Raw genomic sequence first — 918,556 nt, forward strand, 5'->3', positions numbered from 1 at the left:
CCTGCCACACTAAATTACCTAGGAAAGTTGGCAAATATTCTAAACAGCACAGAAAAGAAGAAAAATTAAGACAAGGAAACTATGGGCAGGCTGGCGTGTACTTTTGGGCTCTCATTTCTTACTGTAAGAATATTCTAGGTTCATATGTGATGTCAGTGTGATGAGAGAAGAAAGAAGTTAGGCAAGGGTTGTCAGCTGCTATGGGGTGTGCTTTATTAGAAAGTATAGGCTGCATTAGTACCTGTGCGGGTACACCAGTGTGTTCCCTGATCAGCGAAGCTATTTTAGCATACAATAGCTGCCTTGAGGCTACTTATTTTGCTTCAATTGATGGGCGGAAGGTATCTTGCTTTCTTGGTGCATAAGGTGCATATGATATCTAAGGCAACATGTAAAGCTTTATTTTAATAGTAAAGCCTCAGCCATCACTAACATCTGTGCTGTAAACTGATATGGCAGTACCACGCTTACACTTTGAGACGTTGTTTGCAGCTAAGCATGCCGGAATGCAGACAATTTTTTTTCTTTCTTTGAAAATCTTGGTCACAAACCTGTCTCATGTACTGATGAAGTTAAAATTGTCATTGTCCAACATCTTCATGCTACTTAATATGAAAACTAAGATTTCAGCTCCATGTGCCAGGTGGCATGTGTGGTACCTGAGCACTAAAGAAAGGAAACTCAGGGCTGCCTTAATAATCACCAAAAATCTCTTGCGTATTCTTCTAGTGAACTATTCAAACATTAGGTTACGTTCACATACTTCTTCATAGCTTTTGACTGACAACATTCCTTCTACTTTATTCAACATAATGGTTTCAGGAAAGACCTTTCGGCTATCACACAACTAGCCATGGAACTACACAGCTTTGAAGAGTTGTGAATAAATCAGGGTTATTATTTCTGATGTTTAATAGTACAAGGGCCTGGAATGACAAAAGAGTGCCATGAATGTTTCATGATACATACAATAATTAAATATGGATTGCTGTGAATAATAAATATTGGCTGTATACAGGCCTAAAATTACTAGCTGTATAGGAGCCTAAAAGATATATACTGACAAAATTACAATCCTATAAGTGATGTTTGTGTTTACTAAAATGCATGAGGAGATGGGAAAAAACATTTGAACTGGTGTGGTCTTTTACCAAGCACTCTGGGCCTTGCCATAGCCCTTACACACAAGGGTCTGGAAGCCAGTGCTCCATGTGTACTGCAGCATTGCAGCTTAAGCCTCCAACAGGACGCAATGCTATGATTTAAGACTTTGAAGAGACTATATATATCTGCATACCTACATCATTGAAAAAAGTACATGACACCTTTGTTATTGAAAAGCAGATTGTTGCCGAAGAAAAGGGCTATGTACACAGGTACACTTTATATCCCACTTCCTGTCACAGCCTATGCAAGGCTGACAGTATTTGTCAAATAAATAAATAAAAACAAAATTACAATGTCTGCAATAGAAAAAATACATTGTTGTTATGTTGTTTTATGGATAGACCTTCTGTGAACACATGGAGAACAGGTAGTCCCTCCACACTTGTTGCATATGTTAATGGCTCACTGCTCATCAGAAGGTAAGAATGTGTACATGCCACCTATTTTTAATCTACACATTCCAAATTCCAGCCACCTTGCTTGTCTTTCCAATGGGATGAGGCTGCACTAAGCGTAAAAGGTAAAACAAAAAAGCACAGTATGGTTGCCAAACAAAACACGCGTCCAAGTGTATATGCTGCTAACTAGACGTGGTATGCCTGATCGTGTTATCTTGCGGTGAGGTCTAACATGAGAGTGCAGGAGCACCACCGCTCCTTCTCTTCAGCTCAACCACCTTAACATTTGGCCAGTCACTGTCACTCAAGTGGCTGTAACCCCATGCTCAATCACACACTTATGCTTTCCCGTTGTTGGAGATTTATATGAAGAAGACTAATGCTCCTCGCGCATGCCTTTCTTCTTCTTCAGTCTTTTACTGTTCCAATAAACACCGAATCGTGGTGTAGACAGGTCTGTGACTTCTTTCATTCCTAAAACCGGTCATTGTAACAAATTAATGAGCGAAATAAACAAATGTATTAGTCAGGCTTATTCTGCAACCTTCGTGACCAAGGAATGTGATTATCTAGATGACGTGTGTACGAGAGTGAAGTTATTGGTTGTTACTTTTTTACTTTTGTCCCTTCTTTGGTTTTTACACGTCTATTCTACCATGTTCTGTCATTGTTTTGTTATCATGTGGCTTTGTGAATATACTTTTTAAATTTGTTTTTCTTCTTGTTTACTGTTGCCTCGGGACAAGGAAAAGGGAACTCCTATAGGAATTGTCTTATACATAAGACAATGTATATATATGTATGTATATGTATATATATATATATACACACACCGGATGTTCCACATTAAGTTTTAAGGAATTTTTAAAGATCACCTGTGGCAGGTAGCATCATTCTTATCATTGAGCTGGGTTATTCGAAGAGGCAGACATAATTAGTAGCACAAGAAATTGAAACACATATTCAACTAATTAACAAAAATTGACTAATGAAGTTCTTAGTTAAATACTTTATGACACATATTGCAATTTACGAATGGTAGCCGGTGAGTTTGCAAGACGCATCCACTTGAAATTAATATCCAGGATGACACAAGTTTCGAGATATTATTTCCCAAAGTGTGGGACGAAATACATGGGCATTCCAGTTACTTTAGTGCTTCAATGTATGAAACAGCATTTTGGTAAAAAAATAAGTGGAACAACAGTGATTTTTACGGTGAGTTTAAAATAATAATAACTTTATTTCCATCAACTTGGTGGAGGAGGCTGTAAGTAAAAGCTGCTGCAGTAGAGGCAGCTTGACGAGGCCCGCAGCCTCCTTACAGAATATTCGGCAACAACAAATCATACATGTATACACCTGTGCATTATACATATATATATATATACCCACATGTACTCACATACACGTATCATCATCATCAGCTTATTTTATGTCCACAGCAGGACGAAGGCCTCTCCCTGCGATCTCCAATTACCCCTGTCTTGCGCTAGCGTATTCCAACTTGCGCCTGCAAATTTCCTGACTTAGTCAACCCATCTGGTTTTCTGCCGACCTCGACTGCGCTTCCCTTCTCTTGGTATCCATTCTATAACCCTAATGGTCCACCGGTTATCCATCCTACGCATTACATGGCCTGCCCAGCTCCATTTCTTGCGCTTAATGTCAACTAGAATATCGGCTATCCCCGTTTATTCTCTGATATGGGGCAGAAACTTGGAGGTTAACAAAGAAGCTCGAGAACAAGTTAAGGACCGCACAAAGAGTGATGGAACGAAAAATCTTAGGACTAACGTTAAGAGACAGGAAGAGAGCGGTGTGGATCAGAGAACAAACGGGGATAGTCGATATTCTAGTTGACATTAAGCGCAAGAAATGGAGCTGGGCAGGCCATGCTGAAATTATGTTGGCTTCCAGAAATAAGTTTATAGTATGGGAGTTGTAGGGGACATTAAAAAGCAGCCAATTGAACAAATTTCTTTTGCAATACAAGTAATTTATGTAAATTAACAATTAAAAGTAGTTGTACCCCATACCAATAAGCAATAATAGAGGTATGAATAAAAAACAGAATTATAAATTAGAAGTTTAACTTTAAATGGCAACAGTGATTTACATTTCCACGTCATGCCAATGACTCCAGATAACTGGATTGTAAGGGCGTCAATATGCTCGTCCCAAAGCAATGTTACTCGAAAACGTTATGTCGAGAGTTTTCATACTAGTAATCATTTCTATTGTTTTGTCCCCATACATAATGTTAATATTTGAATTCACTGGCTTATTTTTAGACCTAAAGAGCACAGCTGTGTTTTTTTTTAACACGAAAGTGTTTTATGCCGGGGTCCACCAAGACTTCACTGACGTACTTCCGTCACGGAAATACGTCACACGAACATACACGAACATAATACAAAGAAAGAAACCAGAAGAAAAAGTTCCACAAACATGCAAAATTTGGAAATCGAACCCACGACCTCTCGGTCCGCGACGATAGATCGCCGAGCGTTTAACCCATTGCGCCACAAACGCATTTGCAGAGAGCTACACAGACGCGCCTTATATATCTAACACTCCTCCGTGTACCCGCGCTCTTGCTCGGGGCGGTGCCGCCGCCTACGAGCAGAAAAGAGAAGTACTGCATTATAACACTAACGCGCACCGACAGTGAACGCTTCGGTGGTCTCAGCACTACGACGCCTCGATGCCAGCATTCGAAGGGACGCTGGCATCAAGAAGCACTACCAACATCACCTAGGTGGCGTTCACCGTACTCAGCACAGCGGAGCGTGGCCTCCGCAATTAGCTCTGAAAATGTTTCTGAAGTTGATCGCGGAGGCTGCAATTACGACGCGCTGTACGCGCTGATTTGACTCGGTGACGATTCAGTTACGTGCTTTGTCTTGCGCGTTGTATTAGTGTGTCAGTTACGTGCTTCGTCTTTCGCGTTGTGCTAGCGTGTGCAGCGTAGTGCAGCTTCCATATGCACGACGGTTGCTCATGGTCATCGACGTTGGTAGTCGTGATGGAGGAGACGTGCCACCAGGCGTCAGCGTGGGTGCATCAACGCCTAAGGGCGCTTTAGCCACAAAACACCAATAGACATTATATATCAATGTGCAATAAACATTACACTACTTCTGTGAAGACACGTTTCACTTTCGTGTTCTATACCGATTCCTATATAAGAGGGATCAACCACATTTTTTTTGTATTTATTTCTAATTGGTTCATTATTGACCAGTCCCTCAGCTTAGAGAGCATATGAGGCTCGTTTCAGACTCTATATCTGTACAGTTTGTTCCTGAAACAAATATACTGGCATCATCAGCATACAGGATATATTTCGCGCGTAGGTAAATGTTCATTAAATCATTGATATAAGCATTAAAAAGAAGGGGCCCCAAAACACTTCCCTGCAGAACTCCTTTTGAAATAGGCTTCATACTTGAGCAATGCATATCTATCTGAACAAATTGCTGTCTGCTTGCCAGGTAAGATTTAATTAGTGCTAAACAATGACCTTGAATGCCATAGCTATAAAGTTTTTCAAGTAATGTGGAATATCCGGTGTGTATATGTATATATATATATATATATATATATATATATATATATATATACGAGCATTTTCCTTCAATACAAGAATTTCTTGTGAATACGGTCCATCTGTTTATTTTCTTCACCTTTCTTTGATCTGTGTTGCATCGTGCTGCCAAGGCATTGCTATAAATCTGCACCAACTTACCCACCTTTCAATCATCCTGCCCTAAGTGTAATTCATTACTGACTTTTCTATTTATTTATTTATTATTTATTTATTTATTTATTTATTTATTGTACCCTCAAGACCGAGGTATTACAGAGGGGAGTGGGTAAAAAAAATAAAAAAAACATACATAAGTAACTAACAAAGCAGCAAAAGTGGTTTAGTTAATACAGAAAAACTGATTAGTTAATAGTATCAAGGAGCGATGATGTCGGATATGGCCGAACGAAACTTTGAGTTGTCCTTGATTGCAACAACTGCGCCGGGAAGGTGGTTCCATTCTTGAGAGGTCCTGGGAATAAATGATTCTTGACAGGTTCTGGTGTGGCAATGAATTATTCCAACCTTATGGCTATGGTCAATGCGAGAGGAAGTGTAGGTAGGAGATGATATAAGATTATCGCGCAGGTAGGAATTATGGAAATATAGTTTATGAAATAAAGCAAGGCGAGAGCACTTACGTCGGGCGGAGAGTAGAGGAAGTAGCAAGGAATTTTTCATCGAAGTTACGCTTGAAGTGCGACTATAATTACTACAAATGAAACGGGCAGCATTGTTTTGGATTAGTTCAAGTGATTGAATAAGGGTTTGAAGGTGAGGGTCCCAGATGGATGAGGCGTACTCCATTTTACTCCTAACAAGCGTTTTGTATAAGATTAACTTTAATGACATAGGAGCAGAAGAAAAATTTCGGCAAATATAACCTAGCATGCGGTTAGTATTGTTGATTACCTTATCGATGTGTAATGACCAGGAAAGTGTCGAGGTTATATGGACGCCTAGGTATTTATAGGATGTTACGGCTTCTAGGGGAGTATTATTAAGATAATAGTTCTGCGGAGGAATATTGCTACGAGTTACACGCATACATTTACATTTACTTCCGTTAAGTTGCATTAACCATACATCACACCAGTTAGAGATAGCGTTAATATCGTCTTGTAGGAACTTGTTATCAGAACTGTCTGAGATTTCACGGAGGATAACACAGTCATCTGCGAAAAGGTAAATGCTAGAAGAAATATCATTAGGTAAATCGTTAATGTAAATTAAGAAAAGAAGAGGGCCTAGAACTGATCCTTAGGGCACACCAGAGTCTACGGGGCTAAATGGGGATATATGGTTATTTGACGCAACGTACTGTGACCGATTAAGAAGAAAATGTTCAAGCCATGAAAACAGGTTAGGATCAAGATTAAGTTTGGTAAGTTTAAATAAAAGCAATCTATGACACACTTTGTCGAAGGCCTTGGCGAAGTCAAAGAAAACACAGTCAGCGAATGAACCTTTGTCAAGAATAAGATGAAGGCTGTGAGTAAAAGAAAGAAGTTGAGTTTCGCAAGACAAGTTTTTTCGGAAACCATGTTGTACTTTGGTGAAAAATGAGTTATTGTCTAAGTGCTTTGCTAAATCCGAGTACAAAATATGCTCAAGAACCTTACAAGGAATGCTGGTGAGGGAAATGGGGCGGTAGTTGAGGGGCGAATTTTTGCTGCCGGACTTGTGAAGTGGGACCACCTTCCCGACCTTCCAATCTGCAGGGAGCTGATGGGTGTCTAGAGATTGCTGAAAAATTCTTGAAAGTAGAACAGATGAATAAACAACAGTATTTTTCAGAAATTTTGCGTTAATCAAATCAGCACCAGGACTTGATGACAACTTTAGACCTTTAATTACATTTTCGACCCCAAGAGGTTCAATGATTATAAAATTCATAGCTGGGTAATTGCAACACTCAAAAGTTGGAAGCACAGGATCAGTACATGCGACGAAGTTGTTACAAAATACAGAATTAAGTACATGGGGACATACATCATCGGGTACCGGTGAACCACTGGAATCGATCAGCGTGACCGCATTATCTTTTGAGGGGTTAATAACACGCCAAAACTTTTGGGGGTCATTCGCAAGCATTTTGGGCAATGTGTATACGTGGAATGCCTGTTTGGCAAGTTTTAAAGCCTCTATGTAGGTATCGTTTGCCTCCTTATAAGCATCCCATTTCGAAGCCAGCGCACTTTTATTTGCTATTTGATACAGTCATTTTTTCCGGTTCGAAAGCCTTTTTAACTGGGAGTTGAACCAGGGCTTCTTAACATTACATGACATTTCACTTGATTGAATAAACTTGTCGGTGAGCTCGTATATTTTATTTTTGAAAACAATCCAGTTCTCATCAACAGTGCGATCATCAAATTGGCTGAAAAAAGGATCAAGAAAGTTAGCTAGCTCAATATTAATATCGTCAAAATTTGCCCTGTCATAGTGATAAATTACTTTTTTTTCAATAACTGGTTTTAACACAGGAGACAATATGTTGAAAGAAAGACCCAGGTGATCGCTTAAGCCCGGTAAGCATGAAACATTGGTAACCATGTCAGGATGAGAGCATAAGATTAAGTCAAGGATGTTAGCAGCGCTGGTGGAGATCTTTGTTGGTTTCAGTACTAATTGCGATAGGGAAAATAAAGAGCAGAGATCAAGAAAGTAATTACTTTGCGAAGAAAATGAAGAACAGCGCGGAGGATCAGTAGTCCAGCATATGTTGGGGAAGTTGAAATCCCCCAGTAATATAATGGGGTTTGAAGGATGCCGCAAAGTAAGTGTGTTAAGCACATCGTGAAGCTCAGCGGTAAAAGTGGGTGGGTAGGAGGGAGAGCGGTAGCAAACAACGATCGTAATTTTACGATGACCGATATCAACGCAAGCACACACAACTTCAAGGTTACAGTGAATGTGGACTTGATGACACAGCAAGGACTTTGAAATAGCGAGTAGTACGCCTCCGCCTTGGCGAGCAGTGCGATCGCAATGGAAGATACGGAAACGAGACAGGTCAAATATTTCACAATCTTGCACTTGAGGTTGTAGCCACGTTTCTGTTAATGCAATAATACCAGCATCACAGCTATCGACGAGCGAGTCAAGTGCTTCGCGCTTGCTAATAACACTTCTGGCGTTAGCAACGAGCACTGAGGCTTGTGCTGTTAAAAATATACCGTTGCCCCTCGCACGTTCTTACGTAGCAGGCTGATGACGCAGATTGTCAGGTACGCGTGCGTGATCTGGAACAACACTTTTAACCTGCTTAACGCTGTCACTTGTTGGATCGTACATGAAACATTTCCTATCAATGAAAAGCTTGTTAAAACGTAGTTTAAATGAGGGGGAATCAGGCTGGTTTTTACCAAATTCGAGAAGCTTTTTCCTAGCGAGTCTTGTCGCAGGCGAGTAGTCCTCAGATGCTGAAATGTTGATACCTTTCAGCTTGCTGCGCGATGAAAGCAAGCTCTCCTTAATTTTAAAGTTCGATAGTTTCATTATAACAGGGCGACACTTCGTGTTCGACAAAGTCCCAATTCGATGCGCCCGTTCAACTGAGTTTGGTGGTAAGGCACTTCCCATCACAGACGATAGAGCATCTAGGGCTTTCTGTTCAGTTTGCAGCCATGATTCACGGGAATCGGGTATGCCGTGAAAGATGACGTTATTACGCCTTGATCTGTCCTCCAAGTCATCCAAGCGCGAGACTATTGTGTCCTGCTGCTTTTCCAACCGCTCGGCGCTCTCTTGAATTATGGCGAAATCATTGCAAACAATGTCTAGTGCATCAGATTTACTTTCAAGCGATTCAAGGCGGCGGAAAATATCGGTTAGCTTGCTTTCAATTGCGTTTTGGCTAGTTTTCACAACCTTCATATCCGATTTCAACTCGGACTGACCTTTAGCAAGCTCAGCTGTCGTCTTCTTTATGTCTTTAAGCATGGATAAGACGGTGCTCATCTGATTAGACTGGGGTTCGGAAACACTACACGAGGCAGGGGCATCCTCAGGTGACTTCTGCACCTTTGGAGGCCCCGGGTTTTCCTCGACATCACCGCATTGCAACAACAACAGCACCACATCGAGGCAATCACACACAGTAGCATGTAGGACAAGTGGGCATGGGAGCAGCAAAAGGGAGCGATTGTCACTCCGTTTAGCATACAGAGCCAAAATGTTACGCACCTGTGGAGCGAAGAAAAGTTGCGCATGAGGCATTGTGCACCCATTGCTGCTCACATGCCCACTGAAGGAGACGCTCATCAGCAAGCTGCTTTTGAAGGGGCTGGGAAAGGGCGGTAAATCAGCCGATGCTGTCGTTCTGGAAGCGATGAGGTGTCCGTCTAGCGGCACATCCAGGAAGGACGGAAAGTTATGCAGACCACACGTGGGGGTGACGAACTCTTGCCGATCTCGGGCAGCATCAACGCAGCCGCCTACGGTAGGGCAGATATGGATGGGCGCAGAAGGTGAAGCAAGGGCCAGCATCAGCAAAATCTGTGGAGCGAAGAAAAGTTGCGCATGAGGCACTGTGCACCGATTGCTGCTCACATGCCCACTCGCCCGCTCACATATTCCATGTATCTTGCCAATAGCTTCTGATCATACTACACAAGAATAGCTTTAGGTCCAGGAATGAAACAGGAGCTCCACTTTCATGGCCTCTATAAGTGATCGACAGTGGTGCACCGCCGGGGGGAGGGGGGGAGGGTGTTGTAACTCCCCCCCCCCCCGAGACCGAGTTAACCCCCCCCCCCCACGCGTCCAGCCCCACCAGTCCAACATGTACCTTCAGTGCTCTGTTCACATTGTCATTACAATTCAGGAGGTGGCTTAAGGTCGAATTTTCCTGATTAACAAAGACACTCTATCACTGTCTTGTATTTATTCATTCACTCTTAAATTAATTTGAGTAAAACGCTGAATAAATAGACCTCGTCATCATCCTTGGTGTCATTATATTATTATAATTATTAGGCATTTTATTTGTTGTTGGATTCCTCTTGCTAAAACAAGGAAATTGCATATTATGCAAAGTGCTTGCTCCCCCCCCCTCCCCCCACCACAAGAATTTAACCCCCCCTTGCAGAGATCCTGGGTGCGCTACTGGTGATGGATGCCGCTTCCTGATCCGCAGGCCAGAGGTGGAACCTGGGCAGCCTTCATGGGGAAGGGGGCCCTCATCAAAATATGTAGAAGAGAAGGGGAGACCTCACTGCATACTATGAGCGCTAAAATTCCTACATTCTAAGGGAATGCCTGGGCCCCCAGGGCTCAGAATCTGCCAGTGCCGCAAGCTCATTTCATTGTAAGCTTCGGCGAGCAGGCACCAAACACAATTAAGCCATGCACAGATACTTGTGCAACTAGCTTAGTACCATGTTTTTGTGGTTTTTGTATGTTTCCACTACTTTCACTGTGCTAAAGCAGTCAGTGTGTAGTAATAGAGCTTTATGAATGCTTGTGCCTATAATATATTTTATGGCGAAAGTAACTGATAGTGCTTTAGTTGTAAGAATGCTTGTTTGCAGATTAACAGACTCACATGAAATAAAAGAAAGTCCCAGTGCTGCAAACAACGCTCTTGCTTGTGAGTTTGAGGCGTCAGTGAAAAACTCTGAGCATGCATACTTATATTTCAGTTCTAGATAGTGCAGTCGTATAAATGCAAACCTAGCATATGCTTGGAAGTTTAAGAAATGAGGTGTCACACTCTTTGCACTGCCACTGTCAAGGTGGCAAATGTTTAGCAGGGGTCATTAAACTATTTTTAAGGATCGATATGTCTAAGATCTGTCAGCAATGGTCCTAACATGCATTGTGAATGGCAGTCTGCATGTCGGCCATGTAAATAGATCAGAGTATTCGACATATCCTCTACTACAGTGTGGCAGCGGTGTTCAGGATCTGAGTGAAGAAGAAGTAGTTTAATGATTTGAAAATGTAGAGAGGTTGGCCGGAAAATGGAACATCTGGCCTGCTACTCTACGTAAGGGAAGGGGAAGAGGGGAAGAAAGAGGGTCACAATGGGGGATGACAATGGGAGGAACGAGGTGAAAGGACACATTGCATAAATGTTGTCACAAGCGTGAGTCCAGGCCCATGTCGCCTAAGAAACGTGAAATAGCACGCATTGTCTCTATCGTCTGCCAACTCTGTGGCCATGCGCCCAGCAAGAGGTCCTCCGACAGTGGTCCATTGTATAAATGCCTCAAGGATCTGAGTGAACTATAACATTAGTCTACTAAGTGACGCACTTGACTGGGGACTGGGAGGTGGGGGAGGGGTGGAGTGGGGCTTTGCCAACCACAAACATACACAGACATTTCGGGGAGGGGACGCGTCCATTGTGACCCCCCCCCCCCTGGCTATATGCAACTGACTTTGCTACAGGAGCCGAGCATTTGGGGCACATTTCTTAGTCAACTTTAGGCGATCCCTAAGGCCAGTGGATGGATGGTGTAAGGGTCACTCCAGGCTAGAGATACTTCCTATGCCCATGTAAGATCACAGGGAACGAAGCAGACATACCGAGGAAGTAAGGCGCATATATATGTGTGCCGCCAGAGGTTAGATTTCAGTGCGTAGTGGAGAGCATGGCGATCAAATGGAAGGAATACAGCTAGGTGTCACATATGAGGCAGGTGATTGAGCCAATTGGTCTGCCCAAGCGGTTGAACCAATTCCATCTATGCCCTTGTACTTAGTGCACCTCAGTTGTAGGGTCTGTAGATTTATTGACAGATTTGTAGCATTTTTAATTGTAACTTATTTGAGGTGCTTCACTGCAGTGAGTAATTGGGCACGTTAAGTTAAGGCGCTCGAGCGCGCTCTAGCAAGCAGAGTGCACTCTTTTAAACTTAACAGCTAAAAAGCGACTTCCGGTGCCTAATTACGGAGTGCGCTCTACACGCTCCACCCTGGAAACGGTGCGCGAGAGAGCGTGCCTGCACGGCTTCCGGAAAAATGACATTAAGTTAAGCTTCGAAGGCGTTGCACTCGAGCGCACTCGAGCGTGCTCCTTTGGAGTTCGGAGCGTGCTAACTTAATGTGCCCATTGAGTCTTTTGTCGTAAGTGATCAAGGAATGATTTGCACTATTGTGATGTTGGGTGCTGTACTGATGGATTTGATGGCATCGTGTGAGGTTTGCAATTCAAATAGTAGTGAGTTGGGCGTTTCAGCCTTGTGCATGATGGAAAATATAATATCGGGGTGAGATGGGCTCACATAGTTTTGCTATGCTCGGCATGTCACAGATGCCCATTTCTGGTAATTCTCTCAAGATGCCACAGCGCAAAGTTGTGTCACGTACACGCTTTTTCCATATCTCGGAATGTAGATAGAGAGAATCTCATGGGCTCAGTGTATACCAATTGTGGTTGATCGTTAACTTGCCCTCCCTAAAGCCACATTCATTAAGGATTAAGTAGCTTAATTTATAGAAATGCATAGACAGCTATAGTAAGTACCACAGCCATGTAGCTAGCTGCCGAAGATGGATCCCTTGCTTCCTTGAGAAGAGGAATTACAATGGATTTTTTTTATGCAGTACGAAGATGCCCGCAATGACAGATTTTGTTATAATTTAAAGGATCATTATATAGTGTTTCAGGGTGCAAGTGTTTTAATGTCTCGTGTATTTATAATCGATCAAGTTCGATCCAGGGGCAGACTTATTACAGAAATTTAAGGAAGCTTTAAGCTCAGAATGATAATGGCATTGTGGAACATACTTGCAGTTGAGTTGTTTTTGTTGAGCCATTTCATATAAAAGAATCTTATAATGTGCATTACTAGGAAACATGTTCAAAATTTGCAGCTCCCACCCTCCCAGGTGAATTCTTTGCCTGGCCTCATAATGTGTTCCCTTAATTGATAATTTGCCAATGGCAAAGCGCGGCTTCGCTTTCGTTTTAGCCTTTCAAGAGCACCAAAGAAGACCCACGACTGAGTCACCTTTCAGTACAGTTTTGAATGCATTTTCAAGACCTCCGCGATCGGCCCAGTTTACTATTACTCTATCGAGAATCGGCTCATTTTACTGAACGATACGCACGAGGACGCGGCTAATCCCAGGGACGCGGGAAAATAAAGCTTCTGAGCTGTGGTGCAGTGCGTGCGCAATGGTGACTGCCGCATATCGGTTTCTCCGCGGTCCGAGTCAGTAATGTTTGCGCAGCTATGATGGCAATAAGACGCACAGCGCTGCAGCAAACGCGGTATCAAGAGGCCAGTGGATGATCATACTACACAAGAATAGCTTCACTGGTTGCTTCGATCTCGCAAACGACTCGCGGTGACAGCCTTTCCTAAGGTAGACAGCTAGCCAATATGGACCCGACCCTTTGAGGTAACATTCGAGTGACAGTGCAAGGGCTGCAGTTTCACGTATCCGTCACACTGTATGTAAGTCTATATTGCGGCATTCGGTGAGTGCTGTAAACACAACATGTGGCTGTGTAAACGTCGACATGTAGTGTACGCTTGCAGCGCTTGTTGTCGTCTGCTGCACACACGCTCGCCAAGTGACTTGCGCCTGAGAGGAAACGGGGGAGAAGCGTGCCTGTTCCCTAGGGCTCTCGGGTGCCGCGCGGGGAATACAGCGCGCAAGATGGTCAATAACATTGCTTTCTTTCTCTGCAGGCACCTAATAGCTAATATAATATTTTGCTGTCTTGTAATACTGAACGCTAACTATTATTATACAGGAACCCATGACTAGTATGGTTGAAAACATTTTGCGATGATGTCCTTAATCAAAATGTGTATATTAATTAACGCGTAAGACAACTTTCTTTCATATCGATGTAAGTTCAACGCATTGTCTAGTAAGATTTTATATATTTCGCTTGTTTTTAGTTTAATTTATTAAAGTGACGTCACTTCCGTGCGTTGCTGGAGCCGTGTCTGTGTGGACTCGTCTAGAGTGCACTGCGGCACAGGAGACGCTGCCGTTTTTTTTTTTTTTGTAGAAAAACAAAAACAAAAAACAAGCATTCGTGCTTACTAGTGCTCTGTTATTGTTCAAATTTTGCAGCAAGGTCGAATTTTATGGTTTAAATTGTTCTATATAACAATTCACACTGTAACTTGCCTGGTTTGCCAAAAAATCACTCACGATTGCGGTACTCCCTAATGCGAAATATGAGCGCAGCTCTACACGTGTTTTGATTTGGCGATATATTGGCTGGCGTGGACATTCTGTCTCGTGCGGGACGTTCCAAACGGAGAGAACTGTGACGCGAATGTTTCGCTAATCAGGAGGCAGCGCGTGGGTGACGCGCGGGCGCGATTCACAGCAGCCGCTGCCAGACAGACCTCCGCTCATGTAGCGATTTCTTTCCACACAGACGACGCGCGCTAATGTGGCGCCATCTCGTAGCCATCGTCGCCGCGTTTCCTTTCTTGTTTTTCTACATCTCCTGTGGCGTTTGACAAACGCCTGCCCTGCGTCAAAAGGGATCAGGACTACTTACTTACTTACTTACCTTACTTACCTTACTTACTTACTTACTTACACAAACAAAACCATTTAAGAGCAAATTAACGAATTTCAAAAAGATAGTTCCTTGTTAAGATAATGAAAGTAGTTCAGATACATTTAGGTGGAACTGATACATGATCTATGGAAGTTGCCATATAGGATGATTTTAGCATATTCAAATTGAGAAAAAGTGCCTATTTTATTGTGAAACAAAAGGGTGCGAAATGTATCAAATATTTGCTAACCAACCCACATTGTCAAGGCTGCATATTTGCATGCAGTTTTTCTTCTGCGGGAGCAAGCAGAATAGTAGTACAGGCGCACAAATATTTTTAGTTTAATTGAAGACTAGGTACCTGTCAAATTTCAGAAGGGGCCAGCCCCCTGTCAAGACACACAAATATTTATGTCTGTTCTTGTATGTGTGCCAACACATCTTTGACTAGTACAATATGTACAATTCATAAACAGCAACTTGTTTACCGATTTGGAGAAACTGTTTCATTGCATAATTTTGTGACATTTATATGGAAGCAGTGTACACATTGAGATCAGATGCTCCAGGCTCTCTATTTCATGTTTGAAAGAAAGAAAAAGCATGTGACGTGTTAGATGAACAGCACAAAATGTTTATTCATCTAACTACATTTATCCAAAGGCACATGAGCAGGGTTACATTATTGATGATGATGCTTGTTAGAGTTTATTGGCGCAAGGGCCAGATGTGGCCAAAGAGCGCCAAGGCGATGATAATGGCTTGTCAGTGGTATGAGTAGTGAATAATAAGGTGTGAATAAAACAGACGTGGCATGGCTGTAAAGGGGCCTAAAATAGTCACTGTAAAGTGTGTAAAATCTATAGGTAATAAGAATATGGCAATAAGTAATGAAGTGTGCTATCGACACGAGAGATGCATTGTGAAAGAATGATAGTATACTAAAATATGTCAGAGGCGAAAGTTCTCAAAAAGCACTTCTGCCTTAACAGAGCCCTTGAAGTGCAAGGGCCTGGAGGCATGTGCTATAGATGCTGAACTACTATCACAGCAGCATCCTCTAGAGAGAGGATGCGCTACGAAACGATTGGACTATTAACATGCAGGACCACATCGTTCAGGAAGCCTAGGACAGCTTTAGTGCTAAAAAGCGGCTCTTCACCAAGAAACATAGCAGGATGGAGAGGAACACAATGGTGGTATGCTAGGGGAAAATGTTTCTTTCTCTCTCTTTCGGCTTCCCGACACTCCAGCAGGACGTGGAGGACGGTCAGCCTCTCTCCACATCTACCACAGGTTGGTGGTTCATCACCAGTCAGCAAAAAACTGTGGGTGCCGTACGTGTGTCCTATTCTGAGACGACAGAATAGGACGTCAGTTCGCCGTGTTTTCGTTACGGGGGGCCAGAAACCTAACTGTGGTTTAATCAGGTGAAGCTTATTATCTGTTTCAGCGTCCCATACGCGTTGCCAGTGGCTTCGCAGTTTCTTTCGCAGGAAAGGCTTCAAATCTGTTGCGGGCACAGCAGCTGTAGGGAGATGTAACGCCTCAGATGTCACTGATGTGGCCATTTGGTCTGCTCGAACATTACCCTCAATGCCTCTGTGGCCCGGCACCCAGCATATAATCACATGCTGGTTAGAGATATAAGCTTTACACAGAATGGAATAGAGATCATTAAGTACAGGGTTTTTCTGTTTACAGAGTGACTTCAATGCTTTCACAACACTTTGGGAGTCTGTAATATGATAGCGTTTTGAAGTTTTGATCTCATTATATACTTTACAGCCGATAATAGTGCATAGGCCTCAGCCGTAAAGATACTTGTCTCCGGGTGCAGTACACCGGATTCCGAAAGGATGGACCGATGGCTGCATAAGATACCCCGGCATGTGACTTGGAAGCGTCTGTGTAAAACTCCGTACACGAGTACTTGTATTGAAGCTCTAAGAATGCATTTTAATGTGTGCCTCTGGCGCGTGTTTGTTGACCTTACAAACGATGTATCACAATCTATGAGTTGCCACTGCCACGGCGGTAACAGTTTCACTGGAGCCATAGGACGATGATCAAGCAGCGGAACACCCATTTCCTCACTGAGGTTCCTCACACGCAAGGAGAATGGCTTTCTCGCTGCAGGTCGATTATGGAAGAGTGTGGCAGCGGTAACGTCATTTATGGTTGAATAAGAAGGATGTTCATTGTTTGCTTGTACTTTCAGAAAATATGTGAAACTGCTATATGAACGCTGCAGATAGAGTGACCACTGGTTAGACTCTACATAGAGGCTTTGGATCGGACTTGTTCGGAAAGCACCGGTCGCGAGGCGGATACCCAGATTGTGAACGGGGTCTAATATTTTTAATGCACTTGGCGTTGCAGAATTATAAATTATAGACCCGTAATCAAGCCGTGAGAGGACAAGACTCTTATACAAGTAAAGCAAACACTTTCGATCACTGCCCCATGTTGTGCGCGACAGAAGTTTCAGAACGTTCATTGTCTTCAGGCATTTTGCCCTCAGATACTTAATATGAGGAATAAATGTAAGCTTGGAATCTAAAATGATTCCTAGAAACTTATTCTCGCTGCTCACAGAGAGCGCATCTCCTTTGATTTGTATACTTGGGACAGGCGTTACGCCTCTCTTGTTTGTAAAGAGCATGCAAGTGCTCTTCTGAGCGTTAACTTTAAAACCATTCTCCTCCGCCCATTTGGACAATCTGTTCATTCCCAGCTGTACCTGTCGTTCGCAGATGGCAATATTACATGACTTAAAGGCTATCTGCACATCGTCGACATAAACCGAATAAAACATTGTGCGTGGAATGACTGTGTGCAGGGAATTCATTTTACAATAAATAGTGTGCAGCTAGCACACCACCCTGCGACACACCAGTTTCTTGTGTGAATGACCTAGACAAAGCTCTGCCCACCCTTACGCGAAATGTGCGATTAGTGAGGTAACTTTCGATTGTGTTAAGCATATTGCCACGAACACCCATCGCCGAAAGATCTCGGAGAATTCCGAAGCGCCATGTGGTGTCGTAAGCTTTCTCTAGGTCTAGAAATACAGACAGACAGAACTGCTTATGTATGAAAGCATCTCTAATATATGCCTCAATGCGGACAAGGTGGTCTGTTGTAGACATACCTTCTCGAAAACCACATTGGAAGGTGTCCAGAATTTTGTTATTTTCTAGGAAGCATATTAGGCGCCGGTTTATCATTTTTCGTACAGCTTGCACAGGCAGCTTGTTAGAGCTATTGGCCTGTAGCTGCTGGCCAAGGACGGGTCTTTGCCTTGTTTAAGTATGGGGATGACTATGGCTTCTTTCCATGAAGACGGAATACAGCCAGCCGCCCACATGGCATTAAAAAGAGACAAGAGTGTTTTCAGTGTTTCAGGGTGTAAGTACCTAATCATTTCGTACATGATACGATCCCCACCTGGCGCTGAGTTGTTGCAACAAGCGAGAGATGCTTTAAGCTCAGCTAAAGTAAATGGGGAATTGTAGGCCTCACTCGATGAGCCTTTGCGATTTAGGGGTCGCCGCTCTTCGCGTTCTTTAATTCTCAGGAATGTTTCGGTATAGTGCCATGCACTTGACACATACTCAAAATGTTCGCCTAGACAATCCGCCTGATCTTCCAGGCTATCACCTTGTGTACTTACTAAGGGTAGGGGATGCGACTCCCGACCTGTTAGTTTATTTACCCGATTCCAGACTTTTCTTTCATCGGTGTACGAATTTATACTGGCGATGTACCTATCCCAACTTTCCCTCTTTGCACGTCGACGTGTTCTCCTACCTTGTGATTTGATCTGTTTGAAATTAATGAGGTTTTCAGCAGTTGGAGAATTGCGAAGCAATCTCCAAGCTTTGTTTTGATTTTTGCGCGCTTTCCGACATTCGTCGTTCCACCATGGGATGCGACGCTTATTAGCTAATCCACTACTTTGCTTAATACATTTAGCTGCAGTGCTAATAATGAAATCTGTTAGGTATGCAACAGCGTCTTCTATATTAAAAACAGCAATTTCATCTCCGCCTAAATACGTAAGCTCTCGGAACATTTCCCAGTTGGCCGAGTCCATGTTCCATCGAGGAAAATGTGGCAAGCATGTATCTTGTTTTGTTAAGTTTAGCATAACTGGGAAATGGTCGCTCCCAAAGGGGTTCCTGAGAACAGACCACTCCAGATATGGAATTAGAGTACTCGATACTATACTTAAATCAATGGCTGAGTATGTGTTATGTGTAACGCTGTAATAAGTTGGCTCTTTCTTGTTAAGTATAGATGCACCTGAAGAAAAGAGAAAATTTTCTATAAGGCGTCCTCGCGCATCTAAACGAGAGTCGCCCCATAAGGGGCTATGAGCGTTCACATCACCGACAACTATGTATGGCGGAGGAAGTTCATCAATGAAGCTTTGAAACTGTGTCTTGGAAAGTTGATAAAAAGGAGGACGTAAATAGAACTAATTGTGACTAGCTTACGAACAGTATTGCTCGGACAGCAACTGCCTCAAGGGAAGTTCGGAGGTTCAATTGCCGACAGGCAACACCTTATCTACTATTATAGCGACACCCCTACGAGAGCGGTAGCGTCGTCGCGTCCTTCCGAAAAATGGCATAGTGCCTTAAAAAGTTTGTGTCTCTGCTTTGAGATGCGTCTCCGGACAACAGCATCCTCGGACTATATTAAGAAGGAGCTCTTTGACATCAGCAAGGTTACAAAAGCGATACCCTAACGTTCCATTGTATATTGCGTGTTCATAAGAATAGGATGTTTGTGCTGTGTGTTCAGGGAATGCAAATCGTTCACAGACCTTTGTCGGGCCCTGTGTGCGGGATTTTTCTTTCTGGAGCGATCGCGAGAATCTCGACGCTCACTAGACGCTGATGGCGCCGTCTGGCTGGTTGTTGTGCCATCGCTCTTGCAGGGCGCTGGACACGCGTTGCAAGGCTGTGTTGGACGTGGGGGCCTCGTCTCAAGAGACGAACCCTTGAGGCCACCAGCCCGGAGGTCGATGGCCCCTTTTCTGGATGGCGGCGCAGCGCTAGCTGCAGCCGCCGAGGGGGCGGATGGCGGCACCGGGCCGGCTCATGTGTGCGGGCCGGTTACGGCCTGAGGCCGGGTGGCGCTGCCCTGACGCTCCACTTCGCCAAAGCTATTCTTCGGCAGGTAGGAAACCCGCCTTCGCGGGCTTCTCTGAATGATATGTTCTCTTGACTTTGATCGTTACGATTCCTTCTCCTTCTTCCAAGATGGACAGGACCGCGAGTACGCGGCGTGCTCCCCCACAGTTTACACAGTGTGGCGGTGTCACAAGACTCAGACGGATGTTCATCGCACCATTTGGCACAGGTTATTCGGCCTCGCGTTCTGAGAACTGTGGCGCAACCTCTGGCATTTGAAGCAGCGGAGGGGATTCGGATTAGGGCCTGACTCGGATCTTTACATAGCCTGTTTCGATAATCTCGGGAAGCACACTTGAGCCGAATGTTAGGTTTAGATGCTTGTTTGAATCTCTTACCATCACGTCTCATCTTAATTCTTTTCACTTGATGACATTCTGGTCACTCCATCCCTCCAAAGTTTCAGTCTCAGTAGCTCCTAGATCATCTCAGGATGATGACACCACGAAGGTGTTCATAGAACGGTGGGGGTGACACTCACAGGAATGGCCCCGAAAGACACAAGTTTAGGTAGCTTTTCATATTGCATTTTATCGCGGAGTTCAAGAAGTAGATCCCCGCTTGCCAACTTGGAGACTTTGTAACCTGGGCCAACAGTTTCATCAGTGATTTCGCAACCAGGAAAGGTGAGGAGATGATTCTTGCTGACTTTTCAGTTTTCTCTGAGTGTATCACGTGAAACGTGGGAAAGTTATGTACTTGGTGGCCCATGACGAGCTGTTAGGTCGCCGGACGGCTACCTTATCACTCCCGGGGTAATTGTAGCGAAGGGAGACGCTAGTGTGTCCAGCGCTTTTGCTCGCAACGGCTCTCATGCTTGAAAGTAGAGTGTACTAGACAATGGTTGAGTGGGCCGAACCATACTATAAACGTCGGGCCGAACAGCGCTCTCCCGCTGAGGCACCGCGTGTGGAAAAATTGTGCGAGGGCGCTGCGAGCGCACTGGATTGGGGCGGAGACGTGCTCCGCGGCATATTCAACGTACTTTCGCTGCGGGAGCCGAGGCCGATTGCAAATTGTACGCTCTTAAAATAGTGCTTTATTTCAACTGCAAAATTATTTTTACACCATTTTGCCAAACATATATATTTGAGGCTTGGATAATACAACGCGACGTCTTCAATTTTGCTGCCGTTGTCAAGCGCGTCGTCTGCTAGCGAGCGCGCGTTCGCTATGCGGACGCTGGCGGACGCCCAATTTTTCTCGCAGAACGTCTGTGCAGTACATTTTTTTATGTTTTAGTTGCTTTTGTGCGCCCATGACTCTTGACGGCCGGTACAAGATGTAGGTTTAGCCAGGTGAACGCTGTGTTTACCACTGTCTTCTAAAAGTAACTGGTATCTCTGCAACATTAAGCTACGTAAGAACATTTTATTATTGATGTCGTGTCATTTTGCGCGCGCTTCTTGTTGGTGGATATTTATCAGGGACAATTATCGAAGAAAACAATATTAGAGTGCAATAAATCAGGCTTATTAACTGCGTGGCGAGAAGAATGGCAAATATACTTCTAGACAATTAAATCAAAGGGTACATAGACTTATATATCCACGATATATGTGTAAGGAAAAAATAACAAATATTCTAATTGCACTAATTGAAAAAGTGAGAACTCCCGACCGGGGGGAATAAGCGCACATGTTTGCAGTAACAAACACACTTATTAGTCAATACTGCACAGAAAACTCTCATTCGCAGAAATAATATGCATAGCAGGAAAAACCATCGTGTATATATATATAAGCAAGTGTTACCGATATACCGTACGACAACGAATAGTCGTTTCCGTTCGAATACAACGCATAACAGCACCATTCAGGTCTCGATGGTGAGTGACCGATGCAAGTCAGGACTGTTATTCCGTATGATTGTGCTGCCAGGGAGTCGTGGCTGTTGCGCAGAGGCGCAGTTCCCGAGAGAATTAACGCACGGGTATTAATCAGTCCTGCTTAACAAGTTCCTAGCTGTCATTCAATATAAACGCCCCCGTTTGGGGGCAGCCTGTAAATCTGCTCACTTGATTCAGGCAATGAAAACTTTTTTTCACCGTCTCACCATGTTTGCAACCCATTAAAACTGGGTGCCCCATGTGGTACCACACTTATCTTCTTCAACGAACGCAACAGATCTGCACATATCTCTACGTGTAGGTATGCCGTTCTTTTAATTGTTTCATCCGTTTATATTATACAAGCTGCTGAGTTGAGCAGTCATACATTTGCGAACGGCATTACATTTATGTATGAAATATAGAATAAGCGTAACATGTTTTTCTCGGAAATCAGACTTGAGAATAATTTACAACTATTTTGTTTACACCCCTAGAAAAAAGCCGAAGAACGCAGCCACATGCCTTTCTCACTCTTTTTTAATTTAAATAAATTCTTGGGTCTACGTGGCAAAACAAAGATATGATTATGAGGTTTAGTTTTCACCACCTAGGCTTCTTTACCGCGCACCTAAATAGAAGTACACGAGTGTTTTTCGATTTCACTCCCGTCGAATTCCGCGACCTGGATTGAACCCGCGAGTTCCATGGAGTTTAGCAGCCCAACGCCGAATCCACTATATAGCCACTAATTAGGCTACTGTGCCAGCGTTCTTTCTTTCTTTCCTTTTTTTTTTTTTTTGAAGTATTGACAGGGGGAAAAAAATCCACGTACGGCTTTTACGGCCAAAGATGAGCATATAGAATGACTAACTAAAGCTGTTTTCGGCGCTCGAGGTCCTACCACAATAAATGACCCCGTACCAATTTTACTCCGCTTTCTGTTACGCGAGGAAACCGGAAACGTGAATGGAATGTTGCGCTGTAGTTTACTCTTTTTTTATCTACAACAATGCTTCCCGTAAATCTGAGTACAAGGCGCAGGATGGGGCAGATATGCTGTATACCTGTTTGAAGCTTCAAGCAGGAATGTTACATGTGTTTCTCCGTCTGCGTTTCGCAAGACCTACTGATGGAAAACTATATGCGCAACAATACACACGAGAGATACATGCTGCTTGAAGAACGAGAAAAATATTTGTTCTCCAAAGGGAACCGTACAATAACATAGTAGAATGAAAGCCGACACTGCGGCCGCACTGCACGCGCATCACCGAGTGGCATTAAAAAATAAAATAATGAAGAGAAAGCAAGGAATTTATTCTTAAGGCAAAAATACTTGTCATATGCAATTATGAACACTATTTGAGCGGTCTGAACGCAAATATCAGCGCGCGAAGTAGTACGAATGGCCCTGCCGAGCAGTGTCGCCAGCAGTTTTCAACGGCGATACCTTGATGCGACCCAATCCACTTAAAGTCCCTATATAAGAAAAGTACCGCCATCTACTCTTTCCTCCGCCGCCTCCTCTCCTAAAGGGCTTGCTTTTATTGCAATAGCAATTATATGGACACTTCAATCGGATTTCTGCCGTCGGCGTCGCCGTGAGGTTCCCTATAGATAAAATCTTCGCCGCGCGCCGTATGCCCGAGCGGAAGCGTGCGGTGACGCGCGCTATCACGGAGAGCGAACGCACTCAATCTCCCACGTGCAAGCAAGGACGCAGGAAGCCAGCGCCGGAGGGAGCGGGGGGGGGGGGGGGGGTGCGCACTTCTACTCTGCCAACAACCGCGCTCGTCCCGCACCGTCTCTTATCTCCACACGGCTCTGACCTTTATGCGCCGTGCATTCGCCGCTCAGTTTCCGTTGAAGCGATAGACCGCACGTACCTTCGCCTGCTGAGGCGTATGCTTGCTGCCAGCGTTTTGACAGTCGTTGTCTGCAGTCATTCAGTGTGATCTATTCGTGTTTGTTTGTGCGCGCTCACACCACGCTTGTTCATTCAGTTAGTAATAGTTGGGCCACATTTTCCAACGCACGCTACACATGCAATGCTGCCCGGATCGGCAGTGCAGCGCTACAGGTGTGTCCCTTCGCACGCGCTGCCCACGGGAAGCGCTTCTCATCAACACCACCGTTTCACACGCGCCTTCTCGTGGTCATCGAGTCTCTCTTCATGTCGGTCTACTTACGGCGCAGCACACCTGCTTACTTAATCAACTCATGTTTACTACAATTCATATTGCTACCAAAGCCGCTCACCTTACTTCGTATGACAGTGCTGTGTTGCTATCGCATTCATTGCTTCGCCCTTAGGGCGAAACCGTGACATTTTTTTTTCTTTACTTTTTGCTTGCGAAAGCCAAGTCGACGGTGGCGCACCTAGAAAGTCCACGTTGAAGCTTTCAGGCCGGGCGCGCGCCGCCGCGGCCGCCGGCGACTGCGGCTGCACAGAGGACTTTCAACATGGCTCTGAGGGAAAAAAAAAAGAAAATATAAAGAAGTGAAAAGCGCGCTATCATCGTCCAATCGGAGATACAGGAGAGAGAGAAGCGGTGTTTATCAAAGAATGGCGGTACTTTTCTTATATAGGGGTTTTAAATCCACTTCGATCGCAGCGCCGCCACAGTATTTTTCCACATCGGGCGCCTCACTGCAAACCATGCGCCGCCCCAGCCATAGAGTTCTATGGCCCCAGCCGCTCGACCCACTCGACCATATTACAGTGTACTAGAAGGGGGCAGTGGGCTTACTCTCCGGCGGAGGCTATGCGATGCGGCGGCTCCACGAATGTCGCAAATATGAGCTTCTCCGATAGCCCGAGCGGCGGCGCTGGCGTCAGTTTCAATGGAGCATGGGTGCGACGGCGCAGCTAGGGCAGCTGCCCAGTGCCCGATCATATTCGTTGGAGTTGCAGAGCTGCGTTGTTTTTTGGTGGACGTCGTCGCGTGTTTTTTTTTTTTTTTCATTCAGTGTTTTTTTTCGCACATAGCCTGCAAGAGTATGCCTGCAAGAGTAGTATGCCTTGCAGTAACTGAGCCATGCCGCGGCATCGACAAAATCACTGTTACGCGCCTGGGTGCCAAACAGGCTATGTTTATGTGAAGGATGGGCCGAAGTTGTCCTTGTTTGGCGTCCTGAAGGATAAAAATAGGCGGAAAGAGTGGGAAAAAAACCTCCACAGAGCTGACAAGCCCCTGGATAGAGTGACCTAGAATATGGGAGAGTGTCCAAAGCGCCGCGCGAATGCATGGGAGGAGCGAGGGCCTTTTTGTGTGAACTCCCGCGCCGCGGCGCTGCTGTACCGGACCCGTGGGCTTTCTACGCTGCGGAAGCCGCGTCAAGGCGGCGGGCGTCTGCTACAAGCCTGAAATTTTGGTTGCTATTAGCCAACATCGCGATAATTTGGGATATATTAAGTACCACGTCACCGCAAGGTGATACCGCAGTGACTCACCGCACAGAGAACGCGTTTGCCGGCTGTGAATACGGGTATTTTGTCTATTTCCTTCTAGCTCGCTTGGTCTGCGCTTACATGGCTGTTTAAGTAACGCATTCCGCGCGCTTACTTCATTTAGTTATGCGTGGAATGAGCAACGTGAACGTGCTGCAGAAGAAAATAAGCTGGAGACCGCGATAATAAATAAGAGAACGTAGCAAATATGGCTAGCTCATGCTAACGCTTTTACACCCTATCGTTTCCTTTCTTTTATTTTATGCATTCGATGTGCTTTAGAAGACTGCATCCCGCGCTATGTTGTTTCTTTATTAAGGCGAAATCCTTAACTTGCTCTTGGGAAGCGGAATGTGTCTGTTGGCCGATGCCGCGGTACCGAAAATAAATACAAACCGCGTAACTCTCGCGGCTCGTTCACTTGATATATATGCCAAAGTACAGTGTGGAAAGGCACAAATGTGTGACTAAGATGACTGATGGGTCATGGCATTAGTAACTTGACATACTTGCACTCATTCACGATCAACGATAACAATATGACGTGTGGTCATATGACGACGGCCAGAAATCCCTCTGATGCTGTGGGTGTGACGATAAAAACGTGTTCAATGCCAATCTCGATCTCAACGTGTCGAACTTACCCATATATCATGAAGAACTGAGAGCACAGGTAAAGGGTAGTAATAGTAATGATAATTTCTGGGATATTACACCCAAAAATCACAATATGGCTGAGAGACGCCGCAGTGGAGGGCTCCGTTAATTTCGAACACCTGGGGTTCTTTAACGTGCACCTAAATCTATGTACACGGTGTTTTATGCATTCCGCCTCCATCAAAATGTAAGCCGCCATGGCCGGGAATCGAACCCGTGTCCTCGAGTTTAGCAGTCCAACCTACCAAAGCCACTAAGCTATAGAACGGCGTGTATAGGTAAAGGGTACGCGAGAAATATACGTCGCAAAAAACAAGGCAAACCAAAATAAATGAAACGCTAACAGTGCCATTTCATAATTACGAGCGAACGTCAGAAAACGAACATGATGGATTACGTATGTGCAACTCGTCTTTCGCATTCTTGTGTTGCAAGAGCGCAAATACTAAGCGAATTTTAACATGAAAGTAATTTTAGGAATATTTATTGCGTATGCTCGCGGGTTCGTACACAGCAAATATACTTACTGATCAATAATTATGTACTTGTAGTTAGGTAATGAAAGAGGCAACTAATCACCGGAACATAAACTTTTCATGTTTTACTGTTATTGAAGGTAACTATTTTAGGGATATGTAGAATAAATTGCGATATCTGTAGTGCATCAAAGACAGTAAATTTCGAGACGATTTTCCACTCAATATAATGCAAGCAGAAACATCGTCACGCGCCATGAATGCTTGTTAGTTTCCGTAAAAAATCACACGTTAAGCAATAACTATGATATCACCGCATTACCTCATCGATTTACCTGTTGGTAATTTCAGAGATGATTCACGGTTTATTAAAACAAGCTAGGCTATTTCAGCAATAACCTTTACATAACAAACGAGTAAATGGCTAGGTCCCGCAGTAGCTATCTATTCATTTCAATGTAGAAAAAGATATTTGTGTATAAATGCAAAATTTCTAAGGAGGAGGGGCCGACAAACGCAGATGACGCAGATGTAAGATTCTATAAGCTTCTTGCTCGATGGCCGGGTGTCTTCGCACCATATCACCTCCAGTCCACGCCCCTTCCTCTTCTCGTTAACCTAAAGTACAGCGTCTGCAACCTTTTACTCGCCGCAGTGGTCTGGCGCAGTTATGACACTTGACTGCGGATCCGACAATCGCGGATTAGGACCTGGCCTTGGCGGCAGCGTTTCCACGGAGGCGAAATGCTAAAGGCCCGTACGTGTACTTAGATTTAAGTGCAGGTTAAAGAAGCCCAGGTGGTCAAAATTTTCCGGAGCCCTCCACTCTTTTATTCCCCTCCCCCTCTTCCATGCACGCTGATTCGTGCTCCCTATATGTGCTACAGAAAATAGAGTCTCTTCCTTGCGTCTCGCCGGGAGAGCGAAGTGCCGTCTCTGCATTACATCATCACCTCCAGTCAGCTTTCCTTTCTCGTAGTGAGCTAAAATACGCCGTAATATTGTAACCACCGTGCGATTGCATCATCGAGCTAAAGCATAGCTTGTTATGTCATTCCTACATTGCATCATCAAATACGCCGCAACGTCGTCCCTACATTGCATCATCACTCCCGATGTTCTATACCTTCCCTCTCCCGTGGTTACTTGCCTCCTCCGCATTGCGCATCGCCTCCAATCTCGCTCTCTGTTCCCTCTCCACCCTCTCTCACGAACTGGCCTTTTTTTTAGCTCGCTGCGCCGGTATAGCCTTTCAGTTTATTTTTTTCACTTTGAAGCAGCACTCGTGCTTGGTCGGAGCTCATGTAGTCTGTCACGGTTTTCTCGATGTTTGGCTCCGGCTGTTCCATATCATGAAGAAGAGCAAGACGGACACGTACTGCTACGCGCCGGGCTGCAAGACCGGCTACCCTGGCCATAGGGAGCAGGAAGGACGCACATTGTCGCTTTTTAGAGCCCCAAAGGACGCGGATCTCAGAAATCAATGGGAAAGGAACATGCACCGCAAGGACAAGCCTCTCTCACAGACGTCGGCGGTCTGCGAGAAGCACTTCGAGCCCAGTCTTATTTTACGTGATTATGTGCATGTAATTAATGGCCAAGAGGTACGCATTCCCCGAGACAGACTGGCGCTGGTCCCGGGCGCTGTTCCGACGTTGCTTCCCAGTTTGCCGTCTTACCTTTCGAAGGAAGCCGGCTCTAAGAGATCTGGAAGAAAGCGCGCCTCTTCAACCTCTACAGCCTCATCGAAAAAAACTCGCCTGTCTTGTCGGGACTCCAGCAAGTTGGCTTCGCCAGAGGAGGCCTGCTCGCAAGACGCGAGTGCGAACGAAAGCGAGACAAAGTCTATTGAACCTCTCAACCTCCAAACCATTGCTACGACATTAACTCTTCCGGAAAAATGGACGAGACTTAATGTTCAAGGTTTTGACGGCCTACTGTACGCGACGACAAGCATCATCGAAAGTCCCTTCGCCGTCTTTCACGAAAAGCTGCTCTTGCTTGTTTCGGAAGACAGCAACAGGATTTCCGCCTGTTCTTACTTCCGGGGTAAACAAGGCCAGAAGGTTCACGTCGAATCCATGAAAGACGTTGCTGAGTTCCTGCGCCAAGCAGATGTTTCCATCCTATGTGAGGGAGCGGTCGGCATGAAGGAGTACAGTAGCAGGTACAGCAAACATATGACGGACAACATGAGGGCTTCCACTCATATTACGCAAGAAATCGTCTTCAGCAAATCATGTGCGGGAGTTGTTACGGTAAACGGTAAGCGTTTCAACTTTTTAAGCACTTATTGGTTAATTAGGTGCATGCCGATTCTCACCTTTAGTTCGTTTCTCAACTGCTACACGATTACCATATAATAATTGGTTACCTGCATCAATTTTATCTAGTAATCAATCACACCGGGTTAATTTAGACCATGCACTAGGTGCACGTAAATCTAACGTGCGCGTAAATCGAAGTTCACGGATGTTCATGCATTTGGCCCCGATAGAAATGCGTCCACCATGGCAGATTGAAATCTAGCATGCGTAGTACGCATAAGCAGTATCCGTATAGGTTTTGTACTGTGCTAATTAAAAAAGATAGCTTCCTACATACAATTTTACAACTACCATTAAATTGTTTGTCAATACAGAGCCGCATTATTAGCAGAAGTATAAGAAGCACTTATTATATATTTTTTTTCCTTGCAGGTATCACTTGTACAGCATGCAAACATTTGAATAAGGTGCTTCAAAAAAGGAAGTCACGCGTGACAAATGTAGCAAGAAAGTGCGTTGCAAAACACCTAAGATTGTCAAGGCGAAGAACGAAACGGCTATTGTCGCATGTGAGCGCACTGAGGCAGCAGATCCGCAGGATGCAAATCGAAAACGCTCGAATTACTACGGAATCATTTCGAACAAGAATAGAAAGCCTGTCGCCAAAGCAGAAGGAAGCAGCGCTTCATATGTTCACAGCAGCGAAGCGCAAAAGCATGCGTGGAATGACATATTCGAGGAGTTGGATTTTAGAATGCATCATAATGAAGATGAAAGGACCGCGCCTTTACGAACATATGCGGAGGCACCAAATCCTTGCTTTGCCCACAAAAGAAGCGCTGCGAAGCTATATCAAGTCATACAGAACAGGATTTGGCTTCAACGATAAGGTACTGAGAGTCTTGAAGGAAAAAAACGCGGAAAATGGATATGTTCAAAAGGCACGGCGGGCTCCTCGTAGATGAAATGAAGCTCTCGGAAAATCTCTCCGTAACAGCGGGGGCTCACATTGAAGGATTTGTAGATCTCGGCTCCTTTACGCCAAAAAGCCAAATGCACGCGGTATGCGACCATGGGATGGTGATTGCTTTTGTTCCGCTCGTTGGCGATTGGACGCAAATTCTTGCGGCATTTGCCACACATGGAAATGTGAAAGGCGACCTGCTTGCTAAAATCATGATCGAGGCAGTCATTCTAGCGGAACAAGCAGGCTTATTTGTCGACTTTATCACCAGTGATGGCGCAGGATGGAACAGAAGAATGTGGTCTGTCATGGGCATACAAGCGACTTCACAATCCATCAACAGCAGCGTGCAGCACCCTGTCGATCCAATTCGTCCACTGTACTTTGTGTCCGACTTCCCACATCTTTTGAAATGTCTCAGAAACGGACTGCTAAGATCAAGTTACAACACTCCAGCTGGCCAGGTACAGTACCTCAAATTTGTGTGTAATTTGTAGCACGTGTGCGAGCAGAACACGAGAGGTAATGAAACTATACGCTCTCTTGAATTTCAGGTGTCACTGCGACCTGTACGAGAGGCTCTGAAACTTGATGGTTCCAATGTGACGTTGCAAGCCATGCCTGCGATTACAGCCTCCCACACAGACCCTAACAACTTTGAGAAGATGCGGGTAGGTTATGCTTTCAAGCTCTTTGGTGACACCGTGTTAAATGGACTTCGCCTCTATAAGCACGACATTGAAGCCCGCTGTGGAAGCATCGAGCCACTGCTAATATTTTTTGGGTAAGACGTCATGAATTTGGTCCTTGTCGTGTCATGAATTGTGATCATTTTAAACTTTTTTTTGTATACGTTAGAATATTTGAAATGCTGACTTTTTTTTCAGAATGATTCGAGATTTGATTGAAGTCATGACGTCCCGGTCACCTGACAAAGCTCTCCGGCCTGGGTCAGTCGCAGAAGACCAACTCGTGTCCTTTTTGGCCTATCTCTCAGAATGGGAGCTCCATGCAGGGAGACGAGGTGGCTTTCTCTCGGCATCTACGGCACTTGGTCTTAGAGTCACTATTTCAAGTGTACTGTCCATGTTAGGCTACCTGACTAAACATGTCAATTACAAGTATTTAATGACAGCAAGGCTCAGTCAGGATCCAGTGGAAAATTTGTTCGGTATAGTCACACAATCGAGTGGTTGCAACACGCATCCGACGCCGCAGCAGTTTCTAGTAACTATTTCTTGCTTAAGCTTTTATGGTCTCGCTAAGTCTGTAGTAAAGAGCAATTCAGAGCCAACTGTACTCACTGCACTGCTTGATAAAGAAGATGCAGGTGGCGGAAAGCCAGATAAACATTCCTTGATCGAAAGGCTGATAGAAGAAGGCAACCTGTCTGGTGCAGAACATCACGTCCAACAGTTGCGTGACGCAGCTCCGGATCACGCCGAATGCGTGTCTCAAAAAAGTGATGAAAGGCTCATATTCTACATTTGCGGCTATGTGGCCAGAAAGTTTGTACTGAAAGCAAAGTGTGAGCAGTGTCGGGAGATTCTACTAACTAAGAAAGAATGCATTGGTCAGCTCAGAGCAGCTGATTACACGCGTCTGAGGGACAAAGGAGGTTTGCTTTACCCGTCTGGCCACCTCTTTAGATTTATTAGAGATTTGGAAAACCTCTTTACAAGCTGTTTCAGTACTCGGGAGCTCCACCACGAAAGCGTGATGGACGTTATTGAACTCATAAGAAAAAAGCAGGAAATTGCGGTCGGCTGCCCTGTTCATGCGCATGCACTTGCTGCGGAAATAATTGCATTCTATGTAACTACTCGTCTACATTTTTTTGTAAAGTCTCTGAACCGCACTAACGCTAACCGCCGCGAAACTTCAAAGTATCTGAAGTTGAGCCGCTGCACGTGAGAATGAGTCGCTTCAATCTATTTTCACTTCGTACATATATGGTTAAGCAATTCACGCATCTCCAACAAACATATCATACTGGTGTACAGCGATCCAGTGTAGATATAGTACTTCTTGTTTCGGCAGTTACTTAGTTTGTACAGCAAGAACACTGGTATTTATATCTTTAATATAAATCTATCACGATATATGTAAGGCATTGTTTCATATTGTGCCTTTGGTGAAAAACTCGTGGAATAAAGTTTGTTCACCTATTGGCTGGAATGGTTTTTCTTTCGAGTGTCTGAATTTGAAACAAGCTTCGCTCGCGGTGACCCTTAAGGTACATCGTGCGCGATGTTTGTGTTGAAGATATAGCTTACAGCAACATTTGTTCGTGTACGCTATGTCTGAAGCGAAATAAGCCAACAATATATATTGCGGTGTTAGGGCCGTCTTTGCTCTTTCTCTTGCTACCCTTACTCCTTCTCACTCTGCTCTGTTCATAATAAAATATTGTCGTGGCTAAAAAATATTCGAATAAATACATATGCATATAGCTGTAAACCACTACTGACCGTGAGCGAAGAGCGCGTAATGGTGAGCGAAGCGGTCACTGCACGCGCTTAAGTATTTCACTTGACTCCGCGAGTAATTTACTTTTTTCGTTACTCTTATTCTTGCAAGCATGGTGCTATTGCCCACTTACCCATGCGAATAACGTTTCTTTTTTACGTTCTTTCCTTGCGCAGGCTCATTTAGCGCGTTTCTACGCACGCACAGTTACCGTAATACCGTTCCCGAACTCTAGCACCGGAGCTAGGCCGCGCTGATGAGTTTGATACGTTAGTTATTGCATTATCTTGCTGCCCAAGCACAAAGAAACGCTCAAAGATGGGTAAGCTCCATGCAGGACCACACCCTTGAAGTTAAATAGAGTTTAAGTGCTTTGCGTGGAAAATGAACGCAAAAAACTACAGCGCGTAGCAGACGACCCTCGCTTCCCGCGAGCTTCGCGAGCGCGAAAAGCCCACGGGTCCGGAGCAGCAGCGGCGCGGCGCGGCAGTTCACAGAAAAAGGCCCTCGCCGGAGCCGGCGCTTTGGACACTCTCCCATATTCTAGGTCACTCTACCCTGGACGACACGAGCGCAGTATGCGAGCTCCATTTCGAGCCACGTTTTGTGCTCATGTCCACCGCAGTCCCTGATCACTGTGAATTGTCTTTTTTTTATGGTCTAGTTAGGTCAGTTAGCGAAGGAAACTGCGAGGAAGGTACACTGGCCTCCTTACTGGAAGTTGACTATCTCGACGCATCATGTGACCGAAATGAGTGCAGTCAAACTGCTGCTAGCGCTACTGCCACAGAGGCCACACAAAACGTGGTACCCCAGCATTGCACGGGCGTGCGGGTTTCAAACGACCATAACCAGCACGTGGCCAGAAGCGACTCGAGGCTCACTTACCACATTGCGGGCTATGTTGCGCGGGAGTGTATTGTCAATTCCAGCACAAAATGCCAAGAATGCATAAAGCTGCTTACTATGACGCCACCAGGCGAAAGTTTTCAACTTGCCCGGCTAACAAAATTCTGTGACCGAGGAGGCCTCCTTTATCTCTCCAGTCAGCTGTACGGCTTCGTGAAAAAGCTAGAGGATCTTTTCACAGAATGCTTCTGTCAGAGTGAGCCACACTCTGACAGCGTTATGGACATGCTGGCAGTTGTCGAGTAAGCTTCCCCTCAAAGTTGGCTGCAATGTGCACGCTCTTAGCCTCACAGCTAAAATAATTAGTTTTTACATTGTCACACATCTGCATTTTTATGTTAAAGGAATTAACTGTGACAAGGCAGGAAAGCGGCAGAGGGCCAAGCAGCTGAAGTTGAACCATTGCTATGAGTTCAAGTGCATGAAACATTGGCTTCCTGTACTTACAAATAAAAGCTTTGTGTCAGCAACAGCCCTGTTATCTTCATTTTGCTTACCCTTATATAGCTGTACATAAGCATAGGCCTGAGCCTAATTGTCAAGTGAACTAGTTTTCACTTTTTGTTCAGGCCTCCCTTCATTTATTTATGGAAAAAATCAACCTGATTTGATTTAAGAAATGTGTGCCAGCGTAATGATGGTTAATAATAAACGCAGAAGGCCACTGTGAAGCATGGAACAACTAAAGTGGAACAATGAAATATTGAAGCCATATTACAAATTCATTGTGGCTAAGCAAAGCACAAACCTGGTTAGCATGCCTGATGTTTTTTTTTTTTTTTAGCCTAGCTGGGTAGTATGTGCACACTGTTTTCTGTCTGACAAAATTTTACATTAGGTCGACACGGCATGAAACCGTATATTTGGTCACATTCAAAATTTTCTTGCATACGATTGCCCGATAATTCGGAAAATTCGAAGGCCCCTTCCACATAAGCAAAATCCGTCAGCGACGACCTCTTTGCAAAAATAGGCAGCAAATTGCCCAAGAGTTGCCGTCTTCCTTTTCCATAAGGTACTATTATGGCAAATATCATGTGGCCTAAACAAATATAGCGCTTGCTAAAGATATGTAAAGACTCTCAAGTATGTCAAAATTAAAAACAAATAAGAGTGTTAACTGCTTCGAACTGAAACCGTCAGAAACGCAAGGAAAATCAAAGCTCCTGCAAGCAAAGCTTCCATTGAAGTTGCCAGTGGCGCCACCTCTTGGATGCGACGCTGACTGCGTCAGAGGAGCGGCTGAGTAAGCCCACTGCCCCCTTCTAGTACACTGTAACCATATTCTAGTACACTCTACTTGAAAGCTGTCTATCGTTTAACTGTCGAACGCCTTTACCGACAAGGACGTGTGGACAGCCCGTCCTGTACGTTTTTTTGGTTATATATATATATATATTGACACCTGTACACGTTTATCTTACATCGGCGACCGCTTTGATCGTCTCTCGCAGGTCATCGGCGCCTAGCACTTGAACTTCGGCGTAGTTGGTCAGGGCACGGCGGTTGTATTGCTTGCCGCGCATTTCATACGTCTTCTCGATTGTTGTGGCCTCCGAAACAAATTCTGCGAGAGTCTTGGGCTGGTTGCGCATCAATCCGGAGAATAGTTGCTCTTTGACACCCCGCACCAAGAACCGAACTTTCTTTTCTTCAGGCATGTCGGGGTCCGCATGGCGGAAGAGGCGAGTCATCTCCTCCGTGAAGATCGCGATGCTCTCGTTCGGCAATTGAACGTTCTTTAGTTTCTAGGAGTTCTAGGAGAACTTCAGCCCTTTCCCTTCGTACGACACTCGTGAAGGTCCTCACGACGTTCTCACGAAATAGGTCTCAAATCACCAGGGTGGTCTCTCTCAAACCAGGTCCGAGCAGCGTAATCCAACGAAAAATAGACATGGCGTGCCGAAGAAGGTCGACAGCTCACCCACCTGCACATTAAGAGCTAGCAGAGGACCGACAGCCGACACTACAATCTTCGACGACGCTACGTCGAGTACCTGCAGCCCGGCGACCGTGTTTGGGTCTGGCCTCCGATACGCCGACGAGGACTTAGCGAGAAACTGTTACATCGCTATTTCGGACACTATAAGATCATCCGACGTATTGGCGCACTGGACTATGAGGTCGTGCCAGACGGCATTTCGCAATGACAGCGGCGCCGCGCACGACCTGAAGTCATCCACGTGGTGCGTCTTAAGCCTTTCTACGCCTGCTGACGAACCTAGGTACTTTATTACTTTGTTATTGTTGTTTTGTTTTGGTCTCTAATACGCGTGGTTTTGTTTTTGCTTTTGTGGTTGTAGCATCGGGACGATGTTTTTTTTTTTAAGGGGATGGTATTGACATGTACGCGTAGATGTTTATCTTTCACCGGTGACCGCTTTTCACCGACTAACAAATGTTAAACGTTATCGCTAGGCACAGGACGCGCCTGCATGTTTCCGAAGTTTCTCGAACATTATCGATGCTTCTGTCCGTTGTCACCAACGCTTACGTAATCTGATAGTATGACCGACGCGAATGGTCTAGAACTTTCTGGAAGATACGCGGGCACCAGGGAATAATCTGGAACCTTCGATGGCTCATGTATGATGACCGACGTGTTTCGCCGCTGATGAGATTTTCGACGATCGCCGACTGTGTTCGCCGCTCTCGTTGTGCTTCGAGTGTAACTTGCTTTTGTGGGCACAGGTTCGCCCAATAAAGAATCAGTTTCGTTATTCACAGTTTTACGACTGTTTGATTCATCGTCACTACTACGTGACAATATATATATATATATATATATATATATATATATATATGTGTGTGTGTGTGTGTGTGTGTGTCTGTAATTTTTACCAAAAGTGACAACAGGACAGCTCGAACGCATAGTGCTGTCGGACAAAAGTAAATGCTCGTCGGCTAGCCCGGAAACCAGGATATTTTTCTTGTGTTTATTCAAATGCTTATGTACACACCCTGCTTGGACCTGTGCAAGGTCTGCAGTATTGTATAAATAAAATAAATAAAATAAATCAGAATCATTTGCACAGCCGAAATGGCTCCTTTTAAGATTTGAGTAATGAATTCAGTGTTGGAGGTAGCACAATAGACTAAAAAAAAAAAGCGAGATGACCTACATGGCATAAGCTTCGTGTTTGTTGTCTGGTTTTCTTCGTCCCTTGCGTTGCCGCTGACGCCAAATCAAAAGCAATGCGCATTTTCTGTTCTTCAAAAAAAAAAAAAAAATAAGATCAACTGCTTCAAGTCGAGCATCTGCAGGCATGCCCAAGCACATGTTAAGTACGGAATGTCGCGAATGCTTACATTTGTGGGGTGCTTGTGCTTCATGAAACGAGATATTCATTTTGATATATAATAGCGCACAAAAATGGCACCGCCACTACCCGTGTTGTGTTTCACGCGCGCACACACACACACACACACACAAACATTGTGCCCGCATGGTTGAACTTGTGTGACATGCAGGGCTATCTGTGGATTCGGAGCAACGGAGCAAGAATTTTTTTACTGCTGCACACAAATGAACTTGCTTTCATTGATTTTTCTAAGGATCATGACAAAACCCGCTTCACTGTTGTTTCTCACCCAAAAAAACCTACAGTGATTATTTGCATGCCTTCATTTCTTGCAGGTTGCAGTAAGCGCCAGGTAATTATAATTATATTCGCGTGCGTCGTGGCTGCCAGCGCCAAAGTCGCATATCTGCACTGGCGCGCAGTTTGTACGAGGACTAGTACAAACTGCGCGTCGCACATTTTGACTTTTCCTTTATGGCGAGCCCGGATTGGCCGGACAAACCTGTCCATGTACAAAGGCCGAAATTCGGGGCTTCTAACTTTTGCCATCGCACTGCACTGCAAACGAACGGCGAACATAGAGCGGCATACAAGCGAGGTATCCAGCAATGGCGAACGGTCAGTTCAGACGACGAATGTGACGTCACGTGAAAACTATGTATTCTTACACCGCGATCAAGGGCAAGAGTGGGTCGAGCCTAAAAGAACAAAGAAGACCGCGCGCTTCTTCCCTGCTCGAGAGTTGTTGCCACAACCACTCAGGTCAACAACAACAGCCAGCCCCAACGGACGCATACGTTTTCCAGGAGCCAGCTGCTCTACGGTTTATTAAAACCCAAGAGTACTTCTGAAGGCTCAAGACAATATAAACATTTCATTTAAATGAAAAATAGTCTGCACCTATATCCGAATGCACCTATGCAGCTGGAACAACGTTTTTGCATTCGCTGCTATCACCTTTTATCTTGCCCCTTTCCAAGTCTTTTTTATATTTCACGATGGTATGCAAGTAATAATGCTCGTGGTGAAACGATTTTTCAATAAACATCTGTTTCAAGTGAGTGTCTTACCTGTAAACTTCTCTATAGCCACCTTTTGGTGACGCTTTAGTGCTCCCCTTTGCAAAAATTTACTTATTACACTTCTGGCCCTACAAAACCAATATTGAAGAAGAGTATTAGCATAACTCCACATACATTCATCTTAGGTCGCAGCAAAAACATCTTTATTGCCAACTCCCTTGATGTATCAACCCACCAGGTGAGTCACCACAGATTTTAAAGATGCAACAGGCAGAAAATTGCATTGCACTGTGGAAGAGTACTTGGATTACAAAACGAAACAAAGAACAGTAACACATTTTGCAAAGCTTATGCAGGTGCTTTCATGACAACCATTGGGTGACAGCCACACAAGCTGCCAACCTCCACACCTCTTGACCCTACACAGGGCAGAAATGATATTATGCACATCAATAAAAAGAAAAAAAATCTTATTTTCTCAGGCATTTTCTGCCAGAAACACAGTTGCTCATGTGAAGAGCAAAGTGGGCATATGTGAGATTAAAATGTCACAACAGAAGGTGCACAAACATGTGCACCTTTCATGCCTATGAATGACTAACATTCAATCGAACTACGATTCATGATAGCACTGCTGAAAGTAAGGCTGCAGTCCCATTATTGTTTTCCTTCAGCAAAATTTTCTGGTGATGTGATTATCATCAGTGATATGGACTTGACTTTACAGGCAACAATACAGTAAGAATTGTTAAATGGTATACCCTCACTAGGTTACGAACCAATCACTAGCGGATCCACAGGGGGCTGGACCCTGCGGGCTCAACTCCACGCCCCCACCCTTCCTGAGGAAACATACCAGCTGACAGTATTGAGCATGCAGTGGTGCCCTCCTCCAGCCCCCCCCCCCCCCCTCCCAGTCTGTGTATGCTTTGATGAGCCCCGCGTCCTTGGAGGCTACCTTGGGTTTGCTCCTGTACCGGATGCATATGTTTTGACACTATGTTCGCAATGCATTGTGCAATGTATGTATTTCCTAATGACTAAAGCACACAAGGCCAAGAACTATTAAACACATCTCCAATTTTTAGTGCCCACAATGATGTGCCCACAAAATTTTGCCAAGCCCGTGGAAATGCAAGAAGCACAAGAAGCTTTGTACACCAACAGGACTACTTATTATATGGAAAGGGTCATCTATTCAGAGCCTATGGAAAACAGAAAAAAGAAAATGTGCACTGTTCAAGATGCTCACAATGACAAGATTCTCTGTAAGGTCTATAGTTTGGTCCCATTTACTACTTTGGGTCTGACATAAATGACAAGAACAACAACCAATCCTTATCTCACATATAGGGTAAATACAATACCAACAATAGATATGTGTTTACCTTTTAAATACAACAAATCTTTTATGCCCCACATCAAAGTGCACTAGAAGGAAATTAGGGAATTATCAATATAAAGAAAAGGCGATCAGCAACAATATTCCCCAAGTTTTCTAATGAACAGCTGTGACAAGCACCAGAAAATGTGCAACTGTTGCACCCAGCCTATTTTCTGTAAATGGTTTTTCTCTTGCCGGTCCATGGTCTGGAAGACATTAGTTTCAAGAAAGTGGATAGTGAAACAAATTGTGCCATTGTTTTATGGTTCCGGGACCATCTAAAAAGGTTCACATTGCATGAGTACAGAAGCTTATACACCAGTCAGAAAATGTGTTGCAGTTACTTGGGATTATGTCAAAAAACAGTAGAGATATCAATGTATACATACCATAGTTGTGTAAAGATTGAATGAAACTGCACACCATTGGACAAACCTTGTAAGGATCATGTTCATTAATTGCAGCATAGATTGCATACTTTCCTTGAGAACAAATCCAGAACTGCAGTATGTGCACACATGGCACTCAATGCATAGCTCAGCTCCATCGTTGTAACGGATGTATGCCATATCTTATAGCACTTGTGACATGTTGAGAAATGTAATATATCGCACAGCAACATTCATGTGGAAAACAATACCTTGATTCACAAAGCCAGCACCAAAGGCATATCTACAATGTAGTCTGCATTTTTCTTAACAAATACTCATACTTGCTCTTCATATCAGCTGCCTTTAAAGGGCTCCTTATCAGGTTTGGCCATTTTAAACAGACAAGTGCAGCGCACACTTCACACACCGACGATCGGGTCTGCAAAGTATTATAGCGCTGTGTGTCACAAGAACTGCAGACATTTAAAACAAAACGCTGCACGTCCTCCTTCTCGAGAAAGCTCCCAGCTAGAGAGTCGAGGTGACATGTACAAATGCCGTGATGTAAAATGCGGTGCTAGCAACATCTTTCACCATGACAGGTTACTTTGGTCAATCGTCCAATGTGGAAGAAACAATGCTGCCACCGTAAATGCACCATGCAGCAAAAAAAAGGAAGAGAAGAAAAAAAATAAGAGGCGGGGCTTGCCACGTGAAACTGACGCGGTCCCTCGGCTCCACCATCGGAGAAGGCGGGAACGGAGTGTTGCTTGCGGATTCTACTTGAGGCAGAGAGTGTCTCTGTTGACAGTGACGCTCACCTCCTAGAGGTATGGTAACAGGGCATTCAGTTTCCTCTATCTCCTCCAATAACAAACCGATATGAAATATTGTTTTGGTGGAGCGATCCGGACCCTAGACAGGGTTTTAGAACTTCCAGTGTATAACTAAAGTTTGAAATGGGGCCTTGGTGAGGGGCTCTTTAAAATGTTTTCACCCATTCACAGCCACTTTTAAAATATTAGTGCTGATCTGACGGTCACCATGATGTGAAATCACAGTGATAAAGCAGTAAATGAAACTTGCACCTGGCTGCTCAAAGGCTTGCATACTTTGAAAAAAGAATAGAAAAGATGTGCAGCTGGAGTAATTCCGAGCTTTCTCAGTTTCCATACTCCAACATTCGATAACCATTTTATATTGGAAAGAATGGGTGCACAAAAATTTTGACTAATGCAGGGGGAGATACATTCACCTATGCCAGTATCGAAACTTAAAACCAAAAAAATTGGGAATGCAATAGTCTTTATCGTGCAGTAGTAATAGCCATCAACATAAGCTTTAAAGATATGCAACAACAATACTTGCCAACATCAGCACAACAAAACAAACAGTCAAGTGCCACATTCATCATATAACAGCATTGAACATTTTATAAAACAACGATGAAATCCATACATGCGGGTGCGATAAATGAATCAAAGAGCTTCAAGCGTTATCCTGCCAGAACTACCACATGGAAACAAGAAATAATGTGGTGTGTGGGCTTGCTGATATGAAGTGTAATTATTAACACAGCCTCTAACATACTTTTCGCTGCTCTAAAAGCTTGAGATCCGAACGAAACACATACAATCAACGGTGGGTCTCAGGCTAGAGCCAACGTTTCAACACCCTTGTTGAAATATTGGCTTTAGCAACATCCCTTGTTGATCACACTAAAATATTGGCTGCTCAATCTCACCTTTTAAGATTGGTGTTGCTAAACAGTATTCTAGTTCCACCACAGCAAACATGCCAGAAACAAAATATTTAGGGTGGGAGAAATCCAATAATGTTGTGTATGCCTTATTTTTGCCTTTGAAAAGACATCACAGAAAAATAATAAGTCAAACTGTATTAGACAACTATGCTTGTGCAATATCATAGCAGCCACTTTATTGTGAGAGGGGGCTTGGTAAGCCAGAAACAATGCAAGAATGAAAGACCAGTGGAACACCAGCTTGTTCCTGCACAAGTTGCCACACCAGCTTGTTGCAACATCATTAATTTTGATAGGTTCTACTCGGGTGTAGTTGGCTGTTTACCAGTAAAATAAAGACTACGTTGCATTTATAAGGTAACTAGAGAGTCGACCCAGCCATTCCAAGTTTTTCTTGTGTCAAAGCAGCTACAATCTGTGATTTCATGCCGACATGCCAGCAGTGGGGTTCCCGTGCAAATTACAAAAAGGGGCCTCCACCAGATGAATGACAATAATATGTTGAAAGAATATCTTAGCTGATTTAGTGTTGCTCTTCAATTCAACAGCTGCTACCAGGATGTTGCTTTTCCTTGCTTTTAAAAATGAGACTGTCAAGTTCAGCTTCCAGAGCAGGTTTTCAGAAACCAACTCAACATGCAAGACCATAAATAGCATGATATATAAAAAAGTGAAAACAGCGCAAGAACAGCAGTACACAGAACAAGAAACACACGCTACAGGTGCTGACTAACAATTGCAGTGCATGCATTCTGGACTTTGAAAAGTGCCAGGCATTATAAAGGTGCATACGGCTGCCTGATAGCTCAGGCCTTTGCACTCAGTGAAAAAGAGATTAGCTACCTTGAAAGTGCATAACAAATCAGCGCACATGTTTCAGAGCATAAGACACTGTACTGGTGGGCTAGTGAGAACGGAATATGGCAGAGCACTTCAAGACAACAATGAAACACAGAATGTACAAACAAGACAGCGCTCTTGGTTGTTCATTCTGTGTTTTTTCATTGTTTCAAAGTGTGCTGCCATATTCCATCTTTCTGAGCATGCTCTTTAGTTTGATTGGTCTTTCACCCTGCCTGTTTACCATGCGCCAACAGCTTGCTGGTCACGTGTCGGTCGTTTCCCCCCCCCCCCCCCCCTTTTTCCTTTTATAGCAATGCGCCACAATAAACTTCGGTCGTTAGTCAGCGCCTGTGGTGTGTGTTTCTTCTTCTGTGTGTCGTCATTCTTGCGCTGTTTTAACCTTTTTATAGATCATGCCAAACCAACTAGCCCAGTGTTGCACACTTCTGCCATAAATAGCATATGATCTTCTGACTAATAAAGAAAAGTTTGCCATTAAATAAGTATGTGTTATCGAGCATACATGCTTAGCCTGAAAAACTGAAACTACATCCTCTTCCTAGGGTTCCATGAAAAATGAACATGAGCCAGCTTTTAGATTGCTAAATTCATTGCTGCAACTTCTTTCCTCCCTCTGAAACCAACCAAGACAACACAAACCATCCTGTGGATGTCCCGGAAAGATCCGAACGTCCTAGCTTTTTATGGGACGTACTGAGGACGTCCACAGTAACGCCCACGATGAATTTTAGACATATATCTACTGTTGGACTTATTGCGAACCTAACTTGACATATATCCGAGCAATACCCTCAGCAGGATATTCTCAGGACGTTGCTTCCAGATGTTTATTTGGGAGCTTCATGCTTGCCCAAACGAAATTTGGTATACAACCATGACAAAATACAAATGGAGACCTGCAAAAAAAAAAAAATGTTTATTTGTACTCTATTTCGTTTTAAACATTTTCCTTCTTCTTCTTCTTCTTCTTCTTATTATTATTATTACATTATTATGATTGGTCATGGTATCCAAAGCACAACTACCACAGACGGTTTTCTTGAAGTGGCAAAAGCAGATTTCAAAGGCTGTGATATAGGTGATGCTGCACCTGAGGTAGTTCAATTGATACCAAACTGCTTTTTAACGATGGCAAGAAAGAAAAGCGCAAGATTTCAGAGCTTTTAGAGCACATGAAAGCATATAAACATCAAAACGGAGCACTACAATATGGGTTCTCATATTCAAGCCACATCAAGCATTTATTAACCCAATTTAAATAATTAATTGTCCTCTAATTACAGTGTCAAACATTAGTGCATTGGAACGTGTTCCGACATCATCCTAAAATGGTCCTCAAATTATGTACCTGCTATGTCCTCAGTATCTACTAGGGACAGACAAATGGACTTGATCAGGAGCCTTTTAGGATTAGTACAGGACATCCTTAGGATATATGAATGTCCTGATGCCGACATCCCAGAGACTTACTGAGGATGCCTTTGCGTTGTTGTCTGGGAAGTTACAAAGGTAGTATTTAGCATTTGCCAAAAGCCATTTCCATATTATTTTTTCTTCCCTTCCCCGAGAAGAGTAAATAAATAAAAACTTTTTCAAGGAGCCTAAGAAGGTGCAGCATTATTTTGCCAGAGCACAAATTTAGCTGTGACTATTTGTTGCTTATTCACAGATACCAGAGTTTGGAGCCACATATCATACATTACAAGTGCTTTACGGGGTGGTAGCCTAATAATCCTTCATGCATATGCAATGAATGCAAACTGCTATATGTAGAACATGTGAGCATTGTAGAACCACAAGTCCTTTACCTGCTATATGCATCCAGTAGCTAGTATTCTAGACCCCTCTCCCACTTACAAGCAAGCAGGCCTGTCCACAAAAGCTCATGGACTGGTAGAAGTAACAAAAAAAGCTCGGATGTCTTGCCACCTAAGCCTGCAGCATGCCACTAAGCATTGTGCACTCATGCGTGAATTCTATGCAGTGCACTTCTTAAAAAGAAGCTTTATCTTACAAGTAACGTTGATTTCCTTCTTCCAATACATGTGAAAAGCATAAGTGCTCTCATCAGACAACCTCTGAATGAACTTGAATAAAATGTGGTGCATTTGAGAGTGAAATATAAGCTCTCCGAACTCCTCGAACAAGAATTTCAATTTGGGATCTCATGGATTTTACAAAAATTACAAATCAGTGCATTAAAATATGTGAGGCAGTTAAAGTTTACAACTTAGTGAAAACCAAATAAACTACTGTGAAAAGTAGTAGTTGAGCTTTGTCACATTTGAAACAAATTTGTGGGAATGAGTAGGTATCTAATGTAAACATAATAAGTTTAAGAAAGTGAGCAGCCAAAACACCACAAAATAGAACATGATTCATTCTGCAACATGCACCAAGAGAACAGGTAAAATTATGTTCATTTAAAATACTCATGGGAATTGCACTGCTTCTGCATGGAATGTTGTAGCTACAAGAAAAACACATCAAGACATTTTTTGTATCACACAGGACTGAAGCACTACTCACTCAAATTCAACTCAACAGGCAACTGGCTTCAGTAGCTCACATACTACCTCTTAGACAAAGAAATGGTGTGTTTTGTGGATTATAGTAGTTTTGACAGCATAGTTCCAGCTATGAGTAGCTGAAAATACATTTTTTGATAGATAACTGTACTTAGTAGAAAATTCAGTTCCACACAACTGTATATTTTACTGTTATGAACCTAAACGTCAAAAAAATTGAATGGAGATGAAGATAAACACTCTGCACCATCCGCATTTAACCTCAACTTTTTTGGATGCATACTAAAGCTGCAAAAACAGCACAAGAATAGCCATACTGGGTAATAACATGATTTGCCTGGTTTTCTTGTCATATGTGTGCTTTAATTTTTGTTCACATTGAAAATCTCTACTGAAAAAGATGCAGGACACCATCTCATAAAAAATTGTTGAAACAGTATGAAATCATCTACATTACGTTTCTTACATAATAAACAATACAGACAAAGCCTACCGGTTAAGCAAGTCATGAGTGACTCTGCAAATCACTATGACTTCCGTTTTTAAAATAAAAGCAGAGAAAGCACAGCCTATGCACAAGATTGATATCCCAGCACCTAAGTAATAAAAGATAACTTCAGGAAAGTGAAATCAACCTTTCCACATAACATATTCTTTAAAGAAATTTGAAATGCTCATTATGGCTATTCCTGATGTGTGGATGCAATGTTAGGAAGTGATATGAGAAACTTGGCACTGATGATAATTCTCAAGTTTTGCAAAAGACTGACAATGCTGTGAGTGATATGTCATGCTAGGCTGCCGACTTAAATAAAAAGAGCACTACAGAAAACCTCAGTTCCTGCACTGAGAAATGAATTTGCTAAATAACAATCCCACATTAATTTTTTGACAGCATAAAGCCAACACATTTGATCTGTTACAAACTTCCACCGTAAGTCAGCCACAAAGCCAATGTGGTCCCAAGTGTAGACACTGCCAGGAGCAGTAGTTTATTCCATTTCACTGAATTACTCTTGACTCCTCACACCGTCCTGACACAGCGAACACTTCTACATGTGGATAAATAAATCTCTTTAAGTACATGTTTTCAGAGGCTTCTTTTTTTCTTGTGTGTTCTAAAGGAGAGCTAGCTGTGCAGTCTCTTTACAGTAGCAACTGTGGTCACGAAAGATTCTATGTATGGTGCAAGAGTCTCTTTTTGAATATATATATACATTATGCTAACAAGTTGCAAGTGTGCAGATAGGCCTTGCTTTACATTATGCCTGCACATTTCATCTCCTGCACCTCGCGTATGGTGTACAAGGTGACTTCTCAAAAATATAAAGGGCATCGCCTTGCTGCCATAATTTATGGCTATTTTACACTGTACAAGACAAACCAAAGTGCCTGCCTTGTGGACAGGCACTGTCTGTGCTTCGTTTCTCCCATTTCGCTCCTCTCAAGTTATCACCATTACGCACAATCATCTGTGAAACCATAAGTTGCCTCATAAGTTTACCACTGATATGTTCTAGCTGCTCTTGCTAACATTGATACATATATATATATATATATATATATATATATATATATATATATATGTGTGTGTATAGTGTAAGTTGTTATGCTGAAACAGGTTGGTTAATGTAGAAAAGCAAGAAAGGTGTGATGTATGGTGTGTCTCTCATTACAATCAAGAACTATATACAAACAATGTGAATGTGTAGATGGATTACCTAGACTCCTTTTCATCATGTTACCTCATAGCCAACATGAAGGCAATCACCTGCAATTTGGAGAGCCTCAGCTTCATGCATATTTCTCGCCTTCAGACCACAACAGCCATTGCCATCTTATTTTCCTGCCATAACAATGAAACTGCCCCATATATCATCACTTTTGCTATATACAGTTCGGTCAGGCAAACATTTCTGCCATGGCTAAATACGTGTCAGGCACACATGATTATGAACAAGGCCAAGCAGCCCTTGCAGGTGCTAATCACAGCTAATGCCATCCCACGTTAATTATGTCATTGCCATGTATATAAATGAAGGACATATGGTCCGTTCATGACCACAGTAAACAGGAGCATTAGGTATACATGACTCTTCTAACTGCCTAATTTGCACTAAAATTTTGCAGAGAAGTTGCTTTTCACAGTACGTGTAGCTTCACGCTATGTTTAGGTGCACTGCTTGCTTTTTGTGCCAAAATAAAATTGGAATTAAGCAACTCAGCTGCATCAACTCACTCAAAAGGCCAAACAGAGCACATGTTGGGTGCAGCGTGCATACCTGATGCTTCGATTTACACATTTCATATACGCAATAAAATTCCATGCAACAAAAATCTGCAGCTGTAACCCTACTACCACCATACAAAAAATTCAAAACACATGCACCAATTTTGACAGTTCATCTGCCAGCAATAGCTCCTGTAAAAACAGCTCTCCGTATGCAGTTGCACTGACATTTGGCACAAACAACACTTGCTCATGGGTTTCAGCACTGCTTTCATGTTGCTTTGCTGGAACTTTGCGCTGCACGTTTCGAAGATGATGATGTAGTGGGTGGTACACTCGAGGATGCAGAACGCGTGCCTGCTTTCCTCAAATGCTCTTGATACCTACAACAATAAAAGGGAAGATAGTAGCACATTTGACGAAAGGCATTCTTCACAAGCTTCACAGATCATGTTCAATGCATAGCGCATGTTTGTGGCACAAATAGCCTATTTGATGCATTTAAGTGCACCTGTAATTTAGACAAATTATTACATGTAAATAATCTTACTTTTCAGCTAGGTACTAAAGGAACAAGTGAGTCAACATGACAACACAGGGAGGAGACTAGAAGACTATGCGGTTATTCAGTACCCACAGTGAAAGAAAATGTCCTGTCAGATGCTGTTACCACTACACCTCAATATAGGTTCTAGTGGTAACTTACTGGAACTCTATGGGTTTTATTTGGGTTCTATTGGTACCAGTAGGGTCCAATAGGTGACAGGATAGTATTATTTACCGTACAATTTACAACAATATAGTGACCATCTCGCCCTTCAGCAGGACCTTGAATGTACAGGTGAGTGGTGTAAGACCTGGTTAATGACATTAAATGTTTCCAAGTGCAAACTAATCATCTTTAGCTGTAAGCTTCATAACTCTAGCGGCCTATATGAAATTGGTAACAACATTGTTACTACGCAGTACAAGTACCGAAGCACTAACCTAACCCCGACTGTTTCTTGGTCCACACATATCACTTCCATCTGTGCTAATGAATCAAGGTCATTAGGTTATCTACGCTGTAACCTGTATAATTCTCCCTCCAGTGTACATAAACAGGCTTATCTTGCTTGAGGAGTTCCAAATTGAGGAGTTCGCCTCCTCAATTTGGTCCCCATATAAACAATATCTGATCAACATGTTAGAAGCGATTCAGAACAAAGCCAGTCAGTTCATCACGCATTATTACAGATACCCATCCAGCATACCACAAATTAAACAAGACCACTTGAGCCATTAATTGCTCGTCGTGGCACTGCTCTTTTATCATCCTCATCATCAACATCATCAGCCATTATTTATGTCCACTGCTGGACGAAGGCCTCCCCCAACGATCTCCATTTACCTCTGTTTTGTGCTAGCTGATTTCAATTTACGCCTGCAAATTTCCTAACTTCATGACTCCACCTAGTTTTCTGCCATCCTTGACTGCGTTTCCCTTCTCTTGGCAACCATTCTGTAACTCTGATGGTCCACCGGCTATCCATCCTACGCATTACATGGCCTGCCCAGCTTTATTTCTTTCTCTTAATGTCAACTAGAATATCCACTATGCCCATTTGCTCTCTGATCCACACCGCTTTCTTCCTGTCTCTTAACGTTAGGAACCGCAACTAGGCTGATTTCAAAAGCAGCAATTGAAGTGGGAGGTAAGTAAGTAGGTAAGCTCTCCCAAGTAACAAAAGATCTAATAAAGAAACAAAAAAGCATGAAAGTGTCCAACTCAAGAGATCAGATAGCTTTGGCTGAACTGTCAAAACTGACCAACAAGAAGAACGTAAGCGATATTCGAAATTATGATGTGGAAAAAATTGAGGAAGCAGTAAAATATGGACGCAGCACGAGATCAGTCAGAAGAAAATTTGGCATAGGACAAGGCAAGATGTACGCACTGAAAGATAAGCAGGGTAATATAATCAGCAATTTCGATGACACAGTAAAAGCAGCGGAAGAATTCTATATTGATCTGTACAGTGCCCAGAAAAGCCAAGCTACTTTCATTCGAAGTAGTGATGAACAGGATACAGAGGCTCCTTCTATAACTAGCGATGAAGTTAGAAGGGCCTTGAAAGACATGACCAGGGGAAAAGCTGCTGGAGAAGATGGAATAACAGTCATCATCATCATCATATATTTTATGTCCACTGCAGGACGAAGGCCTCTCCCTGCGATCTCCAATTACCCCTGTCTTGCGCTAGCGTATTCCAACTTGCGCCTGCAAATTTCCGAACTTCATCATCCCATCTGGTTTTCTGCCGACCTCGACTGCGCTTCCCTTCTCTTGGTATCCATTCTGTAACCCTAATGGTCCACCGGTTATCCATCCTACGCATTACATGGCCTGCCCAGCTTTATTTCTTTCTCTTAATGTCAACTAGAATATCCACTATGCCCATTTGCTCTCTGATCCACACCGCTTTCTTCCTGTCTCTTAACATTAGTCCTAAGATTTTTCGTTCTATCGCTCTTTGTGAGGTCCTTAACTTGTTCTCGAGCTTCTTTGTTAACCTCCAAGTTTCTGCCCCATATGTTAGCAGTAACAGTAGATTTAATCAAAGATAGAGGAGATATCATGCTTGAAAAGCTTGCAGCCCTTTATACGCAATGCCTCACAACTTCAAGTGTACCAGAGAGCTGGAAGAACGCCAACATTATACTTATCCTTAAGAAGGGAGACGTTAAAGAATTCAAGAATTACAGACCTATTAGCTTGCTTTTAGTATTGTATAAAATATTCACCAAGATAATTTCCAATAGAATCAGGGCAACACTTGACTTCAGCCAACCAAGAGAACAGGCTGGCTTCAGGAAGGGATAGTCTACGATGGATTATATCCATGTCATCAATAAGGTAATTGAGAAAGCTGTGGAGTACAATCAACCTCTCTATATGGCTTTCATAGATTATGAAAAGGCATTTGATTCAGTAGAGATATCAGCAGTCATGGAGGCATTACGCAACCAAGGAGTACATGGTGCGTACGTGAATATATTGGCCAATATCTACAAGGATTGCACAGCAGCCTTGGTTCTCCACAAGAACAGTAGAAAGTTACCTATTAAGAAAGGGGTCAGGCAGGAAGACAAGATCTCTCCAATGCTATTCACTGCAGGCTTAGAAGAAGTATTCAAGCTCTTGGACTGGGAAGGATTAGGAGTGAGGATCAACAGCGAATATCTCAGCAACCTTTGGTTTGCAGATGACATTGTCCTATTCAGCAACAATGGAGATGAATTACAGCAAATGATTGAGGACCTTAACCGACAAGGTGTAAGAGTAAGGTTGAAGATTAATATGCAGAAGACAATTAAACATAATGTTCAATAGCCTGGCAAGGGAACAAGAATTCAGGATCGCCAGTCAGCCTCTAGAGTCTGTAAAGGAGTATGTTTATATAGGTCGATTACTCACAGGGGACCCTGATCATGAGAAGAAAACTTACAGAAGAATAAAACTGGGTTGGAGTGCATATGGCAGGCATTGTCAAATCCTGACCGGGAGCTTACCACTGTCGTTGAAAAGAAAAGTGTACACTCACTGCATATTATCGGTGCTAACATATGGGCAGGAACTTGGAGGTTAACAAAGAAGATTGAGAACAAATTAAGGACTGCACAAAGAGCGATACATCGAAAAATGTTAGGCGTAGCGTTAAGCGACAGGAAGAGAGCGGTGCTCTTTTATCCCTATTCTGCAAATTCATTCACACCAGTGTGACATCCTCTGTGCACCTTAATCTCACTCATCAAACTTCATGCAGACTGCATAACAACTTTAGCTTAGCACGCGTGTATGGTGATACAGACGCATTTAACTTATTGGCTCTTCCACAAGCTATCTGTTTGTGGAATGACCTTCCGAATAACCTTGCATCACAGCGAGATCATGCAAATTTTCACGATAATCTTAAAAAATATCTATGCTCCAAAATCTGATGTTTTGAATATGCTACTTTCACCATTACCCTTGCCTATAGTACTGTTGCCAATAGGTCCACCTTTTTTCTTTTCTTTTTTTTTTATGTGAAAGCGATTTTGTCAGTTGTCTTTATTCTCCATAGCACTGTTGCCGCTGAGTTAGAATTGCTTTTTTGTTCTTTGTTGCGTTTTCATTTTTGTTTTTCCAAGTTTAAATGCCTTGCTGTCATAGTGCATCTTGTTAATTTCTTGGGTTCATTTGCATCTTTCTGCACTAATTTATGTTTTACTTTGTTAAGGTGCTATTGTAGTCTAATCTTTATGTGTTTACTATATACTGCCCCCTTTACACAATGCCCCACGAGTGCTCTGTAAGGTACTTATAAATAAATAAATAAATAAATCATCATCATCATCATCAGCCTATTTAGATACACTGCAGAATGAAAGCCTTTCCCTGTGATCTCCAATTACCCCTGTCTTGCGCTAGCTGATTCCAATTTGCGCCTGCAAATTTCATAACTTCATCACCCCACCTAGTTTTCTGCTGTCCTAAATAAATAAATAAATAAATCTATTTGCCATCCATCGGACCAAGGGGGATTGTACTGACACCAATAGGGTTCAATAGGTGACTGCGTTTGACCAATAGGTTTATATTGATACAAATAGCATTTGATAAGCAGGAAATATTTCTTGCTATGTTTTTCCTGTTGTACCAATAGGGACTGGAAAACTAAGTGATGCAGGTGGCAATGCACCATAACAGCTCAGTTTCCCAAATGAGTTCACTGTACAACATGAAAAAACATACGATAGAGCAGTATTGGTCATAGAACGTGCCTGCTGGGAATCTATAACAGTTTCGTATATGGTCGACTTGATTCACCAGTAGTCTCCTTCACTTTGTCATGCCAGTGGAGCCCATGTTCGCGCAGTAGCGTCGATGGCGTTTTAATAAGACGATTCTGCTACGCTAAATGCCCTAATCGTAAGTGAGACTAAGCAGATGGGACTACAGTACTGTGCCCGTCTGCGCTCCACCATGACAGGCAGCGAAGGCACAACAAGTGCTGGCAGTAGGCACTTTCCTCCTCAGTCTTTCAAAGTTTTTTCCCCCTGTACTCACTCTAATAATAATAATATTTATTATTATTATTATTATTATACCCAACTAATTAGCCCAATTATAGTCATAAATAGAAATTTCATACAACTTGAGGTACTGCAGAAAAAAAAAATATCAGAGCCCTCCCACTACTGCGAAGATGGAAGCCAGTGAAGCTGTGACTGTGGTGGGTCTGCTGTAGTGAATGTTGCCCCCCCCACGATGAGAATGGGCATATCGTCATTTGGCATCACCCAACCGAATTTGTCTATCATAAACGTTCTGGTTGAGAAACTCGCGTTGAAACCTGGCCGTCCCGCCGGGGAAGTTGGTGCTGGCGTTGCCAAGGCGTGCACCACCGTTGCCGTTGTTCCTGGAGGCAAGACGACGCTGACGTTTCGCCTGGGCTTCGACAGCCCTCATGCTAGACTCGGCACGTCGATGACGAGCCCTTTCCCGAGCGCGTTCCCAGCGACGTTGCTCAAATGCGTTAGGAAACGTTGTCAGTTATTCATGAATGGCTCATACCCCTATAAGCAATGGCTCATACCCCGTAAACGCGGCCTCCCCATTACGATGACAGAAGAGAAGTGAAATTCTACGCTGGAATGATTAGAGGCAACGCAGCCAGCTGTGGAAGCAGACGATGATAACGAAAGCGGGAGCAGTGGTACAAGCGCATGCCCAGCACGAGCGCAAACTTCACCCCTCTCCCAGTTCACGCTCTCCCAGCTTGGCGATGCTGCGCACGACAACGAGACCGACCTAGCGAGCCTTCAAAATCTCTGCTGTAAAAAGAGAATGAAATGCGATCAAGTCAAGGGTAAAAAGACAACAAATAGGTAATAGTAGCATGGTTAGGCAAGATCAACATTTTGTGTGGAAATAAAATAGTCCTGAACAGCGTAATAAATGATATTGTGTAAGCTAAGAATTTTTGCTGGGATTTGTGCCGTCGATTCGCGGTTGTTGTCTGCAGTCTACAATCACACAAGAGCACCGTTCTGGCACCCATACGATGAATACAATGAGAAGTATCGGCCACACCAAACCTGCCAGCATGACTTGGGCCTAATGACTACGATGATGTGACCTACGATATGGATCCTCACGACCGTGTGATCCGCCTTAAACGTGCTCACTTTTGTAGTAAGAGATGACTATTACTACAAAGGTTGCCTGGAGTCTTGATATATTGTGTGTTGTGATGGCCGATACGCTGATGTGACTTGACGCGGCATCATTTACGAAAGTAGACAGCGTACCCTGACACAGAAGTGACAGTTCACTTGAAAGTGTGCTACTGAGAGTTTCATTGATTCGTAGCAGATGTGTGCCTTTTATTTGCTTTTTTAATGTCTCTGCGGGCACACCCAAGCTGTTTCGAGCCTGCAACAGTAGTTTCCCAACTGAGCTTTGCCACAGTTTGGCAGTTCTGAACTTAGAATCACCTTTATGCCTGCCTATGTGATTTTTCTGTGGCTATTGTTTGCCATGTTTGAGACAAGTGCCATCCTGCAGAGTGCAAATAAAGTATTCTAAGCTTTATCTTTGTGTAAATGTTCCTATCACACTAGCATGTATGGGACAAATTGTCCCTGCCAATGGATTCTATTGGAACAATAGGCAAACTGAACCAATACACATACAGAACCAATACGCTTCAGAACTAATACCTCTATAGAACCGATAGACCTATTGGTGTCAATAACCCTGTAGGAAGGCGTGAGGCGATCTCTTTCCCACATCTTTATTTGGGTTGTCGCTCGAACGTAGGCAATCACGAGCCCGGTGCACTGATGTCTAGATGCCCCGGATGTTCTCCTCGCGTGCCACCTGGCTCGAGTGCGAGGAACGGGCTGTGGCGCAGCTTCGTCATCTTGGTGCTGGCTATTATGGCTCGCAATAATCCAATAGGCTTTCTATTTCGAGGATTTATAGTGGAACTTTTTGCTAGGGCAGTCATAAAAACAATGGTGTTTAAAGCATGTTGCATGCTTCTTAAGATACCTAAGGGCCAATTGCCACAAAATTTTGAACCACATAAATGGCCTACTAGTTTAACATAGTGTAGATATAGAGGAGCCTCCGCGCAAAATTTCACATTTCCATTACAAGCAGAAGCGGAATCAGAAGCTTGCAAAAATAGCTGCATTTTATACGAAACTGCAAAAAAAAAAAATGCTGCCATTACAGCTCGTTAAGAGACGCATAACCTAGAGCACTCGGCTCCGCGGTATGGCCTCCGAGATAAGGCGGCGTGTTGTCATAGCAACAACCACCAGTTGCACACATTGTCTGCTTAGATGCTGTTTAAAGGCTGTTAACAAGAAAACTATGCAATTATCAGCCGTGCGACATTGCCAAGATTGCTTTAAGGGTATATACTACTGATTTATAATAAATTTAGCCAGAGTGAAATTTAGTTGCACTTGGTCTTTAAAATCCTGGAATACCTAGGTCGGTCAGGTGCGGTAGGGCACCTTTTGTTTCTGGCCTTTTAGTTTTCTGGATGCAGGAAACAGAACTTTGAATAGGTAAAAACAGACTAACTGACTAACTTTTGGTTGGTGTTGCGCCATGAAACTGATTGCTATGCACAATGTGTGTTAGAGAAAGAAATTGGCAGTTTCACTCGACGGTGAAGCATTGAAAGCAATTGAAAGGTTCAGCGTTGCGCTCGAGATATGGCAGACGCAGCACGCACATCACCCTAGCAAATACAGGTGTACGAGGAATGCAGGCACTGAAAGAACTCTATAGATTCAGCTTCACATTTACAGTCCATTCCGATCAGACTTTGTTATGCTATGCACACGGCTCGTCAGCAGGAGTGCTAATGCGTGAGCATGCAACGCTTCAGAAGCAAAAGCCAGAATGCTGTTCTGGCTCTGGCAGAGCCGATTGAGCAAAGTATGATGGTGTGTCCACTTGGTTTCATCGCATTTGCAGCCAAATGCACTGCGAGTCTCTGAAGGTCTTCTGACCTCCACACACAGGCTGTGCAATATGTGGTGTCGATGCAGGACAGCACGGCAGTATTGGTGCCAGCGGTGCCTTGAGTGTCTACCACTATAGAACAGTTTGAAAATGAACTTGCAGGGGTTCGCTATTGAAAACAGAACTTGGTCATGAATCGAGTTCTCTTTCATGGCTTTTGACATACAGTGCAGTGATCTGCATTAGGGAAACTTCTTAAGTTCTCCTGCATTTTCCAAGAACATTACCCATGACATAGTTAATTTTGTACCAGCACCAAAGTGTCTAAGAGGAGCATGTGCAGAGTCCATATTTTGGGACAGAACAAAACTCATTGAACAATTCAAAAGTATCACTGTATCAATCTGTTCTGGTGCTGTACATCACTCTATTGTTTCTGAATGTAAAAAAAAATCAGAACTAAATTTAGAACTCCCAGAAATAAGTCGTACCTGAAGGGGTCACCAATTCACGAGGACACAAAGCAAACACTACAAAGTGCAACCTGCTTATGGAGAGGACCACACAGTAGCCCCAAAGATGACGATTTTTCAACATACCTACCTTCACTGCAATACAGCTTTCCCATGATATCTCAAGCTACAACATACAACACTGTTCTTGGTTTCCAGACCCTTATACAGGGTGTTTCAGCTAACTTGGGCCAAGCATTAAAAATACAAACATAGGCGTTACGCGTGTCGTATTGGCGCAGTATTGTTCTGAGCCGTATGGAGCACGTCATATTTTTTTCCAATCCGCCAAGCTGGGTAATTAACAAAGATGACTTAATTAACTTTTTAATTATTAGCTAGCGACGAATCCTGAATACAAAAGTTGAAGCGCTTGTTCAGAAACATCAAATTATTTCATCTGTGCTAAGATAACTGCCCTGTTTAATGTTTTTCCAGCCTTTCTTTAAAGTGCACGAAATTTTAAAAAATACCACGTGACTGCCGGCTAACGCACCGCACTTTTAGTTCCCTCAAATGTAAGTTGAACGAATTAGCAAAGGCTGCTCCGCGCACAGCGATTGATTGAACAGGCTGTCGGTGACCACGTTTGAATTGTGCATCGCTTAATTTAAAAGCTCACTGCAACGTAATTTCAATTCGGGAAAATTTGTTATAAATGATTAGTACTATACATAGGCGCCGACTACGGGGGGGTTCTGGGGCTTGAGCCCCCTCCGGAATTTTCCCGGGGGGGCTGAGCCCCCCCCCGGAGATCCGTAGCCTACACCCCCCCCCCCACCCGCCCCTAAAATGTCATTACCGGAGTTCTGTTATCCACATAATTTGAGGATTCTTTTGCGATGCCTCCCCATTTTCACTTTTGTTGTGGCTAAAAGCTTACGGCACCATTGTTGGTGCAGACGTGCACGGCTTTTAATTTATACTTTCACTTTATTTCAGCAAATCCTTGCAATAGGAGGACAAGCGCATTAGAAGCACCCAGCGGCGGCTTCCTCATCCGCGTTTCCTCACTTAAACATTTTTTTTAAATTTCCGCTGAGAACACCACGCACAGTCACAATATATTTATATATATATATATATACAAAGGACAGAGTTTATTATATATTTTAAAGAGAAGGAGGTAGCCAACTAAATAGATAGCCTATACCTAGAGAATGAATATGTTGACATATGTTCACCTCACTTCAAATTACTTTGCATGCTTTTTTGACCCTGAAAAAAACCTGCATACTTCAGTAACCCCTTCGGCAGAGTCTTCTATCAATGGCGTGTGAAAAGCACGTGAGTAATATGTGCCTCAATATTGATTCTCTTTCCAGTAGGCAATGCTAACGACTGGTCACAAAATAAAAGAAAAAAAGATCCTTCTAATTAGTTACAACATTTGCGCATTAGGAATGGAAGCATCGCCGCTCGCATGCAGAGGCCATAAATACGGGGTGTTTCAGCAAACTCTCAAAAAAATTTTAAAGGTTCCCTGTGGCAGATATCACGATTCTAGTTCATGAGCTGGTCTACTCGAAGAGGTGGACATTACTTGCACAAAAAATTGAAATGCCTAATCGACTAATTTAAAAAATCACCAATTAGGTTTTTAACATACTAACTTATGGCCCGTGTTGCAATTTACAAATTCTAGCCATGAAATTCGCAAGGCGGATGCACTAGGAACTAATTATCAGGATGGCACCAGTTTCGAGAGATTAATTCCCGAACATTGCAGAGAAATGCATTGGCGTTCCAGTTACTTTTGCGCTTACCCGCCGTGGTTGTTTAGTGGCTATGGTGTTGGACCGCTAAGCATGAGGTCGCAGGATCAAATCACGGCCACGGCGGCTGAATTTCGATGGGGCGAAATGCTAGAACGCCTGTATACTTAGATTTAGGTGCACGTTAAAGAACCCCAGGTGGTCTAAATTATTCCAGAGTCCTCCACTACGGCGTGCCTCATAATCATATCGTGGTTTTGGCACGTAAAATCCCATAATTTGTTCTTTTCATACTTTTGTGCTTTGATGCATAAAACGACGTTTTGTTGAGAAAGTGACTGGCACGCCAATGTATTTCTCCGCAAAGTTGGAGAATTAATATTTACTTCAAAGTGGATCCACACTCCACGGCTAGAATTTGTAAATTGCAACATGGGCCATTTATTTTATTTTATTTACAAATACTGCAGTCTCAGTGTGAGACATTGCAGGGGTGGGTACATAAGTAGCCTAAATAGGCAAAATCAAACATTATATAGCATACAATCAGTAGAGCATGTTACATATGTGCATGGTCAGTACAAACAATATTGCGTGTAAAGAAAGGCATGTATTCAAAGCTACAAAAAATAAAGAGTACACCAGCAGGTCTTAGAACTAATGAGAGATATGATAGATTTCTTTCGCGAATTGTGCGGGAGGTAACTGTCGAAGTGAGCCATCAAGACCATTCCAGAGTTCGACTGTTGACGGGAAAAATGAAAATTTAAAAGTGTTCAAGCGTGATTGACATGGAACAAGGTTAAGGGGGTTAGTGCTTCGAGTTGCACGCGCAGGACACTTCACAAATGAAACCGGTGTCACAATAACCGACGACCCGTGTATGATTTTATGCAAAGTGATAAGATGCTCACACGTGCGTCTGTGTGCAAGTGTGTCAAGCGATAGGTCATGGGCATGTGAAAAGGTGAAAAATGGTGGTCATATCTGTTATAAATATATCTTATCGCTTTGTTTTGCAGAGATTCCAATTTGTTAGCGTCACAAGAAGAATACGGAGACCAGACAACGGACGCATACTCCAAAACTGGCCTGATCAGTGTCTTCTATGCAGTTAGTTTGCAATCCTTAGTAGCATCTTTTAATGCATGTTTTAAATATGCTGATTTGCGAAGTGCCTTCGAGTGGATGCAGTCTATGTGTTTCTGCCATTTCATGTTATGAGCAAAAGTTACCCCGAGATATTTCAATTCATCTACATGTGCAATTTTAGTCCCGCTGAAACCATAATTAAAGTGCAAAGGTGTTTTCTTATTCGTGAAGGTCATCGAGACTGTCTTTGTTAGGTTAGATGCTAGTTGCCAAGTATCGCTCCAAGCACAGAACTTATAAAAAATTCATTTAATACTGACTGGTCATTTGCATTTGACACTTCGGAATACAATACACAATCGTCTGCGTATAACCGTAGCTTAACTGGCGAGTTTTCAGTGACCTTCACGGCGTCATTGATATAGATTATAAACAAAAGCGGGCCTAACACTGATCCTTGGGGCACACCAGATGTAACTTCGATAGTATTGGATGGATGGATGGATGGAAAACTTTAATGAACGTCCTGAGGTACGCGACTCAGCGCGCAGCGGGCCGCTCCCACGTTGGGACAGTCAGGCCATGCCCGACCGCCGCATCATGGGCCCTCTGGACAGCCCATAGTTGCGCCCCGGCATCGGGGCTCTTGATAGCGGAGAGCCACTTGTCCTCATTTATTTGTTCCGTGCCTCGTAACGAGGGGCAACGCCAGAGCATATGGTCTAAGCTAGCGAAGTCATTGCAGTGCCTGCAAGAACTACTGGCATAAGTGTCGGGATAAAGCTTGTGTAATAAAGCCGGGCTGGGATACGAGCCTGTTTGCAATAATCTGAGGGTCAATGCCTGCGCTCTATTTAACTTCTTGTGAGGAAGGGGAAAGTCTCTCCTGCCGAGATAAAAGTACTGCGTAATTTCATTGTATGTTGTCGGTTGATCTCTGTTCTCCACCACTCCTGGCTGGCCGGGGAGTTCTCCATGGTCGCGGAAAGCGAGACCTCGCGCCTTGGAGTGGGCCAGCTCGTTGAGGTTTGTGGGGCCTCCCATGATGGATCCCATGTGAGCGGGGAACCACGTGAGAGTGTGGGTGGCAATGCTTTTACCGTCGAGGATGCGACAGGCTTCTTTACACACGGCGCCAACGCTGAAGGCGCGGATGGCTGCCCTGGAGTCGCTGAAGATGTTGGCATGTTTCTCGTCCAGGAGGGCCAAGGCAATGGCCACTTGCTCGGCCGCACATGACGACGTGCCTCGTACCGAAGCTGCGTTAACGGTCGAACCCTTATGGTTGATGGACACTACTGCGAAATTTTTGCTGTTGCCATATTGGGCCGCGTCAACGAAGCAGCTGCCGCCAGGGAGTTCTGTCGCCCGGCGTAGGAGCGCCACGGCCCTGGCCTTCCTTCTTTCCACGTTGCGCTGGGGATGCATATTGCGTGGGGCGGGGGATATGATGATGTGGTCTTTCTGCTCTTTCGGAAGGCCCTGGTAGGAGTCTTTGACTTTAGCCGGGGGGACGCCCATCTCTGTTAGGAGTCGTCTGCCCGCCGTGGTGCCGGAGAGTCTGAGAATCTGTGCCCTTTCTTGTGCTTCTGCAATTTCTTCTAGTGTATTATGAATACCCAACTGCAGAAGTCGGTCGGTGCGTGTGTAGTTTGGTAGTCCGAGCGCGCTCTTGATCCCCCTCCTTATCATGGCATTTAGTTTGTCTCGCTCGGCCCTCTTCCAGACGTGCATGGCCGCTACGTACGTGAAATGGCATAACAAGAAAGCGTGGACTAGCCTTATCAGATTCTCTTCACTCAGGCCTCTCCTTCTGTTAGCTACCCGCTTGATTAGACCGATGACGCTATCCGTCTTCTTTGCTAGTTTGTGAATGGTGATGCTATTTGTGCCCGCCCCTTCGAGTGTCATTCCCAAGATTCTAATGGACGCGACTTTGGGAATCGGATCTCCGCACTTGATGTAGAGATTAATGTCAATTTCGGTGGGGGGTTTCCAGTTCTGTGGCTTGCGGCCCTTTCTAGTGGGGCTGTAGAGAAGGAGTTCCGATTTCTTTGAGGAGCACCGGAGTCCCGTGTCTGTTAGAAAGCGCTCTGTAGTGTCGACAGCTTCCTGGAGAGCGGCTTCGACTTGTCCGTCACTGCCTCCCGCGCACCAGACAGTGATGTCGTCCGCGTAGATCGTGTGACCGATGCCCTGGATCTTGCCTAAGTATCTCGAGAGGTCGACCATTGCGATGTTGAAGAGGAGCGGTGAGATGACTGACCCCTGGGGGGTGCCTCTTCCACTCAGCTCCATTTTCTCTGATTCCAAATCTCCAGCCTTGAGGATGGCGCATCGTTTGCTCAAGAAAGACTTGACGAAGGCATGGAAGGAAGAGCCCAGGTCGAGTTTGGAGATGGCGTCGAGAAGGAACTCGTGACGGATGTTATCAAAGGCCTTCTCCAGGTCCAAACCAAGGATGGCTCTCGTGTCCCGAGTGCAGCGTTCCAGGATTTGGACCTTGATAAGCTTCATGGCGTCCTGGGTGGAGAGGCCTGGCCTGAAACCTATCATGTTGTGAGGGAAAAGGTCGTTGGTCTCGATATACTCGGCAATTCTGTTATGGATGGCGTGTTCGGCCACCTTCCCTACACATGATGTCAGTGAGATGGGGCGGAGGTTGTCCAAGCTCGGCGGTTTACCGGGCTTTGGGATGAGTATGACCTTCGCCACTTTCCATTGTTCCGGTACAATTCCCTCCTCCCAAATGCGATTTATCTCATTTGTGAGAAACTCGACTGATTCGTCCTCTAGGTTTCTGAGAGCCTTGCTGTTAATGTGATCAGGGCCGGGTGCCGACCTACCATTGAGGTCATGTAGGGCGCGGCGGATTTCACTGACTTGGAAAGGCTCGTCCAGCACGGAGTTCGGCTTCCCTTTGTATACTGGGTATGGCGCCTCATCGGCCACAGTTTTGAGTGGCAGGTACTTCTTAGCTAGCGTCTCCAGCACTTCTGCTTCCGAAGACGACTTCTTGGCTTCGTGTAGCGCTTTAGCGAGGACACTTCTCTGGTTTGATTTGGTGCCCGAGTCGTCGAGCAAATGTTTCAGAAGATTCCACTTCCCTCCCGTGCGCATCTGCCCGTCGATTGAATTGCAAATTTTGTCCCATTGCTGCCTAGACAAGGCTTGGCAGTGCTCCTCTATCTGTTTGTTGATCTCGGCTATCTTTTTCCTGAGCTTGCGATTCAAGCGTTGGCTTTTCCACCTCTCGAGGATTGATTGCTTGGCCTCGAGTAGGTGTGCTAGCCTGCTATCCATTTTGTCTGTCTGCAGATCCGTTTCTATGATTTTGGTGGTGGAGCAGACGTCTTGCAGAATTAGTTCGGACCACTGGGCGAGGCTCTCGGGCTTTTCTCCACGGGCGGCGCGGGCCTTGCGCACCTCACGGAATTTGTCCCAGTCAGGGACCGAGAAGGCCTTTTTTCTCTTCTGCTCCACTTGTAGGCTGGTGGCCGTGATGTAATGATCGCTACCGAGGTCTATGAGCAGATTCGACCACACGGCTGAGCCAGCGTTTTTAACAAATGCGAGATCCGGGACAGAGTCCCTGGTCGAGGAGGTGCCGCGTCTGGTGGGAAATCGATAGTATTGGACTTACTTTTATTAAAGGAAACGTACTGGCTTCTCTGATGCAAGTAATCAGCAATCTAAGTAATTAGTTGGTCATTTTTAATAACCTCACGAAGCTTGATGAGAAGCAGCTTTCTATGACAGCAAGAGTCGAAAGCTTTAGCATAGTCTATCAATATAGCATCCAGCTGGCCTCGACTATTTAGCACCGTAGAAATATCATGCGAAAACTTAATAAGTTGTGTTATTGTCGAGAAACCGGGCCGAAAACCATGTTGACACGCTGAGATAACGTTGTTCTCTGTTAAGTAACTAACAATGTGTTTGTGAATAATGTGTTGAAGTAACTTACAAGTACAGTTAAACCTGGATATAACGAAATTGACAAATTCCCGAAAAACTTCGTTATAAAGAGGATTTCGTTATATGCAGGTCGGGCAAGAAAATTGGAAAAATAAACGCTTACCGTATGTACTATCGCTCAAGATTTACCCCCAATACACTAAAGTTGCGATGAACAAGAAAGTCCCAGTTTCGCCTGAAAGGCGAAGGTCTTTGCGATTGCGACAGCAAATTATCAGACAGCTATACGAAGTAAGGATAGTACAGTCAAACCTCGTTAATACACACCCGCTTAATGCATAATTGCAGTTTAAACGTAGTCGCAAAGATTCCCCCACCCAGCCCCCATTGAAACCCATGTATTGGCTGACCGCTTAAGCCGTAGTCACTCATTGCCCACCAAACGGTTAGTGCGTACTATTTTTCTTGTTCTACACGCACAGGCACAAAATCGGCAAAATCTCATGTGCGCAGACGTTCGATTCTCGAGTTGCGACGCCCGGACAGTCGCCAGCGATAGTGAACTTACAACATGGCCACCATGACATATTTTCTGCCGATTTGCTGCGCACAAAAGCATGGCCTTCAAGATAAGTTCTCGGTAACGCAGAGAAAGTCCAAACACGGCAACATCGTCGCCGCGCGCGAACGCAGTGTGTGCGAGTGAAAGAGCTTGCGGAGGTCAGCCGACTCAATCTCGCGCACGCGAGGGTGAAGGGGGGAGGGGGGCGGAAGCGCGCTTCTGCGATAGGCACGGCGGGGCAGGCGAGAAAGGGAGGCGTTTACTTCGGCGGCGGCCGCCGTATCTTGAAAGCGATCTGCGATGTGGAAAACGTGTGCGCCCGCGCGGGCTCATCTTCAAAGCGAACTGCAGACAAGGTCAATAGGGAATTTTAGTATAGCGGAAAACAGCAAACGCAAGGATTTAGCGTTAGCGTTGCGTGCTGCAAACTGCGCATGCGCAGAACGTAAACGTAGCCAGAGCTCTTACGTACGTACGCTATTTCCGGAATATAGCGTTCAACGCTAACGCACGCAAGGGATTCCGTACGTAGGGCAAGATGGCGGCGCCTGTTGAAGCGAGAGCCGTCGACTTCGGATCTATCGAGTCGTCGGCCTGCACTGTTCGGCCCATTCGTTCCCAACTAATGCTCGTGTTTGCTTTAGATTTGTGTGATGATGCTTCGACAGCAACGTACAGGTGACAAATGGACGTTGTTTTCGATATACGTTCTCGATTAGCGGCGGAGTAGGCTTAGCGAGAGGGTTTGCTCACGTTTGCTGTATCCTTCTCGAGATGGCGCCTAAGTGTATTTGCGTTAGCGTTAGCGTTTTGCTCCGTTCCTCTATTCTAAAACACTACCTTGTACCGCGCAATGCAGCCTTTCTTTGAGTTAGCGTGCGACGCAACGCTAACGTAAGAGTTTTCCGCTATTCGCGACTCCAGTAGGGTGCCTCGATGCCAGCGCCGCCGTTCAGGGTGGTGCCAACCTTTGACTGCCCCCGCGCCGCCGCTTTCTGGCTGCGACGCCATGTTGTGTCACAGCGAGCCGTTGCGATTGCTTGGTGCCGGTGCTGAGTTCGAGGCACAGTGCGCGCGGATGCTTCGCGGACGCTTCTACTTGCTAGACAGTGTTCAGCCGCATGACTGACAAGCTCTTAAGTGCATCGTGTCGACATGACGGGCTGTTGTGTTCCCAAGTGCGCCGGATCGACGCGTAAAGGACTGCGTTGTTTTCGCTTCCCCCGGGACCCAGAGCGACGGAAGAGATGGGAAGCCCAAGTAAAGCGCGATCACTGGAAGGCAACGGATAACTCCTGCATTTGCGAGGTAAGTGTCAAGAATGTTTAGACTACCGCACCGTGTTTTTCATTTAAATAAGAAAGTATTCTCTGATCCTCGCTCACGTACCTACGTTCGCTCACGAACTAAGTAAGCACTGCACCGATGCTGTCTGAGTAGCGTATGGTTTGCGAGCGCGCGTCGCATAGGCTTTTTTCGTTTTGATGGGCGCAGTCTGTACCCTTATTTGAAGGACTGACGAAGATGCTTAGCCGCGAAATAGTCTTACATTAGCTACGAATCGTCACGTAAGTCACCTATTTTCCTTTTTCACGGGAAGCACACATCGTGTGTGTCTCTTGTTTCTTTTTTTCTTTTCTTTTTTCGGTACTGGTTATTTGGGACTAAATAACGCAGTGCTTCGTCTGGGGAGAGCGGCTGTTTTGTACGTGGTAAGCGAAACATTGTGATTTTTTCTGATTTCTCAGGAGATATCTTGCGGACCTCAGGGTGTTACGTTACATAGCTGATTTTTTTAGACTTGTACATATTTGTAGCGTGGTGATCGTCAGCCGATGGTCGTTCGTGCTCATTCCCGATCGTAGTGGGTACTGTGACGGTCTTTAAATGCCTGTGCACGGTATGTCCAGGTGTAGTAGAGTTAATGGGCATCATGGGACCAAAATGTTTCGGCGCTTTCTGGCATGGTGTCTGTTGTAGCCTGTGCATTTCTTCGAAACGTGTGAAGCGAGGTAATACAGCATTGCTTCTGCTAAAATTTATTTTTAAGCACTGTAATGGGTTCTCTGTATTTACAAGGCAACTTTTCATATCAATAATCACGTTTGTTGTTTTACCTGTACTTAGAAACACTTTGAAGAGGACCAGTACGAGGGAAATCGACAGGATGGGCGCCGTCTGTTAAAGTCAACAGCCCTACATCATCATGGACTATATTTTCGAAGTGAAAAACATTGCTAATCTGTATTTGACTGTCTTAGTTTCATTTACGGTTTTTGTACGTGATATGTATGCAGTGTTGTCTATTTTTTCAATGTAGTTATCAGTGTTCTAATGGTTATTTATGAAATGTTCTGTACTCGCCATCGATGTGTTTGGCTGATGCGACGTATTCGATGGTAGCTGATGTATGTATTCTGGCTGGATATCTTGATTAATATTACCCGCGGTTGCGTTTTCTTGTTTGCATTCTTGTTTTCGATTTATATTGTGTGTAATAAGGTTGATGTACTCACTTGAACCCCCCCCCCCCCCCCATGTAATGAATAAATAAAAAAAAACCTCTCTCTATCCCGAATTGTGTGTCGAGCCTACCTTGCGAATTAAATTTTTTATCTCGTCTTTCAACATGACCTTCATGCGCCACACAGTGCATATAATTTTTCATGTTTGATTGTACTAGACATTATAAGTAAATGTATTTTGTGCATCGTTTGATTTCTTGTGTGTACTACGCAAGATTGACACAGACAAGTTACGTTACATTTTTCTCTACAGCACTAACTAAACCTTATTTTCACATCGCAGTTATTTTTACACCAGCTTAATCCTGTCAGCACACAGTTTGGTGGGCAAAAAAAAAGCAAAAATTGCGCGTAGATATCGTCAAATAATTGCAACGAACGCGAAGAGCATGCGCAACGCAAGGGAAACTAACCGCCGTGCGCGAGTGGCTGGCTACGGTAAAGGAGGCGTGACGTGTAAACCAAAATACAACAGCGAAAAAGAAAAACTTCCACACACAGGGGGTCGCAAACCTTATATACCAAGCATCGAAGCGCAAAAAAAAATTGTGCGTATTTTAAACATACACACGGCATATTAAATGTGATTGAATTAGGCAACTTGGGGCATGTTCCCGGTGCCATACATTTCCCGGTACCATACAAGAAAAATCCACTCTCGTGCACAAGTGCATTGCACAATCTTTGTTTTTGCTCTATTCTTGTTTGTTGTAGTCCTTTAGCGGTACTTTGAAATGCTATGGTACCGCTAAAAACATTCCCCACGGTGGAGCCCGGTGCATGTCTGACAAGAGAAGAACAGTCCTTTTCCTGCCTCCCTTTGTTTATCAATCACTGCAAACAACGCAGTTGGTTCCATCGTTGCGCTCGTAAATGAAGTCAGGCCTACCATCCAGCTTTTGTTCACAGTGCACACATGCGCAAGGACCTCTCATTTTGGTCGAGCCCTAACATCCCCGACGAATTGCTCAATTAGGTTCCTCTGATATGTCAAGTGTCACTGCTCCTTGAGTCCCTGTTTCTTCAGCTACATTTGCATAAGCAGAAAGCTGTTTGCCACAAAAGCTTCAACAAGCCAGAACAGAAGCTTTCGCCATCGTTTTACAGATTTTTGCGAAAACACGTAGCTTGCGCAATAGTGGTCAGCTCTGTCAACGGCACCCATATTCTCCATGTAGTCACAAATTATGACGCAGGTGAAATAAGCATAGTGCAAAAGACGGGGACAAGATAGAAAGACACATATGGTGGTGTGTGTGTATTCTGTGCCCGTCTTTTGCACTGTGTTTTGTTATGATGAATTACCAACACGCTCAACAAGCATCTACCCTTGTCAGCTTCTGCAGGGTATCACTGATGCCTTGCGCTTTCTTTCTGGTCACTTCTTTCAGAAGTATTCTGAGCAGAGCTCGGCATGATGACTTGGCGTGCCACTCAAGCACCATGTCGGAATTACCTTTCCAATAGGCAACCACTTCGTCTGCCTTCATTTTCTTTTTCAGTGCTTGGGGCATCTTCTTCCTGTTGGTCATTGCGGTTCGGGTCAGCAGTATGTTCTGTGAAAGCAATTTTTCTACAAGCAGTGAGGATGCGTAGAATCTGCCTGTATAAAGATGATAACCACTTCCTGGTGACACGAGCTGCAATTTCTCTAGCAGGTGCAAGTCTGTACAAGCTCTGAACGACAAAGGGTGATGGTGCTGCCATAGTATGGTTCAAGGGCCCAGATGTAACCTGTTTGGCAGTCATCAAGCAGAAAAATTCGGAAGCGCCATATAGTCAGCTTTTGTAGCTTATAGCACTTGAAAGAGACTGTTCCTTTGAAGCTGACAGTGCTCTCATCAACACAAATTTTTGGCCTCGCTTTGACACACTCAAAGACATAATTGCTGTAAATAAGACACACAAGAACGTAGACACACAGATGACAACATGGGTGCGTCTACCTTTTTGTGCATGTCTTACATGCGGCAATTATGTCTTTCAGCAAACACCAAACAGGCCAAGAAACAGTTCGTTTCAAATGCTCATGGTATTTAGTATCAATATATTGACCAATAGCCCTGATCTTGTTGCACTAGGTTGGGGTGGCTGAAGAAGTGTAATTGCAGCAATGTGGAACATCCAAACGATTTGGAGATATCTCATTCGCGTGAATACGTGTGGGAAGAATTGCATCTTCCTTAGCAGATCATGGCTCAAGTACCTCTGGCTGGGGAATAAGTGTTATGTCCAAATAACTCCGAGAAAAGGTCTGAATTCATCTCCAGTTATATCTTGCCAGTTCTTTCCTATGGAGTGCTCAGGAGGCACGCCAGAGTTGGAGATTCTCTCATGCACAAAGCGGTTCATCTGTGAAAAAGAGCTGTAAGTATAACTCCCAGTTCAGATTGGTGGATCTGAACTTAAACTTACAGCGCAAACGCCTAAGACGAACCACAAAAGGAAGATACGACAACTGGCACTGACTAACAACTTCTTTATTTCTTCGAAATAAAGAAGTTGTTAGTCAGTGCCAGTGTGTGTCGTATCTTCCTTTTGTGGTTCGTCTTAGGCGTTTGCGCTGTAAGTTTAAGTTCAGAACTATGTACCATCATCATCATCATCAGCCTATTTTATGTCCACTGCAGGACGAAGGCGATCCCTGCGATCTCCAGTTACCCCTGTCTTGCGCTAGCGTATTCCAACTTGTGCCTGAAAATTTCCTAACTTCATCATCCCACCTGGTTTTCTGCCGACCTCGACTGCATTTCCCTTCTCTTGGTATCCATTCGGTAACCCTAATGGTCCACCGGTTATCCATCCTACGCATTACATGGCCTGCCCAGCTCCATTTCTTCCACTTAATGTCAACTAGAATATCGGCTATCCCCGTTTGTTCTCAGATCCACACCGCTCTCTTCCTGTCTATTAACGTTAGTCCTAAGATTTTTCGTTCCATCGCTCTTTGTGCGGTCCTTAACTTGTTCTCGAGCTTCTTTGTTAACCTCCAAGTTTCTGCCCCATATGTTAGCACCGGTAGAATGCAATGATTGTACACTTTTCTTTTCAACGACAGTGGTAAGCTCCCAGTTAGGATTTGACAATGCCTGCCGTATGCACTCCAACTCAATCTTATTCTTCTGTAAATTTCTTTCTCGTGATCAGGGTCCCCTGAAAGTAATTGACCTAGATAAACGTACTCGTTTACAAACTCTAGAGGCTGACTGGCGATCCTGAATTTGAACATTATCCTTGTCTTCTGCATATATTCATCTTCAAGCCCACTCTTACACTTTTTCGGTTAAGGTCCTCAATCATTTGCTGTAATTCGTCTCCATTGTTGCTGAATAGGACAATGTCATCTGCAAACCGAAGGTTGCTGAGATATTTGCCGTTGATCCTCACTCCTAAGCCTTCCCAGTCTAAGAGCTTTAATACTTCTTCTAAGCATGCAGTGAATAGCATTGGAGAGATTGTGTCTCCTTGCCTGACCCCTTTCTTGATAGGTAACTTTCTACTTTTCTTGTGGAGAACCAAGGTAGCTGTGGAATCCTTGTAGATATTTGCTAAGATATTCACGTATGCCTCCTGTACCCCTTGATCATGCAATGCCTCTATGACTGCTGGTATCTCTACTGAATCAAATGCCTTTTCATAATCTATGAAAGCCATATAGAGAGGTTGATTGTACTCCACAGATTTCTCGATTACTTGATTGATGACATGGATATGATCCATCGTAGAATATCCCTTCCTGAAGCCAGCCTGTTCTCTTGGTTGGCTGAAGTCAAGTGTTGCCCTGATTCTATTGGAAAGTATCTTGGTGAATATTTTAAACAATACTGAAAGCAAGCTAATGGGTCTATAATTCTTCAATTCTTTAACGTCTCCCTTCTTATGGATTAGTATAATGTTGGCGTTCTTCCAGCTCTCTGGTACCATTTGTACTGGAATCAACTGGTTCCAGTTGGATTCCAACTGGAACTTTGACCAGTTGTATCAGTAGCAACTGGAACCAACTTAAACATTGGCCAGTTGTTCTGGTAGCAACTGTTTCCAGTTTGAATCCAAATGAAACGGTGACCAGAAGTTTAAATGAAAGCAAGTAACATCCAGTAACATGCAGCAGCTAGTCCTACTTATACTGAGCAATTAAGTTTGGCAGTTTTAGCAATCCTAGCCAACATTCTAATAGAAGTCTGTAATAATTAGTCTAATACGTCAGTTTTGTATTAGTTGTATAAGTTTTGTATTAGACCAATAGAAATTTCTATTAGTCGTACTGATTTACCTATAAGACCAAGAGGCCGTGTGTATTAGACTTATTAGTCTTTTACAAGCAGTGTAGTAGACACGCGCGTGTCTACTAGTTTCTCTATTAGACTAACAGGTCCTATTGGCCTTATGCAGATTGTTACTGGTCTGATACAACATGTACTGCTAGATTCCACAGCTCTTGTTTGCTGGTGAAAGTTAATTGACAAAAATTAGAATAGCGGACCGCTTGCTTGCATGGAGGGGTGTTTCTAATTAATCACTGAATAATTAAAAATTCTGCTGTACAATTGTGCAGCAGATTGCGTTCGCACGTTTGCATTAGTTTCAGCACACCACCTCTCAGCGACGTACGCCTACATGGTCTTGCCAATTTTGCTTCACTGAGCCTCGTCGCGATGAGTCGAGGAAACAGCTAGTGTTTACAGCACAGCGAATACTCCCCCGCGAAAAAAAAGAAAAACGCGAACAACCAGCCGTCAGATCGCGGTGCCCGGTCAGCTTACGAACAACCATATTTGTTTGGCACTGAAGTTTCGTCAGTGTCGTATTTTCTGTTGAAGTGCGCATAAAGTAAATGTTAAACTTTTAATCTAAATTGCTAACTTGATATCGCATATAAAAGGCCGTAATATTTATTGACATCAAAGAGCAGTATCGCAGAGAAGGGAACGCGGCGGGTGGGAAGGATATAAAACTGCGACCATAGTCAGCGGTAGTTGCGCACAGCACGTGTGCAATGGCGGCCGCCATGTCAAGGCGAGGCGTCACGCGAGGCGTGCGTGCGTGTTAGTGAATTAACGATGTGTTTTTAAGGAACCCGTGGTGTTAGCGCCTGCGCAGTCTCATTCGTGGAGTAGTATATTTGGATAGTTTTATCTATGGCTGCTGTTGTGACTTCCAAACAACCCAAGGCAACTGTTTTACCCCTGTCCTTCGCGGCTTTGTGGATCTATCAGCGTGCATCGATGTGCAGTGTTCTCCCCGGCGCCGATTTACCATTTCGAGGTAATTATACTTCTTGTTTATGCTTCTATAGTACAGTATGAGGTGTTTTCTTCTTTTTTTTATCCTGACGGTGGACGTAAGTACTTCTGAACAGTGCCGTCGGGCCGATTGCTGTGTGCGTTGCAGCAATGATCGACATGCCTGTTTCCGACAACGCTGTGCAAGATTTGTGTCTAGAGTTCTTTATATCTGCCTACTGTTTCGATGGAACACACATCTTATGTTGATTTTGTGTTCTTTATAGTGGTCCTATCGTGTCACGTGGCGTCATTTTTTATTATGATAAACATTTTGAGCTAGCATATATCACACTGTCCTAAAATTAGTTTGGTAATTGCGGAGCCACATTACTCTAATGTGGAAGCAAATATTGCCAGCTTAAACGTTTAGTGGTAGAACTAGCACCCCTGTTTCTAACTGCTTCTATATGTGTGTATTTTTGTGCCCAGGTTTTTTTAACCACTTCCTCAAAAGGACGCCCTTTGGTCGAAGTCAACGAAAAGCTCTCAATCAAGATTGCTGACCTGACGAAGATCTCGAAGGAGGAATCTGTAAAAATACATGCTGTGCTAATAAATGCTTTTAGCAATTTTACCTGTTTTTCGTTATGTATCTGGAACATTACAACATTTTATTTCACTCCAATAGACCTATTACACTAATACACTAAGAGACCTACTAGAATGTATTAGTACCTAAAAGTCGTGAGGCATTGCGTATAAAGGGCCGCAAGCTCTTGAAGCATGATATCTCCGCCGTCTTTGATTAAATCTACTGTTATTCCATCTTCTCCAGCAGCTTTTCCCCTGGACATGTCTTTCATGGCCCTTTTAACTTCATCGCTAGTTATAGAAGGAGCATCTGTATCCGGGTCATCACTATTTCGAATGAAAGTAGTTTGGCTGTTTTGGGCACTGTACAGGTCAGTATAGAATTCTTCCGCTGCTTTTTACTATGTCATCGAAATTTCTGATGATATTACCATGGTTATCTTTCAGTGCATACATCTTGCCTTTTTCTATGCCAAGTTTTCCTCTCACTGATTTCATGCTGCGTCCATATTTTAGTGCTACCTCAATCTCTCCTTTATAATTTCGAATATCCCTTACTTTCTTCTTGTTGATCAGGTTTGACAGTTCAGCAAATTCTATATGAGCTGTTGAGTTGGACACTTTCATGTTTTTGTCATTTCTTTATTAGGTCCTTTGTTTCTTGAGAGAGCTTACCTACTGGTTGCGTTGGTGCCTTACCTCCCACTTCAATTGCTGCTTCTCAGATCAACCTAGTTACGGTTTCATTTATTACCTCTATGTTGTCTTTATCTTCCTTTTCTAAAGCTACGTATTTGTTTGCGAGCACCAGCCTGAATTGGTCTGCTTTTACCCTCACTGCCTCTAGGTTGGGCTGTTTCCTCTTGACTAATTTCACTCTTTCTCTCTTCAAATTGAGAGAAATCCTAGACTTCACTAACCTATGGTCTCTGCACTTTACCTCACCTAACACTTCTATATCCTACACTATGCTTAGATCAGCAGAGAGTATGAAATCTATATCATTCCTTGTTTCTCCATTAGGGCTTTTCCAGGTCCACTTCCTGTTGCTGCGCTTCCTGAAGAAGGTATTCATTATTCGGAGCCTATTCCTTTCCGCGAATTCTACTAACATCTTTCCTCTTGCATTCCTAGAATCGATGCCGTAGTTGCCAATTGCTTGCTCACCAACCTGCTTTTTCCCCACTTTACCAACTGTACCAACTAGGCCCAAATGAAGTTTTACCGATTGGTGGAGTTCACTTGTGATCCCGGATATTTTTGCTGTTGTGAACGCAACAGCAAAAATATGTGGGAGATCATCTGCGCAACAATTCCAGCCTGTAGCAAGTGGACCTCTGACGCTGCTGCCCATTGTGTTGTTTTCTTCATTGCTGTCACTGGCACACTCATCCAATGAGGCTCCTCCTTTGTACGATGGAGGAACCTAACTTTCCTCTTCGCTAAAATCACCATAACTTTCAATAAATCAAGGCGAATTGTTCCCATAAAACCAGCTTGTGGAGCATGCCACCATGCTCCAACGGAGAAGAAAGAGCGCCAGCTGACCATGCCTTTTCACATTTTGTTTGCTTTGCATCTCTAGGGAACATGGTAGAATAAAGGTCGTATACGTATACACTTGTGTGACTGTCCAAAAGATGGCACGAGATATCTTGCAAGAAAAAGAATGCACACAGCCAATATGCCTTAGTGGGCACCTCCTGACAGCGGACCAGAACAACCGTTCCCTAATCGTGGGAGGCTCCCAACAAAAGACCGCAGAGGGTTAAGAGGAAGCTTTAGACGCCGCCTATTCAAATAGATGTAAAATGCAGAAACACTTTTCAACCATTCGGGTGATTTTAATGAGATTTGTTGCACTTCAGAGAGAAAGGTAAATTCTAGTGACTGTTGGATGCAGAATTTCGATTTGGGGCCTGAATTTTTAAAAATTTCCGAAAATTTGTAAGTTTGAAAAAAATAGAAGCACTAAGTTGACAAAATCGTACCTCTGCACCAAGAATAGATATCGCAGTTCTCTAAACTGCATCCATTAGAGCATCCAAAGCAAACAACTTTGATATGTCAATTTTTATCTTATGTGAATTTCTTACATAGCTTGCAAAGGTTGCAAATATTAGTAGTTTAATTTAGAGTCAGGTATAATATACCAATTTTGTCCGCTTTAGATGTAATATTAGGTGCAATTTACAGAATTGTGATATCGTTTTTCATTGCTGAGTTACAGAGTTGTAAACTTGATAGTTCCATTTCCTGAAAATTTGCTAATTTTGCCACTCTTTATTAAGAAACTGGCAACCTAAATTGAAAGTGCACCACCAACAGACACTAGAATTAAACTATTACCATTAAATGCAACAAACCTCATCAAATTTGGTGCGCTGGTTGCCAAGAAAAACGATTTCTCCTTTGCCATGTATTACAGTGAAGCTGTAATATGGCTAGCCGATTCGTCCCTCTGTCGCCTGTATGCAGAAAACTATCATCATCAGCAACGGCTCGAGCGTTGTCGTGTTCTTCCACAGCTGGCTCATTAGCACCCCTTGGCGGAACCGCGCGAACAAGCTCGTGCCACTGCTTCCGCATTCGTCGTCGTCTCCCACAGCTGGCTCCATTGCTGCTCATCATTCCAGCCTAGAATTTCACTTCCCTTCTGTCGTCGTAATGGGGAGGCCGCTATTATGGGGGTTATGAGCTACTGCTTAAGGGGGTATGAGCCATTCATTATCTTACGTACGTGATGGACAGATTTAATTTTGAAGCAATTTAATTTTTAAAAATCGCAAGTGGCAATGTAACAATGGCAGACTGCAGGTATACCGTCAGTGACAACGTTTTCTCTGTCGCAGCCGAACGTGTGTGTAACCTCATTAAGAAACAGAAAGACGTAACCAATAATTGAGAAAGACTTTAATGTACCGTCTGGATTAACCCAGTGATAAACACCGGGGCAGCACATGTCAGCTTCGCTGGTTAACCATCTGTACGGAGTGCTTGGGCGGTGATTTTTTAGATAGAAGCCCCCAGGCTAAGGTTTTCTTTTAAACTAGGCTTTTTACGTGGTCCAAAATTTCACTGCAGTTGGCCTTCAATGTACGTTGCACATGACGGCACTTGACCTCCTAGTATTTGCACTGTGTCCTCATGAATCTGTTCCTTGGATGAATCCTTCTAGTACAAATACCAAATGATGGCACATTATTCTTTCTTGTGCTGTCATGGTTATGCTGACTCACTTATTCCTTCAGAACCTGAAAAGGACAGCTCATCTCAAATTCATAATTTGTGCAAATTACTATGATGCTCTAAAACATAAAACTGGCTACTTGCAGGATATCAAACTGTACATGAATCATTATTCAAACCAAGATTTTGGCCAGACATGAACTGAGACCTATATACCTATATTTTGAAATTACGAGCCAAGCCTGTCTAAAAAAAAGCAGGCAAGTTTGCACTCGGTTGTGCAAAGCTTAGGCCCAGTGAAAGTGTCAATCGTCAAGTCTTACTGACTGCTACTGCTAGGTATTAACTTGGTTGCTGCTAGGCCTTAACTTGGTTTAACTTAACTACGCATGTAAGGAAGGTATTCTCGAGCGATCATTTTCGGAGGTACCTTCCCTCTTGCGACATTTCGCGTGACTAGCACTGGACGCGTCGGCTCCTACGAGCGACAGTGTTCCTGGCATGCCACAAACGCAGGCAGGCAGGCAGGCAGGCAGGCAGGCAGAAGCCGTGTCTGTGTCGGGCGAAGCGAGTGCGCACCTGCGCCGATGGTTACTAGGCAATGCGAGGTGACGTCATCGCTATGGCATCGGCAGCAGCTCTGTGCGTTGCCTCGTTGGTGCTGCTACAATTTCTTTCTCCCTCTATCTCGCTCTCATTTTCTGTTTCCCTCTCTCACGCATTGCGTGCGCTGCGCGCATGCTCTCCTTCCCTCTCCTTAACGTCCCATGTCTAGGCAACATGTGCACGGCACAGAGAGGAGGCGAGGCACACGCCGCTCCGCGAGGTGGTTGCTAGGTAACGCAGTGACGTCATAGCTCGGCGAGGTTTTGCGACAGCAGGCGTCACTTTTTACGGTTAGCTAGAACAGCTTCGCTGTTCAAATACTAACTGTTATTGGTTTGGAAGGAAATGGTTTAAGCTCACTGGGACAATTAAGAAGTGCATTGGCAGTTTTGCTTACACAGTCGCTCTCCTCTTTCCTGCTGATGTAAGCTGCAATCCTATAGAAGCAAAAATAATTATTTGTGTACTGGTAAAAACTCTGGACGTTAAAGAAATTAAAAAAAAATCTGCGCCATACATAAAGCATAAATTCACAGGGTCATTTGTACTTCTGGGCATGATGTAATATATTTTGCTTGACAAAAGTTGTCCTCCCAACACGCAGATGGTGATGACATTTTGCAGACACGTTGGCTTGGTTGTGCCGTTTTGCATACACCTTGTCAGTTCCCTCAGTAGTAGCAAGCCGTCACAGCGTATCACGTAGGAGAAAGCACAGTGCCCTCAGCAAACATCCACTCACTTGCGTATGCGATTGCGCACGATGGCCAAATGCTTGGCAACGTAGCTCTCGCCCGGTGCAAGCTTCAGGGCTCGCAGGAGGCAGGCCTCAGCCTGGTACAGTGCACCCCTCTCGACTTGCACCACGCACAGGTTGTGCAACGCCTGAACATGGTCGGGCTGCAGGGACAGGATGCGTTCGTAGCACTGCACAAAAGAAATTCAATCAAACAGGAGCCCCACAACAATGAGCCGCAAGAGTGACTCCAACCAAAAAGCCCATCACTGCAGAGACAACAATGTGGCTCTTTCCTCAGGCCACCATTCTTTGTCAAGCCCCGAGGCGGGAGCTGAATTGGTTCTCAAACATCAGGTCTAACAAATCCACATTTTGGTTGGAGTCACTCCTAAACTCCTAATGAATTGTCCCAGCCAGACAGGTAATTCTGTTAAAATGTTTAGGATCCACCACAATGAGTGCGATAAAAAATAACAAGTGGACTTATGTAACCTTTATTAAGCAAAAGCCAACGACAGTGGCAGCTTTTCACACGCTGAAGCATCAGGTACACCACCACCGTATTCTTTCAATGGCATTTTCTTAGTGTTTCTAACAACTTTTATCAATAACATTACATTTCTTCTAAGAAATAAAATTCTGTGCTTGGAAGAGTTGACTCTAACCTCTAACTCCCTGCAATGTCTTGGAATCTCTCAGTAACACAAATCTTCCTCAAAGCCATGACAAACAAATGCTCCACAAAAAGTGCACGCCCATAATTTTATGGGCACAGGATGAAATAATGAGTTTTGGCACCCCCATGCCATGGTTTTCAATGGCTCGCATGGTTCTCAATCATGCATTCTCCAATGTTCGTTCGTACTGACAACCTACAAAATAAAAAAAAAAAATACAATGGCGTGAAAGTCGTAAAAAGAATAAGTCTCTTTCATAGATCATAAACTCTCACAGATCACATTCTTAATTCTAACGTATACCATTAAGACATAGTAACACTAAGTTTAGACACCTGATTTATAAACCTGATTTATAAACTTAACACAATGATCCAAGCAAAATTGGCCGAGTGCCGACCATATGGCGGTGATTGGCAGGGAGGTGACCATATCGGCATGAAGAGCTTAGGCCACAAAAAGGCCGACCTATGTTGCCGATTCCTGTCGGCACTGGCTTGGCTACAGATGTCGGCGTGGATGCGTAGGGCAGCCATAGGTGAACAAGGTGCCACAAGAGGGGGTCACCAGAGCACCCCCCTCACATTTGTGTAATAATGTTATTCCCCTCCTGTGCGGCACCATTGCATTTTAACACCCACTGAAACCCAAGTGGACCAAAATGCCAAACTTGTTGCCTCAATAGTTATGTTAAAGCGTGAACACTAGCTCAGCCCCGCACACCCATGAAGTTTTAAAACATATTTTGGACGTACAGCCCTGCCATTCTGATGGCACCGCTTCCAACGTGCAGCGGAAGGCCTTAATGCGCAAATGAGAACCCACGCATATATTTCACAGAAGGAAGCTAGAACTGTACATCAGGCTCTCCCAGAGTGGATGCCGTGTATGGGAGTCATAAACTTCAGCTGTGCTCCGACACCAGGCTTGGCGCCAAATTGTGAAGCATCTTGCTCAGTCTCATCATTGACTTGTAAAGTGAAGCAAAATTAGCGCCTCGTATTTTGCAATGCTAACACAGTGTCTGTACACTGCAGTAGCTGGGTATGGAAGAAACCTGCGGTGAATCAAATGCGCAGGTGCTGAACATCTAGGCGTGTTAATGAAACAAGGCATTGCCTTTGCTGCAATCAAAATAATTTATTGCAATAACTGCGCTCGTGTGACCACCATGGCAAAGGAGCCACAACATTTTGTGCATTTTGGCACTGACACACGCACTCGAAATGCAGTAAAACTAAGTATTAAAGGGCAGTATATTCACACCCCAACATGCATAACCTGATGCACTTGAGTGTGCTCAGACAAATGTGAACCTGAGCCCATGTAGACCGTATCTTACAAGCAGCAGTGTTAAAAAGATGAGGACGAAGAAAAGAGGGCAGCAGGTCACCGCAACCGTCTGTGGCAATCGGGTCAGGCAGCACACATGGGGAAGGAACCGAAAGGAGAGGCGGGCGCATAGATGGTGATTCTTTCTTTTGTCTTTTGCTCACCTTCCTTTCTCCTCTCTGTTCACCGTTTTAGGCATGATGGGAAAGAGCAGTGAGGAGATAAGGAGGACCTTTTGGCATGAAAAAGCGCTCAGTGGCTGTTTGATCGGCGCAGCTTTGCACGGTTTCTTCGATGCTGTGCTTCTTGTTTGCGAGAGGTTCACTTTAAACGTGGATGTGAAATTTTCAGCCTGTGGATTTTTGCCCTCTGTGGAGCCCCCCATTTACATGTCGCACGTCTTATTTACACTATTCGAGCCTATACTGTTTAGAGTTAATTTGGAAAGAGTTTAGAGTTAATTCGGTAAGTACTGCCGGTCACCCAGGTAAGGCGCAAATGCGTACATGAGTCAAATAGTGAATAAAGCAGAGTGTTTTTTTCTTATTTCAAACAATATTTCTTGGAAATTCCTGCATTCCAGCATTCCCCGCTTCTTCAGCTCGGTTACATTTAACAGGCGGACATTACTTTCTAGTAATGTAGTGCAGTAGTGCAGAGGTTGCAGAGTCACAAACTCACGCTCATTATGTTTTACAGAGAAGCTGTTATAGGCTAGGTTCCAGGAGATCGTGTCCAGCAACGGAAGTAGATAGATAGATCGGAAGTAAATCAACAATTTTCGGCTCCATGCGCATGGTGGTTTGGCTCCATGTGAATGGCGGTTTCCCACCAGCTGTGCCTTAGCACAGGTGTCAAAATGTATGATGGATGGCCCATTGTTATACCCCTCGCCACCGCCAATGCCTCTTTCACCAGTGTCGCGATACTTGGCGGCAGCACGTCCTGCCAATCGTTGTGCCCCTTTTTCTCGTGATGTAAATATCGCACTAGCGCTGTTATCAGCAGTTGCCCTTTGGACTCGCTATGGGACGGACGCTTGTTTAACCACATCTTCCAGGATCCTGGCGATGCCGTGCAGTGTGCCACGGCTATGAACGCTGCGGCTCATATGCTAGTCTATGACGATGGGGCGGACTTGGCGCAGCAAACGCACTACTTGTCCATCGCACCGAGCAAAAACAAGATGCCGGTGTCCTTGCTCTTTGACGAACATGCCGAAGATGCTCAATATAGTCAATAATGTTAATATGTAAACTCACTATAGCAGACCCACCATAGCCACAGCTTCATTGGCTTCCATCTTCACAGTAGTGGAAGGGCTCTGAATTATTTAATTATTGGCTTTAGGGTACATGTTGTAATGGCAGAATTGGAGCCTGTCAACATGCAGGGCCTCTTCAGTTGGAAACAATTTTGGAACTAGTACCAGTTTTAAGATATACATTAAAGTGTGTGGCAAAAATGCATTGATGTTCTAGCTATTCTCCTACTGCACTGCAAATATATGCAGAGCTCGGGGGAAGAAATTGGGACATGAATTCATTTGGGTGATTTTGACTTTGTATATAGTACTTGTTATTTCTTATCTACAATAATGATTTACCTAATAACATTTCCCCCTCAATAAAGATATTTCAAGACTGTGTGATTACTGTGCACAGGAAGGTGGCCTCCTGTGCCCTCCAGTGACCTATGCCCTCACATTCCATAAAGAGAAAGAAAAAAAACAACAATCTCGGAAAACAAACTGACATCATGCAGTGTGCATAGCATACACTTTAGCCATAGCTTTGTGCTCGTGCATACACAGCTTCTACTTCATCAGTATGCATTATTTTCACTTGTGCTCCCAGCCGCATCCGATGTCCCCTTCCTCAGTTCATGCCTTTCTCCTTGCTGGTTGCCTGCTCTGAACCAAGATGTACCACATCACCTGTCAACATGCAGCAAATTGATAAGAGAATATAGCCAAGCGGCAAAGGAGAGTACCTGTTGTGCTTTGTCCAGATCCTTTATGTGGTTGATGTAGATGTCACCCAGCAAGATGAGTCCTTTAATGTGGTCTGGGTGGGACTGAGAAGAAGATAAGCCAGGATATCAGGATATATATGCCAGGCAAGATATACACATGGTGTGGTATATTAGCAAGCAGCACTCAAAAACAGTTAATAGAATTACTCTTATTAAAGACCACGTGTAAAGATACTTGTGGTCTTCTCCAGTCCAAAAATGGACTAGCTGCAAAGATAGGACAAGCAGCACTAGCTGTGAGCTCTTTGCAGCATGTGATGACAATGCCCTTTATTCAGTTCCACTTTCCTGTGGCAAAGGCAAAACCCATGTAGATCAAACGAGCAAAGGTGCCTCAACGATAAGAGCACAACTATAATGTCACAAATGCTTTCTCAGGTCATCTTGCACGGCATTTGCAGGGTAATGCAGATGCAATCCATGATTTCATGAAGCAAGAGTGGCACAGCAGATAATAGATGCCTGGGTGTTATGTGTGCATCCACTTCACTGTCAAAAAAAGGACTTGATTTTCTTTCTTGGGCATAAGCCATGTATGCTGCAAGGTTTGATGTGCTAAAGGTGTGCCCTTTTGAATGTCATTCTTTCCCTCTCTAATTATGGCATCAATGCAAAGTACGTAGTGACCATGCAGTTACCTTTTTTGCATTCAATTAAATATATATATATATATATCCAAACTACTCATATAATGTCACACCCAAGGAATCCTACCAAGACAGTCATTCAGAGGAGGATAGAGGCTTGAAGCGAAGAGCAGTAGTCGAACAAGCCAGAACAAGCCAACGTTTGGATGTTGGCTGCCCTACAATTAAGTGCCCTTATCGAAACATTGGCTTTTTCAGCGACTTTCCTTGTTCGACTACTGCTCATCACACCCAAGTAATATGATCTCAGCGCCCCTTTGTGTGTTTTGCGCAATATTGCTTGTGCATTTTAATTTCATTTCGCCCTCATAATGCACATTTTCTAGTACAGTTGCTTTTGTGCTTCTATTCAATGCTGCCCCCTAGGTCACTTTTTACGTACATACATGCTGTTTACGTACATTTTACATGTCTGTAGCTGCGAATGCTGGTGGCTGCAAATGGGACCACAGCGCCCAACAAACCAGCATCACTGCTGGTGCCTTGACTGCATTAAGTTGACAGTATCGATCTAGATATAAAATAAAGTTGATGAGAACTTTACTTTATGAAAAATGCTGCTTGCATCCACATTATTATTTTATAAGTCCCCAATTGATGAACCTATCACTAAAGGGGCCCTGGAACACTTCTTGAATATTTCAAATAAACCTGCTCAATTAAATAAAACAAAAATTTGGGATAGTTGGTTTACACTAAGTAAGATGGTAAGGATGCCCTGGAGCACAAGAACGAATTGAAGGGACAAAGAGTTGTGTGTGTGGGACCCTTCTTCCTTCTTGTGTACTGCTTAGTTTCCAGACAATGCTGTCATGAACATACGGGCTTAATAGTTATTCATTAATAGTTGCAGCAGGGAGCCTACAGTCTTGCCAAAAGATTGCCTGCATGCTTTTTCTTTGAGAGAAACATGACGATTTTCATGCTTATTTCATGCACTTATAAACATAATGGTGCCATCTTGTGCAGGAAATGGTACCACTATGCCGCTTGATCTTTAGGTCATGTGATATTAAAGCTCAGCGCAATAATGGTGAGTAAGGTGGGCATTACTTCTGCATAGGTTCGGTGGGGCAGCATCGAATACAGTACAGGAACAACAATAAGTAAGCAAAGGCAGTGAGAAGGTGGCTGCCAATTACTCATTTCATACAAGGATCATTCATAAAATGTTTCATAGAAACGATTTACAATGAGATGTCTTTTAATTCCGGACACATTCCACACCTTTTACAAGAGGTGTGCCAGGGTACTTTTACCCAGACAACACTAGACGTCCACAGGACGTCCTCAAATGATACAGACCTCTTCACAGTTTTTACAGCGTCCTTAGTACGTCCTCAGGATGACATTCACTGGTTGATCCTGAAAACATTTTTTGCAGGATGTCTGAAAGTCTAAAGAATGTCCACTACAAGACATTTTTAGGACATGTAGCTTTATGTTATAAGAGACCCTGAAATTGAAATTTTTAGGATTGTTTCGGTTGATGAACGAGAAATTACATGCTATACTTCATGTAACCTCGTTACTAGTCCATGAAGCTTGTTTTTGATTTTTTTTTTATACGCGCAGGTAAACTCTGATCAACTGGTCTTGATGTGTTTGTTTGAACCATTTTGTGCAACTTGTATTGTTTTGAGGCGATAAAAGTTGTGGTGGGCAATGAAAGAGTGAACCAGCAAGGTACCCCGTGGTGTCAATGGCCAAGCCACCCCTTTTTCTTTCCTTGCTGGCACATTTTGACTTTGAAAAGTTAAGCCAAGTCATCCGAAGCCAAGTGCAGCCCTGAAGAAAAACATGGCAGCAGACAGCGGGTAAGTCTATATCTTGTGATTTTCTCGGTGGAAGAAAGTGGAACGCAGATTTGTACGGGGAAGAAATAGATGCATTACCTTAGCGTGGACAGAACCTTCATCAATTACTTAGTGAATCGGACGGCTTCGCATGACTTTGCCACGAAGGTCTTTGTGTCGGATGAAATAGGTGCTGGAACTCACGGCATCGCTTCGGCAGTATCACCAACGCTGCTCTCCACAGGTCTGTGACATTTTGTGCCTGGTCACGAAAGTGAACAGTTTCAACGTGATTATCTGAGCGTTTCTGGCCATCGCTTCTCCATGGTTCAATGGCGTTGTAGCATCACTCACAACCTCTCCGCTACCGCAAGTGCCTTTCCACGCTGTTTAGAGCATTGCTGTAAATGCCCAAGCAATCCGACATTTTTAGCAATGGCAGGCAGCAAATATCGCACTATGTCAGCCCCAAAGCTAGATGCGGTTGTGTCTAGTTGTGCTTAATTTTTTTTCCAGAACAAGTCATGACTAAGAAAGTGAGAAGTATTATTAGTTACGAAAAATATATATATATTGAGTGGATTGGTTTTGCCATAAACAGCAACATTAATAACCAGAAGTTGCTTTGGCGCTTCATACATCAATTTTGTGCTGCAGAGCTTCCAAATACAATATAGACCACTTATAACGTAACCGCTTATAGTGCAGGACCAGATATAATACGGTCTTTTCAGACTCAAGTTAATTTTCCCATAGCACTCTACGTATACGCGTATCGCTTATAGTATAGTTGTGGGGCACGAAATACCGGTTACAGTGTGGCTGCTTGGAAATTCAGCAGTCAACCTAGACGGCAAATGCTCTCCTCAAGCCACAAGTACAGTATTTACTCGAATCTAACGCGCACTTTTTTTAAAAAAATAAAACAGGTCCCAAAATTGCGTGCGCGTTACAATCGAGTACGACCCTAAATCTGCATTACCATATAGCCGTCGGCATTTCAAAATGGCCGCCTCGCACGCACGTCGAGCCTAGCTACTCTCGAGCCTAGCTACCGTAGCTTCCTCCATGTGCTGCAGTACATGTGTCTGTCTTAACGTTGTCTGCATCTGCTCTATCAGCATGACGTACCGAGTTCATCGTGATGCCGCATTTAAAAGGAAAGTGATCATGTGTGCGGACACGGACAGAAATCGGGCTGCATCACGGGCGTTCGGAGAATCCGATACTTGCGTTCAGGACTGGCACAAACAGAAGGAGAGGATTTTCGCCAGCAATGCAATGCGGAACGGTTTCAGTGGACCGAAGCAGGATGTAATCTGCGACGATCCACTTCGGCGATACGATCGCCTTGGCCCGATCTTGCAAGGAATCTGCGACGGGTAAAGTCCGCCACGCGCCGTGTTTTCGTCGCTTATAGGTCGCGTTGAAGCGAGAGGCATGATAGGACAAGGGTCAATTCGCTCTCCACGCTTTGTCACTCGAGCATTTTGACAGTTCGTTTTCACGGTCAATGAGCAGGATGTGTTCATGTTTGCTTGTGCGCGCGTGACACTGTGCTTGTTAATTTATTTAGTAAGCGAATACAAAACCTAGAGCACAGTGACAGCGACTGCAGAAATGTGCCTGGAATGTCCATTATCGCAATAAAATAGTTGTTTTGGTTATAGTGCGGATATTCGCGACTCCAGTGACTTACGTTATAAGCGGTCTACACTGTATGTCTTTCGTTTGTCATTTGTAAAGTGGACTAGATCTGGAGAGTGGGTCCTACGCAGGCTCCCTGCTGAGGCTTGTTTTATTGAAAAGTTGCTGGCACCACCGTCGCTTTCTCCCGAATGAGCGGCTCCACGAGCTGGCCGGACGCTTGTCGCGTCGCAGACCCTACCGCAGCTGCATGGAGCTTTGACAGGCGGATACTCGGTGGCGGTAACACTGAGATTATTCCCCACCGATCTATTGTAAATAAAATGGAAAAAGAGCGGCGGAAAGAAAACAAACGACGCAACAACGACGGTGCGTTAAGCAGACAACAGCTACTTAGCCCATGAGCTCGCCTCAGCCAATGAGTGCTGCCGAAACAGCCAGAGCTAACGTTTATTGGCCGCAGATTCAGAATAAGACGACGGCAGCACCGCCAAATTTTCCGTGTTTTTTGCTTCACCCTTGGCGCTTGCCAAGGCGTCCGTTGGACCAACTCCCCCATTCTAGTACACTCTAGTCATTTGTGCTTCAATTTAAGTTGTTTTTTCGACGATGGCTGTCTATTATTTCTTTCAGTATCTCCTATGGGCTCTCGCTCTTCAATGTTTTTGAATGAAGACATTTGAAGCGGTGAAGTCTCCTGGCTTTACCACACACCTTTCAACCTTTCTTGTCAGTGTGGCATGTGCCGTTAAGTAAAAATAATAAAATGGCTTCATGTGCACACTATGCATCTGCGTTTTCATTTCGTGTGGCCATGTACCGAGCCCGTGCAACGGGGCTCAAAAGTAGGCTCTGTCACGCAGTAAGTGCCTGTTGTAGTTTTAAGCCTGAATTTCTCACTCTGTGGATGGAAAAGAGGTGACTTCAGTCAATAAAATAAAGGATTTACACTTGGTGCAGCGAATGCCTAGGTATGTAAAATGTCCTGAATGCGTATCCACAAGATCCTCGAACGCTCTTCGAAGGACGTCCTGAGAATGCGCTGAAGCCGGACAAATGGACTAGATAGGGATGTTTTGAGGCCAGAAATTTATTTCAAGGGGGGGGTTCTCCGCCGACAACTACTGCTCGTCCCCCTCTTTCTCCTCTCTCTCTCTCTCTCCATATATATATATATATATATATATACACAAACGGCGCCCCACGTTGGGCGCCAGTGCGATAGGAAACTTAGTTCCTTCTGCATCAGTGAGATAGAGGTAGAACTGATGCAATTATCCCCTTGCATGTTGATATGGTAAGCTTCGAGGATTTCACGCTCGAAGCTTACCATAGGATTTCACGCCGGGTCAATGGTGTCGACGACCTAGTAGCGTCCTTTTGCTGGCGTAGTCGCTAGTCTAGTTAATCAACCCTAGTCAATTTACGCATTCAATGGGTACAATTTCCCAAGCAGCCCCACTTCTGGTGTATGAAATTGTCCCTCAGAATAGGGCAAAATCAAAAAATGGTGTCAACTTTGCACTGACGAGTGCTGTGATGACGCGAGGAGTATGCAGGACAATGACACTTGCAAGGAAACCTGGAGTTATTCGCCTAGCAGAGCACAGTTGACCTCTGGTTCAAGTTGTCAGGGGATGTAGATTCGAGGGCACTGCAGCTTCAGTTCAAATACAGGTTAACCAGGTCACATGCAGACGTATCTCTGCGGGCAACGTGTTGCCATGTTTTTCTGATCACTTGTGAAAAAATATTTTTAATTTTTGGTGAATCCACTCTCGATTTTCCAAATTGCTTGGTGATCTTCGCCAAGTCTAAATAATTGGTTTATGTATTGTTACGGGGTGTGTAGTAGGCGTTTAATGCAGAGAGCTGTAGGGCAAGTGGGTGTCGATACTACACGTCGTCCTTCTCTTCCTCGCTGCTCTCCTAATGTTGTTGTTGCTGCTGATGCTGCCGCTCCACTACCTTTGACACACTGTAACAGTATGTATATATATACAATGCAAAAGACAAACTCCTAGTGCTCCTCGGACAAGAATGCTTTAACAACGAAAATGCATGTTCTTGCGTTACCGAAACAACCCTTTGCTTAACTTCTGACAACAGTTTTTCATTGCTAAGGTGCGTAGCAATTGTGCTATCATCATTATGCTATTTTTAAAAATTATGATATAAAAAAAAAACTGAAATTTAGTTTACGAATTGATGCATTTACATAATGTATGTTGATGCCCTATAGCTCGTACATGACTTGGAAAAACAAACAGCACTAAGGACGAAGCCAAACAAGAACAAGACAGCGCACTATCGTGCGTCTTCATGTTTGTAGGCTGCAGCCCAGACTTGTTGCAACCCAGGTAACAGTGGAAATAACCATTGTTTTCCAGCCAGATATTCTAGAGAGTGGTACGTCCACAGAGTGGTGGTACCACAGCAGAGGGTGGGCACTATTTTGCAAGTCGCCTATCACTCAATCACGCTTTTAACGTTGTGGGCATGCTGTCATCATCATCATCATCAGCCTATATTTATCTCCACTGCAGAACGAAGACCTCTCCCTGCGATCTCCAATTACCCCTGTCTTGCGCTAGCTGATTCCAACTTGCGCCTGCAAATTTCCTAACTTCATCACTCCACCTAGTTTTCTGCTGTCCTTGACTGTGCTTCCCTTCTCTTCGTATCCATTCTGTAACTCTAATGGTCCACCGGTTATCCATCCTACGCATTACATGGCCTGCCCAGCTCCACTTTTCCTGCTTAATGTCAACTAGAATATCGGCTATCCCCGTTTTTTCTCTAATCCACACCGCTCTCTTCCCGTCTCTTAACGTTAGACCTACCATTTTTCGTTCCATAGCTCTTTGTGTGGTCCTTAACTTGTTCTCGAGCTTCCTTGTTAACCTCTAAGTTTCTGCCCCATATGTTAGCACCGGTAGAATGCAATGATTGTACACTTTTCTTTTCAACGAGAGTGGTAAGCTCCCGGTCAGGATTTGGAAATGCCTGCCATATGCACTCCAACCCAATTTTTTTTCTTCTCCAAATTTCCTTCTCATGATCAGTGTACCCTGTGAGTAATTTACCTAGATAAACGTACTCCTTTGCAGACTCTAGAGACTGACTGGCGATCCTGAATTCTTGTTCCCTTGCCAGGCTATTGAACATTACCTTTGTCATCTGCATATTAATCTTCAACCCCACTCTTACACTTTCTCGGTTAAGGTCCTCAATCATTTGCTGTAATTCGTTTCCATTGTTGCTGAATAGGACAATGTCATCTGCAAACCGAAGGTTGCTGAGACATTCGCCGCTGATTCTCACTCCTAAGCCTTCCCAGTCAAAGAGTTTGAATACTTCTTCTAAGCCTGCAGTGAATAGCATTGGAGAGAACTTGTCTTCCTGCCTGACCCCTTTCTTAATAGGTAACTTTCTACTTTTCTTGTGGAGAACCAAGGCTGCTGTGCAATCCTTGTAGATATTTGCCAATATATTCACGTATGCACCATGTACTCCTTGGTTGCGTAATGCCTCCATGACTGCTGATATCTCTACTGAATCAAATGCCTTTTCATAATCTATGAAAGCCATATAGAGAGGTTGATTGTACTCCACAGATTTCTCGATTACCTGATTGATGACATGGATATGATCCATCGTAGAATATCCCTTCCTGAAGCCAGCCTATTCTCTTGGTTGGCTGAAGTCAAGTGTTGCCCTGATTCGATTTGAAATTACTTTGGTGAATATTTTATACAATACTGAGAGCAAGCTAATGGGTGTATAATTCTTCAATTCTTGCTGTATTATTCTAGATTTCAGAATACAGGAAAGAAGATTTGCACTAGAACTTTCATATTAACATATGATGCAAGTTTCACTCACTTTCGGTGACCTGCTGTCCAACTTGTTTCAAGAGATGTTGGGAAGTAACTTGCGATTATGGTATTGGCAGCCATCACACGACGAATATTGTTATTTGATGACCCTTGGGAATTGACGAGGTAGACAGTCCGAAGCACGGAAGCCTTCATGAAAATTACGGCATCTGCAGTTCGCAGTAAAATAAGGGCCAGTAGCTCCGAGAGATTTGAAAGTGTTGTGTCTCCTGACACCTGGCTATTCTGAAAATTGCCGAGAGGTTTAGTTGGGATGGGCTCGCTGCAGCAAGCAGCACGTGTTACGACGGGGTAGTTGAGACTGGCCACGGCCGTCTGGTGCTGAGCGATCGGGCAGTGACGAGACGCTCGACCTAAGTGCATACTTATCCGCCAACTTAATTCTTGACGCCTTTTATGCCCCCACCTCCTCTGTATCCATCACCCCACTCCCCTTCTTAAAATTCTTTTCTGTTAGTCACTGTCGCACTCTACAACATTCACCGGGTTGTTGAACGGCACAGCGGCCCCTAACATTCCTATATATTTCTGTTTCTGCGTGGACTTCGAGGCTATTCACCTACCTGCCCTCCCACCTGTTTGTAGTGGCCGTCTCCTAGCTTCCCTGGCCCAGCACCCATGTCCTTGATATATTTTGCCATGCGCAAATCAGCGTTCTGTAGGTCTTTCCTTCACGTAAGCTCTTCTCAAGTTTATTAACATAATGAAAGTCAGAGACAAGAGGAAACAAAAAGAAGAAAAAAAAAGGGGGGGCGAAGCGTTTATGCGTTTCCTAGACAAGCGTGTCGCAATATTTTCAGAATGCTTTTGTTGGGCGTAGCGTGGTCGACGATTCGGTCAAATACCAGAAATGAGAAGCTCTTCAACAACACGAAGGCCTGGTGGGAAGCAACAATGGCTCCAAGTTTTATGCACTCGCTCGTACCATCTTTATCCGTGTGTGGAATTTCTTAGCGTTGAAACCCCTCAGGAGGTATGGTTCACACGATCCGGAATGAGGCAGAGGTGTGCCATGAGTGGGTACGCAATGTTCTGTGCATGGAAAACGGGATCATCCCCACGACAACTCCCCTCCCCTTTCTTCGGTCCGCCACAAGCCCTCGTCTTGCTTTCTTACATTCAAGCTTTCCCTTTCATCCGTGTTGCTCTTTCCGAGCCCTCATCTTAAAACTTTCTGTTCCGTGGCAAATGGGGGGGTCAGAAAATTTCAGGGGGGGGGGGGGGTTGACCCCCCAAACCTCCACTGTTTGGAACAGTGGCTACACCACTGTTTCGAGGCTCATGTGGGGACGTCCTGAAAACGTACTCAGTTGTATGTCTCAAGGATGTCATTGTGTTGTCTAGGTAAAGCCCACATCAGAAAGCACTCATACAAGGACAGCATTGCACCTAGAAATATAGAACTTCATTTGTACTTTTGCATGTTTGCTGAAAAGTTAGTTTAACAAAAATGTTCCACGTGTACATTGAATTCACATTTAGCAAACTGCTGCATAATATCTGACATTTGACCTTATATGGAGAGCACACTGACCTGAAGAAGCTTTTGAAGGTGTGGAACAGCATCCAGTGGCCTGTTTGAATCAGTTAAAAGGAGGGCCAGGTTGAACAAGGCACTACGAAAGTCAGCTTTGACCTGTAAAAAGCATGACAAAGGGTTACAGCACTTGCAAAGTAGAACAAAAAAATATTTTCAGCCCTGACAATAATGAATAGAACAAACAGTGATGAGCAGTCAGTGTAATCTTTATGCTGAAAAAACAAAACAAACGAAAGCCCAATTAACTAGCCACTCTCATCTTGCCACATAAGCAACACCTAAATGACAGGACACTTTTACTGCTATGCAAGCAGCATTTCTTTCGTCTCACATAATCTCTAAGACACCTAATGTGCGAACAGTGATGCACATACCGGGTACGCGAGGTATTTGAGAACACAATTCCTTATCGCCATAGACATCAGCAGGCTCATCATATCTATCTAGGCATGTGGCTTCTTGTTGGTTGACCCTTTATCATTCATACTGCGCAGTTTGTTCAGAGATGGAAGCGTACAGGTTAAAGCAGAAAATGAAATGTCATGCAGTCCTCGTCACCCTGGCTGCACACCACAGCGACTTGGAAATTGCCACCTTTCTGAACATAGCGAAGTCTTTTGTTTACAATGTGCGGACAGAACTGATGTGTTCTGGTGGTGACTTGGCATCTGTGGCGAAAAGGAAAAAGCACAGTCAGTGGTCAGATGTCGTCGTAACCTCTAATTTTCTCCAGGCAGCTGCAAGTCATCGTGAGTGACGACCCAGGGAAGTCAATGTGGGCCATTGCAAAGGAGCTCCAAGTCGCAGAGTCGACTGTCAAGTTGGCTGTGCACGAGGACTTGAGGTTCCACTACTGTTTCATGAGGAGGAGGCAATTCATGTCCAATAAAACTCGGGAGAATCATCTGCTCCGGTCCAAGCACTTGCTAAGCAAGCTGAAGAGACCTGGGGAGCCTGGAATGCTCATTTTTTTTTTCAGATGAGAAGAACTTTGACCAAGATCAAAACGTTAACCACTGTAATGACAGATGGCTCTGTGCAAGCACTGATGAGGTGTCATAGTGATGCACACAAAATTTACATCGTCTGTGATGGTGTTAGCCGTCGTCAGCAACAAGGGTGATGCCACACTTTTTTGCTGAACTCCGCGTTAATGCTGCCACCGTTGTAAAGCCCTGGATAGAGACTGTTTCGAGAGGAAGAACTTATGTCTTTCAGCAAAATTCAGCTCTCACCCACACTGCCTGCGTCACCCAGGAGTGGCTGGCTGGCTGACAACTTCTACGATCACATCACTCCAAACTTGTGGCCTCCTAGTTCTCCAGATTCAAATCTGCTCAACTACTATATCTGGGGCGTCGTTTAGAGAGAGGCCAACAAACAGCCACATAATACAAAAGACTCGCTGAAGGCCACCATTGCTGACTCAGTGGCCAACATCTCTAACAACCACCTGATCCGTGCATGCAGCCGTTTTCGAAGCCGAATTCAATCGGTTATTGCTGTGGATGGCGGATTCATTCAGTAATTGTGAAAATAAACCGTAAAAGAAGTATTTCACAAAGTTTGGTGAAAATATGTCTATTTTTGGCTGGAGATGTTCTTCTCTGCCTGAAGCCAACATTGTGTGCTCAAATACCTCGCCCACCCGGTATAATGCCACAGATTTACTTGCTGCTTGGTACCACCACAAACTGCATAAAATTTTCATAGTGAAGTGCATGAGGGAGGACGTAGTCTAGCAGTGCTAAGTGACAAACCAGTTTATAGGAATGCTTCATGTTCAATCTTTATAAATGAGGATATTTTTTTTTTGCATGAAATATACTTGAACTTACAAATGCTCATCATTCATAAATGCTTTACAGACCAATGGGAAATGCATGGGTATTTAATAAAAAACGAGCAGCAGGCAACTCAACTGAAACAAAAAAATAAAGAAAAGCTTAACAATGTCACCCTATCTAATTGCATACTTATCACATTAGAAAGCATCACAGCTAATATCATGTGGCAGCTCCTTAAACAGCTCATATGCAGAGGTGAGCATCACAATCTGTGTACCAGTAGGGTGCAGTCACGTGGTCTTCCTAAGCCTTTTGCCTTTCCCACTGAAAACTTCATCCATAGGGCAACCAAATCATGTCCCAATGTGTGTGCACAGTTTTGGAAACATACACTGAATGTCCAGTTTTGGATGTCCTACCACGGATGTCCCAAGGACATTGCACATAGACCTTATTCAGCATAAACATGAAATCTTTCAAGAGGCTTTGTCTTTGAGTTTCCTTGTAGCACAATTATGTTTTCTTGTATGTTCAAATAACAATTTGAAGCTGTCATGTCTGCAGCCTGTACGTACGTCACAGTTGGCAAATTTTCTGCCACAGTTTACTTTGAAAAGTTCAATTAGTGCAATGAGCCACTTGTACATGGCAGAAGGCCTAGATGAATGAGAAGTTTACTGTAATGGGATGGCTAAGTGGGCTAGTTGGTACTGCATTACAGTATCGAAACTTAGAGAAGATCACTTAGTTAGAAAGCTGTCTACATCCCATTTAATTCCCTACATCCATTAATATGCTTTTATATAATTCAATGTGTTCTTGTTAAATGCAATACAGAATTCTCGTCAGGGGAATAACTTCAACGGAAAACAGGCATAAATTGGTAGTTTTGCAAAAGAGAGCAATATGTTAGTCTCCAAAGCATCATATCTCCCCCACACAGGTAATTTATTTTCAAACCTTAGGGTAATGAATATTGAATGTTTATTCACCTGCCGCTCACATAGAGTAGAAAAAAAAAAGAAAAACGATGACAGATTAACAAAACTGTCATCTTTACAGATGCATATCCCCATTTATGTACATAATGTATGTCAGTCAGAACCTTGGAATGTAAAGAGGAGCAGAACTAGAATCGGCCAAATGTTAAGGTTTTCTTTACCAACACTGTTGATCTAAATGCACAGAAAAAATAGTCTCGATATATCTGTCTTGCCTTTAAGACACGCTATGCGAAATATTTGTATGATGGGCTTTGTTGCCATGACAAGTTCATGTTCTCTTTTGTTTCACCTCTGTCATACCTGTTTCAACACGCTGTATGAAATATTTCCAGGATTATTTGTTTACGTAATTTGATTTGGTTTTTGTGTTTCAATCTGTCTTATTTTTATTTTGGTTAACACCGTTATGTAAAATGTGAACTTACAGTTAACCACTACGAAGCTGCACTGTGTATGAGGTGGCTAGGCTCAAGCTGCAACCTGCAGCTTTTTCGCCTGTTCATCCTGGCAACATTGTTACAGAATAAATTCAATTCAAAAAGGACACACCACACAAGTGTTTGTGTCCTTTCTTCATCCTTTGTCTTTTGCTCTGCTCTAAGGAGTATACTGTACTTCTACTCGTGTGTGTGCGTGCAGGACATATTCGATACATCCCTAAGATACACCCATGTCCTGGCAGTGGATATCCATAGGACGTCATTGTTGTCACTGGGTTACTGCTGCTGTGTGAAGCTCAAATTTGCAAACAACAGCTTGACAAGCTAAAATGCTGTAGCCTTTAAGACTACACAACTTGTGAGATCAGTTAGGCTTTTTCTCTGTCAAGCTTTCTGGCTCGATTTTGGGGCTCACAAATGGCATGTAACCTGCTAGAAGCAATTTAAGTTATCCCACTGCTTTTTCTTCAATTAATGACAGGGCCTTTCTTGGCTCAGCTTGTATGAACTCCTGAGAGGGAACACACTGCACTCTTACCTAAGCTAAAGACAGTGATCAGTGCCTGTGTAACTGCTACAGGACATGTCTGTCAGTAGTCATGTCTTGAATACACCCGACGAAAACGCCGATACCGAAGTCCACATCGACGCAAGCAGTTTAGGACTCGGTGCCGTGCTTGTGCAACATCCCATGGGCACAGCCCATAACCCTTTCATGGAATCCAGATAAACACACTTCTCACACATGTGTAGAGATAATTTGTTAAATACCATATTTTTCGTTGTACAAGTCGCACCCATAAGTAGCACCCCCCTAAAAATAGCCACTTTTGCAAAAATGTCGCAGTTTCACCCGAAAGGCAAAGCATCAATTGCGATAGCAACTTAGTAGAGAGCTATACGGAGTAAGGATAGTAGTTTTATCAGCTGCATAAACTTGGACATGCAGCAGCACCAGCAACGCGCAGAACTGTTGTCGACGCCGTCGCCGTTTTGCCTGCGTTCGCACCGAACGCGCGCGGAATTGGTGACTGTTGCCAGGGCCTCTGGGGGCGGCTCGGAGGTTTTCGACGAGATTAGAACGGGAAACTCGTCGAGCAGCGTCGGAAATCTTTGCCATCTTCTTGCCTCGCAACGTTTTTATATAAATACGCATTTGGTGCCGCAGCTAAACGTCGCCTCCTCTCCCTCCCTCCCGTCCCCCCACGGCCTTTCACGCGACGGAAGAAGTCGCGTTTGCTCTTATATATGGTGATTGGAAAGGAGGAAAGAGACGCTTAATTCTGCAGCCCTTCAGGCAGCACGGCGCAGAATGCGCATTTGTTCTCTGCCGTGCGTTTGCTCCTGGTGAAAGCACGCGTCCGTCGAGCCCTTTCACTCGCACATACAGAGTCCGGCGGGCGGCGACGATTTCATCGCCGTTGACGTCATACGGAACCTCACGGCGACGGCGACAGCAGAAATCTTCTTTGAGTGTCCGTATAATTAATGTCGCAATAAAAAGTTAGTATATCAGTCACACCTTTGTATAAGACGTATGCGTTTCATGCATTGCAGCTTCACAATGCAACGGCTCTCACAAGCTCTCACAGCTTCACAATCTTGAACGGCTCTGGGACTCCAAATTTGGACACTAAAAGGACATCAGCTCCTGTAACTGGGTAGTTCAGCAGCTTCAGTTACAATGTGCCTTTTGAAAGCCTGTGCAAGACCGTGCAAGACGGAAGAACCTTACACACTGCTGCGCATGGCAATTCACTACTGAAATTTAATTGGGGAGCATTAATCAGTACTTTGCCTAGGAAGCAATTAATTTCCATAACACCTGAGTTCACCGTGTGTTACATGTAGTTTTGACAAACTTGAGCCCTTACCACCCACGTACGAACACCTACAAGAACAGTTATTTCCCTCAAACAGTAGGCCGTGGGAACTCCATAGCCTGGAACATTAGCTCACTTCTTTTAAATCTCGATCTGTGTAATTTTCCTTCATATTTTTTAGGGTTCTTTGCCAATGCCTGATGTCAACGAATGTAATTTGCTTTTTTTTGTTTTACCTTTCTTTTTATCTTGTTCTGCCGTAGCCCTTCTTTTCCATAGGGCTGCAATGTGTACAAATAAACCACAGGCAGAAGAGAACACCTACTTGTATGGCCGAGTGAAACCATCGTTCTGCTTCTTCCACCTTCTTGTCATCCATGGAGAGCATGCCAAGGTTGAAGTAGACGCGCTCATTTGCCTTGCCCTTGCGAAGCAACAGCTCCAGTCTGTGGCATCACAACACAAGAGACTTCACTGGAGTGAACGGACAGCACGCTTCACTCAAAAGAAAGTTTTCAACAAGATCCAACAAGCTTCAAAAAGTGCATGCAGTTGTAGTAAAACACATGTTTGTACACAAAGCTAGATGACAAGCATTGAAAGAAAACATAAAACTTGTTTAACTGTTTACTTATCACAGGAAATATGCTCATTCTTCATTACTATTTTTATTTTATCCTTTTGAATAAGGAAAAAAGTGTTATTTTACGACTTAACACACAGAAAAACCCACTAATGCACATCAGACTTACAAGACGTTACTAACTACAAATACTTGGGACTAACCATTACTATCTATCATGGAACACTCATATTGACAACATAATGCATATCAGCCTTTCATGAACTCTGTCTACTCCAACACAAGTTAAGAAACACCCCAGCTAGTGCAAAAAAAAAATTCTCTGTCACACATCCTACACAGGTCCTATACTTGAGTATGCATGTATAGTCTCGGATCCCTATACCGAAGTTAACATTAAAAAGCTTGAAAGAATAGCGAGAAAAGCAGTACAATTTATTTTTTTTTCTAAATTTCTGCAGTATGATTCTCCCACGAAACTTACGGCAACGAATGGTATACAGTTACTAGCTTAACAGAGAAAAAACTACGCCCCGACTTTCTTTCGCCACTTATTAGTAATAAATTAATTATTGAGCCATCAATCCGCGAGTCCCTGGGCCGCTCCCGTCATTCTTGTGAAGAAGAAAGATGGTACGTGGAGATCCTGCGTTGACTATCGCCAACTGAATTCCGTAACCAAGAAAGACGTCTATCCGCTGCCCCGTATTGATGACGCCATCGACTGCCTGCATTCCGCTTCCTACTTTTCTTCCGTGGATCTGAGAGCCGGTTATTGGCAAATTCCGATGCACCCAGATGATAAGGAAAAAACGGCATTCGTTACGCCGGACGGGCTGTACGAATTCAACGTCATGCCGTTCGGATTGTGCAATGCACCGGCTACATTCGAAAGGTTCATGGACACTATTCTGCGTGGTTTAAAATGGCAGATTTGTATGTGCTACCTTGATGATGTCGTAATTTTTGGACGGACATTTCAGGAGCACAACATTCGTCTCAATATTGTACTCGACTGTATTGAAAAAGCTGGTCTTGAGCTGAATTCAAAGAAATGTCATTTTGGCGAGCGCCAAACGGTGGTGTTAGGACATCTCGTCGATAAAGATGGAATTCGACCCGACCCACAGAAGACGGCAGCCGTTGAATCATTCGAGCAACCTCAATCTGTCAAACAACTTCGTAGCTTCGTAGGCCTCTGCTCATATTTCCGTCGGTTCATACCCGGTTTCGCGGATGTCGCTCAACCCCTGACGAATCTTCTGCGTAAGAACTCTCCGTTTCAGTGGACTCCTGAGTGTGAAGCCGCTTTTCGCCAGCTGAAGTTTTTGTTAACTTCACAGCCAATACTCCGACACTTCGATCCTTCGTCTCCAACGGAGATTCACACAGACGCAAGTGGCGTCGGCATCGGTGCCATTCTCGTTCAGCGCTCTGGAAACAAAGAACATGTCGTCGCGTACGCAAGCCGTTCTTTAAGCAAGCCGGAACGAAACTACACTGTGACGGAACAAGAATGCCTAGCGGTAGTATTTGCCGTGCAGCGGTTTCGCTCGTACGTATATGGTCGCCCGTTCACCATCGTCACAGATCACCATTCTCTGTGCTGGCTGGTCAATCTTCGTGACCCATCCGGTCGCCTCGCGCGATGGGCCCTTCATCTACAGGAATATGTGTTCACTATTTCGTACAAGAGTGGTCGTCGACACGCTGACGCGGACTGCCTTTCTAGGATGCCACAACGTACGACGGACTGTGAAGCCGACAACTTTGACCACCTTATCGCTTCGCTGTCGCCTGACTTTCCCGATGCCTTGACATTCGCCGCAGAGCAGCGCAAAGACCCAAGCTTGAACGCTTTTTTCTCTGCCACCCAAGGGCCTATATCCGAAGGCCGATTTTGCGTCCGAGATGGTCTTCTTTACAAGAGGAACTTATCAACGACGGGCGCCCGTTTTCTACTTGTGGTTCCGCAGTCTCTTCAAACATCTGTTCTGCGCGTTACGCACGATGACCCAACCTCTGGTCACTTAGGGACCGCGCGAACACTTAGTCGCACAAAGGAACGATTCTACTGGCCTCAAATGCGCAAAACAATTGACACCTATGTGGCCAGTTGTACGCAGTGTCAGAGCCACAAGCGACCTAACTCAGCTCCAGTCGGTCACCTACAGCCAGTAAAGCCCCCCAGTTCCCCTTTTGAAAAAGTCGGCATAGACCTGATCGGGCCGTTTCCGCGTTCTTCGAAAGGAAACCGGTGGATAATTGTGTGTGCCGACTACCTGACGCGGTATTGTGAAACCGCAGCCCTTTCCTCCGCCACTGCTGCGCAGGTTTCTGATTTTATGCTTCATGCAATCATACTCCGACACGGGCCACCTCGCGTGATAATAAGTGACCGTGGTCGCCAATTTATTGCCGATGTTGTGGAGGAATTGCTGCGTTCGTGTGCCTCCAAGTTCCGACACTCAACAGCTTATCATCCACAAACTAATGGCCTCACCGAGCGCACAAACCGAACGTTGATCAACATGTTATCAATGTACGTTGCTTCGGACCACAAGAATTGGGATGAAGTACTACCGTTCGTGACGTACGCTTTCAACTCTGCGAAACACGAAACGACCGGTTTCAGCCCTTTCTTCCTTCTTTACGCGCGCCAACCTCGTCATACGCTGGACACTATCTTTCCTTTTGTGGTCCATGACGATTTGTCTATCGCAGAGACATTGTGTCGTGCAGAAGAGGCTCGTCGACTTGCGCGCTTACGTACATTGGCCGCGCAAGACCACTCTAAAATACGCTACGACAGTCAACACCAGCATGTTACCTACGTTCCCGGTGACCTCGTGTGGCTGTGGACTCCAATACGCCGACGTGGCTTGAGCCAAAAGCTACTTGCAGACTATGCCGGGCCGTACGTTATCCTCGATCGTCTAAGCGAAGTGAACTACACAATTGCACGTCTCACTTCAAATGGCCGTCGTTCATGCAAGACTGAGGTGACGCATGTCGCCCGCTTGAAGCCGTTCACACGAAGGAAGCAGGAGTGACTCGCCCGGGGGGCTTCGTCTGGGAGCGGAGGAATGTTACGCCGTGGTCACTGCCAGTGAAAAGTGAGGGAAGCGAGGGAAGGGAAAAGAAGACGACGTTGCTCCTACGATTGACTCCGGCCAGCATAGCCCAAGGAGCTACATCTTTGTGTCTCAATCAGTAAACACTCCCTTAACCCTCTCCCGAGGCCGTAACAATATATTAAATCCTTAACAATTAGGCACCACCAATCCCACACTTTAATCCCATATTTTGCATGTACTGAAGTAAGTGTTTAAGTATTCCTTTTTCCCACGAAGTATAATTAACGACTGGAACTCGATGCCATCCCCAGTTGTACCTACTACTGACTGACATGTGCAACTTTTTTTCTTTTGTACACACCCTGCTTGGACCTGTGCAAGGACCGCAGTACTGTATAAATAAATAAATAAATAAATAAATAAATAAATAAATAAATAAATAAATAAATAAATAGTCACGTAGTAGTGACACAATGTGCTTCGGTGGCAACAGAAAACGAATGGAACTATCGATAACATAGCTAAGTGATAACTTTAAGTTGTTAGTGGGTGAAATGCAGTCCCCAAGAAAAGGATAAATATCATAAGTACATGTATCAATATACTGTCCTCGAGACCACAGGTAATATTTAGTGTTTTATTGTCTTATTTCAAAAAGTATTAGAACAATGATGAATTAGGCGAGCTGGTATTCGTTCAATATTTCTACAGCACAAGGGATAAAAATTGGAGGAGACGCAGCAATCACAGGACCGTGTGCTGACTGACAGTTGATGTTTTATTGATCGGAACAAAGCCTTCTCTTAATAGCAAAACCCAAGTGAAAATTCCAATACACACTTATATTAACCTAATTTTTATATTTGATGTGTAAAATGTTTGTTAGTCTGACAGAAGTTAAACAGTCCAGTACATTTGTTTATTAGTTTCCTGTCAGTCCAATAGGAATGTACATTGGGTACACACTATAGTCTATACGTAATTTGTATTACTGCTTATATACATATCATAAGAAGCAAGACTAATAAGATATGACTAATAAAAATAGGACCCTTCAACTTTTTTCTTATCTACAACCATATGTTAGAACCAGTAGAATGTAATGATTGTACACTTTTCTTTTCAATGACAGTGGTGAGCTATATACAGTCTGACACATGGTACTTGCTTAGAGGCGAATAGAAATACGCATTAGACCCACTGTCAATAAGGACTGCTACAGATACAGCTTTCTGGCCTTGTATGTTGTAATAACGGACCACTATAAAGTCATGCATATTTGTGTTAAAACCTATATTGAAATTATAGAACTAAATCCCAGTTTGTCTTGATGGGGTTAATATGTCAGTTGGCCGTTGCAATTCGACCGTTGAGTGTTGATTGTTGTGTTGGCCTGTGAAGCAAAAAAGTAGTTAAAGAATAATGATAGAAAAATTATTGCTTGAGTCCTCAAATGAGAGATTTTTGTAATTCAGTGTGATGAGTGGAGTGTAGCATTTGAATTTTTAGTTATCATCATCATCATCAGCCTATATTTATGTCCACTGCAGGACGAAGGCCTCTCCCTGTGATCCCCAATTTCCCCTGTCTTGCGCTAGCTGATTCCAACTTGCACCTGCAAATTTCCTAACTTCATCACCCCACCTAGTTTTCTGCCGTCCTCGACTGTGCTTCCCTTCTCCTGGCACCCATTCTGTAACTCCAATGGTCCACCGGTTATCCATCCTACACATAACATGGCCTACCCAACTTCATTTTTTTTTCTCTTATTGTCAACTAGAAAATCGGCTATCTCCATTTGATCTCTGATCGACACCGCTCTCTTCCCATCTCTAAACATTATGCCGAACATTTATTGTTCCACCACACTTTGTGTGGTCCTTAACTTGCTCTTGAGCTTCTTTGTTAATTACCCTCCAAGTTTCTACAACCATATTGTCACGTAGTAGTGACGGTAGAGAAAACAGTCGCAAAACTGTGTATGACGAAACTGGTTGTTTATTGGGTGAACCTGTGCCCACAAAAGCAAGCTACACTCAAAGCACAACGATAGCGGCGAACACAGTCGGCGATCGTCGAAAATCTGATCAGCGGCGAAGCGCGTCGGCTTTTATACCTGAGTCATCGAAGGTTCCAGATTTATCCCTGATGCCCGCGTGTCTTCCAGAAAGCTCTAGACAATTCGCGTCGGTCATACAATCAGATAACATAAGCGTCGGTGAAAACAGGCAACGGAAAGAAGCATCGATAACGTTCTAGAAACTTCTGATACAGGCGCGTCCTGCGCCGAGCGATAACGTTTAACATTTGTTAGCCGGTGGAAAGTGGCCACCGGTGAAAGGTAAACATGTATACGTGTCAATATGTTAGAACCAGTAGAATGTAATGATTGTACACTTTTCTTTTCAATGACAGTGGTAAGCTCCCAGTCAGGATTTGGTAATGCCCACCGTATGCAGTGCACCCCATTTTATTCTTCTGTAAATTTCCGTCTCATGAACATGATCCCCTGTGAGTAACTGACCTAGATGAACAAACTCCTCCACAGACTCTAGAGGCTGACTGGCGATCATGAATCCTTGTTCCCTAGCTAGGCTATGCGTTATATGTTCTCGGTTAAAGTCCTCAATGATTTGTTACAATTCATTCCCAGTTAAGCAACAAAGGGGATGAATTGAAACAAATGATGGAGGACCTTAACCAAGAACGTGTAAGAGTAGAGATGAAGATTATTATGCAAAAGACAAAGGTAACAGTCAGTGCTTTGAGTAATCCAGTGTAAAATGCATGCGTTTTAGCCGAGGCTGGGAGAAATTTTGAATAAAGCGATAATTTGGGTTAAGCGGCTTCATTATAACGAGGGATTACTGTGTAACAATGCCCACAGTACTACTCATGCTGAGGATTTGACTGAACTTACAGGTCAAAGCAATAAAAATGAAATTATTACCTTTCAAATGCCAGCTGACGGAGCTTTGAGTTCCCACTTTCTTGAATGAGAATGGCAGAGTTCATCAGCGCTTGCTGGACAAAGAGCAACAAGAAATCACCAATTTAAATGTCTGTTGTACTTCAGGCCAATGAGTGCCAACATAAGTCACCAATTGCACTCCCCACCAACTTCTGACTTTCAAGAGCAGTGAAATGGCAGAAATCTTAACGGTCCTTACACCATTTCTGACATTTTGACCACACATGTTTAATAAAGATCCATATCGCGTACAGTGTTGTGACAATAATCTTTGGCGATTGCACGTTCTAAGGTGGGGGGGGCTTGCCCATGCACTGATCCTTGCGTGAAGTTTGCTTTCAGTTGGTCTCGCGTGGAGGGCAACCAGAGGTGGACAATGGAGAAACCTGTCTTCCGATTCTTTTGCCTGGTTGACTCACGTGACCTACAGCTTTCACTGCATTGCATGGAGCACAGTATGGAAAAGTATGCAGCGAGGTACAGCCCGTGCGGAGGGAATCCAAGGCGAATGAGAAACTGCGGTGGTTGTGCAGTCATTCATCAAAAGCCTGCAACTGTGATATTTTTCAATCATTTCAAAACAAATTCTTGCGGCTGCACGTGCATTCTATACTGGCACACGGCTGCCACTATATAACATATTTTCATCCTCAGAGGTGTTTAGAAGCCCTTAATGTAAATGCAGCAACAAAGTTAATCTAGACTGATACAGCACCGTTAAAAATAAAAGATGGCCAGTGACAGAGTTGTGGTAAGAAAGAAAATGATGCAAACACCACTTTCTGATAGTCTCAGTCTCCTTGCTTGCCCTTTGTATACTCTGGCATCGTTTGCTGCCATAAATAATTAAACCAATTTTCCCAACAATACATTTTGGCCACTCTCTATGGCAACACCTGAAGCTTGTTCCACCTACTGACTTTGTTACCACAGCGAAACAAGATTGCACTTTTTTTCTGCCTTCCTCCTTGAACTCCCTCAGCAAAGACTCAACCACAACGTGAAGGGCAACTGGGAAGCCTGCAATTCTTAGGTGGTCCAATTGCTTAACAAAACTAGCTTGCATAGGTAGTTTTGTTAGCATAGTGAGGGTTTCTTAACACATCTTTATTTGCAAGTTAGTGCTTGTGTTGTTTCATTTCTGTCCTTTGCATGCAGTTTTATCTTTACCAATGCTACAACCTGCGTTTCTACGCATTTGAAATAAAAGGTGCTTTGCTTACATCTCAGCAAACACAGTATAGGTGACTGCCACAAGTAGCTGAGAAATCTTTCTGTAGCCAGCAGTAGCGAACCCAGGATCTCTGCCAGGGGTGGGTTGAATTTTTGTGGTGGGGGGGGGGGGGGAGCAAGCACTTTGCATAATATGCAATTTAGACAGAGGAATCCAACAGCAAATAAAATGCCTAATAATTATAACAATAATGACACCAAGGATGATGACGACGGTGATTTCTTAAGCGTTTTACTCAAAGTAATTTAAGAGTGAATGAATAAATACAAGACAGTGATAGAGTGTTTGGGTTAATCAGCAAAATTCGACCTCAAGCCACCTCCTGAATTGTAATGACAATTTCAACAGAGCACTGAAGGTACATGTTGGACTGGTGGGGCTGGACGCAAGGGGGGGGGGGTGAACTTGGCGACAGGGGGGGGGGGGGTTACAACACCCAAAAACCCCCCTATCGGTGTGCCACTGGTAGCCAGTCTCAATCACCTCGTGATCAGGATCCAACTCCAAGGCCTTGTTGAAGTACATGAGGGCATCACCTGGCCTGCCTTGCTCCAAGAACACAACACCAAGCTGAAAATAGTGGTGGGTCACATGTGTACAAGACCTCTCAAAAGAGACAGGTGAGCAGACACAACTTGAAATGGGTGTGTGGTTTGGCTACACATATGCAACAATGTGCACACCAATTAACACACACGTGCTGATCTGTGTGCCCTTGTGTCTACTTTTTCTATCCTTGTCGCCAGATCTGTGCACATTCTAAGACACACACCTAAGGAGTTTAGGAAAAACGAAACATATTTTTTTCTAAGAATTGTTTTGGAAGTTTCAATTCTATGCTGACTGAAATTTCTTTCGATAATATATATAGTTCTTCTGGCCTTCCTACAGACGCAGTCAAATGCAGCATAAAGACCCAAAGCATGCTTCATGAATGTCATGCAACATTGTATTTCATTCATTTTGGCAGCTTTTGCAATGTTACAGGACAGTAACCCAGTCAAAAAAAGTCAATGGGTCTAATTGGAAAAGTACCAATTGCCACCACTTGGTTCTCAACCAATTGGTAAACCAGTTGGTTAACCTATTAAAGCTAACTGGTCAACCAGCTGAAGTAGACTGGTATCCAACTGCAGGGGTGGCACTGCCCAAAGTCATTTCGGAGCAAGTAAAATTGCAGTTTGCAGCCGACAAAATTGCATTTTGGAGCAGAGAAAATTTTATTTTGGAGCAGTTTGGAGCAGGCCAATCCGAATTTTGGTGGAATAATGGAATATGGCAGCACACTTCGAAACCACGATGAAACAGAGAATCAACCAACACAAAGTGCTTAGTAGAAGCACGCTTTGTAGCTATAGCGTACTAGAATATGGTAGAGCGGGTCGAGCGGCGGCACGGTGTTTGTTTTTCTGTAAAGTCGAAAACATCCGTGGAACTGCAATCAAACTATACATTCCCGCGCTGACGCTCATGATGATAGCGGAAAATGTTCTCAAATTATGCGGTCCAATCGACGCGCCAACATAATTTCTGCGTCACCATATGTCACTGAAGACCCAGAGAGCCGCAATCAAACCTGGGTTGGTATAACGTAAAACTATTCCAATTAGTCTTTATTGCGATATCAATTATATGGACACTCCAGGCGCATTTCTGCAGTCGTTGTCACCGTGATGTTACGTAAAAAGTCCAGGGGCGATAACATCGTCGCCGCGCGCCTTATGCTGTATATGCGAGTGAAAGCGTGCGAGGGTGAGTCGCCGATGGTGGCGTCGCGCGCACGCAAGGCACCGGGGGGGGGGGGGGGGGGGGCTCATACCCACATATCCACATATACCACACATCAGCGGCTCATACCCACATATCCAACATGGGTATGAGCCACACGTGATTCCTTTCTTTCCTTCTCTCTTCTTTTTTTATTTCCTTATTTCTTGTCCCTGGCTCATACACGCATACCCAAGCGGGTATGTGCCACATGTGATTTTATTATCGCTAATCGTGACGTAACTGATGAGCATGTGATGTTATTGAAGTCATGATATATCAGTCATGTTAGTCATACATTCGTACCCTTCCATGCCAATTTTGGTATATAATAAGTGAACGAGACGGCACAAAATGAGATGCCACAAAATTGTTGCCTACTTCCGGTGTACATGGAGGCGATCTCCTGGAACCTAGCCTATAACAGCTTATGTTTTTCCCACCCGCCATGTTCCCTTCTCTGCGATACTGCTCTCTGATGTCAATAAATATTACGGCCTTTTATTACGGTATCAAGTTAGCAATTTAGGTTACAAGTTTAACATTACTTTAGGCGCACGTCAACAGAAGATACGGGACTAATGAAACTTCAGTGGCAAACAAATATGGTTGCTATTGCACCACTGTTTACTGTCACAGTAAGTGGACTTCATCTGTTGTGCTTGTGTGTTAACAAAGCAGTACAAAAAGCCAGTTTACATTTTCAGTGTAAGTGCAACATTACAGCATTCATAATCATCATGACCATCAAAGGCCTAATAAAGGCACAGGTATTCTCTTTGTTAATGAGAAGACTGTGCTAGTTGACATGCTCATCACATATTCACGGCACAAAAATTTCAGCCCTCATCCTATCTACTCTCTGCTGTGTTTCTATGTTCTTAATACAGGTCCCCTAAGGCCCTCTTTAGTAGACAGCACTTGGCAAATGGTTGGCATATCTGTCTGAAGTTTGTTCAAATGAAAGCAGACTACATAGGATGGATACTTAGAATGTATGGGCTTATCTTGCAAACCTGATACATAACCACCATGCATAGGGTTGATGTTGCATTGTTTCTGGAACTGTCTACACCTTGTACAGCAACAGAGAGCAATAATTGAGTAGTTTGACCAACATACATTGTAGAAGATGTCGGGGTTTGTGGCATCCAGTGAAAGTGCTCGCTCATAGACCTCCTGTGCTTCTTTGGTCCTGATTAAAGAAATGCATAAATAAATGTAATTTGTTTCACAAAAGAAAATCAATGCACAGAATAGGCTCAGCAATAAACAAGAATTGATGTAGTATTCAATGTTGGAAGTTTAAAAAAAATTAAGGTCTAAATGATTTCAGAATCGAAACAGGCAAATGTAATCCACACAGCTAACCGGGATGCTCAGAATACCTCTAAGTGGTCCGAGTGTACCAAGCCTAAAGAGTGCAGCGATACAGATGTGCGACCTTTGTGATGGAACTTCCGCAGCAGATTTTGTTGGCAAGGCCTAGTAATATAAAATTTTCCCATGTTAAAGAAGATCTTGGTATATAATGCACCTACCCAACCCCAGACTATGTGATTAAATATTTCACAGCTATTATCATTTACTTTAGCATAAGCAATGCCACTCCTTTTCTTCAGAAGTGCACAGCAGAAGTTACCCAGTGAACCACCGATATCCTATCAACATCCAGGTATGATCCATCATCCATTCGTCCACGTCTCATTATAACATTCAAGGATGTTTTACTAGCATGTTTTCTCCAAATGTCAAGTGGCCGATGCCTTGTTGACATTCATTCTACTTTAGAATTAGACTCTTTATGGACATTACATACTCGCGTCGTAGAGATGTACCCGCTACGCAATATCGGTTGACTTTATGTTAAGTTTTCTTGAAGATTTATTTAGGATGCCGAATGGGTTGAGGGTGCAATGAAAGTTTTGTACTTAAATTTTTATGCCACTAGATCTTTGAAAATGCTCAATTCCCGGAGCTTTATTGCACATAAAATGCCATTCACATTGAATGTGGTACTTAAATTTTGCAGAAGCAAAAGTGGAACAATAGGCTCACGTTAGACAATGAAGGCTCGTCGAAAATTTTCGGACAATTTTCGTTCCGAAACGTGGTAGCCTGTGGCTATGGTGTTGCACTGCTGATCACATGACGTCTAATGTACGATTTTCGTAACAACATGAAAAAAAGACTTTTTTTGGACCACACATGAATAGTTACCTCCCACATAGGCCTTTTTTTCCAGTTTCCCTAGGCATAATTATGTTTTCTCATTTGTTCAAATTATAGTTTCAAACTATCATGCCTGCATCTCATATGTATACACCTACTCCGCCTATTTTCTGATACAATTTACTTTTAAATCTTTCGTTAATTTAATTTAATGAGCATACGCTGTGCTTTCTCGAAATGGGCATGTGCATTAATGTGCGCATGCGATGTATCCGACCTTGCTATGTAGGTGTTCTGCCGCACAGCTTCTGCTACAAAAATAATATTGAATTAGTCCTTGACAGTACATCTCCTGTGGCACCTGCAGGTATAGCTCCCTAGGGTGAACTGAAAAATATCCACTAGATGTTCTATAGACATCTGCATACCTACAGTGAGTATCTATTAGAGGTCACATATGTCCAGCTGCGATAACCTTACAACATTACAATGTGATTTGGATGGGACTTAGATTATCCATGGTATGTATTTGTAATGTTGTTTGGACAAATCCAGATATTGATGGGATGTGTGCAATGTGTAAAACATTATGTTCTATGGACATTTATTGAACATAAATGGTTATCTGGGTAGTGACCACAAGGTTCACTAAACAGAATGCCAAAGAAACCACTGCTGTGCATATGATGATATGCATAGCCAAGAGTTAAAAAGATTAAAGACGAAAAAAAAAAAGATATGCACAGTGCACCATGATTCAAGCATTGGTACTTTCACTAGCATAAAATTAAGGCGTGTTGAAGGCCTGAAAAAAAGTGCATGTATCATTCCTACCTGTTGAGTTTGATAAGGATATCTCCCCGGTTTATGTATGCTTGGATGTAATCTACACGCATGCTGATTGCCTGGCGGTACAACTGAAAGAGAAACATGAGGAAATTATTAAATGACACAGTAACCGCCAACTTAGATGAGATGATGCGCAGGGCTAAACAGAATGTTGCGAAGTAAATCGTAGCTAGAATTGCAATAATGCAGTAGGCGGCATATCAGATTGTGTGCCATATGGCTTCAAGGCTTTCTGAAATGATTTCTGCCATATCTAAGAGTACCATGTTGACAGAGGGTATTAGAATGCTTTCTCACTCAAATTTTGAAGGAGCCACAACTGGCTACACATTACCCTCCTCTCAACTTGTATTGCATGCTGTCATGCATGTCCCGCCTCCTTCGTGTACAACTTTGTGCAGTGACGCAAGTGTTGTCTACTTGCAGTAGACTTGAACAGTGTCTGTTCCCCCCGTCTCTTTCTGATGCAATTTTTACGTAGGTAGGGTTGAAGGAATTCAACTGGAGAGGTTGGCAGCAGTATGCCTGAGCCTACTCCATTTCACTTGAATGCAAAAAATAAACTTGCTTTAAAATAAATTAGAAAAAGTAATAGCAATCAAAATAAAAGGGAACACATACTTACAAGAGTGAAAAAAACAACACCAAAAAAAAAAAAAAAAAAAAAAAACACACCTAACAACGAAGCCGAGCTACTGCACAGAATCATCCCTAGTAAATTTTGCGCACATGTCCATAATGCACTGATAGGTGTTCTTGCTACTCTCATGATTGTGGCCTCGGAATGAAGATTACATGCAGTGCATGTGTCTTCTGTAACGTGCGGTCACTGCACTTTACTCACTGCACACACCTGCAGCACAGACAGACACTCGTGGTGCGATTCCAGCTACACCTATGTTCATGCACGTTCACCCCTCCACGGGCCGCCAATGCACTAATAATAATGACAGTACTTGCGTTGCTGGGCACAGTCACTTGTGGTATGCTACTGTTGTTGTTCACCGGCACTAGAACGCGACAATATTAATCTCTGTCACATTTCCTTTCAGTACTGGGGCAGTGTCAAAAGTCTACCAAGCCTTTTGAAAGAAACTCCTTGTTCCACTCATTTCCTTCGATGCATGCACAAAAACTGCAACAAACAATCTGCATTCTCATGTGAAGGTACACCACTGGTTTGAACAAATGCCTACATTTATTGCCATGGGGTTTTGATCTTTACAGGTACACAAATTATGTACAAATATATTATTAAAAAAAGGAAAAGCTTAGTGGAGAAACATGCTTGCCCTGGTGACATCACCCGGGAGATCGCTCACTCGAGTGTCATGTAAAATTGACAGCAGTGGGTGAGAACGTGGGCCCTGGGCAGTGGTACTGCTGTAACTTGTACTGATGTAGGTGTTTAAAGCTTCACAAGAATTAACATGGTTTATGCACAGTGCTTAAATTTAGACCTGGATGGTCTCAAGGAACAACCCTGACAACTCAGTGCCATCTGTACGCAACAGTCAAATTTGTTTCAGGGTCCCTTTATGTGTAAAATTAAAAGCCGGCAACAACATAAAGACCACAGATGCCACACTTAGGGCCAATTTTAACAATTGGTGAGTCCAACTACACAAATATTGCTCAATTCTCATTAGGAAAAAAAAATTGTTATACTGAACGTTTTATTATAAGAATTCCACCAAAAGCACAGCGCTGTAATGGGAAAGGTTACATTGCAGTATGACAAATGTTAGAGTAAAACACTGCTCACACCATCAGCTTCTTCAAGACGTGAACTATTCCTTGATATGAGGTTTGCTAAATTCAGGAAGACATTGAGATGATTCGGAGCTATTCGGGCCTTGTATGGCTCGCCTGGCTTTGGTCGAGGTAGCAAATCCTTGGCCTACAGAGAGGGAGAAAGATAAATGCAAGATATATAAGAAAAGTGAGATTAAAATATTGGTAAATGTCTTGGTTATCCCTTTGAAACTGAAATGCGCTGATGAGCCAAGCAGTATACATTTCCACTCAACCGTGGCCATCTTCACCAATTTATTCCCAGTACTTCCTTTGCTACTTATCCTTACTCATTTCATGCGACAGGCTCCCTTGCATTTAAACTGCCTATTGCCATGCACGTGAAGACATGGATTGAACTGACAAGATTGGACAAACCAAGTTTTCACAGGTTTATATACCCCTAAATTTTTTTCACCAGATAGAGCGTGTATAATAGCATGGCAAACAATACAGACGACCAGACAGGGAAGAAAGACAGGACAGAGGAAAACTGGGGGAAAATCGGTGGTTTTGTTGTCTGGCACAAAAACAGGGTTGAAATCGGGGGTTTTGCTGTCTGGCAGCAGAAACTTTCAGAGTTTTCTGGTAACCTTTACGAAGACATAACACAAGCAATGTTTGCCTTTTGGACAAAAACATTCTATGTAAACAAGCAAAGTCACTTATAGGAAGATGTATGTAAAACGAGAGCTGTTCAAAAAACATGTGACGAACTCATCTGTACAAATTACCATTATCAGGCATTATTATTACATTTAAAGGAACGCACATTTACAAAAATAAATAGATGCGTATTTGGCGAGTTCCCTTTTATTTTGTTCTCTGCACCTTTCAACGACAAAAAAGTACATAAAGTAGTGCACAAGGACATGCTTCGCCGGAGGTGTAATGCTTTTCCTCATCTTACAAGCTCTTCTTGATGTACAATCACCATCCTTCTCGGCTTGCCCTCGCACGCTTTCACCTGCACCCAAAGCATACAGCACGGGGCACGAAAGGATCTTATCGCATTTGGACTTTGTACAGAACATGACGCTGCTCCGCTTCGGTTCTAAGTCGCGCAGCGCATAATTTGAGAGGTGCGTTCGCAAGCAGCCACTTGTAATTCAACAATTTGACGGTCTGCGCCTGCAGAAGTTTCCATTTATTGTCTTGGTATTCGTTCACGAGGGCAGTGAAATTTCATTCTATTAAAATTGTGTAAAACCCAAATTGCTATATAGAGGTTCTAAATACATGATGTTCTATGAAAAAGAAGTTATAAAAAGTTTATTACGTCGTTAGATCAAGAATTTCGTTATATTGAAGTTCAGTATATTGAGGTTTAGCTGTATTATATTTTTGCATATGTGGGTTTTTGCTTACATGTCAAGAAAAAATGACGCATATACAATACTGCATTCATATATCAATAATAATAATAATATGATATATCTCGACCACTTGCTCAGAGAAAGTTGGCAGTGTACATTAGTTCTGTAACACCTGCATTTATTATTATCCTGAACGAAACGGCAAACTTGAGGAAGAAGTTGTGTTAAACCTGCTTTTCATAAATTTCATTCAAGATGCAAAAATCTGGAATTATTTTGGGTTTTACCGGAATACAAAGAACCTTAGTCATAACCTGTCTCGTTTTACCAAGATTTGACTGCATTTTGAAAAGCTGTAGAGTGCTCAGAAACACCTTATGAAAATGTTTCCATGATGTTATACTGCATACTTCTCTTTTCCAAGGCTCTTAAAAAAGCATGTGAAATTTGAAAACAAAAACAAAATAACAATAAATAATAATTTGTCTCCACACATTTGTGCATTGGGATTGCAGCACTCTCAATCATGTTTTCAAAGTAAGAAACATACGTGTCCGTAGCGGAAACAAATGAGCAATTGGCCATGGTGTCCAGTGTAAGCCAGCTGTGTCAGCACCGTCATCGCAAAGATAGAAATCCACCACCGGTACTAAATGATAAGCCCCGTACTTATGCTAAAAGCAGATCTGAACACTCTCATTGACTTTGTTTATAAAAGGCATATAAGCTTCTTTCTTTGGAAATGCTACTGATGGTGCTACAATCAAGAAGCTCAAGCACACAATGAATGAATTGTTTAAAAATATTTCATGTGCTCCCTTCGAGTCCTGGAAAAAGAACCACATTAAAGATAATGTCACAGAAACAATTTCTTTAATTGTCTCTGAGCATGTTCAACAAGCTTTTTATGCACGAGTTATGCTTCCAGACAATGACTAAACATGTTGCCCTTTGAACGCCACAAATTGTGCATCTTCAAACAGCTTTTCCAGTGCAAGAAATGACACGAACGACAAAGAAGCACACACGGACGCCGCTGTCTGTGTTCTTTGTCATCTGCATTGTTTCCTGCACTGGAAAAGCTGTTTGAAGATGAATCAAGACTAGCTAGCATGACTGTCAGTTGTTTTACCACTCAACTGAATCGATCAATCAAAATTTCATTCAAACAAGATAGTTGGGGGACACTCAGGTGAAAAACACACAAAGGTAGCTTGAGGGTGTCTGGGGGCCCCTCTAAATAATCACACTTGAAAAAATAGTCTGAGTAACTCAAGACGCTACAGATAATATACTCTTGGCCCCTGTCGCCCAAAACGCCAAAAATGTACAAGTTATTGGAGTTACATCAAACAGCAAGTATATTTTTTTGCTTGTGGAGTAAGCTTTGAGTGTTGTCTGTGTGTACTATCGCGCTCAGTATGAGCTACACCGCGGGAGCGCGTGGCCAAGCGCACTGTAAGGTTGTACAGTGGCGCCGATCGGGACATGTTTTCGAGTTATCAGGGGAGGGTTTGGCTGTTCCTGCAACTGCGTATCACCTCCACTTGCTTGCTTTCACCCTCGCCTTCTTTTATTTGGAGAGCCAGGCTAGATCTCACCGGTCTTGTGAAGCTCGACTTTGTCGAGCATGAAGTTTGGGCATCAAGCCACGGCGGCAGTTATCATTTTCGAAGCTGGTATCACCACAGGGCGAAGTGAGGGTGAAAGCAAACAAGTGGTGGCGATGTGCACTCGCAGGAACAGCCAAAACTTCCCCTGATAACTCGGAAACATGTACCGATCGGCGCCACTGTACAACCTTAAAGTACACTTGGCCACGCGCTCCCGCGGTGTAGCTCATACTGAGCGCGATAGAACTTGCCTTTTTGAGTCCATCTTTCACACTATGCAATTACCGAGCCTACATTTTCATACCAACTAGCTCAACTGCCAGTTCGTCAGTGGAAGAGAACATAGTTGGTGTGTTCAGTTGCCATTGCTCTCCTGCTGCAGAATGCAGACCTGCCAGAGCCAACAAAGCGGTGCTGTAGTCACCTTCCTAAAGGCGGTCTCCGCTTCTTCAAACATCAGCAGGTTGTTGTATGTGCGCCCGACATTCATGTGAGCACCAATGTCATCAGGCTGCACACTGCAGAGAGAGAGAGCTCAACATGAGTGCTTTGCATAGCAGACTTCAGCAATGCTGTGTTTATTCAAAACGTTCTGGTAAAAGATTGGAACAAAAATATCATTCACGGAGGCAAAGATGTCATTTATTATTCATTATTATTTATTTATCTTTTTATTTATTTCATAAATACAAATATTTTATTTTCAGCTAATTGTCCCTTGCCATCGTGCAAATGTCCCAAATATAAGGCTCCTGCTTCTCCTTACGATACACCGTATGCTCGGTGCCAGTGACATTACACCTCACTGCGACAGAAAATACTACATAATCCAAAATTTCAGTGTTAGATGGCACACAATTCTGAGACAACATTGCAGAAATAAAGTTCACTATTGTGACAGTTTGGGCTTGTGGTATGCCACTACTGAGAAAAAGTTGGCGTAGTGCAAGCAAGTGGGAAAGAAGGAATACACAAGACAGTTAAAGTGGAAGTTAGCGCTCCGTCTTAATTGTGTACTTCTTTTTTGTGCTAAATAAACTTTTTTAGTAATACTGCTGAGCTAGGTGCACAGTTTTCTCAGCCATCCTTTTTTACACTATGCTTTGCTGCAAATCCTTCAGATAATAGTAAAGAGAACTGCAACCTTGTAGATATCCTCCTTCTATGTGCAGCATATGTCCTTCATGCAGCTAAAATATTTGCTCTATTTCTTGCCATGGCTGAGTTAAATGACACAACCATCAATGCCTCAAACCTGCACTTAGTAATTCAGGCAACCACAACCTCTTCCCAAAATTCCATGCAAATACCTAAGTCTGCTGAGAATGCTGGCGCTGATGAACTCATTGATTGGTTGTTAGAGTGCTGACCCCGATACCAACAGGTTCAGAGTTTGATTCCTAGCTTCATTAGTGCTTATACATATTCTTTTTTAAAGCGAAGCTTTATGTGGCTAGGCGGAATCGCCTGTGTACAGAAAGCTATCATCATCAGCATTGGCTCGAGCATCGTCGTCTTCTTCCGCAGCTGGCTCGTTGGCGCCCCTCGGGTTGCGCTCGTGTTGGTGCTCGTGTTGGTGCTCGGTACGCGCTTGTGCCACTGCTCCCGCGTTCGTCGTTGTTGTCTATTTCCTCAACTAGCTGCGTTGCCACTCATTATTCCACCATAGAATTTCCCTTCTCTTATGTCGTCGTAATGGGGAGGCCGCGTTTATGAGGGTATGAGCCATTGCTTAAGGGGGTATGAACCATTCACTGTCTTACGTACCGGATAGATTTAATTTTGAAGCAATTTAATTTCAAAGATTCGCAAGCAGCAATTATACTACAGCAGCAATTCTCTACTCTTCTAACAACTGCGTACTTTGCGCCGTAGCGGGTTCTCGCGCTCACCGTATCTTGAAAGCGATCTCCAGACGGCTCTGACCGTTGTATGCACTATGCTTTCGCCGCTCAGTTTCCGTTGAAGCGATAGACCGCACAAACCTTAGCTCGCTGCGGCGGCCGCGCTCGTGCGCGCTGGCACCATGCTTGTTAATTCAGTGTTTTTTTTCTCTCTCTCTCTCTCTCTCTAAAGTTTCGGTTGCTATTTTGAACGTGGCGTGTACACTGAGCAGGTGTCACGGAGTGATCGGCGCTGCCTCCTGTGCCTTCGCGAGAGCTAAGCGGTGCGAAGCTCGTGTCTTCGATCTCCATGGCGAACTCCATTGGCAGAGGATCGCCAACGCGGTGACGTTCGTGTCGACTGTACACGAAGACGACGTCACTGCTGCGCAAATCCAAGCAAGTCGATCCCCTCCAAGCATAGTATGAGGCGGGGCATTATTAGAGATTTTTTGTTAAGCCGCACTAATAATTTTTTTTCGGCCGAACGAGTTTTTCGGACTATTTTTCAGTCCCCGCGAGCTTGGAAAATCGGTTGGCGACTGTACGGAGCGCCCTAACCTAACAGCCGCACGTTGCTACCAGCCAGAAACTTCAAATTATCCGAATAGAGCGGCGCGGGCCATTCAAATTATCCGGTAGAATTTGCATTGAAAATGACGGGACCGCTCAAATTCTTCGAATTAACCGAGTTTGAATTATTGAGGTTTTACTTTACTTCAGGTTAGTACGTTTCTCTAGCACTTTTTCCAAAACGCATGAACAAGGTTCTGCTGTACATTGTGGTTCCGACTGCAGCTATAAGGAGCGTACTGGTTTGGATGCCCACCACATCTGGTCCAGATCTGACAGCTATAATGTGGCCAATGAGTGTGGGAGCGTAATATTTTTCTTTTCCAGTCACACGACTTCCGGGATCACCATTTTTATCAAAGGCTGGCAAGTGGAAGCAGAGTGGCCTAAAAAAATCAGGTAAGTTTGCACTCGGTCGTGCAAAGCTTAGGTACAGCGAAGCTTACTGGCTGCTACTGCTATATAGGTATGAACTTGGTTGCTACTAGGTCTTAACTTGGTTTAACTTAACTACGCATGTAGGAAGGTATTCTCGAGCGATCATTTTCGGAGGTACCTTCCCTTTTGCGCCATTTCGCGTGACTAGCGCTGGACGCGTGGGCACCTAGACGGCATGCCTGGCATGCCACAAACGCAGGCAGGCTAACTAAGTTTGGTACAGCGCCAAGAACGCTGTTGCTTGCCGGCACCGAACGCGTTGGCGACATTTCGCGTGCCTAGCGCTGGACGCGTCGGCGCCTACGAGCGACAGCGTTCCTGGCATTCCACAAACGCAGGCAGGTTAACCAAGGTTGGCACAGTGCCAAGAAAGTTGCTCCTTGCCGACGCCGAATGCGTTGGAGGCTAGCCGCACGATATTAATCGGCCAGCTTTGCTGCGCCTTGAGCTTTGCGCGGCCTAGTGCAAGCTTTCGCCTTTTTTTTTTGTTCTCCTGGCTCAGAGCGCCGCGAAGAGAGGCAGGGGTCGGGAAGGCAGGGAGCTGGCGAGGAGGAGCCGCCGGGTTGCCATGGCTACCACGGCTATGCACCACAAATTACGGCTAGCTTAAACAGCTTCACTGTTAAAAGCAGTGGCGTGGCCTTTTGAGAGCAGCGACTCTGAGCTAGTGGGAGGATGCTGAATGGGCTGCTGCATTTTGTGAAGAAGGCAGTCCTTCCCTCCCATGTGAATATGTGCCTCACAGTAAGTCAGTTGAACTCAAAATATGCATCATCATCGATCAACATAGTGAAGGTCCCCATGTGACATGGCCACAACAAACAGCGCAAAGTACAAGGAGCTAAACAAATGGAGACCACACATGGTAGTAAACGTGTACCAATATAAAACATTTTCCAAGTTGTTTTGCCTCAATTTTATGCCTGCACAGACAACAATCATACTGACGCAAGGTAATGATGCAATCACTCGGACGTAACGCTGACAAATGGCACTAAATGTCAGCATTGCATAGCATCTCTGATCCCCACCTGGCGGCTTTGAGGAAGTACTCGAGTGCTTGGGCATAATCCCCCTGTCCCTCCAGGGCATGGCCCACGTTGTTGTACAGCTTGGCGTTCTGGCTGTTCACCTTGAGACCTGCCATGAAGATGCTGTACTCGGACTCCCTGCGTTGCCACCAGAGAAGAGTTGGTGCCAGTGCTCAAAGAGTCTAACGTAATGTAGCTGTAAATGATCCACATGATTTTTATTTGCTTATGTACAGTATTACCTCTCATGCTCCTTTACAGAAGTTTTACATGAAGGGTGGGTAAGTAATTAACAAGGAATTTCATGAACGAAATAAACAAATACAGTAAATATAATATTAACGAGCACAGGAACCTTTATAAGATGCAAACATGTAACATACAGAAATCTGCCAATACAAGGACAGAAAAATAGCCAACACAATTAAGGAAACAATGAACACAAAAGCTGAGGAATGCATAATAATGAGGTTTAGTTGTTAAAAAGGATTCTGAACACAAAAACGTAAAGGTTGTTGTGCACAAAGGCACGTAGGTACAATAGAAAAGAAAAAGCACAAAATGTGACAATGAAAGAAAAACAAAATTAGCAGTATTGCTCAAAGGCAAAGCATTGAGTGTTAGTGAGGTGCACTTGAGCTCCTCATATGCTGTTCCAATGATAAGTGGAAGCAAGACGGTGAACACAGCATGCAAGACAACTGCTGGTGCACAGCAGAACAACGCCCTGACCAATACCAGGCATGTCAAGCTGCTGCAATGGGGAACACCAGCAGGAGTGCTACTGGTGAAAATGTACCTTGAGTATTTGTATTGATTGCTATCGCAAAAAAAAAAAAAAAATTGTAAAGTCACAAAATTGGCAGTAAACATGAAAGCAAGTAACAAAATCAGTAGAAAAATGATTCAATGGTTCACTTGAAATAATACTATTGTTAACAATCTCAGTTGAGAATATTCATGCACAGAATTAAACTAAATGGTACGACGTAACATGACAGCACACTTTGATACAAGGGCGTGCCCTACTGCTGCTTGCCTACACTGGTTACGCGCACGACTTGCAGAATTCGGTAACAGCGCTATCTAGAAGTTCTTAGGTAAGCTAGGCGGCGTTTTATTGCGATAGCAATTATATGGACACTTCCACCGCATTTCTGCCGTCGGCGTCGGCGTCGCCGTCGTCGTCGCCGTCGCCGTGAGGTTCCGTATAGATAAAATCTTCGCCGCGCGCCGTATGCCCGAGCGGAAGCGGGGACGCACGCTGTCACGGAGAGCGAACGCACTCAATCTTCCACGCGCAAGCAAGGAAGCGGGAAGCGAGCGCCGGAGGGAGCGGGTGGGGGGGGGGGGGCGCATTTCCACTCTGCCAACAACCGCGCTCGTCGCTCGCTGGCACCGTCTCTTATCTCCACATGGCTCTGTCTGACCTTTATGCGCCGCTCAGTTTCCGTTGAAGCGATAGACCGCACGTACCTTCGCTCGCTGCGGCTTATATGCGCTTGCTGCCAGCGTTTTGACAGTCGTTGTCTGCAGCCATTCAGTGTGATCTATTCATGTTTGTTTGTGCGCGCTCACACCACAGTTAGTAATAGTCGGGCCACATTTTCCAACGCACGCTACACATGCAATGCTGCCCGGATCGGCAGTGCAGCGCTACAGGTGTGTCCCTTCGCACGCGCTGCCCACGGGCAGCGCTTCTCATAAACACCACCGTTTCACACGCGCCTTCTCGTGGTCATCGAGTCTCTCTTCATGTCGGTCTACTTACGCTGCAGCACACCTGCTTACTTAATCAGCTCATGTTTACTACAATTCATATTGCTACCAAAGCCGGTCACCTTACTTCGTATGACATTGCTGTGTTGCTATCGCATTCATTGCTTCGCCCTTAGGGCGAAACTGTGACATTTTTAACATAAAAATGCCGATAGATGGCCAATCATCGTCATGTCATCGATAGCCAATCAATAGCTAATCAATAATCGATCAATAATCAACAAATTCCGGAAAACTCTGGGAATGACTTGGTAGTGCTTAGCCTAGCCCAAATACGTAGCCAATACCTTGCGATAGCCAATCAATAGCTAATCGATAATCGATCAATAATCATTAAATTCCGGAAAATGCTGGGCATGACTTGGTAGTTCTTAGCCTAGCCCAAATACGTGGCCAATACCTTGCGATAGCCAATCGATAGCCAATCAATAGCTAATCAATAATCGATCAATAATCAATAAATTCCAGAAAATGCTGGGGATGACTTGATAGTTCTTAGCCTAGCCCAAATACGTGGCCAGTACCTTGCAATAGCCAATCGATAGCTAATAAATAGCTAATCGATCAATAATCAATAAATTTCGGGAAATGCTGGGGATGACTTGGCAGTGCTTAGCCTAGCCCAAATATGTGGCCAATACCATGCAATAGCCAATCGATAGCCAATCAATAGCTAATTGATAAATCTATAAGTTCTGGGAAATCTAAGTACATGGGTGTTTTTGCATTTAGCCCCCATCGTAATGCGGCCGCTATTTCTCCCCGTGTTTCTTCTCGTGCTGCGTATTACCAGTACCACCTATTAATCCGTTGGATCTACGTCTCTCAAAGTTTTCGTTCTTTAGAAAACACATAGAAACCGAAGGCTTTGTCCCTTGTGTGGTTGTTGTAGCACCCAGGAACGCAGCAGGTCAATCCACCCATCGCATGATGGCTCTACATGAACCATAAAAATTGCCAAAAATCGTTCGGAAACAGGGTACACAGGCATCCGGGCGGCTGGAGCGGCTGGATGACTACAAGTACCAACATGCACTGCGGCAGCGGTGGCGTCGTGAAACTGGTCAGTCAAATCGGTCTATTCACCATGTAATATAGTATGTATAATCTTCATAATGATAACAAAAGACAAAAGACATAAGGCAGATTCACTTATTGCACCAGACCAGTCTGCTGGCAGCAAGAGCCTGGAGGTAAGCTAGGCTCTCTACACTAATACGCATAACGTTTTGTTTGCCTTCTGCAGATACTGCTCCTTTCAAGCACTGTCGTAGGAAACCAAAATTATCATGTGTTCACTAATGTCCAATGTGACAATGCCACCAGAAGGTTCAGCATTCAAAGTATTAATGAAACAGACATAAATTCGGGTAAAAGTATCTACTGTACCCCATAGGTCACTCAATATTTTCAAAGCAACTACTGTACTAAGTGTCAAAGAGGTTATTAGTAAGACAATAGATTCATGTTTATATGAATAATGAGCACAGCATCCTGCTGATTCAAAGATAAATAACTGCAAAATTCTTCAGTAGCACTGATAAAGGCATGTATGCGTGTAGTGATCCAGATAGCGGGAGATGAAGCACTAAGACAACACTACGCTTAACTAAGAGACTTTGAAGTTATTTTGCAGAAGAACACTCTCTGAAGTTTCAACTTCAAAATCCCTGCAATTGTTGTTCTATGGCAGGCACAGCAATAAGGTTGGTCTTGTGGCATTCCTGGAACCCTGTTTAGCAAAATCTGAGGAACTAATATTTTGAAAATCTTTGCAGAACATCAATTGGAGGAAGCTAGCATAAAACTAGAACCAGTGGAGATAATTTTATTTAGGAATACTGTAGCCCTCACTTGAGGGCCATTACAGGAGAGGAATTGCCAAAGAAAACATAAATATAAATATAAATATCATCAACGACAATACAACAGCATTAAGCATTGTCAAACCCAAATTACAGGAAAAATGAACAAAGTATACACGTGTAAGGGCTGTTAGAAATGCAAGAAATAACAGGAAGCATGATCAATTCTTAAGTATCCCCTTGCCTGTAATATAATTCTAGTTGAGTACAAAACTCTTTACCATTTTGTGCTGCTACAGTGCAGTCCGGAAGGCCATTCCATATGTTAATACATGAGGGAAAGAACGAGTGTTGGAAACCATCAAGGCGTGTTTTATAAGGCTGCATACTGGCACTGTGGTTTAAACGCGCACTGTGTTTTAGAGTGGGAAGAATGTACGTTTCTTTGTTTATTTTTATTTGATTTATGGTTATCTGGAAAAACAATTTCATTCGTTGTTTTTCTCGTCGCGTTTCTAGCAGTTCCAGGTCGCAACATTTCAACATTTCTGTTACAGAATCAGTTCTCCGATAATGCAAACAAACAAAACGCACAGCAGTTCTCTGAATTTTTTCGAGTTTATCTGGCAAGTACAGTTGATGAGGGCTCCAAACGGAGGAGGCGTACTCCAAAACTGGGTGAACAAATTAACTTCAAGCTTTTTGGTGCATGCTGCAACTTTTTTCTCAAAAAGCACAGTTTTCAGTAATTTTCACGAATGATACAAAAGTGGACCTCATATTCGAAATAAGCACATGAAATTACATACATGTACAAGTTTACAGCACCATACTTTGAAGAATAAATTAAAAGATCACCAGCCCTTCCCCTGTCGAGGAAATGGGGGTAAGCGAAGCTTGTGGCAAGACGACGCTGTCGCAGGCGTTCCGCTTCATTTGCTCTAAACTCGGGGACGGCAGCTCTTCGCTGACGTTTGGCCTCAACATCGCGCTCCCGCAACTCGGGGTCCGCGGCTCTTCGCTGACATTTCGCCTGGGCTTTGGAAGCCCTCACGCTAGAATCGGCACATCGACGACAAGCCCTTTCCCGAGCAAGTTCGCGGCGCCGTTGCTCAAACGCAGCCTGCTCCTCGGCGAAATGCACCATGCGCGGCCTTCCCATCCGGACGCCGAGACTGATCTGAGGTGAGGGAAGCCTGGTGGAGCATGCGCCAACCCCCTTTTCTTCCCTTTCCCTCCCCATGACACACCAAACGACCATCACGTCACATGATCCTACGGCGGCAAGCTTTCCACGCACCTGCTCTACTCTGAGAGCCACCAGGTTATTTAGCATGGCACCACCACCACCACCAACACCACTGACACTTGTGAGGCAATACAAGCTTCGGTTGAAAATAAAAATTTTTGGTCTGAGAGCCAAGTCTATCTTTAAACGATCGGTACCAACAAGCCCTCCTGAGACCCGAACACAGCTCAGGAATAGGATCGCTTTACAAGTCAGTTCTTATTATTAACCCACTGGTATGCTAGGAAGGTGAAAAACACATTAAAAGTAAACATACCACGGTTCGATGCAACATACCTATCTACACGGACAAAGTAACTGTCTTTTCAACACAAAGGTGATGTATGTATTATCATGTTGTGCGTTGGCATGTGCATGCTGTATCCTGCATTTTCACATCATCTCACAGTATTCTAAAAACACTTCACGGGTGCTTTTTGGTGTCTTTAGCGTCAACGGTTTAGAACGCTAGATCAAACTAATTTTAATTTTCACGAAGGCTGACAGCAAGGACAGGCTAAAACCACTTCTATACAATTCCGCATGCATGAGACTTGATATCCAGAGTAATATATTTACCCAATCAAAGTGATACCTAATTTTACTTCCTTTTCTTACATCTTCATCTTTGTGTTTAGGCAAGGTAAAGCGGAGCACTGACCACTCATGGATAACACTTTGGAAAGCAGTGGATAACGCTTGCGGAATCCCCTGACATGCCTTACCATTCAAAGTTGCGCACGAATGTCTTCAAGGAGTGCGTCGTGAGGAGAAGGAGGAGCCCGAACCACAAGAAGTTCTTGGTCAGCCGACTGCACAGTGGAAAAGACAAGAGTTGGCAACTATTAGGTAGCATATCATCAAGTGGAGACAGTCGACCTACGTTAGCCATCATTCATCACGTCCCGTTTTACGTGAAAGCATCTGAAGCACAAATCAGCCAAGCAGTATTTCAATTTTTATTTTTATTTACAATACTGCAAGATCCTGCGGGCTGTTACAGGGATGGGAAACGAAGCAGTTACAAACGTTCCTGAAGAGTGTCAGTTGAATGACATTTCACAAGTACATCAGAATCGAGCTTATTCCATGCAGAAGAAACAAAGAAAGTTGAACGCATCAACTCTTGTAGTATAGGGTAAGATGGCATCAGGATGATTAATACACTATGACAGTCTTCCCGGAGTGTGCTAATACAAGCTAGGAACTATGTTTAGTGTTTTCTTATACAGCTGATACAGGAATGTCAGGCTTACAATCTGTCTACTCACAGACAGCTTTTGAAGATTAGCTCGGCGAAGTAAAGAGTTACTGACTGCATTCTCTGGAAGCATGAATAAATGAACCTGGCTGCTAATCATTGGGTCTGTTTCAGCTCATTAACTAGCCTTTGACTGTAGATACCAAAGTATGCTAGCCTACTCTAAGGTTGGTCGCACTATAGTTTTATGAGACATAGGCTTTGTTTCAGGCATGACATCTCTCCATTTTTGTCTTAAAGCACAAGCTTATGTTTAGCTGAACCATCGACATTTTCAATGTGCTTGTTAAAGTTTAAATTTGAGGCCAAGGTATTTTAACTGACCGGATTGAATAAATGCTTTATTGTTAATTTTATATGTAAACACAAATGGATCTTTCTTATTTGATGCAGACATACAGGCAGTCTTGCCAAGATTGATTTTCATGTCTTATTTTACCCACCACTCTTCAACAGCCTTCAAATATCATTGAGGAAGACCTGGTCATAGACACCTTTCATGCGAAAAAAGAACACACAGTGATCCGCAAACAGTTTCACAACAACAGAAGAGTGAACACCTTTTTCAATATTGACGATATATAACAAAAACAAAATAGGCCCCATAGAACTAACTTTGTGGTACTCTGGACATCACTTGCAATGTAAATGACTGTGCACCAGAAATCTTTACAAACTGCTGCCTGCTGTGCAAATAGGCTTTTCACCAGTGGCACACCGACAGGGGGGGGTTCGGGTGTTGTAACCCCCCCCCCCAGAGGCCGAGTTTACACCCCCCCCCCCCCCTCGTTCAGCCCTACCAGTCCAACATGTACCTTCAGGGCTCTGTTGAAATTGTCATTACAATTCAGGAGGTGGCATGAGGTCGAATTTTCCTGATTAACAAAAACACTCAATCACTGTCTTGTATTTATTCATTCACTCTTAAATTAGTTTGAGTAAAACGCTGAAGAAATAACCATCGTCATCATCCTTGGGTCATTATTATTATAATTATCAGGCATTTTATTTGCTGCTGGATTCCTCTGGATAAAGCAAGGAAATAGCATATTATGTAAAGTGCTTGCTCCCCCCACCACAAAAATTCAACCCACCCCTGGCAGAAATTCTGGGTGCGCTACTGCTTTTTACCCACCTGGTTATCTCAAAGTCAAGACCAAGCTCACGCATCTTTTCAGAAAGTTTTGTATGCCAAACTTGTGAAATGCTTTTGGCAAGTCTATTGAGATAACATCAATTTATTCTACAGAATTGCAGTGGCGAAGCTGTGGACTGTTTAAAAAAGCTGGGCAATACTGTAGTTGACAGGCATCTCCAGAAACCATGTTGTTTCAGATAAAGAAGATTGTTATCTTCAATATATTGTTCTAATTGTTTCAAAATTATGTGTTCTAATATTTTGCACTTGTTGGATGTGATTTAGATGAGGCATTAATTAGCGATATATTAAATTTGTTTCCAGGTTTGAGTACTGGCACAACTCTTGCTATGAACCATTCACTTGGCATTTTTCCTTCTTGTAATGACACATTAAAGATTGTGAACAAGAAATGTGAGATTCATTCACAATATCGTTTTAAACGCTCTCTTGGTAACATATCAGGACCTGCTGATATTCCGGAGTCTAATTGTAGAAACAAAGACAAAATGCCTTCTTTGGGAATAATATTGAGGTTGATATACTGTTTGTCACACACCATTAAAAGTGAAGGGTCAGGTAAACATTTTCACCTAAACATTTATCACACTGCTTAAACAAATTCATCTCATCTGAATATTTTCGAGCACCCTAGTACACTTTCTCACGCAGATTATTACGGGTTAATAGGCGTACTTGAAGAGCGAGATTTCCAAATCAAATCAAATATGAATATTTGAGAAATACTACTACTGAATATTGAATCACGTATAGAATAGTTTCTCATTTTTAAAACATGAAATATGAAGTTTCACGACATCCAGGCAACTGAGGAGCTCATAAAAGATAAACAACCAGGATCCGTACAGAACACTTGATTGAAAATTCAAGGACTTCAAGGATGCCAAAGGCCAAAATTCAAGGAGACGGAAACACATAACACATAACAGGGCAGCACAAAAAACACGGACAAAGAAAGGTACGTACACAAGACGGGTGCAAACTTCCAACTATATCTGAGAACAAGAAAGCAGGCCTATATGAATACACATCAGGTATTCACATCAGGGACCATACACATCATATACATCAGGTACCAAGGAGAGGGAAACAAACTTTATTCGTACAAATACAGTGAACACTAGTGAAACTGTATTTAGTATGACGTATCCTTAGTAAACTGTATCCTTAGTAATGACGTCAACCCCCTTCTGGAACGATGGTTAGCAGCGTCCGACTACAGCCAAAGATACTGATCACGTTAGCCCATAAGGCCCAAGGAAAAACTACCAGCCATATTTTATTCATTTTTTGCACCCAATGGTATTTTCACACAAACTCCATTGTGAAAGTTGTATGAATTGTGCTTTATTATTTCAAAAGCTACGACGTACTCTACCAGGTAAGCTGGGAATTTATTAGACCCAAACCCGATGTACGTTCTCAAAGGATTATGCTACACTTTGGAACTCTTTTTAAAGCAAAAATCATCAAATAATCAGATGAAACTTTCTACATGCGCCCTTAGCCTTCTGATGGCAGAATTAGCATTTTAGTGCCAAATATTCTTTGTTCGGGAGGTGTTCTTACTATTCAAGTGTGTAACATTTGTGACTTTGGTAATTAATAGGCAAGAGCGTTGGTGGTGCTTCGTCAGGATGCACGTGGTGCTAATACATTTATTGATACAGATGAATAGATGATATTTTATGGTTGATGCAGGCGCACAAGAGTAAAGCATTCAACATTTGGTTCAGTGGAGGTCTAAACATTTAACATAATGGTGGCCTCTCTTGTGATGACAATTGATTTCTTGCATTAGCCTATATACTAATCCTGTTGTATAATTTACTTGGTGACATTTTTATTAGAAGTTTCTGACCAATCATGACATGAGGTGTGGTTCTGGTTCCCGAATGCTGGTTGCCCTCTTATTTTATAGCTCATCTCCTTTGCAAGAGAAATATACACTGTCTTTGTCGTTTTCTGTTTTCTCCCACTTTGCAATGTTTATTAAAGTTGTGCATGAATGACTACTCTTAAAAAAATCTGAATAATGCATCTAAATAGCTTTTTTATTTATCTAAATTTACTGTAACACTGTTCACTCTTTATTGAAAGCGAAGGCACGAGAATTGGCAATTTTATCGATAGCAAGAAAGGAATCGACTGGGAAAAGTATTGCAATGTTGATATGACAGGTATTCTCTATTTATAGCTGTAAGCGTCTCTAAACTTTTAGTAGCCAGAAAAATATTGTGCTGAAATACAGGAAAAAAAAATAAAAAAAACAACATCATATGTGCTTTGAAAACAAGCAAACACTTCTAATGCACATTAGGCTCAATGTACTTTATAAAATACACCTGCATTTTTCCTGCAATGCTATAAAAATTCATGGTATATGCAATGTCATGCAGTGATCTTTTACAGTACACTGTAGACCACTTATAACGTAAGTCGCCGCAGTCGTGAATATCTGCACTATAAGCGGTAGCGCACTATAACCAAAACAACGATTTTCAAGCCCTGCACGTATGCAAAACATGTAGACCAAGCAGCCGCGCGTATTTGAGAATCGAAGCGTGCGACTGGGAGTTTTGTATCCACTTAAATTTACAAACATTGAAAGGTTACTGTCCAAGTACCCACAATCTTCGCATGAAGCAGACAAAGTAATAATAAAAAAAAATGCCTCAGTTTCGGCCAAAAGGCGAAGCATCAATTGCGATAGCAAATTAGTAGAGAACTATAAGGAATAGGGATAGTAGTTTTATCGGCTGCATAAACTTAACACATTCGCTTACAAACTGAATTAACAAGCGTGGCGTCAATGCGCACAAGCAAACATGAGTAGAGTCGATGACTGCAGACAACCACTGTCACAATGCGAGCGTGGGGAAACGCGGCCGCGGCAGCGAGCGAAAGTTTGTTCGGTCTATCGCTTCAACGGAAACTGAGCGGCATAAGCACAACGCATACAAAGCTCAGAGCTGTGTGGAGATCGCTTTCAAGATACGGTGCACGCGGCAATACTGACAACCGGACAGGCGCAAACGCATTTGTTGGCAAAGTAGAAGCACCCCTCCCTCCCTCCCGTGCTGCCTTCCCGCTTTGCTCCTTTCGCGTGGAAGATTGCGTCACCGGTTCCCCTTACCCCCGGTTGCAAGATACACATTTGGTGCCACAGCACAGCATCGCCCTCCCCCTCCCTCCCTCCCTCCCATACCTCCCTCCCATACCTCCCTCCCATACCTCCCTCCCATACCTCCCTCCCATACCTCCCTCCCATACCTCCCTCCCATACCTCCCTCCCATACCTCCCTCCCATACCTCCCCGGCCTTTCGCGCGATGGAAGTCGCGTTTGCTCTCTGCTGTGCGTTCGCTCTCCGTGAAGGCGCATGTCCCCCGCGCGCTTTCACTCGCACATACGGTGCACGGCGACGATTTTATCGCCCTTGACTCATGCTCCACGTTTCATGCTCCTCCTCCGTATCGCCCTCGTTGATCTCCTCTTCCATCGGTGGGCGCACCTCGTTGAGAAGCGTGCTCGCTACCGCCCTTGTAGGCGAGATTTTCCCGCAGAAGCCGCATTATAATCGGTATTTCGTTTCACGCGGCTGCACTGTAAGCGGTATGCGTATACATAGAGTGCTATGGGAAAATTAACGGGAGTCTGAAAAGACCGCACTATATCCGGTCCTGCATTATAAGCGGTTACGTTATAAGTGGTCTATACTGTATTTATTTCTCAAACTAATACACACAAATCAGTGTCCAGAAGCAAATAGTAACCACAATAAAAAATGAACAAATAGCGTGCACAGCAGTACTTGCTATGTTCAGCACTTCTCTAAATTTGGGGATGAATAGATAAAGGACATCATGCAGCTGGGAAAAACTACAATGTGGTCCTCTTGGCAGGACCCTTCTTAACAAAATGGCATACTAAGAAAAACAGTACGCATCTTCAATTATTTACAAATTAAAATGGTGCTGTACTTTAAAAAGTGCACGGGCCACTAATGGGTTAATGCCAAATGGCTGAAGCTTACTTTCCTCGAGGCATTTCTAGAGCCTAGGGCTCAAAAATGAAGCCACGATGGCTGCGGTGTGAACTATTGACACGACAAAATGGTGGCATAGATTGGTCGCTTGATCTGGCTTTGTCTAGCTCCACGGTGGCAATGGCGATTTAAACAAGCCTGTCATTGGTGGCTGTGCACGTGCCACATTGTAATCTTTCAGCGACACCTTCAATAGAAAACATCTGGTATTCTAGCCTCTATGCGGATTTTGTTACTTTGGATGTTCAGATGTTGCCCCCAACCCCAGTTTTTAAGAACTTCAAAGAGAACATTTATTTTCAAGGAATACCTTTTTCCTCATTCGAGGGTTGTCAAGGATTTCTAGGAGATTTATGAACCCTGAGCAGCGGCTTTCAATTATCTGGGGTGCCATGGCAACGACAGTAATGAAACAAGCGAACGGCCCATTACTAGAGGCATGTGTTCACTGAAGGAGAGAAGTGTCATGCTACGGCGCCGCACATTGTTTCAAATGGATGCAAACATGGTGAGACTGGGCAAATAATAAATCGGAATGAATTCGTCTATAGGCTGTCTAAAAGCAAGCCACACTAAATGAATGACTGACAACTATCGAGCAAAAGTTACCCGTCCTGTGCACTTGCTTAGAAACTGGTGCCTCTGCCCAATAACTGCAGCTGTGCCGCAACAGAAGCATTCTCCCCTCACATTCATCGTTCTCGCTCCTTATAAACTCCAAATGATTGTTTTTATCCCTTATTCGAAAGAAAAGAATATTGAATTGAAAACGAAATAGTGCATTCTCGAATCGCCTATATGGGACTATTCAATTTGTATAAGAAATGTTGAATATTCCCACACCCATACTGCTTAACCAAACGAGTTTTGCAGAGCGAATATTTGTGTAAGAAAGAGCTGCAATAATACTGAGGGCAATACAGTACAATCTCAGTGATCAGTGCCTTTTGATCATCCCCGTCTCCTTTTCTTGTCCGTCGTGTTCTCTGGCGCAGTTTGCCACGATGAGATCACGCCTGAAAAACAACAATGAGCGCAAAAAGGAGAAACTAGCATCGCTATTCGTTATTGCAGTCACGTGGCGAGCGGGGAGCACTCCTATTGGCTGACGTCAATTTGAATCACTGGCGCGATTGTTTGGCGCACATTTTGGCAGCAGCGAGCTGCACACTTGATGGGTTATGAGGCTGACATTTCAAGATCTGCCTGGTTTTGCTGCTGCATCCTAGCTGCTGCCTGATGGTGATAAGGACATGACTTGGTGCAGGATAAGGGAATTTGGTTACTTTTCTTTGCAGCGACGAAGCTACATCATTTCGCGCGGTCTCATGGGTGTTAAAGTAGAAACGTTGTACTAGATTTTCATAGGGCGCCGATCTTGGTGATGCGGCAAGACTGGGTCGCATGTGGGTGCCGGCTTCTGATGAAGTTTCAAGGCGTTTAAAACGGCTGACAAGTTGCATGACGCTGCACAAAGCAAAATCTTTCTTCTTTTTTTTGAGTGGGGCAGGGGGAGCGGGGGAGGAAAGGTGGTCAAGGCAAAGTGACGCAAGCAGCCCTAGCAACATGAACGCGATCGGCGCAGCCGCTCTGCCAGCCAGACAACAGCCAGTGTCTGGCGCTACCTAAAGGCCCTGAAACTTCGTAAAGTAGCGACACTCTCCTCCTCCACCTTCACTCCTCCTCGTTTCTTCGCTCTTTCGTGCTCCCTCCTCGACCGTGGTGCCACCTACATTGCTTGAGCATAGCAGACGACCTTTCGCAGAGTGAATGCACACACAGCAATGCGGTGTGCTCTAAGCATTCGCGTTGGCGTTCTAGCTCTGAGTAACTTCGTGTGCAGCATAGGATTTCTATACTAAGGTTATACATGAACGAGAAGAAAGGGAACCGAGAGGCCCGATTATTATTAATCATATCATGAGAAGCCAACAAACAATGACACCAAGGACAACATAGGGGAAATTACTTGTACTTACTAATTGAATTAAAGGAATGATAAATAATGGAAATGAAAATGGATGAAAAAACAACTGTCCGCAGGTGGGGAACGAACCCACGTCTTCGCATTACGCGTGCGATGCTCTCACCATTGAGAGCTCTCACCATCACGTGCTCGTGACGCCTGCGGCAGAAAGGATGGTCCACATCCGCCACAAGGTTTGTGAGTGGTGGCGCTGGCAAACACTCCCAGGGTTAGTTCTAGTTGTAAAACATAAATATCCCAGAAAGTGGATGGGATGACGGCTCCACGGTAGCTCAATGGTGAGAGCATCGCACAGGTAATGCGAAGACGTGGGTTCGTTCCCCACCTGCGGACAGTTGTTTTTTCATCCATTTTCATTTCCATTATTTATCATTCCTTTAATTCAATTAGTAAGTACAAGTAATTTCCCCTATGTTGTCCTTGGTGTCATTGTTTGTTGGCTTCTCATGATATGACTAAGGGTTATATATATATATATATATATATATATATATATATATATACAAATTCAGTGACAGCAGCTTCTTTTTTCTGTTCTGATAAATTTTTTACCCCTTTCACTGCCGGGTTTTTTTCTGACTGCTCCTCACCCCCTGCCGGGTATTCTTTTCATGTTGGTTCAGTGGAAATTTCATGCTAGTAATGCACCATGATACTCCACAGGACATGTAAAGATATTTCATCAGAATTCATCAGCAGTTCTTGAATTTCTTCGTTCGTCAAAGCACAGACGCACGTGGTGCGCTGACTAGCCATGGCTGTTGCGCTCTGCCAAGACGAAGCGACGCGGGTGTAAACACGTGCGCTCCATATGTTGTCTAAAATTTAATTTACAAGTTCTATGTGTTTAGGTGACCTCTCCATAGATGGCGGGACATGAACGCAATTTTTTTTTTGCGCAAGTTGTCTCGGTAGTGGCAGAGAGTGAGTTTAAAAAGCAACACGAGTATACTCGGGAGTAGCAGGAGGTGCGCGTGGGTGGCTTCACGAGTTATCTTGGTAGTGGCAGTTAAAGGGTTAAGTAGTTAAACAAACGCTAACGCCGTACCATGACTCTGAATGTATCGCGTGCGCTACATTTGGCAAGCGCGTGTTGCAAGATCTTGTTGCGAGTGGCTGTAAATAACACATGTACGATTGAATGCCAACATTCTGACCTCCAGCAAACCCTCAGTAACCTGAATAATTTGTGCCGTCCCTACCACTTGAATTCGTGGCGCGTATCAGCTATGATGCTCAAAGGCTGGCAGAGGGCACGGACGCACCAGCCTTAGTGCCCTACAGCAAGTGCGTCTCAGAGAAATAGTGGCCATACAAACTAATAGTTGAACGAACAAGCAAGCGAACGACTAAACGAGCGTGCAAATGACTAAACGAACGAGCAAACGACTAAACTAACGAGCAAACGACTAAACTAACGAGCAAACGAGTAAACTAACGAGCAAACGACTAAACTAACGAGCAAACGACTAAACGAACGACGACTAAACTGGCCAGTGAACGAGCGGGTGACCGCACGTTTTCTTTGCGAATGCTCCACTGCCGCTTTGTAACTTTCACACACTTTAAATGTCACGCGAATTAGCATGTACGTCTCAAAGACCTATGATGCTGTCGTTTGGCGACGAACGCACCCCGTAACTTGGTTTCAGGAGAGCACGCACGCTTTTCATCGGTGCCCTTGTTTTGCAAATCGACCGGGTGACCGCCAACAAAGAACATGAACAGAAGAGGCAAAGAAAGCTATTTGCTCTAAAGATGGTTAGTAAGTAACCACAAAAGGCAGAGTTGCTTTACTAAGATGAGTTTTCACGCTCGAGCCTCAAATTTTGTCAAAAGGATTGTGCTGAATCTTAAAAGTTTTGTAATCACGTTTTCACACGCAGCCTCGCAGCCTGCGAACTCACGCCTGTTGGCCTACAAAACAATTAAGCTTCTTCCTTTGCTGAAACTATTTTGGCATCCAAAGGTGCGGCAGGTCATGGTGATGGAAAATGCCGTGAAGCGACGTCGCACATGCCGCAAAACTTAGTTCAAGGCGTTCGCAAACCAAAACAACACGGAAGAGCAACGGCGCCAAGATGCGCTCCTTGCCAGTCAGTAGACGCTTCTCAAGCCAAAATGGCGATGCAGCGCGACTGTAAACAATCGAAGCCGGCACGAAGGCCCACGTGACACCATTAGGCCAATAGCAAGCGGCGTCGACCTCAGACAGGGCGCACGAGGAGGAGGCGGCATTCTTCAAAGCGTGTAGCTACTTTACGAAGTTTGAGGGGCTTTAGTGCTTCTGGTGCCTCCTCGCCAGCTCCGCCGGGGATTGCGCGGTGGCTCGATTGTTCGTATCATCCGCCATGGCGCAAGAAGCCACTCGCAGCATCCGAAAGAGATAGTGTAGATACAGAGAAGTCGCATCAAAATTTATTGATTTTTTATTTTGTACATGCAGCCCAGCTGAATATATTCAACTGGAATCCAACTGGTTTCAACTGGCATTGACTGGGACCAATTGGTTCTAGTAGTTGGAAACCGACTGGTCCTAATTAGAGGCAGGCCAACTGGTCCCAGTTAGGAACCAACTTAGATGCAACTGGTTCCAGTTACAAGCTAACTGGACAGCAGCTGGTTTTAGTTGGATTTAATTGGAACCATCACCAGTTGTACTGGAAGACACTAAACCCAAGTTGGAATCCAACTGGAACCTTAACCAGCTGTATTGGAAGCAAGTGGGGTCCCAACTGGAATTCTAACCAGTTGTATAGTTGACCAACTGTGTAGTAGCAACTGGTACAGCTGGGATCCAAGTGATACATTGGCCAGTACGGGCCTGTTTACATAAAAAAGGTGAATTAAGTGATGTAATGGTACAACGAGTACAACATTTGAACAAATGGGTTTTATCCGACACAAGATTTATTTCCATGAATAACTGGATCATGCAGTATGCTGTTGTGAAAATGCACAGCACACTGCGCTAGCACGTACGCATGCTTGAGTTTCGGCATGCTAAACTTGTGAAAGTTGGCTTTAATTTTTATATTCGCCCAATCAGGTACGGGTTGGTTTGCCTTGGGACATTACGCAGTGCGCCTGATAGACATTGCGGTGTTACGATGATGTTACACCAAATTTGTTCTGCTGCCGCCGTTGTCTAACTAAGCACTAGTGAGCTTAAAGGTGTTTGGTGGAAACAGCTAGTGTTTGTAGCACAGCGACTAGCACCTGACGGCAAAGTGCCCCACAATGCATAGAGCTGCCAAGATGTACGTGTACACCACCAACACAACCACCACATTGAAAGTCATTAGTTGCGTATATCATCATCTCAAACAGTAATATTGTAGCAAAAAACTAAAATTACGGTTGAATAAAAATCAAACAAAATTGTTACCTCACATCAATGCAATAATAATTATCGATGGCAAGAAACGACCTCACAGAGGTTAAACTGCGGTAACGTGACGGTGCGCTACAGTTCGGCAGCCATATTGACAGCTAGCCAGTCAAGCGAGGTGTGCGCAGTTGTGATGAGTTCAGAAACCTGTGGTGTCATTGTTGTATATTGTGAGCATTATATTACCCCTTCATCTTTTTCATCTGTATATATTCATCATCATGGCCAGTGTCATTCTCTTCAGCGCGCGGCCTGCATAATAAACCGTCGAGGTTGAACAGCTGTTTCGCAAGTGGTGGAGGTGTGCGGTATATTTTACTACTTTGTTTTGTTGTATGGCCCCAGGGGGCGCCCCACGAAATATATATAAACAGCCTCGCTGCAGCCAAGGGTAAGTTGGGTGTCGTGTGGAACCTCACACCACACCCACAACACTACGCCATTGCCTGTGTAATCTTATTAACGCAGTATATACTGTACACATATACAGTATATATATATATGTATATATATATATATATATATATATATATATATATATATATATATATATTGTAATGAAGAGAAGCAGACAGACAATCAGCCTTCTGCCGGAACGCCTCGTTTACTTCTGCTTCCTCTTCCTCGCTCGCGGTTCGAGTGCTCCAGCCCCAGTGCGCATCTTTGTCTTCACACTTGGCCACGCTGCGGACCTAAAAAAAAAAAGGATCGACAGTTCATTTTAAAATTGGCAGTTCAGTTCAAGCGCCGAAACCTTTTCTTGAGGTGTGACACGTGCACGGCGAAGTTATTTTTTTTACGCCTATCGAGGCTAGCGCCTGGAATTGCGGTGCTCATGCGCCAGGTGTTCTCTCCTTTGCGTTCAGTAATCTTGAAGGGCCCGTCAAACCTCGGTAGTAACTTCTGGCCTGGTGCACTGACTCCCCTTTGTACCCACACCTCGTCACCGACGTTATACACCGGAGCAGGTCGATGTCGGCGGTCATAGTGTGCGTCGTTTCATAGTGCGTCGTTTCTGGATTTCTTGTGCTTGTGAAGCTCTTCTGATCACTGCTGTTCTAATCTTTATAAAGGCGGACGCTCGGTCGGCGGAGCTGGCGATGGTAACTGGAGTGTCTAGGCTAAGGACCGCTTTCAGCTGGGGCACCTTCCCGTAGACGGTTTCATATGGCGTTGTCCCGGTAGACGTCTGTTGCGCCATGTTAACGGCGTAAGCCGCTGACTGAAGGTGAACGTCCCAGTCGGCGTCTCCTTTTTTCCCTATTTTCGTATACGGAGCGAGTCGTGCCTGGAAGCTTTGGTTAGTTCGCTCCGTATACGAGCCTGGGGATTAAATGCGGACGTGTAATGGTGCTGCACTCCTGCCGTACTAAGGTAATTTCTTAGTTCACGACTGCGGAATGTCATGGCACGGTCTGATATTATTTTTTTGGCAGGCCATGTCTCCATTCAAATCGTAGCTTCAGCAAATCAATTAGGTGGCCGGACGCGATAGATGGCACAGTGGCCACTTCGACGTACTTCGACAAATAGTCCACGGCCACAATGATGTAGCGGTTTCCTGCTGTACTGATCGGTAGAGGTCCGATGTAGTTGATGCCAACAGTATGAAAAATAGTTTCTGGCAGCGGAATAGGTGTCAGTAATCCAGGCTGGCATCCTGGCAGTCACTTATATTGCGACACACTTCACAACTGGCGACATAGGAGCGGACGTTGCTTTCCATCTTCGGCCACCAGAAGCGTTCTTGTATTTTCCAGAGCGTGGCTCGCTGGCCGATGTGCCCTCCTTCCGGAGTGTCATGAGTGGCTCGTAATATTTCCGATCTAAAACAACTGGGGATCACTAGGAGGTGCCGTTCTTCTGAGTGATCCTTGTGCCACTGCCGCCGATACAGCGTGTCATCGCGTAATACATATGTGAAATTCTTTCCCGTAGCAGCGATTGAGGCAATGATGGAAGCTAAGTCTTTATCTTCCTGTTGGGATTTGGAAAAGCCTTGTTGTGAGAAGAAAATGTGACTCTCCTCGTTTTGGGACACGTGGCCAAGGGGGTTCCGTGAGAGGGCATCGGCGATGTTGTTTAGCCCCCCAGCACGGTGGCGCACGTCAAAATCATATTCTTGCAGCGTGATAATCCATCGAGCAAACTTATGCCTCAGCTGCTGCTTTGAGAACATCCATGTTAATGCAGCATTATCGGTCACGACTGTGAACTTGCGGCCAAAAGGATAGTGCTGGAATTTATCATCCACACTCCATACCACCGCTACACGTTCAAGCTCATTGGAGTGGTAATGGCGCTCTGTATCTGAAAGTTTGCGGCTCGCATATCGACAATACATTTGATACCATCAGGGTCACGTTGTACTAGTACTGCTCCAAGGCCTATCTGGCTGGCATATGTGTGCACCTCCCCAGTCGTTATTGAAGTGATTTAGTACGGGGCAGTGAGTTAACTGCTGCTTCAAAGTTAGAAAAGCGATTTCTTGTGGGGCGCCCCATTCAAAGCAAGCTCCCTTTTTAAGTAAATCGGTCAGGGGAGCGGCAGTCGATACGAAGTGGGGAATAAATCTGCGCAAATATGAAGCCATACCCACAAACGACTGAACTTGTTTCAGGCAAGTTGGTGTAGGATATTTCGCCACAGCAGCAATGCACTCTGGGAGCGGCTGGATGCTGTTTGGAGAGATAGTATGGCCTAGGTATGAGATCTTGGAGAGACCAAACTGGCACTTGTCACGGTTCAACCGAAACCCCGCCTCATAGAGTCTGTGTAGTACTTCGTCCAATTTGCGCAGATGTTGTTGTTCCGTTGCGCCAACGACCAAGATGTCGTCCAGGTATACGACACAAGCTTGGTGCTTAAGAGGCCCTAGCACACAATTCATGGCCCGCTGAAAGGTACTCGGAGCCGTGCGCAGCCCAAACGGCATGCGGTTAAACTCGTACAAGCCTGAATGAGTCCGAAAGGCACTCTTGCACTTATCTTCTTCCGCGACGTTGATGTGCCCGTATCCCGCGCGTAAATCAAGTGATGAAAAGAACTTGGAATGACGGACCGTATCAATAGTGTCATCAATTCGAGGTAGTGGGTACGCGTCGGGCGTCGTACACTTGTTGAGCTGCCTGTAATCTACACAAAATCTTAAAGAGCCATTCTTTTTCCGAACAAGCGCTGACCATGGGCTTCAAGAGGGCCGAATGATGCCCGCGTCGAGCATTTCACGTGTTCCGCGATCACGGCGCGCTCCCGTTCCGCATACCTCCTCAGTGCACACATATCGGCGAGTGGTCCCCCGTAGGTATACGATGCACCAACAAATTAGTGCCTGGGAGGTCGGCCGTGCTTTTGGCGAACAATGAAGCGTGGCGAGCGAGTACCGAGGGCAAGGTAGGCAAATTTGCAGGCTCACCTGTCGGTGTCAGGACTGGCGTAGAAGTGGCCGTGGTGTCTTGGGCCAGGGTTGTAGAAGGGCAGAGCTCAACACGACCGTGGTCGATGGTGATGCGAATGTCGTCGGACAGCAAGAAGTCCGTCCCCAGAATCATGTCGGCAGGGAGGTCCTCGAAAACAGGAACTGCTGGGACAAATTTTGTCCCGGCCGACGTCCGGACATGAATGTCGAGCATGCCCACTGGCATAGCGCTGCCTCCGAGTCCGTAGAGCAGGGGTTGCGTCCATGGGCGGATGGTGTCACGAGCATGACGTTAGTGTAGCGCCGTCCTCGCAGCACCGGTATCCACAAGCGCCAGCAGGTCACCTATCCCTTCCACAAAGACCGGTAACATGGGAGATTGACAGGCCTGATAATGAATCCGTGTTTTAGTCGACTGAGGGCAATCCTTGGCATTGTGGCCAATACGACCGCAAGAGAAGCAGCCGCGCCGTGTAGTGGCGGTCGGTGAAGGTCCAGCCTCCGGCATATCCACAGCAATATGACGGCGAGTGCTCTGCTGCAGTTTGGCTGCCTTTCGAGCGAAAACATAGGGTGACGTTTCCGGAGGCTGAGCAGAGAGGATGGCTGCATGCGTAGAGTCGAGCAACCCATCGACCACATACTGGCGAGCAGCAGGAGAGAGCCAGGTGATGCCGCAGTCCTTGAGAAGCTTCACCTTTTCATAGACGTAGATAGCCACCGCTTCGGTTGGTGCTTGTCGGCGTGAGCGCATGCGCATGAAGCAATCGTCATAGGCAGAAGGGAGCTGGCTGAAAGCAGTCACTAAAGCCCCACTCCATTTGGCACAGGAAGTGTAGGCAGAGCCGTCATATCTGTGCCACGCCTTGGCGGCATCACGAAGCCGGCTTTCGGTGAGTGACATCGTCACGTCTTACGGCCAGGCGTGTCCACGGGCCAATGAATTAATTGCGTGTACCCACAACGTTGGATCATCCTCGAAGCCACGAAACTCTGGAACTTCCAGGGGCGATGGTGCAGGAAGTGCGCTACGGGCAAGGGCTGTAGTGACGGATACCGTGACGTCTTCGAGGTGCTTGGACAGCGCTGCTATGGCCTGTTTGAATGTAGCGATATTGCTGGAGGCCGCAGTCGAGGGGTTATGGACAGCGTCCACCGACGATGCAGTAGGCGCTGGAGTCATGGCAGCGGAATCCACGTCCAAGGGAGCGTGTACGGCGTCCCTTGGAGGCACAGTGGTTTGCATAGAGACGGGACGTGAATGACCTGAGTAGTCGGGACGAGAGGCACGGTACCGACGAGATGCGAGGCCGAGGAACCGTGGGCGTCGCGTCCGAGTGAGGCGGCCGGCGCTGGAGCAGGCGCCGCAAGATGCCGGAGGACGCGCCCGCTCCGTAGCACGGTGGATGAGGAAGGGTCGTCGCGCAGAGGTTCGTTGAGCGGCTGCACCATTGTAATGAAGAGAAGCAGACAGACAATCGGCCTTCGGCCAGAACGCCTCGTTTGCTTCTGCTTCCTCTTCCTCGCTCGCGGTCCGAGCGCTCCAGCCCCAGTGCGCATCTTTGTCTTCACAATATATATATATGTACATATATACATATAGATAGATACATATATATATATATATATATATATACACACACACACACATATACGGGGGATTCACGGTTACCCGAACGATCCCCCGGTGCTTCGCCCACTCATCATCATTCACTTCGTGGATATGCGGTGACTTTTTTTTATCCCTGACTACGCAGCCTTCTGGATACATGTGCGGACTGACGTGTGCAGTTTTCCCTAGTTTTGATTCTTCCCCTTAGAGGTAATTATTTAACTTATTTATGTTTCAAGTGCAAGTAGTCCTTTATCCCGATGATGTAAACAATGCAGCACAGTGTCATTGGCTCAACTGTTGTACTATGCAGTGTTTGCACATATATAATGCTTAAGAGTTTGTGCCTGTTTCTGAGCCCAAATATGAACCAATTCTGTGCAAGACTTGTGACTTGGGTAGCATATAGAACTATGAAGTGTATACTAGCACATACGAGGTGTGTTCAAAAAGAAACCGGACTTTTGCTCTAACACCTTTACTGCTTATGGTACAACATTATAAGTGCTGTCCCCTTCAAAGTAGTCCCCTCTACTGGCAATGAACTCTTCCCATCTTTTCTTCCATTTTCGGAAAGCCTCCTGGAACGCACTTTCTGGAATGGCACGCAGGTCTCTTCTCGCATTGTCCTGGATCTCCTCTACAGTTTGGAAACAACGTCCTTTCAAGGTGGTTTTCAGCTTGGGGAATAGAAAAAAGTCTGCTGGGGCTAGGTCCAGAGAATATGGTGGGTGGGGCACTACAGGAGTGTGGTGTTTCGCTAAGTAGCTGCGGACAAGGAGCAACGTGTGAGCCGGGGCATTGTGATGATGCAACATCCAAGCCTGATTTTCCCACAATTCAGGCCTCTTACTGGGCACAGAATCTCTCAAACGTGCTAGGATTCACTGGTAAACTTCTTTGTTTACCGTCTGACCATGCGGCACTAATTCCTGATGGACAATGCCTTTGCAGTCAACAAACACAACCAACATCACCTTCATTTTTGACCGACTCATGCATGCTTTTTTTGGACGAGGAGAACCTTTGGCCACCCACTGCGATGACTGCACTTCTGTTTCCCCATCATAGCCATAAACCCATGTCTCATCGCCTGTTACAATGTTATTAAGAAAGTTTCATCGTCATTGGCAGCGGCGAGCAGTTCCTAGCTGATTTCAACACGGGTCTGCTTCTGTTCGTCAGTCAACAAACGCGGCACGAATTTTGCACTGACACGACGCATCCCAAGTTTGTCACTCAAAATTTCATGACATGATTCTACGCTGATACCCACTTCGTCAGCGACTTCTCAAACAGTCAAACAACGATGTCCACGAATCCCAGTTCGAACTCTCTCGATATGGTCATCATCTGTGGATGTGGAAGGTAGTACAGGCTTGGGATCGTCACTGACCGACATTCTTGAACCAATCATACGCTTGAACCAATCATAGCAGTGTGTGCGACTCATACAGTCCTCCCCGTATGCTTGGCTAAGCAACTGAAATGTCTCTGTGAAAGTTTTCCCAAGTTTGTACCAGAACTTCACATACACGCGCTGTTGTCAATTCCTTCATTGTCACTTTGGAACCAATCCGAAGAACAGCTTGTTCATGTGCTAGGTTCAGCGGCTGTATCTCGCCAACTAATGGTGAGAGCAAAACATGGCAAATGGCAGTTTGTTGTCTAAACCTGCCTCTACATGTGCTCAGTAGCCACAGCGCGCTCCCTCTGCTGGTTAGCGCACTATTTCCAAAGTTCGGTTTCTTTATTAACACACCTCGTATGTGTAGCTCTTCCCGACATGTAACAGATGTGCATACAAGGCGTGCTTGCATTCTAAGTGCGTATTCCCAAACCTGTTCCATATGTAGGCATATAGATTAGTGCAAAAAATTGGCTGTGGTTTAGCTCTGGTAAAACATAGTCGAGTAGTCAGTGTGGCCACGGCTCAAAGTGCGGCAATGGCGAAGAGGCGAAAACCTGGCGTAATGTCGCTTCAAAAACGACAATAAAGAAGTCCTCGTATATTAGGGCCATATGTAGGCATTTAGATTAGATGGCGATATACAAGAGCTACGAAACATGAGACAGCTTATATGTTATACGTCAAAATTTTTTTTTATTAGAAAAAGTCAGAGCACAAGCTCTGTTGGTAGTGTTGGTGATGCAGAATTCAGATGTACAAGCTTCGGATGAAATCTGATCTGAATTAAAAAGTTTTTCACGCAAGATTATCGCTTCAGTTGTAAATATGACTATATTAATGAACACTTGTGTGTACATGCAGCTCTGTCCAATGTTAGAGGCACATTGAAGGTGTGCTCATAAGTAAACTTATTTCTTGTGTAGGCATTCAAATTTGCAGAAACAACCATCGCACACAAGGGCACATGAAACAGGATCTCACACTTCTGAATGCTTGATAAAAAGAAATGTATCTTGCGAGGTTTTTGATATTTAAGACAGCTATCTCAGTGTTCAATTGTGTCATGATCTACTCATACTAAATGCCACAGTTGTTGCTAAACAGGAATTAATTGTCATTGCATATTCGTTATATGGCAAATGACTTCTGCTCAAGGGCACCTTTAGCTTTACCTCAGGTCATGCTGCATTATGTGTATCAGAACTACTGATACACTAGTATGATCTGTATGATGAAGAAGTTTATTTTTTGGTAGAATTGCTTGTATGAAGTAGTGATTGCTTTTTCACTGACTGAACATGTAAATATTTCTTTCAGATGGTGATGTACAAGAACTACGAAATGCGTAAATGTGTGCCATGTCTCCAAGGGAGCATTCAAGGCGTTTCATGGCTAAGCACAAGCTGCAAGGCTTCTAATAAATGTTATGTTTCAGTACCAAACTGGTTCGATTGAGTTAAGTTCACTGGACTGGCTGGTCTTGTGGCTGTTCGTTGGTGACATGCAATCGCAACCACAAAGATGCATCTGAGAGATGGCAAGCTTGAATCCCATTTGTATGTAAACATTTACCTGTGGTTCAAGCTGCCATTGCTTACCATCTCTATATTACAGAATTGATGCTAGTTGCAACGGGGACCAACTGGAACCTGTTAGAATGGGAACCAAATGGAACCGGTTGCAATCGGGATTAATTGGGAATTGTTCCATAAACCAGTTGAACTAGGACATTCCCAGTTGAAGACTTTCACCTTTCCCAGTTGAAGACTTTCACCTAAGATATGTGGACCAATAAAGGCCCAAGCAGAAGAGGAAGTCCAAAATCAGTCAACATATACATGAATCGTATCAAAAATTAAGAAATGATGAATAAAGCAAAATACAGAAAAAATACAGAAGTGGGACACAACTTCAGTACAATACAATTCCCTCAAGAGGCATAAAAAAATCTGAACTTTTTGGTAATGCATTTCACTCGGCGATCATCTTTGCAACAATATTTATATACGAGTAAATTGGTGCATGCAAAAATGTTGGAAATACAATTGGATGCATTACAAAAAACTCGCAAACACAGACGCTTTTGACAATACCAAAACTGAAGAAAACGCCGCCATTACCGCTCGCCGGAAATGATATACCGACCAGAATGTTGAGAATCAGTGTGGCTTCTCGGCATGACCTCAGAAATTAGACAGTGCCTGTGGCATGCTGAAAATATTGATGGCGACGTGTTGAGATTTGCGTCGTACCTGCTAATGATCAGATTCAACTGTCGTCACCTTGGGTGCTATTTAAAGGCTGTTTATCAGAAAATAAGACAATTACCAGTCTTGCAGCATTGCCAAGACTGCTTCAGTGTCACTCAATTATAATCGATATAGCCGTAGCAAAATTTCGTAGCAGTTGGCCTTAAGCTTTAGATTCCCCTTTAGTGTTTGCCTTTATAGTTCTAGAGAGCCCCTTTAAAAAAACTTGAAATGAAACTCCTGCATGTCAGCAATACACATTTAGTGTGCACAGCAGTCAGGAGTGAGCATGTACCTGTCGGCATAGTTCTTGATCAGCGTGTGCCAGCCATGTGCGACGAGGAGGCAGAAGCCCATGCTGGGCATGTACAGGACGCGCTCAGCCACCACGAAGCCCACGGGAAAGAACAGGTTGGACGCCGGCAGGAAGGGAAACACCAGCAGGGATAGGCTCTGCAGCAAAGAATAGTACATCTCTCTTGATTAGGCTATGAAATCGTTCTATATCCAGCTATACATCCTGATACTCAAAACATAAAAATTTGTCTGTCACTAGGCTGCACATTACAAAACATGCTTTATTAGAAAGCACAACAGTAGCATTAGAAAACCAGTTTCATTCACAAACTCAGGGATCTTCAGAGCACATGCGGTCATGCATTATCCCATAAAGTTCATGAAGGTGACCCTTCTGGGCCAATTATTACCTGTGTATATCTTCTTGCCTGAACAAGAAATGGATGTCTTTTGCACCGACAGCAGAGCAAAAGAAAAAGTGCTTGTGGCAGATGGTGCGACTATTATATCAAGTTTGTTGCAATAAAACATTTTCAGATTTCATCCAATGAGGAGACACAAGTGCTAGATCTATAAATCCAATTGACTTCCATTTATTTGACTTCAGCTAATTAGATTTTTCAGATAATTCGATCCCAGTCGAAGGTCTCGGCCGGCACTTATGCATTTCCAAAGGCCTAAATAGATGTTCACCAGATAATTCAAACTTGACTTGTCAGCGTGCACTTGTGTGACCTAAATGGTGATCTTAATAGTGACCCCTTTAGTGGCAGCATGTCTCGGCGGAGCTTAGGGGACAGTGAATGTGTTGAACACACGTCATCGCCAGTCGGAAACGCCTATTTTCGACCTGTCCTGGGAAGATTTTTATTTTAATACGGGAAGCTTACAATGTCTAATTACAGTATTTAGCTAATTCTAACGTGTGCCTTTCTTCCAGCATGAAAAACGGTCCGAAAATCGCTTGCACGCTGCAATCGGATACGGAACCAAAACAGCATTCGGGGCGTTAGTACGCCTTATTGCACAACCCAGCTGTATTGCGGCGAAGCCAACTTTGAATGGCGTGCGGTGAAGCTGACTTTAGAAAACCACCTGTCATAGGATCTGTTCCCATTTTCCTTGTTAAAAAATCGAGTGTGCGTTAGATTTCTACTTTGCCTGGAGCTTTAATGTCAATGCTATGTTATTTTTGTACTTTAAACACACTGAATACGCGCGCGTTTGATTTGGGGGCGTGTTAGAATCGACCAAATATACTGCCATTCAGCGATGTGTTTTGGAATTTTTCATTGCGATATTCCAGGCTAGTTCCCGCCGTCGACGTCGCCATGAGGTTCCATATAAAGTCCATGTGCAATAAGATTGTGGCCACGCGCCGTATGCTGCAAGTGCGAGGGAAAGCGGTCGAGGGTGAAGGATGGTGGCTTGATGCGGCGGCGTTTTCTCACACGCGCCCTAAGTAGGGGAGCGGGGAGATTGAATGGAGGGTGAGGGGAAGGGGGCATGCATCTTTTCAACTCTGGCTGCGGCCTCGCTTGACGCGGCTGAGCGCGCCCGCCCTATTTAGGAGGTAATCTGCGGGGCTGCGTATGCCGTGTGTTCTCGCCCACCTACTTTGCGTTGAAGTGAGAGGCAGCACGAAGGCGAACTCGTTGACCCCTGCTGCTGCTACTCAACACGCCAGCGTTCTGGCAACGAGTGTTAGCGGTCATTGAGTGAGATGTGTTCATGCTTGCCTGTGCGAGTGTGACACCATGCTTGTTAATTTAGTTAGTAAGCTTATATGTTTGAGGCAGTTTGCACGGCCGATAAAACAACTAACCTTACTTTGTTTAGCTATTTCATAATTTGTTATTGCAATAAATGCTTCGCCACTTGGGAAAAACTGCGTACATTTTATGCATCGTGTTTAATTCGACCGAACGGAAAATTCAATCAGTTTCGTTGGTCCCGTGAAGGTCAAATTAACAGGAGTCAGCTGTAGTACTACCAACAATACGCACTGCCGAATGCCACTTCTAAACAAAATTTTGTGGCGATTATTTGTCATTTTTCTTGAATTATCTGGTTCTCTGAGCGACGTAGCATGCTTTAGTACATCATGCTCACTGTGGATCAAATGAAAGTTTTCAAACTGTTGCTTCAATCTCATGTTTTCTTGTGCGCAGTCAATGACATGAAGTATTAGAAAACTATTTGAAATATATTCAACTTTTTGAATAGTGATTGACCATTCAATTCAATGGCAGTATCGAATATGACGATATTATATTTGTTATTCGAAAGCTGCAAATATTTAAAAAATGCCTTAGTGCCTAAGGGTATGTCAAAAAAATTTACAGGGACTCTTATATGTTATCCCTAAGACGACTTGACGGCGAATGCCCAAGTGCCGATGCATTAAAGATGGACACATGACATACTTCAGTTTCACAATCTATTTCACATTCTCTCATTCTTCTTAATTTGCTTACTCATCCTCTTAATTCCAAAGGTAGAGGGTTCAACTCCCACTCAAGGTCGTGGGTTCGAGTGCCTTAATTAACTCCATCTTATTTAACTTTGCCTTCAACAATCCCCAGAGGTTGTGGGTTTGACTCCATCCAATGGTCGAGGGTTGGAGTGTCCTAATTAACTATCTTAACTACCTGTGCCTTACTTTGTCTTAATTACGACCAAAGGTGGTGGGTGGGTTAGAGGCGAGGGTTCGATTTCCCACCAAAGGTCTAAGGTTGGACATGCACCAAATGTCGTGGGTTCGACTTCCACCAAAGGTCTAGGGTTCGACTCCGACCAAAGGTTGAGGATTCGTAGCCTTTTTGTACCTTTCGTGCTGCTGACACATTTTTGCTCAAAGTCGACTGACTAATGAGACATATAAGGCTTTTGCCTTAATAAATGAATATATAAATTCGCACATCCGTATACATGTGAAAACAGCTCAGATAGCTAACGCGGTGCTCTAGAAACAATAGTGCATGCACTGTTCGGCATTTTTCAAGTTGTGCGAAACTTTGCCCCCATAGGGCCTCTTCTCAGGCTTTCTTGCTAAGCCTCTGAGCATCAGCTCAGGTGTATTGTTAATGGGAATAATAAGGGTGTGTGAATACATACCGAATAGTAGATGTCGAATCGAATAAAGAAAAAAAGTCGAAATCAAATAGTATCACAAACTTTATCACAATCTTTAAAGCTTACAAGTTTTGTGCAAGACAGAAAAAAAAGCACGAAACACGGTGCTGCACATTCTCCGGAGTCTAGTAGCATTGCATAACAATGCGGCAAGCTATCATTAACTTAAGTACCCAGGAATTGAGATGTAAAAGTACTCTTATTAAAGGCCACACTATATTAGTATATGCCAGCTCTGATTACAACTCACTTCTATATGAAGGTCTTAAATTTTCTTTTTGGACAGAACGTCTGTTGAATAAAATCAAGTGCTTTTTTTTTGCCCTCTGAAGTTGAAGATGTAGTGAAGTTAAGTGTACTGCATATCTTGGCGATTTTCAGTTTAACAGTTGAGCTGTGTTTTATTGCAATCTTTTATAATTATTGCAAAGAGAGTTTTCCTTTCCAATTTCCCTTCAAGATTTTCCCAACCTTATGGGCAAGTGGGCTTTGTCGGTTATGTCAGGTTAATCTGCGCGAGAGACGAAAGCACGGACCACGCATCACGTGACTCAATCACCACTTCATCCATGGCTGTCGTTGGCACTACGCGGGTCTATCTGCGATCATGCCGACGGTGAGAGCCGAGGTCTTATGACTGTCGGGTTCAGCATCATTCGTCACCTGCCAAACGTTCTGAAATCGGGCGAGGCACAGAAAATTCACTGTCGCTTCACCTCGGTACACGGAAATGAGTGCATGCGCTTACCCAGTCGAAAAAAAAAAAAACAATTGATTCCAATTAGCTTTTCCAATAGGAATCAACTGGGAACAATAGGAACCAATTGGAAAATGCTTACTTCCAACCGGTTACGATTGGATCAGAGGAGAAGCCAATGGGAGTTGCCAACTGAAATGAACTGGACCCAATTGGAACCGATTGGAAAATCCCTAGTTCGAACTGGTTACGATTGAGTCAAAGTGAAACCATTTCAGTCTGATTGGACTTGCCAATTGGGATCAACTGGGCTCATTAGGAAATCCTTACCTCCAATTGGTTACGATTGAGGCAAGAATGGAACCGATTGAGTCCAATTGGACTTGCCAGTTTAAACCAGCTAGGCCCACCTTACATTCCCAACTGAGTCTAATTGGACTACCAACAGGAATAAACTAGCTAGAACGTAACCAACTGGGAAATCATAATTTCAGTTTATGAACCCACTCAAGAAAACTGGAATGAGTTATAGCTATGTATGCATGCAGTACTAAGGCTATAGCAAACCTGTTTCTGACGGCTGGAAACCTATTTAGGTTTGCTTTTTGGGGTATATATGTGTATTGGTATTGCCCACTGGTGCAATTGGCCATTCCAACCAATTGGTTTGAAACCAATTGGCACCCATTGGGTACAGTTGGTCACTCCAACAAAAACCAATTGGTCACGTTCCAGTTCGTTCAATTGGTCCAGTTATGTACTAATTTACGATAGGAAATTTTCCAATTGGTACCGATTGGAAATTTCCCGATTGGAGGCAACGGCTTTTTTTGACTGGGTTATGCATCAGTGTTATCTCAAAGACGATCAGCTATTTGGTCGACCGGCAATGAATCGACGATTTAGCTCGACATCTGGCCAGACAGCTCATCCGCATTCCTGATGAAATGGGAGAGCCGTGATGAGACAGGAGAGAGGTCACTGAAGGAGATGGCCTCGCCTTGCGCATGCGTAATTGCGCCGCCTGGCAACCTGGTCGCATTTGCACATCCAAAGAGAGGTCGGGTACCCCAAAACAAATGGCGCAGAAAGCCTCTTTCAATGCCTATAATGCAGGCTGCGTTAAAAGGTGCATTAAATTGCAGTGCTTCTTGTTCGAGGCATCCTTGAGCCAGATGAGGAGGTGCGCGTGAACAGCTGCCTCATTAGCTTCACTGATATAGAATCCAAAAGTAGGATAGGCTGCAATTTTTTATTGAGTTATCTTTTTATTTGTGCACCGCCGTATACGACAACGTTCTGTTTCATGGTTTCATACAAAACCGGCTTTAGCTTGAGCCCATCTACAATAATGCTTATTCAAATACACGTAAAGCGCAGAGATGCTTTTATGAGAGAACTGATGGACTGATTTTAAAGCAATTTGTTGCTTATAAGAGACAAAGATTAATTATAATGACTACAGCAAGCAAGCTTTTCATTTGGGGCATGGCATGCCATTTTTAACAAGAATTGCTGAAAGTCAGTAAATTAAAAAAATAAAAAAGCACCAAATAAGTTTACAAATATGTAGCTCAGCATCAAAAATAGATATCGCATTGGTGTAAAATGCACCCGTTAGAGCATCTAAAGCGGAGAAATTCTAAAGCGGTGTATGAATTTACACCTTATGTGAATTTGTTACAATTTTTGCATGGGTATGGCGAAAGTAAAATTCACAAATAAGTGGTATGTTTGAGGGCGGCAAACATCATTTTTGTCCGCTTGAGATGTATTATTTATTAGGTGCAGTTTACACAATTGCGATATCCATTTTCATTGTTACGGTACAGAGTCATAAACTACAAGTCTCATTCTTGAAATTTTGTAATATCTATGAATTTTTGTAAATAGGTTGACAGCCTAATGCCGGCGTCCGGCTGCGTGCTTGCCCCGACGAGCTGGTCATACAACCATTTCGGGGATCCGACTCGGGCGGCATTTCGCTCTAAAAAAAAAAAACTTTCCTTGAGCGGAGTAGACTGTCTCATAAGCGGCGTTTAGCAGAGCCAAGGCTGCGAGTTATAGGAAGGCAGGTGCTTGCACAACGTGAATATAATTCGTATGTCTGCTACCATGCCATATGTGCATATTGTTGCGCAACGACGAACGCTGTGGACACTTTAAGGGGTCCTGAACCACCCCTCGGGTTTGGTGAGAAAACGTAGTCCGCGGACAGCATATGCTGTTGTGAAAATCTCAGCCAAGTTTTGCCGTCGTGCGCGACACGTGGTGCTTGCAAGCAGAGCGCGAAGTCACTTTTCTTTCAAACCCTCTCTTTTCAACAGAAGCCTGCCTCCTTACTCTCTCCTGGACGCTTTATTTCGTAACAAAGCGGATTCCCATACGCGACTGCTATTGGCCAATACGTCAATCGAGAAGGATGTTTCGATCAGTGCGCTTCTTCCTACTGTTACTGTGTATATTTATTGATGAAGCTCAATAAACAGCCTGAAATAAGTGAAAATCTGCTTTCGAATTTTGAAAATAATTACATACTTCCGGAACAAGCTGAATATCGTCTGCTCGCGCTTGGCCACGACCACCCCCGCAGGAATTATATTTTGGCCACCCTGCTTATTGGTGTTGTCGTAGCCATCGGGTCTCGCTAATTTTGACTAGTTTTCAACTAGCCTCGAACCATGCGAAACATAATTAAGGCCAGACCACACGCACGCTTGACAGCGGACGCTCACTCCTGGGTAAGCGCTTCTGATAGCGTTTCAAAATGAGCAAGTTGGATGTGGCAACTAACCGTCGGTCAAGCTGGTGAAGGCCAAAGCCGGTCCGCACGACATAGCACAGCCAGACGAGCATATTAGCGCGAGCACACACTAAAACAGTCGGAGCTTGATGTGGGCGAGTTGGTGTAACATATTTGAAAAAAAAAAAAACAGTGCAAAAGAGACAAGGATGAAAAGAAGACAGGTAGAACAGACGGGCGCTCAAGCCCTGATGTGAACAAAGCACACACTGTGCATACACACCGCAGTTGCATGTAACTGCGGTCAGGGGGTCCGGAACCGGGGGGGGGGGGGGGGGGGGGGCATGCCCCCACACTCAAAGCTGTTCCGCCCCCCCCCCCTCTTCCTCCCCCCCACCATCTGTGAGGCTAGCGACTCCTTTGACTAGTTAAAGGGTGCTTCTTTTCTTCAACAAACGCAACAAAATTTTCTGGAAGTTGGTGAATTCTGAGACTCTCTTTGTCAGTGCTTTTTATGAGTCGAGAGCGCTGCCTGTTTTGTCTGGTTCAATGTATCTTAAGGAGGGGAAGGGCTCGCACTATATTTTGCAGCCCTTGCAGGAGCACGTCTCAGCACCAGGACTTTAGGATGCCTCTCGTTCTCTGCCTTCTTCCTTGCCCCTATCCAAGCCCATGAAAAGCAATACGATAACAAAGGTCGGTGTAAGTCTATGCCTAGACAAGCATGATTTAAAACTTTAATCTATCGCTCACGAAGCTTGAAATGTGCGTTTTCTACAGGTTCAGCGCAAACCGCCCTGGTTCTGCCACACGGAATGACCGTAGTGAAAAGTGTAAAGGGAAAGCGTGACCCACGGTCATGTTGCTGAAGGGTTACAATCGAGAAGCTTGTTTCCAACTGGTCAGACATGTCGCCTTTCATGCATACGTAAATTAAACCACAATCCGCAGATTTTCCAAACAGTTCCGGACACCAGAATTAACCACACAATAAATAAATCAAGCTTTTTATGTTTTATTAATGAGGTCTTCTGTCATAAATATCAGTTAAATATAGTAACTATATATACATTGTACTGGAAAATAAGGAACAGTGGGGCTGTGGCTATAAGAGGGAGAACGACAACGAGGAGGATAAACCTGGTTTCGGTGCTTGATCGGCTGTGTTACCTCTCGCTGCTCTATCGTGCTAGTAGCGAACGCTTCGCGACATTTGGTGGAGGTGCTGGGCCTTTTGCAAAAGTGGAACTCCGCAGCCGGACGATCCCTGTCACATCTCCCATGCCTGAGGAGACTAGTCCTCCCCATCCACCCCAGGCACCACCTCCGGTCGTCTGTCCTGGCGCGCCACGCCAACGGGATCCTCCCATATTCAATGGCACTGACGATTATGATGTAGAGCTGTCACTGTACAACTGCGTGAGTGCCTACAACAAATGGACTGAAGCTGACAAGCTTGGTTATGTTCCATTCTACCTTTTCGGGGTCGCCCATCTTCGGTCTTCGGTTGCCTTGCTGTGCGCAAACTTCGGGCTGAACAACAGCTTTGCTGTCGTGCCCAACGAAAGGGCGAAACCTTTACCAGCTCCATTGAAGATGTAGTTGACATTTGCCGGTGCATCAACCCAGATATGACTGAAGATGACAAGATCAACATCTTGAAAGGCATAGAAGATGACGCCTTCCAAATGCTCTTGGCAAAGAATCCTCAGACGGTCAATGACCTCCTAACGCTTTGCCAGAGGTATGAAGAGCTACGCAAACAACGGCTTTCTACCCGCCGAGCTCTCGCTCTGGACGTCGCGCTTTCAGCTCTAAGTGACGGCGTCAGTGATCCTCCTTGCAGTACAGCCATCTTCGACCAAATCAAGCAATTTGTACGAGAAGAAGTGGCATGCCAACTCTCTCTTCTGCCAGCCAGTCAAGCGCCAGAGTCACCCTTGTCTCCCGATCTCCGTCAGGTGATACAGGAACAAGTTGCTAACGCTGTCCCACTTGCTCATCAACCGCCTCTTATGCCTGTTCCACTTACGTATGCTGCCGTTGTCGCGAATCCAAGGCCCCCGTCTGCAGCTATTCAATCGAGACCTACCAGTGCCTTTCCCTTACCTCCACACTTAGCTGCAACATATGCTCCTACAAGCAGCTACTGGCCGCCACAGCAGCCCGTGCGCCCACCTCTCCAATATCTCCATCAGACTCAGCCCGCTGCTCTCAATCCATGGCGCACCCATGACAACCGCCCTATCTGTTATTCGTGCGGCCTGCCTGGGCATGTAGCACGGCTTTGCCGCCGGCGCGGATGGTATCCTTCAGATTCTCCGAAGGCACAAAGCGGCAGTTTCGACTCTCCGTTCCATTCCGCTCCTGCCGCTCAGCACTTCGAAGCCTCACCTCCTGCTTCCCGAACCTTCAATACTCGTCGATCTCCGTCGCCCCGTTGGCGTTCTCTGTCACCGCTTGTCCGTCGCGCTGAAGCTATCCGAGAGAAAAACTAAAGAACGCAGTTCCGGAGGCAAGAACTGCGATCTCAACAAACTCATCAAAACCTCATTTATTTCCTGCGAACGTCTTTGAATTTTATGCAGAAGACATTGCCGTTCATGCGCTTGTAGACACGGGAGCAGCAATATGAGTGATTTTGGACCAGCTTAGTCTTCAACTTAGAAAAGTCGCGCCACCATATTCTGCCATTTCACTACGTACAGCAAGCGCTGCGCCGATTGAACCCGTAGGGAAGTGTACCGTGCATGTTGTTATAAGCGGTCAAGGAGATTGACGATCTGGGCGTGCTGACCGGGAATGAGGTCGCGATAAATACACCTGGAAAATGTAGGGTCACACAGCGGCATCAAAGGAGTTCGTTATTCTGCCTCGCTGCTCCCATGCCATGATTTTAGGATGGGACTTTCTGTCATCTCATCATGCCGTTATTGATTGTGCCCATGCGGAACTCACTCTGTCGCCATTCGGCAACCATGTTTTTGAAGATACTGACGACGCTTCCGGTCGTGTGTTTGCCACCACCGACACCGAGATTCCTGCATACTCTGCCGCACTTGTACCCGTTTCCTACGTCGGGTTTCCCGACTCCACGGTTCTTTTCACGCCGTCTAAGCTTGTTGCTCGCCATCATCCCTTTTTGCCATTCGACAAGGTTCCAGCGCACTTTATGTCTCAAACCTGTTTCCTTGCCCTGCTAGCCTGCTCCACGATGAGTGTCTTGGTTATGCTGACGAAATCGAACCAAGCTTCCTTTGTGATGTGCCTGACAACCCGGCTTCGCCTGCGGTTGACGCTATGGCCCTTCAAGTTTCTCCTTCGATGCCGCTGTGTGACCCTACATTTTCCAGGTGTATTGATCACAACCTCATTCCCGGTCAGCACGCGCAGATCTTCAATCTCCTTGACAACTTTCGCATGTCATTCGACCTATGGCCTATGGTGCTATGATGCTGGCAAAATTGCGGATGAAACGGCGGAATTATGACGCTAACCCAATGAAGCTGCGCAGTTCTTTCAAGGTCTGTGGTCGTGGAAACTGGGCAACAGCTTGTAGTTTCGCCAGATCAGGGAGTACACCTTCTTTCGACACGACATGGCCGAGGATGACCAGCTGCCGGGCGGCGAAGCGACACTTCTTCAAGTTAAGCTGGAGGCGAGCATCGGCGATGCATTTGAGGACGCGTTCAAGTCAAAGTAAGTGGAAAAGAAAGTCCGGTGAAAAGATAACGACGTCGTCCAGATAACACAAGCATATCTGCCATTTGAGGCCACGCAATATGTTGTCCACCATTCATTCAAATGTGGCAGGCACGTTACACAGGCCAAATGGCATCACGGTGAATTCAAATATACCGTCAGGTGTGATGAAGGCCGTTTTTGGACAGTCTGACTCAGCCACTGGCACTTGCCAGTACCCGGATCGTAAGTGTAAAGATGAGAAGAATTCGGCACCTTGGAGGCAGTCTAGCACGTCGTCAATACGGGGTAGTGGATAAACATCCTTGCGGCTGGTCGTATTGAGAGGCCGGTAGTCCTCGCAAAAGCGAGTTGTGCCATCTTTCTTTTTGACCAGCACTACAGGAGAAGCCCAGGGACTGTGCGAAGGTTGTATGACACCGTGTTGCAGCATGTCTCCAACGTGCTCAGCGATGACGCTGCGCTCAGTGGCGGATACACAATACGGCCTGTGGCGTAAGGGCGCATGGTAGCCGGTGTCGATGTGATGGAAACAGTGGAAGTACGGCCTAAGCGAGATTGTTGTAGGTCGAATATATATATAGAGCGAGAAAGACACAGGTAAACTACACGATGCGACATGAGGCCCCAGACGTCGCCCCCACACATCAGATATAATTCCGGAGCCCCTGGCGGTCTCCTACGTAGCGTAGATACCAGAGCTGCAGCGGGGTGCCACAATGTGTCCGCTGGCTGAGCGCACTGCAGCTCGCTGAAGACAACCGCGTTTGGCTTACGTTTGGCACATTGTAGGCGCCAAAATCGGAAGTGGCGTCGTCGTTAACATCCAAAACCATGCATGCGCACTAGTTTTGAACCTTCTGCAAAATACTAAATATCACCTCTAACCATTTAGAACATCACGTGCAAGCAATGCACCAATCATAGACTCGAATGAAGTAGAAAAGAGACAGTGCGGGAATGAGGAGGACATGCAACGAACAATGAGGGTTGCTACCTTGTACACTTGTTTTAACTCCGACAATTAACCCATGGCCCTCAGTACCCAGTGGCTGCGGAGCACCTGACCAAGGCGGCGGTCAGACCTGCGACGTGGCAGAGGGTGCTAAGAATCTCTGGGTCCGGACAGGCCGCCAATGGAAACTGAACCTGGCAACGTTCAACACGCGCACCCTCTCGAGTGAGGCTAGCTTAGCAGGACTATTTGAGGAATTATCAGGCATTGCCTGGGATATTATTGACCTTAGTGAGGTTAGAAGAACTGGTGAAGCTTACACAGTGCTGACTAACGGCCACGTCCTCTGCTACAGAGGTCTTCCAGATAAGAGAGAATCCGGGGTAGGATTTCTAGTCCATAACAACATAGCGGGCAACATTGATGAATTTTACAGCATTAGTGAGAGGGTAGCAGTCGTCATAATAAAGCTGAATAGGAGGTACAAAATGAAGGTAGTACAAGCCTACGCCCCAACTTCCAGTCACGATGATGAAGAGATAGAACAGTTTTATGAAGATGTGCAATTAGCAATGAGAAAGGTGCAAACTCAGTATACTGTAGTCATGGGCGACTTCAACGCAAAAGTGGGAAAAAAGCAGGTTGGCGAGCAAGCAATTGGAAACTACGGCATCGATTCTAGGAATGCAAGAGGAGAGATGTTGGTGGAATTCACGGAAAGGAATAGGCTCCGAATAATGAATACATTCTTCAGGAAGCACACCAACAGGAAGTGGACCTGGAAAAGCCCTAATGGAGAAACAAGGAATGAAATAGATTTCATACTCTCTGCCGATCCAAGCATAGTACAGAATGTAGAAGCGTTAGGTAAGGTAAAGTGCAGTGACCATAGGTTAGTGAGGTCTAGGATTTCTCTCAATTTGAAGAGAGAAAGAGTGAAATTAGTCAAGAGGAAACAGGCTAACCTAGACGCAGTAAGGGTGAAAGCAGACCAATTCAGGCTGGTGCTCGCAAACAAATATGCAGCTTTAGAACAGGAAGATGAAGATAACATAGAGCTAATGAATGAAACCGTAACTAGGCTGATCTCAGAAGCAGCAATTGAAGTGGGAGGTAAGGCACCAAAGCAACCTGTAGGGAAGCTCTCCCAAGAAACAAAGGACCTAATAAAGAAACGGCAAAACATGAAAGTGTCCAACTCACGAGATCAGATAGAATTCGCTGAACTGTCAAAACTGATCAACAAGAAGAAAGTAAGGGATATTCGAAATTATAAAGTGGGAAAAATTGAGGAAGCCGTAAAATATGGACGCAGCATGAAATCAGTAAGAAGAAAACTAGGCATAGGACAAGGCAAGATGTATGCACTGAAAGATAAGCATGGTAATATCATCAGCAATTTCAATGACATAATAAAAGCAGCAGAAGAATTCTATACTGACCTGTACAGTAGCCAAAACAGCCAAGCTACTTTCATTCGAAATAGTGATGAACCGGATACAGAAGCTCCTTCTATAACTAGCGATGAAGTTAGAAGGGCCTTGAAAGACATGACCAGGGGAAAAGCACCTGGAGACGATGGAATAACAGTAGATTTAATCAAAGATGGAGGAGATATCATGCTTGAATAGCTTGCGGCCCTTTATACGCAATGCCTCACAACTTCAAGTGTACCAGAGAGCTGGAAGAACGCCAACATTATATACCACTGAACACACATTGGTCTAGAAGCCGTCTTCAAGACGTCTTGACAAGATAAGTAAGACGTCTTGAAAACCCTTTTAAACGTTTACAAGACGTCTTGAAGACGTTTTGGCAAGATTTTAAATACTTCTTCAGGACATCTTACCAAGATTTTGTCGGACGTCTTAAAACGTCTTGTAGCCGTCTCTAAGACCGTCTAATGCACCGCCAAATTTGGGATATCAGACGTCTTACAAGACGTCTTGTAGACGTCTCAAAGACGGCTAGAAGACATCTTGCAAGACATCTTGGGAACGTTTTGAAAACGGCTACAAAACGTTCTGCTGGACGTTTTGAGGATGTCTTAAAAACGTTTTTAAATGCTTTAAACATCTACTGGTCGACTAAGGCATGGCATTTTCTAGTCGCTCGTATTTAGTTACTTAAGCCCTAAATATTGTTTTACAGTATTTATAGTATTTACAAAAGATAGTGACAGTGGAAATATACTTAGATCTAAAGTGGAGAGGATGTGAAATTTGAACACGACGTAGGTTATTTCAACACAATGTATTCCATAAAGTTACGCAATCTTCACTTTGAGGAAAAAAGTGAAGAAACAAATAAGCAATAACCATGCTATGAATGTATATATAATATATGAAGTACAACGGACTTGACCTCTCTAAACTTTAGTTCAACACCTGATCTATTGTCACCTAGGGGAAGCACTAGCACAAATGACATTTTAAGTAGTTTCCAGAAGCTGAAATTAGGTCATATTGCAATCCAGCTGGTCTGTCTCCTTCAGATGTCAACTATCCAACGAAATGTTGCCTAGCTTCAGTGATCTGGCTAGAAACAGCATACACTGCGCATTACGTCCAGGAAGACCCAATATCATTTTACTTACCTTGTCAACACTGATCTAGATTTGCAGATGGAATAATATAAAAGCCTCCTGCAACACTATTACAGAATTTTTCCTTGCATGGATGTTTGGCACGCACAAGAATTTAGATACACAAAACACCCTTCCATTATAGCATTAATTATAAAGGAATTGAGTGTCTCCCTGTTATCTGCTACATAGAGAAATCAATGAGGATGTTCGTATTCCTCGCAATATTGAAAAAAGGTTGGCTTTACCGATAGCACCAATCCCTATGGCCCATTTCTTACAACCCACCATAGCAACACTGAAATATTGGCAAAGCCACAAAAGTGATGAACACGTGTCAAAGCCACGTATGCTTAACATAAAGCATGATTGTTCACACAAATGAAGCGCTAAAGTGGTCAAAGGTTTCAAAGAATTTTTAATAAATCAATAACACGCCACTACATAAGCAAAATGTTTCTAATGCACCTCCTAGAGTTTTGCATTGTGGCTGGCTGTTATAACAAATTGGACACTTCACGATTCAGGGAACTAGCTTAGACATTTCCACAGGCTGATGCACCCGCAGAAAATTCAGCGTGTTCCAATGATGCTTGACCTCAGATTTCGCACCTGCAATTAGAAGGTAAGACAAAAGATGTTAGATATGTTACAGTGAAACTTCGTTATAACGAAACGGGGTATAACAAATTATTGTATACAACAAAATGACATTCCCGCTGAAATCTCCGAAGATATCCATGTTTTTATAACCTCGTTTCAACGAAGTAAACTTATCCTGCCAATAGATACACCAAACTTCAGTTTTTTCCGAAAAAAGAAATGCCCGACCCTTGCAGGCTCGCTTCTGCTCTCCGCAGGGTAGAACACACATTCGTTGCCGATGTTTAAAACGTTTACGTATTTGCGTTGAATCCACCGTCGAACACTGGTACTTTTCACCACTACGCGTAGTTGCGCGTAAGCAGACTCTAGATCGCCATCGCAATTCCTCTTACTGCGGCACCACGCAGGCTATATAGTTAGTGCAGCTATAGGCGTGGCCTCGGAGATTGCGCCGGTGCAATTTCAGAGGCCACGCCTCCCTGTGTCTACCACGTGCTGCTCGCACACGACGAACATAGTTGGTGTCGCAGCGTGCAACCTATTCAACCGCGTCGCCGTTTCGCCGGTTTCCCGATGCTAGAGACGACCTAACTAAAAGCGGTAACGAAAGATCATGACATTGAAACAGAAAGCAGCTATCGTAAAGGCAATCGTGTCAGATGCTAAGAAGTGGTGTGTTAAGGACGCCAAAGTTTCTTTTGCTGTTTTATTAGAAGTTCAGCGAGCACGTGGCCATGTAGTGGTTCTGCTGCTCGAAAAACCGTCTGCTTCTATACAAGTTGAAATTTGTGCGCGACATTGCGCATATATTGCAGTGAACGGCAGTAATGAACATAATGACGTAATTTTGGCTCCCCCTTCAACTTCGCTATAAAAAGATTTTATTGCATATGACTGAAGAGTTCCCACTCATTTATACCGCAGCCTTGTTTGCAAACAGTAACTGTTAGAAATCCGACCTAGGTATCTTCCGTATGCAGATGCAATAATGCCATCATTGCGATTCGGCCTTATCTGTAGCCTTGGTAGCAAGCCCTCGAGATATTACCGTGAAATCCGAATTCTTGGCAATAACGACAGCCTTGTCCAAGAAGGCCAGTGCCATTGTTGGAGGCTGCCATGTCCTCCGCAACTACGTCGCAAGCGACATTTTTCGTTTTCAAATCATACACATGCTGCAAGCCCTTTTTCGAAATTGCATCTTTTGTTGATTTAAACGTAGTAGCAGTTTGCGCCGAAAAATAATTCTACACCATGTCCGCACCAGTTCATGATGCAACGTGCAGGCAGGAACATATATGCGGCGCGCGTCATAGGTTTTCAGAACACGTGACAAGGCCTCCTTTTGGGGACATATTGAATGGCAGCGTCGACTCCAGGACGCGCGGCCAAGCGAGGTCACTGGTCAACTTGAACGATGTTCTACGCAACGAATGAAACACTTCCGGGGTAACCGCACTCAGAATGTTCGCGACGTAATTTGAGCCAGGCGCGTAGCCAGGATATTTCTTTCGGGGGTGGGGGTGGGGGAGCTAAAGCACCGCGATCGTCCTGACTGCGGTGCTTCGTTCTTTTAAGTTCCCAGGCGTCGGAGATGCGTTGAGACGCGAATGCCCATAACAGCCGCACGTTCGAAGGATACGCGCCTTTGTTAATAGGCGACGTGCCAGGCACAAAACGGAGCAGGGCGCAGGCCGTAAAAAAAAAAAAAAAGAAAAAAAGAAAAAAAAAGAGACGAGATTTGGAGAGAGAGGGGGGGGGGGGCGGAAGCCCGGTCACCCACCCCCACCTGATACGCCACTGCCATGAGCGTCCTGATTTAGAGCAAATTTGCCGGGATCGCTGTAAAATTTTTGCTTTAATCCTGGCGACCAGATTTCTGACAATGACTTGCACAGATTACGTCCGAGTGAGCATAACCGGAAATGTTCATTCGTTCGACGAAAAATCGTTGAGGCCTGCCACATTGCCGGTCACACGCGCCCTCGAGCTCGCACGACCCTCGCCTATGTCCCTTGAGTGAGCAAGGCCATCGCAATTGTTCTGAAACCCTATGAAGTCAATGTCCCACGTTTAGGCCCACTAGTTGCAGCATGAACAGGGAGATGTGAAGATGCAGAAGGTATGTTCCAAGCATTGTATACAGAACAGCCGGCGCGAATCGCGACTATCTTTACATCAGCGAAAGCAGTCATTCTGAAAGCGCTTGAAGCATGAAACCTATGTCAAAGATATCAATTAGAAATGAATCAGAAGTGAAGAAACAATGTTGCTTTCCATTGCACTTGCGGAGCACGTGGCAGGCTGAATATGCCACCGACGAGACAAGGCTTCTATCATTGCTAAGGAAACTGGATTTGAAGGGAGTTTCTGGAATCCCTTGCTATCCAGACTACAAAAAACTACAGAAAAAACGCTGTATCGCAACGATGGCAATATCCCGCCTGCATGCGCAGAATGCCGTCGTTTCGAGCAGTTCGTGTTGTGAACAAGGCTTGCGTGCGTCCAATTCTTATTACCACTTTTTGATCGGCGTCCTGTTTTTTTTTTCTTCTTGTAACATGAACCAAGAGAAAGCATAAGCCAGATGCAGCACTGAATTTGAATTTATTATTCTAGCTGTTGCAAAGTATGGAAGTCAATGTGAGCAGAAACACTGAAGACGGCAAAATTCTACGTATTAATCATTCTTGTGGTTTAAATTAGGACAGATAGATTTGTCAGTGAAGCAGCATAAAAAAATTAGGTCCAAACTATCAGTTAATGAGGACACAAAAATACATATGCCGCACATACAGGTCACACAATTTATTTATTTAAAGGCGCAAACGATAGGACATTACATCCGTGTGTTATTCTGAAGGCCAACATCTTGTTCTATCATTACTGAGGCCGCAATGACGTATTCACCTTCTTCTGTCATCCTCGCCTCAGTGGTAAGCTCAACCTACTCAGCGGTTGGTTCAGCTTACCGGTAACATCATACTCAATTAAAATGACAATTACATGACAAGCGCCATGGGCTAGTCATATCACTACTTCAAACCATTACGTTATTAAGCACCTGGAATAGCATGTCAGGCGAATAGCCAGGCTAAGATCTCCAGCATCTCATTAAAGAATGCTACTTTCTCTCTATGTAACACAGAAAGCAGCTTAATAACGTAATGGTTTGAAGCATGTGATATGACTGGACCATTGCGCTTGCCCAAGTGCTATCTGCCACATGCAATGTTTTTTTTTTTTTTAAATTTGGTTCAGTCAAAAAAAAAAATCTTGTAGAATGAGAACATACGGTATGTTCTCATTCTACATGGTCCTTTTTATTTTAGCTGAACTAAATTGTAAGAACATGTGGCAGACAGCACAATTGTGCTGTCCAAATTGTTCTAAATTAGTCGATGAGGTGGCCTATTGCTTCTACGAAAAATCTAAACGTTTAATTGAACAATTGACACTTACACTAATTAACTTTTTATTAATTACCTCACTGCAAATATTTTAATTGTAGCTAGTGATTATGCCAGGCATATCGACTTGGAACAAATTCTGAGGATGGCAGCGGTTTCGAGATATGCGGTATCAAACTTGCAGTAAAAATGCACAGTTTTCTAACTTAATTTTTAAGAAAACACTGTTTCATACATTGAAGCACACACTAACTGGAACGCCAATGCATTTCGGTGGACACATTCAAAATTATTATATCGAAACTAGCGTAGTCCTCAAATCTCGGTCCAAGTCGATATGCATTGCATACCCACTAGCTACAATTCGTAGATTAAAAATATGTGCTGCAAAGTAGTTCGTTTATTAGCGCAATTAAGTAAATTATTCGGAAAGCATATTGGTTTCTCGTAACGTAATGGCCGCCTTATCGAGTAATTTTGATCAAGGTTTGTAATTGTGCTATCTGCCACAGGCAATTTTTAAAAAATTGGTGCAGCTAAAAAAAGACACCACGTATATGGTCACATAATCCGCTCTGGAACAACAATGCGGCCTGACTTGTAGACTATATTTCCGCATGCCTATGGCACAAGAGGAATAAGAAATGACCTTTTCAGCGTTTCAAATAATTAGTCTTGCGATAACAAAGGCCTATCGTTAAGTGGATCACAGGAAACCACTCTCTCATGCATCGTCCTGTTTACCAGCGCTTCAGCTTGTTGATAGAACGCTGCAAGTGTCTGATTTTGCTCAACGCTTGACGCTACGCGCGAGTAGGTACACATACCTCAATTTATTTAATTATTCAGGTACCTCACGGGTTCCCACTGGAACATTAAATGAACAAGCATTTACCATATGCCGCTCTACTATTGCCGCTACCGTATCCAGCAGCTACCGGTTGGTTTGCTTGCATTGCCTAAAAAGCACGCCACGCGTACAACTGGCGCAGCTTAGCGAGCACGCGCCAACCAGACTTGTGCCTGAGAACGTCGCGGCAACGGTATAAAGCGATGTATAGCTGCTTTGCTAAACGTTCGTAACAACACTAAAATTTCAATTTCCCTTCCCTTTCAGAGAAGTGCGTTGGAGGACATCGCTACCAGCGATCCCATGAAGCTCTGATAAAATAACGGTTAAACAAGAAACAAAGCAACAATTCACAACAGCGTGACCCGCCGCGGTGGCTTAGTCGGCTAAGCCGTTTTGCGCTGCCGAGCGAGCACGAGATCATTTTGATGGAGGCGAAATGCAAAAACGCCCGTGTGCTTGCGTTGTATTGCACGTTAAAGAACCTGAGGTGGTCAAAATTAATCCGGAGCCCTCCACTACAGCGTGCCTCATAATCAGAAGTGGTTTTGGCTCGTAAAACCCCCGAAAGAACACAACAGCGTGGAAACGCGTAGATGGCCTGGCGATATTTCTTTAACCAGAGAAACAAACAAGGAAACAAAATATGGGGCGTGCTGAAGGTGCGCAAATCCCGCCTGCGGCGGCCGCATTAGAATGGGGGCGAAATGCAAAAATGTCCGTGTGCTGTGCATTGGTTGCACGCTAGAGAGCCACAGGTGGTAAAAACTCATCTGAAGTCCCCTACTAAGGCGTGCTTCATGATCATATCACGCTTCCGGCATGTAAAGCCCCAGATTTTCATGAATTTTAGTTACGAGTTCACCTAACGTTTCGTTTTCAGCCTGCGAGATTTAGCATATTCAGATTATGACTTGCGGTAGGAACGCCGATGCGACTTAATTTAAGCCATGCACAATTTATGGGTTAAATTGATAGCGCGAAAGAAAATTATGCGCAAAGCGGCGTGTTCCCGAGTCTGCATCCATGAGCAAGCACCCACAAAGATCGCAATATTTTAGAAATGCCTACCAGCAATCAATAGATTCGAAGCGTGGGTGAGAGTAGCTCGACCAAATGCGCAGTACACAGTTACATCACCGTCACTAAACGCAAATGAAAAGACTAAAACAAGTGAGTCACACGCAACCAGTACAATACGAGTTAAAACATAACACGTTACAAGCAAGCGCAGTAACACGCAACAGCAAGCGCGCGATTTTACGCGAGAACAGTGGGGATCAAGATTCGAGGCAAGGAATATTTTTTAATGGCGCTACCGCGCCAGCCAGGAATTGAATAACAATAAACATGCCAAACAAATTATGTCGGCTACGCAAGTTTGCCTCATCGCGTTCGTGATCGCCAACAATATTAATGCAGGAATGGTGGTCCACTGGAAGAGCAAGCAGCGTAGTTCTGTATCGCCAAACGAGCGACACTAGTTGAAGCCCTAAAGTTTCGGCATGCGTACAGCAGCAGCTGTGATAAGCCTGCCATGAGTAATTGACTCTCCTTAACGTTAAAAAATTATGAGGTTTATACGCGCCAGAACCACGATCTACATTATGAGGCACGCCAAAGTGAGGGATTCCGGAATAATTTGGACCACCTGGGATTCCTTAGCGTGTACCTAAATCTAAGTACACGGGTGTTTTAGCACTTCACCCCCACAGGGACACTAACTGTCCCGAACGCATTCCACGGACCATGGATGACTGCAATATAATTAGGAATTAAATTTGTCAGTGCAGCGCTATATCTCGCACGTTGTCAGGATCATCGAGAAAAAACACGAAAACGCGTCATGAAATAGTTATTCACAATGTGGAAAAAGCAAGCATTATTTTATCTGTGACAAACATGTATCAACGTTTAAGACGGCGGCAAGCTCACAGTATACTTTTCGAGCGCGTGGCGCGAACGTGACATGCCCATACAAAGCGCATTTGGGGGTAACAATTCTCAGAAATAAGGCACTTTCGTGCGGTACTCACTTTTTTTTTTTGTCCGTATCGACGAGGCAGAATCCACTTTCCGAGTCAAAGAAGCGACGCCGCGTACTCCGAGGGTCAGCAAGGGTCCTTGGTTAACGCATCGAAGACACAAAATGGAGAGCACGCTCGGCCAGTTTTCGAAGTCGGAAACAAACGCGCGAACCGACTTGCCCGAACAACCGGCGCCGCTTCCCGCCGTGAAAGATGTGAAACGGAAAAGATTGAAAGGGCACGTCGCGAGAGAGAACGGCAAAGGGAGGTTGAGCTCCCGCGACCAAACCAACGCCCTCGCTCATGGCTTTTGTCACGTGATAGTTGGAGGCGTCTAGAGAGAGTGGCTTGTGAAGAGGAAGAGGCGCTATGCAGCCAGGGCCGCCGAGCATGGGGGGAGGCAGAAAATTCCAATCTCATCCTCCTTCCATGTCTGCCAGTCGCGGCGCCGTTAGCCTTTCGTTTGCACGGAGAAAGGAAACTCCGGACGCGCCCGCACTGAAATGCGCAATGCTTGCAGCGTTAGCTCCGGATACTTAGGAATGGTGAAATCGACATTCTCGGCAATCGCTACACCGATTTCGATGACGTTTCTTGCATTTAAAATACAATGTAAAATCAAGTATGGGCTGGAAGCAGATGTTGATTTAATGTCGGCGCTGTCTTTCGAAAGAGTCTCGAAAATTGGAAATTATCATGTTTACAACTCTGCGACATAGCAATACTAAACGATATCGCAATTTTGTAATGTGCACCTAATAACACGTCCAAAGCAGACAAAATAGATGCAGTATACGCGGCTCTGAAAGATACCGCCAATTATCGAATGTGCTTTTTTTTTTTTTGCAACGCCCTTGTAAACGTTGTGATATAAGCACACGTGGACTGCAAACTTATTTCTAAAGCAAATTTGCCCGCTATACGCGCTCCGATCTTGGTAGACGCTTGCATAATACCCCCGATATGCATCGGCTGTATATGGCTGCACTGATCATGAGCTGCGGACCAACCGTGCTCGGTCCTGGTAACTGCAATATCGGTCTTGGTGTAGTTACCAATTGGTTAACTTAGCGCTTCTATGTATGTGACAAATATTCCAAGTAAATATACAAAGTAGGGTCATTCAAAACATTTCAAAGAGGTCGCAAATAAACTTTGCAGTATTAAAATTTCTGGAACGCTTACTATAATATGTGGTGCACTGCTAAAATCGCCGTGCTGTGGTTGCAAATAATTGGGCAAAACGAACACGTCTAGATGAAATGCCATATATGCTGCTCTCCCACCAAAGTACACATCCTTATTTATAGCGCCAATTTTAGCTGTAGGTTTTGAGCGTATATAGGTATTTAATTTGAAAGAGCGATGAAATGAACAATTCAGTCTCACAACTTCGGAGTACACGACGGTGAAACGCGTTTTAAGGAATTGAGGAACTTGCGATACTATAGTTTTTTACTACATGATTGAACAGCTGACAGCGGAATTGTGATGCAGCTCAATGTGCAGATTTCGGTAGGAGCGAAAAACTGTCAAATAACGCGCTGGCGTGGATGTTGAACTAGCATCGTGCGAAAAACGCCATTTGTGACAGCCTGCAGAAAACCGCACAGGTAAAAAACCCGAGCGATCTTCTGCCACAAAAATATATCATCGAACTCACCTATTCATCTATCTGAAACTAACACTCACACTAAATTTGCGCAGCTGCTCAGCGCAGGCACACGTTTTTCTGTTACCCGCCACGTTAGCTAAGTGGCTATAGCATCGCGCTGCTGAGCTCGAGATCGCGGGTACGATAGGATCGAAATACAACAACGATCGTGTACTTAGATTGATGTGTATCTTAAAGATCCCAGGTGGTCAGAATTAATCCAGAGTCTCCACCTACGGTCTGCTTCATAGTTTAGGCACGTACAACCCATGGATTTATTTTTCACTCTTTCTGTTTTCTCAATTAACGTGGTTAAAGGCCTTAGGTCTTGCATGTATGCTGCCTTCAATGTAGCACATTTTTTTTTACGTTTGCTTCATGTTTTTTTTTGTTCGTGAAATACGTATAGACGCTACGACTGGACGTACTGTGCAACGACACATGTGCAGCTAATGGAAATGTACATCTTACAGGATGGTAAAATGACAGACCAAAGGATAGGCAGTGCATGTACACGTTTTTAAGTACAGGCTGTGTGACCAGTATCCATGGGTGCTAGATATCTAACAACCGTATAAAGCAGCGGAAAAAACTGAAACGCATATTTTATACATATATCTGGATAAGGATCCGCACAGATATCTTCCAGACGTTTTTACAGAACGTTTTCTAGCCGTCTTAGCAAGATGATAGCTTAAAACAGCTTAACAAGACGCCTTCAAGCCATCCTTCGCAGGACGTCTTCAAGACGTACATATAAAGACGTCTTGTAACCGTCTTGAATAGTTGTAGACGTTCTAGTTGATTTTGGCTGGTCCAAGACGGCTACAAAACGTCTTGTGTTCAGTGGGATACTTATCCATAAGAAAAGAGACGTTAAAGAATTGAAGAATTACAGACCCATTAGCTTGCTTTCAGTATTGTATAATATATTCACCAAGATAATTTCCAATAGAATCAGGACAACACTTGACTTCAGCCAACCAAGAGAACAGGCTGGCTTCAGGAAGGGATATTCTACGATGGACCATATCCATGCCATCAATCAGGTAATCGAGAAATCTGCGGAATACAATCAACTTCTCTATATGGCTTTCATAGATTATGAAAAGGCATTCGATTCAGTAGAGATACCAGCAGTCATAGAGGCATTGCGTAATCAAGGAGTAGAGGAGGCATACGTGAATATCTTAGCAAATATCTACAAGGATTCCACAGCTACCTTGGTTCTCCACAAGAAAAGTAGAAAGATACCTATCAAGAAAGGGGTCAGGCAAGGAGACAATCTCTCCAATGCTATTCACTGCATGCTTAGAAGAAGTATTCAAGCTCTTAGACTGAGAAGGATTAGGAGTGAGGATCGACGGCGAATATCTCAGCAACCTTCGGTTTGCAGATGACATTGTCCTATTGAGCGACAATGGAGAGGAATTACAATAAATGATTGAGGACCTTAATCGAGTAAGTGCAAGAATTGGGTTGAACATGAATATGCAGAAGAGAAAGATAATGTTCAATAGCCTGGCAAGGGAACAAGAATTCAGGATCGCCAGTCAGCCTCTAGAGTCTGTAAAGGAATATGTTTATCTAGGTGAATTACTCACAGGGGACCCTGATCATTGGAAAGAAATTTACAGAAGAATAAAATTGGGTTGGAGTGCATACGGCAGGCATTGCGAAATCCTGACTGGGAGCTTACCACTGTCGTTGAAAAGAAAAGTGTACAATCATTGCATTCTACCGGTGCTAACATATGGGGTAGAAACTTGGAGGTTAACAAAGAAGCTCGAGAACAAGTTAAGGACCGCACAAAGAGCGATGGAACGAAAAATCTTAGGAGTAACATTAAGAGAAAGGAAGAGAGCGGTGTGGATCAGAGAACAAACGGGGATAGCCGATATTCTAGTTGACATTAGGCGGAAGAAATGGAGCTGAGCAGGCCATGTAATGCGTAGGATGGATAACTGGTGGACCATTAGGGTTACAGAATGGATACCAAGAAAAGGGAAGCGCAGTCGAGGACGGCAGAAAGTCAGGTGGGATGATGAGGTTAGGAAATTCGCAGGCGCAAGTTGGAATGCACTAGCGCAAGACAGAGGTAATTGGAGATCGCAGGGAGAGGCCTTCGTCCTGCAGTGGACATAAATATAGGCTGCTGCTGATGATGACACTTGTTTTATCTAGGGACCATAAGAGTGCCTCGATGTGCGCGCCCCCGCAAACGCAACTTAACGACGCGCGCTACTCTGGTGCCATTTCGTAGCCATCGTCGCTATATTCCGCCTTGCGTGGCACTACGCGTTTCTTCTCACGCTTTCGCCATACCCTCCTCCGCTTTCTGCCTCATGGTTCCGCTGCACCCACCTCCGCTTTCATCCTCGAGCTATCTTCGCTCTCGTCGTCTTTCATCGCGACGCTGTGCTCCGCGTTCACTCTCAGCTTTCGGTGTGCTCATTCGCTCTATTACGCTGAGGGACAACGCCGACGCTCACCGCAGAAACGGGCGACCTCTAAAAAAATAACCAGAAAGCTCGTCTTCTCGCATAGCGTTCGCCGCAAGCCTTTCCCAGTAAAGATTACGGTTGCATAAGCTGCAGTTGCCGGGAAGTGGCAACTCTGTGACCGGACTATATAGTATAACGCCGCGCGTTGCAGCTCAGCCAGTCAGTGCGGTGATCGGTGCGATGGCTCAAACTATCGCGAAAGGAAAACACGCATTGTTGAGTTGTGCTCCAATTTCGCATTAGGGAGTACCGTAATCGTCGGTGAACTTTTTCAAGCAACTTGAAAATATATCTATATGTACCTAAATGCCCTGTAATCGACACCTAGGACCTGGGCATCCATTTATTGCCCCCCCCCAAAGAAAAATATCATGTCAGTACTCTTTAATGAAACAATAATTTATTAATTTTCTTTATTCCACATAGCTTTAAAGGCCCCAAGGCGTTAAAGAAAGGAGTGAATGGGGTAAAATAAGAGAAAAAAATTCGCAGTTTCGCCCGACAGGCGAAGCATCGATTGCGCTAGCAAATTAATAGAGAGTTATACGAAGGAAGGATAGTAGTTTAATGGGCCGTATAAAGTTGTAAACGTTCGCTTACTAATTAACTAAATAGGCAAGCACGGTGTCACGCGCGCACAGGTAAACATGACCACGTCTCGCTCGATGAGTGCGGAAACTCGCTGTGAAAACGCCGGAGTGAAAAGCGCGCCAGCAGCAGCAGGCAAATTGACCTTCGTGCTGTCTCTCGTATCGCTTCAACGCGAACGTCGAAAGCACAGCGCATAGGAAGCTACCAGCACTCGGCGCATGCACTTTTTATCCATCGCAGATCGCTTTGAGAGGCCCGCGCGGGCGCGCACATCGCCCACATCGCAGATCGCTTTTAAGATACGGGCGCGGCCGAGCTGTGAGCAGCAGCCGACGGAGCAGAACGCACCTGTAAAACAAAGGAGTCTTCGCAGTAGAAGGGCGGGAAGGGGAAGTTTATTGCTCGAAGAACCGTAATAACGCGTCCATACTGGCCGTTCGAGTCAGTCCAGAAGCGCCAGATCACGAGCGAGCCGCTCGCGCCGAGCGCGCTAGTAGCCGCCGTCGTCCTCTTCCTCTAATATTTAACACACTCCGGGGCCTGAGGTGGCGAGTTCTAAAGGGTACAATTTCTGCACAGGTCGGATCATCTGTGAGCCACTGGGTATTTTAACTTTACACGCACGGACGTTGCCATCTTTACTTCGGATGCAGTCACTTACTACCCCAGTCTTCCAGAACATTCTGGGAGCCTTGTCTTCGTGAATAATCACAACATCACCTTTACTGATGCTATAAGCTTTTGATGCTTTCCTCAAGTGAACGTTTCGAAGTGTCAGTAGATATTCACGAAGCCATCGCTTCCACAGTTGTTCCATTATTAGCTGCCTGTGGACCCACAAACTGAGCAGCTCAGTCTTTCTTTCTCCCTGTTCATCAGACGTTTTAGGATTAGACAAGAGACGGCTGCCTAACAAAAAATGAGACGGGGTTAGAATGTCTGGCTCTTTAGGAGAAGAGTAAATGAAAGTTATGGGTCTGGAATTCACAACGGCTTCTGTTTCAGTCAGCAAAGTGCTCAGTTGTTGTAGGTCAACAGACGCCTTTCCCAATGACTTGCGAAGGCACATCTTCACAATCCTAACTAACCGCTCCCAAAACCCACCCCACCAAGGAGCTCTCTCTGAAATAAATTTCCAAGTTATGCCGTGGGTAGAGCAATACTGGCTGACTTCCTCTTTCCTCAACAACTGGTGCATGCTAGCTAGCTCACGTGCAGCTTTCTTGAATGTAGTAGCGTTGTCTGAGTAAACTATTCGCGGTGTTCCACGTCTTGCACAACATCTTTTGAAAGCCATGAGAAAAGCGCTAGGAGTAAGTCCAACCACATGCTCAAGGTGAATTGCTCTAACTGCTGCACACGTGAATAGCACTATGTACACTTTAACGCCATTGCAATCTTTCACAAAAACTGGCCCTGCAAAGTCAACTCCTGTAACCTCAAAGGGGCGCGAATTGCACACACGATCACTGGGAAGAGGGGCTGCCGGTGCACTCGCAGCCTTGAGTCGGAAACGAGCACAAATCACACATTTTCGTAGCACTCTCTTCACTGCTTGTCGCACTCTGGGCACCCAGAACCGGGCGCGAAGTTCATTTAATGTGTCACCGACACCGCCGTGGAGCACAGTTTTGTGAGCTTGCAAAATGACGAGTCGCGTGACCGGGTGGTTGGACGGTAGCAGCACAGGCGTCTTTTCGTTGTATGTGACCTCGGCGTTCTGAAGGCGAGTTCTAATCCTCATGACGCCCTTTTCGTCAATAAAGGGATGCAGGTCTCTTATGGACGACGTCTTGTCGAGGTCTTGTCCCACTTCAAGTTGGGCTCTCTCTTTGGCATAGGTATCTGTCTGCATTTGCTTGAACCAGATGTTCTCAGCTTCTTGAACTTCAGTAGCTGTAAGTGATCCTTCTGTATGCGACGTTGGCGATCTACAGTTGTCCACGAAGCGTTTGACCCATGCTGTCACTCTTGCCATTCGTAACCAAGAACTAAATCGTTCAGCACTGAAAAGTGGTTCTCTTATCACGCTCACCAGTACAGGAACCTTTGTTTGTAACTCGGAAGAAACTTGTTCGTCTTCCGGTCCAGAATCTGGAGCGTCAGATGTCGTTGGCCAACTATTTGCCGCACGTAGAAGCCAGTTAGGTCCTTTCGACCACAGCTGGCTATTTCGAAGGTTTGTGAGCGAAAGCCCACGCGTCAGCAGATCAGCTGGGTTTTGTGTTCCCGGACAGTGATGCCACTGGTCTGGATCTGTTACTTGACGTATCTCGTTAACTCTGTTATAAACAAATTGCTTCCACTTGGTTGCCGTGCTTTGTATCCAACAAAGCGCTACACTTGAGTCCGTCCACAGGTGCTCTTCTATTTTCCATTGCCTCGACTCTAGAGCCTCCCGTAAGAACTTTAGGACTCTAGAAGCCAGAACCGCTGCTATCAATTCCAAACGTGGTAACGTGATCCGTTTGATTGGAGCTACTCTACACTTCGAAAATAGAAGCTGAACATCAACGTTACCGCATTGATCTTCCATTCTGAGATAAGCTACGGCACCGTAAGCAACAGAACTGGCATCAGCAAATACGTGAAGCTGGGAGCTTGAAGGCTTGTCCAAGAATAACTTCAGCTCACACCTGGGAAGTGAAAACACCGGATAGCATTTTAGCTCATTGGACCAAGTTTCCCATTCGTGTCTAAGTTGCTCAGGCATAACTTCTTCCCACGCAGTGCCATGCTCCCACAATCTCTGAAAGAGGACTTTCATCCTAACGACAAACGGTGATAGCCACCCAAATGGATCGAAAATCCGTGCGGTTGTCTGAAGGACACATCTCTTGGTGTCGTTCTTCTTTTCGAGAATCTGCAACAGAGATTCCATGTTTAGAATAAGCTTGTCAGCAGCTGTGTCCCATAGCAAACCAAGAACTTTCGTAGGAGCCATTGCTGAGACAGAGTCCAATCTATCAGTGATGTACTTTCTTAACTCATCATCATTGGTGGACCATTTTTGCAGCTTCATGCCCGCTTTGCTGAGGATGAGATTTGCTTCGTTATAAAGACAGAAAGCTTCTTTTGAAGAAGGAACTCCTGTGACAAGATCGTCAACGTAGAAATTCTCGGCAAGTTGCATGGCAGATGATCTCAGCGTAGGATCGATGTGCTTGAAATGATACTGGAGCGTCGCTGATAAGAGGAATGGACTTGCTGTAGTTCCAAATGGCACTCGTGTCATCCTATACTCCACTATTTTCGGCACATGTTCACTTGACATTGGCGTGCTGTCAAACCATAAAAAACGCAAGGCGTCGCGATCAGGCTCTTGAATGCCTATTTGAAGAAACGCCTTTTGTACATCTGCAGTGATTCCAATCTTGTGTAGCCTGAAATTCACAAGCATTTTAACCATGTTGTTGTTGATCTTGGGTCCTTTTTCTAATAATTCGTTCAGAGACGCTGCTCCATGCGCGTGTGACGAGGCATCAAAGACCACCCTCAGCCGTGTCGTCGAGGATGATTCCCTGATAACAGCATGGTGCGGCATGTAGTAACATCTCTCTGCCGAGTCTTTTCCGTTGACTCTTTCCGCGTGATCATCCAGTTCATACTGCCTGACTGCCTTGTCGTACTGCTGAAGAAGCTCCTCGTTACTACCAAATCGCCGCAATAAACCGTGTAGGCGTCGAACCGCAACACTTCGGTTGTCTGCTAGGTATGTGTTGACGGATTTCCACGGTAGCGCTACTTCGTACCTCCCGTTCTTGAATGCTATGTTCTCCGTGAATTGCCGAACCACTTCATTTCCATGCTCGTCGTGGGTAGAAGGGTCAGAAATGCCTATGCTGTCTAGATCCCAGAAGTGCTGTAAGATTTCAGACACGTCAGTCTCTGTGCAACTCGTGCGAAGGACACAAACGTGCGCGCGGACTTCTTTAAAAATACGACCGTCGCATGGTACAGGCCCTTGAAATGTCCAGCCAAGCTTGGTGTTGATCGCAGCAAGTCCTGTCACTTCGTCGTGCGACCAAACATCGTTTAGCACGAGCTTCCACATTTGGTCGGCTCCAATGAGCAAGCTTATGCCGACTTCTGTTTTTAGGCCAGGAAGCGATACAAAGTCAGCAATAAACTTCTTTTCATTAGCCAGCTTCTGCACAAATGACTGTGACTGTGGAGGTTCAAGCAAGTGATCACAGATAAAGGGAACCTCCAAAGCCTCGATTTCGTGTTTGGAGCTGTCAAATTGGCTCATCAAAGTCACCTTAACCAAGTTGAGCTGCTCTTTTGGCGCACCGCTCGAACCACCGAACGCTTTCACTTCAACATCTACCTTCTTCAGTGTTGGCAGGCTTAGTTTTCTGGATATATCTTCTCTGATAAACGTTCTCTGGCTTCCGTTGTCCAGGACCCCTCTTATATAGCAAGAATTGCAGTCGCTTAGAGCCCATACTCGGAACGTCTGCAGTAATACGTCATTTTCAAATAAATTGCTTGTAGGTGCTTGTGCGGCAGCATGCAAGCTCGGGGTTTGTCGTTCACTCGGTTTCTTCTTGCTAGCGTAGTTGGGGTCACAAACAGCTGTTGCGTGCTTGCCTTTACAGGTAGCGCAACGGATATTGCATCGACAATCTTTCGAGTGGTGGCCTGATATCGTGCACTTAAAACATCTGCCCGACTTGGCCAAAAGGCTCTTCTTCTCCTGCAGGCTTATTGTAGAAGTGCACGTTTCCGTAACGTGGGTGGGTGAAAGGCAGAAAAAACAATTACCTTTCGTCTTGCTGGATTCGTTGTGTAACACGGAGGCGGTAGGCGTGGCACAGGTCTTCCTGTCACGCCTTCCATCGTGCGTGTCGCGAACGCAGGAATCCTGGTGACCACTTTTTTCACGAGCTTCGACCTCCAGTCGGAGAAAATCCAATAGCTGGCGCAGCTCCGTCTCTGACGACTGGATCTCATCGGGCTTTTGTAGTAAGCTCTGTCGCTTGTAGTGTTCCACCACGATGTCATTGGGGATCGCTTTCGTTAGAATCTCGACGAGCATCGCAGCGTATGAAAGCTCCGATCGTCCAAGAGCCTTGAGACCTCTCACGTTAATGTGTACGGTATCCAGGAGATTCCTCATAGCGGTCACGTCAGTAGAAAACCTCACTGGTCTCAGCATTCAAAGATTCTCCAAGTACTTCTGCTCGATGATCCTCACGTTGCCGAAGCGGTTGGTTAGAATTTCGATGGCATCTGCATATGATGCGTCCGTCACTTGAATTCCCTCGATCGCTTTGGCCGCTGGTCCAGCCAAAAGGGTTTTCAAGTAGTGAAAGCGGTCGATGTTCGTTAAACTGGCATTTTCGTGGACGGCATGCTTGAACAGGTCCCAGAAGGGCTGCCATTGTTGCACTGTTCCATTGAAGTGAACCAAGTCGAGCTTCGGAAGTCGAGAAGCACCGACAACTGGTGTTGAGGTATCACCGAGGGCACGATGTCCCGAGGTCGTACCTGAAGCTGAGGCGTCGTTAGGTGTCGGTAGGCCTCGATCCGCGGTTGTTTGAGACTGAAGTTGTTCGATGTGGTGACAGAGAAGGGACAAGGTTGCTGCCGCGTTGTCTTCATAATCCGCGACCGAGATGTAGTCTTCGGATGCTTGCTCGTCCATGAGGTAACCCTCCAACTGTTCGTTGAGCACCTGTAGTCCGTCGTTGCAGTTCTTCAGTCTGTCATGCAGCACTCGAAGCGCTGGAGCGCTAAAATGACTCGATTCCATGAGTTGGCTTGCCTCGTTTCGGAGACGCGTGTGCAAAGCTCGTTGGGTTGCTCGCTTGCCCTTGATCCGCTCCATCTTCGTTGCCGGCGAAGTCCTTTCGTTGTCGGGTCGCTTGGATCACAGAGTCCCGGGTTCCGGCACCAAAAAATGTAAAACAAAGGAGTCTTCGCAGTAGAAGGGCGGGAAGGGGAAGTTTATTGCTCGAAGAACCGTAATAACGCATCCATACTGGCCGTTCGAGTCAGTCCAGAAGCGCCAGATCACGAGCGAGCCGCTCGCGCCGAGCACGCTAGTAGCCGTCGTCGTCCTCTTCCTCTAATATTTAACAGCACCGCCTCGCTCCCGTGCCTAGCGCGCGAAAGAAGAACGCGTGCTTCCGGCCTGCCTTCCTCCCTTGCGTGCGCTACATATTGACTCGCGATTGCTGGCTCACCCTCGTATGCTTTCACTCGCTCACACACCGTACGGCGCGCGACGACGATGTTATCGCCGTTGGACTTTATACGAAATCTCACGGCGACGGCGAAGACGACGGCAGAAATGCACTTGGAGTGTCCATATAATTGCAATCGCAATAAAATAAATGCAGTAAAACGTTTACAAAAGGCATGCTGTAGAGTGATCTTGAAGTTGTCCGTGTCTTCGATGAGTGTGACTGATGCGGCAAGGCGATTCCAGTCCACGTTTGTCTTATCGATGAAGGAATGAGTCTTTAGGGAGTGCTAGACATTACTGGTTCTTCATTTTTTTTTTCATTAAATGGAGGTCTTGCAACTCGAAGCCCTAGGAGGAACACTCACAAGCCTTAAAGCACTCTACATAATTATAATAATTAGCTTTTCTACGTATTAGTTTCGGTTTCGTTTCCCATTTGGTGCATATCGCGACGTCATGACGCAAAAGACAGTCACGCGGGAGCAGGACATCGTGATGTCTCAAACGCAGAAACCCTACACGCGCAAACTGCGCATGTGCGTCAGTACCATGACAGCACAACGACGGCGCGCATGCGCCCCGAGTGTCCGTATAATTGGAAGGAATTAAACAGACACGCCTCAAAGCGCGCAGATGCGGTCAAGCCGCGGGCCCTCGAGCAAATAAACCGCCGAAAGCAATCCCAACCCACCAGGAAGATGACGTTCTGTTGGTCGTCCGCGGGGCGCGCGCGGCGGCCAGGGAAGAGCGCCACGTAGGCGAGCGCAGCCAGCGCCCCGTACAGCGACAGCGTGGCCGCGTTCCGCGGGTCAGCCACGGAGCGCACCAGGGCCACGCTGCCCATCGTCCAGTCACAGCAGAGCGCGTGAGGAAACAGCAGCAACCACGCGTTCACCGCCGGCAGGTAGTGGAACGTCAGCTGTCGCACGGGGCTGGGCGCCACGGCCGCTGGGTTGTCGAACCTGCAGCAAAAAAAATGTGCGCTTGGCAACGGGTTTCTACTCCCGACGTACGTACTATCGGGGTCAAATGAAACCCGAACAGCGGAGCGCGTGGCTGAAACTCAAGATACAGTGCCTACCGCCGGCCAGTTATCACCAGAGACAGGCGTACGTGCACATGTAGTTCGGCCGCCCGGTGCGAGGATTATCGCCCTACTGCTATGTATACATAGGTTGCACGGACGTCATCGCGGACGCCATATTGGGGTACCAACAGGTCGACAAGGGGCGTAAGCAAGGAACATGACAGCAACAAAAAGCGCGTCTTGCGTCGAACGTCGGAGCAATAACAATGATAATCCGGTGAAAAACAACCGCCGTGAAAAAGCTAAACAGTTTGTGCGTGTTAATACGTTGCACTGACGTCATCGTAGTCGCCATCTTAGGGTACCAGCGCGCTGAGATATAGCTGCGTGACGTCACATGAATACTATCTATTGTTTCTGTTTTCGTTGATTTCAAAGCGACAAAACGGAAATAAAATAAAACAGAAGCAACACAATCACAGTAGAGCGAGCTCCTACTGTCAGCCTTTGACGCTAGCTCCCAAATCTTTTATCCTAATTCAGCAAGCAATTCGTAAACGCGCAGTTGTACTTTCCATTCATGTCAGTCATTTCAAGGATCATACAAAGTACAAATGCGACCAGAAGTACAGTGCGACATAAAGTATAACTGCAATGTGCAGTTTTCAGCTCCGGATGTCGGCGACCTTTTCGGGGCGAAGCACCTTAGGGCCGAGTCTTGTCCCTCGTAGTCCGTTGTCCGTCCGTAGCTCTGGTTTGCATGGAGACCGCTAGGGGCGCTGCGGTGTACAAGGGCTATATAAGCGCTGTATATACTGTACACATGTAAAGTATATACAGGGTGTTTCAGCGAACACTTTCAAAAATTCTTAAAGGTTGCCTGTGGCAGATAGCACAATTCTAGTTCATGAGCTGGTCTACTCGAAGAGGCGGACATTACTTGCACAAGAAATTGAAATGCATAATCAAATAATTAACAGAAATTCAATAATTAAGTTTTAACTAATTACCTGATGGCCCATATCGCAATTTACAAATTGTAACAGTGCAGTTCGCAAGGTGGATCCACTTGGAAGGAATTCTCGGGATGACACCAGTTTCGAGATATTAATTCCCGAACATTGCGGAGAAATGCATTGGCGTTCCAGTTAGGTTCTTAAGAAAACGTCGCTTTATGCATTGAAGCACAAAATTAACTGGAATGCCAATGCATTTCTCCGCAAAGTTCGGGAATTAATATCTCGAAACTGGCCTCATCTTGAGAATTAATTCTAAGTGGATCCGCCTTACGAACTCCACGGCTACAATTTTTAAATTGCGATATGGGCCCTCAGGTAATTAGTTAAAACCTTAATTAGTAATTTTTTGTTAATTAGTCGATTATGCATTTCCATTTATTGTGCATTAAGTAATGTCCGCCTCTTCGAGTAGACCAGCTCATTAACTAGAATTGGGCTATCTGCCACAGGCAACCTTAAATAAATTTTGAAAGTGTTCGCTGAAACACCCTGTATATATGTATGTGTATGTATATATCTCCGGAAGCCGGCTTCCGACTTCCGGAGAACACTTCCGGCGTTTTGCCCGAATGATCCCCCAGTGCTTCGCCCACTCATCATCATTCACTTCGTGGATATACGGTGTTTTTTTTTTAAAGCCTGGACTGTTATCCGGGCACTTAAAACGAGAACATCCGCGCATCGTTGCGAGAACAAAACGAGAACATCCGCGCAACCAGCCAAGAGTTCGGAAAATGCGGCCTCCGGCCCCCCACCTTTTGTACAGGACAGCATTACATACGCTAGAAATTTCCCAAACAAGTTACAAAAAATATTGCTTCCGATTTCTTCCTAAAGTTTCTTCATAATATCACTCAAGCTGTAACTCCTAGTACGTTGAAGTTCTATTTGTGATTTCCAATAGCGACATTCAAAAGGCAGATAGAGAGGCTGCCTGCGCTCTTTTGAACGCGACCGGTCCCGGCGGTCCGTGAGTCGTGAGCGGTCCGCGACAAAAGTAGCGACATATACGCTGAGCGCGCTGCACTGTTGGAGGAAATGCGGTTGAAGGCGGCGGCACCACAGACAGCAAAAGACGCCATATGGTAGACATTTCATGTGTACATTTACTCTCGATTACGGGAGAGCCAGCATTTTTTTTCTCACACAGGCATGTCCTTGCTCTGGACCGCCGATGATATAAAGAAAAACCTATGTCCTACCTGAATTGTGCGGCATATAATGCCCTTTGCAGATCCTTAATTTATTTTACGTTTGTTAAATGTAATCACAGTAAATGTTTTTCAGATACCAACTTGTCTTGCGATTAGCGGTGACGTGTTCATTAAGTTGGGTGTACGTATCTGCGAAACTGGAAATAAATCTTTAGTTGAAAGTCAGCCCTGGTGCTTGCTTGTCTATGTTTTTCGTCCTTCGGTTTCTGTACTGTAGTCGCTTTCAGTGTGAACATAATTAGTATGATTAAGCAATTTTTCTGCGAGGCACACGTGTTTAGCCACCAAGACGATCAGAAAGTAATTAGGTTGCTCTCTTTCATTATACCGCTCGAGGGTGTTCAAAGAGAACTAACAATATACAGAGAGGAAGATAGTGGTGTAGATCAGAGAACGGGGTAGTGGTAGCCCAAATTAAGACTAAAAAGTTGTCGCAGTTTCACCTGAAAGGCGAAGCATCAATTGCGATAGCAAATTTGAAGAGAGCTATACGGAGTAATGATAGCAGCTTTATCAGCTGTATAAACTTGGACATGCAGCAGCACCGGCAACACGCAGAACTGTTGTCGACGCCGCCGGCGTTTTGCCCGCGTTCGCTCAAAATGCGTGCGGCGTTGGTGACTGTTACCGGAGCCTCTGATATAAATAGGCACTTTGCCGCAGCTAAACGTCGCCTCCCTTCCCTGCCCCTCCCCCGCCCTCCCCCACAACCTTTCGCGCGTCGGAAGAAGGTACGTTTACTCTACATTTATGGTGATTGAAGAGGAGGAAAGAGACGCCTACTTCTGCAGCCCTTAAGGGAGCACAGCGCAGAACGCGCGTTTGTTCTCCGCCGTGCGTTCACTCCCCGTGAAAGCGCGCGTCCCTCGCACTCTTTCACTCGCACATACAGCGTTCGGCGGCGCGCGGCGACGATTTCATCTCCATTGACGTCATACGGAACCTCACGGCGACGGCAACGGCGACGCCGACGGCATAAATCTGCTTTTGAGTGTCCATATAATTGCTATCGCAATAAAACTTGGTGCTCGAATGACAAATTGAGCGAAATGCAGCTCCACTAACGTGAAACCTGGGGAGGTGCGAAGCATGCAGTGATGTACCGCTAATGGGTTCATACTGCCTTAAGCAATGGCTCGATCATAACGCCGTAAACGCGGCCTCCCCATTACGACGACATAAGAGAAGTGAAATTCTACGCTGGAATGATGAGCGGCAACGCAGCCAGCTGTGGAAGACGACGACGACGAACGCGGGAGCAGTGGCACGAGCACGTGCCGAGCGCGAGCACGAGCCGCTTGCTTACCTATGACGACGACGACAGGACACGCCGAGAGCCCGGGCGCTAAGGTGCTTCGCACCTAAAAGGTGATAGAAGCTCTAGTTGAAGTCGTGAAAGACAATGCCTTCTTGAGCGAGTTGGGTGTGAGAGTGAGGTGTATGAACCGTATCATTTATTGCGAGAGCGGCACTGGAGCGACAACGCTTGATCGACATCGACTAGAGGTTGAATCGCCTTCCAAAAGTGCATTGCATGGCGGAACCCTCTGCAAGTGTTTATTGCGATAGCAATTATATGGACACTTCAACCGGATTTCTGCCGTCGCCGTCGCCGTGAGGTTCCCTATAGATAAAATCTTCGCCGCGCGCCGTATGCCCGAGCGGAAGCGTGCGGGGACGCGCGCTATCACGGAGAGCGAACGCACTCAATCACCCACACCCAAGCAAGGAAGCGGGAAGCCAGCGCCGGAGGGAGCGCGGGGGGGGGGAGGGGGAAGGGAGCGCACTTCTACTCTGCCAACAACTGCGCTCGTCGCTCGCCCGCACCGTCTCTTATCTCCACACGGCTCTGACCTTTATGCGCCGTGCATTCGCCGCTCAGTTTCCGTTGAAGCGATAGACCGCACGTACCTTCGCCCGTCGCCCGCTGCGGCGTATGCGCTCGCTGCCAGCGTTTTGACAGTCGTCTGCAGTCATTCAGTGTGATCTATTCATGTTTGTTTGTGCGCGCTCACACCACGCTTGTTCATTCAGTTAGTAATAGTCGGGCCACATTTTCCAACGGACGCTACACATGCAATGCTGCCCGGATCGGCAGTGCAGCACTACAGGTGTGTCCCTTCGCACGCGCTGCCCACGGGAAGCGCTTCTCATCAACACCACCGTTTCACACGCGCCTTCTCGCGGTCATCGAGTCTCTCTTCATGTCGGTCTACTTACGCCGCAGCACACCTGCTTACTTAATCAGCTCATGTTTACTACAATTCATATTGCTACCAAAGCCGCTCACCTTACTTCGTATGACATTGCTGTGTTGCTATCGCATTCATTGCTTCGCCCTTAGGGCGAAACTGTGACATTTTTTCTTCCAGTGTTCAAGGTCCACTTGGGTCAGCAATCTCTTCGGACGCGGCATGACAGTGCGAAGGCGAGTAACGAGCGAGCTGGCGTCGGTCTCATTCCATGCCGCTCGCACAGGAGGCACTCTGTCGCGTGAGGGGAGTGGAAGAGCGTCGGACTTAGACTGCAGTTGCCTTCAGGATCCCCCAACATTTTATTGCAGTAGCAATTATATGGACACTCCAGGCGCATTTCCGCCGTCGCCACCGCCGTGATGTTCTGTATAAAGTCTAAGTGCGATAACACCGTGGCCGCGCGCCGTATGCTGTTGGTGCGAGTGAAAGCGTGCGAGGGTAAGCCGAGAATGGTAGCTCGATCTCGCGCACGCGACGGAGATAGGCGGGTAGGAAGCACGCCGTCTTCCATGGGCAAGGCACCGGAAAGGGGGAGGGGGGGGGTGGGTACGACGACGCGGCTGAGCGCGGCCGCGCGAGCCCTATCTTGAAGTCGATCTGCCACGAGTACAGTCTAGGCGCGCCGAGGGTTCATAGCTTCGCGTGCGCCGTGTTCTCGCCGCTTAGTCCGCGTTGAAGCGAGAGACAGCAAGAAGGTGCTACTGTGACTCTTCCTCACGCCAGCGTTTTCACGAGTGTCCGCGGCCATCGAGCGAGGTGTGTTTCTGCCTGCCTGTATGGACGTGACACCATGCTTGTTAATTTAGTCAGTAAGCGAATGTTTACGAGCCGATAAAACTACTGCCCTTACTTCGTATAGCTCTCTACTAATTTGCTATCGCAATCGATGCTTCGCCTTTCAGGCGAAACTGCGACTTCATTTAGACAACACTATTTCCGGGATCGGCCCACGAGAGAGGGTACAAGTTAGAAAGTCATACCCCATTATATGAAAAAGTGGCGGCAATTCGCCAAGGAAGAAATTGTCTTCAAAACACGTAACACTGCGGTAGCCGTAGCCTTCCATTAAGCAAGTCGCATCAATCCACATTTGCTGAACCTAGCTTCTCTTTTCTTTTGTCAGTCCTTGGTGCCAGCTAGCACAAGGCAAACAAAGGAAGCACACAATCGGGATTGCGAAGCATACAAAACAGCTAGTGCCTGCGTGCATGGCGCAAGTAAAAATGAGAAAGAAGGAAATACCCTTATTTTCTACCTCCATGTCGAATGGAGTTAAATTCCATTGACTACTCACAATAACAATTATTACTGGCACTGTCTGGTACAGCGCACCACAATGAAAAAGAAAATTATGGTTGATCTCTCTTTCATAGGAATCGGTAGAACACGAAAGTGAAACGTGTCTTCACCGAAGCTGTTGCATGTTTGCTTCGTGAACTCACGGTCCGCTGCAGCGATAGGCCCACGATTTGCGGGCGGGCGACCGTGTTTCAGGTTTGCTTGGCACACGGCGTCCTGCTGGCGAGTGGCTTAGGCGAAGGTGGCAGCATTCTGGTCCGTAGTGGTTACAGCTGCCAGGCCAGCTGCAACGCGCACAGCTGCAGGAATGCTAGTGGCAGAGTTCGCACCGTGAGCCACGAACGCTCTGAGGCATTCTGCTTCACGCTGTAGTGTCTCTGGCCTGAGCAAAGCGAGATTCGCCCGGCGACGTCGTTGCCTTTCTGCGCCACTTAGCGCAGCAGTTGTCTTAGGTGGTGCCATCGCAAGCGAAGCAGTAGGCAATGCTCTGCTGATGCACGTTGAAGCCGCAAACCGTAGGGGACGAGGCGCCACAGGCTAATCCGACGCTAACTGCATACACGAGGCCACAGAAGTACATGGATTTGTCTGATCTTTGTGCTTGCGGATTTAAACGATCTTGTGGCTTTGTTTATTGCGCTCCATATGCCTTCATTGCCATAAATTTCAGAGCACTCTATACATACTTTTCGAAGTGCAGAAGACGCTGCGAACGCGCACAATCGCCACTAATTACAACGGTTCAGCTTGTCGAGGTGGCCAAATCGAAACGCGCCAAACATCTCAATGCACTGACATGCCCGCAATAAATTCATAAGGGCGTTTTATGTCGCTTGTCGACGCATGCGTCCATGGCGTAATGGCCTCAATACCGGGCTTCTATGCTAGAGGTCTGGTGCTCGAATTTTGCCATCGGACAATTTTGATAGTGTTTTTTATTGTATGATGGTTTATTGTACACTTATTGTATCAAACTCTATGCAGGAGCGGAGGCTACACTTGGTTCTTTATTCTATGGCTACACCGCGTTGGAGCCTCCGCTGCGCTGTGACTACCGAAGCGCTCCCTGCCGGCGCTCATTACTGTCAGGATGCAGTAAGCACTTCGCTTAACCGCTCCTAGATGGCGGAGCCGGAGCGGACGTTACATCCGTGGCCGGAAATCAGCCGTGAAACCTGCCATAAAACACTTTCGTGTTAAAAGACACAAAACAACAATTTCGACCTCACCAAAAATTTCTCAGGTTTAAGATTGCCGAAGAATAAATATTGCATAGGCTGCAATTAACCTACACACATTGAAGTTCGCCTACATATTACTCATAACATGCCTCTTATTTCTGCCAAATAAGCTGCCTTGATTAATTCACCGAGTACCGCCGGAGAATCTAACTACGAACCCTATTATGACGCATAAACAGAGAAAAAACGAGTGTTCAGTAATTATTTTCCGTGCTTGTAATTAAGCTAGGAACGTGAAAGTTTCGCTGTAGAATAAACTTCGTTTTCCTTATTTTCACCGAGTCTGAAGCTGGCGTCTTGTACAGTTGTTTTGAGACTCTGGGAAACGTTGCGATTAACAGACAGTTTTAGTTTAGCGTGTTTACCGCAATAGCGGGCTTACTGGAATAGCGGGATCGAAATGCGCATGCGCAGAACGCTAAACGGCCTATACCGTTTAGCGTACGCAGGCTATTTCTCAGATTTAACGTTACCGTCTTTGCGTGGTGTACGTAGTTTACGTAAAACATGGCGGCTGTCCCGGCCACCCGCTTCGAACTGAATTGGGCGTTGTTTTTGTAGAATTCACTTCGTTCGTTGGAAATGACTGTAAACGGATTTCGCTTAGTCTCAGGCCACTTCGGTGACAGAGTATTATGGATAAACTTCAGGAGTTTTCGAGATCGCTTCTGGTTTCGAACGCGCCTAAACCTAACGAGAGAAATCACGTAGGCTCCCTACGAGAAGATAGGGCACCGAAGGACCCGGTTTTTATTAATCATAATAAGCCAACTTGCCGCAGGTGGGTTCGTTTCCCACCTGCGGCGAGTTGTTTTTTCATCCACTTTCATTTCCATCAATTTATCGTTTTTTATTTCATTTAGTAAGTACACGTAATTTCCCCTATGTTGTCCTTGGTGTTCATGTTTGTTGGATTATTATGGTAGGCTCCCGAAGAAGATGATGAGGCATACGTCCTTAGAGAGGTTTAGCTTGTCCGGTAATCGGGCAAACGCGGGCGGAATCATGTTGGGGCGTTTTGCCGGAACCGTAAACGTGAGCAGCCTGTGTAGTGCTGCCACCTGGTGGCGCAGAAATCAAACAGACAAAAAACAGCTAATATTGCAGTAACCATGTGTATTCTACTTCTCTGCTGGTGTAAACTTTCGGCGGCAACATGATTACGCCACTGTCGAACATTTACACCAGCAGCGAAGTAGAATACACTTGGTAACTCTCTATTGGCATCCCCTTTGAAAAGGGGCGGCGACAAATAGCCACCTAGCCTGCTTCATTTAATCAGGTATACTATACACGTTATTTATCTATAGCATTTTTGTATACCTCTCATTATTCATTTTCTTTTTCAAAAATTTACCTTGTACCGCTACCTATGATTTTAAAAGATCAGGTCGTATCCATCTTTTCCCTGCTTTTTTTCCACCAGTACTGTAATCGTCTCTTGCTTATCTCTACGGCTGATCTGTTGATGTTTCCTTCCACTTTAAACCCAAGAGCTTCTGGGAGTTGCACGTTACCTACGTTTTTCGCTGGGTGGATCCCGTGGCATTCCATTAGGATGTGCTAAGTGGACTCTGGATCTTTACTGCAGCATACACATGTCTCATCTAGTTCCGAATATTTGTTCCGATATGTTTTCGTCCTTAAGCAACCGGCTCGAGCCTCAAATAGCAATGCACTGCCCTTTGTGTTATCGTACAGGTTTTCCCTTCTAATCCCTTCCACAGATTTTCCCTTCCTTTCCCTTCTTCTGGTGAGGGAGTGGCTTTGATGAAGCTTAGTGGGCCTGCCTAGTTTGGTTGCACCTGAACTAGTATAGCCCCACTAGCTCTCCGCAATATTTTTTTGCCGGTGTCAGGCACCACTCCATGCCTGAAAATGTAGTGGACTGGAGCAAGATTCGCACTTACGACCTTCAGATTTGAAGTCAGGTGTTCTACCTCTACTCCACGCCACCACCTAGATTATGAAAAGGCATTCGATTCAGTAGAGATACCAGCAGTCATAACGTCATTGCGTAATCAAGGAGTAGAGGAGGCATACGTGAATATCTTCGTAAATATCTACAAGGATTCCACAGCTACCTTGGTTCTCCACAAGAAAAGTAGAAAGATACCTATCAAGAAAGGGGTCAGGCAAGGAGACACAATCTCTCCCATGCTATTCACTGCATGCTTAGAAGAAGTATTCAAGCTCTTAGACTGGGAGGGATTAGGAGTGAGGATCGACGGCGAATATCTCAGCAACCTTCGGTTTGCAGATGACATTGTCCTATTGAGCAACAATGGAGATGAATTACAACAAATGATTGAGGACCTTAATCGAGAAAGTGTAAGAATTGGGTTGAAGATGAATATGCAGAAGATAAAGATAATGTTCAATAGCCTGGCAAGGGAACAAGAATTCAGGATCGCCAGTCAGCCTCTAGAGTCTCTAAAGGAGTATGTTTGTCTAGGTGAATTACTCACAGGGGATCCTGATCATGAGAAAGAAATTTACAGAAGAATAAAATTGGGTTGGAGTGCATACGGCAGGCATTGCGAAATCCTGACTGGGAGCTTACCACTGTCGTTGAAAAGAAAAGTGTACAATCATTGCATTCTACCGGTGCTAACATATGGGGTAGAAACTTGGAGGTTAACAAAGAAGCTAGAGAACAAGTTAAGGACGGCACAAAGAGCGATGGAACGAAAAATCTTAGGAGTAACGTTAAGAGACAGGAAGAGAGCGGTGTGGATCAGAGAAGAAACGAGGGTAGACGATATTCTAGGTGACATTAAGCGGAAGAAATGGAGCTGGGCAGGCCATGTAATGCGTAGGTTGGATAACCGGTGGACCATTAGGGTTACAGAATGGATACCAAGAGAAGGGAAGCGCAGTCGAGGACGGCAGAAAGTCAGGTGGGATGATGAAGTTAGGAAATTCGCAGGCGCAAGTTGGAATACGCTAGCGCAATACAGGAGTAATTGGAGATCGCAAGGAGAGGCCTTCGTCCTGCAGTGGACATAAATATAGGCTGATGATGATGATGATGACATATGCCTCATCTAGTTCCGAATATTTGCTCCGGGAATATCCCGGATGGATGGATGGATGGATGGATGGATGGATGAGGCTGAACCCTTTAAATCAGGCGGTGGCATACGCCACCTAGCCATGACTATTAACATATTTTGTACTTTGTCGTGTGTGAAATTTCACCCCTGCCTTGATTTTAGCCACCAATCAGATAACCTCCGTTTGGTTATTTCTACCCGCTTAAAGTCTATTTTGCCTTCGCTGTCCCTAAACCCCAATGCTTTGAAAAAATCAGCCCCGTTGCTTTGCACTGTAGGGTTAAGCCCTTTACAGAAAAGTAAGAGGTGTTCAGTCGTTTCCTCTTCTTCTCCACACGCACCTCACAACGTGTCTATACCTTGGTACTTGACTCGGTACATCTTAGTCCGCAATACTCGCGTCCTGGCTTCAAACAACAAAGAGCTTCCCCTGGAATTATCATCGATATTTTCTTTGGCAATTTCTTGCTTGAAAGTTATGTATGTTTCCAGGGCTGATTTCGTCTGCATCCCTGTTTTCCACAGACCCCTCTTTGTTTCTTTAGCCTTTTTCTTAACCGGTTTTTCCTGGTTTGCACCCCTCCTGCAGTCCTTATATTTGATTTACAATTTTCTGGTCAGCTTCCTCCATTTTGTGTCATCATTACTCATGTACAAATAACTGAAAACTCTCATAGCCCACCGCTTTTCTGCCATTTCTCTCAATCGCTCCTCGAATTCTATCTTGCTGCTGGCTTCCCTGCACTCAAATGACGTCCATCCCATGTCACCCTGTACCCCCTGATTTGGTGTATTTCCGTGTTCTCCCAGAGCAAGCCTACCTACCCCTCGCTGCTTGACTTCCAACCTTGCTCGAACCTCTGATCTCATGCACAGGACGGCATTGCCGAATGTCAAACTAGGGACCATCACCCCTTTCCAAATCCATCTCACCACTTCGTACCTATTGTAATTCCACAGTGCCCTATTTTTCATCACAGCTGCATTTCTGCTACCTTTAGCCGTTACATATTTTTCATGTTCCGTTAGGTATTCAGCCCCATTGCTTATCCACACTCCAAGATATTTGTACTTATCCACCACCTCCATCGTAACCACCTGTATCCTATGCTCGCTGCCCTGATTATCATTAAAAATCATGACTGCCAATTTTTCTTTACTAAACTTCAAACCTAAGCTACCTCCCTCTTTACCACAGATGTCCATTAATCTCTGCAAGTCTTCCTTGCTGTCAGCCATAAGTACAATGTCATTCGCGTACATCGATTGATGATGATGATGATTTATTGGCATCCCCTTTGAAACGGGGCGGCGACAAATAGTCACCTAACCTGCTTGATTTAATGAGGTATACCATACATGTTCTTTATCTAGAATTTTTGTATACCTCTCATTATTTTTCTTTTTCAAAAAATTATCTTATACCGCTGCCTATGGTTTTATGAGATCAGGTCGTATCCGTCTTCTCCCTGCTTTTTTCCCACCAGTACTCTAATCGTCTCTTGCTGATCTCTACGGCTGATCTGTTTGTTTACTTCCACTTTAAACCCAAGCGCTTCTGGAAGTTCCACGTTACCTACGGTTCTTGCTGGGTGGATCCCGTCGTATTCCATCAGGATGTGCTGAGTGGTTTCTGGATCTTTACTCCAGCATACACATGTCTCATCTAGTTCCGAATATTTGTTCCGATATGTTTTCGTCCTTAGGCAACCGGCTCGAGCCTCAAATAGCAAGGCACTGCCCTTTGTGTTATCGTACAGATTTTCCCTTCTAATTTCTTTCTTCTCATTCTTGTAAATCTCCATTGTCCTTTTTGTTTCCATTCTTTGCATCCAATTCACGGTCTCTATTTCTCTCACTTTCTTTCTGATGACTCCTGGTTGTCTATTTACCGTTTCGATTATCCTGTACTTGGTTCTTCCTCCATTCTGTGTCCACGCTTTTCATGTAGAGATACTTGTGCACTTTAGCCGCCCATTATTTTCATCCATGTTCCTGAGCCTTTCTTCAAAACTAATTTTGCTCTGTGCTTCTCTGACTTCAAAAGAGGCCCAACCCATGTCACCCTGCACTGCCTCATTTGTGGTATTACCGTGGGTTCCCAAAGCCAACCGGCCCACTGATCTTTGGTTAACTTCCAAACCCGCCAATATATCCGATTTTAAGCATATAATGGCATTTGCGAATATTAGCGCTGGCACCATTACTCCTTTCCAGATTCCCCGCACCACCTCATACTTATTGTGGCCCCACAGTGCTCTGTGTTTCATTATTGCTGCATTCCGCTTCCCCTTTATTTTCAGATTATCTTGGTGGTTGCTTGAGTAATTCTTTCCTTCGTTTATGTGTACACCGAGGTACTTATATTGCTTCATCATGGGAATTACTTGCTGTTGAATTGACACCACGAAGTTACTCGTGTTTTCATTAAAGATCATAATTCCCGATTTCTCTGTGCTAAACTTGAGGCCTAGATTTGTCGCTGCATTCCCACAGATATTCGCAAGTATCTGTAAATCTTTTTTATTGTTCGCTAGTAGCACAATGTCGTCTGCGTACATCAGTCCGGGGACCTTCTGTTGCACCATTTGTCCATTACGCATGTAGGATAAATCAAAACCTAATTCCCTGTTTTCCAGTCGTCTTTCTATACCCTTGACGTAAAGCGTGAACAACAATGGTGACAGAGGGCATGCTTGCTTCAATCCTTGGTGAATTCCCACCATTTCATTTCCTTTTCTACCTTCCCATACCACTTGTACTTGGTTGTCTCTATATATGTCCCTCAGCAGCTCCACGAAATCTTCACCTATGCCTTCGTATTGAAGAATATCCCACAACAATTCCCTGTCTATGTTGTCATAAGCTCCTTTAATATCTAGAAATGCTATCCATAAAGGTATTTTCTGAGCTACTGAAATCTCTATGCACTGGGTTAGTACAAACATATTGTCTCCTAAGCGTCTGCCTGGCCTGAACCCATTCTGTAGTTCCCCCCAATACATCGTTTTCCTCCACCCACTTCGACAGTTCTAATTTTATGGCTTGCATTGCCATTCTATATATCACGGACGTTACTATGACTGGCCTGTACGAGCTCGTCTTATCCTGATCTCCTTTGCCTTTGTAGATGAGATTCATCTTGCTTTCACGCCATCCAGCGGGATTTTCCTTTGTTCTAACCACTTGCTCTATGGCATTAGTCAGCAGTGCCTTGCTTTTTGGACCGAGGTTTTTGATTAGCTGTATTGGGATTTCTTCGGGTCCTGCTGCCATGTTGTTAGGGACATTTTCTGCTGCCTTTTTCCAATAAAAGCTTTCTATGCTAAATTTTGATCTCTCTGGCCTCTCTGCTGTTGCTGTATCTGTTGTCTGAACTACGCTTTTTCTCGTGCCGAAGTTATCCCTAATAACGTCTGTGATGTACCGCATCACATCATCTCCTTCGTAGATGTTACCGTCTTCATCCCTTATAACCATTTGCGAGTTTTTAGTTGGAGCTCCGAGCGCTTTTATATGGTTCCAGAATCTTTTTGGAGCGCCTTTGTCTCTTTTGTGAATGTTATGCACCCAACGTTCACTTGCGCATTTAATTTTCTCTTGCACGAGCTCACTCGCAAGGTATGTATTCCATCTAAGGAAAACCTCTTCTTGTAATCCCAACTTTTTGGCTTCTCGATGAGCCCTAGATGCCTCTTTACACTCTTCTATAGCTTGTTTTATTTCCTTGTTCCACCAATTACGTGGTTTCCTCTTGCCAATCCAACGATTGTTTTGCCGTGTCCGCCTTATTTCATGCTGCATTATGTCCACCAGTTCCTTATATTCCCAGAGAGCTGTAGGAAAATCCTCAATTTTCTTCTCTATGTTGTTTGCGATCTTTGTTATTTGCTCGTCATTCATTTTTAAAAACTCTGAGGCTATTGGTTCATGTTCTGCGCTAGTATCTCGCTCAAACTTTAATGCTAAACGTCTATGATCGCTTCCCAGGCTATTTTTTCCATTTTCGTCTATTATCATTTGGTCTAGTTGCTTGTAGACAATTTCTGAGACTAAGGCGTACTCGATACATGACTGCCTGTTTCCGCATTGCCACGTTACCTGTCCATGACACTTATTCTGTCACTATCTGCTTTCAAAAACGCAAAGCCAATTTGTCTTGTTTGTGGTAAGGTTGTGACTGTTATTTGACCGACTAGGGGGGTGGAACGGTTTTTTGGTGAGATAACAAAGTAGTAGCCCTGGCATTGTCCGATAAATGACCATACCCAGACAGTCCATGTCTCGGCCGCACGAGAGTGGAGCCACGTGTGCAACTTTCAACAAAAAACGACTACAGCGCAAAAGCTTGTAATACTCGCCTTCGCTGACTACCGTTAAATGTCGCACGTTTAATAAAAGGAAAAGAAAGATGAAGTAGCACTGTGCTTTTTGATCACCTCGGACGGGGACTACTTCCAAGAACGCCGAACGCAGATGACTCTACCTACTGCAAAAATGTTTAGGTGTTTCCGTTGAACGAGGCAGTGACGTTATGTTAATGTATTGAGACGCTGCCCAAAACAACCAGGAAGAAAACAACAAGAGGCGGCAAAGAGCGCACACTACCTAATACCACCATTTTTGGCCACTTGTACTTTGGATTCACTTTTAAAGCCACGGCTTGCGCGAGAGAATATATCCATTTTTCCAACAAGGAATCGACCCACGACCCGAAATTCTCTTTCCGCGTGCTGATCTGCGCCATCCAATAGAAAGCCGGATTTACAACATGTCTATGCTACCATATCCGCAGTGGCAGACACCAAGCTGCTTTTTGTAAACGACACGCTATGCCACATTTGCTCGAAAAAAATTATCGGCACTCAGTCGCAATAAGACAGAACTGCGCCTGTATTGGAAATTGTATCTGTATTGCGCCTGGCTTGAGCGTAATAAGTAATAGTAATATTTACTACAACAATATTAACAATAAGGTCAATTTCGCCCGACAGGCGAATCACTGATTGCGACAGAAATTTATTAGACAGCTGTGCAAACTAAGGTTAGTCATTTTATCAGCTGCATAAACTGCTGTAAACATTCGCTTACTAACTAAATTAACCTGCACGTTGTCACGTGCGCACTATCACACACGAACACATCTCTCTCGATAAGCGCGGTCACTCGCTGTCAAAACGATGGCGTGGGGGAGAGCGGCATCAACAGCGAGCGAATTGTCCATCGTGCTACTTCTAGCTTCAACGCGAACTGATTGCGCCGAGAATACACCGCACACGAAGGCATCAGGGACGCTTTAACGAAAAGCTATTCCAAACTGCTTCTATTCTATTTTTGCAATCAGGCCTCCATGATTGCCCAACTTCACTTGTCTTTCACGCAACGTAAAGGAAAAATATTAGCGTAGCTTGCACGGGAGGCGCAATGCTACAGAGAAAGCGGAACTGGTGGGCACCTAGCTTGGCCTGGCTTTTGGGCTAGGCTAAGTACTACCAAGTCATCCCCAGCATTTTCCGGAATTTATTAATCATTTATCGATTATCAATTAGCTACTGGTTGACTATCGATTGTCTATCGATGACAGATTAAGCTTAAGTAGTCCCAACCATGCTTAGCTAGACTTAACCAGGCTCAGCTTCGCCAGTTCACAGAGGTATGTGTCATTGCGCTTGAACCCTTTCTGCACTACCGCCAGGATCGGCCCACAATTTCTGTTCGCAGGTTACGGACTAACGCTCGGCTTAAGCAGCTCCGCTGTTAAAAAACTGCGGGAGCTACTCACTCTTATATGACGTGTGCACACTAATTATGCATGTGAGACCGATCAACAGAAAAATATTATTTTTGATTCTGTGCCTTTTTACCACCAGCCATCCGCAATTGGCCAAAAGTTTTCGGGCTGCGCCCACTTCGCCTGTCTGTCACCTGACGTCCAAAAACCGTGAAAAATCACTGCGTCAAAGTGGTGTGTACGCATTAAAGATGCATTATTACGCCAATCAAAACATAATTTTCTTTTTAATAGGCGGACACTGCCCCGTTCCGACATGAATAGAAGGTGGGTACCCGCCGATCGCTCTGGCACTGGCTAGTCGTAGCTGGCGTGGAGAATGGATTTATTTGCCTATATTAAGAATTTTTCGTGACATTATATGGTTGTCGAGCCCTTTCGGTACGTAAACGACATCGCTATGACAAATTTTCTTCACTGAAGATTCGTTTTAGCTGCATTGTTAGCTTTCCGTTGCACGCCGGCGTGATTTTCTAGCAGAGACCGAAAGCTAAGTAAGAAGAAGCAGGGCAAACGCAGACGCCAGCAACACCCTCCTCATCAGGTTATCTACTTTCACTGCGCTAGACCGGCCCCACCTTACCGCCTCAACTTCTGCGTGCTCCTCGCCCTTGGTCAGCCAATCAGGTAAGAAATATATGTCAAGTTCGGCAATGCTATTCCTTTTGAAAGCAAACAACAGTGACCTCCTATAAAATAGGAGAGCGTTTCAATAGCCTTCTCAAACAACGCTGCGAGTCACTGCCCGATGCTTGCGTTGGCGGTTACGTAAATTGGACATCAGGAGATGGGAAGGAAAACAGATTGGAATAGTTTTACGTTATAGGGTCCCAGCCATCGGCCCGCCTAGACTTTGTACTCAGTGCAGATCGCTTTCTAGATCGGCGCCGCGCAGCCACACTCAGCCGCGTCATACGTAGCCGCCACGGGAGTAAAACGTCCCCCACTTTTCCTGCGGCCTTGTGCGCGAAGGAAGACGGATAGCATTTTCCCCGCCTTCCACCCTTGCGCACGCGAGACTGAGCAACCATTCTCTGCTCACCCTCTCACGCTTTCACTTTCACCCACACCATACGGCGCGCGGCCACGATGGTATCGCACTTGGACATTATACGAAACATCACGTCGACGACGACGGCGGAAATGTGCCATGGAGTGTCCATGTATTTGCAATCGCAATAAAATTATGTGGATCTGACTCAGTGTGGGAATAAATGTAAGCGAAGCTTTCTCTGCTGTTTGCTTCGACTGACGATAGTACGTGGCGATATTAACAGTGAATGTTTAATTTCTTCGGCATTTAATGCAACGCGAGAGTCGTGAGTTGATGTTAAAGGTTACCCTGCGTGCACCTGTTTGTCCATGTAATACACAAAATACACAGCGAGACGTGCTTGCTTGAGGCATTGTTGTGCGCCGTTTTTCATAACCTTCGAGATTGAGCCACCAGGCTTCTCAGATAAATCTGGCGCTGCTTCCATTCGCACCGGCAACATACGGCATCCGGCCGCGATGTTATCGCACTCGGACTTCACACGGAACATCGCGGCGACAGCGAAGGCGACGCGGATGACGTCGGCGTAAATACATCTGGAGTTTACATATAATTGCTTTCACAATAATAAAAAAAGCTGTGTACGGGAAATACCGCTGCCATAAACGAGAAGCTTGTTTCCCCACAGTACGGCTGAGTTTGTGGAGAAAGAAACCCATTGTGTGTTTTCTTCGTATTTCCAAGCGATTTGGTGCGACAGCATTTAAAAGCCCGAAATAAGGTTAGTCATGTCCGAACGACTGTCCGACCAGTGTTTTGTTGCGCTACGAGGACATTGTAAGAGTCACCTTACGAGAGGAAATATTCCCGACAAGGCGGGGCTCCGAGAAGTATTGTCAAGCGATTACCTATTTGCACAGCTAAGCAATCGTGTGGCTCACAGCAGGCCCTACAACAATTGACCCGGTGTAGTTCAGCGGTTGCGGCTCCACTTTCTCAAACCTCCACAACCTCACCTTCGAGTATAACGTGCGAGATTTGCGTACACTTAACAGGCACGCATGATTTTAGTTATACTTCCGAACTGAAAAAGGAAATCACGCAGAATCTCCTCTGGGAGTTGCCTAAGTACGCACAAGCATTGTGCCGCTTGCTAATCGCCACGCAGCCCGGTGTCATTATCAATGTTATGAAATTTGATTCGACCAGTATAAACCCTTATTAACCCTTATCGATCGTTATCAACCTTATCGAACACGATCCGACCCTTATCAACTATTATCGGTCCTTATCAACCCGTATGTCCAGCTAAGCTGTTGCAAAACTACCACTATGATTGCTGAGGGGGGCATGCAATGTTTTATTCATGGTTCGGATGCTTGTTTAGAACTTGTTCTTTATTGAAACATGTGCTGTTCTGTGTATTGTATGGGTCACCTCAATGAATGTATGCGCTGTTCGCTTCACTTCGCTGAGCGCTTGTAGCCTCTGCCTTACGTGGTTATGAGGCATTGCATACGTCTTACGTGACGGCCGGACAAATTTCTCATTTGGTATGCATAGAAATGCTTATGCATTTAAAACTAAAATGGCATCGATTATTAAACGAGACGAAGTTGCCACATTTTCGCTGTAACACTCTTTTCCTCTTTATTTCGTTCCGTCACGCGTTCTATAGATCATAAGTTTTTCCTCTCAATTTTTTTTTTTACACTGATGATATTCAAGCCTTCGCATTGTCGGCACATTGCACTGTCAAGTAAACACAAGTAAACACAAGTAACAAGTGCTCTATTTGGCGATGTCCTTTCGTGTCAAAAATATGCCTAATAGTAAATCTTTCTAAATACCAAACGAAACACTTTACTATGCGCCGAAACTTGAGAAAAAGGGGCACGGGCCGCCGTTCTTAGTGCTTCGATGGCACTCCATAAAGCCAGTTGGCCCGCTCCTTGCAGAATCTGACACCATCATCTTTCCTCATACGCCAGGGCGCAAATATGCATCACAGCTGCACATTCGTGTTCATTTTTAGCATGGTCCACAAGCTCTTTCTCATCAATTCAACGGCGGACGAATCTTTTGCCCCTGTAGAGATGCTTTGCCGCATAGTAGCCAAACAAAAGCGCCCCAGGAAAAAAAACTCAGCCAGCGGAATAAAACCAAACTGGACCTACATATATAGAGACCTACAGTATGTGCCACTAGAGTGAAATTAGCGGATTAGTTTTTACTGCGCTGCAAATGACGTATTAAAAATCACCCTATGCATTTTAAATGGGTCTACAAAAGTGCCCCAGGAAAAAAATTCAGCCGGCGGAATTAAACTGCACTCGACATATAGCGTGATAACGTTGTCAGGATTGAGTGCCTAAAGTGCAAATCGCGAAAAACGAGCCATTGCTCAGCAATAGATAAAAAAAAAAAAAAAAAGAAAAGAAAAATGCTGCCCGTAGAGTTACGCCGAGCACATCGCCCCAGGGTCGGCTTCACCGCAGTAGGCGATGTCCCAGATTGCTGGACTTGTCGCTTCATCATACAGCTGCGTTTGAATTTCCAGCCATTTTTCCTGCTTGCGACCACCCTGCATGTTAATGTAGCAAACTTTACCTTCTCTATTCTTATCCTTTCTGTGTCTTTTCCCGACTCCTGGTCGTCTAATTCTGCCCTTTACTGGTGTTTCGCTACGTTCAATGCTTAATCCTGCTTCCTGATTGCCTGGGGCCCGCCTAAAAAAGCTACAGCTCGCGCTGCGAATCGACGTCCGACCGGTGTTGCTACCCTTTCGCTGAAATGTATCCCGTCACGCACAAAAGTGCCTTCGCGGCCAGCTCGGTGCACTTCTCGGTTGATGTCAATGACCGTAAAATTCATTGCTTTAGCTAGAGTCCAAATTTCCCTGTTTACTGCACGAGGAGTAAGGATTATAAACAGGGATAAGGTGCCTCAGAAAGGCTGGCCAACGTTTCGATAGGAGGACCTATTTTTGAAGATAGGTCCTCCTATCGAAACGTTGGCCAGCCTTTCTGAGGCACCTTATCCCTGTTTATAATCCTTATTCCTCGTGTGCTACTCCATTAGTCAGCCATCTTTTTTGATCCTGTTTACTGCAAGAATTGCCCTTTCAATTTCATAGCCCTGCCTTTCAACCTCTGGCACAGTGCACACCGCGATTTGCCCTTCCTTTGAAACATTCCGCAGGTCATCATACCGTATTGGTGGAGCAGCGCACTGAGTGGAGAGACAAAGTGGAGAGACACAAGAATACACGACACTCGCTGTTTGCTGTGTCTCTCCACTTTGTCCTTGTCAGTGCGCTGCTCCACCAATACGGTATGATGATTAATCACCAACTAGCCCAACGTTCCACATTACTGATTCCGCAGGTCAGTGACCCCTATGGCTATTTGCATCAGTCCTGGTAATGAGCGCCGCCTGTGGGTGATGTCGGGAGTTAGGCGCTACGACATATTGCCTCTGAGATCGGAAGATTTCGGAGGCTATGGTAGGCAGCTTGTACTGCTTTTCTGTTTCGCCGCAGATCGGCGGACATGGCAAGTAAAAATACAATGCGATCCTCGCTTTCATTGCGATACCTCTTGCACTTTCCGGACGCATACAGAGATAGAATTACTTAGGCGCCTATGTATGCGAAATTCAAAGCGTAATGGAATAGCGTCCCGCATGTGAACTAAGCTATCACGCTATACTAAAACTGTCTTTCTGCAAAGTTCGTTTGCGAAACGGTAACGCTACTTCCCTTAACCCCGCTATTACGATATAACGTTAAACTAAAACTGTCTAATGACAGTATGACACTCTGGAACGCTTGGATCATTACCTTTCTGCAAAGGCTGTAATTAACCTGCACTGAATAAACAGTTATCGCTTGTCACTCACAACATGCTTCCTACATCAACAGAATATAAGCACCGTGCTTCGCATATTTCACCAAGGAGAAAAGGCGAAAGCAACTACATTTCTCGTATAAAGCATAAAATTGGGAATACGAGTATTCAGCAATTATTTCCAAAGCACATAATAAACCTACACCCTTCAAACCTTACGTACTCGTCAAATATAAAGTGGCCCACATTTCCTCAAGATATAAAATCTTTGGCGTGTTTGGTAATTCCAGGGAAGCGGAGAAACATTTGAAGCGCTTCACAGCCAAAAACGAGGGGTTGGGATTTTCATTTAGCCCCTAATTTACACACACATAAAATAAGTTCCCTTCTTATTGTCCCTAATATTCTTCACATTTGCTTAAAATATAAGCTTTGACACGATAGTTATTTTTTTCGAGAAAACTAAAATAAAGTTTTTTTTTTCAGCCTTTACATGTCTATCGAGAGGACAACGTATCAAAACTACCAGACAAAAGCACAAGGCCTCAGGCACCAATTAGTAAAAGAACGGAATGTTAGCATTTCTACAAAAAATAATGCAACGAAAAAGAAAGACTTGAGAAATGTCTTTGGCTACAGGACCACAGCTCGCGCATGTCTGGAACCACCATGGTGTTCGTGCACGTGTGATGCCAACCGTGCTGCCGCCGTCACAAAAATAAAGCCCTACAGTGGGATTATGCGACGCAGTTGCTCACTTGGTGAACACGGGCAGCTGAGCACCCATGATGTGCAGTCTGACGGCCAGGAGCAGGAATGCGCCAAGGGAGAGTGCGCCGATGCGCTGCGCGCAATGCCGCAGCCAGCCGCAAGGCGGTGCTACGGATGAAGACTTGGTCGACGACGGGGAACCGCATACTGCGCTCCCGGACAGGGAACGAAGGCCCCGAATCACGTGGTGGGGACGAACCTGCGCAGGAAAGAAAGAGGCATCTATAATGCTGCGAAGAACGCAATCACGTGAGCAGGGCGTCAGGCAAGACGCGGACACCTGGTGAAAAAACGAAGCAAAGTTTTGGAGGACGCTTAAGCTTCGCTTTTAAGAGTGGAACGAGATAGCATTCAAAGATCCCTGGCTGTTTGTCAGGCTTCCCGGCAACTGCAGCTTTCTTTTTTTCTCCAACTTCGCCTCCGCATGCGGCCGTCGAGCGCCATGTGGATAATATTTTTTCAAGGTACACCGACCGGGGCTGCGCCGCTGTATTAGTGGTAGAAATGCTAGAAAAGGGGTTTGTCTTTGAGTTAACGCGTAACAGAATTATGTTTTCTCGTATATTGAAATTACAATCCGACGCTATCGTACCTGTAGGTGGTGGTTAAGTCGTACTTTACGATTTTTATGACGCATTTAATTTGAGAAATTAAATTATTTCACCAGCGCTGCGCCACGCGGAGGCCCTGTGTGGTCGGGGTGGTTCGGGATGATTTTCTTGGCCGCGGACGCCACACGCCGAGACCGACACCGCATTTTCTACGACGCGGGGCCCTTAACGCTATCGCGTTGAAATTTGGGCGTTACTGAAACCGGGATTGCAGGCATGTCTGCCAGCCAAGTAACGTGCAGAACATACAATTTTCATGATGTTTAGAGCAATTGCTGTTTTATAGAGATTAGCCAACGTCGGTCAGTTCAGAATCGAGCTCATCTAGCGCAGCTACTGTGGCTCGACAGTGAAGATCGCGAAGACATTCCTAGCTGAAAACCCACATCAGGGGTGCTATGCAGGATGCGCCGAGTTTCTCGTTCGCACGAGTTTTACCCAAGTTTGCTCGATGGCAGTCAGTGAAAGGAGATAGCAAGGAACGTGCAAAAACAGCAGGCGAAAAGAAATGTCGAGATAAAGCCGCGTATGACAACATGAGCGCACCCTGCGCAGCACAGTGCTTCCGCGCTTCAAGCACAGAGGACTGCGCAACAAAACGCGCCAGCGCCGCGTGTTGTTATCAACGTACTATCACAACTTAGCAATACCGTCACTGTCCCGCTGTCTATCTGCACACTTGCCGTGAGCTGTTTGCCACGCCTTTCTCGGGCGCGTCAAGGGCGTGCCTCCTCTTTCGGGCATTATCTGTCTATCCTCCTTCAAATGCGAATAGGCACATGCGGTGCATTCTTGCACCTACACTTTCCCTCAATCGAATACTTTAATATACAAGAAATAAAATAACGAACATTTTATTTCTTAAAGTATAAGTTTTTCGTTTTGAATGCTATAAATTTGTGATGACAAACGGAGATCGAGCAAATCATTAAATTTTGCACTTATTTGCCGCGAGTGGCGACAGTGAGGTGAAAGCTTACAAGCGGATACATTCTAGAGGGTCGCACGCACGAGGGAGTTAACACGGTGAGCAGTCGCCAGGGGCGCTGCAGCGCTATGTTCGATTAAGTCAGTCATGACAATGATCTGTCCATTCCCTGTTTATTAGGGGAATGGCAACGCAGCGCTGCGGCATGTCTGCTCACCGTAGGTGCTTCACTGAGGCGGCTATTAAGGCCGCCGCTTTACCAACTGACACGACACTCTAGCCACAGAGACAGGGGCAACAGCTGTAGCCTGTCGCTTCAAAACGGCTGTGCGGTATTCTAGGGTCCGTAGTGACGCAGCAAAGTGGAAATGCGCCAGTTTATCTGCGTGCGCGAAGCCTCCGCGATGCATTGCGATGAAGAGAGTGCTGCCCAGCGACACAATACATTGCTTGTTATCGCTTGCCCAGTGAAGGTGCCTCCGTGCGCATGTACGCAGAATTTCAGTGTTTTTAACACGAAAGTGTTTTATGCCGGGGTCCACCAAGACTTCACTGACGTATTTCCGTCACGGAAATACGTCACACGAACATACACGAACATAATACAAAGAAAGAAACCAGAAGAAAAAGTTCCACAAACATGCAAAATTTGGAAATCGAACCCACGACCTCTCGGTCCGCGACGATAGATCGCCGAGCGTTTAACCCATTGCGCCACAAACGCATTTGCAGAGAGCTACACAGACGCGCCTTATATATCTAACACTCCTCCGTGTACCCGCGCTCTTGCTCGGGGCGGTGCCGCCGCCTACGAGCAGAAAAGAGAAGTACTGCATTATGACACTAACGCGCACCGACAGTGAACGCTTCGGTGGTCTCAGCACTACGACGCCTCGATGCCAGCATTCGAAGGGACGCTGGCATCAAGAAGCACTACCAACGCCACCCTAGGTGGCGTTCACCGTACTCAGCACAGCGGAGCGTGGCCTCCTGCAATTAGCTCTGAAAATGTTTCTGAAGTTGATCGCGGAGGCTGCAATTACGACGCGCTGTACGCGCTGATTTGACTCGGTGACGATTCAGTTACGTGCTTTGTTTTGCGCGTTGTATTAGTGTGTCAGTTACGTGCTTCGTCTTTCGCGTTGTGCTAGCGTGAGCAGCGTAGTGCAGCTTCCATATGCACGACGGTTGCTCATGGTCATCGACGTTGGTAGTCGTGATGGCGAGGAGACGTGCCACCAGGCGTCAGCGTGGGTGCATCAACGCCTAAGGGCGCTTTAGCCACAAAACACCAATAGACATTATATATCAATGTGCAATAAACATTACACTACTTCTGTGAAGACACGTTTCACTTTCGTGTTCTATACCGATTCCTATATAAGAGGGATCAACCACATTTTTTTTCACTCCAATGTGCTTGCCGATTGCCTCTGCTGCTGAGCTAACAGCGATCGCCGATGGATATCGCAACTAAAGCCCCTATATTTATAAAAGTAGCGCCATCCACTTCCCTCCTCCTCCGTTCCACTATCGCGCTCGGCGCGACCAGCGCGATCGAGGCGCGATATCGACAGTGGCGCCGCCTGCGTCGGGCCTGCCGTGGCAGACGACAGCTAACGCGCTACCAGAGGAAATCAGAGGAAAACTTCGATCGCGCCCTGCGGAGACGTTTTTGAGGCGCGATTTTGCTTCGTCAGTCAGTAACTGGTCTTAATAATGCCGTTTTGGAAGTAGCAACGCGACGATGCGAGACGGCGCAAATGTCAAGTGTGCAGCAAGCGTTTGCGCACGCCGGATGGTAAACAAAAAAAGCCTTTTGCCCTCGCCTTGTCGGTTGCGGCAACTTAAGGCGCAGCAGCATGCCATCACAACGAAGTTCTTGTCCCTAACACGTTTGATCCGTTTGTGCGTACAGGACTTTCGTCGCACAGGCCCGAGAATAGCAGTCGGAGCGCGCTGGAAAGAAAAAAAAATATACAAAAGCGCGACGCGAACTTCCACGTGACACGGATTGGCCAATGGGGGAGCGGAGGAGGCTGGAGCGACAGGAGGCGGCTAAGAGAGGGCGAGGAGGACGCGCCGGGGTGAGCGCGGTGGTGGCAAGATCTAAGAATGGCGCTACTTTTATAAATATAGGGGCTTTAATCGCAACGACAGCGCAGCAGTCGCATTATGGCGGGTGAGGGCTCTTGTAGAGTTGTGTAGAGTTAGGAAATTAGACTTCGAACGCAGGAAGGTGTTGCAACTGTTTAGTGTGCCGTGCTTCTGATGAAGAAATGCCATCGCACAGGGTCTAGAAAAGCGACCGTTGTTGCGAATGTCGATGGTCCGAGCGGCCACGAAGGTTCCATGAATGGTGCCGTGCCAGGTGCGAAGAGGAGGAGATATCCAGGGAGATTAGAAAATTGTTTTATATACACTGTACATGGTATATTACAAGATGGGCTCCATGATATTGGAGCCGTCTACGTGCTAACATCTTTGCATGTGGTAGCGTTTACATCTCCGAGCGTTCTCCATGGTCGAGCGTGCTCTACATCGTCAAGCGTGCTCTACATGGTCAAGCCTGAAGCCCCTGTTTTATCCCTTTCGTTTCCCTCTTTCACTCGACGAGGGAACACACTGTAGTTCTTTTAGCCAATCAGCATCTTGGATCAGGTGGCCATATCCCGCACGTGATGTGTCGTCGTTTCCCGCCGGGCTCCGCCTCCAATCTTGTTAGGTCGCCCCCGAACACAGGCAGCGGTTGACACCTTGGGAACCGAACGTTGATGTCGTTCCCCCGGGATTGCCAGACACGGGCCCCTTTCAAGATTCGCCTCTCCATAGCGGTCAGTTCGCGGAACCAGGTAGGGCGGTGGCTGTCTCGAAAGGCAGCAGTCGGCGTAGCGTCGTCGTGGTTCGGGCGGCGCTGGTAATTCACGGGACCGCACCAAGGGGCGACGCTGCCGTTTAGCCACGCATGAGGTAGCCCGGGGACCAACTGCTAATCCCTCAGTCCCAGGTGACAATTCTCGGTCGCGAGAAAGGGCGCCAGGTTGGCGCGTCTGAGTCGGCGCCGGCCTCCTTTGTCCCGAGGGACCGCCAGACACAACAGCACCCCCGCCGCCAGATGATGCATCAGGAGGTCGAGTTGTTCCATGCAGCTCGGCCGGTTTGATGCCTGCTTCGCTCAAAGCCATGGGGCCGCTGCTTCCAGGAATGATGATCTTCCCGCCAAAGGCCTCTTCATAGGTGGGCTCAGACTGGGCTGCAGAAATGACAAGCTCCAAGCTCCAAGGAGCGACCTTTGTCAGCCACACACAATGCTGCAAGCGCCACTGCAAGCCACTCTCATCGCCAGACTTTACCAATTCCAAAAATCCGACTGCCCCCTATCTAAAGAAAACCCTGAAACACAAGGTGCGCGTTGATCCGGACAAGTACCAAGAAACTTGCGATGATGTGTCTTCGCAAGACACCAACTGGGTTTATGTAATCAAGCTAAGTAATTATGAATTAGAGCTTCCACAGATCAGGAAGGCGAAGGGAGAGCTGGCCTTCAGTAATTCATAGTCCGTAACACTTAGCACAAGAGAGCTACATAATCATTACATAATGCCAGTATACTAGATAACAAATGGGCAAACCATCTACGACTTACTACAAACTCGTGCAAAAGCTCCGGTCATCAACTTGCGCAACCTGCGCGTGACCTAAACTATTTGCAACCCTGACACTGTTTGCAATTCAATTCTTTATCTGTCGCCGCGTACACACTCCCCTTTAAATAGTTGGTCTAACCTGAGCCGAAGAGGTTAACAACATAACAAAACTGCGACACTCTTTACGCCTGTCAAACATTCAACACCCATCTCCCACAAATTGAATACAAAAGAAAAAAATTATCGGGCCCCAATCGCACCCCTTTCTTTCAAACGAACTCGAGGGGGTCGCGCATTCCGGAGATTTCGCAAGGCGCCGTCGCGAAGAAGGCAAAAGCCACTAATTCGCCTGACACATCCGGTAGCTGTGACTTTAGGACAACCGCTTCCAAGTACGGGGAGGGAGATACATTGGCAGACCCGTGCGCGCACTTTCCAATTATCTGCTCGGCAGACCCTTTTCTTTTCCCCCGGGAGTGATCGGCCATTGTAACAGCCTACAAGACGCTTCCCTTTGTCCCTCTGCTTACAATGCGCTGTACGCGTGGCGGTTAGGTGACAGTTACCATCCCTCTGTCTACAGTGCGCTTTACGCGTTGCGGTCAGGCGACGGGCACTACGCCTGAGTCTTCGGGAAACTCTCCGTTTCGCGACGTGTGTCACGCCGATCCCCGATCTTAGCAAACGCCTAAGCTTGGGGTTTACCCTCCGTCGCTTTTTCGCCGTCTCTGGCTGGATCGTGACCTTAGCGCATCTACTAATGTCGCCTTGGCGCTTCGCAAGTTTGACTCTAAGCGCCTCGACCGCGTTCGCCTTTCTCGTCCTGCGCTTACGCCTTTTCCGTTTGGCATGCTTCGCAGAGCCTGCGGCATCGGCACACGCACTTGAAATTTCGTTACCCTTTTGGGTTTCACAGTGCGACTGCCGTTCTAATAGAGCATAACCAGATTTGATCTTTGAGCGTGTTAGCTCGTCATCAAGTCTATCTTCAACTGGCCTAGCTCCATTACTGCCGTCGATAGCATGCAAAACTTCTCGCTGGCCTTCGAAGTCGGCCCTTGCTTCCAAAACAGCCTCGCTAAACGGCGAAACAAGTGTTTCTTCGCGCTTGTCACTATTTCCATTAACGACGGGCACCACAGCCCTCTCAGCGCTGTCTGAACAATCTTTGTCGCTGCCATCTTGGCCTTCACAGTCGGCCACGAATTCTAGGGCGGGAAAACCACAGCTCTCTTCGGTGACCGCATTCACCTCGCTTCCGGCTACTAACCCGTCTAACTCATCACTGCTTACAGCTGCCTCTGGAATCGTTCCATGGTCCTGTGACCGCTGCTCAATAGGGAATGCGCCTATCAGTCTCTGAGTCTCCTCACGTGCTTTCGCCCTGAAAGCTCCCTTGCTGGTGGTGGATTTTCCCGGTTCCCTCAGCATTTGCTCCGACCTATTCGAGAAGCAATGCGTGACCTTGTCTGGCAGGCTGGCCGAAATTGCCGCCGCCGTACACACGTGGCCTAAAGGGCCTTCCGTTTCTGGTGCGGGTGGTCCACCGCTCTCTTCGCATTGTGTGTGTGCCACTTGCATCACACCTTTTTCAAAGCTTTCTACACTCGTCATCTCAGCGCTAGCAGTACCTTCTACAGGATGGGCTTTTTCTTTCTCATTTGGGCCTTCGAAGTCGGCCTGCCATGCTACACCAAAGCGCCTGAACAAAGCCCTCTTAGCCCTGTCATAGTCGCGCGCTTTCTCCTCGGATAAGCAATGCAAGAAACACGCAGCGACACTAAACGGGAGAAGTGCTCCTAATTGCTCGGCCCACGAGTCTCGGCTGACACCCTCTTTCTCACACACTCGTTCAAAACCGGCGAGGAAATTAACAATACCCTCGTCTGTCTCGAAAGTGTGGAGCTGGCGTCGCGCTGTCCTCCATCTGAGCATCTGATTTTCCCGTTCGAGCTCTTTCATCCTAAGAGCGTGCCGTCGCGCTGCCTCTTGCTCGCGCCTCTCGCGAATTTCGGCATCGTGCCTGCGCCTTTCTGCTTCTTTACGCTCGCGCCTCTCGCGCTTCTCTACAGCTTCAAGCTCGCGCCTCCTGCAGTCCTCTGCCTTTTGCTTTCTTTCCTCTATTGTCTCCCAAGCCTCATCAGCTTCCTCGACCGTCACCTCTTCTACCTTCATGACGTCGAGAACCGCTTCTTTCGTTCTTGCGGAGTCGACCGAAATGCCTAACTCCTCGCAAATTAGAAGGAGGTCCTGCTCTCTGAATTTCTCCATAGCGATCTCGTTTGCCTTCAAAATTCACCCTTCTTAAAATTCGCTATTTAAAGAAGGTGAATTTCCCAAAATGGTGCCCGCCAGAAAACACACAGTTAATCTCCTAGCAACTACCTATTTGCACTAGAGAGTTCTGGCGACATGAAGCGCAAACTCAGGCACTAAGCCCGTCCTTATCGCTACCATCAGGAGATCGCAGAATTTCTCTCTTCGTTCCTTCTTATGAAACAATTTTCCTGGCCTCTCCGGCCTTCTCCCAACTCACTTCCTCATTCTGTAAAAGCTCCAATTGTTGACTTTTGCCTACCGCAGGGACAACCAAAATGCCCATCGGCTCACAACTTTTGAGGAGTTCCTGGATTTCAAACTTATCCGTATTTACAGTGCACCCTGTGTTTCTTCCCCTTAGTAACTTAGCCCACGAGACACTATATTCTTGGTCTGCGAGATGAAATCACTAACAACACCAAATCATCATTACCGACTTAGTAACCTGCGCTAATGAGTCTGGCGAAAAGAGAAGCAAACACGTAGCACTCACCACACCGATGTAGCCAACGCCGGCCGATCCCATAAGCTGCCAGCCACTGTTGCGAATGTCGATGGTCCGAGCGGCCACGAAGGTTCCATGTATGGTGCCGTGCCAGGTGCGAAGAGGAGGAGATATCCAGGGAGATTAGAAAATTGTTTTATATACACTGTACATGGTATATTACAAGATGGGCTCCATGATATTGGAGCCGTCTACGTGCTAACATCTTTGCATGTGGTAGCGTTTACATCTCCGAGCGTTCTCCATGGTCGAGCGTGCTCTACATCGTCAAGCGTGCTCTACATGGTCAAGCCTGAAGCCCCTGTTTTATCCCTTTCGTTTCCCTCTTTCACTCGACGAGGGAACACACTGTAGTTCTTTTAGCCAATCAGCATCTTGGATCAGGTGGCCATATCCCGCACGTGATGTGTCGTCGTTTCCCGCCGGGCTCCGCCTCCAATCTTGTTAGGTTGCCCCCGAACACAGGCAGCGGTTGACACCTTGGGAACCGAACGTTGATGTCGTTCCCCCGGGATTGCCAGACACGGGCCCCTTTCAAGATTCGCCTCTCCATAGCGGTCAGTTCGCGGAACCAGGTAGGGCGGTGGCTGTCTCGAAAGGCAGCAGTCGGCGTAGCGTCGTCGTGGTTCGGGCGGCGCTGGTAATTCACGGGACCGCACCAAGGGGCGACGCTGCCGTTTAGCCACGCATGAGGTAGCCCGGGGACCAACTGCTAATCCCTCAGTCCCAGGTGACAATTCTCGGCCGCGAGAAAGGGCGCCAGGTTGGCGCGTCTGAGTCGGCGCCGGCCTCCTTTGTCCCGAGGGACCGCCAGACACAACACCGTTTCTCGACGCTGACCGTGTTTGCGACACTGCGGCTCTGATACATCACCGATGACCGAGCAGCCATCTCAAACGACAGCTGCGATACGTTGTCGTTGGAAAACACTTCGCACTGCTCAGCATCGTCGTCCACCATGGCGCATCGACGCCTTGCAAGCAGTTACAGTGGCGTGCTGATAATTATTTCCTATGCGCTACATCGCCACAATGCAAGCGATGAAACAGTGTTGTGGGGCCATGACAGCGCAAGAAGATATATGCATAAGCCAGCGAAAGTCGACACTTTGTTTTTGATAGCGGTGCTCAGTACATCACCGATAACAGTGTGTTTTGCGTGTGTTGTTTCGGCGGTCAAAATTGTTGATGCCTCTCCGTTCCGCACCACGTCGCTGTTGCCGAAAAATATGTTGGGCGTGGCCCAAACGTGGTGGGCGCGCGCACAAGTTACATGCCTCGCGTGGGGCGTGATCTGTGGTTTTGATTGACAGGCGAACTCGTGCCAAACTCGTACATCGCGATACCCCCCTCGAGTTGAACTCGGGAACATGGCGGCGGCAGCAGCAGCCTGTGTCATCGCATCCAGCGGCAGCAAGCGTCAATATGGCCGTCTGGACCCGTTCACCTACATGACCGACGTAGAGTTGTAGCGTCATTTTTGCCTTTTCAAAACGTCAGTGTGCTGGCTATGTGACGAGTATTGCAAGGCCCTCGTCTTCGCCTATGCTTTCCGAGCACAGACTGGTGTGACTAGGCTGCGGAGGAAAAGTTCGTGCGATCGCTTCGGCTCACTGCAGCTTCAAGCGCTGTTCGTCCACCGCGCCACAGCCCCAGGCCAGGTCCGGCGGCGTCATCGGAGTACTGGGGCACCTGCGAGCGCCTGGGGTTCAACCCGGACCAACCAACCTGCAAAGGCGAAGTGGTCACATTATATAGGAAGACTCAGAATGGACGCCGGGCTGCCTTCCGGTGAAACAGGTGCCGAAAGCAGTTTTCGCAGTTACACGGTACCGCTGCATGGCATGGGCAGAGAGGTGAAGGAAGTTACTTTGCCAAAATGGACCGCCTCGGCCGTCCGAACGACCACCTCTCCAGGCGACAAACTATTTGGCTCACGTACTACGTACGTACTACACGAGCAAAAGCATGGACATATGGCTGTTGAAGGAGATGACCGGTGACTTCTTTCCTCTATCGGAACACGCCATCCGCCGACTGGAGAAACTACACCCGTGAGGTCGCGAGGGATGGGCTACTGGCGCGACCTCCGCTCATTGGCCCCGGGAAGATACCGCAAATTGACTAGTGCCTTCTTCGCGGCGAGCAAAAGTACAATGGAGGCCGCCTAATGACGGGCTACAACGTTCCGCCGAGCCGCCAAAATTACGACGGCGGTGGTAAAGATGGTGGCCCATGGGTCTTCGGCATGTTCTGCGCGACCAAAGGGGTGCTGCGACTTTTCAAGGTCGAACGACGAAAGGCGGCGACATTAGGCGCCATTATTGCAGCCAATGTTCAACCGGGGACCATTAGTATTGACGAATTGGACGCATACAACTGTATCCCAAATTTAGTGGATTCTAATGTGGCTATGCATCAATCTGCATTAGGAGACAGTCAACCACAGCGTGAACTTTGTGAACCCCATCACGGGCGTTCACACGCAAAGAATAGAAAGTTATTGTAAAAAAAAGTGAAGCGCCACCTCGTCAGCGGTGGGTACACGGCAACTGCACCGATGCTGGAGTCCCACCTCAGATGGATATGGTGGCACTCAACGGCCACGTGCACTGCAAAGACCCTTTCTTGCGTTTGTTAGAAGCCACGGATCGCTCGGGCTACCCAGTATAAAGATTATTTCTTTCCTGCCTTTGTTAGAAGCCATCACTCGGCGCTATTCAGTATGAACGTGCATCATAAAGTAAACGAAAATAAAGCGTATTTTTCTGACCCTTGTATGAGTTCTTTCCGGCATTCCTGAGTGCTTACACGGTAAGCGCGCGGCAAGCCACTTCTGCGCTAGCCGAAGCTCACTTCGTCTCGCAGCCTTACTTTGGCGTGAGCAACGAGCGATCTGTTTAAAGCCTAGTGGGAAAACCATGCGCACACCAATCTGTGCTCGGTAATGCCAGCGCAAGTACGTGGCGATCCGCGCCTATCCAATCCAGAGGGAATGATGATGATGATGATGATGATTTATTGGCATCCCCTTTGAAACGGGGCGGCGACAAATAGTCACCTAGCCTGCTTGATTTAATCAGGTATACTATGCATGTTCTTTATCTTGCATTTTTGTATACCTATCATTATTTTTCTTTTTCAAAAATTTACCTTGTACCGCTGCCTATGATTTTAAGAGATCAGGTCGCATCCATCTTTTCCCTACTTTTTTTCCACCAGTACTCTAATCGTCTCTTGCTGATCTCTACGGCTGATCTGTTTATGTTTCCTTCCACTTTAAACCCAAGCGCTTCTGGGAGTTGCACGTTACCTACGGTTCTCGCTGGGTGGATCCCGTCGCATTCCATTAGGATGTGCTGAGTGGTCTCTGGATCTTTACTGCAGCATACACATGTCTCATCTAATTCCGAATATTTGTTCCGATATGTTTTCGTCCTTAGGCAACCGGCTCGAGCCTCAAATAGCAAGGCACTGCCCTTTGTGTTATCGTACAGATTTTCCCTTCTAATTTCTTTCTTCTCATTCTTGTAAATCTCCATTGTCCTTTTCGTTTCCATTCTTTGCATCCAATTCACGGTCTCTATTTCTCTCACTTTCTTTCTGATGACCCCTGGTTGTCTATTTACAGTTTCGATTATCCTGTACTTGGTTGCCAACTTCCTTGACCTCTTCCTCCATTCTGTGTCCACGCTTTTCAAGTAGAGATACTTGTGCACTTTAGCTGCCCATTTATTTTCATCCATGTTCCTGAGCCTTTCTTCAAAACTAATTTTGCTTTGTGCTTCTCTGGCTTCAAAAGAGGCCCAACCCATGTCTCCATGCACTGCCTCATTTGTCGTATTACCGTGTGCTCCCAAAGCCAACCGGCCTACTGATCTTTGGAGGGAAAAAAAAGAGGGCGAGCGTCCCCTCGTGGTAGAACACGAAACGTATTAAACTACGAATTAGTCTAATACACATTCAGTGTACACCTTGTAATCTTTAACATGCTTATAACCCACGTTAATGTGACTAATAATATTGCACTGAATGTATTTATTTCATAACTTGCTTGTACCTGTAATGCACTCAGTGGAACGACAAACAAGAGAAAGAAGGCGCGACCATGCACCGACCGTATGATCACGTGAGCCCCAGTTTGTCGACCGCCCATATGGCAACGCCCAAGGGATGATAGCCACCCAGAGGGAATCTAGATAAACCAATGAAACTGGAGGCGTGCCAACGGACAAACTTTGTCTTGTTACCATTAGTTCTTTCATCTTGGGGCGTCGCCAGAGCTCGTGAAGATCCCGAGTTTCGCCAAACTCGGCGCATCCTGCATAGCACCCCAGCTCTCAAGTTTCCTACCCAGAAACCAGCACTAGCTGTTAACTTGGAAACCCAACACCACCTCTCACTCTTCCTGCCTGAAAACCAGCGATAGCTCTCAACCTTCCTACCCGGAAATCAACACCAGCTCTTAGCCTTCTTACCCGGTAACCGACGCCAGCTATTAACCTTCTTACCCGGAAACCAACACAAGGTCTCAGCCTTTCTACCCGGAAACCAACACCAGCTCTCAGCTTTCTGCCCGGAAACCAGCACCAGCTCTCAAGCTTCCTACCCGGAAACCAGCACTAGCTCCCAGCCTTCATACCCGGTAACCAGCACCAGCTCTTAACCTTCCTAATCGAAAACCAGCACAAGCTCTCAGATTTCTGCCCGGAAACCAGCACCAACTCTAAAGTTTCCTACCCGGAAACCAGCACTAGCTCAACATTCCTACCCGGAAACCAACACCGGCTCTCAACTTTCCTACCCGGAAACGAGCGACAGCTCTCTACTTTCCTACCCGGAAACCAGCACAAGCTCTCAGCTTTCTGCCCGGAAACCAGCACAAGCTCTCAGCTTTCTGCCCAGGAAACCAGCACAAGCTCTCAGCTTTCTGCCCGGAAACCAGCACCAGCTCTCAATCTTCCTATCATGAAACCCGCACCAGCTCTTAACATTCCTACCCGCAAACAAGCACCAGCTCTCAACCCTCCTACCCGGAAACGAGCACCAGCTCTCAATATACGCAGTAAGATGCAGAAGAGACGAAGCTGCAAGCTGAGACTTCAGTAACACAAAATCTAACAAAAATCGGACGTTTGCTGTCGGAAATGCATAGCATTACTTTGCCTCAAGAAGTCGGGGCACTTCTTCACTACAGTGCACAGAGAACGCAGACTAATTTCTTTCTTTTTTTTGTTTGTGCGTGCTTTGTACTAAACATTGCTGTGTGGCGATCATTAACGCGATAGCGCTTAGGGCCCCGCGTCGCAGAAAATTCGGCGTCGGCATTGGCTCCCGCAGCCGAGAAAATAATTTCCAACCACGTTTATCTATGCCACATCATTCTATCATTATTGTTGCTCATACCTTGTCTTGCATTCTTGGCAAAGCTATTCCTCGGAATTTTGAGAATGACAACCCACAAACAAATGTCATGAAAAAAATCACCCACAGCGCATGCCTTTTATGTTAAATTTTCTCAGACTGAAATATTAAAAGTGCGAAACAAATACGGAAACCTAAAAATTATGTAATTTTTTTGGTGCGGTTGTGCACTATCTCATGAATAGGCCCACGCAAGAGGCCGCGGTCACACCAGAAAACTCGGCTACGCGCATAGCGTTCGCCGCCAGTGTTTGCCAGTAACCATTACGGTTGCACAAGCTGCAGTCGTCGGGAACCATGCATAGCAGTCAGGGATCTTTGAATGCTATCGCGTTCCACTCTTAAAAGCGAAGCTTAAGCGTCCTCCCAATTTTAATAACTTTTAAGAAAATTGTTTATATGTGAAACGTATGGATTTCATTTGACATGTATTTTTTTTGTGAATATATTGGCACAAGCCGTCACATATGAGCCATCTGCAGTGGCACGTACACGCTTGGGGGATGAAAGAAGAAAATAACGTTTTTCCTTGGTCTGGTTTCGGTCAAGACCTGGAATTCTTGGCCGATACCCTACGGTGGGTATGTGCCATTTGTACAGAGGATCATCAACATAATCAACGTGGACTCCTGGCTGCCTCTGCTGTTTCAACCGTGACATTACTGGTGGAGGGTGATGGGTAAATGCCCCTTCGCTCCCAAATTTTCGCCGTCACTCCTAGCACTTTACAGACAGCCACAGATCTCACAGCAAGAAGCAGTCGCCGCCTGCAAGGACTACCACCCGAATTCGTTCCCTTGTCATCGAGACGGGAAATAACGATGTCAACGACTACTACAAACCAGGCAAGCCAAACCCACGATGCCCAGTCTGCTCTCCCACACGTTTTGCATGCACCCAAGACACCCAGACTATTCCACGGATACACTTTTGAGGATGTTGAAGACTGGCTGGACCAACTTGATCGTGTTGCCAGCATCAACGAATAGGATGATGTTCGGAAGCTGCGGAGAGTTTATTTCATGTTGGAAGACTCTGCGAAGACGTGGTACGAAAACCATGAGGGTTCCCTTGCAACTTGGCAAGAAATTAGCCGACAGCTCCGCGATGCGTATCGATACGCAGAAAGAAAGGGGGCGAGCTGAACAAGCCAACTCTTCTAGGAACCAGCGGCCCAACGAGCGAGTCTCGATGTTTGTCGTGCACATGCTTCATCTTTTCAGGCGCGCGGACCCTACAATGTTCGAGGAAAAGAAGGTGCGACATTTAATGCGTGCAGTCAAGGAACAGCTTTTCGACAGACTCATACGCAATCCACAACAACCGTGGCCGAGTTAGTCAGTGAGGAAACCACGATGGAGCGTACTCTCCAGCAGCTCTCGCCACAGTATAAGAAACGCCACTACATCACGGCTACTGCATGCTCTATTGGGTTCGACAGTGAGAAGCAGGCCTTCGCAGACTTCATACGAAGTGTTGTGCGTGACGAACGGCGGCAACTCCAAGCAGTGGTGCCAGTGGGACCCCAACCACCTGTGACAGCACTTGCGGACGTCATTCTGAGTGAAATCAGACAGGCGGTGCAACCACTCGCTCCACCAAGACTTGAGCTCCCCATCATAACATATGCGGCGGCACTTAGGGCTCCTGCGCCACCATCTACAGGTCCCATCATGCGGCCCGTGGACCAGGCTACACATTTGTTCCCGGACACCCCTCCGCATCCGCTACCCGGCTCAAGGTACCCCAACGTACCTACGTATCTATCACCTGGCTCAAGAGAGAGCGCAACTAAGGCAAGTGTATGGCGCGCGTCGGATAATCGTCCGCTCTGCTACCACTGCGGCGAAGCAGGTACCGCGACTGCCAGTACCGCCAACTCCGCAGCTTCCACCCTGACGCGCGGTGCCCACGCTACGGTGAGCGTCCCCGCGCAATGGAAGCGTATCTGACGGGCCAGCGAATTCCTTCGACTGTTCAGCGCCGCCACTCGCGATCACCATCCCTTCGCCGGTCCGTGTCACCTAGCTTGCCCTTGTCGTCTTTACCCTCCCCTCAGGAACCTATCCCCACAGGGGGAACTGAACCAGGACTTCTGGGGGTGCAGTCGCTTTCCAACGAGCATTCAAAGAACCTCCCCCGAAGCAACGACCCGACGACGACCGTTCCGGTTTTTCTTTATTTTTCGACACTTCTAAGATTGTTTCTGGCGACATCGCCGTATTAAGTGCGAAGCACTTTAGGGGCCCGGGCCGTCGTCAGCGTCCGTCGCGTGTGATCTGTCGTGATCACGCTCAAAAAGAAGTGCTCAAAACAGGGTGAAAACAAGTGCAGAATTGATCCAAACCGGTTCAAAATAAACTAACATGATTGAGAATAATGTAAAGGACAGCAATAATCAAGCATTAAGCGCATTATTTAACAGAAACTCGTTAAAATCCCTTCTATCATCAGCAAGGGCTTGGCTCTATGTGCGTGGTGGTTTCCCACCAGTGATGCCTTAGCACACGTGTCAAAACGGATGATGGATTGCTAAACACAAGATAAACACAAGATAAAGCAAGATAAACACAAGGAAAACACAAGAGAAACCCCGGCGCATCAATGCTTCGCACTTTCCCAGGTTTCGCGCCGGGGTTTCCCTTGTGTTTTCCTTGTGTTTATCTTTATAAATCGCCGGATGGTTGTTGCCACACGCACGTGGAGCGTACCGCGCCTTAGAAACGGGCCATACGCAATATAAATACCTGCTAGTTGCGCCAACCTCGCTTCGTGACGATATTTTATGTGCATGTCACGACGAATCATCGTCCGGACATCTAGGCTACAAACGCACGTTGGAACGAATTCGCCGCTCTTACTACTGGCCACGTCTCACAAAGACTGTGAAGCAGTACGTTCGCTCATGTCGCGACTGCCAACGACGTAAGGCTCCACCAATGCAGCCAGCAGGACTGCTACAACCAATGCAACACAATGCAACACAATGCCATTTCATCAGATTGGTATGGGCTTGCTGGGATCATTCACCACGTCTTCGTCCGGAAATCGGTGGATTGTGGTCGCTACCGATTACCTAACACGGTACTGCGAAACGCTGGCACTCCCAAAAGCTACCGCAGCAGACATCGCCCATTTTTTCGTGCACAGTATCGTCCTCCGTCACGGAGCGCCAGCGGTCATCATTACGGATCGTGGGAAAGCTTCCACCGCAGAGATGCTACAGGAAGTCTTCAGGCTAAGTGGCACTGCACATCGCAAAACGACGGCTTATCACCCCCAAACAAATGGACTGACTGAACGGCTGAATAAGACGATCGCGGATACGCTATCAATGTATGTAGCCATTGATCACAAGAACTGGGACGATATCCTTCCTTACGTCCCTTTTGCGTACAATACCGCAATTAAAGAAAGTACAGGATTCAGCCCTTTTCGCTTAGTCCACGGTCGAGAGGCCACCACGATGCTCGACGCAATGCTCCTTCCCGACAAGTTGGGAATGTTTCACACGGACGCTGCCATCTTCGCCCAGCGCGCCGAGGAAGCCCGTCAACTCACGCGATGCCGTATTCAGTGTCGCCAAACAGCAGACGCACGCAGCTACAACCTTCGCCACCGAGAGGTTACCTACAATCCTGGCGATGAAGTGTGGGTGTGGAACGCCATCCAACAGCCGCGGCCGGTCAGAAAAGTTGCTGCGTCGCTACTTCGGTCCCTACAAGGTTGTACACGGCGACTCAGCGACTTTACATACGAGGTTTTAGTAGAAGGCACCTCAAGAAATTCCCGTCAGCGTCCTCAAAGTGAGGTCGTTCATGTTTAAAGACTGAAACCATACTTTTCGCGCCTTGACTCGACCGTCGCGTGACTGACGACCGTCGCGTGAATTGACGACTTAGCGTCGTTCTTGTAACAGCGAAGTTGTTTCAGGCAGCCGTAATTTGTGGTTCGTCTCAAGAAACTGCCACGCCGTAGCCATGGCAACCAGGAGGGCGGCGACACCCAGGATGGTGGCGCGGCGCATGCGCACGCGGTCTCCTCCTCGCCAGCTCCCTCCCATCCCGACCGCTGACTCTCTTTTCTCCGCAGCGTGCTAAGCCAGGAGAAAAAAAAGACGAAAGCTTGCACTAGGCCGCGCAAAGTTCAATACACAGGGAAGCTGGCCGATTGATATCGAGCGGCTAGCCTCCAACGCGCTCGGCATCGTCAAGCAACAGCGTTCTTGGCACTGTGCCAACCTTGGTTAGCCTGCCTGAGTTTGTGGCATGCCAGGAATGCTGTCGCTCATAGGCGCCGACGCGTCCAGCGCTATATCACGCGAAATGTCGCCAACGCGTTCGGCGTCAGCAAGCAACAGCGTTCCTGGCATGCCACAAACGCAGGCAGGATAACCAAGGTTGGCACAGTGCCAAGAACGGTGTTGCTTGCCGACGCCGAACGCGTTGGAGGCTAGCCGCTCGATATCAATCGGCCAGCTTCGCTGTGTCTAGGGAGTCTACATGCAAAATAGCGCTTGAATGCAGGCTCCCTAGCTATGTCTTGAGCTTTGCGCGGCCTAGTGAAAGCTTCGCCTTCTGTTGTTTTTTCTTACGTTTTTTCTTGTGTCCTGTGTTTTCCTTTTCTTTCATTCTTTATTTCACAGCAGCAGATTGTGATTTCGCGTTACGACACATTTTTTTTCGTTTATATTAGGAGTGAAGCGCCTTAGAGCCGAGCCTTGTCCCTCCCTCGTCGTCCGTATCTCTGGTTTGCATGGAGACCGTTAGGGGCGCTGCGGTGCACAAGGGCGTTCGTCCCCGACGCTACATTCTAGTCACTGTACCGACGCACGCTCTCTTTCTCTCTCGTCCGTAGCTCTGGTTTGCATGGAGTCCGCTAGGGGCGCTGCGGTGCACAAGGGCACTCGTTCCCGACGCGCGCTCTCTTTCTCTCTTCAGCCATGGATGATAACGGTCGCTTCTGATAATGGCGCGCCCGCTATGGATGAAAAGGCGAGAGTGGCGGATCAACTGCAAGCGGAGTCGAGGGCTCGCAAAGCTGCTGCAGCACGGCGACGCAGACAACAAGCGGACCCGGAGTCCAGGGCGCAGGAAGCTGCAGCAAAACGGCAATGCTGGCAAGCGGACATGCAAAAGTGCGGGCCCCTCACAACTGTGTTCCCCGTTGTTCTGTGTGCGGTGGTGCCCATGCCACCAACTCTCGCGACTGTGCGGCAAAATTCCGCACACCCAAGATGGCCGCCAAAAAGGGCGGGAAAAAGAAAATGACGCCCAAGAACAAAAGCCGCCATCTTGGGCAACCCAGCGACCAGCAGCCACCACACGGCGGCCTGGAGAAACGAGCGGCGGAGACGCACGGCAAGACCAGGGCCTGGGTCAATGACGTCAAAAATGGACGCCAGGTGAGCAATTCGGGCGGGGCGACTTCTTCCCCCCCCCCCTCCCCTCTTACTCCCCTCCCAAGCGCGCGGAGCGCCGAGCAAGATCAAATAGTAGCACTCAGGGCCCAAAACGAGATGCTGCTAAAGAAAATTAACGAATTGGAATCCAAAATCAACCAGCCTCTTTCTCCTCCCTCCTTCCCCGCGACTGAGGTAATGGAAAGTGAGCTCACGGAGCCGAAGGCGACAACAAGCGCGGAGGCCGCATTCGACCCCTCTCACGATGACGACAGCTGCTCGCTCTCCGGTATGGAGAATTCCGCCCTCCTGGTGAGTGCTGGCTCCGGAGCAGCGTCACTACAATCCAACCTCAGCCTAACTGACCATGGCGAGCAGCCCTAAGATCAGGCGCTCCCCAAAAACCAATTCGGCCACTTCTGTTCACATTGTCTAGTGGAACTGTCGGGGCTTCCGCGAAGCGGGCGAATCTCTGACTTTTCCTTTCAACTCTCGACTCGCTTCCGGCGGTGGTTGCCCTCCAGGAGCCAGGGAGTGCGCCACCCTCACAAGCTACATCACCTTCCAAACAGGACCCCTCTTCCTGCGTCTGTGTGCATAAAAATTATACAGCTAATCTAGTCGACTTGGAACTTGAAACTGAATATTCGTATGTGATGGTGACACTTCTTCCGCTCAAGAAACACGATGCACCACTCCACATACTCAACATATACTGTTGCCCCAGACTCAAAAATGTAACGTTCGCAGCGCTCTTTAGCCGCGCTCTAAAGGCTGCGGGCAGGGACCCCCTGATGATTGTGGGCGATTTCAACGCCCAAAGTACTCTCTGGGGGGGACGTGCGTGAGGAGAAGCGTGGACGGAAGCTAGCGGAACTTGTGTCCACGCTGGGCCTGACTCTCCACACCGACCCTGCATATCCAACGCGGGTGGGTAACTCAGTGACCCGGGATACGTGTCCGGATCTTACCTTTACCAAAAACATTAGACACGCAGAATGGGCCAACACCGAGGAAACCCTCGGGAGTGACCACTGCCTTATCACTACCACCGTAATGACTAATTAAACCATTGGCAAGACCACACGCACAAGCTGGGCTCCCTGACTGGAATAAGTTCCAGCAAAGATACACCAACTTGGCCTCTATCCTTGAACAAGGATACAACGCGTGGGCACAAGAATTGGTTACACACCTTCGTTCGACGGAAACCCAAATTCAACTCTCGGAGGCAATGCCGGAGGTAGACAATCACCTTCTGCACCTCTGGGAGGCGCGGCACAGCCTCGTCCGCAGATGGCGCCGCCAAAAACATAATAGAAAGCTCAAAATTCGCATTGCCGAGCTCACCCAGCGAGCGGCAGAGTACGCGGCCTAGCTCGCTGACTCGAACTGGGTGGGCCGTTGTAACACGGCGGCGAGACAAATGTCTAGCCGGAGTACGTGGCGCCTCTTCCGCGCCCTAATTGACCCGACTCAAACACGCGCCGAGACACAAAAACATCTCCAACGAGCTATTCATAGCTTCGATGGAGATATCTCAGAATTAGCGTACAAACTACGCGACCAGTACCTTTGCACTCAACAGGACTCCCGAGTGCCCGCGTACTCGTATGCAGGTTCAGGGAACGCGGAGCTGGATCAGCCGTTCCAGCTGCATGACCTGAAGGCGGCCCTAGCTAAAATGAAACGAGGAACGCCACCGGGACGGGACAAGATAACCGTGAAACTGCCTTCCCGACCCTACCTACGATACCTTCCTCGCTTTCATCAACTCGATCTGGCTTGGTGAGGCACCCTTCCCAATCGAATGGAAGACCGCGCTCTGGTAACTTTCATTCCAAAAGCCGGCAAAACACAGACAACCTCCGCCCCATCTCCCTCACGTCTTGTGCGGGAAAGCTGATGGAGACCATGGTGCGGGACAAGCTGTCTGGGTTTCTGGAAACCCAAAATGCATTCGCAGACACCATGTTTGGTGTCCGCCCGCACCGGTCCGCGCAGGATGTTCTGCTTCAACTCGACCGAGAAATTCTCAACCCTGTCGAATACCCCCTCAACGATAAGGCTATACTCGTCCTAGACTTGAAGGGGGCTTTCGACAATGTCGCACACGAAATTATCCTACAACATCTCTCCCAGACCAACTGTGGACATAACACATTCCAGTATGTCAAGCAATTTCTCTCGGATCGACAATCTTTCATCCGAATACAAGATGAAGAACACGACCCCTATTAACTGGGAACGAGAGGTACCCCACAGGGAGCGGTCCTCTCGCCGTTACTTTTCAATTTGGCCATGATGAAGCTTCCGCCTCAGCTGGCGAAGGTCGAAGGCGTCCAGCACCCGCTGTACGCCGACGACATAACCATCTGGGCCAAACACGGATCGTTTGGAGACATTGAGGCCAACCTGCAGCAAGCGGTGGAGATCGCGGACGCCTACGCCCGCCGCTGCGGCCTTCAGTGCTCCCCATTCAAATCCGAATTTGTGCACATTCGCCTGTCGCCTAAGTGCACCACCAAAATGGAGCTATTTCTGACCAGCGGCCCGATACCCGAACACGATGAGATTCGAGTGCTTGGTCTCTTTATCCACAAACACAAACGAGTTGATACAACAACAGCCAAATTGCGTAAGGTGGGGGACCAGGTGGGCCGGATGGTCCGCCGGGTTTCCAACAAACGCGGGAGGTTACGGTGCAAAGACGCCTTGCGGCTGGCGCATGCATTCGTGACCAGTCGAGTCCTTACCTCCACCTGCGCAAGTATGACGAGAACGCCCTGGAGGTTATCCTCAGGAAGATGTACAAGCGTGCCCTCGATCTCCCGATAACCACGTCCAACCACCGCCTCATGGGCCTGAGGATGGTAAACACTTTCGCGGAGCTCCGGGAGGCACACTTGATCAATCAATATACAACACTTTCAAAGACGCCGTCGGGACGCCGCCTATTAGCCCGAATACACATCCAGCACCCAACAATGACGGAAGAGCGCGTACGCATCCCCGAAGTCTGGAGATACGCCCTGCACGTGCGGCCTCTTCCGGCCAACATGACACGTGACGACCACAGTGGCAGGCGCCTAGCGCGGGCGGAGGCACTCGCCCGCTACTATGGGAACAAACATGGAATCTTGTACGTGGACACCTCCGGCCCTCACCATGGGGGTTGGTACAGGGCCGCAGTCGTGCATGAAAACGTCGCGGTGAATGGCCTAACATTCAGAGCTCAAGACAACACATGCGGAGGAAGTCGCCATCGCGCTAGCTGCCGTAGACCAGGACTCGCGCGTCATCATTACCGACTCGAGAGGGGCCTGCAGAAATATTGAACAGGGGTACACTCCTCTCACTGCGTCTCGCATCCTTCAAAACAGTGACTACCTCGGGGCCCCCGCGGCTCGAACGATCGTATGGGCTCCTGCTCATATGGGCGTCGAAGGTAACGAAACGGCAGACGCCGCTGCCCGCGCGCTCACTCTCCGGGAAACGCCTTCAGACCCTTCCGAAATGGATCCCGAACCCAATCTGGCCCTAACGTTTCGAGAAATTACTCAACTATACCAATTCGGCCACGCAATTTATCCTAAGCCCTGTAAGGGCCTTACAATGGCAGAGGAACATACACTCCTCCGCCTTTACACCAAAACACTGCTGTGACCGGCAGTTTTAAAGCACTTTGATCCTGCCTGTACAGGAAAATGCCCGCACTGTGCGGAGAAGTCTTCGGACATCTTCCACATGGTGTGGGCGTGCCAATCAACCCCGAACCTCACCCCAAAAGCAAACCACACCCGGGAGGACTGGGAGGCAGCCCTGCTCGGCTGCTCCGACCTGGCGAGTCAGAAGGCCCTGGTCGACCGAGCACAAGCCGCGGCGGCCGCCAATGGCCTCCTGTAATGAGGAGCCCACCTAGTGAGTGTGAGAGGTGGCCCCCTCCGGGCCACCTCAAGCTTCCTCCGTGTACATTCAATAAAGTTTTTCAGACAGACAGACGGCGGCGGCGTTCTGCCCGCGTTCGCACCGAACGCGCGCGGCGTTGCTGACGTGTTTATGAAGAACGTGCCAACCTTTGCCGTAAACCCTATGGCGGTGTACCGTAGCGACGATAAGGCCTTGGTCCCTGTGGTCACTAAATAAATGAAAACCACCGGATCATATATATTTCTCATTCTCTAACAGCTCAAATAACCAATTACATCATCACATCTTAATAGTCATAATTGGAAATAAATAATCTACCATAGTAAAGCTTCGCTGGTCTTCCATCTCCGCCCCAGTGGAAGGGCTGACAGTATTTTTGACGCGATAGCGTTTAGGGCCCCGTGTCGCAGAAAATCCGGCGTCGGCAACCAACGTGTGATCGCGGGTGGCGGAGAAAATCATGCAACCACATTGACCGCGCAGACCCTCCACGTGGTGCAAGGTTTTGGTGAACAAAAATCGAATTTCTCACAGCGAGATCCACCAGAAAAATGGCAAAGTACGACTTTACCATTCGGCGTCGGATTCGTCTTCGGATTGTTTACCAATCGGCGCCGAATTGTAGTTTGAATGTACGAGAGAACCTAATTCTGCTACGAGGAAACTCAAACATTTCTACCAGACCTGCGCGCGTTGGGGCAATAGCAAACAGTTAATAAAATAACAAAAAAATGTCACAGTTTCGCCCTAAGGGCGAAGCAATGAATGCGATAGCAACACAGCAATGTCATACGAAGTAAGGTGAGCGGCTTTGGTAGCAATATGAATTGTAGTAAACATGAGCTGATTAAGTAAGCAGGTGTGCTGCGGCGTAAGTAGACCGACATGAAGAGAGACTCGATGACCACGAGAAGGCGCGTGTGAAACGGTGGTGTTGATGAGAAGCGCTTCCCGTGGGCAGCGCGCGTGCGAAGGGACACACCTGTAGCGCTGCACTGCCGATCCGGGCAGCATTACATGTGTAGCGTGCGTTGGAAAATGTGACCCGACTATTACTAACTGAATGAACAAGCGTGGTGTGAGCGCGCACAACAACATGAAGAGATCACACTGAATGACTGCAGACAACGACTGTCAAAACGCTGGCAGCAAGCATACGCCGCTGCGGGCGAAGGTACGTGCGGTCTATCGCTTCAACAGAAACTGAGCCGCGAATGCACGCGGCGCATAGAGGTCAGAGCCGTGTGGAGATAAGAGACCGTGCGGTCGAGCGACGAGCGCGGTTGTTGGCACAGTAGAAGTGCCCCCCCCCCCCCCCCCCCCCGCTCCCTCCTGCGCTGGCTTCCCGCTTAGTTGCTTGCGCGTGGGGGATTGAGTGCGTTCGCTCTCCGTGATAGCGCGCGTCCCAGCACGCTTGCGCTCGGGCATACGGCGCGCGGTGAAGATTTTATCTATACGGAACCTCACGGCGACGGCGACGGCGACGACGACGGCGACGCCGACGGCAGAAATCCGGTTGAAGTGTCCATATAATTGCTATCGCAATAAAAGGTGCTAGGGCCTTCACATTTTAATATAAGACCACTAATATTACCCCTGGAAAACGTCTTTCCAGCAATGCATTTCAGTTTAAAAGTGAAGCCGACTTTAAGGGGATCGGTGTAAGCTTGATCTTTGTAAACTGGCTTTCCCACCTTCAGTGTTGCAGTGAATCAAGCCTACTTGCCGTATGCGAACGATGCGTTGCGAACGGGTCCCGATAACGCTATCGCGTTCTACTCTTAAAGGCGAAGCTTAAGCGTCCTCGAAGTTTTTCCTTGGTTTGGTTTCGTTCAAGACGTGGACTCCTGGCTGTCTCTGTTGTTTCGCCCGTGGAAATATTGATTATTTATTGTTTATTCTTTCAGATGGCTTCAAAAATGTCACCTTCGCGAACTTATATTTACACATTAATTAAGTTTTCTTTCTTGAAACATGTATTTGGAAAGACAAGTTAGTTTTCAACAATTTAGAATGCTGCATTATGCGCCATAAAGCGTTGTGTGTGACAAATTATTTCTTTAAGATCATTGAAAAATGGTCCCTTTCTCTTGGTAACGGAACAGTCTAGACGCAAAAGAATGCGCACTCCGACACAGATGGAAACAGGACGCAAGTTCTGTTAGAATGAGGTACCCGATCGATTGTCGTGCAGACTTTGGACGACACATTTCAGCTCATGATTTATGTAGCAGCTATACATTTCGAGATAAGGAATTGATAGAATCGCATACTCACATTTCTGCTGCGTGAGCGTTTTTTTTTTTTTCGTATATGAAATAAACAGTTGGCAGTGGCATCTTATCGAGTGGTTTCTTTTGTTTGTGATTGTTATTATAAACTCGCAAGGTTAAACTCGCAATCCGTCCCAACACTAGCCGTCACAAAGCACGTTCGGCTGGTCTTATCGTTTACTTCGCCGCCCAGTACCCGTCATTGAAGGAAGAACACGACAGCAAAATGATGACTCAGCCACATAGCTAAAACTAGAGGACAACGTCTCGAAACTACGCAGTTACGCCGCGGTGGAGGACTTGAGATTAATTTTGACCACCTGGGGCTCTTCAACGTGCTAGGTGAGCTTTATACGAGCGCTTTTGCATTCCGCCTCCAACAGAACGCGGCCGGCGCGCTGCAGCACAAGTCCGTCACAGCGCTACGTGACTGAAAAATAGGTGCCGAACATCTGGAAACCCACACCGCACATTTGCATCGCTGAGGTTTTGCAAAATATAACTGGACTGCCTTTCTTCCATCACGCTGAGCATGACCGCGGTGGAAAGCGCGGCCGCCTCTTCGAGTGAATTCAACGTCAAATCTATGCTGAAGGACTGAATGGGAAAAATAAAGCAAAAAAAAAAAAAGGCGGGGGGGGGGGGGGGGCAGTTTGAGCTCTATATTCGTGCTGCACTAGTAAAAAATTTAAGTTCCGTTGCCAAAGCGACCTCCGAACGTGCACTTCTAGCGCGACAGAAAAGGGGGAAAAATGTATAGAAGCACCAAAAGTGATCACGGCGGATGTTTTTCTTTTTTTAAATCTTTTATAGGTGGCTGCTCAGAAAGCTCGTTACCAGCCTGAAGTATCATCAGCGCGGCGTAGAGATTTCGATGTTCGCCCAAAACGCTAACCGGCACTGCGACGCAAACCCACGAAATTGCGCATACAAATACGAAACTTTGCTCACCCGGGATTATGGTAATGCAACGATGTTTCAGATGGCTTGGCTGCCTTGTTGCACTTTATGTTTAAATGAGATAACGTTAGAAGCTTTGACACATAAGATCGCAAGAATTACCAACACTGCCAAGAACTTGGGCTCACAAACTGGAATAGGATCGTTTTACCTTTGAAGCGAGTGTGAAGTTACGAAATTCAGAAACAAAATAACTCCCAAAAAAGCAAAAAATGATGCTACTGGAAGCAGAATAGTATGAGTATTAAAGTGAAATACAAGAAGGAAAAAACAAGAACCCCGCGAGCACAATCGAAACCAGTGCCTTCAAAATTGAGAAAACTCGACGAAATTCTACAAGTCCAAAAAAAAAAAAAAAAAGCACGAGGGCGCAACATAACGCGTGACAGCGGTACACACACGGACGGTCGACGGGACCGCATATGAGGGACCAATAACATTATACAGATGGTTCGGAATTGACCGAAACGTGAAACTCACCGAAACGCCGCGCCCCACAGGCGGAAAATAGCGCAGCACTCAAACAAGGAGGAAATTGAACAGAAGCCGGCGCTGTGGGGGGCACCACGAGGCCAGGCGGGGGTCGTGGCACCATTAAAGCAGCGAGCTCGGAGCGGGGAGAGGTCGCCTCGCGACAGCCGTGCGCACCAATGAGCCCCCTCGCAGCGAAAATCCGGGGGCGGCTCGACTCAGCGCCAATACGGCAATGACGGAAGGGCGTCGCTTTCGGCGGATTCCCCCCGGAGAGCAAACAACTGCCGCTGCCGAAGAGCACACTCGGAACTTTTCGAGGCACAATTGTTTCGAGCGGGAACCTAATGTCTTCGCGTCGGGTATCTCGTCAAATCTGTCCGCATTTTGAGCACAATGGAAGCGAGTCGAGATGCGAACACGTCGACCGCTTTCCGACCGAGGCGCACAAGTGAAAAATTATTCGAGAGCTGCGAACGTCCCGTCGCCAGAGCTATATCTTCATTCCGCACAAATACCCTCAGAGTAAACTCCCCGCGCCGCAACGAAAAGCCTCTCAAAGCGCCGAGGACGCGGCACGCACGCGTCCTCGAGCTACTTTGTCTTCATCGCTTCAGACTCCGTTGAGCGTTGGCACACGGTCACTTAGAAACGAAGAAATTGGTACTGCCAGGCGACAAAATATAACTTCTTTTCATGCGGACGGCAAAAATGAAATAAAATTTAGGCCGCCGCCATTTTGCTGGTAGGCTACGCGGCTAGGCTGACATTATCAGCGCGAGAAGTTTTAGTGATAATTTCGCTAATGAATAAAAATAAGCTAATAACATCTTAATTGCTACCTTTAGGGCGCATATGTTTTTGCGGAATCGAAGCCGAGGAGTAGTAAGTCATATGTAATCTTAGCGGAAATCCTAAACTAGCACACCTCTCAATATACGCGACCGTAAACTGTGCTACGATTATAGCACGATATACATGAGCGTTCCAGCTAACCGTTTCCTAAAAGCGTGCCATCAACAGTTTCGGACAAGCTTAGCTGTAACGTCGAGGCATTTTTGGCAGATTTTGCGGACAGATACCTTGAAATTGGTGCCAGTTTTGTGCTACTAGATACCTTGAAATTGGTGCCTTTGTACTAAGCTGATATGACTTTACTTGTCGGCTTCAATTCCTCCTATACATATGCTTGTGCCCTAAAGTTAGTAACTAAAATTAACAAAATTCTCATTAAATTTTTATTGATGGTAACGTCCTGGGCCCAGCCACGCATAGCATGTCTACAAAAACCGGCAGGAGCTTTATTTTTAAAAAATATGTCGCACATAAAAAGAAGCATGCGGTATAAAACTAACACGGAAGCCACGGCAATCAAAGAACAAATTCGTCGCCTTACTTATCCATCTACTATGGTCGTGAACCCGCGCAGCAGCACCTTACGTATGTCGAGTCAACTCCTGTCCTGCGTCAACCGAACAGCTTCCCAATTTTATCTCGCCACGTATCCCCTCTGTCATGTCTCCCTTCCTCTGCTACCCATTCTGTTACCCTAAGATGTTCTACCTCTTACGCGTATTGCGAATCTGCTTCCTAACCTCAACTACAGTATACCTGCAATCGATAACTACACGAGGCCATATTTATGTCTTGACAACTTTCCGTTCCATCACTCGTTGTGCACTCTTCCTCGCAAGGTACTTTGTGATTACTTTAGTTTGGCCGTATAGAAGTACTCATCAGCAGAGTACGGTGAATATATGCTTTTATACTCAAGGACAAGGGTCAGCAGGCGCCAATGACTTCAAAAAGCCTGCTCAATGCGCTCCTGTACATTTTTAAAGCTAAGCTTTATATGTCTAGGCGAAATCGTATATGGCTACGCACGAAATCGCCTTTGTACAGAAAACTATCATCAGCAACATTGGCTCGAGCGTCATCGTCTTCTTCCGCAGCTGGCTCGTTGGCGCCCCTCGGTTTGCGCTCGTGCCACTGCTCCCGCGTTCGTCATCGTCTTCTTTCTCAACAAGCTGCGTTGTCACTCATCATTCCAGCGTAGAATTTCTGTCGTCGTAATGGGGAGGCCGCGTTTACGGGGGTATGAGCCATTGCTTAAGGAGGTATGAGCCATTCATTGCCTTACGTAACGGACAGATTTAATTTTGAAGCAATTTCGAAGAATCGCAAGCGGCAATGGCCTGCGAATGCTGCTAACCACGCCGCCGAGCAAACTCGAGAAAACGGCGGACTGCGGGCATACCGTCTGTTACGTCGTTCTCTCCGTCGCATTCGAACGTGTGCGTATAACCTCAAAATTGAGAAATACTTTAATGAACTCTCGGGATCAACCAAGTCATAAACACTGGGGCCGCGCGTTTCAGCTTCGCTGGTTAACCATCTTCACGGAGCGGAAGGGCCGACGAATGTTTTTAAAATTATTCTGCAGATTCGTGAGCATTTGGCCAGAATAAAATCGCCCTTTGCAATTGATAGGCTGATTGCAGAACGCAAACGCTTTCTCCCTCGTCAGATTGCTCCACATTACTTAACTAATGATCCAACCTCCTTAAATTCTGCCCTTTGAACACACATACTATCCTGCGCTGCCGAAACTATGTCCTTTGGAAACAGCAGGTCACATTCCCCTTTCATCTTTACATTATAGCTTCTCTAATCTCATATCTTAAATAGTGTAATAATTAATTAAATAGTAAATCGGTCATAAAAGTCCACAGCTGAAACTTTACTCTAGCATATCAATAACGCAGCTATGTGCTTTGCATTAAGGTTCTTTCAAACAGAATTTCGGAGGCATCAAAATCAGCGTAGCTTATATTATATACATCGGGCGTTACAGGTTTAAATATATTCAAGCTGAACTTCACCCTCACGTCATTACATGAATAAGAGAAAACTCTACTAATCACTCACAGCATGTACATGTTAATTAAGGCGGCTTCCAATCAAGTTCTTGTAACCTCAGGTGACCCACTAGGTTCTGTACTAGGTTCTATTGTTTTCTTAATATATCTTAATGACTTACTTCTGCATATTACCTGTAAAAATCGCATGTTTAATGTTTATCGTTGATTGTGTTGTTTACCGACTTTGCAGTTACTGACAGTAATCACCACATCTCATTACAGCATAACCCAAAGAGCTTTCAAAACAGCTGCTTAATGGTTCTGAACGCAAACTAATGCAAACTGATGTCGATTTAACGTCGCCGTGAGCATCTAATATTTTCCTATTAAAGCATAAAGGTATTGAATGCGCTCAATGCTTCAACGTGCGTGTGAGGCCCCGTGCGCTAGAATTATGCGAAACGTAGGAAGTAGTAAAAAAAGTCGCAGTTTTGCCCGAAAGGCGAAGCATCGATTGCGATAGCAAATTAGTAGAGAGCTAAATGAAGCAAGGATAGTAGTTTAATTGGCCGTATAAAGTTGTAAACATTCGCTTACTAACTAAATAGACAAGCACTGTGTCACGCGCGCACAGGTAAACATGAAGACGTCTCGCTCGATGACCGCGGAAAGTCGCTGTGAAAACGCCGGAGTGAGAAAGCGCCCCAGCAGCAGCGGGCAAATTGACCTTCGCTCTGTCTCTCACCTCGTTTCAACGCAAAATAAACGTCGAAAGCAGAGCGCATACGAAGCTACCGGCACTCGGCGCATGCACTTTGCCCCCATCGCAGATCGCTTTGAAGATACAGCCCGAGCGGCCGCGCTGTGAGCTGCAGCCGACGGAGCTGAACGCACCCCCCTCCCTCTGCGTCGCCTCGCCCCCGTGCCTCGAGCTCGCGAAAGAGGACCATAAATAAATAAATAAATAAACAAATCAGTCTTTTATTTTCTCTGAAATAGAGAAGGAGACAGGACTAAAAGCTCGCAAACTTGACAGAGGTCCTGCCCCCCCTTTCAATTTAGCAGTATAGCAGACCAACAACAAAAGGTACTTTTATTGAGATAGCAATTATATGGGCACACCAAAGCGGATTTCTGCCGTCGGAGTCGCCGTCAAGTTCCATATGATGTCAACGGCGATGAAATCGTCGCCGCGCTCCGGACGCTGTATGTGCGAGTGAAAAGGGGCGAGGGACGCGCGCTTTCACGGGGAGCGAACGCACGTCGGAGAGCAAACGCGCGTTCTGCGCCCTGCTCCTTGAAGGGCTGCCGAATTAAGCGTATCTTTCCTCCTTTACAATCACCATATACAGAGAGCAAACGCGACTTCTTCCGTCGCGAGAAAGGCCGTGGCGAGACGGGAGGGAGGGAGGGGAGGCGACGTTTAGCTGCGGCACCAAATGCGTATTTATATAAAAACGTTGCGAGGCGAGAAGGTGGGTAAGATTTCCGACGCTGCTCGACGAGTGTCCCATGCATTCTGATCTCGTCGAAAACCTCCGAGCCGCCCCCAGAGGGAGACGCGTCTGTCAAGACGCGGCGGTCGGACGCATGCCACGTCGGCTCCGTCTGAAATCGATGAGTGTTGTGAAAATTTGCCCTACATCCACCCGAAACTGGTCTCACCGTCTCCGTGAAGTTGCCAGGAACCTCTGGATACCATATTTGTCCAGGTGGGCCTTTTTTCAGCAATTTACGACTGGTTGAAACTCACGCCACGCACGAGCCTGGCTAAGCCAAACGCCGGCGGGGCGAACGCCGAGGCTCCCTAGCCATGGCGGTGGCCGCGAAGGCAGGCAATGACCCCAGCACGACGCAGAGGATGGAACTCGAGGCCGCGGAAGCACGGCAAGACCCTATACCCGGAGAAGATGAATATCTTCAGATCATGGTTCGCCAAATGCAAGAGAAGCTCGCCAAGACGAAGCCAACGGGCTCTGCGCCAGCCGCCCAGCAACAGGCTCCCAAAACAGGATTGGCTCCCGCAGCTGGCGCTGCCTCCGATTCTCCAAGACGAGGAGGGCAGCAAGTGCAATGGAAGCCGACACAAACACCTCGGATCCGGCCAGATGAGTTGGTGATTGTGCTCAAGCCAAGACTTAACGTGGATCTCCGTGCTGCGTTCGGTCCAGGCGGGATCGGCACCGCAGTGCAAGGCCTCACCGGTAGTACCGCGAACGCTGGCGTCTCCGTGTGGCCGGTATGGGATCAAAACATCGTTGTTGTGGGAGTGAAGACAGAAGCCCTGGCCTCGAAGCTTATCGGGGACGTCACGCTGACAATCGGGGACCGCCAAATACCGTTTCACGGACATTTAAAATCGGCTGGAGAAACCTGCAAAGGCGTCATCACCGTTGCAGACACCGAAACCTCGGAATCCCTTCGGCACAAGCTCGAATGGATCGACGGCGAAATCCTGTACGTGCGGAAATTAGGAACATCTAACGTCGCAGTGGTGACTTTCAAGGGACGTCGCGTTCCAAGATTCATTCACTACTGTTCCGAAAACGTGCCAGTGCGTTACTACAAGAAAACGGTTCCGGCATGCTACCGGTGTGGCACGCTGGGCCACAGAGCGGATGCGTGCCCCAACCCGGATGATCAGCGGTGTATTCACTGTGGTGCGAATGTGAACATCACCCCGTCAGGCCCAACGAAGCACAACTGCCAACCCAAGTGCCTCATTTGCGGCGGAATCCACTTCACTGGCTCTGCGGAATGTGTGGGAAAATTCAGGAAGGCATGGAAGCCCACTCCACCCCAGCTGAAACATGGACAACCGGGACACCACAAACAAGGGGGACCAGCACCTCCCGCGAATGGCGTAAACAAGCCACATAATTCCAAGCAAAGGAAGACTGGACAGCCCAAACCGAGCAATGTACAGGCCGGGCCGAGGTCGAAGCCGCCTACCTTCCAGGCTGGGGATTTCCCCCCACTGGTAAGCCCGCAGCAAAAGGTGAGCAGTTGGGCAGGGGTCGCCTCTCAGCCTCCCGCTACCACCTCCCCCTCCCCTTCCGAAATCGAAATCAGCAAACAGCTAGAAATTATGCAAAAACGAATTGCCACTCTAGAACGCGAAAATCAGGCGCTGAAAGCGATGCAGGCTCCACAACGAACGGAGCCGGAGTCTATGCAGGCCTCGGCCAGCTCGGACGAGGAACAGGAGTCTGGGTCGGACCTATCAGGTTATACAAGCGTCTCGAAAACCGAAACCGTCGTAACAAACTCGGAGGGCATAGAGACACGTCTTAGCAGGCTGGCAACAAAATTTGAGGAAGAGAACAAAATGATAATGGAACAAAACAAACTTATGGTGGAACACATTATTCCACAACAGGTAAACCTTGCAGTCCAGGCAGCGATCCAGGACCTGAAGCAGAGTCTCGTGCCGATACTCACGGCCAGCATACTTCAGACCATCCAAAATTGGCTCACTCCCCAATTGGAGGAAATCAAAGCTAGCACTAAGATGCCGGAACAACGTCGACGCAAAATTGTTCATCGTAACCCGGCAAACTCTGAATCCGAGGGCACTATGGAGCAACCCATTGCACATCAAATCGAGACTTCCATGCCTACTCAGGCTCCCACGCAGGCCCCAGTGGTGATGATGCCACCCCCTCAACAATAAATTCATGATGGCAGGCATTTCTAAAGTTAATCATAAAAATTCCAAACAAGCGAAATTAGAGATTATCCAATGGAATTGCAGGGGCTTTAGAGATGGGAAAAAGAGGGCCACTCTCCATCTCTACCTGCAGACCCTAAATTCAATGCCGGCGGTCATAGCCTTACAAGAAACCGGACTGCAGGCGAAACTGCCTGGATACAATTCATTTCAGGGGGGTACGTCCACCTGTATTCTCGTACATAAGGAGTGTACCGCTCGTCAGATAGACCTCGATCTCTCGGAGGGGCATGAATACACGATGGTCAACATCCTACCTAATAAAAGACGAGACCCTAGCGTATACGTCCTTAATGTTTACAGTTCCCCCAAATGCAAGCGAAGCGTCTTCAACGAAATATTTTATAAAGCAGTTAGGGAAGCGGATAAGCATCCACTAGTGATCGTGGGTGACTTTAATGCCCCCAGCTACCATTGGGGCTACACTCGCGAAATCGCCAAAGGTCGCAAATTGGCAGAACTCATTTCCACGCTCCGTCTATCGCTCCTTACAGACCCGATGCAACCCACTAGAGTTGGAAATTCTGCAAACCGGGATACATGCCCGGATCTAACTTTGGTTAAAAATATATCTCATGCAACATGGGAAAACTTGGACGATACACTCGGTAGCGATCACTGTCTCCTCAAAATCACTATTTCCGCTAAAGTGGCCCGCACAACGTGGAGCCAAGCCAAGCTTACAAATTGGACAGCTTTTCGCTCTCATGCAATCCCCTCTGTTTTCGGAGCGGGTGGGTACACAGAATGGGCGAAACAACTCACTGCCACAAACTCGAAGTGTGTCACAACCCTACAGACCACGGAAGACATTCCTGCAGTAGACAATCACCTCCTCCATCTTTGGGAGGCCCGCAGGAGTTTAACCAAACGCTGGCGGAAAAACAAACTCAACCGCAAGCTCAAACTTCGAATAGCTGAGCTGAGCATGCAAGCGGCGGAATACGCGGCCCAACTCAACGACTCAAACTGGACAGAACGATGCAATGCGGTAGCTAGGCAGATGAACTCGAAGGGCGCATGGCGCCTTTTCCGCAGTCTCATTGACCCCACGCAAACCAGAGGAGAAACACAAAAACAGCTCCGCCGGGCCTTGCAAGGCTTTCATGGAACCAATTCCCAGCTAGCCGATGCTCTTTGCGATAAATACCTATGCCGCATGCTGGACCCGGACAAGACTGCATACGAATACGCGGGCAGGGAAAACCATCAACTCGATGCTCCATTTGCCATGCATGATCTGAAAGCGGCGCTGGGCAAAATGCGCAGGGGCACCGCGCCAGGCCGAGATCATATCACTGTAACACTTCTAGTAAATCTGTCGGATGATACCTATTGGCATCTATTGGAATACATTAACGCGATCTGGGACGGCCAACCGCTTCCAATCGATTGGAAAACAGCATTAGTCACCTTCATTCCCAAACCCGGCAAGCAAATTAGTACAGACAACCTCAGGCCCATATCACTTACTTCGTGCGTAGGCAAACTCATGGAAGCCATGGTTAGAGACCGCCTCTCTCCGTACCTCGAAAGTAAGGGATACTTCGCGGATACCATGTTTGGTTTTAGGCCACATATGTCTGCACAAGACGTCCTCCTTCAACTAAATCGAGACATCATCCAACCCACCTATTCGACACACAATGACAGGGCAATTCTTGCTCTCGACCTTAAAGGTGCGTTCGATAATGTTAAACATGAGATCATTCTGACCAACTTAAGCCACACTCATTGCGGTAGGAAAACCTTTGCATATATCAGAGACTTCCTCTCAGATAGGCTGGCGATTCTCCGCATAGATGATGAGGAACATGGACCCTTTAAAATGGGTACGCGAGGGACCCCGCAAGGGGCGGTCATCTCCCCGTTACTATTTAATATAGCTATGATGAATCTCCCGCAGGTTTTGGCACAGGTAGAGGGGGTACATCACGCACTATACGCTGATGATGTCACAATTTGGGCAAATCAGGGCAGTATAGGCGAAATGGAAGACCGTCTCCAGCAGGCCGCCTCCATCGTGGACGCCTACGCGACTCAATGCGGATTGCAGTGCGCTACAGCTAAATCCGAACTCCTACATATCCGAGCAAACGTAAAAGACAGAACGACCCTGGACTTGACTCTATCAGGGAGTTCCATTCGGGTGGTCTCTGAGATCCGAATCTTAGGCCTTCTCATAAATAACAGAACAAAAAACGGAACTACGTTGGACAAGTTAAGCAAAGTAGGGGAACAGGTAGGACGTATGATCCGCCGAGTCTCAAACAAACGCGGGGGGTTACGAGGTAGGGACGCGCTTCGGCTCGCCCACGCCTTTGTAACCAGCAGGATTCTTTACTCAACTCCGTATTTAAGAATGACTAAACACGACGAGAACAGGGCTGATGTAATCCTCAGGAAAGTAACCAAACGCGCCTTAGACCTGCCCATCACCACTTCCAATCAGAAACTATCTGCCTTGGGGGTTCTTAACTCTATTCAGGAGCTCAGGGAGGCGCACCTCACAAATCAATACACACGGCTTATGCAGACCGCCCCGGGGCGTCGCCTGCTGGACCGCCTGTGCATTCAACACAACTGCGAACCTGAACACACGGAGCGCATCCCAGAGCTGTGGCGCACTAAACTCTGGGTGCCCCCACTCCCTCGTAATATGACGAAAGAAACACATGAAGGACGAAGACAGGCACGTGCCAAAGCGCAAGAAAGACAGCTTGGCTCCCGTACTGGGGTTTACTATGTGGATGTAGCCGGACCTTCGCCCAGGGGATATTACACGGCGGCGGTTGTACATCAGGGAACTCAGGTGGACGGACTCTCATTTAGAGCCGCGAATATAAACCAAGCAGAGGAAGTCGCTGTCGCCTTGGCGGCTGCACACCCTCAATCCAAATGCATACTCACAGACTCTCGAAGGGCTTGTGAAAACTACTTGGCAGGGGAAATCTCTCCGCTAGCCAACAAAATTCTGAGACTCTGCATCAGGGATCGGGATCCCGCACCAAAACGAATAATCTGGACTCCAGGCCATCAGGGCCTTCGAGGTAATGAAGCTGCAGACGCAGCAGCCCGCGCACTTATTCCCCGGGAACCTCCCTGTTGCCCTAAACAGCCTGAATGTCCTACTCCCCTACTACGGTTCAGTGCAATTCGACATTACTTCTGCGAGCAGCGCCGGGTGTACCCCCCTCCGGCAAAAGGCCTATCCAAAACTGAAGAACGCGTCCTACGGCGCCTCCAAACTAATACGTTGCTCTGCCCAGCTATAGTAAAGCATTTCGATCCCAAAATCAATGGGCAATGCCAGCACTGTGGTAATTTGGCAGATCTGTATCACATGGTCTGGGCCTGCCAACAGAATCCCAATCTATCCCCTATTCCCCACCCAACTCGAGAGGACTGGGAGGCGACCGTGCTCAACAGCTCCGGACTAGAGAAACAACGAGCTCTGGTCCAACGGGCTCGAGTGGCGGCTTCGACCAATGACGTCCCGGACTAAGGATGACACCTAGTTTCATGGAGCTCACGGGCTTCACCCTCTCTCTTTGTTCAATAAAAGTTTTCACCACCACCACCCCCAGAGGCACCGGCAACACTCACCAACGCCGCGCGCGTTCGGTGCGAACGGGGGCAAAACGCCGACGGCGTCGACAACAGTTCTGCGCGTTACTGGAGCTGCTGCATGTCCAAGTTTATACAGCTAATAAAACTACCATCCTTACTCCGTAAAGCTCTCTACTAATTTGCTATCGCAATTGATGCGTCGCCTTTCGGGTGAAACTGCGACAAATTTTTTTTTCACACAAACAAACAAAAAACACTACGGAAGAAACAGCGCTATTCATTACGCTACAAAAGAAAATAGCAACAACGATATGGGAAAGAAATATACATTTTATAAATGTATGCGGTGTCATCACATGAACTTGTTCAGAAAAAAAAATGTTTAATAGCCATATTCGAATGCTCTAAAGGGTCAAAGATTTCTTGATTTAACTTATTTAATAACACTGGCAGAGTATAAGAAATAGATTGCTCGGTGTAATATGCTCTAGGTGTCGGAACTAACCACATTTCTTTATGTCTGGTCTGCGGAATATGGGTGTTTTTTGCAAGTTCTGCCAGATGACCAATATAATTTTCGTCATTTCTTGAAGAGGATTTGAAGCCCATTAAAAGTATGTAATTGTATAAGACAGACTGGTAATATTTCATATTTAAAAAAAAAGGTCACGTGTTGGGAAACAGTAACGCAAACCAACAATGCCAAACCACAGCTCTTTATTGAAGAAGGTGCAACTTGGACAAATTAGTGATACCCGTAGTACCCCAAACGGTGCTTACCTCTGCCTGCTTTCCTCCCTCGCGTGCGCTACATTGCGCCGCGATTGCCGGCTCACCCTCGTACGCTTTCACTCGCACACAAAGCATACAGCGCGCGGCGACGATTTTATCGCCGTTGGACTTTATACAGAACCTGACGGCGACGGCAGAAATGCGCTTGGAGTGTGCAATTGCTATCGCAATAAAACGTGAGATTGACAAGCGTCTCATAAGAGTGAACAGAAAAGAAAATCAGAAAGGCAAAGGAGCGAAAATTAAGGTGCCGCGTTGAACGTGATTGAGCGGTGCAATGATAAATTCGGATTGCTTCGGCCAGGTTGGTATAGCACGCGTGGGCATCCATGCCGGCTGACGCACACGCATCCTCGTCAGCTTCGCCTCCCGCATGGGCATCTTTTATAACGTGCGCACGATGCTGTACCGAACACAAAGCATGCGCGAAGGCACGCACACGGACAGCAAAGCTGCTCGGGGACAGAAAAAAGAAACGGCGCACCATTCATCGCCATCGGTACTACGCCAAGCAAAATTTACTAAATTCTGGGGCTTTACGTGCCAAAGCCAACATCTCATTATGAGACACGTCGGAGTGGGAAACTTCGGATTAATTTTGACCACCTTTTCGCATTTCATCCCCATCGAAATTCGCATTTCGGTAATCAAACCCACAATCTCGTGCCCAGCAGCGTAACACCACAGCAACTGAGCCATCACGGCGGGTTACGCCAAGCATCTATCACATTTGTGTCCAAATCACGATGAGCTAGCAGGCTATGAGATGTCGACTTGGGTCAAGCGTCTTGACTGCACGTCGATCAGCTTCGAGGCAGGCGGAGGACACACGGACTCGAAACGTTGCAGAGGAGAGCCACACACAAGCCTTTCCAAGCATAGGGACTGATGAAACGTCCGCTTCAGCGTGAAGCAGCGAGGAAAGGACATGCACGCACTTTTTCAACAGTTCGCAAGATGATGATAAGGTATTCCCTTCTTATTTTGTCTTGCTCCCAAAACTGCTTCAACTCAGACGCCGAACCCGACGAGGAAAAAAGTTGTTACCCCGATATGTCAGCTCGGAGAAGTAGGAGAGAAAAATGATGCAGCCCGGATGAGGGCTGATAGCCGGAAACCCCTCTGGAAATATACCATTCAGCACTGAAGGCACAACGGTAGATAGGAATCGGCTCCATCGGTTCCTCCCCAGTGGATCGAACAAAATCCTTCTTTTCCCCCTTTTGTTTTTAATAAAGCGGAGTAGCCAATCGGGCTTTCATCGTTTTAAGGACTTGGGTTGCCGTAGACCGTCCGTTTACGTTACCGACGAAAGAACCATTTCGCTTAAGAAAAATGCCAGTGTGCCGAAAAATACAACGCCGTCTAATAGCCACCAGAGTAAACAGGTGAGTCTACTCTTGCAGTCCCGCTAGACTAGTAGCGCGAAAGTAGTCATCGAGCCCAGCGTGCATTACGTCGCGTCACGAAAACCAAATGATTCACATAGTCTTGCAGATGTAGGCGCAGAAAACATGGACACAAAAGTTATGAAAAGGTCAACACAAGTGCCAACTTTAAACTGAAATGTATGGCGGAAACGAAGGAAGATAAAAAGAAAACACAAATTACCAACAATGATTGTCAAATAGTCGAACGTTTCAAAAGACCTACTTGGCTTTACTATAGGAAATAGTGCGCTTGGCTGCGTGCATTTGTTTCGGTGAGGACAGCGTTTTTTATTTCATTGCGTAATTCCCCAAAGAACAGAGCCGTGAACCAGCACATCTGTGGCGGCAGTACAGTTCTCAAAAAGAGTTCGACAAGGAACGCGCCATGCAACAGCTGTGCTCTGACCTGACTTGCCGTCGCAAGTGAAGGAATCCGCCTACAAGAGAAAGGCTTGCACGATGGGAAATGGTCTCTAATGATAAGTGCGCAAAAAATTGCTGTGGTTTAGTTTTGGTTAACCCTGGTTGATAGCGAAAGCTTCACTGCCCTGGCTAGGCCCATTGTCGAGCTGTGGCCGAGGTGTGGTTTCGCAATGATACAGTGTTTATTCACCATTTTTTATGCCTATGAAGACACTGCGGTGATCAGTAAAGTAGTGAGACTTGGTTGCAACTCGCAGCCGGGCCCAACTCTACTCGGGCAACGGCGGCATTGTCTCCTTTCACAAATTTTAAAGAACCCCAGGTGGTCAAAATTTCCGGAGTCCCCCACTACGGCGTGTCTCATAATCAGAACTGGTTTTGGCACGTAAAACCCCATAATTTAATTTTTTAATTTTAGCTCCCTAAAGGCCTAAATATAATACGATGTAGCGTGAACGCGCGCACACGTTATGTCACGTTGGCGAGAACAACAGTGGCTATAGTTCGACCGATGGTTCGACGTACAGGCACCGCCAACGTAACCGGACGCGCGGCTAATGCGCTCCGACGCGCCCGGCGTCTGATGACGCTCGCCCGCGTTCCGATAACGTCGGACTATAAACGCGCCTTAATGCTCTCTTGTGGTTTGACCTCTAGCTCTCAAGGTGAAAACTGTTGAGTCGCCGACGGCTGCCCGAGGTAGCGTAATGAAGCTTTCGCTTCAAAAACATATTCAGACAGCCTTGTGGCGGCAGTCCGAGATACGACAATTCATTGGCTGATAACGATAATGAAGGTGAGCCTATACACATGCATGGACAAGACCTATGATAGCTTTCGCTTCAATGATTTCTCTTGTAAGACGATTATGACTACGACCTAGAATGACACATTCTTCTAAAAAAAGGTTTGCAATCACACGCTTTGCAGTGCTGCGCAAGAAAACCCCCAGCTGTAATGCAATTCTTAGCATTGTAGCTATGTTACACCGGCTATGTTACATAGCTACATCGGCCAGTTTGACCGACATAACGTTTTCCGCACTTGAGTGGAAAGCAATAAACAACACAATGTGTGCAATTAACGAACTTCTTTTTATGATTCTTTCACAGCTAAAAGGAGCCTCCTTATTCGGATTAGTGAGCTTGCAAATCCTCATAAGCTTGTTAGGGGCAGAAAACACTGCACGAATATTCTCTCGCTTGGCGATTTTCTTAAGATTGTGCGAGAAGATGTGGATATAAGAAATAATGCTTGTCCTACCCCGAGTAGTTGTAGGATTATCTTCGTGCTGGTTGTCTTTTCTAAACTCTCTCAGAATCCGTTCTCCTACTGACACTTGTAAGGACACGCGATAAAGCCGTTAGCACTGAGAAGCAAAGCCATAGACAAAATGGTATGGTGGCACGATTATTTCGAAGCATTATTAAGGCAAAGGTTAGCAATGCCACTCCGGCTGACCTTGAGGCCGAGGTTTCTATGCTGGTGCCAATAGTCAAAGGATGGCTTGCCCCCCTTGACGTTACCCACGAGCTCCCAGAGAATGACACGATCCGGTTTTTAGATTGGCGCTTAGCTTGTTCCGATATTCACACGTGTTGCTACTATGAACCTCGTGCCAACAAACCACTCCTTCCGTTTTATTCTGCTCATTCTAAGTCGGTCAAGAGTGGCATTGCTAACCTTTGCCTTAATAATGCTTCGAAATAATCGTGCCACCATACCATTTTGTCTATGGCTTTGCTTCTCAGTGCTAACGGCTTTATCGCGTGTCCTTACAAGTGTCAGTAGGAGAACGGATTCTGAGAGAGTTTAGAAAAGACAACCAGCACGAAGATAATCCTACAACTACTCGGGGTAGGACAAGCATTATTTCTTATATCCACATCTTCTCGCACAATCTTAAGAAAATCGCCAAGCGAGAGAATATTCGTGCAGTGTTTTCTGCCCCTAACAAGCTTATGAGGATTTGCAAGCTCACTAATCCGAATAAGGAGGCTCCTTTTAGCTGTGAAAAGAATCATAAAAAGAAGTTCGTTAATTGCACACATTGTGTTGTTTATTGCTTTCCACTCAAGTGCGGAAAACGTTATGTCGGTCAAACTGGCCGATGTAGCTATGTAACATAGCCGGTGTAACATAGCTACAATGCTAAGAATTGCATTACAGCTGGGGGTTTTCTTGCGCAGCACTGCAAAGCGTGTGATTGCAAACCTTTTTTTAGAAGAATGTGTCATTCTAGGTCGTAGTCATAATCGTCTTACAAGAGAAATCATTGAAGCGAAAGCTATCATAGGTCTTGGCCATGCATGTGTATAGGCTCACCTTCATTATCGTTATCAGCCAATGAATTGTCGTATCTCGGACTGCCGCCACAAGGCTGTCTGAATATGTTTTTGAAGCGAAAGCTTCATTACGCTACCTCGGGCAGCCGTCGGCGACTCAACAGTTTTCACCTTGAGAGCTAGAGGTCAAACCACAAGAGAGCATTAAGGCGCGTTTATAGTCCGACGTTATCGGAACGCGGGCGAGCGTCATCAGACGCCGGGCGCGTAGGAGCGCATTAGCCGCGCGTCCGGTTACGTTGGCGGTGCCTGCACGTCGAACCATCGGTCGAACTATAGCCACTAAACTAAAGCCTAAACTAAACTAAAGCCGGTTGGTCGTTCCGTACTCAAGCGAACACAGTGAAATAGTCAAGTCAGCAGTTAAAAAAACAAAAACAAAAGAAACAAGCTATTTATCGACTGACAACGATAAAAAGTTAACAAAAGAAAATAACAAAAGGACACAAGACAAACTACCCTACTGAAAAACCCCGTATTCCCCATAACTCCTATATCCAATAACATCATATGAAATATAGGAAAAACAGGTTTTTGTATGGGATCCTATATGTTACATATCGGATTATTGGATATGGGAGTTATGGGGCATATGAATTTTTCAATAGGGTAGTACACCTGAACTTAATATAACACAAGGATTACGACAAATAAATATGACGAGCTATTAACAGTAGATATAAAAATAAAACAGGGCGCGGTTCAAATATACAAGAATACACTTAACCATAGTTCACTAAAACAAAGTTCCAAAGAAAACGAAGTTCAAAAGAAATCCAACGATGTCATACACGTGGCCGGGCAGCAGCAGCAAGTCCATAAACCGTAAAGTCGGCGCGCAGAGCTTTTCCGAAGAATGCCGGCGAGCCGATCTTGTTGAGGTGGATGCGATTGCTGGGCTGGGTTTCCCGGGAGTCTAGATCTGACGACTTCTCTCAAGCAGGTTGAGCTAACTTGAGGCGAACTACCGTGAGCTTCGTTGCAGACGTTGGTTTGTCGTCTCGTACGTCAACTAGTTACTCAGAGTCCCGACGTGGCCTAGACGGCCCAGGCGATACTGGACGGCACTAGCACCTCGACTGCTTCTCAGCCGATTACAGGCTCAGCTTCAAGGCTCATTAGCAGTGCCTAAAACCTGCGCTTAAATAGCCTCTCCTTTCCCTAGTTCCTTAGGTCGGCGAAATGCAGGTATGCAGAGTTCACCTAATTATTTCATGACTCCTCCCAAAAGTCTCGACCGCGCCCCTTTTAATCAGGGGCGAGGGAACGGTTGATTGGTTGTTGAACAGCGAGGGAACGGTTGGACGAGGGGACAGCGGCCGCCGGCTATACGGCGCCCGTTAATCGGCGTGTCGCTGTCTCGAAACTATACCGCACCGTGAGACCACGACGTTTTTGACGCCCGTTAATCGGCGTGTTACTATCTCGAAACTATATGCCCCACCGTGAGACTACGACGTTTTTGACGCCCGTTAATCGGCGTGTCGCTGTCACGAAACTATGCCGTACCGTGAGACCACGGCGTTTTTGACGCCTGTAAATCGGCTTGCCGCTATCGAAAATATATGCCGCACTGTGAGACCACGATGTTTTTGACGCCCGTTAATCGGCGTGTCGCTATCTCGAAACTATATGCCGCACCGTGAGAGCACGGCGTTTTTGACGCCCATTAATCGGCGTGTCGCTATCTCGAAACTATATGCCCCACCGTGAGACTACATCGTTTTTGACGCCCGATAATCGGCGTGTCGATGACTCGAAACTATGCCGCTCCGCGACACCCTTCCACCTTCCTTTTTGCTCGTTCTGAGCTGCGCTACAAGCCTAAACGTCATGACATACCAACTCGCCCAAACTGCTACGCTTTTGACCTCGTCTAGAAAGGACAACACTGTCGCACTCTGTTCGCGCAGCTTATCAGACCACTAAGCACGACTGTGTTGGAACGTGAGCGATTGGGCACTTGCGCTACGGGCTGTAATTACCGATTCGCAAGGGCGCACAAGCGAGCAACACGACGTGAAAGAGCAGGGAGCGCGCGTACCTGCTAGCAGACTAACCGGAAGTCGTAGGTTCTTGCTCGACCAATCGACATCGTCGTCCCCGTTGACATCACCAGATGTCCCCTGATGACATCACGACGACCGCTGGGTATACCGGAAAGGCTCGGAGAGGAGCACGGCATTATGTTTTTATTTTGTGGCGCGTCCGCGGCGCATAGCGCTGCCGCGTTTCGCATCGTTGATCGTGACGGCATTCTGAACTCGATGCGTGCGCGTGTTTACTTGAAATATTTAAAAAATATCGGAGGTGGCCTAGGGGCCCTTTAAGGGGGTATGAGCCATTCACTGTCTTACGTGACGGACAGATTTAATTTTAAAGCAATTTCATTTCGAAGAATCGCAAGCGGCAATGGCGGGCGGATGCTGCTAACCACGCCGCCGAGCAAACTCGAGACATCGAACGCAAGTGTTTATGGTTCCACAATAACTTGTTCCTCATCAGTGTGATCCACAGCGACACAATGCCTTGGAAGTGTTGAATGACCATTACGCTACCAGTGGAGAAGACCTTGGTGAAATTACGAGTTTGCGGTACGCGTAAGGAACCTTTAATCAAGGGAAAATTGCCTGCGTTCAGCACTGCGAACGGGTATGTATAGGCCTACACCACGGCGCTACGTCACGAAAATGCGGTGGCGCTGTCGTCGGAATTTAGTTTCGCTTGGTAGGCACTCCGCCGCCGAGCCGCAGCCCATGTCGCGCCTACCACAGCAGCCGCTGGGTTTCGCGGGTGTTTGTGCGGTTCCATCTGTGAGGTCTTTATTCTATGATTTTACAATGAAAGAAACGCAGTATGTGGACGAGCTGAGTTGCGTCGAAATACGCAAGAGACTAAAGTTTTCATAGGTTTCCTGTTGATGAAAACCGTCGCAAGCAATGGGCCGCTGCGGTAAAAAGCGAAAGTTGGATTATGATCCAGATCATCCATTATGCGCAATACATTTCGTAACCGTTAAACTTCTCTTTTATTTTGATTGGCGTGCATTAGCCGATCTTAGGATCATATACGATAGGATCGTTATTAGCGTGCCATTATAATTGCTTGCCGCACTGTGGGAAAGCTAGATTGGGATTAGCCTTGAATGTAGGTCGAGCGAGCAGATGCCCCACAAAACACGTCACCTTCGAATTTGTTTTCATCTCAAAGAATTGAGCCCCCAGCAGTGTAAATATCCTATCACACGTTCACATACGCAGGCAGCAGGGTCACAGCTGCGTTTATTGCAGTGTGGAAGTCATAAACGCGCCTAATCGTGTCAATTAAATTTCGAGCGCGAAACAAAATGTACAGTGTTAGTACAGAGTTGGAGCGATCGGACGGCCGCGTACAACAGCTAGCTCACATAGCGCGGGCCTACACAGGCGGCGTCGCCGTAGAGCCAGTACCTCGCCGGTCCCATCACCGAGGCGATCGCTTCTATCACCGCTCACGGCGACGTAGAAATCGGCTACAGCTTGTTCTTAACATGAAATAGCGCTTAATAGAAAAAATTATCTCGAATTTGCACGTGTTTCGTAAACCAGCGTCCCGTACTAAACCACTGGCGCGAACGGCATTTCGCCTCGCAGACGGAAACCAAACATCGGCCGTCTCAACGAGACGGCTCGGCTGGCTTGCAAGTACTACGTTTCGTTTGCTATTCGCACCAACGACACCAACAAAACCAATTCATTTAAGCCCACGTTAATGGTGTTGTCAAAAATATGCGCACAATGATGAGCAGCAGGCCAGGTCGCAAGCGCTGTCGGCCGTCACTGCGGCGGTCAACGAGCTAGGCCTAGCGTCTCGTTCGGCCGTATCCCGATGGGGGCGAGATGCAAGAACGTGCACTGGGTGCACATTAAAGAATCTCATGTAGTCAAACTAAATACGGCGCCCCCACTACTGTGTGTTTCATAATGAAATCGTGGTTTTAGCTCCCCCACCCCATTAAAAAAAAGATGCGCCATCCGCGCGTGCAAGCGGTGCATGGCGGCGAACGTGGGCGGAGCCAAACGTTGGGCGGAGCCTACGCGACGTCGCTATAGGGCCTAAAATATATCGACGGTGCCTACCGCTGTTTACAAACATGGTGTAGGTCTATACCCTCCATTTGTTGTGATGGTCCATCTTCAAGGAGTGGAAGGGCCGACGATTTTTAGGTGCGAAGCACCTAATGCGCTCGGGCTGTCGGCGTCTCCTGTCGTAGTCACGGTAAGCAAGAGGCTCGTGCTCGCACTCGGCACGCGCTCGTGCTACTGCTCCCGCGTTCGTCGTCGTCGTCTTCCACAGCTGGCTGCGTTGCCGCTCATCATTCCAGCGTCGAATTTCACTTCTCTTCTGTCGTCGTATAATGAGGAGGCCGCGTTTACGGCGTTGTGAGCCATTGCTTAAGGCAGTATGAGCCCATTAGCGGTGCATCACTGCATGCTTCGCACCTCCCCAGGTTTCACGTTAGTGGAGCTGGATTTCGCTCCTTGGGTCATTTGACCCTTACGCATAAAATTAAATTCACCGCTCAAACCGAGCCTACGACTTAACTCGTGCTAACTGTAATAACTATTAAATGCCCACACCACCATGGCGGCCGTACTCGCGTTTTTTTTGCATAGATATTCTCTGAGCCATTGCGGCGCTCAAAGAACTGGAGAGGCAAGCTCGCTCAGAAGCAATATACTGTTTAGAAGAAGCGCAAAGTACAAAGGAAGGGCACTGACCTCCTGAACGACGAATATCTCGTAGATGAAGCAGACGGCGACCACGGTGATACCTTGCTCCTTGCAGAGCGTTGCCACCACCACCAGGACCACGCACGCCGCCAGAGGGCGCCACTCTACAGCGGAACAGAACAGGACACGGATTCCATTAAACTTGCGTACCCGGCGGATTTTTATTCCAGCTCAAAGGAAATTCAAACTACGCTTACTTTGTGAAGAAAGAAAAAATAATGCAGTAAAGACAAAGAGATAACCGCGCAAGCACAGGTCTTTCTGCACGATGTCCGCTATATAAATCTGTTTTCGTTCAAGCAAGACTCGGGTTATTCCTTATCCCTTTCGCGACGAATCAAATGTCTAACGACAAATCTCGCAGCATATGTTTTGGAACGTAGCTGACACTCCTAATACATTTACAGAAGCCGTCTGGGTAGTTTCTAGATAAAGTGCACTGATGTCGCCGAACACAAAATTAAAGCAAATCCCTCTTAAAATTCTGCGAAATTCCCATACAGGTTACGGCACTACAATTACATCTTTCCTTCGATGAACTACCTGCGCTCCATCTTGGTTTCTGTGTTTCGTCTTTAGTTTTTTTTATTTAAAGATTCAGCCACAACTGTAACCAAGGACTTTGGGCAGCCGGTTTAAAGCAGTCGAAAATGAAAGTAAACTTAGGGGTTCTATGTGCCAAAGTTGAGTAGTGGGAAACTTCGTATTCATTTTGACCCCCCTGGGGTTCTGTGACGTGCACGCGATGCACAGAGCACGGGCGTTTTCGCATTCCGCCCCCACCGGAATGCGATCTGAGCACTGCAACGTCATTGCCACTGAGCTATACTGAGGCGTGTCTCTTGACCTGATGGTTGAAACCGCTTCGCATTTGATGCGGGCAGTTGTTCTGCAACGCGTTTGAAAAGCACAGCAGATTTGTGCGACGTTGTGGAACCACAGTTCAATTTCCAGCGGCATTGCCTCTTTCGAGCAGTTGAATTAACCTCAGTTGAATGTAATGAAACTGCACACTTCAAAACGCGGCACGCAGAGTCACCCGGAAGAAGGCAACGGATTTAGTCCGGAAAAAGTAGATCGTGCCGAAGGTCTTCTCCACGCTGGCTCGGCCATTAAAGACACTATAAATACGCCCACCCTTCTTTCTTCCCGTAACAATATTAACGTATGTTTCTTCTTTAGTATTCGACAACCCAATGTCATTAAGATTGTAGGTATATCTATTGTTTTGAACGTCTTTGGGTAATCTATTAACACAATATAAAGAGGTTAGCTGTACTCCGGATATTTTTTAAATACCTAATTGATGACATGGATGGGATTCGTTGGATGCGCTGCTGCCGTCGCCGATTTTGTATCTGTGCCTTAGTGACGGATTCTGCGCGCTGCATGGTTGCTTCTTGAGCCACGTGATCGGGCTCGGCGAATGGAAGTGCGAGCGGCGTATGGAAAATAAACGCGCCAGTGTGCTCACTCTGGGTACATATAAACCTTTTCACAAACCGACGTTTGAGTAGCGCCATTGCCCGACACGGGCGACATCTAGCGTCAGAACATGCTATGCCGCCATTTTGGACTGTGGGCCTTGCGAGAGCAGGCTGGCCGCACTTCGGTTGTGTGATCTTCGCCGAGCATTATTTCGATTGTTTTCTTCCGCTTCGCTTGTCTTGTGCTGCTTGACTTGTTACATGTTTCACGCGCTCGCGTGAGCGCTCAGTCTGAAGTGCAATGCAAATAGAAAGCCCAGCCAGTGGATCATGGATGTGGCGTTTCGTCGTCGGTAGCGGCAGCAGCCACGTCTGCTTCGTCGAGACCTGGCGTGCTAATCAGCGGTATTTTAAGTGCGAAACACTTTAGGGGCCGGGCTGTCGGCGTCCGTTGCGCGTGTTTACGCCCGGGCTGTCGACGTCGGCATCCGTCGCGCGTTTAAGTGCAAAGCACTTTAAGACCCCGGGCTGTGGGCGTCCGTGGCGCGTGATCACGTCCGGGCTGTAGCGCTAGTACAGCACCGGCACATTATTGCTTCGCACTTTCCCCGGTTTTCACGTTAGTGGAGCTGCATTTGTTACCCCGCTCTTTGCTGCTCTCGAATGTAATATATATTTTAACACGAAAGTGTTTTATGCCGGGGTCCACCAAGACTTCACTGACGTCATAGAACATAATACAAAGAAAGAAACCAGAAGAAAAAGTTCCACAAACATGCAAAATTTGGAAATCGAACCCACGACCTCTCGGTCCGCGACGATAGATCGCCGAGCGTTTAACCCATTGCGCCACAAACGCATTTGCAGAGAGCTACACAGACGCGCCTTATATATCTAACACTCCTCCGTGTACCCGCGCTCTTGCTCGGGGCGGTGCCGCCGCCTACGAGCAGAAAAGAGAAGTACTGCATTATGACACTAACGCGCACCGACAGTGGACGCTTCGGTGGTCTCAGCACTACGACGCCTCGATGCCAGCATTCGAAGGGACGCTGGCATCAAGAAGCACTACCAACGCCACCTAGGTGGCGTTCACCGTACTCAGCACAGCGGAGCGTGGCCTCCGCAATTAGCTCTGAAAATGTTTCTGAAGTTGATCGCGGAGGCTGCAATTACGACGCGCTGTACGCGCTGATTTGACTCGGTGACGATTCAGTTACGTGCTTTGTCTTGCGCGTTGTATTAGTGTGTCAGTTACGTGCTTCGTCTTTCGCGTTGTGCTAGCGTGTGCAGCGTAGTGCAGCTTCCATATGCACGACGGTTGCTCATGGTCATCGACGTTGGTAGTCGTGATGGAGGAGACGTGCCACCAGGCGTCAGCGTGGGTGCATCAACGCCTAAGGGCGCTTTAGCCACAAAACACCAATAGACATTATATATCAATGTGCAATAAACATTACACTACTTCTGTGAAGACACGTTTCACTTTCGTGTTCTATACCGATTCCTATATAAGAGGGATCAACCACATTTTTTTTTCATTGTTATTGCTGAGCATATGTGACTGTGGTCGTCGATTGAATCTGATCACCATTTCGCTTCGCGGTTGAAGGTTACCTCATTTAGCGAAAGCAGGCGCGTACGTAGCTGTCCGGCAATGCTTAGAACCAGGCGCCGGCGGCCAGCCGACGCGTGTCAGCGGTTAGTAGATATGCGATGGTTATTCCATACGCTTCCGACGCAACTCAACAGCTCAGTCATGCAAAATTATTGAATCTGGTGCAGCGCAGGGTGCTTATCACCAAATGTCAAAGCAGAAGCGTAGCGATCGAGCTGCGCCGTACCTGCGGCGAACTGATATAGCCCAGGTGCTAGATTTCGAAATGACCCTTATGTGCAGGGCCGCGCAGGTGGCGTGTGAACGCAGAGACAATGTTTTCGCGGACACGGGGGCTGCATACATCTTCCATAGGGCACGCTTTTTCCAGATCGTTGCGAAGTGTATTTACCGACTAGTTCTCTCGCAGAGTGCTTCAATTCGTCTCATACCAGTGTCACCCGGCCACTTTTGATGGCGATCGAGCCCAGTCTGGATCGGAATGTTTGACCGCGATTGGCTCCCTTCCGCAGATTGAGCACAGAAGCCAATCGCGACCGAGAAATTTGATCCAGATCGGGCTCGATCACGATCAAAAGTGCGCCGTGTGTCCCCCGTATTAGGCACTGGAATGAAGTCGTGTTTGAAAGAATAATACATGTAGCCTCTGCCACTACATACGAGAAAATATTGCATCGAAGAGCTGACAATTCTCGCAACCTATTGGGAAATATGCCGAAAAGGGTTTACCAAAATGCGTTATTTAACCGATATGTGCATTGGTTTATATTAGATTGAAATGCCAAGTCCTCAGGTTATGCAGGTGGAGCATGAACATACCACACTCGCGGAGTGCTCTGTTGTGGACACATTTAGTCCCCAAAATCATTATTTTTAGCTGGTTGTTTGTGCACCCATAAACTGCACAGTGCTTTTGATGAATATATATGCCATTATTTACGAGCGTAAGTCATTCGTGACAAAAATAAACGGGCACATCGAAGGAAAGCTACCACTCCGCAAGGCAAGCTCACAGTCCAGGCCGAACAGGGAACACATACTCTCGACGCCAGACCGTCGGAAGCACCCTCGTGAAAACGTCTATACAGTAACTGATATACATAACTTGCAACTACGTCACACCGCGGAACTCTGGGATACGATCTCGCAAGGCGCCGCCATTACCGAGCACACTGCGGCAGACGACACAGCGCCAAGCTGTGCGGATTTCTCATTTCCCGTCGACGCCGTACGTCGCAATGGCGATTTGTGAAATATTTGGCTGCAGTACGAGAAGTAAGTGCAAATCGCATGAAAAGGGACCAGACTCGGGGATGTACTGTTTGCCTGAGGTAATAACAAATCAGTGCGACCACACAAAGGCGCTGGCCGAGAATCGGAGAGGTACTTGGCTTGCGCGCATCAACAGGAAGGACCTCAAGAATGGTTACCTGCAGAGAAACAGTCAAAACAAAATATCCGTCACAGCCTCCTTCATTTTCTGTCAGCAATCACATGAAATCGTTTTTTTTTCTTTTTTCTCTTTTTTTTTTTTGCTATTCCTCACAACAGTTGTTCATTCTTGTGTTCGGCTGCAAAGCAAAGAAAAAAAATGTGGTGACTGGGCACCACAATTGCTGTTTGCAGTGTTGTTGGCTGACACGAAGCTGGTAATGATCATGCACAAGTCTTGAAAGCAGCTGTCGTGCTCCCGTTGCAGGTAATCCCAAGTAATTTAAGGAAAAGAACAGGGACTCAGGGGCAGTAAAAAATACAGTTCGGCAGTAGACACACTAAAGCTGCTTTCCTGTAACGGATAGCAGGGAAACAGGAGTGTTTTTTTTTCTTTTGCTTTCACTCTGCGTTGGCTCATTTCTGATCCAGATTGTGAAATTCGGTGTACGTTATCCCCGCTCGGCGACATCGCCGCGAGGCCGACGCGAGTTGAAGCTTCAATTTCACTTAGGCTGATGTATGTCGATCCTTTATGTGGTTATTGCTGTTTTTTTTTATCACAGCTATGAAATGACGAGTGCATTCAGCTCACCTGGCTAAGCAAGACAACTCGCTTAGACGGCAACTTCTTCGCAATGAGGTTCCGGACCCATCCGCTCGTAAATACGTAGTTGTGCGAGTCGAGCGACTTGTAGCCTTCATCTGATCTAATGAAACATAACACTAGATAATTTATAATGTATTTTGTTGATAACACGAGATAATTTATAATGTCAACATGGGTAACCGGTGGTAGCAGGCTTGCATTAACAGCGGCTTGCGCTCCAACTGGTAGCCGATATGGATCCACGCCATCACATAGGGCGATTTTTTCTTTGTACCTGGCCCGCGTTGGTCCCACAAGTTCATCAAAGTATGCAGGACAAAGTCCTGCACAATTCTCCTTCACCATGCGCGCAAGGCAATTGATTAAAGCATACGCACAAAGCAAAACGATCCGCCGCACGGACGTAAACACAGCTCCGCTGCTCCGGCACCACGACGTAAGTGCTCGGTAATGGCGGACGCAAAACCGGAAGGCAGGAACTGACGTCACGTGCAACTTATGTATACCGGGTGTTCGAGAAAGCTTACGGAAATTTTAAAAGATCGCCCGTGACAGGTAGCCTAATTCTTAACGTTGAGCTGGGTTATTCGAAGAGGCGGACACTAGTAGCACGAGAAACGAAACACATATTCAACTAATTAACAAAAAATGAGTAATGAATTTCTTAGTTAATTACTTTACGACACATCATGCAATTTACGAAGTGCAGCCGGTGAGTTTGCAAGACGCATCCAATTGAAATGAATTTCAAGGATGGCACCAATTGCAAGATATTATTTCCCAAAGTGTGGGACGAAATACATTGGCGTTCCAGTTACTTTTGTGCTTCAATGTATAAAACAGGATTTTGGTAAAAAAGTAAGCGGAACAACAGTGCTGCATTTTTACGGCGACTTTGATGGCGCATATCTACAAACTGGTGTCATTCTGGAAATTCATTCCAAGTGGATATGCCTGACAACTCACTGGCCACAATTCGTAAATTGCAATATGTGTCGTAAAGTAATTAACTAAGAAGTTAATTAGTAAATTTTTGTTCATTAGTTGAACATGTGTTTCGATTTCTCGTGCTACTAATGTCCGCCTCATCGAATACCTAGCTTAGTGATAATAATTATATGCTACCTCTCACAGGCGATTTCCAAAAATACCGTAAAAATTTAAAATGTATGACACCCTGTATAAGGGTGGCCTCAGCAATCACTCCAACCAATTATGGCGCTTCTTCCTTTTGATCATATTTGACCCGCTCCTCATTCATTCTCTCAGCGCGACGTCCGCCGGAGAAACACATGGTTTTGGCTGCTCGCTGGAACCTTATCACGTGAGTTACAATGACACACGATTCGTTAGACAAATTCAGCATCAGATTTATAAGCCTATGTGATGGACCAGCCTGAAATAGCCGTTAAATCCTTTTTTTTTCTTGCATTCAAAGAGAAGAAGTAGTAAATTCGTCCTCTTTTACATGCATTCCGAAATCCCGGCTGAGATGGCTGAGTTAAGCATTGCTATTTTATATTGCGAGCGTTTAACGTTTGGTCGTCTTTCTGTTTGTCCACCGCACTTACTTGTTTCGTGGCAAGGTGAAAGCTTTCAAACTCGGCAGCCTTTCCACCTTTCTCGCTTAGACGCCGCGGGTCTTTGTATGTTACAGTGAAAATGCAGGAAGTCTGAAAGCTCATACCAGTGCGTTTGGAGCCGTCGATGGCTCTGTTGTAGGCCAGGAAGGCGAGCAGGAAGAAAACAGAGGAGAGGGACTCGGCTCGGCCAACCACCCCAGTCACCTGCACGGAAACAGTTTCGAGACATGACTCACAAAACTACGACAAGTGGTTGATTTGAACGAGCATGACATATTGAGAGGGTTTCTCGAAAAACGGACCCGTATTCATCTTCTGACGCTAAGAGCAAGGCATTCGTTAGTCTTATTTTCAATACTGCTTCTCCCAATTGAGAGCGCAGCAGGTGTACATCTAATCAAGATGTCCAGGAAAGAGTAAAGAAAAAAAAAGCCCTCTAAATCTGTTAACGTACAACTGAATGTGCCATCAACTAAACAAAAGTGGTTACATAATTAAAGGGGCCATGGGAACAATTGTTCGTGCTTGATTTATCTGTTGCATGTTAACTAAACCATACACGTCTCAGGGAAAGCTGCCAGAAATTTGAGCGCACTCGGTGCGGCAGAAAAGTTGTATTTGAATTGTTTTATATCGCAGGTGAACCGTACCGCAGCCTGGCAACACGTAGTGCTGACACAATGAAACAACCCCCGAACGGAAGCCGATCTCAAAGGACACGATTAGTGTACTCCAAGCACCAGAAGCACGAACTCGAAATACCTCATAGGCGCCATGTCGCTTTTGAATGCGCGGTTTGCTTGGTACCGCGCGGGCGAAGGAATTGCGGGCACGATACAACGGTGACGCCCTTTCTGCCCGTAACGCGCCAGAGCGTGCGGCGCAAAACGTACGATGTGGTCTCAAACTGTTTCGGAGTACACGACACAGTGGTGGTCGCACATTTGCTGACGTCACACAATTCATGCCAAAATGGCGGTCGTTGTCCATATAGGAGGGGCTTGGAGGCAGCGATTTCAAATTCATGTTTGTAGTTAGAACGTGCGCTGAGAGCACTTTTCTTTGTGCATAAGCATGCTTATATTGTTCTTTCAACTCTCAGTTACAACGATAAATTGAGAACAGTCGGACGACCGCGTCATGGCCCCTTCAACCCTTTCGGCCCTGGTGTCCTATAAAAAGGACACTAAGAGAAATTGTTCTAAATCGTGACTCAAACGGTTACCATACTCAGAAAAGAATTTGAGCTATTCTCCATACACCTCCGCCAGCATACGCGACAGTTTCTTTATCCTTGTCCTACTCAGAAAGCCTTAGTGGTGAAATCAAAATTGCGGAAGGTAAAAAACATGACTGCAGCAGTATCCACAATTTTTGATAATATTTTAGTCAATATCTATTGTCTCGGTAGCATCATAATTTTGTGCGTTGTTTCTGATATGGTTAGGCGTGTATTTATGTCGGGAAGTTTTGCCTGTTCTTTGCGCATAGCCCACAGCACGCCATGATCTGAGTGTCCTAAATATAGGACACCAGGGCTCAATGGTTGTCAAATGCACTACATGAGTTGAATATACAATGAAGACGCTGTTGCTTGTAACAGCTTCCGATTTCTTGTGTTGTTATTCCAGAGGCGCTAAGTCAGCCTGAACTGCTGTATTCAAGCGAAAGGGGACTTATATAGCGAAATGTCTGTGTATCAAGGACCCAAATAAGTTTTCTCCACTATAGGAAGTGTGCGTGCTTGAGTAAGAAGTTGAAAACGATGAAAAGCGGGATATAATTTGCTTTTGCAGGCTTGGGGAGCAGTAATTGCTGCACAATAGACGAAGATTTGGCCATCTATGAAGAAAATACATCGCATAAAGCGACTATCAAGTAGATGGAGGCCATTCAAGTGCAGTGATGAAGGAAGTCTGCCTGGTGGAGGTAGAAGACGATGACGATGAAAAGCGGGATATAGTTTGCTTTTGCAGGCTTACAAGAATTGGCCATCTTACAAGAATTGGCCATCTATGACGAAACTACATCCATCAAAGCGACTATGAGGAAGACAGAGGCCATTCCAGCGTAATGATGAGCCGTGTATAACGAGCACGAGGAATATTTTTGCGGCCTTTCACACACAAGAACCACTGTCAAATTGCCATCATGCAAGTTTTCTACATTTAAATCTTCGATACAGCTGAGAATAACATGCAACTTCGAAGTATACTTCGAATTGATTTCCACAACCATTAAGCCCTGGTGTCATATACATTGGACATGATGCCATATCTTATACTGATGTTGTACTCCGAATATAATAAATATTTTTGGGTTTCTTAGGCAGTACTAAATCAATACAAACCAATGAAAAAAATTCTGAACGTTAAAAAGAATTCAGGGCTGAAAAAGTTAAGAACACTATATGCGTTTTGCACACGCATCTGTTTGTGCACTTTTATGAAGTACTACAAACTACAAGACTATGAAAATAAGCACGACAACGATTTAAAAAAAATTACGTAGAATCTCCTCAGGGGCTTATTTGAATGATGCATCAGCATTTCGTAGTAACGACGTAGTGATTAGCGGCCGTTCGTTTGGTATAATTGCGAGAACGACTGTGAAATAATCGTGAAACGTACAAGCGCGGTTGCAACACGGAACTGTTAATAAAACTTGTTGTTGGGCTAGTTGGTACATTCTTCATACAACGATAGGACGCAACACATGTGTTAACACATCTTAACACTACTGTTAAGTTGCGCTGATGACGTTCCGATCCGAAGCCACGGCTGCTCCATACTTCTGGCTCACTAAAGGTGTGTCTAGTGCGTACCTGATTGCACACGTCACGTGGACACAGAGACGAGCTCGTGTCACTCTTCCACACACTATCGTGTGGAAGTCTTCTTCCACACACTATCGTGAAAGCGGTCGTCTTACGCGAAGGACGGACGTACGGAGACAGTTTTTTCGTTGGGCAACCATAGAAATGCTTACGCATATAAAACCTCATGCGAACTTTTTTTTCGTTCCGCCAGATAGCTTTCTTGGACCTGAAGCAGCTAGATATTGAGCAAGTCAGTATGACTACTTGTTCGTAAATCTTACGACCTTTCTTTTTCTTTTATTTGTTCTAGTGCTTGGTTATGTTGCGTTAATGTCAGAGAAATAAACCACATTTGGTTGCTCCAGGATCAGCCTTATCTATACTTCGTGATCTATCAATTTAAACTAGGCGTAGACGTAGCTTTAGAGCCCCCCCCCCCCCCCCCCCTTTTTTTTTTAATGCCCAGAAAAAACAACAATCACACACGCCCTAGGCACAACCTTTAGTCAGCCAGAAGCGTGGAGCCGCCGTGGCATCCCCGTTCGACCATTGCAGCGTTCGGACGTGTCATCATGCGCTCCCTTGTAGGGTAGGTTTCAGCGGCCCGTCCGGGCCACGGTATCAGGTGTACTGAAAAGCCGGCGGAATATTACCAGGTTGTTCTGCCTCCTCTGCCCACAGGTGCGTCAGCTTGAAACACGTTTTTTTTTTTTTTTTTGCATGGCGATGTAAAAGCCAGACCGTATCGAGTGCAGCATGTCCGAGGCAGCCTTACGCGTCTCTCGCTGCTGCCGGAAGTGGTTGCCCTCGGGGCATACGAAATTTGTACCTGTGGGCAGTGACGTTTAAGGATGAGGAAGGCAAGAAGAAGCTTTTAGCAGCAGATGCGTTCCACGTTAAAGATCACCACTGCGTGTTCATTGACCCACGCGATCAAGGTGTCCGACTGAAGCTATACTGGCTGCTTCATGGAGTACCGGACGATGACGTGCGATTGGAAATCAGCAGAGACAAGTGGAAGGTCAAGAGATGCATCGACAAAGGATCACCCACACGCTCGGTGGTGCTGAAATTAAAGGTGGGCGTTACATTGGATGGCCTTCCACACCAGCTGCGAGTTGCTGAGTGCTCAGTACAAGGCGCTCGTCTTCGTTCCTAGCAGAGCGCCACTCTGCCTCCGATGCCGTGGCACCGGACATATCCGACGAGAGTGCCGCGTTCCACGATGTGGGATCTGTCGTCGCTTCGGCCACGATGAGTCCCAGTGCGTGCGCTCTTATGCCAGCGTTGCAGGCCCACTCCGAAGCGACGTTGTGTCAGAACATCTGATGGGCGCCGCAGACGGAAGCCGAAGAAGCTAGCAGGGAATACGACGACGGTGTGAAGACTGCTGCAACGCCCCCTGACGATGCTTCAGGAGTTGTTCAGGAAGTGAATGGTGGTGCCGAGCCCTCGGCTGCAGCATCAGAAACGAAGCCAGAGACCACAACAGGTGACGCAGAAACGAAGGCCTAAAGCGCATCATTGTCAGTAGCGCAAGACGTCGACCAGGAGGCAACAGACGTCGAGATGCTCACGACCGGAAGCATCGCTGCAAAGCGGGCTTACGAAGACTCCGTCAACATAGGGAAAGCGAGCGCGTCAGGCACTGGCCAGCCTCCAACAAAGGCATCGACTGGGCGGCGGTCTTCGCTTCAACCGAGTTGCCGCCTGAACGTAGGGTGACCCCTACAACGCCTCCGCACTAGCGGAGGTGACGTTCCAGAGGCCTTCAACGAGGGCCACAAAAACGCCACTGTTGCGATGTGAGTAGGGCGCCTGGCCAAGCAACCTTCATGAAATGGCCACTAACTTTAAAGGGACACTAAAGAGAAACAGGAAGTTCTTCTGGAATAAAAGAGGGACCTTCAGGATGCAGTTTTTGTTGGGTGCAAAAATATGAGTTATTAGCGGAGAAATTCGTAAACAAAGACCAAATATCTCTTCCTCAATTTCTCTCACCCCAGATTTTGCGCTGAAGCAGTGTCGTCACGGATTTCATTGATCTCAGCGAATCAGAGGGCGCCATGATACGTCACCGCTTGCGTAAACGGCCGAGGCGCTGGCTGCATCATGACTGCATCGCCGCTGCGTTTGCATTCGCCGTGATGGATACCGTTGGTGCCGCTGAACCTTGCAACTAAGAGCTCGGCAGGGAAGCAGGACTGCATTTCAGCGATATTCAGTGAAACAGGAGCGCGAAATGATCCTCCGTGCATCGAGCGGTGTTTACGCATGCAATGGCGGTGAGCCGCCGGCCGCGCCGGCAGAAAGCAGAGCCGTTTTCGTCGACGGAAGGCGAGGCGAGGCGTCCGGTCCGCCAGGCGAGAGAGAGAGAATAAACTTTAATAAAAAGAGCACGCGAGCGTAGGTAGCTCCTCCGCTCTGCAGTGGGTGGTCCCCTCAGTCCAGGAGTCCAGCGGCCTTAGCGCTGCCCTTCTCGCTCGATTGACCAGGTTGAGCTGGTCCGTCGAGTCGGAGCTGGACAACGCTGCCTCCCATTGCCGTGTGGTGGGGTGTGTTATGGGTGTTAGCTGTGGTGTGTTTGCGCAAGCCCATACCATTTGGTAAAGTGTTGCACATTGATCACAGTGTGGACATTTATAGGAATACAGCGCAGGGTGTATGGCGTGGTACAGACTCAAATGTGGATATGTGTTTGTTTGGAGTTTTCGCCATATTACGGCTTCCTGTCGCGTCAGAGCATTATGAGGTGAGGGTAGTGTTTTTCGTGAAAGGAGATAGTGTTGTAGGATGTGAGTGTAGGTTAATGGTATGGGCTCTGGTTGGAACTGCTCGGCGCGGTCATCTCGCGGCTCCCGGTGTGCATGCGCTCGGGCGTAGGCGTGTGCCTGCTGATTGCCGCGTAAGGACTCATGCCCCGGAGTCCTCACGATTTGTATGTATGGTGGCAGCTGGTGCGCTCAATTCAGAATGCGATGTGCAGCCCTGGAAATTTTGGCCCTGAAGTAATTTCTGCATGCCGTCTGAGAGTCCGTCAGAACTATGACGCATTGCCACTGCGGTCTCGTCGTGATGGCTAACGCTATCGCTAGTTCCTCTGCCTCCGCAGCGCTCACTCTGGAAACGGACGATGCATTTATTTTGGTGCCGTGATTGTCGACTACGCTGGTGACGAATGCGGTGCTTCTTTCGGTGCTGGCCGCGTCTATATATACGTACAAGACATTGGGGTGGTTTCCATACTTTCTCGCGAGCGCCTGCGCTCGGGCTTGTCTCCGTGGGATGTGGAAGTTTGGGTGCATGTTCCTGGGAATCGGTGAGACGTGCTTAGTTTCTTGTATTCGTGTTGGGATTTTGGTCAGTGCGCTGGTCTTCCGTACGTTATATCCAAGACGTTCCAAGACGCAGCGTCCCGCTATTGTGCGTAGTAGTCTTTCCTTCTGGCTTACCAGGTGGGCCTCTATGATTTCCCGTGCGTTGTTGTACACCCCTGTCTCCTCGAGGCGAAAAGTAGCCGTTCCGGGTGGGAGTCCGAGCGCTTGCTTATACGCCTTGCGTATCAGCCGGTCGAGTACCTCCACTTCCGCGTTCCTTAAATTAAGTATGGTGCCGAGTACGCAATGCGGCTCACAATCAGAGCCTGCACTAATCGGATAAGGTCCTGTTCCTTGAGTCCCCTCTTCCTGCTGGTAATTCGTTGAATCATGCGCAAGGTCTGCGTGGTCGTGTGTTGTAGCTTCTGTATGGCATGTCCTCCGCCCCCGTCCTTTTGTAAGTGTAAGCCGAGGATCCGAAGTCTGTCTACCTTGGTAATCTCTCTAGGACCTATTCGCAGGTGGATGGTTGGTGCCGGGGCTGTTGATCGTCCTCGTGAGCGCTTCTCGATTATGAGGAGCTCCGACTTCTCCGGCGCGCATTGCAGTCTGCATGTCTCCGAATAGCTTGCTACGACGTCTACTGCCTCCTGTAATGCCTCTTGTTCTCCTATGGACCCTCCGACCGCCCATATCGTGATGTCGTCTGCATACAAGGCATGTCTGATCCTCGGTATTTTCTCGAGTTGGGCTGGGAGTTTCATCATGGCCACATTGAAAAGTGTCGGTGACAGCACTGCTCCTTGTGGCGTTCCTCTGTTAGGTGTGTCTATTCGCTGTGACCTCACATTTCCCAGCCCTATTGTGGCTGTGCGATCAGTGAGAAAAGCCCTCACGTAGCTGTACATTCGTCGGCCGCAATTCGTGTCACTGAGATTGGATAGTATGGCTTCGTGCCCCACGTTGTCAAAGGCTCCCTTTAGGTCTAGTGCGAGAATTGCTTTTGGGCAGCACGGCGTTGCTGCAGTCAGTACTTCCTCTTAGAGCTGCAGAAGCACGTCTTGCGTTGACAAGTTGGGCCGAAAACCAAACATCGTGTTCGGCATCAGTTGACGTTCTTCGAGATGCGTCTGTAGCCTGTCTAATATAACACGTTCCATCAATTTACCGAGGCAAGACATAAGCGAAATGGGTCTTAGGTTCTCCAGGCAGGGCGTTTTTCCTGGCTTTGGTATCAGTGTAATAATCTCCGCATGCTTGAATTCCGGGATAAGGTCCCTCTGCTCCAGTGCGCATTTAAGAGTTCCAGTATTGCCTGTACGGTTGAATCGTCCAGGTTACGTAGCAACTTGTTGGTGAATGCGTCCTTGCCAGGAGTGGTGTTTCGAGTGAGTCTTGCGATCGCTCGTGTCAGCTCGGAACGCGTTATGTCCCGGTCGAGCTCGCTGTTTTCCAGTCCGGCGTAGTCAGCCGCTGGCTGTGCACCAAGTATCGGCTGGCCAATATATCTACTTTGTAAGGCACACAATAGCTGATCGTCTGTGCCTCCGAAGTTGTGTAGTACTCGGCTCATCGTGTGCTTGCTTTCTCTCTTGCTCTGGGTCGGATCTAGGAGATGTCTGAGTATGGCCCACGTATTCGCAGTGCCCAGCGTTCCTTGGAGGGAGTTACAGAACTGGTCCCAGTTCTGTCGTGCAAGTTGCTCTGCGTAGCGCTCTGCCTCGTCCGTTAGTTTCGCGATGGGTATTTTTAGCTTACGGTTGTGCCGCTGCCTTCGCCATCTTCTAAGCAGACTGTGGCGCGCTTCCCACATGTGTAAGAGGCACGGATACACTGCCGGATTGTCCGTGGTGAGAGCAACCTCCTTGGAGTGTTTGGTTACCGATTCCTGCAGTCCTCTAATCCAGGCCTCTAGATCGGTTATCGCTTGGGCTTCTTGAGATTCTCTTTCGCTGCGGAAGTTTGCCCAGTCCGTGATTTTGGTGGAGCGTATCTTTCTCCTTGGGAAGTTTCCCAGGTGTACCGAGATGTCGAGCATGAAGTGGTCGCTCCCTAGCGTCTCGTTAGTGTTTTCCCACTCGACGTTCTGAAGTCTGGACGCGAGCGCAAGATCGCAAGATCTGCCAGGCGACGATGTTCCCGAGAGAACAAGCGTAGAAAGTTGCGCGCGTACTCGGTATGATTTTTTCGTGGCTTTATTTAATGACATTCAGCACTCACCGAGCCGCCAGTTTGCTACTGCAGGGGCACCGGTAGGGGGTTTGCTGAAGGCCGCATTGAGGGAACAGCTGCTCGAGAAAGGACTGGCCTCTGGGCCAGATACTTTCCAAGGGCAGGATTAAATACATAATCCGAGGCCGAGCCATGCAGAGAGCACACCATCGGTTTCTCTGGCTCTTTTGCCGTTTTATCATCGGCAGAGCACTGAGCCATTGCGAACGTCGGGGCTCATCGCGCGGCACCAGATGAAAGGACACAATCGGGTCAACACTGCCGCTGCCCCTGAGCAAGCGCTTTGGGCCATTTATACAGCCCTCTACATTACACACACGAGGCATTTTCTGGCTGTTTCCCGCGAAGCCAACGTTTCTCGAGCCACGCAACACGCAACGAAACACTGCAATACGGTAGAGCTGAACAGGCGCGCGCGATGCAGCATGCAGCAAAAAGGAAACTATACCGACCGGATGTAGCGCCATGTCATTTTTTCTGATTTATTGAATTTTGCGCTAAACTTGTGCTTCCTCGCTTGAAACGGTTTAAAAAGTTGGCAAATGCTGTTTATGTACATTTAAGGTGTATTTCATTTTGCGTTTTATTAACAGCGATAAATCGCTCCCGACCAATGGCGACCGGCCTGCGTTTGTGATTTCCGACGTCACGAACGTGTAGTGCGGGAAATTCGAAGGGGCGTCAGCGCCTATCCTTCAGTTTTTCGGTATTTTCTCGCTTATTAAACATCTGTTCGCCGTAAGAATGGTATGACTGTGATTGTGAAAGGATAATCTACCATTAAAGCTCAACTTGCGGTTTCTCTTTAGTGTCCCTTCAAATCTAGCCTTCGCGTTGCGACATTGAATGTGAGAGGAATGTGTTCGCGCAGGAGGCAATGCCAGATTAGTCGCATTCTTTAGGAAAATGAGGTTGACCTTCTGGCTGTACAAGAAACAAAAATTGAAAGGGAGAAGCAAACAGAACAAATGGTTCTTTCTGGGGTTTTACGTGCCAAAACCAGTTCTGATTATGAGGCACGCCGTAGTGGAGGGCTCCGGATTAATTTTGACCACCTGGGGTTCTTTAACGTGCACTACAACGCAAGCACACGGGCGTTTTTGCATTTCGCCTCCATCGAAATGCGGCCGCCGCGGCCGGGATTCGATCCCGCGATCTCGAGCTCAGCAGCGCAACGCCTTAGCTGACTGAGCTACCGCGGCGGGTAGAACAAATGGTTCTCGATACAATATATGTGTTTACCATGCTGTTGGACGGTCAGGAGGCTGCGTCATTTTTATTCGCAATGGCATCGCGGTTGTTGAAAAAGTGTCCGCCTGCGAGACTGGTTGCATGCGATTTAATTTTTTTCTGGATTACAGTGGCGCGCCGTGTGCACCAAACAAAATGCACGAACGTGAACTTTTTTTTTAGGTATGCTGAAGGGTTTTTGAAAACAGAACGAAATGTTGTGGTTCTAGCTTTAGTTTAGTTTCAGTTTGATTAATTAATTGCGTCTGTAGAGCTGAGGATGAAATAACGGGCCTCAATGTGCGCGATAGAAGCGCTGAGCTGTTGAGTGCAATTGTGATTGAGGGAGAGCTTGAGGACATTGGTTATGTCATGACGCGAGATGGCCAAGCACGGTATACACATTTTCAAGGTGACTCCCATGCGAGGCTAGATAGAATATACATACCGGCGCATTAAGTTTGTACCACTGTGCTCCTCTTATGAAACACAAGATCTATAGTTTTAGTGACCTTTGTTTGGTCACGGTTACCACTGGGGAAAAACAAAAGGTTGTCAAGTTTAGCTGGTTCCTATGGAAGCTAACGAGAAAGTGCTGCAAGATGAAATGTTTGTCACAAGAACAAAAGAATGTCTTTCAAATGCCCTGCATACCGAAGCTAACAGCTCCACGGCAGTGTGGGAACAGTTTAAATATGATATAAAAATCGCTGCAATTGATAGAGCGTGTGTATTACGTCACAAGGAAAGGCAACAAGAGTAACAGTTACGCAGTGAGCTGGAGTATATGTTAGGCGTTGAAAATGAAGCGCCTGGAGCATTTAGAAAAGAAATAAAAGAGGTGAAATCAAGGCTCGAGTTTATCGATGAAGATAAGTACCGCGGCGCAATGATAAGGACGCGTACTGAAACGTTGTGGTTGGGCGAAACGCCCACTAAGCGTGTGCTTCGTGGAGAAGCAAGCAGCAAATAAAGCGATAAATGAAATTCGATATCGCAACAAAATTACCCAAGAAAGCAAAGAGATAACACTTGCATTCGTCGAATTTTACACAGAACTTCTTGGCCAAAAAAATGATGACCCTAAACGCTTCCGAGCTGAACATCTGTCCCTTATGCCAAGATTAGAAGACACGGTTAGAGAGTCACTGGAATCTGGAATTACCGTGACAGAAATTGAAGCGGCAATAGATGAGTTAAGCAACGGCAAGTCACCGGGGCCCGATGGGGTGGGTGCATCCATATACAAGTTTTTTCAAGACAGATTTGGCAATGGCTTTATATGGAGTAATCGCTGAATGTTATGAAAAAAAAAAGCAAGCACCCCTCTCTTTTAGGACAGCGCACGTAGTACTCATCCCCAAAACGGATGACCCTGCAAAGTTACTTTCAGTCGAGTCTTACCGTCCCATTAGTTTGACCAATACAGACTACAAAATATACATGAAAGTGTTAGCTGGACGGCTCCAAAATGTTATTAAATCCCTTGTTGGCCCACATCAAACATGTGGTATTAAAGGTAGAAAAATTTTTACGTACACACACGTAGCTAGAAGTATTCTGGAATGTTGTGACGCAACAATGCATGATCGTGTAGCCATGATTCAGTTAGACTTACATAAAGCATTCGATAAGGTTCTACATCAAGTTTTGTTTTTACTGCTGGTGCATGTAAATGTTGGATCTGTGATTACTGAAGGTGCGAAAATGGTGTATCATGATTGTACAGCCAAATTAGCGATTAACAAAGAATTAAGTGATTCAATTCCTGTGCGGTCGCGCGTGAAACAAGGATGTCTTTGTCCCCTCTTCTTTTTGCGATTTACCTGGAATCTTTTGGTTTAGGTTTGCTTGCAACAACCACGTGTTCGAGGCTACACATTTTTGAGCAGTGAAATTAGGGTTCTAGCGTATGCGGACGACATAGCCGTGTTTTGTGCTGATGTAAAAAAGCGTGGAGGAAGTTGTCAAAATAGCTACAGCGTCCTGCACAGCAACAGGTAGCGCGATCAGTTGACCGAAATGCCTAGAATTTTGGCATGGCAACTGGCAGAGCACACCCGAAGTGCACTGCAATATGAATTGGACAGTTTCCCCAGGAAAGTACCTCGGGGTTCCACTAAATTATTACCGACATGCTGAGGAATACTGGTCTGAGGAAAACAAACGCGTTAAAAGTACTACCGATAAATGGGGTGGCCGATAAATGGGGTGGCCATAACATTTCAGTGTTTGCAAGAGCTTCCGTTTGCAATGTTTTTAATTGCCAAAATGTTCTACGTATTTATTTATTTATTTATTATTATTATTATTATTATTATTATTATTATTATTATTATTATTTATTTATTTATTTATTTATTTCATATACCTCACAGGCTCCAGAAGGAGTATTGCGTGAGGGGGGCGGTAGAGATAATAATTGTGGAGCAACAACATGCTATACAGTTGCATAAATATGAACAGAACGAGAATCAATAAACAAAGAACGCAAAATAAAAACAAAAAGAAAGGAAGGTAAACTAACAGTTGTTAGCTTTCCAGTATGCAGTAAAGCAAACAATCTTAGCACAAATGCTTACATAAATACACAACAATGAAGTTAAGAAGAACAAAACTAAAACAGACACGGATTTTTAACGAAGTACTTGCCAAATATTGCACAGATTTTTTTTTGTCTGAAGGTTACTGGGTCGTTAATGTCAGCGATGTCATCAGGAAGACCATTCCACAGCGCAATGACAGGTGGCACAGCTGAGCAGTTGAATGCATTGGTGTGACTGAAGATGCGTTTGAAACTGAGATGATTATGCAGACGTCTTAGATGTGCGAGAGGGACGAACGAGCGGTAAAGTAGACGGATGTACATTGTGCATGATTTTGTGCAGAAGACAAAGCAACGCTATATTCCTGCGTGGTTCCAAAGATGAAAGCGACAACGACAACTTCATGTTATTACGCTCGAAAATGGGCTATAATCTCTGGCAATGTGCAGCGTGGTTTCGAATCGAAGATGGATTAGATATGCCTGATGAGGTGACCATATAGAAGCTGTGAATTCGAGCTGGGGTTGCACTAATGTCTGGTAGGCTATCTTTCTGGTGAGGGAAGGAGCGCTGCGAAGGTTACGTTTTAGATAACCGAGAGTGCGCGATGCTGTAGCCGTTATTTTTTCAACGTGGGATGACCATGAAAGGCTCGGTGTTAGAAGGATGCCAAGGTACTTGTATGAAGATGTGCGAACGACGATACTATTGCCAAGTGAGTAATTGAAGATAGAGTAGGATTTTTTGCGAGTAGATGTCATTAGATTGCATTTGTTATATGTTCAGGGTCATTTGCCAATCCAAACACCCATTAGTGACACATTGAAGGCCATGTTGAGCGATATGATCAGCGGGGGAGCGAATTTGAGGGTAGATAACGCAGTCATCTGCGAATAGTCGAACACTGGATGTAATGTTAGATGGCACGTCATTGATATAAATCAGGAAGAGTAAGGGTTCAAGGACACTTCCCTGAGGTACGCCTGATGTTACGTTACTGAAAGGGGAAGAGTACTGGTCAATGACAGTGGACTGCTTTCGAAAAGACAAGAAGTTTCTTATCCAAGAAATTGTTAGTTCGTCAAGGTTTAAGCATGATAGTTTCGAAGTGAGGTGCCAGTGAGCAACGCGATCAAATGCTTTAGAAAATCTATGAATATTGAGTCAGTCTGAGCATTGTCGTCCATATTTTGAAAAAGATCCGTAGTGAATTCGATTAGTTATGTCTCACCTGAAAGGCCTTTTCTGAATCTATGTTGATGTTTAAAAAAGAAGTTATTACATTCTAAGTTGTGAACGACATTAGTAAATATGATGTGTTCGAGTAACTTGCAGGGAACGCTAGTTAGTGATATGGGACGGTAATTGCTTACATGGCTCTTGTCACCTGACTTGAAGATGGGTACGATTTTGCCGACTTTCCAATCATTCAAGTGATGACCATGGCCAGAAGTTCGGTTCAAAAAGTCCACCGAGTGTTTGCGATCTTTATATGGGGTTTGAATTTGTAAAGCCCATCAGGCGTTGCAAAGGCTGTCTTGTCCTTGTCCGCTTCGTCCATGGGTATTTGCCAGTACCCAGATCGGAGGTCTAGACTTGAGAAATATTCAGCGCCCTGGAGGGAGTCAAGGGCATCGTCGATTCTTGGCATCGGATATACGTCTTTGCGCGTGATCTTAATAAGTGCTCGATAATCGACGCAAAATCGTACAGAGCCGTCTTTCTCGCGAACAAACACAACAGGAGACGACCAAGAACTGGACGATGGCCGAATGATGTCTCTTTTAAGCATGTCGTCAACGTTGTCCGCAATGATTTTCCGTTCTGCGGAAGACACGCGATACGGGCGGCGGCGTACAATAGAACTGCCTTCGGTTTCAATGCGATGCACTGTGACAGAAGTGCGCCCCAGAAGTTTGGAGTTAACGTCAAATAAGGCGCTGTGTTTTTGCAGTAGGGCCAAAAGGTCTTCTTTCTGGGCAGCAGTCAAATCGGGATTTATCGCGTCCTTTAGAGCAGCGGCAGCAGCATGATCATCAGTTGTGGTAGACAACGGTGGTGATTCGGTGTGAAGAGGTACAAGCGAAAGAGGTTCGGTGCCAGTAAAGCAAGTCACAGTGGTGCAGTGGGAGAGCACAACTGGCGAAGAAGTAGGGTTATAAACAGCGAAGAACGTTCTACCGTACTGAAAACGCACCAGGCTAGGAGTAATGCTAAGCCCACCAGAGATGCAGTGACTGCTGGGTGCAAGGAACACATCACCATTAACAATAGTGTCGGAAGTCAGCGTTAAGATATTGTTAAGTAGGAAGACGCCGACGAAAAGCTATATAAAAGTATATTTACAAGGAAATGCACCGCACTTGGCCAAGAGGCAACAACCCGCACTAGCCTCTAATGTTCGTCGTCGTCTTCACACTGCTCGCCTCTTCGTCAAGGCAAATATTGTTCCGTAGCAATATGATCATTGCCCGCGGGTATTAAACAGTCGGTAGACGTGACGAAACGTAGTGTGTGAGCATCGAGAGCGGAAGAAGATTCAGTGTCCGTCATATGATAGTGCGCTGACGACAAGAGATGAAAGCGGAAGCGGAGGACAGGAAGTCCCATCCCAAGATCATCGCGTAGGTACACGAAGATAGCACCACAAACTGAATGTGGTGAAGGATGCCATCAACGAAAACACGCGCAGTGCAAACACCGGAGGGCTGAACAAGAACTGCATTAGCACAACGAAGGGGAAGGCCATTATACGGTGTCTTCACTTTTCGCAATCGAGAACACAAGTCAGTACTACTAACCGAAAGCGATGCACCCGTGTCAAACTAGGCTTCAGTCCGTACACCTTCAACAAACACCACAAGTACATTTGACGGGCGCTCCGGAGGCGTTTCAAGTTGTCCAAAGGATGCAGCTTTCCCTCCTGAAGCTGCACAATTTAGTTTTCCGGGCGGTGATCGGAGGACGAAGTAGCCGGTCGAAGAGGGGAAGAGGAGCGCCGCATCGGTGATGGAGAGCGACGGCGCGGGAAACGCAAGGAACCGGCAGCGTTGAATTCCTGCGGAGATGGGGAACGTCGAGGATAATAATTGTAGTACGAACGCCGACGTTGTGGTATCGGACCAGAAAACTCATCCCTCTCAAACCCGTCATAGCCACGCCTTTCATCTTGCTGACGGCGTCGGCAAAACCTTGAAGTGTGGCCACGGATGCCGCAATAGTAGCAAACAGGTCGAGGTGGGCTCCACGCGTAGTAAGACGGAGAAGATGGTGGTCTTGTAGTGATAGGATTCAGAGACCCGTGTGGTGCAGATGCCTGCTGTGATGGCTGCTGGGAGGGTGGCACTATATATAGAGGCAACCTGGGCGTAAGTGGGCGTAGGGATGGGTTGCGGGCTCTGGACTTGTGGACAGGTCACGGCAGCTATCTCTTCCCTCACGATATGGCGGAGGCCGCCCCCAGGAGGGGTCATATGAACTCAGGAGGGGTAGACGATGCGTGGGCGTGCAGTTCCTCACGGATGATGGAGCGAATTAGAGCACGTAGTTCGCTGTCGTTGGAGGCCTTGAAATCAGATGCGTCAGGGTGTAAGCGAAGCATATTAAGCTCATCGAGGCGCTGACACGTACTGATAATGTCAGCGATGGTATTGGGGTTCAGCACTACAAGAGCATTGAATGACAGAGTCCCAATACCCTTGAGCAAGTGGCGTACACGGTCACTCTCTGGCATCGAGGTGCTTACGCGGCGGCAGAGGGTGAGCACGTCCTCTATGTACGCAGTGTACCACTGCCCGAGCGCTGGACACGCTCAGCAAGCTTCTTCTTGGCGATATCTGAGCGGACAGAAGAGTTCGCGAAAATCTGGCGAAGGTGGTGTTTAAACGTGCTCCAGTTGACGAAATCGAGCTCATGGTTATAAAACCAAGTTCTTGCGACGCCGGTGAGGTAGAAGGCGACCGTGCCTAAGTTTTTCAGATTCGTTCCAGTGGTTAAAGTCACTCACGCGCTCGTATAGCTCCAACCAGTCTTCAACGTCTTCACCGGGAAGTCCAGCAAACACCGGTAGATCCTTCTCAGGGGTGGTGACCGTCCAAGCAGGGGTTCCCGCCGGAGCAGGCAAGGTGGATGTCGCGGTAGTGGCCTGCTGGTCTTGAGACATGGTCGAGTGCAGTTGGTAGAGGCGGCGACCCGAGCGGAGCTCCAGGGATGTAGCGTAGGTGAAGCTGGAGAGAGACCGACAGCGAGAGGACGAAGAAACCGGACAGCACATTCCACCACTTGTGAGACGAGGTTTGGGCAGTCAGACTCTCATTTATTCTCTCGAGCGAGAGTCCCACTACCAGGCCCCAAAACGGTGATGACGAGAATGTACAGATGAGAATATGGGCTCGGGACTTGTGGACAGGTCACGGCAGCTATCTCTTCCCTCACGATATGGCGGAGGCCGCCCCCAGGAGGGGTAGACGATGCGTGGGCGTGCAGTTCCTCACGGATGATGGAGCGAATTAGAGCACGTAGTTCGCTGTCGTTGGAGGCCTTGAAATCAGATGCGTCAGGGTGTAAGCGAAGCATATTAAGCTCATCGAGGCGCTGACACGTACTGATAATGTGAAGAATCTGTTTATCCTATGGTATGGTAGGCTCTCGTCCGACTGAAGAGGAGAAGGCAACGAACTGCAAGGAAGAAGGTGGTTCCTATCTCCGGAACAAACAGGCAGCGTGTTCGGCTCTGGGGGTTGCGGCCACGAATTGAGTAGTTACTGACTCTTTTTTGCTTGTTAACTGTTTTTGTAGCATATTTGTTATTTAATAAGTGCTTTTTGGGTAATCAGACCAGACAGATGCCATTTTCGTCACCAGGGCCCGGGGCTTTCCCCTGGTCCGCCTCTATTCCCTCGCAGGATTTACCTGTGGACTTGTTTCTGCGTAACGGCGTCAAATCAGTTCCCGTGGCTATCGTCCCAACCAATGATGGCATCATACGGATGAAGAACCCGAAAGCGATTCAGGCGGAACTGCGATCGGCGACAGCCCATTTCCTGAATATTACAGAGGTCCGCCAGTTCAGCAGAGGAGGTATTCTTTGCTTTTCTCCAGACCAGCCCTGTGTACAAGACCTTCTAAAGTGTTCCACATTTGCCTCCAATCCGGTAAGGGCATTCATCCCACCTCACTTGGCGTGTGTGAAAGGGCTTGTGCGTGGCGTTGATGTCAACATGTCACCAACAGAAATATTGGAGTTGTTTTCACCAGCAGGTGCTATTTCAATTTATCGGTGTGGACGTGTCGTAGACAAAAACAAAATTCCTACTGAATCGGTCATTGTAACATTTGCAGGGACAGATAGGCCAACAGAAATCAAGGCATGGCCCCTAATCTATCGAGTGGAACCTTTATCCCCTCGTCCTCTCCAATGTGTAAAGTGCTGGCGCTACGGACACACAATGAAAGGATGTAGGTCTGCTCCTAGATGCCGAGTTTGTGGTGAGGAACATAATTCCAGCGAATGCACCAACAAAGAAGAAAAGAGCTGCCTCTGCAGTGAAGGCCACTCTGCTGATTATTTGAATTGCTCAGCAAGGGCACGAGAACTACAGATTCTAGAAATCGTTGAGCGAAGACGTTGTTCTCGTCAAGAAGCCATAGCTGAAATGCAGGCTAGAACACAGGGGTACGCAGGTGTCACAGCCTGTCATACAATGTCCACGGAAGCGTCTCTTTCAATTTCAATTGCCGATGCTGTCGAAAGGGCAATGGAGAAGGCCATGGAGCGCCTAGCTGGAAACCTTTGTGAGTCCTTGTCACAAATCTTAGCTACCCAGATGGCGCAGATATTCGGCACAACAGCACCTATCAGTATAACTTCGCAAACTACTGAGTCTTCACGACCACCAAATGAAGAGGTAGCTCCTAAACTCATGTCCCAAGATGATAAAATTGCTGGTCCATCTGTTGATGCAAACAAAAATCACAGTGAAAGCATCAATGAGGAGGCACAAAGCTCAGAGGAAATGGACATGGACCCCCGATCGCTAAAACGTTCAAGATCCCCTTTGTCGAAAACAGCCACTACACTTATTCACTCAAAGACCAAAAAATACCTGAAAGAAAACCTTACAAAGAACGATTTCTTAAAAGACAACATTTTAAGCAAGGCAGTTACTGAGTCAATCCTTTCGCAACCATAGGATTCCTCAAGATTCTTCATTGGAATTGCCGATCCATTCACTCTTCCGTAACAGATTTATTGTATTTGGCATCGAAATTCTCCCCGGATATTATTGCACTACAAGAAACATGGCTTTCAACACATCAACCTTTTCATATAAATAACTTCCGATCTTTCCGATTGGACCGTCCTTCGAAAGGCGGCGGCTTAGCCTTCTTCATTAGTAATAGAGTTAGTCTTAAGGTGAAGATTTCATACAAACATATGTCCCCTGAAAGTGAAATTTTTGCCTTAGATGTAACCTTACCGGGCTGCCTACCATTCTATTTAGTAAATGCATACTTTCCTGCGGGTGTGCAAGACACTCGATCTTTAGATTCCGCGTTGACGTCATGGTGCAAGGATAAAATCCTTGTGGGAGATTTCAACTCCCATCACACGTGTTGGGGTTTTCGGACAGACCAATGTGGCAAACGCTTGTGGAATTGGTCAACAGATAATAATATGACTTGTCTCAACACTAGAACTCCTACATTTGTTTGTAATCGATCGCGCTCAGCCTTGGATTTAAGTTTCATAAGTTCATCTCTCACTAGTTCATCTTGGGCAGCCTTGGACTGTGCCACCAACAGTGATCACTGTCCAATAATATTTGAAATTGCTTGCCCGTTAATACCATCGTGCTCTCAGATCCGAGCATTCGTGAACTACAATAAATTTAAAAATGATTTAAAAGCACATTTGGCCCACCATTCTGAAGAGCGCGAAGAATACAAACCTATGAAAATTTGTGCTGTTATCAAACGATCATACAAAGAGGCTGAATTTATTATTGAGTCTGCCAAGAGAGCCTCTCATAGTCCTTGGTGGAATCCAGACTGTACACGAGACTACAGACGAAGAAAAGCAGCTTGGAAGCAACTACTCTATAACCAGTCCCCCCAAAATTGGGCTGATTACAAATTTTACGCCGCTATATTTAAACGCACAGTCGCTCAATCAAAAGAAGATTATGATAGGAAACACTTTGACTTCCTTTCAAATCCCAAAAACAAAAAAGCGCTGTTTAGATATATGCGAAATCGCAAAATTCTGCCACCACCAATTAATATTGATTATGTAACTCTATCATCTGATGAAATGACAAAATCCCTAGAACAGATTGCGAAAGGCCTTGAGCGTAGATTCACGTCATCTATGTCACAAAACTTGCAAAAACCAGCCCTAACGTCAGACTTTAATGAAGTTACTTTGCCTGAATTAGCTCAAGTAATTCGAAACTTACCCGTGTCAGCTCCAGGTCCTGATGGAATTACAGTGCACATGATACAAATTTTATTCGAACTATCTCCTTATGATCTCCTAAGCATTATAAACTATTCTCTAAACAACGCCTGGATACCATACGATTGGAAACTAGCTAAAGTAATCCCGATACCTAAAAAACAAGGATTAGGTTACTCCATAGAAAATATCAGACCTATCTCTCTTACTTCTAATATGGTTAAACTCATAGAGAGGGTTCTACATTACAGAATTACTGTCTGGATGTCGGATAATTTAATATTAAATCCAAATCAAATAGGCTTCAGAGCTGACTGCTCTATATGGTGTGCCCGTGCTGATTTAGAGAGCCGCATACAACTCGCTAGAAAAAGAAGACAATATGCCGCTTTAGTGACATTAGACATAGCTAAAGCATATGACTCCGTAGAACATACTGTTTTACTGAATGTACTACGGAATCATAATGTCCCAAATTATATAATTGCGTGGTTGGCAGAATTTGAGATCAAGAGAATTTTATTGCTTTAAAGATGGCTGCTTTTCGTCTAAGTTCAAACAGACTCGTGGTGTCCCCCAAGGAGCAGTCCTATCTCCAATATTATTTAACATATTAATGAGTTCTATTCCAGCCAGTCAGGACGTGCAAGTTTACGTTTATGCAGACGATATTGCATTCTTCGCCGCCGACAACGACATATATTCTTTATACCAAAAATTGCAGAGATACTTGAGTATGCTTGAGGTATGGCTTCAATCAATTGGCATGTCATTAAACGTAAGTAAAAGCGCAATATTGGTGTTCCCACTTATGCATCCGGTTTCTATATCCATATTTTACAATCAAGAAAACATTCCGCAGGTTGAGTCTCTTAAATATTTAGGTATCATTTATGACGGAAAACTCAACTGGAGTCCACATATAGAAAACGTGGTATCTAAGGCTCAGCGTGCTTTAGGTTTACTACGCAGACTTCGCAACCGAAAATATGGGCTACGTAGGCAAGCCCTCTTAATGATATACAAAATGTACATGCGTCCAATATTGGAATTCGGCTGTGTATTGTTCTCAGGAAGCCCTGCTTATAAAACTAAGCCTCTGGTTCTATTGGAGCGTGAAGCCCTGCGCCTGTGCCTGGGACTCCCTAGATTTGTAGCAAACAATGTTCTTTATCAGGAAGCGCGCCTACCAACATTGCCCTGCAGATTCCGCATCTTAACGATACAAACATTTCTCAAATTTTACACTTCTCCAATTAGACGATCTGAATATGTATTTATAAACGATCCAAACTCCTTCTTTCTTGCTCATTGGCCACGTTTTCACACCCCACAGGTTATTTTTGTACAAAAGCAATTAGACCGTTTGAATGTAAAAATTCGAGACGTTATTCCATCATATGATTCAAATCAGAATTTAAAGATTGAATTAGATGAAATTTTCCCACAGAACCCTAAGTTTCATTCAGTCCGGTTATTAAATAATATGTTGCAAGATTACCTTGCACACGTACACACAATTAACATAATAGCCACTGACGCTTCCGTGAATGACGAAAAGGCGGGCGTAGGCATTTTCTCGCTTTCGCTTGGCTGGTCATTCTCCTTCAGACTACCAGATTTCACTCCTGTATTTGAAGCTGAGCTCCTAGCAATGATTCTAGCTTTGCGGAAACTCCCTTTAAATGAATCCAGCGTGTTAATTCTAACAGATTCCCTTTCTGTCTGTACTGCGCTTACAGCTTCAACAAATTCACCGGCTCTAAAGACGTTTCTAACATTAGTTCCCCCCCAGATGAATCTTATAAAATTATTATGGGTACCAGGACACTGCGGATTACATTTAAATGAAATGGCTGATTCATTAGCGAGAGCATCCCTGAATGGACCGATACTATCGGTCCTTCCAGTGGTGGCACAAATAACAGCGATCAGATATCGGAAATATGCAATTCGTAGAGATATCATGGAAACAATAACATCATGGACTGAATTTCAGCACCTAAAATTTCCGTGCAAAATTCATTGGTGTCCATCAAGACAATCGGAAGTCATCCTTACAAAATTACGTTGCCGTGTCCCACCATTAAATTTATATTTACACAGGGCTGGTCTGGCGATATCGCCGCTGTGCCAATTCTGCCTAGAAATAGAAACCGTAGAACACTATTTTTTAATCTGTCGTCAGTATAAATTACAAAGAAAAAGACTTCTTGAAATACCGCTTGCTAAATTAGGGTTAAATTTAACATCAGAATCAGTACTCACTTTCGGTGCCTCGGTATTGGGCTTTAGCCACAGGGACGTATTTGATGCCGTTTGTGGTTTCATTCAATCAACAAAACGAATAAAATTTTAAATTCCCACTTTTACAATTCTCTGAGAGATATTTCAGTTTTAATTTATGGCATTAGTATTATAAATTATGCAGTTCAGAAAAATTTATCTGTCTGTTGTTCTGATTACTAAATGCACATTAACTGTAGTTTCAGAATGCATATGTAAAAGTTCAGATGCTCAATTCTTGGCCAATCCCCCGAAGTGGGTACGAGCCATGTGCTGAGGACATCATCATCATATGAAGCGTATGAATAATGCTCACTATATATATATATATATATATATATATATATATATATAATGTGTATATGTTGTAGTAAAACTCCTTGACACTTATTGAAGCCATCGTAGAGCAATGCAATACAGACAAAGAAGAGGGCAAGACACCATGGGGGCTAACTCACAACTGGTTTATTGGGTCGCCCCAAAGAAACAGGAAAAATAGACATACACAGTAAGGCGCATGCGCACGAGTTCTTCATGGCAAATAAGAAAATTCAAGAAATGAAAGCCCCTTTTTTTAAAGAAAGATGGTTGAACGCGAAGCTTTCTCTCATGCAAACTGAAAGTCAAAGTCCAAAGCCAACGACCACGCAACGAACCCAAGAAATGATGAGAGACCCGATGCGATGCATATGTGATTTGATTGCTTGTTTAAGATTGTACGATATTTTTTGAACGTGGTAGTTGAATGAAGACACATTTCGTTAAGTTGCATAGCCCTTATTTTAGATCATCTAGCCGTTCATTACACGCACACACTCGCACTTTCACGGACCACTCTACACTTGTGATCGCTGTGGTAGACGGTCGGAGGCTGTGCCGTTGCCGATACACGGGATCGGCCTTACGGGAACGATCGTGCTCTCGCTTATTACGTTCGCTAACGGCAGCCTCTTCTGCCGTGCGCTGCACCCGCGGCCTACCCATGGTGACGGCCGGGAATGCATTGCGTGAAGCGCGTAATGCAATGCAGATGTATACAGTTCGTCTTGCTAGCGTGGCGTTGCAGTTCCCATTGTTCTCATCAGTACAACTGCGAATGTAAACCGTAGTGTTATGGCGAGCGCCGTTCTTCTATTGTGTGCGCAGATAGTTCCATTGTGTAAGTTGGCTTACCTGCAGTGCGTTTTCGACGCTCGCGGACGAATCAGTGAGACATAAAAAGCTTCGCTTTAAAAGGCGTGTCTCTCTACCAAATAAGCAGATCGACGAGTTGCTAACGCAATCCGTGCCTCTTTCCAATACGAGCAGTTGTATCCTTACTTCTGCCCAGAATCTTAAGCTCACTTAAACCTGGTTCACACATGTTGTTAGTTGTTCCTGTCATTCCTTGTTTGTCATTCGATCCTGCATTTGTATTACTTTAGATAAAGTTTTATTAACAAGAATCTATCACAGCCCGAAATTATGTTTCTAAGTATGTACCACTCGCCTCTGTATTGCCACTAGCCCTGAGCCGGGTAAAACAAACAAATAAATGAAATAAACAATTCCATCAACATATTAGGGGTGAACCAGCCAAAGACACACCAGACAGCACGTGTGCACCCTTGCGTGGCATCTCATGACATCTACCGCTGACAAGATCTCGGAATTCAAACACAGAACGGCATGTCCGAACATTAGTGGAAACATTACTCGTTTCCAAATTCCTTGCACTACCCGCATTTACTGTAGCCACGAAATGCTTTATCTTTCATATAGCTGCGTTCCGCTTCCCCTTCAACCGCAGATTGCCTTGCTGGATGTTTGAGTATTTTCTTCGTTCATGTATACACCTACGCACTTATGTTGATTTACTATGGGTACGACTTGCGGTTGAATTGATGCCACGTCATTACTCCTTTCTTCGCATTTGAACATCGTCCAATATGAGCCTTCTGGCAGTAAGCAGATTAAGAATGCAAGGACGGCAAGACATTAATCACTGCCTCGACCCTGCGCTGTTAGATATCGATAGATCGCGGCATCAGAAGGTGCGATTTCGGTCACTGCGCATACATCATACGCCGCCTTGTGGCCTACAGTAGTTCTCAAACTGCCTTTGGTGACAAAGGTGTGCCATGTGCTCCGCGGACGATGTTCATCCGTGAGCTATTTTATGTAGAACCTCGAAAATATTGACGCGAAATAAGTTGGCACGTGGTGACACTGGCCCCTTGAGGCGAGAACGACGAAGTTCGTGGTTGCGCGCGCGCTCTCCGAGGTCCAGCCATTATTAAAGGCTGACGTGTTTTTTTTTTGCCTATCTGTTGCTGGTGAACTATTCTAGCTGTAATAGCTGGGTGACATTTCTGGTGGAAGTGCTGGGTACGGTCGATGTTAAGATCTCCGGAGCGTACCCCAGACCTAAGCCCGGCGAGTAGTTCGGACGAGCTTACCCCTGTGCACGTACGTACCAGCCGGCGTCTCCAGGGACTCCAGCCACAGCACGGTCTGCTACCCGAACGAAGTAGAATGACGAACCAACCACCACCTGCCGCTACTGCAGCATCGCACGTGGTCGTCAATCAGATCCGGACGCCGAATCATTTCCACGGGAGTGCTTCAGAGGACGCCGACGACTGGCTTGACCATTTTGACCGGGTCGCCAACGTCAACGACTGGACCCACGAGCGTAAGCTTCGCTACGTGTACTTCGCTCTTGAAGATTCCGCTAAAATATGGTTTGAGAACCACGAGGCGACACTGACGTCATGGGAAGAATTTCGTCGGCAGTTCCTCAATGCCTTCGCCAGGGCGGACCGGAAGGAGAGGGCGAAGTTAGCACTGGAGTCGAGAATTCAAGGCCCGAATGAGCGAGTGACGGCGTACGTAGAAGACATGAATCGGCTCTTCCGACGTGCGGACCTCTCTATGACTGAAGCAAAGAAGGTGTGCCACCTAATGCGCGGCGTCAAAGAGGAAATCTTTGCTGGCCTCATTCGAAATCCGCCGACGACAGTGGCAGAGTTCCACGACGAAGCCACCACCATGGAAAAGGCCCTTCAACAGCGGGCCAGGCAATACAACCGCGACGCCGTGATTTCAAGGGAGCTCTCTGCCGTTACCCTCGGCAACGACGTCGGCGCCTTGCGAGAACTCATCAGGGCTGTCATCAAGGAGGAACTGCAGAAGATGCAGACGACCGCTGCCTCTGTGGGACAACTTTCCATTGCGGAAATGGTGCGCGCCGAGGTCCGACAGGCCGTCCATGTTCCTGAACAGTACGAGGCACCACAGCAGAGACCGCGTCCTGAAATGAGTTACGCAGAAGCAGTACGTCGTCCACCACCCTCAAGCGCGTATAGCATGGTACACCCCGCTCAGCAATTGGACGTTAGCTTCAGGCCTCGCAGCACACCGCACATCGCAGAAGCAAGAACTAGGAAGAGCGACGTCTGGCGCACCGCAGACTACAAGCCCCTTTGTTACCATTGTGGCGAAGCCGGGCACATATACAGAATGTGTGCTTATCGTCATGTGGGGCTCCGAGGATTCGCACCAAATGCACCTTGTCCACGACCTGGTGAGCGGCCGCCGGAAATAGAGAGCTTCGTCGCGAATCGTCGCAATGGTGATCAACGATGGCACGAGCCCCGTTCGTCGTCTCCTGCTCGTTACAGGTCACCATCACCAAGCCAAGCCTTCTCTCGCGGCGCTCTCAGACGCCGCTCGCCAAGCCCGGCGGCTCGGGAAAACTGAGTTCAGCGACCTCCGGAGGTGAGGCCGCTGACGTCGACTGTGCGCAAGGTCCTCCACTACGACGACAACGACGAAAACAGAACGACGCAGACCTACAGACGCAGTCAAACACCGTACGAGAGGTAATAACGTCGAACATTCCCGTCACCGTAGACGACGAAGACATAACAGCATTAATCGACACTGGAGCGGACACCTCAGTTATGAGCATGGACCTTGCCTGCAAGCTGAAGAAAGTTTCTACCGAGTGGACTGGGTCGCAGATTCGCACTGCAGGCGGCCATCTGCTAACCCCGGTAGGAAGATGCACAGCGCGAGTGAGCATTCGTGGGTTTACGTACCTCGGAGATTTCGTTATCCTCCCAAGCTGTTCGAGGGACCTAATTCTGGGAATGGACTTTCTGCAGGCTAATGGAGCCGTGATAAACCTACAAAAGTCGCTGGTAACGTTTTCAACGGCGCAGGCCTTAGCAGGGAGCAGCACTGACGACACGTATGTCAACGCCTTGAGGATTGTCGACGAGAACATCACGGTGCCGCCAAGGAGCAGCGTATTGACCCTCGTAACCTGCGACGCATTCGACGACTATGAGGGTATTGCCGAGGCAAATATCCCGCTGTTGCTCGAAAGACACATCTGCATCGCCCGGGGCCTTGTTCGAATACAGAATAAGTGCTCGCAAGTTTTGCTGACAAATTTCAGCCATGAGTATCAGCACGTCCCTCAAGGTACAGCTGTGGCCTTTCTGAACGGCATTGCTGACTTCTCCGACGTCGGCACGTTACAAGTGACTTCACCGGATGTAACAACTCACGCCAGCCTGAGTACCCGCGTCCACATTAATGCTGACTTAGCAGATGTACAGAAGAATCAGCTACTGGGCCTAGTGACAGAATTCTCTGGCTGTTTTTCCACAGAATCTAGAGTCCAGCGCACCTCCATTACGCAACACCGGATAGTTACAGAGGAGTCGGCGCGGCCTGTTCGTCAGCACCCGTACCGCGTGTCACCTATGGAGCGGGAGGCGATTAAGCGTCAAGTTGAAGAAATGCTCAATGATGACGTCATCCAGCCGTCGACAAGTCCGTGGGCGTCCCCTGTCGTGCTAGTAAAAAAGAAAGACAACACGCTCCGCTTCTGCGTTGACTACAGACGGCTTAACCGAGTCACCAAACGCGACGTTTACCCCCTGCCACGGATCGATGACGCTTTGGACCGTCTGCGCCATGCTGAGTTCTTTACTTCGTTAGACCTAAAGTCAGGGTACTGGCAAATCGAAGTGGACGAGCGTGACCGTGAAAAAACCGCCTTCGTGACTCCCGACGGGCTATACGAATTTAAAGTCCTGCCTTTCGGTCTCTGTTCCGCTCCTGCTACGTTTCAACGAATGATGGACACTGTACTCGTCGGACTAAAGTGGCAGACGTGTCTAGTGTACCTTGACGACGTTGTGTTTTCCAGCACGTTCGATGAACATCTCACCCGACTACGAAGTGTCCTTACCGCAATACGCAAGGCAAACCTCACCATCAAGCCTGAAAAATGTTACTTTGGCTTCCGGGAACTCAAGTTTTTAGGCCACGTGGTCAGCTCCCAAGGAGTACGACCAGACCCAGAAAAGCTCGCTGCCGTTGCCGAGTTTCCTCACCCTAAAGACAAGAAGGCTGTTCAGCGGTTCCTGGGCCTCTGCGCTTACTACCGCCGTTTCGTTGAAGGCTTCTCGAGGATTGCTGAACCTCTCACGAGACTGACGCGACAAGATGTGCCCTTTGCGTGGACGGAAGACCAAGAGCTGGCCTTCACCGAATTGCGCAAACGCCTTCAATCCGCTCCAGTGTTGGCGCATTTTGATGACACCGCGCCAACTGAAATTCACACAGACGCAAGCAACGTAGGACTCGGGGCTATTCTGGTTCAATGGCAAGACGGCGCAGAACGTGTAATTGCGTACGCGAGCCGTAGTCTCACAAAAGCAGAAGCTAATTATTCGACCACCGAAAAAGAATGTTTAGCAGTCGTGTGGGCCATCAGCAAGTTCCGACCTTACTTATACGGCCGGCCATTTCGAGCGATCAGTGACCACCATTCGCTCTGCTGGCTTGCCAATCTACGAGACCCGTCAGGTCGCCTCGCTCGTTGGAGCCTCCGCCTCCAGGAATACGACATGACTGTTGTCTACAGATCGGGCCGTAAGCATAGCGACGCTGACTGCTTGTCACGTTCTCCTATTCCCTCGACATCCTCCGACTTGGAGCTAGATTTGCCGTTTCTTGGTGTCGTCGACGTGGTGCGCATGGCTGACTACCAACGTGCAGACTCTGAACTGCTTCCAGTCATCCGATATCTCGAGGGAGCTGACGTTGTTGTCCCACGCCCACTTTCACGAGGATTGACATCGTACTGCCTGCGGAACGATGTCCTGTACAAGAAAAATTTCGAGAACAGCCAAGAAACGTTCCTTCTCGTCGTTCCGACGGCGCTGCGCGAGGAAGTTTTACAGGCGTGTCACGACGATCCCTGTGCCGGCCACTTAGGCTTCGCGAGGACATTAGCGCGCATACGGCGGAAATACTATTGGCCACACCTATTTTCGTCGGTTCAGCGCTATGTGCGAACGTGCCGTGACTGTCAGAGGCGTAAAGTCCCACCCGTCAAGCCTGCCGGCCTCCTTCAGCCTTTGGATCCGCCTCCGGCGCCGTTCCAGCAAGTGGGAATGGACCTTCTTGGTCCGTTCCCCACGTCTTCCTTGCAAAACAAGTGGATAATCGTGGCAACCGATTATTTAACTCGCTATGCGGAGACAAAAGCTGTGCCGCGGGGAACTGCTGCTGAAGTAGCCAGCTTCTTCGTCCACAACATCGTGCTTCATCACGGTGCACCCGCTGTGCTCATTACTGATCGCGGTGCAGCGTTTACAGCGGAGTTGTTGCAACAAGTCGTCACGCTGACGCATACTGACCACCGAAGGACCACAGCCTATCATCCCCAGACTAACGGCTTAACAGAGCGCCTGAACAGAACATTGGCCGACATGCTATCCAGGTACATTGATGTGGAACACAAGACATGGGATGAAATTTTGCCATACGTGACGTTTGCTTACAATACCGCCGTGCAGGAAACCACCGAGTTTACACCATTCGAGCTCGTTTACGGACGTCGCGTTACAACCCCCTTAGACGCCATGCTCCCGGTAGACCACGGAGCCACAAGTAATGACACCACTGAGGAGTTCGTCGAGAAAGCGGAGGAAGCTCGCCAGCTTGCTCGGAATCGCATCCGCACCCAGCAGAATACCGACGCCTGCCGTTACAACCGGACCCGACGGAACGTCCAGTACTCACCAGGCGACCGCGTGTGGGTGTGGACACCTATCCGACACCGCGGGCTCTCGGAGAAATTGTTGCGCCGCTATTTCGGCCCCTACGAAGTTGTACGCCGCCTCAGTGATGTGAACTATGAGGTGGTGCCTCAAAGTTCTGATTCTAGTTCGAACCGACGCCGTCCCCGTGCTGAAGTCGTCCACGTAGTACGGATGAAGCCGTACTACGCACGCGAGGGATAAGCAACCCTCACAAACCGCTTCAGCACTGTGTACATTCCTGTATGTTTTTTTTTCTTTCCATATTGACACTCTTGCCCATATTGCTCGCCCCATGCCCTTGAAGCGACCGGGTCGGTCGCTTTTGAGAGGGGAGCAATGACGCGAAATAAGTTGGCACGTGGTGACACTGGCCCCTTGAGGCGAGAACGACGAAGTTCGTGGTTGCGCGCGCGCTCTCCGAGGTCCAGCCATTATTAAAGGCTGACGTGTTTTTTTTTGCCTATCTGTTGCTGGTGAACTATTCTAGCTGTAATAGCTGGGTGACAATATTTCAACAGTGCATATACTGTATGCTTTTCGACTACGAATAAACAACGCAACCGTCAATTTACCATATGCGGTCGACTATGCTTGTAAACACATATGGCATATTTTCCGATACCATTATTACGGTACGCCTATACATTCTTTGTCGTCGTCCCTCAAGTAGCCGCGGCGCTCCGAGATCGTACGCCGAAAACATGAGCTACACGGAGCACCAAAAACGCGAGGTCACGTGAATGGGATACATGTGACTGTAACGTCAACTTCGTCACCGCTATAATTTGCATTTGCCTCCTGAGCAACGTTTCGCACACTAACGCTTCTGCTACCGAGTCGATCAAGTGCCGGACTACCGTATGGCGGCATCGGCGACGTCCTTGTACATGGACGACATGGGCAATACTGTGCGATAAATGCCGCATCGTGACTCAGTCGCACGCAGTTCCTGGAGCGCAATGCACTTCATGGGCATTTCACGTCTGAAGTTGCGCCGGGTGTGCGCGCACTCCTGCTTGGAGGGGGAAAAAAAAATCTACCTCGCCGCGAGACGGAGTTGTACTTAAAACGTGAGATCGAAAGTATAAGCGGATCGGCGGAGAAGCGAGTGTTCAGGGCCGGACGTTCATTTCGATTCCAAGCTGCGCTTTTCGTGCCTTTTCACCGCAAAAAGCCACTGAGGCGCGAAAGCGTCACCCTACCGAGCAATGAGATCGCCGATGCTAATCCTCGTCCCGCGATGGGTTCCTTTCTGCCGCGTCTCTCGACCGACGAGGGAAAGACAAGCGCGCACAAACCGAGAATGTCTTCAGCGCCGTGGGGCTCAACGTGCGGCCCAGGGCGAAGAAAGCAGACCGCAGCTGCCGCGATGGGCCCGCACGGCGACTCTGGGAGGATTTGCGGACCACAGGAACGCCTTGTTCCGCGGAACTCCGAAGTTCACGCGGGCCCCGGATGCGAAATCCCCGCAGCATTCAACTCTCTCTCGTCGGGCGCGGAACCGGCGACTCCGCAATTACTCCGCCGCGGCGCCCCGCGAAAGCCTCCTTCCATTTCGGCGTCTCGCCGTCGATGACACCGCGTGTCCCTTTCGCGCAGTTGGTGCCCTGAACTCAGCCGTGCAGCACAAAGTCTTGCTAGCCGGGCTCAAAACTGCCCGTTACGAGATCGTCCAATCCACCCCACAATGCTCCTTGGGAACATAGCGGCCCAGAGTTACGAGGGTTTCGATGAGACTTCTCGGATAACGCACCGATGAGAATTAGGTTAGCGTCGGGTCTCGTCGATTCCCTCTTCTTCCCTCCCTAAACGAGGGAAAGAAGGGCGAATCAGCTACACCGGCCAAAGCCCTCAATTTATACGAGGCAGACATTGTTCGCGTTTCGTGTTATCATAAGTTCAGTGAATGCGGCTTACGCGGGGGAAAAAAAGTAAGCCAATTTACAACGTCACATGACATAAAAAGTGCAAAAGACAACGAGACATTTTTTTCTAAGGTCTCGCAGCCACGCCGCTTTGGTGAAAAAAAAAAAAAAATAGAAAAAAAAACCACCAACGTGAATTCACCATAACGTGACTCGTATCTTTCGCGCTCGCAACATGCACTCGATCGTCGCTTCTAAATGAGATAATCGAGGGTGGCAACTGGCGAATGCCAAATATTACCGGGTAATGCTTCAGGCGAATTCAATTATGCGTTTTTGTTTCAAATTCGGTCGAGCACGTACACCGTTTTTTGACATGAGGCCAAAATGTGCTTCGCGCTTTGGAATTCGAGCAAGTGTTCTTTGCATCTAGGAAAAAGTCTGATTACTGACGTGCTGCTACAGCACCTATACCGTATGTGCAGTCTGCCAACATATATTATGCCGTGTATAAAGTTTCTGTTTTTTGTTGTCGCGAATTCAAGGAAGTAACAAACCAAGAGCACATACATAATCGTGTCTTAAGGCAGCATACGCCAGCACACACTCGCCTCTGTTCGTCGTGCCTCGAAGTGATCGAAATGCTCATTGACGCACACAAATGCTCGAACAGATAAAAATACTTTATAGTGTTATATGCAATGCTGCGAAATAAAAGAAACCGAAAGACACATGTCCTTCGTTGTAAGCGCCTTTGCATATGTTATATTTATTTATTTATTTATTTATTTATTTATTCAAAATACCCCTAAAGGCCCTCGCGCAGGAGGGTATTACATAGGGGGTGTTCAATACAACAAAAAAATGTTATAAAGTGGGATTAGTCAAACGTGGAAAGAACGCATGAGCGAACACAAATATCACAAAATAATATTAGCTCCAAATAACACAAAGATAGACATGGAAGAAGCAACAACAAAGGGAGAACAATGTGTCGGAAGTTATACAATAAAAATAGCAATCGTTTTATTTTCACTTCACAAATTCCGTCATTATTAGTTCATGAAATTTAACAGAATCAATGACGGTGGCTATGTGTGATGGCAGTGCGTTCCAGTCAACGATTGTACGTGGAATGAATGATTGTGAATAGTTAAAGGTATGACACGCAAAACGCTTCACTTTGAACGGATGGTCACGTTTGGGAAGGATGGCAACTGGTGAAGAAAAGAAGTCGTCATGAAGCAATGGGTGATGATAAAGTTTGTGAAACAGTGATAACCGTGAAACTGTGCGTCGTTGAGACAAGTCTGGCAGTTCTGCACGAATTTTCAATGCTGAGACACTAGAATGACGGGAGTAGTCTGAAAAGATGAAGCGAACTGCGCGGTTTTGAAGTGATTCGATGTTGTTGATTAAGTAAGCTTGGTAAGGGTCCCAAATGGCACATGCATACTCGATTTTAGGCCGTATTAGGGTGATGTAAGCAAGTTTACGTAGGTGCAATGGAGCATGCTTCAAGTTATGTTTTAAGAGACCTAATGAGCGGTTAGCAGATGCGAGTATGACGTTGAAGTGATAATTCCAGGATAAGTCTGAACTAAGGTAAACACCAAGGTATTTGTAAGTAGTAGTAAGTTCAACTGCAGTATTATTTAAAGAGTACGAGGTGGCAATGCGATTAGGGCGTTTAGTGAAGGACATAAACTTAGTTTTAGAAGTATTAAGGCACATTAACCATTTAGAGCACCAAGAGGTGACGCAGTCCAGGTCAGCCTGGAGTGCCCGTTCATCATCTTTACATAAAATTTTGCGATAGATCACGCAATCGTCCGCGAAGAGCCTGATTTGGGATAAAACTGTGTTAGGCAAATCATTAATAAAAATTAAGAAAAGCAAGGGGCCCAGGACGCTGCCCTGAGGAACGCCTGAGTACACTTTCCCAAGGGATGAGGAACTGTTATTGACGGATGTGAATTGGACTCTTCTTGAAAGGAAATCTTTAATCCATGCGAGTACAAGCGGGTGAATATTAACCTGCGTTAATTTGATTAGCAACCTGTGATGAGGCACACGGTCAAAGGCTTTGGAAAAATCAAGAAAAATTGCGTCAGTTTGTACAGGGTGCATTTCCTTCTGTGGAACGCTTGAAAAAAATCTAAGAAATTTACACGAATTACGTCACGAAGTGCGTTACTGAAATTTATTTTTTTTAGTCTATACTTATGTCCACTGCCGGACGAAGGCCTCTCCCTGCGATCTCCAATTACCCCTGTCTTGCGCTAGCTGATTCCAACTTGCGCCTGAAAATTTCCTAACTTCATCACCCCACCTAGTTTTCTGCCATCCCCGACTGCGCTTCCCTTCTCTTGGCACCCATTCTGTAACTCTAATGGTCCACCGGTTATCTACCCTACGCATTACATGGCTTGCCCAGTTCCACTTCTTTCTCTAATGTCCATTAGAAAATAAACTATGGCCGTTTGCTCTCTGATCCACACCGCTACCTTCCTGTCTTTTAACCTTAGGCCTAACATTTTGCATTTCATCGCTCTTTGTGCGGTTCTTAACTTGTTCTCGAGCTTCTTTGCTAACCTCCAAGTTACTGGAATTGCGTCACTACAACTAAACTATCAGCTCACGCGGACATCGATTGCAAGAAACATTAAGTCAATCCATTTATTAAAAAAAAGTCGCAGTTTCGTCCGAAAGGCGAAGCATCAATTGCAATAGCAAATTAGTAGAGAGTTATATATACGCGCGTCCCTCGCACATACAGCATACGGCAATTTTATCGCCCTTGGACTTTACACGGAACCTCACGGCGACGGCAGAAATCCGTTTGGAGTGGCCATATAATGGCCATCACAATAAAAACTTCAGAGCCCTTCCACTACTCTGCAGATGGAATGCAGTGAAGCTGTGACTATGGTGGATCTGCTATAGTAAATTTAAACATTAACACACACACACACACACACACACACACACACACACACACACACACACACACACACACACACACACACACACACACACACACACACACACACACACATATATATATATATATATATATATATATATATATATATATATATATATATATATAGGAAAATCAGAAGCACAACTTCGCGGTTATCTTAGGTTTATTATTTTCCCAACAGTTTCGGTCGGTGGACCGACCTTTTTCAAGGGATCTATATATATATATATATATATATATGTGTGTGTGTGTGTGTGTGTGTATGCGTGTGTGTGTGTGTGTGTGTATGCGTGTGTGTGTGTGTGTGTGTGTGTGTGTGTGTGTATGCGTGCGTGCGTGCGTGCGCGTGTGCGTGTGTGTGTGTGTGTGTGTGTGGTCATATTTAAATTCACTATAGCAGATCCACCATAGTCACAGCTTCACTGGCCAGCGCCATTCACTTCAGCGCGCGGCCTGCTAAATAAACTGCGCAGGTTGAACAGCTGTCTCGCAAGTGGTGAAGGCTGCTCTCGATCCCTTGGTCCTCTACGACTTCGAGTTTCTTTGGAGCTTCGTTCAGGTCACCGCTTGCGCCGCCTTTCCGCGAGGCAGCTATTCAACCTCGACGGTTTATTTAGCAGGCGGCGCGCTGAAGCGAATGACGCTGGCCACGATGATGAATATATACAGATGAAAAAAATGAACAGGTAATATAGTGCTCACAATATACATATATATGCATGTATATATTGTACTGGAAGTTATCGGCGCCGGCACGGTGAAGTGTGGAAGAGGAAGTCGACGAACTAGTAGTGCGCGCTCGATCGGTTTCCAGCTCCGTCTTCCTGTATTTATTTATTTATTTATTTATTTATTTATTTATAAATACCACTCCCCCCCCCCCCCCCCCCCCCCCCCGGGCTGTCGTGTGTTTTGGTGCGGTACGTCAGCGCGACCCTGCGATCTTCAGCGGCACCGACGATCACGACGTGAAGGACTGGCTTGCCGAGTATGAACGCGTTAGCGCGCATAACAAGTGGGGTGACCGCACCAAGCTGACCAACGCCATCTTTTATCTGACTTATGTGGCAAATCTGTGGTTTAGAAACCACCAAGCCGAATTTACAACCTGGTCAGCTTTCACCGAGACCCTCACTTCGGTCTTCAGCCGTCCCGCTGTACGCAGACTCCGTGCTGAACACCGTTTGCGTGGTCGCCCTCAACAAAGCGGTGAAACCTTCACGAGCTACATTGAGGACGTCATCGACCTCAGTAAGCACGTGAATGCGTCCATGACCGAAGCCAATAAGATAAGGCATATTATGAAAGGCATAGACGACGATGCCTTCCATATGCTCGTGGCCAAGAACCCTACGACAGTTGCACAAGTAATTGAGCTCTGTCAAAGCTTCGACGAGCTGCGCAAGCAGCGCCTTTCCACCCGTCGCACGAGCTTGCAATCCGCGGACCTCTCGGCCTTGGAGCCTGGATGCCTTAGCGCTGATCACTCCGGCTTGCTGCCGCAGATTCACCAATACATTCGGGAAAAAGTGGCTCACCAGCTATCTCTTGTGGCGTGTGTTGCTGAGCCTGCTTTCACACTAGAACCATCGCTCCATCGTGTGATCCAGGTGCTAGTGTCTGAGACGCTCCCACCTCCCTCTCCACCGCCGCCTGTGACTGCGCCTCTGACTTACGCTGCCGCTCTCAACCGACCTCCTCCGCGACCGATGCCTACTACCTCCAGACCCGCCGCTAGTTATTACTCGTCGCCACTTCCGGTACGCCCGGTTCACGTGCCGTTATCGTCTTCCGGACCTTCTCTTTATCCTTGGCGTACTCCGGATAACCGCCCCATCTGTTTCGCATGCGGTATTCGGGGACATGTTGCGCGTTTCTGTCGCTGTCGTGGACTTTATTTTCGTCATGACGCGCCAAACCTCAGCTACCTTCCCCTACAACCTTCGAATCGTTCTATCCCAAATCCCTCGGACTCGTATTCTCGTCACTACGCCTTCAGCTCTCGTCGGTCTCCTCCTCGCCGCCGTTCCCTTTCAGCCATGGTTCGCCGTTCCAGTTCTGGTCAGGAGGAAAACTGACAGCCGCAGTTCCCGAGGCAGGAACTGCGCCGTCGTCGAAATTTTCAAGGCCTCATCTTTCTCCTCCTAACGAAATCGCCGTATTTGTCGAAAGCGTCGCGACAACAGCTCTTGTCGATACACGGGCTGCCGTTTCTGTCATAAGTGAAGCCCTCTGCCGCAAACTCAAGAAAGTGATGATTCCTGTACCCGATATTTACCTACGCACGGCAAGCTCGCAGCAAGTCAATTAAGCCTTCGGCCGCACGTACCACTCGTGTTATGATTCAGCATGAACTATATTTTGCAGAATTCGTCATTATATGCCATGCTTCACATAACGTTATTCTGGGTTGGGACTTTCCGCACATATTGCTGTTGTCGACTGCGCTCGCGCGCAACTGGCTTTGTCTCCGTTCCGTGACGCTACCGTCGATCTCTCGAACCGTTCTCCTAAAGTGGTCGTCGCCGCTGACGTCATTATCTCCTTTTTCTACCGCCTTGGTGCCCATCTCTTGTGACTCTGTCCCCGCCACGACTGTACTTTTTACACCATCTGAAGATTGTGCGCGCCGACGGAACCTTCTACTTCCGTTTGCAGTCGTCACACTAACCGATGGGAACGTTCGGCTGCCATTTATGTGTGCAATCCATGTCCCCGTCCTTCAACTCTCTTACACGGTGAATGTGTGGGGCGTCTCGACACTCTTGACGTCATTAGTCCATTTGACCTACCTTCCGATAGGTCGGCACTGCCTCTCGGCGCCGTCACTTCTGCTACCGCACCAGCCTCGCGTTACCCCGATGTTTTCTTGCATATCATCGACGACGCGCTTACGCCCGCTCAACGCAGCGACGTTGATGAACTTCTTGAACGTTTCCGTGCTTCTTTCGACCTCGGCCAACCTTCCTTGCGGCGCACGTCAGCGGTTGTTCACCGTATTGACACCGGTCACTATGCCCCGCAGCGCCAGCGTCCATACCGTGTTTCCGCAGCCGAACGCCGCGTCATTGACGAACACGTTGACGACATGCTGAAACGAGGTGTGATCCAGCCCTCCCACTTAGCCGTCTCCGGTCGTGCTGGTGCGGAAAAATGATGGCTCCAATCATGTTTTGCGTCGATTACCGCCGACTAAACAAGATTACCCGCAAGAATGTTTATCCCCTACCGCGCATCGACGACGCCCTGGATTGCCTACAGGGAGCTGAGTTCTTCTCTTCGCTGGATCTACGCTCCGGGTACTGGCCAGTGCCGATGGCCGATGCCGACCGTCCAAAAACGGCTTTTGTAACTCCTGATGAATTATGTGTATTCAATGTAATGCCTTTCGGCCTTTGCAACGCGTCTGCAACTTTCGAGAGAATGATGAACGCTATTCTCAGGGGTCTTAAGTGGCACACATGCATTTGCTACTTAGACGACATTGCGGTCTTTTCTACAGATTTCGATACTCATCTCGCCCACCCCGAGCAAGTTCTTGCCAGTCTCACGTTGGCTGGGTTGCAACTCAATTTGAAAAAATGTCATTTTGGTGCCCGTAAGCTTACGATCCTAGGCCACATCGTCTTGAAAGAGGGAATTCTGCCTGATCCTGCCAAACTTCGCGCCGTTGCTGAGTACCCCAAACCCACTACACTAAATGAACTACGGAGATTCATCGGTTTGTCTTCATATTTCCGGCGTTTCATCCGTAATTTTGCCTCGATCATCGCTCCCTTGACGCAGCTTCTTAATGGCACGTCAGACCTGTCGGCTTGGAACTCTGTGTGACGACTCATTTATGAGGCTCCGCCAGCTCCTCACGTCTCCTCCAGTACTGCGCCACTGCGATCCCAATGCGCCTTCTGAGATACATACGGATGTTAGCGGTGTCGGACTTGGCGCCATTCTCGCCCAACGCAAAGACGGCTTTGACGAGTACGTTGTCGCATATGCCAGCCACACCCTAAGGGCTCTGTTATACTCCGGCGTTCACAACGCGCGCGCGCGCCGGGGTTCGTTTCGTCGCGTCACGTCGGCGAAGACACGCCAGGCGCAAATCCGCCTGCCCTATAGTCCAACGCGACGCGGCCCGACGTAGCGGCCGGAGCGAAAGCAGCGCATGCTCAGTAGAGCAGAGCAGAGCGCGGAAAGTGAGCGCCGCGTGGAAAGAAACACGGACGCGGTGCAGTCTGGGTAACGTCGTCAGCGCGAAATGCAGCATGCTGCATTTCGCGCCGGCTGGCGCCGGGCCGCGCCGACGGACGCTGGTTGCGTCGGTCGCGCCACGCGTCAAACTATAGAGCGCTCGCGTTTTGCTAGCGTAGCGTCGCTGCGCCCAGCGTGCGCGCGCGTCGACGTTACGTCGGAGTATAAGCGCGCGTCGACGTTACGGAGTATAAAACAGAGCCCTAACGAAGGCAGAATGAAACTATTCTGTGACGGAAAAAGAATGTTTGGCGATTGTTTGGGATATCGGCAAAATTCGTACTTATCGACACGGCCGTCAGTTCGACGTTGTCACTGATCACCATGCCTTATGCTGGTTATCGTCCTTGAAAGATCCCAGTGGCCGCCTCGTTGGGCGTTACGGCTTCAAGAGTATGAAATACGTGTCATTTATCGCTTTGGACGCAAACATTCAGATGCCGACGCCCTATCTCGTTCTCCGCTACCTTGTGCCTCTGTTTGCTCCATAACTGCCACCTGCGATTTGTCAGCTCTGAGCTTCAACGACATGCCGGCCGAGCAGCGTAAAGATCCCTGGATCTCTTTACTGCTGGACTTCCTGTCTCACTGCTCACCTGCGTCAATCTCGCGCGCCGTGCGTCGTCAAGCACACCACTTTGCCATCCGCGACGACCTTTTGCATCGACGAAATTATCTCACCGACGGCCGTCGATGGCTGCTCGTTATTCCCCGTCATCTGCGCAGCTTTCCACGATGACCCCCAATGCAGCCACGCCGGCATCTTGAAAACGTATTCCCGTCTTCGATTCTACTGGCGAGGCATGTACAGATTCGTTCGCCAGTACGTCCGTTCATACGCTACGTGTCAACGCTGCAAGACAGGCAGGTCCCCTGCAACCTTTACCCTGCCCTGCCCGACCATTCGACCGTGTTGGCATTGATCTTTACGACCCCCTTCCGAGCACTCCTGACGGTAACCGGTGGATCATTGTTGCCGTAGACCACCTCACACGGTACGCCGAAAATTTTTGCGCTGCCGGCTTCCACCGCGAAAGACGTCGCTTGCTTCCTTCTTCGCAACCTCATTCTGCGACACGGTACACCACGTGAATTATTAACTGACCGTGGTCACGTCTTTCTCTCCAATGACATCGAGGCCCTGCTAGAGGAGCGCAACATAGTTCACCGCACCGCTTCCGCCTACCATCCACAAACTAACGGCATGACGGAACGTTTCAATCGTACGCTTGGCGGCATGCTTGCGATGTATGCATCTGGCGATCACTCCAATTGGGACCGGGTTCTTCCTTTTGTCACTTACGCCTATAACTCTGCCCCGCAAATTACCACCGGATTCTCTTCTTTCTTTCTTCTCTATGGCCGAGAACCTTCCTGCCTCTTGGACACCATTCTCACTATACCGTCCTGACGCTTCTGAAGTGACACCTTTTTCAGAAGCGGCCGCTTATGCTGAAGAATGTCACCAACTAACTCGCTCGTTCACCACCCAAGATCAATGGCGCCAAAAATCACGCCATGACGCATCCGTTCCTGGTGCCCGCTATACCCCCGGAATGCTTGTTAGGCTTCGGGTCCCGGACACTTCCCGCGGCCAATCCACTAAGTTTTTGTCAAACTACCGCGGTCCCTACCACGTACTGCAGCAAGCATCACCCGTGAACTATGTCATCGAGCCGCTCGCGCCGTTGCCGAGGGCACGAAATAGTTCATGTAGCACGGCGTAAACCATGTTACGACCCGCCGATGCTGTCTTTTCCCTAGGTCGCCAGGATGGCTTCTTTCTGTGCGGGGGGTGATCGTATACTGGAGATTATCGGCGTCGGCACGGTGAAGTGTGGAAGAGGAAGTCGGCGAACTAGTAGTGCGCGCTCGATCGGTGTCCAGCTGATGAGACTGCTCCGTCTAGCTGTACTTCAGTATATATATATAATCATGGAGGAAGGAAACCACAGGAGAGGCCCTGGCCAGCACGAACGTATTGGAGAAGGTGTGGCGGAAGTCACGTGCTGTTTTTCGCAAAGGAGCACTGGGACGAGTACCCCAAATGTCAACGTTGCCATGGCAACCGCGCTCCTGAAGCTTTCGCTGCTGCTCTCGGTCTCTGAAAAGTGAGATGAGATTTTTCCGTCGGTGTCTTTCCCGCAGCACCTTTTGTTCGCGAGAAAAGCGGACTTTGGGGTTTGGTGTGTAAGCTTGAAAGTTGTGTTTTGGGTCTGCGAGTCGGAGTGTCGGCCAGCAACAGATACACTCAAGCAATCACGGCGCGGGTCTTCGTCGACTTCTTCATCGTGCCACAGAAAAACACAGGAGCGCGTCTGCTTCACTCAAACTGCTACAGAAGTTTTGTAGGCTTTGTTCTGACGCGCGTCAGGAGCACACACTTCCGGCGGGTGGTAACAATGCAAGTTCAAAGTTCGCGCCCATCTGCTCCAGCGAGCTGCAGAACCCCTGATTGGAGGCGCAAAGAGAGGTGGCACACCAACATGGCTGCACTTCCGGCTTCAAAAAAGTGACGTCAGGGCCTCTCCTGTTTTGTTTCCTTCGTCCATGATATATATATATATTGTGTTGCGCTTCAATGGCCCAATTTTCATCGGTGGTATACGCGCCCGCCGGCGCCGGTAGCAACGACGCTTTTGCTCACGTCAGCGCTCCAGGCGAGCGAGATGCTCTTCTTCCGTGAGAGAGTGTCGCAGCTACTCGAAGCACCGGCAGCGGCTTCACGTCGTTTTTGCACCCATTCGCGCTTCTGTGCGCTCCTGCAGTTCCCGTTCTTCCTCCGAGCGAACCACGCGCGCCCGTCCCGTAGTGAGTCCAAGGGCAATTGCTGATAACAGCGCTAGCGCGATCTCTACGTCAAGAGACAAAGAGGCACCACGACTGGTGGGACGTGCCGCCGCCGAGTATCGCGACACTTGTGAAAGAGGCATCCGCGGTGGCGAGGGGCATAGCAATGGGTAATCTATCACCCGTTTTGACGCCTGTGCTAAGGCACTTTACACATAAACAGACATATATCCGCCGCCGAAAATTGTTGTTCTACGCGTCGTTTCGTCGCGGACGCGATCCGCCAGAACTTAGCCATATACAGCTTAGCTGTAGAAACTAATTACGTCAGTACTCTTCTTCATTCCCAACATTAGTGCACAGGTTTACAGTGGGAAGTTCAAGGGGACCGCCACAAAGGTCTAGTAGCGCGATTCTACATTTCAAGATGGTCATGTAGACCAAAAGACCCTGGCGTCAAAGTATTCATTCAATTTACCTGATTACACACGCAGCACCGCGAAGCACGGCTCGAAGTGCCCTGTCACGTGTACGGCGTGAAATGAAGCTTCGCCCTATAGCGCGCAATACAGCGCTGTCTCTCGCCCGTGCTGCTCATGTGTGGCGCGAGGGCAGCTTCACTTTACGCCACGATTATTAACTTCACACAAGGGTTGACAAGAGAGCCACGCTACGTGGTGCCACGTGCGTAATCAGCTAAGCTGAACGGATAATTTGACGTCAGTCGTTTCGGACTACATGGCCCCTTAGAAACGTGACGAGCTTTTTAACACCGCCCTTGAACTTTTTTTTTACAAACATGTGCCGTAAGGATTGTATTAAGAAAATTATTTAATGCAATTAGTTTATTATCAAATGAATTGCTTTAGTCTCCCGTGCAAATTATGTCTGTCTTGCAGGTAATTTATCTATACTGGCGTAATTCGAGTAAATTTTTAAACGCTTAAGAAAGAAACGTGTTTGACGTAAACACTGATATATACTAACATGACTGCGTACACCAACTAGTCAAAGACGCAGACAGTGAACGCATAAACGATTCTGACACCTCACGTACTGAGACGACTGAGCTGTGTTTCGTGAGCACGCGAACCTGTTCGAACACTTCCATACATCCTAGGCAGCCTTGGCAACCGGCCCTGATGGCGTGCATGGCCTGTTTTTGATTTCCAAGCCGCAAGGTGGCACATGGTTTAGCACCAGTGTTTTACGACAAGCCACGACACAACCATCGTAAGAAAACGCCGTACCAGCTGCAAACAGCTCAACGGGCCGAGTTGGGTTTAGCGGAGCACCTACGAAACGAGCGCTGTGCCACCGCGATATATTTGCGCACACCAACACCTCTATTGATTATTGATCGATTATCGATTAGCTATTGGTTGGCTATCAATTGGCTATCGAAAGGTATTGGCCCCGTATTTGGGCTAGGCTAAGCACTACCATGTCATCCGGAGCATTTTCCAGAATTTATTGATTATTGATTATCAATTAGCTATTGATTGGCTATCGATTGGTTATCGCAAGGTGAAGTGAGGCGCAGCAGCGGGGCTCACTAGGACTCGGACATGAAAATTCTACGTAGCCGGACTCACTAAGGCTTTTTGAAAATTATGCACAGCCGCACTCACTCGGTTTACGACTAACGGGTCCGCCTGTGCTTAGGTGAATCGACTCATGAGTGAGCTTGCCGACGTACCGTCGTAGCAATTGTTAGGTGAGGTTTAAGTGCAAGTTCGCCGCACCGTAATAAATTGCATATTTCAGCACCTTAAGAGTCAAAGCCCTACATGAAATTTTGTAACTGCATTTTAGAAAAGCCAGAACTTATCACGGAATCTAAGCTGGTGTGAGATCTGTGCCTTGTCCTAGAAGTTCTGGAGTGGCTTAAAGAAAAATATTAGATGAACAAATTCGCGTTAATAATAACAATAACAAATTCGGTAGCTGGGACTGCATCACTCGCTGACAAAGTCACTGAGCATGAAATCATTAGCGGTAAAAAAAAAAAAAAAAAAAAATCACCAGCCCTTCACTAGTCGAGAAAACGGGGGTAAGCGAAGCTTGTCGTGTGTGCATCTGACCTTCGTGGTTATTTTCTTTCTTTCTCTTTCTCTCTCTTTCTCTGTATTTATTTCTCTCTTTCTATAGCTTCCTTCATTTCTCTTTCAATGTTTGTCCGACCTTCGTGATTTTCTCTCTCTCTTTCTCTCGTTCTTCCTGTCTGTCTGTCTTTCTTTTTTTCGTCCCTGGTATGTGCCAATGAGCTTCGACCCCTTCTGCACTATCGCCAGGATCGGTCCACTTTGCAGCGTGACACCGCCACCACCAGTACCACCAACACCGCCGAAACTTGTGAGCCTATAAAGCTTCGCTTAAAAAAAAAATGCAAGAAAGCCCAACGTTGCTATGCCTAAAACTATAAAAATTGCGCAACGTGAGGCATGAGGAACGGTATATAAGCTTTCCGGTAAGAACAAAACCGATGAGATATAGCTTAATTAACCGCCGCGTTTGAATAGATTAAACAGGAAACTTGTTATGTGACAACAATCTCATACTCGCACTAAGCTTTTCTCCAAGACGTCGCGCCCGAATGAATATTCAGCACCTGACAACAGTTTACAAGCAGGCTGCGGAACAACCTGCAAGAATCGCATTCCTGTAATTTTGTCGCATACTGGTCCGCGCTGTCGTTGCACAGAAATGGATACCCGAGCGGAGAAAAAAGGGATGCACCCAGCCAAGACGCCCCCTGCAAGCCAGTCCGTTCCAGCGGCCGATTTCCCATTAGAAACAAAAGCCAGCGCTTCGCAAAAGAGACGCGCGGCGAAGACGGCTTTCCGCAGGTGACATAACAAACAACTCACACAAGCGACGGCGAAACGAGCAGCTCTTCTTTGCGCGGAATTCCTACACTCGGCACGATTTCGACGTCCAATTACAGAGCACTGCTAGAGAACACGAAGACAGAAGCGCTCGACGATAACAAGCTGGGGGTAGTTGCGTGCACCACAGCGTGAGCCGAGAGACGCTGCTACGACGAGTTCGATGCAGCTTTCCGGCGAAATACGTTGCTTTTGTGAACAATACACGCATGACGTGCATTAGCAACCTCTACGCACGAACGGTAATGATATCACCAAGAGAGCAACGCAAACTAGCAATACGCCAGTTTAATTTTTGTTATTTTTAAGAATGCAAAATGTAACTCTCATCCCAGCGCTGTTACTGAAGTGGCGTTCAAGAAAATGGTACATTAGAACGCGAGGCTGAAACCGAAAAGAAACATTGAACATATCGTAGCAGAAAAAAAAAATGCTAGCTCTCCCTTAATCGAGAGTAGATGTAAGCATCAAATCGCTACCACATGGCGTCTTTTGCTACCTGTGGTGCCACCGCCTTCAAACACTTTTCTTCTTCCAAGAGTGCCGCGCGCTACGCGTCTGTCACGACGTGTTCTTCTTGTTGCGGGCCGCTCACGACTCACGGACCGCTGGCGTTCAAATAGCACAGACAACCCTGTTTCAGCGTCAAAAGATGACAATCAAGTGTATAGTGCCCTCTATCTGCCTTTTGAACGTCGCTATTGGAAATCACAAATAAAACTTCAGCATACTAGAAGTTACAGATTGAGTGACATTGTGAATCAACATTAGAAAGAAATCAGAAGCAATATTTTTTTAACTTGTTTGGGAAGTTACTAGCGTATGTGATGCGAACCTGTAGAAAGGGTTTCTAAACCGCATTTTCTTAACTTTTGACTGATTGCCCGGATGATCTCGTTTTTTTCCCGCAACGATGCCCGGGTGTTATAGTTTGAGAGCCCGGATAACGGCTCTAGCTTTTGGCTCAATGTTACTTGAGGGTCGCCGACAACGGGAGCTAAAAGCATTTCATGCTTAAAGACATGACCAGTTTCGTTGAAGATGTGACAACGAAATATTAAACAATTCTATCATGACGCCAGAAATTTCGAAAGCAGGTCGTTCCCATACTTCAACGGAAAAAAAATGAACACTTTGTAAATTCCAAAGTGTGTTCGGCGAAAGGCTGTGGCCATTCGACTGACTATGCCATGTCTTTTTTTGTGGTCGGTGTGACCCACTGTAACGCTAGTGAACTTTGTAGACCACTGACAAATGCGTGTCTGTTCCTAGCGTCTTGGTTGAAATCCCCGACAATGACCATCGGCCGATGCCTGACGCTTGTTGGTAGGATGCGATTCAGAAAGGCAATGGCTGCTTCCGAGGTTTGGGGCCAAGCACACACAGACTACAAAGAGCTCAGTCGACAACCTGACTGCACACGCTTCTCCAGGCCACAGCTGGCACCGTTCCAGGGCACGGACGGACGGACGGTCGGTCGGACGCCGCGAGTATTAGCCATTAAAGGCTTTCGGCTTAAAATTTCACAGGGTCTCTTATGTTATCCCTAAGACGAGTTGCAGGCTAAAGCCCAAGTGCCGACGCATAAAAGACGGACAGATGACGTGCAAAACCCCCTTAATTCGCTTAGTCTACTTCGCTTAGGCATCCCTCTTAATTCGATTAGACTAATTTGCTTAGTCATCCTCTTAATTCGCTTCGTCATCCCCCTTCGTTCTCTTAGTCTACTTCACTTAGTCATTTTCTTAATTCGCTTAGTAATCCTCTTAATTAGCTGAAGCATCCTCTTAATATGCTTAGTCATCCCTTAATTCCCTTAGTCTTCATCGCTTAGTCATGCTTCTTAATCGCTGAGTCTTCCTCTTAAATCACTTAGTCATCCCCTTAATTCGCTTACTCATCCATCTTGCTTGCTTACGGGTGTATGAGCCATTGATGACGATAGTGTTTGAACCTTTCGTGTCTCCGATACGTTTTCGCTTAAGGACATTGAAGGTCGACTGAACGATCAGACATAAGGCTTTCGCTTTAATAAACGGATGAATAATACACACACAGATACACGCACACACGAATACACACGAACGCGCGCACGTACACACAAACACACATAAGCAGAAGAAGAACGATAACTTTATTGATAGTCCAGCGAGTTATTCGGGGATTTGGGCGAATACCCCTGCCTAGGTGTCGGCCACGAGCCCTTGAGCTCTGGCGGCTTCCTCGGCCCGCTGGACGGACCAGAGTTGGTCTTCGAGGGCGGAGCTGAGCACTTTAGTCTCCCAGCGCGTTCGGTTCGAGGCTGCGTCCCCGTCTGAACCCCCCCCCCCCCCCCCCTTGTTTGCACTCCCATAACATGTGTTCCAGGGTTGCCCTGGCCTCACAAAACTTGCATTGATTTGACGAATAAAGCTCTGGATAACAGAGCTTCAAGATCACCAGGTTTACAAACGTTCTTGTCTGCAGTTGTCGCCATGCGACCGCCTGTCTCTTGTTCAGTTTCTGGTGTGGCAGCGGAAATTTGCACCTCGCTAGTCTGTAGTGTTGCGTTATTTTATTGCGATAGCAATTATATGGACACTTCAACCGGATTTCTGCCGTCGTCGTCGCCGTCGTCGTCGCCGTCGCCGTCAGGTTCCCTATAGATAAAATCTTCACCGCACGCCGTATGCCCGAGCGGAAGCGTGCGGGGACGCGCGCTATCACGGAGAGCGAACGCACTCATCTCCCACGCGCAAGCAAGGAAGCAGGAAGCCGGCGCCGGAGGGAGCGGGGGGACTCTGCCAACAACTGCGCTCGTCGCTCGTCCGCACCGTCTCTTATCTCCACACGGCGCTGACCTTTATGCGCCGTGCATTCGCCGCTCAGTTTCCGTTGAAGCGATAGACCGCACGTACCTTCGCCCGCGGCGGCGTATGCTTGCTGCGAGCGTTTTGACAGTCGTTGTCTGCAGTCATTCAGTGTGATCTATTCGTCTTTGTTTGTGCGAGCTCACACCACGCTTGTTCATTCAGTTAGTAATAGTCGGGCCACATTTTCCAACGCACGCTACACACGCAATGTTGCCCTGCCCGGATCGGCAGTGCAGCGCTACAGGTGTGTCCCTTCGCACGCGCTGCCCACGGGAAGCGCTTCTCATCAACACCACCGTTTCACAAGCGCCTTCTCGTGGTCATCGAGTCTCTCTTCATGTCGGTCTACTTACGGCGCAGCACACCTGCTTGCTTAATCAGCTCATGTTTACTACAATTCACATTGCTACCAAAGCCGCTCACCTTACTTCGTATGACATTGCTGTGTTGCTATCGCATTCATTGCTTCGCCCTTAGGGCGAAACTGTGACATTTTTTTTTCTGTAACTCGTCAGGCGATTCTCCCACTGCCACCCCTCACCAGACGTCGCGGCCGAGGCGGCGGTAGTGTGGTTGGCGGCTCGGTCCGTAAGCCCTCGAGCCGCCCCGTGCGCCGCCTCGTTGCCGGCGAGCGAGGTGGTGTGGGCGGGCGCCCATGCGATGTAAACTTCTTTATTCTCGGATTTGCCCGAGAGTAGTATTCGTAACGCCTCGGGGGAGATGCGACCGTTGGCGTTGTTGCGAACTGCCGTCTGGGAGTTGCTGATGATCACTTCGGCCGCGGTGGTGGCCACCGCTAGCGCAATGGCCACCTTCTCCGCTGTCTCCGCGTGCACCGTGCGTACCGTGACGCTAGTCTTGCAAGTGTTCTAGTGATCGACTACCGCGGCCGCGAAGCCGCGCCTGCGCGCGTACCTGGCCACGTCCACGAACACCGCGTCTTCACAGTTGCCGTACTTCCTCTGTACGTCCAGAGCTCTCTTTTCCCTTCTACCCCTGTTGTATTCCGGATGCATGTTCTTCGGTAGCGGAGGGACGACCAACTTGTCCCTGAGGCTGCTCGGTACGTCGACTTTGACGCCGTGTTGAGCGTGATACCCAATGCCTAACTTCTCTAGTATGTATCTGCCCGTCCTGCTCTTGGAAAGGCGTTCGTATTGCGCTATTTTCTGTGCCTCTATCAATTCCCCCAGCGTATTGTGTAGACCGAGATCGAGTAACCTGCTCGTGCTTGTGTTGATCGGTAGCCCTATTGCCTGTTTGTAAGCCTTTCTGATTAAGCGTTCCATCTTTGTCTTCTTCGCAACCTGCCAATTGAGGTAGGGTGCCACGTACGTTATTCGGCTAATTACAAAGGCCTGGACTAGTCTGATCATGCTACCTTCTTTGTCTACCTTCCGCTCTGTCTGTTGGATATGCGTCTGAGTAACCTGACGGTCTGTGCGACCGCGCCTTCCAATCGCCTGATGGTCTCACCATTACGTCCGTTGGCCGCGATGTGTAAGCCCAGATCCCGCATGCTATCTACCCTGGGTACGGGGCGCCCGTCGGACGTCGTTAGGTGTATGTCCCTACCGGGATCCTCGTCGTTCATCTCGCCGTTCGGCTTGCGGCCTCTTCGCGTAGGTCTGTAAACTAACACTTCGGACTTTTCTGCGGAGCAGGTCAGTCTGGTGTTCTCCAAGTAGTAATAGTTCGACCGTCTCGATAGCACGTTGCAACATGTGTTCTATCTGGCCGTCGCAGCCCTCGGTAACCCACAACAAACACAAACAAAAATAATAACAAAACAACACGTCAGTTCGGATCTGAAAAACGCTCAAACGGCGTGGCTCAACCTCTTGCGCAGAGGCTAATCGCCGCACCTACAAAAAACGTGCTTGGCGCTATGAATACATTTGATGCTTCCGCACTGCCTACAATTTTTTCTCGACAACGGCCAAAATATTCAAAAACCATTAACCATTAAGTTCTCTACTGCTATAATGATAACGAAATCGCGAACGTTTTAGCCGGTGGTTTTTGTTAGGTGTTTGCACGAGCGCCTGATGATGACCTTGATACCACGCTCCTCGGTCATAACCTAATTTTCTTGAAAAATATAGAACGATGCCGTAAAGCCTTCTGTCACAGAATTATTCACGTGATAGATACATTATTACAAACACCGATATCTTATCAAGTCTGATTTTATCCCACCCAAGCTTCCAGTACCACTTTCATGAGGAGTGGTTAACCTCCATGCCTTCTGCCTTTCTCTTGCTTCCTCCATGAGGAGTGGACTAGAAGGTAGGAAAACTTTATTGTGATGAGTAAAAACGCACCCTACATTATCAATTGAAATCTGTCACAAACAAACATGAATAGGTCACACTGAATGACTGCAGACAACGACTGTCAAAACGCTGGCAGCAAGCGCATACGCTGCAGCGGGCGAAGGTACGTGCGGTCTATCGCTTCAACAGAAACTGAGCGGCGAATGCACAGTGCATAAAGGTCAGAGCCGTGTGGAGATAAGAGACGGTGCGGGCGAGCGACGAGCGCGGTTGTTGGCAGAGTAGAGATCCTCGTGGATCTGCTGTCATTTTTTATCTATACGGAACCTCACGGCGACGGCAGAAATCCTGTTGAAGTGTCCATATAGTTGCTATCGCAATAATAAAGCCAACAGACAATGAAGCCAAGGAAAGCATCAGAGAAATTAGCAGTGGTTAAAATTGAAATGTACAAAATAATAAAAAAAAGGGAAATGAAAGTGGACGAAAAGATCACTTGTCGCCGGCCATCAGTCCGTCCATTAACTTGGGTATATACATTTACTAGATCTAGCCCCAGGAGTGCTAGCCAGCGCCACACAACGCCATGGTGGGCTGATGCGAAACATCCTTTTTTGCCCGACGGCGTCACTTAACATGTGATCTTAGGAGAGCAGGCACGTGGCTAATGGGTTCGGCCTTTCAATTTCAACCACAGCTTATTTCCCCGATGCTTTCCTTGGCATCGTTGTCTGTTGGCTTTATGTAGTCATAATAAATAAAAATCGAGCCCCTCGGTATCCATTCTTCTCTCGTTTATTCATAGCGAGGGTCTCGAATCTGGCAGCCTTGGTGTCATTAAGTAGCATGCGAGGGTTTATCATTTACGTGCCAGCTCTCTTAAGATTACATGTTACGTGACGCGTCGGGGAAAAAAGGATGTTCCACATCTGCGCACCATGGCTCTGAGTGGCGCTGGCTAACCCTCGTAGGGCTAGATCTAGTAAACATAAATGCCCAAGTTAGTGGCCATCACTGTAGCACAATTGGTAGTGCAACGCACGCGTAATGCAGAGGTTGTTAGTTTGGCCCCCACCGCCGACAAGTTATCTTTTCGCCCACTTTAACTTCTCTTTTCTTTGTTATTACCTACATTTCAGTTTCAACCACAGCTAATTTCCCCGATGCTTTCCTTGGCTTCATTGTCTGTTCGCTTTATGTGCTCATGATCAATAAAATGTCGCAGTTTCGCCCGAAAGGCGAAGCATCAATTGCGATAGCAATTAATAGAGAGCTATACGGAGTAGGGATAGTAGTTTTATCGGCTGCATAAACTTGGACACATTCGCTTACCAACTGAATTAACAAGCGTGGTGTCAGCGCGCACAAGCAAAGATGAATAGGTCACACTCGATGACCGCAGACCACCACTGTCAAAACGCTGGCGTGAGCAAGCGCGGCCACCGCAGCGGGAGGGCGCCACCATAGCGGGGTGATCGGACGTGCGACACATCGGCTCCGCCGATTCTCGGCCAGGAGCTGCGAAATTTTCCATCCGACCCCGGCAACACCGCTTTCATTGGACGCCGCAAGTTACCTGGAGACTGTGGATACCACTTTTTCAAGGTGGGCCCCAGCAGTCTTCTCCTGGAGCAATTCGGCCGGCGACGCCGCCGCCGCTGCTAGGCCTAACGGCGGCGGCCGCGCCTGGCGAGTCGGGACACCCGACCCAAGCCACTGGCGACAAGATGGCAGGACAGCAAGCTGGAATGCGGGGCTACGACCCAGATGCTATGATTTGGACCACCGTATCGACCCCCGACAACGGCGAACCGGCACCGCCGTCAACCTTCAAGAGCGCCGCGCTCGCTGCCGCGGTTGCTCGCCGAACGCGGGACTGCGTCCTGACGGCAGCGGTCACAGACGCAGCCTCCCCGGGCGCTCCCACCACCGGCGTTTGCCATGACAAGCCGCCGCCACACGCTTCGCCCACAGCGGGGAACAAGGGGAAGCATTCCGTGGCCTGGAAACCGCTACCTCTGCCCAAACCGGCTCCAGAGGAGTTTGTTGTCGTCGTGAAACCGAAGACACGGGTCTCCCTCAGCGAAGCCTTTCAAGAGCATGGACTCGGCCGGGCTTTCATCGCCTATCTGGGTCCGGCCTCAGTGCAAGTCATCACCGTGCTTCCAGTAAGGGAGCAAAATATAATCATCGTTTATACTTCGAAACCGGAGATCGCCGACAAGATCATCGGGGATTTCGACCTTAACTCGGCGGACGGCCGCGTCCCCCTCACGGGGCACCTACGGCAGGACGGTGGCAACGTATGCTACGGCGTTGTCACCGTACGCAACACGGATACGGAGGAGACTCTCCGCTCCAGTCTCCAGTGGCGGCAAGGCGAGATACTGGAGATCCGCAAGTTCGGGACGTCTAACAAAGCCCGGCTCACCTTCTCCGGGAAAGAGAAGCCGAGGTACGTCCACTATGAGGCAATGCTTATCCAAGTGCGCCCATATCAACGCACCATCCCGGCATGCGGTCATTGCGGTGTTGTCGGACACCGCATCGACGCATGCCCCGGCCGTCATCCGGCAGCTGTCATCATGACGGCAGCTGTCATCCACCAAAACGAACCAGTACAGGGCCTCACTTTCCGTGCCCTTAACATAACACACGCGGAGGAAGTCGCCATCGCGCTAGCCGCCGCGGATCCAGCTTTCCGAGTCATCATCACCGACTCTAGGGAAGCCTGTCGCAACCTGCAGCAGGGACGCATTCCGTATCGTGCCTTTAAAATTCTTCACCGATGTGAGTACCAGGGTTACCCGACCCGGCGAACCGTCATCTGGGCCCCAGCACATGCGGGGATCGAGGGAAATGAGGTAGCAGACGCTACTGCCCGCGCGCTTAACTACCGGGCATCGCCTCATCCGTCGCATATAGAGGACCAGGATTTCAATTCGGCTATTAATTTCCGGCAAATTTCTATTTTCTACCAATCTTCTCACGGCCGGTATCCTCCCCCGTGTAAAGGCCTCACGAAGGCAGAGGAGCGCTGGCTCCTGCGCCTCTATACCAACACAGTACTGTGCCCGGCAGTACTGAAGCATTTTAATTCAGCTTTTTCAGGCGAGTGCCCGCACTGTGGCAATGTGTCCGCGGACACCTACCACATGGTATGGGCATGCCCCAACAACCCGGCCTACCTCCCCCACCCCCATCCTTCCCGAGAGAGCTGGGAGGCTGCCCTGCTCGGCTGCTCGATCATACAGGACCAACGTGCCCTGGTGGACCGAGCCCGGGCTGCCGCAAAAGCCACAGGGGTCCCGGAATAGGAACCCCTCCTAGACTTTGTACGGGGCGGGCCCTTCTGGCTCGTCCCAAACTCTCTCTTTGTATATAGTGACAATAAATGTTTTTCACTCACTCACTCACCGCAGCGAGCGAAAGCTCGTGCGGTCTTTCGCTTCAACGGAAACTGAGCGGCGAAAGCACAGCGTATACAAAGGTCAGAGCCGTGTGGAGATCGCTTTCAAGATACGGTGCGCGCGACAATCCACACGGGCGCAAAGTACAAGTACGCAGTTGTTAGCAGAGTAGAAGCCCCCCCACCCACCCTCCCACGCTGCCTTCCCGCTTTCCTCCTTTCACGTGGGAGATTGAGTCGCAAGTTCCCCTTGCGGCCGGTTTCAAGATACGCATTTGGCGCCGCCGCATAGCGTCGCCGTCCCTCCCTCTCTCTCTCTCTCCCATAACCCCCGGGCTTTCGCGCGACGGAAGAAGTCGCGCTTGCTTTCAGCCGTGCGTTCGCTCTCCGTGAAAGCGCGTGTCCCGCTTTCACTCGCACATACGGCGAGCGACGACAATTTTATCAACCTTTGACTTTATACGGAACCTTACGGCGACGACGACGGCGACGAAAACGGTAGAAATCCGCTTGAAGTGTGCATATAATTGTTATCGCATTAAAAAATCGAGCCCCTGGGTTCCCCTTCTCTCGTTTATACATAGTGCAACTGACGGTGGTTTATTGCGGACCACCGTCAGTTGCACTTCGCTCCTCGAGCAGGCAGGATGTACGTCGAGTGAACAACACTTCGCAATGTGGTGGACGCGGCTTTAATTCGTGCTTCAAAGAGGTGAGACGCATTTCTCTCACATTTAACGTTAACAGAAACACTCAATCAGCAAGCCACTCTCAACAAGAAGATAGTATACGCTCATCGTGAAACACTCCGCAGAGGTAGGCCCACCACTACCCTCTTGATAAAGCCCTAAGGCAAGCTACCCCTTTCGTATAACGCCCGACAAACAGCCGGCTGTGAGCCGCCTTCGGTTGCTGTCGCGTTCTTAAAACTGATGCGCTCAAATGAATATTTCCCGAGTCAGAACGTAGCCATAGTTTATCACCTATAGGTGTATGCAAAATCTAGGGCCAAAATCTTTATTACCATGCTTCGACAACTTCAACGTTTCATTCGACATACAAAAAAGCGTTATTGGATCGCCTCTGGCACTTGGTTAATTTCTTGCGACACCCTCTTGTTCAAGACTTTGAAACTGCCTAGGCATGTTGTTCGAGGCACAAGCGCTATTTCTGCAAGTTTTCAATCTTATTAGCCGAGTAACTATATAAGGGAGATGCATTTAACTCCACGAAACCTTTTCCACGCCTTCAATTTCCACGCCTTCAATTAGATTTCGTGGCCCTCCTATTCAGCCTGCAACATTGAAGTTTTGGCCAGTTGTTCTTCCCGATTCGCTTAATTGCTGCTAAGTAGCAACCCGATAGGCCAAGCAGTTTCTTTAAGCAACTTTTTAAAATCCTGCAGGTGGCTCTAACTGCCACGTAACGACACGGTAATAGTGTCCCAGAACTCAGCAATTTAACTAATATTTTTGAAGCTCTGCCCGCCCATCACCCTAGAAACTCATTCTTTCTGTCGCCAAAGAGACAGAAAAAAAAAAAAAAGCCGGCTGCGACTTTTGGTCTTGCAACAATCAATATGGATTCTTGGCGGCCACCTTTTTCTTGTCGCGGTATTTCGTGAGACACATTTTTCGGATACGGCATATGCTTCCACTGCACCTATTCGGCATTAACGGCTTCGCTGTAAAATTAGAAAGCGCGGGTCAAGCACAGGCGGTCCTTTTCTTCCAAGGCAACGCACGCCCAGCCGTGCACCCGCATACAGCTCTCATCTCGGCAGCCTGCCCGAAATTAGCGCGCGAATTGCAACGACCAGAGAGCGGCCGCAGGCAGTATATATACCTGCATGCATGCGCAATCACGCCGAGGATTACGAGAGAAAACCGCGCTAATTCAGCGACACGAACACCACGGGTGCATCACAGAGCTCACTCGCCGCAGTCCCTCACGACGTTTCGCGATCGCACGCCGTGCTTCTCTTCTACCGACGCCGCTGCGGTCGCTCGAGAGAACAGCGGAAGACATCGTTAGGAGTTTCAAACTCGCTCCCCGCGAGAAGAAAAATAATGACGACTACACCGGGTAACGGGAATGAACAGCGGATCTCCCGTTCCCTCCGCATTTCTCTTCCCCTTTTTCTCTCCGGATCTGCTTCACCGCCTGGCAGTGGTGGGACGCGAGCGGCTCCATCGCCCAATCGTCTCAATTACTTCGACGGCGTAAGCTCCTTTCTAACGAGGCCATGCTCTGTACGCAAGTGACGGACAAGGCCCGCACGAACTTGGCCATTTCGGTGTCGCCCTGGGAAGACTTTCTGCGGCTCTGTGTGAGCAACGCTGTGTCGGACGGCACAAAACTCAACTGAGCGCCAGAAAGGGCCCAGCCACGATGAGCTTCCGCGGCCCCGCTTTCGCACAGAGTTGGCGGGCGCAATTTTGTCGGGAAGCCGAGTTGCCGAACGACAGCAGCAAATATGTCAGATTAAAGAACCTTCCTTGCGAGCGTAGTAATCATTAAACTATGAGTTCTATAGATACGGCATCTGCAACCGTAAAATAGATATTTGGTCGAGTTTCATTAAACACCCAGACGTTGTGAAGATGGGCGACAACGAAAAAGTAGCACTTCGCTCCATTGAAGGTATTCCTTGTAGTGCTGCCAACTTCCGAAGGCAGTTTTTCCCCAACTCGGATAAAAAAATATTACATAGATTTCCCTGAATTTTCGCGAAATCTTGTTGCTCAGTTCGTAAATACGATTTCTGCAGTGATAGATTTTAACGCGATAAGGTTAAGGACCCAGTGTCGCACAAAATCCGGCGTCGGCGGAGCTTCCTTGAGCGAAACTTACCGTATATATTTAGGTATATGTATATGCCACACCTTGGTATATGACATGCGGTATATGCGGGTTATATTGCCAAACCATTCTATCCCTAAAGGTGCTCATACCTTGTCTTGCATTCTTGACAAACTTACTCAGAATTTTGAGAATGACAGCCCACAAAATAATATAACGAAACAAAAAAGCGACAGTACATGCGTTTTATGTTAAATAGTCTCGGACTGAAATATTAAAAGCGCGAAACAACAACAGAAACACGAAAATGATGCAACTTTTTGGCGCGGATGTGCACTACCTCCGGGATCAGCCCACGCAAGAGGCCGCGTTTCTGCCAGAAAGCTCGTCTTTGTGCACAGCGTTTGCCGCCAGCGTTTCCCGGTCAACATTACGGTTACATAAGCTGCAGTTGCCGGGAAGCGTGAGAAGCAGTCAGGGATCTGTGAATGCTATGACGTTCCACTCTTAAAGTCAAAGCTTAAGCATCCTCCATTTTTTTAAACGAAGCTAGATAGGCTCACAAGTGTCGGCGGCGGCGGCGTCACGCTGAAAAGTGGGCCGATCCTGGCGATAGTGCAGAAAAGGTCTACGAATGAGTCTACGCAGGTTTGGAAATGAAGCACGATCGCAGGGCTCGTGCGCAAAATCTCGCGTTGACAAAGCGGCATTGCAGTTGCCTGCGAATTTCACATTTCGCTCGTAATTCCCGTAACTTGGGGTTGCAAGTGTAAAACTTTTTCTGACAACAAAGGTGTCGTTATTTTACTGAGAGGCACCACGAGCTATCGTTACCAATTGCCAAGGATGGCTTGCATTATTTTTCTTGCAAATAAACCTCATTACCACTTTCTAATTAAGAAAGAAATTATGTTCCATCGCACAAAGAGCGATGGAACGAAACATCTTAGCAGTAACGTTAAGAGACAGGAAGAGAGCGGTGTGGATCAGAGAGCAAACAGGGATAACCGATATTCTAGTTGACATTAGGAGGACAAAATGGAGCTGGGCAGGTCATGTAATGCGTAGGGTGGATAACCGGTGGACCATTTGAGTTACAGAATGGATACCAAGAGAAGGGAAGCGCAGTCGAGGACGGCGGAAAACTAGGTGGAGTGATGAAGTTAGGAAATTTGCAGGCGCAATTTGGAATCTGCCAGCGCATGACAGGGTTAATTGGAGATCGCAGGGAGAGGCCTTCGTCCTGCAGTGGACATAAAATATAGGCTGATGATGATGATGATGAGGTTAGCATAATACTGTTGCTGTTCAACGCACTTCCCAACTACCGGAGACCACTCGGAAAGAAATGTTTTCTCAGAAGAAGAAGAAGTAGTTTAATGATTGGAAAATGTAGAGGAGTCGGCCGGAAAATGGAGCATCTGGCCTGCTACTCTACGTAAGGGAAGGGCAAGAGGGCAAGAAAGAGGGTCACAATGGAGGATGATAATGGGAAGAACTAGGTGAAAGGACACATTGCATAAATGTTATCACAAGCGTGAGTCCAGGCCCGTGTCGCCTAAGAAACGTGAAAATGCACGATTGCCTCTATCGTCTGCCAACTCTGTGGTCATGCGCCTAGCAAGAGGTCCTCCGACAGTGCTCTATTGAATAAAAGCCCCAAGGTAGCTGACAGTGTCAGTCTTTCGCGCGCATACCCAGGGCACACCACGCGTAATAACAAAAGTATTATGTAAAAAAAAGGCAGAAAATCTTGTAAGCATTTCGCCTTTATATGTCTGCCCCCGCCCCCTCCCTTTTCTTTGTGTGTTTAGCACTCCAGCAACTTATTCGGTATAGTTCCCAGCAAACCTAAAGTTATCAATGTTCTTGTTTTAGTTTTGAATATGCATGACCCGCTTGCAAAGCAAAATACAAAATGTTCATTTTTAAGTTTTACGGAATTTTTAGAAATCGCCTGTGGCAGGTCCTATAATTCTTATAATTGAGATGGGTTATTCGACGAGGCGGACATTAGTAGCACGTGAAATCAAAACACATATTCAACTAATTAACAAGAAATCACTCATTAACTTCTAAATGAATTACGTTCGACACATATTGCAATGTATGAATTGTAGCCGGTGAGCTTGTCAGGCGTATCCACTCTGAATGAATTTCCAGAATGACACCAGTATGGAGATTTGCGCCATCAAACTCGCCGTAAAAATGCACTGTTCCACTTACTTTTTTTACCAAAATGCTGTTTTATACATTGAAGCAAAAAAGTAACTGGAACGCCCATGTATTTCGTCCCACTTTGTGGGAAATAACATCTCGAAACTGGTGTCATGCTGGAAATTAATTTCAAGTGGATGCGTCTTGCAAACTTACCGGCTACAATTCATAAATTGCAATATGTGTCGTAAAATAATTAACTAAGAAGTTCATTAGTCAATTTTTGTGACTTAGTTGAATATGTGTTTCGATTTCTCGTGCTACTAATGTCCGCCTCTTCGAATAACCCAGCTCGACGATAAGAATTATGCTACCTGCCACAGGCAATTCTTAAAAATCGGTAAAGCTTAATTTTTGTAAAGCTTAATTCCGGAAAGCTTAATTTTGAACACCCGGTGTTCTAAAAAAAATGTCGCCTTCGTTACGCGATAGCATTAATTATCATCGCTGGACGAATCTAGCCCGGGGAACGTTACCACCCACGGTAGGAGCAAGGAAGCAAAGGGTTACGCTGAGCCAACTAACATGCAGGGGCGAACTGTGTCATGGTGGGAGTAATCCATTTTAATGAAAAATTATGCGAAGGTCAGTTCTGCAGCACAAGGCTACGTAATTGTGTTTTGCTCACTAATTTTGTGCGCCCTTGTTCTTCTTTCTGGGGTTTTAGGTGCCAAACCAGTTCTGATTATGAGGCACGCCGTAGTGGAGGACTCCGGAATAATTTTGACCACCAGGGGTTTTTTAACGTGCACTACAACTCAAGCACACGGGCGTTTTTGCATTTCGCCTCCATCGAAATGTGGCCGCCGCGGCGGGGATTCGATCCCGCTACCTCGTGCTGAGAAGCGCAACGCATTAGCTGACTGAGGCACCCCGGCGGGTCAATTGTGCGCCCTTGTATCAGACATTCCTGACTACATTATGCCGCAACGCCTCTAAAGCAATGCACTCATTAACGTACCGCAGTGACCACCTAGTTTCTTGAGAATGGCATCGAACGTCTTTCGTGATATGCTAAGAGCGTTGGGCATCAACAAAATCGGAATGTCTGTGGAGTGGGCGACCGAACACGCAGCACACGTTCAAACAATGAAACACACTATTAGAGCGCACGAAGTGGTGGCGTGGAGCAGAGGTAAAACACCCGGCCTCTAATCTGAAGGTCGTAAGTTCGAATCCTCCTCCAGTCCACTACATTTTTCAGGCATGGAGTGGTGCCTGACACCGGCAAAAAATCGCCGAGAGCTAGTGGGGCTATACAAGTCATGGTGCAACCAAATTAGGAAAGCCCACTAAGCTTCAACAAAGTCACTCCCTCACCAGAATAGGAATTAGCTTCCCTGGTGCAGTATGCGGCCGCTACCTCCCTCATGACTCCTGTAATTAACCCATGTCCCTCATTCCCCAGCGGTTGCGGAGCACCTGAACAAGGCGGCGGTCAGACCTGCGACGCGGCAGAGGGTGCTAAGAATCTCTGGGTCCGGACAGGCCGCCACCGGAAACTGAACCTGGCAACGTTCAACACGCGCACCCTATCGAGTGAGGCTAGCTTAGCATGGATATTTGAAGAATTATCAGGTATTACCTTAGTGAGGTTAGAAGAACTGGCCAGGCTTATACAGTGCTGACTACAGATGTCTATCAGATAAGAGAGAATTCGGAGTAGGACTTCTAGTATATAAGGACATAGCGGGCAACATTGATGAACTCTACAGCATTAATGAGAGGGTAGCAGTCGTCGTAATAAAGCTTAATAGGAGGTATAGAATGAAGGTAGTACAAGCCAACCTCCGGTCACGATGATGAAGAAATACAACAGTTTTATGAAGATGTTGAATTAGCAATGAGAAAGGTGCAAACTCAGTATACCGTAGTCATGGGCGACTTCAATGCAAAAGTGGGGAAAAGGCAGGTTGGTGAGCAAGCAATCGGCCACTACGGCATCGATTCTAGGAATGCAAGAGGAGAGATGTTGGTAGAATTCGCGGAAAGGAATAGGTTTCGAATAATGAATACCTTCTTCAGGAAGCGCAGCAACAGGAAGTGGACCTGGAAAAGCCCTAATGGAGAAACAGGGAATGAAATAGATTTCATACTCTCTGCCGATCCCAGCACAGTGCAGGATGTAGAAGTGTTAGGTAAGGTTAAGTGCAGTGACCATAGGTGAGTGAGGTCTAGGATTTCGCTCAATTTGAAGAGAGAGAGAGTGAAATTAGTCAAGAAGAAATAGGCCAACCTAGACGCAGTAAGGGTAAAAACAGACCAATTCAGGCTGGTGCTCGCAAACAAATATGCAACTTTAGAACAGGAAGATAAAGACAACATAGAGGTAATGAATGAAACCGTAACTAGGTTGATCTCAGAAGCAGCAATTGAAGTAGGAGGTAAAGGCACCAAGGCAACCTGTAGGTAAGCTCTCCCAAGAAACAAAGGACCTAATAAAGAAACGGCAAAACATGAAAGTGTCAAATTCAAGAGGTTAGATAAAGTTCGCTGAACTGTTCAAACTGATCAACACGAAGAAAGTAAGCGATATCCGAAATTATAACGTGGAAAAGATTGAGGAAGCAGTAAAATATGGACGCAGCATGAAATCAGTGACAAGAAAACTAGGCATAGTACAAGGCAAAATGTATGAACAAAAGCGGCAGGAATCGAAGCTACATTCATGCCTCCTTACGCCGCTCCTCGCCCTCTACGAGCGCTTCACCTCACTGCTTGCCACGTTATGTTTGCTTGCGCATGCGCGCTGTCGCACGCCTGCGGAGAAGCGCGAGCACGGTGTTGTCACCGCAGTTAAAAAACAAATGGCGTCGTGGGAGAAGTGTACCGGTATTCAGGTCACTTTGCGACGCGGTAAACCCCATGGAGCTGCACTGTGAAGAGGATTCCCGCGCTTCCACCTTTGCTTTGTGTTGTACCATAGCTTCTTCAGCTGTTTGGCGTCCCGGGGCCATGCAAGGGGCCTGCCGTTGTACTCTGCGTACAGTTTCTGCCACGCGTTGGCCTTCACGTTTATCGACATGACGTCCGTGCGCTTGTTCTCAATCACGTTCTTGGACTTCTAGACGTCCTCACGCAGAAGGTCCTTCTCTTCTTTTGTGAAGTACGACTTTCCAGGCATGTTCGTTTCAGAAGCATGGTCGGCATGAATGGCGTTGCACGACGCTGGCCAAAGCTGCACTGGCGTGCCAGTGTTGCTGGAACACATCATGCTTTGCGCTAGAATGTGGTACTTTTTCACGCTGAGTAAACAAAACGGGAAGAAAGAGTTCGCGCGTCTCTCACTTCAAGTTTGAAAATATGTGACCGTACAAGTTATTTTTATTGAATAAAGGCGTTCGCGTAAAGCTTATAAGACATCTCGAACCCAGGCGTGCGGCAACCGCTCCTCACTTGAGGACGAGTGAAGGGAGCTTCAACACTACGCTTGCTTCCTCCATAAATAGTGGTTGCGGAGGGCGATGACACGCAAACAGACAGTTAGAATGGTAGCAAACTTTTCCTCTACTGCCTCTTTTTCAACAGCGGGAGCGAACGAATGAAAATGCAAGTATTGGAGCTGGAGCGCAGCCGACGAAAGGAAGATGTTTCCAGAGGACGTACGTCGTTCGCAATGCCCATCCGTCGCGCTCGAGACCGGCAGTTTACCTAAGGCACAGGACACCACTGAGACTTCCAACTGAATAAATGCTTTCCTGAAGTATTATAAGTGTTTCATTTGCTGTATGCTGGCTATAGCCACCTGCATGAAATGTTCTAGAACATGTTAACGTAGTTTTACGCACGGGTAACACATTCAACATTCAATACCCGACGACAAACTAAAAAATGATGTCGAGGTTGAGGATGCGACCGCACACTCTGTGATAAGGTTGAGGTGACGTCGAGGCGGAAGTTTGTTCGCCTGAATGCACTTCGACCTGGGTGGATGAGGATCATCGAGGACGTCAGACTCTGATTTGACGACCCCGCCTTTCCCCACGCCACATGCAGCTTTGTAAAGCCAAGATGACAACAACCGGAGGCATTAAAGAATCGTTCTCGATAGTACGAAGTCTCAATTACTGTGAAAGGAACAGATGCTCAGTATGCTGGCGAAGAAGAGATCAGAAAACGCGAGTATAAGACTAATTCTGGCTTGCTTCGAGTGCAAATGATGAGCACACTGATGCGCGCGAAGGTGTCAACTAAGCACAATGGTAATTGTGTGCGTATAAAGCCCAGGCCCTCGCAACTCTGCCAAATAAATGAGAACCCCAACGTCGACTGGAAGTGAAATTCCGCGGCCAGCGCAGCAAGTTGTTAACAGGCCGCGGAAGGCACTAAAGAGGAGAAAGTTACCTTCCGACATTATTCCGAAAAGCTCGCAGCAGAGGCGCGAGGCAGCGATGCCGGGACACTGCCAGGCCTTTCGGGTGAAAAATGCCCACGCCTCGCCATAATGGTCGCTTAGGGCTCGACGATGGCCCCGTCGCATTGCGAAGGATTAAAAACGCGCAGCGTCTAGTAAGCGCCGCCTCGTAAAGCTCCTCCTAGCGGGAGAATTAAGAGCCTGCAGCGGCGTCTTAGCCGCATCGACAGAGGCTTCTCAACGCAGCAAACGACGTGGTCCGCGCAGGCGGCCACGAGATAGCAAAAGACTGCGCGAATAATTGCAATTAATAACCAAGCGGAGCCTGGCGCTGCATTATGTGACGCGCTGTGAAGCACGCGCCGATTGATGAGGTTTTCTTCACTTCAGGTCGAAGGGGATAAAACTTTTCTTTGAGCCAGTTGGTTCATATAGCTGATAACCTTGACGAGCAGCGCAAATACGAAGTGATGCTAAGTTGCTTGAAGAAAAAAAAAAAACAGCGCGAGAGAGACGAGGACGAAAAAAAGACAAGTGATGCTAAGTAATACGAAGTGTATAAGCATTTCCTCGAGGTCCGTGGCATCGGGGGACGCCTCGCGAAGCACTTACAGTCCGAGCACACGTAGGGGAAGTGGAGCGAAAGCTACGCACAATGTACGGGCGGCGCGCAGCAGACGAAACGTCGGGATGACGTCACTGCGCATGCGCAGTAGCGCGCAGCTGGTGGGAGCTCGGCCGAGCCGTCGCCGGAGGCGCCTGCTGCAGTTACGGACACGGTGGTTACGGACACCGCGAGCGTTTGGCGCTAATGCGGGGAAACGGAGAAGCGCGGTTGGCGTTAGCAGCACCTCTCGGTGTTGCCTCATTGATGCTACTACAATTTCTTTCTCCCCCCTCTCGCTCTCATTTTCTCTTTCTCTCTCCCAAGCGTAGCACGCAATGCGCGCAGTCTCATTCGCTCTTACTTTATTGCGATAGCAATTATATGGACAATCCAAAGCAGACTCCTGCCGTCGGCGTCGTCGTCGTCATCGCCGTGAGGTTCCGTATGACGTCAACGGCGATTAAATCGTCGCCGCGCTCCGGACGCTGTATGTGCGAGTGAAAGGGCGCGAGGGATGCGCGCTTTCACGGGGAGCGAACGCACGTCGGAGAGCAAACGCGCATTCTTCGCCGTGCTGCTACAGTGTACTAGAAGTACACTGTAGTGCTGCCTGAAGGGCTGCAGAATTGAGCGTCTCTTTCCTCCTTTCCATATATAGAGAGCAAACGCAACTTTTTCCGTCGCGCGAAAGGCTGTGGGGGGACGGGAGGGAGGGAGGGAGGGGAGGCGACGTTTAGCTGCGGCACCAAATACGTATTATTGTGACTCGGGGTCGAGGAACGAGAGACGGACTCTTGAAGCAGACGAAGAGGAGACGAAAGCTTTATACAATATGTACAAATATATACATTTATAGCAGGTAATAACTGGAAATAGCTGCCATTAGCTGGTGATAGCTGGTAAAAGCAGTAAGAGCGCACGGGACCGACGGGGCGGCCGGTGGCGACCTTCTGGCTTAACAATGGGCCGGTTCTTCCTTAAATCCCCTTGGCGGCGACTCCTCATCGACAGGAGCCAGACGGGACGGTTGCTGACGTCGCCCGCGTCGTATTGTGTCGTCCCGTCCCCTTGGCGACTCGTCGACAGGACCCAGACAGGGCCCGCGACCTTTACGACAAGCCCAGATGCGACTGTTAGGGCGCAGCCAATGGGCAGAGCAGTTTCGATTTTTCCTTTCCGGTCCCGGGGCTTCCTGCCTCCCCAGATTCCGCGTTTTCATCCGGTGGCCGCCATCCCAGCCATCCGACGTTGCACCGTTGTTCTTTGCGGGTCCGTGCGGTTTGCCGGTTTATTGTGCTGTGTGTGCCCGTGGCTGGTGATGATACTAGCTTCGGAAGCCTCTGCGTGACCGCCATCCCAGCCATTCGGCGTTTCAACGCTGTTCCTTGCTGCTGCCGACGCCTTCCGCGTTTTCCCGCGTTCGCGCCGAAGGCGCGCGGTGTCCCTGAGTGCAGTGCGGTTTTCCGGTCTCATTGTGTTGTGCACACTGCCCAGCCATCCGAAGTTGCAATGCTGTTCCTTGCGTATGTTCATTGCGTGTCAGTGCGGTTTGCTGGTCTCGTTGTGTTGTGCACACTGCCCGTGGCTAGTGATGATGCTAAGTGCGGAAGCTGCTTCGCTGTGCAGCGATCAATTACTAATTGAAGAAGTGCGACAGAGGCCGAAGACCAGCGCCTGAAAACGTACCGGGACAAGTAACTGCGAAACGACGCCTGGTTGGAGATAGCGAGCGCATTGAAACAAAGCGGTAAGTGTTTTTCATTTTTGCATGTGCGCGAATCTCGTAGCAATCAACTGCTTCCCTTTGCCATGAGAAGTGCAATTTGGGCGCTAGGCGAGCATTGACAATGTTGACGACGGTGCGCTGTCCGTTTCGTTCCAGTGCATTGTTGCAGCCGATGCGTTACGCCGCCGTAGTGTCAAGTGCCGCACCTCAAACGATAGTTTATGTTAAGGAGTCATCTAGACGTTCTCTCGGCGTTGTTTTGTCACGTCCCGCTCGGTGAAACGGCGGTTTCTTGGGCAAAAATGGTAGGGCCTGAAATTGTCGCACAAGTGTGGGATTGATTGCGTTCGGATCTGCGTCAGACCTAGCACGGAATTGCGAGTTGTAGGTTGCGCCATCCGTCGGTCGGGAGTCGAGCCATCAACCAACAGACGCAAAAGTGTCTGTGGAAGTGGGTCACACCGACTACGCTATCGCATTATGACGCATAATCAGCGATTAAGTGACCCCCTCTGTTTTTGTTGCTACCATCGCGCCGAACGCAAGCTGGCAGGCCATGAAACATTTTTCGAGCTCACTTCCACGGCTGTGAGCACAAATGTTCATATATAAACCTCATGTTGGGCTATAAAAATGAGATCAGCATAATATGACAGGAGTGAGGTTTCTTTAGACTAACGTGTTTTTCATTGTGTGCAACGTGCCCTTTATAATATGTGAACACCTTCTTTTCTTATGTGCAATGCAGTGGCAGAGTTGCCACATCGCTGGAATTGTCTTCTACTGCGAAAGACATACACCAAGTGTGGCAGTGGCGCAGCGGACATTGCTAAATCATGGCTGCTGATGCCCCATTTCATGTTCCTGGGAGACGCCATACAACGTCGAAAGTAAAAGCCAACTGTTAGCTTCTTTGCTACTTAATAGGCGTGGCGTTTTGTTGATAAGCATGGGTTATTTTGAGTAGCAGCTGAGGTGACCATATTTTGATGAAATAAATGCAAACACAATCGTTTACCTGCACTTTCGCGTACGCTAACTGGCCCCCAGTTGGACAAAAATAATCAGTAGTCCACAGAACGACATCCACTGCAGTCAAAATGTGGAATTGGGACTTCGTAGGCGATCTGTTAAAGGCGCGGTCGGTGGCACGCCAACGTTATACTAATCCATAAGAAGGGAGACGTTAAAGAATTGAAGAATTATAGACCTATTAGCTTGCTTTCAGTATTGCATAAAATATTCACCAAGATAATTTCCAATAAAATCAGGGCAACACTTGACTTCTGCCAACCGAGAGAAAAGGCTGGCTTCAGGAAGGGATATTCTACGATGGACCATATCCATGTCATCAATCGGGTAATCGAGAAATCTGCAGAGTACAATAAACCTCTCTATATTGTTTTCATAGATTATGAAACGGCATTTGATTCAGTAGAGATACCAGCAGTCATAGAGGCATTGCGTGATCAAGGAGTACAGGAAGCATACGTGAATTGGCAAATATCTACAAGGATTGCACAGCTACCTTGGTTCTCCACAAGAAAAGTAGAAAGTTACCTATCAAGACAGGAGTGAGGTAAGGAGACACAATCTCTCCAATGCTATTCACTACATGCTTAGAAGTACGCGTATTCAAGTTCTTAGACTGGGAAGGCTTAGGAGTGAGGATCAACGGCAAATATCTCAGCAACCTTCGGTTTGCAGATGACATTGTCCTGTTCAGCAACAACGGAGACAAATTACAGCAAATCATTGATGACCTTAATCGATAAAGTGTAAAAGTGGGGTTGAAGATGAATATGCAGAAAACAAAGATAATGTTCAATAGCCTGGCAAGCGAACAAGAATTCAGGATCGCCAGTCAGCCTCTAGAGTCTGTAAAGGAGTACGTTTATGTAGCTCAATTACCCTGATCACGAGAAAGAAACTTACAGAAAAATAAAATTGGGTTGGAGTGCATACGGCAGGCATTGCCAAATCCTGACTGGGAGCTTACCACGGTCGTTGAAAAGAAAAGTGTACAATCATTGCATTCTACCGGTGCTAACATATGAGGCAGAAACTTGGAGGTTAACAAAGAAGTTCGAGAACAAGTTAAGGACCACACAAAGAGCGATGGAACAAAAAATGTTACGCCTAACGTTAAGGTATAGGAAGAGAGCGGTGTGGATCAGAGAGCAAACGGGGATAGCCGATATTCTAGTTGACATTAAGAGGAAAAAATGGAGCTGGGTAGGCCACGTAATGCGTAGGATGGACAACCGGTGGACCATTAGAGTTACAGAATGGATACCAAGAGAAGGGAAGCGCAGTCGAGGACGGCAGAAAACTATGATGTGGTGATGTAGTAAAGAAATTTGCAGGTGCAAGTTGGAATCAGCTAGCGCAAGACGTTATTGGAGATCACAGGGCCCACTGCGTATTTATGTCCACGGCAGGACGCCTTCGTCCTGCAGTGGCCATAAATACAAGGTGATGATGATCGCGACGCGTCCATCGATCTCTTGGGACCATTTTTCTGTTCAATAAAATCGTGCTCTCACTTTTTTTTTACAGCGAAGCTGTTAAGGGCTAGTTCCCCCAGGATCGTGTCTGCATGTAGAAAAATATCACCGCCCCTTCCACTTCGTGAAGATGGTCGAACAGCGAAGCTGTGTTAGTTACACTGAGTGTTACATGTGCATGTGTTGCACATGATGCAATTGCGTAAACACACGTAAACACAGATCTACAACAAGAACTTATATTGAAACGTTGCGAGGCGAGAAGAGACAGCAGCTTCCGACGCTACTCGACCAGTGTCGAGTTCTCTGGTCGAAACCTGCCGAGCCGCCGCCAGAGGCATCGGCTGCAGCAGAGACACCGCGCGCGTTAGGCGCGAACGCGGGGAAACGCGGACGGCGCCGGCAGCAGCTCTGCGCGTTGCCTCGTTGGTGCTGCTACATATTTGCGGTTCTCTCAGTGTGTGTGTGTGTGTGTGTTTTCGCGTGAGGTTTCTGTCAGTACTTTGCCGTGCTTTTTCTTCGCGTGCAAGTTGCGCCACCGCTTTTTTGCGCGCCAGTAATGAGAGCAAGCGGCGAGCCTGTTCACGAACCTACTCTGGCTGATGTTCGCGGTAGGCAGCCGCTTTCTCAGGAGTACGCCCTTCTCGTTGTCTTCCCATAGTCGGATCGCAGCTGGGCTGCGATGCCCGTTCATTTTGCGAAAGGGCACACCGCGCAGAAGCACCTTCTCTTATACCCATCGCCTGTCCTCCTCGCGGCCAGCGCGGCCTCTCATTGGTCGCCTCCTCCCCCCAGCGAGCGCCCTCTTATTGGTCGCCCCTCCCCCAGCGCGCCTTTCCTCCTCTGCTGGTCACGTGACCTGCCCTCCCCCGGCGCGGCTCTAATCTTCTGGCCACGTGACCTGCGTGATACCGGCGGTCAGAGGGACGGGCGGACGGCGCAGTCTCGACCTACAAGAGCTCCGCTGTTAAAACATTTGTTCCGAAACCCTGGCCCCTCTGACCGCCCACCTTCCCCGGGCGGCCTCATGGCGCTTTCAACCCGACTCCATTCGCATCGTCTGGTCTCCTGGACACGCGGGTCTCCCCGGTAACTAAGCGGCGCATGCCGCTGCGTCTCTATATACCTCCCGGGCTGTTGCCCCCTCCGACTCTGCGTCTCCCCCATGCACCTCAGATCTTACGCAGCACCGTGCAATTCTAGATCATTATCGCACCTCACGCCGCCTTTACCCAGACCCTCCACGGGTCCTCTCTAAAGCGGACGAGCGACTTCTGAGACGCTTGCAGAATAACACCGTCTTGAGTCCTGTGGCCTCCCAGCACTTCATGCCGGGTATACACGGCTACTGTGCGCATTCTGGAGTCCTGGCCGAGACCTATCACATGATGGCAGTATGCCGCACCCTCCCTTTTTCATCTCCCTTCCCCTACCCACAAGAGATGCTTGGGAGGAGTTCCAGCTTGGCTGGTGTACCCTGGAAGCGCAACACTCCTTGGTGGCCCCCGCCCGAGCGGCGATCATCTCCAGTGGACTTCCAGAATAGGGAGAACACCCAAGTGCGTCTGTAGTGCACCTCTCTGTACTTTTCTGAATAAATGTTTTTCCACCGCCCCATACGGTATTCGAAAGCGCGAGAGGGAGAGAGTCCGATATAAACGGAAGATGTCAGCCCTGCTATCTACACAGGGCTCATATCTCTACTATAGTCAATCCGGCAGCTCGCGGGTTACACGGGAAAGCGCATTACATGTTTCTTGTATGGCCACGTCCCTATATACCTTGCGTCTGCCTAACTATAAAAGCACGGCACTGCGACACGACAATGATATAGAAAGATCGGGTGCTGCAAGCAGCGAATGAACTGTTTTATTGATCAATCATTTATTGCCGCATGAAAGTCGCGGCAATCTGGACTGCCGCCAGAAATGCGGTAGCAAGCGTTTCATGACAGGCTGTCTACCTAAAGTTTTACGGTCGTCTGTGTTACAAGCGTACCTCGACAATATTTACGACCTTTCATTCCTTGCATTAAACAAACCTTCGAACGCTGTAAATATTAGCAAGATACAACGGCAAACGTCAGCGCGCCTTACATAATGTACTATAAAACTTTTTTTTTAGGCCGCAGTTTAAGTTTCGGAACACAGGAGGCGGACGCGTCATGACGTCATAATACAGTGGCTAACTCCATTCCTGTTAAACGCGCGCAACCCTCCGACTTAATTTTTACCAGCAACACCACTATACTTAGCCTTATTGCTACACGACTTCGGGAAATGTTCTGCGTTTTGACGTCCCGATAATGCGCCAGGTCCGCCGTTACACACATAAAACGCATAAAGGTATCTTAATTTGGTACGGTATCACATTGTAATATATCCACGTGTTTCCCGCCCTTCTTCTAAGTGTGAGAAGGATTTTTGTAAAGTTCGAACAAGTCAAAACAGATGTGATTGAAGAGATTCCTTCAATGGCCCCGATATTCTTCAGAGAACTACGGAAGGATGGTAACGGAAAGAGGGAGAAATTTTCACACGATACACCACTGATACCGCTTCAACCACTGAGGGTCGGAGCGGGCAACGAGAAACTCTAGCGTGATGCAACCGTGTTCGTAGAAGGTATACTGCGGCCGGTGTAGCTAGCGTATGCCTTGCGCGTGTGCAAACTTACCGCTTCGGTGTGCACAGGGTGAACAGCGAAGAGTAGAGCAGCGGCGACACTGGCCTTGACAGGGACCACCATGGAGCAGACCCTGCACAGTGAGGACAAACGGCAGGTGTGAGAGAAGAGCAAGCTCGGCCGCTCCTACAGACGGGGCAGGAATAAATCGCTTTAAGCACTTTAGCGGCCTGGGCTGTCGGCGTCGAGTGTGATGTCACGTCTGACTGACTGAAAAACATTTATTTACGGAAGTTTTTTTACAGGGAGGGCGGGGAGCGCAACTTAAAGGGGCCGCCTCGTACGATGATGATGATTTAAAGGCATCCCCTTTGAAACGGGGCGGTGACAAACAGTAACCTGGCCTGCTTAATTTAATCAGGTATACTATACATGTTCTTTAACTAGCATGTTTGTATACCCCTCATTATTCTTTTTCTTTTTTTTCAAAATCTACCTTGTACCGCTACCTATGATTTTAAGAGATCAGGTCATATCAATCTCTTCCCTGCTTTTTTTTTCCACCAGTACTCTAATCGTCTCTTGCTTATCTCTACTATTGATCAGTTGATGTTTCCTTCCACTTTAAACCAAAGCGCTTCCGGAAGTTGTACGTTACCTACGGTTCTCGCTGGCCGAATCCTTTTGCATTCCATCAGGATGTGCTGAGTGGTTTCTGGATTTTTACTGCAGCATGCACATGTCTCATCTAGTTCCGAATATTTGCTCCGGTATGTTTTGGTCCTTAGGCAACCGGCTGGAGCCTAAAATAGCAAGGCACTACCCTTTGTGTTATCGTACAGATTTTCCCTTCTAATTCCTTTCTTATCATTCTTGTAAATCTCCATGGTCCTTTTTGTTTCCATTCTTTGCATCCAATTCACTGTCTCTATTTCTCTCACTTTCTGATGACTCCTGGTAGTCTATTTACAGTTTCAATTAACCTGTACTTGGTTGTCAACTTTCTTGACCTCTTCCTCCATTCTGTGTCCACGCTTTTCAGGTACAGATACTTGTGCGCTTTAGCCGCCCATTTATTTTCATCCATGTTCCTGAGTCTTTCTTCAAAACTAGTTTTGCTCTTCTCTTCTCTGACTTAAAAAGAGGCCCAACCCATGTCACCCTTTACTCCCTCATTAGTGGTTTTGCCGTGGGGTCCCAAAGCCAACCGGCCTACCGATCTTTGGTTAATTTCCAACCGCGACAAGATATCCGATTTTAAGCATAGAATGGCATTTGCGAACGATTGCGCTGACACCATTACTCCTTTCCAGATTCCACGCACTACCTCATACTTATTGTGGCCCCACAGAGCTCTGTGTTTCATTATTGCTGCATTCCGCTTCCCCTTTATTTTCAGATTATCTTGCTGGTTCCTTAAGTAATTCTTTTCTTCGTTTATGTGTACGCCGAGGTACTTATATTGCTTCACTATGGGTATTACTTGCTGTTGAATTGACACCACGAAGTTACTCGTCTCTTCATTAAAGGTCATAACTCCCGATTTCTCTGTGCTAAACTTAAGGCCTAGATTTGTCGCTGCATTCCAACAGATATTCGCAAGTATCTGTAAATCTTTTTTATTGTCCGCTAGTAGCACTATGTCGTCTGCGTACATCAGTCCAGGGACCTTCTGTTGCACCATTTGTCCCCAATACGCATGTAGGATAAATCAAATCAGACCCTAATTCACTGTTTTCCTGTCGTCTTTCTGTACCCTTAACGTAAAGCGTCAACAACAATGGAGACTAAGGACCTCCACTAGGTGGGCTACAAAACACTAGGAGGGCTCCCCCTTACGGAAGCCCATTGGCGTCGACCGCGGCCCGGGCCCGCTCTACCACGGCCCGTTGGGCCGTCAGGTCAGAGCAGCCGAGCAGGGCTGCCTGCCAGTCCTCCCGGGAAGGGTTGGGTAGAGGGGATAGGTTTGGGGTTTTTGGGCACGCCCACACCATGCGGAAAATGTCAGAGCAATTTTCCTCACAGTCCGGGCACTTCCCCGTGCAAGCGGGGTCGAAGTGTTTTAAGATTGCCGGGCACAAGAGAGTTTTGGTATAAAGGCGAAGGAGGATTCGCTCCTCCGCCTTCGTGAGGCCCTCACAGGGCTTGGGATAGACGGAGTGGACGGATTGATAGAATTGTGTGACCTCCTTAAAGGTGAAAGCGGGACTGGGTGCGAGGTCCGAATAGGTAGGGAACGAGGATGACGTCCAGAGAGCGAGTGCGCGGGTAGCGGCGTCGGCCGCTTCATTATCCTCGAGGCCCGTGTGAGCCCATATGATCGTTCGGTGGGGGCACCCAGGTAGTCACTGTTTTGCAGAATTTTGTCGGCAAGGTGAGGAATGTACGATATTGCGGCAGGCGCCCCTCGAGTCGGTGATGATGACCCGCGAGTGCCGGCGGCTAGCGCGATGGCGATCTCCTCCGCGTGTGTGATGTTGTGTGCACGAAAGGTGAGTCCGTTTACTGCGTTGTAACGTGGTGGACGAGCGTGTACCAACCCCCATGGCGCGGGCCGGAGGCGTCCACATAGAAGACTCCGTATTTGTCACCGTAGTGGCGAGCCAAGGCTTCCGACCGCGCGAGGCGTCGGCCACTGTGGTCGTCTCGTGTCATGTTAACCGGAAGAGGGCGCACGTGCAGTGCGTATATCCAGACTTCAGGAATGTGTACGCGCTCTTCCGTACGCATTGAGTGATGGATGTGCAGTCGTCGTGGTCACGCACAAAAAAAAAAAAAAAAAAAAAAATCTGCCGAAAATTCGCATCGCGTTCACTTGGTATATACCAAAATTGGCATAGAAGGGTGCGAATATATGACTAACATCACTGATAGGTCATGACATCAATGACATCACATATACTCGTCAGTTAAGTCACGATTAACGATAATAAAATCACGTGTGACGCATACCCGCATTGGATATGCGGGTATGCGTCACACGTGATTTTATTGTCGTTAATCGTTATTCTTGTGCTCACAAGAACATAAGGGAAACACCGGCGCATTACTGCTTCGCACTTCCCCAGGTTTCACGGTATAGTGGAGCTGCATTAGCGCTGGATTTGAACTAGACAAACGCAGAATTTGAGCAGGATTGGAGCTACATGATTCTTATTTCTGGGGTTTTACATGCCAAAACCAGTTCTGATTATGAGGCACGCCGTAGTGGAGGGCTCCGGGTTAATTTTGACCACCTGGGATTCTTTAACGTGCACTAAACGCAAGCACACGGGCGTTTTTGCATTTCGCCTCCATCGAAATGCGGCCGCCGCGGCCGGGATTCGTTCCCGCCATCTTGTGCTCAGCAGCGCAACGCCTTAGTTGACTGAGCCACCCCGGCGGGTATTGGAACTACATTAATCGCAGGATTTGAGCAGGGTTTGAACTACACAAGCGCAGCATTTTTTTTGTTGTTGTTGTTTAGAGCGATAACTATTACTCCAGGTACAAACCCAGAAAACGCCTGGTTCCGTAAATCTGCCCTTCAAGCTCAGCCAAGGTCAAACTGGGACTTAGCCTGTGGTGTGTACAAAGTGCGCCGAGTGCTGGTACCTTTGTATGCGCTGTGCTTTCGACGCTTAGCTTACGTTGAAGAGAGACGCAGCCTGAAGGTCAATTCGCTCGCTGCTGCTGCCGCGCCGAGCAGCGTCTGTGTGTTTGTTGTCTTCTGGTGCAATTGTAGACGCGATAGTTGCTGACGGCGCAAAACAGCGCCTGTGTTTCCCAAAGCAAGCAAAACCGTGCTATCACTCGACAAACTTGGTTTAACCGCAATCAACCAAGGTGAATTTTTCTCGGCAGCACATGGATTAATCTTGATCAGGTTTTTAGCCGTTAAAAGAGAAAGTTAAAATATAGCCACTCGAGGAAACAATGAATTCTCTCATTTAGGCTACAATTTCATTTAATTATTGAAATCTACGGTAGTTCATTAAACGAAAGTGTCAAGTTTACAACTGTGTAACTGCGCAATAAAAACGATACTACAATCGTGTAAACTGCACCTAATAATGCACTTCTTTCTGGTGTTTTACGTGCCAAAACCAGTTCTGATTATGAGGCACGCCGTAGTGGAGGGCTCCCGATTAATTTTGACGAACTGGGGTTCTTTAACGTGCACTACAACGCAAGCACACGGGCGTTTTTGCATTTCGCCTCCATCGAAATGTGGCCGCCGCGGCCGGGATTCGATCCCGCGATCTCGTGCTCAGCAGCGCAACGCCTTAGCTGACTGAGCTACCGCGGCGGGTACCTAATAATGCACCTTAAACAGAAAAACAGTGATGTATTATACACAAGGCTGACTTAGGCCCCTAATTTGTAAGCAGGACTTTCGCAAAACCCTCGTAAACCTTCTAACAATTTCAGTTAAACGTTAACTTCACACATTAAGTTTGTACTCTTCAGATGCTTCCGTTTGATTACTTTTATAATTAAACATGCTTTATTTTTGATATTCGCGATATCCGGAATTTGTTGAATTGCCCAGCATGGCTACGTGACACAGTCGCATAACGCACTACAACTACTACTACTGATAGAACACTATCCCCTCTCCCACCGCTGGTTACGAGTAAATAAAATGCGATATAAGCCTAAGCGTCCCCATATGAACACGTGATGCATGTTTTGCCTGCTTCGGCTTATCGTCTCAGCAAAGAAAAATCTTTTGACAGTAGTAGCATTTAATTATCGATGACACGCGCATGTTATTCTCAACAACCGGTGGTGCATCGTCTCTCTCTGTTTCTTCTCTCTCTCTCTCTCTCTAATATATATATATATATATATATTGAAAGACGGAAGACGACCAGGACAGGCAGCACTGGCAGACCCGTTTATTCCACCGGCACGGCCGAGGCTCAAACACGAAGAAGAAGAGAAACAGGGATGATGATGGCTATATACAAATGAGAACGATGAAGTACGTGAAATGTGCTTACAATATATATATATATATATATATATATATATATATATATATATATATATATAATGCAATAAGCAGCTTCAAAGTTACGCTCCCAATATTACGATGCATACCTCCGTTAAAGCTTTCCTAGGGCAGAACTAGCCTAGAGGTGTCTCCTCGGTGCGATATCTGCCATGAATTTGACTCAACATGAAATTTTATTCGTCCTGTCACCAGTCTTTCTAAGCAGAAAACGTTTCCACTTCATTTTGGATGACGCTGAATTGTCCGCTTGATGCTTTCTTTGGCTTTCGGACCTCGGCTCTACCTACAGAGAGGCGTGTGCTATGTTTAATTTTCTAAGCTAAGTGAAATTGTTTCTACGTTGACTTGTTCCCTTTTTCAATCAGTGCTCGTTCGATTCCTCATATTGCGGATTATTTAGTGCAGCTGCACTTTATAAACCATTCTAGTGCTGCTCTTTAACTGAGGTAGTGTGCCTTGTGAGCTTAGCATCAATGCCCCCACTTTTTTTCTCTCGTATGCTGCTCGCTGCTTCTACGGTTCCTCCTATTACCTGGTTCTTGATTTATCCTCCTAGTGCTTACAGATATCATAGCTGGGAACACTCGTAATTGTCTTTCGCGCTGTGCTGCTGTAGCCCGTTATTGTTGTTGCCTCAATCTTAATCTATTGAGCCTTTTTTTTTTCTTTGCTTTACCTCCGAATACCGAGACAAATAAAATGTTTAAGAAGTCACGTTTTGCTAGCTTCGGCGTCCATCAACTCCACTGTCTCCATTGGAGCACTTTAGCTCGGTTTGAGCCACAGAGACGTCTGCATTGCAATTGACAACATTTTTATGGAAGTCGTCTCTATATTCTACGTGCTTCCACTTATGTATCGTAATTAAACGTTTCGAAATGTATATATACCCTTAACAGATATCTAAAATCTGCCGAATTCTTGGCCGATCCCACTGAGTGAGTAGGTGCCAATGGCGTTACGGTCATCATCACCACCATTATTAGGGACACAACCACTACGCTGTGAAATGGAAACAAAAAATATATATTTTGCTAACTGCATTTTTTTATTCATTTTAAAAATTGTTTTCTTTCAAGTTGTTTTCATTTTAGCTTTCATCTCACTTGTGCAATTTTTATAGCTCTCACACGTGCTGCAATATTCTTGTTTTTAAGTTGGCTATGGCGCAGTATTCGATAAACAAGCCGACTTGTATGAAACCAGCTGTTTTTGGGACATTTCCCCCCGTGGGGCAAGCCAACGAGGGCTGGCTCACCTGAGGAAGAGCACGCAGACGATCGAGTGGAGAAGCACGTTTCCCAAGTGGTATCCCATGGGGCGCAGCTCATGCAGCCAGTAGTTGAGCCGGAAGGTGAGCACGCACAGCGGCCGGTAGGACTTGTGGCTCTGCTCCTGCAACCGTGTTTGGCCAAGGTTCGGACGAGGGACGCCAACACACACACACAAAAAAAAAAAAAAAGACTTCAGGCTACAGTTACCCGTGCATCAGTCGAAATAAAGTGGCTTATTAGGGGAGAAATAATTAGGCGCAGGAAGAAAAGAACTTAGCACCGCCAACCCTCTAAGTACGCGGTCGCGTACTTAGATTGCGATGATTGTGACGACTCGACCGCTGCGCGCGCGCGCTACACGGGCGACCTTGCACACTCCCATTTATCCGAGAGACGTTCCCGTACCTCGCATCTCGTACAACCTTGCGATAGCGTGCGCACAGCGACGCCCGCTCGGATACGCTCAACACACCTCGAGTAGATGCTGCGTCCAAAGCGGGTCAAGTCCGCTCTTATGATCGGATTGGAATTCGACCGCTCAACTGTGGGAAACATTCCCGCATGCTTTCCCATGTCGGCGTAATTCCATTCATTCCCTTTTAACATCGCCGTAGTTTTGGCCACCTGGTGGAACGTCGTCGCCCTTCATCAGGCGGCCTCGAGTGTATACTTTCGCTTGCCGCGGAGAAGGCACTCGTCAATTTGCCCCCGGGGCCCACGAGTGGAGGTCGCGCCAGCAGCTCGTCCATCACGACCTCACGGGCGTAGTTCTTCCAGTCGGCGATGGCATGCTTCGATAAAGGAAACAAGTCGCTGGTCATCTTCTTCAACAGCCACACGTCTTCGCTATTGCTCACGCAGTCATCATCATCATCATCAGCCTATATTTATGTCCACTGCAGGACGAAGGCCTCTCCCTGCGATCTCCAATTACCCCTGTCTTGCGCTAGCGTATTCCAACTTGCGCCCGCGAATTTCCTAACTTCATCATCCCACCTGGTTTTCTGCCGTCATCGACTGCGCTTCCCTTCTCTTGGTATTCATTCTGTAACGCTAATGGTCCACCGGTTAAACATCCCACGCATTACGTGGCCTGCCCAGCTCCATTTATTCCGCTTAATGTCAACTAGAATATCGGCTATCCCCGTTTGTTCTCGGATCCACACCGCTCTCTTCCTGTCTCTTAACGTTAGTCCTAACATTTTTCGATGTATCGCTCTTTGTGCAGTCCTTAACTTGTTCTCGAGCTTCTTTGTTAACCTCCAAGTTTCTGCCCCATATGTTAGCACCGGTAGAATGCAATGATTGTACACTTTTCTTTTCAACGACAGTGGTAAGCTCCCAGTCAGGATTTTAGCAATGCCTGCCGTATGCACTCCAACCCAATATTATTCTGTAAGTTTCTTTCTCGTGATCAGGGTCCCCTGTGAGTAATTGACCTAGATAAACGTACTCCTTTACAGACTCTAGAGGCTGACTGGCGATCCTGAATTCTTGTTCCCTTGCCAGGCTATTGAACATTATCTTTGCCTTCTGCATATTCATCTTCAACCCAATTCTTACACTTTCTCGATTAAGGTCCTGAATCATTTGTTGTAATTCATCTCCATTGTTGCTGAACAGGACAATGTTACTGCAAACCGAAGGTTGCTGAGATATTCGCCGTTGATCCTCACTCCTAAGCCTTCCCAGTCTAAGAGCTTGAATACTTCTTCTAAGCATGCAGTGAATAGCATTGGAGAGATTGTGTCTCCTTGCCTGACCCCTTTCTTGATAGGTAACTTTCTACTTTTCTTATGGAGAACCAAGGTAGCTGTGGAATCCTTGTAAATATTTGCTAAGATATTCACGCATGCCTCCTGTACTCATTCATTACGCAATGCCTCTATGACTGATGGTATCTCTACTGAATCAAATGCCTTTTCATGATCAATGAAAGCCATATAGAGAGGTTATTTGTACTCCGCAGATTTCTCGATTACCTGATTGATGACGTGGATATGATCCATCGTAGAATATCCCTTCCTGAAGCCAGCCTGTTCTCTTGGTTGGCTGAAGGCAAATGTTGCCCTGATTCTATTGGAAATTATCTTGGTGAATATTTTATACAATACTGAAAGCAAGCTAATGGGTCTATAATTCTTCAGTTCGTTAACGTCTCCCTTCTTATGGATTAGTATAACGTTGGCGTTCTTCCAGCTCTCTGGTACACTTGAAGTTGTGAGGCATTGCGTATAAAGGGCCGCAGACTTTTCAAGCATGATATCTCCTCCATATTTGATTAAATCTACTGTTATTCCATCTTCTCCAGCAGCTTTTTGCCTGGTCATGTCTTTCAAGGCCCTCCTAACTTCATCGCTAGTTATAGAAGGAGTCTCTGTATCCGGTTCATCACTATTCATTTGGCTCACGCAGTACGTGAGTCAAATCACTTGCCGCCTAAAGAAGTGGACGTTCGCGAAGTAACTTCCTTCGCCTCTCTGCCCGTGCCGTGCAGCGGTACCGTGTAACTGTGAAAACTGATTTCGGCAGCTGTTGCACCGGAAGGCAGCCCAGCGTCTATTCTGAGCCTTCCAATATAATGTGACCACTTCGCCTGCGCAGGTTGGTTGGCCCGCGTTGAACCGCACGTGCTCGCAGGTGCCCCAGTACTCCGACGGCGACGCCGGACCTGGCCTGGGGCTGGGGCGCGGTGGACGAGCAGCGCTTGAAACAGGAGAGAGCCGAAGCGATCGCACGAACTTTTCCTCCGCAGCCAACTCACACCACTCTGTGCACGGAAAGCATAATTTGCCCGCCACGCTATCTCTGCAGACGACGGCATTCACCTAACTCGTCACACAGCCAGCGCAATGACGTTTTGGAAAGGCAAAAATGACGCTGAAACTCTACGTCGGTCGTGTAGGTGAACGGGTCCAGACGGTCATATTGACGCTTACTGCCGCTGGATGCGATGACACAGGCTGCTGCTGCCGCCGCGATGTTCACGAGTTCAACTCGAGGGGGGTTTCGCGATGTACGAGTTTGGCACGAGTTCGCCTGTTAATCAAAACAATAGGTCACGCCCCGCGCGAGGCATATAACTCTTGTGCGCGCCCACCACGGTTGGGCCACGCCCAACTTATTTTTCGGCAACAGCGACGTGGTGCGGAACTGAGAGGTATTAATAATCTTGACCGGCGAAATAGAACACGCACAACGCACTGTCATCGCTGATGTACTGAGCACCACTATAAAAAAAAGCGTCGATTTTCGCTGGCTTAGTCATATATCTTCTTGGGCGGTGATGGCCCCAGAACACGGTTCATTGCTTGCATTGTGGCGACGTCATCATCATCATCATCATCATCATCAGCCTATATTTATGTCCACTGCAGGACGAAGGCCTCTCCCTGCGATCTCCAATTACCCCTGTCTTGCGCTAGCGTATTCCAACTTGCGCCTGCGAATTTCCTAACCTCATCATCCCACCTGACTTTCTGCCGTCCTCGACTGCGCTTCCCTTCTCTTGGTATCCATTCTGTAACCCTAATGGTCCACCGGTTATCCATCCTACGTATTACATGGCCTGCCCAGCTCCATTTCTTCCGCTTAATGTCAACTAGAATATCGTCTACCCCCGTTTGTTCTCTGATCCACACCGCTCTCTTCCTGTCTCTTAACGTTACTCCTAAGATTTTTCGTTCCATTGCTCTTTGTGCGGTCCTTAACTTGTTCTCGAGCTTCTTTGTTAACCTCCAAGTTTCTGCCCCGTATGTTAGCACCGGTAGAATGCAATGATTGTACACTTTTCTTTTCAACGACAGTGGTAAGCTCCCAGTCAGGATTTGGCAATGCCTGCCGTATGCACTCCAACCCAATTTTATTCTTCTGTAAATTTCTTTCTCATGATCAGGGTCCCCTGTGAGTAATTGACCTAGATAAACATATTCCTTTACAGATTCTAGAGGCTGACGGGCGATCCTGAATTCTTGTTCCCTTGCCAGGCTATTGAACATTATCTTTGTCTTCTGCATATTCATCTTCAACCCAATTCTTGCACTTTCTCGATGAAGGTCCTCAATCATTTGTTGTAATTCCTCTCCATTGTTGCTCAATAGGACAATGTCATCTGCAAACCGAAGGTTGCTGAGATATTCGCCATCGATCCTCACTCCTAATCCTTCCCAGTCTAAGAGCTTGAATACTTCTTCTAAGCATGCAGTGAATAGCATTGGAGAGATTGTGTCTCCTTGCCTGACCCCTTTCTTGATAGGTATCTTTCTACTTTTCTTGTGGAGAACCAAGGTAGCTGTGGAATCCTTGTAGATATTTGCCAAGATATTCACGTATGCCTCCTCCACTCCTTGATTACGCAATGCCTCTATGACTGCTGATATCTCTACTGAATCGAATGCCTTTTCATAATCTATGAAAGCCATATAGAGAGGTTGATTGTACTCCGCAGATTTCTCGATTACCTGATTGATGGCATGGATATGGTCCATCGTAGAATACCCCTTCCTGAAGCCAGCCTGTTCTCTTGGTTGACTGAAGTCAAGTGTTGTCCTGATTCTATTGGAAATTATCTTGGTGAATATTTTATACAATACTGAAAGCAAGCTAATGGGTCTGTAATTCTTCAATTCTTTAACGTCTCCCTTCTTATGGATAAGTATAATGTTGGCGTTCTTCCAGCTCTCTGGTACACTTGAAGTTGTGAGGCATTGCGTATAAAGGGCCGCAAGCTTTTCAAGCATGATATCTCCTCCATCTTTGATTAAATCTACTGTTATTCCATCTTCTCCAGGCGCTTTTCCCCTGGTCATATCTTTCAAGGCCCTTCTAACTTCATCGCTAGTTATAGAAGGAGCTTCTGTATCCGGTTCATCACTATTTCGAATGGAAGAAGCTTGGCTGTTTTGGCTACTGTACAGCTCAGTATAGAATTCTTCTGCTGCTTTTACTATGTCATCGAAATTGCTGATGATATTACCATGCTTATCTTTCAGTGCATACATCTTGCCTTGTCCTATGCCTAGTTTTCTTCTTACTGATTTCATGCTGCGTCCATATTTTACGGCTTCCTCAATTTTTCCCACGTTATAATTTCGAATATCCCTTACTTTCTTCTTGTTGATCAGTTTTGACAGTTCAGCGAATTCTATCTGATCTCTTGAGTTGGACACTTTCATTTTTTGCCGTTTCTTTATTAGGTCCTTTGTTTCTTGGGAGAGCTTCCCTACAGGTTGCTTTGGTGCCTTACCTCCCACTTCAATTGCTGCTTCTGAGATCAGCCTAGTTACGGTTTCATTCATTAGCTCTATGTTATCTTCATCTTCCTGTTCTAAAGCTGCATATTTGTTTGCGAGCACCAGCCTGAATTGGTCTGCTTTTACCCTGACTGCCTCTAGGTTGGCCTGTTTCCTCTTGACTAATTTCACTCTCTCTCTCTTCAAATTGAGAGAAATCCTAGACCTCACTAACCTATGGTCACTGCACTTAACCTTACCTAACACTTCTACATCCTGCACTATGCTTGGATCGGCAGAGAGTATGAAATCTATTTCATTCCTTGTTTCTCCATTAGGGCTTTTCCAGGTCCACTTCCTGTTGCTGCGCTTCCTGAAGAAGGTATTCATTATTCGGAGCCTATTCCTTTCCGCGAATTCTACTAACATCTCTCCTCTTGCATTCCTAGAATCGATGCCGTAGTTGCCAATGGCTTGCTCACCAACCTGCTTTTTCCCCACTTTTGCATTGAAGTCGCCCATGACTAAAGTATACTGAGTTTGCACCTTTCTCATTGCTAGTTCAACATCTTCATAAAACTGTTCTATTTCTTCATCATCGTGACTAGAGGTTGGGGCATAGGCTTGCACTACCTTCATTTTGTACCTCCTATTCAGCTTCATTACGACGACTGCTACCCTTTCATTAATGACGTAGCACACAGCAAATAATTATCGGCAGGTCACTGTAGCTGCTTGCAAGGCGTCGATGCGCCGCGGTCGACGACGATCCAGAGCAGTCCGTTGTGTTTTCCAACGGCAACGTATCGCAGCTGTCATTTGAGATGGCTGCTCTATCATTAGTGATGTGTCGGAGCCGCAGTGTCGCAAACACGGTCAGCGGTCAGCGCAAACATACCCAGTGCGATGGCATTTCTTCATCAAAAGCACGGCACACTAAACAATTGCACCACCTTCCTGCGTTCGAAGTCTCATTTCCAAACTGCACACAAGAGCGCTCACCCGCCAAAATGCGATTGCTGCGCTGTCGTTACGATATCCATCTGCGATCACTGTTAGCTCAGCAGCAGAGGCAATCGGCAAGCACATTGGAGTGAATAACACACTCAAATTCTCCGTACAACATGCGCACGGAGGCACCTTCACTGGGCAAGCGGTGACAAGCGATGAATTGTGTCGCTGGGCAGCATGCTCTTCTTCGCAGTGCATCGCGGAGACTTCGCGCACGCAGATAAACTGGTGCATTTTCACTGTGCTCCGTCACTACGGACCCTAGAATACCGCACAGCAATTTTGCAGCGACAGCCTTTGGCCCCCTGTCGTTTAAGTTGGTAAAGCGACGGCCTTAATAGCCGCCTCAGTGAAAGCACCTGCAGTGAACAGCCATGCCGCATCGCTGCGTTCCCATTCCCCTAATAGATCATTGTCATGTCATAGATCACTGTCATGACTTACTTTATGCGTCATTATCGCATCGATTTTATCGAGAATAGCACTGCAGCGCCCCTGGCGACTGCTCGCCGTATGAACTCCCTCGTGCGTGCGACCCTCTAGAATGTATCCGGTTGTAAGCTTTCGCTTCACTGTCGCCATTCGCGGCCAAAGTGCAAAATTTAATAATTCACTCGATGTCTGTTTGTCATCACAAATTTGTAGCATTCGAAACGAAAAACCGAAACTTTAAGAAATAAAATGTTTGTTATTTTATTTGTTGCATTTTAATGTAATCGACTGAGGGAAAGTGTAGGTGCAAGAATGCACCGAATGTGTCCTGTTCGTATTCGACGGAGGATAGAAAGATAATGCCCGAAAGAGGAGGCACGCCCTTGACGCGCCCCAGAAAGGCGTGGCAAGCGGCTGACGGCAAGTATGCAGATAGACAGCGGGACAGTGATGGTATTGCTAAATTGCGATAATGCGTTGATAACAATAGGCGGCGCTGGCGCGTTTTGTTGCGCTGTCCTCTGTGCTTGAAGCGCGGAAGCACTGTGCTGCGCAGGGTGCGCTCATGTTGTCTTCGGGGCTTTATCTCGACATTTCTTTTTGCCTGCTGTTATTGCACGTTCCTTGTTATCTCCGTTCACTGACTGCCATCGAGCAAACTCGTGTAAAAGTCGTGCGAACGAGAAACTCGGCGCATCCTGCATAGCACCCCAGTTCTGATTATGAGGCACGCCATAGTGGAGGGTTCCGGAATAATTTTGCCCACCTGGGGTACTTTAACGTGCACTACAACGCAAGCACACGGGCGTTTTTGCATTTCGCCTCAACTGAAATGCGGCCGCCGAGGCCGGGATTCGATCCCGCGACCACGTGCTCAGCAGCGCAACGCCTTGGCTAACTGAGCCACCGCGGCGGGCGGAGTGAGGCTTTAACAGCCATCACCGAAAAACACCCGTTATTTTGGATGCAATATGCACACCAGACCAGAGGCTTCCACACAACAAGTGGAAAGAGTAAGCAATGGAATGGAAGCGGCAGGTTCGAAAAGCCTCACAAAAGAGAGAGAACTCGGACGCGGCGAAGCGCATCGCACGACGGCAAGCTTGCGCTTCAATCACTGACAAAGGAAGTGAAGTTACGAATTCGTACGTGGGCACGAATTATCTGAACACTTTGAACAACCGCCTCACGCGCAGAGCTACGCAAAATCGTTCGTTCAAGTTTCCCCAATTGTCAACGAGCTTGAAAGGAAAGTCGAGCAAGGAAGATGAAAACGTACACAAATCACATAGCGAACAAATCGAGGCCTATAGGACTGAGAGAAACAACGACAACACACACACGCACGCACCAGCCATGCAACAGCAACCAGAAAATGGAGCTGTAACAGCAACACATATACGCAGCGCCGACCGCCAAGGGGAACGAAACATCCAGAAAACAACGCAGTGCAGGTGAAACTAAAAGAAACACGGAGAAAACCGCGTTCGCTCTTCATATGCCATTAAGAGCGGACGCGGCTGCGTGGTTCAAAGGAAACTGTTCGAAAGACTTGACCGTCAAACAGGCGGCACGCGTAAAAAGACGCACTGTGCAACCGAGCAGCAGTTGCGGGACCCGCGTTGCACACAGCCGCTGGGACGCGCGACCGAGCAGGCCACCGTGAAGGGCCCCCAAAACGGGTCGGCCCTATGCGCCGCCCCCGTTTACGACTCTGGGTCTCCGATAACTTCCTTCCACGCTGCCAAACAAGTCCACCGGCGACAATTCTGCAGTTGGGGCTTTTTCACCAGCTGCTCACGTTCGAGACTTAGGTTTGCTTCTTTGCTTTTGTGAGAGCAACATAATCATCACTGTGCAGTCCAATATGTGCGGAAACAAACGACATAAAATACATACGCGCTATGCCACGGGTCGTTCGCCGATGACGGCAGGCCCCGTGTGCTTTGCCTCGCTCGTTCTTTCTCGAGTCATCGGCGAAGCTGGCGCGCGGCGCAATAGACTCTCGCGGCTGACGAAAAGCGCCTGGCCCCGTGAGGGCAAGAAAGCTGCCTTATAATGATCGAGCAAGCGCAGCTCTTCTCCGGCCTCGTCAGTAAGGAAAGGGGCACTCTGTACGGTCACCGCTATTCACGAAAGGCACGGAGCTTGTAAAACAAAAAATAGAGAAAGAAAGAGAAGCGGACAGGGCAAGAAAAAGTGGCGCGTATGAGGAGCGCCGCTGATGGCAGCGTCGAGAGTTCGGCAAGCAACATTACGTACCGATTGCTCGAGTCGCTGAAACTGGCCATCAGCAAAAGAGGAGCACCGATACAGACACTCGTTTCCTTCAACTACCTTACCTGCCATCCCGCCTGCTCTCGTACCGTGCTGCTAAGTGCCGAAAGCTTTAGGCCTAACCGTTAATGCGGCTTAAGTACGTATGCTTTGACTTGCTCACGTTTTGCCCCCAGCTTTTTCGCCGGCTAAATAAGTACACCAGTCCGCGGTCACGTGTTGCAGCTAGCCCCAGCCCTACGGAAAGCTAACTCTACACGTCATGCTAATGACGATAATATTGCTACTGAATAGCTATTTCATTGACCAACACCACGCCTATTATGATTGAAGAGATGATGAGAAAGACGTTAAAACCTGGAACGGGCTGTTCATTCTGGGAAGGGCTACATGCATATGCGCTTGTAAATATACCTGCATATGATCATTGCCATGCATTTTTATAAGGAACATAATTGCTTGAGGTTTGCCGTCCCTGTCCTCGCCACGGAGCTCCGCAGCGGACGCTAACTCGAGGTTTTCACCATGGCCTCCGGTCAGTCAACCTCGACCACACCGGCCGTCCTACCCACTACAACGACTTTCGTCACGCTTTCCGCCCCCAAAGGACCTGGCGTCTTCTCAGGCCTGGACGGTACGGAGGTCGATGACTGGTTGAACCTCTACGAACGCATCAGCACTAACAACAGGTAGGACCGTAATATACGTTATCCTTCACATCGGCGGAACGCCTCGAGTATGTTTTCAAACTCATGAACACGAGCTCACAAGCTGGGACAGCTACAAGCAGAAGATTCGCGACTTATTTGGGAACCGCTTGGGTCGACCGCTCGCTGCCAAGAAGGAATAATCTATTCGCGTGCAGACGTCAACGGCACCTATATATGCAAGACGTCTTTGCACTCTGCCGCGAAGCCGACAAAAGCATGAGCGAGGCAGACAAAGAAGTTGCGCACGTTCTTAAAGGTAATGCCGACGATGTCTTTAACTGGATTGTGTTTACAAACGTTGCGGCTGTTGACGCCACCACTAGCGAATGCCGACGCATCGCACAAGCCAAAAGCCGACCCATCGCACATTAGTTATAGCCACCTGCCGAATACCGCAGCGACATACTGGTGTGATGATCTCTTTCGCTCGGCCAGCACCTGCGATAATGCTACGCGTATCGCTCGGCGTGAACTCGAGGCAGCCGCTCCAACTACCCTGGAACCTAAGTCCTTCGGCCCACCTTCGGTTCCTATATCCCTTATCCAACCAGTCATTCCACAGGAGATCACCAACATCGGTATCTACTTTGTCTACTCGGCTGCTCGTTCCGATGTCCAGCCACATTTTGCAACTCCACTTCGGCCCACATCAGACTTTCCTAAACGGTTGCAGAATCCGTCCACGTGGCAAACTCCCCACGACAAGCCTATATTTTTTCATTGTAACCACGTCGGCCACATCCCCCGCCACTGCCGGAGGCGCTGGAGTTCGACAGCACACACGAATTTGCCCGGCTACTTTATGCCCCTGGACGCTATTGCTCGCATATGCCCAGCTCTGACCAAGTTGCCCCTCCAGAACATGTGGCTGAGCACCGCTACTCCCGCTCGCCTTCTGCCCAACGCCACCAGTCTCGCTCCCCCCAGCCCCGCCGACCATCCTCCCCAACCTTTCTATGACGCCCCCAGACGGAAAGCTAAGCATTGCACTGCAAGATGTGGTGCTGCATTGCTTCAACCGGCCGAAAATCCTCTTTTGACGATCCCTACCAAACAGAACCTCCTCCATGTACAGATCGACGGTGTGCAAGTCACTGCACTAATCGACACTGGTCCACATCTTTCTATCATGAGTGCTCATTCTCGCCGAAAGCTGAATAAAATTCTGACGCCTGCGATGACTCAAGTCGTCCGTGTAGCCGATGGCGGAGCAGATGCCATGGTTGGAATGTGCACCGCTCGTATTTGCATCGCTGATCCCCACACAGATCTATTCGCCGTCCTTGCCAAATGCGCGCATGACGTGATCCTACGCCTCGACTTCCTTGACGCACTCAGCCCTTATCGAATGTTCGGGCAGCACACTCCGTATTGATCTTCCCCTACTAGAACCCGCTGACCCACCTCCGAGCCGCCTCTGTTCCACCTAGTACGCCCGCTTGCCACCGCAGACGTTGACTTCGTGTCGTCGCCGGCAGTTCCCGACGGTGACTATGTCTGGACGCCAATCTTCCTCACCCACGGTATCACAGTACCCCATACAGCTCTGTCTATAGTGCCGAACTGCACCTCCCTTCCTGTTATCAATTTCAGCTTGACACCGCAAGCGCTGCCACAAGGCATCTCACTCGCCTTGCTTTGCGCCTTCGATGAACACGACGTGGAAGATTTTACGGTGGCCATTTCTCCTGGTTCCGCGGCTCATCAGCAGTGCGATTCTTGCCCTGCAGCGTCATTAAGTCGATAATCGCTTCTGACTTAACACTTCAGCAGACTGAAGAACTCCACCGCGTTCTGCTTTCCTACCTTGACATTTTCGACAGTTCCGGGATGACTAGGGCTTACGTAGAATACCCGTTCCCCTTGTGGAATGACGCTGCATCTGCGTACACAACGCAATAGCGTTGAGGAATGGTCGTCAAGGTTGTACAAGATGACTAATTACGTCGGCAAAGATTGAATCACTTGCTTGTAGTAAGAGACGTGTAGAACCACGCAGGAAGATCATTCTGTGTTGTGGTCAGAGCGGACTCTCTAGTGAAGTGATTGTTAAGAACAATGGCCTCCGTCATGTGCTGTATTTTAAAGGGGCCCTGAACCACTTTTTATTGAAGTGGAGAAAGACATTTGAAGTGAAAATAGGCTATTTCAGAATCACTTTGCCGCAAAAAGTACTTCAATGCGTTCAGCAGAAGCGGAGTTATCGGCAATCAAACACAGCCTCCATTGTGCTCCCCTTCCTCCTCCATAGCCTTGCACTGCGAAGGCTACGGCGGAGACGTCACCGTGGCGTCCGAGACATCACCGTGGCGCGCAGTTCAAGTTTCCGATTTGGTGCCTACGCCGCGCTAAACGTAAGTCAAACGCGGCTGTCCTCAAGGAGCCGCAGTGCGCTTAGCCACTGGACTCGTGGCGGCACCTCGCGGCGGCCGCGGTGTAGCCGACCGCAGCGAGTAATAGCAGCCGCGTATTGGAGTGCACTTTATGACGAAATAAAGCGCACAGAAACGCGCGAGGATCATGGGGTTTTTGAAACCTCGAAAGTTTGAGAAAAAGGTGACTTCGCGCTCCGCTTGCGAGCTCCACGGACCGCGCACGACAGCAGAACTTGGCTGAGATGTTCACAACATCGTATGCTACCCGCGGACTATGTTATTTCACCAAGACCGAGGGGTGATTCAGGGCCCTTTTAAGAATTCTGGCCTCCTCTCTCTCAGTCACAAGCTCTGAGATAGTGTTGAGTTGAGCGTGCTCTTGTAGAATTGGAATGGGTGTAAGACGAGGAAGTGCGCTGACAGTTCTCATGGCGTTTCGGTTTATATCACTTCAAGGCTTGCCCACTGCCGAGCAGTAAGCATATCCAGCTTTTCTGGACACATGCCAACTAGCGCCCCAAGCGGCTGCGGCCACAAGCTAGCGCGTTTACAATAGAACGAGTGGGTTTTTCGCGAATAATAAAAATTACAAGTCGATTATTCAAAAAGGCAGGTGACAGACATATTCTAGAAGCAAGCCACACGAGACAAATGCCGTGTATATTGTTGCGTCTCAACCTGGAAAAGCGCATTCCTTGGACGTTGGGCACGAGTCAGTCCATTCATCAGCGCGAGCACCGAGAGCGACCGGGCATGTCATACGACTGCGACACGTTAACAAAGGAGCTCGCGCCGAGGCAACCACAACAACCGCCATCCGTGGCTACGGTAATTACCGTGAATATCACTATATCTAATCCTGATCCTGACAAGAGGGCCGTCACGCAGAGGCCGCTGATGATCAGCACCATGGGAACAGCTTCGAGCTCAGTTTCCCAGGTGGCCACGCATATTCAAGAATGCGGGGGCGGGGGTGCGACATTGGAGGCGGGCCCGGTGCGTCAATATGGGAGGGACGTTGCAACCGATTCAAAGATTGTGATTGGCCGAGCTACCGTCATCAGATTCCCCAGTCCAGTCTCCTAGGCAAGACGACGGTATTAAAGGCAGAGACCTGTGGTGCAGTGGTTCTGACGAGCCCTGATGTGAACTCGGACGTTTAATATGCTCCTAATTAATTAATTAATTAATTGTGGGGTTTTACGTGCCAAAACCACGATCTGATTATGAGGCACGCCGTAGTGGGGGACTCCGGAAATTTGGACCACCTGGGGTTCTTTAACGTGCACCGAAATCTAAGTACACGGGTGTTTTCGCATTTCGCCCACATCGAAATGCGGCCGCCGTGGCCGGGATTCGATCCCGCGACCTCGTGCTCAGCAGCCCAACACCATAGCCACTGAGCAACCACGGCGGGTGAATATGCTCCTGATGGAGTGGGCTTCCGTACCAGGGGGCCACTGTAAATAATGAACATTAATCCATTTTCCTTCATTCCTACTACCGGACGTACTCATCAATGGGCTCGGTGGATTCCTGGCCCAAACGACACCTCGAGCCGCAAGAATAAGCTGTAGAAAGCTAGAATTTTGTTCCCAGCGTGGTTAAATGGAAGCCTATGGTAACGACGAGTGAGTGAGTACGAACTTTACTTAGGTCCTGAGGAAACTCGTACTCGATTTTCGAGACAAAAACGGCCGCTGTAATAAAACTGCGGCTGCTATCGCAATAGCCGCTACAACGTCCGGAGACTCGGCTTTCGATCGATGCCTATATTCACTCTCTACACATGTCGTAACATAAAGTGATTTTTCATACAGAGTCGTGCAAATTCACGTGGCATCTTGATAAACCCAAGCGTAACGTTGCTGAATCGTCTGAAGCCGTGGCCGAGTGGTTTAATCGTACGCAGCAGTCGTCCCGCGTAGTGCTGGCAGTGACTCGATACCGTGCGCCGTGATATCCTTTTTAAGCCACGTAGGACTTCGTTTCCCAGTTTCCCACCAGATGGCAGAAAGGCAAAACTCAAGATTTGGTCTCGGTTTTTTCAGTGATGCTCTTCAAATATTATATTTTCTATTTTTCCTGCCTAAAGCGTAGCAACGTGTTGCTCCCTTGTTAAGTCATCGCTTTTATAATCAGCTTTTATTCCATGGACAACATTACTACAAGCAAGCGCACGTCTTTTTGTTACGTAAAAGAATCGAAGATCTTTTGTGCCTTGTAGCATGATATGCACATAAAACGCTCAGTTTTAAAAGGGCCCCCAAAACAATCAAAATAAAGTGATGTAATCCTGCTTTAGAGGGCTCTATAATTTTGGCAGACAAAGGAAATAAGAAACCTAGGTTTTTAATGAATAAGCATTCTTGGGCGAGAATCCCAGCAAAATCTGTCCGTCATGCGAATGGTCTAACCGCCCAAGCACTGCGTAGAGTTGGTTAACCAGCGAAGCTGAAACGTGCGGCCCCGGTGTTTATCCCGATGGTTCATTAAAGTATTTCTCAATTATTGGTTACGTCTTTGTGTTTCTTAATGAGGTTACACACACGTTCGGCTGTGACGGAGAGAACGAAGTCACTGGCGGTATGCCCGCAGTCCACCGTTGTCGCATTGCCGCTTGCGATTCTTCCAAATGAAACTGCTTCAAAATTAAATCCGTCCGTTACTTAAGACAATAAATGGCTGGTATACCTTCTTAAGCACCCGTAAACGCGGCCTCCCCATTACGACTATAGAAGAGAAATTCTACGCTGGAATGATGAACGGCAACGGAGCCAGCTGTGGAAAGGCGCGTACAAACTAGCGGAAAAAGTAAGGTCCCTGTAGGAAAAACGCAGGCGGCGCGCCGCGCAAGCAGCAGCCGCACGGCAGCTTTTTCTTGCCGCGGGAGGGATCGATCGTGGACCAATTTTTTGCGGTTTGCCGCGTGCCTCGGATGAAGGAGCACGCACGTTTTGCCGCTAGTGTGTATGCACCTGAAGAAGAGGACGACGAACGCGGGAGCATTGGCACAAGCGCGTTCACGCGGTTGGCCGAGGGGCCAGCTGTGGCTCGAGCCATTGCTGATGATGATAGTTTCTACGCACATCGGACGGACGGATCTTGGTTTCGCCTAGCCATACACAGCTTCACTGTAAAATCCATGGCTGCCTTTCGGGAAGCCCCCGAAAAGCCCGAAATCAATCATCGCTGGGTTTGCCTCATCGCGACTAAGCGCTCTTAGGATGACAAGTGATTTCCAGCCGACGAGCGGCTACTCTTTATCCAAAACACTGATAACGCCGGCTGAAAAAGATTTGTGGCGAAGTTCAGTGCACAGAGATAGCTTTTAATTCTTTTATTTTTGTTTTGTTGACGTCATCCCTACGTCACCACGCAGGAAGTTCGTGCTCTCGAAGAAGAGGCCGCGCTCCACGATAAATTCTGGAAAATGCTGGGGATGACTTGATAGTGCTTAGCCTAGCCCAAAAGCCAGAACTAGCAAGGTGCCTATCAGCTCCGCTGTCTTTTTAACATTGCACCGCCAGTGCAGGCTACGCTATGTTTTTATATCTGGCATCGCTAACGAATGTCACGCAGATGGTGAGAGGCCAACAAAAGCTCGACTAACGTTAACAATACAATTGCTTATTTGCCAGGTCACATGGTCAGGTGCTTTAATATTTGCAAAATCGTCTGCCAATGATGCCAGCTGTAGTGGAAAGATGTAACTGAATGTGCTTTCCAAACAGAAAGAGCACCCCAAAATGCCCCTTCAGATGCTAAAACCATAAATAGGCAGATATAGACACGCAATACAGAAATGGGTATTTATAGGCACAATAAAATCAGCGCTAAAACACTTCTTAATTCGTATTTCGTGCTCATACGCCAAATGAGTGCGGCCCTGACGCGTGCATGGGAAGAATGAGGCATTTGCCTTATTCCGGTCGCTAAGAAAAGCCGCTACGAACAGCCAGCAAGCAGAAGTAGTTCCGAAGGGTGTGATAACTTGCCTACATAGCTTTGCTGTCACAGATCGGTATACGTTTGCGAAGAATTTTTCGTGAATCACCACTGTAACTTAAATTTTGTTATTGCTGTGTTATTACTGCCAGCAGATGTCACGGAGCATATGCGTTGGTGGCATCCATAGGTAAAGAAGTTCTTACTTGTTTACGTTTCATTTCAAATCAGCAAGAAGCCTGCGTGTAGCAGGGCTGCCATCTTCAGCTTTCATTGGCTTCTCTCTCGAGCAATAAAACGTATGCTAGCACAAGAGGCGGCATAATTATGACTTTTTTTTTTTTTTTTTTGACCCGCCGTGGTTGCTCAGTGGCTATGGTGTTGGGCTGCTGAGCACGAGGTCGCGGGATCGAATCCCGGCCACGGCGGCCGCATTTCGATGGGGGCGAAATGCGAAAACACCCGGGTACTTAGATTTAGGTGCACGTTAAAGAACCCCAGGTGCTCCAAATTTCCGGAGTCCCCCACTACGGCGTGCCTCATAATCAGAACTGGTTTTGGCACGTACAACCCTATAATTTAATTTTTCTTAATTGTGACTTTTCAGTTTGCGCACGCGTCTTCCTTTGTAGCTATATGCACTCACATTTTGTAAATTTCCTTTTCCCTTGAACTAACTACTGCAATGACTGGGCGCGCGTAGTAGGCTATGAAAACACGCCGTATATGCAGCAGCCACACAGGTGACAAGGCGAAGGGGCGGCCAAGTGACAGCTGCAGGAATCTTGCGTTTCACGACGTGGCTGCAACTATATTGAGCCTGTAGTGTCAAAGAGACTGACAGCAATCAGGGCCGCTCCATGCTGAGTGCGCAAGCCACTTATTTACAGGAGTTCAGCGATTACTTCCTCGGCGAAATAGCTGCAAATTTCGCGGCTAGTAACAAACGAGGATGACAGAATACTTGGAAAGCTGATCCTGGTTTGTGGTTAATCACAAACAGCGCACTCAAACCAAAGGAAGGTGTACACAAAGCAGAACCGGTTATATTGTGCCTACGCTTTCGTTCGTTTTCATTTTAAATAGAAGATTTATATGGCTAGGCGAAACGAAAAAAAATATGCGTGGCTCTGCTATCGCAAACAATGGAAACCAGCGGAGCTGGGGGAAGCCTAGTAAAGTAGTGGCAAACCACACACTTAGTCTAACTTTCGCTGGGTTTCCCCCCTCTCCACTGGTATCTGATGTTTGTGATAGCAGAGCCACGCATAATTATTTGACATGGCAGTGCAGAATGAAAATGCTAAGATTTCTTCGCCTACACGAGCTCTCAGCTTCCCTCAATCTAAACTCAGGAACTTCTCTTCTGCGACGCTTGGTTTCAACTTCCCTAGCTCTCGCTTCAGGATCGGATCTCTGTCGACGCTTCCGTTCACGATCAGCTTCTCGACGGCGCTCAAGTCGAGCGGCTTCTTCCACGGGAGTCCTGACGGTAGTCTTCGCCATTGCTAAGCAAACCGCCACGTCACTTTTTTCTCTGCTAGAAAGAGGACCGCCGAAGCGAGCGCGCGGAGTTTTATCGGAGTAATGACGTCACATCAACTGTGCCCGGCGAGCCACTCCTTCTCCCCCGGTAGGCTCCACCAACCCTCGCCGCGCCGCTCCCTCTCTCCCGCTAAGCCCCGCCTTACTCCTCCTCTCATTATAGCGAGGCTATAACAGCTGCGCTGTAAAAGCGTCTGTCCGTCACCTGTCCACAGTAAACTATCATCATCAGCATTAGTTCGAGCGTCGTCGTCTTCTTCCGCAACTGGCTCGTTGGCTCGCGCTCGGCACGCGCTCGTGCCACTGCTCCCGCGTTCGTCGTCGCCGCCTGCTTCCACAGCTGGCTGCGTTGCCGCTGATCATTCCAGCGTACAATTTCACTTCTGTTGTAATGGGGAAGCCGCATTTACGGGGGTATGAGCCATTGCTTAAGGGGGTATGACCCATTCATTAGAGAGTTTTAGAATAGGGGCCCTAAACGTTTTGGAGCCCCAAAGAAATAGCATCGAAGCCACTGCGCATGCGCGAGACGCGAACTGCGTTTGGGGCTTGCGTCGGGAACGCTATTTCACCGATTTAGCGGGAGTCCCAAAAGCTGCCCCAAAAGCTTTGCGTCAACAAACATGGCGGCACCCATCGAAGCGACGGCTCTAACCGAGCATCCAACTGGGCTCGATTCGTGGTAACGCGTGAAGTTCGTAAGCTAGGAGAGACTGCGGTTATCGCTTTCTCTCAACTAACGTGTGTAATGAAGATTCATTAGACGCCGCTGATTCCGAATTCGATTGTCCATTTCATGGCTCGTAGGCCTAACATGAATTAGCTTGGCTGGTGAAGGCACGTAAAGTAGGCTACTCAAAATTAGGCGCAACAAATCGCTTGCTGCTAATAGAATAACCTCTAAATTGTAATGTAACGCAATAACACGAAATTCAAAATTACTCTTCTTATCATACAAGTATAGTTTATTTTAATATTCATAATACTTTTTCTTTGACACCGTAGTGGCGCTGCAAGCGCAAGACTATTCGCAAACGCAAAGCCCTATATTCTAAAGCTCTTCACTCCTGCATGCCCCAACGCTAGCACCCGCCAAGCTCATTGGGGCCCCAAAATTTTGGGGCTCGTATTCTAAAACTCTATTGTCTTACGCAACGGACAGATTTAATTTTGAAGCAATTTAACTTCAATGAATCGAAAGCGGCAATGGCTCGCGAATGCTGCTAATTACCAACCCACTGAGCTAACTCGAGACATCAAACGCAAGCGACAACGGCGGACTGCGGGCATGCCGTCAGTGACTTCGTTCTCTCCGTCGCAGCCGAACGTGTGTGTAACCTCATTAAGAAACACAAAGACGTAACCAATAATTGAGAAATACGTTAATGAACCGTCGCGATTAACCCAGTGACAAACGCATGGACCGCACGTTTCAGCTTCGCTGGTTAACCATCTGTACGGAGTGCTTGGGCGGTGATTTTTTAGTCAGCTGTTCATTTTAGCCATAAAGCAAGATGAGCATGAAGCAGTCAATCTAAGCAAAGGAAGTTCGCAATGGCCATTAAAGGTGCGCCGATCACTGCTCGTACCTTGTGAATGGGTGTTCCCCAGAAATCGTTTGCAAACAGGCTGCCAATGGGCGTCGACGGCCGTAGGTCCCGGTTGTCCCGCACAGCCGATGCGTCGTCGAAGACGAATCCGCAGCCGAGTGCGTTTGCGTAGCACAGCCAGGACAGTGCGCACACGGCCACGTACCAACGCCAGCCGACGCGACGGCCACCAGACAGCCGCCATGTTGGGTAGCGGTCTGCACTGGACGAGCAGGGCGCCTGCGAAGAAGACACACAACGGGTCGGCGCTAAAGCACACGGCCGTAGACATGGGAATTACCGCAGCGCGGCGCAGCTCGGACACCGTGCAGGCATAATGCAGCGAATCGCAGCTGCATAGACCGTACGGTTCAGGGGAGGAGAGCTTGCTGGGGCAACTCGCATTGCCCGGGATACAGGGACGGTGACAAGAAAATGGAATCAAATTTATAGAGCAGCACACGGATGCCTGCAGAAGAAGGTTACCTATCAAGAAAGGGATTGGGCAAGAAGGCGCAATCTCTCTAATGCTGTTCATTGCATGCTTAGAAGAAGTATTCAAGCTAATAAATGAATAGGCTTAGGAGTGAGGATCAACGGCGAATATCTCAAGCCTGTATATAGCACTCGGCACGATGGCTTCCTGGGATTTGGAGCTGGCACACTTGCCGACATGACGCTAATGCCGCTGTTGCAGGTATCTTTGGTCCACGTTTCGGCGGTTCGTCTCGAAGCAGCGGAACACGGGGCATGGCCTTTTTCGTCCGAGCCCTGGATAACGTCTGCAATATCTCGGCTATCATCCACCCGTGTGCATGAATCATCTGTCGTTGGCAGCATGCGTGGTGCGAACGGCGGAGGGATCAGCGAGGACCAACCAACTGACTTCGAACAACAAGACCCACGTGATGCCGATAAAGCCTATAAAGACTCGGCGCGATGACTTCGTGGGATTTGGAGCCGGCACACTTGCCGACATGACGCTAATGCCGCTGTTGCTGGTGCAGGTTAGTCATTACTATCCATTTGAATCGCAAAAGCTAGTGTGGATGAATGGGATCAGGTCTCGCATGAGGGGACTTCAAGGCCTTGCCTCGTAGCCACCTCCCGGGCCCGCTGGACTGCCCCCTCTTGTGGCTTGAGGTTGGAGCTGCGCAGCGCGGCGGCCCACTTCGACGCAAGAGCCTCCGGAGCTACTGCCATTTTCGCTGCTATAACAGGACACTCCCACAACATGTGTGAGAGTGTCGCTCTAGTTGCCTGACATAACTTGCAAAGAGCACTCGGGTATTGCGCAGGGAAAATGTGCCACAATCGCACCGGACTGGGGAAGGTGTGTGTCTGCAGTTGTCGCCAGACGACTGCCTGGCGACGCTTCAGTTTGGGGTGAGGTGGGGGCAATATCCCCCTGCCTAACTGGTAGTGCTTGGTGATGTAGTTAAATCCAACTAAGCGTTCTCGCGTGCTTCGTACCAGGAGGTCCGAACTCGAAGAAGGTGTGTCTGACTCTGCGCGGCGGGTCAGTTCTCGCGCAGAGCAGTGTGCCATCTCATTCAAGTTAGGGGGGGCCCTCGTCGGTGGGGGTGGCGACGTGCGCTGGGAACCACATGATCGCGGCGCTATCGAAGTGCTGTCGACCAGCTTTCCTTAGAATCTGAAGAGCTTCGGGGGAAATGCGCCCCCGCGCGTAGTTACGAACTGCGGATTGTGAGTCGCTAAGAACGACCTCACAGAGGGCGTCGGTAAGCGCAATCGCAACCTATGCCGCAGTTTCTGGGTATTCCGTGCTGAAGCAAGTAAAAAGCTAGTATTCCGTGCTGAAGCTCCTCCCGCGATGCCAAGTGTTTGTAACAAAAATCGCGGATGCAGCATGCACAGATTGCGGTTGAGGGGATTCTGTTTATTTTCCAACAGAGTGCTCTACTTTATTTTGCTGTTAATACTCGCGGGGGACGTTGAACTAAATCCCGGGCCTACTAGCACACCGGAGATGGAACTGTTGCAACGTTTGCACAGTGGGCAGGAAGCTTTCATTTCAATGTTAAACGGCACCGAAGCCAGCTTCGAAAGGAATGAGAACATACTGATGGAAGTGAAAAATAATCTTAGGCAAACTCAGAACCAGTTAAGGACATCAGTATGATTGTTACAGAACAGGCACCTATAATACGGCACCTCATGCAACAGGTTAAAGATTTGCAGAAGAAAACAAACGACCTAGAGAACAGAAGTCGCCGGAAAAATCTTGTTTTATATGGTGTTGACGATAAACCCTCAGAATCATGGGATGAATCCGAAGCTATTGTAAAGAATATTTGCAAAACGAGCCTTGGAATTGAACTCAGGCCTCTGGAAAGGACACACCGCTTAAGACGCTATAACGAAAATAGAAAAATACGACCGATTATTGTTAAACTTTCTTTGTACAAAAAGCGTCAGGCGGTGCTTCTTAATGCTAAAAAAATTAAGAATTCGCCATACAGCGTAGGCGAAGATTATTCACCTGAAACAAGAAGTACTAGGAAGAAGTTACGCGAATACGCTAAGGCAAAAAGAAAGGATAACAATAAAGTGAAACTGAATTTTGACAAACTGATTATCAACGGCAGGGCTTTCGGGTGGAATGAAGAAAAAAATGCGGTCGTCCCAGTACGTAGGCAGTGACAGACTATAAATAAGCAGATTGAGAGTATCGTGAACTCGTTGTTGTCATCGTGAACTGCCTAAGCATAGTTAAAAAAACAGCCGAGCTTTCTGGTTTGATTGAAAGTGTTGACGCTGACATAGTCCTTGGCACCGAAGCTTGGTTAAAGCCTTCCATTGCTGATAGTGAGGTGTTTCAAGAAAACTACGTCGTCTATCGCAAAGATAGGCCCACTGCAGGTGGGAGTGTCTTTTTGCTAGTTCATTCATTATTACAGTCTCCAGCAATTGATTACGAGTGCAATGCACTGGAGTCTGTATGGTGCAAGATAGTCCTGTCTGATAATTTCACGTTCACTGTTGGAGTGGTTTATCGCTCGCCAAGCTCAGATATAAGCACAGTGCAAACATTATATGAAATTCTCTCCGAGACGTCAGCTCAGACGATGCTTCCTGGGGGTGATTTTAATCTGCCTGGGTTATCTTGGTGCAATGATACGTGTATAAGTTCTAGCGGGCGCATGAACCTTGCGATGAAAAATATCTTGGACAGGTTTGGTCTGACGCAGTACGTTATCGATCCTACTCGCAATGACGCTGTGTTAGACTTACTGTTTTGTAACTCGCCAAATTTCGTAAGAAATGTGACTGTCATTCCGGGAATTAGCGACCACCTTGTTTCCGGTATCCGAAAAAAAAAAAGCGTGCGAACTGCGAAGTTATCAACGAGTAGAAGGGTCTACTTCTATGAGAAGGGTGACAACGATGCAATTTCTAAAAAAACTTCGTAATTTTTATTTTTCTCTGTTTTCGAGTGCTTATCTGAAGAGCGTAATGTGCATGATATGTGGGACAATTTTAAGAATATTGTTATGATGGGGTGCGTTTATTTAACAGATGAATTGATGAAAAGGGTTGCCGCGCCGACACCGAGCCGCTCCAAAGACAAGCGCACTTCGTTCTCCTCTTCTTCCGTCCTTCCGTAGCTTTTGCGTAACATTCCTCCCTTCACAGACGAAGCCCGCTGTGCGAGTAACTGTTACACCCACTCGGAGTCACGTGGATGACAGCGTTTCAGGCGAGCGACGTGAACAAGCTGCGTCTTCTTAGACCGGTAGCCATTGGACACGAGACGAGCAATAGAGTAGGTCACATCACTTAGACGATCGGTGATGACGAAAGGCCCGGTGTAACGAGCCAGAAACTTCTGTCACAGGCCGCGCTTGCGAAGTGGTGTCCAAAGCCATACAATGTCCCCGTTGCCGTATGACACATTCTTGTGTTGTGAATCGTAGCGGATCTTGGAGTGGTCCTGGGATGCCAACGTACGGAGCTGAGCTATGCGGCGTGCTTCCTCAGCGCGGCAGAGAGTCTGGGCAATAGAAGAGTCCGCATGAGGAGTAAAAGGTAGAATGGTGTCAAGGACGCTGCGGGGTGATCTAACATAAAGAAGATAGAAAGGGTTGTAGCCTGTAGTTTCATGCTTTGCGGTGTTGTAGGCGTGTGTCATAAAAGGGGCAAGATGTCATCCCAATTTTTGTGCCTGGAATCCACGTACATCGAAAGCATGTTCGTCAAAGTTCTGTTAGTGCGCTCGACGAGACCATTTGTCTGTGGGTGATACGGGGTCGCGTGGCGAAACTGGCAAGCACAGAGACGCAACAGCTCTTCGACTACGTCGGCCACGAACTGGCGACCGCGATTGCTCGCAATAACACGAGGGGCTCCATGACGGAGTATAACGGAGGACAGGAGGAAGCTCGAAACATCAAGAGCCGTGGCCGTTGGCATCGCTGCGGTTTCAGCATAACGCGTCAGGTGGTCGACGCAGACTATAATCCAACGGTTGTCGTTTGTTGAGCGCGGGAATGGGCCGAGAAGGTCCACTCCAACCATTTCGAAAGGAGATGATGGTGGCGCCACAGGGTGAAGGAGTCCGACCGGAGCAGTATTAGGGCGCTTGAATTGCTGGCACTTGTTACAGCTGGCCACATACTTTTCTACATCCCGTCACATACTGGTCCAGTAGAATCTGCCCTGAATGCGGTGGTATGTTCTGGTGAAACCCAGGTGCCCAGCGGTCGAGTCATCGTGCATAGCACGGAGCACGTGGGTTCTCAATTTATTACGCACCACTAAGAGGAGACGGGCACCATCAGCCGCATAATTCTTCTTGTAGAGCAGGCCATCTTGGATGACAAAGCCATTGTGACCTGTTGGCTGAGCAGCTGAGGCGAAGAGGGCATCCAGGCTGCGGTCGTCACGCTGCTCTTGCCGGAAGGTGGCCAGGTCGGGGAAAAGAATGTCGTCGATGGCGGCCAGAAACTCATCGAAATTGTCGGCGTCACATTCACTTGTTTGTAGAGGGAGCCTCTACACCATCCGTACACAGATTCATAAAAGAGTTGCTTGCACCACGGTCTAACTTACTGGCAGCACAGCACCGTGACGAAGTCGGAATATGGCATTCATGTGCGGCTATCACGGACGTTGTCGCACCAACAGTGGCTGCTGTTGCCATTGCTACGCGGCACTTTACACCGGACGTTGTCAGAATATACTCAAAAGGACATAAATGTGGTATTGAAAACACTGAGGAACACAAGTCGGGGTCACGCAACACGGAAGCACAGCCAGAAACCCGAGCCGACATCACGAGTCAACCGGCAGCTTCGTGGTCACAACTAAGCCTTTTTCCGCACTTGAAATCGTTGCTCTTGCATTCATCGTTGTCAGCAGAGTGATCACAGCTAACGCACATGAAGATGAGATACAGTGAGCTTCAGGCACGCCTATAACACTTTCTGGAAGGAAGTATAGGAAAGAAAATCGGCGAAACGCTGGCACGGAACGACACTTCACAGATGTAAACAAACCGTCAGCCATGAGCACCGCCGACTCCGCCGAACACGGCCGGTCGCTGGCGCGGCGCACAGCCTTATGGGAAGCACCACGTGACCAACCTGTTCCGGCGGGGGAGTTTTTTAAAACTCCCTGTGCGGAGTTCCCGGGGAGAACAAAATTTTGAAGGCGGAATAAAATCACGTCATGTCCGCCCTTATCCTCCCACAGGTTGTGAGCGGAGTGAAACGAGAGAATGCCGTTGTATTCCTCCCATACATCGGAATAAATATTCAAGGATGGGAGTATATAGGGCACATCACCTTGGTAAAATTCCCATGTGGGGGTATTTTCGTTTACAGTGTGCCGTGCTCCTCTCCGGGCCTTTCCGGTATCATCAGCGGTCGTCATGCCGTCACGGGGTGCATCTGGTGATGTCAACGGGGGCGACGATGTCGATTGGCGAACGTAGCTTCGCCAATGGTATGTTTGCCGCTAGCGTGGACGTGCCTTATCCGGAAGTGGACAGTGTTTTGAAAAGCGCGTTGGCGATGACGTATGTCCCGTGATAATTGGAAGAGCACTCGGCGAGGAGGAGAGAACAGCTGACGAACGGAGCGTAGCGAAGGAAAAAGCGAAACGAGCGAGGGCAGTATTTCGATCATCAAACTATACGCTCTTACGGCCCCATTTAGAAAAATTCTTGCAGCTACAGCGCGACCCACAAGGAGCGATTTTCTTGCCAAAAACTGGCGAACGGACGCGCGCGGCGTGCGCCCGGCGGCCGGCGGCTGTTTGCCGTCGGTCAAGGCGGGCTAGACATGTTCGCAGGCGGTCAACCGCTCGCCGGAAGCGGCGAATGAAGGTTGTCAGCGCGGAGCAATGAGGGCGCGGTTTTAAATTTAAAAAAATTAAATTATGTGGTTTTACGTGCCAAAACCACGATCTGATTATGAGGCACGCCGTAGTGGAGGACTCCGGAAATTTGGACCACCTGGGGTTCCTTAACGTGCACCTAAATCTAAGTACACGGGTGTTTTCGCATTTCGCCCCTATCGAAATGCGGCCGCCGTGGCCGGGATTCGATCCCGCGACCTCGTGCTCAGCAGCCCAACACCATAGCCACTGAGCAACCACGGCGGGTAATGAGGGCGCGGTCGCGTCCTACTTCCTACCGCCGCATTTGATTCGGCTAGCCAGCCAACCTAGAGCGAACATGGTGACAAAAGGTGCGCGCATCGCCTACAATGATCGACCGATCACAGCCGTCCAGGGGTGACCAATATGTTTCAGTTGCAGAATAATGGCTCAGTTGCAAATACAACTAGTTTTTGACTGCATTTTACTGAGAATGGAATGACGCTGTTTCTAGCAACACTGAAATCGTGGCGGCGGCAGCTGTTTTCCGCCGCATGTGGGTGCAGCACGGCGGCGGCACGCTGGCGTTCCGCCGCGCTGGTGCGGGCCGCACGCCGTTCGCCGTAAAAGTTCGCTCCGGCCGGGCTTGCGCGTTCGTTGTAGACTGGTACACAGCTGCAATACCACAACTAAATTTCGACCTTTGGGTGGTTTAGGCGCCCTTTAAGCGCCCTCTAAGCACCTGATTAGAGCAATGCGTGTCGCGATATGGGATGAAAGTTAAAGGGATGTAGAAGACAGAGGCATGACATCATGCGGAGAGATGGAGGCGTTGTCATGTCAGAATGGGTGCCAAGAGAAGGACGGCAGGAAATTAGGTAGGGTGAAGAAATTAAGAAATTAGCAGGGACAAGTTGGAATCGTCTAGAGCAAAACAGGGTTAATTGGAGATCACTCGGAGAGACCATGTTAGTGGACATAAAGATACGCTGATGATGATAGTGACGGTGACTGCAAAAAGCTCATTGGATGGCTCTATCTGTTTACCGACCTTGTGCGCAAGACGTACACCGACCATTGAGTGACGCCAACAGCGGCGACCACTGTAGGCGATCTTTGAATGAAATTACACTGCGCAAGCCCGGACGCTCTGCTGCTGCCACCTGTTGAGAAACGCATGCATCGTGCGCGACGAGCGTATGCTGTTCAATAAAAAATGCCACAGTTTCGCCCTAAGGGCGAAGCAATGAATGCGATAGCAACACAGCAATGTCATACGAAGTAAGTTGAGCGGCTTTGGTAGCAATATGAATTGTAGTAAACATGAGCTGATTAAGTAAGCAGGTGTGCTGCGGCGTAAGTAGACCGACATGAAGAGAGACTCGATGACCACGAGAAGGCGCGTGTGGAACGGTGGTGTTGATGAGAAGCGCTTCCCGTGGGCAGCGCGTGCGAATTAAGGGACACACCTGTAGCGCTGCACTGCCGATCCGGGCAGGATTGCATGTGTAGCGTGCGTTGGAAAATGTGGCCCGACTATTACTAACTGAATGAACAAGCGTGGTGTGAGCGCGCACAAACAAACATAAATAGATCACACTGAATCACTGCAGACAACGACTGTCAAAACGCTGGCAGCAAGCGCATACGCCGCAGCGGCGAAGGTACGTGCGGTCTATCGCTTCAACGGAAACTGAGCGGCGAATGCACAGCGCATACAAAGGTCAGAGCCGTGTGGAGATAAGAAACGGTGCGGGCGAGCGACGAGCGCGGTTGTTGGCAGAGTCGAAGTGCGCCCCCCCCCCCCCCCCCCCACCGCTCCCTCCAGCGCTGGCTTCCCGCTTCCTTGCTTGCGCGTGGGAGATTGAGTGCGTTCGCTCTCCGTGATAGCGCGCGTCCCCGCACGCTTCCGCTCGGGCATATGGCGCGCGGCGAAGATTTTATCGATACGGAACCTCACGGAGACGGCGACGGCGACGACGACGCCGACGGCAGAATTCCGGTTGAAGTAACCATATAATTGCTATCGCAATAATAATGGGCCAATCTGGACACGAACACTGGGTGCCCGACAACCCCTCCAAAGCAATCGAAACTCTCTGTGCTTTCGATGGTGAGGACAAGAAGCTCCCGGAACCACGTTAGCTCGAGTGTTAGCTACAATGCCACTGCGGCCGTCTTACGTGCCGCAGTGCTCATGTCGGCCCGCGAAACTCTTTGTAGCGCAGGCAAGCCTCCGCTTAAGTGTCCCTTCACATATCTCAGTTGCCGTCATAGATAACAAATAGCGATGCGGGGACAGGATGATTGCCCTGAAAAGAGTCAGGATTTCTGCCTCAGTTGGGATGCGAAGCTTTCCTGCTGGCTCGCCCATTCGATATCGCGTACACTGATTGTCTGCGCACAGAAGACGCAGTTCGTGATTAATAGTCAGCCTCTCGAAGCTCCAGGTTAGTAGTCTCGTACTAATTATTGCAGGGCTAGTTGGTGCATGTCAAATAGCAATGAATTTAGCGCCAAAAACGAGATCACAGACGCGTAAAAACAGCGCGAAGCGCTCCCTCCTGTCTTTACGTACTCCACTAGCTGTGACCGTGTTTCTGGCGATAAATTCATTATTATTTTAATTAGTTGGGGCACTTAGGCCAAGTACACACAAGGGACCCGGATCACCAGAAAAAAAAACTTTACAGACGAATAAAAACTATTTGAAGTTCATGTAACGTACACGCTGGAGATAGAAATGACAGCTTAGCGATAACACAGCTTAGGATCAGTGGATTCTGCCCATGCTAATACTCCCGTATGGGAAGAGCCAAAAACACCGCAAAACGAAAATAAATAGAAGTAACATTATTTTATTATTATTCATTATTATTATTATTATTATTATTATTATTATTATTATTATTATTATTATTATTATTATTATTATTTACATATTCTTCTCGGGCTCCCATTAGGAGTTATATGTGAGGGGGAGCGGTACACTGATATTGTAAATATATAGAGCACATGAAAACAGAACAAATAAACACGGATAATACAAAGGCTCTATCGAGCCGTATGCATCAAGCATGACATGTGCTCTGAAGGTCGTCGTCGGCTGCGCTTGTTATCACCTCCGTCGCTCACACCAAGGATTCCAACTGATTCAAGACTCATGTTGCACAGATCTTGAAGCGCACCAGAACACAGAGATAATTTTACAGAAAAGCAGACTGGACAGCGCATGACTTGAAAATGTTATTCAACATGAAGACATAGCTCGGTAAACGATTTTCATAGGCACACGCAACAGAGCGTATACACAGGTGAAATCAGCAGAACCGACGGTGAAAGAAAGTAACTTAGAATACAAGCAAAAAACTCAGTAAAATGCGAATGATCAAGGTAGGCTTACTCCTTATCGAGAAAAATGATTGCGCCTTGACTGACGAACTCTTCCCCCCTTTTTTGTATGTCGGAAAATAATCTCAATTTCTTTGGCAACCGTAAGGCAACCACATTGTTTACAATGGTCAGCACCATATGAAGATCCTGAAGCTTTTAACAATGCGTGATGTTGTCTGAGGCGATGGTTGACGCATCTTCTGCACTGTCCCACATACATTTTACCGCAAGAAACGAGAACCATGCGTGTGCACTACGCCTAATACGCAACTGGAAAATTTGGTGATGTATTTCACAGCGCAAAGCGATAACTCTTTTGTTCTTTTAACGCGCGGGCATACACGTGAAAGGTTTTTTTTTTCGCTAAACAATACATCAACCTCATACCTAGCGCGAACATGTTTACACGTACGTGTACAAAATGGCACATAACTTGAAAGATGTTGCCGCTAGGTATGAGATTTGTGTGTTCATCGGGCCAATTATGGAATTAGAATAAAAGACCTGGAGTTGCAAGTGGTCTGAAAAATATTTTATTGTTGTTTTCTTCTTGAGCACCTGAAAATTGGTGAAATCCTCCATCCCCAGGAAATAGCAACCCAGACTTTTACGAGGATATTTTCACATATAGATGATTCGGGCATAGTGTACATAGGGTATTAAATGCTCCAATTGCGATTACCCTACGCCGGGTGAGGTGACGAGTGAAAGTAGACAAGTGTCGGCACCGAAACCCTCGCGTCGGTGTTCCAACAGCAAGGCAGAGAACGACAGACTGAAGATCAGCGTTCCGACCGTGCGCGTCTCCTATGAATGCGCTCTGTACTTTCCAGCCAGAGCAGGTGGTAGGATCTCCATTTAAGACTGAAGTATTGAAATCCAAAGACGATAAGCCAGAACGAGAATGCACCGCCATGTGAGCGCCTCCACAGTGCTGCTAGTATATACACGAGTGATAATAAGCAAATGAACTCTGAACATATCCGAAACGCAAACGAGCTTCTTTGTCTCCGAAGCTGCACCTTCAACTGCATCCGAGTGATATCTAGACATTCTTATGGATAAACAGGCATGCCCATTAGGATAGCACGGTTTTTGTTCTCGGCAATTTTCTGTACATCACTGGTTTCTAGGCCCATGTAGGTAGGTTGCTAATCCGATTAATCGATTATAAGGTACTGATTAATCCAATTGAATTTTTAGCTATACCCCGCTTTAGCGGAAACCGATGCGCATGTTGTATATAAAATGTCAGAGCATACGTCCAGGGATAAATGTGAAAGTGCTCAGCCTACACGTTGCCTTGGATATTAAGCAGCAACGTGGACTGGCGTAAGGCGGAGACTATTGAGAAACGGCTGAAAGATTGGGGACGTAAAAGAAGAGAAAACATGCAATGAAGCGAACTGTATATATTGAAAAATATTGATTAAGCGCATTAAAATGTATGATTAAATCAAAATGTAAAAAAAGAAAACAAACTACAGGGCGGTTACGAATGTGTAACGCGAATGTGGTGCGGTCAAGGAGTTCTCGCTCCCCATTTCGCGCGATCTCTGAATTCCGAGATATTAAGAGCTCCGGAGCTCTGAAGTGATGATGATGGTGTTACGACGACAGCACGGCTATGGTGGCAAGATGACAATGGTAGACTGTACTAAACTCGCAGACAACTTTCTGTGGCAATGAAGGGAAAGCTGCGGGCGCGTGGGTGCTGCACATGTGTTACCGCGCCAAGTAGTCCGGCAGCGTTTGACAGTGCTTTTGGTTGCTCGGAACAGACGCTGAATTGACGCAGCTTGCACGTGCGACGGTTTCGCGTTTACCCAGACGCGGAAGGGAAACGCCGCAAAATAAGTAAACTTTAGCACTCACTGGTGTGATCTGTCTTATCATAGCCTCCTATAAAATGGCTATGGTATGGAGGCTATGGTCTCATTTAACTGTTTCTAATAAGCTGTTTATGTTTTCTCTTCCCCAGCCTAAACCAACGTGGATTAAAACGCGGGACTCTTTTCAGAAGCGCTCTCACTTGTACGCGCTTTGCCTCCGTAGCTTTCCCTTCATTGCCACAGAAAGTTGTCCGCGAGTATAGGTTGGTTCCAGCGGACGCCATGGCAAGCGCCGAGGGTGAAGCAAAAAACGCGGAAAATGTGGCGGCGCTGCCGTCGCCTAATTCTGAATCTCCGGCCAAGACACGTTGGCTCCGGCTGTTTCGCCAGCGTCCATTGGCTGAGGCGAGCTCACGGGCTGAGTAGCTGTCGTCTGCTCGACGTACCGTCGTTGTTGCGTCGTTTGCATTCTTTCTGCCACTCTTTTTCCATACTATTTACAATATATCGGTGGGGAATAATATCAGTGTTGCCGCCTACGAGTGTCCACGTGTTAAAGCTCTATGCAGATGCGGTAGGTGACGCCACCAACTTTTCAATTATAAAAAAAAAAATGCTTAACCTTGCACTCGGCTGCGCAACGCTTGAAACAGCGAAGCTGGGGGATCGTAACCCAGCATTTCCCGGAATTGCACGCGAACTTTTCATCTTATTAATCATGATGCTGTTAATTTCTTTTCGCGCGTCTCGGACTTACGGCCGTGACTGCGCGTTGCATAGCGCCGCTTGCAACACCGACACCGCGTTCCAATGCCGACATTGCGTTCCAGGAGACGCGGTCCGTGAATGCATCTCTCTCTCTCGCTCTCATAGCGCGCCAAACCTCTTCACCTCGCAGAGCACGAGTGTACGAACGCGCCAGCTGTGGATGAAGACGACGACGCTCGAACGCAATCATATGGTAGAGCGTACTAGATTGGGGGGAGTGGGTCCAACGAGGGCTCTGCGCTGAGGCATTTTTATAGCTCCTTATAGCGGCCCCGTTCATCCCCGTCGTCGTAGTAGTAGTGTGTAACCAGTCTGAGAAAAATGAGAAAAAAAAATTCCGAAGTTGTGTCCGTAGCGCGGAATCGAACCAGGGACCCCTCGCTTCCGAGCGCGCGGCGTTAGCCCACTACGCCACGAAGCGGACATGGACACACGCACCACGATAGCAATAAATACCCAACATTAACGAAAGGCCGCGTTTCTAACGCGTTTGTGCTAGCGCGTTACGGCCCGTGTAAGAAGCTGGTGTAAGACGCTGTGGCCTCTCCGCCTTACCTTCAACGCGTTTCGAACGCGCTGCCCAAAGCGGTGGCAAGTCAAGTTCAAGTCGAGGAGCGTTTATGAATACGGGGGTATACTCTCTCGGCAGTCATGTGATGGCGTCGGCAAACGCGGTGCACGTTCCGGCATGTGTAAATGGCTGCGTAAGACGCTGTGGCCGCTCCCCCTTACTAGAGAGTACTGCACGTTTCTAACGCGTTTGTGCTAGCGTCCCCTTAAGCGGGAGACCCGATGATTCCCTCCGGAGCTTCGCCCACTCATCATCATTCACCCCGTGGATATGCTGTGAATTTTTTTATTGAAAATCTAGGTGGCGCCACCGTCACTTTCTCCCGAATGAGCGGCCCCGCTCGCTATAATCGAACGCTTGTCGCGTCGGAGATCCTACCGCAGCTGCATGGAGCTTTGACAGGTGGATACTCGGTGGCGGTAACACTGAAATTATTCCCCACTGATCTATTGCAAATAAAATGGAAACAGAGCGGCGGAAAGAACGCAAAAGACGCAACAACGACGGTTCGTCGAGCAGACGACAGCTACTCAGCCCGCGAGCTCGCCTCAGCCAATGAGCGCTGCCGAAACAGCCGGAGCCAACGTTTATTGGCCGGAGATTCAGAATAAGGCGACGGCAGCGCCGCCACATTTTCCGCGTTTTTTGCCTCACCCTCGGCGCTTGCTAAGGCGTCCGCTGGACCCACTCCCACATTCTAGTACACTCTACATATGGTTCGCATAAATGCATGCTCTGTTGGCGTGGCTGTATAGCCTAGTGGTTACGACGCTGGCTTTGGGACCGGGGGTAAGCGGCTTCGAATCCCGCCTCGGCCCCAAGAAAGGTTATTTTCTTTTCTTTCTTGGTGGTTTCGTGCTACGCACCACAAATTACGGCTATCTTAAACAGCTTCGCTGTTCAAAGCCTCAGCGGGATTCTGCATTGAACGCACTCCCCCAATCTAGTACCCTCTAACAATGGGATGACGACAAGTGTACGACGATGACGTTACGACGGTACGATGATAATCGAATGACGAAGGTGGAATGCAACCTTGGAAGGACCACGGCAGTATGACAACAAATTTCTGATTAGCGACGGCCGAATGAGGATTCTGGAATCATACAGATGGTACAACGACGACTGCGTGACGATAACGGGGAGGGGACAATGGGATGACGACGAGTGTGTGAACGACGACTAGACGATGACGATGGTCTGATGTGTGCATTCGCTTGCCAACTCCGGCCCGTCGCTTCTGCCTCGGTGACTCAAACCGCTGGGTCGTGGCGTCTGAGGCAACGTGATTGTGCGGCTCGAACCATCTCCCTTTAGCCGACTTGCTGCGGGCACAGCCACGCTTCCAAAGGTTGCATTCATACGAACCATATGACTGCGTTCGAGCGCCCTCGGCGAAAGAAACCACCTAGAAACGCGGTACGCGCGAGCGGCACAGCGTGGCGCCAGCGGTCGAACGCTGTATCTACTAGCAGTTGGAGTGTTGCTCCCCGGTACGCAAGGCCAGACTGCTTTGGCGGCCTTATAGCCCCTCTCCGGTCCCGATCTCGAGCGCGCTTTCAATCGGTCTGAGGGTGCTCCTTACGCCACCACATTCCGCGATACAGCGGCCGCAATCGGTTGGTTTGCGCCGCTCGTGCTTCGAGGGAACCGAGCTCTGCGTCACCATGACCGAACTGTCCTCTCTCATTAGACAATTTTGGAACAGCGTTTGTCGCCTTACGGAAGTTAAAGTCGAGGACCGGATGTTACGGTGCACGTCTCTTCAAGACATTTAGTTTGGCGTAGAGAAACGCAAACGCACGGAAGACGTAGGAAAACAGGACGCCGGCCCTGCCTGTCAAAGGTATTCAAGCCAAGGCAATCCATTAGCAACTATCCTGTCACTTCTATGCGGACGCGTTTCATCAGGCCTACAGACGCCTGAATCACCGAATGACTTACAAAATTGGAGGCGCTATGCGCACGCAGCTTACGTTTCAGGTGAGTTTAAAGGAAGCGAAAGCTCATTTGAGCAGTTACTGGCGATAAACGATCGCCAGAGCGTAGCCATCACGAGAATTCACGCTGAAGAGGGAGCCATGGGTGCTACCATGTTGGACAGCGCTATTAGCGTATACGTGTACATTACGTACGTTACACTCGTGAAATAACGTACGTGACCATGGCGTACGTAAACTGCCCGACGGCAATAATGTACGGAGCATGAGGAGTGAGAACTACGCTATTTCTTTACGTACGTAATGCGTTCACGTTTGGTTGCAAATGCTATTCTAAAACTGTTTATTGGCGGCAGCGCACGCATTATCGCGTGCACTTCAACCAATGGAAGCACTTTCTGGCACGCAGCCAAGATCTGTGCCTGCTAATGGCGCGACACTCAGAAACGAGTTAAGAAAAGCGAACGGTTTAAAAGAACTGGCTTGGTGCAAATGTCGACCCACGTCTTTTCTTCACCACAAGGAACTTATTGTGGAAAGCAGTACTTGGCAGCTGGGCTTGCCGGTGCATATTCAGTAAATATAAAAGAGCGCTCGTCCCGTCCTCTTTCTTCGTCCGTGTCCCAGGTTCTGCTGCTTTATAGTTACTTATATTGTGGAAATATTCTCTAAACGTGATGCGGTTGCATGCGATTCCGCGTTTTGAGCACACACAAATTAAAGTGTATTATAAAGCAAACAAATAATTCTTGGGATTTGCGTGCCAAAAGCACGATTTGAGGCTCGCTTTATTGGGGAGTCCGGATTAACCCGAGGCTCCTTGAGATGCACCCAATGCACAATCCACGCGCCTCCTTGCATTTCGTCCCCATCGAAATGCGACCGCCGCTGCCGGGAATTGAACCCACGTCTTCGCGCTTAACAGCGCCACGCCATAGCCGCTAACCCACAGCGGTGGGTAGTATCATAAAAGAACGTTCGCAAAGAGAAACTAAGGAAATCTGCTAAAACCGAAGGTCAAGGGGCGTTCAAAACGATGGAGTTAGTAACGCGTCGCACGACGCTAAGTGAATTCTCAGTTCTCCGCAGCGAAGCCAGAAATAAAAACGAAGGGAGGCATGGCCATTAGACAAAGCCTGCATGTGTTCATCCCAACGGCCAACTTGCTCCCTTTAGGCGCGAGCTACACTGCACGTAAAATATGTGATGGCAGACGACGGCCCTCCACCCTCGCCATGTGGCGCACCCTAGCGGTGAGCGAAGAGCGCTAATTACAATTGATTACCCATTAAGCAATCCCGAACGCGGTGCCCGCGAAAAGCCAACGTGTGATCCAACTGGCCAAAAGGAAGCAAAGACCAGAAGAAGAAAGATGTTTCGACGTACAGGCATTTTTTACACACGGAGGGAGAACGTGAGGATAAAATGCACCGGCTCTGGTGAAACACCCACGAGGTAGTTTGCATTTTGCAGACACAGCGACCAGCACATGTTGTCATGTTCGTTTAAAATGATCTCGACAGAGACAAAAAAAAAAAAGACAAGAAAGTAAATCAATAAATTAAAAAAAAAGACAAGCAAGCAAACCAACTGGTTGTCAAAATTGCTTCGTTCACTACCCGCGCAAGAAACCTGACCTTTTGTGAGCCAAAAGTACTTATTCCAGAAGAAATCAGTGTCTTACTTGGAAAAGTGCCACCGTCTGTCGGACACATTAAGCGCGTGTGCAAGGTATTCAAGTCTGAATAGCGCTCGATGTTCCTTTTCTTCTGTCCAAGTCTTCATTGCTTTCAATTGTATGTACTTTATTTTTATGTACTGCGATTGTCATGACTTCGTAAATTGTCCTGTGATTATTTCCTAGAAAGCTGTTTTCTTGCGTTCTGCGTGTGTACGCATCGGCGCTTGTTTGTCCTCATCCTTGCCTTTGTGCACTGAGCTTATGTTGTATCCCGGCTCCCACTCAGGCCTCAAACGTATAGGCCGGCAGTATGTAAAAAAAAAAGAGAAAAAAGATTGTGCCACTAAAAATCATGCCTCGCGATTACAAAGCGGAGTGGTTACAGCCAAAGATCAAAAATGCATGAACAGAAATAAAGTGCCTTAGTAATTAGGTTACAAAGGTTTCTGATTGTACAAATTGAACTAGTACTTCACAATATACTAAATACGCGGTCATAAAAATGCCTTATATAAACACAAGAGCAGTTGGTTATATTGTAACAAAGAATATATCTGACTATACACAATCTTTACCAAATCGGCTCGAAATCACTGGTTATCATTTATATAGATACAACTTCTTCTGGAAGGTGCTTTCAATCAACGAATGAGCGAGGCAAAAAGTACTTAAAAATATATTTAGTGTCACATGATACAAGACCATGATACAACAGAATGGATACCAAGAGAAGGGAAGCGCAGTCGAGGACGGCGGAAAACTAGGTGGGGTGACGAATTAAGTTGGGAAATTTGCGGGCGCAAGTTGTAATCAGCTAGCGCAAGACAGGGGTAATTGGAGATCACAGAGAGAGGCCTTCATCCTGCAGTGGACATAAATATAGGCTGCTGATGATGATGATACAAGAGCAACCCTACAATGATAATAAATTCGAAGAGAGGTGTACTGTGGTTGAGAAATCAGCTCATTGAGTAGCAGCGAATGATGTCATTGCTTGTAAAAAACAGTTAAACGCGAGATGATGCGAAAAAAAAAATACTGGTGTGAGCGTCAGGTTAGTTTTCACAGCAGATTTACTCAGTTTCACTAGATTAAACGAAGTGAAATATTCTGAGCACCTTTTATTGAACTAATTAGTTTATCCTGAGGAGAATTCCACACAGCGCTTGCATATACTCCAATTTACGAAGAAGTAGCTTCAGCGACGCAGGGGAGGCTAAAAAGCTACGACGTAGGTAGCCTAGCATGCGGTTAGCATTGTTAATTACATAGTTGGTATACACCGGCCATGATAAGTTGGTGGTGATGTGGACACCTAGATATTTATATGAGTCGACAAATTCCACGGGAACATCATTTAACAGATATGCATGTCTGTCATTTGTTGCTCGGATACTGCGCAACACATCGCATTTGTTAACCTTAAGTTCCATTAACCGATCTTTGCACCAGTTAGCTATAGTATCGAGGTCTGACTGGAGGAGGTTAGCGTCAAATAGCAATAATTATTTCCGGAAAGATAACGCAAGCGTCGGCAAAAAGGTGAATGTTACAAAACAGCGAAGAAAGCAGATCGTTAATGTAATATATAAGGTACAATACAGGCCCCGGCGCCCGACCTTTGTGGCCCATCGGTAGTTACATTCCTTAGCTGCGAGTTATGAACGTTTCTAGCAAAAACGTGCCTGCTATTTAGTAAGGAAACATTAAATACACATCAAAAAGTAACTGACGAGATTCAAATTTTAGTTTATCAAGTAAAAGCTTATGACATAATTTATCAAATGTTTTTGCGAACTCTAAAAAAACGCAATTTGCTAGTGTCAAGAACAAATTCTCTCTGAACTACCGCTTCAACAGCACTTTTGTGAGGTACAGCAGTAACATTACGTTATGTACAATTCATTACCTGCAACATTAAACCAGCCTAAGATACTCAAACACCTCAGCATATCGCAACATCACTCGTCCTTTGTGTACACTTAAAATAAAAGCAATCACATTCCTTACAAGATAATTCGTTTTACTCAGTGGCATGTATCATTTCATGTCGTGATTGAAAGGCCCCCCATGTCTCTTTCACACCAACACAAAATATACGCTGGAAAATATTTTAGTTCTCAACAATTCCAGATATTCTACGAGTTTTGCAATTACAGAAGTGATAGTCTAAATAACAAATGTAGTCTCTAAGTTTTCCTGTTAAGCGCGTGACACGTCATCGAGATTAGCACGGTGGATGAAAAGAAAAGCGAAATTTTACTTCCGATGCACGTGTAGACATTCAGCTGCCGAGATAAAAGCGCCGACACGTCTATATTGCAGCTGCTGTGACGTAGTTACTAGCGCGAACAAGACTAATGGAAAAAAAAAAAAAAAACGTGGGGCAGGGCAGAACGCTATCTTGTTCGCGCTAGTAACTATGTCACAGCAAGTTCATCAACACCACCTCACCCAGCTTCCTTCGTTAATTACATCTTTATTGCTACCGCCGAACTGCAGGTGTTTTGTTCCGAAGCAGTGCAATATCTCTTGCACGTTATCGAACCCAGTAAGCCTCGCTTCTCGATGCCACTCGCAGCGTCGCCGCCGGCGAGGGGCGTCTCGTGGGAAGCGCGCTTTACAAGTGGCTGGCGCATCGATTGTCGTCAGCAGCTACGCACTCGTTACACTACGACTCCGAACACGTTCCTCACATGAAGACGCAAGCATTTTTAATGCGTAGTATTAGGAGTGTCAAAGTGGAAAAAGAAGTCGCAGTTTTCGCATCGATTGCGATAGCAAATTAGTGGACAGCTATAGAAAGCAAGGATAGTAGTTTTATCGGCCGTATAAACTTGTAAACATAGGCCCGCTAACTAAATTAACAAAAATGGTGTCACACGCGCACAAGCAAACTTGAACGCAGCTCACTCGATGACCGCGGAAACTGGCTGTCAAAACGCTGCAGTGAGTCAGCAGCAGCAGCGAGCGAATTCAGCTTCGTGCGGGCGCTCGCATCAACACGATCTTAGCCGCGAAAACACAGGGAGGTCTGCTCGCGCCGCAGATCGCTTTCAAGATTCATACGGAACCTCACGGTGACGGCGACGACGACGGCAGAAATTCGCCTTGAGTGTCCATATTATTCCTGTAGCAACAAAAAGTGTTTTTGTGTGAAGTGTGGGAAGCCGGTCACGTGATCGAGAGGGGATGGGTGAGCCGGAGGGCAAAGCCGGAGGAGCGGCTTTCGCCGGAGTCACCACTCCGACCAAGGCCGGTCCACCGGCCGGAACGTCAGCAAAAAAAGATGCCATACCGTTAGTATTTATTCTTTCTTGAATGTTATACCTTGGGGTCTGACGCGAAGCCCTTCGTCTTATATATATATATAGCGCAAGTGTGTCGAGCGCGCTCCTGAACTGCAATAGAGCACTGCACGGGCTCGGGCTTACCCGAAAGCCCGGGCCGGGCCGGGTAGAACAGTTTTTTCACGGGCTCGGGCCGGGCTCGGGCACGGCGTGTGCTTTTTGACCCGGGCCCGGGCCAGGCTCGGGTTTTTTGTCGCGGGCCCGGGCCGGGCTCGGGCTTTCTGGTGGTGTGCATGTAACGTGCAGCGAGTTATTTTCGGGCGTCTCAACTCTGAAAAACATTATTTTTCGGTCTCGGGCGGGGTTCGGGCCGGTTTCAGGTCGGGCTCGGGCCTAAGGTAAAGGGGTGGCGGGCCGGGCCGGGCCGGGCCGGGCGGGTAACGTAGATTATTTCCGGGCCCCGGGCCCGGGTCTCGCCATAAATGTTTTGATCGGGCTCGCGCGGGCAGCCCAACGTAAAAACGGGCCCGGGCCGGGCCAGGGCTGAAAAAATCGGCCCGTGCAGTGCTCTAAACTGCACTTCGCCATGGTGAACGCGGCCTAAATCATGGAACCTGGAAGGTGCGCCGTACTGCTAACGCATTTCTCTCGCATTTACCGTTAAATCGATACTGACTTCACGATAAAACCGCCAATTAACGCACTACCCGATTGAGCGCCGAATATTCAGCCGTAGTCGCCAATCGCTCATCCTATTCATGGTCCAGGATTATAGATATTCTCCTCGCCAAAGTCGACTACGAGTCTCTCGTTGTCTCGTTGAAAAAGAGCTACTTTCTGTGTGGCCACTTCGCCAACGCAACTGCTGTATGGGCCCCGATTAGCAGAGTAGTACGAATTCAAGGGCGAAAAATGTGTGTGCCAGTACTGTTTGTTTTGCGGGGGAGGACCACGAAGCACTGCTACACTGACAGCGCGTCCGCTACCTGTCGGGACGGCCAGCTGCGACGCTGAGAAAACCGTGCACATCATTGAGAACTCCTTTGTCTAAGGAAGGAGAAGGAGCACAAGGCACGGAAGCGCCTTCTTTTTTTTTTTTTTTTTTGTCTGCACATGAAAAGAAAAGGCGGATCAGATTATACAGTGCATATAATAAGCATGGAGACTGCACGATCGGTTACCGCAGCCGCGAGCAATGCAACATTCACAGACAGTACTGGCGCGTATTATTTCCACCTCCACCGCGTAACTGCGCTCTCGACATGAACTGTGAATACAGGAGCGGCGAGTGCTTTTCTGCGGACACAGAACTGCACATTTCAGGGCAAGAACCGTGGGGTTTTTCTGCCGATGGAACGCAGACGCAAAAGATAAACGCAACCCGTGAGTGCCGGCAAATCTTTGCTCGCGGCGCTGCCCCTCCGCCGTTTCCAGACACCGCCGATGGAGCGAGTGTCCGCTAATGGATCGGGCCCTCGGGTGACGAGACGCACATTGAGCCAATGCGCTCTTTTGAGCGGCCTTGCTTTCGGAAACAGGTCCGCTCTGTTAACACAAATCGAGTCACCAACAGGACCCCGGGCTGTTAGCGAGTCAGGCAGCGCCTCGAAATGCTCGCGAAGACGCCTACAGCACTGCGTGGGATATGATTACAAGTGCAGACAACTGTGAGCGGCGTGAGACCAGTAGGCTGACACACGCTGACAAACGCTAACATAAACTTTTTAAAGCACAAACGAGAGACAAGGCACAAAAGGAAGGAAGAAGCGCCTGTCCCGTGTCTGACCTTCCTTTTGTGCCTTGTCTCTTGTTTGTGCTTTAAGAAGTGTATTATGTATGCACCAACTAGGCCCTGAGAAAGTTCTTCCAAACGGTAATTAAAGTTACGGCGCAAATTTCTTTAGCTCCACCACGAACTTGGGCAAACGCCGCAGGACACTCTGTACCTTTTCCAGTACCACCAATCTAGATATGTGGATATATGACGACAGGTTCCAGCGAAGGTATCACGCACGCAAGGGCAACCTTGGTACGAATAAAAGACAAGGCCGGTTGTATGTAGTACATAACGGCGATCCGACCATACTGACTCGTGTACTTGTTTATCCTAAAGCCCCTATATTTATAAAGGTAGCGCCATTCTTAGATCTTGCCGCCACCGCGCTCACCCCGGCGCTTCCTCCTCGCCCTCTCTTTGCCGCCTCCTGTCACCCCAGCCTCCTCCGCATACCTCCAGCAGCGGGGCCCACTCCTGCAGGAGTTCCGCCGCCTGGGCCTCCCCTCTGGCAAGGAGGAAGATCTCCTCTTCCCCGGCCGACACCACCTTTCTGCACTTCGAGGCGTCGTGGAGTTCCTTGACTCGTCAGGGCTCTCCGCACGCCTCTAAGGACATTTCTACAAGCGGGAAGGCCTCACGGCCTCCCACCCCACCCCGGGCCTGACCGGCCTGGCACAACACCCCTGCAGACTCTGCAGCACACCAAGGCCTTCCATCTCGGCCTGATACGTGCCGCCTATGCCTGCCGGTTTTGCTTCGCCCAGCCATGGCGACTCCACTCTATCCCTTCTTTCGCTCCCACTTACCCCTCCCCGTTGGCGCTGAGCCGTGCTCCCTCAAGGGCTGCAGAAGATAGCGCCAACCTTTCCCTTTCCCTCAAGAACCACTTATCAGCCTCCTCCGCTCCCCCATTGGCCAATCCGTGTCACGTGGAAGTTCGCGTCGCGCTTTTGTATATTTTTTTCTTTCCAGCGCGCTCCGACTGCCATTCTCGGGCCTGTGCGACGAAAGTGCTGTACGCACAAACGGATCCAACGTGTTAGGGACAAGAACTTCGTTGTGATGGCATGCTGCTGCGCCTTAAGTTGCCGCAACCGACAAGGCGAGGGCAAAAGGCTTTTTTTGTTTACCATCCGGCGTGCGCAAACGCTTCTTGCACACTTGATATTTGCGCCGTCTCGCATCGTCGCGTTGCTACTTCCAAAACGGCATTATTAAGACCAGTTACTGACTGACGAAGCAAAATCGCGCCTCAAAAACGTCTCTGCAGGGCGCGATCGAAGTTTTCCTCGGATTTCCTCTGGTAGCGCGTTAGCTGTCGTCTGCCACGGCAGGCCCGACGCAGGCGGCGCCACCGTCGATATCGCGCCTCGATCGCGCTGGTCGCGCCGAGCGCGATAGTGGAACGGAGGAGGAGGGAAGTGGATGGCGCTACTTTTATAAATATAGGGGCTTTAGTTTATCCTTCTCCGGTGACCGCTTTTCACGGGCTAACAAATGTTAAACGTTATCGCTCGGCGCTGCATGCCTCGGAAGTTTCTCGAACGTTATCGATGGTTCTGTCCGTTGGTTGTTGTCACCGAACCTCGGGTAATATGATCATATATGCGCGACACGAATTCTGTAGTACTTTCTGGAAGGCACGCAGGCACCAGCGATTACGCTGGTGCCTTCGACGAGTCATATATAAAAGCCGACGCGCCTGACCCACTGATCAGATTTAGACGATCGCTGACTGTGATCGGCGCTACCGTTGTGATTTCAGTGTAGCCTGTTTTTATGGGGCGCCAGTTTCGCCCAATACAGGGCTATGTTCGAAATACACAGTTTTGCCACTGTGTTCTTCAGCACTACAACGTCACATCTCGCGGAAGGGTTTTGCGTTCATGTATTGACGCCCCCGTAAAGCCGTGATCCAAGCCCAAACCGCGAAGAAAACACCATGCCGTCAGGGACCAGCGAGCTAGCCGCAGGCTGCAAAGATTGCTACCGGAGTACGGACCTCCCTAAAAAAAGACCATTGAAAACAAGGCCAAGCCAACAACCATAATGGCAGCCCCAGCGTCCCCCATCGTGCTGCAACAACCGCGGGAGCCACCGACCTTCCGTGGATCATCATTTCAAAACCCGAAAAGCTGGCTCAAAACAAATGAAAGGTTTGCTACATTGAACATCTGAAATTCCGACGAATAGCTGCGACATATTCTAATTCCAAGGCGCCGCCAGGACGTGATTCGAGAAGAGTCGTGAGTCAACCATGACAACGTGGGACCTGCACCGCAGCGCCTTCTTGAACACCTTCGCGAGCGTCGTCCGCAAAAAGAGGGCGGAAGCGACACTGGAATCCCGTGCGCAGCTCCCAAACGAGAACATTGCGATCTACACGGAAAAGGTGATCCGCCTGTTCCGCCATGCCGACCGGGACATGTCCGAGGACAAGAAAGTTCACTTCCTCATGCATGGTGTGGAGCAACAGCTTTTCGGCCGATTGATTCGCAATCCGCCCAAGACTGTCGCAGAATTTTGAACGGAAGCCACGGGCATCTAGAAGACGCTGGAAATGCGCACTAGGCAATAAAATCAGCAAGTGCTTTCGCCGAAAAGTGAAATCCAAGCACTAGGCGCTGACGAGCTTCGAGAGACCATCAGAGCCGCTGTACACGTAGAAATTCGCAGGATCCCTTCGACGTAGCCTCAAGTAGCCTCGATTGCTGACACCGTCCGAGAGGAGATGCAGCAGTCACTAGAAGTCCCTCCTACGCCACTGTAGCCCGCCGTCACGTTCCCCCTTGTCACGGAGCGGCATATTTTCGAATGGTTTGGACGCTGATTAACGACACGCCGAATTACGAGCGTCAAAAACGTGGGCCCCTGACTGTGCAGCGTATAATTTACTCGACATCGCGTCAAAAGCGTCGTGACCGCTCGGGGTGCCATCTGGATTCCAGACGCGACACGCCGATTACGGACCCAGAAGTGTGCGTGTACGTCTGCGTGGTATGCCGGGTTCCACCTTGGCCCTTGACATTGGGACAGAGGAGAATCTGCGGTTCTTCGTCCATGGTGAAAGGGACGCGGCCAAGGCTGTTGGGAGCTAGGAGCCGTGAATTCGGAGAACTCTACATAGCGGCAGTTTCCCTACATAGGGAACTAGGGAAAGGAGAGGCTATTTAAGCGCAGGTTTTGGGCCCTGCTGATTAGTCTAGAAGCTGAACCTATGCGCTGCTGAGAAGCCGTTGGGGGGCTAGTGCCGTCCAGTATCGCCTGGGCCACCTGGCCACGTCGGAACTCCGAGGAACTTGTTGACGTACGAGACGTCAAACCAGCGTCTGCAACGAAGCTCACGGTAGTTCGCCTCAAGTTAGCTCAACCTGCTTGAGAGAAGACGTCAAATCTAGACTCCCGGGAAACCCAGCCCAGCAATTCGCATCCACCTCGACAAGATCGGAACCGCCAGCATTCTTCGGGAAAGCTTTGTGCACCGACTTCCACGGTTTATGGACTTGCTGCTGCTGCCCGGCCATGCGTATGACACCATTTGTTTTCTTTTGAACTTTGATTTCTTTTGAACTTTGCTTTAGTGAAATACTGTTAAGTGTATTCTTGTGTATTTGATCCTCGCACTGTTTCATTTGTATATCTACTGTTAATTGCTCGTATTTATTTGTCTTCATCATTTTGTGATATTAAGTTCAGGTGTGTTAGTCTGTCTTGTGTTTTTCTTATTATTTTATTTTATTAACTTGTGTATATTTATCAGTCGATAAGTATCTTGTTTTTTTTTTTTTTTTTTTTTTTGTACTCCCGACTCTGACTCTTGTCACTGCACTGTGCTCGCTTGAGTACGGAACGACCACCCCGCTTGTCTACCCCGTCGATCGACTTCGCGCCGACGACGAATCGGGGACAGCTGTGACATAAACTGGCGTCCGCGAACAGGACGTTCCGTACAAAAAGCAGCACGGTGAACGGAGAATGATAATCGTGGAGATTGATCGGTTAGCGCTACTGACACACTCTTGTGCAGTGTCGAACGCACGTGCATGCTAATTGTGAGTGCACGGTTTTTGGTGGTGTAGCCGCATTTTGGAGGGAATGGAGTCTAAAAAGTGGATAAAAAGAGGCAAACTGTTCGGCCTAGGGGGCGATGAGCTGAGGACATGGGTTGCGGAACAGCTGGAGCGGGCGTTGGCCCGAGAGAAAAGGGAGAAAGAGCGAGCGGCGGCGAAGGAAGCCGGAGAGCGTGAAATACTGTTGTTACAATTAAGTATTCAGCGTATTCAAAGTGGCAACAGGAGCAGGGCTAGCAACGAGCACCTTGAAGTAGAGGAGGAGCAGCTGAAATGCAAGACGCCCGTAGAAGTCGCGCACGGAAAGTGCGAAGAAGTCGCACGCAGGGTTCTACCGATGGTAGAAAAAGAGGCTAATCTTTGTGAGCCTAAATGTACGTCCACAGGTGATGCCAGATCCGTAGACGGTGGCGTAGTTGTTGAGGGACCCGTTGATGGGAACCGGATTGAGCGCGACGAGATACTGTGCCAATCGAATGAGAGAGAAGCAGCTAGGCCAGCGGTGGACGAGTTGGCATACGTCGCGAAGGTAGCGCCTGCAGTAGTTGTCCGAAGTGACACGAACGTGTTAGGCAAGAGCACCAGTGGAGAGTGCAGTCGATCAGAAAAGTGCGCAGAAGCACAATGCGGGCAGGACAGTGCAGTGGTGGACAGCTCCCAGATATGTGAGCTACGGTGCGCAAAAGAAAATAGCTGCATTGCCCCGAGTTGTTTGAAGATTTCCGCCAGTCCAAGTAGTAATGAGGGGAATGATTCACCCAGTAATCATTCAGACTGCGCGTTGGAGGCGGTAATCGTGACCGACGAGATGCGTGCTGGTCTTCACGAGATGCGAGCTGAAGGCTCGGAAATTGGCACCAGAAAGCGTGCTAGGAGAAAGAGAAAGAAGCGGTGTCGCAGAGTCCGTAAGACGGCAGAGAAGGCAACGCAGCCGAATAGAACAAAAGACGCTAAACCCCGTGGGGTGCGCAGTGAAGGATCTCGAGAGGCGCGTTGGCCGATTGCAATCTTTCGTGTACAAGGGCGTCCGAGCCGCGGGGGAGGAAGAGAGAAAAGGGCCGTTCGTCGCGGGGGCCGACAAAAGCAAGAGGGCAATCGTGTTCCCCCTCAGTCGGTCCTTTGAGAGGTGTGCATGCTGAGCATGGCACATGAGAGCGAGCCGGTACGGCACCGCGAATTAGGCATACGCGTCAGTAAAGTCGCAGTGCGATGCGTGAGAGGAATGTTGCCTGTCCGTAAAGTGTCGGGGGTGGGCAGCGAGGAGAATAGCCGCTGTACCTTTTGTATTCCCTCGTTGACCAGACGAGCTGTCAAACCGCGCCCGCCTCGAGTACGGCTTAAGAATTGATACAGGTTTTGTAGAAACAGTTTGTTTGTTTCTTTATTTTTCCATCGTCGGTTAATCTTTTAGAGATCGTTTGGGTGAGCAAGTTTGGAGCTTTGTGTAATTGTTTTGGAAGCTCTCCGATATTCTGAGAGCTGGTTTGCGCGCGCAGAAATTTCGGAAACTTTGTTTTCTTGATATGTCGTTCTTTCTGTAGCAGGTAGACTTGTTTGCGGGTGAAATACGCTTTATCAGTTCACTTTACAGAAGTGTTGGCGAATTTTTTTTTCTTTGAGATGGGTCGTTTTTGAAGGAGCCGTTGTATGGCCTTGCCTATTGGAAAGTGTTTGTGCCGTTTCGTTAAAGCGTGTCTTGCGCGGACACAAAGGAGCAAAGCGCTGGTGCGTCTCTCGCACGTGTATTTGCAAGACGACAGCAATTTTTGGTTTCATTCAGTGCGTGTAAGCGCTTTGCAAGATCCGCGAATGTCCTGGTCGTCTTGAGCGCGTGTTTGCCGCACGTTTTTGGTTGCCATTGCACTAGTACGTGTATTAAAACTGATGTGGAGTGCGAACAGACGGTTCATGGCGTTTATGCTGCATAAGATATTTCCAGTACCATTGATTTAGGGTCATTCGGCAGTGAAGTTGGAGAATTTTTGCGTTGTGTGCCTGGACGTGTAGTGCTCTGTTCATTTGTTTTTTCGTATAGTACACGATGTTATTTGATGTATAATGTTATGTATACATGGAACGGCCTTCTTTTTCTTGTTTTCGAAAATGCCACTCGTGTAAGTGAATATTATGTGATAATATTCTGAAAGTGGGGGGCTGTGTCACGGAGCGGCATATTTTCGAATGGTTTGCACGCTGATTAACGAGACGCCGAATTACGAGCGTCAAAAACGTGGGTTCCTGACTGTGCAGCGTATAATTTACTCGACATCGACACGCCGAATTACGGGCGTCAAAAGCGTCGTGACCGCTCGGGGTGCCATCTCGATTCCAGACGCGACACGCCGATTACGGGCCCAGAAGTGTGCGTGTACGTCTACGTGGTATGCCGGGTTCGACCTTGGCCCTTGACATTGGGAGAGAGGAGAATCTGCGGTTCTTCGTCCATGGTGAAAGGGACGCGTCCAAGACTGTTGGGAGCCGTGAATTCGGAGAACTCTACATAGCGGCAGTTTCCCTACATAGGGAACTAGGGAAAGGAAAGGCTATTTAAAGGGAAACTGAACAGGTTTTAGATTTCTAAAACGTGACGTTTTTCTGAAGCGCAGGCACTTGAAATCCCCGGTACGAAGTTTTGTTTTTCCATCATGCAAGTAGCGGCGGCGTAATTAAGAATTAAAATTGCAGCTTTGCTCCGCCCACCGCGGCTCGCGGAGTCAGCCCGCGGCGGCGGCGGAAGGGGAAAGCTAGCGGAAATGACGTCAACATAGGGGTCCCAGGCGCCCGCGCGGAAAGCGTGTGCAGGTTTTGCGCGTCAGTAGTGTTGTATCCGTGGCCTTTATCGCAAATGATCAAGATATCCACCCTGCGTTTCCGGCTAACGCTTCAAAGGACTGTTACCGCAAGGAGAATACCGTCTTAAGAAGCATACAGTGTCACCATTCCGTCCTTTTGCGCTGCTTACGGCTGTACGAGCACCGGCGGCCGAGACGACGTCATCTTTCACAATTTCCCACGGCAGAAAAAAACAAGCTGCTCAGTGGATCGCAGCGGTGAAACGAAGTAATTTCAAACCTTCAAGAACCACCCTTCTCCGTTCAAAACATTTTTGGGACAGTGATTACCATCAGAGTTTATCGCTGATGCGTGCAATGGGAATTCCCGTGAAATCTGCTGGACTAAGGCCAGGCGTGGTGCCATCGATCTTCTCTCATAAACGGAATGAATCGCCGCCACCGAGAGCAGCCTTCTGTGATACACTTTCTTTTTCCTGTCTTGCAAGAATTTCCTTTACTTCCTGGCAGCACAAACATTCTTCGTCTATTTCCATTGGACTGCAGTGCATGCAGGAACACCTGTCGCGACAGAAATATACGTCAGGTAGAAAAGACACCTAAAATAAAGTTTCAGTGTCACGCCAGGCATCCGGCCGCACTCGGATACCTAAGTGCCCATACGCCTGAGTGCTTACATCACTTGCTTTAAGGAAAGCGGCGGATTGTTCAAAAGCGTGAAATGACAGGAGTGGGCTTTTACCTCTGATCGTTTCAACACAACCGGGAATCGAGGGCCAAAAAGCATAAAATAGAACTACAGTAAACCGCATAGATATGCATAACAACGTGCAGTGGCACAGTTCTTTGTTTTTCGTCAAATTCCCCCACGACATTGCAAGCAGCCCAAGGCACGCCGTCGCGGCGTCGAACGCTGCTTCTAGCACCGTGGGTCACAAAACAGCACAGCTATGCTGCAAAAATAAGAAACATTCACTTCCGTGCGGCGTATATTTGTCTGGCACGTCTGCACCTTGTATTGTTATCTTAGTAACTTGGTAACTGCAAAATGCACTGTGCTGGCAGTGCGTCTCCGCATTCGCTGCAAGATCGAATAAGTCAATGATTGCACGCATTGTTTGTTGCGGTTAAAGCACAGCAGAATGCATCTTTGGAGCTAATATCTACACTGAATTAAATTATATTGCAAATACAATAATTTCCATGCGAATTGTACCTTCAGGGCAATTCGGCAGTCACACTTTATTACTTGCAAACCAGCAACAGTAGAATGCACTGTGTACAAAACGAGTCTCTCTTTCCGTCTTCTGTTATAAGGACACCCGGTATGAAATAATACAATCGCACTCTGACTGCTAAGGCTATATAACATGGTACAGCTTCAGAAAAACTTACGAATACATAACAGGCGATACTGCCAAAGCGGGTAAATGTCGCAATTAGGTCCTCGGATCCGGCGGGCTCCGGCCATTCCAACTTCCGCGCTGGCGATCGCGCTCGCGCTTGGCGTAGGTGTTTCTCTTTGTCGGGCCACTGGTTCAAACGCGTATGGTGGCACGCCAATCACCCCTAAGTGATCAAAATTATTCATAACAGCAACTGAACTGTGCGAAATCATCTGGAAGGTAGTCGCAGTATCCGGTGAGAAGCTGTCACGTTGCGGCGGGCTCTCGTGGACCCATGGATTGACGTCACGGTGCGCTGCACCAATCATCGATACAAGCCGGATTCGCCGCGCGCCACCCAGTCGCAGCTCGGAGTTTCTTTGCTAATAACGCCATTTTGGCTGGGCCATGTCAAATTTCTTGTCGATTTTCGTGTTCAGGGTGTTCGAAAGTATCAAATGGTGCTTATAATTCAATTTTTTTGGAAACCTGTTCAGTTTCCCTTTAAGCGCAGGTTTTGGGCCCTGCTGATTAGTCTAGAAGCTGAACCTATGCGCTGCTGAGAAGCCGTCGGGGGGCTAGTGCCGTCCAGTATCGCCTGGGCCGCCTGGCCACGTCGGAACTCCGAGGAACTTGTTGACGTACGAGACGTCAAACCAGCGTCTGCAACGAAGCTCACGGTAGTTCGCCTCAAGTTAGCTCAACCTGCTTGAGAGAAGACGTCAAATCTAGACTCCCGGGAAACCCAGCCCAGCAATTCGCGTCCACCTCGACAAGATCGGACCGCCAGCATTCTTCGGGAAAGCTTTGTGCACCGACTTCCACGGTTTATAGACTTGCTGCTGCTGCCCGGCCATGCGTATGACACCATTTGTTTTCTTTTGCACTTTGATTTCTTTTGAACTTTGCTTTAGTGAAATACTGTTAAGTGTATTCTTGTGTATTTGATCCTCGCACTGCTTCATTTGTATATCTACTGTTAATTGCTCGTATTTATTTGTCTTCATCATTGTGTGATATTAAGTTCAGGTGTGTTAGTCTGTCTTGTGTTTTTCTCATTATTTTATTTTATTAACTTGTGTATATTTATCAGTCGATAAATATCTTGTTTCTTTGTTTACTCCCGACTCTGACTCTTTTCACTGTGCTCGCTTGAGTACGGAACGACCAACCAGCTTGTCTACCCCGTCGATCGACTTCGCGCCGACGACGAATGGGGGACAGCTGTGACACCCCTGCATGCCCGCGCCAGGGCCGGGTAAAGCCCCAACCACAGGCACGCTTCGCGACACGTAGGCACGCGCCAATGCGTCAAAAGCGTCAGCAGCGAACGGGGTGACGCGGGCCGACGCGCGGATATTTTGCCGGCCGCCGATGCTAGAACATCAGCAGCGCGAGCCGACGCGACGCCGGCGTCCACCAATCCGAGGCCGCGAAGCCTCTGGCTGCTACGCCTGATGATGGCCGCCGATGCGAAGGTGCCGACACCAACAGTCGTCCGAATGCTTCGGACGCACGACGCGCGCAACAGTGTCAGTGTTGTGATACTAGGCCGACGACGACACGACCGACGACCGTGGGTGGTGGAAGTGCGACGAGAATTCGTGCCGTGTTCGAACGACGCCGCCGAACCCAACCTACCGCCCGCTGGGTTCCGCCGATCTCAATGCGATCGTCTGCTAAAACATCCAACGGAATAACGATTGTGGCAGCGCCTGTGCTTGTTGTATGTTTATTATCTTGTGCTCGAAACGAATGGAAACATGCTTTCGAAGTGCAAAGTCTGGATAATCAGCACTCGTCTACCGCCGATGTTGTTTACATTACGCGTAGGCCTAGCGCGTCCGTCGAGTTCGACCGGCGGTGAACGAGCCCAGCTGAGAAACTCTACCGAAGGAAATGAAATTTCAGTTACGTTTTGCGCTGCTGTGATTTGAAATATGGCACTGTGGTGTAAATGAACCGTGTGGAACTTCGGGTGGTGAACCGCGGCGTGTTTCGTGTGTGAATTATGTGGTCTCGGGACTCGGGTTTAACGAGCGAGCTCTGCGCTGTTTCCAGCGGCAAAGATAACTTCCGAAAGACACTAGTAGCCGAACAATGGGAAATACGCGTACATCTTCAGCCATGTCATCCGTTTAGTTGAAAGTGAACCCTTCGATTCGGCATGTGAAATCTAGTTCAGTACAAGTTCACAGTACTCCTTCACTCACTTCTTTCAAGTGCAGGTGTCTTATGGGCTAGTTGGGGATCAATCGCTCGTGCAGCGCTCACGAACGCTGACACACTGAAGGAAACGTGACACAGCACTGTCATGTTTGAGTCGTGTTGATGTACTTGAGCACTTAAAAAAAATGATCTGTTTGCAATTTGTGCACCGTGTGCAATGCATAAGAGGACCTGCATCAAACAAGACTTAAGCATGGTGCTGCATATACCAGGATTGCTTCGATGCCTGCTTGACAAGCAGCACGTACTGAGTCAGTGAAACTGTAATTCGCTTTCGATATTTTTTTTTTGTTTATGAAAAGAGCAGATGGTGTGAGTGCATTGCAGGGAAGGGTTAAAGGTGTCATCAGTGCTTTGCGCAATCGGTATGCTTAAGCTGCCCAAATCTCTTCAGCTTGCAGTAAAATGCATCTCCCTGTAATACTATAAACTGTAGTCAGGAAAAAGATTAACTCACAACCAAGGGCCTAATGCATCTTCGCAGAATGTGTTTAATTCACTAGTTAACACTTGCACTGCAACATTATGCCAATACGCAGCGCAGCATATGCGCTTGAAATAAATACATTTTGTAAAGGTGGACGACTGGGCCTACAATAACAAACTTTGTGTTAGCACTGAAATAAGTGCTGCCATGCATGTCAGCCACACCACAACCTCTGTGCACCCAACCTACTTCCTCGGTGGCACCCCCATGAAGACCGTTCGGGCCCTTCCCACCCTGGGTGTAATATTCAGCCCTTCTCTCGACTTTTCCGCACAAGTCACTAGGCTCGTCGCATTCTGGGATTTGTGACCTGTCTCTCCCTTCCCTGGGGACCTGAGGTTTTCAGAGCACTCTACACTTCTCTCGTACCACCACAGCTTGAGTACTGCTCATCAGTTTAGTCCCCTTACCAAACTAATCTCGCTGACAAACTTGAGCTTGTTCAGTGCCGGGCAACGCGCACCCTCTACTCCCATCTTTTGGATCGTCGCAAGCTCATGTCAGCCTACAAGGATCACCTCAAAGCCCTGAAGTGGCGCACCCTGCAATACCACCGGAACATTGCACTTGTCCGTCTATTCTGCAGGGTGCTGTGTGACTCTCTGGAAACACATACATTTCTTCTTCTGTCCGTCTGAACAAGTCATCAGGACAGCCTGAGCCCCATCACACCTGTACGGTCCAACACGGCAACTCCATGCTTATACAGAGCTCTCTCTTCACCCCCCTGGCCATTAGGACTCCCCTTCCTTGCGACCGCACTGAACCGGCACTCCTTTGCATTGTGCACCGTCGACTTCCCAGATGTTGCCCTGTATGTGCGTGTGACGTGCCCTGCAAGCGCGCGCGCGCGCCTGTGTGTGTGTGTGTGTGTGTGTGTGTGGTGTGTGTGTGAAAGAGAGAGAGAGCGAGCGCGTCATATTGAGCAAATTCCTGCTCTAGATGGCTGACTATCGGATGCTCTAGCGTACAGGCACGAGCCTTATTTTTTTTAGCGTTGCGAGCTGTCAAGAGTGCCATGTTACCGCTAAGATTATTATTATTATTATTATTATTATTATTATTATTATTATTATTATTATTATTATTATTATTATTATTATAATGATCCCTACAACCACATTGATGGTGTTGAAGCCCAGCATGACACATAATTACAAATATTTCTGGAGCTTCGTGCACTGTCATTCTTCTAAAGAGAGCGCCGAAGGTGTCTTCTTGATGAAAACGGTAATGATGTCTTGAACACTGCTGATGCCTTTGCAGAACATTCCTTCTCAGCCTGGCAGAGTGTTTATGCTATCAGTCAATGAAGACCTTGCTTTCAAGTGTATGAAGTGTCTCAAACCTTCCCTTTTTTTTTATTGATATGATATGAGGAGATGTTGACGCACAACTAAGGCGCCGGCTACTCCTCAACTCTTGAATACGTCTAACCTACAACATACAGGGTTTAAAATAGCCTTCTCATACAAGCAACGTTTGCACAGCAACACGGTGGGGAAAAAAAGTGGTACATACAATGTAGAAGTTCAATCACTCCACTGCACTGAAGAAAAAAGTCTCAAGAATATAAACAATAATGGCACCTTACAATACAGTCTCTAGTCAGCGGGTGGTGCACACATCGTGTACATGCATTTTTACATATAGTCACATATAATCACATTTTCACATATAGTCAGCACATAATATAAACATAAATCACAAATCCACAAATCATAATCTCAACACATGCAATCAATCATACATACAACACAATCATAATCCACAAACACATACACAGCTACATTGAAATAAAAGAAACATTACAAGCGTTAATAACGGCCAACAATGCCGCTCTCTTCAAGAAATGTTGTTAACGCTTTTAGAGCGCTCTTTTGCAAGGCCGTTGTTGACCAAGGGCCCAAAAGTTTCCTTAAACTGAAAGGTCTAATGCCAATAAAGTTGATTTAAGTCGGCGTCTTGGTGTGTCGTGATGTGGACAATCTAAAAGGTTTCTTGTGGTGTTGATGGTATTCCTCCCACACTGCTTAAGGTGTATGGAAGCATTCCTGTTGTCCCAAGCATCTTCCATAGTTCCCTAAAGTCTAGCAAATTTTCTAGCACTTGGAAGGTAGCGTGAGTATTGTACGTGCACAAATCGGGTGCTAGGAGTGCACTTACTAACTACCGGCCTATATCTATCTGCTGCATTGAGTCAAAAGTGTTTCAATCGGTATTGCATTCCCTGCTTTCTGTTAGAGCTAAGAACATTTTAATAGATGGGCAGCATGGCTTTGTATGCAGACAACTTAAAGATATTTAAGACTGTCAACAGTGTTCACGACTGCATTGACCTCCAAAAAGACATTTTGTCACTCTCAAGCTGGTGCAGAAACAATAATGGTATGTACTCTTAAATGCTTCCAAAACGTTGGTATTAAGTTACACGCGCAAAACACACCATGTACAATTTTCATACGCCCTTCGATCGAGATGCTCCACTGCCCAGGGTCGATGAAATCAAAAATCTTGGTGTGTACTTCGACAAAACACAAAGCTTCTGTTCACACATTAAATATGCACAACGTGCCCTTCACGCTCTTGGAATTGTATATCGTATATTGCATGATGACCACTCACCTGTTCTGTTTCTGAAATCGTATGCTGCTGTGTGCCTTCCACTACTAGAGTATGTCTCTGTAGATTGAGGTACAACGTGCAAATCTAATTCTGACCTCACTGAATGCATCCAGAATAAATTGATATCTGTCTTCAAGCACCACTTTTGCCATTCTGGCGACCATAGTCCAGCACTCTCAAATGTACCTCAACTCACACCTCTAGACTCCCTTTAACCTCACCCCTTTGATTAATAAAGTTGTTACTCACTCATTCAAGACTTATTAAATCAGACCTTTTCGTTCCTGTATAAGGTGGTCCGTGGCATTATACTTCCCAAAGCTGCGCAATTTTTCGTGCTGCAACAGTATACCAGGTAACATTGCGCATGCTCTGCCTGGCCTTGTTCTAATAAAGACTGTCCTATATATGGCTAGACTCCAAAAAAGATGATAAGAATTGTGCCTGCATTGACATATTTCAGAGTTCATTTCCTATGTATTGTATATATGTAGATAATCATGTTGTATGATTAACTGCAATTTACGCTTCCTTGTGTTCTTTTTCCTTATATGTTTCTCTATCTCGCATTGTTTTCTCTTCCACATTTGTGTTCTCTGTACATTTTGTCTCGCATATTCCTTTTTAAGTGCACCAGTCAGAGGCCCTCTAGTTGTTTCTGGGCCCTATAATAAACTTTTGATTGATTGGTTATTGTTACTGTAATATGAAATTGACCTTTAAATATGTACTAGTATATTAGTTTAGTTCAGTAGCTTTTGTGCAATATTATTATAGTGTGACAGTTTTTTAAAGCATCCGTTAAGTGTAATAAAACGCTGTTTGCTTGATCATATGCATTGTGCCATTAATTTCTTCTGGGGTTTAATAATGGTTTGCTGCCATGGTCCAGTGTTGTGCAATATAATAATATGGCACAGCCATTGTTACATGCCTCACAGAACAAATTGAATGTCTTTCTCAATCAAAACATGATTGTAGGCTGAAAACAATAAAAAGCTGGTATTCCTTTTTTTTGTGTGTGGTGACCTGAAGTGCATAAATTTAAAAAATTAAGTGTTTACATATATTTTTCATATTACGCAAATGAGCTGCCCCATACATTTGAATAAGTGCTTCAATAGTACGACTTGACAAAATGCAACTAAAGACACCTATTAGAATCCTGCGATTCTCTGTTTGCAGTATTTGACGGCATGTTATTTCATTAATGTCGAGAAGGCCAGACTTCACATGTTGAAACCAGTTACAATAGAACATGGCCTTAACACAGTGAAAACATTTCTAGCAAGAAATGTTTCACTGAAAAGCCTCCCGATGCGGTGTTGATGCTTCAAAATAACCTAGAAAAAAAATTAAATAAATGTTCCATGGGAAAGATTACACAGAAACAAGGATCAGGAGACAAGCTACGAAACTGCTAAACTTTGGCTGTTCTAAATGTCTCTTTGTGAGCGCCACAAGTGTTTCAATTTTTTTTGCTGATTTTCTCAGAGCCCACTTACACGTTTCATTCATGCACCAACAAGCATAATTATATTTATAATACAGATTTTTCAATGAGACTTTGCAAACCTCATTCTTATGTAGTTGGCTGTGCAACGAACTACAAAAAATCAGATCGAACGAGACCTATTGATGTGACATGCCATGCTCGTGCAGGTGTTTGCAAAGCGATCTTGCAGACGCGAACGCAATCGCTGATGTCGATAGCTTGTGCAGTTATGTTACTTCAAGGAAACCGTTGCGGCAAGCGTACATTCATTAATCAAACGTGTTTTTATATCTATAACAGCATACATATCACTAACTTATTGTTTCAAGCCCAGTTTACAGCAGGCTGTTTTAGGCCGCACTTGGACGGTTGAAGACAAAATGTTCAAGCAACAGTGCACCGCAGCAGAGGAGCGAGCGTCGGCACGCGTCAGAGCTTGTATCCTGTGGTTGCGCGCCCTTTTCCTCCAGCCGACGCGAAGCGACGCGTTCGCTTGTCGGCGCGCGCTGAAGCGTGCCGACGCATGCATGTGGTTGGGGCTCAGCGCCTCAGTTCCGTCGTCCACCGCCGCCGCAACCAGCACGCCCACCCATCGCTCCGCGCAGCATTCTATGGAAGACTAACGTTTCGTGCGCCCTCGACCACCGTCTGCTCAGCTATCACTGCGGAGAAGCGTGCAACGTGTACCGCCGGTGCACATACCGCGAAATGGGACTACGAGAGTTTGCCATCATCATGACACGCCGACCGCAAGGTGAATAGCTTGGTGATATCACCGATTACATTGCCGCCACGCAGTGGAGTCCCCGACGCCCTTCCCGCCCACCTTCACCCGGACGCTACCTGTCACCGAAGCGCAAACCATACACAGGACCAGCCCATGGCCGGTCCGTAAGCCCATATCCGGAAGACTAAAAGCAGCAAGCAATGGAGGTGCGGTTGCTGTTCGTGGAAGATCCTGCGCCGCCGACGAAGAAGCCGAAAGCTAGGACCCTCTCGACGACGTAACGATGATGCGACGCCACCCCAACGAAGCAACGAAGCCAGCAAAACACCACCTAAAGAAGACCTGACGACCCGACGTAACATCAAAGGGACAAAGCGACGCAGTAGTGACCCGACGCCGCGCCGTAACTGCAACGCGAGATAAAGTACCACCGACCTCGACGTGCTTCTCGACGGCCACGAAGTCACCGCTCTTGTAGACACTGGAGCCGACTACTCCGTCATCAGTGGAATATTCGCCGCCAAGTTGGAGGAAGTCAAGACTGCGTGGAACGAACCTCAAAATTGTACAGCTGGAGGACACCTGATAGCACCGACTGGAATCTGCACGGCAAGAATTACAGTTCTTGACCGGACCTGCCCTGCAACGTTCGTTGTCCTCCAACAGTGTTCGCGAGACGTGACTCTCAGCATGGAGAAATTGGAGGAAAAAGACGACGACGTGTTTCTCCTGTGGAACGCTGCTCTTTCTGTCTCCTGAGTTTGTGATTTTTTTTTTGTATTTCGGGGATCATCGCTCTCCTGCGGGCGGCGATGGATCCTGACCCCGTTGTACGTAGTCCCGACCTGGCATTGCCTTCGACGTCGGCCTCAAGGAAGCGGAACAGCCGAGATGATGACACCGCCAGTGACAGCACTGAACTGTATACGGCGAGTAGCGATGACAGCGACGACGGCTTCGTCCCTGTGGCGAAGCGCAAGGCGAAGAGGAGGATCCTCGGTGGGTCTTCGCCAGGAAGTACTTCAACACTGAAGACTTCCTGTGGTCCGCCACGCCAGACTATACTATTTGTTCCCGTTGATCCTTCGGACAACCTGAGGCGCATGAATCGGCAACTCATCTCGGCACGACTTGAATCCCTCGTGCCGAATGAGATTAAGGACATTCGCATTAACCCCCGCAAGAACGTCGTGGCCATAGACGTCGAGCACCCGGCAGCTTTACATACGTTGCGAGCCGTTACGGAGCTTGGCGGCATCAGAGTCCGCGCTTACATCCCGCAGGACCGAGGCACGATAACGGGCGTCATCTATGATGTCGACGTCTGTATACCGAATGCTGACCTTCCTATCCTCGTCAAGCCACCTACTGACCCCACGGACATATTGCAAGTTTGCGAATAGGGAACTCCCGTTGCCTCAAGGTGATATTCAAAGGCGACTGTCTTCCTACACATGTGAAGGTTGGTCTGTTTCATCATGTCGTTCGAGCCTATATTCCCAGGCCTCTTCAATGCCTAAAGTGTCTGAGAATGGGCCACGTGAGCGGCGTATGTAACAACAAGTTAGCTTGCCCGCGCTGCGCCGAACCCCATACAGCAGAGTCTTGCAAGGCGACTACTTTGAAATGCAGAAACTGCAATGGCGATCACGATGCATCTTCAAAAAACTGCCCACTAATCAAGAAGGAGAAGAGAATTTTAAGACAAATGGTGAAGGACGGCTCATCACGGAAGGAAGCGATAACGACTGTTAGAAGACGACGTTCTCGTCGACGGCGCGCATCCAAGAAAGAAAAAAGTGCTGTTTTACCTCCAGAGCGTTCCATTACGCCACCGCCACCGCCACCGCCGCCACCACCAAGTACCCTACACCTACACGGTCCGAAGAATACCGAGGCTAAGAGAAGAGAATCTGACGCTGCTTGGCCTGCACTACCACAGGTACACTTCAACGCGGAGCGACAGCATCGACTACCGCCAAGCACTACTTCGACAACAGATAAACAAGCTGCGCAAGATGTCCAGGTCGTTGCATTGCTGAGGTCGTTGGTGAGTGTTATCCGCACACTCCTGAATAATATGCAAACGCCATCCGCCAAATGCGCACTGCAAGTGCTGGATTCCCTTGAACCAGTACTTGCGGGTCTACAGTAAGAAGAGGGCTTGCCATCCACAACCACTGCGGCCATTCCGGGAGAAAGTCAAGTGTGCTTCCATACTTCAATGGAACGCCAGAGGTCTGCAGTCACGGATGTCACAATTTCGTCAATTTGTTTTTGAAAACAAGTTCCCCATTCTCATAATTTGTGAACCTCATTTTTCAAAGACAATTCGCCTGTCGGGCTACGAATCATTTGTTTCTTCGTCATGCGTTGAACGCAGTCAAGTTGCTGTGTATATCCGCAAGGAGCTCACGTATATTCACCAAATAGTGCAGCCTCACGACGACAATCAATACGTGTGTCTCCGTGTTAAAAAGAAGAAGGTTTCATTTACACTCATAGGCGCCTACATATGCCCATCACGTCGACTTGATCGACAGAGATTAAACGACATAATCACAAACACTCCAGGCCCTTGGATAATCATGCATGACTTTAACGCTCACCATCCACTCTGGGGAAGCTTCAGGACAAATCAACGAGGCTCGAGTCTAGTGGATCTCGCTGCCGAGATGAGAGTTTTGAACGACGGCCGCCCGACATATGTACGAGGAGTGACGTACAGCAGCTGTTTGGACTTGACATTAGTGTCGCATAGTTTAACTTCAAAGGTTCAATGGTTCACAGACATTGAAACTCACGGCAGCGACCATATACCTACGTACGTGACTATCAGAGGCCTTGACAACTATATTTCCCCTGTGCTCTCAACACAGATAGACTGGCAAGCGTACCGCCTTTCGATCGAGGACAAGTGCAGACATGAACATCCCGAGCCCCTTGAAGACATGATCATACAAACGCTACAGGCTTCTACGCGGACGTATACAAGATCTACAAGACGCACAGATTTCGACCAAGAATTGGAGAGACTTCGGGCGATCCGCCGGCGGGCCGAGAGACGATATAGGCGTACTAAGTCCATTTATGACTTGAGGGAAGCCCGACGCATTCAGAAGAAAGTTAATCGTCAGATGATCAAACTTCAGAACCAACGATGGAAGACCTTTTGCGAATCGCTGGACCCTGGCAAGCCGTTATCACCGGTGTGGAGAACACTCCAGGGCCTTCGCTCACTTCCACAACAACGTTGTCCCTTCACAGCGCTGGCACTTCATCAAGGTCGTCTAGAGCTTGAGGTCGCGGAAGGTTTTTGTGCGAATGTTGCTAGCGACTTCGTTCTGCTGGTTGACTCCTCGCTACATGACGTTCCCGTCGCGAGAGATCAAAGCATGGAAGTGCCTTTCTCTATGGAAGAACTGCAAGCGGCCTTGGCTGCGTGCAGGCGGTCGTCATCACCCGGTCCTGATGGGGTGACGTACGCTGCCTTAAGGCACCTAGGTTCAACAGCACAATGCTATCTTCTGGATATCTTTAATCAATCTTGGCATGACGGCATAGTCCCCGACGATTGGAAGTGTAGCCGACTGGTGCCTCTACTGAAGCCTGGGAAGTCTCCGCTGAACATTACATCGTACCGCCCGATTGCACTTGCGAGTTGCATCGGTAAGGTCATGGAGAGGATGTTACTAACACGCATGGAATGGTACCTCGAATACTATGACATATACCCTGAGGCTATGGCTGGCTTTCGACGTGGACGGTCTTCAATTGACAGCGTCATCGATCTTGTGACATCCGTGCAACAACAAAAAGCTCTGAAGCGCCTCTCTGTGGCACTCTTCTTAGATGTAAAAGGTGCCTACGACAATGTAACCCACGAATCCATCCTCCAAGCCCTTGAGGCTGCAGAACTTGGAGGCCACGTCTTTAGGTGGATTAGGAGTTACCTGTCACGGAGATCTGTGTTTGTCCTAACTGAAGATGGGCCGATAAATAGACATATCTCCAGTCGTGGTGTCCCACAAGGCGGAGTGTTGAGCCCTACTCTTTTCAATCTTGTTCTATAGTGGGGTTCGCCGAAACGCTACCACAGACGGCTAATGTCTCGCTCTACGCAGACGGTATTGTGGCCTTGTCCGGCGTGACAAGGCCAGAAGTGCGCGCCAGAGTACAGAAAGCGGCAACCCTGACAGCGGCATACCTTCGCCGACAAGGCCTGACGATATCCGCAGAAAAATGTGCACTAGTGGCATTTACTCGACGGCCGATGTAATTTTACCCGGTGTGTATCGAGGGCCAGTCAATTGAGTACAAGAAAACTCACAGGTTCTTAGGCGTTATTGTGGATCGTGACCTCACTTGGAGTCCCCATGTCTCCTACATGAAGAAAAAACTCATTTGTATTGAGAATATGCTTAAATTCGTAGCTGGAAAATCGTGGGGACCATCCGTGCAATCCATGTTACAGCTATACACGGCACTTTTTCTCGGATTCCTGCGATACAGTCTTCCTGTCTTGTCCAACACATGCAAGACTAATATCCTTGCACTACAGAGCGTACAAGCCCAAGCACTTAGGACATGTCTTGGCCTCCCGAGATGTTCATCGACAGCTGCAACAATTGTCATTGCACAGGATCACCCGATCACCACTCATATCGTCGGTGAGACGCTAAGAGCGCACATTCGACACATTTCACGGCTACCATCTCATCATTTAGCCGATTTGCCATTGCGAAGACCACAGGCTACATTCTGTAGTTTTGTGACAAGACATCATGCCTCCATACCATCTGGCTTCAAGCCTGCGAAACGCCCAACATCGGCATTGTGGTGCATTCGGCAAATTCACGTGTGCCTCTCAGTTCCTGGGATTAGCAAAAAGGCAGACTTCTCAACACTAGCCCTGAAGCAATTGTCTCTGCTTGTCATCAAGGAGTATTATTTTGACCGCATACACATTTACACGGACGGTTCCACCATTTCCAACAGCTCTACCGGAGCAGTAGTTATTCCATCGGACGCCGTCACTTAGCAATTTAAATACTCACACAACACCACGTCTACAACAGCAGAACTTGCGGCTCTTCAAGGTGCACTCAATTACGTGCTCCAGCAGCCTCCAAATCGTTGGGCCATTTTCAGTGATTCTAAAGCAGCTCTACAAACTCTGCAATTTTCCCTACGACAAGCGTTACACGAGCAGCTAGTGCACGAAATTAGGCACGCTCATCATCATGCTCTCGAAAAAGGACACGATATTGTATTTCAGTGGTTGCCGAGCCATTGCGGAATTGTCGGCAACGACAGCGCGGATGAAGCAGCACGCTCGGCTCATCACAAACATCAGCTGGTTCCTATACCACTCTCAAGAACGGATGCTGCGCGGCTACTTCAATCGATTGCTCGCCATATGACACTTCTGCGATGGAATTCACCGGGTTTCACCAACTCACGTTTGCTCTCTCTTGACCCTAACTTGCGATTTCGCCTACCACCTGGACTCTCCCGTCGTGAAACAACACTGTGTCGCATGTGGTTGGGTGTCGCATTTACCAACGCCTATTCGTTCCTAATAGGGATGGCCAACAGTGCGGCGTGCAATTTGTGCGGGTGCGACGAGACTCTCGAGCACCTTCTGTGTCACTGTCCATCTTTTGACACTCAACGACGTATTCTCCAAGCTAAACTAAACCTGTTAGATGACAGAACGCTCTCGGAAGAAAAGATTCTTGGGCCATGGCCTATGCATTCTTGCACGCAAAAGGCCACAAAAGCCCTTCTGCAGTTCGTGAAAAGTACTGGATTGTACGAACGCTTGTGACAGCGGAGATTCTTCTTTGACTGTCTCTGCGAATGACTGACTCCATTTTTTTCCTTTTCTCTCTTTATCTATTCTTCCCCTTTCCCCCTCCCCATGTGTAGGGTAGCCAACCGGGCACGTCCTTGGTTAACCTCCCTACCTTTCCCTCTTCGTTTATCTATCTCTCAGCATGGACTTCTTGGGCCAACACGGCGCAATCATCGACCTGAGGTCAAATTCGATACCGCTATCCGAAGACCGGGTGATATCGGCGGAGAGCTCTCTGAGTCACCATACATTAAGTGTGCTTGAAGATCAAGTCAGCGTCTCGCCTCGCTTTAGCATTATTTCCGTCGGCAACAAAATAAGGCCAAACGTCGAAGGCGCCGGCCAGCTAGACCAAAATCTACTGCTAGACCGCGAAATTTGCATTACAAGAGGGATCACGTGTACTCCTGGCTGAAGTTTGTCAGCATTACTTTAGCTTTTCCTCCATCAAGTCATGGAGGAAAAGCTAAAGTAATGCTCACAAACTTCAGCCAGGAGTACAAACTAGAGCACTGCACGGGCCGATTTTTTCAGCCCGGTCCCGGCCCGGGCCCGTTTTTACGTTGGGCGGCCCGCCCGAGCCCGATAAAAACTTTTATGGCGAGACCCGGGCCCGGCCCGGGCCCGGAAATAATCTACGTTACCCGCCCGGCCCGGCCCGCCACCCCTTTCCCTTAGGCCCGAGCCCGGCCCGAGCCCGACTCGAAACCGGCCCGAGCCCGACCCGAGACCGAAAAATAATGTTTTTCAGAGTTGAGACACCCGAGAATAACTCGCTGCACGTTACATGCACACCACCAGAAAGCCCGAGCCCGGCCCGGGCTCGCGTCAAAAAATCCGAGCCCGGCCCGGGCCCGAGTCAAAAAGCACACGCCGTGCCCGAGCCTGGCCCGAGCCCGTGAAAAAACTGTGCTACCCGGTCCCATCGATGTCATTCCTTCCTCCTCATTCCATCGCCACTGCGGTGGCATCTACAGTCGTCATCTTGCCTCCATGCTCATGGGTGACCTTGGCAAAGGAGTGCCATAGCAAAGTGGGACGATGTCGGAGTACGCGACATACAGTAACGAAAGTCTGAGAATTACCACTGCACGTGTTAAAGAAACGTGAATTCGGAAATATGGTCTGTCACTACATTGCTCGATTGCTATTCGCATTACCACCGATAGTCATCGTTCTGCCATATCTTTTTAAGAGTGGGACATTGACACATGCACTTATATTTATCCTTTTCCGAGGACTGTATTTCACCTGCGAAACAAATTAAAATTATCGCTAAGCGCAAGACGCGTCTGAATGATTTGGAACACTCAACTGTTATCGTTGATTCTGTCTGTTGTGTATGGTCTCGACAAACTTTGTGTGACGAGATTACATGAGCAACGCGAATAGTTTTGTACTTTCTAGTCGGTATGAGAGCATCAGCGATTACGCTGGAACCTTCGACGAGTCATGTATAAAAGCCGACGCGCTTGACCCGCAGTTTCCGCTATCGTTGCGCTTGAGTGTTGTTCTCTGGGCGCAAGTTCGCCCAATAAAGAGTTAGTTTCGTGACTCACAGCTGTGTCACTGTGTTGTTCTTCAACATCACTACAACGTGACAATATCACATACCAAAGAATATTCTGAACTGTCAGTCCTCCCTCAGTGACGTGCCGAATAAGGAATACGGTTTTTCAGATTGCCACAAATACCCTTGTCACACGGGCAGCCTTAACCGAGGTAGAGCTAAAGTAAGCCCCCTAACCATGGTTATCGCAAACCGAGCTTGGCAACCTCGTTTTACTCTCGCAAACCGAGGAACAGACAAGATGGCGAACGCCATGGCAATTGCGAGTGCACCAGCGTCGTCCGAAATCGCAATGAGGCAAAGGCGCAGTAACTGGCCCGACGCTACAACAAGGCCACTTATACGCGTTTGGGAGGCCCACCTTACCGCGCTGCGGTCGAACACAAGGAATGCCCGAATATATGCGAAAATTCTGGAAGAAGTCAACGCCGGGCTGCCGCATAGAGAAACGCCGTACAACATGAAACAGCTGCGACTGAAAATGGACAACCTCAGCAAGCGCTATCGGTAAGTACAGAATGTGCCGGTTAACATGTGCAACCATGAAATCGTGGCATTCATCGTAGTGCAATAAGATGCTAATTGTTGCGTCGAGTAGGCTTCGCCGTGGAGTAGGCTTCGCTCGAGCGACAAAGTGTTGCTTCACCAGCATGTATGTGCTTGCAGGGAAATGCCGCCGGAATCTTTTGAGTGTTCGTGTTGCGTTGCCGCTGTTATTTACCGCTGTATGTTTACTATAGCACTTCTTTACTGACGCCAGCGTTACGGTGCTGCTGCGTGCGCTGGGCCTCGTGCCGCATTTACAGTTCAATAAAACCCAAGGCTGCATTTCAGTCAGGCTACAGATGTCGGAACAATGAACGAATTGTGAAAAACAACCATGGCCGTCTACTTTGTATGCAATTACAATACTCGCCTGAGTCGCTGTACTGCCGCTCGCAGCATTGCAGTAACTTGCTCGATACTTTGCCGAACCTTGCATTCTGAAGCACAAGCTTTTCTTCTGAAAATAGTACATGGTACACGAGTTGAGCTTCGTTAACATTAAACGGAAATTGCTGATAAATTTGCTTAAATGTGGGGAGTATGTTATGCTTAAGCAATCATAATGCTCTTATAGTCGATACTTAATGTTTGCATAAGCCACGAGAACTAAAGTGGCAACAGCGTGGGGTTCCGTGGTTTCTGGTGTCTTTTTTTCTTCTTTTTTGCACGTCGCTATCTGCTAGGTAATTGAAAACATTTTAAAGACATTTACAAATCTCAGTAAATATGGAAATGCCCAAGCATGCAGGATTTGTTGCAGGAAAGCCTAAAATGCATAAAGTGGAATAGTATGTACCTCGCCACACTGTTCTGAAATGTGCACGCTAAAATTCTTTTTTTTCTTCTAGAAACGAGAGACTGCTTTGCACTACAACCGAATCCAGCAGCTCGAAATGGCCCTACTACTGGCTACTCCACAGTTTGCTTGGCTCCTTGCCGATGAACGATGACTTTCTGGTAGAAGAAAACATTGAAGTAATTTACGATAACTGCATAGTTTGGAGGGCTAGTTGATTGCTGTTTAGGAAAGTGCAAAGATAGAGATAAACAAAGGGGAACTCCCCTAGTACACAATTATGTAGCTCACTGTTCATCTCTAAAACTGAAATTAGCCATTTTTCAAAGTATAATGTCTCTACTAATTTCTTGCACAGTATTGTGTACCACTGAAACAGGCAGATAACTTTAAACAGAGTATTTGAGTTGTATGCCAAGGACATCTTTATTAACATAAAAGTGCCAGCACACATTTGTTGAGTTGCAAAAACAGTACAGAAAGTAATACTTATAGAGGTTGAATATGCTATGAAAGAATATAATAAACTCTGAAGTGGAATAGCACCATGTTAAAAGAATAATTGATTTCCAACATGCCAAAGCAGCACTGAAGACATAAGACGCTATAGTGAATGCATCAAGAAAAAATTCAACCCAACGTTCCTTAATTTGTACCTATATGTGCAAGTACACGAGTGTTCTTGTATTTCACGTCAATAAAAATGCAGCTGTTACAGCTGAACATGACCAACTATTACGATTGCTGCATGCACGTCACGGAGAGCAGTGCGAAAAATTGTACAAGCGTCAGAAAAGGTCGAACATGCAGCAAACATCTATTGTTTATTTCAAGCCGTAGTGCGTCATGGGACGTAGTGTATCAGTGCTTGTTTAAGTTCATGGTATGCTTGGCGGATTTACAGATGTTGCCCCTCCAATTTTTTTTTTGGTTTCTGGCATTCATTGCGCTCAACAACTCATCAATAGGCGCACTCGAAACACAGCCTTGCAAGTTATGCGACAACCTAATTTCAGTGTGTGACATATTGAAAGTCACAAAGCCGCATTTTTGTAAGACGGACTTAGAAATGTGGTCTTAGAAATGTGGTAAGACGGACTTAGAAACAGTGTAGCTTTGGAAGCTGATGGTGATGTGGCAGCCTCTGAGCCAGCAGAGACTCTTACTGCTAGCAGAGATGCCATCCATGATAAAGCATCCTCACCTCTCTGTAGCATGGATGGCCCAGCAGGGGACTTAAGCACTAGCAAAAGCAAGCTTGCAACTGGTCGCAAGCCGCCAGCCCCTGTTGTGCAGGCGATCCTGGCCAGCCATAAGGAAGGAATGGTGCATGCGAGAAAGTCTGACAATAAAGGGCAGCAGCTACTGCGAAAGCTTGTGCGTCTCCAAGAAGAAACGAATGATATGAATGCCAGCATGATGCGTATGATCGGAAAGTATTTTGAATCAAAGACAAACAAGGAATAAAACCGTTGATGCTCTGCTGTTTCACATACTGGCCTTGAAATTTAACATCTGCACACTGACTTCGGGTAAGCATTCTAAGCGTGGAAACGCTGAAAAGCATTCATTAGCACAGTGTTTAGTCGCTACCAGGTAGTGACTCTTCCCCAAATCGACGTGTGGTCAGTGTTCACAATTTTAGGCTCTAGTTGGTTAAGTATAACTGCTAAACTGACAAAATTACATAAATACTTAATGCATATGGCCGGACGTATTAATGCTGAACAGCTTCATTTGCACTGCAGCTGAGGAACAAAGTAATGCAACAAGGGCCATATGTGTGCACAAATTTAGCAGTACAGGCCTATGTGGTTTGTGCATGAACTGAATTTATGCAGTTGTGATTGCTGGCATGCAAGCTAGTGGATCAACCTTGCTCAACTAGCAGGAAGAACTCTAGACAGCAAATTATATGCAGTTGCGCGCCTTCTACTATGAAATGACCTGTATAAAGAAGGAATAATTCTGCCCCAGTTCAATTGTGAGCTGTGTGTGACCTATACAACAAAGTTACCTGTATAATCAATGATTTGAGAGGCCCCAAGCACTTCGTTATAAAAGTGTTCGACTGTATGTAGCTCGATTGAATCTGCAAGCACGAAGTAGGTGGCAAATGAGAATTAAAAAAAAATGTGAAAGTTAAAATTGCAGTAGACGACCTAATAACAAAAATGCAATGAATACCAGCACTAACTTGTGCCCAACTAAACACTGAAAAAACTCCGCTTCGAAGCTGTCATACATGCATACATCAAGCCTTCTTTCAGAATTTTTGTTATTGTCCCGAAGCAAAGATCACTAATACAGCGATATAATCAGATTGTTTTCAGTTACACGCTTCCACCAATGGGATAGTGACAGGAAACAGATGCACGTGACGCAGCAAACAAACGGAGAACATAAAGTGAATGACAAATAAATGCTGAAGTGGCATTCTTTGTAAACACTCTTCTCGTAATACGACACTATGAATGCTTTGTGCACTCGCGACTGAAGTAACTTGTATATGCAGAAAACCTACATCAGCTCGATGAAAAGTTATTGGTCAAGTTCAGCGTATTTCACATCAATACACTACCATGACAATGAATCGAGACCAAGGCATCTGAAGCAATCATGTTACCAAAAGCTACCAAAAAATTTAAATGCTTCTAATGAAACGGAAATTAATTTCCCAGCATGGCAGACCGCGCTCGCGCTAACCGCGCTTAACCCTGTGAACCATCGTTAAGCTTAACCGCAGTTATATCTGCTCGTGTGACAGCGTTCCCTCCCTACATGCACCATCACTTCTTTTCAACTTAATCATTTTCTCAGTTTCCTTTAGCTTTCGTATCTCTTCTTGTATGTATAACTCAAATGAGCTATCACATGGTGGAGAAAACGTTCATGTATGTATGTGCTTTCTTGACCTTGCAAGAGTGAGCGCCACCACTGTTTTTTTTTGTGTCTCTGCGGGTTAATAAATGAGGACAAGTGGCTCTCCGCTATCAAGAGCCCCGATGCCTGGGCGCAACTATGGGCTGTCCAGAGGGCCCACGATGCGGCGGTCGGGCATGGCCTGACTGTCCCAACGTGGGAGCGGCCCGCTGCGCGCTGAGTCGCGTACCTCAGGACGTTCATTAAAGTTTTCCATCCATCCATCCATTCTGCGGGTTGTTTTCCTGAGCAAGCAGTGATTATTGTGACGCAGTACGGCAGTGCAATCGAAGTAGCACCGGAAATACAGTCGTCGTGGTTCCCACTCAAAGGCTGCAGTGTTACGGGTCCTGTTTTCCGACGCATCTCCAGTCGTCGTCCTTCTCTGGGATCGGGATTTGGTGTAAATACAGCACGGCCGCCATAGGCGGCGAGCGACTAAGAAGGCGCTCTGTCTCATGTTATCCGCCAATCGGCATTGTAAACGCACTCTGCTAATAATAATAAAAAAATCAGGCAAGTTTGCACTCGGTCGCGCAAAGCTTGGGCGCAGCGAAGCTTTCTAGCTGCTACTGCTAAGTAAGAACTTGGTTGCTGCTAGGTGTTAACTTGGTTTAACTTAACTATGCATGTAGGAAGGTATTCTCGAGCGATCATTTTCGGAGATATCTGCCCTTTAGCGAGCATTTCGCGTGCCTAGCGCTGGACGCGTGGGCGCCTACGAGCGAGATGCCGCATGCATCGAAAACGCTGTGATCCGCAGCGGCGCCACACGTCGGGGGCTGTTGTCTGGCATCGGCATAGCAAATGCGTCAGGAACGTGCTTGGAACGCCGTCTCGCGTGCCAGCCGACGGCGCGTTCCATCGCCGATGACTAGCGCCGTTCGGCCCAGCCAAGCGGCCGACAATGCAACTACGGCTGTCACATTCGCTCCCATTGCGACGCGTCCGACGCGGCAGGCCGCACTTTTTTTTAGCCAGCGGCCGTGGCCATAGAGTCCCGTTAAATTTTGCGAATGCACTGGTCCATTCAGCGCAACCCAACAACACGCAAACTGGAGCAGAGTGCAAGGTTCGATCCTCATCACAGGTCGTACGATTCGAAGCCGATGGCGGGAACCGCTAGATGACGTGGCTCCGCTCACGATGAGGGCAACGAAGTAAATTGCCGGCGGAGAAAAGACCAACGTGGAAATTAGGCGATAAAATAAGTAAGCGCCTTCGCACGAAGGACTGCGGTAATGGAACGCCCTCGTCGATCGCACATGTTCCCCACACTACGATCGTTAGAACATCGCGATTCATACGTCTTTCAAATGCAGAGGGGAAACGCCTGAACGCCGGCAGGGGCTCACACAAAACTGCGGCTCGAACAAACGAGAAAAGCGAGTACCGAAAATAAATAGCACGGCACAGTTCACGAAGCCCATGCCAATTAATCACCAGAGAAGTCCGACCACGAGGAAGATTAATCGATCCCACCTTCTCGGCATTAACGCTACGAACCAACAAAGGGCGCGGGATAACCTCCCTGCCCCGCGCTCCCCCGTCATTTCGCGCCGAAATCCCTCGTTTCCCAGCCTACATGTGCTTGATTTGTTTTTGTGGACCAGGAAATTCACCTCCTTTCCCTGCTTGAGAAATTTTCATTGCCTCATTTTTGCCTCACCCTCCTGTATTTCGCATTATCGGCTTCTTGTAAGCACTGGTCGTTGAACAGTTTTTTTCCTCTTTTCTTTAGACGTCTTTTGGATCAAAGAGAGGTAGACGCCAGTGCTCATAGCATGGTTTCAAAAGTTGAACCTAGATCATTCTTTGATTTAATTTCTCATACTCAGGTCCTTATTCTTGCATCAAATTCTGTTAATGAATGTAGCGCAATTAGAAAGAATAGGCTGCACACTACCGATTAAGTTATGAAGCGAGAAACGCTGCCCCAACGCTTTCTCATTCAATTTGTTTTCATCGTTCGCTACGCTGCAAAGTTGCTGGTGGCGAGCTAAGAGGTGTTTGATCGCAGCCCAGTCATGGACGTAAAAGAAGGAGGAAAGTGAGAGAGAGAGAACGACGACAGAGGCTTTACTTCACATGGCGAACAGCAAAGAACACGAAAGTGGGAGAAGGCTGAAGAGACATCGGTGCATGAACACGGCCGAAAGAAGAACGGCTGCCCCTCTAAGGTACTAATGGCCGGAAAACGGGAACCGTGCCTGCCGAGGGAACATATATAGGCGCACCATTAATCGTTTCGGCCTTTTAGTAAAACGCAAAGAAAGAAGTAGTGCCACGAATAAGGCGAGAGGAATCAAACGAGGGCCGCGGTCACAGCTAACAAGACCTGCGCAGCGCCAGCCAACACACGGGAACGGGAGTCAGAAGTGCGAGCCAACAGTTGATGCCATTTATTCCTCCTCTATCCTATCACCCCCCACCTACGACACGAGAAGACGGGGAGGGAAGGTGCCGCCATGGCGGCTGTACGACGGGCGAGAGACGTTGATGCTGCGCTGGAACAAAACCGAGAGAGAAGAAGAAATATTTGCTGGAAACCGCAAGGCCATTTCTCAAAAGATGAGCGCTATTACGGGGCGGGCGAGCGGTGCGCTCTACCAGAGAAAATGATTTGCGCGTAGTAATGAATGTGCTCTGGTGAGCAGCCGACGCCGTATACCGATTTACGGGCGGAGGCGCCAAGAAGAATGGCGCTGCGGCAGAGAATCGATAAACAAAGTACTCTCGTCCGGGGAGCAGGTGCAAGCACGAGACAGGCAGACTGTGGGGCACGTATACGTAACCAACATGCTTTATGTCAAGCGTGCCCGACATGTCATCGCGGCTTTCTTCTAGGGCCTTTTTCGTCGCCTTGGTTACACCATGCCCTGTCTGCCGACGGCCAGTTCAACAAGCCTCGCGGCTAGGAGACAACCACAGTTTCGTGCAATAATTACTACAGAGGGAACTGTGGCTGCCTGCAAGCACAGCGGCTCTAATCAGGATGATGGCTTAGTACAATGGATTTAAATGGCTTTGTGACTTTGCAAAGTGCTCATTTCTAAGTACTGCGTTATCGATAATTAAATAAATGTTATTAAAATTACCCGACGGCAAGATTCGAGCACAAGACCTCTAGCATAGAAGCCCGATATTGAAACCATTACGCCACGGACGCGCGCACTCTAAAAACAGTTCCGGGAAATCTCTTGGAGGGAGTATCTGCGTGTCCCATATTAACAGCGAAGCTGTTTAAGCCAGCAGTAATTTGTGCTACGTAGCAAGAAACTAATAAGAAAGAAAATAAACTTTCTTGCCAAGGCGGGATTCGAGCCCGCGTACTCCAGATCCCAAAGCGAGCGTCGTAATCACTAGGCTATACAGCCACGCCTGTAGAGCATGTATTTATGCGAACCACATGATTGCGTTCGAGCGTCGTCGTCTTCGTGCACAGCTGGCGCGTTCGTACGCTCGTGCTCTGCAAGGTGAAGAGGTTTTACGCGCTATGAAAGCGAGAGAGAGACGCATTCACGGAGCGGGTCTCTTGGAACGCGGTGTCGGTGTTGCAAGCTGCGCTATGCAACGCGCAGTGACGGCCGTAAGTCCGAGACGCGCGAAAAGCAGTAATCATCATCATCATGAGTAATAAGATGAAAAGTTCGCGCGAACTTCCGGAAAATGCTGGGCTACGATCGCCCAGCTTCGCTGTTTCAAGCGTTGCGCGGCCGAGTGCAAGGTTCAGCGTTTTTTAACTCCCTTTTGCAGAGTAAAACACCTCCATCTCAGAGAGAGTATTAGTACTCCTCCACCACAAAGTGCTAGAACTATTTCACAGAGTAAGAATACTCCACCCCACAAGAGCATTAGTACTCCCCCAAATAGAGTGCTTGTAGTCCTAACAGAGTGATTGTACTCCCTCAGATCAGGGTGCTGGTACTCCTCCCAATAGTGTGAAAGCACTCGAGATGTAGTGCCATAGTCACGTTAGAGGCGATTCACAACACATGTCGGGGATATTTGATTCCTTCATAAGCAGCTCCTCCACTTATGCTTGGTGAATTGATTTTGATGTTTTGTGGCCGAGTCACTCGAATGAAAAATCTTTTTCTTAAAAGGTCAAAATTTTTATTGATGAAACAGTCACAGACAAAGTGAGTAAAATTTCGAGAAACATATTGACACATAAAATCCCATTACAAAGATTTTCATGAAGTTTACAGCACATCTAGCAATAATATATACACATATTCTCCAAAATTTCATTGCTAATGCCAGTGAGAAATATTATTTATTTTCAAATGGCAACATTTTAGAAATCAAAGTATACAATGGAAAATCAAACGAACAAACTTGCGCAAACTGCTCGCAAAGTATTGGCACTACGATTGAAGATTGACCTTCGCGTTATTAGCACGACGCTCTAACCGACTGAGCTAGATTGAAGAGAAAGATGCACCACATTACTGCCCAGAAAACGCATTTCAAGCACAAAACTCGTGTATTTATATGCCGGATGTTACCAGATGGGCTGCTAAACATGAGGCTAGCTGGTCAAGTAAATTGTGCAAGAAACATTTTTTTGATGCCACATTATAAGAAAGCAGCTCATTTGATAACGTCCTATGTAACGTATGGATGCTTCTGGCTGAGAGTACATTACATTTAGAAATTTGTCGAATATTTTCATGTAAAGCCGCACGTCTGGTTTTGGTTATAAATTTTTCACATAGTTATTCATGTGTGGGCTGCACCCCCTTTTTTTCTAAGCACGTATGTTGCCGTGGTTGTGGAGCAATATCTCCGCCCGGTGTCAACGCGGTACAGAGGCGTATCATATCTCCTATTCGGTTGGATCCAAAGGAGATAGTATTTTGGCAGAAAGCTTGACTTCACTGCTGGCGTCCTGACAAAAGTAATTTCCTGGAGCTGTCGGGGTCGTGCCGTCACGCTTTCTCACGCCCTGTGTTTCGTACACAGCTATTGCCGCATTGCACAACTATTGTGGTACACTTGTTGGCTGTTGTATAATTCTTTTTTCTCATAAGACATTACGTGATAGTTTGTTCATTTTGCGCAGATACATATTCTCACGATCTGATCTGGGAAGTGGGGATTCACAACACTTCACACATTCACTTCACTTCACACAGCAGCCTCATTTTGGTATCAATGAGGACAATGGAGGCTGCCTGATACATCTTCCTTTTTTTTCTGATGAATGCTTCCATAATTTCGTGTGCTACTAGGTCGCGATGCGGGTAAAGCGCTTGCACCATCCCCAGTTACTCAGTACACTCTCAAATGTGATTGCATTGCTGCCCTAATAACACATGGGTGTTCATTGCGGCACTTGTTAAAATACCTTCCGGTCTCCCTAATGTAGATACATCTGCCAGAGAGAAAGGAATCTCACTGACAAATTTGTATGTGCATGTAAAAAACATGGTGGTCTGCCTCGTTGAGCAATGTTTTCGTTCTCGCTAAGAATATCAAATTCATTCGGTACCTTGCCACGACTATCTTCAAATAATTAGAGAGGCCATGATTGTATGACCTCCTTGCGCACTTTTTACTCAGGGAAACCGTAGTATTGGGATCAGTACTGACACTTACCAGTTTCAACTGTTTAACAGAATCTCCAAACTTGTGCTTAACTCTTTGGATACCTGGATTTCTTAGGTTTCGTGATCCGCTCCACGGCGCTGAATTCCACCAGGTGGACATGAGATCTTGTCAAGGTTGCTGCTAATCATGGCTTGGCCATTTCACTTTTCACTAATTTAGTGTGTGCTGAGCAGTACTTCAGGAGTTCTTTCTAGGAGTTTCTTCTTCCGAGTCATACAGTTTATTGTCTGTGGTCATAGAGTAAGCGCAAGTCTTCTTATTTACAGGTGAAAGTTTGGAGGTGCTGCTAAAGTGGAAGTTGGAGTAGAAAAGTTGAAAGTGTGACATGTGAGTACTCAGTCCAACACTATGGTTACTACACGTAAAAGGAAGACAGAGGTGCATACGTTAATGGCTTATCCTATTTTTTGAAGAATGTCCTGCAAGGTAGAAAAAGGACTTGATGTTCTCAGCACTGAATGACTTGGGTCGCACTTTGCAGAAGTTGAGAGGGACATTCAGACTGATGGCACTTCACAAAGACATTTGTTACATGTACACGCTCCACCACCTATGAGATCCCTTTCTCCTGCAGGTGTATTTACATCAGGCAGACTGGGTGGCGTTTTAATAAGTGCCTTGGCAAACAACAGTACAATATCAAGGCAACAATGTGCTCGCAGTTGGTAGAGCACTGCTGGGCCTGTAAATGACAGCCACTAATCAAGAAGGTGAAGGTCCTGTACTGGCGTCGTGACCTGGTGGTACGAGAAATTATGGGAGCATTTTTCATCAACAAGAATGAAGTTGAAAGATACATCTGTACACTGCCCCAATCGATATAGAGATTGTTCTGCTGAAATCGAGACAGCTGTGTGAAGAAGTGGCTTCTTGCTTGTTTGAATGTATTTTTTCACATATCTTGTGAGTTGCTTCTTTTTGCTTGACAACAAACGTGCACCTTGAAGTAGCATGTCAACTATAAAAGTGGACAGCAACACAAATAAACTCGTCAGTTGACAGTCAGTACCATGTTCCTGTTGTTGTGTCTCTTCTCAGTCCCTATTTATCGTGCTTTTGTTAATTCTAAACCAGTACTAACTATCCGAGTTTACTATTCTTCTGAACCTATTTTTCGTATTCCGCTGTTGTCAGCAATAAAATTCTTTAGATTGTTGACCAACTCTCCTCTTTAATTTTATACCTTTACCATACAAATAACTATAATTAAATTTACAATATGACTTGTGTGTGGCAAAATGAGTATAAAATTGCAAGGAGTACTAGCATTAAAATCTTGCGCATCACATTTCTTGCCTTATTCAGTAGCTTTTCGCCCCGTATTATGTTATGAACATTGCACTTCTCAAGAGAAGCCAGTATAATTAGATGATCATTTATTGTGACAAGTTAAAAATGCATTATAACTGAAGTGTGCATGGCTTCAGAGGTGAAAAAAAATCTGATGTGATAAATTCGTTGCATCAAAGGCTACTGAAGCCTAACGTTTTCCCTAGAAGGGGAAAAATAGGTCTTTTTTTTGTATGTTACAGCAGATGTTTTTTTTTCTGAAGGAACTACTGCACTCAATATTTAACGTAATACATAAACAGAAAGCAGAATGGATGCACTTTTCACGTATATACGTTTTATTAAAGAGATGTATGTCATAAAAAAGATATACATTGTTAAAATCAAGATTGTGCGATAAAACTGAACAAAGTTTGTAAAGACAGCTTGTATTTACCAAGAAAAAAATGTTAAGAAAAGTATGAGATACACAAGATGTATTGCCCTCTATTAGGCACTATCTCCGAAAAAATCAAAATGTTTCATTGAACTGCAATGACTTCGCTAGCTTAGACCATATGCTCTGGCGTTGCCCCTCGTTACGAGGCATGGAACAAATAGATGAGGACAAGTGGCTCTCCGCTATCAAGAGCCCCGATGCCGGGGCGCAACTATGGGCTGTCCAGAGGGCCCACGATGCGGCGGTCGGGCATGGCCTGACTGTCCCAACGTGGGAGCGGCCCGCTGCGCGCTGAGTCGCGTACCTCAGGACGTTCATTAAAGTTTTCCATCCATCCATCCATCCATTGAACAGGTATTCCGCTACAAAAAATTGAACTGCAAATCCCTTCCATGCCCAAGGATTTTGCACGCGGCTATGCCTATACTTGCGAAATGAACCAACTACCTGAAACCACAGTTTTTTTTCCCCTACTGATGTGGTAAAAGTACATAAAGCAAAAAAAAAAAAAAAGGGAGAAGGCATGCACTAGGCCACGCAAAGCTCAAAACACAGCGAAGCTGGCCGAAATGCCGACACCGCGTTTCACGACGTTGAATTACCGACAACGCGTTCCAGCAGACCCGCTCTGTGAATGCATCTACCTCTCTCTCATTTGCTTTATCCCTCTCCAGAGCATAGGGCGCAAAACCTCTTCTTCACCTCGCAGAGCATTGGCACGAGCGCAAGCGAATGGGCCAGCTGTGGACGAAGAAGACGCTCGAACAATCATATGGTTCGCATAAATGCATACTCTGCAAGCGTGGCTGTATAACCTAAATTGCAAAAAGTGGACGGATACCGGCCTATTTCCTTATGCAATGTGGATTATAATATTTTTGCAAAAGTATTAGCTAACCGTTTACAAGTCGTGATAAGATCTGTGGTAGGTGACCATCAAACAGTGGCATCAGAGGTCGGTCCATTCAAAACCAACATTCATGTTGCGAGATCGGTGCTAGAGTGTGTAGCTGAGGGGATTGGACAGGTAGCAATGGTACAGCTAGATCTGGCTAAGACGTTCGACAGGGTAAATAACTCGTTCCTGTTTAGTGCACTAAAGCATATAAATATCGGATCCCGGCTCCTTAAAGGTATCAAAATATGTTATGCTAATGGCTCAACGAGGTTGATGTTGAATGGTTCTCTCTCCGATCCGATAAGGCTTTTATCATCAGTAAGACAAGGATGCCCTTTGTCACCGCTTCTCTTCTGCCTGTATTTGGAGTCACTTTGTATGAGCATCCTGTAAGACGAAAATTTCCAAGGGTTTAAACTGCCGTCGAGTGAGATTCGGGTTCTTGCATATGCAGACGACGTCGCCTTCTTTTGTACTGACAAAAGGAGTGTAAAGACTGCTCTCGCAATTACAGAAGACTTTTGTGCGGCTTCTGGTGCTAGCATTAACTTTGAAAAAGTTCAGGTTTTTGGTTTGGACTATGGGCCACAATGCCGTCACATTACGCAGGCATTCAATGGAAAAAAGATCTGCGCTATTTATGTGTACCTCTCCCACAGTATAGAAATAGCAACAGTCATTGGTCGGGAGAAGTAGAAAAAAATGTGGTTGATCCCTCTTATATAGGAATCGGTATAGAACACGAAAGTGAAACGTGTTTTCACAGAAGTAGTGTAATGTTTATTGCACATTGATATATAATGTCTATTGGTGTTTTGTGGCTAAAGCGCCCTTAGGCGTTGATGCACCCACGCTGACGCCTGGTGGCACGTCTCCTCCATCACGACTACCAACGTCGATGACCATGAGCAACCATCGTGCATATGGAAGCTGCACTACGCTGCACACGCTAGCACAACGCGAAAGACGAAGCACGTAACTGACACACTAATACAACGCGCAAGACAAAGCACGTAACTGAATCGTCACCGAGTCAAATCAGCGCGTACAGCGCGTCGTAATTGCAGCCTCCGCGATCAACTTCAGAAACATTTTCAGAGCTAATTGCGGAGGCCACGCTCCGCTGTGCTGAGTACGGTGAACGCCACCTACTTGGCGTTGGTAGTGCTTCTTGATGCCAGCGTCCCTTCGAATGCTGGCATCGAGGCGTCTTAGTGCTGAGACCACCGAAGCGTTCACTGTCGGTGCGCGTTAGTGTCATAATGCAGTACTTCTCTTTTCTGCTCGTAGGCGGCGGCACCGCCCCGAGCAAGAGCGCGGGTACACGGAGGAGTGTTAGATATATAAGGCGCGTCTGTGTAGCTCTCTGCAAATGCGTTTGTGGCGCAATGGGTTAAACGCTCGGCGATCTATCGTCGCGGACCGAGAGGTCGCGGGTTCGATTTCCAAATTTTGCATGTTTGTGGAACTTTTTCTTCTGGTTTCTTTCTTTGTATTATGTTCTATGACGTATTTCCGTGACGGAAATACGTCAGTGAAGTCTTGGTGGACACCGGCATAAAACACTTTCGTGTTAAAATACAAAGTAAAGTGAATTCATGGCGAGGACGGAATTTGTCAATGTTCAGTCGTGCTGAAGTGTGCAACGTGTTCTTAGTTTCCCGTCTCATGTATGTGCTGCAAGTTACTGCACTGCTCAAGACTTAGTATTCAGGCACTGCATCGCGCATTTGCAACATTTATTTGGAGCTCGAGTTGCGAATCGATGCGGCGCGATAATCTGTTCGTCCATCTTGCAAGAGGTGGTCTAGCATTAGTCCATCTCTTCGTCAGGCAAATTGTTTCTCGTCTGTTTTTCTTTCGAGACAGTGACCATACTTTTTTGCGTGAAATGTTACAGCTCCGATTAGTTTATCATCTTCCTGATATAGTAGTGTCATCAGATGCCAAAGATATCACACAGGCACCTTGGGGCTTTCTCAAGGAGGTCGTTGATTCATTCCTTTTCTTGAAAGTTAGGTTCAGCCTGGAGTACATTTTCACTGCGGGTCGAAAAGCAATTTCTGCTGCACTGGTGGATTCTATTTTCCCAATCCTTTGTATCATGCACCTTATTTAAATCAGCCATATCAGGATGTACTTAGGCGGGTCCATAAAATGTGTATACCTCCTGGAGCTAAAACATTTTTCTTTAAATTGCATACGGAAACACTTCCTGTTAAAACCTGGCTGAACGCGAGGGGCTGCTTCGTGCCATGGTCCACGAACTGTCGAGTGTGTCCACGTGCTGAAACCATACATCACTGTTTTATAGACTGTACGGATGCTATATTTTTCTGGGACATTCTCCAACGGACGCTTAAAAAGGACATTGACATCCCTCCATACGAAATTAGGTTCCTACCATTTAAGATTTCTGACGGTCCTCCCTATGACATGTTCATCGTACTGGGTTTGTATAGCCTATGGAGAGCTAGAATGTGTGATCGCTATGCCGAAAGCCCGCGATCTACAAGATCATTCTTTCAAGAAAGTGCAGCTTATATAAGAAGTGTCTACGCTGCGCAGGAACCTCCGCCGGACTGGATGCACCTTTTGGACGCATGTGTGTGTTTGCCCGAGTTTTAAGTGTGTAGCAATGTCTGCACTGTAATATACCTTCAGTTTTATTTTCCATGCATTAAAGAAAAAAAAAGTGGCTGTGTAGCCTAGTAGTTACGACGCTCGCCTTGGGACCGGGGGTACGCGGGTTCGAATGCCGCCTCGGCAAGAAAGCTTATTTTATTTATTTATTTATTGCTGATGATGATACTTACTTGATATGACCCACAAATTACCGCTGGCTTAATTAAACAGCTTCGCTATTAAAAAACGCCCACAGATCCCACGCCCTGTGGGAACCGATGTTATGCGAAGCAGTGTGCGGGGAGCCTACCAAGTTAACGAAACGACAATATGAACACCAAGACGTAGACGGCTGTTTCATGACCTACATGACACGCATGTCATGACATTCATGTCATGAGTCCTGAGGAGTCCCTTTAGCTATGCCGAAGAGACCTTGAAGCGAAAGGCTTAGTCATGCTCATGACTATGAGTTCGACCATCCATCTTTAGCCTTTTCCATCACTTAATTAGTACCACATCCGAACCAATTCCATTGGTTTTTGAGTGTGATTCTTTTTCGCTGAGTCATGGTCATGGCTATGACTTCTACCATTATCCTTCAGTGCTTCCTCGACTTAGTGCCCACGTCCGAAACCATTTTGAGTGGTTTTTGAGTGTTATGGCAGGTACACACTAGCGGCAAAACGCGCGCGGCACGCCGCCGGCGGCAAAACGAAGCTGCGGCAGGGCGGCCACACCAACCGGCGGCGCGCCGCTGCGGCTGTCACGTGACCGCATAGACTCCTTTCCCCTTCTCGAACTATCCGTCAGCTCCGTCCGCTGACGCGTGCAGATGATAGTGCGAAACAAGTTTCAAGCTAACACCGGACGCGAGTACGAAATGAGCGGTTGGGCGGGTCCGCATGACACCAGTTTCCCGCGCGCACGTCACGGAAGCGGGCCGCTCTCATTGGTCACCTTCATCCGCGGCACGCGGCAAACCGCAAAAAATCGGTCCAGGAGCGATCCTTGCCGCGGCAAGAAAAACCTGTATAGGCCGTTTCACATGGCGCGATTGGGGCGAAAAAAAATCGTTCTGTCGCGCACGTCGCAGAGCGATTTTCGCTGGCAGCTTTCACATGAGTCTTTGACCGCGCGATTTCCGTCGCAGCGACGCCCAAGGTTGCTCCCTGCTCACAAAGTATCCATGCCTGCATCGTTAAATAAAAACAAAATAGAAACTAGTCAAATATTACAATTTCATATTATTTCTTTTAAATAGAATATTACACAATTTTTCAGCCTTTAAACGCGTTGAGACTGCGATCGCTTAGTCCGCAGTAGCGGCTAGTGAACAAGCTGCACAAACCGCATAAGCGTGCGGCGTGGTGGGGTGGTTTTGTTTTGTACACTCTAGTTGTGTTGTTGCGGTACGATGGAAGCCACAACTATTCTCCTGGAGGAGTATTTGCCTCTCCAAAAGAAGTAGCTACTATTAAGTGTGCAAGTGCCTGGCACGGTTTGTAGCAAAGAAGACGTTGACGACGGCGACGATCGTGAGGGTACGTGCCGTATGCTGAAGGCGGCGTCAGCTCCCGACCTGGATAGCATGCAGCTTCTCCTTTTAAATGAATTGTGCGAGCTGGAGAAAACAAAAATTGTTAATGAAGCTCCTGAGCCACAGGCGCTGGTGGGTACGCTTTGTTAAAACATTATTGAAACTGGTGCGAGAGATTGCTCCCCTAAGCTTCCAACACGCGGTAAAACAGGAAAGTGCCTATTTCGACGGCGCTTGCTGTTACGTCACGTTGCTCCGCCCACATCGCGCCGATCGCTGCGACTCAGCGACGGAAATTCCAACATGTTGGAATCCCGTCGCGGAGAGCCTGCGACGTCGCGGCGGTCGCTGAGCGACGGGATTCGCTGTGTCGCTGTGTGAAAATCACGCCATGTGAACGGCCTTTTCGCGGCTGCTTTCGCGGCGCGCGTTTTGCCGCTAGTGTGTACGTGCCTGTATTCTTTTTTCGCTGAGTCACTGTCATTTTTGCTGAGTCATGCTCATGACTATGACTTCTACCAGCCTCCTTTAGTGTTTCCTTCACTTAGTTTCAGTGGTTTTTGAGTGGTAATCTTTTTCGTTGGGTCATTGTCATGGCCTACATGACACGCAGGTCATGACCTTTATGTCATGACCTATCACTTGTGTTCGTTATACACTCCTGTCACACTATGCCAATTTTGGTACCTAGAAAGTTAACGAAACGACCATGAGAGCACCAAGACGTAGGCGGCTGTTTTATGACCTACATGACACGCATTTAGGTCATGTAGGACATTCATGTCATGACGTATTATTTGTGTTCGTCATATATTCTTGTCATAGTATGCCAAATTGGGTAATTACCAAGTTAACGATACGACCATGAGAGTACCAAGACGTAGGCGTCTACGTAGATAGATAGATAGATAGATAGATAGATAGATCCTGTCAAAGTGGCAAATGTTCGCCAAGGAATGCTTCGCATTTAAAAAAAATTATGGCGACGGAATCATGCCCCCCCCCCTCCCCGCCCCCCTTAAAAGAGCTATATTTGTGACTGGGCAGACTTATACAGTGCCTGAAGCCACATTATAACTTTTGTCAAAACATGGGTGTGCATTGGCAAATCAGTGCTTAGGTTGTACATTGTGCCATTTGTTTACTTTGACGAGCAAAAAACCTGATCCCCCACTGACATTTATCACGGAACAAAGAATGGCTTCCTCACATTCTCTTTGTATTGTCGTAAATATTCAATGGAGTTTGTTTTGGTAGCATGGTCACTTCATCGTCTAAGTGTCCAGAGCATTGCGCTGACCGATTTGCGTATTTCTGCTGCATGGTGTTGGTTTATGACATTACTGTTGCATGATAATCATGTATGACAATGAATTTTGGCGATGCAAATGGGACCATGCGTCCCTTCGGAACCATGCTGCCCTTTGTGCGGATACTAACTAATTTTACCTTGTCAAACTAGGAAATTTTATTCAGGTACAGAGAAATCGTAGCTTCATTCCTTATCTACTGGGATTTTACATATGTTAATACCATTTATCTCTGTGCTATTTCAACTATAACTAAGGTCCCAATGAGGAAAATGTCACACCCAGCACTGACTTTCAACTTGTGTATTGGACACCTCTTCTTCTTCTTCTTTTTTGAACACGACTATAAAACTGGCATTCCAGTTTACTCCTTCAGCTCGTTTACTCTTCCTTCGTGAGCAACTAAGACCACAAGTTGGAAGCCTTGCACAGCTTCAAGGGAACACAGGGAGTGTTCAGTGGGCACAGCTATACTCAGCAATGGTAGAATCAGCTCTTCCAGTGGTCATTAAACATTTCTAGAATGCTGAAAAAGTGCTATTTTGGTTTGATAATGAAAATATAAGCTTAACAGGTCACGAAACTATGACTGATGTTGACAGCCATGCTAGTTGGAGTGCATAAGACTTGGCAAAGAATTGGATGAAAATATATAGGCCCGCTAACTTCATCACCCCACCTATAGTTTTCTGCTGTCCTCTACTGCGCTTCCGTTCTTCTGCCGTCCTCAACTGCGCTACCCTTCTCTTGGTATTCATTCTGTAACTCTAATGGTCCACCGATTATCCGTCCTACGCATTACATGGCCTGGCCAGCTCCATTTTTCCGCTTAATGTCAACTAGAATATCGGTTATCTCCGTTTGTCCTCCGATCCACACCGCTCTCTTCCTATCTCTTAACGTTAGGCCTAACATTTTTCGTTCCATCGCTCTTTGTGCGGTCCTTAACTTGTTCTCGAGCTTCTCTGTTAACCCACAAGTTTCCGTCCCATTTGTTAGCACCGGCAGAATGCAATAATTGTAAGCTTTTCTTTTCAACGACAGTGGTAAGCTCCCAGTCAGGATTTGGCAATGCCTGCCGTATGCACTCCAACCATATTTTATTCTTCTGTAAGTTTCTTTCTCATGATCAGGGTAATTGACCTAGATAAACGTACTCTTTTACAGACTCTAGAGGCTGACAGGCGATCCTGAATTCTTGTTCCCGTGCCAGGCTATTACCATTATCTTTGTCTTCTGCATATTGACGCGAAGTAAGCTGCCCACTACAGGCACCGATCGCGATAAGTCAGCTGCCCACTACAGGCACAAGATCGCCAGAGAGAAGACGACGAAGGGCGCAGGTGTGCGCGCGTTCTCTTGAGTGGCGGCCATCATAAAAGAAGGCTGTTCTCTTTCGGCAAGCTCGTTATAATTATCTTCGTGACATTTTACTGGTGGAGGTGCGGGGTATATGATACCATTGCCGGAGACGCAACGTACCCCTGACTCATCCCCAGTGAGTAGTCCGGGAGAGATTACTCCTGTGCACGTACGCACCAGCCGCCGTCTTCAAGGGCTCCAACCTGAGCACGGTCTGTTGCCCGATCGTATCCGGACGATGAACCTGAGCCCACAGCCTCCTGCTGCTGCGGCTGTTTCGCCGGCGCAGATCATCTTCAACCAGCCACAGACGCCGATTGCGTTCCACGGAGATGCTACTGAAGACGTGGAAGATTGGCTAGACCATTTCGAGCGGGTCGCCGAATGCAACGGATGGAACGAAGACCGCAAGTTGCGCAACGTGTACTTCGCGCTCCAAGACTCCGCGAGGACGTGGTTCCATAACCATGAAACGACATTGACTTCGTGGCACGAATTCCGACAGCAGCTGGTCGCCACATACTCCAACATGGACAGGAAGGAGCGAGCGGAGCTGGCAATACAGGCAAGATTCCAAGCCCCGAACGAGAGCGTCACCACGTATACTGAAGACATGGCTCGGCTGTTCAGACGTGCGGATGCCTCAATGGCCGAAGACAAGAAGGTGCGACATTTGATGCGAGGTGTGAAGCAAGAGATCTTTGCTGGACTTATTCGGAATCCGCCCACAACACTTGCAGACTTCCTTGCTGAAGCGACAGCAATGGAAAGGGCCCTTCGACAGCGTGCCAGACAATACAACCGCAACGTGATGGAACTTTCACACAGCCCCTCTAGCATGACCTCGGAAAACCACCTCGAGGACTTACGCGAATTGATCAGGGCTGTGGTAAGAGAAGAGCTCCACAAAATGCAGCTAACCGACGCGCCGACAGCCCGAATTTCTGTGGCGGAGATAGTGCGCGACGAGATTAGGCAAGCCGTCCAAGCTCCTGAACGCTACGAGGTACCACAACAGCGGGAGCCAGTCCGAATGACTTATGCGGACGCCGTACGACGACCGTCGCTGTACGGCCCCTCAAACGTCATGCGCCCCTCCGAACAGACTGAAGTAGTGTTCAGGCGTCGCAGTCCATCGTCCATCGAGGAGTCGAGGCCCCGAAAAAGCGACGTTTGGCGGGCTCCTGACCTCAGGCCCCTATGTTTTCATTGCGGAGAGGCTGGCCACGTCTACAGGATGTGCCCCTATCGACGAGTGGGCCTCCGCGGGTTCCCTCCAGGTGCACCTCGTCCACGACCTGGTCAGCGCCCGATGGAGATAGAGAACTTCATCGCGAGTCGCGACAGTTCATTCCAGCAGCGAAGGCACGAGCCCCGTTCTGCATCGCCTGCTCGATACCGATCGCCAAGTCCCTCATTTCATCGAGACGCTCGTAGGCGTCGTTCACCCAGCCCTGCAAACCCGGAAAACTGAGTCCAGCGACCTCCGGAGGTGAGGCCGCTGACGCCGAGCGCTTCGAATATCCTCCATCACGACGACAACGACGACAAAGCACCGACGTTCAGTCACACTCCAGTGCCCAAAGGCAAGTGGTAACGTCAGACATACTGGTTACCATAGACGACGAAGAAGTTACTGCTTTAATTGACACTGGTGCGGACAGCTCGATTATGAGCAGAGAGCTTGCGTCAAAGTTAAAGAAAGTTTTTACGCAGTGGACTGGGTCGCATGTCCGTACTGCTGGAGGGCATCTATTAATTCCTGTGGGCAGATGCACCGCTCGGGTAAATATTTGTGGATTTACGTACGTCGGGGTCTTCATTATTCTGCCCAGCTGCTCGAGGGACTTGATACTCGGCATGGACTTTCTACAGGCGAATGGAGCCATAATTAACCTGGAAAAATCGAGCGTGACGTTCTCTACGGCAAAAGCTATAGCAAGCGACGCTGGCGACGAGAATCCCACCGAAAACGCCTTGCGCATCGTCGAAGACAGCATAACGGTACCGCCAAGAAGCAGCCTACTGACCCTGGTAACGTGCGACGCATTCGACGGCTATGAGGGCATCGCCGAGGCAAACATTCCGTTAATGCTTTAGCGGAACATCTGCATTGCACGGGGCCTCGTTCAGCTTCAGCACAGACGCTCATTAGTCCTGCTGACAAACTTCAGCAACGAATACCAGCACTTACCGCAAGGCACAGCTGTCGCCTTCCTCCATCAAATTGCTGCCTTCACTGATGTCGCCTCGCTAGAAACTGCTTCCCCTAATTCATCAATAGAGGCCAACCTGAGCGATCGCATTCAGATTAACCCGGGCTTATCGGAACGACAGAAACAACACCTACTGGACCTTATCAACGACTTCTCTGGCTGTTTCTCTACCGAGTCTAAAGTACGGCGCACCTCCGTTACGAAGCATCGCATTCCTACTGACGAGTCAGCACGCCCCGTTCGTCAGCATCCTTACCGCGTTGCGCCTACGGAAAGGGAGGTGATAAAGCGCCAGGTTCAAGAAATGTTAGATGATGACGTGATTCAGCCGTCCATAAGTCCATGGGCGTCACCCGTCGTTTTAGTCAAAAAGAAGGACAACACACTACGCTTCTGCGTAGACTACAGACGGCTTAACAGTGTCACCAAACGCGACGTTCATCCTCTGCCACGGATCGATGACGCTCTGGACCGTCTACGCCACGCCCAATTTTTCACCTCGTTGGATCTTAAGTCTGGGTACTGGCAGATCGAAGTAGATGAGCGTGACCGCGAAAAAACGGCATTTGTGACTCCTGATGGATTATATGAATTTAAAGTCCTCCCATTCAGCCTGTGTTCCGCACCTGCCACATTTCAGCGGATAATGGACACTGTTCTCTCTGGACTGAAATGGCAGACGTGCTTAGTCTACTTAGACGACGTTGTGGTGTTTTCCAGAACGTTTGATGAACATCTCGAACGACTCAAGAATGTACTCCTCGCAATCAGCAAAGCAAATCTGACTATCAAGCCTGAGAAATGTCATTTTGGCTTTCAGGAGCTAAAGTTTCTCGGACACGTAGTCAGCCACCGCGGTGTTCGGCCAGACCCCGAGAAGCTAGCTGCCGTCGCTGAGTTCCCGCGTCCAACAGACAAGAAGGCAGTTCAGCGATTCTTAGGTCTCTGCGCCTACTACCGTCGTTTTGTCGAGGGGTTTTCAAGGATCGCCGAACCATTAACGAGACTCACACGCCAAGATGTACCCTTCGAGTGGACGGAAGAACAACAGGAAGCCTTTACAGAATTGCGGAAGCGACTGCAAACAGCCCCCGTACTCGCGCATTTCGACGACAAGGCTGACACAGAAATCCACACAGACGCCAGCAACGTGGGGCTCGGTGCTATACTCGTTCAGTGGCAAGACGGCGCCGAACGAGTACTAGCCTACGCGAGCCGCAGCCTCACAAAGGCAGAGGTCAACTATTCCACGACTGAAAAGGAGTGTCTAGCTGTCGTTTGGGCCATCGGCAAGTTCCGACCCTACCTTTACGGCCGCCCTTTTCGCGTAATAAGTGACCACCACTCACTGTGTTGGCTTGCGAGTCTTAGGGACCCTTCCGGCCGCCTCACTCGTTGGAGCCTCCGCCTTCAGGAGTACGGCGTCACAGTGGTATATCGATCCGGACAGAAGCACGGCGACGCTGACTGCCTCTCACGTGCACCTATACCTTGGAAGTCCTGTGACGTAGAGCAAGATTTTCCGTTTCTCGGTGTAGTGGACACTGTCGAGATGGCTGACCTCCAACGTGCAGACAGTACATTGCTTCCCCTCATCAAATACCTTCAGGGAGCCGACGTTGTTGTCCCACGACCGATGTCACGCGGTCTGACTTCTTACTGCCTCCGGAACGACGTGCTCTACAAAAAGAACTCCGAAAACAGCCAAGAAACGTTCCTTCTTGTCGTCCCGGTTTCGCTGCGCGAAGTACTGCAGGCGTGTCATGACGACCCGTGTGCCGGACACTTAGGCTTCGCCAGGACGTTAGCGCGCATACGTCAAAAGTATTACTGGCCACAACTATTCTCGTCCGTTCAGCGCTACGTGAGAAGCTGCCGTGATTGTCAACGGCGCAAGGTTCCACCTTTGAAACCTGCTGGTCTTCTGCAACCCCTGGACCCTCCTCCAGCACCGTTTCAACAGGTGGGAATGGACCTCCTCGGTCCGTTTCCTACGTCGTCCACAGGAAACAAATGGATAGTCGTCGCAACGGACTACCTAACGAGGTACGCAGAAACCAAAGCTGTGCCCCGTGGAACTGCTACAGAAGTCGCGATGTTTTTTGTCCATGAAATCGTACTACGTCATGGGGCCCCATAAATCTTAATAACCGATGGAGGAACTGCGTTTACTGCTGACTTAATGCAAGAGATCGTCACGCTGACCCACACCAATCATCGGAAAACCACGGCCTATCACCCACAAACTAATGGACTAACCGAGCGCCTCAACAGAACTATGGCCGATATGATCTCCATGTACGTTGACGTAGAGCACAAGTCTTGGGACCAAATTTTACCATACGTGACATTTGCATACAATACGGCCGTGCAGGAAACCACCCGATTCACACCATTTGAACTGGTTTATGGACGCTGCGTAACAACACCTTTAGACGCCATGCTCCCGGTAGACAACGGAACCACAAGAAGTGACAACGCTGACGACATCATCCAGAAAGCCGAAGAAGCTCGACAGCTTGCTCGCAACCGCATCCGCAACCAGCAGAGTACCGACGCCCGCCGTTACAACAGTGGCCGAAGGCACATCCAGTACGACCCCGGCGACTATGTTTGGGTGTGGACACCCGTCCGTCATCAGGGCTATCAGAAAAATTACTGCGCAGAGACTTTGGCCCGTACAAGATAGTCAGGCGACTCAGCGACGTGAACTACGAGGTCGTCCCTCAGAGTACCAATATGAGCTCGAGCCGACGGCGAGCACGAGCCGAGATTGTGCACGTAGTACGTATGAAGCCGTACTACGCCCGCGAAGAAGTGCCCCTCTGATCAACTCTCTCCCACGCTCTCTGTCGCCCTTTACCCTCTCCAACCGGCGACCGGGACGGTCGCTTTTCACGTGGGGAGTAATGACGCGAAGTAAGCTGCCCACTACAGGCACCGATCGTGATAAGTCAGCTGCCCACTACAGGCACAAGATCGCCAGAGAGAAGACGACGAAGGGCGCAGGTGTGCGCGCGTTCTCTTGAGTGTCGGCCATCATAAAAGAAGGCTGTTCTTTTTCGGCAAGCTCGTTATAATTATCTTCGTGACAATATTAATATTGAACCCAATTCTTACACTTTCTCGGTTACGGTCCTCAATCATTTGCTGTAATTCGTCCCCATTGTTGCTGAATAGGACAATGTCATCTGCAAACCGAAGGTTGCAGAGATATTCGCCGTTGATCCTCACTCCCAAGCCTTCCCAGTCTAAGAGCTTGAATACTCCTTTTAAGCATGCAGTGAATAGCATCACAGAGATTGTGTCTCCTTGCCTGACCTTTTTCTTGATAGGTATCTTTCTATTGTTCTTGTGGAGAACCAAGGTTGCTGTGGAATCTTTGTAGATATTTGCTTAGATATTCACGTATGTCTTCTATAATACTCGATTGCGCAGTTAGGAAATTTGCAGGCGCAAATTGGAATCAGATGGCGCAAGACAGGGGTAATTGGAGATCACAAGGAGAGGCTTTCGTCCTGCAGTGGACATAAATATAGGCTGATGGTGATGATGATCTAGGCACCACTGTTCTGTAACATACCGAGAATACCCCTAGCATTCTTTCTCACATCACTGTGTACTCTATCTTAAGCCCAGAAATTAGTCATGTACAAAAATGCTTTAATTTTATGTTAAGAGCATCAGAAGGCGTCTCGGGATCATCGAGAAGCCAAAAAGTTAGAATTACACGAAGAAGGGGTGCTCATTAGATGGAACAAATACCGAGAAAAAAAAAGGGTGGCAAGTGAGCTCGTGCAAGATGAAATGAAATGCGCAGGTGAATGATGGGTGTACAAAATTCACAAAAGAGACAAACGCGCGCAAAAAATATTCTGGAACCATATAAGGGCACCCGGATCTTCAACTAAATGTTCGCCAACGGCTATAAGGAATGAAGACTGTAACATTTTCGAAGGAGACGACGCGCTGCAGTACATCATAGACGTCATTAGGGATAACTTCAACACAGAAAAGAAAGCGTAGTTCAGACTCAAACCTATGTCAAACCAAGACTCAAACCGAAACAACAAAGAAGCCTGAGAGATAAAAAATTAGCATAGGAATATTTTACTAGAAAGAAGCAAAAGGAAAATGTCACTAAAGACACGGCCGCACGACCCAAAGAAATCACAGTACAGCTAACGAAACACCAAAGAGCAAATCACTCCTGACTAATGCCATGGATTAAAACGAAGATATTTCCGGTTGGATGGCGTGAAATCCAGATGAACCTCATCTACAAAGGCAAATGTGATAATGATCAGATGAGCTCGTTCAGGCCAGTTCCAGTTATGTCGGTGATATATTGACCCTTTTCCCGGCGCTCCCATGGGAGCTGCAAGTTGGATCACGTGGTGACGCGTCCATTGCTTGCCTCAGCTACCTCCGTTGACTCGGTGTTTACAATGCAAGCGCGTGACGCCGCTGCAGTGCAGCAAACCTCCGTTTCGACGCATATCGTAGACGGTGACTGTGTGGACGACACGAAGCTTTGGCCACAGCTTTAAAGGACATGTAAGTCCTTTCACAGCTCATTACGTCTTCTCCAAACGGCGCGAGTAGCGTATACGGTGTTTGTACTAAAAGCGGGGCTAGAAATGTATTACAACCTGTCCAAACTTTCCGCTTATGAGTCCGCTTTCCGCTTCCGCCCCCCCATGTAATACCCTCATAATGAGGGCCTTTGGGGGTATTTTGAATAAATAAATAAATAAATAAATAAATAAATAAATAAATAAATAAATAAATAAATAAATAAATAAATAAATAAATAAATAAATAAATAAATAAATAAATAATGAATTAAACCAGGATTACTGTGCTCGTTCTTTATTTGGCAAACATTTTGAAGCAGCGGCTTGTCATGTTTCTGACTCAGTAAAATTCCTCGGTGCGGCCATTATCTGATTGTTTATATTCAGCCTAATCGCTCGCGGGCGTGCTCTGCTGGGATAGATTTGTTTTTGCAGCGGAATGTAAATGCTCTGTACTTTGTGGTAGCTTGTAGCAAATACGTATTATCGCTAGTCCCTCGCTTACTCTGTGGACCGTCACGAAAAGTTCAGCTTCCAACATTCATGTCTTGTCGGTGTAGTCACCGTCCCTCATGCTTCGGCACACTGATTCAAGTGTGCGTCCATTCACTTATTGTTGATACGTTGGCGATAGGGTGGGTGTAAGTTTGCGTGCGAGTAGAGGTAGATGTGTGTAGATAACGTGCGAGAAACTCACTATGCCAGTAAGTGGCGTTACTTCCTTTTGTAACGAGCGGTATTCACTTTTGAGAAGAAGAAGTAGTTCAATGATTTGAAAATGTAGAGAGGTCGGCCGGAAAATGGAGCATCTGGCCTGCTACTCTACGTAAGGGAAGGGCAAGAGGGGAAGAAAGAGGGTCACAATGGAGGATGATAATGGGAAGAACGAGGTGAAAGGATACATTGCATACATGTTATCACAAGCGTGAGTCCAGGCCCGTGTCGCCTAAGAAAAGTGAAAAAGCACGAATTGCCTCTATCGTCTGCCAACTCTGTGGTCATGCGCCTAGCAAGAGGTCCTCCGACAGTGCTCTATTGAATAAAAGCCCCAAGGTAGCTGCCAGTGTCAGTCTTTCGCGCACATACTCAGGGCACACCACGAGCACATGGTCTATAGTCTCTACAACACCACACACTGAACAGTCCGGGGAATCTGTCCGTCCAGTGATGTGCAAGTATTTGCGCGTGAAAGCGACGCGTAATCGCAGTCTGTGTATCAGGCATGTATGAGGGCGTGGAATTCCACGCAGAACAGGAAATTGCATATCGGGATTATCAGGCATGTATGAGGGCGTGGAATTCCACGCAGAACAGGAAATTGCGTATCAGGATTATCAGGCATGTATGAGGGCGTGGAATTCCACGCAGAACAGGAAATTGCACATCGGGATTATCAGGCACGTATGAGGGCGCAAGTTGGAATACGCTAGCGCAAGACAGGGGTAATCGGAGATCGCAGGGAGAGGCCTTCGTCCTGCAGTTGACATAAATATAGGCTGATGATGATGACGATGATGATGATGAGGGCGTGGAATTCCACGCAGAACAGGAAATTGCATATCGGGATCCAGAATTTTAAGGCGGACGTGACGAGCGTCTGGCTGGGCTCAGTATGTTTTCGTCGCACTCCTCATTAATTTCGACGGGAGGCACGTGATGTCCGGTCTAGAGAACGGCACTACAGTTCGCAGGCCATTGCTGAGGGCGCGCTTTGCTTCAGCATCGGCCATCTCATTACCATTGAGCCCACAGTGTCCCGGGATCCAATGAAACACAATGCGGTGGTGTTTTTCTTGAGCGCATGAAAGTAGCTCGGTGATCTGCAGTGCCAGAACCTCATATGCGGTGTGGCGCAGAAAGCATCCCAAAATTTGCAGCGCGGGTTTTGAGTCCGTGAAAATGCACCACTCTTCAGGTCTTTCCCCGCAGATGTGGCGAATCGCTTCCCGAATAGCCACACGCTCTACAGCGGTTGATGTTGAATTATGATCTAGAGTGAAACCTCGAGTCATCTGCTGGGCTGGTATCACCACAGCTGCTGTCGATGCCTTTGGTGACGCGGATCCGTCTGTGTAAACATGAACATAGGTCTGGTGTTCTCACCAGGTATATGCCAGAGTCACTTTTAAGTTCCGACGTTCCAGTTAGCTATACAGCGGTTAGCTAACCTTTAGAGGTTAGCTATACAGCGCTGGCGGATGAATTATCTTTTCTTATCCTCGAGGAAAGCCGTGCATCGCAGACGGCCGGCAACACAGGCAGTCCTTATGTAGCAGCGGCGACACAGGTTGATTCCATTCCTTAATATGCGAATCACTATTTTTGCAGCCAACTACCGCACACGTCTTCCCTTTATCGTTACACATTTTACAGCATGAATTGGGCACGGTGCATTAGCGAACGCCCACTTGCATTTCCGACAGCTGATCGAACAGTAGCAGGGCAGAAGCAGTAGTGGTTTCGTATTCGTGCGCATTCGCTGAGGAAACGTATGGCGCCCCACCGAAGGCGCCATCTCGTTCCTCTAGAGCAAACTGCTTCGAGAAAAGGGTCAAATAATGGCAATGCAAGACCTAAATTTAGAAATGTCGAAGTGGGTGGATAAAAATGGTATACTGGGGGAACTACAAAATGGGTTCAGACCAGGCAGACGCTTAGACGGCAATACGATTGTACTAACTCAGTCCATAGAGAGTTCGATAACTCAGAATAGATTTTATGAATAGCATTCTCAGATATCACGGGAGCCTGCGACAACGTAGAGAGGGAGTTGTTATGAGATATTCTCAAACACGAAGGCATAGAAGACCATTTCGGGAAGCTGTTGAGGGAGATATATAGAGACAACCCAGTACCATTTGTATCGTAAAGTCGGAAATGCAATGAAGCGGTGCAAATTCACCAAAAACCGAAGCAAGGATGTTCTCTGTCTCAATTGTCGTTCACACTTTATAAGGGCATAGAAAGACGGCTGGAAAACAGTGAGTTAGGCTTTGATTTATTCTGCATGCGTAATGGGCAAATGGTGCAACAGAAGGTCCCATGGACGAGACAGTGCTACTAGCGGACAATGCAAGATATTTACAGATTTACAAATATGTGTGGCAACGCAGCGACAAATGTGTGCCCCAAGTTTAGGACAGAGAAATCGGGAATTATGATCTTTAATGAAGAGACGCGTAATTACGTGGTGTCAATTAACACCAAGTCATACCTATAGTGAAGCAATATAAATACCTCGGCGTACAGACAATCGAAGGAATGACGACAATCGAAGGAATGACTTACTCAAGCACCCACCCAGATAATCTTGGCCGCGTCTACTCTGTTGCACCGTTGACGTGCAATATTGCCATAACGAGCACCGCGCCAACCTCGCGCGGCGATTTTGAACTTGCCGATGGAATCGCCCTCTGCTTTGCTTAACCATGGCCTCCGACATCACCCGATCTCAGAGGCAACGCGCCAACAAACGCCAGAATGGCCATGTGGCGGCGCTTTTTAACAGCCGATGGTATGAAATAATCGGGAAGCGGAATGCAGCAATAATGAAACCAAGAGCACTTTCCGGCCACGATAAATATGGGGTGGTGCGTGGAATCTGGAAAGGAGTATAGGTGCCAGCACTAACGTTCGCAATTGCCATGATATGCTTAAAATCCAATATCTTGTCTGGGTTGGAAGTTAACCAAAGATGGGTAGGCCGATTGGCTTTGGGAACCCACGGTAATACCACAAATGAGGCAGTGCAGCGTGACATGGATTGGGCCTTCTTTAAAATCAGAGAAACGCAGAGCAAAATTAGTTTTGAAGAAAGGCTCCAGAAAATGGCTTAAAATAAATGGGCGGCAAAAGTGCACAAGTATCTGTACTTGAAGAGCGTAGACACACAATGGAGGAAGAGGAAGAAAGTTGGTAAGCAAGTACAGGATAATCGAAACTGTAAATAGACAACCAGGAGCCATCAAAAAGAATGTGAGAGAAACAGAGACAGTGAATTGGATGCAAAGAATGGAAACAAAAAGGACCATGGAGATTTACAAGAATGAGAAGAATTTAGAAGGGAAAATCTGTACGATAACACAAAGGGCAGTGCCTTGCTATTTGAGGCTCCAGCCGCTTGCCTAAGGACAAGAACATACCGGAGCAAATATTCGGAACTAGATGAGGCATGTGTATGCAGCAGCAAAAGTCTAGAGACCACTCAGCACATCCTTATGGAATGCGAAGGGATTAACCCAGTGAGACCCGTAGGTAACGTACACCTTCGAGAGGCGGTTGGATTTAAAGTGGACGAAAGCATCAACCGGTCAGATGTCGAGATAAGCAAGAGACTTTTAGAGTTCTGGTGGATAAAAAGGAGGGAAGAGATTGATACGAACGCATCCGTTACAAAAATAGGTAGCAGTACAAAGTAGACCGCGAAGTTTTGAGGAACAGGAAAACGATAAAGGCGATGTATACAAAAATGCTACAATAAAAAATATGTACAGCACACGTAATTAACCCAAGCAGGCTATGTGACTATTTGTCAACGCCCTTGTTTCAAAGGGTACCCCAAGAAATCATCATCATGTGGAAGCCACATTCCAGTTAGGGCTGAATGTAACAACGCTCGTGTATACTAAGCTTAACGTCAAAAAAAAAAAAAACACATCAAGTAACAAATAAGTTCCGGGGGTAGGGCACGCGATTTACGCGGACGACATCACCATTTGGTCCACGAGCGGCCCGCTAGGCACTCTGGAGCAGAACCTACAGCAAGCGCTGGACACCACGGAAGCTTTCCATACAAACACGGGACTGAAGCTCTCCCCCAGCAAATCAGAGCTCCTCCTGTAGAAACAAGGCCCCAGGCAGAGACAGCCCCTTAGCTTCCTCCCCGTTCACCTACACACCAGGGACGGAGGAAACATCCCCAGGTGTCACCCAATTAAGGTCCTGGGCATGGTCATTGGGGCTTACAGCAATGACAACGCGGAGGCACTAAAACGCATCACAAAGAGAACCCTCAACTTCACCAGGGTCATATCACGGGTCGCCAGCACAAAGGACGGACTGAAAGAGGACAACCTGATGAAAGCATTACACGCCTTCCTCATTAGCCACCTAACCTACGCCGCCCCCTTCCTCAACTGGAAGAAGACGGAGCTGAACAAAATCGACATACTCATCAGAACAGGATTGAAAAAGGTCCCAAGCCTCCCCAGAAACACTAGCACGGAACGACTCCGCCAACTGGGGCTACACAACACGGCAACAGAACTTTTTGAAGCACAGTGAAACGCCCACATTAGTCGTTTCTCACTCACAAGTGGGGTATCGAGATATTACTAGAAGCAGGCATATAGCCCGTCTTCATGCCACCAGAGAAGTCGCAACTATGCACTATTGCCAAGAGGTCAATAACCGTTGATCCAATCCCAAGAAAGATACACCCGACCCACAACAAAGGGCGGAGAAAAGCGAGAGACAACATCAAACGTAACAGACAACATTTGACAACATCAAACGTAACGAAACGCAAGTCCTCTTCGTTGACGCGGCCAGATATTGGAATCGAGGCGCCTACGCGGTCAATGTGGTGGACCGCCATGACTCACTCGTCAACGCAGCCACGGTGGTTACCAACTTCCCTCACGAAGCAGAAGAAATGGCCATCGCGGTGGCCCTTCGAAGCTGCAAAGGAGCCTCCGTCATTTACTCGGACTCAAGAACAGCCATTAGAACCTTCTCAGCGGCCCTCATCCCTAGGAAAGCAGCTACGCGGTTGTCAACAAAATCTTCTTCCAAGAAACGGGAGCAGACAACCTCACGTCCCCACACATCACATGGTTCCCGGCCCACATGGGCAACATTTCCGGACCTCCAGATTGTAATCCGAACGAGCGGGCACACCAACTGGCGCGAGAACTCACATTCCGTGTCTGCGGTCCGCCCCCTCGCTTCAACCCAGCCTGGAGGGATCTAGACAACAAAGACCCGCTCGTATCATACCACGAAATCACTCCAAATCATAGGTTAGCACGAAAATTTTTCCTCCTCCTCACCAAAACCTCAAAAAAGCGCAGGCCGTCACTTACAGACAGTTGCAGACTAGGACATACATGACACCAACAACACTAAGCAGGATCAATCCTGACCTTCCTACTGCATGCCCACACTGCGGCCACGAATACAACTTCGAACACATGCTTTGGCTGTGCCCTGCCAACGCGGGCACGGACTTCATTGACCAGTATCCTGGGACTCAGCGCTCAGAAGCACAAAGCTCATCGCACAGCTCAAGGCTGTCCAGAGGGCCCGGGCCATCACCGAAGGACTCTGTCTATCGACCCCAACCTGGGTGGAGCCACCGGATTGATTGGCGGGGCCTCCGGCCCCGCTTTGATTCTTTCTACTCAGGACCTCAATAAAGTTTGTACTCACTCACTCACTCTCGCCCATGCCTTTTGAAAATACACAGACAGACAGACAGACAGACAGACAGACAGACAGACAGACAGACAGACAGACAGACAGACAGACAGACAGACAGACAGACAGACAGACAGACAGACAGACAGACAGAGACAGACAGACAGACAGACAGACAGACAGACAGACAGACAGACAGACAGACAGACAGACAGACAGACAGACAGACAGACAGACAGACAGACAGACAGACAGACAGACAGACAGACAGACAGACAGACAGACAGACAGACAGACAGACAGACAGACAGACAGACAGACAGACAGACAGACAGACAGACAGACAGACAGACAGACGGACGGACGGACGGACGGACGGACGGACGGACGGACGGACGGACGGACGGACGAACTTTATTTGCGTCCTGGGAAGAGGGTCCCTAGGAACCTGCCGAGGGCATCGCCGGCGTAGGGGTCGGGAACCAAAGGTTCCCGATCGCTTCACAGGCTCCCTGGACCGCCCGGAGTTGGTGCGCAAGGTCTGAGCTTGCGATGCAGTGGAAGAAGTCCATCTCGTTGACGTGATGCTTCCTTGTGGAGACGCGTAAGCGGGGGCACGCACCGCCAAATCAAATGAGGAAAGGTTGCGAGTTGATTACATGCCAAGCAGTTAGGTGAAATGTCCGTGTACATGTCGATGGTGGCCGGCGACGGGAAGGATTCAGTCTGGAGGAGTCGGAGAGCCATCCCCTGCCTCCTAGTTAATTCTCTATGCGGATCCGTGAAGGATTTCCTGTCTAGTCTGTAATGCGAAGTTATCTCGTGAAAGGTAGTCAACGGGTCCCCGTCGGCGCCACCGCCACTTCCCTCCCCCGCAGTGGGCGGGGGGCTCGTTTGCCCGGGGCGGTGAATGAGTCCTCGAGCTCGAGCGTGAGCCAGCTCGTTGGGATTGGCGATGCCTTCGACGGAGGCGCCCATGTGGGCGGGAAACCACGTCAACTCGTGAGGAAATACTTTGTTGTGAGTGAGAATGCTGTGAGCAGCCAAAGAGATTTGATTGGCGTCGAACGACCTGACGGCCGTCAGGGAATCAGAAAAGATGAATGGATCTCTAGCCGTTAACGCCAGAGAGATGGCGACTTGTTCGGCTACCCCGACGGACTTGGTCCTTACAGAGGCGGCACTAACGGTGCGGCCGCTCATGTCTACCACGGCGGCCACGAAGCTATTGGGTCCCGAACGAGATGCGTCTACGAAAAGCGCGTTTTCTCTTCTGCTGTTTAGCTGAGAGAGGTAGGCCGCGCTCTCCTTCTACCCTGATTATGTGCCGGATTCATGTTTCGTGGAAGTGGATAAACCGTGATCGTCGACCTTACGCTGTCTGGCAACGGAACTGCTGTCTCCTTAGTGAGGGGAGAGGTGATGCCTGCTTAAATTACACGGCGCTAATACTTTATTTCCCGACAGGATTCTCTGAAAAAACTCGTGCGCACGAGTGGCGTCCACTGTTGTGGCCGACAGCAGCTGCTGTATTTTTCCCCTGCAGACAACCACGCTCGGAAGTGCCTATCATGTTATACAAGCACCTGAAATGACGTTGGCGTGCCAGTTGCGAGGATTGCAACAGATCCCTGTTTTAGCATAAGCACACTTGCTTCCCGACTTGTTTCTCAGCTCTGCGTTCGTCTTGCTTGCTTCGTTGTTGCCGAAGATGAGCTGCTCCGGACAAACCACGCTATCACATACGTTTCGCGTAGAGCACTTCCGCATCCTGCCAACTTTATTGCACATCCGCCTGAAAGTTGAACTAAAACAATCATGCGGAAGTCAGGAAATTAGTCCATGCATACTGAACCGTAATTAGCGGCCCTGTCGGTCGCCTATGTCAGGCGACAAAGAACAATACGGCGATGAATACATTACGAAGATGAAAGACGGCGGAATAGGAAGGCAAATCATAATAAGCGGTGTGGCCAAGCGCCCAGCCGAGAAAAAAGTCCATTTACATGTTTTCCCGCTGTGGTTCACGGGTTACAGACTTCTCCTACTGTGAGCGGCGAAAATTAGGAGAGAGAGAGAGAGAGAGAGAGACGGGATAGGCGATTCATGCAACTGACATCTTATTTAGAAGTACGTGAAAGATTGCGCTGCACAGGCAGAAATAGGAGTATAGCACAGACGCACACAGAAAACAAAGAAACGTAATACAGCAATACGTAATACGTAATGCGTAATACGATAAGGAAAACATGAATAGGTCTTGAAACGTAATATGCTCATAAGCCAATGTTACTGAGGGTCTGCTCACTGACAAAAATTCAATTGGTATAGAGAGCGCCGGTCGCCTCTCAGTCCGCATTCGCTGTTGTGCGCATTGCACTATAAGAGCCCTCGAATTTGGCCCTCGATTTGCCATGCCTTTGGCCTGCTCCTGTAGAGCACGACGACGGATGGAGAACGCCAGGTTACAGAAACAAAATCGCGTAGGCTGTATCGGGGACCCAGCCACAGTGCGGTGCCTGAAAAGTCTTGTGCGTGCTGGAGAGGATGTATGGGCACTTGAATGGCTGAAATCACGTAGTAAAGTACGAAAGTGAAATTTATTCACGCTTTATTTACAAAGCTTACATGCTTAAATTATGGTGAAATGGGGTCTTGCGAGCTAATCTTGCAATCGTACTCGTTCGCTATTCGTAGGGGGCCTACCGTGGTGAAAGTTGGTGGGCGCGAATTGGCGTCCGTCTGTCTTGCTGCCCGAGTGTCTTCCCGCGATTTCTGTACCCTGGGTGTCGAACGCGGGGGCGTTGTAGCCGAGCAACGGTCACAGTTCTATAACAAGATGCACACTTTGATGTCTTATAATTCCTGATAAGCAATGGTTGGAGCTTGATGGATCATACCTACTATGACAGAGTTAGCTCTCCCAAACGCGACCACTGCCGCTCGGGTCAAGAAACTTACTGCCGAGCTATGAACGCCTCCTTGAACGCCGAGCGAGGCGCTAAATTTAGCTACGATTGCAGTGCACGAGGATCCGAATTTTGACTCGTGAATTCATCTACGTACATGGCGGTCATATCGTGCCTCCACTCAGCTTACTATTAATTGACTCGTGTTGTCCTGGATAAGCGACGGACGTTACTTTCGGGAGACTGCCCAGATTAACTAATTCAAAAATCATTCTTCTACCAGGCACTCGTTATCAACCTCGCCACATTTTCGTGGCTAATACGACCCTCCGGGTGTCGCCAATCATCGCTCGCTTCACAATGTTGAAACCGTGAGCCCGCATGAGGTTTGAATAGTCTTGTGAACACCTTTCTTTGCTAAATGTCACCCAACACGGTGTGCGTTAATGAGGAACAGAGAGGGTAACGTTTTATTTCGATAGCAATTATATGGACACTCAAAAGCAGATTTCTGCCGTCGCCGTGAGGTTCCGTATGACGTCATTTGGAGAAGAAATCGTCGCCGCGCGCCGAACGCTGTATGTGCGAGTGAAAGGGCGCGAGGGGCGCGTCTTTCACGGGGAGTGAACGCACGGCGGAGAACAAACGCGCGTTCTGCGCCGTGCTCGCTTAAGGGCTGCAGAAGTAGGCGTCTCTGTTCTCCTTCACAATCACCATGTATGTAGAGCAAACGCGCCTTCTTCCGACGAGCGAGATGCCATGGGGGAGGGGGAGGGAAGGGAGGTGATGTTTAGCTGCGGCACGCAGTGCCTATTTATATCAGAGGCTCCGGCAACAGTCACCAACGCCGCACGCATTTTGAGCGAACGCGGGCAAAACGCCGATGGCGTCGACAACAGTTCTGCGTGTTGCCGATGCTGCCGCATGTCCAAGTTTATACCGCTGATAAAGCTAATATCATTACTCCGTATAGCTCTCTACAAGTTTGCTATCGCAATTGATGCTTCGCCTTTCAGGTGAAACTGCGACAACTTTTTTTACGATCAGTTGATTTTGCACGGCAGAGTGTAGCTGCGCTCTTCGAAACGGTACACATTCACACTTGAGACAGGATATACCGAGGGAAACGGAAATGAGCTGGACTGTTATTAAAGTGCCCTTTCGGTGTCGATTTCTTGTCAGCTATGACTGCGCTGTGCACGTTCTCTACTCGCCGCTCCACCGTTTGGGAAAGAAGTCAGCAAGCACCAATGCCGGCGATTGACGACTGTTCTGCCGTACCCATTAGAAGGAAACTATCATGATCCAATAAAGGAAGAAATAAAGAAGAAAAGCAGAAGTTAAGAAGAGAACAAGCAGACACGACGAGTCGGTGGCAGGAAAAAGAAGTTAGAAATAAGAGCGTCTGAATAAGAGCTATACGGAGTAATGATAGTAGCTTAATCAGCTGTGTAAACTTGGACATGCAGCAGCACCGGCAACACGCAGAACTGTTGTTGACGCCGTCGGCGTTTTGCCCGCGTTCGCACAAAATGTGTGCGGCGTTGGTGACTGCTGCCGGAGCCTCTGATATAAATAGGCACTTGGTGCCGCAGCTAAACGTCGCCTCCCCCCCGGCCTTTCGCGCGTCAGAAGAGGGCGCGTTTGCTCTACATATATGGTGATTGTAAAGGAGGAAAGAGACAGAGACGCCTACATCTGTAGCCCTTAAGGCTACGTTCACACTCGGGAAGCGGCAAGCGGGCGGAAAGCCCAAAGCGGCCGGAAAATCTTTTCCGCGCATGTCCAAGTTGTTCACATTTGTTTTGCTATCGCCGCGGCCACCGCTGCCGCTTTCGCCCACATCCATCTAGTTTGCGTACGTTTGTCGGCGTGGTGGCGCTCATTATCGCACCATTTCGAGCGGTATGTTCATTCATTGTCCCACCCGTCATCAAAAGTGTTCATTTCGCGCAACTTTGCGTGTCATCTGCGACCTTCGGTAAATTCCTCGTAGGCGTTCCGTAATTATCCTCATACGGGCATGGTAGCGCTGAGTCAAAGGTTGGTGCCTAGGCGTGATTATATTTCTTTAATAGTTTTTATTTACAGGTTGTAATAACATTTCATCATTTAGGATTATTGGCGGTGCCTCCAGTACACCAAAGCTAAAACCCGGGCTGGCCCTTGTGTTGGGGCTCGCCGAAGCGTGCGCGTCATACGTGAGACATATATGCTCCCAATCTATTGTCGCGACGAGAAAACCACCGCGCAACGAAAAAAGTGCCCTGCGACTTTTGCAACATACCGCGCCCGTGCGAGGAGAATTGCGGAGCGCCAACGAGGAATCTGCCCAACTTTTTTTCTGCCATGGAAGTGGGAGAAGAAATTGCTTTTTATACTTCTACATACTTGTTTCCTAGAAATGGACAATGAATAAACAGAAGGAGCGGACACCTCGGAAGCGGCTGTGGTGGGTTCGCGAAGCTTTGCAAAAGCGCGAGAAGTTGGGTCACCCCAAGGCTTCGTTGCTGCACCTCCGGTCGCGCGACGTTGAATACTATCGCGAGTATTGCTGACAGTACGTTTTAGTACCACTCTTGTCGTAGAGAAAGTGGTGGATCTAGATCGCGTCGAGCACCATCGCAGCCTACACTTTTGCTGCCATGTACAATTTTACGACCGGATGTTTACATGCTAGTGGAGCTTCCGGTCGAGCGGAACGACTTTCCGCCGCGAGCACGGCGCAGAACACGTGTTTGTTCTCCGCCGTGCGTTCACTCCCCGTGAAAGCGCGCGTCCCTCGCGCCCTTTCACTCTGACATACAGCGTTCGGCGGGGCGCGGCGACGATTTCATCTCCATTGACGTCATACGGAGCCTCACGGCGACGGCGACGCCGACGGCAGAAATCTGCTTTGGAGTGTCCATATAATTGCTATCGCAATAAAAGGAATATAATATGAAAGCAGAAGAAGAAGCGCAAAAGTGCACGCGCAGCTACGTGGCCAAGGCGGAGAAGGGGCACGTAGCAGAAGAGAAGGGCCCAGCTACGCTCTGGGACGACGAGGGGCAGAAGGAGGCCGGACAGGACGGGTGGATCACCGAGACGGCGGCAACCCAATGGAAGCTGTTCTTCAGCTGCCGCGGCCACGACCCGCGAGCTGAGTGGACGTCCCACCGGAAGCCGCAGCTACAGACTGACGGCGCCGCTTCCCGGATTCCCTGCGGCTACGATCCGCAGGCTAGCGGAGTTGACCGGGTGATCCAAGCGCCTCGGTCACCCCACCGTCCTGACCACCGATCCAGGCCAATCGTGGACCGAACGTCGGACACAGCGACGTCGAGTCTACGACGAATCGGCGGGCCCAACGACGTGTCGCCGGAAGCCGCGACGACGAGGTGACGTGGCGACGTCGATGGACGCAACGTAAATAATTTGGACTCATCAAATCAAGATAGCTGAGGACTTTGGAGAATTACTGGAATTAACTCGTTTTGTAAATTATTTGCTTTGTGTTGTTTACCGTTTTCTTTTGCAATTATAAATGTTTGTCTTAAACGAGCGACTTGTCCCTGTCTGTCTTTAGTCTACCGAAATTCGTGACAGAAGCTCTGGGCCAACTCCGATGCCGCCTATTGAAATACATGTTAAACGCAGAAATGTTTTTTACGAGCGACTGTGGGAACGGTATCTTGATTTAGAGGCTGAATTTTGTAATAAGAATTGCCGAAACTTGGAAAGCCTAAAAATAGATGCATGAAGTATACAAACTTGCAGCTCTGCACCAAAAACAGATATCGCAGTTCTGTAAACTGCATCTGTTAGAACATCTAAAGCGGACAAACTTGATATATAAATTTGTATGTTACGTGAATTTGTTACATTGTTTACAAAGGTTTTGCAAAAGTCCTATTAACAAAGTAGTAATATATTTCACAGGGGTGTGTAATATATAAATCTTGCCAGTTGCTGCTTTTTAGTGGTAGCCCTGTGCAATACGTTCCCTTTCCCTCTTTGCCCTGTATATTTTGCACTTCTTATAATATCCTTGTTCGTCCCCCTTACTAAATGGCCTCTGGGCACAGTAAGGTATTGTAAATAAATAATAATTAATTAATAAATTAGGTGCAGTTTATAGAATTGATATTTTTATTGCTGAATAACAAAGGTGTTCAAATGTTTTTATTTCTGAACAACATTTATTAAAAAATTGACGGCTTGAATAAAAAATCCCCTTTCAGCAGTCACAAGATGCAAAACTTTTTTTTAATGCAAAAAATCTTCAATTTCGGTGCAGTGGTCGCCGAGAAAATGGATTTCTTCGTTCCAATATAGATAAGAGACCCCGACCTGAAACCTGCTTTTAAATCAGTTGTGCAAAATACGTACAACAAATTCAGATTGCTTTAAATTTACAGTGATGTGTTCCGGAACATCTGCGCACACGTGGATGCGAAAGAATACGTCGGCAGTACAGAATTACAACTATCAGATATGGAATTGCTTCGAGGCTGCCATTGACATCTGTGTGGTGTACTGCTCTATAGCACCACCACAGTGCTGACACGGGTAGACGTCATTTAGAAAGAAGCGTGCAAGAGAATCGCGCATGTAGTGACGCGGCGAATTCTTGCGCAGGCTGTTTTAGTGTGGCGAGTCATGTCAAAATTGCTTGTTCTGCGCTCGAACAACTAAACTAACTTTAGAATATATATTCCCAATAAGCAGCGCAGCACGATGGACAACACAAGGCGCTACAGATTCAGTAGCGCGTTCTGTTGCCGTTTCTTTTTCTTGTCTCTGCGCTATTCAATGCAGAGATCACGTACCAGCAAGCCTAAATTCTTAGTATTTGGTGCTTTAGTTTCTGGGAGGACAGATATGCAATGCAAAAGATAATTAACGAGACAAACTTTCTGAGAGTACTACTCAAGAAAACGCCAAAACATTGCGCTCGCAGGAACTGTCGACGGTTATGGTCGACGAAAGCGAATAGCCTGAACATTTCTAGAAAGTTATTCGTTTTATTAAAGGGATGATTCGATCGAAGAACTATCTCTTTCCATTGAGGACACCTGGGTAACGTTTATTGTTTGATTGCGTTATTTCGCAGAGAAAGCAACTGTTTAACATGCACACCCGAAGCGGTACTATTGGTGGACAGCCGCTGCGTCGCGAACAGCAATAATAATTGGCGTTCAGCGACGAACGCGCCCATTGCAGGCAACGAAAACGTTCTAAACTTTGAAGGACACGTAAATGATAACGATTTCATGAGAGGCATCGGAACCGCCGGCACCGCAGATCGACGACGCGTCTCCATTCATAAGCGCCACTTGATCTCGCAAACGGAAGCGACTTCTCGCCCCCCTCCGACCACCCACGGGCGAACCAGCAGCCTATACACAGAGACATTACGTGCAGCTCTGCCCAAGCCGACGACTGCGCACTCTGCAGGGCACAAATTGAGATGGAAATTTGGCATTTCGAGAGGGCTTAAAGCGAACAGTTTTCTATGGAATCGAGACGATTTTTTTCGATGCCGTGACCGGCAGCCGAACTTTGTGAAGAAAGATTATACGGAGTAGGAGGCACATTGGCTACAGGGGGAGTGCGGTTTTGTGGAAAAGAGGGTGCACGCCGTATACGCAAAGTCGCGCGCGTCGATGCCATGCGTGTTCTAGTTTGCGAAGTGCAGACGTGCAACTGCCGCCGAGAATGACGATGCTTGGACAATACTTGTTAAGGCAAGAAAAGAACACGACCCATAATGCTTCAAAACAGCATAAGCTGCGCTTACGCCGACAGTCATGATTTGATGGTTTCTGTATAAAATATTCCATTTGCCCTTACTTTGGCGAGCACGATTCGTGGTAACGATGAGAGTGTTTTCGAAGGCGCTCAGCTGGTTCGCAAATATCAGACGCGGTGCACTCCGACAAAACCAGCAGAGGTGTCTGCGACAAAACCGAAAGTGTCTGCAAAGGAACGAGCGTTAGTTGTGGCAGCCGTGGTTGGCGGCTACACTCTGAGCTGCCTCTCTTTCTCCTGGCGGTATGAAGGGGAGAGTAAAGCAGCCAGCCGCGTTGCCCTCGTTCTCTAAATAAGGCCAACCATTTCCGAAACGGCTACGTCTTGCTGCTACTGAAACAAGGTCACGGGTTCGATTGGTGGTCGCATTAGTGTGTGCGCTGAATGTGAAAGCACTCGTGAATACGGACATTTGTGTGCGCGATGAATAACCTTATACAGGTGGTCAAAAATAAATCGGACATGTAGGACGACTGTTCGTTTTACGACGTTAAATCCCAAGTTGAATTTTTGAGAATTCCCGTGTTGGCATCGCCTCTCTCTTCTCTCCTCGAAAACAAGATGTGCTCACAATGATGCGATTGAACGTCCCAAAGCCATTCGCGGGATGCTCTAGCGGTCAACTCATTTGCACCACCTGTCACTCGCACCCAAGGCATGGTACAGACGCTCCCACAGCAGAACGCCACCGGGTCGGCTCTGCGCATCGAGGAGAAGTTCCGATGTCAGTGTAACCGTCCCGCAGCACAGGCCGAGCCAGCGGTGCACGCATCTGCGCGGCGGCCGAAAGGAGTGTCCCGCGTCAGCTGCAGGCACAGCGCCGCGTCGCCGCTAATTACCCGGTGCTATGCAAATGCAACCGGGCGTCCTCTGGAAGCTTCGGCCCGCGTGTGCCACCCTCGACCCCGGCGGAGATGGCGTCTGGCACGCCCAGCGCTTCCTTGGCAGCGCAGAAAAGTTCTGCCATTAGAGGCCACATCGCTCATATCGCGATCCTCGGTGTCTCAAGTTTCCCATCTGGTGCACTGCGTCCTGGCGACGCGTAATTGATGCAGAAACCGAAGTTCACTTGCAGCCATTTTTGCATTTCACTCGTCCGCCCAAATATCCCGTTGTTTCTCGTGTCGAACACTGTGGCCGCATCGCGATTCACTTCGAATGGCTACTGTCGATGCAAGACTGCGTTGTGGAGCTGCAGTGAATACGATCAGAAAATATAAAAAGAACAAACAGATTTTACCCAGCTAATGATGAATCCGTCCTCGCACTTCGTGCAGGTTATTTCGATGAATTAATATATCTTCCAACGAGCAATTCGACGTTGGTGTGTTATCCGCCAAATTTCATTCCCCTGAACAAGATATTCTTAAGAGCGAGGCGCGAAGACGACGACGGACAAAGTGGGGAAAAAACGGGCGCCACTTCCAACATGGTTTGAAGACGCTCTTCAGCATATGCTCAACCAGCATGCCCAATCTTACGTTCTTACTCCTGAACAAGAAAGACGCAGTTTCGCTCGAAAGGCGAAGAATCGATTGCGATAACAAATTAGTAGAAGTAAGAATAGTAGTTTTATCGGCCGTATAAAGTTGTAAACATTCGCTTACTAACTAAATTAACAAGCACGGTGTCATGCGCGTATAGATGAACACATCTCGCTCTATTAGCGCGGGAACTCGCTGTCAAAACGCTGGAGCGAGGAAGCGCAACGAGCGAATCGACCTTCGTGTTGCCTCTCGCTTCAACGCGAGGAGGAGGAGGAGGACAAAGCATTTATTTGAAACCACAGGCGCGTGCTTTCTTCAGATGCGGGAAGCGGCGGCGGTTAGTCGGCCTGGAGCCCCTGCTCTCTGGCGGCAGCCTGCCCGCCCCTTGACCTAGACGTGATCATTTGGGTCAGAGCTATGCAGTGTGGCCTCCCACTGCTGCGTCGTGTTAATTTGCAAGCCCTGTGTAATTTCCAAGCTTCAACGCGAACTAAACGTCGAAAGCACAGCGCATACGATACCGGCACTGGGCGCATGCACTTCGGTCATATTGCTGATCGCTTTGACGATGAGGCACGCGTGGGCGCACACTTTGTCTCAAGATACAGCGCCCGCGCGGCAGCGGCCGCCGCAGCAGAACGCCTCTCCCCTCTCCCTCGCCTCCCCCCTCCCGTGCCTCGCGCCCAAAAGTAGACGGCGCGCTTCCACCCCGCCTTACTCCACGCGCGCGACATTGAGCCGCGATCGTCGGCTGACCGTCGCAAGCTTTCACTCGCATGCACATATAGCGTACGGCGCGCGGCGACGATGTTATCGTATTTGGACTTTATACGGAACATCACGGCGACGGCAGAAATGTGCTTGGAGTGTCCATGTAATTGCTATGGCATGCAGTCAAATAAATTGACCCGTAAAGAGGTTTAGTTACCCAAAAAACGCACAGCCAGTAAGGCATAACGATAGACACATCAACTCAAGCTTGGGTCAGTCGATGTCGGCATGGGCTCCAGTTGAAATACGGAGAATTTTCTTTTTCTTCATTATATCGCAACGCTCTCCATACCGCATATTATGGTTAAATGCGTGTAGTCTTTCTTCGTGAAGAAGTAACCCAAGTGAAGAAAAATCAGACCTTTCTTATAAACACGCAGTGGCATCGTTCATTCTAGGTGCGCGGATTGCTGTGCAGGGCTGAGGAGTTTCTGAAGGATACTGCATGTCGAAACTCCCGTGTAAAACGCAACTTGAGAGGCCGGAAAAGTGGAAGCCGCCGCCAGTGTGAACACGAGTCCAGAGTTTCGCACGCCGGGGTCCGTGGTAATGAGCACGAGAGAGCTTTGGGTAACTAGGACAGTCAGGTATAGAGTTCGTGGAGGCAGCGCGCGCTGGAGGGGCCTTTGTCAGACGCGCACAAATTTAAAGGCAAGCACGGTACGAAGTTTTGGACATGATCTGGATTTGTACAGTGTTCTGCAGTCAACACAGAAGCGAATAAAGCCATCTTTCGTGACAAACAAAATCCCCAGAAGAAATTTACGAACACTTGAAGCAAAAAAGCAGTGCGAAAATTAAGCAGTGCATCGATCCTTCGTCACGGAAAATACTCGCAAAGCGCTATCGTGCGAAAGCCCGATATTTGGCGGCGAAGGTTTTGGGTGCAACGCATTACGCCTATCGAAAATGCCGTCCGGACAGGATATCCAAAGGCGCAAAAAACCAGCGAACGTGGCTTCGTCAATTCGTGGAGGCCCGGTGAAGTAATCGCAGGACGATGAAGGCGACTGCTGAATTTTAGAGTACTGAATAGCCACGCTGCGACCCTTGCCGGACTGTGTAACATACAGGCGCTTCGCAAGTACGCCTCAACCAAGATGACGGACGCGGCCAGTGCTGCCACATCACTATGCATTTGAATTACCAGTATTCCACCATAGGAAAACTGAAATTCATATACGAGGGTGAGAAGATGAAAATATTGACCTGTTTTAAGGCGACGGACGGACGGACGCTCGGCCGGTCAGTTTGGTCGGCTGCTTTATTGGTTAATTAGTTAGTTATGGTCTTATGGCGCTGCAGCCAGATTTCACTACGGTGCACCAGGACGTTAACAAGTACGATTACGCAGATGCTAAGTATTTTTTAAATATTTACAGAGCGTAAGACCATCACTGCGCCATCGCGGCGCAGTGATTCGGGCGTTGCTCAGTCCGAGGGCGTGGGTTCGAATCCTGGCCGCCCACGGCCGAGGGAGGCAAAATGCAAAAAAAAATGTGGTTGATCCCTCTTATATAGGAATCGGTATAGAACACGAAAGTGAAACGTGTCTTCACAGAAGTAGTGTAATGTTTATTGCACATTGATATATAATGTCTATTGGTGTTTTGTGGCTAAAGCGCCCTTAGGCGTTGATGCACCCACGCTGACGCCTGGTGGCACGTCTCCTCCATCACGACTACCAACGTCGATGACCATGAGCAACCGTCGTGCATATGGAAGCTGCACTACGCTGCACACGCTAGCACAACGCGAAAGACGAAGCACGTAACTGACACACTAATACAACGCGCAAGACAAAGCACGTAACTGAATCGTCACCGAGTCAAATCAGCGCGTACAGCGCGTCGTAATTGCAGCCTCCGCGATCAACTTCAGAAACATTTTCAGAGCTAATTGCGGAGGCCACGCTCCGCTGTGCTGAGTACGGTGAACGCCACCTAGGTGGCGTTGGTAGTGCTTCTTGATGCCAGCGTCCCTTCGAATGCTGGCATCGAGGCGTCGTAGTGCTGAGACCACCGAAGCGTTCACTGTCGGTGCGCGTTAAGGCCCGACCACATTCGGCGTTTTCCCGGCGTTTCCTGGCGTTTCGTCACCCGGCGCCGCTCAGCGTCGACGCTGAGGGAGGCGCCAAGCCGAAACGTCGTACTCAAGGCACACCAGAAGTCTCGGCGCCGGCGCCGCCGCCGGAAGCGGCTCGATGAACGCCGACGTGGCGCCGACCAATCAGCGCGTGGCCGCGGCCGCGCTGCTGGCAACTTTTGCAAGCGACTTCCGCAGCAACCATTTCGCTTGCGTGCCACCATGTGGCGCCAGTGTCTCGTCGGCGAGGCGGCGCCGTCTCAGAAAGCAGCCGCTCGTACCTTCGAGCGCGCTGCCGTGAATGTTTTTGTGTGTGTGTGCCGCATAACTATAAACAGGGCTTAAAAACCTTAATCGGGAACATTACTCATAGTTCATTTGAATGACATTGCACACTGCTTCTGGTTAAATCTGTCTGGTCACATTGTGCGACGCTGGACTGGCGCTGTTTGAGTGCGTCTCATGTGGCTGGGTGACCTCTCCGGCGCCGTTAATGCAACGACGCCGAGAGACGCAACGGCAGGAAACGCCGGTGAAAACGCTGAATGTGGGCCGGGCTTTAGTGTCATAATGCAGTACTTCTCTTTTCTGCTCGTAGGCGGCGGCACCGCCCCGAGCAAGAGCGCGGGTACACGGAGGAGTGTTAGATATATAAGGCGCGTCTGTGTAGCTCTCTGCAAATGCGTTTGTGGCGCAATGGGTTAAACGCTCGGCGATCTATCGTCGCGGACCGAGAGGTCGTGGGTTCGATTTCCAAATTTTGCATGTTTGTGGAACTTTTTCTTCTGGTTTCTTTCTGTGTATTATGTTCTATGACGTATTTCCGTCATATTTCCGTGACGGAAATACGTCAGTGAAGTCTTGGTGGACCCCGGCATAAAACACTTTCGTGTTAAAAAAAAAAAAAAAAGAACGCCCATGTGCCCTGCATTGGGTGCACGCTAAAGAACCCCAGGTGGTCGGAACTATTGCGGAGTCTCCCACTACGACGTGCCTCAATATCGTATCGTGGTTTTGGCCCGTAAAACCCTAGAATATAATTAATTTAATTGCAAGAGTCGAAAGTAACCTGACGTGTTTCACAGCACTATAACCTTCTTCAACGCTACCGTTGCCCTTGCGTCTGCATAAAGAATACAGTGAACTAAAACATACAGTAACGAAGCACGGGCATACAAAGCACAATCGGTTAGCGATAAAAACTAAAGAAAATTAAGAATACAAGCGGGCGTTATACGAGTGAAATTAAGTACATGCTAACAATATGAAATTTAATTAAAGAAACTCCGCTTTCCTATGACAAACAAGGTACATAATTGATGATAGGAAACAGAAACCGAATTACTCCGCTGTCATTAATAAGTAAGTGAACCGGTGCGCGACACCAAGAAGCGGCAGTATGTTCGCGAAGGAACTTGGGAGATGGCCGGCTGTATTTTCCACCATCAAACTTTCATGCTCGCCTTATCTGAGGTGCATCATCTAAGGTGCCCCGGCGCACAAACGCAGTTTCCTTTTTCCGGAAGAGTTCGAGAGACGCATATAGTCGAACTACAAGTCTTGAATTGTCTATGCCCCATAAATCTTCATTCAGGCGCGTTTCTTTCTTTCTTTTTTTTTTTGCGGACATGCGTGCACTTAATTTTTACACGCACTCTAGGCTTCTTTCACTGTGTGTCAAATTTTACAAGTTCTTTATACGCCAAAATTTATTTCCAGTGCTTAGGGACACATTCTCTTGTTACAAAGGGCACAATTACTGAACCTGAGAAACATCCACTACAATGTTTTTCTTCTCTACGTAGGTTTCGTTCTTCGTTCGCTTCTCCCATGATGTCGCTTGATCCCGCTCTACGCTCATTAAAAGAAAGTAGAGAAACGTGTTTTCTAAGGAAAAAAAAAGATCACCACCCGAAGCATTTATATTCCCACATGACAGTGCTGAAGTAGTTATAGGGACACAGTTTTAGGTCCTATCAGAAGCCACGTTGCACACAAGAAACCGTGGGAACGTCATCAAGGAAGGCCCTTACCATCACCTACACTGATCCTTATTCGGCTGATTTCTACAGCTTCCTATTCTACAGGCACTCCTCACAGCCCCTAGTGCGTTACCAAAGGAATAACTTCACAGATGAAGGACTTCAGTACTAAGGTACCGATGCTCATTTCGTTCTGTTAAACTTGGTCATTTTCAGCGTATTGTGTGTGTGTGTAACGGCATACTGACAAACAAAACAACCATACCAATACAGATGCATATGCACACTGAGGCATACACGTGCGCCTGCAGTCCAATTACGTACACTCTAGAAAGCACGCGAGCACCAGCCATTAGGCTAGAATCTACGACGGGTCGTGTATATAAAAAGCCGACGCGCCTGACACGTAGATTAGGTTTCGACTACCGACGACTGTGCCCGCTGCTATCGTTGTGCTTCGACTGTACGATGTTTTCCTGGACTCCAAGTTCACCCAACAAGGAGTGAACTTCTTACCTCCCTCCTTCGGCAGTGCCTTACACTTCACCGTCACGACAACGTGCCAATATGCGCGATGTTTGCTTACTGGGCCGGAGAGAAGACAGCGGCCCCATTAATTTAAGTTACTAATGCTTTTGTTCCGCACGCTGTACGCACGCAAGGTGGTGAGTGTGCCCTGTGCAACGCCCTTTCCGGCGAGCCGGGACGTCGCGAAAGACGGCTAGGCCAATTTCATGACACGGCTCCCTGAGCAACCGTTTGCCCGATAAAACCCAAGCGAGAAATCTACCGTCACTGCACAACACTCTCCGTTGTACACCTGCGAAAGTCGAGGCTGTCCTCAGTTTGTGTTGTTTTTTCGCTTCCTACACAGCATTCATACGAGAACTCCGTCCTCCAAGGAAAAACCATTTACCTGCAAGTCTTATCCAATACGGAAGAAGAATAAAAACAAAAGCAGCATGACAAACTTCTGCAAACGCGACGGCACGGCATCTGAGTGAAATTTTATCCACCGCCGGTCACTGCCGCTTTCCAAGGCACCGTCCTCGTATCAGCGCCATTCTTCTCGATCTCCAAGCGTTTTTCCAGCATGCAGCGCGAGACAAACTTGCGACACCGCGTCGCATATATCCCGCGCTCCTGACAGGCTGCGGTATACGCGGAGTAACACACGAAGTCTTCCTGCAGCGGCCGAGCACTGGCCACACGAGGATCGTTTCTCTGATATGCAAAGTTCTCTCGCAGGAAGCAGCACTGCTTCCCTGATCGATACCCCTCGTAGCGAACGCCTGAGTGACGGAGGCGCCGCAGAGGTGTCGACGGAGATACTGGCCGGATCAATGCACGGCGGGCAATATGCGCGCACCACGGAGTTATGAAGGCGCCGAGAGCCAATATCCCCGGGCCCACCCAGCGCCACTAGCTAAACACACGCGGTTCCAGCACTAGTATATACACTTGCAACGCCCTCCGGTACATTCCTTTTTTATTATTATTCTCATTTCTAGCTGAGCGCTGATTGAGAAACAATGAGGGCTTCGAGGGTACAGAAGCTGTTACAATGATTAAAACGAAAGTGTGAACATCCAAAGCAAGAAGCAATGTGTGTGTGTGTGTGTGTGTGTGTGTGTGTGTGTGTGTGTGTGTGTGTGTGTGTGTGTGTGTGTGTGTGCATTTTCTCAAGAAAGTATCGCCACTCCTCTGATGGTATATGTAGTGTGTGGAGGGGGGGGGGGGGAGGAATCGACGGGGAGCGGCGTCCTTCAAGTGAGAAAAGTCAAACGCGAGGTTGATCAGCTGAGCCCTCCACGCTGCTTTCCAAAAACGTTGCTTTGCCAAAGCATAAACTATGCACAAACAGCAACAGCGGCGAAAAAAATAAAATATACGAAACAATAAGGCCTCCACGTACAGAAACAGCAAGAGATAAACTAGCAGTATGGGTTTGGGATACTGCAAATTCGACCGTCTACTTTTAGCAACCACATGGCTCACATCCCGCGATTATCGTGCCCGAGCGGCACAAGACCTCACTGTTTTCAATCAGTTAGCGATATTTCTGACTGCCGATTGCTTTTCACAACTGACATGATTGCAGAGGGGAAGTCATTATAATAATTCATTTCCCCGACCATGTCAGGCAGCACACCACTGTCCACTACTACGAACATGGTAGCTCTGCAATGCGGCAGACGCACGTGTGAGCGATTCAGTGAAGAGATATATGGCTATAGTTAAAATGAGAGGGAAATGTGATGAATTCATCTCTTATACATGCAGAGAGAGGTGCGAGTGTTTTTTGTTCGAACATGGTCAGCCCCCAAGTCGTGCTCGCGTTACAAGCATTTGAAGCAAACAGACAATGACGCCAAGGAAAGCATAGACATAACTTGTTTTGAATCGAAACGTGCAATGGCACGAGAAAAATGGAAAATGACATGGGAAGGAAAGACAGATCGCAGCTTGTGGGAGCCAGATACGGACACCAGCGGTTGTTCCACCGCCACTGTCAAGAGTCGCGCAGGCGAACACCCGCAGGTCTATAGGCACAGTACACAAACACAGCCAAGTAAGTGGACGGGAGGAAAGCCGTTTGGTAGCCGCGCTCCTCGCCACCCGTGTTGGGAAGGGGTGCGGCGGTGTCGAACCGAACCCGAGTGGTTGGAACCGAACCCGGACCGAACCTGAAGGTAAAAAAAAAAAAAAAACACCGCATATCCACGGGGTGAATGGTGATGAGTGGGCAAAGCTCCGGAAGAAATCATCGGTAAACCGTGAATCTTCCGTGTAATTCGCCCAGTCTCGCCGCACTAAATCGAACGATTGACTTCCACCAATGACACGCGCCATATGTGACGTCATTCCTATTTTATAACAGCGCCCTTCATTATAATTGCACCATCTCCCGCTTAAGGGGACGCTAGCACAAACGCGTTAGAAACGTGCAGTACTCTCTAGTAAGGGGGAGAGGCCACAGCGTCTTACGCAGCCGTTTACACATGCCGGAACGTGCACCGCGTTTGCCGACGCCATCACATGACTGCTGAGAGAGTATAAGCGGAGAGGCCACAGCGTCTTACACCAGCTTCTTACACGGGCCGTAACGCGCTAGCACAAACGCGTTAGAAACGCGGTCTTTCGTTAATGTTGGGTATTTATTGTCATCGTGGTGCGTGTGTCCATGTGCGCTTCGTGGCGTAGTGGGCTAACGCCGCGCGCTCGGAAGCGAGGGGTCCCTGGTTCGATTCCGCGCTACGGAGACAACTTTCGGAATTTTTTTTTTCTCATAAAAGTAGACGTGGCTACCTACTACGACTACTACTACTACATACTACAGAGGAGGGACAGACCCACACCATAAGGAGCTTCGCCCCTAAAAATAATAATAAGTGAATCACGGCTGGCAAAATTTGCGTTCCGTGCGAGAAGGACGATATACGACGGGCATGTGCTGGCAACGGCCACGTTAGCAGAAGCGCTGCACTTCTGAACTCAGCTTGGGTTCCGCGGCCGAAACGTTCTTTAAGAGGGTGTCCAACTTCCCTTTGGGCGGCCCGTTATAAGTCAGACGACTAAAACGCGAAACGTAAAAAGAAACAAAAAAAAAAAAGCTCGTTGCGCTAACTAAATACACCGTATGTCAGGACATAGAGAGCAGAAAATACTCGAGGAGTGCAAATAGGAAACCTTAACTAATGGAGGCCACCAAGACATCCGGCAGAGCATCCAGGGACAGCTTTCACAGAACCGTCGAATGTGGGTCTCGCCAGCGGGAAAGCCAGCTGCTGTGCTTACGAGACACGCTCTTACTACCTGTCCGTGGAACAACGATGCTGCTTATGGCCTTATTGAACAATGCGGATCGAAGGAATGCAACATTGTTGCGATATTTAAAGTTGCGAGAGAGCAAGCTCATGGAAGCGCTGTCGTCTTGCGCTGTAACTCAAGTCATGCAAGTCACTGTATACATGCGATCTTCCTTCCAATTGATTCACAGAGGTTCTCCCAGTAGGCCGTCGATTTTCCAATACCAGTCTCCTGCAGTTACTTCAAAGCAATCTCTTCATAAGTTCACAATGTCGGTAATAAAACGTTGCAGCAACGCGCAAGAAATTCACCAGATTGTCACATCTGGAACGCGAACGTCTGCTTGCTAGACAAATGTGGTTTGGCTCGACTCGTCCGTCATTCAAGGTGTGCGTTACTGTTGTCAGTGTCAGAGTGTCAAAAAAAGTTGACTTGGCTGCTCCCACACACGCCACACTAGCGCATTTCGTGCCGCTACGTGCGACCCGCCGCTTTCAGTGCAACGCCGCCTGTAAGGAGGAACCCCCTTTCATTCCGCTAATGCAGCGCCGACAGCCGCGTGCGATCTTTGTGAACGGGAAAACGACGTTGGATCGGCCCTGCCTGATACTATAGGGACGTTTTTTGTTTCGAAACCTTGCAATACCTCTTGAGCACCACCGAGCCTTTCGCACTTTGTCGGCCAGCCCCTGCGTTTTTATTTCTGCAAGCGCCCTTCCCGAAAGCCTTTCGATTACGTCGATGGCGGCTCTATCACGCAGCAAGTGTGACGGCCCAGCAAGTTTGACGGTGGCGGTCCAACCGGCAACTTGACCGAGTCTGCGCAATGACAATGGGCTCCTTTACCGTTGGGTGCCGCCATACCTTTAAGCTATCACGGGGGCTCGAGATCACATATTTGTGCTGAGCTGTTGCTACATACGGGGAGATCACTTTCAGGTTTTACGGAATTTCTAAAAACTACCTGTTGCGGATAACATAATTGTAGTCATTGAGCTGGATTATTCGGCGAGGCGGAGACTAGTTGCAAGAGAAAATGAAATATATAGTCAATTATTCAACAAAATTCCTTATTTCACCTGTTCATTAATTACTTTACGGCACATATTGAAATTTATGAATTGTAGCCGGTAGTTGCAAGGCGTACCCACTTGGAATGAAACTACAGGATAACACCACTTCACACTTGCCGTAACAATGCACTGTTCCACTGACTTTTTTACCAAAAGGTTCGTTCATGCACTGGAGCACGAAAGTAACTGAAACGCCCACGTATTTCGTCCCACACTTTGGTAAGTAATACATCGAAACTGGTTTCCACCTGGAAATTCATTTTAACTGGATTCTTCTTGCAAGCTCACTGGCTATAATTCGTAAAATGCCGTAAAAGGGAGATATATAGTGATTTTAGGTTAATTACTTAAACGTGTGTTTCCATTTCTGGCGCCAGTAACGTCCGCCTCTTCGAATATTCCCGCTCAAGGGCAAAAATTATGCTATCCGCCTGCTACCAGCGAATGAGGCAAGAGATGGCGAGCGGAGTGGCCAGAGTCGTGCCGTAAGCGTGCACAGGCTGAGCCACAGCTTGAACAAAGTGGCGAACGGGTACGAAGTGCCTGTAGTGTTCTCGGCTCCCAACAGGCTGGCCCAACTGTGTCCCCACGTAAGCCATGCTGCCAAGTAAAACACGTCAAGCCTTACGTGCGGTGCCCCACCTGGGTGGTTTACGAAATCAGGGGGATCAATGGAAAATCCTATTTAGGACAAACTGGCCGCTGCGTTAATGATCGAATGAAGGAGCACGCTGATAACTCGAAGAAGGACTTGACTGCGCATCTTTCAGCGCACTGTAAAGCCTGCTCTTGTCATCCGAGATTTTATCATGTGAAGATCCTGGACGGAAGCAAAGACAAAATGACACGTGAGGTTTTGGAAGCGTTCTACATAAAAGAAAGAAGAAAAATCCGTCAGCCCTTCCACTGGGGTGGAGATGGAAGACCAGCGAAGCTGTACTATGGTGGGATTTATGTATTTCCAACTATGACTATTAAGATGTGATAGTGTAATTGGTTATTTGAACTATTATAGAATGACAAATACATATGATCCGGTGGTTTTCATTTATTCAGTGACCACAGGGACCAAGGCGTTATGGTTGCTACGGTGCATCACATAGGGTGTACGGAAAAGGTTGGCACGTTCTTAATAAACACGTCATCAACGCCGCGCGCGTTCCGTGCGAACGCGGGCAAAACGCCGCCGCCGTCAACAATTGTGCGCGTTGTTTGTGTGACCGCACACAACCGTTGTCAAAACGCTGGCTACGTGAAGGAACGGCTAAACGCCGTTGTCGACACTGTTAGGGGAGAGGCGGGCGAGAGACCAGAGAGAGTCCGCGACACGTGGTTGCTCAGTGGCTATGGTGTTAGGCTGCTGAGCACGAGGTCACGGGATCCCGGCCATCGCGGCCCCACTTCGATGGGGGCGAAATGCGAAAACACCCGTGTAGTTAGATTTAGGTGCACGTTAAAGAACCCCAGGTGGTCCAAATTTCCGGAGTCTCCCACTACGGCGTGCCTTATAATCAGATCGTGGTTTTGGCACGTAAAACGCCGTAATGTAATTTTTATTGCGATAGCAATTATATGGACACTCAAAAGCAGATTTCTGCCGTCGGCGTCGCCGTGAGGTTCCGTATGACGTCATTTGGAGATGAAATCGTCGCCGCGCGCCGAACGCTGTATGTGCGAGTGAAAGGGCGCGAGGGGCGCGTCTCTCACGGGGAGTGAACGCACGGCGGAGAAGAAACGCGCGTTCTGCGCCGTGCTCGCTTAAGGGCTGCTGAAGTAGGCGTCTCTTTCCTCCTTTAGAATCACCATATATGTAGAACAAACGCGCCTTCTTCCGACGCGCGAAAGACCATGGGGGGGGGGGGGGGGGGAGGGCAGGGAGGGGACGTTTAGCTGCGGCACCAAGTGCCTATTTATATCAGAGGCTCCGGAAACAGTCACCAACGCCGCACGCATTTTGTGCGAACGCGGGCAAAACGCCGACGGCGTCGACAACAGTTCTGCGTGTTGCCGGTGCTGCTGCGTGTCCAAGTTTATACAGCTGATAAAGCTACTATCATTACTCCGTATAGCTCTCTACAAATTTGCTATCGCAATTGATGCTTCGCCTTTCAAGTGACACTGCGACAACTTTTTTTTTTATTATATGGACACTCAAAGAGGATTTCTGCCATTGGCGTCGCCATCGTCGTCGCCATCGCCGTGAGGTTCCGTACGACGTCAACGGCGATGAAATCGTCGCCGCGCGCCGGACGCTGTATGTGCGAGTGAAAGGGTGGGAGGGACGCGCACTTTCACGGGGAGCGAACGCACGGCGGAGAACAAACGTGCGTTCTGCGCCGTGCTCCCTGAAGGGCTGCAGAATTAAGCGTCTCTTTCCTCCTTTACAATCACCATATTTATAGAGCAAACGCGACTTCTTTCGTAGCGGGAAAGGCCGTGGGGGGACGGGAGGTAGGAAGGGGAGGCGACGTTTAGCTGCGGCACCAAATGCTTATTTATATGAAAACGTTGCTAGGCGAGAAGGTGGTAAAGATTTCCGACGCTGCTCGAAGAGTGTCCCATGCATTCTAATCTCGCCGAAAACCCCCGAGCCACCCCCAGAGGCACCGGCCACAGTCACCAACGCCGCGTGCGTTCGGTGCACACGCGGGCAAAACGCCGACGGCGTCGACAACAGTTCTGCGCGTTGCTGGTGCTGCTGCATGTCCAAGTTTATACAGCTGATAAAACTATTATCCTTACTCCGTATAGCTCTCTACTAAGTTGATATCGCAATTGATGTTTCGCCTTTCGGGTGAAACAGCGACATGTTTTTTTTTTTTCTATTGGCGGACGCGACCATCGAAGACTGAGCCCTTAACAGCTTCGCTGTAAAAATTTGTAGCCCCTCCCTTGTCGTGGAAATGGGGGTAAGCGAAGCTTGTCGTGTGTTTCTTCGGTGTTCCTCCGAATGAAATGCACTGACGAGTACGACGTTGTACTCGAACCACAACCGGTCACACACACTGCAGCTGGCTCCGAAGTTCCGGTTGAGCAACTCGCGTTGAAACCTGGTCGTAGCACTGGGGAAGTTGGCGCTAGCGTTGTCGAGGCGTGCACCACCGTTGTCGGGTTCCTGCAGGCCAAGACGACGCTGACGTTTGGCCTCAACATCGCGCACCCGCAGGTCGGGGTCGGCGGCTCTTTGCTGACGTTTCGCCAGGGCTTCGGAAGCCCCCACGCTAGCATCGGCACGTCGACGACCATCCCTTTCCTGAGCGCGTTCATTCTGGATGGATTTCCAGGAAATTGCTTCACAATTGAATATGTCCATTACGTAAGACAATGAATGGCTCATACCCCCGTAAACGCGGCCTCCCCATTACGACGACAGAAGAGATGTGAAATTCAACGCTGGAATGATCAGCGGCAACGAAGCCAGCTGTGGAAGAAGGCGACGACGACGAACGCGCGAGCAGTGACACGAGCGCTACCCGAGGGGCGCCAACGAGTCAGCTGCGGAAGAAGACGATGACACTCGAGCCAATGCTGATGATGATAGTTTTTTCCGTACACGGACGCCACCGAAATCTGTGAGTTATAACAAGCTTCAATGCACAAGCACAAAGGAGTGCTTATGTAAGACTTCTGTTTTGTACAGCGCGGAGAGTACTTCATTAAAATCTTTCAAATGATTATGCAAGTTCTGATAATCGCCCTCTGTATTCTAATAGCGAAGCTGTTTAAGCCAGCTGTAATTTGTGGTTCGTGGTGCGTATCAAGAAACTACCAAGAAATAAAAAAATTGGCAGCCGATCCACGAAGTCAATGCTGATGATGGAGCGAAGCTCCTTGGAGGTACCCGCCGTGGTTGCTCAGTGGCTATGGTGTTGGGCTGCTGAGTACGAGGTCGAGGGATCGAATCCCGGCCACGGCGGCCGCATTTCGATGGGGGCGAAATGCGAAAACACCCGTGTACTTCGATTTAGGTGCACTTTAAAGAACCCCAGGTGGTCAAAATTTCCGGAGTCCTCCCCTTCGGCGTGCCTCATAATCAGATAGCGGTTTTGGCACCTAAAACCCCATAATCTAATTAATTAATTTAAGCTCCTTGGACGATTACGGCTGCTGCTCGAGCTTTCGCTTCGGGGTCTTGCTGCCGTTGCCGGCGTGCTGCTGCTTCTCGTGCTCGTAGCTCGGGGTTTGCTTCGCGGCGTTGCCGTTGGGCTGCCGCGTCTCGTTCTCGAAGTGTAGGATCGGAGTCACGACGTTTGCGCTTACGTTCGCGCTCCTCCATACTGCAGTCCTAAGCGTATAGACGAGGCAACCTAAAGTTTGCCCGCGCGGCACCAGCGCCAGCCACTCTCCTGGCGGAAGGATGGAAGTGTCGAAGGTCGCCGCCGGGCCAGCGCGCGCCAGTGTACTCTACGGCGCGGGCGAGCGTTGCTTTCGTGACGGCGATCTCGACCTCATCAACCAGGAAAGGTGGCACGCAATACTGCTGTGTTGTTGATTGCCACAAGAGCCTCGAAAAGTCGAAAGCCGCCCGTGAAGTTCTACAGAATTCCGGGGAGGTGGTACGAGAAGGACAGACAACAAGCGTGGATAACTAGTGCGCCGAGTCAAGTAAGTCACGTACTTTCGCATTCGCGTGCAATATGACGGCCGCTCGATAAAAACGGAATAGTGACTGCGGTAAGTCCGAGACGCGCGAAAAGAAATGTTCATAATGATGAGTAATAAGATGAAAAGTTCGCGCGCCCTTCCGGAAAATACTGGGCTACGATCACCTAGCTTCGCTGTTTCAAGCATTACGCGGCCGAGTGTAAAGTTAGCGTTTTTATATCCCCATAGCGCTCTGTGTTTCACTATGGTCGCATTTCTCTTCACTTTTTCTGTTTTTTTTTTTTTTTACAAACTAGGCAAACAACAACGGCATATGATTTGAGGAATAACCGAGATGTGGCAAGCGCAAAATCTTTCTTCTACGATTACGCGCGTTCTATAATGCCTGATCTAAGCTACACCGCAATATAGAAATGTATTGTTGTGAGATCATTTAGCACGAAATGGAATTTAAAATGTTGGAGGAAGGTTCGCCTTTAATAGTGGAACGCGAAGCGTTCAAAGACCCCCGACTGCTTCTCACGCTTCCCGGCAACTGCAGCTTATGTAACCGTGATGTCTACCGGGAAACGCTGCCGGCGAACGCTATACACGAAGGCGAGCTTTCTGGTAGAAACGCGGTCTCTTGTGTGGGCCGATCCCGGAGGTAGTACACAGCCGTGCAAAAAAAATTACATCGTTTTCACGTTTCTGATATTGTTTAACACTTTTGATATTTGAGTCTGAGAACATTTAAAAAAAAAGGCATGCCCTCTCGGTGTTTTGTTTCATGACATTTGTTTGTGGGCTGTCATTCTCAAAATTGATTCTGTTTCAGAAGCTTCCTTTATATGGAATTAGAGGTGTTGCTTTAAATCTCATTCATGATTATTTTTCAGGTAGATTCCAGTTTGTAAACCATAACCGTGTTCAGAGTTGAAGGAAATAAAGTACGGTGTCCCACAGGGGTCCATTTTAGGACCTCTATTTTTTATTATCTATATCAATGATATTGTAAACATACCGTTTACACTAAAAATGGTCCTCTATGCCGATGATACCAGTCTATTCTTTTTTGGATCGTAATTTAGCTGAATTAGAAACAGTGGCAAATAATTGGTTACACGAGTTGCTAATTTGGTTGTCTCTCAATCAACTTGAGTTAAATGTTTCTAAACTAAATGTATTGTTTTTAAGCCCAGGAACAAACTTGATTATCACTGATATTTCTTTTTGTTTTGATACCTGTGCGATTGAACGTGTATCTGTATTTAAATTTCTATGAGTAATTTTCGAAGAAAATTTGAATTGGACCCCTCATGTAAATAAATTGCAGTCAAGCATTTCCAGGTCTAACTTCACGCTCTCTAAAATCCGGCATCTGATTTCGACTTGGTTAAAACGTCAGTTGTATTATTCACTCATTCATTCTCATCTATACTATTGCTTATTGATCTAGGGCACGACAAGCAAAACAAACTTAGGCAGGCTAACCGTCCTTCAAAAACAAGCTGTCCGCCACATAGAAAACCTCGGATGGCTCGATCACACATCAGAGTTCTTCTTAAAAAAAGAAATACTTAAAGTCGATCAGCTATACAACCTCAAGCTAGCTACATACATATAAGGTGAAATACAGAAAAATGAATCTGCCTTTGTAGATACATATTTACCTAATAGCAAGCAATACAAACTAAGATATAGTCACTTTCAAGTTCAACTCTGTAGAACCAAATATGGAACTAAACTACTTAAGTACCTAATACCAAGTTTTTTAAATACAAATCCGCAAGTTCTAATTAATGCGAAGGAATGTATGTCAACGCCTCGTTTTAAAAATATTGTTAAATCCTATCTGTTGCCCTGTACACCTCCATAAAATATGTATGACCTCAAGCGCCAGGTTATAACGATGTATAATGAAAAAAAAAATTGTGTGTGTTTTACTAACTATCGCTATTTTTGTGCTGTACCAAGCTTATTTCCCGTAGAATGCTTTCGCTATCTACTGTTTAATTTCTGGTAGAATGTTCACGCCACTGTTGAACTGTGCATGGGTGGTAGGGCCATTGCCAGGCAGTCTCTTCTTCCTTTAGCCGTACCTTCCCCTGACCTGTGTTGTGTCGGAAACAATAAATGAAATGAAAATACCGAGGAATAACTCTGTCAAAAATGTACGACAAAGTATGAGCAACATGAGTGATCGAATGGCGTGCCAATACAAGCCGTATATGCCGCATGTCATATAGCAAGGCGTGGCATCTACCGAAATATAATTGTCACTCATGGACAACGACGCCGGGCTTTCTGCGACAAGGGGCCCTTAACGCTGTCGCGTTAATACCTGCCAATACCTGTCACAATTTCAGGGCACCTGAGATTGTGATAGAGAGGTTGGTGGAAGATCTCACGCGCAGTCTGCGGATTGGGGCCGCCAGAGCGTGCCGGGTTCTGTTCGCGCACAATATTCTCACTTTTCACAGCAATACAACGTGTACGCTTCACCGCATTGCCCAACAGTGATGCTGCGAAACTATATACACCTCTCGCCGTGCCTTCATTGTCAAGCTCTTGCTGTTGTTGCCTATCGAACATTTCGCTGGGTGCACAGCACCTTCCCTGTTCTTCTGCGCCATGCTCGAGGGCGTAAAATAACCGCAAAATGCTTTGCCAAAGGTTCCGCAGTGTGCACAGCTCGCAACCGAAAACCACGAAATATAAGTGAGAACTTGGAAAAGAAGGGAATATTTCGCTCGACGCCTTCGCATTGACGGCAGCTGCCCGGCGCACTTTCTCGTCGAAAGACACCACCAGGGGAAAGCGGGCCGCTGCATCTTTCTGAAAAGGTCCCTTGGTTACAACCTAGTCAGCCAAGCGCAGCAAACGACCTCACAGCCTCTGTCCTGCACTACATTCGTCAGCAACAACAACAACAAAAAATGCCCCGGTGTTCCATTTCGGAGACCTGTTATGACCTCCGAAATGGAAGCACAGACAGCACCACTCTCATTGTGTGGGACGCAAACCACCCATAAATTAGCAGGCATCGAAGCTTCTCGATCGACAACGCAGTTTCAACATGCCAAGCTGCTAACTGCACCATCGTCTCAGGGGACGAATCTCGGTGGGTTGTTTTGGCCACGCTAGGGCGAGGGGATTCAGACGATGAGAGAAGGTGAGGCGACCAATGTCACTTTGTCTACGTCTTAGGCGTAATGGGAAGGAAGGAGGCAGGGTGCTGAGTTTCAAGCTTTGACAGGTGTGGTATGGCCGTAAGATTTCGGAAGTAATCAGGGATGACGATCACAGAGGAACAACCTCACCACGAGATAAATGGCCAACGAAGTAAGTACATTCAGCACCTTTGCTTTTTGTTGCTTCGTGCGTGAAAATGCTCGACCAGAAGAAATAAAAGAGAGCACAGCACCGCCGCTTAGCAACACCAAGTTACCATATATCTGCTTCCTGTCAAAGGGAAAGATACAAACGTGCTATAAAATACACCGTAGTGGGGCGCTGAGTGACACCTCTATTTGTGTGGAGGAAGGGTCGTTGCCGGACAGAGCAGAAGACAGAAAGGGATGCGCTCAATGTGAGAGGCAGCGGATTAAAAGCGCTTCTGTCCTCGAGCTTATTTACATACGAACGTGCACGCTCGCCGTTACGTCTGGGTTAAGTGCAGTCAAGAAAGAAGAAAAAAAAAAAAAACAAGAAAACTTGGAAGCTGGGACAGCCATGAGGTCGAAAAGGACGCAGAGGGCGATACTCGGGAGCACACGAAAATAAGAACTGAACGAGGAGCGCCGGACGGCAAAGCAGACGCGACGTTTGTTTCCGTACGGTTCCGAAAGGACGCGAGGATTCATCCGTTGTTTTCCTATAGAAGGCGCACAGACGATGCGTGTTTGTCCCCCGGACTGCAATTTTCTCGCCGAGGAGAAAGCCGTGACTGCTCCGCTCACATCGCTGGTTCTGCGCAGACAGGCGGCGAAGAGGGTCGGCAAAGCAATGATTGAAGCCTCGCGGGGGCCTCGCCCGTGGCACCGCCGACGACGTTACCGCTGGCCATCTGCGCACTTCTGCAGAAGGGAACAAGAGTACGCAATTTCGCTTCTCCATAAGAAGGAGGCCGCCCAGATAGTGTGATTGGAAGAGCAGGCGACGGCATTAGGGGGGGGGGGGGGGGGGCGAAATCACCGTAGTCTCGTGATCCCGACGGGCGCGTATAACCAATTGGCGGGACACTCACGATCGCACCCCAAGAAGCAGTTTTTTTTTATCATTCACCATACCACGGCTTTCCCGAAGGCGTCGAAGAGCATTCAATTTGCTGTCGAGCCGGTAGAGGAGAGAGACGATGTGTTTCAACGATGCAAGATCATTGTGAAATGTCAGCCGTTTAATACAGCAGCCGCAGGAGAACGTTTCCGCTGCGAGAATTGCGCGTCTGATTGAACGCTCAAGTGTCCACTCAATCTCTAGCCAACAAGAGTAAAAGCGCAGTATACTACGCAACCGCGTTGTTTGCACGTTATTATGCTGTACCTCGTTGTCATTATAATGCCATCGTGAGCTTTAAAAAATGGGGAGAAACTAAGATATATTAATGGAAATGCAAGCGAAAGCCGAATGTGAACGTTCGCGGCCACGTTTAACGTCCGCATACCGGAGGCGTTAATTCTTGCTAGCCACAGCGCCTTCATCGCTCTTCTAACACTTTTTTTCGGCGAGGACGCATTTAAGGGTTTTTTTATGGCATCCTTCTCTCTCCGTGCTGCCCAAAATTGAAGCGACCTTCCTGACGATATCGTCGCCGCCATTATCTGCCCATTATAATTCGCTAAGAATTTTGTCTAAGCATCTTTCGAACTCACACCACGTGGCAATAAGTTTGCTTCGTCTCTGTGTTTCCACCTAGAACACTGCACGGGCCGATTTTTTCAGCCCAGGGCCGATTTTTTCAGCCCAGGGCCGATTTTCCGTCGGGCTGCCCGCCCGAGCCCGATGAAATCTTTTATGGCGAGACCCGGGCCCACGGCCGGGTCTCGCCAGCCATTACAAAGCATGCACCGGCCCAGCCGCACGTCCCACTGAACCGTATTCTAGCACACTATAGCCGAAGCTCAGCCACGACAGATCGTGAGCGCAGCGCATGGATGGAGTAGGAGGAGGAAAAAGAAGAAAGGAAAGGCAGGGAGGTCAACCAGACGCACGTCCGGTTTGCTACCCTACACGGGGGAAGGGGATTCTAGGGATGAAAAGAAAGGAGAGAAAGGGAAGAAAGTACTCGCAGTATGATCAACACGTGCGTTTGTCCAACACTTCACAGTCAGTCACTGTAAATGGAGAAAGAAAGCTCGCTCCTCCATGATGCAGCGTAATGCGCTGCTGCTAGGCGACAGGTCGAGAACATGCGTGCAATCATGGATGGACGCAGTGCCATATTTCAGCCGCGTGACGAAATATCTTATCTCACCAGTTATCGTTTTATCAATTCGCCTTTGAAGAATCAGCAAGTAGCGAACGCGCTTACACCGCGCTGAAAGCATTAATTAGATTGATTTAGTAGGAAATACAATGGCATCCTTTGGTTTGAAGCGACTTCGGTCTTCCTGGACTTTTACATTCTGTTCAAACAGTTCAATATACGACGGAAGAAGAAAAGGGAAGTACACAGGAGTAGCACTGCTAGCTTCCAGCTGCGCGGGGCAACAGGTTTTTCAGAGTCTAGACGCGCGAGGATCACTCGCTGCACGTTGCATGCACACCACCAGAAAGTCCGAGCCCAGTCCGGGCCCGGGTCAAAAAACCCATGCCGTGCCCGAGCACGTGAAAAAACTGCCCGACCCAGCCCACGGACTGTGCCCGGCCCGGGCTTTCGGGTAAGCCCGAGCCCGTGCAGTGCTCTATTTCCACCCCCTGATGGGGTGTTTAATAAAATGAAATAAAATCAGCAACTCGCTGAAAGTCCCGCCGTAACATGCTGGAAATAATCCTACGCGACGGTGTCACGACACAGTGCCAGGAAACACGCAAAGATGCACGGGTTCATCGACAGACGGTTTTCCGCTGTCGTTGGCAGCATGCGCGAAATTGCGCAGAAGCAGAGCAAGTCAGCGACGTCCTCGATGGCAACGGGGACTCCTCCGGGAACGCGCGTCTCTAAAGCCGGATGAGCGCAAGTTTAAATCTGAGTGCGCGCTTCTTATTGCGTCTGCCGCAAAAGCGCCACGCGCTTATCCTCCGCGCGAAATAAGCGTCCCGGTAACGCGATTTGCGCGCAGGTGTATGGGCTGACAAACGGCATCGAGGACGCGGCGTCAGCGGAACACGAGGCGAAAAAACACGGCGACGTTCGCGCGCCTGCTTTTTTTTTTTCATCAGCACAGAGGGAGCAAAAACGAACGGCGTAACCTCTTAATGCTCGACTTATTTGTGAAAGGAACGAAAATAAACAAAAACTGCCGCAAAAAAAGAACAAAAGAAACAAAAATACGCAAGAACATGAAAAAGAAAGCAACACACTCGAACATCCACCTCGGCGTTCCGCTACAATGCGCTGCTATTTCTGCTAAACGCACCTCGACTTCCACATAGGTCTGCCATTAGTGGCCAAAACCGCATTTGGGTGAGCTAGGGCATATAATTTTTCGTTTTTACCACAGGCTTGGCTGCGTGGAAACCGGCCTTTAGAACAGACTGACTGACAAGCAGCTATTTACACAGACCGGCTAAATACAATCGCAACTGGCGAATACATTTCGGAGAGATGCACTGGACGCAACCTGGAAGCTCTCCCACCTTACATTTTCAAACAAACAAGAATCCATGCCGCTTATCTCGGACCAACAATTTCACCGAGTGGAAGAGAACATTCGAAGAAAAAATGTCACAGTTTCGCCCTAAGGGCGAAGCAGTGAATGCGATAGCAACACAGCAATGTCATACGAAGTAAGGTGAGTGGCTTTGGTAGCAATATGAATTGTAGTAAACATGAGCTGATTAAGTAAGCAGGTGTGCTGCGGCGTAAGTAGACCGACATGAAGAGAGACTCGATGACCACGAGAAGGCGCGTGTGAAACGGTGGTGTTGATGAGAAGCGCTTCCCGTGGGCAGCGCGCGTGCGAAGGGACACACCTGTAGCGCTGCACTGCCGATCCGGGCAGCATTACATGTGTAGCGTGCGTTAGAAAATGTGGCCCGACTATTACTAACTGATTGAACAAGCGTGGTGTGAGCGCGCACAAACAAACATGAATAGATCACACTGGATGACTGCAGACAACGACTGTCAAAACGCTGGCAGCAAGCGCATATATACGCCGCAGCAGCGGGCGAAGTATACGTGCGGTCTATCGCTTCAACGGAAACTGAGCGGCGAATGCACGGCGCATAAAGGTCAGAGCCGTGTGGAGATAAGAGACGGTGCGGACGAGCGACGAGCGCGGTTGTTGGCAGCGTAGAAGTGCGCCCCCCCACCCCCCCTCCCCGCGCTCCCTCCGGCGCTGGCGCTTCCTTGCTTGCGCGTGGGTGATTGAGTGCGTTCGCTCTCCTGTTATAGCGCGCGTCCCCGCACGCTTCCGCTCGGGCATACGGCGCGCGGCGAAGATTTTATCTATAGGGAACCTCACGGCGACGGCAGAAATCCGGTAGAAGTGTCCATATAATTGCTATCGCAATAAAACGTCTGCTAGCTGAATAGAGATGTTAACCCGAGTGTAATAGGTCTATTGCCGGTAATCACGCATTTTTTAACAGCGGAGCTGTTTGAGGCCGAGGTTGAACCGTGCCGAGCTTTGACCAGTTTTGCGAAGCGCGCGCGAGCCACAGGTGGATGATAAGTGGTTCTTGAGGGAAAGGGAAAGGTTGGCGCTATCTTCTGCAGCCCTTGAGGGAGCACGGCTCAGCGCCAACGGGGAGGGGCCACTCTCCGACCACCTGTGGGGTTACCCCTACCCCACAGGTGGTCGGAGAGTGGCGAGGATGCGAGAGAGAGAGAGAGAGAGAGAGCACGCCGAGCGACAGGTGGGCGGAGCCAAGGAGACTGAGACGGCGGCGTTGCGGCGGCGCGACGCTTTCGGGGAAGAGATAGCGGGGGGGGGGGAGGGGGGGGGTCTACCGTGCACTTCCCAGATCCCTTTTTTTCCCCCTTGGTATACCTTAACGACAACATATTGTATTTTTCGTAAATGATTTTTAGATGCTCGGGGCAGTCTCCGTCTTGCGGCGTCCTCACCCATACTGCGCATGCGCAACTCTCCCTCATTCTACTCTCCTATGCATGTGCGCGCTCTCCTCCTCCCCCGCCGCCTCTCTGCCACAGGTGTGGCGCAGGAAATCATTGCATATAACTCTCACTCTCTGTCTAAGGGTACGCCGGTAGGCGGCGCAAGTGTCGCGGCGCAGTATAAAGCCCAAACCGCATTCACGCGATTTTGTGCGCGACGGCGACGAGCGACGGCTTCGAGCGACGAAACGGGCCATCGCGCGAACAGATCGCTTGGTCTTTTCGCTTGATCGCTCGGTTCTAGAAATCTAGAATTCGTCGCTCGTCGCCCGGAAGTGCTATGAGCGACTAGCCAATAGCGCGAAGCCGGAACTGGATATACATCAGTCAAGTACTACCGATTGTCGTACGGAACGAGCAAACGACTAGATTTTGATACGTGCAAGGATAATAACGTAGTGCAAGACCTTTAGAAATATTTATGCTGCTCTTTACGCTAAAACACATCAACTTAAATTAATAAAGCAAGCGTCACGCCAGTTTCGGCGAGTATTTGCTGCCCTCATACCGGCAACAACGGGTAGACGTCGCTCGAAGTCGTCGCTCGCATGCGGTACGACTTGTAGGCGACGAGCGACTGCGACAGCCATCTCCATCGCGTCGCTTGTCGCTGTCGCGCGCAAGATCGCGTGAATGCGGTGTATACTTAAAGCGCGCGTTCGCTGTGCTTCCGTCATTTTCTCTCTGTGCAACGATGTGCGAAACGCCATGAACAACGTCAACGTCGGCTATAGTTGCATCGGCAGCGCCACCGCCGCGGAGCAGAGGAAGGCTCGGGAAGCCGAACGTCAACGTCGGCAGGAAACTTCTACGTCCTCGCGCTGAACGCGGTCGAAGAACGGATCATCGCAACGCGACTCCCGTTCCACGGTGACAACAACATCGTCATCATGACGCTGTATCTAAAACCCAACATCTCAAGAGAAAGCGTCGAACTTTACCTCGCAAGGAGCACGGTACGTAGAGTACACCAAGACCTACAGACACGCGCCCTTCATACTCGCAGGGGACTTCAGAGTAGACATACTGATAACCGATTGGCTGGTGCAGCACATGAAGAACGTACACTCTTTGCGATGCATTTCCCAAGATCACAAGCAACCCACCACCATCAGGGGAACGTGCATAGACCTCGTCTTCGCAAATTTCAAACTCGACCCTCTGGAGCAAGACCCATTGACGCTACACTTCACCGACCACAAAGCCATCGTATTCAAGATACCGCGCGCACCGACGCTAGGAATCACGTACGATCTCTAAATAAAGACACAACAACCCCGTACAAACGTCTCCTCTCTTCTCAATACATTCTCTCACTCTAACTTTCATTGGGTTGTGTTGCCAAGTGAAACGAAACGGAAACTCGATGCGCACCCCCCGGGATGCTTTCGCATCTCCCCATGGTTTCCCGTAGGGTGAGATGATGTGATTTTTTATGTTTATTTTTAAAAATATTTTTGGTGTTCCGTCCATTCTGTCCATTATGTCCTAGCACGTGGAATGTTCTGATATTGTCGCGCAGAATCTTACCGCAGAATAGCACGTTATCTGCCATGTTTCTGTCATCTTCGTTAAATCTGGGAATTCTCTGACACGTTTTGTGCAGACGTCCATAATGTGGCCCAGTAGCATGTGCCACCTGTGCTTCTCGTACGACGCGCTGTTTCCGTTAACGCTGCCTCCGCCTGTTCTCGACAAGCGCTGCGCTATACTGGGCGGCCTGAGCCAAGCTGCCCCAATAAAGCAGCAAAGTAGACGCCATGAAACCTGAGAAGGAACATCATCATCGCAGCAGCTGCGAACACACCGCAGAGTAACTGCTGGGGCTTCTCTGTCTACAATGCTTCTTTCCTTAGCGTGCTTCTGAAATTAGCAACGAGCGCGAAACAAAAGCACGCCAATGTCGGTCACGCATTTCTGATCGCTAGGCGGCGGCCACAGTTTGCACGAAACTGTGCATATGAGTAATGCCAATGCCTCAGAGAGATTGAAAACTCCAACTGCGCGTTTGGAAGGAGGCAATGAAGGTGCCTTGCACGCAGGTGCTATAGCATAAAAGAAAGTGCTCGTTTTATTTTGGCCACGAAATTGATTGCCTCATTTTGTATTGGGGTGCATTACAAATGTCTCCTGTCCGCATTTCGATCAGCGCCTAAGCGAGGCACAAGGAGAATGGGTAGGAAGCGGACAGAAGGCTCGGAGCCTTGCGAGTGCAATCGTGCTCAAAAAAGATGAGACCGGCGGATCATACGCACTGCGAGAATCGGTTTAAGCGAGACCTTCATTTGTCTTTGCGAGGAACGCGCTCTTTGTTTAGCAACCGTTAGCACACGTCCAAGTTGGACACATTTTCATCGGGAAGGCCTCGCTCAACACAAGCTAAGCTCTAACATGCGGACCCCACGCATGCCAACGAACGAATGACGGCGTGACAGCGGTGGTCTGGGCTGCAGCTCATGTCGAGGCATCACCTGCCGCCCCAGGCTAGCTCGGTTTCCAATACGTTCGGTACCGGCCGATCATATAAGCCAGTACCCGCCGAATGGGGAGAGAAGCGAAGAAAGTTCCGCATTTAAAAAAAAAAACGTACAAAAGAGAAAGTAACGAGACAGAACTGGCGAAAGACACAACAGTCACTTGAAACGCGCACTATGTCGTGACGCTGAGAAGTTCTTGTAGTTTTGCCAGCGCCGAAATAAGATGAAACACACGCACGAAGACAGCGAAGAGTGGCCACACGTCACTTCCCTTTTCGCCGTCAGGCGGGCTGCCCCGAAGACCATTAAGGCTCAGAGAGGGGCGCCTATTGTTTATCGAACCGCTCGTCTTTCAAGAGCTCTTCTCGCCCCGGGGCGAACGTCGCACTACCTGCGCGCGGGCACATTTTTTTGGCAGTCGAAATTCTTTCAGAAAGGTTCCTCGACTGTGTTTCGAGATTTTTTTTTTTTTTGGCGGGGGGGTGGGGGCGGAAACACGCGCCCAAGAAGAAAGCACCCAGTAACATCAGACATCAGCGGCGCTTCGCACTTAATGTAGCGCGAAATCTGCGCCCACCATATGAATGACGTATCGACCACTTCGAACGGCGGCAGAACCTGAGAAATGCTTAAGCTCGCTCGTACGGAAAATTGTCCGCCAGAGGACGCTTCCTCCTCGCAGTGTGTCGCCATCGCAAGTAACGCAAAGAACGGGTCGAGAACTTGGAAGCGAAAGACTGCACACGTTGCTGTTCATTCCGGTCGGGTGTGCGTCGCCCGATATATCACAAGGCCACATTAGAAAACAGAAGCCATTTACGAGGAGCTAGAAACTACACTTTCTCGCAGTGTGGTATGCAGATACTGCCGTCAGACATATATCGCCACTACAGGGCCACAGCAGTGTTGCTGCTTTATTAGCAAAGCGCTGCTGCTGTGATCTTAGGTTTAGGCTCCTTCGTTCGTCCCAGATGCGCGTCAATTTTCCCATACCTCTCAGTGTGGGTCTCGCGGAGGGCTCTCAGATGAAACCTAACTTGACCTCATCTCCATCCACAACCTATGGCTCTATTCTCGACACGCATGGCGCCTGCACGGCCGCCATTATCCGTCATCTTGGCTGTCTCATTGGCTGTCGAGAGGTCACGTGTTTTGAAATTTGTGCCGGGAAACGGAAGTTTTGCAAAATGCAATTTTGGGTTTTCATCAGAATGACGAAACGTAACGTGGAGCTGCAAATTTTACCCACTAATACTTTTTTGTGGGCCTTGGCACCTACATTGCGACTTTAGTGCTCTAAAAAGAACGTGGCCATTAGCTTGCAAAAATCCGTGCAATGCATCTGCGATTTCGCGAATATGTGGTGGCGTTCCAAGATAGCCGGCATGTCAGCTTGTTAATTGGCTGAAGGAATATCCCGCGAGGAGCGTCACAGGAAGGGCCGTTTCGTAAACGTCAATTTGACGTTGCGTGACGTTGCGCTGGGCCGCCATTGCAGAGATTTTCCGCCATAATTTGTGGTGCGACGAGCCGCGCGAATTACAGTGATGAGCGGCCATATGCAATGACAGTCGAGAGGCATGCGTATCGCCGCATTTTCCCTGTCATTTGGGGCCGTGAAAACCTTTTGTTCACAACGCGTGCTCATACCATTTGCATTGCTCTCGGTAGGTGTTGGCATTTGTGTTTTGAACCATCACTTTTATTAAAAACACGTTTATTTGAAATAATATTGGTTGAAAGTAGCAAACTGTCTGCGACTTTTTGAACGTCTCACTACTGCGTTTGGATCGTAATCAATATTAATGACTTTTCACGTCATCAAACGCTATGGCAACGGCGACTTTTTAATTTATAAAAAGAAATGTACGCAGTCGCCGCCGCCGCCGCCGGCGGCGACTGCGGCTGCGCAGAGGACTTTCAACATGGCTCTGAGGCGGAAAAAAAGAAAATATAAAGAAGTGAAAAGCGCGCGCTATCATCGTCCAATCCGAGATACAGGAGAGAGAGAAGCAGCGTTTATCAAAGGATGGCGGTACTTTTCTTATATAGGGACTTTATCCTCTCGCGGTGCGAGTAAGCAGCGGAGTGAACAAGAGATGGCAGTGCCGGCGCTTGCGTCGCGCAAGCGCATGCCCATAGAGAAAGAAATTCAACAAGAGGGGACACTCGGCAAAAACTGGCAACAGGAAGCACGTCACCATACGTCACGCTATACTTTTGACACCGAACGTTAGCTGCCGCGAGCATCGAAAAAAAAAGAAAGAAAGTGAAGTTAAGTTAACATGCATTGATTGATTTTTTAAATTCTTTGCCGCGAAAACTAAAACGTTTTGCGTATAAATGAACTTAAGCTTTGCCACTTATTTTCCTTGCCTTACCTAGCCGCAGGTCAATGACGCGCCAGATACATGCGTCTTCCTCCAGACACTCCCGAAGCCAGCGAGGATGGCTGCGCGCGCGTTTGAGCGCTCGCGCGCGGAAACCCGTCTGTCTCCTTTTTTTTAACACGAAAGTGTTTTATGCCGGGGTCCACCAAGACTTCACTGACGTATTTCCGTCACGGAAATACGTCATAGAACATAATACGTACAAAGAAAGAAACCAGAAGAAAAAGTTCCACAAACATGCAAAATTTGGAAATCGAACCCACGACCTCTCGGTCCGCGACGATAGATCGCCGAGCGTTTAACCCATTGCGCCACAAACGCATTTGCAGAGAGCTACACAGACGCGCCTTATATATCTAACACTCCTCCGTGTACCCGCGCTCTTGCTCGGGGCGGTGCCGCCGCCTACGAGCAGAAAAGAGAAGTACTGCATTATGACACTAACGCGCACCGACAGTGAACGCTTCGGTGGTCTCAGCACTACGACGCCTCGATGCCAGCATTCGAAGGGACGCTGGCATCAAGAAGCACTACCAACGCCACCTAGGTGGCGTTCACCGTACTCAGCACAGCGGAGCGTGGCCTCCGCAATTAGCTCTGAAAATGTTTCTGAAGTTGATCGCGGAGGCTGCAATTACGACGCGCTGTACGCGCTGATTTGACTCGGTGACGATTCAGTTACGTGCTTTGTCTTGCGCATTGTATTAGTGTGTCAGTTACGTGCTTCGTCTTTCGCGTTGTGCTAGCGTGTGCAGCGTAGTGCAGCTTCCATATGCACGACGGTTGCTCATGGTCATCGACGTTGGTAGTCGTGATGGAGGAGACGTGCCACCAGGCGTCAGCGTGGGTGCATCAACGCCTAAGGGCGCTTTAGCCACAAAACACCAATAGACATTATATATCAATGTGCAATAAACATTACACTACTTCTGTGAAGACACGTTTCACTTTCGTGTTCTATACCGATTCCTATATAAGAGGGATCAACCACATTTTTTTCTTTTTTAAATGTAACCGGGTTCATTGGGCTCTCGGCGTATTCTTGCGTTCCTTCTGCACTGGGACAAGACACCACTGCACTATTGGACTACGGCAAGGTGAGAAATCTTGTGTCACAGTCTACGACGCAATTAGGCTTACGGCACGGGACCGAGACTTAAGACGCAGTTAGCGAAAAACAGCTCGGCCATCCTGGCGCAGTTAATTTGAGTTAATGAATCGTGCTGAGACATGTTTCCGACGCTTCCTATGGGACTATTGTAACTTATTTCGGTTTTTGAGCCACACTGGCCGCACAGGGCGCAACTCAGCCGTGGTGTGTAGCCTAGTGCATCTTGCTAGAAGTTTGTGCTGCTTTCTCTGACGCCAGACATTACTGAAAAGTAATTTCGTTACTTTCTGGGGTACTTTTGAGGCACGCTGGCCGCACAGCGCGCTGTGACGCAGTTAGCGATAAGCAGCTCGGCCGTGGTGATAAAGTTAGTTTGGCGTGTAATGAATCTTATGGTATCTTCGACTGGTCGCCTCGGAGCGCTCTAGATCGCTCTCGCGAGCGGCGTTGTCTTCGGCTGGTTGCAAGAGGGTGCGCGCCTTACGTTCGGCTGGTTCTTTTCGATCGCTCTCCTCCCGCGTCGAGCGCTCTGAGGCGCTCCGCGCCTGTCATCGGTGCAGTTGTCGAGATGAGAGCGTTTCCAGCAACGTCATCACAGCACAGCGTCGCCGTTCTTGGCGACCGTCCACCGTAGCCTAGGCAACCTAGGTCACAGCATGCTGGCGGCTCAACGAACGGTCGTCCCACCGGCGCATCCACCGGTTTAGCTTTGGATAGGCGAAACATCGGACGTTAGCAGTAGTCACGTGGTTTCGCATCTGCCATTTCCCCCTCCGAGAGCGAGTCACACGTTCTGCTTGCGCGCTTGTCCTCTACCGCTGAGTTCGGGCAACGGCGGATCTGCACGACTCTGCTTCGGGGGATGGATGCGACCAGTCGAAGATATCATTAGAGGGACAAGTCTGTGGCGTTTTTTGTGGCACCGCAACAATATATACCTTCTTTCGGTACTCACGTCTGTTGAAAACGCGATGGGCGATTGCCAAGAGTGATAACATGGGGTGTGCTGCTGGCGCCGGCAGAACGCGCGAACGACGAACATATCAGAAACTCGTAATTCGAAAATTACGTCTTCTAAAGAACTGAAAAAGGGCATTGCGCCCACGCATTTGTCTTGAGTGCCTGTTGCGTCCGTCTCTATGTATGTAGCGTACCGTCGCGTCGCCCGAGGCCAAGTTTTGGAAACGCGAAGTCGCTCGTGTATTTGTGCTGCCAAAGTGCAGGAAATAATGCCCGGAAATGGGGGAACGCTTGGAAATCAGATGTTTTCATATATGTTTGGGATGAGTCGGGTATTTTCTACGCCATGTATGTAAAAGCGAATTGCTTTTGTTTGTAATGCCGCCCATGCACCGCTTTCGCACGTTTCGCCTGTACACGCAGTATTCCTATGTCTAAATACCAAAATGACACATGCTTGTAACATGCTGCTACGTGCTTGCAAATGTAACATGCTTGTAATTTACTTTTTTTTTCAGCTGGTGCCATCCGGTGGAGCTTCATACAGGAACTACTGCCTTACCTGCTGGTGTCACAACGTTGGATGAACGCACAAAAAGCGCGGAACGAGCTTTTATACAGAGCAAAATAAATATTTTCCCATGGCACAAAAGGTCTTGCGTCTACTTTGTGAAATTGCACGTGGCACAGATTCGATGGGACTTTACGAGATCGTTCGCAATCATTTTTACTAAATAATAAACTGATTCTGCGCGAAGAGCAAAAAAAAAAAAAAACGAGGGGGGGGGGGGGGCGTAGCCGGCATGCTAGCTTGCGTTCAAAATAAGCGCGCCCAAAACCGAGACCGGAAGTGATGTAAGTGATTGACACCGACCGCTTGGCACGCTGCAGTCAATTCGGCCGCTGGGCCCTATGGGAGTGTCCCCTCTTGTTGAATTTCTTTCTCTATGGCATGCCTGTGGCGCGCGCAAGGCTATCAATGATATTCAGCCGCTTCTCAGCTAGACGAGTCGGGCTGAGTCACTTGTGTGTCACGAGATGGCGATAACGCGGCCTAGAGCGCGCGCTCATCATCACTGGTAGGTCGCTTATGTTGTATCAAGGTAGAAAGCAAGCGCGTGGGCACCAATATATGATGACTCATTCCGTTTCCCGAGGACACGCCTCCTAGCTAATAAAGCAGACGACAGGTTGTGCGCATGCAGACGACGGAAGCGAGAAACGATTTTGATGGAATAACCGTACGCTTTGAGCTAGCTGCTTTATTTGTGCTGGAAAGGAAAACTGTTTTGCTGAATCAAGAACGCTAGGTGCAATGCCTACATTACAGTCTCTTAGGTAAAACGTCAAATTTTCGTCACGTCACGAAAGCAAATCGGGTCCATCAGTGCCATTTTGTAAGCGTCGCGCTACGTCACGCCTTGAAGAAAATGGCGGAATGTCCAGAATAGCGGCTCTACACTACAACGTCGATTCTAACCTTCCAACCGATGTAGTTTTCTTCATCATGCTAAATCTTTACACAAGGCCTCACCAACGCCTGTTTCTACAGCAACGTCAACTTACACCCTGACATTCCAAACAAGCTAAGAGAACGGCTAACCAACCACTCGTAGTCTGTACTTGTAAAGGGCCACTCCTCTCGCACACTGCCAGTTACCTCAGGTGTTCCGCGCACACTTACTAAGTAACGTTATTCACTACAGCCCAATCCTAACCTAGCGCAGGATTAGCGCGATAAATGAATATTAACCCTGGTAAATGTAACTCGTTTACCAACCTTGTTTTCTCTTATCCACTTTCTAATAAAACTCTTGAACGTGTGCGTACTTTTCAGCACCTTGTTATCTCGCTATCCTCAGACCTGTTTTGGCAGAATGACGTTTACAACATCCTTTCATCAGCTAACTGATCACTTTAATTTTTCAAGCGGCATTTGCGCCATACATATCAGCATGTAAGTTACTTGCACTGGTCTGGGACCCACACCAGGTCGTGCACCTCGCCAATGCACTCGAATCCGCTGCAAATCACGCTGCCAGATTCTTTTATTCGTCATACTGGAGAGCGATCAGCGCATCGCCACCGAAATCACAACCAACACTATCCTTTCGTTGTTGCATTATGAACTTGCTATTTCAGAAACTTTCTTATTCTGCTGTCAACTGCGCACCCTACATCGCCCTCCTCTCACGCATCTCGCCATCCCCTCAATGTTTCCCGTCACTCACGCACCCATACAACTTTAACACTTCATGTTTTTCCGAACAGACACCAACAGCCTTCTGCGAAGCACTGCCGTACTCACCTGTTCTGATTAGTTAGCTATTTCTATATACGTTCGTCTAAGCTGCTAATACTTGTGCTTGATTCAGTACTGACGGAGTGAATAAATATACATGTGCAATCAAAACGTGTATATACACGGGTATAGTTATATTTCTTTGTTCTCTCATCGAATGGTGTCGTCAAGCTGCGTGACTGGCGCCAAATACCGGTGCTACAGAGCGCCGTTTCTCTGAATTCATTTCTCCACGGTTCAAACAGTACCTACAATTTCAGAACGTGTTTACTCCAGTCTCGAAAAAATGGTAAAGACCGTCTACTGCGGTTAGATTGCGGAGATGGCGCTATAATGGCTCCGGCGCCATACGAAGCCTTCCGAGTGCTGCTAGGTAGCACCCGCTTAGTGTATAGGCGAATCCCTGAATTAGCGCAAAAGGTAATAGGCTTGTGCTAAGCATATTTGCTGTATAGGATAACATATTGCGCATATTAGGCAAAGTGCTGCTTGGTAAACCTGAAATCCGACACTAATGGCATTTCTTCGGCTGGCTATTTCGGAGCGCTCTCGACCGCTCTCGCGAGCGGCTTTGTCTGCGGCTGGTTGAAAGAGGGTGCACGCTTTGCGTTCGGCTGGTTTTTTTCGATCACTCTCCTCGATCTTCGAGCGCTCTGAGGCGCTCCGCGCCCTGTCGCCGGAGCAGTCGTCGAGACGAGTGTTTCCAGCAACTTCATCAGAGCACAGCGTCGCCGTTCTTGGCGACGGTCCACCGTAGCATAGGCAACCTAGGCCACATCATGCTGGCGTCTCAACGAACGGTCGTCCCACCGGCGCATCCGCCGGTTTAGCTTTCGATAGGCGAAAAATCGGACGTTAGTCACGTGGTTTCGCATCTGCCATTTCCTCCTCCGAGAGCGCATCACACGTTCGGCTTGCGCGCTTCTCCTCTAGCTCTGAGTACAGTGAACGCCGGATATGCACGACTCTGCTTCGGGGGATAAATGCGACCAGTCAAAGATACCATAAGTAATTTCAGCGTAGTATGCAGTATACTGATAAGGCGAAACACGAGTTCACGTGTGGTGCGGACAGCTAGCGCCTTTTAGAAAATCCATACCTATCCGTCTAGATAAGTGACTATTTCTACAGATTAGCTACAATGCTCTGAAAAAACATGTTTCGCTCAAATGTGAATGCAACACGAATAGTCATGAGCGTGAGTGAACCGGTCATGCAGCGTCCTTTTGTGCACTTTTAATGTCGCCGCACTGTCGAGCTTCCTATCAAAGACGACGCGACTCCTACGTATGCGTAGTGGAATGCGCGTGCAGTCGCGATAAGAAAACGAGAACGCCTCCCGTGTAAACACATATTCTTGACTTGTTGTGGCAAGTATGGGAATACAAAGATGTTTGCTGCGAACTTTGTTCTGAGCACTTAGACCATAACAAAACACTGCTTAACTCTTTCCGTACCACGCCCATTGAGCATGGTTAGCCCTCTATCGATCATTTGAAACGCCAATTTCGAGACCTTCCGCGCCGTTTACGGACATACTGCGCTATCGGACGTGAAGGAGAAGAACTATATTTTAGTTTTCTAAGCAGTTCGCCTTTTTCCCGCCAAGCGGTGATTTTTAAACAAGCTCCCAAGTTTCGCGATCGTCAAAGCAGAAGGCAAAAATGACCAGCTTCGGATACGGCGCACGCGCTTCAGGAGATCGCAAATATCACCATTCCATTGCCACTGCGGCTGATCTTATCGATACATCGAATAGCAGCGAGTCAGAGGACACTGACTCTTTGTCGGACTTTGAGTCTGAAAGCGACGACGACGCAAACCAGCCTGGAACATCGGCGGCGCCAGCCCGGCACGCCCAACTGTAGTGCTTGCGGTTAAATTTTTGTAGCGAAATACCTGTTCAATGAAAAATTTTGATTTTTTTTTTCGGAGATAGTGCCTAATAGACGGAAATGCATTTTGTATATCTAGTAATTTTCGTAATATTTCTTTCTTAGTAGATACAAGCGTGTCTTTACAAACTTTGTTCAATTTTATCGCACAATCTTGATTTTAACAATTTATATCTTTTTTTATGAAATATATCTTGTGAACAAAACTGTTATTCGGGGAAAGTGCATTCATGTTGCTTTATGTTTATGTATTACATAAAGTATTCAAGCTCTTAGACTGGGAAGGCTTAGGAGTGAGGATCAACGGCGAATATCTCAGCAACCTTCGGTTTGCAGATGACATTGTCCTATTCAGCAACAATGAAGACGAATTACAACAAATGATTGAGGACCTTAATCGAGAAAGTGTAAGAATTGAGTTGAAGATGAATATGCAGAAGACAAAGATAATGTTCAATAGCCTAGCAGGGGAACAAGAATTCAGGATCGCCAGTCAGCCTCTAGAGTCTGTAAAGGAGTACGTTTATCTAGGTCAATTACTCACAGGGGACCCTGATCACGAGAAAGAAATTTACAGAAGAATAAAATTGGGTTGGAGTGCATACGGCAGGCATTACCAAATCCTGACTGGGAGTTTACCACTGTCGTTGAAAAGAAAAGTGTACAATCATTGCATTCTACCGGTGCTAACATATGGGGCAGAAACTTGGAGGTTAACAAAGAAGCTCGAGAACAAGTTAAGGATCGCACAAAGAGCGATGCAACGAAAAATCTGAGGAAGAGAGAGGAAAAGAGCGGTGTGGATCAAAGAACAAACGGGGATAGACGATATTCTAGTTGACATTAAGCGGAATAAATGGAGCTGGGCAGGCCATTTAATGCGTAGGATGGATAACCGGTGGACCATTAGGGTTACAGAATGGATACCAAGAGAAGGGAAGCGCAGTCGAGGTCGGCAGAAAACCAGATGGGATGATGAAGTTAGGAAATTTGCAGGCGCAAGTTGGAATACGCTAGCACAAGACAGGGCTAATTGGAGATCGCAGGGAGAGGCCTTCGTCCTGCAGTGGACATAAAACATAGGCTGATGATGATGATGATGATTACATTAAATATTGAATGCAGTAGTTCCTTCAGAAAAAGACATCTGCCGTAACATACAAAAAACACCTATTTTCCCCATGGTAGCGAGACAGTTAACCGACCACAGTTTGGTTAGAGCGCCTAATACCTCGGCACTATCAGGGTAAATGTTTAATACTTGTATCATTTTTGTCCTAGTGACTTTCCTTCACGCATATACATGTATAGCTCTGACTGTCCTAGCTGCTGATGCATCTGTGGGGACTATCTGTTTTTTCCAGGCTCCGAAGAACCGATCGTTTCGAGAAGCAGCGAAAACAACGTGGATACATTTTTAGTGGCATTGAAAACATCGTCAACCGATTGCTCGCACATAACCACCGTAACAACGGATTACACAGTACTAAGCTGCTATCCGCTGTTACAAGAAAATAGACGAGAAAGAAGTACACGCAATCAGGTATCATCATCATCATCACCATCATCATTATTATTATTGTAGAGAGGCACTCTAGTGTAATTGATTAGAGCGTAGAGCACTGCAACGAGAGGTTACACAGTGCAGGCAACACAGGCACACGGCTTCGACCAACTCGTCGTCGTCGTCTTTCTTGAAGCAGTGCATACTGCTCGTTCTTCTTCAGTACAATTATCTCCCCGGAGAAAAGGAGCCGTCCCGGCGACCTACGGGCAGGAGAGCACAGGGGGGTCGAAATAAGGCTTTAGCCGCTGAACGTGCACGATTTCGCGCCCTCGGCGGCGCTTATCCGAAGGTGGCTCAAGGGGTTCTATCATGTAGTTCACAGGAGACGTTTGACTGACCACACGGTAGGGACCCTGGTACTTGGAAACGAGTTTCGCTGAAAGTCCAGGGCTGGTGGCGGGAACCCAAAGCCAGACTAGTGAGTCAGGAGCATAGGGTGCAGGAGAGGCGGAAGTATCCCAACGGTGCTTCTGTCGCTGCTGGTCTTCCGTAGTAAATGTGCGTGCGAGCTGTCGGCACTCTTCCGCGTGTGCAGCAGCTTCGGACAGGGCAGTAGACTCCGTTGTGTCAGGGCGATACGGGAGGATGGTATCCATTGTGCAGGAAGGCTCGCGTCCGTAAAGAAGAAAGAACGGGGAAAATCCCGTAGTGGTCTGTGTGGCGGTGTTGTAAGCATAGGTCACGAAGGGTAGAACGCGGTCCCAATTGGTCTGGTCAGATGCGACGTACATGGATAACATGTCGCCAAGAGTGCGGTTAAAGCGCTCAGTCATCCCATTAGTCTGCGGGTGGTATGCAGTAGTGGTGCGGTGAATTACGTGGCATTCCTTGAGTAGGGCTTCTATAACCTAAGAGAGAAACACACGGCCTCTGTCGCTGAGCAATTCTCTGGGGGCTCCATGGCGAAGTATGATGTTACGCAGAAGGAACCATGCAACATCACGCGCAGATGCGCTGGGCAGAGGCGAAGTTTCCGCGTAACGCGTTAGATGGTCTATTGCCACAATCACCCAGCGGTTGCCGTCTGAAGTACTCGGCAGGGGCCCGTAAAGATCAACTCCGACGCGGTCAAAGGCGCGTCCTGGGCAAGGCAAGGGTTGCAATGGGGCAGCTGAGGAACAAGGGGTATTCTTGCGGCGTTGGCAAGCGAGGCAGGAGCGCACATATCGGCGGACGAATCGGTACATTCCGCGCCAGTAATAACGGAGTCGCAGGCGCGCGTACGTTTTTAGTACTCCTGCATGCGCGCATTGCGGGTCATCGTGAAACGCTGCACATATGTCCGAACGTAGATGCCGTGGGACCACGAGTAACCATTTGCGGCCGTCCGAGAGGTCGTTACGGCGGTAAAGGAGTCCGTCACGAACAGCGAAGTGGTGTGCTAGGCGACGCAGTGTACGGTCAGAAGAAGGCGCTGATGGGTTGGACAGAAAAGCCAGCATAGAGACAATCCATCGATCCTTCTGCTGCTCCGAAAGCATGTCCGTGGCGGTGAGGGAGGACTCGCATATCGGTACCTTCGAATAATTGGGCTGGCCTGGCATAGGGGAGCGGGACAGGGCATCCGCGTCCGTATGTTTACGGCCAGAGCGGTACAGCACTCGAATGTCGTACTCTTGGAGGCGGAGCGCCCATCGAGCGAGTCGACCTGAAGGGTCTTTTAAGAACGACAGCCAGCAGAGGGCATGATGGTCAGTTATTACGTCGAACGGGCGGCCGTAGAGGTAAGGGCGGAATTTAGTTATGGCCCAAATGATAGCCAAGCATTCTTTTTCTGTAACGGAATAGTTGGCTTCCGCTTTCGTCAGAGCGCGGCTGGCGTAAGCAACGACGTATTCATCGAAGCCAGTCTTTCGTTGCGCAAGAACAGCGCCAATGCCGACACCACTAGCATCCGTGTGAATTTCTGTCGGTGCGCTGGGGTCGAAATGACGGAGAATCGGGGGTGAGGTTAGAAGACGACGCAGCGTCGTGAATGCGGCATCGCAAAGTGGCGACCAGGCCGAGAGGTCGTGGTTACCCGCGAGAAGCTGCGTCAAAGGCGCTATTATGGTGGCGAAGTTGCGGATGAAACGGCGAAAGTATGAGCACAATCCGATGAAGCTGCGGAGTTCCTTGGTGGTCTTTGGTCGTGCGAATTCGGCGACTGCTTGGAGTTTGGTAGGATCTGGAAGCACACCATCTTTCGAAACAACGTGGCCAAGGATGACTAGCTGTCGGGCGGCGAAGCGGCACTTCTTGATGTTGAGCTGGAGTCCAGCATCGGCGAGGCAAGTGAGAACGCGTTCGAGTCGGAGCAGGTGAGAAGAAAAGTCCGGGGAAAAGATGACAATGTCATCGAGGTAACAAAGGCATGTCTGCCATTTGAGGCCGCGGAGGATGTTATCCATCATTCTTTCAAATGTGGCAGGCGCATTGCACAGGCCAAAGGGCATGACGGTAAATTCATATAAGCCGTCAGGCGTAACGAATGCCGTTTTCGGGCGATCTGACTCAGCCACCGGGACTTGCCAGTAACCAGATCGTAAGTCTAAGGACGAAAAGAATTCAGCGCCTTGGAGGCAGTCTAGTGCGTCGTCGATACGGGGGAGAGGATAGACATCTTTCCGGGTTATTTTGTTCAGGCGTCGATAGTCCACACAAAAACGAATTGTCCCATCTTTCTTTTCCACCAGCACCACTGGAGAGGCCCAAGGACTGTGGGAAGGCTGTATCACGCCGCGTTGAAGCATGTCGCCTACGTGCTCGTCGATGACACGGCGCTCCGTCGCGGACACACGGTATGGACGCTGTCGTAGTGGGACATGGCTACCGGTGTCGATGTGATGAACGACTGAAGCTGTACGCCCTAAACATTGTTGTTGGTGGTCAAAAGAAGTGCGAAATCGGGTAAGGAGGTCGACGATCTGCGCGCGCTGACTCGGAGTGAGCTGCGGATCAATACACCGAGCAAACGTGCTGTCACACGCTGGCTCAGACGTAGAGACAGGAAGAGCCATGGCGTCAACCTGAAGAGGAGTCGAGTCATCAGGCACATCGTAGAGAAAGTTCGGCTCGAATTCGTCAGCAGACCCGAGGCACTCGCCAAGTCGTAGGCTTGATGGACACGAAAACGGATTCGCAACGTAAAGTGCGCTGGAGCTCTGGCGAATGGGAAGGATGGCGAAGGGAAGCAAGAAGGGATGACGGCGTGCAGCAAGTTTCGAAGGCATCATCGTCGATGCCTTTCATGACATTCTTTATCTTGTCACTTTCTGGCATAGTGGGGTTGATGCGCCGACAAAGGTCAACGACATCTTCAATGTAGCTGGTGAAGTTTTCACCCGTTTGCTGAGCGCGACCACGCAAGCGTTGTTCCGCACGAAGCTTTCGCACAGCAGGGCGACCGAAGACCTCTTTGAAATAATGAGTAAAAGCAGTCCAGGTGGTAAGGTCGGATTCATGATTCCGGAACCAGAGATGAGCGACTCCAGAAAGATAGAAGTTGACGTTAGTCAGCTTATCCTTGTCGTCCCATTTGTTGTGCGCACTTACGCGGGCGTATGAGGAGAGCCAATCCTCGACGTCATGATCGTCGGCGCCACTGAAGACAGGAGGATCGCGGTGGCGTAGGGCACCGGAGCAGACAACAGGCGAAGCCTGGGGAGGATCGGGCTGTTCGGCGTCCTCAGGCATGGCAGAGACGGGAGGGAGCGTCCGGCTGCGGAGTTCCAGGTCGGTAAAGGGCCCAGCACCTCCACCAAATGTAGAGAGGCACTCTAGTGTAATTGATTAGAGCGTAGAGCACTGCAACGAGAGGTTACACAGTGCAGGCAACACAGGCACACGGCTTCGACCAACTCGTCGTCGTCGTCTTTCTTGAAGCAGTGCATACTGCTCGTTCTTCTTCAGTACATTATTATTATTATTATTATTATTATTATTATTATTATTATTATTATTATTATTATTATTTATTTGAAGATATATTTACACTCGGCAGGAGAGGGAAGGCGAGGAGCAATCGGGAATCGTTGCATCGAATGATAAATAAATAGTTGAACCAGAAAACGAAAACAGCGCTTTTCTGCATTTACTCAGCGAGTCGTCCTCTATCGGTAAGCGGAAGCCAGAAGGCGCTGTATAGACAAAAAAAAAAAAAAAAAAAAAACACCGCCCTAGCACTCCGTGTACAGACGGGTAACAAGCGAAACTGAAACGTGCGGCCCCGGTGTTTAGCAGTGGGTTAATCCCGACGCTGTATTGAAGCGTTTCTCAATTATTGGTTACATGTTTGTTTTTCTAGTGGAACGCAAGCGCCAATGGAGGGCGGATGCTGCTAACCACGATGCCAAGCTAACTCGAGATATAGAATGCATGCGACAACGGCGAGCCGATGAGGATGCGTTACGGGCAGAGCAGCGTTAACGTGACGATGGCCGGGGCCAACGCCTCGAGCGTGCCGCTCTACCACCTTCTGCCACAATCCTTTAGTGTTTCCTTCACTTAGTACCCACGTCCGAACCCATTTCAGTGGTTTTTGAGTGTTAATCTTTTGTCGCTGTGTTATTTTTTCTCAGTCATGGTCATGACTTCTACCACCATCCTTTAGTGTTTCTTTCATTTAGCACTGACGTCAGAATCCATTTCAGTGGCTTTTGAGTGATAATCTTTTTCGCTGGGCCATTGTCATGACCTACATGACACGCATGTCATGACCTATCGCTTATTTTAGTCATACACTCCTGTCATACTATGCCAATTTTGGTACCTACCAAGTTTCAGCGACCATGAGAGCACCAAGACGTAGGCGGCTGTTTCATGACCTACATGAGACTTCTTCTTTCTGGGGTTTTACGTGCCAAAACCAGTTCTGATTATGAGGCATGCCGTAGTGGAGGGCTCCGGATTAATTTTGACCACCAGGCGTTCTTTAACGTGCACTACAATGCAAGCACAAGGGTGTTCTTGCATTTCGCGTCCATCGAAATGCATCCGCCGCGGCCGGGATTCGATCTCGCGATCTCGTGCTCAGCAGCGCAGCGCTTTAGGTGACTGAGCCACCGCGGCGGGTACCTACATGAGACACATGTTATGACATATCATTTATGTTCCTCATATATTCTTGTCATAGTATGCCAATTTTGGTACATACCAAGTTAACGAAACGTCCATGAGAGCACAAAGACGTAGGCGGCTAGGTATATAGATAGATACTGTCAAAGTAGCAAATGTTCGCCAAGAAATGTTTCGCATTTAAAAAATGCCACAGTTTCGCCCGATTGCAATAGCAAATTAGTCGAGAGCTATACGGAGTAGGGATAGTAGCTTTATCGGCTGCATAAACTTGGACACATTCACTTACAAACTGAATTAACAAGCGTGCATGGTGTCAGCGCGCACAAGCAAACATGAATAGATCCCACTCGATGATCGCAGACAACCACTGTCAAAACGCTGACGTGAGCAAGCGCGGCCGCCGCAGCGAGCGAAGGTTCGTGCGGTCTATCGCTTCAACGGAAACTGAGCAGCGAAAGCACAGCGCATACAAAGGTCAGAGCCGTGTGGAGCTCGCTTTCAAGATACGGTGCGCGCGACAGCCCGCACCGGCGCAAAGTACAAGTACGCAGTTGTTGGCAGAGTAGGAGCCGCCTCCCCCCCCCTCCCTCCCGCGTTGCTTTCCCGCTTTCCTCCTTTTGCGTGGAAGATTGAGTCGCCAGTTGCCCTTGCACCCGGTTGCAAGATACGCATTTGGTGCTGCTGCACAGCGTCGCCCCCTCTCCCTCACACCCCCCCACGTTTCGCGCGACGGAAATGTCGCGTTTGATCTCCGCCGTGCGCTCGCTCTCCGTGAAAGCGCGCGGGGGACGCGCGCTTTCACTCGCTCATACGGCGCGCGCCGACGTTTTATTGCGATAGCAATTATATGGACACTTCAACCGGATTTCTGCCGTCGGCGTCGCCATCGCCGTCGCCGTCGTCGTCGCCGTGAGGTTCCGTATAGATAAAATCTTCGCCGCGCGCCGTATGCCCCAGCGGAAGCGTGCGGGGACGCGCGCTGTCACGGAGAGCGAACGCACTCAATCTCCCACGCGCAAGCAAGGAAGCGGAAAGCCAGCGCCGGAGGGAGCAGGGGGGGGGGGGGGGCACTTCCCTGCCAACAACCGCGCTCGTCGCTCGTCCGCACAGTCTCTTATCTCTCCCACGCGCACGCAAGGAAGCGGGAAGCCAGCGCCGGAGGGAGCGGGAGGGGGGGGGGGGGCGCACTTCTACGCTGCCAACAACCGCGCTCGTCGTTCGTTCGACCGCACCGTCTCTTATCTCCACACGGCTCTGACCTTTATACGCCGTGCATTCGCCGCTCAGTTTCCGTTGAAGCGATAGACCGCACATACCTTCGCCCGCTGCCAGCGTTTTGACAGTCGTTGGTTGCAGTCATTCAGTGTGATCTATTCATGTTTGTTTGTGCGCGCTCACACCACGCTTGTTCATTCAGTTAGTAATAGTCGGGCCACATTTTCCAACGCACGCTACACATGCAATGCTGCCCAGATCGGCAGTGCAGCACTACAGGTGTGTCCCTTCGCACGCACTGACCACGGTAAGCGCTTCTCATCAACACCACCGTTTCACAAGCGCCTTCTCGTGGTCATCGAGTCTCTCTCCATGTCGGTCTACTTACGCCGCAGCACACCTGCTTACTTAATCAGCTCATGTTAACTACCATTCATATTGCTACCAAGGCCGCTCACCTTACTTCGTATGACATTGCTGTATTGCTATCGCATTCATTGCTTCGCCCTTAGGGCGAAACTGTGACATTTTTTATCGCCCTTGGACTTTATACGGAACCTCACGGCGACGGCGACGACGACGGCATAAATCCGTTTGAAATGTCCATATAATTGCTATCGCAATAAATGTCACAGGCCTGCGCGGCACACACAACACAGTCACAGCGTAAGCTGGTGGAGCTGGTGTTGCCGTCGTTTTCCGCGCTAATTCCAAGTCTGCATCAGTGCTCACTAGCCCAGCTTTCCACCGAACTACGTCAAAAAGTTATACGTCGCTTCAATACCAGCTGAATTTAACGTGCGTCATGTGTTTGTGGCTATCCCTATTTGTTCTCTGATCCACGCCGCTCTCTTCCTGTCTCTTTACGTTAGGCCTAACCTTTTTCGTTCCATCGCTCTTTGTGCGGTTCTTAACTTGATCTCGAGCTTCTTTGTTAACCTCCAAGTTACTGCCTCATATGTTAGCACTGGTAGAATGCAATGATTGTACACTTTTCTTTTCAACGACCGTGGTAATCTCCCAGTCAGGATTTGGTAATGCCTGCCCTATGCACTCCAGCCCAATTTTATTCTATAAATTTCTTTCTCATGATCAAGGTCCCCTGTAGGTAATTGACCTAGATAAACGTACTCCTTTACAAGCCATGCAATGCGTAGGATGGGTAAGCGGTGGACCATTAGAGTTACAGAATGGATACCAAGAGAAGGGAAGCGCAGTCGCGGACGGCAGAAAACTAGATGGAGTGATGAAGTTAGGAAATTCGCAGGCGCAAGTTGGAATCAGCTAGCGCAAGACAGGGGTAATTGGAGATCGCAGGGAGAGGACTTCGTCCGGCAGTGGGCATAAGTATAGGCTAAAAAAATAAATTTCAGTAACGCACTTAGTGACGTAATTCGTGTAAATTTCTTAGATTTTTTTCAAGCGTTCCACAGAAGGAAATGCACCCTGTATAACATATGCAAAGGCGCGTACAACGAAGGACATGTGTCTTTCGGTTTCTTTTATTTCGCAGCATTGCATATAGCACTATAAAGTATTTTTATCTGTTCGAGCATTTGTGTACGTCAATGAGCATTTAGATCACTTCGAGGCACGAGTTACAACAAACAGAGGCGAGTGTGTGCTGCCGTATGCTGCCTTAACACACGATTATGTATGTGCTCTTGGTTTGTTACTTCCTGAAATATAGGTTGATGATGATGATTATGTTTGTGGTACTTCGAACAACAATGTCCGCTGATATACGCTGCGCATTCGTTAGCTGACTAACATGTACAGGGCACACGAATGAACGAGGTCCCTGTTTTAACAAACGAATATCCATCCATAATGACGCGGTTTCCGCAAAATACATAAGTTGCTCTCAGATATAGTGCTCTAGAAAACAACTATCTCAACGTGAACCGCTGTTTTTATAGTTATCTCCTTCGTGATCAACACGGGCAATTTTGATTATGACCAATTAGCTCAACACCATGTTGTTTTGGACACACGTGCGCTGCTGTTCGCAAGGACACCAGCGGCAGCATGCAATGACCGCTGGGATCCTAACATAACGCGCCCTCTCTTATGGGCAGTGTGTACTTTGCACAGCCAAGTTATTTTTGTGATAGTGTAATGAAGCAGAGGCGCCCCTGGGTATGTGCCGACTGAGGAGGAAGACGAAGGACCGTGCCGTGATCGCGAGAGAACCCCGTGCTACAAACAGTCCTTGCAGTGCCTACCAGTACCTAGCGTTCTTACAACGTTATCGACGACAATAAACCTCGTCGCATTTGGTGGAGGTTGCTGAGATCCTTCGCCTCGTCCTGGAGCTCCGCACTCGAACCCTGCCAACACCAACACGATCGCCCTGCACTATGCCTGATCCAGCCACTTCGTTGCCTGCACCACCGGCTGCCACTGTCGTCTGCGCCGGCGTCCCTCTTCATCGCGATCCACCCATTTTCAGTGGGACCGCCGAACACGACGTGGAAGCCTGGCTCTCATCGTACGAACGTGTAAGTGCCCATAACAAATGGGACGACCAGGCTAAGCTGTCCTATGTGTCCTTCTACCTCGCCGACGTAGCCAAACTGTGGTTCTTCAACCACGAATCAGACTTTTCAAGCTGGTCAGCATTTAAGACCCTTTTTGCCGAAGTGTTTGATCGCCCCGCTGTGCGTAAGCTACGCGCTGAACAGCGTCTGCGCCAGCGCGCACAGCAGCCTGGAGAGACATTCACCAGCTACATCGAGGATGTTCTCGATTTGTGCAAGCGGGTAAATCCCACCATGTCAGAGGATGACAAGATTAAGCATATCCTCAAGGGCATCGAGGACGGCGCATTCCAGATGCTGCTGGCAAAAAGCCCAACGAGCGTATCAGTCCTTACTAACCTATGTCAGAGCTTTGACGAGCTGCGCCGCCAACGTTCCATCGCTTGCCAAAACATTCAGCTCGCCGAATCCGTCTCGAGCATTGCGGTTTCTGCCGACCTTCTGCCCAACTCGACCCTATCGCAACATATAAAAGATTTTATTCGTGAAGAGGTGGCCAGGCAGCTATCGCTGCTGCCTCACAGCGACTCACCTTCGGCAGCTTTGACTCCGATGCGACGAGGTTTATTGTCGTCGATAACGTTGTAAGAACGCTAGGTACTGGTAGGCACTGCAAGGACTGTTTGTAGCACGGGGTTCTTTCGCGATCACGGCACGGTCCTTCGTCTTCCTCCTCAGTCGGCACATACCCAGGGGCGCCTCTGCTTCATTACAATAGCAATTATAAGGACACTCCGAGTGGATTTCTACCGTCGTAAGGTTCCTGATAAAGTCCAAGGGAGTTAAAATCGTCGCCGCGCTCCGTATGCTGTATGTGCGAGTTTCACGGAGAGCGAACGCACGGATGAGAGCAAACGCGACGTCTTCCGTCGTGCGATAGGCCGTGGGGGTATGGGGGGGGGGAGGGAGAGGGGGAGACGCTGTGCTGCGTCACCAAATGCGTATCTTGCGACCGGGCGCAAGGGGAACTGGCGACTCAATCTCCCACGCGAAAGGAGGAAAGCATGAAGGCAGCTCGGGAGGGAGGGGGGGCGGCTTCTACTCTGCCAACAAATGGGTACTTGCACTTTGCGCAGGTGCGGGCTGTCGCGCGCACCGTATCTTGAAAGCGATCTCCACACGGCTCTGACCTTTGTATGCGCTGTGCTTTCGCCGCTCAGTTTTCGCTGAGCGATAGACCGCACGAACCTTCGCTCGCTGCGGCGGCCGCGCTTGCTCACGCCAGCGTTTTGACAGTGGTTGTCTGCGGTCATCAAGTGTGATCTCTTTGTTTGCTTGTGCGCGCTGACACCACGCTTGTTAATTCAGTTAGTAAGCGACGGAAGATGTCGCGTTTGATCTCCGCCGTGTGCTCGCTCTCTGTGAAAGCGCGTGTCCCCCGCGCGCTTTCACTCGCACATACGGCGCGCGCCGACGTTTTTATCGCCCTTGGACTTTATACGGAACCTCACGGCGACAGCGAGTTTATGCAGCCAATAAAACTGCTATTGCTATTCCGTATAACTCTCTACTAATTTGCTATCGCAATTGATGCTTCGCCTTTCAGGCGAAACTGAGACTTTTTTTCCTTTTGACTTGAGCTCGATGATCATCAGCCTTGGCTTCTTACGACCTCGTAACATCGAGGCTAGTGTTCTCGTGTGTAATACAATAAATAATAGAACTGTGTTTTATTGCGATAGCAATTATATGGGCATTCCAGGTGCATTTCTGCAGTCGCCATGATGTTCCGTATAAAGTCGAAGGGCGATAACACCATCGCCACGCGCCGTTTGCTGTATGTGCGAGTGAAAGCGTGCAATATCGCGCGCGAGGGAGGAACGCAGCGAGGAAGCGTGGTGTTCCGTCGCGCGCAAGGCACCGAGGGAAGGGGAAGACGGGGGGAGGGGTTCTACTCCGGCGGCTGCTGCGGGGGCGCGCCCCCATCTTGAAAGCAATCTGCGATGGGGACAATGCGCCGAGTGCTGCTCGTAGCTTCTTGAGCGCTGTGTTTTCGCCGCTTAGTTCGCGTTGAAGCGAGAGGCAGCGCGAAGGTCGATAGACCGATCCCACCAGCCCGTTTCACGACGCCACCGCTGCCGCGGTGCATGCTGGTACTTGTAGTCATCCGGCCGCTCCAGCCGCCCGGAGTGCCTGTGCGCCGTTTCCGAACGCTTTTTGGTAATTTTTATGGTTCGTGTAGAGCCATCGTGCATTGGGCGGATTGACATGCTGCGTTCATGGATGCTACAACAACTACAAAGGCTTCGGATTCTATGTGTTTTCTAAAGAGCAAAAACTTCAAGAGACGTGGATCCAACGGATTATTAGGTGGTACTGGTAATACACAGCGCGTGAACACGGGGAGGAATAGCGGCCGCATTTCGATGGGGGCCAAATGCGAAAACACCCGTGTACTTAGATTTCCCGGAATTTATAGATTTGTCGATTATCGATTAGCTATTGATTGGCTATCGATTACCTATCGCTACCTATTGGCCACGTATTTGGGCTAGGCTAAGCAATACCAGAAGCTCGAGAACAAGTTAAGGACCGGACAAAGAGCGATGGAACGAAAAATCTAACGGTAAGAGACAGGAAGAGAGCGGTGTGGATCAGAGAACAAACGGGAATAGCCGGTATTCTAGTTGACATTAAGCGGAAGAAATGGAGCTGGGCAGGCCATGTAATGCGTAGGATGGATAACCGGTGGACCATTAGGGTTACAGTATGGATACCAAGAGAAGGTAAGCATAGTTGAGGTCGGCAGAAAACCAGATGGGATGATGAAGTTAGGAAATTTGCAGGCGCAAGTTGGAATACGCTAGCGCAAGACAGGGGCAATTGGAGATCGCAGGGAGAGGCCTTCGTCTTGCAGTGGACATAAAATATAGGCTGATGATGATGATGAAGCAATACCAAGTCATCCCCAGCACTTCCAGAAATTTATTGATTATTGATCGATTATCAATTACCTACTAATTGGCTGTCGCAAGGTATTGGCCACGTATTTGGGCTAGGCTAAGCACTCCCAAGTTATCCCCAGCATTTCCCGAAATTTATTGATGATTGATCGATTAGCTATTGATTGGCTATCGATGACTTGGCGGTGATTGGCGTACCTTACCCAAGAACTTCTAGATATCGATGTTACCGAAGTCTGCAAGTCGTGCGCGAAACGCCTGCCGGTAAGCATCATTAGGGCACGAAAGCTTCAGCGCCGTATTTCAAACCTGTCTCCAACAGGTATACAAATCCTGTTATGTCCGTCGCTAAGCAAACATAATGTTGCTGTTACCGAGATGCACGTGTGCAAAAATAGAAATGCAAAACGACCGCGGAAATCAGCATGTACTACATACAAAGCTCGAACTAATACGATACTCAACGCGTAATCAGCGGGTAACAACCGAAATGAAAGAGCAGCAGGCACTTTTCAACTTTCGCCTCGCATGCTACAATGAACAGCCGATGTAAATTTCTTAAAATACATGACGAATGGTTCTCGGTGGTGGAGTCGCCGAGATGTCTGGGAAGCTTGTGCGCAGTACTCAACGAGCGCGGATTGCGGTTATAGTGGCTGTACTGCGGTGGTGTGGTTGACCAGTTGACTACAACCAAGATGGTGGAAGTGCTACTTCCGGAAAACCGGCGCATGCGCAGATCGGTCGGTGGGATCGGTCTATTCTCTCGGTTCGGCTGCCGCGCTTCCTCACTCGAGTGTTTTGACGAGTGAGATGCGTTCATATTTGGGCGCGTGACACCATGCTTGTTAATTTATTTAGTAAGATAAGATTTAGTAAGTAAGACACGGCCAATAAAACAACTATCCTTGTTTCGTATAGCTGTCTGCCAATGTGCAATCGCAATTGATGCTTCGCCTTTCGGGCGAAACTGCGACTTTTTTTCGCAGCTCATATTCCACCATTATGCTGCCATGGAGACGGTAATGAACGAGAGTTGCGGCCACGCGCGTTTGGCAGCCGAATTAACGCGCGTGGCGCTGTGAAGGTGCACAGGGTGCCGCGACAGCGCAAGGTTGCAACAAACAGCAGCTGGAAAGGTGACACGACGGCTGCCTGCGGCACAGATCCGTGAGTGCGGCCAATGCAGCGAGCCGATGTTGGGGAAGCCTCGCTTCCGGTGCCGCCACAAATTAGCCCGCAGTGTCATATATGGCACGCGGGTGTGCAATGGCTTCGTCGCCGCGACGCTGCATATCTCTACGCACGGCGCCCCGATTCGACCAGCGCTTGCAGCGCGAGACCGAAGGAGGAGCGCTGTTATCGAGAGCAAGGGCGCGTGACGCGACCGCCCAGGGATCCGTGGCAGTGACGGTGCATAGTCGCAGAAATATTGCGCGAACAAGGAAAAGAACACCTCCCAGGGAAAGGAAGAGCCGGAAATTGCCGCTACCGACGACCGTGAAGTCGGGAAGAGAGGAAAAGGAAGAAGGCGCAGGCTGTGAACGTAGCGGTGCAGATAAGCATCGCAGCCAACGTGGAACCAGCGACACCTGACCTCGCTAGGGTCCCCTGGTGAATAAAAAAAAAAGAATGCTAAAAAAGGCGAGAGGAAAAAAGCCATCGAAAGAGTCACAGCCTCCGACACGCGCAACGGCAAAAGCATGAAAGGCTGCGTCAGAGCAGAACTCCGGAACACAAGCAAGCGAACGAAGAGAGCCGCAGGGTGCGGGCGTCTCGTCCGGAAGCCGCTTCCGCATAACAAGGATGTGAACGCGGCACATTGAGCTTCCGCTAACTGTACGGCATTCCTTCGTTCTTTCGCCTCTCCTCTGAGCGCGTTTTTCTTGTTCGTGTTCTCTTTTGCAAAGTCCGCGGTTTTCACGGGACACACATCATTGCTCTCCATCTTTAGAGGTGCTGGCTCTTCTCTACAGCATTGCACAACATCGAATTCTGGCAATTCAGTGAAAGCACACGCCAGAAGAAAAAAAGATGGAGAAGCTAAGCGGAGTAAAATGAAGAGAACAAAGCTTCAAATTTGCTTGCACAAGCGGACCTTCGGCATGCTATAGTGTTCCTTGGCGCGGCAGATTCCTTGAAGTCCACATTTCAAAAGTCGCTGACCCATGTTGCGCGTGGAAAGCAGTCAAGAATACACTTCCTCATTGTTACTTTTTCGTTTATTTTTCAATCAAAACAGCCATGTGCTTCGCGTTGCTTAGCACAGCGGGAATGCAAGAGACATTCGTTGAACGATTACGCAAGTACGGTGAATAACGGCCCTGCATGATATGAACGACACGCATGCAGCGCGCACTTTACTCACGCAGACTTTCCTGCCCCGTCAGTCGGGTAAAAAACAACGCGGAATGCGCTTCCGACTAGCGCAGATGATAACTGCATTTCGTGCAGGAGCCGATGACAATTACCTGCACCACACACAGTTTACAGTTTCGTCAGAGTGCATCAGTGCACGGTAGCAAATAACGCACACTGAACGCAGCTCAGCAGCCTGCGGTTTGCAGGAGACAGTTAAGCAGCAATGCTGGAAATTACGCGCAACCGATTACGCGCCGCGAGTTTCGCAGCTGTTGCGCCATTTCTAGATGCAGCGCTACGAGTCGGGGACGGCCGAGGATTATGTGTGCACGCCGCACGTATACATGATGCATTCTTGTAGCGCGGTGCATAGAGTGTTGCGTGTCGGTATTGACGATGTACTACGCATGCTTCCTATTACACTCACAAGTGCGAGATATACAAGCACTCGCACATGTGAATTTGGCAGCTATTCCGACATAGCGGGAAAGAAAAAGGCCGGATTTGACAATGCACTTTTTTCCTGTTCAAGATCATGCTTTTCGTTGCACATGTGTCGGTATTCGTGTTATAATCGCGCATATGATTCAATTTCACGGACATAATCAAATCATGTGATCAACGTCACGAAGTCCATGAATTAAAAAAGTGAAAGACGCTTAAGGAAGCGCCTTTAAGAGTAGAACGCGATAGCGTTATCGGGACCCGTTCGCATCGCATCGCTCGCATACTACAAGTAGGCTTCATTCACTGCAACACTGAACGTGGGAAAGCCAGCTTACAAAGACCAAGCTTACACCGATTCCCTTAAAGTTGGCTTCTCTTTTGAGCTGAATTGCATTGCTGGAAAGACATTTTTCCAGGGGCAATATAAGTCGTTTTATATTAAAATGTGAAGGCCCTAGCACGTTTTTTTTATTATTTTATTAATTGTTTGCTATTGCCCCAACGCGCGCAGGTCTGGTAGAAATGCTGGAAAAGGGGTTTGTGCTTGAATTTCCCCGTAGCAGAATTAGGTTTTCTCGTACATTCAAATTACAATCCGACGCCGATTGGTAAACAATCCGACGGCGAATCCGACGCCGAATGGTAAAGTGGTACTTTACCATTTTTCTGACGGATTGCACTGTGAGAAATTCAATTTTTGTTCATCAAAACCTTGGACCACGTGGAGGGCCTGCGCGGTGGATGTGGTTGGATGATTTTATCCGCCACTCGCGATCACACGCCGGTTGCCGACGCCCGATCTGCAACACGGGTCACTAAACGCTATCGCGTTAGGAGGAGGAGGAATAACTTTATTGAAAAGGGGTTGGGGTGAAAGGTTATGAGCTCGATGGGTGGGGCCCCAAGTCCAGGGCTCCACTGGCCTCTGCCGCCTGCCTTACGTGACCCAGAAGTGCTAGCTGCACCTCGGGGTCAGAGCTGGCGAGTTGTGCCTCCCATTGCTCCAAAGTGTTCAATAGTTCAAATTTACCTAAAAAGGTATTTAAATTTGGTGGTCTATTTTGGCAACCCCACGAAATGTGGTATAGCGATGGCGAGCCACCACACCACGGACAGGCGTGCCCATACAGCGTTGGAAAAATTTTGTTTAATCTTTGTAGGTTTGGAAAGACCCCCGTTTGAATCCTGCGGAGGTCTATGGCGTCCTCCCCTTCTAATGATTTGTGGGGGGTGCTGTATTTTCGTCGCGTGCCACGCTGGTGAGCAAGAACTTCGCGAGGGGTCATTCGGGATGGGTCATTGTCCTCCTCGGTTGACTCCTCCTGGAATGTTTGGGGGAATTGACAGTGCGGTCGAGGCTCTGCTCGGTTCGTGAGCCCTCGAGCAAAAGCGTCCGCACTCTCGTTTCCCTCCAGGCCTGTGTGTCCCGGACACCAGATCAACCTGTATCTGTTTGTCAATCTCCCGCCAAGGAAATCTTTAACTTTTATGGGGAGGCGGCCGTTCAAAAAGAAACGGCACGCATCCTGCGAGTCGGAGATAATAGTCGTGTGTGCTTCCTCCCTTCGTTCTTGCTCTTTGATCGCCAGGGCAATGGCAAAGCATTCCGCCCTTGCGATCGAGGACGTGTACAGGGAGGCACTCGTCATCATTCTCTTTTCGCTGCCAATTACTGTTGCAACGGCCCGTTTACAGTTGTACCTCGAAGCGTCCACATACAAAACATTTGTTTTGTTTTTTAGGTGTTTACGGAGCCATCTTACTCTCTCCTCTCTCCGCTTTTTGTTTTGGTTTGGGTCCATGTTCTTGGGCAGGGGAGCGACCGAGATCTTGCATCGGACGGGATCCGGGATTTCCACCAGTACCTCGTCCAGGTTCTGGGGGTACGGTGGGAAGCCCACCCTAGCGAGAATCTCTCTCCCCGCCCTCGTCTGGCTTAGACGACTTCTCTGTGCGTTCAGTACCGCTGTTTTTAGCTCGGCGTAGGTATTATGTACTCCGAGGTCTAACAATTTTTGGGTTGGTGTGCCTACCGGTAGCCCTAGGGCCACTTTGTAGGCGCTCCTAATTATAGACTCGATGTTCGCTTCTTCACTTTTGTTTAGTGTGTGGAAAGGTAGACTATACGTTATCTTACTCATTACAAGGGCTTGTACTAATCTAATTGTATCCACCTCCTTCATTCCTTTTTTGTGATATGTTATTCTTTGTATCATTCTGGCGACTTGTTTTGTCGCTGATTTTAACATGTTTATTGTGTGGTTTGCCCTTCCGTTACTCTGAACCCAGTAACCCAGAATTCGTGCAACGGTTACCTCTTTTATTTTGACTCCTTCAATTTGTACGTCTATGTCTCCATTACTTTTGTATCTTTTTTCATGTACCCTGATAATTTCGGATTTATCTGGGGCACAACTGAGTCCGCTGGCCCTGGCGAAATTTTCAACTGCTGTTGCAGCCTCTTGGAGTGTCTGCTCCTTGCTAGCCAGGCACCCGCGCGTTGCCCATAAAGTGATATCGTCTGCATATAAGGTGTATCTCAACTGCGGTACATCATCCAGGGCCCGTGCGAGTCCTCTCATTGCGATATTAAAGAGCAGAGGAGAGATGATGGCTCCTTGAGGGGTACCTTTGTTCGGCATCTGAAAACGTTCCGACGTGACTTGTGCTACACTAATTGTAGCTCTCCTCCCTGTTAGGAAAGCCTTTATGTAATTGAAGGTGTGTTCACCACATCCGATGTTGTTTAATTCGGATAGGATGGCCCTATGTGAGATATTGTCGAACGCTCCTTTTAAATCAAGTGCTAGTATTAAGTGTTCTCCTCCTTTGGGTACGGAGTTCAGGACTTCCTCTTGTAATATGAGGAATGCGTCCTGAGTGGAGAGGCCACTGCGGAAACCCAGCATAGTGGCTGGGAATAGGCCCTGGTCTTCTATGAAGTTTTGAAGCCGAGTGTGAATAACCCGTTCAAAAAGCTTTCCCATGCACGACGTCAGAGATATGGGCCTCAGTGCATGCAGGGATGGCTTCTTCCCGGGTTTCGGTATCATTATAATTTTGGCTTCTTTCCATTCATCGGGGATCATCCCTTTGAGCCAATAGTGTTCATTAAAATGGTTTGTCAATGCCTCTATGACTTTATCACTAAGGTTCCTAATCATTGCGTTTGTAATTTGGTCTGCACCAGGGGTAGTATTTTTTTTGGCCGCCTGAGTTGCCGCAAAGACCTCTTCCTTGGTTATTGGGGCGTCGAGTCTCTCATTTTTAACACCCGTGTAGTTAATTGGACTTCTGGTAGTACTGGTATCTTCTCCGATGTATCTGTTTTTAAGGAATTGTATTAATTCCTCATCCGTACCCGAAAAATCGTTCGTGATTCTCTGTAATGTTTTGCTCGTCACCGATTTTGAATTTTCTGGGTCGAGCATGTTCCTCAGGATGACCCAAGTTTTTGCAGTGCTCAGTGTGTCCTGTAGCGAGCTGCAGAACTGGATCCATCCCTCGGTCGCAAGTTTGCTAGCGTACTGATTCGCCTCCTCCGCTAGAGCAGCGATTCTGCGGAGTAGGTTCCTATTTAGTCTCTGGTTTTTCCACCTCTTCAGCAGACTTCGCCTGCTCTCCCACAGGTGGAGCAGGTGCCTGTCTACTGCAGGCGTCTCTGCTGTTCTTGTTATGCGTTTAGATGTTTGTTTGTGTGACGATCTTATGTATTCTGACCAGTCCCCCATCGATTCCGGTACGGAGTCGGGAGGGGGACTGTGTCGTCGGAACCTTTCCCAGTCAGTGATGACCACGTCCCCTATGACCCTGCGTAGTTTGGGGGTCGAGAGGGAAATGCCGATTATGTGGTGATCACTGCCTAGGTTCTCTTCGAGATTTGTCCAGTTGGTGTCCTTAATATTACGTGTGAAGGTGAGGTCTGGAAACGTGTCTCTACTTACGCTGTTACCCATCCTCGTAGGCGTGGTGGGGAGCGTAATTAGGCTCAACCCTAGTTTGGATACGGCGTGTTCGAGACGCGTTCCCTTGGGAGAATCCCTCGGATAGCCCCAAGTGGTGTTGGGTGCGTTAAAGTCACCCAACACCACGAGTCTGTCTCTGGCCCCTGCAATTCTGACTGCCTCCGTAAGGAGCTCTGCAAAGTCCTCATTTCTATCTTTAGGAGGACTGTATAGATTTACTATCACAGTCCTCGCCCTGCCTCTCTTCAGAGGAAGGAGGCTAATTATTTGATGATTTATCTCTAGGCTATCTATATGTTCCATCTTTGCTGCAATACTCTTGCTAACCAGTGTGGCTACGCGGGGATAATTGAGATCTTGGAGACAGTAATATCCCTGTAGTTTGACCATCTTTGGGCCAACTTCCTGCAGGCATATTACGTCTGGCTGAATCGGAGCCGAGATTATGTAATTTTGGAGTGCTGCTGCACGCTTGTGAAAAGTGCGACAGTTCCACTGCCAAATCTCTAATTGTTCTGCACTTTTCGTATTATTTTTGGCCATGCTGCATGGGCGTATCCGCGTCGTCGCGGCCCGCTTTTGATGGTTTGTCACTAACTGGGGTGGAAAGGGGGCGTTTATTTATTGCCCTCTGCAATCCTCCCACGGCTTCGTTAACGTACTGCCTCTGAATTCTCAGTTCTTCTCCGACGAAAGCTTTCATTTCCGTCATGAAATCGCCTAACAGTTTATTGAAATTTGCTATACCTTCCCTGTTTTCCTGAACCTGGGTCTGCACTTGCTGTATTAGTTCGCTGCTTTGCGACGGGGTACCGAATATGTCTTCGCCCATCCCTTCGCTCGTTTCTGTTTTTTCCTCGTGGGTAGAACGCTTTTGCACCTCTTTCTTACCCTCGTTAGGGTTGCCTACCGACCCTGAGGTTTGCAGTGTTTTAATGGCATTTTCGAATTTTTTCTCCATTGATGAGATTGCCAATTGATACTCTTTGCGTTCCGCGGTCATTTGATTTCTAAGCTGCTTAATTTGTTGTGTTAATCTTTTATTCTCTTCTATGATTTTCCTATACTGGTGGTTATCAGTTATTGGAGCACTGGGAGACACTACTCTCACCCAGCTCACCTGGTTGGTTGTCCGGCTGGCGGCTGCGGCTTCGTCCTCTGCTTTCCCAGGCTGGGGGGAGCTCTTCTCTCCGCTGCTACTAGATATTTTCTTCATGTTGCATTTTCCGGGGGTCTCCTCAGCTCTATTGGTTGTAGTTGGTTGTTGCTGACTCCGTGATCTTGATCTCGATCTTGACGGTGATCTGGATACCTGCCGGCTCTGTTGCGCCGCTTCCTCTCGCTCCGAGCTAAACCAGCGATGAGGTTTTTGCCGTTGTTGCTCGAGCTGAGGGAATTCGCTCTCCTTGTTGGTCCATTCTGTTTTTCTTCGGGGCTGCTCCACACGCGATATTCGGGGAGGCACGTTTTTCAGTTTCTTTCTGCACGATGTGTCTCCCGTCGCGTGCTCCTCACCGCATATGGCGCAGTTCGGGATACATTCGTGTCCTTGGCTCGGATTAGATGCCCCACATTTGGAGCACACGTTGGCGTTCGGAGTCGGGCACACGTCGGTTCGATGTCCTGTTGACCGACAGATCTTGCAAACTTGTATGGTGGGCTTATATGGGTAACAGATCGCCTCTGCACCCATGAAGTAGACGCACCTCGGTAGTACGTTGCCCGTAAAAGTTATTATTGCTGACTTCGAAGAGCCCAGCATCCTAGCTCTCTCTATGTTCACCCCTTGAGTCCGTATTCGTAGGTTGGCCATAAGTTCGGCCTGGGTGGTTCCGGGTGGAAGTCCGTGAACGATACCTCGCAAGACGTCCTCAGGGTCTGCCACGTACGCGTTAAAGGGGTGAATCTGTCCTCTGATTTTCAACTGACTGATCTCTCTCAGCCTGCCCGCCACTTGTTCGTGTGGCGTAGATAATATTACGATGTTCGATCCGGGATGGACCCGCAGTAAAAAGCTGTCCCCTCCGAAATTGTTTCGGCAGGCCTCTATCACTGCCACAGAGAGCTCTGATCCGAGCAGATTCTTGACTATGAGGCCTTTGTGTGGTCTCAAAATAACCTTTATATCCTCCTTTGGGAGGGGCGGCGGGCCGCGGCGTTTTCTACATCGGAAATCCCGCTTGGTTTGACTCTCTCCTCCTGTGGCGGCGGACGAGTAGCCCGGTGATTTTCCATTTTTCTTTTCGGTTTCCTTCTCGGGTTCTTTTTCACTTTTCCGATTTTTCTTTTTTTGTCGGCGTGAAAGAACGGTGTGCCAGCCGTCTTCCGTCCACGCACGAAGGAGACCCGCGTCGGCGTTATTCTCGTTGTCGAGACCTGCGGCAGCGTTCGTTTCGTTGTCGAGAGACGCGTCGCTCAACGCCCGCGTTTCCTCAGTTAATTCCACTCGTTGCGAGACGCTACTCGCTTGGTTTGCTTTGTCCTCCGACGCCCGAGAGGGGCCGGGAAGCTCCTCGTCGACATCCATATGGGCGAAAAATTGTTAGGCCTCTTCAGGCATGCTGTCGAGCGCCGCTTTCCGCCTTGCTAGGTCTACTGTTAGGCTGACTCGTTTCTTGCCAAATACGTGGGTTTTCGCGCACAAAAATCCAAATGGGAGGTAAATGTCGCTCACCTTTGGCTTCTTACTTGGCGAGAGAATGTCCGAAAAAGTCCGTTTTATGGTTGTTAGAAAGTCCACGCACACACACTCGTCGCCGCACCCCGCACATGCGAGCGTCCCCGCGCTGCGCCGCCGACTGAAGGCGTTGTTAGGGTTAGCTCCGTTTGTGCAACTCGTTTCTTCTTATGTTGATAGGTCCTCGTGAAGCGGGTCCAGGTCCCAGGTATTGGTGTCCTTCCAATCCTCTCAACTTCACGAAAAATAATATATACTTCTTAGGTGGGCTTCGGTGAAATTTCCGCATGAAATCGTTTCAAGAAGCGGAGCGCAATGCGATCCAGTCGTCACTGCTCTGCGCCACCTCCGCGTTAAAATCTTTCATATGATTTCCTTTCGCGCATAAGCCTAAGCTTCCTTACGAGTTTAAAAGTAGACTGTTCGTAATAAACTTCAGTTGTAAGTTCAGCGTGGTCCTGTGCCTTTCTTGTGCTCGCGTCTGTAATTGCTGCAACCCCCTATACTGTTAAAAGTAGACGTTCATTTTACCGCCAAGTTGTTAGCCACTAGTTGGTCGGGATTTTCCGTGTCAGCGCGCGCGGCTCTCGCTCATACAAAAACGTAGGCGGATCCCGGAGACAGTGCAAAGAAGCGGGAAGCGCACAGTGCGCTGCTTCTCCAACAGGTATCACATGACGTCATCAGGCGATATCGTCAGGTGACGATGCCGTTATCCTCGTGTACATGTATTCAAATGACAATCCCAATCTATTACGTCTGCACTTTGCGTGTAAGTCGTACTTTACGAATTCTCCGATGCAATTTACTTTGAAAAATTGAATTAGTTCAATAAGGCACTTGCGCTTGGCGGAGGGCCTAGAAGAATGAGCATGTATCCTGCACTTCCGCACACGTGCGTGCGCGCGTGACGTATGTCGCTTGTGATGGTGGTGCTTGTCTAATGTTGTCTAACATCGGCAACAGCTTAGCTGTACACTCACTTTCACAGGGTAGAATGGAGGCGGATAAGTGTTAGCGACTGTTATCTCGCTGTTTTGGAGGTGCCAAACGCGTTAGGCCAATATTAGAACTGACCCTGCCGAACAAACAAGATACGGCTGTTTATCAAGCTTGCGCTAGCATGACGGTCAGCATCGAAAACACAGAATGCTTGCAAAGAAACGACCGTTCGTGCAGTTGTGTTATAAAAGTATATTTTACAGTATACTTTTTACAGCCCCTTTTTACAGCGAAGCTGTATATGGCTAGGTTCTGGCGGATCGCGTCCGCCGAGAAAACGACGCGTAGAACAACAATTTTGGCGGCGAATATATATACATCGGTTTATGTATAAGGTGCCTTAGCACAGGTGTGGCAAAACGGATCTTAGGCTAAAGAATATGAGGTACTTTAAAGTGATTCACAACAACTTCATCAAAAAATTATCGTAGTTTCACCTGAAAGGCGAAGCATCGATTGCGATAGCAAACTTGTAGAGAGCTATCGGAGTAATGATATTAGCTTTATCAGCTGTATAAACTTGGACATGCAGCAGCATCGGCAACACGCAGAACTGGTGTCGACGCCATCGGCGTTTTGCCCGCGTTCGCTCAAAATGCGTGCGGCGTTGGTGACTGTTGCCGGAGCCTCTGATATAAATAGGCACTTGGTGCCGCAGCTAAACGGCGCCTCCCTTCCCTCCCCCTCCCCACGGCCTCTCGCGCGTCGGAAGAAGGCGCGTTTGCTCTACATATATGGTGATTGTAAAGGAGAAAAGAGACGCCTACTTCTGCAGCCTTTAAGCGAGCACGGCGCAGAACGCGCGTTTGTTCTCCGCCGTGCGTTCACTCCCCGTGAAAGACGCGCCCCTCGCGCCCTTTCACTCGCACATACAGCGTTCGGCGCGCGGCGACGATTTCATCTCCAAATGACGTCATACGGAACCTCACGGCGACGGCGACGGCAGAAATCTGCTTTTGAGTGTCCATATAATTGCTATCGCAATAAAATAATATTGCCCTAATTGTTTAATGGATATGCAGACTATACTGAAAAATTACCTTCAGCAAGGACTGAGGCTTTTCAAGGTAGCTTTTCTTAACCCCCACAGTTACACACTTGGCTCCATTAGCGAAGTGGCAGGCGAACGCGTGTTGAAGCTGTGTATATGGCGGGATTCTGACAAAACATGCGTGCGTTGACAAGGTGTGTAGAAAAAAAATCGCGTCGACAAAACTGAATTCACAGTAGCCCGCTGCGCCCCGGCGGTGCTGCGTGGCTCCTGAGCGGATGTGGGAATAATAAAACGTCATTGTGTACCCTCCAATGTCCTGTGCATTGCTCTCTTGTGACGCCGGCATCACTCTAGCGACGTTACCAGCAGTTGTGCTTTGGTTTTGCTATGGCCAGGACGCGCGTAGTGCGTACTGAAGAAGAAGAACCTGCATGTAAAGAGCGCCGGCGTGAGCAACAGCGTGAATGGGCGCTAAGGCGACGGGAAGCCGCTAAAGCCGCATGCGTGTCGTCCGAAAACGTCGGATAGCCGCTCTGTGACCGATGAAAAACGACAGCGTGCCCGTGAGGATCCGAACAGAAGCGGCAGTGGGCGAGAAAGTATCGGTAACCAATCGCAGTACATCACAGTGACCACAAAGGAATGGTTACCATAATGACAAAGTAAAGAGAAAAAAAAAACGATAATAACAACGAAGTTATGTGTCTTTATTCAATCAATGTAGCAATTAACCATATATAACTGAATATAGTTATCAACAAGTACAGCTTCGCTGGTCTTCCGTCTTCGCATAGTGGAAGGGCTATGAATTTTTCGTCGGCTTTCCGCAGTGATAATTTAGGCCAGAACATTACGAATCGCGCCTAACCTGGAGACAGTGTCATATAGCAAAGTGGACTGATCCCGGATAGCGCATCATGCGCGGTCCCGTGGTGAGGGTCTCTGCGTACGCGTAATGCCCGTGCAGAATGTGACCAGTTCTATAGCATTCATTTACGCTCGCTTCTTTGGATCTCTATACCCCCTTGCTCCAGTGCAGGGTAGCAAACCGGACGTGCGTCTGGTTAACCTCCCTGAGTTTCCTGTCTTCTATTTCTCTCTCATTTACCGTGACCGAAAAGCTTCGCTTCTCATAAGTTCCAAGATGTGCGTTGGACCCGCATAATTTCTTAAGCACCGCTTCGTTTGCGAACCCCTTTTGTCCAAGGTTTCTGGGTGCTGCTGCCTTGCCGAATAGCTCAACGCTAACAAAAAAAAATGTATTATGTTCCCGGTGGTGGGATCGAGCCCTTAGCTCGACGCTATAGCCATTCGGCCACAATCGCACGCATACTTCTGTCGTGCCAACTACAACTAGCTCTGTGAGATGACTCCGTGGTTTCCTGTACACCAATGACGCGAGAATGAAATGAGCAAATGTATGGCACTTGATTGACCGCTTCACATAGATTCCAAGATGTACGTTGCATCTGGATAATTCTATTTACGGTGAGGTCTTCAAACGAATACTCGCACAGTGTATCACGTAAATACCTTTACAGATATTTATTATCAATGCTGTTCTCGCAACCACTTTACGACGAAATTCGAGTACCTCGGCCCGGTAGGAATGGATCGTGTGAGTAAAGTGCCCGTATGAAAGTACAAAAACGTTCCTTCAAATTGCATTCTGAAACCTTGACTGTCAGAAGTTGGTTGCGTTCAAATGACATTCTCGTATCGTCAATTTATAGTCGCCTGCGTGATGTAGCGGGAAAAATTGAACATCGTTTTATAAGCTGCAGGGATGCCATTTTATTTTGGGATACATTTAAACGAACTTTTAAAAAACGACATTGCATAATAACCTTTTCTTGGGAGAGTTGGTTCTTGCTGAACGATATGATTTTGTAGCACAAAAAATACCGCAAATGAAAGACTTCTTTTCTTTCCGGTATTCTTGCGCTACAAGATCATGACGTTTTACAAAACGACTCTGACCGAAGTCCTCATTCTCTATAACACCTGCAGGGTGCAAACTAGTGACATTTACCTCAGTGTTGCTCTACTGAAATTAGTTTCCCTTATAGAAATGTAGTCTGTTGAGGACACGCATATTGCAACAAAAGGCCAAACCCCTAATTTCCGCCGCAACACATTTCAGGCAAATGATTGTCGAATAAGGGATCTAGATGAACAAATTGAATGTCGTCCAGAGCTTGTAGGTAAGGTCTTTATAAGTAATGTATTTATATTTACAGCTTTCTTTTACCATCAGCTTGATCTGAGCGGCAAGTGTTCAGGATGAGTAGGTACTTTGTGGAGCTCCTTGAATGGAGCTCTGCATCACCGTGAAAGTGGAAGAGATCCATTAACTCATTGTGTTTATGTTTCTCGTAATAGTCATTTATGTCCAGAAATACCCCCCATGAAAATACAAAATCCGGCAGCACCCATATCACGTTGAATGTCGACGATAATGCGGTTAGCGGTAATGTAGGGACACGCCATATTGACACCGCAGACACAAGGAGTGGTTATCTTGCCAAAAATGGCCTCTTTGTATGGTAATCACTGCACTCCTCTTGAAACTCCGTAGTGTCCTCGCTGCCACTTCGTTGCAATGGCTATCCACCAAGCCGGCGCGCTCGACGTGGAGGTGTGCGGCTCTATCGCTTTAATGTATTCACGGCTACGCATCCTTTGTGCCACCTTGCCTCGTCCATCGTGTGGGACTGGACGCGGATGGTGTGGTGTGTGGAGTGCGCGACACGGTGCGGTGGATGGAGACGACAAGGAGCAGACGACAAGTAGGGCGCACGCGGAGGCGAATTCCGTGTTGGATGGAAAACGACAACGTCCAAGAGCGTCCGGCACGTGAACACGCGGCGCAAGAAGAAAAGAAAAAGGCATCCAATCGCCACGCGACCACGAAGCTTCGAGCTGCCAATGAGCAAACGACGAATCGCGCAGAGCAGCAGAAAAGTGAGGCGCGCTGGCAGAAGGGAGGGAAAGTTCCAGGGAGTGACGCGAGGAGGAGGTCGGCCACCAGACCGGGAGTTGAAGACTCGGGTTCCAGGCCCGAGCCACCCGACCGGGGCCTCCTGCCAACCCGTTCATGGGCGTACCCGATCGTGAACTGCTGCCCGAGGCCGGTCGACTTCTGCGCCCATGGGCAGAACGTGAGCAGTCGGGCTACGGGCCCTAGTTCCACGCCCAGCTACCTAGCCAAAACGCCGCCGCCGCCTGCCCGTGTCGCCCAGCCTTCTCTCTCCAAGCCAGAGCTGCCGCGCTCTGGTAGCCTGCCCAACGGTCCAATACACCGACTTTTGGTGACACGAATGCACGTCTTTCGTTGTGTCGCCGCCTCCCATCCTCTGCGAACTAGCACGCGCCCTCACACACGACCTCAGCCCGGACTCGCGTGCTATTAATACTATGAGTGTGCCCTGAGTGTTTTCTTTTGCCGTGATATTCTTTAAGTGTTTATTTTATGGGTTACTTTTCGTTTTAGTTTTATTAAAAGTTTGTGTGTGTTCTCCAACAAATGGCTTTGTCCTCAATTGGTTCTCGGAGGCGCCCCCTCAGAGAACCGTCAGAACCATTAAACGAAAGAACCTGTCACCACAAATGGACATATGTCCTGCACGCAGTGCCCAAGTTGTCTGTTCTGGCTCGTGTTGTCTTCTCGGCAATACAGAGGCAATCCCATACGTAGTGGCAGAAGCTAGTACAAACAACTCGGATCACTGGGTGACAGACGTTTGATGCATACCGAGAAGTGGCTAAAGACACCAAAGAACGCTAATTGCGTTAAGAGAGTCATCGCCTCATCATTAGAGCATCGGACTCTTGTGCAGCAAGACCAAAGTTCGATATCACCTTGGACTTTGTTATTTCATATTCCTTGCGTAAGCTTTTTGCCAAGAAAGCAGAGGCACCTGCAGCACCAAAGTCCGGGAAGGTTCCTCTAGAAAGCTTCATTTTACAAAAAATTTGTTTATCTATAATAAGGAGCCCTACAGGAACCAGGTCATTATAAGCAACTGCGCCGAAATAAAAAGAAAAAAAAATGCAGTCTGCGCTGTCGTAAGGGATGAGGATTCTGTTTTTTAATTTTTTAGTCGAAGTTCCCCTTTTGCGTAGTGAAACCAGCAAACCCATACTGCTAAGGGTTTCCAAACTTATTTTTACAGCGAAGCTGTTATAGGCTAAGTTCCAGGAGATCGCGTCCGGCAACGGAAGTAGATAGATAGACCGGAAGTAGATGAAAAATTTTCGGCTCCATGTGCGTGGCGGTTTCCCGCCAGCTGTGCCTTAGCACAGGTGTCAAAGCGGACGATGGATGGCCCGTTGTAATACCCCTCGCCACCGCCGATGCCTCTTTCACAAGTGTCGCGATACTCGGCGGCGGCGCGTTCCACCGATCGTTGTGCCCCTTTGTCTCGTGACATAGAGATCACGCTAGCGCTGTTATCAGCAGTTGCTCTTTGGACTCGCATTGGTACGGACGCTCGTTTAACCACAGCTTCGAGGATCCTGACGATGCCGTGCAGTGTGCCGCGGCTATGAACGCTGTGGCTCATACGTAGCCTATGACGATGGGGGTACTTGACGCAGCAAACGCACTACTTGGCCATCGCGCCGGGCGAAAACAAGACGCCGGTGTCCTTGCTCTTTGACGAACGTGCCGAAGACGCTCGCTATAGTCAGTAATGATAATATATAAATTCACTATAGCAATGTTCACTGTAGCAGACCCACCATAGCCACAGCTTCGCTGACTTCCATCTTCACAGTAGTGGAAGGGCTCTGAATTTTCACTATACAACTTCGCTTGGCAAGTGACGGCAAAAACATTTTTAACAGCGAAGCTGTTTAAGCCAGCCGTAATTTGTGGTGCGTAGCCGTGGTAGCCATGGCAACCCGGAAGAGGACGAGGAGGAGACCGCGTGCATGCGCACGCGGTCAGCTCCCTGCCTTCCCGAACCCTGCTTCTCTTCCCTCCGCGGCGCGCTGAGCCAGGAGAAAAAAAAAAAAAAAGGCGAAAGCTTGCACTAGGCCGCGCAAAGCTCAAGGCACAGTGAAGCCGGCCGATTGATATCGAGCGGCTAGCCTCCAAAGCGTTCGGTGTCGGCAAGCGACAGCTATCTTCGCACTGTACCAAACTTGGATAGCCTGCCTGCGTTTGTGGCATGCCAGGCGCGCTGTCGCTCGTAGGCGCCCACGCGTCCAGCGCTAGTCAGACGAAATGTCGCGAAAGGGAAGGTACCTCCGAAAATGATTGCTCGAGAATACCTTCCTACATGCGTAGCTAAGTTAAACCAAGTTAAGACCTAGCAGCAACCAAGTTCATACCTAGCAGTAGCCGCCAGTAAGCTTCCCTGTGGCTAAGCTTTGCGCGATCGAATGCAAACTTGTCCGATTTTTTTAGCCTTATTCTCAGAAGCGACCACAGAGCACAGCGAAGAGTGAGAGAGCGAGAAACGTTTATTCTTGAAACAGTGTCCCCAGCGAGGCCCGGTATCACCCTGAGGTGGGAAGGTTCCCTAGTCCAGGAACCCTCTGGCTTCGGCAATTTTCGGCACAGCGAAAAATGTCCCGATTAAGGCAGTTGGTCACTCACACCCTGAAGCGCTACCAAGTAGCTCAAACAGCCCTGTTTTCCCCGCGGAACAGGTTTTGCCTAGGATTCCCGCCAGTGCACTACAGCTGTATCAATAAGGAATTTGCAAAACATAATGTTCCTTTTACGGGAGCAAGTTAGACAGAAGCATAACATGTACACCACGTTTCCGTAAGCATAACAATGATGAGTCTTGAGAAAAGTATGCTGAATGCTGGGTTTTTTTCTAACTGGCTGACTGCTGGTTTAGCGCTTTCTGTCTAACCCTTACGCAGTACCTATTTTATCAGGGTGAAAGCTATTCACAAGAGAGCAATTCTTTCCTTAGCAGTGAAGGTCAATCCCCTGATGCTCTGCTACTGACTGTGTGTCTGGCGCGAGGCAAGACCTTCCTTGCCTCGCGCCAGACACACAGCGGAAGTCTGGGCAGCAATGTCTGCACTTTCCCTCGAGAACGAAACGCACAGCTCGGGCTCATTCATCATTTCCTTCTTTTGAACACTGTCTCTTTTTCGAGACGTTCCGTCAAACCGGAATATGAGCTTCGAGGTCTCTTGGCAATGTTCACCATGCGCCGCGACTGGTGTGTTTCCATACTCTGATTCACAGATGACACGCTCACTAAGGCTTTGCACCTGCGTGGTTCGCGTTGCGTGCGGAGATTATCTGACGCGCTTCGATGCACTCACATCTGAACAGGAGCACCATGCACGGACTCGCGACTTGGCGACTAACTCCGACGAATTGTACACATGCTCGGCTACATCAGTCGAGGATCGTGCCTCGCTCTTTGCCCCGGGGTTCTCGGAAGGAAAACAAGGGAGCCGGGCTTTACAGGGATAAACGTGAGATTGTAAGATTGATAATAGAAACTGAACAAATTCTCTCGGCCGCTGACCAATGTATCAGCAAACAGTCATTTTCACTGTCGGCGAGAGAGGTAGATTATTTGCATATGCCATAAAAGCTGACCGCAGTTGCAGTGCATGATTCCGGTTCTTAGTGTTTTCTCGATGCAACAGCCTTAGATGGGTTTTTGCTGTCATGTACCTATCTTCAGTGTTGATATCGCTGTGCATGTGGTTTTTGTGTACGACCGGTCACGCAAATAAATTTTGTTGTTGAAAGTTAGCGCTTGTCTTCGTCTTCGTTTATTCTCGTGTCCGTGTTTTCATGCACTTCCAGATTACCATTCCATGATGACAGACCAACAAGCCCACATTGCCACCTTCGTCGGGCTTAAGCACCGTACTACTCAGCACCGACGACAGAACCCGGATTCACACTTTCCTAATGAGAAGCACCACTAATCTTAGCCTAAATAAGCACTGGGACAATGCTAAGGATAGGGGTCAGAGCTTTTTCAAGATTTTTATTGAGTAACCGAAAGCGTTAGGCACTTGGAAAGCAGGTAACACTGTTCTACGGTTCCTTGGTATTTTAACGCGACAGCATTTAGGGCCCCGTGTCGCAGAAAATCCGGCGTCGGCATTGGCGCCCGCGGTCGAGAAAATCATCCGCAACTATGTTTAGGTATGCCACACCATTCTATCATTAATGTTTCTCATACCTTGACTTCCACTCTTGGCAAAGCTATTCCTCGGAATTTTTAGAATGATAATTCACAAACAAATGTCATGAAACAAATCACCCACAGCGCATGCCTTTTTGTTAAATCTTCTCAGCCTGAAATATTAAAAGTGCGCAACAAATACGGAAACCTGAAAACGATGTAATTTCTTTGGCGAGGTTGTGCACTATCTCCGGGATCGGCCCACGCAAGAGGCAGCGTTTCCAACAGAAAGCTCACCTACGTGCATAGCGTTCGCCGCCAGTGTTTGCCAGTAACCATAACGGTTGCATAAGCTGCAGTCGTCGGGAACCATGAGTAGCAGTCGGGGATCTTTGAATGCTATCGCGTTCCACTCTTAAAAGCGAAGCTTAAGCGTCCTCCCAATTTTTGCCGAGTGTGAACTTAAACCTCGTTTTTTAAGCGTAGCTTTATAGGCTCACAAGTGTCGGCGGCGGCGGTGTCACGCTGAAAAGCGTGATCCTGGCGATACTGCAGAAAAGGTCCAAGCTCATGGCACATAGCAGGGACAAAAAAGAAAGAGAGAAAGAAAAAGGGAGAGAGAGGGACAGGAAGAAACAGAGAAAGAAAGGAAGAGAGAAAGAAATGTCGATCAAAATAAGGGGAGAGGGAAAGATAGACAGAAAGAGAGAAAGAAATAGAGAGAAAGTTAGAAAGAACGAGAGAGAAAGAAAGTCACCACGAAGATAGGAGAAAGAAAGAGAGAGAAAGATACAGGGAGAGAAAGAAAGAAATAAACAGCGAGAAGGAAAGATAGAGAAAGAAAGAGAGAGAAAAAAAAGAAAAAGTCACCACGAAGGTCAGAGAAAGAAAGAGAGAACGGAAGAAAGAAAAAAATCACAGCATATCCACGGGGTGAATGATGATGAGTGGGCGAAGCTCCGGATGGAATCATCGGATCTCCCGCTTAAGGGGACGCTAGCACAAATGCGTTAGAAACGTGCAGTACTCTCTAGTAAGGGGGAGCGGCCACAGCGTCTTACGCAGCCATTTACACATGCCGGAACGTGCACCGCGTTTGCCGACGCCATCACATGACTGCTGAGAGAGTATACCCCCCCGTATTCATAAACGCTCCTCGACTTGAACTTGACTTGCCACCGCCTTGGGCAGCGCGTTCGAAACGCGTTGAAGGTAAGGCGGGGAGGCCACAGCGTCCTACACCAGCTTCTTACACGGGCCGTAACGCGCTAGCACAAACGCGTTAGAAAATGTCACAGTTTCGCCCTAAGGGCGAAGCAATGAATGCGATAGCAACACAGCAATCTCATACGAAGTAAGGTGAGCGGCTTTGGTAGCAACAACACGCAGAACTGTTGTCGACGCCATCGGCGTTTTGCCCGCGTTAGCTCTAAATGCGTGCGGCGTTGGTGACTGTTGCTGGAGCCTCTCATATAAATAGGCACTTGGTGCCGCAGCTAAACGTCGCGTCCCTTCCTTCCCCCTCCCCCACGGCCTCTCGCGCGTCTGAAGAAGGCGCGTTTGCTCTACATATATGGTGATTGTAAAGGAGAAACGAGACGCCTAATTCTGCAGCCCTTAAGCGAGCACGGCGCAGAACGCGCGTTTGTTCTCCGCCGTGCGTTCACTCCCCGTGAAAGACGCGCCCCTCGCGCCCTTTCACTCGCACATACAGCGTTCGGCGCGCGGCGACGATTTCATCTCCAAATGACGTCATACGGAACCTCACGGCGACGGCGACGGCGACGGCGACGCCGACGGCGACGGCGACGCCGACGGCAGAAATCTGCTTTTGAGTGTCCATATAATTGCTATCGCAATAAAACGCGCTAGAAACGCGGCCTTTCGTTAATGTTGGGTATTTATTGCCATCGTGGTGCTTGTGTCTATGTGTGCTTCGTGGCGTAGTGGGCTAACGCCGCGCGCTCGGAAGCGAGGGGTCCCTGGTTCGATTCCGCGCTACGGACACAACTTCGGAATTTTTTTTCTCATTTTTCTCAGACTGGTTACACACTACTACTACTACGACGAGGGACGAACGGGTGCCGCTTTAAGGAGCTTCGCCCCTAATAAAGAATGAGAGCGAAACAGAGAAGGAGAGAAAGAAAGGGAGAGATAAAAAATAATGAGAGAGAAAGAAAGATAGACAGAGAAAGAGAGAGAGAGAAAGAAAATCACCACGAAGCTCAGGTACACACACGACAAGCTTCGCTTACCCCGCTTTTCTCGGCAGGGGAAGGACTCGTGATTTCATTTTTCTTCTTTCTTTCTGTCTGCTTCTTCATCAAATGACTACAGAGGGGCTCTGTAAACTAATAATGCACAATCAAAGTGCTTGCCAAGGCAAGGAAAATTTCATCCTTATTCACCGAGTGTGTAGTTCTGAGCGTTACGCTGAACGTCAGAATAAACGACGAAAAAGGAGCCTGGCGTCTCCTGAATACACGAATAAGTATTTCACTAAGCGTGCATGCTATAGGAACAAACTCAGCTGTCTAGTGCCGAGTAGCTTAGCGGAAGAAAATGCACTGAAAGAAACTCACATGGGTCGGGCTGACGTTGGATGAAGAAGAAGGCTCTCCGCAGCCGGAGCACCCGCCGTCACCCTGCAAGGAATGAGTATGGCAATTCAGGAGTTTTCATCCCAACACGCAATTCACCGTTTGTTGGACAGCCGCTTAAGAGATGTTAAAACGAAAACAGCAGCCACCTAAGGGCCAGCCTTGCATAAAACTACAAGAGCAGTTTTATGCGAAACTCCCCAGAAATGCTGACGGCGAATTTATTCAGCGTTTAGTCCAGTACGAGAGTGGTGAGTTGATGCTGAACGTTACCTTGCGTGCAACATTTCTGTTCGTCTGCGTAGTACACGGAACACACAGGGAGACGTGTTTGCTTGAGGGGTTGTTTTGCGCCGACGTTCGTAACTTCCAAGAGGGTTAGCACTGTGATCGCCTAAATGTTCATTGAATTATGGTGTTGTACGTGCCAAAACCACAATCGGTTTATGAGACATGCCGCAATGTCAAACTCCGGATTAATTTTGACCCCCGGGGGTTGTTTAACGTGCACCTAAATTCAAGTACACGAGCATTTCTTTTTTATTGCGATATCAATTATATGGACACTTCAACCGGATTTCTGCCGTCGACGTCACCGTCGTCGTCGCCGTGAGGTTCCGTATAAAGTATAAGGGCGATATTCCGTGTAAGGGCGATAAAATCGTCGCCGCGCGCCGTATGCGCGAGGGAAAGCACGCGGGGGACACGCGCTATCACGGAAAGTGAACACACGGCGGAAAGCAAACGCGACCGTCGCGCGAAAGACCGTGGGGGTATGAGACGGAGGGAGGCGGGGCGACACTGTGCTGCGGCACCAAATGCGTATCTTGCAACCGGGCGCACGGGGAACTGGCCACTCAATTTCCCACGCCAAAACAAGAAAGCGGGAAGGCAGCGCAGGAGGGAGGGGGGGCAGCTTCTATTCTGCCAACAACTGTGCTTGTACCTTGCCCGGCTGTGGCGGTCGCCCGCACCGTCTCCTAAAAGCGATCTCCACACGGCTTTGACCTTTGTATGCGCTGTGGATTCGCCGCTCAGTTTCCGTTGAAACGATTGACGACACTAACCTTCACTCGCTGTGGCGGCTGCGCTTGCTGCCAGCGTTTTGACAGTCGTTGTCTGCCGTCATTCAGTGTGATATATTCATGTTTGCTTGTGCGCGCTGACACCACGCTTGTCAATTCAGTTAGTAAGCGAATTTGTCCAAGTTTATGCAACCGATAAAACTACTATCCCTACTGCGAATAGCTCTCTACTAATTTGCTATCGCCATTGATGCTTTGCCTTTCGGGCGAAAGTGCGACATTTTTTTTCTATTTCACCCCCGTTGAAATGTGGCTGCCGCGTTCGGGATCCAACCCGCGACCTCGAGCAATGCCATACATAGCCGCAAAGCTACCGCGGTTGGCGCAGATGTGTTGATTTGACGTTCGACCGGTTTCATGGTGTCGACTAGAGGAGGAGAAGGAATAAACTTTTATTGTAGAACCAGCACTTTATGATGGCTGGGCCTAAGCCTCCCATGCGGGGACGCGAGGGCTTGCCTCGCCGCCGCCTTACGGGCGTGCTGGGTCGCCCAGGTTTGGTCGTCGAGGGCGGAGCTCCCCAGAGCCTCACGCAATTTCGAGGAGAGGGTCGTGGTGTTAACGTGTGTGTACTGTGCTGGGCACTCCCACAGCACCGGTAGTTGGGGGTAGTGTAAACGTGTGGGAATATAAGGTGGAGGCGGACGGGTGAAGGGTACGTATTTGTTTGTAGCAGACAGTGCGGTAGCCTGCGCGCGGCTGAACTTGGGGTGAGGTGGGGGGAAGGTTCGGCGACTGAGGTAAAATGCCTTAACGAGATCGTTATAAGTGGTCACTCCAGTGACTCCGGCGCGGTTGACTAGGCCTCGCGCAATGAAGTGGGTGACCTCGTTGAGGTTGGGGAGGTGTGGTTGGACAGGGCCCGCATGGGCCGGGATCCATGCCAGGGAGATCATGCTGTCTTTCTAGTGTGGTACCTGGCAGAGGATGCGAAGCGCTTGAGGAGAAATACGGCCTTTGCTGAAAATTACTGGCGGCTGAGCGAGAGTCACACACGATGGTGTGACAGGTAGGATCTAGCGTGGCCACGGCGATGGCCACTTCTTCAGCCGTCTCGGCAGTGGTGGTAGTGACGCTGGAGGCGTGGTGTAGGACTCCACCGCGTGTGGCGACGGCCACAAATGGAATATTGGGCTGCATCAACAAATGTGACGCCAGGTACATGAGCAAGGGCTTTTATGATAGATCCAGCCCGAGCTTGGCGCCGGGCCCTGTTGTATCCAGGGTGCATGTTTCTAGGGATAGGGTCTGTGTGGATCGGCTACGGATGTCAGTCGGGATCAATTGCTTGAGGGGCCCTGTTGCTGACGGTAAATTAAGCCTAGACGATACGGCCTTTTAATGCGGCTTTGCGTCTGCAAGCAAAGCCGCATTTTGCAGTTCTGCAAAATTTTCTCCACCGTTCCATTCGTTCTTCCGTTTCGTTTTCCAAACCCCCGTGCCGCCATCTAGGCTTGAATGGGTGAATATATGTGAATGCACAAACTTCGGTGTACGCTTATCGCCCCCTACTCGTGGGTGCACGAAACGCTGACGGGATATTGGCACGCATACTTCTTTATCCTTCTCGCGGGGGCCGCATTTCACCCGCTAATAACGTAATGTTGTCGCTAAGCGCAAGACGCGCCTGTATGATTTAGAATTTACGTTATCCTTGATTCTGTCTGTTGAGTATGTCCTCGCCGAACTGTTAATCAGATTGCACGCGCGACACGAATTGTGTAGTAGTTTCTGGAAACCACGCGGCCACCAGTCATAACACTAGAATATTCGACGAATGATGTATAACAGCCGCCGCGCTTTAACCGCTGATGAGATTTTCGACGATCGCCGACTGTGTTCGCCGCTATCGCAGTGCTTTGAGCGTAGCCTGTGCTGGGGGGGGGGGGGGGGGGGGGGGGGGGGGGCGCAGGTTTGCACATCTTTCATAGTTTTACTACTGTGTTTTTCAGCGTAACTACTACGTGACAATATTGTGTCAGAAAGGCGCCGACACACATCCGCCCGAAGCCCAAACAACGGAGTTTCGTACATTTAGAGCGAACTCGAGTGCTAGTGGGAAGCTGCAAGCGGGGTTGTGGTTAGCACCTGGATTTGCCTAAACGTCTTCCCTGTGGTTTTCAACGGATTCCTCAACCCCTCATTTTAAACTGTTTTACGAATACTTAAATACATTTGATTAAAACTGTCCGCAGGCCGGATTCGAACACAGGACGTCTAGTACAGAAACCCGATATTCAAACCATTACGCCACGGACGCATGCGCTCGTGAATTTCTCGCGGGCGCATTTCAATTGGGTCGAGGCGCCATTATCACGCAGGCGAGTGCTTTCTCGGCCAGTGTGTATACGTGGAAATAGCAAGCAACGAGAGAATTGCATCTGCGACAACAGCTTCGGAAGAATTGGAACGCAGGCGAGCGTCGGCGGGCAAATTATGCGAGGAAGAAAAGAACACACTCATTTCATTTACCAAACACGCGATTGGTGGTAAAAACGAGTTTACTGGAGAGATGGTCATAGTGTGCATGGCATTCTTTAGAGTTGCTCATCTCTTAAAGTTTTTCAAGGGTAGAGTATGAGCTTCACAAGAAATGATTCTACGCACTATATATGACAATGCCCCAGCGGGGAGTTGCTGCCCCAGTTTCTTTCCGCGAATATAGGCGTCAGGCGCGCCACGCACGCCGCGCTTCTCACCGAGAGCCTGACAATGGCGGCCGCCGTAGCGGACGACGCACTTGTCCTCACCCTAAGTACAGCGTACCCTAAGCGGAGAGCGCGTGCGTCAAACCAAATGATTCACGGCCCGGTACACATTCAGGCACGTGTTGTGAAAAATTACTGCGAAAAAACTGTCAACCCTTCCACTGGGGTGGAGATGGAAGACCAGCGAAGCTGTACTATGGTGGGAAATATGTATTTGCAATTATGACTATTAAGAATGAGAAATATATATGATCCGGTGGTTTTCATTTATTTAGTGACCACAGGGACCATGGTTTTATGGTCGCTACGGTACACAGCGATAGGGTGTACAGCAAAGGTTGGCCCGTTCTTAATAAACACATCACCAACACCGCACGCATTCGGTGCGAACGCGGGAAAAACACCGCCACCGTCGACAACAGTTCTGCGCGTTGCTGGCGCTGCTACATGTCCAAGTTTATACAGCTCCTCAGAATGTTGAGAACGACAGCCCATAAACAAATGTCATGAAACAGAACACCAGCTGCGCATGCCTTTTATGTTAAATCTTCTGACTGTGATTGAGTCGCCAGTTACCCTTGCGCCCGGTCGCAAGATACGCATTTGGTACTGCAGCTAAACGTCGCCTCCTCTCCCTCCCTCCCGTCCCTCCACGTTCTTTCGCGCGACGGAAGAAGTCCCGTTTGCTCTCCGCCGTGCGCTCGCTCCGCTGAACGCGCGCGTGCCTCGCGCGCTTTCACTCGCACATATAGCATACGGCCAATTAGAGTTTTAGGGGCGAAGCACCTTAGGGCCGAGCCTTGTCCGACCCTCGTCGTCGTCGTCCGTAGCTCTGGTTTGCATGGAGTCCGCTAGGGGCGCTGCTGTGCACAAGGGCGTTCGTTCCCGACGCGCGCTCTCTTTCTCTCTTTAGCCATATCATAAGAAGCCAACAAACATTCAAAACAAACAAGCAACAAGCCAACAAACATTCTTATGATATGATTAATAAAAATCGGGCCCCTCGGTTCCCTTTCTTCTCGTTCGCTTCAGCCATGGATGATAACGATCGCTTCTGATAACGGAGCGCCCGCTATGGATGACAACGCGAGAGTGGCAGCTCAACTGCAAGCGGAGTCGAGGGCTCGCAAAGTTGCTGCATCACGGCGACGCCAGCATGCGGACCCGGAGGCGTATATTGCTTTCCGCGGATGATTGCACACGCGAGAGAGAAAAAAAGGAGGGCGCGGAGGATGGCGCCGCCTTTTTTTCGACGACGACGACGACGCTCGAACGCAATCATTGGGTTTTTATGAATGCACGATTTGGAAGCGTGGCTGTATGGCGAGGTGGTTACGACGATCGCTTTGGGATCTGGGGTACGCGTGTTCGAATCCCGCCTCGACTTTTTTTTCTTGGTATCACCATTTTCTTTTTTTTCTCTGTTTGGAGGCGCCATCGTTTGTGCCCCGGTGTCGCGGCGGAAGCCGCGATGCCGGGCGCCGACGCGACGCGGCGGTCGTTGGGGTGTTGCGGAGCGCAGCGTACTACTGCTCCAGTCAGGTAGACTACTCCCTCCCAGATAGTGAGATTATATTTGGATCATCAAAACAGTGATGCGTTTATTTAGGAATACCATCGATCGCTTAACAGCAGCCGCAGTTGTGCCTAGTTACCAGCAAGCGTGTTCTCCGTTCCAACGCCGGCGGCGTTACAACGGAGACGTCCCGCCGGTACCATCCTCCTCGCCCTCTTTTTTTTCTCTCTCGCGTGGCAATCATCCGCGGAAAGCAAAATATGCGACCCGGAGCTGAGGGCTCGCGAAGCTCGCGCTTGAACCTAAAGTCCCTGAAAAAAACTTTACTTGAACCGAGCATCGGCGCCACCAAACTCAGGTAGAGAACGCTTCCTGCGTTTTGCCGCCGCTTCCCGCTCTCTCGCCGCCTCTGGGTCCGCTTGCCGGCGTCGGGGGATTCACGGTTACCCGAATGATCCCCCGGTGCTTCGCCCACTCATCATCATTCACTTCGTGGATATGCGGTGATTTTTTCTACACGCGGAGCCAACCATCGGAGACTGAGCCCTTAACAGCTTCACTGTAAAAAGCTGTACGCTACTCGGATCTCGCGATTTCTTCATCTCCGTCGACGGAACAGTCGACAGAAAACCATTCCACGGAATGAAGCGAAATCTCATTCGAATTACGCATGCACCGCAGTATTTACTTCAATAAAGAAAAGCGCGAAACACGCATCAAAACCACATGGTATGCGCGTGGGAAGAATTGCGAAGCACATAGCGTTCACCGCAAGGATTACACAAGCTGCAGTAGTCGGGACGCGGCCACTGTAGCATACGAAGCTACACTTTAATATGTAAAAGAAGAACCCGCCTAGCAACTTATTTCATTTGTGTTGTGTTGTGCGCCGCAAATGATGCGTGTGTGATTGAAGTTCGTACCCCAGTGGTTGTGCGTCTCGACGCGCTCAAGCTTATCGCACTCTCCTTACTTTTCTGGAACTAACTTATGTTCAAGTTTGTAACTGTTGCTGTATGTGACCTGTGCTGCGCGTTCTACTTTATTCTTTGAGATTTGTTATCTCGCTCTTTCTTTCCTCCCCTTCTTCCTATCTTGCATTTGTATGTTTCTATCTCCTCCTTTCTAAAGACTAGGCAGGCGTTGTGCCCCTTCCGGAGGCCGTTGCCAGCCTGCTCCTCGCTTTCCCTTTCCTGTCAAATGTATATGTTTTCAAATCAACAACAACAACATCAACAACAACAATAATAATAATAATAATAGCACTATGGCATACATAGCCCTATGAAATAACAATCGCGTTTTGTACTTTAAAAACGCTTTGAGGTTTAAACTTGTTTTAGAGTGCGCAACAGCGGTTCCTAAAGTTCAGTGCAAGGAGACATGGCGGACGAACAGTCGTTCAGCGCTGAGTGTTTTCACATGTGCATTGTATATCCATGTCTTTCTGCCTGCGCTAAAAGAAATTATAAGAGGACCTGTCAGCAAGCCCATATAGCTATCCTCATCGCATATGCAGTATTTGGAATTCGGTGGCAGCGAAGTCGTCGTGTCAGTGCAGTGAGGCCCTCGCGCTATGCGGTCAGCTTGTAAAGAAATTATGTCTGTAAATTGCTAGTATAATTGCGCATAAGCGGAGCCTGCTCCTAGACTCTTGAACGAAACGTAACACAGCAAGCGCCAATCCAAAAGCCCACGTCTGCCCCTGAATGAAGCAGCAAATGATGTGTGTGTGTGTGTGTGTGTGATTAATTAACATGGGATGAATTTGGGTTGTGAACTTGAATCTTAGCGCTAGCCTGGTTCGTCCACCGCGGTGCGCGTGCTGTAATTATGTATTGAAGTTATCTATGAATATTTATAAAGGCATCTGTGGCGTTATCGTATATCGCGAGTAGCTTTATGCAACAAACCGGAAAATTTGGACGACATCCGAAGGTCGTATCTTCTCCTGAAGGACACCTCGTAGTATTTACTTCTATCTGGGGTTTTACGTGCCAAAACCAGTTCTGATTATGAGGCACGCCGTAGTGGAGGGCTCTGGATTTATTTTGACCACCTGGGATTCTTTAACGTGCACTACAACGCAAGCACATGGACATTTTTGCATTTCGCCTCCATCGCAATGCGGCCGCCACGGCCGGGATTCGATCCCGCGATCTCGTGCTCAGCAGCCCAACGCCTTAGCTGACTGAGCCACCGCGGCGGGTGTAGTATTGTCACGTAGTAGTGACGCTGAAGAAAACAGTCGTAAAACTGTGTACGACGAAACTGGTTGTTTATTGGGCGAACCTGTGCCCACAAAAGCAAGGTACACTCAAAGCACAACGATAGCGGCGAACACAGTCGGCGATCGTCGAAAATCTGATCAGCGGCGAAACGCGTCGGCTTTTATACCTGAGTCATCGAAGGTTCCAGATTAATCCCTGATGCCCGCGTGTCTTCCAGAAAGTTCTAGACAATTCGCGTCGCTCATACAATCAGATTACATGGGCGTCGGTGACCACAGACGACGGATAGAAGCATCGATAACGTCCGAGAAGCTTCCAATGCAGGCGCGTCCTGCGCCGAGCGATAACGTTTAACATTTGTCAGCCAATGTTGAAAGCGGCCACCAGTGAAAGATAAACATGTGTACGTGTCAATACCCTCCCCTTAAAAAGCATCGCCCCGATGCTACAAACAAACACGAAAGCGAAAACAAAAACCATGCGTAATAAACAAAATAACAAAAAACAATAACAAAATAACAAAGTACCTAAGTTTGTCAGCGGGCGTAGAAAGGCTTAAGACGCACCACGTGGATGACTTCAGGTCGTGCCCGGCGCCGCTGTGATTGCGAAATGCCGTCTGGCACGACCTCATAGTCCAGTGCGCCAATACGTCGGGTGATCTTATATGGTCCGAAATAGCGACGTAACAGCTTCTCGCTAAGTCCTCGTCGGCGTATCGGAGTCCAGACCCAAACACGGTCACCGGGCTGGTACTCGACGTAGCGTCGTCGAAGGTTGTAGTGTCGGCTGTCGGTCCTCTGCTGGTTCTTGATGCGCAGTCGGGCGAGCTGTCGACCTTCTTCGGCACGCTGCAAATAAGTGGCAACGTCGAGATTTTCTTCGTCAGCGACGTCTGGTAGCATGGCGTCAAGCGTCGTTGCCGGGTTCCTTCCGTAGACCAGGTTGAACGGCGCCATGTGCGTCGTTTCTTGCACGGCCGTGTTGTATGCGAAGGTCACGTACGGAAGGATGGCATCCCACGTCTTGTGTTCGACTTCGACGTACATTGCCAGCATGTCGGCGATGGTCTTATTTAGGCGCTCGGTGAGGCCATTCGTCTGCGGGTGGTAGGCGGTGGTGCGGCGATGGCTTGTCTGGCTGTACCGCAGGATGGCTTGAGTTAGTTCTGCCGTAAAGGCCGTGCCTCTGTCGGTGATGAGGACTTCTGGGGCACCGTGACGCAGGAGGATGTTCTCAACGAAGAATCGGGCTACCTCGGCGGCACTGCCTTTGGGCAAGGCTTTTGTTTCGGCGTAGCGGGTGAGGTAGTCCGTAGCGACGACGATCCATTTATTTCCGGACGTCGACGTCGGAAAAGGCCCCAGTAAGTCCATCCCGATCTGCTGGAACGGTCGGCGAGGTGGCTCGATTGGCTGTAGAAGTCCGGCTGGCCTTGTCGGCGGTGTTTTGCGTCGCTGACAGTCTCGGCATGTCCTTACGTAATGGGCGACGTCGGCAGAGAGGCGAGGCCAGTAGTATTTTTCTTGTATCCTCGCGAGAGTGCGTGAAAAACCGAGATGTCCAGCCGTTGGGTCGTCATGGAGAGCTTGCAGAACCTCTGGACGCAATGCTGAGGGTACCACGAGGAGGTAGTTGGCTCGGAGAGGCGAGAAGTTCTTCTTTAGGAGAATGTCGTTTTGCAAGAAAAACGACGCCAATCCTCGCCTGAACACCTTCGGCACAATGACGGTCTTGCCTTCCAGGTAGTCTACAAGGCTCCTGAGTTCCGGGTCGGCTCGCTGTTGTTCGGCGAATTCGTCGGCACTGATTGGTCCCAAGAAAGTGTCGTCATCCTGGTCGTCCTGTGGCGGCGGTTCGACGGGGGCGCGAGACAAGCAGTCGGCGTCAGAGTGCTTTCGCCCGGACTTGTAAACGACGGTGATGTCGAATTCTTGAAGTCTCAGACTCCATCGTGCGAGGCGACCTGAAGGATCCTTCAAGTTAGCTAGCCAACACAAGGCGTGGTGGTCGCTCACAACTTTAAAGGGCCTGCCATAGAGGTAGGGACGAAACTTTGATGTAGCCCAGATGATGGCGAGGCACTCCTTTTCTGTTGTGGAATAATTTGCTTCCGCCTTCGATAGCGACCGGCTAGCGTAACTTACAACCCTTTCTAGTCCATCAGTCCTCTGCACAAGCACGGCGCCGAGTCCTACGCTGCTTGCGTCGGTGTGGACTTCGGTATCGGCGTTTTCGTCGAAATGCGCAAGTATTGGCGGCGATTGCAGGCGTCGCTTCAGTTCTTCAAATGCTTCGAGTTGCGGCGTCTCCCACTTGAACTCGACGTCGGCCTTCGTGAGATACGTCAGTGGCTCTGCGATCCGTGAAAAATCCTTGACGAAGCGCCTGTAATAGGCGCACAGTCCAAGAAATCTACGCACTGCCTTCTTGTCAGCGGGCAGAGGAAAGTTGGAGATGGCCGCAGTTTTCTGAGGGTCGGGGCGCACTCCAGACTTGTTGATGACGTGGCCCAAAAACAAGAGCTCCTCATACGCGAAGCGGCACTTTTCTGGCTTTAACGTGAGTCCGGAGGTTTTGATTGCTTGAAGAACTGTTTCAAGGCGCCGCAGGTGTTCTTCGAAGCTTGAGGCAAACACAACGACGTCGTCCAAATAGACGAGGCAAGTCTGCCACTTCAAGCCTGCCAGTACTGTATCCATGACGCGTTGGAAAGTCGCAGGTGCCGAGCAAAGACCAAACGGCATGACCTTGAACTCAAACAGTCCGTCTGGTGTTATAAAGGCCGTCTTCTCCCGATCCCTCTCGTCGACTTCAATTTGCCAGTAGCCGGTTTTGAGGTCCATCGACGAAAAATACTTTGCATTGTACAGTCGATCCAAGGCGTCGTCAATCCGTGGGAGGGGGTATACGTCCTTCTTCGTGACCTTGTTGAGGCGACGATAATCGACGCAGAAACGTAGGGTTCCATCCTTCTTCTTCACTAACACCACGGGGGACGCCCACGGACTCTTGGACGGCTGGATGATGTCGTCGCGTAGCATTTCGTCGACTTGTCGTCTTATGGCCTCGCGTTCGCGCGCCGAAACTCGGTACGGGCTCTGACGCAATGGGCGGGCATTTTCGTCGGTTATGATGCGGTGCTTGGCGACAGGGGTTTGTCGAACTTTTGACGACGACGAGAAGCAATCCTTGTATTGCAGGAGCAGAGCTTTTAGTCGTTCTTTCTTATGCCTGGGAAGGTTCTGATTGACGTCGAAAGTTGGTTCAGGTATTATAGTCGTCGTTGCGGGTGCACTGGAATCCGTGAAGGCGAAAGCACTGCTGGCTTGTACTATTTCGTCGATGTAGGCGACCGTGGTGCCTTTGTTAATGTGCTTGTATTCGGGGCTGAAGTTCGTGAGCATCACCGTTGCTTTCCCTGCACGTAGCTCAGCTATGCCTCTAGCGACGCAAATTTCTCGGTCGAGCAGTAAGTGATGATCGCCCTCAATGACGCCCTCCATGTCTGCAGGCACTTCGGTGCCGACGGAAATCATTACGCTGGAGCGAGGCGGAACGGTGACTTGTTCTTCAAGCACATTCAAGGCATGGTAACTTATGCTTGTATGCGGTGGTATCGCGTTGTGCGTTGAAAGCGTTATCGACTTGGACCTTAAGTCGATGACTGCACCGTGTTGATTTAGAAAGTCCATGCCTAGGATGACATCCCTGGAGCAGTGCTGCAGGATTACGAAGCTCGCCGGGTAAGTGCGGTTGTTTACCGTGACTCGCGCTGTGCAGATTCCAGTCGGCGTTATTAGGTGGCCTCCCGCTGTCCGGATATCGGGTCCTTGCCAGGCTGTTTTCACCTTCTTCAACTTGGCGGCGAACGGGCCACTGAAGACGGAATAGTCGGCTCCAGTGTCGACGAGAGCGGTGACGTTATGGCCATCGATGAGCACGTCTAGATCGGTAGACCGGCGTCTGGCGTTGCGGTTAATTCGTGGCGTCGGATCACGGCTGCGTCGGCTTGCTCTGCTGCTGCTACGTCGCGTCGGAAGGTCTTCTTCCGGCGGCGAAGTGTTGTCAAGGCTGTTGCTAGGCGGCGTGCTGATATCTCGTCGTGATGAATCGCGAATCGTCGTCGTCGGCGGCGTCGGAGGATCTTCGGCATTGCGTCGTACAGCAACCGCACCTCCATCGGTTGCTGCCTTTAGTTTCCCGGATAGGGGCTCACGGACCGGCCCCGGGCTGGGCCAGTGTATGGTCGGCGCTGCGGCGACAGGTAACGTCCTGGTGACGGCGACCGTGAGGGTCGTCGTGGTTGCCACTGGGCTCCGGCGAGGTAGTCGGCGATGTCACGTGGCCGCTCGCCAAGCTGTGGACGCGGCGCGTTGACGGCGAACCCTCGTAGGCCCATCTCGCGGTATGGGCATCGGCGGTAGACATGACCAGCTTCCCCGCAGTGATAGCAGAGCGGGCGGTGGTCGGGGGCGCGCCAAATGTCCGTCTTTCTCGGGTAGCTGCGCTGGGTGACGGGCGGGCGTGCTGGCTGCGGCGGCGGCGGTGGGCGACGGAACTGCGGCGTTACTTGGCCCTGGTGCGAGCGTGAAGGAGGGCCTTGACGACGGGCAACGGCGGCGTAAGTCAGCGCTTCCGGCTGGGGTTGCGGCGATTGCGGCTGCACATCAGGAACTCCAAGTGAGCGCTGAACTTCTTCTTTGACGACGGCGGCGATAGATGCCACTTGAGGCTGCGACCTGGGTAAGAGCTTCTGCAGCTCCTCGCGAACGACTGCTCTGATGGTCTCGCGCAGGTCGTCGGCGCCTAGAGCTTGAGCATCGGCGTAGTTGGTCAGGGCACGGCGGTTGTATTGCCTGGCGCGCATTTCAAGCGTCTTCTCGATCGTTGTGGCCTCGGAAAGAAATTCGGCGACAGTCTTGGGCGGGTTGCGCATCAATCCGGTGAATAGTTGCTCTTTGACACCCCGCATCAAGAACCGAACTTTCTTTTCTTCAGACATGTCGGGGTCGGCGTGGCGGAAGAGGCGAGACATCTCCTCCGTGAAGATCGCGATGTTCTCGTTCGGCAATTGCACCCTGGTTTCTAAGAGAACCTCTGCCCTCTCCTTTCGTACGACACTCGTGAAGGTCCTCACGAAGTTTTCACGAAAAAGGTCCCACGTAACAAGGGTGGTCTCTCTGTTCTCAAACCAGGTCCGAGCAGCGTCATCCAACGAAAAATAGACATGGCGTAGCTTGTCGTCGTCGCTCCATTTGTTGAACGTCGCGATCCGCTCGTATGTCTCCAGCCAGGTTTCAGGGTCTTCAGCCGATGATCCACGGAAGGTCGGGGGCTCCCGAGGTTGTTGCAGCAGGATGGGGGACGCTGGGGCTGCCATTGGGGTCGTTGACTTGGCCTTGATCGCTGTGGTCTTCTCGGGAAGAAGTCCGTACTCCGGCAGAAGTCCTTGCTGCCTACGGCTAGCTCGCTGGTCCTTGGTGACGTTGGCGTTGTCCTCCGGTTTCGGGCTTGGATCGCGGCTTTGCGGGGGCGTTCGCTGCATGAACGCACTAGCACCTCCACCAGATGTCACGTAGTAGTGACGCTGAAGAAAACAGTCGTAAAACTGTGTACGACGAAACTGGTTGTTTATTGGGCGAACCTGTGCCCACAAAAGCAAGGTACACTCAAAGCACAACGATAGCGGCGAACACAGTCGGCGATCGTCGAAAATCTGATCAGCGGCGAAACGCGTCGGCTTTTATACCTGAGTCATCGAAGGTTCCAGATTAATCCCTGATGCCCGCGTGTCTTCCAGAAAGTTCTAGACAATTCGCGTCGCTCATACAATCAGATTACATGGGCGTCGGTGACCACAGACGACGGATAGAAGCATCGATAACGTCCGAGAAGCTTCCAATGCAGGCGCGTCCTGCGCCGAGCGATAACGTTTAACATTTGTCAGCCAATGTTGAAAGCGGCCACCAGTGAAAGATAAACATGTGTACGTGTCAGTATTTACAACTAGCAATGCATGTAAATTAACGAAATACACGCAAAAGTACGTACTATCAGCACCAGAAGCCAAGGTGAAGAAAAAGTTGCTTGATTAGCAATGTAGCGTGTCAACAAAGGCATAGAAATCACAGAACCGAATCTGTACTACGAGCTTTTATCTACCTTGTTCCCGTGTCGGTGCTGATGTCATGCAGCGCTTGCGCAGTCCACGGGTTAACTCAATTGCAATTTTCTGGATTTCCCGAGCGACAGACGACATTTCCCACCAACCACCTTAACCAGAACAGCGAAATAAATACCTTCCGGCTCAATTTAGACGGATCTCTCCCATCCTTCTTTCTCTTTTTTTATTGTGACAGCAATTATATGGACACTTGAGACGCATTTCTGCCGTCGCCATTGTCGTCGCCATGAGGTTCCGTATAAAAAAATTAAATTATGGGGTTTTACGTGCCAAAACCACGATCTGATTATGAGGCAAGCCGTAGTGGGGGACTCCGAAACTTTGGACCACCTGGGGTTACTGCACCTAAGTCTAAATACACGGGTGTTTTCGCATTTCGCCCCCACAAAAATCCGACCGCCGGGTCCGGGATTTGATCCCGCGACCTCGTGCTCAGCAGCCCAACACCATAGCCACTGAGCAACCACGGCGGGTGTTCCGTATAAAGTCCAAGACAATAGTAAGTGCAGTGTGTTCTCGGCGCTCAGTTTGCTCTGAAGCGATAGAAAACCGCACGAAGGTCACTTCGCTCGCTGCTGCTGCCCCGTTTCCTCACACCAGCGTTTTAATAGCGAGTGTCCGCGGTCATCGAGTGAGATGTGTTTATGTTTGCTTGTGTGCGCGCGACACCGTTCTTATGAGTTTCGTTACTGCGCGAATGTTTACACATTGATACGGCCTATAAAAGTACTATTCTTACCTCGTATGGCTCTCTGCTAATTTGCTATCGCAATCGAGGCTTCGCCTTTCGGGCGAAACTGCGACTTCTCTTTTTTTTTTTCTGTTGGCGGCCAAACATAGCAGCGATCGGTGCGACCAACCGGTTGGTCGCAGTGGCCGAGGTTGGAAGGAGGAGGGGGGGGGGGATGAGACCAAATCACACCACGTGAAACGACCCTTTATCAGCACGCACCGGCGCGCCATGCATTTCGGAAGCCACGCGCAGGCTTCGCGGCGCCGCCGCTACATGGCGCCCAGTGTTGTTGGGGAAGCGCGAAAGAGTCCCGCTGCCGTACACGCCTCATACATAACTCGTTTAGACGGTGGCGCTACGTCGTGTCGCTATATCGATTCAATGCTAAACGCTTTACCATCGACGAAGAGCATGAGATGGGTTCCCCCATTTTTCTCCCTTTTTCCCAGATATTCCTTATGCTGAAAGAGACATCGTCTTTTGTCGAGATGGCTCCATGTGGATCTTCGTCGAACACAAAGTTGAGCCCTTATCAACACCGCACTAGAAACACTGTCAGGTACGTATTTGTAAAGTCCCCGCGAAGCACGCTGCAGCCTCTTTAGCGATGTTAAAACAAAGGACATGATTTACAGTGCGCATGCGTTTGTTGCGTGTGCGTGTATATGTACGCGTGTGTGAGTGTGTGTGCGTGGGGGCGGGCTGGCGGGCAGGCGCATATTATGCGGCTCCGAGTTCGCTCGTTCTTGCGCTAAGTAACTTCATTCTCAGCTAGCCGAGCATCAACTGACCCAAGCCAAGTTTTGCTGCACAAGCACCCTGTCCAAATGCTAGCCCACGAGGTCTACTTTTTCACGGCGAACGTCTGCTGACGGCTCACAGAATCAACAAACAAACAAACAGACAAGCAAACAAATAAAATATGAGTATGCAAGACGGAACGCTGGAAGTTAGCGCATAAGTTGTCGCCCTTGCGACAAGCGCCGCTGTCAGAGAAAGATAAAATTGAAATGTTGCTCGAACAGCGTGCTGCCAGACCGCTGCTGTTTGCCCTGCCCCGTGAGAAGCAGCAGAGGGAATCCAAACGAGGACCGCCAAGCACCGACCAAGACGGAAACGAGCTCAAGCGAGGTCCGGGCGTTGGCGACTCCGTATATCTGCTCGCAGGCGGGAGCGGGCGATCGTCAGCGGACGGACATTCGCGGCCCGATGATAACAGGTATCCCCCAACGTCGCTCCCGCTCGACGGGGGAAACTTGAGCCAACCGCACCAGAGGAGTGCAGGAAAAACAAAATATTGCCTGAAGAATAACGACTTAGAAGCTGGAACGACTCCAGCAAAGGCTCAAGCAACCCACAAGGCAATAGCGTAAAATGGTGGGAGGGAAAAAACAGACACGCAGAGGCGCTAAGGATGGCAGCCTGATCGAACGCGTCCCTAATGACGTCCCCAAAGGCCGTCCGATAACAATGGCAGAGTGATCAATCAGCCGAGTGGCCGGCTAGCGCCGATCACCGGTGCGCGCAGTCGATTGCACGCCGCCGAGCGCTCACTCGACTACGGCCCAGTAGCCGAAGAGCGCGTTTGGAAACCCCTCCGCGATGATGGCAGTGCTCAAGAGAGCGCGAGCCGTGGCCGCAGACTTGTGTCGGCTCCAGGGGGTTGGAGGCGCAGACGTGACACTCCTTGACGCTGTTTGATGAAAGGTGGGCGCTGCAACGACCACCGCCTCGGCCGACACTCGCCTTTCCAGGTGGCTTTCATCACGAGCGCACATCTCAGGCGAAAACAGCGAGCCGCCCTTAGTGCATGGCAGCAGCCACATCTCAACTGGCTACGTCAGTGGTCACGTATTTGAGGGTCAGGCAGCGAGTGAATACATAACGGCTGGGCAACCGAGGTCCTCAACCATTTGTCACTATTCATCTCCAGCAATGCTGAACAGGACAACGTCATCGAACCGACCTATTCTAAACATTAAACGCTCGGTCCTTTGCAGGTGGAATATGGAAGTCTTGCACCGGCTTCAGAAAATAAACTTGTTGGCACTTGGGCTGTTGTGGACTCTTATTTGTCGCCTCGTTCTGTGCCATTTCTAGAAGGCTAAGTGCAATTGGCAGGTGTAAGCGCGAGCAAGTATGCCTATCTGTGGGTGGGCGTGATTCCACCAGAGTGTGGTGAGCGCGAGTCCGTGCTGACAAGCATAAATGCGAATATGAGTGAGTGCCGTCCAGCATAAATAAACGTGGCTTGGAATATCAGTGAACGCCGGTGAGAGTTAGTGGACGTGATCATGAGCGTGCGAGTGTGTGTGTGAGAGAGATAGAGAGAGACGACAAGTGAGCAAGTAGGTGCATGTGAGTAGACGTGAGTGTGAACTGGACTTTGGAGCGATCTGTAATCTTGCTCTCAATCAGTGAGCTCTTTAGTGAGCTAGTGATTCAGATGAATGAGATAAACTTTTAAGTTCAAATCAAACGAATAAATGGACGATCAACGACTGTGTATGGAGTCACAGCTCAGGACTTTGTTGCTATACTGGTGTGTCTGTAATTCCGTGAATCTGAGTGGGCCCGAGCGAGTGCGGGTCGATGAGTCGATAGATCAATCAATCACTCAATCAATGAATAAATCAATTAATCAATCAATCTTTATTTGCATTCATTCATTTACAAAATGAATGCTGAGACAAGAACTAAAAGCTGCTTGTTTGCAGCTTGACGAGGTTCTTGCCCCTATCCATGACAACGAGGGCAAATACAAGGCATAACATGAAACAGTGTATATACAGTGATGCTATGAGTAGATCTAAGTGGGCCTGCCTTAGTCTGATATTGGTGAGTTTTGTACAAGTGATCCCGGTTGAGTCTGATCTTGGTGAGTCTGAGAAAGGTGAGCCCGGCTGAGTAGAATTTTAGTGAGTCTGAGTCCCGTGTCAGTCAACAGTCTGAGTGAATGCTGTTCATTTTGCCAACCTAACTCCAGCACCAATAATTAATCCAGCAGGTTATATGCATGCGTATTTATAAAGTGCGTATGAATAAGTTCACAGAAAGGACATTAACTTGCTACTAAGGTTTTCTGGTAAATAATTACACCACGACCATGAATACATACGTGCCGACAACGGGAAACCAAATGAGGGTATATTTTTTTAAGGAGGAAAGAAAGACAGGTGAAAAGTGATGTCCCAAAACATAGTCCAATATTTCTTTAATTGCTGACACCAACAGCAAAAACATCTTAGCTCCAGCAGACAAGGACGGCAAGAAGACGCGGGTGTCTTCCTCACGTCCGGTGGCGCTAAAAATGTTTTCAGAGTTAGAGCACCAACATGCCCGAAACACAGCAATATCAAGAGCAAAATGATCGACACGACCGAAAACAAAACAGTAGAGGGGGTCGTTACTACACCTGCGCTCTGTGTATTCCTTTGCTTTACTACAGTTCAGGCTAGGGTTCAGCAAGAGTATTTCGGCGTTGGGAAAATTCACACACTGTTGACAGCGAACTTCGCCATGTGAACGAGCCATAAGAGAAGTCATTATTCAGACGGGGTGTTAGCAAAGCCTTACCGTCGAGCAAAAGAGAGCTGTTGCAGACTAGCGTGTTTTATGCCAAAGGCCTGTGTGGCTGTGCAGCACGCTATCTTCCCGCATGTTTGTTGGCAGAAAGGCCAGTATATCTATATAGGACTCTATATAGCGCACTATTCGCTCAGACGCCTAGAGAACAATGGCGACCAAGCTCCGGTGGGACTTCCTACGAAGGCTACCCCGACGAAACGGTTTCGGCAGAAAAAGACATATTAACATGCTAAGAAGCGTTAGAATATGAAGGCACACAAATGCCAACGCGTCTGGTTTTGCGGTAACAATGTTATTTCATTTTCATGTTTACAGAAATCGTCATGCGAGAACTGCTTACAAATCACCCGTACGAAATTGAAGGCTGCCCTGTTTCTCTCACGCAAGATAAAGAAGAACGAAGTATTCCTTTCGGCTCGCTGAAACTTGGCAACATGAAAAATACGCCTTTCGCCGACAACGGTACGGGTCATTCTTTAAAAAAAAAAAATTACCGACGATTACGATACTCCCTAAAGCGAAATTTGAGCGCAGCTCTATACGTGTTTTCATTTCGCGATAGCAACTGGCGCGGACAATCTATCTCTAATAACGTAACTTTGGGCATGTTGGTGTTCCATTTCTGCATTTAGCGCACAACACAAGACACGGATAGAGTAGAATTGTGCCAAATTGTGCCGAATTGTGCCCATATTTAAAACGGGAGACCGCCTAACACTAGCAAAATTACCGTCCTATTTCACTAACTTCGTCATGTTGTAAAAGTATCGGAGATATCGTAGCAACTAGTATAAATAAATTCCTGGAAGTGCATTCCATATTGACTAAATTTCAACATGGGTTTCGGAAAGGACCGTAACTCAACTCGTCATATTGGTTCATTCCCTTGCATTATCCCTGGATAGACACGGCAAGATAGATATGCTTTTCTTAGATTTCCGTAAAACTTTTCACAAAGTTCCTCACAGCAAACTAATTTTCATACTCAGAACAATAGGCATTCCAGGAAATTTTTGTTTGTGGGATTTCAGCCTGCTTAACTAATCGGAAACAATACGTAGGAGGTCAACTCTCGGACGGCCTCCCAGTCACGCCTCCTCCTCTGTGGTCGCCCGCTGCCTCCGCTGCTGCGCTCGGTTACGCTCGCCGCAAGAACGGGCGCCCAAGAGGTGCAAAAAGTACGCGCTGCATCGTCGCTTACAAGGGCGCTCGTGGCGACGGGCGGCCCGGCGCGGCAACGCGCGCTGCATGGCTCACCCGCTTTTGTCATCGCCGTGTGCCTGGTTCGTCCGCCTCGAGGTTCGCTTTGAACGCGCCTGGCGATAACACATTTCTCAAACTCTGCTGAAAGGCGGTGGCCATTTTTGCAAGGTCACCTACAACCAACCACCTCCTTGTCCCGGTAAATTGAGAATTTAAGAAGGGGATTGGGCTTGTGGGTAAAACGTGCTTCAAAGTCAGTTTACCAGCGCAAGGCGATCAGAGGGGACAGAACCGAGCGCTCTTCTGTCCCCTCTGGTGGACTTGCGCTGTTAAACCGACCTTAATTTGAGAACATTTAAGCTATCATGACCAGCTGTCAAGTGATTAATATTCACGCACTTTCCGGCATCTCACTTGGTTTACTGCGGCTTAGGTTTGGGCTAACGGTACCAAAAACTTCATCAAAACTGAGTACTACTGAAAAAAAGAAGCGTTACGTTAGGTTCAGAACTTGTCTTAGAATACTCCCACTTCCCTTCCAAAATCACAATGATTCGCTTGGATTTTGTTGGTCGTAATAAAATTCAAAATACCCAAAAGGAAAACAATATCACATACAACAGCTAACTTGCATGTTGAAACATCATCTCGCACTACTTGTCATCATGAACACTGGTACATCATCATCATCATCATCATCAGCCTATATTTACGTCCGCTACAGGACGAAGGCCTTTCCCTGCGATCTCAAATTGCCCCTGTCTTGCGCTAGCTGATTCCAACTTGCACCTGCAAATTTCCTGACTTCATCACCCCACCTAGTTTTCTGCCGTCCTTGCACCTCGCACTAATACAGCTTTCAAATGTTGCAGCATAGTCTTGAAAATATTCCTAACAAAAGCCAACAAATGAATAGCTGCTATCGCCATAAACGAAGTTTTACAATTTGTTTCAAAACCGTTGACTACCGCGTAATGTATAGCATCCCACTGTCTTAAATTTGCTTTCACTGTACTGGCTATTATGTACCTCTGCTCTAGCTCAGTATAGCGAATGCACAGCGGTCATTACTTTGTACTGCTGTACTGTAGTGCTGGGTATTTATTTGTTTCCTCACTGCGTACTCGCTCCAGGATGTGTGTAGTGCTTGTGTGGATTGTACGCTCATCATGCGCGCTGCCTGCATTCTGTCTTTAAAGTGGCAGACAGTTCGGTCAAGTCTACCCCAGTTTCCTCACAACATCTCGCATAACTGCAGTACCTGCTGCAGGGAAAGAAAAAAAAATAAACAAAAGCATTCGGCATACACTCGTGAACCAGGGAGCACGCGAACAGGCTCAGGCGCCACGTCTTCAGACAGCAACACTCTCATGCGAGACGCAGGCAGAGCAAATGCTGAGGACTCAAAGGAAAAAAAAAAAAAAGAAACACAAAGCGAACAAAGTATAGCCTTACTTTGATACGAAAGTGTGCGTCAACATATTTATTCATGACAATGTCCCCAAGTTAGGCGAGGTGAGCCGGCTACGTTGTACAAGCAGTCACGAACTACAACTCGAACGTGGGACGACGTTCAGAACGGGAGCTCGCTTTTACGCCACATCGGCAGCGGTCAACGGCAGCGCTGTTCGGCAAAGCTGTTGTAACACAAAGGAACGCGCCCGACTCCAAGAGTTGCGCGATCTCTCGCTCCCTCGGCGTGCCTCTGATCGGAACGTGAGCCCCTAAAAGTCACAGCCATGTCTCCCAACCCGCGCCAGGGGAGACACATCACGTAGCGGCGGCGGCAGCGCCCAACGTGCCCGGCCAGCCTCGAGCTTTCTTCGAGTGTGCCCCGGCCGTTCGTCCTCACTTCTCGCATTGCTTTGCTTCGGGAGTACAGTGCACTACGACGATGACCCTTGCACCGCACTCACCTGCACTTGGAGGAATACAAGCACAAGGCCGAGCCTTCCGAACAGGTATTGCAAGTCTAGGTGCAGCCGCCTCTTTTAACACAGCCGTAGCTGGTGTGCGCTCTTGATTCGATCGAGCGTTCCCGAAGCCGTCGTCTCGTATAATACTCATAACACGATCAATGAAGCACCGCTGTGGAGTGTCTCTACTGCAGTTTAAATTCGCTTTACACGTAACTAACAAATGATCACAAAAGTTTCAACAAAGGGCTGGTTTCATTTTCACGACTTAACGCAGCGTTTCCACCAAATATTGGCTGCCATTTAGTTGGTCGACTAAAAGGCAACCACTAGGCCTCAAGGAACGACAGGTCGATACTGGCTAAACAAACCACGAAACAGCACCCGTCACTACAAGCCTGTCAGGGAAATGAGTGGGCCAAGCACCGAACACAATGCAGTTGCAGCACTGGCTGGGCCTATTCCGAATGACTAGCCGAAGAACCACTGGCACCTTTTGAATCAAGAACGGGCATATTCACAGGTCTCCGTAGTGGTGCCAGCCATCGCTGTCAGAGCTTCGAATCTCGGACGAAGCTCCGCATTTCACTGGGATCAAAGGCGAGTTCGCCCCCGTGCTGTCACAGCGCCTTCTTCGACCGCAGAGGGACGCGAGCGCTGGCGTTCGTAGGCGAGCACCACATCGCGGTGCATTCAGTGGTCGGAACGGACAGCAAACTTCCAGCCAGGGGCGGCCGTAAAGAAAATCCAGTGCCGACCCTATAGATCCCACCCCAATTTCGGCCGCCGCTGATTGGATGGCTCTGTACCAGCAAGGAGGGAGAGCGGCCGCGGGCGCCTGACTCCTTCTCACAAGTACCCCTGCCCAGCCAATCGGCATCTCAACAGCAGCCGAAATGGACAGACCACTCACTATAGGTGGTGGATTGTCTAGTTAGATCTCGTTGTGAAAATTGTTAAAACCCTAACGGTTTACCCATGGGACAGGCCAAGCCTCTTAAGCGTGTAACATTTTGTTAGGCTTTCTCAGAAAGCAGAACTGATGCCTTTTAATTAAAAGGCAGAGCTTTTAATTTACACTCGTTATCGTCGATAATGCTGTTCCTGTTATAACTGCTTGATTTGACACAGCGCACCTTGTACCCTGAAAAGGAATTGCGCTTTCCTTTCGTAGAACCATTCCTCCTTGACTATTCTATGTAAAGCCCCTCCCCTGCGCGCGTAGGGTAGCAAGCCAAATGCGAGTCTGGTCATACTTTTTTTTGTTTTTCCTCCTTCTGATTTATGATTTTTTTTATCTTCTCCAACTTCCAGCTCTACGCTGTTTCTACACCACTTAAAAGCAGGAATCTCTGATGAAAGCCACGACGACGGGATGATGTCGTCGCCGCCAGGCTTCCTCCTCACCCTCGCCGGAGAGTGAAAAGAAACACTTGGTTCAGCATCGCCACCGCAGCGCTGCGTACACGTTGGATAAACTCAAAGGCGCAGCAAACCAGATGATATCCCAAAATGCCGACTCCGGCTTATCGTCATCCCAGCTGATATAGCGCTGCGTCTTAACCCACAAAGGAGGGCCAATAAAGGCACCTCTCTTCTGCGTTGGCAAACAATCAATCACCACGAATTACCCGCATGTACATATACTCGATAGCTGTCTAACAGATATCTCCAATTACCCGCTGCGGTGGTTCAGCTAAGGTCAGCTAAGGTGTTGCGCTGGTGAGCACGAGATCGCGGGATCAAATCCCCGCCGCGGCGGCCGCATTACGATGAAGACGAAATGGAAAAACGCCCGTGTGCTCGCGTTGTAGTGCACGTTAAGCAACCCCAGGTGGTCAGAATTAATCCGGAGCCCTCCACTACGGCGTGCCTCATAATCAGAACTGGTTTTAGCACGTAAAACCCAAGAAAGAAAGAAAATGATATCTCCAAAGCACGAAAACTAATAGAACTGCGAATATTATTCGACGATATCGTTAGAGCGGCGTAACGCCGAAGACGTCGCAACACACAGCGTCGCTAAAATGCGTCGAGTGCAGCCGAATAAGCACTTAAAGCGAAATCGACCGCACTGTACCATCTCCCTGCGGCATTGTGCCCTTAAAAGCAGGAAGCGCAAGCCGCGGGCCCAGTCGCGCGACATCCGGGATTGGCTATCGTCCGAGTTTTGCACCCAACACAGAAGTGGCGGCGTATTTCGGAGGTCACCACATTCAACAGTGCAGCGGACGGGCTCTGCCTAACAATGAGCGCTGCATTGACGCTCAAATTCCGAGGCGGTAAGGTGTAACGTAATTGCGGCAAACGACGGGACAAGCAAGCGCAGCGCGTGGTGGCTTCGCGGTGCGACTGCTTGGGCCGCGGCTGACGCCATCAGACGGGGCAGCATCTCGTTCAGCGCGCCGTCGATCGCGAACGCCTCGGGCCACGTGACATCGTCATCCCGACAACGTGTCCCAAATACAAGCCGCAGAGTGACGCGAAGCGGTGTCAAAAAAGAAAGAAAAAAAAAAACGAAAATAAGCAGAGCGAAGCCCATCGTCGCCGTGTGCCATATCATCTCAATTGCAGCCTGTCGCTCAACACAGGCGCACACAGGACGAAACACGACGACTCCCCCCCCCCCCCCCCCCCCCGGTTCCTGCAGAGGGCGCCGTATCCAAAGCGTGGGGGGGAAGGCGCGATATCCGAGCCCGCGGCACGTTGCGGCACACGGCATGTCGGGGCGGCGTGCAAAAGAGCTGAGGCCGGGTATCCTTTGCAGATCACGTTTCCCACCAAGCGGCGACCTCGCGACGATGTCACTGCGCCTTATTAGCGCCCCCTCCGGCTACGGCGGCCACATCGCGATGGACGGCAGGCGGCAAGGGCGCCTCGCCCTCGGCCGGTGCCCTCTACTAGAAACCAAACAAGCTCCCTATCAAAGCAAATAACGCGAACGAGAAAAGAAACACCGCCAATCACGGCAACTCATGCCTCGAAGTTAGCCCCGTGCGTGTAGCCATAAATAATTTCTTTGCGTGGTCTCCTCCAAAGGTTTAGCAAGGATCAGCAACAATACTTAAGCAGCAAGACCACAAATGTATCTCAAACCGTCCCGGTACATACGGAATGCTTCAGCTACAAGGGCTAAATTACGACGAGCGACACAAGGACTTAGGTGACGAAAGTGGACGTGAAAGCTCAAAGTTGCCGGTTTTTATTATCGGAATTTGATCACCCCATGTTTAGCATCGTACACCCATTTTAGGGTAGACAAGGCGCTCGCCTGCTGGCGGCATATTTTATGGTTTCACGCTTGCACGGCTGGGCACAGCACGTTTGTGCGCCGATCACTCATTAAGAAAAGGTCGTCAACGAATGTGATTGCCATCGCTGTAGTGAGAAAACATCGTGCGTTGCTCTTTCAGACCAGCCCCAGTCGAGAAAGTGAACCAGACTTAATATGGGGGCGCATCTCAATCGACTGTAATTGCTTCGAAGCGGCGCCTAACATGAGCTCGCATGGCAGGCTTGACAAGCTCGAAAGGATAACTTACTTGAACGCCGATAAGGATCAAGTCACGGCAGGATTGGCAAGGTACACTATAAAAATGTTCACAGCCCTAAGGAAGTTTGCTTGTCATAACATCCCTACGGTTAGGGCCTTGCAAAAAATTATAGAGGACGACAACAGAGCTCCAACTCGACGTGCGATGACAAAAGACGTAGTTGAAAACTATGTAATCATTCTGACAGCCTTGGGAGCACACAAATATCCGACAGGAGAATTTCACAGCGATGGATATGAAACTTTATTTAATGCGCTTGGTCTCGCCTGTCACAGCTGTCATCGTTTTTACTTGCAAGGAAAATCGGCAAACATTCTTCTTCTTTCTGGGGTTTTAAGTGCCAAAACCAGTTCTCATTATGAGGCACGCCGTAGTGGAGGGCTCCGGATTAATTTTGACCCCCTGGAGTTCTGTAACGTGCACTACAACGCAAGCACACGGGCATTTTTCCATTTCGCCTCCATCGAAATGCGGCCGCCGCGGCCGGGATTCGATCCCGCTATCTCGTGCTCAGAGAAAATCGGCAAACAAGATGCCATCAATGGTTCCCACCAACAAATTGATCTTACCTCTTAAACGTGAGGATGTTAGCCATTCGACAACCGAACACCTTTTATACACCCATAAAGGCGTAAAAATGTTTAGAGTGTATCACTAATCATAAAATAAAGGATAACTGCGTATTTTGCGAAGACTACAACAAACCGCTCTAAGCTAAAAGTAAATGTTGTGCGAAGCAGTGTGGGGGGGGGGGGGGGGGGGGAGCCTACCAAGTTAACGAAACGACCAAGGTCGATCCAAATAGGTCACGAAGCTCCGGGCGAAATGTGGTTCAGAACGGATTGTCAGCGACATCAGCAAGGGTGGTTATGGGAGCAGCGATCGAACAAGGTCGATCCACATAGGTCGCGAAGCTTCGGGCGAAAAGCGGTTCAGAACCCATTGTCACCGACATCAGCAAGGGTGGTTATGGGAGCAGCGATTGAAGCGCGACTATGTTTGGGGGGAATAAACACTGGGAAAGAAAATAAGCGTTTTTAAATTAAAGCGAGAGGCAGTTAGATTCATTCAACGAAAATAAAATTCCTAATTCATTTTATATATGCATGGCGAGAAAAGATACAACTGTATTTTACTAGATCATTATCAATATATACCTTTTTTTCAGGGCCCACCGTGAGAGCGCCCATCGATAGCGGTGGGCGTTGACGCCGCTATCACTTGCAATGCCATGCAACTCTTGGAGTGCGTGGAAAGGCGCGCTCGTAAAGTTCACCTGTTACAATACGCCCCCCTCACATGTGTTGTGTTGCATGTCGACGTTTGTCTGAATTAGGTGACGAGGGTAGTTTTATTGTTTCTTAACCTGTGCAGTCAAAAGTAGTGAGTTGCGACCATCAGATGCTTGTTTACTTTAGTTGTTTTCGCGCAACAGCGCGGCCGACAGGCTTGGCGTCCGACGAAAGGACGAGCACTACACGCAATCTACGCTCAAAGTGTTCGTCGGCCTCCTAAGAAAGTATGTTCTGTGCAGCGATGCGATTTCGACACCCGTACGGCTGATCTTTTCCGGCATCGCTTTTCGCGCTGAAAACTCGGAACGCCCATGAAGTCGAATGGCGGGGCATTTGAATATACAGCTCTAATGGCAGGCCTCCGAAAACAAATTTCGCGCCTATGAAAACAAAATGACGTCACTTCTGTTTTTGACGGATATGACGTCAAATTATTTTTTCTTCCGCCGGAAGTGTTCCCTCCTCACACAGATGGCGCTAAGCCGCATGAACCGCCGGTAAGCAACCATGTTCTGAACGTATGGGCTTCTATGGAAGCTTCGCTACCAGGTATATCTACCTTGGATCGAAGCGCGACTACGTTTGGAGGGAATAAACACTGGGAAAGAAAAAAGCGTTTTTTTTTTAGTTCAATCGAGACTCAGTTAGATTCATTCAACGAAAATAAAATTCCTAATCAATTTTATGGCGAGAAAAGAAGGGTCAAGTCTATTTCACTTGATCCTTATCAATAAATACCTGTTTTCAGCGCCCACCGTAAGAGCGCCGTTGACGCCGCTGTCACTTGCAATGCGTGGAAAGGCGTGCTCGTAAAGCTTGCAATAGGCCCCCTTCAGATGTTGTGTTGTTTTGCGTGTCGATGTTTGTCTGAATTTGGTGACGCGGTTAGTTTTATTGCTTATTAACCTGTACAGTCAAAAGTAGAGATTTGCGACGGTCAGATACTTGTTTACTTTAGTTGTTTTCGTGCGACAGCGCTGGCCGACGGGCTTGGCGTCCGACGAAAGGACGAGCACTCTACGCAATCTACGCCCAAAGCGTTCGTCGGCCTCCGAGGAAAGTATGTTCTGTGGAGCGATGTGATTTCGACACCCGAACGGCTGACCTTTTCCTGCATCGCTTTCCGCGCTGAAAGCTGGGACCGCCCATCAAGTCGAGTGGCGGGGCATTTGAATATACAGCTCTAATGGCAGGCATTCGAAAACAAATTTCGCGCCTATGAGAACAAAATGACGTCACTTCTGTTTTTAACGGATATGACGTCACATTATTTTTTTCTTCCGCCGGAAGTGTTCCCTCCTCCCACACATGGCTCTAAGCCCCCTGAACCGCCGATGAGCCGCCATGTTTTGAACGTATGGGCTTCTATGGGAGCTTCGCTACCAGGTATATTTACCTTGAAACGACCACTAGAACACCATGACGTAGGCGGATGTTTCAAGAACTACATGACACGCATTTCAGGACATTCATGTCATGACCTATCACTTATGTTCGCCATACACTCTTGTCAAACTATGCCAATTTCGGTACATACCAAGTTAACGAAACGACCATGAGAGCACCAAGACGTAACGTACGTGGCTCGATAGATAGATACTGTCAAAGTGGCAAATGTTCGCCAAGAAATGCTTATTAGCGTATCGTGAATTAGCGTATCGTTGCAACTTCTTATAAACTGTCAAATGAATCCATTTTTCGTGTATCTCGAATACATTACTCTCCAGCCTTTTTAATTTCACATCCAATTTCACTTAGTACGACCATCTCTAACATTACCTCCTATATTTTACTTTTTATCGCGGTACTGCGTTCATTGCCTTTATCTACAGTTCTTTATCTGTTATTTCGAACACTTAAAGAAAAAGCAGCTAACAAAACGTAGTTAATTTACGCCACTACAAAGGAGTTACTCGGCCAGGTAACCAAAGCAGCCCACGAGGTAGGTCAATTAACCATTTACTGGACACCGTTCAAAAACTGGAACATAAAACTAAATAATTTTTAGCTTATTTATTTATTTTTCATACCCTCAGGGCCAGAGGCATTATAGAGGGGAGCGGTACAATATACGGTACGTAGTAAACAAACAATGCAGTCGCAAAAGAACAAAGAAAACAAAAACAATGTGAGATACAATATCGACATGACTGCACAGCGCGAAAGACGAGGACACACAGCGCCTTGCCTTTCTTCTGTCCTCGTGCTGTGCACTAACGTCGATACTGAATCACCAACTCGCCAAACCTTCCACTTGATCGTGAAATACAAGAGTTTATTACCATACAATATCAGAGGAGTCATGGAAAACAAACCGAAACAAAAATGGAAGGCGTTCCTAGTTACACAATGTGGGTAAAGTCTCACGACACAAAATGTTATCACTAATAGCGACATCAGCGGGAAAGTGGTTCCAATGTATAGATGTATGAAGCAAAAAAGACAGAGAAATATGCCTTGAGTGACATAGATCTGGTGTAACATTACGGCAGTGGGATGGGATACAAAATGTAGTCTCGTAAAGATCTGTACTTGCGGTGTAGGATGAAGGTAAAGCTTGTGAGATGTGTTAAACATGCAATCTTACGGCGAAACGACAGCAAAGGCTGGCCAAGATTAGATTTCGCTGATGTGATGTTCGCGGTTCCGTGATAATTAACAAAGATGAACAGCCCTATTTTGAACAAGTTGTAAGGAAGTTCTATTGTGATGTGTTTTAGATCAGATGGAGCTCTAGAAAAGTTATGACGCAGATACCCTAACATGCACTTAGCGTTGTTAATAACGTACTCAGTATGAATTGACCATGACAGGTTTGTGATTATATGGACACCCAGGCATTTGCAATAGTTTATTGTTTCGCGAAGGACGTTACTTAGGCCGTAAACGTTATGGTGGCGAGCCACCCGGGACACATTTATTATTTTACACTTGTTATATTCAGTGCCATTAACCAAAAATCACACCATTTAGCTATTGAGTTAAGATCAAGTTGTAGTTGGTTAGTGTCGGCATCATTGGTTATTTCGCGAAATATAACGCAACCGTCAGCGAAGAAATGCATGCTAGAGCACGCTGTAGCCGGAAGGTCGTTAATATAAACGAGAAATAGAAGAGGGCCAAGAACCGAACCTTGGGGTACGCCAGAATGAACATCACTGAAAGAAACGCTGTATCCATTAGCTACAACAAAATGAGTGTGATTTGTTAGGAAATGCTCAATCCAGGTGAGCAGGTTTGGAACCAGATTTAGCTTGAATAACAGAAGTTTGTGACAAAACTTGTCAAACGCCTTAGGTAAATGTAAAAAAAAAAAATACAGCCAGAACAAAAAGAACGATCCCAGATTCGAAGTAAATTCTTCGTGAAAGAAGCCACTTGCGTCTCACATAAAACGTTTTTCGAAAGCCATGCTGTGCTGGAGTGAAGAATGAATTAGACTCAAGTAAATCAGGAAGGCTAGAAAAAATTGTACGCTCCAGTAATTTACAACAGATACTAGTCATGGAAATGGGACGGCAATTATAAGCGAGTTTTTGTTAGCTGACTTACGTAGTGGAACCACCTTCCCGATTGCCCATTCCTTGGGCAGTGTGGATGCATCTAGAGATAGCTGAAAAAGCTTTGAAATTATAATTGAACTAATAACACCAGTACTTTTTAAAAGTTCAGTGTTAACAGGAGAGTCATACCAGGGAGAAGAATTAATATTCAGAGAATTAATTAACTTGAGAGCACCACACATTTCAACAATAACTGGATACATTATGACATGACATTATGACATTCACGTGCGATGGGCAAAACACTTCTACACGTGCTTGAAAAGGTTTTTCGGAAATGCTTAGTTTAATAAAACCAGTCGCACACTGGTCAAGAGGAGTACGGGTACCCGAGGGCTCATCCAAAACAATCTGATCACTAGATGATGGGTTGATGATTCTCCAAATTTTTTGAGCATTACTTGTTAGTATCGATGGAAGAATGCTAGATAAAAAAAAATCATTCTTAACAAGCTTGATGGCAGTTACATGAGCATCAAATGTTGTTTTGTAAGTCATCATCATTATCATCAGCCTATATTTATGTCCACTGCAGGACGAAGGCCTCTCCCTGCGATCTCCATCTACCCCTGTGTTGCGCTAGCTGATTCCAACTTGCATCTGCGAATTTCCTAACTTCATCAACCCACCTAGTTTTCTGCCGTCCTCGACTGCGCTTCCCTTCTCTTGGTATCCATTCTGTTACTCTAATGGTCTACCGGTTATGCATCCTACGCTTTGTAAGTTTTGTAAGTAGCCAATTTCAATTCAGTGGGCGAATTCCAAGTCAAAAGCGCGAGAAACGTTTCTTTCGGCTGGCAATTAAGGCGCCTGATGTGGGGACCATACCAAGGCGCTTGAGGCTTTAAGGTAATAACGGGAGCTGGTATATATTTTCTTGCTTAATCAATTTACTTTGCTAAGAACAAGTCCCAGTTACTCTGAACCGAATGACTGTCAAAACTTTGAATACATCATGAAATAAGGTTAATTATAGGTTAATCGCATCAACATTAGACCTTTTATAGTCGCGTATCGTCTTCCGTTGTTTAGTGGGTTTCGGATTAGGCGAGTTAAAAGTGAAATGAAGGAAAGTATGATCGCTTATGCCAGATGAATGCGATTCCAGATACCAGGTCGGGATGCGATTTTAAAATTAGGTTTAGGGTATTCGCTATATTACCGCACGATCGCGCAGGCTCAGTTACGTGAAAGGGAAAGAGAAGAGCGCGTATCTAATTATTCCTTAGCTTGTTGCGAAAAAGGTGATAACGTGGCCGGGTCAGTGTTCCACGCAATGTTAGGAAAGTTGAAATCGCCAAGAACCACTATGGGCGATGAAGGAAAGCGGTTGCGAACATAGCAACTACTGTCATGGAATTCATTAGTAAACGAACACGACGTAGAGGGAAGACGGTAGAACGTACCTAGCATTATGTTTTGATGACCAAGGGTAACGGTAGCCCAAACTGCTTTGGGGTCACTAACGACGCCAACTGCAGATGAAGGTAAGTTTATATTATGGCTGGGAGGAAACCTCCTCCACGCACAGCGCGATGTCGGCGGTGTGGAGTTTTGCGCTGTATCGAAGCTCCCTTTGAACTGTGCAGTGCCAGCCGCAAGTGTAATAAAACTGAGCAATGCGATTGCCAATTCAGTGTCCCTGCCATCTCTGTAGCGTATTTGCTGGTGACCCGGCCAGGCGCCCCAACCCGTATTTTTTTCGTATTCCTCTGTTTTGGAGAGAGGAATGATCCCTGTGGAACACCAGGAGCTGCTACTAAGGCGTTTCGGTGCAGCACCGCAACTACACTGAAAATCGCCGCACGGGCAACTTTCTCGGCGAAAAGAAGACGCGCATTTTGGGCAGCGAGTACTTTGGAAAAATTATAATCTGTACCAACACCAGTACTCGTTATATATAAATGAAGAAATGAAAAATGCTCATACGTAATGCAGCTGCTGCTTGAAGGAAGAGATTTGGGAATTCCATTTTCCTAGGCATTAACACTGCAGCTCCTCCTGCCGAGAGCGGTCAGGAAAAAGCAAAGCGACGTCTCCCACAGAATAAGACACAAGTGCTACCCCAAGTTTCGGATTTGGCTGTGGAAGTCCCTGAACATGCATGACGAATACTACAATGAGAGCGTATCTGCGATCTCTGCAGCCAAACACGTGATTCAACGCGAGTTACACTTGTCCAAAATGTAACATATGTTCACTCCAACAACAAATAATTTCGGTGACGAGTCGTGTTCAAGTACAACCGCCGCCTCCCCCAGTAAATTAAAGCAAAAGCAAGAAAGCATGTCCGCAAGGAAGGCGAACATTGAAAAGCAGTTTTTTTCTTGAGAGCCCCCGTAATCTCGCAGGAAGGGCAGGCTGCCGGAGGAGACGCATAATCGGTACGGTAATCTGTCGTCATGCTCCAATTCCGAACCCAATCAACTCGTCCTGCGATCGCAGTCGGTGCTGCCGTCTTGATCGAAATGGGCAGCGCAGGTCGTTACAGCGAAAAGAGGCACATAACGAACAAGTCTGGGGGCAAAAAAAGGAACGATATTTCGCGGCAGCCAATCTTGGCACGCGTAGAGCAATCTGCCGAGTTTAAAATAGAAGCTCAGCCTCGTTACGGAAGACAAAGTTGAGGCCACTTCGAGCCGCAGGTAAGTTCACCGTTCTGCGAGAGGCAACGGACTGGAGCGGGGAAAAAAAAAGAGATGCAAAAACGAAAGCAGCTGTGTTCGCAACAATGAAACAAACACCTTTATTTTGTGGCCTCCGAGCCAGCGAACTGCGGCGGAGCCAGGCACACTTCTCCGCAACCGTTCCTCATCACGTACAAGGTCGTTGCACGCACTACAACAAAGAAGCCAGTGGGCTACAAAAACCAACTATTATGTCCGAGCCGACGGCAGTTCCAGACGAAATATCGAGCGCCGTTTCCTACTCCTTTATCGTCGACATGCGCCGTTAGTAGCCGCCTCGCAACTTTGTACAATCAGTGCAGCGACAAAGGTGGGCCATGTGCACTATATAGCGAATGCTGCGACAGAGTTGTAAAAGAGAAATACGTTCAGGGAAAGCACTGGCGCACTGTGTGCAGAACGCGGCGAAAAAAGGACAGGACTCGAAAGGCATTGCTGACTCACAGTACGATGACAAGCCCCGTTGATTGCCACCAGACTGCATTTCCATTGGCGACGCCTCAGAACAAGTCGTGTCGCACAGCCGTATACTGGGATTACTGAGTCAACTATGTTATTACCATCAAACAAATATAATCGTTACTTAAAAAAAATTCACGCGGAAACTGCTCTGGCAGTTGTCTAAGTGTGCGTATGCCACTTGACCACCTCCCCGCAGCCCGGTGTCGTTATCGATGCTTTGAAACTCGATCCGACCAGTATAAACGATAACGCTGCGGCGACACGAACTGCTGCGCAAGGTGGATTGATGTCGCAAGCAAACTACTCCAGGTGGTGCGCGCCAGGTGCGTTCCGATCATTATAAGCACTTATTGCTACTTGACTGCCACTCGCGTCGAGTCAATGTTCACTGTGACCTACCGTACTCGGGCGGCGGATGCGTATGGCGCGGGCCCTATCTTGAAAACGATGGGGACAGAGTGCGCCGAGTGCTGATAGCTTCGTGCGCGCTGTGTTCTCGCCGCTTAGTTCGCGTTGAAGAGAGACGCGCTATCTTGAAAGCGATCTCTTCTTACGTGACGAACGGAGGGACAGGCTCCCTCGTTGGGTATAGCATAGAAATGCTTACGCATTTAAAGTTCTTACGGGTAAATGTATTTTGTTTTTCTGACGACGTTTCGTGCCGCCTGTGCCCAGAGGCATGCTTACCGCACACTAAACCAAATAAACAAGTGTTTGCAGGCGCTCCGTGAAGGAACCGCGTGCAAGAGGTGCGCTGGCAGTTATCGCTGCAATGGCAATAAACAGCTTCTGCCATTTGTCTTCGCTCACTACAAAATACTAAAAACACCGTCCGACACTGCTTATAAAGTAGCGCCCCTGGAAACCGTATTGCCTCAACTTGGACGGCCTACAGTGTTGGAAGACGTGTACGCGTTCAACGGTCGAGATGCCTAGCGCTCGCTACCGAATGTGACCGAGAAACGATGGCCCTACGCGCTTACGATTCGTCGCACTTCTCACTCTCTCATGATCCGTCGCGTCGCGAGGCCGGTCCCCGCGCCAGTTCCGGCGCATACGAGCCCATGACGAACAGTGAGAAAACTGGGAAACGATATCGGTCGCTACAAAATGCGACCCCGAACTATTTAGCACAATAACAACGCGTCCATAAGTAGTCAGTCCCATATTGCAGTTGCAGTGTAGACCAAAGCTACCGACAGAAGGACTTATAGCGAATGCTGCGACAGAGTTGTAAAAGAGAAATACGTTCAGGGAAAGCACTGGCGCACTATGTGCAGAACGCGGCGAAAAAGGACAGGACTCGAAAGGCATTGCTGACTCACAGTACGATGACAAGCCGCGTTGATTGCCACCAGACTTTCCATTGGCGACGCCTCAGAACAAGTCGCACAGCCCGCGACGCACATGTGCCGCCCGGTCTGCAGGGGACGACGCGGCGTCCGCAACGGTTACCACGACGTGCAAACGTTGAGCGCACATTCGTTTCCATCCATCGAATGCCGACGGAGGCGAGCCCAGCGGCGCCTACAAGGGTCGGCAAATACGACGCGGGATCGCGTGGCAAGTGAAATTGGTTGAAAGAATGCGCATGTACCGTACACACCATTTCAAATAAAGTAAGAGCTAGCTGATCTTCGTTTTTCGCAAGTGTCTTATATACTTTACACAATGGGCTTCTTCGATTATACGTTCCTGACAGTCCGCCCGAGACGGTGCTTTCAGCCATTGAGCGTTGCGCATGCAGTCTTTAGGACAGTCCGGGAGTGTCACAGACGGATAATCGAAGAGGCCCAATACTGCGGCGTTACTTTTTCGAGGGCTCAAGAAAGGAGACGCAGTTTCTACAGCAATTGTTCGATCAAATTTGGGCCAGTATATTGACATGTGTCGACGTTTGAGAGGGCGCAGTATACTCAACTGACAAACACCGCGTGACCAGCTGTCACCGTCACACGCTGTCAGTGCTGGGCAAAGATAGTTTGGAAATGTATCGTGATACGATAATAGATACTCGGGCAGCAAGTTTTGAGATGCAGATACAAGATACTACCGGAATTACTGTATCCGATATACTTTCCATTTGCATCCTAACATACTTCGATACATTCGCAAATTTCTTATTATAGATCTATATAATGTAGCAGCAAACGCGTGTGCTCAAAAATGTTAGCTTGAAAATTTTTTAACTCCGACCAATACTGTTTCACTTCAATGAAATGTCGTTAGTTTCTCAAAATTTTTGTCTTTCTTGCTCAAAGTATAATCTTTTCATTCCGAAACAATTTATTTGGGTTGCTTAAATTAACATGACAGCTTTTTATACGCTGCGTTGTCAGCGGTTCTTGCTTGTCACTTTCGTAATTGATGGGAGTCGCTGCTCTGCTCACCTATCTGGTAGCGGGTCGCCATGTAATCCGCCTTTTTCATTTTCCTGTGCTGCCATCTGCCCCGCGCCGCTGGAAACGTTTTGGTAGGGTGCTGGGGCTTTCGCCGGTTGATTTGTGAACCTGCGCCCGTGTTAAGTGCGCATCGGTTGTGCGTTTCGTGGATCGCGAATAATTATTAATGGCTTCTGGGGGGCAGCATGTCGTTCCTGGAAGCCATGTAGCACTCACCAGCTATATATACACGTAGGGTGAGCAGGCCTGAGTGTGCTGTTTTGTTTACAGTGCGGCCGATAAAGGCACGCTGAGTTCCCTCTGCCGTCGCAGTGCTTTAGAGTTTGTTGGCCCTGACTCCTGCACTTGCACCTCGCTTTTTTTTGTAATTCTTTTTACACATTCTTTAGACATTTCGCATAAATAAGATGTTTTCGAGTGCGCAGCCTTCCGCGTCGGATTTAGCAAAGCGATGCACTTGTTTACATCGGCATCTACAGCCACAGAGCGTTGTTAGCGTCAAAAAATGGGGGAAAGGTGCATATATGAAAAGGCGCTGATATGAAAGAATGTCCAAACGTAGAATAAAACACACATATCTGCTCATATGAGCCGCGTTGTTCCATGGTGAGACGAGTCAGTATGAGCGGCTGAGCCACTTAAACAATGGCGGCTGTGATCCAGTTACAAATATTGGGCTGTTAATTTATTACTGATTCTCGCTTTTCTTGACCTTCGCGATAGTTTGCGCGTGTCATAAAGCATTATTAGAGCAAACTGTGCTCGCATAAGCGCTCATTTAAAGGCCGTCTTGTTCTCCTGCAAAAACGCGGATGCCATCGCTGACACCGTTGGCATATAACTGAGCGAAGCGGCTGTTTATGCTGCTGTACCGAATGTACCGTCTCTTGTTTCGGGTTTGACGCAGAGATAAAGAGTACGTCTCAGGAATTAAGAAACGTGTCAGCATGCCGACACGTAAAAACCCACCCATCTACGTTGCGAATCCGGCAGCCTACGGTAACGGTGACGTACAGATGTTGGCACAGGCGTTGGGCACAGCGCTGTGCCCCGCTTGTAGCTTATTGTGTACGTGGCCATCGACGCGAAGGGTAGTTTATTTCAAATCGCTAAGGTTAGAATTGGACTATAAAAGCCGTTTCCTTCATTATAACTTGCTTACTTTTCAGTGCCGGTCCGCCGGTAGCTGGTACGCGAACTCGACGGTGCCAGGCCTAACTTTCGCTGAACAGGTCAACATTGGCTCAAACTAATGTGCACGGATTGAGAGGGTCGAATCTTGTGCATTTCAACTTCGTAGGCATGTCTTGACTCACTTTGAGCGCGATTATTTATATATACTAACGAAGCCGTTGCGGCTATCGCGTTATCGGTTTGACGGCCGATCGCGCGGGGTTCGATCGAATGATGGTCGGAACGCTGATTTTATCGGTGCCGTCGGCAAGAAAGCCCGTCCCAGTACGACAACTCGCGCTCGTCGGTTACGTCTTGTAGGCCTGGTATGATAAAATGGTCTCAGCGACACAGTGCTGATAGGTCGGCCAATCGTAGGCGTGCGCGTCTTGTCGGTCTTGTATCGACCCAGTGTTACCGCGCCTTGAACGAGTACGTGAAGTCGGGCACACGCTGCCACTACCAGCAAGCGAGGACCGACGCTGCAAGAAGTCTTCGTCAGCAACGTGTTTTTAAGTGTCGTCCTAGTGTAACGCAGGGCTTTATCGATAAATTTGCTATTACAGCCATCAATGCAAGGCGGCAACTACGCGGTTCCCTGTGCAGTCTAGACGGAGCCCTCACCGCTTCCTCTTAAAAGTGGAGTTGCAGTCTTACGCAACGCACGTTTTCGGTGCCGCACCGACGTCGAGCTACCAGTGAAGTTTCAACGAGGTACACAGCACGAGTTTGCACTTGCAGTAGCGCGCGTGCGAGCGCATTTTTTTTTTTCGGGGCCGCACAGCCGCGCGCGCGACCCTTCCAAAACGTTTCGCGACTAATCCGCCAGGGCAGGGCGCATGCGCCGTAGCGCCGTGAAAAAGGCGGATTGCAAGAACGTCAATAAGAAGCCTCTGCACGATGGCGCAAATGCCGCGGTGGAGTTTTACCTTGTCCGTAAAAATAAAAAAAATCAAGAAACAAAAGTTTGGCTGCGTGCACACTTCACGCGCTTGTTTTGTCAAGACAGCGCGAGCGCCACCACGTGACTCTGCTCCCCCAACAGGGACGCGGAGACCTCATCGCCTGCCCTCGCTGGAGTGCTCTGGCGGAAAGATAAAAGAACCTCACTGCCTCTAGTTTCAAGTGCGGAGCACTTTAGGGGCCCGGGCTGTCGGCGTGAATATGTGATCTCATATCGTCGTGGTCACGCGCAAGAACAGGGCCAAAACAAGTACAGAATTGATCAAAATCGGTTCAAAATAAACTAACGCGATTCAGAATAATGAAACAGAAATAATCAAGCATTAAGCGCATTAATGAGCAAAAACTCGTGAAAACCTTGTAATGTGATCTCAGGTCATCGTGGTCACGCGTAAAAACAAGTTATCAAGACAGGGTCAAAACAAGTGCAGAATTGATTAAAACCGGTTCAAAATAAACTAATATCCCAAACGCCAGTCTGGTACCAGCGCAGCGCAAGAGAGGGCGCCACCACCCCACAAGCGCTCAATTCCTACTCACTCCAGCGCTACTCCAACACCCGATCAGCGCGCGCCGTGTGGCAAGAGGAGAAGGGCAGTTGGCGCGCTCTCTTTGTGCCATGTCGCTGCAGGCGCGCATCGAGCGACAACGCTGGCGCATCACTGCTCCGCACTTCCCTAGCTTTCACGTTAGTGGAGCTGCATTAGCGGTGGATTTGAACTACACAAGCGCAGGATTTTTATTCAGGTGGCTTAGTGGCAGCAGTATAAGCTTAAGAAGCGCAGTCCAGCAAACGTTTATAGTAGTTTCGCACGGTGATGTGCAATAGCAGTGTCTTGTATCTTAAGATATATTACTTCATGTATCGGAAATAGAGATATTGATACACGTCTCGTCAGACGTATCATGATACCGATACAAGATACCCAAAGAGCACTTTTTTTTCTTTGTAAGTAAAGGAGGGAGAGAGAGAAATACGTTTATTAAATCATTAAAAAATAGAAAATTGTACATGTATGAAAAGGCAACTCCAGTGGTTTTTCCGGCCTTTTGGCTAAGATCAAATATAGTAAGTAAAGGAGGGCAAATGCGAAAATAAAGTTGAAAGTTGAAGCATCTAAGATACATGTATCTTCAAAACTGCCCAGCACTGCCACCGGTCGACATACACGACCTAGGTGAAGTACGCGTCACGTACACTGCGCCATGTACAATTCGGGTCCCTTTCCTCTGAGGCCGTCATGATCACGAACATTCGTCACCTGAGATTCAGGCGCACGTTAGTAAATCTCACGTGGTCAAAAGAACAAAATGTCAACACGACAGCCTAGGCACCAGCATTGCGCTCATGAATTTCCTTCATCTTAAGAGGAACCCATATAGCTCGGGAGCTCCCATCTAAAAATATGGAAAAGAAGAAATCCTTTTCCTCGGCAGCCACTGCACCAATCTTGATGAGGTAAGTTGCATTTAAAAGAAAGAAGGCAAAATCTAGTGACTGTGGCAACCAGATATTTTGTTTAGGCCATTCGTTTTATTTTTTATAAATGTTCTTGAATGTTGCAAAAATTCAGAGAAATCAATTATCAATTTATAACTCTGTAACCCAGCAATGCAAAACGATATCACAATTTTGGCAACTGCGCGCCTAATATTACATCTTTATAAAGCGGACAAAATTGTTGTGCTATACAACGATCTGAAATATGCCATATCTGTGAAAAGGACGTCTGGAAAGCCCTCATAAACATTAAAATTGTAACAATTTCGCGTAGACGGTAAATTTATATATTAAATTTGTTCGCTTTAGATGCTCTGAGAGATGTAGTTTGCAGAATTACGATATGTGTTTTTGGTGCAAACTTTCGGGCTTGTAAACTTTTTTTATTTTTTTTTATTTCAAGCATACATTGCATTCTACAGGTGCTGACATATGGGGCAGAAACTTGGAGATAACAAAGAAGCTCGAGAACAAGTTAAGGAACGCACAAAGAGCGATGGAACGAAAATTGTTAGGCCTAACGTTAAGAGACAGGAAGATTGCGGTGTGGATCAGAGAACAAACGGGGGAGTAAAGAATGGAGCTGGGCCGGCCATGTTATACGAAGGATGTATAACCGGTGAACCATTAGAGTTACAGAATGAATACCAACATAAGGGAAGCGCAGTCGAAGATGGCAGAAAACTAGGTGGGGTGATGAAGTTAGGAAATTTGCGGGCGCAAGTTAGCATTAGCTAGCGCAAGGCAGGGGTAATTGGAAATCGCAGGGAGAGGCCTTTGTCCTGCAGTGGACATAAATATAGGCTGATGATGATGATGTCACATTTTAGTAAAAATTCCAGACTCTAAATCAAGATTCTGCTTCATAGAATCACTATAAATTAACCTTGTCGGTCAAAAACAGCTAATTTTAGACAAGTCAGTCCAGCAGCGGTCTCATCAAAGCGTTTCTGATTTTTACATGTGTTTGAATACGAAGGTCGGAGTTGGTGCCGGGTTCCTCTTAGGTAAGCGTGCAAAATGACACGGAAGAAACGAAAGACGCAACAGGAGATGTGCTTCACAGTGATCCGGTTTTTTTTTTTTTCGTTCTTGTCCATGGAAATTTGTGCTGTCACTTCTGTTGACCTATTAGTTCTGCTAAACATGAAGAACTTGCACGAAGCAGACGATGTTATGCGTTGCAGTTCGTTAGTAGCTGGCTATACCCAGCATCGTTTGGGATTATACGTAAAGCGCTACCAGGTGGGCCAACGTGTCTGCGTAAGACGAGCAGCTTTGTGTCTGAAGCGAGCTTATGTGTGACAAGAGCAGCGAGACGACGATCATGTGACGGCGACGGTACGATCCGGCCATTCGACGCGAGCTTCAGAAATGCCGACTGCTGGCTTCTACATAGGTACTGGACGAGCGTAAGGGACAGAAACAGATTGTGACGTCATCAGCCACTAAGCGTTACACGATCGTACGTACTTGTGGCTCTGCCATGCGGTGCGCACGACGATGGCAGCGATGAAGCGGTAAACCACGAAGGCGGTGCAGCGTCGCAGTTTCCGCGTAGCGTTAGCTGCTACGAGACAGAGAAGGGAGGAAGGGAAGGCAGACCAGACTCGGTCCAGTTTGCTACCCTACACGTGAGGAGGCAATGGGTGCTACAAAGAAAGTAGCGGGGAATGTGGGCCGATCCCGGAGACGGTGTTGTCTGTAGTGCGAGCTGTCAGGGGGAAAAGAAAAACAGCAAGTCTCAGAGAGCTAGTCGGCTTTGGCGCGAGACGGGCATGCGTGCGATCGTGGCCTTGTGGTCAAAGCCTCCTTGGTCAGAGTGGTGACGTAGTGGCTTTGGCATTGCGCCGCTAAGCCCGAGGGCGCGCAATCGAGTCCCGGTCGCGGTGGCCGCATTTAGATGGAGGCGAAACGTAAAAACGTTCTTGTGTCGTGCATTGGGTACACGTTAAAACGTTAAAGAACCCAAGGTGGTCAGAATGAATTCAGAGTGCCCTACCACGGCGTGCCTCGTAATCATGATGTCGTTTTGACACGTATTACCCTAGAATATATATACTGTAATGAAGATGAAGAGATGCACTTGGGCTCGAGCGCTAGGACACCGGGAGCTAGGGGGCGAACGAGGAGAAGAGGAGGACGAGGGAGAGAATAGAACAGCCGCCGCCGTTTTATTCTTCTAGAATCAAGACTTACACAGCTTGGTTGAAGATTTTCTATTCTAAATATCCTTTCTTTGGGAGCCTCCTCTCTTGGAAAGTGCCACAGGGATATTTGCTCAGCCGTGGAGGAATTTATAAGTACTTCAAATAGACTTTCTTGAATTCTCTTAAAGATTTTACTTTTGTTCATTTCCTCCAGTTAGCTTTACCAATTTTGTTATTAACCAAGGTTGTAATACCATCCAAATCTTGGCCAATCCCCCGCAGTGGGTATGCGCCATCAGATAACGAATACCATACCATACCAAGAGCCGGCCCAGGAACGGGTGCTGTCTCTCTGTCTCTGTTTCGTTACAACGGCGCAGTCTACAATAAACCTGCCTTACGGTGTTCGCGCCTTAAATGTTTCTCGCACGGTTCTTCGGCGTGCCGTGTCCCTCCTTCCCAGGAACGCCGTCCACGCTTCCTTCGGTATGGAGCCCGCCACCCTACCACGGACGCAAGTACCCACTGCACCGTCCGGGGATGGCGTCGAAGCCTTCTCGGCGGCTCTCGGACAGGGATATACCGATGCCCTCGTCCACGCCATCGCCGAGCTGACACAACAGCTCCAGGGTATGACGACCGCTTTCGCGTCCGCCGGCGGTTGCATGCTGCCTGGGAACGCCGTCCACGCTTCCCTGCAGCCGGTTTTAGTGGAAATATTAGCGTTTCGCAGCTTTCAGGACGACGCCATCTTTTGGCTTCGCAACATCAATGCCTTGGGTGATCATCATGCCTGGCCCGACCACACAAGATAGCTGGTTGCAGCGAAACGACTCCGCGGTGCAGCCAAGGCATGGGGAAAATACGAAGGCATCAAGCAGCGGTCCTGGCGTAAATGGAGTACAGCTCTAATCGCTGCTTTCGGCCCGTTCACGTTTGCCTGCGACGAGCCCGGCCAGCACTGCTCCACGGCCGGAGCTCCTCAGAAGCACCACTTTGACGCACCAGTCGTGCCCAGTAACGCCTCGCCAGGGAGGCCCGCAGGCTGCCCCGCCGCAGAAGCCGGCTCCCCGAGTGTCGTCGCGGGCCCCATCGCAGACGGTGAGCAGCGCACGGCGACTACCGCTCCCGCTTCGAGTCACCACCGAGCGGCAGATACCAAACCGGCATCATTGGCTCCACCACAACCTCTGAACACGCAGCAAGTCGCCGCTGCTACTTTCACGCGGCAGTCTACGCCGGCTGAGCTGCTGCGACGAAAACCGTGCATAGCTCAGAATCCGCAGCCTCTTGCCGCTGTAGCTGCACCCGGGAAGGTTTTGGCAGATTGCTCCGCCACTTGCCCCGCTGTAGACCCAGAACGAGAGCCATTTGTACCACCACGGCTCCTCGACTCTGCAGCGGCTTCCGACACCGCACCATCGCTTTCAGAGACCAAGACCACGTTCGGTCCAAAGCATTCAGTGCAACGGCACTCAACCACATCAACGCAGGGGCGCATGGAGGCGCCGACGCTACCACTCCGAGAGCCCGACCAGTCCACGGATCATGGCAGGGACATGCTTCCTGACTCGTCGGTGCCACATCGCTGCATGTCTACGCAGCCGTTAGCCGAGTTGGGGGGGCATTATCGTCAAAGACCCGCCCACACGCGAAAGACGCACAACAAGCGCGGGACAGCGGACGAGAAGCACGGAAGACCTCATCAAAAACGCCTTATAAATAAAATATAACGCATACAAAAATTAGCAGTTAGGTTTGTATATTCGGATTACAAAAGGCAGTCTCAGGTCTCAGGTCTGATCGCAAGGCCAAACCTAAAATCCCTCTCGCAGAGAAGAGCAATTTCACGACTAAAATTCATCTATCAGTTATACCATGGTCATTTCCAGATAACACGTTCTCATTACTTGCAAGATCCTCCAAAACGCTCAACCAGACGAAATCATTCCAAAACAATCTATTCTCCCCCAAGTCCTGTAAATGTTCACAAACACTCCCTTTTTCCGTCGGCCATTTCCCAGTGGAACAAGTTAACTAACGATATTGTGTGTTGCAATAACATCGACTCTATTATTAACCGCATTCAGTGTATTGACTTCTCATCATGATTTTTTTTTATCATTACATTTCTGTATGACTTCTGTATGACATTCAGTGTATTGACTTGTCACCAAGATGTTTTAATCATTGCATTTCTGCACCACTCCTGCACGGGCCGTGAAGGGCCTGCGGTATATTCAAATAAAAAAAGACCAGTCGCGCATTTTCTTCGGTAACGGCGGATTCGAGCTCAACGGCGGCCGTCGATCAGTTTGCGGCAGCGTTGCGAGGGGGCACGCAGCGGCTGAGCAGAGCGGCTGCTCATCGTGCAGGATCTCCAGCCCAACCCCTGCGACAGGATGGTCGTCGACGAGACGTGCGACCAAGAGCGCAACAGTCAGTGCCGACTCCCCGAGGAGCTGGTTGCGCGCTGGACGGTCTTATAACGACGACTACTTCCGACGACGACCATGCAGTGTCAGCATCATCGAGGCCTCACAATCGCCAGGGCTATCTTCAGCAGCGTGGCAGACTGCAATGAAGATCAAGAGATACACTTGGGCTCGGGCGCTAGGACACCGGGCGCTAGGGGGGGAACGAGGAGAGGAGAACGAGGGAGGGAATAGAACAGTCGGCCCAGGAACGGGTGCTGTCTCTGTTTTGTTACAATACATATATTTCAGTCATCGCTTCCCCAGGCGCGTCCAAAATCTGCGAGCCTGTGCGTGTGGGCGCTGTAGCACTCGGCGCGTAATGGAGCGGCATCGATGAGCACGGATGGAGCCGCCGTCAGACGCGCGCGGTCCCACGTGCGCTTTCGCTTTTCTGCAGCGCGAGCCGCGGCGACGAGATATATTCGGCAAGTGCGGATGCTTCAACATGCTCGGAGCACCCGATGCAGGCCGTTACGACCGCGCAGGGCGAAAGCTTCCGAGAAATGGGAGGAAAGAGCAACAAAACGGACTGACATTGTCAACACAACCATGGCGTTTTCCTCGATCCGATAAAGCACGTCCTCCAAACACTTTTATCATCGCTTATCTGATGAGCTCGCTTAGCGATTGCCCCCTACACACATCGGTTAGACTTCTATCAGTTGCCTTAAAGCAATAAAAATAAAACGTGCCCTGCCCGCTACAGACAGTCGACTGAGCGTCTCTTTCGTCTTCGTCAGCGTCAGAGCCGATTTGTGTCGGAAAATATTTACACATCGCCCATTCATTGTCCGGTTTTCCTGCGAGCGATTTCAACGGTAAATATAGAGCAAATGCCATACCAAAAATTTAAAACACCGATGGTAGCCATAATTCATTACACATGAAAAAAAAAGAGAGAAAGCACGTAAAGCACAATGTACAACAGTCGGTTACATATTACTATGTTTACATAAAGCGCAAGAACAACAGTTTGAAGAGTTCAGAAAAAAAAAATCGAAGACAGATAAGTGCGCGGGCTTGCACTCATGGAACAGAGAAAGAAATAAAAACGAGCCCGCCGTAATAGGTGACTGAAGAGACCTCCGGTGGGGAAATTAAAGGCTTTCATGCAGCAGACAAGACACTCTGATCTGCAGGTAAAAACGAAGCCAATCGGGAAATTGCGCACTCTTCGTGCCAGGTCGAGAACGGAGTAACTTTTTCGCAATGTTGCAACAACCTTAATAAAGAAATGTAAGCAACTAACATATAACTGCATTAAAGTAAGCGTATACATAACGGATAAAAGGAACGACACCGAAAGAACGCCCAAAAATTATAAGAAACTGCAAAAACGTAATGTTACATGGAGTTATTAAGGAAAGACGTGGTTAGCAGAAAACTGAATTCCCGGCGGGCCCTCTCGTAGATAGCGCTATGGTGTCAGTGAAGTCGTTCCAAAGGCGAATAGCTCGTGGGATAGCCGAGGAGTTCAATGTCGTGCCACAGACAAGCTTCAAGCTAAACTGATCATACAATCTTCGCGACCAGTAATGAGAAACATCGAGATACAAATGTGATGGCGTTGTGTTGTGGACACATTTGTGAAGTAATGATAACAGAGCAATGTCGCGACAAGTATGCAATAGCTCAACTGAGACAGGGACTTTAATTTGTGTTGCATGTTTCACAGTCAAAACAACGCAAAACACATTACGCAGCCCTGGATCATAGTTGCTGGGTAAAGTTATTCTCATAGCCAAGTGAGCTACCGCGACGGGCCCTAATGATCTCGAAGCATTGGACGCAACATGTGACGCAAGGGTCGGTGTGAGGTTTCCAGTGTGCACCATACTACACTGCTATGTAAGTGATACAAAAACGGTATGCGCTTGCGGCTGATACTTGGAAATGCCGAGCTTCATTGTTCAAGCGTTACACCAAGTACAAACTAAATGTGAGATCGTTTAGGAGGGTTACACGGTCATCAGTGCTATTAACGGAACTGCGGAGAATGCAATCATCAATAGAAATGCGCATATCTGAGGATATATAATTCGGAAAGTAATTAAACCAACGATCCAAGAGGAGGAGTAGATTTTAATGAAGAGAAGGGAGGCCTGAAGATCGTGTCTCTAGCCTGCTACTCCTCACTGGGGTAAGGGGAAGTGGGAGATACAGGAAGAGGTAGGTGATTACGATCCAAGAACTACGGTATGCGCCTGAAGTGACATATGAGAGGCGAGGAGAAAAGAATTACGAGCAACTTGGATAACGTTTGCGGGCGGGCTAGTTAGTGATGCATTCTTCGTAGTAGTGTTGCAACACGTGCAAAGTGTCGGAATAAAATGAAAAACAAAAAAGACACGAAGGACAGAGTGCAGCACTGCCTCCTGTGCCATCTCGCTTTTTCGTACGTTCGCATGTGCTACGAAAAATGCCAACTGCGAATTGCCGGCGATTCGAGAAGAATCCGTGATAGTGCGAGCGAATATAATTTAGAGCAGGCAATTTAAAAACAAGCCGAAATAGAAATTCCAATTTGCATCAAATTCTCGTTCAAAAGTATATATATCCGCCCAAGCATTCCGTGAAGATGCTTAACCAGCGAAGCTGAAACGTGCGGCCCCGGTGTTATCAATGGGGTAATCCCGGGGGTTCATTAAAGTATTTCTCAAATATGAGGCTACACACGCGTTCGGTTGCGACGGAGAGAACGACGTCACTGACGGAATGCCCGCAGACCGCCGTGGTCGCTCGCGTTCGATGTCTCGAGTTTGCTCGGCGGCGTGGTTAACAGCTTTCGCCCGCCATTAGCGCTTGCGATTCTTCGATATTAAATTGCTTCAAAATTAAATCTGTACGTTACGGTAAGACAATGAATGCCTCATACACCCGTAATTGTGGCCTCCCGATTACGACGACAGAAGAGATGTGAAATTCTACGCTTGAATGATGAGCGGCAACGCAGCCAGCTGCGGAAGACGACCACGAACGCGGGAGCAGTGACACGAGCGCGTGACGAGCACGAGTGCAACCCGAGGGGCGCCAACGAGCCAGCTGCGGAAGACGACGTTACGACACTCGAGCCAATGCTGATGATGATAGTTTTCTGTTGACCGGCGACTAACAGATGCTTTTTCGTTTCTCCAAGCCATATAAAATCAGTATTAAAAATCTGTATTTTTTTACTATGCAAACTTGCAGCAGCAGAAAGCAAAATCTGCGTGCTTTAGGCTGTAAAATACGAAAATAAATGGATATCCGGCCAATGAAAGCACGTCCGGCTATCCAACAACATTCCGTTTCTGTCCAAACGTCGCTCAGGCGACGCGTAAGACAAAAATACGGACAAACATGCATGATTCCTTACTTGCAATGTTATTTCTAGATGTCCTCAACAGTGCCGTGGCTCTTGGGCCACGGCACTCCGCACGAAATGCCACGCCACTCACCGTTGATGCTGTTTCAGGTGCTGCTGCTGACTGGATTCTGCTATCAGCTACCAGTGTTTCCGACATGCCTGCCCGTCCCGCAGCTGACTCGTTCCGGGTCGACTGCGACCGTTTTTTCGACCATTTGTGCTCACCACTGCCGAATCTGGAGACGTCCGAGTTTCTGACCTGGCAACGCGCAACAATACCAGCTGACCAGGATACCTACATAAAACGCACGGATTCCACCACCCTCTTGGGCCACGGCACTGCGCACGAAATGCCACGCCACTCACCGTTGATGCTGTTTCAGGTGCTGCTGCTGACTGGATTCTGCTATCAGCTACCAGTGTTTCCGACATGCCTGCCCATCCCGCAGCTGACTCATTCCGGGTCGACTGCGACCGTTTTTTCGACCATTTGTGCTCACCACTGCCGAATCTGGAGAGTCCGAGTTTCTGACCTGGCAACGCGCAACAATACCAGCTGACCAGGATACCTACATAAAACGCGCGGATTCCACCACCCTCTTGGGCCACGGCACTGCGCATGAAATGCCACGCCCCTCACCGTTGATGCTGTTTCAGGTGCTGCTGCTCACTGGATTCTGCTATCAGCTACCAGTGTTTCCGACATGCCTGCCCGTCCCGCAAGCTGGCGCAGCTGACTCGTTCCGGGTCGACTGCGACCGTTTTTTCGACCATTTGTGCTCACCACTGCCGAATCTGGAGACGTCCGAGTTTCTGACCTGGCAACGCGCAACAATACCAGCTGACCAGGATACCTACATAAAACGCGCGGATTCCACCACCCTCTTGGGCCACGGCACTGCGCATGAAATGCCACGCCCCTCACCGTTGATGCTGTTTCAGGTGCTGCTGCTCACTGGATTCTGCTATCAGCTACCAGTGTTTCCGACATGCCTGCCCGTCCCGCAAGCTGGCGCAGCTGACTCGTTCCGGGTCGACTGCGACCGTTTTTTCGACCATTTGTGCTCACCACTGCCGAATCTGGAGACGTCCGAGTTTCTGACCTGGCAACGCGCAACAATACCAGCTGACCAGGATACCTACATAAAACGCGCGGATTCCACCACCCTCTTGGGCCACGGCACTGCGCATGAAATGCCACGCCCCTCACCGTTGATGCTGTTTCAGGTGCTGCTGCTCACTGGATTCTGCTATCAGCTACCAGTGTTTCCGACATGCCTGCCCGTCCCGCAAGCTGGCGCAGCTGACTCGTTCCGGGTCGACTACGACCGTTTTTTCGACCATTTGTGCTCACCACTGCCGAATCTGGAGACGTCCGAGTTTCTGACCTGGCAACGCGCAACAATACCAGCTGACCAGGATACCTACATAAAACGCGCGGATTCCACCACCCTCTTGGGCCACGGCACTGCGCATGAAATGCCACGCCCCTCACCGTTGATGCTGTTTCAGGTGCTGCTGCTCACTGGATTCTGCTATCAGCTACCAGTGTTTCCGACATGCCTGCCCGTCCCGCAAGCTGGCGCAGCTGACTCGTTCCGGGTCGACTGCGACCGTTTTTTCGACCATTTGTGCTCACCACTGCCGAATCTGGAGACGTCCGAGTTTCTGACCTGGCAACGCGCAACAATACCAGCTGACCAGGATACCTACATAAAACGCGCGGATTCCACCACCCTCTTGGGCCACGGCACTGCGCATGAAATGCCACGCCCCTCACCGTTGATGCTGTTTCAGGTGCTGCTGCTCACTGGATTCTGCTATCAGCTACCAGTGTTTCCGACATGCCTGCCCGTCCCGCAAGCTGGCGCAGCTGACTCGTTCCGGGTCGACTGCGACCGTTTTTTCGACCATTTGTGCTCACCACTGCCGAATCTGGAGACGTCCGAGTTTCTGACCTGGCAACGCGCAACAATACCAGCTGACCAGGATACCTACATAAAACGCGCGGATTCCACCACCCTCTTGGGCCACGGCACTGCGCATGAAATGCCACGCCCCTCACCGTTGATGCTGTTTCAGGTGCTGCTGCTCACTGGATTCTGCTATCAGCTACCAGTGTTTCCGACATGCCTGCCCGTCCCGCAAGCTGGCACAGCTGACTCGTTCCGGGTCGACTGCGACCGTTTTTTCGACCATTTGTGCTCACCACTGCCGAATCTGGAGACGCCCGAGTTTCTGACCTGGCAACGCACAACAATACCAGCTGACCAGGATACCTACATAAAACGCGCGGATTCCACCACCCTCTTGGGCCACGGCACTGCGCATGAAATGCCACGCCCCTCACCGTTGATGCTGTTTCAGGTGCTGCTGCTCACTGGATTCTGCTATCAGCTACCAGTGTTTCCGACATGCCTGCCCGTCCCGCAAGCTGGCGCAGCTGACTCGTTCCGGGTCGACTGCGACCGTTTTTTCGACCATTTGTGCTCACCACTGCCGAATCTGGAGACGTCCGAGTTTCTGACCTGGCAACGCGCAACAATACCAGCTGACCAGGATACCTACATAAAACGCGCGGATTCCACCACCCTCTTGGGCCACGGCACTGCGCATGAAATGCCACGCCCCTCACCGTTGATGCTGTTTCAGGTGCTGCTGCTCACTGGATTCTGCTATCAGCTACCAGTGTTTCCGACATGCCTGCCCGTCCCGCAAGCTGGCGCAGCTGACTCGTTCCGGGTCGACTGCGACCGTTTTTTCGACCATTTGTGCTCACCACTGCCGAATCTGGAGACGTCCGAGTTTCTGACCTGGCAACGCGCAACAATACCAGCTGACCAGGATACCTACATAAAACGCGCGGATTCCACCACCCTCTTGGGCCACGGCACTGCGCATGAAATGCCACGCCCCTCACCGTTGATGCTGTTTCAGGTGCTGCTGCTCACTGGATTCTGCTATCAGCTACCAGTGTTTCCGACATGCCTGCCCGTCCCGCAAGCTGGCGCAGCTGACTCGTTCCGGGTCGACTGCGACCGTTTTTTCGACCATTTGTGCTCACCACTGCCGAATCTGGAGACGTCCGAGTTTCTGACCTGGCAACGCGCAACAATACCAGCTGACCAGGATACCTACATAAAACGCGCGGATTCCACCACCCTCTTGGGCCACGGCACTGCGCATGAAATGCCACGCCCCTCACCGTTGATGCTGTTTCAGGTGCTGCTGCTCACTGGATTCTGCTATCAGCTACCAGTGTTTCCGACATGCCTGCCCGTCCCGCAAGCTGGCGCAGCTGACTCGTTCCGGGTCGACTGCGACCGTTTTTTCGACCATTTGTGCTCACCACTGCCGAATCTGGAGACGTCCGAGTTTCTGACCTGGCAACGCGCAACAATACCAGCTGACCAGGATACCTACATAAAACGCGCGGATTCCACCGCCCTCTTGGGCCACGGCACTGCGCATGAAATGCCACGCCCCTCACCGTTGATGCTGTTTCAGGTGCTGCTGCTCACTGGATTCTGCTATCAGCTACCAGTGTTTCCGACATGCCTGCCCGTCCCGCAAGCTGGCGCAGCTGACTCGTTCCGGGTCGACTGCGACCGTTTTTTCGACCATTTGTGCTCACCACTGCCGAATCTGGAGACGTCCGAGTTTCTGACCTGGCAACGCGCAACAATACCAGCTGACCAGGATACCTACATAAAACGCGCGGATTCCACCACCCTCTTGGGCCACGGCACTGCGCATGAAATGCCACGCCCCTCACCGTTGATGCTGTTTCAGGTGCTGCTGCTCACTGGATTCTGCTATCAGCTACCAGTGTTTCCGACATGCCTGCCCGTCCCGCAAGCTGGCGCAGCTGACTCGTTCCGGGTCGACTGCGACCGTTTTTTCGACCATTTGTGCTCACCACTGCCGAATCTGGAGACGTCCGAGTTTCTGACCTGGCAACGCGCAACAATACCAGCTGACCAGGATACCTACATAAAACGCGCGGATTCCACCACCCTCTTGGGCCACGGCACTGCGCACGAAATGCCACGCCACTCACCGTTGATGCTGTTTCAGGTTAGCTATTACGAATATTCCTGTTACCGAGATGACGATGTCTGTCTTTTAGCTGTGTCGTGCCCCCCCCCCCCCCCCCCCCCACATCTTGAAGCGTTTTCGTGCAACGGTTGTGTACCTTTGGCGTCTGTTAGTTTTAGGTGGGGACATTGAATCAAACCCCGGTCCTATGACCAAGGCTCAGGAGGAGAAACTAGAACTTGTATACGATGCTATTCAAAGGCTCGAGGCGAACCACACGAACATGCTAGAAAGTGTTAATAGGATCCTCACAATTCATATAAGCTTGCAAAATGAATTGCAGTCTGTGGCAAAGCGTGTAGAGGGACTTGAGCTCAAAAGCCAGACAAATGCAGGCTTGAAAAATGAAATGCTCGCTTTAGTTAAACGTGTGGAAGAACTGGAACTTAATAACCAGTCAACGCGCACATCGGAGGCCTCCACGAGTCATTCTCACGATGTATCAAACATTCAAGAAAAAATTGATGATCTGGAAAACCGCTCCCGCAGGTCCAACGTCCTCTTTTTTGGCATTCGTGATTCTGATAAGGCCGAAACTTGGGAGGTCTCAGAGCGTTTTGTTAGCGAGTTTTGTTCTAACAAACTTGGGCTTACTGTGTCTTCTCTAGCCCGGGCCCACCGCATAGGCCGTTTTTCTGAAAACAAAAACCGGCCTATTATTGCCAAGCTTTTCAACGAAAAAGAAGTCGAATCTGTGATGAGCAAGGGCTTTAAGCTAAAAAATACGGACTTCAGTATTTCACGTGATTATTCTCAAATTGTTCGCGAGAAACGACGTCAACTGCTCAGGTTTGCCAAATCGGAAAAAAAGGAAGGCGACAAAGTACGTTTGGTTTTTGATAAACTATTTATCAATAGCGTGCCTTATGTTTGGGACAATGCGGCCAGTTGCGCAGTACGGGTGTCTGACCAGTGACGCATTCCTTCCAGTCCTCCGAAATTAGCTGCCAAATCACCCTCGCGGTCACGCACTCAGCGCTGCGACGAGTTGGTTACTTGTTTTCTTTACACTAACATAAGAAGTGTTCTTCCCAAAAATGTGGCTCTTTCTTCACTAATCGATTCATGCGGTTCGTCTATCATCGCACTTACAGAGACTTGGTTAAACAACACGATCCCAGACAATGTCGTTTTGCTATGTGACTCCGTTTTTAACTTATTTCGTTGTGACCGCGGGGACCGTAGGGGTGGCGGTGTACTTCTTGCCATCAAGAAAGAGATAACTGCTGTGCTTATCGATGTCACGTCATGCATAGAGTCAGTGTGGGTTCGTTTGAAATGCGGCCCAACAGATGCCATTATTGGGGTGATTTACCGTCCTCCTAACATGACCACATCATTCTCAAGTGAACTCTGTCTTGTGTTAAGCGAACTTACAGTACGTTTTCCCAGTTCTAGCTTACTAATACTAGGTGACTTTAACTTTCCTGTAATTAATTGGTCCTCATTAACAGCCCCAGGTAGTGATCCAGAAGCTCAGGCTTTCCTTCAGTGCTGCCTTGATTTCTCATTGCAGCAACTTATCTCCGAACCCACGCGTCGTTCCGCCACTTCAGCCAATGTTCTCGATCTTATCCTAACCAACAATCCTTACATTTGCTCTAATATTGCGCACTTAGAAGGCCTTACAGATCATTCCATAATCACCGGAAATGTGAACTTTGTGCCTCACAGAAAATCAACGCGTACTAAACAAATCGGGTGCTACAACCGAGCAAACTTCGGTGAAATAAACGCCGAGTTGGCAGTCTTTGCTGAACACTTTCTTCACGATTTTCGAAAACGTTCAGTGGAGGCCAACTGGAACCTGTTCAGTAAAAAACTTGCTGCTCTTGTCGACAAGTACATACCTATCATTAGCATACCATGCACCAACACTGCGCCTTGGTTTAATAGCCATCTACGTCGCCTTAGCAATAAGAAGAAACGCCTGTACAGACAGGCCGACTTAAACAGGCAATCCGATTCCTGGCAACGCTACAAAGCCTGCGATAAGGAATATCAGTCGGCACTGATATCTACTCGTCGCCATTTCTTCTCACACGATCTACCATCAATGTTAACAAACAACCCTCGAAAGTTCTGGCAGACAATCAATCCTTCTAATAAACCCGATATAACCCTAACCGATGCAGCAGGAGACAGTATTCCTGCAGCTCAATGCGCTGAAGTATTCAATAAAGCATTCACATCAGTTTTTACCAGAGAAGAGGCTTTTTTAGCCCCCAACACAATGAATATTTCAAACACCTCAATGTCCGAAATAATTATTAGTGAGACCGGTATCTTATCTTTACTAACGAAACTTAAAACTTCATCAGCCTCTGATCACCTAGGTTTCAACAACAAAATACTCGTGAATTCATCAGAAGGTATTCATCGCATCTTGTCCGCTATTTTTTCACAGTCTCTTTCATCTGGTTTCGTTCCAAGCGACTGGCGGTTAGCTAAGGTCGTGCCGATTTTCAAGTCTGGGGATCGTTCTTTGCCTCTCAATTATCGTCCCATTTCATTAACTAGCACAGTTTGCAAACTCCTTGAGCATGTGATTCACTCCCAGGTTATTAACTATTTAGAAGAACATAACATCATCTTTAAGTACCAACATGGTTTCCGTAAAGGCTACTCGTGCGAAACGCAACTTGCTGGATTCATCCAAGACCTACATTCATCTGTCGATGCTGGTATTCAAGTCAATTCCATATTTTTAGATTTTTCAAAAGCTTTTGATAGGGTACCTCACAATCGGTTATTAACAAAGTTAGCACTGCTTAATATTCACCCTCTTGTTTTAGCATGGGTAAAACATTTTCTTTCTTCAAGGTTTCAGTTTACCACTGTCAATAACCATAATTCTTCTTTCAGCCAAGTACATTCTGGCGTCCCACAAGGAAGTGTACTTGGTCACTTACTTTTCCTGATATTCATTAACGATTTACCTAACTCTGTTTCGTCCCAAATCGGACTTTTCGCTGACGATTGTGTAATTTACCGTAACATTTATTCTAATGATGATTGCCTTGCCCTACAACATGACATTGACTCAGTAACAGCATGGTGCTCTACCTGGCTCATGCAACTTAACCCTTCCAAAACAAAATGCATGTCTTTCACTAACCGTAAGTCTCGAATTCCAACCGCATATACCTTAAACAATAATCCACTTGAGTTGGTAACCACTTATAAGTATCTCGGTGTTCACATTTATTCCGACTTAACATGGAACCATCATATTAACCTTACCGTTGCATCCGTTAATCGGTAATTAGGTCTTTTAAAACATAACCTAAAGCATGCTCCTTCCCACCTCCGATCACGTGCTTATACCACTCTAATCCGGCCTAAAATCGAATATGCTTCGGCAATTTGGAACCCACATCAAGCATATCTAATAAATAGCATTGAATCACTGCAGAACCGCGCAGTTCGTTTCATCTATTCTGATTATTCACGTCATACCAGCATCACAGCATTGAAGAAACGTGCCGGCTTTCAAGAACTATCCCTCCGCTGTAAAATTGCACGTTTATCACTTTTTCATAAATTGTATCATCACTCAACTCTTCATAACGACTTTTTTTGTTTGCCATCTGCTATTTTTGATAGACGCGACCATCCTTTCAAAGTCAAGCGCGTGTCATGTCGTTCATTTAACTATGCACATTCATTCATTCCACGCACTATAACTGACTGGAACGCTTTGCCTCCACGTGTTGCTACCACCACAGATCACGATAAATTTTTAAATCTACTGTCTGCCAGTGCTACAGCGTAATCATTGTGTATATTGTTATCTGGACGTGCATCGGTTTTTTTTTTTACTTCTATGATGATTCGCGTTTTCTTTTTGTTTTTTAAATAAATTTGTTTGCAGGTTGTATAGCTGTTATCAATCTGTATAGTGTTGCATAGTGTTATGACTGTATAACGAAAATTCTAACTTGTTAGTATAGTTTCACATGTGTTCTCTTTGTTGTTGTATTTGTGCCCCCCCCCCCCTCCTATGTAATACCCTCGGTTGCGAGGGCTTTTAGGGGTATTTTGTATAAATAAAATAAATAAATGTGCTCTGCAGGATATTACGTGCGGTGTATTGGCAATCTATTGTCTCCGTGAGTTGAATGCCATGTAGCGAACAGTACACTCGGCAAGAAAAGTTTACGAGACACGAATTCCATGACCAATGTGAATTTCTGACCTGTTATGGCGCCTCTCATCAGGCCGCATCGTTATACAAGGGGATTTGTAAAGTACCGTCTAGGGAGCGTTCTACGGCAATAATTGTTCAAATCAGTTGGTTATTAGAGAGCAGATGTGCAAAATTGAGACGTCCTGTCAACGTGGTGCAAGGAGGCGACCTTCACTGCAGACACTATATCCCTGTGCTTTGACGCAATGTTCTATGCCTTCTGCCACACCGAGGCACCGCGTCACGAGACGAACACCCTGTTTTTCCTTCCTTGCGTTTCTGATGAGCTTCCAGTGGCGGTTTTACGCGCACTGCATTTGATTATTTACGGAAGTCACGTGCCATAATCGGTGACGTTGCAGGGATTCTGACGCAGAGGCGCTTGCACGCGTGATCTTGATTCTGCGGATGGAAGCTTCGAAAAGACGGGCGCCCAGTCATTTGTTCGACATTTGAGCTTTGTTTGACATTTTTTAGCTTTTGCCGTGCCGCGAACGCTTTCATACGTTGTAGACACGATTGCTAGCGCATGATGTAGGCGCTTTGCTTTTCCGTTTGCAGTGCCCTAACTTGGTGAGGGACGTTTTAAGGCATGGCGTTTCTGATTTATTGAATCAGTGTGTAGGTTTGAAAGGGGCTGAAACCTTTCATTTCGAGGCTTTGTTCCTATACGTGGCGGGAATTGAGCATTTAAGCAAATCTCCTGCCTCGCAAACATTTGTGGCCGGCTGTTATTCCGTATCCGCGTCGCTGAAGCGGTCTAGTTCCGATGTCGGAACGATGTCTTCTCTCATGTCCGGCCTCCACCTGTGCCGTGCAACGAGAAATGTAAGGTGCTGCGTCAGTGGATACTCAACCAGCACCGCACATGTCCGCGAGAAGGTAAAGACGCAACAACGAAAGACGGATGGCAACGCACCGCTCTTAAATTCCTGCCATGACGTCATCGATTTCGTCATCGGGCTAGTTAACGTTCTATAACTATAGGGAATTCATTTTTCTAATAATCAATCTGTAACGGTGAAATAAACAAAAATAAAGTTATGAAAGAGGACCTTATCACTCTGATCAATGCCACTTACTATTTCTCTTTGGTGCCCATTTAAAAATTACACTGAGGATGTGGAACTAACACTTTTGTTGCAGGCGTTCATAATTCTGCAAGACGGCCTGGCAGAACAAAGTGCACAATTTCGCTCATTTACGCAATTAACACGTCTGCCCACGTTTCCTGTGGGTGTTCGAGAGAGGGAGAGAGAGAGAGAGAAAGCACTTTATTTGCACCCGTAAGAGAGTATGGGTGATCGGGGTGAGACGCAGCTCCCCCTTTCACCGTCTACCTCCTCCCCCCCCCTCCCCCCCCCCCCCCCCCTAGGCGTCGGCCGGAATCAGTTGGCTTCCGGCGGCGGCCTGGGCTTGACCGATGACTTGTTTTTGGGATTGTTCTTCCTGGCTATGGAGGGAGGATTCGCATGACTCTTTGTTCCCACGTAGACCATTTAGCGCTGGACAAGCCCAGAGCATGCGATTTAGGGTCCCTATGCCTTCACAGTTTTTACATTGGGAAGAGTGGACCTCAGGATGCCATTTGTGTAGGATATACGGGTTTGGGAAGGTACCCGTCTGCAGTTTTCGCCAGATTACTTCTGCCTTCTTTGTGAGAGATCTATGAAAGGGGGGGGGGGGGGTTCTCCTGCCCATTCTATAGTGTTCCAGAATTTCTCTGTATGTGGTGAAGTCTCGCTTTTTGGACAGGGAGTAGTCTGACTGCGTTTGGGCCCGGTGTGTGAGTCCTCGGGCGACCTCGTTGGCGATCTCGTTCGAGAAATAACCATCACAAGAAGCAGCACACGGGTTCTTCAAATAAAGTCCTGAGGAAAGACCATCCCGTAGTTGCCGCAGAACTCGCCCTTGATCAATCACTGAACTGAGCGCCGCTGTAGAAGCGGAACTCAAGCCACGCATGAATGAATTGAATTAAAAAAATATCAGAGCCCTTCCACTACTGTGAAGGTGTAAGCCAGCGAAGCATTGACTGCGGTAGTGAATATTATATACGCCGCAGATCGCTTTCAAGATACGGCACCCGCGCGGCCGCGCTGCGAGCAGCAGCCGACAGAGCATAATGCGCCCCGCCCCCTCCTTCACCGCCACCTCACCCCGGTGCCTCGCATGCGAAAGACCGCGCACTTCCGACCTGCCTTCCTCCCTCGCGTGCGCTACAATGAGCCGCGATTGCGGACTCACCCTCGTACGCTTTCACTCACACATACAGTGTACGGCGCGCGGCGACGATTTTATCACCGTTGGACTTTATACAGAACCTGACGGCGACGGCAGAAATGCGCTTGGAGTGTCCATACTATTTATATCGCAATCATCTTTTGGTGAAGCAAAGACTGACCTGCTTTGTGGCTTAACCAGCGGCAAGTACGCTACAGCACACTGCCAATTTATTAGAACGCACGTTGCACGGCAGCCGCGTGATTACGCCGGTAAGGCATGCATACTCGCAATACAGCACTGGGTTCCAGTCGTGGCCAAGACCGATTTTTCGTGCGATTATGAACTTTGCTTATACAGTAGATCTGCTGTATCGTATTGCTATCACTAGCACAATTTTGTATACTTGCGCGGCCTTACGCCGCAGTGCCCGATGCGGAAGTGATTACGGTGCAGCACTGATCAGCTCTCAGTTAAATTAAGTTTCAATGGGGGCCTTCAGTACAGAGGGAATTTACCGCAGTCCAAGGACGCAAGAATTTATCGATGACTGCTTTTTACGTGCATACTAGAACGTACGTCCCCCTGGATAGATGCGTGTTCATCTTGTGGCCTGAAAACTTAACCAACTTGCGAAGAACAAAAACTCGCAGCACAACAGAGAAAAGAACTAAGACGCAGTGCATAAGAGAGGCACCGAAACAAGTTGCGCCAATAGGCAGTTTTATTTTCGCGTACGTAGAAGCACTACGTAGGTGAAGATCTTGCGGGATCCAAATGCGCGTGCGCAGAACGTGGGCGCCCGGTCGCGTCTCACGTATCCGCACGTGAAATATGCGCACCACGTACGTGCCGGGCTCTGCGAGCTGCTCGCTAATGCTTCGGGATCTCGAGCTGCTCGCGCGAGATCTCGAAGCAGTAGCGAGCAGTTCCAAGATGGCATCCGACGGTGCGTGAGGTGCTGCACGTTCACGTTTTTCGAAGTCCGACGATCACAAAGAAGGCTGCGAGGCATTTTGGAGCTTTCAACCTGGCAGAGAACGCAGCACAAGATAGCGCGGACGCTCAGTTCGTGAGGCGCGCGAATGTCGCATTGGCTCCGATTGCGGCTCGTCTTGAACAAACTTGGCTAGAGTAGCGTTCACGTCCGCCGCCAGAGAGCACCAGGAGATATGCGCAAGGAACGATCTATACGTTTACGAGGCATCCACACACAGACTGTTGCGTACGCGGAACTATAAGTGTCCCAGGCAACGACCGAACCCCTGCCGTCCAGAGTGCCCGCAATCGGGCCGTCAAGTTCGGCTTGGCGGTCCCTCCGTGGGACTAGCCGGGTGACACGGGGTCTCCCCTGCGTCTTCTCTGGACCTCAATAAAGTTATTCCACTCACTCATGCGGCGCTCTGCGCACGTAGAACTCTCACGTTTGCGTGCGCAAAGGTTCTCCGCACGTGAAAGAAAAGGAAAACGAGAAATCCACTTTCATTACACCCTGCGAATGTGGATGTATAGCGAAGATGCTGTCGACGTTAGACAAGCACAACCGACGTTGGACAAATACACGTACCACGCCAACTGACGTTAGACAACGTTTAGACATGCACCGAGGAGGTTAAAAAATAACAACTAGGGTGGAAATGATATCCCGAAGGTTAAGACGCACCGCAGTCATCTTAGGAGGGGCAAGACAAAACACTAGCACATGGCGAAGAAGCGCTTTTCTCACACTTCCCACGAGTTAATCACTTACCAGACAGATGGAAGGCTTATTTTAGCAAACATATACTTATCTACATGTATCTCTGTATCACTGGTTTTAGTGTGAAATCTGAACATTCAGAAACATCTTATTGGGGACAACGTCATCAATACTCAGACGAAGTTACTATTTTGGTTGGAAACAACCAGATTTTATTTTCTAATTAGCCAATCATTACAATACTAATGCCAAATCACGTAACTTTTAAGCGGACATCACCCGACAAGGCTCTATTTCAGAGGTGAAGCAGGGGTCAAACATTGGCTTCCCCTTTCCTGGTAAGAAGCTACGGGAGTTTCGACTCGAGCAATTTTTTAAGCCTCACTGACAAGCACCGCCACCAGAAGCGACGCTATAGACAACCACAAGCTGCCAATGGCGTAGCCAGAAATTTTGTTCGGGGAAGGGGGGGGGGGGGGGGGCTGAGGTCGCAGCGCGGCCTCCTCCTTATAGAATTTGTCGAGGGATCAAATACATGAATAATAACTGCATTGCCAATGCCATTGTATATTAGATGCTGCAAACGAATTATTGAACGCTACGCACTGTCAAGTAAAATATGCATTTTTTCATAAAAGAATATATTCGTATGTCCTAAAAATTCTGGCAGAAATAACTGATGTCAATGCGGCCGCGTTTTTTTTTTTCGTCTATTTAATAAGAAAAGAAAATATCACACGGACATTAGAACTATATGAGTTCGAAACCAGCAAAGCAATGTATACAGCTGATATGAAGAACGTAAAGACCATCTAATGAATAAGTTGAGGACAAATATTTTGACGAATCTTCGTCATTCAAGAACCTTGTTTACATTTTTGCACATATGCAACGGCCAGGAAAAAACCTCAATGACGCTGTCCCTCGTTGCAATAGATTGCGCAGGAGCAGCTGTTACCGCTCGTGTATTGTAATTACACCGAGATTATACTCGCAACAGTGAGTACAAATAAAAAGTAGGAGAGAGAGAGAGAAGTCGTAAGGGAAATGCAGGGAGGTTAAACATGCTGAGCCCGGTAGGCTACCCTGCACTGGGGAAGGGGTAGAAGGGATTGAAAGAGAAGGAAGAGAGAATTTCACAGTTCACACGTTGCACATTTACAGTTAAGCGTTCATCGCTGAGTTTCATCACAAGCGGTCATACAGACTTGTGCACTTCAAAAAACACAGCAGCGCCTTTATAGCCCTGCACATAGCAGACGCACGAGGCCACTGCACATAGCAGACGCACGAGGCCACGCGACCAAGATAATTTCCTCCGTAAAAAACCTGTCGTCTAAGTGCCCCAAAGCCGTCCGAAGGGCAATCCTCTCATCTTCGTATCTGTGGCAGTCACATAAATGTAGGAGTTCTGCAAAATATACATTAGAAATGCGAAGATAGAATGGAATATACAAATACGAAGATACAACTCGCTAATGGCAAAAAATAGTCGCTAGGAACAAAGTTCACTGCTTGTATACACAACACCTCGCAACAAGATATTTAAATGTACGTCTAAGTCTCCAATAAATCTACGTACTTAAGCAAACGTCACTGTATATTATGCGTCAAACAAGACATATAAACACGTTGCGGAGTCAGAGATAGTAAACTTTGCGCACAGAAAGACAGATGATCAAGAGCAAAACTATGATCGCCGACACCATGATATGTACTCGGGCCATGCAGCGGTCGCGACAGCACCATACAGGTGGAATAATAGAGGAATAATGCAGAAATCAGTACGAAAATGTATAATTTAACTGCCTGCACAGCGGCAACAATTATTCTGCACCCAAAATTTAAGGAGGGTTTTGCTTCGTTTCAAAAAAGAAATAACAGCAGGTAGCTAAAAAGGAAAGAAAAGGACAAGCGAAAGACACAGATGATGCGGCAAGTTACTACCCAATATCCGAGTATATTTTTGGCAAATGCATCGTGGGCCGGGCTTTCAATGAGCAACGTCGGTCAAAATTGGTTATTGATGTCTTCGTAATTTTCGTATTCGCATGATAATTTTGATCATGATGCTAACTGCTAGAATAAACGGCTAAAATTTCTGCGGTTTTAAAAGCTAACGAACAGTCATACGTTTTCATAATTACGAGCTTATGGACCTGAAGGAATAGAGCTTTTTAGTTGCATTGATTTTTTGCTGCTTCTCTATCTAAAGGACAAACTTCTCTCGGCGGGGAAGTTGATCGAAGCGGTCAATGACTTCGGACACGTTCATGCCGACGTCTTTGTGGGTGTATAGAAGCACCAGTCTAACCATGCGTTCCAGATACATTGTGGAGCACAAGTAGTTTTTTAGTAAACTCTTGTAAAAAAATATTCTCTCTGCGCTGGCAGTGGTCACTGGAAGGGTGACTAGAATCTGGAACAGTTTGTACACATTTACATAGAACCTGTAGTCGCAATGAGAGATGGGCATCTATTCCGGTGCTAAAACCTAAAACACTCCCTCGATGTCGTTGGCATCCTTGTTTGGGTACTTTGCACAAACAGTTCCGGCGATGTCCGTCGTTCCGTCAGCAAGTACGGAGAAGCAGCCTGCTTATGCAACTAGGCTTTCTTTGATAATTTCGTCACAAATTTCTATAATTTGGTTTTGTGTATCTGGGCTTAAATACGAGGCATTACTGGGGCAACTTTCCAAATGGTTCTTCAGATATGTATCTCCACAATCAGCTCGCATGCGAAGCGCTCTGAAAATACCTGTATTTTCAGGGGGGCCTATGCTTGAATCCACAGGGCCACTGTCCCTGTGGCCAACGAGAGCCACCCTTATGAAAATTAACAATGAGTTTCTGATTAGGACCTGATGCATTCCTAATGTGTCATCAGACAGGCATCAGAAATGCATCGTCTAATGTTGTTTAGCATTACAAGTACATCAGAAACTCGAATGACAGTGCACCTTACGGTTTCTGATGAAAGAAGTAGACAGCTTTATTTTTTTTTATTTCTAATGTCAAAGCACATTACATAAAAATGTGTATGACGCGAACTCGCGCATTTTTTTTCTTTTACAGCAAAGCTGTCTATGGTTACAATGTAGAAAAAAATATAACCGAGATGTTGACAAAAAACAAGTGGGCCGATCCTGGTGATAGTGCAGAAAGGGTCCAAGCTCCATGGCACGAACATTGTACGATAATTATTTTTGATAGTTCATTGAACAACCAATATATAAGAAATGAGTATTCCACATTTCATTTAAAGTTTTTTTTTTTTGTAGTAAAAGAGCTATTCTTGTTGACATAGGACACATGGAAGCTGCAGAGACATTGCTTTTTCGAGGAATCTGCGTGCGTCGCACGATACATAAACATAGAAGGCACGGACGACAGGCGCGCATCCCATGCTCATTAAGCACACAAACCCGAAAGCAAGATTCGGACGACACGGGTGTAACCTGCGCCACACGAGCGAGGGAATATCGTAGCTTTGATGCTTTCCGACAGTTACAACGCGCACTGAAACGTCGCACACTGCACATGTGTACCTCAGAGATCGTTCCAACAATTTCTGGGGCTAAAGTTGACGTTAACGACATCAGGAAGTTATCTAGAAGGAAGGTGGTACACAAATCATTCAAATCACGCCCCAGCGATGGCTTTCAAAGGACAACATAACCCCAATCTCTAAGGCCATGCTTTTGCTGGCTGCAGACGGCAGAAGCAATTCATAATTTAAAATACATCATAAAATTTCTTTCTACGATAAACTATAGCGTAAAATATGGAGCGTTAGGTGGTTTGTTTTATCTCGCAACATAAATACGTAGCTGGGCGCAACACGACACAAAATACGAGTTTGGGTTAATGAAAATTACGGTCACTGACCAAGTCAAAAAAGTGTTTTGACGTTTCGGAGCCTGTACAGGTTCCTTGTTCACAATGCAGCGGACGTAGTAGCATCGTTGTCCAGTTAAATATGCAGTATATGACGTAATGAACGGGCATAAACTTGAGGCATGTTTCCATCTGTCCTGTTAACGGTATCTGGCGTCGTCTGTATCAGCAGAGATTCTAGCAGCAGTCTCGTTGTCGGATTTTTCTCTTTAGCCATGATTGCAGCATTTTCCCAAGCGATAGAGTGCTGACTCTTGTGCACATGCTCCGCCAGTGCGTTGTACACGTGGCGGTGATTTTGAACATCGCGCTTGTGCTCTTTCAGTCGTCGAATGAAGTTTCCTGTTTCGCCAATATAACAAAAGTTGCAGTCTTGGCACGGGATCTTATAGATTACCCCCGGGAACTTTTCGTCTTGTAAGCGGTCCTTCACGTTGACAACTTTGCTGCGGAGCTTGTGTTTCGTTGCAAACTCGCCGTATGCGTGGCGCGCCAGGCAAACATGGACCAACGATTTTTGTGCCGTGGCCTTTGTGTCGGGTTGTCGTGGAAAGTTGGGTGGACATCGCAAAGAAATAATTCCTATTGGTAGCGTGCCTCAGATCGTCCACTACGCAGCGGCATGTATGCTGGGAGTAACATCGTCGACGCAGCACCGGCAACTTGGAGAGCATCGTGCCATTGAAAAGGCAAGCAATCGTGCTTGCTAACTACACGTGTTGTGCGTACTCATCGTGTGTGCATAGGGTGCCTTGCGAACGTAGGAAACAACAGTGACGCCTGTGCTTATGCATGTTGCGTGCTGGTTGTCAGAATTTAGTTTTGCAAATGTAATGCCTCAATGCGCAATTGAATATCCTGATGAGCGTTTTCTTACGATGAGGGGGGGGGGGGGGGGAGACATTACGTTCTGAAATAATCGTGTTCATCATGTGCACCTGTGCGCGCGCTCCCGCTTTTCTGCTGAAATTGCATATAACGACCCATCAGTCTCTTCACCAATACTTACTGCAATTACGTTTCTTCGCTTATAAACCCTTCGACGTAGTAAATAACATCTGCTTACCAGGTTTTCGGTTTACGAGCAGTTTTAGGGGAAAGTAAGCAGTCACAGCTTGCCATACTAGTAGAGCTGTCTTTTCAAGACAAGGGATGTTGCCGTAACATTGACGTATCTAAACATGATAGGGGAAAGTTGCTTAAACCAAGTCATGAAAGCAAACCCTAGAATTGTTATGTAAACAAACATTTCTTGTAATGTGCTGCTGCTGCTGCTGCGTGCGTCTTCAAAATTTTACTTTGATGAAGGGGTCCCTATTATCATGACATTCATCAATGACTCGACCTTGTGCTCTGTTGCCACCTTGCATGTGTTCACAATATGACAGTTTTATTGTGCCAGTGCTATATACGTTAACACAGAATTCATTTTGTAGTGGTGAGGCCGTGACCCACAGCAGTGTCCACATGATGGCAGGGAACCTGTGGCCCTGGCTACAGCAGCACAGCGTGTAATCCGGATGTCACGTCAGGTATGTATGAAGTGTATGTGTACCTGAAAGTATGATCTCGGTATGATTTGTGTGTAAGCTAACAGACACATTACATAACGGAGCACTAAATAGGCTAAATATTTATGCAAGTATATTAAACTTACTGCTTGTTTGTGTTCGTAACATTATGCACAAATTATCGTGTTCTATATAAAACTAAACCTAACATGTCCTGATGTTGAGTATTTTTTTTCTCTCTTTGATCACTTGGCTGCAAAGTAAGTTTTATTTTTGCTTTGCATACAGTATATTTTACTTCTTATTTTGGTTTTATTGTTTTGAAACTGTTTCCGATGCTGTAGCTTTTATTTCTGTATTTTTTTCTGTTTTTATGCTACACGCATGTGCAGTTTTTGTGCATGTTAGTATTCGAAGTGTAGTGTGTCAAATGTGCCACAGGTCTAAGCATACAGCGTGCATACCTTTGTTTAACATTGCTATTTACAATTATTTCTGTCTTGTTCTCAGAATATTTGCCACTGGCAAATACACATTTGATGAGGTTGAATTTCTCTGAAACTGAAATGTGAAGGTGCAGCCGTGTGACAGCTGAAGTACTCCAGCAATGTCAAAGCTAGCTTGCATCCACTATTACTACAGTATGCCGACGGATACCCATTACTGTATTTGTTTGTACATTTTCTGAGAACCAGCCGTGTCCACTAGGTCAAATTTGTAGTGTCCTTTTGAGCATGCCGGTCAGTTCATTTAACTTTTCAGGACAAAATTTACACAGGCAGGCTGCAGAGGCCAGTGGGGCCCTGGACTGAGGGCTTTGAACACCGCTCCTTAACATATTTTCCAGTCAAATGAAGTTTCTATATGTATACACAGGGAGGGGAAGGGAAATATACAACTTGACCTCGGCTAACAACTGGCATTTTGATGGAAGGATTAAATAAAGTAAGACTGGATGTGTGCTTGCATTAAAACAGTATTTGCATAGAAAAAAGTAAGCAGACATAGACTAATTTCTATCCCTTTTTATCTACGAAGGATGGCCTTTTTCACGCATTAATAATGGGTCTGGCTCACACATGCGTTATTTATGCGGTATGCCTCACTGATTTCTCGTGTCAATTTTCCACTGTGGGTGACAATAGGTGAACGATCTTATCTGGCCTGAAGTCCTATGGCGGCAATGCACGACCGCATTGGGGAGGCTGAGGTTCAGGGCAAGAGCCTTTATGGAAAGGGCAGTAACAGGCACAAGGAGGACCCAGTGAAGGAGGGATTGGATCCAGTTCATCTGAATGCTGTAATTGGTATGTATTATTTTCATTGTGAAGACTGAATAATACTGGGCATGGGAAAGTTGTACTTTCAGGCAGTGTAGCGTACTTTCATAATTTCTGTAGATGAGGCTCACAAGCGGAAACCACCTTTGCACTCTCATGAAGGAAAGCCGCCATTTGTGTGGGTCATTCCACGCCAACCGTCCCAAAATCATCAGCCCTTGCTAAATTGTCGAGTTGCCACGGTCCATTGATCCTTGGCGAAGTCCTGAACGAGCACCCCTTCCCTAACTGGTTGTGTTTGTGAGAACTGTCGAAGGCAGAAATGGCTCACTGATAGCTATTTGTAATGATACATTTTTCTTTCTATCATGTGTGGGCAGCTGATGGTGAATAGAAAATGTTTATGGCGGAAATTTTGTCATCGCAGCATTTGTTGTAGTGTGGTGCGGCTGTAACTAGCTTTAATATTCGTGATGTATACGCACAATTTTACCTGAGCTGCCTCAGTGCACACAATGTGCAGGAATGAGGATTTTAATGTATTCCTTATGAACCATCCCACCTCTATTTGGAATGATATGCCTCTCTACACTCAGCAGTAATTTTAATTATTCGAAATAAACAGCCCCGGTGTTTCTTGCAGAAATCTGGAATAGTTGGATGCAATGACTTAAACAGTTTTGTGGGAAAATGTGTGTTGATGTTTGTTGTATACACCTCTTTGAGTGTTCATACAACAAAGCTTGCTGGCAAGACCAAGTGTAGCCAAACCGCAATATTGCATTCTATAACTGCATAGTTGTGCCCTCAATTTTGGTGGAGTGAAACTCTCCTGCATTTTAGCGCAGTGCACATCAATCCAGTTTCTTAACTTAAAGATTTCTTTTGCTTAAAACAAAAAGTACCTATGTTAAATTTCTTATTTAAATAGTCTTGTCATTCTCTGTGATGATTGCCATAAGCTCGAGGACAAAAATTACGGTGCGAAGCAGACGAGGACGAGATTAACAAAGAATGACATAATAGGGGCGCCAACATCCAGCTGTTTATTCGGCAGAAAACACGCTGTTTTATACATCACACTGTGCAAAGTAGTCATAGTAAAGATAAACGAAAAGGAGTGAAGGGATCCAACAAGGGCTCGTGAGGCAGTGATCATCACAGTAGAGAGGAATGCAAAGGTAACAGCAGGAACCTAAACTGAACTATCAGGCAAGCGCATAGGAACACGAGTCCATTACAGGCTCAAATCACACAACCAGAGCACCTGCAGTGCCCGCCCGTGTTACTGTTGACCACCAACCAGTGCTCCCTTGCACGATCGTTGAAGCATCGTCCTATTTGTCCAATACACATGCTGGTGGTCAACAGCAACACGGGCGGGCACTGCAGGTGCTGTGGTTGTGCGCCACAACTGGAGCAAATGCCCTTTCTAAGGAAAGCAAGAAACCGCACTGAAATGGAAATAATCGAGGCGTTCTTAATAAATAGAGCTGGCAGTCAGTGTGTTAACACGCAGTCAATAATATTAAGTGACAAAGAATTGTCGTTCTTAATGATAGCCTGTAATCACCTCCAAGATTAGAACATGCAGCTGTCGTGTTTGTATGCCACTTGATTTGAGCCTTTAATGGACGCGTGTTCCTATGTGCTTGCCTGATAGTTCAGTTTAGGTCCCTGCTGTAACCTTTGCATTCCTCTCTACTGTGATGATCACTGCCTCACGAGCACTTGTTGGATCCCTTCACTCCTGTTCGTTTGTTTTTACTATGATTACTTTGGACGGTGTCATGTATAAAACGGCGTGTTTTCCGCCGAATAAACAGTTGGAAGTTGGCGCCTGTAATGTCATTCCTTGTCTAACTTCGTCCTCGTCTGCTTAGCACAGTACTTTTTGTCCTGAAGTCATGAACCAAGTAGCTGCTACAGTGCTCTATTAGCACCTAAACTTTGGTAAAAATACTACTATATTTATATACAGGGTGTTTATTTTAGCTGCATCAAATTAAATACAATGCCTGTGACAGATAACACAGTTCTAATCCTTGATCTAAACTACTCGATGAGGTGGCCATTACGTAAGAAATCAAAATGCCTAATTGAATATTTAACCAAATTACAATAAATAACTTTAATTATTTACGGCACATATCTTAATCTACAAACTGTAGCTAATGAGTTTCCAAGGTGTATCCACTTCGAGGAAATTCTCTGGGCTGCGCTAGTTTCAAGATATTAACTTTCAATGTGTCTGACGAAATGCATTAGTGTTCCAGTTACTTTTGTGCTTCAATGCAGAAAACAGCGTTTTCTTTAAAAAGTTAACTGGAACGCCCATTCATTTCGTCGGACACTTTGAAAATTATCTCGAAACTGGTTCAGTCCCAAAAATTCATTCCAAGTGGATCGACTTGCGAACTTGCGGGCTATAATTCGTATGTAGAAATATGTGCTGTATTGGAATTAATTAAAATGTTAATTACCATAATTATTTTAATTTTTCAATTAGGCATTTTGATTTCTCATGGAAGTAATGGCTGTCTAATTGAGTAGTTTAGGTCAAAGATTGGAATTGTGCTATCTGCCACAGGCAATTTTGAAAATCTTGGTGCAGCTAAACTAAAACAAACTGTATAGCGCATTGTTTACTGAGGCCTATGCAAAATATGGTTCGTAAAGAAATGAAATTTTAGCTATACATTTTTCTGTAGATAGTGTCTAGAAAGGTGCTGCAATTTTATAATTATTTGCTAGTAAATGTTAGCATTGACCAAAATAAGTGCACAGTAAGTAGAAAAGTGTAAATGTAATTAGAACTGCATTACAATAGATTTTTTAAAAAAGGTGTAATTTACAACACACTTCATGTGTGCACATCCACTCAATTAGCTCGTATTGCACACTACTATCCATTGCTGTGCCTCTTGGTCCATTATCGCACACCCCTTGCTTTTTCAGGGCTGCGCAAGTGGACCCACACACACAGTGGCTATACACGCACCTGGTCATTCACAAACATATGCACACACTAGCAGGTCGTTCGGGAATTTTGCCATGCGCCATTCCTCTTCCCGTTAAGGCACTCCGCACGTATGACCACCAGGGGACACACTCTCGCTACCTTCGCGTGCACAGCCATAAATAATGGCAGCACCATGCATCTGACATTGGTTGAAGTTCAGCATCTGTTCGTTCACGTTCCACCGAATGATATAGAAAGTTAGTATTGTTCTGCTAGTGTGCTACAATGCTATGCTAAATTTTCATCTTGTTTCTTGCAGGTTACATCCTCCAGCAAGTTCAGGACGACAAATGTGCAGCTCAAAAGCAGCCGGTCCTCCATGCTAAGCAGGGAGATTAAGTAGCCTGGAAAGCAGGTGGTCCTGTAAATACAGGGTGTTATTTTTAGCTGCACCAAATTTTTAAAATGAGAAAAATATATACCTTGGTCACGTTAGCTTTACCATTCGAGTGTACGGATTGGCGGCCTCTAGATACAGAGCAATTTAGTCACTTAAGTGTGTAATTAGTGAAGTTAAGCTAATTAACTTTCTAATTATCAACTATAGGTGGCTACAGCAAATGAGTACTTTGGGGCCCGTCGTCGACACTACCTATCCCAACGATGAAATTTTGAATAGCGGAGTTCATGTGGGAGCTACACGAGCAATTAGTTCTCTTTGGCAAGCTTCTTGAAACCGAATTAGGCCGCAAAAAGAGCGTCTATGTCGTCGATGTCACCGCCCCCCTGCCTTTCGTAACATCTCCGAGGTAAGCGCCAGTCCGGCCCCGCGAGCAGCTTGCATTATTTCCTTGCTATCTGCGGCGTTCGCAGTCGACGCTACAGACTGATATGATGCCGTGCCTGCAGTATCTAAAAGCCCAATTTAAGGAGCAAGGTTGGCGCTACAGCGCAACATGATGCCCAACAGAATGACGAAGTAAATTTGGCGGCCCACCGTCATTGAAGCGCTAGGCCAACGCTGCAGACAGCCAGGAGATAATGCAAGCTGCTCGTTGGGCTGGACCGGCGGAGACGTGACAAAATGCGGGGGGGGGGGGGGGGGGGCGACGACACAGACGCTCTTTTTGCGGCCAGTTTCGGTTTCAAGGAGCCTGCCAAGGGGAACGAATTGTTCGCGTAGCTCCCACATGAACTCCGCTATTCAAAATGACTCAGTACTCATTTGCTGTAGCTACCTATTGTTGATAATTAGAAAATTAATTAGTGTAACTTCGGTAATTATGCATGTAAGTGCTGAAATTGCTATGTATCTAGAGGCTGCCAATCCGTACACTTGAATGGTAAAGATAACGTGACCAAGATTCACATCTTTCTAATTTCAAAAATTTGGTGCAACTAAAAAAAAAAAAACACCCCGTATGTGCTATCTAGTCACGTTTGCGATTTCTATGTCAGCACATTCTTAAATAAATATGAACCAACTCAACTATATATACATCTGCTCATTTATTACCCTGTTTAATTTATAGCTGGCTCAACGATGCAGCATTTGTATCCAAATGCCTGCATCGCTAGGCATCCAAGATTGATGGGCATGGGTAGACTCGCATATATAGAACGATGGATAGCCACTCATTGCCAGAAATGGTCTGCTGGAGTTTACATTACAACTCTTTGTAGTGACCATACTTTCATGTTGATGATTTGTGCCATGCCAATTGAGGAATGTTAATGTAGTGCATAGAAAGCCAAGTGTGCAGGCATTCAGAAGGGTTACTAATGCACTGTGTTAGAATAGCAATGAACCAAAAAAAAAATATCTATTGACCTGTGTACTGCAAACATTCGCTTGCATGACCAGCAATACAGATACAGCAATACAGATAGCACATCAGAAACTCATGCGTCAGGTGCACATCAGAAACTCATGCATCAGGTACTCTATAGAAATACGGTGGCCAATTTGTAATAGACTCACATTAGGAATACATCAGAAAGCGCATTAGACAGTCATTAGCCACTCAAATGATTCTGTTGCATAAAGACATCAGCCTCTCTATAGAAAGACATTAAATTTTTTCATAAGGGCAGACCTTGTAGCCCGCAAAAAGAATTTCCTCAATAATAGGCCATTTCCTTTCTCCTGTTTTCTCAAGTTTTACTTTGGCTGCCCTGGTCCAGCTGATCGATCACATTGGGCACGCGTCCTGAAAATGTTTGGAGAAAATTATCAGCTGCTAGCTCACAGTCACGGTAACATTTAGTATTTTCGTGTGTGTGGAAGATTGCGAGCGCGTGCTTTCATTTCTGGAACGGCTTGGACACGAGGGCTCCAGTGCACGCATGTTGGTCCAAGTTTATAACAGCATTAACCCCATAAAGTTCCAGAATTGAAAATCTTTTGAAGCACGCCTTTGTAAATGTCAGTGCACCTTTCGCGTCAAAAGTTTATGAGAACTTTACACCCATAAAATTTCGGAATTGAAATCCATGCGCTCCGTAGATTCCGCGGCCGCTGCGAGATGCCGCAACGCGCCCGCTCGCTATCGAAAAGCCCTTGAAAGTTTGTGCTCGGATAGGGCTCGAAATCCACCACAGGTGCCACGAAATCCAGCCCGAGTTCGCAATGTTCGTGCCGAAATGTCTTTCGAGCGTGAAAAAGACATTCTAGACAGAATGCAGAATGATTGAACATAGCTCGCCTACACGAACATGTCGCAGCCTATGAAACTAGCACACCTGAACAATGGAGAATTCTGCACTCAAGAACGAATTATGGTCAACAAATGCTTCGACATACACTTCCGACTTTACTCAGTAACCTCGCCTTACGAGAAATAGACCTTCTGTCCTTATGCAGCCTGCACAACTACTTTCAGTCAAACTAAACCTTGTTGTTTAATGAGTTTGTTCATATGCAATACGGTATGACTTTTCCCCCCTTTATTTGCTTTAGTTTATGCTGCACTGAATATAGTGCTATGTTATGTTTTTTTTTCTTTTTTTTCCTGTTTTCGCATAATAAGACTTTCGTTATGTAATCTATAATGCTCATGTATAAATTCAATATTTCCTTGTTAATGCAGACTACTTGTTTTTCTAATTGTTAAAGTGTATTACTACCTGTCTCGTATACACATTTTTTTTAATTGACACCTTCCCATCCGTTTACTCACATGTGAGCGCCCGACGCCCTCTCTTGCCTTTGATGGGTTTTTGGGCTGGTCAAGTTGCCTGCGCGCAACTTTTTATCCAGAACCCCACCATGTCATTCTTTTCATGGGAAGTAAATTATTATTATTATTATTATTATTATTATTATTATTATTATTATTATTCCCGGCGTCGGTGGTAGTTTTGGTCGGCGGTGCATGCCGGCACGAAAAAATTTCGGGGGAGGGGCTGAAGCCCCATCAGCCCCTCCCCCCTCCCCCCTGGCTACGCGCCTGTAAGCTGCTGATGTAATACTTTTAATCGGACAGTGTTTGTCATAATGTCGATTACGGTCACAGCACACGCTGTGCGACAGATACAACGGGCCCACGCACCAAGGACATTGTGTGCACACTTACGTCACGCACGTGTGCGGAAGTGCAGCATACACCCTCAGCCTCCGCCATCCGCCAAGCGAAAGTGCCTTATTGAACTAATTCAATTTGTCAAGGTCAACTGCGCCAGAAAATTCGTAAAGAACGACTCACACGCAAGCTGCAGACATGGTAGCTTCGGATTGTAATTTGAATATACGAGAAAACATATTTCTGTTAGGCGGGAACTCAAAAGACAAAGCCCTTTTCCCGTTGTCGTTTGAGGTCTGTCTGAGTGGGCGCGGCTGCTTGGTGGCGGTACTGTTTTCGGATGAGCACAAGCCGACGAAGAATCCCGAGCAACTAGAGGCTCACAGCTTGGCAGTATAAAGAAAGGAAACTGTCTAGCATATTAGCGTTTTGAAAATCACTAACAGGGTGTGGTACGGGGCTAACTGCTGTTCCATGGTATGGTGTGACTGCACCGTGCAAAACCAAGCACAGGCGAGAAGACAGCACTCGTTTCGCGACACATTCGACTGCTATGCCTTTCGGGGCCGCTCTCGGGGTGTGGTCGGCTCGTCGACATGGAGCGAACACATTCGCGTGGTGCAGCGCAGAGCACTCAGAGGGACCCCATGTTAAGCATACAGAAACTGTTAAACATATATACATGTTAAACATACATACACGTGGCTACTCCGGAAGCAGCTTGCACGTTCGGCTGGGGCAGGCTTTCATCATCATCGGCCTATATATATATATATATATATATATATATATATATATATATATATATATGACCACTGCAGGACGAGGGCCTCTCCCTGTGATCTCTATTTACCCCTGTCTTGTGCTAGCTGATTCCAACTTGCTCCTGCAAATTTCCAAACATCATCACCCCACCTAGTTTTCTGCCGTCCTCGACTGGTATTTCCTTCTCTTGGTATTCATTCTGTAACTCTAATGGTCCACCGGTTATCCATCCTACGCATTACATGGCCTACCCGGCTCCATTTTTTCTTCTTAATGTCAACTAGAATATCAATCAGGGCAGGCTTTACGTGGCTCTAATTTCCAGAAGGCTCCGCATCGCTGGAAACTGAGTAGGAGGAGCGCGGTAGGAACCAGTCGAAGATCTGCCATTGGTATCTTCGCCCCGGCCTGGTTGGGAGCGGTGACTAGTAATTCGAAATCGGCTCTGCACTGCAACGCGACCACACGCGTAGCAGCAGATCGGCTAAGCCGAGAACGCGGCGAAGCGCTACGAACAATCTGGAAGCAATAAATCATAACAAATCATTCAAGTGACATTCGTGCATTTCTCCTATTAGGACCCAGCTAGCATAATTGGAAAGTAGCTTAACACGCACACGCAAGAAAAATAAAAATAGAAGAAAAAAATGACCGCCATCCCGCCCTGCGAACGTGAATGTCCAGCGAAGCTGTATCAAACACGACACATGGCATTGCATTCACGCTGGTCTTCTGGGCCTGTAATTTGTAGCGATGCCTTTCCGATGTTAATGCCTTTTCGCGCTTTTCGCTCTTGGTCAGTGGTCAGAGCGACGGTCCGCTCACGTAAACAACGGGATGAACCGGCCGTGAGCGGTGGGTGATAAGAATAGTATCGCATCGCTACAAACTAACGCATCGCCACAAAATACCGGCCCTGCTGTCTTTAATTTCCGTGGTCTACCCATGGCAGTCTTAGAATGAACTGAATGAGTTGCTCGACAGGTCTCCCTTTTATATATGAAAGCGTGGTAACGCGTCACTAAGTATATATACGCAATTTTCCGACCAACTATAGGTATACAGCTTCGTTGTAAAAGAGTGGCGCTCTATAGACGTGGCCCAGCTCACAGACAGCGACGAGCAAGCGCGACAGAAGAACAGCACGAGTGGCGACCACGGGACGCGGCAAGAGTCGCTGGCCCCGGGGCGCTTTTAATTTCCGCCTCTTCGTCTCGCGCCTGCACATCGCTTGCCTTTCTTTCATTAATGCCGCCAGTGACAAACACGCCGCGAGATCGTATACAACAGCGGCAGAGAAAACGGCACGAAACATGGCAGAGATTCACGTCCGCGACAAAGCGACTAAAGCGGGGAAGAAATTAGAAAAAAAAAAAAGGGGGGGGGGGGGGGGCGAACCGGATGCACTGGGCAATTCGTGGAGAACCTGACAATATATATAAATTTTTATTCTATGGTCAGGTTCACGGGGACCCGCGAACTGTCACTTTGTCTGGCACACACAAAACCTCGTCGGCGTGCTTCCGCAAAGCCAAACACGGTCGTGTCCCGCAGGCCACGCGCCCAGCGGAGCGTGCTGCCGTGCGCGTCGCAGGGCTTCATCTCGCCCTGCTGGCCGCGCGGGATGGGCGGGGGACGAAGGCCAGGAATCACGCTGGCTGCGCGGGGGCGCTTCGTACCGCTTGGAAAAAAAAATTTGCAGCAGCTTCACACTAGTGGTGCGAAGACTGGGCAAACAGCGAAGCTGGCGACCCCACCTAGCTTTATCTCGGTACGGCCAAGCTTTTGCGGGGTTATACTTCGAGACTCTGCCACCTTTTGCACAAGATCACCCCGGAATCATAGACAGCCCAAGGAGCAACGACTAATCTGTCATTAAATATCGGTACGCCCAAACGCGTTTGCTCGGCTTCGCGGGCTCGTAACACCGGATCTTTTGCGAATCACCGACCCGCGTCCCGCAGTGGTCTGCACGCGCTCTCGAGTAGTGGCGCGGCGCCTTTCGCGCCGCGCGTCCTCTTTTTCTGGAGTAACGCTCTTCTTCGGCCGCCACATCTTCGCGGCGATGTGCTCGGCGGGGCTGTAGACGTTATCACGAGGGCGCTTCCGACGGTGTGGCGTCGAGAGTATGGGTCAGTGTTGCCTGTTTGGTCTGGACTCTGAGCTTACGCCTTGCGCTTGCGTTGCGCGCGGAGTGGTAGCTTTCTTTCGATGTATCCGTTTATATTTGTCACGAATGACTTACGCTCGTAAATAATGGCATATACTTATCAAAAGGCTGCAGCCCAGCACTGGGCAGTTTATGGGTGCACAAACAACCAGCGGAAAATAACGATCTTGGGGACTATAGTGTGTCCACAACACAGCACACCGCGAGATGCGGTATGTTCACGCTTCACCGGTTTCCTGCATCACCTGAGAACTTAGCATTTCAATCTAATATGAACCAGTGCACACATCGGTTAAATAACGCACTTTCGTAAACCCTTTTCGGCACATTTCATTATAGGTTGCGAGCATTGTCAGCTCTTCGATACAATGTTTTCTCGTATGTAGTGGTTTCTCGTATAAGCTACATTTGTTATTCTTTCAAACACGACTTAGTTCCAGTGCTTAATACGTGGGTCACACGGCGCACTTTTGATCATGATCGAGCCCGATCTGGATCGAATTTCTTGGTCGCGATTGGCTTCTTTGCTCAATCTGCGGAAGGGAGCCAATCGCGGTCGAACATTCCGATCCAGATCGGGCTCGATCGCTAACACAAGTGGCCGTGTGACACCGGTATGAGACAAATTGAAGCATTCTGCAAGATAACTAGTCGGTAAAAACACTTCGCAACGATCTGGAAAAATCGTGTCCTATAGAAGATGTATGCAGCCCCTGTGTCCGCCAATACATTGTCTCGGCGTTCACAGGCTCCTTGCGCGGCCCTGCACATTCAGGTAATTTCGAAATCTAGCACCTGGGCTATATCAGTTGCGCTGGCATCTGTGATCACTGTCGCGCATCGGTTCCCTGCGGGTACCGCGCTGCTCGAGCGCCACACTTTTGCTTTGACATTTGGTTATAAGCACCATGCGCTGCACTAGATCCAATAAATGTTACATGATTGAGCTGCTGAGTTGCGTCGGAAGCGTATGGAATAACCAAGGAAGGGGTGGTTTATCAAATTCCCCTCTCATGCCAAAAGGTTTACATTGGACAAACGGGGCGATGTTTGAATGAACGACTAAAAGAGCATGAACGCTCACTAGAGAAAGGGACTGGATCCAATATGGCCATCCATTGCAAAGAGTGCGGGTGCAAGCCTCGCCTAAGAGATAGCATTATCCTGGAGAGAAGTCGAGACAGCGTTGCCCGTGAGCTGAAGGAAGCCTTCCACATTAAAAGGAAGGGCCTGGAATGCGTCAGCGAACCGTCAAAAATATTGTATGGAAGTGAACTGTCATTTTTAGAAGCCCTTGGTTAGAACTAAGCACGTTGATGCGCCGCCTGCATGCATGCGCTTGAAAAAAAGTCTTAATCGTTAGCTTTCTTGTGGGGTTACAGGGCTGTTTTGTGTATCACTTAACCATTATATTTTATGGTCTTGTGGCTCTATACACCACGTGTTTTTGTCGCGAATGTCATCTTTTATTCGAGTTTCTTCATCGTTTACAATCCTTTTATCGCCTTTCTGCCTGGTTACCATGTGAATTTCGACAACGTGTGAGTTACGCCGCCAGATATGCCTATATATTGTGTGTTTCCTTCTATAAAACATCAGTTGTTAGTAAGCGCTCGTCCGTGTCTCTTCTTGTGTCGTCTGTTTGGCGCTTTCAATAATTCAGTCTATATATCCCATAGGTAGGAGCAGTGACATAACGCCTTAGCTCCACCTCTGCGCAGCCGCGGCAACCACTCCACCCGGAGCGGTGACGTCATGGCTCGGCAAAGCTCGATGCGGCGCGCTCAATGACGTCGCGGCTCACGCAGCTGTGGCGAGGCACGGCGCGGTCGGCGCAGCTGGGCAAAGCGTTGCTAGGCGACGCATGGGGACGTCATCGCCAGGCGGAGGTTTTGCAGCGTACAGTCGACGGACCATCCTCGACAGCTTCGATAGTTCACAGGGGTATGTGCCATTGCGCTTGGACCCTTTCTGCACGACCTCCAGGATCGGCCCGCATTTTTGGTCTATGTTAGACGGCGCAACGAAGAGCTTAAACAGCTCCGCTGTTCAAAAAGCTTAACCAGCATCGGAGCGCGCGCCGTGGCGTCGGCAACATAATGACAGCACGCAACGATTTCGGCCAGGGGCTACGGAAACGCGGATGGATGGATGGATGAGGAACTTTATTAGTGTCCTTTAGGGCGCGTGCTAGCGCGCAGCGGGCCGCTCCCACGTCGGGACAGAAAGGCCGAGCCTCTCCGCCGCGTCGCGGGCCCGTTGGACAGCCCATAACTGTTCTTCGAGGTTGGGGCTGCGTAGAACCGCATCCCAACGTGAAGAACTGTTGCTTTCATCGCCGCGTAACGCGGGACACCGCCAGAGCATGTGAGGTAAGCTCGCTAAGTCATTGCATAGTGCACATGTGTTTGTTGTCTGAATTTCGGGGTAAATTTTGTGAAGAAGTAGGGAGTTTGGGTATGCCCCCGTCTGTAGAAGCCTTAGTGTTAAAGCCTGAGGTCTATTGAGTTTACAATGCGGGAGGGGGTAGATCCTACGAGCCAAGTAAAAATGCTTAGTAATTTCGTTGTACGAGAGAAGAGAGTCCCGATAGTCAGTACCCCCAACGTCACGCTGCCCGGTGGTACTCGTAGCTACGCGGTTGATAATCCCTCGCGCAGCATTGTGTGCCGACTCATTGAGGTTGGGCGGGGCACCCTCGATCTGTCCCATGTGGGCTGGAAACCAGATCACTGTGTGTGGCTTGATCTGCTTGCTTCCTAGTATCCCTAGGGCCAGCTCGGATATGGTTCCTTTGGCAAATGCCCGAACGGCTGATCTCGAGTCACTGTAGATTAATGTCCTCTTGTCGTCCAATAAGGCCATCGCTATTGCAGCCTGCTCTGCGGTCTCAGAGGACGTCGTCCGAATCGAGATTGCGGTCGTTACTTTACTTTCATGGTCTACGCTAACCGCAGCGAAGGCCTGTCCGTCGGCGTAGCGAGCTGCGTCTACAAAACTGTTTTCCGAAGCCCGTTCACGAGCCTTTTCCAGGAGGGCCTTCGCGCGCACCCGACGTCTTCCAACGTTGTGTTCCGGATGGACGTTTCGTGGGATCGGGGCGACAGCGATGCGGTCCCGCTGCTCTCGAGGGATGCTGCAGAACTTTGTTTTGACTACTGTGGGGGAACGCCCAGCTCCTGCAGGATGTGTCTTCCAGCTTGTGTGGTAGATAGCCTGACGAACTGGGCCCTCTCCTGCGCTTCCGCCAATTCCTCGAGCGTGTTATGCATGCCGAGTTGAAGTAAGCTTTCCGTGTGTGTGTATATGGGGAGGCCGAGGGCTCTCTTGATTGCCTTCCTGATTAATGCGTTCAGCTTATCCCGCTCCGATCTTTGCCAGTTGTGCATAGCCGCGACGTAAGTGAAATGACACATTACGAACGCATGCACCAATCTCACGAGGTTGTCTTCTCCGAGGCCTTGCTGCCGGTTGGCCACTCTTCTTATTAATCTGATGGCATTGTCCGTCTTCTTAGTGAGACGCAGCACTGTCTGGTTGTAAGAGCCACTCGACTCGACCATCATGCCGAGAATCCGGATGGCATCCACCCTCGGAATATAGCCTCCGTCGTTTGTCCGTAGTTTGATGTCGCATTCGGCGAGTGGCTTCCATCCCGCTCCATCAACGAGTGGCTTCATCAGTCAACGAGTGGCTTCCATCAACGCGGAGGCATCCGCAAATATTTTCCGTAGATGTCGAAGATTATCGGTACCGGGCAGCGGACCGGCCGGCAAGAATAGGCCCAGCAGCGAGGAATCACATCGCTACGCTCTGCGTCACGGCATCTGCAAGCCGATGGAGTTGAAACTGCGGGCGGACTGGCAACGGCCGCCATTGCTGATCACGCTCGGTTCGCAAAGTTCGCTGCATTCGCAAAGACACCGAGGCCTTCGGCGGAGGCTCACCAGCCAAACCGCGAGCGTTATGACATCTCAACTGTCACCGCAACACGCGGGCACCGAGCATATACGACTTACCGCAGTACAAAGCACAGCTGCTCTTGGCATCTTCTTCTTTCTGGGGTTTTACGTGCCAAAATCAACTATGATTATGAGGCACGCCGTAGTGGAGGGCTCCGGATTAATTTTGACCACCTGGGGTTCTTTAACGCGCACTACAACGCAAGCACACGTGCGTTTTCGCATTTCGCCTCCATCGAAATGCAGCCGCCGCGGCCGGGATTCGATCCCGCCATCTCGTGCTCAGCAGCGCAACGCCTTAGCTGACTGAGCAACCACGGCGGTTTGCGCTTGGCAGCGTATCGCGTAGTGCAGAAGAAAGCGGATTTCGTCAGCGATGACGACATGCTAGTGACCATACGGATCGCCTTATACTGTATCCTTTTAGGAGGAATGACTATTCACGCAAGATACATGCGATCACTTCGAAAAAGGCGACGCAGTGGGCCCTCAATAAACTGAGGTGGCAACAAAAAGACGGCTCATACCCAGCCCACTGCACCCACGCAATGTTTTAAGCAATGCATTATAAACAAGTGCAATCTCTTCTAGGGCTGTTTTATTAAAGCTCCCTAGGCACTGCAGTGTTGTTCTCGCACACCGCGGTAGTTTCATTGTTTTACCTCAACAGCTTTCTAAACGACCCTGCCGCCTTGGCTCAGAAGATGTGTAGAGCCAGGGTTTCGTATTGGTACGGGACTGCATCAAGAGACTGCTCGAGCCTCCAGAGATTGAAGAAAAAGAGAAGAAAGAAAAGCAGCGCACGTGTGTGTATCATGTCAGGATGACAATCTCCTCAGCGGCTTCAAATCCTCTAATGCGAAAGCTGCCCCCAAACGATAACTCTAAACTTTAATGGAATATTATTCATACAAACTAACGATATATTTAGGAATTAGTTTTCGAATAATTGTTGTCTCTTGCTGTACAGAATAGCTTATCACCGCAAAGACGGTCTATGGCTTTCAAAACGCCATTAAGTATTACCAATATTAATTATTAATTAATGTCCGCCCGAATGTCTGCCATGTATACGTTCCGCAACACGAAAAAGGCTACTTGACCGAGAGCATTCCGTAGTTTTTATATACCCATCTAGCCGACGAACCGAGAGAGACAAATGGCCTCACGAAATCACCATTCACAATGACAGTTAAGTGCTGAATCAGTTTGGCAACACAGTGCATAAAAAAAAATCGAACAACTCGAAATCATAAGGAAAGAATTAGTAAGGCACAGTATACTGTTTTATAAATACAGCGCAAGCACGAGCGCCGCCTACTTTTAGAAGATGCGCGAAATCGTAAGAATGAAATGTTCACGCCACCTGAGCGTGGCAAAACGGCGCCATGCTTTCGAGCGCGATATTTGCACTTCCGCGAAAAATGCGAGCCCGCAAACGTATCAATTGTGCATAGGCAAGTCCTTATTAACCAGTAGCAAGGGCTCGTTTGTTGTGAGGGGCTCGACGGACGATGCGCTTGCTGTGATTCGCAGTGGCACGCAGGCGCAGAGAGGGAATGATCAAAGACAGAAAATGGAGCCGCCCTGCAATACGGCAGATACAAGGAAGCTCAACGATCCGCGTCGCTCTCTTTCACGCACGACGGCGGCATAATCGGCGGGAAGCAGGCGCGCGCCACGGCAGGTTGCCGTGTTGACACGGGAGCGCCGATTAACGCAGAAAGGGCAACACGACGACGAATTTGGCACGCGCATGTATGGGGCCGCCGCGGTGAACAGGCTCGTCGTGGCGGGCGGGAATAATCGATGCTGTGCAGCGGGAATTATCCGCAGCGAAGGCCTCAGCAGTACAGGCGACGCTGCCTCCGCACTGACGCCCAAACGAGAAAACGACAACACCAGCGACGGTGCGTGCTCGTAAAAAAGCGCCTTCCCGTTGCGTGATTTTACGAGTAACAGAGCGTTCGTTGCGGTGCCGTAGACAGACAGCTCACTAAAACCAGGCGCTGCATATTACGCACCAATGAAAGCCGCGGAAATGCGCAGCCCAGCAGCTACTTCCCGCCGCTTCTTTTTTCGCATCCAGTGTTTAGCGCTGCTTGCAACACATTATTTACCCACGTAGTGCAAGGCGTTACTCTAACAGGTACGCAGTCAACACTGAAAAAAAGTTGTCGCAGTTTCACCTGAAAGGTGAAGCATCAATTGCGATAGCAAATTTGTAGAGAGATATACGGAGTAATGATATTAGCTTTATCAGCTGTATAAACTTGGACATGCAGCAGCACCGGCAACGCGCCGAACTGTTGTCGACGCCGTCGGCATTTTGCCCGCGTTCGCTCAAAATGCGTGCGGCGTTGGTGACTGTTGCCGGAGCCTCTGATATAAATAGGCACTTGGTGCCGCAGCTAAACGTCGCCTCCCTTCCCTCCCCCTTCCCCCCCTCCCCCACGGCCTCTCGCGCATCGGAAGAAGGCGCGTTTGCTCTACATATATGGTGATTGTAAAGGAGGAAAGAGACGCCTACTTCTGCAGCCCTTAAGGAAGCACGGCGCAGAACGCGCGTTTGTTCTCCGCCGTGCGTTCACTCCCCGTGAAAGAGCGCGTCCCTCGCGCCCTTTCACTCGCACATACAGCGTTCGGCGGCGCGCGGCCACGATTTCATCTCCATTGACGTCATACGGAACCTCACGGCGACGGCGACGGCGACGGCGACGCCGACGCCGACGGCAGAAATCTGCTTTTGAGTGTCCATATAATTGCTATCGCAATAAAAAAAAAAAGCACGCCAAACACTTGAAATACGAGGATGCGAGAAATCCAAGAAATGCGGCGGAGTTGGATACAGATGCAGCACCATTAATTTTCTTCTTCAAAGGCTCTCGTGTGCCGCGGCGAAATTGAAACACGTGACACGAACGCCCAACAGAGCGCAATACCTCGCAGTGCCCAGTCCTTGATTTCACGCGGTGAGTTACGGTTAAGTGCTTACGCGGAATCCGGAGGAAGGAAAGGCTGTGATCGCGTGCTCGCTCGCCTCGGCACAGACAAACAAATTCCTCGCGCTCGCCGTTTCCCGCCAGTTCAGGCCCGGCAGTCAGATGGGCAGGCGGCGTTTGGTTCGTTCTGTCGAAGAGCAGGCTGCGTTGAAGGAACGACAGTGGGCCTGTGAGCGTCTCAAACGCTCAAAAAACTAACCAACACCTCCCCTAGGTTTCCACAATTAAGCTTCGCGTGCACCCTTGTTCCCGGCAGGGAAGGGGCTACTGAATTTTCACATGCAATGCATTTCTTGGCGAATATATGCCACTTTCACAGTATCTATCTATCTATCTATCTATCTATCTATCTATCTATCTATCTATCTATCTATCTATCTATCTATCTATCTATCTATCTATCTATATTTCTTGGCGAATATATGCCACTTTCACAGTATCTATCTATCTATCTATCTATCTATCTATCTATCTATCTATCTATCTATCTATCTAGCCGCCTAGGTCTTGGTGCTGCTCTCATGGTCGTTTCGTTAACTTGGTATGTACCAAAATTCGCATACTATGACAAGAGTATATGACGAACAAAAACGATACGTCATGAGATGAATGTCATGAAATGCGTGGCATTTAGGTCGTGAAACAGCTGCCTAAAATGACATCATCATCATCATCATCATCAGCCTATATTTATGTCCACTGCAGGACGAAGGCCTCTCCCTGCGATCTCCAATTACCCCTGTCTTGCGCTAGCGTATTCCAACTTGCGCCTGCGAATTTCCTAACCTCATCATCCCACCTGACTTTCTGCCGTCCTCGACTGCGCTTCCCTTCTCTTGGTATCCATTCTGTAACCCTAATGGTCCACCGGTTATCCATCCTACGCATTACATGGCCTGCCCAGCTCCATTTCTTCCGCTTAATGTCAACTAGAATATCGTCTACACCCGTTTGTTCTCTGATCCACACCGCTCTCTTCCTGTCTCTTAACGTTACTCCTAAGATTTTTCGTTCCATTGCTCTTTGTGCGGTCCTTAACTTGTTCTCGAGCTTCTTTGTTAACCTCCAAGTTTCTGCCCCGTATGTTAGCACCGGTAGAATACAATGATTGTACACTTTTCTTTTCAACGACAGTGGTAAGCTCCCAGTCAGGATTTGGCAATGCCTGCCGTATGCACTCCAAACTAGTTTTATTCTTCTGTAAATTTCTTTCTCATGATCAGGGTCCCCTGTGAGTAATTGACCTAGATAAACATATTCCTTTACAGATTCTAGAGGCTGACTGGCGAACCTGAATTCTTGTTCCCTTGCCAGGCTATTGAATATTATTTTTGTCTTCTGCATATTCATCTTCAACCCAATTCTTGCACTTTCTCGATGAAGGTCCTCAATCATTTGTTGTAATTCCTCTCCATTGTTGCTCAATAGGACAATGTCATCTGCAAACCGAAGATTGCTGAGATATTCGCCATCGATCCTCACTCCAAATCCTTCCCAGTCTAAGAGCTTGAATACTTCTTCTAAGCATGCAGTGAATAGCATTGGAGAAATTGTGTCTCCTTGCCTGACCCCTTTCTTGATAGGTATCTTTCTACTTTTCTTGTGGAGAACCAAGGTAGCTGTGGAATCATTGTAGATATTTGCCCAGATATTCACGTATGCCTGCTCCACTCCTTGATTACGCAATGCCTCTATGACTGCTGATATCTCTACTGAATCGAATGCCTTTTCATAATCTATGAAAGCCATATAGAGAGGTTGATTGTACTCCGCAGATTTCTCGATTACCTGATTGATGGCATGGATATGGTCCATCGTAGAATATCCCTTCATGAAGCCAGCCTGTTCTCTTGGTTGACTGAAGTCAAGTATTGTCCTGATTCTATTGGAAATTATCTTGGTGAATATTTTATACAATACTGAAAGCAAGCTAATGGGTCTGTAATTCTTCAGTTCTTTAACGTCTCCCTTCTTATGGATAAGTATAATGTTGGCGTTCTTCCAGCTCTCTGGTACACTTGAAGTTGTGAGGCATTGCGTATAAAGGGCCGCAAGCTTTTCAAGCATGATATCTCCTCCATCTTTGATTAAATCTACTGTTATTCCATCTTCTCCAGGCGCTTTTCCCCTGGTCATGTCTTTCAAGGCCCTTCTAACTTCATCGCTAGTTATAGAAGGAGCTTCTGTATCCGGTTCATCACTATTTCGAATGGAAGAAGCTTGGCTGTTTTGGCTACTGTACAGGTCAGTATAGTAAAATGACAATGACCCAGCAAAAAAAAATTACGCTCAAAGGCCACTGAAATGCATTCGGACGTGGGTACTAAGTGAAAGAAAAGGCTAAAAGCATGGTGGTAGAACTCGTAGTCATGAGCATGACTCAACAAAAATGACAATGACTCAGCGAAAAAGATCAACACTTAAAAACCACTGAAATGGGTTGGAACGTGGCACTATGTGAAGGAAACACCGAAAGGTGATGGTAGAAGTCATAGTCATGAGCATGACTAAGGCTTTCGCCTTAAGGTCTGTTAGGCGTAGCTAAAGGGACTCCTGAGAACATGACATAAATGTCATCACATGCGTGTCATGTAGGTCATGAAACAGCCGCCAACGTCCTGGTGCTCTAACGGTCGTTTCGTTAACTTGGTAGGCTCCCCCCCCGCACACTGCTTCGCATGACATCGATTCTCACAGGGCGTGAGATATGCCGGCTTTTTTTTTTCGCTCTCTCTCTCTCTCTCTGTCTTTGCACCCTTTCCAACTCCTATATCCCCTACCCCAAAGTAGGGTAGCAAACCGGACACTCGCTTCTGATTAACCTCTCTGCCTTTCCTCTCTCTCACGCTCTCTCTCTCTCTAAACAAGACTGTCTCTGGTGTCTGTGGACATGCCACATTGCAATTGTTTAGCGACACTCTCGAAAGAAAACATCAGGTATTGTTTCCCTATAGACAGTCTCCATCGCAAGACCAAGTTGCAGAGTTTCTTACTTTTAATCTAGAGAAGTTACCCTCAACCTTAGGTAGTAAGGAAATCAAGGATCGCATTTATCTTCAACAAGTGCTAAGGGCCCTTTAATATCTATTTCCGAATTCAAGGAGTTTCAAGCGGGTGCGGAACCCTGCGAAAGCGACTATATATTATTGTGCTGTGACTGCAACTGTAGCTGTTTTACCACCCTGTTTTGTAACAGAAACCAAGACTGGCTGAATAAATGATTGACAGAATGAGGGGGGATATAATACCACCCAAAACAGCACTGAGGCTCCGGATTTATTATGACCAGACGTGGTTCACTCAGAAACGAGCGTCATTTACTCCGCCGCCTGAGGGAAGTAGCCTCAGAATCAAACTCGAGTTCAGCAGCGGCTGGTGTCAAATCACCCGGGATTCATTCAAAACTCAAGCCTGTCCTTCCCCACTCTTTGCTTCCTTCCTTCAAGCGTGTCCAGTTACAGAATGGGTGCCAAGGAAAAGGAAGGCAGAAAAGTAGGTCGGCTGATCAAATTAGGAAATTTGCATAATGGAATCAGCTAGCGCCAGACAGGGAGATCACATCGTACTGCAGTGGACATAAAAATAGGCTGCTCATGATGATGCTGACGCGCGTGCTTCCCTTAGCCAGCATACGATATTTATCCAACGCAGGATCCAAAACAAGAGTAGCCGCAGGAGGTCAGCCTGCACGATCCATGCGTGAGAGGAAAAATGGCGCGAGAGGCCAGTGAGGGCAGCGCGTGGGATGCTCATGGAAAAAAGCACCTCGAAATTCTTAGTGGCTCAATCTCTAGGGCAACGCTCGCGCGCATGCATGCGTTCCGATTGCAAATCAACGGGGATATTCCAAGAGGGAATGTTTCTCGGTAACTTAGCAAGCTGTCGCAGTCACTCTGGGCACAACTTGGAATTTTAGGCAGGGCACAACAATTGCCGAGAGCAGACGCCGTTGAAAAAAAATTTTCGCTCACACGATAGCGGCGGCCATCTTGCGCTTTGCAGCGTCGCCACCGCTTAACTAATTGCCACGTCGCACGCAGCCGCACCCCGAAAACCAGCCGCGCAGGCGCACTGCGACGAACGCGCTGCGATCGCCGGGGAAAAAAAGAAGAAAGGAATAAGAAGACACTGGCGGGCGCAGTGGCAGCGCAGCCTGGGCGTAAGTGCCTGCGGTATACCAGCGAGGTTTTGGCAGCGCAGGGCACACATTCTACGTGCTAGGGAATCTCCCACGGAAAACCACGTCTTCGCCAGCACCGCTGTCATTTGTCTCTCGCGAGCGTCATTTCTCAACAACACCAGCTTCGGAACGCACCTGCACTTTTCAAGGCGTTCGGCGCACGTGGAGGCAGCTTGACGCGTTTCATGCAGAAACGGTGGAACTGAAATGCAGCCTGCATGAAGGCTGCATTTTCTCTTTTCTCGAAGCAGTTTGCTCTAGAGGAACAAGATGGCGCCTTCGGCGGGGCGCCATACGTTTCCTCAGTGAAATGCGCACGAATACGAAACCACTACTGCTTCTGCCATGCTACTGTTCGATCAGCTGACGGAAATGCAAGTGGGTGTGCGCTAATGCACTGTACCCAATTCATACAGCAAAATGTGCAACGATAAAGGGAAGACGTGCGCGGTAGTTAGCTGCAAAAATATTGATTCACATATTAAAGAATGGAATCAACCTGTGTCACCGCTGCTACATAAGGACTGCCTGTGTTGCCGGCCCTTCGCGATGCTGGCTTTCCTCGAGGATAAAAAAAGATAATTCATCCGCCAGCGCAGTATAGCTAACCTCCAAAGAGAGGACTCCGCAACGTCGGCACTTACGAGTGAGTACCGCTCGTTACAAAAGGGAGTAGTGCCACTTATTGGCACAGTAAGTTTCTCGCACGTTATTTACACATCTAACCCTACTCGCACGAAAACTTACACCAGCCCCTACCACCAACGTATCAATAATAAGTGAATGGACGCACACTTGAATCAGTGTGCCGAAGCATGAGGGACGGTGACTACACCGACAAGACATGAATGTCGGAAGCTGAACTTTTCGTGACGGTCCACAGAGTAAGCGAGGGACTAGCGATAATACGCCTTTGCTACAAGCTACCACTAAGTACAGAGCATTTACATTCCAAGCTTTGTGCGCAGAAAGAACAAATCTATTGCAGCAGAGCACACCAGCGAGCGAATAGGCTGAAAATAAACAATCATATAGTTGCCGCACCGAGGAACTTTACCGAGTCAGAAACATGACAAGCCGCCACTTCAAAATGTTTGCCAAATAAATAACGAAGAGTACACTGGTCCCGATTTAATTCATAAGCGGAAAATTTGGACAGGTTGGAATACATTTCTAGCCCCGCTTTTAGTACAAGCACCCTATACGCTGCTTGCGCCGTTTGGGCAAGGCGTAATGAGCTCTGAAAGCACTTACATGTCCTCTAAAGCTGGGGCCACAGCTTCGTGTCGTCCACATAGTCACCGCCTATATACGATATACGTCGAAACGGAGGTTTGCTCGCCGCACCGGCGTCACGCGCTTGCATTGTAAACGCGGAGGCAACGGAGGCAGCTGAGGCAAGCAATGGGCTCGTCACCACGTGATCAAACATGGCAGCGCCCATGCGAGCGTCCGGAAAAGGGTCAATACTCGCGGACAACTTTCTGTGGCCACGAAGGGATACGCAGGCAAAGCGCGCACAAGTGAGAGCGCTTCTGAAAAAAGCCCCGCGTTTTAATCCACGTTAGTGTAAGGTGGGGAAGAGACGTAAGCACTCTATTCATCATCATCATGTCCGCCGCAGGACGAAGGCCTCTCCCTGTGATCTCCAATCACCCCTGTCTTGCGCTAGCTGATTCCATCTCGCGCCTGCAAATTTTCCAACTTCGTCAACCCCCTTAGTTTTCTGCCGTCCTCGACTAGTTCAAATAAGCAATTACACCATCACATATTAATAGTCACAATTCGAAATACACAATTCCCATCATCGTACAGCTTCACCGGTCTTCCATCTCCACCCCAGTGGAAGGGCTGACAGTTTTTTTTTTTTTCGTTCCATCGTACTTCTTGCGGTCTACCACTTATTACTTAAGTACTTAGTGAATTCACGGCACATATTGCCATTTACGAATTCTAGCCGGAGAGCTCGCAAGGCGTATCCACTTAGAACGAATTTTCAGGATAACACCAGTTTCGAGATATTCATTGCCAACGTGTACGACTGAAAACATGGGTGTTCTAGTTACTTTTGTGCTCGACTGCATAACAAAAGGTTTTGTTAGAAAAGTTTGTGAAACAACAGTGCATTTTTACGGTTAGTTTAAAGGCGCATATCTCGGAACGCGTGCCATCCCCAAATTTTTTTTTCTAATTGGATAAGCTTTGCAAATTCACCGGCTACAATTCGTAAACAGCAATACGTGTCGTAAATTAATCAGGAAGGTTTTACTGAATTTTCGTCCAATAGTTGATAATGTATTTTGATTCCTTGTAAAAGTAATGTCCGCCTCTTGGAATTATCCAGCTCAAGGACTAGAATTATGCATCTGCCACAGGCAATTTTAAATATTCTGTAAGACTTAAAAATGATGACCCGCAACATTAATAAAGATTTAGTTGACAGTCTACGCTCGTGTGTGAAAAGCTACTTGAACTTCTTCGTACTCGTCCCTTTCAGCGCCCTTCGGCAAGTGTTCGTGCGGCTGTGATTTGGAAGATCGCAACTATACTGGACGTGCACAAGACGTATCAATTACGAGGCGCATAGGTATACAAGCGACATTATTTACTGGAATCACGCATGGAATCTTACATTATTTATAAGCAAAATGTATACGTGTAAAGAGACGTATTTAGAAGATAGACAGTGGCACGTAAACACCGGGAATGTTGCACAAATTGTGTTTTGAAAATTTATCGAGCTATGTTTCAGCCTCCGTTTTCGACATACGAGACACTTTCGCAAGACTTAATGCGTTGCGCAATGCGATGCACGTCACCACCGCTTATAGGTAAACAAGGATGGCATTGTTGCGCGCTCCATTAGGACTGGAAGTAGGATTAGAAAAAAGCCTTTTCTCCGCTTCAGACAGACAAGAAATGAAACCAGAAGCAAGCCCAACATTGCCGCAAAGAGCGACTGACATTGGGATCGTTTCTTGCGCACACGAAGGGCCTTCTCGTCGCATCTTACGGCGAACGCTAATTTGCTCAGGAGGAGCGTGGAGGGAGGGGGGGCTGCGACGCCTGAACGCTAAAGAAGCAGAATTTTCGGCAAGTATCGAGCGTCCACCCTTCGTAGTCAAAGAAACGCGGGTCCCGGTTGGGCTAACCGCCCGGAGACAGTGCTGACGCTTCAGGCGGGCTTAATGACTTCGGCAAAGCGCGTGGCAGAGCCGCCGCGACGGCCGAGGTACACATTTGAGATGAAAGGAACCCGCTGATGCAGGCTTGATTGAGTGGACACGACGGGTCCACCCCAAAGGTAAACTCGCAGCAAGTTACTGCAGCGGAGACGCAAGAAGCAGCGCCAAAGGCGGTGCTATACACCCGACATCACGCGAAATGTCAAAGCCGCTACGCTAGCGCGACACTGATGATTAGGGCGTCTATACTGATCGCCTTTCACGTCAAATAGCTGCTAAAGGGCCACGAGAAAGGCACGATCGTAGAAGATTGCTAATTATCTTTGACCACGTATACGCACCCTGCAGATGTACCTCGATTATGATGATGGCGATTTATTGGCATCCCCTTTGAAACGGGGCGGGGTCAAATCGTCACTTAGCCTGCTTGAGTTACTCAGGTATGCTTTTCCTTCTAGCATTCTTGTACACATCTCTTTCATCTTCTCTGTCGACCTTGCACTGCTGCCTATGCCTGTAATGGATAACCTCTTCCTCCATTCTGTGTCCACGCCTTTAAGGTACAGATACTTGAGCACTTTAGCCGCCAGTTTGTTCAAGCGAAGCTTGCATACGTTAGCCTGCGCCGGCGATGTAACGCTAAAAAAATACAGCTGCTCTCAGATCTGCACAGGTGGCTCGTGCTCGCCACGCGCTCATGCCACTCCCGCGTTCGTCGGCGTCTGCTCCCACAGTCGGCTGCGTTGCCGCTCACCATTGTGGTACGGTATGATGAACTTTACTCAGTTCCTGAAGATCAACCCTTAGGTTGACGCAGGCGGCTCCCACGTCGGGACAGTAAGGGCTCTGTTATACTCCGACGTAACGTCGACGCGCGCGCACGCTGGGCGCATCGACCCTACGCTAGCAAAACGCGAGCGCTCTATAGTCTGACGCGAGGCGTGACTGACGCGGCCAGCGTCCGTCGGCGCGGCCCGGCGGCAGCCGGCGCGAAATGCAACATGCTGCATTTCGCGCCGACGACGTTACCCAGACTGCACCGCGCCCGCGTTTCTTTCCACGCGGCGCTCACTTTCCGCGCGGCGCTCTGCTCTACTGAGCATGCGCTGCTTTGGCTCCGGCCGCTGCGTCGGGCCGCATCGCGTTGGACTATAGGGCAGGCGGATTTGCGCCTGGCGGGGCATCGCCGACGTGACGCGATGAAACGAACCCCGGCGCGCGCGCGCGTTGTGAACGCCGGAGTATAACAGAGCCTTAAAGGCCCGTTTATAGTCCGACGTTATGGGCGCGCGGGCTAGCGTCGTTCGCGGCCAGTCACGCTACGCCGGTTGCGCTGCTCCAGCCAAAACGCCACCTCCTTTATACTCCGACGCGCGCGCCGTCAGCTGTTATCTTCGGAGCATGCGCAGAACGATCCGAAGCTCGCGCGCCGCTTTGAACGGCTCTTTGCGAGCGTCGGCGAAGCAAGGGCGAAGCGGCGTGGGCGCCTTTATTTCTTCGCGCGAAATGCATTGTGGGTCGGCGCTTCCCCGGTGCGCCGACCAGGTTTCAACGCGATTTTCATCACCGGAACTTCAGAGCGAGCTGCAGTGCGTGTGACCGGCTGTGGTTACAGCACAACGTGGTACTCGTCAGTGCATTTCGTTCATAGGAACACCGAAAAAAAAAAAATACGACAAGCTTCGCTTACCCCCATCTCCTCGACAGAGGAGGGGCTACTGATTTTTTTTCCATCTATCTTCCTCAGTCTTACTTCAAAACTAATTTTGCTCTGCGCTACTATGACTTCAAACGAGGCCCAACCCATGTCTCCCTGCACTGCCGCATATGTGGTTTTACCGTGAGCTCCCAAAACCAACTGACCTACCGATCTTTGGTTAACTTCCAACCCCAACAAGATATCCGATTTTAAGCACAGAATAGCATTTGCGAACGTTAGCGCTGGCACCATTACTCCTTTCCAGATTCGACGCATTCATTCTGGCCCCAAAGTGCCCGATGTTTCATTATTGCCGCATTCCGTTTCCCTTTTGTTTTTAGATCAGGGTGCGTGCTTGAGTAAGTCTTTGCTTCGTTTATGTGTAGGCCGAGGTATTGCTTGGTTATGGGCATGACTTGTTGCTGAATCGACACCACGTAGTTATTCGTCTAAAGACCACCATTCCCGAGCTAAATTTGAGGCGTAGATTTGTCGCTGCGTTGCTACACTCCAGCCCCGACGAGGGCGCCTCTAGAGGCAGCGTCATTATACACACAGTCCGGAAGACGCCCCGAGCACGCTCTGCCCTTTGTTTTGTTCCGAATCATTTGCATTTGAACCGTAAACCGAGGCAACCGAGGTTCGCGACATCGACTGCACTAAGTCCGCGTCCAAACCGCAAAACCTGCTGTACTGTGGGGTGCAAGAATGTTTACAGCAATGTTCCAGGTACGAAGCCTTTCCCGGCACGGATATCGGAGAAGCAGCGGCCCAAATTTTCTACCCAGTTGGTTCGTTGAAGGAAGTCGGCTACATGCTCGGTATTTTCCTTCAACTTGTTCTGATGAGAAACGGGCACATCGCGGAGTACATTTGTTTTCCGCTAGGTTACGCTTGTTTTATGCTGGAAGCAAGGCGTTAATGTGCACGAGGTTGATGAAAGTAAATTCGGATGGCTAACGACTACATCGGACGTTCAAACCGTGATTTAGGCCAGAAGATATAGTTCCACTACAGTGCCAGAACTGCCATTAATTATTTAACAGGCGTTAATTATTTTGCATACGCTGACAGCGATACGGCGACGTCTTCCAGGCTGCCGCCACGTTCTACAAATTCCACTTTAAAAATCGCTTATGCGTTAAGGAGAGTAGAAAATTTCAAAATATGTGCCCTTGATAATCTGCCAAGCAGTTACTTGCACACATGACGAACCAAGTTTTTCAAAGCAACAGCCCATGTTTTGGGACGGCTGAGGCGGCACGTGTAAACGCGACGAATGTCCTTTATAGTATACTTCACCTCATAACAAATGTGTAATACGGCGCAGCATATAGATTAGACACAGGCGAACGTGGCACGTAAAGTCGAGGGCTCCGCTCGCCGTCGCCGCCTCGCGCGCCCTGTCAATCAGGCTAAGCTGATCGTCCAAGGCCTCGCTGGCCAGCAGCGGTTCCCACCGCTCCACGCTCGGGTGTTCGATGGCGGGTAAGGTATATTGATTGCACGACACGCCCATGTAATGTGGAATGGAGTGGCTTTCTCGGAACACCACGGGCAGCGTGAAGGGTATGCCGTGGGGTGAATTTTACTGAGGAGGTGGAGTAGGTACCTGCCTGGATAAGCCTCCAGCTGGTAGCCTCCTCTTTGGCGAGTGAGCGATTGGGGGGGGGGGGGGGGGGGAGTATTTGCTTCGGGTGCCCTTATACTAATTTAGAATGGACGCATAGTCCCACGGTACTGGAGCAGGTACCTCAGGGGCAGGGTGATCGGGTGCTCGGCTTGTATACCCTCGAGCGACCCTGTCCGCCGCCTGGTTTCCCTCCAGCCCCGCGTTGCCAGGTGTCCATATGATCTTATGCCTGATCGGAAGTGTTAAAATGGGCCGCTGTTCGCCAGCGTCATGTGCCCTTAGGAGGATATTGAGCGCAGGTTGAGAAACGCGTCCTTTCAGGTAATTGCGGCAGGCGGCCTGGCAGTCCGTGAGAACGTGAAACGACCGTCCTAGCTGGTTGCCCTGAGCGATGGCAAGTGCGATGGCAACTTCTTCAGCCTCCGTGATGTTCTGGCAGTGGAGGGAGGCACAGGCTAGCTCCCTGTGGTGGTGGTGGTCGAGGACGACCGCCACTGCTCGAGTGCGGGTGGTGTCATACAGTGCTGCGTCGGTGTAGCAAGTGGTGTTGTTCTCACCGTACGTGAGGGCTAAGGCCTCAACTCGCGCTTTCCATCGGCCCTAGAGCAGTAGGTGGTCAATGTTGCGGGGGATAGGCGCAAACATGATCTGGGACTAGGTGGAGTCGGGCTGCCTCCCGAAGGGTACCAGTGTGCCCAAGGAGTTGCAGAAGGGCGCGGCCTGTAGGTGTGAGCGTTAAGCGCTCGAGCTGAGTGGCCATTTGTGCTTCCCATAGCTCCGTGAAGGTGTTATGTGCTCCCATGGCAAGGAGTTTGCTCGTTGGGGCGCCAGGGGGGAGCTTTAAGGCCGCCCGATAGGCCCGACGCATCACGGCGTCAATTTGGTCGCGTTCTTGCTGATTTAGGTGATGCGTTGGATCGGCCGCAGCTGGCTCGCATTGAAAAAATAGAGGAGGCGCTGCCCAGACCAACCACTTCGATGGGAATTCGCGCTTGTAACTTCCTCGCCAGCCTGGCCGCAAGAAATAAATGCTCAAGTCAGCCATTGTCCAGTCTCATCTCACGCTGAGGGCAAACGATTTTACACGGCGACACCATTATGTGGCAGCGCAGCCAAAGCTACGGAGCCGAAGCACACATTTTTTTACTACGCATGCATGTAGTCCGCGAATGCAGTCAACTCGAAGCTACGTATACTCGCGGACAACTTTCTGTGGCAATGAAGGGAAAGCTACGGAGGCAAAGCGCGCACAAGTGAGAGCGCTTCTGAAAAGAGTCCCGCCTTTTAATCCACGTTGGTTTAGGCTGGGTAAGAGAAAACGTAAACAGCTAGCTTATTAGCAACAGTTAAATAAGACAGAACACACCACTGAGTGTAAAAGTTTACTTATTTTGCGGCTTGTCCCTTCCGCGTCTGGGCCACGGCCGCTGGATAAAAAGGTTTATCAAGCGGCCGTGTCTGGGCAAACGCGAAACCGTCGCACGTGGAACCTGCGTCGATTCAGCATCCGTTCCGAGCAACCAAAAGCACTGCCAAACGCTGCCGGACTACTTGGCGCGGTAACACATGTGCAGCAGCCACGCGCCCGTAGCTTTCCCTTCACTGCCACAGAAAGTTGTCCACGAGTATAGCGCAAAACAGATCGTACCAATTATTGTTAAATTTTTAACAGCGGAGCTGTTTAAGCCGACCGTCATTCCGTAACGCGTAAACAAAAAAACACCGCCCAAGCACTCCGTACAGATGGTTAACCAGCGAAGCTGAAACGTGCGGCCCCGGTGTTTAGCAGTGGGTTAATCCCGACGCTGTATTGAAGCGTTTCTCAATTATTGGTTACATGTGTGTATTTCTAGTGGGACGCAAGCGCCAATGGCGGGCGGATGCTGCTAGCCACGACGCCCAGCTAACTCGAGATATCGAACGCATGCGACGACGAGCCGAGGAGGCGGCGTTGCGGGCAGAGCAGGTAAGGAACGCAGAGAACGACGTCACTAACGGCGCTGCCAATGGCACGCGCGCTTGAGTGCGACGTAGAGAACCACGTAACTGACGGTGCAGCCAATGGAGACCTTTATCGAAACGAGTGGCGAACGGTTCTTCGTTTTGCCTAGCCATATATTGCTTTCGCTGTAAAAACGTCGCCGAACGATGACGTCACCTGCATTGCCTAGCAACCACATGCCACAGCTGCGCCTTGCTTATCCTAGCACTGGCAACGCTCCTCCGCCGCCGCGCCAGCGATGACGTCACTGCGCGTTGCATAGTGCAGCCTGCAACATTGATACCGCGTACCACCAGACCCGCTCCGTCAATGCGGTCGCCTAGCAATCACTTACCCAGGTTCGCCCAGCCATGTCATTGTTTCGCGCCGCAATTCTTCCTTTGCTTTGTCATGACAATACTTTGTGCAGCTTGGCCATGGCGTCACACCGATTATAAAGATCATGTCACCATGACGGCGACACACACAGCTCTCGTAGACTTCGCACTGAGTAAACATAACATGGGACGGCCGAAGAAGTACAAGACTCCCGAAGAAGAAGCCGCTCAGCTGAAGGCTCGTCATGCCACCAGCCGAGAACGAATGCGCCGATTGCGTGCTCATGCGGAGTATCATCCGAAGCCTAGCAAGACTTAGCCGAACGTAGCAAAACGTAGCCGAGCCTAGCGAAACTGGAAGAAGCTAGGCGATCACCAGCTACGCTGTTTCTCAAGTCTTGCAACACTTCGTGCAAGCTGCGCCAATTTTTTTTCAAGGTTTATTTCGTAACAAATAAAAAGCTTAGTTAGGAAAAGGATTTCCGTTACTTGCTGCCCTTAGTTATGGCTTTCCTGGTCCTGTAAACCGCCAGCAAAACCTCGGCACTACATAGCGTAGTAACACAAAAGTAGAAGCTCCGCACGTGCGCGTAGCTTTGGCTGTGCTGCCAGAGAAAGTTGTTGTCGGTTATAGGTATTTATTGGGATTTCCTGTTTGTTTCGAAGTTGATCGGCTTACAAAGGCGGCGCCGATCCGAAAAAGTGGTTTGATATCTACTTAGCAGATGGTGCCACAGCATTAGCGCTGGTGATGCGTTGACGATCCGGGACGCTTTAGAGGCGTAATTGTTCACCGCACGTAGTATAAATAATTTACTACTCCGGTATAGTACGGTATGTGATGACGATGGAGAGCAGACGCAAACTAAACGCCGAGCAGACGACGCGGCCCAGGTGAACATATTTAGAGGGGCGTTCGTCCCCCCCTGTTTGACTGAGGAAAAGCGTATAAGCCCCACCAATGCCTCCTAAAAAAAACTATGCCTGGGACGTGAGCCGGAGACGCCGCGCCCTACCCTTTCCGTTTTCCTCCTCTCCATACAGTACAACCCCTAGAGCCTCTCGCGGCGAACGCTTGCAACGCACCTGCGGCGGCGGCGGCGGCGCGTCGCCGTGCCATGGTAACTCGAGCAGACGACGCACGCCCGCCCTTGCCTACCGTGACCTTTTGCTTCACCAGACGACATTCATGCTACATATTGTCGCGTTGAAGTGACGGTTTTTGTCAGTTGGCAAAGAGAGGAGGTGACTTGGGATAACAGTAGCCTTTATTTGGACGGACTTGTGCCCATAAGCGAGCTTCTGGCGAAACTATTCGGCAGCGGCGAACACAGCATGCACGGTTGACCGTCGGCAGAAAGAATGCCAGCGTTCTTCAAACGCATCTCCAACGCGCTAGCGACGTGGCGCTGTACACGAGTTAAAGACGAGTTAAATTTTGAGCGTAGCTCTCTTCGCCATGCATTTTTTTTTACCACGATTTTACCAATCTTGACAAAATTTTAACTCTTCTTCGAAAATCCGCCAAGTGACTATAATGCTCAAAACTTCAAAACTCATTACACGGCATTGTCGAAAGACGGTCGAAAAAAGCTTATAAAAAAGCTAGGACTTGTACTCGGCTGGCATCTTCTGGCGGACGGCCCAGAGCTGGTCTTCCTTCGAAGAAAAATTTTGTCACGCAGCAGGCGCGCGCTCTACGCCGCACCTCAAATGCACGCCACGAGCGCGCAAGCAACCGCCTGCACAACGCGTAGTTACAGTGATTCTGGCCACTGTAGCGTACTTTCTGTACCGTAGTCAGCTGCGCCGACACAGCGTTGCCGACAGCGTCACTCCGGCAGTACAGTCGCTAGCGCCAACACGCGGCGTTCGCTCGCAACGCACGGCAGCGTACCTCCAATGGCAAAGCAAGCGACGTCCCAGGCATTGTTTATTTAGGAGGCATTGGCCCCACTTGCACGTTCACGTATACGTCGCTTATGGTTAAAGTGCCAAAGCGTTTGTTGCATCAACGCACTACACAGGGGGGCATGTATCGACAGGCCGGCGAGCAGACGACGAGGCGCGAAGAAACACACCTCGAGGGGCTGTCGTCCTTGCCATTGGCTTAGGAGTCCTGCACTTTCCACAGTGCTGCCAGGAACTACTGTGAAATAGTATGATTGTGCTTTGATAGCTAGCGTCATCGTATTTTGTTACAAACGTACCTTCAAATTGCACAGCATTTCCCTCAGGGTTTTCGAAACGCCACTTTTATATTATGATCCGGATTAAAGTATATAGAGTGTTGCTCAATATTCATGGCAAGGTACGACTTTAGTGCACCTCATTCCTCATGTAATACCACGCCCAAAGTTTTAGCTTTTAAAGAATTAAAGCTGTCTTGCCGAGGTGGAGGCGCTACTTCGTACGTATCTGGCCTCTGACACCAAACGCGTACAACGGGATGGTCGCGCCATCTAAGAACGGTGCTGTGAAAAAGTATACTTGATGATTTCACCGCTTCAAGAATAGGAGTTTCGTACAATAAAAACCAGCGGGAACTGTGGCGCCAGTGCCTATACAGGATATTCGAAACTGTAAATAGACAACCATGCAGGAGTCATCAGAAAGAAAGTGAGAGAAATAGAGACTGTGAATTGGATGCGAAGAATGGAAACAAAAAGGACAATGGAGATTTACATGAATGCGAAGAAAGAAATTTAGAAGGGAAAATCTGTACGATAACACAAAGGGCAGTGCCTTGCTATTTGAGGCTCGAGCCGGTTGCCTAAGGACGAAAACATACCGGAGAAAATATTCGGAACTAGATGAGGCATGTGTATGCTGCAGTAAAGATGCAGAGACCACTCAGCACATCCTAACGGTATGCCAAGGGATTCACCCAGTGAGAACCGTAGGTAACGTGCAACTTCCAGAAGCGCTTGGGTTTCAAGTGGAAGGAAAGATAAACAGATCAGCCATAGAGATAAGCAAGAGACGATTAGAGTACTGGTGGAAAAAAAAGCAGGGAAAAGATGAATAGGACCTGATGTCTTAAAATCATAGGTAGCGGTACAAGGTAGATTTTGGAAAAAAAAAAGAAAAAGATTAATGAGAGGTATGCAAAAATGCTAGACAAAGAACATGTATAGTATACCCGATTAAATAAAACAAGCTAGGTGACTATTTGTCGCCGCCCCGTTTCAAAGGGGATGCCATTAAATTATCATCATCTATGGGACATGCAAGCAGGACGATTCAGCGAGCACGGTTGGTTGGAGCATGGTTAGTACTTAGATTTGCCTACACTTTGTCCTCTTGGCTTGAGGTGGCTTTGGGACTTTCCGAACTCCTCAGTACGGCGGTATAAATAGTTAAAAAATACGCATTATTAAAACTGTTCGACGACAAGATCGGTACACATGACTTGTAGCGCACGAGCCTGATATTGAAACCATTACGCCACGTACGCATGCGTCTACAAGCGAACTCCCGTTCTCGCGTTGAGACGCTTGGCGCGTTTCGATGTCGTCACCTCGTCAGGCGGTACCGGTGCACTCCCGTCTGTTCGCAGAGTCTTATTGGCAACTGAATTTAGAAAAGTATAGATGGCTTTTAAATTTAGGCGCAATGAGGCAGACAAGGTGGAAACATGCTGCTCGTTAACATTAATATTTGTAGCTCGAAAACCCCACTCCATACACGCACACGTGGTTCATGAGCTAATCACACCAAGGATGCTTCGCTTTACGTAGACGTCAAGTGTCTGCATGTTTTCTAATAAATAAACGGGGCTGAAGTGAAAGGCGATCCCCTTGTGCTTTCACCGCAGCGAAAAGCCGAAGCGGCGACAGCAGTCGCGCACTAGTGTTCGACACAAAGGAACACATGCGCTGGCGCCGAGGCTCGCAGGTGCCGTCTCGCCTAATTAAAAGTGCGGCGACAGCGTCGTTCGGTCCGAGTCTCGTGCATTCAGACGCGGAGTCACGGCAGCGGCGGCGCCCAACTCGGACGCGCGTAATTAGAATGTGCGGCCACCAACGAGCTTTCGAGGAACACCACGCGTTCGTCTCTGCTTAAATGTCGAGTGCGGCTCCATGTCTCTGCGCCTTCTGACAGATTGATTCGATAACAAATACTTCTATGCTATTGCAACTATCAACGCTTTCCTTGTGAGTGCGACAAGGAGACGCTGATGTCCTCTTGCCGATGGCCACGGACGCACGTCCGTTCGGAAACAAAAGCGAGAGCCGCGAACATATCTGCGAGCACGTCCGCCATGTTCTACTTATTTTCCGTCGTACGTAACTCTACTCGGATCGCCTCTAGCGTTCGAGCAACAAGGCAAGACCGAAAGGCCCTGTGTGCAGTGTGCATGCGGATGCAACCTACGTCATATTATGGAATCGCAATAAAACGCGACCGTCACTCTCTAAGGATTTTGCTGGCTATCGAAGTCACTCAGTGTGACATTCAGCCTGTCTCGAAACAAATTTCTGTTTGTGCAACAAAGCTTAATTGAAATCAATTTATGCAAATCACGCACACGCTGTCATGGCACAGTTCGAATAAATAACCAAAGCAATGTATTTGTGTCGCGCAGTGTCACAACCAGCATCAAAAGCACTAAACACCAACCTCTGATATTGCATATTTCAGAGAAATTCGCAGGTTAGAAAAGCGCCGAGTTGTACGCAGAGTTGTTCTGGTTATTAGGACCAGTCAAGTTGCTTGTGTTGTATAGCAGCTTTTTTCCTAATGCCTTGGCACTTTGTCTAACTTGTTTTCATGAATAAAGGTATTATTATTATTATTATTATTATAGTCAAATCGCGCATTTTGATGCGTAGCAATCTTTATATATGTGCCCGAGGTAATTTTCTGCTCTGTTCCGTTTGTATTTCCGTTTCGTGTCCCCAAAACCCCTAGCACCACCTATACTCTACCTCAGTAGTACCTTGTAGCACTGTGGAAGCTACACGACTGTTTAACCAATAGGAAGGCCAAACGCTCCTCAAGATGTCTCAATTCGCACCGTGTCGTCTGCTCAGCGTCTCCTTGCCATCCTGCCATGGGTTTCGCTTCACCTACACGCCGTCTCAGTAGCCCCTTGCAGCCTCCTTAGCCATTAGTAAGGACGATCGCACTTATAACTGTTCACCCTCACCGCATCGGCTGCTAGGCGTCTATTTGGTCTCCACCGTCTTCGCGTGCCATACCAGGACGGAGTAGTGAATTAAAAATTGGCAGCCGATCCACGAAGTGAATGCTGACGATGGAGCGAAGCTCCTTGGACGATTACGGCTGCTGCTCCAGCTTTCGCTTCGGGGTCTTGCTGCCGTTGCCGGCGTGCTGCTGCGTCGCGTGCACGTAGCTCGGGGTTAGCTTCGCGGCGTTACCGTTGGGCTGCCGCGTCTCGTTCTCGAAGTGTAGAATCGGAGTCACGACGTTTGCGCTTACGTTCGCGCTCCTACATACTGCAGTGCTAAGTGCAGTGCTAAGTGCAGCGGCGCGGCGCCGGCGCAACACCTGCGCGCGGTTGGTATGCGCGCTGCGTGCGCTCTGCGAACGGTTCTGCGCATGACGTCGTGCGCTTGCTCGGAGAGTGGTTTCGGAGCGGCGCCGGCGCGGCGCAGCGCAACACCTGTGCGCGGTCTGTATGCGCGCTGCGTGCGCGACGGGGAGCTACGACGACGACGGCGACAACGGACATCGTGAGAGCCTAAGGAGCTTCGCTCCTAATAATGCAGTGAACAACTACACTCTTAAAAAAAAGGTCGTCATATTCACTAAGTAAATACTAACACGTTACTAGTCCCAAAAAGCACTACCTTCTTAGTAAGTGCAGGTAGTAAAATGATGGTTAGTACTTTTCACTACCTGCTGAAGCTAGTAAAAAGCACTAACTTAGTAGTAACTAAATACTACCTCGGTAGTGCCGTTACTAACACAACTGAAATATAATTACCAACAATACAATGGGACCTATTCGATTTAGAAGTGCCGCTTGCATTGTCCTATGAAGTCGATGGTATTGTTAAAGCATAAAAAAATAAAATAATAAATATACATGAAAGGAACCGCGTCCTATTGCTATATATTAAGGCATTAATTGGTGGCACATACATATACGTAATGTAAATTTGCCAAGGACATGAAGCCGCACCGACTCCGGGTAAGAATGTACTACATATGTCCAACAAGCAACGACAAGCAAGAAAACATATAGAGAACGACCGAGGTGCTACGCAACTTTTTTTTTCTTTATTGCCGGTCTTTGGCACACACAGAAATATATAAATTCACAGAGAATAACAAAACAGAATCACAATCACAATATTCGTTAAATACGACCGCTCAACTTGTGCGGACGCGTACACGCTAAAATTGTCTCATCGTCAGTAATAATTCCACCCGAGGCAACCATTCTGGGATACATTCTAGCAACTTTTGTTCTTCCACAAAGTCCCTTATGCTTTCTTTAAAATACTGGCGAGCCGCTCTTGCGTCGAGATCAGCGTGCCTTACTGCCATTCTGCATTTCCAAATGCTATGCAGGGCCATGAGCATTACCATATCGAATGGGGTGCCGTCATCACTTTCTATTGGCAAGTAGCGAATGCCATACGCATCGAGGGGGAATTCTTTTTGATTGTGCGCTGGAGCCCATCCCAAAGAAAAACAGCATCCCAACAATCCAGGAATACATGCTCAATTGTCTCCTCCTTTCTGCATATTATACAATGGGTGCCCCAGGGAACAAAAAAACCCCTTTCAGCCATCCATGGTTTGACAGTGAGCGTGCCTGTGTGTAACTCAAAAAAGAAAGTCTTAACACCTGACGGTATTAGCATTGCCTTAACACGCTTTAGAACATTGTGGCCATGGCCTGCACCATAAAGGGATCGATATAGAGGCACGGGTAGAACCACATCACAAAGGTCCTTGTACAATTTTTTCCGATTGACTTCACTCAAGTATTCTAGTGAAAACCGCGCTGACAAAAACCTACAAGAAACCACAACTTCACGAAGAAAACCATAAACACCACCGGGCAAACTGCCGGTTGAGACAACCATGTTGGGCAAGTGTCTCCCCAGGCGAAGTTGACATACAGTGTATAGGAACGGGTTTTTTACGTCCCTGAAGAAAGAAAATCGATTGACTACCTGTCTCAAAAACAAATGTGACAAACCAAGTCCTCCATTTCGAACTCGAAGAAATAAATTGGTTCGACTTGATCTTTCCCAAGACGATGCCCACACGAACACAGCGAACACACGGTGAATTTTCTGAATGTTTACCCTTGAGCAGTGCAACACTTGGAGGATATACCAAAGTTTGCTCACTAAAAAAATGTTACAAATTGTAGCTCTGGAAAACATAGACCAATTCCAGCCATTCCACTTGTTTACTTTGTCCCGCAGGTTATCGACTTCACTCCTCCAGTACGATTCGCTGTCTTTGTAGCACTGGAGGGGAGCTCCCAAGTATTTAACCGGAGTCGTTACGAAACTGATGTTGGCAAAGGTGTCCGGGGCCTCCGGCCAGTCTCCGTGCCAGAATCCCAGGCACTTGCCCCAGTTTACTGCGCTGCCACTCACAGCACAGAAACGTTTAACACATTTGACAGCCTGTGTTATACTGTCGGAATCTGTGCAAAACACGGCAATATCGTCCGCATAAGCCAACAGCCGTACTTCAACCTCATGCAATTTAAACCCGCGGACACAGTCATTCTCTATGACACTCAAACAAAACGACTCTATATATAAACAAAACAACAGTGGCGAGAGAGGGCAGCCCTGACGCACCGAACGCTTGACTTGGATGCGCTCCCCCACCGCCTTGTTGACAATTAGCCGCGTTGAGCAGTCCCGGTACGCCATGGCAACCCCCTCTCTAATTATTTTACCCAAATTCACATGATCGAGAATACACAAAAGAACTTCATGAGGCACCCTGTCGAACGCTTTCTCTAGATCAGTTTGGAGCATTGCCACTCGTGCACCCATTGCGTCGCAACATTCGAGAATACTCCGTGCTACGTGTATATTAGAGAAGATAGTCCGGCCTTTAATGCCACACGTTTGATGAGGCCCCACGAGCTCCGTAATGACTGTCTGCAACCTCTTGGCTAAAATTTTCATCATTATCTTATAATCACCATTAGTGAGGCATATTGGGCGGTAAGAAGTTACTCTGCGCAATGCAACGGGGTCTTCTGATTTCGGTATAAGAACAGTGTGTGAAGATGAAAAAGACAGGGGTAATACTTTGAGCTCGAATGCCTCGTTGTATACATCGGCTAATACGGGCGAGATCGCTCCTTTCAAAAATTTATAGAAGGCTGAGGTCAGACCATCAGGGCCCGGGGACTTCCCCGGATGCATACTTTCAATAGCACTTTTCACTTCCTCTTGTGAAATAGGATCCTCCAATATTTCTTTCGTGTTGTCGTCTAGTTTTGGCATCAACGTTAAAAATTCCTTCTTAAAACGGTCAATGTCAACTGAACAGTCTGCGAATAAAGCACTGTAGTGCTCAAAGAAAGCGCGCTCAATATCTTCTGCTGCGTCGCTGACTTCCCCACCGTGTTCAATTTCCACTATCTGATTGCGTCGCGCATGCCACTTTTCTGAGCCCAACGCTCTTTTTGACGGTGCTTCTCCCATTATCAGCCTTTCAGCCCTTGCCCTTACCAGAGCACCGCGGTATCTTTCGATATCGAACTGTTCTAGTTTATGCTTCAGTGCGCGAATATCATCTATGAACATGCCGGGCATCCTACATTCCTCACTGGTCAATTTATCCAGGCTCCTGCGCATCTGTTTTTCTTCAATTCTTTTTTCTCTGCATGTCGCACTCGCGCGCTCTTATTGCTTTCATTTTAACCGCCTGCTTGAAGTTCTCCCATTTTTCTCTGTGTGACGTGTTACTCACAGCTTTCATTTCTTCAACTCGCTTCATTACGTCCGCCAAGGTGCTACGCAACACTTACTTGAAGAGCAACTTCACCAGTATTTATAGGCCTAGTTTGAGGGTGCACTAGTGGCACCGGTGAGCACCTATGTATTTGGTTAAATAATCAAAGCTATGTGCTCAAATGTCTAAAGCCTACTATCTGTACATATGTGTGATATGACGTCGCATATAACTGTTAATCCAACATAATGAACAACACTACAGTTAATCTCAATTTCGCATAAGACTGTTACAATCACAGCAAAATAGGCCAAGGCCAGACAAGTTAGTAGTTGCTTAGTAAAAACTACTAAGAAGCATTTCTGGTTAGTAAAGGCAGCACTTACTAGCTTTACTAACCACTGGCTAGTACAGAACTAGTCAGAAGGTAGTAAAATACACAGTAACCTAGTAAAAACGTGCATTTACTAGCTATTTGCTAAGTTTATTTTTAAGAGTGTAGGCCTTTAATTATAGCATTCTGCATCGTGAACGCATCACCATCGGTAATGTTGAGGTGCCATCTGCTTACTGAAAATCAAACCAATTTTACGGCCCACCGCCGCCGCCACTGTAGTCATCGCTTCGTCAAAACAAACAGCTGATGTCAGTAAAAACCATAAAATACACCGAATGACACTTTGTTGGCAGATTTGAGGCAGAACTTTTAGGCAGATTTTAGAACCACTGCAAGTCACTCGTGAACTTCCATCGAATGGATCCATTAAGTTTTTAGATTTATGTATCCCATTTCATAATGACCTAACGTGCTGGGTTACCAGCGAAGATCAAGCAAGCCGATACTGCCATACTGATCGGCTAATTCTAAGCTCTTAAAAAGTAGCATTACTACCACGTGCTTTAAAAATGTACTCCAAATATCTTGCCCTCACATTGTGCAGCAGTGTTTTTCGGAGCAAGTAGGTCGCCTGAAGGCGTCTGGCTACCCTGATCATGCGCTCGTTTCAGTAGCTGAGGCGCAAGTTAAAAGAACCAGAAATTAATCTTTCTGTCAGCAGATAACCGATGAAACAATCAGGAAAGAAAAGGTAGCGGTAATTCCGTACACTCATCGTACAAAAATGGAAGGGAAGCGCAGTCAAGGACGGCAGAAAATTTGGGCCATGGGTAGGTGTCAATATATGTACATACGTACACAGACAGACCATACAATACACACGTCGCAGGAGGAGACACCGTTCACAGCAAAAGGCTTATATGATATTGTGTACTGAGTTTACCGGTGAACGCCAGAGTATCACACTATCATTAAAAAAAAAAAATCGTCGGCCTTTCCACTCCGTGAAGATGGTTAACCAGTGAATGTGAAACGTGCGGCCCCGGTGTTTTTCAATGGGTTAATCCACAGGGTTCATTAAAGTATTTCTCAATTATGAGGTTACGCACACGTTCGGATGCGGCGGAGAAAGACGTCACTGACGCAATGCCCGCAGACCACCGTGGTCACTCGCGTTCGAAGTGTCGAGTTTGCTCGGCGGCGTGGTTAGCAGCTAGCATTCGTCCGCCACCGCCGCATGCGATTCTTCGAAATTAAATTGCTACAAAATTAAATCTGTCCGTCACGTAAGACAATGAATCCCTCATACCCCCTTAACTCCTTCCCCACCATGGGGGAAAATAGGTGTTTTTTGTATGTTACGGCATATGTTTTTATTGCGATAGCAATTATATTGGCACTTCAACAGGATTTCTGCCGTCGGCGTCGCCGTCGCCGTGAGGTTCCGTATAGATTCCAAGGGCGATAAAATCGTCGCCGCGCGCCGTATGCGCGAGTAAAAGCGCGCGGGGGACGCGCGCTATCACGGAGAGCCAACGCACGGCGGAAAGCAAACGCGTTTGTCGACCAAAAGGCCGTGGGGGTATGGGGGGGAGGGCGCCAGGCGGGGCGACGCTGTGCTACGGCACCAAATGCTTATCTTGCAACCCAACGCAAGGAGAACTGGCAACGCAATCTCCCACGCGAAAGCAAAAAAAAAAAAAAAAAAAAAATAAAAGCGGGGGAGGCAGCGCGGGAGGGACGGGGGGAGCAGCTTCTACTCTGCCGACAAATACGCTTGCACTGGCTTTGGTGGCCGTCGCCCGCACCGTCTCTTTATCTCCACCACGGCCGGGCTCGACTGGCGCGCGCACTCCTTCTTAAGAAGCGAGCGAGCGCGCGCGCCAGTCGAGCCCGGCCGTGTCTCCACACGGCTCTGACCTTTATGCGCTGTCCATTCGCCGCTCAGTTTCCGTTGACGCGACAGACCGCACGATTCTTCTGCCGCTGCAGCGGCCGCGCCAAGGTTTTGACAGTCGTTGTCTGCGGTCATTCATTGTGATCTATTCATGTTTGCTTGTGCGCGATGACACCACGCTTGTCAATTCAGTTAGAAAGCGAATGTGTACAAGTTTATGCGGCCGATAAAACTACTCTACTATCCCTACTTCGAATAGCTCTCTACCAATTTGCTATCGCAATTGATGCTTCGCCTTTCGGGCGAAACTGCGACATTTTTTTTTCAGAATGAAGTACTGCACTCAATATTTAATGTACTGCATAACCAGAAAGCAAAATCAATGCACTTTTCACGCATACAAGTTTTATTAACGATATGTATGTCATGAAAAAGATATAAATTGTTAAAATCAAGATTGTGCGTAAAATTGAACAAAGTTTTCAAGACACGCTTGTATCTACTAAGAAAACATGTTACGAAAATTATGATATACAAAATGTTTACCGTCGATTAGGCACTATCTCCGAAAAAAAATCTAAATTTTTCATTAAACATGTATTTCGCTACAAAAATATAACTGCAAGAACCACTGTTGGGCGTGCCGGGCTGCGGCCGCCGATGTTCCGAGCTGGTTTGCGTCGTCGTCGCTTTCAGACTCAAAGTCCGACGAAAAGTCAGCGTCCTCTGACTCGCTGCTATTCGATGTATCGATAAGATCAGCCGCAGAGGCAGCGGAATCGCGATATTTGCGATCTCCCGAAGCGCGCGCGCCGTTTCCGGAGCTGGTCATTTTTGCGTTCTGCTTTGACGATCGCGAAACTTCGGAGCTCGTTTAAAAATCACCGCCTTGGCGGGAAAGAAAAGCGAACTGCTTAAAAAACAAAAATATAGTTCTCCGCCTTCACGCCCGACAGTGAAGTACAGTCGCAATCTTTTTGAGGCTGAACACGAAAGTCCCTATATAAGAACTATAGGCCTTCTGAGCTCACAGCGCGGTTCAGCGGCGGCAACGAGAAGCATTGCTCATGCGCAGTGTGTCCGGAGTGCGCAAGTTCTCCCGCCGCGCGCATTGCGTGACGCAAGCAAGTGCGTGTCGTCTGCTCCGCGCGTACCGCAATAAGGTAGCCGTCGGTTCGGGATTGGTGACGATGTTGAACTTCTCATTACGCTCCCCACGATGCACCAATAAACTTGAAAATATATGTAATGTTTTGTGGGCGTTCTCAAGATCATTGCTGATCTGTAGCCAGGCCACGCATGCTCATGACACTTGTGGGCGTACTTAAAAAGCGGCTTCCGTCTTTGAGGAGCGCATATATATTCTTGCACATTACCGCATCTGTCAGATCAGCAACTGAATTTCAGCATGGCCCGCGCTCCCGAAGAAGACAGGTGGAAAATCGTACAATATTCGCTCAAGGGATATTCACAGCGCTCCATCGGTGCTCTCGTGCACAGGCCGCTAACGATCGTCAACAGGATTATTCAGGCATTCAGCAAGGAAGGCCGACTCTGTGATGCCCCACACAGGCGTCGACCAAAGGCAACGACGGAGGATGAAGACGCGCTTATATAAGGTAGCTGCTGTCGTCGAGAACCCGTTCCAGTCCGCGAGGCAAGTGCGGGAGCAGCTAGATGTGGACTCTTCCATTGCTACGCTCCGGCGACGCCTCCGAAGTGCGAAATTGTGTAGCTGCACGAAAGCCAGTCGTCACTGCTTCGAACAAGAAGTCACGTCTCCAGTTTGCCGAAGCACACGCCTCATGGATTGCCAGATGACTGGGGCCGAGTGATCTTCTCGGATGAGTCGACTTTTACAACTCGCCAAGACCAACGGATGCGAGTTTGGCGAACCAGAGGCACACGGTAAGAAACTTTTCTTAATGCACGTTTGATTTTGCGAAGGATGGTCAAACATACGATTTCCATGCAGTTACGAGCCAGCCAACGTGCAGGGAGTCGCCGCGAGTGGCCGAAACTCTGTGAACGTGTGGGGCGCGGTGTCAAGGCATGGTCTGCGGCCTCTGCATCGCATAGAAGGTTCCCTTACATCGCAGTGATACTGCACATCAATTTTGGATAATGTGTTGCTGCCCTACGCTCACAGGGTCTTTCCCGATGCCGACTTTATGTTTCAACATGACCTGGCACCGGTTCACACGGCAAAAGTTGTCAAGGAACATATAGAAAATCGCAGAATCAGCATACTTTCCTGGCCGGCCAAAGGCGCTGACATGAACATCTGCGAAAATATATGGGGGTACATCAAAGCAGCCATGGTGCGAAAACCTGTCCGCCCGACGACTGGGGACGAGCTGTAGGAGGACCTTCGAGCGCATCATGACTTTGTGACAGCGCTTTACGCATCACTGCCCTCTAGGATGGCAGCAGTCGTTTCCGCAAAGGGTTGCATGACAAAATACTAACATCATTAAAGAGAAAATTATTCCTGCATACTAATACTACTTCTAAATGGATTAATCTTTTGTTGAACTTGCGCCAAATAAAAGTTCGTATGTTTGTGTTCCCTTGCCTGTTCGTTGTACGATAAGAACACAGCAGAAGGAAAACTAAACAAAGTGAACAGTTGAAGTATTTACAAATACGCCAAGCTTAAGGAGCACAACGTTCTGAATTAAAAGCATCAAAATCGTGGTTTGTCATAATTTGGTTTCTATTGAGGGGAAAAAACTGCTAGCAGACAACACACGCGCGCTACGATGACGTAATGCGCACGAAAGGAGCCTACGGCAAAAATTCTGCAAAAAATTCGTACAAACAATAAAAAAAATGTACAAAAAATTCTGCAACTCACTTTCTGCTCGGCTTAAAAAAGCGAAAACCTTATATTATGAAGAAAAAATACTTAAATGCGGTTCTGATGTAAAGAAAAAATGGCAAATAGTGAATTCATTTTTGAATAGGAGACAGGGAGCTGATAACAGCCAAAATATCCCACGATGGCAATATTTATTTAGAGCCACTTAAGATTGCCGATGCTTTCAGCGATTCTTTCTTTCCTAATATCTCTACTCAAGCTAAACAGTACTTATATTCACCAAAGCGCCTTGCACAATCATTTTATATGTTTCCAACCACTCCTGATGAGGTGGTATCAGTAATTAACAATTTAAAAATAACAAGCGCTGGGCTGGATAACATTCATCCTGGTCACGTTAAATTAATTTCCAAATCAATATCATTTGTTCTGTCTGAAATTATTAACCTCATGTTTAAAACAGGCACTTTTCCTCGCGAGCGCAAACGTGGTAGGGTTACTCCGGTTTTTAAGAAAGGTGATCGATCATTACCATCTAACTACAGACTTATCTGTGTTTTACCATTCTTCAGCAAGGTCATCGAGAAAATAATCGAAAAGCGATTGATAAAGTACTTAAACAAATTTAATATTCTTTCACCTGACCAGTTTGGATTTCGCTCCGGGTATTCTACTGAACTAGCGCTTGTATCCCTCACTGACCAACTAATGAAAGCCATTGATGACGGTAAATTTGCAGGATCTTTATTTGTAGACTTTTCAAAGGCATTTGATAGCATTGACCACGAGATTCTTAGTGTTAAACTAGATTCAATAGGTATAACAGGTCCTCCATTACTACTATTGCGCAACTACTTACGAGACAGATATCAGGTTGTTAGTGTTTCCGATGCTTATTCTAAACCAAAAATGACTAACTTAGGTGTACCACAAGGATCCATTTTGGGCCCGTTACTCTTTTTACTATATATTAATGATCTACCTAATTGCCTCACATCATCTAGGTGTATACTATATGCCGATGACACAACAATTATTAATTCTGATGAATGTATGTCAACGGTAGTAAGTTAGTAACCAGGCTTAATACTGATCTTCATAACTTGTTAGGATGGTGCAAAATGAATAGACTTACCATTAATCCCACTATAACAAAATTTCTTCTCTTCTCATCCCAAAATAAATCATCACTATGCACTCCGCCATTTCCATAGGTAACCATTTATTATCAGCAAGTGAAGAATGCACGTACTTAGGTGTTATTATTGACTGTAACCTAAAATTTCAGCGCCATATAACTCATATAAAAAAAAGTTATCATATGGAATAGGAATTCTCATCACGTCCGTTCTTTTCACGACCTGTGTTGCTCTCACTCTATTTCGCGTTTGTACACTCTCACATTAATTACTGCATAACCTCCTGGGGTAACACGTACACTACTCACCTAAAACCCTTACAAACTATCCAGAACCAGGCTATTAGAGTAATCACGTCGAGTCCACACACCGCCAATGCTAAACAGCTACTACAAGAAAATAACATTCTTGACGTTGCCGCCCTTGTCAATTCAACCTTGCCACTTTTCTTTTCAAACTAATAAATGACAAGGTCACATTGTCGCTATTTCCTATGTCATCTCTAACGAACACCAATCCAACACGTTTCGCGCTTCATAATAACTTCATTCTACCCAAAGTACGTACTAATTATGGCAAACAGACCGTTCACTTTGCAGCCATATCATCATGGAATTCATTACCATTTGTCATAAAACTACAGAAAGCCCATAGGTTTTGCCATGAATTGAAAAAATTTTTGTTATGTGATATGTATGTGACATAGTGTACTGTATAACCCGCTTTCGTTTTAGACCTGCCGTTCTTATGTACGTCAACATGTTGCTTAAGTTGTTCTTAATTTTTCTTTTTTCCCATTTCTTTTCCCTCCACTTATATGTTAGTTTTACCTAGTTTTATTATATTACTTACTGCCGATACACTGTTGACTATTAATATCGTTATTTACTTATGTCTGTATCATTATTTATCATTTTTGCAATTGTACTCATTCAGCTACCGTTCTTGCCATTGTAACTTTTATGTTAACCATGAACAGGAGGTCCCAATTCAGTTTTTACTATGGGACCTCCTTCTGTATACCTCTATCTGCAAAACCTTTTTTGTGAATTAATAAAAAATTTGATTGATTGATTGATTGATTGATTGATACCCTGCCCGAGCATGCGCGCAGTTATTGTGGCTGCCGGCTCTGGTGATATGGAAAGCCACGCGCTCCCGTGTTCACCCTCAAAAAGATTGCGACTGTACGTCCGTGATCGGCGCGGAAGGTCTGGAAAGCGGCGTTTAAAACCATCGACAGAGGGCTAACCAAGCCCAATGTGCGTGGTACGGAAAGAGTTAAGCAATGGCTCATCCCCCCCATAAACGCCGACAGAAGTGAAATTCTACGCTGTAATGATGAGCGGCAACGCAGCCAACTGTGGAAGAAAACGACGACGACAAATGCGGGAGTAATGGCGCGTGCCGAGCACGAGCCAGCTCCGAAAGAAGACGGCGCTCCAGCCAATGCTGATGATGATAGTTTTCAGTGCACAGGAGACTTCGCCGAGCCATATACGATTTCGCCTAGACATCTAAAGCTTCGCTTTAAAAAGTAGCAGAAAGGTCGAGTGTTAAAGTAGAATTTCCCACTCCTTTGAAGTGACACAGGCTGTGAAAGTTAACGGAACCATGTTCCAGAAAGCCGCCCGGTTGCACAGTAAACCACAAAGTAAAAATTGTTGTGTGTCAAGTAGTAGTAAGTGGTTCATGTGGAAAGGGAAATGTTGACGCTATCTTCTGCAGCCCTTTGAGTGTCAAACAGGCGTGGTTTATAAAATTCCGCTCTCCTCTGGAAGTGTATATATCGGGCAAAACGGTCGTTGCTTATATGACCGCTTAAGGGAACACAGCAAAAATGTCAAGAACGGGGACAACGGGCATCTCGCCGCGCACTGCAAGAAGTCTAAGCTTGATAGCTGCATCACTGTATTCCGGAATCGTCGGGCGAGGCTGATTATCGAGGCGAAGCCAATATGTGATGAAATAGGAAAATGTGTCAGTGTAGCGTCCCTGACGTTGTCACAAAAGCCACTTTGGTAGTCGGAAGTCTAATCAGTGCAGTGCGCATGACAAGTGTCACGTGTTTAGGCGTATATAAGCGAAGAAAGGATTTCTGAATAGTTGGAAAGTTGCGCTATGTGGGTCTCGTCTTCACCTACCGTCCACGTTTTTTTAAGCGAATTTACACCATCGCCTAGTCTGCCCCCGACAAACGAGCAACAGTGCCGCCACCACCCCTCCCCGCCGCGAGAGCTCACGCACGACGCCCCTCCGAAGTTCCGGTTGAAAAACTCGCGTTCAAACCTGGCCGTCGGACCGGGAAAGTTGGCGCTAGCGTCACCGAGGCATGCACCACTGTTGTCGGGTTCTGGAGGGCTAGACGACACTGACGTTTGGCCTCAACACAGCGCTCCCTCAACTCGGGGCTCGCGGCTCATCGCTGACGTTTCGCCTGGGTTTTGGAATCCCTCACGCTAGAATCGGCACGTTGAGAGAGAGAATAACATTTTATTGATTGGACAGGAAAGGGGTGTTGGGAGCGGGTGGGTGGGTCCCTATTCCGAGACTCCACTGGCCAGAGCTGCTCGCCGGGCCTGGTCGAGTAGACCCCTCTGGGTCTCCAGGTCCGCGCCGGCAAGGATGGTCTCCCACTGCTCCCTATTTGTGAATTTGGACCCCAACAGGGGGGAATTGAATTTTGGGGGCCTACTCGTGCATTCCCACGTGACGTGGGCGAGAGTTGGCTTCCCCCAGCACCATGGACAGTGGCCTGGATAGGCCGTAGGCCAAATGGCATGCCACAGCCCGAGGTGCGGGTAGGTATTCGTCTGAATTAGTCTCAAATCCCGGGCATCCGCTCCGCTCAGACTCGGATGGGGCCCCGAGTAAGTTCTGCGTTCCAGACGCTGATGCTCAAGGATGTCGCGTGGAGATGTCAAATGATCGAATCGGGGTTTCTCGGGCTGCACTCCCGCTCGGCAAGCCAATTCTCGAGCGAGAGCATCTGCCCTTTCATTGCCCGCAACCCCCACGTGGCCCGGACACCAGATGACACTGTGCGTTTCCCGGAGCGTGTGACCTAGTATGCGTAGGGCACATGCCGGTACTCTGCCTTGCATGAACAGGCGACAAGCCACCTGTGAGTCCGTGAGGATCACAGAGGGCTGGCCGGCTGCATCTTTGGCCTTAATTGCCATTGCAACGGCGGCTGTCTCCGCCGTGCCTATGGATTTGCTCCTAATTGTCGCGCTAATTTGGAATTTCGATCGATCCATCGAGCTTGTGGCCACTATTACATGGCCACCTGGCCCCGGAGCTGCATCTGTGTACAGCGCTTCAGAACAATTTCGAAATCTTTTTTGAAGTTGGTGTGCCCGAGCCTTGCGCCGGCCCTGGTGGTAAAAGGGGCTCATGTTTTTGGGAACTGGGGCCACTATGAGGTTTTCGCGTATCGCTCGAGGTAGAGCCACTAAGTCTTCCTCGCAGTAGTGCGGTCGTACGGGGTAGCCTAATGTTTCTAGCAGCTTTCTCCCGGTTGGGGATAAGTTTAGGCGCTCTCTTTGCGATATTAATACCGCTGCCTTAAGTTCTTCGAAGGTGTTGTGCAACCCCAGTGCACATAGTTTAGCCGTGGAGGTGCTCATAGGGAGTCCGATGGCAGCTTTGTAGGCCGTTCGTATAAGGGCGTCTGTCTGCTCCAGATCCGTTTTACACAACTCCTGGTAAGGGAGGCTGTATGTAATGCGGCTGATGACGAAGGCGTGAACAAGTCTCAAAGTTTCGGCCTCGCTAAAGCCGCTACGATGCTTCGTCACTCTTCGTATAATTCTAGAGATTTGTTTGACTGTCGTTCGGAGAGTTCTGATTGTTTTATCTGCGCGCCTGTTACTTTGAAGGCGAAGGCCGAGTACGTGCATTGTTTGTGCCTCTTTGAGCTCTTCGCCATCGAGCCGGAGCGAGAATTGTGGTTTGCGGTACCCTCTGCCGTGAATTCTGATGAATTCAGATTTCTCCGGCGCGCAAGCCATACCGCCCTTTACTGCAAAGTGGTGTACTGTCTGTATTGCTTCTTGTAGCACGCTTTCTTTGTGCCCCAGGGATCCTTCTGTTACCCAAAGCGTGATATCGTCTGCGTATAGCGCGAATTTTAGGTCTGGTATTTTTTCCAGTTCTTTAGCTAGCCTGTTCATGCCCATATTGAAGAGCAAAGGGGATAATATTGAACCCTGTGGGGTTCCACGATTGGGCATCTCGAGAGTTTCAGATCGGACTTCTCCTAGACCTATTGTGGCTTTTCGGCCCGTTAGGAAGGATCGAATGTAGTTATAGGTTTTTTCTCCGCACGCCGTACTGCTTAGTTTTTGCAGAATTAGGTCGTGTGCTATGGTGTCGAAGGCGCTTTTCAAATCTAATGCCACCACTACGTGTTCTGCTCCTGTTGGGATGTTGGTGATAACCTCGTCATGCAGTCTTAGGAATATGTCTTGCGTGGATAAATGCTGCCTAAAGCCGTACATGCTGTCAGATAGGTAGTCGTTTTCTTCTAGGTGGTTAGTTAATCTATTTAGTATGACTTTTTCAAATAGTTTTCCTAGACATGAAGTGAGAGATATGGGCCGAAGGTTATACAGGCTGCGGGCTTTCCCGGCCTTTGGTATAAGAACTATGGACGCTTCCTTCCATTGCGTCGGTAGTGTTCCCCTGTCCCAAACCTGCCGGTTAAAGTAGTCTGTGAGCTTTTCTAGATGCTCGTCGCTAAGGTTTCGTAGCATTGCGTAAGTTAGCTTGTCTGGACCGGGGGCGGTGTTCCGTCGTGCGGATTGCGCCGCTGCGAATAGTTCGGCCTTTGATATCGGAGCGTCTAGCGTCCCATTTGCGGGGCCATTGTACTTCCGTATGACTGGAGCCATGGTGTCCGTGCCGATGTACTTTTCCCGAAGTAAGCTTATGAGGGCTTCGTTCGAGCCCTTGAACTCCTCGGCGAGTGTTATTAGGGTCCTGTTGGTGACCGTTTTTGTATTCTCCGGCTCCAGCATGCTTCGCAGTATTGCCCATGTTTTGGCTGACGTTAGTGTGCCTCTCATGGAGTCGCAAAACCGGACCCAGTTTTCGGCTTCCAGTTTCCTAGCATAGTCGTTCGCGTTTTCAGTAATTTCAGCTATTTTGATTCTCAGTTTCCGATTTAATCTCTGCCTTTTCCACCGTCTGGTGAGGCCCCTCCTGCAATCCCATAGGTGCAGGAGATGGGTATCAATTACGGGGTTTTCCGTGGTAAGGGTGATTTGTTTAGAGGTGCGGGCGTGAGCCTCCCGAATGTGAGCAACCCACTCTTCCGCGTTATCTAGCCCGTTGTCGGGGAAGGGAATGTTTCGATAAACCGACCAATCCGTGATTGTTACTTTCCCGATGGTGCGTCTGATTTTTGCCGAGTCCATTGATAGGCTGATAATGTAGTGGTCGCTCCCTAAGGTTTCGTCGAGATTTTGCCAAATCACACTGTCCGAGTTGAGGGTAAATGTCAAATCGGGGAAAGTATCTCTGCTGACGCTATTTCCAATGCGTGTTGGAGCCATTGGAAGCGTTTCTAACTGCAAACCGTATCTCTCTGTCACCTGTAATAGTAGCGCTCCCTTGGTAGTGTCCCGTTTATAACCCCAGGTTGTGTGAGGGGCGTTGAAGTCACCTAAAAAGACTAGTCGGTCTTTCCGTTCTAGTGAGGAGATCGTTTCTGCGAGGATATTTTCAAAATCCCCTCCTTTCTCTTTTGGCGGGCTATATATGTTTACTATGATGGTTGTGGCCCTACCTCGTTTGTTGGCATGTATTTTTATAATTTGGTGCTGCATGGCACAGTTTTGTGCGTAGTGGGTACTCGTTGCGACGGCCCTGGCCACCAGTGTTGCCACACGTGGATAATCGGGGTTAAAAATCGTGTAGTATCCGCGTACCTTAACTGGTCTGGTACCGATTTCTTGTAAGCATATGATATCTGGTTTGATCAAAGCCGCGTTTATAAACTGTTGCATGGCCGCCGCTTTTTTGTTGAAAGTGCGGCAATTCCAGTGCCATAGTTCGAGTCGGTCTGATGTGCATGTTAGGCTACTCGCCATTGTTCTCGCTTTCTGTTGTATTCAGTTGACGCGGCCGTCTGCTCGATGGGGCGCCCGGGCTTCCACTCGTACGTTTACGCACTGTTTGTTTGAAGCTTGAGATTGATTCGTCTACATAGCTTTTAAGGTTTTGGAATTCTGCGTATAACTGCTGTTGGAAATTCTGCATACTTTGCATTTGTTGCGAGATTTGTGCCAGCACGTTTTCTATCGGAGTCTGAGCTTTTGATGCCGGTGCCGGGGATGTCGTTGCCGTGCCCGCTTTTGCGGTGCTTTGAGAAGTGGCAGAATGTTGTTGCTTTAGGGACGCCAACTCTCGTTTGATTTCCTGCAGGCTCTCTCTTAGGAGTTTGTTCTCGGCTATAATTTTTTGATATTCTGGGTTATCTGTTATGGGAACAGCAGGGGTTACCACTCTCGCCCAGCTTACCTTCGATTTGTCGAATTTCTGCGAGTCCTCCACCCTGTGTCCGGGAGTCTCGGGTTTCGGGGCCCTAGAGGATTGGAAGGTGGGAGGATCTGGGTTTTGTCTTCTTGTTGACCTAGATCTGGACCTGGAACTGGATCGTGATCGGGATCTGGACCTGAGTCGATGTCTTGTCTGGGAGTCTGGTTGTGTGTCGGTGAGGGTCGGCCATGAGTTTCGTTCGGCATCTTCGGAGCTGAACCACCTTGGTGGCGCGGGCAGTTTTTGCTTTGCTGCGTCTATTCTGGATTGTCGTTGCTTTCCGGTCTTGAGTGAGCGGTTGCTTGTCGGTTTTAGCCTTTTCTTGCATTCGCGGTCTCCCGTCAAATGTCCTTCTCTGCATGCTTTGCATATGGGGGCGCATTCGTGGTCAGGTGCTGGGTTCTGCGTTCCGCACGTGTGGCACACCACTATGTCCGGTTGAGGGCATACGTCCGAGCGATGACCTATGTCGTGACATATCTTACATACTTGTGTGGTATTCTTGTAAGGATAGCATGCGAGCTCCCCACCTTTGTAGTAGACGTATCTCGGAGTGATATCTCCGTAAAAGGTGATCACGGCTGTCTTCGTGTCGCCCAGCATGCGCGCGTTAAGTATTTCTACTCCTTGCGTTCGTATTCGGAGATTGGCCTTGAGGGTATCGGGGGGCGTACGTGGTTCGAGGCCATGTATGACCCCCTTATTCGTTCCTTCGCTGGTCGCCACGTATGTGTTTACTGCGTACGCGTGGTCATTCAAGTTCAGTTGAGCGATTCGGCGAATTTTGTCCGCCACTTCTTGGCTTGGCGTTGACACAATAAATATGTTCGATCCGGGTTTGATTCGGAGTAGGAACTGGTCTCCGCTTACTTGACCATTGCAGGCCGCAGTCACTGCATCCGCTAGTTGCGGGCTGGTGAAGTTTTTGACGGGCAGTCCTTGGTGTGGACGCACAACGATCTTGAAGTCATCTCTGGGAAGAGGGGGCAGTCGCCGATAGTTAGATTTCCGTTTCGGCTTTCCGGGGGCCGGTGTGCTCGACGTGTGGTGAGCCGTCGATGTTCCGGCGTTTTCCGAGTAGCGTTTCTGGTTTTTTGCTTGTGCTAGGGCTTTCTTCTGCCTGAGCGTGAGTACTGTTTGCCAGTCCCCATCCGTCTGCTTGGCGTTTTCCGTCCTGTGGGTTTGCGTCCGAGGCTCGTGCGAGCCGGGAGGGTCGTGCGCGTCAATTTCCTGGCAGTCCATGCTGTCCCGGCTGTTATCCGGAAGCTCAGAAAGCCTGGTGAGTATCGGTGTCGTTTCAGGAGCCGCCGAAGTCGACATGTGCACGCGCGAGCACCGCACACTCGCCGGCGCGTCGATGGCCGCGTTCCCGGCGGCGTTTGGGTTAGCGAGGCGCGCACGTTGGTGAACTGCGTTAGCGCTCGGAAAATAAAAAGTTTCAGTCACTCACAGGTCTGGTTGGTATCCTCTTATACTGGTGAACTTCACGGATCCATTGGGAATGGTGAAAATGGTCGTACTTGCAGAATTCCGCTTGAAAAGCTGAAAAGGTGAGGAGCTCATCTGAGCGCGTCCGCGCTCTCCCGCAAGCGACAGCGTTTCTCGGCACGTTGAACAGGAGCCCTTTCCCGAGCGCGTTCATTCTGGATGGATTTCCATGAAATTTCTTGAAAGTTAAATCTGTCCGTCACGTAAGGCAATGAATGGCTCATACCCCCTTAAGCAATAGCTCATACCCCGTAAACGCGGCCTCCCCATTACGACGACATAAGAGAAGTGAAATTCTACGCTGGAATGATTAGCGGCAATGCAGCCAGCTGTGAAATCAGACGACGACGAACGCGGGAGCAGTGACACGAGCACGTGCCGACCACCCGTGCAGCTCTGAGAGCAGCTGCTTTTTTTTTTTTTTAAGCGCTACATCGCCGGCGCAGGCTAGCGTATGCAAACTTCGTTTGAAACTAGCCCAGCAGCTCGTTTTATTCGCACTGACCTGCTGCTCACGCGTTCTTTTTAGGTGCACCTTATGCGCTCGGGCTCTCGGCGTCTCCTATCGTCGCCTTGACGGCAAGCAAGCGGCTCGTGCTCGTGCCACTGCTCGCGCGTTCATCGTCATCATCGTCTTCCACAGCTGGCTGCGTAGCCGCTCATCATTCTAGCGTAGAATTTAACTTCTGTCATCGTAATGGGGAGGCGGCGTTTACGGGGGTATGAGCCACTACTGCTCAATTTAATGAAGATAAATGCAAACAAAACAAAAGCAGTTATATTCAGACCGAAAAACAAGCAAATACCTCCCCATCAAGATATTGTATTATACTCAAGGAGTATCGAAATAGTCGAGACTTTCAAATGTCTAGGCGTCATCTTTTCAGCGAACATGTCATGGGACAATCACGTCAAATATGTTCTAAGCAAAATAAGTAGAATAACTGGTGTAGTAGGCCGTATGAGATACATTCTTCCTATACGTATTAAACTCTTGCTGTACAATTCGCTTTTCCAATCACATTTGAACTATTGCCAATTAGTATGGGGTAACACAACATCCACCAATCTAGAACATATTCACCTGTTACAGAAGTATCTCCGCCACGCATATAACGCTTCCTACACAGCATCGACAATAACCTTCTTTAATAACTCTGGTGTGATCCCAGCTCACAATCTCTACAGATATCGTCTGAGTCACGTATATAAACTGGAAATCTATCGAAATATCAGCAACCTGCGTACTCTAGCCCAACTCCAGAGAAAAGCTCCAAATTACATTACAAGACACTTTGAGGATTGGTTAGTACCAACACCACGTTCAAACTATGGGAAACAAAGCCTTAAATACGTAATACCAACACTGTTAAATTACTATAATTCGATCCGATTTGATCTTTTTACATCATCATCCAAGGAACTGAAACTGATGTATACGGTTTCGATGAAATATCCGGTAGCTTTATGTATCTGTGTTTTTTGCATTTGTTTCTTGAGAAACATGTCATTGAAGTTCTGTATACAGCTATAATATGTATGTATATGTATGTGCGCATATGTTACGCTGCCTCCCTGCAGAAACAGGGATTGTAGACTCGTCAAGCTGTTGATGTATAGCTTTTTTTCTACAGTCCCCCCATCTGTAAATCTACAGGATGGCAAATAAACAATTTCAAATACTTAAGGCAGTATGAGCCCATTAGCGATGCATCACTGCACACTTCGCACCACCCCAGGTTTCATGTTAGTGGGGCTGCATTTCGCTCAATGGGTCATTTGAAACTTACTCATAAAATTTAGATCACCACTCAAACCGGGCCTACGACTCAACTCGTGCTAATTGTAAGGACTAATAAAAATAAAGGAGTCCGTAAACTAGGAGTCCGTAATGACCAAATTCCTGAGGGAGCTGAGTTAAAGAAAACAATGATGGTTTCGCTAATACTTCATGGTAAAAGACATCATCAAGCCGGAATACAGATTTTCTCTTCGGTCCTCACCAACTATCAGTGTCGCTCTATCACAAGAACAGAATGGTGACTTACCAGATTATTAAGGAAAAAAAAAAAAGAAACACTGTCAGCCCTTCCACTGGGGTGGAGATGGAAGACCAGCGAAGCTGTACTATGGTGGGAATTCATCATCATCATCAGCCTATATTTATGTCCACTGCAGCTCTTAGACTGGGAAGGCTTAGGAGTGAGGATCAACGGCGAATATCTCAGCAACCTTCGGTTTGCAGATAACATTGCCCTATTCAGCAATAACGGGGACGAATTACAGCAAATGATTGAGGACCTTAACCGAGAAAGGGTAAGAGTGAGGTTGAAGATTATTATGCAGAAGACAAAGATAATGTTCAATAGCCTGGCAAGGGAACAAGAATTCAGGATCGCCAGTCAGCCTCTAACGTCTGGGTTTATCTAGGTCAATTACTCACAGGTGGAAATTATGTACTTCCAATTATGACTATTAAGATGTGATGGTGTAACTGGTTATTTGAACTATTAAAGAATGGAAAATATATGTGATCCGGTCGTTTTCATTTACTCAGTGACCACAGGGACCATGGCCTTATATGGTCGCTACGGTACACCGCCATACGGTGTACGGCAAAGGCGCCACTACTCGCCGCTAATAAGGAGCGGAATGCGAACACGCTCGCTCTGCAGGGAACGCACGTCTTCCCGCAGTTCACGGGCACGCGACCGTCGTCGACCGATCGCTGCATTGCCGCGCTTGTGCTGTAGAGCATACCTGCTCCAGAGCATGCACGTCCTTCCGTGCTCCGGTAAGCTTTGCTGAAAGATATTGTAGTTAGCTGATGAAAATTACGAGTTCGCCTGAGACACGTGCCAGTTTCACTCGACAAAAACATTCTCGCAAAGCCGGCAGCTTAGAAGATGAAAAAATAAAGAAAACCACTTACCGCTTTTGCAAACGATTGAGTAAGAGCCACGACAGCCGCAAGCGCAGTTTTCGGAACCAGCTTCCTTTTGCGGCGAGCAGGGCAAGCGGTGCGCGAGCGCCCCCAATGATTCTCAATCAGCCCGCGCAGCAGGCGAGGCACTCGAACGGCAACAATACGCGGGAGGAGGCGGGCAACAACGGCGATGAAAAAGGAGCGCGCTTCTACTGCATCGAGCGTGCGTCCGCGTAACAGAGTCGAGTATCGACGCACGATCGAGATTCCCGGAGGAGGCGGTGGCAAACCCACGTCGTTGCAACACATTGCTCGAGCACTGAAAGGTGGAGGAAACGAGCCACCGAGCTGCGTACCGCGCTTCCTCGCGCACAGCCCGCGCGCAGGTCGGCGGTGTGCTGGGCAGCAGCCAGTGGCTTCTCGTCTCGGGCTCAGTGCTTGCGTGCGGGAGCATTGCTGCGGTCACCATGCGTGATTATAAACGAGTACACCAGTTATTATTTCCTGTCTGTCTTATTATTTTTGCCAAATCATGCTCATCTGAAAGCAGACACCAATAAAGTCATGTTTATTTTGAAAAGTCATGCAGAGGTTCTAACATAACAAAAAAAAAAAGAACTTCACAAAAAACTCACAGGCGGACATCCTATGATTACGCAATTGGAATTTAGACATTAAATAAAGAAAGCAATCACTAATAAAAGCGCGAACACGGGAACACTATAAATAAAAAATAAGGTAACTTGACTATATATCTAAGAAAAAGAACTGGGTACATACGCTAATGTTAATACTAAATGGTAATCTATGCACAAGCACGTGAACAATATCAACAAACACTAATAAGCATTATAAGCTTCACTTAACAGATATAACTCAATTAATTGTGTAAAAAAATGCTGGCTCTCCCGTAATAGAGCTTGAAATGGCTACCGGCAACGCAGATTTGTTGGAGATGATCCTGGCCACAATCTTTAAATGGATGTAGTGCACGTTCGCAATGGCACAGCCCACCACACCGTACCATACCGCAGTACGCCATACTGTGCACTGGTCCATATGGACACTGCCCAGCTAGAAGAAAAGCGGCTGAAGGCGGCACGACAGCCTGCAAAAGACGCCAGGGAGACAGAGCGCAGGAAGAAGAAAAGCGCCTGAAGTGGCGCCATCTCTCACGACGACACGAAACCCGCGCCGCGCAACTCACGGACCGCTGGCTTTCAAAAGAGTACAGCCAACCCTGTTGCAGCGCCAAAAGATGACAATCAAGTGTGCGTCTGCATTTCGAGCGTCGCTATTGGAAATGGCAAATAAAACTTCAGCGTACTAGACGTTACAGCTTGAGTGATATTGTGACCAAACATTAGGAAGTACTCGCAAGCAGTATTTTTTGTAACTTGTTTGGGCAATAACTAGCGTATGTAATGCGGTCCTCTACAAAGGTTTGGGGGCCAGAGACCGCACTTTCTTAACTTTTGACTGGTTGCCCGGATGATCTGGTTTTGTTCTCGCAACGATTCCCGGATAACGGCTCTGGTTTTTCGCTCAAAGTCACTCGAACGTCGCCGACAACGGGAGCTAAAAGCATTTTATGCTCAATATTCCTGAGCTAAACAAGCTGATGAAAGACGCAAGCATGGCCAAAAAAATTAACTGCTCTATACGTTGCATGCCTATTCCGCTGCGGTCCTTAACAACTCCTCTCGAGGTTATCCACGGTTATCAGGGCTACGCGCGATATTCTGGTCCAGTAAGAAATGGCATGTTACGCGTAAATCCAGTATCACAGTGTTAAACGCATAACGCAGCGATTCTACGTGCTAGAAAAATAAAGGAAAGAAAGAAACGAAAATCACTGCGCGCTAGGTTACGTTCTTTCCCCGCAAATAATGACCCACACTCAAAGCACGCGATTAGGCAAGAAACCGCACTCTTCCAGTCAAGACATCAGATCGACCATCGCCGTCTCATTACATCACGCATGGCCTACCGCAGGGCTCAATGTTTTCCCCTGTTCCTTTTAACATAACCATGCACCTACTCCCGTATCATCTCGCAAAGATGGACAGGCTGCATCACTCAACATACGCAGACGACAGCACAGCATGATGGAGGCAAAAGGCGTAGTGCATCAGAAGCGGGACACAAGAACGCTGGCAACACACACGTGTGGCGCTAGTTTTCAACAACGAGTTTTTATTGCGGGATCACAGCATACATATATACCCTTATCTCGCCTGCATTAGAACACGTGCTCCTAGCAACCTGATAGCACCTCTCGCGACAGAATGGGAAGTTCGTGATAGAAAAGCATGCCATGTGCATAAATTCCACCTCTTTTCCTGATAATGGAGATGGACGGTTTGCTGATACACGACCAACCGAAGGTGGCGATGTGCATGATATGCTTCAATGATGAGCCTGGTCATCTCGTTTAGGCTTTTTCCTAAAATCATACGGTGCCATATGGTTTCTGGACCTACACATTGTTTTAACTGACCATCAAACATTATACTCCACGCGCCAACAAACCTTTGCTCTAATTTCGTTCTTAGCACTCTAAGCTTGTTAAGAGAGACATCGTAAAGATGTGCTGAACTAATGCTCTAAAGAAATCATGCTAACATCTAATCAATGCAAGCTTCACACAAGTGAAGCGCCGTCGCGACTCTGGGTACCCTAACCACATCATCCTATCGGTAGCTGAGGGATTGCTGAAGCAGATTCAATCGAAAGGATCCTCGCCAGGGTGCCCCAATACAGAGAATAGGGTAGCCGTGGTACCGTACATGCATGGATTGTCGCATCGCCTCAAGAAAATAGCGCAACGCATTTACAGTCCAGTTGCGTTTCAGCGTCTGACAGATTAAGCAGTCTATGTAGGAAAAAAATTAAATTATGGGGTTTTACGTGCCAAAACCAGTTCTGATTATGAGGCACGCCGTAGTGGGGGACTCCGGAAATTTGGACCACCTGGGGTTCTTTAACGTGCACCTAAATCTAAGTACACGGGTGTTTTCGCATTTCGCCCCCATCGAGTCTATGTAGGAAGACCACATCAGGAGGTACAAAGAAGGCGACTTGCGAAAAGAATTGCCGGAAAAAGCTTGTAGGGTGCATAACAGGTGTCGTCTACCAGATACCTACTACCCGTGGAGCCTTCTACATCGGCCAGACCGGCGATGCCTTAATGATAGGCTACGTGAGCATAATAGCAATATGAAAGAAGAGCAGGCCGATGGTTTTCTTGCACAACAGTACAAGAACTGCCCCAGCCGGCCCTAACTTGAAGATACGGTGATTTTAGGAAAAAGCCTAAACGAGATAACCAGGCTCATCATTGAAGCATATCACATCGCCACCTTCGGTGGGTCTTGTATCAGAGCATCTCATTATCAGGAAAAGAGGTGGACTTTATGCGCATGGAATGATTTTCTATCACTAACTTCCCATTCTGTCTCGAGAGGTGCTATCAGCTTGCTCGGAGCACGTGTTCTTTTGCAGGCGAGAGAGTGTATGCTGTGATCCCTCAATAGGACTCATTGTTGAAAACTAGCGCCAGACGTGTTCTTCTTGTGTCCTGTTTCTGATGCGCTACGCCTTCTGCCAACATCATGTTATACCAACAAGCCCAACGTGCAACGTTAGTAAGCACATTATGAATCACGGGAGGGTCACTTATTGGTGACCCTCCCCTGGTCAAGATGCCATCTGAGCAGTTCTAGATTCAATACAGTGCCATCTTTCATCACTCAGGCTCTCTCCTTCACCGTCAAAATCGCACTATATTGTTCTTGGTCCAAAGGAGATGAGGGAAGAAGCAGCAGCAATAATGATTGTGCCGGAAATCCAAGGAAGCCCGATCGAAAAAATACAGGACCTCACAATCCTACGACTCACTATATCGGACACAGGCAACCACACTGCGTGGCTTCAACGGACACTGAGCCGCTGCCGAGCAACTTGTGAGTCTCTGAGGCCCCCACTGGTGAGTCCGAAGACTCACAAGTGGGGCCTTAGAGAAGACACCCTCGTTATAATGACGAAAAATACCATCACATCGAGAACTCTGCACACCTTCCCATACATACGAACCACGGTAATGATGCATCATCGCCTCGAAGCAGCTCATCGTCAAAGTATACGCATAGCGTATGGTTTGCCGAAGCATACTCCAAACCACGTGCTTCACTTGGGGGCGCAAATTGACACGCTTGAATAACTGGGGGAAGACGGAGGACGCGCCCAGGTGCTGTGTCTAGCCGCTACGTCTTCAGAACCAAGAATGCTCGCCCAGGTCGGTCGGAATCCACAAGATCCACTTCTGCCAACTCCTTCGGTGCCATGGCCGCCCGTGATGGCGGCCATTGTTCACCGGCTTCCAACCAACGTGGGAGAAAATGAACAGAGTCGGAGGTGTTCGCAACACCTTAACGATAATACAGCTCAATGCAATTACACGGGTGCCGCTGTTTCAAAGAATCACGGCAGTACTGCCTGGACGTACACAGACGTTGCAACACGGCAGCAACTACTCATAGCACGCCATTAAGTACGACCGGGGCACAGCTACAGGCTATTCTAGAGGTTCTCCAAGCAGCCAGAAATGGTCGTTTCGAGCATCACAGCCCTCTACATACAAACACCGGTTCGCAAGACGCCGTACGCGAACTAAGCAAGATTGACGCACATCCGCCGGCAACGGCCATTCAAAAAGAAGCGACTGTTCTTCGGCACAAGGGAACTGAGCTACACATTCACTGGTGTGATGAGTAGTGCGCGACGCAATGCGGTGACTTTTGTGGTGCGCGACACGGTGCGGTGATGCGCGATGGTGATATTTGTGGTGTGCGACAAGGTGCGGTGCATTTCAAACAAGAAGCAGACGACAAGGAGAGCGCGCGCCAAGGCGAATTCCATGCTGATGGAAAACAACGACGCCGAAGACCGTCCGGCGCGTGAACAAGCGGCACAAGAAAAGAAATCAAAAGAAAAAGGCAATCCAATGACAAAAGAACACGGAGCCTCGAGCAGCCAATGAGAAATCGACGAATCGACCAGAGCGGCACAAAAGCGAGCCGCGATGGCAGAAGGGGAGAGGAGTTCCAGAAGCGGCACCAGGACAAGGTCGGCCACCGGATCGGGGGTTGAAGACGGCCGTCGGGTTCCGGACCCGAGCCACCAGGACTTCACCCGGCCGGGGCCTCCTGCCAACCCATTCCTGGGCGCCGCCACTCCATCCGTTCGAGAACTGCTGCCCGTGGCCGGCAAGCGTCTGTGCCCGTGGGCAGAACGAGAGCTGTCGGGCTACGGGCTCGAGCTCCACGACCAGCTGCCCGGCCAGAACGCCGCCGCCGTCAACGCCTGCTGCCAAGCCGCCTGCCTTCCCGGGCATCGTCACCCTGCCCGATAGTCAACTGCTGCTGCCCGAGGCCGGTGAGCGTCTGCGCCCGTGGGCAGAACGGGAGCTGTCGGGCTACGAGCCCGAGTGCCACGACCAGCTGCCCAGCCAGAACGCCGCCGCCGTCAACCCCTGCTGCCGAGCCGCCTGTCTTCTCTCACCGAGCCAGAGCTGCCACTCTCTGGTAGCCGGTCCGATACAGCGACCTTTTGGTGAGACCAACAACGCTTCTCTCGTCGTCTCCGCTTCGCCGCATCGAGACTGTAATGCATACGCACACCCGCAGCCTGCCCGAACTTGCCTCATATCATTAGCGTTCCAGCTACGTGTTTTCATGTTATCGTTGTGTGTTTGGTTTATGGTTTTCTTTTAGTTTTATTAAAAGTTTGTGTGTTTCCCAACCAACGGCTTTGTCCTCGATTTGGTTCTGGGAGGCTTCGCCTCAGAGAACCGCCAGAAAATATTAGACAAAAGAACCTGCTCATCACAACTGGACACCAAGTCATACGGGCGCAAGAGCGACTGAGCCAGCGCGGGGAGCCTATTGGCGACACGGGCCAGCCAGCCACATCACACCATATCTGCTATGCGAATGTCCTGGCCTATCCTCACTGCGAAGAATCTGCCTCGCTGGGCTACAGAGCTCAGTCGTTGCACTAAACGACTGGATCCTTCCAGGAGGCCCCCCTGCCCATCGCAAAGCTATATACGACAGCGTGCTGCTCTACCTTAATCAGGAGCGAAACAATTCACCGAATCTAGGCACCTCACTGGGGTTGCCTTTTAATATATGAACATATATATTTTTTTAATTAAGAAACGTGTTTCTGTCTCTCTCTTTCATGCCACTTCCGCCATTATCGTTATCATATACACAATCATCATTGTCGTCGTCATGAAGGAATGCGGCGACATGGTGCTTCTCGAAGTCTTGTCACAGTCGACGCGCAACCAGGACACCCGACGGGTAATAACAGGCGCTGCGCGTTCCTTCACCAGCGGCCATATACTAAATGGAAAGCTTTTGGCGATATATATTTCAGCGAATGTTCTCTAGGCGGCAGAATGCACATCGCTCTAGTATGGCGGCGAGCCGAACACCACGCCACGCTAAAATAAAGTACACCGGTGACTACAGAATACGGCCGCACAAAATGTCTCACGTTTGTGCTATAGAGCAACGCCTTGACGTTTAATTGCCTGCGTAACAGTAAACAGCACCCTAAGCGCGACCCATGTTAACTTCCCTGTGAAACGTGGGCTGTTCGCTCTTACCTGAAAGATCCGCTCCTTCAGGCGCTCGCGTCACTTCGCCGACAATGCGCCACTACTGACGCCACGCTTGTGGGACGCACTGTGCTCACCTGCCCTTTATTCGAGGCGCCTAACAGCCGAGCCAATACGGTACATGGGGGCATCTCTCCGGCCAGTTCGCGAAGAAGGGGATGGCGCTAACGGCCCGCAATTGCGGCCGCCACAAGCCGTTACTCTTCGCCATACACTGAGACCTGTCAATGGGCGCGGTTCATTGTAGGGCCAATGGAGAACGACGGCTTACTGTCGTTAAGGCGCCGCCAATCGCCGCGTGGTGCTGGCCAAAGTGGCTGCCGCTACACGGTCGCCGACAGCAGCCAATATTGCGCAGGGCAACTACACAGCGCACAACGTATCGTTCAACCAGAGTACGTCGTGCGCTTTCGGGCCCATTCCTAGGAGACTCCGACCTGTTCGCCTCGAACCCGATCGGCCCGCAATTATAGCTACGGCAGCGTTAAACCTCAAAGCGAAATCCCCCCCCCCCCCCCCCCCCCCCCAAAAAAAAAAAAGAAGAAAGGAAATGATATTTCGCGTTCGGAACATATTTTCAACGTCTGGAGGTTCTAATTCACCAATAATTCACCACTGCAAGAAAATTTCCCAGAGATGACCGCTTGTTAGTTCGCAGCGATGCACATTTCCTGGCTCGTTAGCCAGGTTATGACCTCCTTATGACATAAGGTGCTTTTAGCAGCACAACGTTCACGGATCTTATCTAATTTGCCCGTTTTCCCTAAATCGGCACGTTATGAGCTGCATGGCAAGCACTCCGTCAGGCGTTCATGCAAAGCGTACAACTAAATTGTCGCAAACTCCTAATTCCCTGAACTTTCCTTACTTCCTTAACGCATCATGCATATGGTTGTCATCATACTTCGACCTACTGCTGTGTTGTTTGCAGGATATGCCTTGCCAATAAATTTTTGGCCACAACAGCATGAAGATTTTAAAAGTACATCAAATGTTATACCGGGCGTCTTTTTTTTTTCTCGTTTTCTTAGGTACAATATATTTTTTAAAATTGCCTGTGGCAGATAGCACAATTCTAACCCTTGCGCTAAATTACACGATGAGGCGGCCATTAGCTTATGAGAAATCCAAATGCTTCATTATATAATTAACATAATTACGCTAATACACTTTTTAAATTAATTACTTTAGGGTACATGTTTTAATGTACGAATTATCGCCGATGAGTTAGCAAGGCGTATCGACTTGGAACGAATTCTCAGGACCGCACCAGTCTCGAAACATTAATTTTTAAAGTGTCTGACGAAATGCATTGGCGTTCCAGTTACTTCATTTAAGAAAACGCTGTTTTATGCATTAAAGCACATTTAGATCCATCGTGTGAGAACAACTCCCGATACAACTTTCTGTTGCTCAGTACGTGCTACATAAAAGTGCCTCGAGCGGCCAGTCACGCGACAAGGTTTAGAAATCATTAGATTATGCCTTCTTTGTATAGTATGCATGCTGTTGTACGTCGGTTTTCTACGGCATATTTGTAAACGCAACTGGCCTTTGGTCGCAATCTCCCCCGTTCGCCACTTTCCTACGTTTCACCTCTTCACGCAATTTTCCTATAACGCTTAAATACCAAAGTGACACATTCTTGTAATTTAAGTTTTTAAGCGAATGCCGTCAGATGGAGCTTCGTACGTAGAGCATAAAAAAATCGTGGAGATGTATACAAAAAATGTCGCACTTTCACCCGAAAGGCGAAGCATAAATTGCGATAGCAAATTAGTAGAGAGCTATACGGAATAACGATACCAGTTTCATCAGCTGTATAAACTTGGATATGTAGCAGCACCAGGAACGCGCAGAAATGTTGTCAACTCCATCGGCGTTGTGCCCGCGTTGGCACCGAACGCGCGCGCGGCGTTGGTAGAGTGTACTAGAATGGGGGGGAGAGAGAGATTATAGTTGGAAATGGTGAAAAATTGGGTTAAAGTGCAGCGCGATAACTGTCTCTCAATAGAGGACACCTCAACCGCGCTGCACAGGGGGATAGGGACTGAAAGATAAGAGAAGGGAAAGAGGTCGCAGGCGCAGGAGCGGAAGCAGCAGCAGCATCTAAGGCGCCACAGGCGCGTGGGGTCTACGTCGCACACTGTCGGAGAGAGAATACGCCACATGAAAAAACAAAAAACCACCACCACCACCACCAACAACAACAACAACAACAACAACAACAACAAGCGAACAAACAGAGGAAGGGCGTAGCCGCCGAGAGACACCCGCCGGACCCCAACGCCAACGCAGCATCCCGGACGGTGGGTGCAGTGAACGCCTTGGCAAGCGGCGAGGGTGAAGCAAAAACACGGAAAATGTTGCGGCGCTGCCGTCGCCTTCTTCTGAATCTCCGGCCAATAAACGTTGGCTCCGGCTGTTTCGGCAGCGCTCATTGGCTGAGGCGAACTAGCGGGCTGAGTAGCTGTCGTCTGCTCGACGCACCGTCGTTGTTGTGTCATTTGCGTTCTTTCCGCCGCTCTTTTTCCATTTTATTTATAATAAATCGGTGGGGAATAATGTCAGTGTTACCGCCATCGAGTATCCGCCTGTCAAAGCGCCATGCAGCTGCGGTAGTGTCTCCGACGCGACAAGCGTCCGGCCGGCGAGCGGGGCCGCTGATTCGGAAGAAAGTGACGGTGGCGCCACCTAGATTTTCCATAAAAAATGCCTCATCCTAGAGCCCTCGTTGGACCCACTCCCCCAATCTAGTACACTCTAGCGTTAGTGACTGTTGCCGCAGGTGCCTCTGGCGGCGGCGCGGAGGTTTTCGAGGAGATCAGAACGGGACACTCGTCGAGCAGCGAGTGTTTACCAGCTTCTCGCCTCGCAACGTTTTTGTATATGTATGTATGTATTTGTATAGTGACCATGGCATTTGGTGCCGCAGCAAAACGTCGCCTCCCCTCCCTCCCTCCCGTCCCCCCCAACGGCCTTTCGCACGACGGAAGAAGTCGCGTTTGCTCTCCGCCGTGCGTTCGCTCCCTGTGAAAGCGCGCGTCCCTCGCGCGCTTTCACTCGCGCATACAGCATACGGCGGTGGTGGTGAAAAACATTTATTTGCTGTATTTAAAAGTGAGAGATAGGGACGGCCTTAAGGGCCGACCCTTTACAAACTCTAGGAGGAGTCCCTAGTCCCCCTGTGGCTTCCGCAGCGGCGCGTGCCCTGGCCACGAGGGCTACGGCGACCGGCGACGATTTCATCGCCGTTGGACTTCATACAGAACCTCACGGCGAATGCGACGGCGACAACGACGGCAGAAATCCGCTTGGAGTGTCCATATAATTGCTGTCGCAATAAAATGCTAGAATAAAACACATGTACAGAATACCTGATGAAATCAAGCAGGCTAGGTGACCATTTGTCAGCGCCCTGTTTCAAAGGCGATGCCAGTAAATCATCATCGTCAATTGCTGGTGTGTATACCCCGGTGCCACAACAATTCTTCTTTCTGGGTTTTACGTGCCAAAACCAGTGCTGATTATAAGGCACGCCGTAGTGGAGGGCTCCGGATTCATTTTGACCACCTGGGGTTGTTTAACGTGCACTACAACGCAAGCACACGGGCGTTTTTGCATTTCACCTCCATCGAAATGCGTCCGCCGCGGCCGGGATTCGATCCCGCGATCTCGTGCTCAGCAGCGCAACGCCTTAACTGACTGAGCCACCCCGGCGGGTGGTGCCACAAAAATGAGAGAACGCACAAAAAGTCCGGAACGATCATAGAGGAAAATAAATCATGTCCCAGGGCGTCTTGCGTCTATCTTATAGACCCGCACAAGGGACCGCTTTGGTGACGGCTCCTAAAGCGCAGTATGTATTTATTTTATTGCGATAGCAATTATATGGACACTCAAAAGCAGATTTCTGCCGTCGGCGTCGCCATGAGGTTCCGTATGACGTCCATAGAGATGAAATCGTCGCCGCGCGCCGCCGAACGCTGTATGTGCGAGTGAAAGGGTGCGAGGGGCGCGCGCTTTCACGGGGAGTGAACGCACGGCGGAGAACAAACGCGCGTTCTGCGCCGTGCTCCCTTAAGGGCTGCAGAAGTAGGCGTCTCTTTCCTCCTTTACAATCACCATATATGTAGAGCAAACGCGCCTTCTTCCGACGCGCGAGAGGCCGTGGGGGAGGGAAGGGAGGCGACGTTTAGCTGCGGCACCAAGTGCCTATTTATATCAGAGGCTCCGGCAACAGTCACCAACGCCGCACGCATTTTGTACGAACGCGGGCAAAACGCCGACGGCGTCGACAACAGTGCTGTGTGTTGCCGGTGCTGCTGCATGTCCAAGTTTGTACAGCGGATAAAACTACTATCCTTACTCCGTATAGCTCTCTACTAAGTTGCTATCGCAATTGATGCTTCGCCTTTCGGGTGAAACTGCGACAACTTTTTTTCTACGACGTTCCCAGACAAGTCCTTTACCAAAGATCCGTACATACAACCAACGCTAACGCGAACTCCTCTCACACCCCACTCCTCCGTTGACTTACTTTTTGCCTACACCGCCATTGGTTGGCTCACTTCCAACGCGAGTATTTGACGGCGCGACTTACGTCATCCTCCCTCCCTGTTCTCCTTTTCATCTCCACCCTCTCACAGCCTAATGTCCCTTTACCCCTGTTGAGCTTTTTTCATCTCCTGTACCGCTAGGTCACGTAGCACCTTTTTAGCGACGCCCGACAACGACAGCACAGGGTACGCATAAACAGCTTCGCTGCAAAACAGGAATGCCGCGCCATGAGAGCGCCGAAGACAGCTGCCGGCGTAACACACAGCAGCTAGTCCTCAAACTGGGCGCGCCTTAGCCGAAACAACAAGTTGTCCGCTCTAGCCGCTTGGCACGCTAATGTCGATTGGAGCACTTTATTATTGCGATAGCAATTATATTGACACTCCAAAGCAGATTTCTGCCGTCGTCGTCGCCGTCGCCGTCAGGTTCCGTATGACGTCAATGGAGATGAAATCGTCGCCGCGCGCCGCTGAACGCTGTATGTGAGAGTGAAAGGGCGCGAGGGACGCGCGCTTTCACGGGGAGTGAACCCACGGCGGAGAACAAATGCGCATTCTGCGCCGTGTTTCTCTGTGGCTCCACCAACTACAGCCAACCAACTCCGGCTAACCTGCGCTCAAGCTATCCAGTTCAGCGTCGTCCCGCGAAGCTTTTAAGAGATTTGCCTGACGTTGGCTCCTCCAGCGGGGCGCGTCGTTGTGCCCAATTCACGAAATGCTTACACAAGGCATGTCAGCACAAGGATTGTACAGGGGGCCCGAATCTCTGTCAAGTGGAAAATTTTTTTGCGGTTAGTTCGGGCCTTCCTCCATTCTTTTGGAAATAAATTGAAATCGAAACACAGTCTCCGTCAAATTTAAGCAAAACACTAAGTATCACCTTTGATAAAGTGAATTGAGTGACTCCACACAATATTTATCATGATGATACACGCTTTACAACGATGCATCATTAAATAAAGCGGAGCCGCTGACTCTAAACAATATTCGTCGTGGTGAGTGAGTGAGTGAAACAACTTTATTCGGTCCACAATAGGCAGGAGTAAACTGAACGCCACCTGGCTAGGCTCCCTCGGGGACCATCAAGGTCAAACCTGACGGCCCCCTCGCGGGCCCTCTGGATTGCCAGGGTTTGAGAGGTGTGATCCTGGGCCTTAATAAATTTCATCATTTCCTCTTGGATGAAAGGAAGACCGCCAGAGGCGCAGCCCCACAGGGCATGTTCGAAGTCCGCATAACCACCACACAGGGGGCAGTCCGGGCTTGGGAACAGGTCGGGGTACATTGTGTGCAGTGCCGCAGGGCTCGGGTAAGTGCTTGTTTGTAGGACTGGCTGGGCCCTGCACAGAGAGGAGTGCGGCAGAGGCACGAATCTTGATGGATAATTCTGCTTGCAGATCTCGTACGAGCAGAGAGGCTCGGGTCACCCAGGAGAGGACGCGTTACCCGGCGCACGGTCAGTCAAACCTTGTGCCTCCTCATTTGGGTTGAGCGAAGCGCCCTCACTGGTTCCAAGGTGCACAGGGAACCAGGCCAATGAGTGATGTTTGAGGTCTTTGGCGTTTTCGATGATACGTAGGGCCTGGGGAGCCACCATTCCCATCTGAAAGGCCCTTATAGCGGTCTTGGAGTCTGAATAAATCGTGTCATGTACACCGTCCATCAATGTAAGAGCAATGGCAACTTGTTCTGCAACGCTGGAACTAGAAGTGCGGATGGTAGCGCAGCTAATGATTTTGGAATTACAGTCGACGACCACTAAGGACAAGGCTTCTTCTTGAGCGTACAAAGCAGCGTCTACGAAGCATGTTCGACCCTTGTCCAAGCGGGCACTGGCGTTTTACAGTTTACAGTCATAGCGCTTTGGGGAGGATAACGCATGATTCGGTGTACGAAGCAGGCGATAATAGCGAACAAAAGCAGAAAGGCGAACACGTAACGGTCTCCGTGTTTCCCCTTGCTTACCGCGAGGTGCACGCTGCGATCAACGCAGGAATAAAATTTTGTCACTTAAGTATCCTTACGTGATTTGAACGCGAAAACATTGTGATTTCTCTAATTAATTGCTTACGTCCATGGTACGTGACGTCAAATATTGCCACCCACAACTTCACCTTAAACAACCTTGCTCTAATTTGTACCAGCCATAACACACCTTAATGCACTTTAATCCACCTTCATCATCATCATCAGACTATATTTTATGTCAACTGCAGGACGAAGGCCTCTCCCTGCGTTCTCCAATTACCCCTGTCTTGCGCTAGCGTTTTCCAACTTGCGCCTGCAAATTTCCTAACGTCATCATCCCATCTGGTTTTCTGCCGACCTCGACTGCGCTTCCCTTCTCTTGGTATCCATTCTGTAACCCTAATGGTCCACCGGTTATCCATCCTACGCATCACATGGCCTGCCCAGCTCCATTTCTTGCGCTCAATGTGAACTAGAATATCGGCTATCCCCGTTTGTTCTCTGATTCCACACCACTCTCTTCCTGTCTCTTAACGTTAGGCCTAACATGTTTCGTTCCATCGCTCTTTGTGCGGTCCTTAACTTCTTCTCGAGCTTCTTTTTAACCTCCAAGTTTCTGCCCCATATGTTAGCACCGGTAGAATGCAATGATTGTACACTTTTCTCTTCAACGACAGTGGTAAGCTCCCAGTCAGGATTTGGCAATGTCTGCCGTATGCACTCCAACCCAATTTTATTCTTCTGTAAATTTCTTTCTCGTGATCAGGGTCCCCTGTGAGTAATTGACCTAGATAAACGTACTCCTTTACAGACTCTAGAGGCTGACTGGCGATCCTGAATTCTTGTTCCCTTGCCAGGCTATTGAACATTATCTTTGTCTTCTGCATATTCACCTTCAACCCAATTCTTACACTTTCTCGATTAAGGTCCTCAATCATTTCCTGTAATTCGTCTGCATTGTTGCTGAATAGGACAATGTCATCTGCAAACCGAAGGTTGCTGAGATATTCGCCGTTGATCCTCACTCCTAAGCCTTCCCAGTCTAAGAGCTTGAATACTTCTTCTAAGCATGCAGTGAATAGCATTGGAGAGATTGTGTATCCTTGCCTGACCCCTTTCTTCCACCTTACTCCCCTTTAATTCACCTTCATTCACTATACTCCACCTCACGTGACCTTCGTTGCAGCTGCGACGTGACATGTGCAATGACACAAGCACTAGGCACACCTAGACACACTAGAGTCGTGGAGCCGTCGTTGCCTCGGGGAAGCGTGCTCGTCTCGCACCCCGGAGTCCCGGGCTCGATTACCACCTAGGCTCAAATGCACCAAATTTCCTTTTCAAACCCATTCATTGAATTTGTTTGACGTCAATCGGAGTATTTTTCTGACGTCGTCGGGCATATTTTTCCAACCATTGCTCGCTCACGGCTGATTTTCTGCTTCATGAGGAACATAATACTTTCGGTTTAAAAAGCGCCGACCCGCCTCTGAACTGCTGCGCATGCACCGGCGACCTGTGTCGGCTGGCGACCCAGCAGGCTACTGAAAGAAGAAGAAAAAAAGAAATCAGAGAACGCCTTGTAGTTAAGTGCAATATCTTCAGACTATATGCGCATCGTTTGCAAACTGACTGAAGCTAAAAACTCCCTGTGGAGCTTAGAACGATCCGTATTGCAATAAACGCTGTCGTATCGCCTGTTGGTATCCTAGTTCCGTTATCGGCAGCAGTGCATTGCAACCTCGCGGACTGCGCATGTCTCCGATTTTGTTTCCTTTGAATACGCTCAGGGCACTGCTGCTTCTTTATTTTTTATTGGTATTTCTTAATCTTCGGTCGTGTGCGCGAGCGTGCTTCAGCGCCGAGTGCGCACGTGCGTGTCACACTCTGGCTCGTGTAATACGGCGGTAAACAGATTAGAGCGGCTGCAGCGCGCATCCGCAAATGGCCCGAACAAACACGGCGGCGCCTCCCGACGGCCACTTATCGCCCCGCTTGGGCCGCAGTCGACGCGCTCCTCGCGAGCTTCGGTGCAGCGCTCTCGAAACGGCTGCATACCCCACGCACGCCGGCTAGTTCGCGCTAACGAGACTGATGGTAGTGCCTGATACGAAGGGAGATGCTGCAGCAAAACGCTCGAAACGCTGCAAGCCGAACGCGCACCGTCGAGGCGCCGTAAAAAAATGCCGACACGAGGCGCCACTGCGGACCGGCCGCGGTGCACGCAAACTGCGCTACGGGAAGAGCGCGAGATGCGAGCCAAGACGGACGGCTGGATGTAAGCGCGACGCGCACACGCGTAATCCAAATATCAACTGCATCCAGGCGGGGAAGCGCGCATCCATTCGGTGCTCCACAGGATCGCCGCCGAAGCCCCCACACTTCGCCAGCTTGAGCCACCATTTCGCGTGGCGCGAGTGCTCGTGCCCGGCTCCGGAAACGCGATGCGCAGCGCGACGAATTGGCGCCAAGCAACGAATCGAGGCAAAACGCGCGACACGAACGCCAACGAGGGTCTCGGTTGGCTCTATGCTGAACACTCCTCCATTTGCCACGTGACGTGAAGTAGGCGTGACGCGTACGTGATGGCGCCGTGCGTAAGCGTGTGCTCACATTTCGCTTTCGTAAGGTAAGGCAATCTTTACTCATTTTAAAATGCACTGAGCGGCGCTAATCAGGGTAAATGACACAAAGAGACACACCTCACAGGACGAGAGAGCGCAGACTACCAACCGGTTTATTGTCCGTGAAACGTAGTCCTTACACAGGCACCCTGCAGATGAATGCTACGAGCGTCCCCTTTGAAACGGGGCGGTGGGTTGCGACACCAAGGTCATGTTCTTATTTTGCCTAATGCCCTACCTATATTTAGACACACAGAAAGAGAGAGAGGTTCTCAGCATTTCTGAACCACAATTGGGAACTTCGTTTTTGTACGCCTCCCTTGTCTGTGGTGTCCCTTTTTTCTGCCCCCAAACCTCCATGGCCTCCTACTGCTAATCACCATTGCGGACATGTTTACTTTCCCCCTGCTATCCCTGAACCCAAGGGCTTCAAGGAGGCCAGAGGAGCCTCAACCAACAGCTGGGCTTTACATTCTAATGAAACAAGTTCCGCTGTTTCCCTAGCATGCGTCTTCTTCCTTGGTGTACCTCGCCTTATAACTGCGCGTTCTAAAGCACCCTGATCTCGCTTCGAAACGTAAACAGCTTCCCTTCCAGTTAACATAAATGGTTTCGTTTCCCGATTCCGTTTTTTTCCTCATAGATTGTTGCTTATAGCAGCTTCCTTTTCCATTGCCACCACCCACGAGATTGTCTCAACCTCTATGACTTAGTATTTGACGTTCTTTGTTGCCACGTTCCTTACGATTGATGGATGGATGGATGGATGGATGGATGCCATGAGCGTCCCCTTAGAAGCGGGGTGTTGGGTCACGCCACCACGCTTTTGTTTTTATTTTCCCTAATAGCCTACCTATATTTTTGAGAAAACACACATTACAAAGAATTCCAAGCATCAAACTTTTTGAACCATTACAGGGAACTCTGTTTTTGTACGTGTCCGTTGTTTGTGGTCTCCCTACTTTTCTGCTTGTTTGTGGTCTCCCGATACTTACTAACCCCGACAAAGGCGCCTCTAGCGGCGGCGCGAGCATATCTTGAGATCTGCAGCAGCAGCAGCAGCAGCGACTGCGTCAGTAGAGTCAGTGATATGCCATGTAGCAAATTTGCCATTTTTCATGAATTTTTGGCCATAAATTTTGGACGAATGAAAAGAGCAAAATCTGCGATATTGAACGAAATTTTAAGATTGATGAAGCAAATATTAGAATTATGCGTTTGAGCAAGACATCGGTTTGACAAATCAGCACATCCATTTTAGTGCACCAGCCAAACTTGCAGTCGGTCAGCGAGTGTGCTGTTGGGTACAAAACGTAAACCACAGTTTGTTGCGCCATTAATTGATAAGGTTACCTACTCAGAATCGCTAAAAAACTGCGAGCCACCAGTGCTAGTCGATGCTAGAGCTCTGTCTACGCCGCAGATATGTCGGTAATCGACATTAGAAGTGCCACATTAGAAAGTTGGTTCTCAATATAATGATGTCCGACCAAGATGTTGAATAGAATGCGTAATGTTATGAACGTGACTTCACAGACAGTTACCAAGGCTACCATGACGTCCAGGTAATAAGCTCTACACATTGAGCATTAATAGTTGCACGCAGAAACGTTAAAAATTCGCGCTTTTATCGTTGAACATCGTCATTTCTACACCCTCTGTGGAAAGACATCATCACATGTCAGTGACTTCGCAGTTTTTCTTGAAGCGCGGTATTGTGAAAGTTACCCATTTGCATGACCTTAAGCTTGCTATATGGTAAATATTTTGCTCCGAAAAAAGAGGAGAAGAAGACGAAGTTAGAAGCGAGCGTGGACACGAGCGCGCGCACGCATTTTTTCGTTTTTTTTCTTTTTTTCGCAAGCGTCGAATAAACAAGACGTTCTCTACTTCGGATCCGCTTCCTGGTTTTTCAACGCTATATACATACGGCGTGAAATTCGAAAATGTTCTCTTATTTTTCATCGAAAGTACCTCCTAAGTACCACGTCATACAATTTCAGGCGTAATAATTGTAGAATTCCGTTTTGCAGCACAAGCTACGGTACGAAGCAACTAACGGTTATCAATTCCAACCTTCATAAACGCATAGCCAAACACGATTACCATTGCGCACAACTTCAAATCATTAGACAGTTTTAGTTTAGCGCGGTTACCGGAATAGCGGGCGTACCGGAATAGCGGGATCGAAATGCGCATGCGCAGAACGCTAAACGACCCATACCGTTTACCGTGCGCACGCTATTTCTCAGAGTTAACGTTACCGTGTTAGCGTGTTTGCGTAGTTCACGTAAAACATGGCGGCGGTCCCGGTCGCCCGCTTCGAACTGAATTAGGCGTTGTTTTTGTAGAATTCACTTTGTTCGTAGCAAATGACTGCGTAAACGGCTTTTGCTTAGTCTCATGCCGCTTCGACGAGAGAGTGTTATGGCTAATCTTGAGGAATTTTCGAGATCGCTTCTCGTTTCGAACGCGCCTAAGCCTAACGAGGGAAATTTTCTTCGAGATGCGAGCGCCACCTGTCGGTAAAGTCGGGAGATAGGCGTGGCGAAGGCATATGGCCTCTGAGATGGGAACATTTCGGAGGCTATGGTAGACAGCTTGTACTGCTTGTCTGTTTCGATGCAGATCGGCGGACATGAGAAGTAAAAATACAACGCGCTCCTGGCTTCCATTGCGCTGCCTCTCGCACTTTCCGGACGCACACACACATGGAATTAGGTGCCCTATGTATGCGAAATTCAAAGCGTAATGGAATAGCGTCCCGCACGTAAGCTACGCTATCACGCTATACTAAAACTCTCTTTCTGCAGAGTTCATTTGCGGAACGGTAACGCTATTTCCCTTAACCCCGCTATTACGCTAACGTTGAACTAAAACTGTCTATTGAATTGATTTAAAAGTGTTATGAAAACTGATTTGCTTCCTTTTTCTGATTCTGATTATTACGCCGAGTTTTGTTATTTCACATCTGTATCCATTTGTATGGAATTAGTATAACTATTGACTGTTAAATCAGATTCATTGATTGCTTGTTTCTCTTTGTCCATATTTATTACATAAGTTACAATGCATGACTTCCATTCTCTTGTTCTCGCTCAGAAAATGTAAAATGATGCACATATGTATTGCATGTATGTTTCTACTGTATGCTATTAACTTTTAGGCAATGTACGGGTTACAGGGCCTACATCAGGCAAATTACTCTGTCTTCAGCCTTGCCCTTCAAGACCTTCACTGCGTCTAAAACAATGCTACATAAATAAATAAAATTTTCAGCTATGCGTCCTTGCCACATTAGGCCCTTGCTGCTAAATCTTACTAACATTTATGCCGCGACTGTAGCTCACAGAGAAGTCCCAGTAGCATTACAGTACGTGAGATAAACAATCCTGTATTCTCTGAACTGTTGCTTGCAACCCCAATGGCGCTGCCAGTATTGCTCATGCCTTGTAATCTGCTAGCAGAAGCTGATGATGCCGACTTATAGGCATCCCCTTTGAAACGGGGCGGTGATAGAAAATCACCGCCCTTCCATTCCGTGAGATGGTCGAACAGCGAAGCTACGTAAGTTACACCGAGTGTTACATGTGCATGTGTTGCACGTGATGCAATGGCGTAAACGCAAGTAAACACGAACTTATATTGAAACATTGCAAGGCGAGAAGAGGCAGCGACTTCCGATGCTCCTCGACGAGTGTCCAGTTCTGTGGTCGAAACCTGCCGAGCTGCCGCCAGAGGCATGGGCTGCAGTCACTGACACCGCGCGCATTCGACGCAAACGCGGGGAAACGTGGATGGCGTCGGCACCAGCTCTGCGCGTTGCCTCGTTGGTGCTGCTACATATTTGTGGTTCTCTCAGTGTGTGTGTGTGTGTTTTACAGCGGAACTGTTAAAGGCTCGCCGGGTTGGTCTCGTTGTCATGCGCAGCATCGCCGAGCTGGACGAGCGTGAGCTTGGAGAGAGTGAAGTTTGCGCTCGTGCTCGGCACGCGCTCGTGCCTCTGCTCCCGCGTTCACCGTCTGCTTCCACAGCTGGTTGCGGTGCCGCTAATCATTCCAGCGTAGAATTTCACTTCTCTTCTGTCGTCGTAATGGGAGGCCGCGTTTGCGGGTGTATGAGCCATTGCTTAAGGGGGTATGAGCCATTCATGAATAACTGACGACGTGTCCTAACGCATTTGAGCAACGTCGCTGGGACCGCGCTGGGGAAAAGGCTCGCGGTCGACGTGCCGATTCTAGCGTGAGGGCTTCCGAAGCCCAGGCGGAACGTTAGAGAGGACCCGCGGAGCTCGAGTTGAGGGAGCGCGATGTTGAGGCCAAACGTCAGCGTCGTCATGCCCTCCAGAAACCCGACAACGGTTGTGCACGCCTCGGCCACGCGCAAGTTCCCCGGTGCGACGGCCAGATTTCAACGCAAGTTTCTCAACCGGAACGTTCATGATAGACATGTTCGGTTGGGTGATGTCCAACGACGATACGCCCATTCTCATCGAGGGGGGCGGTATTCACTACAGCATACCCACCATAGTCACAGTTTCGCGAGAATCCATCTTAACAGTAGTGGAAGGACTGTGATTTTTTTTTTTTTTTCGCGTGAGGTTTCTCTCTGCGTGTTGGCGTGCTTTTGTTTTTCGCATGCAAGTTGCGCCGCCCATTTTTGTGCGCCAGTAATGTGAGCAAGCGACGTGTCCGTTCACGAGCCAACTCTCACTGACGCTGGCGGTAGACAGCCGCTTTCTCAGGAGTACGCACTTCTCGTGGTCTTCCCATAGTCGCTGATGCGCGTTCGTTATCCTATAGGGCGCGCCGCACAGAAACACCTTTAATACCCATCGCCTGTCTTTCTCGCGCCCAGCGCGGCCTCTCATTGGTCGCCTCCTCCCGCCCCCCTCCCCCCCCCCCCCCGGCGCGCGCCCTCTAATTGGTCGCCGCCTTCCCCAGCTCGCCTCTCCTCCTCTGCTGGTCAGGTGACCTGCCCTTCCTCCCCGGCGCGGATCTCATCCAAAAGAACTTCTTCTTGGGCAAGTTGGTGCTGATATTTCCTAGGTGAACTTGTCTGTGGCGCGAAATGCATTTTGTGAAAAGGGGACAGAAGAGAAGAGACAGTGATGCTTGGCATGTCGCTGCCACGATGTTCCTTGTCACCTTGTTCGCATCGGGAAGACTTGAAGAAGAATGGCCGGGGAAAAGAGACCCGGAGCCCACTGTACGAGAAATATATTCCAAAAGAACTTCTTCTTGGGCAAGTTGGTGCTGATATTTCCTAGGTGAACTTGTCTGTGGCGCGAAATGCATTTTGTGAAAAGGGGACAGAAGAGAAGAGACAGTGACTCATCCTTTCCTGACAGGATCTCATCCTTTCCTGGTCACATAACCTGCGTGACACCGCCGAACGGACAGACGGCGAAGGCTCGACTTAACACAAGCGGCGTTTACATGAATACGACAGAAGCGTATCGTATCAGCTTTCAAGCGTATCGTATCTCATGTAAACGAGGTAATTCGCTAGGAAGACGTATCGCATCCAATGCGCCAAACAAGGGTAGTTTGAGATGGGGAATGCGCATTTCAGCGGCGCATGTAAACAGAAGCGTATCGCATTAGGAATTATGGGAAAGCATTCGCTGCGGGATTACAACTGGTCAACCAACCAGCGGCGCGGCCGCTGCCGCACTGCGAGACATCAAAACAAACATGGCGGCTGAAAAAGCAGGTGCGTCGCACGGTCCTGTTGCTCGCGAGTGTTGTGGCTGGCGGTCCTTCGGGATAAAGGAGGTCTCATCGACAGACGTGAACATGTCAAGTGCTCTTCACGCTTGTCGTTTGTCGCGCTCGGGAAGTGTCACCGTCAAGTCACCTGGGACTGATGGATGTGCAATTAGTCCCCAGACTGCAATGGGTCATCGGCCTCGTGCTTAGCTAAAACGACGACGTCGCTCTTGGTGTGTTTCGTGAAGCACCAGCGCCCGCCCGAGCTACGACGAGGCCCGGCGCCGACTGTGACGCGCCAACCTGGAGCCCCTTCTAAGACAACAGCCACCGCTCTCCCTGGAAATGGTGGCTTCCGCGAACTGACCGCCACGGAGAGGCGACTAATTCTTGCAAGGGGCCAGCGTCAAGCATTCCCGTGGGAACGACATCAACGTTTGGTTCCCAAGATGTCAGCCGTTGCCTGTGTGCGGGAGCGATCAGGCAAGATTGGAGGCGGAGCCCGGCGGGAAACGATGGCACATCATAGCGAATATGACGAACTAGTCGAAGATGGTCTTTGGCTAAGAAGAACCAAAGTGCATTCCCTCGTCGAGTGAAAGAGGGAAACGAAAGGGATAAAAAGCGCGACTTGAGTGTTTTGAGACGCTCGGAGATGTAAACGCTAGAGCTTGCAAAGATGTTAGCATGTAGACGGCTCCAATATCATGGAGCCTTACTTGTGAAATATGTACGTTTATAAAACCGTTTTTCTGATCTCTCTGGGTATCTCCTCCTCTCGGCACTTGGCGCGGCACCATCCATGGAACCTTCGCGACCGCTCGGACTTCGCAACACGAGTAATTGTCAACTCGCGTTTCCTTTACGCACTCGGAACACTACCGGAAACCTGTTACGCCGGAAGTGGGCTGCACTTACCTCATACGACACCATGTGGCGCTACGTTCTCGCGACAGTTAATGCGCTACATGTAAACGGCGTCGCATCGCCTTTCCCAAATGCGCTTGGAAATGCGATGCGCTACTGTCGCATTCATGTAAACGCGGCTACAGCTTCACTGTTAATAGTCACGTAGCCTCAGGTGTTACTCTGGTATGCTAAGGTGTACTAGACAATGGTCGAGTGGGCCGAACGGCGCTCTGCCGCTGAGGCGCCGGGTGTGGAAAAATGGTGCGAGGGCGCTGCGAGCGAACTGGATTGGGGCGGAGACGCGCTCCGCGGCATATTCAACGTACTTTCGCTGTGGGCGCCGAGGCCGATTGCGCATAGTTCGTTCTTAAAATAGCGCTTTATTTCAACTGCAAATTTATGTTTACGCCATTTTGCCAAACATATATATTTGAGGCATAGATTATACAACGCGACGTCTTCAATTTTGCTGTCGTTGTCAAGCGCGTCGTCTGATAGCGCGCGTGCGTTCGCTATACGCGGACGCTGGCGGACGCCCAGTTTTTCTCGCAGAACCTCTGCGCAGTACACTTTTTAGTGTTTTAGTTGCTTCGGTGCGCCCATGACTCTTGACGGCCGGTGCAAAATGTAGTTTTAGCCACGTGAACTGTTGTTTTCACCACTATCCTCTAAAAGTAACTGGTATATCCGCACCATGAAGGCTACGTAAGAAAATTTTATTATTGATATCTTGTCATTTTACACGCGCTTCTTGTTGGTGAATATTGATCAGGGACAATAATCGAAGAAAATAATATTAGAGCGAAATAAACCAGATTTATTAACTGTGTGGCGCGAAGAATGACTCAGAAGGGTTTGGGTGCAAGCTAGTTGGTACGGATCATTCATATTTAAAACAGCGCCAAAAAACACGGACCAGAGAGAACACAGGACGAGCGCTGACTGCCAACAACACCATGTGTCAAAAACACTAAAAAATACAAATCTTAACAATACACATGGTGGACACAGGCCAAACTGAATTAACTCCTGAGGATAAGTTCCTTATCGCAAAGAGCTTTATATGGGGCACTTACACAGGTGGCTCCTAACAGACACATTGAAAAGGCCTCGAAAATTTCCCTGGCCATCTGATTGCCAATGACCAATGTATTTGACCAATGGCCAACGACCAATGTATTTCTAAGTAATTAAATCAAAGGGTACATAGACATATATATTTACGACATATACATGTAATGGAAAAAATAACAAATATTCCAAATGCAATAATTGTGAAAGTGAGAACTCCCGACCGGAATAAGCGCACGTGTTTGCAGTAACAAACACACTTATTAGTGAACACTGGAAATAAAACTCTCATTCACAGAAATAATATTCATAGCAGGCAAAACCATCTTATATATGTGTGTGTGTTTGTGTGTGCGTGTGCGTGCGTGCGTGCGTGCGTGCGTGAGTGTGTGTGTGTGTGTGTGTGTGTGTGTGTGTGTGTGTGTGTGTGTGTGTGTGTGTGTGTGTGTGTGTGTGTGTGTGTGTGTGTGTGTGTGTGTGTGTGTGTGTGTGTGTGTGTGTGTGTGTGTGTGTGTGTGTGTGTGTGTTATTGATATACTGGACGACGCCGGAGAGTCACTTCCGTTCGAATGTGACGTATAACAGCACATTGAAATCTCAAAGGTGAGTGACTGCATGCAAGTGACGACTGTTATTCCGAATGATTTTGCTGCCGGCGAGTCTCGGCTGTTGCGCCGAGGCACAGTTCCTGAGAGAATTAACGCACGGCCGGGTGTTAAGTCCTACTTAACAAGTTCCTAGCTGGCATTCAATATAAACGCCCCGTTTTGGGGGAGCCTGTAAATCTGCTAACTTGATTCAGACAAGGAAAACTTCGTTTGACAGCCTCACCATGTTTGCAACCCATTAAAACTGGTTGCCCCATGTGGTACGTACACTTATCTTCTTCAACGAACGCAATAGATCTGCACATATCTCTGCGTGTATGTGAGACATGTCGTTCCTTTAATTGTTTCATTATGATCGTTATGATAGTGCACCGGATAACTGAACGCAGCCGTTTATAATATACAAGCTGCAGACTTGAGCGGTCATACATTTGAGAACGGCATTACATTTATGCATGAAATATAGGATAAGCCTAACATGTTTTTCTCGGAAATCAGACTCGGGAATAATTTATGTTGTTTACACCCCCAGAAATAAGCCGAAGAACGCAGCCACCTGCTTTTTTTCTTTTTTCAATATAAGCAAGTTCTTCGGTTTCACGTGGCAAAACCATGTTATGATTATGAGGCACCCGGTTTAGTTTTTGCCACCTGGGGTTCTTTAACGTGCACCTAAGTAGAAGTACACGAGTCTTTTTCCATTTCGTTCCCATGGAATTCCGCGACCTAGATAGAACCCGTGAGCTCCAGTTTAGCAGCGCAACGCCGTATCCAGGGTATAGGCACTAATTAGGCTACCGCGCAGGCTTTCTTTCTTTTTTGAAGTATCGACTGGGAAAAAAAATCCTCACGTACTGCTTACGGCCAAAGATTAGCATATACAATGGCAAACTAAAACCGTTTTCGGCGGTCGAGGTCCGACTACAATAAATGACCCCGTACCAATTACTCCGCATTTTGTTACGCGAGAAAGGCAGAAACTTGAATGGAATGTTGCACTGCAGTTTAGTCTTTTTTTTTTCTAAATCTATGCCAATGCTTCCCGTAAATATAAGTACAAGGCGCCATACGAGGCAGATATGCTTTACTTGTTTGAAGGGGCAAGCAGGAAGGTTACATATGCTGCTTCGTCTGCGTTTCACAAGACCTACTGATAGAAAACTATATGTGCGACAATACACACGAGAGATACATGCTTCTTGAAGAACGAAAACAATATTTTTTTCTCCAAAGGGAACCGTACAATAACATAGTAGAATGAAAGCCGACACTGCGACCGCAATACACGCGCAATCACCGAGCGGCATTAGAAAATAATAAAGAATAGATAAAGGAGAGAAAGAAAAGTAATTAATTCTTAAGGCATAAATACATGTCATATGCAATTATGAACCCCATTTGATCGCTCTGAACGCAAATACCAGCGCGCGAAGTAGTACGAATGGCTCTGCCGTGCAGTATCGCCAGCAGTTTCCAACGGCGCGACCTTGATGCGGCCCAATCTACTTCGACCGCAGCGCCGCCCCAGTATTTTTCCACGTCGGGCGCCTCACTGCAAAGCATGCGCCGCCCCAGCCGCTCGTCCCACTCGACCATATTCTAGTACACTCTATAGCCGAAGCGCAGCTACGGTGGCTAGATGGGTAGGTGTGCCGACCGAGCGTAGTTCACCACTTCTCCGCATCATGACGCAAAAAGCCCGCTGCGGCGCCAGCGCCGTCTAACCGCTCCGCGAGCCGCGCGGGAGGTTATAGGGGGGCGGATAGTTTTGCAACCGATCTTTGTTCGACAAACGTTGACTTTACGTTTCGAAAAGGCGTCGCAGAAGCCACTCATACTCTAGCGATGCTGTCCAGCCCAGCGTCATTCACTTCCTTGTGTTACTCCGCCTTGCATGAGCCGCGCGACGCACCACAGCACTGTGAGCAAAACCAACCATTACCGAGAGCAAGCTGCGTGAGCGCACACAACGGATCGGCTACGCCGCTTCGTTCAAGGTGGCGCTTTCGGCGCAGGACTCGAGTCGCTGGCGCCTTTCGAGCCGCCGCCATTCACAATTGTGCTGAGGGGCAGCCTGCCGCTTATCTACAGAGTGCACAAATTTCGACCCCGCGGATGTCGATATACATCCATTTCATATCCGACCAACTTCGACGAATGAAGTTTAAAATAACTGTGAGTCTCTTTGTGATGGGAAACTGTTCGACATGAGCAATAATTCGATTTATCGGTGGTGGATATAAAGAGGTTACACTGTATAAGCAACCGACCAGAGTAGAATACTGTGCGTTCTACAATAGCGTTGTCGTTATTTCGTGAAACAAAATTCACTCAACTACCCGAGATGTGGGTAAGTAACCACATCCACGCGTGCGACAGGCAGCAACTTCAACTCCGCGCGTTGCAGCTTGAAGGCGACACCGTAGGTCGGTTTTCCCCTCATATATGTATTAAACAGATGCCACTGCCGCAGGTTAAAACAATGTAAGAAGTCATTATGTTTAGCTAAATGAAAAAAAATGCAGTAATTAAATATATGAAAGCCGCAACAAAGTTGCACTGTTTAACCATACTTATTTCCAGTAAACGCTTATATTAAAAACAATAATTGCTGAAACACTATTCCGAACATCTTCCGAGAGCGAAGCCGCCGCTGAGCATGAATAGTAAACGCAAGAACTTCACGGCTCAAAACGGCAGCGAAAATTTCGTCGCAGCCACCACTGCACATGGACAATCATGAACATATACTGCGTGGCTCGTGGCATCCCATATTGTGGCGGCAAATCTCTGAATATGGCGATTCAGCACAACGTCAGGCAACGTCAAAATTTGCTGCATTACACTGTACAAAAGTTGAAGCATCCCGGCAGACATTTGCCGGGATGCCACTTCAGCAGGGAAATTACCTTTACAAAAACTTTTATTAAGAAGGCATTGAAATACCATTGGTTAATGTTGAATATCTTACTGAAAACTGATTGTGAGTTTGTTGAGATTTCATTGGGTGAAGTATTGAGGGCTCTTGAATATTGGCCACTGAAATTTCATTGAAACATCATTAGACAAGTAAATGTTCAATTATTGTTGAGTGACCGTTGGAAGTAGATTGTGATTTGACAATTTCTTGATTATTTTTTTGAATTACTGTTAGGTTACCATTGATGCCGCATTGTAATGGTATTGTGATAGTTCTGTTGACCAGTTAAGTCATTATTGACACAGCATTGCAAGTACATTGTGCCACAGTTAAGATAGCATTGACATTTGATAACTCGCCACTGAAATATGATTGACATTTCGTTGGGTTGGTGCATAAATGTTACTTTAATTTTGAAATTGCTTTGCTATTTGCACTTGCATGCTCCGTTGCCTGTTCACAATACAACACGAACAAAAGCAAAAGAGAGACTGACCTGTTTCAGGTACCTTTATTTGCACTAAAGAAACATGCCTAAGAAACATTATTACAGTATATAAGGCACAACTGCATGGAATCTGAAGATATAGGCTAGTAGCTACAGAACTCTTAACACTACATACATCTGAAATAACACTACATACATCTGAAATACTACAAATTTGAACTCAATCGGAACAATACTTGTTCGGAACAATAATCTCCTGTGACTTATGTTTATGACTAGAAGGCAAAGTGACCCAAAAGGCAGAGTTTAAGCAAGCCCTTGTAACATCTAACTTTGAACTCTTGAATCTGGCTTGCATGTGTGAACACACAAAATAAACACCACTGAATACCTTACAGGAAAGGGTTTCACACACGAATCTGGCTTGCATGTGTGAACACACAAAATAAACACCACTGAATACCTTACAGGAAAGGGTTTCACACACCAACACATCACAGAAGGATTTACCGCTGCCTGTGAGAAGGCAAAATAACAAGTAGACTGGAAACGAATGAATTGATGTACATATATTAGGGTAATCCATTCAGACAGAAAAATATATGTACAGTCTTCTATTCTAGTGCACCGAATAAAAATGGTAGTGGAGGTTTCAATAGAACAAGACGTGAAAGAATGTTGTAACCAAATCGACCAGCTTCATGAATAACAAGCAGTCTCCTAGCGTTACAGCACCAGTTGACCAAAGGTAAGAGAAAAGACCACGTCCGTGTAGACAAATGAGGCCAGTGCGTATAACAAAGTTGAGGGATTTACTACTGACTTCTTCAAAAGATTTACTTGAAATGACTAAAGGCGACTCGTCTTCCCGCGTGCAATTCCGAATGTCTGCGTCAGTCGCGTCTCCGTGCAAAAGCAAAGCAGGGCGAGAAAACAAGCCGCTGGACTACTGCACGCGCTGCGCGCAATCGCACGCTGAAACATACGGTCGGCTTTAGCACAAAAAGCAAGAGGTTAAAACAGAGAACGAAAATAAATTTAAGAAGCCCACGCAATCTGCTTGCGCGGCGTCGGCACAAAATGTTTTTTTTTTCTCTCTCTCTCTCTCTCACAGTTTCTCCTTCCGTTTCGGTAAAAAACTAAAGACGCCACACGGCTTCCGTGACAATTCGCTGGCGCGCCGCCCTTACTGGGCTCGAATAGTCAAGTATTGACATTCTTATATCTCGTCGTCCGCGTAACGCTTTATTTGCGCCAGTGCACAAGCACAGGCGCCATTTCTCCAGACGCTTGCATTCCTTTGGCGCTAGCACGACCGACGCAGTTTTAGAAACAATAAGACCAGCGAGGAAAGTACGAATCCGCGCGTCTCAATTCAGACGCCAGCGACAGATTCCGCCTTCTCTTGGGCGCGAACTGTCGGCACGGATCAGTTTGTTGCTGCCTCACATATTTGCGTTTTGTCTCGTTCGCGCACGTTATCCCCCCCCCCCCCCCCTCCCTGTCTCGTGCGTGTGGCCATCGTGTCTCCGACGCCGTTCAAACATGGCGAATGAGCCGGCGACGAATCACCAGCGCATTTTATGTCCACTGCGATATTCAACGACCCGCTTCTTGCGCTAGCCGACTCCATTATTAACGCGATAGCGTTTAGGGCCCCGTGTCGCAGAAAATCCGGCGTCGGCAACCGGCGTGTGATCGCAGGTGGCGGAGAAAGTCATCCAACCACATCGACCGCGCACGCCCTCCACGTGCTGCAAGGTTGAATTTCGCACAGTGAAATCCGTCAGAAAAATGGTTAAGTACGACTTTACCATTCGGCGTCGGATTCTTCACCTATCGGCGTCGGATTGTAATCTGAATGTACGAGAAAACCTAATTCTGCTACGACGAAACTCAAACACAAACCCCTTTTCAAGCATTTCTACCAGACCTGCGCTCGTCAGGCAATAGCAAACAATAAAATAATTTTAAAATGTGCTATGGCCTTCACATTTTATTATAAGACCACTTATATTGCCCCTGGAAAAACGTCTTTCCCGCAATGCATTTCAGTTTAAAAGTGAAGCCGACATTAAGGGGATTGCTGTAAGCTTGGTCTTTGTAAGCTGGCTTTCCCACGTTCAGAGTTGCAGTGAATGAAGCCTACTTGCCGTATGCGAACGATGCGATGTGAACGGGTCTCGCTAACGCTATCGCGTTCTACTCTTAAAGACGAAGCTTAAGCGTCCTCCAATTTTATTCTCTACAAACTTCTTAAAGTTAGCCTTTTATCAAAGACAAATACTCACATAAAACCTCAACACATAATGTCGACTCATAACTGTATCTTGGAGCACACCAGCCTCTTAATGGAACAGCCCATTGTATTCAACTACCTTAGTTATCAAGTTTATTTTTATTTTTAGCATTGGTACAGGCATACCACTCGGTACGGGTTAGCATTCGGTGTGTACCAGTTGTTGAACAATCCTCCAGAATGAATGTGTGTCAATGCGGGGCAACCGCTCCCACTGGAGCAAATATACTCCGTGCACACGCGTCACCTCGCCACTCTTCCCTTGACAAGCACCGCACACGTCACCCTCGACCTCGTGACGTCTCGCACTCTGCCTCCGCCCGATTTGGTGTTGCATCTCGACATGACTTTCGAACGGTGCAGTGCATAAATATAAAGCTTGCTTGCGGGAAATTAAAGGCGAGCGTGTACTCAGGCAATCATGACTGGGCGTTTTCTCGATTCAGGAACCACGTGCGAGCACCTTCCTCGAGACTGAAGCAGACGTTCCGGAGTGTTCGCCCTCTGGTTAAACGCAGTTACGCGTTCGAAATCAGCCAGCCACTCTCCACGTTTTCAATGATGTCGCCATGAATAGCCGTTCGCACACGCAGGTTCTGCATCGTCAATTAAAACGACGTCGCCTCTTCGATACCGCCCGCAGCGGTCGCAGTCGTTTTTTTTTTTTCTTTTTTAACAGCGGAGCTGTTTAAGCCGGTAGAGTCAACGAGTTTTGCCATCGTCGGGGCGGCTCCGAACTTTAGCTCCCCGGTGAGGTCTAGGCCAAGCTGCACCTCCACACTTGCTGGGGCGTGGCTGGTGGAAACCTGCCGAGCCGCCGCCAGAGGCGCCTGCTCAAGTCACGGACACCGCGCGCGTTCCGCGCGAACGCGGGGAAACGCGGACGGCGTCGGCAGCAGCTCTGCGTGTTGCCTCGTTGGTGCTGCTACAATTTCTCTCTATCTCGCTCTCATTTTCCCTTTCTCTGTCTCGAGCACTGCGCAGCCACGCGCATGCTCTCCTTCCCTCTACTTAACGTCCCATGTCAAGGCAACATGTGCACGGCACGGAGAGGAGGCGAAGCACACGCCGCTCCGCGAGGTGGTTGCTAGGCAACGCGCGGTGACGTCATTGCTCAGCGAGGTTTTGTTCGCGATACACGGACGTGGCGAGTACATGTAGCCTTGACACAGGACGACCAAAGAAGATCCGGACACCCGAAGAAGAAGCCGCTCATCTTGAAGCGCGTCGCGCGGCCAAGCGAAAATCTGCGCGTCGGCGGCGAGCCGATTCGGAATACCGTGCCTAGCAGCACTTAGGATTTCCTAGCAAAACTTAGCCAACTCTAGTAAAACCTGGAAAAAAAGCTAGGTCGATCACCACCTCCGTTGTTTACTCCAGCCTTACACCACTAGTGCAAGCTGCCCACGTTTTGTGTGTGTGTGCGTGTGTGTGTGTGTGTGTTTTTTTTTTTTTTCTGGAGGCTTTCCAGTTTTGGGGCGAGTCCTCGGTTTCGCCGGCTGGCACGGTTACCTGGAGTTAGTTCCGATTCGGGGCGGCATCCGTGCTGCTTGGTTCTTTTGCTTAATTATTCAGCGTCTCGCCAAAGTCATCTCGTGATGAAGCGTCGTTCCAACTTTAATCATATCCCGTTAGGCAGAACAAAAACGCTAAGCTTCTCGTAGGCCTCGCAGTCTTTCTGCTCGCCGGGCCACTACATCGGGTGGCAATATACGCAGCGCCGTTATATAGTGTGGCCAGGCTAACGTTAGCCAAGGCGTTACAAGAAAACAAAAACACGGGTTGAAAGACCTACGGTGTTCGGTAGTAAGACCTGAAGCGACCGAGCACCATAGATCTTATAATCCTATCTCGCACTGATTTTTGTTTATCATTCTTTTTCCTTTAAACAGCATGGCTAACTCAGTTGCGACACACGGTATAGAAGCAGCTCTTCGCAACTGTTGCAGTTGCTTCGTTAGAGTCGCAATTAATTTCCATCGACATGCAATTGCACTTCATCGATGTGTCGATGTGAGTCTCTCAAGAGCACGGTTTGTGTTCGGCACTTCCAATGTTGCAGTGCATTTCTATGTGCTGTCATCGTGCTACCATGATGTACTATCGCTCTCATTATAAGCTACAACGCGAAGGCTCTCAGCCAAAGAGGTCGCGCCTTGTAGCTCATACTGAGCGCGATAGTATGCACCGAAAGTTTAGGTTGCGTGGACATTTAGAACAGAGTTAATACATTAGTGCTTCGGTGTTGTTCTTTCCTACTTTTAGAAAACCTATGCCACCTATACAATCCTTAAAATATATGCAAAGAAAACGGTTTGCGCGTAGTTCCGGTTATGGCATTAAAACTTCGTATCATTGCGATGTATTTAGACAGCACAAAAATGGTTTGTCAAGTAGGCACATGTTTTACACGGAAACTACCTATTACACAGCCCAGAGAACGAAAAAAAAAGGTTCCGCTTTTATTTTATTATTATTTCTGCCTACGTTAATGCAGACGTTGATGAATCTCTGGCACATATTGATTCCTACTCATTAGAAACGCTATGGGCATCATGGGCAATTCATTCATGCTGCGATGGATTGTGTCGTAAATTACTGCAACAGCGAGCATTATCCGTGATATGTGCTGCCCGTTAAAAATAACCGCAACCAATTAAAATCATATGATTTTGAATCTCTTGCCTTAGGAAGCCGGGATAGTAAACTACTTCCACGCAATAGACTCAGTTGCAGGCGATTCAAGCCTCCGGGACCAGTGACCAGTGACCAAGCCTGCATTTTCTTCGCTACTCCGATTCAGCCATAGATTATTGCAGCAGTGCTGTATTAAATTTGCAGAATGTTTTAAATAAAATGCCTCTTATTAAACATTTTCTATTCAGTGTTCTGCGTCTTTATTGATTTTAGAAACAAGATGTAGTGCACGGAAGGCGGTACAACCTACATTAGTGATTGATATTGCCCAACTTTTCGTTACAGGCAATTTTCTCCCGTAATGGAAAGAGCGGTCCTTTCCGTGATTTCGATAAGAGAACAAATCTGGCAACCAAAACCCAACAATGAATGGTGATAAGTAAACCGCAAATGCCTGAGTTTGGAACGAGACGGCTATAAATCGCAAAATCAGGGTTGTGCCAACATTGCATGCTACAGTGCATCAGTACTTGTGTTATTTTGGTGACCACTGGCTGTATATCCTATAGTCAGACGATGGTGGCAGCAACAACGGGAGAGTGTTGGTTCTGCACTGGCTACGTCTACAGGCCCAACATTGAACTGGGCAGCACACAAACCAAATGCTACTATCGGGCCGACGTTGGTGCCCACATTTGTTCTTCTTTTCTTTTTTAAGGCTATTTTTAGACGTCCGGCCCAACGTTGGTGTACTACTTGGGAAAGCACGCGAAATGGCTGGAGCCGCAGAAAAGTGTCCTTCAAAGGTGCCCGAGGACGACAGCAGCGACAGTATAGCCGTGGCGCGAGTTCAGCGTGAGACCTACTTCACCGAGCCCCAAAGTAGGCGGTATGTATCGCCCTGCTTCAATAGCGTAAATAACTCATTCGCTCAGTCGTGAACGGCCAGCGGTGTTTTCACGAGAAAGCTATACGCTGTCTCAACGAGTGCTAGACCGTCCTCTAACAAGAATTCATCGAACGCGTAAGTGGTTTGTATGATGAAGTGGATCAAAAGCCAGACCCAAACAGCTAGTTATTGAAATGAGCAGTAAGAGCCCGACGTGCTTTAAAAAATAGGTCACCGAACCTAAGCAGCATTGTGCTTGATCAGTACCTGGGCAACCCCGAGTGCCACTCTTCTGCCGTGCAATGCTTAAAGTATCTTCCTGGTGCAGTGTGCGCGGCACACTCTCCAGCAGAACCCCCTCTAGTTTCGCAAACACCATTTTGAACCGCAAAATGAAAGCAAACCACCCGTACTGGCAGCCAGGTATATCCGATAAAATGATTCATCATGAAGCACGTAGAGGAAGTTCGCTTGTAACCGCAGGTGTTCCTACCCGAGTACTGTATGTACAAATGCGTCCAAGTAAACCTAAAAGCACAACTGGACGTCTCCGAAAGACTCCGTAATGGTCGCTTTGTTTTGCCCCGGGCCCAACATGTCTGTTGTCTCATACTTCTTTATTACCGCACCATGCTCAAGAAACGAAAGGCTAGCAGAAACAACAGCCAGCGCGCTATCGCCTCTCAAACAGACGTGTTCGTGAAAGGTGCCCTTGATTCTTTTTTAGAGGGATTACTGTTGAACTGACGCGGCCCCGGTGTTCTCTGTTGAGCGCAGACGTTTTTGAAGAAGGAAGGAACGCGCCACTGTGTTGTTTCTACGTGCCGGCTGTCAGTTTTTTTTTTTTTCGAGCGCAGATTAACGCTGCTCCCTATAAGCTTTGCGAGAGGTGGTTTGTCTCGAAGCAACGTGCGGTGCATCGCCGGCACCAGCGGCGGGTTCCCCGGGTGCGTCCAGGGTTTTTGGAAGCGAGAAACGCCGCCCGCTTATCGTCTGCACCGTTGAGATTGACGTGGAAGCCAGCCCAATGTACGCAGGTCACACAAAATGGACCGAACGCGTTTCAACGCAAGTGATCGATTGAGTTACTTGTACGAAATTGGAAGTGGCGCAACTATTATGTAGCCCGCCTTTCCATGACAATATATTGTCGAACGATTGAATCACGACGAGGGGTGATGTAGCACTGTGCGTGATTATTATTATATTCTTGCATTGGAAGTATAAACGCACGAATAAACTCGGTGATAGTCAATGTCAGTGAGACAGCACTAGAACGAAGACTCAATCATCGTCATTACGAGCATCGAAGCGGAGCGTCGTTATGGCATCGTTGTTCTCCCACACGCCATGTGTGCGCATGATGACGATGATTTCTATCGGCATCCCCTTCGAAACAGAGCGGTGACAAACAGCCTGCATCAACTAATGAGTTTTTACTGCGTCTTTCGCGGTTTGCCTGTCTCTTGTTCATGTTTTCTTTCGTCATTAAAACCTCTATCTCTAGACTGCACAGCTAACTATATCACCTCGGCTCTATCGGCCGTTTAACTGTCTTTTCTTTCTTTCGCCAAAACTCTAAGCATGGAACAAAGATTGCGCCCGTCGTTGTTCCATGCTGTCTCCGTTTGTTGGCCAGTTAAACAATGTTCGCTAATATGTACCAACTCGCCCAACAACAAGTTCTTCGAAACTCTAAACATCGTTGCCTATATCGACCGCTGGTCGAATATTGTAACCCACGTCATCAATTCTACTAGCAACAGTTTGATAACGGAGTACAAATTAGCCCGATCTCCGACATTGCTGCTAACAAAGTTCCAGGTTTTCTTCGCCGTAATCTGGCGCCGTTTAGTCGCTTCTGAGGCCTTCGTGCGCCCAACACTTGAGTGTGCATATGCTATATTTGACCCACACCAATCTTATCGCACTAACATCGATTCATAGCCGCGGTGCTAGATCCATTCTGTGGGACTACTCCTACCACACAATCTATACTATACACAGCTCTCTACTCTTGCCTCTCGTAGTCTAATTCCTCGCCTCTGTCTCTACCACAAGTTCTTTTCGTCCCATCATTCATGTTACAGCTAGTGCGTCGTGTTCATCGCTCAGGTCACCCGAACACCGCCACCCCGCACAAGCCCGCAACGCTACATACCTCCAGTAACTTTTTTCTCCGAACCGCGCGATACTGGAATGACCTTCTGCGGCGAAGTGCACCGATCGGCGATACAGCGCGCTTTAGATGTGCCATCGAGCGTTGTGACTCATCTTTGTAACGCCATCATCAATTCTGCCCATCATATGGCCACCCTTCATGCAATTTGGGGACATTTGTGTGATAAAAGAAAAACAAATAAACTTCTAATGCGTTACGGCTATCATCGGTTTCTAAGGCACATGACAGCCTGAGAAGATGAACGTTGCTAACAAAAGCTGTACAATATAATCTTGTTTTCTTTTAGCGCAGCTCAGTTTGAGCATGAAAGACAGACAGGTGACAGGATCTTTTCCTTCATGCTCAAACTGAGTTGCGCTCAAGCAAAACAAGAATATGATGCACCAACTCGGCCAGTCAGCAGTACTTTTGTACAATATAAGACGATTAACAGCAACACGCTAAACTATAGCCGACCGTCTGCACAAACACTTCCTGCCTCCTTGCGCCCACTGCGTTCAAAGACCGCATAATGTAGCTGCTCTTTTTACATCTGTCGCAAAAGGGTTAGAGAGCGAAAACTGGAACACGAGCCGATTGAAAGCAAGTTTACAGCGCGGAGAGGCCCAATGGCGGCACTTGCGAACAACGCCTATTAATTTCCGCCCGCAAGACAGGACCGCCCGCTTTCATTTTCTAAAGTCCGCGAAGAATGTCCGCTGTCACCTGCAGCACCATCAACGATTCTGCGGGAACACTGACGCACTCTCGGTCGAGCTGCCCGATAGCGAGTTCTTTCCCGATCCCCATCTTATTATTCAATCGCTCCGCAAATGCAAAACACGTCAGCCCCTGCAAAAGTCGGGGAGGCCACCACTGGGAAGGAACAAAAGAACAAACACAACCGAGATGCAAAGGAAGCAGAAAAGGAAAACCCAGAGGGTGCTCGAAGCGGAGAGAGTGCGGAACATCGGCATATGTGCCGCGTTGTCGAGCAAACAAACGTTGGTGCACGATAAAACTCTGAACCGAACCAAGCATGCCCGCAGAGCGCGGCCGCCCCCGCTCGCGACGGCCTGGTCGCGCGAGTCGAGAAGGAGCAAAGCCGCCGGAGGCACACGGTTAAGCAAACGCCGTGTGACGTACAAACTGTGCCCGAAACAAAGCCGAGATATTTTGTGAACTGGCCTCGTGGCGATCGTTTTCTTGAGAGGGGGGGCCGTGTTCCCCGATCGTGGCGGGCCCTTTCTGGGCGAGGGGGCGGCACCCGCTTCCTAATCACGCGGAATGAAAACACGGCGCGGCCCCATCAAAAATTGATTGTCCCGGCCTGCGAGAGCGCACGGTCCGAGTTCACATGCGAAGCAGCTTGCCCCGCTGCGGAAGCAAAAAGAGGGAACTCGGCAGGCGGCAAGTACACGCGCAGGACGGAGGAAATGTCTTTCATGAAAAATGGGCGAGACTCGATTCCTGCAGGCGGCCCCCCAGCGACGAGATCGTCAGCGAAGGCACGACGGGAGCCGCTGCGGCGCAGTAGTGTGCGCGAGCAGATTTCCACGGGCTCGACTGATGTCGAGATCTCAAGAGTGGCCAAGATGGCGATCAGCTCAGCTTTCGGCGAAGAGTGTCTGGGTGGTGATGAGCCAAGTGGGTGATCGAGTTTGTTCGAGCTGTGGCACGACGGCCAAGGAAACGAGACGCACGGACGATGCGCGCGGCTCTTCAAACACCTGGCTCGGGTGTGGAAAAAGCACACAGCGCGCACTTAAACGTGGGGAGAGCGGCGGAGACAACACGAATGCTGTAACCAACAACTAAGGTTCATAAAAGCGGCAATATGCAGACAAGCCAGCAACGATCGAAGACGTGCACACGACACAAGCTTCGCGAAACAAGAGGATCACAGAAAAAATTTAACATGAAACAGAAAATCAAACTGCTGCACAAAAGCCGACATAATCTCACCATGACTGCTGATGACAACAGGTACAAACTATGACCAATAAAATAAGTTCATGCAGTGAGTCATGAAAAAAAAAAGCCAGTGAGGGTGTTCTCTCCCCCTCTCCACTATAAATGACCCAATCAACCTCCAGTACGAGCCGGACGGCTGTATGATAAGCTGAACATTATGTGTGCAGTTTTTATGCAACCCATTTTCAGTCTTTATCGAAATGGAAATCGACGACCCAACGGAACAAAGACTCAATATTAAATTTGCGGTGAAATTGGCCAAGAATGCCGCAGAAATCAAATGTTTCAAAAGTCATATGAAAATGATGCCCTAAAAAAAAAAAAAAAAAAAAAAAAACGGCAGCAGGGAACGGCAGCAGCGTTGACATGCAGCATACTAATCAGTTCGTACACATCGTACAGATCGTCGCCACCCTGCTGCTGATACCAGTACAGTACGATGCTCTGGGTCATAATCTACGTCATGCAACCGATGACCGCCCTAGCGTCTGACACATTGACTGCGCAGCTGCGAATCGACAGCAAGGAAATATGGAATATGCCACCTACATGGTCGACAATCAGTGCGGTGGACGGCCGTAGTTACGTTGCATCACCGACGGCGTTGCAGGAATCCATCCTGTGGAGCTTAAAAAGCGGACGCAACTTTCCAGGGACCATAGGGCACGGCTGAAGTGCTGACATGCAGCATACTAATCCGTTCGTCTACATCGTACAGGTAAGCAAACGCATCGGTACATGTATCCGCTCGAATAACCCTTGCTTGATCTTGCTGCCGTGCCCATGGCTACTGTGTGAAATGATCGGCCAAGTGTTACCTCACCTCTATAAGTTGTTATTGCTTTGTGGGGATGTAGAAACTAACCCCGGGCCGGAATTATCCCTGATTTCTAAACAAATTCAGCAACTCGCGGACGACGTCAAAGAAATAAAAAAATACTCGACTCGCTTCCATCGAAACTAAACTGGACCAAATGACAGCCCTTGATGAAAAAAATTGCCTCCTGTATGAGTATTTTTGGCAAATTGCAAGAGTCCGCTACAGCTATGGAACGAAGGTTAGACGAGTTAGACAACCGCTCTAGACGTTCTAACCTAATCGTCTACGGATATCCAGAGGACGTCAGGGAAAAGCAAAAAGTACTTGACGTTGAAATTAACGAAAAAATAATACGTATTGTACTTAAGCTTGAGCCGGTAGCCATAGAGCGAATTCATAGGTTGGGTTTCTAAGGCAGCACTTCAGAGTCTGCATTTCGCCATTTATCACAGGACTCGTGAGCAGCTGGTATATGAGATAAGAGAAGACCACCATCAAGCTATCGCTAAAGGGCATGAAATTATATTTCAGTGGCTACCGGGACATACCAGCATTGCTGGTAATGACCTCGCCGACGAAGCCGCCCGGTCTGCTCATCTGGAAAGCCGACCAGTCCCAATCCCCTTATCCAGGACCGACGCTGCAGGAAAACTTCATATCGTGGCTAAAGCTATGACATACAAATATTGGTCTTCTCTTAACCTCCCGAAGTGTCATCTCCACAAAATTGACCCATCCTTGAAGCTACAAGTGCCATCAAACATTTCCCGCTCTCAGGCGACAGTCTTGTGCCGCCTCTGGCTCGGGTTGGCACTTACAAAGGCCTACTCATTCCGCATTGGAATTGGGGATACGCCCATGTGCGACTCTTGTGGAACTGCAGAAACCATTGAACACGTCTTATGTCTCTGTCCTTAGTTCGACGTCGAGCGTGAAGCTCTCCGGACAGCATTGAACCGGCTGGACTCTCGACCATTTTCGGAAATGAAGATCCTTGGACCATGGCCGTATGCGTCGATGGCACAGCAAGCCACGAAAGCCTTGTTGCACTACCTCAAGTCGACAGGTCTTGGCGACCGTCTGTAGACTTCTTGCGAAGTTTCGAATGTGAGCGAAACTGTGCTCTCTCTATTTCATTTCTATCTCTTTGCATCCCTATACCCCCTTTCCCCAGTGCAGGGTAGCAAACCGGACGTGCGTCAGGTTAACCTCCCTGCCTTTCCTCTCTTCTATTTGTCTCTCTCTCATAGGTTGGGTAAAGCGACCACAAACAAGGTGCGGCCTGTGATATTGAAACTGCTAGATTTCCGTGACAAAAATAAGATACTCAAAAATTGCTCCAAACTTAACGAATCACCCTTCGCAATCGGAGAAGACTTTTCGCCCCGGGTTCGCGAAATGAGAAGGAACCTGTGGAAAGCAGCTAAAGTAAAAAAAAAAAAAAAAAAAAAAAACATCCGGTGACATGGTTTCTCTGGTATACGGCAAACTAAAAATTAACAATGCTTTATTCAACTGGGATGAGGAATCAAATTGCATTCGACCGGATGTCTGTAGTCCCACAAAAAAAAAAAAAAAAAACGCCGAAGCAGAACCACGGACCTTGCGTCCACGCAATCGCTAACCTACAAAATACAATTTCCGAACATAAATGCTCGCAGCACTCATCAGAAACTAAAGTGGCTGGAATCTTTTATACTCAGCTTTGAACCAGACTTTATCGCCTTAACAGAAACGTGGCTATCAAGTGATGTTAAGGACTTCGAGATATCACAGCCAAACTACGCCATCTTACGTAAAGATAGGAAAACGCGAGGAGGAGGCGCACCTATCCTAATAAGTAAAGACATTTCGTTCACGCTCCTTCCCGACATTGACGGGGTTGAAGCAGTTATCTGCAAAATTCATTTTTCTTCCAGCCATGTCGTAGTCGGCTGCCTGTATCGAAGTCCTTCATCAAACATTGACGTTTTAACATCCTTGCACACATACCTGTGTCGCTACGACACTGGAAACAGACTAATACTTGTAGGAGATTTCAAACTCCAAGATATCAACTGGCATACGATGCTACATCACTCCGCCTCGTCTGATATAATCTTCGATATTATGTTAACCCTAAACCTTTACCAAATTGTAAAACAACCTACTCGTGTGCAAGGTAGTTCCGCGAACATATTTGTCTTAGTATTTTTGACCGATCATTTTCCTCCAGATAAAGTCGATGTCCAACTACTAAATGGTATCTCCGACCCTAAGGTCGGAGATACCATTTAGTAGTTGAACCATGCTATGTTCGATCCCATTTAGTAGTAGAACCATGCTATGTTCGATCCCAGTTCATGACCGTATAGCAACTTTCAAATTACTCGTTACTTATCTTGATTTTAAGAATGCCGATGATTCTAGCGTTGTCGCTCACCTTTCATGTGAATTTTTTACGTTTGAACAGCTTGCCAACAAACCTGGTTCAGACATCGAATTGCTCTGACAGAGATTTAAAAGCATCATATTCTTTTGTATACGAAGTTACATCCCTACTAAAATAAAACGAACAAAAAAGCACAACCCTTGGATAAACGGCAAAATTATACACGCCAAACGCAAAGTTAACCGACTCAGAAAATTGGTAAAAAAGAAACCTACTTCCAAACTCGCTTATCCCTTACTTCAGCGATCACTTCTATGAAATAAAAAATAAAGGCCCCAGAAACATTCTATCTGTCTAACACGCTAACTAATTTCTTAAAAAATTCACAAAAATTTTGGAACTATCTTAGCCCTAAAAGCCAAAATGGTAATACTATGTCTCGAGAAGAAAGTAATGAAAGCGCAAACGTAATGAATGAATATTTTAAAACAATTTTCACTAATGACGACACGATCCAATGAGTTTACTCACATAGTTCGGATAGAATAGATCCCATCTCCCTAAATGAGGCCGGAATCCTTAATGTATTGCTAAAGCTAGACTGCAAGAAGAAAACTGGACCTGACGACATACCTAATGAATTCTTAAAGCGGTATGCTGAATGGATGGCCAAATATTTATTCCTAATATTTAACAAATCTTTAACAACATGTTCTCTCCCAAGCGAATGGAAAATGGCTAAGGTAATCCCAATTCACAAAGGAGGTAACAAAACAGACGCTTCCAATTTCCATCCCATTTCACTAACCAGTACAACATGCAAATTGCTTGAGCACATCATCCTTAAACACATTACTACCTACGCCGAGAAAAAAAAATTCTATCACCATTCCAGCATGGTTTCCGCGCAAGTCTTTCTACAGTAACTCAATTAACCGAATTAATAGACGAAGTATCACAAGCAATTGACAACAAAAAACAAATAGATCTCATTTCAGTTGACTTTTCCAAAGCATTTGATCGAATATCCCATAAAAAACTAACTATAAAAACTGAATCAATATTAGGTAAAGCACCAATCAGTGACTGGATCAGTGCTTACCTAACAAACCGGACGCAGTTTGCGAAATTAATTACCAAAAATCTGAAATAACCCAAGTTACATCAGGTGTGCCTCAGGGTAGTGTCCTGGCCCCAATTTTATTTCTTATTTTTGTCAATGATCTACCCGCATCTAATAAGACTAACATTAGGCTTTTTGATGACGATTGCATAGTATAAAAAGAAATTAACTGTCCCAATGACCACCTAACCCTCGAAAACGCCTTAAAATTAGTATCACAATGGTGGGCGCCTCCATTCAGCACTGCACCCAACAAAGCTTCTTGCCTATAGCACATTTCTTAGACCAGTACTTGAGTACGCTAACGTCGTCTGGCTCCCATGTACAAATAACTTAATTAATAAACTAGAGAGCGCGCAAAGAAAAGCGGTAAAGTTTATTTTTACCGCACATCCCCCACCGAACTAATGGAAAAAGCCGGAATGCTAACCCTCCGTAGTCGCGCCAAACGCCAGAAAATGATATTTCAACTTTTTCACAATGCGCTTCCCGTATTGATAGCGCCAAATACCTATCTAACCCACAAACTAGACACGTCATAAACACCCCATTTTCTTCAGGAATACCGGTTCAAAACAAACTGGTTAAAGTTTTCCTTTTTTCCGCAGGCGATACGGGAGTGGAATAGTCTGCCTACATATACAGGCTGTCCCGGCTATCACGCAGCACGATTTAAAAAAAGGGGAACGGCGTTACGCGAAGCAAACCTAGTGCCTATTGTTTACAGTACAGTGGAGTAGCCGCCAGTTTTTTTTTCGTTGCTCAGCTTTAATTAGTTCATTGTAATTAATTATCTAACTCGAGAAGTACTGTCCTAATTATCGAAGTGTCAATGAGAAAGTTGTAGAGCAACATGAAAAACTCCCGATACAGCTTTCCGTTGCTCAATACGTGCTACATAAAAGTGTTTTTACGAGCGTGAAATAAGCCCGCGAATACACACAAAGCGCCTCGAGCGGCCAGTCGTGCGGCAATTCTGCGTGTATTCCCGGGCTTCTTTCATGCTCGGAAAAACACATTTATGTAGCACGTATTGAGCAACGGAAAGCTGTATCGGGAGTTTTTCATGTTGCTCTACAACTTGCTCATTGACACTTCGATAGTTAGGACAGTACTTCTCGAGTTAGATAGTTAATTACAATTAACTAATTAAATCTGAGTAACGAAAAAATTACTGGCGGCTACTCCACTGTACTGGAAACAATAGGCACTAGGTTGGCTTCGCGTAACGCCGTTCCTCTCTTTTTTAAATCGTGCTGCGTGATAGCAGGGTGTCCTGTATATCTACTTGTCATAATCAAAATAAATTCCTATCACTACTTGAAAACTGCCTACGTGTTTCTCAAAATATAAACTATTTGTAGCGTTCTAACCTTACCCTTTCTTTGTATAAAGGCGTTGATTAAATCCTGTATGACCTATTCATTCACTACGTGCGTTTTTATCTTGGCGGGCACTTTGTAACTCTCGTATTAATGCTTCATTCATTATGCATGTTATACCCTATGTGCTTGTTAAATTGTTGTACGCGCAACTACACCTTTTTGTAACTACTCCCAATTCTTATTTGTGCCATGTTCAACCTTTTTACACCTGTGTAATATACTTATTATATGTATGCCCTTCCTGGCTAAAATCCCCGCTGTGATTGGCAGTATGTCTGAAATAAATAAATAAATTTTAAAAATTGGCACAGTTTCACCCGAAAGGCGAAGCATCAATTGCGATAGCAAATCAGTAGAGAGCTATACGGAGTAAGGATAGTAGTTTTATCAGCTATATAAACTTGGGCATGCAGCAGCACCAGCAACGCGCAGAACTGTTGTCGACGCCGTCGGCGTTTTCCCGCGTTCGCACCGAACGCGCGCGGCGTTGGTGACTTGCCGGTGCCTCTGGGGGCGGCTCGGAGGTTTTCGACGAGATCAGAACGGGACACTCGTCGAGTAGCGTCGGAAGTCTTTACCACCTTCTCGCCTCACAACGTTTTTATATAAATAGGCGTTTGGTGCCGCAGCTAAACGTCGCCTCCCCTCCCTCCCGCCCCCCCCACGGCCTCTCGCGCGACAGAAGTCGCGTTTGCTCTTATATATGGTGATTGGAAAGGAGGAAAGATAGGCTTAATTCTGCAGCCATTCAGGGAGCACGGCGCAGAACGCGCGTTTGCTCTCCGACTTGCCTTCGCTCCCCGTGAAAGCGCGCGTCCCTCGCGCCCTTTCACTCACACATACAGCATACGGCGCGCGGCGACGATTTCATCGCCGTTGACGTCATACGGAACCTCACGGCGACGCCGACGGCAGAAATCCGCTTTGGAGTGTCCATATAATTGATCGCAATAAAAGAATAGCTGCGTTCAAGTGGGGTCCAGCGTCTTCGGGAAGTGATCCCGCGAACGATCCCAATCATAGCCTCCTCTATACTTTTTTTTTTTTTTAATTTATAGAGGAGGCTATGTCCCAATGCAAGATGAGGACACCCCTCCGCCTCGTGTGAAGATGAAAACATCGATTGTGCGCGTTTCCTTGTGAACAGTGACCGCCGAATGACTGTTAGAATGATATGAGAAGCACTTGGTTTGGGAAAGTCGTCCGGTCACGAGGTTTTTAACTGAAATTTTGGGAATTAAACAAAAATTATGCAGATCCAACACTTGCCTTGAAATCAACGTGGACCGAAGCTTTCGTGAAACGGTTAATCAAATGCTGCCAATCTGCTCATTTCAATCCCGCACCCTGCAGGACCTAAGTTGTTCCAGTCCACTCGAAAACTGGCGCGCACCTTAATCCTATTTCGCGCTTGTGCCACGCATTGTGACACGTGCGCCATCTCAGAGAGCTCGTTGGCGTTGACATGATAGATTGTGGCCTAATGGGTGGCTGTGCTGGGGAACCGACCCCCCTCCCCCCAATCGAGCACGTAATTCATTTTTTTAAGTATAGCCCGGGCGCGGGATGAGTTTGTACCGGTGGCGCCTTCATGCGGCGACGCCGCGAATGTAACGGCATGTGACGGCTGGGCCGGCAGCAACTATAGGGAGCCTACATGCAACGCCGCTTGAATGTAGGCTCCCTAGCCGCAACAGGCGCAGCCGCGTTTGTTGATTATGCTGCGTCCTTTCTTAAGTGTTGCATTGCCGAAATGCCGTGTGGAACCGGAATCCCAACAAATGCGCTGCTGCTTTCTTGGGTGCACGACGCAAGCATGACTGAAGCTGGTGACGCCAATCAGTTCCCTCGGTTTTCATCGCGGCCTCCAACATGGAACCGTGGAAAGCCTGGACATGCGCGGTTCGTAGGCAATAATGGGCGAATTTACAACGCTACATTGCCTTTGTCCAGTTGGTTTCACAGAAATAAAGGGGCAGTTCATTTGCAACAGCTTCGTGTCCCACGTAATTTGTGCCTTCACCTCCATAGGTGTGACGGCTCCGGAGCTTGGGCACCGAAGGCGAACACGCGGATTTGCCGTCCTCTCAGTGACTCATTCTTTTTACAGCGAATATGTGCACGGCTAGGTTCTGGCGGACAGCGTCCGCGGACAAAACGACGCGTAGAGCAACCACTTTCGGCGGTCCTCGCCACCGTCGATGCCTCTTTCACAAGTGTCGCGATACTCGGCGGCGGCACTTCGCACCAGTCGTGGTGCCTCTTTGTCTCGTGACGGAGACATCGCGCTGTTCTCAGCAGTTGCCCTTTCACTCGCTATGGGACGGACGCTCATCGTTCGCTCGGAGGAAGAGCGGGAAGTGCAGCAGCGCCCACGCGCACAGAACGACGTGAAGCTGCTTCGAGCAGCTGCGACTCCCTCACGGAAGAAGAGCAGTTCGCCCGCCTGGAGCGCCGACGGGAGCAAAAGCGCCGGTGTGACCGGCGGGCGAATACCACCGACGATGTCGTCACTTACAGTTTCACTACGGAGAACACGTTTCAGCAAAGAACGCTTCGCTTTTAAAAAGACCTTTCAGTGCGCGTTTGGCGGTGCCAGTCGCAGAGTGCGTGTTGGTCGCGCGCATGCAGCCCCGAAATATTTACACGCGCTTCCTCGCGCGCGCCATTGGAAGTGTAAAGTTTATTGTCGACGTGCTTTGAAACAGAACATATAAACTTAGATACCTTACGCGTCTGGTACTCGTGTTCCCACAACGATACGATATGCTGTCGCTTGCGTGAGTTAAATAGCTTGCGTAAGTGAGTTCTCGTTTTGCTTCAGGTTTTTACCACAAGACTGGTGGCGAGCGAAGTGTGGCATGTGATCGAGGTTGTCGTGTACAGCCAGAATTCACGTATTATTGCATAAATTACAACTTGACCTTCTAGTTTGTAACAAAAAGAGAAGCCAGCACTTGGCATTTAGCTCAGTTTTCTGCTTTATTTAGAAGCAGGTGAGCACATATATGCTTCTGAACGATGAACAAGGACGGCCTGTGCTGAGCCATATACGTCGACCTTCCTCGCGCATCTGCACGTGGCCAAGGGCGGACAGAAAAGTACGCACATGGCGCCACACAACTCAAACAGTGTTGCACTTTTAAGCAACAAACGTGCCTTGACAAACGCAGATTTCGCGTGCCGTTTACAACCACGGTTATATACCGCTCAGTGAGAAGACGACGACATTCAGATAGCGACCGCAGTGTTATGGTCACAATAAGTCATGCATGCAGCTGAACTCATTGATATCGCTTCGTGAGATATATCTTCTGATGATCTATCTTCCGCTCTCCGTGATTATCTATAGTTTATCTAGCTTTAGTAGCAACTTGATCTAACGGCCTAACTTCGTAGCGTCACTAGAACAAGTGATTCCGCCGAGCCTCTGAAATAACTTTTCGGCTGCGGTACACAACTGGCATGGCCGACTTCAAAAGTGCAAGCATCTCTGCCGATGTGGCGCCGTACATTTACCCGCACATACCTCCCGTCATCCCCACTCTCGCACACAACGTAACTACACATCTACTAGTAAGGTGCGCCGATTGAAGGAGTAGTTATGCGAACAATCGTACAAACTATTCAGCACTCGCTGTCACCTTATGTGCTTGAACCCGTAACCGTTATTATTTTTTTTTCTGATCAGGTTTGGTTCGGCATCAGGCGCGTTCCATAGCTATCGGTTCGGGTTGAGCTCTATTTCCGCCTAAAATTGCGGTTCGGGATCGGTTTTCGGTTCGGGTTCGGTCTGACACTATGGCTGTAACTACACATGCATGTGTGCGACTATGCGCAGACGCGTAATAAACGGGTGCGCCAAATTTCTGGCACTGTTAAAACCTTTAACACACCGAGTAGGGCCTTATAATTATGGTAGTTTAGCGCAAATTAATACACGGACGCAAAAGAACAGAGTGGACAAGAACCAGCTAGCCCAGCAGTCAGTCCTCATCATGTTGATGAACCTGCTGATTTGACATTTCATTATTGTATATTTGAGTTTGTTCAATGTGGTTTACCCTGTCCGAATTGCCATTGTAAGTAAAAAAAAAAAAAAACCAAACTAGCCTCGGGCGTAAGGCCCACTCAGTGAGTGCATATGCTATGTTACAAAAGAAAGAAATAAAAGTCAGTCCTGGAGCAGGGCCTGTAATGGCATCGCAGAGGCGCCTCTGCACTGCTCGTAAAGAGCGGAGCCGGTGAAATTAAGCCACCTTCATATTGCGAACACTAATACTGTTTTGCACTTTTTAAAGGTCTGAGAAGATTTATGATAAAAGGCACGCGCTGTGAATGAAATTTTTCATGACTTTTGTTTGCGTACTGCAATTCTAAAAAACTGTTGAGACTCCAAGAACTTAAGACCTATGTCGAGCCCCTTTGGCAGTTCACTGGTATAGCATGTAGTTCCTTGCATGTACGGTAGAGATAAACATATAACATACATATGCCATAAGTAAATACGGATCACGGCGACGGTGAAAGTTAGCCTGGAGCGCCCACATAATTGCCATCGCAATAATACGCAACGAAATGCGCAAACTGTTGGGTGCAGCGTCCCTAAACTGCGCCGTGAGTTATGAGTTACGCCGAGGGCTCCGGATTAATTTCGATCCCCTCGGGTTCTTGCACCCGAGGCGAGGCAGACGAGCCACCGCGGCCGGGAATCGGACGCTCGACCTTGTGCACGGCAAGACATTAGGAGAAATTGAGCTACTTGTTCGTTCATCTCGCAATGCGTTGAGTAGTGCTGACATCCACGCTCTATCGTCCTTGCGTCGTGTATACTTGCGTGATTGTGAGTAGTGCTCGGCGCATTATAAGATGTACACCAATGGTGGCAGACTCTCGAAGATGAAATGGCATGGGGCCCGTGCCAAGATATATAGCCACAGCTTTTAGTCTCGTGTTTTTCTGATGAAAGGAAATAGAGTAGGAGCGTACACACGCAAAACTCAAGGTTATGCCACGGTTATACTCACGTTACACCGACGCATGACACGGTCTCTCGTCACGGTCTTGCGTTCCGTCGGCGGCTCTCCACGAGGAATGACGACTTGTATTGCACGGGTTCGGACGCCAGCACGACCACGTCACTGAGCAATTGTTCAAGTCAGGAACGCGGTAGGTCAGACGGCTTCAGCGGCTAACCCGCCAGTGCTCTCCTCGAGCGGAATGTCACGTTGTTTCGTCGACGAGAACAAAAAACACCGGCACTGCCTTGTGGAGCTTCCACTGCCTCTTGACGATCCTTCCGCCGACTTACGCCCGCAAAGTGCTTAAAAAGTACAAGCGGACGAGCGAACTGCGTAGAGCTCACAAATCAAGGTGCACGGCGTAAATTTCGACGAACGCATCCTCACACATTTTGGCGCTCCACAGTTTCGCGGCAACAAAACCAACAAACCCAGATGATTATTTCTAAGCTGTCGTTCAAACGCCCAGCTAAATCCACCATGCAGCGCACTTCACGTAGGCAATGACGATGTCGAGAGACATTTTCCTTTCGGCAACCTGCCAACAAAATGTATGACGGATTACCAGGATGCCATTTCTAAGCGAACAGACGAGTTCATCCGGAGTAGACGATAAGAAATTGAGGCAAACAGCTGTTCCACAAGGAGTCTTCAAGACAGCCAAGCGTAGTTCCTTGGCATAGAAACTCTTTCACACGTAATGGCGACCCTTGTGAGAGCCATTGAGACGCCTTGAAAACTTTTGAAAGCGGCCTCGAAGAGCCCACTGGAGAGCTATGTCGACGTACGCATACACCAGTAAGCACAAAAGAACAATACAGTTCCACTTAGTTCAAACTCCACAATCTCACTCCCCCGCTAAGTGACGCAATGAACGCCACTAAACACCGCGATCACGGCTTTTGGGCTCTGGCAGCTCCAAATTAATATTAACAGTAAATAAAAAATAAACAACCAAATAAATAAACAGCTGTATTTGTGGTGCTCGGTGCAACTACCTTGTCCAAACGAGGAGATATGATACTGCACGTAGTGAGATTTCGAATGCTGCACCAGGCCTAATTTTAATATGCTGCATAATTCGCAGTGCACGCGTCGAGTCCCAGTGGGCCCGCAATACAGGTTCAGAAAGAAACGCGCTCGCGAAGCGAAAATGTTACGCTGCACCACGAAGGCAATCACCTAACAGTAATGACCAGCAGCTCCCATAAAGGTGGGCCACCATGCAATAACAATTCTAAAGTGCAAAGGAACTGGTACGTACGGCAGAGCAAAGCATATACAGTTGACCACGGCCGTAACGGGAAGAAGGCAGGTAAGAAACGTCGCTTGAAACACGTCACCCAATTCTACGCATCATCACAAGATCCTAAGATGTCCAAGAACACTGCAGCAAGCGGACGCATTGTTCAAGAAAACTGCGGGTAACAAATGTGGCAGGATATCGGATATCGGATATGTGGCAAAATGCAGGATATCGAAGTGAAGCACAACACTTCAGTTCTCTCGAGCAACAATGTCAGCGGTGAAGGACAGGTAACCCTGCAATGCTCCGTTCAGAGACACGGAGTATAAGACAACTTCCTGCAATGAAGGCGTCATAACGGATCTTGAAACAATACCTCGCTTACGGCAACACTAGCATGAAATTCAGGACCAAGCACTAAATACCTTGTAGCTTGAGGAGTGTTCAAGGGCAGCTAGTTACTGCATCCCCGATTCGACAGTTCTCAAAAGGGCACGAAGGGTGCACAAGTGCACCTCTGCGCACGTTCCTTTCTCGCAGACGATGCGCAGGAGGAAGTTGAGAACACACCACGGCAGGGCTTACGCAGCAGCGCTACTGAGACGAAAGCAACCTTTTCAATGGCTTGCGTTTGCCGTGTCTGGAAAGCGCCGAGACTCTGAAAAAGCAGTGTATCTCCGAGGAAAGCTCGTTGGTCTGTCATTGATGTGACTCAGAAGATGGCAAGACGGGTAGACAGAAAATGACATACTATATACCAAAAAAACCTATCTCATCATAGTTTAAGCAAACTGCCCTAGTCTCCCCTAAAAATGTCGAACCATAGACGACAGGGAGATAAATACTCTTCTCAATTATTCGTCGCACTGCATGCATTACATTTCGAACGCGAACGAAGTCACGAAATATCTCACGGGACCTGGAGGACGACCAGCACGAGTGCGTGATGAGGCTCGAACAATCAGGTTTAAGCTAACATTCTGCCGCAGAGCGCGAGTCTCTGGAAGTACCCAAGCTGACGAACATAGCCGCGCCCTTGGAGAAGAAGGCAAATCTCTGGCGAGGTCTGCACCGTACAATCACGTAGGCCGTCTTCGGGTGAGGCACCGATACACCTTTTTCGGCGACTTAACATCGCCAAGCGACCAACAGGTGGAGCCTCGCGAGCGTCCCTCTTATTTCGAGCACTTGGGCAATCATCAAGGTCAAGAGAAGAAAGCTTTGGCCGCTCAAAGTTTCAGAAAGAGCACTAATAATTAACCTGCCGAACTACGACAGTGACGACAACGCGTTCCTGGCAGACGAGGAACACAAGGTATACACAATCTGTCAACTTGGCACGAACACTTGAAGCCGTCCGCGGTTCACATCACAGCTGACAACGACGAATTCGACGCGACAGTGTTGCAAAAGCAAGTCTGTCAGCGACACACGGGGAAGCTGCAGAGCTTCGATGCAGCGAACACGTGACTGCCACCGGCCACGGCGACTGCAGGACGGGCTCCGGAGACGACCGCACACGCTGTGGCTCGCCGGGCCGAAGACGAGTAACGCGAGTGCGCGCCCGGTTTTGGACCGAAGCCGCCGGCACTTCCGACTCGGAAAGTGCTCCGACTGGAGCGCCCCTGGCGGCGCAGTCAGCGAGCTGCTTGGGGCTCTTCTCCCGGCGCGTGTTTCGTCCCCGCCGTCGACTCCCCCCCTCTCGCCCAGTCTTTCCCGCGCGCGCGAAGCAACGATCGCTAGCACGTTTGCGGTGTGCTCCGGAAAGGCGCCGCTGTTTCTGTTCTCTCCGCGCTGGGGAAGGCACCGAACGCCAGCGGAGCGCGCAAACGACCATCGGAGAGCACTTAACCTCAATCAATTAGGTTTGCCCGACTGTCAGTCGCCGCCATTAACGCACTTCACTCGAAGTGCCGCTGGAGGAATGCGAGCACAATTCCATTCGGCTCGAGGAGACACTGCTCCGCCGGGGGCGGCCGACACCGCACCAGGAACAAGTGGACATTTCCCTAGTGATGGCGAGGCTTGCAACAGCAATTTAACGTAGGCAGACCTGTCCGCGTCGCTATCATTTGGTCGCGTGGGTGGCACTTTCCTACTGCAGTTTCAATTGATAGGCGACGCTCATTATCGCGCTGGTGCGCTCACATAAAATATGTTCTTTATTTATCGTTTCGAAGGATATTCCGTAAGGCATATGTACCGAATAATTAGCAAAATGGCACAAAAAAAAAAAAAAACGTAGTCGGCCTTTCCACTCCGAGAAGAAGCCATCCACTTCAAGTAGCGCGCCCACGTGTTCGGACAACCACCTTCACTGCCTCCTTTTTCTTCCGAACCGCGACAGAGTGGAATGGCCTTGCCCCCAACTTCGCTACAACCGCCTGCCCATCTTCGTTTATAGAACTTGTCACATACCAGTTTGTACATAATCATCTAGATTATTTCCCACGATGTTTGCGCGATCTTATAAAAACCCACCCCTTATGCAATGCCCCTACGGGGGACTTTTTTTTTTTAATTTCATATACCTCACAGGCTCCAGAATGAGTATTGCGTGAGGGGGGCGGTAGAGATAACAATTGTGGAGCAACAACATGCTATAGAGTTGCATAAATATGAACAGAACGAGAATCAATAAACAAAGAACGCAAAATAAAAACAAAAAGAAAGGAAGGTAAACTAACAGTTGTTAGCTTTCCAGTATGCAGTAAAGCAAACAATCTTAGCACAAATGCTTACATAAATACACAACAATGAAGTTAAGAAGAACAAAACTAAAACAGACACGGATTTTTAACGAAGTACTAGCCAAATATTGCACAGATTTTTTGTCTGAAGGTTACTGGGTCGTTAATGTCAGCGATGTCATCAGGAAGACCATTCCACAGCGCAATGACAGGTGGCACAGCTGAGCAGTTGAATGCATTGGTGTGACTGAAGATGCGTTTGAAACTGAGATGATTATGCAGACGTCTTAGATGTGCGAGAGGGACGAACGAGCGGTAAAGTAGACGGATGTACATTGTGCATGATTTTGTGCAGAAGACAAAGCAACGCTATATTCCTGCGTGGTTCCAAAGATGAAAGCGACAACGACAACTTCATGTTATTACGCTCGAAAATGGGCTATAATCTCTGGCAATGTGCAGCGTGATTTCGAATCGAAGATGGATTAGATATGCCTGATGAGGTGACCATATAGAAGCTGCGAATTCGAGCTGGGGTTGCACTAATGTCTGGTAGGCTATCTTTCTGGTGAGGGAAGGAGCGCTGCGAAGGTTACGTTTTAGATAACCGAGAGTGCGCGATGCTGTAGCCGTTATTTTTTCAACGTGGGATGACCATGAAAGGCTCGGTGTTAGAAGGATGCCAAGGTACTTGTATGAAGATGTGCGAGCGACGATACTATTGCCAAGTGAGTAATTGAAGATAGAGTAGGATTTTTGCGAGTAAATGTCATTAGATTGCATTTGTTATATGTTCAGGGTCATTTGCCAATCCAAACACCCATTAGTGACACATTGAAGGTCATGTTGAGCGATATGAGCAGTATGATCAGCGGGGGAGGGGATTTGAGGGTAGATAACGTAGTCATCTGCGAATAGTCGAACACTGGATGTAATGTTAGATGGCACGTCATTGATATAAATCAGGAAGAGTAAGGGTTCAAGGACACTTCCCTGAGGTACGCCTGATGTTACGCTACTGAAAGGGGAAGAGTACTGGTCAATGACAGTGGACTGCTTTCGAAAAGACAAAAAGTTTCTTATCCAAGAAATTGTTAGTTCATCAAGGTTTAAGCAAGAGAGTTTAGAAATGAGGCGACAGTGAGCAACGCAATCAAATGCTTTAGAAAAGTCTATGAAGATTCAGTCAGTCTGAGCATTGTCATCCATATTTTGAAAAAGATCCGTAGTGAATTCGATTAGTTGTGTCTCACATGAAAGGCCTTTTCTGAATCCATGCTGATGTTTAAGTTATTACATTCTAAGTGGTGAACGACATTAGTAAATATGATGTGTTCGAGTAACTTGCAGGGAACGCTTGCTAGGGATATGGGACGGTAATTATTCACATCGCTCGTGTCAGCTGACTTGAAGATGGGTATGATTTTGCCGACTTTCCAATCATTCGGCAGCTCCCCTGTTGACAGTGACTGCTGAAATATATGACTAAGGATTTTACTGGAAGGGACTACTGTATGCTTTAGGATTTTCGTGTTAATGCCATCAAATCCGGAACTAGTCGATAATTTGAGATTGTTAATCAAACTGCGATTCCAGCGGCTGTTACGGTAATAGGAGTCGTATATTAGTAATCTAAATCTGCCATCTTTGGCATATTGGAATGGTCGTCCTTTGTGAACGTGGAAATGAAGTAGTTGTTACAACACAGATGCGCAGTGCTCTCGCTGTTTTTTTGAAGACCGGTGCCATCCACCAGTGCGGGAGTGTCAGTGCTGTTTGAAGGAGATATGGTTTTCCAGAACTTCTTAGGATTATTTTTTATGAGTGATTGGAGGTCATCGGAAAAGAATTTATGCTTTGCATGATGAAGGGAACTGCAGTAGGCTTTTTCGCAGGCTTTATGTTTATTCCACGAATCTAGCATGTTGACACTTTTGGCTGCCCTGTATAAACGTTTCTTTTTGTTTTTTAACGCATTCAAAGTTTTATTAAACCATGGTTTGGAGCAGTTGGTGCGAAATGAGATCTGAGGTATGTATTAATTTGCTAGACCTTGTAGTTGTTCTTTAAAAAGGCGCCAATTTTTATTTTTTGACTGACCCTTAAGAAAATGTTGCGAGAAATCTAGATGAGAAGCTTCGTAAATCACGGTTAATGGCATTACAGTCTGCTCTTTTATAGTCAAATATTCGTTTTGTTGTTAGATTACGCGTACATGAATGTGTGCGAACTGTAAATTCTAATAACGAGTGGTCACTGAACCCATCAGTGATTGAAATGGCGCTAACTCTTTCAGGTGCTGTTGCTGGAACAAGGTCTACGACGTTAGTAATGCGCGTTGGTTGGAGAACTAGTTGCTCAAAGGAAAAATCAAGTACGAGCTGTACAAAGTCATTACATGCACGCGAATTGCCTCTCAAGTTGAGCCAATCTATTTGCGGGAAATTAAAATCGCCAAGAGTGAATATATCAGCTTTAGGGAATTTAGAACGAACAGCAGTAAGGTTCTCACGCAAGTTAGAAACAAAGTTATCAGTGCTCTCAGGAGGCCTGTAACACACTCCGTAATGTGACTTTGATAGTGTCGATATTGTACAAACCCACACTATCTCAATAGCGGAGGGGATCGGTACTATAAACTAAGTGATGTGTTCCTTTATTGCCAACAAGACCCCACCTCCCCTTCGATTATGTCTGTCTCGGTGATAAATGACATAATCCTCCGTATCAGGAAAAACTTCGCTGTCATTCACGTCACCACAGAGCCAAGTTTCCGTTAGTGCCAAGATGTCACAGTTACTGTTTTCTAAGTACGATACGATTTCGGTGCGTTTAGAAATTATACTACGAATGTTAGTAAATGATAAAGCTAGGTACGATGGGTCGACGTGTGTATGTTGCGCAGCAGAGGGGTTGTCAGATGCGCACGTTATCGGGTTAAGTTCTAGCTATCGCGAAAGTGGTACCACGCAATCGGACGGGGAGTCATATCTGTAAGTAGTGTTATCTACTCGCAGTTTGTCGAGGGTTAACTTCAACGGCACGCCCCTGGTTTTTGCGAAGGCAATGAGCTTGCGTCGGGCGATGCGCGTTTGAAGAAAAGTCTTCGCGAACGGCGAAATCCGTGCCTCTGAATTTATAGCCATTTTCTATTATGCTTTGTTTATCTTTTTAAAAATGTAAATTTAGCAATTATTGGCCTGTTCTTCTCTCTGTTGAACTGGCCAATGCGGTGTGCGCGTTCTATTTGGGTGGGTTTGATGGCGATTCCACGGTGCTCACTGCACAAGTCGATAACTTTTGATTCAGGTGATGACCATGATTCGTTTCGATCATCAGAGATGCCAAAGAAGAGTAAATTACACCGCCTAAGTCTATTTTCGGCATCCTCACAACGCATCTGTATTGATTTAAGCTGCCTCGAGATAGCACGGGATTTTTCAGGAGACTCAGGTGAGGAGCTATTGCCAGAACTTTTAATCGATACGAGATCACCCTCAACAGTCTGAAGCCTAACGGACAACTGCTTCAGTACAGATGCCTGCCAACTTTTAAGGGCTTGCAGGTCACTTGGAATTTCATCCTGACCGGTTTCGATACGTCGCAGCGATTCCAAAATGGTATCTAGATCACCGGGACCAGGATTTGATTCAACATCGCCAGAAAGAAGTAAGCGTACCCGACATATGAACAAGCACAACAAGTTTTTACAGCGTTCGATAGCAGGTAATAAACTGAACTGAACCAGCGAAGCTGAAGCGTTCGGCCCCGGTGTTTATCATTGGGTTAATACCGAGGGTTTAGTAAAGTGTTTCTCAATCATTACACACACGTTCGGCTGCGACGGAGGCATACACGGCTGCATACACTGGCGGTATGCCCGCAGTCGCTTGTGTTCGATGTGTCGAGTCTGTTAGGCGGCGTGGTTAGCAGCATTCGCAGGCCTTTGCCGCTTGCGATTCTTCGAAATTGCTTCAAAATTAGATCTGTCCGTTACGTAAGACAATGAATGGCTCATACCCTCTCAGACGACGGCAACTCAAAAAGGAAGGCTCGTCTCGTGCACTTCTTTTTGAGTCCGCGCTCATAAAAATAATGCAAGCTGCGACGCACCTTGTGCAACCAATCACCAAACTGAGCCGTGTAAAAATGTTGGGCACCGGCATCGAACCAGCGTATTCGATCACTGTTTTGTCGAAGGCCCATAGCTCAACCAGACGCACTGTGAGACCAGCACGCTTAGACATACCCCCGGGCGTGTTGAGGCAGCGACCGAGCAGTACGAGAAGCGCGTCAACCACGGTGTCCGAAGCCGGTGTAAGAAAGGGCTCATGGCCCAGAAAAAGCAAACACCCGAAAGCAGCGACGAAACCTATGTGCTGTGCGCGTCGACGTCGGATGGATATTCGGTGTCTCTCACATGCGTGATTCGTTGACGTCCAGAGACGCGGAGGAAAACAAGTCGCCTCCCCAAATGAGGGCGCGAGTGCACGAGAAACTGAACAAGGGTGGCCTCAATGAAAGCACGCACTCTGCAAACTCCGGAGGGCTCAATGAGTACTACAAAGAAATGGGAACGGACAGCCTTCGTTTCTACCAATGGACCAAAGCAACGTTTTAGGACAGAGTTTGGAACTCTATTTGCCCCTATCCGCACTAATTTATTGCTGTCGTTAAGTGCCCTTCGAACGGCCAGCAAAAAGACGACGTGTTGGTCGTTCAAATATATACAACCGAGTGACTTGACGGTGCAGGGAGAAAGACAGTGAGCTACGCGTGAACGCGCGACACCCCGGACCACAACCGAACACACGGTTAACTTGCACCGGTTTCGTAATTCATTACGGGATTCGCACGAAGACATTAACGCTAGGTAATTTGCGACAAAGCCAGCCCGCTGCAGACCTCTGGCCTTTGCGGTTCTTTTACGAGGCTGTGCGCGATTACGTGCCAACTGCTGCAAAGTTTACACGCAGCGGTACTCGTAAAACGGCTTCCAGTTTGCCTAGAGAGAGCCGGCTTATTTCCTTATGCAACCACATTTGTGCGCTCGCACACCGTTCGAAACTTTGTCACCGACGGGAGAAAAATCGTGACAGGAGAGCGTACAAGCCGAATGTGCAGACGACGCTGGCAAAGTGTGAGGGTGTTCGCGTTTCACCAATGATCAGAGAAACTGACAGACGCGTACCACAGGACGTCGCACAAACTCGCCAGGTCCTTGCGAGAGGAACGCTATCACAATTCCAAAGCGCCAGCCTTACCCCTAACTGGAATCGATCAAAAGCACGCGTATTAATTACCGCGATAGGCTCTGTGTCGCAGAAAATCCGGCGTCGGCGTGCGAGGTCGGCGTCCGTGGCGGAAAAAAATCATCCGCAACCACCCCGGCCGCGCATGCCCTCCACGAGGTGCAGGGTTTTGGTGAACAAAAATTTAATTTCTCGCAGTGAAATCCGTCCGAAAAAAATGGTAAAGTACGACTTAACCACAACCTACAGACATGGTGGCGTCGGATTGTAATTTGAATGTACGAGAAAACATAATTCTGTTAATAGGGAAACTCAAAAACAAACCCATTTTCCAGCATTTCTACCATCCCAACCAGGTGGGCTCGATTATTTACTTGCGAAACTGCTATCCAGATGGCGCTCGCATCCTCGGCAGGTCAAATTGGGACTTCGCCTGCGTAATGTGTTTTGGACACGCGCGCGCGTCGGGGCAATAGCAAACAATTAATAAAACAATAAAAAAAGGTGCTAGGGCCTTCACATTTTAATATAAGACGACTTATATTGCCCCTGGAACAAAGTCTTCCAAGCAATGCATTTCTGTTTAACGGCGAAGCGAACTTTAAGGAGATCGGTGTAAGCTTGGTCTCTGTAAGCTGGCTTTCCCACGTTCTGTGTTGCGGTGAAGCTCAGTGAAACAAAAATGCGATGCGCACGGGGCCCGATAACGCTGTCGCGCTCCACTCTTTAAGGCGAAGCTTAAGCGTCCTCCCATTTTTCAACGCAACGTCGAAATGTAAACGACGCGAAGCTGGTTCGAAGGCAGCTGCGGTAGCGGACCGCGCGAGCACCGCTGTTGGCTGTCGCCAGCACGAAGTTTGTCTCGGTTAAGAATGACAGGTGCCGCAGATGTACGACTCGTATCTACGTAAAATACACACCTATTTAGGGCGTCACGTACACCGTTCTGTACCCGTGGCGCGCATATTCAGGCCGAGTTTGGGCAAAATACCCAGCAGCACATGTCCAGGGCAGGTGTAGCGATGCCTTATTTTATACTACAGGTTTTCCTGCTCAATTTAATCCAAGCGCCACCGAAAATAATCCATGCGCCAGCCAGTTTAATCTGAGCGCCAGCATTTTTAATCCAAGGGCCAGCAATTTAATCCAGGCGCCACCACATTTAATCCCAGCGCCATCCGAATTAATCCGCGTGCCAACTGATTTAATCCTTGCGCCAGCTATTTTAATCCAAGTGCCACTCATTTTAATCCCGGTGCCAGTAAGTTTACTCCTCTTGGCAATTCATTGAGGAAAGAATAATTCTTGCAAGAGAAATCGTACCAGGCGTCACGAATGCCGTCTATTTATTGACGTCATCACTGTATTGGTGTCAGCACTAAGCTAGCACAGATTCCACGCATCAGTTTCGTCATGGCTGCTTCAATCACTTCAGTGTACTTTGTATATCACTCATTTCCTTCCTTTTCGAGTCGCGTTTCCGAGTGACAAGAGTGACTCACATAAGTGAGTCACCATCGCGACACACATTGCGCTACTCGTGTTGTATCATGTCATGCAATTTCCTTCTCTATCGTCACGCATATTGATCGAAATGGATTGCAAGGGTAAAAAGTTGCTCACCATTACTCAGCCACTTATAATCACTAAGCGACACATGAGAACTCACTAAGCTTGTACTTTAGCACGCACTCCTATACTCCCGACATGCATATCAAACGAAATGGTTCTGAGACGATTAGCGCCTGTTGTTGAGTTACATGATTAAGTGACTAGTTACTCACTCGACGTCACCACCGTCGCTCCCAAACTTCGCTCTGCTAACCTGCCGACATCCATATCAAACGAAATAGCTTTCAAAGGGCAACATCCTGCTCACTATCACCCTGTCAAGTGTCATGATCACTAGTGACTCACGTAACGTCATCACTGTTTTTACGAAACCATGAACTCTCCTAACCTGCCGACATGCATATCAAACGAAATGGTTCTCAAAGGGTAACAACCTGCTCACTATCACCCAGTGAAATGTCGTGATCACTAGTGACTCAGGTGACGTCGCCACGGTTTTTACCCAACTATAAACTCTCCTAACCTGCCGATATGCATATCAAACGAAATGGTTTTCGAAGGGTAACAACCTGCACACTATCACCCTGTCAAGTGTCGTAATCACTAGTGACTCGCGTGACGTCATCACGGTTTTTACCCAACCATGAACTCTACTAACCTGCCGACATGCATATCAAACGAAATGGTTTTCAAAGGGTAACAAACTGATCACTATCACCCTGTCAAGTGTGGTGATCACTAGTGACTCACGTGACGCATCACGGTTTTTACCCAACCTTGAACTCTGCTAACCTGCCGACATGCATATCAAACGAAATGGTTTTCAAAGGATAACAACCTGCTCACTATCTCCCAGTGAAATGTCGTGATCACTAGTGACCCACGTGACGTCACCACGGTTTTTACCCAACCATGAACTCTACTAACCTGCCGACATGCATATCAAACGAAATGGTTTGCAAAGGGCAACAACCTGCTCACTGTCACCCTGTCAAATGTAGGGATCACTAGTGACTCACGTGACGTCATCACTGTTTTTACCCAACTCTACTAACCTGCCGACATGCATATCAAACGAATTGTTTTCAAAGGGTAACAACCTCATCACTATCACCCTGTCAAGTGTCATGATCACTAGTGACTCACGTGACGTCATCACTGTTTATAGCCAACCTTGAATTCTCCTAACCTGCCGACATGCATATCAAACGAAATGGTTTTCAAAGGGTAACAACCTGCTCACTATCACCCAATGAAATGTCGTGATCACTAGTGACTCACGTGACGTCATCACGGTTTTTACCCAACCATGAACTCTGCTAACCTGCTGACATGCATATCAAACGAAATGGTTTTCAAAGGATAACAACCTGCTCACTAGCTCCCAGTGAAATGTCGTGATCACTAGTGACTCACGTGACGTCACCACGGTTTTTACCCAACCATAAACTCTCCTAACCTACGGATATGCATATCAAGTGAAATGGTTTTCGAAGGATAACAACCTCCTCAATATCACCCAGTGAAATGTCGTGATCACAAGTGACTCACGTGGCGTCACCACGGTGTTTGCCTAGCTGTGAACTCTATAGCCTGCCGACATGCCTATCAAATGAAATGGTTTTTAAAGGTTAAGAAACTGCTCACTATCACTCAGTCAAATGACGTGATCACTAGTGAGTCACACGCGGTCACCGCATTTGCACCCGAGCATCAACTCGGGAGCAACTAGGGTGCGAGACGACACCCCGTCGTAAGCAAGCGGATTTAGCAGACAGCATTTCCGGCGCCTCCGTAATAGTGGCGGTCTGACCTTTTGTTTTGTGCTCCTAGTGTTACTGCTGTGCTCGTGGTTTACCTGAGCTGACCACCATGGAAGATGGGCCTCCTAAAGACGAACAGGCGAGCGCCGCGCGAAAGCCAGGTCCTCCGTTCAAGAATCGAAATGAGCCGCGAAAGAAAAAGAACCGGGTGTCTGACATCGACCGAGCAAGAATCGTTGACGCCTCTAGGCGCGGCGGAAATTTGAAACAACTCGCCGCGACGCTCGGCATAAACGTAAAAACTGCAAGGTCAATTGCCGCGACAGACCGTGAAGTTTCTCTGAAAACGGGGGGCTGCGTCAGAAAGGTTGGCGCCGATGTCGTCGCCTTCGTAACAAGAACTGTGGACGAGAATCCAACGTTCACGTTGAAACAGATAATGCGCACCGTTGAAGAAGAAATGCCTGGTCTCACAATCAGCACCACTTCTATTGACCGCCTCCTCGACGCACACACCTACTCTGTAAAGCTAGCGACCCAGAGACCAGTGGACCGCAACCGCTCCGACGTGAAGAGCAAACGAAAAGAGTATGCGCAATGGTTGCAGACGAATGGTCCTCGGGTTTGCCGCTTTTACATCGATGAAACAAATTACAATATATGGTGTTCAAGGAAATTCGGCCGCGCCAAAAAGGGCATGGCAGCGCTCCAGACGACGACTTCGACAAAAGGTGCAAACAACAACATCATCGCCTGCATGTCGGCTAACGGCGTGCTGCACTGGCGCATTGTCGAAAGGGTCCATTGGATCGTGTTCAATGAGTTTCTCGCCGACTTGTCTGCCCAGGTTGACTCAGAGGAGCCGGACACAGAGGCCGTCTTCATTTTCCACAACGCTCCCGCTCACAACCGCGCTGAACAGGCAAATCTGGTCAGCTCGAACCATTCCATCAAGCGGCTGCCTCCATACAGTCCTTTTTTAATCCAATTGAAGAAGTTTTCTCCAAATTCAAATGCCAAGTTAAAGAGTACCTCAGAGAGAGGCGCGACTCAGTGCTGGTGACTCCACAAGGAGTCACACAAAAGGAGCACAGGCGCTCGTAGCTTGTCAATGCTGCACAACACGCAATGCCACTTGTTCAGCGCGTGGATTGCGCGGCATTCGATAGGCACAATTTTTCTTTTGTTCAAGCTGCGCTCAGAGAGGAGGACATGTAGTTGTTCTCGGTTTGTGTGTATAAACCCACCATGAAAGTACCTTGGACGGTATTGCAATCAAATACCGCCTTGAATAAATGACATGTTTTCGTTCAGGATATCTCGCCAAATTTTTGTACTTCTGTTGTCGAGGGAGATGTCTTATTGGATACATCACGACGCTCTTTTGTAGGTGACCTTGTGGCACTCCATCCTTGAGTTTGGTAAAAAAATAATGCGTACTGAGCCACACACGTCTGAGATTCAGATAGTCTCTAGTTTCCCCCCTTATATTTGACTTACCCACGGCAATCAACAAAATATAATTGCATTGACTTACACTCTGACATGCAGGTCGATAGCATGAAGAAGTTGCTGGTCAGTTGCTGGTTGGTGATGTGGCGTGAGCCACTACTGATAACGTCATGCGACGCAGTAACAGTAAGCATCTATCTCAATAGGAAAACCATTTCGTTTCGTATGCCTGACACCTTTGCATAAACAGCCCACCTCACGGTATGTGACTTCCCGTGAATCACCACGTGACCTAATAATGTTACTAAATAATATCGAGAAACTAGTCACAGGGTGAAAATCATTTCTTTTGTAATGCGTATTGACAGGTTAGAAAAGTATATGCTTGAGTACATACGTGGTGACGTCGCGTGAGTCACTATAGTGATCACGTCATGTTAATGATTGATAGTGAGCCGCTACCTGCCCTTTGAAAACCATTTCTTTTGCTATACGTGTCGCCATATGTTAGGAGAATATATGCTTCAGCAAGACTATGGCAACTGCGCGAGTCAGTAGTGACTTAATACTGTTACTCAAGAACAACAACCAACCAGTTACAATTTGAAAACCTTTACATTTTATATGCATATCAGCAGGTGAGAAGAGTGGATGCTCGGGTATGACCGTTGTGACGTCGCACGAGTCACTACTGATGACGTCGTGTTACTGAGTGACCTGGCATTATAAAACAATTTTGTCTGACATGCATGCCAGATAAAGGGAGTTGATGCTCGGGTGCAAATGCGGTGACGTCGCGTGACTCACTAGTGATCACGTCATTTCACTGAGTGATAGTGAGCAGTTTCTTAACCTTTAAAAACCATTTCATTTGATAGGCATGTCGGCAGGCTATAAGAGCTCACGGCTAGGCAAACACCGTGGTGACGCCACGTGAGTCACTCGTGATCACGACATTTCACTGGGTGATATTGAGGAGGTTGTTATCCTTCGAAAACCATTTCACTTGATATGCATATCCGTAGGTTAGGAGAGTTTATGGTTGGGTAAAAACCGTGGTGACGTCACGTGAGTCACTAGTGATCACGACATTTCACTGGGAGATAGTGAGCAGGTTGTTATCCTTTGAAAACCATTCCGTTTGATATGCATGTTGGCAGGTTAGCAGAGTTCAAGGTTGGGTAAAAACAGTGATGACGTCACGTGAGTCACTAGTGATCACGACATTTCACTGGGTGATAGTGAGCAGGTTGTTACCCTTTGAAAACCATTTCGTTCGATATGCATGTCAGCAGGTTAGCAGAGTTCAAGGTTGGGTAAAAAGAGTGATGACTGTCACGTGAGTCACTAGTGATCACGACATTTTACTGGGTGATAGTGAGCAGGTTGTTACCCTTTGAAAACCATTTCGTTTGATATGCATGTCAGCAGGTTAGCAGAGTTCATGGTTGGGTAAAAACCGTGATGACGTCACGTGAGTCACTAGTGATCACGACATTTCACTGGATGATAGTGAGCAGGTTGTTACCCTTTGAAAACCATTTCGTTTGATATGCATGTCGGCAGGCTAGGAGAATTCAAGGTTGGGTAAAAACAGTGATGACGTCACGTGAGTCACTAGTGATCATGACACTTGACAGGGTGATAGTGATCAGGTTGTTACCCTTTGAAAACCATTTCGTTTGATATGCATGTCGGCAGGTTAGTAGAGTTGGGTAAAAACAGTGATGACGTCACATTAGTCACTAGTGATCCCTACATTTGACAGGGTGATAGTGATCAGTTTGTTACCCTTTGAAAACCATTTCGTTTGATATGCATGTCGGCAGGTTAGCAGAGTTCATGGTTGAGTAAAAACACTGATGACGTCACGTGAGTCACTAGTGATCACGACACTTGACAGGGTGATAGTGAGCAGGTTGTTACCCTTTGAAAACCATTTCGTTTGATATGCATGTCGGCAGGTTAGGAGAGTTCAAGGTTGGGTAAAAACAGTGATGACGTTACGTGAGTCACTAGTGATCATGACACTTGACAGGGTGATAATGAGCAGGATGTTGCCCTTTGAAAACCATTTCGTTTGATATGGATGTCGGCAGGTTAGCAGAGCGAAGCTTGGGAGCGACGGTGGTGACGTCGAGTGAGTCACTAGTCACTTAATCATGTAACTCAACAACAGGCGCTAATCGTCTCAGAACCATTTCGTTTGATATGCATGTCGGGAGTATAGGAGTGCGTGCTAAAGTACAAGCTTAGTGAGTTCTCATGTGTCGCTTAGTGATTATAAGTGGCTGAGTAATGGTGAGCAACTTTTTACCCTTGCAATCCATTTCGATCAATATGCGTGACGATAGAGAAGGAAATTGCATGACATGATACAACACGAGTAGCGCAATGTGTGTCGCGATGGTGACTCACTTATGTGAGTCACTCTTGTCACTCGGAAACGCGACTCGAAAAGGAAGGAAATGAGTGATATACAAAGTACACTTAAGTGATTGAAGCAGCCATGACGAAACTGATGCGTGGAATCTGTGCTAGCTTAGTGATGACACCAATACAGTGATGACGTCAATAAATCGACGGCATTCGTGACGCCTGGTACGATATCTCTTGCAAGAATTATTCGTTCCTCAATCAATTGCCAAGAGGAGTAAACTGACTGGCACCGGGATTAAAATGAGTGGCACTTGGATTAAAATAGCTGGCGCAAGGATTAAATCAGTTGGCACGCGGATTAATTCGGATGGCGCTGGGATTAAATGTAGTGGCGCCTGGATTAAATTGCTGGCCCTTGGATTAAAAATGCTGGCGCTCAGATTAAACTGGCTGGCGCCTGGATTATTTTCGGTGGCGCTTGGATTAAATTGAGCGGGAAAACCTGTAGTATTCTCATGCTCCGCTCACGACCGCCTGATCCCGTTGATAACGTGAGCGGACCGTCGCTCTAACCACTGACCAAGCGCGAAAAGGCATTAGTATCCGAAAGGCATCGCTACAAAATACCGGCCCAGTTGTACATACCGAATGCCGAAGTTGACTGCATGCATACTGAGTGCCCCAAGTTGTCTATAAATACATATATATATATATATAAAGTTGACAGTCGCTTTAGCATACGCCAAAAAGGATGAAGGCGAAAGCTTGCGCACTCACGAGACACTCAGTAAATTACTCAAGACATTAATTCGAATGTGTTGTTTCTTCGTGTTACTTGTTTTCTGTCACCAAAGATCGTGGGTTCGACTCCCACCAACGGTCGTGGTTTCAAGTGCCTTAATTAAGTGTATCTTGATTAAGGTAGAGCAAATTGAGGCACTCGAACCCACAATCTTTGTTGGTGCCACCAACACATGGTGGCTCCATGAATCATTCATTACTTTCTATTACTTGTTTTCTCCCGCAAAAGGTGGTTCGACTGCCACCAAAGGTCGTCGGTTCGGCCATCAATGGTGACACCGTAAATTTTGGTGCCACTGAATTTTCCGGGAGGTCAAATTTTCGACCCATCAGCCATCGCTTTCCCCTTAATATAACCGGCAATGAAACGACGACGAACGCCAAGCCCAGGGGAAGTGTTGCCCTTTAATATGCGAGAAAGCGACTTTTCGACGAAAGGTATTTCGTACCTCGTTTTCATTTTCTCATCTTTAAAGCCACAGTGTAACAAACCAACAAAATTCTCAAATATTAACGTCGTCTTCCAGTCGGTGATTCAGGCACAAGCCGTAATACAAGAGGGTGATTTAATAGAAGAATAAAACGTTACATGGCCACACAGGCAGACTATGCATCACAGACCAACACTACGCCACACAGGCGAGCTCGCACGAGCATTGACACGTCATCTTCTTTCACCGACCAGCCAACAACTGCCACGTGCATCCCAATCTTCAGTTAGCCCCACTGGCGCAATAGATTAAGAGGCCTTCCCGAGGGAGGGCGCTAGCGATATGTTAATTGTAAGGAAAGCAAGGTGCTTTCTTCCGGTGCCTTACTGCGGAGCTCCGTGGCCAAGGCCAGGTTCGCACGAAACGTCGATGCGGCGGACTGCAAGCGGCGAAAGTCGTTGTCGTGCCGAATGTTCAACAGCGTAAAATGCGCCGCTGAAACGTTCTAATCCTCAAACACAGCAAACTTTCAGCAAGCACAGTTAGAAAAGGAGATACCACAGAAGTCACTGAACAATGATGCAAGTTACGTCAAACACACCTCTGTAATTGCGTTCTCGCATCTGCATAGATCTGTGACTGCACGCTCACATACAGCTCGCCCACTGAAGCCGAGGGATTGACAGAATGCAGAACCGCAGATTGCAAAGCTGAGCTTCACGACAAATCTATGAGCTTCACTTCAGATTTATTAGTAGGGTGCATTTTCACTGGATTTCGTCAAGGTAAGCTATTTGGTTTTGAAACATAAAAACGACTGATCGAAAAAAAAAGTGGCCAGCTTGCACTATAGTGGTGCAAGGCTGGAGTAAACAGCGGAGCTGGTGATCGAACTAGCTTCTCCCAGGTTTTACTAGCCTTGGCGTGTATAACAGCAGCGGCTTCGACGCGATACTCCTGATTAGCACGCAATCACCGCATTCGGTCTCGGCTGGCGGCACGACGAGCTTCCAGCTGAGCGGCTTCTTCTTCGGAAGTCTTGTACTTCTTCGGCCGTCCCATGTTACATTTACTCAGTGCGAAGTCTACAAGAGTCGTGTGTGTCGCCGTAGCGGCGACATGATCTTTATAATCAGTGTGACGTCATGGCCAAGCTTTACAAAGTGTTGTGATGACTAAGCAAAGCAAGAATTCCAGCCCGAAGCAATGACATGGCTGGGCTAAGCTGGGTAAGTGATTGCTAGGCGACCGCATTCACGGAGCGGGTCTGCTGGAACGCGGTGTCGGCATTGGAACGCGGTGTCGGTGTTGCAAGCTGCGCTATGCAACGCCCAGTGACGCCATCGCTGGCGCGGCGGCGGAGGAGCGTTGCCGGACCTAGGAGAAGTGAGGCGCAGCTTCGACTCTGCGCCGTCGTTTGGTTAAGGCTTCCTCGGCTCTCTGTGCAGGATCAGCTCGACGCCGGCGACTGTATTTTTGTTTGGCCAAGCGGCGCGATTCCCGGAAAGCGGTCTCTTCCTAGGGAGTGCGGTTCTTTCTCGGTATCCCCATGGCTGTTACTACCGCCCGCACACTAGCAATCCCGCCTTCACACCTGCTACACGGAACGTTTATGGAAAGCCGAGCAGGCGCGCAGTTTCTAGGCGCGGAGTCTTGCGAAGCTATCACACAGCTGGTATGGGGCAACCCAGTGACCACATAGCTCGGCGAGGTTTTGCGGTTCGCGGCACAAATTACGGCCGGCTTAAAAACCGGCTTAAAAAAATTTATGTACTTTATTCATATAATTCCGAGAGAAGCAAAAGGGCAAATACAAGAAATATAAAAATAAAGAAATTGTTTAAAAAGGCACTGCAGGCTAATGCCCCCTGTACACAAGCGAGAATCACAAGCACTTGTAACTAGATGATACTAATAATAATAATAATAATAATAATAATAATAATATACTAAACCAATCAATCAATCAAAAAATGTATTATAGTGCCCCGGAACAGCTAAGAAGACTTTGTACTGGCGCACTTGAAAATTACTACACAAGACCCAATACAGAAATAACAAATGTGGTAGACGAAACAAATAGGCAAAACAAAACGAGGAGGCGTAAGGAGTAAATCATGCGGCATGATTGCCGACCACAATGCAGGACATGAAAGCTGAACCATGTCATTAATACAGGCAGAATACATATTACATGTCTTTTTTTTTAGTTGAGTCATAGGACAGTCTTTAGTGAAACAAAGCCGGGCAGAAAATGCGGAATTTTGCTTGGAATACATTCGTGGCACGGCAAACTGCACTGTGATTAATTAAGACACTTTGGACAATCTACAGTGCCATCGACCACCTTATAGACGAACAAAAGGTCTGATTTAATACATCTTGATTTTAGAGGTTCAAGTTGAGGTACATCTAAAAGCGCTCAACTATGGTCGCCAGAACAACAAAAGCGGTACTTGAAAATGCATATCAATTTATTCTGGACGCATTTAATTACCTTAGAATTTTATTTGCACGTTCCGCCACAAAATACCGAGGCATACACCAGTATTGGAAGGCACACAGTAGCATACTCATGCGATATACCACAAAGACGGCCAAGAGCGCAAAGTGTACGTACCTATCGTGGGGAAAAAAAGCGTAGCATTTCGTCGAAGTGCACACCAAGATCTTTCATTTCATGAATCCTTGGCAATAGAGCATTACGAAGAATGTACAAATATTACACACATTGCCTGTAGTCTGCGTCTAACTTAACACCACAGTTTTGGAAGCGAACGTGAGTAGCGTATTGTCTTTGGTCCAGTTTGATAGTGAAAAAAATGTCCGTTTGGAGGCCAATGCAGTCACGAACACTGCTGCCAGTCTTAAATAACTTGAAGTCCTCAAAGTTTAATGGGAATGAAGCGTGTTCAATTACAGACTAATTGTCAGTCACAAACAGTAAGAAAATGACCCAGACCCGATCCTTGAGGAACTCCGCTAGTCACCTCATAGCTAACAGAGCTCTGCCCATGAATGACAACGAATCACAATCTATTACCATCACTGCCCAGGTAATTAGATACATGGGCAGTGATGGAAGAAGGTATGCCCATTTGCGTGAGATTTGTAATGAGGAACTCATGGCAAACTACATCAAATGCTTCACTTGGACCAAAGTAAACAGCGTCTAATTGGCTCCTACTATGTACCACACTGGAAGCTTGGGTCTTAAATGTGACCAAGTTCTTTGTTGTGGAGCGCCCTAACACAAAGCCATGCTGTTCATCTATTAAAATGTTCTTAGCATTAGCAGTAAGAAGGGCATGCAACACAGATTGAAACCCCTTAGATGCAGCGCAGAGGATAAATATAGGCCAGTAGTTAGTAAGTGACGAAGAATAGCGCGAAAAAGACAAGCGACGAGAAAGAAACACGACACGGTTGCAGAAAGAAAGAAACACGACACGGTTGCTATAGTCTACACTCGTGTCGTGTTTCTTTCTCGTCCCTCGTTTAGCGCACTATCCTTCGTCAGCATGCAATTTGCTCAGCATTTAGTACGTCGAGTTAGTAATTGCACTTCTGGCACCCGACTTATGTACGGGCACTACCCGTGCTCCCTTCCAAGCACTAAGAAATGCACTGGGCTTTGGGTAACTGTACTTGTTCCAGTTCTCCGACGCATCCTGTGAGAACAGGGACAAGTATGCTTCCATATGTCGTGGGCAGTATGAGAGGGATACCACCGGCGCCGTAAGAAAGGGAGGCTTGCGTCACTTCAGACACTTGAAAACAATGGCATACTCCGAAGGAAGCTTACTTGAGGTAGAAGCATTTTTTACACTAAATACACAACATAAATGTTCGGCAAAGGCAAGTACGAAACAACATCACTATGTTTGCAAACAAGATCTTGATCTTTGGCGCTCTTTCGGAAGAGCGCTCGAATCACCAGAAATACCATATTGAATTACGTGTCACGCTTGGTTAAACCTGTTCAATGTGGTTATAGTAATCACTGTTGTAATAAAATGTGCAGAGAAAGAGAACAACAGCGCCTAAATTCAGGTTTCCATTTATCTAGGCCAGCTTAACCCCTTTTTCTGACTTCATGGTCTTTAAGCTTTATAGCAGTTCTTCATTCTTTAAATAACCACCGAGAAAATTATGGCTTTTGACTGCTTTTGAAGATATGAATATGCGCATACCATATGCGCATCTTCAATAATATTAATACTAATAGTAATAATAATAGTAATAATACTATTAGTAATAATAGTAATATAAACAGTGCGAAACTGTACATTTCTGTGCATGGCACATTAAAGGTACAAACTCAGACCATTAGACGGGTCAGACCATTTCGAGCACGAAGGGGAAGGCTAAATCAGTCTCTTTGTGGAATTTCGCTCCTGGACGTCTAGGCGGCGCACGGCAAGCTCTCCAGTTGGGCGCGGGCCATTTCAAATGTTGCACCTTGGCTTTTAACGCCTAAGGGCAGTTCTAGTAGCCATAAGAGTCCCGCTGTCCATGCGAGGCTGAAGCCTAGGCATATCCGGTATCGCACGTTGTCCGAAAAATGCGCACTCACCGCCTCCACCACGGGGGAAAAAGCTCCCAGCGTTATCCCATTCTACCGGTCTTCTCTGTAAATATGTGTGACACTCAACCTTGCAGACACGCGTATCTGCGTTGAGCTACTTTAAAGGGGCCCTGAAGCACCCCTCAAGTTTGGTGAAAAAACAGATACCGCCGATAGCATACGCTCCTGTCAACGTCTCAGCCAAATTTTGCACCCTTGAGCTGCGCGTGGAGCTCACAAGCGAAGCACGAGGTCAACTTCTCCTCAAGCGCTCTCATTTCAAGAGAGGCTCCTCACCCGTTTCAGCGCTGCCGACGGCCGCCATATGCGGTCATATGGCAGATTCACATAGAGCGCTGCCATTGGCGGATACAAGATGCGTGTTTGGATCAGTGCGCTTCTTCCTCCGTATAATAGTTGAAGTAATGAACGGGACAGGCGTGATGTTTGCGAAAGCGTGCGCTTCACATTTGGTTGAGAGTTGCGCACTTGCAAAACAAGCCAACCATCGTCTGCTCGCACTCCGCCGAGCCCACCCACGTAGGGAATGAAAACACTGCTTATCGGTGTCGTATAGCCGTCGGGTCTCGCTAATTTCAATTAGTCTGGAGAACCCAACTAGCCTCGAACTATGGGAATGTTAAGCTCAGGCCACGCGTGCGCTATATCAGCCGTGCCTCGCGAGAAAGGGCTGTTAGCATCTACACGGGACGTGCGTCAGTGTGGGCGCTCGCTGCCGGCAGCAAGACGGGCTTCATATTGAGTGCTACAACTCCCGATCTACCAAATATCCATGCAGGACAAAACCTGTCCACACCACCGGAACACGCGGGCGTGCACCCCAGCTCTTCCGTGCATTTACAGTTGCGCATAGCTGCTCCTGCTGAGCGTACTACATACCGTGGCCGCCGCGGGGTGCAGCGATGAGCCATCTCTCCGTAGTCGGGACACCGGCCCCGCTCTTTGGGAAAAAGGTAAAACATTGCGATCGTAGTATCTGCGCTCCTACTAGTTCTTCTTTTCGGCAGTATTTTTACTGGGAGGTACCATACTCGTTCCAAGGCGTTTTTGACGCTTCAAAGAAAGCAATGTGTGCTTTCGTGCTAGGGTTATGTATGTGTGTTTAGGACAATATTGTAGTACGTTCGAAGTCAGCGCTTGTCTCCGTCGCGTCTTTCCGTCCTTTCTCCCCTGCTCCACCGTGCACATCTTCGAGGAAAGGTGGTACGGGAGCCCTTCCATCCTTGTCACCCAGCAACCGGTCTCTGGCGGGCGTAGGGCATCGATTCCGCGCTCTGCCTCTTATCGAACTTCGCCCGGCTCTTTGACAAATTGACCTCGTTTATTAGCAGTTTTGGGAACAGCGACTACTCGTACTTGAGGCATGCGGAAGCGTGCCTTTTCTTTAAAATGTATGCCCGCTTCTCTAAAGTTCACAGTTGCCGTGTAACTGACCGACTGGAGACACTCGGTTGATCAACTAATTTCGCACCGACCGACCGATAAGGAGCATTGCATACAAAGCTGTAAGTAAACCTTTTACATCACGCCTTCCTTCCTATGAGCGGCCGATTCAGGCACCCCCTCGCACCCCTCAGGGAAAGACAGAAAAGGGAAGCCAAATTAGTGGAGGTTTTTATACGTACATGACCGTCAGCGCTGCGAGGCCAAACAACACCTCGTACGTTAGTCGGGCAGTGTCAGTGAAACGCAATAACCACAGTCCCCCGAAAAGAGCATGCACGAAAGGAAGGGAAAGAAGCAGAGCACAATACCCAAGCTGTGAGAGAAGAAGAGCCCAGCATTCCCGCAGACAGGCAGCAGGAGCAGCAGTCGTGCCACCGATCCCCGCCCAAGCAGTCAGTCGCCGCCAGGGGGTCACATGCGGCTACACCGGCGGAGCAGTCGTCCTCGCTCTCCCGAGGCTCGGGAGTCGAGCCCAGTCGACGAGCCAGGTCCGGACACTCCATGGCACCACTCAGAAGTGCACTCACCTGCAACGATACGCAGCGAGACAGAACCTTGTGCAGTGGTTTTGACAGATGCGCTAATGGGCTGCACGTCGACAAGTCTCCGGGGATGTTGACACACTGAGGCTCTCCGAGTAACGTTGAAACGCAAAGTCATTCCAGAGACCACGCCCTTCAGCACGTTGCCCTAAATGCGCGCATTTGTGCATTCAGTTGCCGTTGTAATTTAGTCGCTGATTCCTGCAGTCTTTTTTAAAATGCAGTAACGCACAGCAAAAAAGAAAAGAGTTTCTGAATGGTACTGAATAGAAGTAAAAAAAAATAGTGAAGGGTGCTGAATTATTTCACCGATGTAATAACTTTAGTAATATTATCACATGGGTAATGAATGGCGAACTGTCCACCGACGAGAGGACAGCGAAAAGTGTCACCCATTAGCAAGAATGCACGGTATAACCCCCTCATTGCCTGACTATACATCCCTAACTTATATTTTCTGCGAACTTTGAGCAGGGCATAAGTTCGGGCAATTTGGTATAGCATGATTCAGCGCTCCGTGTGACTAGTTCACTTGTCGTACCCATGTCGTTTGTTCCGCGGTACCGTGAAAACGTGTAATCTACAACCACATGAAACCAACAGACAATCAAGCTAAGCACACGAGAAAATGGCTGCTTCATACGATTAGCATTCTTGATGAAAATAAAACAGCTTTAGTAACGTCTGTTGTCAGGCTAGTTGGTACATGACTAGAAATGGTTTTTAGGAATCTGGAAAGGAGTATCGGTGCCAGCGCTGACGTTCGCAAATGCCATTCTCTGCTTAAATACGGACCTCTTGTCAGTGTTGGAAGTTAACCAAAGACCGGTAGGCCGGTTGGCTTTGGGTGCCCACGGTAAAACCACAAAGGAGACAGTGTAGGGTGAGATGGGTTGAGCCACTTTTGAAGTCAGAGAAGCGTATGGCAAAATTTGTTTTAAAGAAAGACTCAGTAACTTCGATCAAAGTAAATGGGATACTAAAGTGCACAAGTATCTGTATCTGAAAAGAGTGGACAAAGTATTGAGGAAGAGGTCAAGACAGTTGACAACCAAGTACAGGATAATCTAAACTGTAAATAGACAACCAGGAGTCGTCAGAAAGAAAGTGAGAGAAACAAAGACAGCGAATTGGATGCGGAGAATGGAAACAAAAGGGGCCATGGAGCAAGAACGGCACGGAATGAATTAGAATGGAAAATCTTGCTATTTGGGGCTCAAGCTGGTTGTCTAAGGACAAAAACACAGCGCAGCAAATACTCGCAACCAGATGAGGCACGTGTATGCTGCAGCAAAAGTCCACAGACCACTCAGCACATCCTAATGGAATGCGGCCCAGTGAGGTTCCAGAAGCGCTTGGATTTAAAGTGGATCACCAGTCGAGATAAGCAAGAGACGTATTTAGAGCTTTAGAAATGTGGCGGCTGAACGGCGAAAACTCTACAAAGGAGACGTCGCGGCACGGGGCTTCACTGAAACAACGCTGCGTAATGAGGTGATGCGCCTTTCTTTGATGGAGCTTTGAATTTTCTTGTCGCATGCTGCCAAGTACAATATCACTCAGGAGTGGTGCTACTTTAGATCCGAAGCAGACCCCCCCCCCCCCTTTTCTGGACGAACATGGTTCCATCATGCAAGCCGATTGTAGCCCCGAGATAGGCGCTCAACTGCTCCAAGAAAGCATCCACAGACATTCCTACCGAGTTTTGAAATGGAATAGCTCCTTGTTGCTCTATGGTCTCTGCCATCAAATCCGCGTGCGGTATTGCATAATACCTTTCTTCGATATCAACCGAGAAGCCGTACAAATCGATCATATCGTACTTATTTAACCGGAGGTTAGTTCTTCAGAGTCCCTAATTCTGAACGGATCTTCGGTTTTTACTTGGGAAAGATGCTTGAAAAGGAATTTCAATAAAGAAATCAGTGTTGAAAGTGAAGCCACGTCCACGTCTGTTCGTTCCTTTCTGTGTCTGCGTTCCACAATGTTATGCTGCTACAAACCTCGAAGAATGAATCAACTAACTCAGTTAAACACCCTTTTGCCTGTTAAGGTTACGCTGTAACATTTTTCGTTGCATAATGCTGGGTATGAGGTTCATCTTCTCAAGCTTTTTTTTTTTGTTGTTAATCTCCAATATTGCCGTGTATCTTAGCACTGGGAGATGGAAAAGCTTGCACGCTTTCTAACGGGAAAAGTCCTTAACGTCCGTCAGAGGTGGTCGGTTGCTAAAGCCGCACGTAACGAAAACGTGTTATAGCATTATCGCTTCTATCTTTGCAACTGTGCTCCACGCGCCTGGCTTTTGCATCCTTGCATAGAGGGAAAAATCGAACACACGATCATGTCTGTCTCGTGTGCGCAGATATTGTCACACCACGCATGCCGCAATCGGAGCTAAATTTAGCCTCGCGTTCAAAGAGCTCGCCAGTACGTTTGTCCATTTGCGCGGGAATGGCGGCGTTTGAGTGAGCTCACTGTGTAATCCATGAAACTCAAACTCGTAGGGAGTTACAAGGCTTACAAGTGCGCAATTTTTTGCAGAAATGGCGCGCTTTATCGGCTACAGCCCCCTGCGTTCGACACGTAGGGTCCAGATATGGCGTGAGGCGACTCGGGCAGCTACACCAACAGCTCTCCAAACACCACGGCGGAACGAGTCCATTCTCTTCTTTATCCATAGGGAGCGCAAACACTGCATGGTGAGGCAAGCCATTTAGTGTAACCAGCCCCAACCATCTAGCTAGTAAGACACTAACTAGCTGTAACATAAGTTAGGCACGTAACCTTTCTAATGATTGAATAAACTCAACTTGTGTATTTTGTTAAGTAATTTATTTACTCTAGTGCCCAAACACCGTCCGCAAAACAGTGTTATCAGTGTCCCTGATAAAGCTTACCCGATTTTTTTTCTTTTCAAGCTTAGCGTTAAGCTAACGGTCACGACTCTGTTAAGAACTAATTATTTCTCGGGCTCGCGTTTCTAGATTCTCGGCAGCTTTCCGAGGTGAAATTTACAACCCTGTGGATAACTTGAACGAGTTACGGTTCCAATGGCGCCAATCGATGAAGGACACACGTGGGACAAAACACACGCACAAAGAACAGATGTTTACTCGGTCGTTATGATGCAGCCTCCAACCTATAGACACACCGATCACTGGAAAACGCAGAGGCACAAGCGCCACAAAATGCTGTTAACAAGGAGAAGCGCAATTATTAAATGTGGCCAAAGGTAATTCAAATAGGCAATTGTTAGTAGGTTTTCGTTGATTAACAAAATGTATTTTGGGGTTTCAAGTGCAATCAACGTCTTCAGCTTTTGAATTGTGCGAGCGGAATCACGCACCACGGATTTCTAAGAAAATAAGTCTCCACATGTAGAAACGTCATACAGAAAGAGATGGTATATTAAAAATGGTGCACTCAGCTGTTCTTTTACGTGACGCCCATTTCAGAGTAGTAGTAGCAACCGGCCTCCAATGGCCCCCGTCACTCCCGATTCGCCGGAAACACCCACTCCGGCCTCTCGATTCAGTTCTCCCCCACAAGCGACAATACAGAGCCCGCCCGGAATAAGCAAAGGCTTTGCGAATGCTACCGTCGCGTGCCATATGCATTTCTCTTGAGCCGAGAGGTGAACACAAGGAAAAGGCAAGTCGGGGCTCGCCAGCGTAGCGCCGAGTGCAGCCGGTGGAGGACGAGCGGCGCAGACAAACGCCGGATGCCCAGCGCGAAGTTGAATGCTTCGCCCCAAAGAAGCGCCCACAGAGTGGCGGCAGACGCCTGCGCCGCAGCCGCGAGAGACAAAGGCCTCGCAGCGCCGACGAGGCGTTGGGGAGAAAATGAAGTCGTACACGACGCAATTATTGCGCCGCCGCGAACAAAGCGCGCCGCGTCGATCACGCACCGTTGATCCCGCGTGGCCATTTTTCGTTTCCTAATCTACCCGGCCGCTCGGGAACGTCACCTGCAGGCGCCGATAAAGCGCCGGCGAGAGAATTTCTCGCAGGGAAAAAATGTTTGCCGTGGCGCACGGCAGGCGCCGCTTCTGCAGCGCTGGCAAAATCTCGACAGTAATTGCCACCGATAATGGCTCCGCAATCAGCGCTCCGCAAGTGCGCCTCACGGAACGAAATATTGCGGAGGTAGACGGCGTCGAAGAAAGCGCTTAGCTACGTCGTAAAAAGATAGCGTCGTTTGCATTCCAATACCAACATTCTCTTTTCCATTTCTGTTACTGTTTCGTAAACAATAACTTCAATTTCGTCATTGTTGCGTACATTCATTTCGATTCCGAGCATCGACAACACCACAAACCAACGCCTTGCGACATAAGCTAAATAAATCAGCTGCTGAAAACCTCGGTTAAAGAAATAAACCAGAATAACTACTTCCTTCTGGAACCCGTACAAATCACACTTTCCAACAAAGGACGACAAAACAAGAAAAGGCAAATGACAACCGTGACAATCGTGTACAAGTTGTACAGGGCGCTGGCGAGAAGGCAAATAATGCCCGGCTGGCAAAGGGCCCATGGGCACAACACTGAGTGCGAATAACAAAGGAGAGAACAGTCATCACGAGATACAAAAGAAGAAAAATGGAAACAGTGTAAAAAGTTAAAAGTGGTTAAACCACATATGCATAGCTGCAAGGGTACACATTACATGCAAGATATGATCAGATCAAGAGTTGAATAGTATACAAACATTAAACGACATAACAAACCACAATGAAAACATGAGAAAAACAATTATCTACAACAAAAGTAGATAATTGCTTACTCTGTGCGGCAATAGTGAATTGTTATACGTAGGAATGCTCGCAAACGGCGATACGTAATCATGCTAACGGCAGGGTCTCCCGGGACACGCTGCGAATACTAAGGAACAACGAGGGCAAGATCCAAAACAAGCACGACACGTTCACCATATGAACGCCCGCCCGCCCTTCGACGGATGAATCGTCGAAGCAGGAAGGAGGCAACAGAGCGCGCTGTAGCTGCCGGGCTGTTTCGGCGTAGCTGCGTCAGGTGGTCGACGGCCACAATGGCCCAGCGATTTCCAGCCGACGTCAAGGGGCCCATACAAATCCATGCGTCCTAACGGCCGGGTAGGGCAAGGTAAAGGTTGCAGACCGGCCGGCGAGAGGCGGGGTGAAGATTTCCGGCGCTGGCAATCGGGACAAGAGCGAACAAACTTGTGAACGTAGCTGTACATCCCGCGCGAGTAATACCGCTGTTGAAGGCGCTAGTAAGTCTTGGAAACTCCGGAGTGTGCACACTGTGGATCAGCACGGAAAGCTGCGCATACTTCGGAACGCAGACTGCGGGGTACCACTAACAACCACTGGCGCCCGTCGGGGTTATAACTGCGTCGGTGCAGCAGGTTGTCGCGAATGGCCAAATGACGTGCTTGGCGACGCAACGTGCGAGTGCTTGGTTGTGCCGACGAACTAGAAAGCAAGCCTATAAGGGAGGCAATCCAATGGTCCTTGCGTTAATCAGAAGCGATGGTGTCAAGGTCCGAGCGAAGAAACAATAATCTCAGAAAGTGAGGAGCAGGCATTGTCAGGCAACGGAGAGCGCAGGAGGGCGTCGGCGTCAGAATGCTGGCGTCCGTTGCGGTACAGCACGCGGACATCGTCCTGCAGGCGAAGTACCCATCGAGCAAGACGACCCGAGGGGTCCTTCAAGGACGACAGCCAACATAGTGCATGGTGGTCCGTGACTACGTCAAATGGACGACCATATAAATAAGGCCGGAACTTAGTCAGAGCCCAGATGATGGCCAAGCATTCTTTTTCCGTCGCAGTGTAATTTGTCTCAGCTTTCGTAAGCGTACGACTTGCATAAGCGACGACATATTCAGGAAACCCTTGTTTGCGTTGGGCAAGAACAGCACCGAGGCCGACGCCGCTGGCATCTGTGTGCACCTCAGTAGGAGCTGTCGGGTCGAAGTGGCGCAAAATTGACGGAGACGTAAGTAGATGCCGGAGCTTCCTGAAAGCTTCATCGCACTGGGATGACCACGAAGTGAGGGGCCCGTTGCGTGACAGAACTTTCGTCAGGGGTGAGATGATGGCGGCGAAATTGCGAATAAAACGACTGAAGTACGAACACAGACCAATGAAACTGCGCAATTCTTTGACAGACGTTGGCTTAGGGAATTCGGCGACGGCCCGAAGTTTGGCTGGATCTGGGAGTATCCCATCCTTGGATACGACGTTACCGAGTATTGTCAGCTGCCGAGCAGCAAATCGGCACTTCTTTAGGTTTAATTGAAGGCCAGCGTGTGTTAAGCACGTCAAAACACATCGTAGGCGTTGAAGGTGTGTTGTGAAGACCGGCGCAAAAACAACAACAACGTCGTCAAGATAGCACAAGCATGTGTGCCACTTCAAGCCGCGCACAACTGTGTCCATCATGCGCTCAAAAGTTGCGGGCGCATTACAAAGTCCAAAAGGCATTACGTTAAATTCGTATAAGCCGTCGGGTGTTACAAAAGCTGTCTTTGGCCGATCGGCGTCTGCCATGGGTACTTGCCAGTACCCTGAGCGCAGATCTAAAGACGAAAATAATTCTGCGCCCTGTAGACTGTCAATGGCGTCATCTATGCGATGGAGAGGGTACACGTCCTTGTGTGTGATCTTGTTGAGGCGCCGTCGACACAGAACCGCACAGAACCATCTTTCTTCGTAACGAGGACGACAGGGGATGCCCATGGACTGTTGGAAGGTCGTATCACCTCGCGGTGAAGCATGTCGTCGACTTGTTCATTGATTACACGACGCTCTGCAGGAGATACACTATACGGTCGTTGCCGCAATGGCGGTTGCGAGCCAGTGTCGATGCGGTGCGTAACAGTGGATGTCCGGCCTAGGGAAGGTTGCCCGACATCGAAAGAAGAACGAAATTTTTCTAAGAGGCACAAAAGTTGAGATCGCTGGACCGGCGTAAGGTCATCGGCGATAGAAGAACCGAACACATCACTGGACGGTCCCTCAGATGTAGAAAGAGCAGTTAGCGCACTGGAACTAGCACAGCAATGGTCATCGGGGAGGTCTATAACTTGCACGTCTTCGATCGCTTGTACATGGCCGAGACATTGCCCTCGGAGCAGAATCACAGAGTATGGAAACGGGTTGCAAACGAAAATGGTGCTGTAGCCCTGTTTGATGGCCACTGTCGCAAAAGGTAGCAGCAGGCCTGTCCGGGTGAGAAAGCGGTCAGATGGAGACAGTAGCGCAACAGCGTCGGAGAGGCCACTGCAGTACATGGGCACGACCGTTGACGTGTTGGGAGGAACGTGAGTGTAGTCTTCAACAAGTAGCTTCCTCAACAGCGAAGTATTGTCGGTGAGCGGCAAATCTAATAACGGCGAGAGTTCCATTTCAGCCCGTGCGCAATGGATAACGGCATTGTGGCGCGAGAGGAAATCCCAGCCGAGGATAACGTCATGAAAACATGAGGTGAGGATTATGAATTCTATGGCGTACAGAAGGTCGCAAATAACACGAGCAGTGCAAGCCGCTAAGGGGTGGATATGCTGAGCACTGTCTGTGCGGAGGGACAGTCCAGAAAGGGGCGTCGTGACTGTCCGAAGTCGGCGGCAAAGCTTAGCGTCCATAACCATAACCTCCACCACTTGTAAAGGCGTTTATTAGACACCAGCCATTTGGGCTGTCCGTTGTTTGAAGGTCCGAGCTCTAAGCACGAGCGGCGTTTCTCGAGGAAAGCGCAGGAGGGATCGACCCACTAGAAATGGCTGGAGAGCGTGACCCGCTATGGCGTTCGTATTCTTCCTTACACCTGCAAGAAAATTTGCATCTTACTTTCTTTCGGAGAAAGCAGAAGACCAAGATTCCACTAAAGGTTTGCGCTCGAGTCGCTGAATAAGCTTCCCGAAAGGCGCTAAATATAGGCTCCTGCTCTTGCAAAAGCATATTTGTGAAGTCGGGGTTACTCGCCCCGAAGTTTTATTGTGGCTTTACGCGAAGCCTCGAAGAGGCATGTTAAATATATCCGCACATATGTGGCCACAACACGTCATGTTTCACTCACTCCCTGCGTTCGCAGCACCAGTCACGGAGTGCAGCAATGCATGATCACCGGCTAGCTTATGATAAGATAAGCGCGGACTTTATGACATATATGCAGTCTCCTATTTGTGTCAAAGCAAAAAAAAAAAAAAAAAGTAGCCCCTCTTCCTGTCGAGGAGCTGGGGGTGAGCGAAGCTTGTCGTGTGTTTCTTCGGTGTTCCTCGGAACGCATTGCACCGAGGAGTACCACGTTGTGCTCGAACCACAACTGGTCACAGGCACTGTAGCTGGCTCCGAAGTTCCGGTTGAGAAACTCGCGTTGAAACCTGGCCGTCGCACCGGCGACTTGGCGCTAGCGTTGCCGAGGCGTGCTGAAGTACGCAGACGACATTGTGCTACTAGCAGACAATAAAAAAGATTTACAGATACTTGCGAATATCTGTGGGAATGCAGCGACAAATCTAGGCCTTAAGTTTAGCACAGAGAAATCCGGAGTTATGATCTTTAATGAAGAGACGAGTAACTTCGTGGTGTCAATTCAACAGCAAGTAATACCCATAGTGAAACAATATAAGTACCTCGGCGTACACATAAACGAAGGAAAGAATTACTCAAGCAACCACCAAGATAATCTGAAAATAAAGGGGAAGCGGAATGCAGCAATAATGAAACACAGAGCACTGCGGGGCCACAATAAGTATGAGGTGGTGCGTGGAATCTGGAAAAGAGTAATGGTGCCAGCGCTAACATTCGCAAATGCCATTATATGCTTAAAATCGGATATATTGGCGGGTTTGGAAGTTAACCAAAGATCAGTAGGCCAGTTGGCTTTGGGAGCCCACGGTATTACCACAAATGAGGCAGTGCAGGGTGACATGGGTTGAGCCTCTTTTGAAGTCAGAGAAGCACAGAGCAAAATTAGTTTTGAAGAAAGGCTCAGGAAATGGATGAAAATAAATGGGCGGCTAAAGTGCACAAGTATCTCTACATGAAAAGCGTGGACACAGAATGGAGGAAGAGGTCAAGGAAGTTGGCAACCAAGTACAGGATAATCGAAACTGTAAATAGACAACCAGAAGTCATCAGAAAGAAAGTGAGAGAAATAGAGACCATGAATTGAATGCAAAGAATAGAAACAAAAAGGACAATGGAGATTTACAAGAACGAGAAGAAAGAAACTTAGAAGGGAAAATCTGTACGATAACACAAAGGGCAGTGCCTTGCTATTTCAGGCTCGAGCCGGTTGCCTAAGGACCAAAACATACTGGAACAAATATTCGGAACTAGATGAGACATGTGTATGCTGCAGTAAAGATCCAGAGGCCACTCAGCACATCCTAATAGAATGCGACGGGATCCACCCAGCGAGAACCGTAGGTAACGTGCAACTCCCAGAAGCGCTTGGGTTTAAAGTGGAAGGAAACATAAACAAATCAGCCGTAGAGATAAGCGAGAGATGACTAGAGTACTGGTGGAAAAAAAGTAGGGAAAAGCTGGATACGACCTGATCTCTTAAAATCACAGGTAGCGGTACAAGGTAAATTTTTGAAAAAGAAAAACAATAATGAGAGGTATACAAAAATGCCAGATAATGCACATGTATAGTATACCTGATTAAATCAAGCTGGCTAGGTGACTATTTGTCGCCGCCCCGTTTAAAAGGGGATGCCAATAAATCATAACCATCATCATCATCTGGAGTGTGTGTGTGTTTGTGTGTGTGTGTGTGGGGGGGGGGGGGGGGCAGATAGCTGGGACACCATGCTGGGAGCACGTTTTGCCGCCTGTGACTGTGTATAATTGTAGAGTGCCTGCTACTGTTTTTAGCGACAAAACTTAAGCCACTGTCTTTATGTTACTACATCTTGAAATGCGATATCTCATAAACCGATCCCACCGACCGATCTGCGCATGCGCCGGTTTTCCGGAAGTAGCAATGCCACCATCTTGGTTGTAGTCAACTGGTCAACCACACAACCGCAGTACAGCCACTGTAACCGCAGTCCGCGCTCGTTGAGTACTGCGCACGAGATTCCCAGACATCTCTACGACTCCACCACCGAGAAACATTCGTCATGTATTTTAAGAAATTACATCGGCTGTTCATTGCAGCATGTGAGGGGAATGTTGAAAAGAGCCTGCGGCTCCTTCATTTCGGTTGTTACCCGCTGATAACGCGTTGGGTATCGTATTTGTTCGAGCTTTGTATGTAGTACATGTTGATGTACGCGGTCGTTCTGTGTTACTATTTTTGCACACGTGCATCTCGGTGACTGCACCGTTATGTTTGCTTAGCGACGGACATAATAGGATTTGTATACCTGTTGGAGACAGGTTTGAAATGCGGCGCCAAAACTTTCGTTCCCTACTTACTACATCGGTTTCGCGCACGACTTGCAGACTTCGGTAACAGCGATATCTAGAAGTTTAGAAGTTCTTAAGTAAGCTAGGCGACGTTTTTATTATAAAAACGCCTATAGCCAATAATTGCCAAGTCATCGATAGCCAATCAATAGCTAATCAATAATTGATCAATAATCAATAAATTCCGGACAATTCTGGGGATGACTTGGTAGTGCTTAGCCTAGCCCAAATACGTGGCCAATACCTTGCGATAGCTAATCAATAGCTAATCGATAATCGATGAATAAACAATTACGGAAAATGCTGAGGATGACATGGTAGTTCTTAGCCTAGCCCAAAAACGTGGCCAATCCTTGCGATAGGCAATCAATAGCTAATCGATAATCGATGAATAATCAATTCCTGAAATGCTGGGGATGACTTGGTAGTTCTTTGCCTAGCCCAAATACGTAGCCAATACCTTGCGATAGGCAATCAATAGCTAATCGATAATCAATCAGTAATCAATAAATTCCGAAAAATGCTGGGCATAACTTGGTATTGCTTAGCCTAGCCAAAATACGTGGCCAATACCTTGCGATAGGCAACCAATACCTAATCGATAATCAATCAATAATCAATAAATTGCGGAAAATGCTGGGCCTGACTTGGTAGTGCTTAGCCCAAATACGTGGCCAATACCTTGCGACAGCCAATGAATAACTAATCAATAATCGATCAATAATCAATAAATTTCCGGAAATGCTGGGGATGACTTGGTAGTGCTTAGCCTAGCCCAAATACGTGGTCAATAGCTTGCAATAGGTAATCGATAGTCAATAGCTAATAGATAATCGATAAATCAATAAATTCCGGAAAATCTAAGTGCACGGGTGTTTTCGCATTTTGCCCCCATCGAAATGCGGCCGCTATTCGTCCCCGTATTTCTTCTCGCGCTGTGTAGCACCACTACCACCTATTAATCCGTTGAATCCACGTCTCTAGAAGCTTTCGCTCTTTAGAAAACACGTAGAACCCGAAGCCTTTGTCCCTTGTGTGGTTGTTCTAGCACCCAAGAACGCAGCAGGTCAATCCTCCCATGGCACGATGGCTCTGCACGAACCATAAAAATTGCCAAAAAGCGTTCGGAAACAGGACGCACAGGCACTCCGGACGGCTGGAAAGGCCGGATGACTACAAGTAGTTTCACGACGCACCGCGGCAGCGGTGGCATCGTGAAACTGGCCGGTGGGATCGGTCTATTGCTCAGGTGCTTTGCTGCATTTTCTAAACAAAAACGTATAGCATTTCTCTCACTGCCGTACTCGCAGTTATTAAACATTCACGACAGAAAAGCGACTAGAGATAAATGCAACTTAAAAGATGTCAAGCAACGTGAAGAAGGCACGTACGTACCATGTGGCCTATCTTATAGCATAGTTGTACACGAGCCTAGCCAGATTTCTCAATATGCTCTTCTGGACGTGCTGACAATAACACATTTATTGTGCACTGCTGTCCATGAACTTGTGACATACGCCGGGTCAAAGTTCTCGCACACGTACTCTCCTGGTCGCAGGACTTGGTCTCCTCGTTCGAGAGCATTTCACAAACCATGCAGTCGGCTCTTTTTACTCAGTATGGAAACTCTCTTTGCACATGCAAGACCCACTGTTGCAGTTTGGTACGGATCACTTCTAGCCTAGAATCTGTCTTCACCAGGCAACGTCGCAGCTCGAGATGCAGACCTCCCTTCCCTCTCATGAGATTCAGACTGTTTGGCTCAAATTTTAAGCGCTTACCAAGAACGACGATGACAGATTGCTCAATTTTGAAGTGAACATTGCTTAACAAAGAGCTTATCGTCTGCCCGCGCCGCTTGTCGGCGACCGCTTCCATGGATTCACACGCCGTCTGCTAGAGCACGCGGCGCGACCGCACTGTCGGAGGCATTATCGTCTGTTTCGGCGGCTGAAGAATTTGGATGAATATAGTGGAAGACAGAAACAGTCACACCAATATTAGTTTTAATTTTTTTTCAGCGCGCTTTGCGAACAGTTACAATTACACGTTCAAATTTCCCGCTTTTTCATGATGATGATGATGATGATGATGATGATGATCTATTGGCATCCCCTTTGAAACGGGGCGGCGACAAATAGTCACCTAGCCTGCTTGATTTAATCAGGTATACTATACATGTTCTTTATCTTGCATTTTTGTATACCTATCATTATTTTTCTTTTTCAAAAATTTACATTGTACCGCTGCCTATGATTTTAAGAGATCAGGTCGCATCCATCTTTTCCCTACTTTTTTTCCACCAGTACTCTAATCGTCTCTTGCTGATCTCTACGGCTGATCTGTTTATGTTTCCTTCCACTTTAAACCCAAGCGCTTCTGGGAGTTGCACGTTACCTACGGTTCTCGCTGGGTGGATCCCGTCGCATTCCATTAGGATGTGCTGAGTGGTCTCTGGATCTTTACTGCAGCATACACATGTCTCATCTAATTCCGAATATTTGTTCCGATATGTTTTCGTCCTTAGGCAACAGCCTCCTAACGTGTGCTGCCGTGCAGCGGTGCAGACGTGAAACACCGGACTCGTTTCTCACAGGCCACCGCGTTCTCGGAGCACCTGTTCTTCTTACACCGTGCCCGAGATCTTTAGTGGCGCCCTCTCGCGTCAGTCAGAGTACTCATATGTGACTCAGCTGCCACGCCGCGCGCGCGCTCGCTACGTGAGGGCAACCTCAAGCTGTCGGCCGACCTGCTCTGCTCGTGTTTTTGAAATGCGAGCCGGAAGGTTTTTTTCGACCAGTATGTACGGAATGTACCAGGATACTATTCCCTGCGATATCGAGCGGAGTAGTCGTGTCATCACGCTCAGTGTGGATTGCTCCTGGCGTCGTCTGCTTATCACCAGAGTGTACTCGTGCGTGTACGGCGTTGGCTTCTCGCCATTGCTGTTCCGTGTTCATGTTGCACTCATAATGGTTTGTCGGCCATCTCGTAACAATGAACTGCACAAGTTGGCCTTCAGCTACGGTGGCTGCGCTGTGTTAGTGTGTCTGTCCAGCGCATGCTGCGTGTTTGGTCGCCCACTCCGTTTGCCACAGAGATTCCGATTTTGTTGCTGCCCAACGCGTTAAGCATATCATGAAAGAAGTTCGATGCCATTCTCAAGAAACTAGGTGGTAACTGCGGTACGTTAATGCATGCACTGTGTAAGCGGCATTGCAGCAAAATGTGGTCTGGAACGTCTGATACACGGGCGGACAACATTAGTGAGCAAAAGAAAGTTACATAGTCTTGTGCTGCAGGACTGACCTTCGCATAATTGTTAATTAAAATGTATTATTTCCACCGTGACACAGCTCACCCCTGCATGTTAGTCGCCTCAGGGTAACCCTTCCTTTCCTTGCTCCTACCGTGGTTAGCGTGCAAATTTCGTAGGCTAGATTCGTCCAGCGATGATTAGTGCTACCGCGTAACAAGAGCAGACGCCAACCGGTTCCAATATATTTGGCTCTGTAAGAGGATCATACCTATTTAGAACTAAAGCACAAAAATTGATGAGTTTAGGTTTGCCGGAACTTGACCGAATTAGTTGCTGGAGCGCTAAATATACAAAGAAAAAGAGGGGGGGGGGGGGGGGACGGCTTAAGGCGAAATGTTCACAGGATTTCCTGCGTTTTTTTTTTTTAGCACAATATTTGTATTATTGCGCCAACAAAGCAATGTTTCCCGAGTCGTTTCCGATAGTCAGAAAGTGCGTTGCACGGAAATAGTATTATGCTAGCCTAACCATTTTTTTTTTATGCGTTAGAAAGTGGTATTGACATTTAATTGCAAGAAAATAGTGCGAAGCATGCTTGACAATTGGGAACGATAGAGCGTGGTCTCCCTCTAATGTTCAATGTAAATTGAACATTAGACGTGCATTTCGGATGTGCATCTGGTTAACCTCCCTGCCTTTCCTTTCTTTTTTTTCCTCCTCCTAAAACGCTTCTCAGTAAAATAACGATACTTTCGTTCACAGAAAACGTTTTATATTTGCAACAACAAGTACTGGAATTACGAGCGTACTGTGAAATTGGCATTCAACTACAATGTCGATTTTTCATCCTAAAATTTTGCGCATGAGCCCTGCGATTCTGCTTTATTTCCAAAGCTGCATACACTCTCATTTGTTCGCTCGGCGCGATGTTTTATGACTGCTTCACGAGATCCTGTCCCCGCCTGCGAGAGATGGTGTCATATTGTTACGGGGAGAATATATATACAGTGGATATACTTACAAGGTAAGGCGCACAACGCTACAGCAATCATTCAGGAGAGCGCGTGCACCAGAAAGCCACGCAGTCGTCGTCGTTGTCATCCAAGCACCGACCACATTATCGCCGCTCGTGACATTACCCGCCGGCGGCAGAAGCACCGTCCCGGTGCAATTAGGGCCCGTGCCGAGAGTGGTACGCGTTAAGGCGCGAGACATGGACTATGTCACTCGCGATTGTTCTTCTTTCTGGGGTTTTACGTGCCAAAACCAGTTCTGATTATGAGTCACGCCGTAGTGGAGGGCTCCGGATTAATTTTGACCACCTGGGGTTCTTTAACGTGCACTACAATGCAAGCACACGGGCGTTTTTGCATTTCGCCTCCATCGAAATGCGGCCGCCACGGCCGGGATTCGATCCCGCGATCTCGTGCTCAGCAGCGCAACGCCTTAGCTGACTAAGCCACCACGGCGGGTAAATGCACAGGCCGACTTAGGATTAAGCGGAGCGATTTCATAGGTCACATTAGTGACTTGGCGTACGACACGGTAAGGGCCAGCATAACGGGAGAGGAGTTTTTCGCATAGGCCAATGCGACGTGACGGGAACCACAGCAAGACGAGCTATCCTGGAGGGAAGTTCACCTCCCGGTGTCGGCGGTCGTAGAGAGATTTTTGATTGACCTGTGAAGCCGACAAGCGATCGCGGGCAACCTGACGGGCGATGTCAGCACGGGCAAGAGCATCACGAGCATAGGCAAAGGATGTGTCTGCGTGAGGATGAAGTATGGTGTCCATAGGCAATGGTGGGTCGTAGCCAAACAGTAGATAAAAAGGTTAGTAGCCAGCTGTGTCGTGACGAGAAGAGTTGTAGGCGAAGGTCACAAAAGGCAAGTTAATGTCCCAGTCTCGGTGGTCCTCAAACACGTACATAGCAAGCATATCTGTGAGAGTACGGTTGAGGCGTTAAGTAAGGCCGTTTGTCTGTGGATGGTACGCAGTGGTGAACTTGTGATTGGACGAGCAAGAACGAAGACTGTCGTCGACTATTTTAGACAGGAAGCAGCGGCCACGGTCCGTGATTAACTGACGAGGAGCACCGTGGCGCAGGATGACGTCGTGAAGAAGGAAATCGGCTGCATCAGTAGCACAGCACAGCGCGTTGCGTAGTCAGTAGCGACCGCAACCCATCTATTGCCAGTGGTTGGCATGGGGAAAGGCCCTAGAAGATCGCGTACCACCAGGAAAAATGGTTCATCAGGGATATCGAAAAACTGAAGGCTGCCAGCAGGCAATAGGGCAGGAGTCTTGCGTCGCTAGAAGAGGTCACAAGCCGCAACGTACTGTCGCACAGAACGGTAGAGACCAGGCCAAAATAAGCGCCTACGAATGCGATCATACGTGCGTGACACGCCTAGGTGTCCGGCCGTCGGTGCATCGTGAAGCTGGCGCAAAACAGTAGAGCGAAGATGCGCGGGATCAACAAGCAAGAGCTCAGCGCCGTCAGGCCGGGCGTTGTAGCGGTGTAAGGTGTCGTTGTGGAGCACAAAAATCCGTAGGGAAGGGTCGGGGTGCGGTGAGTTGAGACCGTCTATAATAGGCCGCAAAGATGAGTGGCGGCGCTGTTCGTCAGCTATATATATGTGGACGAAGTCTGTAATGGCCAGAACAAAGGTGTCAGGTTCATCTTCCAGTGTATCAGCAGGATCGACCGGGTATCGTGACAAGCAGTCAGCGTCTTGGTGAAGCTGTCCAGATTTGTAGAAAACAGAAAATGAGTACTCTTGCAAGCGGAGTGCCCAACGGCCAAGGCGACCAGTGGGGTCCTTGAGCGAGGAAAGCCAGCAAAGCGCATGGTGGTCTGTAATAACTGAAAAGTGCCTGCCATACAGGTACGGGTGGAATTTTGCGATGGCCCAGACGAGATCTAAGCACTCGCGTTCTGTGATCTAGTAATTTTGCTCCGACGACGACAGAAGGCGGCTTGCATAGGCGACCACGCGGTGGAGGCCGTGCTGCTGTTGTGCAAGGTCGGCGCCTATACCGTGGCCACTGGCGTGGGTACGAACGTCCGTGCTGGCTGGCGGGTCGAAATGTGCTAGAACAGGTGGGTTCGTCAGGATGGCAACGAGCGATGAAAATGCGTCCGCTTGGTCACGACCCCAAGTGAAAATGACGTCCTTCTTGAGTAGGGCAGTTAGTGGGCGGGCCACTTCCGTGAAGTTCTGGACAAAACGACGGAAGTACGAGCACAGGCCAAGAAAACTGCGGACGTCCTTGGCCGACCGTAGAGTAGGGAACTGACTAACCGCGCGGACTTTGTCAGGGTCTGGCTGCACGCCTGCAGCGTCAACAAGGTGGCCGAGTACGCAGATTTGACGGTGCCCAAAGCGACATTTCGACGAGTTAAGCTGAAGACGAGCACGGCGAAAAACATCAAGGACGGTGGACAGGCGAGTGAGATGGTTTTCAAACGTAGTCGAAAAAAACGATAACATCGTCCAGGTAGCAAAGGCATATGGACCACTTGATGCCTCGAAGAAGAGAGTCCATCATGCGCTCTAAAGTAGCAGGAGCGTTACATAGGCCAAAAGGCATCACTTTAAATTGGTAGAGGCCATCAGTAGTCACGAAGGCGGTCTTCTCGCGGTCTTGGTTGTCCACAGCGATTTGCCAGTATCCTGAGCGCAGGTCGATGGAAGAGAAATATCTGGCGCCGTGCAAGCAGTCCAGTGCGTCATCAATACGCGGGAGAGGATACACATCCTTCTTGGTAATCTGGTTGAGGTGGCGGTAGTCTACACAGAATCTCCAGCTATTGTCCTTCTTTTTCACAAATACGACGGGAGAGGCCCAAGGACTGCATGAGGGTTCAATAATGCCTTTGCCCAGCATTTTCTCCACTTCATGTTGGATGACAGCACGCTCCGGAGCTGACACACGGTAAGGCCGTCGGCGAATAGGACTCGCATCGCCGGTATGAATGCGATGGGTCACGACTGAAGTCTGGCCCAAAGGACGGTTGCCAAAGTCAAAGATATCCTGGTAGGAAACCAGCACGCGTCGAAGGGCAGCGGACTGTGCCGGAGCGAGGTCCGCTGATATCATGCGGGCGAAGTGGTCGCAGGACGAACCTGACTGCGATGACGGCGGCGAAAAATCCGGTGGAGGTTCTGTGGTCAGGGCAGAAACCGTGTGGCCGGCCAATGGGGTCAGATGAGCGAGTGATATGCCGCGAGGAAGAACTTGCGTCGAGTAGCCAAAATTGAGGGTGGGAAAGAAGTTGCCGTTGTTTGTAATTGTCACTACCGTATAGGGGAGCGCGACGTTGCGCGTCATGGCGACCTCAGGAATAGGGCAGGCAACGTAGTCGCCGTCGGGTAGGGGCGGAAAGGCTGAAAGCTTGACGTATATTGCGGCTTGCGGATGCAGTCGAAAAAACTCGACGGAGCGTAGGCGGGGTGGGCCGGCATCGACGTTGTCGGAGCACGAAGGAAGTTCTAGACGGAGAAGTCCCGCGGAGCAGTCGATAAGGGCAGCGTGTGTGGACAGAAAGTCGATGCCAAGGATCAGGTCATGGGGGCACTGTTCTAGAACAGCAAAAACAACAGATGTGTGACGACCAGAAATGGTGATGCGTGCAGTGCACATTCTAAGTACGGCAGGTGTACTCCCGTCGGCTACTCGGACGGTAGGTGAAGTCGCGGGCGCCAGGACTTTCTGGAGGCGGCGCCAGAGGCTCGAGCTCATTACAGAAATTTGTGCGCCGGTATCAACAAGAGCGGTAACTGCCACACCATCAACCAGAACTTCAAAAAGGTTGCATCTGGTATGAGGGACAATCAGAGGATTTTCAGGCCGGGTCGTAAATGCAGCGTCACCTCCGGGGGCTGCACTGGCTAGTTTTCCGAGAGGCGGTCAAAGGGAGACCGAGAGCGGCGAGGTTGGGGCGAGCGGGACTGACGGCGCTGGGGCGATGGTGAGCGGCTGATCCGGTTTTCCCTAGGAGGACGTTCAGCACTTGAGGCCTGAGGACGGAACGACGGGGCATATATGGTGCACGGTCCGGGCGATTGTAAGTGTTTGGTCGATAGGACGCGGGCCAGCGGCTGCGGCAATGGCGGGCGATGTGTCCAATCCTGGAGCATGTAAAGCAGATGGGCCGGTCATCAGGTGTGCGCCAATCGGCTGGATTTCGATAACGTGGCCTGAAGGCCGTGTTCGGTCTTGCAGCAGCGACGACAGGGGCGACCGGGTTGGTAGCAGCATGACCGTTATCAAAGGTGGGTAAAATGCCCATATTCGCGACCTCTTGGCGAACCACGGCCTGAATTAGCGAAATTGGAGTCAGGTTGTTGCTTTGCATACCGTCATGAGGGGTAACGGGTGGCGTGGCCTCGAGTTCTCGACGGACGATCCTGGTGACGTTTGCTGGAGCTTGCGCTTGCCGAAGCGTGGCTAAACCTTCGCAGGAGGACGTGGCAGCCGTATTGGGAAGTCGGTCGAAGCGGTGAGTGATACGTTGACTTTTGGCCAGCTCAAAACCACGACATTCAGCGATGACCGACTCCGCTGTAGAGCAGTTCTTACACAGTAGCAGATTGAATGTGTCATCGGCTATACCTTTCAGTACGTGGCCCACTTTGTCCGCTTCAGGCATGTCCTTGTCGACCTTGTGGCACAGAGACAACACGTCCTGAATATACGAGATGTACGGCTCTGAGGACGTCTGAGCACGAATTGCGAGCTCCTGCTTGGCCGCTAGTTGTCGTCCGATAGGTCTCCGAAATAGATCGCGTAATTTCTGTTTACAGACGTCCCAACTTGTCATATCTGCCTAATGCGTCTCGAACCAGAGTAGCGTAGTGCCCCGCAAATAGAAGATGAGATTCGCAAGCATTATCGTCGGGTCCCACTTGTTAGTGCGGCTGACGCGCTCATACAATGCCAGCCATTCATCGACGTCCACGCCGCTTGTGCCGTTGAATGTCCCGGGGTCACGAGGGTGCAAGAGAATGCCCGGTGACGGGCCTTGCTCACACTGGGTCGCTTGGTCGGTCATTGTGGTGGCAGCAACGCGGCGTCCGCTGCGAAGATCCAGTTCCCGGTGTTGTAGCGAGCGCACCCAGCACCTCCACCAAAGATGTTACGGGGAGAATATATATACAATGGATATATTTACAAGGTAAGGCGCACAACGCTACAGCAATCGTTCACGAGAGCGCGTGCACAGCAGAAAGCCACGCCGTTGTCGTTGTCATCGTCCAAGCACGGACCACAGGATCGCCGCTCGTGACAATATTAAAAACAAAAAAAATATATTCTGATATTTTACATGCCAAAACCACCATATCATTATCAGCCCTGTAGTGAAGAAATCCGGGTTAATTTGGCCACCTGGGGTTCTTTACCGTGCACCTAAATCTAAGTACACACGAGCACGGTTGCATTTCGCCCCCATTGAAATGCGGCCGCCGCGGAAGAGGTCGAATAAGCGACCTCGAGCCAATTAAGCAGCGCAACGCCAGAGCCACTGGATGATCACATCGGGCGGTTATACGGATGAAACATTTAATATAGAAGGCTCGTTGTCCTCATAACGCTTGGCAATAATAAAACTAACATTAAAAAATGTCATTTTCCGGAGAATACCAACTTCCTGCTGCATCTTTGGGCAATCCTTCGACGTTGCTTCGTGAGAGCCAGGACAGTTGGGACATTTCAATGAAGGTGCATCACAGTCAGCAGTATTATGTTGCCCATCGCAACGCTGGCAGGTCACTTGATTTCCGCACAGCGCTTACGTGACCAATCTTGAGACATTTCCGACACTGCAAGTCTTCCCATATAAACAGGCTTCTCAATCTGTTCGCCGAGACAGACAACGCTCGCGTAAGAAGCGCCATCCAATGACTTCAGAAGAACCGGATTGTGGGGCGCAGGGGCCTCGACAACCTCTGCCTGTGCCGGCATCGAGGACGGTAACCGCGCCTACTACAAATTCAGGATATCCAAGAGCACAGGGCGCACACTCGTCGCCCCTGGGTGGCACAGACACGGAGTGGCCTTCGCTACCCAGTAGATCCACGGGCACGATACCATGCCGTAGTAATCCTCTACGTAAAGAAGTGGATTCTAGGGCTGGTAAAGCCGATAACACTATAGGCAAGCAAGGAGCTGAAAAGAATGACAAAGAAAGCGTTGAAAAAACGCTGCAATGCCTGCTAGAATCAATGCGCGTGATTCTCTGTGGTCTCCAGACTCCGGCCGCTAAAAGCGCCGTGCATGTCCTTGCCGTACTGGAGCAGCTGATCGCTGCTCTTTACATAATTTAATTACCTTGCTTGGTACCTGTGCTGCTCATGCAGGAGAAGCCCATACACAAGCTTCTTCGCGGCAAGTTTTTGTGAACTTTCAATTGTATTCGTGACTCCGTCTATGCTCTAGAAGGTAGATGACACTTTTGAAGGACATTTTTGGACTTTGTTCATAGCCATGAGGATGCTGAACTTGCCTTTACCGTTGTACATCCTTCTTCTATGTCATCATTCCCCCTCATCCAGCCTTTATGTCGCCGTTCCCCCCTCCCCCTGTGAAGAGTAGCAGGCTAGAGCATGCTAGCTCAGGCCGACCTCTCTGCCTTCCTTCAAATAAATTATCTCTCTCTTAAAAAATGTCGCAGTTTCGCCCGAAAGGTGAAGCATCACTTGCGATAGCAAATTAGTACAGAGCTATTCGGAGTAGGGATAGTAGTTTTATCGGCTGCATAAACTTGGACGCATTTGGACTAACTTAATTAACAAGCGTTGTGTCAGCGCTCACAAGCAAACAAGAATAGATCACACCGAATGACCGCAGACGACTGTCAAAACGCTGGCAGCAAGCGCGGCCGCTGCTGCGGGCGAATTGTTGGCGCGGTCAATCGCTTCAACGGAAACTGAGCGGCGAATGCACAGCGCATACAAACGTCAGAGCCGTGTGGAGATAAGAGACGGTGCGGGCGACCGCCAGCGCCGGGCAAAGCGCAGAGGAGTTGTGCAGAGGATAAGTTGTTGGCAGAGGAAAAGCTGCCCCCCCTCCCTCCCGCGCTGCCTTCCCGCTTTCTTGCTTTCGCGTGGGAGATTGAGTGGCCAGTTCCCCTTACGACCGGTTGCAAGATAAGCATTTGGTTTGGTGGCGTGGAGCAGAGGTAGAATACCCGGCCTCAAATCTGAAGGTCGTAAGTTCGAATCCTCCTCCAGTCCAACACATTTTCAGGCATGGAGTGGTGCCTGACACCGCGAAGAAAATATATACATATATATATATATATATATATCGCCGATAGCTAGTGGGGCTATACTAGTTCAGGTGCAACCAAACTAGGAAGGCCCACTAAGCTTCATCAAAGTCACTCCTTCACCAGAACAGGAATTGGCCTCCCTGCAGAGTATAAGTATTCGGCCACAACCTCCCTCATGACTCCGACAATTAACCCATGGCCCTCAGTTGCCAGTGGCTGCGGAGCACCTGACCAAGACGGCGGTCAGACCTGCTACGCGGCAGAGGGTGCTAAGAATCTCTGGGTCAAGACAGGCCGCCAATGGAAACTGAACCTGGCAACGTTCAACACGCGCACCCTCTCGAGTGAGGCTAGCTTAGCAGGACTATTTAAAGAATTATCAGGCATTTCCTGGGATATTATTGGCCTTAGTGAGGTTAAAAGAACTGGTGAGGCTTACACAGTGCTGACTAACGGCCAAGTCCTCTGCTACAGAGGTCTTCCAGATAAGAAAGAATCCGGGGTAGGATTTCTAGTGCATAACAACATAGCGAGCAACATTGAAGAATTCTACAGCATTAATGAGAGGGTAGCAGTCGTCGTAAAAGTTGTCGCCGTTTCACCTGAAAGGCGAAGCATCAATTGCGATAGCAAACTTGTAGAGAGCTATACGGAGTAATGATATTAGCTTTATCAGCTGTATAAACTTGGACATGCAGCAGCATCGGCAACACGCAGAACTGTTGTCGACGCCATCGGCGTTTTGCCCGCGTTCGCTCAAAATGCGTGCGGCGTTGGTGACTGTTGCCGGAGCCTCTGATATAAATAGGCACTTGGTGCCGCAGCTAAACGGCGCCTCCCTTCCCTCCCCCTCCCCCACGGCCTCTCGCGCGTCGGAAGAAGGCGCGTTTGCTCTACATATATGGTGATTGTAAAGGAGAAAAGAGACGCCTACTTGTGCAGCCCTTAAGCGAGCACGGCGCAGAACGCGCGTTTGTTCTCCGCCGTGCGTTCACTCCCCGTGAAAGACGCGCCCCTCGCGCCCTTTCACTCGCACATACAGCGCTCGGCGACGATTTCATCTCCAAATGACGTCATACGGAACCTCACGGCGACGGCGACGGCGACGCCGACGGCAGAAATCTGCTTTTGAGTGTCCATATAATTGCTATCGCAATAATAAAGCTGAATAGGAGGCACAAAATGAAGGTAGTACAAGCCTATGCCCCAAACTCTAGTCACGAGGATGAAGAAATAGAACAGTTTTATGAAGATTTTGAACTAGCAATGAGAAAGGTGCCAACTCAGTATACTTTAGTCATGGGCGACTTCAATGCAAAAGTGGGGAAAAAGCAGATTGGTGAGCAAGCAATCGGCAACTACGGCATCGATTCTAGGAATGCAAGAGGAGATATGTTAGTAGAATTCGCGGAAAGGAATACGCTCCGCATAATGAATACATTCTTCAGGAAGCGCAGCAACAGGAAGTGGTCCTCGAAAAGCCCTAATGGAGAAACAAGCAATGAAATAGATTTCATACTCTCTACCGATCCAAGCATAGTGCAGGATGTAGAAGTGTTAGGTAAGGTTAAGTGCAGTGACCATAGGTTAGTGAGGTCTAGGATTTCTCTCAATTTGAAGAGAGAGAGAGTGAAATTAGTCAAGAGGAAACAGGCCAACCTAGAGGCAGTAAGGGTAAAAGCAGACCAATTCAGGCTGGTGCTTGCAAACAAATATGCAGCTTTAGAAAAGGAAGATATAAACAACATAGCGGTAATGAATGAAACCGTAACAGGTTGGTCTCAGAAGCAGCAATTGAAGTGGGAGGTAGGGCACCAAGGCAACCAGTAGGTAAGCTCTCCCAAGAAACAAAGGACCTAATAAAGAAACGACAGAAGATGAAAATGTCCAACTCAATTAGAAATCAGATAGAATTTGCTGAACTGTCAAAACTAATCAACAAGAAAAAAGTAAGGGATATTCGAAATTATAACGTGGGAAACATTGAAGCCGTAAATAATGGACGCAGCATTAAATCAGTAAGAAGAAAGCTTGGCCTAGGACAAGGCAAGATGTATGCACTGAAAGATAAGCATGGTAATATCATCAGCAATTTCGATGACATAGTAAAAGCAGCGGAAGAATTCTATACTGACCTGTACAGTGCCCAAAACAGCCAAGCTACTTTCATTAAACATAGTGATGAACCGGATCAGAGGCTCCTTCTATAACTAGTGCTGAAGTTAGAAGGGCCTTGAAAGACATGACCAGGGGAAAAGCTGCTGGAGAAGATGGAATAAGAGTAGATTTAATCAAAGATGGAGGAGATATCATGCTTGAAAAGCTTGCGGCCCTTTATACGCAATGCCTCACAACTTCATATGTACCAGAGGGCTGGAAGAACGCCAACATTATACTAATCCATAAGAAGGGAGACGTTAAAGAACTGAAGAATTATAGACCCATTAGCTTGCTTTCAGTATTGTATAAAATATTCACCAAGATAATTTCCAATAGAATCAGGGCAACACTTGACTTCAGCCAACCAAGAGAACAGGCTGGCTTCAGGAAGGGATATTCTACGATGGATCATATCCATGTCATAAATCAGGTAATCGAGAAATCTGCCGAGTACAATCAACCTCTCTACATGGCTTTCATAGATTATGAAAAGGCATTTGATTCAGTAGAGATACCAGCAGTCATAGAGGCATTGCGTAATCAAGGAGTACAGGAGGCATACGTGAATATCTTAGCAAACATCTACAAGGACTCCACAGCTACCTTGGTTCTCCACAAGAAAAGTAGAAAGTTACCTATCAAGAAAGGGGTCAGGCAAGAAGACACAATCTCTGCATGCTTAGAAGAAGTATTCAAGCTCTTAGACTGGGAAGGCTTAAGAGTGAGGATCAACGGCGAATATCTCAGCAACCTTCGGTTGGCAGATGACATTGTCCTATTCAGCAACAATGGAGACGAATTACAACAAATGATTGAGGACCTTAATCGAGAAAGTGTAAGAATTGGGTTGAAGATGAATATGCAGAAGACAAAGATAATGTTCAATAGCCTGGCAAGGGAACAATAATTCAGGATCGCCAGTCAGCCTCTAGAGTCTGTAAAGGAGTATGTTTATCTAGGTCAATTACTCACAGGGTACGCTGATCACGAGAAAGAAATTTACAGAAGAATAAAATTGGGTTGGAGTGCATACGGCAGGCATTACCAAATCCTGACTGGGAGCTTACCACTGTCGTTGAAAAGAAAAGTGTACAATCATTGCATTCTACCGGTGCTAACATATCGGGCAGAAACTTGGAGGTTAAGAAAGAAGCTCGAGAACAAGTTAAGGACCACACAAAGAGCGATGGAACGAAAAATCTTAGGACTAACGTTAAGAGACAGGAAGAGAGCGGTGTGGATCAGAGAACAAACGGGTATAGCCGATATTCTAGTTGACATTAAGCGGAAGAAATGGAGCTGCGCAGGCCATGTAATGCGTAGGATGGATAACCGGTGGACCATTAGGGTTACAGAATGAATACCAAGAGAAGGGAAGCGCAGTCGAGGTCGGCAGAAAACCAGATGGGATGATGAAGTTAGGAAATTTGCAGGCGCAAGTTGGAATACGCTAGCGCAAGACAGGGGTAATTGGAGATCGCAGGGAGAGGCCTTCATTTCATTTCATTTCATTTATTATACCCTCAAGGCCTGTGAAGGCTTTACAGAGGGGAGTGGGTTACACGTAAATTCAAACAGTAAGTATTACAAGAGAAACAAGTAAAACCTAAAAATACAATTTGACAAGTAATTCAGTAGGAATACAATGAACAATGAATAAAAAAAAAGCTATTACAATAAAAAAAGACAAGATATACAAGTACATGAAACCGCATTCTAGCAAGTAATGTTGGTTAAGGCATCACGAAACAAGGAATTATCACTGATGGATACAATGTTTGCGGGAAGGTGGTTCCACTCTAGTGACGTCCGAGGTACGAATGACTGGGAAAATGTATTTGTGCTGCAAGAAGGGACGTGAACCTTGTAAGAATGATCGATGCGACGAGATACGTAGTGTGGAATATGAATGAATACATCATGCAGTGTTGTATGGTGAAAAATTTTGTGAAATAATGATAAATGGGAAACTTTACGTCGAGCTGCAAGAGATGGAAGAGAAAGGTTAGTTTTCATGGCTGTTACGCTGGCAGTTCTGTTGTAATTCGAAAGAATAAAACGAGCAGCGTTATTCTGAACTAATTCTAATGCGTTAAGTTTAAGTTATTAGGGTCCCAGACTGATGTAGCGTACTCTAATTTCGGGCGTATTAAGGTTTTATAAAGCAATAATTTCAACGAGTGTGGAGCCTTAAAAAAGTTTCGCCTTAAGTAACCAAGAGCGCGGTTAGCATTGTTCACTATATTATTAATGTGGGTTGCCCAGGTAAGGTTGTATGTGATATGAATTCCCAAGTATTTGTACGAAGTTACCTGTTCTAAAGGAAGGTTATTTAAATAGTATACTTGGGAGACGTTTGATGTCCTAGATACATGCATAGCTTTACACTTGTTAACATTTAATTCCATTAGCCATAAACTGCACCAGTTAGATATTATATCAAGGTCGGACTGAAGACGGTTAGTATCACAATCTGCAGTTATTTCTCTAAAGATAACACAATCATCAGCGAAGAGATGAATGGTAGAAGTTACTTGCGAAGGAAGGTCGTTAATATATATTAAGAATAGCAAAGGACCGAGAACCGATCCTTGGGGCACTCCGGAAGCAACAGAAGCACTCCGGAAGCAACAGAACACATCGGTGAATTGCAGCCGTTAGCAGTGACGTATTGTGAGCGATGAACAAGAAAACATTCGATCCATTTTAAAAGATTACCATCAATATTCAAATGGGTTAGTTTGTGGATTAGAAGTTTGTGACAGACTTTATCGAAAGCTTTTGAGAAGGCTAAAAAAATGCAGTCAGCGCATGATGAACGATCAAGAATTCGATGCAACTGATGAGTGAAGGATACGAGTTGAGTCTCGCATGAGTATGATTTCCTAAAGCCATGTTGCGCAGGTGAAAAAAATGTGTTATCTTCAAGAAAGTCGACGAGGTTTTTGAATACAATGTGTTCAAGTAGTTTGCAGCAGGTGCTGGTAAGTGAGATGGGGCGATAGTTGGTTGCTATGTTTTTGTTACCAGATTTGTGAAGCGGCACCACCTTCCCAACCTTCCACTGATAAGGTAAAGTGCCTGTGTTGAGTGACTGTTGGAAAATTTTGGTTAGTATAATAGAACTGTACGCGGAAGTGTTTTTCAAGAACTTGGTGTTAATTGAGTCGAAGCCAGGTGAAGGATTGTAGTCGAGTTTGTCAATAAGTTTAGCAACACCAGATACATGAACTATTACTGGGAACATGACTGGGTAATCATAGTTACGCAACTTGGGAAGTTGCTTATTAAGAACTCCCGAAAAATTTTTGCTAAAGGCTTCGTTAAGGTGAGTTGCAGCACCATTTTTAGGAACAGGCTGCCCAGTACAGTCGTCCAATAGGATTAAGTTATCAGAAACAGGTCTAATTATTTTCCAAAATTTTTTAATGCTAGTTTTAAGAATAGATGGAAGAGTAACAGTAAGGAAAGTATGTTTAGCAAGTTTTAACGCTTGAATATATTCGTTAGAAGCCGCCTTGTATGCCGTCCAACGAGAAGCACTCGAGGACAACTTAGCTGAGCGGTAGATAGGCTTTTTACGGTTAGAAAGACGTTTAATGCGAGTGTTATACCAGGGGGCTTGTGGGTTGGAAGTTAAGGTACGGCTGGGAACATGTTTACTTATAAATTTAATGAACTAATGAACAAATATGTCCCAATTAGTTTGCACAGAACGGTCATCAAAGTTAGTCAGGAATGTGTCAAGAAACGTGCATAACTCGCTATTGATGGCCTCGAAGTTTGCTCTCCTATAGTCGAGAATTGTTTTCTTCTTCCTGGTATTTTTCGGGTGGTTGGCACTAATGGTAAAATGCATAGCAGAATGGTCACTTAAAGGCGGAAGGAAGGTAATGTTGGAAGTTAGTTTGGGTTCAGTAGTAAGTACTAGGTCGAGAGTGTTTGAGATACTAGCAGTATTCCGGGTAGGTTGAGTGACCACTTGCGAAAAGGTAAAAGTGGAACATAAATATAAAAATTCTTTGGCCTGAGACGAAAAAGGCAGTAATGAAGGAGGTTGAGTGTTCCATTTAATGTTCGGAAGGTTAAAGTCGCTTAATAAGTAAAGGGGCGACGATGGAAAGCGTGATGATACGTTATTAATTACATCGTGCAATTCGCTAACGAATGTGGGTGAGGAAGAAGGACGTCGGTAGCATACGCCTATAATTGCCTTCTGGTGATGAATGTTAAATGTAGCCCAGACGATTTCGAGGTCAGTAGCAACAAAAATTCGTGAAGAAGGAATGTCGTTAGAAATAGCAAGTAGAACGCCGCCTCCTCGACCCGCGGCACGATCCTCCCTATAAATAGCGAAGCGATGGGCATCCTCAAAGATTTCGGAATCATTAATGTTGCTCGAAAGCCACGTTTCTGTTAAGGCGACAATGTGTGGAGAACAAGTGTCAATCGCCGAGGACAATGAAAAATATTTGCTCAGCACACTTCTAACGTTAGTAAAAAAGATGGACACGTGGTGTTGTGAAGTCTGGCCACTTCCCCTCTCGCTCCGCTAAGTCAAATTACCTGCGGGAACTATGTTCCTTGCGCGTTGGCCCTGCGACGGTTTTTCTGTCACGCATTTCATTTCGGCATCAAAAACGTAGCACCTGTCGTTCATAAGTAGTTTGTCGTATCTTAGTTTAAACGCAGGTGCGCCGGGCTGACTTTTACCAAACTCGATAAGATTTGCCCGAGCGAGACGGGTTGCGGGGGAGTAATCTTCGCTGAGGGTGATACTGCTTGTTTTGAGGTGATTACGTAGTGAAAGAACATTTTCTTTTATTTTAAAACTCGAGAAATTTACAATTACGGGTCGGCATTTTCCTGGTGAAAACACGCCTAACCGATGAGCACGTTCAATTGAATTGGATGAAAAAGATGGAAGTACGGTTTTCAAAGCAGAAATAATATTGTTCTCGGTTTGTTCCCATGTTTCTTTAGCGTCTGGGATGTTGCGAATGATTAGATTGTTTCGCCGAGATCTGTCTTCAAGCTCATTGGCGCGAGCTCGCAGAATTGCGTTTTCTTCTTTTAGGGCCCCGACAGTGCTCTGCATAGTAGACAGTACTACGCCCTGTGCCTCGAAATTATTGCATTTTTCTTCCATACCGTTCATCCGTTTGCTCAATACTGTGAATTTCGCTTCCATATTTTTTGGCCATTCTTGATAGCTTTAATATCGGCAGCTTGTTCGGCTAAAGTTTTTGAGGACTGGAGTGAGCGGGTGTGTATATCTTTAATAAAGCGAAACATTATCTTCATTTGTTCTGCAGGGTCGTCAGGCAGTGTTTCAATATCAAAAAGTGCGTCCGCCCTAGTATTAGGTCCAGGGTTTGTCTCAACATCCCCTGAACAGATTAACAATAAGGCAAATGACGAATTCAAGCATTCACAAATGGTCTCACACAGCACCCGTGGGCACGGGAACAGCACTAATAAGCTGTCATCACTTTTTCTAGCGTATAAGGAAAGTTTAGTACACACCTGCACAGGACAGAAGCAAGAGTTACGGGCCATGCCGAAAGTGCTGCTCGAGTGCCCACTGAAGGTGAAGTTTCCAGGGAAGTCGTTTAAATGTTCCTTGATGGACGATGCAGTGGTCGATGTGGTTGGCGCACGGAAGACGAGCCTTGCTGATGACACCACGGCAGGAAAATGCGCGTCGACATCGATGCAAACACAGGTTGCGTCAGGAAGATGCGCGGAAACGCATTCCAAGTCGGTGAGTGTGTCCGTTGATAGCGCCAACAGGAGTGCGATAGCAGCCTGCACAGGACAGAAGCAAGAGTTACGGGCCATGCCGAAAGTGCTGCTCGAGTGCCCACTGAAGGTGAAGTTTCCAGGGAAGTCGTTTAAATGTTCCTTGATGGACGATGCAGTGGTCGATGTGGTTGGCGCACGGAAGACGAGCCTTGCTGATGACACCACGGCAGGAAAATGCGCGTCGACATCGATGCAAACACAGGTTGCGTCAGGAAGATGCGCGGAAACGCATTCCAAGTCGGTGAGTGTGTCCGTTGATAGCGCCAACAGGAGTGCGATAGCAGCCTGCACAGGACAGAAGCAAGAGTTACGGGCCATGCCGAAAGTGCTGCTCGAGTGCCCACTGAAGGTGAAGTTTCCAGGGAAGTCGTTTAAATGTTCCTTGATGGACGATGCAGTGGTCGATGTGGTTGGCGCACGGAAGACGAGCCTTGCTGATGACACCACGGCAGGAAAATGCGCGTCGACATCGATGCAAACACAGGTTGCGTCAGGAAGATGCGCGGAAACGCATTCCAAGTCGGTGAGTGTGTCCGTTGATAGCGCCAACAGGAGTGCGATAGCAGCCTGCACAGGACAGAAGCAAGAGTTACGGGCCATGCCGAAAGTGCTGCTCGAGTGCCCACTGAAGGTGAAGTTTCCAGGGAAGTCGTTTAAATGTTCCTTGATGGACGATGCAGTGGTCGATGTGGTTGGCGCACGGAAGACGAGCCTTGCTGATGACACCACGGCAGGAAAATGCGCGTCGACATCGATGCAAACACAGGTTGCGTCAGGAAGATGCGCGGAAACGCATTCCAAGTCGGTGAGTGTGTCCGTTGATAGCGCCAACAGGAGTGCGATAGCAGCCTGCACAGGACACAAGCAAGAGTTACGGGCCATGCCGAAAGTGCTGCTCGAGTGCCCACTGAAGGTGAAGTTTCCAGGGAAGTCGTTTAAATGTTCCTTGATGGACGATGCAGTGGTCGATGTGGTTGGCGCACGGAAGACGAGCCTTGCTGATGACACCACGGCAGGAAAATGCGCGTCGACATCGATGCAAACACAGGTTGCGTCAGGAAGATGCGCGGAAACGCATTCCAAGTCGGTGAGTGTGTCCGTTGATAGCGCCAACAGGAGTGCGATAGCAGCCTGCACAGGACAGAAGCAAGTTACGGGCCATGCCGAAAGTGCTGCTCGAGTGCCCACTGAAGGTGAAGTTTCCAGGGAAGTCGTTTAAATGTTCCTTGATGGACGATGCAGTGGTCGATGTGGTTGGCGCACGGAAGACGAGCCTTGCTGATGACACCGGCAGGAAAATGCGCGTCGACATCGATGCAACACAGGTTGCGTCAGGAAGATGCGCGGAAACGCATTCCAAGTCGGTGAGTGTGTCCGTTGATAGCGCCAACAGGAGTGCGATAGCAGCCTGCACAGGACAAGCAAGAGTTACGGGCCATGCCGAAAGTGCTGCTCGAGTGCCCACTGAAGGTGAAGTTTCCAGGGAAGTCGTTTAAATGTTCCTTGATGGACGATGCAGTGGTCGATGTGGTTGGCGCACGGAAGACGAGCCTTGCTGATGACACCACGGCAGGAAAATGCGCGTCGACATCGATGCAAACACAGGTTGCGTCAGGAAGATGCGCGGAAACGCATTCCAAGTCGGTGAGTGTGTCCGTTGATAGCGCCAACAGGAGTGCGATAGCAGCCTGCACAGGACAGAAGCAAGAGTTACGGGCCATGCCGAAAGTGCTGCTCGAGTGCCCACTGAAGGTGAAGTTTCCAGGGAAGTCGTTTAAATGTTCCTTGATGGACGATGCAGTGGTCGATGTGGTTGGCGCACGGAAGACGAGCCTTGCTGATGACACCACGGCAGGAAAATGCGCGTCGACATCGATGCAAACACAGGTTGCGTCAGGAAGATGCGCGGAAACGCATTCCAAGTCGGTGAGTGTGTCCGTTGATAGCGCCAACAGGAGTGCGATAGCAGCCTGCACAGGACACAAGCAAGAGTTACGGGCCATGCCGAAAGTGCTGCTCGAGTGCCCACTGAAGGTGAAGTTTCCAGGGAAGTCGTTTAAATGTTCCTTGATGGACGATGCAGTGGTCGATGTGGTTGGCGCACGGAAGACGAGCCTTGCTGATGACACCACGGCAGGAAAATGCGCGTCGACATCGATGCAAACACAGGTTGCGTCAGGAAGATGCGCGGAAACGCATTCCAAGTCGGTGAGTGTGTCCGTTGATAGCGCCAACAGGAGTGCGATAGCAGCCTGCACAGGACAGAAGCAAGAGTTACGGGCCATGCCGAAAGTGCTGCTCGAGTGCCCACTGAAGGTGAAGTTTCCAGGGAAGTCGTTTAAATGTTCCTTGATGGACGATGCAGTGGTCGATGTGGTTGGCGCACGGAAGACGAGCCTTGCTGATGACACCACAGCAGGAAAATGCGCGTCGACATCGATGCAAACACAGGTTGCGTCAGGAAGATGCGCGGAAACGCATTCCAAGTCGGTGAGTGTGTCCGTTGATAGCGCCAACAGGAGTGCGATAGCAGCCTGCACAGGACACAAGCAAGAAGTTACGGGCCATGCCGAAAGTGCTGCTCGAGTGCCCACTGAAGGTGAAGTTTCCAGGGAAGTCGTTTAAATGTTCCTTGATGGACGATGCAGTGGTCGATGTGGTGGCGCACGGAAGACGAGCCTTGCTGATGACACCACGGCAGGAAAATGCGCGTCGACATCGATGCAAACACAGGTTGCGTCAGGAAGATGCGCGGAAACGCATTCCAAGTCGGTGAGTGGTCCGTTGATAGCGCAACAGGAGTGCGATAGCAGCCTGCACAGGACACAAGCAAGAGTTACGGGCATGCCGAAAGTGCTGCTCGAGTGCCAATGAAGGTGACGTTTCCAGGGAAGTCGTTTAAATGTTCCTTGATGGACGATGCAGTGTAAACGCATTCCAAGTCGGTGAGTGTGTCCGTTGATAGCGCCAACAGGAGTGCGATAGCAGCCTGCACAGGACACAAGCAAGAGTTACGGGCCATGCCGAAAGTGCTGCTCGAGTGCCCACTGAAGGTGAAGTTTCCAGGGAAGTCGTTTAAATGTTCCTTGATGGACGATGCAGTGGTCGATGTGGTTGGCGCACGGAAGACGAGCCTTGCTGATGACACCACGGCAGGAAAATGCGCGTCGACATCGATGCAAACACAGGTTGCGTCAGGAAGATGCGCGGAAACGCATTCCAAGTCGGTGAGTGTGTCCGTTGATAGCGCCAACAGGAGTGCGATAGCAGCCTGCACAGGACACAAGCAAGAGTTACGGGCCATGCCGAAAGTGCTGCTCGAGTGCCCACTGAAGGTGAAGTTTCCAGGGAAGTCGTTTAAATGTTCCTTGATGGACGATGCAGTGGTCGATGTGGTTGGCGCACGGAAGACGAGCCTTGCTGATGACACCACGGCAGGAAAATGCGCGTCGACATCGATGCAAACACAGGTTGCGTCAGGAAGATGCGCGGAAACGCATTCCAAGTCGGTGAGTGTGTCCGTTGATAGCGCCAACAGGAGTGCGATAGCAGCCTGCACAGGACACAAGCAAGAGTTACGGGCCATGCCGAAAGTGCTGCTCGAGTGCGGGAGTGCGTCCTGCAGTGGACATAAAAATGTCACAGTTTCGCCCTAAGGGCGAAGCAATGAATGCGATAGCAACACAGCAATGTCATACGAAGTAAGGTGAGTGGCTTTGGTAGCAATATGAATTGTAGTAAACATGAGCTGATTAAGTAAGCAGGTGTGCTGCGGCGTAAGTAGACCGACATGAAGAGAGACTCGATGACCACGAGAAGGCGCGTGTGAAACGGTGGTGCTGATGAGAAGCGCTTCCCGTGGGCAGCTCGTGCGAAGGGACACACCTGTAGTGCTGACCTGCCGATCCGGGCAGCATTGCATGTGTAGCTTGCGTTGGAAAATGTGGCCCGACATTACAAACTGAACAAGCCTGTTGTGAGCGCGCACAAACCTGTTGTGAGCGCGCACAAACAAACGAATAGATCACTGAATGACTGCAGACGACTGTCAAAACGCTGGCAGCGAGCGCAAACGCCGCAGCGGGCGAAGGTACGTGCGGTCTATCGCTTCAACCGAAACTGAGCGGCGAATGCACGGCGCATAAAGGTCAGAGCCGTGTGGCGATAAGAGACGGTGCGTGCGAGCGACAAGCGCGGTTGTTGGCAGAGTAGAAGTGCGCCCCCCCCCCCGCGCTTCCTCCTGCGCTGGCTTCCCGCTTCCTTGCTGGTGATTGACTGCGTTCGCTCTCCGTGATAGCGCGCGTCCCCGCACGCTTCCGCTCGGGCATACGGCGCGCGGCGAAGATTTTATCTATAGGGAACCTCACGGCGACGGCGCCGACAACGGCAGAAATCCGGTTGAAGTGTCCATATAATTGCTATCGCAATAAAATATAGGCTGATGATGATGATGATGAAGCAGCACAGCGTCACGCCGCCTCCCTCCCATACCCCCACGGTCTTTCGCGCGACGGTCGCGTTTGCTTTCCGCCGTGCGTTCGCTCTCCACTCGCGCATACGGCGCGCGGCGACGGTTTTATCGCCCTTGGAATCTATACGGAACCTCACGGCGACGGCGACGGCAGAAATCCGGTTGAAGTGTCCATATAATTGCTATCGCAATAAAATACAGATGGTAATTGGAGAGCGCCGTGCTCGCGAGCAAGCAGTCAGGGCGCGAGCAAACGCATGGAAATGAAGCTATTCCAGCCGGAGCATAGCATACGACAAAGGCGTATCCTCCCTCTGACGTCACGGAAGTGCCGCTCGCGGCGCCGAGCCGCTAGCGCCGCTTATCCGCAAGCTCATTTTATTGACCCTTTTCCCGGATTTCCATGGGCGCTGTCATGTTTGATCACGTGGTGACGCGTCCGTTGCTTGCCTCAGCTGCCTCCGTGTTTCCAACGCACGAGTGCGTGACGGCGGTGCGGCACAGGAAACCTCCGCTTCGGCACATATCGTGGACTGCACGAAGCTTTGGCCACAGTTTTAGAGGACATGTAAGCGATTGCAAAGCTCATTACGCCTTTTAAACGGCGCGAGCAGCACATACGGTGCTTGAACTAAAAGCGGGGCTAGAAATGTATTCAAAGGTGTCCAAACTTCCCGCTTATAATTTAAATCAAGATTAGTGTGCTCGTTCTTTATTTGGCAAACATTTTGAAGCAGCGGCTTGTCATGTTTCCGACTGAGTAAAGTTCTTCGGTTCCCCGGTGCGGCCACAATCTGATTGTTTATATTTTCAGCCTAATCGCTCACGGGTGTGCTTTGCTGCGATAGATTCGTTCTTGCTGCGCACAAAGCTTGGAATGTTAATGTTGAGTACTCTGTGGTAGTTTGTAGCAAAGACATATGATCGCTTGTCCCTCGCTTACTCTGTGGAGCGTCACGAAACGTTCAGCTTCCAACATTCGTGCCTTGTCGGTGTAGTCGCCGCCACTCATGCTTCGGCACATTGAGTCAAGCGTGCGCCCATTCACTTATTATTGATAAGTTGGCGATAAGGTGGGCGTAAGCTTGCGTGCTAGTAGGGGTGGATGTGTGTAGATAACGTGCGAGAAACTTACTATTCCAGTAAGTGCCGGTACTTCCTTTTGTAACGAGCGGTACTCATTCTTAAGTGCCCAAGTTCCGGAGTCCTTTCTTTGGAGGTTAGCTATACAGCGCTGGCGGATGAACTATCATTTTTTTTATCCTCGAGGAAAGCCATGTATCGCGAAAGGCCGGCACCACAGGCAGTCCTTATGTAGCAGCGCCGACACAGTTTGATCCCATTCCTTAATATGCGAATCACTATTTTTGAAGCGAACTACTGCACGTACGTCTTCCCTTTATTGTTACACATTCTGCAAGACGAATTGGGCACAGTGCATTAGCGAACACCCAGTTCCATTTCCGACAGCTGATCGCACACTAGCAGGCCAGAAGCAGTAATGGTTTCGTATTCGTACGCCCTTGCTGGGGCAACGTATGGCGCGCCGCCGAAAGCGCCATCTCGTTCCTCTAGAGAAAACTTCTCCGCGAACAGGGTTAATACGAAACTAGGAGTTTCAGGATGATACGAAACTGCGAGCTCGCCGCACGCGCCGCCACCAGCATGACCATAGCGAACTAGATCCATCCTGGTGGATACATTGAACTTAATTTTTCCCTCATCCATGCTTATATTGATCTAGTTCACTATTGACCCTTTTCGCGGCGATCCCGTGGGCGCTGCCAGCCATGTTTGATCACGTGGTGACGCGTCCATTGCTTGCCTCAACTGCCTCCGTTGCCTCCTTGTTTACAATGGAAGTGTATGACGCCGGCGGGGCTTATAAAACCTCTGTTTTCGGAAATATCGTAGACGGTGACTAGGTGGACGACACGAATCTTTGATCACAGCTTAAGAGAACATGCAAAAACGCATTCGAAGCTGATTAAGCTATGTCCAAACGGTGAAAGCAGCGTATATGATGCTTATTCTAAAAGCGGGGCTTAATATGCATTCCAAGCTATCCAAACATTCCACTCATTAATTCAGTCAGGATTAATGTGTTTTGCTCTTTGTTCTTTATTCGGCAAATGTTTTGAAGCAGTGGCTTGTCAGTTTCTGACTCAGTGAAGTTCCTCGGTGCGACCACTATCTGAGTATTTTCTGCCTAATCGCTCGCGGGTGTGCTCAGTTCCGATATATTTGTTCTTGCTGCGCACAAGGCTTGAAACGTAGCTGTTTTGTACACTGTAATACCTTGTAGCAAATGTATATTACAGCTAGTAACTCGCTTACTCTTGTGGACCGTCACGAAACATTCAGCTTCGACCATTCCTGCGCCATCGGTGTAGTCTGTCATTTATTGTGCGTATATAGTGCGCATATATTCAAGTGTGCACCCATTCACTTATTCTTAACACGTTGGTGAAAGAGTGGGCGTAAGTTTCCGTGCCAGTTGGGGTAGATGTGTGCAGAAACTGTGCGCGAAACATACTATGAAAGGAAGCGGCGCTACTCCCTTCGTCATTGTTTAACGAGCGGTACTCATTCTTTCCGACGTTCTGGGGATGAAGCCCTTTCTTTTAAGGTTAGCGATACAAGGCTGACGGATGAGCAAATTTTTGTATGCTCGAGGAAAGCCGTACATCACGAAGTGCCGGTAACACATTCGGACAGTTTCAGCAGCGGTCCGCGAACTTGGCCACACATATTCATTACATTTCTTAATATGCCAGTCACTATTTTTGTAGCCAACTACTGCACACGTCTTCAATCCACATTATTAAATCTAGCATGATTGGAGCACAGTGTTTTAGCGAAAACTCAGTTGCATTTCCGACAGCTGATCTCACAGAAGCAAGGTAGAAGCGGTAATGGTTTCGTATTCGTGCGCGGCCACTGAGGATAGGTATGGCGCGCCGCCGTGAGCGCCATCTCGTTTCTCTAAAACAAACTGCTCCGCGAAAAGGGTCAATAAGCATGGAGGAAGGGAAAAAAAAAAACTAGGAGAGAGCGTCACGTGATTCCGCTAGCCTCGGCAAGCCAACCTCCTCTGAAGCTGCCCCTCCCTCTCTCCGGGGCCTTGTGCGCGGTGCCTTTTGGGTATGAATAGGCCCACATGGTTGCCTAACCATTCGAGATTGTTTGCTACGTGGTAGCGATTAGTGGCGCTTGCCGTCAAAGGCATGGAGGCACGTAGGAAGTATAATGCGCGGGTTTCTGCTACCGTGGGCGTCGTTCTTCGCTTGAAATGTGTTGCCTTGAAACGTGGAGAAAGACTGGGAAGCCAGACCCATGACGACATAATTTTCAAAGCATTACTTGCGCTTGCCATCGCAGTTAGCGCTCTCACATCGAAACCCGTTGAGAGTATGCCCGAGCGTGGTCTATTGTTTCGTCAAATCAGCTGTGTGTACATTAAACTGCGGTGCGTATTTTCTCGCTAATTTTTGTTCCACTGTCCCGCACCTATATAGGATGAGACGAGATGTCTCGTGGAATAGTTATTTGTCGCGTATTTGCATGGTAAAATGTTCTGCTGTGCGTCTTTTGTTGTGAAAGAAATAAATAGCATCAGCCTGCACTCTAGGCGCCGAAGTCGTCACCTTTTCTTGAGATTTACGTGCACTACTGTATAAGCTTGTGTGGCGCGATCTCGTCACGCTGTTGAGACACGCCTATTGAGTTCTCGCCGGTCTGTTGAGAGGCAGAAGGCACTGAGCAGAATGGCAGTCGACTGGGACCGCCTGCTGGGCCGGTACGGCCTTCAATATGGTCGGGTCTCGTCAGTCCATCGTTGGGCACAAGATGGGACAAATTTTTTTCACACGGGAAACTAGTCGCCGCGGACCCTGGACGCTCGCTTGATGGCCTGGACATGTTTGCGGGGGCGAAATACATCATTGTTTCCCAGAACGCTTCCTCAAACGCGAAGAATCGCCGTCGGAAGGGCGGCTTGGTTGCTCTCGCACGTTTGCAGGGCGAAAGGTTTCCTGGTTTCCCTGAAACCGCCCCGAAACGCGACTAGTCATCCTTGAGGTGGCCCTCGCGCGTTCGTGGACACAATGCCGGTGTACTACCCGACGCATTCGTTCACTACAGCCTTGGCGCCTGTCTGCTGATTAATTAAGCGGCGAGCCGCGTGGTTGTTCGATGCGTTTACCTGACTGACAGAACACTGACTCGACTACTTCACACACTTGAATCCCTTCACTCAACCTCGGCGTGCGTTTGCCACGCCTACTACGTGCGTATATTCCGAAACCCCCGCAGCAGACGCAACCGAAGCGAGCCGAGTGAAATCTACCGCTTGCCTTATCACATGAGGGCCTATTTCCCAGCATCCCATTCCGCAAATTTTTTTTTTTATGACTAGGCTTCAAGATGGCGCTCCCTCCTATTTTTTTCCTTCCTCCATGGCTACCAGCCCTGCTCCTGCTCGACGAGACGCGATGCATTCTGGGCGACGAGACCGGAGCGGAATATGCGCGGAATGTCGCATATCTCGCGCCGGCTGGCAGCCGGGGCACGCCGACGGACACGTCGGCGTATTAAAAGAACATCCCTGGTCGCATAACCACTAAGCGAGAGTCACGCAGTTATCGCAATTATCATAATGCAGTTATCTTAATAAAGTGCACGACGCGATATGATATGAGTGCGCGCTTTCGTCTCCTTTTTCTACTACTGAGTGATGCTCACACCGGCCCGTTCATGTATCGTGGTATATCCCATAGATTACGGAGTGATCAACACATCGAGACAAGTGACTAAAGCGTGGTATTCACTTCTCGTTGATATCACTTCATTTATTTACAACAAGGTAGAATGTTTTTTTTTGTGATTTCTCGAAACACGAAGCGATAATAAAATTGATATGATTGGGGCTAACGGAAGGTGCGACAATCACATCGCGTGCTTGACACGGGTATTGATTTATCTTACACAGGGCAAAGACGACAGCGCAATGTTAAATGTTTTTGTACACTGTCCAAAAATACAGACCATGCAGCATTTATGCATGTGCTACGGCCACGAAAGAAGCGGTCTTTAAGGATATTCACGCCACACACGCACATGCAAACACGTAGTGCTTAGCAGACGACGCGCGGCGCAATTCACACTACCCGTGCCAGTGGCCGCCAGGCCGCGACTCTGCTATATCTCGCGTAGGGCGCCTCGATGTCAGCGCCGCCGTTCAGTGTGGTGCCATCCTTTGACCGCACCCGCGCCGCCGCTTTCTCGCTGCGCCGCCATCTTGAGTCACAGCGAGCGGTTGCGAGTGCTTGGTACGGGTGCTTAGTTCGAGACACAGTGCGCGCGGATGCTTCGCTGACGCTTCTACTTGCTGGACAGTGTTCAGCCGCATGAATGACAAGCTTGTCAAGTGCATCGAGTCGACATGACGGGCTGTTGTGTTCCCAAGTGCACCGGATCGACGCGTAAAGGGCTTCGTTGTTTACGCTTCCCCCGGGACCCAGAGCGAAGGAAGAGATGGGAAGCCCAAGTAAAGCGGTATCACTGGAAGGCAACGGATAGCTCCTACATTTGCGAGGTAAATGTCAAGAAAGTTTAGACTATCGCACCGTGTTTTTCATTTAAATAAAGTATTCTCTGATCCTCGCTCACGTACCTACGTTCGCTCACGAACTAAGCACTGCACCGATGCTTCACTGCACCGATGCACTGCACCGATGCTGTCATGGTTTGCGAGCGCGCGTCGCATAGGCTTTTGCTGTTTTGATCGGCGCAGTCTATGCGAGTAGTACCCTTATTTTAAGAACTGACGAAAATGCTTCGCCGCGAAATAGCATTACATTAGCTACAAATCGTCATGGAAGATACCTATTTTACTTTTTCACGGGAAGCACACATCGTGTGTCTCTTGTTTCTTTTTTTCCCCTCAGTTTCTTTTTCCGCTACTCGTTATTTGGGACTAAAGAACGCAGTGCTTCTGCTGGGGAGAGCGGCTGTTGTGTACGTGGCAAGCGAAGCATTGTGATTTTCTCTGATTTTTCTCAGCAGATATCTTGCGGATCTCAGGTTGTAACGTTATATAGCTGATTTTTTAGACGAATATATTTGTAGCGTGGTGCTCGTAAGCCGATGGTCATTCGTGCTCATTCCCGATCGTAGTGGGTACTGTGACGGTCTTTAAATGCCGGTGCACGGTATGCCCAGGTGTATAGAGTTAAGGGGCATCATGGGACCAATATGTTTCGGCACTTTCTGGCATGGTGTCTGTTGTAGCCTGTGCATTTCTTCGAAACGTGTGAAGCGAGGTAATACAGCATTACTTCTGCGCAAATTTATTTTTAAGCACTGTAATGGGTTCTCTGTATTTACAAGGCAACTTTTCATATTAATAATCACTTTTGTTGTTTTACTTGTACTTAGAAACACCTTGAAGAGGATCAGTACGAGGGAAATCGACAGGATGGGCGCCGTCTGTTAAAGTCAACAGCCCTACATCATCATGGCCTATATTTTTCGAAGTGAAAAATATTGCTAATCTGTATTTGACTGTCTTAGTTTCATTTACGGTTTTGTACGCGATATGTATGCAGTGTTGTTTATTTTGTCAATGTAGTTATCAGTGTTCTAATGGTTATTTATAAAATGTTCTGTACTCGCCATCGATGTGTTTGGCTGATGCGACGTATTCGATGGGAGCTGATGTATTCTGGCTGGATATCTTGATTAAATATTACCTGCGGTTGCGTTTTCTTGTTTGCATTCTTGTTTTCGATTTATATTGTGTGTAATAAGGTTGACGTACTCACTTGAACCCCCCCCCCCCCATGTAATGAATAAATTTAAAAAAAAAAAACTCTCACTATCCCGAATTGTGTGTCGAGCCTACCTTGCGAATTTTTTTTTATCTCGTCTTTCAACATAACCTTCAGGCGCCACACAGTACATATAATTTTTCATGTACACTCGGCCACAAAATATTGCGGGGGGCGCGAGCGTGTGGCGAAGCGGTCCTCATCTCCTTCTAGCGGCGCACCCCGGGTGTCGAGACCGACGCTTGCGCGCATGCGCGTCCTTCCGTTACTGCAAGCGTGCATGTTTCCGCGCTTGTTCCTTGCGCGCCGGCATTGTCCAAGTGTAGCCGCGAGGTGCGCTGTGGCGACTTCGACAGCCCGCGCGGGTGCGGCCGCTTTTTGTCGAAACACGACAGGGATCACCTTTTTTTTTTTTTTCTTTGTCGCCTGTCATCTAAAGGCATGCATACAGAAGCCAGCGCAGTCTTTGCCAGCCCGTATACTAGATTCATCACTGTCACGCTGTTCTGCGGGAGAACGTCCCGTTCTTAAAAAAGAAAAAAAAAAACGAAGATTGACCACGTACGTAAAGGCGCATCGTAGAAAAAAAAATGACTTTTTGCGTTTGCGACCGGGCGAGATATATCTGTGCTCGTGTTCCGACAAAAAGCGGCCGCAGCGATGCGGGCTGTCGAAGTCACCACAGAGCCAATCGCAAAAGGTGCACCTCGCGGCTACACTCGGATATTGCCGGCGCGCAAGGAACAAGCGCGGAAACATGCACGCTTGCAGTCACGGAAGGACGCGCATGCGCGCAAGCATCGGTCTCGACACCAGGGGTGCGCCGCTAGAAGGAGAGGAGGAGCGCTTCGCCACGCGCTCGCGCCCCCCGCAATATTTTGTGGCCGAGTGTACATATCTCTCATGATTGATTGTACTAGACATTATCTCCGACATCCTCTCATCTCAGAGGCCATATGCCGTCGTCGCGCCTATCTTCCGACTTTAGCCACAGATGGCGCTCGCATCTCAGAAAAATTTCTCTCGTTAGGCTTAGGCGCGTTCGAAACGAGAAGCGATCTCGAAAATTCCTCAAGATTAGCCATAACACTCTCTCGGCGAAGCGGCATGAGACTAAGCAAAAGCCGTTTACGCAGTCATTTGCTACGAACGAAGTGAATTCTACAAAAACAACGGCAAATTCAGTTTGAAGCGGGCGACCGGGACCGCCGCCATGTTTTACGTACACTACGTACACCACGCTAACACGGTAACGTTAACTCTGAGAAATAGCGTGCGCACGGTAAACGGTATGGGTCGGTTAGCGTTCTGCGCATGCGCACTTCGATCCCGCTATTCCGGTACGCCCGCTATTCCGGTAACCACGCTAAACTAAAACTGTCTATTATAAGTAAATGTATTTTGTGTTCCCGGCCACGGCGGCCGCATTTCGATGGACGCGAAATGCGAAAACACCCGTGTACTTAGATTTAGGCGCACGTTAAAGAACCCCAGGTGGTCCAAATTTCCGGAGTCCCCCACTACGGCGTGCCTCATAATCAGAACTGGTTTTGGCACGTAAAAACCCCATAATTTAATTTTTTTAATGTATTTTGTGCATCGTTTGGTTTTTTGTGTGTACTACGCAAGATTGACAGAGACAAGTTACGTTACATGTTTCTCTACAGCACTAACTAAAGCTTATTTTCACATCGCAGTTATTTTTACACCAGTTAATCCTGTCAGCACACAGTTTTGTGGGCAAAAAAAAAGGAAAATTGCGAGTAGATATCGTCAAATAATTGCAACGAACGCGAAGAGCACGCGCAACGCAAGGGAAGCTAACCGCCGTGCGCGAGTGGCTGGCTACGGTAAAGGAGGCGTGACGTGTAAACCAAAATACAACAGCGAAAAAGAAAAACTTCCACACACAAGGGGTCGCAAACCTTACATATCAAGCATCGAAGCGCCAAAAAAAAAAATAGTGCGTATTTCAAACATACATACGGCATATTAAATGTAAATTGAATTAGGCAACTTGGGGCATGTTCCCGGCGCCATACATTTACGTCTTGGACCTTCGACGAGTTAACGGCTATTGGTTATAAAGATGTGCAGATGCGATACCCATAAAAAAATCCTCATCAAGGCGCACTCGCGGCGCACTTGGAAGTGCGCCGCGAGTAACACTATTTATGAACGCAAGCGTAGCTGAGTCTCAGCTCGTGTGACTCAATATGGCGGCGCCAGCGAGGTTGTCTCCACCCTGGACGGCGGCGCTGGGCATCGAGGCACCCTAATCTCGCGCGGCCACGAGAGCGCTTTCGCTGGCGTGGCGTCGCCGTGCCGAGCGCGCACGCGCGTCAGCACTACGTCGGGCCACGCTACGTCGGGTCCGACGTAGCCTAGCGTCGCTTAAAGGCCTAAGTGGCCTTTAAGCTCGCGTGGAACGGCCGGAGTATAAATCGCACCGTGGGGCGTCGCACGATCGTCGTCACCATCGTCTTGCTGCACACACAAGCTCGCTTCAGACACATAGCTGTTCGTCTTACACAAACACGTTGGTCCACTTGGTAACGCTTAGCGTAATCCCAAACGATGCTGGGTAGCCAGTTACTAGCAAAATGCTTCGCATACATCGATCCCCACATTCAGTGGGATCTGCTTGCTTTCATCTTCGCTACGAGGATTTTGACGTCCTCTTCGCATCTTCGCCTTCAAACTTGAAAGTGTGCACTGTGCTCGTCTAGCGTGTCACTAGAAACGTTGAGGCCTGAAGACTGCTGCTACGTCAGTCCCCTCACCGTAGAAAAAAAAAAGAAAAAAAAAAGGTCACAGTGACTTTTGCATACGATCAAGTTGAGAAAAGTGTCGGGTTGCCTCATTGGCTGCCCCAAAGTCGGTACCGTGTTTGCAATTATCGTTTGCCGCTGGTCCGTAAGTTCAATCATACTCGACGGGTGGAGTAGGAAACGTTCTGTTCGCACTTATGGCATCAAGTAGACAGCCGAGCAGCAGGAAACAACAGGTTACTTATTGCGCGAGGCAGGTTTATCTATACAGTGGCACAACAGGCTGTTACGGGGCTGGGGTTTGGTGAACCTTCAACAGGTGTCTGCTTGGAGCTCAAACCAGGTTGACCATCGGAGAGGCAGGGAAGGACGAGGTGACGTAAAAACAAATAACACAAGTTTAATACCTCGTTACGGGTGAGCGGTGTGCTCCAAAGAAAAAAAAAGTACAAAAAACGTTCAGCGTGCGTGCACCTGCACGCGAGGCCAGAGAAAAAAGTCTTCTCCACGCGGCTTGCTGGCTTTCCTATACCCTCCGCCATCCGGGCATTCTCCTTCTCTGGTGCCCCCACTGCAGAGGGCCTTGTTAGGACACGTCAGGGCAAACCAGACGAAGTAGCGAGGGTGGACGTCCCAAGCGGGGACGATCTGGTTGTGCACATTCCGCGCATACTCCCATTGCACACACGCGACGGACATGTCTGGTCATGTTGGCGAGCGTGACGGTTCGGCACGCCGTGTCCCATGCGTTTGGCATTCGTCCAGTTCCTGGCCACGCAAAGTGAATCGTAACAATGCGTAGCAACAGTGTTCTAGATAACGAGCCTGGCTACAGGATGACGGCCGAGAACCTGATGGAACCCGCCGGGGTGGCTCAGTCAGCTAAGGCGTTGCGCTGCTGAGCACGAGATCGCGGGATCGAATCCTGGCCGCGGCGGCCGCATTTCGATGGAGGCGAAATGCAAAAACGCCCGTGTGCTTGCGTTGTAGTGCACGTTAAAGAACCCCAAGTGGTCAAAATTAATCCTGAGCCCTCCACTACGGTGTGCATCATAATCAGAACTGGTTTTGGCACGTAAAACCCGAGAAAGAAGAGAACCTGACGGAATCAAACGAGTCGTCAGTGCATAGTTTTCTTATTCTCCAAAGGATATTGTCTTACGCATGTGCGAAAGCTGGGAAAAAAAATAGGTTGCGGAACTGCAAGCAGTCTTGTTTTAGAAAAAATAATGTGCATCGGAATTTTGTTGGCATGATGCAGGAGGTAAAAACGATGCCGTGGATGAACGACAAGTTTCTTCGAGTCCATGCACGCCACTCACGAGTACAGCTGACAGTCTCGCTCGCGCTGACCGCTTGATACTTTTTTTGCGAACGTTCATTTATGTTCTTATTCCGTCATGTTCTTCGGACACGGGCAAACTTATGTGTTTCACGTTGTTGTAGTGATTTATACAGTGAATAATTTCTCGTTGAATTATTGAATGTTTATCAAATTTGTTTCTGATGATATGTTATATTATTGCTCTGTTACCTACTGATAGGTTTGCTGTATTCTGTGTTACCTTTATGCTAGTATTTTTTTTTTTCATTTTACAACACGCTTACTCGATATCTGGTTTTGCCTTAGTACTGTAATACGCCATCTCTATTCTTTGTGTTATCACATTTTCTTAGCATTTTCGCACGATGTATTGCACTATTCTTATTTATGGCCATCTGTTAATTTTAATGCTGTTACCGACCTATCTGTTCATGGTTTGGCATAGACATCGAGGTCGGGCACCACGTATGCATGAAGTAAAAGACCTGCCTCGTTTGTGGGCCTCTGTCAAGCTGCAGACCGCAGCTCTTAACCCTCGAAACCGTTCGAAACATGTTTGGAAAAATGAAGAATTTGAATACCGGACGGAAATCGGGAGCTCGTGGACTTTCCTACAATTTCGCACCGATACATTGACAAAAGCACAACTGTCTTCAGTGGTCCTTGTGGTTATGTTTCATGCAGCTGAATCAATATGATATTTGGAAATAAAAACCGTAATTCCAAATTATTTCTGACACTCCTAATAATTCTTTTTTTTTTACTTACGAGGTTCTGAAAACCAGCAAATGGTAGAAATCGGTAATTTGCGAACTTTTGTAATAAAGTGTTTTGAATATTAAACGTGACCTTCAAAGCCGTTGATATGACACTCCGTAAGGTCATTCGAAGCCAGAAGTGCGAAATTTAGGCAAACCCACTTAAGAAAATGAAGTTCTGGGCTTCTGTGTGCTAAAACTACGATCTGATTAAGAAGCACACCTGGATTAATTTTGACCCTCCGGTGTTGTTTAACACGCACCTATCTCTAGGTACAAGAACTTTTTCTGCATTTCGCCCCCATCCAAACGCTGCAGCCGAGACACGGATCGAACCGGCGACCTCGAAGAGCGACGCCCTAGCACGTGCCACCCATCAGAATCTGCACGTAGGCTGAACGCACTGACGGTGCATGCACGTAAAGCCCCTCGAGGCGCACGCACATGTCATATAGCACCGCATTTCGCTCAACCGTGAAGCCCGCGGAGAGAGAAGACACTGCGGGAGCGGCGCCCCAGCCGAGAGGAGGCGCGTCTCGTGCCGCCCGACGAGCATTCCCCAAGATTGCAGGCTCTATGCATCGCGCGCGCGCAGCACGGTCGCTCCAGCATTCCCGGAACTTGAGCGGTGCATCTCGAGCCGCAAAGCGCTGAAGGAATTTCCCATCATTCGCGAAATGACGGTTGTAGCGAGACGCCTACTCCGTTTTTTTTTTTTTTTTTTTTTTTAGCTGCGCGCGAGACGCCGCTCAAATGCGCCGCGGAGAATAGCAGCGATTAAAACGGCGCGTAGCCGCAGTGAATCGATGCCTTACCACAACGTTTCTTCGAGGCAGACGTCGTTTTACTACTCTCAGTTCTTAAGACAAAAGAAATTACGGCAGAAATCATCTCACGATGACTATCGACGGTAATGCGAATTGAAATTGAGCAATGTCGCGTTTATTTAACACGTGTAGTGGTAATTGTGAGAAGAAGAAATAAACTTTATTTAAAGTGCCGGCACTTTGCTTTTAGTGGCCTCAGGTGTCCGCTCGAAGTCCTTGGACTCGGGCGGCATCTTCGGCTTGCCGGACGGCCCAGAGCTGCTCTTCCAGCTCCGAACTTTTCATGGCCGCCTCCCAGCGGCGGCGACGCCGACGGAGAAGATACTCCGATACACTTTGCTATGGCACTCGGTTGCCAAGGTCACCCACGAGCATGGAGGCGTGACGACGACTGTATGACGCAACGACGGAATGAGGAACGAAATCAATGGAACGCCGAAGGCGTATAACGACAATGTGATGGCAATTATTAAATTATGACGATGGTATAACGACGAAAACGAATCCGTCAGGAAAATCGTAAAGTGGGACTTAACATCAAGCTACAGACATACGGCAGGCAGTACCAAATCCTGACTGGGAGCTTGCCACTCTCGTTGAAAAGTGTACAATCACTGCATTCTACCGGTGCTAACATATGGGGCAGAAACTTGGAGGTTAACAAAGAAGCTTGAGAACAAGTTAAGGACCGCACAAAGAGCGATGGAACGAAAAATGTTAGGCCTAACGTTAAGATACAGGAAGAGAGCGGTGTGGATCAGAGAACAAACGGGGATAGCCGATATTCTAGTTGACATTAAGAGGAAAAAAATGGAGCTCGGCAGGCCATGTAATGCGTAGGATGGATAACCGGTGGACCATTAGAGTTACAAAATGGATACCAAGAGAAGGGAAGTGCGGTCAAGGACGGCAGAAAACTAGGCGGGGTGATGAAGTTATGAAAGTTGCAGACGCAAGTTAGAATCAGCTAGCGCAAGACAGGGGTAATTGGAGATCGCAGGGAGAGGCCTTCGTCCTGCAGTGGACATGCGGCGGCGGCGGCGGCTGCTGCTGCTGCTGCTGCTGCTGCTGATGATGATGATGATGATGACATACATGATAGCGTCGGATTGTAATTTGAATGTACGAGAAAACATAATTCTGTTACGAGAAAACTCATACACCAACCCCTTTTCCAGCATTACGGGTGTTGGCTTAGAAGATCCACTGTCCGCGACACTTTTCTCAACAATACACCTTGCACGCTTCACCTTCACGCAACGGTATTTTAGTGAACCCATCACACTCACAAATAGACAGTTTTAGTTTAGCGTTTGCAGCCAAACGTAAACGCATTACGTATGTAAAGAAATAGCCTTGTCATCACTGCGCATGCTCTGAACGTTATTGTGTTTCTGCGGCTTACGTGCGCTATGATAACGTACGTTATTTGGCGAGTTTAAGGTTCGTAATGTTTACGGACGCTAAGAAATAGCCTTCTCGAACATGGCGGACCCATGGCTCCCGCTTCAGCGCGAATCCTCGTGATGGCTACGCTCTCACTCGCGTTGATCGCCAGCAAGTATTGAAATGAGCTTTCGCTTTCTCTAAACTCACCTGAAACGTTAGTTATGAGTGCATAGCGCGTCCACTTTCTGAGATCGCTCGGCGATTGCAGCGGCCGTAGGCCTAACGAGACGCGTCTGCATATCAACAACAGGATGGTTGCTAATGAACTGTCTTGGCTTGAATACGTTTGGCACGAGGCACCAGACGGCGCTCTGTTTTATAACGTCTTCCTTACGTTTGCGTTCTCGTACGGTAAACTAAAAGTCTTGAAAGGACGTGACCGTAACGTCCAGCAAGGGTGCTTACGTTTAACGTACGTAAGGCGACAAACGCTATTCCAAAACTGTCTAATAGGCCCCGTGCCGCGACGTCTCCTTTGCGTATTCAGAGCTCCGAATTAATTTCGCAAACTTAGGTTCTCTAGCATGCATCCCCACGTCGCTCACGGGTGTTAATTGATGAAAGCACCTAATTGATTGCATTCCGGCCCCGTCTGATTGTGGCCGCGGCGGCAGAGAATCGAACCCCCGGCCATGTGCTCAGCGGCGGCAGCAATTGTGCCATCCCAGCGAGATATTTAGACGAACAACGGCCGTTCAAAGAAAGACGCTTGTCGCCAGCCGCGGCGATTCCGCCTAGAGACAAAATTTATAACGGGCGAAAAGCAAGCAAAGCCACGAAGCGGAACTTCCGCGATACCCTGCATGGCCCCGCGAAAACTTCTGAACGACTCGCAGCGTCAGCAACGTCCCATGAACATTAGGACCTTAATGGTTCGAGATAGGAATGAAATGCGCAAACTGTCGACGTTTGCAGACATTGTCACCGTTTCGGGAGAACGGTCATGAATTGAAAGCCCCGCCCACAGCGCCCGCTGAAATGCGCCTCTTTTCTTGTTCTTTTTTGTTGCCTATAAGGTTTCGTTTTATGCGACAACAGGGAAATGTGCAAACGCGTCCAATGTCGCTGTCCTTTTCGCCGTGCGCCCTGGGTGGGGCCGTTTGGCGCCAAGTGATTTTAAACACAAAGTTCTTCTTTTCTCGTAGAATAAACCGACAGTCGCATAAACCTTCTGAACATCTTGAAAATAATTTTGATCCTTCTTTCTCTCTGACTTCTTGCGCGGGGATCAAATTATTCGACGCTCTTTCTTACTATTTTTGGAACGAACTTCAACGGAAATAAGTTCGCCGTAAGAGCCTTGAGCTACTTCCCAATCTTTCTTCTTTTTTTTTTTTTTTTTTCGCACCGGCCGCTGTTTGCGGTAGCTCTCCGTTTCAACGCTTTCTGCGGCAATGTACCCTTGGGCGACCCGTTTAAAGGGGCCAACTCAACGCGAGGAATAACGTGCCCTTCGGCTTTTATTTTCTATTTCTATTTTTTATGCACAGCGAGATAATGTGGCAGCCACCAATGCAATTCTAAGAGGAATAAATCCTTTGCAGCCTGAAGCTTCCAGCATTATGGTCGCACGACACACGCGCTATAATGATGCTATTTATATAAAGTGGGCAGTCGGCATCGCGCCGAACATCGTCAAGTATTGGTAGGCCCCATAGTATTCACATAGGTAAAGGCGGAATGAGTGGTGGAACCCACTGCAAGTGAGATCAACTTCTTACGTGCGACTACAGCGAGACAAAACACCATTTCATGACAATTATACACCCATTACTTCAGTCGTGAAAATATTTGCACAAGTACAGTAACATTTTGGTAACCAAAATTTTGAAATCACGCTTTTTGTTTTGTAATCTATACTCAGCTTTTCTCGTCAGTTTCCTGTAGTTTGCTTTGTTTCGTGGCGATGCACGCCGAGATATGTTAGGATGGTATTGCCATATATTTGAGACTGTGATGTCGCCAAAAGCGTCATATCTATGCCATAAAAGTTTCTTGCAATATATACAGGAGAAACTTCGTATAAGTTCAATCAGTAAATTAATCAGCAGGATTACAAGCTGTCGCCCTGCTCAAAAAACGCTCTCGCTATAGACCACACTGCAGCGCCTTGCTTCCACACGGGCGGCGCTGCATGTACCTGCTGCCTAAAGCCCCTTGATGTTAGAAAGTAGCGACACTCTCCCCCACGCGCGCGCTTTCCTCCTCAATTCTCCTCGGATTTCTCCCCCTCACCGGGCCGGCGCGGCGCTGAACCCTCCAGTGGCTCGCCGCAGCCGCATTAGAATCAATGCGCGCGCTTGTTTATTCGGCCCTTTGAAGCGTTGTATGGGAATTTATCCCTTGTGAAACTGTCATGACGAAAGTACGTTTCCCATAGAACGTCGTGCCATTTTTTTAGGACGCTTCGATAAATACAAGCGGAAGCGCTCCGAAAAAATGAGTACCAAGCAGTGGCTGAGCTGTTTACCTCTACGTCGCCACTTGGGTTGTCCGTAACGCGGAGGTGTATTGGGTGCATACAATATAAGCAGCGTAGAGTATAAACGAGAATTTGGTTCACTATCTTCGCTCTTAAAAGGCTCAGAGAAGGTAACCAAGAAGAAATGTGATAGTTTACTTAAAGTGAATTCGCCAAAATGAGTGGGCCAAAAGCCTTTGTACCAATGCCACTGTGCGAAATACGTGCTGTGTTTGCGAAACAGCCAACATAGAACTTTACACACGCGCCTGTATTCCGTCACTATGAAACGACGAGAAATTACATTCCATCACTTCTGGGAGTAACCTAAGTCTCTCTCTCAAAAAAAAAAAAAGGCTGATTGCTTACACGGAAACTGCTAAGACTGGCACTTGATTATTAACTTACAGACTTCAAGATGTCAAGTTTATCAGAATTGAGGGAGATTATCAGAAGCGCGTGGGTTGTACTTAATGAGCATGCGCGAATAATACATAATACCACTTATCTACCTATATATTGCGGTTCATGCCTTCGCAACATAAAGTACATAAAGAAAAAAAACTGCTCGCAGTATTGAAACTTTGCAAAGATACAATAAGCACGCAATAAGAGTAAAATAGTTCCTTGGCTTCACAAGTATCAGGCGCAAGGATCACACGCACACACACACACACGCACACACATACATGCACACACATACACGCACACAAGCACGCACATACACAAACACGCACACACACACGCACACAACTACAAAATATGAGTTACAGGCATTAACTCACAAATTACATACATTTGAAAACTAACGCACGCGCGAAAACACAAAAAGCTTTGTCACGGCTCGAAGAGTCAACGAAAATTTCAGCCGACTCACTTAAAAAAAAAACCATATGCACAGTTATCGGTGCTCTGTATTAAACTGAACGAAGAGTCCGGCTATGCGAAGAGCATTAAAATCTCCATGCAACTTCATCCACAAATATGAGGAAAGCTGCAACATTCATCTCGCAAATAATGCGTGCTTAGAAGGGGCGAAATCCCTTCTCCCGATGTTATGGAGACACTGCTTCCGATGCACGACATTCCGTTCACCTCGGGGGATATAAAATAAGGCTTGCCCTTTCTCTGGCCTGCTGCTGCATTGAAACGCGCAGCTGCAAGGCATTTTCACGGAGAACGAATCTCAGATTCCTACGAAAGGATGGAAAAACTTGGGAAACACACGTTCGGAGCGGCAGGGCGACCACCACTTGGACTGCTCATGGCGAGCGGGAGAAACTAAAGGCGCGCGAAAGCAAGTTTCGCGCCGTTTTCGTGACGTCGGGGTCACCTGACGGGGTAGTCTCGAGCGCCGCAGCCATTCAGCGTGGCGGATGCGCTGCCTCCGCGAAAGAGGGGGAGAAAAAGAGGAGGTTGACCGCGCCGGCGAGGGTGTTGCGGCGTAGATCAAAGCGTGTCGCTACTTTCTAACATCAAGGGGCTTTACTGCTGCCACGCGCTCATATGCACTTGGCGTTTCAATCCGTCAGTACAGTACACTCTATTTGTCCCTCGGTGTGACGCAGTGTGACGCAATGTGGTCGTTACCATTATCATTTACTTTTGTGCTCGTTGATGTACTAATACGCCGCTTCCTTTGAACTGTTTGTTGAAACTGCGTCAATGAATGTGTCCTCTGTATACGTAGCGCTCCCCGGGGATTGAATGCGCTATTTGGAACCCGATGAGAGGTGGTGCGTCTTAATGGGCGTGATGAATTGATTGTGCGATGTTGACTTGCGTACGAGGTCATGTATTCAGCGACGTATTTAATTTTGTCTTATCTCACTCTTGTCTCTGTAACACTGGAATTCAAATTTCCATGCTTACAATGCATTTATAACGGTGCACCAACCATCCGTATAAAGCGCATAAGCGGCATGGGACTTACTTCAGCCTCTGGCATGTCTCGCAATACATAATTCTGGCACGGGGAGTTTTCAATGGACTTGTGCGTCTGACGAACTTGGAAATGAAAAAATACATATATATATATTTTTCTTCCAGCAGTGAAATCGCGTCATTTCCACTGAGCAGACGAGACGGCGCTGGAGTGCTCCGCAAGCCACCATTAGAAAACATGTAGACCTCCACAGAACTACAGTGCCTAGAATATACTTTCTAGGCACTGTAACAGAACTTTCGTTACCACGCTATGCACATAGCTTGTATAGAGACCGAGCGGATTCTGGCTGAACCACGCACAGTGTGGATGGCGCATCGCGTCGTCTGTTGGCCACTATGTGTTTGCACGTACGGCGTGGGTGCGGTCTAAAGATTGTTAACGCGACAGCGATAAGGGCCCCGTGTCGCAGAAAATGCGGCGCCGGCGTCCTGTGAGCTGAAATTGTCGCAAGATTCTATACGGCACTAAAGCTCTTCTTCTATCCCTAAAGTTGCTCAGACCTTGCCTTACATTCTTTACAAAGTTATTCCTCGTAATTCTGAGAATGAAAGCCCACGAAGAAAACGTCATGAAACAAAGCACCAACAGCGCATGACTTTTATGTTAAATCTTATCAGATTGAAATATTAAAAGTGCGAAAGTACAGGTGTATAACAGAAGAACGCAAAAGGCCGCGTTCCTAGCAGGAAGCTCACCTTCGTGCATAGCGTTCGCCACCAGCGTTTCCCGGCAAACATTACAGTTACATAAGCTGCAGTTGCCGGGAAGCTCTTTTGGGGTTCTCCAAAATTTTCGATTCCGCAATACTAATTCGTAAATCCTGGCATGCAGTTCACCTTGCGATGTAGTCTTTAAAGGGACACTGAAAGCAAATATTAAGTAAAGCGAAAGTGATAGATTCTCTAAAGCGTCAATATCGCGAACCTAAGTAACCGATAAATTGAGGTAAATGTAGGACAAGATTAGACACTTGCCCGATGACGAAGGCACTCCTCATTTAAATTCTCTCACTAGTACTCAACGACTCGTTATAAAAACATCATTGTCGCGCATTGAAAGACGAAAGAAAATGTTACTTCCCCTGTTCCATTTCATTTTGACAAAATATAACTCAATAACATTACCCTTGACAACGACACGGGTGGTCGAAAGGTTTCATTTTCGCTCGGCTCTGCGCTGCCCGCGCTTTCGCGTTTCAGTATTTTCGTTACCGCGTAGTGCTGCGCTGATTTTGCTGGCTCGCCAAACTTGCACAAATTGCAAGTAGCAGAGAATCCGCCTTTTTTCATTTTCCTGTGCTGCCCTCTGCCGCGCGCCGCTGGAAACGTTTTGGTAGGGGGCTGGGGCTTTCGCCGGTTGATTTGTGAACCTGCGCCCGTGTTAAGTGCGCATCGGTTGTGCCCGTTTCGTGGATTGCGAATAATTATTAATGGCTTCTGGGGGGCAGCATGTCGTTCCTGGAAGCCATGTAGCACCACGGCCGGGCTCGACTGGCGCGCGCGCTCGCTTCTTACGGCCTTCGCATCGGGGCTAGTTCATGCCTATCGCCGCTGCTTGGAGGGGGGCGCTGCGACCCCACCCTGCTCAGCTGCTCCCAGCCGATCTGTGCAGCGCGCGCAACGCTGGAAGATTGGGTCGGGCGCGCTTCTTACCTCACCGTGCATTCAAGAACAAGTCGCCTAATTGTAGAGGACGCGTAAATGGTTCATCTAGGCTTCTTATAAATGGATGCAGTGTAACTGTATTAATACATCGAGCTTCTTTAAATCCACTAGAGATGCATGCGCCGGGAGAACAACTCTCCGCCATCAAATGCATTTTGAGGAATGAAAATAAATATTTATTCCTCGTATGCACTCACAATGGTTGCCATACTTTCAGGCGAAAACTCTTGCGGACACAGTAGCTCACAAATGTGTCTTATTCACAATTACAATCTAAAGTGCTTCCTTGGCGGCTTGTGTATATAGGCCGAAGGCTTGTCGTTTTGGTCAGTCAGTTGGTTTGACTGATTTACAAGGAGTATTCTCAGAAACTTCTCAGATTAGCGGATCGTATCGCATGACTGTCGTCAACATCTTCAGGGCATCTCAAGATGGGAGCGCGTTGTAAATAGGGCTGGACTGCTCTTTCGAGTACTTCTAGTACATTCCTTCGTTGCAGGTGTTCGGAGTCTTTATCGAAAAAAAAAACGCTATTATTTATTTATTTTATAAATACTGCAATCACCATGCGGTGATTTTAGCAGGTTGGTACAAGCATAACGAATACATTGGTATGTACAGAAAATGCACAGGTTAATAAAGAAAACTGTTGTTTGAATAAATACAAAGCGTACAGGTTGGGCACACGCAACTTTACACTACAGAAGTAAAACACTGTCACTGCAAACATGGCACAAACAAAATAATGTCACTGTAAACATGATAAAAAAGAAGTTAATGTTGGCTCAGAGACGACGTCATTTTTTAGTTGGTTCCAGTCCACTATTGTGCGCGAAAAAAAAATACTTAAAAGAGTTGCTGCGTGAGGAAAAAAGAGTTATAGTGAAATAATGTATTTGCCGAGTAGCGTATCCGGAGGAGAAGGCTAGGATCTTTGTTATGTCCATCTTATAAATCCCCTTCGTTAGTTGATGCTATCTTGTCCAAATATCTTGTCCAAAAGCGCTAGAAACTCGGGCTAGAAACTCATTGCTTGGGAACTGGTGAAAAGAAACACCGGGTGTTTTCCCGGAACGGGACTTGCAATACGGAAGACAGCAATACACCATCACACAGCAGTTATATACCGATGTGCAATGAACGGTGCCAAGTCTTGGCTGTGGCCGCGTGTACTAAAGGCTGTACGACCGTCTTCAGGAGCCCACAAATTACTTCATACTGAACAACGCAGGAGTGAGGATCAACGGCGAATATCTCAGCAACCTTCGGTTTGCAGATGACATTGTCCTATTCAGCAACAATGGAGACGAATTACAACAAATCATTGAGGACCTCAATCGAGAAAGTGTAAGAACTGGGTTGAAGATGAATATGCAGAAGACAAAGATAATGTTCAATAGCCTGGCAAGGGAACAAGAATTCAGAATCGCCAGTCAGCCTCTAGAGTCTGTAAAGGAGTACGTTTATCTAGGTCAATTACTCACAGGGGACCCTGATCATGAGAAAGAAATTTACAGAAGAATAAAGTTGGGTTGCAGTGCATACGGCTACGGCAGGCAATGCCAAATCCTGACTGGGAGCTTACCACTGTCGTTGAAATAAAAAGTGTACAATCATTGCATTCTACCGGTGCTAACATATGGGGAAGAAACTTGGAGGTTAACAAAGAAGCTCGAGAACAAGTTAAGGACCGCACAAAGAGCGATGGAACGAAAAATCGTAGGAGTAACGTTAAGAGACAGGAAGAGAGCGGTGTGGATCAGAGAACAAACGGGGATAGCCGATGTTCTAGTTGACATTAAGCGGAAGAAATGCAGCTGGGCAGGCCATGTAAGGCGAAGGATGGATAACCGGTGGACCATTAGGGTTACAGAATGGATTCCAAGAGAAGGGAAGCGCAATCGAGGCCGGCAGAAAACCAGATGGGATGATGAAGTTAGGAAATTCGCAGGCGCAAGTTGGAATACGCTAGCGCAAGACAGGGGTAATTGGAGATCGCAGGGAGAGGCCTTCGTCCTGCAGTGGGCATAAATATAGGCTGCTGATGATGATGATGAACAACACTGACAAAGCACCGAATAAAATGCGCGGGAAAACGATCGTGCAAGCGCGAAGGCAAGCGCATGTAGGCGGAGCAGGGGAGGAAGATGATGATGATGATGATGATGATTTATTGGCATCCCCTTTGAAACGGGGCGGCGACAAATAGTCACCTAGCCTGCTTGATTTAATCAGGTATACTATACATGTTCTTTATCTTGCATTTTTGTATACCTATCATTATTTTTCTTTTTCAAAAATTTACCTTGTACCGCTGCCTATGATTTTAAGAGATCAGGTCGCATCCATCTTTTCCCTACTTTTTTTCCACCAGTACTCTAATCGTCTCTTGCTGATCTCTACGGCTGATCTGTTTATGTTTCCTTCCACTTTAAACCCAAGCGCTTCTGGGAGTTGCACGTTACCTACGGTTCTCGCTGGGTGGATCCCGTCGCATTCCATTAGGATGTGCATTCCAGCAGGATGTGCCATTAGGAAGGGTCAGGGTCGCAGCGCCCCTACCGTCGACGGGTGGCGAAACGTGCTGAGAAACTCTCCCATTGTTTCCCCGACGGGTGAGAAGGCCGTAAGAAGCGAGCGCGCGCGCCAGTCGAGCCCGGCCGTGGTAGCACTCACCAACTATATACATGTAGGGTGAGCAGGCCTGGAGTGTGCTGTTTTGTTTACAGTGCGGCCGATAAAGGCACGCTGAGTTCCGTCTGCCGTAGCGGCTGCTTTAGAGTTTGTTAGCGCTAACTCCTGCACATGCACCTCGCTTTTTTTGTCATTTTTTTACACATTCTTTAGACATTTCGCATAAATAAGATGTTTTCGAGTGCGCAGCCTTCCGCGTCGGATTTAGCAAGCGATGCACTTGTTTACATCGGCATCTACAGCCACAGATCGTTGTTAGCGTCAAAAAATGGGGGAAAGGTGCATATATGAAAAGGCGCTGATATGAAAGAATGTCGAAACGTAGAATAAAACACACATATCTGATCATATGAGCCGCGTTGTTCCATCGTGAGACGAGTCAGTATGAGCGGCTGAGCCACTTAAACAATGGCGGCTGTGATCCAGTTACAAATATTGCGCTGTTAATTTATTACTGATTCTCGCTTTTCTTTAACTTCGCAATAGTTAGCTTGCGCGTGTCATAAAGCATTATTAGAGCAAACTGTGCTTGCATAAGCGCTCATTTAAAGGCGGTGTTGTTCTACTGCAAAAACGCGGATGCCATCGCTGACACCGTTGGTATATAACTGAGCGAAGCGGCTGTTTATGCTGCTGTACCGCATGTACCGTCTCGTTTCGGGTTTGACGCAGAGATAAAGAGTACATCGCAGGAATTAAGGAATGTGTCAGTATGCCAACCCGTAAAACCCCACCCATCTACGTCGCGAATACGACCAGCAGCCTACGGGAACGGTGACGTACAGATGTTGGCACAGGCGTTGGGCACAGCGCTGTGTCCCCGCTTGCAGCTTATTGTTTACGCGGCGATCGAAGCGAAGGGTAGTTTATTTCAAATCGCTAAGGCTAGAATTGGACTATAAAAGCCGTTTCCTTCATTATAACTTGCTTACTTTTCAGTACCAGTCCACCGGTAGCGGGTGCGCGAACTCGACGGCGCCAGGCCTAACCTTCTCTGAACAGGATCAACATTGCCTCAAATTTATGTGCACGGATTGAGAGGGTCGAATCTTGTGCATTTCAACTTCATGGGCATGTCTTGACTCACTTTGAGCGCGATTATTTATATATACTAACGAAGCCGTTGCGGCTATCGCGTTATCGGTTCGACGGCCAATCGCGCGGCGTTCGGCCGAATGATGGTCGGCACGCTGATTTTATCGGTGCCGTCGACAAGAAAGCCCATCGCAGTACGACAACTCGCGCTCGTCGGTTACGCCTTGTAGGCCTGGTATGATAAAATGGTCTCAGCGACACAGTGCTGAATGGTCGGCCAATCGTAGGCGTGCGCGTCTTGTCGGTCTTGTATAGACCCAGTGTTACCGCGCCTTGAACGAGTACGTGAAGTCGGGCCACACGCTGCCACTACCAGCAAGCGAGAACCGACGCTGCATGAAGTATTCGTCAGCGACGTGTTTTTAAGTGTCGTCCAAGTGTAACACAGGGGTTTATCGATAAATTTGTTATTACAGCTATCAATGCAAGGCTGCAACTACGTGGTTCCCTGTGCAATCTAGACGAAGCCCTCACCGCTTTCTGTTAAAAGTGGAGTTGCAGTCTTATGCTATACGCACGTTTTGAATTGAATTGAATTGAATTTATTTCCAACATGTTTACATACAACATGTTTGAGGTGTATGGGAGTAAAAGCCGCTAAAAAGCAGCTTGACAAAGCTCCCAATCCCTATTGTGTTTGGCAGTGCAGGGCAGAAAACACAGAGTACATTGTTAACAGCAAATAATTACAATGTCGTCAAAAAATGAAAAAAGAAACTGAATAAAGCAGTACAGTGCGGCAACAAAAGTAGAAATACAACCATACGAGACATTTGATACTAGTGCAATTTCTCTAACAACATTATATTGTATCAGAAAAAAAAAGTTCTGGTATGCTTTTAAAAGAATAAGAAGTGGTTATATTTTCCTGCGTAATTTTAAACTTATTTAAAATATATGGTAATGCATAACTGAGTGTTTGGAATTCATAATTTGTGCGCAGGTGTGGAACGTGCCAGTGTTCATGACATCGTGTTGGGTAATTTGTGGGATTTTCATGTAAGTTAGCGATGTCTCGAAGCAACATATTGTTTTGTTTTACCTGCATTTTATAGGACTTAAGAATACGGAATTCATATATTTTTTCTACTTCCATGATACGGTATTTTGAAAATAGGGAACTTACATGTGATGTAAAAGGTACATTCAGTATAGCTCTCATCGCAGCTTTCTGCAATATTAGAAGTTTGTTTTTACAAGTAATGGTAGTGGTTCCCCACACTAAATGACAGTAGTTAATATGCGATGTGAAAAGAGCATGATATATTATCATCTTTACTTTAATTGGTAATGTCTGTTGAAATTTTCTTAATAGTCCTACAACTCGAGCTAGCTTGGTGGTTATCAAATCAACATGATTGTTCCACAACATGAATTCATTAAAGTAAACACCTAGTGTTTTCACGGTACTCACTATTGCTATAGCGTTTTCACCAAGGGTTAAGCTGAGGTCAGTCATAAAGTGCATATTTTTTGGTCTGAATATAACGGCTTTAGATTTTACTGTGTTAATTGCTAATGCATTTCTTCTGGACCACGCGTGAAGTTTTGCAAGTACATCATTACCCTTACGAATAACCTGCATCCGTTCCTGAAAGAAATATGCTTGTGTCATCAGCGAAAATGATGTAATCAGCCTCATTATCTATTTCCACCAAATCATTTATGTAGATATTAAACAGTAAGGGCCCCAGTATGCTTCCTTGTGGGACCCCGTGGCTAATTGATTTCCACTGGGAACGAAAATTTTCTAGGTGAACTGACTGAGTGCGATCAGTCAAGTAGCTGGAAAGTAGATTAAGCGTTACGTCGCGGACGCCATACATTGAGAGCTTCTTAATCAGAGTGATGTGATGTATCCGGTCGAAGGCTTTCGAGATGTCTACGAATACACCAAGGGTAAGTACTTTGCGTTCAATATTATTTAATATTAATTCCTTCTGTTTAATTAGGGCTATTTCTGTTGATAAGTTTTCTCTAAAGCCGAACTGCTTAGATGATATAACATTGTTTCTTTTTAAAAAACTGTTGAGGCGAATAAAAATTATCTTCTCCAGCCCTTTGGAAAAGATCGGAAGGATCGACACTGGCCTGTAATTGCTAAGCACGTTTTTAGGACCACTTTTATAAATAACAATAACTTTCGCTTTTTTCATCGCTGATGGAAAAACTACGGAGCTAAGTGACAAGTTAAATATATGAGTTAGAATTGGGGATATGACATCAAGTACATGAAGAACCGGTAACAATTTTAAGCCAAATGCATCTTCGCTCCTGCTTTTTTTTCATATTCTTAAATACTGTTAGTACTTCTTCATTGCTTGTAGGCAATAATACGATGGAGTCGCACACGTGATTGTTAATATAATGTAGCGCACTAGGATCATGTGAACTGTTAACTAATGTAGTAAAATAATCATTAAATTTGTCGGCTAAATGAGCACCGCTATACTGAGTTCCGTCGATTTCGATAGCTTCAGGTGTTTTATTCGAAGTTCTATGAAGTAGGCGATTAGGCTTAGCCCAGACTTGACTTTGATCGGTTGTGGCATTGAACATAGAGATATGGTAATCATCCTTAACCTTTCTCAAGGCAGAAGTCACCTTATTGCAGTACGCTTTGAAGGCTGCAAAGTCACCTGGATCACGGCTTTGTAAAAACTTCTGAAATAGTTTATTTTTATAAGAGATCATATGAAGGATGGCTGGTGTCATCCAGGGCTTCCTAGCTTTTTTCGGAGGGTTGACACATTTGTAGGAAATCTTATCTCGATATGCAGAAATGAATATATCCAGAAATGTGTTAATCGCCTCACCTACTTCTGTTTGCTCGAGTACTGGCTCCCAGTTTTTATCTATGATGGCAGCCCTAAATGACCCAAGTGATTCAGAGTTGATAAGCTGTGTCGTCATAAAGGGTGTTTTTTTTGCAGTATGTGTTTAAAGCAGGAACTTTACACACTAAAAACACAGGAAGGTGGTCACTTAATGCATAGTTTAAAACACCGGTGGACAAAACTTCAGTTGCCATATTAGTGATCAAAAGATCAAGAACTGTTTCTGATGTAGGTGTGACACGGGTGGGAACATTCACTACATTAGTCAGTAGATACGATTCAAGAAGAACAAATAATTCATTAGTTCTATTTGACGTCTCCTTAATATCGATATTAAAATCACCACCGAGTAGTACATGGTAATTATTAACATTCGCAAACTGAAAAATTTCCTCTAGATAATGAAAAAATGATTGGACACAACCTTGCGGCGGACGATACACCACAATGAATAGGAATTTCTTATTTGACAAACACAACCCCTCATAATCAGCAGTAAGAATACTGAATCGATCAACATATTCGCAGTGCAAACTGTTGCGAACAAACAAACACACACCACCTCCACGTCTATTTACACGATTGAGAAAAAAATGAACTATAACCAGGCAAACTAAAACACTCAGAATCATTAGAAATCCACGTTTCTGTTAACATAATTCCCGTGAAGTCAAATGTGAATTTTTGTAGAAACACGTGAAAAACATCAAGTTTTCCACGGATTGACTGGGCATTTATATTCAGCAAAGATAAGCAGTCAGAACCACCAGCCAATAGCTTGTTTATGTCGTCAGGCGTGAAGTTTATCCCAGTCATACTCTTACCAGCCATTTCTAAAGGGAGCACTTTACTCGGCTAGTGTTCTCAAGTCCTCATTGCTTTGAATCAGATGTGCAGTTTCTCCAGTTTTCTTTCTCACTAGAACCTTGCCATTTCGACACCACACATACTGATACCCAGAACGCTCCGCCCATTTTTTGGCAGTTTGCAGTAGCTGCCGGTTTAACAGAGTCAGGTTTTCTGTTACTGCTACTTTAGATTTAAGTTTTCTTAGGTCCTTATTTTTCTGCAGCCAATTGTCTCGCATATCCTGGCGAACAAAGCGTACTATGATACCTGGGGTTTTTTTGGCATACAGGGAAGTCTGTGCATAGCGGAAACATCACTTGGAAGTAGGTCCGGTAGGCCAACAGACTGGGCAACCTCATTGACTTTGCAAAGCAAGTCCTCATTTTGAGATTCTGTGATGCCATGAATAACTATATTTTGCCTGCGGCTTCTATACTCCAAGTCATTAACAGTCCTTTTCAGGACTTCAACTTCCTCAGTGTCACTGCGGGATTCAACAGCCTCAACGCGTTTCCGCAGCTCTTTCAGTTCTGCGTCATGTCGCGACATGACATTCAACACCTCATCATACTTGTCCGACATCATACTAATCGACTTCTCAATGTTGTCTACTTTCTCTGGGAGGCTTTCCATCTTCTCTAGTTTAGCTTGGATAGCAATTAGCACTGCAAGAATGTCACCGTCAGTTCGGTCGTTGCCTGAGCCTCTCAAACGGGATGAGTAACACTGAGGACAGTTCCATGTGGCAAAGAATGCTTCTGTCTTATTCTTAGCCGCCGCTTCCGTAACACCGGAACATTTGCCCAGGTGATACGATTTATCGCATACCGAGCATTTCATGACAAGGCTGCTGTCAGACACAGTTTTCATGCACTTGGGACATGTCTTATCAGATACCGACATTTTTCAAGCTCAAAAACGGACACCACCACAACAGTCAAGCATGCAGCACTTTGGCAGGGAGCGGCAGCAGATTAAAGTGCGCCTCAGAGGACTAGGACAAGTTAAAAAGACCAACCTGTAACGAGTAGAGACCAACCTGTAACGAGTAGGTACCGCACCGACGTCAAGCTACCAGTGAAGTTTCAACGAGGTACACAGCACGAGTTTTCACTTGCAGTAGCGCGCGTGCGAGCGCATTTTTTTTTTTTTCGGGGGACGTTCCCCCGAGACGGGGCCGCACGGCCGCGCGCGCGACCCTTCCAAAACGTTTCGCGACTAATCCGCCAGGGCAGGGCGCATGCGCCGTAGCGCCGTGAAAAAGGCGGATTCCACTTCCACGTGATGTGGCGGAATGCCCGAACGGTCCGCGCCACTTGACGAAAAGCATCTGCAACGGCGAATCCACCGCTCTGTCTTGGCTCGGTTTCTCCATAGCCGTGCGTCTGTGCTTTGTGCAAAAAGACCGTATCCCCGTCTGTCGTGCAACAACGGCAGCAAAGGGCGGTGATGGCAACGCCACCGCTCCCCGGTTGTGTGGCGGAAGATTGGAATAAAACATTCGGAGATGCAATTTTCTCGTAAACTTTCTCTTTTGTTGGCACAGAACAAGCGTTGCCAGGTTTCTGGATTGGTATTTGCCTTTGGCGTCCCCTTAAGCTGGATGAGTGGCTGCATGTGTGAAGCGTGCCTGTCCCGCCACCTTCCATTCGCCACAATAATTTCAATTTCGCTACCGCTTTGTGTTTTAAACAAATTACAAAAAAAGATTCATACCTGTCTCAAAAAAAAAAAAATCTGTCAGCCCTTCCCCTGGGGTGCAAATGGAAGACCAGCGAAGCTGTACTATGGTGGGAATTATGTATTTCGATCCAATTACGACTATTAGGATGTATTATTATTATTATTACACAATACTTATTATTAGGATGTATTATTATTTGAACTATTAAATAATGAGAAATATATATGATCCGGTGGTTTTAATTTATTTAGTGACCACAGGGACCATGGCCTTATGGTCGCTACGGTACACCGCCGTAAGGCGTGTACGGCAAAGGTTGGCACGTTCATCATAAACACGTCACCAACGCCGCGCGCGTTCGGTGCGAACGCGGGCAAAACGCCGCCGCCGTCGAGAACAGTTGTGCGCGTTGTTTGTGTGACCGCCCACAACCTCTGTCAAAACGCTGGCTACGTGACGGAACGGCTAAGCGCCGTTGTCGACACTGGGCTTCTTCGATTTTCGGAGTTCTGGCAGCCCGTTGGCAGCCAGACGGCAGCCAGCTAGTTCCGGTTTTGATAGGAAGTCACGTGAGCTGGGATCCCAAGACAACCCGGAGCTGCCCGAAGTTTGCAAAATCGAACGCCGGGACAGCGCTGGCCGCGGGATAAATGTAAACAAGCTACCAAGATGGCAGCGACTGGTGTGGGCGGCGCGCGCGCGGGGTAGTCGGTCCATTTCTGCGTTGCCACCGTGAAAATATACAGCTGTATTCGGGAAAACCATCACTTTTGCGAGAGTTCGCGCGACTGGGCATCTCACTTTGCACAGCGTAACAAACGGCCTGCGACGAGACTGATGCGAAGACGCAAAATCGCACGTAAATAATCGCGCTAAAGCGATCGCTCGAGGATGCCTCGAAGAGGTCGGCCACCGGCGACATTTGAAGTCATTTGACAAGACACGAAAAAGCGGGTACGTCATTACGCGTAAAATTTCGTGCCGATCGACATACTTGAATTCGATTTCAGAAAGTTTGTTTCGGTTGATAGTGCTCCTTTCAATTCTGCTCATGTGCTGAAGGAGCTGGGGGCTGCGGCTGGCGCATGAAAATGCACGCCACCTGTGACCATTGAAAAGCTTTATCATGAGAGCAATAATTAACCTAATATACGTGTGGCCACTACTCATCTCAGTGCATTCCTTTAACATCAACGGCAGTTTCGAGCTGCCACCCAAGCATACGACGGATAGACGGAGCGAACGTGGGCTAGCTGCGACGCCTTCGCTATATATCTGCAGAAAAATGATATCGCCGCATATACGCGAGCGATGTGAAAAGGGATACCACTAGAGAAATATGAACCGAAAAGGCACCGCGATGTGTGGGAATTGAGCGTCTACAACTTCGCGAACAACTTGCGCGGAACACGATGAAAATACCATGCAAGCATAATCGACAGCGCCCACGGTTACAGCGCCGCGCGCGCTGTTTACGGTGGGAAGAATTCACGGCGCGCGCACGCACGCACGCACGCACGCACGCATGCACGCACGCACGCACGCACGCACACGCACACACACACACACACACACACACACACACACACACACACACACACACAAAAGAAAGCTTCAAATGGTTCGCCGCCGCTCGCAAGGCGGAACGGTGCGTTAGAACCCTAGTAAGATAACGCTAGAAGCAGCGCAATCAGCGATCCACGCACCGCACCGACGAGTACGGGAGACGAAGTCCGAAACCACAACAACCGGGGCGGCGCGCGCTCGACGCAAGCCAGGAGCGAGGTGAAAGTCCTCAAGCGCCCGCGCTGCCATGCGCGCTGCAATCCGTCGAGTCCCCACAAAGATGGCGGCGAGCGCTCATCGCCTCTTTTTGTCGTCTGCTAGCCAGAGAACTTCCAGAGAGCAGCCAGAACAAAATCGTCCTGGCAGGTTCTGGCAGCCCGCGGGTAGCCAGAACCGTCCAGCCCGAGTAAAACGAACGCGCGGCGGAAGTGCGTCACGCGGTCGGCGGAGCAACCCGAGAAAAAACGAAGGCGCGCTGGCTGGCTCTGGCAGCCCGCGGGTAGCCAGAAGTGGAAAATCGAAGAAGCCCACAGGTCGGCGGAGCAACCCGAGAAAAAACGAAGGCGCGCTGGCTGGCTCTGGCAGCCCGCGGGTAGCCAGAAGTGGAAAATCGAAGAAGCCACTTGTTAGGGGAGGGGCGGGCGAGAGCCCAGAGAGAGTCCACGGCACAGGCGGTAGAGGCCGGCAGGGCTGCGCGCATGCGCCGCAGTGGGAGAGCGGGCACGCATACACACACTTAGAGTGTACTAGAATATGGACCATTTTAACACGAAAGTGTTTTATGCCGGGGTTCACCAAGACTTCACTGACGTATTTCCGTCACGGAAATACGTCATAGAACATAATACAAAGAAAGAAACCAGAAGAAAAAGTTCCACAAACATGCAAAATTTGGGAATCGAACCCACGACCTCTCGGTCCGCGACGATAGATCGCCGAGCGTTTAACCCATTGCGCCACAAACGCATTTGCAGAGAGCTACACAGACGCGCCTTATATATCTAACACTCCTCCGTGTACCCGCGCTCTTGTTCGGGGCGGTGCCGCCGCCTACGAGCAGAAAAGAGAAGTACTGCATTATGACACTAACGCGCACCGACAGTGAACGCTTCGGTGGTCTCACCACTACGACGCCTCGATGCCAGCATTCGAAGGGACGCTGGCATCAAGAAGCACTACCAACGCCACCTAGGTGGCGTTGGTAGTGGCGTTCACCGTACTCAGCACAGCGGAGCGTGGCCTCCGCAATTAGCTCTGAAAATGGACCATTTTTCTACTACACTCTACACACAGTCTAGGGTGCCTCGATGCCCCCCTCGCCCACCGCACCCCTTCCACTGGGAAGTCGCGTTTGCTCTCCGCCGTGCGTTCGCTCCCCGTGAAAGCGCGCGTCCCTCGCCCTCGCGCGCTTTCACTCGCACATACCGCGGCGCCCCGAATCGGTAACACTTGTCACCTATACTGCGAACGCCGACTGAGTTTGAAAGCAGCAATCTCCGAAACACTGCAATCTTTACTACCTTTCTAGGCGACCACGGTGCTGTGTAGGTAGTCCAGGAAATTATTTAGGGATAAAATAAATTATAGCTAACTATCCTCACTGCAACCATTACACGTCTCGAATAACACAATTAATAAAAACGAACCTTTTTATGGCAACTATCCTAACCATTAGGTAGGCAAAGTATCGCCATCTCGTGGATTTGCGTGATGGTGATTGCGTGACACATACACTGGACATATTTTCGGTTGGGCCCGGCATAGAACACTCGTGTAAAAGCATTTGGCGTTGTTTTAAGCAAACGAAGTGGGCGCAGCGTTATGTAAATCTAGGAATTTAGCGACTCGTCGTCACTATATGCAACCCCACCACGAAACAAGGATCAGGTGCCGTGAAATATCACTCGCCAGTATATACACAAACATTGAGCAGAACCCATCTCATGATGACTGTCGACAATAATACGTTTAGCGTTGAATCAATATAGCGACACTTTCTAAACGAGTTACGTATGAGGCGTGTACTCCAGCGGGATTCCTCTTTCGCAGTTGGATGATGATTTATTGGCATGCCCTCTCAAACAGTTACCTAGCCTGCTTCATTTAATGAGCTATGCTATACATGTTGTTCATTCTAGAATTTTTGTATACATCTCCTTAACCTTTTATTGCGATAGCAATTATATGGACACTTCAACCGGATTTCTGCCGGATTTCGCCGTAGCCGTCGCCGTCGTCGTCGCCGTAAGGTTCCGTATAGATAAAATCTTCACCGCGCGCAGTATGCCCGAGCGGAAGCGTGCTGGGACGCGCGCTATCACGGAGAGCGAACGCACTCAATCTCCCACGCGCAAGCAACGAAGCGGGAAGCCAGCGCCGGAGGGAGCGGGGGGGGGGGGGGGGGGCGCACTTTTCCTCTGCCAACAACCGCGCTCGCCGCACCGTCTCTTAACTCCACACGGCTCTGACCTTTATGCACTATGCGTTCGCCGCTCAGTTTCTGTTGAAGCGATAGACCGCACGTACCTTCGCCCGCTGCTGCCAGCGTTTTGACAGTCGTTGTCTGCAGTCATTCAGTGTGATCTATTCATGTTTGTTTGTGCGCGCTCACACCACGCTTGTTCATTCAGTTAGTAATAGTCGGGCCACATTTTCCAACGCACGCTACACATGTAATGCTGCCCGGATCGGCAGTGCAGCGCTACAGGTGTGTCCCTTCGCACGCGCGCTGCCCACGGGAAGCGCTTCTCATCAACACCACCGTTTCACACGCGCCTTCTCGTGGTCATCGAGTCTCTCTTTATGTCGGTCTACTTACGCCGCAGCACACCTGCTTACTTAATCAGTTTTTTTTATTCCTTTTTCCCCTTCAATACGTCTCCATCTACACTGTACCGCTACCTATGCCTGTAGCAGATCCGGTCGTATCAATCTCTTCCCTGCTTTTTTTTTTTTTTTCACCAATACTCTAAACGCCTCTTGCTTATCTCAACTGCTGACAGGTTGATGCTCCCGTCCACTTTCAGCCCAAGCGCAGCTGTAGGTTACCTACGGGTCTCACTGGGTGAATCTCTTCGCATTCCATTAGGATGTGCTGCAGCATACACATGCCTCATTTTGTTGCCATTTTGTTGCCAACTCCCGTATGTTTGTGTCCTTAGGCAACCAGCTCGAGCCTCAAATAGAAGGCACTGCCCTTTGTGTTGTCGTAGAGATTTTCCCTTCTAACTTCTTTCTTCCCATTCCTGTAAATCTCCGTGTCATTTTTGTTTCCGTTCTTTGCATCTAATTCACTGTCCCTGTTTCTCGCACTTTCTTTCTGATGACTCCCTGGCTGTCTTTTTACACTTTCAATTAGTAGTAGCATTGTACGAATGACGATGACTGTCTTCTTATGTTCGGTCTCCACTCCTGTAATAGCCCGATAAGCCTCACAGTAACTATAAATGAATATATGAATGAAACACTGAATAACTCAAAACACAGTGCGTCTAATTCAACATTCGCAACACGTATATTCTTCTACGAACGGTGGACACTATCGCATATGCTATTAACGACAATCAACAGGAGCGCAGAATATAATCAGCTTGTAGCAGTAATTCATAAAAGAATTGATACACTATCATATCTCTGAGCGTGTACGCGCACGTTTCCCATTTGGCATCAGGGCAATTTGCGAGACGATCACGTCTCCCTGTTTCGCGGCTTGCGATCGTGTCGCTGTGTAGGCGGGACATTTAATCCTTCCTTACACAATGAAAACAGAATACTGTTAACACAGAAGAAAGCACGCCGCATGCAGTCTATGGGACGGCACCTGAACCGAGCGTCGAAAATATCACTAGAACAGCCGTCGCCGTTGCGATATTTTGTCTGAATAGAGGCGGTTCGACAACAAAGAGTCCAGCCGAAAGTTGGAAGAGCACCGAGCAGCGAAATGGGTCCGACAGCGCACAGAGCGAGTTATGCAAATGGCGGGGTGCGGTCTCCAACCCAGACGGGCCGGCCATACCGGACGCCGGCGCCCTGCAGGCGATAAAACATGAGGGTATATATGCTGAGGGAGTACGTTGAGTCGACCTCCAGAAAGAGGTATTCTTCCCTCTTGTAGTACTTATTAGAGAGTAAATGCGGTGAATAGCCCAGAATTGGTAGAACCTAGGTCTTCCCTGAACAGCGCGTAAAAGACAGGATGAACATGCAGCTGTCTCAACAGCCGTTATTCTATCGAAGTGCACGAAATATATACATTAACACTGCCAGCCATTCGTCATGCGCAAACAAGCAACTAAACCAGTTAGACTGACGTCATGGATGACGTCTACACATGTGTCCAAGAGATCTCAATTCTTCTTCGGATAAAACGATCGAGGGAGTGCTTAAACAGACGTCATATAAGCCTGCAAACTTCTCGTCTTCTACTGTTTCTCAAGTCAGACGACAAATGCGTCTGCTCTAAATGAGACATTCCTTCGAGAAACGCAGACAGCCACACGCACTACAACGAGCAAGGCGCGTGCACTGGGTCCCGCATCGCACATATATTCCTAGCAACCTGTTTTCAGCTTAAACTATTCAGATCGATTTCTGATGACCTAGAATGATGGAAAGTAAGGAAAACGTTGATTCGTTGACGAAATTTAAGTGATTCTTGATACTAGCTGACACAAATACGTTTCGGATCTTTCGGCGACATATTGAGCCGTAAATTACCAGTAAATGGCAAAATCAAGTTGTTTCCCTTGAAACTCAGCAAGCACGACGCTTGTTGGGTCTGCCGTCGTCGCGGCAAAAAATAAACTACTGCTCCTCGTAGTTCTGCGCTCGTTAAACGCGGCACAGTTTACTTGTGTTTTATCGATGCACTTAAAAATGTCGCAGTTTCACCCGAAAGGCGAAGCATCAATTGCGATAGCAAATTAGTAGAGAGCTATACGGAGTAAGGATAGTAGTTTTATCCGCTGTATAAACTTGGACATGCAGCAGCACCAGCAACGCGCACAACTGTTGTCGGCGCCGTCGGCGTTTTACCTTGTCGCCTCGCAACGTTTTTACATAAATATGCATTTGGTGCCGCCGCTAAACGTCGCCTCCCCTCCCGTCCCCCCACGGCCTTAATTTGCGCCGCTACTCTGGTAGCAGTGATCTTCATACTGTCACGCCATAGTGACGAACAAAAACACAGTAGAAAAACTGTGAATCACGAAACTAACTTCTTTATTGGGCGAGCCTGTGCCCACAAAAGCACTGACACTCGAAGCACGACAGCGGCGAGCGCACATTATATAGGCGGTCGTCCAAATTTCTAGGGTTCCACCAGTGATCAGAGAGCACACGGGGATAGCCGATATATTGTGATCGACATTTAGAAATAGAAAAACAATAAATCCGGGCAGGCCATGTCCATTTCGTCTTCTGCTGAAGTTCTGATTGGCTGGGCTGGAATAAGCGTCAGGAGGAGACAGGCACTCCAGCCAATCAATACTTGAGCGGCAGACGAAATGGACATGTCCACTATATACTTACAGAACACACCCCCGCGATGTGCGGGTCAAGCCCATCGGCTCTTATGCATGACTCGTCGAAGGTTCCAGCGCCATCACTGGTGCTCGCATACCTTCCAGAAAATGCAACACTATTCGATTACGCAAGCTTCAACGGGAGCAGAAACTACGATGCCGTTCGAGTAAATTGCAAATCATGCACGCGCGTCTTGCTCTGACAGCCTTGTTACGTTGTTAGCGGGTGAAATGCGGTTATCAGAAAAAAGGATCACTAAGAACACGTGTCAATATGCAGTAGTAGCAATCGCACAATCTTACAAAAAGGTGCGCCGACCAAACTACTCCCCCAGCCTCTGCCAAAGCCGAATACTCTCGCGCGCACTCTGCGCGTGCTTACGATGCCATCTCGCCGCACGTGCCACGTCGTCGTTCATTTTTCATGTACAATTTATTTACGTATTTATTGATTTCTTTCTCTTTTATTCGAGACAATTTTCATACAAATTGGCTCAGGATTATTCAAAATACCCTCAAACGCAAATGCATTGTACGTAGAAAGTGGGTAACAAAGGAACGTTAAGTTATACAAAATAAACGGTAATGCAAAGCGATTAATGCAAACTACAAAAAGAAGGAACGATAAAACAAAAACCTCGGAATACAAACAAAATAATTCGGCAAATGGCACAGGTAGGTACAGGCCCGTAGCCACGAATTTTTTTCGGGTTGGGGGCACTTGCTGAAGGCCTTCACTATGTGAGGCCTTCAGCAATTCAGAATTTCAGAGTGTAGAAATGTGTATGTGCGCGATGATGTATGCACAACTTTACTACTGTGGTCAACCCGCGATGAAAGGTGCAGGGATGAGGTCGGCGTGTAGATGATGATGATGGTAAACTTTGTGAAGTAAGCATAAGCGAAAAACTTTTCTGCGTAGCGCTAAGTGAGACAATGATAAACTGGCTTTCACTGCTTGATGTAGGAAAATAACTGGCTAGTATGAAACGACAATGCCATGAAACAATGCCTCACTTCTGAACTCCACGCGCATAATGACATGTGTGCAGAAACGTACGAGTGTACGGAGTAATTAGGCTACAGTGGCTAGGTGTGCCGACCGAGCGTAGTTCACCACTTCTCCGCATCATGATGCAGAAGTGGCGCTGCGGACAGTATAACGGCTGAGCTGCGCGCAACGTCGGCTGCGCTGTGTAGACGAGCTGCGTGTTTGATAGTATCGCTGCCTCTGCTCTAGCTTTGAAGTACGCGTTATACAATGCCACTTTGAGCAGTGTAGGCAAAGCCAGAATGGGGAATTTGTTACTGTCGTCTAAGAAGACACGATATGCTGAAGTCAATTTTCTAGCTTGGCGATTGGTCCCATTTATTGGTATAAACGCGGCGCTCCAACCCATTGCATTAAGTACGTAGATGCATTTTTTCCATGCATAAAACCATACTGCAGTGGTTTTATACGGTACATGGAAACGTGCTTACATGATATTTAGTGAGTTATAATGTTTCAATTTCGAGAAATCCAGCTATTGTGTTTATTGCTGCCTCAGTTATGGTATTCAAATTGTTACGTGACGAATTGTGTTGGTAAGTGCATATGGTTCACTGTTTGGTTGCAATAAAATAAAGCAATACGTCTTGGGCTAGATTCATGAATATATTTAAAATAAAAGAAGCGCTCTCATAACTTGAGTCAGCAGACGCACCAACATAAATAGCCTAGCACCAGCAAGGTCGCAACGTTGGTCCACCACATCATAACATTATTCACAGCACACGCCTCCGCTTCAGGTGATTTCTCTTCGCCCTGTTGCTTTCGCGCGCGATGTTCTTACCCTTGACAAGAAAATAAAGGCGTGTAATTGAATAGAACTTCACAACACCGTTTGTCAGCTCTTTCTTGTGCCGCTCACAGCCGATCAAATTCGGAGGATTCAGCTGCAGAAAGGATGCAAAGTCGGCGATACTGTTCCTTCGTAACTCATTTAAACTGAAGCACAGATTGAAGGCGTCTTCGAGCGACGCTACCAGTTTCTTTAGTGCTTCAGAAGGGAGCAACAGCCCTGACCTACTCATTCTGTTGAATTCAGTAATGTTCCTGAGCAATCGCAGAAGCTGGTTCTTTGCAGGAACTTTGTTGCTACATGGCCTGCTATATAGAATATAAGCCTAGAGTCACTTTTCTTTTACCTGTAGCAGCGCAGCGGTGCTCGATGTCGCAGGCGCTGAGCACCTCCATGTGCGGCTTGCAAATTTCCAATGTGGAGGAGCTCATCGACATACGCTTTTCGGTGTATGGCTTGCTCATTAACGTCGCCGATACTGAGCAAGCTATTCAGTAGCCCGGGGTGAACATTTCCGCTATCAGACAGCGGAACACTTCCGTTGTATTTCTCACAAATTTAGAGCCTGAAGCCCGACTTGCAGTTCGGAGCGAAGCGTAAGTCTCCTTGGTGGTCTTCTTTGGTCGAGCAATGCCGCCGCTAATCACGCCGGTCATTTTTCCAACCTGGAACATTTCACATCGCTTAGGAACTTACAAACAGTACGAGAGACGCGGATCTCTTCACCTTTGAAACTGACACGAACAGACGACATACAACTATTCCAATACGGGCTTTTTTTTTTTTTTGCTCGCCGCCAGCCACCTTTAGCAGGCGACGCGCGCTGCGGAACCGTTCTACTGACCGCAGCGTCAATTTTGCGTCATGACGCGGAGAAGCGATGAACTACGCTCCAAACGCGCCGGTCGGCACACTTACCCATCTAGCCACCGTAATTAGGCGCCGACTGGTACGTTACCGAAATTCTGGTAATTGTGATTTGTAGATAATGGATTTATTTTAAATCGCGCCATTTTAAATGTATATAATGTGTACGAAGGTGAAATGTGGTAAGTAACGTGTGCCTTGTAGAACAAGGCGAACGAACCTTAGTGGTGCCTTGCAGGCGCTCTGAAAAACCATTAAATGTTTGCTAGGTGATGTTCTCGACGCTGACTGAGGAAGTAAAACCTTTGCTGTTTGCTAACTGCTGAGCATATCCAATTGAACTTCCGTCGAAATAGGGCGTGCATTTTCTAGATTCACCCTTCTTGTTACGACCTACTGCAAGTAAAGAGCAAATTTGCACAAAGAGAGGACGCGACCGAGACACTAACTTGAACGAATTGTTTTATGTGAAACAGAGCGCCAGTGTTATACCGGGTATTTCTAATAACAGTTTAAGAAATACTTAAATATTGCCGCTCTCCAATAAAAGAGCGGTTCCTTCGGAGACAATGCGTCAGCGTTGCCGACCAGGGGGTCGCGCATGATACCGGGTAATTAGCCGCTATATTAACAAAATCCAATAATTAACTTTTAGGCTTTCAGTTTCAGCGGGCTCATTATAAATGGGAAATCGAAGCGAGCTCTCCGTACAAAGTTACATTAACTTTTGGATCTGGAGAAATGCGATTACACCCGGTACTGCAGCGCGACAAATTTCAGCTATCAGAGCGCGCGAAACCGGAACTGGGAGGATGACGTCAGCATAACGTCTACTCGTTGCAGCCTCCCAGTTCCGGTTTCACGCGCTCCGATAGCTGAAACACGTCGCATCCTTGAAAGAATGAAATCGCGAATAAATTGAATAGCCACAAGTAACTGCTAACGTGCACGTTATGCACCAGACCAAAAGTAACGACGACGCGCTGCGAGAAAAATATCAGCCGAGAAAGGATGCGCGCCGGTGCGATCTCAGAGGCCACGACTGAGCACTGTCGGAGCGCATGCGCACAAGACACACACCGCAAGCTAAGCAATTCTTGGGCGACAGCGGCGAGTGTGGTCGGCGATCCCCGAGCCAAACTACTGAATCCGGCCGTCATTTGCGCATCTATCGTCGTGCATTTCTGAACAGCGTTGGCAGCGTGTTGACCGTACCGGGTCTTTAGAACAACGGGGATACGCGCTACTGAGAAGCTCCGGATTATTTTTCGTCACCCGGGGTTCTTATTGTGCAACAAAGCGCAGTACACACGAGCTTTCTTACGCATCTATGAGCCGCATCGCTGCCGCCAAGTTTAGCAACAATGAATGCGCATTGATTTGACGCACTTGATGATTTGACACGCGGTTATGGGTACACTGCTTTGGAAACAACGCAAACAAAGCTCAGACGTCGGGTTCTCTGGCCCCACGTGCTGCGACACTGCTCAGGAAATGCCTCAAAGGCAGGCACACTTATACTAAGGCCCGAATTATGATGCACTGAGGATAAAAGTGTCAAACGTACATATGTCAAGGTGCCGCCCGCTCCACTGAAATAATGACGAGGACGATCATTAGTGTATTTCTCAGAGTCCTCGCAATGGCAGACTAATTAAATTTCGACTGAGTGCACCGCCTTTCACGTGGCTTTTTTTTCTCTCCTTTTGTTTTATAAATCATTAATATCACCGGCGCAAAACACATATACAAGTCCCTCAGAGACTACAAGCCCCCATTACGAGGAAATAAAAACTGTTCCTACAACATAGCTGACGGTTGCGCGGCACGTCCAACATACAGTGCTAGGTTTTCAGCGCGAAGGCGCGGCAACAAAAACTAAAATTAAATTTTGGGGTTTTCAGTGCAAAACCAGTATCTGGTTATGAAGCAGGAGTAGGTCATTCCTGATTAATTTTGACCACCGTGGGGTTCTTTAACCTGCGAAAAAATCTAAGTACACAAGCGTCGTGGCATTCCGTCCCCAGCGAAATGCGGAGGCAGGCAGTCGAACCCGCGACTTCGTTCTCAGCAGCGCAACGCCATCACCCCTATGGGCTAGCAAATCCACTAGGCTACTGAGCGCCAACTATCAGCTAGCGGTCGCTCTTGACTCTCGTGTTCCCTCAAATAGCGCTATAGCGTGTCAAACACAACGTCGACATACGGTGAAACTTGGCACTGTCTTTAGTAAAGTGGCCGTGCGTAGCCATACTCTGCAGTCAGAATCTGACTGCACTGAGAGATCAGTCAGCACTGCAACAAACTGCGCTCGTTGGTACACGCTCATGCTCGTCTTACATACGACACGGAAAAACAACTTCCGCTTGGTTTATCCAAGACACTGCTCTCGTCTACCTTCTTGTGTTCCTACTTTTCTTTACCGTGTTCACAATTACACATGCAATCCTGTTTGATCTGTAATGCTCACGAAGCTTCTGGCATCACCCACTTATTAGACATGCTCTTGTTATGAATGAAACACTTATTAGTTTGCGCACCTTCGCGTGGGTCTTATTCTTATTTTTCGTCTCGTTTCCTGTGCTTTGTGTGTGTGCGTTTATGTGTATAGACGCAGCGCAAGACAACAATCGACTGGGCACACGGAGTGATCAATTACCCTGCAGCCAATGTCCTTTTTTTCCTTCCCACTGCTGGAGGGAATTGGCAAAATCAAATCGCGTACACAAAGATGCAAACACCGTAACTGGTGTGAATATTCATAAAAGTGGCGTGTATTTGGACAGAGCATTAACTTCGTTATCGAGGGCGTAAGCAAAAGTGACAGCGACCATCGCAAATTTTATGCAAAAATACTCGATCTAGATGCACCGTCGTGCTCTTCTCTGTACTCTTTGATACGAGCGGAATTCACAGCTGAGCGACAGACGACAGATGTGACGGACACCAGGCGATGCTCATCAGAGCCGAAGGGCGCCAAAACAACGCTTGAAAAAACCGCGCGTCCGTCAGACACACGATAGAACACATGTCCGGAGCGACAATGGAGACAGCAGCGTCTTTAGGAACTGAACTCACCGCTGGTTGTTCACGGTCCCACACTCGAAATCAACCCGTGCAAGAACCACCGAGTATGAGGTGTCAAGGCAGGGAGTGAGCACGGGAATATATCGAAGAACGCGAGTGGCAGCGAGAGCTCGCATGTAAACAAACAGTCCCCTACTCCTCACCTTTGAAGTGCTCGGAGCAGTGTGGCTCCGCCGACTTAAATCGCCGGTCTTGGCCGTCATATAGTCGGCCGGGCAGTATCCGCACAACGCACACCACCACCAACACAAGCTGCAGTAAAGTAGGCGCACGCAGACGATCACTGACCACTCGCAACAGAGATTCACCACATTCCGACGACGGACCGGTCGCGATCAGCCGCTGCAGGACGCCATCTTGCAAGAGACGGAGAGGGATGGAATGGAGCGGAGAAGTAAAAAACACACACACACACACACAGCAACGCAGAGAGAAGAAACCGGTCGGCGCACCGCCGCGACGCCGCGTGGCGTCGATGCTCACTAAACAAACACGAAAACTGCCACGCAGCTCGGTTTCGGTTTCGATTCAGCGCTTCCAAATGGTGTAATGTGAGCGCTTTGAGGCAAATTTTACCAAACGCTCGCTGTTCCTCCTGGAGCTGCAGCTAACGTAAGGGCATCACAGCCCTCGTGGGCAAGGCTTAATAAAGAACACTGATGTAATCTTTTTTTTTTTTTCGTGTTTACACATTCCGGCAGAAAATGTATCAGAAAACTGATACATTGTCTGCAGAAAGCATCTTTCTCTGAAATGTTCACTTCTTCTTTTCGAACGGGTGGATTCGCCTACTGCGGATGCTGGCAAACTATTGCGAACGCTCTACGACTTCGTTGTGGACAACGTTGGTTGTGGAGTCGGGCATCGCTCGCATTATGGAGAGCGGAAATATAGCGAACTAGAATATCTTGTAGCGGAACAATTCACGACGGCTGGCCCACTTCATCACTTCCAAGCCTGTCTATCTCTCTACCTGTAAGTTAATGCGCATACTTAATGAATAAAATATTCAGAGCCGACAGCCAAGCTGTACTTGTTGATAACTGTATTGAGTTATAAATGGTTAAATGCTATATTGATTGAATAACGACACGTGCAACTTCGTTGTTGTTATCGTCTTTTATTTTCTCTTTACTTTGTCGCTATGGTAACCATTGCTTTGTGGTCACTGTGATGTACTGCGATTGGTTACCGATGCTTTCGCGCCCACTCCCGCCTCCGTTCGCGAAGGCGATCCTCACGGGCACGCTGTCGTTTTTCATCGGTCACAGAGCGGCTATCCGACGTTTTCGGACGACACGCATGCGGCTTTAGCGGCTTCCCGTCGCCTTAGCGCCCATTCACGCTGTTGCTCACGCCGGCGCTCTTTCCGTGCACGTTCTTCTTCTTCAGTACGAACTACGCGCGTCCTGCGCATAGCAAGACCAAAGCACAACTGCTGGTAACGTCGCTAGAGCGATGCCGACGTCACAAGAAAACGAGACACCGACACTGGTGGGTACACAATGACGTTTTTTTTTTTTTTTTATTTCGACATCCACTCCGGAGCCACGCAGCACCGCCGGCGTGCAACGGGCTACTGTGGATTCATATTGTCGACGCGATTTTTTTTCTACACACCTTGTCAACGCACGCATGTTGGTCAGAATCCCGCCATATACACAGCTTCAACACGCGATCGCCTGCCCGCTTCGCTAATGGAGCCAAGTGTGTAACTGTGGGGTTAAGAAAAGCTACCTTGAAAAGCCTCAGTCCTAGCTCAATGTAATTTTTCAGTATTGTCTGCATATACGTTAACCAATTAGGGCAATCTTATTTTTGATGAAGTTGTTGTGAATCACTTTAAAGTAACTCATATCTTTAACCTTACATCATTTCGCCACCTGTGCCAAGGCACTTATACATAAACGACATATAACCGCCACCGCAAATTGTTGTTATACGCGCACTTTTGTCCGCGGACGCGATCCGCCCAAGCCTTGCCATGTACTACAGCTCAGCTGTGAAACTTGAACATCATCATGACGCGCTGTCCACGCGAGGCTGAGCTCGCGCTGTAGACCCTTGCGACTAACGCTCACTTATCGATGCGGCGCGGACCCTCCCTCCCTTTGTCAAGCGTGTCTTGCTTCGACTGTTTCCAGTAATGCGAGGAGAAATGAAAAGTACCTTTCCGTGTGGGGCTCAGTCCGACTTCTGTCTTTAAGGGACTCTATCATGAATAAACGAGCTTGCAATTTTAGGCATTGCGGGTCTCTTGTGCCTCTTAGATTACCGCCGACACGAAGTGTTTCGCATGCGGTACCGATCAATACAACAGTAGGGAGGCACTTCATCATGTTTGTTGGTGCTATAGGAGGGGTTTTGTGAAGTATCAGTGAATTGCGCTGGAAATTCCAGAGTGTTGCTATAAGAGGGCGAAATGTTTTACATTTTAAATTCTTGGCGGACATTTGCCATTTTGACAGTAATCTATCTATCTATCTATCTATCTATCTATCTATCTATCTATCTATCTATCTGTCTATCTATCTACCTCACTTGGTATGTACCAAAATTGGCATAGTATGACAAGAGTGTATGACGAACATAAATGATAGGTCATGACATGCGTGTCATGTAGGTCATGAAACAGCCGCCTGCGTCTTGGTGGCCTCATGGTCATTCGTTAACTTGGTAGCTACCAAATTTGGCATAGTATGACACGAGTGTATGACGAACATAAATAATAGGGCATGACATGAATGTCATGACATGCGTGTCATGTAGGTCATGACAATGATCAGCGAAAGTAGATTAACACTCAAAAACTACTGAAATGGGTTCTTACGTGGCTACTCAGGAAGGAAACACTAAAGGATGAAGGTAGATGTCAGTCATGAACATGACTCAGCAAAATGACAATGACTCAGCGAAAAAATGTTAACACAAAAACCACTGAAATGTGTTCGGACATGCGTACTAAGGGACGGAAATACTAAAGGATGGTGGTACAAGTCATAGTCTGAGCATGACTCAGCAAAAATGACAATGTCCTCCGCGAAAAAAAAAAGATTTACACTCAAAACCATAGGAATTGGTTCGGACGTGGGCCTCTAAGTGAAGGAACACTAAAGATGGTCATGGAAGTCATGGTCGTTTCGTTTTTGCCGAGTCATGAGCATTATTCAGCAAAATGACTGACTCAGCGAAAAAAATTAACACTGAAGAACCACTGAAATGGGTTCGGACGTGGGTACTAAGTGTACGAAACGATAAAGCATGGTGGCAGAAGTCATAGTCCACGACCATGACTCAGCAAAAGTGACAAGGACTCAGCAAAAAAGGATTAACACTCAAAAACCAATGGAATGGGTTCGGATGTGGTACCAAGTGAAGGAAAAGGCTAAAGGTGATAGTCGAAGTAATAGTCATGAGCATGACTGAGGCGTTCGCCTTAAGTTCTCTTAGGCGTAGCTAAAGGGACTCCTGATGCCTCATGACATGAATGTCATGACATGCGTGTCATGAAAGAGCTGCCTACGTCTGGGTGCTTTCATGGTCGGTTTCTTTAATTTGGTAGGCTCCAGGCACACTGCTTCGCATAACATCGATACCCACCGGGCGTGGATCTACCGACGTTTTATACCCGCGAAGGGTATAACTGTAGAGATTCGTTTGTCATGCGTAGCAGGGGCGTCATGAAAATGGCATTTAGTTCTGACAAACCTCCTCGGGTGCAAACGCGGCAGCACGTTTTCCTAGAGCTTCGTAGCGTCCACTGTCCATCTTCTCGTAACACAGCCCGCTCATGTGGAACGCGCCTTCAGCGCGATCGACAATTCTGCTTTGATGATATATGGATTTTTTGGCGCAAGGGCCAGGGATGGCCAAAGAGCGCCAAGAAAGATAGTATGAAGTAGTCTATGAGTGGTAAATGGCAGATGTGATTGCACATGGGCTGTATAGAGGCCTAAAACATACGCTGTAAATGGCGTAAATATATAGACACTAAAATAATGAGAATGACAAGTGATATGGCTATGATCGTAAAACATGTTCTATGTCTGAATAATACAATTAAATGTGGCTACCCAATGGCACAGCTGCCTCACCAGAGCCCTTGAGCGCAAGGGCCCAGAGGCCTGTGCCTTACAGTACTACTATCGCAGCTGCACCCTCTATAGAGAGGCGCGCTACAAATCTCTTGGGCTAATAACGTGCAACCAACATCGTTTAAAAAATTAAGCACCGCTTTAGGCCCGAAGAATGGTTCAAGCGCCAAGGAACAGTGCGGGATGGAGGGGGATACACTGCTGGTAAGCTTGAGGAAAATGCTTTTTTCGTTCAGGTTCTGCTTCCCGACACTCCACCAAGACGTGGAGGACAGTCAGCCTCTCGCCACATCTACCACAGCTGGGAGGTTCAGCACCAGTTAAAAGATAAGAATGAGTACCATAGTGTGCCCTATTCTCAGTCGGCAAAAGAGCACATCACATCGTCGTGACTTTGATAGTGGTGACCAATTTCCTAACTGGGGTTTGATTGCGTGCAGCTTGTTCAAGCATTCGGCATCCCACAAGTGTTGCCAATAGCTCCTGAGCTTTTTACAAAGGAACGGCTTCAGGTCTGTGGCTGGGACTCCTATGGACAAATTGCTAACTTTCGTTACCATGGCTTTAGCCATTTCATCTACTAGCACATTTCCCTCGATGCCTCTGTGCCCAGGCACCCAGCATAATACAACATGTTGGTTAGACATATAGGTTGTGCATAGCAGCGCGTAAAGGTCATTGATTATAGGATTTTTGCATTTCTGTAGTGATTTTAAAGCTTTCACTACACTAGGGAGTCTGTGAATATAATCGCTTTTGGAAGACGTGCTTTTCTAATATGTTTCACAGCCGCCATCACTGCATAGGCTTCTGCAGTGAAGATGCTGGTTTCGCGGTGCAGGACGTCGGATTCTGAAAATGATGGACCAGCAGCTGCATATGAGACGCCGGAGTGTGTCTTCGATGCATCTGTGTAGAATTGTGGGCAAGAGTACTTGCTCTGGAGCTCAATGAAGTGCATACGAATGTGTACTTCTGAAGCGTGTTTAGTGATCTCTTCAAATGACAAGTCACAGACTATCTCCTGCCACAGCCATGGCGAAAGCGGCGTTGCTGAAGCCATTATTTCGTGTGTAGGGAGTGGAATACCCATGTCCTCGCTCAATTTCCTTACACGCAGTGAAAAGGGCTGTCTCACCGAAGGTCGGTTCCGAAAAAGTGTATTAGATATTGTATCGTTTATCGTGGAATAGCATGGATGTTCACAGTTCGAGATTACTTTCAGAAAGTATAAAAAACTGGAGTATTTCCTCTGCAGATCAAGAGACCACACATTTGATTCTACATAGAGACTCTGTATGGGACTTGTTCTGAAGGCACCGGTCGCGAGGCGGATACCTAAATGGTGCACAGGATCTAGCATCTTCAGGCGCTGGGTGAAGCAGATTGGTAGACTACAGCACCGTAGTCTAAACGCGAGCATATAAGGCTTTTGTGCAGAGTCATGAGGCACTTCCTGTCACTACCCCACGTTGTGTGCGACAGGATTTTAAGGATATTTAGTGTTCTTAGGCATTTACTTTTAATGTACTTTATGTGAGAAATGAAGGTGAGCTTTGAGTCTGGTATGATACCTAAGAATTTGTGTTCTGCATTCACAGGAACGCGTTCTCCATGGAGTTCAATCATTGGCTCTGGGACCAAGCATCTTTTCCTTGTAAACAGGACACAGGAGCTCTTTTGGGGATTGAACTTAAATCCATTCTCATTAGCCCACTTAGACAGTTTGTTCAGGCCTAGCTGAACTTGTCGCTCACAGATGGACAGGTTACATGACTTGAATCCTATCTGGACGTCATCAACATATGCACAATAAAATAGACTTCGCGGTATACAGGAGCGCAATGAATTCATTTTAACAATAAAAAGGGTGCAACTAAGGACGCCACCCTGAGGCACTCCAGTTTCCTGCACAAATTGCCTAGACAAAGTGTTTCCAATTCTAACACGGAATGTCCGGTTAGAAAGGTAGCTTTCAATTAAGTTAACATGTTTCCACGGATTCCCATTTCGGAAAGGTCTCTTAATATTCCGTAACGCCAGGTAGTGTCGTATGCTTTTTCCATGTCGAGGAATACCGATAGAAAGAATTGTTTATGAATGAAGGCATCTCGAATAATGCCCTCAATGCGTACGAGATGGTCAGTCGTCGACCGGCCTTCCCTAAAGCCACACTGGCACGCATCAAGTAGTTTGTTCGATTCCAGAAAATGCAGAAGACGGCGATTAACCATTTTTTCGAAGAGCTTACAAAGGCAACTCGTAAGCGCTATTGGACGGTAGCTTGTTACAGAGGAGGGATCTTTACCCTGCTTTAGAACTGGAACAACAATAGCTTCTTTCCATGCAGCTGGAAGGTACCCGGCAATAAAAATTTTATTAAAAGTACTAGAAGCGTCCTTAATGTGTCTGTGTGGAGGTTTTTAATCATGTCATACATGATTCTGTCAGTCCCTGGGGCAGAGCTTTTACACACGTTCAAAGAAGCGCTTAACTCAGCGATAGTAAAAGGAAGGTTATAAGCGTTCTTCTGTGTGCACTTACGGTCGAGTGGCTTGCGTTCAGCTATCTGTTTGTGTTTAAGAAATGATTCGGAGTGATCGGGCTAGACACACGCTCAAAGTGTTCACCGAGAGCGTTCGCCTGGTCCTCCAAGCCGTTCCCTTGTTCATTGACAAGCGGTAATGGATGGGTTTCCTGCCCCTTGAGCCTTCTAAGGCCAATCCATACTTTAGACTCTTGTGTGTAAGATGTTATGCCAGACAGGAACCTCTCCCAGCTAGCCCTCCTTGCCTGTCGCCGCGTCCGTCTGCCCTGTGATTTTACTAGTTTAAATTCTATGAGATTTTCCGCAGTCGGGAAGCGACGCAGTACACCCCATGCTTTGTTCTGTTTCTTTCGTGCCAGTCTGCACTCCTCATTCCACCAGGGACCCGTCTTTTACATGAGAGACCTTTTGTTTGTGGAATGAATTTTTCGGCTGCGTCATTATAAACCGGTAAAATACGCTACAGCGTCTTCAATACTAAAATGTTCATAAAATCTTGTGATAAGCATGTTGACTCTTTGAAACTTTTCCAATCAGCCGACGGTATTTTCCAACGGGGGCGTGGGGTGGACTGTCATGTTCCTGTAGCAAGTTAAGCATTACAGGAAAGTGGTCGCTCCCAAATGGGTTCTTGACAACATTCCAGTCTATGTAAGGAAGGAGGCTCGCAGTGCCGATCGCTAAATCTATAGACGAATATGAATTGTTATGGATATTGTAATAGGTGGGCTCTTTTTTATTAAAGAGGCACACACCAGATTTACCAAAAAGTTTTCTATAAGTCGACCCCTGGCATCACACCGGGAGTCTCCCCTAAAGTGCTGTGAGCGTTAAAATCACCAGTTATAATATAGGCTCCGGTGAGCTGGTCAATCAGCTTGTAGAAATCGGTTTGCTAAGTTGGTAATGAGGCGGTATGTAAATGCAACAGATTGTTATTAATTTGTTAAAGAGAATTGCTCGCACAGACACCGCCTCAAGGGGCGTCTGAGAGAAGGTTCTGGCAGGGAACAGACTTATACTACAATTACTGCTACTCCACCGGACGGGGTAACAGCGTCGTCACGGTCCCTCCGGAAGATAGCATATTGCCTGAGGAAGTTTCTTTGTTGGGGTTTCAAATGCGTTCCTGAACACACAGCACTTTTGGCTTATATTTATGGATGAGTTCTGTGATATCGTCGAGATTGTGGAGAAGTCCTCTCACATTCCATTGTAGGATTTGTGTATCCATTGTATAGTGTTTATGCTGTGTGTTCAGAATGCAGTGTTAGCTCACGGGCCTTTTCCAGGCGCCGTGACACGAGATTTTTCTTTTTTGGAGCGGTCGATTGAATCGCGCCGCTCCTTAGGCGCTGGTTGCGCCCTGACACTCGGTGTTGTGTCCATGTCCTCTTGCGAGGCGCTGGACACGCGCTCTTGCGAGCGGTTAGTTTGACGTGAAGGCCTCGTCTCGAGGGACGAGACCTTGGAGGCCACCAGCCCGGAGGTCGATGGCCCCTTGTGCTGAGATGGCGGAGCAGCGCTAGCTGCAGCCGCCGAAGGGGCGGATGGCGTCACCGCCGGCTCACTACGCGTGTGCCAGACAGCCGCCGGGGCCGTTGTGGCGCTGCCCCCTGACGCGCCACTTCGGCAAAGCTGGTTTTCGGCAGGTACGATACCCGCCTACGTGCCTCCTTGAAGTTATGTTTTCCTTTACCTTAATTGTCACTATTTCTTTTTTCTTTTTCCAGGATGGGCACGACCGCGAGTATGCGGCGTGCTCCCCATCACAGTTAACACAATGTAGAGAACTTTCACAAGACTCAGAGGAGTGTTCATGACCACTGCATTTCGCACAAGTTTGGCGGCCTCGGCAGTCTGGGAACTATGGCCGATACCGCTGGCATTGAAACATCGAAGAGGATTTGCACGTATGGCCTAACACGAAGCTTGATGTACCCGGCCTCGATGGACTCGGGCAGGACACTTGAGTTGAAAGTAAGTATTAGGTGTTGGTCAGGAGTTCTTTGCCATCTCGCCTCATTTTAATCCGTTTAACATTGATGACATTCTGTTCACTGAAACCCTCAAGGAGTTCAGCCTCACTCAGCTGCAACAGGTCATCATCTGAGACAACGCCACGGGTGGTATTCATAGTACGGTGTGGGGTTACTGTTAATTGGGCATCTCCAAATGACACTAGATTGGGCAGTTTCTCGTATTGTTTGATATCACGGAGTTCCAAGAGGAGATCCCCGCTTGCCATCCTGGATGCTTTGTAGCCTGTTCCAAAAATATCAGTCAAAGACTTAGAGACAAGGAAAGGTGAAATTGTACGTACTGATTGTGTCCGACTTTTCAGAGTGGATTACATGAAATCGGGGGAAATTCTGTGTTTGGCGTCCAAAAAACTGGAACACATCGGTGCGCCCTCTTTTCAGACGGCGATCAGGGAGTGGGGGGAAAGAACTTGCCATACGTATAGGTGAATGTTCGGCAGCGGCGCCAGCTACCCACCACGGAGCCCAACGAGGGGACGCTGCATTACCTGGGAAAGATTGGTCCTGCAAACGCCAGCTGTACGCCACTACTATAACCAAATATGGAATATCCACGGTTGGCTACCCACACACGGTTAACCCTAGCTGCCTGGGAAAACAGAAGTAAAAGGAAGTGAAAAGAAGACAGGATAGATTGAAAGTGAGAGAGAAAGACGAAGATTTAAGAGGAGGATAGGAAAAGGCAACTGCCGATTTCCCCTGGGTGGGTCAGCCCAGGGGTGCCGTCTATGTGAAGCAGAGGCCGAAGAGGTGTGTTGCCTCCGCCGGGGGGCCTTAAAGGTCCAAACACCCGGCCTCGGCTCAACCCCCAGGATCCCCCTTTCCCCAGACACGGCTAAGCCGCGCACGACTACACGCGGGAGGACAATTCTGCTTTCTCCATAGAGTTTTTTATTTAGAAACTCTATGGCTTTCTCTTACACCACGCTTGACGAACAGGCGCCTGCTTTCGCCGGTAGTCCATGTAGGGTTTCCGTTTTTTTTTTAATTACACAATTTTAAAAAATCACCTATAGCACATCTCCAATTAATGAACTGGATTGCTCGAAGAGGTGTAGACCACTTCCGCGAGAGATCAAAATGCGTAATCAAGTAATTCATAAAATTTCACTAATTAAGTTTATACTAACTATATTATGGCACAAATTGCAATTTACAAATTGTAGCCGAGGGGCTGACAACGCAATATCTACTTGGAACGAATTCTGAGGATTGCACTGGCTTCGAGATATACGCCGTGAAACTTGCGTTTAAGAAGAGCTGTTTTTCCGTGTGAATTTTTCATGAAACCGACGTTTCATATAGACGGTTTCATACAGAGCCACCACGCTCTGGCTACGCTGTGTGCCGGTATCCGGCGCCCTTCGGAAACTTCCGGTGGCGGTTCCTTTTGCTCGTTTTTGCTGGTAGTTGTTGGCTCGTGCGCTCGTCCTGTGCGTAGTATGTGTTCTTTTCGGGTATATCAATATCAGTGTGACTTGTGGCATTTAGTGTGTTGCGTGACGGCGAGTAGCTCTCTGGAGCATCGACTGTTTTCGTTTTTTTTTTAATCCTCAACGGTGTTTTCCTGGCTGTTGCTGTTGCTGGCTTGAAAATGCATTCCGAATCGTACATATCACCTGTGAAACGTTCAAGGATGGGTTCGTGTTGTGTCGTGCCAGGGTGCAGCCTTCGCTCAGGAACCAACCTCCTCTCGAAAGTGCGAACGTTCAGGTTCCCTATCGAGGCTGACAGGCGAAACGCCTGGATAGCAGCCGTACGCCGGGACAAGTGGCAGCCTACCAAGAGTTCCCAGATTTGCTCTGCTCACTTCATCCAAGGTACGTTACTACGTGGAGTAGCCGGCATGCTATAATGCGGTATAATAAAAGTGCTACTGCGCGATTTTTCTGGCCGTATGTCGTGTAACTCACGCGAGAGCAGCTCGACTCTCGCCCCGAGCTTGCCCGCTCGTCCAGTTTCTTGCCTCTACGTGGAGCGCCATGCTGCGAACATGAGTTTGAATTATTGTTTAGCGGGTGCCATGCTGGCGCCGTCTTTTTTTTTCGTATCTGGGGCACAGGTGCACTTCTGCAGCTTTACTACCATAGGTAGTACATGTGCGCATTGGTTTATCATGTTTAACGTCCCAAAGTGACTCAGGCTATGACGGACGCCGCAGTGGAGGGCTCCGGCTAATTTCAACCTCCTGTGATTCTTTAACCTGCACTGACATCGCACAGTACGCGGACCTCTAGCAATTCGCCTAGATCGAAATGCGACGGCCGGGGCGTCCCAAACGGCGTCTTTCGGGTCAGCAGCCGGGCACCGTAACCGCGGAGCCACCGCGGCGGCATGTGAGCATTCGTATTGGTATCGCAGAGCAGAATCGCAGAAAAGCTAGTGATTTCCGTGCATGCATGTAGGAAGTTTCGGCCACATTCTAAAAGCCTTTACGAATTAACGGAGGCCACTTGTGGATTGCAATCTCGTGCCCAACACTACAGGTTTCATTTTGTTAGAAGTGTGGTAAATTCCTGAGCATTTATGTTAGTCCCATTTCAGTCGACCTAGGTGTCTTGCACTAAATGACATTTGAGAATGTACAGTTATTTGTGAATGCATATTCAAAAGCAGAAACAAGGCATATGACGCAGAAAACATGAGCATGTACACATGCACAGTTTACCACTTCATCCTCCATCTTGCAGCAATAAAAGTGCCATTGAGAAATGCAAAAACGCCTGTGTGCTTGCGTTGCAGTAGCACGTTAAAGAATTGGTCAAAATTAATCCGGAACCCTCCACTACGGCGTGCCTCTTAATCAGAACTGGTTTGGGCACGTAAAACCCCAGAAAGAAGAAGAAAGTGCCATTAAAATTCTTCTAGTTTACGGCAGTCCCATTACGTGCCTTGAAGGCAACAGTTCGCATTCATTGCATGTTCTGACTAATATGCTCCGCTTGTTTTGCAGGCCAGCAAAAGTCGGGTGATCCAAATCACCCGGACTACAGCCCTACAGTGTTTCCTTATCGAGCACAAGGAAACTCTGGGCAGAAGATTGCAAGGTTCCAGCGTGCTCAAAGAAAAAGTCCTTTTGAACGAGCAGACAATGTTGCTGATTCCAGTTCCTACCCTTCAACATCCACGAGTGACGCTACTGGCCTATCTGACAGTCCGGAGATGTGTACGTGATGGTGAAACACAAACAGAACTCACCACAAAGGACATTGCAGTTCGGCTACAAGAAAATGAGGCGATGAAGCAACGTCTGAGAGATATGGAACACAGCTCTGAACCTGCTGAAAAGGAAGAAGCGATCAACCTTCCAGAAATTACACGAACTGTGGTGATGCAGTCAGATAAAACTTTGAAGTTTTACACAGAGCTAGTCTCTGCAACAATGTTCAGGGCTCTGCTGCAGTTTGTGGTGTCTATTTGGACACCATCACACACGACAAGCCTGGATGCAGAGCAGCAGCTGCTTCTGGTGCTCATGAGGACTGCGTCTGGGGCTGCTCACCAATGATCTTGCGTACCGATTCGGCATTTTAGTAGGTTCCATGAGTGTGATTTTCCATTCCTGGCTTGATGTTCTAGCCAAGAACATTGAGAAGTTCATCATTTGGCAATCCCGACGATCATTACAATCTCACCGCCTGCCAGCTTTTGAGGACACATTATTTGACAACATGAGAGGTATAATTGACTGCACAGAAATATTTATTCAGCGCCCAACTGCTCTGGAAGCTCGGAGTCAGCCCTATTCCAATTGCAAGCACCACAATACCGTGAAGGTACTGGTTGTGATTTCACCTTCAGCTTCAGTAACTTTTGTGTACAAGGCATGGGGTGGAAGGGCATCTGACAAAGATATCACACTGCGTAGTGGAGCTCTAGATATGGTTGAGGAAGGGGATTGCTTTCTGGTCGACAGAGGCTTCCGATGGTGAAGATATGTTTGCTGCTCGAGGTGCAACAATACTGATGCCCTCCTTCACAAAAAAAAAAAACGACCACAGCTTTCAGGAGGAGAGGTAACAACATCAGGAAAGCTCTCTCGTGTTCGCATCCATGTTGAAAAGCTATTAAGCAACTGAAGCTCTTCAGATCGCTCCAAGTGTGCTACCGGTGAGCTTTGTTAAAAGATCAAGTGACATGGATTGTGCAGCAATCGACAAGATGCTAGTCGTCTGCAGTGGGCTCGTCAACCTGCAAACTCCTATCATCAACAACCTTGACAAGGGCATTACCATGGATCATGAAGCAGCATGAACACTTGCTCCATTCTCCACGTGAATGTTACGCAACCGTGATGGAAAGTACCTGTGGTGTGATGTTTTTCCAGTGAGTAGGAGACTGGAATTTGAGAGAAGTAACATTTTTATGGCACACGCTGTTTCTACATCACATGCCAAGTGAAACCAAGACTATGTCGCATACAACTCAAGAATGAAGCAGTGAATGACACTCAAAGGGGACCCTCCAATCAGTGGTCTCAACCGACTGTCGTGACGTGCTTAATCTGCCTGCACATGCTAGCGTGACCAAGTGGGCTTTCAGGTACAAGAGGATTAACCACGGATTAGCCTAATCAACAGCAACTTCATGCCATTGAGGATGGCCTCCTTGGTGGGGCATTTGCCACTTTGTTCTTCAATTGCATTGCATTGGTACGCTTTTCCATTTTTGCTAAACATGTTGAATATTGCCCCTTTTCCTTCACTCGTTTATCACATGTGTTCATTGCACTGAAGAATTATTACTGCAGACAGAAAGCGTGAGGTGAAGGCATGCTTCAGCATTTTTGATATTTCAGCATTTTCGGCAGCGGTGTGTTCCTTGGACGCAGCTTAACCCGTCTCTTGCATATTTGCAGCGGATCGCGTGCGTGGAGTGCTACTAATACGAAGCAGCCCATCTACGAAGATACCTCGTGGTCACCGGCCAAGGGGGAGGAAACCACAGGCATCGTTTGCACCATTGAGCCTGCGCCTACCGTTGCCTGCGCCTGCGCCTACCGTCGCCTGCCGATAAAAAGGACTCGGCGTGCCTTTGTCGAGCTCAGTTCGGCAACGGTGTGTTCCTTGGACGCAGCTAAACCCGTCTCTTGCATATTTGCAGCGGATCGCGTGCGTGGAGTGCTAGCGTGCGTGGAGTGCTACTAATACGAAGCAGCCCATCTACGAAGATACCTCGTGGTCACCGGCCAAGGGGGAGGAAACCACAGGCATCGTTTGCACCATTGAGCCTGCGCCTACCGTTGCCTGCGCCTGCGCCTACCGTCGCCTGCGCCTGCGCCTACCGTCGCCTGCCGATAAAAAGGACTCGGCGTGCCTTTGTCGAGCTCAGTTCGGCAGCGGTGTGTTCCTTGGACGCAGCTAAACCCGTCTCTTGCATATTTGCAGGTGAGAATACTGTTCTTTTCGTATTGCCTGCTTCTAAAACACCGCTGCCGAACACAGCCTTTGCGTTTTTTTACCTGTGGGTTGTACATTGTGAACCATGTCTAAGAAAGCAAAGAAATTGCGAAACAATTCGAGGAATTCCGCAGGGAACTTCGCCTTGAAATTCGTTCTCTTAAGGAGAGCGTAAAGTATTGTTCGGACACAAGTGACAGCGTTTCTGAAATTCAGAGAGATATTAAGGAGCTCAAGCTTGACATGAAGAAGCTCGTGGAAAAAAATGTACAGCTTGAGCACGAAAACCAGGGACTGCGGGATAGGATTGACGAACTTGAACAGTATCAGAGGTTGAACAACATTGAGGTCAAGGGTTTGCCTGACGGTTGTAATGCAACTGCAGCTATCAAGGCTATTGGCATGAAATTGGGCGAAACCATTGATGACTTGGATGTTGATGTTTGTCACATGGTGGAAACATCGAAAGGTCGAGGAAAGAATCTCATTGTTCGGTTTACGCGCCGTTCCAAACGCAACGCTATTCTGGCTAAAGCCAGGAAGGCTCGACTGACTACTCAGTCCCTCGAATACGCAGGCCAATCAAGACCCATTTTTGTAAACGAGCACCTAACACGCAAAAACAAGCAACTGCTTGGCGCTGCCATTTCTCGTAAGAAAGTTGTTGGCTGGAAACATGTCTGGAGCAGCAGTGGCAGAGTGCTTGCGCGTCGAGGGGATTCGACACCTGTTCTGCACATCGTATCGCTGGCAGATGTAGATCGCATGACTGCCTCAAGTCCGACTGCAGGGCCTGAGACTGAGCAGTTCCACGCATGAGCGGCTGCTTAGGGCCAAAGTTTCTGAATTTTCGCTCTGTGATGCCTACACTGGGGTCCGTTGACTACATGAATCCTGAGCAGATAAAAGGTTACATCGGTTCTCAGTTCCTATCTTCCGGTCCCGTTAAATGCTTCATATCAATTCTCGTTCAATGTGCAACAAATATGATGAGTTTACTGTACTGGTAAATCGCTTCGGCTTTTGCTTTGATGTGATAATGATATCTGAGACATGGTATGCAGATGACAGTGTGTTCACATTACCAATGTATCAGACGTATTTTGTTAACCGTCCAAGTGGACGTAGAGGCGGTGGTGTCTCGGTGCTTGTACGTTCGGATCTCGAATGCCACTTGATTCCTGAGTTTTCTTTTATTTCTGATAATTGCGAAGTGCTCTTTCTCCGTTCCAACCGAACCGTATTTTCTGTTGTCTATCGCCCTCCAAATGGTGTTGCATCGGAGTTTATAAATTTTTTAGATAGTCTTCTTCAGTATGTCAATGAAAATAATTACACTATGTTTTGTGGTGGAGACTTTAACATTGATATATTGGGTGATAGTGCACTGCGATTTGACTTTGATGTCACGGTGTCTTCTAATGCATGTGCACATGTGATCACTTTGCCAACTCACGTTACACAACAGTCGGCGACACGTCTTGATACATTTATAACTAACGTCGAATTATCCATGACAAAATCTGGTGTTGTTTGCTGTGACCTCAGCGATCATATGGGAACATTTTTGTGTGCGCTGAAGCAAACGAGTAAACGTCCATTACAGTGCGCTCGATACTATCAGTCAATAACAGATAACAGCCTTGAATCGTTTCGTGCTGTTATACGGAATGCGTCATAGGATGACGTATACTGCGCAGTAGAAGCGGATACTGCATATGAAACATTTATTAATAATTTTAAAGCATTATACTCTGAGCATTTCCCAATGAAGAGGGCATCACGACGAAAGAAAATTCGGAAGCCCTGGATTAGCCCTTTTTTGCTTCATCGCATCAGTGTTAAAGACCAGCTTTATAAAAGATTTATCAAAACTAGAGACCTTTCAACGCTATCGGAATACAAGGCGTATAGAAATAAATTGAACAAGGATATTAGAGCTGCTAAGACGCAGTATTATGCGGACATTTTTCAGCGCAGCAGTGGCCGTAGCGACGCCCTCTGGCGGCAGCTATCCACTCTTCTACATCCTGGTTGTAAAAGTGACATACCTGATAAAATGATTTGCAATGGAACTGAAACGGGCGGTCCTTCACTTGCTAATTTTTCAATAATTCTTTCCTTGCGCATTGCCAGTCCATTGGTAGCATAGATGCATTGAAATTTATTTCGCCGAGTGGCCATGGAAGCGTTTTTCTTTCTCCTGTTGACAGCCAAGAAGTTGCCACCATATTTCGTAGCCTTAAAAACAGCACTTCGTTGGATGGGGACGACTTACAGATATTGCCTGTTAAACATGTTATCGACCTCATTGCAGCCCCGCTGACCCACATTTTTAACCTTTGCCTTACGACGTCCACTTTCCCTGTTCAAATGCAAGTCGCTAAGGTCATCCCGGTTTTCAAGAAAGGTGATAAGAATAACGTTGCTAACTATAGGCCGATATCGTTACTTCCTGTTGTTTCCAAGGGCTTGGAAAAAGCTATTTTAACACGTCTATCCAGTTTCATTGAACGACATAACGTTATGACGCCATTCCAACACGGTTTCAGGAAAAATAGGTTGACCGAAACTGCGTTGCTGGCGCAGAAAGAATTCATTCTTGGAAACTTTGAAGAAAGACGCCTAGTACTAGCCCTTTTTATTGACTTTAAGAAAGCCTTCGATAGTTTAAATCATAAAATACTTCTTGCCAAACTTGAAAGCTATGGGATTCGAGGACGTGCCGCTGAACTCGTGAACTCTTATTTGTCGCATCGACGTCAATACGTTAATGTTAATGGGCACTCATCAGAAACGCTAGGCCTTACGTCAGGTGTGCCGCAGGGAAGTATACTGGGGCCTTTTCTTTTTAATTTATATATTAACGACATTGTCAATATTCATAACTCATTTTATGTTATATATGCGGATGACACCAGTGTATTTTTCAGCGGTGAAAATCCCGACGAACTGCTAAGAAAAGCTAACGAAATGCTTGCCGCACTGGAAGGCTGGTCGAAACTAAATGCCCTAGAAATTAATGCAGCCAAAACGAAAGCGATCATTTTCCGCCCTAAGGGTAAAACTGTATCGTTTTGTGAATCTTTGACTTATAGCTCCAAAAACATAGAAATCGTAGCAGCATTTAAAACCCTTGGTGTTTGGTTTACGGAAAAGTTGCTGTGGGATGTGCATGTCAACCACGTGTGTTTAGCTGTCTCGCGTTTTGTTGGCCTCTTATACCGCAATAACTGTGTTCTTCCAACTAATATCAAATTTTTGCTTTTCAAATCATTGTTTATGTCTCAAGTGAATTATTGCCAACTTGTATGGGGCACTGGCACGCACACATCCTTAAAGAAGCTCTACGTCCTACAAAAGAAAGCTTTACGCATCATTTATAACTTAGCCAGAGATCACCCTTCTGCACAGCTCTTCCAAGCGGCCGATATCCCTACGGTTTTCAACACGTATAACTTACGCCTTGTTCTTAGATATAAATATGAAATAAAGAACAATATTCCAATGCTTGCAGATTTGGCAGAATTAGCTGAATATTCTTCTTCGTATCCCTTACGGCTCATGAGAAAGTACGAAACAAGAACACCGCGCACAAATTACGGGGCCCAGATGCTGAGAACAACTTTGCCCTCTGTGTTAAACCTGTTATCGCAAAATGATTTTGATATTTATTGTTGCAAGTCTGCACTTCATGCTTTTTTGGTGAGGTGATGTCTAAAATGTCAGCTTTGAACTTATCTTTGATGTTTTTTATTGCGTGTAGCTGTTGTGTTCTTTTTTTTGCAACTATGTGCGAGAATAATGTACGCTTTTTGTGTGTTTATACATATGTACGCCAGTTTTTTTTTTGTATACCGTCACTGCATGCTGAACTGTAATCGGCTGGGAAGCCTAGTCAAGCTCACAAGAGCTTTTTCTTCCCATGCCCTCTACTTCCTGAAGTGAAGTGAAATAAATGATGTCTATGTGGTGAAAAGAAAAGTGTAGATTCATCAATGTCTTTCCTTCTTTTTATACATTTTACGCTATTCGTGTACAGCATGTATTCTCAGTCTTCAAACTCCTATTGTCGAGAGCCGCCTAGACTGAAGCTTGTTGGGCAAGTTGGTTGTAGATATGATATGAACAGCCTGAAACCAGTACAGAGAAAGAATGGACATACAGCAATACGGCATCCGTGTTGCAGTGTGCTCTTTCTTGCCCTGTCCTGGTTTTGCACTGTTTATGCAGCCCGAGCAGCTGGCTTTGTGTGATGGACCATTTTTGGCGTGCAGAAGCACTGCAAAGTGACATAACTATGCCAGTGAGCTTAATCAACATGTACCCACATGCCACGCAAACGATATTTCGTTCCACTACTTCTTTGGCTATATTTGTGCTGCTTGTCTCACTTTGAAATCACAGTTGTCACAGTTGTCAACATGGCAGATTACCACGTTCAACTATTTTGCATTTTTAAACATGACTTTCATTATATTGCAAGAATTTTACTGCACTCATTGTACACATATCAGGCAAACATAGCACCAGAAAAGCTGGGAATTAAAGAGTACTTCCATTCACTCATCAGAAGACTCGCTGTCGGTTTGGCATTTCGTGCAAACCCACGATGCTGGAGTGCGTTTTAGTTTCACACACTTAAGATGAAATGTGGCTCTACACACTGAACAGCTAACAACACGGCCAGACTTGGCACCTTGGCAAATGCATGTCCTTGTAGCATGTTGAAATTGTTTGAGGATGCTCATTGTTTGCAGTTCAGGAAATATGTGGTTAAAGAAAAATCTTCTGCTTTCGGCCTTATAGTAGCCCAGAAATTCTCATCGAAATAAATAACTTCAGTGGTTAGTGTACAACCTGTGAACACAACAAAGTATGCACGAGAGAGCTGTGTTGCTGCCATTTGAGACTGTACTGAGTTCATATATGGCAGCTGTTTTGTAGCACTACTAAGGGATTGTCCTTTCAATGAGGCAGGGCACTTCACCTCCAGTACAGCCTTGTCACAACATTCGCATGACACAATGGCGTCGGGAGACGCAGCAAGATAAGGCTGCTTCCTCATGACATAGAAACCACAGTCGTGCAACTGAAAACCTTGATGTGCCCCTGACTCTTGAGTCATGAATGCTTCTTTTAGCTCCACTTGAGAGCCCCAGCGAAGGTTAAAAACATTAGGTGGCTTTATGTAGCCCATAATGTTGGCCACAAGGCCATCTGCTCCATTTCGGCATGCTGCCACCCTATGCATGACTGATGCTGTTATTTTGCCTTTTCGTTCTGAGTCCCACCTTAATGATTTCGATTGCCCACGCGTTGACTTCTCAATTTCAGTGCAACATGCCTCTGGTAGCGGTACTGTTTTAGCTGCTTGTGTACTCATGCCCTCGTATATACCATGGAGTGGCAGCTGTGGCGGTGACTGATCCTTGTCCAACTGTTCGTTGTCCAACTGTTCTTCTTGGGCAGCTGCTTCAGGTGAAGAATCTGTTTCTTCACTGTCTGTTATTGAAGTTATTATTAATGCAACTTCACGACAGCATGTGCAAGCTGGGTGCACTGGGATGCAAACATTATTTTTCCTTTTTTTTCAATTGCTGCCCTAAAGTAAATGTCATCTGGTGTGTATTCATTCTGGCCACAGCACACTGCAAGAGGCGAGTGAACATGCAAGTGCTACTCACAACCAATTTATTGAAAAGATGCAGTGTACTGCTGTACAGATGGGTCAAGAAGCTAAAAAACTACAAATGATTTATATTCACTCGTTCCATGAAGATATTGCTTGCAACCTCGTTCAGCAGCATTACACAGGTATCCACAAACAAGCTACATGTACTACCTACTCGTGTAAAAAGTAGACTGAAACCATTAGGACTCACTGTGCTCTTCCGTGACACCGCGGTCCACTTGCACGCAACTTCAGTTGGTGGTGGATTGTGCAACCCATACTTTACATGAGCTTCAACACTGAACAGCAAAGCAGTCACATGAGCGCAGAATTCTCCGAGCCTGAAATTCACAAGAGTTCAGAAATAAGTTTGTAAGTACCACGAAAAATCGGTGGAGGGGGAGACATGCAACATATGTTTGCAAAGAATAAATGCAGTCGAGGTGGAAGCTTAGGCAAGTTGATGCAACGTCTTTGGAATAGAGCAGACACGGACGAGTAATGAAACACACAGCACCCTTTTTGTGTTTCTTTACTCGTGCGTGACATTCAGTGTTCCGAATAAAGAATGAATGTTAACCCTACTTCACAGCAGAATGTCGACTTGTAATGAGACTCATGGTTCATATCCCTAACATGAACGCGTCGACGAAATTGCAAGCCAAGTCTATGAAACAGCAAGACTGCTCCAGTCCCTACACTAACTAGCATGCGATTAGACATGAGAAGACTTGTCTAGAGCGCTGGCGCGCTGTGCTGTGGTAGAAATAAAATATAAATATAAGCGCATCTGCTCTGTTAAGGGCAGGGCTTCTATCGCTCGTATTCGGTCGTGTTAAGGGCAGGGCTTCTTCGCCCGGGTTCGGCGCGCTCGGGTAGATTACTTGCGAAAATCATATTTAGATGGCACTTGCATGCTCGGCAGGTCAAATTGGGGCTTAGCCTGCCTACTGTGTTTTGGACACGTGCGCGCGTCGGGGCAGTAGCAAGCAATTAATAAAATAATTAAAAAGACGTTCTAAGGCCTTCACATTTGCATATAAGACGACTTATATTGCCCCTGGAAAAACGTCTCCCCAGTAATGCATTTCTGTTTAAAAGTGTAGCCGGCTCTAAGGGGATCGGCACCCGCCGTGGTTGCTATGTGGCTATGGTGTTAGGCTGCTGAGCACGATGTCGCGGGATCGAATCCCGGCCATGGCGGCCGCATTTCAATGGGGGCGAAATGCGAAAACACCCATGTACATAGATTTAGGTTTACGTTAAGGAACCCCAGCTGGTCCAAATTTCCGGAATCACCCACTACGGCGTGCCTCATAATTATATCGTGGTTTTGGCACATAAAACCCCGTAATTTATTGTTTTTTTCTAAGGGGATCGGCGTAGGCTTGGTCTTTGTAAGCTGAGTTTCCCACGTTCTGTATTGCAGTGAAGCCTACTCAAAGAAAAATGCGTGCAAAAAAAAAAAAAAACTATCGCGTTCCACTCTTAAAGGCGAAGCCTTAGGCGTCCTCCAATTTTTTATTTATTTACTTCGCATAGGACCACACGAGCGCTTTAGATAAGTCTGTTCACCCTTCAGCCAAAACGCAAGCAGTTACGATATGTTGTGGACGATGCACTAATTACCCAGCCATGCAGGCGCAGTGAGCACTGACAACGGTGCCGTCGTCGTTAACGATGCACCAAGGGCGATATGTTTTGGAAAGTGTTTGGCTGGCCTCTACGGTTGCCGCAATGACGACGATGCCTTCTCCACGTTTGCCGGCCTTGAATGAGACAAGTCGCTTAACTTTTCCGCTCACGAACGCATTGTATGCATCGGTTACCCTGTAGTTCTTAAACTGTCCTCTTGTGTAAAAACACACACCCTCCACGAGATAGAAAAAAAAATGTCCAGTGTTGTAACTGAGGGAAGGTGTTTGGAGCCCGACGTAAACGAAAATCGCACGACATCATCGTGTAGCGGGTCGGGCAGCTCGCCGCCTCTAATCATCAGCTTTTGGCGATACCGATGTTTTGCTTCGGGGCTAAGCGCCAGTAGTCGCTCGTCATCTCGACAATATTCACGATGTAGAATCGCAGATTCGATGTAGAATCGCATCCCAGATTCCACCAAGCATTGCAATCATAGACACGCCGGCCTCACGTCACGCATGCCTTCAAACAACATAGCCAGAAGTGCTTCTAGCTCTCCTGCCTGAAGTTCCGATGGGGCAACCAATCAGTGGCAAGCGAGGTTTGTTTGTAAACACTGAAACCATCTATATTGAAGCACGAAAGTTACTGGAACGCCAATGTGCACCAGTCGCGTGCACAAAGAGCGCCGTTGCAAAAAGAACCAGCATGACGCAATCAGAGCTAAATATAGCTTCTCGCTGGCGATCAGAGAGGCATAGCTCAGCAGTTTGTCGATCCGAGCGGGATTGGTAGTGTTTGAGGCTGGCCACGGGGGGAGCCATAAATAGGTATTAACGATGAAACTCAAACCTCTGCTCAAGCGGAGTTATAACGCTTAGAAGTGTGCAATTTTTACAGAACTTTGACGGTTGCTCGGCTATGGCGCGCCCGCGTTCGACACATAGGGTCCAGAAGTAGCGTTCCGAGGCTCGGATTGGAAGACAGAGGGATGATGCCAAACCGCGCCAACCCCATTCGACCTCGGCGGGCCCACTCTAGGAATTGCGAGCGAGCACGACTGCAAGATTAGACCGCAGGACCCTCACTAGCTGTATCATAAGTTAAGCACGTAAGCTTTATAATAAATGTCACGTGTCATCGGCCTAGGTCACTTGTAGGGCCCATACAACCACAGGTGCACGCACATTCTCTTTCATGCATACCCCGATAGAGCCTAGCCGATTTGTTTTTTAATCGCGGGGAGTCTATCGTCCTTGCGTGGCAAAAATTCAGGACCATAGCCTCTGGCGCTCTCTTCCAGCACTCGTCCAGTGTGAATATCGTGAGCCCACCTTTCCTCTTGGAAAGAAAGCAGCAACCGCAGATTGGCCTCACGCACGAATGAGACCAGCCCAACCGCTTTTGTCACGGCTCATATCACGCTTACTGGAAGCGTGTTGACGCCTTCTTTGATGCAATGCTCCTGTTCTCCAAAGGCGCCTTTTGAAGCTGTACTAATGAAATAAATTATGGTTTGTCCATTTTCTGGGAGTGGCACTATCTAGAACCAAGCTCCAATAACTTCAAATTATTGTCGAGAATCGTCGGTTCAAAGAACAAATGGATTTTTTGGGGAAGACGATCATGCTGCCACTGTTAGATCACTCCGCCCACTCGAAACTTGTCAAGCGCGCAGGAGGATTTGCGGCACTTGGAAATATCACAGGGGTTCGGCACCTATGAGGCGGTGCTTACTTGTCCAGTGCGTACACTGTCCCACCTCATCAGGCGGGACAGTGCCAACGCCTCATAGAATTTCGGAGAGCGAACGCACTCAATCCCCCAAGCGCAAGCAACGAAGCGGGAAGCCAGCGCCGGAGGGAGCGGGGGGGGGGGGGGGGGGCACTTCTACTGTGCCAACAACCGCGCTCGTCGCTCGGCCGCACGGTCTCTTATCTCTCCCGCGCGCAAGCAAGGAAGCGGGAAGCCAGCGCCGGAGGAAGCGGGGGGGGGGGGGGGGGGGCGCACTTTTCTTCTGCCAACAACCGCGCTCGTCGCTCGCCGCACCGTCTCTTATCTCCACACGGCTCTGACCTTTATGAGCCGTGCATTCGCGGCTCAGTTCCTGTTGAAGCGATAGACCGCACGTACCTTCGCCCGCAGCGGCGTATGCTTGCTGCCAGCGTTTTGACAGTCGTTGTCTGCAGTCATTCAGTGTGATCTCTTCATGTTTGTTTGTGCGCGCTCACACCACGCTTGTTCATTCAGTTAGTAATAGTCGGGTCACATTTTCCAACGCACGCTACACATGTAATGCTGCCCTTTTAAGGCCTATGCACTTTCGTTCTCTCCGACTCTGACGTCACCTCATTTTGTCCGACGGTTTTGTCAGTAGAGATTGATCCGTCCTGATGGTGTATGTATCCCTCCTAATGATGGTGAAATAGAACAGAGGGTTTGTTCATGGGGAAAAGGGGGCAAATGTATTTACAGAGAAAGGCATAAGATACTCGCAGTAGTATGGAGCGCAGTACATCGTAGCACGCCGCTACTTGTCAGAGCAGACAACATCGATCGGCGAGTGCACAAACCACACTGAGGATGTCTCTTATACCCTTGTCGCACTGGAAAATGTAGTGTCACTTTGAGCAAGTGCACTTTGGCTCACGAAGTGTCACTTTGGCAGTGCGCTGCTACACGAGAAAGAGAAGTGCACATTGAAAATAATGGCGATGGCGATGAGGGAGTCAGTAGCACAGCATATATTTGTTATCAAGGAAGCGGGAAGCCAGCGCCGGAGGAAGCGGGGGGGGGGGGGGGGCGCACTTTTCTTCTGCCAACAACCGCGCTCGTCGCTCGCCGCACCGTCTCTTATCTCCACACGGCTCTGACCTTTATGAGCCGTGCATTCGCGGCTCAGTTCCTGTTGAAGCGATAGACCGCACGTACCTTCGCCCGCAGCGGCGTATGCTTGCTGCCAGCGTTTTGACAGTCGTTGTCTGCAGTCATTCAGTGTGATCTCTTCATGTTTGTTTGTGCGCGCTCACACCACGCTTGTTCATTCAGTTAGTAATAGTCGGGTCACATTTTCCAACGCACGCTACACATGTAATGCTGCCCGGATCGGCAGTGCAGCGCTACAGGTGTGTCCCTTCGCACGCGCGCTGCCCACGGGAAGCGCTTCTCATCAACACCACCGTTTCACACGCGCCTTCTCGTGGTCATCGAGTCTCTCTTCATGTCGGTCTACTTACGCCGCAGCACACCTGCTTACTTAATCAGCTTGTTATTTTAGGCAATACTTACTAAGTAATAACGTATTATATATATGAACAGAATTTAGAATAAAATTTTGGTTCAAATGAAGTGAATCATTACAATCACATTAAAGCCATCGATCATCACGAGCCAAGAAAAGATGGCGTCGTATCCGAGGCGAGCGCATTCAAAATGGTGGATTTCGTTGCAGATGACACGGATAGTGACAGGCGTTTGGAACGTTTTTTGGCAGCACTTAATTGATCCCGATGAAGGCGCTCGCAGATAACGCTGCTCGGCGGCAGACGCGGCCACATCGGCGGACGCGGCATTGCACGGCATGTGCTCTGGCATGCTCCCGGCGGCCGTGGAAGTCAACAGCCTGAGAGCGAGAATAGTAAACTAGTAATAGAACGGTGGTGGCGTGGAGCAGAGGTAGAATACCCGGCCTCAAATCTGAAGGTCGTAAGTTCGAATCCTACTCCAGTCCACCACATTTTCAGGCATGGAGTGGTGCCTGACACCGGCAAGAAAAAAAATATATCGCCGAGAGCTAGTGGGGCTATACTAGTTCAGGTGCAACCAAACTAGGAAGGCCCACTAAGCTTCATCAAGGTCACTCCCTCACCAGAACAGGAATTGGCCTCCCTGGTGCAGTATTCGGCCACTACCTCCCTCATGACTCCGACAATTAACCCATGTCCCCTAGTTCCCAGTGGCTGCGGAGCACCTGACCAAGGCGGCGGTCAGACCTGCTACGCGGCAGAGGGTGCTAAGAATCTCTGGGTCAAGACAGGCTGCCAATGGAAACTGACCTGGGCAACATTCAACACGCGCACCCTCTCGAGTGAGGCTAGCTTAGCAGGACTATTTGAAGAATTATCAGGCATTTCCTGGGATATTATTGGCCTTAGTGAGGTTAGAACTGGTGAGGCTTACACAGTGCTGACTAACGGCCACGTCCTCTGCTACAGAGGTCTTCCAGGTAAGAAAGAATCCGGGGTAGGATTTATAGTGCATAACAACATAGCGGGCAACATTGATGAATTCTACAGCATAATGAGAGGGTGGCAGTCGTCGTAATAAAGCTGAATAGGAGGTACAACATAGGAGTACAAGCCTATGCCCCAACCTCTAGTCACGATGATGAAGAAGTAGAACAGTTTTATGAAGATGTTGAACTAGCAATGAGAAAGGTGCGAACTCATGATGTAATAGTACAGTGGAAATCAAGGTGCAAACTCAATATACTTTAGTCATGGCCGACTTCAATGCAAAAGTTGGGAAAAAGCAGGTAGGTGAGCAAGCAATTGGCAACTACGGCATCGATTCTAGGAATGCAAGAGGAGAGATGTTAGTCGAATTCGCGGAAAGGAATAGGCTCCGAATAATGAATACCTTTTTCAGGAAGCGCAGCAACAGGAAGTGGACCTGGAAAAGCCCTAATGGAGAAACAAGGAATGAAATAGATTTCATACTCTCTGCCGATCCAAGCATAGTCCAGGATGTAGAAGTGTTAGGTAAGGTTAAGTGCAGTGACCATAGGTTAGTGAGGTCTAGGATTTCTCTCAATTCGAAGAGAGAGAGTGAAATTAGTCAACAGGAAACAGGCCAACCTAGAGGCAGTAAGGGTAAAAGCAGACCAATTCGGGCTGGTGCTTGCAAACAAATCTGCAGCTTTAGAAAAGGAAGATAAAGACAACATAGAGGTAATGAATGAAACCGTAACTAGGTTGATCTCAGAAGCAGCAATTGAAGTGGGCGGTAGGGCACCAAGGCAACCAGTAGGTAAGAGAGAGAGAGCAAGGAGAGGAAAGGCAGGGAGGTCAACCAGAAGAGCATCCGGTTTACTACCCTGCACTAGGGGTAAGGGAAAGGGGAGATAGAGAGACAAAAATAGGGAGAGAATGAGCACTGAGTACACGTGGGACGATGTACAGGGACACTATAGGCGGTCTCTTAAACCGGTGCACTTCAAATACAGTACTAATGCACGCAACGCTTTTTGTGCCAGTGACGGGTGTAGCCACGGTCCGAGTATCTTTGACTCAGAGAACGGCCTCCAGTCCAGCCGGTTTAAAGTTGTCCTGAGAGAGAGGCGTTGTACGTCATATCGAGGACAGGTACAGAATAGGTGTTCGATGGTTTCCTCGCACATACAGGACTCTCACATCGGGCTCTCGGCCATTCCTATACGATGTGAGTAAGCGTTCGTGAACGCCACTCCCAGCCACAAGCGGCACAGCAAGGTTGCTTCGCCGCGGGAAAGGCTAGATGGCAGTTGTAGCCGTAGCAAGGGGTCCAACTTATATAATCGGCAATTGAAGGCACTTGAACTCCATAAAGCTTGTGACGTTTTGCGTGCAAGCAGACGAAGTTCCCTGGCAGTGTCCGTCCTCGTCAAAGGTATTGTACTCGTCTGGGTGTCTTAGTAGGCAGATCGGGCAGCCCTGTCAGCAATGTCGTTGCCGATGATGCCACAGTGAGCAGGAATTCATTGGAAGTCTATGCTGTGCCCTGTTTCCTGAGCATGGTGATGTACTTCCCTGATGTCGGATATCATCTGCTCGTAAGTTCTGTGATGTAAGGCTGACTTGATACTGTGAAGGGCTGCCTTAGAGTCACAGAATATGACCCATTTCTGTGCCGGCTCTTCGGTGACGTAGGTCACAGCTGCATGGACGGCTGCAAGTTCTGCCTACGTAGATGTAGTCATATGTGACAATTTGAATTTAACTGTAACTTGCTTGGCTGGAACGACGAATGCGGCAGTTGACCTGGTAGGTGAGGTCAAGCCGTCAGTATATATATGTATGTAGTCATGATATGTCTGGTGCATTAATAGGAGCGTCAGTTGCTTCAGAGCCAGCGATGGATGATTGGCCTTCTTGGTGATTCCGGGAATAGAAAAAATCACTTGAGGCTGTCGCAGGCACCCCAGGGGAGATGAAGGCTTCGACGCCAGTGTAAACGATGACGGTATACACTCTTGATGGGCGCTAATCACTTTTGAAAAGGTGTCTTGAGGTCTCTCAGGTGGCAGGGAAGCTAAGTGATGGTCGGGGATCCTTGACAGATGACGAATGTGCGCTCTGAGGGAGTCGGCAGCTATGTGTGTCTGGATCATATGGTCTCTCGCGATGGCTATTGTTGCTGTTGTTGAGGTGCACCGAGGCAGCCCTAAACACGTGCGTAGGGCTTGACCTTGTATGCTCTCAAGAGCGCGAATGTTCGTCTTGCATGTATTTGACAAAACTGGCAGACTGTAACGAAGGAGTCCCAGGAACAGTACCCTGTGCAGCATAGAATGGACTGGTGCACCCCAGTTTTTCCCGCAGAGAAATTTGAATACCTGTGCAATAGCAAATAACTTCTTCTTCAGGTAGACGCAGTGAGGGGTCCACGAGAGGTTACGGTCGATGATGACACCCAGAAAGCGATGCGTCTTAACATAGGACACAGCTTGACTGTTGATTGAAACTGGATACAGTGGCATTTGTTTGCGCGTAAAGCCAACCAATGCGCACTTTTCTGTAGACACACTGAGGCCTTGTTCTCGTAGATAAGACGCCGTCATGGTTGCCGCCCGCTGAAGCCTGGCCCGCACCTGAGGCCTAGTCACGGCAGAGGCCCAGATGCAAATGTCGTCGGCGTATATAGAGACATGAACTGTCCGCGGTAAACACTCCACAAGTCCTACCAAGACGAGGTTGAACAATATAGGGCTCAGCACTCCACCCTGCGGCACACCACGGCAGATGTAATGTTCCGAAGTTGGGCCGTCTTCAGTCTGTAAGAAAAATCGCCTCTCGGTCAAATAGTCCCGAATCCATTGATACATCCGGCCACCAACTCCCACAGCCTCAAGTGAGTTCAGTATGGCGTCATGGGCGGCATTGTCGTATGCTCCTTTGACGTCGAGAAAAAGTGCAACTGGTAGGCGCTTGAGGATTTTCTGTTCTTGGACCCAGGTAACGAGGTCAATAACATTATCGATGGATGAGCGACCTCGACGAAAGCCAGCCATGGCATCCGGATAGATGTTAAATCGCTCGAGGTACCATTCCAAGCGAGCAAGAATCATTCTTTCCACCACTTTGCCGACGCAGCTCGAAAGCGCAATCGAACGATATGATGATAAATCAAGCGCAGACTTTCCAGGTTTCAGAATGGGGATCAAGCGGCTCGATTTCCATTGTTTAGGAACAACGCCGTTTCGCCAAGACTCATTGTAGTAGTTGAGCAGCTCACTACGTGCGTCATGTCCAAGGTGGCATAGGGCAGCGTACGTGATGCCGGTAGGTAAGCTCTCCCAAGAAACAAAGGACCTAATAAAGAAACGACTGAAGATAAGATGAAAATGTCCAACTCAAGAGATCAGATAGAATTCGCTGAACTGTCAAAACTAATCAACAAGAAAGAAGTAAGGCATATTCAAAATTATAACGTGGGAAAGATTGAGGAAGCCGTAAAATCTGGACGCAGCATTAAATCAGTAAGAAGAAAGCTTGGCATAGGACAAGGCAATATGTATGCACTGAAAGATAAGCATGGTAATATTATCAGCAATTTCGATGACATAGTAAAAGCAGCGGAAGAATTCTATACTGACCTGTACACTGCCCAAAACAGCCAAGCTACTTTCGATCAAAATAGTGATGAACCGGATACAGAGGCTCCTTCCATAACTAGCGCTGAAGTTAGAAGGGCCTTGAAAGACAGGACCAGGGGAAAAGCTGCTGGAGAAGATGGAATAACAGTAGATTTAATCAAAGATGGAGGAGATATCATGCTTGAAAAGCTTGCGGCCCTTTATACGCAATGCCTCACAACTTCATGTGTTCCAGAGAGCTGGAAGAACGCCAACATTATACTAATCCATAAGAAGGGAGACGTTAAAGAACTGAAGAATTAGAGACCCATTAGCTTGCTTTCAGTATTGTATAAAATATTCACCAAGATAATTTTCAATCGAATCGGGGCAACACTTGATTTCAGCCAACCAAGAGAACAGGCTGGCTTCAGGAAGAGATATTCTACGATGGATCATATCCATGTCATAAATCAGGTAATCGAGAAATCTGCGGAGTACAATCAGCCTCTCTACATGTCTTTCATAGATTATGAAAAGGCATTTGATTCAGTAGAGATACCAGCAGTCATAGAGGCATTGCGTAATCAAGGAGTACAGGAGGCATACGTGAATATCTTAGCAAACATCTACAAGGATTCCATAGCTACCTTGGTTCTCCACAAGAAAAGTAGAAAGTTACCTATCAAGAAAGGGGTCAGGCAAGAAGACACAATCTCTCCAATGATATTCACTGCATGCTTAGAACCAAGCTCTTAGACTGGGAAGGCTTAGGAGTGAGGATCAATGGCGAATATCTCAGCAACCTTCGGTTTGCAGATGACATTGTCCTATTCAGCAACAATGAAGACGAATTACCACAAATGATTGAGGACCTTAATCAAGAAAGTGTAAGAATTGGGTTGAAGATTAATATGCAGAAGACAAAGATAATGTTCAATAGCCTGGCAAGGGAACAATAATTCAGGATCGCCAGTCAGCCTCTAGAGTCTGTAAAGGAGTACGTTTATCTAGGTCAATTACTCACAGGGAACCCTGATCACGAGAAAGAAATTTACAGAAGAATAAAATTGGGTTGGAGTGCCTACGGCAGGCATTACCAAATCCTGACTGGGAGCTTACCACTGTCGTTGAAAAGAAAAGTGTACAATCATTGCATTCTACCGGTGCTAACATATGGGGCAGAAACTTGGAGGTTAACAAAGAAGCTCGAGAACAAGTTAAGGACCGCACAAAGAGCGATGGAACGAAAAATCTTAGGACTAACGTTAAGACACACAAAGAGAGCGGTGTGGATCAGAGAACAAACGGGGATAGCCGATATTCTAGTTGACATTAAGCGGAAGAAATGGAGCTGGGCAGGCCATGTAATGCGTAGGATGGATAACCGATGGACCATTAGGGTTACAGAATGGATACCAAGAGAAGGGAAGCGCAGTCGAGGTCGGCAGAAAACCAGATGGGATGATGAAGTTAGGAAATTGCAGGCGCAAGTTTGAATACGCTAGCGCAAGACAGGGGTAATTGGAGATCGCAGGGAGAGGCCTTCGTCCTGCAGTGGACATAAAATATAGGCTGATGATGATGATGATGATGATGAATAGAACGCTTTATAGCGTATTAGTATTCATAATAATGAAAACAATCGTTAGAAAAGACTTCCGACTCAGCTTTTGATATTAGTTTATTTATTTCTGAGCCCCTGCTGCCGAGACTACGCACTTCGGGGGAGCGAAGTCAGTTTGGCGAACGCACTTGCCAGCGAGTGCGCTTTGCAGCAAGTGTCACTACGCGTGCCCGTGTGACAGCGTGCGAATGACACTCGGGGCGAAGTGCACTCGCTCAAAGTGCACTTAGGTTGTCCCGTGTGACAGGGGTATTAGACACCCTACGTCTGCCCTGTTTCACAGGGAATCAGGTAATGTCCCAATCAACCAGTGCGGTGGTTCGTATCGGCACAGCCTCCAAGGAAGCTGACACAAAGTACGCGCGCCGCCCCTGTTAGGAATGGACATGCGTCACGTTCTGCGAGCTCAACCACTCGTCGTGCACCTGTCAATCCCGGTGCGCCGGGGCGGGTCGACCGTCATAGTGGTCTCGTCAAACCGGTTGATTATACCACCTCGTGTGCCGCGCGGAGAGCTTTTGTCCCCCCCCCCCCCCCCCTGTTTGACTCTTCCCGAAAGTGCAACGGAACATGATACTTAAGCCCCGTTTACATGAATGCGACAGTGGCGCATCGCATTTCCAAGCGCATTCGGTAAAGGCGATGCGACGCCGTTTACATGAAGCGCATTAACTCTCGCGAGAACGTAGTGCCACATGAATGACTAGAATGGGGAAAAGAAAGTGGAAAGAGTGAAGTGAAGAAACACAGTAAAAGTGCGTGAGTCAGGCACGTGCAGTGTCGTGGAGAGGGCGCAGTGGCCACTGTCGGGTCGGTGGCACGGGGCACGGTGGTATTCACAATTAACTTGCTCAGACGGTGTCATTAGAGGCCCCCCTCGGCTCTCGCTTGCTTCTCGGTAGCGTCTTCGCGGTTGTCATCGAAGGTATTGTAAGGCGCACCCGCCTCCACTCTCGCTTCTCAGTAGCGTATTCGACGATGCTGCGTTTACATGCTCCGCGAGAGTCGACTAGCGCCCGTAAATCTACCCTCGCCTGGCGCATTAATGCGATGCGCCTTCCTAACGCATTACCACTGCTTACATGAATGCGATGCGCTAGAAATGCGATGCGATGCGACACTGTCGCATTCATTTAAACACGGCTAGTAGTGAGAGGCGAGAGGAAAGGAAAGACGAGCGCTACATTCACAACTGTTTATTCCGAAGCAGGGTATCCTATATATACACAAACATACGCATGCGCAAACGCATAAAACACACAAAGGCTGCCAGTCAGCCGAAGGCAGTGTGGTCACATTATAAGCTTAGCAATCTCATTTCCGAATTATAAAGTGTAACAGTCGTTTGACTAACGCAGGCTAGACCATTGATTTGGATGTGGTAGGCCTCTAACAGTTCACGAGCGGTTTTGTTCTTGCTTTTGCCTAGGATACTGACATTAAGAAACAGAGGTTCACAGTCGGGACAAGACCTGCAATGCGCAGACAAGTGCGCGGTGGTATCGTTCTTTAAAAGATTTGCGTGCTCTCTCATTCGGTCGTTGACACAGCGCCTCGTTTGTCCAATGTAGCACTTGCCACAGCTGAGGGGAATGAGATAAACCATAAGGTTGATCAAAATGGTCGCGAGGCTTCGGGCGAAAAGCGGTTCAGAACGAATTGTCATCGACATCAGCAATGGTGGTTTTGGGAGCAGCAATTGAAGCGCGACTACGTTTGGAGGGAACAAACATTGCGAAAGAAAAATAGCGTTTTTTAATTAAAGCTATACAGTGTTAGATTCATTCCACGAAAATAAAATTCCTACTCAATTTTATATACGCATGGCGAGAAAAGAACAACTACAATTTATTTGACCATTGTCAATAAATACCTTTTTTCAGCGCCAACCGTAAGAGCGCCCACCGATAGCGGCGGGCCTTGACGCCGCTATCACTTGCAATGCAATGCAGCTCTTGAGTGGGCAGAAAGGGGCACTCGTAAAGTGCACCTGTTACAATACGCCCCCCTTTCATGTTGTGTTGCTTTGCTTGTTGACGTGTGACTGAATTTGGTGACGCGTGTAGTTTCATTGTTTCTTAACCTGTTCATCCCAAGTAGTGAGTTGCGACCGCCAGATAATTGTTCACTTTAGCCGTTTTCGTGGGACAGCGTTGGCCGACGTGCTTGGCGTCCGGCGAAAGGACGAGCACTCAACGCCCAAAGCGTTCGTCCGCCTCCAAACAAAGCATGTTCTTCGCAAGGGCGTGGTTTCCACATGCCGTATGCTGACGTTTTCCTGCATCGGTTTCCGCACCGAAAGCTCGAAACGCCCATCACGTCGAATGGTGGGCATTTGAATATACAGCTCTAATGGCAGGCCCCCGAAAACAAATTTCGCGCCTTTGAGAACAAAATGACGTTACTTCTGTTTTTAACGGACATGGCGTCATATTTTTTCTTCCGCCGGAAGTGTTCCCTCCTCACACAGATGGCGCTGAGCCCCATGAACCACCGATGAACCGCAATGTTTTGAACGTATGGGCCCGGCCGCTCGATGAAGCGCACGAGGTGCGGCCTGGCACGTCGCGCGGCGAAGTATGGGCGGAGCTGTGAAGCGAAAGTTGACATTTGCCGCCGCTTTTTTAGGGGTGGCGCTACTGCTGCGGGACTGCTCTCCCTCCGGGAAGGCGCCGCGGGAGAGATTTCGCGTCTTGCTTGCACGCGTTTTGTCCGCACACGTGGTAGTATAAATGTGTCGAGGTTATTATCGTGTTGCATGTGACACTATCCCGCGCAACTGTTGTGTGCCGCTGTGTGTTACTAACGCAAGAACCATTAACCCGGTACCCTGAGTTTCCGAGCGACGTAGAACGCCGTAAAGCATGGCTGAAAAAACATTTTGCGACAGGGACAAGTGGCAAAGGAAGCATTTCGGAGCCGAGGGACACGTTTTTAATTGGCGTGTTCGCTTCCCTTCACCGACGGCCTTACAGAGGAACTGTGTAAGGTGTTTCTAAGCAAATTGTTGCAGCCGCTACTGGCGAACTGCCTACAAGCTTCCGTCACGGATGGTAATAGAATTTTAAAGCTGTTGAACGAGGCGCTTTTCCATGGCTTCACATCGTGTGAATAAAGAAAATACAGCCTCCCTTGATGTTTTTTTTCTTTTCACCATTGCAATTGCTCTATTCACACTGAACAACTTTTTTTCACGGCATCGTCTTCACATAAATATGCTACATATCGACAATGTGGTTAATGTATTTTCCGTTATAAACTGCTATCTACCCCATTTTTCTAGACAGGTGAAACTAACGAAATCTAGCAGAAAATAGTTATACAAACCTGTCATTATGCGCGCATTTGTAAAAAGTTTCATATTACAGGGTTATATTTCCTCTTTTTTTTTTCTTAACATAGCAAGTGCTCTATTCACACTGAACAACTTTTTTTTCACTGCATGGTCTTTACATAAATATGCCACACTCGAGCAATGTGGCTGAATGTACGATACGTTGTAAACTGTGACCTACCCCATTATTCTAGAAAGGTGAAACTAAAGAAATCTAGCAGAAAATAGTTATACAAACTTTTGTCATTATGCACGCATTTGTAAGAAGTTTCATATAACGTTTTTTTTATTTACCAGCAAACAAGACGTCAAGCGAGGTAAGTAAACAAGCACACTCAACAAAAGCACCCACTGTATCAGCAGTACTGCCTCACGACAAAGAACTCGCCAGTTCTCTTGAAAGATGGTCATAAGGCTCGAAACCAGCGCCAGAAGTCTGCCGTCCTGGCCTATGTGAGCCTATTAGCGGCCCAATACCGACTACTGGGTATATTGATATCCATGCAGGCAGCGTTGATATTTTATTTTATATTTTGGAATCAAAAAGCAGAACTCTCGCGTCAATAAAATGTAAACGCGAAGCGAGGCCGCTGCGCAAAGCATGCGGACGCGCTTCGCGTTTACATTTACACAGCATGCGGACGCGCCTAAGAAACGCTCCCACCCGCGCGCCTGTCCCGGAGCAGTGGCGCCGCTGCGATGGCGATGAGAACTAGGCGCCTCACACCGGTTTCGAGCGACGTGGCAGGTCGCACCTCGTGCGTTTCACCGAGCGGCCGTGGTACGGGCTTCTATGGAAGCTTCGCTACCAGGTGTATTTACCTTGTAAACCACTCGAGTGGAGCAATGCACCTAACGCTGAACGTGCTGTACTGTGCACCCGTTCGTAGTGCCACCCGTGATTCGAGGGCAGAGACGGGCCAGCTTGTTCGGGGCGGAGAAAACCACCGATACTCCGTACCTGTTCGCCACCTTCTTAAGGTTGTGCCTAACCTTGTGAAGGTATGGCACCACTTGTGCCTTTTTTCGAGCGTTGCGCTCGACTTCATCGCTCACCTTAGGCTTTTTGTTGCCTTTTAGCATCTGGAGCAAGATGACGTCAACACCGAGCGAGGGTAGCCGGCTTTTAAAAGCCGCTCAATCGGATTGTCAAAACTCGTCTTAAATCCTGTGAACACATGATTTCTTAAGCGCAGACCCCAGGCAGGCTGTTGCTATCCCTCGTTTAATAATTTTCGAGTGGACAGAATCGTATGGTAAAAGCTCTATCTTAGCACGTGGTGATTAGCTCCAACAGACATGTTGTTTTAAAAACGTCCAGTTTAAATCTACAAACTGCAGCACGTTGTTAACCGGAATCTCGTGGGTAAAAGATAGGCCATTGCCATGAAGTTTAAAAAGGCTTAAAGCTGTGCTGATTTCATCATTGTCAGTTGAGGAACACTGTTCGTCCAAAAGAATTAAAAAATCGTCTACATATCTAAAAACTTTTATCCCATGCGTGTTCTTAAAGCAGTTGTTAAGGATTATATCCATTTCAGCAAGAAATAGCTCACATAGCAAAGGCGCTAAGCACGAACCAATACATAGGTCCTTCTTTTTTAAATATAGTTGGTTGTCAAAAAGAATAAAAGTACTTTTGAGATAGGCTTCTAATAAGGCCAGAAAATTGTAGAACTAAGACCAATTGCAGTCTGAAATTCTAATTCACCACGGGCATCTATGCGTGCTTTGATGGCAACAAACAATTCGCGATGCGGTATAGAGTAAAGTAATTCTTCTATACCTACAGAAAGGCGAAAACCAATGTTATGCGCACTTGTATGCGCATTGGAGGTCTTGTCCGGACTGTGAACCACTGTTTTTTAATGTCAGGATCCTAGGCAAAAGGAAGAACAAAACCGCTCGTGAACTGTTAGAGCACATCCAAATCAGTGGTCTAGCCTGCGTTAGTCAAACGACTGTTACACTTTATGATTCGGAAATGAGATTGCTAAGCATATAATGTGACTACGTATGTTTGTGTATACATAGGATGCCCTGCTTCGGAATAAACAGTTGAGTTTAGCGCTCGTTTTTCCTTTCCTCTCGCCTCTCAGTGTTGTCTTCTATTTCGAGTTTTGCGCTACTAAGTAACATGTTCAGTAAACACCAACTCGCCCAAGAAGTTATTCTGAAGTGCAACGGAAGGATGGCCCGGTTCACGGTGGCTGACCCAGTCCGAGAAAATTTGCTTTGCGACTCTGCAATGCCATTCGACAACCACTCGGGACCTACTGCCAGCTGAGCGCCTACCAGGCGAGGAGGAAACGCTGGACCAAGGCCGCCATCGGAGAATGGAGCTCTTGGAGCGTCGCCATTGGCCGAATACGAGGCCACTTGCGCAGCCCCCAACGAGTGGAGGAAAATGACACCTGAGCGGACTCGACGATTGGCTGAACATGACGTGACCCCGAGAGACCGAAGGAGTTAACAGAGAGAGACATATTGAAAAGAGAGACGTTCTTCTTTCCACAGGGCGAAGCGTCCGATTTGCTGCCGGCTGTCGATGACTTTACTACTGTTCTTTTCTTTGTGCTAAAACTGTAAATAATGTAAATAAACCTCCATTTCCCTGTGCCCTATCTCCACGTCCTGCAACTCCCGCAACCAACGGCTGCAAGATCCAATAACTGGTGGCAGGGATGAGGATGAACCTTCGTGCGAAGAAGAATGAGCCTTCGAGCAAAGGAGTCCTGAGAGCGACAGCCGTAAGTCCGAGAGAGAGAGAGACGCATTCACGGAGCGGGTCTGCTGGAACGCGTTGTCGGCATTGCAACGCGGTGGAACGCGGTGTCGGTGTTCCAAGCTACGCTATGCAAGGCACAGTAACGGCCGTAAGTCCGAGACGCGCGAAAAGAAATTATCATGTTTATGTAAACAAAGGGAAAGTACAGAATAAAAAAAAGAAATTGTCGGTCACACTCCGGGCGAAGGTTCCGCTCTCCGAAGCCGTGAGCGACGTCGGGCAAGGTCTGTGACACCACGGGGGAGTGAACAGGACTTCACTTGTTCGAGGCGCTTTGAGACTGCTGGTCACGGCGATTGTGAGACATTCCTGAAAGAAGCGAACTGGACTGCAATCGGATATTGATAGTGCCGACCCGCGATCCTGGCAAATCCAACATTGTAGTACAGTTCCAGTGCCGTGTTAAGCAAGACGTAACGCGGCTGAAAATGAAAAAGTTGCGCTTAACGAGCAAAATTAACTAATTAGATTCTGGAGTTTTGAGTGCCAAAACCACAATTTAATTATGAGGCACGCCGTAGTGGTGGACAGCGGGTTAGTTTCGACCGCCTGGGGTTCTTTAACGTGCACCCAATGCATGGTATACGGGCCTTTCTGCATTTCACCCCCATCGAAATGCGGCCGCCGCGGCCGGGATTCGATCCCACACCCTCGAGCATAGTAGCCACTACGCCACCTCGTCGGGTGCTTAACGAACAAGGACTTGGGCGTTGACAGATCAGCCTGGATATATACAAACGAGTTCTTAACGCCGATGAACAGAATGCTACTTGGTGCTGCGAGAGCGCAGGAAAGGCAGGCATCTTGGAAGCACGTGTGGACTAAGAATGGCGTCTTCGTTGCAAACAAAAGTGACGCATCTGCGATTACTCGTATTTGTTCGGATGCGTATTGACCAAAGTAAAGTCCTTATATAAGAAAAGTACCGCCATCCTTTGATAAACGCCGCTTCTCTCTCCTGTATCTCCGATTGGACGATGATAGCGCACGCTCTTCACTTCTTTATATTTTCTTTTTTTCCGCCTCAGAGCCATGTTGAAAGTCCTCTGCGCAGCCGCAGTGGCCCTGCCTGAAAGCTTCAACGTGGACTTTCTAGGTGCGCCACCGTCGACTTGGCTTTCGCAAGCAAAAAGTAAAGAAAAAAGCAAGCGCTTTAGGAGAGGAGGTGGCGGAGGAAAGAGTAGGTGGCGGTACTTTTCTTATATAGGGACTTTAGACCAAAGATGCTGTGAGCGACGCAGTTGACGAACGCTTGCGCACACTCAGTTTTTCTGAGGCAAGATGAACTAAACTGCTCTACTTGACACCCACCCAGTCTGTATGAAATCGAAGCCTTCTTTCATCTCATTTCATTTTATTACCTTAAATACCGTTTGCGGGGTATTACATGTGGGTTGGGTATACAAAAAATACTTCAGAAGGCTGTCCACAATGTTATCTTGTAGAACACTTGTTGCTTTTTCCATGAAGGCGGGTGAGGTGGTGATGGCAGCGACGTGGTGGGGAAGGTCGTTCCAGTCTATAGCTGTGCGACGACATTATTGTAGCAGAAAAAGCACACGACACCACAGTACTGCGGCAAGTGTTCGAACGGCTACGGGCGAACGGTCTCACGCTGAACAGGGAGAAGTGTCGGTTCCGGGAAAAGCAAGTCGCATTTTTGGGGCACCGAATCGATGCAAGAGGCCTTCACCCGCTGCAGGACAATTTGAAGGCAGTGCTAGCGGCGCCGCCACCGACATCGGTAAGCCAGCTAAAAGCATTCCTGGGACTGGTCACGTATTACTCCAAATTTCTGCGAACTTGTCGTCTACTTTGGCGCCGCTATACCGACTGTTGACTAAAGGAGCGTCATGGTGTTGGGGGCCAGCACAGGCGGCAGCATTCCAAAACACAAAGCGCGCCATGAGCACGGCAAACTTTCTCGTGCATTACGATCCTCAGAAACCCCTGCGGCTGGAATGCGACGCGTCTGCAGAGGGAATAGGCGCAGTTTTGTCGAACCGCATTAACGGGGTGGATGATCCGAATGGGTTCCGCTCGAGAACACTTACGTCAGCGGAACGCAATTATTCCCAATTGGAGAAAAAGGCCCTAGCACTCGTCTTTGGCGTTGTCAAGTTTCGAGATTATCTCTTTGGCAATAGATTCACCCTTGTTACTGATCACAAGCCTTTGACTGGTTTGTTAGGTCCAGACAAACCAATTCCGCAAATGGCAGCGGCAAGGATTTAACGTTGAGCGCTGCTCTTGGCCGCTTATCAGTACGACTTTGAATATCGAAAAGGGGAGCTAAATGCAAATGCAGGCGCTCTGAGCCGCTTGCCTCTGCCGGTGCACGAGAAGGGCTGTGAAAATGCGCTGGCCGAATATGTCCTGCATGCGCAGGCGCTCGATGATTTTGCTTTGTCTGCGCAGAAAGTGTCCGACCACACCAAAAAAGACGACGTACTCCAGAAAGTGAAGACGTGGATCTTACGAGGCTGGCCCAGGCGTCTGGGTTTGGAACAACAGCGGTACCAACCATATTTTGCACGGAGACATGAATTGGCTGAGAGTAAGGGGGTCTTATACTGGGGTCACCGTGTGGTGTTGCCCGAAGCGGCTCAGGCGTTTGTTTTGAAAGAGTTGCACGACACACACCCGGGTATGACGGCAATGAAGAACATCGAGCGCTCAATATTTTGGTACCCAGGGTTGGACAACGATATTGAGAAGCTGGTAAAACGGTGTCCCCAATACGTGCAGTGCTTGCCCATGCCCACAGCGCAGGTCCCGGCAAACTGGCCGAAGACGAACAGATGGTGGTGCCGTTTAGACATGGATTTTGTCGGTCCCCTGGAAGGGCATATGATCTTCGTTCTCGTAGACGCGGAGACTAAATGGATAGAGGCGGTGCCCCTGAGGACTGCGACGGCGGCAACTACAGTAGACACACTTAGGTGTATTTTCGCCCGCTTTGGCCTGCCACGGACTGTCGTGTCGGATAATGGTCCGCAGTTCACTAGCGCTGAGACAGCGCGGTTTTTCCGGGAAAATGGGGTGCGCCACATAACGACTGCCCCATACTACCCTCAATCGAACGGGTTGGCGGAAAGGGCAGTACGCACCATCAAAGAGGGTTTAAAGAAAAGCCAAGCGGCAACTTTGCAAAGTGGACTTGCCAAATTTTTGTTACGTTACAGGACCACACCCACCCGAGAAGAGCAGTCGCCCGCGGAAATGCTGTTGGGATTCCAACCTCGAACTCGCCTAAGCACCTACTTTGAAGAGGAGGAAGGAGCGGGCAAGAGTGCTACCGTCAACGGCGCCCCGAGTAACAGAGTACAACAATTTGTTCCTGGAACACAAGTGTGGACTCGACAGTATAATCAGCTTGGTCAAAGGTGGCTACCGGGAACCGTGACGACTGTGGAAGGCCAGCGTTTGTTAACCGTCGACACGCCAAAAGGGGTGCAGCGAAGGCACATCGATCAGGAACGACCACGCGAATCGTCGACGCCGTTTAAGAAGGAACATTACGAAACGCAGTTCGCCGCAGAGCAAGCTTCGCAGGAAAGGCCATCCTCACCCAGTGACACCCAATCAACAAGCAGCCAAGCCCTGCAAGCTGGGCAGCCCGAGATGGGAGCGTCTGGAGGTTGCATCGAGCCCACAGCGAGCCCAGTGTCTACAACGGAACCTATTCCTCTCAGACGCTCAACCCGCACTCGTAAGCCCCCGGACAGGCTCTAACTTAGAGGGGAGGAAGTGCGGCATCGTAGGCCGCCAGTGGCACGCGCCGAAGAATGTCGATCACAGCACGTGCCTGGACGCCTTGTAATTGCGCATGCTCCAGTCGCTTGGCGCGGGTATAAAGCCACTACAGCTTCTTGAATAAACGTTCATTCTTGTTCGCACAACTTGGTGTCATGCTTTCCACGCTTCCTACAGTTACTACAGTATATTAAACAGGGACGGGGGACCCAGACAACTTGTTCTGCTCTTCTGGGCACCAGCTCACCAGGGACTTAGATGGAACGAGGAGGCTCATTCGGTCGCCCGAGGTCTCACTTACTGGTCGACCCCCAGAACCTCCCAAGTCACCGAAACTATAAACAGAAGAGAGGATATGCGCGCATACCAGGAAATCACAGTACACTACAGACTAAATCGACAAATTTACCCGGCAGCGGACAGAACACTCAGTAAGAAAGATGAGGTTATGTGGAAGAAATTACATACGGGGGTTTTTCCAAACCCCGTACTCTACAGCAAGTGGCATCCAAGAGTATTCGGTTCAAAGTGCAAATTCTGTGATGAGGCAGCAAATCTGGTTCACTTGGTGTGGACATGTCTGTCTAAGCATGATAGCTCGCGCACTCTAGAATCCTGGGAGGCTTTGCTCCGCAGCCCAGACCGCAACGTCCAGCAGGACATCATTGGTCAAGCCCTTGCTGCTGCTGTGTCTCAAGGTATTCCGGCCTACGGCTAGGGGCGACGGGGGAGAAGGATTTCTCTCCCGACGTTCACTGACTGGTGTTTTTAATAAAGTTGTTCCTCCTCCTCCATGCTATAACTTTAGTCAGTCAGTCATAAAACTTTATTCTCGGTACTGGGAGTGATGGGTTCTGCGACCGCTCCAGATGGCCCTCTTGGGCTCGCGCTGTGACCCGGACTTGTACTTCCGGATCAGAGGAGGCCAGCAGGGTGTCCCACTTTTGCGAGCCTAGAAGCTTCTGGAGTTCTTCGGGTGGTGGTTCTGCGGGCAGTTCCAAAAGATGTGTTCCATTGCGGCTTTCTGGCCACATTTTGAGCAATCGAGTTTGAATTTATCTGGGTTGATGTGGTACCTTCTGATCGGGTTTGGAAGAATATTGGTTTGGAGTTATCTCCATTTAACCTCTTGAGCTTTGGTAAAACTTTTGTAAGGTGGCGGTAGCATTTGTCTAGCTAACTTAAAGTACCGGGTGATTGCAGTAGTGCACCAAGTTGGGCTAGTTGGTTGAAGTTCAAATTGGAAAGATTTTAACTGTGCTATAAACAGGGACAAAGGATCACTAAATATCCTTAACTTCGCCTCCGTTAGTCCTAGGCCTTTCCTACCCCAAAGTCTGGCATCACTGGCCTACTGTAGTGACGATAGAGGAAAGTCTTTCTTACGAAAGTCCGTCGATGCGCGTATTCTCCCGGCGGGGATCTCGTTGGGCCTTTCTTAATGTCGGTGCCTCCGTCGACCGTCGTATATTCGTTGCTGCCTTTCGGTCGGTCCTTCAACTCGCTCTTCTCGGGTGCCTGGATAACCCGGTCGCTGCTGCTGACGTGGCCGGGAGAGGTGACGGGTTAGGCCTAGCGACGTCCTCGGCCGCTGCTTCCGTCTCGCTCCTTTCCCGAGAGCCGACGTGGCGTTCCGGGGATCATCGAGCGTGCCGGTCTGCCGTAGAAGGGGGAGCCTCTCTGGGGTGCCTGGTCTTGTCGTGAGGAGCTGCAGCTCGTCCAGGAGCCTCGCCCGAACTTGTCGAGGTCGACGGCCACACCGTGGACGGCCAACGTCATGGACTCGGCCAGACCCCCAAGTCTCCCGTCGCCAGTGCGGTGCTGGCGATGCGACCTTCCTGGCCCGGAACCACGTCGATAATGCTCGCTCAGCCTTGCTTCTCCCCCGATGACAGCTCGGATCACGCGCCTCGCGCGCTCGCGCCGTTCAGAACGCTCCGCTCACATCGTCCTCGTCTTCTTTTATTTCGCCTCCGGCGTCTTACTCATGACATGGCTCCCCTCTTCAAGAGTTTTTTTCCAAAAAACTGCTTCCTCTTGAACTTCTTTTTGGCGGCGAACTTGACTTTCGTTGTGGCTTGAGTGCTCTTCTGTGCGTCGTCTTCGCTTGCCACTCATCACCACACTTCACTGCACTGTCGCGCACGTTTCACCATTTGTTCTGTTCACACAACACTGCACTCAATTGTTCGTAATGCTTATCGTCCCAAACACTCTATAAGAATAAACTTGGTATCTATACACATTTGTAAGAGCTGACAATTCCAGTGTGCGAGGGCGTTCCTAAATAATATTCCTTTAGTACCCTACCGGTTATACCTGATCATTTTTTCCGCCTTTTCCTAAGCTCCCACGCTTCTCTACGCCCAGCCTGCCTCCTTCCCTTTCTTGCTCTGGCACATTTCTCGTGCAGCTTGGAATGCCTGTGCTTTAGCTCTAGCTTCCTTTTCTTTCTTACACCTGCATATCGCTCGTACTGCTTGGAATGGCTCTGCCTTAACTTTGGCCTCTTAATCCTTTTCCTTGACGTCCGCCTCTTCTCATGCATCTGCGTTTTAACACGCCGTTTTCTTTTCCATCTACTGGGAGTTTTCCTCCTACCTTCACGCTTTGCACTTTTTAGGTGACTAGGGCCTCTATCCTCTTTCTCGTTTCTCTCGGAGTTTGACTGGCTCGTCATTTCTGGTGCCTGGCGATTCTTGGAATCATTTTCCATTACAAACCCCATGTCGTTAAGAGGTGAAGCTACTTCTTTCGTTACCGCTCTCTGCTCCTCGCTTACGCCAATCTTTATCGGAATCTCGCCCATCCTCATATCACTGTCTTTCTTAATCAAGGGTTCTGTAGTCGAGAGCTTCTCCTCTGGGTCGTCACGGGCGCTATCTACTCTGCCAACGTCTTCTAACAAATTTCTGCTGTCCGCCAGCTCTGCTACACTAGCGGGCCTACTCTCAATCTTAAGCTCAGCCTCACGCTCTCTCCTTTCCGATGCCTGAGCTTTCTCTTGTAGCATCTTTATCTCTTTCTCTAGGCGTTGTTTTCTTTCCTCATAAGCTTTCTTAACTGCAGCAAGTTCTGCTAATCGAGCGGCCTCTACGCGTTTCCTTTCATCCTCAATTAGTTTGAGGCCCTGCTCCTTGCTGAGCTTCTGCTTGCGAATAGTGGCCGATATCGCCTCCCAATCCATCTCTGCAACTTCCGAGAATCAGTGACTGGGCTGGATAGAATCCGGGAACGGATCCTGGCAAGCTCGCCAATTGTGATGTTTTTTTGTGTGTCACTGATCTCGGGGGCGTGCGGGTGTTATGAGAGATGGATAGGGAAGAGGCATGGCAACACAGCAAACAGATTTTTTAATTCTCACACGAAAGCCAAAAAACCTCAAACTAAAACTCAAGTGCACACAGAACTAAAAGACAATGAATTAATAAAGGTTAACAAAAACAACCTAATGAATCACTAAATATCCTTAACTTCGCCTCCGTTAGTCCTAGGCCTTTCCTACCCCAAAGTCTGGCATCACTGGCCTACTGTAGTGACGATAGAGGAAAGTCTTTCTTACGAAAGTCCGTCGATGCGCGTATTCTCCCGGCGGGGATCTCGTTGGGCCTTTCTTAATGTCGGTGCCTCCGTCGACCGTCGTATATTCGTTGCTGCCTTTCGGTCGGTCCTTCAACTCGCTCTTCTCGGGAGCCTGGATAACCCGGTCGCTGCTGCTGACGTGGCCGGGAGAGGTGACGGGTTAGGCCTAGCGACGTCCTCGGCCGCTGCTTCCGTCTCGCTCCTTTCCCGAGAGCCGACGTGGCGTTCCGGGGATCATCGAGCGTGCCGGTCTGCCGTAGAAGGGGGAGCCTCTCTGGGGTGCCTGGTCTTGTCGTGAGGAGCTGCAGCTCGTCCAGGAGCCTCGCCCGAACTTGTCGAGGTCGACGGCCACACCGTGGACGGCCAACGTCACGGACTCGGCCAGACCCCCAAGTCTCCCGTCGCCAGTGCGGTGCTGGCGATGCGACCTTCCTGGCCCGGAACCACGTCGATAATGCTCGCTCAGCCTTGCTTCTCCCCCGATGACAGCTCGGATCACGCGCCTCGCGCGCTCGCGCCGTTCAGAACGCTCCGCTCACATCGTCCTCGTCTTCTTTTATTTCGCCTCCGGCGTCTTACTCATGACAAAAAGACAACACGTGCACAGAAAACTCGAGCTTACTCTACCTTTTCATAACTATTAAGCGTGTATGGTTTACAACCTGTACACGAGCCCACTATGCTTAACGCTATTCGGGATCTCTTACTGAGCAACGATAAAAATATTATTACTCGTACAAATGTATGTTCTGAAATCAGCGACGACCGTTTCGTTGTTGCAGAATTGAAAGTTTCTGAAATACCTGCACGTACACAACCGCCACGCATTGTCTTCATATATGAAAGAGTGAACTTCGACGCCATTTCTAACGAGCTGGTCTTGTTTTACCCAACCTTCCTAGGCCTATCGGAGGCATGTTACGTTGATGTATTGTGGTCTATTTTCCGTGGCAAGGTAAGCGAGCAGGTGAAGACGCACGTGCCTCGGAGGTGTCTTAAGCACGGAAAGAGGCGCAAGCCTTGGTTTAACACTGATATACACAAACTTACCAGAAAAGCAGCTAATACCCACAAAAAATGTATTAGAATCAAAGCAATCTTTAATGAGACAAGGCCTAAAAGTGCAACTAAACAGCTCAAGTTTGTGGGAATCCTCGGGTCCCATAACAGCCGCACGGGCAGCGAACGTCGCGTCAAGCGCATGAGTGCCAGGGAGATTTGGGTGAGGGGAAATTTTCCTTCCGTGGGCGGCGCACGGGAATCGCAAGCGCTATCAGCGCCACCGGGTGGGTCACGTGAGATCCCGCTGACATCGCCCGGGTCTCTTTGGTCTCCAGCAAGCGGCGACGGCGGAAGTCTCCGCCGTCGCCCCCGTATTGCCGCACGTGGTTAGTCAACCGCGTTCTTGCCGCGGCAAACGCCGCGCCCCCCCCCCCCCCCTCCCGTATTCCCCAGTTGGTAAGTCGGAAGCCCTTCTGTTGAATTTCCCGCGTTCTTCCGACAAGAAAGAAGCGGACCAGGATCGGAAGAGGGAGCGCGTGAGCGCGTTCGAAGGAACTAGACTGCGTTCTTGGACGTTCTGGGCTGAGGCGGACGCTAATAAACGCTTCTCTGCGTCTCGAGTTCTTGTCGGCTGTTCCGTGTGCCACGTACTCTATCATTTGGTGCCGAAACCCGGGACGTCCAAGAACGCAGTCTGCATGACCACTAGCCGGTCATGCAGAAGTTGTAAAAGACTCACCTCGAAAGCCAGCGAGGGTTTATTACATGCCACATAAAGAAGTTATCCGAGAAGAAGCACTTACAACAAAGGTGCGAGTCGTCTTCGACGCGTCGTCAAGAGCACAGGGATGCAAGTCACTTAACGAGTGCTTGGAAAAGGGCGACAACTTATACCAGGATCTCGTCAAAATACTAATACGCTTTAGGACGCATCCTATCGACATAATGGCAGATATCGAGAAGGCTTTCCTTCAGATTTCGATTAAAGAAGACAGAGATGCCTTTAGATTTCTGTGGTTTGAAGAAGGCGATGTCGCTGAGTTTTTGAATAAAGACGCACAAGAATGGAGGATGACCAGAGTACCTTTTGGAGCAACATGCAGCCCATTTCTGCTGACAGCAACTATTCTTCACCACGTGGGAAGAGCACCACAAAGTATGTCTTCGACCGCCAAGACCTTGGGTGAGTCGTTTTACATCGACGATTTGGTGACAGGTGCTGATACGGAGGACGAAGCTGCCCAGTTTTGTAGAGAGGCGCAACAGCTCATGCTCTCGGCAGGAATGAATCTGCGTAAATGGACGACAAACTCTAGTGAGCTTATGACCACGTTGGAAAACGAGCACCGCTCAACCAGCCAAAAGATGGTTGTACTTCGTGAAGCCTCCGTTAAAGTACTAGGCATCGCGTGGAGTCCCCAGAGCGATGAATTCAGCTTCTCGATGGGTAATCTTCTTGATTTTCTTAAAGCAAAGTCCGACACGAAAAGGTTCGTCTTACAAGCAGCATCAAGGGTATACGATCCGATGGGATACATCGCGCCGTATACGGTGTCCGTACGAATATTGTTTGAAAAGATCTGGACCCGTGGAATTGACTGGGACGAGTGTCTGCCCGAAGACTTAAGAAGAGAATGGCAAGGATGTGTGAGCCAATTGTCAAAGTTACAATCAATTAGGGTACTGCGTTACACCGGCAGCGGCAAAGAGAAACTGCCCCGCGTGCTAGAAGTGCACGTTTTTTGCGATGCAAGTCCGTTCGCATACGGCGCAGTGGCCTACGTGTTGTCTGATCGCGCAAGACGACCCCAGTTACTCCATCGCAAAATCACGCGTTGCTCCAATCAAGACGGTAACATTGCCTCGTCTAGAACTTCTGGGCGCATTGATTGGTGCAAGGTTGATGAGCTTCATATGAAGCGCGCTTACGGACTTCCAGCTACGTTACACTATGTGGACGGATTCGACAATAACATTGTCGTGGCTTAGGGCCGATGCTCAGAAATGAGACAGTTCGTTCGCAACAGAGTCACTGAAATCCACGAGCGAACCGAGCCGGCCGCTTGGAAGTATTGTCCTGGTACTGAAAATCCTGCCGACCTGTTGACACGAGGCGTATCTGTTGACCAGGTATCTACGAGCATCTTATGGTGGCATGGGCCTCACTGGCTTCAGGAACCTGAGCACATGTGCCCATCACAACCACTACAAACAGCGGACAATGAAGAAGTCTACTGTGAGAAGGTCACCGTTCAGGTTTCACTTACGACTGATGCCACGCTCCTGCTAATTGTAATGGAGCGTTACAGCACACTCGATAAGCTGCTAAGAGTTACAGCATGGGTGTTGAGGTTCGTCAGCTGCTGCAGACATAATGGCAGCAATAAAGAAACTGGCCCCCTCACGGCGCAGGAGCTATCGGGAGCCGAACAATACTGGATTCGACAGGTACAATATGTGTTCTTCAACGCAGAGATCAAAGCTATCTCAGAGGGCCATTCTATCGACAAAACGTCACTCATCGCAGGTCTCAACCCGTTCCAGGACGCAGATAGGTTACTTCGGGTTGGTGGACGTTTAATGCGGATGGAAGCTCCAGAAGGTGTCAAGCATCCGATTATACTGGCGAGTAAACACCACTTTTCAAGGTTAATCGCAATCAAAGCGCACTGTGAAGTACTTGCAAAGCACGAAGTCTCGTGAAGAATGTAATCAAGGAATGTTACTTGTGCAGACGATTTACCGTTTTACCAGGCAACGCTCCAGTAGCTCCTCTCGCAATACATCGGGTAACACAAGCACACGCGTTTGAAGTGGTCGGAGTAGACTTCGCGGGACCTCTCTTCGTGAAGACACCGTTAGGAGAGTCGAAGAACTACATTGCTCTATTCACGTGTGCAGCTTCAAGAGCAATTCACTTAGAACTTGTGTCCAGTATGACATCTGCAGCATTCTTGATGTCCTTGCGACGCTTTTGTGCCCGACGAGGTCTTCCCCAGGTCATCTATTCTGACAATGCGAGGGCCTTCAAGAAAACGTCAAGGGATCTACAAAAGATTTTCAGAATGCCGTTAGAAGATGATGTCGCTGGACACCTGAGCAGTAAAGGCATCAAATGGAAGTTTATTGTGCCAAACGCTCCATGGTGGGGTGGATGGTGGGAGCGGCTTGTAAGAACTGTAAAGACACCGCTTCTCAAGATTCTTCAAAGAGCCTGCCTCAACTCCGAAGAACTCATGACAGTACTCGCAGAAGTTGAAGCTGTCGTCAATTCTAGGCCACTTACTTTCATTGAATCAGAAGACGGCGAACTGTGCGCCCTGACTCCTGCAGATCTGTTAATTGGCCGTAGCTTCACGACAATACCACAAGGCAACATCGAGGACACCGAGATCTCAACGCGTGCAGAGGCCTTCCGGAAACTTCAGTACAGAAGACGCCTGATGGAAAACTTCTGGAAACGATGGACCAAAGAGTACTTGCTCCAACTTAGATCTGCACACTTCTGTGACACACGGAGCAAGAACAATGTTAAAGAAGGCGACGTTGTACTTGTACATGCGGAAAACCTTCCACGCCAAATGTGGCAACTCGCAAGGGTGATTGAAGTCTACGCAGGAGAAGATGGACACGTTCGCTCTTGCAAGATAAAGCGACAAGACGGCCTCGTGACGACAAGGGCCATCCAAAGACTGTTTCCGCTTGAACTACAGGCATGACCGCACTTCGGGGCCGGGAATGTGTTGAATTTCCCGCGTTCTTCCTACAAGAAAGAAGAGGACAAGGATCGGAAGAGGGAGCGCGTGAGCGCGTTCGAAGGAACTAGACTGCGTTCTTGGACGTTCTGGGCTGAGGCGGACGCTAATAAACGCTTCTCTGCGTCTTGAGTTTTTGTCGGCTGTTCCGTGTGCCACGTACTCTATCACCTTCTTTACCGAGTGTATTTTCTCTTCGAGGGAACCCTCAGCGATGCCAACTATAGCTAGCTGGCCTGCTCGAAGTGTTAGTTGCAGTCGTAATAAATGCTTTCCGAGTGTACACGTGGTTGTCGTCTATTGTTTCCTCGAGCTTGTACCGGACGGCGTTTGATGCGCAGGCATGCGCCAACCGCGGGGCTCGGTGTGTCGAGGCAGAGGGCCGTTGGCATCCCCCCATATCCCGACAGTTTTGGCGTTCCCAACGTGGGGCAAGCTCTTGGAAAACGGGACGACGATCGGTTCGGATGCGAGGAAGCCTGAAGGCTTTGTCCGGAGCAGCGTTAGGCCTCAACCGAAGGCATGATTGCTAGCTAGATTGGGCATGTGCTTTCTTGAGTGCGAGTTAACGCTGCACTAGTGTTACCGAACTCGTGTAGACGCTGAGATTTGCAGCGAGTTTTCTCCTAAGACTACGCCCGAAGCGAGTGAGTGCAGCAGCCGGCGTGGTGGTCGATTTTCCCTGTACATATGTAAATAGCCTCCTTTCTGTATCTTTGGCTCTGGGAGCTGGGCGCCGGAAACGCTGGCTAGGACGTCAGCGAGGCGCAGTCCCAGGAGTCTGCTCGGAAGCTGCGTGTTGAGCAGCGAGCGGGACCACTTAGCTAGGCCTGCATCTCCTCGCGGCGGCTCATTGGAACCCTTTATGGGTCTTTTGTGGCATTGGTATCCGTCATGGACGCGATTACGCCTAAGGCTCTGCGGAGCTGCCTATCGCATGTTCGAAGACGACCATGCCGTGACATTTAGCGGGTGCAACCGGATTCGCTAGTTCTACTATACTCGCCCGAGCGGAGAAAGCTCGTTCGAAATAGAAAGCTTATTTTGTTCAGATGAACTCAATATTTTGCGGGCGGAATAACCGAAATCTCGGGGGACCAGAGAGCGCTTTGTTCATACGAGCATCGCCCACTTTCACGCTGTATCGGACCGGAAAAATTCGGTCGAAGCGAATAACTTCATTCAAACGAACTGACTGGTTTTTTTTTCTCGTTGCCGCATAAAGCTATGCGGTAGACGGGTGGTTCAGCATCGTGTCAGACTGCCGACGCTGCGGCGGCCTCTACTGCCTTAATTCTAAGTGTTTGTGGAGTGCATTTGAGCGACCGTTGCAGAACGAGTGAAGCCGCCTCGACTTGCTATTGCTGCCATGGTCCACGTCCCTGCCTGCTGTCTCGGCCCCTCCCTGTTCGCGGTCCGATGCAGCAGCACATGGCAGCCACAATGAGGGAGGCCCACCATCATACACTCCCACGAGGATGCGTCGGTGCGAGGTTCATCGAGCCGGCGCGCGCGCCGCTTCGAGAAAGTCCTGACCCGCTGTTCCCGGGTGGACATTGCGGCGCGCATCTTGAGGGCAAGCCATCTTCAGCCCCCGTCATCGTCAACCACTGTGACGGCTGCCACATGTGGGCGGCCGCCGCACAGGACTGTGCTGCCTATCAACATGGATTCGGCCATTTCCTGCCGGAGTTTACGATCGCATCTGCCCGGATACTTTATCAATGCCGTCGTTCCAGCGATTTCTCCGCCGTAGGGCAATATTTAAGGGTGGGGGGATGTGGGAATCCTCGGGTCCCATAACAGTCTCACGAGCAGCGAACGTCGCGTCAAGCGCATGAGTGCCAGGGAGAGTTGGGAGAGGGGAAACTTTCCTTCCGCGGGCGGCGCGCGGGAATCGCAAGCGCTATCAGCGCCACCGGGTGGGTCACGTGAGATCCCGCTGATATCGCCCGGGTCTCCTTGGTCTCCAGCAAGCGGCGACGCCGGCAGTCTCTGCCGTCGCCCCCGTATTCCCGCACGTGGTTAGTCAACCGCGTTCTTGCCGCGACAAACGCCCCGCCCCCCCTCGTATTCCCCAGTTGGTAAGTCGGAAGCCCTTCTTTACCTAGTGTACTTTCTCTTCGAGGGAATCCTCAGCGATGTCAACTATAGCTAGCTGGCCTGCTCGAAGTGTTTGTTGCAGTCGTAATAAATGCTTTCCGAGTGTACACGTGGTTGTCGTCTATTGTTTCCTCGAGCTTGTACCGGGCCGCGGTTGATGCGCAGGCAAGCGCCAACTGCGGGGCTCGGTGTGTCGAGGCAGAGAGCCGTTGGCAATACCCCCATATTCCGACAAGTTAAAACTAAAACAGGCAAAACATTCTTTTTTTTGCCAAGCTAAACACAGACCTGAAGGTAATCCAGAATTATTTTGGAAGTATTTCAAGAACAGCAGTAAAGATGACAGAGGTATTCCTGATTTATTAACTGCGGATAAAAATATAACGGACGACTTAGAAAAAGCAGAAATATTTAACGCCTATTTTCAGTCGGTGTTTACTAGAAGGACTCATCACTGACAAGTGTTATCCCCTAAGAATATTGGTAATGAGATGGCTGAAATCAAAATTGATTATGCCGGTTTGGATAGCAAAAGTTTGCTGCTTGGTCTGGACAACTCCAAGCCTACGGGATCAGACGGGATATAATTCCATGTGCTTAAAAAGTGTCCCACTATTGCGCATTATTTGTGCGTTATGTAGAAATTGTTTCTTGATACTGGCTTGATTCCAAAAGATTGAAGACACCAAATGTGGTCCCTGTGCGTAAGGCAGGTATAGCAAAAAATATAGTACAAAATTATCCTCCTATATTCTTAATTGCAAACTGTTGCAAATAATTTGAGCACAATATTTAAAGCGCGTTATTCAAATACCTTGAACCTATTAACTTTTTCACGGACTCCCCAACCTGGATTTCGCCAGGTTCTCTTATGCATAACGAAACTAGCTGAATTTCAGCATGACATATCAACTGCGCTTGATAGTAACAACTTTGTTGATGCCTTGTTTCCTGATTTTCGCAAAGCATTCGGCACAGTACATAACAGACTGCTAAACTGACTGCTAAGAGACTGCTAAAACACAAATGCTAAACTATAAACCTGGATCCGGAATTCAGTAGTCGCTAACAGTGTGGCAAATTAAAATGCAGCAACGTCATCGTATGTAAGCGTGCCTTCAGGCGTACCGCAAGGTAGCCTTCTAGATCTGCTCTTATTTTTGGCTCACATAAATGACATAGTAGATAATATACAATCCCACATAAAATTATTCGCAGATGAATGTGTTATCTGTCGACACATTGCTTCAATAGCAGATGCAGAATTATTACAAGGTGACCAGAACACAGTAACACGTTGGTGTACTAACTGGAATATGTGCTTCAATATCTCGAAGTGAAACCACGTTAGTTTCGCGAAAAACATTCCAAAATTTCAATACTCATACAGTATTAGTTGTGTGGCCGTCACAAAAGAACCAGAATATAAGTATATGGCAATTTGTTTAACGGAATCATCGAAATGGAACAGGCACATTGACCAAATGGCGTCAAAGACTAGCAAAATTTTGTTCTTTAGTCACAGAAAGTTTAAGTCCGCATCAAAAGAGGTAAAGGTCCTACATCCTACATTAAAGGTCAATACTTGAATTTGCTTCCGTTATTTGGGACCCGGGTCAGAAGTATCTGGCAGACAGAATAGAAAAGGTTCAAAACAAGGAAGCCCGGCTCGTCAGCAATATGGCGCCTATGGCATCTATGGCGCCTTTTACTGCTTGGGGGCGACGTACAGGCAAACCCGGGTCCCATGACTAAACCACATGAAGAAAAACTTGATTTTGTATTCAGCACTGTTCAGAGACTAGATTCTAATAGTATGGGTATTTTGGAATCTGTTAATAAGGTGCTACAAATCCACATCGGCATAAAAAGTGACCTAGACCAACTAAGTCGACGTGTTTCTGAACTTGAAGCTAAAATTCTGTCCGATGTTTCTGAGAAAATAGCACTTAACTGCGAGGAACGGTTTTCTAAAATGCAGAATCAACTCGATGATTTCGAGCGTAAGATAACTACAGGGCTTGTGTCAGGGGAGGCTAATGCGCACTCCCCTCCAACCCACGAAGTGAGCATTTCCAAAATAGGAGATAATGTCGACGATTTAGAAAACCGCTCCCGCAGGTGCAATTTATTATTTGACGGGCTTTCTGACCGTGAACAGAATGAGAGATGGGAAACTTCTGAGTGACTGGTTCAGCAATCTGGTGATAACCATCTTGGTATGAAAGTGTCCTCAATAGCAAGAGCGCACAGGTTAGGTCGTTTCTCTAACGATAAAAATCAACCGATTATTGCAAAGTTTTCTAATGACAAAGAAATTGATGCACTACTTAGCTATGGTTACAAACTAAAAGATAAACCATTTAGCATTTCCCGTGACTACTCTGAAACTGTGCGAAATAAACGCCGCAACCTTCTTCTATTTTCCAAAACAATACGAAAGGATGGTGATCGTGTGCGACTCGTGTTCAACAAGTTGTTTATCAATAATGACGTTTATATGTGGGATAGCGATCAGAAACGTCCGACGCGAGTGCCTAAACAAGGTACAAAATGACGAGTGCCATGTAATCACACTAACCATCAATCCACTGGACCAATATCGAGGAAGAATGACGCCCCAGGCCACTTTCCATTTCTTTACACGAACATAAGAAGTGTCCTTTCTAAAACAGTACCGCTATCATCCATCACTGACTCATGTTCAGCATCGATAGTGATACAAACTGAAACATGGCTTACCGATACCGTCCCCGGTACCTCCATTCTCGAAAGCTGGACTTCATTTAACTACTTTCGATGTGACAAGAAAAATCGAATAGGTGGTGGCGTTTTGGTAGCACTGCAAAAAAATCTTTTTGCTGCACGTATTCACCTTGATACCTCTTTAGAGTGTGTCTGGGTTTCAATAAAACATAAAGCAGGCCTTATAATCATTGGTGCTTTTTATCGACCTCCTGACATGGACAATACGTTTTCTCGTGAATTCCAACGGCTTCTTGAAATCATTACTGTTCGTTTTCCTAAATCTGTAGTACTAATATTCGGTGATTTTAACTTCCGTGGTATTGATTGGGCTAACCTTTCAACAGCAACCTACCTATCGGAGGCGCGCAGTTTCCTGCAGTCATGTCTCGACTTTTCTTTAACACAGCTTATCACCCGTCCCACGCGATCTTCGGCTACATCCGCTAATATTTTAGATCTAATATTAACCAGTGATCCTGACGTGTGCTTCGACTTAACTCATCAAGATGGGCTATCTGATCATGATATCATAACAGGTAGTCTTGCAGTTTCCCTTCCAAGACGTCCGAGCTCTGATAAATACATCCAATGTTACAATAGAGCGGATTTTGACAGCATGAACTCCACACTATCTGAGTTTTCGTTACATTTCCTCAATAGATACCAATTTCAAACCATTGAACATAACTGGGCTGAACTTAAAACCACTCTTACTGAACTAATTATTCTATTCGTTCCTCTAACAAAAATAGCCTGCACTCCGACAGCCCCGTGGTTTACCGTAAAGCTTCGGCGCCTTAATAATAAGAAAAAGCGTTTATATCGTAAAACCAATAAAGACAGCGTCTTAGATTCCTGGCATCGTTATAAGACCTGCGATAAGCAAGATCAGTCACTGCTAAAATCATGTAAACGACATTTCTTTACCCATGACCTATATTTTATGCTCACTAGCAATCCTCAACGTTTTTGGCGCGTAATAAATCCGAAGTACTATCCCGATATAACACTCGTTAATGAGCACGATGATATGGTCCACCACTCGGAGTGTGCCAATTTATTGAATAGCGCATTTTCATCTGTATTTACACAGGAAGACACCACATTATCACCATTCCTTGACAATCTCACTAACATATCAATGCCAGTAATAATTTTATTTATTTATTTATTTACAGAGTACCTACATCGCCATAAAGGCATTACGTAGGGGGGAACAAAACATAACCAGTAATACAGAAAAGCTTTTGCACAGATATACTCACAAACAGAAGCACTACAATAGTATTTAGAGAGAGACACAAGTAATGTCAAACAGGTTTTCAAGATATATAGCAAATACATTTGTTTTACAAGAGCACCATCACAGCATAGAATAGAATAATTCGTTATTTGACACATTTACTATACCATTGATAAAGTATTCCATTGTCTAATTGATTTGGGGAAAAAAGAGTTGTAAAACGTGTTTGTTCTGCAGTTATAGGCAGAGATATTTTTGTTGTTATCACAGCGAGTCGATATGTAATCTGGTTCCAGAAGATAGATGTGGCGATCGATACCCGTCTCACTGTTATATTGTTACGCGAACGAAGGATTAAGTACAGGAGACTATTTACAAGTATATTTACAAATGATAGCTGCAGCGCTGGCCAGATCAGCCGATAGCTCGAGAGCCCAGAGCAGTTCGTCTTCTTCGTCTAGGCGCCCGCGCGCCTCGTTCAAACAACCAAATACCACACGCGTGTAGCATAATCCCCCGGCGGCAGAAGCGACGTCCCGGAGCGTCTAAAGGTCATCACTGGGAGGGTGATACTGCTTCAGTCGTGTAACGTGCACGATATCACTGGACTGGGAAGCAGATGGGGCGTCAGGGGCGATCTCGTAGGTGACGGGAGTCACGGCACGAATCACTCGGTAGGGGCCTGTGTAACGAGACAGCAGTTTTTCTGACAGGCCGACCTGACGCGACAGAGACCATAGGAGCACCAAAGAACCAGGTGGGAAGTGCAGGTCGCGGTGTCGCTGGTCGTACAAACGCCGTTGACTCTCTTGGGAGTGCAGAAGGCGGCCACGGGCAATTTCCCTTGCGTGGGCAGCGCGGGCGACGGCGTCAAGTGCATATTCACTGGTGGGTGCTGCGTGAACAGGGAGGCTTGTGTCGAGGGGCAGTGCTGGTTCTCGGCCGAACAGAAGGAAAAATGGCGAATAACCGGCTGTGTCGTGGCGCGAGGAATTATACGCAAAGGTGACAAACGGTAGAGCGAGGTCCCAGTCAGTGCGGTCGCAAGACACATACTTCGCGAGCATGTCTGTGAGAGTGCGGTTAAGACGCTCCGTGAGGCCATTCGTTTGCGGATGGTATGACGTGGATAGCTTGTGCCTCGTGGCACAGGACTGCAGGATGTCCGCGATAACTTTCGACAGGAATGTCCGGCCACGGTCTGTGAGAAGTTGTCGCGGAGCTCCATGTAATAAAATCACGTCGCGTAGAAGAAAATCGGCCACATCTGTGGCGCAGCTTGTAGGGAGCGCTCGGGTGATGGCGTAGCGCGTGGCGTAATCTGTGGCCACAGCGATCCACCTGTTCCCAGAGGTAGAAAGAGGAAAAGGACCAAGTAAATCCAAACCAACCCGAAAGAATGGTTCCGCGGGAATGTCAATTGGTTGAAGGTAACCAGCAGGGAGCGTCGACGGTGTCTTGCGTCGCTGGCATTTCTCACACGCAGCTACGTATCTTCGAACGGAGCGAGCAAGCCCTGGCCAAAAGAAGCGTCGGCGAATCCGGTCGTAGGTACGGGACACACCGAGGTGACCGGCAGTGGGGAGGTCGTGAAGCTCGTGGAGAACAGCCGAGCGAAGGTGTTTAGGGATCACAAGGAGTAATGCTGGGCCGTCGGGGTGAACGTTGTGGCGGTAGAGTACGCCATCTTGAAGTGTGAATAAGCGAAGGGAGCTGTCGGCAAGTGACGATTCCAGGCGGTCAATGATGACACGCAAGGACGGGTCACGGCGCTGCTCGTCGGCGACATGGACCAGTGGAAAAACAGAGAGAACGCAGGCGTCGGTGTCAGTATCAGACGTAGAGGTCGGGTCTTGGACTGGGTAGCGAGAGAGGCAATCTGCGTCCTGGTGTTGGCGTCCCGACTTGTACGTCACTGTGTAGGGATATTCTTGTAGTCGGAGAGCCCAACGACCGAGACGGCCAGTAGGATCCTTGAGCGACGAAAGCCAACACAGCGCATGATGGTCTGTGATGACTGAGAAGGGCTTGCCATATAAATATGGGCGGAACTTTGAAACAGCCCAGACGAGAGCAAGACATTCGCGCTCGGTGATCGAATAGTTGCGCTCTGCAGTTGTCAGGAGCCGGCTAGCGTAGGCGATAACGCGGTCGTGTCCGTGTTGTCGTTGCGCTAAGACTGCGCCGATCCCATAACCACTGGCATCGGTTCGGACCTCTGTAGGTGCGGACGGGTCAAAGTGGGCCAAGATCGGTGGATTGGTCAGAATCGTGATAAGGCGTGAAAATGCGGCAGCCTGAGGGGAACCCCACGTAAAAGGCACGTCTTTCTTCAGAAGTTCAGTGAGTGGTCGAGCGATTGCTGCGAAATCTTTCACAAACCGTCTGAAATAAGAGCAGAGCCCCACAAAACTCCGGACGTCTTTGACAGACTGAGGTACAGGAAAAGCTGTTACTGCTCGAACCTTCTCCGGGTCGGGTTGTACTCCGGAAGCATCGACGAGATGGCCGAGCACTGTAATCTGTCGGCGCCCGAAGTGGCACTTCGATGAGTTTAATTGGAGCCCAGCCTTGCGGAAGACGTCAAGTATAGCTGCGACGCGCTCAAGGTGCGTCTCAAACGTAGGAGAAAACACAAGGACGTCGTCGAGGTAACAAAGGCAAGTTGACCATTTGAAACCGTGAAGCAGAGAGTCCATCATCCGTTCGAACGTGGCGGGGGCATTGCATAAACCAAACGGCATAACCTTAAATTGGTAGAGGCCATCTGGAGTGACGAAAGCGGTCTTTTCTTGGTCTTGCTCATCGACGGAAATCTGCCAATAACCAGATCGAAGGTCAATGGACGAAAAGTATTTGGCACCGTGAAGACAATCAAGAGCGTCGTCAATTCGTGGTAACGGGTAAACGTCCTTTTTAGTGATTCGGTTTAGGTGGCGGTAATCAACACAGAAACGCCACGTGCCATCTTTCTTTTTGACGAGCACCACCGGCGACGCCCAAGGGCTCGACGAGGGCTCAACAATGCCTTTGGCGAGCATCTTGTTGACTTCCTGCTGAATAACTTGCCGCTCTGCCGTGGACACGCGATACGGTCGGCGATGAATGGGAACAGCATCACCAGTGTTTATCCGATGCTTAACAAGGGACGTCTGACCAAGTGGGCGATTGTCAGTGTCAAATATGTCGCGATAGGAGAGCAAAAGGCGATACAGGGCGGCTGATTGGCCAGGGGCGAGGTCCGGAGCGACCATGGGACGTAATGGGCCGTCGAGGTTCAAGGCATCCGGCGGGTAATCAGGAGGATCTGGAGACGCGTCGGCTGCAAAAGCAGTGACGTGGTCGTCTGTCACTGACCGGAGCGTGGCCACCGCTATGCCTTCAGGTAACACTTGCTTCGTCAAGCCAAAATTGACAACGGGGAGACACATCCGATTAGCGGCAAGGGTAACGACGGAGTGTGGCACAGAGATGTCGCGCGCCAGGAGGACATCACGAATAGGGGCGACGACATAGTCGCCATCAGGCACGGTTGCCGTCGAGGCCAATTCGACGAAGGTTAGGGCTTTTGGAGGTAACCGAACAAACGCTGTAGTGCATAGGGTGTGCGGTTGTTCGGGGCGAACGTCGGAAACAAGAGGAAGCTCGAGGCACAGCGTACCGGTGGAACAGTCGATGAGGGCAGAATGCGTCGTCAGAAAGTCGAGCCCGAAGATTAGGTCATGAGGGCAACTGGTCCGCACGGAGAACAGGACGGGAACTTGGAGGCCAGCAATTCCTACGCGAGCAGTGCACATACCACAGACGGCAACAGTGGCGCCATTGGCGACGCGTACGGCTCGAGTGACGGCAGGCGTAAGAACTTTTTTGAGGCGACGACGTAGGTTAGCGCTCATTATAGACACTTGGGCTCCAGTATCAATCAATGCCGTCAACGGGACACCATCTACATATACTTCAATTAGGTTCGTGTTCGTGAGGAGCGTCAACGGAGGATTTGGACAGGACGAACGTGATGCAGCACCACCTCCAAGAGCTGCATGGCCTAGTTTTCCGTCCGGGAGGGTCCATAATGGGTCGGCGACGAATAGCGGCGTGGCTGGGGCGACGGGGACCGACGGCGCTGAGGTGACGGCGAGCGAGTGGGACGACTGTCATCGACGGATACGTGAGAGCTCGAAGGCATACGGCGATGCGAGTAGCGGCGAGGGTCGGCATATGGGCGAGGAGACGGCGAAAAGTAGCTCGAATATGGCGATGACCAGGAGGTGCGGCAGTGGCGAGCGACGTGGCCAATGCGGCGGCAACGAAAGCAAATGGGCTTGTCGTCCGGAGTTCTCCATTCAGTAGGGTTGCGGTATCCGGAATACAGATCGCTGCGAGGCGCAGCTGTCGGCACCAATCGGGCGTCAGGTCGGGAGATGGAGCAGGCAGCAGGAAAACCGAGGTTGGCAAACTCTTGCCGCACAACCTCCTGAATGAGGGAGATCGCTGGGGCTGGTTGGTCAATGATGGGGTCAAGTGGGCGCGGATGGAACGTGGCAGGACTGGCAGCCTCGATCTCACGGCGAACAATACGCGTGACGGTCTCATTGGAGAGGGGCGAAGTGGTAAGGGCGACGCAGGACGACGTCGCAGCTGTGTTAGGGAGCCGGGAGAATTGTGGAATGACGCGGCGGCTTTTGGCGAGCTCAAAGCGGCGGCATTCCTTGACAATGACGTCGATGGTAGACACATTGTTGAAGATCAACAAGTTGAACGCATCGTCCGCGATCCCCTTGAGAACGTGGCCAACCTTGTCAACTTCGACCATGTTCTCGTCGACTTTCCGGCAAAGAGCTAGGACGTCTTGTATGTACGAGACATACGATTCAGTGGAAGACTGCACTCGAGTAGCAAGCTCTTTCCTTGCAGCCTGCTGCCGACCGGTCGGATTTCCAAAGAGGTCGCGGAGCTTCTCCTTGAAAGCGTCCCAGCTAGAGATCTCCTCCTCGTGTGTCCGGAACCAGACACGAGGCGTTCCGCCCAAGTAGAAGAGGACATTAGCTAGCATTATGGTAGGGTCCCAGTGGTTGTTGCGGCTAACAAGCTCATACATGCGTAGCCAGTCATCAACGTCGACATTATCTTGGCCGGAGAATATGCCAGGATCGCGGGGAGTGGCTACCGTGACGTACGTTGTAGTTGGAGTTGCAGTAGCAGCAGCAGACGAGGTGTCACCGGGAGCCATGGCGGAAAGCTGGACGGTGCGGCCGCTGCGGAGCTCCGTGGCGAGGACGGGGAACGGCACGCTCCACCAAAATGTTACGCGAACGAAGGATTAAGTACAGGAGACTATTTACAAGTATATTTACAAATGATAGCTGCAGCGCTGGCCAGATCAGCCGATAGCTCGAGAGCCCAGAGCAGTTCGTCTTCTTCGTCTAGGCGCCCGCGCGCCTCGTTCAAACAACCAAATACCACACGCGTGTAGCAATATATTCGGTGTAATAGTTTGAGCCTTAACTTCTGCCTACGCATGTGTAGTAGATCCCATCCTAAAGTGGCCTTCATTTCGGAAACGCTAGAGTACGGGCTGTAATTATTGCAAACAAACCTTACTGCTTGGTTCTGTAGTTTTTCCAGTCTATTAATGAGGTAATCTTGATAGGGATCCCATATTACACAAGCATAATCAAGTATTGTTCTGACATGTAAGAAGTATAAAGTTTCTTTAACTTCGCGCGTTGCCTGTTTGAAATTTCTGCGAATAAAATGTAACATTCTACTAGCTTTTGCTATGACAGTGTCAATCTGTTTATGCCAAGTGAGTGATTCGGTGAAATAGACTCCTAGATACTTGTATTCCGACTGTATTTCGATAAGCGTGCCATTGATGTTATATCGGTGCTGAAATTTGGGCATTTTTCTGAAAAAACTTATGCTACTGCACTTTTTTATATTTAAGTTCATGTTACATTTTTTACACCAGTTCGCTACCTTGTCTAAATCTGTTTGCAAAGTATCTATGACATATTCAGTAGTAATTTCTCTGTAAATCACACAGTCATCGGCAAATAGTTTTATGGGTGATGTAATTAGTTCGACAATGTCATTTATGTAGATTAAAAACAACAAGGGGCCCAGTACGCTTCCCTGAGGAACGCCCGAAGAAACGGTTATTGCTGAAGATGCGGCGTTGTTTAGGACAACAAACTGGGTTCTTCCGTTTAGGTACTTTCGTATCCAATTTTGAACGTTTTTGTTTACATTTATTGCAGCAAGCTTTACATCTAAGAGTTTATGGGACACAGTATCAAAAGCTTTTTGAAAATCAATAAAAACCGCGTCTACCTGACTATTGTCATCAATGGCTTTGGATAAGAAGTGCTGAAATTCTATTAGTTGAGTGTTGCAGGAATAACCTTTTCGGAATCCGTGCTGGGAAGACGTAAAGAAAGCGTTTGAGTCAAGAAAAGTGGTGGCAGTGTCACCTGAAAGGCGAAGAATCAATTGCGATAGCAAATTTGTAGAGAGATATACGGAGTAATGATAGTAGCTTTATCAGCTGTATAAACTTGGACATGCAGCAGCACCGGCAACACGCAGAACTAATGTCGACGCCGTCGGCATTTTGCCCGAGTTCGCACAAAATGCGTGCGGCGTTGCCGACTGTTGCAGGAGCCTCTGATATAAATAGGCACTTGGTGCCACAGCTAAACCACACCTCCCTTCCCTCCCCCCCCCCCCCCCCCCCTCACCGCCTTTCGCGCGTCGGAAGAAGGCACGTTTGCTCTACATATATGGTGATTGTAAAGGAGGAAAGAGACGCCTACTTCTGCAGCCCTTAAGGAAGCACGGCGCAGAACGCGTGTTTGTTCTCCGCCGTGGGTTCACTCCCCGTGAAAGAGCGCGTCCCTCGCGCCCTTTCACTCGCACATACAGCGTTCGGTGGCGTGCGGCGACGATTTCATCTCCATTGACGTCATACGGAACCTCACGGCAACGGCGACGACGACGGCGACGCCGACGGCAGAAATCTGCTTTGGAGTGTCCATATAATTGCTATCGCAATAAAATGCAGATATGTTACTATATAAAATGTGTTCGAATATTTTGCAACATATCGACGTTAGTGAAATCGGCCTATAGTTTTCTCTGAGTTTTCTATCGCCCGATTTAAAAACTGGTGTCACGCTTGCCGTTTTCCAATCTTGGGGAATGAGGCCTGTTTCGAGGGAAAGCTTATGGAGCATGATGCTATGACACTCTTTAAGGACCACTGGGGATATTCCATCAAGTCCAGTTGCTTTTGTTTCATCTAAATGCCGTAATAAAGAATCGACGCCACTAACATCAAATTCAATGTCTGGCATCATATCGCCCTGATTGGCGTTGTTCATAAGCGAAGTCTCCCCAGTAGATACTAGCGAAAACAGAGATTAGAAGTACTGGTTAAAGGATTCCACCCTCTGATAGTCTGACGTCACAGTTTTGCCATCAATAGTCAAAGATGGTATGGATATGTCTTCTTTTCGGTTTTGTTTTACATATTTCCAAAACGATTTTGGGTTTTCTCTCAAGTCCTTATTTAATTTAACAAAGAAGATATCTTTCGCAGACTTAATTGTTGCTTTGAATAGATTATTTATTTCTTGCAAGCGTTTCTGATTTGCCAGACTGGTGTCAGCAGAAAACGTTTTATACGTTTGTCTTGCTTTTCTTATAAGTTTACGTATTTGTACGTTAAATCAAGGCTTTTGTTTTTTTCGTTACCGCAGGTACCTGCATGGAACATGAATTTCGACTAATTGAAGTATTTTCTCCCGGAATGACGACCACAAAGTTAACGGACAGGGTGCGTTTGAAAGATACTGGAAAGTAGGAAAGAAATTTTCAAGTTCGGTCCTAACAGCGGCATAGTCTCCTCTGTCGGTATTTCTTCTTTACTAAGGTATTTCCTGAGGTATTTACTAGGTATTTCCTAAGGTATTTACTAAGGTATTTCTTCTTTACTAAATAAACTTAAATTTTCTTCGGCATCTGATCACACTGACATTAATAATAAAGTGTTAAAACATTTGTCACCTAGTTTATCACCTCTATTGTGTGCACTCTTCTCGCGCTCTTTATCAACCAACACTATTCCGTACGACTGGAAGGTGGCAAAAGTCATACCCATTTTTAAATCCGGAGACCGAACTCATCCATTGAATTACCGCCCCATCTCCTTAACTAGTACTATTTCGAAATTACTTGAACACATCTTGTATACTGAAATCATTAAATACTTAGAAGACCACAAAATTATCGTTGATTACCGTTGATTACATGGCTTTCGTCGGGGTTATTCATGCGACACACAGTTAGCCGGCTTTTTAAATGGCTTACATTCATACCTAGACCTAGGGTTTCAAGTTGATGCTATCTTCCTGGATTTCTCACAAGCTTTCGATCGCGTTCCTCACCATAGACTAGTACTTAAGCTAATGAACCTTAACATACACCCAACCGTTATTGGATGGATTAAGGATTTATGCACAGACCATATCTTCAAGATAAAACGCATTAGTTGTCGCTCAGCTCACTATGCTAGCCCCTTCGTTCCCCGAACAATAGTTGCATGGAATAACCTGCCTTCACACATTGCTGCTCAAACCGATTGCGCAACCTTTCAGGAACTTTTACGCAACGGTTACGTGTAAATATCCATCATGTACTATTTTAGCGTTTCTTCATACGTTGTTCAGTGTATATATTGTTTTGATCATTTGTTTTACCGTTCTGCGTGTACATTGTATAAGTGTATTCATGTCTTATTAATTTGTTAAGATGACAACTGACGCAGTCTCCAGCAAGATCTCGTTTTGCTTGTACATTTTATCTATTCTGTGCCCTTAATTTGTTTTTCAGACAGTTGTGTATTTTCTCTGTGATTTTCACTTGACTAATCTATTTCGTATACTGTTTTATTTGTGTATTTTTCTAGTCGTCCTACTTATGTATAACTCTTTTTAAAAATGTTTTTTTCGGTAACGCGCAAAGCTCGCATTTTTTTCATGTATCCGTTCCCCCTATGTAATACCCCTTCGGGGGCCTTTAGGGGTATTATGAAATAAATAAAATAAATAAATAATTACAATTCCTTTGCCAGTACCTCGGAAATAATGGCCACACTAGGTTGGGAAACCTAGAAGACGGAACTAGGTCTAGAAGACGGAAACTTCGATTAAACTTTTTCCACAGTACATATTACAATCAAACAGGAATTGATAAAACGGAAGATCTCTTTGTGCCAACGTATGGTTCAAAGCGTTGTCAGCACACGAAAAAGTACAAGAATACTCCTTCAGAACCACTAGTCTTGCTAACTCCTTCTTTCTAAAATCAATTAGAGAATGGAACCGACTCCCAGAAGACAGAGTAAACATGACCGATAGCAGTGTGTTTTATTCATCGTTGTGATTTGTGACATGTGTATTATAACTTTTCATCGGTTTGCCATTTGAATATTGTACAAATGACGTAGTGATACGCTGTTATTGTTATATTCTGCATTCTGTTTTCGTATTCTACTCTAGCAATGTGTTTGAACTATATCGACATTGTGTGTGCACCCTAATCCCCCGCCCCCCTCCTGCAATAATGCCATTACGGCGTTGCAGGGTTTTCGTAAGAAAAAAAAAGAAAAAGAAAAAAATACACAACACGTAGTCTTGAGAATTTAAGCCAGTCAAAAGACGAAGCACAGAGAAGAAACGTGGCGCGTGCACAAACACCAGTCGTTGTGTGTGCCACGTCTCTTCTCTGTGCTTCGTCTTTTGACTGGCTTAAATTTTGAATGGCTTAAAGAGTATGTTCCAACTGACTCAGATCGCAACTTTACAACACGCAGTGCCAACGATGCGATTGGAGCACGTTCGAAATCCTGCAGGCGTCTCTTGCACTGATCGCTGACATTAAGCTGTTAGCGGGTGAAATGCAGTCCCCGGAAAAAAGGATAAATTAGCCCTTGTTACGACGGACCTTTGGAATTTTTTCCTCGGTGATATCCCTTCGCTTCCATTAAAGGAGTACTGACACGTTATGAATTATTTATTATTACTTTTTCTTTCGCATTCAATAAAGGCTTTACACCCCAAAAACATAGAAAAAAATACTGGCAGCACTCGCAGCGCCGCAACGTAATTTTAAATGCGTAAGCATTTCTATGGTTACCGAACGAGAAAAGTTCCCGTGCGTCTCTCCGTCCTTCGCTAGGGCCCCTGTTTTCGCCAGCTGGAGAAGACGACGACGACGAACGAGCGAGCAGTGGCACTAGCGCATCTCGGTGACCACGTGACGTATGCAATCAGGCACGCGCTAGGCACACTTTTAGCCTTTAGTAAGCTAGAACTGTGGAGCAGCTGTGGCTTCGGGTCGGAGCATCATCAGCGCCAGGGTGCCTCGATGTCAGCGCCGCCTCCCGTCGTTCATGGTGCAGACAGCCTTTGACGAGGTCCGCACCGCACCTTCGCCTATTGTGTCGGAGCTATTGAAGCAGCCGTACATGTGTGTGCATTAGTCAGTGCTGCGCGGTCGTGTTGCTTGGTGGTTGTCATTTCAACGATGCTGCGCACGATTTCACTAAGCGGACTTTTAGGACTCGCGACGTGAGATTTATTTATTTATTTATTTATTTATTTATTTATTTATTTATTTATTTATTTATTTATTTTACCCTCAAGCGCACAGAGCTTGAGGGTAAAATAAAGGTACTTGATAATTTATCGCTAAAGATACTTCCGTCATGCCCGTTTGCTGCGCACCTTTGTGCACCAGCTCAATCGAAAAATGACAACTATCTCTTATATTTCCCCGCAACCCAGAACGCAAACACTGTTCATCTAAGCCATAAGGCTTAAATTTGTGTCTTCGCGTGAAACGGTCTTCAGAAAATGTTCTGATGCACTAAGCGTTTGCCGTCTAAATCATTTAATCAAGGTGATGAGAAGCCTGCTCAAACTCAAGGTGTCATTTCAAACAATCCCATGCACTGAGCATCAAATGTGAGGAAAATGTTCGTGGGGAGCTTTTTTAAAGGTTTTTGAGGCTCAGCATTTATACACGCACTGATTGCACCAACCAGATTGTAACGAGGGAGATGAAATAAGAAAGCAAAACCGCCGCAGGTGTAAGCTTGAACTGATCTCTTTTGATGTTTGTAATGAGCACATAACTTAGGCTTTGCTTTGTCAATGCTCTCTAGTTTGTGTGCACGGCCTCCTGAGGCTTCAGGCTGCCTGAACGTGTTGGTGAGTTGCTTTGAACTACATTTCGGTTTTCGGCTGCAAGTAATGTCCGCCTATCTCAATGACTAGAATTATGTTATCTGCAACAGGCGATTTTTAAAAAATTCTGTAAAACTTAAGAATGATCACCCCATATATTCTGGCAATAACCATCCACTCTTTTTTAGTGAGATGTGTCACTACGTCTCTCTTTCTCAAATTGCTGTGCTGGTCATGGGTCGTTGCATTATAGAACGCAAGGCAAACGTGTTTTAAGCGAAGCTTTATAGGCTCAGAAGTTTTGGCGGCGGTGGTGGTGGTGGCGGTGTCACGCTGAAAAGTGGGCCGATCCTGGCGATAGTGCAGAAAGAGTTCAAGCTCATTGGCACATACCAGGGACGAAAAAGCAAGAGAAGAAGCAAGAGAGAGAGAAAAATAGAGAGAAATAAATAACGAGATAAAGAAAGACCGAGAGAAAGAGAGAGAGAAAGAAAGATAGAAAATCACCACGAAGGTCAGAGAAAGAAAGAGAAAGAGAGACGTTTAACAGAGAAAGAGAGATGGAGAGAAAGAGAGAGAAAGAAAGAAAATCACCAAGAAGGTCAGATACACGCACGACAAGCTTCACTTACCCCCATTCGCTCGACAGGGTAAGGGTTGGCCATTTTTTTTCAGCAATATATTTAGGCACTATACTTATACAGGCAGAAAATATACACTACTACAGTCAAGAAATTGCGTGTGACTGTTTGTGGTTCGAGTACAACGTGGTACTCGTCAGTGCAATTCGTTCCGAGGAACACTGAAAAACACACGACAAGCTTCGCTTACCCCCATTTTTCGGTAGGGGAAGGGTTGGCAATTTTTCCCTCGTATTTTGGAGCCTTTGTTTGGAACGCGGAAAAAAGAACTACGTGAGACATGGCGTAGAAAACAATTTATTAGGTGGTTTCTGAACGTGCTCTACAAGTTTGCGTATCACTCTTGTGGTCTGAAGCCGTTTAGCTGTTTGAACCAGCTTTTTGCCCTAGCAACCATTTCCAATGTGTATTTTGGAAAAATAAAGTGATTTGATTTGATAATTAAAAATGCGTAATTAAATGTAAAAAAATTATTAGAAATGGCGAAAATTAAAAATAGCCTAAGTTACTCTAGGCTATACGTTCGGTTCGATTCACGTCCCAAGTGCCTTTTATTTTTGAAGACTTGGCTCAAGTTACGTGGGATAAACTGTATATGTTTTTTTTTCTCTCCCACACTTCTCGCATTTTATCAGAGGACATCTAGAACAGTGGATAATAAAACAATCTGGCTGAAGAGAAATAATGGCCTCAAAATAGCGCTTACGCTTTTCTTTGAGTAACGGCGAGCGCTGGCGCTATTCCTGTTGTTTGTCAGCTGCGAGAGAATTCAAGATCTCTACAACGTGCGATGACAACATAGCACTATTTCAGTTGAAGTGATGTCGATGCTTCGAATACAACTGGTATGTGCATAAACAGCTTGACTGCGAAAAAACCGTTATGTGCTGGCCTTTCGCTTTGAGATATACTGTGCCGATGCAGACCGATGTGTGTGGTGCTTGTTGCAGAGCACAAATAACGTAAAAAGGAAAAGGTAACTGCCAAAGCGCTTATTTTTCTATGTGCATGAAAAATGTTTTAGCAAGCATGTGCCCTTGTGTATTGCTACAGGCTCGTGCGTTACTGCGCGTAAAAATGCACACTGTGCATTCTCTTATTCGTTACTTCTGCACTTCTGCTCGCCAAGCATCTGCTTGCGTTTGTGTAGGTTTGATCGTAAATGTGTAAGTTAAACGTGCGCTTTCTGCATCGAAGCTTGGCAACCCGAGAAAAGCCATCAATTTTCTTCGACCGTGGAGCATCTGCTGTCGTCTGCTCGATCGTTCGTCGGCACTGCCGCTTTCGCGACGCGAACTCTCGCATCGCCCGTAGCATAATGTGCGGGGAAGTCTTTTCCTATAGGGTTCCTCTTTCGCATAGGTTCCCCCGTACCTCAGGCGTTGATGCGACTGCTTTCGGGTGATTTTTCGAGGTGGAAACCAGATTTGAATACACAGTCGCTGGAATGTCGGCTAAGCAAAATGCTTATTTTCCCTTAAGCGAAACCTGGTACACATCTTCTGCTCAAACACGCAGTGTGTATTTTTTAAGGCTGCACTTTTGCGGCGCTTACGAAGAACGCATTGCCGCAGAGTTGCTAGCAAGGTTGCGTTTCTCTCAGTGGAGGCGGAACCGCCAGACGATCCCGTTTCGTGAAAGCGCTTGCCCTCCTTGGGAAACTGTGCGTCGCCATAGCTTATGCAAACATATCCGAGGAAGTGCCCAAAGTTGAAACGTGTTCGTGAAATACCGCAGAGCGTGGCGTTTCGCCTCTGCTTGCTGACAGAAGTGAAGTGCATAGGCGTTTGTTGGAGCGAGTAACAAGATCACAAGTTGCTTTAGTCTACAGTAAGTTCATTCTCTGCCTTGAGATTTAGGAAAAACAGTATAGTGGAGCGAAACGTTAAACGTTTGAAGTACTCTCGAGTTATTACTCATCCTTCGGTCTTCGTGCTGCAGAAGCTGCACAAGCTGTTTTACGCAGCTCTGCTTATCCTTTAGTTGGAACACAATAACGAAACGACGTGATAACAGGGAACTCAACGGTATAGCCACACAAATGAAGCACATTCGTTGCTCGAATAAAAATTTTCGCAAATGCGAGAAGAAGCTTCTGTTCTGGTTTTGTAGTGCCAGTTCTAGATTTGTCCGCAGCACCACGTGGCTTAGTTTGAACGCTATGTGAAGAAACAGCTGCTTCGTTTTGCACATTGCTGGTGTGACTGTTTAGTTTTTTTACTAGTGTCCGTTCGTGCGTGTGCGCGTTCGTATACCCTTGCTGCTCTGCCTCAAGCTAAATGTGGCAAGCAGTATTCGTTAAAAAGAAAGGAACTTTCGTATCTGACTGAATGTTGGTGTTTCACTCTCACGAATAAATTGTTTTATGCTATAAGAAGCAGGGAACATAGAAAATGTATTTGCGTTCTGGCTATACTAAGCAGGCAATAATTAAAAACACTGTGAACTAAGGTTCAGACGCGGCAGTAAACATTTGAGCCCTATCTGCAGTTAAGAAGCGCTCGAGCTCTATATTTAAGTTTGTATTTTTGAGCTCTATATTTATGTTTAAGTGTGATTTCGGGAGCACATCCAGTTCCCAGCTTGTGATATCAGTCCACTAGATCAAAGGATGTAAGTGAAGTTGTTTTGTGCAGCGTAGTGCAGAGTGTGCAAGACGACATATACGAAAGACGAGGTCACTTGTTTTTGATTTATCGCCTTGCTTCACTGTAAAGTCGATATGGTACATAATGCCAAGCCAACTACCTATACCCCTGACCTCTTGTGCAGTTGATTGACGCATGTCAGACGACTTCTTGGAACCGTTATAAAAACTGGACGCAACTAAAATCAAACTGCCAGCAACCTTGGCCGATAACCCTATTCTCGCATTGGTCGGCAAAGAATGCTTTATTTTAATAATATGCAGTGCGCATGCGAAACACACGGGACGACCGAACGACGGGGCCATGGCACGTCTTCCTGTCCACCCGCGCGTTTCGCTATCGCTACACGGTACACACCAGCTAGCCAATCAGTCCGTCCTTTATTTTGTTTTCGGGTTTCGTAGGATCGACCGCACGAAAGGGCGGAAGTAACGATATTCAACAACCAATAATACGCTTTACTCAGAGCATTTGAATCTGTCTCTTGATGATTAGAAGAACCTGCTCTGCCGATCCACTGCATTTGTACACAACCGGCACAACCGTTTTATCGTCCCCTTGACTACTTAAGGGCACCCTGAAACGATGTTTCCAGTCGATCTAAAATATCTGCTATATATAGTCTGCAACGAAGTACAATATAATTAATTGTTTCGTCATTAGAAAAATTGGCTGTGACTTAACTCAGTTATGCCTGGGCTTGCGTAGCGAGAGGTACCGTTAATCTTATTGTTTAGCTTGGTTCTCTCTACGTTTACATCTTTATCGTTTAGCTTCGTACGTCTGGGTGTTTAGGTTGGGTTGTTACCTCTCGTTAAGTTAGGGTTACATTAAAGACTAGACATTTTGAAAGTGTAACGTATTTCTTTTCAAAGTCTTCATCTTGTTTCTCAATTGCCACAAAAACGGCCCCAATGGTCGGTGAGTCGGGAGGATACCGGGTTGTCGTCCAGTGACATGAACACGTTTCGGGTGCTATCCTCATCAGAATCCACTCGCCTGGCCGCTTCGTACTTACGACGCTTCTCGAGGCGTGCGGCTCGTTCTTCCTCCGTCTCCTCAGCTCGCTGCTTCCTCTTGGTTTCGTTCCGACGACGAAGCCTGGCTTCTTTCAGCCTCTCCGACTCATTTTCCATATCTGCCGATGAATCCCACCGAGCCGCTTCGTGGCGAGAGACGCGCCTAGTCAGGGAGAGACGGAAGACAGCAGGCCGACGTGTCGGACGCCGACAATCAAGGCTCCAAGGAACGCGGCCTTCCATGGAGCTGCCGCCCGACCGTAGCCCTTGGCCAAGGCTTTCGCCAGCACGAGTCCTGCAGCTGTGCTACCACTTGCCGCGAGCATTGCGGATCGCAGGCAAGGCGCCTCCTTGGTCAGCTGTTCAGCAGAGCTCCGTTTGTGACCTGGCTAATGGCCCATATGCACCGAGCACTGCGGCTCGAGCGCAAGCTGTCCGCTGGGCATGCAGACCGTTCCTGCAACGTGCACTGAGGCTCGGGTGTAGGCTGACTGCTGAGCGGTCGTCCCCGGTTAAGCAAGAGTCATCTCCTCGCCATCAAACATCGAGGCGTGTCCGACGTCGTCACGTCATCGCCCCTCACTCCGGCAACCTCTCGTCTCCTGTCCACGTACCGTGAGCTCTCTTGACTGTTTGTAGGACTCACGGCAGCTTTAGTTCTTATAGCCTGGTATGTGAATCATGTCATGTGTCTTTACGTTCTGTCCGGGTGTAGTTTGGCTTTTGTTATAAATGTAGTTTGCCTTTTGCATCACGAGTTCGACTCCTTTTCCTGCGTCCTTTTTCTCATCGCGCGGCACAACCAAGTGTGACGAACGTCCTTCGTAATTTTCTTTACATATACGATGCGACGCCGGCTCCTCCTCTGTTGTTGCGACGCGGTTTCACCGGCTCCTCCTCCGACGTCAAGCCAGATGCAAGCGGCGAACGCTTGCAACTCAACTGCGGCGCGTTGCCGCGCCATGGTATCTGGAGCAGACGACGCCAGATGGCGCGGAGAGTGGCGCTGCCAGTTGCGGCGGTTGCGAGGCATAGGCTCAGCTCGCGGTGCGGCCACCGGCCACAGCGAAACCGCGATAATGCGACCAATGTAGCTCTCGCTACAAAATGAAAAGCCGCGTGTAAATAAAGTAAAACTGAGTCAGTATTCGAAATAAAGTCTCCGCATTTACAGAGTGTATTGATCAGGGACATAGCACGCCGAGGAAATCAAGGAAAAGTTCTCGTGAGTTGACAGAAAATTCAGGCAGCCTCATCTGCCTGCCCAGCCTACCTGGCGTAATAAAGCTGACAAAAAGGAGAACTAGAATTACCGGACCTATTGCAACTGCGCACTTTTATTGCGATAGCAATTATATGGACACTTCAACGGGATTTCTGCCGTCGCCGTCAGGTTCCGTATAGATTCCAAGGGCGATAAAATCGTTGCCGCGCGCCGTACGAGTAAGAGCGCGCGGGGTTTGCTTGTGCGCGATGACACCACGCTTGTCAATTCAGTTAGAAAGCGAATGTGTCCAAGTTTATGCGGCCGATAAAACTACTCTACTATCCCTACTCCGAATAGCTCCTCCAATTTTCTATCGCAATTGATGCTTCGCCTTTCGGGCGAAACTGCGACATTTTTTTGTTAAGGGCCCCGTGTCGCAGAAAATCCGGCGTCGGTGTCGGCGTAAGCACCAGCGTCTGTGGCAGAGAAAATCATCCCGAACCAACCCGACCGCGCAGGCCTTCCACGTGGCGCATGGTGTTAGTGAACAAAAATTAAATTTCTCACAGTAAAATCTGTCAGAAAATGGTAAAGTACGACTTAACCACAACTTACAGACATGGTGGCGTCGGATTGTAATTTGAATGTACGAGAAAACACAATTCTCTTACGAGGAAACTCCAACACAAACCCTTTTTTCAGCTTTTCTACCATCCCAACAGCGGCGCGCTCGGGTAGGTTACTTGCATGCGAAAATCCTATCCAGATGGAGCTCGCATCCTCAATTGGTCAAATTGAGACTTAGCCTGCCGAATAACAGGGGCGCGCGTCGGGATCAATAGCAAACAATAAAATAATAAAAAAATGTCCTAGGGCCTTCACATTTTACCATAAGAAGACTTATGTTGCCCCTGGAAAAACGTCTTCCCAGCAATGCATTTCTGTGTAAAAGTGAAGCCCACTTTAAAGGGATCGGTGTAAGCTTGGTCTTTGTAAGCTGGCTTTCCCACGTTTAGTGTTGCAGTGAAGCCTACTCATTAAGAAAAATGCGATGCGAACGGGGCCCGATAACGCTATCGCGTTCCACTCTTAAAACGTCCTCCTTTTTTTCGTTATATGAAGGCCCTACGCCTCGAAACCGTTGAAATAATGTAGTAACGCCTGAAAGCACCCTAAATATAAAAAAATGTCACAGTTTCACCCTAAGGGCGAAGCCATGAATGCGATAGCAACACAGCAATGTCATACGAAGTAAGGTGAGCGGCTTTGGTAGCAATATGAATTGTAGTAAACATGAGCTGATTAAGTAAGCAGGTGTGCTGCGGCGTAAGTAGACCGACATGGAGACTCGATGACCACGAGAAGGCGCGTGTGAAACGGTGGTGTTGATGAGAAGCGCTGCCCGTGGGCAGCGCGTGCGAAGGGACACACCTGTAGCGCTGCACTGCCGATCCCGGCAGCATTGTATGTGTAGCGTGCGTTGGAAAATGTGGCCCGACTATTACTAACTGTGGTGTGAGCGCGCACAAACAAACATGAATAGATCACACTGAATGACTGCAGACAACGACTGTCAAAACGCTGGCAGCAAGCGGATATACGCCGCAGCGGGCGAAGGTACGTGCGGTCTATCGCTTCAACGGAAACTGAGCGGCGAATGCACAGCGCATAAAGGTCAGAGCCGTGTGGAGATAAGAGACGGTGCGAGCGAGCGACGAGCGCGGTTGTTGGCAGAGTAGAAATGCGCCCCCCCCCCCGCCGCTCCCTCCGCGCTCGCTTCCCGCTTCCTTGCTTGCCCGTGGAAGATTGAGTGCGTTCGCTCTCCGTGACAGCGTGCGTCCCCGCACGCTTCCGCTCGGGCATACGGCGCGCGGCGAAGATTTTATCTATACGGAACCTCACGGCGACGACGACGGCGACGGCGACGCCGACGGCAGAAATCCGGTGGAAGTGTCCATATAATTTCTATCGCAATAAAAAAATATTTTTTTGCAGCTGGTTTCGGTTTCATTTCCCGGGGTGTCTGCATTGTAACGTCATGACGCAGAGGGTGGTCACGTGAGCGCAGGACGCCGCAACCCTTGCCACTCGCTCATGCTCGCTGGCTCGTCTGCTATGTTGCTGCCACGTAGGCCCTCAACTACGAGCAGCAGAATAGGAGGCGACGAACCGGCCGCAGTGGCTCAGTTAAGGCGCTGCGCTGCTGAACACGAGGTCGTGGGATCGAATCCCGGCCGCGGCGGCCGGATTTCGATGGAGGCGAAATGCAAAAACATCCGTGCGCTTGCGTTGTAGTGCACGCTAAAGAGCCCCGGGTAGTCAAAATTAACCCCGAGCCCTCCACTACGGCGTGCCTCATAATAAGAACTGGTTTTGGCACGTAAAACCCCAGAAAGCAGCAGAAGAAAAAAGACTCACAGGCCTGCACGGCACACGCAGCGCAGTCACAGGTTATAAGTTGGTGGAGCGGCTCAAGAGTAGCTCCAATTTCGGCACCACGCACAACACGGTGTTCGCGGTGAAGTCTCTTAGCCTCGTTTTGACGAGAACCATCTGAACTCTCCGCCCGGCGTCGACAGCGAGCTGCGGCTTGTAATGCTCTCTGCACAGCAGTCTGCTGAGCCCGATGATACCTGGCTGTAGCCGCGCACGTAGCTCTACGATTCGCTTCTTGAGCAGCGGTTCGTACTTTGCGTGTACGAACCGCTGCTCATAACCATAACGTGTACCGAAGAGGTACCGAGAATACGTAGCGCACATCTCACATTCCTTCTCCCGTGGCACGGTACGTTGTTGTTGATGATGATGATCGTTTATCGGAATCTTCAAAACGGGCTGGTGACAAATAGTCACCTAGCCTGCTTGAGTTAACCAGGTCCAGTTACATGCAGCATGCGACACTTACATGTCGGGAACACTGCGTTTGCAGGCGCCTTAACTAGATGGCGCCACCATACTGGCGGAGGCTCGGGATCAAGTTGATTGCGCACCTCGCCTGAATCTCGAATGAAGCTGGGCATGCGTGGCAGCCGCCTATCTCTCCCCCTCCCTAGGGCTGGCGCACCACGCCCTCCTTGCCTTCCTTCTATTGATGAGCGGCCCTGTCAACAGACGCACGCGGAGCAGCCGGAGGGGCGAGGGAAAGCGTGCGTCAGCAGCCGAGACGCACCGCCTGCCTAGCCTCGCTAGCCTCCCAGCAGAGCTCAACTGTAGTCGGGCGCAGCTTCCAGCAGGCTTGCCACGCTAGCATCACAGCCGGGCCCAACTCTACACAAGGGGGAACGCGGCATAAGAGAAGGTCGACTGGCGCAAGACAAGAGCGAGGGCTCAGCCGGATGGGAGGGAGGAGGGGCCGTGCGCTCAATAAGACGACGACGTCCGAGCCAATGCTGCTGCTGCTGATGATGATAGTTTTTTTCTACACGCGGACATGATCGTCAGGCAGTGAGCCCTTAACAGCTTCGATGTAAAAGTGGGCCGATCCTGGTGATCGTACAGAAAGGGTCCAAGCGCAATGGCAAATACCCCTGTCATGTGGGCCGATCCTGGTGATAGTACAGAATGGGTCCAAGCTCAATGGCACATACCCCTGTGGGCTCGGGGACCTTTGTCACACGTGGGACCCAAAGAGACAAAATACACCGGAGCGATGAACGCTGTTTCTCAAACGACTCGCATTGTCTATTGTCGAAACGTCAGTGATAAAGCTAAAAGTCTACCAACCAATAGCTGTGTCTCATTCTCTCTTGACATAGCCATTTCCCTAGCGACATCGTCAGTTGCCCCTTGGACTCGGAATGGGTAAGGCCCTTGTCGGTCACCCTGAAGTAGAAGAGCGAGCTATCAAAGATCGCCGACCCGCTCAACAGCGCGAATGGATGCGAAAGCGACGAGAGGCCGAACGCGCAGCGGCCTAACGTACTGCGGCCGATGGTGCAATGTGGTGTGAATCTAGTCGCCTAAACTCGCTTTCAATCGCACATACAGCATACGGCACACGGCGACGCAATGAAGTTATGTGTTGTGTCTTTCAACCACTTAACATGCCCACCAAATAAAAAAATAGATATATAATTAAACAAGACCGACAGCTTCACTCCTCTTCTATCTTCACATAGTGTAAGGGCTCTGAATGCTTCTTTTAAATGCAACAGACCTTGTCAAATATGGTACAATGGTTGCCTAGAAACACGATTTCTCTTTTCTCATATATTTAGATAGCAGCCTTCGTCTTAACGTCAGAAATGAAGAGTCAAAGATATCATGCCAGTTCACTTTTAAAGGGATTACCAACCGGCCGTGTTGTGTCTTGAAGCTGTGGTGCCGATGATGGGACTTACAATGAGATGAAAACAAGCATACTTTCATAAGTTAAATAGGGAATTATACTTTTGTATGAATATGCATGTGTTTGGTGAGATCCCCGTACTGGTGAGTTAGCTGACATGCTTGTAAAGGTTCAGAATTGCATAGCAGTGCCCGTGGCATCGGATGAAAATAAGGACAATGGCACAGATTGCAGTTAGTTTCATAGAATTTATTTGACCCTTGCATGAAAACTTCGCCTCATGTCAATTACAACAAGTGCAGTGGATCTGCATCATACTCGTATTTCTTCCAGATACTGCTGGCTATATTGGTAATTACTGGGTGGCCATGTACGTTCTCTACATTTCAGCACAAAATCTAATGTGGTGCAATATATAAAAAACGCTTATATCCCTGCTCCTCGAGCTTCTTTGTTAACCTCCAAGTTTCTGCCCCATATGTTAGCACCGGTAGAATGCACTCATTGTACACTGTTAGGCCTAACGTTAAGAGACAGGGAAAGAGCGGTGTGGATCAGAGAGCAATCAGGGATAACCGATATTCTAGTTGACATTAAGAGGAAATAATGGAGCTGGGCAGGCCATGTAATGCGCAGGCTGGATAACCGGTGGACCATTAGAGTTACAGAATGGATACCAAGAGAAGGGAAGCGCAGTCGAGGACGGCAGAAAACAAGGCGGGGCAATGAAGTTAGGAAATTTGCAGGCCCAGGTGGGAATTAGCTAGGGCAAGACAGGGGTAATTGGAGATCGCAGGGAGTGGCTTTTGTCCTGCCGCGGACATGCATATAGGCTGATGATGATGATGATGACATCCCTGCAAGTAAAACAAAGAGAACGTGAAATCACACTTCAACTGGTTGGCCACCATCTCTCGCAAAAAAAAAAGCAAAGGCTGTCACCGCAACAAACTACGCATGGTCGGCTGGGGACTGCGCCAGAGTCCATTGTCGACCACTCGACCACTCTAGACAAGTGTGATCCAGTCTGTAGGCCTACTTGTATTTAGGCAAACTTTTATTGTCGATATCTGAAATTTTTATTGTGGCCTTCTCAAAAATTTCAAATTGCCTAGATTCTGAAACTTGCATAGGCAAACAGTTTTATTCGACCATTGTTCATAAATAATATAAAAGCGCAGAAATATTGTCAATGTTCAACACTTTCTACCAAAACAATATGTAGTATTAGTATGCTATTGACATTCAAGCAACTTTCCAACAGCAACAAAAGGAAGCAGACTCCCATGTTTAGAGCGTTGGGCTAATGCAGGTGATTCAAGCAGGCCATTAGCATTTCACTAATACAATCCGTTAGGGAATACCAGGTTAGATTGTACCTTGATGCTTTCCTTGCAATTTCTTATTTTGGTCGCATTATCTAGTTTGGTGGCGTGGAGTAGAGGTAGAACACCCGACTTCAAATCTGAAGGTCGTAAGTTCGAATCCTGCTCCATTCCACTACATTTTCAGGCATGGAGTGGTGCCTGACACCGGCAAAAAGAAAAAAAAAATACATATTGCCGAGAGCTAGTCGGGCTATACTAGTTCAGGTGCAACCAAACTAGGCAGGCCCACTAAGCTTCATCAAAGTCACTCCCTCACCAGAACAGGAATTGGCCTCCCTGGTGCAGTATTCGGCCACTACCTCCCTCATGACTCCGACAATTAACCCATGGCCCTCAGTTCCCAGTGGCTGCGGAGCACCTGACCAAGGCGGCGGTCAGACCTGCTACGCGGCAGAGGGTGCTAAGAATCTCTGGGTCAAGGCAGGCCGCCAATGGAAACTGAACCTGGCAACGTTCAACACGCGCACCCTCTCGAGTGAGGCTAGCTTAGCAGGACTATTTGAAGAATTATCAGGCATTTCCTGGGATATTATTGGCCTTAGTGAGGTTAGAAGAACTGGTGAGGCTTACACAGTACTGACTAACGGCCACGTCCTCTGCTACAGAGGTCTTCCAGATAAGAAAGAATCCGGGGTAGGATTTCTAGTGCATAACAACATAGCGGGCAACATTGATGAATTCTACAGCATTAATGAAAGGGTAGCAGTCGTCGTAATAAAGCTGAATAGCAGGTACAAAATGAAGGTAGTACAAGCCTATGCCCCAACCTCTAGTCACGATGATGAAGAAATAGAACAGTTTTATGAAGATGTTGAACTAGCCATCATGTTGATCATGTTGAATCATGTAGCAATCATGTCATGATGTTGAACTAGCAACTAGCAACTAGTCATGGGCGACTTCAATGCAAAAGTGGGGAAAAAGCAGGTTGGTGAGCAAGCCATTGGCAACTACGGCATCGATTCTAGGAATGCAAGAGGAGAGATGTTAGTAGAATTCGCGGAAAGGAATAGGCTCCGAATAATGAATACCTTCTTCAGGAAGCGCAGCAACAGGAAGTGGACCTGGAAAAGCCCTAATGGAGAAACAAGGAATGAAATAGATTTCATACTCTCTGCCGATCCAAGCATAGTGCAGGATGTAGAAGTGTTAGGTAAGGTTAGGTGCAGTGACCATAGGTTAGTGAGGTCTAGGATTTCTCTCAATTTGAAGAGAGAGAGAGAGTGAAATTAGTCAAGAGGAAACAGGCAAACCTAGAGGCAGTAAGGGTAAAAGCAGACCAATTCAGGCTGGGGCTCGCAAACAAATATGCAGCTTTAGAACAGGAAGATGAAGATAACATAGAGCTAATGAATGAAACCGTAACTAGGCTGATCTCAGAAGGCAGCAATTGAAGTGGGAGGTAAGGCACCAAAGCAACCTGTAGGGAAGCTCTCCCAAGAAACAAAGGACCTAATAAAGAAACGACAAAACATGAAAGTGTCCAACTCAAGAGATCAGATAGAATTCGCTGAACTGTCAAAACTGATCAACAAGAAGAAAGTAAGGGATATTCGAAATTATAACGTGGGAAAAATTGAGGAAGCCGTAAAATATGGACGCAGCATGAAATCAGTAAGAAGAAAACTAGGCATAGGACAAGGCAAGATGTATGCACTGAAAGATAAGCATGGTAATATCATCAGCAATTTCGATGACATAGTAAAAGCAGCAGAAGAATTCTATACTGAGCTGTACAGTAGCCAAAACAGCCAAGCTTCTTCCATTCGAAATAGTGATGAACCGGATACAGAAGCTCCTTCTATAACTAGCGATGAAGTTAGAAGGGCCTTGAAAGATATGACCAGGGGAAAAGCGCCTGGAGAAGATGGAATAACAGTAGATTTAATCAAAGATGGAGGAGATATCATGCTTGAAAAGCTTGCGGCCCTTTATACGCAATGCCTCACAACTTCAAGTGTACCAGAGAGCTGGAAGAACGCCAACATTATACTTATCCATAAGAAGGGAGACGTTAAAGAATTGAAGAATTACAGACCCATTAGCTTGCTTTCAGTATTGTATAAAATATTCACCAAGATAATTTCCAATAGAATCAGGACAACACTTGACATTCAGTCAACCAAGAGAACAGGCTGGCTTCAGGAAGGGGTATTCTACGATGGACCATATCCATGCCATCAATCAGGTAATCGAGAAATCTGCGGAGTACAATCAACCTCTCTATATGGCTTTCATAGATTATGAAAAGGCATTCGATTCAGTAGAGATATCAGCAGTCATAGAGGCATTGCGTAATCAAGGAGTGGAGGAGGCATACGTGAATATCTTGGCAAATATCTACAAGGATTCCACAGCTACCTTGGTTCTCCACAAGAAAAGTAGAAAGATACCTATCAAGAAAGGGGTCAGGCAAGGAGACACAATCTCTCCAATGCTATTCACTGCATGCTTAGAAGAAGTATTCAAGCTCTTAGACTGGGAAGGATTAGGAGTGAGGATCGATGGCGAATATCTCAGCAACCTTTGGTTTGCAGATGACATTGTCCTATTGAGCAACAATGGAGAGGAATTACAACATATGATTGAGGACCTTCATCGAGAAAGTGCAAGAATTGGGTTGAAGATGAATATGCAGAAGACAAAGATAATGTTGAATAGCCTGGCAAGGGAACAAGAATTCAGGATCGCCCGTCAGCCTCTAGAATCTGTAAAGGAATATGTTTATCTAGGTCAATTACTCACAGGGGACCCTGATCATGAGAAAGAAATTTACAGAAGAATAAAATTGGGTTGGAGTGCATACGGCAGGCATTGCCAAATCCTGACTGGGAGCTTACCACTGTCGTTGAAAAGAAAAGTGTACAATCATTGCATTCTACCGGTGCTAACATACGGGGCAGAAACTTGGAGGTTAACAAAGAAGCTCGAGAACAAGTTAAGGACCGCACAAAGAGCAATGGAACGAAAAATCTTAGGAGTAACGTTGAGAGACAGGAAGAGAGCGGTGTGGATCAGAGAACAAACGGGGGTAGACGATATTCTAGTTGACATTAAGCGGAAGAAATGGAGCTGGGCAGGCCATGTAATGCGTAGGATGGATAACCGGTGGACCATTAGGGTTACAGAATGGATACCAAGAGAAGGGAAGCGCAGTCGAGGACGGCAGAAAGTCAGGTGGGATGATGAGGTTAGGAAATTCGCAGGCGCAAGTTGGAATACGCTAGCGCAAGACAGGGGTAATTGGAGATCGCAGGGAGAGGCCTTCGTCCTGCAGTGGACATAAATATAGGCTGATGATGATGATGATGATGATGATGATGATGATCTAGTTTGAAATGGCTATTATTCACATGCTCTAACAATGATTTATGACATGTTAAGTACATGACTAGCTTACAAATTTATATGCTTGCATTAATTTCGAGTGAATGAGCCATAACATATGCTCCAGTTGCACAGGTTTGTGGTAATGTCGGGTGTTCAGCCCCACTTAAAGATAATGGATGACACAGGTCGAAACACCCGCATGTCAACGAGATTGACCGATAGTTGCGGTGGCTTCCTGCTTTACGCTTATTACGGCTACAAAATTTCTAAAGTTATATTTTGTTATTAAACAAAGAATATATACCTAACAACGTGTTTCAGGTTTGACCGTGACGCTACTCTGTCGCAGTACGTACTGCAGCATATTGATTGAAGCTACTTTTTACAGATTCACAGTAAACTAACAGCGCGCGACACAGGACGAGAAAGTAGACGACGCCAATGTATTTTAGAATGCTATGATGCTGCATACAGAACTGGCTGCAACTCGCAAAACATTGTGGTGTTGAGTTTTACACCTTACGAGATATTCAAAGATGACTTCTATACATAATTACAGCCCATCCGCTACGATGGATGAACCAGGCTAGCAATACGATTAAAGTTCACAATACAAATTCTATTCCGCGTCCAGTAATCGCACACTGATCATTTCAGCCGCGCAGACGTGAGCTTTCGGGATGGTGCTTGCTGCTGCGTTTGTTGCATGAACATGGATGGCTAAGAGCAGGCACTGCTTATGCTAAAGTACGTACGAGCAATATACACACATCATTTCTCCAGCAGCTGACAACACGGGCAGCGAGGACCTCACTGTGCTGACACAACGAATTCGCTGGAGCCAAATTACGAATACTGTATACGCGATGAAGGTACCTATATGGGCTTGTTGATAGGTCATCTTCCAATTTATGGCAGCGCAGGTAGGGGTTATGGATTTATAATGATCTTAGTTAGAAAAACATATAGAATACGTTACAGCTAACGCATACCGTAAGTTATTATTCTTGAGAAGAGCACTAACCCTAGCTACGCACCCCCACTATTCGAACATTACCCTATACATAGATTATCCTCCCAGTTTTAGACTATGCTGTTATAATATGGGACCCCTGTACAAAAGCTAATATTATAAGGAACCGTTTATTCCAGCCGAGCTCGAGCTATATCGAAGAAGAACAAGCTGTGCGGCTGATGATGATAAATACAGATGAGGAAATTGTACAAATGATGATGATGTGTAAAGATGATGAAGAGTCAGTTATGGGTCGCGCTCACACTAATTCCCTCCCGCGATGGAAGCGGCCGCCTGGTGGCGCAGCATTATGATGAAACGCGACGAGTGTACGGTTTTAAACGCGATACATGCATAATTTATGTACCACAGCAACGGTGGTCGGGAGAAATTCTAAGGGGCGAGACGCGGTAATTAACCGGAGATATCTGCTCAATGACCGTGTAGGGTCCAATAAAACGACTGGGGTATTTTTCGCATAAACCGGGAACGCGCACAGGAGTCCACAGAAGAACTTCGTCTCCAGGGGAAAAAATGTCACAGTTTCGCCCTAAGTGCGAAGCAATGAATGCGATAGCAACACAGCAATGTCGTACGAAGTAAGGGGAGCGGCTTTGGTAGCAATATGAATTGTAGTAAACATGAGCTGATTAAGTAAGCAGGTGTGCTGCGGCGTAAGTAGACCGACATGAAGAGAGACTCGATGACCACGAGTAGGCGCGTGTGAAACGGTGGTGTTGATCAGAAGCGCTTCCCGTGGGCAGCGCTTGCGAAGGGACACACCTGTAGCGCTGCACTGCCGATCCGGGCAGCATTACATGCGTAGCGTGCGTTGGAAAATGTGGCCCGACTATTACTAACTGAATGAACAAGCGTGGTGTGAGCGCACACAAACAAACATGAATAGAGCACACTGAATGACTGCAGACAACGAATGTCAAAACGCTGGCAGCAAGCGCATACGCCGCAGCGGGCGAAGGTACGTGCGGTCTATCGCTTAACGGAAACCGAGCGGCGAATGCACGGCGCATAAAGGTCAGAGCCGTGGGGAGATAAGAGACGGTGCGGGCGAGCGACGAGCGCGGTTGTTGGCAGAGTAGAAGTGCGCCCCCTCCCCCCCCCCCACCCCCCGCTCCCTCCGGCGCTGGCTTCCTGCTTCCTTGCTTGCGCGTGGGAGATCGAGTGCGTTCGCTCTCCGTGATAGCGCGCGTCCCTGGACGCTTCCGCTCGGGCATACGGCGCGCGGCGAAGATTTTATCTATACGGAACCTTACGGCGACGGCGACGGCAGAAATCCGGTTGAAGTGTCCATATAATTGCTATCGCAATAAAAGGGACAACACGGTGAGTCGAGTCGTAGCGATGCTTGCGAACATCCTGAACGATGTCGGTGTTAATGCGAGCTCGATGACGGAAGTCTTCGAGGCGAGACAAAAATTGTTCTGAGAAGGGCATTGCTGAGGACACGGGGCTCGAGCCGTAAGGAACGAGACGTCCAGAACGAAACTAGGTGAGCGACCGTAGACGAGGGAAAATGGAGAAAAGCGGCGGTGTGTTGTACTGCCGCATTGTAAGTAAATGTCACAAACAGCACGATTGCATCCCAGCTGGTGTGGTCGGGGCTGATGTACAGGGTCGTCCACTCTTATAATCGGCGACAGCTTTTCTTGACATTGGAGCGAAGGCTACGGAGGCGGGGCCTCCGCACATTTGTGTTACTACACAAGTAGTCCGGCAGTTTGCAGCCGATTTCAGTTCCAGTTTCGGTTTTCGCTAGCTCGCAGCGCTAGTGTGTTTAGCAAAACGTACGCATGCAAAATGGGAACGTCACAGTTAAACTTTGATGAGTGTGCATACTTGCAGCTAATTACTGTGCTGTATATATACTGGTACACAGAAAAGTTTCCGCTGTTCAGAAGGTTTTCCCAGCATTATTCAGCCTTTAACAGTAAATCTTAGGTTCCGTGTTCAGTCAACAAAAAGTGTGGCAGCCCAGGATATACGGGTACGCGCCACACGTGATTGAATGTTAACGTTTACAGTATTAAGCCCTGGTACAGGCGAAAAGGAAGGCCGGTTGCGGCACGATCCTGCCACGCGCGTGTCTTGTTTCAGTTTTGCTGTATTCGGTTTACGCCCACAAAGAGTCAGCAATGATCGGCGCAGACTGCGCCTCAGTGTTCGAGAAGCTTCACAATTGTAGTACATCGTTTTGTTAAGATTGCGCGCAAGACGCGAACAGACAAGCCTCTTTCAGAGTTTGCGCGACCACCAGTGATAAGGCTGGAAAGTTCGATGCGTGAACTATAAAAGACGGCGCGTCCCAACGATGATCAGCTTTTCCACGGCCGATGCTGTACTCGCCGCTATCAGTGCCAGTGTGTATTGCTGTAATCTGACTTTCCATTTACCGGCCGACTGCTGCCTTCGTCAACGGCACGACCCCGTGGCAATATAATAGCTATGCAAACTATGCAAGGTGAAGAATGTCGCCAAGCACACGCTGCAGCTAAAATACGCAAGTACCATGATGCCACTGAATTGGAAGATTTTAAGAGAGCTTACGATTAATTGAATAGAGACTCGTACAGATTCATTTATCGAGCTTCGCTGGTCAAGCACCTTCATGTAGTGTACGTGATGGCCGTCGATGTTTTTTTCACCCCTGTGCATGCAGTATGTAACAGGTATTGTCCATAATACCAATTGTTATTGGTAGAAAAAAATAAAGAATGCATAAAAGCAGTTCATATCTTTTATTGCATCACAGCCATACGCGAAAGTTCTCCAGGCCCGTGTATTTAGATTTAGGTGCACGTTAAAGAAGCCCAGGTGGTCAAAATTTCCGGAGCCCTCCACTACGACCTCTCTTATAATCATATCGTGGTTTTGGGACGTTAAAATACACTAAAATGTCGTCGAGATAGCAAAGACAGGCCTTCCATTTTAAACCACGCACTACATTATCTATCATGCTTTCGAAGGTGGCAGGCGCATTGCAGAGTCCAAAGGGCATCACGTTAAACTCGTATAACCATCTGGGGTGGCAAAAGCGGTTATCTCCGTGTCGGACTCTGACACCGGTATTTGCCAGTAGCCGGATCTAAGATCAAGACTAATATTCGGCACCCTGTAAAGAATCTAGTGCGTCGTCGATCCGTGGCAAAAGGTAAACATCCTTGCGCGTGATTTTGTTCAGGGCACGGTACTCGACACAAAAACTAACTGAACCGTCTTTCTTCTGCACTAGAACTAGAGAGGACCAGTGGCTCGAGGAAGGTCGTATTATATTTCATTGAAGTATGTCCGACACATTTTCTTCGATGATTTCGTGCTCCTTATGAGTCATGCCATATGGCCGCCAGTGAACAATGCGGGAGCCGTCAGTGTGTATGCGATGAGTCGCAGCAGCTGTAACACCGAGGGCTGGCGAATTGATGTCGAACAAGGAACGATGTTTTTCTAATAGTGCAAGCAGATCGCGACTCTGGGCAGGGGTCAGGTCAGGGCTTATGGTTGCCGACAGCGGTGAGGAAGAGGCAGTGAGTGGCGATGACGTTGACTCTGGTAGCACAGTCGAAAGGGCAACAACTGCATTAGGCTGTGTATCAACAGCGCAAGTGACAATTGATCCACGGGTAGCAGCCGAGGTTCGGTAGCTTGGTTTAACGCGGTGAAGAATGCAGAGCCATGAGAGAAGCGAATAAGGCCAGGAGTAATAAGTTTTCATCTAGATAGCGTATGACCGTAGGGAAGAATGAGAACGTCGCCATCCTGAGCGTCACTGGAATTTACACTTATAATTTCTTCTCTAGATGGCCAAAGAACATAAAGAAGGTGACGAGGCGCATGCGTTCTTCATAATCAGGAAGAGAGTAACCGGTGGCATTCAGGTGTACGAGTCGCTCGCGACAAGAGATAGCAGCGGTCGCCGAAGACAAGAAATCCCATCCTAAAATAACTTCGTGGGGACCCTCGGGAAACAGCAAAAACAATGTGATGACGTATTCCGTCAATGACTACTCGAACTGTACATTGCGCGATGGGACGAAGAAGGCCGTTGGTCGCTTCACGAAGAGACGGGCCGCAATAAGGCGTCATCACTTTCTGAAGGCGGGAACCAAAGTCAGCCCAAGTAATCGAATTGGCGGCACCTGTGTCAATGAGGGCTTCGACGGGCACACCTTCCGCAAACACTGACATGACAACAGGTTCGACGGTCGCTTTGGAGGAATTGTAGGCTTTCCGGTGGATGCAGTTTTCCTTCCTAAAACTGCATCGGAAAGTTTTCCGAGTGGCTCTTTGAGACATGAGAAGCAGGTCGGAGAGGTGATACGAAACGACGACGTGGAAAAGGCGACTGCGGCGAGATTCTCAAGAATCGAGAGGCGTGTTGGTAGGGTACGGAGGAGTGGGTGATCGGTGAAATGATCTCTGGTAGCCCGTTGCTGGACGGACGCCTATTCGCTGTTCTGGTGTGTAACCATGTTCCTCATCCAGAACAGGCTGATGATGATAAATACAGATGAGCAATTTGTACAAGTGATGGTGATGTGTAGAGATGAAGAAGAGTCAGTTATGGGTCGCGCTCACAATATTCAGAAAATTGAGAAAGTGCAAAGAAGGGCTGTTCAGTTCATTTATAACAACTTAAGACGCATCTCAGTTACTGAACTTCAACCACCTCAGGAGCCCTGACAGGGCCCTTCAACACCAGGCCGTCCAGAAGGCCCAACAGGTGGCTGGCGAGCTCCGACTCCCAGTCCCCACATGGGCGGATCCACCGGGCCGGCCCCCGTAAGGGGTGCCCAGGCCCCTTCAGGACTTTTAATAAAGTTAATTCTCTCTCTCACACATGTGCTAACCCAACCCCTCTAGCCGATAGAAACCACTCAAGACTAAAGTTATATCAAATAATTAAAGGGCAGCATAAAGTTGACATTAGTGAACGGGTTTCTTTTTCCTCCGGTTATTCGACACGTCGGAGACACGACCTAACAATAACACCTGTTCGCTCCTATAAGGACTGCATTAAGTATTCTTTTCTTCTGCGAACAGTCAGGGACTCGAATAATCTTAGCAATACTGTTGTGCAAGCAAATTAATTATCTGTGTTTTCATCTTTTTTACACAACTGAAACATAGCTTGCGACTTTTTCAGCGTAATTCTGTCTTCTTTTCTGTCTTTATTGTAATGTTATTTTTGTTATAACGAGCCTGTCTAATGCAGATTTTGTAACCTCTCCGCCGTTATGTATTATTTTCATTTACTTTGTATCCCACCCTTCTAAAGCTATTGTAATGGTGGTTGCAGTACCAAGGAATAAATATAATTGCGATCGCAACAAAAAGTAAAGAAAATGTGAAAAAAGAGAATGTGAAACAAAATACGTCATGTGTCTGTCTTTAATGCGTCGGCACTCGGGCTTTCGCGTTCAAGTCGTCTTAGGGATAACATAAAAGACCCCGTGAATTTTCCTGCCACACCATACACTGTATCTCGCGCCTATGACCTTGGGCCATTTCGTGATGACATCCGACAAAGAATTAAGGTTCTTGTTTTGTGTTAGATGAAGGTGGCCTTTAGGGAAAATACAAAAATTGCACTAGGTAAGAATTTCAAAATGGTGACCACCAAGTGAAGTAACATAAAAGTGAAAGCAAAGTATTTTCGCATATTTCTTATTTATTGAGATATACAAAATGGGTGATAAATTTAAAGGAGATTTTTTTATTGCACTTGCATCCAAACGTATGCTACTCTGGTAGCATTGTATAATGTATCTAGACTTTTTTTTATTTTGTCGCTGTGCCCCACTTGGCCTACTTGTATTTCTTCTCGTATGCGCCGTCTGCACGCTGGCAAAAAGAACGTCGGGAGGTGGGGTGGTCAAGCTGTTTTACCGCAGCTTTTACCAAGTCTTCCTTACCAAACGAACCTTGAGCGCTTGATGCGCGTGTTGTGTGAAATGAACTCAAACTCAAAAGAAATCTCCGACGGCCTTAATTTACATGTTATGTATAGCGCTTTGAGAAAGTCTAAGCGCCTTGAATTGGACGTATTTTAATGCGATTTGCAATCGTTGCATTTAAAGCTGAAAGTTGGGCTAGTTGGTTCTTCGTTAAGTGGCTTGTAAGAATTTACAGCGAAAAAAACACTAACGAAAGAACCAAGTGGACAGAAAGACGCTGGACTATCAACTGGCGGTTCGAAGTTGAGCAAAGCACAAAGACAAGAAAAAATTATCTTTGGGAAAACAAAGAGCATACTGCTGCGCATGCGTGTCATCGCAAAGCCTGACGTAGGAAGTCCACCTCCTTCTCTGTCACGCCGATTGAGGGGACACGGATGCAATTATTTCCCTCTCTTCTTATGCAGAAGGCTTCATATAATAGCCTATACTTGTTTCTTTTTTGAACTGCCCGAGAACACGCGTAACATCAAAAAGGGGGCGGCACTGGCGCCTAAGGCAAAGATCTGGCAAATGTTCAGGACGCGCATTCGCTAGTGTGTTGCATCTGTGCTCTCTCAGCCAATCGTTTACCCACCTGCCAGTTTGATCGACGTAGCTTTTTCCAGATGAAAGTGGATTCTATATAGGCTGCCGCAGCTTACGAGTGACGAAACGCGGTCCGTGCATCTTGTGTTCTTGTGTGCCTGTTATTGACGGCAGCGCACATGCGTAGCTTTCACTAGCTCACATGCATTAGCTTGACCGGTGCGGACAGGACACCACACTTAGCAGCTACCTTTTTTAGGCGGTGCGAGAGGTTGTTCACGTAGGGCACAACCAAAGGCCGCTTCTCAGGCCACCTCGTTGTGCCTTGCCGTCCTTTTCCGGCAAGATTTACCCTCTTTGATGACGCTTTCAACACCTACCGTAATCATTCCTTGCCTGTAGCCTCCTGGTCCCGCCTGCAGTTTTTACTTTGGGACCCCTTCCTGTATACTAGTCTATGTACTAATTTACTTATCAATAAAAATGAATTGAATTGAAAAATTGAATTTTATAGGCGTTCCAACTGGCTGGTCACACTCATGGATACCGTGTGCCAGCATGATTTGCTGAGAGTGGCACGCAAACAACAGGGGGCGCTTTAACGGCAATTTTAGCCGCTGCGTTACCGTTTTCAAATGGGTCGAATCGTATCTGAAAATACTTTTTGGGGAATGCGGCTGGTACATCTGACATACAAGCTCGGTATGTAAAATGAGAGAAATGTCAAGAAACTGCAAACGTCCGAATATTGGCATCTCGTGTGTGAATTTGGAGCCCAAAGAGAACCTTTCAAAAGGTCTATGATGTATCGTATCTGAATGCGCTGGCGCACCCATGCGCATGCACCGGGAACACTGCGCGTCTTCAAAAAGAACTTGCCCGTGGCTTCAAATTGCCAGAAATGCGGCTGCACACCAGAATTTAGCAGATTCTCAATTTTGTATAAGATCAAGAACGAAACTACCTGTGAACTAACAGAGGCTTTCTTCATTAGGAAACACAAAGGCGCGTGCGTGAGTCAGGAATCGCTAACCTTGCACTATAAGCCTATCATTAAATTGAGAAATCGCTACAGACAGCGTGTGCCCATTGACAGTTTGTCACGTGTGGTTTTACTTGCCTTCAGCTGCATTTTGGTGTGTTTGCGTAGCTTTCAGCCGCTTTTGTTTACTTTTTTGTTTGACTTGAGCTTCTGTATAGGCATATATTCCAGGTAGATGGCAAGTGAGTGAGTGAACTTTATTGGGTCCACAACAGACGCTAGTAAACTCGACGTCACCTGGCTAGGCCCACTCGGGGACCATCAGGTCAAACCTGATGGACCTCTCGCGGGCCCTCTGGACTGCGAGGATTTGAGAGGTCTGATCCTGGGCCTTAATAAGCATCATAATTTCCTCTTGGGTGAAAGGGGGACCAGCAGATGCGCAGCCCCACAGGACATGTTCAAAGTCCGCATAACCACCACACAGGGGGCAGTCCGGACTTGGGAACCGTTCGGGGTACATTGTATGCAGTGCTGTAGGGCTCGGGTAAGTGCTTGTTTGTAGAAGTCTGAGAGTCACTGCCTGGGTCCTGCACAGCGAGGAGTGCGGCAGAGGCAGGAGTCTTCTTGATAGGTAATTGTGTTTGCAGATCTCGTTGTACGAGCAGAGAGGCTCGGGTTGCCCTAGACAGGACGCATTACCCAGCGCACGGTCAGTCAAACCTCGTGCAGCCGAGTGTGCCTCCTCGTTGGGGTTGAGCGAGACCCCTTCAATGTTTCCTAGGTGCGCAGGGAACCAGGCCAATGAGTGATGTTTGAGGTCTTTGACGTTTTGGAAGTTACGTAGGGCCTGGGGAGCCACCATTCCCATCTGAAAGGCCCTGATAGCGGTCTTGGAGTATGAATAAATCGTGTCATGTATACCGTCCGTCAATGCAAGAGCGATGGCAACCTGTTCTGCAACGCTGGAACTAGAAGTGCGCATGGTAGCGCAGCTGATGATTTTCGAATCACAGTCGATTACCACTGAGGAGAAGGCTTCTTCTTGAGCGTACGAAGCAGCGTCTACGAAGCATGTTCGATCCTTGTCCAAGCGGGCACTGATGAGCACAGCTTTTCCCCTGGCTCGTTTTCGTCCTTCGTTGTAGGTCGGATGCATATTGCGTGACATCCGGTGTATGGAAATCTTGGATCTTATGTCGTTGGGCAGCTTCACAGCGTAGGGACCGATGACCTTGGGGTTACGTCCAAGCATGCCAAGTATGGCTCGGCCGACTGGTGTGCCGGACAGTCTGACAAACTGAAAAAACTATTGGGCTTCAACAATTTCTTCGAACGTGTTCTGGATGTCCAATTTGAGGAGGTCTTCTGTGTGTGTTCGGACGGGAAGGCCAAGGGAAAGCTTGAATACTCTTCTGATTAGGGCATTGATCTTGTTTCGCTTCGACACCAGTCAGTTGTGCATAGCCGCCGAATAAGCGAGGTGGCATAGCACAAATGCGTGGATAATCCGGATCAGATTGTCCTCCCTGATTCCGCGGTACCTGTTGGCGATTCTTCTGATCAGTCCGAGGGCGCTTTCGGTCTTGGAACAAAAGCGTTTGACGGCGGCTCCATTGGCCCCGTTAGACTCGATAAACATTCTAGGATCCTGATAGTGTCCACCCGCGGAACTGGGGAGCCGTTACCAGTGAATAACGTAATGTGGCTCTCTGTTGCTGGCTTGCAGGACCGGTGAGAACCGCCTCTGGGTCTCTTCTTGTAGATTAAGAGCTCAGATTCGGTGGGCGAGCACCTTAGACCAGTGGACATGAGATACCGTTCCGTCACATCGATGGCCTCTTGCAAAGCACCCTCGATCTGACCGTCACATCCGCTGGGTGATGTCGTCCGCGTAGGTCGTGTGGTTAATGTTCGGGATCTTGTTCAAGGCCCTCGACAGGTTGATCATGGACATGTTGAACAGCGTCGGGGAGATCATCGCCCCTTGAGGTGTTCCCTTTGGCCCAAGCTGAATTTCGTGGGTCAAACACTCGTCAATCTTGAGTCTAGTGGACCTCGAGGAAAGGAAGGAGCGCACGAAATTGTACGCCCGCTTGCCGACGTCAAGCTCTGTCACGGTCTTGAGAATAAAGGCGTGGGATATGTTGTCAAAGGCCTTTTCTAAATCCAAGCCGAGAATTGCCGTAGTGTCCGCGGAGGTGGAGTCAATGATCTGGTGCTTGATCAGCCTCATGGCGTCCTGAGTCGAGAGCCCCGACCGAAAGCCAATCGTGTTGTTAGTATAGCATTCGTTAGACTCGATGGCAGAAAAATTTCAGCTGTGAAACAGTGCTCGTGTCGTGCACTTCTTTCTAGGCCCCTTGTCTTAGCGCTGTTTTTTTTATAACGAATAATCCAATCCAACTCTCCGGATTTGCAGTCCTAATTCAGTCTGCACTATATCCTGTGCTGGTTCGCACTATACCTGGGACGGTAATCATGCCCGACCAACACTGGACACACATACTCCACTGGCACATAACCGGTGGCTCCAGTTGGGTGATGGTCATGAGAGCAGTAGCCAGCACCTGAAGTCTGGGGAGAGAGAGAGAGACTACTGTATTCGGCAGTCTGGGGAGCCAGTTCATGGGCTCCTCAGGAAGGCCAGATGGCCGCGAGATCGCTACCAGGCGATGCGTGACGGCGACCCTTTCGGCTCGCTCCGCGGCTCGGAGTTGCAAGTCTAGTGCACGTTAAAGAACCCCAGGTGGTCAAAATTAATACGGAGCCCTCCACTACGGCGTGCCTCATAATCAGAACTGGTTTTGGCACGTAAAACCCCACAAAGAAGAACATGTTCCTTGTGTGTGTTTATTTCGTGTAGTTTTATTTCTTGTGTATATTTCAAATTTGAGCTATACTTCGTGTTTCCACTGTTACCACTGCTCCATTAATAGTTGTGTTTCGAGCGCTAGTGCTATATTTTGCATGCACGAGTTTGTGTCCTCCCCTCCCCCGTATGTAATACCCTTGCATGAGTGCGTTTAGGGGTATTAATTGTAAATAAGTAAATAAGTAAAGATGCTTATGGACCGAGTGTTCGTTGCTTCTTGGGCTGTCGATGATTCCGGGGTGATCTTGCCAAAACGTGGCCGAGTCTCGAAGCATCACCTCGCAAAAACTTGGCCGAACCGTGATTAAAGCTAGGTGGTGTAGCCAGCTTCGCTGTTTGCCCAGTCTTCGCACCACTAATGTGAAGCTGACCCAATTTTTTTTGTAGTACCCGGTGAACAAACCACTGTCGTGTCAGGAGCTCACTTTCACACTAATTCTGGAAGCTTTGATCATCCGCCGCGCCAAATGATGATCTTAACATTCACTATACGCTGAGGCGTTGCCTGCAGTCAACCATTTATAAGTAGAAAGTTTTCTTCCAATCTCATCGCCGCATAAATTTGAGTACGCGAAAATGCCAAACAAAACTACCTGCCATCGTTTGGTCGGTTCCTCCTCGCTTTTCGCAGTCCGCTCAAAATAAGCATCAATGTGACAATCTGTGAGCCATACTTTATTATTCAAATAGATATATACCGCATGTCCTCGTGATCACCCATTCCATTTTGAACGATGCACAAAGGTATAAAATACATCTGTAATTTATGTTTGCTTGATCGAAGCACGTTCCCAAATGAAATTGCGAGCGGTGCTTGGAAGTTCATCGAACATCAGCATTGCGCGGCAGAGCTCAATTGATCCTAAGACAAGAACAGTGAATTTGGCGTCACTGCTGAGGGGCTTTTGGAGAACTTGCCGCTCCACTAGCCAGTAGTCTAGCGCATTATCGCTCGTTGTCACACACTCCGTGAACGAGGCGCCAATGCCGGGCCAAATTCCAAAGCCGACTTAGCTTCCGAAAATACCCCACGAAACTAAGGACAATTAAGAATGAGCCCTCTGGTGCACGAGCGAACGCCGGTTGCTGTCCAAAGACCGTGTCAGAGCCCAGAGTTGTCAAAACACAACAAAATATATTCTTCACACAAGTCAGTTACACACACGTGCACACTTACGCTAGGCATATTACAATACAACTCAGATGAGTATTCACAAAACACAGAAAAATAATTCACGACAAGCACTAAGAGCCCAACACGTAAAGTACAAAATGAATAGAAACACTAAGTGTCCAATCGTATTCACCCGTACTGGTCTTGAGCAGGACGATCTCGGCGTAGCTCGAAGCAAATCTCGAAGAAGGAACTTCTTCGGGAAATCCAGACACTCGATGAACTCGTCGACTAGCTTGCCGGCTAGTCGACGAATCTTCTAGTCAATTCTCGCATCTTCGACGGCCGCCGTCGGAGCCTGTCGAGGGGGGGGGGGGGGTCGTGTCCTATTGGCGCAACCTGTTGGCGCGCGCTCAGGCTTCTTGACCTCTCTCTCTCTCTCAGCTCGCCGTCCGTTCGGCGTCTGAGAGGGTGTTTCGGCACGCGCGCTCTCTCTCTTGTAACCGTGGCCTTCGCGTGACTTGCAGATGCTTCTAGACTCCGTTGGTCGCGTCGGCTGTTTGAAGCGTATGCACTGTCCCCCTCTGTTGAAGCTGCCGCGGGGCCGGCGTGCTTCTTTCGCTGGCTTGCGTGACACATTGCGCGCGCTTAAATTATTCCCTCTTTGTCACACTCGTGTTCGGCTAATTCACCGCATTCTTCTCGACACGGAGTCACTTGAGCAGACGGGCACGTGGGTGCACACGAGCCTTAGTCGTCACCCTATTGGCTCACTTTTTTTTATGGATGCGTGAAAGCGAGCGTGCTTGTTCGCGAAGGCAGGAATGCCATCCGCCGCCGCTGCTCGAAATGTTTGATATCCGAGAACATTTCCCCGTGATAGCACGTATCGATCTAGCTCTTCCCACAACTCTTACTGCAGACATGGCTGCTAGGCTCACTAGAAATTCTGTGTATATTGCTGTGGAAGTTCTGTAGCTTTTTAATGTGATAGAAAATTATGTGGACAGACCAGGTGCACTTCTGCCGTCGTCATCGCCGTCGCCGTGGCGTTCCGTAGAAAGTCCAAGGGCGATTGAAAGCGTGCAAAGGTGATCCAACGATGGTGACTAAATCTCGCGCGCGCAAAGGAGGTCGCGCGTACGGCACCGGAATTTGTGGAGGGAGGGGGGCGGCGCGTTTTGGTCCGGGAGATGTTGCGTATGGCGCGGCCGTGCAGGCGCTATCGTGAAAGCGATCTGTGATGTGCGCTGTGTTTTCGCCACTTAGTTCGCGTAAGCGAGAGGCAGCACGAAGGCGAATTCGCTTGCTGCTGCTGTGGCGCTTTCTCACTCCAGCATTTTGACTAGTTTCCGCGGTCATAGAGTGAGATGTGTTCATGTTTGTGCGCGCGTGACACCATGCTTGTTAATTTAGTTAGTAAGCGAATGTTTACAAGTTTATACGGTTGAGAAAACTGCGATCCTTACTTCGTATAGTTCTCTGCCAATTTGCTGTCGCAATCGATGCTTCGCCTTTCTTAGGAAACTGCGACTTTTATTGCGATAGCAATTATATGGACACTCAAAGCGGATTTCTGCCATCGGCGTCCTCGTCGCCATCGCCGAGAGGTTCCGTATGACGTCAACGGTGATGAAATCTTCGCCGCGCGCCGTATGCTGTATGTGCGAGTGAAAGCGCGCGAGGGACGCGCGCTTTCACGAGCAGCGAACGCACGGCGGAGAGAAAACGCACGTTCTGCGCCGTGCTCTCTGGACGGCTGCAGAATTAAGCGTCTCTTTCCTCCTTTACAATACCATATGTAAGAGCAAACACGATTTCTTCCATAGCTCGAAAGGCCGTGGGGGGAAGGGAGGGAAGGAGGGGAGGCGACGTTTAGCTGCGGCACCAAATGCGTAATTACATTAAATAATGTCGCAGTTTCACCCGAAAGGCGAAGCATCAATTGCGATAGCAAATTAGTAGAGAGCTATACGGAGTAAGGATAGTAGTTTTATCAGCTGTATAAACTTGGACATGCAGCAGCACCAGCAGCGCGTAGAAATGTTGTCGCCGCCATCGGCGTTTTGCCCGTGTTCGCACCGAACGCGCACGGCGTTGGTGACTGTTGCCGGTGCCTCTGGGGGTGGGCGGCTCGGAGGTTTTCGACGAGATAAGAACGGGACACTCGTCGAGCAGCGTCAGAAGTTTTTACCACCTTCTCGCCTCGCAACGTTTTATTGCGATAGCAATTATATGGACACTTCAACCGGATTTCTGCCGTCGGCGTCGCCGTCGCTGTGAGGTTCCCTATAGATAAAATCTTCGCCGCGCGCCGTATGCCCGAGCGGAAGCGTGCGGGGACGCGCGCTATCACAGAGAGCGAACGCACTCGATCTCCCACGCGCAAGCAAGGAAGCAGGAAGCCAGCGCCGGAGGGAGCGTGGGGGGGGGGGGGCGCACTTCTACTCTGCCAACAACCGTGCTCGTCGCTCGTCCGCACCGTCTCTTATCTCCACACGGCTCTGACCTTTATGCGCCGTGCATTCGCCGCTCAGTTTCCGTTGAAGCGATAGACCGCACGTACCTTCGCCCGCTGCGGCGTATGCTTGCTGCCAGCGTTTTGACAGTCGTTGTCTGCAGTCATTCAGTGTGATCTATTCGTGTTTGTTTGCGCGCGCTCACACCACGCTTGTTCATTCAGTTAGCAATAGTCGGGCCACATTTTCCAACGCACGCTACACATGCAATGCTGCACGGATCGGCAGTGCAGCGCTACAGGTGTGTCCCTTCGCACGCGCTGCCCACGGGAAGCGCTTCTCATCAACACCACCGTTTCACACGCGCCTTCTCGTGGTCATCGAGTCTCTCTTCATGTCGGTCTACTTACGCCGCAGCATACCTGCTTACTTAATCAGCTCATGTTTATACTACAATTCATATTGCTACCAAAGCCGCTCACCTTACTTCGTATGACATTGCTGTGTTGCTATCGCATTCATTGCTTCGCCCTTAGGGCGAAACTGTGACATTTTTTATATAAATACGCATTTTGTGCCGCAGCTAAACGTCGCCTCCCCTCCCTCCCGCCCCCACGGCCTTTCGCACTACGGAAGAAGTCGCGTTTGCTCTATGTAAAAGTTGTCGCAGTTTCACCTGAAAGGCGAAGCATCAATTGCGATAGCAAATTTGTAGAGAGCTATACGGAGTAATGATATTAGCTTTATCAGCTGTATAAACTTGGACATGCAGCAGCACCGGCAACACGCAGAACTATTGTCGACGCCTTCGGCGTTTTGCCCGCGTTCGCTCAAAATGCGTGCGGCGTTGGTGACTGTTGCCGGAGCCTCTGATATAAATAGGCACTTGGTGCCGCAGCTAAACGTCGCCTCCCTTCCCTCCCCCTCCCCCCCTGCCCCTCCCCCTCGGCCTCTCGCGCGTCGGAAGAAGGCGCGTTTGCTCTACATATATGGTGATTGTAAAGGAGGAAAGAGACGCTTACTTCTGCAGCCCTTAAGCGAGCACGGCGCAGAACGCGCGTTTGTTCTCCGCCGTGCGTTCACTTCCCGTGAAAGCGCGCGTCCCTCGCGCCCTTTCACTCGCACATACAGCGTTCGGCGCACGGCAACGATTTCATCTCCATTGACGTCATACGGAACCTCACGGCGACGGCTACGGCGACGGCGACGCCGACGGCAGAAATCTGCTTTTGAGTGTCCATATAATTGCTATCGCAATAATATATGGTGATTGTAAAGGAGGAAAGAGATGCTTAATTCTGCAGCCCTTCAGGGAGCACGGCGCAGAACGCGTGTTTGCTCTTCGCCGTGCGTTCGCTCCTCGTGAAAGCGCGCGTCCCTCGCGCGATTTCACTCGCACATACAGCATACGGCGCGCGACGACGACTTCATCGCCGTTTGACGTCATACGGAACCTCACGGCGTCGCCGACGGCAGAAATACGCTTGGAGTCTCTATATAATTGCTATCGCAATAAAACGTTCCGAGGCGAGAAGCTCGTAAACACTTCCGACACTGCTCGAAGAGTGTCCCGTTCTGATCTCGTCGAAAACATCCGAGCCGCCCCCAGAGGCACCGGCAACAGTCACCAACGCCGCGCGCGTTCGGTGCGAACGCGGGAAAAACGCCGACGGCGTCGACAACAGTTCTGCGCGTTACTGGTGCTGCTGCATGTCCAAGTTTGTACGGCTGATAAAACTACTATCATTACTCCGTACAGATCTCTACTAATTTGCTATCGCAATTGATGCTTCGCCTTTCGGGTGAAAGTGTGACTTTTTTCTTTGTCCCACCATAGAAACATCTTAAAAACTCCCATTGTCATATATTTGCTGGGGTACTTGATTCACAAAATTGAATACATTGCTTGGGCCTTCTGACATATTTTTATAACTGTATACGTAAACGCTATTTCATCATATTGACACGCGTACTTGTTTATTTTTATGCGGTGACCGCATTTCACCTAGAAAGAAATGCTAAAGTTATAATAGCTCAGCGCAAGAAGCTCATTTCTGTATCGGAAGTTTCTCGAATGTTTTCTATGGTTCTATATTTTCCCTATGTTGTTTGTAATCAAATCTTATGCGCGACGGGAATACTGGTGTACATTCTAGAACTTACGGGCGCTCCAGTGACTACGCTGGAAGGCGCATTAGGCAATGTGTAAATCGCCAACGTGTCTGATGTGCAGATCAGATTTTTGACGATCGACGATTGTGGTCGTCGCTATGAATGTAGTGAGTGTTATTTGTTTTGCTGGGTGCAGGTTCGCCCAATAATGAGTAAGTTTCGAGACTTGCGTTGTACCACTGTGGTAGTTCGCCGTCACTACAACGTGAGAATATGCTGTTTTAATAAAAGCAGGCAAAACACAATTGTGTTCTCGCAAGTACATAAAAAGCTCCAAGAAGTCTTTGTGAGAGAGCATTTGCATTGTTGCAGCTCAATGGCTCAAAACAAAAAATTTCCGCTCTTCAGAAGACTGTACTTGGAAGTCATTAGCTGCAGTTGAACAAGGAATGTCGCTGGAACCAACGTATCGACAGAAACTTTGCCTGCAGTGTCATTCAAAATCTCATCTACAAGGTGATCGGCGATGTGGACAAAGTACGCGGAGTGCCGGTAGCTTCGTATGTGCTGTGCTTTCGACGTTTATTTATCTTTGCAGCGAGACGCAGCACGAAGGTCCATTCGCTCGCTGCTACAGCCGCGCTTCCTCACTCCAGCGTTTTGACAACGAGTTTCCGCGGCCTTTCGAGTGAGAGGCCTTCATGTTTGCTTGTGCGCGCGTGGCATCATGCTTGTTAGTTTAGTTAGTATGCCTATGTTTACAAGTTCAGACGGCCGATAAAACTACTATATTTACTTGGTATAGCAGTCCACTCATTTGCTATCGCAATCGATGCTTCGCCTTTCATGCGAAACTGCAACTTTTCTTGTTGCACTACTGCTCATCACTTCAAGGCTGCATCTTCTTGAGGACTCCTGTACTGTTTGAGCTTGGAAGTGTAATTTAGCATATTTTGTTGACCATAACATGGCACCGCATCCAGTTCCACGCATTCACTATCTATGCGGCTAACATTATGACACTATGACTACGTATGCTATTTAATTATACTATGGGGTGAAACCTGTCGACACTTATGGAGTTCTCACAGAAATGCAGCAGCCTTACCTGATTGATATGAACTTCCATATATCAGTGCAGGGAATTGCTTGCTGCAGTCTCCTGGTCCCCCGTACGACAACATTGAATGCACTGAACCGTTTTGTATAACCGCGACAATGTGACACAGTTTTAGAGCTTGATGAAAATACGTACATTTTCTCTTCTCGCATGTAGTCAACAAAGGATGAGTGCGTGTGGTCGCTCTAGCACAATCCGCAGAGTTAGCTGGCTGCGGTTGACAAGGCAGCCTGCAGAGGCCAGAAAGCGCCAGTCTTGGAGTCGCACTGCTGTCCACCCGGCTGACAGCGCTGCAGGACGCAGGCCACCCGGTGTCCCTGCACTGGATCCCCGCCCACGTAGGGATCCCGGGCAACGAGGCAGCCGACACCCTGGCGAAGGACGCCCACCACATCACTGTGCCCCTCAGTCGGGCCGTGACGGAGGGCGACTTCACAGGACTGAGGCTGCGGCGACACCTGGCGACCCACCACCCAGACAAACGGGTGGCACTGGGATGGCCCCCACGTCCACTCCCCCAGCGAGGCCTGGCTCGCAGGGAGACCTCGCTCCTTCTCCGGCTCCGCATCGGCTGCAGCTGGACGGCAGCACGCAGCCAACGACTAGGACGAGAGACGTCCCCGGCCTGCTCTTCCTGCGGGGAGCCGGAGACCATCGAGCATCTCCTGCTGGCCTGCCCGGCGTACCTCCAGCAGCGGGGCCCACTCCTGCAGGAGTTCCGCCGCCTGGGCCTCCCCTCTGGCAAGGAGGAAGACCTCCTCTTCCCCGGCCGACACCACCTTCCTGCACTTCGAGGCGTCGTGGAGTACCTTGACTCGTCAGGGCTCTCCGCACGCCTCTAAGACATCATTTCTGCAAGCGGGACGGCCTCGCGGCCTCCCATCCCACCCCGGGCCTAACAGGCCCGGAACAACACCCCCTGTAGTCTCTGCAGCACACCAAGGCCTTCCATCCCGGCCTGATACGTGCCGCCACAGCCTGCCGGTTTTGCTTCGCCCAGCCATGGCGACTCCACCCTATCCTCCTTTCTCCCCCACTTACCCCTTCCCGTTGGCGCTGAGCCGTGCTCCCTCAAGGGCTGCAGAAGATAGCGTCAACATTTCCCTTTCCACATGAACCACTTACTACTACTGACAAGGCACTGGGGCTTCTCTGCCGCACTTCTTTCCTTCAATGTTGGAGCCGACAAGGCACGTCCGGTCATGCATCTCCAGAAAGTAGGTAGTGAATGTTCCTTCTGCTTCCATTGGCTGACTTTCACTCTGGAAGCTATATCACAATTACTTGCGTCAGAAACTATCGAGGATGGTTGTCAAAGTAAGCAATAGGTTTCTTCTGCAACCTGCTGGGGGCTTATCCCTATGCTAACCGTGAATAAAAAAATGTCACAGTTTCGCCCTAAGGGCGAAGCAATGAACGCGATAGCAACACAGAAATGTCATACGAAGTAAGGTGAGCGGCTTTGGTAGCAATATGAATTGTAGTATAAACATGAGCTGATTAAGTAAGCAGGTGTGCTGCGCTGTAAGTAGACGGACATGAAGAGAGACTTGATGACCACGAGAACGCGCGTGTGAAACGGTGGTGTTGATGAGAAGCGTTTCCAGTGGGCAGCGCGTGCGAAGGGACACGCCTGTAGCGCTGCACTGCCGATCCGGGCAGCATTGCATGTGTAGCGTGCGTTGGAAAATGTGGCCCGACTATTACTAACTCAATGAACAAGCGTGGTGTGAGCGCGCACAAACAAACATGAATAGATCACACTGAATGACTGCAGACAACGACTGTCAAAACGTTGGCAGCAAGCGCATACGCCGCAGCGGGCGAAGGTACGTGCGGTCTATCGCTTCAACGGAAACTGAGCGGCGAATGCACGGCGCATAAAGGTCAGAGCCGTGTGGAGATAAGAGACGGTGCGGACGAGCGACGAGCGCGGTTGTTGGCAGAGTAGAAGTGCGCCCCCCCCCCCCCCCCGCTCCCTCCGGCGCTGGCTTCCTGCTTCGATGCTTGCGCGTGGATGATTGAGTGCGTTCGCTCTCCGTGATAGCGCGCGTCCCTGGACGCTTCCGCTCGGGCATACGGCGCGCGGCGAAGATTTTATCTATAGGGAACCTCACGGCGACGGCGACGCCGACGGCAGAAATCCGGTTGAAGTGTCCATATAATTGCTATCGCAATAAAAGCCTATGTGCTATCAGCAGACATAAGAAGCGGCAATCGCGGTGTGAACCATAGTACCAAGCACCGAAGTTTTCTGTTCAGATACATACTCAGTGCTTCGCATTAAAATTTGTGCGTATCGCTGCCAGAAATCAACAATCGAAAGAATAGTTTTTTTAAGTACGCTACATGTCAATTCACTGAGATGTAACTGCGTCCTGCTCATTTATCTGTGGGGCATACGAAGAACTTGATAGCTGTTTAGTTGTAAGCGCAAAGGCGTCAGTAACGGAGGGCAAATAGTTTGCCAAGCCATGACTAATCTACGACGTTTTGGAGCTACATGCTACGTCAAATTGTACGCGAAGGCACGTGAAGCTCCAAAGTTCCAACAGCGACCACGTGCGCCTACAGGTGCTTCTGAAATGCGGCGTCCTTCGCGCGGAGAACGCGAGACGGCAAAGGATGGTTTACTACACGGGAGATGACTTTCACTCAATCTGGGAATTTGTTTCTTCCGGCCTGGCGTGGCTCCAAAGTTGTCGCGGCTGCACCAGCCGTGCATTGCTCGCAGCTGCGTATTTCCGCGTTCCTGCCACTCGGATGGTTTAGGAACCGCGTGGCTGGATGTGCGACCGACCAGCCGCCGCCAGGCCGTGCTCGGCGTGGCAATTAGTTAAACGACTGTGCAAAGCGCAAAATGGCCATTCATGGGGTGGCCGACATTTCATCCATGCCTGCTCCGGACGCCGGTGAGAACGCGGAGACATTATTTCCGCAGCGATACTACTAGCAACGCAAAAATACAGTAACAACAATTTCGTCTGCCGGCGCTGATCTCTCCGTGGAATGCAGGAAGGAAAGATGCAGAAATATGTGGAAATATGCCGGGGAGTGGAGTGAAGCTGCGCGCGTTGCCGCCGAAACTGCCTCGTACGTTTATTACGACTCGTTCTCCTGCTGCCTCACCAGAACGCTGACCGTGGGAATAGCATGCGCAAGAAGATTGTACCTTCGTCCGAGAGATGTTCGCACCATAGCTGGTGACGAATGCGCCCTTGTTTGAAGATGGGTGTGGCCGCTACTATCAAATGTGGCGTTTGTTCGGCCTTCTTCGCATCGTGGAAGTTGCCCGTGTCTTCTAGCGCTATGACCACCTATGATGTATCTAACCAACTAGCCCAAAAAGCCATACTTGTGAATTTTCAAGTACGCTTTTATTTCAGGGTAGCCGTTGCTTTTATTACCGTATAGCTGGTACGAGCTTGAATTTCAACTCATGAAATGGGCTTCTCGACTTTGTAATGCGTTAGCGACGCAGTAACTTGTTGCAACAACATGCTTTTGTTTTTTACACGAATACGTGATGTAGTAGCTTCTGTTTACTGACTTTTCTTGCGAAATTAAGACGGTCCCACTGATGTGGATTAGCTAACTGCACTCCAGAATGGGGTCAAAAAGAACATTTTTTTGATGAACTATTTGTTTGGTTGTTTAAGCTTCCACGCTAACGTAAGTGTCTTAGATTTGCCTAGTTGCCTTTCTTCCTTGGTACCGGAAGGTATATAAGTCACAAAGATTTTCTTACTTGCATTGAGGCTTCTTAAGTTTTTTTATTCTGTTATGGTTAGTGTTATTTATTACTTGATGTATTGGTTTTGTTGTTAGCACTACAGCTAATACTTGTATTACTTATATGTAACCTTCACCCAGGGTCCTGTTGGAGTCCTGTAATTTGAGGCACTCGTCTGTATGTTGTAAATTTGTAAAAGTGGATTTTCATACAATTTCATTTCTATTTATTTATAATTTCTTTTTGCAATTAACTACAAATAATTTCCCCTGTGCTGTCCGATGCTCCAACGCTATTTACTGCATACCTAGAAGTACTCAAGCTCTTAGACTGGGAAGGCTTAGGAGTGAGGATCAACGGCGAATATCTCAGCAACCTTCGGTTTGCAGATAACATTGCCCTATTCAGCAATAACGGGGGCGAATCACAGCAAACGATTGAGGACCTTAACCGAGAAAGTGTAAGAGTGAGGTTGAAGATTATTATGCAGAAGACAAAGATAATGTTCAATAGCCTGGCAAGGGAACAATAATTCAGGATCGCCAGACAGCCTCTAGAGTCTGTAAAGGAGTACGTTTATCTAGGTCAATTACTCACAGGGGACCCTGATCATGAGAAAGAAATTTACAGAAGAATAAAATTGGGTTGGAGTGCATACGGCAGGCATTGCCAAATCCTGACTGGGAGCTTACCACTGTCGTTGAAAAGAAAAGTGTACAATCATTGCATTCTGCCGGTGCAAACATATGGGGCAGAAACTCGGAGGTATACAAACAATCTTGAGAACAAGTTAAGGACCGCACAAAGAGCGATGGAACGAAACTTGTTAGGCCTGAACTGTTCTTCCACGCCGGTTGTCCTTCCTCGCGGAATGAAAATCAATACCAGGAATTAGGGACATTTCGTACAGTTTCCTTTTTTAGCCACCACGTGGCGTATCGACCTTAAAGAATTCGAAATTCCCGCTATGACGTATGCTATGACGCACAACTAAAGAAAGCGCAATAAAAAGAAACACACCCTGAAGCTGTGGCTTCCCCTCGGTGCTTGGAAACGAGCGCGCTTGTGTATCAGCGTTATCTCGAAGACGGCCAGCTACTTGCTTTACTAACAATGAATCGACGGTTTTGCTAGACACTTCGCCAGAAAGCTCGTCCGCATTCTGGAGAGATGTCTGATCGAGATAACGGCTCCCGCGAAGCTCCCGATGAATATATATTTTTTTCCTTGAGCAGACTTTTTATTTGTACACCACTGTGGCCACGGTCTTGCGTATACGTCAGGGTTCTGTTTCATGGGTTTCCTATAAAACTGGCGTGATCCATTGTTTAAGAGGAAGCTTTAGCTCGGGCCTATCTTCGATGCCGGATTATCAAATACATGTAAAATGCAGGAATGCTTTCATGAGAAAACCGCTGAACCGATTTGAATGAAATCTGTTGCATTTAAGAGGGAAAGTTAAATTGCGGAGACTGCAGCAAATAGAATTTTCGTTTAGATAGTGTAATGTTTTCAAAGAATTGCAGGATGTTCGTAAATTTCAAAAAAAATAGAAGCATGAAGTTTACAAATCCGAAACTCAGCCATTAAAAACAAATATGGCATTTCTATAAACTGCACCCGTTGGAGCATCAAAAGCGAACAATTTTTTTGCTTTAACTTAAAACTTACGTGAATTTGTTATAATGTTTGGAAGGGTTTTGCAAATGCAACATTCACAACATAGTGGTATATTTCAGGATGATGTATGATATATGATTGCTATCCGCTTTCGATGTATTATTAGGTGCAGTTTACAGAATTCCGATATCATTCTTAGCTGCTGAGCTACATAGCTCTATACGCCAAGTTTTCTTTTTCGAAATTTGGCAATTCTTTAAAATTTGACGTAAGAAAGGTAGACCAGCCTATAATAAAATATCCCTTTCGGCAATCACTACACTTCAACTTTTTTTCTCTAAATTCAACATAACTCATCAAATTTGGTGCATTGGTTGCTCTGAGAAACTATTTCCGATTTCCCATGTATTTCGATAGGAGCCCCCAAGCTCAATGTTCCCTCTAAGTTCGAGCTTGAATAATATACTTGTTGGCAAGATACGTTTGTAAACGTGTGATCGTGGCCTAATGAGCTAGAGCACTGGCGTACTGAGCTCAACGGCAGAGGATATGCTTGCAAAGCGTCTTGGGAAGGAATAGGAGAAAAGAAAGGGAGCAGGCTGGTATGTTATTCAGAAGCGTGTCTGGTTGGCTAAAAATTACTAAATGCGTTGTTCGTCATACCACCTTCCGTTCCATCAGCATAATTTCTATTTCATTCCGCTAGTATTGTGCTATTATTGTCAATCAATCGAGATTAGAACACTGGTGTCATGGCATTGTATTCCGTCGCAATTCTTTATCGCCGTCACTTCAGTATCCTCTCATCGTAGTCATGCCGTCGTCCTTATATGCCTTCGTCGTTCTATCGACATCATTCCTACCTCGTAATTCCATCGTCGTCACTGAATGCGCTGTCGGCCTGCGGTCCTTGTTCTACCATCGTGAGGTAACATTGGCGAGCGATGGTCATAACAAATCGGGTCAATGAGGGAGACAGTGTATGGCCGCATATAGCCGAATCACTTGAAAATGAGGAGAAACACTACGGATTCTAAACAAAGATGTCTTAGCTAACACGGTGTGTCGCTTCTTGTTCGCTAGATTGTGTAAATGCTAATCGCATTAACTTCGATAATCATCTTAACATGGGTTCTGCAGGAATTCTTTCGTCTTCGCGACACTAACGAACTCTTGTCCACATTGTTCCCAGCCTATTAACACCTCGAATTCCTAGAGGTGATCGTGCTCAGGCATGTGACGGACGACCCGAAGTTTGATGGAGGTAGCGGTATGATTTCGACAGCGGCGCCGCCTATCGACCAGGAGAAACACATTTGGGTGGGTGGGAATAGCGTCGAAACGCACACTTCACGAGTTGCTAGACATCACAGATTTGAATCAACCTGACAAAGAGTTAGAAATATATATGCATTGCAGTCGCGCTAAAGAAATTGAAAACTATTGGATTGAAAGCTATTGGATTGGTGCGAGACTCGCTGCAAAAACATTCATTAGACTGTCTCAGGTATCCGAGCTATCCTTAACGGGAATCAATGAGATGAGTTTCGATAGAGCTCGTTACATTTTTCAAGAGCGGAAGACGTGCCTAGAGGCAGAGTCGACTGCAATATTTTGTTGCTGCACAAAAATATCTAGATTTTCGGCATGATCATGTTAACGGAAAAACAAAAATTAAATAAGTTTTCAAGAAGTACTTAGAGTACATTGATAAAATTGTAGCAAACAAATTCTGAAAAGTTAATTTGCAACTTTTTTGTGTCCTAAGGCACAGGGCAACTTACTACTGGTTTCCATTAATTTTCTTCGTTATATTTTCAAGCGAGTTGAATATTCTGCCGTAGGTTAATTCACAATTAGCCCAACTAATTAAACTGAGACTTTCAAGTGTATATTGTTCTTGGACAAATGCTTTAAGACTACGCGGATGCTGCAAAATTTCTCAACATTGGGGAGGGGAATATGAAAAACAAAATAGAAATGCAAAGCACTTTATTGCCTCGTAAATTTTTATTTTGAATGCTATTTCCACTCGTTAAGTGGCGCGACCCTCGTGTTCGCAGCCTTTTATATGTTTTTGTAGCACTAGGTGCGTTCATTGTCTGCGAATTTACGTGAATAAGCAAGCAGATCATATTTTAATCTGGCGGAGAAAAAAAAACAAGGAAAGCCTACGTTGTAGATGCACTGTACTGAAACACAATTAGACAGAGTCTAAATTTGCATATATTTCTAAACAAGGGTGCCTAAATTGTCGATTGAAAAATTGACATCATTATAATGAAACCGAATAAAGCAATAAAGATGGCATGTTCCGCGTGAAAATATGATGAGCGTTAGCCTTGTGGGTCAACAATTTCTGTTTAATGAAAAAAAAAGCTTCTATTGGCCGTGTATTATCGTATTTCTGAAAACCAGTAAACAGCGTATGTAAATTTACATTCGCGCCAAAATTAGTGGCTCGAGTTCTATCACTGTAGGTACATCCGAATGACTATATGAGATTCAACAGTGAGATTAAATGGCGGGCGGCGGCTTGTATGGTAGTGTTCACCTATGCCTTCGCTATAGTATGTTGCCGCACACTTTAAAGCACGAGCATGGTGATCAACCGATGTGCTTTTTTACAACTTCATCCCTAAATGTAAGCCAAGGTTCTCCCACTGCCGGTGGTTGTTGCCAGCCTGATCCCTCCCTATTTTCCTAACTGTCCGTTGCATGGATTGTTTTCATACCAAATATTCACATAATAATCTGTGGATGTTCGGCTAGTAATGAAATGATTATTTCTCTCACAGTTAAATTATCAACTAACCATAAAGAAGGGATGCAGGGCAAAAACTTGCTATGATGCAGCTTGAAGACCGCCCGGCGGCCGTTGATGACATGACAGTATCTTCACAATAATCGAGAACGTGAGCCAGCTTCGTAAAGGCAAAAGGGCTAATGGGTGGAACAGAACCGGGCCGGCCAAAGAATGGTACTTTCGGGCTCGGGCCAGGCCCGGACCTGAAAAACCGGCCCGTGCAGTGCTCTACTTCAGATAGTCTGATCAGCAGATTCCCATACTGTCACGTAGTAGTGACGCTGAAGTAAACAGTCGTAAAACTGTGTATAACGAAACTGATTCTTTATTGGGCGAACATGTGCCCACAAAAGCAAGCTACACTCAAAGCACAACGAAAGCGGTGAACACAGTCGAAATCTGATCAGCGGCGAAAGGCGTCGGCTTTTATACATGAGTCATCGAATGCCCCCGAATGACCCCTGGGTCGCTATTTTGTAGCGATGCCTTTAAAGTAATAATGACTCTTCGCGCTTATCGCGCTTTGTCAGTGGTCAGAGCGACGGTCCGCTCACGATATCAACGTTGATAACGCGAGCGGACCGTCGCTCTGACCACTGACAAAGCGCGATAAGCGCGAAAAGGCATTATGACAATAAAGGCATCGCTACAAAATACCGGCCCTGGTACCCGCATCTCTTCCAGAAAAATCTACATAATTCGCGTCTCTCATACAATCAGATTACATGAGCGTCGGTGACAAAAGACAACGGATAGAAGCATCGATAACGTTCGAGAAACTTCCCATACATGCAGGCGCGTCCTGTGCCGAGCGATAACGCTTAACATTTTTAGCCGGTGAAAAGCGGTCACCGGTGAAAGATAAACATATATGCGTGTCAATACCCTCCCCTTAAAAAGCATCGTCCCGATGATACAAACAAGAAAGCGAAAACAAAACCACGCGTACAGAGAGAGAAAAAAAAGTCTGTTTCGCCGGAAAGGCGAAGCATCAATTGCGATAGCAAATTAGTAGAGAACTATTCGGAGTAGGGATAGTAGTTTTATCGGCTGCATAAACTTGGACACATCCGCTTTCTAACTGAATCAACAAGCGTGGTGTCAGTGCGCACAAGCAAACATGAATAGATCACACTGAATGACCGCATACAACGACTGTCAAAACGTTGGCAGCAATCGCAGCCGCCGCAGCGGGCAAGGTTCGTGGGGTCTATCGCTTCAAAGGAAACTGAGCGCCGGATGCACGGCGCATACAAAGGTCAGAGCCGTGTGGAGATAGGAGACCGTGCGGGCGACGGCCACAGCCGGGCAAAGTACGAACGGAGTTGTTGGCAGAGTAGAAGCTGCGCCCCCCCCCCCCCCCCGTCCCTCCCCGCGCTGCCTTACCGCTTTGTTGCTTTCACGTGGGAGATAGAGTGGCAAGTTCCCCTTACGCCCGATTGCAAGATACGCCTTTGGTGCCGGAGCACAGCGTCGCCCCGCCTCCCTCCCTCCCATACCTCCACGGCCTTTCGCGCGACGGTTGCGTTTGCTTTCGGCCGTGCGATCGCTCTCCGTGATAGCGCGCGCGTCCCCCCCCCCCTCGCGCTTTCGTTCGCGCATACGGCGCGCGGCGACGATTTTATCGCCCTTGTAATATATACGGAACCTCACGGCGACGGCGACGGCAGAAATCCGGTTTAAGTGTCCATATAATTGCTATCGCAATAAAAACAACAACAAACAATAACAAAGTAACAAAGTACCGAAGTTCGTCAGCGGGCGTAGAAAGGGCTAAGACGCACCACGTGGATGGCTTCACGCGTAGAGTTTCTAACTATATTACCTAGAGGGAAAACTGGCGCTGCTGCGCTGTGGTATCCATGGGAATGCCGGTATATTGTGACTTCGGATTGGCATCGTTCTTGGAGAGCCAGAACGCCTTGAAGACGCGCCTGGCTAGCACCGTTCCATCTGTCCCAATGATTCATTTCCTGCTAAAACAGCACGTAAAAACTGCTTTAGCTTTATTATTACACAAAAACATGTTTTGTTTAACTTTGAGGACATACTATTCAACGCAGAATTCTATGGAACGTAATAAGTATCAGCTGGCCGCTAAAGTTGGAGGGCAGACGATAAGATTCTCGCTCGCTTTGGAACAACTTGTCGTCTGTTCTTGCTTTTCTTCGCTTGATGCTGCATTGCAGGTGAGTAAACTTTATTCGGAGATGTAATAAGGGTGAATGAAAGCCTTTTATGTAGATTTTATTTTACGAATGCGTTATTTGTGTAGCCATAGAGACACCTTTTAGACGGAGCCTCGTACAACACCAGCCAACACAAGCATCGCAGACACATATCCCGTCATTCCCATGAGGGCACGGCGACCTTTAAGAAAATCGCATAGACGGTGGCGCCTGTTTACCCTCTAGGTGTTATAGTGAGAAACTCTATGACTTCACGTCGTGCCCGGCGCCACTGTGATTACGAAATGCCGTCTGGCACGACCTCATAGTCCAGTGTGCCAATACGTCGGGTGACCTTATATAGTCCGAAATAGCGACGTAACAGTTTCTCGCTAAGTCCTCGTTGGCGTATCGGAGTCCAGACCTAAACACGGTCGCCGGGCCGGTACTCGACGTAGCGTCGTCGAAGATTGTAGTGTCGGCTGTCGGTCCTCTGCTGGTTCTTATGCGCAGGCGGGCGAGCTGTCGGCCTTCTTCGGCACGCTGCAAATAGCTGGCAACGTCGAGATTTTCTTCGTCGGTGACGTCCGGTAGCATGGCATCAAGCGTCGTTGCCGGGTTCCTTCCGTAGACCAGGTTGAACGGCGCCACGTGCGCCGTTTCTTGCACGGCCGTGTTGTATGCGAAGGTCACGTGCGGAAGGATGGCATCCCACGTCTTGTGTTCGACGTCGACGTACATTGCCAGCATGTCGGCGATGGTCTTATTTAGGTGCTCGGTGAGGCTATTCGTCTGCGGGTGGTAGGCGGTGGTTCGGCGATGGCTTGTGTGGCTGTATCGCAAGATGGCTTGAGTTAGTTCTGCCGTAAAGGCTGTACCTCTGTCGTTGACGAGGACTTCTGCGGCGCCGTGACGCAGGAGGGTGTTCTCAACGAAAAATCGGGCTACCTCGGCGGCACTGCCTTTGGGCAAGGCTTTTGTTTCGGCGTAGCGCGTGAGGTAGTCCGTAGCTACGACGATCCATTTATTCCCGGACGTCGACGTCGGGAAAGGCCCCAGTATGACCATCCCGATCATCTGGAACAGTCGGCGAGGTGGCTCGATCGGCTGTAGAAGTCCGGCTGGCCTTGTCGGCGGTGTTTTGCGTCGCTGATAGTCTCGGCATGTCCTTACGTAATGGGCGACGTCGGCAGAGAGGCGAGGCCAGTAGTATTTTTCTTAGATCCTCGCGAGCGTGCGGGAAAAACTGAGGTGTCCAGCCGTTGGGTCGCTATGGAGAGCTCGCAGAACCTCTGGACGCAATGCTGAGGGTACCACGAGGAGGTAGTTGGCTCGAACAGTCGAGAAGTTCGTCTTTAAGATAATGTCGTTTTGCAAGAAAAAGGACGCCAATCCTCGCCTGAGCACCTTGGGCACAATGACGGTCTTGCCTTCCAGGCGGTCTGCAAGGCTCATTAGTTCCGGGTCAGCTCGCTGTTGTTGGATCCCAAGAAGTGTCGTCATCCTGGTCGTCCTGTGGCGGCGGTTCGACGGGGGCGCCAGACAAGCAGACAAGGACTGATGGGTCCCGACAAAGTGTCGTCATCCTGGTCGTCCTGTGGCGGTGGTTCAATGGGGGCGCGACACAAGCAGTCGGCGTCAGAGTGCTTTCGCCAGGATTTGTAAACGACGGTAATGTCGAATGCTTGAAGTGTCAGACTCCATTGTGCGAGGCGACCTGAAGGATCCTTCCAGTTAGATAGCCAACACAAGGCGTGGAGGTCGCTGACAAATTTGAAGGGCCTGCCATAGAGGTAGGGACGAAACTTTGATGTAGCCCAGATGATGGCGAGGCATTCCTTTTCGGTTGTGGAATAATTTGTTTCCGCCTTCGACAGCGACCGGCTAGCGTAACTTACAGCCCTTTCTAGTCCGTCAGTCCTCTGCACAAGCACAGCGCTGAGTCCTACACTGATTGCGTCGGTGTGCACTTCGGTATCAGCTTTTTCGTCGAAATGTGCAAGTATTGGCGGCTATTGCAGGCGTCGCTTCAGTTCTTCACACGCTTCGACTTGCGGCGTCTCCCACTTGAACTCGACGTCGGCCTTCGTGAGGTACGTCAGTGGCTCAGCGATCCGTGAAAAGTCCTTCACGAAGTGCCTGTAATAGGTGCGCAGTCCAAGAAATCTACGGACTGCCTTCTTGATGGCGGGCGGAGGAAAGTCGGCGATGGCCGCAGTTTTCTGTGGGTCAGGGCAAACTCCAGACTTGTTAATGACGTGGCCCAAAAACAAGAGCTCCTCGTATGCGAAGCGGCACTTTTCTGGCTTTAACGTTAGTCCGGAGGTCTTGATAACTTGAAGAACTTTTGAAGGCGCCGGAGGTGTTCCTCGAAGCTTGAGGCAAACGACGTCGTCCAAATAGATGAGGCAAGTCTGCCACTTCAAGCCTGCCAGTACATAATCCATGACGCGTTGGAAAGTCGCAGCTGCCCAGCAAAGACCAAACGACATGACCTTGAACTCGAACAGTCCGTCTGGTGTTATAAAGGCAGTCTTCTCCCGGTCTCATCGACTTCGACTTGCCAGTAGCCGGTGTTGAGGTCCATTGACAAAAAGTACTTTGCGTTGTAGAGTCGATCCAAGGCGTCGTCAATACGTGGGAGAGGGTATACGTCCTTCTTCGTGATTTTATTGAGGCGACGATAATCGACGCAGAAACGTAGCGTTGCATCCTTCTTCTTTACTAACACCACGGGGGACGCCCACGGACTCTTGGATGGCTGGATGATGTCGTCGCGTAGCATTTCGTCGACTTGTTGCCTTATGGCCTCGCCTTCGCGCGCCGGAACTCGGTAGGGGCTCTGACCGAGTGGGCGGACATATTCGTCGGTTATGATGCGGTGCTTGGCGACAGAGGTTTGTCGAACTTTTGGCGACGACGAAAAGCAGTCCTTGTATTCCAGGAGCAGAACTTTTAGCTATTCTTTCTTATGATTGGGAAGGTTCTGATTGACGTCGAAAGTTGGTTCAGGTACTACAGTCATCGTTGCAGGTGCACTAGAGTCCGTGAAGGCGAAAACACCGCTGGATTGTACTATTTCGTCGATGTAGGCGACCGTGGTGCCTTTGGTAATGTGCTTGTATTCGTGGCTGAAGCTCGTAAGCATCACTCTTGCTTTGCCTTCATGTAGCTCACCTATGCCTCTAGCGACGCAAATTTCACGGTCGTGCAGTAAGTGATGATCGCCCTCGATGACACCCTCCATGTCTGTAGGCACTTCGGTACCGACGGAAATCATTAGGCTGGAGCGAGGCGGAACGGTGACTTGTTCTTCTAGCACATTCAAAGCATGGTAACTGGTGTTTGTATCCGGTGGTGTCGCGTTGTGCGTTGAAAGCGTTATCGACTTGGACCTTAAGTCGATGACTGCACCGTGTTGGTTTAGAAAGTCCATGCCTAGGATAACATCCCTGGAGCCGTGCTGCAGGATTACGAAGCTCGCCGGGTAAGTGCGGTTGTTTACCGTGACTCGCGCTGTGCAGATTCCAGCCGGCGTTATTAGGTGGCCTCCCGCTGTCCGGATATCGGGTCCTTGCCAGGCCGTTTTCACCTTCTTCAACTTGGCGGCGAACTCGCCACTGCAGACGGAATAGTCGGCTTCAGTGTCGACGAGAGCGGTGACGTTATGACCATCGAATAGCACGTCTAGATCGGTAGACCATCGTCTGGCGTTACGGTTAAGTCGTGGCGTCGAATCACGGCTGCGTCGGCTTGCTGCGCTGCTGCTACGTCGCGTTGGTAGGTCTACTTTCGGCGGCGAAGTGTTGTCGTCAAGGCTCTTGCCAGGCGCTATGCTGATACCTCGTCATGATGATTCGCGAATTTAGTTCGTCGGCGGCGGAGTATCTTCAGCATTGCGTCGTACAGCAACCGCACCTCCATCGGTTGCTGGCTTTCGTTTCCCGGGTAAGGGCTAGGAGATCAGCTCCGGGTTGGGCCGGCATACAGCCGGCGATGCGGCGAGATAGCGGCCTGGTGACGGCGAGCGTGAGGGTCGTCGTGATTGCCACTGGGCTCTGGCGAGGTAGTCGGCGATGTCGCGTGACCGCTCGCCAAGCTGTGGACGTGGCGCGCTGACGGCGAACCCTTGCAGGCCCACAAAATCAAGCTACACTCGAAGCACAACGAAAGCGGCGAACACAGACGGCAATCGTCGAAATCTGATCAGCGGCGAAACGCGTCGGCTTTTATACATGAGTCATCGAAGGTCCCAGAATAATCCGTGGTACCCGCGTGTCTTCCAGAAATTTCTAGATAATTCGCGTTGCTCATACAATCAGATGACATGAGCGTCGGTGACAAGAGACAACGGATAGAAGCAATGATAACGTTCCAGAAACTTCCGATACCTGCAGGTGCGTCCTGTGCCTAGCGATTACGTTTAACATTTGTTAGCCGGTGAAAAGTGGTCACCGGTGAAAGATAAACATGTATACGTGTCAATATGATTATGAAAGATTGAGTAAAACAATATAAGACGTAACCTGCTTCCCTGTTCAAGAAAAAGGATCCAGTCAAGTTATTTTTTCCTCTTACACTTAGAAAGTGGTACGTTGTATATCCCCAGGTCGAATAGTGTCGCGTCGAATTGGTAGACTTTTTCTAGAGCATTAATATGCAAAAAATTTATTGTTGGTCTTTACGTACCAAAACCACAATCTGATTATGAGGCACGCCGTGGTGGGGGACTCCGGATTACTTTAGTCCGCCTGGGGTTCTTTAACGTTCACCCAATGCTGCATTGATATGCCCATCAGAAACCGCATTCAACACAGGAGCATGCCTACACCAACATTGGTAAAATTTGTTTTTTACGCTGCTCTTTTACGTTAATACTTATGTGTTTTAAACTTTGTTGCAAGTGAAGGGCATGCCCGGCGTTTCTAACTACGGTATTGAGATGTTATGAACAAGAGCCATCCTCTGACAGCATAATACCTAAATATTTCACAGGTGAATTATTTTTTATTTCAACTGGCCACTTCACAAATACTTATATCTGATTTTGTAACATTTTTGTAGTGAAGCTAATGTCTACATAATTATTTATGTTTAGGGCCATGCTATTAGAGACACACCATTTTTATACGCGCTTCAAGTCGGCCGCCAATAAAAACAATGACTCATTAGATGCCCTTGCACACAGTACACAATCATCCACAAAAATTGTATCCCGGTTCAATAATATCACACATATTGCTAATAAAAAACCTTGCACTCGGCCGCGCAACTCTTCAAACATCGAAGCTGTGTGATCGTATCCAGCATTTTCAGGAAGTGCGCGCGAACTTTTCATCTGATTACTCATGTAGACGATCATTTCTTTTCGCGCGTCTCGGACATACGGCCGACACTGCGCGTTGCACAGCGCAGGGCCGGTATTTTGTAGCGATGCCTTTAATGTTATAATGCCTTTTCGCGCTTTGTCAGTGGTCAGAGCGACGGTCCGCTCGCGTTATCAACGTTGATATCGTGAGCGGACCGTCGCTCTGACCACTGACAAAGCGCGATAAGCGCGAAAAGGCATTATTACTTTAAAGGCATCGCTACAAAATAGCGACCCAGCTTGCAACACCGACACCGCCTTCCATTAGACCCGCTGCGTGAATGCGTCGCTCTCTCTCTATCTCTCTCTCGCCCTCATAGCACGCAAAGCGTCTTCACCGCGCAGAGCACGAGCGTACAAACGCGCCAGCTGTGGAGGAATACGACGACGCTCGAACGCAATCATATGGTTAGCATAAATGCATGTTCTGGCAGCGTGGCTGTATAGCCTAGTGGTTCCGACGCTCGCTTTGGGACCGGAGGTACGCGGCCTCGAAACCCACCTCTGCAAGAAAGTTTATTAATTTCTTTTTTTGGTAGTTTCTCGATACGCACCACAAATTACGGCTGGCTTAAACAGTTTCGCTGTTAAAAAAAAGAAATTCGGCAGAGACATTTCAAACTGCTTACGTGTGGCTATGCGAAAGCGATATATTCCCTTTGGTGCAGTTTTGTACGGAACGGCGTTCCAGGAACTAGTTCCTTTTGGGAGGAATGCCACCATTCCTTTAAGGCTCGGTGGAACTGTAACGGTAACTCGTTGTTTTTACAAAGGGTCGGCAGAGGGAACGGCGTTCCCTCTGTAAACGTTCCACGGCACTAAACAGGCGCACCGACGCACGCACGTATGCAGCACATTATGCAGAGCGCAAACAACTACCGCTTGTCTGTCACGTGACTATAGTGCATTTTTTTCGCGAGTTCTGCATTGTATTTTTTTAATGACTAGGCTTCAAGATTGCCACGTGACGCTCCCTTCTGTAGTTTCCTTCCGCCATGGCGGCCTGTCGGACATTAACATCGAGATGTAACTCATGCCGAGTTCAAACAAGGGTCTTTACTAAATTAAGAGCATCTATTCTGGACATTTCTTTTTCCGCTCATACTGCAATATTGGATCAGCATTAATTAAACGCCTAAGTATTGTTCCTTTCGATGTGGTTTCTTGTGCAGACATTCAATACATTGCACATTTCCTTCCACTTTTTTTTTTCGAAATTCACTCGGAAGTGATTACGCAAAATATTCACTCTGGGTGTGAAGAACGGTGCATGTGTAACTACTGTAAAGAAGTGGTTTACTCATATTCTTGTCATCCGCTTTCGAGAAATTTACTATAAATTGGTCTAGACCTCTGTGTCGTCCCACACGGCCGAAAGACTTCGAGGCGTATGTCGAAGTCAGCGAGATTTCGTGAAAATACCGGACGCGGCAGCAATATGGCAATGTACTACACGTAGTTCCATCTTCATCTCAGCGTTCAAACAATGAAATGCAGTTTTATTGCGATAGCAATTATATGGACACTTCAACCGGATTTCTGCCGTCGGCGTCGCCGTCGCCGTCGCCGTCGCCGTCGTCGTCGCCGTCGCCGTCGCCGTCGCCGTGAGGTTCCGTATAGATAAAATCTTCACCGCGCGCCGTATGCCCGAGCGCAAGCGTGCTGCGACGCACGCTATCACGGAGAGCGAACGCACTCAATCCCCCACGCGCAAGCAACGAAGCGGGAAGCCAGCGCCGGAGGGAGCGGGGGGGGGGGGGGCACTTATACTGTGCCAACAACCGCGCTCGTCGCTCGACCGCACGGTCTCTTATCTCTCCCGCGCGCAAGCAAGGAAGCGGGAAGCCAGCGCCGGAGGAAGCGGGGGGGGGGCGCACTTTTCTTCTGCCAACAACCGCGCTCGTCGCTCGCCGCACCGTCTCTTATCTCCACACGGCTCTGACCTTTATGAGCCGTGCATTCGCGGCTCAGTTCCTGTTGAAGCGATAGACCGCACGTACCTTCGCCCGCAGCGGCGTATGCTTGCTGCCAGCGTTTTGACAGTCGTTGTCTGCAGTCATTCAGTGTGATCTCTTCATGTTTGTTTGTGCGCGCTCACACCACGCTTGTTCATTCAGTTAGTAATAGTCGGGTCACATTTTCCAATGCACGCTACACATGTAATGCTGCCCGGATCGGCAGTGCAGCGCTACAGGTGTGTCCCTACGCACGCGCGCTGCCCACGGGAAGCGCTTCTCATCAACACCACCGTTTCACACGCGCCTTCTCGTGGTCATCGAGTCTCTCTTCATGTCGGTCTACTTACGCCGCAGCACACCTGCTTACTTAATCAGCTCATGTTTACTACAATTCATATTGTTACCAAAGCCGCTCACCGTCGTATGACATTGCTGTGTTGCTATCGCATTCATTGCTTCGCCCTTAGGGCGAAACTCTGACATTTTTTACCACAGCTGAGGAGATGATGGAGATAGTCATTTTTTTCACGTACATGGAGGCGGAGCTTTTGGCATCTTTCCGTGGTATTATAGCGCCCACCGACACCGCAACGCAGGGCCCTTTGGTTGGCGCTCTCAGCCGGTGCCTTAGCGCCGGCTGTCAAAGAAGTGAAAAAAGTTGCAGTGGCTTAGCTCGGCTATGCCAGGATATACGTAGTGTTAGCAAAGGTTCAGCTGATTATTCTTAGCTTTCCTGGTTGTCTAGATTGTCAAGGATTAGCTTGATTGTCATGCTTACTGCTGCACCAATGACACACACGCGGTATACGTATTATGTGGCACATGTATTCATTCCTCCTACGCTCAACGGCTAATTACCAGGCAACTACTTCGGGATCCGATGAGTCAAGCTTCTCCGTTCTTCTGCGCTGTTTAGCAGCATTTTGCGCTCTCCTTCTCCATGGCTATACCACACTGGCAAACGCCAGTCAGAAGCGCAGCGGCTCCAGCGCAGTGTCAGACGGCGACTGCACAGCGAGCGCGCGCCGGCGCCAGTGCGTCTAACACGGCTACGACGTCACTCCTCTGGAATGCGCAGACCGGCGGCGGCGGAGTGCGCGAGAGGTGCCGGCTCCAGTGGCTCCGGTGCGCAAGCCGTGTGACATCACTGATCCTTGCGCATGCGCAGCACGGCTCTTGATGTGCCGCGCGAAACGGGCTTGGCTAGGCCAGTGTAGCTAACGCTACAAAAATGAAGAAGCATAGCGCGTGCTCGAGGCGCAAGCTTGGCGCGCCCAGTGTTCTAGAAGCTAGCCACGCTGGTCGTCGCAGCCGCCGCTCGGCTCACCACCTTCGCCATTTTGAGTAGGGACGACGGCACGGCTCGTACGGCCGCTGTCACGTCATCCTACAGTGGTGCTACACTATTGAAATTTTAAAAATTGTTTTTCAAGTTCATGACATAACAGTAGGCAATAAAAACTACCGTGAAGAGCGATTATGTCCCGTTGTTGTGTCCGGGTCTCAGGAGGCTATTGGTGCATGTGAGTAACTTTCTATTTGCATATCTGAAGCGCACTTTCTATTTGCATATCTGAAGCGCAGTATCCTGACTGCGCATTTGAAGACCGAAGTGGAAAGCGCCGTATGTGTTGCACTTGTAATAGACGAGCACCAAAGTGGCAGTTAAACATGTCTGGAGTATGTCCGGTGCTGCTTAAAAAATATCGTCTAGGAGCGTTGCTTTGGATTCTTTAAATCTCCAGATAATGTGCCGCCGGCAATGTTCAAATTCTTATAATATACTTAGTTTGATGTGATATTTAAATTGCACACTTTATTTCGTCGCAAGATTATCCGACACCACATTTTAATTTTAAAAATCAAAGGTAACGTTAATGTAACGACACGTTACAACGTTAGAAATGTAACGGGAACTCGTTCCAAGATTGGGAAGGAACGAGGAACGAGCTTTCGTTCCTGTTTTAGAGGAACGTGTACAACGCTGCTTTGGTGAAATGTTTTTTCCGCACGTTCCGCCTCCATGCAAGTTCACCCCTGCGTTCTAACGGCGCTTCGGCGAGGCCAAATGAAAACTCGCTAAACGTCTGAACGCACTCACTTGCCCACGAGTTCGTAACTCGAAGGAGCGCTCCGCGGCGTTCAATTGGACATAAATACAAGGGGTCAGGCAAGGAGACACCCGAAAGGCGAAGCACCAATGGCGATAGCAACTTAGTAGAGAGCTATACGGAGTAAGGATAGTAGTTTTATCAGCTGTATAAACTTGGAGATGCAGCAGCACCCGCAACGCGCCGAACTGTTGTCGACGCCGTCGCCGTTTTGCCCGCGTTCGCACCGAACGCGCGCGGCGTTGGTGACTGTTGCCAGGGCCTCTGGGGGCGGCTCGGAGGTTTTCGACGAGATCAATACGGGAAACTCGTCGAGCAGCGTCGGAAGTCTTTACCACCTTCTCGCCTCGCAACGTTTTTATATAAATACACATTTGGTGCCACAGCTAAAGGGTGTAGTTTGCAGTGGAGAAGTGGAGAGGGTGTGGAGCTTGGCCTTCTTTTTAGGCCGCGCGGCAGCAAAGGCTGTCGCGTGGAGGGCATCTTGCTCCTTAAATCGCTCGTCAATTTGGCGAGCAAATTCGTCTAGACGGTAGTGAGGTTGGAGAATTGTTGGGTGAAGGCTTGGATGGCCTTCTGCACCACGGCCTGAATTTTGGCCTCCACGAGTTGTTCGAATTGTGGGGATAGGGCCGGGGTTGCCGCGGCCGATGTTGGTGTGGCCGAGGAGGTAGTGGGAGTTGCAGCCCTCTTCTTGGCCGGCTGTTCGCGAGTAGGAGGAGAAGGTAGTAGGGGAGGGAGTTTATGAGCGGCCGAGATCATTGTCGCCGGGGTAGGGGTGAGGACCTGCAGGAAGGCATGCAGCTGCGACTGAAGGCGTTGGTTGGTGTTGTGGAGGGAGGCGAGCTGTGCGCGGACATGCAACCTTTTCTAGAGGGGGTTGGCGGAGTCCTGGCAGACTACGTCTGCCCAGCTCACCTCACTGGTGTGGCGGCCGGGTTCCTGTGCAGGTGGTTTTTGGGGGACTGGAACTGGGGCTTGCCTGAGTCCGGTCCAGGAGTGGGATCAGGCCATAGGCTTGGTACGGTTGGAGGGCTGTTTCAGGAGATGGCTACGGTTTCAGGCTGTTTCAGATGTAGCACCTATATAGTGCAGAGGAGTAGTAGAGGTGCTTGGGCACCCAGTCTTGTTCGAAAAGTCTTGTTCGAGGTAGTGGTTTCGGCGTTGTGGGTCGGGAGTGTTGATGAGGACGACGTGTTGGAGGGTGTTGATGATTACGGTGTCTGGCTTGGCCTCTTGGTGTCCGAGGCGGGCTGCTTGCAGAATCCCATCGCGAAGCGCAACGCCGTTCACGGTCCGAAGGTTGAGGCCGCCATGGGGACGGAGGATGATTTTATGATCGTTGATGGGTAGCTTGGGGTGGCGTAGGGCAGAGAGTTGGGGCGGCCGGGGCCGGCTCCTCGCCAGAGCTTGAGGCGTAGATGGCTGCATACATTTCTCGGCAGCGACGGAATTCGGAGTAGCGGTGGAGCGGGAGTTGCGAGTCGAGCTAGAATGAGTTGGCTAGGATGAGTTTATCCGGTCGTCGGGGACAAAGTTGGGTCTCCTCCACGCCCCGCAGGCCTGGTTTCGATTCCCGGCCAGATCAAAATTTACCTATTTTTCTTTTCATAGGGATTAGTTTACTTTGTTTACATGAACCTGCCTGCTAAATTTGTCATCAATTCGAGCATTTTTTACGCGTTTTTACTCTTTGCCGTCGGCGATTTTTGGTAGCGTCATTCGGTCACGCCGCCGACTACAACTACGGGTTTTCGCGTAATGGGGCATATAATGCTTTCGCATTAAAAAAGTGGAAAGGAATCGGCCCCAACACGGAGCCTTGCGGCACACCAGACGTAGCAGCAACATCATCTGAGCAACTCCCATTCAAAACAACTCTTCGACTTATACCTGTGTCAGACGGGTACATTTGGAAGGCCTTCCAGTCGACGGCCTTCGAAACGCCACAACTCTATCGACTCGAAGGAGTTGTCGCGCTGCTACACGGCACTTTTGAAAGGCCGTTGAGTGGTTCAGGCGTTTCTCGCAAAATTGTGTGGCACTGCGGATCTTTATTTTCGTTTTCATGTAACCAAAAGTTAAAGAACATTAAAACCACTTAAAAACGCTATAATTTATTTTATGTTGCGAAATGGCGGCGACATGACGGAATCCGGCAACACATGGAGTAGAGGGAGAGTGTACTACACAACATGGAGGAAGGAATGAACACAAGCATGTCGCTGTTGTCGAGAGTATGTGCAGTTCGCACATATGAAGTGGCGAAAATAGTTTATTGAATAATTAATAACACTCATGTATAGTATTTTTAGAGCATTTTGGTTGGATTTGTTCTTTCTAACCGTGAGTACGAGCACACTGTGAACGAGACGGAATGTTCGCGCTGTTTCCGCTTCCGTTGCTCAAAGGCCATCCGATTGTCGGCTCACCGTTGCATGCTTTCACCCGCACATACAGCATACGGTGCGCGGCGACGATTTTATCGCCCGTGGACATTATACAGAACTTCAATGCGACGACGACGGCGATGGCATAAATGCGCCTGGTGTGTCCATATAATTTCGCAATAAAATTAATCGCAATACAATTAATTAAACTCTGGAGTTTTACGTGACGGAACCACGATCTGATTGTGAGACACGGCGTTATGGGCAACTCAAAATTAATATTGACCACCTGAGGTTCTTTAGCGTGCAGGCAATTTTAGAGGTTATTTGCGTCGTTGTATTTCGCTCTTATCGAACTGCGGCCGTCGAAGTCGGGATTGAATCCACGACCTCGAGCTCGGCAGCGCAACGCCATAGCCATTTGGCTACGGTGGCACAAGAGCAGTGAACGGAAGAACAGACACGCCGTGTGTCACTAAACGTCTAAAATTACAGAGTGATCACCAGAGGAAACGGCCAACCACAGCACGCGATTGCAGAACTCTAGAGTAAGTCCTGGGCAGCCCTTTTGTATCGGTAGTCTCGAGTGTCCGGCATTGATTACGGGAGGCGGACACGCTACAGCATGGCGTGAGGTGCTCAAGAAAAGTGCACCGTCCGAGCGTGGAGCATAGGCGGGAAGCGCACGGCAAGCTCTTCTGGAAACGCTTCGGGCGAAAAGACGCGGGCTCGCTGCTGACGGCCATTTCATGGCTGGAAGGATGAAAGCCCACCGCCACTTTCTGTTTTCGTTGTCCCTCGCAGTTTCCTCAGGAAACCAGCGAGGCCAAAATAGGGACGTGTCTCGCGTGCTGCCATGTCATGCCTCGCCGCCAAAGTGCGCGTACACACAGCTGAAGCACTTCCCACGGCATTATGGGCTTCCATCCTTGTCCTTTTTCTTATCCAGGCACCTTCTTATTACTATCGTCCGGGCTCGACGAGTGCTGGTGTGAAGCCGCGGTGTGTCTATCGATAACCCGCAAAGCGTCAGGTGTCATGCCAATTTTAGTACGGCTCTCTGTCTTTTTTGTTTCTGCTCTATTGAGCAAGTCCGCAATCCATAACATTATTTTACACGTCACCATGTTAACCTAAGGAGGATCGCAAAGTTTTGTGCCATCCTATACTGCTAAATGATGATGAAAAAGAGCGTTGATTCTTTACTGCAGTGAAATACAGGCCGAAAAGTCACGCTTCATAGGCGCTTGCTATGAAGGAGTGTAATCTCCAAAGGCGAACTTGAGTAACAGAACAGGATTCCGTCGGAAGTGCTTGAAAAGGTTTCGTCAGCACTCTTGTTGATTTTGGCTTTAAATATCCGGCAGAAATGAGAAATTCTGCGATACATTTTTGAGCAATTCGTACCCGGGGCCGAAATCACAAAGCTTGTCCTTCGTAAATGATCTTTGCCATTGGCTGGCCGCCTTCGCTAATAATATTCCCAGCATGAGTATGCTTTTAAAAATCATGCGGTTTTGCCTGTCAAAACCACGATCTGATTATGAGGCAGTGGGGGTCTCCGGATTAACTTGGACCACCTGGGGTTCTTTAACATGCACCTAAATACAAGTACACGGGTGTTTTCGCATTTCGCCCGCATCCAAATGCGGCTGAGATTTCATCCCACGACCTCGTGCTTAGCAGTCCAACACCACCCACGAATCACACAAGCAGCTATTTGATGTCTAAAACATGTCTTGAACGGATAATTCAAAAGTCAAATTTTTTGAGGCAGCGGTTGTGGCAACTAGAACCTGTGCTGACTGATTCCTACTTGCTCTGCAGGTTGGTGTCTGTTTTCTACACGCGATTGTTGTATTGCTTCTTGCCGTGACTGCTGCCTCCTAGCACTTTACTTTTTGGTGGGTGTTTTTACTACCTTTGCTAACCATGCCGTCCAATGCGGAGCTGGCGAAAAAAAATTGAATTACTTGAGTCACTGCTTCGCTCTAGTCTTGACGCTCTCGCTAATGATTTAACAGTCAAAATTAAGAAGTTGGCTCACGAAGGCCTCGGGGAACATGCGTCCCTAAGTGAGAGTGTGCGATTTCTATGTGACAGTTTTGACTCTATTAAATTGAAACATGATGAATTGACACTAGCCAACAAGGAACTAAAATGAGGCGCTAATCAGAAGAGTTGCGGAACTCGAACAGTACTCGCGGTTAAATAATGTTGAAATTAAGGGTGGTACCAGTCACTCAGGGAGAGGACTGTGCGGCCATTGTGAAGCGGTTGGATGAGCGACTTTGATACAACTCATCGCGTTTCAACTAAAATAGATGAAAAGAACATTGTCGCGCGGTTTTGTTGCCGGGACAAAAAAAAAAACTACTTTGTCCGTAAAGCGCGTAAGGTCCGTCGAGCACTTTTCATATTGGCTTCTCTGGTAGCTCTGATAAGGCAATTTATGTGAATGATCACTTGTCTCCCGAGAACAAAAGGTTGTTTGCTACGGCCCTTACACAGAAAAAAAGCGCACAAATGGCAGTTTCTGTGGACAGAAAATTGCAATATCAAGGCTCGCAAATCTAGTGAAGGCAGGGTATATCGTACTGTCAAAGAAAGTGACCAAAGCATCTTTGCTTAGCCACTAGATTCTGTGTGCATTTTTTGTTCCTCGCAGTTTTTTTCCCACTTCCATCCTTTCATCATGACCCTGCTATTTCCTGAAGAGGCGAAACACATATCAACTGAATGGTTCATTTGGTTAATTTGATTCATTTTAACGCATGAAGCCTCCGCAAAAATTCAGATATTATCTATAACTTTATAAGTTCACTTGCTGATCCCTTCGATATTGTTTGCGTCTCTGAAACTCGGCTCTGCACGTCCGACAGGAACCTTTTCGGCCTGTCATCGTGCGAAGCTGAGCAATGTCACCGTTCATCTGGTGGTTATGGTGGCTCAGCAATATTTATTGCCTCTGATCTACCCGACACCCGCCGACAAGATCTTTCTTTTGACGTCATACATTGTGAATCTGTGTGGATTGAATTAGATCATTCTTTTTTAATGATAAGAACAAGGTCATCCTGGGGTGCATTTACCGCTCTCCTTCCTCGAACGTGAGGGATTTCATTTCTAGCCTGGACACCATTCTGCATAAGGTATCATCAGAAAACAAGCCTGTTCTCTTAATTGAAGACATCAATATTACCTTGCTTAATATCGAAAATACCACATACACAGAATATTCTGATTGTTTCAGTGGCTATGGTTTTGAATCTCTCATCTCATCTCCCACTAGATGTCCTCTTTTTGGTGGTGCTTCATTGCTGGATCATGCGCTTTGCAATTTTTCGCCTTCTCCCTGTGCTGGTGTAATAGTTGTCAACATTACTGATCATTATCCCATATTTCTTGCATTCAACGTGGTCAAGCCCTTTAGAACACTCACTCATGCTACTTCCATATTTGACCAGGAATCATTCCTTAGTTTGATAAGTACAACTGATTGGTCTAGCGTTAAATCATCATGTCATGCAGATCAGGCCTTCAACAAGTTTTATCTTTTTCTCAAAGCCGTGCACGAGTGTACAAGAACAATAAAATGTAAAAAGAGATACAAATACCCCCAGAATCCTTGGTTATCGCAGGGATTGCAAAAAAATGTCACAGTTTCGCCCTAAGGGCGAAGCAATGAATGCGATAGCAACACAGCAATGTCATACGAAGTAAGGTGAGCGGCCTTGGTAGCAATATGAATTGTAGTAAACATGAGCTGATTAAGTAAGCAGGTGTGCTGCGGCGTAAGTAGACCGACATGAAGAGAGACTCGATGACCACGAGAAGGCGCGTGTGAAACGGTGGTGTTGATGAAAAGCGCTTACCGTGGGCAGCGCGTTCGAAGGGACACACCTGTAGTGCTGCACTGCCGATCTGGGCAGCATTGCATGTGTAGCGTGCGTTGGAAAATGTGGCCCGACTATTACTAACTGAATGAACAAGCGTGGTGTGAGCGCGCACAAACAAACATGAATAGATCACACTGAATGACTGCAGCCAACGACTGTCAAAACGCTGGCAGCGAGCGCATACGCCGCGCAGCGGGCGAAGGTACGTGCGGTCTATCGCTTCAACGGAAACTGAGCGGCGAATGCACGGCGCATAAAGGTCAGAGCCGTGTGGAGATAAGAGACGGTGTGGTCGAACGAACGACGAGCGCGGTTGTTGGCAGCGTAGAAGTGCGCCCCCCCCCCCCCCCGCTCCCTCCGGCGCTGGCTTCCCGCTTCCTTGCTTGCGCGTGGGAGAGATAAGAGACTGTGCGGACGAGCGACCAGCGCGGTTGTTGGCAGAGAAGTTCCCCCCCCCCCCCCCCTGCTCCCTCCGGCGCTAGCTTTCCGCTTCCTTGCTTGCGCGTGGGAGATTGAGTGCGTTCGCTCTCCGTGATAGCGCGCGTCCCCGCACGCTTCCGCTGGGGCATACGGCGCGCAGCGAAGATTTTATCTATACGGAACCTCGCGGCGACGGCGACGGCAACGGCAGAAATCCGGTTGAAGTGTCCATATAATTGCTATCGCAATAAAAGTATGAGGAAGAAAGACAACCTTTACAGAAAAGTTAAAAGGCAACCATTTAACGCTGCTTTAGCTTCGCGCTATAAGAAGTATTCCAACACTCTTTCATGCCTGCTAAAAATTGCTAAGAAAAAATATGAAACTCAATTATCTAATGACACAAACAGTTCTAAGAAACAATGGCAGCTCATGAACGCTATCTTAAATCGATCACCACATAGTAATATATAATGTACTTATATATTAATATTATATATATATATATATATATATATAATATTGTTATTATTATTATTATGTAAAGTATAATATTACTTTACAGAACGTAATATATAATGGCATTACACATGACAGCCCCGACAATGTCGCTGACGCGTTTAGTAACTACTTTTTCAAAATTTTCAGTCAAAAACATAGCACTTGGCATTGTAACCTAAATCTTTATGACCACTCCTTCTTTCTTTATCCCGTGACACATGCTGATGTGTCTACAGCAATCATAAATCTTAGAGACCAGCCCCGGCATAGATCAAATTTCAGCCCGGCACCTAAAACTTGTAGTTGATGTTATTTGTGAACCACTTTCTGTAATTATAAATCTTGCGTTCAAGAATAGCACATTTCCTAACTCGCTGAAAGTAGCTAAATTTATTCCGGTATATAAAAAGGGTGACAGACTGTCAGTTTCCAACTACCGCCCCATCTCTATTCTTGCATCCCTTACTAAAGTTATTGAAAAAATTATTTATAACTCGCCTAAGCAAATACATGAAAAATTTTATCTACTGAAGCCATGCCAATTCGGTTTTTGAGAAGGAAGTTCCATTAGCCTTGCCCTGCTTTCCCTGACTGACTATATCAAGCGCTCTATTGATTCAGGATGCGTAGTTGGCTCAGTTTTTTTTTTTGGATTTCACAAAAGCATTTGACACCATTAATCATTTCGCCTTGTCTAAAAAACTCGAAGCATACGGTATTTCAGGTCCGGCCCTGAAGTTCTTAAAAAGTTATCTACTGAACTTTCTAGAAAGCACACGGTATACATATCGGGCTGCTCTACCGCTACTAAAACTATTAACGAAGAAGTGCCTCTAGTCTTTTACTTGGTCCATTACTGTTTTTACTTTACATCAATGATCTTCCTGACAGCATACACATGGCTCACTGCGTTTTATATGCCGATGATACCACTATTTCCTTTGGTGATACATGTATTAATGCTGTCGCTGCCAAATTAAATGATGTCCTGTGTAGCGTGTCCAAGTGGTGCCACGAAAATTATTTACTTATTAATCCAAATAAATCTAAATTTCTTATTTTTAAATCACCTCAACATAAGTTAACCTCATTGCCAGGCATCAGAATTGACTCCCATTTCATAAGTGCCAGTGATAGGGCATCATTCCTTGGCGTTCAACTCGATACTAACCTTAAGTTCCTTAACCATATTGCTCAAATTAGAAAGACGGCAGCATTCGCATTCGTGCAGTGCTTAAAGCGCGCTCATATTTCTCTCATCAGACCCTGCTTTGTCGTTACTTCGCTTTCATTCATTCTCATATCACTTACGGCATCGCATCATGGGGAAATACTTATCAGTATCATCTTTCATCCCTTCAGGATTTACAAAATCGAGCCATTCGCATTATTTTTCACTGTCCTCGCGACGTCAGCGCCACTGCTCTTCTTCGCTGCAACAACATCTTATCTATTAATAACTTGTTTCGGTTTAGTCTAATTTTGTTGTTATATAAACAATTAACAAATCAACTTATAAGCAGTCGTTAGCATACTATGTAATAATAATACTAAACTTATTTGATCTTTTAATAGCTGTCCTGATCACGACATTTTATAGCCGTGGACGTCTACAGGTACTTCAATAAGCTCTGCTAACGTTACGCTAAATGTTGGCTAATAAACATCTCGACAAGAACAACTTCAAGAATTGTATTAGACGTTCCCAGAATTCTGTAATAATGGCTTCGGAAACATTATGTAACCTTTTATAAAACATCTTGACAAGAACAAGTTAAGAATTTTATTACGCATTCCCAGAACTCTGTTATAAATTATAACAGAATTCTGGGGACGGCTAAAAAAATTCTTAATTAAGCTATAAAAGCCTGCATATTGTTTTCGAAGTCATAACGTATAATGGCTTCAGAAAACACATGCAAGCTTTAATAGCTGTCTTTAAAGCCGCATTTATAAATTGTTATCCTACAGTGACGTGGTAAGCAAAATTAATGGATGCTTCTTCAGCACACCATGCATCCGTATGCTAGCTTCATAGTACACGTTACTATATAGAACTGACAAATAAATTGAAGTATTACATTATACTAGTTATAATACCTTCCATAAAATTTTTAACATATATCAAATGTGTAATACACATACAAAGCAAAAGTGCATAACAACATGAAGAAAAATATTGCAACCTGACCTTGTGAGAAAGCGGCTTTATTGAATAATAAATTAAAGAACACGCAGATTGATTTTACGACATTTTTTAAATACAGTAGATAAAGTGACCACATAAAATAAAATGTAGCTGCAGTAACCACAGGAATATAGGTCCCTTCCCTCTTGAATACCACTGGCTGCCCACAGAAGTTTGCTCTGTAATACAACAGTGAAGAAAAATTGAGTAGGCCACACTTGATTTACAATAAAGATGTGCAATTCGGTATTTCAAATAGCAAAATATGTACCGTTGTTTTACCTTGGTCACATTTACTTTATAAATTTAAGCAATGCTCTCACTCAAAATCTTATGCTGTACGATGACGTTCAGAATTAAGTTGCAGATATGATATGAAAAAGCTACTGTAGAGTGAAATTAAACTGGCAAATGGTTTAATCCACACACTACTTGCAGTAGGTCATTAGCAGTTAGATGGTTTGCAAACAAATCTCTTAGAAGAGTACGTTGCTTTTATTTAGGTAGTGCTGTTGATGGGTTGTAGCAACAGGTGGGCTTAGCCTGGCAATCAAGGCTCCTTCCGAGTGTCTCTTACAATATCACTGCGGTATTGTACCACATGCCAATAAAACCATTCTCTTCCTAAAGGGACCATGAAACACTTTTTACTCTCATAGAATGGCCTCACTATGAAAGGACGTCGTCTCACGAATCTCATGCCGGAAAAAGTTTTCCAATACTCCAACTATAAGTGCAGTTACAACATCAATGCAAGACTATTTTCCTGCCTGCTAGCGTGCTGGAAGCTACACAGAGGAGAAGCCAAGGCAGCAAAGCCTCGGTATAGTACTACGCAATGCAGCACGCCGCTGCCATCCTAAAGGCCACACGCAGCTGATGCAGCTATGCCCAGTGCAAAGATGAAATGATTTTTGCCCTTTTGCGATTGCATTAACTCAAAAGTAGGAATTACGTATTACTGAGAATGCTCTCGTGATCACGAAATCAGCCAATAGCGTTGGTAGGCCAGCTGCTTTTAATGTGACGACATTGCGGAAGCGATTTCTCATTGTGTTTGGCACGAGATCGTAAATTCCCTGCAGCAAGCAATGCAGTAATATTTGGCTCACATGTTCACAGCAGCTGCTACGACAGATCGGAAACATTTTTTTCCATTTCAAGAAATGTTTCAGGGCCACTTTAAGAATGCAATAAGAAGACATGAAGCTTCTTTGCATGCTATAACTGATCCTTTCTAGGAACACGAAGTGTAGCAGGCATGCCTCCTGAAGGTCTTTTTTTTGCAGATTCTTCAGAAGAAAGTCCCTTTCATGTCAGTACCTTGGGCACGACCACAGAAAGTGCTCAACGTCTCATGTCTCGTCGCACGTAGTACAGTTTGGCGAATCAATACGCCCCGTCTTAATTAACCATGCTGGCGTGCTAGCACATCCTATCCATACTCGGTATAGAAATGACGCTTCCTCTGAACGAAATCGCTTGGTTGCACAGGGCACATATTGAAAGCACAAGAGTGCACTAGCTGTTTCTCTGAAGTGAGTGTGCAACTTTATTATATACATGTTTAAAAAATGCAGAATAGCTATCATTTGATACATATATATATATATATATATATATATATATATATATATATATATATATATATATATATATAAAGTAAAGCAGTACTTCAGAGAAAAAGCTAGTGCACTCTGACGCTTCCATCAGTGATATGTGCAAGATAATTGGGTGCAAACTATTATTAGTGTGCCCTCCTGAGGACAAAAAGATCCCCAGAACAAAAAGCATGTAAACTATATATCAACACCACAGTTGTCCGTAAACAGCAATCATTTTCAACAGCGATATAATTAGTTAAGCTCTGGCTTACCATGACTACGAGAAATGGCAGCCAGGCAGCCACATGGTGCCAAATAAGAAATAACAGTACACAAAAGAGGTGCATAGAAATCAAAAGAAGCCACTTAACAGAACAGTCAAGACTTGCATGCTCCTACAGGTTTACCTTAAGATTAATTAGGTGTGCATGAAACTGTACGAAACAAACACCGTTTGGCCCCTGTTCATCTGTTTGCAGAACGTATGCCCTACAGCAAGATAAACAAATTTGTAGCAGCATACAAATGGTCAAATGCCGAAAGTATGGAAACAATGCAGAGATTGTGCCCCCACATAAACAAAGCGACCAAATAAGTGTACATTCAGGCTGTGGCTTGCAACCATGCGACTTACCTTAACTAGACAAAAACAATGGAAGCCAACAGGTCTTGTGGTTCCATGAGAGTAAAATAACTACATAGGAAATAAAAAGACACAGTGAACAAAACAGTCAAGCCTAGCATGCTTCTATATGTTTACCTCAAGTTTGATTGATGAGCACACAACTGTTTGAAAAATACGGCTGCTTAGACACCGTTGAACTCTTTATTGTTCCCTTCCAAGATGTGCCCTACAGCAAGATAAAAAACAAATTTATAACAGCATACAAACCTTGACAACGATATATGGGTGACAAGAATGAAAGAAAATTACAATTCATGACCTACTTCACACTTCAAAGACGCTCAGTAGTCTGTAAAGTTGCAGAGCTGATTTTTATTTTGCATGTAATTATGCGTGTTAATTTTTAATTGAACGAAATCTTCAGAGCACTATTGAAAATATATCTGTTCAAAATACCGGCCATGGTGTGATCAGGCTAGGCGACGATATAAAAGATGTGCGATAACGTCTCCGTGGTCTTCTCTGGGTTCGCTTGCCTGAACGTCTGTCTGCTTGGCTGCTGCTTGATAAGAACGTCTTGGTTATGTTCTTTTTTTCCTTGATTACTTTGCAAATTGCTTATGTATTTGTCACTTCAGCCGTAAGTTGACATTTGTCGCAGTGTGCTGTTCGGCGCAGATAGCTTTTTTGTGTTCTTCACTTCGCGCATGATGTTCGTGGATTACTTCACATTAAGTAATAAACAGAAATTTGGAGTGCTGCGCAGCACGTTTGCGAGAAAATCGTATCTTGGCGCGAGAAAGTGAGTCTGCCCACTCCGGTACACGTAGTCTGAATTCAATGATTCTTTGTGCACTTGTGTGAAAGAATGCAGTTATGCTTAGGATCGTTATTCGTGGCGTTCGCAGATTGCTTAAAGCCTTTGTTACGAGCGCAATTAGAGAGAACTTGCGAATTGAGAAGAATGTAAGCTGTGGCTACGACGTATTCTGAATAAACACTCCTGCCTCAGTAGCGCATGCATGGCACCGAAAGGTTCTTTTTTTTAGCTGCGGCAACTGCACGTGACACTTTTCGCGAAAATGCGATGTGAAGTGCGTAGAAGAAAATTTGTGCGATGGCGGGAGAAAAGACATAACCAACACTTTTTTTTTAGGTGGTGCCGTCAAGTACTGCGGGAATTACTGCTGTGTTGCGTGGTGCAGTAACAACGGCAAGGCAGGTAGAGAGTGTGGTTGGCTGAAAACTAGTGAGCAGCCTTCTTTCCTTGTTTGCCATGCAGCCCGAAACTACCACTTAATAAGAAAGGTTAGGCTTCAAAAGACGAGCGTTGTTTTCCTCTTTAATGCTAATGCTGTCTTCGGCAGTTTTACTGTTTTGTGGGGTTTTTTTAACACGAAAGTGTTTTATGCCGGGGTCCACCAAGACTTCACTGACGTATTTCCGTCACGGAAATACGTCATAGAACATAATACAAAGAAAGAAACCAGAAGAAAAAGTTCCACAAACATGCAAAATTTGGGAATCGAACCCACGACCTCTCGGTCCGCGACGATACATCGCCGAGCGTTTAACCCATTGCGCCACAAACGCATTTGCAGAGAGCTACACAGACGCGCCTTATATATCTAACACTCCTCCGTGTACCCGCGCTCTTGTTCGGGGCGGTGCCGCCGCCTACGAGCAGAAAAGAGAAGTACTGCATTATGACACTAACGCGCACCGACAGTGAACGCTTCGGTGGTCTCACCACTACGACGCCTCGATGCCAGCATTTGAAGGGACGCTGGCATCACGAAGCACTACCAACGCCACCTAGGTGGCGTTGGTAGTGGCGTTCACCGTACTCAGCACAGCGGAGCGTGGCCTCCGCAATTAGCTCTGAAAATGTTTCTGAAGTTGATCGCGGAGGCTGCAATTACGACGCGCTGTACGCGCTGATTTGACTCGGTGACGATTCAGTTACGTGCTTTGTCTTGCGCGTTGTATTAGTGTGTCAGTTACGTGCTTCGTCTTTCGCGTTGTGCTAGCGTGTGCAGCGTAGTGCAGCTTCCATATGCACGACGGTTGCTCATGGTCATCGACGTTGCTAGTCGTGATGGAGGAGACGTGCCACCAGGCGTCAGCGTGGGTGCATCAACGCCTAAGGGCGCTTTAGCCACAAAACACCAATAGACATTATATATCAATGTGCAATAAACATTACACTACTTCTGTGAAGACACGTTTCACTTTCGTGTTCTTTACCGATTCCTATATAAGAGGGATCAACCACATTTTTTCATAATATCGGCTGTTTATTCATTTTGTGAAATTTATTCTCAACATATAGCAGCTTTATTGGCATGTCTTGCATTGTGCAGTGCACCCATTTTTTTTGTGCTTGCGTTCATCGAACGTCGCAAAAAAAAAGTGTGCATGTGCTTACTGAGAATATGACTTGAAAATAAAGTTTCGCCTCTTTCAACACTTGTCATGTTTGTTTAAAATGTCTGCATAAACACACAGTAACATCGTGTGCTTGCTGCTCTGGCGGTACAGCTGACACGAAGCTACTCGATGCATGCAAGCAACGCGTTGCAAATTCAAAATACTATAGCCTCCGGTACGAGCACTCGCACGAAAGCGATCTTGGAGGCCGTGTAATTTTTCTAATCGCCAGAAGATAACCTTCAGGATTAGGTTTTCTGCGGACCCAATCTTTGAGTCTGAGTAGATTCCACACACCCGCTAGGAGCGCTGCAAAACCAAGTCAAAAAAATTTTTTTTGTCACATCTAGGCCTTGTTAGTACGAGATCATGGTTGGTACTAGGGGAAACCCACGCGTGCGTTGTTCTGAGTGCGAGCGTTCTTACGCGTTGGAAGAAACGAGGTTTAAGTCTGCACGCGAAGCGAACGGTGTAGATTTTATCTGTAGGATGTGTGCTAGGGTCGCGGCTAGACCGTCTAGAGCAAGAGAAAGATAAGCTAGCTAAGCGGGTTGGAAAGCTAGAAAAGGAACTTAAAAGCGAGCAGAAGCAGAGGAAGGAGGTAGAAGAGAAGCTAGCTAACGCAGAACTGCAGGTGAGGGCCACCATTCCGCAAGCCAATGGTGAACGCATCGAGGCGAGCACCGCAAACAGAGCTTGCTCCGCTGCGAGTGCAGAGACAGCCGAACCCGCCACGCCTGGAAGCAGTGGCGGAACCGTCAGTGATAGTCACGAGGGGGATACCACTGACGCGGCCGCGGAAGAGAACAAAGCCAAGGGCAAGGATAAGACAGGAGGGGAGGGCATTGTGACCTCGGGGGCAGCTTTCGGCGGTGAGGGGGAAGAAAAGCGTCGAGTAGTCTTTGTTGGGGATTCCAACATGCGTAAAGTAGAACCGGCGATAACAGAGAGGGTAGGTGCAGGCGAACGAGTCCAGGTTAGCGCGCTTCCGGGAAAGCCGATTAGAGAGGTGATAGCGAAGGTCAAGGAACGCGTGTGATGTGGGATGATGTGGGACACAATGGAGGAGAGACACCTAGTGGTGATAATGGGCGGAGTGATTGACGTACTGCACAGACGAGGAGCAGGGATCACCAAGCAAATAGCCAAAGGGGTCACCGACCTGCGGAATGTTTCAAAGGAAGTGCAAATCGCGGTGTGCACGGTGCCATAGGTTGAAAGGCAGGGCTATGAAATTGAGAGGGCAATTCTTGCAGTAAACAGGGAAATTTGGACTATAGCTAAAGCAATCAATTTTACGGTCATTGACATCAACCGAGAAGTGCACCGAGCAGGCCGCGAAGGCGCTTTTGTGGTTGACGGGATACATTTTAGCGAAAGGGTAGCAACACCCGTCGGACGTCGATTCGCAGCGCGAGCTGTAGCTTTTTTAGGCGGGCCCCAGGCAATCAGGAAGCAGGATTAAGCATTGAACGTAGCGAAACACCAGTAAATGGCAGAATTAGACGACCAGGAGTCAGGAAAAGACACAGAAAGGATAAGAATAGAGAAGGTACAATTTGCTACATTAACATGCAGGGTGATCGCAAGCAGGAAAAATGGCGGGGAATTCAAACGCAGCTGAATGACGAAGCGATTAGCGTCTATGCCTTGACCGAAACGCATCTAAGAGATTTGGAACAGCCGCCGGTTATTGACAATTTTGTATGGGAAGGGTGCAACAGAATGACCGGGTCAAGGAAAGGCGTAGGCATAGACGTACTAATTAGGCGAGGTCTAAAGTGGCGAAGGGTAAACAAGACATGTAAAGAGCATTTATGGATTAGCGGCACATAGCAAGGTAAAAAGACATGGCTGGGAGTAGCTTACCTATGGACAGGTAGTGATAGTAGAGAAAGAAAAAAGTTGTCGCAGTTTCACCTGAAAGGTGAAGCATCAATTGCGATAGCAAATTTGTAGAGAGATATACGGAGTAATGATATTAGCTTTATCAGCTGTATAAACTTGGACATGCAGCAGCACCGGCAACGCGCCGAACTGTTGTCGACGCCGTCGGCATTTTGCCCGCGTTCGCTCAAAATGCGTGCGGCGTTGGTGACTGTTGCCGGAGCCTCTGATATAAATAGGCACTTGGTGCCGCAGCTAAACGTCGCCTCCCTTCCCTCCCCCTTCCCCCCCTCCCCCACGGCCTCTCGCGCATCGGAAGAAGGCGCGTTTGCTCTACATATATGGTGATTGTAAAGGAGGAAAGAGACGCCTACTTCTGCAGCCCTTAAGGAAGCACGGCGCAGAACGCGCGTTTGTTCTCCGCCGTGCGTTCACTCCCCGTGAAAGAGCGCGTCCCTCGCGCCCTTTCACTCGCACATACAGCGTTCGGCGGCGCGCGGCCACGATTTCATCTCCATTGACGTCATACGGAACCTCACGGCGACGGCGACGCCGACGGCAGAAATCTGCTTTTGAGTGTCCATATAATTGCTATCGCAATAATAAGGAATTGGTTGATTGCATTAGAAGCGATATTAATGAGTTCAGTAAATCGGGCCAGGTGATATTAGTGGGAGATATGAACGCAGACATGGACGATTTAGACGGATATACTGATTACAACGGCTCTCTAGTGCTGGATCTGTGTGATGAACAGAACCTTAATAGTGGTTAACAGGGAGAATAAGTGTAATGGACAGGTAACGTGCCAATGCGGAAACAGGCAGTCATGTATCGACTACGCCTTGGTCTCAGAAATGGTCTACGAACAACTAGACCAAATGATAATAGACGAAAATGGAAAAAATAGCCTGGGAAGCGATCACAGACGTTTAGCATTAAAGTTTGGGCGAGATGCTAGCGCAGAACATGAACCAATAGCCTCAGAGTTTTTAAAAATGAATGACGAGCAAATAACAGAGATCGCAAACAACATAAAGAAAATTGAGGATTCTCCTACAGCAGTCTGGGAATATAAGGAACTGGTGGACGTTAAGCAGCATGAAATAAGGCGGACTCGGCAAATCAGTTGTTGCATTGGCAAGAGGAAACCACGTAAGTGGTGGAGCAAGGCAATAAAACAAGCTATAGAAGAGCGTAAACAGGCATCTAGGGCTCATCGAGAAGCCAAAAAGTTGGAATTACAAGAAGAAGAGGTGCTCCTTAGATGGAATACATACCGAGAAAAGAAAAGGGTTGCGAGTGAGCTCGTGCAAGAGAAAATTAAATGCGCAAGTGAACGTTGGGTGCATAACATTCACAAAAGAGAAAGGCGCTCCAAAAAGATTCTGGAACCATATAAGAGCACTCGGAGCTCCAACTAAAAACTCGCAAACGGCTATAAGGGATGAAGACGGTAACATCTACGAAGGAGATGATACGATGCGGTACATCACAGAGGTTATTAGGGATAACTTCGGCCCGAGAAAAAGCGTAGTTCAGACAACAGATCCAACAACAGCAGAGAGGCCAGAGAGATCAAAATTTAGCATAGAAAGCTTTTATTGGAAAAAGGCAGCAGAAAATGTTCCTAACAACACGGCAGCAGGACCCGATGAAATCCCAATACAGCTAATCAAAAACCTCGGTCCAAAAAGCAAGGCACTCCTGACTAATGCCATAGAGCAAGTGATTAGAAAAAAGAAAATTCCCGTTGGATAGCCTGAAAGCAAGATGAATCTCAACTACAAAGGTAAAGAGATAAGGATAAGACAAGCTCGAACAGGCCAGTTACAGCAACGTCGGTGATATATAGAATGGCAATTCAAGCCATAAAATTAGAACTGTTGAAGTGGGTGGAGGAAAACGATGTATTTGGGGAACTACAGAATGGGTTCAGGCCAGGAAGACGCTTAGAAGACAATATGTTTGTACTAACTCAGTGCATAGAGATTTCAGTAGCTCAGAAAAGACCTTTATGGGTAGCATTTCTAGATATTAAAGGAGCTTATGACAACGTAGACAGGGAATTGTTGTGGGATATTCTTCAATACGAAGGCATAGATGACGATTTCGTGGAGCTGCTGAGGGAGATATATCGAGACAACCAAGTACAAGTGGCATGGGAAGGCCGAAAAGGAAATGAAATGGTGGGAATTCACCAAGGATTGAAGCAAGGATGCCCTCTGTCACCATTGTTGTTCACGCTTTACGTCAAGGGTATAGAAAGAAGACTGGAAAACAGCGAATTCGGTTTTGATTTATCCTACATGCGTAATGGACAAATGGTGCAACAGAAGGTGCCCGGACTGATGTACGCAGACGACATTCTGCTACTAGCGGACAATAAAAAAGATTTACAGATACTTGCGAATATCTGTGGGAATGCCGCGACAAATCTAGGCCTTAAGTTTAGCACAAAGAAATCAGGAATTAGGATCTTTAATGAACACACGAATAACTTCGTGGTGTCAATTCAGCAGCAAGTAATACCCATAGTGAAGCAATATAAGTTCCTCGGCGTGCACATAAACGAAGGAAAGAATTACTCAAGCAACCACCAAGGTAATCTGAAAATAAAGGGGAAGCGGAATGCAGCAATAATGAAACTGTGGGGCCACAATAAGGATGAGGTGGTGCGTGGAATCTGGAAAGGAGTAATGGTGTCAGCGCTAACATTCGCAAATGCCATTATATTGTCACGGGGATTCACAAGTACACTGGAGAGACAATATATACAGGCTGCTGCTACCAGGGAATGGCTGACAGCATCTCACGAAGCATGTCCCGTCTTCTTCCTCTTCGCGTAGCACAGCAGTCTTTTAAGGGCAGGCTCATACGCAATGCCTCGTAACATCACCCCCGGCGGACTGAGCGCCGTCACGGCGCCTTCTAAAATGAGTCAGCACTGCTGGTGTAGTAGGGTTTTAGCCGCGACACATGTACAACATCAGCAGCAGACGCAAAAGAAGAAGATGGGCGATCTCGGAGCGGAGTGATGAGGTAGTCAACATCGTTGAGCTTGCGGAGGACCTTGTAGGGTCCTGTGTAGCGAGGGAGGAGCTTCTCGCACAGGCCTTGGCGTCGAGACGGCGTCCAGAGTAGGACCAGAGATTCAGGAGGGTACTCTACTTCGCGGTGCCGGCTATCATAGCGCTCTTTTTGGGAGGCCTGCGACGCACACAGCCTAGTGTGAGCAACCTGGCGAGCCATTCTGGCTCGGGAGAGGACGTCCTGAGCATATGCGGTTGGTACGGATGGATCAGCAGGAAGGAGCGTCTCGAAGGGCAACGCAGGGTTGCGGCCGTACAGGAGAAAGAACGGCGAATAGCCGGCAGTGTCATGTCGGGACGAGTTGTAGGCAAATGTAACGTAGGGTAGGGCGGCGTCCCAATCGCGGTGATCAGTAGAGACGTACATGGACAGCATATCCGTAAGAGTTCGGTTGAGCCGCTCGGTAAGACCGTTGGTCTGTGGATGATAGGCTGTCGTAAGGCGATGTTCAGTAGAGCAGCTACGCAGAATTTCGTCAATGACCTTTGCAAGGAAACAGCGTCCACGATCCGTAAGAAGCTGACGCGGAGCTCCGTGTCGAAGAATGACGTCATTGAGCAGAAAGTCTGCAACGTCGGTAGCGCAGCTACTGGGCATGGCGCGCGTGATGGCATATCTGGTGGCGTAGTCAGTTGCGACGGCAATCCATTTGTTGCCGGATACGGACGTAGGGAAAGGTCCGAGCAAGTCAAGGCCGATGCGGAAGAAAGGCTCCGGTGGAATGTCGACAGGTTGAAGCAGGCCAGCCTGAGGAAGAGCAGGACGTTTGCGGCGTTGACAGCGTTCGCAGGCAGCAACGTATCGGCGCACTGAACGATATAAGCCAGGCCAAAAGAACCGCTGTCGCACGCGGTCATAGGTGCGTGAAACGCCCAGGTGGCCGGCAGTTGGAGCATCATGTAGATGTTGAAGAATGGCGGTGCGCAGGTGTCGGGGAATAACTAGCAAGAATTCTGGACCGTCAGGTTTCATGTTGCGACGGTAAAGGACGTCATCGCGTAGGACATACTGGCGTAGAGCTGGGTCGGAACGCGCAGAAGAGAGTCGCTGAATGGTGAGCTTTAGGGCTGCATCCCGACGCTGTTCGTTGCCGATGTCGCGTAGATCAGAGATGGCCAGCACACAGGAATCATGCTCATGGTCAGCGAGGCTAGCAGGGTCCACAGGATAGCGCGAAAGACAATCGGCATCGTGATGCAGCCTACCCGATTTATAAAGTACCTCAAAGGTATATTCCTGTAGCCTCAGAGCCCAGCGACCAAGGCGACCAGTGGGGTCCTTGAGCGAGGACAGCCAACAAAGAGCGTGGTGGTCGGTAAGAACCGAGAATGCGCGGCCGTACAAATACGGGCGAAATTTTGCGACAGCCCAAACCAATGCAAGGCATTCGCGCTCTGTGATAGAATAGTTCCGTTCTGATGTGGAGAGCAGGCGGCTGGCGTATGCAATAACACGTGTGTGGCCATGCTGGTGCTGAGCGAGGACGGCGCCGATTCCATGCCCACTAGCATCTGTGCGAACCTCAGTAGGCGCAGATGGGTCAAAGTGAGCCAAGATAGGCGGTGAAGTGAGCAAGTTGGTCAGCGCCGAGAATGCGGTTGCTTGGTCGGGGCCCCACGAGAAGGGCACGTCCTTCTTGAGAAGGTCATTGAGGGGTCGGGCTATGATGGCGAAGTTGCGTATAAAACGGCGGAAGTAGGAGCATAATCCAATGAAACTCCGAACAGCTTTAGTAGACGAGGGCACAGGGAAGTTCTTAACAGCGCTAATCTTGGCAGGGTCAGGTTGGACACCTGTAGCACTTACAAGATGACCAAGCACAGTGATTTGTTGTCTGCCGAAATTACACTTTTTGGAGTTTAGCTGGAGCCCTGCTCGACGAAAGATAGCTAGAATGGTCGCCAAACGAGTAAGGTGGCTTTCAAACGTTGGGGAAAACACAATGACGTCGTCTAGGTAGCAGAGGCAGATAGACCATTTGTAGCCACGAAGGAGAGCGTCCATCATGCGTTCGAACGTTGCGGGGGCGTTGCACAGTCCAAAGGGCATAACTTTGAACTGATAGAGGCCGTCCGGTGTGATAAAGGCAGTCTTTTCCCGATCCAAGTCATCAACAGAAATCTGCCAGTAACCCGAGCGCAGGTCGATGGATGAGAAGTACTTCGCACCGTGAAGACAGTCCAGGGCGTCATCGATCCGTGGCAGCGGATATACGTCTTTGCGCGTTATTTTGTTTAAGGCACGATAGTCGACGCAAAATCTCCAGCTGCCATCCTTCTTTTTGACCAAGACGACAGGTGACGCCCACGGACTTGAGGAAGCCTCTATGACGTCTTTAGAGAGCATCTTGTCGACTTCTCGTTGTATGACCTGGCGTTCGGAATGGGACACACGATAGGGTCGCCGTCTGATAGGAATAGCATCTCCGGTATTTATTCGATGACTTACGAGAGACGTTTGACCGAGAGGGCGGTCATCGAAGTCGAAGATATCCCTATAGGTCGTTAGGAGGTGGTGGAGTTCCGTGGCTTGACAAGTCGGAAGATCAGGGGCAATCATCGTGGTAATTTCGTCGGGGAGTGGACTTGCCGGACCGCTTGCGAGAAAGGACGAACAAGTGTCCGCGTCTAGTGCCGCGACGTCGCATTCATCAAGCGCAGACACGTTGGCCACTGCGATGCCTTGCGGGAGAGCTTGAGTCGAGTTGCTGAAGTTCAGAAGCGGGAGCTGGACGTGGTTGTCGACAACAGTCACGAGGGTGTGTGGCACAGCAATATTTCTGGTCAACAGTACTTCAACTAGTGGAGACACTATGTAGTCGCCGTCTGGAACTGGAGATGCCGTCGTCAATGCAACACACGTGGCGGCTTGCGGTGCCAACCGAACATAATCGACAGAGCATAAGCGGTGTGACGGTAAATCTGGAACATCCGCCATTTGAGGAAGCTCAAGTTGAAGGATGCCGGTTGCACAGTCAATGAGAGCGGCATGGGCCGACAAGAAATCAAGTCCGAGAATGACGTCGTTGGGGCATTGCTCGAGAACCGTAAACAAAACAGATATATGGTGACCGGCAATGGTGATGCGAGCTGTGCACATTCCGATGACTACGGGACTTCTTCCATCAGCGACGCGAATAATACCAGTAGCGGCGGGGGTAAGTACTTTCTTAAGGCGTCGACGAAGGTGATTACTCATCACGGATATTTGTGCCCCAGTATCGACGAGTGCGGGAACAGTTAAGCCGTCAACGTCAACGTCGATCAAGTTTCGTCGCGTCGGCAATACGAGGAGAGGATTTGAGGTGCAAGTCGAAGATGCAGCGTCACCTCTAAGAGCTGCATCCCTTAGTTTCCCTGTTGAAGGTTGAGCGGCGATATCGGACGTCGTCGTAGAGGCGAAGGAGACGATGGCCGACGCGCTGGCGGTGAACGGGACTGATGACCTCGGGGCGACGGGGAACGGCTGTGCGGCGTAGGGGTGGCATCGACGTTGTACGGCTCAAAAGGCTGGAAGCGGCGGTAGCTATCAGTGTTGTATGGTTGGTATGGCTCAGCGGGCTGAAAACGGCGGTAGTTGTCGGTGCGGCTAGCAGTTTCATCCCGGGTTAACGGCGACACCCAACGGTTGTTGCAATGGCGCGCAACGTGACCGATACGGCGACAGTGGAAGCAAATCGGCCGATCATCTGCCGTCCGCCATTCAGCCGGATTACGAGAGCGCGGATAAAACCGTTGTTCCTGGGGCGGTGATCTCGGGCGAGGCGGCGACCTAGGGCGAAAGTCAGTTGTCCGAGACTGAGCAACGGTGCAGACGGCGAAACCCAAGTTGCCGAGTTCCTCCCGCACAATGGACTGGACCAGGGAAACGGCCGGCACGTGAAAATCGCCGTGGCCGTTGTTGGGGAGAGCAGGAGCAATAGCTTCGATTTCCCGGCGGACGATTCGTGTAATTTCCGACGGTGGCGATGACTGCAGACGAGAGGCCTGTCCGTCTTCGCATGATGACGTCGGGGCGGTGTTCGGTAGCCGAGCGAATGACCTCGCAATACGCCGACTTTTGGCCTGCTCAAAACGCCGGCATTCTTCAATAATTGCGTCGACGGTCGCACAATTTCGGCACAGTAATAGGTTGAACGCATCGTCTGCGATTCCCTTTAGTACGTGACCAACCTTGTCCGACTCCGTCATGTTCATGTCCACTTTACGGCAAAGAGCCAAGACGTCCTGAATGTAGGAGATGTATGGTTCGGTGGACGTCTGAGCGCGGATGGACAGCTCTTGCGTAGCGGCCGCCTTTCGACCCATGGGCTTCCCAAACAAGGCACTAAGTTTTGTTTTGAAGGTGTCCCAACTTCCAATCTCTGCCTCATGGTTATCGAACCACACCTTTGCCGTTCCTTTGAGGTAAAACAGCACGTTCGCCAGCATCATCGTCGGGTCCCAACGATTGACCTCACTGATGCGTTCATAATTGGCAATCCAATCGTCGACGTCAACTTCATCCGTACCGCAGAACGTTCCTGGGTCTTTAAGGTGCGTAACGACGATCGTTGACGTTGTGGTCGGCGCTGGTGCAGGCATCGCACTGGCCGGCGCAGGCGGCGTGGTCGTGGTCTCGTCTGTCATAATGATGACCCCGACTCGACGACCACTGCGGAGCTCCGTTGTACAGCGCGTCTTCTGGTACCCCGCAGCTCCACCAAATTGTCACGGGGATTCACAAGTACACTGGAGAGACAATATATACAGGCTGCTGCTACCAGAGAATGGCTGACAGCATCTCACGAAGCATGTCCCGTCTTCTTCCTCTTCGCGTAGCACAGCAGTCTTTTAAGGGCAGGCTCATACGCAATGCCTCGTAACAATATTATATCCCCCTACGGCTGTGTCCACCGTCGTCTCTATAGTATTTCTTGCGCGGGGCCAGCCCACAATGTTGCAGGGACTCGCAAAGTGGACATAGCGCAAGTTAACCCACTCGGCCGCTGACAGATAGATACAGGCATAGCGCAAGTTAACCCACTCGGCCGCTGACAGATACAGGCATTAGTGCGAAAGCAACGGGTGCATCAAGACCGACCTTCGTATGGTGCGTCGGAAAGGCCGGCGCTTCTTTTAGAATATCGCAAACGTTGTTGGGTGCGGTTGTTGGTAGGCTAATAGTCGTACCAGAGGATAGGAACAAGCTCAGCGCTCGAACGTTCCGCGTTTTATGTGTGTTTAACTCCGCAGTTGATAATGTGTAATCAGAGCTGGAGCATCGCTGCCACAACGTCTGCCAGCTAGAGCAGAAAGGTTTGCAAAACTTCCCGAGCAACTGGAATGAGGCTGACAATACGAAAGATGAGGAGTTATACTTCTACAGAGAACGGGAGGCCCTGGCTTCCATTCCTCGACAGTTGCCGACAATGTAAAAAAAAAAAGAGGAAAATAAGGATTTATAGTTAACTACGAACGAATGCTGGTCGTGTAATAGACACCCTCGAAAGACGATACGCCTCGATCAACAGAGGGCGGAGAGGAAGCAGCCACCTTGGACAAACTCACAGTTCTTTCTTTTTTCCGGTCTTCCTTCCGGTCAGAGAGTTTACCGTGCGCTTATCAGTTCGTAAACCGACGGGGGGCTTCGAGCCATCGATCCGCACACCGGGGGAAACTCCGTAGTCGCTGGAACAAGGCTGAAGGGGAGAAGGGGGGAGATCATCTGCCCCGATGGTGTGCGAGGATCGAAAGCGTCTTCGTAGACACGTGAGAGCCAGCTTTTGAACGACAACTTTCACCTCCCCTCCATTCACCCCGAAGAAGACTGCTAAGCAAGCGGACCCGGAGGGGGGTTTATATAGAGAACTGGCACCGGGCAAACATGGCCAGTTTGCCCAGACGTCGGGCCACTTCACGACTCTACATATATACCGGGCTGTCCCACGGTCGAGAAAAATCTCTCAGTGGTACATTAAGTTATTTCTCTCTCTCTCTCGATATATATATATATATATATATATATAGAGAGAGAGAGAGAGAGAGAGAGAATCGCGCGAGCACTCAAAACAAGAAGCGCTCATAGAACGGGGAAGTGGAGGTTAGACCGCTTACAGATGCTCAATATGAAGAGGATAGGGGGAAATTAAGGACTCATTTAATTGAAATATGCGCATAATAAGGGACAGGCAAACGACAGTGAACGAAAAGTCAACTAGCCGCAGCTAGGAGTCGAACCCACGTCATCCGCATCACGTGTCCGAGAGGGAGAAAGAGAAAATAAGGGGGTCGAAAGAGGCCAATTTGTTTTCTTGTTTTTTTTTTTTCAGTTAGAACCGAACGAATACATAAGATATCCTCCCTCCGCGTTGACGACCACCTCGTTATGGCTTTTAATCCTGCTTCCCTATAGCTCGTACCGCGCGCCTCTCGTTTTGATTGTCTCCGCCGCTGGTTTGATTAGTTTCGCTGCAACGCATATACTTATAGTGGCGGTCCTATTTCGGGTCTAGCGGAGCGAGAGCGTGGGTCCTTTGTCCGTGTGTACAAGTGCGGTCGGCAGCGACAAGGTCCCCAATCTGCGTTGAATGTTTAATCGCCCGCGGTGACCGGCGTAATTGGTTAATGCAATATTTACTCCTGCCGGACGCCGGCGCACACACCAGCGCGTTCTATGATTAAACGACGAGCTGCACCGCGCGCTGCCGCCTCACTTTAGCGGGCACTCGGGTGCAGTAACGAGGGGACTGCGATAACGCGAGGCCACTGATAAGTGGAAATGAGTTGTTCTTGGGCTAGTTGATTGTCACTTGGTGAAGCCACTGTAGATATTTAGATAGGCACGTAGATGCGTTAGGTTATATGCTAGCCATTATACTCGTACGTGTACATACGTTGGGTCAAGTTAGATCCGATTAAGATACTTGGCGAAGGCATTGTCCGTTTTAAATTAATGCGCTGTAACGGCTTCACCACTGATAAGCTCACGTATGTATATAAGCAGTACCGCTGGGCAGCGGCCGTAGTATAAGATAATATAGTCCGGTGTTCCACAGAAACCCGTCTGATCAGGAGGGAACATGTTTGAAATGATCGAAACATGCACTGGACAAATAAAATAAAAATTATTTTACTATTGGCCGAATATCCCGCGCTCTCCAAGGCTTATTGAGGCGGTCACTTATTCTTTGGTCTGCGTGATATCATTCCTCTGTGCCATCTTTACCCTATGGGTTAAATAAATAAATACAGGAATTCGAGCACGGTATAGAACAAACGTCGCACTGAAGTCTTATTTCATGGCAAACGGTATCGGCAACTCGAAAAAAGCGCCAAAGTTAAGGCGCCGGCCTGTTTTTAGTGTTGCCACGAGATCTCGCATGATTTATAAAGCTTAATGTAACACCAGGTGCTGTTTCGGGACTGCAGAAGAAAAAGGGCGAAAATCATTAGCCTTACCTAAAAATTGTTTCGGGTCATCTATAGGAACAAATACATGTACTGCCTTGAAAAAATTGCTACATAATGTAACTGAAAAGGACATTTACAGGCTTCCTAATGCGTAAAGAAACCTTGTAATCTTGTCTTGTGCGCTAAATTGTACGGCATACGGGTTGATGCTAGCATTTACGATCGGCAGGGCTTGTCAAAGGCATGGGGAGCGAAGGTCTATAGGTCCGATGCGAACATGTGAAGATAGAGGACCGAGAGATTAGGACAGGTAACGCATACAACGAACACACTTCATTTTAACCCTGACCTTATACCCGCGCAGCATCCTGTAAGAATTATTCTGAGCTCCTTCCGTTGCATTTCCTGTCCCTGAAGTCCGCGTTCCTTCTAAGAAGCGCCAACTGTACTACGTTTCATACATGGCAAGCGAAACTGCAAGGGCTATAGACAGTTCTCTCAGTGCTAGCATTTATGTCACAAAATAAGACGTACTTATGACATGGAACACGTCGCGCATCTGAACCATTTTACCATGATACGTACGGAAAGACATGCACGCTTTTTCGGGCGACTCTCCTAGATATATGGCACAGGCGCTGAAGGCGCTCAACCACGTGGACAGCCATGCACAGCCACGGCCGGGCTAGCAGAGACACGCCCGATCACCTCCACCCCCCGCCCTCCATCCCGCCTTGCGCGCGCTTTATCAAGTGGCCTCCAACTTTGGGCGCGCATCAAGCCACCGTTCTTCTCGGCTCACTTTCGCACCCTCGGCGTACGGTGCGTGCGACGCAAAAGGATCTCATTACACTATAGGACTTTATACGGAACCTCACAGCTACGCGACAATTCGCCTGGAGCGTCCACGTAGTTGTTATTCACAATAAATAAACAAACGCGATTGCACCAGGAAATGCGCGGCTTGATTATTCTATGACCGCACTATTGCGTACTTTCCGCAAGGCTGCCTGCTAAGTATGATACGGAGCACAGCTCACGGCGACCCTCACCGTGTTTTGCAGTTCACAGCGCAGCGCTTGATTCCGCTTCACTGCGCGCAACTTAGTGCGACCAGTCGCACGGGTTGACGCCTCACCGTCTCTTTGTTTGACGAACAGAGCTGCATGCGTGTACGCATAGGCGAACCGCCAGTACAGGAATCCTGAAAGCCTCCTCGCCATCCCCAACTCTTCCCGGCTCACTGAGTACGAGAGATCCTAGTCTCTTTGTTCTTTTTTTCCCCTGTACAATTAAGCGGCATAAGTAAGTGAACGAGGCACTGCTCCGGACCAAAGGTAAGTGGATTACGAGAACTGCTCGGTCCAATATCGGATAACACTCGCGAGTTCAAAACTGTGGGAAGCGAGCGTCACGGGAACTAGTGCAACCACGTGCATGTGTATTTCTCCATAGGTGTACACAATCCTTGCAAAAGAGTCCGCTAAATGAACTAAGGAAATGTCGAAAGACAAAGCGTGCGACCAATGCTTCCCGGTGGTCTTTAGTAAGATTATAAAAGCGAATCCCTCGCTGACTCGGGCACAATTGTTCATAGTGCGGTCGTTGTCATCCCGCGCAGGCATGGGTCGATGCGTTTCTCATCGGCTCGCTTGAACCAAAGCGAATACGCTGACGAATACCAAATCTTGAATTTTTTATTTCAGTGTTATCATTATTGCCCACGGTTCCAGCGCGCACGAAGTGTTTAAGCAATCAAGAACACCAAGAACAAACAGACACCTGTCAATCAGCTGAGAAGTAAAACGGAAATTTTTTTCGACAGTGCATAGGGGGGTCTCGAAATGTTCGCCAGTGTTCACTTCGTGCACCAGTCAAGCTTCATTCGTCCTCCCCGACCTTGGCTTTTTCCCACCGCTGTCTACAGATGCGGCAGCTTCGAAGGATGCCGCCCCATCTGACAGTTACACGGCAAGGAACAGCAGGCAAGGGAGAAACACGTGGTCAGTACCTGACCGCTCCCTCCTCCTTGTGCAGCATCGTCAAGGTCGGCGAATGAGAAAAAACAATCCCGACCGCAACCTCTCCCCCCCCCCCCCCCCTTCTCACTTTGCGCTTTTCCCAACCCGTGTGCGTAAGATGATCTGTGCTGCTGAACTCGGCGTCCTCCGGACGGGCCAACGCCCGGTTACCGCGAGAGGCACAGCCTGCTGCCGCTGCTGCTGCTGCACTCCTCAACTACGCCCACGCCGCCTTCTCTCCTCCGAATGCAGCCGCGTGCCTCGCGTGTGTTTGCATGCGGCGCCGGCTAGGCACGTAACCGTGCAGCCAGCCGCGTGCACGTGAGACAATGCGCGCCCCGTCCCAGACCGGATGCCGCCGCCCGCCGCAGACGCCCGTCTGAATCCCGCGGATTCGAGAACCAGCTGTTCGTTCAGAGAGCCGTAACCCTCGGCGAAGCCGGTGGTCGCTCACCTCGCGTGGCCTGCCGGATTCGGCTTCGAGAGATGCGCGCTTAGAGTACAAGCACGCTCGAGTGAAGGCGCCCGTATAACGCTGAAGCCTAAAACGAGCCATATGCAAGCACGTTCACCTGCGCTGGTCCCGCCGAAATATAATGCAGGGAGCAGCGAAGTGCGGAGTGCGCCTCTGCCATGACAGTCCGAAAACCAAGAGCCGAATTCTCAACGCTTTTCTTTCGTCAGTGGTCTTTGTTGGAGGCCAGCAACTTTCGCTAATGATGTGTCCAGGATCAGAACAATTGGCTGAAGTTTCCCCTGGGAACAATTCTAGCGTAAGATGATTTCGCGAATACGGTCCCAAGTGTCTGTTAGCCTCTTGAAAAACACCTATACACTCGCTTAATGCACACTTTGCGGTGCCACTTCAGGGTTCTAAGCAATTACGATCGTTGTTATCAGGCGTGCCCATGAGCCATCTGTGGCTTTGATGCGAGTAAAGAGAACGATATATAAATAGTGAAGCATCCTCTGTAAAAAAGGGAAAAAAAAAAAAAAACGCTAGCTGAACTACAAAATTACATGCAACGGAATGCAACGCTTGTGCCTATGTAGCCATGCCTTCTTAAACATTACGACTCTATTAATTTCGATATGTTTTCTTGTGCTTCAAGCAAGTTACGCTTGACATTTGTTAACGCCAAGAGTATAATCTGATAGCAAACATACTTTTCATTGTGCGGTTACACTTGTTACGCTGTTCCTTTAACGATGCGGTCTCTAATTATCAAGAAAAAATTATGAGGTTGAACGTGCCAGAACCACAATCTGATTATGACGCAGGCCGTAGTGGGGGATTCCGGAATAATTTGGACCACCTGGGGTGCTTCAACGTGGACCTAAACCTAAGTATACGCGTGTTGTCACATTTCGCCCCCTTCGAAATGCGACCGCCGTGGCCGGGATTCGATCCCGCGACCTCGTGCTTAGCAGCCCAACACCATAATTACTAAACCACGGTGGGCATCTCTAATTATGTACACATGCGCTGCTGCGATACCTTGTAATAGGGGCAGCGGGCTCGTCAAGCTGCCAAATGGCAGCTTTATCCGCCGCTCCTATGTCTATTCTTGAAATATTGAAATTGACGAAAGAAATTGACTGATTATTTGATTGAAAATGACTACACCTGATTCCTTTACAAGTTACACATTAAAATTCGAATGAAATTGACTAATTGATTGATTGATTGAAAATGACTACACCTGATTCCTTTACCAGTTACACATTAAAATGAAAGTTTGGGGGTGATAGTACGTAGTGTTCGTTGTGGTTGGCTAATAGGTGCTAATAAGCGTGCTGATGGGTGGTGCTGGCAGAAGCAGCAGCTGGAGCAAAGGGAGCCGCGTGGAATTTAGGTTCTCGGCCAGCATTCGCAAAAAGCTCTCACGCTAGGATCGTTCGTAAGAAAAAAACTCCAGCCAATCATGGTGCTGGACATAACATTAGCGAAAGCGGTCGACCAATGGTAAAGATCACGTACGGACGAAAACTAGGCGAATTCGGCCCCAGAAGCGCGCGGAGGGTCTGGTGTCTGCATCTGCACATCTGCCCTTGCATACAGTCCGGCCCGACCACATCCTGCGAGAATAAAGTTCACGGGGAAGGAGGGGGCGGGGAGGGGGAGGGGGCGGAGTAGCGTCGCGGAGAAGAAGCGAGAGGGGCGGATGGCACAGCAGAGGCGCGAGGAGGAGAAGGTGAGGTCCCTCATTAGTGAGGATCCATTAGGTGACGCCCGCCGAGGGCTGCGCGCTTAATAACGGGAAAGGGCGAAACACAGTGGGGAGGGGGGGCGAGCGGAAAGTGTCCCTTCTTCCTTGGATTCTCTTATGTATATAGGCTCAAGAGCGGTCGCACCGCATCCCGCGTCCCCCTTCTTCGCCAAACTTCTGGCGACAGGGCGCAAAAGTCGGGACGCGGCAACAGGGGCGGCAAAAAAAAAAAATTGGGGGGGGGGGGGGGGGGTGGGGACGCGAGCGCGTAGCCGCCATGCAGCATACAAATCTCCCTATATACACAGACTCCGCCTCGCCAACTCCATGCAGCGCGACTAAGGCTACGGGTCGCATCGCCCAATCGGTACCGCGAACCAAGGGAAGGCAGGCTTTTCCACTGTAGTCCGTTAATCCTGCCGCACGCGCGAGGGACACAGCTGGATTACAGATGGATTAGCGACGCTCCCCACAATGGAAGAAAACTTACTCCACGTCTCCGTATAGGACTCGCGGACGATTTTTTGTTTCCCGATCGGCCGACGCGACTCGTAGCCTTCCCTGCAATGCACGGCGTTTTATGAGGCGAAGTATGCGCGAGCGCCGAGGACGCGAAGGAAAGTGCCGCTATACGGGCGGAGTGGGAAATAGTGCGGGGAATTCGGGATGAAGGGCGGAGGGGGAAAAGGCGGCGGCATCGCATAGCGAAAAACGGGAGCGCGCTCCCCAGGCGCACGCCGGCGTGTTTGCGTCGCCGACGTGCGGGACCGGAACGCACGATTAAGAAAAACGCGTCGGCGGCGTACGGCACAAGCGAAAACAGAAAGGGACGCAAAGGGGGAATGAGGGAGGGCGAATTCGAGGTGAAAGTCGCGGGAAGCAGCCCCGGGGGCATTTCTTCGCGAGTGCTACGCCGACCGCCGCCGCAATGCCGCCGCCGCGCGCGGTTGTTGTGTGCCGAAA

At 47.9% G+C, this 918,556-nt stretch overlaps 1 protein-coding gene, 3 long non-coding RNA genes, 1 other non-coding gene and 1 pseudogene across 9 annotated transcripts; 4 read left to right on the forward strand and 2 right to left on the reverse strand.

Annotated features, from left to right (window-relative positions):
• Nucleotides 1-37,379: 37,379 nt before the first annotated feature.
• LOC119449313 (protein O-mannosyl-transferase Tmtc3) lies at nt 37,380-768,438 on the reverse strand. 5 transcript variants are annotated; one of them, XM_049666409.1, is made up of 24 exons: nt 768,203-768,438; nt 691,369-691,587; nt 498,139-498,201; nt 342,409-342,648; nt 323,275-323,411; nt 317,069-317,150; nt 247,979-248,078; nt 241,194-241,309; nt 194,802-195,013; nt 172,991-173,261; nt 140,647-140,804; nt 120,542-120,628; nt 114,945-115,082; nt 111,444-111,537; nt 108,062-108,196; nt 106,282-106,364; nt 104,398-104,470; nt 101,992-102,078; nt 100,254-100,327; nt 93,969-94,089; nt 88,584-88,685; nt 79,019-79,102; nt 75,021-75,205; nt 37,380-46,715 (listed from the first exon to the last, which is right to left on the reverse strand). In XM_049666409.1, the coding sequence occupies exons 1-24, from the start codon at nt 768,260-768,262 to the stop codon at nt 46,604-46,606; spliced, it is 3,033 nt and encodes a 1,010-aa protein (XP_049522366.1). In that variant the 5' UTR covers nt 768,263-768,438; the 3' UTR covers nt 37,380-46,603. The 5 variants fall into 5 exon arrangements, with proteins under 5 accessions (XP_049522366.1, XP_049522364.1, XP_049522367.1 ...); XM_049666407.1 differs by lacking the exon at nt 768,203-768,438 and adding an exon at nt 721,233-722,633; XM_049666408.1 differs by lacking the exons at nt 37,380-46,715; nt 768,203-768,438 and adding exons at nt 73,382-73,737; nt 721,233-722,632.
• Nucleotides 68,614-70,526, forward strand: LOC125944954 (uncharacterized). Its single transcript, XR_007466649.1, has 2 exons — nt 68,614-69,932; nt 70,382-70,526. It is a non-coding gene; the product is annotated as an uncharacterized LOC125944954 (long non-coding RNA).
• On the forward strand, nt 128,532-128,603 carry Trnat-ggu (transfer RNA threonine (anticodon GGU)). Its single transcript has one exon. It is a non-coding gene; the product is annotated as a tRNA-Thr (tRNA).
• LOC125944956 (uncharacterized) lies at nt 154,863-161,693 on the reverse strand. Its single transcript, XR_007466651.1, has 2 exons — nt 161,367-161,693; nt 154,863-155,076 (listed from the first exon to the last, which is right to left on the reverse strand). It is a non-coding gene; the product is annotated as an uncharacterized LOC125944956 (long non-coding RNA).
• On the forward strand, nt 216,468-217,644 carry LOC125944951 (uncharacterized; annotated as a pseudogene).
• Nucleotides 457,519-460,158, forward strand: LOC125944955 (uncharacterized). Its single transcript, XR_007466650.1, has 3 exons — nt 457,519-457,539; nt 458,422-458,538; nt 460,031-460,158. It is a non-coding gene; the product is annotated as an uncharacterized LOC125944955 (long non-coding RNA).
• Nucleotides 768,439-918,556: the final 150,118 nt, after the last annotated feature.

The sequence above is a fragment of the Dermacentor silvarum genome, chromosome 4, assembly GCF_013339745.2.
Source record: "Dermacentor silvarum isolate Dsil-2018 chromosome 4, BIME_Dsil_1.4, whole genome shotgun sequence".
Taxonomy (NCBI): domain Eukaryota; kingdom Metazoa; phylum Arthropoda; class Arachnida; order Ixodida; family Ixodidae; genus Dermacentor; species Dermacentor silvarum.

Coding starts and splice junctions, on each gene's coding strand:
- LOC119449313 (XM_049666407.1), bottom strand. CDS start 722,393: ATGGCCCGTAACTCTTGCTTGTGTCCTGTGCAGGCTGCTATCGCACTC. Junction 498,202..691,368: donor CTTCTTCTCTCACAGCTTGG/GTATTGTGCTCT, acceptor CATTCCTTGCAG/GGTGACGGCGGGTGCTCCGG. Junction 111,538..114,944: donor TACTTCCTCAAAGCCGCCAG/GTGGGGATCAGA, acceptor CTCTCTCTGCAG/TGTGCAGCCTGATGACATTG.